Raw genomic sequence first — 1,136,233 nt, 5'->3', positions numbered from 1 at the left:
GAAGTATATTTATTCTCAAGTTTTTATCCATGTGAACTTCATAAAACAGCCATTTCTAACAAAAACAGACCAATTATTTGTGATTAAGTGTTCAGCTGAATACAAAATATGTATTCCAAAGTTGACTCTTCAAATAACTATTTAGAATTGCCACCTTTTATACATTCCCTCCCTCAACAAACAGTGTCAATTTTCTGCTATATGCCAGGCAGTATCCTAGCGACTGGGGAATCAGAATCAAAACAGATTTAAAAAAAAAAAAAAAAAAAAAAAAAAAAAACTAACAAAAATCTGTACCTCTTGGAATTTATATTGTAGATGGGTAATAATAAGAGATATTATCTTCTAGTCCAGTGCTCAACTAGGGGTGATTTTTATCTGTCCCCCCAGAAATTTGGCAATTTCTGAGGGCAGTTTTGGTTGTCACACCTGGGGAGAAGGGGTGCTACTGACATCTGCTGAGTAGAGGCCAGCAATGCTGCTAAACATCCTACATAAGCAGAATGGGATAGCCCTCCACCCCACCCCCAATAAAAAACTATCCAGCTGAGATTGAGAAAGCTGGGACTAATCTTTAATATTAGAAGTCAGAATGTTAGTTACCCTTAAGAGAGTAGTAGCTGGAAGAGGGCCTAAGGTGGGGGAGGCTTCTGGATGCTGATTACATGAGTGGATTTATTATGCAAAAATCCACTAAACTCTGTTCTTATGATTTGTGTGTTTTCTATAGGTATAATTTAACGTGTATAGCCACTACATTCTTTGAAACTCTTTCCAACAAGAGTGAGGGGTCTATGTCCCCTGCCCTGTAACCTTATATCTGTGACTGCTTAACCAATGTAATATAGCAGGGTCTGTGCCAGCTTCCAGATCCAGACCTTAGGAAATTGACAGTTTCTACTTCCTTTCACTTGGGATGCTTACTCTTGGGTACCAACCACCATGCTCCTCAGAAGCCCAAACAATCCATGGAGAGGCCCCTGTGGAGATACCCCCAGGCCCTCAAAACTGATTGACCTTCAACCTGACAGCCAGCATCAACTTGCCAGCAATATGAGTAAGCCATCCTGAACTTGGTCCTCCAGCCTCTACTCAAACTACCTCAGCTGACATCAAGTGGAGAAACCTAAGCCTCCCTCACTGAGCCCTGCCCAAATTGCAGATTCATGAACTAAATAAGTAATGGCTGTTAATTTAAGCCATTAAGTTTTAGGGAAGTTTGTTAAGCAACAGTCTGTAACTAGAACAATGTTAAGTAAATCAAAATTTTACTTTAGAAAGGAGAACTATAGCCACATAGCTTTGGGAAATTCTTGGTTAAATACAGTTTTAAAGTCTTTCTTACTGTAGGGGCACCCAGGTGGCTCAGTCGGTTGAGCATCTGACTCTTGATTTCCTTCAGGTTATGATCCCAGAGTCGTGGGATCAAGCCCCATGCTTGGGATTCTCTCTCCCTCTGCCCCACCCTTGCATGTGTGTATGCCTAAACTGTCTCTCTCAAATAAAGTCTGTCTTACTGTAGAACTTTTAATGGGCTAATGTGTTTTGTGTTTCTATACAAGAGTAGCCAGTTTTTCTCAAACATTTTTAACCCCAGAATCTATATTTTCAGGCATCATCTTGCAGGACTGGTGCTCAATGGATCAGACTTTAATAAAACTATGCTAACACTTCAGTAATTCAGAGTTAATATCAGCATAGATTTAACTGGAAAATTCATCTGTAATGCAGTTAATTCTGATAATAAGGTGAAATAATCTTAAATTTGCCTAATGAAAAATTATCTAATTATTTGAAAAGTTGTAATGGTAGTTTAAAAGATTAGATGACATACCAATAGTTATTTCAAAGTCCCTGAGGTCATAATCAATGGCTACATAAATTTAAAAAAGAAAAACCACTGAATTATGTTTTACTTAGAAAATAATAGTAGCAATGTATACCTTGATGCTGAATGTTATAAAATGCTTTCCATGTTTTTTAAAATTCTCACTTGATCTTAAGTTGAACTCTACAACATACTTCTAATATACCTTTGGAAATTTGGCTGTTTGTCTAGTCCTTAAAAAGCAACACTGGATGGAAATGGATAAATTGAGGCAATATATCCGGCTCATGGCTAGTGGAGCTCAAGTTTATTCTTCATTGTCATCATCCAAAATTAAATGGAGGTTGTGTTTTTTGTTTTCTTCTCAAAGACCAATCCCCATTTCCTCCATATCTCAGCTCGGGCATTTCATTTCAGCATGAGGGAACTTTGGAATAAAAACACAATGTTAGGGGCACCTGTGTGGCTCAGTCAGTTAATTGTCCAACTTCAGCTTAGATCATGACCTCATGGTTCATGAGTTCAAGACCTGTGCTGGCAGTGTGGAGCTTGCTTGGGATTCTCGCTCTCCCCTCTCTCTCTTGCCCTCCCTTGCTCATACTTTCTCTCTCTCTCTCAAAATAAATAAATAACTTAAAAAAAAAAAACAGTGTTAAAGTATAGCATTATGAAGGCTAGGATGCTGACCAGTTTTTCAGGAGCCCCTTGCCATCATTCTCCTTTAACCTTTCAAATGCTCTGCTGGAGCCTGACCTCTGGAGGTAGAGTTCTCCACTTAGTCTTTTATTCCATGCTTACCCTGGATCTACAGTGCCCTGCTTTCCATCCCAGAGCCTTACTACCAAGTCTTAACCACCCTGATCTATGCCTGATTGCTGGAAAAGTTATTTTCTGTATGAACCTTCACGTTCAAATTGTGCTGACAGTAATCACCTCACTTCCAACCAACTGAGTTAGGAATTCTGGTTTCTAGATTTCTCTTTGGCTTGTAGAAAGACCATTTGTTTGGCTTTTGTGCACCACACAGAAGCACACTACCAAAAGGGAAGGAGAAGGCTGAAATCCAGCCTACCTTTTATTAACTAGGCTGAGTGTCTGTGAGTCTGTCAGTCCAAACGGACATCTTTTTCTGGATTTAACAAAGATAATTTATAAAGTAGTGTTTGTGCTGGCTTCTACCATAGGTCTCCGTGTAGTCATTTGAACAGCCAGGATGTTCTCTTTTCCTATCTTTTCTGTTATAGGCTCTGTCCCATTCTATACTATATCAGACATGTCCACTAAATATTAGAGATTTGACTGAGTGATTTGTAAAACATTCTGTGCCCTCATGTTCTATGATTCTGTATTGTGTGCTTGCTATCTTGCCCCTTCTTATGGACCCAGTGCTCTGTCCCTCTGGCCGGCAGGCTGTCATCTAATCTAATGCCCTGCTATGGTAGAATTTTCAGCTCTTTCTGACCCCCCCAGACATCATCCCCTTTTACAACAACCTTATTTAAAGATGCCCAAATACCCAATTAAAAATTTAAAGGCAAATCCTTTAAAATTGACATCTATTACATCCATTGACATCTATTACAACTTTTTTAAATAGTTGAAAACTATGATCACTTTTTAATCAGGTCATTTTCTTTTCAGAGAAAAAATCTAAAATAATAGAAACAGGTTGTAAATACCTCACCGAGGACAGGAGAAGATGGATGTCCCAGCTCAGAGAGCTAATTCGTTCTTCCTCCGCCTTTTTGCTCTATACAGGCCCTCAGCAGGTGAATGATGTCCACCTGCCTTGGCGAGGGCAGACTTCCTTTGCTCACTCTGCCAATTTAGATGCTGGCCTTTCCACAACACCCTCACAGACACACCCAGGAATAAGGTTTTACCAGCTACCTCGGCGTCACTTAGCGCAGTTGACTTTATACGTAAAGTTAACACGGCGCCATGCCACATAACACTACTTGGAACTGTTAGATGCATACAACGAAATGGATGAATCTGAAAAAATTGTACTAGTGAAAGAAGCGGTGAAAAAAGGGTACATTCCATTTGTACTGTGAATGGAAACTAAAATACAAATTAAACTATAGTGATAGAAAGATAGACATCGATGGTTGTCTGGAGGCAGGTGAGAGAGAAATTACACAGAGTCATATGGAAACTTGGAGGGGAGCAGTAAATATGTGCCTTATTTTGATTATGGTGATAGATTCACAGGTGAATATATATGTCAAAACCTACCAAATTGTACAGTTTAAACATAAAATTTATTGTGCCAATTATACCTTGATGAAACTGAAAAACTTACTTTAATGGTGCTATCTAATCAAATAATAACCTAATCAAGGCATCATTACAATTATAATCAATTAATAATTATTGTGACTTTGTATCTTATTCAAAATCAACTCATATTGTCTTAATAATAATAAAAAACCCAGGTTTACATTACGGCTATGCACATAACTAAAGTTTACACTCAGAGTCCCCAGGTGAAACATTAAGAAATGGTCCTTCACTCTAATTGAAAATTGAAAATCTATTTTCATAGAAAAGACAAATGGAGGGATGACCTGAGTGGGCTTTGGTACCCCCAATATCCCCATTGACAACCATTCCTTCCATTCTTTGAAATGGACACATTTTATAGACACAGTTTTTCTGAATGGTATATAAAGTGCTTTGTAAATAAAGCTTGGAAGTAAGTCCTCGAGCCTCCAGTTCCAAATCAATAAATTATCCATAAGCCCCCTATCACCACATACAATTCTGGGTCACCACTGGGAGAGACTTCCCCCTTTTTGTGACCCTTCCTATAATACAGAAGCCACTTGGGTGGTTTTTATACCTGTGATTAGCACCAATAATTATGCTGAGATTTGTAGAACGTTTTGCTTCTAATCAGTATTCACTGAATTTCTCAAAATGTAGGCTTCAAGTGGAAACCTGCAAGTTCTTTGCTCCCATTGAAACTTTCTGCCTCACTCAGGAGACCATCCTAATTCCGTTCTACAGCTTTGCCTTTCAAATGTTTGCTGGTTCACATAACAACAAGGATTAGGGAATTATTAAAGGATAAAGACTGCTTTGAAGCTAAGTATTACTGCCATCCAACTCCAGCCCCACTGATCTAGCTAAACCCACAAACTGAGAAGCACTAGCTCTTTCAGAGTGCTTTCCTTGTCTTCCTCTCAAGTCTCATGATTTACTTTCCCAAAGGGAGGTTATGTTCCATTATGTTTTGATAGCATCCAGATTCTCCAGATAAACTCATTTACAACGTGGTATACTCCCGTCAACCAGGCCAACTGAATTATTTTCAAATTACTCACCCCTTTATTGAGCTGGCAAAACAAGCTAGCTGGATTATTAATATAAAAGCACTGTAAGGTGATATGCTTCTTCAGCTTCAATGAAACATCATTTTTATAAAATAATGAGCGCTTCTGCGTAGTCAATGCATAACTCTTTATGTGCTACACAGAAGTAAAAATTCACTATTCTCTCAACCAGAGCAGGTAGTAAGTTAACCAGAGGATTTAACACTGTTTCAGTAACAGTGTCAAGCAATGAGAGGATGGAATTAGGGTTTGGAAGAAAGGAAAGAAGGTAGGAAGGAAGGAAGGAACGAAGGAAGGAAAGAAAGGAAAGAAGGAAGGAAGGGAAGAAGAAAGGACAGTAATGTTTCTGATATAAAAGACATTTCATCATTTACAATTTGCTTAACATGAGTTAAGAGTGCAAGAGGACACACAGTTAAATGATGCTGGTCGATATTTTAATATGAGAAGCCAGAGTTGAGGACCAAAAGCCAAAAGACAGGTGCTATCCTTAGCTGTATCAGCTATCTTTGAAAGTGCTAACAGTGTGGGGTTTTACTGACAAATTTGAAGGGTCATTGGACCTGCAAAAAACAGGCTTTGCTACAGATGTGGTGCTGAATGTGTTACCCAGTTTCCTCTTTCAGGACTAAGGGTTTATTTCCTCAGGCAATGGGGGTCAGTTCTCTACAGAATTGACTCCTCCAAAAAGTTTCCTTTCCCCAGGCCACAAGGTCTTCCTGAGATAGTCTCAGCCATTGACTAGTTAATGCCAGATGCCACAAGTCCTGGCCCTCCCACCTCGCAGCAGGACAGCTCTGAAGGGCCATCCCAACCCTGGAGATCACAATGGGTTTAGCTGAGGCTTTTGTTGAGACTATTTCACAGTCTACCTTCTTCCCACCTGATCCTGCTTCCTTCCCTTCTACAGGTGTTGAACCCAAGAGTGTTTGCCAAGCAATAAACTTATAGCACACTTATCTCTGTCTCTGAGCTGGCTTCCCCAGAACCCTCTTTCTCCCCCAGCTTTTAGTGAGACATAACTGACATATAACATTGTGTGATTTTGAGGGGTACAACGTGTTGACTTATATACTGCAAAATGACTGCTATTATAGCCTTTAGCTAACACCTCCATCATATCACATAATTACCATTTCTTCTTTGTGGCGAGAACATTTTAGATCTACTCTCTTAGTAACTTTCAAGTGCATAATGCAGTACTATTAACTATAATCACAATGCTGCACATTAGATCCCCAGGACTTATTCATCTGGGAGCCTGTATTCTTTTTTTAAAATCATTGTTTTGTTTTGTTTTTAAGTTTATTTATTTATTTTGAGAGAGACAGAGACAGTGCAAGTGGGAGAGGGGATGAGAGAGGGAGAGAGAGAGAATCCCAAGCAGGCTCCAAAGCACCACCAGCACAGAGCCCAACACGGGGCTCGAACCCACGAAACTGGGAGATCACGACCTGAGCCAAAACCAAGAATTGGGCACTCAACTGACTGAGCCACCCAGGTGCCCCCGAGAGCTTGTATTCTTTGACCAACATCTCCCTTTTTCCCCTACCCTGCAGCCCCTGGTAGCCATCATTCTAGTCTGTTTCTATGGGTTTAGCTCTTTTAGACTCCACATATAAGTGATATCATACAGTAGTTGTCTCTCTCTGATTTATTTCACTTAGCCTTCAAGTTCCATCCATGTTCTTGCAAACACAGAATCCTTTTCTTTCTCACAGCTGAATAATATCCCATTGCATATACACACACACACACACACACACACATATATATATATATATATATATATATATATATATTGCCACATCTTTATCCATTTATTCATTGACAGACACTTAGGTAGTTTCCATATCTTGGCTCTTGTGAATAATGCTGCAATGAACAAGGGAGCCAAAACCCCTTTTATTTATTTTCATCTTATTTTAAAATTATAAACAACAAAACGGGATATAAAGTGGAAGATTAAAATCCCACAACCCCCCTACTCCCCTAATTTCCTACAAGGACCACTGTTAACTATTGCTTGTATGTCCTTCCAGAAATGTCCTCTAAGTCTACAACCATATATATGTCATATATATGTCACTTTTTTGTACGAATGAGAGTATAATATGTAAGGTTTATACAACCTGATTGGTTTCATTTAAATATATTCTGTTTATCTTACCGTATCAGTATACATTTCTTCAGAGTGGTTCCGTATTATATTATACAGAGAAACCATAATTTTTTAAACAAACTTTCCTGCATGAATAGGTAGGTAGTTTTTGTTTTTCCCCTTTCACAGGTAATATTTGCAAGGAACATCCTTGAATGTTATCTCTCCCCATTTATGTGGTATGTCTATAGTGTAAATGTGTAGAAGTAGAATTAATTCCTAGATCCAATGCTGTGAGAATTACAAAAAATTTTAAGATATGCCAAATCATTTCCCTAAAAAGCAACCCCTATTTAAATTTCAAATATTCCTCAAATCAGTGCAAAAGAATGCCTCTTTCCTCACATCCTCATCAGCCGTGGGCATAACAAGATGTTTTAATCTTTGCCAATAACAATAGATAGGAAATATTACTTCATAGTAATATAAGATGCCTTCGTGTGAACTTTAAAAAGGTGTCCACCGGTTGAATGAATTTTAAAAATACCTTTCCCCCCTCCCCACAACCTTCTAGGTAGACAGAAGCTATGCCAAAAGATGGAATTTGGCATTCAGAATTTCATTTTCACCCCACTCTCCTCCTTGTCCAGTCATCTTTGCACAGTGCTCAGACCAAACAAATGTGCATGCAGCCCTGAAAACTTATTGTTTCAAATTGCATTTCTTTAACTATGAGGCAAGCCCATACAACCCTCAGTGTTTTTATTGGTCATTTGTTTTTCATTTTTCCTTTGTGAAGAGCTGTTCTGAGTAGCTGAAAATCCAGTAAGGCGGTATTCTCATGAATCTGTGTAATACCCCAATAACACAGATGAATAGTCCATGATAATGTCATTTGGCATTTTACATACTGCATTGAAACAAGTTGTGTTTACATTTAGTCATTCCAGGCCATTAGCTCATCTGCCCCAACTACAGTTGTATACCCAAATGTACGAAGCAATTCCTAGATATTTGTCCTCTTTTAAAAGTACTAGAAGTAATGATAATGGTAATAGATACCAGTGCCTAGTATATGGGGAGCATTTCAGAAGACAGTATAGCCTAGAGACCCCCCCCCCCACTAGCTGTGCCTAAACTGTGGCACACATTCTGAGGTCTCATTGACTATATTCTGGCCTCTGCTCTGCCTCTTACAAACTGTGCAGCTTGGACAACTTGCTTCACCTGTCTGAAACTTAAGTCTCCTCACCTCTACAATGGGGCTAACAATAATAGTACCTTCCTGATGGGGTTGTGGTAAAGATTAAATGATACACTATATGAAAAGCACTCAATATGGCACCTGGTGATTAATCAGTGTTCAACAATTGTGAGCTATGTTGACTGAGTGTCATACGTACATTATATGACTCTCCTGATTTAACCTAACGAACTTTGGTGATTCCCTTTGGCCAGCACAATAATGTTATTTTGGAAGTGTTCCTTAGAAGTGTAGAGGCACCCAGGGGCTGCCAGAGGGAAAAGGAATGTGAGAGAGCTAAGGCCAGGAAGGCTTCTAGACCCTTCAATCAGAATAGTTCCACTTTTTTTTTTTAAGTTTATTTATTTATCTTGAGAGAGAGAGCGAGCAAGAGAGCAGGGGAGGGACAGAGAAAGAATCCTAAGTAGGCTCCACACTATAAACAAGGAGCCACACCCAATGCAGGGCTTGATCCCCCCAGACTGTGAGATCATGACCTGAGCTGAAATCAAGAGTCAGATGTTCAACCAGCTGAGCCACCCAGGCACCCCAGAATAGTTCCACTTTAATAGGTCTTTTATACTGTGATTCCAAATAAAACTTAATATGAAACAAGTGTCCTTTTTTTTTTTTTTTTTTTTTTTTTTTTAAGTGAAACTTATCCTGAGCCATGGGGTTGGGGGAAAATCCTGGCCTTCAAGGTCTTCCATAGTTTGGCTTTAACCTACTTTTCCAGATTTATCTTCCCTGATAGCTACAAACATCCTATTCATACAACGGTTTGTTTGCTGCCTGCACCCTATTATTCCTTAGAGATGGGCCAATTGTCATTTATCTTGGTATTTTCAGAGACTAGCAGAGTGCCCGACACCTAACAGACAGTATTTGTTAGATCAATAAATCAGTAAATGAACCCTCCTTTTCAGTTAAATTTGTCTCCTAGACACCTCTCAAGTGTGTCTCGTTTCTTTCGGGGCCTTTGCTCATGGAGATGCCCTTGTCCAGAATGCCTCTCACCATTTCACCTCCACTAAATTCTTAACTCAATCTTTTTCAAAAAAAATTTTTTTTTAACATTTACTTATTTTTGAGAAACAGTGAGACAAAGTGTGAGTGGGGGATGGGCAGAGAGAGAAGGAGACACAGAATCTGAAGCAGGCTCCAAGCAAGCAGTCAGCACAGAACCTGATGCGGGGCTCAAACCCACAAACTGTGACATCATGATCTGAGCCAAAGTGGGACGCTCAACCGACTGAGCCACCCAGGTGCCCCCTTAATTCAGTCTTTAAGACTAAAATAAAATGGCAGGTTTCCTAAAACCCGAGGTTTCCTATAATGGCCCTTCTAGTTAGAAAACCTCCTTCCTCTCAACTCCATGGTTTGTGAGTTGCCTGTAAATTCACTTAGTACTTGAGCATGGATTACTTTCCACTGACATTATCTGCGTATCTTATTTTCCTGTTGTGGAGAGCAGTGACTGTCTTAAAGTCTTTATTTCCCCTTCATTGCTTAGCCCAGTCTCATACATAGTATGTGCTCAATAAACATTTAAGGAATGGATTAACAAACAAATGAATAAATCAATATTTGATCCTTTGATATCCCAGCCAGCATACCCCCAGAAAATGGGGGTTATACAACAGGAAGTGAGAGTGAGACGTTGATTCTCAAAAGTTTCAAATACGGGACTCCTAGCAATGAACATTTGTGCTCCTGGGGTAGGCAGATGAGGAAATCCTCAATTCCATACCTATCAAGTGACAATCGTATAGTTTTACAATAGCGTGAGGTTAAGTGTAGGTCACAAAGCAAAAATAAAAGTATTTTTTTACTCTCTACTAACAGGATGATAACATGTTTGGAGACAAATCCCTTCTTTCTGCATCTTCTACGAAGTAAAAGCTGGGCAGCATAAGAAACCGCCTTCTATGAAGAACATCTATAAAGAACAGCGTTTCAGATATCTGTTCCTAGTAACAAACCATTCCCAAAAATGGTAACTTAAAATATCGATGTTATATTATGTCTCACAACCCTATGGGTTGACAATCGGGAGTCCTCTTTTTCAGACTCAGCTGGGGTCACTTATGTGGCTGCAGTCATCTGACCCCTTGTCTGGAGCAAGATGGTCTCACGTGTTTGGCAGTTGGAGCTAGCTGTCTGTTGGGGCCCAATGGCCATCCTTCACGTAGGCCAAACCAGGCTTCTGCACAGCGCAGAGCATCTCAGGATTTCCAGATGGCAAAGGCAGAAGCTGCAAGGTCTCTTAAGGTCTAGGTGGTGAAATTCACACAGCATCGCTTCTGTCACATTCTGTTAGTCAAAGCAAGTCACAAAGCCAGCCCAGTTTCAAGTGGTAGAAAATTAGACTCCATTTATTGATGGTAAGAGCAGCCAAGTCACATGGCAAAGGGGCATGGATGTCAGGAGGTGAGATTCCTCGAGGGGCCATTATAATGACCTCCAACAGGCAGATCTATACACTTCCTTAATGTTGCTCATCCCATTTATACAACCCCCCATTATTCTAGGGAGTGAGAACCACCTGAATATTTTTAGTCAAGGGAGACTAACTTCCGTGTTTTTTTTTAATTAAAAAAAAATAATACAGACTCATGGGAGAAAATTTAGAAATCTTGTCAAAGCAAAGGAAAGAAAATAGCAATCACCCATAATCCCACCACCACCAAAATAACCACTGTTAGGATTTAGGTATATATCCATCTAGACTTATTACAAAACACTAGGATTAATATATAGGCTACCTAAACTATTTACAATTGTACACTTTCTTCCCAGGCACTGTGCTGTGTAGTTTGCATAGGTAATCTCAGTTCACATTCACCATAATCCTATGAGATAGATACTATCATTATTTCCATTTTATAGAAGAGAAAATTGAGGCTTAGAGATGTTAGCTAACTTGCCTAATGTCATGTATACACATACATGGATATACACATATATCAACCATAGTGTTATAAACTCCCTTTTTCATATAATTTTACAACATGGAAATACCCTTACTTGATAGCTTTTGAATGGACTAAATCAAAATTGAAAAGCAACAATGACTTTACATTATTTGAGATTTGGCTTCCTGGCCATGATTGCTTCTTGAGTCTGTCAGGTGCTTGCAGATTAGAACAAAATAATGATGTGTGCCCCTCACAGCAAGGCACTAGCTTTGAAATTTTAATCTTTTATAAGAGCCTCAAGACTCCATTTTGGCAAAGTTGGTTTGTAGAGAAAATAGCATCTGAATTTTTTTTGATGTTATGACACATTTCCTAAAAGCCCGACAGCGGGAGTGCAAAGTTGGAGCATGTCCATTCCTCCAAAGAGTTGAAGAGTGGGAAGTGACAGGCATCAAGGACCACAGTGAAACTAAAAATCTTTCCAGGGATAAGATGTTTGTTTTTTGATACAAGATACTAAATTGATCATCTAGTGCTCAGTAAATGAATATGTCCAATGACATGTGCCTTACATTTCCATCTTTAATATCCAAAGTTTGTACATTCTCAGGCAAAAATTGGCAGGGATTTGTGGAGGTAGGAGGAAAGTGGCAGGTGGAAAGGTTTGGGAAGAAAAACAGTAAGATCCCTTTTACATGAAATTGTAGGTTAATAACATGAGAAGATGTGAACATAGCAAATGTAATACAAGAACCAATATAAGCATACAAAATACACTGAAGTACTTTGCAATTACTTTGTAAGTTTAGTGCTCATTTGTTCTTGTTTGTGAAAGACTGACTTGGTTACGATTCACCTCAATTTCTAGCCATCAGAAATAAAAGATTCAGCATGCTTTGCTGGACGGATTTTTTAAGATTAAGCCCTTTAATCCAATTACTAAAATTGTGCTCACAGTTCTCATTTCCAGCTAGCAATATAATAATAAAGATAAATTTATGAACAAGGCATTTACTAATAAAGAAGAGAAATTTGTATAGGCCTAATGCAGCTTTTTTACTTTGCAGATATCATAGCGTTTTCACCATTGGTGGAAGAAACCAATTAAACAGAATGACCTTTCCACGTGCTGTTGGTTATGCAGCCCTCCTGTTGAGTATTTACCTTTGGAAACAAGAAACCTTCGATTCCTAAATTCCTCTTTCATAGCATTATGATATGCCCAATCAAGTAAAGATTTAATGCTGGAGGTTTGGTTATATTTTAAGACACTATTGCTAAATAAGTTCTTTCTCAGATGCCAATTACAACAGATTGGAAATGGCTGCCTAAAATACTGAGTTGAAATGGATTCTGAGGTTGAGTGTCGGAGTTCAAAAGGAGAGTTCTGAGATCATTAGTGACTGCTGCCATTGGCGGGCTCCCCAGGGAACAGCAGTGGCCAGGCCTCATTGTTATCTCTGCTAAGATGTAAGAAAATATTACGTTACATGGAAACATGTTTAATATTAATATTCTTTCTTCAAGATCAACATGTATTTATTGAGCAACAACTTTGTTCCAGAAATATTCTAGGTACTGAGGACACAGCAGTGAACACACACACACACACACACACACACACACACATTTGAATATATCATTTTACTGTTTTCAAAAATTTTTTAAATTTTTTAATTTATTTTTTTAAATGTTTATTTTTGAGAGAGAGGGAGCATGAGTGGGGGAGGAGCAGAGAGAGAGGGAGACGCAGACTCTGAAGCAGGCTCCAGGCTCTGAGCTATCAGCACAGAGCCCGATGCAGGGCTCGAATTCACGAATTGTGAGATCATGACATGAGCCGAAGTCGAACATTCAACCCACTGAGCCACCCAGGCACCCCAATTTTCAAAGATTTTTTTAAGATGATATCTCATTTAGTCTTCACAATAGCTTGGAAAAATAGGTAAAACAGATGCTGGTATCAACATATTACAAAAGAGGAGACTAAAGCATAAAAAGATTGAATATAATTCTTTAGCTTAAATGTATCCATTAAAAAATAGAAAAAAAAAACACAGCAAAATACTAATGGTGAGTCTTTAAAGGCATTTTCACTAAAATTAAGAATAAGCTTAGCTATTTCCATTCAGTACCATATAAGAGCAATATAAGAATTGGAAAGGAAGAACCAAAGCCGTTCTTATTATATAGATTGTCTACAAATTCCAAGGATTCTACAGACACAATTAATATGAGGGCACAAGAACATTTCTGGGTACATAATCAACATGTGAAAATCAATAGTATTTCTCTGCATCATTGGTACTAACCAGAAAATGTAGTAGTAAAAAAACTCATTGTCAACCACAATAACAAAAACAACGATAAGCAAACGCAATTTCAACCAAAAATCCCAGTTTAGTTATTTGTAGAATTTGATAAGATGAACCTAAAGTTCATATTGAAATACAAATGGATAACAATAGATAAGATAATAATGAAGATCAAGATGGAGGGATTCTCACACTATCAGATATCAAGACTTATAACATTATAGTAGTTAAGACAAGTTGACCCAGGGACAGACAAATAAACCAATTAAAGAGACCCCTGCATAAATGGACACTTGCTACATGGCAAAATTGCATTACCATCAATGGAATGGAAAAGACGAACCACTCAATAAACAGTCTTGGGGAATCAGCTATTTTTACGGAAAAAAAAAAAAATGTTCTTACATCACACACACACACACACACACACACACACACACACACACACACATTATTACGGGTGGATTAAAAACTTAAAAAGTAAAAAGCAAGTCTTTAAAAAAAACAGTCTTTCAAAAGGAGGGGTGCCTGGGTGGCTCAGATGGTTAAGCATCTGACTTCAGTTCAAGTCATGATCTTGCAGTTCATGAGTTTGAGCCCCATATCCGGCTCTGTGCTGTCAGCTCAGAGCCTGGAGCCTGCTTCGGATTCTGTGTCTCCGTCTCTCTCTGCCCCCCCCGCCCCGCTTGCACTCTGTCTCTGCTTCTCTCAAAAATAACTAAACATTGAAATGTTTTTAATTTAAATATTTCAAAAGGAAATATAGAAAAATATCATTATGACCTTGAGATAGGAAAGAACTTTTACACCAAGCAGAAAAACGAAACTGACAAATTTAAACTTCCATATAACAAAGATAATTTAAACAAAGAAAAAAAGATAAGCTACAGGTTTGGAGAAAGTATTGCAGGAAATGTAACTGATAAAATATTCATTTCCAAAATGTATAAAGTAATCCTACAAAACACCAGGATAGTGAACGCTACGACCATGGTGGGCAGAGGGTAAGAACGGGCACTCACAAAAGAAGAACTCAATGACAAGCATTCGGAAAGATGCTCAACATCATTCATAATCAGCAAATTGCAAATTAAAACAATGATCCCACACCATCAAACTGGCAAAAAAACTTTGGAAGCAGACAGCACTCAGGGTTGACTAGGATATAGAGCAAGAGAGATTCTCAAACATTGATCTACAGAGTAACCGAGGGATATAGGTTGATGGAGACTCCTCCAGTCTTCAGATACTGATTTTAAAGCATGGCTTCCATGGCCCCTGCAGCAGGGGAAGACAGCACAAAGAATCGTCATCCTTCTTCTCTGCTTACCTTGGAAGTAACACACACCACGTCTGCTTAGAGCCCATTACTAGAATCTCATGGTACCAATCTGACTGTAAAGGAGGCTGGAAGTGCAAAATCCTTTTGTGTGCCTGAGAAGAAAACAATGGAATAGAATGTGATAAACATGGCATTCTCGCCACTGTATTTCACAAAAGTATTAAAATTTTATAAAACTTGCTGGTAGATAGATGTGAATTGTATTATTCATATTTATAAGTTTACATTTTTTAAATTTTTTAAAAGGAAGAACATGAAGAAAGATGAAACAATCTGTCTAGGGTTACAGAGCTAGTAAGTTGTGATTTGGTCAGAATTGTCTCTAACAAACTTTTTCAAGAATCAAATCCAGATACTGTATTCATATTTATTTAATAAATATTTATGGAACTCCCATCATATTCTTGACCTTGAGAAATGCACAGTCCAAAGTTAAAAGAGGCAGATAATAAACAAATTATTACAATACATTACAATTATCACAAGGGAACATGAAGAAATGCATGTATAAAGTGCTCCTGACCATTATAACCTGGTAACACAATCACTGAATCACTTCATGATGGTTTTGATTCCCAGAAAGTTTTTAATTGTGTGCTAGCAGTGCCTGAGGTCAATGTAATCTTTAGTTACGAGAGCCAATATTTTCTGGAGAGTTATTTCAGGAAATTCCTGAAGTAAAACTTCACCACAGACTCCACCCGATTCATACTCAGCCTGCAGAGACTTGTTAGAGAAAAGCTGCTAGAATAATATATACAGTCTTCTTTGACCTCGTGTCTTCAAGTGAGTTCTTTGGTCTTCCACACAAAAGCAGACCAGAGACAAGTTCCCAATGGAAAAGAGGATTGTTCAAGTTACTAATGTTGAAGTCCTGTGCCTCCTTGGAGCGTCTGGACTGACAGTTCTCAATGCCTGGCTCCTGTGGAAGTCAGAGAGCAAAAAGACCTAGCCTGTTTTCTAGAACACCCACCATGACCAAGTATGCAGCTGTTTCTGGAAACTTATTTCCTTATATTCTCCTCAGTGTAGTTTAATAATATTCCCATTAAACCGGCGCCTGGGTGGTTCAGTCAGTTGAGCGTCTGACTTCAGCTCAGGTCATGATCTCACAGTTTGTGAGTTCGAGTCCCTCATTATGTTCTGTGCTGACAGCTCAGCACATGGGAGCCTGCTTGGGATTCTGTGTCTCCTCTCTCTGCCCCTCCTCTGCTTGTGCTCCGTCTCTCTCTGTCTCTCAAAAATAAATAAATTTAAAAATAAAATTAAAAAATAATATTCCCATTAAATATACAGCTATGTTTGTCCAATGGGTTCCATAATCTAGTTCATTCACTCATTCAACAGAAATAGTTGAACTGGAGATATGGGGATTGGCAAAATAGACATGGTCTTTGACCTCCCGGAGTTTATATAGTCCAGCTAGGAAAGTGGACATTAATCAAACAAGCACACCAGTACAGCATAGGAAATAGAATCAATAATACTGTAATACTGTCATGCTATATGGTCACAAATGGTAACTATATTGTCCATGGTGAGCATAGGGTAATACATAGAATTGTAGAATCATTATGCTGTACATGTGAAACTAATATAACACTGTATGTCAACTATGACAATTAGGAAGAAAAAAACACCAGAAACTATTCTCATACATGGATAAGAATTATGAAAAGAAAAATAAGGACTGCTGAAGGAGACTAGAGAATAGAGACGACCAGGAATTCTAATTTAGCATGAATGGGTTAGGGAAGGCCAGTCTGGGACATTGATTGGTGGAGGCTTGGGAAAAGGTCCTGGGAGAGGGAAGTCTAGATATTTGTGATATCTTCTGGTGGCTAACTTGATAGGATTTTAGTGATTCATAGATATGTAGATGGAGGGAGTCAGAGGTCCAAGATGACTCCCCGGCCCAACCCTCAATATAAATATTTCCCTCAAACTCTTTGAATGCTTTCTCATCTAGTTTTACAAAAATACCCATATTTACCTATGTGTTGTGTTCCTTGTATAGGTGTCTGATCCTCAGTCGCAGATATTTCCCTGACAGGGAAGTCACCAAGATATCGGCCACCTTTCATGCTGCTGCGCTGTCACTTGTCTCCCCCCTACCCCCTCCACCCCCAGCAGCTAGGATGATGCTAAATCCAGAGAGATACAAGGATCTCACCCTGCCAATTAGTCTCTGCAGTTATTTTACATTCTTCAAGGATTTTAAATTTCTATTTATTTACTAATCTAAGATGGGAGTAATAGAGGAAACTGAGTGCAGTGTATGAGGCAACATTATGTACTCTCTTTGCAACTGTTCTATAAATCTAACACTATTTTAAAATAAAAAGTTTAGGGGGCACCTGGGTGGCTCAGTCGGTTAAGCATCTTACTTTGGCTCAGGGCATGATGTCACAGTTCGTGAGTTCCAGCCCCACATCGGACTCTGCTGACAGCCCAGAGCCTGGAGCCTGCTTCGGATTCTGCGTCTCCCTCTCTCTCTCCCCTCCTCCACTCACACTCTGTCTCTCTCTCTCTCAAAAATAAATAAACATTTAAAAAAAGTTTAAAACATTTAAAAAATAAAATAAAATAAAATAAAATAAAAAGTTTAGGAGCATCTGTGTGGCTTAGTCCATTAAACTTCCAACTCCTGATTTCAGCTCAGGTCATGATCTCCCGGTTAGTGAATTCAAGCCCCACTTGGGTTCCACGCTAGCAGTGTGGAGCCTGCTTGGAATTCCTCTCTCTCCCTCTGTCTCCTCCCCCCAGCCCCCTACACCAAAATTAGTAAACTTTTAACAAAATAAAATAAAATAAAATAAAATAAAATAAAATAAAATAAAGGGTTTAAATATTAAAAAATGAGATTAGTCGGTGGATAGAGGAACAGATAGATGAGTAATTATGTGACAAAGCAAATACAGTAAAACAGTATTGATGAAATCTTGGTGCTGGGGCTATAAGTATTCACTAACTTTGCTATATGTTTGAAAAAACTCACTATAAAATATTGGAGGGAAATGTTCATGTAATTAAAAACAAATATTATTAATTTTTTTCTTTTTGTACTATAATCTGTCCTTTTCCCCTTTTTTTATTTATTTACCAACATGATTATAAAAGTTCAGAAGAAGGAAATTTTCACTTCTGGCCATTGTCACTATTCATTCTGTTTCATGATTATTACTGAAAATAATTTGTCATACAGAAGGATACTTAAAAATGATCCCCTCTGGGTATGAAGTCACTAGATATGCTACTGCTGAGTACACGTGAGCGTGGGTACCCAGGATGTCCCCCAGCCCAGCTCTTGCCCTGGGGAAAGTCTGTGATGGACGGAGGTCAAGTCCATGAAGGCAGTTTGGCTGGGCTCTCTGTGGGGTGCTGAGAGCCCCATCGGGAACTTTTGGCCCAGGCATCGTCTGCTGCCTCAGACACAGACAGAATCCTGGGGAGCTGGAGCAGAGCCAGAGGAGGAGAATGGTAAAGCCACCTGGTATCTGGGGGAAGAGCCAGAGAAACGTGATTTCATATTGGGATCCCAGTTTGATCCCCTTTTTGGGCTAGCCAGGAAACATGGCTTAAAACTTTAGCAAGCACCTTTATATTTTCTAGGCAAATTATTCAAGAACAACTGTGAAAAGCACTAATATTTTGGTGCCTTTTAAAACTCATTTGGCTCATTTTTTAAAAAAATGTTTAATGTTTATTTATTTTTGAGAGAGAGAGAGAGAGAGAGAGAGAGAAACAGAGTGTGAGTGGGGGAGGGACAGAGAGAGAGAGGGAGACACAGAAGCAGAAGCAGGTTCCAGGCTCTGAGCTGTCAGCGCAGAGCCCAACACAGGGCTCAAATTCACTAGCCATGAGATCATGACCTGAGCCAAGGTCGAATGCTCAACCAACTGAGCCACCCAGGCTCCCCTTAAAAAATTATTTATTTATTTATTTTGAGAGAGACAGAGCGAGTGGGGGAGAGGCAGAGAGAGAGAGAGAGAGGGAGAGAGAGAATACCCAGCAGGCTCTCTGCTGTCAACGCACAGCCGGATGTGGGGCTCAAACTCATGAAACTGTGAGATCATGACCTGAGATGAAAGCAAGAGTCAGACGTTTAACTGACTGAGCCACCCAGGCACCCTTTATTTGGTTCATTTTAACCATCTCTCTCCACCTTCCTAATTTGTAGAATGATAAATTAGTTGTGCAACCCCCTTGTCTGCTGGGGCCTTCCTGCCCATTTCATCTCTGGCTCAATTTCCCTGTTTTTTTTTTTAAGATTTTCAGGGTATTTAGGTTCTCCATTGCCGGGGGCTTTATGCTTCCATTATTGGAACCTGTATTTTGTCACACAGGAACCTGGACATGAAACCTTGCCATCTCTTCACTCAAGGCTCCAGAGGAGTGATTGTGGGGTGTTGGGGGGGGCGGTTTCCATGCAATGTAAATGACTTCGGATGTACAGAGTTGCTGGTTAGCGAGACCCAAGTAGCAGGGCTGCTGTCACCACATCCTGGACTTGCATCAAAGACCCAGTCAAAGCTAGAAATCTTCTCAGTCACCAGCAAAAGGGCTGAAGCAGCACTTGTGAGTGTGGAAAATGGTGCCCGCAGAGCACAGAACGCTAATTGCCTACCAGGAGCTATGCTTGTTTCTTAGTAATGGAAGGGATGAAATGCAACAATCTGTCCTTTACGTTGGAAGGAACATCTCAGTATAGCCCAACCTCTATACCCCTACACATTTCACTGATGTGGCAGAGCCCTGGATCTTTACCGACTGCAGCACAAGTATCTTACCAAGGCCTTCAATTTAGGCACTCTGGATCACCTAGTGTGATTAATATGGTATCAGTGACATAGCAGACCAATTTGAGGTGATGTTTTCTCCAAGTTTCCAAGAGTCATCCTAGCAATGCGATGGCACAATTTCCTGGGGTCCTTGCCAGGGTGAACTCCTATATCTTAGGAGAATGCTCTCTTACCAATGAAATCTTCCTTATTCGACTTTCTGTTCCCTCCTCCTTAACTGTGCACACTCAGGATCTATACATACTCTTCCACTTCTGCTGATCCTTTGAGGCATCATCTCATTTCTCCTTTTGCAGGCCCATTATTAATGTTGTGACTGAACCCTTGTTATTGGTTTGGGGGTGTGGGACAGTGCTTGTGGAGTGGGTTAAGATCCTTTGAGGGGGAGAAAGGTGTTTTCCCATATAGCAAAAATCTCTGTACCAACTTCAAAAGTGAGGAGTGCTAATTTTTAACCTGGAGAGTGGACCCCTTCTGCAGCACAGAGGATTCAGAGGAAATCTGGGGAGTCAAGATACAAGAACACCAACCCATATGTCCTCATCCCATATCTCAGGATCCCATTCCTTCTCAATTAAGGTCATGACTTTGGCACAACTGACTTGCTAGGATTAAGAATTCGGTTTTCTCTGGAGCTCGGCTGCCTTATAAATTAAGTTCTGGATCATAGTCTCAGAAGGTCTGGTCTCTTAAATTCGTGATTAATCACTCTCAGCCTTTCTTGTCTCTCTTCGATGCACTGATAGTGGCCAGTAACAGCCATCGTATTCCATGTCCTTAAATCACTACTTTCCCTGAACCCCCTGATGCCTCAGATCCTGCACCCTCCGTTCCCTTTCACTGGCATTCCAGTCCAGTTCACCACTGCTAAAAGTTTTACAATGATACTGCTACCTTATCAGGGACTCCACCTACCACCAGTGAGAAGTTATTACACCTCCAGTCTGCAGGTGACCCAACTCCAAAGTCTTATTTTAGAATCTGCTTCTAAAGCAGACCACCCCACCTCTGTACCAACAATTGAAAGGCAGTATCTTCCCCACTCTCAGACTCTGAGATTTGCCTGTAGGGGTGTATTAGGGATGCTTTCAGAAGCTGCTTCTCTGAGGAAGAGAGGGAAGCAGAACTGGGTATAAAGAGAGGTTGAGTTGTGGGGCAGTTGGAGCAGAGGCCTCAGCTGACCCCACAGGCAGCTCTGGAGCTGGGCTGGCCAATCAGAGGTGTCCTAAATTGAGGACTGGGGCTGTATCGATGAGTTACTGCTCCTGAGGACAGGGCATAATTTTGAGTGAGGCAGTTTCCTGAGTAGGGTCTCAAGACTGAGCCAACACTACCAGCACCTGATGAATGAGTGTCTTGGTTCTGAAGTGGGAATCTGGGTGGTATACTGTGACATCTGCTTCCGATAGGATGACTGGGGACAACCAGGAGTAAGAGATAGCCCAGAACATGGGAATATCAGTGCTAAAACTGGACCAATCCTAAGTAAACCAGGACATTTGGCTGCCCTAGAAGCCCTGGCCTTAAAATACTAACAGAAGCTGCAAATTTGCCAGCTACAATTTTCTCTATAACAATAAATGTATATTTGTAGGATAGACATCAGTGGTTAAGATGCTGGGCCATTGAATGAGTAATCAAGGGTGGCTTAACTCAACAAAACTGTTAGAATATTTGTGACATTGTCTGACTTATAATCTTCAGCGGGCCAATTATGGAACAGGAATATTAGCATCTCTTATGTTAGGTCCCTGATAGAAAAACAGAGTAGAAGTCGCTCAAATAAGGCCACTACAAGGAAATAAAAGATCATATCGGGGGAGCCTGGGTGGCTCAGTCAGTTAAGCAGCTGACTTTGGCTCAGGGCATGATCTCATGGTTCACAGTTTCGAGACCCACGTCGGGCTTCGTGCTGACAGCTCAGAGCCTGGAGCCTGCTTCAGATTCTGTCTCCCTCTCTCTGCCCTTGCTCTGCTCACACTCTGTCTCTGTCTCTCTCTCAAAAAAATAAATAAACATTGAAAAACAAGTTTTTAAAAAGATCATATCAGAAAAACTACAAACATCATAGACATCTGGTCATCATGTCAGCTGCGATAGCATCAGAATCACCCAGGGTTCTTAATATTGCAGATGCAGAATCTTAGCAGCAGAAGTGCTGATTTGGCCATAAGGACCTCCCTTTTTAATGGGCTTCATAGGGGGTTTCTATGCAAGTGACACTAGATCACACTTAAGAGACACTATACTATTTCTACCATCCACTTTCTTTCAGCCCATTGATTAATCACCAACTACGTTTTCAAGTTTCTAGCAAGTCAGGTTGTCAGGTAAAATACAGGACTTCTGGTTAAATTTGCATTTCAGATAAGCAATAACTTTTTAGCATAAATAGGTGTCATGGGGACATATAAAATAATATAAAAATATAGCATAAATATAATGTTATAATAAATAGTATATATGAATAATATTGTTATAAGTTATATGATTAAATTAAATGGTATGGAATATTATAGGTGATATTATGATAAAATAGAAATTATGAATAATAAGAAATTATGCAGTGTTTATCTGAAATGCAAATTTAACTGGGCATCCTGCATTTTTATTTGCTAAATCTGCCAACAGTGCTATCAAGGGAATTCTCAAACCTACAGAAGTAAGATGAATAGTGAACAAACCCACCTATATCTATCACTCTGCTCGGACACTTACCAACATTTTGCCCCCATTATTTTTTATTTAATTTTTGTGCCTATCATTATGTTCCGTGCTGTGAAAGATACAGAAAAAAAATATGTCCTTAAGTAGCTTATCGTCAAATTTGGGGAACACAATAAACATTCCCAAAATAACTAGTAAAGAAATAAGTGCTAAAATGTATAGTGGTGACAGTAAGGAACTCAGGAGCCCAGTGAAGGGAGTGTCAATTTGACTGGAACGGTCTTGGATGAAGTGAGCCCAGAGCTGAGATTATGTCAAGCCTGGTAAAATCTGTATAAATAAAGATGAGATGAGCAGGCTTTCTGGGTAAGGTAACCAGCATGACCAGATTGCATTCACTTGGCTCTGTAAAAGTCTCTCTCCATTTGAAAGTACTCACCGCAAGCCCCCTTCCCCCACTGCCCCCAATGCTTCACTCTTTAATCATCAGGGCTCACAGCAGCTGTCACCCATTGGGCTAATATACATCAAGCACTATTGCAAATTACATCATCAGAACAGATTAGCCCTTGAACGTGTCAGCACAATGGCTATTCAATCTTCTCTGGGTGACTTGTTAATTAACCACTGCAATATGCTGTCTTTGACATCACTGAGGAGTTCAATTTTTTCTTGATTGAAAGTAGCCCTGGGGAGAATTATAAAATGATAAGAGAAACAAAATTCTATTCAGATGGCCAGCTTTATGCTAATGCTTATGAAATGTCATGGCTGCTAGAGCCTATAGGCACATATCCAATAATTAGGAAAAATTCAGGATGATGCTATAGCTCATCTCTTGAATTACATTAACATTTAAAATGGTCTGTTTTCTTCTGCACACGATAATAGCACAAAATGTGAGGTCTTATACATTTAATAAGTTTTTACTTTTTAATTCCTCTCGACTTAAAAAAATTGTTTTAATGTTTATTGATTTTTGAGAAAGAGAGAGACAGAGACAGAGTGCAAAAAGGGGAGGGGCAGGAAGAGGGAGACGCAGGATCTGAAGCAGGTTCCAGCTCCGAACTGTCTGCACAGAACCCAATGCGGGGCTCAAACTCACGAACTGCGAGGTCATGACCTGAGCCAAAGTCAGAAGCTCGACCGACTGAGCCACACAGGCACCCAATTCCTCTCAGCTTTAAATGCAACTAATTCAAAGACTAAGGATGAAAACTTCAAAAAAATTTTATTGAAATATGATATAGATACACATCAGGAAACATTAAATAACCAGTATCCCCAGAAGCCCCCTTCATGATCCCATCTGGAAAGTCACCACCTCCACTCAATGGGTAACCACTATCCATACATCTAACATCACAGAATAGTTTTGCCTGGTTTTGTACTTTATATGAAGGCAATCATACAGTATAGACTCCCTTTTGTATCTGGTTTTTCTTTCAACGTTACATTTGTGAAATTCAAGGGATGCTAATTTTAAAATGACTCTTGTTATGGGGGTGCCTGGGTGGCTCAGTCAAACATCTGACTCTTGGTTTCAGCTCAGGTCATGATCTCACGGTTCATGATTTCAAGCCCCACATCAGGCTCTACGCTGATGGCGTGGAGCCTGCTTGGGATTCTCTCTCTCTGCTCCTCCCCCTCTTGCACATACTCTCTCTCTCTCTCTCTCTCTCTCTCTTTAAGTTTAATAAATAAACTTAAAAAAATAAATGACTTTTGTCATTAAATAGACAAAATATGCCCAACATTAAAAAAATAGAAAACACATCATCACTTTTAATTAGTCTTAAAATTGTAGGTACAGCTGTACACAATTTATTTGATCAAGCTTTTATAAAGGTCCTGGGTAAAAAGAAAAGCTCTAATTCCTTCTTGATATTTTTATTAATCCTCTTATCCTGGCCTGTTATTATGACTATTAACCCCATTTCTCCAAAATTTAATCCATAGCTCCAAGTGCTTTACAGTCTTTGCAGCATCTTTATAATAAGAGGAGAAATATAAGAATAAGACACAGTTTATTTTCCAGCTGGTGTGCTGGCCGATAGCTGGTGACCATTAGGGAAGTAGTTGTATTGCCAGTGCTGCCCACGTAAGGACATCTGTCATCTGTCAGAGCAATACTCTGAGACTTTCTCAGAAGTGTGGGTGTGTACCCAAGTCTCGAGGTGAAGAATCAAGGCTTGATTGTTTCCATTCACCTTATTATGAGCATGGGTCCAATTGAATACAGTCCACCTATTTCATAAACCATCCAGTAAGTAAGGGACTCTCTCCACTTGGCAAAACATGATGTGGATCTGTGGCTTAAAAGATCAGGTGTAATACAGTGCACAGGTGACTGTCACATAGGTTTACATACCATTAAGCACACACTATGCTCAACATTGCCTTGCGATTCAGACCTTCTTTCAGTTTTTAAAATTACGCTATGGGCACCTGGGTGGCTCAGTCAGTTAAGCGTCCAACTTCAGCTCAGGTCATGATCTTGCGGTTTGTGGGTCCGAGCCCTGCATCACGCTCTATGCTGATCGCCCAGAGCCTGGAGCCTGCTTTGGATTCTGTGTCTTCCTCTCTCTCTCTACCCCTTCCCTGTTCATTCTCTCTCAAAAATAAATAAACATTAAAAAAAATTTTTTTTGTGGTAAAATACACATCACATAAAATTTACCATTGTTATCATTTTTAAGTATACAGTTCAGTGGCATTAGGTATGTTCATTCATATTTTTGTGCAACCATCACCACCAACCATCTCCAGAACTCTTTTCATCATGCAAAACTGAAACTCGGCAGCATTAAATAATAACTCCCCTGGGTGCCTGGGTGGTGCAACCGGTTGAGAGACTGACTCTTGATTTTAACTCAGGTCATGATCTTGCGGTCGTGGGATCAAGCCCCATTGTCAGGCTCCGCACTGAGCGTGGAGCCTGCTTAAGATGCTCTCTCCCCCCTGCTTGTGCGCTCTCTCTCTCTCTCAAAATAGTACTAATAACAACTCCCCATTACCCTCTCCCCAGACTCTGGCAATCACCATTCTACTTTCTTTGAGATACAGACTTTTAAAATTCAAAATAGAAAATTCTTTCTCATGCACTCAATCCTGGCTCCTGAGACAGGTTTTCCTCATAAGAAAGTCATTCTCTGTTCTCCAGGATAAACCCCAGCCAATTACTTTCTCCTCTTCATCTTTGCCGAGATCATCATCCTAGTTTCTGGACTTCCTTTGGTATATCAGACCATTGGGCGGGAAGGAGTTCGTTGTTTTAAATGTAAGTACCTAGAGGGTGTCTCACCACAGCCAAATGTCATTTCGTTCTCCTCATTCCAGAAAGTGGTTCAGTGAACTGAGCACTGGTTCACACCATGCCTCGTGCTGACTTAGGAGTCCTTTTCAAAGTCCGTGAGGCAGGATGGGCTGTGAGGAACTGTTTTCTCAGACTAGGTAATTTCTGGCCTTATTCTATGATTCAGTTTCTCCCCCCTTATTTCTTAAGCCACGTCATTTTGCCTGACCCAATGTCCCTTCTATTAACTAAAGCCCTACCCTCCAGGACTTCCAGCCACAGCTGGTTGAAAAGATCAGCAAATAATCTCCCCAAAATACAGATATAAAACTGGACAAAATTGACCAGAATAATTATTTCAGCATTCTAAGAATAGATCAAAATCATACAACGATCTGAAAAGCATTTATGCTTAGACTTCAGGTAAGAATGGTAGGCGTCTATGGCATTTTGGCCTGGGGATTCCCCCATTCCCCACCCTGTCCCCAGCCCCAGGTTGACCAATATAGATGCTCTGTTAAGGCAGAGCAGGCCATGAGTACCAGCAATAACTCTGCCATAGTCAAAGGGGCTCATGCAATTTGGAATGCCCTATGTACAGGAAGAAATGAAGAGTACCAGAGATAATAATTATATGGGCTAATATAAAAGACCATAGTTCTCTGTTTCTCATGTCTTGTCTTAACTTCTTTAAAAGACATACAATTATACAAAGCAATAATTATAACATTGTATGGTTGGATTTATAGCATATACAGATGTAATAAAAATGATAATAACAGCATGAAAGGGGGGAGGGAATAGAAATATGTTGAAGCAAAGCTTCTACATTTTTCTGGAATTAAATTAGTACTGATCTGAAATAGACTGTGATAAATGAAAATGCATATTGTAATCCTTGGATTATAATCTCTAAGAAATCCCTAAAAAACTAATTTTTTTATTCAAAACTAACAAAGTGACTTAAATGTTACATTGAAAACATTACATAATGTTACATTACATAAAAGAAGCCAGTCAAGGAGGAGTAGAAGAATAAAAAATAGAGCTTGCATATAGAAAACAAATAGAGAAAAATGGCAAATATAAGTCCAACCAAATCAGCAATTGCATTAAATGTGAAAGGTCTAAATAGCCCAATCAAAATGCAGAGATTGTCAGAGTGGATAAAAACACACTATCCAACCATATGCTATCTTTAAGAGACCTTAGATTCAAAGACACAAATAGGTTGAGGGGTGCCTGGCTGGTTCAGTCAGTAGAACGTGTGGCTCTTGATGTTGGGGTTTGTGGGTTTTAGCCCCACATTGGGTTACTTAAAAATAAAATCTTAAAAAAAAAAAAGCAAAAACACAAATAAGTTGAAAGTGAAAGGATGGAAAAGATATACCACTCAAACAGTAATTGTTAGAGATCTGGAGTGGTTTTATAAATATTAGACAAAGTAGACTTAAAGACAAATATTACTAGAGACAAACAGGGACATTTTGTAATGATAGAAGTGTCAATACCTCAGGATGATATAACAATTATAAATACATATACACTTAACAAGTAGATCTCAAAATTCGTGAAGTGAAAACTGATGCCTATCTCAGAGATAACCCAGGTGAAAGGGGAGGAGGTAAGGCTGCTGTCTCCCCATCTCCCCAACTCGGGCCCCCTGCCAAGTTACATAGCATTTATCTTGATGCATTGTAATCACACGTTTCCTTGTTTGGCCCATGTGGAGCCTCTTTGCCCTTTATATGCCCAGTATATAGCACTCCTTAGCAAATGCAGTGTATTTTAAAAATTAATTAGTAATTGAATGGCATTCCAGGCAGAGGGGGAGAAGGAAAGAGAACATGGCATATTTTAGGAATGCTAAGTTGTCTCAGATTCCTGCAGTAGCATTTCCCAAACTGAATTCCTTGAGATGTTAACAGAGCTGAGCACTCAAACTTGACACACTCTGTTCCTTTCTTGGACATTCTCAATGCCTATTACTGTGTTGAAATTTGTTTTCATCCTTTCTCTGATTTAACCAGACTTATTATTAATATCTTGAGGAAGTGCTCCTCAGAACAGCACTGGGGAGATACTAACCTAGAGAGTAGGATAGCTGTGAGGGGTTGGTAGGAGATGAGCCCAGAGGTAGGCAGTAGCCAAGCCATGAGGAACCTGGTATGAAATGCCACGAAATATTTTAAAACATTTTTTAAGTTTATTTATTTATTTTTTAGAGAGAAAGAGAGAGGCAGAGAGAGAGAGAGAGGGAGACAGAGAGGATCCCAAGCAGTCTCCATGCGGTCAGTGCAGAGTCCAACGTGGGGCTTGAACACATGAACCGTGAGATCATGAATTAAGCCAAAGTCGGATGCTTAACCGACTGAGTCACCCAGATGCCAGGTGCTAAGAAATCTGAACTTTATTTTGCAGACTACATAAAGTCATTGAGAGAATTTATTTAGACAAAGGAGTAGTGTTGTGCAATTTGCATTTCATAAGGATCATCCTGGCAGCAGCAGAGACCACGAACTGGAGACGGGCCAGGCTAGAGGTAGAAGAACGGGTTGGGAGAGTGGTGACAGCAATCCAGACAATCCATGATGAAAGCCTAGACTAAGGCTATGGCAACAGGGGCAGGGAGGAGGGACTAAATTAAGAAGACATATTTAGGAAGCAGAACTGGTAGGTCTTCGTGATTAATTTCATCTAAGGGTGAGAGAGAGGGAGGTGTCCATGAAACCTTCTAGTTTTCTGACTTAGATGATTGGTGGGTGGTGGTGACATCCATTTGACAGAGAAGAGAGGGGCAAAACTGTGGTGGCAGAGGTTTAGTTTGAGATACTTAGAGGGGTCCAGTTGGAAATTCAGATGTGAAGCTCCAGGGAAAGTGCTGGGATATGAAGAGGTGAGAATCATGGGAATAACGGTTCAGTTGAAGCCATGGGTTTGGAGGAGGCAACTCAGAGGGAGCACATGGGGTGAGAAGGAAGTAGGCAAGAGACTTAACCTTGGGAAGCATCAATGTAAGGGATTAACAGTGGAAGAGGACACTGAGAAGGAAGAAATGGAGTGGTAGAAGGGAAACCACAAAAGGATGTCAGGAAGCCTAGGTGGGATAGGGAGAAAATATGATCAGATCAACATCAAGTGCTAGAAAGTCAGAAAAAATGAAGAATCATGAGAAGGAAGGTATCCACTGTGTGTGAGAATTCGAATGTAATTGCCAACCTTAGGAGAGAAGGTTCAGTGGAATGGGGGACTCCACTGAAAGTTGAAAGTTAAGCTGAGCCAGACTGTGGCAGGTTAAATGAGAAACAAGTGTGAATAGGACACACGCATTACTCTTCCAAGAAATTTAGCTTTGAAAGGAGATCAAGAGAGCTAGAGGGGCTTGATGGGCTGGGGTCCTCAGAGAGGCTGTTTCCTTAAATTTGGGTGACATTGAAAGAGAGGAGAAGAGCATGCTTATATGCCAGAGAGAAGCCAGACAGAGGGGGGTGGGTGACATCACAAGGGATTGAGCAAGGCTGCTGAGAAGTGATACCAGTGAGGCCCAGGATAATTGGCCCAGCAATGTCTTTTTACTCTAGCTGCTTCACCGTTATTTGGTAAGTATCCTTAAAACAGAATTTGTAGGGGTGCCTGGGTGGCTCAGTCGGGTAAGCATCTGACTCTTAATTTAAGCTCAGGTCATGATCTCATGGTTTGTGAGATCAAGCCACATGTTGGGCTCTGTGCTGATAGTGTGGAGCCTGTTTGGGATTCTCTCTCCCTCTCTGCCCCTCCCCTCTACCCTGCACATGCATGTTCTCTAAATCAATCAATCAATAAATAAACATTTAAAAAACCCCACAAAAATTTCAGGATAGATTCAGTAAATTGGGCACAAAACTCTTCTTACTCATGTTTGTATTCCCTATCATAGTATGTTAGATAGGGCAGGTACACCTGCAATTTTATTTATTTTATTTATTTATTTACTTTTAATTCATTAATTTTTAAATTTATATCCAAGTTAGTTAGCATATAGTGCAACAATGATTTCAGGAGTAGATTCCTTAATGCCTCTTACCCATTTAGCCCATCACCCCTCCCACAACCCCCTGCCTGCAATTTTAAAAATTGTATTAAATGCTTCCTCTGATCTGTAATCAACAACTCTCTATTGTTCACAGGGTATAAAAGTAGCAACCAATTGAAGCTCTTCAGCTTCTAGCTGAAATCTTGGTCTGCAGCCTGTTGCTACTCCAGCTGCCCTCTAAGCCAGGCCCTTGTGTCAGCTTGCCCACAAATGTGCCCAGCTCACCCTGCGTTCTTTGCCCTGCTCCCACCCTATCACAATATTATCCCTCTCTGGGCATCTAGGGAGACTGAGAATATAATCCTGACCTGTCATGGTCTGCAAGACCCTTAGGAATCTGCCATCTGCCTCTCTCTCCAATTGCATTTGAAACCACTCTCCCCCATGTTTTCTTTGCTCCTCCAACCAGAAAGTACTTTCCTGCCTCCAGACATCCCCCATTACTCTGGTGCCTGGAATGCTCTTTCTGCAGCATTTTTCGGGGCCCAGCTCTTTCTCATCTTTCAGGTCTCAGTCTGAATATTGCTTTATCTCATCTGATGAAAGTAGATCTATACAGAGGACATCTCACACCCCATTATGAGCGATCGTAATACATTGTTTTATTTTATATTTTTAAAAAGTTTTAATGTTTATTTTTGAGAGAGCCCAAGCGGTGGAAGGGCAGAGAAAGGGGGACAGAGGATCTGAAGCAGGCTCCGTGCCCGATGTGGGGCTTCAACTCACGAACCACAAGATCGTGACTTGAGCTCAAGTCAGACACTCAACGGACTGAACCACCCAGGTGCCCCAATCATAATACATTTTTTTATTTCCTTCAAAACACCGAGGACTATCTCTACTTATTTTGTTTATTGTCCTTCCCTCCTTCCCCCAACGGAATGGAAGCTCCATGAGGGCTCTTCCCAGTCTGTCCTGTCTCCTTCTTACCCTCAGTGTCTGGTATAGTCCTTGACAAGTGCTTTACGAAAATGCTTCACAGATAAATGAACAGCCCCTCCACAGTCTCAAACCCTAGCTTAAATCCCAACTCCATAGTTAATAATAAAATCTTATATGTATCAAGTGTTTACTTTGTTTCAGCAGCTGCATGTTATCTTATTTAATGAGCCCCTCCCCCATTTACCTCCTCTAACCCATACAATAGTTACTATCCAGGCCACACATCCCGTATTTATGTGAAAGTCAGGCTCTTGCCTTGTTATTTAATATATTACATGCATAACTCTTCTAGCTCCAGTGAAATAAAAATTGTTAGTGCTCCCACATAGCACACAGAGTGTTCAAGGTATGCTGAATAACTAAAGATATCCCCCCAGGGTTATAAAGTTAACATAATAAAAATGTCAGTAAGTTATCTTTGTTATACACTTCAGCCAGAAAATCTAACCCAATATACAAGTGGACAAACTCCATTCTACCAGTAAAATGTCAAAATGGTTAAGGCAAGATAATCTGCAATTTGAAGTAGGAGCTGTGCAGTTCAATCCCCTCAATTTCCAGAAGAATTTGCTAAAATCTGAACTTTCTAGAAAAAATTGTCTAGCTTGTCAAAAGTGCTTGCAAAATGAAACATTATTTCACATTGAGAAGTGCAATGGCTAATTCCATAAGAAAGGTTCCCAGCATTAAGAGTTGACTATTGGGTTTTGAAATATCTGGTTGGCCGTGTTGTGGAGTCCCAAGCTGAAAGAGCCCTCTAGTGCTCATGATTTCAGGAGTCCTTTGCACATCTCCAGGTGGTGAACTTGGAGTCTATGGTGGTGAAGATGGTAGGAGGAAGGTCCTCCCAACCCCCTAGATGCTTCTGTAGTCTGGAAATTCTGTTCCACATCTCACCTTGGGTTTCAGTTGCAATCTGCTACTTCAAGTTTTAAGCTCAGATAAAAAGAAGCATCTTTGGTTTCCAAGGAATCTTCCCTTCATTGTAAAAGATGATGTTAGGGGCAGTCTGCTCTGTTCCCCCCACCAGGTGTGGCCCTCCCCAAGGCTGGTAGTAAGCTTGGGGTTCCCAAGGGCTCTAGCACTCTACCCCTGGGTGAACCAAAAGAGTCACTCCTAAAATCTCAGGTTCTGAGTACACACAGTACTGATTTTCTTCTTGGGTTCTACCCTGGATGTGTTCAACCAGGAAAATGTCACTCGACCTGTCTCTCTCCTCATCTGATAGGTCAGCCAGAAGCACCCATCCTTCTGGGTGTCCTACTGGATGTGCTTCCTTGAAGAGAAACTTCCTCCTATTAAAAAGGTATCTTCTCTTAATTGAATCTTAAAAAATTTTTTTTAATGTTTATTTTTGAGAAAGAGAGACAGTGTGGGTGCAGGAGGGGCAGACAGAGAGGGAGACAGAATCTGAAGCAGGCTCCAGGGTCTGAGCTGTGGAGCTTGAACCGACATACCATGAGATCATGACCTCAATAAAAGTTGGATGCTTGACCAACTGAGCCACCTAGGTGCCCCTCTTAATTGAATCTTAAACTCTACGGAAACAACTGTTCATTGCAGTAGAATATGGGCAATGCTATGCTTTGCCAAGGGTTCTGTTTTTCAGCTCCTTCAGTGGTCAGGGATGTAATTAAATGCCGTCATTCTAATGACATTTTCGTTCCAGCTGCTTAAAGTTCCTTCTCTGCTAAACAGTTTAGTAATTATCTCTTTGGCCACTACCTGCCTCCCCCAGGAGTGGCCTGCCAGAATGACCTCTACTCCCTCCTTCCATTGTACAGAGTCCCTATAAATTAGCAAGAACTCTTGCCATCTTGAGTAAGGTTATGATGTAGCTTTCCTATTTACTTTTGGGAGTGGAATGTGGCTATCTTTTCTTCTTTTTTTTTTTTTCCTCAAAAGGAATGACCTGTATTTCCCCACAAAATACATTGATCTTTCTTTTTTAAATTTTATTTAAATCCATATTGGTTAACATACACTGTAATAATGGTTTCAGGAATAGACTTTAGTGATTCATCACTTACAGATAACACCCAGGGCTCATCCCAACAAGTGTTGTCCTTAATGCCCATCACCCATTTAGCCCATCCCTCCACCCAACACCCCTCCAACAACCCTCAGTTTGTTCTCTGTATTTAAGAGTATCTTTTATCTTATTTTTCCTTCCCATCCCCAATGTTCATTTGTTTTGTTTCTTAAATTCCACATATGAGTGAAATCATACGGTATTTTATTCTCTCTCAATGATTTATTTCACTTAGCATAATACATTATAGTACCATCCACGTTATTGCAAATGCCAAGATTTCATTCTTTCGATTGCTGAGTAATATTCCATTGTGTGTGTGTGTATATATATATATATATATATATATATTATATATTCTTTACATCCATTCTTTATATGTATGTATCCATATACATACATCCATTATGTATGTGTGTGTGTATATATATATATATATATATATATATATATATATGTGTGTGTGTGTGTGTGTGTGTGTGTTCTTTATCCATTCAGCTGATGGACATTTGGGCTCTTTCCATTATTTGGCTATTGTTAATAATGCTGCTATAAACATTGGGGTGCATGTGCCCCTTGGAATCAGCTCTTTGTATCCTTTGGATAAATACCTAGTAGTGCTTTGCTGGGTCATAGGGTAGCTCTACTTTTAATTTTTTGAGGAACCTCCATACTGTTTTCCAGAGTGGCTGCACCAGTTTGCATTCCCACCAGCAGTACAAAACGGTTCCTCTTTTTCCACATCTTCGCCAACATCTGTTGTTTCCTGAGTTGTTAATGTTAGCCATTCTGAAAGGTTTGAGGTGGTATCTCATTGTGGTTTTGATTTGTTTTTCCCTGATGATGAGTGATGTTGAGCATTTTTTCATGTGTCTGTTAGCCATCTGGATGTCTTCTTTGGAAAAGTGTCTATTCATATCTTTTGCCCATTTCTTCACTGGATCATTTGTTCTTTGGATGTTGAATTTGATAAGTTCTTTATAGATTTTGGATACTGACCCTTATCCGATGTCATTTGCAAATATCTTCTCCTATTCCATCGGTTGCCTTTTAGTTTTGCTGATTGTCTCCTTCACTATGCAGAAGTCTTTTACCTTGATGAGGTCCCGGTAGTTCATTTTTGCTTTTGTTTCCCTTGCCCCTAGAGATATTTCTAGTAAGAAGTTGCTGCAGCCAAAGTCAAAGAGGTTGTTGCCTGTTTTCTCCTCTAGGATTTTGATGGTTTCTTGTCTTACATTTAGGTCTTTCATCCATTTTATTTTTGTGTAGTAAGAAAGTGGTCCAGGTTCATTCTTCTGCGTGTCACTGTCCAGTTTTCCCAACACCATTTGCTGAAGAGACTGTCTTTTTTCCATTGGATATTCTTTCCTGCTCTGCTAAGGATTAGTTGGCCATACATTTGTGGGTACATTCGTGGGTTCTCTACTCTGTTCCATTGATCTATGTGCCTGTTTTTTTGTGCCAGTACCATACCGTCTTGATGATTACAGCTTTGTAATATAGCTTGAAGTCTGGAATTGTGATGCCTCCTGCTTTGGTTTTCTTTCTTAACATTACTTTGGCTATTTGGGGTCTTTTATGGTTCCATACAAATTTTAAAATTGGTTGTTCCAGCTTTGTGAAGAATATTGGTGTCATTTTGATAGGGATTGCATTGACTGTGTAGATTGTTTTGGGTAGTGTCAACATTTTAACAATATTTGTTCTTCCAATCCAGAAGCATGGAATGTTTTTCCATTTCTTTGTATTTTCTTCCATTTCTTTCATAAGCTTTCTATAGTTTTCAGCATACAGATCCTTGACTTCTTTGGTTAGGTTTATTCCTATGTATTTTATGGTTTTCAGTGCAGTTGTAAATGGGATTGATTCTTTGATTTCTCTTTCTTCTGCTTCATTATTGGTGTAGAGAAATGCAACTGATTTCTGTATGTTGGTTTTATATCCTGTGACTTTGCTGAATTCATGTATCAGTTCTAGCAGTTTTTTGGTGGAGTCTTTTGGGTTTCCCATATAGAGTATCATGTCCTCTGCAAAGAGTGAAAGTTTGAATTCTTCCTTGCCAGTCTGGATGCCCTTTATCTCTTTTCTCACCTTAAATTAGGGCCAATGGGGACAAGCACCATCAAGGTAGCCATGATTTACCAAAATGCCAGTATTTCAAAATTCTTAAGTGTACAACATTCCAGAGAATACACTGAATAAGAGGAAAGAAGACAAAATTTATTGCCATGTTCTTGTAAGGCTAGCCTTGGTTAGAGCCAAGACTTCACATTCACTCAAGGTCTCACATTTAGATACTGACATTATCTCCAATGTGAGTAGAGTCCCAATATCGTGTGTGTGTGTTAGTAGATCACTCACCAAGTGTAAGTAAACATTTAAAATATACCACAATGTAGTCCCGCTCTCGGTATTGCGTTTTTTATTTGTTCATTTAATATATCAGGAAAAAACCCCGTGCCCCCCAAACCAGTCCCAACGTCTTGGTGGTCCTGACTCATCGTCCTACCACTAACGGGAGACGGCTTGAAAGGGAGACTTGGAGGATGGGGTTCGGGCAGCAGGAATTGCAGAGCCAGCTCCCAGGCCTCAGAGATTTGGGCTGCGCGCTCCAGCGGAAGCCCATGGAGAACGCGCGGATGGAGGGACCAGAGCACTGCCTGAGCCAAACACGCTAGGCAGGCTCGCCACCTGCAGAGAGATTGGGGCGGGGCCCCGTTGGAATGAGGCGGGGCCGCGGTCGGGGCGGGGCGGAGCCGTGGCGAAACTCCGGCAGTCGGGAGGGAAGGCTCAGGTGGGGAGAGGTGGGTGGGTGGAAAGTCGGGAGATGTGTCCTGCCCCCGCGCCTGCTAAGAAGACCTGGGCCTGGCGCTTCTGCGCTGGGCGGGGCCTTGGCGCCCGAGGCCTTTGAGCGCCCGGAAGGGCCGGGCCTGCGCGCTCCTCAGGGCAGGGGGCCGGGGGCCAGCGTCGCGACACGGCGGGAGGGGCTTGGAGCGGGTCTGCTTTTCGTTTCCGTTTTCCTCCCTTCCTCAGTGTATCCCCGAACCGGAAGGTGTAGGGGCAGGGCGACGCACAGATCCACCCCTTCTGACCCCCCTGGTGTTTGGCCACGTGGGCGCCCATTCCTCTTGGACCCCGCCCATTAAAGCGGTTTCAGGGTACGCCTGTATGGATAGCTCCCCGAAGTGAAAAGTTAGCGTTTAGCCGTTTTGAAGTTGGTACTTCGGGGGAAGGAGAAATACTCCCGTGGGGCAGAGGAGATTCCAGAGAGAGAACCATAATGAACGTACAGGCCCTCACCCAAGGAGCGCCTCTTTCCTCTAGGCCCCTGGCTTGGACAGGCCCCGGACCCCTGGGTTTATTTATCCCTACCGGAGTCCTGGATGCCCACCCGGGAGCAGCTTCGGGGCCATGCCAATTTCACCCACTTTAAACGCTTTGCATCCTGATTTTTTCTGTCTCCTATCTAGATCGATTCAGTGACGCAGAGCCTTTCAGGGTTGGCTGGAAGCCAAAGCCCAGCCTCCCGATGGAGTCTGAATCCAGCCGACCTGAAGAGGAGACCCCTTCCCTCTTGTGGGGTTTGGATCCTGTGTTTCTAGCCTTTGCAAAACTCTACATCAGGGATATCCTGGACTTGAAGGAGTCCTGCCAGGTACCAGGTATGTGGCTGGTGGGCCTGGAGGATGCCCTGTGCTGCACCTGCACCCCAGCCTTCTTCAAAGCTGCAGAATGCTAGGGGCTTAGCGGCTTTCAGGAGAGCCTTGCCTCCTGCAGGCTCGGAAAATGACCTAGCGTGGACTCTCAAATTAGTTCATTTCTATGCAAGTTAAAAAGTCTAAATCTCAATTTTATTTCTTAAAATAAATGCTTGGGGTAGTAACCTTTGTACTGAGGAATGTTTTTGTCTGCAGTTGAGATCTCTCATATTATAACAGGCTCAGTAGTTTTTCTTTGGGACAGCTCTTGGTGGAAAGCTCACTGGACCAGGCATCACTAGGCTTTGTTCTCTTTCTCAACTGTGCCTCTTAACTGGCCTGGGCATGTGACTCACCTGTAAAGGTTAGGTGTCTTCTTTGTAAAAATAGGGATTAACCAGGCCTGACTTTCTTGTGGGGTTTTGTTTTGTTTTCACTTAATCAGAACCAAGTTGTATAAACTCCTTGAGAGGAAAGATGTGATCTGCTTTATACACCTATGTAATTACAGTGCTTAAAACAGTGCCAGGCATGTAGTGGTCCCTTAAAGAAATAGTAATTGGGGCAAAAAAAGTATTAAAAATGTAAAGTTGAAGAAATTACTTTTTTTAAAGTGGTAGAATAAAGATAGGTTCTTCATACCTAAGACATAACAAATATAATTTGAGGTAGATTTAAATAATGCACTTAGCTGTGCATGGGTCTTCACATGTTTACTGTGTTATATGAGAAGTTTGGTTAAACTCTTTGCTGTTTTGAACAAATAGCAAGCTGTGAGTCAGAAGTAGTCAAGAATCTCAAGTATGTACAGTTCTAATGAGAGGATGTTTTGTGTGTTTCCAGTTCTATGTACAAATATATTTGGATGGCCTTATTTTAAAGCCTTTTGTGCATATTTTTCACCACACCTTGGTTTCCTATTATTGTTGGAGATTGTCTGTTTTTTGTTTTTTGTTTTTCCGTGGAAGGCAGCCGTCCTCCCCCACAGTTTTCCATTTTCCAGAACAGGCCGGTATTCTTCATAGCTCAACTCAGGAAGAAAGCAATTTCACACCAAATGCCAGCCTTGCATTTGAAAGAAAGGTCTTCTGTAGATGCTCAAGGAAATATCAGGGCATAACGCTTCTTGTGGCTGAAGGACTTTACGATGTATTAACAACAAACCAAGGAAAACTGATCCTGATGGTCTTTGCTGTGTCACTGGTAATACTGTTCCAGATGTGATTTTGTTGCCAGGTGGACTGGGGAAACCCCCCCTCACCACTCCCCTAGGCCCTGTGCCTCCACCCAGTCCTTCCCAGGGATGTTGCCAGAGGCTCTTTGTCTCCTAGCAAGGAAGAATTCAAGGAGAGACCAGACACATGGTTGAGCAGTGCAAGTGGGAAAGTTTATTAAAGTGAGATGTGAGAACAGGCTAACTCAGTGGAGAGCTGTGCCTGGGGTTTTGGGTTTGTGTCTTGTATTGACAGTTGTTAGGGGGTGGAAAATTTATTACTTCGGGAGGGATATTTTTGTGAGCAGGGTTTCATGCCTTTTCTCCCTTACTTGATCAGGGTTTCTGGCCTTCTTTGTCTGGGGTCTGTCTGTTTTGATCCAGCTTCTGGTGGCTTTGGTTTTGGAGTGTTGCCGCGGACCGGTATCTAAATTTCCTGATAGCTGGCCTCCAGGCATCCTGTTAAAAACCGAACTAACTGCCTACTCTTGTTTTTAAAATGAAACTTCATGGTTGAAGCAGACACCAACCATAATTTCACAAGAGTAGTACTCTCTAGATTATACTGTAGGGCCCTAAGGGTGGGAAATTCCCCTAGTCTAGTCTAGGTTTTTACTTCTGTGTTGTTTTTGGTTTGGTTTGAGGATGGGGGTTGTCCATGCCTGAAAGAACAACCCTGTGATTGGAGAGGGCTGGGATTTCCAGCTGGGTGACATCAGCCCAACCCCTTGGGAAGGGAGAGGGGCTGGAGATTGAGTTGTTGTGTGGCCAAGGATTGAGTCTTGCCTGAATACTGAAACTCGAGTAAAAACTCTGGACACTGAAGCTCAGGTGAATTTTCCTGGTTGGTAATCATACATTGATTTATCGGGAGGGTGATGTGTTCTGTGGATATGGAAGCTTTGTGCTTGGACCTTCCCAGACCTTGTCCTATGCCTCTCTTTATTTAGATAGTCCTGATTTGTACCCTTTACTAAGAAACTACAGTCATAGGTCTAGCACCTTCCTGAGTTGTGTGCCATTCTAGCAGATTATCAAAGCTGAGTGAGTTACAGGAACCCCTAATTTGTAGTGCTTTGGTCAGAAGTGTGGGTGGCCTGAGAACCCCCAAATTTAGGGTCAGTGACTGAAGAAAGAGCAGTCTTGTGTGAGACTGTGACCTTGACTTGAAATTTGACCTTATTCTGCTTATTTGCCATCAGAATTGCCTTGCAAAATGGTTGCAAAATGTCAACTCTGTGAATTTAGGGTTAAACTAATACAAAATGTTAAGAAAAAAATGTTACAAAGTTTGTGGTGGTGGTGGTGGTGTTTATAGGTTTTGGGGTCTTTTTTGCTGCATCTTTTTGTTTATAGCATAAAGAAATTGTCTTTATTATTCTAAATATCCATGTCAGACTTTAATAATGGGATATAGTGAATGTTGCTTAAATCAGAATACAGTACTTATATTATCTAATTCTTGAGGGTCCAATGAAGTGGAAATAGTGTATTCATAAGAATTATACTAAAAATAGCATCTTATCGGGCACCTGGATGGCTCAGTCAGTTGAACATCTGATCTTGATTTTAGCTCAGGTCAGGATCCCAGGGTCATGGGATTGAGCCCTGCTGAGCTTAAGATTGTCTCTCGCTCTCTCCTTGTGCCCCCACCCCCCCTTTCTAAAATAAAATTAAAAATTAATAACATAGTATCTTAGGTATTTGAATGCATTCATACATCAATTAAATAACAGCAGTTAGACTAAAAAGAGGTAAATCAAATATATTTTTAAAAGAGAGAAAACAGACAAATGTCTTGCTGGAGTGGTGGCTGTTTGGGGGTTGGCTACTGTGAAAGCTGAATCAAGCCTGCCTGTGTGATTCCAGATCCCTGAACCCTCCTGGCTTGACCCTCCTCCTTCCTGCAGCCCTGATGATCCAGATGATTCCCCCTGATATGTTTGTGCCTCCTTGGGCTGCATGTGGAACAAAGGCAGCAGGAGCAGAAACACTTGGGGTTGCAGCCTAAACTCCACATAAGCCAGTATCCGTCATCTTGGTTATTTTCTTTTCTTGGCTTACTGAGCTTTCTTTCGGTCAGCAGAGCTGCCATCCAACTTTTATTGAGCCCTTTTGTCCTAGAAGAGAATCTTGTTTTGATAGAAGGAAGTTCTCTCCCAATTCTTTTCCATGCCTTCCGCCATCTTCTTGTAGGTTGTGCTTCTGATATGTGGTGTTCATGATTCCATACACTCTGGGAAGTGTCTTCTCTGTTTCCAAGCAGCGTGTTTCCTCCTCAGTTGATTTTCTCTGAGTGTTTTGATTCAACCCATGTGTTATTTTCTTTTAAATTGGTTCTCTGTTGTTCTGTGATGCTTTTAAGATGTTTATTGCGTCAGTCACTTAAGATTGGAAGGATTGTTTGCACCTTGGAGTGACTAGGTCTGTCCTTGAAGGTGACCATTGTCAGTCTAGGAGATAAAAGTTTAGGGGTCTCTCTTTCCTGTGCTTTCTTGAGAAAGTCTGTTGTGTCCTCAAGTGAAGACCTGTTCAGATTTTTATTGAGTGGTGCAGCATAGTTTGCAACACTGGAGGATTAGCCTCCATCACAGGTGACTTGAAGACTTCCCTGGCTTGTGTCATTAGTCCAGTCTTGTTACCACCTTTTTTGTATGTTTCAGCGTAGGCAGAATACATTTTGGTTAGCTCTTTTCCCACTCTTAAAGTGTGTCAGCTCTTTACTATAAAAACCACCATAGCAGCACATACCAGGGTGTCCGGGGAAACCCACAGAGGCCTGGGACTGTCTCAGGCTTTCAGACATCACCAGTGAAGCACCCCATAGTGGCTCTAGGACCAGCTGGAAAGATATTTCAGGGACAGACAGTGGATCCTCCAGTGGGTCCAGAGGTCTCCACAGTTCTGCCTCCTCCTATTTTGTGGTCCTGGGGCCACAACTGACACATGGATTCCTGTGGAGTGTGCTGTCTCTAATGCAAACCAATCCCAGGACAGACCACCTTTGAGCTGGGATAGGGGAAGGCCAGTCACGTTCAGAGAACTGTTCTAACCTGGCTCTGCTCAGGACACAGATAGAAAGTGCTATTACCTGTACAATGCATTTGGGGAAGCAGAAAGTGCTGGATGCAGCCAGAGAGCAGCCTGGAGTTCAAGCCACTCTAAGCCCCACCTGGCTCTGCAGCAAACCAAAGGAGGGCCATGCGGTAGCTCTTCACTGCACACAAGCATGTCAGGGCACGGTGTTGGGGTGCACTCCAGGACAGCACTCCATGCCCATATCCATAGGTGAGGCTCATTCTCCTGATTTAAACTTTCTTCTGCCACAGGAAGTCTGAGCTTGCCTGCAGAGGTCCTGCAGGACTCTCCCTCCTCTGAACTTGCCCTTTGTGTTTGGTCAGTGCAGGCAGGCAGGGGCAGAGGCCCCAAAGGTCTCACCAAAGGTGGTAAGTAAGGGGCCTGGATATCAATCGTAAGAACTCAGGAGAAGTTGATTGTAAGTATCCTGCACTTGAAATGTCGTGGATTTTCTGTGGAACCAGTTTGTCCCCATTCAACCCAAGTGTCCCTGGAAGGGGGTGACTCTCCTTGGGAATGACACAGTGACTCAGGCTCCTTCCCTTGTGTAGCCTTGCCATTTCAGCTCATGGCCCCCATTTGTTGCCCTGGGCATGGTCTCTAATCCACTAAGTCATCTTGAGAAGGATGCTCTGCCAGGGAGAGGGCCTTCTTTTGGCTAAATTTGCCACCATGTTTTCCTTCCAACCACATCTCACCCTTCTAGGATCTCTAGCTGATTGAGGCTTAGAGCCTCCTTGTCCATCCTCTGGGACTCTCCATGAGTATCTCATCCCCAGCCCCTTTATCCACATGGGAAACGAGAGCTGTCAGTGGACGCCAGTCTGGAGGTTTTGAAGGGCTTTAGGGTTCGGGCCGTCCTGCTGCCCAGCCCTATAGGTGTGGAGAAGAGAGGCTCTGTCCAGGCTTGGTGGGGAGGGAGGAGGTGGTCAGATGCCTACATTGGTGAATGTTTCTTTGTTTACAATTAATATCTTTATTTATTCATTTATTTATTTATTTATTTATTTATTTTTTATTTTTAAAAATTTGTTTTTTAATCTTTATTTTTGAGAGAGAGAGGGAGACACATAATCTGGAGCAGGCTCCAGGCTCTGAGCTGTCAGCACAGAGCCCGATGTGGGGCTTGAACCCACGAACTGCGAGATCATGACCTGAGCCGAAGTCGGACATCTAACTGACTGAGCCACCCGGGCACCCCTCATATCTTTATTTTAAAAGGAAATGGCCATTTAAATGTTTATAGCCTCTTTCTAAAACTAAAGAATTCAGCCATCATGGTGGGAAAAAGGACAAGCTGGAGGTTTTAGTTTGGATTTCGTTAGCTGTAGGAGACACATGCACATGCCAGTAGCTTAAGCCAGAATAGGGAGTTAGGTTAGGATGTTGGGGGTGCGCAGACAGGAAGCTCTGCAGGAGCCAGGACAGCTCTGGGACCTTGGGTGGGAATCAGGGACTCACTGCAGCCAGGAGTCCCTCTACAACCCTTCCAGAGTCCACAAAAGGCCTCCAGGTGTTAGCGTATGATTTGTCTTCTCAGGTCTCTCCTCTGGCAGGAAGCTGCCCGTTGGCATCTGTTCTCTGGGTTTTGAAAACAGTTTTAAGAAGAGAAGTTTTTGAATTATAATCGGCCCCAAAGGCAGCATTTTGTAACCTGATTATCTTCTCTTTAAAAAAGAAAGTGGGGTGGACGCCTGGGTGGCTCAGTCAGTTAAATGTCAGACTTTGGCTCAGGTCATGATCTCACGGTTTGTGAGTTCGAGCTCCACTTGGGCTCTGTGCTGACAGCTCAGAGTCTGGAGCCTGCTTTGGATTCTGTGTCTCCCTCTTTCTCTGCCCCTCCCCCCGTCTCAAATATAAATAAACATTAAGAATATTTAAAAAAATAAAAAGCTGCTGCTAATTCATATAAATGATGACTGGCTGCCTAGAAAAGCTCAAGTAAAAAAGCCAAAGAAGCCTTTCTTGTGATTTCCTCTCTTTTCCTTTGTAGCCTCTCCAAATAGATTTGGTCTCATAACATACTGTTTTCAGGCCCCTTGTGAGAGGTCCACAAGGATGCACATTTCATTGTCACAAGTGGAAAGAAGATTAACCAGATCTAGTTGGGCAACATTGGTTTTCTCTTTTCTACATTTGTACAGGCTTCAGTAAAACCAAACTTTCTACTTAGAACCCTTAAGGAAAAGACATTTGAATTTCTTGGGGCTTGCCATTTGTCAAGGGCTGATTTTTTTTTTTTTTTAAATTTCAGGAGTATTTTTTTACAATGGGCATCCAATAAAACAGGTGGAGATCTTGGGAACTGTAATTGGAAGAAGAGAAAAGGATACTTTCTACAGCTATGGAGGTAAGAACAATTGTGCCCAACACTGAGTTTATGTGAAAGGACCCCACTTAGTGGAACACTGAATATCAAGCAACCCTAGCCTTGCAGAGCAGCTGGGGACTCTCACAGAGCCCACGCACTTGTCCTTTATTAGGAGCCCCTTGGGGCCACTGACATGGACCAAGTGTAAAGTGACGCAAAAAGTAAGAATGACACTGCTGCATACTTTCACGTGACAGCTGATGGGGAGTTTGGAGGTGGAAGAATTAAAATATGACAGTCTAGGATCTCTGGATGATCAAGGTTAGATACCTGATACCTGAGAGCATAGCTATAAATGGCAAAGGATGGTAACAAATGTTTTTATTGGTACCTTTAAAAATAAAAAAGGCCAGATTAATGTTAAAATAGACTCTTTAAGAAGATAAGTATAAAAATAATAAGATTTGTATCCAGAACAGTATTTTTTTTAATGTTTTATTTTTTGAAAGAGAGATCGTAAGCAGGGGAGGGGCAGAGGGAGAGTGGGGGGTCAAATGATCCGAAGCAGGCCCTGTGCTGACAGGCTGACAGCAGCAAGCCCGATGTGGGGCTCAAATTCATGAACCTTGAGATCATGACCTGGGCTGAAGTTGGATGCTCAACTGACTGAGCCACCCAGGTGCCCCCAGAACAGTATTTTTAAAAAGTTTCTTGGGGAGGTGCCTGGCTGGCTCAGTCGATGGAGCATGTGACTCTTGATTTCGGGGTTGTGGGTTCAAGCCCCATGTTGGGCATGGAAATTACTTGAAAATAAATCTTTTCTTAATAAAAGCCTTTTGGTACTCAGGGGTGAATATCTGTTATCATAAAATTTCCCTCCCCTCATGATGTTGGAAACCAAATGAAGGATTTCTATAGTTTGGACAGCAGCAATTAGTGTCGTGGGTCTTGATTTTTTTTCATTGAGTTTAATGTAAGCATTTTCATCTGTTGCCTTGTGCAACTCTCAGAGTCTCTGCAGCTAGGAGGCCAACCTAGATATTTAGTGGGAAGCTTAACTTCGGATTCCAAATCTTTGCTGTAATTGACGTTGTTGCTTTCTGGTGTGCTGCCTTGGATTTGTGTTCCTGCTCTCCTTGTGGAGAGACAGAAGGCAGTTGAACAAGTTGACTGCCACCATTTCACTGGCAGTCTGTGTATGATAGCTAATGTATAGATACAATATCATTGCCTTTCTTCAACAGGTATTCATTTCCCTGAATGTGACAGTCTCCTGCTTATAAAATAACATGTGAGAGATGAGTTTCCTCATGCCCTCTGCTTTTGCCCAGCATATATATATTTTTTAAACTTTAAAATAGATCGTCTTGTCAGGCATCCCCATATTGGATCTCTTCTCTCCTTTATTTTACCAAAGGTATTCGTTCTGTTTTTCTCCAGACAATTCAACAAATATCCACCAATTTCCTACAGCATACTCAGCTGTGGGCAAGTACATTTTCTGTAGTATAATGAAGTACTACCTCTCCAAATATCAGTGATGAAATGGTAGTTTCAGTTTACAAAGCACTTTCACGTACATGGTGTTATTCTCCCCCTAATCGTTTGAAATAGTAAGGACAGACGTTCTTTCCGTTTTGGAGATGAGAAAAATAAGGTCCAGTCATTTGCTCAGGGTTCCACTGATGGAGATTTATAGATCCAATCTATTTACTGACTCCAGTGAGCCATATATCTCCATATAACTCAATTTGATTTTTCTCTCCCCCATCAGCTCACCCTCCCCCCAAAAACCAACTTCATCTGCTTTTTTTGTTTTTGTTTTTGTTTTTGCTGGGTACAGCATGCTTTATTGTTAGGATAGGTTGGGCTTCCCAAGCTCCTCCCCTTCTCATGGGGTCTGGGATGGAAACTATGTAGAGGTCGGGAGTTTAAAACAAGATGAAGGTGATATGTTTGACTCTTCCCCAATAAACAGTTTCTTTAGAATGAATGTTACAAGAACAGGACCCATCTGTGGGCTATGGGAAAATGAAAAGCATCTGAGGGTTGAGGTAACTGAGAGTAGAAATGCTTTTGTGACTTTAACTCTTGTGAGGCCTGTTTGAGGGAGAGCTGCACCCTCCCTGCTGTCCTAGGGCCATCTTGGCTTTCGGGCCACCTGCCAGGCGGCCACTACCTGCTGTACTGGGTCCTGCTCCACCTGACTCACTACAGGCCTGTGCTGGGGGTGTTTCCTGCTGTCGCTGACTCATTCCACTGCTGAAACAAAAGGCCAGCGACCCAGGCAAATGGGGGAGCACGTTGTGCAGCACTGCAAGGGGGCTCCCCTACCAGGGCATTCCAGCAGCCAGACCTTACACTGCCGGGGAGCAGCACCCTCCAGGAGAGGTTACAAACCAGAAGGTCAGAGGGTTTGGTGGCAGTGCCCAGAGCACTTGGCAGTAGTTTAAGTTCAGACCAAGAGTCCTGGAGAGGCTGCAGTCAGTGTCCTCACACATCCTAGAACAAGTGTTCATGTGCTAATATTTTTTACACTACATGATAAACCAAGATTTGTCACTGGCCAGAGAAGTAGTGTGCCTAGAGGTGTCAAACAATTTTTTAATTCAGAATTTCCTTATTGATTTATTTTAAGATGATATTCATTATAAAATAAAATTTCAAATAGACTAAATTTTACTGAAGTACATTAAAGTCATGTAAAACGCTATAAATAAGATAAAAACAATGTCAATGTTTGGGTGAACATCCTTCCTAATAGTTTTACATGTTCCTAATATTGGAGAAATATATATATGTCTTATTTCCTTGAGCTGTTATGCATATTTCTCTCTCAGTATTTCTGAAATGAGGCTTACAGTGAGCATGTACGTTCAACGTGGAGTCCCTTTCCTATGCTCCAAAAGAAACTGCTATTATCATTTTAAAGTCTTAAAATAATTTCTGTCAAGGTACACTATTTAACATTTTATGTGAATTAGATTATATATGAGATTTCTTGGGGCTCTTGGGTGGCTCAGTTAGTTGTGCGTCTGCGACTGTTGATTTCAGCTTATGTCCTGATCTCAGGGTTTCATGAGTTTGAGCCCCACATCAGGCTCATGCTGGCTGCACAGAACCTGCTTGGGATTCTCTCTCCCTCTCTGCCCCTCCCCCTATTGTGTTCTGTCTCTCACAAAATAATAAATAAACTTAAAAAAATATTATATAAGATTTCTTTGCTAAAATGAGGCATGGATATCTTTTAACAGCAGTGAACATAAATCTTCATTATAACTTTTTACCTCCATATGCTATGCCATTGTAATTCATTAAAAAAAAATTTTTTTTTTAATGTTTATTCATTTTTGAGAGAGAGAGTGCAAGCCGGGGAGAGGCAGAGAGAGAGAAGGAGACACAGATTCCGAAGCAGGCTCCAGGCTCTGAGCTCCCAGCACAGAACCCGACCTGAGCTGCCAGTGCAGAACCCAATGAGGGGCCTGAACCCACAAACTGTGAGATCATGACCTGAGCGAAGTTGGTCGCTCAACTGACTGAGCCACCCAACTTCCAGTATTATAAACAATGTTGCAACAAACGGCCTTATACAAGGTGTATAAATCTGGGTACTTACTCTGTTTTTCTCCCCAGGATAAATTTCCAGAAGTAATCACTAAGTCAGAGGATATATACATTTAAAAATTCAACTGGTTTCCTAACTTGCTCTTTAGAAATTTGATATGAATTTACACTTCCACTAACAGAATGTGAGGGTATATCAGTATTTAAAAACAATTTTTTTAAATTTACATCCAAATTAGTTAGCATATAGTGCAACAATGATTTCAGGAGTAGATTCCTTAATGCCCCTTACCCATTTAGCCCATCCCCCCTTCTACAACCCCTCCAGTAACCCTCTGTTTGTTCTCCATATTTAAGAGTCTCTTATGTTTTGTTCCTCTCCCTGTTTTTATATTATTTTTGCTTCCCTTCCCTTATGTTCATCCATTCTGTGTCTTAAAGTCCTCATATGAGCGAAGTCATATGATGTTTGTCTTTCTCTGACTTACTAATTTCGCTTAGCAGCATAATACCTTCTAGTTCCATCCACGTAGTTGCAAATGGCAAGATTTCATTCTTTTTGATTGCCGAGTAATACTCCATAGTATATATATACCACATCTTCTTTATCCACTCATCCATCGATGGACATTTGGGCTCTTTCCATACTTTGGCTATTGTTGATAGTGCTGCTATAAACATTGGGGTGCATGTGTTTCTTTGAAACAGCAAGGGTATCAGTATTTTTTAATATTTGTTATTCTAGTAATTGAGACATTATGTTTGTTCTTTTTCTGGTAACTAATGAATTTAGTGTACTGACACGTTTATTGGCCATTTTTATATCTTCTGTGAATTGCATATTCTTTTGTTTTGCCATTTTTTCTCTGGTGGTCTTGTTCTTTATTCATTTGTATGAGCTCCTTATATATTAAGACACTAGCCCTATCATTTGGAAAATTGCTGTACAGTATTAATTATTAGTTGGTCATATATATCAGACCTTTAAAAATGAGTTCTGATTTTCAGGTTTGCTTAAAGAATGCCCCCACCAACTATAAGCACAAAGTTCAAAAGTATTTACCCATATTTTCTTCTCATCATTTTAAGTTCACCTGTTTTACATTTAATAAAATCCATCCAGAATTTATTTTCATATAAGAAGTATTCTTGGCTTCTGCTTTCAACACAGATTTAAACCAGCAATAAAAAAATTTGCATTATGTTCTATATTACATGGGCTTTTATAACAGCCTTGCTGGTGATTTTCTAGAAAATCATTAAGCCCACTGATCTCTTTTCTGAGTTTTTCAGAAATTAGATGAAGAGGAAACACCTGTCATCCCATAGCAAGCATTTCCAGTTTCTCTGCAGTTATAAATTCAAGTGCAGTGGGAATTCGTGTGTGTGTGTGTGTGTGTGTGTGTGTGTGTGTGTGTGTGTGTTTCATTAAGGATAAAATAAGCCAAAATTATTTATGTGAACAAGATAGAATTATTTGCCATTATGAAAATAAAACTTTGCCCTTCTGCAATATACTTGGCTTTCCTTACATCCCCTGCAGTGTTAAGGACTGGGCAGAAGTTTGTTCACAAAGAGAAGTCCATGTCAGAATATTTGGGGTGGTCTGTCTTGGTAAATCATAGAGCTCATGAGAGAGCAAGTGGTGAGAGAAGAAGGCTACCCTCTAAGTGCCTCTCACCACAGACCATGTCAGCGCTGCCTTGTTTCACCGTGGGAGAGCAAGGCCGCTTTTGCATGTTGCATTCATTGAGATTTTTGTACTTAACTTCCTGAGGACCCCATTTTTAGGAGAGGTGTGGTCAAGAATCAGCAGTACCCTTGGAGCACCTGAGTGGCTCAGTTGGTTAAGCATCCAACTACGGCTCAGCTCATGATCTCACTGTTCCTGGGTTCAAGCCCTACATCAGGCTATGCACTGTTGGCACAGAGCCTGCTTGGGATTCTGTGTCTCCTTCTCTCTGCCCCTCCCACCGCATGTGTGCACGTGTTCTCTTTCTCTCTCTCTCTCTCTCTCTCTTTCTCTCTCCCTCTCTCTCAAAATAAATAAACTTAAAATCATTAATCATCAGTACCCTTGAGGCAGGGGAAGTGAAATGTTGACTACATCCTGTTAGGATCGTGTTTTACATCAGCATGTGCAGACAAGCAGTTTTAACTCCTTGGCATACTGTGAGAGGTTACTTCTAAAAATAGAAGGAGGGGCACCTGGGTGGCTCAGTCGGTTAAGCGTCCGACTTCGGCTCAGATGATGATCTCACTGTTCGTGGGTTCGAGCCCCACACTGGGCTCTGTGCTGACAGCTCAGAGCCTGGAGCCTGTGTCAGAATCTGTGTCTCCCTCTCACTCTGCCCCTCCCCTGCTCATGCTCTGTCTCTCTCTGTCTCTGAAAAATAAATAAATATTTTAAAAAGTTTTTTTTTAAGTAGGAGAGTTTTATAAGGGTTTGACCAAGCAGGCTATTGAAAAATGTCATTTTTTGGTATGGCAAAATCCAGTGTTGGTGTACTGATTCACTAGCAGTGCCCAGATCTCTCTTCTACCCTTTTATGCTTCTCTTGCAGTGGATGACAGCACTGGAGTTATAAACTGCATCTGCTGGAAAAAGTCGAACAATACCGAGTCTTCCTCAGGTACTTTTATGTGACACACTGGTTTACTTTTCAGCTAACCAATGGTTTTTACTCAAGGTGGTTCATCACAACAGCTGTAGGGTTAAATTTTCACATTTATCCGCTGGTGAATTCTGTTGATCAGCTCGAAGCACTGTGCCCAGAGCTCTGGCTGCTGTGCAGACTAATATCCTAGAAGAGCTAGTTGTGTTTGTTTCTCCCTTCTCTTTAGTGCTCACTTCCTCCTGAGCCTGCAGGAGTGTGACGTGGCTGCTGGGAATTCCAGCGTTTCATTTTTACCATGGCAGCTATTACGTGAGTCGAGATGTTTTAGCTTATTTGCCAGTCAGGTCAGAACCCCCTTGCTCCAGGCATATCCCTTAACCAAAGAAGATTTTGAAGACTTTTCCTCGTACATGATTGCCACTAACTCTGTGCTGCCATGATCCAGATTTTCTGAAATCTCAAATATACCAGGAATTCTAACGTTGATGAGAAGGTAAGATAGAATTCCTTTGAAGTTAGCTCAATTATATAAACTGAAAAGAAACTTTAAAATCATATATTGAACACATTGACTGTAACTGAAATACCATTTGGAATTCCTTGAGTATATTTTAATAGTTCTTACTTGTTTTTTAAGTTAAGTTTATAATATCAAAAAATGGTAGGCAGAACTGATGATCATTTTTGGTTCTAGAGGAGCTACAGAAACTGGGACCTTGTTTTTCTGTTTTATAACATACACGGCATGGTGCCGTATACAGTGGGGTTATCACTAAATATTGCCTGCTATAACATCTAACTTCTGGCATCTGACTCCTTCAGTGATGCGTGGTGCCTTTCCTCTTTGCCGTCACCTGTCCGAATCTCAGCTTCCTAGTTTGACTGTCCCAACCAGTGGAATGCTCCTTTGCTTAACTTTCTGACATATTTACGTTTGGAATATGGCCATCAGTTTCATATAACTTCAGTATTCCATTTCCTAATTTGGGAACATCTTAACCATTGGCACTAATTTGCTTAGGAAGCTTTGTAGATATGGGGCGCCTGGGTGGCTCAGTTGGTTGAGTGTCCGGCTTTGGCTCAAGTCATGATCTCACGGTTTGTGGGTTCAAGCCCCACATCAGACTCCCTGCTGTCAATGCAGAGCCCATTTTGGATCCTCTGTCCACCCCCCTCTCTGCCCCTCCCCTGCTCGTGCTCTCTGTCTCTCAAAGATAAATAAAAACATTCCAAAAAAAAAAAAAAGAGGAAGCTTTGTAGATAAAAGTTAAAAGAGACAACAGGTTTTTATGCAGCTGCCTCACAGGCAAGAAGTAAACCTATAAGACAATCAGATATTTGAATTTGCATATATGTCTAGGGTATTAAAATCACTTGCGGATTTATGGTTTTTGTGTGTCAGAATCTCGTTTCAGACTATGGAGCGGCAGACTTTTTCTGTACAGAGTCAGCTAGTAAATGTTTTCTGCTTTGTGGGCCATGTGTTTTGAACTTCAACTATTCAATACTGCCATTGTAACTCAGAAGCAGCCATACACAGTACATAGGTGAATGGGCATGGTTGGGTTCCAATAAAAGTTTATTTACAGAAACAAGTTGTGGGTGGATTTTGCCCATGGCTTGTAGCTTGTAGACTCCTGTTTTGGACATTGTTTTAATTTTCAAAATCAACTCTTTTTTTAAAGAATGATACAGGAATATTATATAACTCCTATATAGTAATTTTTTAAGATAGAATGGCTACTGAGTGAGATTTTTAAAATATTTCTAAGTAGATGAATAGATGAACAGTCACAGCAGGTAGCCTTAATTGGAAATTTCTTTGAGGATAAAAACAAGAGGGTATGAGTACAAGGAAAAAAACCTGGAAATTATTCTCGTCGCGTTATATATGAAGAGATATTTTTCAGTTGTTCTGGACTAGCCCCTTCTCTCCTTTTCATTTAATTGCCCTCAGTTTAAAAGCTTTCCCCTGGAAAGTGGCCAATGAAGACTAATTTTTTTAAACAAAATTTAGCCTGAGTCAAAATCGTGTTCCAGCCCGTTAAGGTATATAAGAATATGATATTAACTCCTATAAATGTCCTGTTGAGTGCACCATTTGGACTTAACTTTGGAGATAAGTTAAGAAAGCTTGGCCTTGATACTAGAATTTTAGAGGGGGTTTATCTTCCAGGATGGAATAGGCTTTTTAAAATGAAATTCTGTCAGGCTCCAGCCGTCTCATTACATTCACTAAATTACAGAGCGTGAGCCCTTTCAGAAATTCGGCACACCATTGAAATGAACGCTGGGCCTCATTCTCAGACCAGCCGTTAGTCTGATTATTTCAGCAGTGCTGCATGAAGCATTTGTTATCAAGTGTTTTAAATTCAGTCGAAGCAGAAGAGGGCTTGAGAAATAGGAACACAGATGGAATAACCTTTTAAAAAGTAATACTTGGGGTATTTTCTGAAGAAACCCAGTAAGCTAAGTAACATTAATGCTGATTGCGTCTAGATTCCTAGGTATTGGTTACTGGATACACAAAGTGCTCTGTGCTCTAGAGGTTGCCATTTCCCTTGGTAGAGTCGATGTGCTACAAGAAAAGTAATGCCTTTGCTCTTTACAAAGCCACAGTTCTCTAAGTTGTATTAGATTAAAAAGCAGAAAATGTGATCACCAGGCTAAAAGAGAGATTTGTTCACTCATTATAGGACCGCTAATATATGACAGAGCTAAAATAAGACAACAGCAGGAAAGACATCAGCATTTAAGAAATGTTATTGGTTCAGATAGAGGAAAATATTTTCAAAAGAGGTAACTGCGACCCCTGTCTTTCAGCTTATATGGCATAAGGAGATGAAGTTATATATTTATTGCGTGAACATGGGGGTATATATGTTAAGCTCTCCTAAGTCCCTAGCTGTTAAAGCACCAAACACTATCATCAGTGACAATGGGATAGGCTAAAGATCTTTTCACACCTTTATGTAGGAAAATAAAGTCAAATAAGCATAGAAAAGCAGTGGAATGCGGAGGGGTGGATATAATCAGCACACTGATAAAGCTTCCCCCCCAGTTTTTCAGAAGTTAACATAAAGTATACAAAAGACATGAATAATATATTGAATGTATAAGATGATTTCTGTACATAAAGAAATACAGAGTAGATCATCTTATATATATACATATACATACATACATATACATATACATCTTATATATATACACATATATATAAATATATATATATATATAGTATATATATAAAATAGCCTGGCAGTTTATTTTTTTTTTTTAATTTTATTTATTTATTTATTTATTTTTAAATATATGAAATTTATTGCCAAATTGGTTTCCATACAACATCCAGTGCTCATCCCAAAAAGTCTGGCAGTTTAAAAGCAAAATGAAATATCATGGAACCACGTATTTTTTTAAGGTACTAAACATCCAAACAAGTGAAGCCAGAATAGGAGCTACAGATGTGCTTGCGTGCTGGTGACACCTTGTAAAAAGAGAATGGTTTGTTTTTTTCTGGCAAACATTCTGACAATATGTAATGAACTTAAACCTGTTTTTACTTTCCTATCCAGTAATTCCCAATAAGACGCCAAAGAAAACAGTATAATTTTGTCTAGAGGGCTTAATTGTTCATTTTTACAAATAGTTGACATTTATAGAATATTTCCTGTGGATCTGAAATTGTGCTAAGCTCATGACGGAAGGGTTAACTTAGATCATATATAACAACTCTGTATATGAGGTGGACTCCATTGTTATCCCCATTTCATAGTTGAGGAAACTGAGGCACAGTGAGGTTAAGCAGCCTGCCCAAGGTCCCACAGCTAGTTAAGAAATGAACTGAGATTTCAGCCAGGTCTGTCTGACTCCATTACCCAAGTGTTGACCTCTAGGTCCCATCCAGTGCTAGCGATAAAAAAAATATACAAGCTATACAATGCTAGCGAAATAAAAAATTATACAAGGGAAGGGAGAATGAAATATTCAATGAGACTAAACGAACTGTGGCATATTAACGTGACAGAATGCTTGATTATAATTTAAAATGCTAGAGTTGTGTGGATTCTGTGGATATGTGTGAATTTAAACTTATGCCAGGCAGAAAATGAGAACACAGAATTGTTCACACACACTAGCTGTAACTGGGAAATGTGAGTATACGTAGGAGAAGGCAGCAGAGAATAAAGAATAGCAGGAAGGCACTAGAGTCAGAGACTCCTGGAGTTAAAACTCCAGCTTGGTTGCTAACTACTTGTTTTACTTTGGGCAAGTTGCTTGACCTCTGTGGCTCTGTTTCCTCATCTATAAAATGGGGCTAATAATAAATAGGTAAAGTTGTGAGGATTAGATGTGCTAATCCATTGTAAAGTCCTTAGAATAGCACCTACAGTACCCAAATATTCATGGCTATGCTTATTATTTAACTCTTACAATTTGAAATTAAACTTAAGTGATAGAAAGTATTTAGAATTGAATGTGCATTGGGTTCTTTTCACCATGCAGTTGTATGAGAGAGAGAGACAGAGAGAGAGAGAGAGATTACCCCAGTTACCCAACAAAGATGAGAGGTAAGAGTGAGAGATTGGGGTATTGAGCACCTAGGTGGGAAATCAGCCTGAGGCACATTTGCCTTCCCCATAAACAGAACTGCAAATGAAGACTCGTGGGCCCTATTCCTTCTATGCCAGACTTGTCTTCCTGCACGCACACTTTAAATTTTTTTTTTGATGTTTATTTTTGAGGGGGGGGAGGGGCAGAGAGAAGAAGGAGAGACAGAATCCAAAGAAGACTCCAAGCTCCAAACTGTCAGCACAGAGCCCGACACATGGCTCAAATTCACAAATGGCAAGATCATGACCTGAGCCGAAGTCAGATGCTTCGGCTGAGGCACCCCAGTCTGCAAGCACGCTTTAAGGAGTTTAGAGCTGTTGCCACCAAGCCCGGCTGAACTCATACAGAATTCAGCTCAGGACCGTGTAGAGCCCTTTGACTGCACTGGCGATGCAGGGGTAGGAGTGAGAACGGAGCCACGCCAGTACTCACCCACTTGGATTTATCAGGCCTTCTAGACTCCCTTCCTTCCACCCTATTTCTGAATAATTACAGCTTACGCCTTCTATTCAGCAGAGGACTTCAGAAGGTTACATAGATTTTGTGTGGTAGAGCAACTAATCAGAAATAGAATGAACAGATATGTTGGTCTTTCCCCAAAACCACCTCACAAATGTGGTGGAGTGATTGTGTTATGCATTTGTCTCTTTTCTTCTAGCCCTATTAACGACAGGTGGTCCAACTATAGGGGAGCTGAACTTAACCTCACAGCTTAAGAAGCTGCAAGAGACCATTGAGCAGAGAACAAAGATAGAAATTGGGGACATTATCCAAATCAGAGGTTACATCCACACATACAGAGAAGAACGAGAAATTCGTGTCACTACTTATTGTAAGCTCAAGTAATTTCTGCCACATTGGTTGTTATTCTGGGTGTGTGTCCAGTAAACTGTGGGTTAGCTACTAAACTCTGGATTAGCTAAAAGTCAAACTCCTAAAAAGTTCAGATTAAAAAATGTAACTCTGGGAAATTATATTTCATAACATGCTTTCTTTACAAAAGCAGCATTTCCTAACTTTATTTTGAAGAGAGGTAACTACAAATTGGGGAAGAAAATAAATGATTTATTATATATGTCTGGCAAATTGATTTGGGTAACATAATAAAGTACTTTGAAGTTCTAAGTGTCAATCCATTTAGGGCAGAGTGTTCATATTCCTTAAAATGATGGAGATTTCTGAAACACCATTGAGTCCATTAACTTTGAAGGAAAACAGCTGATGAGAAATATGATCGTCCCACATCCTCTAAGTGATACCCTTTGCAGTGCTCTGGTTGATTTTGGTTTGGAAATCCCAAGGCTAGCCCCTGTTGTCTGCCATTGAAACAGATGAGTGAAAAAGCAAACATACTTTCCCTGGTTCTAGTCTGCTCCTGGCCAAGCCTGGGATGCTTAGTGCATTGCATGCCCTCTCGAAGGATAAGGGGGAATCGTTTAGTGCATCTAGAATGTATGCTCCCTGGGCACACATAGGGAAGGAGATCCCCTGGGCATCTAGCAACAATTTGGACATGGGAAAGACCTGATCTCATTATAATTTCTCTGGCATATTTTCCCCCATGGCTTGTTAGATAAAGTGGATGATCCAGTGTGCAACATACAAATTGCAAGGATGCTTGAGCTTCCCAGTATCTACAGGAAAGTTTATGACCAGCCTTTCCAGAGCCCAGCCCTAGAGCAAGAAAGGTAAGCTGTGGCCTTTTCACTGCTAGAGATGTGACAATGGCAATAAGGCCAAGCAGTGGGACCCCAGATGCTGGGGTGGGTCTGGGTTCAAATCCTGAACCATCTGCTTACTCACTGAGGGTCTCTGGGCAAGTCTGCTTACTCGCTATATGCCTTAATTTTCGTATCTGCAAAGTGAAGATAATAATAGTACACATTTTCGAAGGTGGTTGTGAGAAAATGTACGTGTAATCAGAGTCCCAGAAAGAGGACAGGGAGCAGAGAAAATGTATTTGAAGAAATAACTGATGAGGTTTTTCCAAGTATGCAGAAAACTGTAAAGCTCAATGAGCGCCAAGGTAGGAAACCTAAAGAAAGCTGCAATGAAACATCACAATCCGAACACTACACTGTGGGGGCGCCTGGGTGGCTCAGTCGGTTGAGCGTCCAACTTCAGCTCCGGTCATGATCTCACGGTTCGTGAGTTCGAGCCCCGTGTCAGGCTCTATGCTGACAGCTCGGAGCCTGGAGCATGCTTCAGATTCTCTGTCTCCCCCTCGCTCTGCCCCTCCCCCACTCACATTCTGTCTCTCTTTCTCTCAAAAATAAATAAACATTAAAAAAAATTTTTTTAAAAGAATACTGTGGCACATTATAACAAAAAACTATAAAAAATGAAACCCATCATTCCCAACCAGGAATGATTTTACTCTTTTGTGCAGGGGTGAAAAAGAGCCAGGAGGAGCAAGGATATAGTCATACCCATTAGTGTGTGCATCCAAGAACCTTGAGGGGAGCCAGAAAACTAGGAACAGTGGCCGCCTAAGGGTGGGAACTGAAACAGGATAAAAAGGAGACTTTCACTGTGTACCCTTCAATTTTTTTCATGCGTATATATTACATTTAAAAAACCCTTACGTAAAAAAAAAAAAAACAACTGGGCACCTTAGTGGCTCAGTTGGTTAAATGTCCGTCTGACTCTTGGTTTCAGCTCTGGTTGTGATCTAACGGTTCATGAATTCGAGTCTCGTGTCAGGCTCTGCATTGGCAGCATGGAGCCCTGCTTGGGATTCTCTCTCTCTCTCTCTCTCTCTCCCTCCCTCCCTCCCTACCCCTCCCCCTTCCTCTCTCTTGCCCCACCCTCACTTGTGATCTCTCTCTCTCAAAATAAATAAATAAAACTTAAAAAAAAAAAACAACCCAAACTGCAGACCCGTAAAAAGTAAAAAGTGAAAGTTTCCTCATTTTCCTGTCTGCCGCAGTACCATTGTCCGGAGGTTACCGCTGTGCATAGGTTGGTGTGTATCCTTTTAAACTTTTTTCTTATGTGCATATACAAGCATGAATATTCACTCATATATTTTATGGGTTCTCACTTGCTTTTTTATAAAAATGGGACTGTACCTATATTATATATGCTATTTGGCAGATTGACATTTTTTTTTCAAAATCTCATGAATATCATAGTTCCTGTAGTCCTGCCTGATCCTTTTAAACAACCACACATTGCTCACTGCATGAATTGCCCTTTATGTCAAAAACAAGCATGATTATTGAATAGACCAATTACCAGTAACAAATTTGAATCAGTAATCAAAAACTCCCAACAAACAGAAGTGTATGACCAGATGGATTCACAGGTGAATTCTACCAAACATTTAAGAAAGCGTTAATACCTGTTCTCCTCAAACTATGCCAGAGAACAGAAGAGGAAGGAAAGCTTCCAAATATATCCTATGAGGCCAGCATTACCAAAACCAGACACACTACAAAAAACTACTGGCCTATATCTGTGATGAACATACATACAACAATCCTCAACAAAATATTAGCAAACTCGGGGCACTTGAATGGTTCAGTCAATTAAGCAAGCATCGATTCTTGATTTTGGCTCAGGTCATGATCTCATGGTTTATGAGTTCAAGCCCCACATTGGGCTCCACACTGACAGTGCAGAGCCTGCTTGAGATTCTCTCTCTCCCTCTCTCTCTGCCCCTCACCTGCTTGCTTGCTCTCTCTCTCAAAAATAAATAAATGAACTTAAAAAAAACTAACAAACTGCACTTAACAGTACATTAAAAGGATCATTTGACCATGATCATGTGGGATTGATTCTGGGAATGCAAGGATAGTTTAATATTCACAGGTCAATCAACATGACACATCAACAAAGGATAAAAATCACATAATCATCTCAGTAGATGTAGAAAAAGCATTTGGCAAAATTCAACATCCATTCATGATAAAAACTCTCAACAACACTTTGAGACGGAACATAGCAAAGTAAACACAGGAAAAACCCACAGCTAACATCGGTGGAAAATAGAGTTTCTCCTCTAACATCAGGAACAGGAACAAAGAAGTCCACTGTTGCCACATTTATTCAACATAGTATTAAAAGTTCTAGCCACAGCAGTCAAACAAGAAAAAAAAAAAAGGCATCCAAATTGGTATGGTAAGGAAAAAGTTAAACTGTCACTATTTGCAGATGACATGATACTATACATAGAAAATTTTAAAGATTCCACCAAAACAAATTATTAGAACTGATAAATGAATTCAGTAAAGTTGCAGTATGCACAATTAATACACAGAAATTTGTTGTATTTTTATACACTAATAACAAAGTAGCAGAAAGAAAAATTAAGAAAACAGTTCCGTTTTCAATTGCACCAAAAAGAATAAAATACCTAGGAATAAACTTAACCAAGGAGGTGAAAGACCTGTACTCTGGAAACTATAAAACTTTGATAAAAGAAATTGAAGCTGAAACAAATGAAAAGATATTCCATGCTCATGGATTGGAAGAATTAATATTGTTAATGATGTCTCTACTACCCAAAGCAATCTACAGATTCAACACATTCCCTATAAAAATGCTAACAGCATTTTTCAAAGAACACATAATCTTAGAATTTGTACTGAACCACTAAAGACCCCAAGTAGCCAAAGCAACATTGAGAAAAAAAGAGCAAAGCTTAAGGTAACACAATCCCAGATTCCAAGATACACTACAAAGCTATAGTAATCAAAAGAGTATGATACTGACACAAAAATAGACACATAGATCAATGAAACAGAATAAAGAGCCCAGGAATAAATCCATGTTTCTATCCTCAATCTATAACAAAGGAGGCAAGAATATACAATGGGGAAGAGTTTAAAAATAAAAAAAATTAAAAATAGACATACCATATGAGCCAGTAATTCCACTATTGGATATTTACCCAAAGAAAAGAAAAACACTAATTAAAAAAGACATAAGCACTCCTATGTTTATGGCAGGATTATTTGTAGTAGCCAAGATACGAAAGCAACCTAAGTGTCCTTCACAGGGGGGATGGACAAAATGGGTGAAGAAAAGTAGGAGATACAGGCTTTGGGTTACAGAAGAAGTCACGAGAATAAAAGATACAGCATAGGGAATATAGTCAGTGGTATTGTAATAGCATTATATGGGGACAGATGGTAGCCACACTTGTGAATGTAGCATAGTATAGACTTGGTCATTGCTATGTTGTACACCTTAAAGTCATATAGCATCTTGGTCAGCTATACTTCAATCAACCACTAAAACAAACATCGTATAACGTTTCATTTCCTAGCTGGGTTTCTGTTTTATGCACACCAAAAAGAAACAAAGGTGATAGTTCTCTGCAAGGCTTTTAAAAACTTTCCCCTAGCAGCAATCCAGGTGCCCTGGACCTTGCCAATCTCACATGTTTGCTGAGTGAAAAAGCCAAAGAATTCCTCGTGGAGAACAAAGTACAAACCTTTTACCGGCAGGAATTGGAAACTGTGGAATCTCTGCTGTCCCTGGCCAGTCAGCCTGTGACTCACAGCTCCTGCTCTGAGCAGGTAAGTGCAGCATGCCCATGTGAGAATTCAAGTCCCCTGTCCCATGTCTGCAGCTGAAGGGTGTGGGGGAACATGACTGCGGCATTAAGACTCCGAGGGTAGGGGAGCACTTACCGTCGGGGTGGCTCATTCGGTTAAGCGTCCAACTCTTGATTTCAGGTCACGGCTTGATCTCAAGGTTCATGGGTTTGAGCCCCAGGTTGGCTCTGCACTGACAATGTGGGGCCTGCTTGGGATTCTCTCTCCCACTCTCTCTCTGCCCCTCCCCTACTCACATGTGCACATGTGCTCTCTCTCTCTCTCTCTCTCTCTCTTTCTTGCTCTTTCTCTCTCAAAATAAATAGTTAAAAAAAAAAAGATTCACAGGGTAAATGCAGAGAACAGAGGTTATGGTTCTATTCAATGTTTTTTTTTTTTAATTTTTAAAAAAATTTTATTTATTTTTGAGAGAGACAGAGACAGAATTTGAGTGGATTAGGGACAGAGAGAGAGGGAGACACAGAAACAGAAGCAGGTTCCAGGCTCTGAGCTGTCAGCACAGAGCCCGACGCGGGGCTTGAACTCATGAGCTGTGATATCGTGACCTGAGCCGAAGTCAGACGCTCAACTGACTGACCCACCCAGGTGCCCCTATTCAGTGTTTCTGTTCTGGAACAGAACAGAACTTGAAATGAGAATATGCACCTGCCCTTTTACCCTCCTCACTTAATCTCAGTCAACTTAATCTTTAGGTAGGAAAAAACAAAAAGTCTAAGGTTCATAGTACTTAGATCTTTGTATTCACTGAGATGGATTTAATCTAAGCAGGAGCCAAATGAGGGGGAAATAAATGAGAAGAGGTAATTATCTTTCCAAGATTATTTATTGATCAGGATGATTCTCGAACTGAACAAAGGTTTTTAATGACTTGTTCTCTCTTCATCAAAACAAGGTTAACCTGTCATGTTTTGAGAGTTTGAATAAAGACCCAAGTTGTATTCAGTCTAGTTTATAAGTAAAAATTTCTAGGAACACGCCAGAAATTTCCTACTCCTCCAGGAAAGAGCTGTCCCTTTTTTTCAGGTGAACTTAAGTTGTTTGGTGTTTACTTACTCACTTGGAATTGCTATTACTTGAAACTTTTGTTTTAGGCTCCCTTTCATTGCAATTCTTGGGTTTTTTATTGTTGTAACACAATTTATATTTACTTATTTTATTGATTCTACCAGGAAATGTCACCTTCTTATATTCCCTATTTGCTCTATAGCCACCTACTTCCTTACTATGCTATCACCCTGTTTTCATATCTCAGGATCTCACTGGTATTTATTTGTGCACCTGCCTATTCCTCGGCCAGAATTTAAATTCTGTAAGTGTGGAGGTCTTGCCTCTCTTGTTCTTTGCTCTCTAGAACCATAGCCTAGAATAGGGCTGCCATAAAGTAAGTTCTTTTTTTTTTATTTAATTTTTTTAAAGTTTATTTATTTTGAGAGAGAGAGCACGAGCAGGGTAGGGGCAGAGAGAGAGAGAGAGAGGAGAGAAAGAAACCCAAGCAGGCTCCACACTGTCAGCGCAGAGCCTGATGTGGGACTCAAACTCACAAACCATGAGACCTGAGCCAAAATTAAGAGTTGGATGCTTTACCTAGACTGAGCCACCCAGGTGTCCTATAAAGTAAGTTCTTAATAATCATGTGTTGGTTGAAGGAAAGAATAGTTTTTTAAAAATTTAAATGGTCCCTGGAGCGCCTGGTGTCTCAGTCAGTTGAGCGTCTGACTCGTGATTTGGGCTCAGGTCATGATCCCAGGGTCATAGGATCAAGCCCCGTGTTGGGCTCCGTGCTGAGTGTGGAACCTGCTTAAGATTCTTTCTCGCTCTCCTTCTGCCCCTCTCTCCCCTGCTCAGGCGCTCTCTCTCTCTCTCTCTCTCTCAAATAAAATTAAAAAAAAAATTTAAATAGTCCCTGAAAGTATCTAGTTAAAAGTAAGTTTCCTTCCCATCCTCCCTCCTACCCCCTTTCTCCAGGGATAAGTATCATTACTAGTCTCATGAATATTCTTCCAGTGACAGTCTGTGCATTTGTTAACTAGAAGTAGTTCTATCCCCTTTTTTTTACACAACTGGTGGCATGCTAAACACTAATCTGTACCTAGCTTTCCATGTCTAGCATGTCTTACAGATCCTTTCCTAGCTATATATATATAGATTTGCCACTATAATAATCTTTTGTTACATGTACCATAATTCATTTAACCATTCTCTCCATTTCTGGCATGGAAGTTTTCCGATCTTTTGCCATCCCAACAGGGCTGCCTTGAATAGCTCTGATAGGTAACATAAGTTATTCCTCGTGATTCTGGTGGAACAGGTAACAGGTCCTCATCTTGACCTCCGAGGCATGACCACTGCTTCTCAGTTTCGTTCGTGAACCTAATTATCTCTTCCTGGCACCTGGCTGTGTGCCCGGTGACCCACAATTTCATTCGCAGACATGAGGTATTGTGTTTCAGGAAACAGCCAGGTGGAGAGGGTCGGGACTGGCCACTTTGTTCTGTGCCACTGTCGCTTCTAAGCAGTTGGGGCTGTCCAGCTGTCTGCAGACAGCAAGATTAACCTTCTTCCCATTTGGTCATTTAGAGGAGGCTCCCTGCCAAGTCAGCCTCCTAGCACTTTTGACCACTCTGTCGGCATGTTCTGAAGGAAACTTTGAAGCCGAGCAAAGACCACATTCTTCCCATGAACCCACTCTTCTGTAGAGAGACTTGAGGATTCTCTGAGGGCTCCTCCATTCAAAACAACCGTGGGGAACTTTTGGCATGATATCTTTTTGAAAATGCTTAGAGCAGAAACTTGTGTCTGCCCAGTCATGTATGTTGAAAAAGAAATGAATGTGGCACTTTGTTTTGTCTTTGGAAACTATTTTTCCATCAATTATGAATTATTCCTTCACATGACTCTGGGGAGGTCAGTGTCATTAAATTGAATTCTGTTTAAGAGAGCCTGGGAGACTAAGGATGCTTTACAGTGATGGTGAAACCCTAGATCCTTCAGCACTTTTCTCTTGTCATACAGATGAAAGCTTCACAAAAAAATCATTGTGATAGTATTATAGTTTAGAGGCAAGGGAAGAGTGGGTTTCAGTGTTTTCCCCCTTTCTTTTTTTCCATAGTGGCCCTTCATAGCAAATCTAGAAACATGATAAGCAGACCTTGCAAAACCATTGTTTCTTTGACAGCTGGATAAATGTGGTTTGTTTGGGAATGAGGACTCTATATATATTTCAGAGATCCACCCAGTTCCTGACCTGGGGCTAGGAGAAGCCTGCTAAGTCTCAGCACGGTCAACCAGTCACTGTTTTGTCTCTGTGCAGTTTCGGTTTCCTGAATCAGATGAGCCCTGTCATTGCTCTTTGGAAAAAGACAAGAAAGACACAAATCCCAGGCCAGGCAAAGCTGCTGGCCAGAAGAGATGATTGGAGGCCTTACCCTTGAGACTGTGACTTTATAACCAGCAGGGAGATATGTCTTGAGGTCAGCCGAGGCAAATGTTTTTGGAAAGGAAGCTTCGCACATTGTTTATATTTACAGAGAGCCTTTTCTGTTGGGTCCTCCTCCTTCACAGCTGAAACTGTGCTTTTAATCTCACGGTGCTAGCACATGTCTTCCTGCTGCCTGAGCTTACTGAAATCTGGGAGGAGGAACCGAGCTTTCTGTGTGGGCTGGGGATAACCAGGAGTCCTTTTTAATGATAGCAGTAACCATGTAACAATCATTTTTAGTTTCCAGTTTATTTCTATTTTGATAAGAGACGTAATAAACTCGACCTTTAGGGTCCTTATATTAAATTGACTGAAGAAGATGAATTTCCTTAGAATTATGAAGATTGAGCAGTTGTAGAGGTTTTGTGGGAGAGTCTGTTTTCGGTTGACGGTGCTTCCCCTAAGTAAGGGCACTCAGCTTTGCCTGAAGCCCCCCCCCCCCCCCGCCCCTGAATTAAAAGATGTATGGCTGAGAATTGCTAGGTAAGATGTTTATTCTAACAGATTGATTTTCTGCCTGTGGGAGTCATCACATAGTTGTTGGCCTTATTCTGCCTTCAGAGAATGGGTGCTGTTGTAACCTGGAATGTTTGTTAACTTTTTAGGCCCTAATATTCTAATGATCAGGTGCTCTAGCTTGTTGAATATTAATTAAGAATGTTAGACTGTCCTCTTCAGCCCAGGGGAGCATATCTGTGTACCATCACTAGGATCCTTTAGATTAAAACAGTGTCTCTTTAGAAGGCCTCTTCTAGAAAGAGAGTGTTTCTTTAGGGATGCAGTTATGAATGCTCGAGGCCGTTGGGGGTTTCTTTCCTTTCCAGTCACTTGGAGGAAATGTCATCAGCAAATCACAAGCACGTTCTCTCTTTAGCATCTGTGGGAACTGCCCCAGATAGCCTTCACGAGCATTCTTCTTAAGAGGTAGGACTTTGCCTTTAAACACTTTTGTAGAAGCTTTGCCTTGTGTCTTTGGTGGTCTCATCTTTTAAATATCTTGACACATTTCTGTCACGTTAAAAATGGATCTGTACCTTGAAGAACAATTGTTCACCACTTAACTTTGTTTTAGGAATGGACTGAAGATCCCCAGTGGAATAATAAAAGGGATACAGCCTCCATAATGGGGTATTTATTTCCCATTCATTACACAGATATCTTATTAGTTATCTGTTGTGTGCCAGGGAGGAGGTGGCCAAGTTGAAATAAAGTCCCCGACTCGGTAAGCTTGCAGTCTAGTTAGGCATGGTGGGACACAGTTGAAGGCCTAGCTTCCTTGGAAATAAGACATAGGATGAACCTGGTAATTTGTCTGGGTAAACCCGTATCTTAGAGAAGAGGAGAAATGTTGAAATTGAGGAGATAGAAAACTGACAACAGCCGAGGTTCCTTCCATGTGGTCTAGAACCCCCTCTGCCTTCAGCCCCATGGACCCGCCTTTGACAGACAGGTCTCCACATAGCTATTTGCCTCTCTTTAAAATTAAGTTGGAGGGGCACCTGGGTGGCTTGGTTGAGCACCCAATTTTGGCTCAGGTCATGATCTCAGGATTCCTGAGTTCAGGCCTCACATCGAGCTCGCTGTTGTCAGCACAGAACCTGCTTTGGATCCTCTGTCTCCTCTCTCTGCCCCTGCCCTGCTTGCACTCTCTCAAAAATAAAATAAAAATTAAAAAAAATAAACATTAAATAGACTAATTAATACTTTTTATATCCTGGAATCCCCAACTTATTTCAATATGTGTAAAATTCCCTGAAGTCCTTAGGAAGAGATTACATATAGCCATAATTTTAATGAAAAAACTGACCTAATATGTATATAATGCTTTGGACCTGAATTAAAAAAAATAAAATCAAAGGTTATCTTTTTGTTTAGGAAACAGTTCTATCAAAACCCACATGGGAATAGAAGTAATTTTAAATGTTCAAGACATATAAACCACATACTTAAATTTAAGTATTATCTTTTTGATTTTCCATTTCATATTGTAGAATTAAATTAAAAAAAACAAACAAACCCACAACCAAAGTATGGAACAGTTATCAAGCATGATCCTGCCTGAACAAACTTCCCAGGCCTCCTTAAATGTCACCATCCTGCTAGGCCACATACCTGGATCTTTTTGACTCAGCAGATTAAAAGCCTGTTGGGTGAATTCATAAACCAGCTGGTCCAGGGAGTTACTCTTAGATGCTGTAAGATGGGACTTACCTCTTTTCTTCTTTTTCTTTTTCTTCTTCCTACAGGTGGATGTTAAGAATGAAACCACTTCCAAGGCAATTCATAGTATATTTAAGAATGCTATACAGCTTCTGCAGGAAAAAGGATTTGTTTTCCAGAAAGATGATGGTTTTGATAACCTATACTATGTAAGAGACCTGCAACTTTATTTTTTTCCTTCCTACCTTCAATCACAACTGTATTCATTCCTTAAGAATACCTAGAATTCCTATTTACTGTTTTTAAAAATCATTAAGGAGGTATGTAAAATGAGGAGCAAAGGTCAGCCTCATCTAAGGTGCCATTTGTCCTTGTAGACACTTGTCTGTGCATTTACACATGTACATCTATAGATGCTTCTGTGCCTTTTTTTGTGATTATCCTATGGATCAGACTTCTCAGCATTAACACTGTTTGGGCCAGATGGTTCTTTGCTGTAGGTGGCTTTCCTTTGCACTGTAGGATGTTTGACAGCATCCTGGCCTTCATTCCCTAGAGAGCAGTAGCAGCCCACTCCCCCCACCAGGTATGACAACTTAAAACATCACAGGACATTGCCAGGGGTGCCCTGGAACAGTTGAGAACCACTGCTCTAAATAATGCCTGGCAGGGAGCCTGGGTGGCTCACTCTTAAGCATCTGACTCTTGGTTTCAGCTCAGGTCATGATCTCACAGTTTCATGAGTTCAAGCCCCACATCAAGCTCTGCGCTGGCAGCATGGAGCCTGCTGGGGATTCTCTCTCGCTCTCTCTCTGCCCCTTCACCACTTGCACTGTCTCTCTCAAAATAAATAAATAAAAACTTTAAATAAATAAACAAGTATTGCCTGGCAAGTTTTGGGGGTACCAAAATAGCACGCCACGGGCATCTTTCCATGTTAGTACTTATAAATCTTCCACAATCTTTTTGACCTTGCATGGTGTTCCATATTCTGGGTACTTGCCATACACTTTTAGCCACTTCTTTCTGATGGACATTTATGTTGATTCTAACTTTTGCTCTCACAGATAGTGTTGCTGTTGCTATTTTTGCATAACTCTCTTTGTGAATTCATGTAAGCATTTTGGTAAGATTCGCTCTTAAAGAGGAATTGCTGGAGCAAAGGGCATGTACCTTAAGCATTTGGCCAACACAGTCTGATTGGCCTGCTAGAAGGCTCTACTAATTGACATTCCCACCAGGGGTACAAGCGCTTGCTTGCCTCATAACCTCCAGAGTTAAAGGTTCACCTCTCACTGCCTACCTTTAATAATTGAAGGAGCCAAGCTTTCAGTAAAAACAGGCTTTCTCATGACTGTTGCTCGTAGTGTAGATGTGGCTTCAGTCACGAGCAATTCTAGAGGCAGTTCAAAATTGTGAGGACTCCTAGAAGTCTCTGTATTTACAGACGTGATTCTTGAGGGGAAGCTTTCCTTAATAGGACATTTTCATGATGTTGATTTACTCTAGTTATTTCCCCACTTTAGAGAGCTTTTTTTTTTAAATTAAGATACGTTTTATTTAAAAAAAATTTTTTTTAAGTTTATTCATTTATTTCCAGAGGGAAAGAGAGAGAGAATGCAAGCAAGGGGGAAGGGCAGAGAGAGGGAGAGAGAGAATCCCAAGCAGGTTTGCACTGTCAACGCAGAGCCCCCTGAGGGGCTCGATCTCACAAACTGTGATATTATAACCTGAGCCGAAATCAAGAGTCGGACGCTTAACCAACTGAGCACCCAGGCGCCCCAATTAAGATATATTTAAATACTATTTGAGCAACTTAAAAAAAAATTTTTTTAAGTAATTTCTGCCATCCAGGGTAGGGCTTGAACTCACAACCCTGAGATCAAGAGTCGTATGCTCTATCAACTGAGCCAGACATGTGCCCCTGAGTAACCTTTGAAAAGGGTATTCTGATCTTTGTAAGGTGGGTGCAGACCACCTCCTCCTGGCATGGAAAGGCCTAGTAGGGTTGGAGAATCCCATGCTAGTCAGCTCACCTCAACATGCCTTCCCCCACATCCCATCCCCTCCTCCCCCTCCCCTGGTAGGCTCCAGAGTTGGCCTTCTGTGTCTGCAGAAAGCAGCTACATGACTACAGGCAGCAGGCCAGGACTGAGGTGTGGCAGGGCTAGGGCACTTCCTCCTGTGAATCAGTGTGAACTGGAATGGGGTGATCAAGCAATAATGGCTCTTTTCCTCAGCAGAACCATCCGCCTTCTCTGACTTCACTCCTCCCCTTCCACCTCCTCGCCTGTCCTAGAGGTTTCTGTTTTCCTGAGGGCCTTGCCTCAGGGAAAATAGTTATCACTGTGATGTAGATATTTCTGTTTGTTTGGTAGTTTCCTGCTTTCAACAGCTCTCACCCCCATTACCTTATTTGCTCTTCACAATAACCTTGTGAGTCAAGAGAAGGCAGGCGTTGTCAGTATCCCCATTCATTCTAAAATCTGGTCGTTCTAAAATCTGATCATTTTGTAAGTCTAGTTCGACAATTCCTCATACATGTATGTATTTGCATGATTTTTTTGTTTATTCCTTTCTTCCTCTTTTCCTTCCTTCCTCTTTCTCTTTTTTTTTCTTTTTGGTTTTTAGATTTACTATGGAAGGAAGATGAAACCCATTTGGTTACTGCTTCCTTCTTACTTGAGCTGGTTGAGAAAGGAGCTTCGTTATTTTTGCCTTTAAGACAAAGTGTTTCAAGGGATGGGCTAGATTTACTCTCTTGCTAGCCTTTCCTTACGGTTTTAATTTCATTTGTTTTCCTTTGTGGTTGGGAGTAAGAAGAGAATTAATGAGACAGGAGACTTGTGTCATTCCCAGAGGAAGTCCGGGTTGGAGATCAGACTTTGATCACTTGTGTCTCTCTTTCAATATAAAAACAAGTGAGAAACATCAAGAATGTGTTACAAGTATTTGGGAAGAAAACTGCTCCTTAAAAGTGTAGAATTTCAGGGGCGCCTGGGTGGCTCAGTCGGTTGAGTGTCTGACTCCGGCTCAGGTCATGATCTCACTGTTTGTGGGTTTGAGCCCTACGTTGGGCTCTGTGCTGACAGCTCAGGGCCTGGAGACAGCTTTGGATTCTGTGTCTGCCTTTCTCTCTGCCCCTCCCCCACTCATCCCCGCGCGCGCGCGCTCTCTCTCTCCGTGTCTCTCAAAAATAAACATTAAAAAAAAGTGTAGAATTTCAGGTTTTCTTGACATCATGGCCCCAGTAAACCACCTTCCAAGGGAGTATGCCTCTGCACCAACTACAGAGCCTTGAGCTGCTTAGGGACAGAGCTGGTTTCATAATAGGCCAAGTATCAAAAACCACATTGTTGGTTTTTGGTATAGGGATGGGATTATTTTGTGATTATTAGGAAATTTTTAGAAACTATCCTAAAAACTAATCTGGGAATCGAGATGACACAACCGCTTTATTGCTTAAGAATGCTTTCTCTCCTGGTTTTCCTGTTTAGGTAACCAGAGAGGACAAAGAACTGCACAGAAAAATACACCATATCATTCAAGAAGACTGTCAGAAACCAAATCGTAAGTGGGGTAATATACATGTATGTGGTGCCCTGATGCCCTGGAGGGGGTTGTTCCCTCCCAGAGAGCACCTGGGATGGAGAGTCAGGAAACCTGGGGCTTTCCCCAGTAGTGACTTCGAAGTATGACTGGTCAAGACACCTGCCTTCTCTGAGCCTCAGTCTCTTCTTTTATAAAGTGAGTGTTAGACTTGCACAGTTGTTCTGACCTTTGCTGCTCATAAGACTCAACCATAGAGTTTTTTATTGTCATTTTTATTTTTATTATTATATTTAAAAGATTCCATTTATACTTTTTTTTTTCAAGTTTCTTTCTTTATTTTGAGAGAGAGACAGGGAGCATGCACACAAGTGGGAGAGGGGCAGAGAGAGAGGGAGGGAGAGAATCCCAAGCAGGCCCTGCTCTGTCAGCACAGAGCCCGACTCGGGGCTCCATCCCACGAACCTCAAGGTGATGACCTGAGCCAGAATCAAGAGTTGGACGCTTAACTGGCTGAGCCACCCAGGCGCCCCAACCATGGAACTTTTTTAAACATACAGTGCTTGGGTCCCAGCTCTGGGATTCTGATTCATTAGGGGGTGGGACAGGAGCTGGACAGGTGAGCATCTCAGGTGACTCCAGTACAGTGAGGTAAGCCACTGAGCTAGGAGTTTCTGACCTTCTATGTCTTATTCTCTCTAATTTGTCTTATTTCTTATCCTACCTTGTCTTTGGAGTGAGACCGTTTCCTCTCTTCTAACACAAAGACTTTCAGTTTTAGGAGCATGGTTCTAGACGTTATAGTTTATGAACACTAATTCAGTCATCTTGGAACCTGATAATTTGCAGCTTAGAATAAAGCTGGTTTTAGTGGAGTTAGGTCAACCCCTAGTGGTTAGAAACTCAAACTGTAGATAGTCTGACAACAGATATTACCACATTCACACTAGTTAGAGAAGAAAGCACTGTAGATAGTCTGGCAACAGATATTACCACATTCACACTAGTTAGAGAAGAAAGCACTAGTCCTATCTTTAAATCCTGTGTAAACTGATCAGACTTCAAGATGACTTTGCAAAGTCGTCTTTTGCAAACATATACTAATAACGAATATTGGCATCTGTGAACAAATGAGGCTGGCAGAGAAAGGGGAAAGACTTGTTAATGACCCAGGTCTCCTCAGCCTGCTTTCTTTCTGTCCAGAGAAACCCACCCCCAGCCCTTACAGCCCCTAAATCCCCAGGGCCTGGCCCTACTCCAGGCTGAGTCAGTGGGTGGAGCTGGACCAGGTCTCCAGTCCTGGTGTTTGTGGTATGCAGCCCTGTTTAGCCTTTAAGAACCTATGATGTCAGATCCCAGAATGGTGTGACAACAGATCTTAAAATAAACTGAAAGCAGTCTATTATTTCAATACAAGGTTTCTGGCCCATGTTTACATCATTCAGAGCAACAAGGACGAGTATCCTTGAGTTGGGGGAAAACCTGTCTGTCCACACTTTAGGGAGCTTTGAAGAGCAGTGAAATGTGGAGTTCCTCAACCATGAAGAGATGAGAGGCCCCTCCCCAGATAACCTTCCTGCACTGATCCTCATCCTAGGCTACCTGGCCAGATTCCTGTTTGGGTCTGCACTAGGAACAGGATGGATTGAAATAATCCCCGTGCCTGGTGAAGCAAATGACAGGAATTCACACTTCATTTCTTAGGAGAACCAAACTGCCTAGTGACCTGAGACTCTGTAAAAGTGGCAGGTTTTACGTTCCCTTCTCACCCACAGACCAGCTACTGCCTTGGTGAGTGTGTGCGTCAAGGTGGAAATCCTGTGACACTCAGTCTGTGTATGGGAACCTCGAAGCTATAAGCCAGTCCCCAGAACTAGGAAACTCCCAGGAGCTGAACTCCTGGGAGTTACTCCCAGGAGTAACTGAGAATGCCAGCAAAAATACCTCGTGGGGACTACCTTGCAGCCTGCTATGATTACCCCTTTACATAGAAAATATATATAGATTCTGAATAATAATGTATGGACATGGTAAAAAGTCAAACAGTGCAAAGTACACACAGGAAAGTCAGACTCCCTCCAAACACTGAGCCCCAAGATTTACGTTCCCAAGTCCAAATGCAGTGGTTGTTACTAGTTTCAGGCATATTGTTCTAGAGATGTTGCAAACACTGACGGACATATTTGTACAGTTTCTTTAAAAAAAAAAAAACAAAAAAAAACACAAGTTAAAAGTTAGCATATGATGCTGCGTGTTCCGTTCCCTGTATCTTAAATCTAACCTTGGCTTCTAGAGTTCATTCAGCAACAGCACATTTAACAGTGCTTCAGTCTTTTAAATAGTTGCACGGTATCCCATTATACATATAGATAGATCTTCAAACACTTAATCATTCCTACTGGGCCTTTAGTGTTTCTTACCTTTTGTACAAACTACAGCATTTGTTCCTTATCACGATGGTTGGTAGGATATAAAATCTTTAGTCGTTTATGAATATTTCAGTAATGGATAAAATTACAATAAGAAAGGGGCTATAAACATGAAGCCTGTTTTTGGTCCCTAAAGCACTGATACTGGGCTTGTCTAAAGACAGGCAGCATGGCAAAGTTGTGAAAAGCTGGGCTCTGGAGCTTGCCCAGAGTTTGAATCCCAGCTCTACCACTTTGTAGCTGTGTAACCTTGGGTAAATCTGTGCCTCAGTTTCCTTTTTTTTTTTTAATTAAATACGGTTGAGCTACAACACTAATATTATATTAGTTTCAGGTATATGACCTAGTGATTTGACATTTATATACATTACGAAATGATCACCATGATGTCTGGTTACCATCTGACACCATATGAAGTTATTAAAATATTATTGACTGTAGTCCTAACTTACTCTATATTTTATAACTGTTAGTTTGTACCTCTTAACCCCCTTCACCTATTTCATCCATCCCCTCATTCGCCTCCGCTCTGGCAATCACCAGTTGTTCTCCATATTTACGAGTCTGTTTCTGTTTTGTTTTGTTTGTCCCTTTGTTTTGGTTTTTAGATTCCACATGTAAGTGAAACCATATGGTATTTGTCTTTCTCTATTTGACTTACTTCACTTAGCATAATACCCCCTAAGTCTATTCATGTTGTCGCAAATGGCAAGATCTCATACTTTTTTATAGCTGAGTCATGTTCCATTGTATATATACACCACGTCTTCCTTATCCATTCATCCATCAGTGGACACTTAGGTTGCTTCCATATCTTGGCTATCGTAAATAATGCTGCAGGGGTGCCTGGGTGGCTCAGGTGGTTGTGTCCGAATTCAGCTCAGGTCATGTTCTCATGGTTTGTGAGTTCAAGCCGTGCATCGGACTCTGTGCTGACAGCTCAGAGCCTGGAGCCTACTTCAGATTCTGTGTCTCCCTCTGCCTCTGCCTTCCCTGGCTCGTGCTGTGTCTCTCTCTCTCTCTCAAAAATAAATAAACATTTTAAAAAATTAATGAAATAAAAAAAATAATGCTGGAATGAATATGGTGCTGCATATATCGTATTTTCATTTTCCTTGGATAAATACCCAGAAATGGAATTGCTGGATCATATGGTATTTCTGTGTTTAATATTTTGACCCCCATACTGTTTTCCACAGTGGTTGCACCAATTTACATTCCCACAAACAGTACATGAGGGTTCCCTTTTCTCCACATCCTTGCCAGTACTTGTTATTTCTTGGCTTTTTGATTCTGGCCATTCTAACGATAGCTCATTGTGGGTTTGATTTGCCTTTCCTGATGATTAGTGACTTGAGCATATTTTCCTGGTCTTTTGGCCATCCATGTGTCTTCTTTGTAAAAATGTATATTCAGGTCTTCTTTTTAAATCATATTATTTACTTTCTGATGTTGAGTTGTATGAATTCTTTATGTATTTTTAATGTTAACCGCTTATAGATATATCATTTGGAAATGATATATATATCACTGATGATATATATGTATATCAGTGATATATTTCCCATTCAGCAGGTTGCCTTTTTGTTTTTTGATGGTCTCCTCTCTGTGCAAAGGCTTTTTAAAAGTTCAGTGTAGTCCCAACTGTTTATTTTTGCTTTTGTTTCCCTTGCTTGAGGAGACACATCCAAAAAAAATATTGCTAAGGCTGATATCCAAAAGTTTACACCCTGTGTTTTCTTTTAGAAGTTTTATGGTTTCAGGGCTTACATTTGGGTCTTTAATCCATTATGAGTTTATTTTTGTGTGTAGTGTAAGAAAGTAAGCCCAGTTTCATTCTTTTGCACGTAGCTGTCCAGTTTTCCCAGCACCATTTGTTGAAGAGCCGGTCTTTTCCCCACTGTATATTCTTGCCTTTTTTATCATAGATTAAAAGGTACTGTCTACAAATGGGCTTATCTCTGGGCAGTCTATTCTGTTCCATTAATATGTATCTGGTTTTGTACTACTACCATACTGTTTTGATTACTATAGCCTTGTAGTATAGTTTGAAATCTGAGGGCATGATCCCTCCAGCTTTATTCTTTCTCAAGATTGCTTTGGCTATTTTGGGGGTCTTTGTGGTTCTGTATAGATTTTAGTATTACTTGTTCTAGTTCTTTAAAAAACACTATTGATATTTTGATAAGGATTGCATTGAATCTGTATTTTGCTTTGGATAGTATAGACATTTTAGCAATATTAATTCTTCAAATTCATGAGCATAGAATATCTTTCCATCTATTTGTGTTATCTTCAGTTTGTTTCATCAGTGTCTTACAGTTTTTAGAGTACAGATCTTTCACACTCTTTGGTTAAGTTTATTCTTAGGTATTTAATTCTTTTTGATGCAGTTATAAATGGGATTGTTTTCTGGATTTCTCTTTCTGATAGTTCATTTTCAGTGTGTAGAAATGCATCCAATTTCTGTGTATTAATTTTGTGTCTTGCAACTTTACTGAATTCATTTATTAGTTCTAATGGTTTTGGGGTGAGTCTTTAGGGTTTTCTATGTATAGTGTCATGTCATCTGCAAATCATGACAGTTTTATTTCTTTCTTGCCATTTTCGATGTCTTTTATGTCATTTTCTTTTCTGATTACTGTGGCTTGGACTTCCAGTGCTATGTTGACAAAACTTTGCCTCACTTTCTTTCTTTGCAAAATAGGGATAATAATAAGTATCCTCATGATGGGTTGTTTTGAAGATTAAGTAAATTACCGTTTTATGAAACTGTTAGGAAGATGGTGGAATAGGAAGCACCAGCAATCTATCTCTTCACTTAGACAACAATTGCACCTGTCTAATGTAACTGTTTTGGAACTCTGGAGTCTATTGAAGGCTTACAACTTCCAGGAGAAGGCTTGGAGAATAAATTGGGGATAACATCAGTCAATTTTCAGCTCTTAGTCAGTACCATTTCCCCCAGCCATATGGCAGGCATCTGTGTACATGATCTTGGAATAGCTTGCACAGAGTTTGCAGGAGCCTAGGTGGGCAAAAAGGAACAGGTCCTCCAAATATCAGGGATCTGTGCTGTTTGCTGATTGTTGCTTCTGATCACAGAGTTGCAGACAAATGCAATTTGTTGCATTGTTGTACTTCCTCCTCCTCCCATTGTCGCAAGCCCTTCCCCCAAAAGCTGAAGTGACTTCCGAAGGACTTAAAGGGCTGGTGCCTTCCCCTCCCCCTCTTCACTTTTCTTTTTTCCCCTTTTGGGAGCCAGAAAAGAAAGACTAGGGCATTAAAAAGCAACTGCATATATAGGAAAAATCAGAAAGTGATTATACATGCCCAGGGAAAGATACAGGCTCAGAAAAAGACCTGAGATGACCTTAAGTTTATACCTGAGGCTGATCCTTGACATAGAGACAGCCTATAATTTTAAAAAATAACAAAAAACGGGGGTGCCTGGCTGGCTCAGTCAGAGGAGAGTGTGACTCTTGATCCCAGGGTTGGGTGTTTGCACCCCACATTGGGTGTAGAGATTATTTAAAAATAAAATCTTTTGGGGCGCCTGGGTGGCTCAGTTGGTTAAGCGGCCGACTTCGGCTCAGGTCATGATCTCACAGTCTGTGAGTTTGAGCCCCACATCGGGCTCTGTGCTGACAGCTCAGAGCCTGGATCCTGCTTCAGATTCTGTGTCTCCCTCTCTCTCTGACCCTCCCTCGTTCATGCTCTGTCTCTCTCTGTCTCAAAAATAAATAAAAATTAAAAAAAAATTTTTTTAATAAAATCTTTTAAAAACTTAAAAATAAATAAATAGCAAGACCCAGCAAATCCTAGGAGAAGGGGGAGAATCTGCCCTCCAGAGTTACCACATTATTGAATTCAGATGTCCAGTTTTCAACTAAAAATCACAAGGCATACACAAAAAAATAGGAAAATATAGCCCATTCAAAACAAAAAAATAATGAACAGAAACTGTCCCTGAAAAAGCCGTGATGGCAGATATGCTAGACAAAAATTTAAAACAACTGGCCTAAAGATGTTCAAGGAACTAAAGAGAGAGATGTTGAAGGTCAAGAAAATGGTTGATAAACAAGATGGAAATCTAAGTAAGGAAATAGAAAACCTAGGAAGAAACCAGAAAGAAATTCTGGAGCTGGAAGGTACAATAACTGAAATGAAGACTTCACTATAGAGATTCAAAAGCAGAAGAAAGAGTCAACAAACTTGGAGTTAAAGAAAAGAGAGCAGAGCTTGAGAGACTTTCGGGACACCATCGAGTAGGCCAACATGTATTATGGGAGTCCCAGAAGGAGAAGAGAGAGAATATTTGAAGAAATAGTGGCTGAAAACATCCTTAATTTGATGAAAGACATACATACAAACATCCAAGAAGCTCAGTGAACTCCCAAGTAAGATGAACTCAGAGAGACCCACACCAAAACATATCATAATCAAACTTTTGAAAGGCAAAGACAAATAGAGAATCTTGAAAGCAGCAAGAGAGAAGCAGCTTGTCACAGGGGCTCATCAGTAATATTTGCAGATTTCTAATCAGAAACTTTGGAGGCCAGAAGGTAGTGGGTTGATACATTCAAAGTTCTAAGTGGAAAGTAAAAAAAAAAAGGTCAGTCAAGCAAAACTGTCCTTCAAAAGTGAGGGAGAAATTAAGACATTCTAAGATAAACAAAAGTCTTTGTTACCACTAGACCTGCTCTGCAAGAAATGCTCAAGGGCATCTGACAGGGTGAAATGAAAGGACACTAGACAGTAACTCAAAGCCATATGGAGAAGTATCTCAATAAAGGTAAATACGTGGGCAGTTATAAAAGCTAGTATTATTGTAACAGTGGTTTATAACTTCACTTTTTGATTTCTGTATGATTTAAGAGGCTAATACATTGTTAAAAACAATGATTAGTCTACTTACCTTCTTGTAACTTTGGTTTTTAATTCCTCATTTTTGTTTTCTATACAATTTAAGAGACTAATGAATTTAGAAGAATACTTAGTTTATGTTTTTGGGCACATAGTACATAGAGATGTGATTTTGTGACAAAAACTGAAACAAAGGCAGGGATAGAGCTGTAAAGGAGCAGAATTTTTCTGTGTTGAAGTTAAATTGGAATAAATTCAAATTAGGATGCAAAATGTAATCTCCATGGTAACCATGAAGAAAATAGCTATAGAATATGGACAAAAGGAAATGAGAAAGGAATTTAAACTTTTTGTTCAAAAAAATCACCTCGGGACGCCTGGGTGGCTCAGTTGGTTAAGCATCCAACTCTTGGTTTAGGCTCAAGTCATGATCTCGCGGTTCATGAGTTCAAGCCCCACATTGAACTCTGAGCTGATGGTACAGAGCCTGCTTGGGATTCTGACTCTCCCTCTCTCTCTATCCCTATCCTGCTCATGCTCTCTCTCTCTCCACATAAATAAATAAACATTAAAAATTTTTAAAACTCAGCTAAATACAAAAGAATTCAGTAATGCAGGAAATGAAGGACAAAAAGCTATAAGGCATTTAGAAAACAAATAGCAAAATGACAAAAGTAAGTCCTGCCCCCACCCACCAGCAGGACAGTAGTTTAAACCTAAATGGATTTAACTTTCCACTCAAAAGACAGATTGGCAGAATGGATTTAAAAACAAAACCATGATCCAACTGTATGCTGTCTACAAGAGACTCACTTTAGATCCAAAAACACAAATGGATTGAAAAGGGTGCGGGGCACCTGGGTGGCTCAGTCGGTTAAGCATCGGACTTTGGCTCAGGTCATGATCTCACAGTTTGGGGGTTTGAGTCCTGTATCAGGCTCTGTGCTAACAACTCAGAGCCTGGAGCCTGCTTTGGATTCTGTGTCTCCCTCTCTTTCTCTCTCTCCCCCGCCCCTACTCATGCTTTGTCTGTCTCTGTCTTTCAAAAATAAATGTTGAAAAAAAAAATGAAAGGCTGGAAAAAGATATCCTATGCAAATAAAAGTAACCGACAGAGAGCAGGGATGGCTGTACTAACATCAAAACCAAAAAGTTTACAAGAGGCAAAGAAGGACATTATATATTATTAAAAGGTTCAGTACAGCAAGAAGATACAGCAATTATAAACATTTATGTATCTAATGACAGGCCATCAAAATATATTGAGCAAAGTTGATTAAATTGAAAGGAGAAATAAACAGTTCTACAATAATAGTTGGAGACTTCGGTACCCTCCTCTTAATAATGGATAGAACAAGCAGACAGGATAAGTAAGGAAAAAGAGGACCTAAACACCACAAGAAATCAAATGTATCTAATAGACATACACAAAGCACCCTATCCAACAATAGAGTAGACATTCTTCTCAAGTGTACATGGGACATTTTCCACAATAGACCATATGTTAGGTCACTAGTTAAGTCTCAGTAGATTTTAAAAAGATACCATACAAAGTATCTTCTCTGAGCACAGTGTGATGAACTTAGAAGCCAATGACAAAACTGGAAAATTTAACAACTTTGTGGAAACTAAACAGCACTCTTAACTAGTAGATCAAAGAAGAAATCACAAGGGAAATTAGAAAATTGCTAGCGATGAATGAAAATGAAAACACACCAAATTTAGGAGATGCATTGCTAAGGGGAACCTTATAGCTACAAACCCTTAAAAAACAAGAGGGATCTCAAATCAAAACCCAACTTCTAACTAAGGAACTAGAAAAAGAACAGACTAAACTGAAAGCTAGCAGAAGAAAGGAAATAATGATAATTAGAGCAAAGATAGAGAAATAGTGAAACCAAAAGTTGGTTGTTTAAAAAGAACAACAAAATTACCAAACCTTTAGCTGGAGGGACTAAGAAGAAAGAGAAAAGACTCAAATTGGTAAAATCAGAAAATGAATATGACATTAGTATTGGTTCTACAGAAATAAAAAGGATTGTAAGAGAGTACCGTGAATAGTTGCACGCTAACAAACTGGATAACAAGATGAAATGGACAGGTTCCTGGAAACAAAACCTACCAAGACTAAATCACACAGAAATAGGAAATTGGAGTGGACCTATGACTAGCAAGGAGATTGAATCAGTAACTAAAAGTCTACCAACAAAGTAAAGGTCTGGACCTGATGGCTTTACTGGTGAATTCTGCCAGACACTTAAAGAAAAACTAATACCAGTCCTTCTCCCCATGTGACTTGAAGGTCACTTTGTGAGCAGCCTTCCCAGACAACACCCAGACAGCAGCATGGCCCTTCTAAAGAAATAGTTTAAGGCCTTCAGGGCAGTCAACATCACTGCTTATGGCCCCACGTGTCTCTATAAGTCCTCTTGAGCCCTGAGCTTGGGCATCCAGGCCCTGCAAAGATAGATTAAAATCCAAGAAGTGGTGAAGTTCCTAGTGCTTCCTCTCTGCTGTGTACAGGCCCACTTTCCACCCTCCATCATCACCCTTCTCAGGAAGAGCTGAAGCATCAGGTTTAGAGCAGGGACTAGGTTATGTGCATCTTCATAGGTCATGGAGATGATGACTGAGTCCTAGTAATTCCTGTGTAGGAAGCACCTGCCACAGGTCTCCTTTCATTCCCACAACCACTGAGGAAGTAGGTGATTTTTCTTCCCATCTTACAGGTGAGGAGACAGACCCAGAATAATGAACCACTCTGCCCCAGACAGAGCCAGGACTTGAGTTCGGGTCTGCTGGACTCCGGAGTCAGCTCTCCATCTACCACTTGCTCTTCCTTGCTTAGCACTACACACATAGTAGATGTTCCAGAAATCTTTAGCAAATGAATGTTGAAGAAACAGCCTGGAAAGCAGTGAAAGGTAGCAAATTTTTCAACAGTAACCCCAACTGGGAGAAGTAATGAGTTGACAGAGCCACTAGAGGTCAGAATTTAGCAAGTCTTTGTTAGCTCAGGGGCACCGCTTGTGAAATTCTTGTAGAGCTACAAAGGACCTCAGAGGTTCCGTCACCCCCTTCTTAGTTCCTCTCCCTGTTGGTGAGAAAATGGGTTCAGATGCTATGAGTTGCCCAAGGCCATAGAGGTGTGCCAACTCCCAAACCATGCCTTTGCCCAACACTATGATACCTCTTTAATCACCTTCCTGGAGCCTAAAGCATTTTGTTCTCTGAAAACAACATTCAGTGACCATATGGAGCAGTTTGTGTGCCAGATGCTGGGGCACAACAGTGAGACGCCAAGCCTGGCCCCGCACGGGGCATTAAGTGAATCTGGGGAAAGTTTGTTTTCGATAATGGGGTTTGACTTTGACTCAGAATTACAAATGCATTTTACATCATGACCTAGTACATTATACACACATACACACACACACACAAACACACAGAGCTATATATAATATGTGTGTATATATACATATAATATACATACTATATATTTAGTATAAAGTTTCACAAAATAATACATATGCTATAATGCAGTACATTTTATAATTTCCTATACCTGTCTCTCTTAATCACAACCCATTAAGTTGATTTCGGGATCCTCTAATGGTCACAACTTCACCGTGCATTCCGCTACTCTAAATCATTGGTTTCAAATAGGAAAGAGACTCCTAACCCCGAACTTTTTTCCTGGTGTACAAAATGGTCTTGGATTTTTTGGGGGCGGAGGGTGAGGGATTACTAGAACACAACCATCATAGACAGGACTGCTTGGAAGCCTAGGCAAAGAAGAAAGAGAACAGACCATGGTGTTCTTCTCCATGGTGTAGCATCAGTCAGGATGAGTATTGCTTACCTGTGATCTCCAGCAGGCAGGGAAAGAATACAGAGGCTGCTGTAAGCCAGCTCTCTTGTCAGTCTCAAGAGGGCTCCCACCTGGGAAGCTGGGGGGGGGGGGGGGTCGGCAAAAAATTGCACTAGAGAAAAAAGATGAGCAAACACTAAAAATCCATTAGGTTCTGGATAACCAGTGATTGATTAGGAATCGTTGAAGGTTGAAGGCCTGAGCTGAGCAATGGGTCCACGTCACTGTCGTGAAGTTAGGGGCCCAAGAACAGGGTTTTTGTTTTGTTTTTGCTGATAATCTAAACCAGTACATCTCCAACCCTAATGTGCGTGCGGATCTTGTTAAAATGCAGGTTCTGACTCAGGATCCGTGGAAAAGGACTTCAACTCAGAGGGGGAGGACGGAGGAGCGGGAGGAGGGTCTGACAGGTGTGCCAAGCTTAGCCAACTGCCTTTTTCCTGCAGACATAGAGAAGGGCTGCCACTTCCAGCACATCTTGGCCTGTGCTCGCCTGAGCGTCAGCCCGCGCCTGAGCGAAGCTGTGCTGCAGCAAGTGCTGGAGCTCCTGGAGGACCAGAGTGACATCATCAGCACTATGGAGCACTACTACACAGCGTTCTGAGGAGCTGCCGGCAGATGGCGTGGGCGGAGCCAGGCCAAGGAAGAGGAAGACCGGGCGGCAATCACTCCCAGGCTCTGATTTTAAACATCACGCAGAGGCTGATAGGTCTGGTGGCAGTTACCTCCTAAGAAACTATGAAATATAGTCATTTAAGGGATGCAATTGGGCATAAATTCTGTAGGCTGCCCTCTTGCTGCTGTATCCTTGGGATAAAGTCACTTCTGTCTCCGCCATGACATAGAGGGAAACCTGTCCTGTCGACCTCCTGACTGGACCGGGCGTTGCTCTTGGAGCAGAAGGGGAGGAAACAGTGTTGGCGGCTGAATCGGGGTACATGTGGCTTGAGGCCCTATCAGGGTAAAGGAATGTCACGTGGTAAAGTGAACTGAAGAGCATATAGCCAGAGCACACAGATCTAAAACCTTCTCGAACTTCAGACCATCAGCTACATTCTTGTAGGCCTCTCCCAGTGGTTAAGAACCTAATGTAGGGGACTTATTCTTGAATGAGTACCACTCACCTATGATTGCCAAGGGTCAAGTACCAGTGGTGGGTCCTGAGCCCTCGGATGAATGGTGTTTACAGACCCACCCAGAGACGGGAATAAATGGATCTAAGGCATGGCTCTGTGTTGGTCATTTTCCTTACTTTCCTTCTGAATCAAAAGATGTCTCAGTACATTTCCTTAACACTTTGAGGACATATGTGACTAAATACATTGTCCTTTAACACCCTGAAGTCCTTAGAGGCTCTCAGCCAAATGCCTGGCTGGTAGATGTTACTCTCAAGGTTACTGTTGAACGCACAGGGCGTCCCGACACCATCCAGACGAACACTCTGTGCCCAGACAGGTGGTGGAATCTGAGGTATGTAGCAGGCTTGTTCTAACAGCTAAATGACAAATCGACAAACGCAGCCAGCAAAAAAAAAAAAAAAATGAAGTGTCAGGAATGATTTGGAGTTAATTACAGTCGTTTCAAAGAGGCACATCTGCCTCCGTCTGCTGCCTTTGCTCTTGACGTAACAAGCTCTTAGTGGCTCTGCTGCAGAGCCCGCAGGCCTCCAGAGTCGTTCTGCTCTATGTGGAAATGCAGTGGTTTTAATACTCACAAGTTGGCTGCAGTTTCACATGTCAGGCTGAGGGCTAGGACCAACAGATTGCTTCCTGTTGGGGACTTTCTGACTTGACCCAAACATCTGCCATATTTCTAACAGCCGTTTACCCAGATGGCTGCCCTGTGTCCTCTGTCCATTCAGAAGCTTCCCATAGAACGGGGTCTGCCTGGAATAACATCCCAGCGGTTCTTCCTGATAGCAGCGGATGTTCCGTATTGAATACATCTCAGATTATCAGGGCTGCCCAGGAAGGAGTCTGAACCAGCAGCGCATTTCCAGGATTTATCCCAAGGAGATGATCGCACAGGTGTGAGGTGTGAAAGGATGAACACACAAGATTCCCATTGCTGTGTAATTCAGAGTTCTACAACTGGGAAAAATATCCGTAGGAAAAAGTTAATTATGATACGTGTACACAGTGAAACACTATGCAGCCATTAAATGATGGAGTAGACAGATCCTTTTGCCGTGGAGCACTCTTCCCAAGAAAACTGAGGTACAGGTCTGTTTACAGAGTATACTACCATTGAGCCGTATGTGTATGTCTGTACATCTGCATAAATGTGGCACATGTATGCACGTACATATAGTTGATCACTCCCGGGGCCCCCCTCCCCTCCCCACCCCCCCCCCCCCTGCCGCCCAAAATACTTTCTGCACTTGGCTTTCAGGACACCACACTCTGGGTGCTCTTTCTCAGTCTCCTTTTCATGGTCTTCCATGTCCCCGGGGGCTCAGGGTTCAGTCCCAGAGCTCATTCCTGTGCAGCTTGCCCCCTTGGAGATGTGAAGCAGTCGTGTGGCTCAGAACATCCATATGCTGACAGGCTCTCCAATTTACATCCAGTTAAGACCTCTTCTGAACTCCAGACCCCTGCATTCAGCTTCCTGTTGACGTCCCCACTGAGGTGTCTAACAGCTGTCACAAACCCCTGCCCAAAGCCAGGCGCCTGATCACCCCTGACTGAAGACTTGTGCCTTCTGAAGTTTTGCCTGATTCACAAAAGCAGCCCCATCATTCCAGTTGCCTAGGCCAAACCCGTTGACTTTTTCTCTTTCTCTCACATTCCACCTCCAACCTGCCTACCAGTTACCTTGGCACTACCTTCAAGGTATTTCTAGAATCTAACTGCTCCTCACGGCTCCACTGCTACCACTTGGAGCATTGCAGGTGCCTCCTGACTCGACTCCCTGCTTCCGCCCTGGCCTCCCTTTAGTTCACTTAGCACACAGCAGCCAGTGCCATCTGTTAAAACTGAAGCCAGATTCTGTCCTCCTCTGCTCCAGCTCTCCATGACTCTGTTGGTCTCACTCCAGGTAGGACCTCAGGGCATCCCAGTATCAACAAGGAGCTGCTCTGCCTGGCCTCCTCTCCGAATTCCTCCCTCCCCCTCCCCTCTGCACCCACCCTGCTCAGCTTCATAGGCCTGCCTCACTGTTCCTCACACCCCAGGGACATTCCTGCCTTAGGGCCGATGTGCTTGTTTCTTCTGCCTGGAATGTTCCTCACCCAGATAACCATGTGATGGCCTTCCCCCCTCCCCTCCTTTAGGTCTTTGCTTGGGTGTCCCCTTCTCCCTTGGGCCTGTCCTTGATCCCTCTTTTGCTAATCACAACCAGCCCCTTCTCCCTCCTTCCCAGGACTCTTCAGTTCTTCTCCTTCTCCATGGTACTTGTCACCATGTAACACATGCCATGTTTCTCACTTGCTTTGTTTATGATCTGTCTCCCTAACAGCAGAAATGCTCCATGAAGGCAGGGGCGGGAAGAAAGGCAGGACTCTTTCTCTGTTTTGTTTCCTGCTCTGTCCTCTGCACCTGGAGCAGTGCCTGGCAATACCACTCCTGTGTACGTGTCTGGCTGCCCTCTACCTGCAAATATTTCCTTTCTTTCCTGGGGCGGGGCAGGGCGGGGCGGGGGAGGGGGGCTTTCTCCAATGTCTTGGAAGGCTGTTCAGGCTGGAAGTGTTCAGAATTAAACCCACTGGGAGCAGCCTCATCCAGCTCCCTTGCTCTTCAAATGAGATCTCAGAGGCACGTGTTCTACACCATTTTCTAGAGTTTCTCTGTGGGATTAATCTCCATCCACCCACAGAAGCAGCTAACTTGATAGCCACCCTTAATTGCCTGCCTTACCCTCCCTGTCTTCCCCACGCCCCCTTACTATTTGCTGCACCTCCCAAATGAACTGCTTCCTCTCCAGTCCTTGTCTCACAGTAAGCTTCTCGTGGAACACAAATTAACATCATGTTCTCAAGTCTATTTGAGAAATGCTGCATGAATAGTTATACATATCAAGCAGAGATCCCTGGAAAAACCAAAGTGACCCATTGTTAACCTCCAAAAGGGTGAGACAGATGCTTTTTAACCACATATCTACATTTGATATTTTTACAATTAGCAAGTGTCATTTCTACAAAAATAATAAAGCTCTTTCTCACTCCCCACCCCACACTCACCTGAATCACAAGTGAACCCGGAATCAGATAGACCTTATATCCCACAGCAACATAAGAACTCGGAGAAGATGAGGGAAGCCCTTGGAAAGTTCTCTGGGGCTAACTACAGTTGGGTCACTGCTCCTGCACTGAAGAGACACCAGAGGGTTCCCCGGAAGAAGAGGGAAACCCAGCAAACATCCTGGCTCTCACAGTGTGCACGATCCAGGAGGCACAAACGCTGCATATAGTTTATATAAGCAAGAAGACAAATAGTGCTACTGTCTGGTTAAGGGTTTGTTTGAAGCTCCATGATTCTCTCCATCTGGTAAGCTACCAGTGATTCTCATCCTTAAAAGACACTTCTTTCTAATTATTTTCCCCTCTGATAGTGTGCCAGGACACTGGCCGAGAGAAAGCCAAGTGGAAAGAAGTCTATTCAGTGATGGGGAACCCGAGACTGTGTGCCAAGGATTGAAACCAAGCAAACTTGTAATTTTCCACTGGAGAAAGCATCCACACTTCTTATTTGTGTGGTTTCTTCTCTACAAGTGGCCTTGACAGCAGTTCCCCAAAGAAGCACCTCATTGTTTCCTTACTAGATCAATGTGATGCATTCGGGCAGACTCAGAAAGACGGAGACGAAGCTGGCAGCAGGTGCTGGGAGGAGAGGGGGACCGTCCCAAAGGGAAATGGTGCCCACGGATGAAGAAACTTGTAGTCAGATTCTTATTTGCGTAACAGTCTAAAGGCAAGCCCAAACTCCCACAGAAGTGAGTTTTTATATGGTACAGATTTTTTTAAAATACAGCCTATTTTTATTGAAGTTTTATTAAGTAAACCCAAACAGGTAAGTCGCAGCACACAAGGCTGTGCCCACAAGAATTCTAAATCAGACCCCAAATTCCTGAAGAGACCAAAGTCTTTCCCTGTATGGCAAATTAAAGCGATAGGCTTTCATCTTGGAAAATGAAGAGAGGAATGTTGAGGACCACATCATAGTTTTTTTAAATAGTAAAGTGATGTGTCATTAATTCACACTGCTTTGGTGAACAGTTTATGTAAATTAGTGAAAAATCGGGAAATAGTGCTATTCTACTTAAATCTGTTTAAATCATTCAGTGTTCTGAATGACATCTGAATTACTGTGAGGGAATCGGTTGGCTGCTCTTAGAAAACCTGACTTAATGAATAAATCGCTTTAATTATGTATCATTTAAATTATCATGTGTCATGTATTGTTTAATACTACTAGGTGATTTTAAAGTACTTGAACTTAAGAGATTTGAATGCATGTCCACTCAAAAATGTCGATGTCAATGTTGACAAAACTATTATTATTCCTAATAACCAAGAAGTGAAAAGCAACCCAAATGTCCATCAAGTGATGAATGGATAAACAAATGTATATGCATACGATGGAGTGTTATTCAGCCACACCAAGGAATGAAGTTCTGACACATATACTACATGGATGAGCCTTGACAACAGTATGCTAAGTGAAAGACTCCAGATACAAGAGACCACATGTTGTATGATTCCACTTATATGGAGTGTCTAGAATAGGTAAATCCATAGAGAAAAAAATAGGTAGTGGTTGCTAGGGCATGGGGGAAGGAGAGGATTGGATAGTACAGGGTTTCCTTTTGGGGTGATAGAAGTGTTCTGGAATTAAGATAGTGGTGATATTTGCACAACCCTGTGAATATACTCCAAACCACTGAACTGTGGGTTAGGTTGGGATTCCTCACAGCATGGTGACTGAGTTCCAAAGGCAGGCCTCCCAAGAGAGCAAGCACAACCCTCACAGAAGCTGTATGGCCATTTGAGAAGCCACTCGGTGTCACTTCCATAGTGTTCTTTTTGTCAAAGCTGTCAGAGTCCTACCCAGGTTCCAGAGAAGGTGAATAAACCACCTCCTGGCGGGGAGTTACAAGGTTCTGGAAGGGCATGTAGAGCAAGGAATATTGCTCTGGCCATTTTTGGAAAGCGCAATCTCTCACAGACATGTTTCCAAGCTTTTATGTGCATACAGCCTCATTCTTTAGGAAAAAAAAATTTTTTTTTATAGCAGTAAGTACAAAGAATGGGGGGAAATGACCTACCACTACCCAGGTACTCTGTATTTTCTTTTTCTGATTATATGTATATTGTTAGAAAAATAACGATGTTAATATTTTGCCTTCCAGAAAAAATTTTATGGTAGCAATAAAAAAAATTTTTTTTAATGTTTATTTTTGAGACAGAGAGGGAGACAGGGCATGAGGAGGGGAGGGGCAGAGAGAAAGGGAGACAGAATCTGAAGCAGGCTCCAGGCTCCAAGCTGCCAGCACAGAGCCCAATGCGGGGCTCGAACTCACGAACTGTGAGATCATGGCCTGAGCTGAAGTCAGACGCTCAACTGACTGAGTCACCGAGGTGCCCCAGACCACACTCTTTTAAATGGTCACAAAATTCCATTGTGTAGCTGTCCCTTAATGTATTTAACCATACTTCTATTGAGGAACATTTAACCGGTTTCCAGTTTGTGTCTATTGCCACCATTTCTGCAGGAGACATCCTTTTACATTTTTCCTTTCTTGCCAAACATTTGTAAGTGTATTTGTTTGGTAAATTTTTAGTAATGCAAGTGCTAGGAAATAGGGCATGAGCATTTAAGAATTTGAATAGGCAATGACAAATTACCCACTGAAATCTATTAATACTCCTATCAATGATTTCAGAGTCTACTGTTTGCATGCCAGCTCACCCATAATTTGTACTATCCATGTTTTTTTTTTTCTTTTTAAGTTTATTTATTTAGTTTTGAGAGAAAGGAAGAAAGAATCCCAAACAGGCTCCGCACTGTCAGCACACGGAGCCCAATGTGGGGCTCGAACTCACAAACCATGAGATCATGATCTGAGCTGAAATCAAGAGTTGGACGCTTAGCTGACTGAGCCACCCAGGTGCCCCAGTACTATCCATGGATTTAACCACCAACCGATAGGTAAAAATAATTTCTGGGTTGTGTTTGAGTTTATATTTTCTTAGGCATGAATGGTGTTGAGCATTTGTCACTATGGGCAACCTGACGACAGATGCAGTTCTGCCCTGGACAGTAGCGATGGCTCAGAATGGCCCTGGTCCTATGTCCTGCAGTGGTATCAGCTACAGAACCAGCCTCGAGGTCTGCTGCCGAGGTCCTAGTTAATGCAAAGCTGGAATAAACATCCAGAACTCAAACCTCAACATTGCCATTTTGCTAGTTCAGGTGCTTGGTCAGATGCCTGCCCAAATAAAATATATACTAATACATAAAGGCAGCAATCTTTCTGAAACCAGTCCCATATTATTGATGCAGATCTCTCATAGACCAGATGCCATTCAGCTCTAGTTCACTGACACTGTCCTCAGATTAATTTGAAAACTAAGGTTTCTTTTAAGAAAGTGCTAATTAAGTGGAGAAGACAGCTTTAGGAATAGGAACGGTTTTAATGCCACTTCTGCTTTAATCAACATTGCATCATTATTGTGATAAGGTGATGCTTGCATTTGCATCTTGGGGTTTGCTACAATTAATTGGGGCACTGGGCAACAACCCTTTTGATAATCTTGTTGCCTAGAAAGTGCTTCCTCAGGGGGAAGGGTTTTTTTTTGTTTTGTTTTGTTTTCTGAGGACAGTCAGTGAATGGGGGAAATAAATCAGGGGTGAGGACAGACTATCCTTCCTTTTTTTCTCTCTCTCTACTTTAGAGCATAGCAATGGTGGCATCTCCTAAGCTGTGATGTGTGGCACAATTGACTTGTGATAAATACTGAATTTCGTGATGTACAGAAATTTGTGAGTGATTAGTTTATTCTAATATAAATTAGGTGGCAGGATAATATATTGAGCTGTTAGCACAGGAGTTTGGTTTTCCTGTATTTTAGTTCTTCTTTTGCTGCAGGAAGCCAGCCTTGCCTCAGGCAGGTTTGGTTTGAGGGCCAAATGCAGAAGTTGTTTGTGCAGACAACTGGCTTATGTTCTCTGGAAGCTTGGAGCCTGGGAGGGATTGGACATTAGTGGACTCCAGGCATTGCAGGCTGAAATGTGCCCCCTACAGTGCCTGAGGCAGGTGGGCAGGATGGCAGGACTTCTATGGAGAGGCTTTGCAGTGTCTCTCTGAGACTTAGAGCCTTGGCCTAGGGTTCCCAGCTTTAGCCAAGATTCCCAAGCTTGGAACGGAAGCTGTGCGAGCCTCCTTCTCTGCAGAGACAGCCCAGGGATACCAGCAGAAGACTTGGTCTCAGAAGAGTGGACTCATCTCCATTTTCCAGGCCTTCCTAACCTCCTGGACTTGGACGCATCCCCAGGGAAGGAGAGGGCCTGCCGCACCTGCTGCCACCAGTATTGTTTTCCTGCCAGCTGGGAGAATGTGGTCTCCAAGCCCAAGGTAACTTGAAATAAAGAAGGGAGTAGAATGAGTCTCACATGAGTTTTGGGAGTAAGATTCATATAGCCACTACAAGGATAATATATTCAAGGCGAATCTTAGAACAAGTTCATGTTCCCACCCACTTATAGTCCAGAATGGCCTCTTGAGTGGGAAAGAGAGGATGTCACAGTACAGTTGCAGGGAAATGGCTCAGGAGCCCTCCACAGAAGCATGCTGCCTATGAAAACCGCCTGTCCTGCGTCCTGCAGAAACCATTGGAAATCACCTTCTCCAAGGACGGGGGAGAGAACTTGTGGAAAGAGTTTGTTAACCTTTCCTCAGTGGGGTCAGCTTATCATGAATGGAAAATATCACCCTATCCCGCAGCCACCATACATGCCAACTGGCCAGACATGGCCCGGCCCACAGGCAAGTGAGCAAGCAGAATCTAACTTGGGAGAAGGGCCCCAACCACCAGAGCAGTGAACCTTCTCCCAACATGAAGAAGCTTGCAAAGGCCTTACTCATTCGAACAGCCAGCCCAGCCCAGCCCAGCGCCACAGGAGGAGTCAGCAGACTGCCTGTGCCTGTGGTTTCCGTCCCGTCCTGGCTTGCCTTGACCCAGCGGAGGGCAACACATGGAATCACACTCCTGGGAATGACAGCTGGCTTGGGAATGCTGGTGTCAGCACAAGCTGAAACCTTGTCAGGGCAAGCCCGAGGGCAGGATGGGATCTGCTTTTTCTGTCCATTTGCTGTAAACTCAGGCAACTGGGGAAAATGGGAGGTGGGCAGCTTATGAACCTACAGCCTGCTGAGTTCTGGTTATGTTTCCATAGGGCCAGAGACTTCCCTAGACTTAATTGTTATCATGTGTTTCCTCAGAGGGTGTCCATATCACAGATACATGGAGCAGACCCAGCAGTAGGCCCAGAGTGGTGCTTAATAAATGCATAAATGGGTGGGCACTTATTGGGTGCCAGCTGTATGCAAGGCATCGTGCCAGGTATAGATGGGGATGCCAAGACAAAACTCCACCCCTGTCTTTAGAGAACTTTTAATCAAGTGGGTCATAAGCACATGCCTACATTACTTATAACCATGAATGCAAATGTGTTTTGTTTGACCCTCAGAGTTTTAATATTTTTACCAACACACAAAAAAATTGGCTGCCATCTGTATTAAAAAAAAAGGTTGTGTGTGTGTGTGTGTGTGTGTGTGTGTGTGTGTGTGTATGTCTGAAAGGCTACAGAAGCAACTGGGTAACAGAGGTGGCTCTTCAGTTAGGGAATTGGGGCCAGGAGAGGGCAGGAGACTGACTGCAATGTTTTATAAATTTTTTAATATGAAAATGTAATAACTCTAAAAATAAACAAAATGGATGGGGGAATTCACATAAAAATCCAGATTTCTGGCTTTTCTTGACAACTCAATTTCTGCCAATACTGGGAACAGTCTGAAAACAGTGTGTGGGTAGGGGGAAGGGGCAGCACTAAAGGATTTTAAGCTGCAAGCTGGCATCAGATTTACATTTTGGAAAGAATATTTTGGTAGCAGAGTGGGGAGCATTGCAAGAGGGCAAGCTCAAGGACAGGTAGGCCAGAGAGCAAGTGTGCGGCAGGCCTCAGAGGAAGGATAGTGAGGACCCGACTGGGACAGTGGTAGGCGGACAGATGTCAGCGACATTAATGAAGTAGAACTGAGATGGGTAACCAGTTCAGGGGTGAAGGAAAGCGGAAATGAGCAGGGCAACTCCCAGGTTCTGCCAGACAGACCACGGTATGTGCCACAAGAGTCTGAGACCAAGGGAAGGGAAAGGCAGCTCAGCAGATCTGTGGGCCTTTTGAACTGGAGACGGCAGAAATGCTCAAAGAATGTATCTCCTAAGATGCAAGGCCCACACAGGAAAGAAATGCACTCTCAGGGGTAATTTCTCTGTTCCAGGCACCAAGAGTGTCTCAGTGATTTACTCAGTGATTTACGGCCTCTGGAGAACACAGCATGGGATAACTGGAATTTCAGACAAACTTAATGCCTGTGGCTTAAAAGGCAAAGAAGCACCACCTGAGAAGTCACTGAAATCATATTCCTTCAGGGAATGGATTTTCTTGGATCTGGGTGCATCCTTTACAGCTTTATTAGTCATTGCTAAAGCCCTTTTTGGGTCGCAAAGCTGCCAGCAGGGTGCTAGGAGGGATATAATTACCTTGAGCAACAGGCTCCAAACAGCAGCCCTGTGTGCGTGTCAACACGCCAGGCTGCCCGGGCAACACCACCACCCTAAGGGAGGGGCAGGTGCCCTAGCCCTGAGGCTCGAGGCAGCCAGGAAATGCACCAGCCTGGAGCTTCCATGATTCTCTTTTCCCTGGAGTTATGACTTAGCACTTTGGGGTCTTTCACAAAGGATGCACACAGGTCAGTTCCTTAAAGGCAGGAAGTGAGTGTCCCCCTCCCCTGCCTCTGCAGCGGCATCCATGACAATGTTTGATCACATTTACTACTTGAATCAGAGCTGAAAATACTTCCCCTCTGGGGCTTGGTGGTCACATATCAATTCTTTAATGCTGTGATCTCAGATTTAATCCATGATGTAACAAAGATATTTAAAACAAAATCACACTAATGTTAAGCACTTAATAATAGCTAATGACGATTGAAAGTTAGGCACCCATGACTCAGCAAACTTAAATCTTCACATTGAAGATGAATAGGTAGGTAACTATTGTCATTCCCATGTTACAGATGAGGACACTGAGGCCCAGACTAACTGGCCTAAGGGTGTGCAGCTAGTAAGTGGAAGAGCCAGGTTTGTACCCAGTGAGCTTAACCACTAGGCTGTATCGCTTTCAAGATCTGAGAAGCCTCTTCTCTGGTGGCTCTCACCTGTGAACACAACACACACAAATGCCTTTGCATTTGAGTTGATGTACAAACTGTGTTTTCATTACATCCAAGGCTCACCGAGAACACCACTTCTGGTGATAAAGTCATACAGGATGCTGGGCTGAGTGGGTTGGATGACATCGTGTCACACGTTATGAAATGGGCAGAGCAGGTATTTACTGACACACGTAGGAGAGCTGGGTCAGGCCAGCCAACATTCTTATCTAAATAGCAATACAGTCCCAGAGGGAGACCCAAAGAATGATTCAGTAACCTCCAAAGGGTTGGGTTTGGCCCATACAGTATTGGTATTCTCAGGCTTTTTTTTTTTTTTAATATTTAAAATGTTTAATTGTGAAGTATTTCATACAGAAAAGAATAAGGCAGAAAACCTAAACACTGAGATGAGACAGTTCTTCATAATTACCCATATGTGCTTCAGTTCTTTTTTTTTTTAAGTTTTTCTTTTAGTGTTTATTTATTTTTGAGACAGAGAGAGACAGAGCATGAGCAGGGGAAGGGCAGAAAGAGAAGGAGACACAGAACCTGAAGCAGGCTCCAGGCTCTGAGCTGTCAGCACAGAGCCTGATGCGGGGCTCGAACCTAAGAACCACAAGATAATGACCCAAACAAAGTTGGATGCTTAACTGACTGAGCCCCTCAGGTGCCCCACATCTCTTTAACGAAACATAACGTTAGAGACACAAGTAAAAACAACCCCATTCCTCCCCTGCCTCTACCCCCATAGGTGACCTTGAGGTTGATATGCATCATTCCCATGCGGATTTTTTATTGAGGCATAAATTACAAGTAGTAAATTGTACAAATCTTAATCATACAGCTTAATGAATTTTTACATATGTATGTTTCAAAACAGTATATAGATCAACAACATGTCCATGACCTCAGGGGGGTTCCTTTGCCTCACATTTCAAAAGGAGTTGCCAACATTTAAAAGTTTAAAAATTTAGAGACTTAATGTAAAGATCCAAATTTCTAGCTTCTCTCGAAACTGGAAACTATGACCACACTAAGCTCACATTCTGGCTCAGAGACAGAGTGGCAGCTGCTCACATCAGATGAGGCATGATTTCCCCAGTTTATCTACAGCCCATTTTATTTGTATATGTAATCTAACCTCATCCCCTGAAAGTTGCCTCACATTTATAATATTTCAAAAGTAATGCAAATATAAAAAGGCTGCAAACAATTGCCTTAGCCATCTTAGGAAGGCAGAGTTTGGGGAAAAGTGCTCTTCTCTCCCACCCACTCAGTGATTTGGGAAGCTGCTGACAATGCCATAAAAAAAGGGGGGACCCGATTTTCCAGGTCTTGGCTACTCAAGGTGTGTTCCTCGGACTGGCAGCATCAGCATCATCCAGGAGCTTGTTAGAAATGCAAACTCTCAGTTCCCTCCCCAGACCTACTATATTAGTCTGTAGGGCTGCTACAACAAAGTAGCACACACTGGGGGACTTAAACAACAGACATTCATTTTCTTACAGTTCTGGAGTCTTAAAGTTCAAGGTCAAGGTGTCTGTAGGGTTGGTTACCTCCGGAACCTCTCTACTTGGCTTGGGGATGGCCATTTTCCCCCCATGTCTTCACATGGTCTGTGTTTCCCTCTTACAAAGAGACCGGTCACATTAGATGGATTAGAGCCCATCTCCAGAACCTAATTTAGCCTTAATTACTTCTTTAAAGACCCTATCTCCAAATGCAGTCACATTCTAAGGTAGTGGGGGTTAGGACTTCAACATATGAATTTTGAAGGAACACTGTTCAGCCCATAACACCTACTAAATCAAGATTTACATTTTGTCAAGAGCCACAGGGGACTCATGTTACACATTAAAGTTGAAGAAGCACTGCCCACTGCCTGCTCCCTTGTTGATAAAACACCAGTGGGTCTGTCTGGGGATGGGGGCAGAGGAAAAGGTGGGGGTGATTTTTTAGATGAACCATCCCGTAGGACTGGTAGGGTGGGAATCCTGAGAATACTCCCCTTCTCGAAGGGGAGTCCCTGTTTTCATTGAGGAGCAACAACCCTCTGCACTTTGGGGAATATGAGCAGGTGAGGTTAACACGTGAGGCCTGGTGAACCAAAGCTGATATGAATATGACCCACAGGAGTGGGAAAGAGCCTCCTTCCAAAAATAGGCTGGAATGCTAGTTATATGGCTGCTCTTAGCAAAGACTTCATTTTCATTTGGTTACTACCTAGACACTTCCTCTATCAAGGTGCAAGGTATGTGTCTGAGATTTCCTGGAATCTCCTGGGACCAGGAATTCCTCCCCACTCTGTACACGTTCATATACCACCTTTGTCATAGGCTTGATGCTATGGTGACAGTTGCCATGGAGATACTCCTATGCACGGTTGAAGCTAATCATGACCCATACTGTCAATCATTTGGTTTAAACTAGAGATTTTCAGGCTGTGTTCCATAAAACTATAAGGTCCTTCTAGGGTTTTACAAACATTTTATTCAAATCTCAATTAAGGGTATTTTAAGGGCAGCTGCGTGGCTCAGTCGGTTGAGCATACCATTCTTGATTTTTGGCTCAGGTCATGATCTCACAGTTCATGAGAGGGAGCCCAAGTCAAACTCTGCACTGACAGCAGGGAGCCTGCGTGGGATTCCCTCTCTGCCCCTCCCCCACTCACACGTGTGTGTGTGTGTGTGTGTGTGTGTGTGTGTGTGCGCGCGCGCGCATGCATGCACGTGCTCTCTCTCTCTAAAAAATAAACATTAAAACAACTTTTTAAGTATTTTAGATTCATCTTTCAAATGACAAAGAATATATGTTCTTAGAAGAAAAAATAAAAGCAGTATATAGTATAGAATATATACTGAAAAGTGAATGTCAAAATTCCCATCTGACAGAGTAGGTTGTTTAAGGATAATCCCTTCTACAAATGATGATTATGAATTCTGGAACACCTCCCCTTCCCCCCCCATCCCCCAAAGAAAAGCGCACCGACGTATTTAATGGCACTGGAGAGCATCCAGACAGTAAAGGAAGGGAAACACTCTGAGTGAGATCCACATTTATATGGCCTTTCCCCTAAGGCAATCATTCTAAAACTTTAGTGTGTATTAGTATCTCGGGAGCGCTTGTTAGAATTTAGATTGCTGGACTCCAGCCCCAGAGTTTCTGATTCACCAGGCCTGGGGTGGAGCCCTAAATTTTGCATTTCTAACCAGTTCCCATGGGATGCTAATCCTACTAGTCTCAGGACTACCCTTGGAGAACCACAGTCAGCTGGCACAGGGTAGGGGTCCTTGAGGGACTAATGATTCTGAGAAGGAGTTTGCAATAAAAGTGGCTGAAAATTGAGAAAATTCTGGAAAGGAGAGAGTCGACAGAGTGCGAAGCCCCCAGATATGTGTAAAAATTATTCTCAATCCTTGGCTGACCCTCGAACTGTACATGTCCAGGTGAGACTCTAAGGATTCCACGGGGAAAACAACAGCTGATGACTGAGAGAGACTGAGCAGAGATTTAGGCAATTGTCCATCACAGGGAAGACAGAATTTGGAACTGAAAGTCTTACCAAGCTATAGCAGTTTGGTAAACAGCTCAAACTTTCAACTGCAACCATGGAAGGCCACACTTTGATTGAAGACCATCTCTCTGACTACGGCATTCACCCTAGCACTAAGGTGAAAACTAAAATAGACCCACCCTAACAAAACCTAAAAGCAAGTTTTAAGAGTCCTAATCCAACCAGTAATTTCCCTGCCCACTGCAAGAAAATGTTCATCAGAGGAAGATAACACAGTCCAGTCTCTAGAACATATTCACAATATTCACTATACAAAAATTACTAGATATGTGAAGAAAAAATGTGACTAACCTATAATCAAGACATAAGTCAGTCAATAGAAACAGGCTCAAACAACCCAGATGCTAGACTTAGCAGACAAGGACTTTAAAATAACTTTGATAAATATGTCAAAGAGTCTACAGTAGAAGACGCATATACTGGGTGAAGAGAGGAGAAATTCATCAGAGAGCTGGAAACAACAACAACAACAAATCACAGTATCTAAAAAGTGCTCCTCCTGGTCTACATTCTCACTCCCAACCCAACTTTCTGCCCCAGAAGTAAACATCTGTAGTCAGGTTCTTTGGTTGTAAATGATAAGTCTTTAATTAGCTTATGCCAACATAGTGATGTGCGGCGAAGTCCACATAACCAAACTGTGGGGAGGGATGGAGTGGAGCTGGTTTAGGATCAACTGTCCTAGGGACTCAAATGCCGTGAAGATACTCCTGAAGCCCATCTCTTGCCTCTCTCTGAGAACTCGCTGTATTCTCTCACATTGTGTGCAGGCTTCTCTGTGTGGTGAGAGAGCTCTGACCAGAGGTCAGCTCTGGGTTCATGACTTCATAGCTCTGATGGGAGCTATGCTCTTCCCGTAGCATCAGTTAGAAAAATCCCAGGAAGATTTCTGGTTCTTCCAATATGGGTTACATTCTCTCTATGGACGATCACACTTGAAATGGCGTGGGGTGTTCTTCATGGCTCAGTCCTCAATTTCAACTCATCAGTATGGCCAGGGAGGCAGTTCTTTTTGGGAGGAGAAGAGTTCTTCAGAAAGAAAGAGGTAGCATAGGTGCAGTAAGTGGGAGAACTACTGTGAGCTGGACAGCCACTTCATTTTGTGCCTACCACATCCTTATCAGTTAGGTGTGAATCCTTCTACATCATTTAATATGCATTATGCAGTGTCCAGCTATGGGCTCCCCTCAAAGCCGTCCCACGTCAATGATTTGGATGCAGGTAATTTTGAAGGAACGTAATCCAAAGAAGCATGGTGGGGGTATGGAGAAGTGAGACGGGAGAGGGAGAAACTCAATGAAGGTGTGTTAATGCACGGGTTAGCCCTTTTGGTGATCGGTGATCAGTCCCACTGTACCCCTCGAGAGACTGTGTGGACACACCTCAGAATTGTCCAAGGAACGAGTTGGGGGATTTATTCACCACCTCTGGCTCCTCAGTGGTTCTATGTTACTCATGGGGGCTATCGTTTCTATAGAGGACAGTCAAAGAAAGTTGTCAAATAGAGAAATACAGGTGCTTGAGAGGAGACGCTGCCATTGTTTAAGGAAAGTCCACTGAAACTGCAGATCTCTGGAATGGGCTGAGGGGAGAATGGGCAGGACACTGCCAGTGCCTGATACACATCTATAAGTCTCTATGTAAACAGAATTTGGCGACACATTACTCTGCAAAAATTAAAAATTCAAAACTATGTTTTAAGTATGTTTAAAACTCAGACAACAGGGGCACCTGGGTGGCTCAGTCGGTTGAGCGTCTGACTTTGGCTCAGGTCATGATCTCGCGGTCTGTGAGTTTGAGCCCCACATCGGGCTTTGTGCTGGCAGCTCAGAGCCTGGAGCCTGTTTCAGATTCTGTGTCTCCCTCTCTCTCTGCCCCTCCCCTGCTCATGCTCTGTCTCTCTCTCTGTCAAAAATAAATAAACATTAAAAAACTCAGACAACAATGTCCACATCCAAATGTGCTATAATTCCAAACAGAAACACCTTGGTGACAACAGGGCTACTGCCTTCATTATAGTTCACTAGTCAGTCCTGCAATAACTAGTTTCTATGTTATATTTCCCATCAAGGCACTGTCCTACTATAGTTGTTAGACATGAGTGCCTGAATAGCTAATGTATATTCACGTAATACTGTCTTCAAGTAGGCTTTAAAAATTACCCTTAAAACTAGGGGCGCCTGGGTGGCTCAGTCAGTCAAGCATCAGACTTCAGCTCAGGTCATGATCTCACAGTTTGTGAGTTTGAGTCCCTGCATTAGGCTCTGTGCTAACAGCTCGGAGCCTGGAGCCTGCTTCGGATTCTGTGCCTCCCTCTCTCTCTGTCCTTCCCCCACTTGTGCTCTGTCTATCTCTCTCTCTCTCAAAAATAAATAAACATTTAAAAAAGTTTTTAAATCACCCTTAAAATTAAAAATGGATTTCATTGGTTAAAAACAAAATATTTAAAAAGAAAATCGGAGTGGGATGAGTTTGATCAGGACCAAGATATCAAATATTCCATCTTAGACCAATTCTTCAAAGCATCAGCCTCACTGACTGACAAAAGCAATATATTACAAATGCTCATGCAAAGACACTCCAAGGCAAGAGAGGAGGATGAGGGGCTTCTGGGGGGCTCAGTCGCTTAAGTGTCCGACTTCAGCCTAGCTCATGATCTCGCTGTTCCCAAGTTCGAGCCTTGAATCGGGCTCTGTGCTGAGAGCTCAGACCTTGGAGCCTGTTTCAGATTGTGTCTCCCTGGGGCGCCTGGGTGGCTCAGTCGGTTAAGCCTCCGACTTCAGCTCAGGTCACTATCTCGTGGTCCGTGAGTTCGAGCCCCGCGTCAGGCTCTGGGCTGATGGCTCAGAGCCTGGAGCCTGCTTCTGATTCTGTGTCTCCCTCTCTCTCTGCCCCTCCCCCATTCATGCCCTGTCTCTCTCTGTCCCAAAAATAAAATAAACGTTAAAAAAAAAAAATTAAAAAAAAAAAAAAAGATTGTGTCTCCCTTTCTCTCTCTTTCCCTCCCAACTCATGCTTTGTCTCTATCATTCAAAAATAAACACTAAAAAAAAAAAATAGAAAAAAAAGAGAGGAGGAGGATATTTAGTTGTTTTGAGAAGCCACCTTTTATGGCAATAAAAATTACCTGAGTCCTAAATACGTTTTGCGTAGTAAATTTTGCAAATTAGTTTTATAGACCCTGCCAAGCTACAATGCCATTTTGAGACTAAACACAGTGGAGCATGAAAACAAGGCTTTCCGTTTCATTCCATGGAAAACGAACAGCTTAATGTTTTTGTAAAAACATATGCAAAGAAGTCTGGTGATGAAAATGCAATCCCAGTGCCGCCCACAAATAACACATCCCACACCAAGGAGAAGGACATACTATTAAGGAAAAGCTTAGAAAGCCTCAAGCCATTATTAGTACAACCTATCAGTAATGGAGCAGCAAGCAATGGGCACTTTGAAAGAGCAACAGACACCACTGCCTGATCACCCCACCCAGAGAGAAATTTGCAAATGCACAAATCACACTAAAAATGCAAGCTCCTTAAGGGCAGAGCCCTGGTCTAGCTTATCACAGAGTAAGTCCTCAATAGTTATTGAATGAATGAATGAATCCAAGTTGCTTACTGTTTTGAAGATTAAGGTTATGTAGGATCTTTACAAACCATCAGGACCAGAGAACAGACGTGCTCATTTTATAGTAAATAATGATGATGGTGGTGGAGGTGGCTAACACTTGCCGAAGATTTACCATGTGCCGACACTGGGCTGACCATTTCCTATGAATTGTTTCATGTTCATCTGACAGTGACCCCCCCCCCCCTCAAATAAGTTTTATTATCTCCATTTTATAGGCAAGAAACTGAAGCTTAGAGATGTTAAATGACTCACACAAAGCTTAAAAAGTTTAAAAGGTTGCACAAAGAATAATGACAGAGCAGGAATCCAAACCCATGGTACACTTTCTGTACCATGCTTCCTCTGACAATATATGCAGTCAGAATAGCTATTATAAGGAAGATTAAAACACACACACACACACACACACACACACACACCATGAAATATTGGCAAAAATATAGTAGTGACATTCAAATGGTAAGAAAATAATGATTGGGGTGGGGGCAGTGAGGAAGTAGTGGGTTCCATCAAGTTGTTTCTGTGCCAGGGTCCGGTGTCACATTGTCACCAGCTAGATTCCCAAGACCTGGCATTTACTGCTCACTTGCTTGTGCCCATCAAACTTTGTCCCACATTTTCCCTGAAGCTCTTCTTTACAGCTTATCTCTGAACCCAGGCAAAAGACCCACAGGTATAGCATCCCGTGATAGAAACCAAAACTACCCTCAAGCAATAACAACTGCCTGGATGAGGAGCTCCGGCAGGCTCAGGCCAATTTGAACTTAACCCCCAATTCACACCTGCACAGATGGACCATGGAGTGACCCATGGAGTCTGAGAGACCAACAGTTGCCTTTACCTCATTGTTGTACTAAAATCTCTGCACCCCCTCCCAGAAGAGTGTAAGACTCATTTACATAACATACAACATACAATGTATGTATAGGCACGTTTAAAGCACATGAGCAACTTAGGCCCGCCTCTACATATGATGACAAAATTCCCCTTTCTAAATATTTATCCTAACCCTAAATTAAAGGAAGCCGTTCACTCCTGCTCAGGGAGTCACAACTTTGGAAGTTACTCCCTGTGATCTCATTTGCTGCAAATAAAGTTTCCTTTGTGTGACAACTCCACCTGGTGTAGTTTCTAGTTGTGACTCACCAAGGAGCAAATTCAGTGTGGTTACAATATGATACACACATCAAGCATTAGCCATTATCAAGAAGACAGCATCTTAAAATGCACTGTATGTATATACCATCTCGATGCTGAGGTGCAGACCTCACATGGAACCCTCATTAGACTTTTTTGGATTATTGCAATAATACGGGCAGTGAGATCTAGAATTTACTTTTTCCTTTTCAGGACAGAGCAAGATGCTGATGTGACCATTTCAAGTGAGAAAATAAACTACTCTCTATCCGGTTAAAGAAAACCTATTATTATGTAAATACTTTTATTTAAATGAACTCAATTTAAATTTAATCCTTTAACTGGTACTTTTACAAACCTGAGCAGGCTGAAGCTGCATTGCAATATTGAGATTATGTTTCATATTGAGAATTTATTTATTTAAATGTTTATTTATTTATTTTGAGAGAGCGAGAGAGAGCACAAGCAGGGGAGGGGGAGAGAGAGAATCCCAAGCAGGCACCACACTGTCAACACAGAGTCCTACTCAGGGCTCCATCTCACGAACAGTAAGTTCATGACCTGAGTCAAAATCAAGAGTTGGAGGCCTACCCGACTGAGCCACCCAGGCGCCCCTATATTGAGAATTTAAAGTATTGAGTGCTTTATCTTAAGGTAAAGTGTTAACAATAACAAGATAAAATGTTAGCAAATGACATCCAACTTAAGTCACAGCTCTATGTTAAAACGTAATACTTCTTATTTGAAATTTTGCAAGATATGTGACACATTAAGATTCTAAGAGATCAGATTTTTTAAATAGTACCATTGAACACTTTATAGAGTTACAAAGTATATCTGAAAAGGGTTTTTTTTTGTTTTTTGTTTTGTTTTGTTTTGTTTTGCTGAGCATTGAAGGTAAAATCTAGCAGAGGAACTCCTCACTGACCCCCTTGAAATGGAATCAGTTGAAGAATGTGAGCAGTTGTTAGTTATTATTAGTCACATAACTGAAACAGAAAATTCTTGTTACTTTTCTTGCAAGCTTCTGGAATGGTTTCACTGAAGTGTCAGAAGACTGCCAGACAAGTTGCTTAAAGACTGTTACTATTTGCAAGGAATGTCTCTGTGTGAATGGAGGCCACCTGATGCTGTGCAACAACTACAAAATCCAGAAACAGGTTGCTGAAGCTAACAGAAACCTGGAACGGACATCCCTAACCACCAACCTCTGAATTCTGAATGCACCTGTCAAGGTGCATTCATTGCCCCTATGGATTGATTTTATATTTTCATTTTTAATAATTTAAAAATTATGAATATTTCAAGCACAGTTCACAGTACAGAGCGCAATATGAAAAATAAGTTCTCACCACGCAAGTTTAGCAAATATTAGCATTTCACCACATTCAATTCTTTTTTAAATTACATATATTACCACAATTACAGAATCTTCTGTGTCCCCTCTCTCACCAGAGGTAACCACTATCCTGAAGTTGGTATGTATCCCTCCTGTCCATTTGAATATTTTAACCACAGATGTATATATCCCTAAACATATATTATGTGTAATATTGATTTTTATTTTTAACATTTACATAAATGGTATACTATACACATCCTTCTACAACATGCATTGTTTTTACTCACCAGAATCTTTACTTATTTAGTTTTATTTCATTCTTTTTTTAAAAAAAAATTGAGGTCTGGGGTACCTCTGGGTGGCTCAGTTAGTTAAGTGTCTGACTCTTGATCTCAGCTCAGGTCTTGATCTCAGGGTCATGGGTTCGAGCCTGTGCATGGAGTCTACTTGAAAAAAAAAAAAAAACAAGTTTGAAAAATTGAGGTCTGTCTTCGTCAGTTCTGGCTACCATGACAAGAATTTCATAGACTGAGTGGCTTAAACAACAGACATTTATTTCTCATAGTTCTGGAGTCTGGTAAGTCTGAGATCAGAATGCCAGCATGGGTGGGTTTTGCTGAGGACCCTCCTCTTGGTTTCTTCACACAGGTGGGGGGTGGGGCAGGGGAGGAGAGAGAGAGAGAGAGAGAGAGAGAGGGAAAGAGAGAGAGAGAGAGAAGAAACAAGCCGTCTTGTGTCTCTATTTATAAGGGCACTAATCGCATCATGGGGGCTCCACCCTCGTGACCTCATTTCCTCCCAAAGTCCCTGGCTCCAAATACCATCACACTGGGATTAGGGTTTCATCATAAGGACTTTTTTTGTCTGGGGGGGGGGGGGGAGTGGGGAAGGGGTTACACAAACATTCAGTCCATAGCAAGATATTACATAACACTGCCATGCTCAACTCTAGCAGGTGGCTTAACACTTCCACCCAGATCAAGATGGAGCAGCCACTGTTCTTTGTGCCTCCTCCCAGTTTATACTTCTTGGAGGCAGCCACTAATATGATCTCTACCACCATAAATTAATTTTGACTGTTTTGAACTTTATATAAATGAAATCATATAGTAGGTGCCCTTGGAGTCTCTTTGCTCAACATTATGTCTTCAGTCATCCAGTTTGTTGTATATAACAGTTGTTTGTTCTTATCACTGGTATATAATATTCTATTGTATGAATATAACACCATTTATTGTATGAATATGCCCACTACTCAGCTTTAGTGGGCATCAGGGTGGCTTTCAGTTTTTAGTAATTATGAATAGTGCTGCTATAAATACTTTTGTACATTTCTTTTTTAGTTGGACATATTCACTAATTTCTCTTGGATGTGTACTAGGAGTGAAATTACAGGGTGATAGCATGGGCATACTATTCAGAGTTGAGTAGTTGTAGCAGAGATCATATGGCCCCCAAAAAGTAAAAAAATATTCAGTATCATTTAGTTAATGAAAACTTGTCATGTGTCAGACATTGTTCTCAGCAATGGGGGTGTGTTGTGGGTATGAAAACAGACCAACATCCTGTGCTTGTGGAGCTGGCATTCTTCTGTTTTAATAATATCATGAATTAATAATCAGACATTATCTATAGGGTCTCTTGGCTATCCATTGGTGAGAGTTTTCTATTTTCTTTCTGAAAATCTGAGCAGCGGTAACCTGTCATGTGGTAAGCAGGGTAGACAAATAACTAAGTTTTGGCCTGAAAGGGTGGGATTTTCCAAGGATCTCCTGGCACAAAAGGTCCAGTTCCTGCCATATTAAACAGCATCTTCAAGTGGAAATTACAAATCCCTTCTCACCACCGCTTCCCATCTCTGTGGAGTATTTCTTGCAGGGTGCCTGTACAGGATGCTTTGCACTTGTAGACTGGGCTGGACCAGATCTGACCCCATCCAGCTCAGCTTTGCAAGTCAGCAGTGGTCACTCCCAGCTGCAAGGTCAATGTGCAGTAATCCACAGCCTAGAGCTATTTCCTTGGAAGGAATGATTGGTTTTAAGTAAGTTCAAACTTTTAATATGCCTCCCAAGAAGTTAACTATTCAGAAAACATCCTCCTCCTCTCCCCTCCCCCAAAATCAAAAAAAAGAGAACTTCAAAAAATAGCAAACATCTGACCTCCATGAAAGTTAAAGGAAGAAAAAAAAGAAACTCTCAAAATATCTTTTAAAATATCTTTTAAGATTTTGAAGCTATATCCATGTAAGTTACTTTTACTCATAGGAAGTGTGTGAGTGACATTATCCAAGTATGGAAAACCAGGAAATAAAAGATGATTCAGAAAACATTGTTTTCAGGGCACTGGGTGGCTCAGTCTGTCAAATGTCCGACTTCCACTCAGGTCATGATCTCACAGTTCGAGAGTTTGAACCCCATGCATCGGGGTCTGTGCTGACAGCTCAGAGCCTGGAGCCTGCTTCGGATTCCGTGTCTCCCTCTCTCCCTGCCCCTCCCCCTCTTGTGCTCTGTCTGTCTCTCTCAAAAATAAACATTAAAAAAATAATTTAAAAAAAAAGAGAAAGAAAACATTGCTTTCAATCCTCGTAATAAACGCCTTACTCTGAATGTGGAGAAAGAAGTGCACATTTAGTAGAAAATTTCTTTCTCCCTGCCCTCATTAAATAAATGCTGAACAAACATTAAAAAAAAAAAAATAGGGGGGCGCCTGGGTGGCTCAGTCGGTTGAGCATCCGACTTCAGTTCAGGTCATGATCTTGCGGTCCGTGAGTTCGAGCCCTGCGTCAGGCTCTGGGCTGATGGCTCAGAGCCTGGAGCCTGCTTCCGATTCTGTGTCTCCCTCTCTCTCTGCCCCTCCCCCGTTCATGCTCTGTCTCTCTCTGTCTCAAAAATAAACAAATGTTAAAAAAAAAAATTAAAAAAAAAATAGAGATTTGAGGGGCACCTTGATGGCTCTGTCGGTTAAGCATCTGACTTTGGCTGGGGTCATGATCCCACAGTTCGTGAGTTCGAGCCCCATGTTGGGCTCTGTGCTGACAGCTCAGAGCCTGGGAAAGTGGTTTGAATTCTGTGTCTCCCTCTCTCTCTCTCTACCCCTCCCCAGCTTGTGCTCTCTCTCAAAAGTAAATAAGTGAACTGGGGCGCCTGGGTGGCTCAGTCGGTTAAGCATCCGACTTCGGCTCAGGTCATGATCTCATGGTCTGTGAGTTCGAGCCCCGTGTCGGGCTCTGTGCTGACAGCTCAGAGCCTGGAGCCTGTTTCAGATTCTGTGTCTCCCTCTCTCTCTCTGCTCCTCCCCCGTTCATGCTCTGTCTCTCTCTGTCTCAAAAAAAAAAAAAAAATAAATAAATAAATAAAATAAAAATAATAAAAAAAATAAATAAGTGAACATTTAAAAAAAAATAGAGATTGGAGGGGGCCCCAAAGTCTTGGTTTTCCCTTGCCTGATCCATTGTTTCCTCTACCTAGTTCAACTCCGCGAGGGAGGCTATTCTTTTTGACTAAATTCCCATTTGTGGAATAGATACGTGAGTATGGTGCTCACTCAGCAGAATTCCTGGCACAGCACACAGTAGGGCCTTACTAAACAATTGCTGATATTACTATGGTTATTGTGATGATAGCTAAACGGAACTATTGATATTGACTAGACCAGCCCCCATATATTATAGACTAGAAGAAAGTCAGAAAACTGAGTAGCACCACTGTCCATCCCCCCAGTTCCACAGGCCAAGAAACTACAACTGTCCTTACTACGTCTACTTCCCTCATCCCTGACCAACCAGAGGCCACTCTGTGTCCTCCAGTTCCCTTCACTTCACCCCAAGACCATCATCCCAGTCCAAGCTCTTGTCGCCTCCTGTATACCACTGCAGAATTTCTAGCTGTCCCCTTCACCTACTGGGCCCTTCACCAGGATAGTGATCCTTTTAAAAATTTAAAAAATTATTATTACAGAAGGATGTGTGTGCTATAAAATTTTTAAATTTTTAAATAAATTAATTTTGAAAATTTAAGACTTTAAATTTCCATCCCCAGAGATTACCGCCATTCATACTTTGGTGTATGTTTGTCTCACCTTGATAACATTTGTCAGAATTATAATTTTACATTTATTTGTATGCTTTTAAAAAGCGTTTATTCATTTTGAGAGAGACAGCAAGCAGAGGAGGGGCAGAGAGAGAGGGAGAGAGACAATCCCAGGTAGGCTCCTGCTGTCAGCGAGGAGCCCAATGTGGGCCTCAATCTCATAAACCGTGAGATCATGACCTGGGCCGAGATCAAGAGTCAGACGCTTAACCGACTAAGCTACCCAGGAACGCCTGTAAGATTTTTAAAACAATGTCTATCTTCCCTAAAGGTGGTAAGATTTTCTGAGGACAAGGACTTTGGTCTGGTTTGCCCCACGTGTACACATCCCCAGTTCCTAGTGGAGTGGGGGAACATGTTGGTAACTTAAATATTCATTGAGTGAATAAATAAACAAATGAAGTCCCTTTAAAAGTAAACAATAACTTAGTAGGCATATTCTGGGGTGTATGGGCCACTCGTATCAGCCTTGTTTCTTAGGGGGTTAGCTCTCCAGAGTCATGTTTGTAATAGATAACTCCACCCCATGATAATTGTGGACATGTGGTGGACATGTGACTCAAGCTAAGCCAATGAGATTGTTTTTCCTGGGAAGTGGGATCTGGACTCCAGAGGCAGCCAGTGAGTCTCAGGTGTGTCTGGAATTGAGGGAGTGGTAGATACTTGGGCACTGGGGGGCCCTTGCTACGTGGGTGAAGAAGCAGAGAAACATGGTCTGCAGACAGAGAAGAATAAAATAGAACACACAGTACTAAGCAGAGATAAGAGATGGAGAAAATGAGCATGTTCTCAAAGATTTGCTACTTCCTGGTTCTGAGAAGCCCTGATGTCTGTGGATAGGAGCAACCACTGTATATGGGAAATAAAGAACCCTTTTCTTTTTTTAGCTGAACTAGTTCAATTTCTAATATTTGTAAACCAGAGTCTTAACTAAGATATGTGCTATTCATATATTAGGCAGTAACATTAATCAAAGTGATCATAGTAATCTGCCTAGGGCAACACCTTGTTGACAGTCCAAATCCCAGCCAGATTCGCCTAGGTGCGAAAATCCAGTCTACTAAATAAAGTCTACTCTGCCTGCTCTAGCCTATTGGGTAAGCAATGAATCAACAATGGGGTTATCTTCTGCTTCAGACAGAGAAGGCAGGACATAAGCTGGAGCCAGACCTGAGTTTGAGTCTTGAATCTTTCACTTGAAATAGACATATGAGTTCAAAAAGGATGAAGAACAGTATTTTCTGACATTTCTGAATACAAAACTGAAAAAAAAATTGGGGGTCAAACCAAAACCAGACTCCTATTTTTTGTTTTTTTGTGGCTTCGGACTATTTAAAGAAACCACCTTTGAATTTCCCAAGTGACTTTTTTTTTTTCTGTTCTTTTGGTCATCCAGTGGCCAACTTAGGGTTTGTCAGCTTCTGGAAAATTCAGGGGATTTTGAAAAAGAAAATCTTTGGTGGTTTATGGTCAAATGGAACTATGCAGACTGATCTTTTATACAAGATGATGCTAGTGACCCCAACCAGGCAGGAATACACTTGAAGGCATGCTCACTAGTTGAGATAGATATATGAAACCATCCATACTCTCAAACTGAGGCTCTTAAAACAAAATGCCCTGGTCTGGGGACCAGATATCTGGGGTTATAGAATAATACTTTTTCCCCGCTCTGTGAATCAAATTATGTCCTTGTCCTCTTTGGCCATGCAAGTTATTGGATTTCCCTCTGGTATTCCAGGGGCATGATCATTTGCTAAGTTTGGAACTTGAAAGTGGTTCTATCAAAAAATTCTGCTGCGTAAGAACCCTCACCAGAGTCTAGGCTAAGACAGGATGCTGAGACTCTCAATGACACCATGTAAATAAGCCTGTTGAGATTTCACTGATATACTTACTGTGTTGGGTGACAGAGAGAGGTGGCTTCCCCTACCTGCTGGTTTGGCAAGCAGGAGGGGCCTGTTATTATTGAACAGTGGGGATGAACCGATAGGGCAATTCTGGCACCTCATCCCGGTCCCATTCCACAGCAACCAAGGAAAGGAGAAGTCTGGCCAGCAATTTACCTTTCTCTGGAGAATATAGAAGTTGGCCTCAGTGTCTACTTCAAATTCAGGAGAGACCATCCTTAAGATACTCCCCAAACATAAGACTATTAGGGCTGATCCAAAAGAGATAGAGAGAGAGAGAGAGAGAGAGAAAGGAAGGAAGAAAAGAAATAGAGAAGCAGGAATGCCCTGGATGTGTATAGTCCATATATTGGCAGGTCATTCATACCTGGCCAGAGGTCGGCTGAGGACTGACTGTAAGGGATCCCTTAGGGCCAGCTGCTGGAGTTAAAGGTGCTAAAACCACTTTGGCCAGGAGGGGGCCCCAAATTTCACTCAAATTTACACATCCCTGGGTAAGAGTCCACTTCTACCTCACTTTACTGTAGTAGTTTTACACCATCAGATGGCATGGAAGGGACCAGAAAGATCATCAGAGACCCAGAGGTGGGAAGTGATGTCAGTGTCACAAGGCTGGATGGGTTGTGGTTGAGCCGGACTAGAAACCAGGTTGTATAAGCCTTGCTCCAGAACTCTGTTCAGCTCTTCTTAGACATCACTTTTATCATCAGCACCTACAGTTATCTGTTAAGAGCTCAGAAATGTCAAAAGACAACTATTTCTTGAGTGCCTGGAATGTACATAGCCTTGCGTTGGATGGGGTGTGTATGGCAGGTGGCCAGGGTGCAATGGTGGGGGCAGGGAGGGAAAAGGTGGTGCCAGAGTCTGGAGAAGTCCTCCAGACCCTCACAGGCTTCTTACCGGTTTGGGAGGCACAACCTAAGCACAGCCTAAATTAACGAGCAATAAAAGGTGTTGATCGGTGCTCAGTACAGTAGCAGTGGAGCTGTCATAGGGCAATGTATGATTAGTAACCAAATGCATGGTTAGCAACTGCCATAAACTTTCTGAAAAGGAGAGGGAGCGGTACTGGGCCTTTGTTTAGCACTGAACTGTTTTCAGTGCCTTCCTGGGGTTGTCTCCCTTGGGGTGGTCATGAAGACTACATGGCAGAGGAAGCAGGGTGGGCTCTGGGGTGGGATTTCCAGGGAGACACACATGTTCCCTGCCCTTGAGCGGCATGCTGCCTCCATGGGGGTCGAGGCAGCCAGTGTGATGCTTGTGTGAATGGAGCATCGGAATAAGGGACTCGGGGTTTAAGGGAGAGCACCATTCTGGATCTGCATGGATTTGTCAGTGCACTGAGCGTGCTCCTTCAACAAACTGTTCTTGCCTGTCAACAGGCTCCTAAGCGCGGGGGAGGAGAAAGATTGCTGGCCTGGGACTACCTAGCTTTGTGGCAAGGGGCGACTTGCTTAGTTTTTTTCTGCCTTAGCTTGCTTTTCTGTAAAATTAGAGGGATAAGGAGCTCTTGGATTCCTCCCAAGTGGAAGATTCTTTGTTCTCAAATACTTACAATGATCTGTTTTTTTGAAAAATCAGATGTTTAGGTATCAGTTTGCATCTTTATTTTGGGTCCTCTTTTATCCTTACTTATCCTAAACTTTTATTTGGTATTTTTATAATTTTATGGTGAACTCACACAATGTCCTTGGATTGAAGTTATCCCCAGTTCATGGATGGAAGTGGCAAAATAGGGGTTTACTGAATCTTCTCCAGTGCTGCTAGCTCCTCAAGCAGATGCTGTCAACACAGACCAGCCAATGTACCTTCTATGTGCCAGGCATGCTGGGGTATTGAACAGGTGGGACACAGTCCCTTCTCCAAGCGGCCTTTGTCCAGTCTCAGTCATTTCTGGGGAGCTCCAGGCACTCAGTAAAAGCGTGAAGAAAAACGCCTAAAGCATTTTGGGGCTCCTTCTTTGTTGGGAAACAGATCTGTGTGAGTTTGAAATTATCCTGGCAAGAAGAGAGTTGTACCATTTTACACTCACAGCCTCTTGAACATACAGCCCCAGGAGGGAAAAAAGATTCCCCCCTGCCCCCTGCAGGTGTAACTTACTTCTGCCCAACTAATAATTCCCAGAGATCTTGGTACCATGGGGTTGGGGTGGGTACCGCCACTCAGTTGCTCCCTTTAATTGAGGTAATTCGGGAGCACAAGGGGAAGTTGGGAGTACTCACGTTGTGTGTAAAGACCTTGAATTTAAGGGGCGCCTGGGAGGCTCAGTCGGTTAAGTGGCCGACTTCAGCTCAGGTCATGATCTCACGGTCTGTGAGTTCGAGCCCCAAGTCGGGCTCTGTGCTGACAGCTCAGAACCTGGAGCCTGTTTCAGATTCTGTGTCTCCCTCTCTCTGACCCTCCCCCGTTCATGCTCTGTCTCTCTCTGTCTCAAAAATAAATAAACGTTAAAAAAAAAAAAAAAAAGACCTTGAATTTAAGAAATGTCAGGTTGTCCGGTTTCTTAGGCTGGCAAAAGGCCAATGTCTTGTAGGCGAACACAAAGTCATTAGGACAGTGGGGAAGCATGGAGCCTTCCCTCTGTCCTCCAGATCCCTTGTGTTTAGAGTTTTGTTCAGTGTGGATCTTAGTGCAGAAAAAAGATGGTGAGTGGGAAGCCATTAGTGCCTCTTTGGTGAGCTGACTGCTCTGATTCAAAAGGGGGCCCAGGACAAGCCAACTGCCTTTCTCTTCTTTCCCTCCAACAGTTGAACACCAGCTCTCCTCACCAGGGGCTTCTCAGGCTTAATTAGCACTTCCAGAATGCCTTGAGGTCCACAGAGGAAGCGTGGCTGGGTGCCATTATGAATCCTTTTACAGTGAACCCACAGGCTGTCTTGCTTCATCATCACAGGCCCTCCTGGGTTCCCAGATCCCAGTCCTTCCTTTGAGGGGAGCTCAGGGCTGAGGGCCTATCCAGGTGTACCTTCCATCCCCATGGGGAACGAGTCTTGCTCAGAACAGTGGCACCTTGCCTCCTGGCTTTCCTATCACTGAGCATCACTGCCAGATCACCTTCTCCTAGGACACCTGCTCTAGCATCCACAAGGTTTCCAACATCTCCGATACAGAAGCCCTGGGCCTAGTGTCAAGACTAGTCACAGTCTGGATGTCCCACACCCATCCTTCTCTCGATCTCCTTCTCCTGTGCCTCGCCCCCTTCCCTTACCCTTGCACCTGGTGGACACTGTCCTTCTGGTCTTCTGCCTGTCTCAGCTGGTTCAGGCTTCAGCTTACACATGTTACTTCTCCTCACTCCATCTTTTCTTCTTCCCCTGCTCATTCATTCCACAGATTCTTTTTTTTTTTAAGAGTTAAAAAAAAATGGTTTATTATTGAGAGACAGAGACAGAGCATGAGCATGGTGGGGTGGGGCAGGGAGAGAGGAGGAGACACAGAATCCAAAACAGGCTCCAGGCTCTGAGCTGTCAGCACAAAGCCCGACGCGGGGCTCGAACCCACAAACTGCAAGATCATGACCTGAGCCGAAGTCGGATGCTTAACCAACTGAGCCACCCAGGCGCCCCTTGCTCCACAGATTCTTGTGCAGTAACTAGTACTAGGTACATGGCACCATGCTTGGCTATCTGAGAAATGCACAGGAGTATAAGATGGCTTACAGCCAGTCCCTGTGCACAGGGTGCTTTCAGAGGGAAAAAAAAGCATATTGTGGACAAACACACATGTCAAGACAGCTCAGGGCAAGTGCTGATGGCCTAGAGGAGTTCAGAGGAGGTGTTCCAAACTCTGCTATGATGTTCCAATGGTGTTCTGTGGTGTTCCGAACTCTGCCCATCCTCCAGGGCTCAGCACAGAGACAGCCTCCTCCATGAAGCTCCCCTTGATTGCTCTACGCCTCCATTTTCTGATGTCCTAATGTACATTTTATTATATACAGGCTTAATGATATCCCTGTTTCTCAACTCTTTGAGGGAAAGGATAAGCATATTTCAATTAGATTCAGTTTTCAGTTCCACAGATATTAATTGAATTCTTTCACACTCTCTTCCATCTCTTAATGTCTTATAAATGAGCATAGAATAGGTGCATAGTCAATTTATTATTCATTTTTTAAATATCAAAAATCCATACCAGTTAATTATGAAAAACAAAGAACCCAAAACAGTTCACAGGAGTAACTACTGCTTAGAGTTTGGAGTATATGCAGGCAGGAATCTTAAAAGACCATTTAGTTTGGCACCCACGTTCAACCAATGAGAACATTAAGGTGATTCTAATACCTGCATGAAGTGATTTGCTCAAGGTTAAGTATTTAGATAGTGTCATCCCTTGGTGTTCTAGCATCCTTCAGCGAGAAGGATGGAGGAATGTGGGGTACTCTGTACCACGCACATGTGTGAATAATCTTAGATTGGTGCATGGGTTCTGACAGTGCAGGGAAGAAACTGTTAATACAATAAGGTCATAAAACTCTTGGCCCTCATTTCAGACGTTTCACATTGGTCTATGCTCACAGAGCTTTATTGTGTTTGTGAAACAATAGAATTAATTGTGAAAACACCACCTCTTTAAATATTTGAAACTAGAATGGAAAAGAATATTGAAATCGACGGGGGGAGGGGAGTAAACTGTCCACGGCTGGACAAGTGCGCAAGTCAGAGAAGTGGTGAGAAAGGGGCCAGTGATGAGCAGGGGTGAAGGGTGGGGGGCCAATCTGGTGCATTTTCCCTCCTGTGTGCTCCCTTCCCTCCTGGCCCGCCTGGGGAGGGTTCCAGGGGGAGCCCCGGGCTTAAGGCCGGGGTGTTATGCAGTCTTGTAAGCTCACTGGTAAATGATGTCACGGGTTAGTTACGCGGGCCCAGATCGATGGACAACTCAGGCATTGGATCGATCACATTTCCGGGGAGAATTCACCCTTTGTGACCCGCAAGGGTGGGGGGGGGGGGTCAGGTGATTTATCAAAAGAGGCTCTGGCTTGAAGGATTTAATGCCGGCCCTTTCCCTATTCCGGTCCCCTCCTCGGGGAGCCTGGGCAGTAACAGCGGGGTAATAAACTACTTTTCATTACAAGGTTCTGGGGATATGAGTGGGAGGGGGACGTAAAGGTGGGGACAAAAAGGCACAAATCCGCTCCAAGACGGAAAGCCAGGATGGGGGCGCGCTGGGTTCACTTCCCCCGCCCCTCCTCCCTCCAAAGACACCTCGAGTTTCTGCGCCCGGCGAAGCAGCCCGGTGGCGAGTCAGGCCGCTGGCTGCGCTCAGGCTCGGTGGGGGCGCGCCGGCGCTCCCAGGCCTCTGGGGCCGGGCTGCAGCCCCCTCCTAGTCGCCACGAGCCCCTCCCCCGGGCCCGGAGCCCCTCCCCGCGCTCTTCCCCTCTCTCCCCTCCCCTCCCTTCCCTTCCCTGCCGGCCCGGCCCTGCCTCCGCCTCCTGCGCCCACAGCCTCAGCCAGCGCCGAGCCCCCCGGAGCCCGAGCGCGGCGAAGGGGCGCCGCCAGCCCTTCCCCAGCGCGCTGACAGCAGGCTCCGGGGCCCCCGCCCCGTCCCCTCGCCGGCGGGACACACCCCCGCCCCTCCTCCGCTCCGCCAGTTCCCGCCGGACCCACCGGGCGGCGGACGGCGGAGAGAGCGGGCGGGCGAGGCGGAGAGCGGCGGCGGCGGCGGCGGCGGCGGCGGCGGCGGCGCGGGAGGGAAGGGGCGCGCGGCAGGCCCACGGGGAGCCGCCCGGGGCGCAAGGAGCCCGCGTGTGCTCCCGGACCGTCCCTGTCCCGGGGCCGTACCTGTGGGCGCCAGGAGCCCCGGCGGCGACGCGGGGGCCGGAGTGTTGGGTGGCCCCGGGACCCGAGAAGCGGGGCAAGAAGCGGGAGCCGGACCGGGATGAGAAGGTGACGCCGCTGGAGGGCGCCACTCTCTTTGTGGGGGGGAAGATGCTGGCCTACTGCGTGCAGGACGCCACGGTGGTGGATGTGGAGAAGCGGAGGAACCCCTCCAAGCACTACGTGAGTACTGCCCCTACCGACCCCTGCGGGGGGTTGGCCGGAGACACCCCCCCCCCTCCCGAGGACCCCCGGGGGGCCCCCTCGCCCTCACCCGCTCGGTCCCGGAGCTAAGTGCCCACAGGGCAGCCCTCGGCTGTGGAGTTTCTTCGCAGGGCTGTGATCTCCAGGGAAGCCTTCTCTGTCCTTTCTCCACTCCCCCCGCCCCCCGTTTTCTTTTTTTGGCATTGGAATTGGCAAGTGGCTGCCCTTGTCTGTTACAACGGTGAAGTCATCTGTCCGCCTGAGCTTTGATGGATTGTGGGGGGAGCTTTCGTCAAGCCCGAGCTGAGTAGCTCCGTTGGGAAAGAGCATCTCCTGGCCCTCCCTGGGGGCTTTTGGGTCGCTCGCGCCGCCCCGTGAGTCTTTCTGAGGCTTGTCCTGGGGAAGGAAGCCTCGTGCTGTCCTCCCACGTTTGCTCTGGTCTCTGCCTCCCTAGGCCTGGGTCTGGGGGCAGAGGGAAGCCGCCGCGCCCCCTGCCCCACCTCCACCCTCAGCCCTGAGCTTTGATTTCCTACTTAAAGTCATTGTGTCCGTCGGTGTGAGGAGAATTGTGGCTTTTCCTTTTATCCCTTCTCTGGACGTGACCCTTAACCGGGTTCATTTCCTCTTAAGTGATGCTCCGTCTCCAGACACGAGGAGGCAAATGTTTGCTGTGGTCTCCAAGGAACGGCCGGCTGCCCCTCCCCCTTCCTTCCCCACAATTAATGAGAAGGGGCTAAGGTTGATTGAGCCGAGCTGAGCCCCGGGTCTGTGTGACACGTCCCCCTTTCATCTCAGCCGGTCCTGTCTTGCCATCCTTCGCACCTTAGGAAGTAAACATGGTGTCCTTGATGGCTGAGGACGCCTGTCTGAACCGCTTTGCTTCTGTACTTGAGAAAGAAGAGACAGCCAGGCACGCAAAGCAGAAGGGCTGCATCTTATTTGCAAATTAGGCACTTAAAGGAGGATTTAGAATCCTCAAAGCATTAATTTTAACAATTAAAACAGGCTGTAGGTTGCTGCCCTAGACTGCACATTGCTCTCTGAGAAATGGCTTTTATTTCTCTCTTGGAAGAGGACTAAGGTTTGTGCCAACGTCAGCCTCGGGCTACTCTTTCTGTCTGTATCACCAATAGCTCTGAACTTTGGGGCTTTTTTTTTTTTTTTTTAAGAATCGAATAAATGGGCCTGGGCTCAGATTGGAGAGGAGGTAAACTAAGGAGTCTGGTTCCTGACCAGACAGAGAGGTGGGTGCCCATGGGGCGGAGGGGGAGGGAGTTGTTCCTTGCTTGACTCAGCAAGCATCTTCATTTCAAGAAAGCTCCTTTTAGAGTACTTGGGTTACTATGTGGTCACCCTGCTCCAGGTACAGATGTCCATTTGCACATCCCAGCACTTAGTATCAAGGTGGCCTTCCTAACCATTTTTTTCAGACGTTGCAGGCTAAGTTTTAGGGGTTCTCTTTTCTAGTCCTCAGTTAAGGTAGGCCCTGCATTCAACAGATGGCACTCTCTGCTCTGAGACCCACGCTGGTGCTTTTTCTCTGCTCTCGATTTTATGTGAAACATCTGATCTTAGCTCTGACCAGTGATGTCCAAGATTACAGATGTTGAATGTACTGGCAACAAGCCAAAAAGGTTGCTAAAACAACTGGGTGCCCACTGCAGACGGCAGTGAAAGGTGGTTAATGCTGGGGCTGGGGGAGGGTCCTGTTCAAAGCCTGGCTTAGCCACTAACTAGCTATGTGACTTTGGGCAAGTTATTTAACTTCTGTGGGACTCAGCGTTCCTCATTTTTAAAGTGAGGATAATAATAGTACTATTTCATAGAGTGGTCTGGAGAATTAAATGAGATCATCCATGAAAAGCACTTAGCACAGTTCCTGGCAGGTAACAAGCCCTCACTAAATGATAGCTTACTATTGGTGAGATTCTGACTAAGAAAGCACTTTTGAAAAGTAGCTATTAATGGTCTGGCAAAAAAGAGGGAAAGAGTTCGGGTTTTCAGATTGATAATAACTTGTTCTATGTGAAAAACACAAAAGAAGTCCTGTCTGATTCCCTTGAAATGATCATTTCCTCTCTTTTTGTAGACAGCGTTTCCCAGGACATCTCTGCTTCCCATGTAAGAATCGACATTATGTTTGGGACAGGGAGTGATGTCACTGAACAGCTGGGGCCATACAGGGCTCTAAAATAAGGTTGTAGAGAACAATTAAAGGAGAAAGTGTTATATGTTGTCGAATTGTGGAGCTGGCAGGACTCATCAAGCTCACCACCCCCCCACCCCCCGCATTTTATAGAAGAGGAAATGGAGGGAAATAGAGACGGGATAAAGTCACTTGCAACACAACCATTCACAACACCTGGGTTTAACTGGCATTTTGAACATGGCGTGGGTTTTGTTCATCTAAGTACCCTTAAGTCTGGTTGGAGTTGACTAGGAAATCAAGTATCTGGTGATAGTAAGAGGTTCCTACATATTTGGGGCATTAATGGGGCATAATATAAGGAGAGGGGACCCAATAATAGAAAGTGTCAGCTGGGCTCATAGCGGCAGGAGGAGCAGGTTGGGGGAGCTTGTGCCTCTGAAGCTTAGGATCTCCTCCCCTCATGGTGCTTGTACCATGTGGATACCACACACCAGAAGGTCAAGTGTCCTGGGTAAGGTACTCTGGTGTGGGTAGCTGGCAGGATGCACTAAGCCCAAGTCGCAGATGTTCTGGAAGCCCTCTGCACTGGAGAAGCATACCCCCTTCCCGCCTCTCCTCCACTGATGGTGAATTCTTATTCTGTGGCTTGGCACATTGCAGAGCAGAAAGTTTTTATGGGATGTGCACGTTAGCTGGAGCTGGCTGATGAGAAGCCTGGGGCCCAAGCAGGAGGGGCTCTGCTGGCTGCAGAACACTGGGAACACAGTGGAAAGTTTTTCTCAGGACATCCAGCAAAGGGTGTGCTTGTCTCCAGGACAAGGGGGAGCTGCCTAAACACCAAGGGTCTTGTGCTTTTAGTCTGTTTATGAAAAGACAGGCAAGTGGCTTCTATTGTTTGGATGGTGCTGTCAGCCCTTGCTTCCTTCCTCTCTGCCAAGCCCCTGCTTGGGTGGGGTTCAGGGAAAGTGGGCACCTGCCACTTAGACCAGGCTCCCTGCCGTGGAGTTGGGCTCCTCGCTTGACTTTTATGAGTTGCCCCTGGGGAGATCTTAGGTCAAGTGACTTTGGCCTCAGACCGCTTGTCTTTCAAATGGTCCTGATGATGCTGGATGCAGCCTGCAGATACCTTCATATAAACATTTTCCATAAGAATTCTAGTTCAGGTTCACCATAATTCTTTGCACTCACATGCACATGTAGGCGTGTGTCAAGTCATATGGCACTGGAGAGAAGCTCGTTTATCTAGAACAAAGTATTTGTTTGGATTTGGGAGGCATTGTGCTTTTACAGTGGTTTCCTTTCCTGATTGTTTATTTCAGACAAATATCAGTCATGAATGTTTTGATCCTCTACAGGACTCTTTAGGGAATGCGAATAATAGCCATTGTTAGCAGTTACCATCAGCGGTGCCAAACACTTAACATTCATGATTTCATGTGATTCCTACAGTTTATCACATGTACCCTAATGCACCCTAACCTGGGTATGTTCTTTGATTTCTTTCGAGAGGTGGGTTAACTTGGAAAGGTTAGAGATTGCCCAGAGTCTCCCAGTTAGTATAAGGCAGATCTGGGTAAACAGGTTAGCTTACCTGCTAAGGAGGATATGAACCTAAATTGGGGCCCTTTCATCAACTAAAGTCAGGGTGGGGAGACCAGGCTCGGGCTTGCATGTCACTGAGAGAGCAGTGCATGGTGGTCTTGAGGACTGCTTCACTGTATGTCCCGTGGGACATTCACTTCATGCCACAGAGTTCGTGAAAGCAGTGGAGGTGAGTTTGTGAAAGCAACGGAGGGCGAGCATGGTGAGGCAGGGAGAATGGAGTGGATCCAGGATGATATCTGGTCCCCGCTGATGCAGGAGGTGATGAATTAAGGATCAACACTGTGGAAATAGTACATCCTCTTGTGTGTTTAGATCATCACAGAATTTGGTCTTGGTCCTGGGAGTACATTTTTAGGAATTGGCTCTAGACCCATTCATTTCTCTGCCCTTCATTTTTTCTCTAAGCCCTTAGAGTGTGGATCCAGTGTTACAGGAGGAAGGATGTGCAGCTGTAGAAAGGGTCTTCTGAAGGCCAGTTCCATTACCAAATGAGTGTTGTTGGGTAGATTGGGGTTTGAATCCCACCTCTGGCCCTTCCTAGCTGTGCCACTCTGGGCTTCAGTTTCCTCGCTTGTAACCTCACAGGACTTTTGGAGAATTGATTTGAGATAATTCTGGGTAAAGCATTCTACTTAGTACCTGGTCCCTACCATGCTCATTCAACATATTCTAGCTTCCATCTGGTGTTCCTTCCGTTTCATGATCACCAAAACACTAGAGTACATGTAAGACCTGGTAGGTGAAGCTGAGAGAAAAGGAAAGGCTGAGGCAAAAATGGAAAGACCAGCTGCTCATAGTGTGATGGGAAATTGGGCTACATGCCCCATGGAAAACACCCAACACACAACAGAAACAGATAAACAAGGAGCAGCTGTTCAGACCTGGAGGGCTTCCTGGAGCAGATCTAGTAATGGCTGCTATAAGTTGGGAAGGGGAAGGGAAGGGACATGGGTTAAGGAAGAGGAGTAGAGAGGTCATCCAGTAAGGGCAAGGTCAAACAGGACCCTAGCCCCAAGGTCAGTACTACACATGGGTTACTCTTGCCTGCTTTCTTTTTCTCTTTTTGTCTCTGTCTTTCCCTCTTACACAAACACATACACATACACATACACACAAGAACAGTTTTTTCTCCTTTTCCAAGGAGGCGAGTGAGTGATCCAGGGGTGATTCACGGGTCTGACAAAGCTTCCTGCTCATGGAACAACCAACCACATCCTACTGGCCTTTGGAACATGGAGCACAACCAGCCATTTATCATGGCCCTTTTGGGACCTGAGTGCGGGTTTGGAGGGGGTGAGGACAGATCAGGATTGGAATCATCATGTGTGGTGGCAGGCAGAGGGGAAGTGAAGGGAAGGGAAAAATAAACCTATTTGATGTTAGAGGAGACTTACTCCAGCTCCAGAAACATAAGTGCCAGCTGCTGCATTTTCCAAAGAGATATTCCAGGGCCAGCATGAGTTAATGGCCAGTGGAGGCCATGAATTAGAGGAGTGTTAGGACCTAGGACTTTGGGATTGCATGGCAGTCCCCTGGAAATTGCCGTCTAATTTCCTCATCCTGAGTCACTGACCAGACTAGTTCTTGGCCAGAAAAAGTCTAACAGGCAACCCTGTTCCCTTTTGCCTCTTAATTAAACAAAATCAAACAAATAATAGAGTTATACATATGGTAGTTACACTTACTCCTCTTGAGTTCTGAGAATCCAGGAAAAATCATAATGAATTAGGACAGGGATCCAGGGAACAGGAAGGACAAGGGGTGTGTGTGGGAAATGAGGTGGAGCTCTGGCTTTGGAAACAGGTTCTGAGCCAGGGCCAGGGCTGTTCTCTGCCATGACAATTGCCAAAAATAATGGAAGCGTCCAGTAGGGCTATCAGCATTTCAAGAGGTGATTCCCAGAGCTGCATGTGACTTCTCGCCTGGGCCAGGCTGCCGCCGCCTGGAGTGGAGTCAGCCACAGGAAAGCAGGTGAACGGAGAGGTCAGGGGTCTGGACGTGTGCACAGGAGGGCCTGAGGGCAGACCACAGGAAGGCCCCTTTCATGCCCGCGAGTAACCTCTAGACAAGGCACCACTTTGGCAACAAGTGCTGAGCTGAGTCCAGTGAGGGTGTCAAGATGCACAGTGAGGAGAGAAGGGGAAGACTCAGTATGTGAGTACTGACTATGTGCCAGGCAGTGTAGAAGGTATTTTTTAGAGGGCCTTTTGTTTGAACTATGTGACAACCATATGAGTTAGGGAGGTGTTTCTTATCCCGACTTTGCAGATGTAGAAATTGAGGCTCGCGGTGTTTTTGTGACTCTCAGAGTAATTGAGTGGCAAGGCTGGGATTCTACCCTGGTCTCTGACACTGAAGTCTGTGAGATTGTCGCTGTCTTCCCCTTCTGAGCTGGGTCAGTGAGGGAGGGCTATGAAAATAACCAAGGGGTTCAGGTCATGTGCATCTGGAAGGCTGCGTTGTGGGAGAGCACCTGGGCTCTGCAGGCCCCAGGCTGGAAGCCTGTCTCCACCACTGGCTACCGTGGGACCCAGTACAAGCTACTTCTTTCTCTGAACCTGTTTCCTCATCTGTAAAAAAACATAAAATGTGGGGGAAATAGGACCTAGCTCGTTGGGTGGTGGTGAAGATTCAATGGGTTCATAAATGTGAAGAGCTTAGAACAGTCCCTGGCACGTGTTAAGCACAACATAGGTCATAGCTTTAATAACGAGGAAATCCTAAAGCTTTTCAGGAGGGGGAGTGCTCTCTGTGAACTGGAGTTTTCAGGGAAGCCGGGCTGGGACAGGCAGGCTCATCCTGGGCTTTGAGGAGTAATTAGGATTTGGATGGGAAGGAGTAGGGTTTAGGTGGGAGAAGCGGGGAAGGGCATTCCAAGGAAGGGAAAAGCAAAGGTCCTGGAGGTGGAATCTGCCAGGAAAACAAGGGCAAAACCCATGTGGGGGAGGAGGGTAAGGAGAAAGGTCGGGGGTAGCTTCTGAGAGCCTCAAATGCCAGTTGAGGGAACTCAGTTTGTTGTGTAGACACCTCCACACAGTATTCGTTGGGAGAATCATTCCTCTGCTTCTTAGGACTGGAGCCGACTGTCACTGTGGGGTCCTTCGGGTGGGCCCCAGAGCTGGGTTGTTCTGGCAGCCGCGGCTGGGACGGAGGTGAGAACCGGAGCCCTTTTTCTGGTTCTGCATTGGTTCTTTAGTTGACGGGCCAGAGCCCAGCCCTCTCTGTTTATAGCTCTTACTCGGAGGGGTCAGGCTGCCTCATAAAAGTTGATTGCACCCCAGAGGTCTTGGGTGGGGTAGGAGGTGGAGGAGAGAGGATGCAGCTGGGAGTGAGGCAGGGGCTGCTTCGGGCCTCATCGGTGGAGGGCCCTGGCGGGCTGGGCCTGGTGCCACAGCAGTGTGCTCGCTGGGGTGATTTCCATCCACACTCCCCAGTACCCCAGTAGCAAGAGAAAGGAAACTCCTATCCTTTTGGTTTTTAAAATAATATTGGGGCTCTTGGGTGGCTCAGTCGGTTGGGCGGCCGACTTTGGCTCAGGTCATGATCTCACAGCTCATGAATTCAAGCCCTGCGTCGGCCTCTGTGCTGACAGCTCAGAGCGTGGAGCCTGCTTCGGATTCTGTATCCCCCTCTCTCTCTGCCCCTCCCCTGCTCGCATTCTCGTTCTCTCTTTCTGTCTCTCTCTCTCTCTCAAAAATAAATAAACATTAAAAAAATCAAAAAATAATATTTAGCTTTTTTTCTTTTTTACTTATTTTTTTTGTAAAGATTTTTTTATGTTTGAGAGAGAGTGCGTGCACCCACGTGGAGGTGTGCATGTGGGGGAGGGGGGCAGAGAGAGAGAGGGAGACAGCGAATTGGAAGCTGGCTCCAGGCTCTGAGCTGTCAGCACAGAGCCCAACATAGGGCTCGAACCCACGAGCGGTGAGATCATGACCTGAGCCGAAGTGGGACGCTTAATCGACTGAGCCACCCAGGTGCCCCATATTTTTACTTATTCTTTTTTAAGTAAACTCTACCCCTAATGTGGGGCTCAAACGCAAAATCCCGAGATCAAGAGTCTCTTGCTGTATCAACTGAGCCAGCCAGCACCCCAGGAAACCCCTATCTCTATAGGGCCTGGGGGCTAGCTTTAAACAGCTTGCTGGGAGCCTAGGTTGTCACCCCAAACATTCACACTAATGTTGCCTTCTGCTTCAACATGTCTCTGAACTGGTTTTAGTTTTGAATACAATGCTTCAGATTACCTCTTCATTTATTTAAACCCCTGCCACACTGTCAGATATTCCAGTAAGCCTGATTCTTTAGGGAAAATGGAATAATAACAATAACAGCTAACATTTCTGAGTGCTTTCTACGTGCTACGAGTTTTACATGGAAACTCTCAAAACTCTCAAAACTCCCCAAAGCGTGTAGTTACCTCTGGCCTCCACATCGTGCAGGTGAGGACACTGAGGCCCAGAGAGCTTAAATAAATTGCCAAACACCATGCGGCTAATAGGCTACATATGGAGAGGAGCCTGCTGGCTCCAGATCTGCCCTGTCCCCACAGCCTCACAGCCCCTCAGTCACACGTTCCGCCTGGGGAGACCAGGCCCCGAGGAGATTCCACCTGAGGCCTGGCTGCTTGGCTTCTCCACATGTGAGACCTTCCACAGGTCACCGTCCCCTTCTAGATCTCCAATTGCCCTTCTAGTAAATGGGGTGGTTGCTTCCTTGCTGGCCTGCCTTGCAGAGGGGAGGGTGGGTGTGAAAGCTGCTTGGGGAAGTGCTGAGCCCAGAGACTGTGTGAAGGGTTCCCGAGTCCCTCAGTCGAGCTTCTCATGTGTGTGGGGCTAGGGATGTTTTACAAAGGGGAGCTGTTCCTGACCTCCAGGGAATTTTTCATACAAGGTTTCCTGGCCCTGCTCTGTCCCCTGAGAAGCCTCATAGCCAGGGTGGACTGAGGATCACCTTAGGCCCTCATTGAAGACATCTTCTAGAAAAGTGCCTCTGGGAACTACACTTTCCATGCCTGTCATTTTTGTGAATGGGAAGAGACAGAGCTATTTCCAGTCACATCTCTCTGCTATTACCTGAGGGGAGGAAGTGACGTCAGGCGCTGAGTTAGCAAAGGGGAAACAGCTGGCCGTCCTGCCCCTCCGCTTGGCTCTTTCTCTGGCCGTTTGCTGTCATTTCCCTTTGGCGGGTGAGGAAGCCACCCTCCCCAAGCCAGGGTGGAGGGACATGTGGGATGGGGACAGAGTCCCTTCCTCTGTGTGTGTCAGTGCAGCATAAATTATGCAGGGGCCCCCAGTCTGTCTCTGGGATCCCTGGAGCCTGGTGGAAATGGATCACTGCTAACTTTGGGGAGTGAGGAGTAGGGAATCACGAGCTAGCAGGGTCTACCGGGTGGGGTAAGGGATTGAGTGGGTGTGGGCCAGTCTGTACTTTGGCCTGTCGCTAGTGGTCCCGGGCAGAGAGCCCTTGCTGTTTCCCTTTATTCTGGGAATATTTTCTCTTGGTAATAAAGGAGACCTTGGCCTGTATTACGTAGACATCATCATCATCCAGCTACCATGCATTGAATTCCTGGTTTATGCCAGGCACTGCCAGGCCTTTTGTTTATAATCTCTGGTCCCCACCCAGCCCTGAAGGCATGCATTTTTAACCCCATACTACTCCTGTGGAAACTACCGTGCAGAAGGCGTAGGTTGCATCATTATTAGCCTTGCACAAAGCCAGGCGTGTTTGACCCCTTGCCCCCAGCCTGTGCCTGTTTCACACTGTCACCGTGCTTTACACACTTGGTTCCTCTCCAGGGCTGGCCCCAGGGGTAGCGGGGCCTTCTGCCCACCGAGCATGCTGTCCTCCTGTGGAAGGGTTCTTTGTTGAGAAAGCCTGCCTTGCCGCTTTTGCCCACCTAAGGGTTCTGAGTGTGAAGGGATTGTCCCTGCCTGAAGCGGCTGCTTTGCAAAGTCTTTCACGGTAGGCCCCGTTCTGACCCAGCTTTGTTCTGTTTCCTGATGGCCCAGACCCAAAGGGCTATTTTAAGGGACTCGCCTGTGTGGGAGAATTTCTCTTTGTAACAACATCGGAGGCAGCCTAGCTGGCCTGGCATGGTGCTGGCAGCAGGGCTCTGACAGAGTGAAACTCTCCCCTGAATTCGGCCCCTGGGCTGGAATTGATTCATCGAGCTCTCAGCTAGGTGCCTGGCACCTGGAAGGGACACACAGTCACTTGTCAGTGGGGGCAGGGCTTCCGGAGGTGACTACCCAGAGGTTTCTGCTGCTCTGAGCCCTGGTGGGTTGGCAAACTGGTCCTTCTCTCAGAGTTCAGGTCTATAATAGGACAATGTCCGAACTTTGGTTCAAGCCAGGATTAATTATTTACTTTAGTCATCGCTCATGGGCAGCTGGAGAAGGGCAGCCTCATTTCTCCATGATTTCTGGATGTAGCAGCTCCCAGGCAGGGGAAGTAGGGGAGTTGAGTAAGAGTGTGAGTGGAGCCCCTTCTAGGTACAGGCACTGGGCTGGGGCTTCCCCTCCATCCACTGTGTCCTTTAATCCCCACAAACCCTGAGCACTGACCCTGTTTTGTAGACGAGGAAACCAAGGCTCGGAGAGACGCCCCACCTTGCCCTCTATCGCATGGCAGTAAATGGCAAACGTGGGGTTTGAACCCAGGTCTCTCCAGCAACAAAGCCTATGATGGGTCCAGTGTGCTCCCTGGAGACTGGATGGATTGCCCCCAGTGGTTGGGTGTCTAATTAGGAGTTCTCATTTTATTCCAGCCCACAGCTGGAAGCATCCATACATGCCAAAACTAGGTGCATTTGGTCTTTCCCTGCCTCCTCTGTGTCTGTATTTCGCCCTCTGCCATGTGCATCCATAAAGGTCATGGCCATGATTTGAGCTCTGCTGGGGTATGGAACGCTGCAGCCTGGCCCTGAGCTTAAGAAGGGGAGCAGACCCAGAGGGAGTGTGCACAGTGTGGGTTCCCTTGGGAGGCTGAGGACCTGTGGCTTTGTACATGGCTTTGTCTCCTGAGGATTTTGAGGCTGGGGGTCTAGGGAGTGTATCACGTGGGATGAAACTTAAAGGGTCAGGATGAAACCCTTGGGTCCTCTGCCCACTCTGACCTCCCACTGAGCCCCTCCATCAACACATGATATGGTTGGGATAAGATAACAAACCTCTCACTACTGAGATTGAACCCCTGGCAGGGTCTGGCTTCTATTTCGGGATTTAAATTTTTATTCCCCTTGAGCTCTTGTCCAGAGCCACTTTTGAAGGCCTGGCCTTTCAGATGCTCCAGATGATGGGGGCTCTGCATCCTGTCCTTGCGGATGGTGGCTTTGTGGCCACAGCACTGTGTTTTGGAGTAGGGGGACATTTAATTCTGGACACTTGCCACCTGCTGCTTACTCAGGCTAGACGGGGCTCTGGCAGCCCTGAGAAGGCCTCAGAGGCCAGTAGTTGGAATTTGAGAACAAGAGGGTGGGGGCAAGGGCACCGATGGCCTTTGCCACATGAGCTCCAGCTCGGAAGCCTCTTACTAGCTTTTCTCACTTCGTCAAGTTTCTTCATGTCTGTAGACCTCAGTTTTCTAATCTGTAAAATGGGAATGACAATGCTACCTAGCCCATATGATTGTTACTCTCTACTGTGCCTGACATAAGGTAGCTGTTCAGTAAATGGCAGTTATTGTTACCATTATTATCATGGTCTTCCTTCATGGTTTTACTCCGTTTCTGTCACCTCCCAGAAGCTTCCCTGATGCCACCTGTTATAACATTTCCTGCCTATGAATTTTTATGATGTTTATCGTTTTTACCACTTGTATGGCACTTACCAAGAATGGCCTTGGTTGGTCAGCTTTTGGCAGGCCCATGTCTGGTGTGCCTGATTGATGGAAAAGCTCCTCCGGGGATGGACCTCGATGTGCTACCTACTCGGTCATTCAATTAGCCATTCGTCAACATTTCAGCGTTGATTGTGTCCCTACCGCTGGGAACACAGGAGGGCAGATAAAAATCGCTGCCCTTTTTGAGTTGACATTCTGACAGGGGAAGGAAGACAATGAACAAACCTATTTTAGGTAAAATACACAGTGTGTTAGATGGGGAATAAATGTGGTACAGAAACCTGGGGTGGGGGGAGGGGGACCAGAGATGGTGGTGGTAGTTGTGTTATTTCATAGAGGGTGGTTGGGGACGTGCCCACTGCACAGTGACTTTTGAGTAAGGTCTGTGGGAGGTGAGGCAGTAAGGTGTACAGATACTTGGGGGAGAGTTGTTGAGGGTGAGGCAATAGCCAGTGCTAAGGCCCTGAGGTGGGACTCTACTTGGCCTTTCCAGAGAAAAGGCTGGGCAGGCCACGCGGAAGAGGTGAGGGGGAGAGCAGTGGGCAGTGAGGTCAGACAGGTAAAGGGGCCAAGGAGGTCCTTGCATCCCTCTTGGAAATGAGCATGGTGCTTGCTCAGGACTTGTTGAAGACTGAAACTGGCCCCCAAACTGCAGAGAGGTTGCTCTGGGGACTGTGTTTGAGTTGGACCCTGACCTTCTAAGAAAGACTCTCCAGGGAAGCGCAGCAGTGTCATGGATGGGAGCTCCAACACCCCAAAGGCAGCGCACTTGTTAGGGCATTTCACTGACTGAACATTAGTTTTGTACCTACTGTGCACAAGGCACCGAGCTGAAAGCAGTTCCTTCAGCTGGAAGCCAGGGGGTGGGGGCTCCTGCTAAGGCAGCAAGCAGCACAGTCCTTTCCTCTTTAACACCTCCTCCCCATGCTAGCAGAAGGTCTGGGTCACAGCAGGTCTTTGATCAATGGGATAAATACATGGACAAACGCTTCATTCTGTTAAAGCCCCTTCCTCCTACCCCACTCCTTTTTTTTTTTTTTTTTAAAGAACCATAGCTTTTAACTTACAATTATAGAAATGGCTTTTTTGAAGTTCAAAGTATATATTCCTATTGATATAATTTTGTAAATGGTGTCAAAATTCTCAAGCTAGTCCACCAAAACCTTTCTCATCCATGAAGTCGATGGAAGATGTCTCCGGTTCACCTACATGTGGGCTAGCCTGGGAAGCTAAACTCTATGTGTCATGTCCAGGAAAACTGTCTTCCAGTGTTCACAGTTCACAGGCTAAATGGGGTTGATGACAATGACAGTGGTGACGATGATAATGGTGATGATGATTTTAATAATGGTGGCACTGATTGTGTGCCAGCCTATCTTCTAGGCACTTTACTCATTTAATCCTTATAGCAATCCGAGGAGAAGAGCACTATTATATTTCTATCACTATTGATAAGAAAATGGAGACCAAAGATCATAGGCTAGGGAGAAGCAGAGCAGGGCCCCAGAGTCCTTTGGGAAACCTTACTTCCTGGCCTTTCAGGGAATCCTGCCAGCCAGCCTTGCCACAGCCAGCCCTGGTTAGCCATTTGTAGAAGACCTTATATGGAGGACTTTGTCATTTGGTGTAAGAATGGAGTTAACAAGTGTCAGAGTCAGGGAACCAAAGTCGGGGGTGGCCAGCAGGAGTGGCCCCTCTTTGTTCCCAAGACAGGAAAAACCATTTGTCCCTGGAACCTGACACTGCAGGGAGTGGGTTTGCAGGGGGTGTGGTTATCTTCCTGGGCCATTTACAAGTCCAGCACATGGGGGTGGGGAACACTGTGTGTTGGTGGAGGCCAGATTAGAGTGTCTGGCAAGATGTTTCTGACACCTAGACCATTCTGCTCTCTGCAAAGCCCAGCAGGTGGCTGGGCTGGTGCTTTAGCTAGGAGGAGGGGCACCTCCCCACCCTGCCCCGTTGAGTTTATTGTTGGAAGGAGGTGGGTCCTAACCAGTCTGCTCCCTGCTTCTGGGCCTCAATATAAACAGCAGCTGTTGACTACATCACCTCTGTCAGCTACCAGTCTGTCAACAGTGGCTGGCTCTCTCTTGGCCCTGCCCCTTCTGGGTATAATGGCACGGAACATTGGGGGACCATTGGCTTTGCCCTACAGAGCCTGCCTTGCTAGCCAGCTGGTGTGGCCTCTTGCCCAGCACTGGCCTCTTGGCCACCCACTGACACTGTCCCCTCCTGCCCTGCAGTGAGGTAGGTCCTCATGGTGGCCATAGACTCAAGCTTGAGTCTGACATCAGTTCAGCTCCTGGCTTGGCCACTCAGCTGGTGACCTTGGATAACTCTGAGCCTCTATTTCCTTCTCTGTAAATCAGGTAATAGTATGTCTGTTACAGTAGAGGAATTATGACCAGTGCTACACAGGCAGCTAGAGTGAAGTCACTGAAGCCAGTCTGCCACGTTTGAATCCCACCTTTGCCAATCAAGAGCTCTGTGCCTTTGGGGGAGGTGCTGAAGCTCTCCACGCCTCAGTTTTCTCATCTGTACAACGTGGATAATAAAAGCATCTCTCAGGCTGGTAGTGAGGATTAAGTAGGTTAATACATATAAAGCCTTCAAAAGGGTGCCAGGTACAGAGGAAGAGCTTGATGAATGGAATAGCGTGTGCTCCCACTGGCAGATAAAGCAGGACATCTCCTAAAAGAATCATTCACGTGTACATATCCAAGAGCTGACAGAATGACTCTCCTCCTAACCTGACTTCTATGTGGCTGTGCTAATTTGCTTGGCTTTGTTTCTAGCCCGCATTCAGAACTTACACTTGAGGGGCTGGGAGTGGCGGTAGAACTGGTTATAAAGCAGGATGGAGGCATGAAAACAGAGAGCTGGGATTTCTATTCTATTTGGCAGTGGTTCTGCTGATGTAATGTAAGAAATGGAAAGATCATGTCTGTGGCCAAGGACTGCCTTCAGCTGTGGGCAGATCCCTCTCTGGGGTTGACTAGTTATCTCTGCTCATGTGCAAGCCCCAAGATGTTCTTCCATATGATCTCTGCAACCTCCCCATGGGCCAGCTTGCTTTGGCTTCCCCCTGGCTCCATACTCTGGGAAACTCTTGTTATCTTTGGCTTTCTCTTGAATTTGTCCTTCCTTTTGGAAAGATTATGCTGGGAACCCCCATTAGAGTATCTAGACCACAAAGTCATCATTCTGCAAAAGAAAAAACAAAAGCACTCGATCCCAGTTGTGTTGGGCTACAGTGCCAGGCGTCATAGTGGAGACACCAACCCCCCAGTAAAGAGACCACCACCCAGGATGGAGCATTTGCACTGTCTCCCCAGGAGCCTGATCCTTTAAGAGAGGTGCCCTGCCTGGGCATGGGGTCCCGTCTTCTCCATGCTGCCTTTGTCAAGTCTTGTCTAAGGAGAGAGGTCAGCTGCAGTTTCATTGCCAACATCTGGGGATGTCACCTTCTAATAGACAGTGAAGAGAATGGGTAGGAGGAAAGGAAAGTAGAAAGTCATTGAGAGCAAGAGCTTCAGAACCAGATTGCCTAAGTTCAAATTTTAGCTCTGCCATTTATTTTAGCTCTGCCAAGCTCTGCCTTGGGCAAGTCACTTAACTCCTCTGCTTCAGTTTCCTGTTCTGTGATATGGGGATAGTAACAGTGCCTTCCTCATTGCTGGGAGGATTCCATGAGATCATGATGATGAAAGCACTTAGAACCACGCCCTGGAGAGAGTTAGTGCTACCCCGAGTGTCACTGTTGTCATCTGAGAGGGCACAGCAGGTGGAGTCTGCGTCCCATCAGCCCAGAACCTCTGGGACCTGCTGGATATATATTTAGAACCTGTGAGAGGCCCATGGTGTTTGTGACAGAGGCATCTTGGCTGGAGCTTGTGGTGTGTTCTAGAGAAAGGGGAGTGTGAAGATTCACATCAGCAGGTGATTGAATGCTGACTCCCACATTTCCTAGCTGAGTGTCTGTGAATGAGTAGCTCCACCCCTCAGCTCAGTTTCCTCAGCCAACGGTGTCCATGCACTCCCTGTAGGGTCACTAATGAGAACCCGACATAGCATAAGGTATCCAGTGGTCACTCCCCATGGTAGCCGCTTGTACTGTCTCAAGGCTTAGCAAGGGGACCAGGAGGATGGTCAGTCCAGGCTGAGTTTTCTGGCTGGGAACCTTATATTGCACTCTTCACTGCATCTCCTCCGTGATGAGCAGCTCTGGGTGTTTATGGCCGCACGGCTGCCCTTGCAGAGTACTTTCTGCTGGTACCAGGTTGCTGAGCTCACAACCTTAATCTCTGCTGCTGAGGGACCCTCGAGGAAGCAGTATGGGTCTCCTGCCTGTTCCACAGATGAGGAAAGGCTCAGAAAGGCACTTGGCTTCTGTGGGTGCCCCACCTTGTACCCCCTGGGCTCACCTGAGTTCACCTGCCACTGATTCCTGTAGTTTCGAGGACCCTGACAGTTCCCCACCTCACCTCTTTGTATGAGGGCTTTCTCCAGCCTGCGGTACCATGGAAGCTTGCTCGACCCCAGCAGGTACACTTGAGGAAGGGCGGGGGAAGGGGTGGGGGCGAGTTATCATCCCAGGGGGTTGCCCTCAAGCTGTGGGGGCAGGAGTTGATGTCTCCACTGCCTGCCCTTCCCTGGGAGGATTCTGAGGTGAGTTCCAGCCAGAACATCAGGAGATCCCCAGCAGTACGAAGCCTCAGATGCCCACAGCAGTAACCTACTCATTAGCACAACCTTTATTGGCCTTTGTCCTTTCCTGGTCTCGCTTTCTGTTCCTCCTCACCTGGGGCTTCTAGAAACCTCTCCCTAACAGGCAGGCTGCACTCATGGCCTTGTCTTAGAGTCTGCTTTGAACCGAAACTAGGATAGCAAACTTCTGCTATAGCACGTGGTGGAGCTAGGACTGGACACCTCTGTCTGTGACACAGTCCCCCAGGCCATGCTGTGTTTCTGGAGATTTCTGGGCTTCTTTTATAGAGGAGTCAGAAAAGGTCCTTGTTTGATGCAGGTCTTTTTAGCTAATAAGAGGGCAGTTTTGGGGCACCTGGGTGGCTCAGTCAGTTAAGCCTTCGACTTCAGCTCAGGTCATGATCTTACGGTTTGTGGGTTTGAGCCCCGCGTCAGGCTCTGTGCTGCCAGCTCAGAGCCTGGAGCCTGCTTCGGTTTCTGTGTCTCCCTCTCTCTATGCCCCTCCCCCACTCGCACTCTGTTTCTCTCTCTCAAAAATAAATAAACATTAAAAAAAAATTTTTAAAAGGGCAGTTTCTGGAGTGAGTCAGAGTGGACAGGGCTGAAGAATACTTACCAGTACAACAGCTTCATCAGAGAGGGAGCTCAGTGCAAACACCGGGGAGAGAAGCTTGGCCTTGGAAACGTGGGAATCTGACCTTATATGGACTTGCCCCAGGAAAGAAAGAAACAAACAAGGGACTTAGGGATAAATAGAAATCAAATATCTTTATCCATAAAGGTGAGGCTGGGAGGGGCAGTGTAAGCGTCTGAGGAAACAAGGTTGGGGGCCTTTGTGCCAGGTGCCACGGTACACGTGTGAGCAGGACACTCTGGGGTTTGTTGTCAAATTCCTGTTTGTATCTGGCTGGTTGGATCTGTTGTAGTCTGGCTACTTGGCAGGGATTTGGACATTATGAACATTAAAACCTCTTGTGACAGTATTCAAAATTTTGGCAAGACTGGTTCAGAAGAATAAAGGGAGATAAGGAGTGTGTGTGTGCGCATGTGTGTGTGTTTGAGTGTGGAGTGCATATGTATTTGGAGATGTGTAGTGTGTGTGTGTGTGTGTGTGTTGGCAGATGTTTGTGTATATAGGTATATGTGTGTGTTTACGAGTGTGTTTGGGCGTGGTATGTTTTGTGCATTGTACAGGCTGTTGGATCATTGTTCATTGGGCATATTCCTGGGCCATCTTTTATCCTTGAGAGGTCCTTGTGGTCAGGTTAGGGGATCCAAGAATACTTAGATGGCATAAAATCGTCCCATAGATCATCACATATACCTTCCAGTAGCTACCTTTCATCCTTTTCTCCAGTGCCTCTTCTGTCAGACAGGTTCCCACAGACCTCCCCTCCTTCTCACAAAAGAAGGATTGGGTTACTCCCATTTTATAGGTAAGGAGACGGGGAATCAGGGTAAGTCACTTACTCAAAGGTGATACAGGTTAGTGGCAGAGCTGAGATCTGACCACCTTTTTAACTCCCACCTTCTCCTGCCTCCTTGACCTGAGAAGGGTGACCTGGGAGCTGGGATTCTGCTGTGGCTCTGGCTGTGCAGGAGAGGCCTTCCTATCTCTCTGGGAAACTTGCTCTGGAAACCTCCCTTCCAGCTTCCGTGGAGGCTGTGAGGAAGAAGCACGGGGGGCAGGAAGGCTGGCCACGGGGCTACATGGCTGGTGGAGGCGTGCCGGGGGACCCAGCTCTGGGAACAAGTTGTTGTGGCCGCAGCAGAGTGGAGATGGAGGAGGTCTGGCAAAAAACCAGGGAAGGATGGAGGAAGCGAGAGAAGTCCCTGAGGTCACTCCCCTGGGCCTCAGACAGGGTGCTGTGGAAAGTGTACTCAGATAAGGAAACTTACACCTACATTTAATCCCTCAAGAGCCAGTCTCCCTCCTGTTTGCAGTAAGGAGGTTACACATCCAGATGTGTGGACATATGGGGCATTGCAAACCTGTCAGTGTTATCTGTTACGTGATTTACCCTCTAGCAGGGATGGGCAGGGGCTGGATTCCTGGAAGGAATAGAAGATAGAGATTTCGTCAGTGCAAGTTCTTGGCAGACAGAGGCAGTGGGGCCACTGGGATTGCCTGGCTGTTCTCATCCACGAGAGCTCACGTCAGTACAGTGGGAAATCCCACGGAATCTGTAGTCCCAGATGTGAGTCTGTGTGGGGGACATTTGGGATTTACTCACAGGGCTCAATATTCTTTGGTCCCTGAGTGGGTGGGAGAGGGCCCCCTTGTACCCAGCCAGCTGCATGACTCCAATCAGCTCTTGGGAAGCAGATAGTTCCGGCCAGCAGAGAACCTTAAAGGGCCACCTCTGCCCCACCCGCATATCCCCAGCATCAGCCAGGGTGGACCCCGGGAGGCAGGTGGACTCATGCAAGGCAGCCTGAGCAGCACAAATTTTCAAAAGCCATTATCTGATAACTTCCCAGCCCCAACGCTGTTGGTATGAGGTGTTATCTAATACGGTGTTAACCCTTGTGGATGTGTTTGGCTCTCTGCTGACTTGGATTAGGATGTGGAATACTACAGTAGTTACAGGTGAGTCAGAGCCCCTACAAGCCATGTGACTTTGGGGGAATTATTTAATCTCCCAGGCCTCAGTTGCCTCATCTGTAAAATGAGGTTAATAAAAGTAGCACACATTCCTAGAGTTGGTGGCAGTTATAGAAGCGGTATTAATGGCAACATCACAGGCAACAGTGGGAGCTTGGTGTCCTGGCTGAGCTCCCTGGGTGATGGTGGCAGACAGCACCCCATTGGTGCTGTTAGCCCCCCTCCCTTTTGGGGACAGCTTTATTGAGATAAAATTCTCATACCATACAACTGACCCATTTAAAGTGTATAATTTAGTGGCTTTCAGCATATTCATAGGGTTGTGCAACCACCACCACAGTCAATTTCAGAACATTTTCGTGACCGCCAAAAGCAAGAATTCTTTAGCCATCAACTACAAACCCCCCTCCTCCAGTTGGTCCCCAGCCCTCAGAAACCACAAATTTATTTTCTCTCCTTGTGGATTTGCCTGTTCTGTGTGGTCTTTGGTGATGGGCATCTTTCACTAGCATAATGGTTTCAAGGTTCATCCACTGTCAGCCCTTTGGATGGCTTGTAGGGCGAGCTTGGTTCATTCCCAGTGGTGGCTGAGGAGCCCTGGGCATAAACCCTCACAGTGGCCTTGGCAGGGCTGGCCCATGGTCCTGAGTGCAGCTTCCACTGGAGCATTTCCTCTCCCCACCCTGTGTAGCATGTGGATTTTCTCCCCACCATAGCACCTTGAAACTGGCTGAGGCTGGGTCTTGTAGGAAAATGTTGAACTTGCTTGTGGTTTATTCCCGTTACTTCCTCTGGCCTGGTCAGTGACTTGGGGGAAGGGTGGAAACTGTGCAAAGCCTTTACTGATCCCAGAGTCCCCCAGAGACTCTCTTTCCGGGAGGGGATGGGGAGAGAGGATAAAAGAATCTTTATTTGTTTTTAATGTTGACTAACTCCCCAGCCCCCTTACCAAGTTCTGGTGAAAGTTGCCGGGTTCCTGGTCAGCTTCTTCCCTCGAGAAGCAGGGTCATGGGACTTCTCTCTTGGGGACAGCTGATGGGGAAGTTGCCAGAGTGCTCTGGAGGAGGGCTCTGCATGTGGAGCCAGATTGTGTTTGTCTCCTCTAGCTAGAGCTGGACCACTGCACAACTGGTGAGTCTGTGAGGGGGTGTTGAGCTGCAAGTAATAAAATCGCACCTGAAACTCTCCTAAACCATATGGAAATGTATCATTTTACCTTCAATGCAGTTCCCATGCAGATAGCAAGAAATTATAATTTCTAAAACCTATCCCCCATTAATGAACATTTGGGTTGTGTCGAACTTTTTTTTTCTTTTTTGCTATTGTAAACAATGCTGCCCTAAACATGCATATACATTTTTTTGGGAATTGCGGCTACTATTTTTGGAGGATAAATTATTGAAGAGACATTGATGGGTAAGAGAATCTGGGGTTTATGTCGGGTAGGTCAGTCCACATTTAATCCATTCTCCTATTCCATCTGTATCTAAATCCTTACAATGAGAAGTGATGTTTACAATGAAGGCCCTCGTGGATTCCTGATGTTTGTGGAATCAATTCAAGAATATTGTTATTATCTTGCATTTTTTTCCAACCTATGGTTGGGTATCAGGCTAAAATAATATTTAAAAACAAAAGATGCAACATAAAGGACTTTCTAAGCATAATATTTGGTATATTCTATACCCTTGAGTGTAGTTAGTGGTTTTGTTCAAGAGATCACGTGCTTCCCCGTTGGAAAGTACGGGATGAAAAGTCTTAACAATACCAAGTGTTGGTTAGACTATGGGGAAGTGGGAACGCGGTTATGCTGCTGGTGGAATTGTTACTTGGTTCAACCACTTGGGAAAAGAATTTAACAATATTTAAATTACTAAGTTTAGTAATTTAATAAAGTTGAAAGTGTGCATATCCTGTGACCTAGTAGTTCCACTGCTAGGTGGATACCCTAGACTCAGGGTCTAGAGAAACTCTCCCAAATGCACACAGAAAGACATGTGCGAGGATTTTTATTGCTGTGTATTTATAAGAGTGAAAATTGGCATAACGGTCAGGACGGGATGGGTTACGCTACCAGAACAAACAGCCCTGAAGTTTTATTTCTTGCTTATACTCCCTGTCCTTTGGAAGGAATAGGGATCTCTGCTCATTGTAGGCAATTTGGGTCTGAGGCTGACAAAGGCTTCAGAGTGTTTGCACAGTCTCTCGGGCAGGGAAAGGGAGTGCAGCAGTGTCTGGCAGTGGCTATTATCATTATTATTATTTAAGTATATTTTTATTTTGAGAGTGAGAGAGTGAATGCAGCGGAGGGGCAGAGAGAGAGGGAGAGAGAATCCCAAGTAGGCTCCGCATCATCAGTGCAGAGCCCAAGGCAGGGCTTGAACCCATGAGCCATGAGATCATGACCCAAGCCGAAATCAAGAGGTGGATGCTTAACCGACTGAGCCACCCAGACACCCCAGTGGCAATGGAATACTTCTCTCCGTGGAACATTATTAAGCCACAGAAAGGAATGGAGCACTAATTCGTACTTCAGCGTGGATGAACCTGGAAAACAGTATGCTAATTGAAAGAAGCCAGACACAAGAGACCACGTAGTGTGTGATTCTACTAATATGAAATGCCCAGAGTAGACAAATCCAGAGAAACAGAAAGTAGATCAGTAGTCTTCAGAGGTTGGGGGTAAAGGGGAATGAGATGTGACCGCTAATGGTTATGCGGTTTCTTTTTGGGATGATGAAGGTATTCAGCAAGTAGGTAGTGGCGATGGTCACATAACTCTGCGAATGTACTAAAAATACCGAATTATACACTTTCAAATGGTGAATTTAATGGTATATGGATTATATACTTCAGTTTAAAAAAAAAAATACATCTGCAAGCAACACATTTTACTGGCCAAAAAATCTGGTCACACCCAGCTTCAAGTTGTCGAGAGGAAACACGGTCCTACTATGTGCCTGGGATGAGATATTCCAGAGACCTGGAATATTCTATGAATTTCGACTGGAAATTTGGAATAACACAAATACAGGAGAAGAGGATAGATAAAGAAGTATGGTGTGCAGGAGTCTTTCCTTACCTGGAGTTTCTCTTGCTGTGGATTCAGTTACTTGAAGTTAACTGTAGGAGATAGAGATGATTCTTCTTCCGACATAAGATCAGAAGGTCAGTAAGTATTGTAACATCACGTCACAATGAGTACCTCATTCACCTCACTTCATCTCACCATGCAAGCATTTTCTCATCTCACATCGTCATGAGAAGAAGGGTGAGTACAGTACAATAAGATATTTTCAGAGAGAGACCACATTCACATAACTTTTACAGGCGAACCTTGGAGATATTGTAGGTTTGGTTCCAGACCATAGCAATAAGCAAAGATCTCAATAAAGTGAGTCAAATGAATGTTTGGGTTTTCCAGTGTGTGTAAAAGTTACATTGACATTATATTGTAGTCTGTTAAGTGTGCAATAGCTTTATGTCTAAAAAAAAACCAATGTATATACCTTAATTTAAAAATATTGCTAAAAAATGCTAAACATCATCCAAGCTTTTAGCGAGCATAATCACTGATCACAGATAATATCACATAACAAATTTAATAATAATAATAATAATAATAATAATAATAATGAAAAGTTTAAAATATTGTGAGAATTACCAAAATGTGACACAGAGACACGAAGTGAGCAAATGCTATTGGAAGGCTCCAGGCCCTGAGCTGTCAGCACAGAGCCCGACGGGGGTCTCACACTCATGAACCATGATATGACCTGAACTGAAGTCAGACGCTTAGCCGACTAAGCCACCCAGGCACCCCCTAAAAATTTTCCAAGTAAAAACACAATAATACAATTTCAAAATTTAAAAAGTAAGTTAATAAAAATTAAAAATATAAAAAGAAAGCTCAGGACCAGGTGTCTTGGTTCTTTGGTACAGAAGTCTGGCCTAATTCTGAATTTGGAAAGGTTTCAAAAAAGGCAGGAGCATCTGAGCGTAGGTTTGATTACAGCACAGAATTTGATTGAGTGACCCTTGAAATAGCAGAGGTGGTAATTAGATGCAAATTCACCCTTTGAGTGAGCCCCAACTGGGAATGGAGCTTACCTGTTCAATGCCTTGGTGGAGTTTATTGTACATTAGGAAGACTGTAGCGTCAAGAGGGTTCTGGTTGCTTCCTTTGGAGTGGACCTCACTGCTGCTGTGCCTGGCTTTCTTCACACTACTTCAGCCACCATTCCAGCCCAGGCCTTCAGCCCTGGACCCTAGGAGCTCCGAAATGGCTTATAGTCCCAACTCCTAATCATCCTGGCAGACCTGTGCCACAGTTAACATCTCTTGGTATTGCTTTGGTTGGGTCACTTTCTTGTTTAAAAACCCTCAGTGGCGGGGTGTCTGGGTGGCTCAGTCCGACTTAGGCTCAGATCATGATCTCACGGTTCATGGGTTTGAGCTCTGCATCAGGCTCTGAGGTGACAGCTCAGAGCCTGGAGCCTGCTTCAGATTCTGTGTCTCCCCCTCTCTCTGCCCCTGCCCTGCTCATGCTGCCTCTCTCTCTGTGTGTCAAAAATAAACATTAAAAAAAATTACTTAAAAAAAAAAAACCTCAGTGGCTCCATATTGCTTGACAAATTAGCCTCTGCTAGGAAATTAGGGCTTCAGTGGGATGGAAGGACTGGATGGGGTAGTGGGGATTAACACCAAGACTGAGTCCTTGTCCTTGTAGAACCACAGGGTAAGAGAGAGGCCCCCACATGGGTGGCTAAATAGTATGATGTGAATTCTCTATGGAGATACAAAAGCAGATGTGTGCATGAGTGAATGTGCATGTGTATGCACCCGTGAGCGTGTGTTTGTCTGTTTTAATGGATGGCTTACTATGTGCCTGGCACTGTTGAGTGCTTTTTGAAAATTGTCTCATTTAGTCCCTACAACCACTGTGTGAAGTAGATATTAACTCATCCCCATCAAACCAAAGAAGAAAGAGTCTTAGCCAGGGTGTTAGAGCCCGCGATTGGTGGGGCTGGGAGTCAGAGCCAGGCACCCTTGTCTTCCGGGCTTGTGCTCTTAATCCTTGGGTTACTAAAGGCGGAAGGAGGGAAAGACAAGGTCTCCCTGGGGAGGCAGCGATAGAGCAGGCGACAGCTGATGGGGAGCAGAGAGGAGCCCCAGTGTGGGAACTTGGGGCATGGGGAGAGACTGGGGTATGAGTAAAGCTGGGCTGAGGTACAGGGCTGGAATGTCCTGCTGCGAGTTCAGACTTCCCTGCAAGCACGTGGAGGCCCTGGAGGTGTTGCTTGACACGACCCAGGGTGCGTTTAAAGATGCAGCCCCACACGAGGTGCAACGGATCGATTAGACTCCAGAGACGGGAGAAACCTGGAAGACCAGTTGGGAGGCGATGGCAGTGCAGTGCAGCCTCGGCTGACGTGTGGCTCAGGTTCTCAACTCAGCAAGGAGGGTCAAAATTACCTTGGAACGTCTCTTAAATTGCCCATCCAGTTCAGTGTCGAGGGCGCTTTGTACGCGAATCTGTGCAGCATGAGAACCACCAAACTGGCATAAAAGAGAAATAAAAGACAAGTCAGTGTCGGTGTCCGGAGTCCAGACCAGTCCACCTGCAGTGTAACAGGGGAGGACGGGGTGCTAGCTGTGCGGCTGCTTTCAAGACCTACTCCGTTATGCTCCAAGATTAAGCCTCTGTAACCTGCAGCCTCACTAGGGGATTTGTAGTCAGGAGGATGGACCCAGAGAGTGAAGTTAGCACCAGAAGGATGTGATTCCACTGCAGCTACAAGGGGAAATTTGGCTCCCTGGCGCTTGTCTGTGCTGGTTTTCCACTACTTCTTATCATCTCTCTTACCTCCTTCGACAACCCTTTCCTACTTCCCAAAGTTGTTTTCCCAAGCTCTGTCCAATAACCCATCTTTGTGCTTCCATTTCTTCTCTCTGAGCTCTGGTTCTGGACCTTCTTTTCCACTTAATCTCTGACCACTGGGCAGACTTGTGTCTCTAGCAGGAACTTCTGTCCCCAGCCAGCCAGCATCTTCTCACTAAGGGCAGTTCCTCCCTCCCTCCCCACTTTCCTCTACTCCCTGACTCCCTGGTATTTAAATTAACAGCACTACCATTTTTTCGAGTCACTAGAGTCAAAACCCAGGAGTGACTTTTGACTTCTCCTCCCCCTGATGTTCATTTGTATTGTGTGTTCTGTTGATGGGTGGTTTCCACATCTGCTGGGAAGCTGGCGATGAAATCCCTCCTTAGGGCTCGCCTGCCCTAAGCCTGGAGGCTGATTCCATATTCAGTGAGCTTGGCATGGGAGTGGGACCCAAAGTTCATGTCTTTTTCAAAGCTTTCCAAGAGCTTCTGAAGATGAGCCCAGTGCTGGGGGGTGAGTGCCCAGCGCCTGCTTCCGCCCAGTCTCGTGGGTCCATTAGGTTGTCATCTCCACTTTGCACCCCTCTCCCCATCACAACAATCCCAGGCCATGTGGCAGCCTAGACGGGCTTCTGCAGGGCACCGCAGACAGCCTGGACCAGAGCAATCACCTTTGGGTCACTCAGCGTCTCTCTCTGCACCTTTTCCCTGGCAGTTTTTACTGCCTGGGACATGTTCCTCACGTGTTAAAACCCCTCACGGCTCATCTCAGATGTGTCTTATAAAGGGCCTTCCAGACCCATCCGAGGCAGACAGGCTTCCTCCACTCCTACCTTGTAATAATTATTGGTGTATGTGTTTGTTTCCTTGGCAAGGTTAATTGAGCAGGCATGTGTGAGGCACCGTCCCAGACATGCGGGATGAGGAGGGGATAGCCAGGGTCCTCTTCTTGAGTCCCAGGCAACTTACTAGATGACAAGCTCCTTAAGACCAGGGCTGTGGTGGACCTTGAGTGTAACACTCCATCAGTGTTTGCTGATCTTGCCCTGTCTGTGTCCTTTCCCTCCCCAAAGAGTACATCCCATGCTAGTTTTTCAGATTCCAGGTGTAGCAAGTTAATTTCATCATATTTTTCAATTTGTGACATATTATCGCTGTTGCAAAGCCCATCTCCTGTTTTATTTTTATTTTTCTCCTTCATCCCTAATCCCCACTCCTATCTTTTTTCCCCCTTATACATCCATCCAGCCTGTTTAATATAAACCCGTGTATCCTTAGAAAATAGGTTGTGTTGATTGTGTCTGTGGTTTGTAATCTACATGTGTATTGTGCCGTTGATTTTATTTGATAAATTCCCTTTTTACTCCATACTATGATTGTGAGATCTGTTTCCATTGTTGTATGCCTCTGCTGTATTGCTTCTGACTGCTGCCTAGTGTTCCGTGCTTGCCTCTACCACATGTTACTTATTTGCTTCCCCTCTTAATGGACACTGAGGTTGCCTCCAACACTCCCCAGTGCAGGCATTGCTGCAGCCCTTACAAATGACAGACACTTCCCCAGCGTGTGTACCCAGGAGTGGGATTGCTAGAGCACAGGGTAGGCACACACAGACTGAGTTTAAGCAAATACTACCATATTGCTTCCAGAACATCTATACCGTTCATACACCTACCAGCAATGAACCAGGGTTCTCATCCTTCTACCACCCTCATCAACACTTGGTATTATCCAGAAGTCTTAGTCATTTCCCTTTATCCCTTCTGGAGAAGACCTTCGAGGCTGTTGACGCTTCTCTCCAAGGACCCGTCCAACCTAAGTTGGAAGACAGTGAATATTAATGTCTTTGTATTATTCCTTCCTGGCCTGGCTTCCTTGACTGGAATGAAAGTTCTTTTTATAATTCCCTACCCAGTTCTCACTAATGGGACTGGAAACCTAAAACCTTCCTTCATTATCTTAAGAACTCAGCTAGCTTTTCAAAACTAAACCTCCTTTGTTTTTCAACTTAATCTGAAGTAAGCCCCTCTTATCTTGTTTTCCCCCCTTTGCTCAAGCCTCGAACCCTCACTGGCCATTCTTGTGTTTTACTCCAGGAATGGCCCTTGAAAGGCATTACTTCACCTGCATCTGCAGTTGGGGCTGGGGCTGCAGACCTTCCCCGGATGTTACGCCCATCACAGAAGCCAGGTTTGGGATTTAGCTCTGTTTAAATTGTGGCCTGTAGCCTTGTTGGCAAACGGAAATAAGTTGGGCTTGTTTGCTGGGGATAATTATAGGAAAAAGCATCCAATGTAATACTATCCAAATTTTGGCTTGAACTGTTCAACTGCTAATGAATCATAACTATTCCATGACACCTATGCTGTGGGATGGACTGTTACTGAAGTCCTACACCTTGCCTCGTTCCAGCACGGCATAAACGTGGCTTGAGGTCCTATGTTAGATTCATGTTACCTGTTTGCTTGACTTCTCCAATTCCACTGTGAGCTCTGGGAGGGCAGCAATGAGGGCCTTCCTTGTCTTTCTTCTTGGTGGGGTCTGTCCCCCCTCTCCACCCTCCCCTGCCTTCCTCCACGGAGCTTTGCACTTAGCAGGTGCTCAGTAAATACTTGTTGGGGGGCTGACACAGGATTACATGTTAATCCATCATCTTCAAAGGCTAGAACCAGACCTATTTAAAAAAACAAACAATCCTTCCTTTTAAAAGTGGCATTACCTTCTTACCCTCACATGTGTTCATTTTAGTCTCATTTATTGCTTTTCGGGATGGGGGTTCTTGGGAGAGTAACCCGGAGAGCCTCTTTAACTTAAAAGAGACATAATAAATTATGCCCTTTAGAGAAGACTGGTTGCCTGTGTGTGTCCCAGAAGTGGGTTGGGAGCACAACATTCTAGATGGTTCCTCTGCTCTCCCCCTACCCCCACCTACAGGGCTGGCTGCCCATAGCCATGTGTGGTATCCTACAGATCGCCATTAAATAAACAGTTCCTTGAAAACACAACATAAGAAAAAAAGTACTGTCTATGTATTGTATCAAGAGAGCTAAATATTATGGAAAAGGCCAAATATTTCCACTGTGTTAAGAAAATAAGAACCCGGCAGCATGGAACTTCCCACTCAGTGGGCAAAAGATGTGGTGGAGACTTCAAAAGGGGGAAGAACTATCTAGACAGCATGAGCTGTAACGGGTGACTGCACCACTGAGGAAAGAAAGTGCGTGTGTATTCCATATGCGGCGGCAGATGCTGTGACGGCACCCTTCACCTGGGAAGTAAATTAATGCACGGGTATATGCATGGCTCACCCAAGCAACAGTCCAACTGTGACTTGGGCTGGTGGGGAGCTGGGGACGGAGGAAGTGCAGGGCAGAAACACTCTTTGTTCTCACAAGACCCAACAGGCAGAGTCACAGGAAGAGACACTTCATCCTCTGCCTTAAATGAAGATAGACACTTGCATTGAATAGCCCAGTGGCTGCAGCAGTGGCCCTGCCCTTGGGCTCCGGGCAGCCTCTCAGCCCGGGAGGGGCCCCCTGCCCCTGAAGTGGAATATCTGAGTGATGAGATGCATTCTGGCTTCTCCAACCTACCTCTCTTGGCCAGGTTGAGCTCTCAAAGCTGGGAAAGCTGGAAGGCCAGGCAGCCTGACTTTAATTGGAGACCAGGAATCATCTTGCTTTTATTAAAATGTTAGGCTGGGTTATCTCAGGGCCTCCCCCCAGGGACGGCGATGCTTCAAAGCTGACCAAGTTCTGAGCTGCTGGCCTGCCGGCTTTAATGAGCTGGGGGAAGCTCGTTTGAAGAGTGGCAGTAAAATCGCTCACCGGACTTGCAACGTGAGAATGTTGTTCTTAGACCTGAGAATGTTGTCCATGAATCATCAGGAAGAACTCCCAGGTGTGGAGAATGGCCTCTTGTTCCTTCAGCGGACTTGGGACCTGGTGCTGTCCCTACCTCGCTAGCTGTCTGTCCTTAGCACTAACTTCCCCTCGCTACTGACTGTGACTACCTAGGTGAGGAGGTATCAGCCTGGCTGCTCCCGTCTTACTCCAAATGGAGAAACAGAGGTCTGTAGCATCTTGTTAGGAAGACTGCCTTCCCTCACTCCCCAAAGAATTGCCAGTGCCCTTGTGCACTCTGCGGGGCCCAGCCAGGGTGGTGACCACGGTATCTAGCATGTGTTGAATTCTTTGCCAGGGACTGTGCAAAAACTCTGTACGCATAAGCCTTCACTTAAGCCTCACACCAGACCCTCTACAACACAGGACTATTACCATCCACTCTTGTTATCTGCATTTTACAGACGAGAAAACAGAGGCTCCAGCGGGCACAGGAATATTTGCCCACGGTCACATGAGACAGTGTGTGACAGACCTAGACCTAGAATTCAGTCCTGGGCCCATGCTTTTCCACACTGCCCTCTCTCTCCAAGGACTATGCAGAGGTGACCCTCAAAAACCTCACAGTTTAGGGTTAAAGAGAACACTTCCTCGTGTGGAAAGATAATTCTCAGGTCCCGCAGAATTAGGTACCAGAAAATCTGTGTGCCAGGCTCTATGCTACAGGCTTTGTATCCATGACCCCTTTCAGTTTTCATAGCGACTCTGTGAGGTTCATTTTACAAATACAGGACTGAGGCTCAGATTGGTTATGTTGCTTGCCCAGCACCACGCAGCTTATGTATAGGTGGTGAAGCTGGGCTTGAACTCACGTGTCTAATTCCAAAGCACATTGTCTTTGCCCACTCCCACCATAGAGGCTCCATTTTAGTAGAGTGGTCAGGAGGGAAGGGCCTTGAAGGGGGGTAAGAGGTGAGAAGGGAGATAGGAAGCAGTGAGCATTCTGGGCTGGGGGAAGCAGAAGATGAGGGCCCAAGGAACTGCAGGCATTCTGTCCGCCCCTCCCCTGAGTAAGTGAGTGAGTGGCCCAGGCTTCATTTGCCACCGCCCCAAAGCCATCACTTTCATGATACAGCTGATGACATATAGTAGCTGCTGAGGGCCAAGTTTCCTTGGTTCTAGGGAGGTGATGCCCCCTTCCTGCCCCTCCTCCACCCGCAGCCCCCTGGGTAATTCATTAGATGTGGTCATCTGCAATGGGTGTGGACCTGTCAGGATGACAGATTAGCCACAGGACATCTTTGGAAGGAACAGGATTCATCCCTTGGTCACTTCTGCACTCTCCGCTTCTCCCTACCTCCTGCCCCCCAGCCTCCTCTGAGCAGCATCTCCTGGTTACCCAATGGTGACCATGCAAGCCCCTTGCACTGGATCAGCTGTGCTGGCTTCGTGAAAAGCCTGCCAATGTCCACTTTCTCAAGTGATCTTCTTTCATTCATGCAATGAAAAGGACCCGCTGGGTGCCAAGCTCCATGTCAGGTGCCGCAGGTTCCTGAGTGAATCAAAACAATTCTATTCCTGGAGAGGAGATACTTACAGACTGGCTGGGACAACCGGCATTAACGAGGGTGGCCTGTAGCTATCTGCCTGAAATCAGGAACCGCCTGGAAAGGAACAGGATGCTCTGAAGCATGAACAGGAGGCAGCTCAGCAGATTTGGAAGGAGAGAGAAGGGTATTCCAGGCAGAAGGAGCAGCATTTGGCAAAGGCTCAGTGGTGGGAGGGAGCCAGGTGTTTTGGGATCTTTGCCACAACCCCATGAAGGCAGCTCCCTATTCTTATTGTGATATCATTTGATAGGTAGTTAGGGTGGGATGTAGGTAGGCCCCTGTCTCCTGAACTTCGGGGCAGGGCCTGCTTTGTGGGTAGACTCTGGACAGAAGTGGGCCTGAGTTGCTGCTGGGTTCCAAAAAGTGGCTGGGGCCCCGGCAGGAATTGTGCTCACTAGAGGAAGAGATCCTGGGACTGGGGGCCGATTCCACCAAAATCCTGGGTCTTCTCTCTGTTTCCCAAGGTCAGAGAAGGTCAGCCTTGGTCACAGTCCCAAGGCTGTGTTTCTGGTCTAATTACAGGGAGGATCTTGGGAGCCCACCGGCAGCCTGGGATTGAGCTCTGGGCTCAGCCCCCAGAAAGTACATCACCAAGTAGAGCCTTCTTTAAAAACACCTGAGAGGCAGTATGGTTGGAGTTCAACATACCTGGCCTTGCATCTGGGTTTCTATCTGTGACCGTAGGCAAGTCATGTGACCTCTGGGACCCAAGGTGCCCTTACTTGCCAAATGGGAGTGACAATATCACTGATGTGCCTTTATGCCTGAAATGCCCAGCCAGGAGTCTAGCACGTGGTGAGCCCCGAGCAAATGTAGGCCTCTTTATTAGCTGGATTTCATGAGACTCTAGGTGTGCAAAACAGGTCAGTTTATGATTTGTTTAATCTACAAGAGGATTTCTTGTTTTGTGAAAAAACTTTATGATTCTCTTGTATCGAGAGCTCCTCTTATACTTTGAAAAATAGAAGTGTTATATGCAACTGTGATTTACCCAGGAGCACTGCTGTTCTCCATACAGAAATAAGCTAAGCATGTCAGTGTTGACCCGAAGAAAAGTCTCTAGGCGTGTGCCACAGGGCTCTGTTCTCTGACTCTGACCAAAAATGTTTGTCAATGACTTGGAATTTTTGATGTCATCCTGCTCACATTTATAGGTGACACAGGAGGAAGGAGAGAGGGTGCTTCAGACAACAAGCCAGCTTCCAAAACTACCTTGAAGACTGGACTTGAGTAGGCATCAGTATAATGGGTTTTTATCCAAGAAATCAGTGGTTCAATTTCAGGCAAGCAGGAGGTCGGTTTTCATGGAAGCAGGAGTGTGAGGTGTCTGGGTTTGGGTTGTGGGGCAGCTCAGTGGAAGTCAGCAGTATGAGGCACTCTCCACACACCGCGGGCATGCATCCACAGAGTTCACATTTCTTAGAACACGCTCACAGATGTTCAGGGTGTAGGAAGTTTAGAGGGAGGGGAGGTGGGCGGAGCCTACTTCCCTCTATGCTCTCTGGCCGGCCCCGTCTGCACCTGGAAGGGTAGGGCAGGCTCTGGTGCACACTGTGTCTGAGCAGGGTACCAGGAAGGCAGCCTGGATGGTGGGAGACCCAGGACTGGTCACGGGTAGCAGCAGGGGGAAGTAGGAAGGCTAGCCTGGAGCAGAGGAAGCACTGGGAGAGCGGGTGTGAAATGCCCTCCTTTAGGAGAGTTTGCTCTGTTCTCTGTGGCCCAGGGGCAGAGCTAGTGGGTATGGGCAGGGGTGCGCAGGAAGTAGATTCAGATCAACATAAGGAAGAATGTTCTGATGGTCAGATGCCCAGAGATTGAATGAATTGCCTTTCCTGTGACCTCCCCATCACCACTGGATATATGCAAGCATGGGGCAGGGCTCAGTGACCTTTTAGGTTCCTTTTTGGTTCTAAGAGTCTGGTTCTCTTGTTCTCTGGTTGGCCAATACTGGTCCTTTCCAATTGTGGTTGAAATTCAGAGAACATTGCTCTTGTTCCCTCAGTTCCTCTGTTGAGACTTCATTCACGTCGAGGGGATATTGTCAGGGCCTGGGGGTGGGGACAGAGTGGCGGTCCCCCTACTAGCAGCCTGTTCTCAGCCTTGCTGAATGTTTGCTTGATACCCCAGACCTCCTCCAGAACCTGAGCGCTTGTAGGCCCAAAGTCACAGAGCCCACGGTGACTGAGCTAGACACAAAGCCCAGCCTCTGAGTTTAAATCACCTCCCCCTCCCAGCTGACCAGCCTGTATGTATGTGGGAAGCTAGGGTTGCCGGCAGCCAGGGCTGAGCTCTGGCCTGCCACAGCTTTCCTCCATTAAACCTCCCCCAGCCATGGGAAAGCCCAGAAAACAGAGAATGTTAAAAGTGGAGGGCGATGCCTGTGGCTATATCCCCACCCTGCCCTTTAACTTGTCTTCACATTTTAAAGACGAGGAAACTGAGGCCCAAAGGGGTGAGAGAAGTTGGTCACAGCCACTGACAGAACCAAACTCCACGCCTGCCCTCTCTCCCCTCAGCACTCAGAGAAACTGGATGTTTCCTCTGTCCTCTGCAGGATTCTGCAGAAGGACGAGGGCGTGTGGTCCTGGAGGGTCAATGGGTGAGAGGTCGCCAAGGAGAGTGCCACATCGGGCATATTCCACAAGGTTTCAAGCTTTCAGAATAGCCTGACAAGCCTGTGAGTTTCTTCCGAGAGGCTGGGCAGTGGCCACCAGCTGGCAGAGGACAGCATGAGGGAGCACTCTTGGATGGGGGCATTGGGGTGTAGGTAGTGACATGTCTTTTCTCATCACTTCGGTAGTGAGTGAGGCCTTGGCACGCTGACTGGCCTTGCTTGGCTGTCCCAGCGGAGACCTGCCTCCACTACCTCCTTCCCTCAGCTCAGCCTCCCCTGCGGGCTCCTCCCTGCCTCCCTTTCCCCTGGGCTTCCCAGGCTCCCTCAGCTTTCCAGGAGTCAGGGAGGTATAATATAAGGCCCAAGGCTGTGCCACAAGCTGGAAAGAACACAGAGGTTGGAATCCAAGGCTACCACATCCTGGCTGTGTGACCTTAAGTGAGTCCCTTACCCTCTCAGAACCTTAGCATCGTCTTGTATAAAATGGAGGCACTCCTCGCGCCTGTGCACAGGGTTTGTGTCTGTGTTTTTCCCGGAGCTCGTGTATGTGTGGCCGCCTCCAGCAGAGAGCCTGCTTGGAGTTTGCTAGGATGGCTTCTGTCCCTTCCTCAGGTGCCATGAAACTTGTGGTGCTCTGTGAGTTGGGCAACCAGCACCAGGATCCCAGCCCTTTGAGGGAAGGGGTTAAAACCAGGTGGCTAAAAGCCAGGGTACAGGAATGGCACCTTCCTAGACAAAGCCAGCACTGCCTTAAGAGTATTTATGCAAAAAAGGATGGATTCTTCTGCACCTTGTTCTTCTCCCTTGATTCAACCAAGTTCCTATGGGCCAACCTAGATGCTCTTGCTCTTGGGGTAGTTGCAAAGAATTTAATTCCGAGGATATCCTGGAACAGTTTGATGGATACGGCCCTGAACATACAACTTAACACACTTTTGTGAGTTTATCCCCAGGATACATTTCTGGCAGGGGAGTTGGTGGGTCACAGAGGTTGCATTTCTCATTTCAATATACATTGGCAAATGGCCCTCCTAGAAGAATTCAGGCTCCTCCTACAGCATATGAGTCATATCTGCTCCTCATAGCTTCATCAGCACTGGGACTCCCCACACTTGAATGTTTTGCCATTCAGCTAAAAAAAAAAAATAATGTCTTAAAGCTCTAATTTCTTTTTTCATTTACAGATGGGGTTGGGTATATGTTCATGGATGGATTGGCCATTTGTCTTTCTTTTTTGGTAAATGCCCATCTAAAATTTTTCTGTTGGGTGGTTCAACTCATGACTCTGGGCTTAAAGGGTTGTTCCCTGCGGAGGTGGGACGGTCTCTAACAGGGCTTGGCATTTAGATCAGTTTCTACCAGGGTTGTGTGTTGGCAGTGAGTCTCTTTGCCCCCCACCAAGGGGCTGCCCTGGGTTTGCTCTGAGCTTCCTGGTGTGCTCACTGTTAACAGGTGTGGTAGTGAGGCTCTCCACTCCATCCCAGTGCTGGGCAGTACATCAGGGCAGAGAGCATGTGATCGAATGGCTGGGCAAGGGGCTTGGTGTTGGACCCGCTGCTTCTGTGTTCGGGGGAGTGGGGTGCATGGCAGGATGCCAGGGAATAATACGTGTGTGTATGCAGATGCATGAGAGCTCCAGAATTTCTGGGGCGGGGCTTGGGCCACTGGGGGTTACATCTGCATGGGAAGCACCCCATTAGAGAGTATATTCAAAATAAATTCACTGAAGTTGCTTTTGTGCATATAGGTATAGTCGACAGAAAAGTTCACTTGTCTCCTACCCAGAGTAAATAACTATAAAAATAAATAAGGAGGATGAAATCAGTAATAAAATAATAATAGATTTACCACTCGTACTCAGAGCCGGCCAAGGGCGGTTGTGGAGGCAGGACTGCACCCTTTGGCAATACCACAGAGGGAAGCCAGCAAATTAAAGGAACGAACTGCCGCACGTTGGGTGTTTGCTGCCGGCCAGGCCCGTGCTGAGCACTTTGCAGGCATCTTCCCATTTAATCCTCACTCAGACCGTCCAAAGCAGTTTGCTCAGTTTATAGCCGAGGAAATGGAGGCTCAGAGGAATTAGATAATTTGTGCAAAATCTTACACCAAATAAGAGGCAAAGCTAGCATCTGATACCGGCATCCGTTGGACACCACACATTGGGCTTCCCTGTCTTTTCTCCCCGGGCCCTGACCCCTTGGTTAAAGCTGGAGGGAGAGTCCACGCATAGGGTGGAAGATGGGGGCTGCGGAATCTGGCTGAACGCCCCAACCTCCCAGCCCCCCTCTGCAGCCCAGCTGGCATCTCAGAAGACAGGGCTAAGAGGGGCGGGCCCTGATTTGGGGCTCTGGTGTGTGGCCTGGGAGGGCTGGAATCTATAGCTCACGCCTCTCCCTGCATGGGCCTGGGTGTGAGTGAAGATGTGGGGAGGGGGCCTGCTCCCTGGAGGTGGGCTCTGGCCAAGTGAAACAGGCTGAGGTCAGAGGGAGGGGGCCACCCTCCCCCAGGGAATGCCTGGATGACGTGACTTTGGGGGGCGCTGGGGGAGGAGGCCGGCTGTATGTTTCTCGTCTCACCTCCAAGCCTGGGCCAGATGGGGAATCGGTGCGGGAAGCCGCGCCAGATGCAGCCTCTGGCAGGCTTCCCTGGGCGCTGTGCACGGCTCTTCTCCAGCCAGCTTGGCAGGTCCCTCCTCCTCCTCCCCGAGGGGACCTAGGAGCAAATGACATCCTGGAGTTGGCTGTGGCAGGGAAGAGGGTCTCCTCTGGCCTTGCAGCAGGAAGGGGCAGGGAGAAGCGGGTTAGGGGCCCAGAAGATGTGACCTGTACTCCCCTCCCTCGTTTCAAATGGCTCTGGATTCTGAGCCAAGTTTGGGGGAGGGAGGGGAAGTTTATAAGGTTTGCTCTCAGATCTGGACCGGGGGAGTGATTTGAGCATAAAACAAAGCCTCGGACTTCTAGTGCTTGGTCCCTCTCCTTTTCCAAAAGTTGCTTACACCTCGTCTGCAATGAATGTCTCTACGTGTCAGCCGTTCTTTGCTCTGCCCGGCAGCGAGCAGCACAGCACCCCATGCACTGCCAGGAACTGGGGTCCCCCCGCTCTCAGCCCTGAGATCTGTTTCAGTCATTCCACTGCATCATGACTGTGGCCCATCTGGCGTCCCCTGGAGATGTCTGGAGATTTCTCAGCCTCCAAATGTCCCCTCTCCCCTTACTGGACCCCATGCCTTTCCCTACCCTCGTTCTCTCATGACCAGCCTGACCTCACCTTCATGCCCCTCCTCTCCCAGGCCCCCTTCTGCTCCTTCTGGGCTTCTTCACCCTCATCTCTTCCTTCTTAGATCTTCTCCAGGCCCCTTCTTCCCTCCCTCTCCAGCCCCAAACCACTCCAGGTTGCCCACCTGAGAAACACTTTGGCTGTGACCTCTGCTTCTCTGCCCCCCTCCTTTCCTGCTCTCCTCAGCCTTCGTCATTCCCTCGAGCCTCAGAGCCACAGGCTTACCTCCTGGTGCTCACTGCCTCAGGCTTCAGGCACCGGCCACCCCAGTTACTCCTGGCTCTACACGGAGGTCAGGCTGTTGCCTGCCCCCCTCCCCCACTGGCCTTCGTCTATGCCTGTTCTTCTGCTTTACCACACCCTCCACCTCGGCCATCCTCACCTTGTCACCCAGCTTACCTTCCACATCTTTCACCCTTCGCCTCACCTCCAGCACCACCACCTTCAGGAAATCATCTCAGCTTGGCGCCCCTGCTCTGAGTGCCCCCATGATCGTCCACATCTCTCAATCTAGCTTCTACAGCAAATTACCCACTAGTACCGCTTTTTCTCACGAGTCTGGGAGCTCCCCTGAGGCCGGGACTGCATTGTATTTGATCCAGTGCAAAGCTCAGCACACGGTCAGCTCTCAACTTCTTTACTGGACGGAACTGAAGTTTATCAGATGAAAGTGACAAGTCTTTATTGAGGATCTACCATGTGCCCAGTATCCTGAGATATTTAGGGAAAACGAGGGAAGTCAGGATAAAATACTTACTTTCAAGGGGATTATGACCCAGTCGAGGACAGTTCTGGGAATGGCTTGGAGGAATGGATACATGTGCAATTGGCAACCTGGGTCTTTGGTACTGAAGTGGGTGCCGTAGCTATTATGTACTCCTAAGGGTTTGGGGAAAAGGGGAAAAGACCCTGCCTGGGCAGAGAGGCTAATAGGCCTGGATTGGGGGGCAAGGGGTGGGTGGGACCAGATGGAAGGAGGTTGGACCAAACTCCAAGGTCAGGACTGTGAATAGACAGAGAAACACGTTTCTAGAGAAGGGGAGCAGATCTCACCGAGTTCTGCAATTACTCTCCTGTGGACGCTTTCAACATCAGAGTGGGGTTAGCAGATTTTAAGAGCAGTTTCTCTATCCTGGAAGCCGAACAGGAGCTGATGGTATTCCCAGTTTTGCTGCTTGATTGGGAAAGTTTTACCACACGCCAGGCTCTGCCGGGGCCAGCGAACTCTCTAGGCAAAGAGAGCAAGATGTTTCTGGCGTCAGTTCTTTCCAGTCATCTGTGAAAGAGAACCTGTTTCTTCTTTCCGAGCCTGGGAAACGAGGTACGTTTTAAGCCAGGCACACCTACTATGTGCCAGTGTTGGTGATCTGTAATGTGGAGATCAGAGGCCCAGGATTAGTTTTCTTCAAGACTAAAGGACGTGACATGACCCCTACCTACACAAACTTGCTGGGTACCAGATGAAGAGGCAGAGGGAACATCAGGGCTGAGGCAGTCCAGGGAGGCTTCTAGGAGGCAGCGGGTCCCAACTAGTCCTTGAAGGAATTAGACACACTGAGAGAATGGAGAGATGGAGCCTGTCTGGCAAGAATTTCTTAACCAAGAGCGACATCTTTTCCTTTCTAATTTTTTTTTTTAAACAGCGTTGTGTTGTTTTTGTGTGTGTGTTTTATTATTTTGTTTTTAATTTTTTTTGAGAGGGAGGGTGTCACAGTGGGGGAAGGACACAGAGAGAGGGAGAGAGAGACTCTCAAGCAGGCTCCACACCCCTAGCGGAACCTGACACGGGGCTAGATCTCATGACTGTGAGATCGTGACCCGAGCTGAAATCAAGAGTCGGAGGCTTAACCGACTGAGCCACCCAGGTGCCCCTCTACCGTTTTTAAAAACAGCTTTATTGAGATATAATTCATATACCATGCAATTCACCAATTTAAAGCATACAGTTCAATGGTTTTTAGTAGATCCACAAATAATGTGCAGCCATCACCACTGTCAATTTTAGAACATTTTCATCCTCTTAAAAAGTAACCCTATTTCTTAGCAGTCACTTCCTATTTCCCCTAATGCCACCGCTCACAGCCTTGGGCAACCACTAATCTCTTACTGTCTCTATAGATTTGCCTCTTCTGGGCATTGCATAGGAATGGGATCATATAGAACGTGGCCTTTTGTGTCCGCTTCTTTCACTTAGCATAATGTTTTCAAGGTTCGGCCGTGTTGTAGCCTGTGTCAGTACCTTCCTTTTTATAACTGAGTAATGTTCCCTTGTATGACTGTACCACATCATTTTATTTACCTGTTCGTCAGTTCGCAGACATTTGGGTTGTTTTCACTTTCTGGTTATTATATAATATATATATTTTATGTTTATTTTTGAAGAGACAGAGCATGAGTGGGGGAGAGGCAGAGAAAGAGAGGGAGACACAGAATCTTTGAAGCAGGCTCCGGGCTCTGAGCTGTCAGCACAGAGCCCGACGCGGAGCTTGAACTCACAGACCGGGAGATCATGACCTGAGCCGAAGTCAGATGTTTGACTGAGCTACCCAGGAGCGCCCCTAATATATAATGTTTTATAATACAATGCCGCTGTGAACGTCTGCATACAAGTTTTTATGTGGATATGAGTTTCATTTCCCGTAAGCAGATACCCTGGAATAGAATTGCTGGGCCATATGGTGACTCTGTGTTTAACCGTTCGAGGAACTGCCAGACTGTTTTCCACAGTAATGACACTATTTGATATTCCCACCAGCGGTGTGTGGCAGTTACAATTTCTCTACATCCTCGTCAACACTTATTATTCTCTTGTCTGTGATTATAGCCATCATAGGTAGATATGAATTGGTCATTCACCGTGGTTTTGATTTACATTTTCCTGATGGCCGATGATGTTGACCATCTCTTCTTGTGCTTATTGGCCATTTGTATATCTTCTTTGGAGAAAACTCTACTCAGATCCTTTGCCCATTTTTAAGTTGGGTTATTGAGTTGTAAGAGTTCTTTGGGGCGCCTGGGTGGCTCAGTCGGTTGAGCGTCCGACTTCGGCTCAGGTCATGATCTCACAGTTCATGGGTTCGAGCCCTGCATTGGGCCCTGTGCTGGCAGCTCAGAGCCTGGAGCCTGCTTTGGATTCTGTGTCTCCTCCTCTCTCTCTGCCCCTCCCCCACTCGTACTCTGTCTCTGTCTCTCAAAAATGAATAAACATTAAAGAAAAATTAGGGGCGCCTGGGTGGCTCAGTCGGTTGGGTGTCCGACTTCGGCTCAGGTCATGATCTCGCGGTCCATGAATTCAAGCCCCGCGTCGGGCTCTGTGCTGACAGCTCAGAGGCTGGAGCCTGTTTCAGATTCTGTGTCTCCCTCTCTCTCTGACCTTCCCCTGTTCATGCTCTGTCTCTCTCTGTCTCAAAAATGAATAAACATTAAAAAATAAATAAATAAAAGAAAAAAGAAAAAAAAGAAAAAATAAAGAAAAAAAAAAAGAGTTCTTTATATGCTCCAGATACAAGGCCCTTAGCAAATATATGGTTTGCAAATATTTTATCCTGTTCTGTAGATTGTCTTTTCACTTTGTTGCTGCTGTCCTTTGAAGGACAAAACTTTTAAAACTTGATGAAGTCCAATTTACTTGATTGCTGTTTTGGTGTCATATATTAGAAACCGTTGGCTAGTCCGAGGTCATGAAGATTTGCACCTATATTTTAAGACTTTTACAGTTTTACTGCTCACATGGATGTATTTGATTCATTTTGAGTTAACTTTTGTATATGAGGGGAGGGTGGGTTCCCTTCCAATTTTGGATTGCGTCACACTGAGGTCCCACCCACCTCACCAGTTGGTGGGCAGTGCTTTGCTCTTTGCATTCTGGTCTCAACACAAACATCCACTCCTGAGAAAGGCCTTCCCTGACCATGTGTCTAAAGTAGCCACTTCCCCTCTTGTGACTATACTCCATTTTATTGGACCATCAGAAATGATTATATGTGTACCTGATGTTCCCCATGCAAGCTCCATGAAGACAGACTGGCTCACTGCTTGTACGCCCAGCACCTAGGGCAGAGCCTGGCACTCAGCTGGTGCTCAGGCCAAATTTGTTGAGAGCGGAAAACTTTTTATTAAAGGAGCTGCATTCCTAGTGTATTTTGCTAAAAATTTGAGTTTCTGGCCTCATACAGTGGGAGGTTGGAGGGCTGAGTGGGAAGGGATTTTCCAGCAATGTCACAGATAGGAGGTCAGTCATCTCCTGACACAGAAGGAATCATCCCATTCCTTCCTAAGACAGCCCCTTCCATCCTGGGGCCACTCTGGCTGGAAGGTTCTTCCTGACATTAGGAAGGACCTGCTTTCCTATAATTTGCACTCATCACCCACCACCTTCCTTTGGGTACAAATGGAGTTGAACCTCCCATATTCGTAGTTGTTTAAATATATGAAACCAGCTGTCGTATGTCCCTTAAATACTTTTTCTGGGTTCAGCACCTCTAATTCTGTCAGCTGTTTCTCCTAGAGCCGAGAAGGGCTGAGCTCTGACCCCTCAGGCACTGCTGTAGGTTCTGCGGAGGGGAGGATGGTCACTGGCTGCCAAAGAAAGCGAAACACAGCCATAGCTCAGAACAAATGAGCCCCTTGTTTTCTTTTCCCCATTTGAGCTGGTGAATTCCAAAATTGTCAGTGGAACTTTCAGAAAAATCACTGACTACAAACTCTCTCACTAGTGCTCTTGAAGGCAGAGCTGACTGTTCATAGTACAAATTATACCATCATGTTGCTTTCTGTTTAATGAGTATTTCTTTCAGCTAGCTCGTTGGTATTTTTGGTACTGGTTCCCCTTAGTGGTTGTCAACCTGTAACAACCAGTAGAGTCACCTGGGGAACTCCAAAAACTACCAGTGTCCATCCCACCTTCTAAGATTCTGATTTAAATGATGTGGGATAAGGCCTGGGAGGCAGTGTTTTTAAAGCACTTGGAGGGGATTGTATGTGTGCACAGGGTGCAGACCTTGGCTTCAAGGGCTCAACATTGAACTGAAGTCCCCTGCTGCCCCCCCAAGAAGGAGCAAATGCTGGATGTTAGCAGAATATTTAGGAGCCGACATTAGCTAAGACACAATTATTTTATAAGATGGAAATTTTGCTTTAAATTATGAAAGACATACATGTCCAGAAGAAATAAAACAAGATAGAAATGTATAAAGTGAAATTATTCCATTTCTCTTTTCTTAACCCAAATAACTACTAATCAGTTTGTTGTATTTTTTTTTCCAGACTTTTCAAATGTACCTGTATGTGCACTCACACAACCCCCCCCATACACCCATCTCCCCAAATAAATCTAATCATATTGCATATGTACTGTTTTGTAATCTCTTTTGTTTTCTTTTCTCAGTGTACTGTGGACATTTTTACCAAAATGACCCAGAAAGATCCACCTTCTCTTGAATTGGCGTGTGAATCGTAATTTATTTGACCACTTATAAAATCACTAGACATTCAGTATTCCTTATTTTTTCTTTATTTTTGCAACCAGTGCTGCCATAAGCATCTTTATATATATAAACACAACACACATACCACACACACACATGTGCACACCCATGCATACACACACTTGTGTGGATAAATTATTAGAGGTGAAATTACTCAGTCAAGGGCAATGTAAGTTTGGGATAGAGATTGCCAAAATGCTTTCGAAAACAATTGTTCCACTCTGTTCCCCTCTGTCCCTTTTAACAAAACTCCTAATAACAGCTATGTGCCCTGTGTCAAAAGTTGAGCTTTGCTGAGCACAGCAGAAAGGAAGGTGTGAGTGTGTCAGATGGTGGGGAGGAAACACTGGGGTCGTTTCCCCTGCGCACTGTGTGTGGAGGAGGCCACTGGCCTCTGGCCTTGCCCAGCTGCTCTGTTTCCCAGGAAGAGGAAACCAAGCTGTGTGTGTTAACCTTTGCCTTGTTCTCCAGGGTGTGACGAGGGAGTGGGGCACGCTCGCAGGATGTGTGTGTCCAGGTCAGCGGGCCCAGGTCAGTCATTGACTTGAGAGTGTGTGGAGTGAGAATCCTCATTTCTCATCCTTTTCTGGACCCACTGGGCTACATCCAAACCCCGTGAAAGCCCAGGAGGATGACCCTTTTTTTGGATCAGGAGAGGAAACATTTTTTTAAGGTTTCCAGGACTCTAGCTCCCGAATGACAACACGCATCTAGAGTTTTTCTCAGTTTTCATAGTAGGGTGAGCCTTCTCCCCCTGGTCTGGGCGTACTGCCACCGTTTCTGGGCTCCTGGGCATGAGCCAAGATGTTCACTGCCTATTGCTGCCTCTCCATTGGAGCACCTGCTGTTGCAAGGTGGTCAGACCTGTCTGCTCTGATCAGAGCTGGCTTGGGACCAGAGGGTGGTGGCACAGTTGGAGGGAGGGAGGAAGGTACAAAGGTTCGACCATGGGCCCTCAGGGACTCTGGAAAGCATGTAGTAGGGACCATGCCCAGGGCTCTAGAAACCCAAAGTGGGTTCCTTTCAAGACCCGGGCTAACTGGTGCCTCCAGAAACTTCTAGGGAAGAGGCTAAAATTCTAAGCGCAAAAGACCATGCCAGGCACTATGAAGGAGGAGATGGAAAAGGGAGATCACATTTACTGAGCAGCTATGGGATCCCAAGCACTGGTTGCTGGTTCTTCTGTTCTCATTAATCTTCACAGGGAAGCAGTTATTAGCACCCCTGTTTTATGGATGGAGAGTGAGGCTCAGAGAGAGTAAGAACTTTTCATCTGGGTTACTTAGAGTAACTCAGATCATGCAAGATAGAGTGCTGGTCCCCACGCAGGCCTCCTTACCAGCCTGGTGCATGGGTGACCTCAGTGCTGACTGATAGATCATCCACACATGAAGTAACCCCTTGACAGAGCATTGAACCATGAGGACGAACCCTTGCGACAGGGACTCTGGCTTGTTCCAGCAAGTCTTCTGTAGTTATTGAAGAGGATGACATCTGACTGTGTCATCAGTGGCACATTGGAAGCTGAGCTTCATGGCCTGCTGCCAGTATAAGCTAGGTAGACCAGTTACTTCTCTAGGTGTCTTCATTTGTGGGCTGAAGATGATAACAACACTCGCCTCCCTGATCGTAAGGATTCAGTGAGATAATCTGACTAAAGTGCTCAGCAAGGCCTAGAATGCTAGGCCTAGAATGCCTGTAGAGCAGCAAGTGCTCTATAAAGTGAGCGTGGCAATTAGCGTTCTTCCCAGTGAAACCAATCTAAGAAAAAGGGTCATAAAAACGGAATTATATAGACAGAGCTTGGACAGCTGAACCCTTTTTTTAAGGTCCGTGTAGGGTTTGTAAATCTTGGGAGCTCCTGCTTTAGACACTCATTTTCCCTGCAGGAAATATGAAATAAAGAAGAAAAAAAGCCTCCGACCCAGAGAGGCCTGCCACAGCTTGCCCGTCCTTTCAGCGGGTGCTCCTTAGGATGGCCATTGTTTTCCTGGCTCCAGGCAGCAGTTAATGTTGGCGCTTTCTGCTTTCCCAGGCCAGTGCTGGTTCCGCCACTGCCGTGTGTGTGTGTGTGTGTGTGTGTGTGTGTGTGTGTGCGCGCGCGCGCGCGCGCATTCGCCCTTGTCCATTTGCATCCCTGTTTCCCACTTCCTTTTCCAATTCCTGGTGTCCTGATCCATGTCTCATGGCAAAGGGAAAGAAGTTGGTTTGTGCTCTCTCTCTCTCTTCCTGGGTGTCTAAATAGCTAATGTTGGTTGGGTGATTGCCATGTGCCAGGCCCTGTGCTGAGCACCTCATGTCCATTGTCACATTTGATGAGAAGTTCCCATTATAAACCACACTTACCTGACTCAGAGAAGTTATGGCACTTGCCCAAGCCCACACAGCAGAGCAATGTTGGCGCTAACATTTAATTCCTTCAAATGCTTTCAAGGCTGTCTTCCTCCTCCGTGGTGCCAACCTTGGTCCTTTCTGAGCCTCACTTTTTGGTACCCCATGACTCCATTGCGCACTGTTTCCCTACTTGATTTGTCTGGCTGAGCTGTAAGAGCCTGGAGGTCAGGGACTTTGCCTCATTTTTAGCTTGGCACAAAACCACGTACTAGGTAAGCACTCAGTCAACATTTGCTGATTGTTTTGTCCCTTGACTTACTTAAGGGACACTAAGTGAGCACCTCTTTGGCATAAAATACCATGCTGAGCATTAGTATACCATAATCAGCCTTTGGGAGCTTCCATTCTTATGGGGAGATACAGGATTAGCTCACTGAATCCTCACAACTGCCCAAAGGTGAGGTAACTACTGCTATCCCCTTCTTGCAGAGTAGTAAGTGGAGGCACAAGCAATATGGAGGCTTTTTCCAGACCTTCTTGCCTACCCACTGCCCTCCAAGCTAAACACAGTCAAGGCCCATGATCCGTGCTGACAATAGCAGGCACCCACACTGAGTATGATGGATACCCACAAAACACTCTTGAAGTTGTTTTATATGGTACAGGAGCCTGCTGACTGTCTTCTCTCCAAACCCCTTTGAAAAGCCCTTTATCCAAGATGAGGGCCATTTAGTGCACGCCTGCAGTGGCAGTGTCTGTGTTTTGGTGGCTGGTGGATGGGTAGTTCTGGGAGGAGCACATGCCCCTCCTAGCACATGCCCCACCCCTCCCGGAGCCTTCCTGGGGTGGCTGCAGCTGCATTTACTGTGACCGGTCCATAAACATGAGGTCCAGAGGGAGCTTGGAGTAGGGTGGTCTGAGGACTGGAAAGGTTCTACCACCTGGTCATTAACCCAGTGGTCAATGTGTACATGTGCATGCTGGGGCGGGGGTCACCCTCCGAGTCCGGGCTTCCAGGTTGTGGTTGTTCCCCCAAATCTGCAGCATCACCATCCTCCCCACTCCAAGAACAAGCACCCACCCTAGAGGAGGGGTTGGAATTTTAATAGGGCCAGACCCTGAGAGTGCTCAGAAACTTTAGCCAAGTGGCCACAGGCTATTGAACTTGATTTTGCCGACTGGGTTTTAGGTTGGCAAAGATGCTTGCACTGAGCCAGATATGTTTGTGTTCTACCCTTGGCCACTGGGAATTTGCTTCTGGGGTTGGGGCAAAATTTGCTGCTAGTGACCTCTTTGGTGCTTCAAACCCCCCGGATTTTCACCCAGTAGATCTACCAGTCAATCTTTATTTCAGTGTGCCCTGAGGACTGAGAGAACTCCAGGGTTGCTGGGGAAGATGTTTGCTGCCCTTGCTGCTGGGAGGGACATACTGAGTGTGTTAAATAGACGGGGACACAGCGTGTGTCCATTGCTGGGTTGTTCTGAGCCAACAATTACCAAACAAAGGGAGATATAAGAACTGGTTAATTGTGAAAAAAAGACTGTGGGCACCACAAGAGATGGACACAGACTTTCTAGGCCAGTGGATCCAGGTCAGATGGTGGATTCTGGGTGCCATCAAGGTGACACCTTTGACACCACGGCCTCCACTGTTTACTATGGGTTTCTATGGGCCCCAGCAGGGAGGAAAGGGGTCATCGTCCCAGTGTTTGGTGTAGCCATTTGTATTGGGGGCAAAGCCCTGGGGTCTTCTGCCTTGCCAGGTGGTCTGGACCTCAGAGGTCAGTCTGGCCTAATTTGGAACTTACGTTCCACTCCTCCCCTCCCTGGGGTAGAATGTCGTACATGGGGCCCTTTGAATAGAAGGTTAGAGCTGATTGGTACCTTAGACAGGCTGGCGCCACCTTCTCGGAGAATTTGTCATGATGATACCGTTCCAGCCAGGAGCCAGAGCAACCATCATGTCCCCAGATGTAAACCCCCCTTTACTGGCTCTGTTCTTTCAGACTTTTGGGGCCAAATCGTTTAGCAGTCAGTTCCAAACGTTAAGCATCCCTCCATCTAGAAGATTTGGAGGGGGTTGAAGAACTGGGTCCTGAGGAGATATTGTGACCTCAGGGGCCCTAAAGAGCAGTGACAACCCACCCAGGGGAACAGAGTGCTGTGTCCTGACCGGAACCATTGTGTTGTTCATTAGAAAAAGCACCCCTTTCCCCACAGATTCCAGCCAACATACACAGTTTGAGGTGCAGGGTATGGGTTAGATTTCAGCCCCTACTTGTCCCCTTGGCTGGACATCTTTGGACGGTGAACACCGTGTATAGCAGTATTCACTGGCCCTAGTCTTAGCTAACTGATGGACTATAGTGTGAGCAGGTGAAGGAAGATTGTCACCGAGTTTCCATTTGGCCTTGGGGCAGGGGCAGCTGGCAAGGGTCCAGGGAAAATAAGGTCTTCCTTAGTAAACTGAGCCACAGTGCCACAAAGATATATGAGTTCTTCCATAGTTCCTAACTCCTTGCCTCTAACTGTACTTTTTGGGGGCACCTGGGTGGCTCAGTCGGTGAAGGGTCCAACTTCAGCTCAAGTCATGATCTCGTGGTTTGTGGGTTAGAGCCCCGCATCGGGCTCTGTGCTGACAGCTCAGAGCCTGGAGCCTGGAGCCTGCTTCAGATTTTGTCTCCTTCTTTCTCTGCCCCTTGCTCACTCGTGGTCTGTCTCTCTCTCTCTTTCTCTCTCAAAAATAAATAAATAGTAAGACAAATAAAAAAAAAACAACTGTACTTTTTGTCAGCACAGGGAACAATTGGTATTTACTGGCATTTAAAATTTTTTTGTTTAATGTTTGTTTATTTTTGAGAGAAAGAGAGAGAGAGAGAGAGAGAGAGAGAGAGAGAGAGAGAGAGATGGAGTGTGAGTGGGGAGGGGCAGAAGGAGAGGGAGACAGAATTTGAAGCAGGCTCCAGGCTCTGAGCTGTCAGCACAGAGCCTACCCGACATGGGGGTCAAACCCATGAACTGCGAGATCATGACCTGAGCAGAAGTCAGACGTTTAACCGATGGAGCCACCTAGGCACCCCTTACTGGCACTTTCTAATTAAACATGGGGCAGGTCCTAGGCCTTCTAAGAACAGTTGGGCCATATCTTTGGGTCATTCATTGGTCGCAGCCTATAGTCCTCCACAGGAACTGGGCTGGGTTTCATTCTCGGTGCTCTGGAGTTGAGCTGTGGGTCTAATTTGCATCATGACTGTTTTCTTGTTGAAACGAGCAAGACTTGGAAGCCGTGGCAGTCTCAGACATTTCTGGGCCTGATGAGCTGAGCAGACGGAAGGTGGTCCGGAGTGGGTGGGCACTCCGGTTGGACCAAGGCATCGTGCCAGGTGTCTGCTGAGAGTTTCCGTCATTGTGTCTGGGGTAGAGATCCTCCTTGTAGAGGGTAAGGGAGGCAGGTGAACATGAGACTCGGGAGCTTCCTCTCCGAGAAAAGCTGGATGCAGTTGCTGGTCGACAGCAAGGCTTCCAAGATGCCTACCATCTGCCTGAAACAGCCAGTAATGGGGGAAACAGAATCCATGTTTTTTTTTAAATCCAGAAGAAAGGGAAACTCCACCCGGGAAACACAACCCAAGCAAAGTGTGTGGAAGCAGGATGTTTAATTGCAAACCTTTCTTGAGAACCAGCTGCTAGGTAATGTTATCTCGTCTGCTCCTGCAGCAGAGGAGAGTTTATCTGGGCCCCTGACGCAGGCCCGGTAAACAGAGCTGGCTTTCCCTGATGACCTCTGCCCTGTCCCCCTTCCCCTCCACCTGCTCTTTCTCTGGGGTTTATCTCTAGGGTTTCTAGTGCCACTAGAGCCAGCTCAGGGAGGCTTAAGAAACTCTAATGTGGGCGTGGGGGTGGGGGTGGGGGTGGGAGGGTGTATGGGTTGGGCTGGAATTTTGCATATCCATTGCTCATCTGGAATGATAATCTAAGAGGTTCAAGGTTTGGAAGAAAGCAGACAAACCTTTGAAATAGGCTGCCCAGATAAAAGAAAGTGGTCTGGAGACTGTCCTTGGATCTCTGGGTTTCTATTTCCAGGGAAATCTCTGACCATTTCTCTTACTCAGGATTTAGAGCATTTGTCCAGGAAGGAGGCCGGGGGCGCCTGGTAAATCCTAAAAGTTTGGGAGGACCTGGGATGGGGGCTCATTTCTGTACCCCTGCACCCAAGTCACCTCATGCTCGCTCCGAGCATGGGAAGTGGGAGGCAAGACGTTAGCAGGAGCAATCCTTTGCCCAACAAGGAAAGAAATGTGTTTTGAGGGGAAGCACGGCTGGGTTGCAGCCTGGTGGCTGTGGCTGGCATGGGTCACGTGGACAACCTCTTTCACCCTGCCCTCTTGCTTTTTCTCCAGGGGGCTTGTCTTTGGTGTGGATTCAGGTCAAGGGTTAGAGAGAGATGGCTCCCTGTGAAGGGAAAGGACTTTTCCACAGGGTGGAAGAGATTGGGGAGAGTGTGCCCCCATGTGCTGGTTAGCCCTGGCCTGGGAACTGGGAGGTCTGGGCTCTAGTCCCAGCTCTGGCACTAACAGGTTGAGCACACCTGCCACGGTAACCAGCCTAGTGGGTCAGGCCCAGAGCCCCAAAGCCTGTGCCCATTGAGTAGAAGAGGAACCTGAGGCCCTGAGAGGCTGGGCTGAGGTCTCACAGCCAGTAAGGAAGGTCCTGAGAGTGAAACCCATGTGTGGCTGACTCCAGAACGTGTGCCTCTTCCTTGGCAAATCACCATCCCGGGTCTGAGTTTCTTCCTCTGCAGAAGGAGAGACCTCCCAGCCACCAGAGGCTGTGAGCCTATAATTAATTCTTCCTGGGAGGTGAAGGGAAGCCCCTAATTACTGGGGAGGATGGAGCATGGGTCATGTTAAGCCCCAGATAAGCCCTTCCTCCAGGCCCCGCTTGACTGGCCGGGGAGAAAGGCTGCTGTCTAATGGTCTGTAGGCTCTCTCCTGAGAGGGCACTGCCCCTTGGGGCCTCCTTACAGTGCCTCTGCCCAGGCAGAGGTCAGGAAGGCAGCACCTGGCCACATACAGCATCTGCTCCCTTCCTGGGACCTGTGGGAGGGAAGATGTAGCTGGTAGGACTTGGGGGGCAAGAAGCTGGGAGTCAGCCGGGGGGTTGGGGTGGGTTATAACCCCAGTGAAAACTTCAGAGCATCCGGCCACAGTCAATGAAGCCAGTTGTGTTATGAGGGTTTCCTCCGCATTCATCTGGTTTTGTAGCATTCCTAACCACTGACTTCTGTCTGGGCCCCAAGTTCTTCTTTCTCTCAGGCTCTCAGGACTGACATGACTCCCCCATGATCCTCTAGGCTCATCCACTGTGCAAGGGGTACACAGACTTTTCAGGCCACTCAGAAATTTATTAAGAAAGATACCATTCAGTCCTGATTAAGTAGTTTGATTTAAATATCCACACTCCTGGGGATCCTCGGTGGCTCAGTCGATTGAGTGTTTGACTTCAGCTTAGGTCATGGTCTCACAGTTCATGGGTTTGAGCCCCATGTTGGGCTTTGTGCTGACAGCGCGGAGCCTGCTTCGGATTCTCTGTTTCCCTCTCTCTTGCCCCTCTCTGCCCCTCTCCGCCCCTCTCTGCCCCTCTCCCCACTCCTTCTCTCTCAAAAATAAACATAAAAAAAAAAAACTCCTAAATTTACATATAGGAAGATAGTCCAGTGTGGTAAACAGCATGGTGATTGGACTCAACTGGACCTGAGTCAAGTCCTTTGCTCTGTATTGTACTAGCTGTGTGACCTTGGGCAAGTTCTGTAGCTTCTCTGAACCTCGGCTTCCTCCTGTACAAACTGGAGATAGCAATGGTAGCTACCTCATAGATTAAATGAGCTAATGCATATCAATGGTTTTACTATGCTGGCATGAAGTAACCATTCCCTAAAAATGGTTTCTACCATTTATTATATGAGATATGTGTTTATATATGATATAAAGCAAAGCATAACCCTATCTATTATAATAATAGATGATAGTTTATTTTGGTTTTGTGAAGATAGGAATGGTCTTTCACTTTATGTTCGTTCTTATCAGGATCACACAAAACATGTCATAAATATTCCATGTCACGGGAGCAACACTCACTATTTGCTTTGCTTTATGGCCCTCTCCTTAGTTGCATTTTGGAACGAACCCTGCTCTGAACAAGGCTACCTCTGTAACAGAGCTCAGTGCGGGGGAGAAGGGACTGAGGATTCAGGGCTCATTTGCTTGGATGTTAACTGAGTACCAGACATAAAGCCCCATATCCCTGTGTGCAAAACCCTTGCTGTGGACCAAACATTTGTGTTTTCCCAAATTTGTACATCGAAGCCCTAATCCCCAGTGTGATATTTGAGGTGGGGCCTTTGGGAGGGGATAAGGTTTAGATGAGGATGTGAAGATGGAGTCCCAGGGGTGGGATTAGGGCCTTTGTAAGAAGAGAAAGAGACTAGAGCCCCTTCTCTCCACCATGTAAGCATACGGCAACAAATTGACCATGTGCAAGTCAGGAAGTGGGTCTCACCAGCAACCTTGATCTTGGACTTCCAGCCTCCAGAACTGTGAGAAATAAGTGTTTGTTGTGTAAGCCATTCAGTCCATGGTATTTTCTTATAGTAGCCCAAACAAACTAAGACAGCTCTGCTCCAGGCCTCTGGTGAATTCATCTACCCTGATGCCAAGGGATCTAAATTCTACTTCTCTTTGCTAACATTCTTTCCTTCTCATAGTGGCTGAGACCCCTGGCTTCTCTGCCCATTTTGTTGTCACTGATGGAGTCTCCTCAGACCTACTGAATCAGAATCACTAGGCAGGTGCCCAGAATCTGAGTTTTTATGAAGCTTGCCAGGAGAATCTGATGGGCGCTCTGGCAAGGGACCCACAGCTGTGGACACAGCTGCTCAGTCTCCTCTGAGGGAGGAAGCAAGGTAGATGTCTCACTGTGTCTCCGTGCTGGCCCTTAACCCAAGAGAGGTCATAGCAGGCACTAGAGGGGGGAAGTTCAGCAGACTAGTCCTGAGGGGGTGAAGGGACTCTGCCTCTCACTGAGGCCTCCCTCAGGAGGATGTGTCTTTGGTGTGAGTTCAGTAAAAGGGACAGAAATGGTAGGGACAGTAGGCCAGATTATGTGGCAGAGGACTTTCTCTTTCTCCAGCCAGGAGGCCTGCCCACCTCTTGGGCCAGTAGGCCTTCTAGAGTGGCCTGGGGCAGCAGCCTTGGAGAGCCTAACTGAGCATTGGGAAGTGGGGAAGACATTACAAATAGGGTCCTGAAACGCCTTCATTTCCGACAAGTTTAAAAATCTTACATGCACTGACATCTCTCCTGCAAATCTGCCTCTCATCCAGAGGGCAGTTTGATTGTTCAGCGCAGCAAAATATTTTCTTCTTTTTTTTTTTAATGTTTATTTTTGAGAGAGACAGAGACAGAGTGTGAATGGGGGAGAGACAGAGAGAGAGGGAGACACAGAATCCGAAGCAGGTTCCAGGCTCTGAGCTGTCTGCACAAAGCCTGACGTGGGGCTCAAACTCACTAACTGTGAGAACATGACCTGAGCCGAAGTCGGACGCTCAACCGACTGAGCCATTCAGGTGCTCCAATGCAGCAAAACGTTTTCTGAGCACCCGCTCTGGTCTGTGCCTGGCCCTGAGTTAAGGCGTAGGAATACTGGGATGAATTGCACATCTCTGAATTGCTTATGGTCACCTGAAGTGCTTTTCAGGGTGGGTTTTGAGAATCAACTACAGCAGAAGTGGTTTGTTAAAAGTACAGGTGCCAGGAGACAAAAGCAAAAATGAACTATTGGGAGGGACCTCATCAAGATAAAAAAACTTCTGCACAGCAAAGGAAACAGTCAACAAACTAAAGGGCAACCTACAGAATGGGAGAAGGTATTTGCAAATGACATATTGGATTAGGGGCTAATGTCCAAAATCTATAAAGAACTTATCAAACTCAACACCCCAAAAATAAATAATCCAGTTAAGAAATGGGCAGAAGTCATGAACAGACATTTCTCCAAAGAAGACATACAAATGGCCAGCAGACACGTGAAAAAATGCTCAACCTCACTCATCATCAGGGAAATACAAATCAAAACCACAATGAGATATCACCTCACACGTGTCAGAATGGCTAAAATTAACAACTCGGGACACAATAGATGTTGGCGAGGATGTGGAGAAAGGGGGACCCTTTTGCACTGCTGGTAGGAATGCAAACTGGTGCAGCCACTCTGGAAAATGGTGTGGAGGTTCCTCAAAAAGTTAAAAAGAGAACTACCCTATGACCCGGCAATTGCACTACTAGGTATTTATCCGAAGGAGACAGGAATGCTGATTCAAAGGGGCACATGCACCCCAGTGTTTATAGCAACACTATCAATAATATCCAAATTATGAAAAGAGCCAAGTGTCCATTGACTGATGAACGGATAAAGAAGATTATACAATGGAATATTACTCAGTGATGAAAAAGAATGAAATCTTGCCATTTGCAGCATGGATGGAACTAGAGTGTATCATGCTAAGCCAAATAAGCCAGTCAGAGAAAATATCATATGATTTCATTCATATGTGGAATTTAAGAAACAGAAAAAATGTGTAGGGAAAGGGACAGAAAAACAAAATAAGATAAAAAAAAGAGAGGCAAACCATAAACACTCTTAATGATAGAGAACAAACTGAGGGTTGCTGGAGGGGAGTTGGTGGGGGGATGAGCTAAATGGGTGATGGGCATTAAGGATGGCATTTGTTGGGATGAGCACTGGGTGTTACATGTAAGTGATGAATCACTAAAGTCTACTCCTGAAATATTACCCTATATGTTAACTAACTTGAATTTAAATAAAATCTTGGGGAAAAAAAAGTATAGACGCCCAATTTTAACAAATGTACCACTCAAGTGGTGGGAGAGAGCAGGGAGTATATGGGAACTCTCTGTACTTTCTGCTCAATTTTGCTATGAACCTAAAACTGCTCTATAAAAATAAAGCCTTAAAAAAATTAAAATGTAGTTGCTTGAGTCCTGAAACTCCTGGTCTACTTGTGCAGAATTTCAGAGAGTGGGGCCCCAGCATCTGCAATTTAGAAAGGCCTCTTATAGAATCGGATTCACTGTAAAGTTTGAGAACCAGTGGACATTTTTGACAACTCCAATTTTGTGTTTGTTTTATAAAATACATACAAATGAAATGAAGGAAATTAAAACCACTTGTAATCCTGCTCTCCTAAGATAATCATCCTTAGCAGTTTATTGGATATCTTTCTAGGTGTGTGTGCGCGCGCGCGTGTGTGTGTGTGTGTGTGTATTTAAATAAACATGTGTAACATCTGTGTGGTACCTGACACTGTGCTAGGTCTTGGGGACAGAGATGAGAAGAATGGTCCTGGCCATGGTGCACCCACAGTCATGTTAAATGATGCCTGGTACAGCTTGAAGCTCAGCCTTAGTCACCCGCTCATTTGTGCTTACCTTTTCCCCACAGGTGTACATCATCAATGTGACCTGGTCCGACTCCACATCCCAGACCATCTACCGGAGGTACAGCAAGTTCTTTGACCTGCAGGTGAGTTGGTCTGAGTTTGGATGGTACCCAGTTCCAGCCACCGTGGCCTGAGTCTCTGCTGGGCTGGCCTCTGTCATGTCCTTACTCAGCCAGAGAACCCCTGTCAGAACTCTCAGGGTCAGCATCCAGGTCAGAACAGAGGGACAAATGAGGGAACCTCACCTGTCTAGCTGAGCTTGGCTCAGTCTTTAAAGTCGCAGGCAGACACAGGTATTTGTTGGCTTCATCTGATGGTCTTAACAGTCAAGCTTTGTCACCCTCCTTTGCCTGGGGGGTTAGGAAACCAGGGTGGAGAGGCAGGAGGATGGCCGTGGGTGCTGTGTGCATGAGCAGACATGTGTCTATAAACATCCAGGGTGAGACACAAGCCACCACATCTTTGCAGGCAAAGAAAAGCAAACACGCGGGAGAGACAGAAACAGAAAATAAGCAGTTTCTTGAACTACAGACACAAACTGGGCATACCACTGTGTCTGGCTAGCTGAATAAGGCTCTTGCTGCCATGTTTGTACATGTGTATGATGTGTGTGACTCTCTAATATACACAGGGATGTCTGCACAGGGGGATGGTACTAGGGATCCCACAGCTCCACTGCAGACACCTCCCTTGATGCTACCTAATTTGGTTAGGCCTTTTTGAATTACAAGTGGTAGTTTTACACTCCTACTGGCTCACACTAAAAGGAGATTTGGTTGGAAGGGTATACCACAGAACGTTGTGTAGTTGGCCAGGTGGTAAAGCGGGGAGTGAGGCAGTGGGCTCCAAGAACACCCAAAACTACAGCTGCTTTCTGTCTGTCTGCTCTCTGCTTCTCTCTGGGCACTGCCCTCAGATTTCTGAGGAACTTGGCTGTCAACAACTCCCGAATTTCATATCTTGTAGTTCCCAACACCTGAGAGACTGTCTCTGACTGACTGTTTCAAGTTGAAAAATCCCAGGGAAGACTCGGATTGGCCTGATTTTGGTCACGTGCCCTCTCTGGACCAATCAGAGTGGCCCGGAGTAGAAGGTCACGTAGCACAGATGTGACCACTAGGGGGCCTATGCCTCTGTAACAGAGTCAGGCACCAGACAAGGCAGAATTAGTGTGAGTTGAACAGCAACCCTTCCAATACCAGGAAGGGAAAACTGAGAGTTTCTAGATTCTTCCTTAGGGCTATAAGCCTGGTGTAGGCCAATAAAAACACAAAGAAGAGACACCTACTTCTGGTCCTCACAACCAGGCTCTACTCGTTCATTTGCAGGCTTTGGTGGTGAGTCACCTTGGAGAGGCCAGGCCTGCATGTTTGCCCTTAAGTACCTGACTATCCCATTGTCCTTATCACTCTACCAATGAGATGAGTCAAAGGTGAGCCAGCTTCCTGTATTACAGTAAATCCTGTCTTAATCCGATAATATGGGATGGAAAGCCACTCCTTACTTTCCTGCCTCTTCTCCTCACCTCCCCCATTACTGTCCAGTCTCCTTGGGTCCTTCTGGTATAAACTGGTGGGATTTGCTGATACCCCATCAATGGATGTAGTGTGCGGGACAGGAAATGATAAGTTAGTTGGGGAGAGGGAACCCTGAAAGGACTCATTGATGAGCCAGAGGGAGTCTCAGAGCCAACGGAAACTCTCAAATCAGAGCTTTTCTTCCCCCACCCTTCTGTTCTGTGCCCCCATCCCCTCCCTAGTTACAGAACCTCACAAGAAAGGAATGCTACTCCCCCTACTTCTTCCTTTCCTGGAGGGCTTATTTCCTGTGTGTTGGGAGGGGACGCACAGCATGGGTCAGCTTGTGTGATGCACTGGCTCTAGACGTGAGCATGGCCAGGCCTGTCCACATGGGTCATCACTGCCTTGGAGATACAGTTTGGAAAGGGTCCTTCGGAATTTAACCTTTGAGCCAAGCATAACATCTTTGTGAACCCATTTTATGGAACTCATGACATGACTTTTAGTGGCATTCATTTTGGAAAGCCTTTCTTATTTATCGGGGTCACTGATTTTAATATGGCGACTCCTGTAGAGGAAGAAACATGGTAATGCTAACTCCATCTCTAGTCACTGGTGCCCTCGCAATTGGGCTTTCTAGTGAGAGAGTGGCTTCAAGCTTAGGCACTGGGGACGCATTGCCTAGGACTGGTTACTGGCTCCACCACCTTGTAGCTCTGGAAACATTCCTCAACTTTTCTAGGTTCTCTTTCCCATCTGTGGAATGTAGATTTGAATAGTACCCACCCAGTAGGGTTGTTGTGAGGCTTAAATGAGCAAATCTATCCTTGGGAATGGACTATCTCAGGCACACACCAGTACAAGCAGCCCTGAGCAGGAGGGGCAGGGGGACACAGGAGCCAAACGACTTGTGCTTGGAGAGAGACAGTGTCTCTTTCATGTGACCCGTGGCATTAACGAGGAGTCCTCTGGTGGAGCATGGGGGAGCTGGCTCATTCGTGGCATTGTGGACGAGAGTCCACAGATAACCTGGTAACTGCCCATTCTACACTTACCTGAAGCCTTAGGACTATACTGGGCTGGTCATTTATCTCCATCCACATTCACCTCTGTCCCCCACACCACCCATATGTCTTACTTACAGGCTACCTGCTACTCTTGAGGCCCTGGAATAGGGTCACCAGATAAAATATGAGATGTCCAGTTAATTTTTTTAATGTTTTTTTTTAATGTTTTAATGTTTATTTATTTTTAACAGAGAGAGAGAGAGACAGAGCATGAGTGGGGGAGAGGCAGAGAGAGAGGGAGACACAGAATCCAAAGCAGGCTCCAGGCTCTGAGCTGTCGGCACAGAGTCTGACGTGGGTCTCGAACTCACAGACTACGAGATCATGACCTGAGCCAAAGTCGGACACTCAACCAACCGACTGAGCCACCCAGGCGCCTCTTTAATGTTTATTTACTTTTGACAGAAAGAGAGAGACAGAGCATGAGTGGGGTAGGGGGCAGAGAGAGAGGGAGACACAGAATCCGAAGCAGGCTCCAGGCTCTGAGCTGTCAGCACAGAGCCTGATGCGACACGGGGCTCAAACTTACAGACCGCGAGATCATGACCTGAGCTGAAGTCGGACGCTCAACCAACTGAGCCACCCAGGCGCTCCTCCAGTTAATTTTGAATTTCAGAGGAACAATATTTTTTTTCACTGTAAGTGTGTCCCAAATATTGCATGGGATATACTTATACTAAAAAAGCGATTCATTGTTTATCTGAAATTCACATGTTATTGTGTGTTCTGTGTTTTCACTTGCTTAATCTAGCAGCCTTACCCTGACTGTAAATGGTGAGGATGGAAGAATAAAGATGAATAAGCCAGGCTGGCTCAGGGTAAGAGTGGATGGGCCTGTGCTACGCCCTTCTACATATTTGCACTTCTTCAGGATGGAAGTGGCACAAGCTGAGGAATGCTAAGTTGAGAAGGACAAGGTCCCTTCCTTCCAGAAGTCTGGTGGGGAAAGTAGACTTTTAGGCAGTGAAGTCTACTGGAAATGAAATAAACACTTGATTGAGGGACAAGCAGCATTTATGGATGGAGAGAAAGGAAAGAGCACTCCTCTTGGGAGGAGGGAACAAAACATATGGTTTGATTGGGACGGCAGCCTCGAGTGATATAGCCCCATACCCCCACAACCGTTTGGGGGTATTTGGTTGTTTTTTGAAAATTATAGTTATTGGGGTAAAGTATGTCCCTAATTTCTTTGTAAATTTGTTTATTCATTAAACATGCCTGCCTCCTATCCATCCGTCCATCATCCATCCATCCATCATCCATCCATCTAATCTATCCATCCATCTAATCTATCCAATCTAAGTGCCTATCTTCTATGTCCCAGGAAGTATGCTGGGCTCTGGGGATTTATTGATGAGCAAAAGCAAAATAAATATATATTTTATAAATATATATATAAATGTGTGTGTGTGTGTGTGTATGTATATATATATATATATATATATATATATATATATATATATATATATATAATTTCATACTATTTCAAATGCTACAAAGAGAAGTACCATAGAGATACTACAGGGAAACATACTCTGGGATCAAAGCAGGCATCCCTGAAGAAGTAAGTGGAAACTGACAGATCAAGGAGTTATTTTATCTTATTTTGAAGATCAGAGATTTTTTCTGCTTCTAATGAAAGACAAAGACTGTCTCCCCAGACAAAGGCATGAATGTACATATATAATTCTAATGACCTTTTTTGGTCATTCATACCCCCCTGATATCCTTCCAAGAGTATCAGGATAAGACCCTCTACTCTGCCCCAAACCCTCTCCTCTCCTCATATCTTCTGCCTTCAGCCCCAGTGGTTCTGCCTCCACACACCAGGGGCTGTGCACTGAATGTGGCCCCTCTTCCTGCTCCCTGGGAAGCACCAGGTATGGAGCCCTTCACCTGTGCTGTTCACTGTGGTAGCCACTAGCCACATGTGGCTATTTACATTTACATTTAAATTAATTAAAAAGTTTGAAATTAAATTTAATTCATTTAAAAAATTTTTTAAACATTTATTTATTTTTGAGACAGAGAGAGAGAAAGGGCACAAGTAGGGGAGGGGCAGAGAGAGAGGGAGACACAGAATCCGAAGCAGGTTCTGTCAGCACAGAGCCCGACGTGGGGCTCCAGCTCATGAACCGTGAGATCGTGACCTGAGCCGAAGTCGGATAGTCAACCAACTGAGCCACCCAGACATCCCTTGTTTAATTCATTTTTAAGAATCAAATTAGATTTACTTTATTGGTCATACTTGCTGTATTCTTCTTTTATATAAAGTTTATTTAATTTTGAGAGAGAGAGAAAGCAAGCATGCATGCATGTGTGAGAGGGCAAGGGGCAGAGAGAAGGAGAAAGAGAGACAGAGAGAGGGAATGAAAATGAATCTCAAGCAGGCTCCCTGGTGAGCACAGAGCCCACCCTTTGAAATCATGACCTGAGCCAAAATCAAGAGTCACATGCTTAACCAACTGAGCCACCCAGGTGCCCCATACTTGCTTATATTCTAAGTGTTCAATAGTCACAGTGGCTAGTGGCTACATATTGAGCAGATACAGAGAATTTCTATCATGACAGAAGTGTCTTTTGGAATGTGCTGTTTTAGACCATCTGGGGCACACAACAGGCTTGACTGGGTTTTCTGCCTACCCCAGAGGGCTCTGCCACCCTCCCAGCCCCTCCTCAGCTGCCTTCTAAAATCTTTAGGGCCCCGGCAGGAAGAAGGAGACTATGTTCTACCATGATTTGCTCGATCAATAGAGCAATTCAATTCAACAGCTATTCCAAACACTTCTGGAAACCACGTCAGTTACTGGAGAGGGCTTCTAAGGGCATTTCAGATGTTAAGTTGGGAGTAGGGAGAAGAGAGGCTCTTGGTCTCCAAGTAGAAATTGATTTCTTCTAAAAATAATCCACCACTCAGCCTATCTGCCCAGGAAAAGGGACCTGTCCCAGAGGGAGCTGTCTGGGACAAGGCCTGATGTTGAGGCCTGTTTGGCTCTAAAGGGCTTGGATTACTTGGAGGTGCAGCTAAGGGGAGAAGGAGGACAGTAAAGGGCCGCAGATGCTCTTAAGTTGCCTTCTCATTGGCACTAGATCACACTTCCAGCCTCTGTAAAGTTCCTTGCACAACTCCTTCACTGTTAAGTATCCCCCCCACCGAGGAAGGACCGGAAGACTCTCTGAAGCCCCGGCTCCACCGAAGGTTGTTTCACAATCTGACCTACAAGGCGGTGGGCAACAGTAATTGCTCTGCAAACATTGGCTCCGTGCTGCTGCTGGTCCTTTAGTCTGAACACCGGCCAGTGAGTGCAGAGGGTCAATATTTGATGAGAGGCCGGAGAGGCCCTTAGGCTTCCCCCACACTGCTTGGAAGATGGAGGTAAGAAGGTTCTTTAGGTATGCTCATTTGCTCTGGTGGATTTAACGTGTTTTGAAGAGCTTTAATCTCTCTTCCTTATTCATCTCTCTAGACTTTCCACCCACTTACCCCACCCAGGGTCACACTCACTTTCTAGCTTTCAAATAGCCAGGCTAATGTTGAGCAAACAAAACTATAATCCCCAAATCATTCATTACTGGACTTGGAACGTGTGTTGGGGGCAGGGGGGCATGTTCTGAGGTCATTTGTGGTGCATTATTGGATCACTGCATTTTTAGAATGAGAATTCTGTTCCAGGTCCCTCACTTTGCAGGTAAACATCTGTGTTCATCTTTCTATTTATTAGATTTATAGTTTGGTTTAGGTTTTGTTTAGTTCAGTTTAGTTTAGTGTAGCTTATAGTTTTGCTTTAGTTTGGTTTGATGTTCAGAGCAGGCCTCTGCCGAGGTCAAAGTAAGGTGGTCCTGATGTGTGCCAGGAACCAAGCTGAGGATAGGAAAGGGGAGGGAGGAAGTGTCTCTCCTGCGGGCTCTGTCTTTTAATCATCAAGGCAAGCTCTGTGTTGTTTGAGATCATTGACCCTACACTAAAGGCAAGGCGGCCCAAGCCTGGGGAGATAACACGCCAAGTTCTAAGAACAGTTTCATTCCAAGGATTACAGACTTCCATTGCCTGGCATGGCAGTACAAGTCCCAGCTGTGCGGTGAGCTGTGGGTTATTGTGATTGCTCACACACCCTGGACAGAGGAGAACATTGGCCATGACTGATGTCAGTCCCCAGTCCCAGGAAGGCACAGAGAGCCTCACATTGTTTGCCGTGGTGACAGTGGGAAACATGGCACAGAGGGCTGCTAAGTAAACTGTGGTATTCTCATACCATGTTGTACAACAGTCAAAACAAATGAGATTGATCTCAGTTCTATGGATGAATAACTAAGAAATGTTAATGAATGACCACTGCAGATTTCAAACAGTACAGTATGATAGCAATTATGCAAAATCAACAGCAAGACATATCTTTTGCAAGTACATATACAGCCTAAGTATATAAATATTTTTTAAAGATCTGGAAGGATGCACTCCAAATTGATAATAAAGTTATCTCTGGAAGAGGGTTGGGGCATCAATGAGAAGAGGATCTTGGTCAAAGGGGAAACTTAGCCTTATTTGTAATGTTTTACTTTATATAAAAAAATAATGTATTCATGTATTATTTACGACGTTAATATTTAATAATTAAAAGGATACCTATGGGAGGATTGGGAAAAGTGAGAAGTCTAAAATAAAATATGTCTCTCGTGGTCATTATACTATAATGTGATAGAAAACACACAGGTTAAAAAAAATAGACACTAAGAGCTTATCTACCAAGAGAAGGAAAATGACAATAATTATTAAAATCACATTATGTCATATTTCCTGAACTATCCTTCTAAATCATCCCTATGGAATGGAACTGGTTAGAACCCATTACATCAAACCCCAGGGACCTGTCCAAATTATCTTATCAAACCGGAATCTTGTATTCAAACATTGCTCAAAACACATGAACTGTGTATTGGGGTAAGAAGTACTGGGTGGTTTTTGGTGGTACGACCAAAAACACTAAGGGCTGCATGGTTGTGGGTGCAAGGATTATGGGCAGGTACTCCAGGGCCAAGGTGACTGGGGTCCAAGACCAGCTCCAGCCCTCATTGTTAGCGATATACTGTTAGTATATAACCTTTGGTGAGTTCTTTAACCTCTCTGCACCCCGGTTTTCTCATCTGTATAATGGGGATAACAAAAATACCTGCCTCATGGGGTAATACTAAGAATGAAATGAGATAATCCATGTAAAGAACACCCATACACTAGCCCATACACCCATACACGAGAGCATTGAGACTCTCGATGGGGAAGCTGAAAGCTCACTAGTTAGACCCTCAGAAACATAACTCTGAGAGAAAATAGGTAGAGATGCCCATGCCATCTGCAGGCAGATGTCTCCTCCTGTGCCCCACCGATACAGGCTCCACTCTCACCACGTGGTGCAGCCTGCCTCCAGACAGGAGAGTCAGGTGGCAGTGTTAAGCATTTCCTAGATAAAGCTTTTCACCTCCAAAGAGTGATTACCAATGCTCTTTCTCTCCCAGCAACACTATTAGGAAAACAAGTAATTATTGGTCACTGTTTTTCCTTGCTCTTGGAAAGACGCATCTTTTGGATCCCTGATGGAGCACCGAGGGATTCCAGGGGAACCCTGTGGGGATTCCAGTAGCCTTTGGGAATTCTATGGCTGGCTTCCCTCCCCTCCGGGAGTTGGCTCCTGCTTTAACTACTGCCTTTCATCTTGCCCCTGTGGCCTGAGGGTGAACTCCAGCTTCCTCTCTCTCTTGATTTCTCTTCTGGCAGGCTGTGCTGTTTGCAGGGGTGGGGTTAGGGGAGTGCTGGGGTTATCTGTTCCCTGGGGAATGTTGGGAGAGGAGGGCCTGGGGAAATGTTACCTGGAGGCCAGCTCAGGATAGAAAGCTGTTTACCTACCACTGGGTTGGAGTCCTGGGGTTACTTGGTACCCTGCCAGTGCCCCCTTCTTGTGCAGTTTCCTTAACCCTGTGGTTTTAGGAATAATCATGTGCACAGAGGCCTCACAGGTCTAGAGCAGATGAAGAGAGGTGGAGGGGAGAGGTGGTGGCCTTGGGGCAGAGTCATGGTGGGTGGGGGATGGTGGGAGACAACCTCACACATCTTCTATGTGTAAAGGGAAATAAGAAGAGAGAGCTTGGGCTCTGCTTGAACCTGCCATCAGGAGAACTTTCCAGCTGGATACAAATAGAGGAGGGGAGTTTATCTGACTCTCTGCAACAGCCCAGAGTTGCAGGATACTCACCATGCTGTAGGTATGCTTGGAAAACTAATCTCTTCTTGTACTGATGAGTACTGCATCTGCGAGCACCATGTTTGGTATCTGCATACATTTGCAAAGGTGCTCCTAGCAAATGATGTATAAGTGATCCAGGCACATGCCTCCTAGGATGCTCAGTGGACATAGGCCCTCTCAGATGAGACCCTCTCTTGTGAGTGCACCACGAAGCCAGGACCCATCTCAGACTGCCCTTTGCTGATCATTCATACTCCCACTGTGCCCTGGTGGGATTTTCACCCAGTGGGGAAGCTCCTTTGTAGACATGGGGAAAATTGTAAGAAAAGCTGGAATGTCTTCTGGGTGTTAAATCTAGGCATTGTTTCCTTGTCTCTCACTTTCTGGGTGAAGTCTTGTGACTATGGGTGGATAGAGAGTTTAGGAGGCGGCCTGTTCCCCCAGTAACTGTCCTGCAGTACTGATGAGAATGTCTCTTTCAAGGAGAGAAATCAGCTGTGTGCAAATATCAGAATATGAGAGGTACACGCTCGGCAACCAGTGTTAACCATGTCTGCTGGGGAATTAGGGGTAGAATTGTGGTTTATAACTAGAAGGCCCTTGGAGATCACCTACCAGGATGATACATGTCTGGCAGTCACGCTGCCACTTTCTAGCTTCATGCCCACAGCAGACATCATTGATTGGTCATGGCATGTTCCCATCCTTTGCCCATGGCAGTCATTGCTCATCGACCATGAGCCCAGACATGGTCTCAGAGTCCTTCTAAAAATAAACCAAAACCAGATACCTTCAGGAAGAGACTACCTGTCCATTGGCAAAGGCACCTTGAGTGAAAATTATTGGCTACCCTCTGATGTAGTCCTTTTCCTAAACAGATGAGGAAAGAGACCCCAGCAGGAGAAGTGACTTACCCAAATTATAAGGGCATTAAGTGACAGCAGGACTAGAACTCAGGTACCCTAGCTTCTAAGTCATTCTAGCCTCTATCCAGCAGTCCTCTTTCAGTTTTTGGCTGAGGGGGGCAGGAACGCCCTGTTGCATCACCAAGAAATCGTCCGGAGTGAGAGGGGTCATTCACTCTCCCTGGGGACAAGATGCATGTGCAGAGAGCCGAAGACTTCTCTTGAACTCCCAGAACAGTCAGACGGCAGACCTGCCTTCACAGGGTTAGCTGCGTCCTGGTGGAGCTCAGCCCACACGTCCCGCCCACCTCCTCCTACCTCTGTCGGATAACACACCCCGGTTCTGCCAGAGGCAGCATCTGAGTCAGGCTACACCGTCTGCGTGAACGCTTGGAGCCGCGCACCCTGTTTTCCTAACAGAAGGTGTCACGTCAGGGTGTGTTCGGGTGGTACTTCAGGAAGGCCCTGAGTGTAGATGCTGCCTATGTCCCCTCCTTCTCCTCTGGCCTCAGGCCTGAAGGTCTGACCTAGAAAACTCGGCTCTGCCCCCACCGGGACCCCCTGTATCCCCTTCGGATAAGCAGCAGGAAAGCTGGCTGGAGAGTGGGTGGGGGACAGTGTCCCCCTCCAAACTGGAGAATGAAGGGAAGGAAGGTCTTTGGTGGTGGCCAGGTGAGTGTCCTGTGAGTGTGGTTGTGTGTGCCTGGAGCCTTCAGCTGTGACCAAATCTCTCCCTTCCCTCAGGAGGGAATTTCAAGTTAATCCTGGCACCTTTGGCAGAGTGCCAGCTACATTCCCGGCACTGGGCTTGGTACAGGGGACCCCCACGGGGAAAAGTCAGCGTCATCCTGGGCAGAAAACCCAGGCCCACAGCTTTGGCCTAACCCGGAGCCGCCAGCTGGTGGAATAATCGGGGTAGGGCAGAAGGCACGGAATGAGCGAGCAACCCAGAGTATAGAGCACTGCCATCAGGCCTGCACACACTTAGGCACCCTGGCAGGCTGGTCAAAGTGCCTCCCGGAGCTGGGCTGGAGGCCTTGGCATACTCACACCCCTTCGCCCCATGGTAACAGTTGGTTTTGCTCTTGACTGGTGTGGAACTAGGCATGTAGGACAGCCAGGGGGAGCTGTCGGAGCCTGAGTTATGGGCTTGTTTGAGGGAAGACTGTTTTTCTCCTTCAGCTGGGTGACCCAGGGGTGCCAGCTGCAGTGACCCCCCCCCATCAGCTCCCTGCCGCCCTGGCTGGACCTCAGCCCCCCAAGTGATTTTAGGGGCTGTGATTCCTGCATCTCAGGGATGTTCCCTCAGACCAGGCCATTGTAGGAGTTGCTGGAGAATCAACACTGTTTCCTTTGTATCCTCAATTTAGCTGGAGCTAAGGAAAAAAAGGTTTTAGATTCTTCAGAGACCTCCACAGTTGGGTGACATCAGGCTCTCCAAAAGAGCCTGTGGGATTCTTTTCTTTTTTTTTTTTAATGTTTATTTATTTTTGAGAGAGAATGCACAAGCAGGGGAGGAGCAGAGAGAGAGAGAGGACAGGCTGTGCTGACAGAAGCAAGCCGATGCAGGACTCAAACTCACAGAACCATGAGATTATGACCTGAGTCAAAGTCGGATGCTCAACCAACTGAACCACTCAGGTGCCCCGCACTTGTGGGATTCTTGATGCCAAATTCCTCGCTCTCCCAGTGGGGCAGTTTTTCATGGTGATGGAAAGCTCAAGCTTTGCTATCAGACAGATTTAACGTGGGTGTGCACACAGGCCCCACCTCTTACCAGCCCGGTGATCCCACACAATAACCTAGCCTCCGAGACTCCACCTTCTCATCTGCAGAATGGCTCTCAGTGCAGAAGCTACCTCAGAGAAATGAGATTTCCAGGAGATGAGGCCCAGGAAGCCTTCCCCACAGAGTCTGGAGCAACCACAGAGAATTGTCAGGATGGTGGTCATTCCTGATGTTGCCCCTGGCCCCTGTGGAGGAGGGCAGGAGCTCCATGGACCCATGTCTGTCCAACCTGGACTAGGGGCACATCCTCTCAGCCACAGAAGGGTCTTGGGCACCTCCAAGCTGCGGCAAATGAATGCTGTAGGGCTGGCCAGTTGACGGCCCTAAATGCCAGCCTGCGTTGGGCTCCATCTGCTAATTAGGGAGCATTTATTTATCTGGTGCCCAGCAGAACACGGTGGCCAGTTCAGCCACGCTGGAGTCTGAGCTCAGTGCCAGCGGTGGGCTGGGGCGGAGGCTAGGAATAGGGTGGGTGCAGTGGGGCGGGTGTCCCTAGGGCTAAATGGACCACATTCAGGTATACCTTAAGGGAAAAAAAAAAAAAAATAGAACAGGAAGCAGGAGGTTGCATATGGGCTGGAGTTAAGATGCGCGCAGACAGGGTGGTTCTGGCATGCGACAAGCGGCCATTCTTCCTACTGAGACAGTGCTGGCTGTCTCCTGAGGGCATCTCTGGTGAAGGCCAGCCTCTCTGGCTCCTCTCTGGCAAAGAATGGGATGGGCTCCATTCTTTGTCGTGGAACCTTGTGAGGAGGAGCCCCAGTAGGAGGGTGGGGGGAAACTCCTCTGTGTGTGCCCCTTGGGGTGCTGGGCCATGCATGCTCCTGCTTCCATCCTGCAGTGACTGGGGCCAAGACAGCGGGACAGACCACGAGATCTACCCAATGTAGAAGGACTCAAAACCGAGATTCTGTCCATCAATGTATATCTTTCTGGTGCAGCTGGGACACTTCAGGCCAGTTTGGAATACCTGGGTTTCTTGGATGTGTAGTTGAGAGCTAAGGTGGATGGAGGTAGAGCCGTAGAACCACCGTCTCTGCAGGTGAGGGAGCCAGGATGCAGACTGGGCAGTCTGGCCGGAATCCACCTGCTGAATCCCTTCTGTCCACTGCCACTTGTAACTTTGATGCGGCCCCTACATGGGCCAGAGCACCGCAGAGCCGGCCTAGGAGGCCCTGGCACCTTGGAGAGGAGAGGGGTCCTTTCCCACCTTGTCAGGAAGGCTTTGGCTACCAAGCAGGTGGGCTTAGGCTGGCCGCTGGAGGGAGTGCTGCCCTGACCCTCTGCCCTGCCTGGGGAGGGAGGGTTTAGGCTGAGCAGAGAGAGAGAGAGAGAGAAATTGTCAGTTTCTGTGCAGATGTTCATTTCCTTCTCTCTGTTCTTGAGTCCTGGATTCTTCCTGTGGTGTTCCCTTCATCTCTCTCTTTCCCCAGTTTCTCTATTTATCTCTATCCCTCCAAGGGTCTCTGAGTCTGTGCCTATGTCTTGGCATGGCTCCATTCATCCCTGTGGCCTTTCCCAAGAATCTTTTCTGGAGGCATTTTCTCTTACTCTGGTATGTCTTTGTCAGTCTCGGGGTCTCTCTGATCAGTATCTCCCCCTCCACGTTGTCATCACATCCTGAGCAGGAGTCTGGGAGAAGGGCAGGGCGGGACCTGACCCTGGTCTGTATGGGGGTCACTGACTGCAAGGAGCCAGGGGCTTGACAAGTCTGTACCCTCGAAGCAAAAGCCCATTGGGGGAGGGAGGCTCCTTCCCCTTTCCAAGGGAGTGTGGGGCCTCATAATTGACCTTTTCCCTGGCATTCCTTTTGGAATCAGGTGACAGTCTTGGTACCCTGGTGGGAGGCCGCTCTGCCTCCGGAGGACACCCTTCATGCCATCCATTGGCACTCCCCACTCCCGGAAGAGGCGTGACTGCAGTCTCCCTTGCCTGGGCCTGCTGTGCCCAGACCCCATGGCCGCAGGGGGCCAGAGGTGTCTCAGCCCTCACCCAAGCTTCCCTAGAGAGTGGGGCCCAGGGTTCTGTGGATAGGGCTGGGGATGTGGAGGAAGGAGCCTCAGGCTGGCTCTTCCCCTTCTTGTCCAGGGGGACGGAGGGTCCCCTGGGTCTCATCTGTCTGTTCCATCACCTAGTCCCTCCCCACCCCATGCTAGCTGTTCCTCTAAGGCCATACCTGCCCTGATGCTGTCCCCTCTAGAAATAGCTGGGCAGAACAGGGAGCAGCCCTTAAACAGTCAAGTTGGTCCCCAGATATCTCACCAGCTGTCAGTGATCTGGGTAAGGTAGAGCCTTGACATAGGCCTGGGCCAGGGCTTTGCTCTCCCTTGAGCATCCTCTGTCTGTGAGGGGCTGTCCTGTGGTCCAAGTCTCTGTCATCACCTAGGGGTGGGTGAGAGGTGAGCACCTGTTATGGACAAGTCACTGATAAAGGGTGGGGCTGTCTATGAGCCGGCCCATAGGCTGCCCTGCAAGGCGTCTCCAATTATAAGTCACACGTATGCTCGGCCCTCAGCATATAACGAGCCCGGCTCCTATCTAGACCCCTCCCCACATTCTACCCCTGCACCCCTCTCCTTCCTTCTTCCTCCTCTCTTTCTCTGCCTCACCTTCCCCCCATGCCATCTTCTTGGCCCTCAGCCAAGCCCTCTTGATTCCTCGCCTACATCCATGGTGTTCTTACCAGGACTCCCAGCGCTCCAGTCTGGTCCTTCCAGCTGCTTCTGGAAGCCAGTGCACTGAAGCCAGTTAGCTTTTCTGTTCTGTTGTTTATTTTTAGTTATGAAATTGTTTAATCCTACAGAAAATAAGATAACGTAGCAGAGGACCTACCTCCCAGATTTAACAAATGTTTGAGTTTTACATTTGCTTGATACTTTTCTTTTTTTAATTGCGGTATAAATGACATCAGATACTTTCAACAAGAAAGATAATGGTGTGGATGGAGGAGGTGCCTGATAAATGCTAGCTTCCCTTCATCCTGTCTTGGGTTCTGCTGAGGTAGGTCCAGGAGACAGGCTGGCTTTCGGCAGACTGAGAAGGTGGTCCAGGCAGGGAGATAGGCATGAGCAAAGGTGTGGAGAGGCAGGACTGCCTCGGGCTCGGGTGAAGGTCCGGGAGGTTCCGCGTCTGTGGAGGGAAGCCCAGCAGGGAGGCAGGGCCTGCGCACAGGGGCCTGGCCGTCCTCAAGCAGCCAGCCCCTTCTCTCCTTGCACTTCTCTCTGCACCTTGTGTGAGGTGGGCACCTGCCACGTTTATGAGGTCTCTGGGAGGAAGTCATCCCCGGGGGCAGCAGCTGGGGCTGCCGCCTGGACAAGGAACCTACAGCTGGGAGCCAGGGTGAGCTGGAGGACACCCCGCTCTGTGGGGACTTTTTCCTCCTGCGTTTCCTGGTTCCCTGACAGAATGGAGCTCTCCCCGCAGGAAAGCCTCATTAACCAGAGCTGGCTGCAGAGCCTGGGGAACCCGAGGCCGGCCCTGCGTGCTTGCTTCGCTGCATGGGCTGCTTTACCGGGCTCCCCCTAGCAACTGTGCCCCCGTTTTCATTTTTGCTCTGGGGATTTTTCTCTTTTCCCATCTGGGCTCCACCTCGTCCTCCCCTTCCGCAGTGTGAAGGGACGTCAGGAAGCCCTTGGCCTAAGGAGAAGTTACAAGAAAAGACCCCTATGGGCTGAATGGCCAACCTCAGTGACCGGGGAGGAAGCCGTCAGGGCAGGGGATGCCGCGTCAGCCCTTGAGGCCATCAGGCTGGGTGGGGAACTTGGACTGCCCAGGTCAGCTGTTAGGAATGCCTGAGCTACCAAAGGGATTCAAACCCAGTTGGGGTCACCCCAAACCTGGCCAGACATGTCCCATATCTAACCCAAGAGTACGTTGGTGCATCCTGTGTGACCTCTATCAAAGTGCAGCTGGGCTCTGCCCCCTTCCCCTCTGTCTGTTCTGTCCCCATCGGAGTCCAGCCCTGTCACCCCTGCCCAGGACACGTGGACAACTAAGCTGGCTTCCTCAGGGGTCTTCCCACTCTCATTCTTGTCTTCCTACCAATAGAGTGATCCTTTTAAAACATAAATTAGATCACATCACACCTCTGTTTATAACCTTCTGAAAGTCTCCCTTTCTTTTGGGAATTAACTCCCAACTCCTTACCCCTGCCCCCAGGCCCTGGGTCGTGGGCCCCCGTCTGTCCTTCCAGACTTGTCCCCTGCACCCTGCTTTGCTGGCTCTAGCTCACTACTCACCCACTTGCTCCTGGGACACCAAGCACAGTGTTGCCTTGGGGCCTTTGCCTTTGCCATTGCCGTTGCCATTGCCTCTGCCTGGAAACTCTTCCCCCAGATCTTCAGGCAGCTGACTCCTGGGCACTCTGGCCTCAACTCACATGACACCTCTAGAAAGGCCTTCCTTGACCACTTCCTCAGACAGCCTGCCAGTCCTGTCACATTGTCACATTCTCTTGTCTTCAGGACACGTATCACAAGGTGTCATTATCTTGTTTGACTCTCTGTCTACTCATTTACTATCTCTTCCCCACTAGAGTGTGAGCTTTGAGAGAGCAGGACCTTGCCAGCTCGTTAGCTTGTTTTCCTTGGGCCCAGGACAGTGCCTGACACATAGCAGGTATTCAGGAAATTGTTGTTGAATAAATACATGAATGCGTGGCAAGCTGGTGCTGAGTTTTGGGAATGGGGTGCCAGGCCTGCACCTCCCTTCTAAAGGCCAGCTCTATGGTTTAGCTCCCATTCCTTCTCCTGTGTGTCTATCTTTGCGTATAGGCTGGGCTTGCTGTGGGAACACTGCTCAAGTTTGGCTGGAATGCTTATAGCAAAGAACAGCGAGGGCTTTCCAATGTTAACGTGCACACAGACTACTTAGATGTTGTTGCAATGCAGATTCTGATTCAGTAGGCCTGCCTGGGGCTTGAGATTTTGTGTTTGCACCAAGCTCTCAGGCGACAGTAGGGTTGGTTTCTAGATCACACCTTGAGTAATGAGGGCACAGAGTGTTGGAAGGATACATTTGAAGTCCTTATCTTTCTTTTTCTTCCTTTCTGTCCAAATGTGGTCTTTCTCCCATTTGGTCTCAGCCTTTGTGACCATGTGGGAATTTGACCTGGGGCATTGGGGCTCTGTATGAGGAACACTGTTCCAGCACTTGCCAGAAGCTGCCAAGGGTGGTGTGGGCTGCCACAGAGGTGGTTTATTCGCATCCTTGGAAATGTTCCTGTGAGCTTAAAGGTCACGTGTCAGGGGTATAGATGCCTGTGTGGGGAGGAGAAGGCCCCTCCCTGCAATTCAACTTTGTGTCTCTGTGTGCCTTCTACAAACTTGTGGAACTAGGATCTCAAGTTGGGGCTCATTCACCTGTGGTGACTTTTGTAGGTCATCTAGCAAGCCCTCAATCCCCACCCTTGTTAGGCCACCCTTCCTTAGTGCTTGGCATTCTAAATACTGTGTGTGTGATTTGGTGGATAGGGTAGGGGGAAGCAGGGGTGACAACTTGGCTTTGGGAGTAGTTCATTCATATAGGGGATGTGATGCTTGACTTGATTGGGTGGCAGGGGGGCGGTTCTGTATTTCATATTAAGTCTTCCCTCTTTCAGTCTGGTTCACTGGACCGTGACTGAACTCCTTTGTATTAGTTAGGACAGGCTAATGCTGTGTAATAAGCTCTCAGTGACTCGTTAAAATAGAGGGTTTTTTCCTGCTCATGTCATAGACCCAAACAGGTTCCTGGATGGCTGTGTTCCAGGTAGTCATTCAGGGACCCAGACTCTTGCATCTGGGGATTCCACCCACCGTGGATCTCTGTATCCAGTCAGCAGGGGAGGGAAGAGAGAATGTGGAAAATTATAGGGATATTTTATGTGCTGTCTGGAGAGGACGCACATCATCCCTGCCCATATTCCATTGGTCAGAATTCAGTCACATGACTATACCTCTCAGCAAGGGAGGCTGGGAAATGTGTGCCCAGCTATTAGTCAGATACTATGATGGAAAGTGAGCATTTCAAGGGACAGTTTTTTATAAGAAGCATACAAGCTTTTGAAAGGAGGCAGGTATATCAACAAATAATCACAATATAGTGGTAAGTACAGTTCTAGAAGTATGACTAAACTACGGAGGCAATCTAGAGGAGGGGGTAAATGAAGGATAAGCCTGTGCAAAGGCCTCAGAGATGTTGACAGCAAGAGATCACATGGGGTGAGGCATTCTGTGCAAAGGCCCAGAACAGCATGGATGCGGAACGGCATCTTATGTCCGGGGAAGATTGCAAGCAGGCCATGCAGTGTATGCAGTGTGTGGGGATGTACAGTGGTAGCAGGGCATATAATTTGAGAGGTCAGTTCGAGCAGAGGTTATGAATAGGTGTGTGTTCCTGGGAGAGCAGGGAGGCAGAGAGCCAACAAATGGCCTGAAGCCAGAGATAAAACCATGGGAAGGGAGATGATAGCAGTGTTGGGAGATGGTGCAACTTAGCACTCTTTTTACTGGAACCTCAAAGAGGCTTCATGTGTTTTGGTCTCTCAAGCTGTGAAGTTTCTAATAGAGGAGGAAGTTGGGGGGTATGGGCAGGTGACCTACCCAAGTCACCAGGTATAGCGGTGCACCTGGCCAGAACTCCTTGGGCCTGCCTGGCTTTTGCTGGGTCCACCTGACAGCCCAGGGTCTTGCTGAGGCCTCCAGCATCTTTGAAGAAGCTTTCAGCACTCTCTCTGAGTTTTAGGATGGCCCAGCCAATATTGGTGCTGACCAAAAACACTCCCAAGCACAGGAGAGGTGAGCTCTTAGGAAGCCGGGGTTCCGTACTGACCAGGGAAAGGCCACAGGAAAGAGCTGGACTCTGCCCGGTGACTCCAGCATTCTCCTTCAGCCTATTATTTTGTTTTTTCTATTTGCACAAGACTTTGTGGGGGTGGAGAAAGATGAAGGTACACCTGGAAGTACCCTGACCCATTTGTATTCTAACAAAATGGGAAGGAGAAGCTCAGAGAAAGGGATGGAAGAAGGGAAGGACATTGGATTTTTTATTAGAAGCATCCCACTTGGCTTCTGTCCAAGAGAGCCATGTCAAGGGAGTGTGTTGGGGACTAGCTCTGGACTCTCACTGCCTTGAACAGCAGCCAGGGTCTGGGAGCACCAAAGATCTGCCTTGGTCTCATCTCTGCCAAGAACATGTTATCTTTGTTCCAAACTTTGGCCAGAATTTGATCCTATGGTGGCTAGGATGCTTTAGGGACCACAGTTCTGGGCCATTTAGAGGGATGATCAGGATGAAAAAAATTGAGCATGTGGTTCAGCCAGAAAAAGGTCAGTCAGAAGGGGGAAATCCACTCTTTTTCCTTCCCTCTTCACCTTCTTCAGGTCCTCTCACTCTTTGTTGATGGTCCTCGGAGGTAGGTGTGGGAGGGGGGAGTGTCAGGCAGCTTGAGGGTACATGAGGGGTTAGAAATCTTGAGAGGGTCTCTGGTGAGGCCAAGGGATAGATAGGGACCCGACCCCCAGAGGGAACAGGGTAATCTCAGTCAGTACCCTGCTGGAAAACACACACATCGCAGTGCGCGCGCACACACACACACACACACACACACACACACACACACACACACACACACACCGGTGTGGGCAGGCTCATCTTAGGCTGGCCTCATCTTCTGTGGGGAGGCGGATTTCTTTGGCAGTCTGTCCCACACACAGATGTGTCTTTCTCCACAGCTCCATCCCATGTACTGGCCAGATTTATCTTTCTAGATTCCCACTTCCACAGAGTTACTCCTGCTTAGCATCTTCCAGGGCTCCCTTTTGCCTGGAAGAGGAACTCCAGGTTCTTCCTCTCGGTCTCAGATGACCTCTCCAGCCCTGCCCCTCACACTGCCCAGTGCTCCCTGTCCCGGCCCTAGCACCCTGCCCCTCCAGCTGCACACTTTCCTGGGGACAAGAGGAAAGCAAGGTCACAAGTAGAGGGGGACTGACACACTGGGGTGTTGGGAGGGGCTGGGGTAAGCTCCAGTTCCACAGAGGAAACCACGCCTCAGGCTCTATCCCCAGGGCAGCTCTACCCCTCCCACCTGAAGCCAGGCTCAGAGCTGACTGCATCCCGCCCTCTGACCCTGCCCCGTCTGCCGCCACCAGCTTGCCAGGTGGTCAGCCGCCCTACCATCATGCTCTTCCCTCTTGGCCAAGGGGAACGTGAGCGATCTCACATTGGGACAAAGAACAAGAGCTTTAAGAAGTGAGGCCTATGAAGTTACAGGTGAAAGACTCTGAAGTCCTTTCAGCCATTGTCAGGGTGGAGTAGCCTGGTTGATGGCCCTGAGCAGCTTCCCAGAAGCAGAAAGGGCTGTAAGCATAGGGGCGCCTGGATGCCTCAGTCGGCTAAACGTCTGACTCTTGGTTTTGGCTCAGGTTATGATCTCATGCGTTCACAAGATCGAGTCCTGAATTGGGCTGTGCACTGATAGCACAGAGCTTGCTTGGGATTCGCTCTCTCCCTCTCCCTCTTTCTCCCCTGCTCCTGTGCTCACTCTCGCTCTCTCTCTCAGAAAAGAAATAAATAAACTTTTAAAAAGTGTATTTAAAAAATAAAGAGATAGGAAGGTAGCCCTTGAGTCTCTTCACCTGGAAAAAAAGTGACCCCATTTATCAGGCACCTACAGCAAGCCAAGTACCACACTCACCCGTGTTACCACAAGGAATCCACACACGACCATGGGCGCCTGTTTTTACTCACCCCTAGAGGGTGGGGTGGGTCCCAGAGGGGTTAAGCGGCTTGGCCAAGGTCACCTAGTTAGGAAGGAATAATTTGGAATTCTGAGCCTTCAGAGCTCAAGCATTCCATCAGTAGCTAGAGTATTAGTAATGGTAAAACAGTACTGAGAGAGGCGACTGCTTCTGGTTTCCTCTGTGCCTGGTAAAGCGCTTTGCAGATATATTTTCTTTGTTCAACTTTGCTTCGGCCAATGAGGAGGAGAAAAATAGGCTTGACCCCATTTCATAGATGAGTAGACTAAGACTCGGAAAAGTTAAGTAGGAATAATTGTGTTTGGCATTTGACAGCACTTTCTCATGTGTCTTCTGTTTGGATCTTCACAACGCCTATGGGGACAGGACAGGTATTTCTACTTCACTTCCATAGTCACCCACAAGCCTCAGCAGGCTGGAACTAGAACCCTCCTCTCTTGACTCCCATCCCCTGCTCTTTCTCCCAAGGCTGTGGGTCAGCGTTGTGGGGGGGTGGTGCATGGGATGAGCCCACAGGGTAGTTTCAGGGGGAGACAGATGTAGCCACCAGTTTGGACACCTTCTAGACTTGAGGAGGTTTCCCTGGGATAGTGCCGTCCCATATGTCTTTGCTTTCTTTGCTCTGTGTGCATCCTGCCATGGGTGTTGGGCTATCTGCCCAGACCCCACCACATTAATGTCAAACATGTCCTAGGCAGCGCCCACGCACCTGATGAGCTGCTGGAAAAGCTGGAGGCCTCCTCCCCAAGCCCGGCCCACGCACACCAGCTGGACAGCTCCCCTAGGGCCCCTAGATGCTCATAGCCAGGCCTGTCTGTCCCCATACTCTCCCTGCTGCCTCCTTGACCTCAGGGCTGGAGCGAGCTTTGCCAGGCACTAGGGACCCAGGCTGATGCCATGACAAGAGGGATGATGAAAACAGTAATGATAATGTGCTTGGAGCTCTTAGTCTGTGCCAGACTCTGTGCTCAGCCCTTTACACACGGTGTTTCTTCTTGCCCATCACATCAGGCAGGTTCTGTTACTGTCCTCATTTTACAGATGAGGAAATCGATTTGAATCCAGATCTGACTGGCTATGCACCACTGGTTACTCTTATTCACATTTTTCAAAATGGTGTGTAGGTCCCACTGTGAATTCAGGAAGAGACCTTTGGTGGTGTGTGGGCAAATGCTTTTATCTTTCAACGGTTATATATTGTTTCAGTGTGTGTAGGTGTTAGGGGTTGAAGTCTTTCGTGTCCCCCCCCAATTCGGATGTTGTAGTCCTAAACCCCATTGCCTCAAATGTGGCCTTATTTGAAAATAGGGTTATTGCAAATGTAATTAGTTAGGATGAGGTCATAGTATGGTAGGGTGGGCCCCTAATCCAATGACTGGTGTCCTTGTAAAAAAAAATTTGGATCTAGACATGCACACAAGGAGGCTACCATGTCAAGATGAAGACAGAGATTGAGCTGATACTTCTGCCAACCCAGGAACACCAAGCATTGCCAACAAATTGCCATCAGAAACTAGAAGAGAAGCATGGACACAGCCTTTAGAAGGAGCCAATCCTGCCGACATCTTGATCTCAGACTTCCAGCCTCCAGAACTGAGATAGGACATTTTTGTTGTTTAAGCCACTCGTCTCTGGTACTTTGTCACAGCAGCCCTAAGCTAATACATTAGAATACACACACACACACACACACACACACACACATGCACACATTATATGCTTATGATTTTATAGCTACTCTTGCTTTGGGTGGGGCTTATGATAGCTGAATAATGGCCCCCAAAGATAGCCATATCTGAATCCCCAGAATCTGTGGATGTTACCTTAAATGGTGAAAGGGACTTTGCAGATGTGAGTAAGGATCTTCAGAAACAGAGAATATTCTAGATCATCCAGGTGGGTCCAGTGTAATCACAGGAGTACTTGTAAGAGGGAGGCAGGAGAGTCTGAGAAGGAGCTGTGACTACAGAAGCAGAATTTGGAGTGATGTGCTTTGAAGACAAAGGAAGAGGCTGCCAGCCGAGGAATATAGGTGGCCTCTAGAAGCTGCAAAAGGCAAGGAAACAGATTATCCCCTGAGACTTTGGAAGGGAAACAGTGCTGCTGACACTTTGATTTTAGCCCCTGAAGACCCATTTCAGACCTTCTGACCTCCAGAACACTAAGAAAATAAATTTGTGCTGTTTGTTCTTGTTGTTGTTGTTTATTTATTTATTTTGAGAGGGACAGAGCATGAGCAGGGTAGGGACAGAGAAAGGGAGAGGGAGAGAAACCCAAGCAGGCTCTGTACTGTCAGCACTGAGTCCGATGTGGGGCTCAATCCCACAAACTGTGAGATCATGACCTGAGCTGAAATCAAGAGTCGGACACTTAACTGACTGAGCCACCCAGTTGCCCCAAATGTGTGTTGTTTTAAGCCACTAAATTGTGGTAATTTGTTCCGGCAGTGTTAGGAAACTAATATCCAATTTAAATAAGCATTCAAGTTTTTTCAGAAAGGATCCCAAAGAAAAACACTTAGGTATGGATCCTATGTGGACAAGGGGCTTGTACACACATTTGGGCAACCCTTTCTGTGCTGTCCAGCCTCCAAGGGGGAAATGCATGGCTTTGAGAAGCCCCATGACCTGGGCCTCACTTTTGCCTCAGTCGCTCCTTTGCTGTGTGTTGTTGAGCAAGTTACCTAACTTGTCTGTGCACCTGTCTCCTCATGTATAAAACACAGGGCTAATAATACCTACCCTGTGGGTGGCACATAATAATTGCTCAATATTTGAATTCTTTTTGACTCTCACAACAGCCTGGAGAGGAAGGCAAGAGAGGATCAATTCACTGGACTTTTCTGAGCAGACAGTTCCTGCTAGTCACTTGCCCTGTGTGGTTGGTCACAGTGGGTGTGGAGGCCAGGGCACTTGTGAAACCCCCGGGGCTCCTTAGTCTTGAGATCTCAGCTCTGGGAGGGCAGGAGTCCTCCTAGTGCAGGGTTTGCAGAGTCAGACTTGGAGTCAAGGAAACTTTTCTCAACAGTATGCTCCAATGGTCTTTGTACACAGGATGCTGGCGGCTTCTCGAGAGGCTACCTTGGATTAGGCAAGGCCACATTGACATTTGTGGGCTCCCTGGAGAGACTGATGATTTGCTGTTGCCTTCAGACTGGTGGGCTTTAAATATGTGTTCAGAAGGTCTTCAGCATCTGTGGGAAGCTGGCTGGAGAGAGTGAAGTCCCTCTCCCCCAGCCTCCTCCCCTGTCCTGGATTTTTCATCTCAAACTCATGCCAAACCAAGAAGTTACCAGACCCAGCTTCTATAGATAGCAGTTTAGTATTATTTCTTGAGCAGACATCTGGGGCATCTCACCTGCCATCCCCACCCCAGAGTCTCCCACTACATGTGGCACCATCCCTGAGTTCTAGAAATGACACCGTCTCTCCATCATGTCCCATTTCCATTGACACTTGAGGATGCCCTAATTGCCCTGTGGAGTAGCACTCCAGGCATCTGCCCTTATCCTGCTCCACTGCCAACTGTGTGGTCATCCCCAAATCACTGGAATAAATGATCAGGGGCCTCCACCCTGGATCCCACCACTTTCTCTGAGATTTCATGGCAGCATTCCCTGGGATTCATGAACAAGGCAGTTCACTCCAATCTGACTGCTTCATCTGGCAATCCTGACTCTCCCAATGCCAACCTTTTGTATTTGCCATTCCTGCCTTTTGAAGGCCTTTCTCTCCTTTCTGCAAGGCCTACCTATACCGTGTCCTCCTCTGAAAGGTCTGCTTTGCTCACCCAGCCATACCGATCTCATCCTGCCCTGAACTTCCATTTTGTGGCTTTATTCATCTCAGCAAGGTGACGCTCATCTATCTAGTGGTACTAAGTAGATCTCCTGTGTCCATGTGGCTCTCCCAGCATGCAAACAGATCAGAGACCATGAGTGTAAGTCACTCTTTCTGAAATACACTCATCAGCGCATAGGATGTTATAAGGTAAAGGCTTGACTGGGAAGGGAGGATTTGAGATAGCGAAGGTTTGCGTATTTTCCCAAAAATGGTCAAGGAAGATTTCTTTGACTTGTTAAGGACTTTGGACGCAGGGTTGGGCCCACTCTCAAAGTTGGGGTGTGCTCCAGTGTCCTGTGTTTTGGCTTCAGCATGGCCTGGGCCCATCCTCAGCAACCAAATGCTCCAATGCCAGGCAGCTCCTTACCAGGATGGATGTTTCTGCTCTGCATCCTGTCTCTCTCTCCCTGAATGCTGCTTCCGGGATATGTGAGGTCTGTTCCCTAAAGGCTGTAGTGGTTTTGATAAGAGTGGTTTTGATCCCTCCTGTCTACCCACCCTCAATCTGACCTCATCCTGGGAACATTCTGAACAACTGCCATGCAGCCTCATGCCTGCACAGCCCCTTTCTGTTTATAGAACACGCCTGCCCCAGCATCTTGTCTGGGCTCTCATATCTGCCTCCTGAGTTACATCATCTTCCCCATTGCATAGACGAGGATAAGTGCGTTGCAAAGGGTCACTCGGTCAGCTGGTTAAGTTTGGAGCCCAGACTCCAGATTCAAGTGCTGTGCTCAGTGCTCTTTGCGTGGCTGCTCCTGGGTTGATAACGAAAGAATTTCAGTGATTCCTCTCTAGTTCATGTCCATGCCCTGCTGGTTTTCCATGCCATAAAGCCAGGAGATCTTCTCTCTCTCTCTCTTTTTTTTTTTATTGTAAGAAATCCATAATATAAAACTTACCATTTTCTAAATTGTGGTAAAATATACATAACATGAAATTTACCATTTTAACTTCTTTTTTAAAGATTTTTTAAAAAGTTTATTTATTTTGAGCGAGAGAGTAGGGAATGGGCAGAGAGGGATTCAGAGACTTCCAAGCTGGCTTTGCACTGCCAGAGCAGAGCCCAACTCAGGGTCGAACCCATGAACTGTGTGAGATCATGACCTAAGCTGAAACCCAGAGTCAGATGCTTAACTGACGGAGCCACCCAGGTGCCCCCCCCCCCCATTTTAACCTTTTTAAGTGTACAGTTTATTGGCATTAAGTACAAACCACATTGGGGTGCAACCCTTGCCACCATCCTTCTCCAGAGCTTTTTCATCCTTTTTTCTCCTTTAAAGGGGCTTAGTTGGGGCGCCTGGGTGGCTCAGTCAGTTAAGCGTCCGACTTCAACTCAGGTTACGATCTCGTGGTCCGTGAGTTCGAGCCCCGCGTCGGGCTCTGGGCTGATGGCTCAGAGCCTGGAGGCTGCTTCGGATTCTGTGTCTCCCTCTCTCTCTGCCCCTCCCCCGTTCATGCTCTGTCTCTCTCTGTCTCAAAAATAAATAAACGTTAAAAAAATGTTTTTTAATAAAAAAAAAATAAAAATTGTATTAAAGGGGCTTAGTTTTTTATACCTTCTGGGGGTTAATTTCTTTTTAATGAGGGTGTTAGAACCTTTCAAAGTCCCAAGGTGTGGATCTCTTGAAGGTTCTCATTGATCTTGTATATATCATCATATTGCTTGTGGATACTAATGGTTTTACTTCTTCCTTCTGAGTCTCTCATTTATTTCTCTTGTGTTAATGCCTTGGCAAGGATCATTAGTACAATAATGGAGAGACGTAGAGATAGTGGCAATGTTCTTGTTTGTCCCAGAGTTTCTTCCCTAGGGATTATTTTGGTAGATAAACATTTTCAGATTAAGGAAGTTTACTCCTATTTCTTACTTGCTAAAAGAAAAATCATAAATGGATGTTCAGTTTTATCAAATACTTCATCTACCTATATGAGAATAATCGTTTAGTTTTTATTCTTTTCCTTCCTTCCTTCCTTCCTTCCTTCCTTCCTTCCTTCCTTCCTTCCTTCCTTCCTTCCACTGAATTTATTCATTCAGACCGTGGTAGTCAAGAGACTGGGTTTGAAGGCAGAATACCTGGCTTTGAATCCCAGTTCCATACCTTGCTAGTTTGGGCAAGTTATTTAATCTCTCTGCGTGTTGGTTTCTTTCTCTGGAAAATAATAACACTTACCTTAAAGAGTTGATAATGCGAATTAAATGAGATAAGCCATGTGAAAATTCTTAGCACAGCGACTAACACAGAGTTCTCAATAAATGTTATTTTTACTATCAAGCATTTATTGAGCATGTGCTTTCTACCAGGACCTATGCTAGATGCTGGGACCTCAGAGGTAGGGTAATCACATGACCCCATTAACCAGTACAGTCCTGGAAGTCCTGTTTTACACCTGTTATCCTGACATAATTATTCCTAGCATTCTCTTCCACTCTCAAAATTGCCAGGTTTGGATGATCAATTATTTGTTCACCAACTTACAGATGAAGAGATCTATGCATTGTGGATGTGGAGGACCTGCTGGGCCTCATTCACAACTGAGCTTCCCAAACGTGTAGCAGAATTATGGTTGTCGTCAAGGTAGAGGTTCTCAGAGCCCCGTAGATGTCACAAGTCTTTTCCGTGTCTTCCTGTTTGTGTTTTTGCCCACAAGAAATCTGCTGCCATCATTATTAGCTTTGTTCCTCTGAATGTAATGTATATTTTTCCTATGGCAGTTTTTTAAGATTTCTCTCTTTATTACTGATTTTGAGTCATGTGTTTATGATGTGAATTGGTGTAGTTTCTTTTGTTTCTTATGTTTGAAGTTGGTTGAGTTTCTTGGGTCTCTAAGTTCAAATGAGAAATCACAAAGGAGGGGCTGCCTGGGTGGCTCACTCTGTTAAGTGTCCCACTTCAGCTCAGGTCATGATCTCACAGTTAATGAATTTGAGCCCCGCCTTGGGCTCTGTGCTGACAGCTCAGAGCCTGGAACCTGCTTCGGATTCTGTGTCCCTTTCTCTCTGCCCCTAGCCCGTTCATCCTCTCTCCCTCTCAAAAGTAAATAAACATTTAAAAAAAATTTTTAAAAGGAAATCACAAAGGAAATTTTAAAACTTAGAAATGAATTCAATGAAAGATGTGCAAGACCTCTGCATTGAAAACTACAATACATTGCTGAATGAATGGTAAGATCTAAATAAATGGAAAGATTTACCATGTTCATAGATTAGAAATCTCAATATTGTTAAATAGCTATTCTCCCTAAGTTGCCCTACAGAGTCCATGCAATTCTAATTTTAAAAATTTCAGGGGGGATTTACGTATTTTATTTTGTAGAAATTAACCAATTTATTCTAAAATGTGTTTGAAAATGCAAAGAATCTAGAATTACCAAAACAATTTTGAAGAAGAAGAAAAAGTTTGATGTCAAGACTTAGCTAAAAACCTATAGTAATCAAGAAAGCATGGTGTTGGTGTCAGGATATATAAATCTGTCACTGGAACAGCAAAGAGAATCCAGCAGTAGTAGACCCACACATATATTGTTAATTGGTTTTTGACAAAGGAGTCAATATAATTTAATGGGTGGAAAGATAGTGTTTTCAACAAGTTTTTCTGGAATGATAGGCTCTCTTTACCCTAAGAATTATGTATTGAAGTTTGATATTAGATTTCATTTGAACAGAGGACCCTGCTGAACGTCCCCCCAAGAGGATTCGCTAGTAATTGTTTTAGAGGTGCTCTCCAGTCTCAAATCCATGGTTTTTATATCTTCATGTGTAAGTTCAGGGTTGTGCCACAATTTTGAGAGCCACGAGACACTAGTGTGATGACCCCTGCCCCAGATGGGTAGCCAGCACTGGGCCTGGTACTTTGGGGTGGAGGAACAGAAAGAAAACATGAAAGGAGATTACTTCTAGGATGGCTGTGTGATGAGCTCTCTCCCTAGCGAAACAACCAAAAATGGTGAAAATCTTTTCTTTTCTTTTCTTTTCTTTTCTTTTTTTTTTAATCTAAGTCTCTGGAGATTATCCTAAACAGACAATTGAAATGGCAAATAGAGAAACATTTATTTAAGAAACTCTAAATTTGCCATTGTAAGAATGGCAAGGGTCTGTGGCATTTGACCCCCAACCCCCACCCAATCTCAGCTGATATATGCAGCCATCAACACAGGGCTTCCTCTCCCCCCAGGTCCCAGTCTAGGGCTACTATAGTAATTGTAACTAGTAATTATAACAATTATTGGATTTATAACATATATAAATGTACTATGTATAATAATAATAGTACAAAACAAAGAAAAAGACTGTAGTTATATAGGATTAATGTTTCTTTATCTCACTGGAACTAAGTTATAAACCTAAAGTAGATCCTGATAAGGTAAGATGTATACCATAAGCCCTAGGGAACTATGAAGAAATAACTAAAAAATATAGTGAAAAAAATCATTAAAGGAATTAAAATGTTATACTAGAAAACAGAAGAGCTGTAATGGTTATACTGATATCAGACAAAATGGACTTTAAGACAAACATGTTACTGCATAAATGAGAGAGACATCCCATGTCCATGGACTAGAAGACAATATTGCTAAGATGGCAGCACTCCGCAAATCCATCTGCAGATTCTGCCCATGTATTCCTGTCACATCCCAGTTGGCTTCTTTGCAGAAATTGACAAGCTGATCCCAAAATTCACATGGAAATTCAAGGGACTACGCATAGCCAAAACACTTCTGAAAAAGAAAAAGAAAGTTGGAGGAGAGGACTCACATTTCCTGATTTCAAAACTTAATATAGCAAGAGAATAACAAGACAAGCCACAGACTGGGAAAAGATATTTGCAAAAATTTGACGTGACTGTTATGCAAAATATACAAAGAATTCTTAAAACTCAACAATAAGAATGAAGTGCCTGATTAATGGATAGGCAAAGTTCTGAACAGGCACCTCAGCAAAGAAGGTATTTGGGTGACAAATAAGCATATGAAAAGGTGCTCAACATTATATGTCATTAGGGAATTGCAAATTAAAACAATAATGAGATACTACTAGATACCTGTTAGGATGGTGAAAATCCAAAACATTGACAATACCAAATGCTGGTGAGGATGTGTAGCAATGGAAACCTTTGTTCATTGCTGGAGGAAATACAAAATGGTACAGCCACTTTGAAGACAGTTGGCAATTTTTTACAAAATTAAACATATTCTCACTATACAATTCAACAATCACCCTCTTTGGTATTTACCCAAATAAGTTGAAAACTTTGGTCCACACAAAAACGTGCACAGGGATTTTTATAGCAGCATTGTTCATAATCACGAAAACTTGGAAGGAATGAAGGTGTCCTTCTGTAGGTGAACAGATAAATAAATTGTAGTAATCAGACAGTAGAATATTATTCAGTACTAAAAACCAAAACAAACTATCAAGGCATGAAAAGACATGGAAGGACCTTATATGCATGTCAAAGAAGTAGAAGAAGCCAACCTGAAAAGACTACATACTATATGATCCCAACTATATGACATTCTGGAAAAAGTGGAACTATGGAGACAGTGCAAAGATGAGTGATTTCCAGAGGTTAGGAGGAAGGGGGTGAATAGGAAGAGCACAGACGATTTTTAGGGCAGTGGGACTATTCTATATGATAGATCATAATGGATACATGTCATTATACATGTGTCCAAACCCATTGGATGTACAACACCAAGAGCAACCCTACTTTACATTATGGACTTGGGGTGAGAGTAATGTATCAATATAGTTTCATTAGTTGTAACAAATAGACCACTCTGGACTGGGATTTTGATGGTGAGGGAGACCAGGAGTGTGTGGGGTCAAGGGATATAGGAGAACTGTATATACTTTCTGTTCGATTTTGCTAAAAACCTAAAACTGTTCTGAAGAATGAAGTCCTTTAAAAAGAAAACAACTTGGGGCACCTGGGTGGCTCAGTCAGTTAAGTGTCTGACTCTTGACTTCGGCTCAGGTCATGATCTCACAGTTCTTGAGTTTGAGCCCTGCATCAGGCTCTGCCTTGACAGTGCGGATCCTGCTTGGGATTCTGTCTCTTTCTCTCTCTCTGTTCCTCCCCCACTCATGTGTATGCTTTCTCTCTCTCAAAATAAATAAACTTAAAAAGAAAAAAGAGGGGGCGCCTGGGTGGCTCAGTCAGTTAAGCATCAACTTCGGCTCAGGTCATGATCTCGTGGTTTGTGAGTTTGAGCCCCGCATCGGGCTCTGTGCTGACAGCTCAGAGTCTGGAGTTCAGTTCAGATTCTGTGTCTCCCTCTCTCTGTGCCCCTCCCCCATTCATGATGTCTCTCTCTCAAAAAATAAACATTAAAAAAAATCAAAAAAGAAAACAACTTAATGCAAAGCTATAGTAATCGAGATGGTATGGGACGGCAAGAAGGATAGATGTATAGATCAAAGGAATTGAATTGAGAGTCCAGGAATAAACCTAAATGCTTATGATGAACTGATTTTCTACAGGGTACCAAAACCATTCAAGGGGAAGTATGCTTCCTCTTGGGCAATGTGGTGAACTTGTACCAAAAAAATCACAAAAGTCTGTGTGAAGTACTCTAATAGGGAATGCAAACCAGGAATAATATTAGAATTCAAAGAAAGGTGGTGGTGACCTGCGTCTGGGATGGTCAAGGAAGGGTTCCCAGAGCAGATGCCTCTTGATAAGGCCATCAGTGAAGGAAGGGAAGGGGAAAGTACATTTCAGGCCACAGAGGATGGGAAATTTAAGAAAAGCCACACGTATTGCTATTTATTGTCCCTCTCTGTCTCTGTGATCCTCCTGCTGTGTCCCCAGCATCTAACCCAGGGACTGGTAAGCCCTCAGTTAGTAGAATGGACAAACCAGTTCTAAGGTTTCCCTTGATCCTTCATGGTCCCCGGTGATACTGGGTAGCCTTGCCTCTTTTTGAGGGGAGGTTAAGAAACCTACCACCTCTTGTGGTAATGTCCCCTTTGTTCCTGAACTGGAAATGGTGACAGGATTAAGGCTTGAGGGTTGGAGCCCCAGAGCGGGAGTGGCCGGGAACCCCACCCTCGCGGAAGGGTGAGGAGTCGGCCTCTTGGGTTACCCGTGTGCCCCAGCTGGGCTCGGGCCCACCCTTCTCTCTCCTCAGTGTTTATTGCTGCTCAACCCTGCCCAAGAAGAGCTGCCGAGTCAGCTTCCCTGGCTGGGCCAGCTCTTGGATTTGAGCTGCTCTGTATCTCTCACACTATCCACCCCTTAGATAAACAGCCCAGCATCCTCCACACGCCGCGAAGTTCTGATGTGGCTGCAAAGAGCTGCATTAGCCAGACACCTCTCTCTCTAAGAAGGACCCTGGCAGTGGGCCCTGCTTTTCTTCCAGCTGAGTCAAGCCCTTGCTGGAGTGACAGGGGAATCCACTTCCTGCCTGAAAAGGTGGCTGCAGCAAACTCCAGGCTGGGCGGGGCCTTCCTGCCTCACTGCCCACACACTCAGTCCTGGGCAGGCCTCTTCACAGGAGGCAGCTCCCTCAGCCTTCCAAGTGAGTGTTTTAATCTGTCAAAGCCAGCCCTGAAACCTGGGTGCTGACCAGGCTACAGACCCACTTTGCCTGGCTTCCTGGGGGGGTGGGCATGGGGGGGGGTGACATTCAGACTGTATATCACACATGGCCCAGATGTTTATTCCATCGCCTGCCACTCTGCCATACTGCGCCTGCATGGAGATGACGAACCGCGCAGCTTTGCAAGCCCTCAATACCAAGTAAACTCAGCTGGGCCGCCTTTGCTTGGTTTGCTCTGGAGTCTGAACCAGGGGATCTGCTTTCTTTGAAAGGTGACCTGTGGTCAGAGAAAATGTCACCTTCAGCTGGTGTTTCCTTTTTGCCTGGCCGCTGGGCCTTGGGGATGACAGGGAGGGCAGATGCTGAGGCTCTGTGGCTGGGCTCTGCTGGTGGGGTTTGGTGCCAGGTGTGGCTGGACTCAGCTCCTGGGGGCTGGGGAGGAGCGGTGCAGGCCTGCCGGGCACTCATGGCTCTGGAGAGGACCCATTGACCCAGTACTCTGGGCAGATGGGTTTGTCTTGGCCTCTGGAGGGCCCAGACTAAGCCAGAGTGGGGAAAGAAGAAAATGTGTTAGAGAAGGAGGAGGTGGAGAGAGGCCAGCTGCAAAGCATCCTCCAACAGGCCTTTTGAGGGGAAATTCAAATCTGCGGGGCTGTTAGATGACCCCTGCCTTCCAGGAGACACGTGAACCCACTGAGGCAATTCACTGCTTTTTGGCAGGGAAGGTCCAGGGAATGTGACTCTGCCAGGACAAAGCTGGCTTCATCTCCTACAGGAAGCCTTCCCTGACCTCCCCCTTCAGAGCCTACAGGATCCTTTTCATACATCCTCACTGTTCTCTGTCACTCCAGAAATTGCTTGTCTATTTCTAGCACAACAGCAAAACCTCACAAACTTCCGAATGGGGCCCAGGAAACTGCATTTTTAACTAACACCATGCCCCCCCTCCCAAAGATGGTTCTGGCATCTGCAGACTTTAGACTACACTTTGAGAACCATCTTGCCCCAGTAGAGCCTCTCCAGTAAAAATATAATATGAACCACATGTGTGATTTTAAATTATCTAGTAGCCACTTAAAAACATAAAAGAAAACAGGTGAAATTATTTTAAAAGTATTTTTATTTAACATGATATATCCAAAATATTATCATTTCAATATACAATCAACACAGAAATTGTTAATAAGATGTTTCACATTTCTTTTGCACTAAGTCTTTGAAACCTGATGTATATTCTACATTTACTACACATCTCAGTTTGGATGGGCCGAATTTCAAGCGCTCAGCAGCCACACGTGGCTAGTGACTGTCACATAGGCAGAACAGCTCTAGAGCTGTGTAGTGAGTACGGTCCACGGGCCAGCAGGTCCAGCATTACCTAGGAGCTTGGTAGAAATGCAGGTTCTCAGGCCCCTGCGTGGACCTATTGGATCAGAAACTACCTTTCCACGGGTTGGTGAGTACATCATATGCATGTTGAAGGTGTGATGCCCTGCTCTACACCTAGATTGTGAGCTTCGTAGTGTAAAGACTATAATTTAACTTATCTCTAGCATCTAACAGAGGGCCTGGCATCTAGGAAGCGCACAGCAAATGTTTTTGGAGGAAAGGAATGAATGCATGAACCCTGCCTGCCCCCTACTCACTCCCGTTGGCCCCATATTCCCCGTGCACTGTGAGTGAAAGTCTCAGAATCTTAGCAATCAGAGAACAAGTGTATGTCAGAGCTGACAGGACATTAAAGTTTTTAGAGCCTAACTTCTTTGAGCCCCAACTTGGGTTAATCCCACAGTTTGTTGGGCACGGGCCACCTTCTTTCAGGACAAGAGCGGTTCAGTGAGGGCAGACCACTCCACACCAGGGCGCGTTGCTGGGCCTGCCTTCCTTCTCAGACATCTCTGTACTCTTCCTCAGAAATTCTATAGAGCCATTGCTCGGAGAGACCGTAGGCCTGGCCTCTACATATTAGTTATCCATCAATTTATTCTCAGTCTTCTTCCAGAAAAGATTTAAGGCACCTCTAAATATGCACAGATTCCAACAAAATGAAACAAAAAATAGAAATAGTAGTAAGGAAGTGTGCATAGGCTCATGGACAAGGAGGTTTCCTCTAGCACGATTACCTATGGTAAAGTCTGAAACAACCTACATATTCACAGTAGGAGGGTAGATAAATAAACTATGGCGCATCCAAAGACTGAAATTCTAGGTTGCAGTTAGTTATGGTGGTGCTGATATGGAAGTATTCATTGACGTGGAGAAATGTTCACTATAGAGTGTCAGAGTATTGAGGAGCTTATTTTATTTACATGCATGGAAGAATGTCTGGAAAGGATATATACCCTAAAACATTAATGTCACTTTTTCCAGGGGAGGAATTATGAGTGATTCTCATTCTCCTTTTGATCACCCACTGCTTCTGTAATTTCTGGTTTTTCCCTTCAGTGAACATGAATTTTTATGTGATACTGAAATAAAATGTACTGAACAGAATATGGGTGAGAAAAATGGGAAAAGGAGAAAATAGGAATTCTACTGGGTATTGAATTTGTTTGAAAATGTATCAATTAAGGAAAAAAATCCTAAGTACAGGTTTATAGTGTTGTGTCCCGGTGGGTATATTTCCATGAAGTAGGCACTTATTAGATGTTTGAGAGATAGACTTACAACATTAAGGTTTGAAAACTCATGAGCCAGCTTTTGTTAAATTTCAGTCTGTACTCAGGAAGTGAAAGTTAATAATGGTGCAGTCTCTGTCTTGTTTTGAATCGAATCCGACCATGACCCGCCCTTCACGTGTGGGCTCTAAATAGCCTGCGTGCCTGTGTGTGTTGGATGATGATTGTGCAAGAGAGCATCCTGAAATCATGTGTTAGCGCTGGGTGAGGGTGAGGGGTGGGGTGGATGGGAATGAGCGCAGGTGCATGCACACGTGTGAAATCTAGCACAGGACTACTTTCGCCACCTTCATACTGGCACTTTGGTCCAAGCCTCCATCATTAGGCTCCTGCCTGGTATCCTGCTTCCACCCTATGGCTCATTCACCACCGTGAAGTTAAGCTGTCCTCCCCGTGATACGGCCCACCTCTCACATCTCATTGCCTGTACCTCAGCCCCTGCTCGCTCTACTCCACAGCAGCCACACTGGCCTTTTCAGGCTCTTTTTGCACTTCCCGTTCCCCCTGCTGGAATATTCTCTCCCTTCCTTGTGGCTTGCTTCCCCACCTCCTGCGATCTCTACCAGATTGCCATCTGATTCCTAAGACCTTTCTCAGCACGCCATACCAAGGAACAACTTCTGTTGTGCTCCAACACCTTACCCTGCTTCATTGTTCTTCATAACATTTATCAATACATATTTGTTTGTTTACTGTTTGTCCCCCTCCACTAGAATGTAAACTTCCTGAAAGCAGGGACTTTGTTGCTTTTCTTTCTGGCCATGTTTTTGGTGTTCAGTGCTCTAAGTAGGTACTCAATAAATATCTGAAGGAAGGAATGGACTTCGGATATCATGTGACTGATCTTCCTCATTTGACCAAGGAGGGGCCTGAAGCCCTACTGAACAAGCTTCCATGCCTTGCCCAGGGTCACACAGCTGGGGCAGCAGGGCTAGATCCTGCTCTGGTCATTCTGCTTCAGCCTGTGCCTTGGAAGGAAGATTAACCACACACACAGGGGCTGTGGCCTCGTCCATCCTGTCTCCTGTGTGTTTTTCCAGTTTATGCAGAATTTCAGCCCAGAATAGCAGAAGAAAAAAATAGTTGTTCCTCCAGAACCCTGGAAACTCTTCCGGTGGGTCTGTCCCTGGAAAAACAGCAGCAATCTCAGGGTGGGAAGGTAGGAAATGGAGGAGGGGGTCTTACAGCGTGGGGGCAACGGGCTGGGTTTGGTTTTATAATTAAAATAACATCTGAGTCTGTTTCCGCAGAGCAGTTCTGGAAGGTGGGTGGTCTGTCTGAAGTATCAGGTGGGGCCTTCCCCTGTCCTGGCCCAGGATGGTTTGAGATGGCCAGTGGCTAAAGGGCTCACCTAGCAGATAACATATGAAAGAAGCTGAGCCCAAGGAAGGCTCTGGAAACCCCACCTGTAGCCTGGCCTGGAAAGCCTGCTGGTCTCTACCCTGGTCTCAAGAGGGGGCATCTTCAGATACTTCTCTCTATGCCCCCACGCCTCCTTGAGATTGTTCAGACACCCCTTTGATGCATAGAGAGCTCTGGCCTCCTCTCTCTCATGCCCCATGTGGTTTATTAATCGTCTGTGAAATAGGAGATTGAGGTGTCACTCATCCATGTGAAGGCAGTGGGGCCCTGGAGCAGTGGAGTGGAATGGGGAAGGGACTCTGAGGGCTCTTCCAGTCTTCTGAATCCTGTACCTCTGTCTGTCTGGCTTCTCAGATGCAGCTTTTGGATAAGTTTCCCATTGAAGGTGGCCAGAAGGACCCCAAGCAGAGAATCATCCCCTTCCTTCCAGGTAAGCTTTGGATGGCCCCACTGTTGGGATGGGAGGCAACCTGGGGAGAAGTATTTCTTAGGCTGAGAAAAGGCTGGCTACACGGCACTTGGGAGGCTCAGTCGGTGGCATCCAACTCTTGGGCTCAGGTCATGATCTCATGGTTTGTGAGATTGAGCCCCGAGTCAGGGCTTGGGATTCTCTCTCTCCTTCTCTCTCTACCCCTCCCCTGCTCTCTCTCTCTGTCTCTCTGTCTCTCTCTCAAAATAAATAAATAAACATTAAAAAAAGAAGAAGAAGAAAAGGCTGGCTACTAAGCCAGAAATTCTAGGCAGGGTGGGCCTAGGAATCCTCATACTAATAACTCCCCAGAAGATGGGAAGCCCCTGATTGTGAAGGCCACTGCCACCACAGGGACCTCTCCCACCGTTCCCAGGCCACCTCTATTGGGTCCGGGCCATGCAACTTCTAAGCAATTTCTTAGGCTCTGGGACTTTGGCTTCCTCTTTCCAGAAAGCACAGACAGATCAAGTCTTCTATGAGAGGATGAAGAACTCCAGGCTGAACTCTTTCTACTAATCCCATTGTAATCATAGAGACCCTTAATCTAAGTACGCTCCCCATGTCCGATCTTGGGTCCTCCTGGCACATTATCCAGCTGAGGCTCTGTTGTATTGTGTTGTTACATAATACAACCTGTGAGTTGGCAGAGCCAGGATTTGAACATGGGTCTTTCTGGCCATAAAGGCCATTAACCACTACACCATTTTGGAACATGTTCAAGGTAATTGATTATGTATAATTTAGAGGAAAACTTCCCAGATGTGTCATAATCTACTGTTGCTATGATGTCTTAAATTGGTGTACAATTTATAGCTTACAAAGTGCTTTTTTTGTTATTGTATACAAATGTCCATACTGAGGTATATATTCTGATTTCTGCTTGAGGGATAAAGATGTTAGGATTCAGAGATGTTAAGTGTTAAATGTGGCAGAGCTGAGTCTTCTCCAGTCTGGACTCTTTGCCCTAAACCTGACCCCAGATCCTCTGCCTTTCCCCAGGCCAGTGAGCAGGGCTGGGTTACAGTGGGCCTCGCCCCCGTTGCTGTTGGGCCCGGCAATGGCAAAGTCAGTGGGACTTTCGCAAGGAGCGGGCTCTCTGTCTCATTACTGTCTGACACCCCGTCAGCCTGTGGTCAGCACCTACTTGGTGACTTGAAAACACATGCAGGGGCACCGCCCTCAGTGAGTTGGTCCTCTCTGAAAGGTGGTCCTCGTACACCTACATCTGCTAAAGCAGCGGAAGGCAAGAACACGCATTGCTGGCAGTCCTGTGAGTCTCGTGCTAAAATTGCAGACAATCACTTTAGCTATGGGGAAGAACTGCCCTTCCACATCCCACGGTTTGGGCAAGATTGGAACCAGTCAGTGGGGGTATAGAGAATCTCACCCCTAGGCTTCTTCCATGGAGGCAGAGGACTGCTTCTCCGTCACTGGCCGAGGAGTGAACGGAGGGGACTTCCATGTTCTACCTGGCTTTGCACTGAGTCCTGAGGGAATTTGGAATGTTCAACACCTAGGTTTGTATGACCTTAGATGCTGCTCCAGTACACTCCTGATGCTCTGCCCCCCCAAGGACTTGGGAGCCCAGCTGGGATGCTGTGGACACAAGTGTCCCAGAGCCAACATGAGGCCAGGGCGGCACCCTCGTATCAGAGGTGGGCTTGGCCTTGGGGCATGAAAGCTGCTTATTCCCTCGAGAGGGATGGGCTTTTTCTCCCACTGGTGGCCAGTTCTCCAGGGAAATATCACCTCGTCATCATTTGTCTGCAGTGAGGGGCTCAGCCTATGACAGGCCCTGGGATAAGTTACCTGGGGCTAGGAGCTGGGATAGCCTGGTGAGTCAAGGGAAGATGTGGCTGTGTTGCCTTCATCCAAGGAGACTTCAAGCTACTAAGAGAGATGAGAGAGGCAGAGTCTACTCCCTAATCAGGGAACCAGTGCAGGCAGGAAGTGACCCTCTCTAGCACGGTGCTGTTCTGAGTGTCTGGAGTGTGTCATTGTGAGCTGAGGAAGGCGGCAAAGCACTCCTAAAGGAGGGGGCCCTGGAGTTGACCTCCAAGGACGGTGGCTTGGAGGGGTGGGGGAAGTGCAAGTCTTCTGTCCTGCCGCTACCAGAGTCCAACGTCTGGGGGGGGGGGGTCACACGGCCTGCCTGACCTTCCCCTCCAGAGTCTGGCTCTGTCAGTTGCCAAATGTGTTAACTTCTGTATATGCCTCAGCTTTGTCATTTGGAGAATAGGGAGGATACTAGCATCTACTTCATGGGGCTGTTGGCGGGATAGAATGAATTCATACGTTTCAGGGGCTCAGAACCGTGGCTAGCCTCTAGCAGGACCCAATTATTGCCAATTCCTGAAATGCACCTAGTGTTTCACACAGCACACTCACACGTGTAGTCTCATTTGCTCCTCCCAGTGAGGTTATTATCCCCATTTTACTGACTAGGGAACTGAGGCTAAGGGAGGCTAACAGACTCACACAGGCCACACAGCAGGAGGTGTAACCAGCACCAGAGCCTTATCTCTGACCTCAGGCCCCATCAGCCACCCCAGGAGGATAACCCACAACTGCTATGGCACTGGGGCTCTCTCTGAACTTCAATTTCCTCTCAAAAGGATTGTGGTGAGGGTAAAAGAATTCATGGGCAGCACTTTGCACAGAGCCTGTCCCATAGTAACTGCTCAATAAATGGCAGCTGTGAATAAAGAAAGTCTGCTGCCCCCATGGCCACCCCCATCTCCTGGGAAAGGCCAACAGAGGATCCCTTCTGGCCCCCACATGATGGGACCTGTGTGCAGTGGGGGACATTGTAGAGAGGAATGAGGTTGACTGGCCCCCATCCCATCCAAGGGAACTTGTCTTTCCCCTGTTTTGCTGCTTTTCTCCTCTGCCTACAGTGGGGTTTCCTCTCCGATGCTTCTCTCTTGTTCACTCACTTTCCAGGACTTTGGCGTGGGCATTGCTGGCCGTGCGGAATCCCATCCTGGGGCTCCCAGGCCCGTGCCTCGCTCCCCCCTGCCCATGAGAAACTACCTAACCCTTTCATGCTCCACTCCCTCACTTGGACAGCAAGGAAAAAGAAGCCAACGCAATCGGAACCAAACTAGGGAGAGCCGCGTGGGCACGAGGGTTCCCAACCTGCCCCAAACCCAAGAGGAGAGGGGAAGAGACAAGTGCAATGTGGAATGTTTCCTGTCTTAGGTCAGGTTCCTTAAAAGTAGAGACTGAGATGAGGATTCTTACCCGGGTGACTTGGAGGACTGCTCTCAGGTGCACATCCCAAGGCAGTGAGAGAAGCAGGGCAGGGCAGGGGAAGAAGCCCAAGGTGGATGGCACCAGAGTTATCCCAGTGTCGGAGACACCTTCTATACTCCCCATAGGTCATCCATTTTCTGGAGGCCTCCTCTCCCCCAGAGGTCGTGGAGTGTGGGCAAATAGCCCCTGAGGGCTGAGGGCAGGGGACATGCCTTTGGAGAAGGGGCAGCTGTGAGCCCCCAGCGGCGAACACCTACAGCAGTGAGGGATGAGAGCATGTGCTAGTAAGGGGGTTGTGGGCAGGGGCCAACATCTACTGTATTATCTAACACCAGTTAAGTCTCTGTTTCTACGTCCTGCCTTTGGGGAGGCAGCCAAGGTCACCTGCTGACTCCCACAGGCTCAGCCCTGACAGCGTGACTCAGCAGAACCTGAGTCACACACACACCAGCTGCCTTCACTCTTCCAACCCTCAGGAGGCTTAGCAGCCAGCCTCAGGAACAGCTCTGCCAGCCCTTTTTCAGAGCAAGGAACACCCAGGGGGAGAAAGCAGAGAACACCCATTATCTCCAGAACAGTCTCGATTTTAGCTTCCCAGGTGCCAAGATGTGATGGGCATTTCTGGGGCCTGGGGTCAGGGGGATGTGTCTGGAGCATTAGCTAGCTGCTTTGCTTTGTCATGCCTGGCCCAAGGGGCTCGTAGAAGTTTGACTGGCTGGTGGAAGTGACAGAGAAAGCAAAGGAATTGAGAGAAGAGAGGGAATCTGTGGCTTCCCATGGTTAACAAGCCCTCATCTGCCAGTCAAATCCTAGCAAAAAATAAAAATAAAAAAAATAAATAAATAATCCCACACATGAGCCATAAATCTCAGGATCTAGGACACAAGTTTGTGGTGTGTCTGAGTAGTATATGGCCTGCGTTCAGGGTCAGCCTGTGGGTTTGAAAAGTGGCGCGCGTCTGGGGTTTCCGTGGCCAGAGGCAGAGGCTCCATCCCAGGAGACTGTCCTGCACCATGCTAGAGTTGGGTTAGGGGAGGGTGGCTGGGAACAGGGCCAACAAGGTGATGACAGACAGCCAGTGCAATTGCCAGACCAGTGGTCTCACATTTGCATAGCGATCAAGGCTGGATAAGGCTTTGTAGGGGAACTGTCCACAACCCACTTGTTCCACTGGCTCTAGAACCTGCTTTCTGGACCTAGAAGTGAAGAGCCACTATGCCCTGGCCCATCTGTGTGTTTGTGAGGCCTGCAGAGCCCGCAGGAGGGGCATGGAGAAGTTATGACCTTCATGTGGGACAGGTGGTTCTCCAGCAAGGCATCTCTGGGAAAAAGCCAGGTGGTTTTTCAGGCAGGAAGAGGCAGAGAATTATGCCTGGGCCTGATGCCCTGGGAGTGAGTGAAGGGGTGAAGGGGAAGGAATCCCTCCAGTCATGCCTGGGCCTCCAAACCCCACATTAGGTGAGAAAGAGGGAGATACCCCTAGCTGTTTTCACTGACCTTTGTGGCCTCCCTTTGAGACAAGGCCCCTATCTAGTTCTCTCACATTTCTATCATGGGGCCAGACACATAGTGTGTGCTTTATTAAGACTTATTGGTTGGGGGCCCCTGGGTGGCTCAGTCGGTTGAGCATCCAACTCTTGATTTCCTCTCAGGTCATGATCTCACGTTTCGTGAGATTGAGCCCCACATTGGACTGTGTGCTGACAGTGGGGAACCTGCTTGGAATTCTCTCTCCCTCTCTCTGTCTGTCCCCTGCTTGTGCTCTGGCTCCCCAAATAAGTAAACTTAAAAAAATAAAACATTTAAGACTCATTGGTTGATCACATATTGGACATTCTCCCTTATGTATGGATACCTTTTATTGAGCCCCTTCTGTGTGTCTGGCCTTGTGCTGGGCCCTCTTACAACCCTTTTCTCCAGTCCTTATGGTGTGGTATGGGGACATTATCCCATTTTAGAAAGAAGTCAACTCAGTTTCCCCCACTACTTAGCCATTAAGTAGTAGTGCTGTCCTCCTTCCTGCCCTGCCCTGTACCTTTTTTGGGCAGGGAGGAATTGCCCAAGCCAGCCTCAGCTGGAAACTTTCCCCCACCCACTTTGTTGGTTCCATATCCTCCAGACTAGGGACCTGGGAGTTTCTGCCCAAGGACCCAGCACCGCAGCGGTCCCTCCAGCTTCCATCGCTATCTTATGCTTCAAGAGTGCACTACGTGGGGCAGAGAGTGACCTGAACCTCATGGGGACTCAGGTGACCTGTAAGTGCTCTCATTCTATTGAGTGTCCTGAGGTCACTGCAGCTGAGTAATTGATTTTTTTCCCACACGTAAACAGCTTAGTTTATTATTATCTTAATACAATTACAAACAGGATAGCCCCAGGCTTTCAGAGCACGGTCTTCATTTAATTATGAGTCTCCCAAGATTACCTATTTGGTTTTCCTAAGTCACAGCATTTTTAAAACTTTGTATTTTGAAACAGACTCACAAGATGTTGCAAAACTACTAGGCACTCCACATTCCTCCCCTCCAATTCCACCACCACACTGCAGGGTAGGTGACTCTATTCCCAGTTTAAGGAGAAGTCAAGTCACCTTCTACCATCACACAGCCACCAAGGGGTGTACCAAGTGCCCAGCTTCCTCCAGTGGTAATGTCTTATGTAAATACAGTGCATTATCAAAGCGAGGAAATTGATATTGGCAGGAGTCAGTTCCCAAAGCTAAAGACGTGAGCAAAGGATTTTTATTGTAAGGGGTTGGTGAGTGCTAGTGGGCAGGCATGCTGGCTGGTCTTTCAGAAGGAGGCAATGGTTGACAATAGTCCCTGAGAAGCTCCACTCCCAGGCCTGACTTCTTGGCATTCCTACCTCCAAGTGGAAAGCAGAGGTGAGTCTTGTTTTACATTAAGGCATATTCCTGAGAATCTCTGCAAATTTAGTTCTGTGGGACAAATCACATCATCTTTCAGTTGTCCTAAATACTATTCTATTTAAAAGAGTCATGGATCAATCCTTTTGCAAAGCAGAGCACCCCTTCTTTGGAAATAAATTCTTCTTTCCATGGTTTCCATATACTGGGATAACTTTGGGCTCCTTCTGAGGTTGTTGGACACAGAGCAGACCTGGAGCATGGGTATTGGGGCAGCAGCATTGACCCCCAGGAGGAGCAGAAGAACTCTGCTCAAGAATGGTGAAAGATCTGAGATTTGATCACATTTGCAAGCCAAACAGTTAGCTTTCCCTACTTTCGTGGAGGCCAGTAGAAAATATGAGGCTCCCAAGTCAGACAAAAGGCTTTATTATGGCACATTTGCGTCAGATCCCATTGCCTCCAGGCCCTGTGGGGGTGAATTGTGTGCCCAGACGAATGCCTGTGGGCTACATGATAGGAGAGGAAGCCAGGTCTCAGGGAGCCCACATCTCTTATAGCGGGCAGTAAGCAAACCTACCCTGTTTTCCTTGGAGACACGCCCTATCTCTGTGTCCCAAGGCTATATGCAAACCTGCTGTTTACTCCAGAGCAAGACACTACCTCTGTCCTCTAATCTGTTTCTTTACAAACACCTTTGAAAAGGTAATCCAGAACAAAAGGCAGTTAGTGCCCTGTTGTTAAGACACGCAGAAATGCAGGAGTGCCAGGGAGATGATCTCGCAAGTGTATTAGTTGCTTTCTGGGGTCTCCTGCTTTTTGGAGGGGTGGACAGAAATGATGATCTTTAGACATTGGGCCAAGCATGGTGGGCTCAGCAGCCTCTCAGGGCAGCCTACTGTTTACATGGAACTTTCTGCCTTGTTTTAAAAGACTGTTGTGGAAAATCCATCTCCTGTTGCCCATCCTGGGTTTGGAGTAGATTTCCTGTGTATCCTGAGTTTGTCAGTCCAAGGAGGCTCCCTGGGAGGAAATGGTCATTACAGAGTGAAGTAGACAGTGTAGCTGCTGATGTAAAAAGCAAACAACTGTGACCAGGGATCAAGGGGCTTCAGAAGCCATGCAGTGGAGCAGAAAGAGGTGAGCTCACTCTGCAGGTTTCCTCCCACTCACAAGCCATCTGTGTCTCTGTGCTGGCTGGGACTGGGCCTCTGAGCTTCTAGAAAGCCCCTTCCTCCTAATAGTTGAGTTAGTCCCACCTATAGCCATCAGTGCTCCTGAGTTGATGGATCCTGGAGAAGCTGGGTAGCTTAGGAATAAAAGTGAGCCATAATCAAAGTAGGCGCCACCAGTCTTATTATCTTCTGAGCTTAGAGGGGTGTATTTTTAGACAGCAGGCATGCTCCGCTCTTTTGTACTGGTTCACCAGTTTACATACCGGCCCCTTAATGAAGAGGCAGTTTGGAGCCACAGTGCAGGAGGGTGCTGGGTGAATTGCAGGCTCAGTCTCTGGGGCCTTCCTCTCCCTGCCCCCCAGGGCCCTGCGCTGCAGATCCGGTGTTTGTTCAAGCAGAGAAGGAAGCAGGGGGAAGGGATGTCTTTGGCTAGAGCTGGTCCGTGGCTGTGGCGTGGGGGAGAGCTGGCTCTCTCCCTGGGCTGTAGGCATTTCTGTGTGTCCGCACCAGGTGCCAGCCTGAGAAAGCCCTCCCCACAGGGCCTTGGAAGCCAGGAGGGAGGCAGCGTGTCACAGACACTGGCAGACACGGCAGCCCCTGGGGGAGAGTGCCCAAGAGGCTTCTGAGCCTCACTGATGACCTGAGTGGCAGGAAGAGACAAACCTTCTACGTGATAGAGTAGGAAAAATAGGGTCTGCTGGTAATGCCAGGGTTTTAAGAAGATGGACAAGATTACAGGCCTAAGAGGCGCTGTGTACTGTTTTCAACATGGCTTTCCTCTAACCTCCTCTGGGAGTGCTGGGTCCTCTCTTGCTGTAATTATTGCCCCCACCCCCAAAGTCATTCTCTCACTCTGTAATCTGGAGTGGGTGGTTCTCGGGGCCTGCTGTTGGCAGCTGGTTCCGAACGCTACGAGAAAGAGCTGCATTGTTTGTTCCTGCCATAGGTATTTCTTGAGCACCTACTGTGTTCCAAGGCCTAGCTGGAGGCACTGGTGATGCAGCTGAGAACAAGGTAGACCAGTCCCTGCTCTCAGGAAGTTCACCTTCCAGTGGGGGAGTCAGAAAGCAAACAAATAAATGAGCAATTCCCAGTAGTGATGAGTGCCAGGGAGAAAAATAATGAGGTCTTGTGATCTGGGACATCTGAGGTTAGTGGTCAAAAGGGCCTCTTTGCAGAGGTGACAGGGGCAATGAGGGCTTCGGGCGCCAGGCTAAGGGGACAGCAAGGTCAATGACCCGAGTGCAACTGAAGGCGTGTGTTTAAAGATTAGCAAGAAGCGAATGAGGCATGTGGGGATGTGGGGGAACGGAGTCACCACAGAGAGCTGGGCAGACAGGAGCTGTGGAAACCAGAAGCTCCAAAGCGTGTCTCTCATGGCAGAGCTACCCAGGAAAGAGACAACTCCATAAGTTTACATAAACTGTGCGACCCTGACCCACGGCCTCCAGAGTCAGTTTCCTCATCTGTCAAATGGGTTAACGATGCTGTGGCATGATGTTCCAAGCAGTTAGTGCAGAGCAAGTGCTGTGTGGCTCAAAGGGAGAAGTTCTGGTGCTGTGCACCTGCCATTCCTCCAGACGGCTTTGCAGCAGGACACAGCTGTGGGGTTGCCTCTGCTCTGCACCCCACCCCCACCGCCTACCCTCCCTCCCTGTGCTGATTCAGCCCTACGCATCGCATCTCAGCCCCGGTGGCACCTCTCGCTGCTTCTTGCCCATGGTAACTTGAGGTCATAAGGAGCTGGTTTCTGAGGAGCTGACAACCCAGCTGGCTGATCTGGGATGAAAGGCGGGGAGGGGCCTGAGCAGCCCTGGCCCCTTCACCGTGATGACACGGCAGGGCCACCAGCTTCACAGGCTCTCAGCTCTAGGGCTGCCAGCTCTCGCCGGGAATAAGGGGCTTTGCAGAGCAGGCCGCCACTGGAAGATGGCTTTCAAAAGTACACATGGATCAGGTCCCTCAGCTGTTCCCCTGTGTCATCCCCACACTTCGAGACCAGGAAAGGGTCAGGCCGCTTCATTATAACTTGTCTTCCTCGTCCAGAGAACTCCAGAAGGGAATCAACCTGCTGAATACCCACCCACACCCTCAGCCCTGAATGGACTGGCACCTCCCTCAGGAGGCCTCTGATCTAAGCAGAAATGTGTGTCTTTCCACGGGCCTGTCAGTCCGTTTAATTTTACGTGCAGTAAAATGTGCCCAGACCCGGGAGTCCACACGCTGGGTTCGGGTGCCTCTCTTGCCAGTCAGTGAGGCACAGGATTGAGGAAGTTAAACCAGAACAACTGGGGATCGCCTTGTGTGTTGGCAGAATCACCAGATGCCAGTGATTTCAGGTGGCTGCGACATTCCTGATCTTTCCCTGTGAAAATAAATCATCTCCTTAGTTGATGCCTAAGTGTTCTTTTATGAGGGTCAGATGCCCTCACTCTGTGCTTAGAGAGGACTGCTGTGCCCTGGGCTGGGGGGGAGGGGGGCACTGTCAGTAAACACATACTCACGTCTGGATGACTGAGGGGCCAGTTCCCTGAGCCCAGGTGTGACAGAGGTGAGAACAGGAGGGCAACTGAGGCGGGAGAAGGAAGAAGGTTCTGGGCCCCTGGTGGTGCCGTGAGAAGCCTGACCAATGAGGCCACGTGAACTTTTCAGTGTGGCTGCCACACAGGCCCAGGCTGTGCCGTTGTCACGGGCCACGCTAAGGGGTGAGGATTTGTCATGTGTGGTGGGAAGTGTCTGAAAGGTTTTAAGCTGAGGGGCCTAGGCTGGACGATGCTGTGGAGAGAAGTCAGCCTGAGACCTATTTTAGAGGAACATCTGAGAGGCCTTGCTGAGGGCCGGGGGTGAGGGGGGAAGTAGATAATGATGATGCGCATGGTTCTGCTGAGGGCAACCCTGGCCAAGATGGCCAACCGGTGCTTCCCAGCACCCTCCCCACATCCCTGCCTTGGACTTCGCCCCTGGGAGTGAAAGGGGATGATGTCCTCCCTCCATTCTGAGATAGCTGAAGCCTCGGCACATGTGAAGGATGTTTTGTGGTGGGGAGTGCCTGCCACCAGCCTCCCTCCCAGGAGCCTCTGGGCACTAGACGCTCTGTTTTCTGGGTCTTGGATTCAGTGGGGAGTGCAAGGGGGGTCAGTGGGTGGTGGTGGAGGAGGCAGAACACTGAGGCCCATTGACAGGGAGCTCAAGGCCCCTCCTTCAGAGGTGAGGGGCGCTGGTGGCAGATCTCCACAGTGTCCCTGGCCTGACCCTTCCACCGTTCGCCAAGGTCACCCCAACTGGACCCCGGCCCAGGGATGGAGCCTCAAGCCAGAGCTCTTCCCTGGCAGGAACTGAGCTGACCCTTGGAGCCTCCCCAGGCGCTTATGAACTGACACACCATTCATCCAGAGGCTGCCTGGCTTCGAGCAGTACAGTAGCTCTGGGCCCTGAAAACACCTCCTCTCCTTCACCTGCACTGTTCCAAGGACTGATGTCCACTGAGGGGCCCCCAGATCCCAGGCCACCTGGCCTCCAGACCACAGTGGGCCAGAGGGACTGGCATGGCCTGAAGGTGGAGTCTGTTCCCCTGAACGCACCTTCACAAGGCAGAGAAGGAAGTGCATGGGGTGGGTGGGGCTTGTCTGGCAGCTCTAGGTCTCCTCTACCCGTCAGGGGCAGGGTCTGAGGGAGAGGGGTGACACGTCTGCTTCTCCCTGGGCCAGAGCAGAAGGGCCAGATTTCACCTTAGCGAGAATGAATCGGGGCACATCTCAGGGAAAATTTCCAAAGCTGCATTGCCAAAAGAAGCCAAGCCGTGTGACTCCGCAGCTCAGCCAGCCCTAGAGCAGCATGGTGGTTCTGACAGACCTGAACCTGGCCTTGGGCTCAGACAGATCAAGATTCACAACTCACACCGGGGCTTTCTACGTGGCACTGGTTGTCTGAACTTGAAACTGCTTTTTTCACGGTGGAGGCAGGTAGGCGTCACCTTTCAGCACTGGAGGCCTCAGAGCTAGATGAACCTGAGTCAGATCCCTGCTCAGCCTCCCAGGAGCTGCCTGGCCCTGGGCCAGCTTTACTCAGCATCTCTGCACCTCCTCAGAATCCTCATCTATGAGATTCCCCCGGGGCTATTGAGAGCATTGAATGAAATGTTACCTGTTAAGCACACAGTAAGCACTTAATACGTGGTGATGATTTGGTGAATGGAGCTCGACAAAAAAGGCTGAGCTGTCTCTTGGAGCCTTTCCAGGAGTGAGGTTGTGCACGCAGTCTTGTGCGTTTCAACGTCTGCCGCTCAGAATTTGGTTCACAGGCGAATAGCACGAACATCATCTGAGAGCTTGTTAGAAATGCAGAGTCTTAGCCCCACCCCAGACACACCAAATCACAGTCTGCTGTGTGCTGGCATGCACAGGAAAGTTTGAGAAGCACTGTTTTAAGGTCCAGTGACGCCCTTCCATAGGCTGACTCTGTCCTCAGGACTTCCCTGGTGTATGGCTATGTTTAGTCCATCCGTGTAATATAAACCACTGAACCTCCTTCGGTGAATTAATTTCTGACCCAAGCTTCACACAGGTAACTTGGTAAGAGCTATGCAGACCTGAGTTGCCCACCCGTTTCTGGCACCCTGTGGGATGGGGGCGTAAGTTACTGCATAGCCTCTGTCCCCCACCACCAGTCTAACCTGGAGGACACTTGGCCCCAGCCACACTCCCTCATCAGCTCTAAGTCAGGACTCTGTAAGTCCCCACTCTTCCAAGACAGGGTGAAGTTTGGGGCCAAGAAGATGCTAAGGTTTTTATTTCAGAAGTCTGTCTGGATTGGGGGTGGGCGAGACTGTCCTGTGAATCCCTTGTGGTTTTGAAGATGGCATGGCACAAGTATGTCTAAAGTCTGTCTGTCCAGTTATACTGCAGGGTTAGGAGCAGGAAAAGTGCTTGGGTCTCTCTGAAGAAGTCTCTGGCAAAAGGGTTAAGACAAAAACAAACAGACAAACAGGCCCTGGTTTTTGAAAGGAGAATGTTTTGCTCTTCTCTATAAAACAATTATTGCAAACCTAAGCTCCACAATAAGGGAGCCAAAGGAGGAGGACTGAGATGAATGAGTGACTGTTAACTTGGTGCCTTCTCTGCTTGGCAAGGTTTGTACTCCCAGCTGCTTCTTTCTGATCTGAAAAATGAATTTGCAACTTTAATAGTTGGTAATTGGTGAAGATGGCTAGTAAGGCCTATGTGGCTAGCAAAGCTGTTCTCTCTTACTAGCAGGTGGCCCAGAGATCACTTTTTGTGGAATTGGCTATAGGGGAAAAGTTGCAAACAGCTTCCTGAGAAATGGTGTGCCGCTTGGAACGTTTAGCAAATTAAACAGTTGGTTATAAAGGAAAGATTCCTCCCTAAGCATTATAGCTACCATTTAAGTACATACTTGTGCCAGATATCGTGCAAAGTGTTTCTGTGCTTATATTGCCTAATTTAATGACAGCTACTCGCTTTACATATGAAGAGTCATGGGCTGGAAGGGGTTTATGACTTGCCCATGGCCACTCAACTAGTAAGATGCAGGGCTGGGATTCAAACCCAGGTCCTTCCACTTCCAAGCTCTTGACCACTCACTATTCTCAATGTCCTGGCTGTGCTTGCTGCAGAGTGAGCTTGACCAAAGATGTACTGCCTGGAGGTTTGCTATATGAAATGTGGGAATACTACCTATACTAGAGTGTTTGCATTTCTTTAAACTATATTTCAGGTTTTGTATGGTTTTATCAATTAGACATTGATCAGCTTTGTCCTTTTTTGGGCACTTAATAAAGTGTCACATTCCTACAGTAAAGGTCTTGCCTAGATTAGATTATTTTCGGCTACTTTTCACTTAACCTACCCAAGTTTAGCCAGCCACCTAGTGGCCAAATCTGGAATTGCAGGCATAGTTACCAGAAGGGAATAATTGCAGGCTTTGTAAACACATACCCATAAAGTAACCATGCAGCAACAGTCATCACAGTTTAGTAAACCACGGTTCAACAAGGAACTAAAATTGAGGAAGAAAGAAATCCTACTTTACCTTTGTTTCTCCCTGTGGCCCTAAACCAGAGAGTTTTCATTTGGGGCACCAAATAGAACCTTAGGAAACATCACATGGTTTTACTTGCTCATTCCTAAAACTTGGTGTGAGAGGAATTCTGAGCCTACTTTGCTGTTCCTGACAGCTCTTCCTCCAAAATTAGGATGGTCTCCTGTGCATTGTAGTAGACTGCAGTGTATTCATTTAGATATGTTCTCATGGGGGCATAAGAACAAGTCCTAGATCTTTCTGAGCCTGAGTTTCCGCATCTGGGAAATACTAGGATTGGACTTGATACTGTCTGGGTTTTCTCATAGTCCCAATATTTTACAATCTAATAGCTTTTAAGACCAAAGGGATAAATGTCCAATGATGAAACATCATACAAAAGAGAAAACATTTAGGGAAACAGAGGTCTCGTAGGCCCACCTCACATCCCACTGCATTGACAGAATATGGCTTCCTCTGTATAAGGCCAGCTTTGTGCCCTTCCCCCCACCCCCCGTTTCCTTTGGAAAGCGCAGAAAGCCCCCTTGTCTTGAATGCTTCCCTGCAAAGAGCTCCTGCTGAAAGACTGCACACACAGCCAAGACTTTGACCTTCACCTTTGAACCCCTGACTTACTTGGTGAGAATGAGTTTTTATCCTTCTCTCTCTAGGTTTTGGTGGGGGTGGGGAGAATCTAGCTAGGGTTAGCAGGAATTCAATGAAAATATAAATAGAAACATGGTCTATAAATAACACTGCCCCCAAAATATCTGGAGACATGAATACCGGCAGACAGCGGACAGTCACAAATCATGACGGCCTGGACAGTGAGTGAGCTTTGTTCATTTGCTTTGGGGTCTCTTGGGATACTCCAGACTTGCCAGTGGGTCCTAGAGAAACCCTGTCTCTTTCTGGGCTCTAGAAATGCCTTCCTTGTTCACTGCCCTCACACCCATCTTCTCCTAAACCTGCTTTGTGAGCAGATACATGTAGTGGATGGAGCAAAGTAAAGCTGCCTGGAATCGGACCCTAGCTTTTAGTCTCAGTACTGTGTGACCTGGGGAAATTCAGAACGTATCTCTGGGCTTTCTTCCTCTGTGGTCATGGGGATTTTCAAAACTGGAGTTTTGAAGAACAGGAACCGCGCCTGATTTTATCTTGGTTAAGAGGGTGGAGTCTAGTGCCAATCCCTGTATTGCCGCCTCTAGCTGTTTGGCCTTGGGCAAGTGACTTAACCTGTATACTTCAATCTCCTTGTTAAATCGCGGGATAATGGTATCTGCTTTGTTGAACTGTTGTAAGGAGTAAGTGAGTTAATATTTTCAAAGGGTTTAAACCAGTGCCTAACACATAGTAAACATATATAAATCTTTATTAAATAAAGAAGTAGGGGCGCCTGAATGGCTCAGTCGGTTAAACATCCGACTTCAGTTCAGGTCATGATCTCGTGGTTTGTGAGTCCAAGCCCTGCGTCGGGCTCTGTGCTGACAGCTCAGAGCCTGGAGCCTGCTTTGGATTCTGTGTCTCCCTCTCTCTCTGCCCCTCCCCCATTCACACTCTGTCTCTCTCAAAAAATGAATAAACATTAAAAAATAATGGTGATAATAAGGAGGGAAGGAAGGAAGGAAGGAAATAAAGAAAAGAAAAGAAAGAAAAAGAAAGAAAGAAAGAAAGAAAGAAAGAAGAAAAGAAAGAAAAGAGAGAGAGAGAGAGAGAGAGAGAGAAAGAAAGAAAGAAAGAAAGAGAGAGAGAGAGTTACCTGGTACATAGTAGTAGCTGCTTAACAAAGTTGTCAAGTGAATGACTGAATGGGACCAGAACTGCCTATCTTGAGTCAACAAGGGTAATGTAATAAGATTGTGTGTCAGTTCTTTCTAAGCCCAGGATGCTTTAAAATGTAAGTGGGGTTTTTATTCTTACCTGCTGGTGTGGCAGTCTGGCAGGAGTTAGGTACAGTCCCTCCTTGTCCTCATCCATTATTTCTGCCTTGGACACGCTGCATTTTGTTTGCCTGGGAGAAATGCCTGGAGCTCGTGCCTCTTGGCAGGTAGAGAACTGCTCGCTCTGATGCATTGCTCTACAGTAGCACCAGCCTCTCTGCGTAGCCTCATCCCCCATGCCCTTTTTAGCATGACACCCGCATTTTGCTTAGTGCCGGCAAAGTTCTTTGCTAGCAAAGCCAGCTCTTACATAGACCAACGATGGTGTAGGCTTTTGCTATGTGCGTGCCATAAACATAAGAGGAAAAGAAAACAAAGCTCCCTCCTCTCGGAAAGCAGCCTGAATGCTCCAAATATGTCTGATTCAGGTAACCCAGGGGCTCTCTCATGAGCAGTGCTGGGCCTGGGTCAGTGACCTCGTGCTGTGGAACAAATTACATCCTCCCGCCCCCAATTTAGCAGCTTAAAACAATAGCCAACATTTCTTATCTCAGAGTTTCCGTAGGTCAGGAATTCAGGAATGGCTTAACTGCACAGTTTTCATACCACATCTCTTGGGAAGTGACGGTCCAGATGTCAGCACAAAGCGTGACTGGGGACTCACTGGGCAAGACAGCTCACTCACATGACCGGCAGACTGGTGCTGGCTGCCGGCAGGAGACCTCAGGTCCTTGCCATATGGACCTCTCCATAAGATGCTTGAGTGTCCTTACAACATGGTGGCCAGCTTCCTGCAACATGAATGATCTCAGAGCAAGACAAGAAGGGGGCTGCGATGTCCTTTACAACCTAGTCATGGAAGTCACCCTGTCCACGGGGAGGACACCCAGGGTCCTGCTGCTTCACAGATCAGCCCCATACAGTGTGAGAGGGGACCGTGTGAAGTAAGTGACCCTGAGGTATGCGTCACCAGGGGCCACCTTGGAGGCTGACTACCACAGGCTCCTCTGAAATGGTGTCAATGGTGGCAGCTCTTGTTGTGGGGTTAGGATTGGGGTAGAAATTAGAAGTAGGAAAGACAGCTGAGTACGGGGCCCAGGGGAATATAACCTGTCGGTGCAAGAGCTACACAATCCACCCCAGAACCAGGCTGCTGGACCAGCTGCCCTGCCGAGTCCCAGCCTGGCTGCTAACTCACTGTGTGAAGTTGGGCAAGCCATGGCCCTCCCTGAGCTCAGCCTTGACCCCAGAGAGTAAGGGGTCTGGACATGGTGACCTGATCTCCTGGTTTTAACCCCAGGATCCATTTGGACTGTGGTGGCTGTCGACACTGGTGAGAACACGGGCTTGAGCTTGTGCTATGAGTGTCCCACCAGCGACTAGACCCAAGTGTGCCGCCCACCCCCTGCTGTGCCGTCCCCGACCCTCAGCGTTAAGGTTTGAGGGAGAAGTGCTTTAGAATGGGCTGATGGTGCCTGTGTTCCCCCCACTCCCCCAGGTAGACATGTGGTCCTTGGCCTTGACGGTGCAGGAGCTCCGGTGTTTCTCAAACAGTACAACTTGAACGGCTCTGCTTTTCTCTGTGTGGTCCATGTGATCAAACTCCAGTCACCCATTCAGTCTCTTCTAGTACCACTCGTAACCTGCACCCGTAACCTCCCAACGCATTCACTTTACTTTAGCTGGATCCTGTTGTCTCTGGACCTTTGCTCAGGCTCTTCCCTCCTTCTGGAACATTCTTTCCCCTTCCCTTGCCCTGGCTCATTCCCACCGCGTTTCAGGCCTGTCCTGCCTCCTGTGTATCCCCGTTGTAACAGATAACACTGCAACGCAATGCCCACACAGACTGCATCCCCTGAGAAGCAGGGACTGTGTCTGCGTGGTGCATCATCACACCCCGGCCCCCAGCACAGCACCTACATTCAGGAAGGCTGGATTGTCGGTGAGTGTGTAAGTGGTGCTGGGTGACCGTGCTCATGGGGTTGGGCTGGGGTTAAGATGTAGCTCTTGGGGGAGCACCTGGGTGGCTCAGTCAGTTAAGCGTCCGACTTAGCTCAGGTCATAATCTCACAGTTCGTGGGTTTGAGCCCCGCGTGGGGCTCTGTGCTGACAGCTCAGAATCTGGAGCCTGTTTCAGATTCTGTGTCTCCCTCTCTCTCTGCCCCTCCCCTGTTCATGCTCTGTCTCTGTCTCAAGAATAAATAAACATTAAAAAAATTTTTTTAATAAATAAAAAAAGACATAGCTCTTGGGGAAGGCAGACCAAGAGGATACACAGAGAAAAGGTACAGAGAAAAGAAGGAATAGAGCAAACTCTTTAAGATCCTAGGCGCTTCCAGACGGCCTAAAGAAAGAGGCCATGGCACATTAAATTTCAGCTCTGCCGCTTACTCATTTTGTGACCTTGGGCAGGTAACTCAGGTCACTTTTCCAAAAATCAGTTCACCCATCCATAAAATGGGAATGGCAACAGTACCCAGTACCTAGGTCATAGATTGTCATCAGATCAAATAAAAGAATAAATATAAAATACATAGCACAGTGCTTATCTCACACCAAATACTTGGTGAATGTTACCTATTACTTTTATGACGCTCACTACCCTCGCCGGAGGGCAGGGAACCACAGCAACTGTGTGGGTGGGAGGGTGCTGAAGAGAGTTGACTGGGCTCAGTTCTGCCAACAGAGCCAAAGCTCAAGAAAGGCAGTCTTTGGGGGACTGTGTCCACCCAGAGGGAGCCAGGCAAACTTCCCTCTGGCTGGCACGGCTAGGCCTGTGGTTGTGCGGCTGTTTTCCAATGGGCCTCTACATCCTGGGGATTTTCCTCTGCTACAGACCATCAGAAGTAAACTGTGTCTTTCAGCATCACTCTTGGGACCAGGGCTGCCCCTGCCTGTCCACAGCCTCCTGGGCTGGCTGGGCCTTTCTGTTGTGTCACTGTGCCTTGGAGGCCCAGTACCCCTGGCCTGCCCCCCACCACTGGCCCCTGCTGTGGGCCAGGCCACAGGGAGAGGCTGCCGGAAAGCTCTGCCCAGCGTCCCACCGTCCCCTTTCCTGAGGGCAGCCTCCCCTGGCAGGGAGGAGCTGGGGCTGCTGGGGCTGAATAGGGCCTTTTATTCTCTGGTTCTCACAGGGAGGGTGCTGAGCCACTGCCCACCACGCCCGCCACACCCACATCCACACGGTGGGGACAGCTTGGCCCTGATGCTGGGCTCTGAGTTAACCACACTCTCTGGCCCCACTCTGTCTGGGTCCTGGAGGGCGAGCCCATCCCGCCTGTGGCCCCCAGCATGGGCAGGGTGAGCTACACGTGCTAGTCCCCTCAGGGGTGTGTGTCTGTGTGTATGTGACTGTATAAATAAGAGAGACAGTCTAGAGCGAGAGGGCATCAACACACACACACACACACACACACACACACACACACACACACACATCCATACATCCATTCAGCAAATGTCAACTGGGGGCCACTGTGTGCCAGTCCTTGTGCTGGGCCCTGAGGATACAATAGTAAATGAGACATCATACAAAGAGGTGAGACCGTTACACATCGCAGTGAATTCTGGGGAGGAGACAGTGGAGGACTGGGAGAGAGGCAGAGAGACCCAGTACTGCCGAGGCCTCCCCATGCGTTCATCTGAAGTATGGAAGGCGATATCTGTGCAAAGGGCCGTGGGGACTGTGTCCTGGGAGAGGGGACGTATGCACACAGGCCCCGTGATGGGAGAAACCTGGGCATGTCTGTGGCATTAACTGATGCCCAGCATGGCTGGCATGATGAGACCTGATTGCAGAAGGAGGCACGGAAAGGAGTTTAGATTTTATTCTCCGTGCACTGGGAAGTCACTGAAAGGTTTAAGCAAGGTTTCATTTTAAGAATGTTATTTGGGCTACTGGGTGGAAAATGGACTGGGAGTCAGACAGACGAAAGGTCACAGTACGACTCACGGGCTGTTAGCCAGACATGGAGTGATCTGGCCTTTCCCTTCTCTGTAACAACAGGCATTTTGTGTCGGACCCTTCCTGCATGCCCCGCTCTGTGTGCTGTGCTTGTCCCGCGTGCTGCTTCCACTTGGTGTCTCAGCCCTGTAATCCCACATGGCAGATGAGAAGGCTGATGCTGGGGCCTGTTAATGTCCCCAGGACACGGGTTCAAAAGGCCCGGGCCTCTCAGCTCTGTGACCCACCCTCTGATCCTACTGCTGGCAGATGAATGGTCCTAGATTTTGATTTTTTTTTTAACCTTCTCACTGGACCAAGAATAGGAAAACACAGCTGGAAGGTGAAATCAGACCAGTATGACTGTGGCTGAGAAGGTCAGTGCCTTTTGCCTTTGCCACCTGGCCCACCATTAGTATACATATTACACCGGTTTACCAAGCACTTTCTAGGCTGTGCTCAGCCGTGTCCAAGCTGAGCTCTGAATGAGACCACAGTCTTTGCCTTAAGGAACCCCAGTGGCATCCAAGTGGCAATTGTCCTCAAGTGTGGCCACTTTAAGCACTGTTATAGTTAATCCCAAATCCTCTCCCTTCCCTGGAGCTATCTGGCACGTCTGAGGTCATCCACAATGCTCTATCTACCTCCCAGGGTTGGGCTGGGCCGGGCCAGCCTATATTTCCTGCCAACCCATGGTGCTCTCGTGGCCAACATCCTTCCCTAATTTGATATCTACTGGGAATCCCTAGATGCCGGCTTCCTTGTAGGTGATTCATAAGATCTGAGCTGCCCTTGTCTGGCAGCGTGTAGTGAGAACGTAGAGCTCACTATACGTTCTCTCCAAAGTGAGAACATATAGCTAATGAAGTATCTCCAGTCTATATCAGGGCCGAAGACCAACCCTGGGCATTCTCCAAACAAGGGACAACAAGCTGACAAATTCAGAGGGTTTGTTTCTGTGAACACGGCTCTTCCCAAAGCTAATGCTGTAGGTAAGCATTTACCCTTGTTGACAACAATTAATACAAGTATGTTCACATTTCACAGAAAAGGGACTTCATTCCAGGGATCGAGACTCACTGTGCCCTTCAATTTCCTGCAACTTGAATCAAATCATAAAGCATATATTTTTAAGTAAGTCTGGAGAAAATAAAAGTAAATGCCACTGAAACAATGAATGTGTCAGTGCCCCCTTCTCTGTGACACATACCACCCAGGCTAGAGTTTCAACATCCATACTAGTGTAGAAGTACCAACAAACCCCAGCTAAAATCTGCTCTGGTGTAGTGAAGGTCTTCCAGGGTGCAGGTGATTCTGTTTCTTGGCCTGGGCCCTGGTTACCTACGTGGGCTCCATTTGTGAAATTCATTGAGCTATGCACATGCATGTGCACTTTTCTGTGTGTGTATTATACTTCAAAAAGAAAGGAGTTTTAAAAAAAGGAAGGAAAGCTAAAACAAAATTTTTTTTAAAAGGGTAGGGGCACTCTTGGATGACTCAGTTCGTTAAGCATCCGACTCTTGATTTCGGCTCAGGTCATGATCCCACAGTTTGTGAATTCGAGCTCCATACCAGGCTTTGCGCTGACAGTGTGGAGCCTGCTTGGGATTCTCTCTTTTCCTCTCTCTCTGCCCCTCCCCTGTTCTCACTCTCTCTCTCTCAAAAAGTTAATTAATTAAAAAAAATGTTTTTAAAGGAAAGAAAAAATTGTTCTGGTCATAGCTCTGTAAGGCTGCTCGAAAAGACTTCAATTCTGTTTGATTCAGTAAAGATGTATTAAAACCTCTGATGTGCCAGGACTAGGTGTTTTCTTTGTAGCAGACACCCATAAATCCCATGGGGCCCCATTGAGGATGGGGGAATAAAAGATTTTGTTCCTTTAAGACTGGCTCTGCACTGGGGAATGGGAACCTCCAAATCAGAATTTGGAAAATCATTTTTCTCTCCTGGATGTGATGGTTCTTACTGTAAGCATGCTGTGGCTGCAAGAGGAGTTAAGGTTTCCATCTGTGGTGAAAGCCCCCTGGGTTTTTTCAAGAGTGTTTCCCTGAGCCTGTGGGAGAGGGGGCGGAGAGTGCCGTGCGGGAGGCTCGCCTGTGGGAGTCATCCTAGCGCCCCCAGGTGGCCGGGTCAAGTTAGTAATCGCTGCCTCTGTTGTGTGTTCTGTTCTCTGCTCTCTGCATTGGACTGATGGAAGAGCGTCCCAAAGGAGAGAAATGGGAGCTGCGTGGGAGACACAGTGTTTTTAGGGGGCGAGGGTTTGAATCAGGAAAGGTTGCTACAGGCTGAAGGGAGCTAGTGTCTGGCCTCGGGTGGGAAGATAAGTGACAGAGGGTGCCAGGGAAACACTATACTGCTCAGATCCCAAGCAGCCAGTGAGGAGGTAGGCGGGACCAGGCTGTACCCCCACCCCCATGCTACCCCACCTATGTGACCTTGGATTGTCAGCTCATAAGAGATCCCATTTGCTCAACGTTTGTGATGGGCTGGGCTCCGTGTTAAACGATTTTGTACATCAGTTCATAGACTCCTCCCAATAATCCTCTGAGTTAGGCATTACTGTGCCCATTTTGCATTTTGAGGAAACTGAGATTCAAATAGGTTGGGACTTGTCCCATATCACACAACAGTAAATGGCAGGGCCAGATGTACTAATCAGGAACCTCTCGGTGACAAGGACTAGATCCATCTCAATCTGGTGTAAGAAAAATGGGGAAATTTATTGGTTCATGTAATTGAAAACTTCAAGGGTAGTGGTTTCAGGCATGGCTGGATGTAGGTGACCAAATCGTGTATCTCTCTAGCTCTCAGCTTTGCTTTCTTTGGCAATTTCATTCCCAGACAAGCTGTCCCAAATGGTGGTGGCGATTTGCAAAGATACATCCTAGCAACTTGGGGTTCACAGTGTGTGAGTTAGCAGCTCCTGAGGAAAAAGTACTTCTCTTTCTGGTAGTTCCAGCAAAAGTCCCAGGCCGATTCTCCTTGGACCAGTTTGGGTCACACGCCCATGGCTGGACTATACAGATTGGTAACTCCAGGTGTTTGGGGTGAAGTGAGCCCCACTGAACTCACACAGCCTGAGAATGAAGGAGGGATTGTTCCTCAGAAGAAGCTCAGGACACTGCAGTACAGACGCTCGCAGGCAAACCCACAGATGCCTGCCATGCGAGACTCTAAGCCAGAGCTGTGGGGTGGAAGCTAATTATTCCTTTTCTTCCCTACAGGCATTGCCTGCCTCTTATCACTCTGTCTTAGTCTGGTCGGGCTGCTGTAACAAAAAACACACAGACTGGGTGGCTGATAAACCACAGAAACTTATTTCCGACACTTCTGGAAGCTGGAAGTCTGAGACCAGGGTGTTCGGGTGGGGGTCTGGTTGCAGATTTCTCACTGTGTCCTCACATGATGGAGACCACAGGGGGAGTCTGTGGGGGTGTCTTTTATGAAAGAACTAATCCCATTTGTGAGGGCTCTTCCTCCAATACCGTCTCACTCCCCAAAGGCCCCATGTCCAATATCATCACATTGGGCATTAAGATTTCAACATGAATTTTGAAGGGCTCAAACATTCAGACCATAGCACACCCCATGAGCGTACATACATGTCACTTTTTGCAGGGGTGGGGATTCCTCCAATAACCTTTTCATCTTCTCTCCCCAAATTGGTTTGGCAAAGAAGAGGCTCTCCTGGGTGCCGCATCAGCCAGCAGAGCCAGAGAGGACCCCCTTTCCACTCAGTCGGCTCTCTGACCCACAGAGCTTGCCTGCCCGCTGACAGCTCCAGAGACTCTCCACCCACTCTCTCCAGACAATCCTCTGACCTTCCTGAGGGTATCAGACAATACCCACATGCATGGCACTCGCTCAGTGCCAGGGATGGCCAGGGACAGAGGGAGTATAGAAAGTTATCCCTGCCCTCAGGGTGACTGTGGCCCGTTTAGGGATACAAGACTGTCATGAGTCAGGACAACTCTGTAGATGTTGCCATAACCCCCTGTAGTGGGTTGAAGAGCGTCCCCTATGTCCACATCCTAACCCCCAACCTGTGAGTATGACTTCATTTGGAGAAAGGGTCTTTGCAGATGTCAAGTTGAGGATCTGGAGATGAGATCATCCTGACTTTAGGGTGCGCCTGAACCCAAAGGCAGGTGTCCTTATTGAAGAAAGGCACAGGCAGGTTTGAGACACAGATGGACGAGGGGAGGCCAGGTGAAGACAGAGGCAGAGACCAGAGTGAGGTGGCCACAAGCCAAAGAATGCCTGGAGCCCCCAAAACCTGGAAGAGCTAAGCGTGGATTGTCCCCTAAAGCCTTAGGGGGAGCATAGCCTTGCTGGCACTTTCAGACCTCTGGCCTCAGACCTGGGGGAGAATATATTCTGTTGTTTTAAGCCACCAACTTTATGGTAATTTGTTACAGCCGCCCTGGGAGACTAATGCACCCCTTCCCTTTTTGTCCTTAGATCCAATTAGACTGGTGGGAGCGTTGTTCATGGAGAATGAGGCCTCTGCACCATGTGCTCTGGGGCCTCTGGGCCTGCTGTGGCCTCTCCTGTTTCTAAGGCCAGTCCCCTGTGATGGTCCAGGTTCTCTGGACAGCCGTGAAGGGAGAGGGTTGAGAGCATCTGCACCCTGGGAGGCCAGGGTGGCCTATGTATCTGGGAACCCCTAGGGAAGGTGAGACTGGGCCCTGGGATGGTGACTCCCTGACAAATTCTCCAGGACAGCAGAGATCAGGGGCAAGAGTGGGGTGACTGCGAGAGGGTCCTAGAGGCTGACCAAGGAGGGCAAGACAGACATTCAAGGAAGGCTTCATAGAGGAGGCCTTGGGATGGAGAAGGAGGCCCAAGGCACTTCAAAGAACACCAGACTGCTTTCTGTGGCTTACAACACAGCTACACGGCCTCTCTTCTGTCTTTCAACTTTGCTCTGTAGTTGCCTCTGGCTGAGCATTCTTGCTCCAGAACCTTACATGACTGGCTCCCTCTCCTCAAAGTCTCCACCAAACTTCCCTGACCACTAGCTGAATTCTCCTGCCCCCTAGGCAGGCCCCTTCCCATTCCCCTTTTTATTCTTTTTTAGAGATGGGAGGAGACACATATGTGTAACCAAACTACTTACTAGATATGAAAATTGTATACTGTGTCCCGTCCATACACATCCTGTCCCCAATCTAAATGTAAACACCTTGAGAGTAGGGCCCCGTCTGTCTTGTTCACTGCGGTCTTAGCACCTGGAGCATCAAGATGGTGATGGAGGGATGGGTGGCATTCCAGGTGGCAGAAAAAGCAAGGAAGAGGGGGTCCTTTGAGGAAGTATAGGTGCTCACATACACACTGTGAATCTTGACAAGGAGAGGCTGCCAAGATTACATCAGTTTGGACAGACCAAAAGAGGCCCTGAGACTAGTCCTTTCCTATTACTTCTGGAGCCTACGCTCTCAAATCGCCCCCCGTACAATGGGTGCTTGCCCATCTGTAGGAACACATACCCGGTTCATGGAAATTGCCAGACTCTTCATGGCTGAGCCATGTCCTCATCTCTCAACTTCTTGAAACAGTTCATTCTGCAGAAGCAAGTGCCAATTACTAAGACCCCTCAAGTACCACTGAGATGCCTCATTACATGCATAGTGTCCTGGGCGGGAGGAAGAAATCCCTCTGCCACTCAAGCATGGGGACCTTCCTGAGTCAAGGCCCCAGCTGTGTGTCCTGGCTCAGAGTGGACACTGCTGATGAGAAGGTCAGGCGACATGGGGGATTGGGGCAAAGATTGATCTCCCTCGGGTGATGCCCACTGACTTGTGGCGGATACCCGCCCACAGAGCAGGGGTGGGGGCATAGGAAGGACAGGGAGGTTTGCTGTTTCAGGGAGCTCTTTCTTTCCAAAGTCCATGAGACACTGGTTCCCGCTCCTTCCCACTTTGCTGGTTCATTCACTGGGTCATTTGTATTTGGTAGGCAGAGACCTTGGGAGGACCGCTTGTATGTGGGGTACCATGGCGTGTCCCACCGTCCGTGGTTATGGCTTATGTAGTTCTCAGTCATCCCCCAAGGCGGCTGATCCCTACATCATAGCAGAGCACCTAGTATGGAGGAAATGTTAGTAATGCTTCCATCACATGCAGAGTAAAATCCTAAGTCCTCACCATGGCTCTCAAGGCCTCACTTGATTGGACCCCAAAGACCTCTCTGAATTCATTGCCTTCTGTCTCCCTCTTACTATATGAGCTGTAAAATCCCAGGTTGAAATCTCAACTTAGCCACTTAGTGGCTGTGTGACTTTGGACAGTCCTCTCTGAGCCACCATCCCCTGTGCAAGGTAGGGATAATAAAATTACTTGCTTCAAAGTCATTGTGGGGATTAAGTGAGAGAACCCAATGAAAAGCTCTTAGCCTGTGCCCAGCACATAGTAAGCACTTGGCTACTATTACCGCTTGTCTCGCCCCTCCTCTGCCCCTCTCAATTCCACCATGCCCGCTGTGCAAATCTTAGGACTTCTAGAGGGAGCAGCCATGGAGCCACAGCCCTTTGGTCTCCAGATGAGAATCCAGAGGAACCTGCTTCAGGGTCATGCAGCCAGCCTGTGGCCCAGGCAGAACTTGAACCCAGGACTCCTGCTAAGGCCCCTGCTCCTTCTGCTGGTCGCACCTCCTCAGCCCAGCCCAGAGCAGCAGCAGCAACAGGGACCTACACTTACGTGCTTGGACCCTGTCAGGCTCGACAACTTTCTTCTCCACTTTCAGGAGTGAGTTATGTCCTGAGGTCTATTTTATGCCCTGTGTGTAATCTTCCTTACGATGCTTATCATATTTCTGGGGCAGCATCTGCATGGCTTTGAAGACTCTGGCAGGAGCTATAAATGGGCTGAATTACATTTACAAGAGGCCTTCAATGCCCTGTGGTCTCGGCTTCCTTAATGGGGATTTTCCTCCTGCTCCTTTTTTTCTCTCTCCCTTTTAATACAGTCACCGGTTTGGCTTTCCGAGTGCGGTTTGGATTCCTAACAGAGAAGTCAAGACCATAGAATCCCTTCCAGATCTTCCCTCCCTCTTTCCCCCTCCTACCCTCTGCCGCTTGTGCCAAAGCCCCAAGAAAAGAAAACGTTGCTCCTGTCAGGATTTCAGCGGGAAGGAGAGAAGCCCTGTTGGGATTCCAAAAAATCAGCTGGGAAATGGCTTGTACAGAAAGTCTCCTCTGACGCTGCACCTGAGCAACAGACCCACAATCTTTGTGAAGGGTCCCAGAGGCATGGTGGCCTCATTTGCAGGGAGTGGGTATGAGGGGCAAGGTGGGGGTCCTGTACTCATGTGAGTGGGAGCCCACCTATCTCCCCACCTCACCTACCCCCATCCCCCCCTCTGCCAGTCTTCTGCACCGTGCGGAGGCCTTAACTTTTCCTCAACTATTTGCTTTATGGCGGTTCTGTCTGCAGCTGGATCAGGTGATCTCTGCAGGTGATCTTATGTGATCTGCGTATCTTATGTATCTGTGTATCTCAGGGGTACCAGACTCAGGGGTTTGGCCAGCCTTGAGAGGGGCTTGTTTGGAGATGGAGGGATTTTGTCTGCCATCTTTTCCCTTTCCTTTCTGTCCCTTGCCAGGATGAGAAAGGGCAGGAATGCTATTTTTGGAGGATGGATAAGTCATGTTTCATCTCCTTTCAAAGGAGCGCATGGCAGAGCCAGGTCCGTGGGCCCGGGTCCCTACTGTGGTCTCTCCTTTGGTTTCCTGTGCTGCATAGACGAGTCCTCCAGGTTCCTGCAAGCTACCATTTGACCACTGGCGTCACTGGGACTGTGCGATCTCCAGCTCTTGATGTATGAGGCTCAGGTAGAAGGCTCAGAAACCCTGACCCAGGGAGTTCTGTCGTTTTGTCAGTCCCGAGAGCAGGCCTCCTCACGCTATGCGTTTATTTGCACATGTTGTCCCCATGGCTGTGCGCATATGCTCCCGCAGCACGCAGGCAATAAAGCGACAGGCAACCAAAAAAGGGTAGGAGGCACAGAGGCCAGGAATACCAGATCTGTGACATCTTCCTCCAAGGAAAAGAAGCTGTCTCCAGTGTCTTGATAAATCATGTTTTATCTCCTTTCTAAAGGAACACGTGGCAAAGCCGATTTATCTTGATGACATTGTCCAGTCTGCACAGCATCGTCCCTCTGACGGGGAGATGGCCTGTCTGCCTGGCTTCGGAGAGGAAGGGAGGAAAGAGAGCTTGAGGGACAGTCCAGGAGAGGGAAGTGAATGGGCCAGCAAGTACCTATGGGGCGTGGGGCGCCTGCTGTATGCAAAGCCTCGTGCTGAGTGGGGTGTGGGTGCCAAGGGGAGGAAGGAGGTGGTCACATCTGATGTGGGGGGATGAGGGGCCCAAATGGGAAGCAAGTCACACATGATGAGATGAGTTAGATGCTCCCTGGTCCGACTGGAGCAGGGCTGGTGACCAGTACTTCTGGTGGCCAGGAACTCAGGCTCTAGCCTTCCGAGGTCCACTGCCCTTGACCTCTGTCTCTGGAGGCTGCTCATGGGAAGGACTGGGAGCTTTGCTGTAGCCACAGGAGCGTACTCGGCGGGAAGTGCCAGAGATGTCCTGGCACTCTCAGATGTTCACAAGCAGGAAGTTGGTGACAAATACCCCTCACCCTCAGTTGGGATACCTCTGAGGTGTAGTCCATATTATCCCCAACAGACCTGAGCTGTGGCTACCCATAGGGGTGAACTGGCTGGGCAATTCTTCCTTCCCTTCCCTGTCTTCCCTTCCACTCCCCTCCTGCTATCTTCTGGGATCTGCTCCCAAATAAACCACTTACATGCCTCATCTCTGGGTGCCACCGGGGAAACAACTTAAACCAAGGCAATGCTTCGTACTTCCCTGGGGCCCGGATAGAAGAAACTCAAGTGGATTGACATGCAGTCTGTGTATCTGTTCACATGAAATGGCAATTATCTTAATTAGAACTCCTTTAACGCAAGTGTAAAACTCCATCTCCAATTAGTTTAAAAAATGATTTTATTGCTTCATACATGTGAAAAGTACCAGGTAGACCTTGGGTTCCAAACAGCTATATCCAGCTTTCAAATGATGTCAAAGGAATCTGCTGTTCTTCTCTTTGCTCTGCTTTTGAGCCATTTGGGAAGCATTTACTGAGCCCCTATTTCGTTCCAGGCACAGATCCTTTCTCTCAGTAGGTTTCCTACTGAGTAATTCCTACAGTAATAAATATGGCCACTAGAAGCTTCAGGCTTTCATCCTGCCAGCTTAGCAACTGTGGGAGAAAAAACCCTCCAGCAGAAGTCTCAGGGCTGACCCTCATTGGCCCAGGTGGCGTCCCCTGCCCATCTCTGAGCCAATCACTGTGATTCTGGTTGGCTGGGCTGGGTCACAGCCCAGTAGGCTGGGCCTACTCTTGTTGCCAGGGGGTGTGGTTAGAAAACCCCAGGGACCAGGAATGGAGGAGGGAGGCTCTCCAGAGGGAAACTGGGCAGACTTGAACAACAGATGTTTGTTACAGCTATGGGCTGGGTTGTGTGTGTCCTAGGATGTGTCAGGCCCCTGATGGAAGGGGGCTCACACATATCTGTAACACACAGCAGAATGAGATGAGTAACTTAGGAATGGACAAAGTATGTGGATGTTCTGGAAAGAGGAAGTTGCTCCTAGCTCAGCTAATCAAGGAAGGCCTTCTAAAAAGGGGACATTGGGGGTGCCTGGGTGGCTCAGTCAGTTAAACGTCAGACTCTTGGTTTCAGCTCAGGTCATGATCTCATGGTTCGTGAGTTCAAGCCCCACATCGGGCTTCGCGCTGACAGTGTAGCCTGCTTGGGATTCTCTCTGTCCCTCCCTCTCTGTCCCTCCCCAGCTCATGCTGTCTTCTCTCTCTCTCTCTCCCTCTCTCTCTCTCTCTCTCTCTCTCTCTCTCTCTGTGTGTGTGTGTGTGTGTGTGTGTGTGTGTGTGTGTCAAAATAAATAAACTTTAAAAACAATGAAAGGGGCATTGACTCAACATCGATGGCCATGGGGCATAGAAATGTTAACCATGTCAGGACTTGAAAGTCAGACCAAGGAGATCAAACTCTGAATTGAACTGGCTGAAAAGGACTATACATTGATCTGGTTGTTAAAATTGAATTCAGCAAGCTCAGAAGAGCCTGCTGGGAAAGTCTGAGGGGCTGGCCTTTCCTGTAAGCCTTGCCCATACCTGCAGAGGGGTGTACCAGCCCATCTGCACAGTGGCCTGCACTGTTGGAGGCTGTGTGTACAGAGAGGCTGGAGAAAAGTCAGGCTGGGGCAGCCGTGCTCCCTTGGCATTGGCCTGTGCCCGCCCTGGAAATAGCCACCCACCTAAACTAAGAATAGGAATTCCTGCCTGACTGGCAGGAAGGAATGCTGATTTCTCAAGGAGGGATGGGCCTGAAAACCAAACATGGCGTGTGGGTTGGGCCGTCCTTTGTATTTATTTGTGAGGTCACTTGGGAGCCACACCCATGTCAGGGCATCGATTCTGCCATTAGACCCAGACAAGGTGATTTGGCCAAGATGGCAGCCTCTGGGGCTCCTGGGCCCCAGAGGTCCTGGGCCCTCAGCCTCGGGCGCCTCCTACCCCCTGGGAGAGGTGATTGCTCCTCTCTTGTTTTCATGACAATGGGCAGAGGTGGTGGCACTTGGTAGCCAGCTAAAATGCTGAGAAGCTGAGGGAGAGGGGAATGAGTGTAGGTGGCCCAGGTCCCATGGCAGCCTTCCCCAGAATCAACCGAGCGTGTGTCTCTTCCAGGCAAAATCCTCTTCCGGAGAAGCCACATCCGGGACGTAGCTGTGAAGAGGCTGAAGCCCATCGACGAGTACTGCCGGGTAAGGGTGCGTCTGCAGGTGGGGAGGGGCCGGTCCGTCTGCCAGAGAGTCTGTCCATCTGTGAAGGAGAGCCATCTGTATAAAACTCTTGGCTGTGGTTTAGCAGATGCATCCTGACACCTGGCATTTCTTGGCCAGAGGGGTGGGTATGACTGTCCCTCAGGGAGGGGTCGCTCGTGACTGGGCCACCCCCTGGAGCACATGGGCCTTGGGATCACAGCTGAGACTTCTTTTGGGACATGTCCATGTTTACAAAACACTATTTTAAATCACTTCCACCCACTCGGGAGCTCAGTTAAGGGGTCTCCTGCTGAAGGGATTCTGTATGGGACTTTTTGCTTGACACAGAAGAACTGTTTCTGTGAATTCCTTTCTGGACGTTGTTGGAACCAATTCTGAGTTCAATAGTATCTGAAATATCGGAAATGCATATTTGTTTATTCACAGAAGTGTTGATGGTCACGGACGTTTGTGCACACGTTTTTATCGATGCAAGCGCTCACTCTCACAGACACACGGGTGCGTGTGCGCAGGTGCCTCAAAACAGCCACTGCCAGGGGCGCCTGGGTGTCATTCGGTTGAGCGTCTGACTCTTGGTTTCACCTCAGGTCATGATCTCACGGTTTTGTGAGTTCAAGCCCCCGCATTGGGCTCTGTGCTGGCAGTGTGGAGCCTCCTTGGGATTCTCTCTCTCTCTCTCTCTCTCTCTCTGTCCCTACTCTGCTCCTGCTGTCTCTGTCTCTCTCAAAATAAATAAATAAATAAACTTAAAAAAAAAAAAACCAGCCAATGCCAAAGAACAGATGGGAGAGTGACCACGGGGTCATGAAACAGAGTCCCTTCCTCTTTCCACTTTGATTAGAGCCTAGGATCCTGGCAGTGAAAATGGCCTGGGCACCAGACCTCTGGACAGCAAGGCTGCCTGGGTTCAAAACCCTCACTAGCTGCATGAACTTGGGCAAGTCACTTAACTTTCCAGAGCCTCAATTTTCACACCTGTGTAATAGGGAGGAGGACAGTGGCTCCACAGACGGTAGTCGTGGGGATGAAAGGAGCAGGCACAGGCCAGGCACCAGCACAGTGTCTGGGAGAGAGGAGGCATTCAGGAGATGCTGGCTTTTGATGATTATTATTAAAAGGCGTAAAAAATACACTGTTACCACTGGCTTTGATGGAAATGGGACTTCTTAGTTCAGTGAAACTTGTGGAGTCTGACTCAAGACCCTTGAGGAGAAGCAAGTATGGGATAGTTGCAATGCTGGCATTAGGACGGGAAGAGCTGGGATCAAATCCCACTACCCCCCACTAGCTCTGTGACTCTGGGCGAGTTACTTTACTTCTCTGAGTCCCGGTTGCCTCCTCTGGAAACCAGGGTAAAGGCAACTCTTGCAGAGTTCACGAAAGGCGCTGCACAAGAGAATACGTATCATAGTGTTTGTCACTTCTGAAATGCTCTGTCCCTGCACGGAATTGTTGCTGCACAGTCCCTTGATGCACTAGTGTTTTACGATTCAGAAACACTACGTTTGGCAATAAAAATGTTTAAATAAGAATCAAGTTGCTAAAGGTATTAACTGGTGTCCCCAAGCCCGTAGGAAGACGAACACTCCCATATAGTCTCCATCAACCCAGGTTTCCATTTTGTGACTGTGCCAATTATACTCGGTCACACTGTCTGCCTTAACCTAAAGAGAATTCCCGCTGATGAATTGTCTGACACGAGAAGCTCCTCTTCTTCGGATCAATATTCATTTTTCTCTTTAAAGAGCATTTGCCATTTCCAGTTCAGTTGATGGCTGCCGCCCGAGCTTTTATTTCTCTTTATTCCTCTCCCAAGAAGTTAAATAAATGGGCAAAGCTAATGGAGGAGGGGGCAGAGGGGGGGAGGCCTCTCCCAGCTGGGGATTTATGGCTCACATCAGCCTCAGCCTCCTGGAGCTGGTGGAGCCCGAGGCATCTGCAGTGGAAATGCCGTATCCTAGGCCATCCGGAGGAGGAAACTGATAACATCTTATCTCCTGGGATCAGGCTTTGAACAGGACTCCTGAATCAGGATGAGATTCAGGGGGGCTCTGGGACCCCAGTGGTGCCCAGTTAGTGGCCAGGGGAGCCATTTAAGTGGAGTCTGCAAGAGGAGGGGCCTCCTAACCTGATTAGCACAGAGCCAGGCAGCAAGGAGGAATGTCATGGGTTCACCAAGCAGCCAGCCATCTCACAGGCTGTAATTTACTTTGAGAATGGCAGGGGGGGGGGAGGGGGGGTGGCGGAGGAGGGAGGGGGAGGGCAGTGCAGAAGTGGCCTTTAATTCTTCGGAACTAGAAAGCTGGGGCCTGTCGTATGATTGTCTGAGACCTTGGAATGACCTTGGAATCATCATTAGGGATAGATAAGCCAGCAACGGTCCATGGCCACTGCCACCCAGCATCGTGCTTCACAGCTCTGCCTCCCGATTGTCCAATCTGTGGCCACTCAGGATCCGAGTGTCACTCCTCATCACTGGCCCCCACCATGAATTCCATGGTCAGTGCCATGTGCAGTCTGCTGCATGGCCAGCCGTTCCCTCGTTCATGTCTGTCCCTGGACACACTGCTGGGAACCTCTGGGATTTTTGTTTCCAGTTTCCATATGCAGCTTTGCTTGGCTGGGCAGCATCTTCCTTGGACTGCTGGCCAACGCGGGCTCCCAGTCTGGGATTTGCTGGGCATTCAGATGCACCCAAAACTGTGAAGCTGGCTCTGTGCACAGAGCAGCCAGCTCCTGTGCCAGGACTCAGACGCGGAAAGTCTGACCACGCAGTAGACCTCCCCAGACTTCAGGCTCCCTGCCCTCGCCGGCCAGCCAGTCCCTCTGCCCAATGGTGGTTTCACAGCCCAAATCTCAGTGTTAATTTTAAACATATATGGGGCAGATTGGATGAGCGTCACGGAAAATTGACCGAGCACCAGTCGGGTGATTGTTTTATGTGGCACTTGAGGGCTGGGTGTCTATCAAGAGGGGTTCCAAAGGCATTTCTTTAGCTCCATAAATTAATTTAATGGGCAACATGGTTATGCGGTTAATATTTAATGATTCTGTGGCCTCAAAACGTCGAAGACTTTCATCTCACTAACAAGCGAGAGCTATACTTTAGGGGCTCCGACTAACAGTTTTATAAGTGACTCCATTTACCCCATTCCTGCGTGTGAAATACATGTTTGCAGTGTTTGTCTAGGGGATAAAATAAATATCCCAGGGCAGGGGGTGGGGTGGGGGGCAGGGAGAGAGAGTGTTTGAGCACGATCAACTCACCCTTTGCCATGGTAATGACGTTTATACAAGTCTCCATTTCCTGGTGGGTGCAACTAGAATTTTTTTTTGCTGCCCAAAAAGCTGAGATTGCTTCTATTATTCCGCCGTCCAAGATAGACTTGTTTTCAGGATCAATGGTTTTCTTTGTGGGAGGGATGAAGCGTTGGTTGTAGTCAGACTGGGGGAGGGGGACAAGGCAGGATCTCCCCTGAAGAGGTAAAGATCTCTCCACGTGATCCTCCACATCTATCAGACTCATTCATTTTTATTCCCGCTTCCCAGATTTGAAAACTGAGGCTATTTCTGGGACGTGGTTCTTAGTCCCAGGCATCTCCCTCCCACCATGCCTGGCCCATCATTGGCTCTCACCTTAATAAAGAGGAAGGTTCATGTCCCAACCAAAACACATGCCTTTAAGAAGCACCGAGACTTCCTGGTATACTCAGTCCTAGATACAGGGAGACTTTTTTCTTATGGGCCCCATTCTAAGGGCTAGCCTGGGTCAGGAGTGTTGCTGATGGGGACACGGAGGCAGAGAGCGAAGATTGATCTGTTCCTGCCTCCCACGTGGGCTGGTACTCTGGGGGAACCCAACTGGTAGAATATCTCCATCTCCACAGGCCCAGATAGACCCAGGCAAAGCATTTCCAGCCTGGGATAAAGCTGATTATGTCCCTTTCTCCTTGAAGACCCTCAGGGGAGCCCCATTGCCCACAAGAACCTCTGGGCGCTTGGCTGGGCCCTCTGTTGGCTCGTTCTAAGTGCTGCTCAGGCCTCAGCACCTGCCTCTCCTCAAGGCTCTGCAGGCCAGTCCACCAGAGGTGCAGCCGTTCCCAACTAGCCAGAGTCCCTTAGGCTGCCACGCCCAGGCCTTGCTAGTCCTTTTCCTGCAGATGCATTCAGCTCCCATGATGCCCCTCCTAGAAGCCTCCTGACTCCCCAGGGAAAGCCAACCACCCTTGCTGTTCCACTCCCCAGAAAACTCTGTGCCTGCTTCCATGCAGCACGCCTATCCTCTGTAGGAGGGTGATTTCTGTGTGTCCACCTTCTCTGGACCGGGAGCAACTGGAGGGCCACATCTGTTATCTTTGTGTCTTCAGTAACAAGCAGGAAGCCTGGCTTCATGTGGGTGTCCAGCCAGTATCTGATGATAAAATGCAAGGATCACACACAAGCAGAGGAAACCTGTGAGGACGGTGACATGTCCCCGAAGCCCCAATGTACTAGGATCCCTTGTGAAATGGCTTAAATGCTACGAATTAGATGCTGTTTCCATTTCAGAAGGATTTGCGGCTACATCCTTCAAAAAGAGAACTCCTGCATTTGATTCAGAGAAGTTCTGTGAGCTCCCAGCTTCCTAGACAGGGATCCAGGAGGAACATTCCAGGCAGGCTAGAGGCAGCCCAGCGGTGGGGATGGGGGCAGAGAGTGGGCGTGTGGCCAGATAGGCAGGACTCCAGCCCCCTGTGTCACACCCCCACCCAACCCTAAGTCCCTGGGCTTTTACCCAGAAGATTTACATTGATTAGAAATCAAATGATGCCCCTGGGGCACCTGGGTGGCTCAGTCAGTTAAGTGTCCAACTCTTGATTTTGACTCAGGTCATGATCTCACGGTTATGAGATTGATCCCTGCATCAGGCTCCACTCTCAGGCGTCAGGCTCCACGCTGAGCTTAAGATGCTCTCCTTCTCTCCCTCTACCCCTCTGCCCTGCTCATACACTCTCTCTCTGAAATTAAAAAAAGAAATCAAAATGATGCTCCTAAAAAGAGGAAAATGTTTGATCCCATGGAAATAGCAGGGCATCCACAGTTGTTTTGCCAAATGCAGAAGTTTGTTTTTTGTCCTTGGGCAGACATTACTCAGAGTGGCAAGCTTCATGGAAGGGAGTCATTGGGTCATTTCAAAGCAGGTCTGAGCTCAGTCTGCCTGGGGCCCACTCCCATGCCACTGCACTTGAAAAACCAGGCTTGTGGCCGCAGCATCTGGGTGGAGGTCTCAGAGGCATGCAGTGCAGCCACCCTCTCCCTTATCTGAATCCGTGTCTTCTAGAATGATGACATGGTACCAAATGGTGGCCCAGGTCACTGGCTCCCAGAAAATGGTCGGGACAGGCCAGGAGCTGGAGACCTCAGGGCAGTTTAGGACTGGGGAAGGGAGGCACTGGAGGGACGGGCTGGTGGCACACCTGGGTGGCTCTTCAGCACGTCTTCACTGGTCCCCCCCATTCCTAGGCACCCCCTGCCCTTGACTCCTTCCGTTGCCTTGTTTCTCCATATCTGCTCTCAGCTAGTTCACGGACCCCCTGGACCACAGGATGGCAAGGTCAAAAAGGGACTGATTTCAGCTCAACCGACATTGGACAGGGGCCTGCATACTCTAAGCAGCCCCACAGGGCACTGCCCCCTCCCTGGGTGCCGAGGGCTGTGAGGTCATACTCATTCCAGCTCTTCCCACCTAACCTGAATCAGAGTCCTATTAGAAAGGCTCAGTCAGGGGGCACCTGGGTGGCTCAGTCAGTTAAGCGTCCAACTCCGGCTCAGGTCACAATCTCGCAGTTTGTGAGTTCGAGCTCCGTGTCAGGCTCTGTGCTGACAGCTCAGAGCCTGGAGCCTACCTCAAATTCTGTTTCCCTCTCTCTCTGTCCCTACTCCCGCTCATGCGTGCGCTCTTTCTCTTTCTCTGTCTCTGTCTCTGTCTCTCACACACACACACACACACACACACAAAATAAATAAATAAACATTAAAAAAAACTTTAGGGGCACCTGGGTGGCTCAGTCAGTTAAGCATCTGACCTCAGCTCAGGTCATGATCTCACAGTTCATGGGTTTGAGCCCCTCATCAGGCTATGTGCTGACAGCTTGGAGCCTAGAGCCTGCTTCAGATTCTGTCTCTCTCTCTCTCTCTCTCTCTCTCTCTCTCTCTGCCCCTCTTCCACTTGCTTGCCCTCTCTCTCTCTCTCAAAAATATACATTAAAACACTTTTTAAAAATTTACAAAAAATTAAAAAAAAAAAGAAAGGCTCAGTCACATAGGATGATAGCATAGAATGATAGGTCAGACACCGAATTCACTAATAATGGTGCTGTTTGTAGTGCTGGAGCCACAGACTGTTAGAGATGGAAGAAACTTCAGAACGTCTGTAGCCTGGATTTGTCCCAGCTGTGTTTGATGGGCTGTCAGTAGGAATCGTTGGAGGACCTGCTCCACGGTCAGAGACCTGTGGGTAGTGCTGGAGGCAGTACTAGATCCGGACGGAGCACAGGCTCTGGACTCAGACGGCCCAGTTGAAAATTCTGCTACTTACTGGCTGTGCAGCCTTGAGAAATCACTTAACCTCTGTGCTTTAGTTGCTTCTCCTTAAAATTGAAATCATAGTCATACCCATCTCTTAGAGTTAATGTGATGATTACATGAGCCAATCCTTCAGCATGCCATGATTATCAGTAAATGCTGATCTGAACAAAGATCTACAGGTTTCTTCCCTGCAGGACTTCTCAGAGCCTTTGCTATACTAATGAACATGGTGATCTCTAAGACCAAGGTGGGCCATCTACAAGGCATGATTTCACTTGTACCCACAGAATCACTCTACCTCACCCAACAGGTTTTCCTTGAGATAGTTTGAGATTCCAGAGTTAGTCTGCTTTATCCTAGAAGAAATGACAACCAGAGAGGTGAGGTGAGCTGCCCAAGGTCATGGGCAAGTATATAAGGGCAGGATTGGAATTAGAATTGAGGTCTCCGACTCCCATTCCAGTGTTGTTTCTAGTATGCATCACTCCATTCATCTAGAGAACATAGCAGCAAAGACAACAGTACAACAACTAAAATTTACGGAGTGTTTACTCAGTGCCAGGCACTGTGCTAGGCTCCTCCTAGTTACAATCTCACCTAGCCTCCTAACAAATAGGTGCCATGTCATACCCATTGTACTGAGCTCAGAGAGGCCAGTAACGCATTCAGCACCACACAGCCCATGAATGGTAGAGCCAGGACTCAAACCCATGTCTGGGTGACCCTGAGGCCCTGACTTAACCACCCATAGCATAAATCCTGAATGCCCAATGGCATTGGCATTTCAATGGCCTGGGTGGTGCCCTTGAAAATACCCATGTATGGCCCCCACCTGCTCCTCTCAGAATGGCTGGATTTGGGGGTTTCCCGGCTCTGGCAGTGATTGGCAGCCCAGGCCTCGGGGGCCAGACTGCTCAGCACCTAGCTCTCTTGCCAGATAATTTTGGCAGATCTGGGCTTGGCGGCAGGGCTGATGGAAGCTGGGCTGAGCTGGGAGCCTCTTGTCTGCCTGCAATCAGGATGAGCCCTCCATGCGGCTCCCTTCGGGGCTCTCTGTTCAGTCAAGATGCCACGGTGGTTCGACCAAAAGGCCTCTTTGTCTGAAGCCCTCACGGCCCACACGTCCTCTGGCCCCGGAATGCCGGTCTCTGTCGGCATGAAGAGCCCCTGTGTTCGCTGCTGGGGCGGCGCGAGCCGTGGCTGGCCAGGGGCTGCGCTGGGGGCGGGTGGCAGCGTGCTGAGCTGGGAGGGTGCTGGCGCTCTGGGCCCGCTGGAAGCCAGCCCTGGCTCCCTTCCCTCTTCCTTTCAGGGAGGTCACCCTGGCAGCGAGCGTGCACACAGCCTGGGTCCCTGGTAATGATTTCCCCCCTGCCCAGCCCAGCCCTTAAGTTCTCCTGCCAGGAGCCCTTGCTGTGCACAGGCCTGATCCCCCCCGCCCTGTCTCTTTCTGTCTCTGTCTCTCCGTATCAGTCTCCCTATGTCTCTGTATGTCTGTCTCTCCATCTGTCTCTGTCTCTTTGTCTCTCTCCCTGCATCTCTCTGTCTCTGTCTCTCTTTTTCTTTCTCTCGCCTTCCTCAGTTTATCTTTTCCCTTTCCCTCTACCCTTCCTGGGGGAGAAAACAGCACATGCCACGTATTTGAAATGAAAACCTGAACACTTTGGGGCAACTTACACTGATTCTACCTCCTGAGCACAGGGCTTCATTCTGCACTTTAGCAGAATAGTCTCAGTGTCCCCGTCATAAACAAAGGCAGTGATGTCCACCTCCGGAACAAAATGGAGTGACACCTCGTCAGACATGCTCTTGCAAGGGCAGAAGCTGTGTCTGGCTCATCCCTGTGACACCGGACACAGCCCCATGTCAGGCACGCACTGAAAGGCCCTCTCTGTTTGTTGGATAATTGGAGTCAAGGGACTTAGGACGGTGCCTGAAGCATCGCAGTTGCCCATTACATGTTAATTTCCCTTCTTTCCTATTTCCTGGCTGCTCATGGGCGTGTGATCTGTTAGAGACCCTTGGAAAGCCCTGGCCTCTAGAAAGAACAGCTGTGAGTTGCAGAGTGTTACAGTCAGGTCTTGTCTCATCTTGCCCAGGTGTGGATATGATATCAAAAAGGGCCGTCATGCTGGGATGCCTACTGCTCGATGCCACACTTGAATGCTTTGCAATAACACCATCCCAAGTTTTCTTCTCCCTTCTCCTGGCTCTATCCCAGAGTTCCCTTGGCCCTGTCCCTCAGCCCTGCCTTGGGAGCAACCTCTCCCATCTGTTTGTGCTAAAGAATCGTTCCAGTGTCTTCTCTACATACTGAATCGAGTAGCCAGGAGCAGGGCTTCACCTGTCTCATGCTCCCCCGCGGCCTCCACGTTGGACTGGGGCAGGTCAGGGGTCCCGGGTGCCCCAGGCTGCAAGGTACGCAGTATGTGCTGGTCTGGTGTGCAACAGGAACTCTGATCACCTCTGACTGTGACTCCACTTTCCAGCAGCAGACTCTCAGCCCTGTTGGGGTGACAGGCTCACAGCTGGTGCATGCCCCTACCTGGACACTTACCCCTGTATGGTGGCTGCCTTCTCCTCTCTGCCTGTCCAAATACTGCACATACCTCTCCGCTAGCTCATGGCCACTCTTCTAAGAAGCCTTTCCAACCCCTTCAGCTCATACCACTCTGCCAGGCATCCTAAAAAAAGCCCTGCTGGACCAGACTGGTGGTCCCTCTCCCCTCGTTTAGTGCTCTCAGGCCCCACAGAGCCACTATGCTTGGTCTCACCACCCTCATTTGACCAGTTAATTCTTACCCATCCTTCAGAACTCAGCTTCAGAGTCTTTCCTGAAACCGCCCCCCCTCCTCTCTGCTAATCTTCCTGGGTCCTATCAGATTCTGTCATAGCACCCTGTTGTGCTTGGTAGAATTATCCGCTTGTCATGAAATAATTAATTGTGCAGTCAGTATTTAGGGGCTGTGACTAGCAGCTGTGTCCAGAATGTGACTGGTGGGAGATGAGGCTGGTAGAATAAGCCCTTGGGTTGTCAGGCTAAGGATCTTGGACTGACTCTCTGGGCAGGAGGGAATCCTTCCAGGGTTCGTGCCGAATGACTGGCTTCCGAGGGCTCCGAGACCTAGGGCTCAATGCTCATTGTGATTTGCTTGGTTGGCTGGTTGTTTAGTTGGTGAACTGGCTAGTTGAATGGTTGGTTGGTCGAATTGTTGACCAGATGGTTGATAGATTAATTGGGGTTGGCTGATTATTTTTATTGACTAGTTGGTTAGTGGATTAACTGGCTGGTTGGCTAGTTGATGGGATGGATGAAGAGTTGTTTCATGTTAACTGATTAGTTCAGTCGCTGATGAGTCGTCTGGTTGGGTGGCTGGCTGCATGACGGTGTCTTCCACGGCACAGGCCTGGAGCCTGTGCCGTCACCGTCAGACTGAATTGACCCTGCTTTTGACTTTCATCAGGCCTAATGCCCTTTCTTCCTATCTTTCCACAGGCACTTGTCCGACTGCCTCCCCACATTTCACAGTGTGATGAAGTCTTTCGGTTCTTTGAGGCCCGACCAGAGGATGTCAACCCCCCAAAAGAGTAAGTGGTAGCTCAGTCATCTCCTGTGTGCTTTGAGGTGTGGGCTAAAGCTGAGGGCAGGCTGGAGAGGCTCAGGATGTGGGCACACAAGGAAAGGGGGAGCTGGCAAGGCCAACCAGGCCGGGGAAAGATGGGCCAAAGGTATGAAGACCATTGTTCCTTGTTGCCCAAGCTTGCTCCTCATTTCCGTTTACCCCAGAGCTGACAAGTGGGGCTGTCTCTGCATTTGGGGAGCAGGTTTTCCTGCAAACTCTAGCTCACAGGTTACTGTAAGGAGCAGATGAGATCAAAGAAAATATAATGGACCCTCTGTTCAGATGCCCAGGGTTAGCAGTCATTGCTCTTAATTATCGATGCTCCCAAGCTCCCAAATGAAATGTAGGCCTTCAGAGGGGGTGGGGGGAGGCATGTGCTGCCCAGGCTGAAAACTCACTCGCTGAATAACTCTTGGGCTAGTTTGTGATAGACATTAGTAGTCACGTTTACAGAGAAGGAAACTGAGGCCCAGTGAGGTTAGGTGATTTTCCCAAAGTCACACAGCTGGTTGCGGATGTGACAGGCAGGAGGCTTGAACCCAACTCTTGGATTCCTAGTGGCCCAGTGCTGGCTGGTATTTCCATATTTAGAGAGGAATGGGGAACCAAGCAGATTTCCCTCTCTTCTCTCTGGAATCAGGTTGCTCTGGGTCTGGTGTTTAAGATGACCCACCCAGTCATGCTAGCTTCTCACATACATGACCAGACTCCATTGTGACGGCCATGCTCTCTTGCTCAGAAGAGAGAGAGAAATCTTGCTCTCAGTAGAGAGAGAAATCTGGTTTCCACCCAGGAGCAGATGAGCAGAAGAGGGCAAGCAGGGAAAATATTGGCCAGGGGAGAGGGTGGGGAGAGGACCAAAGGGGGTGCTGAGAGATCCCTTCGTTCAATAGCTTTTTTCCCCTAAAATCTTAAAGTACCAGGATGAGTGGCAGAGAGGCAGATGGGGTGGGTACAACAGAGGGAAAGGAAAGAAAGGTATGGAGGAATGATCTGGGACAGGTGGGAAGAGGCAGGAGGCCATCTGGTGATGGGGAGGGGAAGCCTGAAGACAGGGGTGTGTGTCACATGGCTCCAGGGGCACTATTTACTGCATTTTCTGTGAGTGGCACCCATGGAGGTTGTAAAGCGCGCAGCCTGCACACCCACACATGGCAGTCTTGCCTAAAGGGGCCCTTCTCTTTTCAGTCATACTATAAGACCAAGAGCCTAAAATGGCCTAGGCCCTTTTGGAGGCGAAAAAGCCACCCAGCCCAGAGGCTTGGCCCAACAAAACCCACCTTCCTGATGGCTGCCGTGGGCTTAAGAAACAAGCAAATGGTACAATCCATCAGAAACTCATCGGTGACTTGTTCACAGGGTAGACTGGTTGAAAGCCACAGGGAATAGGATGTACAGTGTTGAGTTCACACCCCAACTCTGCTGCTTCCTAGCCACACAACTGCAAGGCAGCTCACTCATATGGCTTCCCTGAGCCCCATTTTTCTCATCAGTAAAATTCAGATGACATGAGGGCTGGGCAAGAGCTTTGTAAATGACAAAATGAGACAGAAATGTGTGTTCTCACCAGAGGGAGAAGCATCGCTCTCACCATACCTACTATATGTCAGGCTCATAAGGGTTTATATATTCTCATCCCCACATTACAGATAAGGAAACAGAGACTCACAGCAGGAACCTGAACTTGAACCCAGGTTTTTCTGGTTCAAACAGAGGCCTGTACTCTTTCCACCCTTCCCACCTGCCTCCTTGGTTTAGAAGGGGTCAGGGGGACCATGGTCCTGACGCCTCTCAGTGCTCCTCTCTGTCCTCCCCCCTCTGTGCTCCTGCCCCAGCCCTCCTCACTCTCCCAGGACAGGAAGTCTCCTGAGGCGCCAGCAGTGTCCCTGGTCTATCTGGCCCTGCTGCTCCCCTGCTGTGATGGTCTCACAGAGTCTCTCCTTCCTTTTCTGTTCTCTGTCCTTCCATGGGGAGAGAAGAGATGCCCCTCCCTAGGTGGTTGTCATTGGAGACACATGTGATTGTGTGCCCACAGGAGGGCAGAGGGATCGTTGCTGGTGGGTGAAGTAGCAGTTGCATCACCACAAAATCGCTGAGCCTGCCTTTCGTTCGTACTCCTAAGCCCATTCTCTGCCAGTCAGCTAAATAAACTGGTCCTGTTTCACCTCTCCATGGCAATAGTGCCCATCTCCAGAGAGCCCTCAAGGAAACTGGGCTTGGGGAGACAGTTGTGCATTGAGGGGGCAGTGGGCACGGCTTTGCAGAGCCAGGCTCTGGGGTCAGAGCCTGCTACTCAGGGTTCTATGATCTCCGGCCATTTGCTCGACCTCTCTGTATTTCTGTTTTCCCATCTCCAAAGCACGACGTAGAACTCATGGGACGGTGAAGAGGGCTTAGAGGGATACCAAGTGTAGGAAGATAACCTGGTCAGTGCTATTGGCTTGTAGGAAGTATTCAACAGTTTTATCCATGGAAGGTTGTAGAACAGAATGGAATGTGGTTCAGTGCACACTCCACCCTACAGATCACAGCCTGGCTTTTGCAGGAAGGGGTCATAAAGCATTTGCCTCCGAGTCACTATGGCAGTGGGGTTATCGGCCTCTTTCTCCAGGTGGTGCTAGTCACCTGGGCTGGTTCACAGCCGGTCTGGCAAGAGATGGCCTGGAAGCCGTCCCATGTGAGACAGACCTGAGGCTCAGGAAGTAGGGTCAGCTGTGGACAGACAGTTCTGAAGGGCTTCTCCTCCCCGGTCCCGCTCGGCCTCCAGGACCTGCCAAGAGACTCATGTTCCAGTCTACTCTGTGCTCGCCATAAGAGCCCAGACCTATAGGTGACCCTGGCCTGACAGACTGACGATTTATCAGCCAAGTGCCTGCACCCCCCTCTCTGAGAGCTGCCTGCACCTTCCCAGACCGCAGTCCACCTCCCCCTCCGTCCTGAAACATAAACACAGGATCAAGTAACAGTGTATTTTGACTCAGGGGCGACTGTAGAGTGGCTTATCAAATTATCAAAGCCTGTGGATTTAATTGGAATTTTGCAGATAACCCCCTGCCTCTTTCAAGTGTGCTGCCGCAGGGGCCCTCAAGCGTTCACAGGGCCTGGAGTGGGGCGACTGTGTCCCTTTTCCATCTTGCTGGAAAGACAAGGCTGCGGCAACCCAGCCTTGATGGGGGAGGTGGAGCAGAGGCCTGAGCCCCTGGGCTCTGATCCCCAGCCGCTCACTGGCTTCTCTGGGCGAGAGAAGGGTCCTTCCCCAAACTTCTAGACCACCAGCCCCGCACAGAAAGGATGTTCCCTCTAGACACTTTAGGTGAGCCCGACACAGAGTGGCCAAAGCGGTGTCATGTCTTCATGCGGCCACTCCAGGAGGGCAGCTCTTGTCCTTCCCCCTCCTGTGAACACTGACATGCACTACTGCCTTGTCGGCCCCAAACCCCAGCGTTATTCTAGAGTCATCTCTTCCCGTCACACCCCTCCATCCACGTAGCACATCAGGCGGGCACTGCCTTTGGAGTGTTTCCAGACTCTGACTACATCTCCCCATCTTCCTGCTGCCACCCGGAACTCACTGTCGCCGTTCCTCACACGGATTCTGCCTCCTGCCCAGCCTCCCTGCTTCTGTCCTTGCTCTCGATGGTCCCTATTCAACATCGCAGAAGGAGTAATGCATCAGACCATGCTGCTCCTCTGCTCCACATTCTGTTCCCTCACTGCAGTTACGGTCGCTCCCTCTCACAGGGATGTCAGTTCCGGGAGACTCGGAACTTGTACCTGTTCTCTTCATGCCGCATCCCCAGTGCCCAGAGCAGGTGCTCAGGAAATGCCTGCCAAAGGCAAGACCCATCATCCAGACTTCATTATGTAGTCTTACACGGGAGATCGACTGCGACGTGATTTTACAGAGATCAAGGCCCAGAGAGGTGAAGTAGCTTACCGAGGGTCACCCAGCTGGCAAGCAACAGGGCCAGGAATCAAACCCCAGGCAGGCTGGCTCCAGGCTGACACGTTTAACCGTGGCCTGAACCCGTCACTCGGCTCATGGCTCCTAAGGTTTGCCACCTCCTCAGCAGCGCCCCCTCCTGGTCCCTGCCCAGCCAGGGCAGGTGGAGATGGGCCTTGGCCCCTTGAACAAGTATTTTCTTTCCAAGGATGATGTGTGTGTGTGTGCATGTGTGTGTGTGTGTGTGCACATAGACATGTGTATGCATGTGTGTCTTGATGGTGGGGCCAAAAGGAAAAGGAAGACGTTAGCCTGATTGGTCACTTCGTCTGTACTCTGCATATTGTCTCATTTAAATCTCAGGCCACCCCTGAAGTCAGTACTATTATCCCTATTTAGCAGATACGGAAACAAAGGCTCTAGCTGTACATGGCATGCCCCAGGCCACATAGCTGAGAGGCAGGGGAGGCAGGCCTCGAACAGGTGTGCCTGGGAATGGGAGGCACCGTCCTGTCACCCCCGCCCCACCAGTGGAGGGAGCTGAGCATATCTCCCCCCAGCCCATGGCCCCAGGGTATGAGTGGGCAGGAGTGGGCAAGAGAAGCTAGTGATGATGTTTCTTAGGCTCTTCTCTGTGGATTCTAGAGCTGTGTGGCCGGCTTGGGGTAGCGACAGCCTTAGTCACCAAATACTAAAGGAGGCAGAGAAAGACACACCCCTGGAGCTCAAGGGCATTCAATGCAGGATGAATTCCAATTCCGGGTGGTCCTGAGCCTTAACTCTGACAACCAGTTGAGCCTGACCTCCTGGAAGCTGTGCCTGGCACCCCTGCAGTGCCTGAGGTGACCCCTGGCTGTGCACGTGGCCTTCCCCGGGCAGGCCTGGAGCCACACATGCTCTTCACAGACCTGCTGTGTGAGGACTGACGCCCTGCTGGGCTGGGGGGCCAGGTGTCGCCTGGCCTGGCTTCCACAGGCACAGGAGGCCCCCAAGCAGTGGGGTCCCCGTGCTCTGATTCCCCTGTGGTGTCAGCGATGGCAAAGGGCAGCTAAGCCAGGCCTAGATGGCTTGGCGGGACTCAGGCCGAGGCAACCACATGACCCAACAAATGTCTCTTTTTACGAGTTTAAATTTTTATCCAGTTGAAAGAGTGAACCCAAAGGTTCTCAAAGGGACCTCTGCAAGGCCTGTCTGCAGACCCCTGGGTTGAAGCGCATGCCTGTTGGAAAGGGTCTAGCCGGCAGGAAGAGGTCCAGCCCCGTGAGGCCCCTGCAGAGGCCTGTGACCTGCCTTTCCATCTCTCCAGCCACCTGGCCCACCAGCCCTGCCCTCATTCTTAGGTTCCCGTCACCAGAGAGCAGCCAGGTGTCACCAGCCTCTGAACCCACGCCCCCGCCACCGGGAACATTTCCTGCCCCACCCTACCCCCGCCATAGCACTGAGTCCTACTCAGCCTTCACGCTTTCCAGGAAGCCCTACCTGTAGCTCGCATGTGGCTGCCATGGGAGTGGCACTGACCATACCGCAGGAGTATGCTCATGGGTTTCTCCTACCACGGGGGCCTCCCGTCTGCATGGCCTGGCACCTGGTAAATGCTAAATGAGCCAAAACAAAGTTGAGGCCATTTAACAAAATTATAAATAGAACTGCCCACTGTCACAGAAGCGAGTGAAGAGCGCTCTTGACCCCTCTGGAATTACTGGTCTGGGTTCAGAGGCCAGCTCTGCCTGTTGCTTCTCTGTGCCTCAGTTTCTTTGTCTGTCAAGTGGGTATCACAATGGTGCCTAGCCCCAAGGGTTGCTGGGAGGGCAATGCCTTTGCTCACAAAGCGCCTGGACAGGCTGGCACACAGTCAGCCAGAGCTTGCTGTCACTATCACCCACGTAGGGAGGGCACAGCAGCGGGAAGCTGGTCTGTCACTCACGGCCACAGGACAGTGATGCAACCTCCTCATGCCGCCCAGCTGTGGTTGGCCCTGTGCTCTCCACCCGAGCCCACGGGCAGGGTGAGCATACCTCATGCCACAGAGTGGCTCCCCCGTGTCACAGCGGGGGAAACAGAGGCCAGACTGGGTTGCTGGGCTTCCTACTCGTCCATCTGCTGCCAGCCCGCAGCATGTGGTCAGCAGGGCTCCCCTCCTACATAGCAGCACCCGGGACACGGGGTGGGCCCGCAAAGCAGGCTGACGGTCTCCCGCTCCCCACTGCCCCCTCTCAGCTCTAGACCCAGACCTGTCCCTTTAGCTCATTTCTTCCCATGAAACCAGCCAGGATCCTGGTTAAATTCTTGAACTTGCATGGGAGGAGCAGAGCCTTGCTAAACAGGTTTTTGTTCTTCAGCCCCAGGGCCACAGAGCTACCCTCTGTTGTGGCCTGGAACAATGGCCCAATGTTCAGAGGGACCTGGGGTAAGAGGCCGATGGGCCCATGGCCAGATCAGGTCAGAACTGTCCCTGCCCCAGCCTGCCCAGAGCATCAACCTCCATCTGGCCTGGGAGTCCACCCCTGCATGGCTGCCACCTGTCATGGGACAGCCCGGCAGACCAGTGAGAAAGGGAGGCTGTCCCACGAGGAGGTCTGACCCAGGCAGAGTACAGAGATTGGGTCTGGAGTGGGGGCTGACCCAGAGGGCGCTGAGCAGGGGTTCCAGGAACGGAGGACAGGGCAGAGGCAGGCAGATGCTTTGGGGCTGGGGTGGGCAGGAGGGCAGACCCAAGAAAAGGTACTCCTCTGTAGAGTCTCCTGGCCTCCCTTCCCATTTCTATTTTGGAAGGGACAGAGGCCATGGTGGCTGCCCTCCCCTGGGGAAAACAGTCCAGGGGGACAGAAAGGACTTAGCCAGCCCTGCCTCAGGGAGCCAGGAAGAAGACAGAGAGTGTGGGGGTGGTGCAAGCAGGATGCCCCTGAGAATTTGGGGAGGCTCCTCCAGGGTTCCCCTCCCCCTGCCATTCTTGGTCCTCGTTGAACCCCAGGTCAGGCCTGCTCGGGAGGTAGTATCACTGCTTTGCTTGTGTCTGACTCCTGATGTCTTGAATTAGAATCCAGCCTCCCTTGCTGATGGCAGGGTGACCTCAGGTTGATGGCAGAGCCTTCTCTGTAAGTCACACCTACCTGGCCAGGAGCTGAGAATGAAATGAGATGTGTGTGGAGCACACAGAAGGTGCTCACCCTCTCTCTTCCTCTTCCCTGGGAGGCACAGGGAGGAGCACTGGAGAGAGAGTCCCTGCTGTGCTTTCCCTCTTCAGCATGTACCCACTGAGCACCTACTATGTGCCAGGAACTCATGGGCTGATGGCCTTAAGGCTCAAGGTTGCCACTAGGTCAAAATTTTGAATGGAGTTAAATGAAATCCAGAGACAACCCGTCAGAACACCCAGCTCTCCTTTGGCCTTGAATGAGTCACTTCACATCTTTAAGCCTGTGAAAGTGGCCAACAGTACCCACGTGGCGGTGGGGAGGTTCCAGGGCACTAATGCGTGCAAGTGCCCCGAGAGCGCCTGACCCAATACAGCTCATTCCTGGGGACGTCCTCTTCTTCCCTTTCTTCCACAAGCCCAGGCCTGGGTGCAGAGTGGCCACTCAGAAGAGGCTCCAGGACTGGAAATGGTCAGCTCTGGGAGTTCTCGCCAGGGTCGGTGCCGATTGTGGGGAGCAGCTGCCCCGGCCACTCGCTGGCTATCGGGAACTCCAAGGCATCCGTGTTGCTGGCCTTTCCCAGGGGAATGGTGGCCTGGGGATCAGAGTGGAAAGCCCACCCACCTGCCCTGTGCCTTGTGGTCCCAGTTAGGCCCTTGCCATCAGGCCCTGCCAGCACCTATCTGGCCAGGGACGTGGCCCACACTGTCCCTCCAGCTCCTCTGTCGCTGGCAGCTACACAAATAGCTTCTTTATACTGACCGGCAACAGGGCCAGCTGGACATAGGGACTGTGGGTCCACTGGCGACTGGGGGTGGGAACGCAGAGAACTTTCTGCAAACAGACTCTGTCCACCCCCTGCCGTGGCCCCCTTTAACCTAGGCAGGTGGCAGAAAGGTGCCCACAGGACGCTGGTTCCAACCCACTTGAAAGGGGCGTCAGCTCTGGGGAACGAGGATTGCTGAGGGCCTGGCTGTCGTGCTGGGTGGGAGGAGGAGGGAGGCCAACCCACACTGCCCAGCTCAGAGCAAAGGCCTGTGCGGGCCACGTCTAGGGAGAGAAGGTTACTCTGTGTTCAGGTCTGGCACAGGGTTTCAGCCCTCAAGCTCAAGCAGGAGCGGAAAAGAGGTGGTGGGATAGGGAAGATAGAGGGGTGCAAGGGTGTGTGTGTTTCCCTGAAACCTCAGCCCCAGAAGGATGGTCCCGGTATGCCTAAGGCCCCCGAGGGCCCCTTCCCTTGCTCCCAAGGCCACAGGATGAGCCCCCCCACAGAGCCCTGGAGTCCTGCTTTGCAGTTATGTCATGTTCAAGGGTGTCTCGGTTCCCCCTCCTTGTAATTATTACCCTTCCATTGTAACCAGTCTGCTGGTTAGCTACCCTTCCACAGGGAGTCCATGGCAGAGCTGACCCTCAAACCCAGGTCTTTGGCCTCCTAGAATAGGGCTTCTTCTGTTGGCAACAGGCAGGAGGCATTTATCTTTCAAGTGTTTTTGATCATCTTTGTAGTATGAGACGCGGGGCCATGGAAATGGACACAGCTCGGCCCTCACTGTGGAGAGGTCATGGTCTGAGGGGGAGACAGCATGGACGGGGCCTGGCTCGCTGCTGTGGGAGGCAGCAGAGTGTGATACAGAGGAGCCCAGGCTCTGGCTAGCACCCTGGCTCCTCCCCGACCTGCTCTGTGGCCTGGAAATTAAACACCAAGACCTCAGTTTCTTCACCTGTAAAACGGGGCTCATAACAGCTGCCAATCCAGTGGAGATGGCAGAAATGAAACAAGTGATTGTATGTGTGCTGGGCCATCCACACCCGTGGGCTATTCCTGTGAGGTAGTCAGGGAAGGAAGGCTCTCTGGAGAGGTGGCATTCAAGCAGAGAGTGAGGCAGGAGCCAGCCACTGAAAGGCAGTGAGAGACCAGGGCGGTCAGGTCAGAGAGATTCCCTGAGACTGGGGCAGTTATAAGGAATTGAGAGGAATCGTCTTCCTGGAGACTGACAGTGTTGACCAGAGCTGGGCCAGAGGAGTTGGGCCTGGTCCAGTGAGTGACCTTGAACAGTCATGAACCCGTTCTACACTTCAGCATCAGGTGAGGAGGAAAATTTGGTTCTCTGGGGTCCCTTCTGGCTCTGACATTCTGTGATCTTACCAGGACCAGCTGGCTATTACAATAGTCCAAGCTTGTAGCCACCTGGATCTGGAGGCTAGTGGCCGTGGCAATGAAAGTCACAGATACAGTCAGATGTGGAAGAGACAAGCATTCTGCAGGTCATGTGACCCTTCCCTTTCACAAGCCCTGTAGATTGGGGTTCAGGCACCACTTGACTTTGGGTGTCTTAGTTCATGATCTGTGTGTATCTGGCTCCACCTTGTGGCAACATTGGGCATTACAGTTGCCAGCACCATGGCAGAGGTCTGTAAATTCGGTGGATACTGCCCAAAACTGCCAGACCCTTCAGCATGACCTGTCTTATTTAACCATCAGTATAGTCCTGTGAGACTCATGCTTCCTTTTTGCAGATGAGGAAGCTTAGGCTCATATTGGTTAAGTTACCTCTCGGCTAGTAATTGTCGGAGGCTGGATTCAAACCCTTCCAAATTCAGATCTGCATCACAGGGGTGTATGATGGAAAAGCACAAGCACAGGGGCCATGGCCAGGATGACTAGCTCCAAATTGCAAGATGGGACACTTTATCTGACCATAGGGCTGAATAGTTGAATCAGGACCCCCTGGTTGCTGTGGTCACAGATGGGAGCAGTTGAAGGAACAGCTGAGGGGCACTTTCCATATCTGGGAACTCTTTAAGGGGAATCCAGGCTTCTTGTCAGCCCATATCTTTGAGAAGGTGCAAGGCTCAGGAGCCCCTGGGCCAGTTCAGGGTGCCTTCACTGAGACCCCTCCCCTAGCTCAAGGGTTCCCAGGAGGGCCTTCCTGCTGTGGGATCAGACCTCTGAGTTGCTTCCAGAACCAGACCCACTCACTATGTCTTCTGAAAGGGAAGCCAGGTACTGTCCAGACTGATACCTGACTTTGGTCTTGGGTCCAGCTGCGACCCTAGCACCAGACCAAGCCTTCAGCCTCTTACCCGCTCTGTAGCATGTGGCCCATTTGTTACAGGAGGAACCCTGAATTAATGTGAACCCCCTTCCCCTTGCCCCACCCCCAGGACACACAGCCTGAGGTGCTCACTACCTGAGGCTAGGCAGGAGATTTTATTTTCAAACAGCCCTACTGAAATATAATTTACATAAAGCAAAATTCATTTTAAGTGTACAATGAATCCAGCAATTATTAGTAAATTTAGAGAGTGGTGCAGCCATCACCACAGTCCAGTTTTAGAGCTTTTGCAGAGCCCTAGAAAGATCCCAGAGGGAGGTTTTTATTTCTTCCCAAACTCTAAGGCTTAGGAGACCCGTTAGCATCCTTTCTGTCTTCTCCAGTCTGGAGACTGACTTCTTTCCTCAATCATGTGCTGCTCTGATTTCTAGACCTTCTGGTACTTCCAACTGCTTTGGCCCTTGCACAAATTGTCCCATAGCCCAGGGGCAAGCGGGCAAGGCCTACTTCATCTTCTCGGCGCAGCAAGTGTGTGGGCTGGCCCTTGAGTAGGGGCCGAGGGTGGAGGGGTGAGGGTACCCACCTTGCACTTTATTCCCATCCCCAGGAAGTACACACACAGTCTGGCCCTGCAGGTCAGCTACACCGTGACTTCAGTGCTTACTTTCCCCAGGGCATGTCAGAAGGCCAGTGGGCACAGGCAACAGACCTAGGGGCTAACTACAAGATGCCCACCTTCCTGCCAGGGCGAGTGCTAGGCAGCCCAGGTGTTTGGCAGAAAGCAATTGACACGTTTTAGCTCATTTAATTTTTGTACCTATCCATGAGACGGGTACAGTTATTTTCTCCAATTTACAGTTAAACCCACTAAGGCAAAGCAAGGTCATGCGACTTGCAAAGCCGATAAGTGGCAGAGATGGCCAGAATCCGGGTAGTCCAGTGAGGGACCTGGCTCTCACCCTCAGTAAAGCTCACTAAGTGTTTAGCATGTTACATGGCGTATGCTCATAATAAATGGGACCTATTATTGCCATCGCCTTTGTTGAGGGGCTGATATGTGCTGAAGGAGAAGCCAGAGGCCTGGAGAACCAGTGCCCACAGAGCACTCACCGCTCAGCTTACAGCTACGTGAGTTGGCAGTTTCTGGAGCCATCAAAGCAGCCCCTACCTCCCTGGCTGCATCTCATTGAGAGGCAGGAGGGGAGGGCTGCCCCCTCTCACCCGGTCCCAGCCTTCAGAGCTCAACATTGCCCAGACATCCTCCAGCCCCGGCTCCGCCCTCGCATTGCACTGACGGGTTCTGCTGGGGGGTGGGGTGTTGATTTCCCTAAGGTCACCCAGAGAAACTGGATTCATACCACGTTTTTTGACGTGTTCCTTCTGGCTCTCAGAAACTTTCCCAGCTGATTTCCAGAGCATTCTGAATGCTGGTGCATAGAAGGGCACCTGGAGGCCTGAGCTGAACCTTTATGGAGACTCAGATCAAAGCCAGCCTGATGGACAGGGAGGAGGGGCTGGGCCGTGGTTGGACCTGATAAAATTATGCAGGAGCAGGCTCCTGACTACAGAAAGGTATGCCTGCCAAGCCAGAGAAGTCAAGGTTAATAGCAGGGAGTGCTCTGGCCCCCATCCCATGCAGGAGAGGGCACCTGTGAGCCTGTCTTACTGGTCAGAGCCTCACAGAGACCTGCAGTGCCACAGGCAGCCACCTTGAGAGCCAGAGGACAGAGGACACCAGTCATATCTCTGGGTAAAGACCCCACTATGTGTTGGTCATGTGCTAGTTCCAGCAGGCTGTGAGGATCTTGGGAGGCAAGTAGGGGAAAACTTTATACTAGAGACGGGGAAAGGCAGGTGTCTCAGTTTAGGATCCTACAGAAGCAGATCTGGGGATGATTTGAGCCCACGCAGTTTATTTGGGAGGTGACACCAGGAGACACCAGTGAAGGAGTGAAGTAAGGCAGGGGAGGGAAAGCAGCCAAAAGTAGTTCATGATCAACCAGATGCTCATGGGCCACTGGGGCTTCATCCCACAGGAGCTCTGGGAGCTGACCAAGAACTGGTGGTCCCACCCAATGGCAGGGGTGCTGGGCTTTTATGCACCCGCTGTGGTTTCTTCCTTCCAGCTCTCCTGCTTCCCCCTCACCCCCTCCAGTCCACCTCCAAAGAGCAGCCAGAGGGGGCTTTCCAGAGAGCCTGTGTAAGCTAGCGCTGACGTGGCTTTCCACTGTGCTTAGGATGACTTCCAAGAAGGTTCCCGGTGGCCTGGGCCTGGGCAGGCCTGGTTCCCTCCCCATCCCCATCCTTAAGGCCCTAGCCCCCGCCCCCCTCATCCCATCTGCTCCTCAGAGTCCCCTAGAATCCTCACCTCCTCAGACCTCCCTTTCTCTCCATCTCAGCAACCTTTCCTTTTCCTTCACAGCTTTTTTTTTTCAAGTTTATTTATTTCGAGATGGGGGAGGGGCAGAGAGAAAGGGAGAAAGAATCCCACGCAGGCCCTACACTGTTAAGTGCAGAGCCCGACATGGGGCTCAAACTCACAAACCACGAGATCATGACATGAACTGAAACCAAGAGTCGGATGCTTAACCTACTGATCACCCAGGTGCTCCTTCTTCAGAGCTTTTAACCCAGTTTACCAGTTCGTTTTATCTAATTGTCTACTGCCCTCCCCTGAGGCAGGGGATGAGTCTGTTTTATTCAATGCTGAGACCGCAGGGCCTGGCATGTAATGGGTGCTCAGCATAAGCCTGTTGACTGACAGACGAGCAGCCCTGGGGGGGTCCGGGGCTGAGGCCCTGAGTTTCTGCAATGAGAATGTGGAGACTGGACTGAGGTTGTGCTGGCCCGAGCTCTCAGGAAGGCCTGCATGGGGGGGGGGGGGGGGCCAGCGCCCTCTGGTCCAGGAGGGCAGGCTGTCAGGTGCACCCTGACTGTCAGTGAGTGCGAGGTGGTCAAGCAAGCCCAATGGAGATGCTCCGGCCGAGAATGCAGGGGGAGCTTGGAGAGGGAGCGAGACCCTTGCGGGGGGGTGGGGGGAGTTGTGCAGGGAAGGATGGGGAGCCTGACCTCCACCTGGGGGTGCCTCAGACAGATGGGGAGGGAGAAGGCCTGGGCTGATGGAGGCCTGTGAGTACAAGCTCGGAGGCTTTGGAGCAGAAGGGTGGGAAGGCCGATAGACAGAAAGGATGCAAAGATCAAGATCCTGACAGTTCCAGGCACTGGCTTAGGAGTCAGCCAGCACTGGGTTCAGATCTCAGCTCGCTACTGAGCTAGCGCCTTAAATAGCTAGCACTCCCTGAGCAATACATCTGCCCTTGTTCTCAGACTCGGGCCCGCAGAGAGACAGGCAAAGGAGGCAGTAAGGCACTGCGGTCCAGCTGGGCAAGGGAGAGACACATCTGAGGCAATAACGCGTCCTGCAGCATAATGCAGGATGTCAGGAAGAGCATGCATTCTCACTGTGAGGGCCCAGTAGTTTCCATGGCAACCCTGGGTGATGTCACAGCCATGGGATGGAGCACAAGACTCCGAGGCCATCCTCACAAACGGAGGAGAAACGCACTGAGTCATCAGGGTGAACTCCCCACATGGAGACTGTTCAAGACATTGGCATTTTATACAAACTAACATGCACACACGCTGACCCACCCGTAATCACGAAGGAAGACCCTCTAAAGGAAGCAGCACTTCCTCCGGGCTTCCTCCGGGGATTGAGGGCCCCAGGAAGACAGCTCAGGATAATGCTGCAGCTCTCGCCAGCCCCTCGGAAGCAGCCCTGAGCCTGGTTGTCAGCGGTCAGGACGTTCGTGCATTTGTTCGGCAAACACCTGCTGTGCCTCGCCCTGTGTGAGGCCTGGGGAGATGCGGGCCCCGTCCCGGGCTCAGAGTGGAGGGGAGGAAACAGGAAAGACATCATAGTAATGAGAGAGCTGCAGAGGAAAAGAGGGTGCCACACCAGGTTCTGGGGGTGTCAGAAGTGGCATTAGGCTGGGAGGTGGGGACGGGAAGGAGAGAAAGTCAGAGGGAGGCAGAGCCCAGGACAGCCACGAGGCCTCGTCACTGCTCCCAGAATTCATGGCCACTCTGCTGAGAGAAACAGCCCCTCTGGAGACTGTAAAACCTGCCCGTGCGTGAGGCCGGGCTGTCCTCGGGCCGCACACCTGGCCATGGGCCCGCTCACTTAGCGGCACAGCCTCCAGGAAGCAGCCCGGGGCTCTCTGCACAGGCCGCTACAGTCAGGAGCCACTGTGCCTCTCTGAGCGGGTGATCGGGGACACAGCACCACGTGTCGCAGCCAAGTTTCCTCTTCCTCAAGGCTGTGCTCACACCAGAGCTGAAGTTGTGACCTTCCCAAGGAAGTGTCCACAAGTCGATGGTGTCGTTTTGGTGTTTCTGGCCCTGAGGCTTTGCCTTCACCTTACCTTTCTCTTTCCCGCCTACTCCTAATTTAGCTCATCTGGATTTTACAGGTGTCCTTATCAGCCACAAGGTGGCAAATGATTTGAGCACTACCTAAGACAGCTTGGGCTCACTGGCTGTGTGACTTTGGGCAGGTTACATGCCCTCTCTGGTCCTCTAGTTCTCTTCTGTAACATGGAGAAAATAAGAGAACCTACGCATAGGAATGTTCTGAGGATAAAATGAGCTGTTATGCATCAAGGGCTTATTTTCGTACCTGGTATAGGGTAATGCTTGGAAAAGTACTATTCTCATCAATTATAGTATAATAATAATAATAATAATGGCAATAATAGCAGTATCCCATCCCCTCCCCCCCAAGCCCGCTACACACACACTCATCTTTGGGAAAGAAGGACTCACTCAGGGTGGGAGGGCTCTTCAGTGGTGACTCCTACCAAGGCCTGACCAGCCCCCTCCCTCATTCACCCCATTTACCGCCATGCTTTGGGGTAACCAAGGACTTACGCCTGCTCCAGGACCACAGAGGACTTCCGGCAGCAGAGGCTCAGGCTATTATCCAGCAAAGGATAAAGGTGGTGGCCCAGGGCTGGCCCACTGGGATCTGTAATGGGTGTTCTGGAGAGCAGTGAATTCACTGGTTGGAGCTGGGCTGACTCAAGGAGAGAGGAGGTTCAATGCTGAAAGGAAGCTGGCATCCAGGCCTCCGGGCTTGCCCCTCCCGCGGCCTGTCTGCGGCCTGGAGCTGGAGGCCTCTTTGCAGTTCAGGGGTGCCTGGGTGGCTGAGGCAGTTAAGCGTCCAACTTTGGCTCAGGTCATGATCTCACAGTGTGTGGATTCAAGTCCCATGTCAGGCTCTGTGCTGACAGCTCAGAGCCAGGAGTCTGCTTCGGATTCTGTGTGTGTGTGTGTGTGTGTGTGTGTGTGTGTGTGTGTGTGTGTATGTCTCTCTCTGTCCCTCCTCTGCTCACACTCTGTCTTTCAAAAATAAACATTAAAAAAAAAAAAAAAAAAAGAACAGTCCAGTCCAATACCTTGACTTTTTCAGTCAAGGAAACCATGGCACAGAGAGAGCTGCCATCCCCCAGCTCATGCTGCTGGTTCAGATACTGAGCCTGAAACCCAAGTCTTGTGACCACTCCCCACCCCCCCCCCACCCCCCCGCGGCCACTGGGCGGCCCGGTTTGATGTCTTTCGAGACTCCTGGGTAGACCCTCTCTCTCACATGCTGCCCAGGGAGGCAATAGTTTAGGAAGTGCCCTCGGGAAGCCCCCAGCCTGCCCTGGGCCCAGGCTGGCCTGGAGCATCCCAGGTCTCCTGGGCACAGAGCCCTTCTGTCCTGCGTCCCCAGTGCCTGCTGCTCAGTGTGTGGCGGCCGCCCGCCCCTTCGTGGAGCACCACCACTTGGTGCAGCAGTGAGGCCAAGGGGCCTGGGCAGCCTGGCAGCCTGGGATTCCCAGGGAAAAGGAAGTGTAACAGTCATGCACATGGTGAGGGGTCTCAGACCACTCAGCTCTGCCACCCAGCAGCCACGGGGTCTTGGCAAAGTGGCTTCACCCCTCTGAACCTGGGTTTCTTGTCTCTAAACAGGCACCTCCAGCCTTGGCCCACCCCACTAGGGCCAGCCAGGCCAGTCTCCCCATGTCCTTACCAAGCTCCTTCTCCAGCAGCCCCTCCCCTCCCCCACCCCCAACCACTGGGCCTGTGCAGGGCTCTGTGACTAGGGTGTGGGGACAGCAGGATGGGCTGAAGGCTCAGGCATTCTCTCACCTTTACCGAGCCTACTGTGCACGGAGTTCTTCATAGGCGTTAACTTGTTTTATCGTCCAGCCGTCCAATTAGGTGGGTCCTGTTGGCCTCTTCATTTTACAGAGTGGAAGTAAAGACAGAGACACTCAAGAGAATCTGGCAGAGCTAGGATTTGAATCCAGGCAGCTGCACACATATGCATCCCCCAACATGAGCCAAAACAAACCTTCCCACCAGAGCCACATTCAGTGCATTGAGCCAGGCCACACTGTCCAATGTATCAGGTTATACACTGTGGCCATTTAAATTAAATTTTTAATTAAATAAGATGAAAAGTTGAGTTTTTGGGTCATACTAGCCACATCCCAAGTGTTCGACAGACCTAATGGCTGTGGCCACCAGATTGCACAGTGTAGATAGAGGCCATTTCCATCATTGATCACAGAACTCTATTGGGCAGCTCAAGGTGGGGCACCTCTAAGTGTTCGGGACAAAATTGGGACATTCGGTGCCATTTGGAGTCAAAATCAGAATAGGCTTTCTGGGCTGGAAGGTTGTGAAACACCAGAGAGGGCGGGGGTTGGGCGGGTGGGGAGGGCTGTGCATGAAGAGGCTAGAAGCACAAATAATCCTGAGTTCTCAGCCTTGCTTCCCCACTGCTAGCTGTGTGGCTCCAGGAAGGTTACTTAACTTGTCTGAGCCTCATCTGTAAAATGGGTCCAAAGCACCTGCCTTGGAGACAACATCAAGTAGATGTCAAGGGGGGGCCTGGCCTGTCTGGGTGCTCAGTGCTTGTGCATTTGTGATGTGGATGGAGTTTGAGAAAGTCTGGGAGATGCAGGGTTCTCTCGCTGTAAGAGGCCACCAAATGGGTCCCAAGAGCCCAGGCCCTCCCCAGTGGTGCAGGTGAGCTGCGTGCCTAGGAGAAGCTTGGGGCCTTGCTTGGAGCATTCTTTCCCATGGAGGCTGAGGCAGGAATAGGCACAGCTGGGCCTTGGACAGGCTCCTGGGCATCTGTAAGAAGCAGAGTCCTTAACCCAGCTCAAAATTAGGCTAGGGCTGGAGAGCGTGCATCGTTACCGCCAAGGAGCAAACCAGAGTTCTGCTCAGCAGTGGGGCCCCAGTGTGTGGCACACCCACAGATCAGGTGCACTCCTGCAGAAGGGGCTACTGTAGCTTGGGGAGCAAAGCGGTCCTCTGTCTGCCCTGAAACAAGTAGCCATCCCAGCGCCTGAACCGGGAAGAGCAGAACCGCATGGAAACTGGATTCTCAGCCGCAGAGCTAGTGCTGCCACCTCGTGGGGAAAATCTTCCATTACAAGTGTCATCCCTGGGTTTCTCCCAACAAGTTTCTTCTAAAATCTAAGCTATTTGCCTTCATTTGAGTCCAGCCCCAGCTGGATGTCCTGCCCACCGCCCTCCCTGCCCCCCCCCCCACCGCAAAAAGCAGATAGCCTCCCAGGGGTCTTCTCACCCTCCACTCCCAGCACACAGACACATGCACCCATGCACAATCCCATATCCATTCCTACCCCTGCCCCTTTGCTCACATCGTCCCTTCCACCCCAAACTTCCTTCCTGCCTCTGTTCTTTTTAAATATTCATCTTTCCAGGATAGCTCCAGAGCCCCCTCTTCTAGACAGCCATTCCCAACTGCCCTGGACCACTCTGACCTCCCCTTTCTCGGGAATTCCTGTACAACAAATCCTTTGGACTAGGCTTTGGGACATTTCATCACAAAGTGACTGTATGTTCTCCTTTCCTGGGTGTTGGTCTTGTCACTCCAACCAGACGGTATACTCTGTGAGGGCAGACTGTGTTTCTCACCACCCTTCTGCTCAGACACAAGACTGGCTTTCAGCCACCCTTCAGTTCAGACACGGACGGGTGGGTGGACCGACAGAGCACTGCTCTCCGAGAGACCGGGAGGGCCTGCACACATGGAACACCCTCTCTGCCCTCCTGTCTAGGAACTTTGCAATTGAACCCCAGCACTGCGTTTTTCACTGCCCCTTCCGCGGTTCCCCAGGTCTGGCATGAAGTCCCCAGAAGTCCAGGGAGACCCGCAGCTAGGCAGCAGAGAGCACAGGAGCTCTGGTAGCCTGTGGGGGGCTCACACACCTTGTGGCCAGAGGGCGGAACAACCTGGCTTCCCCTCTAGGAAACCAGCTTTGTGCCTGCATCCCCACCCTGCCCCCTCCTCCACAGACTGCTTGTCCGTCAACACGTGGGTGGGACTTCTTGGGATGCACACAAATGGGAACCCAGGCCTGTTGTTCTCATGGTCCTGAGCCGGCCCCCCTCCTGGGGCAATGGAGCCAGATTCTTATGAATCCATACCCATGAATGAGCCAGTCAGCAATTCCTTTATCCTGGCCACCATCCACACTCAATCTAGCCCCTGCTGTGAAACCAGACTCTTGGCCAGGGGTCCTCTCCACTTGCCAGGTACTGCTGTAAGAGCTCTGCACATTATCTCGGGTCATCCCCACAACAAAGGTAGGATACTTGTATCCCCCCTTTGACAAGGGAAGGTGTAGGAAGGTTACGGAACTTGCCAGTGTCACAAAGCAGCAAATGGCTGAACCGGGCTCCACCCCACCCATACTTTTAACCCTGTACTCTGAGGCCTGGATACAGTGGAGCCATCCCCAGGCTGGCAGGACGCTAGGGCCTTTGCCCAGAATGGTGAGTCCATTCAGAGGAGACAGACAGACAGCGAGTGCTTTGTTTTTCTTCTGTGGACGGAGCAGGGGCAGAGAGGCTCTGGGGTGTTCGGGAGATTAGCACAAGGCCTGGGAGGTTTCTGGGGTGTGGGATAGCCCTGGCACGGGCCTCTCTGGGACTCAGCCTGGGGGGTGCCCGAGACCCCTTCCCTCCCCAGGAATTCAGCTTTTTCACCCAGGGCAGGAATTCCGGCCTCTCTCGACTGTCCACATGGCCACAATGGGGCCCATTCTCAGGACCCTGGAAAACACTGATCATGTGGAGAAAGGACGGATTCTTGTTGGACACAAGGGCCCTCAGTGCCACAGTTTAGATCAGGGCACAAATGGGGGCAAAGAACAGCATTCATGCCCCTTCTGTCTGTCTTCCCCAGCGGTCGCTGCCCCTCGGGACCATTCCGTGCAAAGGCTCTCAAAAGCCAGAACAGAAACCCAGCTAGGGGTTAAGTGGGGTGGGAAAATCCCCCAGCATTCTCCAGACCTCAGCTGACCTGAGGTCCCTTCACTCAGACTCTCCTCGATCGGCTCCTGAACCGACATATGCTCTGTCCCACTGCACTGGTTTCACAGACAATTAACAGGCTGTGAGGGCGCCTGGAGTACCTTTGGTTAGCAATGGGGAAACAGGTCCTGAGCATTTGTTAGTGTCTTTAGAACTTTTTCTGCCATGGTAACAAACTTCCCATCACAAGTACAGGTAGACGAGTAAGTAGGTAGACATCTGAGACAGAAGTTCCAATAATTACCTCACTGTAACTGACTCCATCGTCTTGTCTGTCTTTTTAAAATGCTTATTGGGACATACCAAGTTGGTTTCAGAACTCACTAATATAATAGGTCGCAACGTGTCATTTGAAAAGCATTACTTTGAAGTGGCTTTCCCGGGTCCACGGGGGCAGAGCCGGGCCCAGAACCTGGGGTCTGTTGATGTCAGTGCCAGACTGGTCACTAGCTCTCTCCCATCCTGCCCCCTCACCGTCTGCCTCATCTCTTAACAAAAATCTTCCTCCAGTCACACTCTGATCACATCCCTCCCTGGCTCTGAAATCTTCTGGATTTCACAGAGGGACATCAGCTTCCCACCCCTACACCCACCCACCCCCTGCCCCCCAGCCCAGCCTTTCCCTGCCCCTCTATCTGCTCACCCACCCAGTTTAACTCTTCCTGTTTGGAGATGCTTGTTCCTGGTTCTAGAGCTTTCTACTCTTTACCCTCTCCATGGATCCAAATACTCCCCAGGCCTTCAAGGCTCAGCTCAAAGTTCACTGCTCCTGGAAGCCTGTCTTAGATGTTCTGCCCAGATCTCCCTTTTCCCTGCATTTGAAGTAGAACCACACCTGTGCTTCTTGGAAGGTCTCACAATGTCAGGTTTCTCCTGCCTGTGGCAGGGGCTGAAAATGTGCTTACTGGTGGATAACGGCAGTCAAAAGATCGTTGTTACATATCTCGAGGGCTCCATGTCACTCCCCTGGTCACAGCTGCATACCCTCACTCCAGCCTCCGTGTTCTAGGTCCAACCCGTGTCCCCTGAGACCACTGGGCTCTCAAGGTCACCCACGGCCAGCCCTCTGGCAAGCCAGCAGGCCTCTCAAGCACTTCCCTGCGGCAGCAGGCCCTGCAGATGGGCATCCTGGGCCGAGCAGCCAATGTCAGCCAGCAGACGGGAGGGTGAGAACATCAGGCTGGAGGTTCGGGCGTGCGTGTCCTTCTCTGCCAGGGCACTCTCTAATGGAGAGTGGGAGGGAGAGGGGGTGGCAGGCGGCGGAGGGTACGGCCCCTGCAGCACGCAGAGTTCTGCCTGGCAGGGACTCAGCATCCTTCCACAGAGCTGGCCCGACCACACTGGCATTTTCTCCTATTCTCTCCCTTGCCTCAGCGGTGCTTCCTGGCTTTGCCTCTCACTCCGGGATCCCTGACTGGCAGGATTCCCCTGCGAGAGCCTGCCCCCGCCACTTGTGCATCCTCTTCTTGCAGCCGGTTCCCTGGTGGGCATCAGTGGGGGGTGGGGGGGGGGCACTGCATCAGAATGTCACTTGAGCTTCAGGGCACTGGGCAAACCACTTAAGCCCTCAGGACCTCAGTCTTTTCCTTCGTAAAATGGATTACCACCACCTCGGCCTATTTGAGAGCACTAAAGGTCAAATGCCTGCCGGGAATTTTCAAGGGAGGGTAGAGGGTGGAGAAGCTTGTGCAAACATAGGTGTCCAGCAGGCAGGCGTTGTTAACCGCCTTTCCTGCGTCCAGCCTCTTGGTCTTGACTGTCTCCAGCCCAGCGCTCTCACTAGCAGGTCTGCAGAAGGAGTGCAGCATCTCACCAAGAGAACTGAAAGTGGAAACAAAGGAAAAAAAAAAGTGACCTACCTGGGTGCCATTGGCGTGAAAATGCAGGACCTTTACATCTTATGGTTTGGGGCTTAGAGACTAGGCCACTCTGGGAGGTTAAAGGCATCAGTGAGTCTAGGCATGCCAATCCCTAGGGGTCAATGTCTCCCTGAAAATATGATTGTTGTTGCCAGATGAGCTCTGTTCAAATGTTCAGTGTGTAGAAATGGGCTTTTCGTGGGTGGACTGTGGTCGGCAGAGAGCATAGTGCTTGTTTTGTGTCTGTAAAGGCCCCAGCCTCTGAAAACGAGGCTGGAGTCGCCCCTACCTGGTACCGTGCTGCCATCATCATGGTGAGGTCCTTAACAAGAAGCCCCTTCCTTTTGTTTCTGAAGGGCTCTTGCAGATGTACGTTTAAGCAGACCTTGGCCATTTGGGTAGCAGCCTGGGTCGGTTGCAGGTATGAAAGACTAATAGCAAAGACAATTTATGTGGCATTTTCTGTGCCGGGCACTATGCTCGTCCTTTTATGCACACTGTACTTTTCATCTTCCCTAAATCTTAAGGATTTGGAACTATTATTACCCTCATTCTACAGATAGAGAAACAGAGGCTCAAGATGACCACCCAGCTAGCAAGTAGTGGAGGGCTGAACTGGGCTCTGTCTGCTTCCAGAACCCGTCCTCACTGGGCATCCCAGAGGCAGGGCCAGGAGCTGAACTGTTTATACCCTGGGATTGTGGTGGAGGGGAAGTGGGAGGCCTCAAGGAGTCCGGTTGAAAGGAAAGAAGGGCGTGGTGCTGGCTTGGAAGAACTCCACCCCTCTCCCTGAGCCAGGGCCAGACCCATGGACCAGAGGGTGGCCCACTGTCCCAGTTTGAGATTTTCCCAGTTTGACCCCTGAAATTCCCATGCCCCGGTTTGCCTGGGATGGCTGGTCGCCGTACCTGTGGTCTTTAATCATCCTCCAGACCAGCTGCAGTGGAGGCTGAGTGGCTCGGTGGAACCTTGTCAGGACACAGCCAGGGAGGCCTTTGCAATTACATTAGCTTCTGGCGATGCTTGAGGGAGACTGGCCTTCCCCTCCCCTTCTGCTTCCTGTGGCTCCCTGGGATATAGTGATTCAGCAGCAAGCAGGAAGGAGGCTAGACTGTGACCTGCCAGAGTGGAATCACCGGCAGGGTGGGGGCTGTCAGTACCAGCTCAGGGCAAGAATTGGAGCTAGGAGGGCCAGCGTAGGAGGGGATCTTGAGTTGTTAGGGGGCTGGACCCCAGCAGAAGGCCCTGAGGCCCTGCCCAGGGCAGCTGGAGGTGGGCGTGCCCTGCCTTCCCCCACCAGGCCCTGGTATGTGAGGGATGGGGGAGTCCCAGCCATTGGATACCTGCCCAACCAGACACCTGCAAGAAGTTCCATATTAGGGCCGTGCCTGCTCAGGCTGGAAGCCAGATGCTGTGTGAAGGATTCCAGTACCTGCCATTCCCACCATTCAGTCACAGCCCGGCCACTGCCAGGGGGAGCTCCACTCCGTTGACCCATGTGCTTCTCAGGCCCCCAGGACCTGGTGCTCCCCTTCCTTCCTTGCATGCACTGCTCCAGGGATGGCAGCGTTTAAGGATTTGAGCCCCAGAGCAAGGCCTGTGTTCTCAGTGCCCAATCCCAGCCTCAGCTACCCACCCTGTGACCTTGAACAAGTTGTCTAGCTTCTCTAAGCTTTACTCTCCTCACCTGCAAACCGGGAAGCCACACCTCCTATGGGGGGTCCACGTGGGAAGGGCTTATACTTTGGTTAAAGGACAGGCAGGCCGGGGATCTGTCTGGAATCTTCTTTGGCCCTGCAAGCCCATTGTCCTTACTAAGCAGAAGTGTTTCTTAGTGGTGGCCGGGGTTCTGAGACAAGGGTACAGGAACTACAGTGCCCCTGATGCCACTCCTGCCTGTCAGGTTGTGGTGAAGGAGTAGAGCTCTTGGCCAACGCTTGTCAGAGGTGCAGATTGTGTGGTTGATTGGGATGGGACTCCACGTCTGAATTTATAACCAGCTCCCCGATGATCCTGTTGAATGACCAAGCTAAGTATTGCTGACCTGGGCATATGGTGCAGAAGAGGCACTTAGCACCTGTGAGTTATGTCTCCCTCCCACTCCCAAGCCTCAGTATGTTCCCCTGTCCCTGATCATGACCTGCCTGTCTCCCCTCTTGGTGCTGTTGACAGGCTCTAAGAGAATCCTGGGCAGTGGGCAGCTGCACAGACGAGAGGAAGTAGGTGGCTATCACTGTGAGGAAGTCACCCCCTGTCCGGACTGCTGGCAGCCAGTGGATGGTCAGTGAGCCATTGTGGTCCCAGGGCCAGAGGTCTTCTCCTGCAGGACCAGCAGGAAAATAGTGGGGCAGGGAGGGACAGCTTCTGAGTGCCATCTGGTTGCTGCCCTTCTTCAGGCCTCCCGCACTCTGTAAAAAAGCCTGAGAAATGAATTCCTCCTTGGGAGTGGCAAGTCTACTAAGCAGAACATAGCCACCATATAATGCTCTCCTGACCCTCCCTGAGAATTCTCCCCACAGTTGAGCTTCAAGGGGCCCAGGCAGGCACTCTGGGACACGGTCTCTCCTGGTCTTCCCTTCTGCCCTAGGGAAATGAGCATGCCCGGACTGCCAGGTAGGGATTGGAGAGCAAATGGGAACTCCCCCACCTTCCTAACTCCTTTTAGAGGCAACAGATGCACACATCCTCCTCCGCCCCACCCACCCTGTAGTTTTCATTCTTGCAGATAGGTGTATATACCATTGCTCTTCCCTAAGTTGGGCAGTCTTTGGCAGTGTCAAAAGTGTCAGTGTCTGTTTCTTCATCTGTAAAATGGGTGTGATAGGACCTTCTCTTAGTGTGGATGTGAGGATTAAAAGCATGGAATGCTAAGGAAATTCTCAAGCAAGATGGGCGGGTAGGGGGAAGGTATCAGAAATGCAGGTTCCTGGGCCTCAGCCCCAGCCAGCATTCTGATTCACTGAGGTCTGAGCCCAAACTTTAGAAAACTTAGGAGCCTAGGAGAGGCAGAACCCCTTACTTGTCTTTGGCTGTGTGGGCAAATCACTTTGGTGCTTAACAAACTCCCCAGAAGTTCAAGCTCCCCTCCTAGACCTCCAGAATCAGAATCTCAGGGAGTCTCCTTGAGGCTGACTGTCTTTGTTGTGAACCTGCCGTCCCTTTCTCTACGAAATCACCTCCTTCCAGCTGGCAGACCTAGCTGGCCAGTTCACTTAGACCAAAGTCCAGCAATTGGCATTTTCTTTGATTCCCCCAGGGAAAATAAAGGCATTTCCTCTAGTCTCCACATAGATCCACAGCCAGCCTTGCCTGAACACTGAACAGAACCTCCAGCATCTCAGAGGCCTGAGAAGCTCCCCTGAGGATTGGTGAATGGAAGTGGTTGTGGGAGGGGCCAAAGGCAGGAGCAGGGGCAGGATTTGGGAGACAGCGCCATCCTGAGTCTGGGTTAATTCCTTGCTGGAGGGTGGGGCAGGCCCCAGCCTGAGGTTAGTCCAGAGCAGATTATCAAAGGTTGGGAGGTGTTGAGTTATTGCCATTGACAAGATTTGAACCCAGTACTCAGAAGCTCAACTTCCATACCTATTATTTCTGACCTGGCAGTTACCCCTGCATTGTGCTGTGCCCTCACCCCTGCTGAATCTCCAGTTTCCCAGCCTGAGCCCTTAAGGAGAAAGACCTATCTGTTCAATATTCAGCCTACAGCCAATATATATCCACACCTACACCAGGCCCAGGGGATGTAATGGGAGGAAGCAAGGCACAGTGTGACCTCAGGGAGCCTTGGGTCTAGGGCAGGGGCAGACTTTAATCAAAGGGCCATACAAATCTGTGGTTACGCAGAGGCCAATAGGAGATGAGATGGGGAGGATGTTGAGGAAGACACGCTGAGGATGTGACATTTCACTCGTGACTTGAAGTCTGAGTGGGGATGAGCAAGCTGTGCAAAGAATTGGGAGGGGAAGCGGTCCCCTCTCCAGGAGAGAGGAGCAGGCTCCCAGCGCCCGCAGGGCCTGGCTTCCAGTGACCACCGTCCAGGGCCTCAGTTTCCCTATTTACGAAGTGAGAACCTGGCCCGCCCTCCCCCACCCTCTGAGAAGCGGGAAGGTGCCCACCCAGCCCCTCCTGTCGAGCCGACCGGGGGCGGGGCGGGGCGGGGTCAATGGTGCCGGAGGCGGGGTGGGGCGGGGCGGGGCGGGGCAGGGCAGGCGGCTCGCGCCCGGGGCCGGACTGGCGCGGGACCTGCGGGCAGGCGCGGCGCGCAGTGCGTGCGGCTGCGGAGCGCGCGGCGGGCCGCCAGGATCACATGAGCAGTGGCGCCGGGGACCGACAGCAGCCGGCCCGTGGGTGCCCTGCAGCCGCAGCGGCGCAGTCCCGCGTCTCTGCCCGGCCCTAACCATGTCTATCTGTTGTTGCTTCTTTTTCAGGGACTATGGCAGTTCCAAGAGGAAATCAGGTAAGGGAGCCTCCGGGCGTTTTTCCCTCCAACCTCCCCTCCTGCTTTGCGCTCGCGCGTCTCCGATCCTGCAGCTGACTTTCTGGGGGCTTGTCCTTGCCGCCCGCCCTGGTCCTGCGGGGCATGGGCTCCCTTCACCTGTCCTCCTCCCCAGCCCGTGGCCCCTAAGCTCTCCGGTACTCGCACATTCTCCTCCCTCCGAATGCCTCAGGTTCTCCCGGGTTCTCCTTGTGGGAGTGGGGATAGGTGCATGGGGGATGTGGGGGTGTCTCGTGAAGGGCCCCCGCAATCCAGGCAGCCGGATCCTACCCGCTCTCCCCCCGGGCTGCAGTGCCTATTGCTGGGCACTGCTTTGACTTCTCCCTGGGTGCTTCCCGTGGTGCGGTGGTGATGAGAGGGTTAACGGAGACGCAGGGTTTTCCCCGTGGGAAGGTGGGGTCCTGGACTGCAAAGGGGGTCGTACTTGAGTGACTACGAGTTTTTAACGCCTGCAACGCAAACCCTCCCTTCTTCCCCCGGCTCTGAGCTTGTTCTCCTTGCTGCAGGGGTGGGGGCTCTGGGTGGTCGCAGCAGAGGCCGGGATGGGAGGGAGCGGACCGGCCCTGGCATTGGGCTGACGGGTGCCAGGGCCCACAGAGAGTTTGTGAAGGGGGTGGGAATAAGAAAATCGGGGCAGGTCCTCAGACACTGTGCTGGACGCTGACCACTGGGGTCAGAGAAGGATTCTCCCTGGATGGAGGAGGCGGATTCTGCACCTGCCTAGGTGGGGGTGGCGCGAAGTTAATTGGGGGAGGGTGGTCCCTAGGAGTTAGGGCTGTGTTTGGCAGCTGGGCGGTGAGGGGGTGGGGGCGGCAGACTTGAGCTATCTGTGTTGGCATATGTGTTACCCGTATGGGGGTGGTGAGTTATGGGGATGGGCAGCCATCTGGGGGTTCTGGCCCTCTGGGATGTGGGAGTATGTATAAACACGTGGCTGACGTTATTGGCTCCCATGGAGAGATACCTGTATTGAAATGCGTTGGCCAGTAGATGTCTTACACACAGTAGAGGTGTGTGTGCCCATGTGTGATGGATAGAATGTGAATAGGGGTAGGTGTAATTGTGTTGTGTGTGTGCCTCTGAGTATGGTTTAGCATGTTTTGTGTATGCAAGTGTTTGCTTCTATGTGTATTGGAACCAGAAAGGTTGTGTCCTGGTTTACGTATTGGGGGGGCACATGTGTATGTGGGGTTGTGTGTACGTGTGTGGGTCTTCATAGTTGTGTGCTATTAGGGTGTGTTGGCTGGTAGGGTGCTTAGGTGTGTGTGCCACTGTTTGGGGTGTATCTGGTTAGAGTCTGCGTTCATGTGTGTGTACCTGTTTGGGAGGTGTCTGGTGTGGGACGAGATGTGTGTGTGCATGTACCTGTCAGCTGGGCAGGGGGTGCCTCGGGTATGCCCACCCCCTAGTGCAGGAGGGTATTTCCTGCATGAATAGGAGGGTGAGGCCGCATTATGAACCGGAGGAATTGTATATGGCCTCCGCTGTCACTTGCAGTCAGAGCCCCGGAGGGAGAACTGGGAAGGAGGGGCACACCTGGGATTGTGTTCTGTCACAGCCCGCTACCCGAGAAACTTGCCCTGGGCCTTAGAGCTGTAGTGTACTGGTTGAGCCTGGGCTCCGATTTCGGCAGCCCTTGTGACCTTAGGCAAGTGCCTCAGTTTCCTCATTTTCTTTGAACGAAGATGACAATAGAATCTACCTCACACGTAAAAGATTAAACAAGTTCACGTGGAATAGTTTCTAGCACATAATAACTGCTATGCAAGTGTAAGTTTATCATCATCATCATCATTTTTGAAGCGCTGGGACTTTGGGCAAGTCCCTTCTCTGGGCCTCAGTTTCCTGCTATAAAGTCAAGGGCTGGACTAGATAACCTCTCAGGTGCCCCCAACCTCCATCGCCAAGGCTCAGGTTCTGTGCTGCTTCCTAAATAAGACAGGGCCCCACCCAAGCTGCCTCACCCAGGGAGAGCCTCCCCCGGTTTCTCTGCCATCCATTCTCAAGCCAGGAAAAGGATGAGAGAAATTTAATTTACGTTGGCTTGCTTATGATAATGGCCACTTAGTGTCATGGTTAAAAGTTCTGGAGCCAGGCAGGAGGAATGTCAAGTCTGACTTTTCTCCTCTGAGACTTTGGGCAGATTCCTTACCCTCTCTGTGCCTGTTTGCTCTTCTGTACATTGGGTACAATATTCATACCCACCTTATAGCAGTTAATTTTACGTGTCAACGGCAGGCCACGGTGTTTAGATATTTGGCGAAGCATTATTCTGGACGTTTCTGTCAAGGTGTTTGTTTTGGATGAGATGAAATCACTGGGGTTTGAGTAAAGCAGGTCACCATCCATAATAGGGGTTGGCCTCATCCAATTAGTTGAAGAAAGACCTTAATAGAACAAAAGCTGACTTCTCCCATAAAGAAGGAACTCTGCTACTAGACTGCCTTTGGACTTGAACTGTGATTCTTTCCTGAGTCTCCAGCCTACCAGCCCACCCCATCAGATTTTGGGCTCACCAAGCCTTCATGATCACTTGTGCCAATTCCTTAAAATAAATCTATTTTTCTCTCTATATATACACATCCTGTTCTGTTTCTCTGGAGAACACTAATATACACCTCATATGGTTATAATGAAGGTTGTACACACTAATATATGGAAGCATGCTTAGAACATGGCCTGCAACCTAGAAAGCTCTCCCAGCATGCTAGCTATGATTATTCCATGAGCATCTCCTATGGGCTGGCAACCTTGCATATGTTTTCTCATTTGCTGCCCAGAGGCTCATTGCATGTGGGTGGTGGGATTCACGTTTTACTGGTGAGAAACAGGCTCTGAGAGGGTGGCCGCCCACAGTCTGTGGCAAAGTAAGGATCTGAGTCCCTGTTCGGGGCTCCGCCCTGCTCTGCATTGAAGCTCACGAAGCTTCCCAGAGTCACTCCAGCCAGCAGCACTTGCATAGAGAACGTGGATGCTGTTCCCTGGCCATCACAGTTCACGTTTTAGTCACCAAAGCCCTAGCTCCTCCTTGGAGGGATCTCTTCTTGAGTGCAGAGCCAAGACTTGAAGCCAGGCCTGAGGAAGGCGGAGGCAACAGGACGAAAGTTTTCAGGCAGCTTATAGCCTCTTGGAGGAGGCAGGACCGATGACCTCCAAACTGGCAGTGTAGTCCAGACTTCTCTCTGCTTTTCTTCCCTCCACTGAACCTGCTCCTGCCCACATCTTCCCCATCCCACCATCCACACTGATGCTCGAGCCCAGCATCAAGAAGTGGTTCTTGCACCCCTGCCTTTGTCTCCCCTGCCAACCCATCCTCCACCATCACACCCTGTTCGAAGCTCACTTCTCTTCAGGAAGACCCCAGTTTCCTCTTCAGCCTGTCTGCTTGCACCCTTGCCCTCTGCGTCCTCTACACCACAGCTAGAGTGAGCTCTTCAAAGCAAGTATCAAATCATGTGCTTTTCTGCTTAAATTGCCCCAAGGACTTTCCATCCCACCCAGAGTAAACTCTTTATCCCAGCTGACAAAGCCCTGTGTGCTTAGCTCCTTGCCTGCTGTCCCACCCTAGGCTGGTACCCTCCTTTGCTCACCCACCCCCAACAGTCTCTGCTCAGCCATACCAGTCACTTTCCATTCCTTAAATACAACAAGCTCGTTCTCTCCACATAACCTACACGCTTGCTGTTCCCTCTGCCTGGAATGCTGTTCCCTGATCTTTCACATAGCTGCCCCTTCTCAAGATTTCTGCTTAATTCTCACCTCAGAGAAGCCCGTTTTCCGGTGTTTAGCTGCCCCCTCAAATCACCTGGCGCATCACTGACCACATTCTAATTCTTTGTGGGTTTTCTTGTTTATTATTTGTGTCTCACCCCCTTGAGAGGGAAGCCATCGCTGCAGGGCTTGCATTAGTAGCAGGTCCCCTGATGCTTGTTGAACGGGCCAAGGAGTTCATACGTGCATGGACGAACATTGTCGGTCAGGAAAGAGAGCTCATTGCAGCCTCATCAGGGGACATTATCTGGGAAGAGGAGTGTTTTTTCTGGTTGGGGGCAGAGAACAGGAAACTTTGGTAATCAAGAGACAGCACTTGTGCAAAGGAGGAACAGCAGGACCAAGCATGGCTTGTTTGGAGATCTCATTGAGCACCAGCTCTATGCCAAGTGCTGTGTAAGGTGTTGAGGTTACAGGGATGTGTCTTTCTGCCCTTGAGGAGTTGGCAAAGTGAAATAAGGCAGAAAAAGACAAATATATGACTTTACTCATATGTGGAATTTAAGATACAAAACAGATGAACATAAAGGAAGGGAAGCAAAAAAGATAAAAAACAGGGAGGGAGACAAACCATAAGAGACTCTTAAATACAGAAAACAAACTAAGGGTTGCTGGTGGGGTGTTGGGTGGGGGGATGGGCTAAATGGGCAAGGGGCATTAAGGAGGACATTTGGGACGAGCACTGGGTATTATTTGTAAGTGATGAATCACTAAATTCTATTACTGAAATCAGTGTTACGCTATATGTTAACTAACTTGGATGTAAATTTTAAAAAATAATAAATATAAATAAATAAGTATTAAGGAGGGAAAAAAAAAAAACGTCCTCTTAGAGGGAAACAAGGAAGTGACATGGTTTCCTGAGGAAGAGTCGTCCAGGCAAAGGGTACAGCCAGTACAAAGGCCCTGGGGTAGCAGTACGCTGGCCTGCTCCAGGCATGGTAGGGAGGTCTGTGGCTAGGGTGGAAGATAGTGGAGGACGAGGTGGTAGGACATGAGAGCAGAGAGGTGGCTGGGGCTGGGGGAAGCAGCCCAGTGCAGATAGGCCTTTGCAGTCCTTTTCAAGGGTTTTGACTTCTGCTGTAAGTGAGATGAAGAGCCATTAAGGGATTCTGAGGAGGGGGTGGAGGGGTGGGGCATGATCTGACTTAGATCTCAGAAGGATTCTTCTGCCTGGCGAGTGGAGGTGGACAAGGAGAGGAGATGGGTGAGAGGTCATGAGAATTCCAGCAGCAATGCAGGGGGAGATGCCCTCACCGTGGCTGGATTTTGGTGATTGGGTGTGGGGCACGAGGGGTTCCTGTGGGTGCTGGGGAGCACCAGTCAGTCCCACTTGCCAATCCTGTGGCCTTGGGCAGGTCCCTCCACCTGAGCTCGGCGGCCTCACCTTTCTGTTGTGTTGGTCGGGGTTCAACTAGAGAAACAAACCCAGGGGGAGCTATGTAGCAGGAGATTTCTTGCAAGGAATTGGTCACACAGTAGTTGGGGCTCGCTTTGCAAGTCTGAGACCCAAGGCCAGCCTGGCGCCACCGTGCACAGGTGAAATTTCCTCCTCAGTGAAGCCTCAGCTCTGCCTGCAAGGCCTGATTGACTGAGCACTACCCCCCCACCCCAAGTTTTAGGACAATGTCCCTCAAAAGAAACTGTGTTTAGAGTTCTTCCCGTGGCTACGAGGTCCTCCCTTGTACGCATTCAATCCAGGGATGTTGACAGAGCACGCGGGCCTGAACTACAGTACAGGATGGTTTCAGATAATTCTTGGACTTCAGGAGCCTCAGTCCGGCGGAGGCAAGACTTATAAATAAATACACAGAAGGGAAGTGGGGTGTATGCCCGAGGCTGGAGTGGTCAGGGAGCATTTCAGAGGAGGTGATGTTGCTATGCGTTTTGAAGGAGGTATAGGGATTGGCTAGCACGACAACACTTGCCGTGGTTTTGTTTTTGTTTTTTAATATTTATTTTTGAGAGAGAGAGAGAGAGAGACCAAGTGTGAGCGGGGAGGGGCAGAGAGAGGGGAAGACACAGAATCTGAAGCGGGCTCCAGGCTCTGAGCTGTCAGCACAGAGCCCAATGTGGGGCTCGAATTCATGAACCCTGAGATCATGACCTGAGAGCCAAAGTCGGACGCTCAACCGACTGAGCCACCCAGATGAACTTTGTCACATCTGCAAAACACCTTCCCCAGAAACACCTAGAGTCCTGTGTGGTGGGATAACTGGGAACTGTAGCCTAGCCAGGTTGACACATAAAACTGGCTGTCACACCTGTAAAGTGAAGGGGTTGTCAGAGCAGTCTCCTGTCCCAGAGTGCAGAGGAGGTGGTGCAGTGAAGGGCTTTGTGCAGAGGTCAAGGAGGTGGTGCAGTGAAGGGCTTTGTGCCTGGTGGGTAGGGAGGGCCTGTGGCTCGTGGTCGTGCTTGGCCTCCTGCAGGAGCTGAGAGGGGGCTGGAGCAGGCTCCCCAGAGCAGAGAGAGGGTCCTCTCAGACCTGAAAAAGATCCAATGCTCCCCTCCCATTTCTGGAAGCTGCATTTCTCCACAGCCCGGCTGCGGTGATCTGAGTTTCACCACCAGGGGGGGCAGGCGGCCGCGGATCCTGTGGTTTCCTCTTGGCCAGGCATCGGGAATGCTTGCTAGGCAGAGGGCCTGCAGCTACTTTAAACGCAAATGAGGTTACTCAAGAGTGTTTCAAGTTTGTTCTTTTGGGCACGTGTTGATATTCCTCCTGAAATCCTGTTTACTTTATACTTTTCCTTGGAAATGTGGCAAGTTCAGTCCGACTTCCATTTTACTGATATAAAATCTGCATTATTGGGCAAAGTTAATGATGTCAGTGTTATTCTGGGGTCATTGCATAGAAGCATGTTGCTTGAAGGTAAGAGTTTAGGTTTGGGGGTCAGACGTATAGGGTTTGAACCCCAGCCATGCCATGTGTTTGCTCTGTGGCTAGCAAGTTGCTTAACCTCAGATCCTCATGCCCTATAGTGAATATGGGGGATAAAATAGTGTCTTTCTCATTAAATGTAAGGATCATCGTAGCAGAGGTCCTGGCCCGAAGCAAACTCCCAAAGAGAGCGGTTGCCACTGTTACTGTTTTGAGTTTTGATAGATCCTGAAAGGAGGTGAGAAGTTGGTCTTACCTTTGATCCACGAGTTAAAAGACCCACTTGAAACATGTATTTTCCTTTTCTAAGCCCTAGGCCTGGCCTCAGAGGAGACAGAACCTAGACCCCACCATTGCTGAGTATTCTGTACAGTTAAGAACATGGATTCTGGAACCAGAATGTGTAGTTTCATGTCCCAGCTCTGTCAGCTGTGTGGTCTTAAGCAAGTCCTTAACTTCCCTGTGCCTCAGTTTCCTAGTCTGTGAAATGGGAATGATGATAGCACTTCATCCAATTGTCTGTGGCTTGAATACAACTACTACATATGAAATGTTAACTCCACAGACCGTGCCTCACACAGTCAACACTCACTGAGGGTTAAGCCATTTAAAGAAAAAAATTTTTAATGTTTATTTTTGAAGGAGAGAGAGACAGACAGACAGAGCATGAGCGGGGGAGGGCAGAGAAAGAAGGAGACACAGAATCCAAAGCAGACTCCAGGCTCCAGCTGTCAGCGCAGAGCCCAATGCTGGTCTCAAACTCACAAACTGTGAGACCATGACCTGAGCCAAAGTCGGCTTAATAGACTGAGCCACCCAGGCGCCCAAGCCATTTTTATTGTGAATAGGAAGCAGCACCACTGGTATCCAGCTGTCAAACAGGAGGGACCACTGGCCTTGCTGTTTTCCCTCCTCCAGAAGGAACCCCTCCCCGTCATATGGGAGAAGGTGGGGTGTGCACCATCTCATAATTGTTGGTAAATCTTGTAACAGCCTGGGCAGGTGGTCTTGTCCTCATTTTATAGACCAGCAGAGGGAGGTTAAGGACCTCGCCCACGGTCACCCAGCGAGGTAGACACAGGATTTGAATCGGGCCCTCCTGATCCAAACCTCTTCCACTGAAGTCTGTTCCATCGTGAACAAAGACCCAAGGGAGCCACGGGTGACCAGGACTTGGGCTCTGAAGGCCTCTAGCAGACTGGGATGGGAGCTGCCCCAAGAGAATACGCCTGATGTATCTAGAGGGAACTTACTGGCCACAAGGGGAAAGGGTTTTTTTTTTACAGGGTGTGACTAATATACTCTTCATTTGTTTTTGTATGAATTGGTTTTTAATGAAGTAGATTTGCTTAAAGCGTAAGTATTGGCTACTATGAAAAGTTTATCTACCCACCTCCTGTAGAGGAAGCATCTAAGAGGGGCTGCTGTCTGTCCAAGGTGGGAGTGGACAGAACTGGTCTGCTGGTCACACTGCCACCAAGCCCTGGAACTAGGCAGAGGTGTGAGCAGGGACATTATAAAGCAGAGAAAGTGGGTGTGTGAGGCCTCTGGGGCTGTCCTCCCCCCAGAGGAAGATCCCCGTAGGGCAAAGAGCAAGGCTGGGGCCTGATCTGCTCACCAGCCGCTCAGGAAGAGGGACAGAGTCACAGCAGACAGCAGCAGCTTTCCTTGAGGCTTTCATTTCTCTTAAGCGATTGCTGGTCCCTGGCCCCAGGCCCCATGGGAGCTCACGGTTCAGCTGAGGAAGGAGGATATTGTCAGGGACTCATCAGTGAATGCAAGACAGCATAGGTTGTGATCCACAAGCTGTGGGAGTCAACTAGAAGGGGGCAGGGCTAGACAAGATAGGAGAGGCCAGAGAGGAGCAGAGGGGTGGGCAGGTGCCTCTGGTGGGAGGGCTGGGCATGAGCAAGGCCTTAAGAGGCTGGAATCAGGGTGAAGAATTTGAGGGAAGGAGAGGTGTCTAGCCTGACAGGAGTGGAAAGAGGGCTGGGGAAGGAGAGAACAGGAGAGGAGTCTGGAAAGGAAGCCTTGGAGACTACATCAGCAAGACTTTTGAAAGCAATTTCCAAGGCTTTCTGGTCTGCCCAAGCCACCCATCCTCAGTGAGAAAGGCCCAGGCTGCTCGGAGAACACGGCCAAGATATTCCTGGCACCCTCCAGCGGACTGTTCCAAAAGTGAACGTGTCTCCTGAAGGCATCGCCTTCTGGCACATCTCACCCGGGCTGGTGTTTTTAAACAATTCTTATTTTCATGGCTCCGGGTCCTCCGCCTGATGTCAACCCTGGAGTTCAAAGCCAACTAATTGTAAATGAAAGGAGGCTGATTGATCTGGCAGCCCCACAGCCAGCCCATGTGGCAGTGATGGGATGGAGAAAGTGAACACACTGCTCACGTGTGTCTGTGCCACCACTCCCCCAGCCAGAGTCAGCGTGGCCCTGCTGCCCCACTGGCCTGGACATGAAGCGTAGTTAGGCGGGCACACGTGGAGGGCTCCTGGCGTCACCTGCCTCACCCCCCTGCTAGCTTTGATTCCCTCTGCCCTGCTGTTCTCTCTGCCCCTCGCTCTTGTCTCCCAGCTTCCTCTACCAGGAAAGCAGGAAGACGGTCTGCAAATGAACAGCATGTACAAAGGCCGGAGGTGTGCTTCAGAGTCCTTGGCCTGCTCATTGAAGTACCAGTCCCCAGGCCCTGTCCAGATCTGCTGAGTCAGCATCTCCAGGGGTGGTGCCTGGGAATGTGCAGGTTTGATGGGCTCTCCGGGGATTCTGAGATCTAGCCAGAGTTGAATTTGAGATGGGTCATCCTTGTGGGTTGATGGCGGTATTGGGGGTAGACAGGCATTGAGTCTGCACAAGCATTGGTGTCCTCATGGTGCACTGTGACTGGATGGGGCTGCGCCTGGAAGATGCACTCAGTTGTCTACCAAGTTGGGGCAGAGGGTGGGCCACCAAGGGAAAGGGGGACCCGTCCGAGGACAGAGAACCATGGCCCAGCAGTCAGGGCTGGGAGAATGGCTAAGGGGCCTGCCCAAGCCCTGAATTCCCTCCTGGCCTCATCAGGAGGCAGTGACGAGACTCCGTCTGCCTTTTATTTCCACAAGGTTGTCTTCTTGGGGGTAGGAAACACCCACGTTGTGGTCCAGCAGAGAAATGCTTCCCACCATAGCTGTCAGCCAGAAAATAATGTGCTCCTCGCTTCGGCTTTTGGTTTATAGACATGTGACAAAAGAGGCAGCATTTCCAGTAATGATGAAGCCAGTGGAAAAACAAAGATTTGGGGGAAATGTGCATTACTTATTGTTTTAGCACCTTTTTCTGATCTAAAGTTACTTTGTTTAGAAACAGAAATGTGGCGTGTGTAACTTTGTTGGCTCGTGGCATTTTTATAATTGGTCAGTTCTGAAATGTGAAGACAAAGGAAAATTTTCCAAAGTTTCAGTAAAAATTAGACGTTTGCAGGGGGGAAAAAAGTGTTTTTCCCTGACTCTGTCTGCTTTGCCCCTGGATCTAGTCATTGCCACAACATGCCCTGGTATGTTGATGTATGAACATCATATGAAGGTATGAAGTTGTATTTGTTAATGTTAGAACTGGAGTTGTGCACTGAGGGAGGAAACTAGGTGGTGTCAAAGTCTCTTCTCTTCCCTCCCCTTCCTTCCCCTCCCCTCCCCTCCCCTCCCCTCCCCTCCCCTCCCCTCCCCTCAACTTTCTTGTGCTCAGAAGGAAGAGTGGTCACCTCCTGGTGATCCTTCCCCCTGACACTGCTTCTCGCTAATGGGTGCAGCATTGTAGGAGACCCCATTGGTGTCTGGGGTCTGGAGTGTTGGATCCGGGTCAGGATTGGGTGCCTAGCTGTTTCCGGCAGGAGGATGAGGTCCTTACAAAGCTGTGATAACAGACCAATGACAAGAGACCAAACTAAGACTGTCTTTTGTGCATTGGTGGTGGCCCCCTGGGGAAAGCTTGCAAACATGCAGATTTTCACACCCCTTGTGGCAGATCTTTCAGAATGGGACAAGTTCTTCTGGTCTGTCAGCTCCCCTGCCGTGCACCATCCCTCCCGGGAGCCTTTTAATGCCAAGAGCCCCTCATCCGTTTGCACTTGCATTTGATCACAGGGTTGTGATGAAGGAGGGCTCTTTCCTCAGCTGCTTCCCTGACCTCGGTTGCTCTCTGCTCTGAGTGCACAGCTTAGTCACCAGTGGCAGCTCTCCCCTGGGTAGGGGGAGAGCCCTTAAAGGCTAAATTGATAGGAAGTGGGTTTCTGAGTGGATGCTGGTCCTAGACTTCCCAGCTAGGATGAGATGGTTCCTGCCATACCCATAGCAGACCTCACTGGCTCTGCCACGGCTGCCTTGTAGATTTCTCCCACGAACACCTGAGCACCTCTCTCCCAGGCCCTGCAGTAGAAGTCAGGGGATAGCAAGATGGATAGGATGAGGTCCTTGTCCTCAGGACTGTCAGTTGGGTGCAGGAGGTAGGAGAGTAAACAGCAGTTCTGATACAACATCCAAGCATTGTGATGGAGGTGGGGCAGAGTGAGAGGGAGCCTCCCCTTGGGAGGCACACAGCCCTGCCTGGGGGTGCCGAGCAAGGCTTTCCACACCGGGTTTTCTGAGGTTTGTAAATGAGTCAGCCTGGAAAAGAGGGAGAGAGGCCGCACAGAGGACATCTGGCCAGCCTCGGCATCAGCAGAGCCACGTCTTCTGTCATCCACGTGCCCGCAGTGCCTACTGGGTGGTGCTACTTCAGAGATGCTGTTGCAAATGGCCGCTCACTTGCTAAAGTTGTTGAAGCTTAAAAAGTTCCAGTTATAAAATTCGTCCTTTTCCCTGGGCTGGGGAGAATTTGCCCTAAGAGCCACCTCTGACCCTTTCCTTATCAGGAGGACTGTAGCTTCCAGCTGCCCCCTGGGGGACACATGTCCTTGCCTGTGAAAGGAGCATGAATCTGGATTCCATACAGTTCCAGGGCCATGCCTGCCCTAGCCGGGTGCCCGTCACCAAATATCCGACTGACATCTCCACTGGGGAAGGAATATCCAGCCAGCGAGTCCCCCCGGCGGTTTGGTGATTGCCCATGACTGACAGGACAGAGAAAGAGCAGCCCTTTCATACCACAAGTGAAGACCAGGGGGACCCAGAGGATGGTCCCGTTTTCCCACACTTCCATAATGAGCCAGGACAGGGCCCTCTGAGCACCAATCTCCTTCCTGACTTTCCCTGGGGGTAGAAGGTCAGCGTTCAGCACAGATCCTGAGCTCTGATGCCAAAGGGTTAACTCTGTGCTCCCCGGAGAGCTCACACACTCCTGACCGCTGTCCTCCCGGCCCTCCCAGTTGTGCCTTCTGGGAATAGCCTGGTCACGTGTGAGCCAGATGTGGGGATTTCCCAAGCAGTGATGTGTGCGCAGGCACACAGGCACACACATCCACGCACGCGCGTATGCACACACTGCTCTGTTGACGTGGCATCTGAGAGCTCGGGGGATTGGTCCAGACCCATGCAGAGCACGAGACAGATGGGGGTGAGGAGAGGCCCAGGGGTTCCTGGCACATACCGTGGGGGGCTGCTCCAAGCCCTGCTGAGCCTGCTCCCAGCAGACATTATAGATAAGCCAATTCTGGCTCAGACGCCTGTTTCCTGCAACATCCATCTTGCCATAGACCATATTGGTTATGGATACATTTTTAAAATAATCTCTTTGAAGGGCTTTACAGCAGATGCTGGACCAGAGCCTTTTAGGGATGTTCTGCCGGGCCTGGGGGAGGTGGAGTGAGGGGACGCCTTTCCGTGAGCCTCTCTGCCTAGCACGAGCTAGGCTCAGGGTCTTGAGAAGGCCTATTTGTGGCTCAGAAGGCAAAACCTGGACTAGAGATATGCAGGGCCCTGGATGCCAAGAGGACCCCAGGTCAGTGAGGTAAGCTGGGCCTCCGTTTCCCCACAAAGCCCTTGGGACTGAATGCAGTGAGTGTGCACCCTTCCATCAGCCACTCAAGACTTACTGGCACCACCTACAGTGTTCAGGGTGCTGCAAGGATGCTGACCGGGATAAGAGCCTGAAGGAACTTCAGATGTGATTGGAGAGACTCATAACAAATTGTGATTAAGCACCTACTGTGTGCCAGATACTTGCTAGGACCGTAGCACTGGGCAGATATTCTGGAGCCAGCTGACACGGTCAGTGAACATTACAGAGATCCTTCTCAGGGCAAGATGAGGGAGGCTGGCACCCCTTGGAAAGTGGGTTATCCTCAGTCTCAGTTCAGGCGTCAACTCTGCCTTGGCCCCCAGCCCCTCATCCCCACCCATGTCCCGCTGCAGTCGATGGCAGTGTCCAGCCACATGTCAGCTGCAGCCTTGTGAGTCCTACCCCAGAGGGGGTTCTCATTATAGATGTGAGGCCTTCAGGACTCTGTCCTGCTGCATCGCCCCCCACAGACCTCCACCTGGGGTGCACCGTGTTGTGTCTGGCCTCCGCCTGCCCTGCACTTGGCTCTCTGCAGCCTCAGGGAGTGAGGAGACACTTGAAGGGCAGCCAGTGCCAGGCAGCTACACTGCCTCCCTCCCAAACCCACATGACTCCTGATGCAGACAGGAACGCCTGGGTAAATATTCGCGCCTCTGTGCCCCCCCAAGCTTGGAGACAGATGGTGGAGAGTCGGTTTGTCATAGCCAAGGGCGCCCTACTGTGCGCCTGGCGGATCCTCATTAAATAGTCGGCAGTTGGGGCGCCTGGGTGGCTCAGTCGGTTAAGCGTCCAACTTCAGCTCAGGTCACGATCTTACAGTCTGTGAGTTTGAGTCCCGCGTTGGGGTCTGTGCCGACAGCTCGGAGCCTGGAGCCTGGAGCCTGCTTAGGATTCTGTGTCTCCTTCTCTCTCTCTGCCCCTCCCCTGCTCTCTCTCTCTCTCAAAAATGAATAAACGTTAAAAAAAAAAAAACTAATAACCTGATCATCTGAAAGCAAGAGTCCAGTCTGGAGGAAACAAGACATTGTACTTTTTGTAGCCCTGGGAATATTGGTCCTGAGTCCCTTGCTGCTGATCTCTATTACTCACTCATGGCTCTTATGGAGACTGAGCCAGGGAGACAGACAGGCTCCAGGGCTGGGGGGGGCTGGGAACCAGCAGCTGCTCACCTCATCCTGCACTGCTGGCCCTTGTCTCTGCTCCCGCCTCATCCTCACAGATCCTGGCTTTGGCTGGGGGAGCCGGTGGGTGGGGCAGCGGGAGGGGGATATCCCAGTAGGTGGGAGAGGACCACCAAGGCAGACCACCCCAGGGAGTGGGGAGGTGGCTGGGATCCTGGAACTCTGAACAGTGTTAAGTTTGTCTCTTTTCTGCACACCACCACCCCAGCATGGGGAGAGGTGAGAACCTGAGAACTGAGGGGGAGACTGCAACCCAAGGGGACACCGTGGGGTCGAGCAGCAGCTGCTGGGAGTGGGGCTCAGAACCCGCCAGCCTCCCCCCCACCCCAGCACCCCTCTGTCCACCCACGGCTCCTCTGACTAACCACGGCACCTGTCTTTCACCAGGACGCTTTGGGTCTTTTCAACAGGATGGAGGGGCAGCCCTCCCCACCGCCACCACCTCCCAGAGGCATCTGTGGCCCCTCTGCCCACACCCACTAGGGCTGGGCTGTCTCTGCTGGCCCCAGACGGGGCCTAGGCAGGCGCCCTTGGACTTAGTCCCTGAGGGACTGTGGAATGGCTCCAGGTCCAGCCCGGCCCCCACCCTACCCCATTCCCCACCTGAGGAGGGAAACTGACTGTTCTCTGACTGCATAGTTCAGCGGCCTGTGGGCCAGTAGTACATTCCTGCCCTGGGTTGGGCTGCCCCCACGCAGACTCTGGATTCTGGGAAAGACAACTCCTGGGGAAGGAGGCAGACCCCTTCTGATTGAGACCAAAATGAATAGGAATAATGGCTGCATGTGCAAAGGAAAGCCCAACAGAAATAATGAGCCATTGGCCAATGGCTGGGGAGAATCCAGAGAATGAAGTCCCCTGTTTTAGGCTGCTTTGTTCCCAGTTCCCAGCCAGCCTGCCTGGGCTCGAGTCTGGCTCAAGTCTTGCTGTGGGGCCTTGGGAAGAACCTCACATTTTGCATCTGTAAGTTACAGACTGCTGTGAGGATTAAATTGGTGCTCAGAAAATGTCTAGCCAGTGCCTAACGTGAGTGTTAGAGAGTGGGAACTGGTAAGATTTTTCTAGCCCCCAGCCCTGCCACTCACTTGCTGTGTGTTCTTAGACAAATTTCTTGCCCTCTCTGGTCCTAAGTCCCCACATGCTTCTTCTAGCCTTTGGAATACCACCAGGAAGCCAGAGATGTTGGTGGGGAAGGGACCTGGAGACAGACAATGGCCAGTCTTCCCATTTAGCATTTGCCTTCTGTCTTCAAGATGATACGCGTCAGAAATCCAGCCCTACTAAATTTATTCCTGAGTATTTTGTTTGTTCAGCTCAGAGTTCTTAGGGTCCCTTCTAAGCATGGGGCCCTGTGGGACACCCTGGATCACATGCACCTGAAGCTAGCCCCAGTTTGGAGGCTGGGAGAGTAGGAGGCAGGGCCAGGGGTCTGAGCTGTCTGTTGCATGAACCCCTCACTGCTCCCAGTCCAGGGGCATGATTTTTTTTTTTTATCATGCTGCCGCTCACCCAGGATCCAGTCCTGGAGCTGACCACGTGAGCAGGAGCTCACACACCTTACAACTGTATACTTCCGAACTCGCACCCACGTAGCTTTCGATCGCTATTCACGTTTGAACTGTTGCCGTTTTCTTTCTTAGCCGTCTTAATTCAATGCCGTGCTTGTTTCCAGACGGCATTCCTGTCGCTTTCACCGTCGTGCCTCGGTTTCTGCTGCTTGGAGCACAGCAACCTATTTCAGGCCCTCTAAAGTGGAGATATGACAGAGGCCAAAACGACTTCTTTTTGTAAAGGAAGGCTTCTTTGTGAAGGACTGTTAGCCCTGGAGGGCGGTTGTAAAGATCTGAGCTCTTCCATGCCTGTGAGCAGACAGCGCCTGGCCTCCAACAAGGGGTGTGTTCGCTCCTGGCAAGGTAGCATCTCCCGCTACTACTGTTCCGTGGCAGAGTGAGCAGCTCTTGGGCCCTGGTTACCTCATGTCCTGAAAGCAGTGGTTGAGCTTCCCTGTGGCTTAGTCAAAAAGGAAAAGAAACACGGAGCCTCTAGGAAACCCAAGAAATCCAGCCCTCTGCAAAGTTTGGTTGTGTAAAAGGGGAGGAAAGACTGGGCTGCAGCTGATGTTAGAACCCAGTTCCAGGCTGCAGTGAGGGAAGAACAGCAGCAGAACTCCGGAGGAGGGAGGGGTCTGGAGGGCTCAAGCGCACTGACTGCCGAAGAATAAAAGGACGGGGGCGCACCTGGGTGGCTCAGTCAGTTGAGCAGCCGGCTTCGGCTCAGGTCATGATTTCACGGTTTGTGGGTTCAAGCCCCGCGTCGGGCTCTATGCTGACAGCTTAGAGCCTGGAGCTTGCTTCGAATTCTGTGTCTCCCTCTTTCTCTGCCCCTCCCCTGCTCACACTCTGTCTCTCTCAAAAATAAATAAACATTTAAAAAAAAAAAAAAAGGGACAGGGGTGCTCCTTCCATTCGAGGCCCCTGGTGGGGTCCCTGCTTCTCCTCCCCTCTCAGAGGAGGGCTGTGGATGCTGATGCAGTGGGTGACCCTGCCCTTGGCTGGCTCTCCCTCCCTGAGGAGTTTGGGTTGCTGGCCGCTCTCCTGTCTCTCCCACCTGGGCTCACAGCCCACTCTGGATTTATTAGTTTGGATGGGTGGGACTCGCTTTACACCAGGGAAGGATTCCTGGAAACAATGGTTTGAGACTCAATTTGGGCAAATTGAACCCACTTCTCACTGCTCTGGAGTTACTCAAGGTTAACCGTGCGAGGAACCCGTCACTTTCCTAACTTCACTCTATCCAGGTGTGTGTTTATGTAGTACTTGGGCACGTGTGTGTTGGGGGGGGGGGGCGGGGAGCTTCCTTCAAGTCAGGGGCACCTGTGCTGTTGTTCTTTGGTTTCTCACAATCACCTGGACCTGACAAGAAGTAGGTTCAGTATCTAAGAAGTGTCCTCGGGTCACCGCATTTGGCCAGGACCTGCAGGCACCTGGTTTTCTCAGGGCCTGGATTCTTGCTGATCTGGGAGCACTATGGGATGGCCGAGGGAGCGACCCTGTCTCCCCACCTCCTGCCTCCCAGGCTCACACTGCTTTAGTCACCAGCTTGTCCCCATCACCCACTCCTGCTCTGCCCCAAGGGCCTTGTTCCTACCCCTCCAAAACCTTTCACAGGCATTAGGTCATTTCACTCTCAAAACAACCCTACAAAGAAGATGAGGAAAAGAGGCCCAGAGATAGGCCCAATGCCCCAGGATCAGTGAGCTGAGTGGCAGGGTAAGCACAAGAACCAAGATCTTAAAAGAATTCTTGTTTCTGTTCTCTGCCTTTTTGTTTCTTGAATTAGTTGCTTTTTGCCCTTGAGTTTCCATATATTGAGCATGTGTTTAAGTGGTTTTCCCTGGAAAGGTGGTCGGTTTCTCCAGAAAGATTCGTTTCAGCTGTGGAGCAGTTGCATCATGGAGACTAACAGGTTTCTGCTAGAAGAGTCTAGAACATCACACAAGTGCCTTGGATATCGCCAGGCCCAAATGCTTGATTTTACAGCTGTAAGCGTTGAGGCCCAGAGAAGTCAAGCCACTTGCTCAAGGTCACAGAGCTGATTCTCAGCAAAACCAGTTGTGCAGATTCCCAGTCTGGCTCCACTCACTTTCCACCGCCCCTGACCCTGCTGCCCTGTAAGGCCCTTGGTTCTGTCACCAGGGGAGAGGGAGGGAGAGACAGTGGGAGGGCAGGAAGCGGTTGGTTTGTGTCGGTCACAGCTGCTCACTTGGCTGTGCCTGCCCCTTGCTCCCTCATCCCATCCCTCTGTCTCTGCTTTCCCAGCCCTGAGCCAGCAGCCTTGTCTGCCTCCTGGCTGGAGTCTCCTCTGTTCATTGTAAGGAGGCGGGGGTGGGGTGGGGGGTGTCCTTCCCACCCTGGGAGAGGGCTTGCTCGGGTGGGCTGGAGACAAGGCACTCCAAAGTGGGGAGAGATTTGGGGTGGGAGCAGCGGAACTGGATTAATTTTGCAGATCCAGGGGACTGGGAAATAAATCATGTTTTTAAAAAGACAGGCTTGTTTCTGGTCCATTTCCCATTTTCCTTTGGAGAGCAAAGGGAAGGCCTGCTTCTGGGGGGTGCTGGGGGTGGGCATGAGCTTGGGTTGTTCCACACTTAGCAGTGGGGCTCAGTTTCCAGAGGCTGAGAGATCTTTTCCTGTCTGCTCCCCACTCCCTGCCCAAATGCCCAAACCCCAAGGGCCTGGAAGGGCATCAGACCCTTCAAGATGATTACTGAAAAAATTACCCAAGCAGCAGAGACCTTATGTGCATGTAGTTTAGGTGGGTCAAGAGCCCCCACTTCTCCCGCCCAGGGTTTGGGGGTGCCCCCCCCATTGATGAAGACAGCAGCAGCTCCCCTCATCTTCTAGCATGTGTGTTGGCACATCACTGCTCACAGGCCAAGCCCAGCCCGCCATGTCGTTTTTAAGTAAAGTTTTATTGGCACACAGCCCATTCAGTCTTCTACAGACTGTCAGGGGCTGCTTTTGTGCTGTAACAGCAAAGGTGAGTAATCTTGACAGAGACCACATGGCCCACAAAGCCTAAAATGTTGACTCTGGCCCTTTACAGGAAGAGTGTTAACCCCCGTTCTAGCAAAACGAGCCTTCCTGGGTTCTCAAGGCCTGAGCCAAATAATTGCCCTTGGCTCACTGAAAGAGGTTAACATTTCCCGAAAATTTTCCTTCTGACAGCCCAAAAGAAGCCAGAATGGAAGGTGTACAAGTAACAAGTGCAACAGAGATGGGTAGAGATGTGGACCCTCTTAGCTGGGTTGGCACAGGGCTGAGTGGGGCCAGATGGGGCTGGAGTGGGCCTGGTGCTGGGCCTGCGGAGTGGTGAGGATGGCCTTGCTGGGTGGCAGACCACTGGGCCGCATTTGGGGTACAGCAAAAGGGAGTTAGAGCCCCAGCAAGGCGTGGCACCAGGTAATGAGGCCCTCCCCATTTGGAGTTCAGGCCACACCAGCTTCAAGCCTCAGAGGTGTGCCTACCTTGTGTCAGCCCTACCAGGGCATGAAAGTCGGGCCCTCATAGCTCCTGCTGCCCAGGAAGCTTCTGGCTGCGAGTCCAGGTGAGAGACTCTGGCCGTGGAATGTTTGTCTTTGGGGTGCAGTCTTCCAGAGTCCCTCCACCCCCGATCCCAGCTGACCTCGTGTTTGGGGGTGTCAATGGGAAGGCATCTCTGACTGGGTGCTAGCGTCTTCTCGGCACATCCAGTATCGAACACCGTCTGGTTCTCATCCTTGTGACTCCAGTAGGGTTTTCCTGGTGCCCTAAGGTTGGTTTGAACGAAGCTTCTGGGAGATGTTGCCGATGGTAGCGAACCGTCGTTGAGCACTGACTGTGGTAGGCACTACGCTGAGCACTTTTTGCGTATTATGTCATTTAACCCTTGTAGCAACCTAGAAAGTAAATATGTCATCTGTGTCAGTTTTTACAAGGGAGGGAACAGGTTCAAGGAGGTTAAGTAAGTCTCTCCAAGGGGAGAATCTGCACAGTCAGACTCCGGAGTCACTAAACCCCTCTACCAGAGCCCCTTACTGCTGGTTTACAATGAGAGCAGGAAGTGACTTGCTGAGTAAGGGGGAATTAGGTGCTTTAATTTATGACTAGCATCAACTGATCACCTGGAGTCTGTAGCCCCACACCAGGTGGACACCGTACTAGCTGTGCGACCTTGGGCAAGTTACTTAACCTCTCTGGTTAATTTTCCTCATCTGCAAACTGGAGGGAGTACCTAACCATTGTAGGATTATTCTGGAAAACAAAGGAGTTACTATATTTCAGGGCTCAGCCTGACTCTTGGTGTACAATAAATGCTACATGAACTTTTGCTGCTGTTATGATTATCTTTACTGTCACTGGGTCAGGCAGCTCTCCGGGCCAGCACTGGGTGCCTCTCAGACTCGCATCTCAGTGTTTGCTTCTTACTGGCCCCACTGCAGCCAACGCTGTGCTCTTTCGGAGGCGATGAGAAGTTCAGCAGAGAAAGCAGCAGCCCGGGGTGATCCCAGACCTGGTTCCATTTCCGGCTCTGTTACTCTATGCTTGTGGGAACCTGGGCCAGTCTCCTCCCCTGTAAAATGGGGCGAAAAATGCATACCCACCTCAAGGGACTGTCGAGTGAATGAAGCACTATATACTCTGGGTGGACTGTCAGTGCTTTTAACATGTTGACTCTCTGATACTCTGGAGTTGTTCACACCGTTGATCAGGCTAAGAGCTATCTGCCTCATTATAATGTTATCGTATTACATATGTCCTTTTAGGCGCTTTGACTTTACTCCTCTGTCTTGGCAGAAGGATAACTTCTAACCTCATTTCACAAATAAGGAAACTGAGGTCCAGATCAGACATGACTGTCTGAGCCTGAGATAGAGACCCCATCTCTGATGGTCACTAAAGGTCCCGGTCCTTCTGGGTTGGAATTGGGGCGTGAGACTCTAAATGAGTCTTCGTCCTTCCATTCTGCCAGGGCCTGTCTTCCTCATTGGGTAGGGCTGGGTCAAGAGCTGGACAAGACATCAGAGCTCAGTGGTGTGGGGCCTCAAGACTGGAGACTGGCCTTGGACTCTCCAACCCTGATGTCTGAGGGTCCAGGTCCAAGCTGCTGAGCCTGCTGGCCTGGTGAGGATCCTTGGAGCCACCAGACCCTGTGCGGCCAGCCACCCACCCACATGGCCAGAGAGAAAGGTCCAGGCTGCTTTCTCCAGGGCAGTGATAACCCGTGGGCCCAGTTCCAGGCGGGGATTGTGTAGGATTCCCTGTGCTCCAGAGGATTCCTGCGTTTCGGCAGACACCTCCTTATCCCCGTCCGTCCCAGCCGGCTGTGTCCCAGCGCCTCTGTAATCACTCAGGCCCACGCCCAGCAGCCAGCCCAGGGCCAGGAAATCACTCCCCTCCCCTCCCCCGCCTTCCGCCGCCAGCCCAAAGCGGCGCCTGCAGCCACTTGCCCGGTGGACCTCCTGCCTGCCTAACGGTTCTCTCTCCTCCTCTGATTCTCCTCTCTCTCCTGCTGCTGCTTGCTCTCGGGGGACTCGGAAGTGTGGCTCTCCAGCTGGGCTGAGTCTCCCAAGAAGGACGTGACAGGTACTGCCCTGAGTGCATGTGTGTGAGCATGTGTGTCCGGGGGCACGCACGTGTGGGAGCCGGTGCCCGCCGGCCGCGGTCCGCATGCTTCCCTGTGATGCGTAGCAGCCCTTTGTCGGCATGCCGGCCGTCCCCTGGGCCCCCTCTTGCTCTTCCGCTAGCCGTACTCGCTGCCTTCCTTACAACCCTCTCTAGGCCCCAAGTCCAGCCTTGGAGGCTTAGATGGGTGATGACCACATAGCACAGTGTGTAAACAGATGCATTTCGGACCCAGAGGTACGGGTTTGTTCCCAGCTCTGCCATGTCCTGGCTGTGTAAACTTAACCTCCCTCAGCAATGCACTGCCCCCTCCCAGGGAGCCTGGCACACAGAAGGTGCTCAGGGGATGGTGAGGCTACCATCATCCTGTACATGAACTCAGCTGGTCATCCCTGTGAGGTGGGCCAGCCAAAGATGGTCAGTCCCACTTCAGGCAGTTACCTTGAGGCAGAGAGCTGAAGTCTCAGCAGCCCCTCCCTGCCCCCAACCCAGCCTGGTTTCCAGGGGCCCTCACTGGGGAGCTGCAGCAGGTTAGGGAATCCTGTGACTGCTGTCACAGCCTCTGAGCCCCAGAGCTTAGAGCTGCCTCTGCCTCAGTGGCCTTGCCAGGCTTTGGGCTTTGTGGCCCAGGATTGGGCCTCAGGGACTTGGGCCTGTGCCTTGTGCCTAGGCAGAGCTGGGCTGGGGATCAGGGGCTTCCCTGGTCTTACTGGCCAGTGGGAGAGAAACCTAGACAGCAGGGTTCTCAGCTGCTAGAGGGAGATGGTGGCAGGCAGAGGGATGGGAATTCCAGAAGGTCTTCTAGGAGCCCCTCCATTTCTGAGAGTGCTACCTCACACACACACACACACACACACACACACGTACGCGCGCACGTGCACGCACGCACGAGCACACACACACACACACACACACACACCCATTCTGCCCAAACATGTAGCAGAGATTGAAGCTTGGGAGCTGGGGAACAAGGCAGAAGGGTCAGAGGGGCTGGGCCAGCCCCCACTGTCAGTCAGCCAGAGGCTTGGCCCCACCCCACCACAGCTGTGGGTAGGAACATGGGGGGTTGACGTTTTGGGAGGGGGCCAGAGGAGAAAGGCAACAGGCAGGAGGACCCCTTCCCTGACCCACGCTCCTTGCAGCCATCCTTCTAGTGTTGTCTGTGACGAGGGCCTGGGCCTGACTAATCACTGGGCTTCTGTCCCTTTTTCCCCTCTCCACGAGCCAGTGAGCCAGAACCCACTTGGCCCACAACTATACATTTTATTCATGAAACGTATAGCCTGGCCGCCCAGGGGCCTATGGAGGAGCCGGCAGGCTGAGTCCAGCCTGAGAGGAACCTGTTGTGAGGGGCTAGAGAGACCTTTGGTCGGATGCCAGGGTTTCGTGGGTGGGGGGGGAGGGGAGGGGGTCAAGGACAACATGGGGAGCCTGGGGTGGGGGCTATCACAGGGCTTGGCTTCTCAGGATGAGCCCAGCTGTTTGGAGTGAGAAGCTGAGGGGAAGCAGTGTGGGCTGGGAAAAACCAGCCAGACTTGGAGTTCAGGGCTGGAGTCTTGGGCAAGCTGCCAGCTTTCTCTGGGCCTTGGTTTCCCCATCTGGAATGTCAGAGAGTACATGAGACAGTACGGGGCAGATGTGGGGGATCCTTGTAGGTAAGATTCCTCGGGCTGCATAGCCTGGCATCTCCCCCAGAGTGGGCCCAGGGGGCTCAGACCCGGTCTCTAGCTGGCAAGTAAACAGTGCTTGCCTGGAGGTGGGGTTGGACAGAGGCATGTTTCAGGGACACAACCACAGCCACCCTTTTCCTGGCACGTGTGGCCCTTGCCCTGAGCCGCCTGCTGATTCTGAGGCTGCAGGGGAATCTGAAACCGTCCCGCTTCCCCCCAAATATCCCATTTCCTGTTTGTTTTATAAACACTGTCTGTAGTTTACTTAGGACATTAATCTTGTCACCTCATTCCATGCGCAGAACAGCCCATTGAGGTAGGTACTTGTACTGTACCTGTTTACAAATGAGGAAGCTAAAGCTCAGAGAGGTTAAGTGTCTTCCCCAGGGTCACAGAGCTAGTAAGGGCAAAGCAGGACTGGATCTCAGACTCGAATTTTATGCTTTCACATCATGAATTTCAGGCAGTTGAGGCCAGTGCCAGTCCTGGGCATGTACTCTCATCAGGGAGACTCTGGTCTAAAGCACACAGTCTGATTGGGGCACAGTGCCCCACAAGAAATCCAGCAGAGGACAGGAGTGAACGCTGCAGCTGGAAAAATCAGGTGACTCCTGGAGGTAGGTTAGGTTAGGTAGATGGTTAGGTAGAATTGGAGTTGGTAGAAGAAGGGAAGGCATTCCAGGCAGGGAGAACAGCTAAGGCAAAGGCTTGGAAGTAAAAACCTACATAAAGCAGTGTGGTGGGCACACAGTGCCCTCAGTATATGTGTATTGAATCATGAATGTTGCCTGGGATGGCCCGGGGCGGGGGGGCAGCTATGTGTCAGGGACTCAAATTGTCAGAAAGACAGAGCTTGAATTTGGCCTTTATTCTGGAGGCAACAGGGACCCATTGAAGGTGTTGGAGCAGAGGACTGACTTGGCAAAAGCCTCATTTAGAAGTTTAAGTTGGCAGCGAGGATCAGGCAAGAGCCAGGGGTCCATCCAGGTGGTAGTAGAAGGAATGCAGGTGTGAGGCAGGGCTCCAGGGAACTTCCAGAGCCCTAGCAGATCCAGCTAGGGGCTCTGAATAACAAGGGGCCCATCCCTGGATGAGACTGTTGCAAAGTCCCCTTCCAACCTGGGAAAGGGTCTCTCTCTAGAAGAAGAAGTACACTCCTTCACCATGCTTCTGTCAAACCCTTCCCATCTAAAGACCAGAGGCTCCATCCACTGCCCCTGCCCTTCCTCCTCCTTTGGGCTGACTTCTCCAGCCCCCAATTTTCCAGGCCTTGGCTGGGAGGGGATCCAAAGCAGCCTTTGTGGGATGACATCACCCACCGGCCCGCCTGCCGAGTGGTTTCTCATCTGGATACCTGCTCCCAGCTCATGCCTGCCCAGGCAGCCCTGGGCAGGCAACACCCTAAGAGGCAGATGCCAGAGTGAGCTGGGAGCCTGCATGTGCTGGGGGAGGGGAGAGCAGCCAGGAGCGCAGAGTGTCTGTGTGTCCATCTGTCCATCCCACAGCCTTTGGACTAGCTTCCAGGAAGTGCCATCGCCTGTCTTCTTGTGCTCTGGAAACCCTGGAGAACATTCTCTTAACTTTTCTACCTGTGTCCCAAAATGTCAGTCTTCAGAAAGCTTAGGCCAATTTTCCAAGGGGTTGGGGGGAGGGGGGCGGAATTTTTCCCCTCTTTGAAATCTTGCCTCAGATTTCCTTGGCTTGGATTAAAATAAGCTGAAGTCTCTCCATTCCCCATCACCCCTGCTTGTCCTCTCTAGCAGCTTCTGGCCACAAGCTCGTCGCTCCTTGCTCCTCTGTCCTCTGTTTCCCCATCTCCCCTTTTTCCTTTACATAGTTGTCTAGCTTCCCTGAATTTCAGAGGTGAGGCCTTGCCTGGTTTATCTGTATTGGCTCAAAACCACTAAATCACTCTGTTCCTATCTCCGCCCATTTGTTCATTTCATTCATTCATTTTGCAAACACTTGCTGAATGCCTGCTACCTAATGGACCCTGTGGTCTGCCCAACAGATGTAGCAGCAGTCAACGAGGAACCCACACTGCAGTCTCTATTAAACACCAACCTTGTGCCAGGTGTGTGAAGATAGGGTGAGGCAGGGTCCCTTTGGAAACCGAGGATCAGTGGCTGTCTGTAGGTGGCAAATGGTAGAGAAGTTCAGAACACAAGAGACCTTGTCTGGTGAGCTTGGGTTCAAGTCCCAACTGTGTGACCTTAGGAAAATTGCTTACCTTCATGAGCCTCAGTCTGCCTATGTGTAAAATGGGTCTTTGACAGATCCTACCACATAGAGTTGTTGTGAGGATCCAGTGAGAGGGCAAAATGATGCAGTCAGGTGCTTGGCATAGTGCTGACCGTGAGTGAGCACTGAGGGCCTGCTGTTAATTGTCAGTATAATCTGGGCTCTTGGGATTTGGAAGCTCTCTAAGCCTCTGGGAACTCCTCTTTTCTGTTTGTATCGGGAGTTTTTCTTTCCCACAAACTGGAAGGGGAGCCCCTGTGTCTCACAGGGCAGGGGCTGGCCCTTTTTGTGTTGGGTGCACTGAAGAAGTGCTCTTGGCCACAGGGGCACTGGTGTCCCCCCAGGGGCACAGTGGGAGGGAGCCTCTGTCAGCACCATGCCTGGTGGGAAGGGACAGGCTCAAAGGCTGGCCCCATCTGAGTGCAGAATGGGTTGGCCCTGCTGCCCAGCTGTTGGTCGCATTTCTGCCTGAAATACAATCCTGGCTTTAGTAGAGCTGTGCATGTACACATCCACGTGGCAGGGCTCGGCAGGGACAGGGTCCCTTCCTGGTCTCCAAAGGGCCGAGCTGGGGCTGTAGGGCCCGCACCCTATGGGAGGAAACCACCAGGGGTAGTGGGTTTCTTTCCTTCCATTGCTCCCCGCCCTGGGTTGGATGGAGCCTTCTTCATAGAAAGACCCAAAGGTCTAAGCAGTGCTTCTCTCCCCTGGCCGTGCACGGGAACCATGGGAAAGGAGGGGGTTCTAAAAAATGCCCCAGACCAATTAAAGCTGGACCTCTGGAAGTGAGACCCAGGCATCAGTATTCTTTAAAAGCTCCCCGGGTGATTTTGTGGGGCCAAGTTGAGGATCATTGTGTTAGAAGAATGGGTGTCTAGAAATAGAAATCAGCGGCCATTCTGTAATGGAAAGAGAGATGGGCTTGAACCTGAAACACTGTTTGGTTCTCTCCATGGCAGCTGTGTGAGCTAAGGCAAGTGTCTTGTCCTCTCTGGGCCACTGGGTTGTCTTTTGTGAAATGGGAAGGTGAAAAGGATAAAATGGGACAGTGTCCATGCCTGACACAGAACATTTGCCAAGTTAGACTCAGGTGTGTAACGAATGTGGCTGTAGGCTAAAGCATCAGGGAACCATATGGGACCCAGGGACCCTCAGCCATTACTGTAGCCTTGCAGGTGGTGTGAATTCCCCAGACTTCCAGAAGATTGGCAGGTATATAGGATGGTAGACACATAGTTAAAGTGTGCTAGACATTCCCTTTGGGCTGGGGGTGGTCTGGGAAGGCTTCCTGTAGGAGGTAACCAATAGGTCTCTGGTTTGTGGATCCTTTCAGCTCCTGGCAGGGCAGGTCCTGTTTTAGGCGTTTCGTCTGCACCTCCACCCCTAGTGGTGGTGATGGAAATAGTGAGACATGGAGAGGTTTAAGCAGCATGTCCACTGCCACACAGCCAGGAAGCCAAGACAGGCACCCAGTCTGTCCACCTTTCAGCCTGGTGCTTGCTTAATGAATATTGCACTGGTCTGCTGACTGAGAGGGACAGAGAAGTTGCTTGCTCCTGGGAGCTCCAGCCCTCCCGCCCTCCTTTTGCAGAGCCCCACCTTTTGACCCCCTCAACTGCCAGAGAGGGTGGCTGGAGGCTTCCTGGAGCCTGACCACAAGGCCCAGCCCTAGAAGACAGAGGGAGACTGAATCAGTCTGCATGTGGCCGGAGTGAAGCAGGCCTAAGACTGGTCTGTCTGCACCAGGCCCTTGGGCTCTGTGGCAGCGCCTTGGTGAGCCGAGGGGCAGACGGAGCCGAACTTGAGGAAAAGCTGGCAGGGGGCGGGCTGGGCTCACCGGCTGCTGGCGCTGGGACTTTCTTCTTGGGTTTCAAGTAAACAGTCTCGGCCCTCCTCCCCCTCCCCTGCCTCCACCCCTGGCTCCTCATTCGATGGGTCTCATGTGTTTCTATTTAAGGGTTGCGAGTAAACCCCAGTGATTGGCGGCCTCAAACCCTCTTGACTTCTCGCCTGGGCTGTGGAGACTTCTCTCCTGCTCGCTCCCTCTCCCTCCCGAGGGGAGGACCGCTGCCTCTCTTTTTCTCTGGGTTCACAGGGGCTGGGGGAGAGGCACGAGCCCTCCTCCTTGCCTTGCCTTGCCTTGCCTTTCTCCCTGTGCTCGGCTCGGCCTCAGCCCTCATGGGCGGCCCTCCCGTCCCGCCCCTGCCGGCCGAGGGGTCTGGGGAGACCACGTCCGCACCAGGCCTCTCCTGCTGCTCGCTCCTGCCGGGCTGTGACTGACTCATCGCAGCGGCAGGCTCTTCCTCTGAGTTTCCAGGGCCTCCGCTCGTCCCCGGCTGTCCCCCCCCCTCCACTCCGGCCCGGCTCCCCATGTCCCCCGGTCCCCGCGGCGCAGCGGGCCGGTGTGGGGCCTTGCTATATGGCCTGTCCTTGGGGCCCGGAGAGCTGCGAGCCCTGGCTGCGGGCGGCCCCTTGGAGCGGCAGCGGCGCTGGCGACGGAACAGCCTCCCCCGAGGCCGATGGACAGGGGGCGCCCCGGCCGCGGGGCCATGGCCGGCCGCTGGCTCACCGCGTGCTTTCTGCCCTCGCCAGGTGCCGACACCAACGCCGAGCCCATGATCCTGGAACAGTACGTGGTGGTGTCCAACTATAAGAAGCAGGAGAACTCGGAGCTGAGCCTGCAGGCCGGGGAGGTGGTGGATGTCATCGAGAAGAACGAGAGCGGTGAGTGCCCAGACGGCCGCGCTGGCTCCCGGGACGGATGGACGGACAGACAGACAGACAGACGGACTGACGGTTGGCTGGTTTTGTTCCCTACCTCCTCCCCCACCTCTGCAGCTGTACGTTATTTCCATCTGGTGGGGAGAGGGCCGAGGAGGCTGAAGTTTCCCCTGTTGGTTTGGGCTGCAGGCCAGCACTTTGCCTGGTGGTGGAAGAATGTCTCTCCAGCTCGGGGAAATTAACCGGCTTGTGTGCATGCAAGGGCAGGGTGGCAGCCGCCAGTGCAAGGTTCCCAGCCTCTTTTCAGGGTCCCCGTGCCCACTGAGGCCACAGGGAAGGTAGCTCCCAGCTCGGGGGCACCTTAGGGCAGCGTCCCCTGTTGGCACCATCGTCCAAGCCAGGGTCCAGGCAAAAAGACTGGGCTCTGTGGCCGCTGACTCTCTGGTGGGGAAGGCAGGCCACGACGTCACTGTAAGGGCCAGGGTTCTTGGGCCCCTGGCGCCTTGTCTGAGGAAAGGCCAGGCCTGTGGGGGTTGGCTAGTGTCCGGGTGGAGAGCTGACTGCCCGTGCAGAGCTGAAGGCTGCCAGGACCTGGGAAGAGGGCCCAGGCAAGGGGATAAGGGAGCCAGGGAGGGCCCCACAGCAGTCGCCCTGTCCTTGCAAGCTGAGGCTTTGTCTCATCCGGGCCCTGCCGATGGCTATCTGGGGCCCCTGGTTGCACGGTTCTCACCAGGTGAACACAAGTGCCTTGGTGCCCTTGGCAGCAGACATCTCTGCAGGTGGAAAAAGGGAGGGCCTGGGTCTGTCTGAGGGGCAGGGCCGGGACATCCATTAGCGGTTTCCCCATATCCTGCTGGGGCTTCAGTGGGTTCCTAGGGTGTTTTGTTTTGGTTTCAGTTAGCTGCCAGGGAAGGTCCCTTGCACAGGATCCTCTTTGGGCTGTATTTGGACACTCCCAGAGGGGAGGGGCCTGTTTTCCTTTTCCTGTCCAACTCCCTTCCCTTCCAATGTTTTGAACCCTGAAAGGAAGGTCGACCAAACGGTGACTGTACTCCCTCTGTAGACAGAGTAACTGAGGCACAGATGGACTGTGGGGAAGTGAGTTAGTGAGTGACCTCAGGGCAAAAGCAGAACAGAATGGGGGCATTCCCAGGCCCCCGATTCCTATGCCTATGGGCAGCAAGTAGCTGTAGAGATGCTGAGGAAATCCCAGCAGGCCTCCTGGGGGAGGTGAGCTCAGCTTCCTGCTGCAGGAGGCTCAGGAAATGTGCTCCCTTGAGAACAGACCTGTGATACTAGCACAGGTCTGACTCCTGGCCCTCCTGGGTCTGGGGTCTTCACAGACCCTTCAGAGAGGTCAGGCTTTGTCATTGTACCTGGTGTCATTGGCAAGGTGGTTGGCAGTGGCATTCCCCACCCCGTGGAGCTACACCCCTAGCTTAAGGCGTGAGCCTTTCACCCCCAGGTGCCCACACTGGTCTCTTTCCTGCATAGGTTTTGTCTTCAGCCTTTGTCACAGTACCAGGCCTACCTCCCCAGCCCCACTTCCCATGCCTGCCCCAGGGAAGCAGGCATTGTCACAGGGGCCTGGCTCTGGAAACCCTGAGTACCTCGAGAGCCAAAGGAAGGGATCTCTGATGGTAGAATTGGAGGCAGCAGCTGAGACAGATGTTTCTGGAGCTTGCTCCAAGGGGAAAAATGGGCCCACTTCTCTACATAGGGTCAGGGCTGCTCAGAAATAGAGTTCTGGCTTAGGGAGCCTTGTGCCATTTCACCTGCCTGTGTCACCAGTACGGCTATATAGCCCAGCAGGAGGAGTGAGCCCCCATGTTTCTGCACACCAGCCACTGGCCAGGATGGGGAAGACCCGCACACAAAAGGAAGTCCACATGCTTGAGACTGATTCCCAGGGGCAGACATCCTCCCTCTACCTTCCCATCCCACACTCAGGACCCTAGGAATGCTTGGAAGCCCTGCCTAGCCGTGGGGGAGAGCGCACCTGGAAAAAGTGTAGAGGCACCTCCTCTTCTGAGGAGTCCCGATGGCTGTGTGAGGGGGGCTCCAGCAGCCTGACTCCCCAGAGCAGTCCAATCTGACACATACCCCCTCTGAGGGAGCTGCTGGCCCTAGAAGCAGGATTCTGCCCCACCACTGGCTGAGGCTGGGTAGCTTCAGATCCCTTAATTCCTCTGGGCCTCTGTTATCCCTTCTGTAAAATGGAGATAATTTGGTGGCTGTTTGGAAACAGGAACTGGAGTAATGACCTCCCTGAGCCCTCTCCCAGGTCTGAACTCTGTGGCTGGGAGACTGTGTAGGGCCCTAGGTGTCTGGTAGAGAGCCTCCCTTGAGGTGGCTTTTTGACTTCTCTAGGACTTTTGTGTCTTTATTCTTGGTGGAGATTACTGCTTAGCAGCAGATGTCTGCACAGGGACCTTGGAGTGCTATGTCCACCATGCAAACCCACACTGTCCATTGCTGTCAGAAACCGGGAGGCCTGGAGTATACAACCAGTTTAACTAGAGAATCTAAGTGGGTGGAGAGGAGAAAGCAGAAGGACCAAACTGCAGATCCTTGGGACAGTGGTGTCCCACTTCAAGGAAGCTGGGTGGCTGAGGTGGGGGAGGGGAGGCGTGTTGTGCATCCTGTAAGCTGGCTTTGGGAGGAGTGGTGAGTGAGGCTTTTGAACTCTGTAACAAAGACCCAATTGTTATGCCTCTGACCTTGGGACACAGTGGGCGTGTTGAGGCATTTCCACTCCAGTGGTTGGGGCAGCAGCCCCAGTTAGCACCATTCCCCCCTGTCCCCCTGCCCAGGGCCTTGCTTTGCCCACCAAGAGCCAGGACTCTGCCTGTGTCCCCTTCTCTCTTGGCTGGAAGTTTCTCAAGTAGAGTGTTCCTAGAGGGGTCCACCAGCCTTTGGCTCTGCCTGTTCATCCAAGCCCTCTGGCTGAGACCATAGCCAGCAAGTGATTTGGGGTATCGTTGTGCCAGCCCCCAGCTTTGGGGGATGTAATCTCCTTGGTCTAGAGAGAGATGTGTCTGGAAGGCAATTCAGAGTCAGTAAAAAGTAAACGCCAGGGGCCATTTCATGAGTATCATTTTAACAGAATCAGGGAATGACCCTATGTGGTAGAAGGCCTTTTAACAATTTTGTGGCTGAAGTAACAGGCTAAGAGGTTAAGTCATTTTCTTCGAGTTCAACAGCTGGGATCTCTGCCCTCTACAGAGGACATAGGAGGAGGGTGAGAACCGTCCCATCCCGGGTAGGATCACCAGGAGCTCGTGGCGTTGCATGTTGGGGGAGAGACGGGCTGGTTGAGATGACCACAGGTCTCCCTGTAACATCTTTGAAGGAGGAGGACTCTGTGTCCCACCTTCCAACATGGTGGTCATAGGTAGTGGGAACTCGTGTTGTTAATTGTTCCTTTGAACTTGGGGGCAAGCGCCAGCTGAGAGGATCTCAGGAGGGTGCCCACTGCACCGAGGACAAGCCTATTCCAGGGAATGTAGGTGGGCAGAAGTCAAGAACACCCAAAGTGGGTGGCTTCAGGGAAAGCCTTTTTGATCAAGCAGTGGGCCTGGGGCCCAGCCAGAAAGGACTCTTTTTCTCCTTTGATAAACGGGGACAAATCTCGCAGAAAGATTCAACAGCTTTGCTTGCTTTGACAACCAGCAAGGTTGTGCAACAGCCACTGTTGTCTTGTCCTTGGGAACCCCTCCACCCTCTACCCTTCACATACACAGCATCCCCTGAGATGCCTCCTTTGTAGGACATTCTTGTGCCCCAAAGACCACACTAGCTTCACCTTCATGCAGCTATAATCTGGTGGGATATCTTGTAGAGTGGTGATGGCAAGGTCTCCGTTTCTCTGGTTGCTGATCTCCAACTTGCCAGGATTGCTTCCTCCTTCTTAGGAATAAAGGTCGGGGGAGGATGTGAGGATATGAGTCAACAGATGGCTCATTGTTTTCCTGCCTCACCTTTCCTTCTCTGAGTCTTCATTTCTATCCTGGTATCAGCATGATAACCCTGGGAGTTCTCACACTTCCTCAGGGGCACATAGCTATAGGACTAGCATCAAATCATGCTGGCAAGGAATTTTGAGCTCTGCTGGTCCACCCAGGTGAGAAATTGTACAGGTGACAAAACTGAGCCTTGGGGAGTCTGCACATCTCAGTCTCCTCCAAAATCAATGCTTTGGTACCAACTGAGTAGTGAGCAGAGGACAGAAATCCACTCAGACTTGCTCAAGAGACTGCTGAAAGGATGCAGGGAAATCTCCCTGAACCCAAGGATGTGAGGGGCATCCCAGCCTCACAGGAGCTGGGAACCAGAAAGTCGGCACAAGCCAGATCATCTCCCTGTCTCTCTCTTGGGTGTACCATATAGATTTAAAGCCCCCCTGCAGTCTTCTCACTGCAGACCAACCTCCATTCCCTTCCTGTTCACTTATAACAGCAGCCCGTTCACCTGCTATTGCTCTGTCAGGACCAGACTACATGGCTTTTTAGTTGAGACAACTGCCACCAATGGACTGTGGCTCCTGGTTCTCGGAGTTCAAAATTTCAAGTTTGAATCTGAATCTGATTGGTTACTGGCCAGCCAATCAGCAGACCTTCCATGAGGTGGCCAGCCCCAGGCCAATCAGCTGTGTCCAGAAGTGTCATGGGGTATAAATCTGGCTACCTCACCAGCCTCCTCAGCAGTGGCTGGTGGAGAGCAGCTTTTAAAGAAAGGAGATGCGGAGGGGTAAAGTACCCTAAAACATGTTGGGCTGCAAACTATTTACTTGTTCAGCAGCTGTGTGTGTGGTGGAGAAACAAAGAATCAGGAATCTGCATAGTAGGTTGAAGATCGAATATTACCCTAACTTTGTGATGTAAATAGGAATCACTTTGTTTCCTCATGAGTAGAAGGGGGCAGTGATAAACACTGCGTGGGCTTTTGGGGGAAGGGGCTAATAAAGTAGAACCATTTATTATTTGCTAAATATATTTATTATAAAGACAAACTGATAAGCTTTCAGATTTTTGTGTCATATGATAGTTTTGTATCGACAAAGATACTGCATTCTTCAGCCATATATTTTGTGAGTTAGAATTTCTTTCTAACACTGAGGTTGTATCTCTTCTGTTATTTAGCTGTTTCTTCTTGAACATTGTTATAACTGGTTCCAAGTGAGCTTCTTATAAGGGAGAATCTACATAGTGTTCATTTATTCACTCATTCGTTTATTTCACAATTCTTGAATACCTCCTTTATCCCAGTCCCCATGCTAGTTTGGTGCGTACCCATAAGGTTCCTGCCTTTATGAAGCTTAGGCTCTAATCGATGTGAGCATTCTGGGTACTTAAGGGGTGGACTGTACTGTCAGGCTGGGGTGGCTTCACAGAGTTTACAGTGTCTTCAGTGGACTTCTCTTATGTATCTTCTATGTCTTCTGCTTAGATTATGTGCTTACTAAGAAACCACCTGACTGCTAATTCAGATTGCCACGCTACCCTACAAAAGAGATAACCCAATAAAGATAGGATAGGCTGTTTCTAGAAAGGCAGGTTAATCACAGTCTGCATTGCAGACTATCTCTGGCAGGCAGGTGTTGTCCGCTTTGCCTGCGAGGGAAAGGGCCACAGAGCATAGATCCAGGATCAAAAGCTAGCATCCTAATTCTGCCTTGGGCCCCCTCAGCACAGTTATATATTGCAGACTAGAGATTGTTTTGAGAATGGGATTGCAGGACAGCCTAGCAACATAAGATATGGCTTCAACTTAGACAAGCCTGGTTTTCATCTTCACTTGGTACTTGCTGGTGGTGAGTCTGGGAAAGTTACTTGGGTCTCCTGAGCATCAGTTTCCTTGCCTTTAAAATGGGCATAATTGTACCCACAGCTATAGGGTCAATGTATGCTGATTTGAAAGGAATTCCGTGCTTAGTACAGGGCCTGGCACACAGGAAGTGCTCAGGACGTGCTGGTCGCCAGGAAGACTGCTGGACTAGGGCAGCTATGCCACAGATTGATCTTGGCGCCCACAGTAGGCCAGTTTTCCTCTATGGCCTCCATTTCCCTGCCTGGCCAGAGAATGGATTGCACTCAGTAGTGTTAAGGATTCCCTCGGCCCTGATGGTTTGCAAGGTGGGTAGGGCAAGCAGGGAGCTTGCTGCAGGGTAGCGAAGGTCAGAAACCATGTTGGAGACCAGAGTCGCAACTTTGGAGCCCTGGCTTGGGTAGCTGTCCTTGCCCCAGTCTGTGACAGGAAAGGAGTTGGAGAAAAAAGTAAGTTCCCATTGGTGACCCAGAGACCATACCCTCATAGGGCCACAAGCTTCAAGCAAGGCTGAGGGAAGAGGAGTGGCTCACCCATGACATCCTCATGCTGGCTGTCCCGCAGTGACCCTGTTGCGTGGTGCAGAGCTGAAGCACTGGGGGTGGTAGGAGACTAGCAGAGTCAAGGAAGCCTGCCTGGAGGAATTGGAGGCATCGCGCTGGGCCTTAGAAGGAGGTTAGGTAGGCAGAGATGCAAAGGAACTCTAGGTCCACATGAAGGGGTGGAGGGGTGCGCCTGGTGGGGCCACCTCTGGCGGGTGCGTCCTGATGAAGAAAGTGGAAGCTGGGTGGCAGTGGAGGGGGAGGAAGGATGGGGCCATGGGAACAGGTGAGCAGGAGAGGGACGTGAGGATGTGGCACTTGAGGCAAGCAGTCCCAGCTGTGGGGAGGAAGGTGGCAGGGGAAGGTGTGTCTGGGAACCAGAAGTCGCTCTTCCCTCGAGTGAGCTGTTGTCCGGGAGGCGTCCCAGGGCTTGTCAGCACTGAGCACTGCCAGCCACCCGGCTGGAGCCAGCTGCCAGACGGCTGGGTGGAACAGTAGCCACCAGGGTACTCTCTTGTCTTGCCTCCGCCTGTTCAGGCAGGACAAGTAGGGTGGCTGGTCACTCCCACCTCACATTGGCTCTGTGGACCTGTCGTGTCCTAAACTCCTCTGAGGCCATCACCCTGGAATAGTCATTTCTGAGCAAAAAATGTGTTTTGGTGGTGACCTTGGAAATCCAGCTGACATGCCAGTGTGACACCAGCTGCTCCTCTCAGCCCCGGGGCAGCACAGCTTGGCTGCCTTCCCTTTTGGGGGGCACACAGGTTTGCACTGAGTTTGCACGGGCATCTCCAAAATGCTGCTTTTCTGGGTTTGAACACCAAGGGAATACTTAAACCACACACTGCCCAGACCCCAGCAAGGCCCATCTTCACGCGAGCCGTTGTCACTAAACCCCTATTATTTGACCAGGTGCCAGGCTGCAGCCCAGAGGTGAAGGAGGCCCACATGGTCCCACCCTCACAGGGCTCCCATGTAGTGGTGAGATGGTCACAAGTAAACCAGGAAAATAATTGGAGATTTTGAAAAGCGCAACACAGGAAATAGGGCACTGTGACCCTCACGTGAATAAACGGCGAGAGTGGGGGTAATCATGTGGCCAGGGAAGGCCCCCCTGAAGGCCTTCTGTGCTGAGAATGCGTGGAGCTCGGTGGGCAGAGAAAAAACCAGATTGGTTTGGGGAGCACGGTGGCGAGTGAGGGCAGAGAAGGGGGAGAGGCCAGGTGGTACCACAGCAGGGCACATTCTACATACAACAGCCACCGCGTACCTGGTAGGAGTCTTGCAGTGTAGCCACCAGGTGACCCCACTCCCCTCCCCGGATATACCCTGGCCGAGGTGCCCAGGGAGCGGGCACCACTGGACATCCCCTGACCGTTACCAACGCGCACACTCACGCAGGACCTTTCGCCAGTAGGAGTGACAGGTCTCACCGCATGGCTGAAGCACAGGGAGAGAGTTCCCCACACAGCATTCCCTCCGCTCTTACATAACAGATTTCCACCCTGCCATTGTGGCACTTTCTGGGGAGTATAATTTGTCAGGACCTCAGGGAATTTGGGCTGAGTAATTGCCCCTTGTTTCTTCCCCCCAGATGAACCCGTGGCTGTGTGATACTACATTCTCAGCAGTTGGGTTTTCACTAATCACTCGTGGTAGTGGGGTTTACCGCCCTCCTCTCTATCAGCATCTTTTCAGATTCCGTAACCTCACCCTCTGGGCTCCCAGTGCTGGCCTGCACTCCCTGGTCTCCTCACAGGAAAGCCAGGGTGACCCAGTTTAGCTGGTCGCCCTGTGATGCTTGGTGGGAGCTAGTGTCCCCTGGGACTAAGTGGAGAGCAGCTCGTGGCTCATGGAAGCCCCAGCTTTACTTCTACCTATGTTTAAAATGTGCTTTAGGGAATTTTGGGGGGATTTTTGTTTGTTTGTTTCATTTAATCGTCTCAGCCTCCACTTCACATTTCCCTTCTTAGGCATGCGCTTTTTAGGCTCATGCTGAAATATATTTGCCTCCCTTAAGCTTTTATTGGACTAAATTGTGGGGAAGTGGCCCAGGCTCCACGGGAGGTGAGTGAAAGCCAAACTAAGAGAAAGTGTCTGCCAAGGACTGGCCATAAAGTGAGCGAGCCACGAGTAGGTTTTTGAGATTGGTGTGCAGATCTCTCTCTTCTGTTACACCTGGCCCATCAGCATTGCCATGAGTGGCCCTTGAATCACCATGTCCCAGAACCTTGTGGGTTTATTTCATTTTATTTTTTTAATGTTTACTTATTTTTGAGAGAGAGAGCATGGGTGGGAAAGGGGCAGAGTGAGAGGGAGACACAGAATCCGAAGCAGGCTCCAGGCTCCCAGCTGTCAGCACAGGGCCCGACGCAGGGCTCGAACTCCTGAACCGCGAGATCGTGACCTGAGCCGAAGTCGGACACTTAACCAACTGAACCACCCAGGCGCCCCATAAACCATGCAGTTTATAAAACGTATTAGTAAGACAAAGGGCAAATGCTGGCATTGTGCTTCTCAGAGGTGGAAATTGAAGCCCAGAGAGGTTAAGTGACTTGCCCCAAGGTTGCACAGCTGGAAGGTGGGGTGTGGACTTCCAACACATGCCATTTATCCACTGTTTGGAAATCTGGATGTTTGCATTTCTCTTCCTTGTAGATTTAGAGAGCCATGCCCCTGAGTGCTCTGCTGTGTGAGTTCCCCAGGCCACAGAGAGCAGGGGAACAGAAATCAGTCCTGCTGAAGCCCTGTCTTGGATAGGAGAAAAGTAGTCCAAAGGGAAGTTTCTTGCAGAAGAGTCATGTGCATGCTCCAGTGTTTGGCTCAGCCAGGTCCATGGGCCAGGGCTGAACTGGATGGGTAGATGAGTTAGGGGCATTTGTGATTTCCCCAGAGATCTGCTCACCAGGGCCCTGGTGGGTGGGGCTGAGGGTGTGCAGGCAGTGCTGGGCAGGACCCCAGCCCTCTCTGCCTTCTTCTTTGTCCAAATAAACAATGTCCTGCCCCCTCCCCTTAACCTCACCAGACCCAAAGAAGAGCTGCCTCTGCCTCCTTCTCCCCCTCCCACGACATCTTTAATCTCAGCCCTATTTGAGTGACATCCTACATGCAGGAAATGCTTCCATACGCTGTGGTTTGCTTATTCAGTCGCCAAATAACGTACCTACTGTGTGCCCAGCACTGGGGTGTAGCATTTGACAAGAAGCAGCTGTCCCTATCTTCCTGTCACTGAGGGGATGGCATTCTAGGGATCCCTCTTGCCTGCAAGATAAAGGCCCAGATGCAGTGAGTCAATCATTTTCACAGTATACCTGCTAAATGCGAGGCAGAAAGCACAGTGTAGCTGGGGTTCTGTGGTGTCGTGGAGAGGACAGGGAGGGCAGGACCAGAAGGCTATGGGTCTTCATAAATACTGTTGGGTTCAGAGATGGGACAGTGCCTGGTCAGGGCAGTCTTCTGGAGAAGATGGGCCTTGAGCAAGTTGCTGAAGGAGGAGGGGGCTCCAAGCCGAGTTGAGTCAGAATGACACCTTCCAGGGTGCAGAGGGTGGACACAAACAAGCATAATCTGGCCGCCGTGTCTGAGGCTGCCTATGGGAAAGTTTTCACCCAGCAGGGAACAGGCTGGGGGTGTGTGTCAGGGGCCTCAAAGGGCCCCACATGTCAGGTGAAGGAGAGATTTCCCCCTTTCTTTCCCACCAAGCTGAGGGAGACCTTTCTGACGATCTGCCCAAACCTCTCCTTTGTCAGAGGAAGAACAGAGCCTGGAAAAGTGAAGCTCCTCGCCAGTGTCATGTGGCGAGTTCATGGCTGTGCTGTGGCACAGCTGTGGACCACTGGTGTAGAGGGGGCTGTCTCCGAGGCCCACTGGCATCTCCCAGCATCACTGAGGTCTTGCCACCCTCTCTAGGCTGGCAACACCCCATCTTGCCCCTGGCTGGCTTACTGAGGCTCCCTGACCCTGGGCCCTCAGCCTGGTGCTAAAGCTGGAGACTAGAGGCAGGCCCCAGACTCAGAGGTGCTTCCTACATGCTCTTAACACCGTATGTTCAAACACTAATTTTTCAAACATGGTGACTTCCTTCCTGCAAGATCATCTTCAGATGCCTCACCTTGAAAATATGGACTCCCCGCCGTTTAGCGACCCCACTTATCTGGGCAGTTCCACTGGCTGGCTGTGGTCTCCCCCCAGACCAGAGGCTGTGCCTCCTCGGCCCCTCTTGTACCTCCCTAGGAAGGTGTTGAGGTCGCTGTTGAGGTTGGCCAGGCATCCAGTCCCCGTGTTTCTGGACACTCTGTCTTCTCTTGTTTGTTTTCTGTACTTCTAACTGGCGCCCTTGCAAGGCCCCAGCCTTCTCTCTGCTCAGCGTGCTCACCGTCTTTTGATTACCACAGGAGTTTGAGCTGCTGTGGTCAGGATGCATGTGCAGCAAGGCCTGGGTCTCGGGTCCTACAGGCTTCTCCCAGTCCTGGCCTGGCCATGTGACCTCCCTGTGCTCTGGGGGACTTTCTGCCAGTTCCAGCCACCCACTTGAGCCACTGGCTCAAGGGATTGCCACTTGGCACAGTGCTTAGGGTGTCATCTCAACGGGCAGGGCGGTGCTATGCCCTCATGGAAGGAATGCCAGGCTTTATATAAAAGGATCTCAGGTCAATCTAGGTTCCAAGCTCAGTTAGCCACTAACCAGGTGGCCTCTCTGAGCATCACCTTCCCTCATAGAATGGAAATGTGATCGGGAGTGAAGACAGTGGCCACGGTTCTGTTCCGGATACCAAGCACCCCACTTCCGTGACCATCCTGCTTTTACCAAAACTGGGCAAGAAGCAGGCCTTTCATCTCTGTACTTCCAGAGTTCCTAAGGTCCCTTCTAACCCCTGGGGCTCCGAGAGAAAACCAGTTTCAGCTTAGAGGGAGCAGGTGAGGGGAATTTGACCATGTTGGTAAGCCTTCAGCCAGCTCCCTAAGCAGCCAAATGGGTCACTGGCTGCAAACATCCCTGGGTTTGTAATGATGATCACAGGGCTCGTGGGCTCCTGGACACCTTTGGAATGGGCTTTGTGAGGCCAAATGCTTTGCAGATTAAATTTCTGGACAAAGAACAGCTGAGAAATAGTCCTGAGCTTTGCTAAGCCATTTCTATGCTATGGCAGCAAAAGGGGCGTGTGTGTGTGTGTGTGTGTGTGTGTGTGTGTGTGTGTGTGTGTGTGTGTGTGTTCGTTCTTTCGTTCTCTTCCCTAATAAAAGGGAGAGGCGTAGGCAAGAGAGGAGGAAGGTCCAATCCCGAGCCTCCCTCTCTTCTTCAATTTGCATCAGCCAATGGGTACCGCTGGTGCTGCTGTGTTTTCCAGGATGGTGCTGGTAACAGAAGGAATATGATTAGTGTTATGGAATTTCATGGTTGGGGTTGGGGGTGGCTTTTCCCCCCTTTTTAAAATAAATGTTTTGAAGAGTTGCCCTGGAGAGCTGCTGAAAGCAGAGGCTGACGGACATTTTTGGTCATGTCAGACGAGGACAGGATTATCCAAGTGAGCAGGGGTGTCTCTCCCCTTCAGCGGGGCTGCAGGGTTCCAGGGCCATCCTGCCAGAAAGCGAGCAAGGGGCCGTAATCACAAACAGGCTGGGATCAGTTACAACCAGAAGTATTACTTTAGACTCTTGGCTTTGATGGGGAAGAATGCAGTTTTCCTCACCCCTCCTCCCCCGTCCTTCTCAAGTTAAACAAGATCTGTGAAAGCAATAGCTCTGGGATATAAAGAGAGGCCAAAATCCAAAGCAGCAAGGGGTCTCAAAAGCCCAGCATGGGAGGGTTCCCCCAGCCCCTGCCGATACTGGAACAGGGGTTTGCCTGGCCTGTTCACTGTCCCCCCATCCCTTCTTGGGTGAACCGGAGAAGCACATTTTCCCAGAGTCTTTTCTTGTCTACCTAGGGCATCCTCACCTCTATCTTGCCCACTTGGCTCTTCTGCATATGCAAGCTGGCATTTTCTTCGTGTTTGCAATGTACCTGAGCACCGTGGGGAGGAGGAGGGGGCAGGTGGGAATGTAATGAAAATAGCTTAGCACACTGGAGCAGGTGATTCGCCAGCTTCTTCCCTGATCAGCCTGTGCAGACAACAAACTAATGAGGCCCTCACCCCTTGTAGCCATGACCCGGCCCTGGGGGGATCTGCTTCTCAACCCCCTCTCCTGCCTTGGCCAGCATCTCCTATCTACTCCTTCACACTTGGGGATAAATAATACTGCCCCCTGGAGTGTTGGCACCGTCAGGGGCGTGCTTCCCCCATCACTGGTGCCTGGAGCAGAACCAGGGTTGGCCAACATGTAGACCTCCTTGCCAACAGAGCAGGATTTTAACTGACTGCTCCTTAGAGGAGAGGAAGGAAGTTGACCTCATCCTCAGGCTTTGCACAGAGAGAGTGAGCATCCAGGGCTCCTGCCTCAGTGCCTCCCTTATGAGTGTGTAACCCCACTCTTTTGCCTCACCGCACAGCCAGACACAAAGTCACCTCCTTGGACTTCAAGGGCCCCCACTTTGGGTGAGGCCAGAACATCTTGTCAGCACTGTTGTGGCAGCGGACAGGAGGATTCTGTACGCCAGGGGCCTAGCCTGCCTTCCGTACCCCCGTCTCTCAGTCTCCTTGGGGCCGTCCCACCATCTCAGGGCCCTTGGATGGGAAACTTCATTCTAGAAGTGGATTCAGGGTTGGGGAGCCTGACTGGAGTCACAGCCCAGTTTGGTGGGACACTCACATTCTAGTCTAAGGGCCAGGTCAGAGCTGGGGATCTGGACCCGGTGACAATATTGCTCACTTACTGGGGAGTGAAGTTATAGCCTGTCATGGCTGAGGGTTGAGACTCAGCTGAGGTGTCTTGGGCCTGTCACTGCCAACACCTATTTAAAGGAGGGAAATCTTCATAGTCCACCTCAACCCCCAAACTTAAACTTGGAGTAGGCCTCCCCACCTTAGGACCACCCAGACACCCTAAAGTTGGTCGGGTGACCCCATGGAGACTGGGAGAAGGTGGTATGGAAGGCAAGCTAGGTCAGTGACTTCCCAGCTTCCGACCCTCTCTGCCATCAAGGTGCCAGGATTTTCCTGCTGACCATGGTGGCATATTGATCAAAGACCGGCCCTCATGCAGATTGGAAAAATCAAACCAAGCAAACCAAGCTGAACAAGGAAGACTTGATCCCCATGTCCTGGAGCTGATGGTCTAATGGAGGAAGCAGACGGTTCCTGCTTCTAATGCAGCTGAGGGGACCATGGTCATTGGTGTGTCATGAGGCATGGTGGTGACTGTCTTTGGGTGTTGGAGCAGGAGGCACCAGAGATTGACAGGGAAAGGTAGGAAGGGGCCCATCACTGGTTGGTGACCAGAGTGTCAGTCACACCATCTGATCGATCACTAACCATTGTGAGTCTACAGTGAGACACTTGGACCTGGGTAGTCTCTGGGGCATCCAGACTAATGGTATATCTGTTTGGAGTGTAGCCTCTTCTCCTTGGATTTGAATAGGATCTCTACCAGACCAGCTCTTAAGAACTAGCAAGACAAGAGGGTACCCAGGGACAGGAGAGACAGAAAGGGAAATGGGGCGAGAAAAGCTCAGGGAAAGAAAGAGCCTGTTCCTAAATCACCATAAACCTGGTTGGGCCTTCGGGATGGTTATCCCAGGATCAGAGTGTTTGGGACTCAAGTTAACCTATTTGCTGCTTTCTAGAGACTATTAATATCAGAAGCTATAAGAAGGGTGAGAAAGGGATCACCGAAGCACCTCCTGTATATCAGACAGCGAGCCAAACACCTTTCTTCTTGTAATTCCCGCCACTGCCCTATAAAGCACAGGTATCATGACTTTCATTTATGAGAAGGCTGAGGCCTTGGGAGCTCAGGTGATTTGCCAGCTTCTTCCCGGCACACTCTGCTGAATTCTGGTTAATTCTCTGTGGTTCTTTGAGCCCTGAGTAGGGCACCATGGTGGGGAGAAGCTATTTTTGGTATAGCCTTCTCCCCACTCACCCTCTGGGTGTTGGGGACAGCAGGTCTCTGGGGCTGCCCATTCCCAAGCTCCAAATGTGCCCACCAAGGAGGAGGGCTTTGTTTGTGTTTCCTGTATGAGAAGCCATGACTCCAAGAGTCCCAGTGGAGTCCTGCACCAGCCGGTGGGGCTGCTTTGAATGGGTTTGAGGAGGGGCCGCTCAAGGCCTCTGCATTCCTCTTAGAGCCTCGCCCAGGGCGTCGGCTTGTCCCTGGTGCCAGGCCTGTAGGACCTCCCTGGGCTTTGCCTTTCCATTCCAGAGAAGGGAGAGGACCAAAGGAAAATGGCCCATTCAGGTGTACACGCTGATTACACGGGAGGCCTTCCAGTGGGAGGGTCAGCTTACCGGGTGATCTTGGGCAAGATATGCAACAAGCAACCAAAATCTCCTGGTCTCAGGTCCCTGTGGGCAAATCCTCCTAGGTGAGCAAGCCATGAGTCAGAAGCACCTCGTGAATTTGGGGGGACTGGAAGAGGGATGCCACCTAGGGGCTGCGTAACTGTCCTGGGCTCCAGCAGGGCAGAAGGCCCCGGGCCAGAGGGATGAGCGCTATAAAGAAGCCCACTGCTGACCCTACACTGACCCCAGGAGCTAGACTTTGAGAGATACTTGAGGATAAGGAAGCAGGAGAGACTTCGGTGTGTGGGTGGGGAAGCCAGGGAAAGAGGAGGAAGTCTTGAGCTCATTTGTCATGGCATTTCACTTTTAACAACTATTTACTGAGTCCCTTCTTTGTCTGAAACACTGAGCTAGACAGGGGCTTGAGAGGATGCCAGGATGAGCAAGCCTTGGCCTTTGTCCGTAGACAGCTCTTGGTCTCGCTGGGGGAGATGGCCAACCCAAACCTGAGGTCGGGGGTGCCGGGGGAGCACAGGGGCAGAAGAGCAGAATCACAACTGGCAGGGATTTGCAGGAACATGGCAAAAGTGGTGGCTTTGAAAGATGAGGCCTGGGCTTAGCGATTGATGGATCTGGGAGAGCAATTTTGGGGTCTGCTGGGTGTGCACAAAAACAACATAGAGGGCATTTCCTGCCAGGCTGCATGGAAGGCTCGTGTTCAGATCCCACTCTGCCACTGGGTAGCCAGCCTGGGGCCATTTTGATCCTCAGTTTCTGTATCTATAAAATGGGGGTGATATTTTGAAATCCATGTGGCCATTGAGAAGGTTGACTGAAAAAGTTGTGGAGTGCTGTATTCGTTTTCTCTTCTCTTCCCCGATAGACATGGGCGGGCTGCCGTCCAGTCTGGGCAGTGAGTTGTACTGGGGGAGCAGGGGTGGGAGTCCATCAGGCTCCTGAAATTGCTTGGAAGAATAACCCATCCACCCCCATCTACCTACAGCCCACAGACTTTTCAAAGCATTTTCCCATCTGTTATTTCAGAGTAGCTCTCTAGGGCTAAGTAGGCCAGATGGCTTTGTTTCCATTTTTTCGAAAGAAGAAACTGAGTTTCAGAAGGGTAAACGGTTTGCACAAGACCTCAAAGCCTACTAATGGCCAAACTTGGATTTGAATCAAGGGGGTGCATATTCTTAACCCAACGCTCCTTTTGCAACATCAGTGTTTCCCAAGGAGTGGGTTGTAAAAATGTGTGGTGGACACAGGATTAAGTGGCATGGAATCCTGTCACGAGACAGTTATTTGACTTCTCTTCCACAGCACGCTGGGTCAAGGGCACAGTCTCTGTTAGGCGCTTCGGTGTTAGCATGTGCTGATGTTGCTGGCCTGTTTGTTTGTTAGAAAAATCTGGCCCCAGCCTTCGTGTCTCGGTAGAACTTGCCTTAATATCTGACTAGCAGTCTATAGCATTGTTGTTTCAGTGTATGGGTTTCTCCAGTTATCTTCTGTTTGCACCAAGGAGTATTGGCTTTCCACTTAGTGTAGCATAGGAAAATGTCTTTTTTAAATACAAAAGTATTTATGTGCTTCTTGTAAAGCAAACACTAGTAGAGGTACCACCTAGAGGGCTTCACTGGATGTCTGGTGCTCTCTTAATGACTGAGGTTTGGGAAATGCAGTTATAGGACCCCAGTGGGACACTCCTGGGTACCTTCCTTCCCCTCGGTCTCCTAGAGTGACACCAGAGGCTCCCAAATTCCCGCCGGGAAAGGAGCCTGGAAAAGCATCAGTATTGGTGGTGTCTGCTCCCCACACAGCGTAGAAGAATCCACGTTGTCAGAGAGCTGTTGACGTCAGGCGGTACAGAATTTTGCAAGGCCTCTATTTAAAATTCCCCAAAAATTAAATAAGGAGGGTTTGGAGGGAGGAATGCCCTAGACAAATTGTGGAGTGGGTTTGTTTTGTTTATGGAGATGGTCTTTAAAGTTGAAATTGCCCCCGTTTTGTTTTTGCCCCAATTGACAAGGGGCTGAACTCAGCTGGAAGGGAGGGGATGGTTGTCAGCCTAAGGCTTTTAGCAAAAAGCAACTCCGCTCTGGGGCCAAGAAGCCTCTTTTTTTGGCAAAGAGAGAAAAGGGGGAAAAAGATACAACCTCCTGCATGTATACTTCTGAGGCACTGAAGTAAGCTAGTTCAAAAAACACAGATAACTCCTTATGTTTCAAGTGACTGGTAGCAGTTACAGAGGATCCCCTCCGCCCTTTTCTCCAGGCTGGAAACACACGTATAAGGCACAGACACATTGCTTAGGCTGCTTTCCGTTCTTCTCTCTTTGCTTTCTCACCAGAACCCTGGTTAGTAGATTGCTGTTTAATATTCTCTTCTCACTAATAAGGACACTTCAGCCTCCTTCTTCAGCCATTTTGAATGGTCAAATATCAACGTAGCCCTAAGTTGATGAGTGTCCATGCAACTGCGTGGTGCATGGCCTGACTTCAGGCGGTACAGAGAGGCAATGTTAAATACCGCGGCAACGCGCAGTGAACAATGTTTGTCCCGTTCCCATTCTCTTCCAAGCCTTCTGATTTGCCTCAGCTTGATGGTCCACTGTCTTTGACTCCTCTCCAGTAAATCTCTTTTTGTAACAAAGAGGGAGGGAACAGGCGTAGGCACAGCCTCTGCAGACCCAGCACAGCTCAAATTTACTATGTTGCTTTGTTCTCTGTAATTTTATGGTTGGGGCCGGTGGTCCTCTTTGTTCATGGTGGCGATCTGAAGTTTCCTAAACAAATTATTTTCTCGAAGTCAAAAGACAGTTGCTTTAAATACGTATTTACTCAGTGAACCACAGCATACATAAATACAAGGATATGGCAAAAGCCCTGCATAGTGTGGAAACATCTGAGGTTGAGAAATGCTGATCCAAAGTCACTCTCTCCTGGCAAAGCCCTTGGGTAAGATCTTGCGCCAGAAAACTCTATCAGCCTGAGTGTCCTGCCTCACCCTGCCATGTGGGCCCAGAGAGAGGGTGAGAGAGGGGCAACCCGGAGATGGGGCCTGAAACCACCTGTAGCCCCCTTCTGGGGTGGGAGTGGAGGGCGCAAGGCAAGAAGCAGGGAGAGGTGAGCCACGCCTGTGACTCCTAAGAATGGAGTCTGATTTGTAGACACTGATGGAATGAAGCAGAAGAAGTAGATAAGGGGACCGGTTTCCCTGGCTCATCTGTCACATGGAAATTTGGGGAACTAATACAGCAGGGGGTGTCGGTCTTCTTCTGCAAAGGAGCGGACAGCTGGAGTCATTTTTAAAGGGAGCTGTTTGGTTGCTGTCAGACCTGGGTGCTAAGCCTGGCACCTTGGGTAAGTCACCCAGCGCAGGGGTTTCCTAATGCAGCCTAAGATTTCACAGACCTGGAGGCAAATGACTTCTGAACGTACAGCCCCCAGACTCCAGGACGTTTCTCATCCTCACTGTCAAGTAGGGATATCCCGCCCAGCCCAATTGCCCAGAACACTCCCAGTTGGGACCTAATATTTTAGTATAGTTATGAATAGCACCCTACACTCACTCCAGAAAGTGTGCACAGTAAATTACAAGATCACTGTACTAAGCTGTGTCCTCTGGTCTATTTTCATATTTTCATATTTTTTCTTATTTCATATTTTCATCCCTTTTCTTCTTGTCACAGTGGACCTGTCATTACCATCTGTTCAGACCTTTGTGTGTGGGTGGGAGGGGTGAAGGGGATAGCTCCTGATCCTGGCACAGCTTTCAGTAAATGAAATGGTGCCACCTGCTCAGCCCCTCTGTCTTCGTCTCAGGACTGATTAAAACATTCGGTCGGACAGGCTCCCGGCAGAAACACCTCTGGGTTGTATCCAGCAAATCGTCACACTCTCTTTGAAAGTGGTCAGCTCTCAGCTTCAAATCACTCAGGGCAGAAACGCAGCCCCCAGGGGGGTCGTGAGAGCCCCAAGGCCTGGATGGCTCAGCTATGACACATCCCAGACCCGCCGGTCCAGTGGTTCACTCGTTATCAGAATCCAGTGTGGTCTGGCCCCCTTCCTTCCTGTTGTGTCTTCTCCGCACTGCCTTGGGAATGCTCGGAACCTCCTTGCAGGCTCTCCTCGAGGAGTCCAATCAGGACCAGCCTTGAGGTTGCCCATTTACTCTGGAATTCACTCTCTTCCTTGGAAGTTGGCACTTCTGCCCGTGCTGTGTCCTCTGGCCTTGCTCCCAGGTCGGCCTGTCTTCCTGCATCTTCCAGGACTACGGATGGGGGCCCGGCCGACTCTGTGTCAAGTGCTCTCCCGACCTTTTCCCACCGCCAGGTAATGAGAGCTTGTGGGGGGCAGCCTCTCAATGCTCTACCCCTGTCCCCACCTGGGTCCATTTGCCCACCACCCTCTCGGTGAACACTTTTCAGGGTGGGCGCCCTTCCTAAGAAAATGCTGAGCAGGGGACAAGAGTCCAGCAGACCCTTCCACCCGACTTGTGTTGGCCTCACGGTACCGCATCCTCTCAGTCTCTCTCCACTTACCTCTTTTGCTCTTCCTGGAGCATCGGGGGAATGCCCCTTATCCTTAGCATTATCTCAGGCATTCCCTTGTGAGGCTTTACCCTTCCTGGTGTGACTCTTAGAAGCCCACACCTCGCCTGTGACGTTGAAGGGGAGTACCCCTCTCAAGTTCACCTGGCAAGACCCCCATCCTGAAGCATCACGTGCATTACTGGCTTGGGCCACAAGTACTCCCATCACTGTGTCCTGTTCCCCCAACCAGTTTGTCGTCTTCCCTCCCCCGCCCGTCTAGATTCCATCCAAGATTCGCTTCTTCCCTGGCTACTCAGTTTCATCTCTGATGTTTGTGGTTCCTTCAGCAAACATTGTAGCAACCACAGGGCTGTCTGGGTCACCCTGCTCCGCTGTTCCTGGAAGGGCCTTGTGCCATCTTGTATTCTCTACTTCACCCTGCCCCCCCCCCCCCAACCCACACTCATGCCAGGCACGGAACCAGATTCAGCTTTCAATAGAGACCTGCCAACATGATCTCACAGTTGTGAGATCAAGCCCGGTGTCAGGTTCTGTGCTGACAGCCTGGAGCCTGCTTGGGATTCTCTCCCTCCTACTCTCTCTGGCCCTCCCCTGCTCTTGTGCACGTGCACACTCTCTCTAAATAAATACATGCATATATTCATAAACAAACTAACAAAAAAAAAAAACCTGCCGAGGTCAGGGCCAAGTGACAGTGACATCACGAGACTCTCTCCCTGAGACTCCAGACCCCGGAGACCCACCTGCCTCCCTGCGCACCCCTAGCACTAGCCATTGAGGGGCACTGAGGTTGTGATTCCTTCCTTAAAAATCCCTGTGTCTTACACCTCAGCTTTAACAATAGCTCTTTGGTAAGCCTTGCTAGGAACCAGGCACTATCCTGAACACTTCTTGTAGGTTAACTCCTCTACTCCCTATAACACGGGGAGATAGAAAGTACTACCTTAGGTCTATTTTACAGATGAGGAAATTGAGGCAGTTGCCCAAATCCGAACAGCTGGTTAGTAGCAGAGCTGGGATTGAAACCCAGGTAACCTGGCTCTAGAGCCCTTACTGAAAACTGTGATTCTCGTCTGCCTGTCATTTTTATCATGTGCCCCCTCTGTGCCAGAGAATGTTCGGTGGTCAGGGTTTCTCCTGGGTGCCTCAGCCTCCTGGGCCCATCCAGTGAGGTGAGCAGGCTGGAACCGGGCTGGGGGAGGGGCGGCAGCGCCCGGTTCTTGCTCTCTTCTTGCTGTGGACTCCACGGAGCCTTCCAAACTGACGTAGCAGCCTGTGCTAATGGTCCTGGAATCCAGGCCTCAGGCGCCCAGGGAAGGTTCTGGGGCCCTGGTGGCCTGAAAGCCCCATCTGGGGGAAGGTGAGGCCATGGACAACAGAGCAGGGATAGGTGCCAGAGGTGGAATAAGAAGAATGGGTCGGGCAGGAAGGCAGGGGGTGCACTGGGAAAGACTGGGGGAGCCCTTGCCTGCTCCTGTTTGCTTTGGACGGAGGAGGCCGCATGCTGTGAGCTGGAGTGTGTCTTGGCAAGAGGCCTCAGTGACAGAGCCTTCTGACCAGGGGAGGCCTGGCTGAGGGTGGGCCGCCTTTCGTTGTTCTTAAAGGCACAGCATAATTAGGGGCAGCCAGCCTTTCCAGTGTCTCTGGTCCCTCTCAGGTAGAAACCTCACATCTGCCCCAAGGTCACGGGAAAGGGATCCATGGCAGAAGTAGTCCCTTAGGGCCCAGCCCTATGCCAGGTGTGGTGCAGCCAGGTGGGCAGCGTGGTCACCAGTGCCTGGCCAGGCTCCCTTCAGCCCCCTTCCCCTTCTCAGCAGCTCCCTGCCCCCTTCAGGGCTCACAAATCCTCACCCCCTCCCCTTCTCCAAACCACTGCAGGGGAAGAATGCAGAAATGCCTGGACAAAGGGTCCAGAGTCTGAGGCAGGTGTCTGAGGCCTGGGACTGTGCCTCTGCTATTCCTAGCTCCATCCCCCATGCTTCTCTGTCTCGACACCCACACCCTTCGCTTAAGTCTAGGCGTACATTAGCACTCCACAGGTGCTCAGCTCTGCCTTAACTGGTCTCAGACCCCGCGAAGGACCTGGACGAGAGGGGAAGAAAAAGGCAAGCCCTGGAAGTAACCTAAAGGCTGCTGGGCTCTCCCAGACTCCAAACTCTGAATCTCTTCCTGCCTGTTACCCCCTGGGTACTGCCCAGGACTGCTGGGTAGGAGCCCGGCCCCTCCTATAGCACCAGGGCTGTACTTGAGCCCATCTTGTGTGCAGTGCAGGGGGAGGTGGGGAAGAGAGGCTGAAGCCTGACTGTGTCCTCTACAGCGTCCCCATGCCTGGAATGCCCCGCACATACCAGGTGCTCAGAAGGCATTTGGTTATGGAGGACACCGTATGTCCGTGATGTCAGGCAGCCCTATAGGCAGATCATATTATCCTGGTATGATGAGCCTCTATGGAGCCCAGCAACCTGTTCCAGGTCACCAGCAAGGATATGGTGAAGCCAGGATCCAAACCAAGGTCTTGGAAGAGGGACTAACAAGTGTCCGTGTGCAGAATCCTGGGATGGGCAGGGTCAGGAGGGTGGGGGGAGTCAGGGAAGGCCTCATGGAGGACTGTACCTTCAAGAACCGAGTGGGGGGGACTTCAGAGGGAGAGGAAGGAGCAGGGTCCTCCTCCCCCACCCCCACCAGCTATTTTGTCCTAGGCTGAGCTGTGACCTCAGAAGACTTTTTATTAACATCCTAATTGTGTGCAGCTGGCCTCCTCTGGCCCTAATGAGCTCATTATCCTCTCTCATTAAGGAGGCCATTGTGGCCTGGTCACCCCGGGGACAGCAGTGGCCTGGGAGTGCCCATCACTTCCTGCTGCCTTTGGCCAGGCTCAGCCCCCTCCTGGAGACGCTAAGTCCCCATCCCCACCTTCTGTCTGTCCCCACTCTATCTCCTTCACTCTGTCTCTCGGTTTCCTCTCTACCCTTTCCATCCTTCCCCCAATGCCAGCATTGCCAAGCCCCAGTTAGAGTGCCTTTTAGAGGGCTTTGAAACTGGCTCAACAGCCAAAGATTACACTTGGCCTGAAAAGAGGGAGGGTCTGACTTCTGGGCTTGAGCTTTTCCCTCTTGGGGCTGGGGAGCCCCTTCCCCACCTAGGATGGATGGTCTCCCTTCCTGCCCTGAGCTGGAGGTGCTAGCCAGGTTGCCCCCACTCAGCCTCTGGACCATTGTGAAGCGGGTTCTTAGTGAGGCCCACAAGCAGGGTTGGCTGCTGTGACAAGTGACATCGCTGTTTTTTCTGGGCCTTTGCCTCCTGGAGAGGGCTTTTCGTCAGCCTGGCCGAATTACATTCTTCTGGCGCTGTGGAGATGTGGTCCTCACAGAATGAGCAACCAGGCTCAGGCAGCATTCAATGGACTGGCCACCTAGGGACGCTCCCAGACATCTCCTCCATGGGGGGGCTTAGCTCCAAAGATCACACCCCGAGCCCCCAGAACGAAGGTTTCTCCTGCACGTCCAGTGTGCGGGGGCTCCTTTCTCAGGGCCCCTCTGCAACAGTTTGTGGCTTCCCACTCCAAACAGTGGGCATGGTGGCTACTGTCCTGCCCCTGCCAGGGGGCAATCTCAGCTTGAAGGCATGTCGAGTAGGAAGATGGGCTGGAGCGTGCCTGCTGGGCTGCACAGCAGGGGTATGCTCAGCACTCTCCTAGCCAGCCCAGGCCCCTCGGGTTTTCCCCACCATTTCCTGTTCCAAGTTCTCTGTTCCCCACCTGCCTCCGAAATAAGAACCTGCTCCCCTTCTGCCTAGAAACAGGGCTGACTTCTCAGGAAAAGGCCAGGTCTGGCAGCCGGTCGGGACAGCCGTCCCTGTCTGAGCACAGCTGTGGCCACTTGGTCAGTGCAGTGAGAAGTTCTTTAATAAAACCTCACTACATTTTCTCTCCCGAGAACTAAGGCTGAGAGGAAGGCTAACAGAGGCCAGCTTGGAGGTTGGACCCATCTTCCTGGGGACATGAAAAATGTAGAGGTGTCTCAGACTGGTCCCTGGGCATCCGTGAGTGCTAGCCACCTAACCTCCCACATCCTGTGGCTTTAGTCCCTCAGTAAAGCTCGTAGCTTCCGCTTAGTGGGCACCTACTGTGCTAGAGCCTATTTGTTGCTCCTTATCTTACCCATCCTCTCGCTAGCCTGCAAGGCAAATTTTGTAGGTTAAGTCCCTTTCCTGAGGCCACAGAGCACGGAAGTGGCCGAGGTGGGATTCAGACTCAGATCTTGGGCTCCGGCACTTAGGCTCTCTGCCTGAGTTTCCCCATCTGCCTGGCTGCTTGCTGCAATTTCGGTCCTGCCCTAGAGAACAGCTAAATGTGGTACCTACAGTCTCAACAAGACTAATTCTCCCAAGTGCACCAGCAGCTGTGAATTGTGGGGCCAATGCTCTGGATGCTACCAGGGTTTGGAGATCAGTTGGGGAGGGCTTGCCGAGGCATTAGGACAGCAGAGAGGAAGCTGTAGGACTCTGTCCTGGGAGACCGTGTGAGCTGAAGGATAGGAGCCAGGCTGAAGATAGCCCCAATACATGTGGGGCAAGGAGGGGAACTTTCCCCAGAGATGTCTCCCCTCTGACCCCATTTCCCATCATGCTTGCTATCATAAATTGCATCAGCTAAGGAAAGATAGCTCCTTGCCTTCTCCTGGAACCCCTGAAGGCAGTCCCCAAACTCCACAGATTGCATGGACACACACACACACACACACACACACACAAAACCGTACACATCCACGTCCATTTACCAAGCTGGACTGAGGATCCCCTGATATACTCTGTGGGCAAAGATACCACCTGGCCACCCATGGGTGCTGACTGTGTTAGCCGGGGGGAATGCCAAACAACCACCACCAGGTCAATAACAGCTCAAGGTTTTTGACCCTCCTTCTCTGTGCTGGGCCTTAAGCTAAGCTACATATACCTCATTTATGCACTTCAACAAGAACACTTCAGTTACAGAGGTAATCTCGATTAATTACTCCCTTATCAGGAAGGGGAGACTGAGGCTCAGAAAGGTTTACTAATTTGTCAAAGATCACACAGCTAGGAAGTAGCAAACCAGGACCTGAATTTGTGTCTTTCTGACCCTATATCCCTAATCATCACCCTCTACTTCCAGGGGACCCTCAGTGGTACACATAGACATTTAAGTGCATGCAGCCCTGCACCTCTGCTCATAGTGTCCGTACGAAGAGCACACACTCAGCAATACGTATGTACAATACATATGTACGTATGTACAAAACGTAGTGGCATTTGCAGGTACACATTCTCAAGGAGTCACCTCCCCCCTTGTGCATACAGCAGATAAATTCCTTTATCCACTTCTGTGGTAGTTAAGAATATGGTTTCTGGAGCCTGGGTTTGAGGTCAGCTCTGTGTCTAATTGTGATCTATATTTGCCTCCGTTTCCTCATCTGTAAAGTGGGGATGATGATGACATGAACACTTCCCAAGATTCTTGAAGATTAAATAACGTATGTAAAGTTAGGGCCTGACCATAATCATCATCACGTGTAACAAATGTACACACACCTTTGTTCTGTGCGCACATGCACCCACATAGATGTGTACATGAGCATACCCCACCTCCCATGCACTGAAAAATACAAAGCCTTGTCCACACCTACCCCCACATGCAGCCCACACACTCAGCCTCTGCAGAAAAGAGGATGCCCCGGGCATTGGAGGTGAGCCTGGGAGCCCCACAGGGCCGGCTGATGACTGAGCCCTCTTGGCAAGCCAGGCCACCCCCAGGGGTTCAGGCTCTAATTGCTCCTTGGTAGAGCAGCAGGGACTTTGGTCGGGAGCCCCGGTTACAGCAACTGACGTCTGAGATGCTGGCATTCAGGAGAGGCTTGTCAGCAGCTCTGGGTGGGCGCAGGTCCAGGCAGCCTCCCCCAGAGACCCAGCTGTGTGCCAGGGCTCCTGGGAGGTCTGCGTGGAGCTGAGCTGGGCATCCATGCCCACCTGGGCAGTGTTTGAGCCTGTCCTTTGCTCAGTGGAGGTGCCCACAGCCACACCAGTGACAAACTCTTCTCTGCAGGGCCTGAGGCAGGAGGGACATGAGAATCTGAGCCACTCAGCCTAGCTCTGCACATTTCTGGGCTGGAGTGGAACCCGGGCCAGTGTTCCCAGCGAAATTGGCAGGGACCCTGGCTCCTGGGGAAAAGGAGAGAGCAGGATGTACACAGGATTCCCAAAGGGTGAAATAAGGGTAGGGGAGATAATACCACCAGCAAAAAAGGGACCTGAGCCCTGGGATTATGAGGCCCTTGGATCCAAGGGGAAAGGCCCATTCAAGGGCTGGTCTCCAATATGGCCATAGGGGGAGAGGGAGAGAACAAGAGATCTGTAGGCTGCTGGACTCACTTTATACCAGATGATGACACAGACAAGCTTGGATGAGACTGATGGAGAAAATCTCCCCCAACCCTAACCCTCCCAGCATCCACAGAGGGGCTTGCCTCCTTTGCCTCTCCTGAGGATGACTTTGGAGCCCAAATTCCAGACATAGAAGGCTTAAAAGACAGTGACCCTGGCCATCCAGGAGACCATCAAGTTGCCTGCTTTTCTAGGAAGGCGTGGACTCACACAAAGGAAGGAGAGAATATTCTCCCAGTGGGGACAGAAATGATTGTTTCAGAGGCTGGAGTTGTCAGTGGCACACCTTGGTATAGAAAAAGAGGCTGGGAGGGGCTGAACATGGAGGGGTCTTAGCAAATCTTCACCAAGACACATGCTTCCAAACTCCACTGTTCCTCTAGACACATCCCCATGTGTTCCCAATGACAGTAAGATCCCTGGTCCCATCCCAGGCCCATCCTGAGAAACCCTTTCCTGGGAAGCAGAGCTCCCTTTTGAGGGCAAGCCTTCAGGGTACTTCCTTGGCCTGCTGGGATTTGGCATGGCTTTGGGGGGTGGTCAGGTTGATGAGGGTCTTGAGGTATGGGAGCCAAAACCTGTGTGTTTTTGGCATTGGGGCTTGGACCTGGGGATCATGTGAGAGCCTCAGCCTTCAAGACCCTCCCAGAAGTGACTCCAAATTGAGAAGTATGGTGACTGTTCTTTGGGGCTCCTGGAGTTTATCCTGGTGCGCGGAAATTTGGGGGTGGTACTTCTTACCCAGAGTGGCTCAGAGGGCTCTGTCCTCACCTGCTGAGGTCTGTGGTGGCAGGTGGCCAGTGGACTTGAGTTGCAACTCCAGACTTGACTCATGATGGTGGACCTTTAGTCATGAACTTTGGTGGTTTCTGGGTAGGTATGGCATTAGTGAGGACATTCAGTGACTGAAACCCACTCCAGCTCGGTTAAACAGCATAGACAGTCACTGGCTCACTGTAATTAGTCCAACAGGTGGCCTAGCTTTAGCATACCTGGAACCCAGAACTCCAATGGTATGAAGTCTGACTTTCTCCATCTCTAGACTTTGCTGCTGATTTAGTGATTTAACCCTCAGGCCACCTCTTCCCACGTACCCCTGTGATCCCTGGTCTATGTGGTACTTAGTGTTCAGATTGCCCAAGTACCCCTGTCAGTTCTTGAGAAAGCCCCAGAACCATTACAGTGTCCGGGGGGATAACAGATCAGTCCAAAGATGATTGACCAGGTGTGCCCACTCCTGTGGTCAAGGAGGCAGAACCATCTTCATGGTGGAAATCGCTATGAGATGGGGAGTCCTGTTCCGTGACCTCCGGCCAGCCTCTGTGGAAGAGCACCTGGGGATGGTGCTCTTGGCCGAGACTGCTGGGGATCCAGAGAGTGCTCCCCCCAAAGCCGAGAGAAGGGGAAAAGACCCCTGCATGATATGTCTTCTGGTTTCCTTGGGGCCTCCATTGGCCACAGCCTTGTAAGCAGCCACACCATTGTGGCCGGGGCTTCAGGGAGGATGGTAGTGCTGCTCCAGGGAGCCTGCTCAGTGGCCCAGATGTGCAAGTGGCTGTGGGTGTGATGGCTCACGCCATCCCACTCTGGGAGAGGGAGGGAAGGAGGGAGGAACACATCCACCCTGGGTTCCAGAGGGACGACAGTGACCCAACTGAGGAAGGCCCTTGAGCCAAATAGCTCTGGGCCTTGAGATTCCAGATTCCTCATCCAAGGCTTTTTCCTGTTTGTTACGACTGGTTTTGTTTTGTTTTGTTTTGTTTTTGTTTTTTTTTAAGAGCAGTTTTAGACCTACAGCAAAATTGAACTGAAGATACAGAGGTTTCCCACGTGCTTCCCTCACACATGCACAGCCTCCCCCATCCGAGTGTATACTTGTCATTACTGATGAACCTGCACAGACACATCCAAATCACTCTGATCCATAGTTGACAGTAGGGTTCACTCTTGGTGCCGTGTAGATGAGCGTGTAATGACACGTTGTGGAACTCCGGAGAGGGTGGGGTGCAGTGGACATTCGAGACTAGATCACAGGCTGTGTGCTATCCCAGGCCCGTCACACCTTGTGGAAGACCTAGGAGGTGGTTCTGGGTGCCGATGTCCTGTGCAGTGGTGGCACGGTTTTCCCCTGTCCCTCTCCGTGATCACAGCGGCTCTCAGGCAGCCCCCTCCACTTCCCAACAAGGAGTACCTCGGAGGCTCCCAGTGTCCCCCCTTCTCGGGCAGCTGTTCCCTGCTGTGGGCAGTGACGGGGCCTCCGTGCTGCCCAGGGAAAAGCCCTGGGTCTCTTGACAGGGAACAGTCCATATTTGGAAATGGTGAGCTCTGTCACAGACAGAAAAGAGAACCAGTGCCAGATTGTTTTGGAGGTAGAGAGGGATCGGAATGGGATGGGGGCAAAGACAAGGTCCTGTGAAGAATTCTTTCTAAGATTGGATTGATGGCAGTTAGTGGAGTCCCAAGACCCAGGTGCTCAGAGTATTTGGCTCAGTCAACATTTGTTTAAATGATAAATGAATGAACCAAGGAACGAGAAAGACTCTTCTCATTTGGCCGTGACCGCCAGGGGTCACTCAAGGGTGCGGTGCCCACTTAGTATGATTGACACGTCAACATACTTCAGGGTAGCCGTGAGTAGCACCGATGTGCAAATGCCATGGACTGTGATGGAGCCAGGGGCACAGTGACCATCAGAAGGTGTCTGTGAGGCATTTATCTCTGGATACCTTTGAAAGCAGAGAAGGCAGCTAAACTCCCAGGCACACCAGTAGTCCTAATGGGTTTCAGAGACCCTCAGTGGTCACTGTTTAGCCAGAGCTTCCTTGGCCTCTCCCACAGGGTGATTTCACACATTTGACACATCCTTGTTTCAGTTTTACTGTTAAATTTTTTCATCAAGCATTTGTGTAAGTGTGGATCACCGTCCATCGGGCCCTCCTCTCAGGGAGCGTGTTGGCTGCTTCTTAGTGAGGCACAGGCTTCTCAAGGCTGGACTCAAGCCAGGTGTTTGCCAGGTGCCCAGGCTGCCTGGCTCCATGCCCTGCCCCCACCCCCACCGCCCAATCCTGCTGGGCTCTCATGACTGCGTTCTCTCTTGTCCTCTCTGCAGGCTGGTGGTTTGTGAGCACCTCTGAGGAGCAGGGCTGGGTCCCTGCCACCTACCTGGAGGCCCAGAATGGTACTCGGGATGACTCAGACATCAACACCTCCAAGACTGGGGAAGGTAAGGGCCTGCAGGTTCAATGCGGAGGGGAAATAATGAGGCATTTGCAGGGTGTGGGCTGCTTCGAGATCCTCAGGGATGGGTACCCACCCCATTCCTGGCCCTTGGAGTGAACCCATTTCCCACTCTTCTCCCTAAAGCCATCAAAATCCCTAAGGTGAGTTGGGCCATGTGCCAGACCCTTCCCTTGGGACCCCATCTCACTGAAGCCAGCCCACAAGCTCACCTCCTTTCCCAGGCCTGGCCCTACCTGCCCTGCATGGGGCTCAAATTAGAGGGGAAATTTCCCTGGAGTGTGGATCTCAGGCTTTGGCAACTTTGGGGCAGAGACTGGAAAGAATAGTCTTAGGACTAAATGTCACAGCACCCTTTCCCCATAGAAGCCCTTGGTTCCCCTGGGGACCCCACAGAGACCAACCTTTGCCTCCCTGACCCCACAGTGTGCTCTCTGCTGCAGGGATGAACGCAATGGACTTTGTGCACACAACTTTTGCTGTGCATGTCTACTCAGAAGTCTCTGCTCTGGATATCTGTTATCCTGGCCAACAGTTCAGACACAGAGAACAAGCCTGCACGTCATTTCTCAGTGTAGCAAGAACCGCAAGGTGGCCCTTGCACCCCTAGCCCCTCTGATTAGCTCTGGCCTCGTGAAGTTTTCCTGGGATTTTCTCACTGCTCTTCCCCCCTCCCCACCCCCCCCCCAGGCCAGCACTGTCTGTGGACTCAGGTATTCTCCAGAGCAGGCCGCCTGAGCCCAGGGAGTTCGAGCCGCCCCCAGTTCCTGTCTGCCTGCTCCTAAGAACTTCTAAACCCTCTGTGTCCCAGCAACAGGAATGCTTGCCCTAATGGTCAGTGGGGATGGTCCAAATGGGCATGACTGAGAGCCAGGGGGACAGAGGCCTGCCACCCGGGGCTCAGGCCACCTCCAGGCCTGCCCCCCACATACACACCCTCCATTCCATGCTGCCCAGGCCAAAATAAGCAGTCCGCCAAGCGAGTGCCAGCTCCTTATTCATTCTTGCCCTAAATGTCAGTTACTTGGCAGGTGGTTGGAGCCCCACCCTTCCTCCCATGTAAATGCTTTATTTCAGTCCCTTGACTAGGGCTGCAGCCCCTGCAATGCACATCTACCTTGTGACAGGTTTCCAAGGATGAGGCTCCGTCGGGAAGAGTTTGCAGGTTCAGGCTGGGTGCCCGATCCTTCCTGGCTGCTCCCTGAGCCCTGGGGCTGAGCCTGCACCCAGCCTCATCTCTGGTTCCATTGCACCTCTGCAATGGTGGAGGATTTTAGCCCTTGAGCTGGCTCTGGTATAGTTTATCTGCAGTCATCAGGCCTTGCCTCCTACCCAGTTCCATGTTCTGGGGTCATCCCTGGGCCTTTCAGAAACAACAATCCCTAGAGTGTCTAGTGAGGTATTATTCCCTGCCAGGTGTGTGGCCCTGGGACTTTAAAAGCCTTTGCCACCACTCTGGGAGGCACTGTTAAAATCCCCCTTTTCCACATGCAGGAACTGAGGCTTCAAGACATTTAGCTACGTGATTGTCCTCGTAAGGCTTGAGCCTTGGTCGGCCTCCTTTGCCTGGTAGTCTTTACCACTGTGCCCTCTGCCCACCCATGAAGCATTTTGCTTGTAAGCACTTCTGAGAGGGTGTGTGTGTGTGGAATTTGAGTCCCGCCTTAAAAGGCTTTGCCAAGAATGTCAGAGCAGAGATGTCGGGAGATGCAGGACAGGACACTGAGTAGGCAGGGAAGTCCCGGGCAGGAAGGAGCCAGGGAGGTGTGTGCACACAGATGGCAGCCTGGTTTGAGGAGAGAGGAGGTGCTTTTGCAGTGCAAGAACAAGCAGTGGCAGGCTGTAGAGGATTTTGACCTTGACAGAGTAAGAATCAGTAAGGCAACCAGTGCAGGCTCTGCATTCAGAAGTGTTCGTGTGTGCGTGCATGTGCCTTCAGGGAGACCATCTTTAAAATAGATTCCTCAGCATCCTTTTGATAGGACCTGTGTGCCAGTACCCCTGGCAACATTTGGGCAGCTGTGAACTTCATCATCACATCTTGGGCGTCTGTGCCCAACTCAACAGGAGAGCTCAGGGCTCAGCACCCCAGCCCAGGGCCCTGGCATCTGTGGTATGTCCGAGAGACTATCCCACATTGGTCCCCTCTACTCCAGGCCTATTGCCATCCCATCATAGGTCTCTGATCCCTGATCCCAAAAAGACAATTGGCTGTTTGGGTTTATTTCTATTATCAGGCATTCTGGCATATGCTAGAGTTCTGAAATGTTACCAGTAGGAGGTAGGAGGGCTGGGGTGGAGGTTGAAGATCCTCTTACCCACTGATGACAATAAGGGCCAAGCCCAACTCTGGCAAAGTGCTTTCATGAACCATTGGGTCCGTTGCCTCTCAGAGGTGGTAGGAAAATGGAGGCCCATAGGGGTGTCACCTCCATGGAGCCCCCAGTTCAGTTTGTGGCAGAGCCAAAACCAGAATCTGGGTCTCTGCCTGTGCCCTTGTGCCCTATAGCCGCTGGCGATGATCTGCCTCTCTCTCTGCTGGGTCCGCATTGGCACCAGCCTCTTATCTGGGCTTTCCCTGTTGTAGGCAGGCCAAGGGTGCAGGGTCAAGGGGGAGGAACATCGTAGGGCCTAGAATCTGGGCTCCAGAGCCAGACCACCTAGATTCATGTGCTGCCCTGACACTTAGGTGTGTGACTCAGAGGGTTTCTTGACCCCCTCGTGCCTCTGTTTTCCCATTTCTAACATGGAGATTGTGCTGACTGCACAGGGCTTTTGTGAGGCTTCAGTGAGATGGTCCACGTGCATGGTTTCAGCTGGGGAAATAACACTTGCTGCTGCAGTGGCCCCTGGCCTGAGCATCATCTGAGGCTTCCTCTGCCCACAGGGAAGCCACCGAACAACCTGCCCGGGAGGTCAGCTGTCAGGGTCCTTCCCAGTCTGGCCTCACACAGGAGATCGTTTCTTTTCCACGTGGCCCGTTCAGTCCCTTGTCTCTGCTCGTGGCAGGGCAGATGTCAGCCCCAGTGACAGATGAGGAAACAGGCTTAGAGAAGAACAGAAGCCTGCCTGCCCCCAGGTGACACAGGCACCCGGCAGCAAGGCCTCAGCTGAATCCATATCTCCAACCTTTGGTCCAGGCCTCCTACTGCCAAGAAGCAGGTCAAATAGGTCACCACCACTCCCTCGAGAAAAGCAAGTACTTCCTAGGAGGCTTTGGTGGGGTTTGGCTCAGGTGTGTCTGGACAGTCTTCCTTTGACTCTGCTGACCTGTGTCCCCCATACTTGAGCAGTCTGACCCCCAGCTTCTGCAAGGGGCCGCTTGGTACCCTGCAGCCCTGACATGGTGTCTTTCCACCTGGGCATCCTATAGGAAGGCAGAGGGTTTCTGGGGCTGGGCCACGGCAACCAGAGGGCATGGGCTGGATGAGAGGGGCTGCAGCACAGAGAACTGGGCAGCAGGTCCCCTGCTGTCAGAAATCCAGTGGGCAGTGTGCAGCAAAGGAGCAGAACCAAGGCCTGCAGCATCCGTCCCCATGCAACATTTCCTAGTGCTCAGCCGCTGGCCAGGCCCTGTGCTAGGCCCCGGAGAGGGCTGAGAGAGCAAAGACAGGTACCCCCAGGGTGATAGGGACAGGGAGCCCCATGGCAGAGGACCCCCACGTCTCTCCTGACACAGTGCCTGGCTCATGGCGGTAGGCTCACAAGCAGGACGTAATGAGTGGGTGGCCGACAGATGGGTGGTGCCGTGGGCCCCATGGCCTCCTGGGAACCGTGACTGCCCAGCCATGGTGGAAGCAGCAGTCTTTCCCTGGGGCTGCCTGGGAGGGCCATCTTTGTGCCAGGTTGGGTCCCAGGACCCTCTTCACCTCTCAGGTGCTGGCATTGTGAGTTCTTAGCCCCTCTCGGTCTTAGGGGTACAACCCACATGGTTTGGCTTTGGTGGAGTTACCCCCGTGTCAGTGGGCAGATCTGCCCCCATCCAGCAGGTGCATGCTGCTGGCGCTTGGTCCTGGCAGTGATGCCCTGGGAGCCTGAACCTTCCCTCCCGCCATCCCCCTCCCTGCCCCATCCCATCTCATCCTCATCTCCATTCTCTCCGCCGGTTCCGTCGGCCGCGTGTTCCATTGCCATCTCCCACACCAGTGTCCAAGAGACGCAAGGCCCATCTGCGGCGTCTGGATCGCCGGTGGACCCTGGGCGGGATGGTCAACAGGCAGCACAGCCGAGGTGACTGTGGGAGCTGGCTTCTCCTGACCCGCAGCTGCCGCCCCTCGCTCTCTCGCTAACACCTCCCTTCCTCTCTGAGCTCTGCTCCTGTCTGCCACTCGGCCTCCTCACCCAGATTCAACAGCTAGACTTTCTCTCACCTTCTGCATCTGTGGGGTGTTGGGGAGGAGGGCACAGGGGGCTACCTGGGAATTGGGATGACTGGGAGTTGGGGGGCGGCTCTGGCTTCTGCCACCATCCTGGGGATGGGGGTCATGGGATTCAGGATGTGATGTGGGGGCGGCTGGACTAAGAAAGGCCACATTGGCCCTAGAAGCTGCAGATGAGGGGGGTGGGGTGTAAGTCTCTGCACAGGCTGTCCCACTTGCCCCCACTCTTCGGTGAGTGCCCACTTCCTCTGAGAAGGTGCTCCATCGGCCAAAGCTGTTCCAGCAACTACTTAGGGACAGAGTAGGAAGAAGGGCCAGCCCACAACCCTCCTTCTTCAGCTAGCTCCAGGGAAACTAGAAAGGGAACAAAAGCCAGTCCCAGCCTGGTCCCGGGATTCGGCCCCAGCCAGCTCTGAAGGCAGTGACAGTCCAGCATCTTCAGCACTGGCATCAGCACTTTGTGAGGGGCCTGGTCAAGATTCCAGGGAGGCCCCTGGCCAGCCATCCAGGCTGATTGGGAACTAAGACATTTGCGGGTTCAGGGCCTTTCCAGCATCCAGGAGCTTGGGAGTAGGGAGCTTAGGGGCGAGCCTCTGAACAAACCCCTCAACATCTCCAGGGCCCACAGGCCAGCAGAGGTCCGTTTCTCCTGTCTCACCGAGAACAAGGCTGGAAGGGCCTGTGATGAGCACTGGCCTCTCTCCGATAGCAGGGATGCCCCATGAATATTGGCCCACCCCCACAGCTTGTTCCTGAACAATCTGAGACCATGTTTTGGCACCAGCCCCAAGCCCCAGGCAGCAGCAAGCCTGGACGCTGAGGTGGCCGCCGCCCGTGGCTGGTGCAGCACCACACTCAGAGCACTGGCTGTGGGAGCCCAACTCATCCTGAGGGTGGAACAAGGGTTGGACTCCAAGGTGCAGGGCAGGAGGCCAAGTCATGGAAACGGCGAGAACGAGCTCGGGTGTAAAGCAGGAGCACCCTAGAACTAGGAGGGGTGGAGCAGCTTTGCCGGGGGGCCAGCCTGGGACACTGCCCTGAGCCTTGGCAGCAGAGGAGAGGGGGACGCTGGCCTGGAAAAACCGCAGAGACAAAAGCTTGGCCTTCCCCCATCCCCTCCAGCATCTGCTCCCAACGCCATCCTACACCGAACCCCAAACGCAACTGCGTCTCCATAAGCACACGGACACTTACAAGTGACGAAGCACTACTGCCCGTGCGCAGCAGTACGCTGTCCCCTCTGGCCCCCACGCAGCTGCGCATCCGTGGCCTCTGGCCCACAGCCACTACACACGTAATACCGCTCGTGCAGCCAACGTAGAACATTCCACATATGCATTTACAGTCGCAGATGCTTCAGCTGCTCTGGACACATCGTACGTCTGCTTCTGACCACCGAGGACACACATAGCTTCCTATACGGTCTCATACGTAGCCCCTCACACTGCATGGGCACAGGCAGCGGACTCGGAGTTACACGCATGCAGTGGTATATGTGGACATGAGTTCCCAGCCAGATGCACGACTCTGTGGACATCCATACGTATACAAATATGTAAATGAGGACAAGCCCACTTTTCTCTCCCTCCCCTTCTCTCTCTCTCTCTCTCTCTCTCTCTCTCTAAGAGACCTAAACAGCATTATTTCCCAGTCTCAGCCCTAAGTTAAGTCAGGACTAAGTTAAATCAGGCAGCCAAGAAAGACTTGCAGAAAGCTGGCTGGGAGAAAGCAGTGGAGCCAATGGGGGGAAACAGGCAGTGGGTCATATATAACTAGACAAGAGAGAAGCAGTGCTTCCCCGGGGCCTCCACTCCCCAGCCCCTCCGCCAACCAGGCCTTTGGAATCAGAAGGCCTCTTGTAGTGGGGTTGGGTAGGTTGTGGGGGCCGGGAGGGAAGCCAGGGAGACTGCTGACGGAGGGGAAAGCATTTGAAAGAGGAGGCGTCTGTGGTTTGGAAACTGCAGGGTTCTCCAGACCCCGCCTCCAAAACCAAAACAGGCCTGTCCACCTCCCCCAGCCAGCCACCCACCCACCCGGTGGGCGGCCTGGTCAGCCCTCCCTAGGGCAAAGTTGCCACCCACCTTTGACGGCACATCAGAGTGACCACAGCCTCAGTGCTTCCCAGAAGCCCTGAGGTGACCCCCCACCCCTGAGCTTACAGCTCCCTCTCCCTTTTGATTCCTAAACTTTGATTCCTAAAAGTCTCTTCTAGAGACCCAGGCAACCTGAATGACTTAGCTGCCCACCCCACCCCCCTTCCCCAAGCCCCTGAGACCATTTCAGTCTGTCTGGGCATCCTGACTTGGTTCCCCATCCCCACCCCCAGACGGGGCTCTGCCCTGGTCCAGTAGAGGGGCTGGCTCTGCCTCTCCCTCAGGGAAACGTGGAAGCTGGGAACCTAACAGCCAACCACATGTCTACACGGAGGTAAGCCATGCCTCCGCCGCCTAAGCTGGCCATGGCAGGAAAGTAAACCCCCACACAGACCAGTTGGAAGAGTTGTGCTCTGAATGCTCATCACCTGGGACCTACACAGTGACTGGGCAAGATAAGCCTCTAGGCCAGCCAGATCTCTTCCCGGGAGCATGAACTCCCAGACCTCTGTGTTCACGTCAGTCCGAGGGCCACCAAGAACAGGGCCTTGTGCAGGAGCAGCTCAGCTTCACTAGGGAAAACTGATGTGCTTGGTTCTGCCTTCTCCGAGAGGGTCAAGGGGAGGCCGGGCACTTACATGGCCCTCAGTGCTATGTCCTCCGCATACACACTGGGGGCTGCAGAGGCTGCTGCTTGGGCCTGACAGCTCCAGAGCCTGGGCCCACACGTCACGGTCCAGGCCCTGTTCTCTGCCATGCGGCAGGACAGCACTCCTCTGATCTTCCTAGGAGAAGGACTATAATTTTTCCCTGCAGAGACAACTTTGCCTAGGAAAACTTTAATGATGGCTTCCTGCTGGAACCACAGGCTTTTAAAAATAGCCCGGCTGAACACAGGCAAAATGTGGAGCCCAGGCCTGGCCTCACCCTAACCTCAGAACCCTACATCCCCGGGGCCTGGTGCTGCCCCTCTGGCCACGGCCCGGGCCAGGATTTACCGTGCCCCACTGGAAAATGGAGTGGGACCAGGAGCAGGCAGGAGAGTGGAGGGCTGGAGTGTAGCACACTGAACTTCTCAAAGGCCCGAGTCAGAATCTGGCTGGCCCAGGTTCTCAGGCGATCTTGGCAGCTCTCCTCAGCGTGGCTGGATGGGAATTTGAAAGCTTCCAGGAGTTAGTCGATGGTGAGAAAGGCCTCTGCATCTGGGAAAAGCTTGCCGTTGAGAAGCGCATGCCGAAGAATGGTGGAGGCTCCAGTGGGTCATCACCTACCTTTCGCCTTTGGCGGCCTCTGAGATTTGGCGAGGGCCCATCAGCTCTGTCCTTGCCACCTCCATCCTGGAGGGACTTGCTATCCAAGCCCGGCACAGGGCTGCAGACAGGACCCTGATCCTCCTAAGTAAACAGATGGCCCTCCTGTCGTGGGGCAGTGAGGGGGGGGGGATGAGGTGGCAGTTGTCCTCCGTCCCCCTCCCCTACTGCTGCCTAAGGCTCAGGCAGGCTGCCCATCAGGGCCCACCAAGGAATCTAGGAGTTACTGTCATAGTTGGGAGCAAGGAGGAGTGGGACAGGTATCTTAGAACACAGCCTCCTGCCCCTGCTCAGACAGCCTTGCCCTTCATTGATGCGCTGCCTAGTGCCTTTGGAGCCCCAATTGTGTGACAGGCACAGGCTGGAAGAGACAGCATGAGTTCAGGGTAACCTTCCCAGAGGGTGTGGCCAGTTCTGTCTAGGTCTGCTCCTCCTCCCAGAGGGTGAGTATGGGGATGTGTGATCCTTCCTGAGACCTGAACGTTTCTCTGGGGAGGCTCTCCACCCAGGAGACAGGGCGGCCAGCCAGCCAGCCATGAGTCCACCTGGCCCCAGCAGACGCAGGAGGAACACCTCCCTGGAAGCCTGAGCAAGGACCCGTGCAGAGGCAGCAGGGCCCCTGCCAGGAGAGAGGCTGAAGAGATCCAGGAGGACAAGCACTGCCCGGCCTCCCCACACCTGCCCTCCCAGGCTTTTCCTGTCTTCCCATAAGGCACCTCCTTCCCGGTACCTGGGGAGGCCCTGAACAAGGCTCGCAGGCGAATGTGACAGTAGAGCAGGCAACTCCCCAAAGGGGTGCTCCCAAGCTGTGTGGTCAGCTCAGCATGCTGGCCCACCCTGGGCTCCGGGAGGCCCTGCTGATGGCTGCAGTCAGCATCACCGCTGATCATTTGGCCGCCGGACCCTCATCTTGAAACCCATGTAATCACTCCCATCGAACGTGTGTCCCCCACAATCCTCTTGGGAAAATCACAATCAGGTGATCACATTAGTGGTCAGGGGAGGCTTCACCAAGGAGGTGCCCCTGGGGCTGCCGGAAGATCAGACAGAGGCAGGATTTAAGGGGTAGAGGTGGGAGAAGGGCTCAGAGAGCAAGTCTGGGGCATGGGTGGGGGCCTGGCACGTTCAGGGAAGGGGGGGCATGCCACGGCGCCTCCAGACATCCCAGGGGATTCCTGACTCAGGTGCCACACGGGGCAGGTTCCCCCTAACTGTGCCCTCAGTCCAGGGAGCTTTTGGACCCCTGAGGACACTAGGCGCCAGCACCCTCGCTGCTGTTACTGAGCTGGGAGAGCCAACTCTCTGCTGCCAGGGCTTAGCCAGGCCACCTAGGGCCCCGGCCAGCTTCTGCACACACTGGGAGCCACAGTGAGGCAACCAGCTAAGCCGGGCCAGGCCCGAGGAGGAAGAGACAGGAAGGAGGACCTGAGCTCCAACCTCAAATAACTGTGCCTTGTTGCTTCATCCACCCCCCACAGAGGAGAAGTACGTCACTGTACAGCCTTACACCAGCCAGAGCAAGGACGAGATTGGCTTTGAGAAGGGCGTCACTGTGGAAGTGATCCGGAAGAACTTGGAGGGCTGGTGGTACATCAGGTAGGAGCCTCAGCGGAAGCGAGAGATCCCTCTACCACTCCGGCCCTGGGCAGCAGACTGCACAGTGGCCGTGGGCACCAGCTGGCAGGTCGACACTGAGGCGGCTTTGCGCCCACAGCCCAGGCTTGGCTGCTTCAACCCTGCACGGTTGAACAGCTCGAACAGAGTGCTCATCTCGCAGCTTCTCTCCTGGGGCACGTCAAGCAGAGCCAGAGTTGTGGCCAGTGGGGCACAGGGGCCCCGGCTCAGCTTTCAGGCAGTGGTGCAATCCCTTCCCATGCATCTGCCAGGAGAGTCCAGCACATCTGAATTTGGTTTTCTGTGTCCGGCCTTGGCTGCCTGGTGCGCTCTGTAGCTCAGGCCGCCTGAAGGGCTGGCGTCCACAGGCCTTGCTGAGGTCCCAACAGGCAGTCCCTGCTGCCCGCAGCTCAACACTGGGGGCCTTTCCACTATGCAGGGCTGGCTTATATGGTTGCAAGAGCCAGGGTAGAAGTAAGGCCTGAGCCCAAGCCTAGCTTAAAGGCCTCTTCCTTCTGCCCCTCCCTCTTGCAGGGCCCAATCATGTTTCCCAACTGAGAAACCCATTTCGGAGCATGGGGAGGGGAGGGAGGGCTTCCCTGGCAATCCTAGAAGCCAACTAAACCCTGTGGGCTTCACTCACCTTTCCCCTACCAAGTCCTGCTCTCCAGTCCCCTCTGTCCTGGGGCTCTGAGGCCAGCCAGCACCTTCTGGGTGGGGGGTGGGGGGTGGGGTTAGGGCTCACAGGAAATGTTTTTGGGTCCTTTAGAATTGACTCTGCTGTGGTGATTTCACCCAGTTTCTCTCTTCCCTGCCTGTAGCCCAAATGACCAAGATAGTCTTGTATCTGTGAGCTCTGGGGACCACTTCCCCAGCCCATCACCTGGGAACCCCGTACCCACCCTGGGCAGGAAGGGTGCTCCGCTCTGTGTCCCACAGTGGGGACAGGATTGACCCAAGTGATATGGGCACTCAGGAGACAGTATCTTGGACCGTGGTGGTGTTAAGATTGGGCTATGCTGACGGGTAGGATGAAGGTCATTGGCTACACAGGATTCAGCCTTAATGTGACCTGACAAGACATAGCTGCCCCTGCCCTTGGCCCCATGCATACCAGTCAGTAGGGCTGAAGTGTTCCTTTCTGCTCTGTGAGGTGGGACAGGACTGTGTGCCTGGATGTGTGTTTCCCAAAGTCACTGCCCCTAGACTCTCACACTCTCTAAAAAACTAGACCCAACCCCAAAATCCAGCAACCACAATTCTACATGGGAGGGCCAGCAAACATTCTAAGGCAGGCTGGTCACCGAAACCACCCTCCCGGAGGTTATCTACAAGGCTGCGGGGGTTTTTTCCAGTTTCTTAAAATGATCAACAAGGTTACTCTGAGCCGTCACTTTTAGTCAACTCTTGTCCCCATGGCCTACCCCTTTAGCTAGTGGGAGCTTCAACTGAAAAAACCCTACAAAGATTCCACCTTAAGAAGGCTGCCAGACACCCCCTTAAATATGCCATTTCCCAGCATTCCAGGCTCTGTGTTGATCCTCATTTCCTGTCTTTCTTTTCCCCTCTCCCCTCACACACACATACCCTCCCTCTCTCTCTCTATCCCTTCTTTTCCAGTTTGCTTCCCTCTGGAGTCATTCTGCGCTCCAGAGCTGGAAAGCAGATGTGAGCCAAGTTGGACCCAGACACACACAGCCGCTCCTGATTCCCCTGCATCTCTCTGCCTGGAATCTAATTGTATCCATGTAACACCAGAGGAACACAACAGGGTTGGACATGGGAGCACTCAGGGCAGTGAGCAGGCCTGACCATCACTCCCATGAGACCCCACTCCCCATCTCCCCACTGTTCTCATAGAAGAACACCTCTGCCATAGCCAGCAAGTTCTTCATCTTGAGATGCAGGAGCACCAGGTTCCAGGCCAGATGCTGCCAACAGCTAGCTGTGTGGCCCTCTGCTACTTGCTTTGCTTTGCTGAGCCTTGGCTCGTGGCTCATACATAAGATTAGGCATCTTTACTCGTTGCTGCCATCCACCCCTGAAATTTCTGTGCTTCTCTCTGCACCCCTTACCTTGGGAAGGCAGGCCAGCCCCTTGACTTCTATCCATGTGTTAACTGATGTCTGCCTTCCAAGCCCCAAACAGGGGGCCAGACAGGTGACCTTGGGACAGCCTGTCTGTGCTTTCCAGTGGTGTGAACATAAGAAGCCACCTCCTGCCTAGGCTTTCCAGCAAAGCTCAGGCATGTTGATAGAAACTTTCACTTTCACGTTCCTGTTTCTCCCACCTCATGAGCACCCAAGAACAAGGTCAGATCAGGCAGGTGGGAAGGGCGAGTGTCCGACATCTGGCACAGAGGAGCCATTGCAAAGAGCCAGATGTGCCCTGGGGAGCAGATGGGGACAGTGCAACTGGTGGACTGGGAGGTGAGCTCTTAGTGGGCTTGGGTAGAAGTTCTGAGCACCATGGGGAGAAAAGGGAAAAGCTTGTTTTCAGAAGTCATCAAGTCACCTCAAATTGTCAACCCTGTCATTTGCCTTTTGTCCTTGTTTATGGGTTTTGATTTTGTTTTCATTTTGTTTTGTTTCATTTTGGTTTTGTTGTGCCATACCAAAGGTTTTCATTTTATCCAGTCATGTGCTTTCAGTCTTTCCATTCATGGTTTTGGGTTTTGGAGCCCTATTTAGAAAGATTTTCTCAATCCTCAAGATTAACCAAATGTTCACAATTTTTTTTCCCCCTGTGGTGTGAGGCCAAGGTCTCACGTACTTTTCCTAACTGGGTAATCAGTCATCTCCAAATTGGTAATTGAAAGCTCATCCTTACCCCCACTAATTTGATTTAATTTTTTTAAGTTTATTTATTTATTTATTTTGAGAGAGACAGAGACAGCATGAGCCGGGGAGGGGCAGAGAGAATGGGGGAGAGAGAGAATCCCAAGTAGGCTCTGTGCTGTTGGCACAGAGCCCAAGGCGCAGGGCTCAAACTCACAAAACCATGAGATCATGACCTGAGCTAAAACCAAGAGTCAGACGTTAACTGACTGAGCCACCCAGGCGCCCCTTACCCCCAGTAATTTGAAGTGTTACCCTTAACATCAGTCTGTTTGGGGACTTGTTCTGTGAACTTGATCTGTCTGCTACCCCCACAGTTAGCATCCATACCTCCCGCACTTGGCCACTCTTTATAGACATCTTCCTAGTTAGTCTCGAAAGGTCTATCTTTCTGGATAAATTTTTGCAGCTACTCTTTTCCTGAAGTTTGCAGAAGAGAGAAAAAATTGAGCTCCAGGGTAGGGACTTACCAAGGGACTCACCAAGGGACTCAAGAGCAGAACTCGGGGTTCCTAACTCCTCTTACCTGTGCTACCTGTTCACCTCTCTGATCTCCCTTCCCTTTGTCAGAGGGCCTCTGCCTAACACACCACGTTCACACTTGCTCTTATCTCTAGAATCGCCCTCTCTGTTGGGAGGTAGCAGGCCGTTGTCAAGTCTACTTGGTGGGCAACTCAATCTGAGGAATTTTCTCATCCTGATGTCCCACATTTGCCTGACTGTAGAGAACGAGAGCCCACACAAGGAGGGATCAGGCAGAGAGCAAGGAGAGAGGAAGAACTGGTGTCCTAGGTGTCTTTTCCACCTGCCCTCCATCCTGCTTCTCTCCAGAATGGTGGGATTGCCAGGTGCCTTGCAGAACACAGTGGAGAAGGCGCAGCTGGGCCAGGCCAGGTGGAGCCTGGGGTGTGAGGTCAGGTAGCAGCGCTCAAGTGACATCATGTCCACCCCTTCCCCCAGGTACCTGGGCAAAGAGGGCTGGGCGCCAGCATCCTACCTGAAGAAAGCCAAGGACGACCTGCCAGCACGCAAGAAGAATCTGGCAGGCCCAGTGGAGATCATCGGGAACATCATGGAGATCAGCAACCTGCTGAACAAGAAGGCGTCGGGGGATAAGGAGACTCCACCGGCCGAAGGAGAGGGCCCTGAGGTCCCCATCGCCAAGAAGGAGATCAGCCTGCCCATCCTGTGCAATGCCTCCAATGGCAGCGCTCTGGGCGTCCCTGAGAGGAGTGTCTCCAAGCTGGCCCAGGGCTCGCCAGCCGTGGCCAGGATTGCCCCTCAGAGGGCCCAGATCAGTAAGAGCCTTCCTGACCCCTGCATCCTTACGGCACAGCTCTTTAGAAAGCGGTCACAGGGTGCAAGGAAAGCCAGAGGGGTGTATAAGACCCCTATATCATTTTTACCCTGACATCTAGGCTGACCCCTAACCCTGAACTTGTTTCATGCTAATCATGAGTAGGCAAGGCACTTCCTCACAACTCTTGCGCTGAAGATAAAATACACGAGTGTTTAAGCTGGTGGCATTCCCTAGAAGAAAGCCAGGAATGGTTGCTTTGCAGATCAGTGTATCTCCCAGGCTGTGACACGTGGCTCCCTTGTGCAAGGCTGCTTTACAGAGTGACAGCCAGTAGAACATCTTTCCTGGCCTTACCCCTCCTTCTCTCTCGCCTCCCACCAGTTACTGGAAACCTAAAAGACTTGGAAGGAACGGCTTTGCCTCTCCACGAGCAGTTTTAAAGGCCTCTGTATAGGAGAAACCCAGCTAACTGGCCCCCTCCTAACCTATGCATCTCTGGCTCAACAGCGTCTTCAGATGGAGGTTAAACTGCCCTATATGATGAGAGAGCCGCTTCTGTTGATGTCCACCCAGCCTTAAAATCTTGAGGAAAGCTGTGGTTTTAGTTGAGTTCTGAACTTGGCCTCTGCTCCTACATTTGAAAATCTGATAGAGCTATTACCCTTTCTTCTGAAAAATGCCTCTATGTCTATACATTTTGAAATGTGCACATCATTTTAGGGGGCTCATGGATCCCCCGAAACACAGCCAAGAAAGCTTAAACGTCTCTGGTTCCATGAAGAAACTATAGTGCTGATAGTGACTGAGCACATGGGCCCCTCCTGAGTGTGGGACAGAGCCAGGAGCTTCCCAGGATCAGGAGGCAGCCACACATAGGGAAGACAGGGTCCAGCGCTGTTACCCATTGTCTGGCTGGGATTTCTGAAGCCATGTTTCTTCTTCTAGGCTCCCCAAACCTAAGGACAAGGCCTCCACCTCGCAGAGAATCCAGCCTGGTATGTATGCTGAATTTCTTCTCCTTTTTTTCTTCCTGTATCTGGGGACGCCCTGTAACATTCCCCAGTTAATTGGTTGTCTCATTTCAATGCCTGTCAGTCTAGGGGTTTTCCAGGGCCCTGCTGGGCTTCCAGCTTTGTGGGGCCAGGAGCAGAGAGGAAAGCCTGGGCATCGCAGCCATTCTGGGGGCCTAGCTGGACAGTTGATGTTCAAAAACACACTGCACTCCAAAGCTAAATAAATCTATCCCAGCCGCTACACTGGCAGACATAAACATTTAGACTGGCCAGCGGGAGTGTCCAGCCAGGGCATTGCCAGGGGCTGGGAATGGGGCTGCTGTCCATGTGTGCCTGGAAGCCTTTCAGCTTCGCCTTCCTGGCTCAGGAATGTCCGATGGCTTCGGTGGATGCCAGAGCCTGGGAGGGCAGAGGGCAGGCCGGCGAGCACCCCTGCAAGGAGGAGTGAATGGCCAGGACTGGCTTGTGCTGAAAGTCAGAGGCTCAACTTGCTGGCGTCCCTGGCTCTTGTAGGTGGGGGTCCTGGTGTCCAGACCATCAGGGAAGAGCATATACCCTCGGGACACTAGGCTTAGGGTGGCAGTGATGCTGGCAGTGGACCTAGAGCCCTAGTTCAGGGGACTGTCCTCAGGGGCAGCGGGTGCCGTGGAAAGAGAGGGCTTCAAGCCTGCCAGACGTGCGTCTATGTTGCACCTTTGACACTTGGGAACGGCGAGATCCAGGGCAAGTCTGTTACCCTCCCCAAGCCTTCATTTCCTGATCTGTAAGATGGGGACAGTGCCAGCCACCTCCTGGGGCTGCTGGAAGGATGAAATGGGATGGTGTGTGCAGGGCTGGCCGCCAGGTTTCCCTTTCCTATGTCAGCTGTGGCTGACGGACAGGCTGCCTGCCGCACCGTGTGGGGAAAGATTTCTGAAGTCTCACTGGGCCTAGTAGCAAGGGTCACTGGGATCCGTGACATCTGCCCTGGCCTGGAAGAGCGGGCCTTCAGTAAACGGGTCCTTGAGTCAGGCGTGTGGAGAGGAGACCATCCCTGCCTTGGCCATCGGCCCCAGGGGAGTTTCTATGTCATTTTACCCTCGAGTTTTCCACGACAAAACAATGAGTTCTCCCGTCCTTCCAGTTCTCTCAGCCCCAGCTGATTATTTTCAGGCAGACTCGGTTTTGGGAATAATGGGCGCATTCCTTCCACACTTAACAAGTGCGGGACTTACTGCGGCAGGGCTTGTCCCAGCCAGATGTGGCTGCATCCCACCTGGTGGCTGGGGGAGGGGGAGGGGGGGTGCTGGGGCCTGGACCCCGTCTACTCACACACATGCCTGCAGGGCCAGGGCCCCGGCCCCGGGCGGAGAAAGTGGGCTGAATCATACCTGGTCCCTCAAGACCAGCTTCCTCCTGCCCTTCGCTCCCTGTGACCCAAGACAGCTGGGCTGTGAGTGGCCAGATTAGGACATGCTGAGCTGTGGAGAATGCAGAAGGTTCCAGGGAATACGATGGCATTTCAGAAGGAGGGGTCAGCTTTGGCTGCTGTTGGTGGAGCTCCCCCTGTGTCCTTGGCTGGGCCAGAAGTTAGGTACCTATCAGTAATTCTCTTCATGACCCATTTTACAGATGAGGAAATTGAGCCTCAGAGAGGTCATAGGCTTTATCCAAGGCCATACAGCTGGTGCGTTGCTGAGCTGGGATTGGAGCCCACATGTGTCCAGCTGCAAGGCAGAGGTCTTTTGAGGTCTTCCTGTTACACCACAGCTGCTTCCCTCTCCCTTCCTGCCACCGCCGCCCCCCCCCCCCACCCAAACACACATACTTCTTTGTTTGTTTTGCTTTAACCCCTTTGTGTGATACTGGGACATACTGGAAGTAACAGGGTAGCACAAAATCCATTTTGACCAGAGTAGAGACCGAGTGAAACTAGAATGTCCGCCCCATGAGGGCAAGGGGGTTGTCCTTTTGGTTCACTGTTAAGTGCCCAGTGCCTCAGACCTGGGCCTGGCACCCAGAAGATGCACAGTTGATGTTTGGAAAGTGAATGAATAAGACTCAGAAGTCATGGCTGCAGCCAAATCCTAAATGTCCTTGACTGTCTTGCTTGGGTATTGGTATAACCAATCCAGCCTGTTTTGCCTGACCATTTGGCATCTCTGCAATGACCCACCAAGGGCTCTTCTCAGCCATCTCCGTGCCCCCTTTCACTCCTGCCCTCTGCCCCAAAGAGATGGCTGTGTCCCCTGGCCCTGCCTCTGCAACCAGATGTCACCGCTGTGACCTGTCAGCCAGACTTAAGGACGAGGCTCTCCTCCCATGGGGCAGTTTGCACAGGCTTTGTTAAAACCACTTCTCTGCTTTTTCATTTTCATTTTTGGGACCTAGCTGTTGAAGTATCTATAAACTGGACCTCCAGAGATGTAGGGGTGAAGTTACTGTTACTAAATGATCATTTTGACAGCTCAGAGGAGTTTCAAGTGGATCATAGGTAATAGTAGAAAGCCTGCTCAGGAGAACAGTCCCCTGGGGAGACATCCTGAGCCTCAGGTGATGGATACTTCTCAGGTCAGCTGCCCTCCAGCTGGTGTAAACGCCACACTCTGCCTCTGTTACAGTTCTGATCAGGTAGGTTTTGCTCACTGAGCCCTTCTCTGCCTTAGGGGTTCCAGCTGCCGAAGCCACCAGAGCCCCCTTCTGTTGAGGTGGAGTATTACACCATTGCTGAATTCCAGTCCTGCATCTCTGACGGCATCAGCTTTCGGGGTGGACAGAAGGCAGAGGTGAGCCTTGGGCCATGAAGCTGAGGGTTTGAACTCATGCTAGTCAAAGACCTGCCATGTTTCCCATTTATGCCTTGCTGGCAACATTCCAGGGGGGCGGGCAGAAGACCCACGGGGATAAAAATTTGCCTGAAGCCAGTAAGTGCCACGGTGAGGACCAGAATGCAGGACTCCTGTCTCCACGCAGTCCTTCCCTCACAGCAGCGTTTCCCAGAGCGTGTAGTGGGAACTTGTGACGGAAGTGCCCTGAAACAAGGGGCTTCTTTGGTCGAACAGGTTTGAAGGACATTGGGTTAAACAAGATCCATGCAGTTGTGTGCTTTTAATCGCAGAACTTCTCAGAGCCTGTGCTGTAGGGATGTCACCGTGCATCTCTAAGAGGGCACTAGAATAGCAGCATTGCCCAGACCCATTTGGCCCCAGGACAGTTTGTCTCCTAGGAGCACCCTGGGGGCCAAGATTCTGAAGAACCCATGTTAGCAAGCGCTGCTGTGGGGAGAATGTGGTCCACGTAGCCACGGTAATAGGGGCCTGGGTTCTGGCCACGTGCACACCGCCGGCACCTCTCACCCTCGATACAGTCACTCCTCTGCCCTGGCTTTGATCCTGTGTCTCTGCCACATGAGGTAACAGACCCTAGGAGGTTCCCTCCCGGCCTAGCATTTATGAAACTCTGCTTTGTGGCCACTGCAGGGCACGCGGGCATTGCTCTTGAGTAATGAGGTTACATCCAATTAACACCTGTAGAACTGTCGGAAGAGCCCTCAGGCGGTCTCTGCCTGTGGAAGAGATGGTGTCCCCCGCGTGAATGTTTTAAATCCTACATATTCAATTTGGAACCGAATTTCCAAGAAAAATCATTCCGTCGGTGGTGCTTAGGTTTCCAGAAGAGCCTCCAAAGCTCACCATGTAACTGAACTGTCATACTTAGGAGCTACCCAGGCTTAATCTTAAGTGTGGGGTGGAGTGTGGGGTGGGAAGGGTGAAGGAAGGAATAGAGGACCAAAGGAAGGACAGAAACTCTGCCTTTTGGTGTGGACTACAGAGGGCTGGTCTCTATCTCTATCTCTCTTCCTTCACTGCCCCTCTTCCCCTGGTATCAATTTTTTCATGTCCCCTCCACCCCCCCCCCCCGGTACCTTTCTCCAGGAGTGTCCCACAATCCAAAATTATCTTCCCTTTATGTGCTCCAGCCCAGATGAACTGCAGCAGAGGCAGCACCACACTCCTGGTCTTTAGCCAATCTCAAATAGTAGTTAAGAAAGAAGCTCCTTGAGCTAGTTTATACTAACATGGAAATGACTAAAAGCCCCTCATCCTTCCCACAGTTAACCATTTAAGCCAAAGTCCGTTCGACCGGCAGAATTTCACTGGGATCCCACATGCAGTGAAATGACCACAGGCGGTGGGAACACCAGGGAGGCGTCCGGCAGGGTGGCTCTGGTCTCGGGCTGTACCTCCCAGTTCACCTCACCTGCATCTTCCCATTCTCTTCTGACATGAGAGACCCTTTCCAGGGTGGCCGGCGGAGGACCTAGCAATCCCAGGGGCGGGACGAGGAGCAGTGGAATGAATGGCATGTTCTTAGACATACGGGTCCTTGGCGAGTTGGGTTCCATAGGGACTAGGAGGAGTAGGTCTTCTAAGTGCACAGCTTAGGGGGAGAAGCAGGAGTCTGTAGACAAGGCCAGCTGGACCTGGGGTGCTAATGGAGTCTTGGAGGACCAGGGGGGAGGGTCTTGGAGAGGAGGAGATGGTGGAGACCTGGCTTTCAATTCCAGCCCAGCATTTACTACCCGGGGTCCTGGGGCCACCTCCTCAGTAGCTCACTTTGCTCATCTGTAAAACAGACATGATGCGTCGTAGCCTGGTGCGTCGCGTGAAGTGCGAAGCTCCTAGCCTGGCACATCGTAGGGTCCGGCGATCCTCCCAGCTCACTGGCCTGCCCACCCTTTCCCCTAGGTCATCGATAAGAACTCGGGTGGCTGGTGGTACGTCCAGATCGGTGAGAAGGAGGGCTGGGCCCCCGCGTCGTACATCGATAAGCGCAAGAAGCCCAACCTCAGCCGCCGCACGAGCACACTGACCCGGCCCAAGGTACCACCCCCCGCCCCCCCCAGCAAGCCCAAGGAGGCCGAGGAGGGTCCAGTGGGCTCTGGGGAGAGCCAGGACTCCCCGCTGAAGCTCAAGTATGAGGAGCCTGAATATGACATCCCTGCCTTCGGCTTCGACTCAGAGCCAGAGCTGAGCGAGGAACCCACGGAGGACAGCGGCTCGGGGGAGCGGCGGCCCGCCCAGCCCCGTAGGCCCTCACCGGCCTCCTCACTGCAGCGGGCCCGCTTCAGGGTGGGCGGCTCTTCAGAGGACGTGGCCCTGGAGGAGGAGACCATCTATGAGAACGAGGGCTTCCAGCCGTGTGTCGAGGATGCCCTGTCAGCCAGACGCTCCTCCCGGGACAGTGACTCCCCGGGGGGCTCCCCTCTGTCCCTTGCTAGAAAAAACTCCCCCAAATCAGATTCCCCCAAATCGTCATCGCTCCTAAAGCTCAAGGCAGAGAAGAACGCCCAGGCAGAACTGGGGAAAAACCACTCCTCTGCCTCCTTTTCTTCATCCATCACCATCAACACCACATGCTCTTCCTCCTCTTCCTCCTCCTCCCTGTCCAAGAACAGTGGTGACCTGAAGCCCCGTTCTGCCTCGGACGCAGGCATCCGTGGCACGCCCACGGTTGGGGCGAAGAGGGACGCCGACCTAAAGGCTGGGCTGACCTCGTGCACCCGGGCTAAGCCGTCGGTCCGGCCCAAGCCGTTCCTGAGCCGAGCAGAGTCCCAGAGTCAAGAGAAGATGGACATCAGCACTTTACGGCGCCAGCTGAGACCCACAGGCCAGCTCCGGGGCGGTCTCAAGGGCTCAAAGAGCGAGGATTCAGAGCTTCCCCCTCAGACGGCCTTTGAAAGTCCCAGTGAGGGGTCCAGGAGAGGCTCCACTGACCTCATTACCCCCCCAGCCGCCACACCCCCGTGTCCCACCAAGAAGGGACGAGAAGGGCAGGCCGCCTCCTACACGACATGTAGTGCCTACCAGAAGGTCCAGGACTCAGAGATCAGCTTCCCCGCAGGCGTGGAGGTACAGGTGCTCGAGAAGCTGGAAAGCGGCTGGTGGTACGTGAGGTTTGGGGAGCTAGAGGGCTGGGCCCCTTCCCACTATCTGGTGCTCGGCGAGAACGAGCAATCCGACTCCTCTGGCAAAGAGCCAGACACAGTGAGCGCCCAAAGCAAGCAGAACGAGGGCAAGTCAGACAGCCTGGAGAAGATCGAGAAGCGGGTCCAAGCACTGAACACCGTCAACCAGAACAAGAGGGCCACGCCGCCCATCCCCTCCAAGCCTCCGGGGGGCTTCGGCAAGACCTCGGCCGCCGGGGCAGTGAAGATGAGGAACGGGGTGCGGCAGGTGGCAGTGAGGCCTCAGTCGGTGTTTGTGTCCCCGCCACCCAAGGACAACAACCTGTCCTGCGCCCTGCGTAGGAACGAGTCGCTTACTGCCACCGACGGCCTCCGGGGTGTCCGCCGGAACTCCTCCTTCAGCACCGCCCGCTCGGCTGCCGCAGACGCCAAGGGCCGCCTGGCCGAACGGGCCGCCAGCCAGGGCTCAGACGCGCCTCTGCTGCCCGCCCAGCGCAACGGCATTCCCGTGTCCCCCGTGCGCCCCAAGCCCATTGAGAAGTCCCAGTTCATCCACAACAACCTCAAAGACGTCTATGTCTCCATCGCGGACTATGAGGGGGATGAGGAGACAGCAGGCTTCCAGGAGGGTGTGTCCATGGAGGTCCTGGAGAGGAACCCCAACGGCTGGTGGTACTGCCAGATCCTGGATGGCGCAAAGCCCTTCAAAGGCTGGGTGCCCTCCAACTACCTGGAGAAAAAGAACTAACATGGGGCGTGGGTCCTTCCAGCCTGGTGCGGGTGAGCAGTGAGATGAAGACAAAGGGGAAAGGGAAAATGGGAGGGGTGGGGGGGGACAACGTTAAACCCTGCAGAATGCGTGACCTCAGAGATGCTCCCCGCCAGGCTGTCCCCCAGCTGGCAGGTAAGGTCCGGCGGGGGCCCACGTTGAGCAGGGAACAGGCAGGGGAGCGGCGGGCCTGGGACCAGAGGCAAGAAAGCTGAGCCCTACGTGGGCACCTTGGTGATTTGGCTGACGGACCTGGCACCATTTGGGACAGGCCACGAGGGAAATTCCAATTGTGCCTTGGCTGCAAATCCGGAAAAGATGTGGTCGCAGGGACCTCCTGTGCCCTGCCCCTGCCCAGCTTGGTTTCTGCCGCTGGCACCTTGCCATCGGAGGCGGTCCTTGTGTTTGCCAATTGTGCCGGTCTCCCGGGGATTGCCGCCACCTGCCACGGGCGCGTGTCCTAGAAGACCCCACTGGCTCTGGGGCTTGGAGGCATCTCTTGGGAGCCCAGCCTGTCCCTGGGCCAGGCCACCGTCAATGTCTGTTCATTGAAGAAAAAGCAGTTCCCCGGTTGCCAGCAAGGACCACCTTTCTTACCTGTCGCTGTTCCCTGGCCTTGAGAAGAGTCCGCCCTGCCCTGGGTGCCCCACGGAGGACCGCCAACCCCAGAGTTTACAGAGAGGGTGGGTGCAGCCGTCAGTCTCTTCACCATCTGCACAGACTTTATTTTGGGTATTGCTGGGTGGGCAGCTCTTTTGCATGTTTTGGGAGAGGTTTATTGATTTGGGGCTTCAATGTCAGGCCTTGGGTTTTGGTCTTATTTTAGGGGTTGTTTGGGGGCCCAAGAGCAGTCGGCCTCACAGGGGACAGAATGAGTAGCAGATGGGGCTTTTCTGTCGTAACTTTTGCGGGGAGGTTGGCGGTTTTGGGCTTTCACTTCCTTTCCCTTCACAAGCCAAAGTCCTTTCGTTTGGTTTCCACTGTTGTGGACGGCACCCTAGTGTGGCGCCTGCCGGAGGGCCCAGGGGCTGAAGCCCCAGTCCCAGACACGGCAAAGCAGAGACGTCTCAGTGGGGCAGGACCCTCCCCAGGAGGGAGGAGCAGGTTGTCCAGGAGAAAAGGCAGCTCTCAGGCTGCCGGGTGGCCACCATTCTGCACGTGTTCTCCCGTCTGGGCAGGACCAGAACCCTTACGTGTGAACTGTGGAGAAGCACCCATCGTCCCCGCTGAGGGCTGAGGGGACCCCGGATGGGCAGCCACCACCGGCCGAGCGATGCCACAGGTACCGGAGGACCCGGGCCGGGAGCCGACCTGGTCTTCCCAAGGGGCGGCGCCCCCCACGAAGAGAGGAGAGAATAAAGTCCCTGTCAACCTTGGGTTGTGTCTTTCAGTCGTTGACGTTTCCGAGGGGAGCCTCCGGAAGCCTTGGCTTCCCCAAGGACTCCCCCCACCTTTGCTGGGAGTGGAATCCCACACGTGCCTTTGATTGCGGACGGACTGGGCTCCACAGCCACCAGCTCAGCTGCCAGAGGCCTGGACCAAGGGTTGGTGGTTTCTACAGAGGAGGAAAGGCCTCCCTCTACCCCTGCTCCCCACCCAGGCAGTGTATGTTGCCCGAAGATCAGCACGGGACGCTGTGTCTCGTGCCTTCAGCACCCCAGCCGCCCCCTAGACCCTTGAGGCCTCGCCTGGGGATCTCCCCAGCCTCCTCGCTGGCCGTGCACTCATGCCTGGCAGCTACAGCAAACTGCTCGTGTTCTTTGTGGAAGGGCCGCGGTGAGATTTTGTTTCTTGTTTTGTTTGTGAGTTTAAAATTGAAATTCGTTCTTTTCTTCTGCTGGACAGTATTAAATAGAGTAGGATATTGAGTTAATCTGCTAGGTTGCAGTACTAATGGTAGTGGTTTAGTGTCTTCATATTAATATTATTTGGACTTATTTGAACAATAATGATAAAGAAGTGGTTCATTATTTTTTAATTAATGCACTTTAATAAGGTGGAATGGGAAGAAACCCAGAGAGCAAAGTGCATTACTTAAAGATGCAGTATATACTTTTCTCATTTTTAAGCAGCACATATTTATTAAAAGAAAAAAAAAGTAATTTATGATTATTTAAAATAAAATTTAAAAGTAGAGTGACTATTGGGTGAAAGGACCTTCCATGTAGCTGTCTTCCAAGGGGGGGGCCCCAGCGGCCTCGCTCCTCCAATGTCTGCACTGAGCCAGTTCAGTCAGTAACGTGCCAGCCAGGCCAGGAAGGAGTGCAGGACGCATCTGCCGAACACAGAACATCTCAGTTGGACTGGACCACAGTGTTCCCCAGAGCCTGCCTTTCCCTGCCCTTCCTCACGGTCTGCACTGCCCCGTGGGGCTCTCCAGCACCCGCGGGGCCCACATTCTCCACCCTCCCCCAGGACCCTCTCTCCTCGATCCCCAGTGCTCTAAGTGATAGTCATTAAAAGTGGCCTTGGAAGTCACTCCATCCCATCCCCTTCTGTTACTGCAGCCCAAGGGCAGGGAATTACTTTTCCTGAAATCATGTAGCTAGTTAATGGCAGACCACCCCACTGCATTAATCCTTGCGCTCCCTCCCACCCCCATTGGAGTTTATTGTGTGGTCATCATGTTTACATTGTGACATCCAGCCCCCTAAGGATGGCTGGGAGTTGCTCAGGCATCTAGGAAACGTGGGGAATGCTGCCACCTGGTGACAGCATGTAGATTTGGGCAGTGAACAGGGATTGCCATGCCCCATCTTCGCACCTCACCCCTCACCATCACCCCCTGACTCAACACAGCACAAACCCTGCAAACCCAAAGAGAATATTAATACTTGAAGCACGAAGGGTACATGCCAGTCCCTCTCAGACATGGCCGGGGGATGCCAGGGCTCGTACCCCTGGACTCCTGAGCCCCACCTAGGGCAAGGGGGCTTTTCCCTAGAGCTACTGAGCTGCTTTGTGATGTTGGAGGGTACCGCAGCAGGTGGAGGAGGGAGGGGCCTGTGGCTCTGACCCATCTGGAGGAAAACCAGATCGGACTAAAAAAGGAAAAAGGAAAATGAAATCTCAGCAGTGTCCAAACCCAGTTTTCCATTAATTGCGATTGAAAATGTGAAATAGCGTTGTATTGCTGTATACTGCACCTTTAATCCTAATGAGCCCTTCTGAGGTCATTATTGAGGTTTGTATAATGCCCGAAGATGCATCATTTGGTGCTTTTTCTTTCCGTTTAAAGACCTTTTTTCTTTCATTACAAGGGGAAAAAATGTCTTCATCTCTCTCCCACTTTGAAACAGCGGGCCTGGCTGGGCTCCCTAGCCCTGCCACGCTGTTGCCACTAGGCCAGGGGCCCCCTGGGGGCAGCAGGAGGGGGCCGGAAGGGGCGACTCTGAACGGCGAGTGAGCCATCTGCCCCTGGCTGAACCCAGGTTCTGCCTTGCCAGCCGTGGCCCTCCACCCCTCGCCTGGCCCCAGAGGCTTCTCTTTCTTACTCTCGAGTCTCCATCTTGACGAAGGCATTATATAGAATCGTTTTAATCACTTTCAGATGTTAGAGCAGCATATTTTACTGGCATTTATATCCATCGCTTTCCTCAGCAAGGCATGTTACTACTTTTATCGTCTAAGGAAGAAAGACAAGGGAATTTCGGTTGAACATTATTTTCATATTACTAGTATTTGCAGAGTAGGTGTAGAACTATTTAAGTCTAGCCCTCGGTTTGGTAGTTTGTTTTAAGGGAAAAAAAATGAAAGTAGCCCCTACTTTTCCTGTGTTTGTTTTGTTTTGTTGTTCTGGGTTTGTTTTTGGTTTTTTTTTTTGTATTTAACTAATATATTATTTCTTTAAGGTTACTCACTTCCCCTACCCCTCCAAATACTTTGCATTCTCAATCGAAAATGAAAACAATCTGAGAGACAGGAAAAGTGCAATATTATCAAGAGGGACGCCAGGGCTTGTTGGGACAGTGGCGGGAGACCCGGTGGCCCGTTCGTCCATAGGAGGCGGCAGGGCTGCTGGAAGGAGTTAGGCTGTGGAGCAGACAGGTGACCTTCTGGATATTGAGCTTTTATACCCGCCCCCTCCTTCCCGGCAGGATGGCAGGGGTCCCTACCGGAGGGCAGCCCCTTTTTCTGTTGGGTGTTATCCACCCAGAAGGGATTCAGGGACAGGCCGCTCAGGGCCCCAGCCGTCGGAGCAGAGCAAGGACATCCGGGAACGGTCCCTTGTTTTCATTTCCATTGTTTTTCAGCCAGCTGCCCAGAAAGACCTGTCCTAAAAATCACTCCCAGCAGCCCTCTCTCACCCCAGTCTCCTGATGTTTGGGCCGTGATCTTTCTGATGTATGTTTGAGTCTTTCTAAAACTATGTAACCTCAGTTCAGTTTATGGGCAGGAACCCTAGATGTACCAAATCCTTTTTTGGGGACGTGGGTGCCTTGAGCCCCATGTACCCCAGTGAGACACCAATTCCCACAAGCCTACAGCTAGGCCTGGTGCTGAGCTTGGGCCACCTATTCATCTCAATGACTTCAGCCCGAGGAGTGAGCCCGGCCTCTTGCTCAACACCCCGACAGTTCCCAGAGGGCCTCAGAGAAGTGTCTGAGGGGCCTACTCAGGTCTTTGTAGACAGCTCCCCACAACAGGTACCAAGCGGGCCTCCTCCTTACTTGGCACTGGTAGAGAAAGCAGCAGGATGGGAAGTCTCTGGGTCCAAGCCCTTGGAGCTCTGCCCTTCAGGGCTCCAGGGACATCCTCACTGGCTTGTCCCCTCCGTCTCCAGTACTGTATGCTTGCTGCTCCAACCCCTCTGTTGGGTGAATTCCTGTACAAACATGGATCTGTGTGCCCAGAGTGGGACCGTGCCCCTGTGTGTGGGTGTCTCTCCTTGGAGTATACACATTTATATGTCCAATCTTTGAGAATCTCGATGCAGAGCTCTCTGGAAAGAGAACCACCCACATTACTTAATCTTAAAGAATTAAGATTCCCTCACTTTTTTGAGGGCTGTGTGTTGAGAGCGAGTGTGTGTGCATGTGCGTATGTGTGTGTGTCCATGAGCACACACGTGTGAGTGTTGGTAATTTCCCACTTGAACTAAATAACAAGGGGTTAGAGAACAAATACCGGGCAAGCTGTCTCCATTTTACAAGTCCTTGGCATTGGGCAGGACCCACGGGACTCACAGCTTCTGGCAGCAAGTGTGCGTTACTCACACACGTAATTCTGGCTGGAGAGTGCAATGTGTCTTTTTTTTTTTTTTTTTTTTTTTGGTAATTATTTTATTATTTTGTTGGAAACTTCACACTGGCATTAACAGATCTAGCAGAAGCAGCCTAGGCCATCATCCCGGGCTCCAAAATGAAGATGTGGACGCGAGAAGTCACTGGGTGTGGAAGCACTGAGATGGTTGAACTGGGTCACCCGCCACCTGCGGATGGGTGGTCTAGCAGGCCGACCCCACCCACTGCCATGCATATCATCACCGTGGGAGGGAGTTCTCGATGGTAAGAGCTTCTGGCCCTCAGTTCTCATGTTTCTGAGGGTGGTCAGGCTGCTGGGACCAGAGCATGCTCGTGGTAGTCAGCAGACCTGCATATGCACTTGCACCAGACTGCAGGCCCCAACTGAACACATGACAGAACAGTGTGACGGCTCCTCCTCGACCTTACTGAGCTTTGTGCCTAAATCACGAACCACCCTCAGTGGTTCTCAGTTCTATGGCCAGAGACAGTGACAGGATGAGGTTACTGACCTACAGCCTTGGTTTCAGGAAATCAGCCCCAGTAATTTTAGCTTCCCTCCTGTTTTGTTCTGTGCACCTAGGTCTGCAGCCAGAAGTTGGGTTCATTGGTGCTTACAGACTGGGTGGAGGGCTCTACCTTCTAAGACCTTGATCCCAACCTGCCTATAAGGTTGGGGTTACCATGCAATCTCCCTTCCCCAATCCTGTCTTTTTAATCTTGGGTTTGCACTTGACCTTGACAATCAGTCCCCTCTCCCATCCCAGTCCTAGAACTCAGTGGCCTTAGAGAATGGTTTCTGAGCTGAAGGTCCCTCCTTTGTTCCCAGTTCCACACTGGCTAATGGGCTGGGACCTCAGGGGGTGAGGGGCAGGGAGAGAGCATGCGAGAAAATGGTTTTAAAGCAGAAGGATGGCTCGAGCATGTTGGAGGCAAGCGAGAGGCATGTTGGTGAGATGAATGTGTGCATGTTTGGAATGGCTGGGGCTTACCATCCCTTCCCGGGAAGGCGGCTTCCAGAAGAGGATGTCTTCTAGGCAGAAAGGGAAAAGTGTGAGAATGCTGAGAGAGTTTGGAGTCTGGAGTTTAGTCTTCATTCAAAAGAAGGAAGAAGTCAATTCTGAGTGTTTCAGGAGGAAGAGAGCAGGTACAGAGGGAATTTACTGATTCAATACCCAAGGGTCCAGTCAGAGTAGGTTAGAAAAGCCCTAAGATTTGGCCACAGAAGCAGCTAGCCCGAGGAAACCGCTACCTGCTGGGACACAAACTGGGTCCCCAGCACGTTCTTAATGAACAGTCACTGATTTACGTAGTGGAGACAGGAAGTCGCTAGCAACAAGCCAGTCTTTGAGTTTGGAGGCTCTGGCTCGAGAACATTCATCCATCTCCCAGGTTCCCAGCTGGTTTTGCCCACATCCCTTTGTCCAATCCAGAGGTGGCCTCTCAAACTGCTCAAATTGGTTAGAGACCAGTGACCGTAATGGGTTGTACAGTAAGGACCCACCACCCCACCAAACTGGAACCTCAGGGTCCAGACACTATCGAGCATGTCTGGAAGGAAGGCAGCCTCATTTCTTTGGTTAACACCAGTTATTCTGGCATGTCTCTGATGTTACCTGTGGCTACTCGGTCTGCTGAGCCTGCCTTGCAGGTGTGACTTAGAAGACAGGGCGCAGTGCGCACTCACACGTGGATATGCCCTTTCATTCTCAGTGGCCTGTGACCAAGGCACATTTCCATAAGCGCTTACTTCAGAGAGAGAAGAGTAAACAGCCACCATTCTTGGATCTGCAACTTGTTCTCGGCACCAGGTTTTCTTTAAATGCAGGACACAAGATGAGAACAGGGTTTCACGAACAGTAGTACTGAGAGGTCTGCGGGAAGGTGACTTCTGAGTGAAGATGTGAGTGGCAGGTCCTTGGAGGGTGGTTTGTGGACTGCATGGTTGCATGTGAACTGCTGGGTGTCTCTGGGGCTCCAGAACTTTGAGGGGTTCTTCATGGTCTCCACTTAGCCCCTCCCAGCTCCTAGTGGGCTCTGTGGGGTTAGGAGAAGGTTGTGCCCTCTTCTGCCCTCAGCAGAGAAACTGAAGAAAAGGACATTGAATTCAGTGCAGTCAATTTGAGTGCTAAAAAATTTCCAGGATCAATGGTGGTGCTAAACTATCTCCATGTTTCTAATATTTTTAATAGTCGGATTTTTTTTAATTGTTCTCATCACAAAAATGCAGTGTCCTTGGGGAAGGGATCCAGCCCCTTGGCCTGCCACTTTCCGGGTGTCCTTTATCATTGTTGACGGGACTCTTTGGTCTGCAGAAAATACTCTGTCTTGGCATGCTTCTAGACTGTAAGATTTGGGTTGTTTTGTTTTGTATTTTGTTTACGTTTACATGCATCTTGTATTTCCCTGAAAACTAAATAAAGTTTTTGGCCTTTTTAACTGAACAGAATCACCTCTTAATTCTCCCTGTCATCAGAAAAGCCATCCAGCTGAATGGCAAAAGCCACATTACCCAGAATACAGCATGAACTGCAGGATCCAGGGCCCTCTGAGGACACTGGAGGGGCGGGGTGAGGCAGGTAAGTTGCCACCTTTGTTGGTGAGAATCAGACTCAAGCTTTTCCTCCCTCCCCCACCATCAGGAGGCTTTCTGGGAAGCAGCCAAGGCTTTGAGAGCGAGAAATGCTCATCTTGGGGCAAAAGATCCACATCCAACAGGCCGAGCTGGCCTCTCAGCTTAGAGCCCCCCTGACCCTACCCTACTTTTGCTGGACCCCAGGAAACAGTGCTGGGCCGTGCTGGTGTAGGAAGCAGCAGAGGGCAGGAAGGCAGGCCTGCTATGTGCTCGAATCCCAGCCCCACCAGATGAGGACTGCCACGTTTTGCTAGACACACTCCACCACTCCCAGCTTCTGCAGCCAGGCAGATCTTCTCAGCCCATCCAGAAGCTTTCTCTAAAGGTCCCTGGCCCTCCCTTTCTATCTAGCTGTCACCCATTTAATATCATCAACCCCCTCCTGACCTACATGAAGGACCTGTCATCTTCCCATCGGCCCCTAGGTGGCAGTGCCACCCCACAAGGGTTTTGGGCCAGGTTTTGGCCCACCTCAGCCTTACCAGAAAGCTGAGCAGACCTCATGGACTCCCACTACTCCTGCCCCAATAAACACTGCTCCTCACAGGCCCAGGGACTTGAGGCCACCGAAGGGCAGTGGCTTCTCCCTTTCAACTTACAAGGTTCACCTGGCAGGCTGGGCCCCTGCTGTCCAACTCCAAGTCATGCTCCAGTCCCCCATTTCCAGGGAGTCTTCCCTGGTTCTTGACTCCCTTCCATATCCAGGACACCTGACCCTTCACCCCCACTCTCCCTCCCTCCCCAGCCCTCCACACAGCACAGCCCTCGGGCTGGTACGAAATCACCTTTATTCACAATCACAGCGACCCAAGTTCACAAAGGAGGCAGCAACTATCCCAACACTAACAGAGACAGTGGTACAGATGGCTTCCTCTCCCCAAACCTCGGGCCACACAGCCCCTGCACTTAAGACCTTTCCTTGCCTTGGAGATGAGACTCCAGACTGGATGGGGTCACCGTCTGGCCCACCCCACCCTCCTCCCACAGAAAGGGTCTCCGGGGTCAGTGACTGGGGAGTAGAGACCCAGTGGAACCATGACTTCCTAGAGGCCCACTGCAAGGGAGGTGCAAAGTCCCAGCCTGGGGTTCTGACCCCCCAGTGCTGTCCCACCCACCACCCTATAGCAGCCCCTCACCAGAGAACTCCCAAGAGTCACACACAAAGTCTTCTCCCCCCTCCCCTCAATCATTTTACAGAGGTGGCAGCTGAGGCTGAGGGGCTATAACCCGGACAGGGCCACACAGCTGCCCAGTGGTCAGGTCTAGAACCCCATACTCCACCATTCGCGGGAAACAGCAGTCTCTGATGGATGTAAAAAGCCATCGGAGGGGGACAGAGGGTTGGGAGGCTGGGGGGAGACTAGGCCCTCAGAGTGGGCCCCGGCCCATCGCCTCTCAGAGTAGGGCAGGCAAGGCTGAGAGAACTACAGCCTAAGAGCAGGGGTAGGGGACCCTTCTTCACTCCAGAATCAGAATAACCAGAGGTGCTAGGACCTGGCCCCTTCTCTCATCTTTCCTGGGGCTTAAGAGCCTAAGAACGGCCTCCCTGCCCTTGCTATGAGTAGGCCTCCTGTTCCCTGGCCCAAGCTGGGCTCCCCTCCTTCAGCCTCCCCAGAACTTTTGACGTCCTCATGGAAGGGGGAGCTCCTGGGCCTCCTGATGGATTCAAGCCAACTTTGATAACCCTGTTGCAGCCCAGAGAGGAAGGGCACTTTGTGGCTCTGGGTGATCCACCAGCCCTAGGACATTAAGCTCAGTCTGTGTCTCTGTAAAATGGACACAATTTGACACAATTTGAAAGGAGGCCTCCCAATTCAGCCCCTTTTTCTGGAGTTCTAATTCATGGTGAGCAGAGCTGTCTATGGACTTTGGGCTGGAGCCTGGGGAAAACTATGATAACTACCTCTGCAGCGCGCTCTCACCAGGCACTCCACACACCAGGGCATTTCTAGTTCGAAGGGCTCGGGGGACAGCAACTCACTCCCCCACCCCCCCATAAAAAAAAAAAAAAAAAACCTACAAACCAAATAAATAAATAAATAAGGAAAATGGCTGGTTTTACCCCAGGGGATCCCACCCCCACCCCTAATCCAGGGCCCTGGCCTCTCCTAGGGATGCTCCAGCCTCTTTATCAGCCAGGCTCAGGACAGTACTGAGATCTGGGAGGACAAGTCACAGCAGATGTAAACCTGTTCTTAGCCTGACAGAGGACAGCCTCTGCTCTCTCGCTCACACCGAGAGGCTGTTCCTGGGCAGCAGCATCTGGTGAGATGACTGGGGCAGAAAGGTTATGGCCAGGAAGGGGCCCTTTGCATCTCAGCCAGGGCACAGGGTCAGGGACCCAGAACCTGGAGCCTTCTGTGGCCTGTCCATCCACCCATCCTGGGTGAGTGGGAAAGGGACATAGCATGGAGGCTGCAGCCTGCCCAGGATGAGAGGTATCCACTGGCCTTCTTACCCCTGGTTGCCAGGCCTGAGGGCCAGGGAAGACAGGAAGGAAAAGGTGGGTACAGCTCCGAGAGGAAGGCAGCAGCTCAGGGGCTGCCTGCCTAGGGCTGCCGTTGAGCAGGTTATACACTGCCCAAGGGCAGTTGGCTGAGAGAACAAATGGACACTGAAGTCCAGGCCATACTCCGAATGCCCTAGCTCAGGGACACATCTGCCCGGAGGCAGGGATACGTTTTCTCACTCTTACATGGGCTAGAGGACTTCCTACCAATCTGCCCCAGATGGGAAAGGATTAGGACAGGCCAAGACCCCCACTTAGCCCCTCAGCATACAGGGAAGAGCTGGCTACAGAGAAGGGGAAGACAGAGAGTGGACTCCTCCCCTCCCCTCTGCTGGGGAATCTGCTCCTGCCCCTCACCTCCCTGCCTCATACCTTCTTTCTTCCCAAACCTTTAAGGGCCTCAGTTTCCCATGTTTAATGGAGAAGAGGAAAGAGTTTCCAAAACAAGTACGAAGAGAAGGGGCCCTGTTGGCTTGCCCCTCAGCTGGAGTGGGGTCGAAGTCTGAGAGGCAGGCGTGCAGGGTGGGGCGCCATGACGGGCTAGGAGCTGCGGTAGGTCTTGATAATGTCCTTGATGGGGCGACGGCAGATGGGGCAGCAGGCGTGCAAAGCCTTCTTGAGGCGCAGGCCACAGGCATAGCAGAGGCACATGTGGCCACATGTGTAGATGACCGTGTCCACTGCATGCTCATAGCAAATGGTGCACTCATCGCTCCACTGTCCTGTGCCCGGGGTCACTGGTGACTCAGGCAGGCTCACTGGAGAGTTGGGAGCTGTCCCTGGGGACAAGGGGACACCAAGTCAGTGGGAACATAGCCCAGTCTGGCCCCACGTTCATGGGGAGAGAGCCCCCTGGTCTCTTACCTCCCAACAGGCATCTGCCTGTTTACCCTGACAACCCACTTCCAGAGCACTAGGGGGCACTAGACAAGGGCCAGGGTGCCCATAAGGTGGTGAGAGAAGAAGGGATAGAGGAAGGTAGGGGGCCCAGAATCTTTTAAGGCGGGCCCCTCCTGAGCTAACCTTCGGTCTTCCCTGTGTGCTCAAAAGTGCTTTGGAGAAAGGTGTCCAGCTGGGGGACAGGAAGGGATACACCCCAGAAATCACCACCCCACGAGGGTTCACTGACCTATCTATCTCCAGCTCCTCCAGGGCCCAACTCTGTCACAGAGGCTGCATGCCCGCCTCGGCCAGGGGTCTCGGGGCAGGGAGTCTGGCACGGACACCACGGAACCGGAGTAGCCAGCCAGCCTACTTACCGCCAGCAGAGCTGCCCAGAGGTCCAGAGCTGCACGTGCTGAGCAAGGGGTCGGAGAGGCGGCTGCCCAGGGCGCTGGGCGAGGTTGGCGTGGAGGCAGGGGAGCAGGAGAGTGACGGGATGCTCCGCTCTGCCAGGATGGTGGAGCCTGCGGAAGGGGAGAGAGGGGCTCACTAGCCGCTGAGAGGCCTACCGGGAGAAAGCTCAAGTCTCCGCTCCTCCAGGGGGTTCCCAGGAGAGAAAGTGGTGACACGGCCTGACCACACAGTCCAGCCACTGGGCGGGGCCAGGGCAGGATTCCACAAGCCAGCCCAGCACCCTGCCCCAGCTCTCTGTTCCACCTACAAATCTGGGGGCCCTTTCTTGTTCTGAGCTTACTACATCAGCAGTCTCGAAACAAGAGCTCTGCTGAGAATCCCACCTCCACCCTTCCCATGCATCCTCACCTTCAAGGTTTCCCAGACAACGACGTCCCCCTCCTCCTACCTAGTGTGGCCCTTCCAGTCACAGCCTGACCCTCCCTTTCTAAGCCCTGTGTTCTCTCGGTCACTGACCCTAGATATCACCCACCTTCTCCTCTGCATAAGCACCTTTGAAATGCCCTTCAGCATCTCCCAAGCTTGTTCTGTGCTACACTCACTCTCCTTCCTTCCCTCCCTCCTTTCTCTCCCTCTTCAACACCTCTCCTCACCTTCCTCTTCTCTTCCTGCCCTCCCTTGCACGTCCCTTCAACAAGTCCTACCAGGCACCATCAACTGTGTAAACATAACACTGAGAACAAGATGGACAGGGCCACTGCCCCCAAAGAGCTGACTGTCCAGGGAGCCCCTCGGGGCTGTCCTCAAATCTCCTCCTCTGGGGAGCTTTGACCACCCCTCCCCCAACCACATTACTTTATTTACCACTGACCCGCCACACACACCACATACACGGGACCAAACCACACAGCCTGGGGTAATATTTGTTCTTTGCCCAGGAATGCAGCTTTGTTTTCCCAGTTGAACTATGAGCTTCCTGAGAGCAGGAAATCGTATTTACCTGTGACTCTCCCACAGGCTCTAACATATTGCCCTATACATAAATGTTCAGTGAGATCTTCTCTATTATTATGTGTTCTAATTTATTTAACAGTCACTGTATCTAAGAATATTCACTAGATATCTGCGACGGCAGATGGGGCAGCAGGCGTGCAAAGCCTTCTTGAGGCGCAGGCCACAGGCATAACAGAGGCACATGTGGCCACATGTGCAGATGACCGTGTCCACTGCATGCTCATAGCAAATGGTGCACTCATCGCTCCACTGTCCTGTGCCCGGGGTCACTGGTGACTCAGGCAGGCTCACTGGAGAGTTGGGGGCTGTGCCTGGGGACAAGGGGACACCAAGTCAGTGGGAACATGGCCCAGTCTGGCCCCACGTTCATGGGAAGAGAGCCCCCTGGTCTCTTATGTCCCAATCCATTTATTGGGTTTCTCTTAGTGTTAATAGTCTTTTAGTCAATTATCATCTTTTTTCATAAAGTCACACCTCCTATTTGCTTTTCTTGCCTTATTGCACTGGCTATCGTTTTCAGAACAATACTCTAAGGCATCCCTATCATATTCCTGACTTTAATGAGAATGTTTCTCACGTTCCATCATTAAGTATGAAACCGGCTGTAGTTCTGAAATAAAGGAAATATCCCTCCATTCTCAGTGCACTTAAGCCTTTCACAAAGCAGAGCACACCTCTGTAAGGTAGTTACCCTTCACATATTGTCACTGGGTTTTCCTTGCAGTTCCATCAGGAGCCCCAAACACCGATTTGCTGACTGAGATGCCCAGTTCTCCTACCACCCAGAAGCACTATCTTTAGCATATATTGTTTAGCAAACATCTGGAAGATTATTCTTAAACCCCCACCTTGGCCCACTTACCTCTCGAGATATTTAAGTCCTGATTTTTTTTTTTTTAAGCTTCTCCTGTGTCTAGTAAGCCTCTTTGGGGAACAGAAGTCTCATCGGAAAGCTACTTATCTATTATTAGATGGTGCTGAGGTAAGAGAGTACCCTGCCCTTATGGAATTTCCTTCATCTGAGGAGCAGTATCTCCCAGTGAGTGTAGCCAAGTACCTTTTACCTCAGCCTGATTTTTTTCTGTACCCCAGTCTGATGTCTTTTTATTCCATCCTGAGTTTTCACCCAACTTCCTTCCATCCTCATGTATTTTCATCCAGCCTGATGTCTTTTCATTCTTTCCCGATTTATCTTCCCTTAATCATAACTTCTTAGCACTTCAACCTCATTATTTTCATTCCTTTTCAAATTTATTTTTCACTCCATTTGGCCTCTTTCCAGAGTCGGAAATCCCCACTTATTTTATCTGATTTCACAAACTCTAACACATTCACAATCACCAACAGCATTATATATACAAATACACATGTACTCACTCATGTGTGCCTATACACAGACATATCAGTTTTAGAGCATAATACACCTTCACTCGTATACACATGTTACCTTGTCTACAAAGCCTCCTGGGGTGAGGTCTAGGCTGGGGCTATGAAGCCCAGAGGTCTCCAAATATATCTAAGCAAACTTGCTTAAAAAAAGAATTCAGATGCCTAGGATGTACACAATCAAATCTCTGCAGGTGGGATTGAAAAATCTGCACTTTACTAGGTCCTGCTAGTGAATCTAATGGAACCAGTCCAGTCAACCGCAACTGATTAGCAGGCCAGCTCTTGCAACGTATGAAATACCTGCCCACTTGGGGGAAACAGAGGTCCCTGGAGATGGTTTGGAGGTGGGGGGGGGGGGGGTAAGATTTCTGGTCAAATTAGATAAAGCTGTACCCTATAACTACCTCTTCCTCCTCCTTAAAGATTCATATTGCCTATTAAAGGTTCTGAGAGGAGTGCCTGGGTGGCTCAGTCAGGTGTCTGACTCTTGATTTTGGCTCAGGTCATGATGTCACAGTTTGTGGAATCGAGCCTCTTATCCAGCTCTGCACTGGCAGCTAAGAGTCTGCTTAGGATTCTCTCTCCCTCTCTCTGTGCCCCGCCCCCATTCTCTAAGTAAACTTAAAAAAATAAATAAATAAAGGCTCTGAGAAGTTCTGCAATAAAGAATCCTCCACTTTTTCTCAACTCAGTGTTTTCCTAATTTTTTCACCCAAGGACCCATTTTCAACAGACGCCTATCCCACAGAACACTCTGAGAAACAGGACTCTCACGAGTCTACATCCACCAGTCCATTTAGACTCTGTCCATTCAAAGCCAGGAATGAAACGCCCAGACCTCTGCAACCCCATTTCTTCCAAGGCCCTATTCTCAGATTCCCCATAGGCTCCCAATCCAGGCACCACCCTGCACAGACACCTGGCTACCAACACATCACTCTTTTTCTTACCTAGACACACAACCATCCTTATGAGGCAGAGACTTTTATTCCCATTTTGGAGAAATGGAAACAGCCTCAATAAGTTAATTGCTGGTGGAAAATTTTTTTGTCATCTTTAAGTGGCCACTGAGACGTGTGTTTCCGGGCCGTTTATGCATCTATGGGGACACAGGTTAATCAGATTCTGAGAAACTCAGTGATCCACACTTTTCTCCCCGCCCCCAGGATGCCTCTGGTGAGATTTGAGGACAAGGGCCTAGCAGATGGGAGTCCCACCCAGGACTCATTTCTGTGCCTGGGACGCGCGTAAAGCGGTGGGGCGGGGCGGACTGGCCCTCTGTTCTCTCCGCCTACCCGGATGGGCCCGTCCTCCAGGAAAGGCACGGTGCCGGGTGTGTTGGAGGGGCCGTCAGGGGAGGCACTCACCGAGGATGCGGATCTGCGTGACGGCCCCGTGCAGGCCGAAGAGCATCCAGAGCGGCTGCGAGGCATCCACGCACAGCTGCATGCCCGCCGCAGCGCCGTTGTGGCTGAGGTGCAGCTCCCCGTCGGCGTTGACCACCAGGCCCAGGATGTCGCCGCTGTGCAGGGGCCCGGGCACGCGGCACACGGCCCAGAATTCCTTGCGGTCCACGAGGGCCTCGGGGCTGAAGGGCAGGTCCGCGGGCCGCAGCGTGCCGGGGTCGCACGTGGTGACGCCGAAGGAGAGCGCGCCGGGCCGCGCGCCGCCCGAGCGCGTGACCTTGACGAAGATGGTCTCGGCCACGCGCACAGGCCGGCTGGTGAAGACGAGCGCGCGCTCGTCGCGCCCGTGCTCCAGGCGCGCCACCGTCTGCTCGTCTAGGATCCGGACGTGCGCGCCGGCGCGCAGCGCGTGGAAGCGAAGGTCGCCGTCAAGCTGCGCGGGCAGCGCGCGACTGTGCTGCGAGTTGAGCGAGTTCTGCGGGATGGGGCAGCCGGCGGCCGGCGCGGCCTCGTCGCCCTCGGCGCCCGGCACGTTGAGGTCGCACAGGCTCACGGAGAGGCGCGCCTCGTCGGCGTCGCGCCGCAGCGACGGCCGCCGCAGGGCAGTGAAGGAGCGGGGCCGCAGGCAGTCCGGGAGCACCAGCTCGCTGTCTGCAGCCGGGGAGGGGGAGAGACAGGGTGACCGTCAGGCGGGCCGCTCGGGGCCAGCCACCGTCGCCTGCGCGCCTCCTCCCGCCAGCCTTTCCAGCATGCACCGCGAAATACCGACCGCGTTGTTAGCGGCACGGGAACGGCTTCGGACCTAGGCTAAGGAATCGGGAAACAAAGTCCTGCAGGACATCTGTTTGTTTAAGCAAAGGATCAAGGCTAGAAGGAAGAAAAACATTCTAAATGGCGCGCTTATAAAAGTTTTTACTATTAACTCCCAGGCCCTCCCTTTGGATCCCCAGCATTTAGAACTGCGCTGAGCACTTCAGATGACAAGCAGTAAATGTCTGTTGAATGCACTGCTGACGTCCTACCCTTCTGGAAGGTCAGGGGGATCCCCCTTCCCCAGAACCCCTCTGCATAAATTGGCTCAGCTTATCCTAACAATTACCTTTTGAGCTTAGCATTGCCGCAGAAGGACACAGGCTGAGAGAACTTAAGTAAATGTATCCAGGTTTCCTTTTGAAAGGGACTTACTTTCAAAGGGGAAATCAACCCCTTTCTCTTTTTAATCATACAAGTAAGACACACTGTCTTTTGTAGAAAAGACAGTTCAGCAAAAAGAAAAAATTACCACCTCTCAGCCCACCATCCAGAGAAAAATACTCTTAACATTTGGATGAGGACCTCCCAGCTTTTCTCCCCCCAATATATTCTTCAGTTACTTCTTTAAAACAAAAATTGAATCACGCTATATCAACTCTAGTAGTTTTTAACCTTTTATGGGTAACAAATCCCTTTGAAAATGTGATAACTTTCACCTATCACCTCAGAAAAATGCACATTCTTCCTAAAGTCTGTGGATAATTCCAGGGCATCTGTGAATCCCATAAAGCCATCCATGGGCATGGACTCCAGGCTAAGAACCCTGCTATATACAGATTTCCTTTTCAAAACTAGCTTTTCCACTTACTGTGTCCTAAACACCTTTCCATGCCAATAACCATGTTTCCAACACCATATTTTTTTAATGGCTGTATTATGTCCTGCTTTATGGAGTCCCATCATTTATAATAAAAGTCATCATGCACGATGAATTACCCCTGCATTTCATCCTTAAAACATCCCGTGGAAGTGTTCCCACTATGGAGATAAAACTCAGAGATGTGATGTGACAGCCACCAGGTGGCAGATCTGAAATTGAAGCAAGGTCTGTCCAACTCCTGATACCACATTCTTTGCTTTCAGGACCCCTCCTTGTTTATTGAACCCCTTCTGTGGGAGTCAAAGTCCCCAAATTTGGCTAGTGCCACTGTAGACCACAGCATGGGCCAATCCCTCCCTGAGAGCCTTTCCTCTGAACCTCCCAAAGCGAGAATCTGTGCTTTCTCTCCAGGACCTGGGTAAGGATGGCTGGGGTGCTCGGTGTGGGAGCAAAGCTTGAGGGACTGGACTGGTGTGGGCAGCTGAGGTCAGAATTCAGCTCCAGCTGAATCTAGAAACAGTCTCCAAAGCCTCCTTGTTTTTGTTCTCCCCCAGCCCCCACCACCCTTTCCAGAAACAGCCTCGTTTGGGCCTGGGCAAGGAGAAGCTGCTGGGCCCTCCCCCCTCAAGTCCCCTGCCTCTCTGGAGTAGCCTCTTGGGGCCTGGCTGGTTGGGATTTCCCAGCATCGTGCCTGGCAAGAAGGAGGGAGCCGACCGGAAAATGTGATTATTCCAGGGAATTGACTCTGTGACAGCGATGGTGCAGAGAGGCTGGGGGCTGCAGAGAGGCAGAGGCAAGGAGGCTCAAACAGGAGGGGGAGGCCTGAGAGACAGTAGTGTGGACCTGGGACAGGCTGTGGGCTGACCTGGACCCCTGGGAACAGCCCCTGCTTCCGACCCCTCAGGGATTCCAGCACTGGCCCTAGAGGACTCCAGGGTTGGAGATGGAGAGGAAGGGACAGGGACAGCAGGGTGACTAAACAACAAAAGGATCAGATTCTCAGCCAGAGCCTACAGGAATAAGACTGTCACAGGAGCCCACACACATATGCACCCCGACACTCCTCTCCCTACCCCAACCCACACACACTCAGAACACTCAGCCCAGAGCCATGGAGCTGGGCAGACTCTCAGTACAGATTTCTGAATGGGGCTGGATGCGAGCTATCCTGAGCTCTGCCCCTTCAGGAGTCCTTCTGTACTTGAATATGCCCACTCCTGGGCCTCCCAGGCAACCTATGCCATTGTTGAGCTACTCTAAGAAAGTGTTTCCTTCTCTTAAACTGACATCTACCCTCCTGTATCCAAGGCTCCTGGATTAATTTACTTAACTTCTCTCAGCTTCTGTGCCAATGCTATCTCTGGGGCAGTCCCGTCGAGAAAAGGACTCTCCTCTGGGAATACTCAGACACACTGCACACCTTCCCACCTCTTAGACGATGAACAGAACCAGCCTCCAGATGTTCCCTGACCAGCTCAAGGCACAGTGTGGCCATCACCTCCCTTGATATTTACACTATATGTCTAATAGTGCAACCTGACAGTATCTCAGATGCTTTAGCAGCCAAAATCCATGAACTGGTAGGCAGGATAGGAGCATAGTTAAGTAAGGATTTTGAAGTCATCAGCCTGGGTTCAAATCCTGGCTCTGCCATTTTCTGGCCATCGACCAAAAGCTTAACCTCTCTGGGCCTCTCCATGTGTAAAATCAGCATGTACTGACGTGTATAAAATCTGTATTCTAATACTCCCCTCAGAAGGGATGCTGTGAAATTGAAATGCAGGAGGTTAAGTAGTACCCTACTCTACCTAGTAGAGTACCTGGCACATAATAATCGCTAGGTAAACACGAACCACTGTTATTATCATTTCCATGCCCCAAGGCTCAGAAGAAAGTGCATGGGCTTTGGGGTGACACAGGCCTGGGTTTAACGGTCCAATCCAGCACTTGAACGATGGCCAGTAAGGAAGCAACTTTCTTCCCAGCCTCAGATCACTCACCTAGAGAACAAGGGTAATAATACCTGCCTTGTGCTGTTGTTGCAGGGATCAGAGGTAGAGCGGGAAGCCCCCGTACTTGATAACCTCAGGTACTAGTACTTACTCAGGTTGAGTTTTGTCAACCAAAGTTAGGTCCACCTGCACTTAGGCAATTAACTTTCTGAACCTTAAGGTAGGACTTTAGATAGATAGATAGATAGATAGATAGATAGATAGATAGATAGATATAGGACTATATATAAGGTCATGAATGACATCACTGACTAAAGCCCAGAAAGGAGAAGGTACAAAGTGGACATTAGAGGAGAAAGAAGAGAAGGAAGGAGAAACAGTTGGGGGGGATGGGGAGGAGAAGGGACAGGAAATGACCCCTATGGCTTTGCCTGAGATCTTGGAGGAGCAGGGAGAAAAGGTATCAGAGATGCTGGGAAACAGCTAAAAATGGAATCCCCGGGGCCAGTGCCCAGCCCAAGTATGTCTCCTCTCCCGGCTCAGCTGCCCCTCGGGGTCAGGAGTGGCTGCAGGCCGCCAGCAAGCTCCAAAATAGCCATCCCCTCAGTGTGCCCAGCTGTGCCGGACCCTGAAATAGATGACACTGGAAATAGAGGAGCTGATCAGGCACCCTCTGCACAAGGGACGGCAAAGGTCAGAGCTGACTGGACTGACATCGAGTCAGAGGCCAGGGGAGGGTCCTGGCCGCAAAAGCCAGGGAGAGCACCCTGGGACCAGCCTCCGCCCAGGGTTACAGCTTGGAAAAACCAGATGGGCTACCTGTAACCCCAAGCAGCAGCGTGGCCCATTTGGAAGCAACAAGTTATGTAATCCATGCGCAGGACACATGGCTGCCCACTTTGGAGGTATTTATGACAGGAGGAGGGGAGTCTCCAGGCCACCGGAGAAGCTGTTAAGCTGGCTCCCCTCTCCGCATCCTGTCTTTCAGGAAGGAGCTTGTCTGTCTTCAGCTCCTGCCTAATCTGGTGCCTAGCAGTGGTCCTGCAAATACTTTGGGCCAGAGCAGAAATCACCGGCCCTGCAAGGGCAGTGAGGCCAGGACAGGGGGTTTCCTCCCCGTCAAGGTGGCACTCAGGTCACCCACTCACTGACACACTGTGTGCCCAGCCCCAGGCAGTGGTAGAGACAGAAGGAGAAGCCAGGACATGGGCCCCAGGGAGCCAGTAGGCTGTGGGAGGATCAAAGCTTGGAGGCATGAAAATATGTGAATATAATTTTGTTACAAAATTCTCAGTGTCTCCAGAGGAAATCCACCTCTCCCTGCCAAGTTCTCACCCAGCCTTGACTAGAATGGCCCCGGGGACAAGAAGCTCACCACATCCCAAGGCTATCTGTCCCCTGTCTTTGAACAACCATAACTGTTAGAAAAGCTCTCCTTGCACGGATCCCTATGTGTCCTATAGCCACTCCTTGCACCCTCTCTGAGCCTTCTCTTCTTTAGGATAAATATTCCTTTTAGGATAATGCTCTCTAGCCGAGGCTGAGGTCCCCTTCCTGTCTCACAGTGAGCCAGAGACAGCATCTCAGAAGAAACAAGATTTGACCTGGACCCTGAAGGACAAGAGAGTTTGGACTGACAGAAGTGAGAGGCACTCAGTGGGAAAACTGTTCTAGTAAATGCCTGGAGAACAGCCTGAGCAGGGCCAGCGGGGAGAAAGGAAGGGAGAGGAGGAGAGGAGGGGCCAGGCTGAGGATTCCGGGGCCAGCTCTGGCCAGAGACCCACCGGGCCCTCCCACATGTTGCCAGCCAGTGCAGGGCAACCAAAGCAGGGCCTGGGCACTGGTGCAGGGGCCCTCCAGGGCAGGCAAGGGGCTCCTTTGAAGCAGGGCCTGCCATCAGCCCCAGAGTCTTGTTTGTTTAGATTCTCACATCCGGAGCACTGGATAATCTTTAACCATGGGTCGGCCTGCCGCAGCCGGCCGGCTGGCGGGTATCTGCCGGCCCCTGTTTAGAAGGTGCTGCCAGCCCATTTACTGTCTCCATAAACATCCTCTTGCTGGTCAGCATCTGGCATGGGGCAGGGGAAGGAGCCCGGAGGGCGGGTACATGGGTTGGACGGGTAAGGGGTTTCTCCACCCCTCTGGACAGTGCCCCGAAACCCACACCCGCCTCCACCCTCTCCATATAAACCCAACCACACAAAAGCTAGACGAACAAATACTTTTCGAGGCCCATGGAGGGAAGGGTAGAATGTCCCAGAAACATTTGGAGTCACAGATTCTAAGCTTTATAGAATCTTCAGGCCAGAGGATCTTAGACATATAGATTCTCAGACTCATCTGGTCTAACGGTTCTCAAACTTTTTTTTTTTTTAAGCAGTGGAATCCTTTTGTCCAACAAAACCAAAATTTCTGGTTGAAGTCTAAGAAGAAGCCATAGAGCCTGCCAACTCAGCCGCCTCAAAGATGCCTCTGTGGAACCCCAGCGTTCCAAGGAACCCAGCTAGAGAACCAAAGGTCTTGTTCCAAGAAACAATTTAGATAGAATGGTTTGAATTTCACCCAGATACAGGGACTTGATTTTAAGGCCTCCTCTTCTAATGAGAGGACTTGGGGGGTTGTCTCTTTGGTGGTATTTTTAAATTAAGTATTCCTTTTCAACCTAAAAACAATAGCCCTTGCTATATATGTAAACACTTTTACATATTCATCAGCCTCAGACTCTCTGAGGTAAATGGCACATATATAATTATGTCCAGATGGGACAGTTGTGGCACAGAGAAGCTGGAAGGCTTGCTGAAAGCTAGTGAGTGGCCACGTCAAGTCTTGATTCAATCAGGTCTCCTGCTTCTGAAATGAGGGCTTTGTCCCCAGTACTGCAAGGCCCCAGCTCCTCTACTACACACACCCCACCCCGGACCCCTAGGTCTCTTCAAGCTCCCCAAAACTATATTTTGGACCAAAGAGATACTAGGCAGAAAATATGAAACTGCCATTTCTGGATATTACAATCTAATATTGCCCATCGTATAAGGTTGCACTTTATATATATTCATTCTGGTGAAAACAAAAAACAAAAAACAAAAACAAAAAAACCCAAAACCACCAGAGTGCTCTGTAAACAACAGAACCAGATGAAGCCGTCAGGAGCCTTCACGGAACTATGAGGCAGACACTGCTGAATCAGGATGCCAGGCACCCTCACTTCCCCAGCCAACCCTGCTGGGGCTCTCGTGAACTCTCTATACCCAACATGTACAGCTGATCCCTAACCCCCTGAGCTCTCCTAAACTATCCTGGAAGACATGGGAGGGCCAACACCCCACCCTTGGGAGGTATCCAGACTTCACAGGGGACCAGGTGAACTCATAGTTAGAGAAGCTAGGAAGTAATGCAGCCCATGCTCCTGGGCCCAAGTCCCACTTCTTCCAAGCTGTGTGACTGTAAGCAAGTTATCAGACCTCTCTGAGACTGTTTTCCTTATCTGCAAAACGAGTACAATAATAACTTTCTTTGGGGCGCCTGGGTGGCTCAGTTGGTTGAGCATCCGACTTCGGCTCAGGTCATGATCTCGCGGTTTGTGAGTTCGAGCCCCGTGTCGGGCTCTGTGCTGACAGCTCGGAGCCTGGAGCCTGCTTTGGATTCTGTGTCTCCTCCTCTCTCTGCCCCCACCCCCTGTCCCTGCTCATGCTCTGTCTCTCAATAATAAATAAATGTTAAAAAATTTTTTTTAAAAATAACTTTCTTTATAACATATATAAAAGACTTATGCTCTCTTCTTAAAGACCAGGACAATACATGATGCAGAACTGCTGATACCATTTAGACCTTCATGTGCCTTCAGGTGGTCAGGAAGAGGAAGGTTCATAGGAACAGGGGAGGTCAGGGAAGGTTTCCTGGTGGAGGGGAGGGTTTGGAGTTGGACTGTGATTATGATTAGCAGAATTTGGGATGAGCAGAAAGGAAGCGCCAGGAAGAGTCTCTGAAGCAGGAGAAACAACAAAATTTTGTTTAAATCAGAAAGAAAAGAAAACTGTCAGAGAAGAAGAAATCGCCATCAGCATCCTTAGCTCTTTCCCCCATCCCCAGAGCTTCGCTCAGGTTCCTTAGACTAATATTTGCCTCTCAGCCCCTGACAGCCATAGCTGAAGGTAAATATTGGTTTAGCCTAGGAAACAGAAGCCCCAGATGGCAGTGTGGTCCTCCGCTAGCCAGGATGGCTCACACCCTTTGTGCCGCCAAGCTGAGGCACACCCTGTATGGGAGACCTACCCCAGGGCCTTATCTCCAGAGAGGCCCAGGCTTCTCATTGCAGGGAAGCCAGGCTGACTCACCAGCCTAGCAAGTGGTCCAGGAGCAGCCTGGCCCTCAGAAAGCTACCCTCCCTGAGAGTCTCTATAGATCTCTGTCCTCAGAAGGCAGGTCTCTTACCAGGACTGGGGCACATGTGCACAGGTTGGGTGAAGCAGAATGCCATGAGCCCTTGGGACCCCACCCTGAGTGCCCCCTTAATGCCCTCCTGAGTTCAGCCACTACCATTTTGATGTGGCAATGTCTTCTCACACTGACCTTATGCCCAGCTCCGCCTGGGAGAGCTGAATTCCAGGGCTAGCCTGGCTTCTGACTAGCTGGGAGAATTTGGACAGGCCCTCTTCTATGTCTCGGCCACCTTTTCTCCTTTTGAAAGACATTGACAGCAAGGTAGCTGCCAGAAACTTTCTACTTTCACGGCTCTCTCCCCTGCGATGCATGCACATAGCCCCGCCTGTGCACACCCCTTCTCCACAGGTCACCTACACCTCTTCTCTTCACTCGCTCCCTAAAGGTTCTGTTCCCCGACTGATGATGCTAATCTAATTCCCCACCTCTGTGACCATGCATACCCCTCCTGTCCGACCTAAACTGTTCCTCCCCAACCAGTCTGTGCATTTCAGCTTCTCTGGTTCCTGACTTGAAACCTCTCCTATAGGAAATCCTGGATCGCTCCCCAGCTGTACCGCCCCCAACACATGGCTCTACTCTCCAGCCACACTTCATTGCAGAATTGGATCATCTCAGAGCAGTTATATGGTGTGTCCCCCAAAATAAACACTCTTCAAAGAGAGGCACTGGGTTTTCAAGTCATGTGTCTCCCCCCGCCCCCTCATTGTACCTGGGCTGCGGTGGGCACAGAGGGGTATCAGGAGCACCCTACAAGTGGGGTCTTGGCTCACCAGCTTTCTGCCAGGACCCACAGCTGCTCTTTGTGAGCCAACGTTTCTGAGAGGAGCAGGGAGACCCTGAAGAATTGGGATAGGAGCTTATCTCTCCAAGCATTAATCACCCCATAAAACTTGTGTTTATTTGCTTGCTCACAGGTCCTTCTTTCTGGAGGTAGGAAGCTGTTATTCTTGGAAATACCAGCCCAGGCTTGGCCGGGACACCCTGAGGAAAGAGGCAATCTCCTGAACTCCAGCATGTCGGGGGTGCCTCAAAGGCTTGAAGCAGGCCTGCAGGGGTCATGGTGGGGGCACCAGCGGGCCTCGTTATGTTAGGGCAGAGGGGGTTGGGATGGGGCACCCCCTTGGTGGTGTCACTTCAGGAAGAGACGCCACCCCCTACCTCCACTCTGTCCGGAGAGACAGCCAACGTGTCCGTGGCCTGACTTGCATATCTGCTAGGTGCCAAGTACTCCAGGATATCTGTGATCCGAAGAGCAGATATGGGCCAGGTGGGGTTTGGAGGGTTTTGGCCACAGGTCCCAGAGAGAGGCAGAAAGGGAGGGGGCAGACCTAGCAGGAAGTCCCTGCAGATGAGACACTGGTCTGGGAGGCAACCACCTCGAGAAAGACAAGCCCGTCCTCAGAGCTACCAAGGCAGAGAGTGACTTCTTCAGGGGAAGGAGAAAGTCAAAGCCAAGATGGCTTAGAAGGGAGAGCAGGGAAAGCCACAGGCAGTGAAGGGATCAGGGCGGCGGGGGGGGGGGGGGGGGGGTGCTGGGGTGGGAAGAGGGGAGGAAAGGGAAGGAGGCTGACCCTGGGACTATATGAGGCAATGGGCGATCCCAGAGGGGACGCCACAGAATGATGGTGTAGAGCAGTGTGCCTACTTCTGAAGACATCTTGGGTGGATTTCTTTTGTTTTTACACAAAAAAGAAATCGCTTTAGGAAGAACAAAACAAAGAGATATTTTCATCTGCTAATTGAATTCAGGGGCTATAATCAGTGTTTGAAAACACCCAGGGATTATGGTGATTTATAGCTAGGACAGGAATCTGCTGGGCCCTCGGCTTTGTCCAATGTACAGAGAGGAGCCTGCTGGGAAATCCGGATGCAAGTGAAAATACTGCGGGAAAACCCATTTATGGTCCAAGAGGGGTACCAGGGCCAGGCCAGGTGAGGCCATCTGGGCTGTGACCGAAGGTGGGGCCTTCCCTAGGCCCCTGAGGTTTGGAAACCCCATCTCACCTCGCATGTCCCCATCACCACCTCCTCCCCGGACCCTCCTAGAATTTGTAGGCCCAGCCTAAGCCCTCTTTTCCAAGAAGTACTCCTGGACTCCATCCTCCCTCACTGACCTCAGCCTCCTCTCAATTTCCTGCCTCCCTCCATACTTAAACCTGCTGGAGGTTTATTGGGGAAGGTACTGCTTTGGGCATCAGAACACCCTATTCAAATCCCAGCTCTGCCACAGCCCTATGCGGGCAAGCCAAGCCTTCCGTGGGTCTCAATTTTCTCCCTGACAAATGGGGATGAAAGAAAAACATTCTGTCCGAGGCCAGCTGCTGAGCGATTAAATGAGATAGCTGGATGGGAACCATCTCGGCAGATGGAAAGGATCCTCTGACTACAGCATTAAACAATTTACTGTCTTCTCTTGGAGATTGTGATTGTGTCTGGAGGGTCTGCTTTGTCTAATTTCTCAGTGAGGCTGGCGCTGTCTATGAGAGCAAAGTTGGGTCTATCCTTCATCTAACAAGTTAACCTTCCCACCACTCTCCCTTCCCAACCCCCCAAATAATGCCTGGTGTCCTCCCCACGCCAGACACAAGATTCCACTCTGGAGAGAAATCCAGGGAGGTGAGAACAGATTCACCCTCAAAGTCTTCCCTGTCTTGTGCAAGACATATGGATGGGCCAAGGCTCAGCCAATGCCTCAGGGCGGAGAGAAGCACAGACACCATGTGGTGGAACCCAAGAAACGGAGAAGAGAACTCAGCTCCAGAAGGCTTCACCTCCAGGAGGAGGTGGCTTGCAAGCTGGGCCTTAATGCCAGAATGCGATTTCGGGGGGACTGCAGGAAAAGGCATTCGTTGCTAGGAGAGGGGAAAGCAAGAATGCTGCCCCCACTGCCTTTACCCAGCCCCCTCCCAATAAGACTATAACCTTTTTCAAGAGTGGAGACACTTCTGTCTCCCACCATTGGCCCAGCCCTGGGCCAAGCCCTGGGCCAAGCCCTAGTAGTCCCACACTCTTTCAGACGAGAAGACTGAGGCCCAGACAGAAGTGTCCAGGCTGGAGTGCAACCTCAGGCTTTGGGACTCCAGGGCCTTGAAGTGTGAGGCCCTAAGGATATCAGAGCAGCAGGCAGGTATTCACTTGAACATGGGGTTAAGCTTTACCCTCTCCAGGATGGGTGTGGATGACTGACAGTCATTAGTCACGTAACTGCTTCACGTAACTCTGCTCTTTAAGCAGAGTTCTTCTAAAAGAACCCTGAGAACAGTTGTTTATTATTACCTACCCCTATTTTACAGATGAGGAAACTGAAGTCCCACTGCTAGTACAGGATGAGGCCAGGAATCCCACCTGGGTCACTCTGACTCTGTAGCCCAGGGGCATAACCACTGCCCTTCCTTTGCTGGGAGGTCAAGGCCCTTCCCTGCAAGTGCACCCATTTCACAAAGGGAATTATCCTTGGGCGGCCTCGGCTCCCTTCTCCACTCACAAAGACATAGAGGAGCCTGCTTTTGGGCTCTTAACTTGTCCATGTGAATGTAGAAACACTTTACGGAGTTGAAAAAACAGAAAGTTCCCAAACTATTAATTAATAAAAACAGCCTCCTGATGTTTGGAACTCCACAGAAAGGCTTCTGACAATTACTTGTTTTTACTTTCACTGTCTTTTTTACTGAAATAAAGGTGTTTTGAAAAGAGCTTCACTGTTTCTAGGCTCTGAAGCCAGAAAGGAAAAAAAGTGAAAAAAAAAAAAAAAAGGGTTTCCAACCACCTCCGTGGCATTTTTCTCTGCAGGGAGACGGGGGCAGGGATGGGAAGTGGAAAGAGCAAGCACGGGCTGAGCACTGACTGGATACCCAGGACTGTGCTGGGCACTCTGCTCACAGCCTCTTTAACTTAACTTCCTCTTCCCAACAGCCCATTTTATAGATGGGAAAGCTGAGGCTAATGCAGGCTCTGCCTGGCAACACAGCCACTTTGCCCGTGAACTGATTTGTACCCAGAGTCTACGTACGCACATGCACGTGCACTTGCCAGCACGTGCATGAGTGAGCAAGGTGAGAGCCATCCTGGACTGGGAGTCAGGTGACCTGGATTCTAGTCCCAACTCAGCCACCAACTCAGGAAGCCTGAGACTCTCCAAGGCCCCTTGCAGCGCTGGCATTTGAGGATCCATGTGTGCCCTCCTGAGAAAGCCTGGCTCCTCCTTGCCTCCCACGGGATGTGTGCCCGCTCACCCCCCTGAAGCAGCCTCACTCACCCCGGGCACCCAGGAGCAGCCAGAAAAGTCTTAGCCACCCTAGTGCCTTCTGCCCTCCCCCCCGCCTTATCCCTTTCACCCACATCCCTGCAAGAAGCACTAGGGTGGGGTTGGACTTCCTGGGGGGCTGCAGAGCCCAGGGGCCAGGGGCTCACTTGGGACTTAGTGCTGGCTCCACGCCTCAACTGCCGCGTCTCCTGGGGCCAATGACTCAACCTCCCTGAGCTCGAGTCTTGCCTCCCGGGGGCCCACTAACAGAATCTGCCTCCCAGGGATGCTGTGAGAACGGCAATAATGAAGTGCCCGGCTCAAGGTAAGTGCTCACTACACTATGGTTACGGAGGTTAATATTCATTACTTCCTGGGAGCGGGGGTCTTTGAGGCTGCCGTTTATGATGAAGGTTGTGTGCTGCTCAAAGGCACAACCTGAGGGGCCCTGGAGGGCAGAAATCCCACCCAGGTGCCCCTCACCCCAGCTGTGAGTCCAAAGGACGGGAGCACTCTGCAGGGCACACGAAGGCTCCCTGAGCTCTCCCAGTGCCCTCTAGGCCCCGGGGCCCTGCCAGCAGGAGAGGGGTCCCCGTGCATGATGGGATGGAGCAGCGTCACACCTCGGCACCCGGAGGCGTGTCCTGCACCGAAGGGGCATGGGGAGCGGGCACTCACCCAGCAGCTGGACGCCCCGCGTGAGGCCGTAGACGTCCACCAGGGCCCAGAGCGGGTCGGCCGTGCGGACCCCGTTGAAGAAGAGCATGGCAGCTGAGTCATTGATGCGGTAGAACACGCGGCCCTTCTTGTCCACCCAGAAAGCGATGATGTTGCCCTCGTTGGCAAACTCCTCGGGCAGCGCCTTGGCCCAGAAGCCGCTCTGGGACACCAGGTCGGGGCAGGCGTACTTGGGCAGCGAGTCAGGGTGGATGCGGGACGGGTCCTTGCTTGTGAAGCCCAGGCGCAATGCCCCGCTCCAGCAGCACTGCTTCTTGGTGATCTGGGCGGAGGAGATGGGCTCAGACAGCACCCCGGCCCGCTGGCCTCCCGGCCACTGCCAAGGGCCCCAGGGGAGGGAATGTGCCCCTGTTGGCAGACCCCTACGGGGAGCCACACCACCCAGCTGTCCTCCTTCCCCTCCTCTAGGAGCCTTCCCACTGTCCAGTGACAGCTTGTGGCCCCCATGGCCACTCCCATCCCCGGGTCTTTCTTTGTCACACGGGGAAGGTTGAGAAAGGAGGAGGAAGAGGGAAGAGCATGAGGAGGGATGAGGAAGAGCAGAAGGGATGGCCCGGAGGCAAGAGAAGGGCAGGGTGTCGTGGCCGGGACAGAAGACAGTGCTGAGAGGGAAGGGTCGAGGTCCAGGGAGGCACAGAGGGCAGGGAGTGGGAGGGCCCACCTTCAGTCTGACTTGCTCATAGATGAGGACCGGGCGGTTACTGAAGGTGATGGCATTGCAGAAACTGGCCTGCCTCTTGACGGCCTTGTGGCTGAGGTCCATGAGGATCTGGGAGCCCTTGGTGTGCGGGTGGAAGAGCAGTGGCGTGGCCGGGAGCCCCCCGCCGGGCGGCACCGGAGGGCAGTGCTTCTGCTTGTGGTGGCATCGGTGAGACGGGACAGGGAAGGGGCCCCCGATGGAGTCTGCAAAGGAACAGGCCGCAACGTCAGAGCGGGTGGCAGAGGCCCCCGGAGGGGCGGAGGGCTGGGCATAGCAGGAGCTGCCCGCCGCCCAGGATGTCCACCGTCACTGCAACTCATCCGCTGCCACCTTGGGCCACCTGCTGCCATCTCTTGCTATGTCCCACTTCGCCATCTACCACCATTGAGTATCTTTCACCACCTTCCCTGGTCCTTCACCCGTCACCTCCCACCCACCGTCTTCTGGATTCTAGTCCATCTCCTGCTACTCAATAGTATTTACCACCATCTGTCTTCCACAGGATGGTGGGCCTGTGCTACCCTTGTGATCAATCAGCATTTACTACCAACACCCACCCCCGCACACTGCCACTCACTACCACCGTCACTTATTTTATTCAGCAAATATTCATTATCTACCGACTGAGTGCCGAGCCCTGTCCTAGGCACTGGACATCCAGGCACGAAACAAACACGGATCCTGTTCTCAAGAAGACACCAGTCCAGGAGAGGAAATACGACACAGACAGGAATCACAATAAAAATGGCAGACAGTGATGAGTGATAAGGATTGGGGGGCAGGTCACTTCTCAGGAAAGCTTCCTGGAGGAGGGGAGGAGGAAGAGAGGGCATGGGGGCTGGGCTGACAAGGCTGAGCCGCAGTGAACACGTGACCGCGGAGCTGCCCTGGGAGACCAGCAAGGTGGGTGCGGCAGCTTCCGCAGCAGCAGCCCCAGGACCACGCCCGCCACTTCCCTCCTTCGGGGCGGCTTCCCTCCACCCTGAGCCGCCTTCCTGCTTTATACCACCCCCATGCCCACAACGTCTTGCACACAGGTAGGCCTCTGCACCCAGGCTTCCTAATGGAACCCGGATCTGCCTCAAGAGCCTCTGGCCAGGGAGGCACGCTGCTTTCTCCTACACACAGTTCTACCTCACCCCACAATGGGATAGAGTACAGGACAGGGCTTGGTCCAGGAGAAGGCACGTTACAAGCACGTAAGGGTGGTGTCCAGGAGACGGGGCAGAGAGAGGAAGCAACATGGACGAGGTATCGCGTGGCCTGGGTCTGTCACTGACTGGCTGTGTGACCTTAGGGAAGTCACTTCCCTGCTCCGGCATAGGCGGCCTCTACCCTGTGGCTCTAAGACGTGTGTCAGCAGCGCTGGGAGTGTTAATGCAGTCCTGGCAGTAGGGGGCAAGGAAGTGGGGGATGTTCATTTCTTCCCCAAGATCTGTGTCCCATCCATCAGGAAGGGCAGCCCCTGCCCATGCCATCAACTTGAGGAGAGAGACACAAGGAGGATGGGGAAGATGGGGTTGGGGAAGTAGGAAACCACAGAATGTGACAGAGGCCTTCTGGGATGTTTCAGAGTTGGGTTCCTCCATGGCAGTGATTTAATAATGCAGAAAGCTCAGTCCGCATCGGCCTGTCCCCGATGCCTTCTGCTCCCTAAAGGGGAGGAAGGGTTTCCAGGAAGGAGAGGAAGACTGGGAGGAAAAGGCGATGGAGAGAGGAATGTCCGGAGCTAGGAAGACGCAGCCTTCAGTCCAGGCCATGTTTGCATCACTTTGCATCACTTTGCATCTTTGCTTCCTTCTTCCCAGAGGGCCCAGACCCGAGTGTCCACAGTCCATGGCTGGTCAGACATCCTGTGTGTGGGAGGTAGGGCTGGAACAAAGAGGAGTTCCCCTTGTTTTCACTAAGGAGAAAAGACTAGAATCACAGAACAGTGCTCAAGGCCTTTGAAGACCACTATGCAATAAACGCGAGAATTGCCCAGAGGAGACCCAGTCAGTCTGAGAAGGCTACCTGGAAGAGGCTGAGTGGGCCCTGGATAGCGCAGAGCAGGGGAGGTCATTCCAGGGAAGGAGACCCTTGGGGTGAAGGGCACAGCGTGGCTACAGGTGACCTACAGGTACCCTGCCTGGGAGAGGTACACATTGGGATCAGGCCAGCTTCAGACACAGCTTGACTCTCAGTTTCAAAAACCATAATAAATGGATTAGAGATTGTGGTAGGTCTATACAGTGGAATACTACTCAGTGGTAAGCAAGGAATGAACTACTGATACGAGCAGGAACATGAATTTCAAAATAATTATGCTGAGTGAAATAAGCCGGTTCTTAAAGATAAGCAAACACAATCCACGGAGTAACCACAGGGCCTCTGTTCCTTTCAGCCACTGCCCCCTGCCCTGCCCACACCCTGTCCCATTTGTCCCAATTTAAGAAATGCACACTAAGCTCTAGTGATAACAAGCAGATTGGAGGTTACCTGGGAAGGGTGGGGGGGAGGGGGAGAGATTATCAAGGGGCATGAGGGAGTGTTTGGGATGACGGATATGTTCACCATCTGGCTTATAGTGATGGTTTCGTGGGTGTATACGTATGTAAAAACCCACCCAATTATACACTCTAAACACATGTGGTTAAACATATGTCAATATAACTCAATAAAGCAGTTTTTTAAACATGCTGAGCCCAGCAGCTTGGAGCCTCTCCCATGGGACTCTTTCCCAGCCTCTGCTCAGAATCCAGGGACCAACTGCAGGACCTCAGCTTCCTTTAAAACACTTCCTCTCCTTCCCACCATCCTGGGTGGGGTCCTACCGTCCTGCATAAAGAGCTAGAAAATACTAGCTCTGGGCAAATATGGTGGAGACACCCAGGGACCAGAGACCTAGGCCCTGGGAGGACCATTCCCCGGGGCCTCCCTTCCACAGGCAGAATTTTGGGTGGAGAAGGGTAGCACAGGCCCACCATCCTGGCTGACAGCAGAAAGATGGAGAAGTAAGGATAAGGAAACCCTGGAGCCCGGGGACACAATGTACACCCAGACATGTGGCCTCAGAAAGGCACATTCATGGGCACACACATACACCTGTGAGCACATGAAGGTAATCCAGACCCTACGAGACTTATCCCTTCCCTTATCCCTTATGCCAGGAATCCCACATTAACACATGTACCGTGCACACACACACATTCATGTACACAGAGATGTACAAAACAGTACACATAAATCATACACCCAGCGCCCATGGGCCATATGCATCTAATAATAACAGCAGCCAAGTGCTGATAGGTGCCAGGCTCTGAACGGGGAGTTTTACCTACACTTACTGGTTTCATCCTCACAGCAAATTTAACAGGGATGGAGGGACATTACTAGCCCATGTTACTGATGAAGAATCTAAAGCCTCAGAGACATTGAGCAGCTTACCCAAGGTCACACAGCTGGCAGAAAGAGGCTCTAGCCGTCAAATGCGGGCAATGCACCAGCAAGGCATGAGTCTTAGCCATGAAGCATTAAATCGGCCAAGAAAGCATGGGTTTGGTGTGCTGGACACATTTTTTTTTTAATGCACATTAAAATATGCTCACAACTGGGGCACCTGGGTGGCTCAGTCAGTTAAGCATACGACTCTTGATTTCGGCTCATGTCTTGATCTTGGGTTCGTGAGTTTGAACCCTGTATTAAGCTCTGTGCTGACAGTGCGGAACCTGCTTGGGATTCTCTCTCCCTTTCTCCCTGCCCCTTCCCCGCTCACTCGCTCTCTCTCTCTCTCTCAAAAATAAACTTAAAAAATAAAATAAAATAAAATAAAATAAAATAAAATAAGCTCACAATCTGGTAAAATATGGAAAAAACTGTTCATCCATGTATCATGTAAAATCATTTCAAGTAGTACACTGAGGGGATACCTGGCATTCTATTACGTTGTTTTCATGATACACATGTATATGCCACCAAAACAGAAATGCAAACCACGTTTCATACATTACCCTCACACATGGCTGGATGTAAAATGTGGTGCAGGAACACAGCGAATCCCACTCTGCAAGAACAGTGAATGATAACGGTATGACAAAGAGGAGCCTCAAAACCGTGCTGACAAAAGCCAGCCTCCAAGGCTGCACAGGTGCTCATTCCATTTGTAGAATGCTCTGGAACAGGCAAAACTATGAGGCTAGAGAGACCAGTGGGTACTGGAGTTTGGGCAAGAGGAAGACACAGGGGCACAAAGGGAGTTTTCGTGGTGATGGAAATGTTCTAGCTTAACTGTGGCAGTGCTCACACAACTTACACATTTGTCAAAACTCCCCAAAGTATGCACTTAAAGAGAATGACTGCTATTGTCTATAAAGAATACCTCAAAAGCAACACTAACTACAACAACTAACAAATCAGGTCTTCACTGAGATGGAGGAAAGGGAGGCTGCAATCTTTGACCGCCACAGCCCCCATCACCCCACCGCAGGCAGTGCCTAGGATTGGGACCATGAAACAGGAAACCCGAAAGCCTGCTCGGGCCGGCCGCTCTCAGCCTTAAACCTCTCAAGTGGGTATGAGGGGAGCATTTTGGCAGCTGCAAAGCACCTTCACTGATTCCTGGACATGCAAAATCCTGTGCCTGCCTCCTCCTGCCCACAGTGTAGCTTCCGGGGCTGTCCTCTGCCCCTTCTCTCTGCACTCAGCTCTGAGTAATCAAAGCCACCGTGCCACCTCTGTGGAGATGATGTGAAAACCCTCTCTGGCCTGCTGGGTATCTCCAAGTGACCACGGTCACCTGCCACCTGGCAGACCCCAGCTGAACTCCTGACCCTACCCCACCAGCCCTCCATGCTCCCAGGCCCCAGTGGAGTCTTTGAGCATCGCACATCCGACCTGCTGATCCCACCTGAGAAAGAAGCATCCCTGGGCTCCGCCCATTCCTGTCCTCCCTGCCACCAGGGCCTTAGTGGGGCCTCATCACTCTCTTTGAACAAGGGCCAGGGCCTCCACATACAGCCACCAAGGCTCTGTCCTGCATGCCTCCAGGGGGTGCTGTTTGCACAGATAATAAGACAAATTGTGCCCTCCAAGGTGTCCAACATGGTGGTCCAGACCAAGGTGTTCACCGTCTCCCCAACCCCTGCTATCTCCCTCCTCCACCTCAGCTGGCATCATGGTCCAGTGAGGAGGAAGGAGAGAAAGCAGAATGAGAATTAACCCTGAGCACAGCTCTGATATTAAGGGCCAGAGGGGTGGCTGGGGCAAGGCTTCTTCCCTACACCATCCAAAAGGGCTCCCTCTCTGCACTTCGACAGACACTATGACCCTTAAGGTCTCCATTCTACAGATGAGTTATGATTCAGACTGGTTAATCAGCTTGCTTGAGCTCACACAGCAATTAAGAAACAGACCTGGGTCTTGAACCTTGGTCTTCCGGTGCTATTTAGGGGTCCTTTACCCTACTCAGCATCTAATACTGCAGCCCATTTTCCCCATGAATCCAAGATGGCAGGAGTAGTGGGGAAAGGCTTTGTGGAGAAGGCACTGGGCCAGTCCCAGCTGGGGGAGCAGCCACAACAAAAGGACCTCAAGATGCTCGGACACTACTCCCCCAGCAGCCAATGGTCCTGGTGGAGCCCCAGTCTCACCATCTGGCTCCCAACAGAGCTCTCAGGGAGGCCCCCTTTAGTGACAGGTTTACAAGCTTCTCAGGAGCCACAGTGGGAGCACTCTTCCCCCTCAGGCGAGGCTGCTGCTGACACAATGGAAACTCCCCCGCCTCCACAGCCATTCCTCCTGGGCATTTATGAGGTGCCAGACACAAGCCTGGCCTGCCTTCCAGGTGACCCTCAGCTAGCTCTGGACCACATTCCTGCCTCTCGGTGGGGTCCCTGGGAGAGAGGCCCAGATACAATGCAGCCTCCAGAGTGACCTCCTCCCCACTGCCCCGGCCAAGCTCTGCTCCAGAGCTATCCTGGCAGAGCCCCAGAGGCCCAGGCCAGGCTGAGGTGGGCTGCCCAGGAGAGACAGGGAGAGAGCAATGCTAATGACAATGACCAACCTCTATATGACTTAACAGGCAGGGTCTTCATTACGCCCCCAGTGCCGCTATGACACAGGTCCTCAGAAGTGGAGTTACCCAGCCAGAGTAAAGAGCCCAGATCTGAACCCAGGTCTGCTGCCTCCAAACCCAGCAGCTCTGTCACTAACTGTAAGACCTCTGGAGCCTCGCTTTTCTCATCTGTAAAATGGGGATCATGGCAGATCTTCTTCATGGGATCTTAAAACTAACCCAGGAAGTGGTTGCTAAAATAATATTAATTTTCATTTATTATTATTTAGCAGCTATTAGCTGTATTAATAATGACGAAAATTAATACTTATTATATAACAATAATGATTATTATTGGTACTGACATCAATCTGTGCTCTCATACCTCCACACCTGTGCTCAAGCTATCCCCCCCCCCACACATACACACACCTTCTTTCCCTCTCCCACCTTCACCTCTCTACTTCCCAACCATCTTTCAAGACGGAATCTCACCGTGTTCAGGATCGCCTTGTTCTGAACCTGTGGGCCTGAATACCAGGGCTGGCACACTTGTTTGCACTTCCTGTGAAGGGGGGCTGTCTCACTTCCTGGATAATAAGGGTCAGAGGACATAGAACACAGACCCTAGAGTCAGGAGGCCCTGGGTTCAGATCCCTGGCCATGCCACAGACACGCTCTGTGACTTTGGGCAAGTCACTTCGCCTCTCTGGACCTTGATTTCTTTCTCTGTAAAACACAGGGTCATCATAGCTGCCCTGCCCATCTCTCCAAGTTGTTGTGAGGACCCAGTGAGTTCCTAGACGTGGGAAAATGTTGTGCACTTGAACACCCGGTCCCAGCATAAGGTCTTATTTTTTTCCTATAAAAGCAGCAAACACCCCTGTAGGAAATGACCCGTTCTTTTCATCCCAGACACTCCTGTTTTCTCTCCTCCCAAATGCCCTAACCCTGGACTGCATGCACTGTATAGGACTCTCTCTGGGGTAAAGACTGTGGAAGCCAGTTTGAAGGGTGGAAGCCTGTTTGAAGGTAGACAGGGAGCCTGGGTGGGAGAGATGATGGTAGAACGGGGCAGATGTGAACTTCTCTGGGGTCCTTAAAGGGGCCCACTTCCCTCACTTGCCTCTTGCTTCCAGGCTTGGTCCAACCCCATTTCTCTGCTGGGAACCTTTCCGTCCTCCTTCCCACCCATGTACCTGCCTTTCTCTCACTCATTCTTTAGACATTGATTTTTTTTTCATTTATTTATTTTTAAATATTTATTTATTTTTGAGAGAAGGAGAGAGAGAGAGAGAGAGAAAACACAAGTGGGGCAGGGGTAGAGAGAGAGAAAGACACAGAATCCGAAGCAGGCTCCAGGCTCTGGGCTGTCAGCACAGAGCCCAATGCAGGGCTCGAACAAATGAACTGCGAGATCATGACCTGAGCCAGACGCTTAACTGACTGAGCCACCCAGGTGCCCCTTTAGACCTTGATTTTAAAGCCCACTTTCCCCTAGACTAGCTTGAGGGCCCTGCTATGGACCCCCAGGGACTCCACCCACAAACCCCTAACAGCATCCAGCACCCAAGTAGCCTCTTTCAACTCTGGCTCCTCCATAGAATTAAGTGCAAATGCCCTGAGGCACCCACTGTAGGCAACGCACTGATCTGTCTTCTCCACATCCAGAATGGTTCTGGGTGCGTGCCATCCTTGGGAGTTGAGAAGAGTCACTCGGATCATTTTCCGTGCTCTGCAGTGCAGCTTTCCGGCAAGAAAAGGCTGCAGGGTTATTTGTGTCTGTCTCCCTGATGGACCCTGAGCCTCCCGAGGGCAGAAACCGCTGTTTCCCCAGTGCCTAGCTCAGAGCACGGTGTGGGGGCTCAATGCAAATTGTTGAATGAACTGCCACTGTTTGATTCTTCAATCCACTGACCAATTGGCAAGTGTCCAGGGAGTACCTACTCTGTGCCCTGCCCTTTCTGGTGTCCTGTGGAGAAATCAGAGAAAGGGGTGCTAAAAGGACAGCTTCCTTCACTGCCCAGCACCAAGACCCCACACTACGTGCCTAAGAACCTTCAACAGCTCCCCCACTTGCCTGCAGGAAAAAGAAGAAAGGGAAAGTCATGAAAGTTAGTTCTTTCTTTGGTTTCAGATGCCCTTCACATACAAGCTCACCTCACTGTCTCAGTTCCTGCAAGGCAGGTGTCTGGAAGAAGCAGCTTCTAAGGTGGCCCCTATGATCCACACATCTGCCTCCTGGAAGTCGTCCCCTTTTGCAATCCCTGCCCCCTTGGGTGTAGAGTGGAATGGAATACTGCTCCTAATGAATGAAATACTGCTGAAGTAATAGGAGGTCATGCCCAAGACTGGGTATAAAAAGTCTTCAGCTTTCATCCTGGTTACTCTCTTGCCTCTCTTGGGTTTCTCCCTTGGGGGAAAGCCAGATCCTATGTCTTGAGATAACCCTGTGCAGAAGCCTGTGTGGCAAGGGACCAAGAACTGCCCATCACCACGTAAGCATGGATATGGATCCCCTCCAGGCAAGCCTTCAGATGAGACCACAGCCCCAGCCAATAACTTGACTGTAATCTCCCAAAATACATTAAGCTGGAGGTATCTAGCTAAACTGTGTCAAGATTCCTGACCCACAGAAACTGAGATAATGAAATGTTTGCTGTTTTAAACCACTAACTTTTGGGGTAATTTGCTATACAACAATAGGTACGTTATGCAGCAATGCAGTGTCAATTAGTCCCACTTTATAGATAAGGAAACAGAGGCTCTGAGAGGTCATAACTGGCCTGAGATCACGTAGCTGGTAAGTGACAGAACTAAGTTCTGAATGCAGATAACACACTGCAAAGCCACCTTCGGCGAGCCCCAGCTAGCTGGCCAGCGTCCTCTCTCTACTACACGAACCCTCCAGTCCACTCTAGTTGGTTTCTCCATGACCTCTGCAGCCTCCATGTACACACGCCTTTGTGACTCAGGGTTAGGGGACATGTAGGCCTACCATCTCCCCTAGAGCCCCGGCTAAGCCTACAGCAGGCCCTGCTTCTCCCTGGAAGTATGAATGAATCCATGATGACAAGCTGGGTGAAGGAGGGTAGCAGGGAGTGGGCAAGATTGGCACCTTTGTCACCAAGTTAATCCCCACACTGAGCCTCCCATTCTCACTCTTTCTGTGAGACATCCCAGTCCGACATTTTCCAGCAGCCAGATGTGCATACAGCTGTGCCTCCCCATATCCTCACTGCTGGGAGGGGACCAGCCCTCTTTTTCCCCCACCCCCATCCTACCCCAAGATTCCAGAAGGGGATTCCAGATGGTAACTATTCTGGGTTCAGCTCCAGGTCCTTGTCTTCCCAGCATCTCCCCAAAGTCCCCAGGCCAAGCCTGAGAGAATGTGGGTTTCTGGGTGGAAGCATGGCTCAGTCACATAAATCCACACACTACCTAGACCATCACCCTCCCCTTACACAGATCCGTACTCACTCATGTGTGCATGCATGTACATGTGGGCATGCCTGATGGTGGACACAAGCATCTAGGAACATTCTGTCCCAGGGACTCATCAGGGTTGGAGGGCGCAGAGATATTCTTGGTCCTTAGAGGCACCAGGTGCATGTGTGTGTATACGCTCACGAACATACAGAGGCCTGGAGGAGCCTCCACGGAAACCTTCATAGGGACACATCCATTTATAGGGTGCTTACTATGCACAGGGTATACTTAATACTCATTAGCTTACTTAATCTTTCTACCAACCTTCAGGGTAAACCTTACCATCCCCAATGTACAGAAGAGGACAATGAGACTCAGATGAAGGGACTGACCCAAAGTCACATGGCCAGTGGACCAGGATTCAAACTCTCACCAAGAACACCTGCCCCACCGTCCTCTTCCTGTCTAGCCTTGCCTGGCCTCACTGCCCAGCTCAGGACTCACATCCCTGAAGCTGTCCCTGACAGCTCCATCCCACCTGCCTCCCAGCCACCCACAGTTCCAACTGCCATATGGTCCAGCCACCCACTCTTCCCTCTTACTCAATGACCAAGGATCTGCTTGGTGCTCACTGGGTGCCAGACACAGAGGAGCTGGATTAAGAGAATAAGTCAGATCAAGCTGAGCCACCACACCTGTGAGCTCACCTTGGCCTAAGCCTCCAGAGCCCCTTCCAGGAGTCAGGCAGCTCCCTCTGTGCTAATCCCAGGGTCTCATAAGGCCAGAGGATGCCCTTTCCCCTGCTGCCCATTTGAGAATTAAGGAACCCAAAGAGGACAAGCGGGAAGCCAACTGAGAAGGGACAAGGCCTGGCTTCCCCTGACGCCACCAGCTCCGTGACCTCAGCCAACCATTTCCCCTTCTGGGCCACAGCATCCCCCTCTGCGAAAGGACAGAGTGGGAACCATCTCTCAAGTCCCTGCACCCCAGCATCTAGGGCTTGTTGGTCCAGAGATCAACGTGGGGGTGATACATACATCTGGGTGAATATGTGTGTGTCATCCACCCATCAGCCCCTCAGCACTGGGCCTATCCTTGCTGGTGGGGGAGCACTGAAGGAGGTGAAGGAGGAAGGCAAAGAAAGAAGAGGGAAGGGCAGGGGAGGGAGGGAGGGGAGGAGAGGCCTCTCAGTATCACTGCTGCCTCCCTCGGTGCTCGCCCGCCCCCAATCCTGCCCTCAAGACTAGGAGCCGCTCTGGAAATCTGCCTGATGAAAGACATCAAGCATGTAACTGCCGAAACCATTTTCCAAATGGGAATTAATTTTTCCCATGGGTCTCCTGCCAGGCCGGTCCCAGAGGAACCCAACTCCTCACCACCAGCCCGCGCACGAGTACACACACACACACACACACGTATGCACACACCTCGTGCAGAAACCCGGACATCTATCTACAGAATAACAAGTACACGGCCCAGGCACAGGGCAACATAAATGTGGCTGCTCACATGTGGAAGCGAAGGCAAAGCATGAAATCCCTTAAATATTAGACAGATATGTACACATCACTCAGTACACACACAGAGGCCCAAAACACACATACACGATCTGCAGACACCAGAAACACAGACAACCAAACATGTCCACAAACATACCACTGTCACAGCCCCCTCACCTCTGTCGCCCAGCGATCCAAAACCTGGGTTCACACCACACCCAAATCCCAAGGCCCATGGTGAAAATACAACCGAGAAGTACGTAACTATTCTTAGGGAATCGGGTGTGGGCTGAGGGCGCCCCGAGCAAGGAGCGATACCCCTGAATCTCCCACTTCCCCCAACACGCCTCCCGGGAAGAGTTTTAAAGCCACAGCGGCCGGGATAGCCGGTGCATAGGTGTGGGCCTGAGCAGCTGTGGATGCGGGCGAGGACATGTGAGGACGTGCAAGCAGAGGTTCCGGCTAAGGGACAATGGGACACAGGCAAAGATGCCCTCTCCACAACCCCCAACTCCCCTCTCCTACTCGTGTTGATGGTAAGTTGAAGCAAGGGTCTGGGCCAGCTTGGTGGAAGGCCCAGCCTAAGGGGGGTGGTATTGGCTGAGGGTGGGGGAGGGAAGGAGGGTAAAGCAGATGAGACACTTGATTAGCACTCGCCAACGTCCACCCGGCCTGGATGCCCCCCACTCCTAGAATTCTCCGCATATCCCAGGTATCCTCCTGTCCCGGATATGACCCTGGCCTCAGAATGCTTTTCCAAGCCCTTTTGGTTTTCCCCATGTTCCGTCTTTATTCATACTCTCCCACGTAACCCTCACAACAATCCTATGAAGACGGTACTACTATGAGCCCCATTAACAGGTGAGAAAACCGAGGCTCCAGAAGACACCTGGCCTCACTATGACACGTGCCTATCTACTCCACAGCATGAGCTCTTGAAGGCCATATCCTGGCTCGGGCGGTCTTGCCTGTGCTCCAAGGCAGCTGGAGGACAGTGTGCTGCATCCTGGGCCTGTTTGGAGGGCCTCTCTGTCCTTCCCAGGCCACAGGCTTGCCCAAGTCTGATTCCAGTGGAAAATGCCAGTCCGCTCCAGACCCTCTGCCAACAGGCCATGCTGGGGCCAGTGAGCTCTGAGAGGAGCCCCCGTGCCACAGACACGCAGAGCCGGGCCCAGGTCAGCCTAGTCTGAGTCTCAGGCCAAGGCCCAGGCCACTGGCCGGCTCCGGATTATGTGTCTTCCAGGACCTTCCATCTGTCACTTAGCCCTCCAGGCCCAGGACAAAATTTATTTCCTTTTAAGAGAGCCAATGATTTGTTTTTCCCATGTCTCCTTTCCTGCCTTTTTCTTTTTTAATTAGAAATTACTCTCTCAAAGTGCAGAGCCTGGAAGGGAGAGAAGCCACCTGGTCACCGGTCCCCAGCCACAGCTTCCCGATCGCTCCTGCCACCACCCTCCCTCCTTCCTGGGCCCCACCCAGGTTCCTTAGTGCCCACTGGACTCAGCAGATGGAGGCTGCCCCATCTCCTAACACCCCATCCGAGGGGGGAGCAGGGGACACAGGGCAGTGTGGCAGGGACTGCCCAAGGTCAGCCCACACTGTTCTGGCACCAACCAGTTTGTACAGAAACCCCAGCTCCCGGGGCCCAGCAATGACAAAACAAGTCCCTGGGAAGTCTTTCCCTTCTGGGTCTGGTGCCACATCGGCCATGTTACTCCCAAGACCACAGCGCTTGAGCCAGGCAGATTGAGGGGACAGGAGCCGGGTCACAAAGCAGCTCTGCAAGTAGAGGGCCAACCAGTGCTCCTCCCTTCCACCCCTTCACCTGCCCGCCTGTCCGTCTGTCTGACCGTGGACATACACCCCAGGGGTCAGAAGTTCACTGGCCTCCCCAGAAGAGCATACGCTTTGAGAACTGAGGTCAGGCAATGTGGGGGGCTGTCACTTGCACATCCGTGTGTTAGGCACAAGCGGGCACAGGTACACACCCACGGACACCTCCAATGCACCCTTGTGAGCACAGGCACACACACACACACTTACGCACACACGTGTGTGCCCACACATCTCTCCACGTCTCCATCATGGAACACAGCACTGACCTCCATGGCTTGCATCCCAGGATTATAAACGCGTCCCCCCAGCTGTCTAACTACGGTTTGCCTCAGTTTTAGGAGAGGGGGATATGGAGACCCAGGGCCTCACATCCCATGTCGGGGCTGGTCAGCACCCCAAGAAGGTAAGAGGACAACAAGACTTTGTGGGGAGACTTAGCTGCCTGACCTCTGCCGGCTGCCAGAGAAAGCCCACCTCTTCCTGCTTTCTCCAGGCTCCCTTGCTTTCCCCAGTGCCAACCACCCAAAAGCGCCCCCTCCCACGGCCCCAGAGCCCACCAAGGAATAAAGAGGCAGGGGAATGATCATGCCCTCACCCGAGTGTCCCGGGCTCCAGCCTCCCCAGGTGGTCCCCAGGCTGGGACCGGGCAGACCCCCTAGCATCAGCTGGGGCCTTACCGTGGAGAGTGCTCCGGGTGATCTGTCCCCCCATCGCAGGCAGCGGGCAGCACGGCCACCTTCGTTTGGCCGGCTGGCCTCGTCACCGAGCCACCCTAGCCGCCAGCTCCCCTCCTCCTGCCCCTCCTCCTCCCCCCGCGGCCAGCAGCCGGCATGGCAGGGCAGAGCCCGCCCCTCCCGTGTCCCCACAAACTCCCTCCCGCACACGGCTCCTGCCCGCAAGGCCAGCTACACACACACACACACGCTCTCTCTCTCTCTTTCACACACACACACACACACACACACACACACACACACTCACGCACACACAAGCACACCCCTCTGGCCCAGCTTGCCGCCTCCAGGCTCCCACCCACTCCCGGAGCCTCCCCCACCTCCCCACACTGGTACAGGCAATGGGATCTGTCATGTTTATTTACATAAGGAGGAGGAGACTAGAGGCTTCCTGAAATAGCCAAGCTCCAGAAAGCACTGGAGATGCCCCAACCAGAGCAGACACACACACACACACACACACACACACACACACACACGAACGCGTGTGCACGCACATATGCTCATTCCCCACTTCATCACAGATACACACACATGCACACAACCTCCCCATTCACCCAGGCTTACAGCCATTCACGTGTCATTATGCACCTCCTACTTGCAGACAATGGGCAAGGCAATGAGGGTTCCATGGTGAGCAAAACACATTGTCCTATCCTCAAGGGGCTTACAGTCGGGCTAGTGGAGCTTAATAACAAACAGCTAACATGGCTTCTTCTTCCAGGCTTGACTGCAAATGCTTTAGGAGTATTAACTCCTTAAGTCCTCACTGGCTGAGTGAAGAGGTCACTATTGTCATCAATAGGTACCATTATTATTATTATTATTATTATTATTATTATCTTCCAGATGAGAAAAGTGAGGCAGAGGCAGGTTACCAACCCAGAAAGTGGCAGGGCTGGGATGGAAGCCCAGGGATCCACGCTTTCACCTCCACACCAACGGTCCCTTTAATGGTAATGTGTGTCAGCAACCTAACTACCTGTCTGCACCACGCCCCACGTATATGCACAAACCCAGGCTCGCATAAGCATTCACCACCATGCACACTTACCTACCTCCTGCCCACCAGACACACACTCGCACCGTTACACACACACCTTGCAATGTGCCTACTCAACACACGCACGCTCCCACAGACTCATGCAGTCTCTAGAGAAATCCTGAATGTGAAAAACCTGGCACCCCACTTAGGGGAGAGGTTGCAGGCAGAGTTGCAGGCGGAGAGGGCAGAGGGCGGGAGAAAGGCAGGCCCCTCGAGTCCTAGGCAGGCGTGAGTGCTGGGAGCACAAGGGAATCACCAGAACGACACCGTTCTGTGCAACGAGCACTCACAGTGTGTCAGGCACTGCATGCACTATCTCATTTGTATTCCAGGTGGGAAGCGCTACTGGTAGGTACGTCCATTTTACAGAAAAGTAAATTGAGGCTCTGAAAGGCTCAGGAAATTGCCTGAGGTGACCCACCAGGTCAGAAGCAGAGTCACGACTCAAGCCTGGGTCTGTTAGACAATCTCACAGTCCATCACCCATTGCAGCTCTCTGCAGGACAAGGGCCTCTCCCGGGCCCCGGCCCAGCCCCCAGCCCCTGTCCTCAGGGTCAGGCTTCTGGGTTCCCAGGGAAAGATCTGGGTGGGGAGGGAAGGCCAGTGGGCGGAGACATGGGAGTTGGGGAAAGAGCTATGGGAAAGGTAGGGGCTGCCCCATATCATAAGGGACTCAGAGGCCTGGACACTATGAGGGGCTGTGCTGGGCTCTGAGCCTTCACCTCAAGACCCTGCTGTTGCCGCCTATGAGTTGGTCTGGGGGAGGGGCACTCAGGCCTGACCTAGTGTCACCGGCCAGAGGGCTAGGCAGGCCCTGGGTGAAAGTGTCCACAAGCCCAGTATGCTGATCCTCCTCTCAGACCAGAGGCATGCCTGAGTCTCCTCTCTGGAATGAGCTGTGACACCCAATTCCACACAAGGCTGCCCCTCTGTACAGGCACATCTTGCTGTTGGCTGTGCACAGCCACGTACACATGCACATGTTCCGTGGCATACACACCCCGTTCTTCTGGGGGAAGGAGGCTAATTTAAAGTCTAACAGAGGGGGAAACAACCCAAACTCCTTTTGTGGGATAAATAATCATAATAATAGCAAACACAGGACTATGTGCCAAGCAGTTCTAAGCACACTACACACATTAATTTGTTCAATCCTCATGACAACCCTAAGGGATAAGTTGCATTTTTATGCCCATTTTACAGATGAGGAAACCAAGGCAAAAAGAGGCTGCTCTGGAAGCTGTTCTTAGAGCAGCAGAGTCAACTCCCCTCATCCTGCCTGCCTTTTAATGTGCCTTCCTGGGCCCTTCCCCACCAGCCCCTTTCACATGGCCAGCCTAGTCTTCCCACTCCCTGATCACTAGGAACACCTCTTCTGAGAAGCCTCCCTGGGACGCCAGGGGCAGAGTAAGTCCCCCTTCTTGGAGCTTGTCTCTCCTCAGACCTCAAGCTATACCTCTCCCAAGCCCTTGTGTTACTCTGCCCTACACAGAGATGGTCATGCCTAGCTGTGGCCTTGTCTGCTTACCCTGGGTGCATCAGAACAATTCAACTTGACCAACACTGATGAGCACTTACGACTATGGAGCAGACACTAAGTTGGGGGTGCAGAGGTGATCAGTAATAAGCCCTAGCTCTCGAGGACTTACAGTCCAGAGGGAAACGTATCTCTCAAGCAGTCTCACTAAAGTACACAGAATCACAATCCTAGAAAAGTGTTCCAAAGGAGTAGGGTTCTCAGGGGGCTTGGGGCTGGCTTTCCCGAAAAGCAAAGGTGAAGGATAAGTAGGTCTATGTGCTATGGAGGTAGATTTGAAGGGAGAGAGCTCCAGGGAGACCTTGATGGCTCATGGGTTACACAGCTAACCCTTAATTTTGGCTCAGGTCATGATCTCACAATTATGAGATCAATCCCCATGTCAGGCTCTGCACTGAGCACAAAGCCTGCTTCGGGGTTCTCTATCCCTCTGCCTCTGCCTGCCTCTCTCTCTCTCTCTCTCTCTCTCTCTCTCTCTCTCTCTCTCTCTCTCTCTCAAAATAAATAAACATTTTAAAAAAGAGAGAGAGAGAGCGCTCCAGAGAGTAACCATGACATGTACAAAGGCACTGTGGCTGGAGGAAGCCCCACACATTCTAGAAGCAAGATTGGTACAGCTGGGGCAAAGGCAGCAGCAGGAGCCGGGGGAAAGTTTCCACTGGCAGGCCAAGGTGGTCAAAGGACACACCAGGAGGGCCTTGAAGAGCAGGGTGAAGAATCTGGCCTTCCCTCTGAGAGCAGTAGGGAACCCCTGAGAGGGTTCAGCAGAGAAGCAACAAGACCAGACCTGCATTTCTAAAAGGTCATCCAGCCATCTGGTGTGGAGAATGCACGGAGGAAGAAAAGGCGCCAGGGAAAAAAGCAGGAGTGTGAGCAGGGATGGGCCTGGACCTGACTTGCCCTCTCTCCCCTCCAGCCTAGCATTATGCCTGCACAGAGCAAGTGCTCAGGAAAGATCTCAGGAATGGAAGAGAATCCACATAATTTTCTGCAAGCAGGACTGGGGGTCAGTAACCAAGCAGGAATGGTGACAGAGTGAAAGTTCAGCAAACCAGAAGTCCTTCAGGTAGGTGGTGGCCCTCACTGTGGCCACTGGAGAGTGGACTGGGGGCGCTTGGACCCTGGGCTTTCACAACACCACTGTCTAAAGGGGTTCCCCGGCAGGCCTGGGCCCTGTTTCCTACAATCCACTCCCCAATTTAAATAGGAAGTGGCGACATCCTGTGTCTGAGGGTCCCCCCTACCGCCTCCCAAGAGCAGTGTCCAGGCCTCTACAGATGAAGCAGCAGCCAGCACTGCATGCCCTCTCTGTTTCATTCATTGGGGCATCACAAAAAATTTCATTCAGCGAAAGGATTCTGTTTCTAAATGGGGCGAGAAAACCACTGACCTACATCATTCACTCACTCATCAAGTGTTCACAGAGTGTCAACTATGAACCCAGTGGTAAGCAAGGCCCAACTGCTTCCCTACAGAAGCCAAGCAGAAGCCATGCTGGGATCAAGGAATGGAGTTCCTTTCCTCCGGCTGAATTATTTTAGCAACCTGTTCTCTAGAAAGGATGTGAAAGGGAACGTGAAGGCATGGAAAGGATATGAACAGGGATGGAGAATCTATAAGTAAATCTACAGGAGAGGCTATAAACACTACCGTTTATTGAGCACTTACTATGTGCCACGCACCGTGATAAGTATTTCAAATACATAATCCCACCGAATCCCCACAACATCCCTGTAGGACAGAGACCTACCCATCTTGCAGGCAATTAAACTGAGGTTTGGAGAGGCTACACTGAAGGCAAGACAAGCTGGGACTCAAACCCAGATCTGTCTGCATCAAAACTCATGCTCTATCCAGAAAAGGCCAAAGGGCAGGGATTCTTCTTGCTTGGGAAAGAGCAGACTTCTTGCTTGGGAAAGAGCAGACAAGGGAACAGTGTGCCTTTTCCCTAAGGAATCAGAGGGATTCTATTTGGAGGCAGAGCCTAGGAGTTTTCCAATGGATGGAGGGTGATACCCCAGGATGGAGCTTTAATGAAGGTGGGGAGACTGAGGACTGGAGGAAGACTGGACTTCCAGTCTGTTAGCAGGAGAGCCCATCCTGGAAATCTTGCAGAAAGTAGACCTGTCCATGACCTGCATGGGGGCTGCGATGCCTCAGAGCCCACAAGGCAGAAGGCAGGGCTGCATGTGTCCTGGGGAAACAATTTGGTCTGGGAGAAACGTTGCCAATCTTAAGAACCCCTCCCTTTCTGGCTAGCCCCCTGCTGCATCTGATCTCTGGCTGCAGAGAACTTCCGCCCCCTTGGCTCTCTGAACCCACTCAGCTCTGGAGAGCCCTCTCCCCCTGCCTTCTGATTTCCTTCTGCCTGCTCCTCTTCCCTCTTGGGTGCCATCTTCGTCTCCATGGCAGGCTACTCAGCCCACATCACTCCTCACCAAGCCCTTCCTCATCCATGTCCCCCAAGGCCCATCACCCACATCCCCAGCTAAACCTGCCCTCTCAGAACTCAAAAGTCCAGGGCAGACCTAGCAGATGAAGAACATGGAACAAGTTCACTGAACAACAGCAACCATCAGAATCGCACATTCCAAGATCCCTGAAGGGAAGGAGCCGCAAGAAAGCTCTGGTCCAGTATCACTGCCTTCAAGAAGGCCATGAAGTAACGTGCTCATTTTACAGGTGTAGCACATGAGGCCTAGTAAGCTGTGGACTTTCCAGGGGTCACACAATGGATACAGAATAAGGACATAAACTTAGGTTTAATGTCTTCTGGTGCTTAACCTGCCATTGACATTCGGGTCAGGGCATCCAAAGCCATGAAAGATAAAACTGGACAAGGAGAGGGGGTAACTTCTCTTTATGGTGTGGGGGCAGACGGGATTCCTATCTGCAGAGGTCCATAAAGAGAGGTCAGAGAGGGGAAGCAGCCCTGCTGGGGAGGAGCTGGGAGGCAGTTCCTGGTTACTATAGTATCTTTTTCGTCAAGAACAAGTGATAATTCGATCGAACTGATGAGTCACCTGGCATTTGAGGCTTGAGGCCAACCTGCCAGGGCCATCGTTCCTGGGCCATCGTTAGACCGGGCCTGGTGCCGGAGAATGGGAAGCAGGGACCTCCATCCCAAAGCTTCTTCCCGTGCCCAGAACCAGGACAAGAGTGCACAAAGAGAGCAGTGTGCGTGGAGAGGAGGATAAAGACACACAGGGACACAGGCTGAGAGCATGAGCTATGTGCTGCAGAGGAACTGGAGCCAGGGAGTCTATGGGACGTCCTCTGGAGCTGGGACAGGTGCCCCAGCAGTGACAGCTGCCAGCCGCCCAGGATGATGGGAACACAACAGGTGCAGAGGCGGGGGCGGAAACTGAAAGAGAATCTGAGAAAACGGCCTGGACTTGGCCGCCCCTCCCAGCCCCTGGGCCCAGTGCCAGGCAGCCCTTTCTCAGCCCCTCCAAGACACAAACACACCTACGCCTGCTTCCCAGGGCCAGCCCGGCCAGCCTGGACCAGACGGAGGGTTCACCGTCCATGCTAGGCAAAAAGGACACAACAAGGAAGAAACCAGGTTTTAATTCCCAGGACAGAGTGTGCCAGACGGAGCCCACACCCACAGAGCCCCTACCGGGAAGCAAACATTTGCCTATGGTAAGATTTAGATCATTGGCCAGGGAGGGTGGAGAGATGTGCCCACCCCACCCTTGCACGGGTTGGGAGCGCTGATCTTATGGTCAGACAGGCAAGCTCTACCACCGCGTGACTGGCCAACCCCCTGAGCTTCTCTGAGGCCCTGTGCTTGGCTCAACAAGTGATAGTAACTATTGCTGTCGATGATGTTGTTCAGAGACCCAGAGAGCTCAGGAATCTATGTACTACATAGAGGGTCTAAGGTTGCTGCCCCGGTCTCAGCAAGGAGAGAGGTAGGAGGCAGGATATGAACACAGCACACCCAGCATGTTACACCGAGGAAAAGAAAGGGAGGAGGAGGGCCTTAATAGACAATGACCATCTACGCCATTCCGTGAGCACCATTTACTCAGCACCGCTCACCGTGCACCACTCACTGGTGCTTTACGTGTTACTGCACGCATGCCTGAAATGCAAATACCATTTCAGAGTGCTGAGTAACAGTAGGTCCTTCTAAGCAAGTGGATTAAACATCGTCCCTTGTCACCTGGTTAGTGCTCTGTTTTTGTTCAGGGGCAGAGTGAACTTTCAACTTGAAGTCAGTCCTTGTCCCAGCGATCAATCACAAGTGATAAATTACCAGGGCCTGAATTCGTAAGGTGCTCCCTAAATCATGACCTTGCCGAGGAGGGTGAGGAAGGGCAGACAATGAAACGTTTATGGGGGAGGTGAGGCAGAGAGATGAGACCCAAGGCAACGCGGGAGACAGGACACATGTGCTGGAGCAAGACATGAGCCTCATCCATCCGAGATGCGTAAACATACCCAACTGATCCCGCAGGCCTGTCCGGATTATGAGAAAAGCTGGCAGCTGATAGCAGGAGGTTAAATCCTTCCTCTGCAGGCAGAGACCACCCTCCCCCACCCCACCTTCATGCGCGCGCGCACGCACACACGTGTGCACACACACACACACACACACACACACACACACACCCCAGTCAGAAGAAACCATCCCGGGGCTGGGAGGGCCCCCTGGGCCTCCTTCAGCCCCTCCTCCTGCCTCTGAGGAGTCTGCTCTCAGGCTCTCTTCTGCTTCCTGCCCCTCCCAGGTCCAGCTTACTGAGGAACGGCAGAGCCCAGGACCAGCTGGCTCAGCCCCCACCTCTACTCCTGTGCCTTGGCCCTGCCCCCTGCTGGGGCCACCCACTCCAACAGTCAGACATTGGGCATCAGCGGGGATAGGAGTGTGATGGTGCAGGACCCCCAGAGGCCAAGCCCTGCCAGCAGGGCCACCGGCAGCCAGATCCCAATGATCTGACAACACTAAGTGCTACTCACTGCCACCATTTAAGAGTGTGTGTCTGTCTACATTAGATGGCTTCACAGATGGTGGCTAAGGGCAGGTTCTGGGGGCACCTGGGAGGCTCAGTCAGTTAAGCGTCCAGCTCTTGATTTCAGCTCAGGTCATGATCTCACAGTTCATGAGATCAAGCCCCACGTCGGGCTCTGCACTGGTAGCCTAGAGCCTGCTTGGGATTCTCTCTCTCCCCCTCCCTCACTCTAAATAAATAAATAAGTAAATAAACGAATAAACTTCGATAAATAAATAAACAAACATTAAAAAAATTGTTTTTAAAGAGCAGGCTCTAGAGTCAGACTGCCTGTGTTCAAATCCTGGTTCTAACACCTACTCTTCTGAAAATGAGGTTGATGATAATAATGCCTGCCTCACAGGGCTACAGGGGGAGTGGGTGGGGGATGAGTTCACACATGCCGTGTGCTCAGAACAGTGTGGGAGGCAGAGGAACACTCACCTGACAGATGAGAAACTGGGGCATAGAATGTGGAAATGGTAGAGTTAGCATTTGCCCTCAGGTCAGCTGGCCTCCAGGGCCTGCACTCATGAGCACTGGACGGTGTACCTCCTGGGAGGGTGGGCAGTGGATACTGGCCAGGCAAATGATAATGGGTATGGCCTTGGTGAGGCCTGGGCTCGTGACCAAACAGGGCCCAGGCCAAATCAGGGTACAGGATCTGGGAAGCCATTCAGCAGAGCGGAGAAGCTGGGCTGTCTCGGGAGCTGTCAGAGGGCTGCTGGGGCCCGAGGTCTCAGATTCCCAGCCCAGGAGAGAGGCCTCCACCAGACGCGCTTTACCAGCTGCCCAGGGGCCTCCACCCCTCAGAGCTCCTTAGTCCCACCAGGACTAGCTGCCTCACCCCGCCCACCGTGATCTCTGACCTGGCTCCCCTAAAGAACCTGTACCCCTTTAGCAAGGGTCCCAGCGCCTCTTCCACCTACAAAACTTAGGAAGGAATTAAGACAAACGAGTACTCAAATCAATTAAGAAAATTACATCTGCTGCGGGCATCTTGAAACACCTGCTGTAGGCCCACAGGAGGAAAAGGCAGCACTGGAACTCAGCACCCTCGGTGGGGAAATGGGGGCTCAGACACAGCTAATATGTAGTCCAGTGACACAGCTAATATGCAGCAAGTCTGGGATTTGCATGCGCATCCACCAGACACGGGCGTCCGAGCACTGGCCTGACACGTGGCCTCTTGGAACAATGACCCAGCTCATAAAAGTTACTCATAAAAAAAACTTTCACCAAATCTTACCGGATTTGCAAAAGCATTTGGTACAACAGGGCAGATGCTCATCCCTTTTTAACAGATGAGAAAAACGGGCTCGAGATGGAAAAGAATTGCCAAAGCCAGAAAGCACCAAAGCCACCCAGAACCCAGACCTCAGACTCAGGAGTCTGGGCTCCAGGACTCTGTCTACAACACAGTGCTGCCCTGAGAAAAGCCCCCTTCAATTAAGTAAACACAGCATCCATCAGAGGGTCCCAGGGTGGGTGCAGGCACGAATGTAAATATTGCTGATCCCAACGTCAGCCGCCTCTGGACTTTGGCTGTGGCGTTCCCACAGTCGTTGCCCTGCCCTGTGTGGGTCCCTGCTGTACATCTAAGCACCCACCCACAGACCTCACCCCAACCAGGGTCTGGGCCTACTCCCATATGGGGGGGGGGGGCGTGTCAGAGAGGGCTCTGAGTTCTGGGAGCCAGAGCTTTATAGCATACATGTGCCCAAAGGGGAAGTGCAGATTAATGCAAGAAGGTATCGGGCCTTTCAGGCCCTGAGACACAAATGCTCTGAAAAGAGAAAGGGAATGGCAGGTGCTCACCAGAAGCGGGGAGGGGGCTCAGCTTGGCTCTGAAACAGGAGTTTCTGTTCTCACAGAACAAAAGTGAGTGACAGACCTAAGGTCCATTCAGCCACTGACCTATGCCAGCCCTGTGCCCACTTCCCAGAGGCCATGACCCAGAGCACGGCAGACATTGGCCATGCCAGTTGCAGAGTGGAGGGCAGCACCCCCAGGCACACAGGAACCTGTGAGTGCTGACGTGGCCTCTCCTGAGAGGCTGACGGCTTTCGAGGCCACCGAGCCTCTGAAGGAATTCTACCGCCCCCAAGTGCACCAACAGCCCGAAGCCCAGACTGAGTCCCTGATCCCAACCCCTGACAGCCTCACATCACATCGGCGAGAAGCCCCACAAACAGGGGACCATGACAATGTGACTGGGGACCTAGAGGCCTGGGGACCATGACAATGTGGCTGGCTCAGTGCTGGCAACCCTTCCCTCTGGAGCCAGAGCTCAAGGTGTGGCTGGACCAAAGGCAGCTGTGGGGACTGTGGTCTTCCTGCCTCAAGAACAGTCCAAGAAGGGCAGAAATAACCACAGGGTGAAGGCGGTGACAGGAAACCCATTTTCCTCCCTGTAGCCGCCCCATCTCCCAATCTGCACGTTCATCCTTTGCCCCCACCTTCCTTTCCTCTCTCTCCAGTATCTCAGCCTCGTTCCCCAAGATTCCATACCCTTCAGGGCTACTTCCTCCCTCCTTCCCTCCAGCTGCTGGAGCCAAGGGTCAGGCGGGCCACGAGAGACGCCAGCAATGCACAAGGTGGCCTCTCCAACACCAACTTTTAGAGGAAAGAGCCTTCCCTGGGAGTCAGGTAAAACTTCACAAGGCTCAGGAAGGTCTGCAGAGGCCTGCTTGGGTGTGGGGAGACTCAGGGAGGGTGGCCCCTTTCAATGTCTATAGAGGTTCCTCCCTCCTGGCAGGGGTAAGGGCTCCAAGAGGTGGGTCAATGCAGCTCCTGTGTTGGGCCCCATTGCTAGGCAAATGGGAGCAGGGATCTCTCCGCCAGGGCATCCCTCTCTTCTCTAAAACAATGTCCCAGCCCTCACACCTTCCACCCTGCTTAGCCAAACCCACTGTTCCTACCCAGAGGGGAGCTCTTTGTTCTCAGGGCCAAAGAAGGGAGGTGACCACCTTAGTCTTTGTTGGGGGGTCTATTTTTACTAGTCATGCTGCCACCTCCATATTTTGCTCTATGACCTTGGGCTAGTCAATCTCCATTCTGAGCCACAGCTCTCACATCTGTAAAATGGAGGCACCGGACACATGCATTTTAGCTCTGAACCAGGATTTTCCTGAATCAGAGCTATGGGAGGGAATCATTTGGGGGAAGGCAATTAAGAATTCCTGCACTGTCTGCAATAGCCCCTCCCTCTCCGCCACTTTCCACCAAGGTCTGGTGGAGAGCCAAGGATGGGCCAAGATGCTCTTGGTTGGGTACTCCTCTGCTGCCCACTGCATCCCAGTCAGTCCTCTTCCTGACCCCACCAGACACGGGTACATCTCCAAGGTTCTGTGGCCTGGTTTACCCCTAGAGTTCTACTAGCCAGGCCAGAAGTCTGGTATCATCCTGGATTCCTCCATCTGAACAGTCACTGTGTCCTTCTATAATCCATCCTCTGGCTCCAAATTTCAGGCCACCAGCATCATCTGGACAATTCTTCCTACAGCCTTTGACCTCCCATCCCTCTTCCTCAGGGCTGCCAGGCTGACCTTTCTACCTGACTAATCCAACTGGTCACTGACCAGCAAAGAGCCGACAGTGGATAAACTTGACCACCTTCAAGGTTCTCTGTGAACTGGCCCCAGCCCACGGGTCTGGCCTCACGTCCTGTGACATCCCCCAGACCAAGTATCTACACTCCATGCACAAGAACCACATATATACTCGAACATGGCTGCACCTCACATGCCCATGGCTCCTTGAACACTGTTCCCCTACCTGGAGTGCCCCTTACCACACTAGGCATTCAGAAACTCCTGTCTCACCGTCATCTCTTAGCTCAGAGGGCCCTTTCCCCTGAGATCATCCCAATGCCCCAGAGCAGACAGGACCTTCCTTCTCCAAGACTTGCCCAGCCTTTTGTGCAGCCCCAGCCCTACAGTGATGGGGAGGGTCCCCATCTCATACTTGGAGAAACCCAATGGCAGACCTTTTAGCTCTAGATCCCCAGCACCTAGATGATGGGCACTGGGTAGCACTCAAAGTGTATTTTATGAAGAAAGGAAGAAAAGAAGGAGAGGAAGAGGAGGAGGGAGGAAGGGAGGCCAGGGCTGCTGGCGGGTGGCCTTTACTTGGCCCCATTGGTCCCTTATCCAAGCTCCAGAGGGCAGCTATAAGATCACCCTTCCAGCCACGGTGCCCCAGGTCCCTGTGGACACAGTGGTACCTGAGAGTAAGAGACTGCCTGGCCTAAGACCTCACAGCCCTGGGGGTGGCCCTCGCTGCTCCCTCGGTACTCCTGGCAGCACCAGGCAGTGCTCACTCAGAAACAGCCAAGAAGCCAGGCGGCCAGGTGTGTCCGGAACACCGAGGAACCAGAGCCTTATGTGACCATCTTCCCTGGAGGCAGCAGGGGAGCATCCACCAGCCCCCAGCCGCCCACTGCAGGTCTACAAGGAGGAGACTGCAAGGAGGAGATGCCGGAAGCCGTGTGCCTGGCTGTCTCCCAGCCAGTCCCGGATCCAGGCAGCAGGGGAATGAGCCCCTCCAACTCGTTTGCATAAACCGTTTATAGCAGCACATTCAAACCCACGCCTTCCAAGAAGAAAAGAGCCCACTGCCTTTGCCTCTGGCTTCCTGGTCTGTCGTTTTTTCCTTCTCTTTCGTTTTTTATTTTAATGGCAGGAAGCTGTGCTCGGGAGAAATCACTACCCTGTTCGTGGCAGCACAGAAGCTACCCTTTCCCTCCAAAATGAAGGAGGAGGATGAGCAACCATCCTTCAGGTGTCAGCGACTTAGAGTTCGCAAAGTTTAGGGGCATCTGTGAGTTCATTCAATCTTCCCAGGAACGGCAGGAGGTGGCTACTGCCAGCCCCCACCTCACAAATGAGGAAACAGGCTCAGAGGTTGTGCCTTGTGCCGGCCACACAAAACTGGTGAGTGACCATAAGGAACATGGTGGCTGCCTCCCCAGCATCCATTCTACTCCAAGGTGAGAGTTCTCCACCCTGGCTGCACGTTAGCATCACCTAAGGACGTTACCAAATTACCGATGCTTAGTTCCCATTCCAGACCAATTAGCACAGAAACTCTGAAGACAGGGCCCAGGCATGGATGTTTCTAAAAGCATGGTTTCTAAAACCAGGTGGTTTCTAATGTGCAGCCAGGATTGTAATCCACTGGTATAAACTGATCACAAGGGTTTCATTCCCTTTGCCAGTGATCGGATCAAGAACGGCCATGTGGCCCACTTTTGGCCGGTGAAGTTTAGTGGAAAACCAGCCAGACCCCTCTGAGAAAGAGGCACGAGAGAGTGTTCTTCTTCCTCTAGGTACTGTTGTGTCCGGTTGTGATTCCTGGCACTGTCATGGCCATGTCACTACTAGTCCAGAAGGAAGCCAACCCATGGATGGCAGAGCACAGAGATGGCAAGTACCTCCCCCTTGACTACATCCTTGCCCACCAACCCTGAAATCTACCCACCCCTGGACTGCCTGTGATCTGGGATAGTATGGCTCCTCACTGTTTAAGCCAACCCAGGTCAGCACTGTTACTTGCAATGACAGCCCTAAGAGAGAGCACTCGCCTTCCTCATCCTCCACCCCAGTCAACCCCCTTAGGTGTTCCAGCACAGGAAGCACACTTGACTGAGGGCCCCAGCTCTGGAACTCTGAAATCCATCCCAGTGTTTGCTCCAAGACCAGGCTTCCCACGGCTGCTCCCAGCCAATGACTGAGTGGGGCAGAGATATAAGCCCTCTGATCAGCGACCATGACTTGGCCTTGAGGACTCCCCAAGGGTCTTGCAAAACTTTCCTTAGAAATGCATTGCGGTCTACCAGCAATAGCACTGCTAGGAATTTACCCAAGGGATACAGGAGTGCTGATGCATAGGGGCACTTGTACCCCAATATTTATAGCAGCACTCTCAACAATAGCCAAATTATGGAAAGAGCCTAAATGTCCATCACCTGATGAATGGATAAAGAAATTGTGGTTTATATACACAATGGAGTACTACGTGGCAATGAGAAAGAATGAAATATGGCCCTTTGTAGCAACGTGGATGGAACTGGAGAGTGTGATGCTAAGTGAAATGAGCCATACAGAGAAAGACAGATACCATATGGTTTCACTCTTATGTGGATCCTGAGAAACTTAACAGAAACCCATGGGGGAGGGGAAGAAAAAAAAAAAAAGAGGTTAGAGTGAAAGAGAGCCAAAGCATAAGAGACTCTTAAAAACTGAGAACAAACTGAGGGTTGATGGGGGGTGGGAGGGAGGGGAGGGTGGGTGATGGGTATTGAGGAGGGCACCTTTTGGGATGAGCACTGGGTGTTGTATGGAAACCAATTTGACGATAAACTTCATATATTGAAAAAAAAAAAAAAAGAAATGCATTGCGGTCTAAAATATTTCCATCAAGCTTTCTTCCTTATCTTTCTTCTTACTCAGGGACACTTGCACTGAGGTCTGCTGACCCACCCAGATTCTCCCCACTTCTTCCCTATTTTTCCTCACACAGGTATTTCCTGAGATAATTTTTAAAATAAGTTTGCATGTTTAATCCTCTCCTGATGTCTGCTTAACTGTTTAATACATGACCCACCTAAAACTTGACCTTCACCACTTCCTGCCTGGATCACCATGAAGGCCTCCTAAATGGCCTGTCCACCTTTGAGTTCCCTCCACCCCATCCCAACCCTTCCTACACAAACCATGCTACTTCCCTACTCAAGAACCTTCACTTATTTCTTATGCCATCAAGTTTAATTTCCCCAGCCTTTCTTTACAGGCATTGCTGACTCTGACCTGCCCCACAAGCCAACCCTGGCTTAAGACTGAAATGCATCCCTGTTGCTTCATGTACATCCCTGTAGAGCTTCCCCATAAGGGACAATGCTAGCTATCTGCAGGGCAGAAATGACTGGCACGGTCCATGCCCAATGAACACTGAAACTACCCTAAATCTGATCGCTAACTCTACCCATTTCCACAGATGCTCCCCAGTGACAAAGCTTCCCTCAGTGGAATATTTACCAAGAGAAATACAGTTTCCATAGAAACAACCCTCCAGCAGCGAGAAGTGAATCCTCTCAAAGACTGTTACAATAACGAAAATTATTCACACAGTATGAAAAGGAGGGTAATAAAGGTGAAGATAGTTGTAATGGTGGAGGAAACAGTAGTGACAAAGGTAAGCACGAAAAGCAGAAACGCATAAACAAAAACTTTTCTAACAGTATGATCTCAATGACATAAATATGTATGCAGTAGAAATGACTTCCCCCTGACCCGCTGCCTTATTAACCAAATTCCTTTAAGAACTGCATTTGATAGCTAGTTACAAAAACCAGAAATTGACATGGATTTGTTAAACACTTAAGGTGTCTTCTCTCACATAGAACAAGTCTGTAAGTACATAGTCCAAGCCCAGTGTATCCGTTCTGTAGTCATCAGGGACCCAGGCTTCTTTTATCTTTCTACCTCCCATTCCACATGCCACTTCAAGTTTGCTTCATGATTCAGGATAGCTGCTGAAGCTCCAGCCACCTTGTCCACATTCCAAGCAGGAAGAAGGAGGTTCGTAGAAAACTAAAATCAAAGGACCTACACCAGCTATCTGCCCCTGCTTAAAGGAACCTTATTCAAAGTCTACCCAACAATTCAAATTTATACTTACTGACCAGAATGTAGTCACATGGCTACCCCATGCTTCAAGGGAAGCTGGGATATGTAGTCTTTTCATTGGACACATCGCCATCGCAAATAAAAACAGGGTCCTCAGCCCTAATGATGAGCTCCATTCCCTCTGGCAAACATTATGAGTGATGCCCACAGCACACAGAGTCTTCAAAACTGGTGGCAGTCTTTCCTGGTGTCCCTGGATGCCCTTCTGCTCCCTCCAATTGAACTGTATGCTCAATAAGAGAAGTTGTGTTGTCCCTGAGTTTGTTTACGACAGGTCGGTATGCCAGGAAACTATGTAATTTATTTAAATATTACAAAAAAGTATCAAAAGTCTCTTTTAAGAGAATGAAAAGACAAGTCACAGACCAGGCGAAAAGGACCGCAAAGTACATATCTAATAGAGAACCCAAAATACATAAAGAAGTCTCAAAACACTAAAATAAGAAAACAAACAACCCAATAAGAAATAATGGGCCAATGAGAAAGGAGGGAATCCTGCTGTGTTTATGCTAAGTTGGATGAACCTTGAACGCATTATGCTAACGGAAATAAGACAGAAAAAAAAAATATATATATATATATAGTACTGTATATTATATGTGGAATCTAAAATAGTTAACTCAAAGAAACAGAGAGTAGAGTAGTGATTACCAGGGGGTGGGGGAAATGGGGAGATATTGGTCAAAGAGTACAAACTTCCACGTATAAGATTAACAAGTTTGGGGATCTAGTGTATAACATGGTGCTTACAGCGAAAACTACTGTATTATATACCTGAATGTTGCCAAGAGAATAAATCTTAAGTGTTCTCACCACAAAAACAGAAATGGTAACTATGTGATGGGGTGGAGGTGCGAGCTTAAGCCAGGGTGGTGATCATTTTACAGATTATAAATGTATCAAATCAACACACTGTACACCTTAACCTTACACAATGTTACATGTCAATTATATTTCAATAAAGCTGGGAACAAATTTCAGCAGGCACTTCACCCAAGTAGATATACAGAGGGAGAATAAGCACATGAAAAAAGAAATGTTCAGAATCGTTCATCATATAGGGACATGCCAATTAAAACCTTGATGAGATACCACTACACATCTATTCGAATGGCCAAAATTAAAATGAATGACCATACCAAGTGCTGGTGAGAATGTGGAGAAATGGGAACCTTCATACTCTGCTGGTGAAAAATATAAATGGTACAACTATTTGTTTTGTCAGACTCTTTTATGTTAAACACATACCTACCATGTGACCCAGCCATTCCACTTCTAGATATTTAGAGAAAAGGAAATATTATATACAAATGTTCTTAACAACGGTATTTGTAATAATATAAAATTGAAAACAACCCAAATGTCCATCAGCAGGTGAACAGATAAACAAATTGTACATCCATACCATGGAATACCACTGAGGAAAAAAAAAAAAGTGTTAATACATACCACAATGCGAATGAATCTCAAAACAAGTGAGTAGAAGAAGCCAGAGGACAAGAGTGTACAGGCTGTAGGATTCCATTCATACAGAACTCTTTAAAAAGGCAAACTAAGCTACAGAAACAGAGAGCAGATGAGTGGTTACTTCAGTACAGGGAGGGGGCAGGAAGGAACAGGAGACAGGGTTTACAAAAGGCACAAGGGAGGTTTTGAGGGTGATGGAAACATTCATTAACAGGATGGTGCTGATGGTTTCAGATATATATGTCAGTCAAAAAAACATCAAAATTGTACGTTATAAACATGTACAGTATGCTGCATGTCAATTATACTTCAATAAAGCTATTTTTAAAAACCATTAAATATGAGTGTGAGAGGAGGGGATGAGGAAAGAAAATTATAGGTTTTTTTGTAAAAACCAAGTTGAGTCAATTCCTCAAAAAATTAAAAACAGAATTACCATTTCATCCAACAGTCCCATTTCTGGGTACATACCCAGAAGAATTGAAAGCAAAGTCTGAAAGAGATATTTGTGCACCTACGTTCACAGCTGCATTATTTACAAGAGCTGAAAGATACAATGTTAAGTGCCCATCCACAGATGAATGGATAAACAAAATGTGATATATAGATACACACAAAATGGAATATTATTCAGCCTTAAATAAGGAAATTCTGTTTCGTGCTACAACATGGATGAGCCTTGAGGACATTGTGCTAAGTGAAATAAGCCAGTCATGAAAGGACAAATACTGTGTGAATCCCCTTATACGAGGTACCTAGAGCAGTCAAATTCATAAGGACAGGAAACAGAATGGTGGTGCCAGTGGCTGGAGGCAGGGGGAATGAGGAGGTATTGTTTAATGAGTACAGAGTTTCAGTTTGGAAAAATGAAAAAAGTTCTGGAGATGGACCGTGGTGATGGTTGCAAAACAATGTGAATGTACTCAATGCCAATATACTCCACACCTAAAAATGGCTAACAAAACAAAAACAAAGTAAATTGAATGCTTTTGAAAGGGTGCATTAAAAGCTAGTCCCCCCAAAAATGCTGTCAAATCACACGCAGGCAAGACAACTGCATAATACTCTCTAATAAGGAAATTAAGAAAACAATCCCACTTACAATGACATCAAAAAGAACAAAACACTTCAGGATTTAAACAAGGAGGTGAAAGATCAGTACAGTGAAAACTATAAAACATTGATGAGAGGAACTGAAGACACAAATAAATGGAAAGATCTCTCATGTTCATGGATTGGAAGAATTAATACTGTTAAGATGTCCATACTACCCAAAGTAATCTACAGATTCAGTGCACTCTGGTGCTGGGATAAAAACAGACATAGAGACCAATGGAACAGAAAAGAAAGCCCACAAATAAATCTAAGCATTGATGGTCAACTGATCTTTGACAAGGATGCCAAGAACACACAATGGGAAAAAGAGAGCCTCTTCTTAAGTGGTATTGAGAAAACTGGATGTCTACATGCAGAATTAGGAAGTTGGACCACTGTATCACACCAGATACAAAAATCAACTCAAAATGGGTTAAAGACTTAAACAAAAAACTTGAAACTATAAACGTGCTGGAAGAAAACATAAGGGAAAAGATTGACATCGGTCTTGACAATGATTTCTTGGATACGATCCCAGAAGCATAGGCAACAAAAACAAAAATAGACAAGGGGGATTGCATCAAACTAAAAAGCTGCTGCCCAGCCAAGGAAGCAATCAACAGAGTGAAGAGACAACCTACAGAATGGGAGGAAATATTTGCAAACTATTCATCTGATAAGGGGTTTACATCCAAAATATGTAAGAAACTCAAACAGCTCAATAGCAAAAAAACCAACCAAACAAAACAACTGGATTAAAAAAAAAATGAGCCATGGACCTGAATCATCATCACTTTTCCAAAGAAGACATCTAAATGACCAACAGGAATATGAAAAAGTGTTCAACATCACTCATCATCAGGGAAATGCAAATCAAAACCAAAATGAGATATCACCTCACCCCCATCAGATGGATAGTGTCACAAAGACAAGAGATAACAAGTGCTAGCCAGAATGTGGGAAAAAAGGGAACACTTGAACAATGCTGGTGGGAATGTATATCCGTTATTTTTCAAGTATGGACGTTTCTCAAAAAATTAAAAATAGAACTACCACATGATCCAGCAATCCCACTTCTGAGTATATATCCAAAGGAAATAAAATCACTATCCCAAAGAGATATCTGCTCTCCCATATTCACTGTAGCACTATTCACAAAAGCCAAGATATGGAAACAACCTGAGCGTCCATCTACAGATGAATGGATCAAGAAAATGTGGTATATACCCAAATGAAATATTATTCAGCCTTAAAAAGGAAGAAAATTCTGCCATTTTGGACAACGTGGATGAACCTGGAGGACATTATGCTCACTATAACAGACCAGACAAAGACAAATCTTATATATGTGTGCATATATGTATGTATGTATATATATATATATAAAATCAAATTTACATATATATAACTAAATTTACATAAATTTATATATATATATATAAATTTGTCTTTCTCTGTGTGGAGATATATATATACATACACACACACACACACACATATGCTAAATAAGTCAAATTCATAAAAGCAGAAAGTAGAGTGGTAGTTGCCAGGGGCTAAGGGGTGGGGGAAATGGAGAGATGTTAGCCAAAGGGTATATTACTCATAATAATTTAAGTAACAAACTGGTTTTTTAAATTTAATGCTTATTTATTTTTGAGAGAGAGAGAGAGAGAGAGAGACAGAACAGGAGTGGGGAGACACAGAATATGAAGCAGGCTCCAGGCTCTGAGCTGTCAGCATGGAGCCTAATGCAGGGCTCAAACTCACAGATGTTAGATCATGACCTCACCGGTTAAGTCTGACTGGTTAAGTCAGACATTTAACTGACTGAGCCACCCAGGCACCCCAGTAACAAACTGTTTTTAAAGCATCTATTGCTGGTGGTAGTTGTAGATTTTAACATGGTGATCAAGGGGCATCTAGCTGGCTTAGTGGGTACAGTGTGTGACTCTTGACCTCAGAGTTGTGAGTTTGAGCCCCAGATTAGGTGTAGAGATTACTTAAAAATAAAATCTTTAAAAGTAAATGAATGAATGAATGACCAAAATGATGAGAAGAATGCAGTGTGATGTCTAGACAGGAGGTCCAAAACCACACACATGCTCAAGGAGAGGTGAAGGTCTCTAGATGAGGACCGGTAAAGATGGAGTTCTCTGATCTCAGTAGAGGGGATCAAGACCTACCCAGCCTCCAGAGGCATGAGAGTTGGAGCCCTGGCACTGACTCCCAGGGGCTCCCAGTAAGGGCAGTGCATTCAGGATTTATTTGAATTTCACCCACGGTCGTTTGTGCACTTTTGGATACCTAGCCCTATCCTGGACACTGAGGGGAAAAATTAAGAGCGGGAAAAGGAATTTAACTTTGATTCAGCACCAGACACAACCGCTGGTTATTATATACCAAGTATCTCATTCATTACTCAATACAGCTTGACAAACCCTCTTTTGGGAGGGGACAGGGAGATAAAAGTTCATTCCTAAAAAAAGTTTAAAGTATAAAAGCAATACATGCTTATTATTTAAAAATAAATAAAACCATACCAATTAGTATGGAGTAAAAATAAAAGCAGCTCAGGACCATGCTTGGCTGGCTCAGTCAGTTAAGCATCTGACTCTTGATCAGGGTCGTGAGTTCAAGCCCTGAGTGGGATTCCACACTGGGTGTGAAGCCTACTTAAAAAAATACAATAAAATATCCCATTCTCCCACATGACTCTATCCCCAGCTTATTTGCCAGAGATAGTCACTGGTAACAGCTGGGTGGGCATCCATTCAACGTTGGTCTGTGTTTGTACAAGGTAAATATGGATGAGTGACAAATAGGTGCCCAGATAGATAGATCCCAACATATCAAACCACAGATGTTCTTCCAAACATCTGCATTGCTCACTCCTTCATCTCCTTCTGGTCATTCTCAAAAGCCATCAGGCTTTTTCTGGACGATTTATTTTAAAAATGTAGACATCCCCGCAGCTCTTCCTGCCCAAGGGTCCTGTCCCCGTGCTTTAATCAAATCACCTTTTTTGCACCAAAAAAAAAAAAAAAAAAAAAAAAATGTAGACATCCCCAGACTCCCCACCCATAATCCTTGCCACACCCCATGATTTATTTCTCTCCATAGCACTTATCACCATCTGATATCCCATATGTCATCTTTTTTTTTTGAGCCTGTCTCTCCTCTTAAGAATGTAACTCCATGAGATAGAGAATTTGTTCACTGCTATACCCTATACGCCGACAACAGTGCTTAGCACATAGTAGGCACTGAATAAATAGTTGGAAGGAAGTAAAGAAGGATGCAAGGAAAGGAAGAGAAAGGAAAAATCTAATACTCTAAACACATATAGGATCATACTTGCACACTAGGCATACCACATAATTTGCTTTTTTCTCTAAACAATGTGATGGACATTTTTAGCAACAGTACCTCATAATATTAAAAGTTGCAAAGTCATCCTGTGTATAGAGGTGCCATCATGGACTTAACCCACTCCCTCCTTCTTGAAAGACTGCATGGACAGTAAGTGGGGAAAGGACCACAATGAGATGCCTCCCCAGTGCACTTGGCTTTCCTTGTCTGTCAGTCCAAGAAATCAACTGGTCATGAGTCAGAGCATGCAAAGTTACCCTCAAGAGGCAAAACAGCCCCAGTAAAAGAGACTTGACTGGAGGTATTAACAAACCTTAAGATGCATTAATTGGATGCCAAGGTATTACGGAAAAGGGGGTGTCCCTGAGGCAAACTGTGGTGGGACCCATAGGGAAATGATGCCCTAGGCTGGCCCACGTGTTGGGTCCACCTGTTGATGAAGTGGTCTGGACAGAGTTCAGAGCCCAAGCATATTAAATCCTCAGATTGTGGGGGCGCCTGGGTGGCTCAGTCAGTTAAGCGTCCGACTTCGGCTCAGGTCATGATCTCACGGTCCGTGAGTTCGAGCCCCACATCGGGCTCTGTGCTGACCACTCAGAGCCTGGAGCCCGCTTCAGATTCTGTGTCTCCCTCTCTCTCTGACCTTCCTCCGTTCATGCTCTGTCTCTCTCTGTCTCAAAAATAAATAAAACATTAAAAAAAATTTTTTTTTAAATCCTCAGACTGTCGCCTCAGCTCCCCTCCCCACTGCCCCCCAGCCAGATGCCAGGTTCACCCAGCACACAAGTAGCTTCCTGCAGGGGGAGAAAATGGCAAGCAGTTGACACATTGTCCAGTCCATCTGACAGTAAATTTCTCACTGAGAAGTAATAAATTGACTTCTGATTTGATTCTTGAGTTTTTGCAGACTTAATTAGATGAGCCAGTAGCTCCCGGTCCTATCAACTCAGACAAGACACCTTGGAGATGGAATTTGGGGCCAGCTCAGCCAAGGACCACACATTAAGCAGGGGAGTGCTCCTGTATGAGCAGCAGCCTGCTCTGTCCCATTGCTCACTATCTTCAAACTTCTGGTTATGAACAAGAAGTGCCTACTATTTACTGACGTTTTACTACGGACCAGGTCCTGAGCCACCCAAATTAATCCACACAATGACCCTGTGAAGTGGGAACTAGTATGCCTGCTTACCAATAAAGAAATCAAGGTTTGGAAGATGAAGGGGCTTGCTCAAGATCAAGACCCAAGTGCCAAGATTTGAGCCCAGACCTGACTCACTCTCAGGCAAGTGTTTCACAATGGATGGTCCACAGATCCCTCATATCGGTATCACCTGAGCTTCTTGTTTAAAAAAGCAGATCCCAGAAGCCCGCCCTCAGACTGACTAAGCCAGATTATCTGGAGGTAGGCCCCGGGAACCTGCATTTATACAATCTACAGGCAATCCATCGGGTCAGTAAGGTCTGAAAACCACTTTGCTATGCCATATTGAACCTCTAAACTCTACCCTCATGACCTCCATCAGCTTCTCTGGCCTGCTGCCTTTTCTTGGTTCTCCCTTACTCCTCATCCAACTCCTTCACAGTTTTGTTCTGTCCACCCTGGGATCCTTCATTCGCCTTCAAGGCTTAAGTGGCACCTACTGCTGACAACAGGTTGCAGCCATGACCTCCCCCATGCACTTTGAGCTCACACATGGAGCTGCTGACGCACCAGTCTCCCCGAGAATGCCTCAGTGCTCCTCTGGCATCCCAAAACTCAATCCAGCAGCTTCCCTGCCCCACCCAATCCTCCTCTCCTGCCTAGGGTCCTGATGGACTCACCATCCTCCCAGCCACCTGAAAACCCAGGCACCATCTTGGATTCCTCCCTCTCCTTTAGCAGCCCCATCATTTGTTTATCAGTGCCACCAAGCACACCTGCTAAATGTGTCTCCAAATGTGTCCCTTCCTCTCTTTCACCAAACCTACAGTGCAGGCCTACGCATCCTTCCCCCAGCCAGCTACACTCCTATTGTAACTAGTCTCCCTGCTCCCACCTTGTCCCTTTTAAATCCATCCTCCACAGGGCAGCTGGACTGATCTACCTAAAAAGCACATTTAAAACCTTCAGTGGCTCCCATTGCCCAGAGATTCACTGGGCCCATGGGGACATTGTTCCTTACATCATCTCCATTCACTTCAATGCTCAATTTAATGTTTTGCTAGGGTGTGGTTTGCTCTTGGCAAGGAGATGATCTTTTGTAAAACTGAGTGCCTTACCAACCGTCTAGACACGGACGTTTAAGGTACCTTTGTAAACAGCCTTAGATGCTAGTACGTTAGTGCTAAAAGAGCAGTGAATGGAATGTTCATAGTAAGCAATGCAGCGTCTCCTGCCCTGATTTCCCCAGCACCAGGGCCTTCTTGGATTGCTCAGGCCTGTGCTTTCTAACATCTTTCTTTCCTTTTTCAGTCCCAGGAATTCCTACACTGGTCAGTTACAGCTTCCTACGTCCCAGCTGTGTGATCTTTGTGAAAAGAGTAAGTGAATAAATGAGAAGTTCTTTTTAAAGGATGTTAAATGGGGAACTCCCTCTAGAAAGAATATCTAAACAAGTGCTTGAAGTTTTTCCACTAGGGGCCCGGGACAGAGCAAAGAAAGCAAAGCCACAGGGAACCCCAAGGCCGGTCTTCGTAAGCTGTGCAGCTCAAAGTCAGCGGCCACCAAGCCTGCAGGCTTCCTGCCCCACTCCCCACTCTACTTACTGGGCTTGGGGTATAGACGTTTTGGGTATATGAGTTCATATCATCCTTGCAAAGACCCTCACTGCTCCCTGTAGAGCCCCAGGTTTTGAAGCCTGTGTGCTTAATTGGCAGCCCAGCTAATAAAGCATCAGAGTCAAGATCGAAATCCAAGTTCTGCCCCTAAAACTCATGCTCTTGCAGAGTTCTCTTGCAGAGAACTCATGAAAGGTCCACACCCCTCTTTACAAGGAAGGGAAACCTGGGCCAGAGAGGACCTGCTAGGTGAGCTGGTTCACACAGCCCATCACAGGTATGAAAAACTCCCTGACCTTGGTTCATCCAAGGCACACCCTGGGGCATGCACAAAAAAGGCTGAGCCTCTCGGACAAGCGGGGAAGAAGAAGGTCAAAGAAGGCATCTGAGAGTCACAGCAATAGCAGCAGAGTCAGGACCAGAACCAGTTCTCCTGGACCCTCAACCACCTCTCCCTTCCCTCTCATCACCCTCTGCCTTCTGGCCCTTCCTCCTCTCTCATGCCCCACCCCCCAGCTTACTGCCCCAGGCCTCTGTGTTTAGCTGCTAAGCCAGAAGCCTTGGAAGATCCCCAGACTGAAAGGCCACTTCCAGCCAGATTCATCAGCCCTCCCACCCACCCCTCGGCCCCACCCGCACAGCTCCCAGGCCAGAGGCGTCCTGGCACAGCACAGAGATCTGAGAGCCAGAGAGCCAGAACCCCTGCCTTCTAGACCTCCATCTGCTCCAACATGCCATGGGACTCTGGGCAGGTCCCTTCTCCTCTCTGATCCTCAGTTTCTCCCCTGGAAAAGGGCAGTCCTGGACAACATGATCCCAAGCCCTCTCCCTCCCTGAGGTATTAGGGGTGACTGACGTCCTAGGGCCAGCCTCTATGTCACAGACACCTTGGTGACCTTCAGAGAGGTCTTGCAGGCCACACCCTGAGGAGGGGGGCCCAGCAGGGCTTCCCTGAAGCCCCCACTGCCTCCCAGTGGAAAACAATGAATTTCATTCCAAATAAGGGAACTTACAGCAAAGTCCCCGCCATGCCCCAGTTCCGGCTGGTTTATGTTAGCTGCACAAGACTAAACAGACCTTCACATTCTCAGTATTAAGCACTAAAAATGAAAAAAACGACTATTTGTCTCTGGAGCACGGGGCGAGGGAGAGGTCAATGCTCCCTTGAGGCCCCTCGAGCAGACCTGGGGGGTACTGCTGGACTCAAGGAGGTGAGGGTGTTTGGGAAGGGCCACTGGGGAGGGAGAAGGTTTCAGCAGGCAGCAGTGTGGGATGGGGACAGGGTAACGGTGCCAAGGGGCGTGGGGCCTGCGGGGAGAGGGGGCAAGCAGTGCTTCGGGTCTGCAGAGGTGAGACTGTGAAGGGGAACCAGGCAATGACAACATGGAGACAGGGAGAAAGAAAAATGCAGGAAGGACAGACAACGCAAGAAGACCCTAGAAGACTCCTTACCCCAACCGACCTGCCTGCCATGACCAGGAGGCTGGGAGGGAGGGAAAAGGGGAGGAAAGGGACCCCACTACTTCCTGAACAATACAGCACCTTGTTCCCCCAGCTATCACCTGCCTCCTGCAGTGTGGGCACCACAAACCCAAGATAAGAATTTAATTATTTACAAAACAGAGAAGCCTGAAGCAGGACAGCCTTCCTGTTTTCCCACATAGCACCCCACCCCAGCCTGCCTCCCAGCCTGCCCAAGGGCCCCACCTGCCCCCCCCCCCCCCATCACCTGGGCCTTCTCCTTTCACAAAGTGGCCCAACAACCCTGAGTGGCAGGCATCACCACTCCCATCCTGGAGGTGAATCAACTAGCACTCGGGGAGTGACATGACCTGCCCAGGGTCACTTGTCTGTGGATGGCAGAGCCAGGATCAGCGGCACCCACAGCTTGGGAACCCATCTGTAGCAAGAGAGTCAGGGCCCCCACCCCCTCAGGCCACAATGTCATTGGCCAGCTTTGCCTTATTGCCATTCACGGGCAGCTCTGTCTTCTCTATCTGCTCCCTGCCCACCCCCGAGAGAAGGCCCATCTATTATCTATCCAAACTTCCCCATCATTCTTCAAAACAAATCGCTCCTCCTGGAAGCCTTTCCTGACTCCCCTCGGCCTCGCTGACCACCCTCCTCTCCTCTGACCTTTCTCGGCCCCAGTGATCAGCACCACAAGTGTTTTAAGGATGGGGGCACGTCTGTCCCCAAAGGCTGGCACAAGGCCTGGCACCTGCAAGGCACCCAGAGAATATCTGTGCTATGGGGGAATGAATAAATGAGCCAACAGCTCCATATTACTCTTACCTTTTCCCGTCTTGGCCCCTGAGCCTGGTGTTCAAGAAAGGTCATTTCAACAAAGAAAAGAGAATGGACTGTTGCGGCCCGGAGGGCCCGGAAAGAAGTCTAACTTCCCCAGAATCAGCCCACTCTTGCATTCATTTCAAAATATTTGTTGAGGCCCAGTGGCAGCAACACAATGGTGAGCACACAGGGGGTGAGAGACACTGACAGGCAAACAGGTCCTGACACCTAGTGTGATCAGTGCTCACAGAGGAGCACAGGGCTGCAGTGAAAGAGAACAGCAGCCATCTAACCCAGCCGGGGTGGTCAGGGAAGGCTTCCTGGTGGAAGTGAGGTCGAAGCTGGGGCCTGAAGGTCGAGTCTAATGATGGTAACAATAACTAGTACTTATTATGCATTTATTACGAGTCAAGCATTATCTCCAATAAGGAATATGGAGAAGTTAAGCCTCTGGCTCCAGGTGGCACAGGCAGCAAAGACAAAATCTGACTCCAGAGACCGTTCCTCAACCACAGGGCCTCTACTCTGCCTGCCTTTCCTCCTCCCTCCTCACACCCTAGATTCCCTCAGATGCCCTTGGGGAACTCTAGAGGCCTGCTGGACCACACCAGAGTCCAATGTCTGGGTTGGGTTTCCTTTGCCCAGCGGGATCTCCAGGCCTCTCAGCCTGCCATGTACCTTGGCCAGGACCACACAGAAGGGACTGGGGTGGCGGGGGGTAGTCCCTGCAGACCTAGACAGAGCACTCCCTACATTCGTGGGACAGACCTGGTGGTGGAGAAAACTCCCCCATCTTCTGAGGTGCCATAGGGAAGGGGCTCTGTCCTAAAGGGGAAGTTCTTCTGGAACACTGGAGAAATTTCCCGAGCTGGAAACTCCCTACACAGCCTCACCTGACAGCACGGCATCACTCACTGCTGTCTCACATTTGGGTAGAACAGAGGAGGACCTCTGAGACAAGAAGGTCCACCTGCAACAGAGGTGTATGGGGGCTAGGAAGCCACGTGGCAGGGACCCCCCATTCAAGGCCCACAGGCCAGCTCTGCGACCCAGGACAAGTGGGTACAGGCATCAGTGAAGATACCCTGGTCCACCCAACTGGACCTCAAGCTGCTCCTCCAGGAAGTAGGGCCAAGACCACCTGCCTCAGCAATCTCTACATGTGGAACAAGATCCGGGAGGGAAGAGGCAGGAGGGTTTTACAAAGCTGAAAGCCCCAGACAAACATAGTGGGCTTTTCTCTTCCCAGCAACTTCGGCTGTGTGAGAGGGGGAGCCACACTGGAGTAATAAGAGAAAGAAATGATAGGGGAGTTAGGGCAGTGGCCCTATATAGAAGCAGATGTTTCTGAGCACACAACACTCTCCTTGCATCTCAGCTGCTCCCCAGAGCACAAGGGAGAGACTCAGTCCCCTTCACATCATGGTTTATGGTATGTCTGTACCTACCAACGGGGCTACGTGAGAACCGGCCCAGTAGGAAGGAAGCTGTTGGCCCAACTCAGCTGAGCTCCCTCCCTCCGGAGCCACACACCAAGCCCCAGGGACCCAGATTTAACATATCCCACTCAGTGTGTGCTCCCTCTCCCCAGGGGCCCCTCAGCACAAGTTAAGATCCGATTGTCACTAATTGGACCAAGCTGACAGTGCCCAGGGCAGCTTGAGTGCTGTCATCATGGATCTGACTCACCAGGCAATGGCCATCAGTACCTATGGAGCCCACCATTAGTGTCATTTTGGGAGGATCAAGCAAACTTGGATGGTACTTTGTGAGTCAACACCACTGCCTGGCCATGCTTCCAGCGGAGACCTAAAGCTTGCAAGTGATTTATCCTCGGCAGGGGCTGGGACCTGGACCTCCTGAACATCAGCTCACGAGTCTATTGGCCCATTCCTCTGCTGCTGGTCCCAGAAAGTCTTCTCCAGAAGTGAAAAGGAGTTCTAGCTCTTCCTTTCCTCCCAGGGCACAAGACCTCCAGCCTGATAATCAAACCCTAAAGCCCAAGAAGGGAACCTTAACCCAATCATAGAATATGGAGCACCACAGTGGATTCTGGGCCCCAAGACTCAAAGCTCAACTGCAGGCATGAATCTGGGACCCTGCAGTGAAAACTCCCCTCCAGGAATGGAACTCTCACCCCAGCATGGACATGAGACCTCACAACAGGCACCTCAATACCAAGCCAGAATCTTGCCTACAAAAATGGCACCTTCAACCCCCCAAAATAGAGCCTGTGCTCTAGGAACTGAAACTTTGCACTAGACAGTAAACTTCCTCTTTCAGAACAAGCCCTAAATCTTGGGAAACTCTCTTCTCAACAACTGATCCAGACTCTTCTGGTATTTTGTTTCTTTTAACACACCCTCAACTCAGGGACTGGCTGAGGAAACCCTAACTCCCTAAAACAGTTTCCTTCACATTTTGCAGTGAAGGAACTGCAGGAATCTCATGCAATCAGAGCCCCAGTTTGTAGGAGGGCTGCACCCTGCTGCAGAACCGTCCATGTGAGCGGCATTCTGGCCACTCATGGCCTCACCCCACCACTTCCTCCATCATCTTGGTTCCACACCAGGGTCGGGGTGTCTGGCTGGTTTCCTCAGACCCAGAGGATCTGCCAGCCTGACCCACGAGATGGAAAACCCCCTCTGCACCTCTCAGGCCTGGCTAGGCTCTCTCTGCTCTGAAGAAAGGAGATTTCCTTTCTCATTATTGGTCCGGTCAGATTTTCTATTTCTTCATGATTTAGTCTTGGTAGGTTGTATGTTTCTAGGAATTTATCTGTTTCTTCTAGGTTATCCAACTTGTTGGCATATTATTGCTCATAGTAGTCTCTTATGATCCTTTGTACTTCTCTGGTATATATTTGAGTCTTCTCTCTTTTTTTCCTAGTCTAGCTAACAGTTCGTTAATTTTGTTCATCTTTTCAAAAAACCAACTTTTACTTTTGTTGATCTTTTCTATAATCATTCTAGTCTTTATTGCATTTATATCTACTCTGATCTTCGTTATTTCCTTCCTCCTACTAACTTTGGGCTTAGTTTCTTCTTCTTTTTCTAGTTCCTTGGGGTGTAAAATTAGGCTGTTTATTTGATATCTGTCTTTTTTCTTAACGTAAGCATTGATCAGCATAAACTTCCCTCTTAGAACGGCTTTTGCTACATCCTGCAATTTTGGTATGTTGTGTTTCCATTTTTGTTGTCTCGAGATTTTTTTTTTTTTAATTTCCCTTTGGATTTCTTCTTTGACCCATTGGTTGTGCAGGACTATGTTGTTCAATCTACACATTTTGTAAACTTTCCAGTTTTCCTCCTGTCATTGACTTCTAGTTTCATAACACTGTGGTTGGAAAAGATACTTGAAATGATTCAAATCTTCAATATGTTAAGACTCATTTTGTGGCTAACATATGATCTACCCTGAAGAATGTTCTGTGTGTACTTGGGAAGAATGTGCATTTTGCTACTGTTTGATGGGATGTTCTGTATGTCTCTTAGGTCCATTTGGTCTAAAGTGTAGTTCAAGTCCAATATTTCCTTATTGATTTTCTGTATGGATGATCTATCTATTATTGAAAGGGAGAACTGAGGTCCCCTATTATTATGGGATTGCTGTCTATTTATCCTTTCAGATCTGTTAATATTTGCTTTATCTACTTATGTGCTCTGATGTTAGGTGCATATATATTTACTATAGTTATTTTCTCTTGATAAATCAATTCCTTTATCATTTTATAATCACCTTATCTCTTATTAGTCTTTTTTTTAAGTTTATTTATTTATCTTGAGAGAGAAAGAGCACTGGTGTGCGTGCAAGTGGGGGAGGGGCAGAGAGAGAGGGAGAGAGAAAATCCCTAGCAGGTTCTGTGCTGTCAGTGCAGAGCCCAATATGGGGCTGGATCCCATGAACTGTGAGACCATGACCTGAGCCAAAATCAAGAGTTGGACACTTAACTGACTGAGCCACCCAGGCACCCCACTTATTACAATTGTTTATTTAAAGTCTATTTTGTCTGATACTATCCCTGCTCTCCTTCATTTCCATTTGCCTGGAATATCTTTTTCCATCTCTTAACTTTCTGCTTAAGTGTATCCTTGAAGCTACAATGAGTCTCTTATACTTGGGTAGTTCATTGAGTCTTGTTTTTCTAACTATTCAGCCACTCTTTGTCTTCTGATTGGAGAATTTAGACTATTTATATTTAAAGTAATTATTGATAGACAAGGACTTACTACTGCCATTTTGTTCATTGTTTTCTGGGTATTTCATAGATCCTTTGCTCCTTTCTTCCTCTTTTACTGCCTTCCTTTCTGATTTGACAATTTTCTATAGTGGTATGTTTTCATCCCTTTCTCTTTATCTTTTGTGTATCTACTATTGGTTTTTGCTTTGTAGTTACCATGAGGTCTACATAAAACATCTTATCATAGTCTGTTTGAAGCTGATAGCTACTCAACTTTGTTCACATACAAAGGCTCCACACTTTTACTCCCCCCCCTTATGTTTTTGACATCACAGTTTACATATTTTCATATTATATATCCACTAGCAGACTACTGTAATTATAGCTTTTTGAAATTCCTTTTGTCTTTTAACCTTTGTATTAGAGTTGTAAGTGATTTATATACCATCATCAGAATATTCAAGTATCCTGAATCTGACCACATATTTACATTTACCAGGGAGTTTTATATTTTGATATGCTTTTACATTACTAGTGTCTTTTTTTTTCAGCTTGAAGAACTCCTTTAGCATTTCTTGTAAGGCAGGTTTAGTGGTTGTGAACTACGTCAGCTTTTTTTTTCTGGGAATGTCTGTATCTCTCATTCGATTTTGAAAGATAGCTTTGCTGGGTAAAGCATTCTTAAATCTCCAAAGAAGTCCAAGACCAGATGGCTTCACTGGTGAATTCTACCAAACATTTACAAAAGAATTAATACCAATCCTGCTCAAGCTCTCTCCAAAAAAATGAGGAGGAAGGAACTGTTCCAAACCCATATTATGAGGCCAGCATTACCCTAATACCAAGGCCAGACAAAAATGCTACAAGAAAAGAAAGCATAGACCAATATCCTGATGAACATGGATGTAAAAATCTTTAACAAAATATTAGCAAACCAAACTCAACAGCACAGTAAAAAGGATCTTACACCATGATCAAGTGGGTTTATACCTGGGATGTGAGAATAGTACAATATATGCAAATCAATAAACATGATATACCATATTAATAAAATAAATGATTTAAAAAATCATATGATCATCTCAATAGATGGATAAAAAGCATTTGACAACATCAGCATCTTTCCATGATAAACACTCAACAAATTAAGTATATATGGAATGTACCTCAACAAAATAAAGGCCACATATGACAGGTTCACAGCTAACATCATACTCAATGGTAAAAAGCTGAAAGCTTTTCCTCTAAGATCAGAAACAAGACAAGGGTGCCCACTCTTGCCACTTGTAGTCAAAAACAGTGCCAGAAGTCCCAGCCAGGGCACTTAAGCAAGAAAAAAGAAATAAAAGGGATCCAAATCAGAAAGGAAGAAGTAAAATTATCTCTATTTGCAGATGACAAGATCTTATACATTGAAAAATCTAAAGACTGCACCAAAAAACTGTCGGATTGATAAGTAAATTCAGTAAAGTTGCAGGACACGGAATCAACATACAAAAGTCAGTTGTGTTTCTATACACTAACAATAAAGTACCCAAAAAGTAAGGAAACAAACCTATTTACAAAATATCAACAAGAATAAAATACTTAGGGATAAAGTTAACCAAGGAGATGAAAGATCTCCATACTGCAAACTATAAAACATTGATGAAAGAAATTGAAGAAGATACAAATAAGTGCAAAGATATCCCATATTCATTAACTGAAACAATTAATATTGTTAAAATGTCCATGCTACTCAAAGCAATCTACAGATTCAATGTAATCCCTATCATAATTCCAATGGCATTTTTCATAAAAATGGAAAACATAATCTCGGAATTTGTATAGAACCACAAAAGACCCTGAATAGCTAAATCGTGAGGGAGAAGAACAAAGCTGGAGGCATCACACTTCCTGATTCCAAACTATATTACAAAGCTATAGTAATCAAAACAGTATGGTATTGGCATAAAGACATATGTCAACAGAGCTCAACAGAATAAAATATTGCAGAAATAAACCTATGCACATATGGTCAACTAATTTTCAACAAAAATGCCAAGAATACACAAGATTATGAAAAGATAAATGGTGTTGGGAAAACTGGCTATCCACAAACAAAAGAATTAAACTGGACCTTTATCTCACACCATATTAAAAAATCAACTCAAAATGGATTAAAGACTTAAATATAAGACCTGAAACTATAAAACCCCTGGAACAAAACAGGAAAAAAGCTTGACATTGGTATTGACAATTGACTGGTCTTGACTTGATTTTTTTGGATATGATCCCAAAAGCACAGGCAACAAAAGAAAAAATAAAAAAGTGGAACTACATTAATCAAAAAAAGTTTCTGCACAGCAAAGGAAACAACAAAATAAAAAGGCAACCTAAAGAATGGGAGGAAATATTTGCAAACCATCTATCTGATAAGGGGTTAACATCCAAAATATATAAGGAACTCTTACAACTCAATAGCAAGAAAATAATAATAGTAACTCAATTTAAAAATGAAGATTCGGGGCATCTGGGTGGCTCAGTTGGTTGAGCATCTGACTTCGGCTCAGGTCATGATCTCACAGCTCATGAGTTCGAGCCCCATGTCGGGCTCTGTGCTGACAGCTCAGAGCCTAGAGCCTGCTTCGGATTCTGTGTCTCCCTCTCTCTCTGCCCCTTCCCCACTCAAATTCTGTCTTTGTCTCTCTCAAAAATAAGTAAACATTAAAAATTTTTTTTTCTTTTAATGAAGAGTCATTTTTCCAAAGACACACAAATGGCCAACAGGTACATGAAAGGTGTTCGACATCATTAGTCATCAAGGAAATACAAATCAAAACCACAATGAGAGATCACCTCACACTTATCAGGATGTTTCTTATCAAAACGATAACAAATATTGATGAGGATGTAAAGAAAAGGGAACTTTTGTACACTGTTGGTGAGAATGTACATTGGTACAGCAGTTTTGGAAAACAATATGGAGGTTCCTCAAACAATTAAAAATAGAACTGCCTATGATTCTCACTTCTGGGAATGTATCCAAAGGAAATGAAATCTATATCTTGAAGAGATATCTGCACTACCTGCTATTTTATTTCTCGGCCCATATTCTTCCGCATTGTTTTACTGTATGGCCATCCATCCAGTCCCTCCTGCTTTCCCCTCCCTTGACAGTTTAATAATTTAATAAGTATTGAGCCCCAGGGTGAGGGTCTGGGGCTTTGATCTCAACTCTGGGAAAACCAGAGAAGCCTTGGCCTGTCCCAGCTGATTTATGGCCACCTTTCACGGTTTGTGTGTGTATGCTGGGAGCAAAGAGCCACCTGAGAAAGCCTGGCTAGATCAGGACTGAAGGGCCCCGGCCCGGGGCCAGCAGAAGCCAGATGCATATCACACCACAGGTGCCAGGGCCCTGCCTCTGCCCACCCGGGAGCCACCTGTGACAGGCAGAGGGCGTATTAATTATTGATGGTGTCCCAGGTGGTAGAGATGGAGTTAAGAGCCCAGGGCCAGCCATGCCCCCTCACCTGTTTCTTCTCCTGGCTCTAAGACCTCAGGGATTGAGTGGGACACAGCACTCAAGGGAACACCCACCCCTGAACTCCTAAGAGGCCAGCCTCCCTGTGTATTCAAGCTCTTCCAAGCCAGGCCCCCACACCCCCAGAAGTCAGAAACCCCAGAGAGATGTCCACACAAGCAGCTCCTCTGTATCTCCCTCTCCACCTCTAAATCTTCAAGCTGACGTCAATCTATTTGCCTCACTGCTCACTGCCCCACTCTGGCAGAAGCCACACCTGTCTCCTGCCCTGCCCCTCGCTTGCCCCTTGCTTAGAATTTTCTAAGATGTCCAAGTGACTCTGTCACTCTTCCATTTAAAGCCCTTCAACAATCTCCCTACGGACAGCACATAGCATAGCTGGGTCAAGCATCCATCCCCCTCAGCTGTCCCTCTGGAGTTTAATTCTGTCAACTCTGGAGACCATCAGCACCCTGCAAGGTCAGAGCCTTGAGACCACAGTACCACCTGGTCCAATCCTGCTGTAGGACCTTGGGCAAGTCACGTCCCCTCTCTGGGACTGAGAACCCCAGACCCGGGCTGACAAAGGAGGTAGGACAAAACAATCTCTACAGTATATTTGGGTTCTGATGTTCAAAGTCAGGGGGCACTGGTCCTTCCACCAGCCCCACATACACACCTGACCACCTGCCAGTCCTCTCTCCTCAGGGAAAATGTGTTCAAAGGAGCATTTGCTGGGAAGAGCAGGGAAAGAAAAGGAACAGAAAGCAGACAGGGAGGAGAAAAGGGCTCCTCCTGTCAATACGGACTGATGTCTGAATTAAATAAAGGTGGACCATGGGCACCTCAAGGACAGACACGATGCCAGTATTCACCTCTCAGTCTCCATACCCAGCACCATGTCCATTGCCAAGAGGGCACCAACACATGAAATCGAGGAGCTGGAGCACCCCTGAAGTTTTACTTACTCTGATCAAGGCAAAGCGCTTCCTCCCCTGTTCTCAGACGTGCATGGATGGATACCTCCACTGGTACGCACACACTCTCTAGACTGGCCCGTCCTCTGGAGAAGATCAGCCTTTCTGCAGATGTGGGGGAGAGGCCAGGGCAAGCCATGGGTGGTGGGGGCGGGGGGGGGGGAGATGAAGGTGAAAGCCAGGAGCATGTGGAAGGGCCACCACCCTTATCACAAGACAGTACCTCCTCCTGGCAATGTTCTCCCTTTTTGTTGTCCCCTCCCCGACCTTTGGAGCAGCAGGAATGGCGTACTGGGGCAACAGAGGCAAAGAAGGCCACACAAATAAGCCAGCAGTCATACTTTCCTCTCCCTCTTCCTTCATCCCAGGAAAAACCCTCCTCCTCCTGCCCCAGCCCTGCACAGACCGCCTTTGTGACCACGGAAGAGAGGCAAGGCAGTGATCTCTTAATGATTTTCTGCTGAGAAAGTTCCTTGGCCCAGAGGGTTGGGATGACATCGGCCTGGGATCATCCCCTCCTCCATACTTAGCAGGAACCAACTCTAAACTCTGTCCTCAAGCACAGGCCTAGGCCTCTGTCCTAGGCCCCCTGCCAGGAACACCCTTCACTGCTGCTCTCCACACCCAGCTCAATGCTCTCAATCAGGGGTAGTAATAGGCTTTGGGGTGCTTTTAAAAATACGGGAGATCTTAACTTTAGAGAGCAGATGGTTACCAGAGGGGAGGCGGGTGGAGGAGTGGGTAGAATAGGTGAAGGGGATTAAGAGTACGCTTATCTTGATGAGCGCTGAGTAATTATAGAATTGTTGCATCACTATACTGTACACCTGAAACTAATATAACACTGCATGCATATTAACTACACTGTAATTAAAAGAAAAGAAAAACATGGGAGTTTTTTTTTCCCCTTAGGTCACAATGACCTTGAAGGTGGCCAGTAGCATTGAACAGGCAGGGGTCAGGGATGTTAAATGAGTAGTTCCACACCCAACATTCCAGTAGTACCCTTCTAGGAACATAAAGCCAAGCCCTACTCATCTTCTGGCCACTTCCCTAGAGAAACCTTCCCAGACCTGCAGGACCAGGTCAAGTTCCCTGAGAAGAGCTCCCCAGTCTTCTCTCTTTTACAGCCCTTATCCAAAAGTATCAGATCTAACTGACCAGGTAACTAAAGAAATAGTTGACAAAGTAGTTAAAGTAATGCTCTGGCCTCAAGGAAGGGGAGCATAACTCCCACTCCTTAAGTGAGGGCTGCGCATGGAGAGTAGCTTCCAAAGAGTGCAATATGGAAAGGGGAGGAAAGTATAACTTTAACTTTACAATGAAGAAACCAGACAAGCACTATCTCAGCTGAGTAATCAAGGTCAACATCACCAGTGATAGGTCATGTGGCTTGCATGCACCCTTGATACGTGATGGAAACAGCACCTCACCTCTACAGTCTATCTCTCCAAAACCTATACAGCAATCTAATCGCGAGAACATCAGACAAATCCCAAGAGTGGGACAGTCTACAAGAAACTTAACCAGTAATCCTCAAAACTGTCAAGGTCATCAAAAACAAGAAAAGCATGGGAAACCGTCAAAACTGAGAGGAGCCGAAGAAAACATGACCACTAAATATATAACATGGTACCTAAAAATACAATGTGACATCCTGGATGGGATCCGGGTACAGAAATAGAACACTGGGAAAACTTAAGGAAATCTGAATAAAGTAAAGGCATTAGTTAATAACAATGTATCAATATTGGCTCATTACTGGTCATGAATTTTCCATACTAAGGTTAAGATGTTAACTGCGGGGTATACCAGCCAGGGGGTATCTGGAAACTCCATCACTTTGCAATAATTCTGTAGATCTAAAGCTGTTCTAAATAAAACGGTTACAGGCAAACCTCATTTTATGGTGCTTCACTTCACCCTACTTTGCAGACAATGAATTGTGTTTTTGTTTTTGTTTTTTTTGTTGTTTTTTTGTTGTTGTTGTTGTTGTTGTTTTAACAAATTGGAGATCAGTGGTAATCCTGCATCAGGAAAGGAGGGGTCTCGCATCTCTCATTTTAAATGAAAAACTAGAAGTGATTACGCTTAGTGAGGAAGGAGGGAGATTGGGGAAAGGTAGGCCTCTTGCTCCAAACAGTTAGCCAAGCTGTGAATGCAAAAGAAAAGGTCTTGAAGGACGTTAAAAGTGCTACTCCAGTGAACACATGAATGATAGGAAAGCAAAACAGCCTTATTGCTGAGATGGAGAAAGTTTTGGTAGTCTGAATAGAAAATCAAAACACCCCAGCGGTGTCTGGGTGGCTCAGTCAGTTAAGCGTCCGGCTTCCGCTCAGGTCACGATCTCGCAGTTCGTGGGTTCGAGCCCCGTGTCGGGCTCTGTGCTGACAGCTCAGAGCCTGGAGCCTGCTTCGGATTCTGTGTCTCCCTCTCTCTCTGCCCTTCCCCTGCTCACATTCTGTCTCTCTCTCTCAAGAATAAACATTTTTTAAAAAGACAGAAAATCAAAACAGCCACATTTTCTTAAGCCAAAGGCTCATCCCGAGCAAGGCCTGAACTCTCTGCAAGTCTGTGAAGGCTGAGAGAGGTGAGGAAGCTGCAGGAGAATGATTAAAGCTAGCAGAGGTTGGTTCATGAGGTTTAGAGAAAAGAAGCCGTCCCCACAATATAAAAATGCAAGGTGGGGCGCCTGGGTGGCGCAGTCGGTTAAGCGTCCGACTTCAGCCAGGTCACGATCTCGCGGTCTGTGAGTTCGAGCCCCGCGTCGGGCTCTGGGCTGATGGCTCAGAGCCTGGAGCCTGTTTCCGATTCTGTGTCTCCCTCTCTCTTTGCCTCTCGCCCGTTCATGCTCTGTCTCTCTCTGTCCCAAAAATAAATAAACGTTGAAAAAAATAAAAATTAAAAAAAAATGCAAGGTAAAGATGCAAGTGCTGATGTAGAAGCTGCAGCAAATTATCCAGAAGATCTAGCTAAGATAATTCATGAAGGTGGCTACACTTAACAGATTTTCAGTGTAGATGAAACAGGCTTCTATTGGAAGATACCATCTAGGGCTTCCATAGCTAGAGAGGAGAAGTCAGTGCCTGGTTTCAAAGCTTCGAAGGACAGGCTCATTCTGTTAGGGACTAATGCAACTGGTGACTTTAAGTGGAGGACATTGTCCACCTGCCATTCTGAAAATCTTAGGACCCTTAAGAATTATGCTGAATCTATTCTGCCAGTGCACTATAAATGGAACAACAAAGCCTAGATGACAGCACATCTGTTTACCACATGGTTTACCGAATACTTTAATTCCACTGTTGAGAACTACTCCTCAGAAAAAAATATTCCTTTCAAAATATTACTGCTCATTGACAATGCACCTGGTCACTGAAGAGCTCTGATGGAGATGTACAAGGAGATTAATGTTGTTTTCATGCCTGCTAACACAACACCCGTTCTGCAGCCCGTGGATCTAAGGAGTCCTTTCAACTTTCAAGTCTTATTATTTAAGAAATACATTCCATAAGGGTACAGCTGCCACAGATCGTGATTCCTCTGGCAAAGTCCACTGAAAACCATCTGGAAAGGATTCACCATGCTAGATGTCATTAAGAACATTTGTCAATCATGGAAAGAGGTCAAAATGTCAACATTAACAGGAGTCTGGAACAAGTAGATTCCAACCCTCGCGAATGGCTGTGAGGGCTTCAAGACTTCAGTGGAGGACGTCTCTGCAGATATGGTGGAAACAGCAAGAAAAGTAGACTGGAAGTGGACCGTCAACATGGGACTGAGTTGCCGCAATCTTGTGATAAAACCTTAACAGATGAGGGGCTGCTTCTTATGGATGAGCAAAGTGGTTTCTTGAGATGCTGTGAAGATTGTAGAGACGACAACAAAGGATTTGGAGTATTACATAAACTTAGTTGACACAGCAGCAGCAGGGTTCGAGAGGACTGACTCCAAGTTTGAAAAAATTTCTCCTGTGGGTAAAATGCTATCAAATAGCATCACGGGCTGCAGAGAATTCTTCGGCGAAAGGAAGAGTCAATTGATACAGCAAACTTCATCACTGTCTTATTTGAAGAAACTGCCACAGCCACCCCAGCCTTCAGCACCCGCCGACCTGATCAGTCCATAGTCATCAACATCCAGGCAAGAACATCCACCAGCAAGAACAACACAACTCACTGAAAGCTCAGATAATGGTTGGCACTTTTTAGCAATAAAGCATTTTTAGTTAAGGAATAGACTGGTTTTTTTAGACGTCATGCTACTGCACATTTAATAGACTACAGTGTAGTATAAACATAACTTTTATATGCACTAGGAAACAAAAAAACTCATTTGACTCGCTTTATTGCAATATTCACTTTATTGCAGAGATCTGGAACAGAACCCGTAATATTTCCTAAGTATGCCCGTATTAGAGAGAGAGAGAGAAAGTGACAGCACTAGCTCCAAATCAGAAAGACTCTGGCCAGAATCCAGGCTCCACCTCGTATCAGCCATTTGACCTTGGGCAAGTTACTTAACCTCTTTAAGTTTCAGTTTATCCATCCATAAATGGGGTTAATAATCATACTTACTTCACAAGGTTGTTTTAAAAATTAAATGAGATAATAGGTGTAAAGACTTTAGCATGGGCTCCAGCACATAGCATGTTAGTGGTTATTATCATCTTCCAATTCATTTTTGTTCATGTGTCATTTTTCTTCCCATCTGCCTCCCCACTGGAGGGAAAGCTTCATGGCAACGAGCCCTCATCTATTTTGTACACATCTATTTTGTATCCTCATGCCTAGGAGAGTGTCTGGCCTGTCGTCAATGCTTAGTATGCATTTGCTAAACAACAGAATGAGCCCCTCCCATCAGAGCATCCCTGGAACCCCAACTCTCACCCTAGAACTTCAGTTCCAGAGCCAGACCTAACTAGCCCCCTGCCCCCCGCCCCAGGGCAGCCAGAGCAGAGAGAAAGCCAAGGCCTCCCACCTGCCTGCCAGTGATTCCATCTATTTCCTTCTCCTCTCCTAGACCTTCTTTTCTCTCTGCCCGCCCCGCCCCCCCCCCCCCCCCACAGGCATCAGCACCTGCTCATTTCCCAAAACAGCAGGATCCGGGTAATGACCTCTGATAAGCATCTTTTAATAAACCCTGTAGCTGGCTCTGTCATCCAGAAGCTATATTCTCTCCCCTTCTCACCCTCACCCCCATCTCCTCCCACTTCCTGGGCTGGCCCATAGTGCCTTTGGTGTCTCCAGGCAGGCCCCCAGATCTCCTGGGCTTCTGGCCTCTGGCTCGCTGGGGAATGGCCAACAGGCAGCCCAGCCTATTCCATAAGCTTGACCCTCCCCAGAGGCCTCTGATCTCAGCAGCCTGGCCCAGCTCTGCCTGTGCCACCCTGCCTGACCGCTGGCCCGTCCACTTCCCTCCATCCCCATAGGCAGGTTTCTCAGGCGTTACCAAGGAGACCACTTGCATCCAGCCCAGGGTTGCCAAAGCAACCAGTTCAGTGAGAAGCAGCCCCTAAGCCTCTAGCCCTTGGGAGAGTCACAGACCAAAAGGAAATAGGCCTGGGCAGCTGGCACACCAGGACAGAGGCATCCCTGGCATTCCCCTGGGCAGTGCCCAGCTCCTGCCCTCCTTCCTCCCCCCTCCTCCTCCCTCTTGCTCTTGCCTATCCAGCCTCCATCTTGGCCTCTGTGATAGAGAACCAAAACCTGACCCTCAATGTGCACATCTTGGAAGTGAGCACATGCCATCCCAGAGGGTCAGGGAAAAGAAGGCCCCAACATACAAAACTTCCTCCAAGACTGACTTTCTCCCTCGTGAGCTCTGGTGTTCTGGGTAGAAATCCCAGCCCCACCACTTCCGAGGTCGATGTTTCTGGGCAGCATTCTTAGCCAAGGATTCAGGGGAGGAGGTAATGGGGAGTGACTGCTTACTGGGTACAGGCTTTGCTTTTGAGGTGATGAAAATGTTCTGGAACTAGACAGAGGTGGTGGTTGCACAACATCGTGAATGTACTAAATGTCACTGGACTGCACGGTCCAAAACTGTTAAAATGGTGAATTTTATGTAAATCCTACCACAATTTAAAAGAAGATGGGAAGTGGCCCATCCAATCCTCATCTATGGGTGACCACTGGGCTGGGTAGCCCTCCCCGAAGGTTTTCCTAGTCACCGTCCCATCAGCACTTAGCACTAAGCAGGCAGGCACTCAGAAGGAGCTGGCAAAGGAGGAAGATCTTTATTCTCTGTATTTGTCTCCAGGAAGCTGGAGTCCCCTGCCCCAGTGACCCTGTGCCTGTAACTGAGAATATACACACACACTTACCGACTCCCACCTCCAAGCCTTTGCTGTATGTCCCTTCCCCAACCCTCCTCCCCACACCCTAGCACTCCTGCTTCATTCCTTATCATCTATCCAATTTCTGCCGTTCCCTCCATGTCTGGCTCACAGTCCTCCCTGGTTCCCCATTTCTGACCTATGCCCACACACATCTGGGATTTCCGTGGTCCAGCCAAGCACTTGGCCCCATTCCCTCCCTCAGCCTTGACTCTTCAAGTAGATCTTCAGCTTGTGAATGTACCGGGATGTCAGGAACCCTCACCTCTCGGTCAGGCATCCTCGTAACTGTCTCTTGGCCCCAAGCCCAGAGCTATGCCTTGGATCTCTCCCCTGGACACTCCTAGACCAACACTGTTCAGACCCCAGTGGGAATCACTGGCAGTAAGGTGAAGTTAGCGTGTCTCCAGGGAGAACACCAAAGTCTACCACCTGACAGGTGAAGGACGAGCCTCATTTCATGTCAGCCTGACAGCCAGACTAATCTTAGATCTCCTATGTGTCCCAGGGTCCCTATTATGTCAGACCCCTTCCAGCTGTTTTAATTAAAATGGGGAGAAATCAATAGAGATTTCAATTATAGAAGGAGAGAGAGAAAAAAACAAAACAAAGGAGAGTTCCCCACCCCCAGCAAATTTCTGTATGGACACCGATAATCTAATTCACTGATAATGAATTAGAGCTGAACACAGGGTGGGTACCGAAGCAATCCGAGCACAAGTCCAGGTGGACAGGCTTAAAGTCAGAGCCAGTACTGAGGTCAACACCAATACAGTTGGAATGGAATTCTGGATGACCACTGATGTATCAGAGAAGACTACTAGGCCAATGCTGTTTTAGCTTGAAGAGAATTTTGAGTAGACACAAAAACAGAGTAAAGATGGCTTTATTAGGGTAGGAGAAGTCAGGATCAGTGGACCCCAGACAAAGGACACCCATAGGTGGCTATCATGGGCACACCCTAATCTTTCATCTCAGGCTTGGAAGGAGCAGAATCAAAACTCTCATGGCCACCTCCAGTAGGTGTGTGGGTAGGGACAGGGGAGTGGAATCTGGTAAATCAAGCCTGAAAGGGGATGGGCAGAGAGAGGGAGACAGCTAGAGAGAGAACTTCACCACCATTTAGTCCCATGGAAGAAGAACTGATCCCTACAAACCACGGAGGCAGCATAAGTGGAGTTTCCACTTAAGTGGAGGCCACATAAGTGGGGAGTCATGCAGAGGAGAAGGTTAGAGTGGGGGCAGGGAGGTGGGAGGATCCTAGACCCTCTCCTGCCCATTCCCTCCCTTGCCAAAGACTCCAGTCACAGAGACCTCACCTCCCCACAATTCCAAACTTTAGGTAAAAAGAGGTATAATTACTGAAGCCTTCTCTGAACTTCCCTAGGGTCAAGGATGGAGCAAGCCAGCCTTTTTGGGGCAGTTTGTGAGCCATTAAACCCCAAGTCAACTCACTAGCTCAGCTACTCTGCCCTTGAAGGGTTCAGCCTGACTTTGCCATGTTCTCTTGACTGATGCACTGAGTAACTAGGCAAACACCCTCCCTTCCCTCCATTCTTCTCACTTGTGAGGGAGGACACTGAATGAGAAGATGTCCACAGTTCCCTCCATCATTAAGAATCTGTTTTCAATGTTCATAAGTAGTTGTTATACATGTTAATACTTACAGCTTATCCCTGATGATAAAAAAAATAATATTGCTTATTGCAGAAATTTTTTAAATGAGCAAAATATAAAAAGAAAGAAAAAAGAAAAAATCTTACATGATCCCATTACCCAGAGAAAAACCAATGTTACCCTTTTGGAAACTTTCTTTCCAGGATTGTTTGATATTTTTTTTGTATTCCCAAAATTGGGATCTCACAGTCTACATATTTTTTTGTCCTGCCTTTTTCAACTGTCATTATAGTGCTGCACTGAGCATTTTCCCAAATCATCAAATATTCTTCAAAAATACAATTTTAAAGATTGCATAATACTCCACCGAGAGGACATACCATGATTACGGGGCATTTAGGTTATTTTCCTAGTATAAACACAACTGCTGTGAACATCCTAACCTAATGTATAAGTATTTGCCTGGATCTCCATTTTGCTAGGATCAGCTCCTCTAAGAGTAATCACAAGGCCAATGAATATGCTATTTTAAAAGGTCTTGACATGTACCACCACATTAATTTCCAGAAAGACACAACAAACCTACCGATTTTCCCAAACTGAGAGCGGAAGTTCTGAAATGGTCGGAGCTAGAACACAGGATGGTGGTCCCATCCCTCCTCCTCTCCCCTAGTCTGGAAGGTTAACTGTCCAGCAAAAGAGAGGACAGAATCTAGTCAGGAGATACAGATGTGCAGCCTAGCTCCGCTGCTTGCTGGCTTCGGAAACCAAAAACAAGCATTCGTTCTCCTCAGCTGTGAAATGGGTATGATTAGCTTTGCTGACTACCCAGAGCAGTTTCCTCCCTCACATGAAAAGGTGTTTGCAAAAGTTCTTTTCAACTCTAATGTTTTGTCAAGGGGTATTACCATATCCTTCTCATCACCCAAGGGGCTGAGGAAGTGGGTTGTTCTTTGGAGAAGACTAAGGGCTTCCCTTCCCGGCTCTTAGCCATCAGAATGCCCAGGACAAGTGCTGGCTGGTTCTGAAGGTGATAGAAAAGCAGCTTCCGGAAGGGAATCAGTGGGGTCTGAGGGCTTGGGAGGACACAGCTGTGTCTTGCAAGGGTCAGAGAAAGCAGTGGAAGCTGCAGGGCCGAGGACTGGGCCAGGGCTTCCTTGGCGGTGCTGGGTAGGTCTGGGGATTGAGATCGCAAAGACCTTCCTGGTAAATGTTCCTCCGTTTCAAGGCTCCCAAGCATCTCCTGTCTAGGGTTCCGAATGGACATCTGGCCTTTGGAGGAACCAGAAACCAAGCTGAGTCAGTGGATGCAAAAAGTCAACAGAGCTCTGGCCCCTTCTTCCAGGCTGCTATAAGTCAGTCCTGGATCTTTAAGATCCTGCAATGGAAGATGCAACTTAGTGCTTCCAGCGTGACCTCTCCAGTCCTGGGCAGATGAAGAAGGAGACTGTGATGCTTCCCTTGAGAAGCACAGCTGGCCGGTCTGAGCCTCCTGCCACACTCCCCTACCCACTGGGCAAATGCCCTTCCTCACTCCAGCACGCTAGCATCGTGGCCTGAGTTAACTCCAGTGACGTTCCCAGTGCTGGTGGGGGAAACTGCGCAGACCCCACAGAACGCCATCCTTCCGGGTTTGCAACATCACCACCCCCAGCCCCCCCACTCCCAGCCCCCCACCAGGGCCAGATGCGCACCTCGCGTCTCCAAACACACACAACAGGTGGCACCTGCCCTTCCACCCCAATCACACCTCTCCACCTCTCCCTGCCCTTCCACCTGCGCCCCAGTCCTCCGGGCTGCGCCGGGCCCGGCGGAACCTCCCTTACCTTTAAGGGTCTGGGGGTGGCCCCGCGGCGCCCGGCTCGGGTTTCCTCGGGGCAGAGAGGGGATACTGGAGAAGTTGTTACCCATGGCATCCGGACCCAGGGGGTTCAGCACTCGCGGGGGGCAGGCGAGGTTGGGCAGGAGCGGAGGCACGGTGTGCGAGTGTGTGCGCGCGCGGGCGCGCGCCGCCGGGGGAGGGCCCTGCTGGGGCTGCGGCCGGGGGCGGGCGGGCCGCCGCTCTCCTCCCTCTCTCGGGGCCGCGGCGTCCTCGGCTGGTCTTGCCCGCCGCGGGGGTCCTCGCGCCAGCCGGTTACCTGCCCGCCATTCCCCGCGGCGGGGACGGGGACCGCGGGCGGGCCCCTGGGCCGGGGCCGGCGGCGCCCGGGGCTCCCCTCTTCCTCCGGCTGGCGCTCGGGTTCCGGCTGGTGGTGGGCGGCGCGGAGGCTCCGGCGCGCTCCCCCGGGGCCATAGAGTCAGGGCTCCCGGCGAGGGAGGTCGGCGGCTCGGTGGCAGGCTCGGTCCCCGCCCGCGGGGACGGCCGCTGCGGCGACGTGCGTGGCGCCCTCCCGCCCGCGGGTCCGCATGGAGCGGGGCTCTGTGGAGCGCGGGGCGTGCTGGGCGCTCCCGCCCCCGCCGGCTCCCTCCCGCGACCGCCGCCCCCGCCCCTCGCCCGCAGCCGTCGCCAGGATTCCCTGGCTCCGGTTGTTATGGTGACAGCTGCGCCGGTGAATGAGCGTCTTAGTGACACGCGCGCGCCCGCGCAGCCAGATGTGGCCCCGGGGCGCGCCGCGTTCCCGCTGCCACAAGTTGTTCGCCGCGCCGGGGCCGGCCCGGGTCAGGGTGAGCTAGCAGGCGGATGGGCGGGGGTGGGGCGCCGGGAGAAGGACTCATTCCCCGCACGGGCGGTAGAACCAGGTCTTGAAAACAGAAACAGTGCAGCAAGAAGGTTGAGCTCCCTGGGTGCCAGGCGCGGGGCGAGTTAGCTCTACAGTCTCCCTGGAGCCAGGTACAGGGCCTGGCACACAGTAAAAGCTCAAGAAAACAAACCAAAAAAAATGGGTTTTTTTGATGAGTGAATGGATGATGGAATAAACGAGGTGAGATGAGAAAAACCCCTGCCCTTGACCCTCCGCCCTCAGTTACATCCGAGGTGCACGGGCAAGGGCTCAGAACAAAAAGCCCCTGCACACATCGCACTGGGGGCTATTGGACCAATACAGAGCCAACCTAGGAGGCGGGGTTGCTGGCCAAGCTGGGAAAACAGATCTCAGGGACAAACCATCAGACAAACCATCAACTCTGAACTGAGTGGTTCTGTCAGCTCTAAGAGGTGGGGGGAGCCAGCCTCTGTGGCCCTTAGCAAAGAAGGCTCCCTGGGGGAAGGGGCTTCAGCAAGTTGTCTGTTCACCTGACCCCAGTCGATTGGCATAGAAGATGAGCCAAGGTCCCTCAGACAGAGAATCTGCCTTCCTGCTCCTCTAGGTCACCTCTAGCTCTCTGCCTGGCTTCAGCAACTTTGATCCAGAATCCAGTGAGGGTGTAGGCTGGCAACAGGCATCTCATCCATCCTCTTACAGAAGGTTCTTCCCTCAGGTCTCATGTGACGGCTCCTTATTATTCAGGCACAGTTCATGTGTCACCTCCTGACCATACCATACCCCAGCCCCTAGGAGAGTGCCTGGCACATGACAGACTATCAAAAACTACTCGTGGAATGGGTGAATCGGCCTGCCTGCCAGCAGAACTCCACTAAGATCCCTGGAGTGAAGCTCTTTATGCCCCTCCCCTGCCCCCTGCCCCCCACCCCACTGCAGCCATCACATCCATAAATGTCTGGGACTCCAGGCGAGCTAGAAATATCCGTGACAGCTGCTCTCTGGGGTCTGGAGGGAAAGACAGCCCCCACCCCCGCCTCCAGCTTCTGAGATGCCCAGGATCACGTGCCCAAGCCAGCTGCAGAATAGACATGGAGGTCAGAGGTGCTGTCTTATTTATGGACATATCTTCCCAAGGCTCACTCCCAACCAATGACTCATGCATCAGAAATCCATGCGCTCTGAATGGCAGCACACTCACACATTTGCGTGCACACTCACACATTTGCGTACACACCTCTGCACTCTCCCGCACGCTCATTTCTACACAAGTGCACACATAGTCTCACACATATTCATATACGCCCTGAAGTCTGCTGCAATGAGGCCACTGTGAACCGCTGCTGGCCGCGGAATAAATCTGAAGGCTCCGTATAGACCAGACTAATTCTTCTGGAGTGTGTGTGAAGTGCAAGGCTCTTGGTAGGATTTGCAGAGGGTGGCTGCAGGGAGGCTAGGCCTGTCCTAGAGTCCCACCCCTCCCTTCCCCAGGGAGGAGGAGCTGATGCCTGGGCCAGGGGGTGGGGGTGGGGCATGGAGGCCCCAAAGGTAGAGGACAGCAGGGATGCCAAGACCCCACATGGTATGAACCTGGGGCTGTGGGCAAAGCAGGGGAGAGACAGAGAAGATCAAAGGGAAGAGGAAGTGAGGGCCAGAGACTGGTGCCCATCAGAGCCCAGGGGCAGCAACAGGCTCTGCAGGGATCCCAGGGAGCCCCACAGGAAGGTGAGAGGGATCAGGGACCAACGCAGGGGACTGAGAGCAGGATGGAAATCTCCCCTGACCCAAGAAGGCTGAGGAGATAATGGAATATCAGCAGAGCCAGGAGAGGATGAGGCAAGCGAGGCATCCCTGGCATAAAATGCAAGGAGGCGCTGGCTGTCAGGGTCGTGCAGTGCCAGCCCTGCACTTGCTCCAGCCTGAGAGTGAGTGCCTCTGAAATCTTGCACCCTAAGCCACCTCCCTAGCGTAGCCCTAGCCCTTCCGGGGAGCTCTGTACTGTGGGAAGGGACACCACGGTCAAGTGCCAACTGGGTGCAAGTGTCTGGCCAGGCAGGGACCTAGAGAAAGCAGGTGGGACCCCGTGGGACCCAGAGAAGCTGAGAGTGACCCCTCTGAGGGGTCCTGTGTCTCAGAAACCCTTTTCTGGTAAGGGCTGTGTTTAGACGCAGCTCAGAGGATCAAAAAAGTCCAGCAGCCTCCTGCCCACTGGACATTGGGCAGAATCCCTGAAGCCTCCAGGCCATTCTTCACCAAGGCAGCTGCCAGGAGGCAGGGAGGTAGCCTGTGTGGCCCCAAGGGTCCTTCCTAGCCCCGTCCTGGAAGAGAGGAGGAAGAAGGATCCCGCTAGGGAGACAAGGCTGGATGAAATCACTGTCTTGATGGTTTCAATGGAAGCTATTAATACCCATGAGGTGGGGATCCAGAACCAGTCACCCTGGCAACCCCGCCTCCCCGGTAGTGTAGACTCTGAAGGCGGTGCCCGGGGGGGATGGGTGTTAGACACACGTGTTTGCCTGTGTGTGCTTGTGTGTGCATATGTGGCTCTCCACACTGATAAATAATAAAATATTTGACTGAGAATAATAAATTCCTCCCCTGAGAACCTGTAAGCTAAGCGCACAACAAGCCACAGGGAGGGTCCCCACCCGGCAAGCAAGAGTGGGGTTCATCTAGGCCAAGCTGGGCTCCACGAAACTTGAGACCACCCAAGTCAATACATGATACCTCTCTCCCTGTCAAGAAACTAACCTTAAAATTAGAAAAGGTCAGGGCGCCTCGGTGGCTCAGTCGGTTAAGCGTCCGACTTCGGCTCAGGTCATGGTCTCACGGTTCGTGAGTTTGAGCCCCGCCTTGGGCTCTGTGCTGACAGCTCAGAGCCTGGAGCCTGCTTCGGATTCTGTGTCTCCCTCTTTTCTCTCTGCCCCTCCCCCCCGCTCACGCTCTGTCTCTCAAAAATAAATAAGTGTTAAAAAAAGAAAAAAAAAGCCACAACCATCCCTAGGCTGGGGGAGAGGGCCCCTCTGTCATCCCCCAAGGCCCAGTCCATTGTTATTGGGCGATCAGAAAACCTGTACAGGGTTGTCCTGCCTGGACTGCAGGAGGTGGCTAGACATGTTAGAGGGGGAGATCCCTGACTGCCTGACACATAATAGATACCTAATAAATGTTTATTCAGTGAATCCATGAATAAATAAATCAGTGAATTCACCTATCAGCAGAGCTACTTAGTCAACCAAAGACAATTGCTCCGACCAGCCCACCTGGCCTGTTCCCTTGTCAGCAGTACCTTTCGCACAAAGTTTTCCCTGAGGCCGCGCCTTCCCTCCGAGGGATGAGAGTCTGTTCTGCTCCACGGAATGAGTACCATAAGGTCCAGGGGCTTTGGAATTCAGCGCCTCTCATTGCTCCAGTGACCATTTATTGAGCACTACCTGTATACCTGGCACGGTGTGAGGTGCAGTTTCCCTGCCAACCCCACGGGGGAGCCTCTCCCGTGCTTTTGTGTATTCCGGTTTCCTACCTCCCAGGGCTAAGGCTAGGGCCGAACACACAGTAGGTCTCAACATTGTCAAGATACCAGTTTTTCCTGACTTGATCTGTAGAGTCAATGTATCCCAATCAAAATCCCAGCAAGTTATTTTGTGGATACCGACAAGCTGATTCTAAAGTGTGTGTCAAGAGGCAGAAGACCTGACATAACCAACACAATAGTGAAGAACAAGGTTGAAGGACTGATGCTACCCAATTTCAAGATTTATATAAAGCCACAGTCATCAAGACAGTGTGCGACTGGTGAAAGAATAAACAGATGGGTCAATTCAACAGAATAGAGAGCCCAGAAATAAACCCACGGAGAGATAGTCAACTGACCTTTGACAAGGAGCAAGGGCGATATAATGGAGCAAAGGTAGTCTTTTCAACAAATGACACATGAACAACTGGACATCCACATGCATAAAAAGAAATGAATCTAGACACAGACTTCGCACCCTTCACAAAAATTGACTCAAAATGGACCAGAGACCTACACAGAAAATGCAAAACTATAAAACTCCTAGAGGATGATATAGGAGAAGATCTAGATGGCCTTGGGTTGGGTCATGACTTGTTAGATACATGAGTCATGAAAGAAAGAATTCGTAAGCTAGAATTCATTAGAATTAGGTTTTTCTGTTCTGCAAAAGACACCATCAAAAGAATAAAAAGACAAACCACAAAGACTGGGAGAAAATATTTGCAAAAGTTTTTAAGTTTTATTTGTTTAAGTCATCTCTACACCCAGTGTGGGGTTTGAACTCATGACCCTGAGATTAAGAGTCACATGCTCTTTTGACTGGGCCAGTCAGGTGCCCGCTGCGAAAGACATATCTGATAAAAGAACGTTACCCAAAATATATGAAAAAACTCTTAAAACTCAACAATAAGACAACAAATAACCTGGTTTTCAAAATGAGCCCAAGATAGGGGCACCTGGTTGGCTCAGTCGGTTAAGTGGCCAACTTTGGCTCGTGTAATGATCTCGCAGATCAGGAGTTCAAGCCCTACGTCGGGCCCTGTGCTGATATCTCAGAGCCTGGAGTCTGCTTCAGATTCTGTGTGTGTGTGTCTCTCTCTGCCCCTCCCTGGCTCATGCTCTGTCTCTCTGTCTCTCTGTCTCTGTCTCTCTCTCTCAAACAAACAAATAAATAAATAAACATTAAAAATAAAACAAAATAGGAGCACCTGGGTGGCTCAGTCAGTTAAGTGGCCGACTTTGGCTCAGGTCATGATCTCACAGCACATGAGTTCGAGCCCCGCATCGAGCTTCGGATTCTGGAGCCTGCTTCGGATTCTGTGTCTCCCTCTCTCTCTGCCCCTCTCCTGCTCATGCTCTCTCTCTCTTTCTCTCCTTCAAAAATAAACATTGAAAAAATTTTTTAAATAAAAGAAAAAGTGCCAAAGATGTTAACAGATCCCTCACCAAAGAAGATATACAAATAGCAAATAAGCATATGAAAAGATACTCCATATGTATGTCATCACGTAAATGCAAATCGAAACAGCAAAGAGATACCCGCACACACTTATTATAATGGCCCAAATCCAGAACCCTGGCTGCACCAAATGTTGGTGAGGATATGGAGCCGTAGGAATGCTCATTCGTTGCTAGTGGGAATACAAAATGGTACAGACACTATGGAAGACAATTTAGTGATTTCTTAAAAAACTAAATGTTCTCTTACCGTCCAATCCAGCAATTACACTCCCTGACACTTACCCAAAGGAGTGGAAAACGTACGTCCACACCAAAACCTGCCCAAAGATGTTTATAGCAGCTTTATTCATAATGCCGAAACTTGGAAGCAACCAAGATGTCCTTGGGCGGGTGAGTGGATAACCAAAAACTGTGGTACATCCAGACAACAGAATATTACTTGGTGCTAAAAAGGAATGAGCTGTCAAGCCGTGAAAGACATGGGGGAAACTTAAATGTATATTACTAAGCGAAAAAAAATATGAAAAGGCTACTTACTGTCTGATTCTAACTATATGGAATTCTGGAAAAGGAAAAACACTGAAGACAGTAAAGAGATTAGTGGTTGCCAAAGGTTAGGGGGAGGGAAGGATGAACAGAGCACAAAAGAAACCATGAAACTACTCTGTATGATAATGTAGTGGTGGATACATGTCATTACACACTTGTCTAAACCCCGTAGAATGTACAACACCAACAGTGAACCCTCATATAAACCAGACTCTGGGTTACAATATGTCAGTGCAGGTTCATTGATTATAACAAATGTACCACCTTGGTGGGGGATATTGATGATGAGGGAGGCTACCCATGTGTGGGTGTATATGGGAAATCTTTGTATTTTCCATTCAAGTTTTCTGTGAACCTAAAACTGCTCTAAAAAATAAAGTCAATTTTTTATTTAAAAAAATTTTTTTAATGTTTATTTTTGAGAGAGAGACAGAGCATGAGCTGGGGAAGGGCAGAGAGAGAGGGAGACACAGAAACAGAAGCAGGTTCCAGGCTCTGAACTGTCAGCACAGAGTCTGACATAGGGCTTGAACTCGTGAACCGGGAGATCCTGACCTGAGCCGAAGTCTGCCGCTTAACCACCTGACCCACTCAGGCACTTCTAAAGTCCATTTTTTAAAAGGATCACCTTACCCTCCTCCTATGGCGCACACACATTAGACTAATGATTCTCAAACTTAGCATGCATCAGAATCATATACAGGCAGAGGGGCAGGGAGAGAAGAGAACATGGCTGACAAAATGCATATTCCCAGGCCTTGCCTCAAGAGATTATTGGAAAGCAGGGTAGGAGGTGGCTGGGCAGCAAGGGGGAGCCCCAGCCCCTTCCTCTGCTCCACAGACAGACTTGCCATCTGGGAGATAGCCCCTAGGTCCCTGGTCAATTGTAAGATCTTCATAAACCCCCAAACTTTTATCCTTGGAGCTCAAGCGTATCAGGTCAAACATACTAAAATATACTACATCCCACATTAAACATAATTTTCTTACCTTAAACATTTTGAGAGGATTTATGTAAATTTGGTTTTTGGAATCATTGGACTTCAAGGAACTCATTGAATTTACAATTGGTTTTATTTCTAAGCAATCATGCATGTGTTGGATTTCTTGCCAAGTGAGAAAAACCTACAATTGTCTTTAAACATAATGAAATCTTTATCAGTACTCATTTAATGATTAATGAAGTTGACACAACATTAAATTTTGTAGGCAGGTAAGTAAATATTTATTAATTTTGATTTTGAAATTTTTTGATCATAATTTGGAGCCAATAATGTTTTTCCCCCCAGTCTTAAGCAGACCCTTAGAAAGCTCATAGGCCCAAGTATTGAGACTATCATGCCCATGGATAAAATCTAGGACTGAGGTCAAGCACTCCTAAGGCTGCGTCTAAAAGGAGAGTGGAGGGAATCCTGGGTGGCTCAGTCGGTTGAGCACCCCACTCTTGATTTCGGCTCAGGTCATGATCTCACGGTTCGTGAGATTGAGCCCCACATTGGGCTGTGTGCTGACAGCGTGGAGCCTCCTTGGAATTCTCTCTTTCCCTCTCTCTCTCTGCCCCTCTCCTGCTCGCATGCACCTGCGTGCACATGTGTTCTCTCTCTCTCTCTCTCAAATAAATAAACATTAAAATAAAATAAAATAAAAGTTAAATAAAAGGACAGTGGAGGCCCCTGCTATGCACAGAAAGGAAAAATACCCAACACCAGAAAGAAGACAAGTATCCCTGTCTAGGAAACTTGTGTAGTGACTTCAAAGGAGTCCAGCACCCCTCTTGAACCATCCCAGGACTACTGGCTCATTAATAGTGACAGGTGATATTTATGGAGCACTCGGTCAATATGTACTAGGTCATGGTCTAAGCAATTCATCTGTATCAATTATTTAAGCCTGGTCCCACTCCTGTAAGGTAGGGACTATTATTATTATTATTATTATTATTATTATTATTTTATTTTCACCATTTCCATTTTATAAACGAAAACCCCCAGGCTTAAGGAAACTAAGACACTTGCCTAGGAGCTGATAAATGAAGCGCTGAGGTACAGCCCTCCAGTGGTCTGAATCCAAATCTCTGCGATATTGTGCCTGCCCCAGAACGGGATTCCCCCAAGTGCCCAGCCTCAGAAAAACACCTGTTGCAGAGAAGGTGTCCTCACTGAGTTCCTGAACCTCAAAACTCCTGAGGGACCCAGAAGTCTCCCAGGCGCTCTGACTCAGCTCTCTGGAAGTTAGCCAGGGAGCGCTCAGCCACTAATGAACATGAAATAGATTGAAAATAACTAAACAGAAAAAAATTTTTTTAATGTTCAAAGTAGTGATAATACCCCAGAGCATCCCTTTTCTCTCATAGATGTTTTAAATGGCGATTTCTTGCCAGGAAAGCCCTTCTAAGAATGTTACAAAGACCAGAGAATCATAAAGGAAAAGTATGATAAATATGACTATGTAAACCCTTAAAACTCCTTTATGGCAAAAACAAAACAAAAAAAATAGCCAGGAGGCACGTGTCCAATAAACCAATAGTCTTCACTTCAAATGCCCTTCACCCCTGGACCAGGAATAGGAAACACACGTCTCTCCACTATGGCTGGCAGTGTAACATCTCTGTCCTGTCCACCTGTCCCAAGGGAGGTGTCGAGGCACTAACTTGTTCCCACCCTCCCCCAAAGACGCATGGGTGGGGTGGGGGGCCTCTCTGCACAATGAGGAAAGTTTTCTCTCAGCAGAGTGAACAGTGGCCCTGTGTCCCCATCTCTCCTTGCCCCTTCCCTCCCTCTCAATCTCTCACCAGCCACCACTAGGTGGCGCTAGAACTCCATTGGAATCCCCTTTCTCACTGGCAAATATTTCCGGGCGGGGGGGGGGTGGGGGGTAACCCTCAAGTCAATCCAAAATGGTTTAAATATTTACAGGTTGCTCTTTTTCTCTCTCAAAACAAAAAGGGATTTTTTTTTTTTTGGGTGGGGAGGAATACCTGTCCTTATCGCTTCCATGACCTGCTTCATTGTGAAGAAAATGTATCAGTGAGGAAATTAGCCCTACTCTTTAGCCACTGACGTACTACCCTCTGGGTGTATTCGCTTCATGAAGGCCACTTGCTTATCTTCCGTCTTGCGACTGGACCTCCAGAGGAGACCTCCCCATCGCAGTTAGCTAGACCAAAGAAGGTCAAATCTACCAAAAAAGACTCTCTTCCGGGACCGAGGAACAATCTCCCCAAACTCAAGCCAAGTGGAGGTCCTCTTCAGAGTGCTCCAGTTCACACTGAGATGCCGCCCTGGCATCTGGTACCTGATGTGGGCACCTGTGTATGCCCAGCACCAGCACAGCACCATCATGCCCAGTGAACAGCTGCCGCCATGTGGCTGAAGCTTGAGGGTGTGTGGCCTATAATAACAGGGGCTTCCTAGCTTGGTTCTCTGAGCACCTGATGACCCTCACAGCTGGGATTTGCCACTCCCCCAGCCCAGCCATCTTCCCACAAACACCTCTACATCTACTCAACCACAATGGGCAATCTCAGAAATCCCAGGAGCTTGTGCAGGCAGGCAACAGGGGAAAGGGGCCCTGGAGCCACTCTGGCTTTGGTATTTATTGCATAGAAGTGGAATTCAGAAAATCCACCCGGATGTGTTCCCCTCCCCTCAGATCAAACGACCTGTGTTTGTCCCCAAGTCTCTGCCTTTGGCCCAACGTCTAGCGTCATCTAGTGTCGGATGCTCCCCCTGGCAGGATTTCCATGCCAGGAAACCAGCCCCCCTCAGCAGAAGCTAGAAACAACTTCATGTCAGTTTGGTTAGAAAAATCCATGTTCACAGCTTGTTAGTCATGCGAAAAAAGAGGTGAAAATAATACCACGGAACCAGGCTTCTCTCTTTCTTCTTCTGAAAAAAGGAATTAGAAATGTATTATGAGGGGCTCCTGAGTGGCTCAGTCGGTTGAGTGCCGACTCTTGATTTCGGCTCAGGTCATGATCGGGTCATAGGATTGAGCCTCGTGTTCGGCTCCATGTTGAGCATGGAGCCTGCTTACGTTTCTCTCTCTCTCTCTTTCTCTCTCTCGCTCTCTCTCTTCCTCTCCCTCTCTGCCCGTCTCCCCTGATTGTGCCCCTATGCATGCACGCGCACACACACACTCTCTCTCTCTTTCAGATAAATAAATAAGAACAAATGTAGATTTAAAAAAAAAGAAAGAAAGAAATGTTTTGTGAACCAAGGAAATTGTTCCACATTCTGCAACCAGCGGGATGAAGACCAAAAATTTAAGTGTAGAAGAATGCTAATGTTTGAACTAGAATATTTTATTCTGTGTAAGTCGTATATTTTAATCCTATTTTTTTAAATAACATTTCTCAATTTATATATGGAAACATATTTTTTAATTCCATAAATCCACCATCTGAATAGCCTCTTTTTTTTTTTTTTTTCTTTTTTTGTTAGATCAAAAGCAGGCTTATTTTATTTACACACAGAAAAACCCATTTACAACTCCAGGTGTGGATATGTACCTAGCAATACAGGAGACATTTGCTTCCACGTAGGCACTATATAAATTAAGATCATAAATATGAGAGGTAAGCCCCCCACTGAGGGCACAAAACAGCCTCTTATTGACCTTTAAAAAAAATTTTTTTAATGTTTATTTAGAGAGAGTGCACGTGCATGCCGTGAGCGTGCACATGACCCTACGCACGAGCGGGGACAGGGCAGAGAGAGGGAGACACAGAATCCAAAGCAGGCTCCAGGCTCTGGGCTGTCGGCACAGAGCCTGAATGCGGGGCTCAAACTCACAGACTGCAAGATCATGATCAGAGCTGAAGTTGGATGCTTACCGGACTGAGCCACCCAGGAGCCCCTGATCTTTTAAAAATAAAATGCATATGTATGCATTGAAAATCAACAGCACAGAGAGGTATAAAATGGAAAAAAAAAAAATCCCCTTTCCCCGACCACCCAATAACTGTCCATATCTCATGTATCCTTCCAGCAAAAAGGGCACACAATACCAGACACACCTAGGTGGCTCAGTTGGGTAAGTGCCCAACTTCAGCTCAGGTCATGATCTCACAGCTGGTGAGTTCAAGGCCCACATCAGGCTCTGTGCTAACAGCTCAGAGCCCAGAGCCTGTTTCACATTCTGTGTGTGTCTCTCTCTCTGACCCTCCCCCACTTGTACTCTGTCTCTCTCTCAAAAAAATAAACATTAAAAACTTTTTTAAAAAAGAAAAGTGTACACAATACGAAAACTTTTACATATTTATATTATTTTTACTTAGAAGAGGTTATACTATGGACAATATACTAAACTGTGGTTTTTTAACCTACCCTACGATCTATGAAAGATCTTTTCATATGAACACACATAGATTTGCTTCATTCTTCTAATAGCTGCATAAATACCATTTTACGGCTGTGACATAATTTACTAAAACAGTCCCCTGTTGATGCAATTTTGGTTTCCAGTTTTATTGCCATTCAAAACAAAGTTACAATGAATATCCTGTTCACTTATGTTGGCTATTTCTACTTTACCTTGGCAAATCTATGCATAGGGCAAATTCAGACCAGTGTAATTGTTAGGTCCAAGGGCATGTATATTTAAATTTTGCTTTAACTATATTGCCAAATTGTCATAGAAAACCCCTAAAAACTTGTACTCTAATCATCAGTGTATGAAAGCAGCTGTTTTCCGAAGTCCTTACTGACATCAGATAGTATCAACCTTTTGGTTTCCTACTACGTGGCAAGTTTAAAAAGGTACCTGGTTGTTTAGATTGCATTTACTTATATGTGAGAATGAGAATCTCTGCAGGATTGTGGCCACGTGTTTTTCTTTTTCTGTGAATAACCCATCGACATCGTTTGCTCATTTTCCCATAGGATTGTTCATCTCTTTTTCTGATTTATATGATCCCTCTGCAAATTGAGGAGCATAGGCCTTTGTGTGGCTTGTGTTTGGCAAATGCCTTTTTTCAGTTTGATATTTTTACTGTGTTTGTTGGTATTTTGCCCACAGGCGTTGAGGCCTCCATTAACCCTCTTTTCCTTCGTAGCTACTAAATTCTGTGCTCTGTTCACAAAGGGTGTGCCTGGCCTCTAATAATCAATACATTTGCCTACATTTTCTTGTAGAATTGTTACAATTTTAGTTTTTATGTTGACGTTTTTGAGCCATGTGGAACTGATTTTGGTATAAAGAATGAGATAGGAATTCGGTTTGAGATTTTCTCAAGTGGTCGGCCAGCTCTTCCAATGTCTTTTGTCAGATGCCCCCCCGCCCTTCCGACCCTTGAAGAGCCACGTGGCTCCATGTGGTCCCCAGAGTGGAGCCCACATAAGTGCCACGTGGCTTTCCCCCAGGCCTTCCAGAGACAGACCAGAAGGTCCCGTCAGCAGGATCCCGCAGAGGCCTCCGTCACCAAGGTGGAGGAGCAGCCGGGCTCCCGGAGATGGAAAGGACACCGCTGCTGTGCTAGACATGAGGGAACAATGGTCTCCCTGTCCCGAGAGATAAGTGGGACACGCATCCAGTGTCTTCCTCATGAAGGAGAAAGAGAAAGAGAAACCTCAGGGGAGAGTGTACTCACTATAGAAAGAAGAAACAGAGGGGCACCTGTATTTCTGAAGACACACATTTATCCACACATTCTGCCCATGCATGCCACGCACACGTGTGTATACACATGCACCCACAAGCACACGTGCACCCTGACACATTCGCACACACGTGCGCACACACTCACACTCCAGATATGCCCAGTGTCTCTGATAAGAGCACCCAGACTTCAAGAACCCTCTCAGTCACAGGAACTACAAGAGTGGTAAAGTCAATGTTTCTCAAATAATATCCAGATTCCTGTTAAAGGACAAAAAAATCTGGGAACCCCCCCAAGATGTATCTGCAAGATCCTAATACAAGAAAAAGCAGGCAAGAAAGAGACCAAGACTTGTTCTATAAAGATCTCCCAATTGCAAAGTAACACATGTTTAAAACTGCTAGGGGCGCCTGGGTGGCTCAGTCGGTTGAACTTCCGACTTCAGCTGAGGTCATGATCTCGCGGTCGGTGAGTTCGAGCCCCGCGTCGGTCTCTGTGCTGACTGCTCAGAGCCTGGAGCCTGTTTCAGATTCTGTGTCTCCCTCTCTCTCTGACCCTCCCCCATTCATGCTCTGTCTCTCTCTGTCTCAAAAATAAATAAACGTTAAAAAAATTAAAACTGCTAAAAAGACCTAAGCCATCATTAAAATGAAAATGCGAATTGAAAAAGTTTTCCCAGAATTAAAAGACCCAGAAGAACAGAGTCATAGACCCCTGGAGTGGTGTAGGGGTTTAAAAGAAAGGCTGGCGCTCTGGAAAACAGTGTGGAGTTTCCTCAAAAAATTAAAAATAGACCTACCCTATGACCCAGCAATAGCACTGCTAGGAATTTACCCAAGGGATACAGGAGTACTGATGCATAGGGGCACTTGTACCCCAATGTTTATAGCAGCACTCTCAATAATAGCCAAATTATGGAAAGAGCCTAAATGTCCATCACCTGATGAATGGATAAAGAAATTGTGGTTTATATACACAATGGAGTACTACGTGGCAATGAGAAAGAATGAAATATGGCCCTTTGTAGCAACATGGATGGAACTGGAGAGTGTGATGCTAAGTGAAATAAGCCATACAGAGAAAGACAGATACCATATGGTTTCACTCTCATGTGAATCCTGAGAAACTTAACAGAAACCCATGGGGGAGAGGAAGGAAGAAAAAAAAAAAGAGGTTAGAGTGGGAGAGAGCCAAAGCATAAGAGACTCTTAAAAACTGAGAACAAACTGAGGGTTGATGGGGGGTGGGAGGGAGGAGAGGATGGGTGATGGGTATTGAGGAGGGCACCTTTTGGGATGAGCACTGGGTGTTGTATGGAAACCAATTTGACAATAAACTTCATCATATATTGAAAAAAAAGAAAAAAGAAAAAAAATAAATTAAAATAAATTAAAAAATAAAAAAATAAAAGAAAGGCTGGGTTGGGGCACCTGGGTGGCTCAGTACATTGAGCATCCGACTCTTGGTTTTGGCTCAACTCATGATCCCAGAGCTGTGGGATCAAGCTGCACGTCAGGCTCTGTGCTGAACGTGGAGTCTGCTTGAGATTCTGTCTGTCTCCCTCTGCCCCTCTCCCCTGCTCGTGCTCTCCCTCTAAAGTAAAAATACCAAAAATATTTTTAAAAAGAAAAAAGGAGGAAAAGCTGAGTGAAGGCATTATCATGCAGGTCTACAGTTTTTTTCAAAATGTTTTGTTTATTTATTTATTTAGAGATGGAAAGAGAGAGCAAGGGCTGAGGAGGGGCAGAGAGAGGCAGAGAGAGAAGGAGGAGAGGGAATTCCAAGTAGGCTCTGCACTGTCAGCACGGAGCCTGATGCGGGCCTCGAAGTCACAAACTGTGAGATCGTTACCTGAGCTGAAATCAAGAGTCAGTCACTTAACCAACTAAGCCACCGAGGGGCCCCTATGGAGTAAAGTAAGTGTCTCTCCAATTCTTCCCTATATTTCTGCCTCTCCTGTTTCAGCAGACCCGGGCCCCCAGCCACAAAATGGGATTCTCCTACCCTTTTCCCTTGTTCTGAATACCCTTTGAGTATTTCCAACGAAAACAGTTCATGATTTTTATTGGGAAATTTCTAAAATCATTATTATGAAAGTAGATATTTAGAAAATGCAGAATTTTTAAAACGCAAAGTCACACTCATACCCGGGGAGATAATATCTCTTTAAGTTGTGGTGAGCTGACTCGGGAGCTCTGTCTCACCTCTCAGGTTGGAGCTGTGAACAGGTTGGCCTGGGGGAGACCTTGTCCCGGTTTCTTGCAGTGTTCTCCCAGAAGGATTGTTTGATCTTTTCCAGAGAGCCCCTAGGTTACAGGGGGCTGGGGGCCCTCAGGGTGAGCAGCCCAGCAGGTGATTAGAGTTGGAAGGTACAGAAGGAGATCCCTGCTTCCCTTCTGGCTCTGTCCCCACCAGGCTGTGTGACCTCTGACAGACAACCAGCCTCTCCAGGACCCGCACCCACCTGAAGAATGTGGCGGGGGTGGTTCTCAGCTACATTAGGAGCCCGGGAGAATGAACCAGGCTACACCAATGGAATAGGATGGAGACCCCAGAATTGGACTCACAAACGTATGGCCAACTCATCTTTGACAAAGCAGGAATGAGTATCCAATGGAAAAAAGACAGTCTCTTTAACAAATGGGGCTGGGAGAACTGGACAGCGACATGCAGAAGAATGAAACTAGACCACTTTCTTACACCATTCACAAAAATAAACTCAAAATGGATGAAGGACCTGAATGTGAGACAGGAAGCCATCAAAACCCTAGAGGAGAAAGCAGGAAAAAAACCTCTGACCTCAGCTGCAGCAATTTCTTACTTGACATATCTCCAAAGGCAAGGGAATTAAAAGCAAAAATGAACTATTGGGATCTCATGAAGATAAAAAGCTTCTGCGCTGCAAAGAAAACAGTCAACAAAACTAACAGGCAACCAACGGAATGGGAAAAGATATTTGCAAATGACATATCAGACAAAGGGCTAGTATCCAAAATCTATAAAGAACTCACCAAATTCCACATTCAAAAAACCCAAATAATCCAGTGAAGAAGTGGGCATAAGACACAAATAGACACTTCTCTAAAGAAGACATCCAGATGGCCAACAGACACATGAAAAGATGCTCAACGTCGCTCCTCATCAGGGAAATACAAATCAAAACCACACTGAGATACCACCTCACGCCGGTCAGAGTGGCAAAAATGAACAAATCAGGAGACTATAGATGCTGGCGAGGATGTGGAGAAACGGGAACCCTCCTGCACTGTTGGTGGGAATGCAAACTAGTACAGCCGCTCTGGAAAACAGTGTGGAGGTTCCTCAAAAAATTAAAAATAGACCTACCCTATGACCCAGCACTAACACTGCTAGGAATTTACCCAAGGGATACAGGAGTGCTGATGCATAGTGGCACTTGTTCCCCAATGTTTATAGCAGCGCTCTCAACAATAGCCAAATTACGGAAAGAGCCTAAATGTCCATCAGCTGACAAATGGTTAAAGAAGATGTGGTTTATATATACAATGGAATACTACGTGGCAATGAGAAAGAATGAAATCTGGCCATTTGCAGCTACATGGATGGAACTGGAGGGTATTACGCTAAGTGAAATGTCAGGCAGAGAAAGCAGATACCATATGTTTTCATTCATATGTGGATCTTGAGAAACTTAACAGAAGACCATGGGGGAGGGAGGGGGGAAAAAGTTACAGAGAGGGAGGGTGGCAAACCATAAGAGACTCTTAAATACTGAGAACAAACTGAGGGTTGATGGGAGGTGGAGGAGAGGGGAAAGCGGGTGATGGGCATTGAGGAGGGCACCTGCTGGGATGAGCACTGGGTGTCGTGTGGAAACCAATCTGACAAACCAATTAAATTATATTTAATATAAAAAAGGAGAAGTTTCGCACTCAGGGTCACACTTGCATGCCCGTGATGGCCCTCCCACCTCCTCCAGCTCCCTCCCCATTTTCCCTCCCACAGGTAATCCTGTCTCATAGGACCCAGACTAACACACTCATTATGTAAAATACAAATAATAAATGAGACCCAGCTTTCTGTCTGTTGCTACCTCATCAGAGATACAGACCGCACAGACGGTTATGAAACTTGCAGGACACATTTGGGACGGTCTGGCTTAAAATACAGGCTAAGTGACCCCCACAAAATTTATTTTGCAGGTCCGGGGTTTCCCTCAAACAGTCGGGCCCTTATCCTTCAGGGAACTGAAGGCAAGACACAGCGGCAGACCCGCGGGACGAGTGTTAAGAGAAGAGACAGAGATGTGCCTCCGAGCAAGCGAGTGAGCGAGCGGGTGGAGGCCTGAGCTGCCCGTACTGGCACTCCCAAGGGAGGAGCGGCCCCCCGTGGTGGATTCACAGTGGTCGCTGGTTGTCCCAAGGAATTCCAGGCAGCCCAGCTGGCACGTGTCCGTGTGGGCCCTGCAACAAGTCTGCAAGGACACGCGCCGACTCAGGGACAAGGAGTCTCTCTGGGGGTTGCCGTGATGGGGACACGTTCATGTTCCGTAATTTTAAATGCTTAAGAACGCTGTGATTAATCAGGAAAAAATGGAGTTTTTTCTCGAAGTTATTAGAGACTATGGAAATAAGGGTGGTGGGGTGCCTGGGTGGCTCAGTCAGTTAAATGGCTGACTTTAGCTCAGGTCACGATCTCATGGTGCATGAGTTCGAGCCCTGCATCGGGCTCTGCACTGAGTGTGCAGCTTGCTGGGAATTCTCTTTCTTCCTCCCTCTCTCTGTCCCTTCCCCACTTGCACTGTCCCTCTCTCTCAAAATACATAAATAAACTTAAAAAAAAGAAAAAGAAACAAGGGTGGTGAGTGCGGCTGCAGTACTTGGGGTGAGAGCCATGGAGACGGGAGGGTTAGGCTGGGTCTCTGAGGAAGGATACGGAAGGACACTAACCTCACGTGCCCTACGGGGTTGGCGTAAAGTTGCATTCATGACCATGAGGACCCTGGGTCTGAGGAAAGGACAACAAAGCTGATGTATGAACTTGACTAAGGCCATCACTTGGAGCCCAGGGGGAACCACTGGTCCAGGCTGGACAGAGCAGGGCACAGTGGGATCAGGACCAACCGGTCCCTAAGGTTTTTCTTTATCTCAGAAGTCATCCTGGGCTGAGTGAGGAAGCCAGAGAGACGAAGATTGAGGAGAAGCCTAAGTAGCTGGGGTCTGGCCACCTCACCCACCCTGGCCCAGGCTCCAGGCCCAAGGACCACTGATCTGGGACCCCAGGAACAGACCCATGGGCTCCTCTGACAGCCTCGCTCCTCCCCCCAAGCTGGGCTGCCAATGTCAGAAGTGGGGGTCAGTAGGACAGCTACAGGGTGGACAGCAGGCAAGGAGAAGGGAAAGATAGAAAGAAGAGGCAGCAACAGTGAGAGACAGAGACAGAAAGACCCCCAGAAAGACACAGAGGGACACAAAGAGTCTCTCTCACACACACACACACACACACACACTATGGTAGAATCAGAGAGAGACAGAGACAGAATGAGAGACAGAGAAAGAAAGGGAGAGAGACAGAGATTAGGGCAGGACCCACATTCTACTCATTGGCTTCCTAGGAGCAAACAGGGAGGCAGGTGCAGGCCAAGTGGCCGGCAGAGAGGACAGAGCCTGAGATGAAATGAGGGCTTCTGGGCATCACTATCCCAGGTAACAAACACTTGCTGTCACTGACTATGCACGCAGCACCGTGCTAGACACTGCAGAGAACCAGCTGTAGTCCAGATCCCTGCCCTGATTGGGAGATCCACACCCCACCCCTGAGGAAGATCAATAACAGGCCGAGGCAGCCGTTCAGGGGCCAGAGGGGAGGTAGAGGTTCCCACAGGGCTGAGGTCACCAGGGGTGGGGCTTGGTGACCGGGTTGCGTTTGAGCTGCCTCTTGAAGAGCAGGTGGGAGGAAGGGGCAAGGGTCTCAGGTGGGGAGGATGTGGAGGTAGGAAGGCACGTCTGGGTACAATTAGGAGGGCCTTGAATGCCAAGCTAAGGAAGCTGAGGGAGCCCTTGGTCACACTTGAGCAGGTGAGTGATGTAGGAGAGCTGTGCTTTAGAGATACCTGGGCCGGTCAGGTGCCAGACCTGGGGACAGTGGAATAAAATGGAAAAGAAGGTGGCAGGCATCCACTGAGTCCTCCAGTCCCCTCTCACGACACCTCCTGTCTGATGCTACAGTCCAGCAACCCCACACTACTGGCCCACACCAGGCTGCTTCTCACCTCCATGCCTTTGCCCATACGGGACCCTCTGCCAGGAAGGCCTTCCCCTTCCAGAAGCCCTAACCCAGCAAACGTTAAAACACGGTTTGGGCTCTTCTCAAGGGTCTTCTCTTCCAGGCAGTCTTCAGGCAGGGTGAGGTGCCCCCTGGCTCCTCCCAGCGTGAAAGCCAACATGAAATCTACCTGGACTCAGCGGAGCCCAATCGTGTTTTTGACTAAGTCCGGAAAATATAATTGGCCTCATTGGCACTGTTGCCTTACCACGCCCAGAATTTGCCTGTCCCCCACACAAAGCCCCACCAGCTGTCAGGCTTAGTATCCAAACCCTGAAGAGAGGAAGGAATGGGCTGGGGAGGGTGGAGTGACATTTGCCTAAGGGTGCTTTGAGCTGGCAGTGACTTCCCTCCAGAGAGGAGGGGAGTGGCACTGGGGCACAGCCGGGGCTGGAGCTGGGGCGGGGTGGGGGGGGGGCACTTTGCGGAGAGAGCCTGCGACTGCCTCACATCTTTGGCGTCTTTGGAGGGACACCAGAGGCTGGGCTGGGGGCTGAACGTCACCCCCTCCTTGTCCCCTCAGGCCTTTGGAAGAGAAGACCCTCCTCTGCACCCCAGGCTTGCCCCTAGAGTGGCCTGGGTTTGGTCAGGAAGGTGGCCGAAGCCTCGCTGCCACCCCCGACCCGCGGCTGCCCACCGCCCCCGGGCCAGAGCCATGGAAAAGTTCCGTGTGCTTTTCCAGCACTTCCAGTCCAGCTCGGAGTCAGTGATGAATGGCATCTGCCTGCTGCTGGCCGCGGTCACCATCAAGCTGTACTCCTCCTTCGACTTCAATTGCCCCTGCCTGGCGCGCTACAATGCCCTCTATGGCCTGGGCCTGCTGCTGACACCCCCACTTGCCCTTTTCCTCTGTGGCCTCCTTGCCAACCGGCAGTCCGTGCTGATGGTTGAGGAGTGGCGCCGGCCCGTGGGGCACCGGAGGAAGGACCCTGGCATCATCAGGTACGGTCCCACGCCACCCAGCTACCCCTGGGCACGGTCAGGGGTCTCCCCCCTCAGACGCTGCCGGTGACTCCCCAAGCCCGATGATCCTCCTGGCTCCCCCACCCACCCCCAAGCAGGGAAACAGGAACCTGCAGAGACTCACTAGCCAGTTGCCGGTGTGGAAACGGATGTTTCCGTTCCTGTCATTTGTCGCCCTTCTACGGCCAGTGCAGGATTCCTAAGAATTGCCCGGGTCACGTCTGTTCTCTGGCCACGAGTTACAACTCCGCACATACGTGAAGGGCCATCTCGTGACACGCACAGCCAGTGCTCACATGTGGTAGGAGGCGTGACCGGCTGCAAGGCTGCATTCCGTCTCCTGTAAGTCCTCCGGGGGCAAGGACCTCACCTGTTGTACCGCGGTGTCCTCAAAGCCTCGCACCTGCTTGGTGCCGTATATTGAAACCCGTCGATGGAAGTCCGTAACAAGTCTTCAGTTCCACCTTCTGACCACACCGCCCTTAGAAAACGCCAGAGCCACCTTATCTACGATGTATTTATAATTCCCTGCTGGGTAGGCCATGCCCACATATACACAGCCCAGCATATGTCATTTCGTGCTTTGTATACAGTCCAAGTCAGAGACAGCACCTGCCTGCTGTGCACAGGGGCCCCTGCTTCGGGGTGCCCGGGGATCCGTGATCCCAGTGATTCTGCCACACAGGGAGGGTCATACGCATAGCTGTGCCCTTTGCCTTTTCCTCCAGAACCCAGTGAATACAGCTCTACTGGGCTTTTGTCCTGTGACCCACACGCAACCTCCCGAAGGGCAGAAGGGCAGAAGAGACCCTTTGGGGACAGAGAGAGGGTGGGCTTCTGGACCTGGAGGGGGGTGTGCGAGGCGCTGCCTCTGGAAGCGTTATTGGGTAGGGCTGTCCTACTTTAGGCTCCCCCACAAAAGCAGCTCTGGGGAGAGTGTGGTACTGAGTGGGCAACTGGGGTCATTCCTTCTGGGGACCTTCTGAGAACGCGGATTGTCCCGCTGAGAATCTAGGGTCTTTACCCGCCAGGCCTGTCCCTGTGGCTTGAAGGTTGGTTGGGGTTGTTAACTCTCCTGGCTTTCAGCTTTCCGCTCTGGGAGCAGAGACTCCTCCGAAGCCCTTGGGCAGAGCCTGGCAGGTAGTCGAGATCAGACACGAGAGGAAAGGAACTACTCACTAAAGATGTTAGTGCCTCCAGCGAGGGCAGGGCACCAACAGAGCTTGCTACAAGGCCTAGAGTAGGAGGCACAAGAGCTTCCCAGTGTTTCAGTCCCAGGACTGCTGGTCGGGACTTTCCTGACCTCCCGGGGCCCCAGCCCTCCTTCCTCCCCGCCCTCTTCTGCTGGGACCTCTGCAGGGGGAGCTGCAGCCATTTCTTTGATGTAACCTCAGCAGGCATTTCCCAGCCCTCCTGGGAAGTCCATCCTGGCATCTCTCCTGTAGCCTTCCTGCTGCAGCTGAGTTCCAGCTGCCTCTGCGACCCCTCTCTTCCTCTGTCCCTAGGTATATGTGCTCCTCTGTCCCTAGGTATATGTGCTCCTCTGTGCTGCAGCGAGCACTGGCTGCCCCCCTTGTCTGGATCCTCCTGGCCCTCCTCGACGGGAAGTGCTTCGTGTGTGCCTTCAGCAGCTCCGTGGACCCCGAAAAGTTTCTGGACTTTGCCAACATGACCCCCAGCCAGGTGCAGCTTTTCCTGGCCAAGGTGCCCTGCAAGGAGGATGAGCTGGTCAGGGACAGCCCCGCGAGAAAGGCAGTGTCTCGCTACCTACGATGCCTGTCACAGGTAATTCGGGTGGTTCTCTCCCAGCCCCAGAAAATATCCCGCATTGGTTCGGAGGGCTGTGGGGTGAGGAGGTACAAATGGTTTCCTGTGGCCCCACCCCACTGCTAGAAACACAACTAAGGAGCAGGTGGTCCCCAGAAGGATTAGGAGCGTGATCCACATACAGGACACTTGTTGGGCCTTAAGAAGTGGGCACTTTGCCTTCAATGCCAACTCACCCCAGGGCAGACACCAGGTTCCCGTACCCTCCAGGAGTCAGCTAGTTTCATCCCCAGGAGTCTAGATGACAGGAAAGCACTGCAGATACACTGCTCCGCCCTGCCCCACTCCCACCCCATACACACGTTCTTCCCACCCCTCAGAAATAATACTAATCACCATTTATTGAGCACTTATGTGTCAGGCACCGTGTTAAGTATGTCATGTGCATTAGTTCACTTAATTCTCAGAACAACCCTATGAGGCGGGTGCAATCCTTATCAACCCGTTTCACAGATGAGGAAACTAAGCTTCTGGGAGTTTAGTTCACAGGTCCAAGCCGCACGGCTCCTAAGAGGCAGGGCAGGGATCTGAAGTGTTGTCACACCTCTGAACCACCTCCCTGCAATGCAGGCCCTCCCCCAGATGCCTGGTTCCCCACACGGGCACCCACTCCTTCACCCTGGAGGCAGACCCCAGTCCCACCCCTAGCCCAGACTCCAGATTCCACCACCACCTCTCCCAGAGCCCCAGTTGGGCTGTGTTCCCCCCAAAAGCATTTACATGAACCCACGACATACAACGCATCACTGGGGCTACAGGGAATAAAAACACAAACAAGCCCTTTGTGAGAACCAAGGCGGACTCATGGCAAATGCAGGTCAATGCATGATGGAGAGGGGACCAGTACTCAGGACACATTTGATCCAGGGTCACACTCTACCTTGGCCACATTACTCCCCCTCTGGGTCTCCGTCTCTCCTATAGTTGATTCAGTCCCCTCCACTTGGATGGGCCCTGCAGGCTTAAATTCTCTGGGCTCTCGCTAGTTCACAGGAAAGAGTGTAGAACTTGCAATTAGACCAGGGTTTGAGTCCTGACTCAGATGTAGGCTATCAGGCACATTAAATGTTCCTTGTGTGTAAAACACTCACACGACTATTTTACACTGGTAGGTGGAAGGGAGGATCCTGAGAGAGGCCAAATAAGAGAGCTGTGTAAACCACATCCACAAATGATAAGGATTCAAATATGTCTTTGTGGCTTAGAGGAGTGATTTCTCTGCCTGTCCCAGGAGCACACAGTTTCTCTGTGTGTCTTAAGTGAGGCCTTGGAGAGACTAAAGCTTTCGGCGGGCAGAGAGGAGGGAGAGGTGCCAGGCCAGGGTAGGATCCAGACTCAAGGAACTCTTCAAATTGTCCTCACACTTGTCCTAGAACACTACTCCCTGTTCATATCCTATATAAATTTACTCATCCTTCACATCTCAGCCTCAATCTCACTATTCCCTAAGCCCTCAAGTTCAGGTTGGGTTTCCCTCCTCTGTATTCCCATGACCCCCTATACATCCCAGAACATGGCATTCAGCCAATCTATCACCAATTTCATTGTTTCCTCCACAAGTGTGCATTCTATGAGAGCAAAGACTGGGTCCCCAGTGCCTCTCCCAAAATATAGGATGGGTGGCTGCATAGATGCGATGGATAAGCATGTGTAAGGACTGATGAAAGACTGGATCAAAAAACAAAAGGATGATGGATGGATGGATGGATGGATGGATGGATAGGTGGGTGGATGGATGGATGGATGGATGAATGGATGGATGGTGGGTAGATGGATGGATGGTGGGTGGGTGGGTAGATGGATGGGTGGTGGGTGGATGGATGGGTGGTGGGTGGATGGATGGATTGGTGGGAATGTAAGGGAGGCAAAATTTTGCCTCCACCCATCTTAGGTTTTCAACTGACACTCTATCAAAAGACAAATTAAAAGAAGGAAAACACAATTTATTAATCTGTGCAGTGCACATCACGTGGAAGAAACCTAAAACAAAGAAAGAGTAACTCAAAGTGGTGGCTTAGAACTTCAACTTATCTAGCATCTTCAACAAAGAGCAATACCTTTGTAGAGCAATGGCAGGACAAAGGAGAGCCACGTTAGTCTCCAAGGGCAGAAACTGTGGGAAAGTAAACACATGAGAGGAAACTAGTGGAGTAAGGTTTGTTGGCAGATTCCTCTGGTGCGGTCTCCAGGCTGATAAGAGTTGTCTCCCAGTAAAAGGAGAATGTATTTCCTGCCTTTAGGCAGAAAAGAGAAGGGTCGAGAGAGCTGTTCCTATGTTGCTGCTTCTTAATTGTCTTCGTTCAAGATACTTTTTGTGTCAAAGAGGTATATGTTGGGGTGACATATTCTGGTTTCCTTCCAGAGGAACGTTTGGAGGATGAACGGTGGGAGGGTGGATAGACAAACGGAGGAAAGGATGAGCGTACGGGAACATGAATGGATGGGCAGGAAAACGTATGATGCACAGATGGAAGGACAGTCGCAAGGATGGCTGGATGGGAAGCTGACAGGTACAAAGCCAAGTAAGAGATCGATGACTGGATGGATGGGTAGAGAAATAGTTGGACAGACGGATGGATGCAAGAATGAGATCGAATGGAAGCGAGGACGGGTGGAGGTGGTTGGAAGGACGGATGGGAAGGACTAAATGGGAACACGGACAGATTTGGGGAGAGATGGGGGGTAAGTAAAGGGAGAGACTTTGGAACACCCTTGCCACACTGTATAGCACCTGGCCTCTCTTCGCCCAACCTGGTGCCCCTCCCCTCGCCCCTCCCCTCCAGGCCATCGGCTGGAGTATCACCCTGCTACTGATCATCCTGGCTTTCCTGGGCCGCTGCCTGAGGCCCTGCTTCGACCAGACGGTCTTCCTGCAGCGCAGATACTGGAGCAACTACGTGGACCTGGAGCAGAAGCTCTTCGACGAGACGTGCTGTGAGCATGCGCGGGACTTCGCGCACCGCTGCGTGCTGCATTTCTTTGCCAACATGCAGAGCGAGATGCGGGCACGGGGGCTGCGCCGGGACACCGCGGACAGGGACCCCGAGCCCCCCGTGACGCCCGGGCCCCAAGATGGCCTGGACGGCGGCGGAAGCGGGAAGGCCCACCTGCGTGCCGTTTGCAGCCGGGAGCAGGTGGACCGCCTCCTGAGCACCTGGTACTCCAGCAAACCGCCACTCGACCTCCTGGCATCCCCTGGGATCTGGGGGGGGAGGGGAGGGCTCAACCACCGCGCCCTCACGGTGGCCCCAGGCAACAGGCTGTCCCAGCACACCGACGTGTAGGGACCCCAGCAGTGTCCCCTCGTGGAGTGCCCGCACTGAAAACGGTCTGGGGGATTTCCAGGCGGTGCTGACCCCAAGGCAGGGCAACCTAACCCTTGCTGGCCTCCTTCCCCCAAACAGCCCAATCTCTGGCCTAGTTTCAGGGTGTGGCCTCCTGTGTGCTCGAAAGCAGGGCTTCACAAACTTCAGTGAGCTCACTGTTCACCTGGGCTCTTGTTAAATGCAGATTCTGATTCAGTGCATCCAGAGCTGGGTCTGAAATTGCATTTCTATCTTGCTCCCAGGCCACACTGACACGTGTGAACTAGCGAGAGCCTAATAGAGCTAAGTAGCAAGAGTCTAAATAGATCCGCCATGAATCCTGGGTCCTAGATGTCCAGATTCTAAATTTAAAAATAATAATAACATTGGGGCGCCTGGGTGGCTCAGTCAGTTAAGCGTCCGACTTTAGCTCAGGTCATGATCTCATGGTTAGTGAGTTCGAGCCCTGCATCAGACCCTGCTTCAGATTCTGTGTCTCCCTCTCTCTCTGCCCCTCCCCTGCTTGTTCTCTCTCTCTCTCTCTCTCTCTCAAAAATGAATAAACATTAAAAGATAATAATAATAATATAATAACATCTAACATGCTTAAATGGTACTACATGGCAGGCGTTGTTCTTACATATACAGCTCATTTAATACTTATGATAACCTAATGAAGTAGGAAGATTATTAGCCCCATTTTAGAGGAGCAAACTGAGGCCTAAAGAGGTTGAGTTGCCTGGGGCCATCCATGTAGGGGCTGGAATTTTATCCCAGAAGTCTGGCTGCTACATAGAGTCTAAGCTGCTGTATTCCTCGACCCTCTAAATAGTTTGTGTGTTTGTTTTCAGCGCTCTGGCTGGGTTTCCTGCAGCTTCCACCAAGTTTGTCTGAGTAAGCACTAGCAAGCTCCAGATGTGTGGTATACGGACCAGATCTGAAAATCAGGGCGGGGGTGGACCCAGACACCCCCACGCTGAACATGCACCCCAGGTGATTCGATTAAGTTGCAATGTTTAAGAACTTCTGCCCTAAGTTTGAGTATGGAGTCTGGCTGGGAAGGAAAACCCTTGAAACACCAGGGTTAAATCTTGCTAGAAGAAGTGCCACTCAGTCTCTGGCGGCCCAAACAGGAAAGATTGGGGAAGATCTAGCCTGTGAGCTCCTCTGGGCTTCTGCCCCTCCCTGATGACTCATTCATTGCGCACACACACACACACACAAGCACACGCACACGCACGCACTCACACTCACTCATTCACACATACATACACATCCTGCTAATGCCTCCATCAGCACAGATGGTGACCACAGACATGCAAACCTGGGTTCACCCCATGCTTTTCTGGTCTCAGGGCCTGGGGGGTCATGCAGGGGCCCCTGGATGTGCCCTGGAGCCCAGCCCCCTCCGTATCAGGCAATCTCTGTTTTCCTGGGCTCTTGCCAAGAGACTCGTATGCCCAGACAATCCCTGCAGCTCAGCCTTCCCCCATCTACCATGCTGTGGTCAGGCCATGCAAATGTTTGAAATGGAGCATGATTCAGCAAAAGTGGTAGCAGGGATTGGGTGGGGAGGAAAGGTGGGAGATCTTAGAGATGGCCCAGTCAGTACAGTGAGCTCTCAGCTCAGGTAAGCGGGCTCAGGGACCCCACTTTGGGCTGCAAGGAAGCAGCATTTGGCACAGTGAAAAGCCACCGACTGTAATCAATACCCCTGCCTTCTTACACTATGCACTTACAGAACACCTACTGCCTAGATAGCATTGTGTCAGGGAATAGGGAAGAGAAAATACACAGATGATATGCCCTGCCCTCAAGGAGCTCACTGTCTAATAGGGGGACAGAAACGGGTACAGAAATAATTAGAATCCAAAGCAAAAGACATAAGTGATATGACAGAGGCAAGCCGTGTGCCACAGAGATTTAGCATGGAGAAGAATGGCTCCAAGCTGGGGGATCAGGGAAGGCTTCATTTGAATGGGTCTGGAAGGAGAGGGAGGGTTGTGACAAGTGGAGCCAGAGATGGGAGTGGGGCCGCAGAGCACCTACAGGGAGGAAACAGCAAGAACAAAGGCAAAGAACTGGGAAAGGGGCAGCATATGTTTCATTTATTCATTCAACAAACATTGATGGAATACCTAGAGTGCCAGAGAGCAGGACGCACGGAGAGGCAGGGTTCTATCTTAATGGCGCTTCCAGTCTGGAAAGGAGCTATGACACAAGCTAGGGAGCAAACAAGCAAATGGAGCAGTGTGCAGTCCAAGCTGGCAAAAATGAAGGACTGGGCAGGGGGGCTGAGGAGCCCGCTTCCAGTGAGCCCCACCAAGAGTTGCTCCCTGAGCACTGCATCCAGTGACAGAGTCTCTGGATCAGCGCTGGACAGTCCTCAAATGTGTCCCTGCCCTCTGAGGCCCCCAAATGCTGTGCTTTCCAGCCCAAACCTCTTTGCCATTGTCCGTCCACCATTTGCTCACATCCCCTGAGAGGGAGATGCCTGGAGCAGTGTGTGCCACCCCACCAGGGAGTGAAGGACACGGCTGGAAGCCTCCCGCCTGCTCCTAAAGACCCTCGCCTCCCACGACAGCAGCCGTCATGGGCGCCCAAGCTCGTTCCCCAAGCCCCAGCCAACTCTTGGTGATAGCCCTCCTGACCACACCCTATACATAGGGCCTCTCTTCTGGGAGACACAGTGGCCAGCGGGGCAAGGCAGAAATGTACTAGAAGTGTGAGCTGGGCCTGGACAGCTGCAGTTCTGCGCGAGAAGGGGAAGACAGCAGGAGGTTTAGGCCAGGACTTTGGCTTGACCCTGCAGGTAACTGGACATGAAAGGCAAGTGTGTACAAAAGCAAGGTCAGGAGGAAGGACATGGCAGTGATGTTTGAAGCTGCAGGAATGGGGAGGCCCAGCAAGAGAGAGGCTTAAGTGAGAAGAGGAAGGACCAAGACCTGTAGAGCTTTGGAGGAGAAAGAGGAACAATCACGGGCGAAGAGTCCAGAAGGATGCCAGGGAGGCATGAATTCCAAGACAGGGGGAGGAGAAGCAATAAATTCTGAGCTTCAGAGAGACCCAGGAGTGGGTCTTGGTAACTGTTCAGGACAGAAGGCTTCTCACCCAGGGAGGTGTCCTGGTGAAGAGATGGGTGGGTTTCTGTAAGATTCCTGTAAAACCCTGGGCATGTGCCCCCCATGCCCCTAGGGTTATAAAGAATAGGTGGGAGGTTTGGGGCCTGCCTGTTTCAGGTTACTGATACAGGAGGGACCTTCAGCACCCATGTATAGGGAAGGGCACCAGGACCCCAAAGTACAAGGAGAGCAAAGCATGTCCACACTAACATGCTGCCACTTTCCAGGGTCTCACAGAAGGTAAGGGAGTTTTCTGCTTAGAGGCCAGCTCTGCCCAGGCCTTTGAGGCCAAATGAAATGACCGCCCCTTGCCTCTGCTTGATCTGCTCTGCAGGAGAAGGGCAGAGAGGGCTGTAGGGTGGGGACAGTGTCCCTAAGGATCTAGAGAAAAGCAATGGGAGATGGTCCGAAACGGCAGAGGGTAGCAGAGCGGAAGTGACGCTGGTTGTTACCATGGTAGTGAGTTTTGAATGGGCCCAGCCCCTCCTGCCCACCGCTCCCACCCAGCCAGCCACCCTTCACATAAAGGAGGAACTTCTCGTTAGCCCTCCCCACTCTGCTCACAGAACCCAACCCTGGCAGCAAGCCCAGAGCCAGAGTGGCAGGACTGTCTCCTATTTGGGTGTGAATTCCTGCCTCCTCTCAAAGTTACCTGGGTCCAAGGCTCACTTCTTTCCCTTATTCATTTGTTCATGTATTTATTCATCCAGCACTTATTAACTGAGCATCTACTAAATCAGGCACACTGTGTCAAGCATTGGGAGCACAGACGTGAACAAAAGAGGTGTGGGCCTTGGACATTTATGGTCCAGTGGGAGCCCCAGATATTAAATAAACCCGCCCCTCCAAAAGAAGGAACTCAAGTTGTAATCAGTGCTGGGAAAGGGAAAGGGCAGTACATCCAGGAGGCCGGAAAGCCTATATCAGCAGATCTAAGCTAAAGGTTCAGGAACGTCTCTGAAGACGGACCATTAAGCTGAGGTCTTTTTTTTTTCTAAGTTTATTTATTTTGATAGAGGACAGCACACATGTGGGAGCTAGGGAGGGGCAGAGAGAGAGAGAGAAAATCCCAAGCAGGCTCCCCACTGTCAGCACGGAGCCCAATGCAGGGCTCGAACCCACAAACCATGAGATCGTGACCTGAGCCAAAGTCAAGAGTCGGATGCCACCCAGGCACCCCTAAGCTGAGGTCTTAAGGATAAACAGAAATTTCTCAGGTGAAGGGTAGGAGAAGCATTCGGGGAAGGCACACCGCACATGCAAAGGTTGTGAGATGAGGAGGGATTTATCCTGTCTGAGGAACTGAAAGCAGGCAAGTGAGCTGGAGAGTAGGTATTGGGAGCAGAGTGGCCCCGGGCCCAGCTCCCACATGGGCATGCAGAGCCTGTTAAGGATTTGTTTACTTCAGTCATTGAAGGGAGTTAAGAATGTGGTCATATAATCAGATGTCCACTCTTTAAAAATCACACTGCCTGCAGCCTGAGAATAGCTTGATAGGGGCCAGCGTGCACTTCAGAAGGAGGCAAGAGCTAGCGGAACCTGGATTAGGGTGGAGATGGGCAGAAATAGGTTGGAAGTATTTAGAACTCTGGGTGTTCTTGTTTGTCAGTGTCCTGCTTAAAATGCAATGCGTAAGGGCGCCCGGGTGGCTCAGTCGGTTAAGCGTCTGACTGCGGCTCAGATCATGATCTCGCGGTTCGGGAGTTCGACCCCCGTGTCAGGCTCTGTGCTGACAGCTTGGAGCCTGGACCTGCTTTGGATTCTGTGTCTCCCTCTCTCTCTGACCCTCCCCTACTCGCGCTCTGTCTCTGTCTCTCTCTCAAAAATAAATAAACATTACAGAAAGTTTTAGAAAAGGGAAGAAAGCCAGCAAAAGGTGGGGAGCCAGCCAGTCACTGCTGTGAACAACTCTGGGAGCCACATGCAGGAGTCATCCCAACCCAAGCGGGAAGGAGTGGAGTGCTTATTACCAATTTCCAACAGTCATTCACTGGGACACTAACTCAGGTACCTCCAGCTTGCCTTGGGCCAGTGTCCCGGGTGTGCTATGAGCAGCCTTCAGAATGTGGAAGCGAATGCTGACAAGGCCGGGTGGGGCCCAGAGGCGCGTGTTACACCTTGTCCAGAGTCCAAGAGACAGAAAGAAAAAGAGCAGGAAGACTGGTAAGAGGTGGGGGTTGGGGGGTTCTATGCCAGAACTCAACCATGTGGCTCCAAGCTGCCTGGAACATGGACCGGGGATTGTGAGGAAGCACATAGACTGTCTGATGAGCGCTACTGGTTTCTGCCACAATATACAACCTTCGATACAGTTTAGCTGATGCAGAAGAGAGTGGCATTATATCCTTCTTAGGTAAAGGCGTTACACCTCTGATAACACAGCTGACAGTCCTTGAGCTGCTTCGGCAGCCACATGTCGCTGATGGTCCCTGCCTCCTACACGGCCCTGTTCTCTGGGTACTCCCATGGCTGCTGGTTGAGGGCAATGCCCACTTGAACACCACACGCTCGTGCTCTCCTACGCAAATTGGGCATTTCCCTAGAGGGACAGCACCCGCTCCCCACAGGCCCCCTTTGCATGCTGCTTTTCATGACACGCTTAACTCTTCCAAGCTGGAGGGGACCCACCGGCACTGGTGAGTGCCAGGACCACTCCTGATGGCTGGAGGCGAAGGGGCCAGTGCACATCCCACAGTGGTGGCCGTGGGTGAGTTTGCCGCCCAAGGCATCAAAAAGTTTGAGCAGGGTCATGATATCCTGCTTTCCACTTACACCCAGTCACACTCTGGGGGGTTACAGGGAAGAGGTGCAGAAGACACAAAACACTGCTGAATGCACTACCAAAGACCCCAATCGCAGCAGATAAGAGTAATGGACCCCCAAAGTCTACCTCCTGATCTCTGGAACTTGTGAGTGGGTTACCTGCAAATGGGACTTTGCAGATGTGATTGTGCTAACAATTTTGAGATGGGGAGACTATCCTGGATTAGTCAGGATTACCCATGCGCTCAGTGTTCTTAGAAGAGGGAGGTGGGACAGTCAGAGGCAGAGAAGTGACGACAGAAGCAGAGGCTGGAGGGACATGGGGTTGTGAGCGGGGGAATGTGGTTATCTTCTCCAAGCTGGGAAAGGCCAGGAAATGGATTCTCCCCGGGAACACAACTGCCAACCCCTTAATTTTTAGCCTGTTGTGACCCATTTCAGACTCCTGACCTCCCAGAACTGTGAGAAAATAAAACTTGTGCTGTTTTAAGCCAATAAACTTGTGGTCATTTTCTACAGCGGTAATAGGAAACAAATAGAGATTTTCAAAATGCACTACTGAAGCTCAAGTACAGAGCTAATAATTATTACCATTCCAAGGTTATTGTAAGGGTCATTTGCCACTCCACTCCCACCTACAGTATCTCCCGGAATCCCCACAACAGCCTGAGCAGTAGGCTGTTTACTTGTCCCCATTCCACAGACAAGAACATTGTGGCACCCAGAGGTTAAATTACCTGCCCGAGGTTCCTGGCTGGTACATGGCACGGCTGAGACTTGAACCCAGGCCATTGGATAGGTTGCTTCTTAACCACCCTGTAACATGGTTTCTTGACTGTTCAGCAAAAGAAACAATGATTGAATGGGCAGGGCGTTGAAGTGGACGTGAGTGGGCAAGAGTGAGGGCAGATGGTATTCCAAGAGGGGGACAGCACAAGTCAAGGGGTGATGGCTAAGGAATTGCCCCCCCGCCCATGCAGCCTTGTGTCCCCGCTGTGGCCTCTGACACAGTTCTGGCCTCACCTGGTGCTCAAGAGGCCACCTCTACCTTCTCCCTAGAGAGCACCTGCTCTGCCCCACCCTCTTTTTGAGGCTGAGAGATTCCTAATCTTCTTCCCACCCCACTGGATCAACTCACTGATAACATTGGTACATGACACCGGGGCAAAGTGACCTCCTTCACCCATTTTATTCCACCCCCCCACCCCAAACTCATTAATGATGACCTTTTCAAATGTTTGACAAATACACTCATGAAAACCCTGACCCAAGGGGGAGTGATAAATTCAAAATTAATGTCTAATATTTAATATTTTCTTTCAATAACTGTAAACCAAATTCTGGTGATAACGAGAATAATAGGTTTCGAACCCAATCAAACTGTTTTATGTCAAGTATTTTAAACTAATGTGGAAGTTAGAACTTGCAAAGAATGGATACAACATGGCATGGAGTAAAAAAGAGGTTCGAGCTGGTAGCCAGCTTGGGTGCCACTAAAAGGGCACATCAGCTACAAACAGGGAGCCGTGCCCACAGTAGAAAACAGAGATTCAAGGCGACCCTTCCGGGCTCCTGGGCTCCTACACCGCACCCCCCCCCCCCCCAGCCTCACCCCTCTACACCTGGGGCTGTGTTTTAGGCTCTGCCGGCAGCTCAGAACCCTTGTCTACCATGCACATTGATGCTGCAGCAGATGTCTGGGGACAGACACCTCCTTGGCTGTATCTCCCTCATCCTGCTCTGCACCTGTGGGTGCACCTCTGGAGGGCCCCCTAAAAGGTCCTGCAGGTGCCACCAGCCTAGATGCTCCAGCTTGAGGACTGAGGGGAACAATATACTTCCCTACCTGTATCCTACTTGTGATACCTAGCATTTCCATCCAAACTAGTAGAACAGGAGAACCTGATACAGCCAAAGGAAAAAGGCAAAAATAATACTCCCCTGTCCTCTCCTTCACACCCAACTCCCACCTAGTCTGAATTCAACTCCTCCACCTACAAGCTGGGTAACATTTAGCGAGTAACTTCACCTAAGCCTTAGTCCCCAGTTCTGTAAAATAGGGACAGTGTTACCTTTCCCATAGGATTGTGGGAGCATTACACAAGGTGATGCATGTGACCAGACACGGAGGAAGCCCCAGGCAGTGCCAGTTCTTGTCAGTCATGCAGAGACACACAGACACAGAGACCTCTCCTATGGTCACTTGCACACATGCAGATGCACAGAGGCCCAGAGCCACAGGGAGCTCGCACATGGGCACACACAGGGACACACAGATCCGGGGGACCCATGGAGCCACTCCATCCAGGCCCTTGCTCTGCCTCAGCCCCATTTGGTTAGAGCTGGACCTGACCTGTTTTTCTGGGAGAACTGGCAGCATCAAAGGGAGCCCTTTCAGCTCTGCCCCACTTTGATATGCTGATGGAGGGGCCCTGGCCTGGCTCCCCACATACTCAGACTTTCATGCCACAGCGCTCCAGGCATAAAACCCCACAGCCCCACCCCTTTAATTTTTGATCTGGGGGAGTAGAGGCAGGAGGTGCAGCTGGGAAAGGATTTCTCATCCACAGTCCATAAACACACGGGCACACTCACAGTGACACAAGCAGACTGGACATAAAAGCACCTGTTTTATGCTCACAGGCATAGCGCCCTGCCTAGCAGGGAGGGGACCCAGCAACCTCGCAGATCCAAATCCTCTGACTCCAGATTCAAGGCTTTTTGCACTGTGAGAGGCTGCATTAGCCCTATCTCCACTGTCACCACCACCACTGTCACCATCATCACCATTACCATAGCCACCATCAGCACCAACAGCATAACCGCCACAACCATCATCCCCACAGCCATCCCTACCATCCCCACCACCACTGTCACCACCACCATCCCCATCGTCCCCACCATCCCCACCACCATCCCCATCATCGCCATCATCCCCACCACCATCCCCACCATCCCCACCACCAACCCCACCATCCCCACCGCCATCACCATCATCCCCACCACCAACCCCACCATCCCCACCGCCATCACCATCATCCCCACCATCCCCACCACCATCCCCATCATCCCCACCACCATCCCCATCATCCCCACCATCCCCACCACCATCCCCACCATCCCCACCACCATCTCCACCATCCCCACCGCCATCACCATCATCCCCACCATCCCCACCACCATCACCATCATCCCCACCACCATCCCCACCACCATCACCTTCATCCCCACCACCGTCCCCATCATCCCCACCATCCCCACCATCCCCACCACCATCTCCACCATCCCCACCACCAACCCCACCACCATCCCCACCATCCCCACCACCATCACCATCATCCCCATCACCATCCCCACCCCCATCACCTTCATCCCCACCACCATCCCCATCATCCCCACCACCATTCCCACCACCATCCCCACCATCCCCACCGCCATCACCATCATCCCCACCACCATCCCCACCATCCCCACCGCCATCCCCACCATCCCCACCACCGTCACCATCATCCCACCACCGTCCCCATCACCCCCACCATCCCCACCATCCCCACCACCATCTCCACCATCCCCACCACCAACCCCACCACCATCCCCACCATCCCCACCACCATCACCATCATCCCCATCACCATCCCCACCACCATCACCTTCATCCCCACCACCATCCCCATCATCCCCACCACCATTCCCACCACCATCCCCACCATCCCCACCGCCATCACCATCATCCCCACCACCATCCCCACCATCCCCACCGCCATCCCCACCATCCCCACCACCGTCACCATCATCCCACCACCATCCCCACCACCCCACCACCATCTCCACCATCCCCACCGCCATCACCATCATCCCCACCATCCCCACCACCATCACCATCATCCCCACCACCATCCCCACCACCATCACCTTCATCCCCACCACCGTCCCCATCATCCCCACCATCCCCACCATCCCCACCACCATCTCCACCATCCCCACCACCAACCCCACCACCATCCCCACCATCCCCACCACCATCACCATCATCCCCATCACCATCCCCACCACCATCACCTTCATCCCCACCACCATCCCCATCATCCCCACCACCATTCCCACCACCATCCCCACCATCCCCACCGCCATCACCATCATCCCCACCACCATCCCCACCATCCCCACCGCCATCCCCACCATCCCCACCACCGTCACCATCATCCCACCACCGTCCCCACCATCCCCACCACCATCCCCACCATCCCCACCATCCCCACCATCCCCACCGCCGTCACCATCATCCCACCGCCATCCCCACCATCCCCACCACCATCCACCATCACTGCCATCACTACCTTATCATACATACCATCACTGTCTGAACTGACCAAGGAGCCTTCTCGAACCCTGATACAGCACAGAGGAAAGACCCAACGGGAAGGGCAGAAGGAGGGCGACACGCTTCCCAGGAGCCCAGGAGAAAAGGTCAAGAAGCTGAGGCCCTGCCACAGCCCTGCATTCTCCCAAACTCCAACCTTATTGGAGACGGTATCTTCCCAGCCTGCGTCTGAGCCTCCTTCCCCTCGCTCCTCCCACACCCACAGAGAACTGGTCTCCGTCAGGTGTGGCCCTCTTGGTTTCCCAGTGCCGGAGGCAGCTGTGGAGAGAGAAGCCCAGGAGGGGCAGGAAGGGAGGGAGGGGCAGAGCCCTGGCTGCACGCACAGGATTGGATGGCTTGTGCCCTCTCAGCCAGCCCCTGACTAGAAGGTTTCTCAAAGAGACGGTGACCTCGGCCGCTGCCCTGAGCTCTGCCCGTCTCTGCCATGAGGCGGGCACCTCCTGGGCAGAGTGGGCCACGGGGGCCATCCTGAAGCGGCGGTGAGGCGGAAGGAGGCCGTCGGGCCCCGTGAGGGGGGGCGCCATGGACAAGTTCCGGATGATTTTCCAGTTCCTGCAGTCCAACCAGGAGTCCTTCATGAACGGCATCTGCGGCATCATGGCACTGGCCAGCGCCCAGATGTACTCTGCCTTCGATTTCAACTGCCCCTGCTTGCCTGGCTACAACGCAGCCTACAGCGCGGGCATCCTGCTGGCGCCCCCGCTGGTGCTCTTCCTGCTCGGCCTGGTCATGAACAACAACGTGTCCATGCTGGCCGAAGAGTGGAAGCGGCCCCCGGGCCGCCGGGCAAAAGACCCTGCCGTGCTGCGCTACATGTTCTGCTCCATGGCCCAGCGGGCCCTCATTGCTCCCGTCGTCTGGGTGGCCGTCACACTGTTGGATGGCAAGTGCTTCCTCTGTGCCTTCTGCACTGCCGTGCCCGTGAGTGTGCTGGGCAACGGCAGCCTGGCGCCCGGCCTGTCCCCACCCGAGCTCGCCCGCCTGCTAGCCCGGGTGCCCTGCCCCGACATCTATGACGGCGACTGGCTGCTGGCCCGCGAGGTGGCCGTGCGTTACCTGCGCTGCATCTCCCAGGTGAGGGGGTGCCACAGCCTTGGCATGGGTCTCCCCTCACAGCCTGGGGTCCCTCTGGCAAGGCCCAATCCCTCGCTTCTTGAAACGGGGCTTTCTCAGGGTACAGTCGTGTTTCTCAATGGATTGGGGCTCCCCAGACTGGGCTGGGTCTCCCCCTCAGACGGAGCTCTTTGGGACAGGGGCGTATTTTCCCAACTGAGGCCAGGACTTCTGAAGGCAGAGCCGTGTGTCTTCCCTGGATCAGCACCACCTGGGAAAAGTGATGTGGCTACCTCAGCCCAGAGGTCTGTCCTGTCTCGAGACCCCTAGAGTGGACCCAACAGCTCAGGCAGCCCCACCTTCTCCATCCTGAGTGCCGGCTTAGAAGCCTGGTGTATTTGCATCCTTTTCTTCTTCCAGGCCGGGGCGGTGGCGAGGCAGGTGGGTGGCTGGGCCATTTGGGTACATTTCCCTGGCAAATGCCCCCAGTAGGTGCCCCTCTGCTCAGGGAGTGGGATCCGAGGGTCCTGGGTCCCCTGGAAGGGAGGGTTTGGGGAGGGGATGTACTGTTGGGATGCACCTTAAAGGCAAGGGTAGAGGGCCCACTGATGGGCCAGAGCTTGGTCCTCCCCAGCCCCACTCCCTCATCCTCTGCCCCCTGGACGTCCCCCACCTAAGCCCCCAGGCCTCCCCTGCAGTCGCTGCAGCACGGGGAGGAACCTGGCAGCAGATGGACCAGGGGCTGTCAGGGGAGGGGCAGGGGGCCGGGCCTGCCCTGCCAGGGCTAGAGAAACACTCTGCTCTGGCAAGTCCAGACCCTTGGCTCCCCATCTCCGGCCCTCCCGTGGGGCCCGTGTCACCACCACCACATGGATGTCGCACTCTGAGTGTACGAGCTCTGCTTCCCTCCCAAACCACTCCCTCCCTTGTGGACACTTGTGCCATCATGCCAGGCCTCAGGGCCTGGGGCAACTGTCCCTCCACCCGACGTTTAAACCACTGCATCATAAACTAAAAGGTCCCCCAGGGGACACGCTGCCTGGCCTATAGACATGTTTCATCTGGCCTTCCAAGTGAATTCAAAATTCAATTTTGGAATTGGTCTGAAAACCTCCTCTGAAAACCAGAAATTTTCCCATAAAATTCAGATTTCTGGCTTTGCTTAAAACCTGAAGATATCTTGGGGCGCCTGGGTGGCTCAGTCGGTTGAGCGACCGACTTCGGCTCAGGTCACGATCTCACGGTTTGTGAGTTCAAGCCCCGCGCATTGGGCTCTGTGCTGACAGCTCGGAGCCTGGAGACTGCTGCGGATTCTGTGTCTCCCTCTCTCTCTCTCTCTCTCTCTGCCCCTCCGCCACTCATGCTCTGTCTCTCTCTCTCTCTCTCTCTGTCAAAAATAAATCAACATTAAAAAAAATTTTTTTTTAAAAACACATGAAGATCTCCAGCCCCACAGGGTGCGCATTTCCTCTTGGAGCAGCACAGGGGATGCCTGCTCCCCCCGACCAAGCACATGCTCTGCAGCTCCCCAGCCCATGTGTGCTCTGCCACAACACCAGCTCCAATTACAGGCACTTACCTCGCATCCTGATCCGGCCAGACACTTCTCTGTGCAGCTGGGGGCTGATCCAGAAGCCCAGGTTAGGAGAGCGTCCTGCCCGGGCCTGACTGAACTATCAGCAGAGCGGATCTGGCACCCAAGCATCTAGGGCTCTCCAGCACAGAGTCTGAGCAACTGTCTTATTTGTCTCCGTGACCTTTGAGGGCCCAACTCAGAGCCCACACAGAGAAGCCTCGTGTAGTGCTAGCTACTGAAAGGCAGACAATTCCAGGAGCCAGAGGACAGGTACCAGACTCAGAGGACGAAGGGTCACTTTGGCCCTGGGAGGTGAACGAGGACATAGTAATAGTGGCTAACAGTTCCTGAGCGCTAAGCACGTACCAGGCTGTGTGCCGTGTATTATTACATTTAGTCCTCGCAGAAACCCTATGAGATATGTACCGTCAACAACCCCATTTTATACGTGGGGAAACTGAGGCACAGAGAAGCCAGACACCTTGCTCCTGGTCAACTGGTAAGGACTGGAGACAGGGTCCAAAGCCAGGCAGCCTAATTCCAAGGTGTGCCCAGCTAACTCCTGTGCACTGAGTGCCAGACCCACACGTCGGGCGTTTTACTCACATGATCCCATTTCCATGCCCATTTGACGGAAAAGGAAATGGAGGCCAAGAGGTAAGATCATTTGTCCCGTCAGTCCTCTTTTCCCTAAAGGCCCTGACATACAGAGTGCTTTGGGGGTTTAGCCAGGCTTGGGATGCTGGAGAGCAATGCCAGCCGACTCCCTCCTCTCTCCCCTGCAGGCACTGGGCTGGTCCTTCGTGCTGCTGACCACACTGCTGGCATTCGTGGTGCGCTCTGTGCGGCCCTGCTTCACACAGGCCGCCTTCCTCAAAAGCAAGTACTGGTCCCACTATATCGACATCGAGCGCAAGCTCTTCGACGAGACGTGCACGGAACACGCCAAGGCCTTCGCCAAGGTCTGCATCCAGCAGTTCTTCGAGGCCATGAACCACGACCTGGAATTGGGTCACGCCCACGGGGCACTGGCCACGGCCCCCGCCGGCTTGGCTGCCCCAGCGCCCCCCGAGGGTGCTGAGGAGGAGAGGGAGAAGCTCCGTGGCATCACGGATCAAGGCGCCGTGAACAGGCTGCTCACGAGCTGGCACAAATGCAAGCCGCCCCTGAGGCTGGGCCAGGAGGAGCCGCCGGTGGGCAACGGCTGGGCGGGGGGCGGGCCCCGGCCTCCACGCAAGGAGGTGGCCACCTACTTCAGCAGAGTGTGAGCTGTGGCCAAGCGGAGAGGCGAGAGAGGGGGTCTGAGCCCATGGCCTCTCAGACCCCCAAACCAGATGGGAAGATGAAGTCTGCAGGTTCTGGGCGATAGGCCCCCGGAGCAGACCCACATGCATTTACCTGCCACTGAGGCAGGAAATTTGGAGCTGGACGGGGACCTTAGTCCTCCAGCTGTGACACAGCAATATGAGTCAGAAGGGCTCAGAACTGGCTCGTGGGGGGGGCAAACTCCCACCTGACCAGCCCCTCCCAAGCCACTTCACCCCTGCTTCGCTATCTCCTCTCAGGTTCTACAGCCATCCTTGCTCTGGATTGCTACCATCTCTGCTCGCTTATGCGCAAGTCTCAGGGAGTGGGGGGGAGGGGGACGTCCAGTCATCTCACAAAGCAGGAATCCTGATTTGGGTCAGTATCCTGAATGAGGCTGAGAGTGGGCCGTGAGGACATGGCCCACAGCCTCACCCGATGTCGCACACCTGCAGTGCTAGGTGATGACACAAGATGCCAGAAGTTCTGTCTACTTAGGGGGAAGCCAGAGTGCGTGGTCACCACAGAGGCCACCCAACAACTTGAGTATATTTATTTAGTGCTGAGCACAAGTCTTCCTGCCTTAGCCATTTGAGCTGCTGTAACAAAATACCACAGACTGAGTAGCTTATAAACAACAGAAATTTACTTCTCACACTTCTGGAGGCTGGAAGTCCAACATCACGGCACCGGCACGGTCACGTTCTGATGGAGGCCATCTTCTTTGTTCAAAGCCGGCACCTTCTCAAGGGAGCTCTCTGGAGCCTCTGGTCAAGGCACTAATCCCACTCATGAGGCTCTGCCTTCATGACTTAAGCATCTCCCAGAGGCCCCTCCCCCTAGTACCATCACCCTAGGGGGTTAAGATTGAGCACATGAATGGGGGGGGGGGGGAGACACATTCAGACCATACCACCCTCCCTTGGAGGGGTCCTTGGAGACCGCCTGAACACCTGCTTCACATCCAGGTCTTGTGGAAAATCAGACCTCCCCTGAGCTCAGGCATTTAGAAAAAAAGCTGAATTTTTCCCATTTTCTCAGAAACCCTACTCCCTGGGAAGGGGTCTCTAGAGTGCTAAGAGGCTCTGCCCTGAGACGGGGAGGAGGGGGGAGGAGTGGAAGGGGAGCTGTCTGCAGTGGAAACAGCTCAGGCTCCAGAGCCAGAGAAAACTGGGTCACATGCTGACTCTGCCAGTTACAAACTGTGTCCCTCGGGCCAACTGCTTCCTTTTCTGTGCCTCAGTTTCCTCATCTGTATAATGGGGCACCTACCTGATGGGGTTGTTAAAATCATGAAACAGGTGAAGGGTGTAAAGCACAGAATAGGTACTCAGTATGCAGTGGCTCATGTGTTTGTAGATTTCTGAACCTGACAGCTTATCCGACCCTGGACAGAACGGGAGGGCGACATAAGGAACTGGAGACACCTTGTCGAGGAGGGAATTGAGGGCCAGGAAGATGTGAGTCCCACTCATCTAGGAATTCATTTTGATCTTGATCCCTACAACATCGCTTTAATAATTTCCCTTCTTCCCAACTACTCTTCCCTCCATTCCCACTTCTAAGACTCAGCCTGAGCTCCTTTCATTATTTGGGAGGAGGACACGCCCAGGGTATCAGGAGGTACAAACGCCAAAGAAAGAGCAAGGTTTTGGGTCAGGCAGATTGGGGTTCAAGAACTAGAGCTGTAGGACCTCACTAGATCCCTCCAAACTTCAGTGTGTCTATGTGAAAAACAGATCTTAAAAAGACCTGCTTTTCAGAATTATGGTGAGGATAAAGGAGGATAACTTTTGAGGAAGAATCTGGAATGGTGTTTGGCACCTGGTAGGATCTGAATAATAACCACTGGTCCTTTCCGTTCATTTCTGCACAGGGACAAGCACAACTCAGGGAGGCCAGTGTGGCACTCGGCAGTCCCACCGTCACAGAACCACAAACGTTGCAGAGATGACACAGGGGGGAACTTGAGGGAGGTCTTTCCCTTAATCATAGGGCTCATCTAGCCTGTCCTTGGACAGGGCTCTCCCCTTTAGAATTCTTGACCCGTGACTTTCCAGCCTCAGCTTGCACACTCCCACAGATGGGGAGCTCATGACCGCTTTCTGGGACAGGCTGGGCAGCTCTGATGGTTACAAAGGGGTTCTTGCAGCAACTCGCCTTCTTGTAATTTCTACCCACCATCCGGTGGTCTGCGCACAGGGCCTCAGAGAATCACGGTGCCAGCCCTCCTGAGATGTGAAGCAGTGCCGGGGGAGTTAGCTGAAGTATGGACAGAAGACCCAGTGGTGGGGAGGAGGACCGACAGGTGCAGGGCGGCTCTGAGGGAGAGGAGCCAGAATAAGGTAGGGAGGCCGTGGCCTGTGCATCCTGCTAGTGGTCAGCATCAGTCTGGTGGCGCCTCTCCTCCAACCCTCCTGGGGCCTCCGTGGCAGCTCCTGTCCAGTGGGGGTCAAGCACGGACAGCACTCCTGACACTGGCAGGGAGGACAGGCCCAGGCAGGATCTCCCAGAGGGCCCCCTTGCCTGGCCCCTGAACTGGTCCCCCTGGTGTGCAGCTGGCTCAGGAGGGCAGGCGCAGGCCAGGCGCTGCTAAACAGGCAGCCCAACTTCCTCTCCTCTTGCACCGCCCTCACCACCCGCCCTCCCCTGCCTGGCGCCTGAAGGCGGCTGTTTTTCCACTCACTGCTACTGCCCGAGTTCCATCCTGCTGTTTCCTTCTCTTCCTGGAGTTAAAACTTCTTAGAAAACAGCGCCAGGCCGGCCTAGGCCCTGCTGGTCTCCAGCTCCCGGCTCCAGTGCAGAAGAAAGCGCAAGACAGCCCGAAAGCACTTCGGGTCAGGGCCGCCCTGCAGGCCCACGCCCCGCGGAGGCTGAAGCCACTGGTTGTCGCCCGCAACTGGCCCCAGGTAAGAGGAAGGGCCCTTCTCTGGGGTGTGCCAGGTGACGGGGAGGATGGGGAGGATGGGCGGGCTGCTCAAGGCCACCCGGAGGGATTGTCCTGGGAATAAAGGCCCCTCCGAGGCTCCTCACTCTGGACCCCGCCAGTTGTGCCCCTCCCAGCCTGTCCCACTTTCTGTCCCGACTGCTGTTGTCAGAGGTCCCACCCAGGCCTAGATGTGACCCCTTCCTGGCCTGCGAGACAGGGCCGGTAGTCTCAGCCGATGGCCTGGTTTCTTCTCTGTTCACTACCCCAAGGATTCAGGTATCTTGTACCCCATTTTGGGCAGCTTCTGAACCCATGAAGGCTCATTAGGAAACTTGAAGCCAAGAGGGGAAGAGCAAGAGGGAGAGGAGCCTGCCTTTAACCCATTCATCCCTGGCAACATTATAAACTTTTTCCCAAAGAGTGCAACCAGAGGCCCTGGGCTGAGTGGGAGGGAGTCAGGTCCCTCCTCCTGCTCCTGGCTCCCCACGTGGTCACTGCCGGGGCCCATCTGGCAACCTGGGCAGAGACCAGGAAGGGTGGCGGATACAGAGGAGGTAGAGAAGGAAATATGGGCAGGTCTCCCCCGCTTTGTTTGCTGCCCACTCCATCCCACCACTCCCAGGCTGCTTCTGGCTGTGGGCTTTTTTTCATCCCCTAGATGGGGAGGACATAGGACCACACCCTGGAATGTCTGCTTGTGTGGGTGGAGCCTAGGAAGGGAGTCGGGACAGAACATGGCTGGAGCCTCAGCCACTTCCTGGCAGGCTGCCAGGACCACATGGCAGAGCAGGCTGGGTATGGGCTGGTGGGGATGGTCAAGCCTTAGCCCATCAAGGCTGCCTGTCCCTGGCAGGCTGGGCAGCCCCCCGGGAGGCTGCTTAGAAAGGGAGGGGTAATGGGTGGGGAATGGAAGGTTCACCAGGGCTCTCTCATGGATGAGCAAAGAGCAAGGTCAGGAGGCCAAGAAAACAGAGGACTGACTTAGCTAGACCCACCCCTGTCCACTTCCCAAGCCTCCTTACATCAGGCTCGAAAGTCCTGCCCAGGCACCTCCATACTTTAATGGCCTCGAGCAAGGCAATTACTCCTCTTTAGACCTTAGTTTCCTGATATTTGCAGGAAGGAGAAACATGCCAGGGGCCTCACCTCTGGGAGCCACCCTAAAGACTTGACAGGGTGAGGTAGGGGGTTTCTGACGCAGAACAGTTATTAGGCATCACTTTTCCCCCTTTCTTTTCCCCCCAGCACCGCTAAGGAGAGAGCAAGGGCCAGAATGATTTGGCCTCTTTTCACAGATGAGGACACCGAGACCCAAAGAAAAGTCATGAAGTACGTTGAAAGCCAGGATCTCCTAAACCAGTCCAGATGCTGAGGTCTCCAAAATGAAAAGTTCTCATGAATTCTAGGAACGCCGCACCAGGCTTACCACTGACCGAGTCCCCTTCCTCCACCCCACCCCACCCCACCTGAGTCAGGCCCAAGTCCTTTACCAGGTCACCCACTCAGCTGTTATACCCATGGGCTACAGGCCTTGAGGACAAAACCCTCCAAGTAGTCCTAGGTCCCTTAACACATCAGAACTACTTGGAACCCCATATTCCCCAGGGCCACAAGGCCATTCTTAATCCCTCCTTCAAGGGAAGCTTGTGGGAGTAACAAGAACCTGAGTGCCTGAGGCAGACAGACCTGAGCATGAATCTCATCTCTGCCACTTACTTACATGTGACCTTGGCAAGCCCCTCCCCCTCAGGAAGCCTCCACCCTCTCTGCATACACTGGGGATATGACAACACAGTGAGATCCTGACCATGGGCAATGAGGGATGGAAAGCACCTGGCACCTAGCAGAGGCTCAGTGAGCAGTGGCTGCCACCACCCTGTCCACCAGGCCCTGGGGCTCCCCAAGTCTCCTTCCCATCTCACCAGCCTGGCCACACAAGATCCCCTCAAACCCTTTCAGTTTTCAGAGGCACACATTTATCGTCACTTACTGTCCCACAGGGAGCGCTCGGCCAGCCACTAGAGGGGCTAAGATGACAAGACCTCGCCCTGCCTTCAGATGCCTACCAGCCTGCACGCCTTCTTAGTCCCACCAGGAACCATCGACCCCAGGCTCCGCCTGCACCTCCCCTTGCAGTTGGTCCCCCAGCCGACTCATCACCATGGCAGCCCTGATTGCAGAGAACTTCCGCTTCCTATCGCTCTTCTTCAAGAGCAAGGACGTGATGATTTTCAATGGGCTGGTGGCACTGGGCACAGTGGGCAGCCAGGAGCTGTTCTCTGTGGTGGCTTTCCACTGCCCTTGCTCACCTGCCCGGAACTACCTATATGGGCTGACAGCCATCGGTGTGCCCGCCCTAGCACTCTTCCTCATCGGTGTCATCCTCAACAACCACACCTGGAACCTAGTTACCGAGTGCCAGTACCGGAGGACCAAGAACTGCTCGGCCGCCCCCAACTTCCTCCTCCTAAGCTCCATCCTGGGCCGTGCGGCCGTGGCCCCCGTGACCTGGTCTGTCATCTCCCTGCTGCGCGGTGAGGCCTACGTCTGTGCTCTCAGCGAGTTTGTGGACCCCTCCTCACTCACAGCCGGGGAAAAGGGATTCCCACCAGACCATGCCACGGAAATCCTGGCCAGGTTCCCTTGTGGGGAGGGCCCTGCCAACCTGTCAGGCTTCCGGGAGGAGGTCACCCGCAGGCTCAAGTACGAGTCCCAGGTAAGGCTGTGCAAAGGGAAGTTGTTCCTCTTTCTTCCCTAGGCGACGGCTGGTGGGGAGGTGCTGGGATGGTCCAGCCTTGAAGGCAGAGTTGTCCTCAGGGGCTGAGGTCTCCAGGAAAGCACTAGATTGTCAGCGTCAGGTGTCTGAGCCGGGTAACCTTTGAGTTAGGACTTGGTGAAGCAACTTTTAAACATTAAAGGAATGTTCTGGCTTAGACTAAGCCTCGATCCCAGTCACAGATTAAACCTCTACTTCGGGGCCCTGGGTGGCTCAGTTGGTTAAGCGGCCGACTTCGGCTCAGGTCATGATCTCGCAGTCAGTGAGTTCGAGCCCCGCGTCGGGCTCTGTGCTGACAGCTCAGAGCCTGGAGCCTGTTTCAGATTCTGGTGTCTCCCTCTCCTTGACCCTCCCCCGTTCATGCTCTGTCTCTGTCTCAAAAATAAATAAACGTTAAAAAAAAAAAATTAAAAAAAAAAAACAAAAAAAACCCCTCTACTTCACCCAGATTGAGCACAAACCCTTGCAAGCTTATGAAACGGTTGCCGTCAGCTAGGAGGTGACACGTTCCTATTCCGGGAAGGACCCCGGCCCAGCACGAAGTCAGCCTTCAAGTGCTGCTGTCATAGGGGAGTCCCCCAAGCCAGGAAGGGGTGTTGACTCAGGACGCAGTGGCTGCTGCCCTGATCCTAGCCTTAGCTGTGGCTCAATTCTGAAGGAGCAGAGGTCAGCCTGGGGAGAGAGGACAAGGGCAGAGACGGGGGCAGAAAACACCGCTAGGAGTATTAACTCAGAGCAGCAAGGGATGAGGGACACAAGGAGAGCACAGGATTTTCTAAACAAACAAATAAAACACAACAGAGAAAGTGAGTTCAAGGGAGTGAGGACAAAGAAGCGGAATCACAGCCATAAGGGCCGGTTTCCCTTCTAGTAGGATCTGCCCTCAGGGGGGTTGTGGCTGAGGTTCGGTTCGGCCCAGCCCAGCCCAGCCAGAGCCCTCTGACCAGCTCCTCCCACTTCCTCCTGGGGCGGGTGAGGGTCTAGGCAGCTCCTTGTCCCTCCTCAACCCTGCCCCTTCTCTGGCCAGCTCTTCGGGTGGCTGCTTATCGGCATGGTGGCCATCCTGGTGTTCCTGACCAAGTGCCTCAAGCATTACTGCTCACCACTCAGTTACCGCCAGGAGGCCTACTGGGCACAGTACCGCGCCAACGAGGACCAGCTCTTCCAGCGCACGGCCGAGGTGCACTCGCGGGTGCTGGCCGCCAACAACGTGCGCCGCTTCTTCGGCTTTGTGGCGCTCGACAAGGACGATGAGGAGCTGGTGGCCAGGTTCCCCGTGGAAGGCACCCAGCCTCGGCCACAGTGGAACGCCATCACGGGCGTCTATCTGTACCGCGAGAACCAGGGCCTCCCGCTCTACAGCCGCCTGCACAAGTGGGCCCAGGGTCTGGCGGGCAACGGCACGGCACCAGAAACTGTGGAGATGGCCCTGGTCGCCTCCTGAGGGACCAGTTCCCGCACTCTTTGCCAGTGACGGTGCCTGGACTCAAACGGAACTCCACCGCCTGCTCACAGCATCAGAAGGGGATGATTTTTTTTTTAACTTTTTGGGGAAACAGGTCAGAAGCAAGGAACACAAAGCACCCTGGGGTGTGGAAAGCTAGTAGACAACGTGGTCTGCTCCGACAGCAAGGCTCTCAGACCTGAAGAAACGCCCTGTCCTGCTGCCACCAAACACTTGGTCAACCGCTTTGGGGAAAAGGCCCTTTCCCAGAACCGAGCCTTAATTAACTATGATGTGGACAACTGCTTACCGGTGAGACTCCCAAGCTGGGAAGCCCCGGCCAGCAGAGCCAGGTGAGCATGATATCCTTGTGCAGGATATCGTGCACTTACCGTATGTGTGATTGCACGCGGATACCTGGCTCAGCAGTGCTCAGCCAGGAAGCTGCCCTCCAATGTAAGCCTCTGGCTTTATTTTATATACTTAAAATTTTTGATAAAGTTGTTCCTAGTATAAACGAGTAGCTTGGTGTCTGCATTATTGGATGGGCTATGCCACAGCAGGCTGGTGGTCACGGAGACAGGCCCAAATCCCATCCCCTTGGGATTGGCGGGGGGGATAGAGAGACTCTGAGCAAAATTAAAATGGATGGAAGGGAGGGCAGGGGTGCAGGGAAAGCCAAATGTTCCCACATGTGGGAAGGCCCTACGGCTGATGATGTCTTGATAGTTAGATTGTTATCTGATTTGATCTGGGGAACAGATGAAGCCTGGCCTGTCTCAGATGGAAGATCACCACAAATTCCATGAGTCAAAAGACCCAACACTCAGGAGGGTAGACTAGCTCCTATAACTTAGTGCTAATGACCAAAACCCAGGATAGCCCCACCTCTGCCTCTCCCCACCACCCACACATGCCCACCCTTGTCTGACCGCCTCCACCATCTCTAAAACCTTTGATGCTCTCCTTGTCCCTATCCTGCTTCCCAGCATTCAACCCAGTCACTTCCCATAGGAAAGCTCTCCAGTTCTCAGCACATTTAAAGTGCTGCCAAAGAAAACGTTTAATCCCCTTAAGACCAGCCAGAAAAGAACTGGCCTCTACAACTGAGTCTGTGCTGGCCTCCAAGAATTCTGGAACATACAGGATTATTACCAAAGGAGGTGGATGCCACCTTTCTGGGAAATTTACAAGGGCCCCAGGGAGGCGTGGGTGTGGTGGACCCAACATGTCCCCTTTCCCTCAGGTCTCAAGGAAAATCATCCAGCCAATCAATGCCCTCCATCCAAGGATCTCTCCCCATCGGGGCTATAGGGAGACACAGAAAAACTGTGGCCTCCCCAACTCACACAGCACAGCAATCTAGGTCCTCACCGAGCCTCCTAACTACCCGGCCCCACCACTATTCCAAGTAGGACTTTTTGACCCCATTTCACAAATGAGGCACCTAACTTAGGAGAATCTGGATAATCTGAGCCTGGTGGGCCTGGGAGGAAACCTCCCAGGTGGTTCATGTCAATCCCTGTGGCTTTCCTCTCAGGTACCCGGGTTCCCCAACTGTCCTTTCTGGGGTCTGCCTTCATCCTCCTGTCCCAGCCTCACTGAGTCCACAAAAGGGCACAAGTGCTAGCTGAGTGCAGGCTGCAGGACTCAGCCTAGGGGAGGAGGCCCACTCCCTGGATCTTGCTGACCCCCTCTAGTTGGACCAGGAGCCTACTGGGGCCAGAGTGAGATCCTGACCACCAGGTCATCAGAAGTTAGCCCCTCCATTCTTGTCCCCAGCAAACTCCCAGGAAGGAGAGCGCCTCAGCTTTTCTAGGGGTCCAAGAGTCTGCTGCCTACAACCACTGAGCAGCCTCAGAAAAGGGTACAAATGAAGTAAACTAGTACTTAAAACAAGCAAAAAGGCAGTCTAAGAAAGCTCAAGTTCTTTTCCATCCTGACAGGATTACCCTAAAAGGTGCTGCAGAAAAAGCAACACTTAAATAAGAGTCCTCAGACAACACAGCTTTTCAGCCGCCCACACGCCTGAGATTCGCCAGGGCTGGCCCCCTGCCGACAGTGGTCATCTGAGGCCCGCGGGCCACTAGTCCTCCAACACGGAGCTCTTGGCTTCCACGTATTCCAGGGCCTTCGCCTTCACGGCCTGCACGTCCTTCTCAGTGCCGTGTTGTTTCTCATAGTCCAGGTAGCGCTTGAAGAAGAATTTCATTCGCTTGGGAGCCAGGCTGAGATGAATGACCCGCTCAAAGATGTCCCTGGGAGGAAGAGCAAGGCAGCATTTGCCTGTTGGCCCCCGGCCACTCGACTGCTGGCTAGCTGTCACCCACTCGCCCTCTGGCCCTGGAGCCAGGCTGTCTGTTTTCCAGCACTCTCACATCTGTCTTTACATTCATTGCCATTTTAAAGTCCTAAGGTGTCCATGGGAAGATGGACTGCCACCCTCTTTCTAGATCAAACACCCACAGGCCTGGGCAAGGCACTAGTTCTTTCTGACCTCAATCCATCCATCCCTAATCATCTCTGCCTTGTGGAGACACAGGCGACAACAGCAAGCCCATGAACATTCTCTATCACCAGAAGCAGGTACAATGAATTATGCAGGAAGCCCAAATTTCCTGACTCCCACACCAGGACCAGCCTACCACCCACCCCAGGTTCCAGATACAGAAAAAGAGGTTGCAAAGTGAATGCCACAGGACCTGGTATGTCATGTCAAAGATGTTCTTCAGAGAGTGTAAGAGAACCGGGGATCCTGGAAGCTGACTGTGGGGCTAAAACTTATACACTTGGCCAACGTCCCCCAATCCCCACAGTTAAATCAGCCCCGATCTGTCTTCCCCTCTCACCGGACTTCCTTCTGGCTGCCATGCTTAATGGTCATGTCGATGTAAACCGACCAGACATCGGTGCGCTTTGGGTAGGTGCTCAGTGTGTTCTCAAAAATGGCTTTGGCCCGTTCCGCATCCCCTAGCTGGAACTCCAGCTGGGCAAACTTGGCAATCACATCCACATCTGCAGGGAGAGGACAGCTCAGATACACAAAGCAGACAGACCCCTCACCACAGCACAATGTGCTACATGTCAGACACCGTCTGACCCCTGACTCCCTGCTCCCAGGTTCCAAGATGACAGTTGGGACAGTGGGGCAGTTTAGGGCCAAATACACAGACGGGTACTGATCTATGACTTCCACTGGAGAGTCTCTCTGGGCCCAGTAGGGAGAGGGGGCAGGGGCAACAAAGTTAGCACTAACTGTTTTTTGTTCCTTCATCTTTGAAGTTTAGCATCTGAAATGCAACACATGGTTACGTCCATGAGCATGTAATCAATAGAAAAATAGTTATATGCCCTCCACTAGGCTTTCCCAACACCACACCCCGCTCAGAGAAAACCCCCAATCCCTACGTCCAGACATCAGAGAGCCTAATGTGATCTGGAATCAGGCTGGAAGGTGGGGATGAACACTCACGCTCTTTATTGGGCAGACACTCGAGGGCTCGCTGCATCACACGGTGACTGGCCCCAGCCTGGCCTCTCCGCAGAAGAAAGGCACCATATTTGATCCAGACAGATTTCTCCTGCCTGAATCGCTTCAGCATCCGGTTGTAGAGCTCACCAGCTTCCTGTGGGAAAGAAAAGGTAAGCTACAGAGTGTGATACAACAGAGACAGGCAGCAGCTATGCTCATGAGGGGCTAGACGTAGCCTCAAACTCCAGTCACTGTGCAGGCCCAATTCTAGGTGCCTGAGGGAAGCAGAGAGGCTCACAGAACACATGAAGGAGCCTTACAGGTGAGGAGTCTCCCTATCAATCCTGTGCTGCATGGAAGTCCAAACAGGAGAAGAGAGAAGGTGAGAACAACATGGGGGCACATGAGAGACAGAAAAGGGACACTCTGCCGAGCTGCTGCCTCATGGCTGTAAACCCAAGGGATATACACCAGGGGTCAGCTGTCCCTTCACTTCCTTCCGCTGCCGGCTGCAGTCCTAAAGTAGAGGGGGGAGGAAATGACTCCGCCCACTTAGAAGCCAAACAAGTTAGGGCCCAGAGGACACATAGCAAGCCTGTGGCAGGGCTGTATCCAGAATGGGGGAATTCATCCCTGTGACTTCCCTGCTGCCTCTGTGACTCCCAGGAGTTAGTTTCTGAGCAGCTAAGGACCCTCCGGCAGCGGGCCACCCAGATCAGACTCCTACCTGGAATTTCTCTGACTTGGTGTAGATGTCAGCCAGATGGAGAAAGACCTTGAGAGGCTCATTGTACTGCACAGCCCGCTCAAAGACCTTGGTCAGTGACTCCGGAGAGCCGTACATGTTCTCTAGATTCAGCAGAGCCACCCATACATTCAGCTTCTCCTGCTCCTCTCTGGAGAGAAAGTCAGCACATGAGCTCCATCACCTCAGCCCAAGAAAGCCCCCACTACTGCCCAGGGATGCAGACTGGAACTATTTCTTCGTTCCCTGGCTCTATCCACATCCTCAGTTTCCAGCCCCTAGTGAGAACCCTGAGAAGCCCAGTCCCCACTGCAGCTCACACAGAAGCAGAACACCAGCCCCTGACTGTGGGGGTTCCCCTGGCATCTGCCTCCATTCCTAGAAAGGAAGCCCACTAAATCTTAAACTGGCTAGATGTTTGGGCAGGAAGGAGCAGAATCTTCTGGTCTCTCTCTCCAAACTAAGAGAATGAAGCAAAGGATCACCATCCCTCCTCTTAGCGGTCAGAAAACTCACTCTACCCTGTGCCTGGAAATGGCCACCGAGAGCGTCTGCAACCCAGGTATGTGGAGTTATTTCCCCTGTTCTACTTCTGCTCCAAGTTAGGCCCTTTATTTCAGTGTAGGGACTCCTGTAAACCCTTAGCCACTTCAGTGAAGGAGACTATAAAATATTAACAAGCAGATCTGTTTCACAGATGGCGCAGCAATGAGACAAGCCTGGGAACCTATGGGTGCGGGTGGCGGCCACCCAAACTGCTGTCGGCCTGCCGAAGAGGAAATGACCCACAGGCGGCAAGCTCTGCAGCCGGCGGAGACACAGCCCTCCCTTTCAAGAGCCACCCTTCCACCAAAGCAGGAGGACAAGGCCAAGACCTGAAGGAAATGGTCTTGAGAGCCCTCTCAGCCACGGCCCGGGCCTTCTCGATCTCTGTGGCCTGCAGGTGGAAGGCCATGTACTGCAGCCACAGGATGGAGCTGTTGGGGGAGCTCAGCAAGAGTCGGTCAAAATCATCTGCGGACTCTGGCTGTCGCCCGGGATCCATCAGTGCCTCCTCAATGCGGGACAGCTCTTTCTCTGCCTTCTGCTTCTCCAACATCCTTTCCTTCTTGCTCCTCTTCTGCTACAGAAGGCACAAAAGTTAGTGAGTAATCTGCTCCTCAGACCCTTGCAGAGATCTGCAGTTGAAGCCAAGAGTTGGCAGGGCAGTCAGTGAGCTCTGTAAATACTCCCCGGCCTGAGATTGCCCCGCCCTGCCAGGAGGGACACCCAGGCCAGGAGAGAGCAAAGAGAGACTAGCACCAAGGGGTCCCCTGCAAAATACGACACCGTGGACTGCTGTGGCTTGTCGTCCTCCTCACTGTCTGAGCTCTCTCCTCGAGGTGGTAAGGCCGGGGTCAGAGAGTCTAGCCCCACGTCCCAAATGAAACCGGAGGACAGCTGTAGCCGGGGCACTTCTGCTGGCCTGGTTGGCTTCCCCTGAAGGAGCACAAGAGGTGTGTGAGGAAAGCACTCAGCTCGGGCTGCACCCTGTTCCGACCCCATCCCACCTGGAGGAGCAGGGGCTCCCACCAGGCCCAGAGACCCTTGCTCCCTCCCAGGGCCAGGTTAGGCCCGCTCCACTGGAGAAACCACAGTAGTGATGTGAAAGCTTTTCTTGTAAATACATTTATTTAGGCAATGAGCTTTTAAGACATATGTATGCAAAAAAACAAAAAACAAGAAAACAAACAATCCACCACCACCAGCAGCATACATATGCATACATATATACACATCTGTGTATAAAGTGCCATACACGTGTAAGGAGATAGTAGAGCCAAGACAGAGAGATGAGAAGCGTTCCGGGGTGTAGGGATGTTAGTACCTACAGTCTGGGCAGCCCTTCCTCAGTCCTAATGGTACTGTCCCCATCTTTCAGAAGGGGATGCAGGTTCAGGAAAGGTTAAGCCTCCCCTTTATCTGCCCATCCCACTAATTTAATTCAGCTCCACTCAATAAATACTGATGAGAATTTCTTTTATGCAGCCCCCTCCTTGGATAAAGCAGTGGCCCCACCTGGTCACATTTTACAAGAAGTGAGAGAAGAGGGTGGGCTGGAAACTGCCCAGCTCGGAGGCAGGAGACCAAGGGCTTCCCTCCCCAGGGCCGCCTCCTCTCTCCATCAATGCTGACCCTCACCTTGGGCAGCACACTCCTCTCTTCCACCTCCTCTTCCCCTTCCCGATAATACACTTCAACACCACTGTCGTCTTCCTCTGACGGAGCAGCTTTCTTCTGCTTCTTCGTCACTCCTTCCTGAGATGACAAGAGGGAAAGATGGCGAGTCACCCTTCCCGCCCAGGGGAACCCGCTGGCGGCAATGCCCCCTCCTCTGCCCCTGCTGGCACCATCCAGCGCCCGGCTCCAAACTCACACTGCTCTCGGTCTAAGAGAAGGCCACGTGGCATCTGGCTGGCTCTGAAATGCTCTCCTGTGCCCGTGAGGGAGGCCATCCTCCCTGAGGGACGTACCTGTTCACTTGCAGGCTCCCGGCGCGGCCACTTGCCCTGCTTCTTGGCCTGCGGTTTCTGGGACTCGCTCTTCTCCTTGCCAAGCGGCCGCACTGCCTCCTGCCCTTCCTCATTCTTCTTCCCTTTCCTTTTCTGATTCTTCTTCTTCTGCTCTTCTTCTCCTTTGTGCTCTTGCTCCTCTGCCTCCATTTTCCTCTCCTCTTGCTTTAGAAGTGGCAGTCCTAGGGAGGCGGGAAACACGTCCGGCTTCCCAGTGTCACCGGGGAGGAATGAAAGCTCTACCAGGTTCTTCTGGCGGTTCAGGCTACAACAAGGAGGGAGGACAATGAGGACAACAGAGGACAGCAGGCTCGGCAAACAGCCCAGGCCTTTGTCTCCTGATCGGTCCAGTTTTCCGGGCCCTGTCCTACCTACTTGCAATCCGTTCAGTATTCTTTGGAATGACCTGTGCATTTTACCATGCTGAATAGTAAAATACAGGGGGCAGCTCTGATGTCCCCTTACCCTGTCCCCAACAAGTGCCGACGCAGAGAAAAGTCTCCACGTCGACTTCTAGGAGCTGAGGCTGGGGCGGAAGTAGAAGGCTCCAAACAATGGGATTTTTTCAGCTGAACATTGCACCAACACTACCTAAGCCGTTAAGTCTAGTTTACCTCTTGAATCTCCTCCCAGGGCTCCTCGGAAAAGAGGGCGTATGGGGGTGGGGAAGACACCTACCTCAGGACCTTGGCTGTAAGCAGCTTCCCTTCCGGAAGGTATCTGTTATAAAGGGCTTTCTTGGACGGGCTGTACTGGGAGACATGTGGGTATTGCGCCAAACCCACAACAGAGGGGCCGAGGCTGACAGGAGAGAGACAAGAGTTGTGTGGTCACAGGGGTGCCTGGGTGGCTCAGTCAGTTAAGCATCCGGCTCTTGATTTCGGCTCAGGTCATGATCTCACAGTTTGTGAGATCATGGCCTGCACTGGGCTCTGTGCTGACAAGCATGGAGCCTGCTTGGGATTCTGTCTCCCTCTCTCTCTGCCCCTCCCTGCTCACACACTCTCTCTCAAATATAAATGAGCATTTTTAAAACATTAAAAATAGGGGCGCCTGGGTGGCGCAGTCGGTTGGGCGTCCGACTTCAGCCAGGTCACGATCTCGCGGTCCGTGAGTTCGAGCCCCGCGTCGGGCTCTGGGCTGATGGCTCAGAGCCTGGAGCCTGTTTCCGATTCTGTGTCTCCCTCTCTCTCTGCCCCTCCCCCGTTCATGCTCTGTCTCTCTCTGTCCCAGAAATAACTAAACGTTGAAAAAAAAAAAATTAAAAAAAAAAAAAACATTAAAAATAAATTTAAAAAGAAAAAAAAGAGTCCTGTGGTCATAAATACAAGAGAGTCCCAGCCTAGCCTAGTGCCTCCACTTTCCTAGGGACCCAAGTTGTGACAAGGATTTATGACACACACAAGTTCCTGGCATTCACAAGGATAAAAAGAGCTCTGTAAACTAGAAAAAACTATCAGGCATAATGAAGATAGGACCGAAGGGCATTTTCCATAGCACACCAGAGCACCACAATGCATCTATCACGAATGGCCAGAGGAGATGAAAATGAGGAAATCGTAGCAGAGAACGCTGTGCTATCTGCTGGTTGTGAACGTCATGTGATTTCACTGAACAGTTACAAATCACCATCAAATACCAAACCAAAGAAAAACCAAATGAACTGAAAACTGAAATTGGACATGCCATGCTCTTTGGTGTCCAAAACACCAGTAAGAATAATTCAAAACGCTTTTAAAAGTATAAAACATCTCAGAATTTACAAACTGGTGGGAACTCATTGACTCCCCTTCCTTCATATTGTCTCCAGAGGAGGTGACCAAGGACCACCACACACCATGGACCAGCACAGGCCGGGGAGGGCGTCGCATTTGGCCCACGCCCCCACGCTCCACCTCACTCACCCAAAGAGCACACCGTGCGGCTGGACAGACTTCACATAGCCCCTCAGGAGCTGCCCTTCCTGAATATCCCGGATGGAGTTAATCTCAGCATCAGTTATTTTGCTCTTCGTCTCCGGGTTTGTCCTAAGAATGAAAGGCTTATTATGTACATATACCTCAACCCTCCCTTCCCCATCCACTCCCAACTCACTTGTGATAATCAAACTCTACATCCAAGAATATAACTCTGGACCTGACTGTAGGATATGACAACCTCAGAGCCCAGCCCCACTCTCTCCTGAAGTCCTGTCAGCCTTGGCCTCTGAAACATCCATTTCTAACCATGGAACGAGCGGACTTCAGGCCAATCCACTTCATGACATGCCACTAACTACGGAACCCTGGGAACCAGATCATCTTCCCTTTCCAGGGCCACTGTGTGGCCACCTTGAACACCACATTCAGATGTCTGAACCTTGCCCTGGGCAGCAAGAGTCTGAGCAGACACGTTCTTCTGGCAATGTGAACGGCCACAGCTTTTCTGGATAAAGATGGGGCAAGGTAGAAAGTGCACAAGCAGAGAAGAAAGGGGGGAAGCCCAAAGTTCTGTGCAGCTTTTCCTCAGTGCCCTCCTTGTCTCCACCACAGACACTCACCTAGACGATCGCAGCGACAGAGTCAATACATGGTCTGTAGCAGACAGGACGTAACACCTGGAATGAGAGCAAAAAGAGATGTTGACTTTTCAGCATCCCAGGAAACAGCAGAGGGACTCAGCCTCCTCTCCACAAGGCTGATCAACAAGCAAGAGTAAGGGGACATGACACCTGGGCTCTGTTCTTCATTCTGTCAAGAACGTGCTGAGGGACTCTGCACAAGTCACCTCCCTGAGCCTCAGTTTACTAGTCAATCACTACCTACTCTTCTTACTCAACAAAGGTGCTGGGAGTAGAAAATGAGAGGGGGCATGGAGCCCTCGGGAAGAGACACTCAGGAGGTGTCAGCAGCCTGACACTGGGTCCTGGCAGTGTGCAATCTCAGCCACTAACCACTGGAAACCATGACCAGTGACGACCTAGGTGTTAGGGCAGGATCATGGCAGCAGATCAGAGGATAACAGATCAGTGAGTCCTAAGCAGGGGAGGCTTCTAGGAGGGAAAGCAGAGTTTACTCTTTGGTTAAGGTTTCCAAACTTCGTTCATTGAAAACAGCACTTAGCAACCCAAAGTTGCAATTTCAAAATATAGAATCTTAGCAGTAGAAAGGATCTCAGCAACAGTCCAAAGTTTTCCCATGACACACACCTGCCTCCTAGCCCACAGCATCCTCATTCCCAAAGCAGGGGGGACCTTGAGGGATCATCTACATTTAGGCAATTAATTTATTATCCACATAGGGCAGATAAATCACAACTGAACGTGACTCACAGGTTTGGCCACAATAAAATGTATTAAAATTAAATACTTTGCTAAAAGTCACATCTGCATTTTTTAAAAATGTTTCTTTATTTGAGGGGGTGCAGAGAAAGAGGGAGACACAGAATCCAAAGCAGGCTCCAGGCTCTGAGCTGTCAGCACAGAGCTGGACGTGGGACTCAAACCCATGAACGGTGAGATCGTGACCCGAGCTGAATTCGGACACTTAACCAACTGAACCACTCAGGCACTGCCACACCTGCATTTGTAAGCCCAAGAGGAAAAGCAGAGATGACCCTGGATTTCTCCTTCCTTTTCTTTTCCTAGGCCCTGGCTATCTCTGTGCTGTTCAGCTCAGATAAGTGGTTGTGAATTTATTATGCAGGTGCTAGTGGCTAGCACACCTGAGGTGGGAAAGGGCATTATGACTTTCCAGCTCGTCTCCTCAAGGCCTCTGCTCCACTGTTAGTCAACTTGGAGTCTCAGAAGTCTGTACGAGGTCAGGCCGAAGTCCGCCTCTTCAATGCTAATTTATTCGCCCTATCAAATGACTTTAAAGCTCTGAACCAGGCTCATTTTAGTGCACAAAAAATACCCCATAAAGCAGCTCCCAGCTGCAAAACGTTACTGTCTTTCTGCAGAGAACACCTATAGATCAATTTTTTTCTCATTAAAAAGATGAATGCCTCAATAGGAAAACAAGCAAGCCACTTGGACAAGCCAAGAAAGCCAACCAAGAGGGAAAATGACAGTAGGAGAACTGCACGCCAAAATGAGCGATCGATTTTTGCCTAGTCAATGGCTGAGACTAAATACCAAGAATAGCCAGTTTTGACAGGGATGTAAGAAAGAGTCATATTATTGTTAACAGGAATGTCAATGAGCACAGTCTTTTCAGAGAGCATTTTGGCAAAATGTATAACATTGTTTGGCCCATTAATTTTACTTTTGGGAATTTACTTCACAGATATACTTGTGTTCGTGTCCAAACATATGCACAAAGATACTCACTTCAACATTACATCCATCAACAGAGGTTTAGATAATGACAAAGAAAGAAAGAAAGAAAGAAAGAAAGAAAGAAAGGCCAGGAAATGTTAAAAATAAGGTAAAAGAACAAAGTAAATTTAGATATACTACCACAGGAAAAGAAAAAAGTCCATGATAAACTGCTATGAGAGAACAAGCAAGTTGCAGGCTATATATCAAATGAAATTCTATTATTACATACAAGAAAATTATACCTACAAAGTCCTGAAGAATAGAGACCAAGGTGTATAATGGTGCAAAGTGGTGGAAAAAGAGGGGAGCATCAGAACTTTTCTTCTTTGGGGCACCTCGGTTGAGCGTCTGAATTTGGCTCAGGTCATGATCTCACATTTCATGAGTTCGAGCCCCACATCAGGCTCTCCACTGTGAGCACAGGGCCTGCTTCGATCCTCTGTCCCTCTCACACTGTTCCTGCCCCACTTGCACTCTCTCAAAACAAAACTTGTCTTTTTTTTCATACTATTTTTTCTGGTACAAAATCACCTATCACATCTATACTTTCTTTCTTTCTTTTTTTTTAAAGAGAGAAAGCAAGTGAGTGGGCAAACTGGGGAGAGGGGCAGTGGGGGGGGGGGTGGCAGAGTGAGAGAGGGAGAGAGAGAGAGAGAGAGAGGAAGAATCTTAAGTAGCCTCTGCACTTGGCTCGGAGCCCGACACACCCCTGAGCCAAAATCAAGAGTTCAGACAGTTAACCAACTAAGCCACCTAGATACCCCTCACATCTATATTTTAAAAAAAGAGAAATTTAGGGGAGCCCAGATGGCTCAGTTGGGTAAGCGTCCACCTTCGGCTCACGTCATGATCTTGTGGTTTGTGAGTTCAAGCCCTACATTGGGCTCTGTGCTATAGCTCAGAGCCTGGAGCCTACTTCAGATTCTGTGTCTCCCTCTCCCTGTCCCCCTCCTCCAGTCACACTCTCTCTTCCTCTCTCAAAAATAAATAAACATTAAAAATAAGTAAATATATATGCAAAAATTAAAAAAAGAAATCTATAATCCCACATAGAGCTGAAAAGGGAAAAAACACAAAAAATTTGGCCTACCTGACAACCTTCTGGGGGATGAAGTCTTCCAGGGGCATCTCTGAGTAGGAGTCACTCACGTGAAATATACTAACAGTTCCCATCTTCCCAAAGGGGAAGGAGACAGTCAGCCCCTCCTTGGGAGTCACCTTTACCACTCGGCCCATGGCCACTTCCCCTTTCTCAAGCTTGTGAGGACCTGGTAGGAGAATGAACCAGATTCAGGGAAGAGAAAGTGAGCCAAGAAAGAAGGTAGAATGCTGGCCAACCACAGGCTGGGTGGACCAGAATGATCACGAAGACCCACATTACCATGCCATGTAGTCAGGAATCCCAGGGCCATGTGGTGGACAACCCCTCCTGAGACACTTGAGAAAACCAACTATGTTGGTAAAGGTGACTCAGACAATAGCAGAGTGACACAGGCCAAAGAACAAAGCCTCAAGAGAAAAAGTGTTCCCAGAAGGCACATACTACACTGGGCTTTCTGAGGACTCCAATACCTGAGACATCCTAAACCCAGACACTACCTGACGACTCTTTCCCACTCCTTTCTACCCCCTCCCTTCCCTGACCAGGCATTCATCACCACACCTATAAGTGAGAGACACAAGAAGGCCTTGGAAGAATCTGGGCCAACCACTGTAGCCTTCAGGGCCTGGCCAATCCGGAACTTCTTATCTGGATGTTTCAGAACCTGGAAGGACAAGAAAATTCCTTTCATGTTTAAAGAGAGGTCTGTCATTTATCCAAAACTACTGTCAGTTATCCAAAACTACAGCACTTAGGTCTCTATATCAAGTATCTCCCAAACCATTCCCTGAATAAGTACATGGTTTCCTGTACCCACTGCAAACATATACCAGACTCTGAGTCGAGCTTAGGGAGCCTGGGTTTCCTCTCCAGGGATCTCAAGCACACTGACCTTGAAGCTGAGAGAAGTGAGCAACAAGGGAATCCTCCCCCGGATGTCTGGAGCAATCTCCACCTCAAGCCATTTCTTAACCACGTTGTACTAGAGAAAAAAAACAGGAAGGGAAATGGAATGGGATGGGATGGATATAAACATCTCTTTTCCCTTCATTAAAACACAGACTCTCCTAAAATCACAGGGTTGAAGGGGCCCTGTTCCCAAGGGACAGGAATCCACCCTCTACACCCCACTGCCTCTGCCATTCTCTCACTTCTCAGGCTTCACTCAGAGTCTAGCTCTGAGCCTTTGCTAGGCTAGCCGACCATGCATCCCTCCTGGTGCCTCAGTTGATAAGAAGGCTAAAATGACCGCAGAGACGGCTTTAAGCAGCAGGAACAATTTCAATGACCACTGCAGCCTTCTCCAAGCTCAGCTGTGCCCAATAATGGTTAATCCTCTCCAGGGCTCAACATCTGATTTCTTTTTATTTTTTAATTTTTAACATTTATTTATTTTTGAGAGAGAGAGAGAGAGAGAGAGAGCGAGCACCAGCAGGAGAAGGGACAGAGAGAAGGAGACACAGAATCCCAAGCAGCCTCCATGCTGCCAGCACAGAGCCCAACATGGGCCCTGATCCCACAGACCACAAGATCATAACCTGAGCCAAAATCAAGAGCCAGAAAGTCAACCAACTAAGCCACCAAGTGCCCCTAAATCAATTTAAATTTTGATCCTTAGCTGTTTATAGGGTCCTGCCCTAAACACAGACCCCCAATTTTCTAAGTCAATTCAACAAGACATTTATCAAGCAACCACTATGTACATGGCATCACAGTGATAAATAAAAACCAAACCCCACCTTCAAGATTAGAGTCTACAAAGAGTAAGTCAAATAAATATGCAAATAACCAGAGCAACAGAAATATGCTATAGGAAAAAATAGAAGAACGAGTAATATGGGGAGATTATCTGTGCTGGGCCATAAAGGGTTGTAGGAAGAGAGGGTACTCTGGGTAAAGACAAGAAGGGAAAAAGAGAAGGTTTCCAGGGTGACTGGAACACAAGGTATATGAGGTCAGATTATGAAGAGCCTTAAGTACAGCTCTAAGGCATTGGGGGTTTATGAACCCCACCTACGGACAATAGGTAACTATAGGGATCAAGCATCAGTGACATGCCCAGCTAGAATGCTTATGAAAGAAGAATCTGGCAGCAATGAAGAGGAGCTATCCCTCAAGGTCAAGCCCCATCCAACTTTTTCTCTGATACATCCCAACCGGTACAGTTTTCACTATCTCTTCCTTTCTTAAACTCCTGTTCCACTTGGGATTAGAACACATAATCTGGCACCCAGGTATGCATTATTTTGCATTGCACTTGAACTTCATCAAAGGCAAGCATCTAGAATCCAAGAGAGCATTCACTTTAAATCTTGCTCTATATTGCTCTTTCCCTTTTGTACAATTAATCTATAAACATGCTGAATTGTGAGTTGCTTGCTAATTGTTTCATGTTTAGCTCCTCCATTAGGGCTTCTGGTCTTCCACAAACCGGCATGGTAGCAAACAGACTCAAATGTCTAGTGCTAATGGCCTTTGTCTCCAGCTCCTCCCCCACTTTCTTCTGAAAGAAGGAAGCATCACACTGCAAGGTGTGCACAACTCACCTTCTTCAAGAAGCAAATCACGGTCTGTCCAGCCTGGTACTGTTTAATCTTCTCCAAGGGGCTGACAGTGTGAGTGTTGAGAGCAGTGCAGCCATCCTTCTCCAGCTCACTGTTTGTAGAAAAGCAATGGAAACAGTGGGCCAACCTCTGGATAAGGCTTCTAGCTTGAAACCAGCTCCCCCAAATGGCCATGGATTGACTGTACCCCCTCATTCATGCCCACCTCCCACACTCCCACTTCCCTCCTCCAAGGAGAATGTTCATAATACCTGCACGAGAGATAATCTTTTCCATTTCGCTCACCTAGGTACGAACAAGCTATAAAGTAGTAGCCTACAATAACCTTTACAAATTTAGGAAACAAAATTGTTTTACTTCTTTCACAATACTTTAGCTATTGCTTTATAGTTTGCAGAACTGCTCTGTCAAATAATCTCTCACTGAATTGTGACAACAATCTTATGTGTGAATTAGGCAGGATAGATATTCTTGAACTCATTTTATGCTCTTGAACCAGGAGTTGAAGTCAGGGTTCTGACTCAAAAGTCCAGGGCTCCGTCCCCTATGCTACTTTGCCATTATCATTGTCTTGATTCTTTTTCTTCTCAGGAAAGCAATAAGGGGATGTGGTTATCAGCCCACAAATCACTTCAAAGGTATCACAGAACTCCCAACTCAAGTAATTTCTAAAACAAAACCAAACTTATCAATAAGACGGTACAAATAATACTGGTAAAACTGTAACATATAACAGGCACTGGTGACTACAGAAAAATGGAAACCTTCATATACCAATAAAAATTACAAATGCATATACTTTATGATCCATTAATTCTACCCTACAGAAATCCTGGTACAGATGCCCAGTAGAATGAGTTCAAAGATGTTCACTGTGACATTATTTATAAAAAAGAAAAACTGGGAACAACCTTAAATGTCCCCCATGAGATGGCGAACATACAGAGTTGAGCCCATTCATACGATGGACAGCTATTTTCACTACACGCACAAGAGCAGATCTCAAAGACAAAATTTGGAGAGGAAAAAACAAGTTGTAAAATATTAAGTACAGCATGACATTTATGTAAAATGTGAAAACCACACAAAACAATTTTATAAATATATGTATGTATATGTGTACATATAATTGAAATACAAAGAAGTTGGATACATATCAAATTAATAATGGGGAATCCATCTTCTGAGGGTGCAGAGAGAAGCCTCAGGAAGGGAACATCTGTAGAATGTTACTTTTTAAAACACACACACACACACACACACGCACACACACAGAAAATCTGTGTGCCTGGCACTGTAATAGACAATTTATATACATTATCATAATGCTTATATGGTAGGGGGCGCCTGGGTGGCTCAGTCGGTTAAGCCTCCGACTTCGGCTCAGGTCATGATCTCACAATCCGTGAGTTCGAGCTCCGCGTCGGGCTCTGTGCTGACAGCTCAGAGCCTGGAGCCTGTTTCAGATTCTGTGTCTCCCTCTCTCTCTCTGCTCCTCCCCTGTTCATGCTCTGTCTCTCTCTGTCTCAAAAATAAATAAACGTTTAAAAAAAATAATAATAATTAAAAATAAAAAATAAAAAAAATAATGCTTATATGGTAGAATGAAAAAGCTTATTCCCTGAACAGATGCCACTGGAATGTCTCTGTTATTGGCTAAATTGTGTCACTCCCACCTCCAAGTTCATATGTTGACATGCTAACCCTCAGTATCTCAGAACATGAATGCATTTGGAGATCAGGAACTTAAAGGGGTGATTAAGGTAAATATGAATGTCAGGATGGGCCATAATCCAGTCTGACTGGAGTCCTTATAGGAGGATTAGCCTACAATGCAATGACAATAAAACCTGATTAAAAACTGGACTTGAATAGACATTTCTCCAAAGAACATATTAAAAAAAAAAAAAAAAAAGACCAACAAGCATAGGCCAAGGCACTTCACATCACTAACCATCTGGGAAATAATCACCACAGTGAGATTATCACCTCGCACCTGTAAGGACGGCCATTATCAAATACACGGAACACAAGTGTTGGCAGGGATGTGGAAAAAAGGGAATCCTTCCCTGCACACAGCTGGCAGAACTACAGAATGATACAGCTGCTATGGAAAACAGCATGGAAGTTCCTCAAAAAATTAAAAACGACCATATGATCCAGCATTCCCACTTCTGGGTATATATCCAAAACAGGATCTCAAAACAGATACTTGTACACCCATGCTGACTGCAGTGTTAGCCAAGATGTGGAAGCAGCCTAAATGCCTTTCACAGATGTATGAAGAAAATGTGGCCTACACATACGTGCATTATTAATCAGCCTTAGAAAAGGACAATCTGCTATATGCAACAACACAGATGAACTTTTAGAACGTTATGCCAGTCAGAAGGACTGGCCATGACTCCACTTACATGAGTTATCTAAGTAATCAAACTCAAAGAAACAGAAAGTAGAATGTTGGCTGCCAAAGGTGGGGGGTGGGGAAGGGTAGGGATAAATGGAGAGTGGTTCAATGGGTATAGAGTTTCGGCCATGCAAGATGAAAAAGTTCTGGAGATCTGTTCTACAATAATGTGCACATAGTTAACAAAACTGTGATGCACACTTAAGAACTGTTAGGAGGATAAATTTATGTTTTGTGTTTTTAGCACAATAAAAAAAAAAAGAAAGAAAAAAGAAAAAGGGAAGAGATTAGAACACAGATATCTACAAAAAGAATACCACATAAAGACACTGGAAGAAGACAGCCATCTGCAAGCCAAGGAGGGAAGACTCAGAAGAACCAACCCTTGTTAATTAAACATACCTACCCTTAGCTTGAATACATTACTTGACCTCAACTTTTCATTAAACAAGGTATACACCACAGGTGAAGATCTGGCAGACTGAAACGACCAATATGGTGAAGTCTCTGTTCTCACAACAAAGACTAGAGAAGGACACAATCAAAATCTACAAAACTAAAGTAACCACAGAGTAAACAAATAGGAATGTGTGCATCCAACAACTCTCATTATTCTGGAACTAAGGGGCTTTACTTTGAAGTTCCAAGAATGTTGTTAGCACCTCGAACTCAACGTTCCAGGAATATCTGCCTATCTCAGGCAAGCCTTCCCAGGAATATTCCCAGAAATATTCCACTTCTATTCTGATACCTTCAGGACACTGACCAAACATTACTCCCTGACAACAGAATACTACTCAGCCATAAAAAAGAATGACATCTTGCCATTTGTGACAACATGGAAAGACCTAGAGAGTATTACACTAAATAATAGGCAAATAACTCATGGTTTAACTTCTATGTGGAATCTAAAAAACAAATGAATAAACAAAAAAAACAGAAATAGACCCATAAATGCAGAGAACTGATGGATGCCAGAGGGGAAGTGGGTGTCAAGATGGACAAAATGGGTGAAGGGGAGTGGGAGATATAAGCTTCCAACTATAGAACTGGTAAGTCACAGTGATGAAAGGTACAGCATAGGAAATGTAATCAATGGTATTGTAATAGCATTTTATGGTAGCTACACTGGTGAGCATAGCATTAAATATAGATTTATCCAATCACTATGTTGTACACCTGGAACTAATGTAACATTGTGTGTCAGCTATAATTAAAAACAAAAAAACAAAACCTTACCCCCTAAAAGTTACTAAAGAGGCTCTTCTATAATATCCCCAGGCACTTAAGATTTACAACCTGTGTGGATCCCAGGGCTGACTTTGAAGAGCCATTCTCTCAGTCATGTGTATCTAGCTTCATTCATTGATGACCCATTAATTTTAGGAGGCTGAGTTTTTAATGGAGGAAGCAGAAGCAGATAGATCCATGCGTCCAAATGCTTAAGATCCTCAGGAAAAAATGATCCCAAACTGGATCCAACACTAAATGGAACTAGTATTCCTCCACACAGAATCCCTCATTGAACACCCCTCTACAAAATCCACTAGAACATGACTTAAAATGGCAGTCACCAAGCAGTAGTCTCTACACTCAAAGAACAGGTATTCTTGATTACATGTTTTTTATTCTGGGAATTACTGAGTTTTAGAAAGTTGGGTTTAGAGTAAAAATGCTTCTTTTTGTTACATGCTGACAAAAAGAATTGCAACCAGTCTTTTAAACCCTAAATATAGCTTTTACATTAAGTTTCATATAATTCTTCTAGCCTTATGAGAGCCAAATATCCCTACTAGAGAAGTGAGACAACATGGACAGAGAGAAGCAAAAAAAGCCACAACACTGGCAGAATCTAGACTAGAACTCAGGTTCCTAACTCCAAAGCCCCACACTCTTTCCACGAGCCCATGCTGCTGGGGTTCCCTCACCTTGGCCGGACACTCAGCTCCGGAATGGTTCGAATAAATCTGGGATGACTTATTGGGAGAAACCTGGAGGAAGAAATAAGGTCAAATCATTTCTCTTATGCTTTGTACCACCATAATCTGCACATCAGAATTTCTCTACTCCCACGAAACTGAGCTTAAAAACCACCGGGTTCCACTGCCATATCACCTCCTGGGGATGTGTCAGGCCTGAGGGTTTCCATTCTTATCCTCTGCAGTAAATGTTAAGGAGCTGGCTCATCTGATCTTTTATTATTGTCTTATTAAACCCTTATTTCCTTACAGACTACATACTCCAACTCTTTCACTCTGAAGGTAAGGAAATTGAGGTCTAGAAAGAATAGTTACTGAAATTAATAGGCAAATTATAGACCAGACTTTGAATTATTCTTCTTTTCTTATTATAACAAGGATTTCTACTGCAGTAACAATATCACATGTAGATTTAAAGAAAATGAGTGTAATTAAGGCACGCAGTAGAGAATGAGTGATAATAACCTCTGATGTATACTGAGCAATAGCTGCGTCAGGCAACCTGCTTGGCATACTGCATCCTAGATATTCTTTTAGCTCTGCAAAAAAGGTACTAACCACTTATACTCTCATTTTACAAATTAGGAAAAGTTAAGTAACAACTTAAGTCATCGTCACACAATTTTAAGTGGCAGATGTGAAATGCAAACCCAGGTCTCACTTTAAACCAATGCTCTAACCATTACACCATATGCCTTTTTGAAAAAAAAAAGGGGGGGGAGACAAAGAGATTCTTTTGGTGAACATCTCTGTTAATTAGAAGAAAGTCTGATTCATGCATAACTTTTTGGAACCTGCTCAGTGCCCACAATTACAACAGTCTCCCCTCAAAGACAGCCCATCCCCCAAAGCCTCCATACTTGAATGTTTTCATGTCTCGCCCACCAATCACTCGGGCAGTGACCGTCTTCCCAACTTTCAGCTTGGCAGTAGGAGATGTGCCCACTGGAACATCATCTAGAATGTGGGAGGCATGAATACAGCCAATGATGCCGTCTTCCAGGGTCACAACCACATGAGTGGGTTTAATGGACTTGACAGTCCCTGTGACTATGTCCCCAATGGACAGGGTGTGCTTCTTCACAGCACCCACCACCAGAGCTGGATCTGCTTCCTCGTCTTCATCGACTGTCTCAGAGTCCTTCCGGGTCTGTCTCACAGTCCTCTTAGTAGCTGGCCCCTCAACAGCCAAAAGAAAACCAGTCACTCCTGGTTCTGTGGTCTTGAGGGTTAGGGAGACACCCTGTCCCACCTGCAACTTCTCTGAGTCAAAGCGGAAGGTGTCATTGAGGTGAGAGGTCAGGGAGAAGGCTGCCAGGTGGCCAGTCTCTACCAAGGAGGCGACAGCAAAGGACTCCTCCAAGTGCTGCACGATCGCCTGGTGCTCACTGCCTTTCTTCAGCTGGAAAACAGAAAAAACCCACCATCCCTGCTTCTTACGGGGCACAAGTGCTCAGTCATCACTCACTGGGCAGTGCGGGGCTGGGGAAGCCCTCTTGATCCCAGGGGAGCCAGGCCTAGTGCGAGTTGTAACAAACTAGCTTTCGCTTCCTTGACCTAGCCTCCCCTCCTGTTACTGAGGTGGCCTGACTAAACTCAAGGCACTAAATAAGAATCCTGGGGACTTAGCTTTTGTTTTGAATTCAGATTCCTATCCTAGAACTAGTGAATTCCTATTCCTAGAACTGAATTCCTATCCTACAACTAGTGAAATCAGAATTTTAGAAGTTACTGAGGTGATTCTAAGCATAGCCGGGTGCCCCCTAATGGTTCTCCAGCTTGAAGATGCTGTGTTCCTGACTTTCATTGTTCCACAGCATCCCATCCAATTTGTTCACCTTTTCAACCATTCACCAGAGACATTCCTGAGAGCTTATTGTGTTCAAGGCATTTAGCCTACCTTTCCCCAAAATCCAACCTGTGCTCACGCCCTTATATGCACCAGCTTCGCTTAGATAAATTAGGGACCTGCCAGAAAACTTAGTGAGGGATTAACTTTGTTTCTATTTCTGTTTTCCCAAGTCTTAATTATAGGCAACCAGACATTAAGAATCATTATGCATGTAATTCTCTCTACCATACCCTACACAATTAGATGCTTAAGAAGTACTTTAAATGATGACCAAATATATATACCATCCAGAGGCAAATACTACAAATGTTGAGATTTCCCTCAAACCCATTCTTCTCTCACACAAAAGTGTACAGGAGAGGGTGTAGATGAACAGCCTGGAGGTCAGAAGCACCCACAGACATGTTCTGTTTGGTTCATATGTTTTAAAAAACACAGTTTCCAATGTTTCCCACATTTATTTCAAATAAAAATCAAATTCTGCCTTCTCTTAAAAATCAGATGCAGCAACCCTAGATGCAGATGTTCTTGCTTAGCCACGAGTCTAAGTCACCTCTGCCCCTCTATGGGCTTCTCATGCCCACTTCAACTCATTTACGTGATCTACCTGGCCCTGAAGACTGGGTGACCACATAATTTATCGCTGGAACCAAAGGGCAAGTCAGTGCTATTAATAACCACACCAATTGGGGCGCCTGGGTGGCGCAGTCGGTTAAGCGTCCGACTTCAGCCAGGTCACGATCTCGCGGTCCATGAGTTCGAGCCCCGCGTCAGGCTCTGGGCTGATGGCTCAGAGCCTGGAGCCTGTTTCCGATTCTGTGTCTCCCTCTCTCTCTGCCCCTCCCCCGTTCATGCTCTGTCTCTCTCTGTCCCCAAAAAAATAAACGTTGAAAAAAAATAAATAAATAAATAAATAACCCCACCAAGAGGTATAACCATGACCCGGACAAAGCCAGACATAATGATCCTCTTATCTACAGCCATTTGCATTAGAACCCTTGAGCAAAGTGTGTGGGGCTAAAGAGGTCCGCAATGCCTTCGAAACCAGGGAACGGAAGTCATCCACAAGCTTACCTTTTTAGCTTTTCGATTCACCAAATCGTGGCAAAGGGAAACATGTACCTCCAACTTCAACATATCAACATTTAAGATTACAGCCTTCTTTTTCTGCCCAGGTTCCACCTCTTGCCCTGAAGTGCAGAAAGAATCAAACACAACGTGATCACCCTCTTGGAGCAGGGAAGGAAGCATCTGCCCAAGAGTCTTGCAAGCCCTTAGGCACAAAAAAGAAAAGACAGCATCTGTTCTGGGTCTATAGGGCCTAGGAAAACCAAAAGCCTGGCTCCCATAATTCAGGTTCAGGTGTGCCTTAATTTATGCACCCTGACAGACAAAAATCTAGACTTACCCAATTATAACAATAAAAGGATTCACACCTAAACATCCTTTAACATGCTGTCAACTGCATTGATTTTCATTCATAAACGACAGGGATGACAAAATTTTCTCCTGAATCAGCTCATCAACACTATGTATTTGGAAATTTCTGTATCCAGGAGAGGGAACAATGAGCAAAGGATTTCCCCCAAGAACCACGAGGGGCGAGACAGAAGTGCTCACCTGCCCGATGATATCTGCTCGCTCTCAGGACCAGGCCAGGCACTGGGCCCTCACTGAACACCACAGAGCCATCCTCCAACACCTCCTGCACCTCTAGGTCAAGGACCATCCCTGGAATCATCTCAGCCAGTGTCTGGATCAACACAGAGTCTGCCAGAGACCCAAAGGAAACAGGGATTAACAAGCAGAAATGCTCACCATTCTTTTCCTTTGGAAATGTGCCGCCATGCTGGGGACGGCAGAGCATTGCAAGCGCTGTGAAAGTAAAGTTACTTTGGGTAGAAATATGTGATACCCATGAACACTCCTATCGCAGGCAGAGAGAACTATGCCTCTTACCAATCCTACCTGGCCACAGTTCATGAAAGTAGCCAACAAATACCACACACACACCCTTTCCTTTGACTTCTGGATTTTCATTGCTTCTGTTTGGAATCTACCCTTTCAAGCTTCTTATTCCCAAATCCCATCAGGGTGCCAACAATCCTACCCATGGTTCAAAACAGGAAGATCAACATAATAATTCCTCATAAAGTCTTCTAGAAGGTCCCTGTTCTATTCTATCATTCACCAGATATTTGTTGAATAAAAGAACAAGGGAAAAGGTGAATGGATTCACAACAAACGCAAACCTGAGGCCATAAAACTAAGGGAAATTTTGGTTTTGGTCTGGCAGGGAGCACAAGGGGGACCTGGAATCTTTATCTGAATCTGGGTGGTAAATAGGAATGTTCATTTTATAAACATTCACTGAACTGTACGCTAAATGATTTATGCCCTTTATACAGGTTATACTCCCACTAAAAAAAAAAAAAAAAAAAATTTATCCAAATTGTATGTAGTATCTGGGAAGCCCAACAACTCATTGGAACAGATGGGCATGATGTGTGACACACGCCCTCACCCGCCCCTCATCCCCAGTCCCCGCGCCCCCACCTCGGCTGCTCATGAGGCTGCGCACACCCTGCCGCTCTTCCAGGCACTGGCTCAGGAGGAGGAGGCTGGTGGTAGCCAGGTCCCCTAGACCGCAGTCCGACAGCCGCAGAGACAGCAGCATGCGCTGCTTCTCCTCGTCCACATTGGTCACCTTTGCAACCACCGTCTGCCCCTCGACAAAGTGGTCACTTGTGGAGGTCACAAACTTGTCACTCATAATCTAAAGGGAAGAGTGGGCAGAAATTAAGAAACAAGTATCTATCAAGACAACCCATTTAATGCCCCCCCCGAAAAGAATGTGGGGTGGGGTGGGGTGGGAGGGAGAGATGGGAGCCAGGAAGCCCGCCCTCTCCAAGCCCTCTCTAAGCACAACTTTACCCCTCTTCCAGAAAACCATATGAGGCCCTGGCTGTCCAACCCAACCTCCTAGAGGGCACCCAGCCAAGGAGGCACATCACTGGCAAGCCAGAGGAACACGAGCTGCCCATGTCTCTAACACCCATGGTAACCCTCTGCCCCATGGCATACATGCGTCTGGGGGCTTCCCCTCTGCTCCCATTGTTAAAATTGCTCTGGCAAGGATTGCAAATAAGATTTGCCCAGGGAAAAAATCAGGGAGACAAACTTCTGGGAAGGAAGAAGTATTTATGAATTATCTGTGGCAGGAGTAACAACACACCATTTGCTTGCAGTGACCTCCCAACTCTGGGTCTCAGTTCATTCAGCAGGCATGAGGGGGTTCAACTATGGGATCACTAAGATTTTTCCCAGTCTGAAAAGTCTATGAATTTGATGACACTATGGTGGAGGGGATCATTTCAAGGGTGTTCTGGTAACATAACACCTCAAAAACCTCAGAAGGTTGTAAAACCTGTACTCAGCTGCTCAGGAAAATCAACTTCCATGTCTATACATACCCAGAGTATAGAAACGAAGGTGCCTTTTCTTCTAGGACACAGCCCTGCACCAGGACACACATGGCTGGGCAAGGTCTCAGCCCCATTCCCCGCAGGTGCCTTTTGCCTTGCCCCTGAAAATCTTTCAAGGCATTTGGGTATCCTGCTCCTTTCCACCCTCAGGCTCCATGACCCTAATGTCTCTCCTCCAACACTCTTGGGCATGGAACTGAACTCACAGCTTTGGGGGCCAGTCCACTAAGGCCTGATGGGAACTGGACGAACACACCGTAGTCCTTGATGCTCTTCACAAAACCAATGAGCAGCATCCCAGGATGGATTTCTGAGAAGCTCTTAGGATCCTGGCCGCCCTCCACGGTGGAAACCAAAGCTGGCTTCCTGCAAAGGAGCTGGTAGCACTTCATCAAGGAACATTCCAGAAGAGGCAGATGAACTTATCCATCCATTTCCTTTTTCCACCCTACATCCTCTGTTGCTACAATGGTCTAAGCATGCAGACCAGCAGCATTAGCATCACCCGGAACTTGTGAGAAATGCAAATTCCCAAGCACTGCCCCAGACCTACAAACTCTGGGGCGAGCCCAGCAAGCTGGCTGAACAAGCCCTCCAGGTGACTCTGATACACACTCACGTTTCAGAACCGGTTTTCTCCCTCTGCCTATGAATTCATCTCCAGATTACCGGAAGGGACAAAAAAAGGGACCGGCTCAGCCCTGTGCTTTGGCAGCTGGATCTGCCACAGTCTTCACACAACCCTACCTCACCTCCTCTGCCTATCTGCACTCTAAGGAGATTTTATTTTACATTCTGTGTAAATAACATCCTACTGCCTCTTTTCTGGCAGTGTCCTCCTTCGAGGTGCACACACCAAGACCAAGGGGAATATGCTGAGTCTCATATGGGGGGGGACAGGAGGAGGAAGATAGCAACTACCTTATGAATTGTTTCAGCTCAAGGGACAGGCGCTGAGTGTCTGAGAAGGCAAGGTGTGCTACTGGAAATATCCCACTGGGACTGGCAGGCCACACCGCCCCCTCTGGACTGGACTGACCGCATCTGCTGATAGGACTTCAATCCTCTTACTTTCCACCAGGTCTGGTCACTGGTCTGGTTTTTTGGAGGTACTCCTGAAGTCAAATGGCTGACATTTCCCCATGGGGTTTCCAATGAAGAGCAGAGCCTGACCCAGAATCTTCCCCAAGGGCCCATGGCTCACCAGATACCAGTAAAGGATACAACATGTCCCTCACTCTGGCTCAGACACAAGACTCTGTGAAGGATGTCGCCAGCCTGGAGCCAGTGATACAACAGAGGGCCGTTGGCGACATGGTCCGACAGATGAGGTATGGGGAGGAAAGCAGGGACGTTGTGGGGCAGAACAGCCACCTCCAGCCCATCCTTGGTCTTCTCTAAAACCTTTACATCCACCAACTACTCAGGAAAAGAAAGACAAAAAATAGTACTTATCTTGAGTAGACAGCAACCACACCTGGCTCAGGCAGACATAAGAGGTATCAAGTTCCAGCACCAGGAATATGGAGAGGTCAAGATCAGAGAAGCAGCTTTCTTCCACACCGCTGCCCCCAAAGACCCCACAGGTACGCACACGCACATACACCCATACACCCCGGGACCCACTTGCACACTCATGTCACTTTTCTCCCAAGGGGAAAGACAGTCTCACAGGCTGGTCCTAGGGACCAGAGAGGAAAAAGGAAAGAGGACAGCAGTACACTGCTGAAAAGTCAGACCACAATGGTGCTTTCCTGGACAGCTTCCATTTGCTCTGACACACAGAAAGAACCCTGTCTCGAGGTCTTCAGTTCTCTCTACCCCCAGAATCTTTTTTTTTTTAATGTTTGTTTATTTTTATTTTCAGGGAGAGAGAGAGTAAGAGAGGGAGGAGAATAGAGAGAGGGAGAGAAAGAATCCCAAGCAGGCTCCATGCTGTCAGCACAGAGCCCAATGTGGGGCTCGATCCCATGAACTGTGAGATCACGATCTGAGCCAAAATAAAGAGTCAGATGCTTGACTGAGCTACCCAGGCGCCCCTCTAGCCCCAGAATCTTATCTAGCTGCCTTTATCTTTCCTGCCATGGATCCCAGTGCCCCACGTGTCAGTGGCACCCTGCTTTCTGTCAGTGTAAACTAAAATAGCTTGTCTGGAGAAGTCCAGGTACCTGTCCAACACTAACAGCTCTTCTTTTCTTCTGACTGTGTCCCGTATGCTCTCTCTTTGGATCACCCAGCAGCTTGAAGGACAAGAGCATCCTCTCTTTAGATGACTCACAGTTCAGCACCGCAACCTTCACCACCTGGTGAGAAACCACACTTGCCTGGTGAACTCTTCCCAGCAAGCCTATGAGGCCCTAGAGAGCTGCCCTCAGTGAGCACTGCAGAGTGAGATACACCAAGACTTTGGATTAGATCAGAGGCAGTGGAAAGAAATGTACTGAAAGCTACACAGAATCTCAAATCAGCCTTTTGGGTGAAAGGAAGACATGAATAAATTTCTGGTACAACCCCAAGCTTTAAACAATTATTTTTCCTAGATAAACCCCGACTCACTAGTTTCTTGGCACTGCCACCTTGTGGTGACAGTGGCCTCAGAGCAACTTCTGATGGGAGGGACACTGGTATGTTGTAGGTAAAGACTATTTTCTATCAGGTTGTGGGCTTGAGGTCCATTAGTTTGCTAGCTTTTGCAGAACCCCCTTGAGGGGTTCTGTCAGTTCTGTTCTACAGCTCCTCCGCTCAGCTGGCTCAAGCCCACTGCCCCACATGCTCATTCCTTATCCCTTAAAAAGTAGTCCTCCTACAACTCCTTCAAATCTGTGTTCATGGGGTCACCAAGGATAAGGGCCTATCGAAGGAAAGGTTACCTGGCCGACGTAAAAGACCCTCTCTGGGTCAGGGACATACTCGGCACTGAGCTCATGCTTGGGCACTAGACCCTGCACATCATTGTAGAACTTCACAATGCAGCCATAGTCCTTGACTCTGAGGATGAAGCCGTGTGTCTGCAGACCAGGCTTGGCATCGGCATAGCAGGTAATGGCAGGCAGTTTGGACTCAATCAGGGTTTTCTTCAGGGTCATCATCAACTTCTTGGCTTCAGGATCACAAAGCAAAACCTAGGGGAAGGATACTAGTCGTCATTAAGTTACCCGTTATCAAGAGAGCCACTGGCCTAGTCTCTGCAACATCTGAACCCAAAGGCCATGGTCAGTGCCAGAGAACCTGCTATCTCTTTGCCTCTGAGTACTGTCAGAGGCAAATCCTCCCTCCTCCCTGCTGGGACGACAATCTAGGGAAGATTCACCTATTTCAAATGTACTTCCTCCCACATAACAGAATGAACCATCAAACCAATTTACCAGCTCAGGACTGTGTATTAGTTATAAATTAAGGCCGAGAGATCCAACCATCTCTCATCCCTCAGGTTATCTCCTAAAGGGCAGAGAAATTCCTCTACTTCTAACCTCCTGACTCCACTATTGAACAATCTTGCACCAATGGGTGATCAATACCTATTTTGACTCAATAATGAAACAAAATGAGAGGAAGAACATCTAACATTGTGACTGGCTACACAAACCAGGCCCTATGCTAGCCACTGCTAACCACATGTAACCTTCACAACTCTGCAAAGCTTCTCTTGGGATTCAAGACTTTGTTATAAACCACTCATATTTCAGCAACTTAGCTTGTCTATTTCTGGGCCTGACACACATTGCTTGCTCCTCCTCAAATCCTTTCCAGTTCAAGTACCACCTCTGCCAGAAATCTAGAAGACATTATTGTCATAGAGACCTGAATTTGAAAACTGGTTCTGCCATTTATTAACTCTGTGACTTCGGGCAAGAAATTTCACTTTCCTAAGCTTTCACTTCCACACCCACAAAATGAGGATAACAGTACTTACTTTATACGGTTGTTTTCAGGATTCAATGACATAAAGCATGTCATGAGCCTAGCATAGCAACTGATACAAAATACATGTTACACTGTAGTTGCTATTAACATCATCAATGATTCTTGCTGGCCCAGCCCACTGTCACCTCCCCTTTGTGATACGATCATAGGACACAGCCTGTACCAAACCATGTGATAAAAGGTTGCACAACAGCCTGCTCTTTTCATGTATGAATATTTTAACTCTCAATTATATTACACAATTCTCAAGGGCAGAGACACACTTTTCTCTTCCCAATGCCAGGCACAGCACCATAGATGTTAGATGGTCACTTTGTGGAAAAAGGCAGAAACTTCAGCTGAAAAGCAATGCTCTCTTCCCATCTGGCCAAAACCCCAAGGAGACCCTTCAAGAAGCTCACCCGGCACTTGACCTCATCCCCAATGTGGTATTTCTTCTCTGGATTCTTTATCAGGATGTCGGCCAGGTGTATGGGAGGTACCAGGCCCCTGATTTGTTCACCCACTTTCACCAGCATCCCATATGGCTTTATGGTCAGCACCGTGCCCTAGGGAGTCCAAAGAAAAGAAGCCATCATGCCTCAAGAATGGTTTTTCTTCCACCTCTTACAACAAAGCATGTCACATCTCTTTCAAAGCCCACCTTTCCAGACTAACTGTGCCTGTTTTTCCAGATGTCATGGGGTAAAGCACGTACCCCACACTGATCTGAAGGCAGTATGGTTGATTCATGGGAATCTTCACATCTTTTTGTGGGAGCGTGTTCTTTCGGCCTACCTCACAAGCACATTCTCTGAAGGAGAGATCTATGTCTCCTAAGGAATGAACTCTACATATAAAGGAGATGTGCTCAAATGGGGCTAAATGGTTAGACAGGAGAGGCAACTGCAAGTGACTTACTAACATCACAGGAGCTCAACTATCACAAAATTAACTTTTGACCTGGTCTAATAAACACCATCAAACCCCAGGATTTATGACCTACTGCCTCTGTGTAGCTGGGTGATGCTATTAAGACCTTACCTTGAAATTAATTACAAGTTACTCCAGGGAAGAAAAAGAAATGCCAGTTAACAGGTAGAGAGAAGGAAGGTGACTTTAAATGTGTTCACATGACAACTAATAAGCTAACAGTTAACCTGTTAACTAAAGAATGTCTGAAGGTGGAAGGGTATCTAATTATGTGCTTGAGTCTTACCTTTACCAATGCCCCAGGTTTGATGTCATGGTACCGAAGGTATTGAGCTTCAATAACAGATCTAGAACAAAAAGAAAATACAAGATCACATAAACCAGGGCAGAGGCTACCTAAAATTCAGGGCTACCAGAATCATGCTGGCAAGAAAGAGAACCCTCACCAAGCCAGGCCAAGAGAAAGTGTGAACGTGCACGCACAGAGGGGCCCATCTCCACAGCCCCACATGCGCTGATGACAGACTTACGTCCTCAGAGAGAGCAAAGCCAGTTCATCCATTTGGCTGTAATCGATGATTCTACACTTGTGGGTGTTCCCTGGCTTGAAGGCCTCGGCATTGAAGACGTTCTTAGAATCGGAGAGATGGCTGAGCTACAAAGTACCAAGTGATTAAGGACAAGCCAGAGACTGTAGATCTGAGGCAATCAGGTATGGAAGCACGTGACATAACTCAACACATTTATCACATACCATAAAAACAGTAGTCTGATTGCCTGTTAAAATAATTCTTCTAACTAAAACACTGTTCTTTACTATCATAGACTCTCTATAAGGTCAGAGAACAGTCTAGATCATGGATCAGTATACTATAGTTCACAAGTCAGTGCCTATTTTTATAAATGAAAGTTTTATTGACCACAGCCATGCTCTTTCATTTACATACTGTCTATGGCTGCTTTTGGCTTTAACAATAGAGTTGAGTAGTGAGGACAGAGATCATATAGCCCACAAACCTGAAATACTTACTATCTAGCCCTTTCAAAAACTTTGCCAAGCTCTGGTACAGATCTTAACACACTCTTGTGCCTACCATCAACCAGGTATCAAAATAAGTCAAATTAATCCTGAAGAATTCTAACAGAACATACATTGTTCTAATCCCTATATAGAGTCCTCCACACTTGGGAATATTCAAAAACCGGAAACTAATACAAAGGATGAAGGAAACAAACAAGGACCCACGTATCCCCAAAGTCCTTCTAGGGGTAAATCCTGGTGAAACAAAGAGCCTCCTCACCCGGGCATAGGCCAGAGCCCCATCCTTCAGCCTGAAAGTGGCCCCAGCCTTGCTGGAAAAGCTCTGGACAGGAACATCCTCCAGCACTGCTCCCAGGTGCTGGCAGGAGAGCCGGGTGAGTGAGCGCCCAGGCTGCAGGAAGATGGGGCGCAGGCTCAGCCTCACAGCCCTGGTCCGAGGATGGACACAGAGAACACAGGCCCTTACCTACACAAGGGAAAGAGCATAATGAGCAGGAGGCACACAGAATATAACGCACCTAAAGCAGACCTTCAAAGGCCAAGACTCAACATGTGCTGACCAGGTTATGGATATAAGTACTCCTATCAGCTTGTGCGATCAAGCAGCATGTGGAAACATCGAACAAAATGTCCCAGAAGGACTATATCCAACTAAATCAATGCTTACTCAAGGTCAGCAAAACATATTAGGGTCCCCTCAATACCATGAGGCTAATAATACATATGCAGCAGAAGCCATGTACTGGCATCACTGTATCAGAGGCTCATCTGAAATATACCAGAAACAGCCTGCTCTGAGCACAAGGCTACAGCACACAAAACGCCTGCACTTTGTTTACAAATATGATTATAAAGAGAAAAAATTATTAGAAAAACGTTTACGAATATGTGGTGGGAAAACCAGTTTAGTTAAAAAATACGTCTATATAGGGGCACCTGGGCGGCTCAGTCGGTTAAGCATCCAACTTTGGCTCAAGTCATGATCTCAGTTTGTGGGTTCAGGTCCCACGTTAGGCTCTCTGCTGTCAGCACAGAGCCCACTTCAGATCCTCTGTCCCCCTCTTTCCTTACTCCTCCCCAGCTAGCGCACACACTCTATCAAAAATTAAACATTAACAAAAAAAGGTTCAAAAAAAAATGTGTCTCTACAGAACCCACCAGCAATGTTATTGTTAAAAACAAAAAAGGAAAGAATCGTTTTAGAATTCTTTTTAAAACTCTGAATAACATATATTGGGATTTTCTTCCCAAATATCCATGTTCATTGTAAAAAATTTAGATATTTAGATAAGGGTAGAAAAAAACCACCCAGAGTTAATCATTAACACCTGACTGTAAATCTTCCAATATTTTAAGTAAGCATACTATTAAAAAATATTTTCAGGGTCACCTGAATGGCCCAGTCAGTTGAGCATCTGACTCTTGATTTCAGCTCAGGTCATGATTCCAGGGTCGTGGAATCAAGCCCCGCATCAGCTCTGCCCTGAGGGTGGAGCCTGCTCAAGAGTGCTCTCTCTCTTTTGGCCCCCTCCCTCTCACTCTCTGTATATCTGTCTGTCTGTCTGTCTGTCTCTCTCTGTGCTCCTCTCCCCCCGCTTGAGCACTCTCTCTCAAAAAAAAAAAAAAAAAAAAAATTGCTTTTCAAAGTTGGTTCTGCTCTATTCTCTTCACAGCACTTTTAAACACATTTTTCTATTTAAATATAGATTTTGTTCTTTTACATTAAATATTTTTCTTAAACACTTTAAATGGTAAGAGCAAAAGATCCACTACTCACCCCCTAAAATCAAACTACCTAAAAGAGTAATAAATGCAAACTACAAGTTGCCTTCTTTTTCACAGGCTCCATTTCTCATCTCAGTCCACAGAAATAACTACGGTGGCTTCCTGTGGTCCTTCCAAAACACCTTTCCTTCCCCTCGCCGCCTCTAATACCCGTACACACGTAGCCCTAGGACCAGCCCATAGCTAACTGCAACACTGGACAGCTGTTTGGGACACAAATGGAATCAAGAAAACATTTCTTACTGTTTGGTTTGAGAAGTATGTTCCAGCTTTCTTGGGATCCAAGTGCATAAAGTCAACCAGGCCAGTGAAGAATGAGAGGAAGTTCAATATAAGGCCATGTGGAGTCACCTGAAAACAAACAGAAGTCAAGAATGTAAGAGACGTTGTGCAGATGAAACACTCAATGCTACATTTTCCATAACCACTGTGTATTTCTCCTCCCCCAGCTAACCCTTGACAATCTTTCTTCTTATAAAATTAAGTGGCAGGGCAACTCCTGGCTCTAGCTGTTTCTTTATTCAGTAAGCTCACCTCCCCTCAAACCTGAGGGGACATCAATCCTCCAGTCCTCGGGATTTCCATATGGAATGGAGGACAATTTGCACAAAGACCCTCAGGGAACCGTCAGCCTGACAACGTGGACAAATTGTTGCTAACTTGGTGATTTGCCCAGACTCAGAAGGCAAAACCCAAATGCATGCAAAAGGGAGATACTGACCACGCTGATTCATCCTACAGAGCCCCCCAAAAGCTAAGTAATTAGAGGTGACAAGCACCTCAAAAGAAAGCAGTGAGGCAGATGACTGAAATCAGGGAAACTAAATTAGATCTCCAGGTCCTCTCCTCACACCATAGGGCCTGTGCCTCTCCCGCCTCCACAGGAAACCTGTATGAGACTGAAAAGACAGAGGAGTGCAAACTCTGAAAATGCAGATTAAGCAAAATTCTGAACATCATACAGATATAGACATGGAGACATCCAGCCCCTCTCCCACCTATCTCTCAGGCAGCCAAGATATTACCCCCCTGAGGAGAGATTAATAGATCCTTTCTAGAAAAATCTGACATGCCAGAGAAGACTTGTAACCATGACATCTGGAGCTTGCTCAAAGTCTGCTAGCTCCTGATCCTGACACTGAATTCAGCCAGTCAACAAGTCCCACCCAACCAGGCACACCACATTTTATACCACCTCAATGATAAGATGGCAGTCAAAACACAAATTCAGTACAGGAGATAAAATTAAAGTTGAGGGACTCTCCCAGAAGGTAGGATCTAGATAAATACATGCACATGCCAAAACAAAGGAGAGAAAAAACATAAGAAAATTAGAAAACTGATAATTAAGTCCAACACCATTCTATCAGGAGTTTAAGAGAAAGAAGAGGAAATTATACTTAAAAAAAAGTGAGGAAGTGGGGGATGCCTGGGTGGCTCAGCTGGTTAAGCATCCGAATCTTGATTTGGCTTGGGTCATGACCTCATGGTTCGTGGGACTAAGACCGAACCTGGACTCTGCACTGACTGCATGGAGCCTGCTTGGGATTCTCTCTCTCCTCTCTCTGCCCCTCCTCGGCTCACTCTCTCTCAAAAATAAACAAACATTAAAAAATTTAAAAAATTAAATCTTTTTAAAAAAGTCTGATAAGGGGCTAGTATCCAGAATATACAAAGAAATCTTACAACTTAATAAATAAGAAGACAACCTAATTTTAAAATAGGCTAAAGACTTTTGAACAGATATTTCTCCAAAGAAGATATACAAATGGCCAGAATACAACCAGTGCATGAAAAGATGCTCAACGTTACTAATCACTAGAGAAATGTAAACCCCAATCATAAGGAGATGCCACTTCCCACCCATGAGGACGGGTATAATAAAAATAAAAAACAAATGTTTGTGAAAATTTGGAGAAACTGAAACCTTTAATTGCAGGTAGGAGTGTAAACCGGTGCCGTCCCTTTGGCTGTTCCTCTAAAAAGTCAGTTACCATATGACCCAGCAATTCTATTCCCAACCATAGGCCTAAGAGAAATGAAAACTTACATCCACACAAAAACTTAAACATGAATTTCACAGCAGTATTACTCAAAACATCCCAAAGTGGAAACAACCCAAATGGCCACCAACTAATGAATGGAAAAACACAATCTGTCATATCCATAGTGTGGAATATTATTTAGCCACAGAAAGGGATGAATCACTGATACTTGCTACAACATACATGAACCCTGAAACCATGAAAACATCATGCCAAGTGAAAGAAACCAGACACAGAAGGCCACATATTATAGGATTCCATTTATATGAAACACCCCCAAGAGACAAATCTAGAGACAAAAAGCAGAGCCAGAGGCTTGAGAGAGACAGGGATGGAGATTGACCACCAATGGGTACAGGGTTTCTTTACAGCGGTGATGCAAATGTTCTGGAATTTAACAGTGGTGACAGGATGAGCATTGGGTATTGTATGGAAACCAACTTGACATTATATATAAAAAAAATTAAAAAATAAATAGTGGTGATAGCTGCGCATCTTTGTGAATACACTAAAAAAAAATCACTAAATTATACGTTTTTTAAAGGATGGCTCTTCCTATATGTGAATTACATGTCAATATGAATATAGAAAAAAAAAACAGTAAATACAAGAAATTTTCTCAGAATTTAAAGATCTGCATTTCTGAATTGTAGGACAAATAAATGGAGACAGATCCACACAAAAACAAATCACCATGACATTTTAAAATAAAAGGGATAAAGATAAAATCTTTAAATTCTTCCAAAAATAAAAAATACATACAAGGAAAAGAAATCAAAGTAACATCAGACTTTTTAAGAGCAACAGAGGCTAGATGACAATGGGAACAAGGTCTTCCAATTCCTCAAGTTATTTTTGACAAAAGGATGCTAATCCCAGCTTTACTACCAATCACATGTGAGTGTAGAATAAGGACATTTTTCTACTCTGTGACTCCACTGGGAGAGGAGCTTGGCTTCCAGTGCCTTTTCCCTTTGCTGATTTTGCTTTGCCTCCTTTCATCATAATAAATCATAGTGATGAGTATCACCATATGCTGAGTCCTGTAAGTGTTTCCAGTGCATCAGTGAACCTGGGGGTGGTCCTGGGGATCCAACACACTAGGTCAGGAAATCAACCTCCCATGTACCTTTCCAATGATGCTTCTGGAGAATGTGTCATGCTAAAATGAGCAAGTAAACCAAAAAAAAGAATATATTGAATCAAAGACTCCCATATAGGAGAAAGAGGGGAAGGAGCAGGATGACCAAGAAGGTAAGTCTTAGGATATCGGTTCTCCAGGGTTCCTACCAGAGCAACCAGTCTAGCCTGCAGGAGGATAACAGGAAAAAGGGCCCTAGGTTTAAAAACAACAACAACAACAACAACAACTAAGAGGTTATCTAAAGGAAAAATCTTTATGGAAAATTGTAATATAAGGAAAATGCAGGATATACAGTATTATGAAACAGTGATAGGTAGGAAGAGAATTTGGCAAATGACAAAAACAAAGCTGATAATCAGCTCCCAGGAAAAAGGCTGTTCAAGAAATAGTCATAGTATGTTACCTGGCTCAGCACTAAATAATATGTACATCAAACACTGATTAATGATTTAACCAAAATTTAAAATACTGTTAGGGGGTTGGAGGAAGGGAAGGGGAAAATTGAGAGAGCCAAATCATCATCTACCACAGTAAGAACTTAAAACTCAATGCCTAGGGGCACCTTGGTGGCTCAGTCGGTTAAGTGTTTGACTATTGATTTTGGCTCCAACTATGATCTCACAGTTCGTGAGATCAAGCCCTGCATTGGGCTCTGCACTGAGAGCGTGGAGCCTACTTAGGATTCTCTCTCCCCCCTCCTCTCTCTGCCTCTCCCCTGTTCATGCATACTCTCTCTCTTGCTCTCTCTCAAAAATAAGTAAACATGTAAAAAAAAAAAAGTATTTTATGGGGTGCCTGGGTAGCTCAGTCGGTTAAGCGTCTGACTTGAGCTCAGGTCATGATCTCACAATTCCTGAGTTTGAGCCCTGCGTCAGATTCTGTACTGACAGCTCAGAGCCTGGAACCTGCTTCAGATTCTGTGTCTCCCTCTCTCTCTGCCCCTCCCTGACTCGTGCTCTCTCAAAAACAAATAAAAACATTACAAAGATAAAATTAAAAGAGTGTAGCGCTTAAAAAAAAAATAGATAAATAAAAGTATTTTAATACTATTTGACCTTTCCAATCAGCACTGTTCAAAAGAAACATGGTCCATATGTAAGCCTATACCTTTAAGTTCTCTAACAATCACATTTTAAAAACTACAAAGAAATAAGTGAAATTTATCTTAATAACACTTTAACCCAATAGATGTAAAATACTGTCATTTCCACATATGGCACTGGCTACATTTCTACTGTGTAAAGCCACATATGACCAATGGCTACCCTACTGGACAGCACAATTTCAGGTTGTGTGCATAGCACTACTTCAGTAAAAATTACCTTTATTTTAGAAAATAGTAATGACAATGAATGGCTTACCTTCTGTACCTGGGCTTTGACAACCAGTCCTGGTAGCAAGTTATTAAGGGTCCAGTTTTGCTCCTCAGTAGCAATGGCGGTAGAAACTTCAGAATGACCAATAGATAGACTAACAACTCCTCCGTTACCTTTCACCTCTTCAATAACGCAGTTCAGATAATGACCCACCTTCATTTCAGCACCTGCAAGCCCCAGCCCCCCAAAAGGCAAAATACCTCCATGAGAAGGGCTCTTAATTTGGGTTCAAGTAATACCTGAAAAGATCCATGGTTTACCTGCCTAGTTACCATGTAATACCCATGTTCCCAATCTCTCAGTGACCAACTACAAGAGGGGAATAAAGTGACCCTGACTGATCTGGAATCAACACCACTTAAAAATATGAAAATCTCAACAAGGCAGGAAGAGTGCTGGCTCAGAGGCCCTGGGGGCTCAAATTTCAGGGGAATCTTCTAGGTGAGAAAAAGCAAAACTGGTCCATTGGATCTAAACCCTGTCACTCCCTGGCTCTTCACACATCTTCCCTTTTCTATCAGCTGGGATTAACACTGATTTTAGCAAAGCCAAACAGCTTTTGGGGTCACCATTCTGTCATTTTACTCACCAAACAGCAGTTAAACATAATCCCTACACGTACCACCTCACTACCATGTACCTGCCCCTCTTTTTCCCCTCACCTTTGTTCTTCTGTCGGATATATTCCTGGGCTTTCTGCAGTGGCAGGAAAGCTCTGGCCCCACCAACACCAATGTCCACTAGGTAGCCGTGGTCTTCCAGGCTGGACACAGTGCCTGTGAGCAGCTGGAAGAGAAAGCATTCCCCAGAGTTCAAAAGTCAAAGGTAATGGGATACACAACAAACATCTCCTACCAAACATGAATGTTCCCATCATCAATCTTGACATATCATCCGTAATCCTCTCCCACTCCCCCTCCCAATAACTTGTAACTGTAAATTTCAATCCCGCTAGAGGATAGAGAAGGGAAAGACATCAAGTTTAATTCTCCATTGGCTTGAGGGATCTTATGGTTTCCAGTCAGTGAAGAGTGTTATAAACAGGTGGGGAATGACAAAGAGGGGTTTCTCCCCTGAAGAATTTCCAAAAGATAAGAAAGACTATTATGTTACACAAAGAGGAATAAACCAGATGGCCTTGCAAGGTCACTCCCAGCGCCATGACTAATCCAGAACTACTCTTCTAGCAGTCATCATGTCTTCTAAGTGCCTCCAAGACTTCGAAAAAAGAGAAAAATCTTGCCAACCTCCTGCACATTTCATCAGGAGCAGTGTGAAGTTCCAATCTGGCTCTTACTAGCCATTTTGTCTTTGGCAAGTCACAAACCCGAGTCCATTTTCTCAAATGCACAAAGGTATACCTATCTGCCTCACAGGGCTATGAGAATTTAAGATAAAATGTCTAAAACAGCGCCTGCCAAACAGCAGGCTCTTGATGCTTGTCAATTTCCTGCACCTTGGGTTATTTTTATTCCCCTTTCTACCCACCTTTCAGGCCTGTCCCAAACTGACTGCTTCTACCTAAAGGTTAAAAGATCATATTGATCTCCTTCCTCTCAATTACAAGAGCACTTAGAGGAGTATAGTTTATTCGAGCATGTTTTACACCTATTGGACGTTGACACTTGGAGCTAATTTCTCCTGAATCTCCACAGGACTGGGAGACTCAATAGCGAGCTCCTCATTAGTACAGCTGACAGACTAATTGCCCTGACTACCTGTCTCCTGCTCTCGGAGAGCAGTCCTCAAGCATTCCCTACAGATGCCAGATAGCCTCTGAAAAAAAAATCTGTAAAGAACAAGTCTTGGTAAGCAAGGCACTTTGTGAACTCCTCACTCCTGCTAAGCCTCCTTGAAGACTTTTTTTTTTTTTAATTTGGCCACCAATGAACCTTCCCTTTCTCCCCTCCAAGGTAGTGTGATTACGTTCAAGCCTTCAATTTCCACTAGAGTACCCAAGCATCCTAGAGACTGTCCTTCTCAGGAAAAGACCCACCCCTGTGTGTAAGCTGAAAGTCAAAGGTCACCTAGATACTCCCCAGGAGGCAGGCCAGGAAAAAGGCACATGGTCTGCTCCTCTTCCTTGACCTGATACCTACCATGCCGGGCTTCAGGGCCTCAGCAGATAACACTTCGTTGACATTTTTGGGGTTCAGAGATAGCTTGACACTCTTTTTGCCCCCTTCTGTGAAGCCCACACTGCTCACCACACACCTCACCAGCATCCCAGGTGAGAAGAGTTCAGGCAAGCGGGCCAGGTCCTGCACAATACAAATGAGAAAATTCTGATACATACCCCTCCTCTGGACCAATATACCACTGCCCAACCTTGGCTCGGTGGTTTCTCATCCTCGGACCCCAAAGAGCCCAAAAGGCGGATGAAGAGGGTAACCACTCACCCATAAAGGAAAAGGGATCTATGGCCAAGTCAGTCTTCACTTTCAGTATGAAGCCTCCGTATCTCCCCAGAACAGGCAGATGTAAATGACTTGTCAAGAGCTGTCTGTATTCACCATCTCCGTTTCTTCACCTCCTGCTCCCTTCAGGTCACTGCCTCTATGTTCCACCTCTCACACACCACTTTATCTCCCAGTAAAATCACCAGTGACCTCCATGTCACTAAATCCAAATCTGTTCTCCAGTCCTCCTTATATGTGACCTTTAAAAGGCATTTAACACTGGCGCCTCTCCTTCCTTTTTTAAACATTTCCTCCCTGGCTTCCAAGCCCTTCATGTGCTGGTTTTCTTTACTATCCCTCTGGCCCCTCCTCCTTCTTCCAACAGCGACTCTCCTACTCAAGACGTTAAAATACTTGAGGGTCAGTCTTCCTCGACGATCAGTATTTACTCGAGGGTCAGTTTTTCGGTCTCTTCTCACTCTATTCACTCCTTCTAGGCACCCTCTTCCCTCTTCTTAGCTTCAGTCACCACCTACACAGAGCAGTCACACATGCACATTTCTGGCCCAGACCTGTCAGAGCTCTGGAATCACCTGTCTACTGGATGTCTCCACCATTCCTCAAACTCAACACAGCAAAAAAATAAAATCATCATCATCTCTCCCAATCCAGGTCCTCTCTCAGGGTTTCTATCTCAGGATGGCAAGGCTGACCATCAAGTCAGGTACAACAGAAACCCAGGACTCATCCCCCATATCAAACCCATCAGTGCCCATGGACTTTTCCTCCTCAGGCCGCAGGAAACCCTGAATGCAACCTGCCATCAGGTGGACTACTATAGTAACCTCCTACCTGGTCTCTGGGCAACTACACATGCCTCTTCAATCTAATCTCTGTGTTGTCTACGTACAAACATTTCAAGGGCTTCCCACTGGTTCTAGAATTAAAAACTAATCCTTAACATGACCCAGCCTCCAGCTAGCTCTCCTGCCCCATCCCACGCCACTTTCCCTTGCTTTCTATGCCATAGCCACACTAGCCTTCTCTCAGCTCCTTCTGCCTGAACTCCTTTCTTTATTTACCTGGTATACCCTCATCCTTCAGATCTCAGCTCAAGCATTCCTTCCCCAGGGAAGTCTCCCAGGCTCCCTAGGCTAAGTCAAAATCTCCTTATTAAAAAAAAAAAAAAAAATTAAAATCCCCTATTATAAACTCTCATGGCACCTTGCACCTGGGCTTCTCAGCATTTAACAAAGTTGTAATTTAACATCTACCTATGCACCATTTAGTTCCAGTTATTGAGTACATTCAGGTCTCCCTTACCTTCAGAGGTTCTTCTTGAGCCACCTGCTCACTCAGCTTTTTGGTGTAAGCATCACAGATTTCAGTCACTTGCACAAAGCCCTTGAGGCCATTGGGGAGACTCACCACCAGTTCCAGTTCATTTACCTCTTTCACACAACCCAAAATCCGCATCCCCTCACACAGGGACTAGAAGAGAAAAAGTGAAATGTGTACAATAGGGAAAAGACCAATGAATGGGATCAGGGGTTGTGGCTTCTAGTCTCAACTCTGACTTATAATTTTTTTTTTTAAGTTTATTCATTTTTGAGAGAGAGAGAGTGAAGAGGAGAGGGGCAGAGAGAGAGAGGGAGACACAGAATCCAAAGCAGGCTCCAGGCTCTGAGCTGTCAGCACAGAGCCCGACGTGGGGCTTGAACTCATGAACTACGAGATCATGACCTGAGCCAAAGTCGGATGCTTAACCAACTGAGCCACCCAAGCGCCCCACAACTCTGACTTCTAAAAGCTACAGGAAATACATGTTCATGTGTCATATGACATGTGTCAAATACACGTCAGAACACTTATCATTGCTGACTGAGCACCGTAAAACAGCACTAGGATACTCGAGGACACTTGCTTTACTCCAAACATCCCACACTCAAACACGTGGAGGGGGCAACAAAATGAAGGAAGCAGGTCAGTGGAGACAACGGCAGGGTGGGGTGAGGATGTCAGACCTAAAGGGTTAAACCACTACTCAGTTCCATGTGATTACAAATGAGGAAACACGAGCTTGTGCTGTCAGCACTCTCAAATTCTTACAAGAAGCTAGAAAGCACATTTTTTAAAAAGTTTATTTATTTTGAGAGAAAGAGAGCATAAGCAGAGAAGCAGCAGAGAGAGGGAATCCCAAGTGGGCTCCGTGCCGTCAGCGCAGAGCCTGATGCAGGGCTCAAACTCATGAGCCGCAAGATCAGGACATGAGCCAAAACCAAGAGTTGGACATTTAACCAACTAAGCCACCCTGGCACCCCCAGAAATCACATTTTTATGTGAAATTTTCTCTAATGTTAACAAAAAGTTAAGAAATTCTTCTTCTGGGGGACACCTGGGTGGCTCAATCAGTTAAGCATCCGATTCCAGCTCAGGTCATGATCTCACAGCTCGTGAGTTCAAGCCCCATGTCAGGCTCTGTGCCTGGAGCCTGCTTCAGATTCTGTCTCCTTCTTTCTCTGCCCTTCTTGCACTCTCTCTCTCTCAAAAATAAATAAACATTTAAAAAGTTTTTTAATAAAAATAAAAAATTGGGGCGCCTGGGTGGCGCAGTCGGTTAAGCGTCCGACTTCAGCCAGGTCACGATCTCGCGGTCCATGGGTTCGTGCCCCGCGTCGGGCTCTGGGCTGATGGCTCGGAGCCTGGAGCCTGTTTCCGATTCTGTGTCTCCCTCTCTCTCTGCCCCTCGCCCGTTCATGCTCTGTCTCTCTCTGTCCCAAAAATAAATAAACGTTGAAAAAAAAAATTTTTTTAATAAATAAATAAATAATTATTTTTCTGAGCGTCATAAAGAACAAACAAAATACCTCTGCAGGCTGAATTTGAATCTTTTCCTTAAGACTTATTTCACTTTTTTTTTTCTTTTTTACAACATATATCCCCAATTATAATCTAAAAATCTAAAGTAAATTAAAAGATGACTTTTCCAAGAGAATCTCCACAGCTACAAAATGAAATAGAAGTAGAATGGTTGTTAAAGTTATTGCCAGTTCTAACTTATGAATCTACTAATACACAAGTTCAATGAGGACATAAGCACAACAAGGGGCTCAGCAGCGGCTAAAAAAACAACACATGATCCCAGGCACTGGTTAACAGTCAAAGGCAATAATGCTCAATTCTGAGCACAAACTCCAAAAAGTCTCTACAGGGGGGCGTGCACACTCACATACATGCACACATGTGTATACAAAAGGAATGAAGGAAAAACAAAAGCAACCCAGGTAGTTTGTTTAGAACAAGATCAAATTGTAACAAACCTCAATACTAAGGATTTCAAACTTCTCTCTTATAGACTTGCTGTTTTCTCTCTTTTCGATTTTCAACTTTTTTGTTTTTGCTGGCCCTTTCTGGCTCTTTTTCCTTTTGGTAGATTCCTCTTCAGTAGAAATCTACAGAGGGGAAGAAAGATCTCAAGGAATGAAGAGAAACAATCCTGGACTTTCCTTCCAATTTCAGGTCACCTGTCACCTTGCTTCGTTACTCCTTCACTGCACCCCCTTCCAGTGTTCCTGTAATTCCCGCTCCAATGTCATCTCTTCCATTCTGCCACCTTTGTTCAAGCCAAAGGTGGGAACCTTCGCATTTTCAAAAGCCCCTTCTCTTCTGTGTTCTTCCTCCCTTGACTGGGATGGACACTGGCATCCCCAGGATGAGAAGCAATTTGGAACAGTGTGTGAAAATGGAAGGTGGAAACACGGAGACCAGAGTTAAACTCCCAACACCACCATAACAAGCTATGTGGTTTCTGCTCAACCACATAACCTCTCTCAGCCTCAGTTTCTCATCATGGAATGATGTTCTCTACTCCACTGTAGTTGGACAGATTACATAAAATCCATATAAGACCACACAATCAAATGTTAGTTCCCTTCCCTCTAGCATTTGGAGCAATGCCTACTCTTGGGGAAGATGGTGAATTTTAATGCAAATTCTGACCATTATACATGGCAAGAATCCCATTTAAAAGTGCAATCACCAGCTCCTTTCTCTCCATACTTTATTTTTAATCAATTGAAGTATAGTTAACACACAATGTTACATTAATTTCAGGTGTACCACATAGTGATTTGACAACTCTACACATTATGCTATGCTCACAAGTGTAGCTACTATCACTATAAAATGCTATTACAATATCACTGACAATATTCCCCATGTTGTACCTTTCATGACTTATTCCATAATCTTTCTCTCCATCCTTAACCAACATGGCAAAAGTTCCTAAGAATAAGGAACAACAGCACTGCAAACTCAAGTACTAAATGCCATGTTTCAAAAAATATAGTCTCATGGTGGTATGGACTCTCCAACAAGTTCACTTTACAAAAGCAGACTTCCAAAAGAAACAAATATGGAAAATACCACATTCTCAAACAAGGTTATTCTTCACAAGGACACTAGAAAGTGTTCAGTGAGTCTTACCAAACAAGCACACCACTTACATCAAATAAGTTGTCTTGTTCAACCGACTGCTGGAAAGCTTTCTCTGATTTGTGGGTCTTTCTTGTACCCCCTCGGGGGAAGCTTTCTTCCATGGTTGCTGTGTTTGAGTCTCCTAAAAACAATGCAAAGAGTATCAGTGAGATGTAGCGTTGGTGTCAGATTTCCTAAAGGCTGTGATCAGTGGTCAAGAGGCAGAACTTTCTAGCACCAATGTGCTAAACAACATTGAGGCCTAACAAATAGATGGTTTGATGCTAAGCCTCAAATAACCTATAATTCATCTTTTCAATGGTATCTGCTTCAAAACCACAAGTTCATACACTTCCTCCAGAAAAAGAAGTTCTAGATCCAGTGTAGTAAATATCATAGAATGGCTACAGAGAATAGCTATAGAAATAGACAAATGAATATATAAATCCTTATCTTCAAAGAACATGCACAATTTTAAGAAAATAAAGCAATTATGCAAACAATTTAAAGTACAAATTGGGGCCACTGGCTAGCTCAGTCAGAAAAGCATGCAACTCCTGATCTTGGGGTGTTAAATTTGAGCCCCATGTTGGGTGTGGAGATTACAAAAAAAAAACAAAAACAAAAAAACTACAAAAAATAAATAAAATACAAATCAGGAGCACCTGGGTGACTCAGTTAAGTGTACAACTCTTGATCTTGTGAGTTCAAGCCCCGCATTGGGCTCTGAGCTGGGTATGAAGCCTACTTAAAAAAAAAAAATGCAAATCAAATTATAAGCAAAGAAATAGGAAATTATGAGGCTTCAGTAAAGAAGGCAAGCTTCGTAAAGAAGATGCCTTTGAGCTGTTAAAAGATGAAAAAGATTTTGACAAATGGAAAAGGAAAAGCAGAAGGAATGTGAGAAAAGGCATTCACTTAGAGACAAATATTTTCAATAATCACCAGCAATTTGTCAAAAAATTGCTCAAAAAGTTGCTATTTCCTTTCTTTGAAGAACTGTTCCACTAAACCACAGGGAGAATAAATCATAATAATCACAGTTAAATTGTAGAACACAGGTGGGCTTTTTTTGTGAAAGATTTTGAATTAGACAGGAATAGTTTAATGTCTACTTCGATTAAGTCACAGTCTTAATTAAGGGAAGAAAGAGAACAGCAATCAAAAATATACTGCAGGCTATAAATTGGACAGGAAGAGAGACAGGACTGAAGGAAAGTAAACAGTGTACAAGTCAACTGCAGTACAGAGAGACACCATGCGAATGAGAACCAGGTATAAGAGAGAACGGAAGATAGGAGAGATTAGTTGTGAGAGACACTTGGTATAAGGATCTAAAAAGGCTTTAAACTGTAGAAGAGGTGAAGACCCACTGGGAGGCTTGGATTTGGAATCAGGAATAGGTGGGTCAATGTTTCCTAGAAATAGGAAAGAACCGAGGAGTCTAGTTTGCAGGCAATTTGACCTTAATCTCACTTCAGACAACGGGAAACTGAAGCTTCAAAGAGGCGATGCAGCGGCATAGAAGGAACTTAAGCAATTTGCCAGGGACAAAGCCTGATGTTAAAAGGGACCACTCGAGTAGAGCCAGCTTCTGAGCTGGGCTGGGGTGGCCGAACCACTCACCCAACCCTGTAGGTCCATGGGAGGGACCCAGAAGACCTAGCCCTGGGACAATCCTGGAAGCCACGAGGTTTCCTCCTTTCTCGCCCTTGTCCTCGCTTACCAGCCCCGCGACGCCAGCACCTCTGTACTTCCGAGCCGGTATCACCGGAGACACACGCGGAGACCAGCACACCCACATGCCACCACAGCTCCCGGAAGCTCCCACAGCTTCCCCCCGGAAGCGAGGGCGGGCTTAACGCCCTACTTCCGTTACCATGCTCGGTTCTTCAGAAGGGGGTTGTGCGGGGAGGGGGAGAGATTTAGAGACAGGAAGCGGAAAGGCGGGACTCCGAGCCGTAGCCAATCGTCACTGACGGTTGAGTTTCTGTGGCCCGTTGAACGCGGGCGGGGGGAGGTGGCTTCTTCCGGCCGGTGGTGGGGTAGCTGCGTAGGTCGAAGGACACAGCCAGCGGAATTGGTGTCTTTTGCAAGGTCGGTGTGTGGAGGGGAACCGGGGCTCAGGCCTTAAACCTCCGCTTTGCGGGGCCGGCATAAAAATCCCACCGTTCTTGATCCGGGAACACCGCTAGGTTTTCACTTTGGGGTGCGAGAAGGGTGGAGAATGGAAAAGAAACTAGACATAACGAGGGCCGGGGCGCGAGGAGTCGGACTCGCCTGGAAAGCCTCGGGGCGAGACGGATAGGAAATCCCAGAGGCTCCCAGGGTCCCCGAAGGCCCTTAAATTGTATCTTACAATGGAGGACAACGAGGCCCGCAGCGAAGGGAGTCCCCCAAGGTCACCAGCGAAGTAATATTGAATGGAACTCGGGCCTGTGGCCCAATTAACCTCTTCCTCTGTGTGCCCATAGCAGTTTGCTTCCACTGTGCGGTGCTTAGGGAGCTGACAGGCAAGGTCTCCTTTAGCTGCGCTGCAGCCTTTGTCAAAGCGAGAGTGAGTGTGGCCCGGCCCCTGCAGTTCGCCAGGCCCGCAGTAACCGGGTTAGATTTCAGTTTATGTCCGATCAGCCGGAAGGCCTTTCCTAGGAGGTAGCCAGAACAGAGAGAGCTGTAAACTCCTTGAAGTGCAAGAGGCTGCTTCTGGTCCCCGAGTGGCTCTCGACCTTGCCTCCTTTTACCTCGTGATCTCACCATTCCAGGTAGGTGTCCAGTCAGACAGGAAAATTGCAGTTTCAAGAAACAGAGAAAGTAGGGAGGGCAGTTGGTCACTTCGGGCCTTTTCTGAAATGCCCATTTTCACAGGTGAAAAAAGACGTGGAAGGCCTAATGTTTAACAAAGGTGGGCCGGTTAATTAGAAACAAGAGCAAGACCCCTTGCTTAGGTTTCTCCACGGGCTACCATTTAACAATTAGTACATTATTAGTCTTAAGTAATTTCCTCCATTATTATTATGGCTTCCTAAACTTTGTAGGATTTAAAAAGGAATAAGGTTTCAGTGTCAGTTATTCCGTAAAGGCTGCTCTAGCACAAGGGTTCCTGATATTTGTCCAAAAGTAACCTGCGGTTTGCTGAAGGGTGCAGACCCAAGTGCTGGTAGGCTTTTCTCCCATTGTTTATTTCACCAGCAACCTTTTAGTCTCCACTCCTGCTTCCATCTCATGTGAGCCTCACAAGAGTCTTAAGACCCAGACTAAATTTCAGTTCCTATGCCATGCCCTTCCTTGCCGTCAAAATTAGTCTTCTGTGGAACATCCCAGCCTTCCTCCTATAAAGTGTAAAGAGAAATTTAAACTACTTTAGTATTGTTTCATTTGGACACCACATCCTCTTAAAACTTTTTGTTAGGCACAAGGTCATGGGGTTATCAGTTAATAATTTGATAAAGTTAAGCTTCTGTTTTATGTAGGGTTTCTCCTAGAAACCTACTTAATACCGTAAGAATCCAAAAGTGTATCATGAAGATGAATGCGGGGGAAAAACATACCTTTAATAAGTCTAGTAAAAGGAAACAGTTAATGTAAGAGCTACATTATAAAGATTTACTTTAATGGAGATTTTCCTACTTGAGCTGGAAAGGCCAAGGCCCCAGAGGGGGCTCACGGAAGTTTGGATTTCCTTCATTGTTCCAAGAACCTTATTGAAACAGTGTTCAGAATTAAGGTCATTTATCCAAATTTTCATTGCCAATTCTATGCACGTGAAAGCCTCTGAAGGCCTTTGAATGGTAAACTGGTGAGTGCCAGTTTCCATAGCAACGACTTCCTCGCAGTTCTCTCCCTCTTCATTTCATCAAGAGCCAGCTGAGTCACTGCCACTGCCTACCAATCTCGACCGGACCTCGACCGGCTCGTCTATGTTGCCAATCGACTCGGCGTGGCGTCGGTCGTGGTAGATAGGCGGTCACACATACGAATTTTCAAGTGTTTTGGTGACCTTTGAATGTGCCTTTGTTATTTTTTATTATAACAAATATATGCCTGTGTAAAATATAGGTACTATAGATATGTCTTCCTAAAAGCTTGCATATTTTTCCAGAGTTTTTTTCCTACATAATTACTAACAAGTACTTGGCTTTCTATTCCTGCAGTGTCTTTCAAACTTTAGCTTACATCAGAAACGCCATTGCTGGGCCCCAGAATTTCTGATTGAATAGGCCTCTGATCCCTCCTCTTCCTTCCCATACGGACAAATTGTGACAGGGGTTGTGAATTGAGCTGTTTTGTTGATGGTTACCCTTCTGAGAAACTTTGAAATGTATCACAAGCTCCAACTTGACTCTTAAAACTGATTGATTCCATGCACGGTGTAACATGGTATAGCTAGAGCCAGGAATGAAAATATCGAGCAGCATTGGGTTAGAGGGTGGACTTAGAGAATACTGTATTTTCTTCCTGTGCTGGGTGATTTGATGTATCTTCTGGAATGTTGTATAGTAACAACCAAGGCAAAGTCTTTCTGAAATGTAGTCTTATCAGTAAGGCTTTTCCACCATCTTTACTGCTACTGTGTTGGGCAAGACATATGTAAAAATTTATAATACTTCTGTGCAATGACTTTTCAGGTTTTTAAACTAGAAAAAAAAAAGTGGGGAGTGGAGGCGCCTGACTGGCTCAGTCAGTAGAGCATGCAACTCTTGATCTCGGTTGTGAGCTAGAGTCCCATGTTGGGTGTAGAGATTACTTTAAAAAAATAAAATCTTTAAATTAAAAAAAATATTTTTTCTTTTAAATTGCATCCAACCCATTTATTGTTGCTTTTTTCTTTTTTTCTTTTTTTTTTTTAAAAGATTGAAATCATGGCAGGACCAGAAACTGATGCCCAATTCCAATTCACTGGTATCAAAAAATATTTCAACTCTTACACTCTCACAGGTAGAATGAATGTGAGTATTAATGATACCTTTCAGCAATTATGTTTTAGAATAATAGAGATGGCAATGGCTTTTTGTTTACTTTGTCCTTTCTTTTTTAGTGTGTACTGGCCACATATGGAGGCATCGCTTTGATGGTCTTGTACTTCAAGTTAAGGTCTAAAAAAACACCAGCTGTGAAAGCAACATAAACAGTAAGGAGTTTACATTTAAGTTTGTAAGTTAGACATTTTGTTGTTAGCATTTTTCCCTCACTATGAAAGTAAATTGTCATTGTGCAAAATTATATACAAGAATAAGAGGAAAGTATTGTTCATATCCCATTACCGTGACGATTTTTGTTAACATTTTGGTTTGGCTTTTTGTTTTTTTTTAATTTGGTTTCCAGTGGCTATGAATCATGTCTGTTATACTGTCTTATAGCAAATATGTTATCTATTATTTGAATGCATGAGTGTTTACGGATATATGATTTTTGAGAGAGAGAGAAAGAGGGCACAAGTGAGAGAGGATCAGAGAGAGAATCCCAGGAAGGGCAGAGAGAGAAGTGGGACTCACCTGAAGCAGGTGGGACTCGCCTGATGTGGGACTCAAACTCACAAACCATGAAATCATGACCGGAGCCAAAGTCAGATGCTTGACTGGGCCACCCAGGCGCCCTGTGATATATGATCTATATGTTTCCTGTTAGAATTTTTCAAATAGAAATAACATTACATTGAACACTTTTGAGCATGAAATGTTGTATGATTGTTTTAGGCTTAAGTGCTTTTCCAAAGGTTGTGGGGCACCCAGCTTAGTATGAGAGTATCTCTTTTGGACTAGCCAATGTTGAATAATAATCAGTTTCTGGTTTTTGCTCATTTGATGAGTGAAAATACTTTGTCTTTTTTAAGTTGATTTATTTTGCACTCCTAATCCAACGAGCAGGGGAGGGACAGAGAGAGAGAATCCCAAGCAGACCCCACGCTGCCAGCATGGACCCCATGTGGGGCTGGAACCCTAAAACTGTCAGATCATGACCTGAGCCAAAACCAGGGATCAGTCACTTAACCGACTGAGCCACCCAGGCACCTCTAATTTGTCTCTTTAATGAAACTACATTTTTTCCATTTGTTTGGCATTTGTATTTTTCTTAACATCCTTTTCATGTGTTTTTCTCATTTAACAATTGTCTTTGTGAAGACTTTATTTCTCTTATATAATCTCTGTAATAATTATTAGCCAACCTTTTAAATACATTACAAATCTATCTTTTGCTGGTTCTAATTTTTATATAAGCAATTTTATTTTTTCCTTAAATTCCCATAGATTTTATTTTCTTCTTATGGTGCCCTATAATCTCCATTTGCCCATGCTTAAGTGAATGAATATTTGTTTTGGTAGTAGATAATGTGCACAAAACCCAAAACCCAGATCTTTAATGTAACTCTCCACAGAAAATTTTTCCTCTGATCATAAGGGTTTTTCCAGTCTCAAAACTGTTGACTATTATTCCAGAATACAGTGGCCCATGGCTTATTCCTGACAAACAGGTAGTATTTGCCCAGTTTTCCATTAGGTACCTCCCAACTTTGGGAGGGTGGTAGTATTCTCATTATAAATATGGAGAAATTTTATCTCTGATACTAAGTAACAGATTACTTTCCACTATTTAAAATGTTACTTTGCACCTAGACTTTTCCAATAGCATACGTTCAGTATCATACTGAATTCGTAGCAGCTCTTTTTGTTAAAGGTGAAATGTTAGGTTAAATTGTATTAAGCTGAGAGACATCTTCATTTTGGGGTGGTTACTGACTCTGAGAATCTCATGAATTTGCATTCAATTTCAGGGGCTTCATGAATAGTCCTTATAATTACTGACTGTCTTAAAAGTAGGGTTGAACACAATTGTGTCTAAACTATTTTTGCTTTGTTTATAGGATTTTAAAGTGTACCTCATCTGTTAAGTTCCCATGCCTGGAGAAGCTAATGTCAACTCATCATGTGATACTCAATTTGTACAATAAATTATGAACCTGGAAAAGCTGGTTGTCTTTATTTACAAGATATCAAAAATATAAAAACTGTACAAAATGCAACGAAGGCAAAAAACTGGCAGTGACTTGGTCTAAATCTTTTAGTTTCCCAAAGCAAGGCTCAGTACTGGAGGTAAGCAACTGAAATGTCTGTCTGACTTCAAGTGTACTAGGTTGTATGTAGCTGTTTTAGCTGAAGTAGAACATGGAAGCTAAATTTCTTCACCTGGTTTATAGAGTGGGTGCACTCATAATCCAACAGTTACAAATTCAGATGGCATTGGATGGTTGTACTTCATCTAGTACTTAGAAAGGAACTGTAGTTCACCCTACCCAGTAACGTACATTCCACTAGTCATGGGCCAAGCAAAAAGGTTAGTGGATCATTTAACATAGTACTTGAGTGCCATACAGTAACTACATTTTTACAGCAGAAACATACATGCTCATAGAATTCTTCAGCTAAAATTCAAGATGGTATTATATTACTTGATTTGAATCTTGAAGCAGGATGAATTATTGTAATTGATTTTTTTCTAAACATAATAAATTAAAATAGCATTTGAACAGAAAATGCATAGTTTCCACACAATCCAAAGCACCATAAGTGTCCCCTCCACGAACATAATACCTCTTATTCAACTAACGGAAATTAGTTAAATGTGGTTGCTATAGAAACGTGGAACTGTCCTGTTCAGATTTTTCAAGCAGCATCCTTCCAGATCCATATAGACAAAACATTCTTTGTAGCTTAAATATTAATCACTGAGGTATTTGCTTTTAGTCTCCCTTTTTCAAACCGTAGCTTCCAAAAGGTCTTTAATACCGATGGTTTATTGCGGACTATAAGCTCCTGCAGCTAGAACCAAGTTTCTTCGAGTAAAATGGAGGTGTACAACTGGCGTTGATTTGGTCATATATGTTCCCAGCAATAACTCCTGTGAATTCTCAGGTAAATTTATATGCCCAGTGGCTGTAGTAAAGTCATCGGTCTCTAAATCTTCAAATGCTTTGACAGCATCCCATAACCGGACTGTATTATCCATCGAACCTACAGGGAAATCAAAGGAAACCATTTAGTAGCATCTACCATATTTAGATTCTGACATTTTGTCAAATATACTTCCTATATTTACTGTATATTTCCGGTGGAAAAAATCTACTTGATTAATAACTCTTCCTTCTAAAGGACCATTTCAAGCAGTTTAACCTGAGAAGTCAACACACATGTTGACTGGAATCATGGCTAAGAGAAGCAAAACCTAACATAGTCAACACTCCTGTTTCATTTCAACATACCATCCCTTTACCACAAAGTCATTTCTAGTCATTTACCTGATGCCAAAATTTCACCATCTCTACTAAACCTAAGTGAACAAACTGTATCAGTGTGGCCTTTTAATTCTCCAACCATCAAACCATGTCCAATATCCCAAAGGAGTACTCTGCCATCCGTTGCTCCTGTAGCCAGGAATCTCCCATTGGGAGAAAATGTCAAGGAATGAATTGGTCCCTAGAAAAGAAGTCCATAGAAATAATCAAAAGGTTAAAAATGAGAAAATAAGACAAAGCTAGAATTTTAAAGCTTAGTGGAATGAGTAGTTTCTTTAAAATGTGTCACTGGTTAATTTTTAAAATATTCTCTCAGAAGCAAACTTGTATGTGTAAAATACCTTGTGTCCAGTGAATATCCGTACGCAGTTCCCATTCAGGACATCCCAGAGTCGCACAGTTCTGTCTGCAGAGCCCGTAGCAACATAATTAGAATTTGGATGGAATCTAGTACAATTCACATCAGCAAGATGGCCAGCAAATATCCTTAAAGGCTGATAATGGTCAGTAGCCCAGAGCCTTTTAAAAAATACATTGAAAGCAACAAATGATAGTTAATAGTTAACTACCAAAATTTGAACATAAATAATAGAAACACCATGTGAAACGTTAGCTCCACATGGGGGACCCTTCACTAGCTACCTGATTGAGGTAAAGAAAATGGACTGATGGAGACGAAATAACATTCTTAAGGAAAACTAAGTTGATCTAGAGCAATATTTTTTTTAAATTCTGTAGTTCTCTGTACTCCCCTTTCTTTATCCCAATTCCTAGTCTAACCTATAGAAAAGTATTTTTCCCTAGTTTTGGCTTCCACAAAATTAGTTTCTAATCTGAGTTACCTCATCCTGAACAAGAGATCACAGGAAAACGGGTGCACATAATGGTTGTGAAAGACAAGGTTTAGCATCTAGCTAAGGGAGGGGCTGGAAGCATGTTAATAAGCTAGCTTGAGGAAAAAAAGCAGGACTCTTAATCTTGGTATAGACATAACTGCAGTCATAGTAATACTTCTCCCAAATTCATTTTCAAATAAGGAGCTATAAATATTGACACTCTTGAAAAGTTGATCCCAAATAATAGGAGTGAAAATGAGTTTGGCTGGAGTTTGTAATTCTCAAAAAGTAACCATTCTGCCAGTCATCACAATGTTCTTACCGAGCTACTCGATCATGGCCCCCTGACACAAAATAATAGCCATATGGGGAAAACTGTGTGTCCCATACTGGGTAGTTGTGTCCTTTATATCCCACCAAGCAAGTAAATGTTTGAAGACTCCACAATCTAACAGTCCCATCCTCTGAAGAAGAAAGCAAGTAGTTCCTGCAAGAAGAGAAGGTAATACATTTGACTCCCAGCACAACTTAGTTACCTGTCCAGTTTCTCTGTACATTTGAGTATGTTAAATAACAGCTGAGACATCTCACTTTTACTTCATACATGGAATTCACAGTAGATAACAAAAGTTGAAAGTACTAACCAAACTAACATTAGCTGTGACACTATACATCTAGGCACCTACTGAATGAGGTTACGTTATTTTTAAAAGTATATTGGAAAAGTCACAGTTCTTATAAAAAATTATACCAAAGAGTACCAACAAAAAACATGGTCAAAAAGTTCAGTTGAGAAAAACTAAGAAATGTGATACAAGATGTTACTTAAAATTCAACAATTTTTACTTTAAAATGAAGATGCTATTTTCCTATCCTGTATGACTTAATATAAGCATTTAAAAGAAGTGTCTTGGGGCGCCTGGGTGGCTCAGTAGGTTAAGCGTCCGACTTCGGCTCAGGTCATGATCTCGTGGTTCGTGAGTCCAAGCCCCACGTCAGGCTCTGTGCTGATGGCTCAGAGCCTGGAGCCTGTTTCAGATTCTGTGTCTCCCTCTCTCTCTGACCCTCCCCCGTTCATGCTCTCTCTCTCTCTGTCTCAAAAATAAATACACGTTAAAAAAAATTTTTAAGTAGGCTTCACACCCAGCACAGAACCCAATGCAGGGCTTGAACTCACAACCCTGAGAGCAAGACCTGAACTGAGCTCAAGAGTCAGGACGTTTAAACTGACTGAGCCACCCAGATGCCCCAAAAGGAAGTGTCTTTTCAACAAAAAAATACAAAAACGGAAACACTATAGACCTGTAAATAATAGTTTACCCTCTCAGAGATAAACACAAAAGCTGAACAACTCAGAAAGTTACGGTTTTCACTGAAATCAGAGGTTTCCCTCCAGTAAAAATGTTTCATCTGTCTAAACCCTATCAAAGTTTCATTCTCGAGGTTTCATAAAGATGAAAATCTTAGTGGACTGAAAGCTATTATCCAAGTAAGATACAAATGGTATTATAAATATAAAATTCCCTTCCATTTCTACAGAATGTCAGAGATCATGAAAAATAAGTAAATACCTATTTGTGGGTTTCAAATGCCCTTTTCAGTATCCTTAGTTCTTTTGATTATACAAATTCTTCAACTGACATCTAATAACCTTTAATATCAGGAATTTGTTCAGAATTTGGAGATGTTGGAATACGGCAGTAGCCACAAACCCAAAACAAGAACCCAAAGAAGCAATTCAGCTCCTATCGGGGTTATACAAAAACTAAAGCAAATTTTTAAGGCCAACAAACCTGGAAGCCGTGCATCTCGAGTCTATAAATTTAGGTATAAAGTTGCTACCTTGTATACCAATACCCCAAGATGAATTAGCAAATGGCAAGAGTCTAACAGATAATGCGTGAGAGGCAACCATGAGATTTTTCTAACAGAATTTTTCCCCACGTTTCCAGTAGTTAACTTTTATAATCTCAAATTTTATAATATAGCAGTATTTCATTTTTTGTTTGTATTTTACCTATCTGGACTGAAGCTGGCTCCATAGACAGGTCCGCTGTGACCATACAAAATCTTCAACTCACTTGCTGTTTTCTCATCCATTATTCTTTCTAAGACATCATCTGATTCCTTGTCTATGAGGCTAAGATCTAAAATGGTGCAGAAATACTGATTTTTAAAACCACATTCACTTAAAAAGTATATTCATTAGAACATTTTAAGGCAATCAAATCGTTGTTTAGGAGAAGAACTAACATTTGAACAGTTCCTCTTACATACCAACCACTGCTAATACCTCTAAATTAGGTGGTATCAGCCCAGTGTATAGAAGAGGAAACTGAGGTTCAGGATAGTTAAAAATTTGCCAGAGTGCACAGAGCTACTCCATGTGGGAACTATGATTGAAACTCAAAGTAACCACTCTATCATAATGTTCTACACAAATGAAAACTATGGAAATATTAAAAATTTTTTGAAAATGTATTCTCTTGTTTAAACAATACATTTAGCAAGAAACTTTCTTTAAAGTGAAATCCTAACCCTATTTCTTTTTTAGCCATTTTTATGTTTAAAACAGAAAGTACAATCCCAGTATTTACTTTAAAAGGCATGTTTTAAATTAACAGGCAGTCATGAAAGTAGATTTTTAACCTTAAGGAGTTTTCCAACCCAATCCTCTCATGCTACAGATGAGAAAACTGAGGCCTAGAGAAGTTAAACCGGTCTAAGTACCCCTGTCTCCTAATTGCCACTCCAATGCACTTTTCGCTGTTGGGAACATTAGCATTTTTTTTTTTTTTTTTTTTTTTTTTTTTTTTTTTTTTTTTTTTTTTTTTTTCAGTAAGCTCCATGCCCAACATGGAGCTTGAACTCACAACCCCGAGATCAAGTGTCACATGCTCCACCGACTGAGCCAGCCAGGCACCCTGGGAATGTTAACATTTTGAGTTAAAGTGAAATTCTGCTAAGATCACAATCTCTTGTGTATATTCCCTGGATTCCAGATTGGTGTAAACTAAGGACAAGTTCACATCCTAACAGGTCATCTCAGTTACCTGCTGCCTGTTTAACACTACGAAGCTTTTTGGGTGTCACAGACCACACTCTAACAGTTGAATCTGCAAAACCTCCAGCAATCAAACTAGAATCATCAGTGACATCCACTGCAGTGAGGCCCTGCCAATGAAAAAATAAAAACTTTGTACTAAACAATAATGTCTTAGGGGGAAAAAATTACAATTACATGTTAGAGAATACATAATGATAGCTCTTTTTCTCATATAAAATACCATTAGAGATTTCATTCTCCAAGGAAACCCACTGTTTGAAAGTATTTACTTTGAGAACACGTCATCATTCACCCCTTTACGCCCTCCAAATTAGGAGCACATGATACGAAGAAAACGGTAGTCATTTTTGTACTTTGCTAATTATATCCTCAAAAGATTATAAACAATCTATAAAGACAGAATCCTTAATAAAAAGTATTAAGTTTATTAAGTACGTAAGCCAAGTTAAATAGAGATTAACTACATAGTTTCCTCCTCAAAGACAAGCAGAATTCTAATCAGTGAAACAACACACATAACCAAGATTCTGGCATCTACAAGTTGCTAAAGGTCTTTTCAACATTGCCTTCTAGCTATTCCAAGCAGCGTCCAATTATCCTTGTCTAACTTCTGTCTTTAAGCTATATTTACATCAAGAGTTTAAAAAAGAAAACTCCGTTTAAGTTAACACATCTAGGTTTCTTTTAATGGTAAGTCACCATTTTACATGACTCTCCAGGCAGAAATTGCGCAACGATCTCACCAACCTGGTAAGCATTGAGGAATGTATAGAAACAAATGGAGGGTAAACAGTCTGGCCCAAGGCGTACTCGTTTGGTGGTTTCTTTCATATTCATTATCTTATCCAACTTATCTGAATCTTTCAACTCAGGAAGAGGGATTCTGTAAAAGAAAAACAGATTGAAAAGTACTCTGAATTACTGAATTCTCTACAATAATATATCACCTTATACCTCTACACATGTTCCTGAAGTTTTTTCCTCACCTGTTTTGAGGTGGAGCATTGGGATCTTGTTTTTTGCTTTTGGACCCAATACTATCTTTTTTAGGTTTCTTCTTTTTAGGTTTTCCTTCTTCATTTTCTCCTTCTTCATCTTCATCATCCAAAGGTACCTCAATTTCTGGTTCTTTTAATAAGCCAAAAAATACCTATAAGTCAAAAACGCCAACATTTTTGAAATGAGTATTTCACTCATTGATATATCCTTTTCATATCTTGATAGGATGAATCACAATTACAATACAGTAATTTATATCCTGAAGCAGATTCTGTAGTTTTCTACCCAGTAGCCAATCCCTCTTCCTTACTAACAGAACCCTGATTTTGCTGGAACAGCAATATGCTCAGTGAAATAATTTCTGTTCCCAGAATCCTTTGCAGCTAGGAATAGCCATATAATGTCATTCTGGCCAATAGATGTACCCACAAATATACTGGGTAAGATTTTAGGAAGAAAATATTGTTTTCCTGATAACAAAAGAGATTTAGCAGGGATATGCCTTCTGTCCTCCCCCTTCAGACTTCCTGGAATGCAGGTGCAATGCTGGAGCTGCAACAGCCATCTGTGAGCACAAAGAAGAAAGCCACATTCTAAAGATGGTGGAGCAGAAACTAGAAGGAGCCAGGCTCCTTGATGGCACTGTGGAGCCCTCATGCGAGTCCAAGAGGGCTTTTCTCTGCAATTCATTATATGTATGCAAAATCCCTCACTTGTTTCAGCCACCATAGTCAGGGTTCTGTTCAATGCAACCATTCCCAAATTCTCATCTATACAGCATCCTTAGATCATGAAACTTAGTATATAGTGTACAATTATTCCCAAACTAGCTATAAGAAAAATGTGTAAATTATGGAGATGGAAATGCTACAGTTTTTCATAATCTGCATTACATAGTTCTTAGGTTTATTCCCATACCTTTGACTTGTTTGCCTCTCGTTTAGCCTCTCCTGCCAAACTTCCCACCATCGCATCTATCTGTTGCTTACTACGCGGCATCCCATCAAAGATGTCAATGTAGAGGTGCTCCTGAACTATGTTCCATATCTGATTGTTCTGTTTCTCCTGAAGATGCCTCTTCAAGAGTTGGTACGAGTCACGGGAAATACGCAGAACAAATTTACTTGTTCGAAAATCCAACATGGTCTCATTCCCTTTCATGTGTTCCTTTTTGGTAAGACTAGATAATACTCGTAGGTCATCCTGGTAATAACATTCCTGATCTCCATGGAACCTGTTTTAGTGATTTTAAAAAGTCATTTTTCAATGTAATCATTAAGGGATCTTTTCTCCCCCATATATTTATAAACATCCCAGAATATTTTCAATGTAGCAGTCTGAATAATCCTGGACTAAGCTACAGGATCAGAAGTAACTCATTTCAAAATGATTACAATTCAGTTTCTGAATTCATCCTGAAATTTAAAAATTTTAATTCTCTAATGAAATGTATCATTAACATTTTAAGAGAATCTGAAATAAATACCTTAAGTGAATGAAACATATCTACCACTGGTAAACATATGAATTAGAATTCTTGCTTTACTAAATTTTATGTCCTCTCAAAACCCACTTTTAAAAACTTTTTATTATGGAAAGTTTTGAACACACACAATAGAAACTAGTATAATTAACTCAATGAACCTATCACTCAACTTCTTAACAATAATCAATACATGTCATCCTCATAAAACTCACCCATTTTCAATGATTTCTTATATTCTTAATACCAGACATATTTATTAAACATCAGTATAATAATATAACTAAAGGACAAACAAATGTGGATGCCAAAGAATGAACACTTCCATTTACTCACCATTACCAAAGGTAATTAAGTAAAGCTTTCAGCCTTGGTGACAATTAGTAAATTTAAATGTACTTTTGTTTCTACAAATCTCAATTTTCCTGATAAAGTAAAATTAAAGATTATATATTTGGCACTCACTAAGAGCAGCAAACAATGCAAAAACAATTAGAGAACAATGACTAAACATAATAATATAATCTAGCTCTGATACACAGTCAATACATTCCTAAACTGTTACCTGTGTTACCCTGCTATGACTCGTCAAGACATGAACTAAGGTTTCTGTCAAGATTTGAGTGAAATTAGGAATCTCAGCCTCTTGGTGTTCACATCAGTCACTGCCTGTAACCTCATCTGAGCATGGTGTCTCGGCAAGGGTTGAGACCGTCCATAACAAGGAGACAGAGTCCTCTGTGATATTCCAGCTTCCCACGTGAGGAGATGGCTACACCATTAGACTGCGAGAGGAAGACGTTTTTTGATGACAACACTGTAAGAAAAATTAGCTTACAGTAGAAGTTGTCATCATCAGCCTCTGTTCTTTTTTCAACAACACTGAGCTATAGAACGTTTACTTTATAACCTTCTATTAGGCATTTGTACAATAACAAATGGCATAGAAGCTAGGGGTCCCAAGTTCTATTACTCATCTATTCCTATTATTTGTGTTATCTGACAAGTCCTGGCTTTTGGATCTATTGCTTGTACTAAAGTGCTCTCATTCAAACTGTTAAGTACCGCCTCCTTTTTAAACACTTCTTTCTTTGGCTTCTTTTTTTTTTTTTTAATTTTTTAAATGTTTATTTTTTTGAGAGAGAGAGAGACAGCACAAGCAGGGGAGGGGAAGAGATCTCGAACCACGAGATCCTGACCTGAGCTGCTTCACCAACTAAGCCACCCAGGCACCCCTCCTTTCTTTTTCTAAAACTCAATACCCTCTGTGCTTGCTTAGGCAGCACATATACGAAAACTCAATACCCACCTGCTTTTCCTCCTACTTCTCTGACCTCTCCTTGCATACCTCTTCTACTTGGCCATCTCTTACACTCTTTTTCTATCTCTTCCACTCCAAATGCTGGAGATCCCTAAGGCTCAGTACAGCCCTTTTATTGATCTACTTCATACTCCTACCCCCACCCCAGATGATCTCATCCATATCCGTCAATATTATACACAACTGCAATTTATAGCTCCAGTCCCTACATCTCCTCTGAGCTCCAGAGCCTTATATATCATCCACCTATCAACTTGACATCTCTTAAATGAGTCAAAGGCATATTCAGATCTGAACTCAAGATTACTTCACAACCTGACAAACCAGGTCCTCTTCAAGGGTTTTCTATCTTAGCAAAGAGCACCCCTATCCAGGTGGGGGAGCCAGAAACCTAGGGGTTAGCAATAATGCCTTCATCTCCCTCACCTCCATATCCAATCCATCACCAACTGCCTTACCAATATGTCTACTTCCCTTCACAAACACTACTGCATCCTGGCCTAGTGTTTCTCAACAGAACAATTTGGGGCAAATAATTCTTTGCTTAGTGGGATTACACACACATATTAGAATATTTCGTATCCCTAAGCCACCTGCTCCTCCCCACCCTAGTCATTATGACAACCAAAACACCTCCAAACATTTTCAAATAGCCCAGAGAAAGAAGGAATAATATTACCCCAAGTTGAGAACCACTAAAATAACCTCCAAAACTGGTCACTCTAGAGTCACTCTGTTTCTCTCCCACTATCTATTTTTCCAACTGCATAAAGGTCCTTTCAAAATGCAAATTGGGGGGCGCTTGAGTGGCTCAATTGGTTAAGTGTCTGACTTCGGCTCAGGTCATGATCTCATGGTTGGTGAGTTTGAGCCCTGTGTCGGGCTCTGGGCTGACAGCTCAGAGCCTGGAACCTGCTTCAGATTCTGTGTCTCCCTCTGTCTGCCCCTCCACTGCTCGCACTCCGTCTCTCGTATTGTCTCAAAAATAAATAAACATTAAAAAAAAAATTTTATTAATGCAAATTGGGGTGTCTGGCTAGCTCAGTTCGTAGACCATGTAACTCTTTTTCTCAGGGTTGTGAGTTCGAGCCCCACTTTAGGTGAAGAGATTACTTTAAGAAAAAATAAAATTAAAAAAAAAAAGCAAGTCTAATAATGACATGGTCCTTCAATGACTTCTGGAGCACAGACACCTCACTGTCCCCAAATATCCTTTTTTTTTCTTTATTCCTCCACAACAGAATACCTGAATATTAGCTGAGCATATAAACACCTAGGCAAAGGCCACATTTCCTACCTCCCTTGTAGGTAAGTGTGGCCGTTGACTAATGACGTAAAAAAAAAGTGTGTGCAACTTCCAGGAAGGATGTGTGCCCTCCCTGCTGACTGTAACACTGATGTGATTGCTTAGAACCAAAGAGCCATCTTGTGCCACAGGTGGAAGCTGCATGACAAGAATGGTAGAATAACGAGATCGAGAGAGCCTAAGTCCCTGGTAATCAAGGACTCCATGCCAGTCTTGGACTGCCCTACCTCTATGAGAGAGAAATAAACTGTTATCATATTTAAGCTTCTGCTGTTTGGGTTTTCAGCCATTCTTGGTCTAATCTAACCCTAACACCACTTTCTATTGCTCTTAGGATAAAAGCAAAAAATAAACTTTTATTTTATTTATGCCATTATTGTTTTGAGTTTTCAGTGTATCTCCACCAAATCTAATCCTACCCAGTACAACCCACTACTGCTCTCAGGATAAATAAAGACCCTCAACGTGGCCCAAAAACCTGCCTGTTCCAGCCCAGCTTAATGTTATACTATACCCAACCCCATACTCTGCTCCAGCCACGCTGGCCTTCTTTTATCTCTATACCTACCACGATCCCTCCTGCCAGAGCTGTCACATATGCTTTTCCCTCTTCTCTTCATCTGGTAACTCCTATCCAATCTTCAGATTTACCTCAAGCATCACTTCCTCTGGGAGCCTTCCCTGACTTCTCCAAATAGATCAAACCCCTTTTTTAGGTTCTCTGAGCACCAGGTACCTCTCCTTTATGAAATACTTTTGGAGTTACAATCTTACATTAGTGTGGTTACAGATGTGTATATACATTATATATATATACTATATATATAATATATATAAAATTCACATACTTCTCAAAAAATGATTTTGCTTCATTCTCATGTTGATTGTAGACTAGTTCCAAGTACATGTGTACAAACAGAGGATAAAAGAGTTGGGATAATTCTGCCCGATGGCAGTCCAAAGAACATTCAATGAAGTGTTTCAGTCCACTATAATATTCTTCATACATTGTGGGGTCTCCTTGTTGGTTGTAAGCTGATAGCACAGCACTGACATCCGGCTGGTCTTCTACAGCTACACTTCCAACTGTTTAAAACACAAAAAACAACTTTCAAGAAAATGGCCTGATAAGCACCAAATGACTAAGACTGTTTTGCTAAGGTCCAGAGGTAAATTGTTTCTCAAATGTTTGTCTCTCACCAAACTCTTCTCCAACACAATCACATGATCTTTCAATGAAATTTTCACCTTGTTTCAGTCACCCATCCAAAACTCCTTCGGCTTGTCCATATCTTCTTGTTTTAATGTTAATTATTCTTTTTTAAATGTTTTTATTTATTTATTTTGAGAGAGAGAGCATGCGCACACACAGGAAAATACGTGCATGCACAAGCACAGGAGGGGCAGAGAGAGAGGAAGAGAGAAAATACCAAGCAGGTTTCACACTGTCAGTGCAGAGCCCAATGTGGGGCTCGATCTATGACCTGAGCCAAAATCAACAGTCAGATGCTCAACCGACTTAGCCACCCAGGTGCCCCTCAGCTTGTCCATATCTTAAAATAAAAATTCCAAATCAATAACAAAACAGGTCAATATTTTTCCTGCAGCTACCTTTTTCTAAAGACAAATTTCATAAAACATGACATGTGCAAATCAAACAAGTATATTAATCTTCTCCCAAGGCTTAGTGTAAATGGCACCCACCATCACGAAGCCATGCCCTGAAATAACATTCCCAGCTCTCTGAGCTATCTACATATTTTGTAACTTTCCTGTAACACGTCCTATCCTGTAGAATATGTGTACATCAATCACTCCTTACAAAATGCAAGCATTTTAAGGATGGGAAGGACTTGCCTTATTTATGTTTCCAACAGATAATTCAATTTTATATGCTTAAAATAATTCCCATAAACATTCCAGGGAAGAAAACATTAGTATTTGTTTGTAACGTAGCAACACCAAACAATGATACACCTGTCAATCTAATCAGCGTTTGATCGTTGGAAATTATACTACTGCTGTGTTCTTAAATGCACAAATGTTATAAGTTCTTTTGGTTACTGTGATGGCTTTTTTTCCTCCTTATTGGTTCCTGAATTTTGACAGATCGTTTCCAAAAAGATGAGATATTATAGAAAAATAATCAACATAATTTATCCGTCTTATAGTTAATCCACAAAATTTAGCACTCAGAAAAGATTACTATCACAGTTTTGCACATTTCTATTTACAGGATACAATGCTATATATTCATACTTCATGTCTGGCAATGCCACAAAGATTGGGTCTCATAAATGCAGATTAATTTGGCTAGAGGCTCTGCCCTGGATAACTTAATTAAACAAACATTTATTATCAGCTCAGGATCACCTTTGAGACCTTATATTGTGTATGAATTTTACTGCATGGACTTTGCAACAACAGCTAGGTAAAGGCTGGGAGGGAGGTCTCAGGTGATAGGTGCTAGACATAAACTTATCAGTACCAGGCATTTTATATACATATAATATCCGTATATATATAATATATACATATTATAGGTATGTATGTAGATACGTATGTATGCGTATATACGTATATACCCATGTGTATATATGTATAACCCATCTAATAGAGAAAAAAAATTCAAACTCAGGAAGAATCAGCATCACATCACGCAAGTAAAAACAACAGAGACAGAATCCGAACCCCGGTCTGAACCTATTCCTAAATGAATGGTTCTCAAACTTTGCCATACATTAATACCCCTTGAAAACATATTTTCAAAAATGGAGATTCTTAAACTCCACCTCTACACGATCTGATTCACTAAGTCTGAAGTGATGCCCAGAAATCTGCATTCCCCTATAGGTTTACCACTAGTAACAACCTATATTTTGAGAAATACTGGCTGTTTGGTCCAAAGCAAAGGTCCGCTGGCCTTTCCCAGTTCGTTTTCTGATCTCCAAAATAGAGGTAATGTCTAGCTCACAGTGGAATTGTGAGAATTAGGACAGATCAAATATTTTAAGTAATTACTTAAAGAAGCTAGTACAGAGCGGTACAAATATTATTACTGTTAATGCAGACCTCCCAAGGCTCAAGAGCCCAAAAAAGAGGAAAGGGGCCAAAAGCCTGAAGGTCCTCGCCTCTCGGCGCCCACCTTCCCCAGACATCCCTTTGCTCAACAGCTCTCCTCAGCCTCTCACTGGAACTGACAGCTCGGAAGAGGGTTTGACTGCGCAGCCGGCGCACTAGAGAAAGGGGCGGGCATGTGGTCCTAGAGGCGGGCCCAGGAAATTCAAAACAAGCCCGCAGAGGTGCAGGCCTGCCTGCCTCTGCCTTCCCGGCTTGCTCCCCTTCGTGCCCTACCTCCCCGGGACTCCGCGGCTCACCTTTCCCCGGAGCCGCAGGACCTGTCGCTAAGCCCGAGACTGCGGCGGCCCCCGAAGCACCGGTGCCCGGAGGGTCAGTGGCAGCGGGGCCGGGGGCCGAGGCTGTGACCCGGCTGAGAAGCGCGCTAGCCGCCTCAGCACCGGCGCCGTCCGCCTCTCCCGGGACTCCGGTGCCCGCCACTGCCTCCTCCAGCAGCCGGGCCTCACGGCGCAGCGCCTCTTCAGCCTCGCGGAGATTGCTCTGCCGCAGGAACTGCAGCACGGCCAGCAGAGTCTGTCGGTCGTGGGGAGCTCCGGCCTCCGGAGCAGCGGCGGGCACCGTGGCCGCCCCCGCCGGAGCAACGGCGGAGACAGCCACCGAGGGTTTGGGGGTCCCACCATCCCCGCCGGCCGACGACGACGCCGCCGCAACGTTCCCGCCGCCGCCGTTAGGGCCGTTGTTGGTAGTGCCGCCGCCACCCTCGCCAGCGCCGTCCCCCGCCTGCGGAGGTAGCAGCGTCGGCGGTCCCTCAGGCTCTAACTTGACCGCCACCTCCGTCTGCTCCTCCGCCAGCGCCGCCATCTTGCGGCTGAGCCACCTCGCGCCGTCAAGTGTGATTGCGTTTTCGCCACATGGAGGGCGGGGAGGAGCGTTTTACGACAGCTTGGGAAGGCAATATACGGCAGTAGGAGGGGCGAGAAAGAAGGCGAAAAAGAATGGGAGCAAGAGCACTTTCAAAAGTGAGTGACGGAAAGGCAGGAAGTGGGAGGTGGCGACCGCCTATAGCGTTTGCGTGTAATAATTACCGTTTATTTCAGACCAGCTATTTTTAGACACTGTGAGAGGTATTTTACATTTTATGACCTCCTTTAATTCAACAATCTTATAAGGGAGTGTTAGCCTCACTTTACAGGTGACTGAACCGAGACCCAAAGAGGTTAAAATAACTTGCCAAAGTCAAGAAGAAAGTGAGTGTCAAGATTCCAATCCAGGTCTCTTGTAAACGTAGCCAGAAGGAAGCTTCTGAGATACTGGTAATGTTTTGTATTTTGATCTGGGTGGTAGTGACTTTTTTTTTTCAACTTTTACTTTTGTAAAAATTAAGCTACACGCTTTAAGTTTTGTGAACTTTACAGCATGTATGTTATATATAGTTGTTATTTTAAATTTTGGTTTAGTTTATTTATTTATTTTGAGGGAAAGAGCGAGAGAGAGACAGCAAGCAGGAGAGGTGTAGAGAGTGAGGGAGAGAAAGAATCCCAAGCAAGCTGTCTGCACTGTCAGCGCAGAGCCTGACCCTGGGCTCAGATTCACGAACCATGAGATCATGACCTAAGCCGAAATCAAGAGTTGATGCTTAGTGGACTGAGCCACCGAGGTGCCCCTAAAAACAATTTTCTTAACGTTTATTTTTGAAAGACAGACACAGAATTCCAAGCCCGCTCCAGGCTCTGAGCTGTCAGCCCAGAGCCCAACAAAGGCTTGAGCCCATGAACCTGATATCATGACCTGAGCCAAAGTCAGAAGCTTAACCGACAGAGCCACCCAGGCGCCCCTATATATTTCAATCAAAAGTTGAGTACCTAAATTTTGTCATTGAGAAATGTGTACGTTCTGTATTCATGCTATGTTATCTTTTGTTACAAATAAACTGTATTTTAACCGTGTATTTAAAATATTATGTGCCGTTTTGTAATGCTTCACAGGTTATAAAACGCTGCTGCATATTTTATCTCATTTGAATCTCACAACTCTGGGGCTAGATGCAGACAAGTGAGCCAAGGGAGTTGGGAAAATCTAGCACAATTATTCAAGTTGTTGGTTTTTAGGTCTTACTGGCTTCCTTCAACGATATTTAGTAGCTGAATGACCTGGAGCAAGTTACTTAACTCAAGTTGCCCAATTTCTAAAATAGGGATAATAATTGTACCTACCTCACACAGTTGTGTAAAGATTAAATGAGATAATGTATATATAATACCTAACATGTAATAAATAGTTGTTGGTTACTTTTCCTTCACCTTAAAAGGTGTCCTGTAAATGTTTGATAAAGTCCAATTATGATGTTCAGGGTGATATTAAGACTGAAATATGAAGCTTAACTAATTGCGTATCTAAAGTAAGATTATGGAACATGGGGGAAGAGAGGGTGAAGGGGAAGATGAGCAGGAGTTGGTTAGCATTTACCCAGCACTTACCAACAGAGAGAGAACCTGAATCTCTTATGAGGTGGGGAGAATTTGTCCTTTTCCTTAGGATCATTCAACTAATTTTTCTGATTCAGTATTCACTAATTAACTTGATAATTGGTAAATTATTGAGCACTTAGGTGAGGGATGCCATGAATAACAAGCCCAGGCATGTTTATTGTTCCCTGGGAAGTTACTTTACCCCCTTACGAATAGTAAATTAGCATTCTGGTGCAGACATTAGTCTTGAGAATCAGATCCTGGAAACTGGATCCATCTGTACAGCTGAAACCCAGATAGTGGGACTCACACAAGTACAGCCACCCCTTTTCCCTCTGTAGGGTCTACCTTTCACCTAGCTTTGTCCCTTAAGTTCCAAAAAGTCTCGGTTGGAACTTTATACCACAGTAAAGTATATTGAATAACTGCAAGGCCCACTTTTAATTTTTGTTTCTCTTTTCCCTTTTTTTTTTTTTTTTACTTTATTTACCTAGAGGTGCCTGGGTGGCTCAGTTGGTTGAGCATCTGACTTTGGTTCAGGTCACGATCTCAGTTTGGAAGTTCAAGCCCCACATCAGGCTTGTTGCTGTCAGCACAGATCCTGCTTTAGAGCCTCTATCCTTCTCTCTCTCTCTCTCTGCCCCTCTCCTGCTCACACTTGCTCTCAAAAATAATTTAAAAATTAAATAATTAAATAACTAAATAATTATTAAAAATTATTAAAAATTAAATAATTAAATAATTAAAAAAGTTTTTTTTAATTTTTTAAAAGTTTATTCACCTATTTTTAGAGAGAGTGAGTGGGGGAGGGACAGAGAGAGAGGGGGAGAGAATCCAGAACAGGGAAAGCCCAATGCAGGGCTCGAACTCCTGAACCATGAGATCATGACAAGAGCCAAAATCAAGAGTTGGGTGCTTAACCAACTGGGCCACCCAGGTACCCCTCCCCTTCCTTTCTAATCCCTACTCTCATTCTCCTTCTGCTCTCTTCTTGGGGTGTATTAAGAAGTCAAGTGTCAATCTGTATCTTGTTCCTTTACAGAAGAGCTACTCTTTCTCTCTGGTTGTTTCTTTCTCTTCCATGTTCTTTTACTCTTCATGTGTCAAGGGTTGGACTTTCCATGTCTATTCTGATTGGACCTTTATGCACTCGTTCAATCTGAGATTTTTTTTTTTAATTCTGGGAATTTGGAAACATATCTACAAATATTTTCTCCTTTCTATTTTTCTCCTTCTTCTTGTATTCCTATAGTACAGATATTGATACTTTTCTTTTTTTTTTTATTTTCTTTAAAGTTTATTTATTTATTTTTGAGAGAAAGACCAAGAGAGTGAGCAGGTGAGGGGCAGAGAGAGAGGGAGAGAGAATGTCAAGCAGGCTCCAGGCTGTCAGCACAGAGTGCAATGTGGGGTTCAAACTCACAAACCATGAAATCATGACCTGAGCTGAAACCAAGAGTCGGACACTTAACTGACTGAGCCACCCAGGCACCCCAATGCTTTTATTTCTATCTTCTAGGTCTGCTTTCACATTTTCTTATTTACCCCTTCCTATACCTTCTAGAAAAGTTCCTCTACCTGATGTTTCAGTGTAATCATTCTCGGCTGAGATCCATATTACTACATAACCCATTTATTGAATTATTTACTTCAACCATTATATTTTTCATAGTATTTTGAATTGGTTATTTATGATTTATTATCCTGCTTTAACCCATTTGGGAGATTTTGTCCCTCCTGGGGACATTTGGCAATATATAGAGACGTTTTTGGTCGCCACAGCTCACGGTGGTGCTGCTGGCATCTAACCTGTAGAAGCCAGGGATGCTGCTAAACTTCCCACAATTCACAAGACAGCCCCATCCCACCACAGCAAAGAATTATCTGGCCCAAAATGTCAATAGTGCCCAAATAGACAACCCGTGATGTAACCAATATGAACTCCTTTCTTTTGGGGGATATTATTTATTTAAATTTTCATCTGATGCACTTAATCTGTTTTAACTAGTCTAAACTCTTCAGTTTCTCACTTCAATGTGAGTTGCACCTGCTATATCTCATTACTTTTCTCGATTAATTTGTATTTCAGTAGAGCTATAAGCTACCTTGGCTAATATGTATACCCAGAGGGAGAGGCAGAAGCCCAGCATTGGAAAAAGGTGAGAGATGCACCAAAAGGAGGAAAGTCTATAGTGTCACTGTCTGGGCTCCATCACCCCATTTGCCAATTCACACGCACACATGTGCACACACACACATCCTCAGGATTTTCACAGTTTTTACAGATGTGTCAATTTGGGTGCCATCTCACGTTGGGTATGATGGGGAGACCAGCCACCAGTGTGAATTTACCATCTTGTTTGGTTCCTAAGTTTAAACTCATACCAGGGGGATCAGGCTGAAAGTTCCAACCCTCTAATCACATGGTTTTTTTCAGACCTCATCCTGAGGCTATCCAGGTGTCTTCAACCTCCAGTCATCTCTTCAGCATACAAAAAGACACTTATTACTTAAGAGATTCCATAGATTTTGTGCCTTATATGCTGGGTGTGGGGGGGACCCACAGAGGCCAAATGGATATTTCTCATTAAGTCACAAATAGTTTTACTATGTCCTTTCCAATGTCCTTTATTGTGTGCCTTTTATTTATTTTTCTTGTCTTATTGCAGTAGCTGGGACTTGCAATATGGTGTTGAATACGAGTGGTTAGGGGAAAGTAGACATGCTTGCTTCATTCCTTATCTTAGGGAGAAAATACTTAGTTTTTTATTATTAAGTATGATGTTCACTGTGAGGTTTTTATAAATGCCCTTTATCAAGTTAAGAACGTTTCTGGGTAGTGGTATACTTTGTATCTCAGTTCTTAAAACCTGTGTAACATTGATTAGGCTCAGATCATGTATATGCAGCTTGAGGATAAGCCCAACTTTATAGGACCATTTTATTGATCTCCTTAATCTCCCCAACACTTCTCTTTCTGGTCCTCTAGCTGGAAAAGGGAGTGGGCTTTAATTTTCTGCTCTGCTGTGTACTCCCTGAAAATGCAACTACTGTGGAACCAAGAAGCAAGAGGATATACAGTGAAAACAGTGGTGGGGACGCCCCCTTGCTCTTGGGACCAGAGTTCTCCTCTCAGAGTTTTAGGTGCCTGCCTGGCCTCCACTGTCATCCCACATCCATTGCCACGATGGACCTGCCTATGGACTGGTGTGGGAGAGAATGGAAAAACAAAAACAAAGGAAAGTTTGGATTTCCCTCATTCTTTGTGACCTACAGTGGTCCCCTTTCCTGCCCCTGAAACCATGATAGAGGATTTCTCTCAGAGTTCTATCTTACACACCTGGTGCACAGTTCTGAATTTCAGCTTGTGTTTGAGTCCAGGCCAGGAGATACCAGAGGAAAAACAAAATGGGAAATGCAGTGATGGTTCAGTTGTAGTTAGAGTTCTGGTTGCCTTCCCCAATCTGCCTCTTACGAATTGCATTCTAGAGTCAATAGATAGCTGTTCCATGCATTCTGTCCAAAGCTTTTACCTGTATTCAGTGAGAAATACAGAGTGAAGCACTTAATTATCACAACCCAGTAATCTTAGCTACATTGGTTGATACGTATTTTAGTTTATATTTTGTCTTATCATTAGAGAGTTTGAACATCTTTTCATATTTTGGCACTGTTTTTATATTACTTTGGGGGATTAAGTTTTATCTTTGTCCCCTAATTTTTAAGTTTTTTTCATCTGTTTAGCATATTAGGTCCTTATCTGAGATATGTGTTGCAAATACTTTCTCCCAGTTTGGCCATTGTCTTTGATACTGTTTATATTTTGGGGACCATGCAGAAGTATTTTTTATGATGTCAAACATGTCAACTTATTTAATTGCATCTGGATTTTGAATCATAAATAGACTTTCACCTAAGTTAGAAAAAGATTCACCCATGTTTTCCCCTAGAGCTTATACATTTTCCAGTGAGCTCTCTCATTGGTTTGGGACTGAATCTTGAATATGATGTGAGGTATGAGTCTTTTTCAAAAGTGTTTGAGAAATCCCACAACTGGAGCACCTGGCTGCCTCAGTCAGTAGAGCATGTGACTCTTGATCTCGGGGTTGAGAGTTTGCGCCCATGTTGGGTGTAGAGATTACTTAAAAATAAGAAAACCTTTCTAAAAAATCCCACAATCTTCTCAAGTTTGGCAATTCACTAAAAGTATTCATAAGACTCAATTGCAGGTTATTCTCAAGGCTAAAGCATATTATAGCTAAGGATGCAGAGCAAAAGCAGCAGGAAGATGTTCATTGGCAGAGTCCAGAGAGGCCAAACACAGGATTTTGCATCTTTCCCATCTAGGCCCACACAGACATGCTTTCTCTCTACCATCAAATTACAGAGACAAATATGGGGCACCTGGATGGCTCAGTCCAACTTCGGCTCAGGTCATGATCTTGTGGTTTGTGACTTCGAGCCCCCGCGTTGGGCTCTGTGCTGACAGTTCAGAGCCTGGAGCCTGCTTCAGAATCTGTGACTCCCTCTCTCTCTGCCCTTCCCCCCTTCATGCTCTGCCTTTCTCTGTCTCTCAAAACATAAAGAAATGTAAAAAAAGACTTTTAAAATTTTCACATGCCTATAATCCCTCAGTGATTTCTCACCTCATTTATAATAATATGCAAATAGTTTCCCTTGGTTCAAATCTGCTGCTTACTTGAAGCCTCTGTCTCCAACTTATCTCCCATTCACTTGCCGCACACTTTGCTTAGGCAACTCTTCCCCTCCACCTCCATTTTCTTACGGTTGACTCCTATTATACCTTCTCCACAGGTCTATCGACTGGTGTGGTAGTTCACACTTAATGCTAGGATATTAATTGTTCTACGGTTGGGGTCAGCAAACTATAGCCCACTGTCTTTCTTTAGAAATAAACTTTTATTGGCACAAAATCAGAGTTATTTGTTTATATATTATCTATGGCTGTTTCTGTGCTACAGCAACAGAGTTGAGTAGCTACAACAGAGGCTACTCAACTGGCCCATAAAGCCAAACATATTTACTATATAGAACTTTACAGTTGGGGAGCCTGGGTGGCTCAGTTGTTTAAGTGTCTGACTCTTGATTTGTGCTTAGGTCATGATCCCAGGGTTGTGGGATCAAGCCCCACATCGGGCTCCATGCTGAGCATGGGGCCTGCCTGAGATTCTCTCTCTCCCTCTGTCCCTTTCCCCTACTTTTGCTCTCTCTCTAAAGCAAACAAACAAACAAACAAAGTTAAATAATTAAATAAATTAAAAATAAATTTAAAGAACTTAAAGGGTGCCTGGGTGGCTCCATTGGTTGAGTGCCGACTTCAGCTCAGGTCATGATCTCTCAGTTCTTGAGTTGGAGCCCTGGGTTGGGCTCTGTGCTGACAGTTCAGAGCCTGGAACCTGCTTCGGATCCTATGTCTCCCTCTCTCTCTGCTCCTCTCCCACTCAGTTGCTTGGATGACTTATACAAGATATGTAAAAGTGTTCATTTTCAACTGTTGGCTAAAGGACTCTCTACCTCTGTGGACCCAAACTGATCTTAAGGAGATTGTTGCTCTGTTTCAGTATCTTCCAGTGGTTTGCCATAGGCTGAGTCCTTTTCTTTCCTCAGTGGCCCTCCTGATAGTAGTCTCAGCCAAGAAGAATGGGTTGCCCTATTGTGCAGGTCTAAATTGGTCTATTGGTCTAAATTAAGCTAAACCAACATTTAGGACCTATCCATATATCCATACCCCTACCCCAAGTGACAAAATTTTGCCTTATATACTTTAAAAGATTTGGTTCTCAGAACTATCATTGGAGACATTTCGTTAGCGCGCACACACACACACACACACACACACACACACAAACTCTTTAATTATTATTTTATTTTTTAAGGGTAGAAAAGGGCTATCTAACATTCTTTAACACATGATAATGATGTGCACCAGACATGTATCTGTGGGTTCATGAAAGCATGTCAGAAAAAAACTGTGCTTAATCTTACTTTTTCTTTCTTGGGTTCAGTGTCATTTTACATGAAGGCTTATTATTATTATTATTATTCAGGAATTATTTCTATTGTACATTTTTTATGACCTCTTTTTTTTGTCTTCCAAGTCTTTAAACATAATTTTGAAAAGAAAAAAAGAATGTATCATTTTCATATTTGCTACTGTACCCTCACTGTTTTTAGCTTTTACACTTAAGTCCATGATCCATTTGTGTGTATGTGTTTTAAGTAGGCTTCACATCCAGCACAGAGCCCAACACAGGGCTTGAACTCACAATCCTGAAATCAGGACCTGAGCTGATGGAGCACCTGGGTGGCTCAGTTGGGTAAGTGTCCCGATCTGGAATTTGGCTCAGGTCATGATCTCACTTCTTGTGAGTTCAAGCCCCATGTCTGAGCACAGAGCTCATTCTCTCTCTCTCTCTCTCTCTCTCTCTCTCTCTCTCTCTCTCTCTCTCAAAATAAATAAATAGGGGCACCTGGGTGGCTCAGTCAGTTGGACATCCAACTTTGGCTTGGGTCATTATCTTGCAGTTCGTGAGTTCAAGCCCTCATCAGACTCTCTGCTCTCAGTGCAGAGCGCACTTTGGATCCTCTGTCTCCCTCTCTCTCTGCCTCTCCCCCGCTGGCTCTCTCTCTCAAAAGTAAACATTAAAAATTTTAAAATAAATAAATAAACTTTAAAAAGCTGAGATCAAGGGGCGCCTGGGTGGCTCAGTCAGTTAAGCATCCGACTTTGGCTCAGGTCATGATCTCGTGGTCCATGAGTTTGAGCCCCGTATGGAGGTCTGTGCTGACAGATCAAAGCCTGGAGCCTGCTTCAGATTCTGTGTCTTCCTCTCTCTCTGCTCCCTCCCTGCTCATGCTCTGCCTCTCTCTGTCTCTCAAAAATAAATAAACATTAAAAAAAATTTTTTAAGCTGAGATCAAAAGTTGGATGCTTAACCAACTGAGCCACCCAGGTGCTCCAAGTCGATTATCCATTTCAGCTAACTTTTGTATATGGTAAGAGGTAAGGGTCCAACCTCATTCTTTTGCATGTGGCTATCCAGTTATCCCAGCACCATTTGTTGAAATTCTTTCCCCTTTGGCTGTTTTGGGAACTTTCTCAAAAACCAATTGACTACAAATGTGAGGGTTTATTTCTGCCTTCTCAGTTCTATTCCATTTGATTTGCGCATCTATCATTACGCTAGTACCACAGTGTTTTTTATTATTGTAGCTTTGTAGTAGTTTCAAAATTGGGATGTGTGTGTCCTTCAACAATGTTCTTCTCTTTAAAGATTATTTTGCCTAGACCTAGTCAACATTTTGTAACAACAACAAATGAGTATATTCATCCACTGCCTTTAATTAGATTTAGTATAGTTCTTACAAACCTTTATAATGGAACTCTAAGGAGTCTGTTTTAGATGGGGTATTTGGAAAAACAAACAAAAAACACGTTTTAATTTGGTAAGGTACCATGATGCTAAATACCTTTGGAATCTGACTTTTCAGAGGAATTTAAAGTTTGATTTTCTTTCACAAATACAATTTGTTATATAACATCAGAAGACATGATCTGTAGGACTTGAGCAGCAATGCAGAATTTTAGATCATTAGCCATGTGATCCTTGAAATTAAGACAAAGCTATGAGTTTCAGGAACCCTCACCATGTTAGCAAATCAGCACAAGAAGTAGGGTAAATAATAATATTTACAAATCAAGTCTAGACCTAGATTAGAGTCTATATTTTGGGTCAGAGTTGTATCTAATTATTTATATAACATATTCATCTGATGATTTGAAACTGTTTTAATAATACTTTTTTTGAAATGAATATTGATACCATAAAATCCTTTGTATATTTTTTAAATTTAAGTAATCTCTACATACAACATGGGGCTCGACCCCAAGATCAAGCATCACATGCCCTTCCAACTGAGCCAGCGAGACGCCCCAGTCCTTTACTAAAACAAAATTTTTTAATGTTTATTTATTTGTTTTTGAGAGACACAGTGCAAGCAGGGGAAGGGCAGAGAGAGAGGGAGACACAGAATCTGAAGCAGGCTCCAGGATCTGAGCTGCCAGCCAGAGCCCGACACGGGCTCAACTCAAGAACTAAGCTTAACTAACTGAAGTCAGATGCTTAACTAACTGAACCACCCTGGTGCCCCTGATTTTTTTTAAATCTGCTTTTAAAAGTTAAAGACTTTGGTGAATTGTTTATTTACAAAGAGTATCAGGAAATCACTGCAAGTCCCAAGGAACATTTAGGGGTTTCTTGATTCCCCAACCAGTCCCACAATATTGCTCATGGATCTGCTTTAAAAAGTTTGTACCCAAGGGGACCTGGGTGGTTTAGTCAGTTAAGAGTCTGACTCTTGATCTCAGCTCAGGCCATGATCTGAGATCATGGTTTGTGAGATTGAGCTTTCAGTTAGCTCTGTGCCAACATCACAGGAACCTGCTTGGGATTCTCTCTCCCCCTCTCTCTGCCCCTCCCCTGGTTGCATGCTGTCTCTCTCTCTCAAAATAAATAAGCTTTTAAAATACATAAATAAATAAAAATAACAATTTTGTACCCAGAGACCCACTATCCTTCACAATCAACATTTATAATCAAGCAACAATTGCCATCTCCTAGTTAATTAATGTGTGAGCCCTTCATAACGGTTTTTAGATATGCTTTTCTTTTTTTTTTAATGTTTATTTATGTTTGAGAGGGAGAGCACGAGCAGAGGAGGGACAGAAAGAGAGAGGGAGACAGAATCCCAAGCAGGCTCCACGCTGTCAGCACAGAGCCCAACACGGGGTTCGACCTCACAAACTGCCAGATTACTACCTGCACCCAAATCAAGAGTCAGATGCTTAACCCACTGAGCCACCCAGGTGCCCCTCTTGTTTTTTTAAGTAGGCTCCACACCCAGTGTGGGGTTTGAATTCACAACCCCAAGATCCAGAGTCGTATGCTCCACTGACTGAGCCAGGCAGGCACCTCTAGATAGGCTCTTCTGTTTGAATATCAAAGCACCCCCCCCCCAAAAAAAAACCTCTAGTACTGATGTTTCATCTTTTCTACAGCATCTCTGTCAGTCTAATTAATTATCATGTAAGGAGTGCAATTACTCGTTGTGTAGGTCCACTTCTGCTGTTTTGTATTTACACCATTTTAACAAGTTAACATTCAGGGTGAGTTCTGGCTCAATCTGGGACATGATTCAATTCTGGTGACTTGTCAAAATGTAAAGGTCCCAGGTAAGTGCCCCAAATATAACTTTGATGTGGAAACACACTTAGATCATAATGGAGATACAAAAAAATCCTCATTTTATGAAATAGATACATTTTGGAAGGCCTCACATATTATAAATATCACATAGTTAAGCCGTTTACCATATGGATTAGTCGTTCTACCAGAGAAACATAAGTACTAGGACACATATATTTATTAAGAGATTTATTACAAGGAATTGCTTTAAACAATCCTGGAGGCTTGCTAGGCAGATCTGAAATCTGTAGGGCAGGCCAACATGCTGGAAACTCCTGGGAAGGATTAATGCTGCAGTCCTCAGGAAGAATTTCTCTTCCTCAGGTGAATCTCAGTTTTACCCCTAAGGGTTTCAACTGATTGGATAAGATCTGTTCAGATTATATGGGATAATTTCTTTTACTTAAAGTCAACTGATTGTAGATGTTAATTACATCTATAAATACCTTCACAGCAATACCTAGATAAGTATTTGAATCACTGGGTACTATAGCTTCGCCAAGATGACACATAAAACTACCTTTCACACCCTAGGACCCACAAGGCCTGCAGATATTTCTGTTTACTAACTAAACTGCTACCCCCCATGGCAGTAATGCAAGTTCATAATTCAGTTAGCTTGCCAGATTTGAAAACGTGCAGATTCTTGATTACATTTTTAAAATTTTGAGGATTCTCAATATTTCACACTCTACATAAAATATAATATTAATAAAGTAGGCTCCGCGCCTAGTGCAGACTCCATTGTGGTGCTTCAACTCACCACACTGAGAGCAAGACCTATATCTGATATCAAGAGTTGGAGGCTTAACTAACTGAGCCACCCAGGCACCCCACACTACAAAATTTTATGATTAAAACGCATGGTACAAGTAATTATCTTGTCTTACAATGTTGAAAGGTGAAAAGCTATGCCTTTATCTAATATAATCAGGTGGAAGCTCTTACGGTTTTAGGGTCATGTAAGGAGACTATCTCAGGTGTCTATGTCCCTTTCAATCTCTCTTCAACCGTCCTCTTTCAATATCCTAGTCCAGTTCCCATCCCCCTTCCTCGAGGCTTTATACTCTTCCATATAGGAGGAGACATTTCCTTTCTTCCACTTTTTGAATCTTGCATACTTCAGTATCTTAGGCTTGACCAGATTTTGGCGACTACAGAGGGAGAGGGAGAGTCTAGTCCAGGGGCAATGGGTGCTCATCAAGTCAGGTTCAGTTTTCCCCAAATAAGCATAATGACTTGATTTCCTCACCAGTTCCCTAAGAAGTATGTACACCACTCCCAAATTAGCATTGATTTTACTCAGTGACAACACATTCTCTCTCAAGTGTGATCCCCCCACCCCCAGCATTATTTCGTGAAGGAGCTTTTAACTCCTTTCTGAATCCAGCTTACAAGCATCATGACATTAGCTGGCACTGTGTTAGCAAGGATAAACTACGCCAACGCCATATCTCTTTCATAAAAAAATTGGGGGGTGGGGGGTAGGAGTGCATGAATAGGTCTCAGTTCCTGCTACAATAGACCTTTGGTAAATATTTGTTGAAGTAAATATAATGACTTTCTTCTATGTGATAGGGACTCGAGGATGGTCTTTAAATGGTGATTAAATGTCCATCCTATGGCAATAAAAGATTTAATTCCTCCAAATAAACTTACATATTTCAAAATAGAAATGTCATACTTCCTCATGGAAATAATCTTGGATGAAAGAAATGCGCAATCGCCACTCAAACTTAGGTCATTATGGTTCATAATACGACATCATGATGGCACCTATTTCAGTGCTCTGCGCATCAATCCATACAGACAGAATACTGCTGTCTGGAATGGTACCAATTTTGTCATTTTAATTTTTTTTAACATTTTTAAATTTACTTTTGAGATACAGAGCACAAGTGGGGGAGAGGCAGCAGAGAGGGAGACACAGAATCCCAAGCAGGCTCCAGGCTCTGAACTGTCAGCACTGAGCCTGACCTGGGGCTTGAACCCATGAACCATGTGATCATGATCTGAGCGGAAGTCATATGCTTAACAATTTAATCATTTTAAAAAAGGGAGTGAAGAGGGACAACCGAGTGACTCAGTCTGTAGAGCACGGGACTCTTGATCTCAGGGTTGTAAGTTCAAATCCCATTTGGTGTAGAGATCAGTTTAAAAAAGCAAACTGCTTAAAAATTAAATGAAATTAAAAAGGAGTGAAGAGAGCATCAGCCTTCCAAAGTGAAAACTTGATTCTTCTAAATGCGGCCATGGGCCCCACCCTATATGCAGAACGGCTCAGTGCACGCCCAGGTTTAGGTGAGGGCAGCGAACCACATTTCCCAGCGGCCCTGCAGGTCTCTCGCGCCTGCGCACTGGCAGCGTAGGCAAGTCGGCAGTACTCCCGCGCTAGCCAGCCACTGGGTCTCGTCTCGACCGGCCTCTAGCCCCGGCATGGAGAGGGTTTCGTTGGCGACGGGCAGCGCGGGAGCCGCCAGGGCCGAGGGAGCTGCGGCCATGCCGCCCCCGCCAGCCGTGTCCCCGCCTGCCCTCACCCCGGCACCCGCAGCGGGGGAGGAGGGCCCGCCGCCTTTGCCCGAGGCGGGGGCTCCCGGCTGCTCGGGCGCCCGGCCCCCAGAGTTGGAGCCGGAGCGCAGCCTGGGCCGCATGCGGGGCCGCTTCGAGGACGAGGACGACGAGTTGGAAGAGGATGAGGAGCTGGAGGAAGAAGAAGAGGAGGAGGAGGAAGAGATGAGCCACTTCTCGCTGAGGCTGGAGGGAGGCCGGCCGGACTCCGAGGACGAAGAGGAGGTATTTATAGCCCCTGCCTGACCACGCCGGGGCAGAGGGGCCTCCGGGACGAAGCCCGCCCTCCCCATCGAGGGCCGGGCCGCGCGTCCCCGGCTCGCCGTTGTAGCCCTTGGCACTCGCGTCGACCTCCACCCCTCCCTGCTCTACCTGCCCAGGCATGTGGCGCGGACTGGGCTTGTTTCCCCGCCCGACCCCCTGTCGACTCTTTGTGAGGTTCCTGCCGCTCACTTAGGCTCTCGGGGTCCGACTCGACCTTTCTGTAAATCATTATTAAATTATGCCAGGCGGGTGGGCGCGTAAGTGCAGTGCTTCTCTTCCCAGGAACTTGGAAGTCGGACGAGAAACAGTCCATTTCTTCTACAGGGTGTTGAGAGGATGGCACACTCTTCCCTATCCAGTCAATCTCTAATTGAAAAGGATGGTTGTTTTTGTTTTGTTTTTTGTTTTGTTTTGTTTGTTTAATGTGGTAGGGCATACTTCATCAAGTTGGGTAATACACCTAGCCAGTCAGAATTGACCTATTAAACGTAAACACCTGTATCTGGAAAGTTTGACCGTTTTGTAAGTATTTCATAAAGTAAGATGCTCCTCATCTGGCAGTATGCAGTATATCCAGGAAAATAAGGTCTTTTTGAAACATTGGTTTATATTGTGTTATTGTAACTTTCAGAAGTATTTTGAAGGGTTGGAGGTACTGTAATATTGTGGTGTTGCAAAGTAAGTTACATTGTTCATAATGATATGTGGGGATTATGGCTTAAGAATTTGAGAAGGCAAGGGCTTGTACTTTAAAACTACTTCCATTGCATTTGCAGCGCCTGATTAATCTCTCAGAACTGACCCCGTACATCTTGTGTTCCATTTGCAAAGGTTACTTAATAGATGCAACTACCATTACAGAATGTCTTCATACATGTAAGTATATAGTTCACATTTTGAAATGATACATTCAATTTTTGAAATGTCTCCAAAACATCCTAATTTAAACATTTTATTTTTCAACAGTTTGTAAAAGCTGCATTGTAAGACATTTTTACTATAGCAACAGATGTCCAAAATGCAACATAGTAGTACATCAGACACAACCTCTTTATAACATAAGGTAAGAAAAATATATAAGTAAAATTTATATTTTAAATATACTTTGTTTAATGAAAACTTCTAGTTGTGTAGTTGGGAATGAATTCTTGACCTGTTTCAAAAAGGCAACTACATATTCTCTGAAGAAATATATCTAACACACTTACTGTGTGCCAGGCACTGTGATACCTTCTGGGGACCAAAAATAAATAAAATAAATAAATACATAAATAAATAAGCACAGGCCTCTCTTTCTGAGGGTTTTAATTCCATCAGTCAAGTTCCTGTGGCTAGTTTAGGTTTGTCATTTGGGGATAGTTAGAATTCTGCTTTTTAAAAATGATGCCTGAAACAACTGGCCTCTTTAGAAAAACCGGTGTGTCCTAGGTCATTGTGGCTTTTTCAGATTTTCAGTTCATTCTATGTTTCCTAAGTGAAGAAAAATATTAAAAGTGGATTGGTTTTCATTTGTTCAGCAAATACTATTACGTTTTTACTATCTTTCTAGAAGAATGGTTTGCAGATGATGCACAGAAGTTCAAAATCCAGTTTCCGCACTCAAGCTCATATTCTTATCAGGAGAATAAGAGAGTCCACATGGAACAATTTAGCAAACCATTCAATAGTCTGTGATTACTTATGATTACATATAATTAATGACTTGAGGTTCTCTCAGTTGAGAACTGGTGCTACCTATAAAAATAACTCACCTCTGAAAAAGGAGATATCCACTCCCAAGAGAAAGCAGTTATTTACAAAGAGCATCAGTTATTCTCACTCTGTACCAAAATGCATTTTGCTGAATTCTGAGGTATTCTCCATCCTTTCCTTTTATTAGGTTGGACCGACAGTTACAAGACATAGTGTACAAATTAGTGATCAATCTAGAGGAAAGTAAGTTTATTTTATTACATGGTTGTGAACCCCAGAATCTCTGCTGACTCTACTAGTTACATTTTAAGTGTAATTTAGTCTGTGTTTTATCATTTTTTAGGAGAAAAAAAGCAAATGCATGATTTCTATAAAGAAAGAGGTCTAGAAGTACCTAAACCTGGTAAGTTTGGGTGTATACCATAATGTATTTATAGATTAAAGACCACTAACTTAACGAAATTTATTCCCTTTGAAATTATTTTTGGTGATAGCTTGTTTTCTTATGATCAAAGAGCGAGAAAGATGATGAAAGTAATGATGTGTAATTCAATTTAATTAATTATAAAAATTAAGGAGTACAGGCTCTGGAGCTAGATGGTCTGAGATTGATCCTAGCCCTGCCACTTTCTGTGTGACTCTGACAAATTACTTCAATGTCTCAGACTCCTCATCTATAAAGTAGGGATAATCATAGTACTTCCTAAAATTGTTGTGAGGATACATTGAGTAATACAAAGCACTTAAAACAGTGCCTGGAACATAGTAACTGTTCAGTTTTTGTGATGATGGTGATGTGATAGCTTAGAAATTAGATAAATTTGTGTTTAAGTCCTGGTTCTTCCACGTACTATATATTGCCTAATCTCACTTGAACAGTAATCTCCGTTTTTTTACAGTTTTAAGTAAAAAAAAAAAAAAAGCAGTATACCTATGTCATGGGATCATGATTAGGGTTAAATGAGAATCTGCACGTGCAGTGCTCAGCATGATCCCTGAGCCCTTGCACACAATAGTGCTTGTTAAGGATTATCTACAACCGTTGTGTTATGAGCCCTCTCTGTGGCCCTGATCAACCAACCCTGTATACCTGCCTTCCATTGTGGAGTGGTCCCCACGCGCAATTTCACTGGCTTTGACAGATTATTTAATGTTATTAAAGGGAGATTGAGTGCATTATCATCTTTTAAATAGTCAATATAGTTATAATATCTGTGTAATATTTTTCAAAGATCTCAATTCATGAAATTTTTATTCTAACCCAACTTTTTTGTTTGGCTTTTAAATAGCTGTTCCACAGCCAGTCCCTTCGAGCAAAGGAAGATCTAAGAAAGTCTTAGAATCAGTGTTTCGTATCCCACCTGAACTTGATATGTCTTTACTACTAGAGTTCATTGGGTGAGTACCCTTAATCTCTCTACCTCTTAACCTTAAAATAAAGAATTTGTTAAGTCCAACAGTTATGAAATCATCCTTAACGTAGGTAAAATCAAATTTTTGTGATATCCTTTTAAAAATTAATCATGAAATATTTAAGACTTAGAAAAAGGTCTAAAGAATAGCACTACACCACTTCTGTCACCATCATCAGGCTTAAGAAATACCACACGCTCGTATGGCACAAACCCTTCGGCCACCCCTTCCTGCTCATCCCTCTTTTCTTAGAGGTTAATAACCAGTCTCCTAAAAGTAATGATTGCGATTCCCATGGTTTCTTAAAATATGTTTATCACACGTATTTATCCTTAAGCAATGATGTAGAATTGCTTTTGCCCATTTAAAAACTTTAAATGGTATCACTGTGTTTTCCAATTTGTTTTATTCACTCAGCATTGTGTGATTCATCCATGAGGAAATGTGTAATTCTAGTTGATTCATTTTCACCATTGCCTGGTATTTCCTTAAAATAAATATACCGTAATTTATCTTTTCTTGTACAGTTGAACTTATAGCTTGTTTCCAGTTTTTTTTTTTTTTTGCTGTTATAAATAATGTTGCTTTAAACATTTTTGTATGTATTTCTTTGTGTATATGTGAGATAGTTTTCTAAGAGTATAGATTTGCTGAGTTTTAGGATATATTTGTTTTCAACTTTACTTGGTTTTGCCAAATTGTTTTCTGAAGTAGTTGGATATCTTTCCAATTGATATAAATTGCTTCTTTCAAACTTTATACGTAGCATATGGTATATTCTATTACATTGCAACATTGTTAAATACAGTATCATCATAGAGTTGGCATGTATCAAACTGCAGTTTTCAAAATTCTTACATAGTTTGCAGAATAAACTAACATGCTTTTTTTAGAAAATCTAGATTTTCCATTTTGTGTCGCTGATGACTATTTTACTTTTCAGTAACTTTCTCCTTATAATTCTAGATTGCCTGTATCATCTATTTAGTATCTAGCTTGTGCTATGTTGTGTTTACCTCTTTATGTGGTCAGTCACCCTATGTTCTCGGCTGATATTAAGGACACCTAAGGGGCGAGAACACAAAGCCCATGTAGTAGTGGTTGATAACAAAATAATCCCTTTGGAGGAATGAACAGAAACTATGTAATACCAAACTTTAAACAAGCAATTTCTGATAATAAAGAATGTGTTCCAATCTAAAGAGGGCCTGGTTAAATAATGGTATATATAGCACACGAGTATGTGCTAATGTAACAGCATATATGCTTAAATGGAACAATCAACAAAATAAGAGAATACATCTCAAGCGCCCATGTATGGTTTTTTTTTTAAAGAGCATGGTGGGAAATATGTGTATATACATTTCTCTTTTACATGCACAGATCATTCCTGAAAGGACATATAAAAAAAATGTTAATGTGTTAATGGCAGTTGCCTCTAGAAAAGGGCAACTGAAGTCTGTGAGTCTACAGTACGGAAAAAGTCTTTTCGTTGTGTTGGAATTTTTACTATGTAACCTGATTTTTTGGAAGTCTGTTTAATTAAAATTTGAAAACTGAAAGGAGTTTATATTTCTAAAAAATATTTTGGGGAAATGTAAAGTTTTCTACTGGTACACAGTAAGAACTGATGATCAATTTTTTATACATTTTTTGAAAAGTGGCAGGGAGGTAAAGATGGCAAATAAGTGATGGGTATGCCGCCATTACCTCTGTCTTTGCCCGCAGCAGAAATCAATAATAAGTCATGGCAGGCTTTCATGATGAGTGAGGATTGACCACAGTACTCAGGGCAGTCATTAGCACTTACCAAATTTGTTTCATTAGTAAATTTTCCCTGCTGTAGAATAAAGAGCCCTCATGCTCTTTCCCTGCCATGGGGAGTCCCAGGGAGGCAGAGGCTCTGTTGCACTCAAGCTTCGCTCCACCGGTAACCCACCACCATGGCTGAGGAAGGCATTGCTGCTGGAGGTGCAACGGATGTTAATACTGCTTTACGAGAGGTGCTGAAGACTGCCCTCTCCCGCGATGGGCTGGCGTGTGGAATTCGCCAAGCGACAAGCCCATCTTTGTGTGCTTGCATCCAAGTGTGATGAACCTATATACGTCAAGTTGATGGATGCCCCTTGTGCTGAATACCAAATCAACCTAATTAAGGTTGATGACAAGAAGAAACTAGGGGAATGGGTGGGCCTATGTAAAACTGACAGAGAGGGAAAACCCCATCAAGTGGTTGGTTGCAACTGTTTGGTGGTTAAGGACTGTGGCAAAGAGTCTCAGGCCAAGGATGTCATTGAGAAATACTTCAAACACAAGAAATGAACAAATAAAAGACTTGGTTCTTGTTCTAAAAGAAGAAGAAGAAGAAGAAGAAGAAGAAGAAGAAGAAGAAGAAGAAGAAGAAAAGAGCCCTTGCTTGGAATAAGGGAGGATCTAGGTTTAAATCCTAGCTTTTCTGTTATCTAGTTTTGTAAACATTAACAAATTGCTTTTTGTTTATTCACAAGATGTTAAGGTCCAGCTACATACCAGCACAGCACTCTGCTAGTGGTTGAGAATATGGGTTTGAAGAAGTCAGCCATGGCCTTTGCCCTCACAGAACTTCTAGTCTCGGAGCTTCAGCTTCTCTATCTGTGAAAAGAAAGAATTGAGCCTTTTGTGTTGATGATTATGATGAGTAGTCTGACTCATAATATAGCCCTTTATCCATTTTCAACTGGTTGAGGGGAAAAAAGCTTTCAGAGTGGCAAGGAGTCTTTTTGAAAGAAAGCTTCCAGAAGCAGAGAGTCCTTTTGAAGTCACCAGTCCCCAGAGTTCATTACATGGAAAAGCTTTTATGTTCTCACAGAAGTCAGGCTACTGAGGGTAACGCATAGGCAGCTCTCTCATGGCAGGACAAGCGGCAGATGAGTTTTAACCTGATGCAAGTACAAAAGCAAATTTGGTCCATCTGTTGACCCCACTTGAGTTGGAGAAGCAAAAAAAACCGAGGTAGGTTCGTCTCGTGGGCAGTGACTTTTCAACCACTGGAATATGAAGCTAGGTCCCCCCCTAAATTGGGTATGCGTGTTTTGTGATATTTAGATAGTCTTGTACTTCTTGTTTTTGTTCTTCAGTTTGTGTGTAAAGTAGAAGATTATAAAAAGAAATAACCTCAGGCAGGCAGTATAGTGTATATAGAAACCATAGACTTTGAAAAGTCTCAGTAACTAACGGTATATAACCTTTGGGATGTAGCTGAATTCTCATCAATTTCTGTTTTTCTAAACTGGGGATCATAATAGCATCTAACAGGAGTGTTTTAAGTATCAATTTATGGTATTCCTACCATGTCTAAACTATTAGCAATGTATGAATATTGAAATAATGCCGGGTCATTCGAAAATAAAGGTTAAAGTACTCTGTGGTCCTGTAATATGTACATCTGCCTAGTGAATAAAATGGACTCACATGAGATAAGTATGATATACAGCCAAAATTTAATGCAATCTTCAGCTCAGTAACCCTTAGTCGACCAGGGAGTTGCTATCCAACTGTACGCTGTATTAATCCAACTAGTGTATTATGTTGAGCTCTGGGCACTACATTTTAAGAGAGAGGTTGGTAAAATGAGGTGTAACCAGAATAGCAAAAAGTTAGAAAACCATGTCATATATGGTAAGGGAAGGAACAAAAATAGTCTGAAAAAGAACAATCCTAAGCCCCTTAAATTAATTTCAGATCTTTAGAGGGTTATCATATAAAAAGAAAAGTTGAATCTAGTTCACAAGAGTACCAAAAGACAAAATTAGGACTAGTAGGTGTAAGTTACAGGGAGAAACATGTTTGATTCAGTGCGAGCAAGCCATTTCTAACCAAGTTGCCCACAAATGGAATGAACTAACTTGTCAGTTGAGAAGTTCTCTCTTTAGGTGCTTAAGCAGAAGCCAGATGACTGTACATCATGGATTCTGTAGAAATAATTCTTGTAACAAGTAGGATATTTTATTTTACAACTCTAAGTTTATATTATATATTTTAGGTTTACATTACATTCATATATATATATAAAACATTTATATTAACATACTATGTGCTTATAATGTAGCTTTTATGTTATCTTTTAATATATTTCTTTATTATATTTGTATTATAAGAATATTTTGTAGATGATGCAATTGTGGTCTGGCCTACTCTTCACAACACTATAGGAAAGAATGTGGGTTCTGATGCTAGGTACACATGAGTTGGAAGCTTTATCACTTAGTAGCTCTGTGACCTTAAGTTATTAAACCTCTCTGAGGCTAATTTTCCTTATCTGTAGAAGGGAGATACTAATACCCGATATGCAGGGCTATTATGAGGACTAAATGAAAAGCATGCATCTTCTATGAAGACCTCATACAATGCCTGTGCATAGTAGATGATCAACAAAAGTTAGAGCCTATTGTCTCCTCATGACATAAATGTAATGGACTTAAGAAGTCCCTTTGCACTTCTAGGTGAAGAGCAAACAGCAAATCTTGCCCATTATGCTATAAGCAAACTAACAGGAAATCTAGTAGCCTTCTTGTAAGAAATCTATCTTGTAAAGGTTACTGTAAAGAGAAAACACATTTATTATGATAGGAAAAAAAGAAGTCTTACTTTAAATTGGAAAATGTTAAAAAAAATAAATTGGAAAATGTTAGAATGTAACATGTGGGGGAAACCTAAATATTAAAGATATAGTCTTCACTCCTGGAAGTATACAAAGTAGTGTAAAATAGCGGAGAAAACTGCCTTTACCTTCCAGTAGGTGGCAGACGTGACAACCACATTTCTTTATTTCATAAAAGGGTAGGTGGTGGCCTTTTAAGATTAAATTGATGTTCCTCGAGTATTTATATCCATGTTATTTTTCTGTGTTTTATGATTTAACGTATAGTTTAAAATGTTGATTAATTTTGCTTTCATTTTTCAGTGCTAATGAAGGCACGGGACATTTTAAGGTATTTTATTTTCATTTACTTCACAGGAAGACCCTGTAGTACACAATTTGGGAGTCAGATTAGCAATCATGGAGATTGCTTTCAATTCCAGTAGTGTTTTGTGAATAAAAGTGGTAGAAATACGAAGTACGTTCAGTAATGCTGTCATAATAAGTTTATGAGAAAAGAGTTGATACGTAGGGATTTGTTATTAATACAGGACAGTGGTCTAAGGAAATAGAAGTGAGATATTTCTAAAACTCTAAAACCAAATACTAGGATAATTTGGTGATTTAAAAAAATGTTTCAAAGCATTTTTTGCATAGTTGGCATTCGGTTAAATATGAGCTTAAATTTTTAGTTGCACATAACATTTTGGGCTCAAGGTAACCTGCCCTAACTTGTAACTTCATTTACTGAATTTTTAGAAGTAAGAATGAACTCCTTTGTAACATACGTAAGTTCAGAGTTGTCTTAAAGGCTCTATTATCACAGTTCCCATTGTACACAGCGTTGCTCCTATAGGATAAGTCATTCAGGAAAAGCTAACTTTTTTTTTTTTTTTTTGAAAGGGTAACTTTTTAAAAAGGGTTAAATCGGGCCTTATACTTACTTGGGATTGTAAATATATAAGGAAATGGCTTTGATCTGTTTGGATTTTTAGTGACTTTGTCAAAGTCTGTAGTAACGCTTAGGTGGATTATATCTGGTTCGGTATACTGTTTTGTGAATACAGTTGCTGAGAGACATGAACTACAGCATAGGAATAGGTGGATACTTCTGTGGATGAAGTATATTATAGATGTTTCCTAGAGATCAGAGTGATGGAGGGGATGCAGTGTTAAGTTTGGTAACTTTGAATTTATTCTAAGTTGTAAAAAATCAAATTTATGGCAATTAACTTTAGGAAGTTCTTTCATAGTAGTGTGGTAGGTGGGAAAGTGGCATATAAGTTTCTGTATGGGTCAAGTATAGTGTCCTATGCTCCTAGAGTTTGCTAAAGATATTTGTCCAATCATCTGTAGTAGCCAGACACCCAAGAGAGTGTAAAAACTTCATGAAGAAAGAACTAGAAATTAATTAGCCTGTTGCTTCCACAAAAGCATATGGACCTAGAATATTTAAGTAGTTCCAATCCTAACACATTAGAAAAACATGACAATACCACCTGTAAAGTATTCTTGCCAAAACAAACAAATGTTATGCTGATCACACTCCTAGATTTAATTACTAATTTACAAGAAATCCAGGGATGTTAAATTACATTGTAGGAATATAATAAGCCAAATCTAGACAATGGAAACAATTCTGTTTGTTCAGAATAAAAGGGAGAGGTGAAGAGGGAACATATAGATAGGATGATTAATTAAAAGAGACTCAAGGGATGTAACTAACTACAATGTATGGAGTTTATTTGGATTTGATTTGAAAAATGAACTGTAAAAAATTTATGAAAAAATAGCCCCAAATTGGAAACACCCCAAATATCCATCAATTGATGAATGAATAAACACAGTATGATATATCCATACAACAGAGTATTATTTGGCAATAAAAAGGAATCGAGTACTGATACATGCTACAACATGGATGAAGTTTTAAAATATGTTAAATGAAAGAAGCCAGGCACATATGCATGATTCCATTTGTGTGAAATGTCTAGAGCAGAGAAATTCATAGTAACAAAGTATTATAGATTGGTGGTCGCCGTAGTCTCAGGGCAAAGGGAGAAACTGGGAGTGATTTCTAATTGGTGTGGGGTTTCTTTTTGGATGATGAAGATGTTCTGAAATTAGATAGTGGTGATGAGTTGCACAATTCTACCAATAAACTAAAAACCATGGAATTGTATACTTTAAAATGGTGAATTTAATGATATATGAATTATATATCAATAAAGCTGTAAAACTTTTAAAAAGTAAGCCAAGATCTGATGGAAACTTTGAATAGAATTATTGTTCATAATATATTTAGGATATGTATTTTGAGAGTATAAAAAATGTATCGATAAAAATACATAAATTGGAATTTTAGTTTGAGTCCATATTTGGTTTAAATTTTTTTCATGAAATCTGTGTTTTATTATTTTCTCTTTAATGGTAGCCCTAAAAAGAGTAAAATCATTTCCTGCTGGGTGAGAAAATTGAGACAATGGGTGAAATTTGAACATATACTAGATATTTTTTTATATCAAGGGATTTTACAGTATGATAATGGTATTATGTGTTTTTAAAGAGCTCTTACCTTTTAGGGATACATACTGAAGTATTTACAAATGAAATAATACATCTGGGGTTTGCTTCAAAACTAATGGGGGCAGGAAGTAGTTGCAGTAGGAAATGAGTGGGGTATATTTAAAACAAAATTGGCCTTGAGTTGGTAAAGCTAAGTGATGGTATATAGGAGTTTGATGATACTATTCTCTTATAGTTTTGAGGCATTAAATTTTCAGTTTTAATTGATGATACAGATGTTAATTTATAGGTTTGATGCCTATGAGAGGTGATGATGAATCTGTTGGTTCATATCTTTGAGTTTAAATAAATATGTCTGAGCGGGTTGTTAAACTCTTTACTATGTAGACCTGTAGCATGAAAGTCATAAAGCCTATTTGCTATATTCAATTTCAAAGTGTTTCACAAGGCAGTAATATAGTCCCAATAATTTTTCCCAGGAGTCATTTTTTTTAACTTTTAATTATGAAAAATTTTAAACATAGTGAAAAGTAGAACCTCCCTGTCACCCAGCTTTACCAGTTAACTAATGGCCAATTTAATCTGTACCTCTGTCCACTTCCCTATTATACTGAAACAAATCCCCAGCATTTTGCCACTTCATCTGTAAATATTTTAGTATTTAAAAAAAAAATTTTTTTTATTATTTTTGAGAGAAAGAGAGACCGAGCCCAAGCAGGGAAAGGGGCAGAGAGAGAGAGAGGGAGACACAAAATCCAAAGCAGCCTCCAGGCTCTGAGCTGTCAGCACAGAGCCCAATGCGGGGCCTGAACCCATGAGCTGTGAGATCATGACCTGAATCGAAGTTGTACACTTAACATATTTCAGTATTCTTGAAAGAAGAGTCTCTTTTTTTTAATGACCATGTATCATACCAAAAAAAAAAAAAAAAAGTTACTAAAGCGTCATTGTCATGAAAGATAAAAATAAAGTGGCAGAGCTATTCTTTATTAAAGATTACAGAAACATAACAAAATGCAATGTGTGATCCTTCACTGATATAAGAACAATTTACAATGGGTATTAGACAATTATAAAAGAATTTGGACTATTTAGATAATTGTGTTGTATTAATGTTAAATTCCTGAATATTATATATGTTTCATGATAATTATATTGTAGTTATACAGGAGAGTCCCTTTATTCTGAGAAAATAATTGCTAATATGTTTAGGAGTAAAATATCTCAGTGTATGCACATAAATCATGTCCAATAAAAAATTAACATGCACATATACATACATGCATATAGATTAGAAGAGTTAAAGCAAATGCCACAATATATATCAACAGTTTGTAAATTAGGTGAAAGCTATCTGGGTCTTCATAGTACTATCTTAAAACTTTGTATGTTAGTCATTTTACAAAAGGTTGGGGGTGGTGAATGAGATAGATTAACAATATTTTTAAGCTTGTTTATTTTGAGACAGAGGAAAAGCAGCGGAGGGGCAGAGAGAGAAGAGAGAGAGAGAATCCCAAGCAGGCTCCACTCTGTCAGCACAGAGCCTGATGCATTGCTTGATTTCACGATCTGTGAGATCATGACTTGAACTGAAATCATGTCAGATGCTTAACTGACTGAGCTCCCCAGGTGCCTCCAAATAACAGTTTCTTACTGTGAAGTATCTATTCATTGTTCAAATTTTTCATTGTGTCAATTACAGTGGGTGTTTTTCTCTCTCGCTCTCTTTTTTTTTAAGTTGGTATATTTTAAAAAAAAAATTTTTTTTTTCAACGTTTATTTATTTTTGAGACAGAGAGAGACAGAGCATGAACAGGGGAGGGGCAGAGAGAGAGGGAGACACAGAATCGGAAACAGGCTCCAGGCTCTGAGCCATCAGCCCAGAGCCTGACGCGGGGCTCGAACTCACAGACCATGAGATCGTGACCTGGCTGAAGTCGGATGCTTAACCGACTGCGCCACCCAGGCGCCCCAAGTTGGTATATTTTAAGACAGAGTGTGTGTGAGTGGGGAAGAGGCAGAGAGAGATGGAGAGAGAATCCCAAGCAGGCTCTGCACTGTCAGCACAGAGCCCATTGTGGGGCTAGAACCCCACATGTGGGATCATGACCTGAGCTGAAACCAAGAGGTGGTCGCTTAACCAACTGAGCCACCTGGGCACCCCACTTTTTTTTTTTTTTTAAACACTTTAAGTCAGGATCCAGATGAAGTTCACACATTGTGATTGGATATGAATGTCTTCAAATCTTTAGGTTTTCCATTTCTTTTTTTTTTTTTTTTTTGCAGTTGTTGATGACAAGTAGTCATTTGTCCTGTAGTTTTCTATAGATTGGGTTTTGATGTTGTATCACTGTGGTATAATTTGGCATGTTCTTCTGTCTTCTATCTTTCCCATAAATTGATAGTTAAGTTCAGAGTGTTGATCATACAGGTTTGATTTGAAGGGATCAAGAATACGTCATAGGTGGTGTTTCTGTCTATCTAGAAGCACATAATATCTGGTTGTCTGGATCTCTTTATGTTAGCAACCATTGGTGCTCAGTGTCTAAGCCCATTAGCTTAATAAGGTTTGGAAAATGATGCTATCATTCCTCTTTTTTTAAGATTTTAATTTAAAATAATCTCTGCATCCAATGTGGGACTCAAACTCACAACCTCAAGATCCAGAGTCACATGCTCCACTGACTAAGCCAGTGAGGCCCCCCTGCCCCCACTTCTTTTACTAGTTAAAATACCTTTATAAAGAGAAACTTCCTTTCCTCTATTTGGTTAGCCAGTGGAATCGTTTTTATAGGAAAGGCAAGATAAATGCTTGATTCTTTCCCTTTACTTACCAAGCTGAGAGTAATGAGTTGGTTCATGAGCGTACTCCAGTCTTGACCAAATCAAATAGGTTTTCTTGTTTTTGTTTTTACTTTAGTGTGAACTCCTAAATTTAAACATATTTGTGATTTAAACCTATTTTATTTATTACCTTTATTGATGTTCCAGTTGTCCTATCATAGGTATCATAGTCTGTAATACTTTCTTGCTATCTGATATGACAAGATGTTCTATGTTCAACTTGTACATCTCTTGTCCCCCAGACATGGAATTAGTCCTTTCTCCAAGGTGTCCTAGTTCCTTTTGGTGGGTTTTTTTTTTTTTTTCCTTAATGTTTGTTTATTTTTGAGAGAAGGAGAGGGAGACTGAATATCCAAAGCAGGCTCTGTGCTGACAGCAGAGAGCCCAATGTGGGGCTCAAACCCACAAATTCCAAGATCATGACCTGAGCTGAAGTCAGACGCTTAACCACCTGAGCCACCCAGGTGTCACCCCTTTTGGTGGTTTTTAAAAATCAATCTGGCTACTGGGGGTTCACCTACCTATTGGGTACATAACAGTTTCTAGGCCTTTTCAGTTGACAGAAATAGGAATTTTTTTCAAGGTAAAGTGTAATTATGAGTTGGTATCATCTCTTTAAAAGATCTGCTTAGTGGTATGCATTATCTAAAGCAAGAAAATAACTGTTTCCTAAATCTCCCTACAGATCTAAACTAGCTTATTCAACTTTCTTATAAAATTGGCCTTTTGTGTTATAGATGGTAGGGAAGATTGCTGTCTATGCTTAATTTCAAAGAGGTATAAATCTGGATTTTTTTTTTCCTATTTACAGATGGTAGGAGACCATGAGGTGTAGCAGAAAAGATAAGAGTTGACTATGTAGGTGAGAACTGTTCTAGAGCTTTAGGCAAAACAACAAAAACAAAAAACCCAAATTGTCTTCTAAAAAACTGAATGTGAATTATATGGAGGAAAAGTCCAGTTAACTTGTGAACCTGGGGCATGAGGACTAAGTCAGCCACATGAGAACCCTGGCTTTGAAAGCCAAGACACGTTTTTTTCTCTTTCAGGTGTTGGCAGATCTCATAATTCTGTTCTAGGTGATCTAAAAAGTACAGTATTGGGGCATCTGGGTGGGTGGCTCAGGCGGTTAAGCCGTCTGACTTCAGCTTGGTCATGATCTCACAGTTGGTGAGCTCAAGCCCCACATCAGGCTCTCTGCTATTATCACAGAGCCTGCTTTCAATTCTCTGTCTCTGTCTCTGTCTCTCTCTCTCTCTCTCTCTCTCTGTCCCTCTGATGCTCGCTCCTCTCTCAAAAATAAACATTTTTTAAAAAGTTAAAAAGTAATAGTATATATAACTTTAGCTAAGTTGGATTAATTTTAACAAACGCCTGGGGTGAGGTGTTCACTAAGAATTTAGAAATGAGAGAAATTGGACTGTCCTCTGCTGGTATACCTGAGGTAAGCCCAGGGAATTAACCTTCAGAAATGCTCTCTAGTTCAGCTGAGCGTCTGACTTTTGATTTCCGCTCAGGTCATGATCCCAGGGTTGTGGGATCAAGCCCTGTGTCCAGCTCCATGCTGAGTTGTGGAGCATGCTTAAGATTCTCTCTCCCTCTGTCCATCTACGCCACTCATTTGCTCTTTCTCTAAAAAAAAAAAAAACAAAAAAACACTGGTTGCCAGATAGGCATAGCTAGATAATTCAGAATAGCAGCTTCTCAAGGTCCTTGATAGGATTCTTATGCTAACCAGTGCCACCTACAATGAGATATTTTCTTGGGGACTCCACCTGGGGCACGGCTGTACCTCCTTAGACTGCTTTAGCTTTGTGAGATGATTCCTGTACTTACAATAAAAGAGCGTGAAACTTTGCCATTTTTGTCTAGATTGTACCAGTATCCCATAACCATGGGATGAGGGTCTCTTATATAGACTTTCTTATGTAAGAGTCAAGTTCTTTTACATAAAGAGTGAAATGATCACAACACACCAGTAGTAAATACGTGCCAGGAATTATTAATAGTTATTTACATACATTAACTCACCTTCCTCTTGATAAAATCTGTGAGGTGTAGTAGGTGCTATTATTATCTCTTTTACAAATGGGGACAGAAAGGTTCATCATCTTGCCCAAAGACTTAGGGCTAGACAATGGCAGAACCAGGGTTTAAACCCAGGGGGTCTGTTTCTGGAGTATCTGTGCTTAACACCTATGCTGTCTGCTGCACTATGGTAATAAGGGGTAGTGTTACTATAAGGGAATATCTTAAGGAACCAAACTACAGATAAGAAAGCTGAGTGCTGTTATTTGAGACAAACGTGCACCTAACCTATTGTTCATGTATTCCTAAAAGGTACCCTTTTAGTTCTGATTACCTCAGCTTTTCCTTTGTGTTAGAGAGTAACATCCTTAAAACTGCCTTGGAGATGGAGTGCCTGGCTAAGTGTTAGCTTTTCCTTTAAGACCCTGTGGCGTCTCCCCTATCACCTTAGACCATCGGATCAGATTCCAGCCACATATGTCTAGATGTCAGTCTTTTTATTTTCCTCTCAAAAAAGAAAACCGTTTATTTTGGAAAATGTCACACTTACACAGAAATAGACAGAACGGTAAAATGAATGCCCATGTACACGCTCAGCTTCAGTAATTATAAACTCACGGCCAATCTCGTTTCATCTGTGTCTTCACCACTTCTCATTTTAAAGCAAATCTGAGACATTTTTATCAGTAAATAATCAGATTTGCTTCTTAGAGATAAGGACTTTTTACAAACAGAATAGGGATACTACAGTTTTGAAAACTAATAGTAATTCCTTAATCAAATATCCACATGCTACTTAAATTTCCAAAATTATCTCATGAAAATTATTGTATAGGTTTGTTTAAATCAGGACCAAAATGCGATCCATACATTGTAATTGGTTGACATATCTCTTACTTATATTGTTCACATCTTTTCAGTCTAGACGTTCCTTCTCCATCTTGTTCTTTTTTTCCCTTGCAGTTTTTTTGTTGAGGATGCTAGATTGTTTTAGACATAATTTAGTCTTAGATATTCTCTCTCTGTCAATACATTTTACTCTAAGTTTTATTTTTGATGAGGTATTAAACCAGTAAGCTTTTCTATTAAAAAAAATTATTGACATACTTTTCAGAGGGGAAGCTAAGCAAAAATTCCTTTTTTCTTCTTTGGTAGGTAAATGAGCTCAAATTTCATAGTAATTTTTTTCATAAGTCTGTTGGACATCTTTATTATAAAATTTGCTTTATGATTTATACATTATATGTATTCATTCTGAAAATATTTATTTATGTTTATTTTTGTAGCCCTTGGAAAAGAAGTTTGTCCGAGTTTCTGGAGAAGCAACTATTGGGCATGTAGAAAAATTCCTCAGAAGAAAAATGGGTCTTGATCCAGCTTGTCAGGTAGAGTATATGTGTGTAAAAGGACAGATGAAGCTGTGAGATTACCTTTAGTATACTGAAGAAATGCTAAAAGGGATTGCATGCTGTGGCTTTTATGACATATAGATAATGTAAATGCTAATTAAATATTGGGACACAGTGATTCCAGCCCCACTTGAATCACATTTGACCAACTGTCTGCTTCTCACTGGCATTGGTGACGACTACCTGTCAGTGTCAGAGAAGAGCTGAGGATACGAGCCTCGGTTCCCCAAGGCTGTCTCTTTGATAGTGCAGAAGGTTGTTTATCACCCATCCTCTTCTCTTCAGAGGACATCCTTGCGTTTGTGACAAGCTAGGTCCAAGACACCTAGAAAAGTGAGATAGCTGTCTAATAGAGACCCTATTGGTTTTTTGAGCATTAGGAAAGATCTCCCATTCTAGCCATGTAATATGTTCTTGTTATAAGGTAGAAACTCGAACCTCATGTATTGTTGAACATAAAGTCTAAATAGAATGTGGGTCACTGACAACGCACATCTATATAGTTTTGCTCTTTCATTACTTAAATGTTAAAGAGGATTTTGTTCTCCATCATGTGTAAAATTTGAAGAAATAATTTTTATTTAAAACACTATTTGCTATTAAGTTAACAGATATTTCTCATGGCAACTGAAAACTGGAAATAACTTACCTGGCCACCTTGTAGCCACAGCTTACCTGAGGTTATTGCTAGTCTTCTGGTAACTCACTAGATGGGGCGCCTGGGTGGCTCATTCGGTTAAGTGTCCACCTTTGGCTCAGGTCGTGATCTCGCAGTTCGTGAGTTCGAGCCTAGAGTTGAGCTGTGTGCTGGCAGCTCCGAGCCTGGAGCCTGTTTCAGATTCTGTGTCTCCCTCTTTCTCTGCCCCTCCCCCGCTCACATTCTGTCTCTGTCTCTCTCTTTGTCTCAAAAATAAATATTTAAAAAAAAAAAAAAGGTAACTTATTAGAGACCCCTGGACAAAGAATTGTAAGTGATCCAATAACAGTCTATTATTTCTAAAAGCAGAATTCAGAAGAGTGGCACCTGATTATATAAAGTAAGAAATGCCACCCAAGAGGGCTTTCTGTAGGGTATAGATTACTTCCTCTGTGGCTAGATACTGATCAGAACAGAATTACCATTTATAAGTTTCACATTTGGTGTTTTAAGAAATGTGGTTGCCAAATTGGTTTGGCTGTGTAAAAATGTAGGTTTTTTTCTTTCATATCATAGAATTCAAGGCTTTCAGCATTTTGAAATAAAATTTTATATATATACGTATATATACATATGTACACACACATATATACGTGTGTGTATATACGTGTTTATTTTTGAGAGAGAGAGGCTGCAAGTGGGGAGGGTCAGAGAGAGGGGGACAGAGGATCCAAAGCAGGCTTTGTGTTGACAGCAGTGAGCCTGATGTGGAGCTCGAACTCATGAACTGCAAGATCATGATCTGAGCTGAAGTCAGATGCTCAACCAACTGAGCCACCCCGGTGCCCCTGAAATAAAATTATTTAAAATTTGTCTTCAACATTTAACTTTCTGTCAGTTCTTGGCTTTCTCGGTAAATATTTCTTTCCTATTCAGGGACTATATAGGTGGTAACACTTATAAATTACTATTTCACCAAAATGTTGAAATGATGGAACAGAGAACTATCAAATATGCAGATTGTGACTAAAATTGTTTAGACCTTCTAAATCCAAGAGAGAGTAAACAAGAGTTACTTCTAATATGAACAGAACATTGAGCTAGTTAACCATTAATCAAAATAAAATGCTTGGTGAACCCAGTTACTTGAGCCTGCTATGCTGATCTTCTTTAAACCAGTTATTCCCAAATAGGAAATGTGTGCTCTGTTTATAGGTATGTGGCCTTCACTTAGGGTTATTTCTAGCAGGAATGAATGATTACTACAGGACTGTTAAGTAATAAACTACCTTTAAAGTTGTTTCTGGCATACCAAAGTAAAAAAGGAAGACAATTCTGAAAGATTAAAAAAATACAGATCATGTATTCTTACAAGAGATTTAAGTTAATTCAAAATCAGAAATCAGTAATTGGATAGATTCCATCACATAGAAATCCGAGTGCCTCTGGATTACTGTGGTTGAGTCAATGGTATATTGAACTCATGTCTTCTTTTATTTTGTCTTATAGCTACTCTTGTGTTCCTTCGTACACTGTTTGATCGTCAGATCTTATTTTTGTTTTATGAAACGAGACTTAGAAAATAAACATCACATTGATCACTAAAAATTCTTTATGTAGAATAAGTGATGTTAGATTTTATTGTTAATCCTACCATAATTAATTCCATCTTAAAAGATAGGTTATTATTTATTTAGGATATGAACTTAACCTTACTATTAAATTGTTTCCAAATCAATTTTTAAACAGACTCTAATGCATCATATGGTATGTCCCTACCATTTATTTATTACCTATTGATGCTAAATTGAGCATCTATGTACTTGGCCTTAAGAGTACAAAGATGAGAGAGAAAATGTATGCCACCAAGGGACTTGGTTGTAGGGAAGATATACAAGAAAACAACTGAATGACAATAGGATATGGTGAGTGTGACAAGAGTGCAAGAGTGAATGATTTAACTCTGGAGGAGTCAAAGAATGGACTTGAAGAATGTATAGGAATTTGCCAGACGAAGAAAAAAGACTTTCTGTCAAAGAAGAGCATGTGTGAACAAGTATGCTACTAGCTCATTCAGTGAAAAATCCTATCTTGGAATCTGTAGTGTGATCTTGCTTGTAAAAAAAAAGGGGGGGGTGGTTTGGGGCCCCTCGGTGGCTCAGTCGGTTAAGTGTCCAACTTCAGCTCAGGTCATGATCTTAGGGTTCATGAATTCAAGCCCCACGTTGGTCTCTGTGCTGACAGCTCAGAGCCTGGAGCCTGCTTTCGATTCTGTGTCTCTGTCTCTCTCCGCCCCTCCCCTGCTTGCACACTGTCTCTCTCTCTCTGTCTCAAAAATAAACGTTGAAAATTTTTTTTATATGGGTTTAAAAAAAAAAAGATACAGGTTTGTCCTGCCTTCTTAGACTACCCTCACAGTCTGATTTCTGCTCTGAGGTTAGAAACATTACAGTTAACCTTTCTGCCTGAGACTTAGCTACTCCAGAGGTAGAAAGATTGTACAGGAAAAGAGTTAATAAAGCAAACCTGAGGTTGCTCTCTTTAGAAGGGACTGCTTCTACAGTTGGCCCTTGCCTACCTAGCATTTTGGCTTGCAGAAAGTTCCCAGTAAGGGTGTTTCACCATGCCTACACCATACAATGGATCTGTGATGAATACCTGCTTTCCTTCTGGGAGTCTGGAGCTTAGTACTTGTTACAGGCAGAGAATGCCAACATGAACAGCCCTCAGTAAAAACCCTGTACTCTGAACTTCAAATGGGCTTCCCTGGGCAGAAACATTGCACAAGTGGGCTGCATTTCCAGTGCTAGGAAAAGGAGTACTCTGGGTGTATCTTCTCCTGAACTGAGAGGGGGACCATAGGAAGCCTGTGTGTGGATTTGTCCAGACTCCACCTACATCTTTTTCCCTTGCTGATCTGGCCACATATCCTTGCTGTGTTGCTGAGTCGTGAGTCCATCTACAAACTACCAAATATATGGGTCATGTTTGTGGGAACCCAGAGATGTGACTCTGTTTGAATGAAGTAATTTATGAAATATTTACAGTCAGGTAACTTTTAAAAATCAGTATTGTAAAATCAGAAGCAATTTAAATGTTTATCAGGGAAATGGATTTATAGATTATGACATATTCAGGGGCACCTGGATGGCTCAGTTGATTGTCCAACTCTTGATTCCAGTACAGGTCATGATCCTAGGGTCATGGGATCGAGGTCCGCCTTGGGCTCCATGCAGAGCATGGAGCCTGTTTAAGATTCTCTCTTTCCCCTACTTGTGCTCTTTCTAAAATAAAAAATAAATATAAAAAGTTATGACATATTTATACAGTGGAACACAATATTAGAGGTAACCTTGTACTTCAGAGATGTCTATGCTATATTAAGGTTTTTTGGGGTTTAAAGATTTTTTTTTAATATTATTTTTGACAGGGAGAGAGACAAAGCATGAGCGGGGGAGGGGCAGAGACAGAGGGAGACACAGAATAGGAAGCAGGCTCCAGGCTCTGAGCTGTCAGCACAGAGCCTGACACAGGGCTCGAACTCACGGACTGTGAGATCATGACCTGAGTCGAAGACAGACGCTCAACCGACTGAGCCACCCAGGCACCCCTAAGGTTTTTTGTTTTTTAAATAAGTTGTAGAACAGTTTACGTGGCTTGATCCCATTTTTTATTTTTTGTTAATTTTTTTAATGTTTGTTTTTGAGAGAGAGCGCAAGCAAGGGAGGAGCAGGGGGAGAGGGAGACAGAATCCAAAGTAGGCTCCAGGATCCAAGCTGTCTGCACAGAGCCTGATGCAGGGCTCGAACCCATGAGCTGTGAGATCATGACCTGAGCCAAAGTTGGACACTTAACCAACTGAGCTACGCAGGCTCTCTCATGATCCCATGTTTAAAAAACAAAACAAAAATCCCACATGTGCACATAGCATCTAGGGCCATCCACATCAAACTGTTAGTAACTGGCCAACTTCTGGGGGTTAAGATTAAGTTGAAAAGAAAAATACAGTAACCAGACCATAAATGTATACCATGGGGAGAAGCCCATGAAGAGTGATGGTCTCTGGATTGCTGAATACTTAATCAAAACATGATGATTGTTTCCAAATTCTTTAGTTTTTCATGGATCTGAGGTCTGTGCACAAAATATTCTGTCATAGCTTTCAAATCATCTTGCAAACAAGGCTTGCTCTGCCAATGTTGAAACTAGTAGGTGTGAGACACAAAAGCTGGTACTAATTGGGGGCACCTCGCTGGCTCAGTCAGTGGAGCATGTGACCCTTGATCTCGGGGTTGTGGGTTCGAGCCCCACATTGGGTGTAGAGATTACTTTTTAAAAATCTTTTTTTTTTTTTAAGTTGGTACTAATTGGAGTTTGTGCCTTAAGATCTAGCATGTGCGTTGACAAACTGGCCCATAGGCTAGATCTAGCCTGCCATCTGTTTTTATAAATAAAATTTCATTGGAATGCAGCCATACTAAGGCTGTTTTCATGCTATTGTGGCAGATTTGAGAAGCTATGACAGAGATCCTAGGGCGTACAAAGCCTAATATATTTAGCGTCTACCCCTTTATAGAACAAGTTTGCTAACCCCTGATGTACACTTAGGCTTTGGAGAAAGATAGACCTGGGGACAGACCTGGGTTTAGATCTGGACTTTACTAGTTACTAGCTTTGCGACTTTAGGAAAGTTAAATGTCTTTACCTCTTAGTATTTTTATCTGTAAATTGGGCATTATAATACCTAGCTCACAAGAATGTGAAGATTATATACATAGTATAACGTATGGTATACATAGTGGCTTCTCAGTGAAATTCAACTGCTTTTATGATTCTTCCCCACCTATGCTGAAGCTTTCAAGGAGATTAATAATGTTGGCATTGGACAGGAATTTTCGAGTAAACAGAATTTGAAAGTAGGAAGATCTGGTTAGAAGGGGATTTCAGCTTTAAGCCCAGGGGTAGCCGCTGAAAGGATGATAGGAACACTGAGAGGTATTATGAAGAAAGAAGCCGCAGGACTTTTTAACTGTTTGCGTTTGAGAAGAAAGGGAAAGGAGAACTAAGAGTCAGAGGTGATATTCTATTCTGGGTTAGAGGACAAGAAGAACTGTCACACCATAAACTAAACAGTGACGTTAGGAGATGTAGTCAATGAAGGGATCTATATGAATAAGACATCAAGAACCTGACCCCATTTTAAGGCAATGGGAAAAGGAGCACTCCTTGAAAGACAAAGAAAGATTGAAGATTTGCATTTCTGTCTTAGCAAGTAAGTATACTGGAATCTTACTACCTTGTAGTATGTCACTGAATGCCATTCTTTCTAGAGCATTCACCGTAAAAGATTTATCTTAGAGCTTTGACTTCCCAAAGAACTAAAAAATCTTAAGATGTTCCATTTATAAAACAGCTCCCTTAGTGTGCACTTGATGTCACTGTTAGACTCTTCATTGTTGGAAAGTGAGATAGTCCTTGTAAGAGAATTATTCAAGTAACTAAAAGCCTTTTTAAGTATTATATACCCTTTTAACAATTTTATCATGGAACTTAAAAAAATGTACCTTCCCGTGCTGCCTTATGCTGAATATATCAAATGTGATTTTATTTATTCTCAGAGATTCAAGGGAACATTTTGAGTGCCTGCTGTACTATACTATTATCCTGCTATGTCTTCTAATACCCCTTCCATTTTACTTTATTTTTATAGCAAGTTTTTAAAATATGTCTTGAGAGTGTTTAATCTGTCTAAAATAAAATAGCAAAGTCTAGTTTGGAAATAATTATGTAGGTTTTTCTTAATTTTTTTCATATGGTTTTTTGAAGCAGGAAAGCAATCTGATACTCTTATTTGCCCATAGGTAGATATCATCTGTGGCGATCACTTGTTGGAGCAGTATCAGACTCTAAGGGAGATCCGACGTGCGATTGGTGATGCAGCAATGCAGGTGGGTCCTAGACTTTATCGTACTTCTGCCTGACAGGCACGTTGTTTAATGAAAGAAATGTTATCAACGGTTTTAATAAAGATTCCATAATTTTCTTTTTTTTTTTTAAGTTTATTTATTTTGAGAGAGAGAGTACAAGAGGGGAAGGGGCAGAGAGAGAGAGAGCGAGAGACAGACCTGAGCCAAAATCAAGAGTCGGACGCTTGACCGACTGAGCCACTCAGACACCCCTTGGTTTATTTGATTATAGCCATCCTATTGGGTGTGTAGTGGCATCTCGTAGTGGTTTTGATTTTATTTCTCTGATGACTAATCATGTTGAGGATCTTTTCGTGTGTTTACTGGCCATTTGTATATCGTTGGAGAAATTTCTATTTAGATCCTTTGCCCATTTTTAAAAATTGGGGATTTTTATTATTGAGTTATAAGAGTTTTTCATATCTTCTGTATACTCATCCACTATCAGATATCTGATTTGTAAAAATTTTCTCCCATTCAGTGGGTTGTCTTTTCATTTTCTTTGTGATGACCTTTGAAACACAAAGTTTTTATAATGAAGTGCATTTTATCTGGTTTTCCTTTTGCTCCTTCTGGTTTTGTTTTGTTTTTTTTTTGTTTGTTTTTTGTTTTTTGTTTTTGTTTTTGAGTTTATATATGTATGTATGTATGTATTTATTTATTTATTTTGAGAGAGAGAGCACGCGCACGCACAAGTGTATGTGAACAAGGGAGGAGCAGAGAGAGAGAAGAGAGAGAATCCCAAGCATGCTCTGCCCTGTCAGCACAGAGCCCGACACAGGGCTTCAACTCAGGAACCACGAGATCATGACCTGAGCTCAGATCAAGAGTCGGTCGTTTAACCAACTGAGCCACCCAGGCACCCCTTTTTCCTTCTGTATTTGGTGTCATATCTGAGAAACCATTTCCTAATCCAGGATCATAAATATTTATACCTATGTTTACCATAGATTAATTTTGTTTATTCTGGAATGTCATGTAAGTGGAATCAAGTACTCTTTTGTGTCTGGCATCTTTCATCCCTCATGTTGAAATTTATCCATGTGGTTACATGTAGCAATAGTTTGTTTCTTTTCATTGCTGCATAGTATTTCATTGTATAACACGCCATATTTTATCCATTTTCCTATTCATGGACACTTGGGTTATTTCCCCTTTTTGGCTAATGCAAATAAAGTAGCAGGGCACCTGGTAGCTCAGTCGGTTGAGCGTCCAACTTCAGCTCAGGTTATGATCTTGCAGTTTGTGAGTTCGAGCTCCACATCTGGCTCACTGCTGTCAATGCAGAGCCTGCTTTGGATATTGTGTCCCCCTGTCTCTTCCCTTCCCCTGCTTGTACTCTCTCAAAAATAAATAAAACATTTTAATAAAAAAAATACAAATAAAGTAGCTATGAACACAAGTATACATTTTCTTCCTCCTCCTCATTTTTTTTTTAATTTTTTTTTTAACGTTTATTTATTTTTTGAGACAGAGAGAGACAGAGCATGAACGGGGGAGGGTTAGAGAGGGAGACACAGAATTAGAAGCAGGCTCCAGGCTCTGAGCCATCAGCGCAGAGCCGGACGCGGGGCTCGAACTCATGGATCGTGAGATCGTGACCTGGGCCAAAGTCGGACACTTAACCGACTGAGCCACCCAGGCGCCCCTTCTCCTCATCTTTTTAAATCAGTTTTGCTTTCACTTACTTTGGACAACTAACTAGCAGTGGAATTGTTGGATCATAGGGAAGGTGTATGTTTTCTTCGATAGGAAACAAAGAATTGGTATATTTTGATATGATTTTTGTGGCTGTACTTTACCACTAACCTGTAAAGAACTATGGCCGAAATTTCTGCAGCCTAATGACTGGTCTATTGTGGAGAATTTTATTTATTTTTTGCATGGTTTTCTTTTTACCAATTTGCTACAGATTTCCTTGCACCCACCACTCAGATTTAATGAGGGTTGGTAACACTTTATTCTTTCAGACAGGAAGATGTAAAATTCACATCACTTTAAAAAGAAATTTGAAACAAAAGTGTTAATACTCAGTAAAACTGAGTACTGGTTACAAAGGTGTTATATTAATCTTTGTACTCTGAAAAAAAAATTTTTTAATGTTTATTTATTTGAGAGAGAGAGACAGAGAACACAAGCAGGGGAGGGGTAGAGAGAGAGGGGGTCAGAAGATCCAAAGCAGGCTCCATGCCAACAGGAGTGAGCCCAATGTGGGGCTCATACTCATAAACTGAGATCATGATCTGAGCTGAAGTGGATGCTCAGCCAACTGAGCCACCCAGCCACCTCTATACTTTGAAAACTTTTTAAACCTTTAGGAAAGTCATAGAAATAGCACAGTGAACATTCATCTATGCTTTACCTGGATTCACCAGTTTTTTGTTTTATTTTTTTTAAGTTTATTTATTTTTATTTTTTATTTAAAAAAAATTTTTTTTTAACGTTTATTTATTTTTGAGACAGAGAGAGACAAAGCATGAACAGGGGAGGGGCAGAGAGAGAGGGAGACACAGAATCTGAAACAGGCTCCAGGCTCTGAGCTGTCAGCACAGAGCCCGACGCGGGGCTCGAATCCACGGACCGTGAGATCATGACCTGAGCCGAAGTCGGACGCTTAACCAACCAAGCCACCCAGGCGCCCCGATTCTTATTTTATTTTTTTAACGTTTATTATTTATTTTTGAGAGACAGAGAGATTGTGTGAGCAGGGGCGGGGCAGAGAGAGAGGGAGACACAGAATCTGAAGCAGGCTCCAGGCTCTGAGCTGTCAGCACAGAACCTAACATGGGGCTCAAATTCAGGAACTGTAAGATCATGACCTGAGCCGGGGTTGGATGCTTAACCACATGAGCCACAGGTGCCCCTTAAGTTTATTTATTTTGAGAGCAAGTGAGCAGGGGAGGGGCAGAGAGAGAGAGAATTCCACGCAGGCTCTGCACTGTCAGCGCAGAGCCCAAAAAGGGGCTCAATCTCCCAAACCCTGAGATCATGACCTGAGCTAAAATCAAGAGTCGGACACTTAACTGACCGAGCCACCCAGGCACCCCTGGATTCATCAGTTTTAACAGTTAGGATTCCATTGGAGAAATAGAACCCAAATGAATATTACAGAATTATACCTTAAAAAACTGCAGGGGCCAGTGAAGAAGTGTATTGAAAGATAGTGCCTATGGACCAGTAGTCATTGTAAATCAACAGGGCAGCAATTGGAAGAAAAGACCGTCATGAGTGGGGAATAGTGAGAATAAATTGGAACCTGTAAGGAGAAACTGGAATGTGTGTCTCATCAGTTCCATCTTCAGTGACATGGGTGATCTGTAGACAAAGCTGGTGGTCTTTGGCCCAGAACTCAGAGAAGCTGAAGGTGGAGCTCTTGTGGGAGCAAGAGGAATTAGTGGCAGGCCTGGCTGCCTTCCTGTCCCTACAATGTGAGCCAGCATACCAGCAACAATGTGTATAAGCTGAACGAGCATCGGGTGCTCTATGATGACCTGAGCATAATGGCTTCTGCCTCCTTCCACTTGGCACATCTTATCTTACACAAATCTCTATTGGCTAACCTAACAGGGGAGGGATTTGGGGAAATATAGTTCTAGTTTGGCCAAGTTGACCTAGCAAAGTGCAAAAGACTCACAATCTAAGTGTTGGTTTGGGTGTGGAGCAACTAGAATTTATGTGCGTGGTTAGTGGGGGTGTGAACTGGTTCAGCCACTTTGGCATTCTTTTGGTGGTACCTACTAAAGCCATGGATGTACACCCTATTCCCCAGCAATTCCATTCCCGAGTATAGACTCAATAGAAATGAATATTATGTCTACCACAAGACATGTACAAGGTAGTTGGTAATAGTTTGATCATGACAGCCACAAACTGGAAGCAACCCATATGCCCAACAAAAAAATGAGTAAAAAATTGTGACATATACATACAATTAAATACAACTACCATATCCATCAACATGGATGAATCTCACAGACATGATAGTGAGCGAACTAAGTAGGGCCCAAAAGAATATACAGCTGATCAATGCAGATTTGCTTACTCATTAATATTTTATTGTAACCTCCAAATTAATACTAATTGCCATTTCATGGTCATTCACAGTTTTTCATAACTTTTTAACTTTTTTTTTTTTGAGAGAGAGAGAGAGAGAGAGAAAGCATGCTTGAGCAGAGGGCAGGCAGAGAGAGAGAGGGATAAAGAGAATCCCAAGCAGGCCCCACACTCAGCGCAGAGCCTGATGTAGGGCTCGATCCCACAACCATGGATCACGACTCTAAGCTGAAATCAAGAGTCAGACACTCAACTGACTGAGCCACCCAGGTGCCCCGGTATTTGGATTTTTTTAAAAAATTACAAATTTTGTAATTTTGCTAATGAAACTTACATGTAATTGAGTATTAGAAAGATGCTCCAAGGTTAACTGTTCTTTACTGCAATATTATAGGTTGTAATTATCTTTTAGTTTTATAGGTATATTTAGTTGTGATAACAGTTTGTCAGAGTAACAAAAGTAATTAGCATACCATGATTGGGGACCATTACTTTTTTTTAATGGCTGTCATTATTAACTTGAATTTTATATGTGATTTACAAAGAAGAAAGAGGACTTTGTCACCTTTCTGTTTCTTTGAAAAACGTAGCTGGCTTTTCCTTGAGCAAGAAAAAGGACATGAAGTTGCATGAAATGTAATTATTTTTGCAACATAGCCAGCTTAGTGATAGAATGAAATGGTGTTAGGACTTAGTCTTGAAGTTATTTGGGTTGAAAAGTGAAAAGAAAAAGGGAAATCCATTGATAAGCCTGCCAGACTAATTAAGGAAAAATACATATATGATGTGAAATTGCTTAGAGTTCAGAAAAAGACAATACCACTAATAATTAACATTTCTTGAGCTAAGTAATCTCTATACCCATCGTGGGGCTCAAACCCACAACCCTGGGATCAAGAGTCACACTCCACTGACTGAGCCAACCAGGTGCCCCAGAACATGTGTTATCTTGTGTAAGCCTCACAACAACCTTAAAAGATAACAATTAATGGGGTGCTTGGGTGGCTCAGTTAGTTAGATGTCCAACTCTTGATTTTAGCTTAGGTCATGATCTCACAGTTCCATGGGATCAAGCCTGGCGTAGGCTTCTGTGCTGATAGCAGAGCCTGCTTGGGATTCTCTCCTCTCTGTGCCCCTCTCCTGCTTTATCTCTCTCTCTCTGTCTCTCTCTTTCTCTCTCTCTCTCTCTCTCTCTCAAAATAAATAAGTAAACTTTTAAAAAGATAACAATTACTATCTCCTTTTCTCTTTTTTAAAATGTTATTTTGAGATACTTTAAGACTTAGAGAAGAGTTACAAAATAGTACGAAAGTTCCTATGTAGATCTCACCCAGCATCCTTTAGTGTTAACGTCTTCCATGACCACAGCACAATCATCAAAACTAAGATATTGACATTGTTACAATACTGTTAACAAAACTGCAGACATTGGATTTTGCTACTTTTCCCATGGTTGTCCTTTCAATGTCCTAGGATCCACATTGTATTTAGTCATCATGTCTCCTTGTCTTCTCCCAGTTCTCCAGTTCTTTCTTGTTTTCATGACTTTGATACTTTTGAAGAGTATTGGTCAGTGATTTTATAAACTGTCTTTCATTTGAGTTTGTCAGATGTTTTCTCATGACTAGATTGAGGTTATGCGTTTTTGGCACATCACATACAAGTGATGTGCCATTCTCAGAGTATCATCAGGAGATATTTAATACTGGTAGGTTTTTCTCTTTGGAATTGATAATGTGGGGGGAGATACTTTGAAACTATGCAGTTATCCTGTTTCTCTTCAAATTTGGCCCTCTTTTCTAACATCCATTGGTGGATCTTATAATTTAGAAAATTGATGTACAGAGGTTGCATACCTTGTCCAGGATCACTTGTCTAGTTAGTCATAGAATCAACAGTCAACTGTTGAAAATTTGAACTTAAAGCTCAGGCTCTTAACAGAAGGGTAACCAAATACTTTTTCAGGTGATTATTCAATTTATTGTTAACACATTTTTAGAAATATAGTACCTTGCCAACTGTCTACATTTTAGTAACAGTTTAAAAGAATCTTCCTAAAATATAGAAACAAAATTATTTCTTCGATAACTAAAGCATACTTAGAGGTATAAACAAAGCCATTTCCTAAAAATTTTATAATGTTAAACTTCAAAAATCTTAGAAAATGATTATCTTTTAAAAAATTAAGCTTACTTGATTAGAAATGTAAGAAACTAGGAGTAAAATCCCAGTGGAGTAGGTAGAAAATATTACTTCAAAAAATATTTACTGGAGCACCTGGCTGCCTCAGTTGGTTAAGTGGCCAACTCTTGATCTCAGCTCAGGCCATGATCTCACAGGTCATGGGATCAAGCCCTGGTTAAGGCTCTGCACTGACAGCGTGGAGCCTGCTTGGGATTCTCTCTCCTTCTCTCTCTGCCCCTCCCCTATTTGTGGGTACTGTCTCTTAAAGAAATATTTTTTAAAACATACAGTAAAGCCTTAGTTTGCGAGCATAGTTCATTTCGGAAACATCCTTGTAATCCAAAGCACTTGTATAAAACGAATTTCCCCATAAGAAATAATGGAAACTCAGATGATTCATTCCACAACCCCAAAATATTCATACAGAATGATTACAATACTGTAATATAATATAAAATAATAAGGAAAGCATAAAATATAAAGAAAAATAAATTAACCTGTACTTACCTTTGAAAACCTTTGTGGCTCGTGTGAGGGAGAGGAGAGAGGAGGGTTATTATGTAGGAAGACTTTCACTATCACTAATGGAACCACTGCTATCTTTTGGCTCAATGGAATCTTTTTCTGCATGGGGGCCATTGTATATACTCACACAGATGTTGCCTATAGTACAGTATTAATGAACTCTTGTCATATACTGTATTTAATGTAACTGGCAATAAGGCAGCAGACGAAAGGGTCTATATCTGCAGTCAGCCTGACCTAGAATGAAGCAAAGCATTCCTAAGCTTACTCTTGTATGGACAAGCAAAGGACTGTCCATAGGTGCTTTGAAGTGACAAAAAATACACTAGTGCCAGTTGTGTGGGTACCTTCCAGTGTTCTGAAAAATCACTGATTTCTGCCAAACACCGTGGCCTAAGATCCGAGCATGGGAGATGATCACCCACAATCCCCCATAGAGAGAGAGAGAGAGAGAGAGTAGAACCATTGGCTCAGTTGTGATCTTGTGATGTTCAGCATCATGTACTACTCATATTGCAAGATACCACTCGTTTATCAAGTTAAAATTTATTAGAAATGTTTGCTCATCTTGCAGAACACTCACAAAACAAGTTACTCACAATCCAAGGTTTTATTATATTTACAGAGCACTATTCTAGACACGTAGGGAGATTCAGAGATGAGCAAGTCCCTGAACTTAACCTATAATACAATTAAAGTCCTCATTGACAACAATGTAAGATTCATGGACTCTCAGGACCTCTCAGCTAAATGAATAATATACCTTCTGTGGGAAAGGGGAGGAGAATGGTAGGAGCTGAGATCTGGGCAGTCAGAATAAAACCATGTGCAGGACTTTATAGGCCATAGTATGAACTTTGGATTTTAATTGGGAAATTAATATGGGAAATTATTTTTGGAGAGATTTAAGCCAAGGACAGAAGTGACCTACTCTGACTTAAATTTTAGAAGACTCATTCTGTTTGGATAGTTCAAGAAGACCATGGATAGAGACATCTCTAACTACAAAATACAAATAATATTTATATCTATGTATATAGAATATAAATATAATAGACATAGAGACTTGAATTATAATTATTTCATTTCATAAAATGTGATTTTATACATACATTGAAGTTGTCTTGAGGTTTTAAAACCACTTGTAAGCTATTTTCAGTTTGACATCTCAGCATGTCATATTTTGCAAATGATGCTTTCATTTCTGAAACATGAATAACTACATGCAAAAAATTAACATGTAAAATGTAATTTGTATTCTTGTAAGAACATTGATAGAATCTGTTTGTGTTATAATATAAATTCATTTACTTAGATTAGGCTAATTAGTCTAGAATAGATCTGATGGTCCATGGGCCAAGCATAGTATGAAATTGTGTTTTACATGGATTACTGTGTTGTAAATATTTTTGAGTTTAAATTCCTGTAGCTACACATCTGCTCTCTGGTTTACCAGTGGTCTCCACTTTCCCTATGGACTCACATGCCTAACTCACATATTCATCTGTTACTTTCCTGGCCCTTGTAGGTAGGCCTTTGAATTTGTGAACCCTTTCCTAGAATTCTGGTGAGCTTTCACTAGAGTTGCCAGGAACAGAATCCAGATTGCAGTGAATTGCGTAATAAATGAGAGATGAGGAAGTAGAGCCGTGGAAAAGCTTAACAAAGAAGAGAGAAATAGCTAGAATGTGATTGGAAATGCAAGGCGTGCATGTCACCATTCCCCCTCTGTGTTGCTCAGGGTCAGCCCATTGCTCATGGCATACTCCCCAACAAGTTACTTTTCCAGTTCATAAGTAGGTTAGAAATAGCACTTTAGGGGCACCTGGGTGGCTCAATTGGTTAAGTGTCCTGACTGCTAGCTCGGGTCACTGTCTCAGGTCATGATCTCTCTGCTGTCAGCGCAGAGCCCGCCTGGGATCCTCTGTCTTCCTCTCTGCCCCCTCCCCTGCTCGCGCACTCTCTCTCGCTCTCTCGCTCTCTCGCTGTCTCTCTCAAAAATAAATTAACATTAAAGAAAGAAAGAAATAGCACCTTTAAAAGGTGGATTGCTTCCTGGATGCAGACTTGGTGAGAACACAAAGGATTAAGACCTGATTATCAAAAGATGAGACAGAAACCCAAAAGAGCAGATGAAAAGATTCAGAAACACAGTACCTGGAGTCATTTAGTGTAGGGTTAAGTTTCCCAGAGACCGAAGACGTCACTGTGTTACAGAACAGTGTATTCAGTGTTCATAATGATGACTCTAGACATCAAAGAAAGGTTAAACTGTGTTGTGAGCAGTCTTTTAGGCACAGTTAAAATGTATAATGTATTAAACGGGTAAGAGTTCCACAGTTTTCTTAACAGTGAATGGTAGTGAGCTGCATTTATGTGGAAATAAATGTTTAATTTCTTCACAGATCCATGGTGTTTTATGATAATTGAGTCTTTTTTCAGGAAAGTAGTCCACGCAGAAGGAAAGGTGTATCTCTTTGAGTTCTTTTCAGAGAACTGTTTAGCCACAAACATCCCTGGCTAATTGTGGAGTTTCAGAATTACCTTTGAGAGTCATTTAAAAAGGCACAGTGGCAGGGAATATTTGGTGATAAGGTGAATGAATAAGTAAGTCTATTTACTTGGACCCTTTATTTTCTTTAAATCAAAGAATTTCACATTAGTGTTGGGCTATGAAAAATAAACCGTATCTGACTTGACTTGATTGTTTGCATAACCGGTTTTCAAATAACTGCAAAACACTTTTTTTTCTTTTCAGGATGGTCTGCTGGTCCTCCATTATGGTCTTGTGGTTTCTCCTCTGAAAATTACTTGAAGATTCTAGCAGCATTAGGAGGAGGGAAACGAAATAATGAGGCTTCTGCAGGATTGCATTTCACCAAAGATTTCCACACAACATGTAATAGCTACCATTTTGTGCTGCTGGAGACATAACTTATCTATTTTCAGCACGTAGATTCATAACATTTATAAGTACAACTTGGAATGACGGAATGCATCTGTTTTACTAGAAACTATATATAAAAAGCATCCATAGCTCAGGGGGAAATTTTCAGAGCATTAAATTTTTAAATTCCTTGTGATCTCAAATACTTTGACATTGATTTTGCTTCCTAATCTTTGAGGTAAATCGGTTACTATTTTCTTCTTTGTTGAGCCATATCCCTTTCCCGTTGGCGGTTAGGATTCTGCTCTCTGGAATGGTATCCGTTGGGCAGTCATACTTTTGGAAAAGAAGGATGCTTTTGAACTGAAGATTCAAAGCCAGGCTTTGTTAAACTACAGAGTGTACCTCTTGGAAAAAGACCAAAACTACTGGCCACTTTTGTATGTTGCCATCATATTTGGAACACGTGTCTTTCTTTTACCAGCAATACTACTACAGAGATGATATATACTTCTAAAAGGGATGAATTATCATTCTGTGTGAAGAGACTGTCTCCTGCAGGGTTTATGGCCTGTACTGTAAGCCTTCAGTGTAATAAAGACTCCTTTAACATATCTTAAAAACAAGGGATGCCTCTTTGAAACATTATCTTTATTGTTTGAATGTTAGTTTGATTAGCATTCACTTGGAGTATGTAGTTTGGTTGTCAGTACCGTATAACACCACTGCTTCTCAAAGTAATAAATAAACGAGTGAATTTGCAAGTTTACAGAATACTTACTGTTCCTCAGTAAGTCAGTTTATGTTCATTGTCCCATTACTTTGTCACTGGGATAAAGAATACGGGTGTTTAAGAGTTTGCTCACGTGCAAAGATTTCAGTTTTAAATGTTATTTTGCCTAAAATTAGCATTGTGATACTTTCTAAAACAATATTTTGTAAACCCTATTTCACTGCAAAATTTCCAAGTCTGCGTATAGAAACAAATGAATGCGGTTTGGCGATTGTTTTGTAAAGAATTTGTGAATTGTGTATAAATCTCTTCTAACATTTAATAAAAATTTTTAATAAAAATTTATTTTAACCTATTTTGAAGTGTTCATATTTATTGTGGATTGAAACAAAAATAACCAAAATTCCTTACGAGATAAGGTATCCAAATTAGTTAAAATACCATCAAATAGTTCTTTTATAAACATCTTCACTGATTTTACTAGATGCTGTTATTTGACAGTGGACAGAATAGCAACTATGGAATTCATTGCCTCTTAAATGTTTCTTACCCAAATTACGTGCTATTTTTATTCTTGTCCCATGTTAACATATCTTTGTCAGGGATTCCCAAGACTACCTTCAGGTTTTGTTTTAAGTAGGCTCTATGCCCAATTTGGGGCTTGAACTCACGACCCTGAGATTAAGAGTTGCATGCTCTCCTGACTGAGCCAGCCAGGCACCCCAAGACTGCCTTCAGGTTTAGCGGTTCACTAGAAGGACTCATACTTATGCTTGTAGTTTATTACAGTAAAAGGATACAGATTAAAATCTGCAAAGGGAAAGATGTATATTGCCGAGTCCAGGAGAAACCAGGCATAAGCTTTCGGTTGTCTTCCCACAGAATACGGGACAGTGTTTAATTCTTTCAGCAATGATACGTGACATACGAAAACTGTTGCCAGCCAGGGAAGCTCACCTGAACCTTAGTGTCCAGGGGATTTAATGGGAATGAGTCATGCAGGCAGCCAGTGCCCATATGATTGACTCAGCCATCAAGAGTTCAGCACCCACCCACTGCTCAAACTGATACAGCATGTCCCAGGGCCCCAAGTATACAAAAACAGGCATTCACCAGGAGTCACATTGTTAGGCTAAACTCTCCCCCTGTGGCCCAAGGTCTTAGGCATACAAGGACAGGATATTCCAAGGGCTCAGTAACATAGGAAAATACTTATTTTAAAGCAGAATATTAAATGTAATTACTTGATAAACACTTCTGCGATAAGCAAGTCAAAAGGTTATCGCTTTTTAGATACTGTGTGGACAAGATTAAAATGAAAGGAGTGATCTCCTTCAAAGAACTCACAGCCTAACATACATCTCTCAGAATCTTAATAAAAAGCAGACACTGGTAAATACTATAAGAGTCACAAGGAGATCTATCCTTTGTATTTTTGCTTCCTCCTGGACTTGACCTCGAAGACTCCCAAGGGGGCACCCGGGTGGCTCAGTAGGTTGAGCGTCCGACTTCAGCTCAGGTCATGATCTCACGGTTTGTGGGTTTGAGCCCCACATCAGGCTCTGTGCTGACGGCTCAGAGCCTGGAGCCTGCTTTGGATTCTGTGTCTCCCTCTCTCTCTTGTCTCTTCCCCACTCGCACTCCATCTCTCTCTCTGAAAAATAAAAAAAAATAATAAAAGAATTCCAAAGAACTAGGTTATATCTGGTTATATCTATTTGGCCTATTGTTCCCACCAGGCAGTAAACCAAGTAATGAAGAACACCGGGGGCGCCTGAGTGGCTCAGTCAGTTAAGCATCTGACTTCAGTCGTGAACTCAGTTTGTGAGTTCGAGCCCCGCATCGGGCCCTGTGCTGACAGCTCAGAGCCTGGAGCCTGCTTCGGATTCTGTGTCTCATTCTCTTTCTGCCCCTCCCCCACTTGTGCTCTATCTCTCTCTGTCTCTCAAAGATAAATAAATGTTAAAAAAAAAAAAAAAAGTTGATTGATTGGCTTTCAAATCTCTACCCCTAAAATCAGTGTGATCTTCGGCTTCGTCAACAGAAATACAGTTTCAGATCAAGGGAGTTAATACTTCCAATGTCTGATTCATGTTGTACCAGTTCTGGGTAACATACCTAACTACTGAGAGATGGGAGGGTAATGGGATAGGGTATAAGACCCAGAACAAAAACGAGCAAAGGTTGAGCAGTTGCTTACGGTTAATTTGGAGAGGCAAAAACTTACGGCAGGACAATACAAGGTAGCTGTCTTCAAATAACCAGAGGGTCAAGGACTCGGATGTGGGAGAAGCACAAGCAAGAACAGACAAATGCCGACTTGTCTTGGGTTAGTTAGCCTGGCCGCCCCCAGCAACAGCACGCCTTCAGTGATGATGAGATAAGACCAAAGAGTTTTCAAAAAGAATTTTTACTGTAAACAAAATTAAACAAATAAGAGTATATGAAGTACAGATTTCAGAACCCAGCTTCAGTGGCCTTATAAGAGTAAATTTGTTTGGCATAGCTGTTTGGCACACTTTGTTTTTACCTAAACCCTCTCGGAGGTGACACTAAGCAAAGATGCCCAGAGGGATAGTTTGTGGTAGTTGTAGTTTGGCAGAACGTGTGCTTGGAGATTTCTCAGTTCCTCCCTTAGATCCGTCCCAATCTTTTCTCTCTAGTATGGGCCAAAGTCATTTTCTCTGACCTTGGGCTTCACTGAGCTTCCCCTCTGCTTCTACTGCATTGCCCTTGCCTGTTGATTCAGTGACATTCTTGTCTCTGACAGTTCCTTCTCTGGTCCCCAAGCTAACACAGTTCTATACATGCACACAATGAGTCTCCTACAGTGACTTTGAATTCTTGAAAGTAATACCTCTACCGGGATGCCTGAGTAGCTCAGTCGGTTCAGCGTCTGACTTGGGCTCAGGTCATGATCTCATGGTTTGTAAGTTCAAGCCCCAGGTCAGCCTCTGTGCCGACAGCTCTAAGTGTATCCTCTGTGATTCGATCCTAGATGAGTATTCTTGTAGGATCACCGAGTTGTAATTGGTTTATCACATGTATGTGTGACTAAACTTGTAAGTTTTTTTTTTCTTTAAAATTCTAAGAGTTGCAACCTCTGTAGTGTGTTTTCTCATCTTGGAAACCCCTAGTAATAGAAAAGATTCGAGCAGATGCTGATTCTGAATGTTTGTCTCTGTTTTCTTCAGTAGATCCTGACCAAAGAGTAGGTCCTCGTTTTTATCCCTTTTCAGTATGTTGTTCTGCAAATGAGTTTGATTATTGGCATCTCTACAAAACTGCACTGATGAAATCTAAATTTTATCACCTATTGAGATTAATGGTCATTTCACAGATGAAATGCCATATCGATCTCCTGAAAGCATGCCAAATATTTACTTACATGGAACGGATATTATGGTTTGATCTTTACATTTTGATTCTGTTCTGATGATGTCTGTAGTTTTACAGAGGTTCTAATTGTGATAATATTTCCATATAAATGAGAACAGATTTTTTTTCTTTGAATGTTTTTAAGAAAATGTTTTCCCAAGAGAAAAGCTGGGTGAATAATATTTTAAATTAGAGATTGAAGATGGCAAAAGTTTCCAGGACAGATTTTTTTTATCTAAAAAAAGACATAGAGGCAGTATTGCATAATGGTTAAGGACATGAATTTTCAAGCCAGACTGCATAGCTTTGATTCCCAGATTTGCTTCCTGCAAGGCATATGGTCTTGGACATGTTATATGACTTCTCTGATCTGTAAATAGGGACAAAGGAACCTAACTCAAAGAGATGTTATGAGAATTAATGAATATGGGAAGTATTCAGAACCTTAGCTGGCATATAGTCTACTATCAAATTCAAATATGGTCCCTATGTAGTCACTTCTTAGATTACTTTGCTGCATTAGTTCCTTTCTAATGAGTGGTGGGGTCCGCTAATATTAAAAGACTGATATTGAAACGTTTGTTATTTTTCCTGTCTTCTTTCTGATGTATTTTCTCTACTCACCTCCTTCTATGGATAACCAGGCGAGGGACAGGGACACAGCCTCTAACGTCAGACCTGGATTCTGCTTTCACTCTAATTCTAGTCTTAGCTCTGCTGCTTATACTTTGCAGACTAGATTAGTCCTTAGACAATTTCAGTTGCCAGGAGTTCCTTTTACTGAGCTCAGTCTGGCTTGAGGTAAAGATAAAAGATTTGTCTAGCCCTGAAGGACATCAGGAACTCCATATGTCATTTATGAATCTTTATGGCAGGAAATCATGGGAAATGGAAGTTACACTTCTCATTTATTCATATTTATGGCATAATAAGTAAACCTAAGTGAGTTAATTTTTTTTTTAAGTAGGCTCCATGCCCAATGTGGAGCTTGAACTCACGATCCTGAGACTGGGAGTCACGTGCTCTCCTGACTGAGCCAGCCAAGAACCCCTTATTTGTTTTAGTAAGCACCTCTAGGGGCACCTGGCTTGCTAGGTTAGTAGAGTGTTCAACTCTTGATCTTGGAGTCTTGAGTTTGAGCACCACGTCGGGCATAGAAATTACTTACGAAAAATGTATAATAAATACTTCTAAGAAAAATACCTTTTTTGCCCTGCACAGTATGCAGCAACTAACTAGACCTGCTACTGATCATATTCTAAAACTCCAGCCCTTATATTTATGATTTTGGCTACCCGCTGCTAACATTCTATAGCCCCTATTAATAAGAGCATACAATAGAGCTAGAATGAAATGTCTCAGACTTACACACAGAGACCAATTGCCTCACCAGGGGAGGGAGTGGCCATGTGGTGATGTATGGTAATTAATCGATGAGGAAGGGAGCCTGGAGACCCCTCCAAGATCAATCTTCATTTTTCTTTGTAGCCTGAACTTTCTGTTTTATTTTATTCGGAATCACTAAAGAACTGTAGAAACAAATCTTTAAATATCTGCAGTGTGATTCACCGTATCTTATTATAATCCTGGGCTATGTGTCTGTATTTCTGTGTGTTTCAAGGGATTGTAAGCAAGAATTTATAAATTTTAGCTAGTCACCACCCCCACTGAGTAAGCTTGTCAAATATCAGCATAAAACATGAGTGCAATCAAATAATCTAAGAGATCAATAGGGGAAGAGAGAAGCCATTTGATCTACATAGTAACCGTTCTTCTCATCTTTTGAGGATTTGCAGCAGGGGATGGTAATTTAATGATAACAATCCTTTGGCTGGATTCAGGAGCATTTGCCCCTTTTGCAAATGGCATAGACCATATGAGATATTTGAAAATAGCGAAGTCATGATTGGCTTAAATCTAAAATGTACATGAAGTTTGAACATGCAGCAAAGCTAGTAGTGTATGTTCTATAAAGAAAAATAAAATTTCACATACGAGCTCTATTTTAAGATCCTATAAAGCCCTCCCCCCCCTCAGTTATTTCCATTTTAAGTACTGGGCTTTCAGGCACACCAGCTTATTTGGTTCTAAGGGGGAAAACGTACTCTTAGGATTTAGATGCTTTTCAGGACTTTGAAGATTTCTGATGATAGAATAATAAAAATAGTATCAGTTGGAAATCAGTGATGGGTGCTCATTAGCAACCAATATTTCTAGCTATTCTTTCTTTTGTTTACATCCAGGGGGTATTTCTGGCTTTTTCTCTAGGTTCTGCTTCAAAATCAATACTCTTATTAGATCTGGCTTATGTTGTCCTCACGGAATTCCTTCCAACTGAGATTGATTGACCCAGGTGGCTGTACGTAATGGTCTCAGCTGGAGCAGAAGGTATAGTAGACTTTGTAATTATATTTTTCTGATAGTTCCATAAATTCTCTATCAGTGGATTTTTTTAGATTGAGGTGAGATTTACATGATATAAAATTAATCATTTTAAAGTGAACAATAGTATGTTCACAATGTTGTGCAACTACCACCTCCATTTTAGTTCTAAAACATTTCCATAAGTCCAAAATAAAACCCCGTATCCACTGAAGAGTTACCCCTTATGCCCCCTCTCTTTAGCCCTGACAACTACCAATCTACTTTCTGTTCCAATGAATTTTTTTTTAATTTTTAAAGGTTTATTTTTAAAAATGTATTTTTAAAAAATTTTTAATGTTTATTTATTTTTTAGAGAGAGAGAGAGAGAGAGAGAGAGAGAGAGAGAGAGAGAGTGCTAGCAGAGAGAGAGGGCGACACAGAATCTGAAACAGGCTCCGGGCTCTGAGCTGTGAGCACAGAGCCCGAGGTGGGGCTCAGACTCACAAACTGTGAGATCATGACCTGAGGCAAAGTCGGATGCTTAATCGACTGAGCCACCCAGGCACCCCTTTAAAATGTTTTTAGAATATTTACTTAATTTTGAGAGAGACAGAGTGCAAGCAGGGGAGGGACAGAAGAGAAATGGAGACACAGAATCCAAGGTAGGCTCCAGGCTCTGAGCTGTCAGCACAGAGCCTGACGCAGGGCTTGAACTTGTGAATAGGGAGATAATGACCTGAGCTGAAGTTGAACACTTAACTGACTAAGCACCTAGATGCCTTAATGTTTATTTATTTTTGAGAGAGGGAGAGACAGAGCACCAACAGAGGAGGGGCAGAGAGAGAGGGAGACAGAGAATCTGAAGTAGGCTCCAGGCTATGAGATGTCAGCACAGAGCCTGATGAAGGGCTTGAACTCGTGAATTGGGAGACCATGACCTGAGCCAAAGTTGGACGCTCAACCAACTGAGCCACCCAGGCACCGCCCCTGCCCCGTCCCCGCCGCCGCCGCAATGAATTTCTTAATACATTTCAAAAACGATTTCATATTTGCCTTTAGAGTCATCAGTGGTGGTTCTGGACTCCCTGCTTTTGTTCACAAGTAAGTTTTAGAAGTTTATCTGCAGGACTATAGGTGATTTGTGTTGTGTCTGGAGCTAAAACTTGGACTCTAGTTTCCAGACAACAGCTCAAATCTTGCCGTCTTCTTTAGCTAGTGCAGTAAAATGAATTCTAAGTATCCTGGATTCATTACCTCTTGAGGAATTGTCCCTGCTGTAATATTCCTTCATTTCCAGGCCCTTTGATACTGAGCTACAGAGTTCCTTTGCAAAATTACATTTTAAAACTCCTTTTTAAGAATTAGGTAATCGCATCTAATTCTGTTTCATTTTTAGTAGGAGGTGACTCAGTTAGATGGGCTCAGAACCCAGTTTTGAGCTCCCACGACCTCACTGCAATGCAGGACGGTAACAGGTTCAGGAAGTCTGGAAAGCAGTTTGCCTATGGGACTTGGTGTTGCCCATGGTTTCTGGGGCAGAAAAACCTGAAGTAAAACCTGGTGAAGAAGGGGTGAAAAAGGTGATAGAAATAAAGATTCCCACTCCCTCAAGTGAGGGGACTTGCTTTTCTGTAGAGAAGCAATATTGGAAAGACAAGCACTGCGGTCAGAAGATCAAGGCTCAAATCCCAGCTCCCTAACTCTGTGACAATAGACATGGGTTTTAACCTTGCCATTCCAAGGCTCTATTTCTTCATTTGTAAAATGGGTATACAAATACTATCTAAAGAGTGGTTGTGAGGTTTAAGTGAGATAATTCTGTTTGCTGCCTAGAACAGTGTCAGACACATAGTAAGTAGGTACTGAATAAATTAAAGCTGTTATTAGTCTCAGGAGGCAGGGGATCTCATTGTCTAATGAATCTGAAAGTCATATTGGTTATCGCTAATGCGCTTTGTGGGCAGGCTTCCCCACAGTCTCACAGACTCTTTGTTGTCCTGTTCTAGTAGTTGGTTCCTCTTCTTCTCCCCCCTGCCTTATGATTCTGAACCCTGTTTCCTTGTTACTGTAATGGTCCTGATTTACTAATTTATCAACTCCAGGCTTTTAATGTCTTTATAACTGAGCTCACGGCAACCAGTGGCAACTCACTGAAAATAGATGTAAATTAGAGCTAGAGATTATATAACTGTAATCAAAAGATGCTGGTTTTCCAGAGACAGATCCATTAACCAAATACGTAGAATCCTTAGAAGTGGCAACCAATATCTATATTGAAAACCCATGTGTTGATGAGACTATTATTTTTATCCCTAATAGGCCCTGAAAGATGTTTGATTACTATAAAGCTCTCACTGTTAGTGCAGGATGAACATCTCTTTTCCCAAGCAGTTCCGTCGATGTATCCTTGCATGGCATGCAAGTACTCTCAGCCAGATGGACTGAGAAGGACAAGATTGTTCAAGATTCAGCAAGCTCCAGCTTCACCACCACTATCGGTGGGGGTGGCACCCACATCACCTCATTTCAGTCTCCATCCTGGAATGTGACATGGCATTAGGGAATCTCAACTCCATGGACTTCTGGATACCAGAAGTAAACTGTCCAACGAGGAACCCCAAACCCCTTGATATGGACAAAGTTTTGTGTATTTTTCTGGAAAAAGGGTCCATAGCTTCCTCCAAGGAGTCTGCAATCCATCAAAGGTTAGCAATCATTACAGTGGAGGAAACTTCTACTGCTGCCTATGTTCTACCTAAACATATCTGCAGAAGTATAACCTCATTTTCAAAAAAGGAAAAGATTCTTATTGTTTTGAACTACCTTTTATCATATGCGTTCTGCGCATATCCAGGCACAGAATCTATTGTCTTGCATCATTTGTTTGATTTGATTCCTCCACTCCCTGCCATAAACTGTCCATTTAGCGCATTACGTGTTTCAGCCAGTGTGAAACACATGCAGACTATATAGCCCCAAGGCTTGGGCAGGGAGAAAAACAACCTTAAATGTAGATGCAAGGAACAAAGCATAAATAATTTCCAAATTATTTGGGGGTACAGTTGTCTCATTGAACCAAAACAGTGCTTCTCTCAACTGAAATAGCAAAAACCACAGAACACAAGTTATGTTGGTGGGATGCGTGTGACTTTTAATTCTTATCTTACTAATGTTTTACAGGAAGTCTGAGGAGTAAAGACAGGGATGGAGTGAGGGAAAGGAAGAAGAGAAAGCATCTTTCCAGTTCCTTGAACCATTGCAGCAGGTCCTAGGATAAGAAAGTTTAGTAAAAGCATCACGCCCTATCTGTTTGTGAATGGAGATGCGTGACAGAGACCTGGCAACTCTTTAGGTCTGGTGGAAGTGAATGCAAACAGAGAATTAACCCGACATCAAACTTGGCACATGTACATGGAAGACTGGGCAATGCGGCTGCTACACAGTTGGGCAGATGAAAAGCTGACTCTCCAGAATGTACTTCCTAGCACGTGAGTAGGAGCATATGTACCCCTTCTCTAGTCTGGGCGTCGCTGCCTCTCCAGTAGGGAAGGGAGACCCCACCAACCATGCAGCAATGGGAAAACTGTTGGGCAGGACTCTTTTATTAAGACAAGAGAAAGATTTCTTTTTCATGTTTGCCGGTGGTGTTGATTGACCAGAGGTGACTTCTTTTACTTTGGGGCAGTAGCATGGTTTCTGGGGATAATATAATTACACTTAGCGTTCTTCAAAGGCATAGGAGAGTAAAAGCAAGGCCTTGTTAGGACCTAGACTGTGGAAAAGGGGATAAGTGGGTTCTAAGGGTCAGGGTACGAAAGAGCTAATTCTAGATCACCACAAATGAACTGACACAGAGCAATGAGACCTTGGCTTTTCCCATCCACACAAATACTCACCTCTTCTAGCTTATACTACTAAATCTAAGGTCAGCTTAATCACAGCTTGGGACACTATTAGTGTGTTTCTAAAGTTAAAGTGAACAGCTACATTCAGAATAAAGTACTTTTTTTCCCCCTAATTAAATGGATTTGAATAAGCTGAAAGCCTAAAATCTAGGGACTCCTTTCATTATTGTATTTGTTGGGGTGACCCTTAAAACTTATCACTGCTTTTTTTTTCTTTTTTCTTTTTTCCTTACAGAATTGGAAGGACATGAAATGGGTAGGGAGAAGTCATTCCACGAATCACAGAAATGGTCAACATGCATCTAATTTTACCCATTGAACAGAGAGAGCTAAAGGGGGTAAGTTCTTTTGAGAAGAACCTAAATGTGTTTAAGGGGGAAGAATACTACACTAGCCTCTTTTTTTGTTTTTTTTCCTGAATGGAAGAAAGGATACAAGGAATTGTGAGAGGTGGGAGGAAGTGTCCATTAAACAAACACCTATCACTTGTGAAGCAGTTTTGTCAGAATGGTGTTGGATGTGGACCATTGGTTTACCTTTGGCAGTGATCTTATGTTTTATGTACCTAGAGTGAGACTATATAGCGGGGTAATGTCTGGGTATAGCGAGCAAATACAGGTTTTAATTTCAATTCACAGCAAATGACGATGATCACAGATTTAGCACCTTGATTTGTACTTCCTCTGTACCTGAATCATCTAATGCTGTGAAGCCTGAGCTTTAGGTGAGAAAGCGGAATTCTTAGATAACTCCTCTGTGGTTGTGCTAGGACTGCAGCTTGCTCCAACCTAAGGGGTGCTTTTCTTATTAGAGAAAGTAAGGATTCAATGCTAAATAGGAGACTGAAGCCTTGAAGACATTTTATAGTGGTGACAGGTGTTTTGGTTCAGGAATAGGCTCTTTAACAAGTCGAATGCATATTATCCCCTCTTAAGCATTAACCTTATTAAAGCAACAGAATTAAATTTTTTGGCTTGAAGTGGTACTTTCTTCTATATTCAATTTCTCGGTTTTCTTAGTAGATATGACCGTCTCCTCCAGTATTTCTTCAAAACTTTCTCCTATCTGGGAGGTTTTCTTAGAGGCCACCTTAGAAGCCTCTTCCTCCTCCTCCTCCTCTTTCTTAAGAGACAGCCCAGTGGATAAGACTTTGGAGGTTGTAGAACTGAGGATTCTAGGTGGGAGCAGATAACCCGGATTGGGAGGTGGATTTAGCCCTGAAATGCTTAATCCACTGGTGCTAAAACGTGTCTCTTCGCCTTCCAGCAGTTTCCTGTAAATCCAACAGAGAAACATTCTTAGGAAGTCAACTTGCAACTTTTTTGAAAAGAACTTAACCCTCCAGCTCCTATTCATTTTAGAAAGATTCCATAAGACTCTTCAGTTTCTTCATGAGATTGAGACCAATAAATATTGAATGCCAAGGCTCAAAGACTTGGAGTTTATCCAGCACACGCACAGGTACACGCACACATGCACACTCTCACATCTTCAGCACCAGCTGTGTTTAAGGCACTGTCAAAGGGAAACCTATCCTATTCACAAATATGTTCAAAAAGGAATTTCTGTACAATTCTCCTTGGCCTCATCACACCCATTTTTGGCATTTAAGAGTCTACAAAGCTCTAAGAAGAAGTAATGTTACTATTTAAAACCTTAAATGCAATAGGGATAAGGAGGTGAGAAGTCCACAAAGGAGGAAAGAACCACCTAATTCAGCCTGAACTTGAGATTTGTACTTTTTCAACGTACAAAGGGAATGGAACCAACAACACAAAAACCAGTAAATGAAACTGTTTCAGATACCAGACTTTTTCTCAGCCTCACCTAACCAGCATCATAAGTGTGGCCCCAATACTTTGTTTCTCATAACTCTAATAATTTTTATGACCTTTTCTTTAAAATCAGAAACTCAAGAGCACCTGGGTGGCTCAGTCAGTTAAGCATGTGACTCTTGGTTTTGGCTCCGGTCATGATCTCACGGCTTCATGGGTTCAAGCCCCACATGGGGCTCCACGCTGACCATGCAGAGCCTGCTTGGGATTCTTTCTCTCTCTCTCCCTCTCTCTCTCTCTGCCCCTCCCACACTTGCACTCTGTTTCTCTCAAAATAAATAAATAAACTTAAAAAAAAAAAAAACCTCTCAGATCTGGGTTGAAGCTGAACTCTTTCATTTACCAGCACTATGACTTAGAATAAGTTACACCGTCAGTCTGTGGTTCAAGTTTCCTCATCTGCAAAATGGAAATAATATGACTAGATAATTTAAATATAGTATCTAATATAGTGCCTGGCACATAGTAGTCATCCCAAAAAGAGTAGCTGCTGTTACTACCTTTTTTTAAAGGTTCACTAAAACGTTGTTTGAGTAGAAATCCAGGGGGATACCTCACATATTAGGATGTTCTATATTGTATAAACCTTATTTTTAAAAGTTAGAGTCTGGTGGATTTTTTCTTTTAATCTTTTTTTAATGTTTATTTTATTTTTGAGAGAGAGAGAGAGATAGAGAGACAGAGATAGAGCACAAGCGGGGGAGGGGCAGAGAGAGAGGGAGACACAGAATCCTAAGTAGGCTCCAGACTCCGAGCTATCAGCAAGGATCCCAACGTGGGGCTTGAACTCATAAACCACAAGATCGTGACCTGAGCCGAAGTTGGACGCTTAACCAACTGAGCCACCCAGGTGTCCCACAGTCTGGTGGATTTTATGTCAACCTCTGGATACTCACATTATTTCCTTAAATCCTAGCAGAGGTAGGTAGACTACTCCAGGACTAGTAAGGTGGAGCTGAGATATAAACAAGTTGAAGGACAGAGGGGTCAGCTCACCTGCACAGGGCCAGTGATGTCTTTCTTTCCTCATCCCCCCTCACCCATCAGAAATCAGAGAGACTGAAACCACTTTATCCACTTATTGGGGTAGTGTTGCCCCAGATGACTGGACCTGGTTGGGTGAGCATCCCCTCTGAAATACCTGTAAGCGGCAATCTCAATATCAAGAGCCATTTTGACATTGAGCAAGTCCTGGTATTCCCGAAGGTGGCGAGCCATCTCACTCTTGGTGTTCCTCAGATCATTCTCCAGCTGCCCGATGCTATCCTGAAAAGTGATAGATCCAACATATTTGAGCCAGCTGAAATTCAGTAAGATTTACACAAAGAAAGGATTCTCAATCCTGACTCCACATTAAAAATCTAGGCCTGTCCCCCGGCCCGGATTCTGATTCATTTGTTCTGGGGTGGGGTTCCAGGAACTGCATTTTTTCATAAAGGTTGGATGATTTGGGTGCATGGTCAGGGTTGGGCACTTCTACTGCAGGGCATATGGTTCTTGATTGAACATCGGAGAGATATTTTCTCTTTTTTAAATGTTTATTTATTTTTGAGAGAGAGAAAGAATGCTAGTGGGGGACGGTCAAAGAGAAAGGGGGACAGAGGATCCGAAGCAGGCTCTGTGCTGACAGCGGAGAGGCTGATGCAGGGCTCAAACTCACAAGCCATGAGATCATGACCCTAGCTGAAGTCGGACACTTAACCAACTGAGCCACCCAGGCACCCCCCTCTCTCTAACTTACTTATCATCCCTCCTTTGTTTGTTGTATTGCTGCTGAATAACTCCATCGTTGCATGTCTTTTCCAAAACCAAAGCCTCAGGTTAGAAGCTTAGACTCAGAAAATTCCAACTGTGAAAAGCACAGAGGATGGCAAGTCTTCTCTGTCTCCATTCATTTTGATGGTTTCCTGGAAGTCTGCTACTCAATCATCTTACTGAAAGCATTTTACACAATACATAAGGAGGAAGCAGAAAGACTCCATGGAATTGTTTTAATACAAATGACAGATTTAAATTATATATTTAAAACGAAACTAACTAGGTTCATGTAATAGCTTTGCTCCAAATTCTTTCCGGTGCAAACCCAGGCACGGAAGAAAACTAGCTTTAAAGTTTTGATTCTTGAGCAGCCAGAAGATTTTTTTTTACTGATTTATTTATTCCAAAAAAATTTTTTTAACATTTATTCACTTTTGAGAGAGACAGAGCACAAGTGGGGGAGGGGATTGAGAGAGGGAGACCCAGAATCTGAAGCAATCTCCAGGCTCTGAGCTGTCAGCACAGAGCCCGACTCAGGGCTCAAACTCACGACGGGAGATCATGACCTGAGCCAAAGTCTTAACCGACTGAGCCACCCAGGTGCCCCAACAATTTATTTATTTTTATTTAAGTTTTTTCCTTTGTTTATTTTGAAGAATGAGCAAGAGTGAGTGGGGGAGGGGCAGAGAGAGAGGGGGACAGAGAGAATCCCAAGCAGGCTCCACACTGTCAGTGCAGAACCCGACGCGGGGCTTGAACTCACAAACCATGAGATCATGACATGAGCCAAAGTTGGATGCTTAACCGACTAAGCCACCCAGGTGCCCCCAGAGGATCTTTCAAAACACAGCAGATTTTGTTGCTTACTTTCTTGAAACCTTCTAAGAGCTTTAGAATAAAGTCCAAACTCCTCAGCATGGTCTATACTATTCCCCTTGCTCAAAGTGTTTCAGCTACCCTGGCCTTTTTTGCTCCTTAAACTTACCAATGAACTTACTAAGTTCATTGCTGTCCCAGGCCCTGTAGGCTAGCTATTTCCTCTATTTGGAATGCTCTGTAGTGGGTCTTCCGTGGCCAACTCTGTGTCATCGAAGATTCAGTTCAAACGCCCTCTGCTCAGATAGGTCTTCCTTTGTGTCTAATGGAGGTACCCTTTCCACACTGACCTAGCACGGTATTTTACCTCAAGCTAGGCCAGTAGCTAGCCTGGGCAGGGGCTTTGTGCAAATGTGAAAAAGGCAACTCCAGTGAGAGGACAAATTACAAGAAAGCACATACTTGAAAGTGGCCACTCTGCTCTTGGCTCTTATCATTATCTGAAATTTTCTTGTTCATTTATTTTCTGTCACCTTCCTTTATCTCATGGTTTTTCAACCTGGGAACTATTGACACTTTGGGCTGGATAATTCTTTGCTGTGGGAGGTTGTCCTGTGCATTGTAGGGTGTTTGGCAGCATCCCTGACCTCCACTAGTAGCACACCCCCTCCCTCCCAGTGGGGATAACCAACAATGTCTCTAGACATTGCTAAATGTCCCCTAGAAGGCAAATCACTCAAATCAAATGTAATTTACACGGAAACAGGGTCTGTTTCTGTTTAGTTCACCCCCGGCAGCCCAGATCCTAGCACAATGCACACTGAGACGCTCAATGAATAATTGTTAAATGAATGAACGGTGTTACACAAGCACTTTTCCTATGACCTGAAAAGATGTGAGCTAATAACCCATGTAATTCAGTTGCAGCTTTGTCAACGTAAAGAACACAGCAATTTAGAGTAACTTTTGTGAATGAGTGATGCAAATAAACATCAGAAGCCTCAAGAAGTAAGTGGTGAGGGGCCCTCATAACTTCCCGTGTGGGAAGGATAAAGTGGTGGTGAAGGCAGTGCTGATAACATCAGGGGGTGCAGACTTCCAAATCAGGAGACTGCAGAAAGAATGAAAATTCATACCACCTACCTGTTCTATAAATATTGACAGGAATACCGCGAAAGAGAGACTCAATTAACTGAGGGGTACAGAGCAGGGAATGACAAGCAGTAGGGAAAATACATATTACACGGACAGCGATGGGAATATTCCAAAGTGTGTTAAGGTATCATAAGGGCTTAAAATGGTTTTTACCAAAAATTTTCTTGATGGCTGTTACCAGAGTTTAAACTAATCTACAAACAAGTCTGCTAGTGAAGCACTGGGGGTAAGAGAGGCAACACTACCATGGTAAAGGGGAAAAGGGGAAAGGGGAGGAGGCTTTTCATCATGCGAAGTAGCAGGAGAAATGAAATTTGAGGAAAAGTGGAGGATTTCATCAGGATATTTGGGTTGTATTTCTTGCCCTGCCACAAATACCCAACATACCTCAGTCAGTTTTCTATATTTTAGTTTCTTCAAGACTTCCATTTCTACATATGGAATATTATAATGTTTATTCTTTCCTGAGATATACTGAGATCCTCAAGTTAGGATTCCAGCTTAAGGGACCTCACATTACTATATGAGTCTATTATCTGTTAAATTAGATAACAGGCATTAGAACAGCACTTGTCACATAGAAATTGCTCAGTAATTGCTAATGATTTTTATTACTGTTAATATCATACCATGTGACTCTATACCCTTTTTAATCAAATGGACAGATTAATCATGTGTCCTCCCTACAACCCCTTGGATCACTAAGGAAAGCAATATATAATAAAACTTTAATATTAGATAGTTGAAGGCATATTCCTTAAAGCACCAGATTAAAGAAAAAAAACAATTTTGAACAAAGACCTTTCTAAAGTGGCTTCTACAATTTTTTAAAAGTTTTTATTTTATTTATTTATTTAAAAAAATTTTTTTAACGTTTATTCATTTTTGAGAGACAGGGAGAGACAGAGCATGAGTGGGGGAGGGGAAGAAAGAAAGGGAGACACAGAATCTGAAGCAGGTGCAGGCTGTCAGCTGTCAGCACAGAGCCCAACTTGGGGCTGGAACCCATGAACCGCGAGATCATGACCTGAGCCGAAGTCAGATACTCAACCGACTGAGCCACCCGGGGAACCCCTAAAGATTTTATTTTTTAAAGTAATCTCTACCTCCAATGCAGGGCTCAAACTCACAACCCCAAGATCAAGAGCTGCACACTCTGGGGTACCTGGGTGGCTCAGTCAGTTGAGCTCAGGTGATGATCTTGCCAGTTTGCCTTTCAGCACGGACCCACTTGGGATCTTCTGTCCCCCTCTTGCACTCTCCCAAAAATAAATAAATGAATAAATGAATGAATGAATCAATGAATGAATAAATAAATAAATAAAAAGAGCTCCACTCTCTACCAACCAAGCCAGCCAAGCACCCCACTTGTACCATTCTTAATTAGGACATAAACATAATGCAACCTTTCTTAGCAACCATGGGTTGTGATAATGATCAATTATTTTTCTATAGTTCTATGATGTCTTTTATCTTCTAGGTCAGCTGAGGTATATCAGGTTATTTCTATCCTAAATGGCCCCAAAGACCAGTGTTTGCATTAGTGCTTGTTACTTATTGGTTTTCTTTGTTCTGAAAGTGAAACTAATGCTACTTGTCTTTGATGATGACTGACTCCATTGGTCCCTCTTCTCTATTTTGCAGCAGGCTTGAAATTCAAATGACAAAGTGCTTTAGAATCACGTAAAGTAAGAATGAGTAAGTGAGGGGCACCAGAGGGGATCAGCTTACCAATATGTGATTTGAGGTTAGATGTTTTGTCTCATCAGGGGGTTAGTAAGGTCCTTTTTCTTTTTCTAAGTTTATTTATTTATTTTGAGAGAGCGGGAAAGAGAGGGGGAGAGGGGCAGAGAGAGAGGGAAAGAGAGAGAATCCCAAGCAGGCTCCACACTGTCAGCGCGGAGCCCAATGCAGGCCTCAAACCCTCGAACTGTGAGATCATGACCCCATCTTGAGCCAAAACCCCAAGAGTCAGATGCTCAACTGACTGAGCCATGCAGGTGCCCCAATGTGGTCCTGTTTTTGTTTGTTTGCTTCAGAGCTGTGTTTGCTGAATAAGAGGTTGTTGGGAGCTGAGTTCTAGATAGAGGAGATTTCCTTGAATTTTTATGTTATACATTTCATACATTTATTTTATGGATCGGAGTAGACAAAAAGCACAACTTGGCTCCTTTCGGAAGGAACTGGGCTGACTGCTGACCATTGCTCTTCAATGTCTAGTCTCTTTGTTTGTGCTCTCTTCCCCCACACCACGCTGTCTTGCATTGCCCTTCAAAAGCCCTGCCAAAGATGGCCTCCAGCTGGAAATCTGAGCAGAGCGCTGCAGTCTGCCCCCTCCCCCAACCACGCAGCTGCTGCTGGCTTAGCCTGAGGGAATGGCAGAGAGGCACTCCCAGTTCCAGCTGGGGTCTCTCCTGGAGTAATAGCTAAGACAAGTGCTGAGCATCTTCCCAAGGCCTGGAAGGATGCAGATCAGGAGTAAGAGAAATGGCCACACAAGCATCTGCACGGGAGAAAAGGAACCACAAACAGTGCTATGGGTTTCATCACTTTTAGCAGCCCTCAGCAAGGTGAGCAGTAGTGAACATAGCACAGTTTGAATGAAAGAGCCCATTAAGAATTACTGGGTGGGGAAAGGGGATTTTTATATGTGGACAACCCATATGCCTTATTCTCCTTCCTGTCTTTGCTTTCTCCCCCCCCCCCCCCCCGCCATCCCACCATACTTTAAAATCTTGCATATTATGAGCTGGTGTATATTCTGAAATGCGGTTTAGGTCAGCACACCTCCAAATCAGTCTGAGGAACAATAGAATGCAGCGCTTTTACTGAAATTGCATATTTTCCTGGACCCCACCTGTGAACAACTGAATCCAGTTGGGAGTAGGGGTAGGCCTGAGAATCTTTTTGTTAAGCCCCCAAGTGACCTTGGTGGATCAATGGGTTTAGGAACTACTAGTTTAAATTTATTTCTGTGAAGGAGCAATCAAGGTGGCCCTGGTGACAACAATACAGTAAGGCAGAGAGGGGCAAAAACCAAACCAAATACACATGGAAGAACTAAAAAAAAAAAAAAAAGGACCAAATGCAGTTTCTTTTGAATTCTAATTTCAGAGATAAATCTATTGAGCCATAGACTTATCTATCAGCCACTGTTACCCCAATCTCTAAGGGGCCAGCCCCTTCTTGCTATTTCATTAGGTTATATTCCAATCTCATACTGGAGAGAAGAGGGCAGACTTGGCTCATCTCCCTGGGGAGCATTAACTAATGGTGAGCTTGATTGTTCAGCAAGGTCTTTCAAGGAAAGCTTTGGCTTTCCAAGACCATAATACAGGGCCAAGGCCACCGGTATCCTGAAAAAATATCCTTAGATGTCTTTGGCAGAACAGGGCCTCTAATGGTGATGAAGCAGCTGTGCAGGAACCAGCTTCGCCCTGGGTCAGAGATGGGAAAGGGTTCAGCTGGAGGGTGGCTACATTTGGATTTTGAAGACAACGGTCCTAGCTCTTCATAATTTCTCCTGTCACCTGATTTGGACGCTCATATGTCATTGTGTACTTACCATGTCACCTTGAATCATTCTTTACCCTTTCAAAAGTGTAATAAGCTTTCTCTCCTTGAATAGGCTGTCAGCATTCCAGGCATGGAAAATGTGACTTTAATGGGGCTTTCCTCTGCCTCTTAAGAGGGTGGCAATCTTGCAAGGGAAAATGGGTCTATCACTCATCTTTGAAGCAGAAGAAAGAGAACCGCCTCCCATTACTGCAGTGAAAGGGGAGTAGGGAGGGGTGAGAGGGCAAGAAAACAATGGCTGAATCTCATTGTGGAGAAGGAGGCTTTTCATCTTAGTCAGCACTGCCAGAATTGTTGAGAAAACAGCCAGAGGACACCCCTGTGACTTCAGGCCTTCAGGATCAGCAGGTGAGGATGTGAGCCCCTCACAGGACTTCAGCCTGAAGTCCCAAGGGGTAGGAAATAGCTTTCCGTTGTCTCATCTCCTCTTCCACTCCACCAGCAGGTCCACTGAGGCTTTGATGGCTCAAGCTGATGGGGGCAGCACTGCAGAGCTGCAGATGCCGCAGTTTCTGTTGTTTTGTTAGTTTGCTTGTTTCCTGTAGACTGTATCTGGATGACCCTACTATTGTCTAACACTGAAAGCCTTTTAAAGCAAACAAAACAAGTCAGACAGTACTGTCACTACCTCTTAGAATGTAGGGCTATACCAAACAGAGGGCATGGCAAAGCCCAATTTAGATGACAGTTGCAGTTGTAGATAAATTATTCTTTTTGTAGAAATACTGGGCTAGCCCTTCAGAAGACCACCTACCTCATCTTTTGACGCTTCTAGAAGAACACATGAAGTCTCAATTAACTAAATGTAATTAATTCAGGCCATGCAGGGGCTAGGCCATATACTGAAACATTCAAGTTACAGCTTTTGAAGCAGAACAGAAGTATTTACTTGATTTGTGCTATAATTCCAAATGAACCAAAACAAATGGTCCAAGCAAGTAACGGGGGTAGTTTATAATGGACAACATATACTTGCACACCGATAATAATTCTTTAGCTGTAGACTAACATAGTACTTTCAAGATTTCACTCCTTTCTTGGTTCTATTTTATTAATGTTCCCAAACCCTGTTAATTTCATCAAATGTAAGCTTCAATCTTTGCTAGAATGAATTATTGAAAATTTCTGAATTATTACCATTCTACCCAATGGAGCTTTTATTGTACCTTGAAATTGAATCACACTATTTAGATTCCTTTCTTTCCCTTGCCTCTGTACCCTCTGTGGTTATAAGCCCAGAATGTCCTATATAGTAGAACCGAAGATGCAGTCGCCTTTGTTTGGAGACAAAAAGGAAGAAAGATCCAGTCAATACCTTCACAGGAGCTTAGAGGACACGCAAAGATGGAAAAAATAAGTGGCCTATAACAAAGATAGGACCATCCATCTCTGTGATTTACCACATGCATTTAGGTTGGAAAATTATTAAGGAGATGTGAATTTTCAAGTGAGACCTCACTGCTGCTGAGCACATTAAGTGTTTTTTGTTAAGTGCTAAGCCATCCATGACAGTGAAAATTGATGCTGTCCACGAGGTGACCTTTGATTGCAGGTAGCTAGGACTGATGTGATGGTGTTGCAGATGGGAAAAAAAAAGCCCAAAGCACTTAATTGCCTAGAGAGTCATAACTGGGACAAGAGACGAGAGAGACATCATTTCTGAGATGGAAAGAACTCTAGATCAGCACCGAGGACAGCGCCCCTGACCATTCCCATTTGCTAAGCGGTTTAAAGCTTTCTTTAGCAGAAATATCCGTAGGTCCACAAGGAAACTGTGTGTGCGCGCGTGTGTGTGCGCGTGTGTGTGGTGGGGGGAAGGGGAACAGGGGGCAGAGCAGAGCAGTTGTGACTAGCCCAATCACCCAGCTCCTTGGCTCCCAATCTCTAGACTCTTTTGAAGGCAAAAGTAAAGAAAATGGGATAGAACCCTTCCCAGTTCAGTCCAGCATTCTCTCTAGGGCAGACCATAATCCATAAATATCAATCCCTTTCAAAGTCAACCAAACAAGTCAGACAGCTGAGACAGCACTGTCAACCATGAGAGGCTGTAACCCACCTGCATTGGTTTCACTCCTACTTTTGGTGGGGGACTGTTCTTCAGATAGCCAGGGTGTTTATGTCCACTTGCGGACAGGGAGGCATGAATTAGATTTTTGGACTCTGAAAAACTTAAACTTAAGGGATTTTTCTAAAAGGTCTCTGACAGGGACGTGACGGGCAGGGACAGAGGGTGGCCAGGACTCTAGAATTAATGGTATAGACTCCAGGGCTCTTTGTTTGCCTCCAGTTGGAGCTCTTCCTCTTCCCTTCCCTCCCCTCCTCTCGGTTCCTAGAGCTCCAGTTGTGTGGGAAAGCGCAGGTAGGTGGGGGAGAGGACAGGGCGCCCCCTCCCTTTGCAGCGTTCCAGCTCTTACCTGGTAGCTAGCCACCTCTGCACTGTGCCGCTCCTCCAGCTCCAGGATCTGCCTCTCCAGGGACTCATTGGCCCCACGCAGCCCCTCAATCTCGATGGTGCGGGCCTGCAGCTGGCGCCGGTACTCGTGAATCTCCTCACGGCTTGCCCGGATGGCCTCGGTGCTGCGCGCTGCCTGCTCGTTCAGGTTGGCAAACTTGGACTTGTACCACTCCTCAGCTGACTGGAGGTTCTTGGCAGCCAGGGACTCATACTGGGCACGGATCTCCCTCAACGCCGAACTCAGGTCTGGTTTGGCCACAGCCACGTCCACCTCGGCCGCGGCCTGCGACGACGCCTGCAGCGTGGCCAGCAGCTCGGCCACCTCCTCGTCGTGCACCTGGCGCACGAAGGCCAGCTCGTCCAGCAGCGACTCCACCTTCTTCTCCAGGTCCAGGCGGGCCAGCGTGGCGCCGTCCACGTCGCGCTGCTGCGCCTTCAGGGCGCGCTCGGCGCCTTCGCGCCCTCGGCTCTCTTCCTCGCAGCGCGCCCGAAGCCGCTGCACCTCCTCCGCCAGACCGTCGCGCTCCAGCAGGGCCTGCGCGCGCGCCGAGCTCGCCTCCTCCAGCTGCGCGCGCAGGTCGCGCAGCTCGCGCTGGAAGAGCTCGCCGACGCGCGACGGCTCGGCGTGGCGCTGTCGCAGCGCAGCCAGTTCGGCTTCGAGCGCGCGGTTCTGCGTCTCCAGCTGGTGCACCTTCTCGATGAACACAGCGAAGCGGTCGTTGAGGCCCTGCAGCTGCTCCTTCTCGTTGGTGCGGATAATCTTGTACTCATTGGTGCGCGCCGCCGCCTGACTCAGGTCCAGCCCGTCGGATGCCGGGGCCCGGCGGTAGGCTAGGCCCAGGCCGAGCGACGAGGCCGAGGAGCAGGCGGCCGAGGAGGCGACATTGCAGCGGGACAGCGACTGGGAGCGGAAGCTACCCGCGCCACCGGCGCTGGAGAGGCGCGAGGATAGGCGAGAGCCATCTCCAAACACCTTGCGGTAGGAGGAGGCGCACAGGTAGTGCTCCGAGCCGAAGCTCATGGTGCTGGGACCAGGGCCGGGAGAGCGGCTGCGGCTGAAGGTCCAGAGCAGAGAAGAGGTGCGCCAGACGGGGCGCGGCTGGGCGGTGTGCACCGGGTTTTAAGGCGCCGGGGCTGGGGCGGTGCGTTGTGGGCGGAGCTCCTGCTCCGGGTCTGGCGGAGAGAGGGAAGGGGGGCCTTCAGGAGCGGGGGCGGGGAAGCGCAGTGACAACTGCAGCTGCGCGCGCGGGGGACCCAGGGCGCGGAGACAAAGCGATTTGCGTAGGAGCCGCTCCCTGTCCGCAGCGCCCCTCCCCAAGAATTGTGTGGTTTGGAAGTGACTTGAGCGGAGGGGTGCCTAAACGACTGGGGTTTCCCATCCGGACACTACCCGGCTCTGTCGTTTCCCTTGACCCTGTTCTCCTTGCCCCCTTTAACCCACCCGGAGTTAGGGTTTTCTGGGAGGTGTCCCGTACGCCAGCCCATCCCTACCCAGAAGCTCCTGAGGGTGAGGCACTGTTTTTCCAGTTAAGAGTGGGGACTTTGTCCCTTCCCTCAGGCTTTGTCCCTTCCCTCAGCCAGCTTGGGGTTCCCAAGGGGTAGAGTGGGTCTACGTCAGAGAGCATCTCATCAGCCGTTCCTCTGCAGCTCTCGCGGAAGCGCCCAGGGCAGGTGGCTGGGCGGAATGCCTGTGACGCCCCCGGAGAAGGGCGGGGAGGGGGGGGCGGATAGATAAAGAACACGGGCCCGAGAAGCGGATGGTGGAAAGAAGTGGAGGTCAAAGAGCTGGGATGGCTGCAATGGGCAAAACTGAAATGCCCCTGACATTTGTATAAAGGAACGGGTTTTCCACCCGCAGACCACACAGCTCTGTCGCTTCCCTTGACCCTGTCCTCCTTGCCTGCACCCGGAATTGTTGGGGTTTTTTTTTGTGTTTTTTTTTTTGTTTGTTTGTTTTTTGTTTTTAGGAGGAATCCTGTATGCCCATCCCCACTCCGGATCTCTGGATGGAGATGGATTCAGCACAGTCCCCACCACTCTCCATTGAATAACACCCAACTTCTTAATTCATTTACTTTACTTATCCAGCCCTGTAGGTGCTAGAGATTTCAGGCTATGTAAATCCTCATCTGGTTTAGCCGCGACCTTTCCTGTGTGGATCTCTCCTTGGACAAAAGAGGTCTCTGCAAACATTAAACTCCAGGAGTGGGGAAGGGTGCTGGCCACATGGCTGGCCTCGTTTATCGCACAGGGTGTGGGATGGGAGGAGGGGTAGTCAAGGAATGGGATCTGGAGAGATGAAGGCTGGGAGGAGTCAGTGTAGGATCTGTAGTATGCACTCACCTTCTAGCTTATTGTATCTCTCAGGATGTGGTTATGGCTTAGGAGAGGAAGTAAGAAGAACTTTTTAGTAAACTCCAGAATTCCAGACTGAAGGCCTTTCTTGATTTGGAATCTCAAGAATGTATTCTAGGATAAGTTTTAACTTTGTGGGTGGAAATATTACCTGAGACAGACCACTAAAGGAAGGGAGAAGGGGAGTCCCATGGGACTTTGAAACATAGTTCTTGGCTTTATGCTTGATGTCATGGAAAATGGTCAGGCTCTGCCACAGCCTGTCTCCCTGGTTCCTCATCGCAGACTGAGACCTGCACTGAATTCTGTGTTTATTGGGCTCAGAAATGCCTGATGAGGGGAAGGATGGAAGAATGCTAGCTAACACAACTGAGTGATTACTCTCTGTTAACCATTGTGCCGGGACTTTTGCATAGGTTACTTCCTTTCTGGCCACTCTTCAGGGTAGCTTTTACCCCCATTTTTGGGCTCAGCTGCAGCACTCTGCACAAGGTCACTAGCAAGCAAACATACATTCTTTCCTCACTACCTAATTCTCCTTCTTAGAGCAATGAGGCTCTTGAAGTCTCATTAATTTCCCTGCTGCCAGCATAAGGCTAAGTGGGCTTCTGAAGAGTTTTGACCAGTAACAAAGTAGCAGACTGGGTTGTAATTCAAAGAATCAGAGGTGATGGATTTGAATTGTGGCTTCTGCCACTTACCAAGCCTGTAGGGATAACAACACCTACCTCCCCAAGGTTGTGAAAGATCGAGTTGATGTATGTGAAGGTGCTTTGTAAGCTGTATGCGAATAAGGGGTTCTTGTCATTATTGTCCTCTTTCAAATAGGGGACATTGCTTCGCATCTGCCATCAACAGGATATGAATTGGGGCTAGTGATGGGATTGCAGGAAACTGTCATTTCCTGTCACAGACCTTTAGGCTGCTCCTTGGCAAAGAGAAAATAGCCAATCTTGATTGTGGTACTGGGGGCCAGCATGAGTGTCACTGAGTAGAAATGCGACAGATAATTAGATCTTACTTCTTTCTGGGTTCTAGTTCCAATCTCATTTCAACCATGTTATTTGGGACTGAATAACTAAAAATCAGCAATGTCCTGGTTGGAGTTTTATTTTTCTTTCTCTTTCCATCCTCCAAAAGAAACAGTACTCCCAAGGTAAAACACACACAATGCAGAAGTAAGGCAAAAGGCCTTAATAATCCAACAAAACGGTAGTGGCCTGGAAAATATAGAGTGGACTGCGTTTTGTAATTTCTGAACAGCTTATCTTAAGATTCCAAACTGAGATTCTCCCATGGGACTAGTACCTCCCCTTTCTTGGCATACCACCCTACAGGCCCAGATGTTTGGCTTTAATATTTTTAGCACAAAGCTCTATTACCAAGAAGTGTTCTTGGCTGAGCCTCAAACCACAATTCCTTCCAGCTGGCCAGGTTTCTTGAGGGAGTGCCCTGCCCTAGGTAGAGGTTGTGTCTTCATCTTCCTATAATGTCAGACTCAGGCACTGTGGATACATTGGTTAGTCATCCCCAGGTTTTCCCTCATGCCACATCCTCTGTGGCCTCTCTGTGGCATTTGGCAGTGCTCACTACTCTCCTTGGTTTCAAAGACCCAGTTTTTGCTTTTCTGCTTTTCCCTCATAAACTCTTTTTTAGTAGAGGAAGGGAGGCTTGTGGTAGAATCTCTCCCTAAGGGATCTAGCTTTGCATCATGGCTCTTTCTAGCCATCGGACTTTGAATAAATCACTGTCATTTGCTGAACTTAGTTTCTTTATCTGTACAATTTGTTTAATGTTTATTTTTGAGAGAGAGAGAGAGAGAGAGAAAGAGAGAATGCACACAAGTGGGGGAGGGGTAGAGGGAGAGGAGAGGGAGACAGGATCCAAACCAGGCTACGTGCAGACAGCAGACAGTCCAATCTAGGGCTCAAACTCACGAACCGTGAGATCATGACCTGAGCCAAAGTCGGATGCTTAACCGACTGAGCCACCCAGGCACCCCTCTTTATCTGTCATATAGATAAAGACTACCTGAATATAGACTACCTGAGTAGTCTCCAAACCTGACTGCTCATTAGAAGTCCCTGGGAACTTAAATTCAGATTCTCAGGCCTTACCCCAGAGAAGAGGTTCTGAGAAGCCTTGACCTGCCTCTCATGAGACTTCTGCAAGGTTTAAATGAGATTATATACACAAAGTGGGTATACGATGACTGCCACGTGCATGCTCAATAAATGGTGGCTGTTAGAAGTATCAACTTCTTCATTCAGCAAATATTCCTGAGTGCAAGGCACTAGACTAGGTGCTAGGAATAGGGCAGATGTGGACTCTACTCCATGGGACTGGAAATCTAGCAAGAGAGATAGAGATTAAACAACCAATTACACAGTTAGTTATTAGTCATAATTGTGACAAGTGCTCTGAAGGAAGAGTACAAGTTGCTGTGGGGCATATAACAAAAGGCCTGACCTATGCTGATGGTTATCAAATTCTTATTTACAATTTCCAACTTTTTAAACATTTTATTTTTTTAATGTTTATTTATTTTTGAGGGAGAGAGACAGAGTGCAAGCAGGGGAAGGGCAGAGAGAGAGGGAGACACAGAATCTGAAGCAGGCTCCAGGCTCTGAGCTATCAACAGAGTTCGATGAGGGGCTTGAACCCATGAACCGTGAGATCATGACCTGAGTAGAAGTCAGAGGCTTAACCAACTGAGCCACCAAGGCACTCGTCCAATTTCCAAATTTAAACTCACATCTCCAACTGCCTGTTGGACAGCCCCTCATGAATGCTTGCTGGTTTTCAAGTACTGTATATCTAAAAGTGGCCTCTAGCCTCTCCACCCCAGCCCACTTGTTAATGTTGACTTTTCTTTCTTTCTTGTTTATTTATTTATTTGGAGAGAGAGCAGGTGAGGGGCAGAGAGAGAGAGGGAGAGAAAGAATCTCAAGCAGGCTCTACACTGTCAATGAAGAGCCTGATGCAGGGCTTGAACTCACGAACTGTGAGATCACAACCTGAGCTGAAATCAAGAGTCAGACACTTAACCAACTGAGCCACCCAGGCACCCCTAATGTTGACTTTTCTGTCTTACCTCTGTTCCTTCACTTGTGTACCTCTCTCTTCCTGGTATTTCCTCCTCTGGCCCTACTTCAGCTGTTGATATCCTTAAGGCTCAAATGCCACCTCCCCTGGTATTTCGAATGTAAAGTGATCCTCCCCTCCCATAAACTCTCCTCCTCCTCCCCATAGCCTTTACAATATTCACATGACTTATAATTACCTACCATCTTCTGCTGTTAATTATTTGTGTGCTTGTCTAAACTTAACTGGAAGCCCTTCTATATTTATGAATCTCTCTCAGCATCTATCACAGTACTAAACACATGTGAGGTGAAAAAAATGGTTGAAAATTCTTTCCTGTACAACCACTTGGGAAGAGTCTTTGGCATGACACCAAGGGTGCAACCCATAAAAAAAAATAAATAAATTTGACTTCATCAAAATTAAAAAAAATTGTCTGCAAAAGACCTGTTAAGAAGTTGAAAAGACAAGAAGAAGAAGGAGGAGGAGGGGGAGGGAAAGGAGAAGGAGAAGAAGAAAAGACAAACCATAGACTGGGAGAAAATGTGTGCAAATCATACATCCCACAAAGGATTTGTATCCATAATATATACAGAACTCTAAACACAACAGTAAGAAAACAAACATTCCAGTTAGAAAATAGGCAAAAGATTTGAACAGATATTTTACCAAAGGAATATACAGATGGCAAATAAGCATATGAAAATATGTTCAATGTCACTAGCCATTAGAAAAATGCAAATTAAAACCCTAATGATATATACTGTCTACCTACTAGAGTGGCTGAAACATAATACTGACAATACCAACTGCTTGCAAGGATTTAAAGTAGCTGGATCTCTTATCTGTTACTGGTAGAATTGTAAAATGGTACACCCATTCTGGAAAACACTTTGGCAATTTCTTCAAAGTTAAACATACATTTACCATATGAGCCAGCAATCTCACTCTTAAGTATTTAGCCTAGAAAAATGAAAATCTACAAAAAAATATCTGTACATGAATGGTCCTAGCAGCTTTCTTGGTAATAGACAAAAACAGAAAACAACCCAAATGTCCTTTAACGGGTGAGTAGATAAACAAACCGTCCAATATGATACTAGTCAGTATTGAAAAGAATCAACTATTGGGGCACCTAACTGGCTCAGTCGGTTAAGCATCTGACTTCAGCTCAGGTCATGATCTCATGGTTTATGGTTTGTGAGTTCGAGTCCTGCATCAGGCTCCCTGCTGTCAGCAGAGCCTGCTTCGCATCCTATGTCCTCTCTCTCCCCATCCCCTGCTCATGCTCTCTCTCTCTCTCAAAAATGAGTAAATATTAAAAAAAGTTTAAGAATCAATTTTAAAAATAAAAAGAATCAACTATTGATGAATAATCCTCAACAATTTGGATGAATCACAAGGGTATTATGCGGATCTAAAATGTTACATAATATGTGACTCCATTTGTGTAACATTCTCAAAGTGACAAAATTATAGTGATGGAGAACAAATTAGTGGTTGATGGGTTTGGGTTTGGGGAGGATGTGACTAAAAAATGTTAATATGAAGGGTTTTTGTGTGTGTGTGTTGATGGGACAGTTCTGTTACTCAAATCTATACATGTGAAAAAATCATAGAATGAGAGAAACTGAGAAACCTAGTAAAATCCAAATAGGATCTGTAGTTGAATTAATTTGCTGTGTCAATGTCATTTTCCTGGTTTTGATAATGTACTATGGTTATGTAAGATGTTATCATGGAGAGCAAGCTGGGTAAATGGTACCTGGGAACTTTCTGTACTATTTTTGCAACTTCTTGTGAGTCTTAAACTATTTCAAAGTAAGAAATAGTTCTTTGGAAAAAAAATATATAAATAGGCAAATGTTCTTTGGAGATACATGCTGAAGTATTTTGGGTTGCAGTGTCATGATTTATATAACTTACTCTCAAATGGTTTAGCAAACACACACACACACACACACACACACACACACACAAATGGGAGATAAAACAAATGTGGCAAAGAGTTAATAGTTGGTGAATACAGGTATTTATTGTATTAGTCTTGCAACTTTTCACTCAGTTTGAAAAATTTCAAAATAAAAAGTTAGGAAAATTGGTTAATATATACATGGATAGGTAGATAAAATAAGCAAAAAAGAAAGTGTCACCCAAATCTAGGATTGAAACAATGAACTTCTATCTAATGCTTTCCCAACTTCATCTAAAGTTTTATCCTCCTTCCTTTATGCCTAACAATAGGAAAATCCTGCTTGTTCTGGAGTAACAGAAAAAGGTCAGAATTCACACTCTGTTGGGAGTACTGTAAGTGCTACTCTGAATCCTTGGTGTTATCCTAATCATTTAACAAATATTTACTGAATCTTGACTGTATGCCGGCTGCTAGAATTACAACAATGAATATAGAAGTGATATGAAGTGTCACTATTCTCAGATTAAATTTTTTATAAATATACAATCATATACATTTTGTATACTGTTCTGCAGCTTTTTTTTTATGACATTCACTGTGGCTATTTTCCAATAGCAGCTATGTATATCTATTTACTTCTATTTACAATTCAGTGTAGTGCATGGATGTGCCATAATTTATTTAATCAGTTTCTTGTTGGACTTTTATATTGTTTTTAGTTTTTCCCTATTAAAAACACCCTAAGTTTTGGGGCACCTGGTGGCTCAGTCGGTTGGGTGTCCGACTTCGGCTCAGGTCATGATCTCATGGCTTGTGAGTTTGAGCCCCGCTTTGGGCTCTGTGCTGACAGCTCAGAGCCTGGAGCCTGCTTCGGATTCTCTGTCACTCTGTCACTCCACCCCTCCCTCACTCATGCTCTGTCTCTCTCTCTCTGTGTCTCAAGAATAAATTTAAAAAAAACATTAAAAACACCCTTTTTTAACACACTTTTTAAAACTTTTAAAAAATTTTTTATTTATTTTTGAGAGAGAAACAGTGTGAGCAGGGGAGGAGCAGAGAGAGAGACATACACAGAATCTGAAGCAGGCTCCAGGCTCTGAGCTGTCAGCACAGAGCCTGACGCAGGGCTCAAACTCATGAACCGTGAGACCATGACCTGAGCTGAAGTCGGACACTCAACTGACAGAGCCACCCAGGCGCCCCCTCCCCCTAATTTTGTAAAAAGAAAGAGAAATAAAATACATCACCTGAATGAAATCCAGCTTCCATCTCTGCTTTGCCTTAAGCCATCAACCAACATTTATTGAATGCCTACTGTGTGCCCAGCTGCATGTTTGGTGCTGTTTGTGTCTGTGCAGGAGAAGACATGAGACATGGTCACTACTCCTAAGGAGCTTGCACTTAGTTGGAGAGTTATGGCTAATGTGAGGTCCTAATCTAGGGACTACCATAAGGCAGTATGTATCTGACTGCAGACCATATGTGCTAAGAACTCAGAGGGAAGCCCGATCCCTCTCTGTGTCTGGTTTTAGACTAGTTATTTTTTCAGCTAAGTATCTTTAGCCTCCACAAAAAAATGCTTGCATGAACACATAATTAAAACAGATAAGGAGGATCATGCCCCAGACTTTCTGGAGAGGGGGAGATGTTTTTAGCAAAGACACATGAAATAACCTGACATCAGGCTAAGTCATACTCCCATTTGTCTTCTGTTCATAAAAATTAAACTATTTTTATCTACATAGAAGATAAAAATAAAGAACTATATGTCCATTGGTATGGCTCAATGGTGATGACACATCAATCTATGTGGTTATAGTTCTGCTTACAAATTTGTGTTTACATGGTTTTGCATTGCATTGTTTGACACACAGTTTTTTTTTCTTGCACTTGTTCCATATTTTTGCTTAAGGCGTTTGGAGTATCTGGGTAACCATTATTATTTAAAAATAAAATCAGGGGCCCCTGGGTGGTTCAGTCGGTTAAGCATCCAACTTTGGCTCATGATCTCGTGGTTTGTGAGTTTGAGCCCCACATTGGGCTTTCTGCTGTCAGCATGGAGCCTGCTTCATATAATCTGTCTACCTCTCTCTCTCTGTCCTTCTCCCACTTGTGCACTCTCTCTCTTTCAAAAATAAATAAATATTTAGAAAAATAAAAATAAAATCAAAACGAGTTTCTGGAAAAAAAATCTATGTTTTGGACTTAGCAATCTCTGTGTGCTTAAGCCTATCCAGAAGGTTCTGTGTACTTGGGTAATTCTCTCTCTCTCTCTCTCTCTCTCTCTGTCTCTCTCTCTCTGTCTTTCCCCTTTCCAAAATTATCTGTTCATCTACCTCTTCTAAATCTGATTGTAGGCTGGGAGTGCCTGAGTGACTCATTCAGTTGAGCGTTCAACTTTGGCTCAGGTCATGATCTCGCAGGTCATGGGTTTGAGCCCCTTGTTGGGTTGCATCGGGTTCTGCGCTGACAGCTCAGAGCCTGGAGCCTGCTTTGGATTCTGTGTCTCCCTCTCTCTCTGCCCCTCCCCTGCTGAACCAGAGTATAAGCCGAACCAGAGTTGACAGGGCTTTACAATTAAGAGAAACAGGGAGACTTGCCTGCTTAGTTATACTTCAGGACCTTGGACAGCTTCTAGCCTGTCTGGTGTGCGTGCCTACTTACTAGATTTTGTAGGATGTCAGAATGGAATCCAATTTGACAAAACCATTTCATCCACCCCCTACCTTTTGCTGATGCCCAGAGAAAGGATCCCAGTCAGCAAATATTTCAGGATTATTAACATCCTGGTTGTGAGAGATACAAAAGTCTTGGAGGGCTTTCTTTCCTCCAGCATTACCTGTACCTACATGTCTGCTGATGCCTAAAAAATCCTTCAGTTCAACTCAGCAAACTTAAGTGTATCAAGCTTTTCCCTCCCTGCAAAGAGATACAGCCTAAATACAGATATACTCTGGGAGGGGGAACAAAGGGACATCAGTCTGAATGAGAAAAATAATCCCTCCTAAGGGCTGGTCTCCACAGGGACTAGAGGAAGAGAGAACAGCAGAGCATTGGAGACCCAAAAGGGGCTAGGGAGGGAAGGGAAGAATGATGTGGAGAAGAGGGCAATTCGGTGAAGTCTGCACTCTGAAAGCAGATGTGGTGAGCTTCACATTGTTCACACCAGTGTGCCCTGAGCACATAAAGGAGAAGCCTCACACTTTCCTAAGATGAGAATACAGAGACCTGTTGTCCTCTCTTCCAAATACGCATAGCAAGAGTAACTAGGCCATTTTCAGAAGATATTTATGTAATTATTTAATATATTTTTCTTCATTGTTCCTCACAACAAACTTAGGGTTCTATTATCTCTGCTTTTCAAATGAATATACTGAGAAGTTGGGTAACTTGCCTCAAGTGATACAGGTAGAAAATGGCAGAGCTGAGTCTTGAACCCAGTTTCTTTGACTCCAAGCTGGTGGTTTTTCCATCATACTGCATCCCTAATGGAGTCTTTTTGTGTGTGTGGTAAAATATACATAACATGAATTTTACTATTTCTTTTTTAAATTTTTTTATTAAAAAATTTTTTTAGCATTCATTTTTTGAGAGGCAGAGAGAGACAGTATGAGTGGGAAAAGGACAGAGAGAGAGAGGGAGACACAGAATCCAAAGCAGGCTTCAGGCTCTGAGCTGTCAGCATAGAGCCTGATGCAGGGCTCAAACTCATGAACAGTGAGATCATGACCTGAGCCGAAGTCAGACACTTAACCAACTGAGCCACCCAGGCGCCCCATTTAAAAAAAAATTTTTTTTTATGTTTATCTGTTTTTGAGAGACAGAGCACGAGTGGGGGAGGGGCAGAGAGAGAGGGAAACAAAATCTGAAGCAGGCTCCAGGCTCTGAGCTGTCAGCACACAGCTGATGCAGGACTCGAAATCATGAGCCATGAGATCATGATCTGAGCTGAAGTTGGACACTTAACTGACTGAGCCATCCAGGCACCCTGAATTTTACTATTTTGGTGATTTTAAAATGTACATTTCAGTGGTGTTAAGTACATTCATAATGTTGTATAAGCATCACCACTAGATACTGGCCACTATTTCTAAAACTTTTTCATCATTCCAAATAGAAATTTTCTAACCATTAAGTAATAACTCTCCAATTTGCCCAGACCCCAGCCCTTGGTAACTCCTATACTACATTCTTTCTCTTTGATTTTGACTATTCTAGATACCTCATGTAAGTGGAATGATACAATATTTATTTTGTGTCTGAATTATTTTATTCAAGATAGTGTCTTCAAGATTCAACCATGTTGTAGCATGCATGTATTAGAACTTTATTTCTGGGGGTGCCTGGGTGGCTCAGTTGATTGAGTGTCCGATTCTTGACTTCAGTTCAGGTCATGATCTCAGTTTGTGAGTGTGAGCCCTGTTTTGGTCTCTGTGTTGGCAGTGTGGAGCCTGCTTGGGATTCTCTCTCTTTCCCTCTCTTTCTGCTCTCCCCTGCTCGGTCTCTCTCTCTCTCTCTCTCTCTCTCTCTCTCTCTCTCTCTCTCTCAAAATAAATAAATAAAATGTTTTTTAAAAAGAACCTCATTTCTGGGGCTGCTGGGTGGCTCAGTCAGTTAAGTATCTGACTCTTGATTTCAGCTTAGGTCATGATCTCATGGTCATTAGATCAAGCCCCAAGTCAGGTTCTATGCTGACAGGGCAGAACCTGCTTGATATCCTCTCTCCCTTCTCTCTCTGCTCCCCTGCTCATGTTCGTTCTCTCTCTCTCTCTCTCTCTCTCTCTCTCTCTCTCTCTCTCTCTCAAAATAAATAAATAAATAAACTTAAAAAAAATTTAATTTCTTTTTATGGCCTAATAGAGTTTATGGTTGCAAAGGACAGATTCACTCAGGCCATCAGAAGTAATGAGGGGTTATTGTAAGCAACCTTGGAGAATTAAGGAAGACAGAAATCTCAGCAAAAAGGCTAGAAGTTTAGGAATAGCCATATGGCTGGGCTTATTGTGGACTTAAATACAGTTTGGAATCTGATCAGCACAACTCTAGGGACCAAAATATCTCATTGCCCCCTTAGTGTCAGGAATTTGCTATTTTCTGACACTCAGCTACTTTGCCAACTCAGTGATATTCTGTTTCCACAGCTTCTGTATGGACTGGCACTACCAACCACCTACTTCTTACTCTTTGAGAAGCAACATTCAGGCTTTTGTTGACTCCAGATTTCTACTAGTTTAATGACATGCTGTCTTTTTTCTGTGCCCTTCCCTTCCTGTGCCTACTATCAACTGATAAACTGTTTTCAAAAATCTCTATTTTCTGATTTGGCCTGGTTAATCTCCAATCATCTCATACCACCTCATAAGCCACTTGCCCACCTACAAATTAGCTGCCCTTGAGTCAAGCATCTTTCCCTTCTCTGATAGTTATGGCCAGGGTGATAAGTCACAAGCTATTGAATGTTTTTTTTAATGTTTATTTTTGAGAGAGAGAGAGAGAGAGAGAGAGAAACAGAACAGAGCATGAGTTCAGGAGGGGCACAGAGAGAGAGAGAGAGAGAGAGAGAGAGAGAGAGAGAGATACAGAATGCAAAGCAGGCTCCAGGCTCTGAGCTATCAGCACAGAGCCTGATGTGGGGCTCAAACTCATAAGCTATGAGATCATGACCTGAGCTGAAGTCGGATGCTTAACTGACTGAGCCACCCAGGCGCCCCTTGAGTTTTTTTTAAGTTTACTTAATCTATTTTGAGAGAAGGAGAGAGCATGTGCACATGTCTGTGCAAGCAGGGGAGGGGCAGAGAGAGAGGAGAGAGAATCCCAAGCAGGCTCTGCACTGTCAATGCAGAGCCTGACATGGGGCTCAAACCCATGAACCATGAAATCATGATCTGAGCTCAAGCCGGACACTTACCTGACTGAGCCATCCAGGCATTCCTTGAATATGGGTTTTAATGGTAAAGGCCTGCTTCTCTCAGGAGGAGTTTGGGAGCATAGCAGGCAGGTGCCCAGGGAGTCATTGACTTCATCCTTCTATGTCAGCTCTGCTATGCTCTACTATGAGGCTGTCCATTGCACATTCTATGGCCTGCATCTACTTCTGTGACTTCACAAGTCATGGAGCAGAGGTGTATATTCTGAGTTGATGTGTACTATACAGATACTTCTGCACATAGTGTTAAAATTATACAAATAATTACCATATGGTGATATGTAGTTTGGAGTTGCTTGAAATATCCTCATCTTATTTCAAGCTGCCTACTTACGGTTTCTGAATGGGGTTGTTTCTCTCAAGACTGAAAATCTGTTTTCAGTTCTCTTGCCAAGTCCACAGTAACAGTAAGATAGAACACAGGGGTTAGCAAATCCATGAAGTGGGCTCCACTTCCCATAAACTGTAATAAAAAAGACTGGATTATGGGGATCAGTATATTCCTAGTTCTGGGACTATGACATAGAATGTAGTGCTCATAAACAGCACATAAATATCTCATGTCCACTTTCTTCCCACTACATTTCCCAACCTCTCTTGTAGTTAGGGTAGGGCATGTGTCTAATTCTGGCTGAAGGGTTATGAGAAGAAGTGATACATGTTCTCTATACTTTCTCTTCCTGGAAGGTATGAGTTGAGTTGGCAGAACCCACAACAGCAGACTGGATCCCTGAATCATTGTTTGGAATGGTGCTGCTCTGGGAAGTCTCTGGACTTAAAGAGGACATTTTGTGAGTAGGAAATAAACTTCTATGGGTTACACCCTAGATACTGGGGTTTGACTATTACTGTAGCATACCCTAGAGTCACCTTGACTAGTACAGTCGCTAACAGTGTGAGCTTGGGCAAGTTAGTGTCCTCAGTTTTCATCTTCCTCTTCTGAAATACAAGAGTTGCCCCAGATAATCTCAAAGGTCACCTTCTAAGATTCTCTGATTCTTTTTTCTTTTTTAATGTTTATTTATTTTTGAGAGAGAGAGAGACAGAATGCGAACAGGGGAGGTTTAGAGAGAGAGACACACACAGAATTTGAAGCAGACTTCAGGCTCTGAGCTGTCCGCACACAGCCCGACGTGGGGCTTGAACCCATGGACAGCACGATCATGACCTGAGTTGAAGTCGGACACTTGACCGACTGAGCCACCCAGGCGCCCCTAAGATTCCCAGATTCCTAATTGACCATGTCCTGTTGCAAGGTTTTCTGTCTACTTCTTCATATTCTTACTGCCATTGATGTATATTCTTTTTCACTTGGTCATTCTAAAAGTCTTCTAACTACACCCCCTGTGTCCAGGCTTATGCAGTTCATGCCTCCCACTTCCTCAGTATGGATTATGTCACCTTCTGCCTCAAAAGCCTTCACTAGTTACCCACCATCTGCTGAACAAAGACTATGTGATGTCTGATATTTGAAGTCCTTGATGATCTGTGGTTAGTTATTTGTGCAGACTGCTCTTCCCTCAACTGTACTGTAGATTCCTTGAGGTCCAGTGCCATGCATATCTGATTCACTTTATAGCCTCTTACACAGCTAATGCCTGTTGAAGTATAAAGTTAGATATCTCCAAGCTAGGAATGAGGCCCTAATAAAATGATAGAAACCATCAAATGAATTTCAATGGTGTTGTTTGCCAGGAGCATACCTATGTTCTGCATAGTGGTAACATGCAGAACATGTGTATTTTAAAATGCAGAATATGTGTGCTAAAATCCATATCCAAAGTTGATTGAAGACTATCTGAAAGGCATTGTGCAGTAAGGGAGGTAAAGGAGTTACAAGGCAAGGTCCCTGCCCTCCAGGGAATGAGAGGTGGGGGAATGTATGCTGGAAGCAGTCTGCTTAGAACAGCAAAGGAGTCCTTAAAGTGGCTTCCTAAAGATAGCATAACTGGTTCTTTGGGCTGGACCTGGAAACAGCCCTTCTTCAAAGTGCTGTGATTCAGACCCCACTGGTTTCATCCCTATAGTGCCATGAGGGACCTCTGGTAGGCCCAAGACACAGGCAGAGGAGAAAAAAGGTGGAATCAGAATAGAGAAAAGAAAGAAAGAGGAAGAGAAGGAAAGCTAAGGAGAAAATAAGATTAAAGAAAGTTCATTACCCAAGAATTTAACATCTACATCCTACTTCTTAGTTCAGATAGCATTTTCACAAGAATCCTGCCAGGCGGCTATTGATATTTTTATTCTGCTGATGAGAAAAAAGAGCGAAATGTCAAGAGACTGCTGGGGTCACAAATTGAGGCTTCTAACTTAAAACCTTGTGTTCTCAGTTGTCTCTCCAGCAAGAGAAAGTACCGCAACTCCTATACCATGAAGTAAATTATGATAGTGATAGGTTAAGACCCAAAGGAGAGAAGCAGAAAATCATTATTAGAACACCACAGTAATAATTGCTACAAGCAAGATCTACTGATGAAGCTAATGTCAGTGGGCAAAACTTTAAGGAGAAACAGGATATTGCCTTAGCTTCAAAGTATAGGCTCCAAAATATTTATTAATTATCTTTTTTTAAACATATGTCCAAAAATCCTTTGATCTTCCTTTCTCCACAATGTAAAGCTTAATTTCCCTCCCCTTACATGTGGGCTAGATTTAGTGGTATGTTTCTAATGAATATAGTTGGAATCAGGAAAGAGCCAAATAGGAACTAAATTAGTCTCTGTGAGCCATACAGTCTATTTTGCAACAGTTCACCTCTGCTATTGTAGCATGAAAGCTACAGCCACAGGAAATATATAAACAAATGAGTGTGGCTGTGTACCAATAAAACTTTATTTACCTAACAGACCAATAAAACTTTGTTTATAAAAACAGGCACTGAGCTGGATTTGGTCTTCCAGCCATTAGTTTGCTGACCTCTGGAATAGTATATGGAAAAGAAAAAAATCATAATTCTGCAGTAGAGAAACATTGCAGATACTACCTTAACCAAGCGATCAGGTTAACATTACTAGTATTAAGTCATATTGAAATGATGTCAACAAAACAGCAGAGTAAGAAACTCCAAAAGTTCAACCCTTCATAATAGCAACAAAAAAATGTGGCAAAAACTGTCAGAGTCGACTTTTTCAGAACACTGGACACTAATAACCTATAATAAGGAAGGAGATTAAGTCAATAATGAAAAAACTCTTAACAAAAACAACAAAGCCCCAGGACCAGATGCTTTCACTGGTAAATTCTATCAGATGTTTAAAGAAGAATCAGCACTAATTCTTCTCAAACTTTTTCAAAAAATTCAAGAACACTTCTTAACTCATTATATGAGGCCAGTATTGTCCTGATACCAAAGCCAAACAAAGATAACAAATTAAAAGAAAACTACAGACAATATCCTTTATGGATACAGCTGCAAAAAAATCCTCAGTAAAATACTAGCAAACTGATCCAAGCAAGTATGATGAGAGGATCACACCTCATGACCAAGTGAGATTTACCCCAGCAATGCAATGGTGGCTCAACATGTGAAAATCAATATAATATACCCTATTAATAGAATAAAGGACAAAAACTACACATGATCATTTCAGTAGATGCAGAAAAATTGTTTGACAAAATCCAACATGCCCTTTCATGGTAAAACACCCAACAAACTAGAAATACAAAGGAACTTTCTCAACCTGATAAAAAGCATGTACAAAAAAACCCATAGTTGGGGTGCCTGGGTGGCTCAGTTGGTTAAGCATCCGACTTCGGTTCAGGTCATGATCTCATGGTTGGTGAGTTTGAGCCCCACTTTGGGCTCTCTGCTGTCAGCACGGAGCCTGCTCTGGATCATCTTTCCCCCCAACCCTCCTCAAGCCCCCCACCATCCTGCGCTCTTTGTGCCTCCCCTGCTCATTCTCTCTCTCTCTCTCTCTCTCTCTCTCTCTCAGTAAATAAACAAAAACTTAAAAAAAATAGTTAGCATCATATGGTGAAAGGTGGAAAGCTTTCTTCCTAAGATCAGGAAAAGACAAAGATACCCACTCTTTCCACATGTATCTAACATTGTACTGGAAGTTCTAGCCAAGGAATTAGGCAAGAAACAAAAGTTAAAACTTCTTCAGATTAGAAAGGAGAAGTAAAACTATTCCTATTCACAGATGACATGATTTTATATAGAGAAAAACCTAAAGAATCCACAAAAACCTATTCAAGTTAAACAAATTCAGCAAGGTTGCAGGATACAAGATCAGTGTATACCCAAATCAATTGTATTTCTAAAAACTAGCAATTAAAAAGCTGAAAATTAAAATTTAAACATTCTACTCATGGGGTGCCTGGCTGGCTCAGTCAGTAGAGAGTGTGACCCTTGATCTGAGGGTTGTGAGTTCAAGCCCCATGTTAGGCATGGAGCCTACTTAAGATAAAGATTTAAAAAATAAGCAAAACAAAAATTCCACTTACAATGTATTAAAAATAAATACTTAGAAATAAATTTAACAAAAGAAATTTTAAAATCTCAGCTGCCTCTTTACGGCTGGACATGGACCAACTGATTCTAAAATCCATATGACATTGCAAGGGACCCTGAATAGCCAAACTGATCCTAAAAAAAAGAAGAACAAAGTTGGAGGACCCACAGTTCTTGATTTCAAAACTTAACTGCAAAGTTATACTAATTCAAATAGTGTTGGGCTGGCATAAGGATAGACTTATAAATCAGTGGGATTTAAGAGTACAGAAATAATCCTGTACATTTTAGCTCACTTGATTTTTGACAAGGATGCCAAGAGCATTCAGTGGGGGAAAGAATGGTCTTTTCAACAAATGATTTTGGGACATGTGGATAGATGCATGCAAAAGAATGAAGTTGACCCTGTATTAATCTGCTAGGGTTACCATAGTACTATGCACTGGATGGCTTACATGACAGAAATTAATTTTCTCACACTTCTGGAGGTTAAAAATCTAAGATCAAGGTGTTGGCAGAGTCAATTTCTTCAGAAGCCTCTCTCCTTTGGTTGTAGGTGGCAATGTTTTCATGTGATCTTTCCTCTGTGCATGCCTGTGTCCTTGTCTCCTCTTCTTACAAGGAGACCAGTCATACTGGATTAGGACCCCCAGCAAAGACCACATTTCACCTTCATTACCTCTTGAAGACCGTATCTCCAAATACAGTTACATTCTCAGGTACTGGACAGTAGGACTCCAACACATGAATTTTGGAGCACACACTTCAGCATGCGACAGTGACCTTGGGAGTCCAGCTCAGAGCATGACAGAGAATCAGAGGAGCAAGCTCTCCGCAGGGAGAGGCAGGATGTTTCAGGTTGTGCGTGGAGGGTTTTCATCAGCTGCACACATGGCAGTGAGAGAGGCAGCAGCTCGTGAAACAGGTTCTCTGGTGAATGGAAATGTGTTTCAGTTCTCTGTTCTTAAAATACTCAGAAACAATATTGGCTGCTTTGGTTTGCATAAAACTGGGCATGTTGGACAACTTAAGGGGAGAAATGGATATTGGGCTTTCTGCTAATCTAGCATATTAGGTGACCAAGCTGATTTTCTTTTGAAAAGTAGAAGACATGTGACTGTATTTGACCCCTAGACTGGCGGTTCTGGTTGTTTCAGGTCGTGCTGGTCAGATCAATTAAAACTGGGCTTCTGAGGAACAGTTGTTTCCTATCTTGTCATGACAGGCACCCCCTACTTTTCCAAAGTTCGCATCATACCACTTGCTTTTATGAAAGACCTGCATTAATACCTGTTTTCTCTAACCAAAAGGAATCCAAAGAGGATTTATGCGAAAAGTGAAAATACTGTTCTGGGTTTGTTTTGCAGTGAGCCCTTAGAGAGGCAATGTGCACTCTGAGCAGCAAGAGTGGCCCCACCACACTCCTTCCCCAGCAGCTACACTCAGCATCTCAGCATACAGCTATGTCTGCGAGCATCTGTGCTTTACTGCAGTTTGTTTTGTGCATCCGTTGGCAAGATGTGTCTTTTTTTTTTTTTTTAAGATGTGTCTTAAGGTATCAGAAAAGCCATGGGGCACCTGGGTGGCTCAGTCAGTTAAGCATCTGACTTTCTTTGGAGTGCAGGACTAGGATAGTGGAAAACAGGAATCCTAAAGTGACTAGAAGGACCCCTATCCTTCAGAGCAGGCTGTCTCTGCACACACCTACACCCACACCATGTATCTTAGTATTTTGTAAAACAGGACCACACTCTATTCCTGCTCATCACAGATAATGTGACTTTCTTCATCATTTGAGACAATTTGTTTCTCAGCCTTTCCAGTATTGTTACTGCTTCTCAGTCCCCACAGGTAGACATATGCTGAGTGTTCTGTAATGGATATTTAGTGATCTTTCATTTTTATTGCTCAAGTAAATTCATTTTTAAGAAATTCATTAGGATACAGGGCGCCTGGGTGGTTCAGTCAGTTAAGCATCCGACTTTGGCTCAGGTCATGATCTCCTGGTTTGTGAGTTTGAGCCCCGCATTGGGCTCTGTGCTGATAGCTCAGAGCCTGGAGCCTGCTTCAGATTCTGTGTCTCCCTCTTTCTCTGCCCCTCCCCTGCTCGCGTTCTGTCTGTCTGTCTGTCTGTCTGTCTCTCTTTCAAAAATAAATAAACATCGGGGTACCTGGGTGACTCAGTCAGTTAAGTGTCTGACTTCAGCTCAGGTCATGATCTCACAGTCTGTGAGCTTGAGCCCCATGTTGGGCTCTGTGCTGACAGCTCAGAGCCTAGAGTCTGCTTCACATTCTGTGTCTCCCTCTCTCTGCCCCTACCCTGCTCACACTCTGTCTCTCTCTTTCTCTCAAAAATAAATAAACATTTAAAAAATTAAAAAAGAAATTAATTAGGATAAATTATTCCTGCTCTAGGAGCTTGTGATTAATGACTTGGTGTTTTTAAAATGTTTCCTAGACATGCAGGCAGTGTCAGGACCTAATTTGAAGGCTTATTTTACCCCCTCTGTTTCTTCATGTAGGGGAATGTATTCTCTCTCTCTCTCATAAAAAATAGATTTAAAGTAATAGGTAGATTGTAGCAACTCCTTCAGAGATTCTCTCAAAATTAAGACCCTTGTGATAATTAGAGAAAGAAGTCTCAGAGCTTCCATTCAACCTTGTGAAAAGAACAACGGTTTGTTTTTTCTCCCAATTTTTTGTTATAATTCTGTATTCTTCTTTTTAAAAATTTAACTTTTATCTCATACTTTTCTTTTTTTATGTTTGTTTATTTATTTTTGAGAGAGAGAGAGAGGGAGAGAAAAAGATTGTGACAGGGGAGGGGCAGAGGGAGAAGGAGATGGAGAATCTCAAGCCGGCTTTGCACAGCCAGCACAGAGCCCAATGCTGGGCTCAGTCTCACAAACCATGAGATCATGACCTGAGCTGAAATCAATAGTCAGACACTTAACTGAACCACCCAGGAATCCCGTCTCGTATTTTTCATGTTGATAAACAGTCTTCAAATATTTTTAAAATTATTATTCACAATTTTTACTTTTTTTAGGAATCTCTATACCCAACATGGGGCTCGCATGAACCCGAGATCAAGAGTCACATGCTTTTCTGACTGAGCCTGCCAGGTGCACCATAAAAATGTTTTACTTTTAATAGCTGTATTATAGCCCACCAAATTGACATAATTTACTTAGTCATTACTCAATAGCTAGACATTTAAGTTTTTTGTTCCCCATTTTACCATTGTAAAAACATTGCAATGAGTATTTTTTTCAATTTTTTCTTCTTTACATTTATTAAGGCAGATTCCCAGAAGCAGGATCATTATGTTAAGATACACAAACATATTTTGCAAAATTATTTTTTAAAATGGTTGTGCCAATGTATTACTTGGAAATTTCTTAGTATATTTATTTTACTATACACTCACCAACATGGAGCATTACAATTTTAAAACTTTGGTAACTAAAAAGTATATATATATTAGTAAAAAAAGTATATATATATATGTATATATGTATATATATATATATATATTCATTCTAGTTTAATATATACATATATTTCCTGACTTTTTATTTTGAAGTATTTCAAACCTTTAGGCAACTTTGAGTAATACAATGAATACTAGATGCCCTTTCCTTAGATTGAATTGTTAACATTTTGCCATAATTGCTTTCACTCTCCATACAGATAATATGTGCGTACATAAAGCTTTTCCTAAACCATTTGAATTAGTTGTGGGCATCATGACACTTCACTCCTAAATACTTTAGCAAGTATCTCCTAAGAACATGCATGTTTTCATACGTAGCCACAACATAATTATCATTCTTGGAAAATTTAACATGGATACATGCTCTAATACATACATATATATGTATATATATAAATTATATATGTGTATATATATATACACATATGTGTTCATGTTCAAATTTCCCAATTGTCTTTTTAGCGGTTTTTGTTTTTTGTTTTTGGATCATACACTGCATTTGATCTATCTCTTTGATCTCTCTTAATCCATAACAGTTTTCCAGTCTTTGTGTGTGTGTGTGTGCGTGTGCGGGTTTTTGTTTTTAAGTAGGGCCATGCTGGGCATAAAGCTTGAACTCACGACCCTAAGATCAAGACCTGCGCTGGGATCAAGAGTTGGATAAATAACAAACTGAGCCACCCAGGTGTCCCTTTCTTTGGTATTTTTTACATTGATACTTTGAAGCATCCAGGCCAGTTGTGTTTTGTTTGTTTGTTTGTTTTTTCAGCCCAGTTGTTTTATTTTTGTCTAACTCTTTTTTCATGTTTAGATTCAAGTTAGACACCTTTGGCAGTAACATGATGTAGCCAATATTATGTCCTTCCTAGTGCATCACATTTGGAGACTAGTGATTATTAGATGGTCTTGTCATGTTAAAGTTTTATTTTTGTGACAGTTTTGACATACAATTATTATTTCCTAGGAAGGACAACACCTTCCAAAGTACTGCCTGACAGGAATCAGGCTCTTTCTAAAGGAAGGGAAGAAGGAAGAAACACCAGTTGAGCACTTACTCTATTCCAGGTAGTATGCCAAAGGTGTTTACCGAAGGTTTTTTTTCCCCTCTGTTTCCTCATTTAGGGGAACGTGTTCGCTCTTTCTCTCTCTTTCTCTCTCTCATAAACATAGATTTAAAATAATAGGTAGATTATAGCAACACCTTCAGAGATTCCCTCAAAATTAAGGCTCTTGTGATAATTAGAGAAATAAGTCTCAGAACTTCCATTCAACCTTGTGAAAAGAACAAAGGTTTATTTTTCCCCCCAATTGTTTGTTATAACCCAGGTGTTTTATCTACGTTTCACACTTAAAGACTCTAAGGCTTAAAGAGGCCAATTAACAACTTAAAGTTCCAGAAACTGGTGGAGCTGAAGTTTAATACAGGTTAGTCTTAATTTAAATCTCATGTTTATTCCACATACCATGCTTTCTTAAATCTATGTCCAGAATGAGATGGATTATCCTCCTATAGACCCATCCAGCATGGGGTAGAGAATGGATGGCAAATACAAAGCTTGTGTGTCACCATTCTCCATTCCTTACGCATGACAGACATTACTAATCAAATTCACCACTTAACCCTCTAAGCCCCGGTGTTCTGAATTCCTTCCCAAGTCACTATGCCAGGCAGGTGCTGATCATTGAGAAGAGTTGGCATGGGAGACAGAATTTATTCTGTGGATTTGTAATTAGGCACACATGGGCTCAAACCCATACTCTACCACTTAGTAGCCGTGTGACTTTAACCAAGTTACTTAACCTTTCTGAGGCTCAGTTTTTTCTCTACAAATTGAAATATGTAATTGGCAGTAGAGTTGCATTAGAATTATCATGAGGATTGAAGGCATGTTTGTACAAGTACCCAGTGCTGCACCTGGCCCATATATCTAAGCATGCTGTACCTAGGCACTCAGAAACGTATATAGCTTTTAAGGAACTGGGACCATCTCTTCAGTTCATGCTCTGAAGACTGAGGGAAACATTAAGAAAACCAGGAAATTTGATTCAAGGAGTCAAAGTTTGGAGAGAACTGCACACAACATATAATTAAGTACAGGCTGTGAGTTCTGTAGAGGTTTAAAAAAGGCTGAGGGAGAGCCTGGCTGGTGGGTTGCAGGGAGGCCTCCTGGAGGAGGTGAGATTTGCGCGGGTCTGAAGGAGATTTAGAGTTTGGATGAGCCACCGGTGGGGAAGTAGAACAGCATCAGCAGAAGCGGTAAGAGAAAGGCATATGGAAAGGAGAGCAGCCCTTTTGGAACGAAGAATTGAAGCTGAGGAATATCTGGGGATAATATGTGTGTTTAGGTGAGAAGGAAGAGCCCCTTGGGGAGGGAACCTTGGGTTTCCCTGAGTTCCTAGCCCACCCTGATCTTACCCAATCAGCTCCAAGAGTACCCAGGAGGCCAGAGACGCTGCACGTTTCTTGGCTACCACCAGGGGGCAGTATGACCCAGCGGCTTGAAACGTCTCTTTGTGATTCATTTAGAACTTTTTCTGAGTTCCAATTTTATGCCTGGAGCTGAGCTAGGAGCTTAAAAGTACTATCTATCCACCAATCTAGAGGTCATATATTTCTGGAGCGCGTTGCATGGAGGTTGCAACATACTTTCCCTTGGTGATCTCTTCTAATGCTAACCGTAACTCTGTGGGGTTTCCATGTATTAGTCTCGTCTCCAAGGAGGAACTGGTGTTCAGAGTTTTATGTGAATTATTCAAGTTCAAATACTGCGAGGGAATCTGAATTTGAACCCAGGGTTGTAATCTCCATCCCATGTTCTCCACTACAGCCCACAGCCTTTTGTTAAGAAGATAGGAGCATAAAAATATTTAATGTAAGAGTTAAGTGAGTAATTATTGAAAACCAACGGCAGAATTTAAGTTTGAGAAGGTGAAAAAGTTCTTGAGAGGGATGGTAGTGATGGTCGCACAACGGTGTGAACATGCTTAATGCCACTGAGCTGTACACTTAAAAATTATTATACTGGTAAACTTTATGTATATGTTACCACAATTTTCAAATGGCAACTACTAGGGGCGCCTGGGTGGCTCAGTCAGTTAAGCGTCTGACTTTGGCTCAGGTCACGATCTCACAGTTTGTGGGTTGGAGCCCCGCATCGGGCTCTGTGCTGACAGCTCAGAGCCTGGAGCGTGCTTGGAATTCTGTGTCTCCCTCTCTCTCTGTTCCTCCCCCACTCATGCTCTGTCTCTCTCTCTCCTTCAAAAATAAATAAAAACATTAAAATTTTTTTCTTAAATGACAACTGCTAACAAAAACAAACTAAAGAACCAAGGCAGGGGTGCCTGGGTGGCTCATTTGGTTAAGTGTCTGACTCTTGATTTCCTCTCAGGTCATGATTTCACAGTTCATGAGATCAAGCCATCCAGCTTGGAATTCTCTCTCTTTCTTTCTCTCTCTCTCCCTCCCTCTCTCTGTCAAAGTAAACATTAAAAAAAAAAAAAAGAACCAAAACAATGTTAAATTATGATCTAATCCAAGAGAAACCAGGGTTTTATTATAGGGACACAAAAAGAAAAAACAATAACAACTAAAAACGGCAATTACTATATAACATTCATTAATACGTATTCTATATTAGTAGCTATATTTTAAAGCATTTATGAATTTACTAATTATTTAGTTGAATTCTGCCAACCACCAGTTGAGGTAGGTACTATTATTATTCCCATTTAACAAGTCATTTCATCATTTGGTCTGTCCTGACACCCCACTCCCTAGCGCCAACAACTCCACTACTGTCTGTGATCTATACTTAACTGACCCTTGGTTGACCAGTACTATGAAGTGTGATGGCGTGGAAGGACCATGGTCTTTGGAGCTGATAGGGGCTCTGGTGCTTTACCAGCTGAATGTTCTTAGGCAAGTTACTTAATCTCTCTGAGCCTCAATTTTTCATTTGTGCGATAAAGATAATAACAATACCTACATCTTACGGATGTTGTGATGAGCAAATAATATAAATGCATAATGCTTAACATAGTGCTGGTACATAGTAAGCACTTGGAAATTATGGCTGTTCTTATTTTTTTTAATGTGTGTTTAAAAAAATAAATTAAATGCATGTTTATTTTTTATAAAGAAAATGGGGGAGGGGTAGAGAGAAAGAGGGAGAGAGAGAGAGAGAGAGAGAGAGAGAGAGAGAGAATCCCAAGCAGGCTCTGTGCTGTCAGCATAGGTCCCCGAAGCACGGATCCCCACAGCACAGAGCCCTGCAGCCTGGAGCTGGATGGGGGCTTGGACTCACAAACCAGGAGATCATGACCTGAGCTGAAATCAAGAGTTGCATAACTGACTGAGCCACCCAGGCACCCTTGATGGCTGTTCTTATTATCTGCACATAGTAGAACACTCAGAAAGTAATAAGTTAAATGGCTGGGTTCCTCCTGAGTGTACCTGAAATAGCTCCTGGCTCTCCTGGGGACATTGGAGGGAGGAGTCAAGAAGCAGAGGTATTCAGTTTGGTCATCTCAACTCAAGGAATGATATAGGACTGGATAAAGTTCTTTGAGTCCAGTTCCATCATTTTACAGAAGAATCTGAAGCTCAGGAAAGGGAGTCGTTTTGTGTAAGGTCACCCCTTCATGCCAATCAAGCAGGAAGTTACCCTAAGAAGCAGTGTGGCCCAGTGAGAGCCCTTCCCCGGGAGCCAGGCTTGGGTGGTGAAGTAAGCTTCAAGTCAGCCAGCCCCTCCCAGGAACACAGGTTATCTATCTTCAAGTCCCTTCTAGCCTCAGATCTGTACAGGTAGCTGTTCACTTTTGCCCTTTAGCTGCAGAGTGGCCAAGAAGATTACGAAACTGGGCAATCGGCAGCTTATCCTAGCTTCTAGAGCAAAGAATACGAGGAGAGAGGCAAGGGGAGGGGTCCTGGGCACCATGATTTGTGAGACCTGTGCCCTAGAAGTACCTTTGGTTAATATATATATATATATATATATATATATATATATTTTTTTTTTTTTTTTTTTTTTTTTTTTTCTCCTTGCTTGGCCTGGAAACCACAGGAAAGCCAACCAGCAGCTTGTGAAGCAAGATCCCAGGAGCTCTGAGAAACCCGTTCTTACGAGAGACGACTCAGCACAAGCCTGACAACCACAGGGAGTGTCCCCCAGCCTGGCTTCGGCATAGGCCCATGTGCAGTTATGTGGGCCACTGTGGTTACTACTGCTCTCTGCTTAGGGGAGATTCTGTCCCCTAGAAGTATGTGGATGTCCTGGCAGCCCCCAGCTGATAAGAGAGTGGTAGTTTCAGGGTCCTTGTTGTGGTTTGATTTCTGAATAATGCACTTTCTCTTGAAGAAACTCCTCATGTCTTGCCTAGATGTAGTGATCCTCCTCTCCAGGTTCTTGCCCAGCACTGTCTCCACATTGGGCTTTCTAAAACTAATGTCACCAGGATGCTCCCAGAGGGTGCCTCACTGCCTGTAAAATTGAGCTCCAAACTCCTTAGCACAATATGGTCCTGACCAAAGTTTCTGCCTCATCCCAAGCCCTTCTCCTTCCTCCTACCATGCACTCTATACTCTAGCCCAGGGTTTCTCAGTGTGGTCTATGGACCACCTTCTTCAGAATCATCGAGGATGCTGGTTTTAAAATTCAGATGCCTAGGGTTGCCTGGGTTGCTCAGTCGGTTAAACGTCTGACTTTAGCTCAGGTCATGATCTCACAGTCTGTGAGCTCGAGCCCCGCGTCGGCTTCTGTGCTGACAGCTCAGAGCCTGGATTCTGCTTCAGATTCTGTGTCTCCCTCTCTCTCTGCCCCTCCCCTGCTCATGCTATGTCTCTCTCTGTCTCAAAAATAAATAAAAACATAAAAAAAATTTAAAAATAAAATAAAAATAAAATCCAGATGCCTAAGCTCACAAAATCAGTTGTTCATGGGTCCTGAGAACCTACATTTAATTATACCAAGGCTGATTTTTGTGCACATTGCCCTTTAAGAACTACTGCTCTGCCAAACCAGATTAAGTTTCTTGACTCTTTGGGCCCTTACTGTCCTTTCTCATGCTGTTCCTCTTCTAGAATGCCCTTCTTATACTTCCTAGCCTGGGGCACTCTGCTCCTTCTTTAAGGCTCATCTCACATGTCAGCTCTTCTGTGTTGATTCTCCCACATCTAGCCTCCTTTCTTTATGTTTACATAATCCCACTGCACTTTCTGCCTACCTTTGCTCTAGAATTTTCATATTGGGTCAGGGTTGGCACTGTACATGTTTGTGAGCTCCATAAAAACAACAGATGACTCATTTTTGCATCCCTAAGGCTTAGTAAAAACCCTGGCAAAAATAGGGCATGTTTGTTGAATGAATGAATGAATGAAAGCCAGGCCGTAGTCTAACTCAGAAGGATAGATTTAACCCATTTTGTAGCTAATAGGGCCAGGATTTATCGTGCAGGTTCCTGCTTCACGGTTTCAGTCTGTTACTTGGTCTAAATGTTTGGTCTACCTTTGAGGAAGCTATAGATTTACATTTTGGCAAGAGGTAGTTAGATTAGTCACAATTTAGGTCTTGGAATTATTTTTTAAAAATCTAATGTGATTCTGTATTAAGCCAGGGAATTGCCTCCTCTTGATCTTTTTGAGAATAGAACCCACCAGGCTTTTTTTTTTTTTTTCATCTTAGATCTGTTCCTGTAAGGTAATCCATCTCATAATTCTTGACCTTTTAACTCTAGTGACATAACTGCCACCTCAGCCAGGCACACCCTGGATGTTGTCAAGACTGCTCCAGCTCAGAAGTGCCAACGTACAGGTCTCTGGACAGAACTCCTTGCCTTTCAGTTTGCTCACTTCCCTACTCCTGGTTCACCTGCTCTCATGATCGTGGTTTCCCAGATCTCTGTTCTAAGCCCCAGCCCACAAGTGGCTTCCTTTCTTTCCCTTTCACAGGGTGGTGCCCCTCCTTGTGTCAGAGGGAAGACAAGCTCAACACCATCTGCACCATCATCACCTCCCTTTCCTCCATCCTCAGTCTCTCCTCTGGCTCTTCCCACACACAAATACAGTCAAGCTTCTTTCACCTTTATGACTGCCTGTCTCGAGCTCTTAGTCTGTTCAGGTTCTGGGACAAATCTATGGGAGGGGGTTTCCTCACACAACCAAGCAATTCTCAGATACCAGCTGGGTGTCCTACATTTCAACTCAATTCTGGCACTGCCTACCCAGACAGAGCAGTAGATTCCACAGGTTAAGGACTCAGTCTCACAAGACCGACCCCCCCCCCCACCCCTAGCTTCAGATGCAACTCACAAGTACCAGTTACCTGTGCTTCTGACCAACTGGCTATAGATCAGAGGTTCCCACAATCCCCTCCTTCCTTGAGTTTGATTAATTTGCTAAAGTGGCTTGCAGAACTCAGACATTTTACTTACTAGATTACCAGTTTATGATAAAAGGATATAACTTGGGAACAGCCAGATGGAAGAGGGACATAGGGCAAGATACAGAGAAAGGGAGTGAGGCGCTTCCGTGCCCTCTTTGAGGGTGCCACTCTTCCCAAATCTCCACATGTTCTAACCTAGAAGCTCTTTGAACCCCATCCTTTTGGGTTTTTCATTACACAGCCACAGTTGATTAAATCATTGGCTGTTGGTGATTGATTCTACCTCTAGCCCCTTTCTCCACACTAGAGGTCAGTGGGATGGACTTTCAATCCCACCCCTTTTATCATAAGGTTGATTCCCTTGGCAACCAGCCCTCATTTAAGTGTAGCCAAAAGTCACTCATTAACATAACAAAAGATACCTTGATTGCTCTAGCATTTAGGAAATGCCAAGGGTTTTAAGACCTCTATGCCACTTGTACCCCAATGTTTATAGCAGCACTTTCATCAATAGCCAAATTATGGAAAGAGCCTAAATGTCCATCAACCATCAACTGATGAATGGATAAAGAAATTGTGGCTTATATACACAATGGACTACTATGTGGCAATGAGAAAGAATGAAATATGGTCTTTTGTAGCAACGTGGATGGAACTGGAGAGTTTATGCTAAGTGAAATAAGTCATACAGAGAAAGACAGATACCATATGTTTTCACTCTTATGTGGATCCTGGGAAACTTAACAGAAGACCATGGGGGAGGGGAAGAAAAAAAAAGTTAGAGAGGGAGGGAGCCAAACCATAAGGGACTCTTAAAAACTGAAAATAAACTGAGGGTTGATGGGGGGTGGAAGGGAGGGGAAAGTGGGTGATGGGCATTGAGGAGGGCACCTATTGGGATAAGCACTGGGTGTTGTTTGACAATAAATTTCATATTTAAAAAAAAAAGACCTCTGTTCCAGAAAGGGGACCAAGACCAAATACGTATTTCTTATTATAAATGATAATATCATGCTGGTGTTTCAAGTTGCCCTTACAGGGTAGCTTATCAAAAGAGTAGGCCTCCTAATTGCAAAATCCAATGAGCAGTTTCGTTTGCTGTACTGCTTGCACCTTTTGTGGCATTGGACGCTGTGAGCCACTATGTTCTTTTTGGTTCTCTGTTCTTCCTTGGTTTGCAAAGCACTCCACCTACTATTCCCTTTATGGTGTCCTCTTCCTCTTCTCAACTGCTGATAGTCCATACTTTTTCTTGTTTAGCCTCTAATTTATCTTGTGTGTTTATGTGTGTGTGTGTGTAGTTGAAGTATGGTTGACACACAGTGTTACATTAGTGTGAGGTGTAATTATTTTCTTTTATTTGCTCCTTCTGATATAGCTCATATAATCTAAAGCTTACCACTTGTTTTGCAAGACATCTGACATCTCTGAGCTTTAGCAAAATAGAAGTTGTCATGAAAAATACAACTTATGCACAAAAAGGGCCCAGCAAAGTGCCTGCCATGGAGTAGAGCCTCTCTCTAAATAGTAGTGCTTTGTATTATTATTGTTAATAGTAAAATAATGTCTTTATCTCCACCCACCCCTATAGGTTTATATCTGTCTCTATTATTGTTTTGTAAACTTTTTATTATGGTGATTTTGAACAGCCCCTAAAGTAGAATTGCATAATAAATCCTCATGTACCCATGACCTAGCCCCCACAAATATCAGCCCATGGCCAACCCTGTCCCATTTGCCCCCATCCTCTATAAAAGATACACATTTTAAAAAATAACCACAATACTATTACCATACTTTAGAAAACCCAATCTTTTGAGATCACTTTATATATGTGATTCCCACAAATTATTTTCTGGATATTCCTTGGACACTTCAAACTTAACTTGTCCAAAGCTGCATTCACTACCTTTTTAGAAACCAGTCTCCTCCCCACCAACCCCCAACCTCGTGGTTCCTGCCTTGGTGATGGATACCACTGTTCATCAGTCCCTCAGGTCAGGTCCTTGGGAGTAGCCTTTGGCTCCTCATTCTCCCTCACATCTCATCCAGCTACTCACCTAAAAATCTTTAGTGTTTGTCCCTTGTCCCCTATATCACCCCTGCCACAGTCTTATGTTATCAGGTTCTTCTTGGGTCTTTGCTCCTGGATATTAGCTATTCAATTGGTCTCCTCATTGAGTCTTTCACCCTCTAATCTAATCTATTGCCAATGATTTTTTTTTCCCAGTAATTTTTATTGTGGTAAAATGCACATAAAATTTACCATTTTAACCTGCATAGTTCAGTGGCATCAAGTATATTCACATTATTGTGCAACCATCACCACCATCCATCTCTAGAATTTTTTAATCTTCCTCATACTGAAACTCCATGCCCATTAAACAATAACTTTCCATTCCTCCTCTCCCAGTTCCTAGCAACTACCATTCTACTTTCTGTCTTTATGAATTTGAATACTCTAGGTACATCATTAAGTGGAAACATACAGTATTTGTTTTTTATGACTAGTTTATTTCACTTAGCATACATAATAAGGTTCAGGGTTCATCCATATTGTAGCATGTGGCAGAATTTCCTTCCTTTTAAAGGTTGAATAATACTCTGCTGTATGTATATACCACATTTTGTTTATTCACTCATCTGTCACTTGGATTTCTTTTACCTTTTGGATATTATGAATAATGTGGCTATGAATATGAATGTGCAGATAAGTCTTCGAGACTTTGCTTTCAATCTTTTTTTAAAAAAATTTTAATGTTTTATTTATTTTTGAGAGAAAGGGAGACAGAGCATGAGCAGTGCAGGGGTAGAGAGAGAGAGAGAGAGAGACACAGAACCCAAAGCAGGCTCCAGGCTCTGAGCTGTCAGCACAGAGCCTGATGTGGGGCTCAAACTCACAGACCACGAGATCATGACCTGAGCTGAAGTCGGATGCTTAACTGACTGAGCCACCCAGGTGCCCCTGCTTTCAGTTTTTTTGGGGGTACATACCCAGAAGTGGAACTGCTAGATCATACAGTAATTCTATTTTTAATTAAAAATTTTTTAATGCTTATTTATTTTTGAGAGAGAGAGAGAGCACGTGTGAACAAATGGGGGAGGGGAAGAGACAGAAGGAGACACAGAATCCAAAGCAGGCTTCAGGCTCCAAGCCGTCAGCACAGAGCTTGTCATGAAGCTCCCACGAACTATGACATCATGACCTGAGGCTTAACTAAGCTACCCAGGCGCCCCTCTATTTTTAATTTTTTGAGGAACTTCCATTTTCCATAGTATTCCTTTTTACATTCCTTCTAGCAATACACAAAGATTATAATTTTTCTAGTCCTTGCCAACACTTACTTTCTGTTTTTTTGTTTTGTTCTGTTGTTTTTATTTTAATTACAGCCATCCTACTGTTGTGTTTTTATTTTAATAATGGCCATCTTACTGTTGTGTTTTTATTTTAATTACAGCTGTGAGGTGATACTTTATTGTGTTTTTTTTCAATATATGAAGTTTATTGTCAAATTGGTTTCCATACAACACCCAGTGCTCATCCCAAAAGGTGCCCTCCTCAATACCCATCACCCATCCTCTCCTCCCTCCCACCCCCCATCAACCCTCAGTTTGTTCTCAGTTTTTAAGAGTCTCTCATGCTTTGGCTGTCTCCCACTCTAACCTCTTTTTTTTTCCTTTCCCTCCCCCATGGGTTTCTGTTAAGTTCCTCAGGATCCACATAAGGGTGAAAACATATGGTATCTGTCTTTCTCTGTATGGCTTATTTCACTTAGCATCACACTCTCCAGTTCCATCCACGTTGCTGCAAAGGGCCATATTTCATTCTTTCTCATTGCCACGTAGTACTCCATTGTGTATATAAACCACAATTTTTTTATTCATTCATCAGTTGATGGACATTTAGGCTCTTTCCATAATTTGGCTATTATTGAGAGTGCTGCTATAAACATTGGGGTACAAGTGCCCCTATGCATCAGTACTCCTGTATCCCTTGGGTAAATTCCTAGCAGTGCTATTGCTGGGTCATAGGGTAGGTCTATTTTTAATTTTTTGAGGAACCTCCACACTGTTTTCCAGAGCGGCTGCACCAATTTGCATTCCCACCAACAGTGCAAGAGGGTTCCCGTTTCTCCACATCCTCTCCAGCATCTATAGTCTCCTGATTTGTTCATTTTGGCCACCCTGACTGGTGTGAGGTGATATCTGAGTGTGGTTTTGATTTGTATTTCCCTGATGAGGAGCGACGTTGAGCATCTTTTCATGTGTCTGTTGGCCATCCGGATGTCTTCTTTAGAGAAGTGTCTATTCATGTTTTCTGCCCATTTCTTCACTGGGTTATTTGTTTTTCGGGTATGGAGTTTGGTGAGCTCTTTATAGATTTTGGATACTAGCCCTTTGTCCGATATGTCATTTGCAAATATCTTTTCCCATTCTGTTGGTTGCCTTTTAGTTTTGTTGGTTGTTTCCTTTGCTGTGCAGAAGCTTTTTATCTTCATAAGGTCCCAGTAGTTCATTTTTGCTTTTAATTCCCTTGCCTTTGGGGATGTGTCAAGTAAGAAATTGCTACGACTGAGGTCAGAGAGGTCTTTTCCTGCTTTCTCCTCTAGGGTTTTGATGGCTTCCTGTCTCACATTCAGGTCCTTTATCCATTTTGAGTTTATTTTTGTGAATGGTGTGAGAAAGTGGTCTGGTTTCAATCTTCTGCATGTTGCTGTCCAGTTCTCCCAGCACCATTTGTTAAAGACACTGTCTTTTTTCCATTGGATATTCTTTCCTGCTTTGTCAGAGATTAGTTGCCCATACGTTTCTTATTGTGTTTTTGATTTGCATTTCCCCAATGATTTGCTTCACATCTTTTCATGTACTTGTAAGTCATTTCTTCATCTTCTTTGGAAAGATGTCTGTTCAAGTCCTTTGCCCATTTTTGAATCAGGTTGTTTGTTTTTTGTTGTCGAGTGATAGCACTTCTTTATATATTCTGGATAGTAATGCTTTATCAGGTATATGATTTGCAAATATTTTCTCCTGTTCCATGGGTTGCCTTTTTACTCTGTTAATAGTGTACCTCAATGCACAAATATTTTTTATTGTTTTTTATTTTAATTCCGGTTGTTATATTAGTTTCAGTTGTACACTATAGGGATTCAACAATTCTAGACATTACTCGGTGCTTGTCATGATAAGTGTATTCTTTAACCCCCATCACCAATTTCACCCATTCCCCCACCCAGCTTCCTTCTGGTAACCATTCTGTCTATGGTTAAGAGTCTGTTTCTTGTTTTCTCTCTCTCTCTCTCTCTTTAGTTGCTTGTTTGTTTTGTTTCTTAAATTCCATATATGAGAGAAATCATGTGCTATTTACCTTTCTCTGACTGGCTTATTTTACTTAGCATTATGCTGTCTAGCTCCATCCATGTCATTGCAAATGGCAAACTTTCATTCTTTGTTATGGCTGAATGATATTCTATTGTGTACATATACCATATTTTCTTTATACATTCATTAGTCAATGGACACTTGGGCTGCTTCCATAATTTGACTATTGTAAATAATGCTGCTATAAACATAGAGGTGCATGTATCCCTTTGAATGAGTGTTTTTGTATTCTTTGGGTAAATATCTAGTAGTGCAATTTCTGGATCATAGTGTAGTTTTATTTTTAACTTTTTGAGGAAACACCATATTGTTTTTTCCACACTGACTGAACAGGTTTGCATTGCCACCAGCAGCACATGAGAGATCCTTTTTTTCCCACATCCTCACCAGCACTTGTTGCTTCTTGTGTTTTTGATTTTAGCCGTTCTGACAGGTGTGAGGTGATAGTTCATTGTAGTTTTGATTTGCATTTCCTTGATGATGAGTGATGTTGAGCATCTTTTCATGTGTCTGTTGGCTATCTGTATGTCTTCTTTGGAGAAATGTCTGCTCATGTCTTCTGCCCATTTTTTAAAAAATGTTTATTTTTGAAAGATAGAGAGCATGAGCAGGGGAGAAGCAGAAGGAGGAGGACAGAGGATCTGAAGCAGGCTCTGTGCTGACAGCAGAGAGCCCGATGCAGGGCTCACTCACAGACTGAACCATGGAATCATGACCTGAGTGCCCCCCATTGTTTACTTTCACTATCACACTTATCAAACTGGTTTAATTTTTGGCTCACCTGTTTCCTGTCTCTCCAGGTAGACTATAATGTGTGTGTGTGTGTGTGTGTGTGTGTGTGTGTGTGTGTGTATTTAAATTTTTATTTTTAGAGAAAGAGAGCAGGAGAGAGAGGCAGAGGCAGAGAGAGAAAGAGAATCTTAAGCAGGCTCCATACTTAGTGCAGAGCCCCATGCAGGGCTCTATCCCATGACCCTGTGATCATGACCTGAACCAAAACCAAGAGTCAGATGCTCAACTGACGCTCAACTGGAGGCAACCCTTCTCCAGATAGACTGTAAATTCCTTAATGGCATTGGCCCTATCCCTATCTTGTCAACTGCATGCTGCTCAAATTTGGTTAAACTGTTGAATGGGGATCTCTACCACTTTAGTTGCTTTGACCTTGAGTGAACTAAAACCTTTGGGCCTCAGTTTTCTGAGGTTTCTCAGGTTTCTAAGATTATTGTGATGATTAATTGAGATTATGTTTATAAAGTGCAGGTTGCTTACCAGTAAATGCTCAACAAAAATTAGCTGTTATTATCATCAACTTATTGAATTGATATTTCAAATTCTAACCAGTTGTATGACTTTGCACAAAACTCATAAACTCCCAGGACCTATTTTTACTTCATTAAAATGAGGTGTTTGACCTGGATTATCTATGACAGTGGTTCTCAAACTAGGCTGCACATTGCAATCATCTGGGGAGCTTTAAAAATACTGATGTCTAGGTCCCTCCCCCCAAGATTCTGATTTAATTGGTGTGAGATACAATCTGGCATGGATATTTTTTAAAAGCTCCCCTGGTGATTCTAATGTTCAGCCAGCATTGAGAACCACTGATCTAAAGTTTCTTCCAGATATAACACACTAGAAAGTTGAGCTGCCAAGATTCCTTGGAGGCAGGAGAATGGAATGTCTCCCAGCATTCTCCTGCTATCACCCTTTGTTAGTTTAGCAGGAAGTATTATTGGACAGGCTCACTTAGCTGGAACTCCAAGAGTGTTTGTGGGTTCCTGAGTGTTTAATACTTAGGAGCTCAACTCCCTCCATCTGGAGAGACTTTGGAGACCAAGGCTCTGAGAAGGAGAAAAAAAAAATCAGCTCTTCCTTACCACACTGCTCTAAACCAAGGCCTAGAAGTCTCCCCTGGAGTGTTGTGCTATGGAGTCCTAGTCAGGCTAAAGAAGAGGGTGGAGGAAAGGATCGTTGGTATTAAGTTAGTAGGGAAACTTGAGGCCCTGACTAGAAGGGGGTAGGGGCTGAGAGTTAACAAATACTCATTCCTTTACAGTGCTTTAACACCATATTCATATTCATACCCATTATTTGTTTGATTCCCATAGCAACCTTGAGGAATGCAGAGCAGGTATTATTGCCTCCATTTTGTAGAGGAGTTCTGAATGGTTAAGGGCCTCACCAAAATTACACAGTAGATTAGCAGCAGAATCAGCATGACAGTCCCTGAACCCTGACTCTCCTTCCTGGACTCTCTTACTGTGTCTAGGAAGAAAACCTGCATACTCACTGTGAGATAGAAGAAAATACATGTTGTTCCCTTTTCCTGATTCCTGGTACAGAGCTCCAGAAACCCTTGTAATCCCTGGGTGATAGGACTGTCTTTTGTTCTAATGAGGTGACTCTCATAGAGTCATAAATGGCTCCTGGATGAGGGCTGATCACTGGAAAGACCAATCCATGATTAGAAGCTTAGAATTTTCAGCCCTTCCCTTCATTCTCTTACAAAGGGCAAGGAGCTAAAAATAGAATTGGTCAATCATGCCTACATGATTAAGCCTCCATAAAAATCCCCACAGTGTGGGGTTCAGAGAATCTCCAGGTTGGTGAATACAACACATCAATATACTGGGAGACAACTCCATGGAAATAAAAGCTCCTGTGTGTGGGAACCTCCCCAAACCTCTTCATCCAGCTGTTCATCTGTACCCTTTATCATGTCATTTAATAAACTAATAAACACAAGTAGGTGTTTGTTCTGGGAGTGGCTCTTTTTCTTTAAGATTTTATTTATTTTATTTTATTTTATTTCATTTTATTTGTTTTTTAAAGATTTTATTTTTGCAGGGCACTTGGGTGTCTCAGTTGGTTAAGCATCTGACTCTTGGTTTTGGCTCAGGTCATGATCTCACAGTTTGTGGGTTCGAGCCCTGTGTCAGGCTCTGAGCTGACAATGTGGAGCCTGGTTGGGATCCTCTTTCTCCCTCTCTCTACCCCTTCCCTGCTCATGCTCTCTCTCTCTCTTTCTCAAAAGAAATAAATAAACTTAGAAAAATTTTTATTTTTGGGGGTGCCTGAGTGGCTCAGTGGGTTGAGCACTGACTATTGATTTCAGCTCTGGTCATGATCCTATGGTTTGTGAGTTTGAGCCCCACGTCTGTCTCTAGGCTGATAGTGAAGAACCTGCTTCGGATTCTCTCCCCCTCTCTCTGCACCTCCCCCCACCACACACACACCAAATGAATAAATAAACTTGAAAAAAAAAGATTTTATTTTTAAGTAATCTCTACACCCAACTTAGGGCTCAAACCCACAACCCTGAGATCAAGAGTTGCAGGCTCCAATGACTGAGGTAACCAGGCACCCCTGTGAGTGGCTCTTTTAACAAATAATTGAATCCAAGGGGGAAGAGGTCATGAGAACCTTTGATTTGTAGCTAAGTCAGACAGAAGTTATAGTAAGCTGGGCACCTATTACTTGTGACTGGCATTCAAAGTGGGGAGCCGTCTCATGAGACTGAGCCCTTACCCTGTGGGATCTGGACACTCTCAAGGCAAAGTGTCAGAATTGAGTTAAATTGTTGATACTCAGTTGTTACAGAGAATTGCTCACACATCTGGTTTCAGAAGCCTCGTGTGTGTGGTAGTGGTATGAGAGTAAAGGGGACGCAGAACTGGGAGGGACTTTCTAAAACACTTGGGTAGCTCAGAGGCCTTCCTGACTCCTTGGAATTAGAGCCAAGGTTCTAAATGGCCCAATTTGTGCTACAGGGAACAACTAAAATAACCCCTTCCAGTTGTGGCCCATCTACTCTGAGCATAGCAGTGTTCTCCAGGATTATTAGCAAACAACTTCAGTTTTATAAAGTTGGGGTGTTCAGGACTAGCTTTAAGGTATATTTAGTTACAGTGTCCAGTATGTTCAAGAACACTCAGAAGGGCTGTGTAGAGCAGTGTTAACCAAATGCTGGGTCTTAGACAAGAGTTGGCTTTTGGCTGCTGGTTCAAGATTAAACAACAAAGGAACAGAAAAGGGTATTGATTTTTTACTAAGCTCAGTTTACTTTAAATCCATGCCTTTTGGGGTGCCTGGGTGGCTCAGTCAGTTAAGCATACAACTCTTGATCTCAGTTCAGGTCATGATCTCATGGTTAATAAGATCAAGCCTCAAGTCAGGCTCTGTGCTGACAGCATGGAGCCTGCTTGGGATTCTCTTTCCTCCCTCTCTCTCTCTGCCCTTCCCCAGCTCATTTTCTCTTTCTCACTCTTTCAAAATAAGAAAATAAACTTAAAATAAAAAGAATACCTGCCTTTTTTAAAAAAAAATTTACATCCAAGTTAGTTAGCATATAGTGCAACAATGATTTCAGGAGTAGATTCCTTAATGCCCCTTACCCATTTAGCCCATCCGCCCTCCCACAACCCCTCCAGCAACCCTGTTTGTTCTCTATATTTAAGAGTCTCCTGCGTTTCGTCCCCTTCCCTGTTTTTATATTATTTTTCTTCCCTTCCCTTATGTTCATCTGTTTTATATCTTAAATTCCTCATATGAGTGAAGTCATATGGTATTTATCTTTGTGACTGACTAATTTCCCTTAGCATAATACCATCTGAGTTCTATCCACATAGTTGCAAATGGCAAGATTTCATCCTATTTGATTGCCGAGCAATACTCCATTGTATAGATATACCACATCTTCTTTATCCGTTCATCCATCAATGGACAGTTGAAGAAGGCCTGCCTTTTATTCTGAGATTACGTTTTTCCTATTTCCTACTTTTTTGGTGTTAAAATTGCCTTTCATGGTAGATGGCAGTTTATTTTAATGTCCCGAATGGCATAATCCAAAGATGACCACCCTATGGGAACCCCCAAAATTGCTTTTGAAATATTACTGAGGGAAGGAATCCAGGATCTGGTAACCACTTACCATTTCAGAGGGCCATGTGACCCCAATTCCTCAGAGGTGTGGGAGGCTGCAGAAAGAGCCTCACCTCGACAGTAGTGGTAAAACATCAAACAGTAGAAGACTTAAAATGTCAGGATTTGGGCTTTGCCATTCATAAATTCATACAGAAAGAAAAGTACCATTGCTACTTATTTATTTATATAGTGCTTACTGGATGCCTGGCCCTGTCTCAAATGCTGTACAAATATGATCTCATTTAATCCTCATCAAGCCTATGAGGTAGACACTATTATTATCTCCACCTCCATTTTGAAGAGGAGAAAACTAAGACATGAGAGTATGAAGAAACCTGTCCAGGGTCACAGCTAGTTAGCTGCAGAGCCAGAAGTTGAAGCCAGAGTGTTTGGCTCGGGAATCCATTTCCTTAATCCCTACACCATGCTGCCTAGTTAGAAGCAATTTAAGACTTTTGTGGCTTGTAATGATCTATTTTTAGCCTCTGATTCCATAGACAGAAGCTGCCTGTGGACTAAGCTGCCTGGTCTGTATTGAGCTGCTGTCAGTGATCTCTTTTGAGGCCTTTCCACAACACCACTGGAAGAATCAGAATGGGCAAATGTCCTTTTACGGAGCACAAGACAACAGCGGCAAAGTCAATGAACTTTGGATAAGATCAGTAAGACCTTGCAGCTTGGAACCTGAGTCCACACAAAGGCCTTCTGAGAGGTCCTCCAGAGCCTGGGCTGGTAGTTTTCAAACACATTAAAAAAAAATTTTTTTTTAACGTTTATTCATTTTTGAGAGACAGAGACAGAGCTCGAGTGGGGGAGGGGCAGAGAGAGAGGGAGATAGAGAATCCCAAGTAAGCTTCTTGCTGTCAGCACAGAGCCTGACTAGGGGCTCGAACTCACAAACTGTGAGATCATGACCTGAGCTGAAATCAAGAGTCAGACACTTAACTGACTGAGCCACTCAGGTGCCCCAGAGGTGTTCCATTTTAAGTCCAACAACTTATCACTTATTTAGGTGGACATTTAGACTCCAAGGTTGGAACAGTTGGCAACATATCAGATCTATCTGGAAACAGATTGTACTAGTGTCTGGCTCAGGTTCCTGCTCCAAGAGATGCTTAGGACTTCACAAGGTAGAGCACAAGGATGAAAGAATGAGAGCTCTGGTGTGCTCCCCCCGCTCCCCCGCCCCCCGTTTTTAAAAATAATTTAATCAAGACACAACCTCGTAGAAGGCATTAAAATAAAATCCACTCACAATCCTACCACACATTCATTTAGTTATTAATTAACTTATCTAAAAAAATATATGGAATCCCCAATCCCCACTGTACCACCACCTACCTGGGCTAGGTAGGCGTTGTATCCCTTCTCAGTGGACAAGATGGATACTGTCCATGCCCTCCTAGAGCTTACAGCCTAATGAGCAGGCAGATATTAAAGACATAGTCACACAAAAACTTCTGTAATTGTGATTGTGGGAAGGGAAGGGAACTGGAGAGATGGGGAAGTAAAGGACAGCATGAAAGAAAATACCAGGGTAAAGAGAGTGGTAAGACCTCTCCAAGTAACATTTGAGCTAACACCTAAAAGATGAATAGGGTTCAAAAGGTGAAAAGAGCTTTTCATGCAGAGGAAACAGTATAAGCAAGGACATGTGGACCAGGAACTGAAAAGTGGCCATATGGAAGGAGCCCAGTGGACACGGAGGAAATGGTCCTATATAAATATGTGTTCAATTCCTTTAAAATTCTTTTGGGGTCGCCTGGGTGGCTCGTTGGTTAGGCATCCAACTCTTGCTTTTGGCTCAAGATCTTGTGGTTGGGGGGTTCCAGCCTGCATGGGCCTCTGTGCTGATGGTGTGGAGCCTGCTTGGGATTCTGTCTCCCTCTTGCTCTGCCCCTCCCCTGCTTGCTCTCTATCTCTCTCTCAAAATAAATTAAAAAATAAATTAAAAAAATTTTTTTTAAATTTTCACTGTGGTAAAATATATATAACAGAATTTGCCATTTTAAACTTTTAAAACATTTAAAAATGACACCTGGGTGGCTCAGTTGGTTAAGCGTCCTGACTCTTGATTTTGGCTCAGGTCATGATTTCAAGGTTCCTGAGATGCAGCCCCACATCAGGCTCTGTGCTGACATAGTGGAGCCTTCTTGGGATTCTCTTTCTCCCTCTCTCTCTTTCCCTACTCTGCTTGTGCTCACTCTCTCTCAAAAGAAATAAATAAACATTTAAACATTTTAATGGCATTAGGTACATTTATAGTGTTGTGCAACCATCAGCACTGCCTTTTCTTCTTCCTTCCTTCCTTTCGACAGGGAAAATAACTTTATTTTCATCAGGAGGGTGGGCAGATGTCTAGTCTCAGAACTTCTGGAATTGCTTTTTGGTACCAGCGGCCTTCGTGACTTTGAACACATTGAATTGCACAGTCTTGCTCAAGGACCTGCACTTACCCACTGTGACTATGTCATCAATTTGGACATCTCTGAAGCAGGGGGACAGGTGCACAGACATGTTCTTGTGGGTTTCTCAAAGTGGTTGTACTTTGATATGTAGTGGAGGTAGTCTTGGAAGATGACAGTGGTCCTCTGCGTCTTCATCTTGGTCACCATGCCAAACAGAACCTGCCCTCTGATGGAGACATTACTGGTAAAGAGGCTTTTCTTAATGATCTAGGTGCCCTCACTGGTCTCCTTGGGCATCCTGAAGCCCAGACCAGTGTTTTTGTAGTATTGAGGGAGCATCTCCTTGCCAGTTTCTCCAAGCAGAACCCTTTTGTTATTTTGAAAGATGATTGGCTGCTTTTGGTAGGCACACTCTGTCTGAATGTCTGCCGTCTTCCTGACTGCCTGAAAAAGGTACCACTGTCTATTTGCAAAACTCTTTTTTTCCATGATCCAAATGGAAACTCTGTCCCCATTAAGTAATAACTCCGCTGCCAGCCCCCAGTAATCTCTAATCTACTTTCTGTCTGTATGAATTTGCCTGTTCTAGATATTTCGCATAAGTGAAATCACATAGTATTTGTCCTTTTGTGTTTGGCTTATTTTACTTGGCATAATGTTTTCAAGGTTCATCCAGGTTGTAGCAGGTACCAGAACTTCATTCATTCTTATGGCTGAATAACATTCCTTTGTATGTATGTACCACATTTTGTTTATCCATTCATGTATTAATGGACTCTTGGGTTTCTTCCACTTTTTAGCTACTGTAAATTATGCTACTATGAACATCAGTATAAAGGTGTCTGTTTGAGTCCCTATTTTCAATCTTTTTGGATATATACCCAGAAGTGGAATTGTTGGATTGTAAGGTAATTCTATGTTTAGCTTTCTGAGGAACCACCAACCTGTTTTCCATAGAGGCTGTACCATTTTACATTTCTACCAGAAATGCAAGAGTGTTCTAGTTTCTGTACATCCTTGTCAACACTTGTTATGTTGCTTTTTTTCCCTTTTAACTTTAGCTATCCTCATAGGTATGAAGTAGCACATCTATGTATTTGATTCTGACTCTTCTGTCTCTTCTGGAATCCATCTCTCCTGAAACTCTGAAGCTCTTAGGCATCTGGAATATAATGACCTGCCTTTATGTTTTACCCAAGTGTCTAATTACCTAAATAGATGTTCAGCAACTCTGGGGTAAAGTGTGGATAGGGGATCTCCAGTATTTACCACCTGGTAGATGTTCAGTAAATGAAATGATTGTCATAGAACTTGCAGATCTTGTCTTTCTCAATAATAAAAAGAAAATTATTTCTTTTTTTTAGAAATAGTTTTATTTATTTATTTATTTATTTGAGAGAGAGAAAGAGAGAGAGAGAGAGAACGAGCATAAGTCGGGGAGGGGCAGAGGGAGAGAGGAACAGAGGATCCGAAGCAGGCTGGGTGCTGACAGCAGCAAGCCCCATGCGGGGCTCAAACTCATGAACTGAGAGATCATGACTTGAGCCGAAGTCCAATGCTCAACCAACTGAACCACCCAGGTGCCCCTAAATGAAATAATTTTCATAAATGCCTGAGACGATTGGTTGATTACATTCCATTCATTTAAACTGCAGAGCTGATCCGTGCAACTCCTCCACTTTATGGCCTCAATTACTCTCCAACACACTTAGGGTAAGATAATCATTTATCTGTTCTACGGTGCCCTGCAAGGTCTGATCCTGCCTCTTTCCAGGTCCTTTTTTTTTTTTTTTTTTTTTTTTTTTGCCACTTTCTCCTTTTCTCTCTTCCTTTTCTCTCTAGGCTTCAGATCATTTTATACATACACAGGTTCATCCCTACTTTCAGGCCTTTGTATCTACTGGTCCCTCTTTCAGGAATCCTCACTCCTCCAAGCAAGCCCCTCTCTCTTTTTAGATGAAGTTCTACTCATCCTTCAGGTCTCAGGTGAGATGTTATTTCCTTAGGGAAAGTTTCCTTCCTGACCCTCTCCCTATCCCAAAACCTAGCCCCTATTTTGTTTTCCCTCATCGCATCTTTTACTTTTCCTGCATATCACTTCCCTAAAATTGTGATAAAATAATTATTCATTTAAAGCTCATCTTTCCAAGCAGTCAGAAACCTCCTGCAGAAACCCACGTCTCTATTGATCAGTATTAGGCACAGAGTAGAAGCTCACTGCATGTTTTTGAATAAATGTAGGTCCTTCTAAGTCTTACATGGATGTCCCATCTCTCAAATTGGACTAGAAATAGACATTTCTAGCTAGACTAAACATTTTATGGTTGTCTTCTTCCATAATGCCTGTACTGGCACTTATCATGGTAAGTGCTGATCCTATGCTATTAGATAAAGAAGGATGAAAAACAGAGGAGACAAATGAGGTGGCTGATTGGATCTAAGATTGAACACTTCCTGGGACAAAGAGTTTTGGGCAGCAGGAGGTTGTTTCTAGGCCCCAGGCCAGGGTGTTAAGCAATGTTTGCATTTCTCTGAGAGTTTTTACCAAGGAGCAGAAAACTGATGAGTAACCTGTGAATGCTGCTTACGTTCTGGTTGACTCAGACTTTTATGGTATTCTGGGGAAAATAGTATTAATCAGAGGGGTGGGACAGCCATGTGGGTGCTGGGCAGGAAGTTTGGTGAGAGGCCATCCAAGGCCACAGTAGAATGGCATCTCTTTTTAAGCACTCACTGCCCAGGCCCTTCAGCCCATGCCAAGTTAGAGATCACAAGCAAGCCATTTAAGGCTCCTTTGCTTCCTCAGGCTCCCCACTCTTCTGTTAGAAGGTTCAGTTCTTTCATACTTGGTATGGCTTGTCTTACTCCAGAAGGAGTCATAAGACCAAATGCCCTGTCCTTTTCCTTTCTTCTGCAATTAAAAAAAATAATAATTTCTGGTTACAAAAACAATACATGAATACACTTATCTTCAGAAACAGTAAAACTAAATTAAACTCCCCTTGAACTTTACCCCCAATCTTGGCGCCTTACCCCATCTTTAGAGATAGAGATAACTTTTTTTTTTTAAGAGAGAATTTTTTTTAAGTTTATTTATTTATTTTGAGACACACACACACACACACACACACGTGGGGGAGGAGCAGAATCCTAAGAGGGAGAGAATCCTAAGCAGGCTCTGTGCTGTCAGCACAGAACCCAACGTGGGGCTCTACCTCATGAACTGTGAGATCATGACCTGAACGGAACTCAAGAGTCTGATGCTTACCTGACAGCCACCCAGGCACCCCTAGAGATAACTTCTGATGAGTTTGGCATGTAGCCTTATAACCTGTTTTAAAAATCTTTTACAAATTTAATGTGTGATTGTCTTAGTTTGGGGTGCTATAATAGTATACCAGTCACTTAGTAGCCTATAAAATTCCTCACAGTTCTAGAGGCTGGGAAGTCCAAGAGCAAGGCACCAGCAGATTTGGTGAAGGCTTGTTTCCTGGTTCAGAGACAGCTGTCTTCTTACTTTGTCCTTACAGAGCAGAGAAGGTAGGAAGTTTTCTGGGGTCTCTTTTATAAGGGCACTCATTCCATTTATGAGGACTCTGCCCTCATGACCTAATTACCTTTCAATGGACCCACCTTTACACACCATCACATTAGGCATTAGGTTTCATCATCTGAATTTAGAAGGGGATACAAACATTGTCTATAGCAGTGTTGATAAGAGATAATGGTATTTATGTCTATTTTAACATTTTATTTTGAAAATAATTTTAGTTTACAGGAGAGTTGCAAAGTGTTTTAACATTTTATTTTGAAATAATTTTAGATATACAGAAGAGTTGCAAAGATCTTAACAGAAAGTTCCAGTATACCTTCACTCAGCCTCTCCTAATGTTAACAGGTTCCATAACTCTGGTTTAATGGTCAAAACTAAGAAATTAACACTGGTACAATATACTATTAAATTATAAACTTTGTTAAAACTTTACCAGTTTTTCCACTAATGTGTTTTTATGGTTCTAGGATCCAATATTGCATTTAGTTTTCTCTTTAGCTTCCTCCAACCTGTGACAGTTCTCAGTCTTTCCTTGACTTCCATGACCCTAACACTTTTTTTTTAAAGGCTTCCATTTTTTTTAAAGTTCATTTATTTATTTACTTTTAAGTAATCTCTGCACCCAACATGGGGCTCGAACTCTTGACCCCGAGATTAAGAGTTACATGCTCTCCCGACTGAGCCAGCCAGGCACCCCAACCTTAATCCTTTTGAATAGTCCAGGTCAGGTATTTTGTAGAATATCCCTTGATTTGGGTTTGTCTGATGATTTTTCATAATTAGACTGAAGTTATCCATTTTGAGGAAGATTTTTTAAAAATATCAATATAATATACATATTATATATCATGCTGCAACTTGCTGCTTACATTCAGCTATATGATTTTGAGATAAATCTATATTAACATATAGATCAAGGTCACTTCTTTTAAATCCGCTATAGAATTCCATTATGAGCATTCTACATTTTATTTAGCCACTCCCCTAATGATGGGCATTAAGGTTGATTCCACATTTTCTTTCTTTAAATTTAATTTTTAAAAAATTTTAAAAGTTTATTTAACTTTAAATATTTTTTATTGTTTTAAAGTTTATTTAACTTTATTTATTTAACTTTAAATATTTTTTATTTTTTAAGTTTATTTAACTTTTTTCTGTTAGCACAGAGCCTGATGTAGGGCTGGATCTCATGAACAGTAAAATCATGACCTGAGCTGAAATCAAAAGTTGGACGCTCAACTGACTGAGCCACCCCAGCACCCTCACATTTTCTTTTTTAACAATATCATAGTAATTATCCTTATACACACCTCCATATTACATACAGTTAGATAAGTAGAAGTGGTATTGCTGAGACATGGATTTAATAGATGTTGTTCAGTTGCCCTCTAAAGTGGAGGTGCCAATTTATATTCTTTTGATATTATGAAGATTGAAAATTGTTGCCAATCTCAGTTTTAATTTCCATTTCCTTGGTTACCAGTGAGATAGTATTTTTTTGTGTGTTTGTTAGCAATTTGTATTTTCTGTGAACTGCCTATTTATATTATTTGCCCATTTTTCTAGTAGATTTTTCTTCTTATTGATTTGTTAAGAATCCTTTGTATGTTCCAGATACAAATCCTTTGTTTTATATATTACAAATTTTTTCTTAGTCAGTTATGTCTTGTTTGTTTCCCAATTTTTAAAGTTATTACATGTCTCTGATTTTTAAAATTACTTGTTCTGATTTTTTTTGGAAACACAGTTCTCGATTATAAAAGTAGTATAAACAATGTAGAAAACCTGGGAAATTTATGGAAAAGTATAAAGAAGAAAAGAAACCACCCTGAATAACATACTTATATATTTCCTTTTAGTTTGTGTGTGTTTGTGTGTGTGCATTTTTTCTTGCTGTTGGATTTTATATACATATATGTGTGTGTGTGTGTGTGTGTGCATATATACGTATATATATACATATACACACATATATATGCATGCATTTTATTTGCTCAGTGGGATGGTCTTTAGACAGAAACCCTGACCTTTTTCCAAAAACACTTGGTTTAAAGATGGCATTAGATGAACTTCCAACTCCTATTCCTTTTTCTCACATAATCCTGAAAAATCTAGTAGGTGAGAGGTCCAAGGCCTGTCCTCAGCTGACCTGAATGAAGTTGGCTCAAAAACCACCAGAGAGGTAAAAAAAATGCTCCAGCAGAGCAGTTATTTAAAAGTCTTGAAGGTTTTAGTTGATGGCAAGCGCAATGAGTCAATAGTGCGGAAGCCAAGAACTTCACTGGGTGAATGGAAGGCAGTAAGTTCTATAAGGAGGAAGTTAGGGGACTGCTTTGCTCTGATGGTACTACAAACATTTGATTCCGTTTTGGGTGATATACTCTACAGGAGCCACATTCAAACCTACTAGGTTCATGAGGAGAATGAGGACAAAGACCTTCCCTCCCCCAGTAAAGGGAGATACTGGTCCAGAACAAAAGACGACCTTGGGCAGAAATCTTCAAGTATCTGAAAAGTAGAAGTCAAAGAGAGATTAGACCGGTTTGTTCTCTGAGGCTCCCAAGGGATAGGACTTGGGCCAGAAAGTAGAGGCTTCAGAAACACTTTATTACCGTTGTCAGCGCTGCTGAGGAATGCATTGCTCTGGAAATACTGGGCTTTCTGTCCACTATTGGGGTCTTCTTTAGAATTGGTGGTGGGTCAATACAAACATTTATTGAGAGCTGTGTGCCAGGACTGTGCTAAGCACCTTCCCTCTACTATTTAATCCTGTAACACCTGTACGTACTATTGTTATCTGTTCCTGTATTATAGATGAGGGAACTAGGTAGTGAGGTCAGGTAATTTGCCCAAGGTCACACAATTTGTAAGCGGTGGAACTGGAATTCCAGCCTGTTCTGACAAACTCCAAAGCTAGTGCTTTTAATTGTCAATGGGATTCAAGGGTGCTATGGGGGTCTGGACCAGAGTGGCTTTGAGGTCCATTCGACCAGAAGATTCTGTGACTGGGAAAAAGGGTACCCCATCCCTCTAAGGAAAAGCGTTGGAGGGTTGGCCAAGGATAGGTAGCCCCGGGCCTTACTGAGGGGCGGGGCACAAGGCCAAGGGATGCAGACCTAAAAGACATGTAAGGATTGTCAACACGCGTTACCCCACAGCTCGGCAACAACTGATGTTCTGTTGTTTGTGGATCTAGCAAACCTGAGCGCTAGAGCCCGAGGCGCGCGCGCCAGCATCGCGGCTCCTCTCTGCCAGAGCAGCTAGGGAGCGTCGTGGCGACCGGGTTATGCGGCGGAGCTGGGGAAAGAACAGCGCGCCGGTCCCTGGCAGGGCGCGAGCTGGGGGCGGTGCCAGGGCGGCGGGGGCGGGGAAGGCGCGCGCCAAGGCGGCTGCGGCAGTTGCGCGCTGGGATTGCTGCCGTGCGGCGGGGCCGGTGAGTGCGGCTGGACTCGCGGGAGGGCGGGGAGGGAGCGGGCGAGCGAGCCAGCAAGCACGCGAGGGAGGGTGCGTGTCCGAGCGCGCGACTTGGGACCGGGGACCGGGGACCGGGGGCCAGCGCCTGCCCCTGCCCCACCCGGGCCGCTGCGCCCCTCCCAGCGCTCGCCTGCGTGTCGGAGGGCTCGGCGCCCGCGTCCCCGCACGGCGTTCCCACCCTCCCGCAGCTCGCCCCTGCCTCAGATTGGCCCCTACCTCCGCGTCGCGGCGACGCCCCCAGCCTCACGTCACGCCCCCGCCATTGTTTCCATGCCTTCGGCTCGTCGGGACTCGCCTTACTCTCGGAGCGCGGCCCTTCGTCTCCGCAGAGCCAGCCTCGTCGTGTCACGTCCTGTTCCCCCCCTTTCCTCACGCTGGTGGCAGCCCCCACCCCGCCTCAGGCGGATACCTCTTTACTCAGTTCTGCTTCTTTTTCCGGCCGACGCCGGCTTTCGCCGTCCTCGCCAGAGGCCAGCGTTTCCGCCCTCTTGATGGGCCTCAACCCCTGCGCTTTCGGGGTGGACCCCAGGGAGCTAGCGGACAGCTGTGGAAGGAGGCGAGGTTGACAGCGTTTTAGCAAGACCTGCTGGAAATTGCCAGCTTGATAGCCCACATGCCAGTTCTGTCCTTGCAGTGCTTCTTGGAAAGCTCACCGCGAATCGCAAACCGCCTCAAAAACCATGCTCGTTCTTCCCAGAGGGCTCCCAAGTCCGGGGTCAGCTGTCCGGTGGCGGTCCGTACCTTTCCTTTTCTGGGGATCCCTGAAGCTGGTGATAGTCGAGAGGGGAGATGCACATCAGAGGCCTGAACCATTAGTCGTTAAGCATAACGTTTGGGGGGTTTGACGTCAGTAGGCCTCAGCTTTTAAAAGCAGTCGGTAGAGCTTGGTGTCAGATAAGGTTTTTTCCAGTGCGGTCAGCCCCGTTAGGTTTGAGGGATGTATTGCAAAGTACATTGCTCTGCAGTGACTAGTCACTTTATAGGGTTGTTTGTGTCCGGGTGCAGAGAGGTTCTTGGTTGAACTCTACTTGTTTCATAATGGCTGGACACTATTCATTTTGCCTCTTCAGAGAGCAGGTGCAATTTCTGCTAACTAACTTGAAGGGAGGAATGTTGAAACAGTACCATTTACCATGGAAACTTAATGTGATTTAGGTCTTCTTGAAATTTACTAGGACATTTTTCTTTCCTAATTTAAGTTTTTTAAAGTAGGCTCCACGCCCAAAGTGGGGTTTGTACTCAAAACCCTGAGATCAAGAGTCACTTGCTCTCCCACTGAGCCAGCTAGGCTCCCCTACTGAGACACTTTTCAGCAATGGTTAGAATTTATCTAGATGAAGACGTCCAGGCCTGTAGAGGTTAAGTTCCAAAGGACACAGCTAGTCAGTAATTAAAATGAGAACTCCATAGGCCAATGCTAGCACACACAGACTTTATTTCTGAAATTCATTTCTTTTGCAATATAAGCCACTACAATTTCGGCTCTTATAGGTTGCTGCATTTACTGTCATTAACCTAGAATTTAGTAATCAGTCTGTAAAATGAGAGGGCTGAAGGAGATGTTCTGCAAGGTTTTGGTCAGTTCCACGATTGGATTCCATGTATGAAAATTTGTAATTAGCTACAAGTTTCCAAAAGTTTGTAATTGTGGGGAGATTTATGTAGAGAGGTATTATGTATCTGCAAGCCTTACTACTGACATCAGGTGTATCTTCCTAAAGGAAACCAGTTGACAGTGGGATGTTAGGAGGAGGGATGTTCATTCATCTGTCTCTCTAGGCTGTTTCTGCTGTTTCATGGGGGAAAGAAAGCACTCATAACATGTTTGTTTTAATACATCTTTTCATTGCTCTTAACAAAAAGCTTAATTCAGTGAAATACTGAGGAACAAAAAACAAACCCCAACCTTTTCATACTAATTATGACTGTGTTCTTTTCCAGTTCCTCATCTAAGCATTGTTTTTATGTAGTTTATTATTTTTTTAGTTTTTTAACGTTTTATTTATTTTTGAGAGACAGAGACAGAGTGTGAGCAGGGTAGGGGAAGAGAGAAAGGGAGACACGGAATCCGAAGCAGGTTCCAGGCTCTGAGCTGTCAGCACAGAGCCTGACTTGGTGCTCAGACTCACCAGCCATGAGATGATGACCTGAGCTGAAGTCCGATGCTTAACTGGCTGAGCCACCCAGGCGCCCCCTGTTGTTATGTAGTTTAAATTACTATGTACGTATTTTTTTAAAGCTTATTTATTTTGAGAGAGACAGAGACCCCGAGAATGGGGGAGGGGTAGACAGAGAGAGGGAGAGAAAGAATTACAAGCAGGCTGTACACTGCCAGTGCAGAGCATGATACAGGGCTTGAACCCATGAAACTGTGAGATCATGATCTGAGCTGAAACCAAGAGTCAGTTGCTTAACTGAGTGAGCCACCCACACGTCCCTGTACATACTGCTTTTAATTTTGCATTTACCCATATTTCTGAGATGGCTGTGTATCTGAAGAATTCATCTACTTTTCATTTGTAGAGGCTCTATAACATGCTTTTATAGCAAGTAGTCAACACTGCCCGGCATATAGTCTCTCAGTAAATTTTTGTTGAAGGAATGTAGTATTTTGAACCACTTAACATCTATGAAAACAAAATGTTAAATATCACAGGGCATATGTGAAGTGACATTTGAGCAATAAAGGCAGTCAGTGCTTTGAGCCAGTAAACAGCATCACATATGTTTGAGGGCCTAGTTTTTGGAGTCTGGGTTTGAGACCTGGCTTGCAACGTACCATCTCTGCAACCTTGGAAAACAGCCTCACTCAGTTTCTCTCCTCAAAAAGGAGAAAATAGAACAAATTTCACAGGGTTGTGTGGGTTAAATGGGATAATTCCATTGAAGCAATACTAACATACGTTAAATTCTCTATAAATGTTAGCTGTTACTGTTTATTGTTGAAAGTGGGAAGATTACTGCATGTTTGTGGGATCAGGGAATAGATAAAGATGGTGACACAAGAGTAAGAAGATGCAAAAGTGGATGTAGTGAGGGTTTAATGAATAGGTTGCTCTCACTAAAACAAAGTGGTAGAGTAATAGTATGAGATAAGGCTGGAGAGAGAATTTCTGGTAAGCTGTTTTATAAGATATGCTACATGGGTTTCTTGCAATAGAGCAGAATTAATGAAATAAGCTAACCTTTTTTAATGAGTGGTTGGTGTTCGCTTTGTTTTTTAGGTTCAGACCAAAAAAAGTTCTTTGCTTTAAGGAAGTTGATTACAGATTGTTACAGATTGCCAAATTCCTTGTCATTTGAAACAGCATATCTTATATATGACTTTTGAAATTTGGTTGCGTTTTGTGATTGATTACCAGAGCTTATGGTGGCTGTCCTTCATTTGTTCCTCCTTTCTTCCTCTTTCCCTCTTTTTTCTTTTTTAAAGTTTATTTATTTATTTTGAGAGAGAGAGAGAGAGACACAGCATGTGAATGGGTGAGGGGCAGAGAGAGAGGGAGAGAGCGAATATCAAGCAGGCTCTATACTGCCAGTGCAGAGCCTGACATGGGGCTAGAACCCACGACTGATATCATGACCTGAGCTGAAGTCAAGAGTCGGATGCTTAACTCACTGAGCTACCCACGTGCCCCCTCCTTCTTTCTCTCTTAAATGGAAAACAACTTATTAGCAAGCCCCCCCCCCCCCCAAAAAAAACCCAGTAAAAATGGCAAAATTGCCAGCAGAGCAGAAAAACTGCCCTCTTTTTGGGTAGAGCACAGAACCAGAAGGTTTAAATTGACTTGGAGAGCGCTGAATTATTTGTTCCTACCTTTTGTGTGTATCTTGGTTGGGAAGCAATATCAAGAGTGTAAGATGGAAAAGCCTGCTATGTCAGGATCTGCTTGGAAAGAGAAAACTGAAGTCTGAGGCCTGAAACTTAATGGATAAAACAAACAAAAACAAAAATATATGGTTTGTTGGGAATTAGTATGTTTCCATTTCAGACGTCCAGTGGCATATATGTTTTAAAAGCTCCTTGGTTCAGTTTAATGGGGTTTCTTTAATGTTAAAATTTATTTTAAAATATGAAATACTTTTATATTTCAAATGTTTTTAAACATACAGAAAAGCATGTAATGATCACCTTGTAGGCCATCATATTTACTTTGTGTATTTTTCTCTCTTTTTTTAGTTTATTTATTTAGAGAGAGAGCAGGTGTGAGAGAGCACGGGAGGGACAGAGAGAGAGGGAGAGAGAATCCCAAGCAAGCTCTGAGCTGTCAGCACGGAGCCCGATGTGGGGCTTGAATTCCTGAGCCATGAGATCATGACCTGAGCCAAAACCAAGAATCTGACACCTAACTGATTGAGCCACCCAGACACCCCTGTATATTTTTTTTCTATTTTCTAATTGTGTGTTTTCTTTTTTCAATATCAATTTTTCAAAGGGATAAAACTACAGATACAGCTGAGGCCTGTATGTATCCTTGTTGATCCTGTTTCCTTCTCTTGCCTTCTTTTGCCCACTTCTAAAGGTAAAGATGGTCATGAATTCAGTAATTATCATTCCCGTTATGTTTTTTTTACTTTTACTAATATGTATATATCCATAAAAGTACATATATTCTTATGTTATACATATGATTCTGCAGCATGGTTTTTTTGTTCAGCATTGTTTTTGGTATGTGTGCATGTGGATACATAAGTCTTTACTAGTTCATTTTAGTTGCCCTATAGTATTGCATTATATGAATAAACCAGTTTATGCATTTTTAGGTATTTCTGATTTTTTTTTTGAAGTGAAGTTTAATTTTATTGAATAGTATATAATACAGCTTTTTAATTATAAAGTATAATGAGAATTCCACCATGAACCTGTCACCTTTGGTATTTCTTCAAGGGAATAAATCCGTAATTTCTACACAGTATCACTTTAAAACAATAAATCTCGATTCCTATTTAGAATAAAGCAAGAATCTAGCTATGGGACCTAAAGTTTATAGCAAAACAATAAAATATTATCTTTATTTTATTTATTTTATTAATTATTTTTTTAAATTTACATCCAAGTTAGTTAACACATAATGTAATAATGATTTCAGGAGTAGAATTTAGTGCTTCATCACTTACATGTTAACACCCAGTGTTCATTCATCCCAACAAATGTCCTCTTTAATGCCCCTTGCCCATTTAGCCATCTTCCCACCCAGAACGCCCCCCAGCAACCTCTAGTTTGTTCTCTGTATTTAAGATTTTTTTGCTATTATTAATGAAGCATAAACATTCTTGGATTGTCATCTTATTTACATATGTGAGAATTCTAAGCTTAGGGAAATCTTAGGTTGTAGAGTATGAAGATCTTCAACTTTGTTAGATAATGCCAAATTATTTTCCAGAATACTAAATCCAAAATCTTAGCAGATTGTGGGAGTTCCCAGTTTGCAATATCCTTACACTGATATTGTTTAGAGGTTTAAATTTTAAAACAAAATTTCATTTTAATTTGCCTTTCCCTGATTATAAGTGAGATTGAGCTTCTTTACATCCATTTATTATAAGGTTTTCTCTTCTGTGAATTGCTGTTTATAGATTTCTCTTGGCTTGTTTACTTTTCCATCATTAGTTCCTAGCTCTCTTTATTTACTAATCCTTTCTCATTTGTGGTGTTGCAGATACTTTCTCAGTGTTTAATCTCTTTTCCTGTGCAGAAATTTAAAATTTTTATTCCAACTTTTTATTTGCAATAAATTTCAATATAGAAGAGTGCAATAATGTTCAATGAATTTGTCTTTCATTTGGATTCACCAGTTAACATTATGCCACGTTTTTTCATTTATACATTTTTTCCTGAACGTTTTGTTTTTTAATGTTTATTTATTTTGAGAGAGAGAGAGCAGGGGAGGGGCAGAGAGGGAGAGAATCCAAGCAGACTCTGTCAGTGCAGAGCCCACTGTGGGGCCGGATGTGGGACCCAATGCGGGGCTTGATCTCGTGAACTGTGAGATCATGACACTTAACTAAGTGAGACAGTCAGGTGCTCCCTGAACCATTTAAAAGTAAGTCGCAGACATCATGACACTTCATCCCTCAAATGATCTACTTGAATACCCTAAAAACAAAGATGTCCCATAAAACTGCACATTTAACATGGAGGTAACATTATTATCTAATACATGGCGGATATTAAAAATTTCACAGGAAAAAATAGTTTCAGAGCGGTTCCAATAATGACCTTTATAGTATTCTTCAACCTAATTCATTGGTGCCCAGATCTAGTCTGAGATTACGAATTAATTGCATTTAGTTGCCATGTCCCTTTAATTATTTTTAATCCACTGCAGGTTCCCAGCTTTTTGTTTGTTTTCTAAACATTGATGTATTTGAAGAGTCCGGGCCAGTTGTTTTGTAGAACAAAGCTGTAATAAAAGGTGAATGTGTTCTCTCAGAGTATCTTCTTATACTGTACTCACCCTTCTTGTGATGACATGAGATGATAAAGTGCCCACAAGATGAGATGAAGTGAATGGCATAGGCATTGTGAAGTAACCTTAAGCTACTATTGATCTTCCGACTATAACAGAAGGAGGATCATCTGCTTCTGGAGGTTGCAGTTGACACCAGATAACTGAAACCACGGAAAGGAAAACCACTAATAAAGGGAGACCACTGTACTACATTGTGCAGAGGCTGCAAATATTAAACATCATGGGCTCTAGCATTATAAATAATTATTAAGCACTGTGTGTCAGCTGGTGTTCTTAGCACCTTGCACTTATTAATGTATTGAATCCTTGTTCCAAATCTGGCCATTTTGAAGTGGAGGAAAGAAACTGAAGTGATTGTGTAATTTGCTCAGTCATAGAGCCAGTTAAATTAGTGTTGGAGGCAGATTTTGAATCCAGACATTGTGGCTCTAGAATGTATGCTCTTCATCATAAGTAGAATTCTGTGATGTTGGTGAAATTATTTAACTTCCCAATGCTGTTTTCTTCTTTGTATAATGAAGATAATAGCACCTAACTCATATGGTGGTTGTGAGAAGTCAGATGAAATATGTATAGTGCTTAGAATAATACATGAAAAAATGTGAATGCTTAGTAAATGTTAGCTGTTATGTTAGCATTATTAAGGCATTGAACTTATGTATCTCTGGATTTTTACCAAATAAGCAGACTAATCCATAAATGAATTTATAAACCAAAAAGTGAAAATACTGTGATGATTATTTCTGCCTTTCTGATTTTTATCTTTTTTTTTTTTTTTTTTTTGGTGAGAGTTAAGATTACAGCTAGAACAAAGTTGAATGATGAGCCAGGAACTCATGGGTAAAATAATTCGTTCTTTTTGAAATCAAACAATTTTTTACCTCCTTTTTAAAAGAATGTTCAAGAATTATTATTAAAGGTGCAAAGAATTGTATATTGGCTCAATGTAAAAAATGTCAGGCTTAGTTACCTTTATGCTTTTGAAAGACCTTAGTTAATTATAGCAATATTTTATTTATTTATTTAATTTTTTTTTTCAACGTTTATTTATTTTTGGGACAGAGAGAGACAGAGCATGAACGGGGGAGGGGCAGAGAGAGAGGGAGACACAGAATTGGAAACAGGCTCCAGGCTCTGAGCCATCAGCCCAGAGCCCGACGCGGGGCTCGAACTCACAGACCGCGAGATCGTGACCTGGCTGAAGTCAGACGCTTAACCGACTGCGCCACCCAGGCGCCTCAATTATAGCAATATTTTAAAGAAATAGATGGCATACTACATATCCTCAAGCGCATTCATTTAAAATGTCTTCTTTACATGCTTTCTTTTTCTTTGTGTCAATAACCATGTTACTGTTGAAGGTCTGGTGTTACTCAAAACATTGTTAGAAGAAACTTTCATATGTTGATATAGAACAAAAATACTGTATTGTGTGTGATATGGCTCAAGTAACAGAATTCCAGGAGTAGCAGTGGTAGAATGTTTAGGAGAACATAACAAAATTCAGGTCTCCCTTGTATATTTAGGAACTTTAGGAACATGTGAAGTAAATTTGTATTTTCCAGTTTGTTTCAGACTAGAAATTGGAGCATATTATTGCTTGAAGAAGAACAGATTGTCAAGGCAACAGGTACTGCATTTCTCACTTGACAAGATCTCTTCTCAGTTTTGTTATTTTCCATCAGAGAACAAAGAAGCTTTTGTTCCAAGGCCTCATGTCGAAATGTTAGCAAAATATTACGTTAATCAAGCCAAGAATCTTATGCGTTTCTGAACCAAAAGTAAGATTTCACAAAGACTGTTTTAGAGCGTTAAAAGGAACTTGTGCAAGTCTTGCATTTTCAGGCTTACACAAGAATTAGCTTTTAAAGAGCAAAGAGCTGCCAAATGTATAGGCCTAGGAGCTCCATTTTTTTCTGCCTGTGTGTATCAAGTCGCCGTTAAAAGAACTGGGAAACAGCAGCAAAACAAAACAAATCTCACCTTATGGTCTTCTATTTTAGAGAAAGAGACTGACTCTTACTGTCAAAATATATCATGTCTGGAAGTGTTAATGTGCAAAAAAAGAAAAAGGGTATGAGAATAGCAAATAATATGTGCGCAAGTTTGTTAGTTGCAGTTTGTTAGCTTTCACTTGGTGTGCAAACTATGAATGCTGGCCTTTTACAGGAACGTATAGTACATTTGCAGGGTAAATGATAGAACTCTGAATGAAACTAATGAACTGAAAATGAACAAAAAGCTGTTACGAAGTGTTCAAAAGATAAGAGGTAATGAAACATTTAACACAGTTTTATTTTAATACAACAGTTTTAAGGAGTCTCCCTTTTGGGGAAAATATCTCAAAATATTTTATGTGATTATTTTCTTCACATATTTTATGATTAGAAGGAGTTACAAAAATAACTTTCAAAGCTGTGGTTTGTTTGAAAGTGCTGTTCTTTGAGTTAGAGGTGACACAATTGTCGGGAGAGAAGAATTTTCTCTGCCCTTCAAAGTCCTAGCTGGACTAAGAAGTAAATTAACATGGGACAGATTAACAGGAAAAAGTCAAATTTAATAGCATACATGGGGGACTCCACACAGACGTGGAAATTCCAGAGATGGACAACATGAGCTTATATGTGCTGAGGAGAGGGGTAGGGGCTTGAGGAGATACAAAGGGGAGAGAGAACTTGAGCAGGAAGGTGAGAGGAGATGGTTGGAAGACAAAGATTGCCTTGTTATGAAGATAAGTTTCTTAGAGGAGTTTCTGTTATTAGCTCTCTTCTTGATAGAAGCAGGCAATTGAGGGACAGGTATAGAGCTTCTGAATCTGCTAGGTTTTGTTTGCTTTTAACTGAAAATGGTGGCCCATCCTGGGGCAGCCTGCCATTGGCTCCTGTGCTATTAACTATAGATTTTATAATTTAGATTTTCATCAGTACTGTTAGATAAATTAATCTATACCTGTATCTGACTCCCCTTGTTTTCTAGGGAATACATTTGTAAGTTTGTTGGTTTGTTTGTGGTCATGTTATAGAGGGGACCCTAAGCCATACTTAATGTTAAAACTAACTGACTTACCACTATACTTTCTTGGTTTACTTGCTCATTGGTCAAGGAATAGCGTTATCAAGGGTCATGTGTAAAGTATGCCTACTTATCAAACAGATACTGAGTGGAGACTTATCAAGGGTTTGCAGTAGGCAAGAAGCCTGTTCCTTACTGTTAGACCAGCCAGTAAAAGTGATTCTACAGATGTGCATTTTCCTTTCAGTAGAAATGGCCCACAGCAGTATTGTCAGTATTCTGCTGGTTCAACATACCTTACAGTTCATATATAACTTGTATTAATTATATAGATTGTGTATTTAAAGCTGTTAGCAAGTTGTCAGAACATAAAACAAGGTCATATGAAATATTTTGTAAGTATTCTTAGTATCATAACAAAGGAAATGTTTTTAAAAAGTCAACTGTAATAAAGTAATTTTACTACTTTACACACACTCAGGCACACATTTACACAAATACAAAGTGCCTCCTTATTTAGTTCAATACCAGGCCTTACAGATGGAGGATTATCTTTAACTCTTCTTTTTCCATAAACTAGTTTAATATATGTAATATGCAGTTAAAGTTGTATTTATGAAAATTAAAATAAATTTCAAGCTGGTGAGAAAATTTGAAGAAACCATTCAAAATTATTCTTATTCTTTCCACCCAAGTTTCAGAGCGGTGTTCAGTGTTCTTAGAATGGTTGATTATAAAACTTAGAAATTTCAAGTTTTATATTTAAACACAAAATAAATTCCAGTGAAGTTTAGTAAAACCCTGAGTGTTCATACTTACTTGCTGTTATCATTACTCTGTTATCTAGATTGACCTACTTATTCTGGTGAACAATGAATGTTTGATTCAGTATATCATATATATTAAGCACTTTGCCAGATAGACTTGTGCTACATAATGTGTTTACTTGCTACTCACTTCTTTCCAAGTAAATTACTGATGTGAGCTGAAACATTTAAAATGGTTTTACTAACCAGGTTTACCCTAGTTTCAGTTACTCTTTGCTTCCTGTTTTCATTAGTTGCCTGGAGCCGTTGGGGCAGCTGTTTTTCCTTTTAGGGGGTGGGGCAGGGATAGGGGGGTGGTGACATCATTAGTGGTGAAAGGAGTGGGTATGTTGAAATATTTTTACGTGAAACAACAATATTTCAAATGCTTGAAAGTTCGTTTTAGTTGTTACTCTTCAGGGACAAGTATTTTGTAGGCTGTGTATTTTATGTTGAAACAAAGGATTTTCTAACTGTACCACTATTGTTTGAAAGGAATTATAATTTGAGCTTTTTATTCCGTATTAGTCACTACTGTACCTTACTGAATAAAACTCCTCTTAAGCTTGATACTGTAAACAAGTGACAAATGAAATATTTACCTACTTATTGGAACTGTTGTCTCTTTTGTTTTGGTTTTTTTGGCCAATTGATAAAGTATCATCATCTTTAATTTTAATATTACTAAAGAAAATAGTTAAGCATTAGATAGATTGACTCTGGATAGTGTTCAAAAGTCTGTCATATAGTGTTAAGATGTGTTAGATAAGATCATAGTAAAATTGTCATATGAGGAATTATTTGAAGATGATTATTTAAAAAATCTTACCCCTTATCTTCACATAACTGTAGACTTCATGGCAGATTTTATTCCATGTTAGTGATAATGTGATTACTTAATAATTTATGTTTACATTTTAGTTAAAGTTTTCTGTTCTCTTTGTGAGAGTCTGTAACTTGAATTTTTAAAAGAAAATACATTTTGGAGCACCTGGATGGCTCAGTCAGTTGAACGTCCCACTCTTAAATATATATTTTTTGTTTATTTTGAGAGAGAGTGCATGCAGGCAAGGGAAGAGCAGAGAGGGAGAGAGAATCCTAAGCAGGCTGTGTACTGTCAGTGTGGAGCCCAACACAGGGCTTGATCTCATGAACCATGAGATCATGATGTGAGCCAAAATCAAGAGTTGGATCCTTAAGAGACTGAGCCACCCAGGTGCCCTGCTCATCCCACTCTTGATTTTTGCTCAGGTCATGATCCCAGGGTTGTGGGATAGAACCCCACATTGGGCTCTGTGCTCAATGTGGAGCGTGCTTAAGATTCTCTTTCTCTCTCTCTCTCTGCCCCTCACCCTCAGCTCTCAAACAACAACAACAACAACAAAAGAAAAGGTATTTTTTAAATGGTTTTTTTCATTTTTTTCACATTTATTTATTTTTGAGAGACAGAGTGCAAGTGGAGGAGGGGCAGGGAGAGAAGGAGACACAGAATCTGAACCAGGCTCCAGGCTCTGAGCCATCTGCACAGAGCCCGATGCGAGGCTTGAACCCACAAATTGTGAGATCATGACTTGGGCCAAAGTTGGATGCTCAACCAACTGAGCCACCCAGGTGCCCCAAAGAAAAGGTATTTTGTTGACGTCCATGAATGACCCAGGAAAGTGCTTTGAATTTTCCCTATAATAATTTGAATAAAGGAATTAAAATCTGTGGGGAAAATCTTTTCTTAGTGTAGTTACTACCTCTCATTTTTTTGTGTGTTTATTTTGAGAGAGAGCAAGAGTGGGGGAAGGGCAGAGAGAGAATCCCAAGCAGGCTCAGCACTCAGCAAGGAGCCCATGGGCTAATCCCAGGAACTGGGAGATCATGACCTGAGCCAAAATTAAGAGTTGGACACTCAACTGTGCCACCACTCAGGCGCTCCTCTACCTCTAATTTTTGAGGAAAGAAAAAGCCTGACTTTAAAAAACCGTTTCATTGAGGTATAAATATATGCAATAAACTGCACATATTTAGAGTATACACTAAGTTTTGATGTATGTGTACACATGTGAAACAATCACCATAATTAAGATAATGAACATATCTCTCCCAAAAGTTTCTTTGCGTCCCTCTTTGCCTTACTCCTTCACCTCAGTCAACCACTAATCTTATTTCTGTTACTGCAGATTAGTTTGCATTTTCTGGAATTTTATGTAAACAGGATCATGTAGTATGCAGTCTTGTTTGTCTGCTTTCACTTAGCATAATTCTGAAATTTATTCATGTTGTATATCAGTAGTTCATTTTTTTTTTTAAGTTTATTTTGAGAGAGAAAGCACCAGGAAGGGAGGGGCAGAGAGAGGAGAGCATGAGAATCCCAAGCAGGCTTCAGACTAGTGTGGAGCCCCACGTGGGACAGAAACCCACAAACCCTCAGATTGTGACCTGAGCCGAAGTAGATGCTTAACCAGCTGAGCCACCCAGGAGCCCCAGTAGTTCATTTTTTTTTTTTTAATTGCATAGTATTATTCCATTGTATGGATGTACTACAGTTTATCCATTCAGCTGCTCATAGATGCTTGGGTTGTTTTACTTTATGGTTATTACAAACAAAGTTGCTGTGAATATTTGTGTATAAGTCTTTACATGAATATTTGCTTTCACTTCTTTTTTTAAATTTTTTTTTCACATTTATTTATTTTTGAGAGAGCATGAGTGGGGGAGGGTCAAAGAGAGAAGGAGACACAGAATCCAAAGCAGGCTCCAGGCTCTGAGCTGTCAGCACAGAGCCCGAAGCGGGGCTCGAACCCACAAACTGTGTGAGATCATGACCTGAGCCAAAGTTGGATGCTCAACTGATTGAGCCACCCAGGTACCCCATTTGCTTTCATTTCTCTTGGATAATTAGGAGTAGAAAGGTTGGGCCATATAGTAGATACGTGTTTAACTTTTAAGGAAATGAAAAACTTTTCCAAAATGCTTGTATCATTTTTATATTTTCAATCAGCAGTGTATTAGAGTTCTAGTTGCTCTAATTCATCACTAAATTTGGCATGGTCAGTCTTCTAAAAATTTTAAGCTTTCTTTTTTTTTTTTTTAATTTTTTTTTTAACATTTATTTATTCTTGAGACAGAGAGAGACACAGCATGAATGGGGGAGGGGCAGAGAGAGAGGGAGACACAGAATTGGAAGCAGGCTCCAGGCTCTGAGCCATCAGCCCAGAGCCCGACGCGGGGCTCGAACTCGCGGACCACGAGATCGTGACCTGAGCTGAAGTCGGACGCTTAACCGACAGCCACCCAGGCGCCCCTAAAAATTTTAAGCTTTCTAATAGTAATGTAGTGGAATATTACTGTAGTAATTTGCATTTCCCTGATGATAAATGACCTTGAGCATCATTTCATATACTTAATCGCCATCTATCTTGATTGATGAAACATCAGTTCAAATCTTTTGCCTGTATTTTTATAATTGTTTGTCTTATTGCTGTATTTTGAGAGCTCTGTGTATTCTGGATATAATCCTTTTTCAAATTTGTGTAAGTTGCAAATATTTTCTTACGTACTGTAACTTATCTCCCCTCTCCCTTACTGGAGAGATAGAAAATATATTTAAAAAAAATTTTTTTAAGTTTATTTATTTGAGAGAAACAGCATAAGTAGGGGAGGGGCAGAGAGAGGGAGAGAAATAGAATCTCAAGCAAGCTCTGTGCTGCTGGCACAGAGCCTGACATAGGGCTTGAACTCGTGAAACCATGAGATCTTGACCTGAGCCCAAACCAAGAGTTGGACATTTAATCGACTGAGCCACCCAGGTGCCCTGAAAAAAATATTTTTTAATGTTTATTTTATTTATTTTGAGAGAGAGAGAGAGAGAGAGTGGGCACATCTGTATGCCAGTTCTTGGGGGAAGGGCAGAGAAAGAAGGAGAGAGAGAGAATCCCAAACAGGCTCTGTTTGGGATTGATCCCATGAAGTGTGAGATCATGACCTGAGCTGATACCAAGAATTGGACCCTTAACTGACTGAGCCACCCAGGTGCCCAGAGATAGAAAATATATTAATGGAAATGCAATATGAAAATACAATTTTGTTTTGTTTTTAGCCCTCTGTTAGCAATAAAAAGGACCTGTATAATAAGTTGAATATACCAACCAGATTGAAGAGACAATATTTAAACTTTCTAAGGGGGGGTGCCTGGGTGGCTCAGTTGGTTAAGCATCTGACTTGGACTCAGGTCATGATCTCAGTTTGTGAGTTCGAGCCCCATGTCGGGCTCTGTGCTGACAGCATAGATCCTGGAGCCCACTTCGAGTTCTGTGGCTCCCTCTCTCTCTGCCCCTCCCCTGCTCACATTCTGTCTCTCTCTCAAAAAATAAATAAACATTAAAAAAATTAAAAAACTTTCTAAGGGAATAAAATATTTTAAATATTTTGCATCACTCATACACATGTAAACCCTAAGGTACAAAACATATTAACATAGCTTATGATGTGAACCTAACATAGCTTATATATGCGAATAAGTTGATTTATTGTTTTATTTTATATATTATTCCCTCACTTTACTCAGGTCTCTGAACAAATGTCACCTCTTCATAGAGGTCTTGGAAGGTTTTTCTATCTGTAGTGTAACCATTGTCACTGTTTATTTCTTCATTTTATTTATTTGACTTCTACCATATACCACTTACGATCATCTGGCACAATATTATATATTTGATTATTATCCGACTCCACTAAAATGTAAGCTCCATGAGCCTGGGAATTTGTTGTTGTAGCTTGTCTTTTCCTTAATAGTGTATTTTTTTTTCATTTGACAAAATACAGAATCCTTTTTAAAAAATTTTTTTAGTGTTTATTTTTACATACACTGATTTTTATTTTTTATGTTATTTTAATTAATTAACTAGTTTTTTCTTTAATTTTAATTTTTTTTATAATTTACATACAAATTAGTTAGCATATAGTGCAATAATGATTTCAGGAGTAGATTCCTTAATGCCCCTTACCCATTTAGCCCATCTGCCCTCCCACAACCCCTCCAGCAACCCTGTTTGTTCTCTATATTTAAGAGTCTCCTATGTTTCGTCCCCTTCCCTGTTTTTATATTATTTTTCTTCCCTTCCCTTATGTTCATCTGTTTTATATCTTAAATTCCTCATATGAGTGAAGTCATATGGTATTTGTCTTTGTGACTGACTAATTTCCCTTAGCATAATACCATCTGAGTTCTATTCACGTAGTTGCAAATGGCAAGATTTCATCCTATTTGATTGCCGAGCAATACTCCATTGTATAGATATACCACATCTTCTTTATCTGTTCATCCATCAATGGACAGTTGAAGAAGGCCTGCCTTTTATTCTGAGATTACGTTTTTCCTATTTCCTACTTTTTTGGTGTTAAAATTGCCTTTCATGAAATAGTAATGATAGTAGATGGCAGTTTATTTTAATGTCCCGAATGGCATAATCCAAAGATGACCACCCTATGGGAACCCCCAAAATTGCTTTTGAAATATTACTGAGTGAAGGAATCCAGGATCTGGTAACCACTTACCATTTCAGAGGGCCATGTGACCCCAATTCCTCAGAGGTGTGGGAGGCTGCAGAAAGAGCCTCACCTCGACAATAGTGGTAAAACATCAAACAGTAGAAGACTTAAAATGCCAGAATTTGGGCTTTGCCATTCATAAATTCATATAGAAAGAAAAGTACCATTGCTACTTGATGCCCCTTACCCATTTAGCCCACCCCTCCTCCCACAACCCCTCCAGTAATCCTGTTTATTCTCCATATTTAAGAGTGTCTTATGTTTTGTCCCCCCTTCCTGTTTTTATATTATTTTTGTTTCCCTCCCCTTATGTTCATCTGTTTTTTGTCTTTTAAAGTCCTCATATGAGTGAACTCATATATTTGTCTTTCTCTGACTAATTTCGCTTAGCATAATACCCTCCAGTTCCATCCACGTAGTTGCAAATGGTAAGATTTCATTCTTTTTGATTGCTGAGTAGTACTCCATTGTGTATATGTACATGTATATACATACATACTGCATCTTTATCCGTTCATTGGTCGATGGACATCTGGGCTTCTTCCATACTTTTGTTATTGTTGATAGTGGTGCTGTAAACCTTGGGGTGCATGTGCCCCTTCGAAACAGTACACCTGTATCCCTTGGATAGATAACTAGTAGTGCAATTGCTGGGTTTTAGGGTAGTTCTATTTTTCATTTTTTGAGGAGCCTCCATATGTTTTCCAGAGTTGCTGTACCAGTTTGCATTCTCACCAGCAGTGCAAAAGAGTTCCCCTTTCTCCGCATTCTTGCCTGAGTTTTTAATGTTAGTCATTCTGACAGGTGTGAGGTGGTATCTCATTGTGGTTTTGATTTGTATTTCCCTGATGATGAGTGAGGTTGAGCATTTTTTCATGTGTCGGTCGGCCATCTGGATGTCTTCTTTGGAGAAGTGTCCATTCATGTCTTTTGCCCATTTCTTCACTGGATTATTTGGGTTTTTTTGGGTGTTGAGTTTGATAAGTTCTTTATAGATTTTGGATACTAACCCTTTATCTGATATGTCATTTGCAAATATCTTCTCCCATTCTGTCAGTTGCCTTTAATTTTGCTGATTGTTTCCTTCGCTGTGCAGAAGCTTTTTATTTTTATTTTATTTTGATGAGGTCCCAGTAGCTCATTTTTGCTTTTGTTTCCCTTGCCTTTGGAGACGTGTTGAGTAAGAAGATGCTGTGGCCAAGGTCAAAGAGGTTGTTGCCTGCTTTCTCCTCGAGGATTTTGATGGCTTCCTGTCTTACATTTAGGTCTTTCATCCATTTTGAGTTTATTTTTTGTGTATGGTGTAAGAAAGTGGTCCAGGTTCATTTTTCTGCTTGTCGCTGTCCAGTTTTCTCAGCACCACTTGCTGTAGAGACTGTCTTTATTTCCATTGGATATTCTTTCCTGCTTTGTCAAAGATTAGTTGGCCATACATTTGTGGGTCCATTTCTGGGTTCTCTATTCTGTTTCATTGATCTGAGTGTCTGTTTTTGTGCCAGACAGTGTCTTTTGAAGAGCAGAAACCATAAACTTTGATGGGATCTAATTTATCAACCTGTTTAATCAATTGTGTTTTAGGTGTGGAAACCAGGAGATTTTTACTAACTCAAGAGCTCTCAAAGATTTTCCCTTAGGGGGCCTGGGTGGCTCAGTCGGTTAAGCATCTGACTTCAGCTCATGTCATGATCTCATAGTGTGTGAGGTTGAGCCTCGCATAGGGCTCTGTGCTGACAGCTCAGAGCCTGGACCTGCTTTGGATTCTGTGTCTCCCTCTCTCTCTGTTCCTCCCCTGCTTGCACTCTGTCTCTGTCTCTCTCAAAAATAAACAGTAACATTTTTTTAATGTAAAAAATCTCCTGCTTATGCTGTGTCTCTGTCTCAAAAATAAATAAAAACATTAAAAAAATGATTTTCCCTCATGTTTTCTTCTAAAAGTTTAGGAGTTTCAGGTTTTACATTTAGGTCTATCATTTATTATGAATTACTTTTTTTAAAAGCAAACTCTGTGCCAAAAATGGGGCTCGAAGTCATGACCCTAAGATCAAGAGTTCATGCTCTACTGACTGAGCCAGCCAAGCACCCCTTGCATTAATTTTTATATTAATTTTTATATATCCTGCCAGGCGCCTGATTACACTGGCTAGAATAGAACCTTCAGTACAATGTTGAGTGGTAACAGCATACATCTCTTTTGTCTGATCTTAGGGAGAAAACATTCAGTCTTTCGCCATTAATATTATGTTAGCCGTAGGTTTTTGGTAAATGCACTTTATCATACTAAAGAAGTTCCCTTTTATACCTAATTTGCTGAGATTTATTTTTTTTAAATCAGTAAAGCATGTTGGATTTCGTCTTGTACTTGTTTGCTCTGTATTGAGATGATATATTGTTTTTCTGTTACATTGATTTAAATTTTTCTTTAATTTTTTTTTTTTTGAGAGAGCACGCGCACGAGCAAGTGGGGGAGGGTCAGAGAGAGAGGGAGACACAGAATCTGAAACAGGCTCCAGGCTCTGAGCTGTCAGCCCAGAGCCTGACGTTGGGCTCAAAGTCACCAACCATGAGATGATGCGTGAGCCAAAGTCTGGTGCTTAACTGACTGAGCCACCCAGGCACCTCTCATTGACTGATTTTAGGTTGATAAATGATCCCAGGGTTACTGGGTAGCTCAGTCGGTTAAATGTCTGACTTAGACTGGGGTCATGATCTCTCCCACATTGGGTTCTGATCTGGCAGTACAGAGTCTGCTTGGGTTCTCTCTGTCTCCTCTCTCTCTGACCCTACCCCACTCATGCTTTCTCTCTCTCTCAAAATAAATAAATTAAGTAAAAAAAGAAAAGAAAGATAAGTCATCCTGTGTTCTTGGACCTAACACCACTTGGTCGTGATGTATTATTTTAATATGTTGATGGATTTGATTTTTATTTCTGTGTACATATGTCAGTAATAATGTCCCCACTTTCATCTGATTCTAGTTATTTGAATCTTATCTCTTTATTTCCTAGTCATTGTAGGTAAAGGTTTGTCAATTTTGTTGGTCATTTCAAAGAACCAACTTTTGTTCTCATTGATCTTTCTGTTGGGCTTGGGTTTAGTTAATTTACCTTTTTTTTTTTTTTTTTTGTCTCTCTCTTCTAATTCCTCAAGACATAGGTTATTGATTTGAGATTTTTTCCCCTCTTTTTTGTTTTATTTTTTTTAAGTTTATTTATTTTTATCATAAGTGGGGAAGACGCAGAGAAAGGGAGAGAGAGAATCCCAAGCAGGCTCTGAGTTGTCAGCACAGAGCCAGTTGCAGGGTTTGAAGTCACAAACCATGAGATCATGTCCTAAGCTGATATCTGGAGCCAGATGCTTAACTGACTGAGCCACCCAGGTGCCTCTTTATTTTTTATCTGAGAGAGAGAGCGAGTGTGCACGAGCGCACACACACACACATTTTCCTTGTGATTTCTTCTCTGATCCATTGGTTGTTTGAAAGAGTGTTTTTTAATTTCTGTGTATTTGTGAGTCTTAAGGTTTTTCATCCTGTTGCTGATTTCCAGCTTCATTCCATTGTGGTAGTAGAAGATATTTTGTATGATTGCATTTTTTGTCAGTTTTTAAACATGTATTGATACTAGCTTTGTGATTGAGCACTTGAGAAGAACGTGTACTCTGTTGTTAGGTGGAGTGGCCTATACACATGTTAGGTATAGTTAGTCTATAGTGTTGTTGTAGACCTGAATATCCTTATCAGTAGTTAAGTCTTCAACAGTTATTGTAGCACTATCTGTTTCCTCCTTCACTTTTATCAATGTTTGCTCCATGTATTTTGGAGCTCTATTGTTGGGTGCATATGTTTGTAATTGCTGTATCTTTTTGGCAAATTGACCTTTTTATCAATTATACATAGTGATTCTTTGATCTGAAGTATACTTTGTTTAATGTTAATATACCCACTCGAGCTTCTTTTTAATTGGAGTTTTTAGGCATTTTGAATGTAGTGCAATTTTTAAAAATATAGTTAAGTCTACCACCTTGCTATTTTGTCCTGTTTGTCCTGTTTTTTTTTTTGTTTGTTTGTTTCCTTTTGTTCTTTTTAACTCTTATTTTAGGTTGATTATTTTTTTGTTTCTATTTTGTCTTTTGTTGCCTTACTGGCCATAACTCTGTGTAATTTTGGTGATTGCTTTAGGGTGTATAGTATGCATGTTTACTTTGTCACAGTCTGCTTTCAAGTGCTACTGTACTACCTCTTGTACACTATAAGAATCTTACAATAGTATATTTTTATTTTCCCCCTACCCACCTTTGGGCTATTGATGTCCTACATTTTACTTCTAGTTATATAATAAACTTCACAATACTTTGTTACTACTGTTGCTTTAAACAGGTGTCTTTTAAACAGATTTAACATAGGAATGGGGTGCCTGGGTGGCACAGTTGGTTAAGCATCTGACTCTTGATTTTGGCTCAGGTCATGATCTCACAGTTTGTGAGTTTGAGCCCCACATTGGGCTCTGTGCTGATGGCGTAGAGCCTGCTTGAGATTCTGTCTCTCCTTCTCTCTGCCCCTCCCCTGCTTGTGCTTACCCTGTCTCTCTCTCTCTCTCTCTCTCTCTCTCAATAAATAAATAAATAAATAAATAAATAAACTTAAAAAAAAGATTTAACATAGAAAAAAAATCTTTTATAATTATTCTGTGTAGATTGATTTCCATCTGGTATTATTTTCCTCTTGCCTGGACTTCTTTAAATTATTTATTTATTTATTTTTTTAGTTGGCTGGTGATGAATTCTTTCAGCTTTCATGTGTCTGAAAAAGTTTATTTCAGAAAGATATTTTTGCCAGGTATAGAATTCTAGGTTGATACTTCTTTCAATGCTTTAAAGGTGTTTCTTCACTTTCCTCTGGCTTCACTGTTTCAGATGAGAAATCTTTTTTCTTCTTTATGAATGTGTTTTTGGGGTGCTTGGGTGGCTCTGTTAGTTGAGCATCCAACTTCGGCTCAGGTCCTGATCTCACGGTTCATGAGTTTGAACCCCATATTGGGATTGCTGCTGTCAGTACAGAGCCCTCTTTGGATCCTCTACCCCCCGCCCCTCCCTGCTCACGTTCTCTTTCTCAAAAACGAATAAACATTTATTAAAAAAAAAAAAATAATAATGTGTTTATTTTCTCCCTAGCTCCTTTTTAATATTTTCTCTTTATCACTTTTTAAGGAATTTGGTTTTGATGTGCTTTGATGTAATTTTAATGTTTCTTGTGCTTGGGGTTTGCTGAGTTTTCTTGAATGTATGGATTTATGGTTTATATCAAATTTGGAAATTCTTTATCTGTTTCTTTAATTTTTTTTTTTCCTCTTTTTGTCCTTTCTCTTTTCCTTTGTGGACTCCAATTACACATATGTCAAGGTGCTTGGAACTTGCACAGCTCACTGGTGCTCTTAATTTTTTTTTTTTTTTTTTTTTGGTCCTTTTCTCTCTTTTAGTTTGAATAGGTTCTATTGTTTTTTCTTCAACTTCACTAATGTTTTCTTTCATGTGTAACCTGTTCATCCTATGCAGCATGATTTTTATTTATTTATTTATTTATTTATTTATTTATTTATTTTTCAATACATGAAATTTATTGTCAAATTGGTTTCCATACAACACGCAGTGCTCATCCCAAAAGGTGCCCTCCTCAATACCCATTACCCACCCTCCCCTCCCTCCCACCCCCCATCAACCCTCAGTTTGTTCTCAGTTTTTAAGAGTCTCTTATGCTTTGGCTCTCTCCCACTCTAACCTCTTTTTTTTTTTTCCCCCTACTGCTCCCCCATGGGTTTCTGTTAAGTTCCTCAGGATCCACATAAGAGTGAAAACATATGGTATCTGTCTTTCTCTGTCTTATTTCACTTAGTATAACACTCTCCAGTTCCATCCACGTTGCTACAAAGGGCCAGATTTCATTCTTTCTCATTGCTACGTAGTACTCCATTGTGTATATACAGCACAATTTCTTAACCATTCATCAGTTGATGGACATTTAGGCTTTTTCCACAATTTGGCTATTGTTGAGAGTGCTGCTATAAACATTGGAGTACAAGTGCCCCTATGCATCAGTACTCCTGTATCCCTTGGGTAAATTTCTAACAGTGCTATTGCTGGGTCATAGGGTAGGTCTATTTTTAATTTTTTGAGGAACCTCCACACTGTTTTCCAGAGCGGCTGCACCAATTTGCATTCCCACCAACAGTGCAAGAGGGTTCCCGTTTCTCCACATCCTCTCCAGCATCTATAGTCTCCTGATTTGTTCATTTTGGCCACCCTGACTGGTGTGAGGTGATATCTGAGTGTGGTTTTGATTTGTATTTCCCTGATGAGGAGCGACGTTGAGCATCTTTTCATGTGCCTGTTGGCCATCCGGATGTCTTCTTTAGAGAAGTGTCTATTCATGTTTTCTGCCCATTTCTTCACTGGGTTATTTGTTTTTCGGGTGTGGAGTTTGGTGAGCTCTTTATAGATTTTGGATACTAGCCCTTTGTCCGATATGTCATTTGCAAATATCTTTTCCCATTCTGTTGGTTGCCTTTTAGTTTTGTTGGTTGTTTCCTTTGCTGTGCAGAAGCTTTTTATCTTCATAAGGTCCCAGTAGTTCATTTTTGCTTTTAATTCCCTTGCCTTTGGGGATGTGTCAAGTAAGAAATTGCTACGACTGAGGTCAGAGAGGTCTTTTCCTGCTTTCTCCTCTAGGGTTTTGATGGCTTCCTGTCTCACATTCAGGTCCTTTTTCCATTTTGAGTTTATTTTTGTGAATGGTGTTGAGAAAGTGGTCTGGTTTCAATCTTCTGCATGTTGCTGTCCAGTTCTCCCAGCACCATTTGTTAAAGAGACTTTTTTCCATTGGATGTTCTTTCCTGCTTTGTCAAAGATGAGTTGGCCATACGTTTGTGGGTCTAGTTCTGGGGTTTCTATTCTATTCCATTGGTCTATGTGTCTGTTTTTGTGCCAATACCATTGCAGCATGATTTAAAAAAAAAATTTTTTTTTTAAGATTTTATTTTTAAATAAACACAACCCCAAGATCAAGAGTCCCATGCTTCTCCAACTAAGCCAGCCAGCCACCCCTCCAGCATGTTTTTCATCTCAGATAATTGTAGTTGTCATTTTTAAATGTTTGTACTAATTTTATCATCTGTGTCATTTATGCAATTGATGGATTTCTCTCCTCATTATGGGTCATATTGTCCTATTTCTTTGAATGCTAATAATTTTTGATTGAATGTCAGTATAAATTTTACCTTGTTGGGTGCTGGATATTTTTGTATTCTTATGAATATGTTTAAACTTTGTTTTTTGGCATGGTTGAGGTACTTGGAAGCAGTTTGGTCCTTTCAGGTCTTTTAACTTTTGCTAGGCAGGATGAAAACAATGTTTAGTCTCGATGATTTTGCCCCACACAAACCCTTCCAACTGTACTCTACTCAGTACTGTGTTAGTGATGAGGTTTTTCATTCTGGCTACTTGGGATGGGAACTCTTCCCAACCTACATGAGCTTCAGAGATTGTTTCCTTTTAACTCTGGTTGGTTCTTTTTCAGGCTTCAAATGGGTTTCCTCACCCATGTGTACTAATCATTATACAAATGAAGATTAGAGAGCTCACCTTCTGCACATCTCCCTAATTTAAAAAGAAAAAATGTTAAGAAGTAGCCTTTTGTGAATATTGAGATTTTTAAAAATTGGAATTTCCTTAAGACCTCAACAATTTAAAAAAACCTCAACAATAAGCAAATTTTATTTCCCTTGCTTTATTGGATGGACCATAATTACAGTTGAAGTCTTGTTTTAATGCATGACTATTCTGATTTCTCTTAATTTACCATAGAATACAAATTTCATATCTGAGTGTTAAATACATGTAAGTTATATTTCTGATCCTCTTCCCAATCTCTAAATCATTGATGTTCCATCATAATTCTCACTTCTAAATTGCTCCCTTTTTGGTCCACAAAATGGTCCAGATTTGTTACATGAATCTTTTTTTATTAAAAGAAAAAATCCTTATAGTATGTCTAGATTTAATTATAATAGTCTAACAAATAACTTCCTCTCAAGTTAATTTTAAACTTTAATAAGGTTTTAACTAGAGGGGCACCTGGGTGGCTCAGTCGGTTAAATATCTGACTCTTGATTTCGTCTCAGGTCATGGTCTCATGGTTCGTTCATTCAAGGCCTACGTCAGGCTCTGCACTGACAGTACAGAGTCTGCTTGGGATTCTTTCTCCTCTCTCTGCACCTCCCCCCCTCTCTCTCATGCTCATGCCCTCTCTCTCTTGCTCTCTCATAATAAAGAAAAAAGATTTTAACTAGAATCTTTTGTATGTACCAGTACTGTTGTTCTGTAAACAGTGTTTGGAAATCATGGTTACTTTAAAAACTTACAGACCTAAATATATATTCAAAAGAATTGGAGACTGCTACATAAATATATTGTACATACCTGTTCATAGCAGCACTATTCACAGTAGCCAAAAGGTGGACATAGTCCAGACATCCATCAATTGTGATGAATTGTGATAAATACATACAATGGAAACTTGGTACAATATGGATGAAATGAGAAATATTATGTTAAATGACAGAAGTCAGACACAATAGGTTACATGTTACATGATTCCATTTATATGAAATATCCAGAATAGATAAATATGTCGAGACAGAACCCAGATTGGTGGTTGCCATGTTGAGGGCTAAGGGGGATGAGGGAGAAACTGCTTAAAGTGTAAGGGGTTTTACTTTGGAGTGATGGAAATATTTTGGAACTAGATAGAGGTAGAAATTGCACAATGTTATGAATATGCCGTTGACTTATTTTTTATTGTTTGACTTTATTTATTTAAAAGATCTTATTTTTAAGTAATCTCTACACCCAAAGTGGTGTTTGAATTTTTTTTTTTAATGTTTGTTTATTTTTGAGGCAGAGACAGAGCATGAACGGGGGAGTGTCAGAGAGAGAGGGAGACACAGAATCGGAAGCAGGCTCCAGGCTCTGAGCTGTCAGCACAGAGCCCAACACGGGGCTCGAACTCACGGACCGTGAGATCATGACCTGAGCCGAAGTCGGCCGCTTAACCGACTGAGCCACCCAGGCACCCCCCAAAGTGGTGTTTGAACTCACAATCCTGATATCAAGAGTCACATGCTCTTCCAATTGAGCCAGCCAGGTGCCCCTGACTTATTTACTTTAAAATGGTTTAACTTTTTTGAATTTCACCTCAATGAATTATTTAAAAAAAAAACAAAAACAAAATTTAAAAATTGACTTAATGTCGTAAGTGACATCAAGAGTTGGGCGCTGAACTGACTGAGCCACCCAGGCACTTCTGTGGCACTCCTTTTTTTTTTTTCTCTAAATATTTTATTTTGAGGGCACCTTGGTGACTCAGTCAGTTGACTGACTCTAGATTTCAGTTCAGGTCATGATCCCAGGGTTGTGGGATTGAGCCCTGTGTCGGGCTCCACATTTTGTGTGGTGCCCTCTTGAGATTCTCTCTTTCCCTCTCCCTCAGTCCCTCTTCCCCACACACTCTCTCTCTCTCTCAAAAAAAAAAAAAAAAAGATTTAATCTCTACACCCTACCTTAGGTTCAAATTTACAGCCCTGAGATCAAAAGTTGCATGTTCCAGGGTGCCTGGGTGGCTCCCAGTTAGAGAGAGTTCAAGATCCTGCATCAGGCTCTGTGTTGACAGCTCAGAGCCTGGAGCCTGCTTCTGATTTTGTGTCTCCCTCTCTGCCCGTCCCCTGCTTGTACTCACGCTCTCTCTCTTTCAAAAAAATAAACATTAAAAAAATTAAAATAAAACTTGTATGTTGCACTGAGCCAGCCAGGCTCCCCATGCTCACCTTATTTTAGATGTTTATTCTAATAGGTGAAATGCTTTAGTTTTTTTCTTTTTTTCTAGTCCATAGTCTTTAATTCCAGCTGAAAGATAATTGTAGAAAAATTTAAAAGCATGATATAATTAGGAATCAGACATTCATTACTTGCAATTCTACCCCCATTGATTGAGCTTAGTGTGTTGATTAGAATTAAAGAGTTGCTGGGGTGCATGAGTGGCTCAGTGGGCTGAGTGTCTGGCTCTTGATCTCAGCATAGGTCATGATCTCACAGTTTAGGTTTGAGCCCCATGTTGGGCTCCACCCTGACATCAAGGAGCCTACTTAGGATTCTCTTCCTCCCTCTCTGTCTCTGTCTCTGCCTTTCTGTCTCTGTCTCTCGGCCCCTCCCCTGCTCTTGCGCACACAAGAGTGCGACCACATGCACTCTCTCAAAAATAAACATTAAAAAAAAGAGAAAGAGTTGCTTACTTTACATATTTTGAAACCTATATTAACTGAAAATTAATATATTTTCACAAATCTGTTGTCTAGGTCTCTTCTAGAATCTAGGATTGAAGTTAGTTTTTATTGGCAGTCATGCTTAATTATTTGGAATATGATCTGTCTGGATAGAAATTACCATATGAAATTATTTTTGTAAATTGACAGTTTAGAAGGGTAAGTATAATTTTTCAGTATATTTACCATATTCGGTATATTTTTTTATTAAATTTTTTTTTTCAACGTTTATTTATTTTTGGGACAGAGAGAGACAGAGCATGAACGGGGGAGGGGCAGAGAGAGAGGGAGACACAGAATCGGAAACAGGCTCCAGGCTCTGAGCCATCCACCCAGAGCCCGACGCGGGGCTCAAACTCACAGACTGCGAGATCGTGACCTGGCTGAAGTCGGACGCTTAACCGACTGTGCCACCCAGGCGCCCCCATATTCGGTATATTTAAATAGATAATTATATCAGTAAATTTGCAATCTAGAGTTTTTCTGATTTTTAAAAAAAATCAGGTAACAGTAAATAGATACCAACATTAAGCTACTAAACTACTGATTTTCTTTTCTAGAATTCAGCATACAATTGAAATAAAATGTCAACCTCCTGGAGTGATCGGTTACAGAATGCAGCAGATATGCCTGCTAACATGGATAAGCATGCCCTGAAAAAGTATCGGCGAGAAGCCTATCATCGGTAAGTATTTTGTCTGTTTAATCCTCAAAACAGCTCTGTAAAGTGGGCACACATTGTCCTCATTTTACAGATGATGAAATTAGTGTGTAGAGAAGTTAGGCAATTTACATAGATTATAAGGCCAGTTTATGGTTCAAACCTAGTCTAGAATCTAGATTTTTAAGTGCTAGTACACCATACTGCTGCTGCTGTGTTTTAATATATCTACTAATAAAAGTCCTTAACTGAAGAAAGTCTTCAGCTGCTGGAGAATTGTACCTTAGTTAACATTTTTTAAATTTCTTTAAGAGAGAGAGAGAGGGAGAGAGAGGGAACACGCAGGAGGGAACATGCAGGAGAGGGCAAGAAAGGGAGACACAGAATCTGAAGCAGGCTCCAAGCTGTCAGCACAGAGCAGGACGTGGGGCTAAAACCCATGAACCGTGAGATCATGACCTGAGCTGAACTCTGATGCTTAACTGACTGCCTGAGCCACCCAGGCGCTCTGTACCTTAGTTAATAAGAGTGAAATTCTTGGGGTGCCTGGGTGACTTAGTAACCAACTAAGAGCCTCCGACTTTGGCTCAGATCATGATCTCACGGTGAGTTCGAGCCCTGCATTGGGCTCTCTGCTTTCAGTGTGGAGCCCACTTTGGATTCTCTGTCCCCCTCTCTGCCCCTTTTCTGCTTGTGTGCATGCACTCTCTGTCTCAAAAGTAAGTAAAAACATTTAAAAATAAGAATGAAATTCTTATTTGACATTTGCTGCAAGCTGATTATATTTTTTAAATAGATTTTTTGAAATTGTGTCTCCTGGCTACTGTGTATTAGATTGAATGTGGTAATGCTGAGTATTAGCAACATTTATTATCTTAAGACTAATATTTTCTCTAAATCCTTTTAAAAATCCTTTAAAAGTTTAAAATGTAAATATTTTTATATGCCACTCTTAATGGAGTCAATTAAATGGCTGTTTCTCCCTAAATCTTCAGTAGCCAAAATACGTAGAAGTTAAGTACTGCGTTTAGAAATCGTTTGTTTTTAGACAGAAATTAGAAGTTTACATTTTCCATAAATTAATAGGTTACAAAGTCCTGGTCCCTACTAGAACTATCTGGCTTCCCATCTTGGGTAAGCAAGGTATAAGTAGAAAGAAATGCTGGTGTACTGGTAGTGCTAAAAGGTTGTATGGGAACTCCAGGAACTGACAACAACTCATAATTACTCATTTGTTTCTAGGTTGGAGCAAAGAGGAAATATACAGGTGTTTTATACTTGTTCAGTTATTTGCTTAGTGTTTATGCTGCATACATTTGGTTATGATGTAACATGTTTGTCAGTAGAAACAGGGGCTAGAATTGTGCAATGAAGAGAGATCATCGAGTAAACATCACATGTCCTAATTGTATGTAGTATGTCATATATAGCCTGAGTGCTTCTGACTCATTTAGAATGATATTTCCTGTAAGATTGTAGATTGGCTCTGCACCCTATAGTCTTCATATAGTAGAGTACAATCTGAAATAATAGAAACAGGAGAAAAACATCTTCAAGGATTTGAATTTTTAGATCACTTAAAACATTTTTTTTCCTTTTTATCGTGGTAAAGTGTACACATCATATAGTTTACGTCTTCACTGTTTTAAGCATATGGTTCGGTAGTTTTAAGTACATTCATACTGTTGTGCAGCCATCACCAGTATCCATCCCTCTAACTTCATTTTGTAAAATTGATACTATACTTATTAAACAGTAACTCCCCTTTCCTCCTCCAGCCCCTGGCAATCACCATTATACTGTCTGTCTTTATAATTTTGATAACTCCAAGTATTCATATAAGTACAATCATACAGTATGTCTTTTCATGACAGACTTATTTCAGTTAGCGTAGTGTTATCAAGGTTTATCCAAATTGTCGTATATTGCAGATTTTCCTTTTAATGTAGAATTTGGGTTCTTGAATTTTTGCAAGTATTTGTTTTTGTTAATTAAACATTTTTAATGGAAATCATTTAAAAGGAATTTATTTTAGTTTTCTAGTTAAATAAGTTTGTAGAATATTCTGTTTCTAGGGCTTTTTATTAAAGACATTTATTGGAGTTGGTATTTATCACTGGTTGAATTAGGTAGACTCTGATGATTATTTATCATAAACTATACACTGTATGTGATGCTTTAGAATTCCCTTTTTAGAAGAAGCTAAATATTTTTAGGTAAGTAAATAGATATCTAACTTCGGGCTTTTTTCTTGCTAACATTAATCTTAAAAATGATGGTCATGAGTCATTTTTAAGAAACTGGCCTTCAGAATGTATGACTATTGTACGTCTTTCATTTCCTTATTATGGTTATTGAGTCTTCTAGGCTGAAGATAATTATCAAGCCAAACCCTTCATTGGAATAGTTTTGCTATATGGTCAGAAGATAGGCTGAGTTGCTCAGATGTTACAGTGGCTTGAAGGAGGCAAGTTAGACAACTACCTCTTAGGTAGTTCCTTGTTTAACACTGAGAATCTGATAGTGATCAGTATAGATCACAATTTGTATCTATCAAATCCAAGAATGGAACAATTAGATTTTGCATCTTCTCTCGACGTTGACTGTGCCCAGGGTGCTGAAATCAGGTATTTGTTTCTTTCCTTTTAAATTTTGATGATTATAGTACAGAAGAATTTCTGTAAGTTGGTTCTTTATGAATACAGCTTATGAATTCAGCAGTGGTTTTATCATGTTGAAGTGAGGTCTGATAAACAATTGGGCCTGTGAATTTTTGGTTAAGCAGTCTTTTGCCTTATTTTAAAAGACATTGTAATCACTTTGTCTTTAAGTTCTTTATATTTTTCCAAAATGATTTTTTAAGTTGAAATTTAGGCCTCCAAAGCCATTCCAGTGCTTATTTAAACCTCTCTAATTTCTTCTCTACTCAGAGTTAAATTATTATATATGTTTAAGGAGTAAAAAGGTATTTGTATACCTATATAAAATTATTTTGTAGTATTTGTAGCTTGGCACACTGGTAGAATTAGAAGTGTTTATGATTTTTTTTAACTGCAAGTTAAAAACAAGTATCAGGTTTTATACAGAGAGAGACTGCCATGTTGATAAATTTTAATTTCTTTCTCACTTAACCACTTAGTAGATATCACATGAATGTCATTCAGCTTTTTAGTTGTATCGTTGATTAAGCTGAATTAACCTGTCATTTTAGTATGGGTTTTAATAGTCAAATGGACAAGTTGATAAGATTTCAATAGCCATCTTATGAATTGAAAATCACATGGAAGAGATAGGTCCTCAGAAATGTCAAGCAGCTGTATTCCTTAAATAATATACAGATGGCATATATCTTGTCAGAATAAGAAGAGTGAGGTCGAGTTATCAGAACTGTGTTAAACTTTTTTTGTTAGTATATCATTCTAATGCTTTGAATAGTCTTTCATATTCCTAGGGAATGGCAGATAAGGATTCAGGGGCTGGGAAGGGTTTTTTTCACCCTATTTTTTTGCCTAAAATATTAGCTCTGAAGAATCCTATTCAACAAAAAAGAATTAACTATCAATACACACAACTTTGCTGTATCAAGAAAATTATGCTGAGTTAATAAAGCCAATCTCAAAAGTTGGCCTAGTACATGATTCCATCTCTATAACATTCGTGAAATGACAAAATTATGGAGATTAAGAACAGTAGTGTTGCAAGGGGTTAGGGATTGGGGTAAGTGAAGGCAGGTGAGCATAGCTGTAAAAAAAATAACACAGGGAATCCTTATGATTGGAACTGTTTTGTGTCTTGACTTCAGTGATGATTACATGAAGCTACATACACATGAATGCATGTAAAGCTGGGGAAATCTGGATAAAGTTGGTGAATTGTATCGATATCAGTTCCCTGGTTGTGCTATTGTACTGTATTTATGCAGGATCTTCTCCTTGGTGGAAACTAGGTGAACGATATAGAGGAATCTTTCCGTGTTATTTCTTGCTACTGCATATGAATCTAGAATTATCTCAGCGTGAAAAGTTTAAAAAATTTCAGTGACCTACCTTTTTTTTTTTACATCATAGGTATTCCTGGTCTCTACTAAGTTCTCTTCGTAATGTGTGGTGATCCTACTTTATGGAATACAGATTCTCTAAACTTTATTGTTCAAAAAAAGATACTGGATCCTAAAACATTCTCAGTTTGTTTCTCTGCTTCCGTTCCCTTTATGCTTCTTCCAAAAACCTACCTAAAAGTAAAATAGAAAAGTGGTGGTGGCAGTGGCAAGGAAGAGAGAGAATAAGAGATAGCAGATCTTTGATTTAATGAAATCCATAGAAAGAAACTCTGTTTGAAGACATGTTACTCATATTTAGATAGCATATTTCACCTTCAAGGACTCTTGTGTATGACTTCTTTTATTCAAAGTAATGTTTGAGAGATAGATTCATCTATATTTTTGTGTGTGTCAGTAATTTGTTCTTTTTTATTATTATGTTGCCTTCCATTGTTATCAGTATACCACAGTTTGTTCATCTATTTTCTGTTTATGGACCTTAGAGCTTTTTGGTTTTTAGCTATTAAGTATAAGGCTGCTACGGACTGAGAAAATATTTGTAAATCACACATCTGTTAAAGATTTCTTTCCAGAATATATAAAGAACTTAAAAATTCAACCCAATGAGGAAATGGGCAAAAGACTGATTCTTCACTACCGAGGATATATGGATGGCATAAAAACAAAATAGCCATTAGCTCTAACAGTTTGTTTTGTGGATTTTTTAGTGATTCTACATATAAGATCATGTCATGTGCAAATAAGGATAGATTTACTTCTTTTCCAATTTGGAGGCCTTTTTTCTTGCCTAATTTTGGCTATCATGTCCAGTACAGTGCTGTATAGGACTAGTAAGAGTAAACATCCCTTTTCTTTTGCCTCACCTTAGGAAGAAATCTTGCAATCTCTCATCATTTAGTATGATGTTAGCTGCAGGTTTATCATAGCTGTCCTTTAATCAGGTTATGAAAGTTCCTTTTTATTCCTAGTTTGAAATTCCTTTCTAGTTCTAGTTTGTTGAATGTATTTATCATGAAAGGGTGTTGGATTTTGTCACATGCTTTTTTGTGTCTATTGAAATGATCATGTGGTTTTTGTACTTTGTTGGATTTGGTTTGCTGGTATTTTGTTGAGGATTTTTTTTTTTTATCTACATAGGGATATTGTTCTATATTTTCTTTTTCCTGGCTTAGGTATTGAGATGTACTACTGGCTCAACTCTGATGGAAAAATTTGAGAAAGATTGGTGTTAATTTTTATTTGAACATTTGATAGAGTTTACCAGGGAAGCTATAAATTTTCAGCTTTGTTGGATGATTTTTTATTTTTACTTTAAACAGTATTTATTGATATTCACTTTATGAAATACATACAAGGTCATGGATATAACCGGTTTATACAACCAAAAAAGATTTTGCAAATTCTCTTTCTTAAATTGAAAAACGCAAGAACTATGTCAATATTTGGATATACCAGCATCCATATTCAGCATCAGGACAATGTGCATAAGTTAATGTTCACATCTCCTTCTTCTCTCATACTTTGTCTGTCACCCCTCCCCTCCAACTTGCTTAAGTACAAAAGGCTTCCATCTATCTGAAGTAGCCAGGGCTACTTGTGTCTGTACACTGTTTTAGCCCAGGACTGAGGTTGCCTGTGCTGTTGGAAGATTTTTTTTTATTACTGACTTAATTTCTTTACCTTATTATTGGTTTGTTCAGATTTTCTATTTCTTCTTGAGTCAGTGTTGGTAGTTTGTGTGTTTCTAGGTATTTGTCCATTTCATCTCTTTTACCTATTATGTTGGCATACAATTGTTTATAGTATTCTCTTCTATTTGTTTTTATTTCTTTAAGGTCAGTAGTAATGTGTCTGCTTTCATTTATGACTTTAGTAATTTGATTCTTTTTTTCTTCATTCTAGCTAAATGTTGTTATATTGTTGAAACCAACCTTTGGTTTCATTTACTTTTCTCCAGTGTTTTTCTGTTTTGTTTTATTTCTGCTCTGATCTTTATCGTTTCCTTCCTTCTGCTTGTTTTTTGAGTATAATTTGCTCTTCCTTTTTGAATTTCTTAAGGTAGAAGCTTGGGTCATTGCTTTGAAATGTTTTCTCTTTTAATAAATGCGTTGTAAAGCTATAAATTTACCTCTCAGTACAGCTTTCACTACATCCCCTAAATTTTGATATGTTGTGTATTTTTGAGTGATCTCTGAAGTATTTTCTATGTTCTCTTATGATTTCTTTTTGACACTTCAATTATTCAGGAATGTGTTGTTGAATTTCCACGTATTTGTGAATGTCCCACAAACTTTTTGCTATTGATTTTACCTCATTCTTACATAATCTTCTATATGTACTTGACAAGAAAGCATGTTCTGCTTGTTTTGGGTGGAGTATTCTAGAGATGTCTACCTTTATTTGTCAAAATTATTTTCACTGAGTACACACATTCTTACATATATTTTTGAAATCATGAGTTTGCACTATTCTAATTCCAGTTTTTCCCAATAAGGTTCTTTTTTTTTTTTAATTTTAGTTTTAAGTAATCTCTACACCCAGCAGAGGGCTTGGGCGGGCAACCGTGAGATCAGGAGTTAGACGCTCTACTGACTGAGCCACCCAGGTGCCCCCTTGTTTACTTTGATTTCATGAAAATATCTGTTGTTCTGTAAAGAGAACCCTGAATCTTCACAACATCAACATCTTTATTCATTTGCTCATTCTAATAATACATCTAGAATAGTTTCATAATTGATTTGCTTATACCATAACAAACAAACTTTTAAAAAGTTCAGAATTTGGGGTGCCTGGGTGGCTTAGTTAAGTGTCTGACTCTTGATTTCAGCTCACAGTTTGTGAGTTTGAGCCCCACATCAGGCTCTGCACTGTCAGTGTGGAGCCTGCTTGTGACTTGCTCTGTCTCCCTCTCTCTCTACCCCTCCTGCTTGCTCTCTCTCACACTGTCTCAAAATAAATAAATAAACTTAAAAAAAATGTTTTAAATAAATAAAAAAAAAATAAAAAGTTCAGAATTTGTTGCATTACTTTTGCTTTCTTACTCTACCCTGCCAGTGACTAATAGTATGTAATCAGATGCCTGTTTTTTTAAAGTTATTTGGATTAGTTCTTTTTTGCTCTTTTTCTATACACTATGGTTAGGGTAGTTGTATGCAGTGAAATTAGGTTCATTTGTTTACTTTTTACTTGTATTTTTTTCTTCTTTCCATTCTTACTGATTTAATTGTATTTATCATTTAATACAATATATAACGTTACATAATACATCCTGTTTCATAACATCATATGTTATTCAATATACTAGTACTGAGCTTTTAAAGTTACACAAAAGGCATATCAGAAGTGTCAGTCTCATATGTATTCCTCCTCAATAACTTTGGATATATTTTCTTTTTTTTTTTTTAATATTTATTTATTTTTGACAGAGAGAGAGAGAGACAGAGCATGAGCGGGGGAGGGGCAGAGAGAGAGGGAGACACAGAATCTGAAACAGGCTCCAGGCTCTGAGCTGTCAGCACAGAGCCCGATGCGGGGCTGGAACTCACTAACCGTGAGATCATGACCTGAGCTGAAGTCGGACACTTCAACTGACTGAGCCACCCAGACGCCCGTGGATGTATTTTCTTTATCTTGCTTGGGATTCGTTGGAATTCTTGATTCTATGCTTGTCTTTAATTGGTTTTCTAAATTCTCAGTCATTATCTTTTCATATATTGTCCCTACTCTACTCTCTATCCTCTTCTGAACTCTGATAAACATGTTAGACTTTAGCACTGTGTCGTCTCTTCTGTTTCTTTCTCCTGTATTTTCTATCCTTTTTTCTCTCTGTGTTACATTCTGGAAGGTTTTTCCTGACTTATCTGTCCGTTCACTAATTCTCTTTTTAGTTAGGTATGACCTGAATCTATCACATTTGAAATTCTGGTTTTTATAATTTTTGATAGTTTCATAGTTTCATTTTGGAATCTTGTATCAAGTATGCTATGTTACTTTTTATATTTTCTAGTTCTACAGTAAACATTTAAGCCTTAAAGAACCTTGGTTTAAGAATCAAAAGACCAGAAGTACATTTCTGGCTCTATTTCCAGCCACTTCCTTTCAAGGCTTTTTGTTTATTTTTATTAAAAAATTTTAATGTTTATTTATTTTTCAGAGAGGCAGAGAGAGAGAATCCGAAACAGGCTTCAAGCTGTCACCACAGAGCCTGATGCAGGGCTTGAACTCACCAACTGCAAGATCATGACCTGAGCCAAAGTCAGATGCTTAACTGACTGAGCCACCCAGGCACCCCTCAAGGCTTTTTAAAAGAGAATTTTAGGGGTGGCCCAGTTGGATGAGCATCCAGCTGTTGATATTGGCTCATGTCATGATCCTGGGTTGTGGGATAGAGCCCCATGTCTGGGTCTGTACTGAGTGTGGAGCCTATTTGGGATTCTCTGTCTCTTCCCCCCCATCCTTCTCCCCCAGCCCCCCCCCCCTTCCCTACTTGTGCTCTCACTCTCTCTCTAAAATAAAAAAAAAAGAAAATTTTAATTGTTAATACATCCATTCAGAAATTAAAGTATTTCAGAAGTTAAACACAATAATCCCAAATTTTAATCTCTTTATTTATTTATTTTTAAACTTTTATTTTTGAAAGAGAGAGAAAGAGAGAGTGCCAGAGAGGGAGGGGCAGAGAGAGAGGGAGACACAGAATCTGAAGCAGGCTCCAGGCTCTGAGCTGTCAACACAGAGCCCGACGTGGGCTTGAACCCACAAACCGTGAGATCATGACCTGAGCTGAAGTTGGATGCTTAACTGACTGAGCCACCCAAGTGCCCCCCAAATTTTAATCTCTTAATTATTTTTTTAACAGTGTTTAAAATTATTTAAGTGATAGACAAGTAAATTCTTTTTTGTTTTTAATGTTTGTTTATTTTTGAAGAGAGAGAGAGAGCACAGGGGAGGGGCAGAGAGAGAGAGGGAGACAGAGGATCCAAGTAGGCTCTGAGCTGTCAGCTCAGAGCCCAGTGGGGGGCTCAAACTCATGAACCGTGAGATCATGACTTGAACCAAAGTCAGACACTTAACCTACTTGGCAACCCAGATGCCCCTAAGTAAATTCCTTTTTTTTTTTTTTTTTTAATGTTTGTTTATTTTTGAGAGAGAGAAAGAGTGGAAGTGGGGGAGGGCAGAGAGAGAAACAGTATCCAAAGCAGGCTCCAGTCTCTGTGCTGTCAGCACAAATAAATTCTTATTGTACAATATTCAGGAGTACAGAAATGCAGAGTGGAATATGAAAGTTCCCCTTCACTTTCCCTTTCATCCTCATACCTCTTTCTCATAGGTGAACACCATTAGTAGTTTGGAGATCATCTTTGTAGTCCCTTTTCAATACATTTAGAATACATGCATATGTGTGCATTAAATTTTTTTTTTTAACATTTATTCATTATTGAGAGACAGAGAGAGAGAGACAGAGCACAAGCATGGGAGGGGCAGAGAGGGGGGGAGACACAGAATCTGAAGCAGGCTCCAGGCTCTGAGCTGTCAGTGTTATGCCCAGAATTCGTGATCCCCAAAGACCACTAGGGAGCCGAGTCCGATGCAAAAGCAAAGAGCCTTTATTCGAGCTAGCTCGAGCTCAATCCCCTACCTGCACCGACGCAGCGGTGAGATACCAGGGAAAGAGAAGAGAGCGAGTTTCTAAAGGACAAAGGTTTTATTGGGGCCTAGGGGCAGTTGGTGAGGTAATGGCTGTGGCCTCAGCCGATTGGCTGGGGAAGGGTCCGAGTCCTGTTAGGCAGGTGAGGGGGGGTTACTCAAGGGGAGGAGGTGTGGTCAAGGTGAAGGACACAGAACAAGATGGAGTCGGCTGGCGTAGGCCCGCCCTTTCATCAGGACAGAGCCTGACTCAGGGCTCAAACTCACAAACCGCGGGATCATGACCTGAGCCAAAGTCAGACGCTTAAACTGACTGAGCCACCCAGGTGCCCCTGCATATGTGTGCTTTAATATGAACCTAGTCATTTATAGATTCTGGCCTTTTCATTCCTGATAATACTAGTCCAGGCTCTGGTCCTCATTGTCCTGGATTACTACAGTAACCCCAGTAGATCTCTTTGCCTTGTTCTCTTCAAATCCATTTTTTTTTTTTTTGGTTGTTTTGTTTGTTTCCTAAATTCCACATATGAGTGAAGTCATACGGTATTTGTCTAAGACTTGCTTACTTTGCTTAGCATTATACTCTCTAGCTCTATACTCTCTATACACTATACTGTCTAGCTCCATGTCGTTGCATACAGCAAGATTTCAATCTTTTTTCATAGCTGAAAATCTATTTTTAAAATCAAATTATCACTCTGCTTAAAACCTTCAGTGGCATCACATCCTCTGTGCAATGGGATAAATTCTAAGCCCCTTAACATAACATTTGAGGTCCTGTAAGACTGACTCTTTTCTTTTCACTTTCATTTTGAGCAGTTCCCTGCCTCAAACTTTATTCCATTAATTCTGAGTTGAGTCTAGGGTTGTTGTTTTTTTTTTTTCTACAATCCTAATGTCTGTTAAGTTGCTTTTCATTCTTAGTTCCTCTTCTTTTGAAATGTTCTCCACTTACTCTTTTAGCCTGATTAACACCTGCTAATCTAATCCTTTTATCATGGTGATTAAGAGGCTGGATCTTAGGTTAGCATTTTGCATTATTCCGTTTAATTTCTTTAGAATCGCAGTATTTTAACTTCTTTTTTTTTTTTTTTAAACGTTTATTTATTTTTGAGACCGAGAGAGCATGAACAGGGAGGGGCAGAGAGAGAGGGAGACACAGAATCTGAAGCAGGGTTCAGGCTCTGAGCTGTCAGCACAGAGCCCGACCGACGCAGGGCTCGAACTCACGGACTGCGAGATCCTGACCTGAGCCGAAGTCAGACGCTCAACCGACTGAGCCCCCCAGGCGCCCCCACAGTATTTAACTTCTATAGTCTTGTTTTGTCATCTGTGAAATTGGAATAATATATACCTCAGAGTTATTTGAGATTAAATGAGATAATATAAAGTGCTTAGCACAATATCTGTTTAAAAAACAATAACTTGGGCATTTTGTCTTTTCAGAAAGACTCAGGCAAGACTATAGATGCATCTCTGTTGTGCATATCTCTAACACTATAGTTACACACTGCTTTTAAGCTTTGTGAGTGGGTCTCCTCCCAGTTAGACTTTGAACTCCTTAAAATCCAGGGCTGCCATGTTTATCTTTGTATTATGGGTACCAGGCACATAGAGATTCAATAATATTTCTTGACTATCCATATGAAGTTTGAAAGAGCTAATCATCTTCAAACAGTGCAGTATCATTTGCACAGGAAGCACATGTAAGTGTGTATACCCTTTGTCCAAGTAAGAATTTTTGTTTTCCCTTTCTCTGCAAGTAGTAAAGGCTTAAACTTAGTAATTACATTTATTTCCACCACACTGAGCTGTGATGCCACAAACTGAAAATCCAGGGAAGCCAGGGGAAATTGGCAGTCTTAAGGATTAGATCATTTTTCCATATTCAGTTTGTGTTCCTGTATTTATGGAATTTGGTTTGAGGATGGTCAGTGAAAGTTCTTTATATTCATGTACAATTTGAAAATTGGATTAAAAAAATATTTCTCAAGAGATATTTGGTGAGATAATGCTTGACAAGCTACCCAGTTGCTTTACTGTACCCCAACACTCGAAGTTTTTTGAGTGCTTACAAATGACGATAACCCTACCAGATGTTGTCTTTTATAGATAAAAAATCTGAGGCTGAGCATATATAACTTACTCAAGGTTCCGGAGCAGGAAAGTGGAGAAACTAGAATTTAAACCTAGTTGCTCCAGTGCTCATTCTTCTTCCGTTACACCATACTGCTTTTCTAAATAAACTGAAAACAATTTTAGTTTGAATTTATAGTATTTAATAGTGCTTTTATTAAAAAAATTTATTCAAGTATACTTAACATACAGTGTTAGTGCTTTTAGTTACTGGTGACTAAACATTTTAATGACTAATAGAAACCTTTATAGTAAGATATTTAGGTAATATTTAAAGAGATAATTTTTTTTTAAGTTTTAATTCATGTAGTATTTCTTGAAGGTATGTATATTTTATTTTTAATTTGAATCACCAGTAGAAGGATTTACTTGACATCTCAGTTTTCTTAGACTTTCACACACTTGTTTATTTCTCCCCTTGTTGCATAATCCCTATGCATTATATTTGGTCAGGAGGGAGGAAATTTGCAGATGTTTGTCTTTTAAACTTCGATTTGCTCTGAAATTTGTAATTAACCTCTAGAATGTTCTGAATTTATCCCCCATATGCCAAAGATCTGTAAATTTCTTTCCACATGAGCTGAAATTTTCAGGTGATTGAGTAAAACATTTGTGAACACAGATGTTTTCCTTAAAAGCGGTTAATGATCAGGAAAAAAAGACCTCAGTGGAAATACTTTATATTCCTTCTGTAATATGATTGGCATATAAATACTTCCTTCCTCTGTAGTTCACATTGTTCATTTTCTAAGGGAGGAAATAACTAAATTGAGAATTAAGACATAGTATTATTTATCCTATTGATTTTTTTTTTTTCTCCCAGAGAAAACTAAAAATGATTTGGACTGACTAAGGCCACTCCATTCTGTGAAACTCATTGTTTGCTTACTATTGGCAGGCCTCATTAGGGGGTAAATTTGCTTTTTCTGTGTGTTTGCCTCTAATGATTCCTGTCTCTTAGGGGAACTTGTCATTTTCCTAACCTGGCCAGTCTTAAACAATTCAGACTATTAGTTATTTTTTCTGCCCTCCAATTTTTTCCTATTATTCTTAGGTTTTCAAGTATTTAAAGCTGAGGCTATTGGTCACTGAGATATTGCCTGGTTAGGGTTCGGCATTGTGCCCGAATTTGTTGGGCCTCTCAGGGCCAGAGTTCTCTGTGCTTTAACAAATGAGCTACAGTTCTCAAAAGATCATTGAAGCTTGTTTGTTGATCCTGTATTCTCATCCAGAGGAAGTAGATCTTTGAGAATGTCTAAGGAAGGGTAAGTGAGTTTATTATTCTTTCTCCTTCATTTTCCTCAGTGCAAAAAATGTTCTAGTCATCTGTGAATTGGAAGATTAATAAGTAGTGTTACCAGCCGGACAGAGAAGGTAGAGGGAGAGATTGAAAGAAATTTAGCTGAAAGCTTACATTGTTAATGCTTCACATATTCTCTAGTATAAAGTTTTACTATTGCTATTTTGAAAGACAGCATTGAGGATGGATACTCTCCATAGGAATTTAGTGAGCTTTAAGCACACTGTTTACTCTGTGGTAAACTGATTTTGTTTTTCTGTAGCAAGTGTTTATGAAAACTGGAAATAAATAGGGGTGTCTTACCAAAGAATTTTATGTAGACATGAGTGAAGTTTAAAAGCTCAAAGGCATTTTCAAATAATTTGTGCCTGTGGAAGATGTTGTGAAAGATTCAGTGAAAGGCGGCTTGTGATTTTGTTTCTTTCTGGGAAGTGTAGACAAAAAGTAATTTTGAATAGAATCCCCTATGCCTTTTTACTTTGCAATAGAAAATAGTTCCATGTTAGGGTTTTCACTGTTTTTATATTATTGTTTCTTAAGCCTCAGAGTTTGAATTGCTACTGCTATTCTTTTTGTTACTATAATAGGTGACATGTAAGTTAATGATTGCATACTAATTATTTTACTCCTAACCTTCAAGTGTAACTAGACCTAGTTAATTTCAGAGACATTCTCTGGTTAAGTAGGACGCAGATCACAAAAAAAATTTTTTTAATACAGTAAATTTTAATTTTGATTTTCTGGAAGCTCTTAATTCTTTTTCTAGTTCTTTGTTCTATTAGAAATTTTGAATACTTTCAGGGCTCCATGTTTACAGTTTTTAAAAAATCTAATCATGTGTTGATTTTGAGCAAACTAAAATTGGCCCACTTTACTGCAATTTGAAATCTCATTAGAGAACAACCATGGGCATAATAATTCTGTATTATTTTTAGAACTCTCATGACATCACTAGATTTGAAGTTTCTTTAAATGTGAAAATTAGAAAGGACTGCCTCTTTAGGGTTAGTATGTTTTCTTTCTAGTATCAGCTATAAACCTGCAGTTGTTAAACAATTTTTATGATAAAGATGATCACAGATGCTGGTAATATTGGTCAGTCTTGTACACATGATTGTTTATAGAGCTGGTTTGTAGATTTAAAAACAATATTTTTAGGGGCACCTAGGTTGCTCAGTCAGTTAAGCATCCAGGTCTTGATTTCAGCTCGGGTCATGATCTTACAGTTCGTGAGTTCAAGCCGCACAGCGAGCTCTGCACTGACAGCATGGAGCTTGCTTGGGATTCTGTCTTTTCCCTACCTGTCTCTGCCCCTCCCCCACTCTCTTTCTCTAAACAGATAAACATTAAAAAATCAGTTAAAAAAAAAGAACTATATTTCTAGGTGCAGTCAAAATTCTTAGAAAGTAATTAGTATTAATTTTCTCCCTAAAGTGTGTGTTAGAGTTAGTTAGAAATCTATATAAACCAAAGGACACCATAAGGGTTGAGATATTCTTTTAGGTTTATTTCTAGGAGCCCCTGGGGCAATTTCCATGCTGTATGAATAGGTAATGAGCAAGTTCATTTTTTTAAATTATTTTTTTAACATTTATTTATTTTTTAAAGACAGAGTACTAGTGGGGGAGGGGCAGAGAGAGAGACAGAGACAGAGACAGAGACAGAGACAGAATCTGAAGCAGCCTCCAGGCTCTGAGCTGTCAGCACAGAGCCCGACACAGGGCTCGAACACATGAACTGTGAGATCATGACCTGAGCCGAAGCTGGGCGCTTAACTGACTGAGCCACCCAGGCACCCCTCACTTTTTTTTTTAAGATTAGCTTTTATAGTTGCTTGCTTATTTATTTATTATTTGTTAATTAATTAATTAAAAGTAAGCTCTACCCCCAATGTGGGGCTTGAACTCATGATGCTGAACCATACTCTACCGACTAAGCTAGCTAGGCTCCCCTGAGCAAGTTCATTTGAAATGTATGGATAATATAAATGAAATCAGAGTTTATTCCCTTTGCTGTTTTTAGAAATAAATGGATAAATTTTGTATTTTGGTATGAAAATAATTCTAATATTCACAGTTTGTATATGTGTAATATTTAGACATAGATATCATTTGATATCTGTGAAATATTTTCCTAATGGTAATAGGAAAAGATTGTTATTAAGTTAAATCACCAAAAATTATACTTGAGCCTTATGTAAACCTGTGATATTGGAGACACTGTGGTATTAGTGTAAGAATAGTCATATATAGATCATGAAACCTAATAGGGACTTCATAGACCCTCACATACATAGTCAATTGATTTTTAACAGTGAGGCAAAGATAATTCAGTGATTGGAATAACTGAACATTCATTCAGAAAAAAAGAGTCTTGACCTTTACCTCAAACCGTATATAAAAAATAACACAAAATGGATCCTAGACCTAAATATAGACGTAAAAAGTAAAGTGTAGGTGAAAATCTTCGTGACCTTGAATTAGCTAAAAATTTCTTGGAGAAAATACATAAAAACATGAAAATCAAAATTGTTCAATTGGGTTTCGTCAAAATTAAAAAAAAAAACAAAACTCTGCTATTTAAAAGACACCATTAAGAAAATGAAAAGGCAGGGCGCCTGGGTGGCTCACTTGGTTAAGCGTCCGACTTCAACTCAGGTCATGATCTTGTGGTTTGTGAATTTGAGCCCGCATTGGGCTCCGTGCTGACGGCTCGGAGCCTGGAGCCTGCTTTGTATTTTGTGTCTCCTCTTCTCTCTGCCTGCCCCTCCCATGCTCATGCTCTGTCTCTCTGTCTCTCAATAATAAATAAACATTAAAATTAAAAAAAAAAAAACAAACGTGAAAAGGCAAGCCACAGACTGGGAGAAGATATTCTCAATACATATATATCTAATAAAGGACTTATGACCAAAATATATGAAGAATTCTCACAACACAACAATTAAGACAAACCCAGTTTAAAAATGGTTAAAAGATTTGAATAGATGTTCCACACAGAAAAAGAAATGGCCGATAGGCACTTGAAAAGATGCTCTACAGCATTAGTCATTAGGGAAATACGAATTAAAAACACAATGGGATACCATTGCAGACCCACTAGAATGACTAAAATTAAAAACACTGTAGGGGCGTCTGGGTGACTCAGTCGGTTAAGTGTCCTCAGGTCATGATCTCACTGTTTGGGAGTTTGAGCCCCGCGTGGGGCTCTGTGCTGACAGCTCAGAGATTGGAGCCTGCTTCGTATAATGTGTCTCCTTTCTCTGCCCCTCCCCTGCTCATGCTCTGTCTCTCCCTCGGTCTTAAATAATCATTTAAAAAAAAAAAAAAACCCAAATACTGACAATATGGAGCACCTGGAACTCTTATGCCTTGCTGATAAGAATACAAAAGAGAAAAATGTTTGGGCAATGCCTTTTTAAGTTAAACATGACCGGGGTGCCTGGGTGGCTCAGTTGGTTGAGTGTCTGACTTCAGCTCAGGTCATGATCTCACAGTTTGTGAGTTTGAGCCCCACAAGGGGCTCACTGCTGTCAGTGCAGAGACCACTTTAAATCCTCTGCCTCCCTCTCTCTCTGCCTCCATTCATCCTTTCTCTCTCAAAAATGAATAAACATTAAATAAAAAAAAAAAACCCACAACTATTATGTTAAACATACCTAGTAATTCCACTTATAGGTATTTACCCAAGAGAAATGAAAGCATATCTCCCACACAGATTTGTATGTGAGTGTTTATAGCAACATTATTTATAATAGTAAAAAACTGGGAACTGCCCAAAGTATCTAGTAACTTAATGGATAGACAAATTGTGGTATATCCATAATATGGAATATTGCTCAGGAATAGAATAACTAATTTTGATACATGTAACAACATGAATGAGTATCAGAAATGTGCTAAGAAAAAAGAGGCCAGGCACAAACTATAGCTTATTTGATTCCATTTATATGAAACCTGTAGTGACAGAAAGTATAAATCAGTGGTAGCTTGGGGCAGAAGTCGGGGTGATATTGCCAAAAGACATGAGGGAGGAGTGTCTCGCTGGCTTGTTGGTCAAGCATGCAAGTCTTGATCTTGGGGTTTTGAGTTCAAGCCCCACGTTGGGTATAGAGATTACTTTAAAAATAAAATCTTTTAAAAAAGAGAGACTTGAAAGACCATTTGGGGTTGATTATGGTAGTTGTTACATAAGTGTGTACGATTGCCAGAATGCACCAAACTTTAAAATGGGTGAATTTTATGTTGAGTAAATGATACCTCAGTAAAGTTGGTGGGGGATGAGACTTGAGAAGCTCCTCAACTTGCTTATTTAAAATTTGTGAATAAAAAGGTTATTATTTATTCTTCTTTATGGGAATGTACTTGGGGGAATACAGATGATTTAGGATGTGTTATGCAGGAAAAATGCACTCTCCTAGTGTCATGATTGCTTCCTGATCCTTTAGAGTTGTTGGATCCTCTAGAGTAACTAGAGTTACTAGTGCTGCTTTCTATTAGGTAAGAGGTCAAAATGAGTTTTATCATTTGCTTTTATTTTAACTTCTAGATTTTGACCTCTCTTTTCCATTATAGCACAGTGAGTACAATTGTTAAGTTTGCCTAATAACATTGGATAATCATACTTTCTTCTTATTTTTATTCTGCAAAATTTAACCTTTGTATTTTGCTCCATTTTATAAATTATTCTCCATACATTGGTCTTTTCTTTAAAAATTTGTGGAGAAAAAAATGAAAAAGAATTTAGAGGAAAATATGAAAAAAGGGATTGGAAAAATTTGTATTTATTTAGACTGAGGTTCTAGAACAGTAAATTTATATTCAGAAGTACTGATATTGTCTCTGGTGTCTCTCTTAATTTGTATATTCTTCATTTGCTAGTCTTCTCTTTTATTCCCCACCATCTGCTCTCATTACTGCAGTTCCTTCATTTCGGAAAGAAGGTGAAAGGAATTTTAATGTCTCTTCCTTAAAGAGAATCTCCTTAAAGTTTGAAAGCTTTAGTGGATAGTATGACCAGTAAGTACTCTTAGTATTTTATACACATTTTTTTCACATCTAAACATCTCTGAAATCGGGCTGCATCTAGCAATATACCACCTAGAATTAAGTTGAGTTCTTCCAGATGATTTCATTTCTTTCAGTCACCTAAGGGCAATATTAACCATCCTAGCAATGTAAATGTGGACCACAAACTTACTACATGACTGTTCAAATTCTCAAAGGGAGGTTTTTCCCCCCCTGCCTTAGACTGTGTCAGGGCTGAGATGTACAAATTTTCTTGTGTGTTTCTTCAGTGCTGTAGATTTATTTCTTTTTTTTCTTCATATTATGGGTATAGCTCTGTGGTATTGTGGCTTTATGAGGCTCTGACTTTTCTTGGGCATCCCTTCCACCCACCCCCACACCCTGCTTTTAGTGGCATATAATATGGGTGAGTTTTACAACTGATGGCCTCTTAAATTTTAATCCTCTTTAATTTTGCTCTGTGCATGCCACCATAGTCACTTCTTTTCCCTGGAACATTTTTTTATTGAGTATTTGAATAAGAAAAGTGAATATTTAAAAAAACTTTTTAAAATGTTCTATTTATTTTTGAGAGAGAGAGAGAGAGAGAGAGACAGAGTACTAGCAAGGGAAGGGCAGAGGGATAGGGAGACACAGAATCCAGAGCAGGCTCCAGGTTATGAGCTGTCAGCACAGAGCCCTATGTGGGGCTTGCACTCTTGAATTGTGAGATCATGACCTGAGCCAGAGTCGGACGCTTAACCGACTGAGCCACCCAGGCGCCCCTTGTTGTTAATACTTTTTTTTTTTAATTTTTTTAAATGTTTATTTATTCTTGAGAGACCGAGTGTCAGCTGGGGAGGGCAGAGAGAGAGGGGGAGACAGATCTGAAGCAGGCTCCAGGCTCTGAGCTGTCAGCACACAGACCGATGCGGGGCTCAAACTCATGAACTGCAAGATCATGACCTGAGCTGAAGTCGGTTGCTTAACCTGCTGAGCCACCCAGGCGTCCTTGTTGTTCATACTTTTAAATCACAGGGTGCTGTTCTTCTGGCATAAAGTGATAAATAAAATGTATCCCTCCTTAGGGTGTTCCTTAGAGAAAATATTCAGATAAATTAGTAGATTAATGGCTGAAGTTTATGAAAACAAAAACTAATATTACTTAAATGATTTTTGCTTTTATAAAATCTAGTCCCCAATTTTTCTGTTGTGTCTGTATAGGAGTGGTATTTGAATATCAATTTTTAGGACTCCATTTCATAAATTAGAAAGTTCTTACCTATATATATATATTATATCACCAGGCATACTTTTTATTGAAGGATAGAGACAAAGACAGGTCTTGGCATTATGTTTTTTAAATAACAGCTTTATAGAAATATAGTTCACATACCATTCAATTCACCCTTTTAAAGTGTACAATTCAGTGGTTTTAGGATAGTCAGAGTTGTGCGACCAATACCACTGTCTAATTTTAGAACACTTTTATTACCCCCAAAAGAAACCCAGTTCTCAGTTAAATATTGTCTCTATTCTTTACAGGGCCCTGTGCTAGGTTTTGGGAAGTTAGTAAATCCTGGCCACAAAGGTTATAATCTAGTGAATAAGAGAACTACCCATATATTTTATATATGTGACAAAATATACTACATGCCAAAATAATATTTGAATATTCAAACCTCTTACATGGATTACAACTTTATAATCTCTTTCACTAAGTACAAAAGTAATCTGAGACCCAGAAACATCACTGTCAGATAGTTCTGTGGCATAGCCGGAATAGTTTCTTGAAGAAATCACTTGAGATTGTTGCATCTTGAAAAATTAGAGATAACTGAGGAGGACATTTCAGGTATAGGGAACAGCATAAACAAAGCCTCAGGGCACCTTTAGGAAATAGCAAGTAGTTCATTTTGATTATTAGAGCAAAAGCTGCATGATGTGGATCAACGTGAGATAAAAGTGATTTTGGAAAGATGGTAAAAAGCTTTGAACTCCTGGAATATACAGAAACGTGTTAGTTTGGGTAGGTAGGGAGGAATGTCTGAAGGTTATTAAGTAGGAAAGCAACATGGGCTTTAAGAGTTTGAGCTTTAGGACAGTGCTTCTTAAATTATCAGTGGTGAGGGACCAGTTTTTTTTTTTGTTTTAATTCTAATCTTGTCAAAGTATACGTTTATAAAATATAATAAAAATGAATTACTAGGAAAATGAGGAGATGTGTAAGTTTACTTTTTTTTTTAATGTATGTTTTTTGAGAGAGAGCGTGAGATTTCTAACCGACTGAGCCACCCAGGCACCCACCCCTACATTTTTTATTATTACATTCAACAAATGTAAAATTTTCACATTTGCTATAAAAGTTTCTAAATACTTGCAATTTCTGTATGTGTCATGTCATGGGTTAGTAACGACTATTCACAGGCCAGCATTCGTCTGTAGATTACATACCACTCTTTGGGTAACACTACTTGAAAGCAGTCAATCTGGCCATTACTGTACAGGCAGAGCAATTCGTAGGTGATTGCTAAGAGTTAATGAGTTAATAAGAACCTGGACAAATTGTTAGCAGTATGAAATGGATGATCTGGATTCCATAGACATTTGAAAATTTAAATTAAGGCACATGAGATAATATGGATTTGAGGGAGAGGAAAGAGTAAAAAGATATTAACTAGATTTTAGGCTTGAGTGGTAAAATGAGAATGCCAAAAGCAGAAATAGAAACTAATTTGGGAAGAAAGACACTAAATTAGATTTTCAGCAGAAATCCACACTGTAGCATATTTTTATTAAGTAAACATACACACATAGTCACTCACAGAGAGACATTGTTTGGTTCATAATCTAAATTTGCACTCTCAAAACACTTGTAACTTCTTTTCTTTGATTGCAACAGACTTTGAGTATATTATTACACAAACCCATAACCAAAATATACCCAAGATTTTGTACTTGTATCTTTAGTCTCATTTGTTGTTGCAGTAACTGTTGTTGGGCCCTTGGCCAGGAAATTGTGACTCGTAGGCAGGGGGAGGAGCTAGGGATAAAGTTCACCATCGCCAAAGAAACTCTATTCCAAATGGATTTGTGTGGGGCAACAGTGATATCCAATGACAAGTTAAATTAGACACAGAAGAGTTTTCTCCAACACTGTCTCAGAAGATACGTGTTGTTAGAGGGACTTGATTCAGACCAAAACAGTCTTTTTGAAGTTAGGTTCAAGTTACACAAAAATAAATTGTACTAGGGACTTGAAGAATTTTGTTATGTGACTTCAAGAACTAATTGACTCATAGTTTCACACATTGCAGAACGGCAACCAGTGACAGATGAGGTAATGCTGCTTTGAATTATGAGTTAAATCTCAAAACCACTAAGAGTTTGCTGTTTACAAAATTCCAAATTTAGTAAATTGCATGTTCACGTTCCTTAACCATGAGGATATTAGATCTCTGTTCTTAAAGCAATTAGTTTTATTTCTTATGGTTAATATCTATATTTACTTGGATAGAATTTCTTTAAGTTTTATGCCTTATTGTAGTGGAATATGATGATAAAAGCTGTTATTTGTGTTTCTGTTGAAATCTGTGCCTGGTTTTATAGTGCTCCTATGTGTTCTTTCCTAAAGATCATTTCTCTTGTTAATGCTCAAATCTGTATCTTGCAAATGCCTTACTCTGTAGGAATTTCTGCCTGATAATTGCATTGTAAGGTTGGATGCTTAGGTCAGTCACGCTTTCTAGAATGGAGAGTTTGTGTTTTATTTAAAGCAAGCTTTGGAAAGTTAATTTCACAACTGTATTCACATTCTTGAAGTGGAGCTCTACAGTGGAGTGTGTTCCACTGGTTAATAATTTAGAAAAGTGACACAAGTAAATTGGCATTGGCAAAGATAGAGTCAAGGTCCTGGGACCAATAGAAATTTTTGAGTTCTCTAAGCAGGTATTATCTTTTTGTTATAAATATATGGTGGGACAGTGACCCAGTCTTTTAACTGATACAACACCTAATACTTTGTTTTGTTATAATAATAAAGAATAGTGATTAGTTTCAGGCCAAGAGATTGTTTCTCTTGAAGACTGTATCCTGGAGACATGATATTTCTGGCTGCAGGCTGCCTCTCTTCTGAAGTCCGTGCATACTTTGAGCATTTGGTTGTTTATGATCTTTGTAAATCTTAGCATATATATTATTACAGTTTTCTTTGATCCACCTGTTCCCTTTTGTCATTATAACTTTACTTAATACACTTTAGATATTTGCACATGAATTAGATTTAATTCCCTATTGCCTTTTCCTCCCGTGTTTTTATAGCATAAGTTAGGGAAAGAAGAGATGAAAATCTATGTGAAGTTTTTCTTTTGTTTCATAATAGAAATGAGAAGGGGAGACAGAAGTGATGGTTTCTTTCTTAAATTCAGGAATTGTTTCTGTGAATGAGGTTACTTATTTTGAATGAAAAAGGAAAGATAAAAGGGGTATTTGGTGGAAGATCTTCATAGGACATCTTATTTCCTAAGATTAGGCATCTAAAAAGTCTTTTCTCACTCAGGCTACTCCCTGAAGAACAGCTTTGGGAATATGTCACATAGTGGTACCAGCCTTGTACCAGGCTTTCAACAAATGTGCTGATTGAATAAAGTGACAAGTTAATCAAAGAGGAAAGAGTGCAATTTGATGGATATTTAGCTGTGATTATTTTGGCAAAACAATAGATTTTCATATTCCCAATATATGTGATTCCAAGAGTTTGTATGGATAATCCTTAAGGGGCATTATGATCTTCGTATCCTTAAAAAAATGTGATGAGGAGTACAGGCTTAATTTTTCTTCTGACCAAGAAAGAAACTGTGGTAAGCTATTTTGCTGGGTCTGTTGGTAGTTTCTTTCTACGTTTAGCACTGATTGAACGATATTAGCAAAGTCTGGGTTTTTTCCCTGTGATTTTAGCTCTGTCTGAAACCGGCTCACATCATTCTTCTATCAGAAACAAAGCTGTTTCTTTTATTATGTGGCCCAACGTATATCCCTCCTGGGTTGTATCACCAGGAAGAATAATCTTCCCAGTCCGTTCCTGCCTGAATTCCCATAGAATATTTTAGGCATGTCAGCTGTTTGGGCTCTGATCAAGGATTTGATGCAGTTGGCCTCTGGCCTGAACGGAGAGTGTGTTTGAAAAGCTTAAGCTTCAGTGGCAACATTTGGTTTCCAGAGTTAGAATCATTACTTTGTGTCTTCTCCCTCTTGTGCTGCCTTCAGAAGGATTTATGTAACTGGGAAAAGGTGATGCTAAAGTAGATGCTTTTATTAGTAAAAGCAGGGTGACATTTGATGAAGTGGTAGAAGGGTCTTGGTGATATATTTGTGGTTATGGGGGTGTTTAAAAAATTTGGATGGGTGTCATTTATCTTGTAGTTCCTTGTATCTTTCAGCTACCCACTAGTCTTCTATCCCCCTCCTATCCATAAGAAAGGACCTATATTAAGGCAACTTAAAATAGGAAGCCAGAGCACCAAACAGGTCTAATTAAGGGAAAAGAAGCCCCAAGAAAAGGGAAAAGAAAAATACATATCTGCAGAGGAAGCCAAAAATGCAAAGGACTAGTTTTAGATATACATCATGTGCAAAGAACATTTTTACAATAATTTAGGGTAAGAGATGAATTATTAATAGGCCTGATAGGTACTTTTTATATAAAACATGGTTCACCATTGGTCAGTGGCAAAACTAATATACAGCACTCAGTATTACCTAGATTCTAAACAATGACTTTCATATACAACTCATCTGTACTTAGTAGATAAAGTAGTTAAAGCATAATTGATGTACATAATCCCATTAGAGAAATAGAGTGTTAATCTACAGTGTTACAGAGATAAGGAGCTAAATACCAATACTGGCATTAATTCTCAGGATTTAGTTCTCAGGAACTAAGGGTTTTATAGAGCTGCATTTAGAATTCATATATACGTTCTGAGATGAGAGGAAAAGTTCTCTGTTAAAATTTAAAATAGTAATATATGAGTTGCTGAAGAGTAAAAAAAAAAATCATGGGGTACATGGGTGGCTCAGTTTGTTAAGTGTATATGACTCTTGGTTTCGGCTCAGGTCATGATCTCACAGTTTTGTGGGTTTGAGCCCTGCATCGGGCTCTGTGCTGGCAGTATGGAGTCTGCTTGGGATTCTCTCTCTCTCCCTCTCTTTCTGTCCCTCTCCCACTCACACTGCCTCTGTCTCTCTCAAAATAAATAAACTTAAAAAAATTTTTTTAATTTAAAATATCACTGCCTAAATCATTGGTTCCCAAACTCTTCAGTATCCCATCAGTTAAAATGTAGAACATTCATCCCTTCCTGTACTCTTGTCCTTACTTATATATAGTAGAAAACATATGTAAATTCAACATTTTTAAGTGATGAAGTATCAGTAGAAGATCTAGTATCTTCTTTTTGTGCCCAGTGGAGTCTTTTGTATCCCCTGGTACAGTCTCTCCTCTTGGGAGATTATTGACCTATACGTCATTAATAGGGGAGCCCAGACGAGGCATCTTTATTTTTATCAATTTTTCTAGGTGATTTGTAGCATTCTTATTTCTCACAGTTACTTATAAAATGAAGGCAAAGAAAAGGTTTGATAATAAGAGGCTATCAAGCTGGGGATCAGATGGAAAGGATTTTTTTATTTTCAGAAATGATTAGAATTTACCCCAGAATATCATCATGGTGATTGATGATTTACCATGCTTTTATAGTTTTTTCCCTGTGTCTTCAAAAATGATTTCTGAAATTTGAAACTGATTATTTCATTTCTTAAAAATCTGTAATTTGTCCTTGTCTGCCCAATAAAGTCCATACTTTAACGTGGCATACAGAATCTTCGTGATTTTGACTCCTAACCTTTTAGCTTTTTTTTTTTTTTTAATATTTATTTAGTTATTTTGAGGTAGAGAGCAAGAGCGGGGGAAGGGCAAAGGGAGAGGGAGAATCCCAAGCTGGTTCCACAGGGTCAGCCTAGAGCCCAATGCGTGGCTCAATCTCATCAACCACGAGATCTTGACCTGAGCCTAAATCAAGAATCTGATGCTTAACCTGCTGAGCCACCCAGGTACCTCTAGTTTCATAGCTTTTATTGCCCTTTCCCTCCTACCCCTGACCTTCTGGAAAACCTCCTTTTGCAAAAACAAACGGAAAAGCAAAACCAAAGCAAACTCCCTCAACTCCAGCCACTGTAAATGTTTTTATAGTTCACTATAAACCTTGTCCTGGCCTGATTAATCTGCCTGGATTGCCTTTCTTGCTTTGTCCAAATGGAAAACTTCTACTGATTGCTTAAGATTCAGCTCAGGCATCTCTTCTGGTCCCCAAAGAACTGGTGCTGTCTCCTCTGTCTTATTGTATAGCAATTATTGAATTGCTAAAATTATTTGTGTATAAGTCTTTCTCCTGCTAGGCTGAATTTCCTCAAGGATAGAGATTGCAAATTAAAATAGAGGTTCCATGAGGGCAGGTACTCTTTTGTTCACTGTGTATCATGTACCTTGTTAGGGATAAAGTAGGCATTCAATATTGGAATGAATCTATATATGTTTATATCTTTAGTATCTGGCACATGGTAGGCTTTAAATGAGCCTCTGCTTATTAAATAAATTACAAATGAATGAGTGAATGTATTATAAAATCTCAGGCATAAACTTATCTTGGTGGGTCAGACTTAGAAAAGGAGAAATCTCTGAAATCTTCACGTGGCATTGTTAACACCAAGACACAATAAGAAAATACATGTTTTTCCATATACTACCTGATTTCACTTATCGTATAAGAAAAACTTGAATAATTTTTTTTATGAATCTAAGTATTGGTGTTTAAGTGAAGAAAAAATCTAGAAAGATAGCCAAATAATTTCATTAAATTAGGAATTTTTTTTGGTTTGTCTCAGTATTAATTGAGATATTATTTTTTGCTCCTTGTTTTAGGGTGTTTGTGAACCGAAGTTTAGCCATGGAAAAAATAAAGTGTTTTGGTTTTGATATGGATTACACACTTGCTGGTGAGTAGCACTTTTTGATTGCTTCAGAACTTCTGGTTTAGACATAACACAGTGGGTCTACAGCAGGCAATTAATAAACACTCCTTGATTTAATCATATATTTAGCTACCAGAAGCTCTTGTTATCAAAGCTCCTTCCATTGATATTTATGACTATTGAAATTACCAGTTATCCTGAGATTTAGATGGTAAAGATAAGTAGAGCTAAATTACTTTAGACACCCTGGTAAGAAATAATGCAGTGACATTATACATTAATGTGTATATTAGGGCACTTTTGACTTTTACTTTATTGAACTATTCTTCACGGATGGAATTTTGTATCTTTTGCTCTACCTAAGGAAAACTTTTATCAGCTAAAATTTTTAATGTTATTCTTAAGACAAATGGATTGCAAATATGCTATGTAAAGACTTTTTTAAAAATTAGAGCTCTTCGCTTTGTTCATTATCAGATAGACTTTAAACACAGCACTGTGCTGTTTCTCCCTTCCTGTCTCTGATATATATTTAAAATAATCAATGTATTAGTCATTAGTTGCACGGTATTTTCAGAACTTAGGATGTTTTTATTGAAATATTTGCATCTGGTGAAAATGTCATTTAATTTAAGAAGTAGTAGGGGTGGAGGACTGAGTTGAGTGCATATTCATGTATGTATGTGCATGCATGTGTGTACTGCCATGACACCTGGGAAAGAATCTTTCAGAAATTTTCTCTAAAAAATACTGTCTTTAGCAAAAATCTTAAAATATATAAATTCACTTATCTTCAGAAACCTTTCATATAACAGTATTAGAAAACTGAGTTCCATCTCATATCTCAATTTGATGTTCAGTTTAGGCTAGTAAATGAATAATAATAAATACATGTTATAATAATATAATAATGCAAAAATGAACACATGCAGTTTATAGGTAATTGACACATAGATGTGGCCATGACATCTACCAGACAACTTATATATTAAAAATATACACTGCCTTGATTTGAATTTTCCTTTCTTTCCTTTATACTCTTTGTTATTAATTTGATTTTCTATTGCCTTACGGTTGTTTTTACAGCATTTTTATTCTTTTATGTTTTTTAATTAGACATTTTTAGGAGCACTTGTCAGAAAGCAGGTGGAAATACTGTACTTTCTCAGGGTAGATCTTTCTGTCCAAATTGGGAGAAAATCCTACAATCTCTCCCCTTTCTAGAATTTTACCTTTCAAGGGAAAGGAATGGCGAGATATTACCTAAAACAGAGATAGAAGTTAACGGGATCAAAAGTGACAGATTTTTTTTCCCCCTTGGTTATTAAGACAGTCTCAATGTATTGAAATAGTTTTGATTTCAATTTGATTTATTGAAAACCTGTAGGTTCCAGACACGTTTTGTTACTGAGCTTTGAGATAATATAGTTATTCCCACAGGATATTGAAAAAACAAATTTTCTTGTTTAATGAAGAAGTTACTGAATCTTAGTCTCTAAACTTTAAAGATACCATATAATTTCTTTTTATTTGCTTTTTTGTTTTTTTTTGTAATCCGACTTCATATTTTAATGCTTACTCTTACTGTAGACACTAATATATTTATATATAAAGTTAATAGGAATTATTAACAATTATTAAGTGCTTATTATGTGCCGAGCCCTATTCTAAATGTTCTATATAGATTATCTCATTTAATACATGGATTATCTCATTCACATAATTTACTTAATATTACAAAAACCCTACGAGGCAGATACTGCTATTGTCTTCATTTTACAGATGATAAGACATTAAGGACTTTGTCCAAGGAAGTTTAGCTGTGATATACCTGAACTGAGATTCAAACCTAAGCATACATTTATATGTGAGTGCGTATACACACACACCTGTATATGTATATGATAAGTTTAAATTAATCATTTTGAATAATGACAGTTTATAGTGAGGTGTAATTTCAAAGTGCTAAGCTCCTCACCTTAAACAAACAAACCAGGAATTAAGCCCTCAAAAGGACTACTTTAAGTAGTCCCCCTTGAGAGACTGTACATCATTTCAATAGTTCAATGTTGGATGAAAAACATTGTTAGTCTTATGGTGCTGCCTTCATAAAGCACATAGGGAAACAAGTTTATTGGCTTTATACTGTCACCTGTTTTCCAGAATGGTATACATTAAATTTATCTGGGAATAACTTGTTATTTAAAAAACCTCACACCCTTGAAGTGCTAAGGACTTTTCACCAGAACAATGTGCCATGAAGTATGGAGACAAGATTAAAAGAAGTGTTTTTTGAAAGCTTTGAGTATTTTGGGATAAACATCATTGGAATAAGTGTAATAGCCTCACAGGATAAGTTCTTGGAAAGGATCTGTATTCTTTCTGAAACCTCATCTGAGACATTGTCTTCTCTGTAGTCCTGACACCTTAGTACATCATTTCCTAAGAGCAACTTATATATCATTTGCAGCTCTTGTTTGCTTGCCTGTCTCCCCATTGGCCTGTGAGTTCTTCAAGGGCAAGGGCTTTCTTTTCACGTTTATATCCGATGTATTGCCAAACTTGGCATGTAGTAGGTGCCCAGTAAAAATATATATTGAATGAACAATTTGGGTACATGAGTTTTAATATGTCAGTTTAAGAATCACTGTACTTTATTAAAATAAAAACTTAAATAAATTAAAAAACTTAAAAAAAAAAAAGACCTAAATTTGAGATCTGAAACCATAAAAATCCTAGAAGAGAGCACAGGCAGTAATTTCTCTGACATTGGCCTTAGCAACATTTTTCTAGATAGGTCCCCTGAGGCAAGGGAAACAAAAGGAAAAATACACTATGAGGATTACGTCAAAATAAAAAGCTGCACAGCGAAGAAAACAGTCAACAAAACTAAAAGGCACCTACTGGATGGGAGAAGATATTTCCAAATGACATCTGATAAAGGGTCAGTATCCAAAATATATAAAGAGCTTATAAAACTCAACATCTAAAACACAAATAATCTACACTTGATCTTAGCCAAAAGGCCGAGAAGCGATAAAAAACACAAATAATCTAATTTAAAATGGGCAGAAGACATGAGCAACCATTTCTCCAAAGGCATACAGAAAACCAACAGACCCATGAAAAGATGCTTAACATACTCATCACCAAGGACATGGAAATCAAAACTACAGTGACATATTACCTCACACCTGTCAAAATGGCTAAAACAAAAAACACAGAAACAACAGGTGTTGGCGAGGATGTGGAGAAAAAGGATCCCCCCTGTGCATTGGTGTAATGCAAACCTGTGCAGCCAATGTAGAAAATAGTATGAAGGTTCCTCAAACTTAAAATCCAGGAATTACACTACTAGATATTTACCCAAAGAATACAAAAACACTAATTCAAAGGATACATGCACCTCTATGTTTATAGCAGCATTAATTATAATAGCCAAATTATGAAAAGCAGCCCAAGTGTCCATCGATTGATGAATGGAAAAAGAAGATGTGGTATGTGTATATGTGTGTGTGTGTATACACACACACACACACACACACACACACACACACAATGGAATATTATTCAGTCATCATAAAGAATGAAATATTGCCATTTGCAATGACGTGGATGGAGCTAGAGCATATAATGCTAAGTGAAATAAGTCAGAGAAAGACAAATACCATAGGATTTCACTCATGTGGAATTTAAGAAACAAATGAGCAAAGGAAAAAAGACAAACAAACCAAGAAACAGACTTTTACCTTTAGAGAACAAACTGATGGTTGCCAGAGGAGAGGAGGATAAAGGAAGGGACGGGTAAAATAGGGGATGGAGATTAGGGACTGCACTTGTTATGATGAGCACTGGGTGATTAAAATAAAAACTTAAAATTAATTAATTAAAAACTAAAAAAAAAAAATCATAGTATTTGTTTACCCAGTATAAAAATATGCACTATTCAAGTGGAATACTTTTTTTTTCTTTTTCGAAGATTTTATTACAGGTCTTTACAGGGCAAAATCCAAACTCCAGGTTCAGCTGCCCAGGAGAGGAGACCCTGTTATGTTGTGGGTGCCGGCTGCAGCACAGCAGGCAGCTCTGGCTTCCCACCCTTCTGTTCCGAGATGGGGGTGGTGGGATGGATCTCATCTTTGGGTTCCACAGTGCTCACATGATCTGGCAGGGGCTTCTTAGGGCCAGTCTTACCACTTGGGTCCCAGGGAAGCATGATCTTCACTTTGATGTCCAGCACACCTTGTCTAAGCAGCACAGGGCACACACCAGTGTCAAAGTAGTAGTTGACAGGGTCCCCACTGTGAATCATCAGGCCATCCACAAACTTCATGGATTAGCCCACTGTCCTTGGAGCTTCCCAGACACCATGACCTCACAGCCTTTGGTTCCACTCACCATGATGAATCGCAGCACACCATAGCAGTCCCTCCACACAAGGAGGCCTCCTAGGAGTTTGTAATACAGAGACTGCCTGGGCAATAGCACATAGACCTCTTGCGGCCACTTTTTCAGCATAATGCTCTACATTGCCCTCAGGGAAACCAAATCTTTTCTGAACCACAGCAGCCGATTCTCGGATCCGCCAGCCCTTCTCACCCAGAACATTCTGTGTCCTGGTGGCCAGGATAATGATTTTTTGTCCTGGTTGATGTAACTTGGACCTCAACCCCAGAGTAGCCATCTTCAGCCAGCTCCCAAGTGAGAAACTCATTCAGTTCAGCTTTGAAGATGCCATCAGCAATAGACTTCCTCTTCTTGGAAATTTGCACCATCTTGCTGCTGCGCACTGCTGAAAGGAAAGACCAAGTGGAATACTTTTAAATATGAACTTATGTTTTTAATTTTAAAATAATAGTAAGTTACATATGGTAAAACACATGCATTTTAGGTATATATATTTAGTTCGACAAAATGTATACATGTGTAACTACCACCACAATTAGGATAAAGGATATTTCCATCACTCCAAAAAGTTCCCTCATTGCCTCTTTGAAGTCAGTTCTGCCTTCTACCCTGCCATTTGCCTCAGGGCTTTTCATCATTGTAGATTAATTTTGCCCTTTTCAGAATTTCATGTAAATGGAGTCATACAGTATATACTCTTGTGTCTGGCCTCTTTTGCTCAACATAATGTTTTTGTGATTCATTAATGATGTTTTTTGTCTGTCAGTAAGCAGTTCATTCTTCCTTTTTTCTTACCCTCAACATTTTAAAACTTTATTTTGAAATAATTTTAGACTTATGAAAGAGCTGCAAAAATAATAGTTGGCTTCTATTCTCTTCTTGTAAAAAAGATTTTTTAAAGTTTATTTATTTTTGAGAGAGAGACCGAGAGAGAGAGAGAGAGAGCGCAAGCGCAAGCAGGAGAGGGCCAGAGAGAGAGAAGGAGACCCAGAAACCTAACGAAGCTGGCTCCAGGCTCTGAGCGGTTAGCACAGAGCCTGATGTGAGTCTCGAAGCCATGAACTGTGAGATCATGACCTGAGCCAAAGTTAGATGCTCAACCGAGACACCCAGGCACCCCTTCTCTTTTTTTTTTTTGTTAATGTTTTGTTTGTTTTGTTTTGTTTTGTTTTGTTTGAGACAGCAAGCGAGCAGGGAGGGGCAGAGAGAGAGGGAGACAGAGAATCCAAAGCAGGCAGGCTCTTCACTGCCACCACAAAGCCCAACATCAGGCTCAAACCCATGAACTGTGAGATCATGATGTAGGCTGAAGTTGGATGTTCAACTGACTGAGCCACCCAGATGCCCCAGCCTCTATTCTCTTCTGATGGTGATCTCTTATTTAATATAGTTGACCACAGTACAATTATAAGAACTAAGAAATTAACGTTAGTACAATACTACTAATTGAAATATAGCCTTTATTCAGTTTTTGCAAAATTTCCCACTAATATTCTTTAACCCAGTCTAAGATCCCACATTGCATTTGGTTCTCATTTTTCCTTAGTGTCTTCTGTGACAGTCCCGTCTTTCATTACTTTGACACTTTTGGTTAGATACTTTTGTAGAATCTTCTACAATTTGGGTTTGTCTGATGTTTTTTCACATGATGAAGTATTACGCACATTTGTGAAGAATACTACAGAAATGGTGTATTCTTTTCAGACCATAATACCAGTAAGTCTTATTACTAGTGATTTTAACCCGTCAACATTATAAAATTATCCTGTTTCTCTTTAAACTTTACTTTTTTTGGAGGAGGAAGCCAAGTAGTAGTCCATTGCATGTGCATAGGTTTTCCCTGCTATCTGAAAGTAGAGTGTTCTCTGAAACTATTTGTAAGCTGAAATGTCATAAAGCGAAGAAACAGTTACCCTTAATTTATATGGAAGAAAATTGGGGGCATTTCCAGATCCTCAAAATAACTGTTCTTAGGCTTTTCTGATACTGTAAAACACATGTTGCTAATGAATACACAAAATAAATTGAGCTAAAGCACAGTAGCTTACAGACACAATTGAAAGTCATGGTGGCTTGATGCTAAGATATTAAGTCACAAGGAAGGAGTGTCACGGAGCCACTCTTGGTGCTTGTGGTATGAACTGCCTCTACAAGGGCTGGCTGCAAAACAAATGCTGAATGCCAGTTTTGCTTTTCGCTTTTTTCATAAAAGCAAAAATCCTCTTCAGATTTATTTCAGTTAGCAAAAACAGGTACAAATATAGGTCGTTTGTCAAGGTTAAGTGGCATAACTTGAACTTTCAAAAAGTAGGGGATACCTGTATACAATTTGTTTATTCATTTATCTGTTGATGGACCTTTGAGTCGTTTCATTTTGGGCTATTGTGAATAAAACTGCTACGAACAGTAGTATACTACAAGTCTTTTTGTGGGTGTATATTCTTATTTCCTCTGGGTAAATACCTAGGAGTACAATTGCCAGATTATATGTTTACCTTATAGGAAACAAACAAATGGTTTTTCAAAGTAGTCATGCCATTTTAAAGTCTCACCCAGGAAACATGAGAATTCTGCTTGCTCCAAGCTTTTTTTATGTTTGATATTGTCCGTCCTTTGAATTTTAGCCATTCAGGTGAACGTGTAGTGTTATCACTGTGATTTTACTTTGTATTTCCTGATAAATAGTGATGTTGAAAATCTTCACGTGGTTATTGGCTACTTAATTTCTTTTGTGAAGTGCCTATTCAGATGCCTATCTTTTAATTGGGTTGTTTGTCCTTTTATTTTTATTTTTAAATTTTTTTAAAAAGGCAATCTTTTTTTTTTTTTAAGTTTATTTTGAGAGAGAGAGCGTGCATGCCAGCGAGGGAGGGGCGGGTGGGGGAGGAGAATCCCAAGCAGGCTCCACACTGTCAGTGCAGAGCCTGTTGTGGGGCTTGAACCCATGAACCGTGAGATCATGACCTGACCCAAAGTCAGGAGTCGGACACTTAACCAACTGAGTCACCCAGGTGCCCCAGGTTGTTTTTTTGTTGAGTTGTAGAAGTTCTTTTTTTTTTTAAGTTTATGCATTTATTTTTGAGAGAGTGAAACCGTGCAGCAGGGGAAGGGCAGAGAGAAGAGAGAGGTAAAGAGAGAATCTTAAGCAGGCTCTACACTCAGTGCAGAGCCTGATGTCAGGCCCAAACTCACAAATCATGAGATCATGACCTGAGCCAGAATCAACTGAGCCACCCAGCACCCCAAGATGATTTCTTGACCAGTTTGTAGAGAATTGACATCTTAACTGCATTGAGTCTTCGAGTCCAGGAACATGATACATTGTGCCATTTACCTAATCTTTTTTAGTATCTCTTAGCAATGTTTTGTCTTTTTTGGTATAAAGGTCTTATACATTTTTATCTGTTAAGTATTTCCTATTTTTTATGTAGTTGTAAATGGTATTTGAAATTTCATTTTCTATTATTTTGTTGCTGGCATTTAGAAATAGCAGCTCATTTTTGTATATTGTCTTTGAATCCTGTGACTTTCTAAATTCACTTATTAGTTCTAGTAGTTCTTTTATACACTTCTTAGAGTTATCTACATATATAATCAGATTATCTGCAAATCACTTTTCTTTCTAATCTTTATATCTTACTAAAAATTTTTTTTTGCCTTCTTGCACTAAAACCTTAGTACTATGTTGAATAGAGGTGTTGAGAATGGACCTCTTTACTGTATTCTTGATCTTAGGGAGAGAGAATGTTCAGTTTTTCACCATTAAGTATAATATTAGTTGTAGGTTTTTTGTAAATGCTTTTTATTGGTTGGAAAGTTTCCTTTTATTCTTAGTTTTCTGGGAGTTTTAACATGAGTGATTGCTAAATTTCATCAAATGTTTTTCTGCCTCTGTTGAGAAGATCCAAGGATGAATTACACTGAATGATTTCTGAATGTTAAACCAACTTTGCATTCCTGGAGTAAATACCACTTGGTTAAGTACTATTCTATGTATTGGCAAATTTGATTTGCTGCTATTTTGTTGAGGATTTTTGCGTTTTGTCCATGAGGAGCATTGGTTTATAGTTGTCTTGTAATGTCTCTTGAATTTTGGTTTTGGCGTAATGCTGGCCTCATAAAATGAGTTTGGGAATTGTTCCCCTTTACTATTTCTCAAAGTTTGGGTAGAATTGACATTATTTTTTCCTTAAGTATTTGATAGAATTAATAGTAAAACTGTCTGGGCCAGGAGTTATTTTTGTGGGAATGTTTTAAATTATGCATTTAACTTTTAAACATAGGGCTAGTCAGAGTTTCTGTTTCTTCTTAAATCAGTTTTGATAGTTTGTGTCCATTTCACTGAGTTTTAAATTTATTGGCATAATATTCATTATATTTTTATTATTCTTTTGATGTCTGTAAGATCTGTAGTACTGTTGTATTTTTCATTCCTGATACTGGTAATTTGTGTCTTTTTTTTTTCTTCAGTCTAGCAAGAGGTTTATCAGTTTTACTGATTTCTTTTTTCTCCTGCTGAGAACTTACCAGCTTTCAGTTTTAGTGAATGCATGAGAATGAGGGAGATTTAAATTTAAAGGTGATTTTTATTTATTTGTTTGTTTGTTTGTTTGTTTGTTTATTTAAATTGTTGATTTTTATTTTTTTATTTTTTATTTATTTTTATTATTATTTTTAATGTTCATTTTTGAGACAGAGAGAGACAGAGCATGAAGCGGGGAGGGTCAGAGAGAGAGGGAGACACAGAATCCGAAGCAGGCTCCAGGCTCTGAACTGTCAGCACAGAGCCTGACGTGGGCTCGAACTCACGAACAGTGAGATCATGACCTGAGCCGAAGTCGGACACTTAACCGACTGAGCTACCCAGGCACCCCACGAGCTATACATTTTTAATGTTTTTATTAGTTTATTTATAGAATTTCTATGTAAGATTGACATTTTTATATAAAATTTTTAAAACTCCCAAAATGAAGAATTTAACCTGTTGACATAAGCTAATTTTTCCTGATTGTCTTGGACCTAAATTAATTTTAATCTTGAGATCTGCCTATAAAATTAATGTCAGTATTGGTATTTAGCCCCTTATCTAATACCGTAGATTAACATTTTCTCTTACTGGGAGTATGTACGTTAATTATGCTTTAACCAGTTTGTATACCAAGTACAGAAAAGTTACATAAATGAAAGCCATTGTTTAGATTCTAAATAATACTGAGTCTTTTATATTAGCTTTACCATTCACCAGCGGTGGACTATGTTTTTTATTAAAAATGCACATGAAAAAAAATACACATGATGTGTATCAGAAACTGGTCCTTTGCATATTTTTGTCTTCCTCTGCAGATATATGTTTTTCTTTTCCCTGCTCTTAAGGCTTTTTTTCCCTCAGACCTGTTGGGTGCTTTGGTTATCTATTTTATTAAGTTGCTCTAATGTAGGTGCTTTCTAGACAACAGATTTTGTGTTTGTGGTCTTTATCTGAGAGCAATCTTTTAGCCTTTTTCTGCTGAAATGTTTCAGACAGATGGATCAGAATGATGATTGCATTTCCCAGGACAAATCAAGCCAAAAAAGATTTAGGTCTTTGGACATATGAAAGAGCAAGAAAGTTGTTTTTAAACTAGCTGTTTCCCCTCCATAGAATGAAGGGAGTAAAGCTATACTATTTGTGAATTCTGTTTCCTTGTTTTTGTTTGTATAGAGGACTGCTAAAAATGTTATATTGCTGAATTTATTTTTGTTAATAGTGGACAGAATAGTAAAAATGGAAAGCAAAGGGAGAATTGACTTTTTTTTAGGTTGTTTATTGCTTGTTCATTTTTCAGGTTGCAAACAGACATAAATGGACCTGTGGTTTCTATTGCTTTTAGTATTCTAATTACTTAGTTTTATAATATTATATCCAGAAATTTATTGCTGAGGTTTCAAATGAGAAATTAATTTCTGATTCAGTGAGTAACTTAAAGTAACTGCTATTACGTCCTCATGATTGTAGTTCACTATCTGACAGACTGCTAATCTGCAAAATGTGGTTTCTTTTACAAGCAAATGTTAGCCAATAGCTATTAAATTAGAATAATTTGGATGTAAGAAGTGATCGAAGAGTAAACGAGTCAGAATAATCCTATTTCTGTTTTGAAGGCTAAGTCCCACACATTCAGAGTTTAGGCCTAGTCTTATTTTTATCTTAACCTTAGAGACTATGAGGTTGTAGAAAAAGCAGTGTGATTGACCTTAGTCATTTAAGAAAAAGAAGGTGTGTGTGTGTTTGCGGGGGGGGCAGGGTGGGGGGAAGGAGGGTAAACTGTTGGTATAAGGCTTAAAGGAAATAATGATGTATGTAAAATGATGAATGCAGTGATACCAAAGTATTGATATACCAGTCTCAAGCTATACAGGAAACTCTAAGGAATAAGGAGAAGAATATCAACCTTAAACTCATTTATATTCCTATATATTGTGGAAAAACCTGAAATGTTGGACAGATAGCAGTGGAATATTTAATCACTCCTTTGTTTTTGAATTTTCTTTGTAAGTATTACAGATGATCATGAACTTAATAGAAAGTTGGAAGTTCTTTTTCTGAATAGATTTAAAATGTCAAAGTATTTGGCATCAGATTATGTTTACAGAGAAAAGAAATTAAGCACTGTTTTTAGTGAAGGGTTATTTAGCAGGATCATGGTGAAGGAATGGATTCTGAGAAAGGGTTTTTATTTAAATTTAAATTTTTTCCTTTATGACAAAGGTATCACTGATACGCTTCTAATAAGCACCATGGAAATTATTTGCTTTTTAGAAACAATAAAAACTCTTTTAATGAAAGGAAGTAATTGACCTTTGCAGTTGCATGAAAGACTTAATATGCAACAAGTTTCATGGAATTAACATCAAAATTATATATGTATAATTTTCAGAAGTCTTTACCCCAAGGGAGAGTGTATGTGTCCACGGAGGATTTAATATTTACTTAATGACCTTCACAAATATAGAATGACTCTTGGTTTACAATTATGAAGACGTATTATTTCTAGATTGGTTCATGTTTTGTTTTGTTTTGTTTTGTTTTGTTTTGTTTTGTTTTGTTTTGTTTTGTTTTGTTTGGGCTTCACACCCAATGTGGGCTCAAATTCACAACCCGGAGACCAAGAGTAGCATGCTCTGCCAACTGAGCCAGCCAGGCACCCCTCTATGGTTCATTTAAATCATTTTGATTTTCCTTTTTCAGTCAAGAAGTCTGCTGTTTTTTTTCTTATTTTTCCTTTCTTTTTATTGCCCCTGTTGAGCCCAAATATCCAAAAAGAGGCACATTACAATTTTTTTCCAGCTCCGACACCTTTAGGGTTCTGAGCCATTTTGGTAAGTCCAACAATAAGTTCCTTATTTTTTGTTACCATTTCAGTACTAATGGATGTTGGTCACTGTCCAGTCCTTCCCATTTTTCTGAGAAATTGTCAGGAGGAAGAGAACATTTATTAAGCATGTACTATATGTGCTATAAAATATATTTTATGTACAGTGTACCTTTTTTTGTTAAATTTATTTATTTTGAGAGAGCACACATGCAGGGAGGGCAAGGAGGGCAGAGAGAGGAGAGAGAGGAGAGAGAGAGAGAGAGAGAGAGAGAGAGAGAGAGAAAGAGAGAATCCCAAGCAGGCTCCCCGCTGAACGCAGCGTCTGATGCGGGGCTCAAACTCCGAACCCTGAGACCATGACGTGAGCTGAATGGCGCCCCTGCACAGTGTAGGCCTCTTCACAACAGCCCACTGAAGTGGGGATTATTGCCTCTATTTTGCAAATAGTTCACCAAGTCAAGAGGTAAAAGAAATTGTACGTGGAAATTGGCTTAAGATTCATAGCTAGAATGTAAACCTAGGTCAGTTCTGTTTCTTAATGCTGCTCCGAGCTATCACAGGAACAGAAATTATTTACTAATCTCTCAATGAGAAGTCATTGTCTTGCATTTGAATATAATCCTCATCCTTAGAATACAGATAATTTTACACGGTTTTTCTTTTAATTTTTAGGAGCAAGCATAAGGAAATTTACACAGAGTACTGTGTAAATACTTTGTTCTAGATATTGTTAAAATTCTAAAATTGTGCATTTTTTAAATCTTGGGAGGAATTGAAAATATGTTAGACTCTCCTTTTGAATTTTTCTGCCCTCCTCTCCTTTCTAGGCTATGTTATTAGCCACCAGGGATGAAATCCAATTATCTCAAACCTAAGCATTTTGCAGTAACAAGCCCAAAGCAGAGAGAGAAGATCGAATAAAGCTATTAAAAGTACCAGAGAAGAAATTAAGACAAACTAGTTTTTGCTAAATTAGAGGATTATCCTCTTACTGGCAGAACTACTTCTGGACCTTTGATCTGTCATCTTATCCTGTCATGCATAGTAGATGCCCTCAATGATCTTGTTTTATTGTTTTTGGAATTGACTCAACTTACTTGACATTTAAATGAACATTTTTTTTGCGTGGTGTATTTACTTGGACTTAAGTCCAGGCCACTCAGGTCATGTTTCTGTCAGCTATTGTATATCCTCACAAAACTTACTGGCATTAGTGGCATTTAAAATTTTTTTTTAATGCTTATTTATTTTTGACAGAGGGACAAAACGTGAACAGGGAAGGGGCAGAGAGAGAGGGAGACACAGAATCTGAAGCAGGCTCCAGGCTCTGAACTGTCAGCACAGAGCCCGATGTGGGGCTCAAACTCATAAGCCATGAGATCATGACCTGAGCCGAAGTCGGACGCTTAACTGACTGAGCCACCTAGGTGCTCCTGTCATTAGTGACATTTAAAGGAGAAGAAACAATCTAAAGTAAGAAGTATTATATATTATATATTATTGGTATGCTGTCACCAAAGACATCTCAAACAAGGTAGAGCACCTTTTTCCCTCCCTTTTTTTTTTTATTGTGGTGAAATCCACATAAAACTTATTATTTTATCTATTTTAAATGTATAATTAGTGGCATTAAGTAAATCTACAATATCGTGCAACTCATTATCAATTTCCATAACTTTTTCATTATCCTAAACAGAAACTCATTAAGCAGTAACTTCCCATCATCTTTTCACTTCAGCCCCTGTAACTCCTAATCTACTTTTTGTGAAGTTACCTATTCTAGATGTTTCATATAAGTGGAATCATATGATTCCATATCATGGAATCATATGATTCCATCCATGGGTCTTGGTTATGTCTCTTAGCATGTTTTCACGTTTCTTTTATGTTGTGGCATATATCAGATTTCATTCCTTGTTAAGGCTGAATAATATTCCATTATATGTACAGACCACATTTTGTTTATCCATCGTCCATCAGTGGACACTTGGGTTGCTTCCACCTTTTTGACTTTTGTGAGTAGTGCTGCTAGGAGCATTGGTATACAAGTATGTATTTTAGTCTTTGCTCTCAGTTCTTCTGGGTAGATACCCTGGAATGGAACTGGTGAATCCTATAGTAATTACATGTTTAACTTTTTGAGAAAGTCCTGAATTGTTTTCCACAGTGGCTGCACCATTTTACATTCCACCAGCAATGCATGAGGGTTCTAGTTTGTCCACATCCTTGGCAACACTTGTTATTTTAAGATTTTTGTTGTTATTTTGATAATGATCATTTTAATGGGTGGGAGGTTGTATCTCATTATGGCTTAAAAATATATATTTTTAATATTTATTTTTGATAGAGTGCGAGGTGGGGAGGGGCAGAGAAAGAGAGCGTCAGAGGATCTGAAGTGGTATCTGTGCTGACAGCAGGGATCCCCATGCAGGGCTCAAACCCACAGACCCTGAGATCATAACCTGAGCCAGAGTCAGCCACTTAAGTCCAATGCTCAACCGAGCTGCTCAGACATTTCCTTTCATTGTGGTTTTGATTTACATTTCCGTAATGGCTGGTGATGTTGAGCACCTTTCATATGTTTATTAGCTATCTATATGGTATGTCTTATTTGGAGAAATGTCTTGTCTTAGTCCTTTGTCCATTTCTTAACTGGGTTGTTTGGTTTGTTGTTGAGTTGTAGATGAAATATCTTCAGATATTTTGGACATTAATCTCTTACCAGGTATATAATTTGCAAATATTGTTTCTCATTCTGTGGGTTGCCTTTTCACTGTCTTGAATAGTGTCTTTTGATGCAGAAAAGTTTTTAATTTTGATGAAGTCCAGTCCATCTATTTTTTCTCTTGTTGCCTGTGATTTTGCTGTCATGTCAAGAAATTGTTGCCAAAATCAGTATAACAAAGATTTTCTCCTCTGTTTTCTTTTAAGAGTTTTATAGTTTTAGCCCTATGTTTAGGTCTTTGATCCATTTTGAGTTAATTTTTATATGTGGAATAAAGTAAGGATCCAACTTCATTCTTTCTCATGTGGATATCCCGTTTTCTCAACACTATTGAAAAGACTGACCCTTCCCTTCCTGAATGGTCTGGGCATCCTTATAAACATCATTTGACCATATATGCACCAGGCAGCATTAAAAAAAATAAGATATATGACAATGTGAGCGTTTGTGTGGTGCTTCAGCATTTCTTAAAGAGAGATGAGGCTCCTTGTAATGGTACTGAATTAAATTAATAATGGAACATCAGCTGATTAGAACCTACTGTGGCTAGTGTGTAAACTGGATGCACCTTTTGAAGTTCTTAGTGTGACAGCACTGTCAAAGTTTCTTAAAAAGTTTTTGGTACAAACTAAGGAAGATAACCTATCTTAGAAAAGCCAGAGAAATTCTCATTGTCCAAAGTCATGAGAGAGGACTCAGGGCATCCTTCTTACAACTTGAAAATGTAGAACTTACATATTACCTTATTCCACATTCTCTCAAACAGATTGTCTCCATGCAAGAGAGTTTTGTGTGAATGAATGAACAGCTCTAAGTCATTGCAAGTTATTAACTTATTTATATCCTCTGACTTATTCTTGAGGGATTTATCACTTTGTGAATGGATCAGATGTATACAGTTGAAGGTTTAAGGAATATAAAAATAGGTGTGATTTTTTTTTTCTAAAAGAACTTTTAAATAGGGTTTTGTTTGTTTTTTCTGAAACAACAGAATAAGGGCTTGAGTGTTTGAACAGAGAAACTAGGGTAATAGATAAAAAGAAGAAAAACTTCCAAAAACAAATGATCCCTTTCCAAAAAAAAACTAGGATTGTGCTTCATAAAATTATTAATAAAAATAAATTGGAAAACACTCACAAACAAAACAAAAATCTAATCAGTATATATATATCATGCAGGATATCTTGCCTCCCTGTTGCCTGAGGGAGTGATAAGGCTCATTTGGATGAGTAAGTTCTATTATGTTTGTACTCAACTCAAAAAGAAGAATTGTGAAGATGAAAAGTGATACTTTAGTACTAGAGTCCAATCAGTGATTAGTATCAAGGATCCATTCAGAATAAGCTGAACTTGATGGTATCTATGGTTGAATGGGTTTGCATAACTGGAGGGTTCCTTATGTACAGTATTGACTGTAAAGCAATAAAATATACTTCTCTGTAAATCTCCAGAAGTGATTTGAGGTGACTTGCAAAATGAAACACATATAAAATGGGTCAAAAGACTACTTTTTTTTTTTTTTTTAAGTAGGCTTCACTCCCAGTGCAGAGCCTACCACATGGCTTGAACTCATGATGCTGAGATCAAAAGTCAGACACTCAACCCACTGAGCCACTCAGGCGCCCCAAAAGACTACTTTTTATAGGGGTGCCTGGGTGGCTTAAGTGTCCAACTTTGGTTCAGGTCATGATCTTGCAGTTTGTGGGTTTGAGCCCCGCATCGGGCTCTGTGCTAACAGCTCAGAGCCTGGATCCTGTTTCAGATTCTGTGTCTCCCTCTCTCTCTGCCCCTCCCCTCCTCACTCTGTCTTTCTCAAAACTAAATAATAAACATTTTTTTAAAAGACTACTTTTTATAAAAGACTGTAATAAAATATGCTTCCAAATATCCTTCATATAATCACCTTATTAGGAAAAACTTATTCCAATATTGCTATCATTTATTTTTTTTTAAGATTTAATTTTTGAGTAATCTCTTAAAAATTTGAGCGTGAGGCTCGAACTTACAACCCTGAGATCAAGAGTTGCATGCTCAACTGACTGAGCTAGGCAGGTACCCCTTCACTGTCATTTCTTAGACATTTTAGGAATTCTTTAGAAGTTTGTTTTCATAGCCAGTTTATAAACACAAGAAAACCTGCTTCATTAAGTAGTCCTCTGTTTTTTAACCCAGTTTGATCTACCGTTTTATTCACTGGTTGCTCTGAATAACTGCCACTCCCCCCCCCCCCCCCCCACCACTTTAAATTCACTTCGTCATCTGTTGATGAAAAATGTGCTACTAGGGAGGATATCTAGAACAACATGCTATAGACTCTGAAAGTAGTTTTGAAAGAATTTCAGACATGTTCTGAGTAATGATTGCATTATTGGAATAAGTATATATTGACTTGAGGAGTGATTATTTTGAATGGGAGAAGGCTAGTTTGGATGAAAAGGTTCTATTATGTTTGTTATTAAAAGGCATTATTTGGGGAGGGGTTGGGAAAAACAAAAGGCATTATTTTATGTCCCATCTCATACCATAGTTTGTTTTCATTTCATAGTTGGTTTTTGTTTGTTTCTGTTTTGGTATAGTTGTCTTCTAGAGAGAGAGAACTTAGAACTTATTTTGGAATAAGTCTACTGATCCTTAGGTAAAAATACTTGTTTTCTTTATTAGTTTGTTTCTTTAACTGAACTAAGTTATTTTTTAAAAGCTATTGTTGATGGCATCCCCACTTTCGAATTTTTTTCACATATTTACATTTCTGTTTTGTTTGGTCCAATGTCTCACCCTATGTGTTAACTCTGATTTGCTAAGAGTGTTAATATATGATAATACTAAGCCAGTACTTTCATACCAAAAGAGCAGTGCCTTTGTTACAGTAGGTTTTCTCATCAAGACTATAAGATTGGACAGCCTTAGTATAGTTAAAATATTTCTGAGCAATCCTTAATTTGGAAGGCTCTTACTATAACTTACTGCTGATAGAAGACTGTTCTAGTATCATACTGGCCTGTAAGTGGGAAGGATATTCAAGCAGTAGTTAAAAGATCACCCAAACTAGTTAATAATTCTGTATGTGCATGTGTATAACTTTTGTATAGTTGTGCAACTTCAGTATTCTTTGAAAAATTAGTTTAAAAACTTTTGATCTGATAGAAGTTATTAAATAGGAAGAGAAAACATTAGGGATGATGAAACAAGAATCCAAAATACTGATAATTGTTAAAGCTTGGATGATGATTTTAAAGCAGATCATTTAATATTCTCTGTATTTTTTTGTGTATGATTTAAAAATATTCTTTTTTTTAAATGTCACTTTATTATTTTTTTAAATGTTTATTTTTGAGAGAGAGAGACAGAACGTGAATAGGGGAGGGGCAGAGAGAAAGGGAGACACAGAATCCAAAGCAGGCTCCTCCAGGCTCTGAGCTGTCAGCACAGAGCCCTACTACGTAGGGCTCAAACTCAAGAACCTGAGATTATGACCTGAGCCAAAGTCGGATGCTTAACTGACTGAGCCACCTAGGTGCCCCTAAAAAATATTCTTAATAAAGTTAAATTAAAAGACTAAGTAGAGGAAACTGACAAAATGCCAATAAGGTGATTTTTTAAAGGTATTTGAATGTAAAGGTTTTTTATTTCCATTTGATATATACTTTTTATTTTAGGTATTACTGCTGTTTTCTTTTCCTTTCTTTTTTTCTCTTCCCTTCTCTCTCCTCTCCTCTCCTCTCCTCTCCTCTCCTCTCCTCTCCTCTCCTCTCGTCTCCTCTCCTCTCCTCCCCTCCCCTCCCCTCCCCTCCCCTCCCCTCTCCTCTCCGAGTGTGAGAGAGTGCGTGTGTGTGCAAGTGTGAGCCGGGAAGGAAGAGAGGGAGAGAGAATCCCAAGCAGGTCCCATACCCAGCATGGAGTCCGATGCTGGTCTCAATCTCACAATTGTGAGATCATGACCTGAGCAAAAATCAAGACTCAAATGTTTAACTGACTGAGCCAACCAGGTGTCCCATCTTACTGCTTTTTCTTTCTTACTTTTTCTTTTTTTTTTTTTAAGTTTATTTATTTTGAAAGAAGAGAGAGTGAGCATGAACAAGCAGGGGAGGGGCAGAGATAGAGGGAGACAGAGAATCCCAAGTAGGCTCCACGCACAGAGCCCGACGCGAGGCTTGAACTCATTGAATCTTGAGATCATGACCTGAGGTGAAACCAAGAGTCAGACACTTAACCAACTGAGCCACCCACGTGCCTCATTACTGCTTTTTCTTCAGCTTAAGGATTTCTTATACTAACTACCTCAGAAAACAAAGGACTATTTCTGCAACCAAGTATGCTTTTGAAGTGGTGTATGTTAGGAAAGAATTTTAAAAGAATAATACTCCAGGGACACCTGGGTGGCTCAGTCGGTGAAGCATCCCGCTCCTGGTTTCAGCTCAGGTCATGATCTTATGGTTTGTGATAGGCCCCACATCAATCTCTGCGCTGCCAGGAGCCTGCTTGGGATTCTCTCTCTCCCTCTCTGCCCCTCCACCATGCACATGCTTGCTGTCTCTCAAAATAAATAAACATTCTTTAAAAGAAAGAAGACAGAGACAGAGAAAGAAAGAAAAGAAAAAAGAAAACTCCAGTGCATAATCTTAGTTGTAGATAAAAGCTCTTTGTATTGAGATTAAATACCCTCAAGACTATTCTTTTTAGATACATACTTATATGTTACCTGTTTTAGATTTATATATTACTTTTAAGCATCTCTATTTTACATATATGAGTCTACACTTAATTTCCAAATTTTGATTCCCTTTATGTCATTTCACTATCCCAGTTGGTGTTTCCATTAATTTAATTTTTTAATTTTTATTTTTTTAACATTTATTTATTTTTGAGAGAGAGAGACAGAGTGCAAGCAGGGGAGGGGCAGAGAGAGAGGGAGACACAGAATCTGAAGCAGGCTCCAGGCTCTGAGCTGTCAGCACGGAGCCAGACATGGGGCTCGAACTCACAAAATGTGAGATCATGACCGGAGATGAAGTTGGATGTTTAACCAACTGAGCCACCCAGGCGCCCCGTGTTTTCACTAATTTTAAATTAATCTTTCTGAATTGCAATAATGTGTGGTTGGTTCCTAGGTCATTAGGAGATTTAAAAGATTGTTTAATAAAATCCAGTTCCATCTTCTCCATTACAAGGTGAGTGATAGAAATAATCACTTATCAGTGTTTATGATCTTTTCATTGTCAATCATAAAAGTATTCAAATGTAAATCAGGTTATTATTTGGAATAGTGTCTTATGTTAGTTGCATCAGTAAAATTACTAAAATCTTACTTAACAAATATTGCCTGCTGTTTTCAACAAGTATAAACTTGTTTCAAGAGTCTTAACATTAACTACATTGGAATTAGAATTTTAAAAACATTTAAAAGGAGGGGTGCCTGGTGGCTCAGTCGGTTAAGCTTCCAACTTTGGTTCAGGTCACGATCTGTAGGTTTGAGCCCCGTGTTGGGCTTTGTGCTGACAGCTCAGAGCCTGGAGCTTGCTTCGGATTCTGTGTCTCCCTCTCCCTCCCCCTTCCCCTCCCTCTCCCACAAAATAAAAAACACTAAAAGAAACTTTATTTTTTAATTTAAAAGGAGTCTTAACATAATAGTTAACTTTTGATTCATCTCTTTTCTGCTTATACAGTCTCTGAATGTTTGCTTTATCATTGGGTTAATGGTCACTGAGAAAAGAACCAGATGATAATGGAGGCATGCTATGTAATGAAAATTTAAGGTTAAGCCTTGTGGATAAAAACCTACTGGGTCAGAGAACTCTTAATAGTGGGGGTTACCTAGGCCAGGCAGATCATGAGGTGATTGTAATTCTTTCAGTCATTGGGAACATTTGTTTAGTTTGACAGCCATGGGACGGAATCAGATTCAGGTAATTACAGTTCTTCTGGCATAATTGTTACGGCACTGTGGTAGAGACCAAATTAAGTGCCTAAAGTTTCCTTTGTTTCCTAAGGTTTTTATCCACCCTCTCAATTTTTCTTTGAGATGAATAGAATAACAGGATTATTTAGGATACCCTGTGGTTATTGAAGAATGAATTTATTTCCGTCCGGATTTACAATTCAGTAAGTACCTAAATTCTCTTTACTTCAAGACTCTTAAGAGGATACTCAAAACATTTCAGTTAGGTGGGAGAACTTATTCGGAAGTATCTGACCTAAAGTGTATGCTAGACTTTGCGCACTTTTTGCCCATGGACCCAGTTGAGACCTCAGACCATAGTTGGCTCAACTAGTTTGTTGTTTTTTTAAATTGAGTCAGTAGTTAAAAATGGAGAAGTAAAAATTCAGGCTGGCTGTTATCACAGAATTGGCAACATTTGGCTGAGTATGAGTAGCTATTTTGCCCTTTAGGCAAGACATGCACCAACACTTAGCCCATTTTCACAACAGTTGAACACTGATATAAGTGATATATATCTGACAATGATACAGACTGATATAGATAAATTACCTGGATCTGAGTCTTGGAAAGTTTGTCTGGTGAACTTTATAGTACCTGGAGATACTGGTTATAAAAATGAAGTGTCTGTTTAAGCCTGAATAAGTCACACATAGATTTTAAGAAGACTTCCTGGGTTGGGTTAATTGGCCCCTTCTCTGTCCCTTTTTACCTCCCTAGCCACATTATGGTATTGATCTTCTGAAATTGATTATAAGTACCTAATTATATATCCCTGTAGTTCACTTTGAGCTCCTTTAGGCCAAGGACCATGAGTTGTTTTTTGTTCTTAGTATCTAGTACCTGGTACGCAGTGGGCATCCAAATGTTTGTTACATTACTGTAACTTTAGTACAGGCGTTTTTGTTTTGTTTTAGTAAAGGGGTTTGAGTGGGATGAACTGTTCTTATTTTGGGGAAAAATTATGTAAAAACTGTTTCAGTTTTAAAATTATAAGTAGCTCCTTTGGTTAAGGAGGGTTTTTCAGGTTATTATCTCAAAATTTCAGTTTTTCTGTTTTAAATTGAAAACCCTACTTTCCACATGGTAACTACATTTATCATGGTGAGCACTGCATAATGTGTAGATGTTGTGCACCGGCCACTGACATAACATTGTATGTCAATTATACTTCAATAATAAAAATTAGAGTAAAGAATACTCTAAATACACATGCCTGCTAAGTGAACAAGCTCTTAGAAGGAAAAAAAATGGAATTAGGGAATTTTTTCATTTTGTTTTAAAATAAACATTCTTCTAATACTCTTAATTTTTTAAACAAATCTTTTGCTTACCATTTAATTTTACTTTCCCAGTGACTTGAAATTGGCAGGCTTCCAAACTCCCCTTGTGTGTTTATCTACGTTTTTAGCTATTTGGGAGTTGGTTTCATTTTATATTACTAAAAGTGTTGGATGGTGCCTAGCTTTTGTATTTTAAGTAAATTAAAATTGAGGTCATTTTTAGAAATTTTCAATATCTTTTAAAGATCATTTGTGATCTCTTGGATTAGAGATAGAAATTTCTACTCTATGTTATTACCTTAGGGTTTTCAAATAGTTTTGAAAAGTGGAAAAAGTCCTCTGATGTTTATATGAGATTTGGGAAGGTTTTATCTAAAGTTTCCTGATGAAAACGTGAATTAATTTGCCTTTTCTAGTTTTGGTCTCAGAGAACCAACATTGCATAGCCTAAATAGAGAATGTTGATATTAATCACATTTACGGCATAAAAGCAAGTAACTATTCTTGGGTGGTTGGGTTGGATATTTGTTTTTCATAGTGATTGGTGGTGGTGGTTTCTGTTAGTTTTAATGTTTGTAAGACTTTTAGACATTCTATTTGGTCATTTTTGCTGTTTTATTTAGTACCATCTTCCTTTCCCGAAAAAGTTGGGAGGAGTCAAACCATATGTAAATGTCTCTAGGGAAAATGACTCCCTATAAAGTTAAACATAATGAATATCTTAAAAGTGTCAATATTTTGTATGTATCTTCAAGTCATTTCTTTGACTAAACTAGGTAGTTTCTCTAACTTTATGAAAGTAGAGCAATATGACTGTGCTTACTGAAGGCAAATATCCACTGAAAGAATCAAAATAAAGTTTTCCTTCTGTCCCACATTTAGACATCTAGTTAGATTTTTAGCAGCGTGACGTTGGTTCTTGTCTGTATCAAGATGGCAAATGTAGGTGTTGGAAGGGTAGAAAAGTAGGTAGTTAGGTACAAGTAGACTTACTTTAGGTACTTAACAGCAAGGTGAAACTGCTCTGGTTTATTCTTGTTTCCTCATTTAGCTTGTTTTACTTACTGTAGTTCAGTTTTAAACAGTTTACCAGCTGCATTTAGTTTCTATCATGTAAACCTGAAATGTGCTAGAGAAAATAAACTAAAACAAAATAGATTTATTTTTCTGTTTATCTTTTAACTTAACATTTCAGGATCAGACTTGGTACTCCAGGCTCAGGGTGTCAGAAAAGGTAAATAATGCACAGTATTTAGACTGATCTTCAGTACCCTTCTTTTGTTACGGCCATTTAGACAAATTCTAGTGATGGTCAGAGGCTTCTAAATAGGAGGACAGTAACTCCTGTAAATACCAATATCCAAATGGTGTCTCTCTGTTCCAGCCCATCGCAACAGTTTTAAAACCAGTTTTTGTTTTGTTTTTGTTTTTGTTTTTGTTTTGTTTTGTTTTGTTTTGTTGCTTTGTTTTGTTTTTTTAACAGGAGAGCCAGTGTAACTCCTTCAAGACTGGAGTGACACTCTACATCTGCATCTGCCTCGTGTGAGTTCTCATTTTGGCAGCAGCACTCTGCTAGGCTGGAACCTCTCTAGAGGTTTGCCCTTCCTTTTCCTAAAATCTGTAAACTATACACAGTGTGTCTTGGTGGCAAAGGTAAAAAGTGCATGAGAATTTTAGACTTCCTTGCAGAAAGATTTTGGCTCATTTCAAAGAAATGGTCTCCTCTAACATAGGTTCTATCTTGTATGAACAACATTTCCTCAAAACAGAGCCCATAACTTTGATCCCCACAACATACAGTTGATATTTTTTGGAGAACTGTTTTTTTCCTTACAGACTATGGAGTAAAGAATATCTTTAAATGCACTCAGTAGCTTCAGCTTTCAAAGCTTTGGTTGTTCTCTTTATAGTCTAGTTACGTAACCTGAGAACACCGTGTGCTGCCCTAGTGGCTCAGGCAGTCCTCTTTTTTGGACTCTGGCCCTTGAAAGAACTTCTTCTTTGTCTTTGAACATTGGGTAAATTAGGATAGGCCTGAGGACTTTCTCGAAGAAGAAATAAGCAGTGAATGTGTGAGGTTATGTTTACTCTGAATCTGTTGGCTGCGTTTTGAAAGTCGTAAGAATTGAGTTTGAAGCTATGCATCACTTACCAGTTTGGGGAGAGAAATTGAAGTTAGAGCGTTTGCAGCTGTGGAGAGGCATAGAGCTGCACAGTGTGAGGCCATATATATGGTTCCCCACATATATCAAGGCTGACTTTAAAGGGCATGGTCATTAAAAAAGGGAGTTTTGCTTCTATTTATTTATTTTTCAAGGAATGGTGATACTTTGCAGGCTTTAGGACTAGTCATTTTTGCTACCAGGTCAGAACAAATTGTGATTAATTCCCAAGGGACACTTAGAACAAAACATCTAACCTTCTGCTCTGTGCAGCTACAGTCTGCTTTTCCAACCCTGGTTGTACTGTATAGTGCTCTAGCAGATGATTTAATGACCTGGGAATTTGTGTTACTGAAATGATTATCCGGGAAGCTTATGAGAAAATGTCAATAGCTTGTAGGTCTTCCTGATTAATATAGAGCTCAGTGAAATAGATAAGTGTTGTCAAAGTGGAACTTGAACTCTCTTTGCTAAATCCATTCCCACCTGTGATTAGAGCAGTTTGTTTTGGACTAGGTGAAAGAAATTGGAGGGAGGACAGTGTATTTCAACACCTAGGCTTAAGTTTTGATGGCCTATGTAATCTAGAAATTCATGTTTAACAGTGGTATAATACCTTGCCACAAAGAGCTTTGGATGAGAGTGAGGGAGACTTAAGTTCTGCCTTAAGCTTTTATTTGTGCTTGCTATGTATGTAACTTCTGGTCAGCAAATGGGGAAAATACATTGTATTTTTGGAAAGTACCCTAAACTCATTGAGTAAAAGGGAATTTAAAGTATTTGTTTCTGTAGGTGGAATTACTAGAAAGTTACCTCAGTTGAACACTTGGGAGGTTCTGCCCTGGAATAAACATAAGTGTGGCAAGTGTGTAGTGTTTTATTATCTGCTGTTCTAGGGTTTGTGCTGACAAAATGGGGATTTGAGATATCTCCCTCCTCCCTCCACTCCTCACCCATCCCCGGGTCTTTTTTCCTTCACTAAAAGTTCTGAAAAAATGGATTTGGGTTTTGATCCAAAGTGTCTCCCTAAACACGGGTTTTAATCACCATTACTCCCTCCCTCTATAATTACCTGATGTCTAACTAGGGAAAATATCTCATTTAGGGCTGAGCATGCATGAGTGGAGGTGATTAAGGTTTCCCCCCCTCCCATTCTTATGGCATAGCTAGCAAATTATCCTTCTGAAAAAATTAATAATTGAAAATATTTTATATGGGCCAAATCCTATAAGAATGAATGTCAGTGGATTATCCACATTACTTAGCTATACTGGAATTTTGTTTCATTAAATATTGTTTGAAATAAGTAGGACTTTGTTAGGATTGAGAAACAGTTTTTGTTTTATGGAAATTTTGTTAAAATGAGATTTACTCTCAGTTGGGGTGGAAGCACGGTGTTGGGTGAGAGATATTATATTCTGAAAATAATTCAAACTGACATCAGTCAATACTTCTTTTCTGGTTTTATTATAGCACACCAGCTCTTACCCTTTTAGTGTGTATGAATATATAAGCACTTCTTTTACCACAGTGTACATCATCTAGATTTAAGAATTCCACCCTCAAGGATTCCAAAAGGGTTTGGTTTTTGTTTTTTGGGTTTTTGTTTTTGTTTTGTGGGGTTTTTTGTTTGTTTGTTTGTTTTGTTTGCTTTTTTGGTTTTTTTGGTGGGGGAAGGTGATGATGGGGCTGGAGTTGAACAGAGAAAAGTACATAGCCAGTCTTGAGAATATTAGTATTAGCATTGTTTTTACCCCTGAAACAACAGAAGAAATGACAGCTTCTTTTGGCATTGTTCTGATGAGACTCAAGGGCCTCCTTCTCCTAAGGGCCTTAAAACATTTAGGCTTTTTAAATATGACAAATGTTTATTAAAGGAGTTTGAAAGCTCACCTGCTTTTTCTTTATATTTCAACTTAATTTAAAAATAATAGGTATACACATTAATATTTACAAGTTTTTAAAAAGTACAGAAAGGTACATACATGAAAGTATACTTTCTTCCCCATCTCTTAGCCACTCAGTTCCCTTCTGTGGAAGTGACAAGTATTACTGATTTCTTTTATGTAGTTCCAGAAATATTCTAAAAGATTGATTTTGGCAAGGAAAAGTTGAATACTACTCATTAAGATATTAGCACTAATTTGGATCGGTAGACTAATTGCAGTGAAAAATCAGTTTGAGCCATAGGCTGTGTATTAATTGTGGGTAGAATAATAATAATAATAATAATAATAATAGCATTATTATGAGATAAAAATGGATTTTTTTGCCTCATTTGGCATTTAGCAAGATTGCAGGTCTATTAATTTTTGTCTTTAATATAGCTTACCCTCTCCTAGAGACTGGTGGGAGGATCCTTACCTAAATATTGCATTTGGAGGAAACCTATTTAAAGGGGCAATGTTTTCTTTATACTGAATTGCATTGATGATTCTAAAAAGTTTTTTCATTATAGAATAAGATTTCAGAGATAGGTAATAGTAGGGAGAAACTCCCATATTCTGAAATCTATCTTATTTCGCCTGTAACAAACTCAGTAGGCTTCTTTGGCAGATAAGGATATATATCCTATACATATACTTGCACATACCCATCCTTCCATAAATTTCATAAAATGAGTCCTAATTCTTTTTTTAATGTATATTTCCAGTCTTACTGAGAAATAGACATACATCACTGTACAAACTTAAGGCATACAGCACAGTGGTTTGATTTATATATATTGTGAAATGATTACCAAAATAGGTTCAGCTAATACTCATCTTCTCATATAGATAGAATAAAAAGAAAAGAAAGAATAAAGAAAAAAATTTGTTTCTCCTTGTGGTGAGAACTCTTAGGATTTGCTCTCTTAACAGATTTCTTATATATCATACAGTGGTATTAGCTGAAGTCCTCAATGTTGTCCATTATATCTCTACTACTTATTTATCATATAAATGGAAGTTTGTACCTTTTGACCACTTTCCTCCAATTCTCCCCCCTGATCCCTAGTCATAATTCTTTAATATCTGATTTCCAGTCCACATTCAGATTTCCGTAATTGTCTCAGACATGTCTTTTTATGGTTGATATTGCAGCAATAAGTTGTAAAATGCAATTAAAAATTTTTTTAATGTTTATTTTTGAGAGAGAGAGAGTGTATGAGCAGGGGAGGTGCAGAGAGAGAGGGAGACACAGAATCTGAAGCAGGCTCCAGGCTCTGAGCTGTCAGTACAGAGCCTGACGTGGGGCTCAAACTCATGAACTGCGAGATCATGACCTGGGCCGAAGTCGGACGCCCAACTGACTGAGCCACCCAGGCACCCCTGTAAAATGCAATTTTGATGGCTTTATAATATTTTTAGGGCTGTTAAGAAAGCAAGTTAATCCTGACAAATAGAATTATGCTGATCGGAGAAAGCATATAAAGCAACTACCAAGCCAAATAGTAATTGTAACAATAATTTTTTTTTAAAAAAAGCTCATTTTGAAGGATTCCTACACGAACTATACACATCAGCGAAACCTTCAACATATATAGACCTCTCTACCTGGTTTTCTATTTACGTACATTCTCATGGTTTATATCACAGCTGTTGTGCATATTAGTTTCTTTTAAAACTGTCTTTAGATTATGGGCATGAAAGAACAGATAAAGGAAAAAAAGTTTCCTAAGAATGAAAGAATTATTCTGAAATGTTTGATAATTCATCTTGTCGCTCTTGCTCCTACAAAAATATGACCTATTTCCACAGACTAACAATGGAGTTCTGTGATTACTTGGGACAGTACAGAACATGGAGTTTGAGGGAAAAGAAGAAAATGGCCTATTTAGGAGGAGGAGGGAGTTGGGAAAAAGTAGAAATTCACTCATTTGCCTTTTATTTTCATTGACTATTATTATAACGAGAACCTCCTCTCTGTGCAGTGTACAAGTCCCCGGAGTATGAGTCTCTTGGCTTTGAGCTTACTGTGGAGAGATTAGTTTCTATTGGCTATCCTCAGGAGCTGCTCAGCTTTGCTTATGATTCTACATTCCCTACCAGGTAATTTTTCAAGATTTCTTTGGATTAAGACCTTTCCCTCTATCCCCCAAATTAATAATTCCAAATGCATCTCTGACCCTGCCCACGGTCAAAGAAAAGAACCAGAAAAGATGGTTTGGTTTGTTTCTGGTTTTGTTATTTTGGTTGGTGTGGATTCTAAAATTATGGACTTTTCATGTACATTATATCTTTTGTGGGTTTTTTTAAATTTTTTGTTTTGTTTTTTTTTTTACATTTATTCTTGACAGAGAGAGCACAAATGGGGGAGGGGCAGAGAGAGAGGGAGACACAGAATCCGAAACAGGGTCCAGGTTCTGAGCTGTCAGCACAGAGCCTGACACAGGGTTTGGACTAACAAACCGTGAGATCATGACCCGAGCCAAAGTCAGATGCTTAACCAGCTGAGCCACCCAGGCGCCCCATATCTTTTGTGTTTTTGAATTGAGCTTAGTTTATTGTTACTGAAGAAGATCTATTTATGGGAAAGAAAAATTATTAAAACTGATGGGCAGTAATCACAGATACTCCTTGCTTTCACTGTTGGAGATCAGTTACATGTTTTACTGACACACTTCAGTTGGTCAGTGGGAGCCTCTTGGCAGTTTGCATTTTTGGATTTGATAGGGAAGATTTAAGATTAAGAAAGATGGTGTTTGAGATGCCATCATATATGTCCCATATATAGCATCTATTAGAAGGAAATATAAGCCAGCTCCTTTCTCCAAGGAAATTAAGACTCTTTTAGAATGGAACCAGTGTATTAAGAGGAATTATGGTTCATACCTTGTTTAAGCTCTTATTCCTTATAGAAAACAGTTGTGATTATCTGAACAGAGTAAATATTTTTTAGTTACTCTGGGTTTAGTTTTTTTTTTATTAAAAAAAGTTTTTTTTTAACGTTTATTTATTATTGAGAGACAGAGGCAGAGCATGAGCATGGGAGGGGCAGAGAGAGGGGGAGACACAGAATGTGAAGCAGGCTCCAGGCTCCAAGCTGTCAGCACAGAGCCTGACGCGGGGCTCGAACTCACGAACTGTGAGATCATGACCTGAGCCAAAGTCGGTCGCCCAACCAACTGAGCCACCCAGGAGCCCCTCTGGGTTTAGTTTTTAAGATTTTATTCACTTCATCCTCCAGGATTATATTGTTTGGGACATGCTTGAGTCTTCGTAAAGATTGAATAAGATGGCATTGGTTTATGATGATTGTTGCCTGTATTATTGATGATGTCCTTATTTGCATATAGGGGACTTGTCTTTGATACACTATATGGAAATCTTTTGAAAGTTGATGCCTATGGAAACCTCTTGGTCTGTGCACATGGATTTAACTTCATAAGAGGGTGAGTACATAGAACTTTTAGCCTCTGTCTAGTGTTTTTATAGTGAAAAAATAATGAAGATCACGGGTCTCCCCAGATGTAATATACTTTCCTGTTCCCTCATCATTAAAGAACAATTTCTTTACATAAGGATATTTAACAATTATTTATTAGGCAGTTAGGACTCAAATGGACTTATATAGTTAGCAGTTACATTTTGTGTAAATTAAGTGGTTTCTAATTATATAGCATCCAACAAAGCTAATCCTGAAACTTGCCCAAAAAGAATTGTAGTGGCTTTGACTTATTTGCAATTCTAAGATTTTTATTTTCTCCTTTTTAATACAGTTCTCAGGTAGCTGCTCAGAAGAGGTATGTATATAAAAGCGCTTTGAAAAATGTAAAAGTACAACAGTGTGAATGACTAAGATTTTTAACAGCTAATATATGATTTTTTTATATTCTAATGAATAGCTTCAGATACTTGATCATGTGGTTAAATTTTTTAAAAACAGGCTAAAAATGAAAATAGGGTAATATTTAAAACTAGAATAAGCTTTATTTTCATAATCAGAATATTTCCATTCTCCCTAACTCGGACTTTTTGCCTTAGTAAATAGTAGATAAAATTTACTGTCTACAATGTTTTGGTCTACTATTTTTTGGTGAAACATCCCAATTTTTTCTTTACAAATCACAATACCACAGTTTGACATTTTTTTGTCCTCATAACTTTGCAATTATATATTTTCTTCACTATTATACTACTTCATTTACTACTGATACTGCATTAGGCACAGAGCAACACTTAAAACCAAAATAGATTATCTGTCAGTCTCTTGTATAACTTTCCTATATATTATTTTCAAAGGCAAAATAGTAAAAACCACACAGTCTGCATTGAAATTTTTAAAGAGAGAGTGTGTTTTTGGTAATTACTTTTTGTGATAAGAGGCACAAGCTAACTGAAACTGTACCAGAATATCATTTAAATCTGAGATCACAGCAATGCCCTGTTTAGAATTGAAGCATCTGATACAAGATTTTTCAGTTGGAATTACATAGGCTCAAAGGTTTCCACATAGACATAGTGCAAACAGTGTGAAGTAAACACCCCACCTTGACACATCTGGGCAGGCCTGTGATTATATCTCCCTCTCTTTCACTGCTCCTCTCATGAGGGGTTTGTTCAAGATCCATGAATATCAGGAGGCAGGATTTAGAATGTGAAGTGATTGCAAATAGTGTTAGCAGCCTAAGCTATTTTATAAATGGATATTGTACCATAATTCAAAATCTCAATGAAGATGAACCAAGGTTCTATTTTTTAATGTCTGAAAAGGGATTTTTGTGTTATGGAGAGGGGTAGTCAGAGAGGAAAAGGAAAGGAAGTTGTTCTATAAATGAGTACTGCAATTAGTGTTACTAACTCAGGATCCACAGATCTTCTTTCTTTCCCCAAATAAACTAATAAAGTTTCCAAATGGCTCCTTTGGAAGTATTTTTAGTAGTGTTTCAAAAATAAGCCATTTATTTTTTTTATTTTTTTATTTATTTTTTTTTTTTGATGTTTTTATTTATTTCTGAGACAGAGAGAGACAGAGCATGAGCAGGGGAGGGGCAGAGAGAGAGGGAAACACAGAATCTGAAGCAGGTTCCAGGCTCTGAGTTGTTGGCACAGAGCCCGACGCGGGGCTCAAACTCACGAGCTGTGAGATCATGACCTGAGCTGAAGTCGGACGCCCAACCAACTGAGCCACCCAGGTGCCCCAAAAATAAGCCATTTATGAGTAATGCAGAATCATTCAAACAGCACTTAACACTCTATAGTCTTTAGAATCCAGAGGAAAAGCCTGTGGAGAAGGAGAGGCTGAGGATGGAGAGAGAGGGAAAGAACAAGCTATTGAAGCATACTGGTAGATGAGGCTGGCAGGGAGGTTAGGGCTCCATCAGGCATTGCTTTACACACCTTGCCAATGAGTTGGGGCCTCTTTTTTGGAGGGGGCAAAGGCCTTTAAAGTTCTAGGATGGGATAATGTTGAGATCACATATTTATTTCTATGAGTCACAGAAAGTTAGCAGTACAGTAGTCCGTAACAGTTTTCCTCCCAGCTCCCAAGTCTAGCATTCCTTCTTCTGGGATACATTATCTGCCCCCAGTTAATATTTATTTTAAATATATGCTAGCTTGATTTGACAATTAAGAGGGCACAAGTGAGCAAAGGGCAGAGAGCGGGGGGAAAGAGAGGGAGGGAGAGAGATAAATAAGTGGGCTCACTCAAAGCAAGGCTAATGTTTTACCTGAAGTGGGGCTCGTGTTCACCCAATGCAGGGTTCATGCTCACTCAGAGTGGGGTTTGAACTCACAAACCATGAGATCATGACCTAAGCTGAAGTCAGATGCTTAACTGACTGAGCCAACCTGGCGCCCAACACTTAACTTAAACAGAATGTAATTGCTAACTCTATTTATAAGTCATTTGGGTTCTTATTGCCTAATAAATAACTGTTAACTATCCTTATGTAAAGGAATTACTTTTTAATGATGGAGAGAATAGGAAAGTATATCTAAGGAGACAGTGGCATCTTACTAAACCCGACTGAGGAAAGCATATCATTACTATTCCCTTCCACCTTAATTTTTAATACAGAAAATCTTAGAAGGCTAGAAAATGAGATATTCTACAAAGTTATTCCTTACTGGGCACTCTTATTTCAGAAGAGTGACTAAGACAGGGAGCTAATATGATTTTCTTTTCCTAACTAGAATTTATGCCATTGGTAGTTAACACACCCAAGCAGGAATTTACCAGGTTACAAACTGAGTACAAACTTTAAATTTGATGTCCTTTATTTAGATTGGTTATCTTTATATATTCATTGTGAGAACTGTGCAGTTTTTAAATAAATATTTTATTTTTAAGCAATCTCTACACCCATCATGGGGCACGAACTGACAACCCCAAGATCTAGAGTTGCATGCTCTACCATCTGAGCCAGCTAGGTTCCCTGAGGATTGTGCATTTTTATGTTTTAGTTTTTCTCCCTTTTGGTTTCTCTCTACATTTTTTTTTTTTTAATTAATGCTGTCCCCTTCAACTTCTTGGAGTGTTTCATTTCACTCTCCAAGGTTCTTGGGCATCTCTAACAACTTCTGTCTGTTTTGCTGGCTTTTTTCCTTTTAACCCTAAATGTTCCCCTTGGGTCTATTTCAGTCTTCTGTTTTTCCTCTGCACCGTAAGTGACCTTATCCACTATAACAGTCTTCGTGGCTTCACCTTTTACCTATGTGTAGATGATCCCAGTTCTCTCTTAAGTCTGAATCTCTGTTTTAAGTTTTTGACCTTGTTTCTAATTAATCACCTATAAAAATCTGTTTACTTTCCAAAATAAAACTCCTCTTACACCTACTTGTTATTCAGCTTTCATATTTCTGTAAATGGTACCACCACCCTACCCTCTCAGAGACATCCTTATGTGAGCATCATCTTTGATTCTCATGTCCTCATCTGCCACAGCCAATCAGTCCCCTGGTCTTAATTCATTTTACCTTGGTAGTCTCTCATGATTAATGCTTCCCTTTAATTTCCTGTCCCATCACTCTAGGAGAGACCCTTCCTGCTCTCATCTAGGCTACTGCAATAACCACTTAACTGATTTCCCAGTCTTTTGTGTCAGTTAGTTTTTCTGCGTAATGAAGTACTTGAAAGCCTGTTGGCTTCAAACAACGACTGTTTTATTTAGCTTAAAATTCTGAGAGTCAGCTGGGCAATTCTGGGGTTGCTCAGCTGATCTGGAATGGCCTGACTCACATGTCTGGCAGTTGGCAGCCTGTGGTGGGCGTTCCTCATTTCTGTATGTAGCCTTTATGCTCCAGCAGGTTATCTCTTTCACTCACACAGCAGTCTGAGGTCCAAATGCAGCAAGAATAAGCACGCCCCAATATGCAGGTGTTTTCAGAGTTTCTGCCTGGATCCCTAGTTGCTGCTGTTCAAACGTTTATTTGAGGGTGGAGAGAGAGAGTGAGCCTCTTAGCTGGAGTAACTACAAAGTCACACATTACAAAGGCATGGAAAGAATTTGTAGCCATTTGTGCCACATATCACATTTCTTTCTCCTTTTTATCCTAAAACTGTTACTAATGGAGTATTATTACAGTTTAGCTCTGATGGTTTTATCCTTTTGTGTAAAGACTGTCAGTGGCACCAAAAACCTGTCGATGGCACTCTGAGTGCCTCTGAGTGAAAGATAGCAGCATGATCTGCCTCAATTCATCCTTCTAGCTTTATTTTCCTCTGCTCCCCTGTCTCTACCCAGTTTGGACTAGTTTCTGAATTGGATCTTCTGAGCCTTTAAGGACCAGCTTCTGTGCCACCTTTTTCATGAATCCCTCCTAGATTTCCCTCTTCTCACACCCACATACACTTTTTTCTACCCCTTAAGTTGAAATGGTCTCCTCTTCCTCCGTTTTCTCACAGCTCTCTGCACCTTTCTTGTGGCAGTTGTGATTTTTTACTTTGTGATAACTGTTTGTGTATGTGACTCTCCTCCCTTAGCTGACCGAGGGCTGTTTAAGGGCTGGAACCCGAGCTTGTTGATCTTCATAGCTACTCACATGTAATATTTAGACCCTGCCTTGCATGTAGCCACCAAAATATTTGAATGACTTTTTGAATGATGAATATTTCTCATGGTTGTAATGTTCATTTTTTGAATGTCAGTTAATTTAAATTTTTTCTTTCAGACCAGAAACTAGAGAGCAGTATCCAAATAAATTTATCCAGCGGGATGACACTGAAAGATTTTACATTCTGAACACACTGTTCAACCTACCAGGTAGACTCATTCTGTGCTTATATATACGGATGCTTTCCCTTCTTTTCATGATCATTTGTCTTTGCTCAAGGGAGATAATGAAATAAGTTTGAATTATTTCATTTATGTTTATGAATATCTGTTCTTCATTTTTCAGAGACCTACCTGTTGGCTTGCCTAGTAGATTTTTTTACTAATTGTCCTAGATATACCAGGTATGTATATAGTGTAATTTTCTTTTTCCAATTGATTTTTTTAAATTAATGTACAGGGTTTTAGAGAACTGGCCATTGTAGGTCTTTTCTGCTTTTCTGAAGTGAATTTAGTGCTAGTGAGAGATGCCACATTGCCAGCCTGAGAGATGGGACAGCACCAGCAGCTCCATGCAGGCTCTCACCTCCCACACGGCCCCCTCTCCTTGCCAGTGTGCTGCAGCCATGTTTGAAGGGACCACTTCTGATTGGCTTCTCCTGGGAATGAAGACGGCCAGCAGAGGTGCTAATTGTGACAACTGAGTGGGAGGTTTGTGTGATGATTATCTGTCCAAGCAGAATTACACTAAAACCCCCCAACTCATTTCACAGCAGCTACCCGGGAGCCATTCAGCGATGACAGTTTAGTTTCATTCCCAGGCCCAGCAAGATTTGATTGAGGAGTAAATATGGTTTATCCTCCTCAAAGTAAAATTTTGTTTAAGTCTTGAACAAGGTATCCTATCCTTTTTAGGGCAAATTGTATAACCACTGCTGAAAGCTCAGCCGTATGTGTCAGAGTTGGCTAACTTATCCTGTCTAGGCCTTATCCGCTTCAAGGCACTAAATCTGGTGGGGCACCAAGTCACTCAGCTAAATAGAAAAAAGGCAATACCTTTGTACCTAGAGAAAACATCAGAAGAGTCAGGATGAAGAGCACCTAAATGACCAATTTTAAGTTTTAAATGTTTCTTTGATGGGAACCTGTTTCTTAAAAGTGATGAGTAAAAGAACATGATATTTTTGGAACTGACCGTTTAGGTTTCGTTCAATATATTGTTCTATCACTTTGTATTTGTTCACAATTATTGTATTCCATTGAACACTGTAGTCCTTTCTGGTTGTCAAAATGGATTTTCGTTAGGGAGTAATTATTTTCCTAATTAGCCTAGTCTTTCCATGTGATCATGGAATCCTTGGGTCCCCTGGGCAATGTTTGATATTCATTTTACTTACCCTCTTTTGGATTCCCTGTCATGTTTTTTTCGTCTTTGTATAGCTGTGAAACAGGATTTAAAGATGGAGACCTCTTCATGTCTTACCGGAGTATGTTCCAGGATGTAAGAGATGCTGTTGACTGGGTTCATTACAAGGTACCTGGGAGCTGCTGCGTCACCTGTTCACTCTGTGGCTTGTGTCTTGTGGTCTGACATTAACTTTCCAAGTGCAAATAGAGCAGAATTTTTCTTCCATTTAAAAAAAAAGGATTTGCCCCCTAGTGACAGCTCTCTAGAATACTTTTCTTCTTGTCTTTGTCCTACTTTTGGAAGTTATGCTGATCTTTCCTCCCGTGATCCTGCTTGGCTTCCAGCTCTTACTTCAGTTTTCATTTCCCAAACTTAGGAGAGATTTTAGTATTAAGATTATACTTCCCCCTACCTTTGAGGATGATTATTGTTTGTTTTTTTCCAAATACCTCCTGTTTAACTAATCCATTAACTAATTAAAATTATACTTACTATAAATTATACTGAATAAAATATGAAATACCTTTTGATTTCTTGTTTAAAATAAACATAGTTTTATATTTTAAATACCTTTTGGAGGCAGAGTTGCAGCAAATCACATCTGCTTTATCATGGCCATTTCTAGTTTATGTACTTTTCCATTTTGGTAAATACTTAAAAAATGCATTTGGGTTGATAGTAGTATAAACTGTTAAAAACTGATTTTGTTCTTATTTTCCTTTTTTTCTTCCTGTAGGGCTCCCTTAAGGAAAAGACAGTTGAAAATCTTGAGAAGTACGTAGTCAAAGATGTAAGTAATAAAGGGGAAAATAGATCTGCAAATCAGGGAAATCAATAACAAACCTATTTATAATGAAATGGATAAAGGAAGATACTAATTTGTCTTGATATAATATATGTCAAGTACAATCACCAGGAATTTTCAGCCAGAACATAGGTCTTAGTATAGTTTTCCCTGTTTGTTCCTTGGCAAGAAGATCCAGTATATCATTTGTCTTTTTAGCTCTAATGATAATAGCAGCTAGAGTAGTTACTGTGTGTACATCACTGTACTAAGTGATTACATGCCCTTTAATCTTCCATATAACCCTGAGTGAGGTATTGTTACCTCTGTTTTGTAGATAAGCTGAAGGGGGCTCCTGGGTGGCTTAGTTGGTTAAGCGTCTGATTCTTGATTTCAGTTCAGGTCATTATCTCATGGTCGTGAGATCAAGCCCCGCGTTGGGCTTTGTGCTGAGTGTGGATCCTGCTTAAGAATTCTCTCCCTCTGGGGTGCCTCGGTGGCTCAGTTGGTTAAGCATCTGACTCCTGATTTTGGCTCAGGTCATGATCTTGCGGTTAGTGAGATTGAGCTCCACATTGGGCTCTGTGCTGATAGCATGGAGCCTGCTTGGGATTCTCTCTCCCCCTCTCTCTGCCTCTCCCCTGCTTACACTTGCACTCTTTCTCTCTCTCTAAAAGATAAAAATGCATTAAAAAAAAAAAAAGATTCTCTCTCTCTCTGCCCTTCCCCCACTTGCACTCTCTCAAAAACAAAAAAAAATAATTTTTAAAAACCTGAGGAACACAGGTTATATATAATTTGTGCAAGTTTATACAGTAAATTTTTAAAATCTGTAGTTTATGGAATTGTGCCAATGTTAATTTCTTAGTTTTGATCATTGTACTATGTGTAAGTAAGATCTTTAATATTAAGGGAAGCTAGATGAAGAATATGGGGAAAAAATCAGGCTAGTTTAATTAACATATAGTGTCGTATTGGTTTCAGGAGTAGAATTTAGTGATTCATCACTTAACATACAACATCCAGTGCTCATCGCAACAACTGCCCTCCTTAATGCCCCTTCCCTCCACCCCCAGCAACCCTCAGTTTTCTATATTTAAGAGTCTCTTATGGTTTGCCTCCCTCTCTGTTTTTATCCTATTTTTCCTTCCTTTCCCCATGTCTATCTGTTTTGTTTCTTAAATTCCACATGAGTGAAATCATATGATATTTGTCTTTCTCTGACTTACTTTGCTTAGCATGATACACTCTAGTTCCATCCATGTTATTGCAAATATTTGGCAAGATTTCATTCTTTTTGATTGCCAAGTAATATTCCATTGTGTGTGTGTGTGTGTGTGTGTGTGTGTGTGTGTGTGTGTGTGTATGTACACGTATGTACACACAAATCAATCACATTTTCTTTATCCATTCATCAGTGGACATTTGGGCCTTTTCCATAATTTGGCTATTGTCGATAGTGCTGCTATGAACATTGGGGTGCATGTGCCCCTTTGAATTAGCATTTTTGTATCCCTTGGATAGTAGTGCAATTGCTGGATCATAGGGTAGTTCTATTTTTAACTTTTTGAGAGACCTTTGTGCTGTTTCCCAGAGTGACTGTACCAGTTTGCATTCCAACCAGTGGTGCAAAAATTTGGAATTACTTTAATGTAAGAAGGAAACACAGCTCCGAGATGAGATACTTCCTTTTCTCACAGAGTATGAGTAGTAGAATGCAGTATTTTTTTCAAAGTACTTTGATACAGATTTCTTAGTGTTTTCAGTCTTTGTACTTCCTTTTTCCCCTCCACTCCTAATTCCACTCTTCTTTCAAGAGAGAACACTGAGGGGTTCACAAGAGGTCCAGGAGAATTTGAGTGAAGGAACCTATTTAGTGTGAGAGAAGGAAAAGCTGCTTTTCTTTCCAGTCTCATCAGGAGTTAGAATTTCCTCATGTGTCTGCAGATGGGTCTGAGCATTTCTAGGTTCCATCCTGCACATGGCATTTCATTCTACAAGGTATACAAGAGAAAAGCCTACACAGGGAAGCCATATCTTATGCTCTCCTTGTATTTTGCTGGTGATGTTTAAAATCAGCTTCTCTTCACCTTTAATATACCTCATTCATATACTTTAAGAGATTACAAGGTAATTTAAACTCCTTCCTGAGGCAAACATGAGGAAGGTAGAGATGGTTTTATTTTTCAATTTAATTTAATTTTATTATTATTTTTTGTAATCTCTACACCCAGTGTGGGGCTCAAACTCACAACCCTGAGATCAAGAGTTGCATGCTCTTCCGACTGAGCCAGCCAGGTGCCCCAAGGTGTTTTTAATAAGCGTATTTAATAATATATCTAATAAGCATATCATCTGTATGTGTCATTTTATATATACACCTATATGTTATATACACCATGTATACTGCTAGCTTAATACTTCACGCATAATGATAATATGGTCTTTTAAATGTAAAACTCTGAAATCAACCAACCCTCAAAGCGCATCCCCTATGCTTACTCAGGTAGACAAAAGTTGAAGTGACTGTGTATTTGTGGTTTAGTGTTTCACTTATCATCATATTACATTTCAGGGAAAACTGCCTTTGCTTCTGAGTCGAATGAAGGAAGTAGGGAAAGTGTTTCTTGCCACCAACAGTGACTATAAATACACAGATGTAAGTGCCTAATGTTCATACTTGTTTATTTACACAGAGGAGTTACTTTGGCCTAAGGAACTGGGAATGAAGATCATGAGGACACTCGTTAAGTGAGGGTATTTTTTTGCCATATCATTTTGAGAGCAGAGTGGAAAAAGAATATATAGCTTAAGGGCCACATTGGAGTGGTTCTCAAATTTTTCTAAATATTTCTTTTGACTTTTCCCTGATTACAGTTGGTTACTTGAAGGTTTTAATTTGGAGGTTGTTTAAAACCTTTGTGCTGATTTTAAAAAGGCTTCTGTGTCTCTTTGGTGCATCATTTATATCAACTTGAGAAGTCACACATTTATTTACTGCATATGTGTAAATGCCCTCCCTGCTGCTGGGAGCCAGATAGCAGAAGATGGTGCAAAGATGTTTGGACTCTTCGCCATCAAAATTTACTACCTTTTAACTTAGACATTTCTTTGCCAGGACTAAAGCATGTTGAAAAGTGAGCTTAACTCCTTAGCCTCATCTTATTTTTGCTAAGACAGTTACAGGTTTATAGTACTAGCAAGAAGCCCAATGCTCTGCAATTCTCTTCATGCAAAATCTTGATTTAGAAATCTGGTGATTTGTTGGAGTAAGCAGTCTTACAAAGCCAACAAATCTAATGGTTCATTGGCTTGGTTAGTCTAGAAACAATAAATAGTAAGGAGGCCAACGTATATTATTTCCATGTGAGTCATTAGTTTTGTCGATGCCCTGACCTCAGATACCAATTCCAAATATGTATTGCAGTCCGTTAAGAGGATTTGGTAGGGATATATGGATGAAGTGTACAAAATTACATCCTAGAAGCCTGTGTCCTACTGAGAATGTCAGCTGTAGTTTGTTATGATGAAGCATTAATTTCTGGCTTCAGCTGCCATGATTTCATAAACTTAGGGGAAAAAAGAATGTGATAAATCCTGTATTGAAAAAGACACGTCATATGAAAAGGTTGGGTTTGAAGTTTTTTTTAGGTGCTGCATATTGTTTGCAAAAGTAGTATATGGACCTGATGTTGGATTTTTTTTTTCCAGAAAATTATGACTTACCTGTTCGATTTCCCACATGGCCCCAAGGTACTATATGTAACTTAACAGACCATTGCTTTTAGTAATAATGAATGCATTTAGTGATCCTGGAATATTCAGAGTCAGGAATTGTCAGAACTCCTCTAGAAATCTTCATTAACCTTAGAAGCAATGCAGGAGCTAGTGTAGTTTAACATTGCTAGAGATTTGAAAACATAGTAGATAGAAATAAAGGGGAGATATTTGTGTTATTTAGTAGGATGGGATCAGAATAATTACGGCCTAGAAGTTCTGTGTGGAGTTACTAAGTTTGTATGGCAAAGTAAGGAATTTTCACATTGAGGAAGATAGATGATTAAAAGAAACAAAAGATATGTATATTCTTGGCAACTTCTAGATACTACTCTTAGTTATTGCTGAGTTTTGTTCAAGAACAGTTAATCTTGATATTTAGCAGAGAAGTCTTCATTGCCACAGTGTGGCTACACTTAAATTTAAGGAATACTCATTGCAGCCTAGTCACATCCTTGTGGGACTTAGTCCTTCTTTGGTTAAATATCAGTAAATCTCTGTTTTGAAATGGTCACCCAAAAGCACAGCTTGACCTTACAAGTTTAATACCCTGGTCCCACTTCAGGATAGAAAGCATGTTAATGGGCATAACTTCTCTATTAGTGCCGTGACGAGCCTCCAGTATGAGCCAAAGGCTAATGTGTACCTAGAGCCATTATTCTGAGAACATAACCAATAAAATTTGCTAGTAACAGTTCCATGTTAGTTTGTATACTTAAGTTCTGATGCTGATCTGCCTCTTTCTTAAACTGTCTTCTTGAATATCAGTTTGCATCTTTCCTTCACAACCCTTTGAGCCTTTTTTGCCTATTTCAGAGTGTGAGGACACTTTCCTTCATATGTTAAATTGCTGTGAAATGTTAGTAGAGGAAGTGATTTAAAATGTGTTAATTTATATTTTCACCTTGCCTGCTTCCAATAGAATATGGCCGCTAACACACTGTGTTTTTAATACAATAGTGGGATCTTCTGTGTATACTTAATATGTCTACATTCCTTACATTTGAGTGAGATTAAATATTAGTGCCTCAAGGGTTAGGAGTGATGTTTTGGCTTTTGCTGTTTCTCAACCTCATCAGCCTGGGAGCTCCCATCGACCATGGCAGTCCTACTTTGACCTGATCTTGGTGGATGCACGGAAGCCACTCTTTTTTGGAGAAGGCACAGTACTGCGTCAGGTGGACACAGTAAGTCAAGAGGATGATCTGTCTGCTGGCACATTGTCCTTCGTATTTCTCCTTTTCCCACTCTTATTCTTCCTAAGGAAACAGGTATTTTTAATTTATTATCCATATCTTTCTTTTGAATTTCAGAGTTTTAATCTTGAGATAGCCCAATAATTTCAAAAGAATATAATTCAAAAGTGCCAATCATTTAGATGCCTATCCAGATTGCATTTTGGGTGGAGATTGTGATAGAACAGTAAATTATTAGAAAGTCTTCTCTTCTCACAGAAAACTGGCAAGCTGAAAATTGGTACCTACACAGGCCCCTTACAACATGGCATCGTCTACTCAGGAGGTGAGTCACAGATTTCCCTTTATTTAGTTTAAGTCTTTGTTCAGATTTCATCGTGAAAGCTTTGGTGTCCTCCTGGCAGAGTGCTAGTTATACTTTAGTATTCTGAAGATACTGTCTCCCGAAGGTAACTGCTTTAGTCACCTGCTAATGCAGTAGGAGTCAGGGAGAACAGGTTTGAGAAGTTGTTAGTATGTTCTAACGAATCTTTGATTTTCACTAAAAGGATCAGTGTTTCCTCATCCTTTTACGTATTTGAGACTTTTTCTCAGTGTCCTGGAATGATTTGAGGTGGTTCTCAAAGGGGTCCTCTAGGAGCCCCTGTGGACACTGATGCATATTTTGTTGCAGTGAGAAATTGTTGAACAAAACAAAATTAATGTCAGATCTTCTGTGATGAGAAATGGCTGTGCTTTGGGAGAATTATACTTACTAAAGCTGAGACATGTAGTTTTGTTGCTCTTGGATTTGGTTATCAAGAGCTCTGGTTAGCACAGTGGAGCTGAAGGCCTTGCGTTAGAGGCAATAAAAGGAATGATGAAAGAAAAACAATGGTGGGTCTTTAAGGTGAGCCCTTTTTCTAGTCTGTTCCTTGCATAAGAATAAAATTAATCAGTACAGTATCTAATGGTTATGGTACTTAGGATTCTCGTTTTTAATATGGAGACATTTTTGTTTTCCCATTGTTCATTCCCTTGTTTCAGGTTCATCTGATACAGTCTGTGATCTCTTGGGAGCTAAGGGCAAGGACATTTTGTATATCGGAGATCACATTTTTGGGGACATTTTAAAATCAAAGAAACGACAAGGGTGGCGAACTTTCTTGGTGATTCCTGAACTTGCACAGGAGCTGCACGTCTGGACTGATAAGAGCTGTAAGGAGCCATTACTCCTATTTTATATCCAGCTGTATGAATCAGTCCTCTTGGATGAACTCATTACTTCGTATGTGGGGAGAAAGGGAGAGGAGGCAGAGGTAGTCAAAGATACTTCCCTCCAGCCAGATATTTTACAGAACTCCAGAATTTGAGGAAATAGGAGAGGTTTGGGTGTTCAGCCTTTCTCTTGCATTCTTTCAGGGTTAAGGACAGAATATTGCTATCCTGAGTTCTATTACTATAGCAACTAAACTGTGAATTCTACTTCCTTTTGTAGTCCCATATTTTCCAACCACACATACTAGTTCCCTGTCTCTCTGCCACCAGCCTCTGTGATGTTGGGGGCATTGATGACTTTGAGTGGTAATTACATCCCTTTTTTTTTCCTGCTCTTCTGAGAAGTAGAGAATGAGGCCAAATTGTATCCTCTGAACTGTACATGGAATTGAGCTGTAGGTCTAGTTATGTAAACCCGTTTGACCCGTAAATTCTCCAGCCAGTCCTAGCTAGCATCACCCACAGTGTGGGGAGAGGTACTGCGTCAGGTAGTTACCCCAGCTCTACTACCTAATACCTTCATGCCCTTAGTCAAGTTACTGTGGGTTAGTTTCCTCAAATATGAAAATGAGGATAATACCTACTTTATAAAGTTGAGACTTAACTGGAATAATGTGTATATAAAGATACAAGTAACAACCTTTCTCAACCTAGGCTCCTCATCTGATCCACAGAACAGAGAAATTGATTAGGTGACTCTCGGTAGGTAAAGAAAATTTGTTAAAACAGTATATACATTAGGGCTTCTCTCTGGGGAACCCAGGTTGAGAAAGGCCAGAACCCCAACAAAACAGGCAACAGCTGCTGGCTGTTGCTTGTCCTTGGTGGGATTTTCTGGCTGGTCCTTCATGCCCGTTTTCAACTTTCTACCTCTGAAATTCTGTTAGTCTAGTTGATTTGGCTCTGTTTCCTGGATTTGTGACTCTGGACACGTCCCCTAATCCTCATTCTTTGATCTGAAAATGGAACTGTTAACACTTGTTTTGCTGCAACACACCTCCGATGGGATACAAATTAGCACTTAGCATCCATTGGGAAAGAAGAGTTGTAGCTAGCTGTGTTGAAGTAGAAGAAGGAATCGTGGCTTTCACTTGCTGCCAGATCCCAAGCAGGAGAATAAAGTCATTTTGTACACTCACCATAGCTTTACCTTTCAGTCATAGCTGCAGCCTTTTAGTTTCAGGAAGAGTTAAAACCTGAATGCTTTTTGTTGAAAACATTTTTCTTTTCCTTCCAAACTTTAGCACTTTTCGAAGAGCTTCAGAGCTTGGATATTTTCTTGGCTGAACTCTACAAGTAAGTTTCCAGATTCTAAAGATAAACATTTCTTCCCTAAAACCATCTACCTCTTTGAGAATCAGCTAGGTCTAAGAGACCTCTTTCCCAGAGATTTTCAGTGGAGTTTTCTTTTTTCGCCTCCAGGCACCTTGATAGCAGCAGCAATGAGCGCCCTGACATTAGTTCCATCCAGAGACGTATTAAGGTATCCAAATGGGATTTGGGAGAGATCTTGGAAAATAAAGTTGTGATTTTTGTCTTTATCCTGTGATACAAGGATGGGCACATAGCCAGCACCCAACAACTACTAGAATTCAGTCTCTTGTCTGTTGCAGAAAGTAACACATGACATGGACATGTGCTATGGGATGATGGGGAGCCTGTTCCGCAGTGGCTCCCGACAGACCCTCTTCGCCAGCCAGGTGATGCGGTACGCTGACCTCTATGCAGCCTCCTTCATCAATCTGCTCTATTACCCCTTCAGCTACCTCTTCAGAGCTGCCCACGTCTTGGTGAGTTGACACAGTCTTAGGCTGCTCTTTACAATAAAGATAGACACTTACGGCTGAGAGCTGCAGCCAGCTTTGTGGGATGGCACAGGAGAGTTTGGGTCTTTTTTTTTTTTTTTTTAATGTTTATTTTGAGAGCTGGGGAGGGGCAGAGAGAGAGGGAGAGACAGAATCCCAAGCACTGTCCATGCTGTCAGCACAGAGCACAACACGGGGCTTGATCCTTTGGATGGTGAGATCATGTCCTGAGCCAAAATCAAGAGTTGGCCATTTAACCATCTGGGCCACCCAGGCATTTTTTCCTAATTTGCATTTTTTTCCTAATGCGCAAAAGCCCATAACCAAGTTCCATGCTTGCACCAAAAAGGATCTTTGAAAAGGTATAGGTAATGGCATAGGGTATAAGTGTACTCTGAAATTTGTCATATTAAAAGTTGAGTAGTGAAGACTTTCCTCTTTTGTGAGCACTGCAGTTTTTATAGTGCTGTGTTTAGATACTGATCTATATAGCAGGACTGTTTTTTGCTGTGAAATAGGAATCTTTCTCCCCCCATCTTTTCCAGTTTCGGGCTCTAATAATTGAGATCTGGGCTGTTTTAAGAGTTGAGGATGAGAGGAAGGTAGTTCCCGGAAGATGCTGAAGTATCTAATTTGGCTTGGCCTTTGATCCATTATAGACCTGTCTCTGCACAACCACCTAACCGAGGGAGATGGGGTTAGGATTTGGGAAACTGTTTCACTCCACCTGCTTTCTGACCTTCTGACTTTGTTCTAGATGCCTCATGAATCAACGGTGGAACATACACATGTAGATATTAATGAGATGGAGTCCCCTCTTGCTACCCGGAACCGCACATCAGTTGATTTCAAAGATACTGATTACAAGCGGCACCAGTTGACCCGGTCGATTAGTGAAATTAAACCCCCCAACCTCTTCCCACTGGCCCCCCAGGAAATTACACACTGCCATGATGAAGATGATGATGAAGAGGAGGAAGAAGAGGAAGAATAAGGAGGAAAACCAAAACTGAGCATCCATTAAACACGTTTTGGCAGGACTTCCAGGAGCAAAGGATATCCCTGTTTGCGTTCTAGTGGTGGGTGGGGGAGCTCCATCAAAGGTACATGTGCGAAGTTTCTGAAGACCTTAAAATATTCTAATCATAGAGAGATACTTTTTAGTAGTTTTGTTTGTCTGCACTCTGCAGATGGTTCACAATTGTAATGGAGTCTGTATTGGAAGAAAGCAAGGGTAAAGCCGGGCTGAACTGCATGCAGAAGGCTCCATTGTGGCTTGTGACACCATTTCCTTGTCTGGTTTCATCCTCAGTATATATTGGATATACCAGGGCTAGTGAAGAGTATCCGAGTGGAACGAAGAGGTGATCTGAAAATGATATGTTACAAATTGTGCTCTTACTCCAAAGTCCATCCTGAAATTTTCAGTGCATTACACAGTATTGTATGTCAGTGGAGAAATATATTGTTTCCATTACCAAATGCGGTCTTCTGTTAAGGTCAAGGTTCCGTTTACAAGCTTTGAAGTGTCCTCAGTGCCTGGGGGCAGACTGCAGGCTTCAGTGGTCTTGCACAAGTGTTTGGTTTGCTATAGGGCTTGCCTGGAATGCACTGCAGTGATTCTGTCTTGAAGTAAAAGTCTTCATCTAATCTTACATTTTTTTGATAGTAGAAATGCTTGTTATCCAGAAGCGGTCTTTTTCTCATCTGGAGTGAATCTAGAGAAAGAATTCAGCTGAAAGAGGACAAAGGAGCAAGCCCCGTGAAAGAGCATAACTGAGTAAAGTCATTAGCGTGGGCCAGTGTGGCTCGTGCCGCCCAGACTTCCGGCCTTCCCTGTTCCTCTAGAGTGGACTGTATTCCACAGTCAAGCATGAGAGGATGGGAAGAGGGTTCTATCAGTCAGAACCTTACTAAAGCAGAGGGCACAATCATGTGAATAAATGCACTTCAGAATCCCAAGAGAAATCACTTGTTATTTTGACCAAGAAGGGATTGTTACTGTGTCCTAGAGGGTACCGGGCTGCCTCGCTGTCGGCAGAGTGGCTATAGCAGTTTGAATAGTGCAGACTTTCCCTTTAACCTTTATATATTCCTTCCATTCTTCCTGGTGAACACAGAAGGTAGATTAGTTGCTGTAGAATTCAATAAAGTATATTTCTAATACTGACTTTGACCCCTTCCTGTAGCACAACTTTAATAACCGTTGGTCTTTAGGTGGGTGTAGGTTTGGCTAGTGCCATCAATTTGACATTCTTCTACAGGAAGGTACAGTATAGCATGATTGATGGCTAAATTTATAGCACTTAAATAGTCCTCAAAACTTTTTCATGTCAAGTTTTTTAGTACAGGACTATGAGGTGAGGCTTTCTAAAAATTATTTGATAGGCAGGGAACACAGTTCAGTAATAACATAGCCAAGACCATGTTATATCACCACTTTCAGGATACATGGTCTATATATGAAGTCATGCCAAGAAACTTTCTAACTGGTATCTACTAGGAATATACGCTACTTTAACAGTGATTGGGTTACAAATGCTGTTGCAAATAGCAGTTAAATGCTGTCCCCATTTAAAATTTTAGAGAGTGTGTTTGTGGTCACCCCAGCTATTAGTTACTCTCATTCAAGTGGAGCTAGTGCCCAGTTTGGCACAGTCTTATATTTGCTCAAAGCCAAATAATATTTAAGTGGCTACAGCTGCAGAGCTAACTTATAATGGTACATTTACATATTTTCCCTTTTAAAGCAAGGACCATTATGATCACTTTGCTTTAATTTACCACACTTTTGGTATTGTGTTATTCACATAAGATCTTACCTGTGTAAGAGTTTCTAAAAGTCAGATATCTGACAGTGGGTCCAAAGATCAAAAAGGAAGAAACACAATTGGAAGAAGAATTCCACTGCTGATCAGAGCTTTCTTCAAGGACCAGCAAAACCTATCTTGAAGAGCCAGGATTCCATAAGCATAGAAGACGCAGAACAGAGTGTTTAGGTGGTCCATGGGCAGACACTCAGAGTAGATAGAATTGAGCTTGCTAAAACATGAATGTGAGTTTCGCTGTTGCCAATAGTTAAGGAGGCTGAACTTAATGTTTTTGTTGTTTTTTAAACCTGAGGCATGTTACACGGTGAGAACACAGTTCTCCCAACTCTTCAAAATCTCTTCCCTGGGTATTTGAAAAGCACCAGACGCCCTTTATTGGGTGCTAGACTGAACGTTCAATCTTGGGGCATGTACAGGGTTGACAGGGCCCCTGGCACACCCAGCAGCTAGGTGCGGGTACAGCAGACCCCAGCCCTGCTGAGTTCCCTTTTAAGAGGACTTGCCCCCTACATTCATCTCTATGGTGTTTCAACCTTAGATTTTCTCCTCCCATAAGCATAGTTCTGCTGAGACCTAAAATAAGAAAGCAAGCCCTTCAAGCCACCCTTCCCAAGTTATGATTGGAGCTACAAATCCTTGGTCCCGTTACTGTTTTTAAGCAACTACTTTAAAAAGCCACTTGCAGTGACATGTCAGACTTAAAAGTACTTTGTTCATGTTTAGATACTTCTAAGTCAGATTTATTTATTTAAGAAATATTTTGTCAACAACTTTAAAGCCCTGCAATTTTTCCAAGGCTGACAGAGCATTTAAAAATACTCTTACTCACCACAAATAGCCTGAGACAAACAAGTGCATATCTAAGTCTGCATTAAGGGTGGGAGCTTTGTACACATTCCGTGTGATGGAAACTATTTAACCTTTCCTTGATGGTGGGAAAAACGGTAACTGTGGCCCAGCTATCGCCATATAGTCCATGGCCCAATTCCTTGCTTGGTTTTGAAGCTTATACCTCAATATTTAGGTTTCTCATGACTTTTTTTTTGGTGACTAGAGCATAGGGCACTTAAAATCTTCCCTCAAATGGAACATTTCAAATGATACGCAACTTGGAAAGGACCTTAGAATGAAATTTCTACCATGGAGGTACCTGAGCAGCCCTAAAAATAAAAGAAAAACGATACACTACCATCCAACAGCAGAGAGGCCATGTACAGCACCTGGGAAGCAGAGCCAGGTGACTTGTAACCCACATCGTCCATGCTGCACCTCCACTAACATGAACCGGCATTTCACACTGTTCCTACCGCTGAGTATGTGCAAATAGCAGAAAGCAAATCCTCTTAAAAAAACACAAAAAACAGCATTCACTTACAGAATGAACAAGGCAGCTTTTCCTAGCAATCTCACCCATTTTTCCCTATTGTCAGACACAGTATCTTCATCCCAAAGCCACAGCAGTCTTACTCCAACAAGGATAACACAATTTCAAAAATAAAATACATACAGTGTTTTAAAGTTCCACTGAAGAGGTTTAACGCAAAAAGTACTCCCAATTGAACACATATCTCAAGCTTGCTGTTACTCTAAGTAGTTTATATTTTCTCGTTTTTTTTTTAATGTTTATTTTTGAGAGTGTGCATGCCAGAGCGGGGCAGGGGAAGAGAGAGGGGGGCACAGAGGGGGAACAGAAACTGAAGTGGGCTCTGTGCTGACAGCAGAGATCCCAGCGTGGGGCTTGGACCCACCAACCATGCTGAGCCAAAGTCAGACGCTTAACCAACAGAGCCACCCAGGTGCCCCAGTAATTTGTATTTTCTAATTTAAACCAGTTTTTGGTCTAGTCTATTTCTTCCTACAGAGATACCTTTGCTTCATTTTATTACTAGAAAAAAGGTGGATTAGATTTCCTCATGAATCCTATCAGGTACAAATAGGTCCCCAAATGGTCTGCTCTCCCATTAAGCTCTTCCCAAAGCCATGTCTGGTTAGTGCCGTAGACAAGTCCTGAAGAGGCCAGGCCAAGATAAACCTCACCACGTGCACTGGAGCCCAAGCAACTGAGCGCACTTTCTCTCCAGGAAAGGTAGCACTAGTCCTGAGTCTCAGAAGTTCCTGAGATAGTTGGAAAGATTTGCCAAGCAAACCTTTCAACACTAAAAAAAGATGCTTATTGTCCAATTTTTTGAGAGGGTTCTCACCAGAGGTGATCTTTGACTTGTGGGTAGGGCTATTTTGAAGCAAGTAATTTCATTATTGGACCCACTGCCCTCAAGTCAATGATGTAGCAGAATTGTAGCAGGGAAGCTGGCTCAATCTAAATATTCCCATCCTGTGCTGGCCTACTGTGTGAGCACTCCACAGTCATGAGCACCCCAGCAGGAAAAGCAGTTCGATGAAGAACTCCAGCAGCTGATTCCCCCTTGCACCCTTAGGCCTCGCAGTCATCCACCAAGGGAGATGGCATGCTAACAGAATATCCCAGAGAAAAGGCCCTATGAACCATTCCTTTGCTCTGGGACATGTCAGTATGAGCAGAAATGGGAGGATGTTGGATGGAAAAGGATGGAACAGTCTTAGAAAGCAAGAGCTTATTAGGCATCTAGTAGGATTCAACCTTTGGCTTTAAAGAATCGCTATCGAATTACTTCTAAAAAGTACAAAAGAAGTTTTCAGAAATCAACTCCAGGTTATGAAAAGGTCATTCAGTTTGTACCACTTTCTCTGCAAGCCCCTCTGGTCACTATCTCTGCCTCAGAAGTACTAAGTTGAGAAAAAGGGCTGGGCAGCACAATTTGTTTTATGAACTAGAAACCCCAGAGCTTTCTTCATGGTAAAGCTTAGTAATGAACTGACAGGTACCCCATGGATGCCGAGGGAAAGCCTAGGAAAATCACCTCTACTTTTATTGGAGAATTTCCTGATTTGAGCTCAGGACTCATCTAGACAAAGTAAAGCAGGAAAAACTAAGCAAAACAGCCAAGTGGGAGTTGCTATTTTGGAGAGAGAATTCCTTCCCCAGCCTCCCTTAGTGCTTTCTTCTCTGCTTCTAAGGAAAGAAAACAGGCTCCCAAGAAGGTAACACTTTGCTAGAATATAGGTCTACTCTGTTCTACTTTCCCGAAGTTGGGGGTGATGACTCTGGAAGGGAACATGGTGATTAGGTCAGGCATGTTCCAAAGCCAGTCTTGCCAGCAGCCCTTCACTGAAAAGTCTCCGTCCACAGGGCAAGTGTAAATAAGGGGCCAGTCACCAAGAGGCTCAATTCTCAGAGCATGATCCTCTTTGGATTGTAAAATAAATGAAGGCTAGGAGTGGAGGAAAAATGGATTCCAGAAAGATGTGATCCAAGAATAAGCCACAGAGGGGCAGTGAGCCTCGACCAGAAGAGTTGCAGGGTCTGGTCACGTATGAGTGAGGAGGAGGATTAAGAAGAAACACAGAAGACTTGAAAAGCAGTGGTGGTGGAAGAGGAATGTGGGCCCCAACACTGGGTTATTAGGGAAGGTGGATGCCTACCGCATCCTGAAGAGCATCTGAACGCGACTCCTGCACTCAGGCCTGACCTTTTTAACTTGAGAGTGAACCATCTGTGCAGGCTACCACCTTTCTCCTAGCCTTTGCAGAGCAGAGGACCTACAGAGCCGTTTTCATCTTCAAGAGCCAGCGGAGAGGCTTGAAGGAAGCCTCTGGTCTTGCCTAGGAAAAAACAGCTTGGACACTTGCCCAGCTGAACTGTGTGTTGTTCGAGCCGCAAATGTCGGGCAATTTGAGTGAATCAACAGGGGACAGACTACAATCTTTGCAAAGGAGAACCTTCCCTCCCCGCCCTCCCCACCCCCACCCCGGAACCCGTGGGACCAGACTGTGGTAGAGGTGGAGGCCCACTTCTGGTATCTCTCTCTTTTAACATAAGACTTCGTGGTATGTGTCCAACGGAAATGCCCTGCTGTGTTGCCATGCCGACAACCAATCCCAGCTTTCCCACCAGGACAGCGATGCTATTGGGCAGGGGACCGAGGTTGGTGTTGCATAGATGAAAGGGGAAAGAGGGAACACACATCCGCTGGAAGGGTGAACAGAAAATCATCATTTATCTAAATAGAATAATAGAAATGAACAAAAACTTTTTAAAACAATCACAAAATTTACAAATAAATTGGTACAAAATAAATAGGAGAGATTGTAAATCTACAACATCATGTGAATTATAAAATGCATTCATTATGACAATCAACTCATGAAACCTATACATGTCATTTGTGCTTCTTTAGGTTTATGTACACAGCTCTCAATACTGTGCTTGGAAAACTTCACTGCTGAAAAGCATGAAATGTACACTATGACACAGTAAAGGCTGAGGAGGGTGAAAATCAGACACAAAGCAGGGTCTTATTTGAGGGCCAAGGCAATACTGGCATTGGGCCTCAAAACCAAGAAAAGGCATATTAGAAGCCCAGATGGGCAGGCAGCTTCCATGGTCCAGAGAGATGGATTCTGCAATCCAAGGTGGGAAATGGCCAGTTTGCCAACCTGGCTTGGGAGGGTGGGAGTGAGGAAGGACACTCTGGTCTCACAGCCATGCTACATACCATCAATTGCATACAGAATAGACCCAGTCACCAGAACCTCAAGTATTTCATGGAGGTACTTGGGAGCCCTGCCTCCATCATCATCCCAAACATTTGTCCATCAGGAGTAGTGGTGGGCCGGATGAAAGGGGCCAGGATGCTAGGGTCAACGTTAAGAGCAGCAACCTCTTTATGACAAAAACAAACAAAACCACTGCCTTCTCACCCACTTTAAGGGACAACAGAACCCTAGGCTCCATGGATGAGGGGCTCTAGGAAATGTCTTAGTCACAGACAATGTACTAACAGTAGAGGCATATGTACATAATAAATAATAATATAAAATAAAGCATATACATTTGTAGATTTAAAGGACTCCAGAAACAAGAGAAGTCAATGGACTGATACACTCCACCTTCACAGTAGACTCCAGATATGGAATCATGAATCAGAAGCTAGGATGGGGCTCTCTGGGGAATCCAAGTCCTGATGCCTTATTCTTTCCCACTCCCTTCTGCTCTGGGAGCCTGAGACCAGCTGTGTATACCAAGGGGCCTGGGCCTCCAACACAAAGGGAAGGCAGCCAAGCCCCACCAGGTCCATGTAATAATTCTCTCCAGGGTGAACCTGAAGAAGAATCTGGCCCCAAAAGAATCACTTCCCAAGTGACTCCATATTGGTCAGATGGGGATAAATGCCAGAAGATCCCCTGCCAAGTGAGGCAAGTCATTCTTCCAGTGTATGTTTAATACCCCAACAGGTATTCAAACTCAAAGACGTGTACTCATTCAAGTCTTTCTGATAGTATGTGTTGGAGCTGTGTACATAAAAACCTTGGTATACAGATTCCTAGAACTTTACTCTCTTGCTACTAGAACCTTTGTTCCTGTGTTGCTTCAAGTACAGCCTGGTATTTCCCATCAAAGGATATTTACAACGGTTCTAGTGAAATTACGTCGGTAGCTCTAGCATATGCAGACAGAAAGCTGAGCCAACCACAAAGGTCTAAGAAGCCAAGAAAGTCCCTGGCCCAAGATGGCACGAGAAAAGTTCCAAGCTCTGCAGTTGCTGCGAATTCCCATCGTCTCCTTCCGTCCCTAGGGCTGACCAGGGGCCCTGGAGCCTTCAGACACGGCAGAAGGAAAACCAGCAAGTAAGCATTCACTGCAGGGAGAATGTCTGCAGGTGGTAGAGGAAAAAGGTCCACTGCCGCAGCCTTGAGGGACAGTGACATCAGCAGGCTTGGCAAAGGTGCACCACTCACCCTCAAATGAGGCAAAGGAACCTCATTTTAGAGTTCTCTGAACTCATCTCTCTTATCAGCCCACTTGAATACAAAAGAAATACGAAAAGATAAAGATTTGTAAATGGCCCTGAGATAATAAAAATCCACTGAGTACGTTGCTCCTTGATAAATTTACATCGGAAAGTTTCTGAATCACCCTAAACCACGTACCTACTGAGTTCCCCAAATCTCTCCTACGTCTGGATTAACCTGTAACTCACCCAGATGTCCTTCCTTGCTGGACAGAAGCACCACCAGCCTGGAGCCTAGAGTAGAACCAAACCTGACCCAGGAACTGCATCCTGAGAAATGGAGCACTTGTACCCCAGAAGCCTCTGCACCTTGAACTGCCAGCTCAGTCAACCCCCACCCCACCCCCCCACCCCCCCCACCCCCGCCCGCCCGCAAGAAAACTCTGTCCTGGGGTCAAAAGTTGACAGGGAAGTTGTTCCCGCTGCCCATGCCACCAGAGAACTTGGGTCGTGTGATGTGTGCCAAGCCAATCCTCCCTGGAAGCTTCTTGTTTGGTAAGCACCCTTCCTTTGCCAGCCCAGGGGTCTTTTGTTGGGGAGCACCTCTGGGAAACACTGCAGGAATCTTGGGCTCCTGGGCCAGGAAAGATGAAAAGGGCCACAGATCCCTGGCTGGTTTTCAGGATTGGGGTTTGTTCTTATTTCTGACCAGCCAGGACAAAGGCTCAGTCAGCCAGGGCCTTACTTAGGTCTGCTCCACAACCCAAGAGAATTTGAGGGCAGAAGTTCACAGTCCCCGCATAGCCCCAATTCCTGTTAACTTCAATTCCTAGATAAAATGCAATCCTACTTGTATCTACCACTATTTTCCTCGACTTGGAAAAGCTGGTCCTTTAGTCACATGGTACTGGGGATAGCACAGGTAAATATATTCACAGTTAATGTTCCATACTAGTGTGAAGTTCTGCATTCAGCCTTTGCACAGATGTTCCTTAAAGTAACGTCAGATAATAGCAAGATGCCTTATTTCCTCCCACTTGGAGAAGCCAATCATGTCAGCATGGGCACTGAGCTCTCTCCTGTTAAGTGAGGTGAGGAAGGAGGGAAGGACAAAGTAGAATGCCCTTTGAAATGTATATTATGTAAGAACCAAGGCTTAAACTAGTTGACTAGCATCCCAGTATCCATGTGCGAATCTTAACATTATGTTTTCCTGAAAATTTAAATATATAATTTTAGACTCGCCTGATGAATGTGGAACAGAGAGAAATAAAGGGAAAGAACGTGTAAGGCAGTAGGAAATGCGTATACACACACACACACACACACACACACACACACACACACACACACCCCTCTTATGTATAAAGCCAAAGCAGACGGTCTTGGGAACATCTGGATACTAGGGATCCAGTTTCAGATGGAACATTTGAGATGCTACAGTGGCTCAGAGCAGGAGGAGGCCCTGTCTGGTCCCACAGAGCCAGGGCCCAAAGCAGGGGCCACGGAAGCCACTAGGGAGAGGCCCTGGGTCTGACAACGAGAGCTCCAGCAGCATTGAGGACACCAGGACCTGTGTCTGCTCCACAGCCCACTCTCTTCCACGCTTACAAAGCCAGCAGCCCCAGTAAAAGATGGTCTACTGGTGGTGCTAAGAACTGACTACTGCACGTGGGGATCTCAAGTATTTGATGGGCTTTCTCTGCCAGACTCGTTGACTTTATAGATGTAACTGCATAGAACTTCTAAGCTAAAATCATTCCAATGCCCAGAGAAGCAATGAGCCAGCATTTCTCCTTCAACAGCCTAAAGTTAGTTTCCAGAGGCAAAGTGGGGCCTGGAAGAGGAATCTGATCGCTCATGACACTGAGTGTTACTGGAAGGGTCTTGAGCTTTTCCCCAAAGCAGATGGAACTAGAGCCAGGAATTATTTTGGATTCCCTGTTGTTACAGAATAATGGGAATAATCAAAGGTAAAGAGTGGCTTACAGAAAATAAGTGCAAACTTGGGAGGCTAAAATTTCATCCTCTAGAAGCCCCCACTGCAAAGCCACCCCTGCCAGCACTTTACAGAGGACTTTTCAAACAGCCACCACACTGAGCAGGTATGACGGTGTTGAGAAGTTCTGTTTCTCTCTGAAGTCAAGGAGCTGGCAGCTGGAATCCCTTCTCTGTTCCCCAGACTCTCGCGGAGCTTTCGGGTTCACAGAGGAACAGTGGGGCTCTGAAAAAGATCCAACACATTAACTCAGATTCCAGGAGCTCCTTCCAGTAGCAAGGCACCCTGAGACGGGCCACGTGTGGCAAAGCAGATCAGTCGGCAGAGACTGAGGGGGCAGAGGTCCTGAAAGCCAGAGGAGCCATGGCGTGGCAGGCCAGGTTCCACCAAACTACCAGGAAGGCAAGCGCAGTCTGGGCCCAGAGGACGGATGGCGTGGTTGTTGGGGGGTCACCCCCACCCCCCCGTGCAAGACCCAGGTTTTACTTCCTTAGAGGGAACTCTCATTTCTGCGCACCCCATGGACAGTCCCAGTTCCCACACCACACTGGGGTTGTGTTTAGCCACATGCGTCTTAAGAAATGGAGATCTTTTAACTTGGATGGGTCTGTTTATAAAAGGGGATACTGACAGTGCAGGGCCCCACTCACATTAAGACAAAGTGGGGGCTCCATTCCGTGGTAGTAGGTTTGGTGCCAGCAGCGGGCCGCTTAGCCCCTTCGCAGGCCCCCCCGCCGCCGTGACCTCTGCCAGTTGAGGCCAGTACTTGCCTCACTGAGTGGCATGGCACCTGATGAGGAAGACACTGCAGGACCGACGTCCCACAGGAAATACTGGGGGAAATGCGCATATGACACCAGAGCCCCAAACCGCTCACCCCCCCCCCCCCCCCCCCCGAGGCAAGCCCAGCAGGTAGCCGGTTATTGCACAACCACAGCTCCCACCCTCCCCAGAGCCCAACCTGGGGGGCACGCTCCTACCTTGAGGAGGGAGGAGGAAACCGCCGCTTGGCCCGGGGCTTCCCTTCGTTCAGTGAGACCCCGCGGACAAAACGCTATCTTCTTGGCTAGTGACTAGAGGCAGCACGGAGTGGCAGCTCTACACGAGCACTGCCGTCAGTATGGATTCAACTCCGTGTACGAGCGTTGCCACCAAAATGCACACATCCCTCGGGTAACACTTCAAACAGATAAGATAGGTAAGAATTCAGTCACTCAAGAAATACCTCCTGACATTAATTTCACTACACGTGATGAATTTGGCATTAAAAGGCGGCGGACGCACACACGAAACGGCCGCAACACGCATTTGGTTTCTGAATCCCTGTTCGGGGCCACGCCGTTCAGGCAGCCCTGGCCATACAGGCAGCCTCTCTGTTGTGGGCCGCATCTGAGGCGGGAGGCACCGAGGTCCTCAGGCGAGGGACACGGCCACTGCCCGGCCCCCCAGGGGCCCAGGGACAGAGGGGGAAGAGGGGCAGCTGGCTCCCTGGGAGCAGGGGTGGGAGCTGGCAGACCCCGAAGTTCCCTCCTTTAAACCCACGGGTCTAGAAGTGCCCTCAAGGCATGGCTGGAAGCCGACTCCTTTTCTGACCATGACAGAGGTCCCGGTGGGAAGGGGAGGAGCTTGAACTCCACACCACATGATTACTCAAAAGCCCTGTGGAAGATTTCCATTTGGCATCTGTGTAGCAGCATCCTGGGTTAACAAGAGCGAGGACGGGGAGGTGGGTGACGGCGCTCGGTAAGCTGGGGAGAAGGCCTGGCTGGGCCGGAGGAGAATCCAGGCTGTAGGAATGTCGGGGTGAAGTCACCTTGCCTCTTGCCAATGATAAACCATGGGTTTAAAATTCATTAACATTCATTTTGGTGATAAAAATTCCTTAGAGTAGGAGCAAAATCACATTCCAAGCAAATGTTAAACCTTTCTGAGGGGAAGGGACACGGTTAAACATTAACTTAAAACAACACTGAGCTCACAGAGGCGGCTGCAGGCCCCCCCCGTGCAGGCTCCACCCCACAGTGGGACAGACGTGGCGGGTTGGCATCGACCGCTTTCTTCATTCATCCTTCAAGTTCCACAGCGACACCCGCTGGGTGCAGAGGAAGTGCACCCCTCCCTACGAGGACCCAGGAGCAAGTCCATTCTGTGCGGGTCACATCATGGAGTCACAGCAGAGTTCAGACACAACAACGTAAAACTCTGCAAAAGACACTTTTTAAAAACATGATCTCTTGGGGGACAAAAAAATAATAAACCGCAACAATTTTCAACTTCATGCAAATTGAGGAAGGAGGAGAGTGAATAAGGAATAAAAGGTACAACTGAAAAAATAAACATGATTCTATTTGGGTGGAAGAGGCTCGTCTCCACCATCTCGGATGCCATGCCCTAGCTGTCGATCTCACACCTCTGGTCTCCAGTCCACCCTCACCGTCCTCCTCTGCTGCTTCCAGGAAGGGAACAAAGTCTTTGGTCTCAGGATGTTGCAGGACGCAGCACGGCACACAAGCTCACGCTAATGGGATTCACGGTCAGCTGGCCTGAGGCCTCGGGAGTGGGGGCGAGGGTTGGTGGGGGGGCGCCCTAGATGGCACCTTCGCTGTGCAGGCTGTGATTGGCCTTGTTGTGTGTCACACAGTTCTGTTCATTGAGCAGGTTGGCTGTCTCGTCTGGCAACCCGTCGTGCAGCTCCGTAAGAGTCAATTCAATTTTAGTGTTTTCACTGTCTGAAGACTGAGGAGTTTTGTCCATCCGGGATGCCATCAAGGCATTTTGGTATTGCTGTCTTGAGATCTGGGGGCCAGAAGATGGCACAAAAACAAACCAAGATAATGCTTATTTTCAGGCGCTCTTGTCTCGACATGGTATGACACGTTAAAATCCCCCGAAAGGCCCCTCATAGTTTTTCTAGGGAAATACCATCCTTGAGTATAAACTGAGCCACTTTTAAAAGCTCAAGTTGACGCTGGAGAACAAATCAGTTTTTTACTGATAGAAGCTATTTCCAGATCTTTGTCTCAAAGCTTCACAGCGACTGGAAAATGGAGATAGGCTTCCAACAGCTAAAGCTGGCTTGTTCTTCACAAGACGTCTTTATTCCGGACTAAGAAAAGAACCCTGTCTCGGGGCAGAAGAGAAGCAGAGGATTCTTCCCGCCCCATCCCGTTAAGTCTTCAGAGTCTCTGATCTCAGCCCTTCCAGGGCCATCCAGAGTCACTGGGGTCAGGAGCTCATGAGGACGCACTGGAAAATGTGGATTCTGTTTCTCACCATCTCCAGCTCTCACTCCCTGAAAAAGGCACATCTGACTTGGCAGCTTTTGTGACAGAGCCAGGGAGGTACCTGTTTCCCCGGCCTAACCCCTGGGCACAGTAGCTGGAGGTGTAGGGAGTCCAAATGACAAAGGGAGAGCTCAGTGGCGGGGCCTGGGAAGCCAAACAACTCGCTGAGGAAGTTGGCCTCCAGTGGCCGGGCCCCGGCCCCAGCCCAGCCACTCTCCCTTCTCTTACCTTAACAAACTGAAGGTCAGAAAGGGCTCGCACGGAGTAGTCGGGGATGTAGACTTGAAGGAACGAAGAATTGAGCTGATTATTGCTGCTCCCCAGTGTCGGCGTTATCGCGTCAATCCGGTCACTTCGGCTGAGAGAGTCTGAGTGATTCAAGCCACATGGGCGAGGCGGCGACTTGTTTTCACCTGGAAAAGGAGGGGAAAGAAACCATAACCTTTTAAGCGAGGTGGATATAAGCAATAAAGTCAGCTCTTTATTTTCCAAATAAAAAAAAGTAGCAACTAACAGACCAGCTCAATGAACTTCTCCCAGACGCCTGAGCCATACCGCTCAGCATGTAGGGCCCTCCTACAACACGCTCCTGGCCTCCTGGCAACAAGGGGATCGCGCGGGTTAGCCTCTCAGCCCCGTGCGCGCGCGCGCGCGCACACACACACACACACACACACACACACACACACACACAGTCCTTCCCGAGGCTCTGACCGAGAAGACCCTGTGGCTACACACCTGTGTCAGGAGCGACCCTGAACCGTGCAGGCTGTGTGCCGATGAGGCCCAAGACACAGAAGCTCCCGGATGTAAAACACAGACCGTGCCAGAAGCAAAAGCAAAGGACTCTTGAGAACGTTTGTAAAATCAGTATGTGCTCGCAAGGGATCAGGACAGTTCCGTCTGCTCCTACCCCTCCACCAAACCGGTTATCCTGGTCTCTGACCTCAATAAAATTCCCACCAGGCAGTCCAAGGATGTCTCAGGGTTTCAGGAATACCAGAAGACACCAAACCCTTAAAAGATTTAAGGCAGCGTAGGTGCTGTGGGATTCTTCGATGACATGCACATTACTCATTCATTAAAACAAAGTGAAAGGAAATTCAGTGAGTCTAAGTGTTGCTGTTCGTAAAGGCAAGTTGACCGTAGCTTCTAACGTAAATTTCATTAAAAATAAAACCCACCTCCTGCCTCGTCAAAGCTTCCTCCGTGTTTGCTGTTCTAATCAAGTCATTCCACAAATGTTAAGTGGGTGTTCACAGCGGACAGGTCCTGACCTGCATGATGTCCACCTCCTCAGACTCAAGTGGCAGTCTCTCCCTCCATGCTGTAGAGATCTCCCATCATCCCTCCACTACTTGAATGAGCCTTAAAAGCCTGAACATAGTTATGTTCCCCTTAAGCCTCTTCCTGTCCAGGCTAAATACTTTGATGCGTTTTATGACCTCTCAACCCCATCCTGACCACCATCTGAGATTCCACTCAGTAAACATCCCTCTTAAAACAGAACAACCACAGGGGCGCCTGGGTGGCTCAGTTGGTTGAGCATCTGACTTCGGCTCAGATCATGATCTCACAGTCTGTGAGTTCAAGCCCCGTGTCGGGCTCTGTGCTGACAGCTCGGTGTCTGGTCTGCTTCAGATTCTGCGTCTCCCTCTCTCTCTGCCCCTCCTCTGCTCATGCTGTCTCTCAAAAATAAATAAGCATTAAAGAAATTTTTTTTAAATTGGACAACCACAACAAAACACGGTAAGTACTCGATGAACCTCAAATGGCAAGTTCACTTTCTCCCCAAATTTTCACAGCATGACTTTCCCTACAATTTTCTTGGCAGAACGATTTTCCATCGTCAGTCAAAACTAAACTCAGAGTGGCCACTCATCTGGTTGGTTCCACTTATCTTCTAAGAGAACAAGGCAAATTAATAATTTATCAGATGTTTTCTATTTAGCAGAAGGGATGACCCTTTGCTAAAGCCTCAGATTCCCTACCTATATGTAAAAGGCAGGTAATAATAGTCTCCACTTCCTAAAGTCTGATGGGGATTCAGAATGAAATAATAGGGGCGCCTGGATGGCTCAGTCAGTTAAGTGTCTGACTTCAGCTCCATGATCAGGAGTTCAAGCCCTGCATCGGGCTCTCTGCTGCCAGCACAGAGCCCGCTCTGGATCCTCTGTCTCCTTCCCTCTCTACGCCTCCTCCCTTCCCCACTCTCTCTATCTCAAAAATAAATAAAAAGCTTTTTAAAAAATGAGATAATATGTAACATGCTTAGCACAGCATCTGACACCTAACAACCGATGCATAAGCCTAGTTAACATTGTTATATTTTCTGTTTGCTTCCCAGACCTCTCCACTACGTACCTACCCTGATGGCCAAGCCTTCCTGTATTTGTGAGGGCATCACCCAGGCTGAAAGATCCAACCGTTCTTTGAAACAAAGGATCCCACTGAGTCCTTAAGCTTTAGCCCCACATCACCATTGCTACGGATAGTGCTTGCTTTTGTGTGTTACAGTCTAAAGGTCCAAAACCCAAAACATTTAAGGGGCACTTTGCTTATTGATCAGACTGTGTCAGGTAGATGTCAAGGGCCCCTGTGCAGTATTTCTGAGTCTCCTATTCTCCTGAGGAGGATTACAGGCAAACTCTGGTTTCTCCAAGGTATCTATATTTCTAGTCAGTTTCCTCTCAACCCACCACCCTCTGTTTTTGTGAGATGAACCCCCTCCTTTGCAGCAACCCACTGCCTGGCGTCCTGGCCACAGTCTGGAGAAGCAGTGGGACCCCTTCTGCAGTAGCTTGGCAAGGACAGAGTGTGATTGGCCTTTCATCAACATGCAGTGAGAGAAATTATGGAAAGAGCCTAAATGTCCATCAACTGATGAATGGATAAAGAAATTGTGGTTTATATACACAATGGAGTACTACGGGGCAATGAGAAAGAATGAAATCTGGCCCTTTGTAGCAACGTGGATGGAACTGGAGAGTGTGATGCTAAGTGAAATAAGCCATACAGAGAAAGACAGATACCATATGTTTTCACTCTTATGTGGATCCTGAGAAACTTAACAGGAACCCATGGGGGAGTGGAAGGGGGGGGGGGAAAGAGAGGTTAGAGTGGGAGAGAGCCAAAGCGTAAGAGACTCTTAAAAACTGAGAACAAACTGAGGGCTGATGGGGGGTGGGAGGGAGGGGAGGGTGGGTGATGGGTATTGAAGAGGGCATCTTTTGGGATGAGCACTGGGTGTTGTATGGAAACCCAATTTGACAATAAATTTCATATATTTAAAAAACAAACATGCAGTGAGAGAGATGAATATTCACACCAAGGAGAATAAAGACTTTAAGTGGACACTCCCCAGTTCAGGTCATGTTTTGTTGCCAAATTTATGTGCTAAATTATCACAATAATTATGATAAAAAAAACCTTTCAATCTTAATCCCTCTATGCCTTCTCGGATTTTTTTTTTTTCTTTTTCTTCATCTTGCCTAGGAATTCTTTTTAGAAGTCAGCTAGAAAGATACTATAAAGTTAACAGTCCCAGCCTCCTCCCTGGGAACCACAAAGCACCTTTTGGAATAGGCTAGAAATCACTGGTTTAGGTCTATTATTGTAATGCCAGCATCCTGAAGGCTTGGGCCCACAAATGGATTTTTTTATTACTGGATCAGATAGAGTGGACACAGCTAAGAAATCTCTAAGTTCTACAGGAAAAGTAAAGTACAAATGATATTTCATGAGCTTCATCCAAAAGTCACTCTAGTTCAGCATCTGTGACATTTTAAAGAGGTAGCACATGCCAGCGAATAAAATGGGGAGAAAAAACACAAACATATATACATATACACAAATACCTATTTATGTGCGTATATATGTATGTGTACATATGTATAATCTTCCAGCTCATTTGATTCAAACAGTCCTATAAATAAGATCTAACCCCAATTCTTTCAGAGTAAAGACTTAAAGGAACATTAGCTTCTTTCTAGGACAAGTATTGCCTCCTTTACTAAATATCAGCATTTGACAGTTTTGCTCAAACTGGATTATGGATCGCAAATTTCATCAGATTTTAAAATATAAGCTGTGTGGAACAAAATAAAGAGAAAAATTGTACTACCAAAAGCTCAGCAATTTTAATTAAAGAAAGATTAAACCTTTGCCTTTCTTTTTAGCTGCTGGACGTGTTAGCCAGGCATGACCAAACTCTCCTGCAGGGCAGGAACCAGCAGCTGGTGGGGAATGTGCACAGTACTAATTTCAAAAGAGAGAGAAGGAGACAGGACAAGCAGGGCCACCTGCCTGATGGGGGAAGGGGGGGGGGGGTAATGCATGTGCCCCGTTCACAGGGATGTCAGAGAAAGGATCAAAGGAACAGAACCAAGAACGCCAGGGCCTCTGCACACAGGGCGCTTGTCCACTGAGGAAAATTCATAGTCCTTGAGACTTTGGGCTCAATGTGCTTTTGGCAGAAGCATCCTCAGGTTCTGAGGCCCTCGGGGCCTCTGCAAGTGCCTTTGCTGAGGTCAAACCACCCCAAGCAGCCCCCCTGTACCGCCCTGAAAACCCAAGGTCGGCAGTGTGGGTGGGCCAGGCAGGGAGCAGTGAGGATCCAGGTCAGAATCACTCTCGCTTTCTGTGGGGTCAGCGCTGCTCACGCTCGCGGATTCCCCGCCAGTCTCCCGAAGCCTTTGCACAACGGCTGTGGGCTCATACTTCCCTGGAAAGCTCACTACTGCGTCTGTAAGCATGGAGTTGGCGACCTCAAAGAAAAACTGCAAACGGCCTGGACCAAATAAAGGGAGCAGATCTAGGCTTTTGTGGGGTCAAGGGAGGCAACCGGAAGAATTATGAAAAGGAAACATGCAGAGTTACCTGGAGAACCTGCTGCTAACAACTCTGTTCTGCTGACAACAAAGGTACGAGACAGGGACAAAGGAACTGAAAAATGGAGAAAAACAGGGTGAGACCATATCAAAAGGCAAGAAAGGTGATCTCTGCACTCAGGGGACACGAGCAGACACCCGCTCTACTAACATCAGCGTTCCATTCCAGAAGCGCAAAAGCCTGTAAGTTATTATGTAAATAAAAAATAAAATAAAAAAAAAGAGCACACGTTGCTTTCCAGGAAGAGGAATGGGGAGGCAGAAATCAGAAGAAATCCTATTCAAATGCTTCTTTACTAACCCAGAAATCTCTTAAGCCATTAATACCCTATTGGGGTTTATAGCTCAAAACGTGCTCTTAAGGGTTTAAATCACAACTAGCCACACAAAAGGGGGGCTCAATTAATCAACGGCCCCAAGAGCAGGACCCAAGCCACCTGCACCAGCACAGCCAAGAGCGTCCCTGTCTGCGGCAAGCAATTAGTTATTCAATTCATGGACATCCTTAATTAGCCTGGTTGTAATTTTGATATGATATTTTGCATTGGCTCGGCATACTCTGAAGTTTCAAAGTATTAGAGGAAAGTAAATAAAGGCTGTTATACACAGGTCTGCTGGGAATGGCGGACCAAGGGCATCCTTAGCACTGCTTACTCAGAGAGCTACAGGTCCATCTGATTGAAAAGTCCAATCAGCAATGCCCTACCTGGCAGGAGTCCTATTTTCTGGGCAGGATTTTTTGTTTCTGTTTTTGTTTTTAAATTAAAGTATAATTGACATGCAAAGGGACAGGCTGTGATAACTAATGATGGCAGGATTTTTCTAGGCAATCAACACTAATAAATAGAATTATTATCTTGAGATTACTGTACTAATTGTATCTCTCAATGAAATGCACGAAATCCCAAATCCTACTTGTCAAGTCAAATACTGGGCTTTGTAATAGGATGTTATTAATGAGATCCCCTTCCTTCCTGGCATTTCCAGAAAAGGCAAGCTTGCTACGGTCCCCCAGGCTTTCTTTCAGGGAGGTCTGCTCTTCAATTCCTTTTCTGAATGGGATCTGCCCTTACGTGAATCCACAGTTCAGTATAAATTGGGCTAATATTTAGGTTTCAAGAACCAGTCATCAGTAAGATTGTGCACTTAACTCCTCTAACTTTCTTTTCAAAACAACCTTCTAAACAACTCTGACTCTGCTCACCTGGGACTAATCTGAAGTTGGTGGCCAAACAGTCACAAGCTTGACACCTGTCATACCCGACATTCCCTCTGTGCTTTCAAGCTTACAAAGCACTCGTGTGGATAAGTATCATCACGTTCTATTCTTCTAACAATCACACGAGGTAACCTTAGTAAGTCCTTTTAAGGAGGAGGAAGCCAGGGCTGTCCTCAAGGGCAGGCAACCATAGAATATGAAACTGCAGCTGTGACCCAGGTCTTCCCAGCCCACTTTGGAATCTCCCTGCCTCCTCACTAGCAGTGAGAACAGAAGATCACCTTCAAGTTTACAGCAGACACAATTAAGTGGGATCAGACAGGCCTACATTCACACTGGTGTTAGCCAACAGTTGACAATGGGGAGACTGGCTGATGTGGCTGGAAACCCCATGGCAGGACAGTGAGGAGATGCATCTGGGGCAGGGGAGGCTGAGAGGTTTGAGAGAATTCCTAACATTTCACTGGCTTCCCCACTGTAAAGACATCTTTGCCGGGACACTGTGTGGCCCAACAGATGAAGACTAATGTCACCCAAATAGGTCTGTCTGGAGGTATACCCCCTACCTTTTGAGACTGGTTTTCAGAAGTGACCCAGGTTGTTTTAGGCTAGTTTTAAATTTGAGGTTTCTGTCTCCTAGCACAGCATGTCATTTGGTATTCTGGCCACAAGATGGCACCCCAGCACCTCCGTTTACCTGTCTGGTTGCAGCCGGGGTCAGGCAGCAAGCACGCGCACGCTTGCAAAAAAGCAAGGGGTGCACAGGGACCCATCAAGTCCTGACCCAGAGGGATCTGTGGTCCATGTTCTTACCAGGACGGACACGGCTTGCTGGCCTCTTGTGCTCAGAGCACTTAGTCGACACCCTATGGCACACCCATTAGCTGGCTGACTCAACTGACCAGCTGTCTAGATAAGAGCTGGCTGTAGGCAATACATACACATTAACCTCATTCCTCCTCGGGAAAATGCCAATTCAAAAACCTCCAGCATAGTTAATGTTTTAATATCTAGCGATGGATGCGGGGCAGCCGGGACCCTCGTCAGTCCAGGCGGGAGCTTGAACCGCTGCAGCCACCGTGGCAAACTGCAAGGCAGGAGCTACTCAAGCCGAGGCCATGGCCATGAGCCCGCAGTTCCGCCGCTCCACACACGCCCACCAGAAGACGTGCACAGCGATACCCACAGCCACACAGTCCACGGTGGCCTCAAATAGGACACCAATCCCGTGCCCAGCAGCCATGAAATAGATACACTGTTGTATATTCACGCGGTGCAGCACCGTGAGAATAAAGTAGGAGCACACACAGCAACGATGACAAACGTGACACGGACGACACCGGGTGAGAGAAGCCAGGCTCAACACGACACCTACTGCCTAAGTCCATTTACGCAAAGTCCAAAAGCGGCCAAAACTAGGCTATGCTTAGAAGTTAAGGCAGTGGCCTGGGCAAGGGTGACTCGGAGGGAGTGTGGGGGCGGGGGCGGGGCCTGCCCACCTCCTGTCGACACAGGAGTGGTCAGTGTGTGAAGATTCACGGGGGCATAGACTTAGGATTTACTCGGGGCGTTTTTGGGCTTACACGCTATACTTCAATAAAAAGGGCAAAAAAGTAGATAAACAGGGCTGGCGGGCAGGTATAGGAAGGTGACAGTAGAAGGGCATTCTGTCCCTAAAACACAGCCCTGCCCCAAGAGGCCGGGCAGGAAAACTCACCTGGAGAGGCTGTGAGGGCCATCACACCATAGTAGGAGAAAGCACTGGCTTCGAATTTCATACCTTCTTTCCCAGCTTCTACTTCCACCTTCCCCTGTGAGAAGAAAAGGGGAGTGTTTTCAGTCCAGTTCCCTGACTCTATCTGCAGACTCTCTGCAAGATTTGTCCTTCCATCTAAATTCCTTTCCCAACCAACCCCGGGGAAGTAGAGCCTCAGATGATCTTTCCCAACTCAGCAGAGAGGGTTAATTCATCTCAAATATGAAGACCGGATTTGGCTGGAGATGCAGACAAGACAGTAAAAGTGTGATGTTTAATTTCTGTGAGTCCCCTTGGTATTTCCCCAGCATCCTTATTTTTGTGCCTGGATGCTCCAGGAACCCGCCCAGTAATAAGAAGACGGTGCTCTCGCCCCATTTGTGGAACCAACGCTGGGAAGACAGTCTTGCAGGAGCGTGAGCTGGGGCAGCATCAGGGTCAAGGGTTAACGAACACGGTTCGTGGCCGTGGAAGAGAGAGGACTACCCCAGAAGAGTTCTAGGGGCAGAACTCACTCTGGTCTTGCCAGCCCAGCATCCCACGTGTGCAGGCCAACCCCTTGTCATTCAGACTCCCCACGGGCCCTGCGACACCTCGGAACTCCCTCCTCACAGTCTGGGAAAAGTTCCTGAGGCCAGTCTCCTTCCATCAGGACAAAACCTCTCCCTGAAGTTCTCCTTTGCCTTCTCTTCCTCTAGCTTCTTAGTCCACAACTTCCCTCATCAGTTCCTCTGGGACCGACTGAGGCTGCCCGATTCATCCTGGTAGCTTTAGGCTCCACCATGACCCCCCTCACTGTAGGGGTTTAATATGCATTTTCTGGGCGACTGCAATACCCCACTGAGTGAGTGGCACTTGTGGGTTTCCAAGACAAAGGTCACAGTGGTTCTTGTTCATGGTGCCTATAACCACCTCTCCAGTGAGAGGCTACCTTTACGGTACGTCCTCTATGACAGGTAAATAAAAATTATGGTACGATTTATTGAAGGGGCAGCTGGGCTAACAAGTCAGCGCTTTATTAACTCACTTAAGGCTTGTAACTCCATGGAGCAGACACAATTACCGCCCCCCCCCCCTTACAAATCAGGAGAGAGAGGCACAGAAGGATTCAATAACCAAAGAACAAGCTCTTGACCGATAGGCTACACTATGCTATCCACTAACACAAACTATGATTTTGATCACCCCTATTATCATGTACTACATTCCCAAATACGAAAGACTTTCCTCAAATCAGTTCTTCAGAAAACTATTTATTGTCTCTCCTTTAGATTTTGAGTCCACTCAAAATAGTTTTATCCACCCCCAACCAACTCTCTGCCATAAGAGAGGAACTCAAGACTCCACCCATAATATACAATCAACCTGCAAACAAACAGGTGCCCCGGGATCCTGCGAGAAGACAGGCCTTGCCACCCATGCATTTCCAGTGCAGGAGACAGAGGGGGAGCATGTGAAAATCGATGGGACAAGGCAGTCAACAAAAATTCCCCACGAGGAACAAGACAGTAAGAACATAAGGAATTCGGAGAGAAAAAATTACTCCCTGCTCTTATACAAGGCAAATTTTGTACAGGAAGGAAAATCTAAAGAGGATTTGAGCCAAGAGAAGAGAGGGCAGGTCAGAGGTGGGAGACAGAAGCCCGCCAGGCTCACTGAGTTTGCACAGGGAAGAGCGGGGAGATGGGGCAGAAGAGCAGCCTGGAGAGCAGGTTACACCGCAGAGCGCCTGGGACGACGAAGGACTAGACTAATGAGGCCAGGTTCTTGCACACAGGGGCTCTGGGGCTCGGCTTCAGGGAGACAAAGTCAAGGCTCACGCCGGGCTGGGAACCACAGGACCAGAGAAAGATTGCTAGGAGAGGAGCTACAGTTAAGGGATCGACACAGTTTGGAGAAAGCAAGAGGGAGAAAGAAGCGTAAAGGAGGGAGGGGGAGTCGCCAATCTTGACAGAAGTTTGCTCTGAGTGAGTGACCAGAAGAAGGGGCGCCATGAGCCCGTGAGCGCAGATAGGAAAGTGGGGAAGGGGTTGCATCCGTCCTGGGGGCAGGGAGGAGAGGACACCCTCCCTTCCAGAAGGAGGTCTTGGGGGAAGAGTCCATCAAAAAAGGCTGAAGAGGAAGAACAAAAGTTAGGAGAAAGGTCAGAACTGGAGATGGAGATTAGGGAGGGGGAGAGGGAGGGAGGTACAGAGGGAAAGAGAGAGAAGAGGTGATGACTGAGCTGGCATCTTGAAGGAACAGGTGCGGGGAGAGTGAGGGACTTCAGAGGCAGGGACCCAGTTTTACTGGGAGTGCCTGATAGTATGGATCTTCTTAATTACTTATTCCTTTCTTCCTGGGCTAATGCTCAAGCTTCTATCAGTTAATATGTATGTGTGTGCTATTTGAAAACATCTGTCTCTCTAGTTGGAAGCTTAACAGTGGTTTCACGACCATCTTGTAAGCCAAATTTCTTTTTTTTTTTTAGTTAAAAAAATCTTTTTTAACATTTAGTCATTTTTGAGAGAGCGTGAGCAGGGGAGGGGCAGAGAGCATGGGAGAAACAATCCGATCCGAAGCAGGCTCTGAGCTGTCAGCACAGAGCTGGATGCAGGGCTCGAACTCAGAAACGCCAGATCATGACCTGAGCCCGTCAGATGCCCAACTGACTGAGCCACCCAGGTGTCCCACATAAGCCAAATTTCTATGCAGAAAATCCAGAGGAAGAATGAAATCCAACAGAGCCTCCTCATGACTTCCATCTTTACGGGTCTCCAGCTGATCTGGATCATTTGTCTTATGAGTTACAAGGCCCTCTGTATTCTGGGTCCCTGCAAATGGGTGTCCACTTACAATTCCTTATAATTACTGTCAGAACCAGCAGGGTAACAGCCAATACCCCAAAGACCGAAAATAACAATACCAGGTCTGCCTCTAGGAAAGGAGCCACGCTGGTGGAACCTCTGCCAAGTCAACTCAAAGGCAGTGACTCCCAGCCCTTGCTGTGCCCTGGAAATACCTGGGGGTTTGAAAAAACAAACCTGAGGTCTGGCCCCCACTCCCAGGCATTCTGATTTAACTCGTATGGGTGCGACCTGGGCATCAGGATTTTAATAAAGCTCTCCAGGGAATTCAAGCATGCAGCAAGTTTGGGAATCATTGCTGCAAGGCTGTGTGAACAGCGGCCCCAGCTCCAGAGCCTCTATGTACCGTGGCCTCTCAGGAAACTCCCCCATAGCCGCGGTGGCTGTTGAGCCCACGAATTAAACAAGGGCAGCCGCGCCCAAGACTCAAAGCTCTGGATCACGTTCACCTCTCCTCTGTCCTTGAGGACCGGCCTACTGGTGAGGGAGGATGAGTCATCGTCTTCCACAGCCCACCCAGCCGACACCGACCAGGCTGCAGGCAGTGACACCTGGTCAGTGGTTCCTGGTGTCTCGATTCCCACAACCAGTAAAATATTCCTCCAGCCTCGGAGAGAGGGTTGACAAATTATTTCCTACAGAGATTTTACACAACACAGCCATCTACTCGAACCATCACTGCACTTAAGACCAGCCATTTTATCCCCCAAATATAGATAACATACCATCGTAGACTAACAGGTCTTTAAACTGAATACATGTAATTTTATGTGTAACTTGCTGCAGCGGTCTTTATTTTTCTCCTTTTTGTCTCAAACTGATGAAACCTTTGTCAAGCATCAGCCTTAAAGAACCACTGCGCAAAAAGCTAATCTTACATCATTTGTAAAATTGCAATAAAGGATCCCTGGGGTTTTTTGAGTCAAACTTCGAATGATTCAACAATTCCAAGTTTTAATAACTGCCCATCCCTGTATTCCTCACTACACAAGTGCAGCTTTTCTGGGAGGCAAGTTTTAGAAACATCCAGTAAACAGTTTTCACTCATGTATGCGTGTCAATGGCTCCCAGAAGTGACCACATCCAAATAAACCTGCCATATACAAACTGGGGCCACTCGCATGAAGAAATGGCTTGCCTGCCTCACAACCAGTCAGGTGTCCTTAGATAACAGCTTTTCCACGTAAGGAAGGGGCTACATATCAGTTTTACTTTTTTAAAGTTCTTTTTAATGTTTATTATTGAGAGATAGAGCGCAAGCAGGGGAGGGGAAGAGAGAGAGGGAGACACAAAATCTGAAGCAGGCTCTGGGCTCTGAGCCGTCAGCGTGGAGCATGACCCGGGGCTCGAACCTATGAACCTGGAGATCATGACCTGAGCTGAAGTCAGACGGTTAACCGACTGAGCCACCCTGGCACCCCTCAATTTTACTTTTGAAACATCCACAAATTTACTCTATCACACACACATAAAAAAAATCAGCACAGGACATGAAAAGGCTCCCAAAGGGAGCTAGGCTTCATATTTAAACTGACGAGAGGAGGGGGGCGCCTCCTCAGTCAGTTGAGCGTCCAACTTTGGCTCAGGTCATGATCTCACCATTCATGAGTTTGAACCCTGCATCAGGCTCGTCGTTGTCAGCGTGGAGCCTGCTTTAGACCTTCTGTCCCCCTCTGTCTCTCTCTGCCCCTCCCCCCATTCTCTCATTCTCTCTCCCTCCCCCCTCTCTCTCAAAAATGAATCAACATTTATCAACAGATAGGAAGGAAAGGCCTCACTGTCTCAAGCAAAGCTGGTTTCCCAAGTAAAGTTACCATCACAGAATCCCACCTTTCTTTGGAAGAAGGTCATTAGGTAACTCTCCTCAAAGCCTTTAGCGTCCAGAAGCCACACTGACAAAGCAGTCTGTGCCACACCTGGCCACAAGGTGGAAGCCTGCGCTAACCTAGTTGGCACAAGCAAGATCAACTGGTCAGCGGATGCCATGAACTCAGGGAGATCAGAGACTTCCTCAGACACCATATGCTGAGCATCTTCTCAATCTCCCGCTCACCTTTGCATTGAGTCTTGTTGTTTTTTTTTTTTTTTTTCTTAAATCACCATCACAAATTATTCAGCGGAGCTTGATATCTGAAAGGAGGTAACTGAATCCCAGGGGCGTGAACACCAGTTTGAATTCACCAGCACCGCCCAGTAAGAGGGGAAGCAAACCCAAAGAGAGAGGTCTGTTCTGGCACTCAAACGTGCCCTAGCAATTACTTTTCCATCTGGAATCCAGAGATGTAGTCTTAAGACAAAGTTCTCTTCATGAATGTTTAATCAACATTAAAAAAAAAAAAAAGTTACTTGATGGTCAAAAATTAATTTACACGTATTTTTGGACCATCTGGTTGACCATCTCCTAACCAAATGCCACCACCGGATGTCAGTGCCCGTATTATTCACAGTTGCGTTATGAAGAGGGTGTTCTCACAGCTTGAATCTTGACAGCTAAGCCTTGCTACTCAATCAACTGGGCGCTTGCTAGAAATACATAGCATTTCAGACTCCAGCCTAGCTACACCGAATCTCCAAAGTGAGCCCTCTGCACATGAAAGTGTAAGGAGCACTGAACTAGAGAGAAAGGGACAGAGGGGGACCAAACATAAATAATCCAGTCACACCCAGTGGAGGCCAATAACAGCACAGCATACTGCACAAACATTCAAAGGAATGGAACAAAGGGCTGAAGGGTCAGTCATCGCTGGCACACGGAGACCCAAGCGTGCTAAATGCCCAAGAGCCTGCACCAGAGCCCCTGCCTCAGTACTGGGGCCAGTGGCACTTTCCTATCAGCCAGACAATGTTACAGACACGTTTAGAATGTTAATTACAACTTTGTTTTTGGTTTATACATGTCCGAACTCAAAGAGCCCAAAAGGAGCTTATACCTAGTTTTGTACTTATGCATATGTAAGTATAATTTGTTAAAAACAGGGTCAACTCGGGGCACCCGGGTGCCTCAGTCGGTTAAGCAAGCATCTGACTCTTGATATTGGCTCAAGTCATGATCTCATGGTTCGTGAGTTGGAGCCCCCAAGTTGGGCTCTGTGCTGACAGCTCAGAGCCTGGAGACTACTTTGGATTCTGTCTCTCTATCTCTCTCTCTCTCAAACTTTTTTTCAAAAAACAGGGTCAACTCTGGGCATCCAAGTAATTTTTTTTTTCCTTTAAAATGGGTGCTATCTGTACTGGCCTCAAGATTGAGGATCTATCATTCACTGGGATACACACACCTTGCAACTCAAAAATCTTCGAGAAGGGTTTGGTATTAAAAATTTAAATTCCTCTTCTGATAACAGGTGAAACAGTATTAGGTACTGTCGAGGGCTATATAAGCTCTAAGATGCCACCTCCACAAAAGAATGGATTTCACTCTACAGAGAAAAATCCCTTCTGAATCCATGTCAGAGGCTCTAAAAAACCAGAGTTGATGGGGAGTTCAACAACAATAAAAAAAAGCTGAGACATGAAATCAACCAGAAAAATTAACACCAGAAAAAAAAAAAAACCAACCTGTTCCTTTTATTGATTTTATAATTGGCAAAGGAAAGAGCTATGTTTTCTTAGTATTCTTTGTATTTACTAAAATCATAATGTGGTTATGTGCTGTGGAAGAACGCTAATTTTTTTTTGATTGGATATTTTACTCCCCAAAGGACCAACAAATCCTTCACTGTAAAATACCAAGTCTATGAATTAGAAAAATGGCTTATAGTACAATTATTGTGTACACACTCTTGACATATTTTTGTATATGCTTTCCACTTCTTTCATGACTATACAGTAGTCTCATCATATCACAATATAATTGGCTGAGACATACGAACTACTGCTACTTTCTAATGAACAGATTTGCTGTAAATATGTTTGCACAGATAGCTTTATAAAACAATTTCTTTAGATGCATGTATATGACAGATTGTATGGGTGTATTCCCAAAAGCAGGATGCCAGTTTAAAGATATGATTGATTCTATAGTACTTTTTCTTTTTTGTTCACTGAATATTCATCACGGACTTTTACAAAGATTTTTTTTGTTTTTTGTCTTCTCAAATAAAAAAAAAAATACGGATGTTTAATTTAGTCAGTTGCCTTTCTGATACCTATTGATGTGAGCCTGAGGATTTGTTTCTTCACCACTTTCTGAATTAACAACAGCATATTTTGGTTTTGTTGCCCTTAAGCTAGTGCTGAATTCCTAAATGAACCTAATTTAGTCAGTCACACTGAGTAACTCTTTGGGTATGTTGTCAGTCTCTAACTGCTACCTTTATATTTAGGAAATGTGATGATCATACCATCTTGTCCCATCTTTATTGTATAGAAATTGAGCTCTCAGAGTTTCCTTTTTTTTCCCATGTGATTTCCTTGAATCTAGTTTTTTCAAGGAGAGGAGAGAACTTCTCATTTTGTTGTTTTTCTCTTGTATCACATTAATTACATCAGTAGGATAAGATTAAAGATTCTGTTCTTTTATTTTAATTTTTTAACATTTATTTTTAAGAAAGAGAGACAGAGACAGAGTGTGAGTGGAGGAGGGGCAGAGAGAGAGGGAGACACAGAATCTGAAGCAGGTTCCAGGCTCTGAGCTGTCAGCACAGAGCCTGACATGGGGCTTTAACTCACAAACCATGAGATCATGACCTGAGCCAAAGTCAGACACTTAACCAACTGAGCCACCCAGGTGTCCCTGTTCATCTTTTAAAAGAACCAAATCTTGATTTCATTTATGGGCTGTAAGTCTTTCTCATTAGAATTTGCTTTCCTTCTTAATTTGTTCTTTTCAGTTTGTTTCCTTTTTCTAGATAATGAGAGATTTTTTTCTTATTTAAATATTTAGAAGAATAGTATTTTGTAAAACTGACCTACTACATGTAAGAATAACGTTCAAGACGGGGTGCCCGGGTGGCTCAGTCAGTTAAGCAACTGACTTCGGCTCAGTTCATGATCTCGCGGTTCGTGAGTTCAAGCCCTGTGTCAGGCTCTGTCTGTGCTGATGGCTCAGAGCCTGGAGCCTGCTTCGGATTCTGTTTCTCTCTCTCTGCCCCTGCTCATGCCCTCTCTCTCTCACTCCCAAAAATAACATTAAAAAAAAAGATGTAATTAAAAAAAAAAGAACATTCAAGACACAAAATAACATGTATTTTATCATTTTCCATATATTTTCTAATTCAGTTGTTACTTAAGGTTTTCAGTTTGCTAATATTTTCAACAATTATTTTGTTTATTTAGAATATGTATTTATTTTGAGAGAGAGAGAGAGAGAGAGAGCGCGCTGAGGAGGGGCAGAGAGAGAGAGACAATCCCAAGTAGGCTCTGCACTGTCAGCACAGAACCTGATGCAGGGCTCAAACTCACAAACTGCGGGATCATGACCTGAGCGCTGAGTTAGCTAACTTAGTAACTTAGCTAACTAACTGAGCCACCCAGGTACCCCTTTTCAACAATTATTTAAGTAGGTAGTACATGCACATAGTAAGAAATTCAAATTCAGGGGTGCCCAACTTCAGCTTAGGCCATGATCTCACAGTTCATGAGTTTGAGCCCCGTGTCGGGTTCTGTGCTGACAGCTCAAAGCCTGGAGCCCGCTTCGGAATCTCTGTCTTCCTCTCTCTCTGCCCCTCCCCTACTCACGCTCTGTCTCTCTCAAAAATAAATAAACGTTAAAAAAATAAAAAAAATAAAAGATAAAGAAATTCAAATTCATTGGGAGAAGTAAGTCTCCCCTCCATCCTATTCCCAGTCCTCCAAGTCTCCTCCTTAGAGGCAACCACCTGTTGCCAGACTCTTGAGTAACCTTCCAGACAGAGTTCATGTATATACAGACACACAAGTGAAACACATAAGGACACATTCTACACTCTGTTCGAAGTCTTACATAATACATCTTTGTAAGAGAATTGATTGCTATTTTAAAAATGGCTTAGTACTACTCTTCAATTATGTATTTTTAAGTCTATTTCATTATGACCTATACAGGTGGTTCTAGAAATTTCTACCTTTCTGAGTTTAGAACTTACACATGACATAGCAAATGATCAATTTTATGGAAGTCACATGAAACTTTTTAAAAAGTCTATTTCCCTGGTTTTATAGTTAATTTTCTCCAAATTCCCGTTAATTTTATTAGTCAAGTTAAGACACTTTTTTCTTGGTAGGCTTACTCTATCATGGTAGAAAATAATTTCCACCAGAATTATGATCTTATCCATTTCTACTTTTATGTATGTATTGTGTTATTTAAGACCTGTAGAGTCAATAAGCTTTTATCTCACTGTTTATTGTGCTTTTATCACTGTCCTTACTGATCCCTCCAATACATTTGAGTTGAAAAATCTTTTTTTAGAGAAAACTTGACATTGTAGCCTTTTTATACTTAGGCAGTGGGAGGTATGTGCCTGGTAACTTACATTCTTTTCATTAAACCTACTTAAATGGCTTACTTTGAATAAATTAGACTTTACTTCATTAGAATTTAAACTCAAACTGATGTGTTTCTATTTCTTATTACATTCCAAACATCAATTACTTAATCAAAGAGTTTTTTTCCTAGTGTCTGCAGAAGAGGGAAGCTCATTGGCTCCGGGGCCAGGAATGGAAGGCAGATACTGAAGCTTTCTTCTGATTTAATGCTCTTGAACACAGCAGAGCATGGTCAACCACCTGGCACGAATTTGCAAGGTTGGGTTAGTGACATTTTAGAGTGGAATGGACTCTGTAAAAGGTGACAGCTGTACTAGGTTGACAGGGATTATGGTATTTCCTTTTGTTATACTCTGAGTACCTCAGGTAATTGGCCAGCCTGCAAGAACATGATTTTCACTAAACCCCATAGTTTAAACACCTCTGTAAATCCTCTTAATCCAGCACATACACTATTTCTAAACCCCCATGACATCATCAGTTCAACAATTCAAACAATTGTCACGTTAATATTTAGCATGCCATAAGTATTCGATACAGGTACATACACACAAATGCCTTATCAAAAATATCTTTAAAGATTTACTTATAAAGGAACAATGAGTATGAAGTCCCTCCTCCATAAAATCGATTTCTAGATCCTTCAGCCAGGAAATGGCTTTCTTTTTTTTTTTTTTAATTTTTTTTTAATGTTTTATTTATTTTTGAGACAGAGAGAGACAGAACGTGAGCAGGGGAGGGGCAGAGAGAGAGGGAGACACAGAATCTGAAACAGGCTCCAGGCTCTGAGCTGTCAGCACAGAGCCAGACGTGGGGCTCGAACTCACGGACCGTGAGATCATGACCTGAGCCGAAGTCGGACCCTTAACCAACTGAGCCACCCAGGCGCCCCGGAAATGGCTTTCTTATACACCTAAAGAACATTCCTGAATCACAACTTTATAAATGCTAACCACATAAAAATCAACAGCCGGAAGCCACATAATTTCTAACATTGCTCCTGAAATTCACCATGTCAGTCTTCAAACAACCATCTTTAGTGTAATTCAAAGTTTCTCTAGGTTTGAGGAATAATCACATCTAGCTTTTATGAGAAACACAAATGCTTTATTCCCTCGCTGCAGTAAATAAATTCCCTACAGCCCCCTCACTGTCAAGCATGTAGGTCTCCAGAGAAAAACACAAATCAGGGTTGAATGAGACTAAGGTTACTAGAAAAATCAAGGTACTGAATTAGAAAACCTGCAAAGTTTCTAAGAAAGAATGTATGAAAGTGGTATGAAACCAGTTTATCCATGGATTTTTCTCCAGTTCCTTATTGCTGCATCTAGACATCAGGATAGCAACCAAAAATGAGACATGGACACAACACTTTGCAGAGTTTGACATCCAGACATCTGATAAGAGTTGTTTTCGCATTAAAAAAAAAAAACAAACCTCTTTAATTGTCCTTCAGATAATTGGGACCTTGCTGGACTCATGTAAATTGTAGGAGCTACCAAGTACTCATGATACTCTTACAATGATACCTCCAATTCACATCTAGGAAATAACCAAAAACAGGAGACTGCCTCAGGGGCTAGGATTCTTGTGCTAAATCAACTCAGATTTCCCATAAAAGTAACTCTTCAATAAAGAGGTACAAGACGTCAATAAAACCAGCACTTTCTTCATTGTACTGTTTATCTTGGCTTCCATGCCAAGGTCAGAGTTGTATTAGGTGCAGCTGTGATATAATAAGGGCCTCCTATCAACCTACACGCTAAATCCCCTCAGGGAGGGTTCAGAATGGACGAACCTTCTCGCCTCATAGAGTGGGTTATGTTATTAGTGAGAAGGAATTAAGTTTCCATTGCCATGAGAGGCTGTGATTCTCACATCCGTTCCCCTGTAGAACAGTCTGGTTAGTAACCAGGAATAAAAACAATAATAAATGGATTATTTTGATATTGTTCAGGGGAGACAGTAAGTTACCTCTAGGAAGTGGTATAAGACCAAGTCCTAATGAGGGGTGGAAAAAAGAAAAGATGATTAAAAAAAAAAAAAAAAAAAAAGGACGCAAGGAACTCAGTACACTTAAATTTCAAATGTCCCACACCAAGACTTAGATGTATATGGCCCCACACTCTCCAAAAAACACAAACCACTGAATTCACCACTCTTTAAATGAACGCCTCATCGCCTCAGCAATCGGTAAGTGCCCTTCAGTATGGGAAACGGAAGTTAACTAAGGGCATTACTTTAGATTGAAATTACTTTACAGCTAGGAAAACGGCGGGGGGGGGGGGGGGGAATGAAAGCCTCCCATGGATAAGGCTACCCCGGAAGTTAAGTAGTTAAGCATGTAAACCTCGACACCCATTCATGTACAGAAAAGTCTCCTGGGGACTGCAAGGGTGGGTACTCAGTGAGATCAAACAACTAGTGAATAATTCTTCTGACCTGCAAAATGAGAACGAAGTAGTCTACAGGTTTGTTTCGCTGGTAGAGGTAGTATTCTGGGGCTTTCTTGTTCTTCTCATCATACTTCAGTTCCTGGATGACATTGGGGTGCTTTAGCAGCCTTAGAAGGATCTTCTCTGACATCTGGGATGGGCTAAATGCTTCTACTTCTATAGATATAAACACAACTTGATATTACACTTCAAATGGATGGAAAAAAATTATACTAGTGATTAAGGTGTTTAGAATATGTAAGAATACTTGGAGTCAAAGCGAAACAATACGGATTAATGACACTTCCATTTGGTGATCCACTGGGGGCAGATTACCTGGGAGGAATCAGAAAATACTGAATTTGCGTATTTGTGTCTTTTGAATTTTTCCTTTTCAACTTGTCATTGGTTTCAGTTCTTATAAAAATTATCCTAATTTTCTGATACAAATCAAAGTCAACCAGAAGCAGGCTCCTGACTGCCAGGCCACCCTTCGAACAGGCCACAATAGTCTGACTGTCCAACAACAGCCAAAGGAAGAAGCAAAGGTCAGGAAGCATCTAGCGTGGGTTAGTACCAGGTGCACAGACGAAGTGCTTCGTCTCTCATTCTCCCACTCCACTACCCTGAGAAGGTCTGGGAACAAAGGAAGGCAGAAATTCAGAAAAAAAAAAAAAGCAAGGCACGTGCACACATCAACATGCACTCCAACTTGCTAACTAAAAAAATAAAAGTAAAAAGTAGTGTGGATCTGTATTTACAGAGTTATCCATTTTATTTCAGATGACAAAACTCAAATTTACTAACTCAGGCTTGCTCTACTGGACCTGGACATCATGGTATCTCAGAGGCAGAGCAGGAGAACATTCAGTTTTGAATCACGGTCTTTAAACAATGAACAATATTACCAGGATTAGAGAAAGAGTAAGTGAAAGACACTGCTTCCATGTTTAAAATTTTTTTCATTACATGAAACATAAATTCTCTATTAGCTTCGGTGACTTTCTGGTCATAACAAAATAAGATAGAACATTGTAGAAATTTGGGAAAATACAGAAAAAGGCAAAGAGGAAAATAAAATGATCTAGGAACCAACCACTCAATCACTCTGAGCAATTGGTGAGCATTTTTTTTCCAGTACCTTCTCTAGGCCTGTGCCCCTGTGTGTGCGCGCGCGCACATAAAAACACAACGATAACCTTTACAGTTTTATATTGTTTTTTTCTCACTTCACATTAAATTAGGAGTATTTACCCAGGTCATAGATGTTATACGGTGAGCATTTCCACATATCTGAAAACATGATCTTAAAGGGCACGTGACAGTCCATCAAGTGGCTACTTGAGCCTTCTGTTCAAAATGTTTTAAGTACGCTGCATGCAGCTGAAAGGCACCGGGTGCCCATCCTGGACACGGACGTCTTCTACAGGCCACTGGGTACCTTCAGATTTTCTCATGTATCCCCTGGCCAACAGAGCTCACCCTTCACCTAGAGAGCCATGTGGGGATGTGAGAAGGGTTAGTCAGTCTCAAGTCCATTCAACCTTGACCTTTCTGGAGCAGTCAAGTGCCGGCCGGATTGGTGGTTTTAATAATCATTCCGCTTGCCTCCTGGAATGGGCCCAAGTTAATCTGACTTGCAGAGGCCATCAAGACATCCACGTCAAAGCCCTGAGAATTTCCGATTCCATTAAAATCATAGAACGTTAGGATTTAATTGTGAAAATCTGTTGTTCTTCTTTGCAAATCATAGCACCTGTGTTACCACTGAGGTCCAACTGTTCTTCCAAGGCAAGCTGAAGAGAGAATTACTCAACCGTCTCACACACACAACCGAGCTGGTGGCTCGCACTGTCAGCCTACTCCACCAGCGGGGCTCTCCCCCGGACTTAGCCGGAAGCAGATGACCTGGCCTACCGTTCACATGCAGTGTGGCACTAACATTCATCCTTACCTTTCAGACCAATTTTAAGTTACTGGTCCACCCCTGGTAAATGTCTCAGAGGGTTCATGCCGACACTGAACACAGGAGAGGAGAGAATTTAAAAAGAAAAAAACAAAACAAAACAAACAAAACAAAACAAAAAAAACAAAAAACAAAACACAAAAGTGGCATTACTTATCACCCCATTTCCCAGTCTCCACCCCCAGCCCACCCCAGTCAGTGGTGGGTGAGAAACACGCTCCAGGGTTTGTAGAGATTTCAAACTGTGATAAGCTGCACTTGCCTGTTGCTAGGAAACGGTGCATGGCCAAGAGAAGCTGTGGTGATATTTTAACCTTCATCTCGCTGTCTGTCTGCTTGAAGGCGGAAAAATCTTGCTTTCTTTCACGATGGGCCACTTTCTTTTTCGTTCTGTTATCAGCTGACAGAAGGACAAGAAAAGATAAAAGGAAATGCATTCTATTAGATCAGGGCTCTTTTTGAATGAAAACGACAGACTATTTTGCAAAGGCTCAACTATCTCTAGATTGCGGGCACTCTACGTACAAACACCACACGGCAAGAGGAGACCGAATCCTCATCAAATCTGTGCGGCACGGTCAGGACCCATCCCGAAGCAAGCAGTCAAGGCATGCTGACTAGGAGCGACCGTGAACATTCTTCGTGAAGATCGCTGGAGCCCTCGCAAGTACACTAACGGGCGGTCACGGACACAACCCTCCCAGAACCCACGTCACCACAGCAGCAGTTTGGAGCGCGCACTGTCTCCCGCTACTCGATGTCACCACGCTGCAGGAAAGAACAATCACCGTGTGACAGATGACACGGTGAAGCGTGCCCCTGACTTTCAGAGGCTCCTAGCCTCTGCCGAGACAGGGAAAACAAACATACGGACAAAACCTCTTAGGAAACAGATGAACAAGAACACTTAGGTGGAACAACAGTTTAACAATGGTATCTGTTAGCTTCGTTTCTACTCCAGACCAGGAGGTCCTCAAGGTCAAGCAAATACGAAGAGGGTCATCCAGAAGAGAGGTCAGCGCACTTCTCCCGTCAAGGGCCAGGTAGTCAGTATGTGAGGCTCTGTGGGTCATGCAGTACTGAGTAACTGCTCAGTCCTGCTGGTGAGCCAAAGCACCCATATGTAAATGACTTACTGTGGCCGTTGTGCCAAATAAAACTTTATCACAGACGTGAAATTTGAATTTCATATTATTTTCACAAGTCACAAAGTAATTATACTTTTGATGTTTTTCAACAATTACCAAATTAAAAAAAAAAATTTGTTCTCAGCTTGTGGCCTATACAAAAACTGGTGGCAAGTACTTGTCGGCTATAGTTTGCAAAGCCTGAATCCAGAAGGTGTCTAATACAAAGCCTTTCCGCAAGTATTTTTTTTTGACAAAGAAGCGATCAAGAAAAAACTAGGTTAAAGACAAGACCTCAATCACTTGCTCCTTTCCCAAGAATCCTGAGTCTGTGCATTACCATTTCATGCCGAGGGCCAAACAGACTAATTACCAGGCTCGTCCTGGGGAAAGGGCAATCCTAACCTCTCGTTTTCTTTCTCTTTCGGCTCTGATTCTTTTGCAAACCAGGTAGCATAAATCAACACCAAATTTCAAAATAACTTTCTAATGGCAAATGCAGTCATCCTCCCTGATGGCCTGTTTACCTCAAGAATATACCTAAAACCACAGGCTCACCAATCCATCTCACAAGGCACATTAGGCAACGCTTCTGCATGAAATCAGTCTAATTGAGGTTTAAAAGAAGTTAACTGAAGGGGCAACTTGGGTGGCTCAGTCAGTTAAGCATCCGACTTCGGCTCAGGTCATGATCTCACAGCTCGTGAGTTCGAGCCCCGCGTCGGGCTCTGTGCTGACAGCTCAGAGCCTGGAGCCTGCTTCAGATTCTGTGTCTCCCTCTCTTTCTGCCCCTCCCCTGCTCACATTCTCTCTCTCTCAAAAATAAATAAAAAGTTTTAAATAAAAAGTTAACTGAAATGCAAATGTAAGATCTCATACATGTCTTAATTATGTTTCTTATGACGAGTACTACCCCTGAGGAAACAAAATAAATAGGAAGAGACACACTGGGTATTAAATAGTCACTGTGAGGAAGGCTGAAGAGAATGTAAACACACAAATAACAATATTCTTTATTATGTGACCTCTGTGTACTCTCCAAGTGTCAAAAGGATAAAACACATAGGAACTGGTGTTTTTAAAGAACACAATTTGTGTGTATACACACACACACACACACACACACACACACACACGTACGTGATAAAAAAAATAAGATGTTTTCAGAAGCGAGTCACTACCTAAATATAAAGTTTATCCTTCTAAGGCCACATGGAAGGCTCTCATTTTTAAAGTGCAGGGCATGGCCCTTCCAGTATGACTGAATAAAAATCACTCTGTTTTAAGTAAGGCAGGCCTTGTCCCAGGTGCCCCAGGCCATTTGAAGATTCCATTTCCTCTCTAAGTCATGTTTTAAAAACCAAACAGAGCCCAGATATTCATCTCTGCCCCATCTCTGAGAGCCCCAAACATCTTCAGGCATTGGGCCATCTTTGGGATTATTAATCTCTTGAAAGAGCCCTGCTTTACTAAGAAGTGAGGCTGAAAAAGAAGGTTCAAATTCCACAATCCAATAATCCAGTTGTGGACTTTAATGAGACAGCATTCAGGTTCAATACTCAGCCCAGGTTCAAGTTTACTCCTGGACAAACACCAGTGAATCCTCCCCTCCCCCTGCCCCAAGCCAAGCCACTGCTACCCACTTCACCCATTTCCACCTGCCCCCAAAAGAAGACAGAAGAGCAGAGAAAGGGAAAAACATTCTTATTGTGTACCCTAACCTGCCCTGCTTCCTATACCCACACCTTACCACTGCTGTCACAGCAAACTTACATTTGCTCTACCCTGGCCCATGGGTTCTGGAACAAGGACATTTAAACAGCTGCTATCCATCAATGTAGCAAATCCCCCTCACAAGCAGCAAAAGAAATTTATCTGAAAACAATTGCCTAGTTTGGAAAATAAAAACTTAGTAAAGAACAATTCTTTTTCCACCTGTAGAGGAAGTATAAAAACATGAAAGGAGTTTTCTGTTCAGGGCAAGTAAGGCCCAGATCAATGGTTAGAAGCAGCTGGCTTTTCAAAAACAAAAAACACTGCCACTTGACATCACAGGACCTGCCCATTCTTTCCCCCCTCTGATGAAGGGCCTAGAATATATCGGTAAGTTGTCCCACACATACAGCAGGTAGTTAGAAACAGGCAGATTACAACAGGAGACAGGAGAGGATTCACGAAGTACATGACAGAAAAAAAAGGCAAAGTTTTGAAAAATTACACTCAGACTACTCACTGTATAAATCTGTTTCATCTAGAATCTCAGATTTGATGATTTCTTCAATCACATCTTCTAATGTGACAATTCCCAGAACTTCATAAAATGGGTCCCCTTCTCCCTCATTGTTTACTCGCTGCACAATAGCCAGGTGAGATTTACCTTTAAAGAAAAGAAAACAAACTTTAAGAAGGAATTTTCGGAATTTTCTGAACGAAGTCTTTTATGTGATTATGTTCAGGATAGCAGCAAACGCAGACACCAGATTATCAGAGTCTGCATTTGGGCATTTCAAGATGGTACCAACCATTTCTTGATGGTATTAAGAAATACCAACAAAGGGAAAAGCTTCCTGAGCCACGGAAAGCAAGACCATCCAATCAGAAGAGCCTCACCTTGTGTGCACACTGGCCCACACCACATTACCGTTTGCTTCCTAATGGATTTGGTCTTCAATCATGTCAGCTCTCCCTTTGTGACTTTTTAGCAACTGCTACGTTACTTTAGGAGGACAGCTGTCAAAGTGTGGTCTGTGGAACCTTAGGGATGCCCAAGACCCTCTCAGGAAGGTGGTGACGTCAAAGTACGTGCAGCAGAACACTGACATGTTCCTGGCCTTTTTTCACTGTGCTGGTATTCGAACCAATGATGCAAAGGCGCCTGAGCACGAGCCAAGGTAGTGGCAGCAGACGGTCTTCCGCCACCACACATGCACGGGAAAGGGCGAAAAAGTCCATTTCTCCTCAGAATGTCCCTGAGGAAGACGTAACAATTAATTGCGTTAAGTCTTGACCTTGAGTACTTGTCTTTTCATACTCTGTGTGGCAAAATGAGACGTACCATAGAAGACTTGTCGCTTCCTGAAGTACAGAAGTACAATAGTTGTCTTGAAGAAAGGCACTCAACTGTTTGAGTTTTAGGTTGTGCTAGCCACGTTTTTCACTGGACATCATTTTTACCTGAAGGATAACTACCAAACTGAGGGTATCCAGACTTGGATATTTGGAAAATATTTTCTTGAAAATGAACAAAATGAGCCTGCTATGTCAAGGGAAACAACAGCAGTGTTTGCTAATGATCAACTTTGGGCTTTTAAGGGAAAATCAGAATTTTAGGAAACCCATATCCACCAAAGGCTTGAGAACTTTTCAACAAAAGACCTTTCTGATAACAGGTATGATGTCTCTTTTTTTAATGTTTTTCTTTCTTTATTTTTAATGTTATATTTATTTTTGTGAGAGAGAGCATGCAAGCAGGGGAGGGGCAGAATGAGAGGGGGACAGAGGATCCAAAGTGGGGTCTGTGCTGACAGCAGCGAGCCCAATGCAGGGCTCGAACTCACGAACCAGGAGATCATGAATGAAGCTGAAATCGGATGCTTAACTGACTGAGCCACCCATGCACCCCTTTTTTATTTGACAGATAGAGCATGAGCAGGGGAGGGGCAGAGAGAGAGAATCTCAAACAGTCTCTGTACTGCCAGCACAGAGCCCCACACGAGACTCGATCCCGTGAACCCTGAGATCATGACTTGAGCCGAGATCAACAGTCAGACACTTAACCGACTGAGCCACCCAAGTGCCAAACAAGAGTGATTTTTAAAATACTGAATATTGATGGGGCACTGGATGGCTCAGTCGGTTGAGCATCTGACTGTTGATTTTGGCTCAGGTCATGATGCCAGGGTCATGGGATCCAGCCCCACATCCAGCTCCATGATGAGAATGGAGCCGCTTAGGATTCTCCCTTTTTCTCTCTGCCCCTCTCCCCTGCTCATGCACATGCTCTCTAAAATAAAATTTAAACGTAAATAAAAACAAAATACTTTATAATGAAATGGATCCACATTTCAAAGATCTGTAGAACTCAGTGAACCAATATTTTCCAAATGACTGTGGTAATGATGTTACCAAATCATGCACAGGTCATCTATTCAGAGCACAAGACATACAATTGGTTTCTCCCCCCTCTCATAACCTATTAAAAAAATGTTTTTTTAAAGTTTTCATTTAAAGGGCACTGGGGTGGCTCAGTCGGTTAAGCACCTGACTCTTGATTTCAGCTCAGGTCATAATCTCATGATTCATGAATTCAAACCCCACATCAGTCTCTGGGCTGACAGCATGGAGCCTGTTTGGGATTCTCTGTCTCCCTCTCTCCCGCTCTCCCTCTCTCTCAAAAATAAATAAATAAACTTTTTTTTTTTTTTAAGACACAAAATCTTTTAAAACAAATTTTCATCAGGGGCACCTGGGTGGCTCAATCACTTATGCATCTGACTCTTGATTTCAGCTCAGACCTTGAGCTCGAGGTTTGTAGGATGAAGCCTCGTGTGGGGCTCTGCACTGACAGGCGAGGAGCCTGCCCGAGATTCCCTCTTTCTCCTTCTGACACTCCCCTGCTCATGTTCTCCCATGGTCTCAAAATCAACTTTTTTTTAAAAGTTCCCATTTAAATTCCAGTTAGTTAACATACAGTGCTGTATTAGCTTCAGGTGTACAATACAGTGATTCAACAGTTCCATACATCACACAGTACTCATCACAAGTGCCCTCCTTAATCCCCATCACCCATTTAGCCCATTCCCCTGCCCACCTTCCTTCTGAGAACCATCAGTTTGTTATCTATAGTTAAGGCTCTGTTTCTTGGTTATAACACTGGTTGTTTATTCTTTTTTAAATAACCTTTTTATTTTGGGATAATTTTAAAGGAAGGTTGTAAAGACAGTACAGAATTCCTGTGTAGCCTTCACTCAGTTGCTCCCCTCGTTAACATCGCGCATTGCCACAAAATGTTTGTAAAACTAAGACACTGACATTGATACAGTACTAGTAAGTAAATTCTAGACTTATCTGGATTTCACCAGTATTTCTCTTAATGTTCTCTTTCCGTATCCAATCCAGAGTACCACACTGCATTTGCTTGTCATGTCTCCTCTGGTATCTGAGAGTTTCTTAGTCTTTTCTTGTTTTTCATGACCTTGACAATCAAGGATTACTAGTCAGGAATCCTGTAGAATGTCCTTTGATTTGGTTTGTCTGATGTTTCCTCATGATTAGACTGGGGTTTATGGGCTTTCTAGTTACATCATATCAGGGCTTACATGGCAGCCACATGACATTCTCGAGTTTCTCCACTTTAAATTTTTTTTTTCAATGTTTTTTTATTTATTTTTGGGACAGAGAGAGACAGAGCATGAACGGGGGAGGGGCAGAGAGAGAGGGAGACACAGAATCGGAAACAGGCTCCAGGCTCCGAGCCATCAGCCCAGAGCCTGACGCGGGGCTCGAACTCACGGACCGCGAGATTGTGACCTGGCTGAAGTCGGACGCTTAACCACTGCGCCACCCAGGCGCCCCTTCCCTTAAAGTTACTAATTTTTCTTCTTTCCCTAATTCTATTCTTTGGAAGCAAGTCACAAAGTCTAGCCCACCCTCAGGGAGGGGTGAGGAATAGAAATTAAGCTCTACTTCCTGGAGTGGGGGAGTCCCTACATATGTTATTCAGAATTTTTTCTATAAGGAAGATTTCTTTTTTTCTTAAGTAGGCTCCAAGCCCAGCATGGAGCCTAACATAGGGCTCAGACTCACAACCCGGAGATCAAGACCTGAGCTGAGATCCAGAGTTGGATGCTTAACCGACTGAGCCACGCACATACTCCTATATAAGGAAGATTTCAGATGAAAGGATTTTAATTGAACAGTCACCCAAAGCCCACTGGTATAGTTTCAGATTCAGATTGCAACTACTCTTTAAAAAACTACCACTTGTGGAGTTCTGGTATAGTATCAAAGAAGAATATTCACAATTTCCCACCAAGGCTGTCAAAATATCCTCCTTTTTCCAAATAAATGATCTTTGTGAAGTCAAATTTTCTTCATATATTTCACTAAAACATATACTGCACAGACTGAATGCAGAACAAAGTAGGAGAATCCAACTTAGGTAATAAAGATATGTAAAGAGGTAAAACAATGACCCTTATTTTTTGTTTTGGACAAGTTACTTTTTAAAAAAATGTTATTTGCATAGCAGATTTACTCTTATCTTTTAAAAATGAATTAGTAAGTCCAGATGTTTTACCTGACTCAGTTTTAATTTCAAATACGGTAAATATCAAAAGATATAACCTCCATAAACAAGAGTTCAGGGGTCCTCAATTTTTAAGAGCTTTAAGGGATCCTAAGACAAAAAAAGTTTAAGAACTATTACAGGAGATGCCCAGAATGGCAAGGGGAGAACATGTTCTCTGGAGTTGAACAGCCCTGGCTTCGAACCCCAGCACTGCCACTTCTTAGCCATTACCAGCTGTGTGGTCACCAGCAAATGACAGAACTTTCCTGAGCCTCAGTTTCCTCACCTCTTAGAACCAGGCTCATAGTAATTTCTGCCCCACACCATCGCTGTAAATATCAGCGGTAGTGTTGGGATCTGGCAAAGACAGTGGCTGGGAGTCACTGAGCCACCAATAAATGGCAACTCGTACTCTTTTTAATCTTCCTCAGTTCTAAGGCACCACCAACTTATTACCAGCTTATCTGGAGACCAGAAAACCCACGATATTCAAAGTATACCATGAAATGATACATTTCCATTTCGGAAAAATCTTTTAAAATAACGACGCATCTCTCAAATGCCATTATTGGTTTCCCTAAATCCAAAGCATGTGAGGCATCTGAAACATATCTTTGAGTTAAGCCAAGTAAACATGATCTGGAGATTTCATGATCAGTTAACATGTATATTAGTTGTTTTTAATGACAGGGTAAGGATTTTTTTTGGGGGGGGGTCCTTTAAATAAAGTTTACTTAAAACTTCAAATTGGGTGAGTTTACCCAGACACAACCAGCTAGACAAACTAAAAATATTCTCTGGAGGCCAGGTCTGATCAAGTTCCCAGCACTTACTCAGAAACTGGCTTTGGTTGTGTGGGTTTGTTGGCCCTTTCCTGCTCTGCCTCAGACCCCTTTACGGGCAACAACGTCTGGAAGCCTAGAAGTTTAGATTGTTAGACAATTAGGCATCCTAACAATTTTTATCCTTAGCGTGCTCATGCTCAAAGAATGAAAATATTTTCAGCAAATGAGACTAGGAGGGAAACTTATCAGCAATAGATATAAACACGCATCAGGTCACGTCAGTGCTACCCTAGTCCATTCCGTCCGGTCAGTTTCTCACATCTGCTTTCCCAAGGCCCCAAACATAAGCAGTTAAAAATTCTTGGTGAATGCTGTCTGTCGAAAGTTAAATTCTTTTGCTATTCCCAGCTTGTGATCATTTAAAAGGAATTTTCCAAAGCAAGGTCTAATATTAGACTCAAAATGAAGTTTCCATTCGGCTGAGGCGCTATTCTCACCAAAGTAACTACCGCATAATCAGATTGTCTTGGAGCAGTTCGTTTAAATGCAGATGGACATACTTGAAATACCAGCTCGATGGCACCGACAGATCTGACTGGAAAGGGCCACACTCTACGAAGAAACTATTCATGTGAGTTAGGTTTCTTAGACTGAAAATTAGTAAGTTTTCTTCCAAGCTCACTGTAGACTTTCATCCACGCCCCCCCGCCCCCGCCCCACCTCCTGCATCTGCCCCAGAGCCACATTCTTTTAATTTTGCCATTCCTGGTGAGAAGTCCTGCTTTCTGAACCTTCTTCCAGGTAAGCAACACACACCCACACACACAGACACCCCTCCTATCCAATCATGCTTCGGGACAACAACAATACAGTGCACGTAACCACCACCCCCCCCCCGCCCCCCACCGCCCCCTTGCTTTAATCATGCGCTGCAGGGATTTCAGTCTTCCGCCTCATCCACGGAACAATCCAAAGGAAAATGTAAACTTGTAAATAGGGAAATTTTAAAAACTGAGCTCAAGTAACATCTTTTTTAACCTGAGTGTGGGAGGAATTAAGTCAGGATTAAAAGCCGAAAAGCAACTTTGGGGAAACTAATGAAAAGACTAAATCAAAAACTAAAAAAGATTATCAACTAATGGATACTTAGCTTCCAAAGAGATGAAAATATAGCAGTCAGCAAAATATGGAATTACGGGCATTAAATAACCACTAGAACTTTTTAATACAGAGAGATTAAATAAACTTGATAAGCTGTATATAGAACAAATAAAGCATACGTGGCTGTCACGATTAGGGCTTGGAGAGAACCCTTTCTGGTGAGCTGTAAGAGGTCTTGTGGTATTCCAGTCACCTCAAAGTGTCCTGAAATTTAAACCCCTCGCCTCTCTTATTCCTGGTCTGGTCTTAGAAACGGAGGAAAAAGGGATCACTAAGTCAGGCTTAAGAGAACCTAAGCAGACCTGTTTTCAGAGGATAGGGTTCTATGAACCCATCTCTACTCAAGTCCAGAATCATAAGCAAGTTGTTATACAGTAATAACCTAGACGGTTCATCTTTCACTGCTGTGTGCTCAAGGCAGGGCACTTGCAAAGATGAACTTACAAGAACACGTCTCCATTAGGAGATGGACTGGGTAACTAACAATCCATAGACACGGTAAAACCGCGGTCAAATTTCTGCCTCTTCCTGCTTCCACCCCTCCCCAGTGCATTATTTGCATATTCTCCCTGAATCCGTAAAGCAGCCCAGCATGGTAGCAGGTTACCACCTGTGCATCTTTTAACCTTACCACTGTTCTAGGCTCACATTTTGAATGACCACTTGTATGTTGATGGAAATAATCAGCGGGACAGTGAGTAGGCAGATAAAGGGTACCTGATGGAAATAGAGACTCATCTGCTATCCTACAAGTTAGATGTCAACAAGGCGAAATGGAACGGTAGACAGACTGATTGAAGTAGCTAAGGAAGAAAGCCAAGAGAGTGGATGAAGGAGAATGGAATTAGGAACCACCTGACACAGCTGTGCTAATAGAAAGTGACAGAGAGTAGTCGAACAGATCCACTAAAGCAAGCACAAGGCCAACAGAGTCCGTGGGGTCTGAAAATGCCACTCAAACAGCAGGAGGAAAACAAACAGGAAGATTCAATAAGGAGGAACTCAAGCCAAACATTGTCTAATCATCATTACTGCGATGTTGGACAACTGCAGGGGCACAGCCAGCACAGAGTGTGAGGCCCAATGGGTCTCCGGGAGCTACACAGTGCTGTAGCCCATGCTAACCGAAGGGAGGGTCCAGGAAGCATTTGATATGCCTTTGTTTTTAAAGGTTTCTCGGTTTGGGGTGCCTGGGTGGCTCAGCCAGTTAAGCGTCCAACTCTTGATTTCGGCTCGGGTCATGGTCTCAAGGGTCCGTGAGTTCCAGCCCTGCATCGGGTGTGATAGTGAAGAGCCTGCTTGGGATTCTGTCTCTGTCTGTCCGTCTCTCTCTGCTCCCCCCCCTCAAAATAAATACATAAACTTAAAAAAATAAAAGCTTCTCAGTTTTCAAACATAAAAGTTGTAACAACTGCTGGTGAAGCAGGCATCAATAAAGTTCCTAAGAGTGAGTTCTCTGGAACTTGTGACAACAGAAATACATACTCTAGAAGCTGGAATTCAGGTCCATAAAACCAAAGCAAAATGGGACGGAGGATATTTGAATGGCCATATAGAAGTTCTCCCAAGGACACCAGTTTCCTATTAGCAGTCAAAAAGTCAATCAATACTTACTATGTAAGTATCAATGAACTACAGTCAACACACATTCATTCAAACATTTACTGATTGTCTATGATGTGCCAGACTCCTATGTCAGGGAGCAAAACAAAGCACTGGCTCCGAAGGAACACTCCAGGTGGGGGAGAGAGACACGAAGAGGAACAGACAATAAAAAAGCATCCCAGATTGTGTAAAATGAGCTGTGGAGCTCATAGAGGAGAGGCAGAATTAGACAGTACAGGATGGCCAGGGAAAGGCCTCACGAATAAGGTGACATCTGAGCAAAGCTAAGGGCATGAAGGAGCCAGATGAAGCAGAAGAGGGCTAGGCCGGGTGTGACAGGTAGAAGGAATGATGGAGGCCCTCAAGAGGGAGAGGCTTGAGGAAAAAGCCAGGAGGTGAGTGTAACTGGAACAGAGTGGGCAAGCGAGAAACGGGTCAAGAGGAGGTGCAGGTCATCTAACTATTACGAAGATGTCAGCTTTTACGCTGAGGCAGGTCACTGGAAGGTTCTGACCGTGAGTGATGTGATCCGTATGATTTTAAAAGCAACTCCCTGGCTGCTGCGGTGAGAAGAGGCTTGGCAGCCGGTAGGAGGAACATGGCAGTGGGGAAGAAGGGCTGAGGCAGGAAAAAGGGAGAGCCACTTGAGAAGTTATTTCAGGAATCCAAGTGAGAGGGGATAGTGGTTTGGAGCAGGTGGTAACAGCGGAGGTGATGACAAGTACTTAGATTCTGAATATACATGTTAGATACAGCCAACAGGTTTTGCTGATGGACTGAATGTAGGGCAGAAGAGAGAAGAGTCAAGGCCAGCTCTCAAGGTTTCTCAGCCTGAGCAACAGGAAGGAAGAGAGTTGCCATCGACTGAGGAGGGCTGGGGAAGGCCCACGGTTGAAAGGACGAAATCAGTTCCATTTTAGACAGGGTAGGTGAGAGATGCCAGTGGGTGGACAGACGATAAAAAGAATGGGGTTTTGGAAGCCAAATATAAAAAACCATTTCAAGAAGCAGAGAGGAGGGGTGCCTGGGTGGCTCAGTCAGTTGAACATCCGACTCTTGATTTGGGCTCAGGTCATGATCCCAAGCCCCACATCGGGCTCTGCGCCATGTGGAGCCTTGCTTAGGATTCTCTCTTCCTTTCCCTCTGTACCTCCCCCTAGCTTGTGCCCGTGCTCGTGCTCTCTAAAATAAAAAAAAATGTTTTTAAAGAAGCAGAGAGGAGTCAAAAGTATCAAATGCAACCAAAAAGGTCATGAAAGGCGATCACAGTGACCAAAGATGCTCAAGAAAGAAGAACCTAAGGACTGTCACATAAGTACCAGGCCCAAGTCCCTGTCCAGCGTGACTTCCACTCGGGCCCTTCTTGCTAACAGGGAGACACAAACTGGCCTGCCTCTGCCAGGTGGCCTTGCAGAAAGACCTACATCACTGAGACAGAACTGGGCTTGTCCTCTCCAAGTACCTGCTTCTGGAAAGGATTACCATCGGATCTCCGATCACCCAGGCTTCAAACTCTCAAACCGCTGTGCCGCTCCTCTCCCTCATTTCTCCCCAGCCTTTTCCTTTTCCTTTTCAGGGAAGAATCAACGTATCAAGTGCCCAAGACACACAGATCATTAAGTCTTTACAGGTAAGTACATGTGCAGAACTACTACCCAGGAGGACTAGCAGGATCAAGGCAGAACAATGGACCGAGGGGGTGAATGAGGCAGGAGGTGGGGGAGAGGAGCCCTGAGCAGGGAATCAGGAACAGAAGGGGACAGAAGTGCCCCCATAGGATAAGCAGACTTCCGGTTCCAAGGCAGATGCAGGCCTGCCTGTGGCCCCCCTGGTAGGACCTCCTTTCCCCAACCCCTTCTCTTTGTTGACAGCAGATCCCAAAATAGAAATCGCTGTGATCCAGCAACATGCCACCTCACGATCACCCCAGAACAAGTGAAGCGATGCTCCTGCTTTCGTCAGCCACATCTGGAACACGGTAAAATACACACAAGAGGTCAACTGAGAACAGAACTACCAAGGTCCCGTAAGATGTTAGAACTATGCCGCCCAAGGAGGAGATGAAGCGACCAGAGGCATTTAGCTAGAAGAGAAACCGTGAGCAGGGATGAGACTTGACAAAGCCTTCAAGTCCCTGAAATGGAAAGCCATCACCGGTGCCTGTGCCCCCCACCCAACAGCTTGTTACCTGCACTTCTACCTTGATCTACCCCAAAGTTAAATGTCTCCTGAGGATGTGGGGCTCAAACTCCCGGACTGTGAGATCACGACCTAAGCCAAGATCTAGAGTCAGATGTTTAATGGACTGAGTCACCCAGGTGCCCCAAGATCTTAACCTGCTTGACGGCAGGGACCTTGGCTTTACTCGTCTTTGGATTTCCCTCCTCCCACCTGCCAAGTCTAGCACACCCCCTGACACCTGCCTCTTCCTGCTCCTGCAAATCTAAGCCTCACTGGGCCTCAACGAACTCCTGTCATCCCGCTCCTGGGTATTCATTTCCCATCTCCTGCTGAGTGAAGGAGAAAAAGAGGTAGAGTAGGGTTCAAAGGCCCTCAGAACCTGGCCCCACAGCGCCCTCCTTCCGCCTGTCTCCATACTCCTCCTATGCTCTCACCAGCCAGCAGACGACTGGATTAAACCAAAGCCCCAAGGCTTCACTCCAGCTCTTCCTCTGCTCAGAGGCTCTCCTCACGGTCCTGGATCCTTGCTGTCCCTGTCAACGCAGCCCCAGCTTCAACTCCTCTCCAAACGTCACCCTTCCCAGGAAGCCCTCCCTGGTACCCAAAAGCAGAAACTGTCTTTTCCATTTCTCAACTCCTGCACCATCATCTACATTTCTCCTAAGGGGCAGTCACTTGATGCCTCATCGTAAGGGATGTGATCTTCTCTCCTGCCAGCTCCGAATGCTCACACCCCACTCCACCCAGCAGGTAGGAAGGAGCCTCTCCCAGAAGGGGTCGGCAATCACGGTACCCCAGCCCTTGCACTCACTGCCGTAACACAACTCTCTGGGGCTACCGTCCCCCCAGAGCCATGCCACAGTCCCCATCACCCCCGAGCTCATGTGCCTGCATCTCTAACCCACATTACTCTTAACAGTAGATAGGTCCTATCCCCCCATTCATTTCCCACTCAATTCAACAACTCCAAAAAAATAATAAGTAGCATGAATTATAAGCCACATTACACAAAGCCATTTTCTCATATTTTTTGTTATTAAAATGTGGGTGACTTCTTATACGCGCCTCCTAGGTCTTCCACTGACTAATGCAGGGACAGACAGCATAGAACAGGAGACCAATGGCCACACTTGCTTAAGGAGAGCCAATACAGTTTCATTTAGGGAGCTATCACCTAGCTATTTCTGTACTATTTAAAACTATCTCGGAAACAACAAATTCATGTGCACGTTTTTTTTTTTTAAGTACTTATTTTACCTTACCATCCCCACCAGAGCTAAATGCATTTTTTCCAATTGAATTTTCCCACCATAAAATACACCAGAAAAATGTGACACAGATCTTAAAATAGCCCTACATAAACAATACATGAGTATATATATAGCAGCACTTGCTGTATATAGAAATCACTGCTTTTAAGTGATGATAACTTTTGCTATTCTGGGAGACAAAAGCCCCCTTTTACCAAAAGTTTTACTACTTCCAAAAATTCCTGTGGCCGACCAGTAAGTGGCTGGCCGAAGTCTCTCTGGTGGGACAGCTCCTCCACTCCAGACATGTGGGGTCATCTCAGTCACCAACAACCTCACCCCCAGTTAGCTCATGTCTGTGGGGGGGCGGGGTGGGGGGTTGTCTACTGGGGCCGAACACAGAATCATGGTTTCCTAAAATATCTAATTTGGGGGGCTGGGGTAGGGTTGTATTGGACACAGATAACATTTCCTAATAGGACCATTTCCTGGAGAGAGCTCTGAATTTATCTACTGACTCAGTAGCTTACAGAGCTTTCAGGGAATGGCCCATTCGTCAGCCAACTCAGTAAAGAGGTTGCTACTCACTGAGGTCTTCAACCTCCCAAGAACTTTTTTTTTTTTTTAAAGCAGAAGCAAAGCAAGCGCCTTCCCAGATGAGGACTGCAGAGCCCTGGGTGCTGTGCAGAGAGCCCCCAGGAGTCAGAGAACATGGGCCCAATGTACCAGGGCACGGCTCTGATGCTGTGACTACAGCTAACCTCTCTATGTGCTGTCAATATCTGCTTCTTGACATTCAGAGTTTGGTTCCACCTTTCGTGTGTGTGTGTGTGTGTGTGTGTGTGTTTTAAGTAGGCTCTGCACCTAGCATAGAGCCCAAAGTGGGGCTTGAACTCACGGCCCTGAGACAGAGACCTGAGCTGAGAACAAGAGTCAGACGCTTAGCTGGCTGGGCCACCAGGCACCCCTTCACCTTCCCATTCTTAACTGTACAGTTTTGCTCTATGTCCCTAAAACATCAGTATCTGAAAAACTTAAGTTGAAAATAGCTTTTAAGACAATTTTGAAGGTATTGTGCTTGTAGCCCTTCCTACAGTATTATCACTAAATGTCACCTCTCCACAAAAATCTCTCATACAATAAGATCAGAAATAACAGAGAAAATCCAATCCACGTGGTTCTCAGATTTTGACAGCCGTATCGGTGGAGATGTGGGGAAGCTATGGTTGCTGTGAAGGACATGAACATTTATTTACACGTTATGAAAATCCTGAAATACACTGAAACCACAGACACCAGTCTGATGAAATGCAGGCATACAAATATTCACTGAATGAGTAAGTCCACAAATTTAGGTCCTTTGAACAGATTTTCTATGTTCAATCTATACATATGACTTTCTGGGTTAAAAAAATGGTGTTTCATTCATTCTCAAACTACTACCTGCACATTTTTAGAGGTATCTTCTGGACTCAGATTTTGTCTGGCATTTTTTTTAAGTTTATTTATTTTGAGAGAGAGAGAAATCCTGAGCAGGCTCTGCACCGGCATCACGAGTCCAACACAGGGCTCTAACTCACAGACTATGAGATATTGACCTGGCCAAGACCAAGAGTAGGATACCTAACTTGCTGAGCCACCCAGGCATTCGTTTTGAAGTTGTAAACATATCTTCTCGTCATCACTGGAGAGATTGCATCTTTTTACAATATGCCCAATGATACTTCATCTAAGAATTTAACCTTGATATTTGGCAAATTTTTTTAAAGTTTACTTATTTCTTTTGGGAGAAAGAACACACATGGGAGGGGCAGAGAGAGAAGGAGAGACAGAATCCCAAGCAGGTGCCACACTGTCAGTGCAGAGCCCGACGCGGGGCTTGAGCTCACAAACCATGAGATCATGACCTGAGCCAAAATCAAGAGTCAGATGCTTACCTGACTGAGCCACTGGGGTGCCCCCCAAAAAACGTTTTTACGTTCAACACTACACTCAGCTGTCACCTACCATTTTCCCATGAGGCGTATGTTGTACCACTCATCAAATCTATGTTGAGTATATGTTTTATTCCCAGACAGGATTAAGTATATTTAGGTGTCTACCTCCTTAAGGAAACTTTTTTTTAAAAAGATTAGAAAATGATCCTTCCTATTAGAAAAGGGTTAGTTGTTTTATAAGATGGGTCATTGTTACATTAGAATTTTATTGTGAGATCGTATATTCATGTGAAGTTATAAGAGCAGAAAGATCCCGTGTATTTTCACCCAGCTTTTGCCAATGGTAACATCTTGCAAAACTAGAACACATCACGACCAGGAGATCGACACTGACCGAGTCATAGTACAGAACATTTCCATCCTCACAAGGATGTCTCATGTTGCCCCTTTCCAACCACACAGACTTTCCCTCGCACTCCCCTAAACGGAGCATTTTAATAGTTTCTCTGGTGCAAGAAGAGCTTAGTTTTCTACTGGCTGTGATACTTAAGCTTTAGTTTTATAAGTTTACACAAATACCAACTCACAGAGTGACTAATTAATAAGAGAACATTTTTCAGCCGACAAAAGCTTGTTTTACACACAACTTTTGGAAGTTTGAGAGCTGGAGGGGGCCCTAATCCCGACAAGATTAGCTAAGCGAGGCTTTCCTGGTTGAGGCACGAAAGGAGGCAGTTATGAACTATGAAGGCTCAGATAGGACTGTTTTCCAAGAGCAGCAGACACACCGCCCTGGATTTAATAAGTGTCTGTAGAGCCACCTCTGCAGCAGTATCCTTTTCCAGGCAGCTCCTCGTTGGTTTCTCTCAATGTGATAGAGTTTTGATGTGTCAACTTGGAGTGTAACAGTCCCCAGTAATTCAATTAAACGCTAACCTAGGTGCTGCTGAGGAGGGATTTTGCAGCTATAATTAAAGGCCCCAGTGGGTTAACTTTCAGAGTGATTATCCTGGGTGGCCTTGACTTGATTAGCCAGAAGGCCTTAAAGGGGGAGGGGTGAAGACTTTCCGAGGGCGAGAAGAAGTGCTACCTGTTGAAAACAGCTGCAAACCATGCCTGGGTGTGATCTTCCCTACTGACTGTGGACTCTCTTAGCCTCCACAATTACAGAAGCCTGTTCCTTCTAACAAATCCCTTAACGGATATCTTGAGTGTGTATCTGTCCTCTACTTGTTCTGCTTGTTGGACAGACTCAGGATCCACACCACAAAGGGATTTAGAAAGCAGATACCAAAACAAAATTAGGATTAGATGAAGCTTTCTTTTCCCAAACCTGAGACAATGGATGATTGTCTACGAAGACAAACTAATATGTATGCTGTGCCAGTGAGCATGCTCAGTGAACTTCCTGACAGAAACAGCAAGTCAAGTAACCTTTTGGAACAACAACAAAAAATTAACCTAGACTAAACTGTAGTTGCATCTACAAGGAGCCAAATCATTTCTTTCAATCCATCCAAATGGACTCTCCTGTTAAAGACAGCCATCTGGTCCTCCCACCTAAGCTAGGATTCCAGGCGGAGAACAATGGATGGGCTTGTATTCCCATACCACCTCCCACTTGGTTCTCGCTCTTTTGCTGGTCTTCAGTTTTGCTGCCAGATGCTTTAGCCAGAAACCCAAAGTAAGGCAATTAATAGAAGATTCCAGCCATTCTGTGACTTGCTTAACGGCCCATCCAAATGATTTGTGAGAAACTCTCGTGAACCAACAGAATAGAAACTGAAGAGTTTTTTCCATTATTCCTTTCTCCCAGAGTATTTAAAGACTTGGATTTTCCCATCTTTTGAGGAAATATTTTCTTATAAATAGTGAGGCATGCCGGGCATCTCCATTTCATCTTTTTTGGTGGTAACACTCACTGTACTCTCACTGGAATGTTTTCCTAGTAAATGATCAGCAGTGGAAAACATGGCTAAGACAAAAGATGGCTTTCAGGCGGAGATGATGGGAACCTTCTCATCTTTCCCAAGAGACAGGTAGTTCTTCTATACAACTGTGGTGTTTATTTTAGAACTAATGAGCCTATTTCTAACTTGTGGCCTTTGGCTGATGAGGACTGACTATACTAGTGAGAGAACAGTCCAACAGATTCAGAATAGTCCATCAAAACCAACAGGCGATTTCAAAAGGACAAAGATATTCCTGCTGCTAAGGCCAAATATCAGGGTTTTAATTTTATGGTTTTCTCTTCTGCTCCTTCCTTGCGTCTTACCTTTTTGGACCAATAATCATTTAGAACTGTTTTGTAGTCCAAAACTCTTGATGCCAATTCAACTAGATTTCCTGGATGATTTCTACACACAACTAGACAAGATCAGTAACAATACCAAGCCATACATAAAAATATGATCCTCTTGTGATACTCGTAGTGAACAAAAATTATCTAAGTCTAGACAAGCGCCAAAAACACTGCAGATCAAACCGCACCATACATTTGCTTTAGGGGCAGGCACTTTATTGTATTATTTTTAAAAAAAATTTTTTTAACATTTACTTTTGAAACAGAGGGATAGAGTGTGAGTGGGTGAGGGACAGAGAGAGAGGGAGACACAGAATCTGAAGCAGGCCCCAGTATCTTTAGCTGTCAGCACAGAGCCCGATGTGGGGCTCGAAACCCCCAACCACGAGATCATGACCTGAGCCAAAGTCGGATGCTCAACGATTGAGCTACCCAGGAACCCCTAGGACCAGGCATTTTAAGGGAAGGGATGAGTAGGCATCCATTCTTTTTTTTTTTTTTTTTTTTTTAAGCATGCTTAACGGGCAAGCTAAGGGCTGATTTTGTTAGAGAGACCTATCCCCTTTCTTACTCAAGTCTCCTTCTCACAAAGTTCTTCCTGAGGACCTCAAGTTGGAGTGAGGAAGTAAAACTGCTATTGTACTGTACAATTAATATAAGCTAATAATTACATATTATGTAGTTAATCACCATGTGATAGGAGGGAAAAAGCTACAAGATCATCAAAAGTCACTGAGTTCTAAAGTTGAGGGAAAACGACATCATGTGGTTCAATTTCTTATCCAATGTATTAATCCTGCATGCAAATTTTATACAAATAACAAACTTGAAAAAAATTAGGCAGGCAAAAATATCCTGACGTTTTCCTTATTGTCCTGGCAGAAAACAAGTCCTAGCATTTTAGTCTTCATTTCCTATCCGTGGCAAACTCCAGCACGTCGTTGTCATTTGAGAGAAGAAAAAAAGATGTAATCAGATGACTTTAACAAGAAACATTTTCTATTATAAATTCTTTCACAATTGCTTCTTCACACCTTCTCCATTATCTGTCTCTCCCCCAGTGTCTCTGAAAACTATGCTGGAGATAGAGATTGTTTTCAACGAGGAAAAAAAAAAATCACCACCTAAATTTCACCAATAGAAGCCTGGTTAAAGAAATTCTAGTACATCCATACAATGGAACACGATGAAGCTATTAAAAAAAAAAAACAACAACAAAGTAGGTCTACATAAATTATTATGAAAAGTTATCCAAAATACATTAAGGGAAAAAAGCCTGGAATGTTGTCCACAGTATAATCCCATTTGCATAAACTGTATACATATAGAAAAATTCTGGCAAAAAAATAGGTAACCATGTTCACTGAAATATGTAGTAACATTACAAGTTTGTGTCTTACAGATAGTAATTCTGACAAAATCTATTTTTTTGTACAAAGTGAGGCAAAATCTTGTCCTATTCCTCAAAAAAGGAAAAAAGATTTATACCTGCATATAGTACATTATTGTATATAATCCTAATGAGAGGATGTTTGACTAGGAATGAATGAGCACAGAATCCTCTGTCAACAGAATCCTCTTAAACATCACCTGACAATCCTTTGGGCTCTACTGCTTACTCCTTCCTCGGCACCCAGCTCCACACAGATGTGGACTGGCTTTCTGCTCATGCCATCAGCGTAAGCAGATACCATGTTGTGACAGGACTCACGATGCGGCTCAAAGTGCTGCTGGCTTCTGCCAGGGGACTTCCGAAATCTCTGCAGTTAGGCACATGCAATCCGGAACAGTGAAGAACCCACGCCCCTGGGAGGAAACTTCCTCCTCTTGTCCTGGAGCACAGTTCTAGGAGCATTTCATATGGCTTCTCAAAATGTCCTAGGTAGGCAACACCTGTTGCCTGTAGCCACAGCCAAAACACTATCATATCCTTGAATTTCTTTCCCTCCTTCCCATTTCACTTCCTTTGTCCTGAACACCTGTTCCCTGGGATCCCATTCCAAATAAACTTCCCTATACTCAAGCCTTTGTATCAGGCCAAAGTTCTGGCTAAAACATCATCAGATGAGTGGGAAAGTTTCTCTACCAACCAGTTTCTGGCTTCATACATCTCATTGTCTTTTATTTCCACGAGTCTGGTGCCAGGTGTGTTGGGACACATTTGTGTCCTGACACGACGAATGCTGGGCCTGCACGTTTGGGTCACAATGGGCAGGAGTATTTCTCCCTGCCTTTTCTACACTGGGTTGGCTAGCAGTAACTTAACACATAGAAGGGACTGCCAGACCCTAACCAGATGTATGCCCAGCTCAACTTCCCCACAGCTGGACTCCAAAAAATGCCTGGGGCCACTCTGACATCACTAGACAGGAGCGTCAGAGAGAGGGTAAATCAAAGAGGCAAGAGAACAATCCTGACCAATTGTAGCTAAAACATCTGGACTTTGCAAATTTTACTAAAACATATGATCATATAAACACATTTGCTAGAGCCCTTTGCGGCACCTATGCATGTGAAAAGCACTTAACCCTAAACTTCACTAGCTTTATGGGAAGTCTGCTTTCTACTACGTGGTAATCAGGTAATGGTAACCAAAGTAGATAATGCACAGACTGAAAACTCTCAAATCTATATACCACTACCACCCTCCACTCCAGTCTTCTCAACTTCAGATATAAAAAATATCCCAACTGGGAGTGCCTGGGTGGCTCAGTTGGCTAAGGGTCTGACTCCTGGTTTCGGCTCAGGTCATGATCTTGTGGATTGTGAGTTTGAGCCCCGTGTGGCGCTCCAAGGCTGGCAGCACGGAGCCTGCTTGGGATTCTCTCTCTCCTTCTCTCTCTCTGCCCCTCCCCACTCGTGTTGTCTGCCTCTGTCTCAAAAAAAATAAATAAATGAAAACTTTAAAAGAGGTCCCAACAGCCTACTTCATTCTGTTCACTTGTCCTATGAGCATCTCAAGTTTAACACATCCAAAACATCTAATCTGTTCCTCCACTTCCATTCCTCTTGCCGACTAATGGCACCAGTATCTATCAAATGTGAAATCGAGGCAGTCATCTTAGATTCCTCCTTTTCCTCTAGGTCCACCCTGCTAGGACAGATTGGTTGCCAAACACTGTGCTAAATTCTAAATTTAAGACTGTCTCCCAAATACCTATTGAATCTCTCCAATAATCTCCAACCCCATTACCAGCTCGCTAATTACAGGTCCTCACTATTTCTCTTCTGAACTGCAACAACCTTCCAACATCTCATCATAAAAAGCAAATCTCAAGAGGTTATTTTCCTGCTTACGATTCTTAAGCGGCTGCCCATTACATTTAGGACAGTTTAAATGCTTCAGCATGGCCTGCAACACCCTTCATGACAGGATTCCCAGCCCTTTCTCCAGCCCCATCTCCTACATCTTTTCTCATTCCGCACCACAGCACAGCATCTGCCATGTTCCAAACCAGATGTGCAGTTTCAGTTTCCTCTGCCAAGAACACCTTCTTCTTCCCTTGGCTCCTTGCCTATTACTCTTCCTCTGAGACACAATTCAAGTATCTTCTCATCCTGGAAGTCTTCCTAGCCTTGCCTATGCCAGCTGGGTTTGGTTGTCCTGTATCTGTTTCCATAGAGCCTTCGCTAGCTCCATCAACACATCGATTATCCTGTCTCATAATTCTCCTCTGCGACACTGTGAGATTCTTGAAGGCAAGAGTTCTCTTTTATATCGAAAGCCTCAGAAACTAGCTAAGCACAGTGTCTGGTATATAATACTTTCAATAAATGCTAAAAAAAAAAAAAAAAGCTCAAATTAATCATAAGAAAGTGGGAAAGCAGATGAAGACCAGGAAAAAATGGTATTGCCTTTGCAAGCTCTTGTCATAGATTGTTTTTCTTCCTAGGGCACAATGAAGTAAATGAGGCCAGTGACTGCTGGTCGACTGTAATTTTAGCAACCATTTCCCAGAAGAGTGACCAATTGTTGTTCCCTAATCTAAGGCCTTGTACATAAAAGACTCTCATTTCCCATTTAATTTAATTGAACTGATTTTATTATTTTAACTCCTATGGCACCAAGTCCTAGAAAAGTTACAACACAGTTTATCCCCAGATGAAGCCAGCTTAAAAAGCAAGTAGTAATCAAACCCTATTCTCCTTCCTGTTGAGTCTGAGAATATCTTCAAAGAATTTTCATTGTCTTCTTAAACATACGACACGAATTCAGCCTGGAAACCAAGACTCATTCAAATAGGATAGCTCATCAGGTTAAAAAAAATATATATGCATTTAGCTTACTGAATGAATGAATGTTCAAAAGATCTCAACATTCAATTTTTCATGTAAAGATCTTTAAAAAGAGAACATCCTTCTAAGGGATCTGCCCCTCGATAAAAATGTTAACATACATGCCTTAAGCTTTCTGGGAGAAGATGCTACAACCACCTAGTAAGAACATCACCTTGGTTCCTAACATAACATTCAGAATATCTAGGTCACCCTTGGCCACCGATCCTCACAGTAAGAGTCACAGGTTTTATAGTTAAAGTATGTATGAGGGGACCCCAGAGAATATGGTCAGTGTTTAAGGGGCTTAAAATTACAACTAGATCTGGGTTTGGATCCTTTGGTTCTGGTGTAACTAATCTCCTGAAAGAGAGATAAATCTTAAGTTTACTATGAAAATTGAACGGTAAAAATTTAGAATTTAACACCATACCTGGCACATAGTAAGTACTCAAAAAATGATGATGACTATGTTACTAATGAATTTTCTCCTGGTTCTGAAAGTTAAAAATTATCTCAAATGTACATGTTTAATACCTTTTAATATATGTAGAAACAGGACCCGGGGATCATTGGGATTACTCAGCTACAAGTAGCTTTTAAAATACAGGTTATAGGCTTCTATCAAAGAAAGTAACTTATATTACCTGAGCATTCAATCCTACGCAGGTTTGTTTTGTCTTAAAGTTCTTCAATGTAGTAACTCTACCCATTGTTCACTCTGTTTCTCGAAACCGAGATTTTGCAGCTAGGTGGATCACATGGGTTACGGAGGTTGTCCTCCCTCCCCTCTCACCTCTAGAAGTAGTTGCTCCCGCTTACTGGATGAGGCAGTGGGGAGGGCGGCCCATGAAGGAAGCTTGTACAGCCACTGCCTTTGTCATATTTCCTCTGTGAAGAAACAGAAGACTTCAGTTCCTGGGATTGGTTAAACTCTAGGTTAGAGAACTAAGGAACTACTTTGTATTTTACTCGGAGTCTCCTCTCGCTCTGTGCATAGGACCACTGCAGCAAAACCGTCGCGCACTTTTTGCATCTTTGTCAGGAAACTGGAATGATAATAAACACAGGTGGCTTGCAATACACAATAAAGTCAAAGAAGCTGGCACAGAGCAGAGAAAGGCTCAGAGACTGAGGGAATGAGAAGCGGAAACACCAACGAAAGACCAAGTTATATGCAACGACCACACCAACCCTGACATTTGCAAAGATAATGCCAAGATTACGATGTTTAAGATCTGAATTCACTTGCGGTCCCCTCTGGTGCAGGTCATGGATTCGTTCATCAAATATTTTTACTGAGCACTCATTATATGCTAGGCACCATACTGAGCACTAGGGATTAAAACAAAAAAACACATATAAATAAGACATTACGGTCAAGGAACCGGAAGTCAGGTGGGGAAGATAAGGCAAGTAAAATTCCAATATGGTAGACTCTCCCTTAAGCTGACCTCTGTGTAACAACTTGCTGATGAATGGACACACTCCATTCTCCCTGTGAAACACACAGACCAAGGACTCCAGCACACTGAATGCTTTGGGCTCGTAGGTTACCATCTAGTACTCTACCTCCTCTGCTCCCATAGATTAAGAAGAAAGTCTAAGAATTGGGTATTTTTGTTCCCAAACCTATTTATGATATCTGTACTTGATGCCACACCTATGTAACTTAAAAATTATAGAAACTGACGACAATAGAGTTGTTGTTTCTATGGCAACTATGATCAACTGTGAACATGAGGAATACTCTATGAAGATTCTGCACTAGGATGGCTGCAAAAATGCTTTTTATCATTTGTCTACTGAAAAAAAGAAAACTGAAGTTTAGAGAAGATTTAAAGAAGTTAGGGAAGATAAATTATAGATGAGCTTCATACGTTATCACAGGAAACACCAATCAGTGAACCCACGCTCAAAAGAAAATGCCCTGGATCTGTATCAGAAAAACAGCAATACTATTTTCCAATGCCTGCTGCAATAAATTAACTCGGGCAAAGAACAGTAATGGCTGCTCAAACCATTAAGGGAAAGGTTGATGGAGAACAGAAGAGTCACGTGGTGCCAAAGCACTGCTCTGAGGATTACTGCTAATCCCAAAGGGGAGAACCTAGGTTTACAGTGGAGACCAAAGGCAGTGATCAATTTAACATCATTAATAGTGGAAAATCAGACTTCATGTGCTACCTGATGTGATATGCTCTGAAGTACATTTCATCCTCTATGAAGTATTCCTGCCAAAAGTACTTAATCAAAAATTCGAATCCCATTTCCGGTGTAGAGGAAATACAGGATAGAGAGATGAAATGCTTTTATGAGGAAACAATCATAGAAACCCAAAATGTAGGACACGACCAAAAAACTAGACTGCTTTCTTCAAAAAGTCAATGTCGTCATTCATTTTGTTTGGTGTTATTTGAACAAACAATTTGGTGATGTAGGAAAACATCTCTTTTAGAGTTACCAGGGAGTCAAACAACAGGATGTCTTGAATTTGTTTTTAAAATACTATAGCAAAGGAAAAAGATTAATGAAGCTTATGTGGCAAAATCTTGACAGTTACCAAATTGGTGTTGGCTATGCTGTGGTTCATGGCCTATTTTCTCTACTTTTGTGTATGTTTGTAACTTACACAAAATGGCAAACAGTCAGTATCATGAGAAAACTAGTCAGAGGGAGAGGGTTTTTCTAGCTTAGAAGAGAAAAAAGAACCACCAAATCCAATACACAAATCTTGATTGAATCCTTGTCAGAAAAAACTATAAGTTGTCAGGTTTTTGAAAACTGACCATTGGAAAACTACGAATATGGACTAGATAGAAAAATGACTTTGGACAACTACAAACTTCTTAGTGATGATGGAATTAGGATTATGCAGGACAAGTACGCTGAACGTTTCAGAGGGAAGTGCCGTGATGTCTGCAATTTACCTTGAAATGGTTCAGGAAAAAAAAAACAACATTAAGAACTATCAAATCTAGGAATTAGGTATATGAATATTCATTATACTAGCTTTTCGGCTTTTTTGCATTTTGAACATCTTCATAATCGAAAGTTTTAAACAGTTTGTCACATGACTGCAAGTGTTTTTGAAATCGTGTATTTAAGGTATGTCTATGTGGTTTTTAAAGATTCCATCCCTCAGTTACCTTTAGTTGGCTCATTAAACAACAGAGTTAAGAGGGGGAGGGGATCCGGTGGTGTGTTGATAAATGTTTGACAACTAGTTCTCTGGAAAAAACAGCTCTGATTTGTAGCATTTGCCAGTTACCATGGTGTAAATATTCCTACTACGACTGAGTCCAAGTTACTACCAGAATGTCACTGAACACAGAGTTGGAAAGAGAATACAATCAGTCTTTCAAGCTGATAGGAGCCAGTTCCAACATATCACTGGATCCAGATCATAACAGAGGGACGTTTCCGCTGTAACGGGAGAGAAAAAGATGGTCTGCAAAAAACAAAGAAGCAAAGTTTAAATCGGCTGACAAGAATGGGGCAGGAAGAGGTTTGAGCACAGAAGACAAAGTACGACAGCACCTTCCTCAAAGGATTGGTATGAAGATGAAACAAATGCTATATAAAATATTCAGCACAATGCTTGGCATACAATAGTGACTTACGAAGAACCTCCTGTCATTGTTTCCTAACCTGATCCATCATCTAAAAGGTCATTTCCTCTTTTAAGAAATCATACCATGGGGACGCCTGGGTGGCTCAGTCGGTTAAAGCGTCCAACTTTTGGTTTCAGCTCAGGTCATGATCTCCCAGTTTGTGAGTCCGAGCCCCACATCGGGCTCTGCATTGACAGTGTGGAGCCTGCTTGGGATTCTCTCTCGCTCGCTCTTTCTCTCGCTCCCTCCCTCCCTCTTTCCCCCCCTCCCTTTCTCCCTCTCTCTCTTTCTCCCTCTCTCTCTCCCCTCCCTTCTCTCTCCTTCCCTGGCCTCTCTTTCTCGCTCTCTCAAAATACATAATAAACTGTAAGAAGAAAAAAAAAAAGTCACACCATGATTGCCTCTAGAAAGGGGGAACTGAATGGCTAGGCAATTTGCAGACAGGGGTGGGAGGGGACCACTTCAGTTTTGAGCCTTTTAAGTTTTTAAGAATGTGAACATATTCCTTATTCAAAATATAAATGAAATTAAAAGGTCTCAATTTTAGGACACGAGTCTCAGAAAGTACTCTGCTTTTCTTACTTTAAGCCACTACCTGGACATGTGCACAGTCAGGCATTCTTACCTGTCACTCCTCACAGAAAAATTTCCCAGCCCCTCCCACAAACCCAGTAAGAAAGGTTCCAACTCAGCCCGCCCACCTGGCTGGCAACCAGCTCGGTCTCACAAGCCCGCATGTGCAGAAGTCACAAGCTTGGCGGCCTCAGTACCCACGACAAAACTCACAGGAAGGCTTCAATCACCCACAATGCCACATTTCACTTGAAATACATTCACTCAACAAATCTTTACAGAGTGCCCATATAATGTGGGCCAAGGAACACAGAGATGAGTGGATCATTCCAACCTCGAGGAGTTCTAATTGGGCCTCGGAAAGTCTCCTTTACTGGGAATTTACCTTAGGCAACGATCTTTAGGCTGAAATTACTACTAGAATATGGATGTGTTATATACACACACACACACACACACACACACTAACACATATGTACATATAAACAATGGAAGTGATTCTTAAAGGAACTGATGTCTTCTGTAAATCTGCTGGAAAACACATTTTGTTAAATGAATCCTGTTTTGAAGCCATCAATTAGGAGTGTATTCTTCTGGGGAAAAAAAGTGTCTAGGAAAAGGAGAACATTAACATGATTCTTGGAGGTTCAACGGTGTTAAGTCCAACCCCTCACAGGACTCCACGCATCCCTTAGCAGGAATTAAGGGAGAATGGTAACCCTCACAGTAGGACAATCCCCCTGCAGACCTCCTCCATCATCAAGGTCAAGTGGGAACTCCAGAACTCTGAGTATTTTGGCAAGATGCTCCCTCTTTCTGCCCCTTTTTGCCCCTGTGCTCTTTCTGCACACAATATTCACAGCTTCTCCACCACCATCCGCCTGGAAACTAGCAGGACTAATTCCATCATGTCCTTTATGCCAGTCACCACAGGAAGCCCAGGACTCCAAGGCCATCCCTCATTTTTCACCAGCCTTGAGCGGCTTCCTCACAGATACATCTCATACTCTACCGAAGACTCGGAAGAAACACTGGCAGATCTCTGGAGCTCTCTCTCTTCTCCAATATTCTATCAATTCCTATCTCTTTGATCTCCCTAAACTCTCAACTCTGTCTCCAACTCAAGGAGACTGCCAGGCTCTGTTTAGGTTGCCCCTCCTTGTACTAGGACCTCCAGGTAATAAGCCGGGGCAATCACAGGGCTCACCTTCTCTCAGGGATCATTTTCCTTCATTGCCCATTGTCCAATATCTGAAAATGGTTACTTCAATATACCTGCTACAGATTTCTGCTTGTTTAGGGATGGAGGGTATATCTCATCCCCACTACTCAATTTCACAGGCACAGATGGAAGTCTCTCTTCCAACATTCTTATTGTCCACTGTTCTTATAGTCACTTTCTTCCACGGCTACTCCCTTGAACTCAACATTCACAATTACTACAACCCTGCCATTATCTCAATTCCAAACATCTACTGTCCAACCACCACCTCCTATCTTTTTAGATCATTCCTGTTAGCATCCCCAATTCCAAAAATCCTTTGCCTCACTTCTAATCCCTTGTGCCTACCACCCTCATGCCCACTTTCCCCACCCGATCTAGCTTTAGTTCATTCTATTGTCAGTCATTTTAATTAGACCCTAAACTCCCAGGTCCCTCTCACTCCCCCTTATTTATTTGGCTAACCCACAACCCATGTTAAATTCAACTCACTAAGAAATAGTTTTTATTTTATATTTTTATCTTGTTTATTGTCTTCTATAAGTTCCATAAAAACAGGGACTCTCATCCACTTTGTTTATTGCTGTGTTCTCACAGCTGAAAAACAGTTCCCAAGACCTAGAAGATACATATTAAATATTTCTTGGTTTAAATAAAATCCAATGCTCAAAGTATTCAGGGGCACCTGGGTGGCTCAGTTGGTTAAGCGGCTGACTTCAGCTCAGGTTAGGATCGCACAGTTCGTGAGTTCGAGCTGTGCATCAGGCTCTCTGCTGTCAGCACAGAGCCCACTTTGGATCCTCTGGACCCCTCTCTGCTCCTCCCCTGCTCTCTCTCTCTCTCTCTCTCAAACATTAAAAAAAACTAACAAAAAATAAGTATTCAAATGAGAATACTAAAGTGAAATGTATCATCTTACCTAAAAAACCAAATTGCTTGTTGTTGTGGAAGAGGTGATCATTAAAACAGAGACCTGGAGGGGCGCCTGGGTGGCTCAGTCGGTTAAGCGTCTGACTTTGGCTCAGGTCATGATCTCACAGTTGGTGGGTCCAAGCCCTGCGTCAGGCTCTGTGCTGGGCGTGGAGCCTGCTTGAGATTCTCTCCCCCACCCCGTCTCACGTGCTTGCTTTCCCTGCTCTCACTCTCTCCCCAAGTAAACACACTAAAAAAAGAGCCCTGGAATATGTATATACTTCCATCCTTATCTTTTTAACCTCCCTTTAATGTTTTCGTTTTTAAGTGTTATACACAGTTTCCACAAGATGGCAAACTAGGATGAGCTTCCAACTCAATTGTAGAGATTCCAGAGACAGGTTATCGAAACATAAAAGCAGTGAGAAAAACATTAGGCAACAGAGGGCTGCCAGATTTCAGCTGGGAGGAGAGGCCCTTGCTTGCCCAGAGCAGGTGCCACGGAGAAGCCCAGGTAGGGGAGTAGTTTCTTTAGGGGTGTTGCTTTCTCTAGATTGCCCCCACTGCTCACTGCTCACCACTGCTCAGTACTACAGTGGTATGCTCGAGTGGGCCGGGCTGGAGAGCATTTAAATAATAGGTACAAACAACTGCAAAGCCCCAAGTGCACCTTCCACTCCCTACTCACCTTCACAGCCAAGGTGGGGTGACGGCTATTGTCAGAGAAACTTCTCAGAGGCAACAAGCCAGGGATGTCCAGGGATGTGTCAACAGAGCAGATGGCTAATGCCCCAGAAAAAAAAAAGAACTCCTAGGCAAATAGATGAATTTGCCCCGGGGGCACAACTGCTAGAGAGAAAAACAAAATCAAACCATCCATATCAGCCCAAACTCAAGTTGATGGATCAGTATGGAAAAGAGTAGATTAGTAAAGAGCTTCAAAGATGGACTCCGTACCTGGAAACATGTAGCAAGAACAAGTAGTATGACAGTAAGAGCCAAGGAGAGTTAACAGCACATGAATTCGAAGAGCTGAGATTCAAGAACCCAACAGCTAGGCTACACAGCACAAGACTCGGTTAAGAAACTCTCCTAGAAGACACCAGAAAGGGACAAAAAGAGGGAGCACTCAAGAAACATTAACCGGTAGAGGACTGCAGGGGAAGCATCACCATCTCTGTGTAGGAGGAGGCCCGGGTGTGGGGCACATGAAGAGAGATGTATCTAACGACCTAATAATTGAGAACTCCCAGATTTAGAAAGATATGCAGGGCTTTGGATTGAAAGGATTCAAAAAGGAAACAGAAAAGCAGGGGTGGGTGGAAGGTGGGTTTTACAACTAGTTACAGTGTAATGAAATGAAAAGTAACAAAAAAGAAAGAAAAACTCCAAGAGTTTATATAGAGAGAAAAAGTCAATCGTGTATAAAGGAGAACCAAGAATCAGACCGACTCCAGATTGCTCAAAAGCAACGCTGGTTCTAAGAAATTGAGGGGTATTTTCAAAGGTATGAGGGTGGGGGCTGGTGTGAGGGGGAAGAACGTCGAAACTGAAAATTTATACTTAAATTACCATTTAAATACAAGGGTAAAATAAATCTGTTTCAAGCATACAAGGCCTCAGAAGATTTATCACACAAAGGCTTTCTTAGAAGTATTCTAAAAAGAAGAAATACCTATTCTGGAATACCAGTTTACCACTGTCTAAGGTACAAAACAAGAAAAGTAAATCCATAGCAATTCCAGAACTAAAATTACTTAGAAATCAAAGCACTTTTATTGGGTGATGGGGCACAGTGGGGAGGGGGTTGTAGAAAGAAAGGGGAGAACATCTAAGATACCTGTCTTTTCTGAAGTATGTTGGGGGCAATACATACATTTAATGGTTTAAAATAGGAAAAAGGTTTTCAATAGGAAAAACAAACACAAGTATGTATATTAATTAAATTAGGAGTTAAGGACAGCTATCAAAAGAATAAAAGTAGAATGTACAACTTTCAAACCAAGGAAATACTGGATTTATCCAATAATGGGGGGAAAAAAGCAAAAATAAACCGAAAACTTGAAATAAAATGGATTAAAAAGCCAAAATATAGACCCATTTTAGGGGTACCTCGGTGGCTCACTCGATTAAGCATCTGACTCTTAACGTCAGCTCAGGTCGTGATCTCATACCCTGTGATTTCACTCACATGTGGACTTTAAGAAACAAGCAAAGGGGGGGGGGGGCGGGGGAAAGAGACAAACCAAGAAACAGTTGTTTTGTTTTGTTTTGAGACAGTGCACATGCATGAGCAGGGGAAGGTCAGAGAGAAAGGAGAGAGAATCCCAAGCAGGCTCAATGCTCAGCTCAATCTCACAACCCTAAGATCATGACCTGAGTCCAAAGCAAGAGTCAGACACTTAACTGAGTGAGCCTCCCAGGCGCCCCATAGACTCTTAACTAGAGAGAACAAACTGATGGTTACCAGAGGGGAGGTGTGTTGGGGGGGGGGGATGGGGAAACAGGTGATGGGAATTAAGGAGTGTACTTGCTGTGATGAGCAGTGGGTGATGTATGGAAGTGCTGAATCACTATACTGTATACCTGAAATTACACTGTCTGTTAACTATACTGGAATTAAACTTAAAAATGTCCACATATTGATACACGAACGATTTTTAGTGGCTAAATAGTAGTTCTATGTTGTATAGCCCTAATTTTTACGTATCTATGACACATAATTGTTATTTATCTGTTAGATATTTCATGTTCTTCCCAATGTTTCATCTTTCATGTAATGTTGGATAATTCCTTCTGGTAAAACTACCCTTCCCTGACTGCCAGCTCCACACAGTTTAGAGGGGGCCCACAAAGGTGAGGCTGTGGTAAGGCTGTCCCCTCCGCCACTGTGTTCTCCTCCTCTAGTGGACAACTCCCATTACCACATTAAAAGCCTGAAATACTTCCCACCTTTAAAACCAAAATACTTCTCCAGATCCCCTCTCTCTTTTCTGAGATAGCTCCATTTCTTTACTTCTCTTCGTAGCAAAACCCCTGAAAGAATGGTTTCCATCCACAGTCTCCATTTCTTCCTCAACATGCTCCATATCAGTCTTGTCCAATGAAACCACTTATGAAGACCTTCCATGACCTCTCATTTGGCTAAACCCAATGATCAATAACCCTCATCTTATTTTGATAACTTCCTTCTTGAAACAATCTCTTCACTTGGCTTCCGCCACAATTCTCTGGCTCTTCTCCTTAATGGCCACACCACCTCAATCTCCTTTGCAAATTGCTCTCATTTCAGTGACCTCTTGAAGTCAGACAGCTCTGGACCTTCATTCTTGGAACCCCTCCCCTCTCCCTGGTCACTAACTTGTTTTGAGTACTGATCCCATTTAGTCTCCAAGTTTTAAAAATCATCTATACACTGATGACCCCTATTTATGCCCATCCCAGTCACTCCTCTGCATTCCAGATTTACATATCCAACCGCCTACTTAACATCCCTCCCCAGGCTACATACCAAGTGTATCAAGCTTTATATTAAATTCTCAAATTATGTTCCTCCTTTATTGGGGGGTAAGAGATGTATCAACATTCATCCAATTGTTCAAACCAAAAGCCTAGGCCTCCTCCTCAACCTTTCACTTCCACTCCTCTGAAAAATATCCCAAATTTGACCTCTTCTCACCACGTCTACCTCCTTGGTGCCAGTCACCATTCTCGCTCACCTGAACTGCTACGATGGTTCACTAACTGGCCTTCCTGCCTTACACATGCTTTCTATGATCAATCCCTTGCAGAATGACCAAAGTAATCTTTCAGAAAGGTCACTAAGATTCTGTCACTTCTCTGCTTGAAACCCTCCAAGACACTCCCCTATCATACCTAGAGTTAAAAACAAACCCCTTACCACAATCTGCAAGGCCTTACAAACCCCGGCTGATCTTTGGGACTTTAACCCCCACCATCCCTCGCCTGGCTTCCTTTTCTCTAGAAAGGTTTGGCTGGTCCTTAAGTATGCAAATATATTCCTGTCTAAGGATCTCTGCTCTCCCTGTTTCTACTTGTGGACCATTCTACCCTAGATCTTCAGGTTACTTACTCCCCTATTTCTTTCAGGTCTCTGCTCAAATGTTACCTGTCCTGCCCCATCCTATCCAAAATAGTTCCTCTGTACCATGGTCCATATGCACATTTTCTGTGCTGGATGCAACACTTATCAGGATATGATATTTTATTTCACGTGCACTCGCTTAGTCTGTTCTCCACCTAGATACAGAACACACAAATGCAGGGACATTATCTTAAGGACACCATAGCCTCCATGCCTAGAACACTGTCTGGCACACAGTAGGGGCCTAATCCTTGAGTAATACTGACTGAACATCCATACATCATTATACATCTGTCTACTACAGACTAATGATCCATTTTTTCCTACCCCTCCAATAATCAAGATATTCAGACAAGAACGGTGTAAAAAAAAATATTTCAGGCCTAAGTGACAGTCTAAAAGAAAACAAAACATCCATCTGTGTACCTAACTAGGCATTTTAAGGAATCAAACATTATAAATATAGCTGAGCCACCTGAATACCCGACTCCACCAAGGCAACTTAGTATCAGGTTTAACAGAAAACCTCAAGGACAGAAAAGCGTTTTGAAGATTCACCCATTATTTTTCACCTGTCTTTCCGAACCGGAAAATACAATTATTTGACAAAGTATTCTACTAAACAAAAAATCCATGGTGCAGTGAGATTTGGGTTTTGGGATAGAGAAAACCAAAGAAAGGAAGAAGCAAATACTAGGGATGTGGGCACAAAGGAGACAGCTGGTTGGGTGGGCACTGCAGGAGGATTACAAACAAAGCCTGGCTGAGGCAGCAGGTTCTAAGAAGGGACACATCCAATGACATCAGACGAAGTTTCGACAGCCCTAACATAACCACCGACTTTGGCCTGCCTGCAAATATCGAAGTTGATAAGTTGTAGGTATAGGACAGAGGGGCAACAGCTGTTGGCTCAAGAGTAAGAGGGAGATTCAAAGAAAGATAAATAGGAGACAGATGGGAAATCTTTTCAATTAGAATCATACAAGATTTAATGAAGTCCTAGTTAAACTGGAAACACCATGGCCCAAGAAAAACAGATCTTTGAGAGCTTTGTCTCTGAAAGGCGGTATCAGTAATGCAACAGAACAATGTCACGTGCCATCGCATCTCTGCCATATCCATAGTATCCAATACTGCTCTGCCACAAAAGATACTGGCCCCAGAGAGAATATCTGACTCTAGTCTGGTGGGGGAGGGCAGAAATCAAGATGGGACTGCAATAGCTGGTTTCTGCCAGAAAGTCTAGAAAGGAGCCAGTTTAAAGGGCCAAATGGCAACCTGACCATTGTTTCCAGGAGAATTCAGAAGCCTTAATGATATTCAAAAGGGGGACAAATCTTCTGAACTGTATGACACCTGTGGTGAAGAGGGCACGTGGAGGTCCAACACCAGTCAGACTTACCTAGCTGACCTGGAGCCTTTCTGTCATTATGTCATCTGCCTACAGGGGCATCTTTCTCTTATTTCACACAAAAGATATTATTTGTGCTAGAGATGACCTGTGGTAAAAGATTACCATGCACCTGAATTTCCAACAGTATTAATTTAAAATGTTACATTAAAGGGCGACTGGGTAGCTCAGTTGGTTAAGCATCAGACTCTTGATTTCAGCTCAGGTCATGATCGCCCAGTCATGACATGGAGCCCCGCGACAAGCTCTGGGCTGAGTGTGGAACTTGCTTGGGATTCTCTCTCTCCTCCTCTCTCTGCCCCTCCCCTACTCCTGTGGGCACTCTCCCACGCTCTCCTAAGTATTTATTTAAATTTATATCAATCAATCCAAATTACAGCATATGACTAAAGGACAAACTTCCACCCGTGTAAATCCAACAGGAAAGGTGCCCAGGCAAGGTCTGGATGAGGACTGCAGAATCCTGTCACTTCTCAAGTAGGTAAGCCACAATGGTCAAAAATTGGGTAAGTACAACATACAGAAAGAAGTGCAAGCATGAACGATCCCGTTACTATTAAAGGGGTTTATGCCAATAAAACCAGTCTGGAATTACTGGGGCACCTGGGTGGCTCAGTCGGTTAAGCGTCCAACTTTGGCTTATATCATGATCTCGAGGTTCATGAGTTAGAGCCCCATGCCAGGCTCTGTGCTGACAGCAGAGCTTGGAGCCTGCTTCAGATTCTGTGTCTCCCTCTCTCTCTGCCCCTCGCCTGCTCACGCTCTCTCTCGACTTCAAGAATAGATAAACATTAAAAAATTTGTTAAAAAAAAAAAACAAAGCCTATAACAATTGATCCCCCAAGACCTATATTTACAACCTACAACCCTACAGTAACTATTTTGGTTGGGTAAATAAAGCTGTAACCCTTGAATGAAGTGAGAGAACTAACATTTTTGTTTAAGTTGTATTTATTGTAGTAATAACTTCTATAACCCTTATGCTCATTAGTGTATGCTCTTAAACTATTCAAAATTCTTGAGATTGTGACTTTATTAAAACCATACCCCAAAAATTTATTAGAAGTTTGAAATACTTGAAAAAATCAGATATATTAAATATCTAAGTATGGTTTGAAATGTTTAAGGAACTCTCATCAAATTCATAAATGGTATTAATAGGATTAATTTAAGTACTAGCAAATGTTTTTAATATTAACACAATATAAATCCATGAAATATTTGTAGGGTTGGTTTTTTTTTGTTTTGTTTTGTTTTAAGAGAGAGCCTGTGCGTACACACATACAGGATAGGGGCAGAGATGGAGAGAGAGCATCCCAAGCAGGCTCAGAACCCAATGGGCTCTATCTCACAACCACGAGATTAGGACTTGAACCGAAATCAAGAATTGGACACTTAACCTACTGAGCCACCCAGGCGCCCTGTAGGGTATGTCTTAAAGGCTTAAGGAATAATAGGCTTTTGAAGTCATAATTGTAATAAGCTAAACTCTGACCAAAACAGAAGTAACTCACAGGGCTGCCTGGCAGAACAGGACCAGAGAGCTTACAATGAAATTCCTGCCCTGCCAGCTTACTTTGGGCAACTTACTAGAAGCTTTAGGCCTCAAGGTCTTTATTGGTAAAACAAAGTAATAGTACTTACATCAAAGCCCTTGGGAGGATTGAGTTAACATATATAAAGCATTTCAATGGTTACGCAGATTTTAAGTTGCTCTATAAACATCAGCTATGCTGCCTATCATATTCATCACTGGCTGATATCACCTGACAAGACTATGAATGCCCTGAGGACAAGACCATGTCCTATTTGTCTCTCTATATTCTTGGCATTTAGCACATTGTCAGGTACTCAGTAGGTACCCAAATATTGCCTGAATTTAATGGACTCATCTAAAATTCTAGCTGTTGAGCTGTGGGTTGCACACTGTAATACATAAAGAGAACCAACATGATAAACGGCGGGAGAAAAGATCAAAGGGCCCATAAAAACAAAACCCCAAAATTTCTATCCCATCAAAAAATATTTTCTTGGAATTTTTAAAAACTTATTCTATGAATTTCTCAAGGTCAAAAATATATGATGAGAAGTCCAGTTGGAATTGGCTCATGGCAGCTGATCCAATGTGGACCCTAGATCTGTATTTAGAGACTGCATACAGAATTTGAGATTCCAGGGTGCCTGGGTGGTTCAGCTGTTTGAGCGTCCGACTTCGGCTCAGGTCACGATCTCACAGTTCTGTGAGTTTGAGCCCCGGGTCGGGCTGCCTCCTGTCAATGCAGAGCCCGCTTCAGATCCTCTGTTCCCTTCTCTGTCTGTACCTCCCTCGCTCACTCTCTCACAAACATTAAAAAAAAAAAGGGGGGGGGGATTTGAGATTTCTCCCCAATAAATTTAATCTAGCACAATTTACTGTAGAATTAATTACTTCAACTTTTTCCAACCACCAAAGTTTGTTTCTGAATTAAAGTACAATAGAGTCTTAACCCATTCAATACAGGTACCCTTTTATTTTCCATTGCTCTTACATTTTCCAGTTTAGTCTCACTTAGGGTAATTACTAGTAGTCTCGATGGAAAAATTTCCTGCCAGGTTGTTCCATTCACAGCCATTTAGAAAGCACTGCTTGCGTCAGACTCTGTTTTCTGCTTGGATAAGGGGCTGTTACTTCAGACCCCTATTTTTCTTGCTGTCCCATAGTCACACTTCATTGCATACACCCTGTGCTTGCTTCTAGTAATAGCCTTTCAAAGCAAAAGGCTTTATCTACCCACCAGATTAGCAGATTCATCTTTCCTTAGAGTACTGAGTAAGGCCAAAGAGGCTGTAATTCCATAAATAGACACCACATGACTGCAATAATAGTAACAATAATTCACAATTATTGAGTGCCTGTGCATACCAAGCACTATGTGTATCAGATTTCATTATCTGAGAACCCCATGAAGAAGAGATTAACTCCATTTTATAAGTCACAAAACAGACTTAAAAAGGCTAATGAACATTCCGCGGGCTTCTGTCCTCCCTTCCAAAGACTGTAGTTTACCCCAAATAGTTTCTCCTTATGAATAGGACCATCCTCATTTTCTAAGAAATTAAAGGCCAAAGATTATATAGCAGATTATACAGCACACATATAGTATGTGTATATGTGTGTGTAGGCAGTATATATATAAGTATATATGTAGGTTATATATATGTAAGTAGTAGAGAGACAGACCTGAACTCTAGTTCTGATTCCAAAATCCCTATTATTTTGCTATGCTATCTATATAATTTAGTGAAGTCTTTCATAGAACTCCCTTCCATTCCAAGCTAACAGTAGAAAAGTCTGCCTGAAAAGACTGTTTTGTATTGTACTTCTCATGTTTGAAGAAAGAATGGGAAGGAAAAACAAGAACAGAAAGGCTATGGAAATTCTTCCCTCCAAAGGGTCCTAAAACTCTTATTTACAACAGATAATACCACACTGGCAAGACCCACAGTGAAAGGTTGTTAAATACTGAGCCCTTTCTAGAACATTCTTCAGTGTTTCCAGAAGTTCAGTACACTGTTTGACTTGTAGGTAAGTTAATACAACCTTTTTTTGCAATTGAAGATTTTAAAAGAGAGGTTTCAAGCCATCTGTCTTTTTCTCCTAAAACCCAATTATAACAAATTATTCTATAACCTGTATCATGCAGTGGTCTACTCAGCTCAGTTTGGATTAATGAACTTGCACTCATTTTCAGAGGTTCTCATTCTATAATTCTTACTGGTAGAAAATACTTTCAAGATTCAACCTAGCATTCAAAGCTCAATTTAACTCACTTTGAATAAATTCATTTATACCAGATTATTTAATAACGGTATCTCTAGGAGCAAGATTTTATGGTTTTGTTTAGCTATTTTTTTTTTAATGAGACTAGAATTTAAAATGGGAACTTCAAGGAAGATTCATGTAGTATTTGGAAACTACGAAAATTTCTGAGTTCAAAAATGTAACATCTCCAACACAGAAAACTTATGAAAATACCCTTGGATCTGAAACCTACAACTATACATTTCAATCTAAACTTACACAAAAAAGTATCCTCACATTTACATCTTAAAAATGTGTATAAAATTGATCCCTAATAACGTCTTTTTTTAATTTTTAAGGATTTTTTTTAATGTTTATTTATTCTTGAGAGTAATAGAGAAAGAGACAGAGTACAAGCAGGGGAAGGGCAGAGAGACCGAGAAGGAGACACAGAATCCGAAGCAGGCTCCAGGCTCTGAGCGGTCAGTACAGAGCCCGATGTGGAGCTCGAACTCAACAACCACAAGATCGTGACCTGAGCTGAAGTCGGATGCTTAACCGACTGAGCCACCCAGGCGCCGCCCCACCCATAATGTCTTTATCATACAAATTAACATCTTACCTCAGGAAAGAATTTGGATGAAATTTACTTTACAAAGCAAATAATTCAGATACTATGTATTAATGTATAAATACATCTAAATTAGAGAACTTTTAAAATAGATGATTTTAGAGTTTAATATACATTGCACCAAACTGCTTTTAAGAATACAAGACGAGGACTCAATGTATTCCCTAGATATGGTACCATGACAATTCTTCAGACAGTTTATTCAAGGTAAATTATTTTGAGCTAAACTTTTACTTGAATGACTCTCAGTTGATTTATCATTTGAATTTCATATAAAATCAAATATCATTATGAAAGTTTCCTCTCCATCAATTTACCTTTCACTTAGGCTAGTCCAAATTTAGTTTTTATTTATAGAGTATAATTGCTTTAGGTGTTTTTTAAAAAAAATGTATTCCAGTTTTCCATTCCTAGGTAGTGTATTCTTACCTCTAAGAATAAGTCCCAGTAAAGAATTACAGCAAAAAAAAAAAAAAAAAAAAAAAAAAAGAGACACTTTGGGTATATGTATGCCCTAGGCAGCAAAAGAACCCAGTACTTTTTCTTCTGGGTAAGCCTAACATTGTGTCACAGCTGATATTTTAAACGATTTTGAGAATTGAGAATTGAGTTTAGTTCCCTCAGTGACACTAAGTCATACTCTCTCTTACAGCTATTTGTGTATCTGGCTTTTACATCTGACACTTTTCTTTTCCCCACTTTCCATTCGTGAAGAGAATAGTTAAGATGCATTCAAGTCCAGAAATTCAAAATTATGGTTCCCAGAGCAAGTATGACTCAGCCAGGTTGTGAATTAAAGCAATAAAGCAAATGCCTATGTTAAAAAAAAAAAAAAAAAAAGAATACAAGACAAGGTCTATTTTTCTATACCCAGAACATCGTATTTTGCCAATTTTTGCATTTCATTTAATGAAATGGATAAAATAGGTCTTGTTTTCATTACTAGGTTAGATTTAACAGTTTCGGGTTTATTGACTTTGGTCAGTAGGTTTATTTCTTTGGTTCATCTCCTCTAGTTTTCTACTGGTGTGCTTCTACATATTTGAGAGAGAGCATAAGCACACAGGAGACAGGGCAGGGGTTGGGCCTGGAAAGAATCTCTTATGGGGTTCAATCACACAATCCTGGGATCATGACCTAAGCCAAAGAGTCCGACTCTCAACTGACGGAGCGACCTAGGCACCCTGCGCTTATCTTTTGCAAAAAAAATTAAACTTAAAAAAAAGCTTTTAAATATTTATTTTTGTGAGACAAAGAGAGAGAGCATGCAAATGAGGGAGGGGCAGAAAGAGAAAAGAAAGAGAATGCCAAGCAGGCTCCTAGCCGTCAGCACAGAGCCCAACGCAGGGCTGGATCTCACGAAACCATAAGATCATGACCTGAGGCAATATCAAGGGTCTCGGACGCTTAACCTGCTGAGCCACCCAGGTGCCCCTAAGAGCTCTTTGTAAGTATTTTATGTATCATTTGCTTTGCGAACATTTATTCTAATCTGGTTGCCTTTTATGATTGTAGCCTAGTCTGTCCATCTTCATGAATTCTGGATTTTACAGAATCTCAGAAAGGCCCTCTCCAATCAAGAATATGCAGAGAGGGGCACCTGGCTGGCTCAGTCAGTGGCACATGCAAAAGTTGGTCTTGGAGTTGTGAGTTTGAGCCCCCTGTTGTGTGTAGAGATTACTTAAAAAATAAAAATCTGGAATTTGATTCAGCACAAGAAGTAGAATTGGCTTCTTTTAAATGAAGCCAATGTTTTATATGCCTCTAAATTCTAAATATCTGAGACAGAATGATCAAAAATTCCTATTTTTAGTTTATCAAATTTAGTTAACACATTCCACCCTCATTAGTTGTCATTTGTTTTTCCAAACAGGAATATTTTTTTTTAGCCCAAGTATCCTTGTAACTATTCTAGTTATCTTCTCCCAACTCAGTCATGGTTTTCCTAGATTATTGCATCCAAAATTGAAACTTCAGATTTAACAATATAAGATTTTAATATATGACTAGGATGCTTCCCCTGCTAGGTTTCACATTCCCTCCTCACAAGGCCAAGTACTTTATCCAAACTGCACTCAACTATTGTTTCCAGAATATGGTTTATAATAAATCTCACCTCTTATTCCTGATAAAAAGTACGTACTCTATCCTTGTCCACATGAAGGTCACTTGTCAAGGTTGATCACTCATGTAGACACACACAAAAATTCTTTAACATTGTCAATGTTATCTAAGAAATTACAACATAAAATCATTCATGCATTGCTAAAGGGTCAACTATTTTAACTTCATTGGAGGACAATTTGGCCAAATCTACCCAAACTGCCAACACAGATTCAAGAATTCTACTTACAGGAACTTATGCCTTGATTCAAGAATTCTACTTACAGGAACTTATCCTACATGTAAAATTATGCAAATGTAAGATGGTGTAAACAAGGGAATTCTTTGTATCATTATTAATATTCAAAAGTCTGTCTGAAAACTTGGGGCGCCTGGGTGGCTCAGTCGGTTGAGTGTCCAACTTCAGCTGAGGTCATGCTCTCGTGGTCCTGGAGTTCAAGCTGTGCGTCGGGCTCCGTGCTGACAGCTCAAAGTCTGGAGCCTGCTTCTGATTCTGTGTCTCCCACTCTCTCTCTGCCCCTCCCTTGCTCATGCTGTCTCTCTCTCTCACTCTCAAAAATGAACATTAAAAAATTTTTTTAAGAAGTCTGAAAACTTAAATATCCATTAATAGAAAGTTAAACCAACTAGGATACATCCATGCAATAAATACTGTGCTACCAGTTAAAAAAAAAAAAAAAAAAGGAATGAGGATGTTCTTTTAGGTACCAACAAAAAAACTAAGACACAGTGTGAAAGAAAAAAAAGCAAGACATAGCAATGTGCATACAATATGATATCATATGTGATAAAAAGGAGCAAAGCACACATTTGTATATTTATAGAAGAATTTAGGGACACCTGGGTGGCTCAGTCACATAAGCATCCGACTTCAGCTTAGGTCACAATCTCAGTTTGTGGGTTTGAGCCCCGTGTTGGGCTCTGTGCTGATAGCTCAGAGCCTGAAGCCTGCTTCAGATTCTGTGTCTCCTTCTCTCTCTCTGTCCCTCCCCTACTTGCACTCTCTATCAAAGATGAATAAACGTGAAAAAAAATTACAGAAACAAAGAACTTACAAGAATTCATAGCACTCGGTCACCTGGCTGGCTCAGTCGGTTAAGGATCCGACTCTTGATTTTGGCCCAGGTCATGATCTCAGTCTGGTTTGTGAAATCCAGCCCCACAATGGGCTCTACGCTGACAGCTCAGAGCCTGCTTGGGATTCTCGCTCTCCCTCTCTCTCTGCCCCTCCTCCACGCATGCTCTCATGATCACTCTCAAAACAAACTTTTAAAAAAGTGAAGATATATTATTTAGCAATACAGATTCCCCACTTGAATATATATGAACATTTTCTTATTTCAACAGTATTAAAGTGTTTCCTATTTCAATAGAGTATTAAAGTTTTAAATTTTGTTTTAAAATCTAAGGTTTATTCATTTTTCAGAGACAGAGACAGAGCGTGATGGAGGTTGGGGCAGAGAGAGAGGGAGACACAGAATCTGAAGCAGGTTCCAGGCTCTGAGCTGTCAGCACAGAGCCCGATGCGGGGCTTGAACTCACGGACGGCGAGATCATGACCTGAGCCAAATTCAGACACTTGACCAACTGAGCCACCTAGGCACCCCTAAATTTTGTTTTAAATCAAAGAAATACGTATGATTATACAACTTCTTCCTTGCCTCTTCCAAAATGTTCCAACACTTTTTAGTAGTTTCTTTTGTAGTTATTTCTATATCTAATGGTTCCACCAATTATTTCTTTCGGAAATTTGTAAGATTTTAAAATAACATTTATCAGTGAAGTTCAAAAAGATCCTTACATTTCATGTGTCTCTAGTTGTTAAAAATACAGACTCCAGGGGCACCTGGGTGGCTCAGTTGGTTAAGTGTCCAATGTCGGCTCAGGTCAGGATTTTGCAGTCCTGTGAGTTGGGAGCCCTGTGTCGGGCTCCGTGTTGACAGCTCAGAGTCTGGAGCCTGCTTCAGATTCTGTGTCTCCCTCTCTCTCTGCCCCTCCCCAGCTCACACTCTGTCTCTCTCTCAAAAATAAACATTAGAAAACATTAAAAAAAAAAACCTCCAATCTCTTCTGTTTGCATACAACAACAAAGCTTGCATACAACAAGAAAGCTTGTTGCTGTTTCCATACAAGAAAGCTTGACACAGGTGTGCTATATGGATAATACAACAAAATACCTTGAGATGAATGGCCATAAACAGCGTAAGCTTCCAAAAAGGTGAACAGCTCTGGTCACAATTTCTTGACCTAGCCCGTTTAGACAGTCTGTAGACTTCAACGGACTCTGGACCATTTTCATCACCTCCCACCTCCGGTCTTTTTTTTTTTTTGAGAGAGAGAGAGAGATAGAGAGAGAGAAAGAGCATGCGAGTTGGGAGAGGCAGGGAGAGAGGGAGACACAGAATCCAAAGCAAGCTCCAGGCTTCGAGCTGTCAGCACAGAGCCTGACACAGGTCCCGAACCCACGAACCGCGAGATAATGACCTGAGCCCAAGTCGGATGCTTAACTGACTGAACCACCCAGGTACCCCTCCAGTCCTTTCTCCCAATATACTATGTTTTTTATTTCTCCCAGTGAACTTTTTATCGGTACTTGTAAATTCTTTATGGGTTACCTTCAAAACCTTGAATAATGTAATTTTACTTTCATTTTCTACTAATTGCAGACAGTATCCTTTAGCTTACCACTTTCAAGTTTGGATCCTGCCAGTCCTTTTACCTTTAGCTCTCTTCCCCTCTTTTCCCCTCTCAATTTCTATAGTCTAAATCCACTCTTTGGTACAGGAGAGTCAACAACATTCTAATGGTGTACCCATTTCCATTTTATGGATACACTGTAATTGACTTGATTAAAACTCTATGGTATGGATCCCAATTTCACACTCTTAAAAGCAATGCTGCAATAAACATATTTATAATCTACCTTGTAAACTTGTCCCATTTCTTCTTTATGATAAATTCTTAGAAATAGAACTTTCTGGGTTAAAGTACCTTATTAAGGCAGAGTCCCAACAGAGCCCAATCTCCTGACCATGAGATCATGACCTGAGCCAAAAATCAAGTATCCAACACTTAACTGACTGAGCCACCCAGGCACCCCTCTAAAACTAAATTCTTACTGTAACTCAAAAACATTTTTATTCTCAAAGCTAATTTATGGCACCTACATAGCGGCAAATTGAAACAAAATTTCTTCTGTAAATTACCATAATGTTTTCCAGGTTTCAAAGAGTTCCTAAGCAGAGTATGAGCCCACCTAGCCCAGAGAAAATGCAAACAAGTTTGCAGTGCCTCAAGTTGAGCTCTGTAGTGTTTGGGAGAAAAATTTAACCAGAAATATATGTTACTGACATGAAAAGATATCTACAGCTTAACATGAAATTATTGACTACCTTACCTTCTTTTTTGCTTCTCAAATATAATTCACGTACTGTACATACATGTCCATTTTAAGTATAAAATTCAATGGCTTTTAGGATGTTCAGAGTTGTCCAACCATTACCATTACGTAATTCCAGAACTGTATCACCCCAAAAAGAAACCCATACCCATGAGCAGTCACTCCACGTCTCCCAGCCATTTACCCCCACTGTTAGCCAAGCACTAATCTACTTTGTCTCTCCAGATTTGCCTCTTCTGGACATTCAATAATTTTTTGTAGTTTACAAAACAAGTTGACAATTCTTTTAAGTTTATTCCTAAGTATTTTGGTGTACTGCAAGTTGAACAGTTTTCTAAATTTCATTGTCAGATTGTTCATTGCAAATGTATAGAAATACAAGTGGCTTTAATATATTGCTCCTGTTCCCTCCCTGCCATCCTGACTTGTTTGTGACTTGCAACAGTTTTATAGTGGAATCTTCAATATTTTCAACATACAAGATCATGACATCTTGCACATCAAGTTGTACTTCTTCCTTTCCAATCTCAGTGCCTACCTCATCCCTTAAGGGCCATAAATTATTCATTCTGTCATAATCACACTCATGTTTTAAGGACCATCCTGCCTAGAGACAAACTAGTGTTTTTCAAGTTCCTCGAATTTGTTCACTTTGAGTTAGCTAATAAACATGAGGGATACAGGTCATTTTCTGTGTAACAACATAACGTGCTTTTTTTTTTTTTTATGACCAAACAAGAGCCAGAGAACAATACATTATAGTACAGTACTTACACGGAGTTACATTTGATAGCCAAGAAAAGAGTGGAAAGTACTTATCTTTCAAAGTATTGAGTAGCTTGTCAATTATGCATATTGATGTGGTCAGCCAGGCCATTCTCATTTCCTTTGCCACAACACTAAATAAAACCGTGAGGGGCTTCCTTCCTCTAGATGCAGGTAAAACTACCCTCCAAATAGAAGTATGCATTCACTGAGCACCTACCCCATTACTTTAAGTCACATTTGCATTATGACGAAAGCCATTAAGTATGACAAAAGCCAGAAGTATGGCTTCCGGTATCAATAAGGGATTAACCCAGCCTTTACAAAGCAGGACCTAAGTGCCCATGAAAATGTTTGCGTAACAGCCACTTAAGTGGGTACAATTTAATACAGCATCAACCTACGTGATGTACAGCAAGGGGACTATAGTTAATACACTATTTGAAACTTGAGAGTTGCTGAGTAGATCCTAAGTAACATACTGTCAAAAAAACCAAAAGTGAGTTAACTATGAGGTGATGGATGATGTTAATTACCACTTGACAGTAAATAAGTCTATCATATCATGTCATATGCTTTCAATATATGCAAGTATATTTGTCAATTATTCCCTCAAAAAGTTATGAAAGTTTAAGACACAATAGATTTTATAAACTCTAAATTAGATAACCAGAAATGGAGTTGGGGCAGGGGACTTGAAAGGAGACATAGAACTATCAATAGGAGATGTAGCCTATCTAGCACAAGCCATGTTAAACATTTTTTATTCTCAAGAAGGTAATGGTTCTAAACCTTCATGATGTCTAGAGGTAATACTTTCATACTAGAGGTTATTCTTTCTGTGTCTTATCCTTTAGGTTACTCCACATTATGATACAGGATTCAGTCATTCTTAAAGGGGGAGCAAATAACTATAAAACCAGGTTTCGAAATCTAATGGGGCTGCCAAGGCGGGACGGGGGGGGGGGGGGGGGAGTGTCCTTACTGCTTAATACTGTAGTTTTATCTAAAGATGAAATACACTACATTGATTTAACCTTGTTTCTAAGTGCAGATAAACTTCATATAGGACCACACAATAGTACTTCTCATCATTACTACTTGGGTCGCTCTCCTGAATTGCTTTTTCATATAGATTACACCTTACAAATATTTAACAGACTTCAATATAGCTGGCCTATAGAATATAATATTTATGTTTTAGATAGATCCTGAACATTAAACCCAAAACCTTGATTTCACATCTGTGTTCCCATTATAAATTATTCATCAGCATTAGAAAAACTTTTACACACCCTCAATATCTAAGTAATAAGCAGGTTGTAGCACTAAAAAAAAGGTTTCTAAACCAGAAGAAATTTCCCACAGGAACAAAGTCATGATAAGAGTTCATAAAAAGCTATTTATTAGAGTTGCTAAAATAGGACATTTAAAATGTAGTATTGACTCAACAGGAATATAGCGAGTCAATATACTTCTGTGGGCTATCCTAGTAACCTAAGAATTATGTTAACAAAATATTTTTAGTATTTACTATGGGAAAAAGCAAAGCAAGTTGAAACTTGAGGAGCACAACTTTTCTTATCCCTTTGGCTATGGCTATGACCAGGGCAAGCAATTACTAGAACTAAAAAATGCCCTTAAGCACATTATGGTAATGTTCACACAAGATTTTCAGAAGCCATAGTCGTTTGTTTTGTTTTTGTTTTTCCTTCACTGTGCTTTTCAGGTTCCAGAGTGCCCATATGGTAGTTTTTCAAATGGTATTTTGAATTCAAATATAAAAGAATCTTTATCTTCTGAGGATATAGAAAAAAACAATGAATTAATTGTATAGTCCGATAAACTAAGTATGTTCACTATCATGAATACATTCATCCTCCCTACTTTGAAGACAATTATTTGCCTAATAATCTGCATTTCCAAATGTTCAGTGAGGTTTTCATTAAGGTGACAAGACTTTCACTCATCTTTGTTCTTGAAGAAACATTAGGCTTCAAAGAAAGGCAATCATAGTCAACAGAACATGAAATCCATAGCACAACCACCACTGGCATTAAGGAACTTAAATTTGCCTTGGTAATAATAGGCTACTGAGGGAACATGGTGCATGTACCTTAAATCAAAGAACCCATCTCCAGGCCAGAGGCAGATGGTTCCTTACACGGCTTGTTGGCATACTCTGTGCCCCTTGACCTATGAAGGGACCCATTGCTACCACAGCCCTCCAACTCTCTTCTCTGACAACCTCTTACTGAATGCTCAAACTCACTTTTACTTTCTCACTCCTCCCCATATGTAGCCCTCAAACTTTTACTGCTGGTTCTAAATGAACATTTCATCATTCTTAGTTTGTTTATACTTTACTACCAGTTGTTTTCATAAGTGGGCTCTAGAACTAGAAAATACTCTTCAGACACAAGGACTCCCTTAGAGGTATCATCAAAATTTCAATGTTTCAATACTACATCAAGTGTTACTTTTCATATGGTTACAAGGGAAATTCAGCACTGTGCTGTTCACCTCTTTTGTAAGGGAATGGACTTGGGTCTGGACTGACCCTACTAAGTGCACTAATAACCAACAGAATGGAGAAGTGCTATGATTTTTAAAATTTTTAACATTTATTTTTGAGAGAGATAAAGAAGGTGTGTGAGTGAGCAGGGAAGGGGCAGAGAGAGAGGGAGACACAGAATCCGAAGCAGGCTCCAGGCTCCGAGCTGTCAGCACGGAGCCCGACGCGGAGCTCGAACTCACAGACCATGAGATCATGACCTGAGCCAAAGTCAGACGCTCAACCAACTGAGCCACCCAGGTGCTGCTCACCTTGCTCTCTTGGGATGCTCTAGCTCTGGCCACTCCATCTCCAAAGGCTCCCTGTCCAGATTATCCCTCTCAGAATGCAGCCACTACTGTGACAATTTAAGTTATATAGAAAGGCCACGTGCAGGTGCTCTGGTCAAGCCTCAGCTGAGGCCAGCCTTCAAATCATCCCAGCCCAATCACCAGACATATCAACAAGTCTCCAGATGACTCTAGCCCCCAGTTGTTTGAGTCATCACCAGCCTTTCACGTGTTCTGAGCAGAGGCCTTAGATTTGAGGGTACAGAACAAGCCATCCATTCTATGTATGCCCTGTTTGAAGTCCACAGGATCTGTGGGCAGATGATGGAGGTTTTTAAACCACTAACTTTTGGGGTAGTTTATTACACAGCAATCAGAGTTCCCAAAGTTAATTTTGAGTTCCAGAAAAATGGAAAACAGAAAGGAGAATACTATCAAATCAATATTGGAAAGAAACCTGGGTCTTCAAACTAACATGGCTCACCAATGAGCAATACAATGAATTTCAAAAGCTCGTACTCAGATGTATCACTACAAGCAATCTTCCAAAATAGAAACAACAAAAATCAGTCCCCTACAATGGATGCAGAATTAAGGTAAGACTGGCCTCCTCATCAGTAGGGCTGGATGGTAGCAGACAGTAAAACAATCCATAAAAATTCTCAGGGAACAGGGCGCCTGGGTGGCTCAGTCACTTGAGCGTCCAACTTCTGCTCAGGTCATGATCTCACAGTTTGAGTTCAAGCCCCGTGTCGGGCTCTGTGCTGACAGCTCAGAGCCTGGAGCCTACCTCAGATTCTGTGTCTCCCTCTCTCTTTGCCCCTCTCCCACTCATATTCATTCTCTCTCTCTCTCTCTCTCTCTCTCTCTCTCTCTCTCTCTCTCAAAAATAAAGATTAAAAAAATTTTTTTTAATTCTTAGGGAAAGTTCTTTTCATCCTAGCATTCCATGCCCAACCCAACAAACCATCACATATGCAAACTTAACAAAATGACCAGGAAATATCTTTTCTTCACATCCTTCCATAGCATAGTCCTTCAGTATATGTTCCATCAGAATCTGGGAACATGCCAAGAATGGAGTGGACATGGGATTTAGGAATTCACGGGAATTCACAGGATGATAGCTATGAACAAGGCTTAGAGAGTAGTTAGTGCAGTTTGGAACAAAAATGGGTTCCAGAGAGATGTCAGGGAGGGGAGGGAAAATAGAACTCAATAGATTATATAATGGGCAATCTGAAAATAATTGAGAATATAATAAAAGGCAAAAACCTCAAAGAATAAATTTAGGGGGAAAAAAGCGTTATGTAAGAAACGAAATGTAAATCAAGGTATAGTACTAGGGCATGAAAAATATTTATATAGCTATAATGTGAATTAACTTTAAGGTTTTACTTTTTAAGTGTTCTCTACACCCAACATGGGGCTTGAACTTACAACCCCAAGATCAACTGGCTCTACCAACTGAGCCAGCTAGGCACCTCCTGTTCAACTTTTAGGCTCAACCTATATACAAAGTATTAATTACAGTTACATTACAGAATGAAATCTCACCAGTTTTGATCATCTACAAGTCCTTTACTTTTTATAATAAAACAAAAAAAAAAAGTCAGAACTTTGGGTCCAAGAAGGGAGAGGAAATAAAAGGTACTACTGTTCTAACTACTGAAAACAGAAACAACAACAACAACAACAACAACAACAACAACAACTACTACTACTCAGGGAAACCAAACTTTGGCTCTTTGGAAAGGTCAATAAAACTGATAAATCTCTAGCAAGACTCACAGAGAAAAAAAAAAAGACGTAACAAATTATAATAAAAGGAATGAAGAGGAATTTCATTACAGAACCTGACAAGGGTAAGACGTTAGAAGGTTAAGAGTATAGTACAAAAATTCCACAAATTCAACAACTTAGATGTCATTAAAAACTCTAAGCTAAGGGGGCATCCGGGTAGCTCTGTTGGCTGAGCATCCAACTTTGGCTCAGGTCATCTCACAGTTTTTGAGTTTGAGTCTCACATTGGGCTCTCTGCTGCAGCAGGAAGCCCACTTGGGATCCTCTGTCCCCCTCCGTCTCTGCTCCTACCCCATTCACGTGCACACATTCCCTCTCAAAAATAAACCTTAGAAAAAAAAGAAAAAAGAAAAATCTCCAAGCTATCAAAACTCATTCACGGTAAAATACATAACCTTAACAGTCCTAGAACTAATAACAAAATTTAATTGTAGTTAAAGACATTCTGGAGAGAAAAATCTCCAGGCCCAGGTGGTTTCACTAGTGCAGTCTACCAAATGTTTAAAAAAGTAACATCAATTATATACAATCTCTACAGAAAATAAAAGAGGAAGGGGTACTTCTCAATTCATATTATGAAACCAGTATTAACCTGACACCATAGCCAGAGAAAAATACTGTAAGAAAACTATAGACCAGTAAAACCTATATGTAAAATTGTTCAAAATATTAGCAAATCAAATCCAGCAATTGATAATAACACACTACGATCAAGTCGAATTTATTCCAAGAATTCAAGATTTGTTCACTATTTGTGAATATAATAGAGTACTTTCCCCCCAAAAGAAAAACCACATGCTCATAGTAGATGCAGAAAAAGCATTTGACAAAATCCAATAAATATTCTTGATTAAAAACACTCAAACTGAATGTAGTTGCGAACTTAACTCCATGAAGGGCGTCTACAATACACTCACAATTAACATACTTAATGGTGACTGAATGCTTTCCAAGATGAGCAACAGGGCAAGGATGATAATCCTATTGGACACCATATTACAAGCCCTATCTACTCAATGCTATAAGGCAAGAAAAAACCATACACATCGGGGGGAAAAAATGAAATTGTCCCTATTTATGACAACATGGTTATCTAGGTAGAAAACCCCCATTAAATAAACAAAAAACCAGAACAGATCACTGGTTGCCAGGGGTTAGGATAGATGTAGGGTAGGACTGTGAAGGGACAGCACAAGGGAGTTTTTCAGGGTGATGAAGCGGTTCTGTATCTTGATCATAGTGGTTAACCAAATCTATACATTCATAGCACACACAATGAAGTCAATTTTACATATGTTCTTGTAGAAAACAATTCTGTTCCTTCTTGCAAGTTATTATTCAACCACACTGTCCTAAAGAGTGAACTGTGTTCCAAAAACTTAAAAAAAAAAAACCAAAACAATGTAATGCCTATCATTTCCCCCAACCTTCATCTCTATCAGATGTAACCCATTTCTAACAAATTACTCAAGAAAATTAGGTAAGTTAGTCATTGAAATCTAGGTACATCTAATTCTGAAAACATATGGTATACACAACCTGCAAATTTGCTTAAAATTTTCTGCATACAACAATCATTACTTTAAAGGCATAAAACTGTGTTAGCAAAAAGGAGAAAAGGAGCCAGAAAAGCAGAGGGAACTAAATGCCAGGTGCATGTGAGCTGCTCCTCTCCTCAGCTGGGATGATGGGTATGGGATAGGGTTCTAAAAAACCAAGTGGGAACAAGAAAAGTATGCTGGACATGGTGGACTGGCATTCAATACCCATTCTACTTCCCCTGTAGGGGGTCACCTCTGCACTACAGAGATCGGAAGACTCAAAATTACATTTCCCACAACCCCTAACAGCTAGAGGTTCCTGATACTACTTAGTTTCCACTGACCACACTCACCGATACAGAATTGAAAAAGTAAAACCAAAGTGAAAGCCAGATTCTGCTGCTTCTGCTACTGTGGCCAATGGACACAGTCAAGGCATTTGATTTTTCTGCAGCATCATTAGCAGAGTTTATAGTGTCTAATAAATAGCTTCATGAGTATCAAGAGGCAAGATATGGGCCTTGGTGCAAATCAGAGCAAGAAGCATAATTCTGGAGCTGATTCTCATCAGATGAGGCTTCCTGTTCGTGGTGGTTTCTCTGCCATAGCAATGTGGTGGTGATCTCTGTGGTCTTTACAATCCCAACTGAGCAGCACTTTTGTTGGCCTAGTGTTGTGGTATGGCTTTGGGAATTGTTCAAGACTCAACCCTGCTGGAATGTGAGCTCCAGAAGCGTGGCGAACCTTTGTTTTGTTCATTAATGATCCCAGAACAGAGTTAGCACATAGCAGCTGCTCAATAAATATTTGCTTATTGACTGGATACAGCTAGAATCTATTTCTTCAACTCTTCCAACTATTGTGCAGGCATTTACTGCTTTACAGTAAATCCTCTCCTGCTTAAAGTGCTTAAATTCTGCATCTGCAACTTCGTAAGTCACATAAAGAGAGGAGTAGCAGCTGATATCCACATGAAGCCCAAACCTTCAAAGAGACACATACCTTTAGAAGAGTCAAATGTGAAAAATCTGCCCACCAAGCAGGCTAAGGACATGTGTCTGTCTCTAGGCTCTACGTAGGACAAAGAAGGTCCACCCTGAACATTTTTAAGTACTAGACCTGCACTTCATACAGGTTTGAAATATAAGTTTTTATTGCCTGAGTGGTCATAGAACCTCTAAGTCAAACAATTAACAAAAGATACATCCCCAAGCAAAGCTACCCAGGATTTCCATAAAGCTCTCCTGCAAATAACAATAAAATCTTAGAAAACCATGAAAACAATAGACAGAAACAATCTACTTACACTCAATAGACAATAAAGAAAACAAAGAATTCCAAATAAAGACAGTCTCTTCAACAAGTGGTGCTGGGGAAACTGGACAACGACATGAAGAATGAACCTGGACCACTTTCTTGCACCAGACACAAAAATAAACTCAAAATGGATGAAAGACCTAAATCTAAGACAGGAAGCCATCAAAATCCTCGAGGAGAAAGCAGGCAAAAACCTCTTTGATCTTGGCCACAGCAACTTCTTACTCAACACATCTCCAGAGGCAAGGGAAACAGAAGCAAAAATTAACTACTGGGACCTCATCAAAATAAGTACCTTCTGCACAGCAAAGGAAACAATCAGCAAACAATCAGCAACAAAGCCAACTGATGTAATGGGAGAACATATTTGCAAACGACATATCAGATAAAGGGTTAGTATCCAAAAATCTATGAAGAACCTCTCAAACTCAACACCCAAAAAACAATCCAGTGAAGAAATGGGCAAAAGACATGAATAGACACTTCTCCAAAGAAGACATCCAGATGGCCAAATGACACGATAGAAAAATGCTCAACATCACTCATCATCAGGGAAATACAAATCAAAACCACAGTGAGATACCACCTCACACCTGTCAGAATGGCTAACATTAACAACTCAGGCAACAACAGATGTTGGTGAGGATGCGGAGAAAGAGGAACCCTTTTGTACTGCTGGTGGGAATGCAAACTGGTGCAGCCACTCTGGAAAACAGTATGCAGGTTCCTCAAAAAGTTAAAAATAGAACTACCCTACGACCCAGCAAGTGCACTACTAGGTATTTATCCAAGGGACACAAGTGTTCTGTTTCAAAGGAACATATGCACCCCAATGTTTATAGCAGCACTATCAACAGTAGCCAAAGTATGGCAAGAGCCCAAATGTCCATCGATGGATGAATGGATAAAGAAGATGTGGTATACATGTACAATGGAGTATTACTCGGCAATCAAAAAGAATGAAATCTTGCCATTTGCAACTACGTGGATGGAACTGGAGGGTATTATACTAAGCGAAATTAGAGAAAGATAAATATAGGACTTCATTCATATGAGGACTTTAAGATACAGAACAGATGAATATAAGGGAAGGGAAGCAAAAATAATATAAAAACAGGGAGGGGGACAAAACATAAGAGACAAATACAGAGAAACTAGAGGTTGCTGGAGGGGCTGTGCGTGGGGAGACGGGCTAAGGGGCATTAAGGGATCTACTCCTGAAATTATTGCAGTATATGCTAACTAATTTGGATGTAAATTAAAATAAAATTAAAATAATAAAGAACAAAGAATTCCAAAATTCAAATAATAGAATTCCCTTCAAAAAAGAAACACAGGGATACCTGGGTGGCTTAGTCAGTTTAGCATCTGACTTCGACTCAGGTGATTATCTCACGGTCGGACTCAGTGCTGACAGCTCAGAGCCTGGAGCCTGCTTCAGATTCTGGGGCTTCCTCTCTGCCCCTATCCCACTCACTTGCGTGCCCCTATCCCACTCACTTGCACGCACACTCTCTCTTTCTCAAAAATAAACAAACGTTAAAATTTTTACAAAAGTAAAGAAACACAAAAGCTGCAGCAGTACAAACTTTTGACCAATGAAAGGGTAAAATCAGATAAACTAGCCGCTACTGGTGTATAAAAATCTGATCTCTGCCTAGGTAACAAAAGTCTTAACCTTCTCCCTAAAGAAAGATCAGCCTTAGGAAGTCAAACAGCAATCCTGAGGAAGTTAGGGAACACATGTCCAGCCAAACCAGATCAATAATCCGTTTTGGCCAATGCAAACATGTAAGACATGCCACCCTCCCGGCAAACCTTAGACCACATCAGTTTCTTAACACATGCAAGAAAGAAATGTAATGATGAGAAATTCCAATTATATGGTAGGTTCAAAGGGAGTATGCATCATCCGTTCAGTGATCATTTCCTGAGTATCAAGTTCTAGAAGCTAGTTACAAAAATGAGTAAGACAAGGACCACGTCCTAGAAGAACCTATCATCTATTGAGAAGATACAGTTATGTAGGATATACATTGTCAAAAAGGCCTTTTTCATAAAGGTTGATTATCATCTATCTTGTACAAACTGATCCACCCATCTGTAAGGCAGGAACCACCTGTTTTCCACTATCTCACATCCCTCATGGAATACATAAACCTGGTGAGACTTTAATTACAATCCCCATTTTCTAGATCAGGAAACTGAAGCTTGGTGAGGTTAAACTTTATTTGCTCAAGATAGATCCCGCAGCCAGATAATGATACCATGGACGTTCACATCCAGGACTGACACCAAACCCTCTGTTTTTAATTAGTAGTACCCACACAGCAGGCCTAAGAATCAGGGACCGGCAAGGAATCACACTCAGGCTCACCAGTACATCAACAGTACACCCCCCAGGCCCCGCCTCAACACATTCTCCCTCCCATTCATTAGTATTCTGAAAATAAAGGAAATGGAGCTTGGGTCCTCCTACCCACTTCGAGGTGGGTATTTGAGCAAAATCTTTTGACAAGTAGGTTTACTCTGGGATCAAGAATGCCAGGGTATGGGATTCTTGCCCTCAGAAAGCTTAAGTCTAGCTTATATCCAAAGAGGACTTACTCAAATTGTCCCCAGATATGTAGCATGTTTGGAGATTTTAACACATATGCACCCACATATCAATGTGTAATAGATACAATAGCCATGTAAGTGCACATACACCGAGAAGCTGTAGAATTTCTCAAAAAGTCCTAGTAGTTCCACTGTTTATTAATAACGTAATAGTTCATATAGCTGAGCTAGATGTACCTTTACCTGATCTATGAGGAAAAAAAATAAAAGGTTTACTAAACACAAATACAGTACCTGTAATAACCAAGACTTCAAGGGTCATTGCTTAACTATTAAGAACTTGTAGCCTCAAGCACTTACAAGTATCCATTTACACGTAAAACCAAGGCTCGGGTAATTGCAAATTGTGGTTCAAGTTTTTAACGTGTGTGTGTGTGTGTGTACACACATATGCACACACATACATGCAAATAATAAACCTTGAAAAAATACTCTATTTAAGATTCTAAGCTCATACTATTTATATTGGGATTCCCTGACTCCCTCAAATATTCCAGATTAAAATGGCTTTATTATACATAACAGAATTTAAGAAATAAAACAGTCAAAATTCTAAAAGTTCAAGCCAAACAAGAACAGATACTCAGATCAATGGAACAGAATAGAGAACCCAGAAACGGACCCACAAATGTATGGCCAACTCATCTTTGACAAAGAAGGAAAGAATATCCAATGGAATCAAGAGTTTCTTCAGCAAGTGGTGCTGGGGAAACTGGACAATGACATGCAGAAGAATGAGCCTGGACCACTTTCTTACACCAGACACAAAAATAAACTCAAAATGGATGAAAGACCTAAATGTAAGACAGGAAGCCATCAAAATTCTCGAGGAGAAAGCAGGCAAAAACCTCTTTGATCTTGCCCGCAGCAACTTCTTACTCAACACATCTCCGGAGGCAAGGGAAACAAAAGGAAAAAGGAACTATTGGGACCTCATTAAAATAAAAAGCTTCTGCACAGTGAAGGAAACAATCAGCAAAACTAAAAGGCAGCCGACAGAATGGGAGAAGGTATTTGCAAATGACATATCAGATAAAGGGTTAGTATCCTAAAATCTATAAAGAACTTCTCAAACTCAACACCCAAACAACAAATAATGCAGTGAAGAAATGGGCAAAAGGCATGAATAGACACTTCTCCAAAGAAGACATCCAGATAGCCAACCGACACATGAAAAAATGCTCCACATCACTCATCATTAGGCAAATACAAATCAAAACCACAATGAGATACCACCTCACACCAGTCAGAATGGCTAACATTAACAACTCACGCAACGACAGATGTTGGTGAGGATGCGGAGAAAGGATCTCTTTTGCACTGCTGGTGGGAATGCAAACTGGTGCAGCCACTCTGGAAAACAGTATGCAGGTTCCTCAAAAAGTTAAAAATAGAACTACCTTACGACCCAGCAATTGTACTACTAGGTATTTATCCAAGGGATCAGGTGTGCTGTTTCGAAGGGACACATGCACCCCCATGTTTATAACAGCACTATCAACAATAGCCAAATGTCCATCGATGGATGAATGGATAAAGATGTGTTGTGTGTGTGTACACACACACACACACACACACACACACACACACACACAAAATGGAGTATTACTCAGCAATCAAAAAGAATGAAATCTTGCCATGTGCACCTACGTGGATGGAACTGGAGGGCATTCTGTTAAGTGAAATTAGTCAGAGAAAGACAAATATCCTATGACTTCACTCATATGAGGACTTTAAGAGACATAATAGATGAACAAAAGGGAAGGGAAGCAAAAATATAAAAACAGGGAGGGGGACAAAACGTAAGAGACTCAAATATGGAGAACAAACTGAGGGTTGCTGGAGGGGTTGTGGAAAGGAAGATGGGCTAAATGGGTAAGGGCACTAAGGAATCTACTCCTGAAATCATTGTTGCACTATATGCTAACTAATTTGGATGTAAATTAAGAAAAAAATTAAAATAAAATAAAGTTCAAGCCAAATATAAAAAAGTGGGAGGGGCACCTGGGAGGCTCAGTCAATTAAGTGTCAGACTTGATTTTGGTTCAGGTCATGATCTCAGCTTCATGGGTTCGAACCCCACATTGGGCTCCTTGTGGACAGTGTAGAGCCTTCTTAGGATTCTTCCCTTCTCTCTGCCCCTCCCTTGCTTGCATAGTCTCTGTCTCTCTCAAAACATATAAACTTAAAAAGTGGGAAATCAATGTAATGGAGAAAATTTGACAGTGCAGTTCAAATCTTGACATCAGACACCATTTAAAAACTGAGGAAGTAATCCAAAAGAAATATTAATCAATACCATTTTAATCAGTCTTATTTTCTTCCATGAATTCTTTCTATCTTGTTTTAGTTAGCAAATATTTCAAGAGTGGGGTCAAAGGAAGAAAAGGGAACACTTTTATAAAGATTTCCTAGAATGACAATGGAAAATATAAAAATTGGGTGTCAATCCTGGACAGATCTCCTCTTACTCCTCAACTGTCAAGAAGGTTCTCCAGTTCACACAGATTGGAAGACAAGGTAGGATTTACACAAAGATCTTGAAGGTTCCACACCTTCAAGTAATAACGCGAGGCATCTGAACATCAAACAAGGACAAAAATGTCCCTTCACACCTCACCAATCAAAAAGAGGAAAGAGAATGAAAGAAGATCAAGATCACACTAAAGACAGCCTTACCCTGTTACAGGGTCAGTAAGGAGTGTTCTAGATGAGGAAGTAGGCTCTTTCCAGCCTCACTTCTTTCACTGGCCTCGTGTGCTGTCTACTTGAAAGCTTAGTGGACACGAGACACAAAGGGCAGTGACGATTGTGATTCTTACAGGACACTGTTCATACAGTCGCAATTACCTTTCATGAACCAGGGGCCCTGTAGTTTAATTAAATGAAAGAGGACCTTAACAAGCCCCAAAAGGATCTCTAAGTGTTAAGTGTTTCTTTTTCTTCGTGTAATGAGTCATGACAGACTTCAATTTTAACAACCCTTATAAGGTATTTTTTTCTTCCCTAACATACCAGGTAAGCCTAAATAAAAATGTTTTATTTGCTCAAGTCTCACTAAATAAATAAATAAATAAATAAATAAATAAATAAATAAATAAATAATTTTAAAAAGGAGTGGGTGGGGAGTGATGAAAAGAAGGAAGGTCACAGCTAAGTGTTTAGAAGAGACCAAAGTTACTCACTGAATGAGTACTTTTCTTCAGGAACTGTCCAGAATGGCTGAAAAGATAATGGAAGGTTCCCCTGCTCATCCTGACACCTTGCCACGGCTTTAGCATAAGTAGTTCACTGACCTATACAGACAGAAGTGAAGGGGGACTGTTAAAAGTACTCCTGTTTACCTAATAGAACTCAACTTTCAGAATTAAAATTGGACCTATCTAGTGTATAAAAAAAAAAAGCAAAAGAAAAAAGTTGCACTACACAAAATGAACAGTACCATTGTATAAAAACCAGTGTAATTTGACAACCAGGGTTACTATAGGGTATTTCTTATTCTAACTCCTATACCCAAGACCCCTAATCTGTTTAAGTTTTTAGGCATCAAAACCATCCCCTGTGAAAGGACTCCTTCTCAGGTGACTCCTGAAGCAATGGAGGAAAAAGAGCACATCAGTCATACAAGTCATAAAAGCCTTGCTTTCTAAAGTGTGGTCTCATGGATCAAAATTCCATGATGGTTTTGATGCTGGATTCAAGAATCAGGTCTCTAATTATGTGGAACAATTGCTTCCTTTAACGCTATTTTTAGGTATAGTTACAAATGGAAAAAAAAAAAAACAGGGAGACTTTTACACGGAAGAGAATTTCAACTCAGACCATCTTGGTGAAATTAGCAACTAATGCACTGAATTCACTGGTTGCTCTAGGGAGGCTGCAGAACCCAGACACTCCCTACAATCGTGGGCACGCATAGGAACATTCTTCTGGGGGAAAGGTCCATACGTTTTATAGAATCCTCAGAAGGATATATAAACTTGGAAACCCTACACCAAGTCAGAAGCCCAGGCTATACAGCTGGAAAGAAAGGGCCTGAGGCTGAGTGACCACGTGGCAAGAGAGGACACATGGAGAAGAACCACGGCACACCAGCTGCCGACCAGCACAAAGCCCTCCTATCTTCTAGCCCTGTCTAGCCACCAGGTGAACGCAGCCACACGAATGAGTCCAATTAAAGCTATGTGGAGCAGAGGGGCGTCTGGGTGGCTCAGTCGGTTGAGCAACCGACTCATGAGTTCACTTCAGCTCATGATTCTAGAGTCATGAGATCGAGCCCCGTATTGGTATCTATGTGGAGCATGGAGCCTGCTGTAGATTCTCTCTCTCCCTCTCTCTCTGCCCCAACATGCTCTTTCACACTCTTACTCTCAAAAAAGCAATTTTAATAAAACCATGTGGAGCAGAGCTAAGTCATCTCTGATAAATTCCTTAACTACCACATACATCATCACCAACCAAATAGTTGTTTTAAGCTTCTAAATTTTGAGGTGGTTTGTTAGGCGGCAATAATGAAGACCCTGCCTCAAGACTATGCTCTTAGCCACAGTCAACGCTAGCTCCTACATTTTTATGACCTTTCATTAGGTCTGTTGTGGTTAGACAAAAAGTAAACATCGAATGAATATGTGTGCAATTAACTAGAGAAGATTCTAGGAAGATGGCAGAGCAGGTTACAACAATAATCTAGGACACCTGGGTGGCTCAATCACGTAAGTGCCTAACTCTTGGTTTTGGCTCTGGTCACAATCTCACAGTTCATGAATTTGAGTCCCACATAGGGCTCGAGCTGATGGCAGAGCCTGCTTGGGATCCCCCGTATCTCTCTCTCCCCCTCCCCCCCTGTTTGCCCCTCCCCCCAAATGTTTTTAAAACTTAAAAAAAAAAAAAGATTCTCTCCCCCCTCTCTTCTGCTCCTCTCCAATTTGTACACATGCATGCACACACTCTCAAAAAAAAAAAAAAAAAGGTGGGGGACACCTGGGTGGATCAGTTGGTTAAGCAGTGGACTCTATATTTCAGCTCAGGTCACAATCCTAAGGTTGTAGGATCAAACCCTGCAACAGGCTCTATGCTGAGCACAGAGCCTGCTTAAGATTCTTCCACTCTGCCCCTCTGCTCCTTTCCCCCACTCACACTCTCAAAAAATAAAAATTTTAAAAATAAAAAGCATCCCAAACAACCTAGTTTTACAACTTAAGGAACTAAGAGTCTAAAGTCCAAAGCTAGCAGAAGGAAATAAAGATTAGAAGATAAATGAACTCAAGAGGAAAAACAGTTGGTTCCCTGAAAAAAAAGATAATAAAATTTAACAAACCTTTAGCTAGATGGATTAAGAAAACAGCAAAGAAGACTCAAATTACTGAAATCAGAAATCAAAGTGGGGACATTACTAAGGTTTCCACAGAAATAAAAAAAGATCAAAAGAGAACTATGGAGGCACTGGGGTGGCTCAGTTGGTTAAGCGTCTGACTCTGGATTTTGGCTGAGGTCATCATCTCACAGTAGGTGAGAGCATCCCATCAGGCTCTGCGCTGGCAGTGCAGGGCCTGCTTCAGAGTCTGTCTTCTCTCTCTCTCTCTCCAAATAAACGTTTAAAAAAAAGGTATTATAAACTATTATATGTCAACAAATGGGATAACCTAGATGAAATGGGTGAATTCCTAGAAACATAAAACCTGCTAAATCACGAAGAAGGAAGTTACCTGGATAGGCTTTAGTCAACAATTTTCCAAAACAAAAAAGCTCTGTACGTGATGGTTTCACTAGTAATTCTATCAAACATTTAATGTTTGCTTATTTTTGAGAGAGAGAGTGACAGAGCCTGAATGTGGGAGGGGCAGAGACAAAGAGGGAAACACAAAATCCAAAACAAGCTTCAGGCTCTGAGCTGTCAGCACAGAGCCTGATGCGGGTCTCAAACTCAGAACAGCGAGATCATGACCTGAGCCGAAGTCAGCCGCCTAGCCAACTGGGCCACCCAGCCATCCCAATTCTATCAAACATTTAAAGAAAGAACGAACACCAATCCTTCTCAAACTTTTCCAAAACTCTGAAGAGGAGGGAATACTTCCAAACTCCTTTCACAAGGCCAGCAGTATCTTGACACCAAAGCCAAAGACTTTCCTGGGTACACGCTCACTTGGCAATCTCCTCTTGCTCACTGACTACAATCAGCAGAAATCTTTTCAGCTTGTTCTTTGCGAATCTGTCTGCAACTACTGGACATGTATACATCAATCAAATCTCACCATTAGTCTATCAGCTAGCCCACAAAACCCATTCTTCAGTGCTTTCACAAAATCCCTGTAATCGCTTATTCAGCTTCTGCTGGATACACATCATAGTAACATAACTCCACACATGTGAGGGTATTACAGAACATTTTTCAACAGCTCTCCTTAATCTACTTTTATTAAGCTATAATGACTTCTCTTTAACTTCCATATGGGTTCTACTTTTGGCTCCTCAGGTCTCACCAAATGGCACACAACCACTCAAAAGGCATGATGAGGTTTTCTCCAACTACAATAAGCCTAGTAAAATAGTTCTTGTCTTATAAACCAAGGCAGGCATTGAACACTACAAGTAAATTAAGGCAAGCATACAACAATGTCCAGGATGCAAGGCACATGAGATAACGTGATACTACCACAGATATACATAATTGTGGGTCTCCAAATTGATGGAAAATATACTGAAGTCTGAGCATGTCAACCATCTCCACTTCAGAGGTTTTTCCTCCATTGGCAGGGCATGTTCACCCTCTGTTTAGAGAAGCAGGAAAGTACTCCATGCTCCCAGTCCCGCCTTTAGTAATGTCTCTTGAACTGTTGTTAAGTGATTACATTGAGGCTCGAAAGCTATTCCATCAGCCTGGTCTGGTAATTTGAAAAGCAAACACATACTCTATTGTAGATTCAGCCACAATTGCTTACCTAACCACTAGGGGCTTGTAGGGACTCACCAAATTCTCTGTCACCATGTTAGAGGAGTTGATGACTAGAAGGGATAGGACTAAGCAGCCAGTAAGAACCCAAGGGGTGGCGGGGGCGGGGGGGGGGGGGGTGTACATCTCAGCACAGGTTGACAGTGTCAGCCAAGAATATACCCAGAAAATCCCAAAGATAACACAAAAGAGACTGGTATTCTGGACTGTTGAGGGCCATTTGCTTTGGAAGCAAGGGACCGCAAAGACTCCTGGATCTACCACTGACAATGAGGATCTTGGTAAGAAGTTTTGAGAGTTCTCAATGATGTTTTAAGAAGAATTTTGGCTTCATCAGACAAAATTAAAAGATTTAAAGGAAGAGTAATAACTGAGTTAAATATGAGGGTGAGAAGGAGAAAAATACGTTTTAGAAAAACAAACAACTATTCAAATTCTTTTGGGAAAAAAAAGAACAATCTACAGCAATTTAGAATTCAAGGTCTACCAACTTTTCCTACACAAAGCAGGAATTCTATCCAATTGCTAAAGAAAGAAAATATTCCCTTGCATGATAGAAAATGTTAGCAAAATTCAGTCTTTTTGTGTTCTTCACAAGGACTGTAATTCAAGAGTAGTGTTAGGATTATCACACAATTATATTTAAGTTATACTCTGGGCTTGGACTGTCAAAAATCTCATTCTAGAGATTTCCTAAACCTGGTAATGCAGGCTAACCACTAATAACATTGAAAAAGAATTTTTTCCTGGGGCCCCTGGGTGACTCAGTTGGTCAAGCAGCTGACTTCAGCTCAGGTCATGATCTCACAGTTTGTGGGTTCGAGCCCTGCATCAGGCTCTGTGCTAACCTCTCAGAGGTTACAACAAACTTGCTTTGGAGTTTGTCTCCCTCTCTCTCTGCTCCTACCCAGCTTGTTCTCTCTTCTCTCTCCTTTCTCTTTCTCTCTCAAAAATGAGTCAACATTAAAAAAAAAATTTTTTTCCTGCAAAAACCTGTAGCCTTAGAGCCATTGCTATAGCTTAAAAGATTATAATTCCCCTACTTAATGGCTATTGGAAACTATAATAAAAATTACATCCGTGTTTCTCCGATTCTGATTCTATTAATTTATAAACACTTTCTAAAGTCATCTTACTCTTCAGCTTTCTTAAATTGGCCTATTTAGCTGTGGCTATTAACACATAAGGAGTGAAGGCAGAGAGGTTAAAAGTTATCTGTAAGGTTCATTCTTTTATTCATTCATTCAACAAGTATCTACTGAGCAACTAATGCCAGTCAACAGCAGACTCAAAATTTATAACCTAAGTGTTGTCTAAAATGACATGATTAAACAAAGGTGTTGTCCCTTTAAGGTCTACAATACCTTAACTGTGTAATATAGAATGTACATTTACTACTTAACTGGAACATCAAGGGAAACTAAAAACAAGTCTGCCATTAATGAGAAATATAAGGGGTACCTGGCTGGCTCTGTTGGTAGACCAGGAGACTTCATCTGGAGGTTGCGAGTTCAAGCCCCATGTTGGGCATAGAGCTTATGAAATATATTTATATAGAAATATAAATCTATCACACCTGAGCAAGATCTGTTTCAATGTGAAGACCAAATTCCTAGCTCTATCACAAGTTCCCAACCTAATGGTCAAAGTCAGTATCTGTTTTGGACAAAGGGACACAAAAACATTAATCTCTTTACAGATTATGACAAGGCTGAAATCAATCAATAGAACTAGACAACACAGATTGGACAGTTAAACTTAAGTAGGCTTGTAGTAACCATTTTTTTTATATTCTATTGAGTGTATTTGTAGAAGGCTTTCTATAACTGAAGTTTAATTAATGTTAATTTTCCATACATTCCGAAGTTTATACTGTAGTGTACGTTTACTGAATGCAATACCAACCACAAAACTGTACTGCAACTCAGTCACTGATCACCTTAAAAACATTCTCCAAACACTGGTCTGAAGCAACAATGAAAGTGGTGTCATCTAATTTAGAACTCAAAAACAAACATTCATATATACCAGTAGGAACACTCTTGTTTACAGCTGCTTACAAGTTCCAGAGTCATAATTAATACACTGATGAAAACAATTACTTATATCTGAAAGCCCTAAAGCCACAAAGAACTAACTCTAATCAAAGCTTTACAGTCCTGATTGCACAGGGGAATGCAGTTAGGCCTAGCAAATAACCCAAAGGGGAGCCAGTTAATCTCCCCTGCAAATTGGTAATGTTTTTCCTCTCTTCTCTGCCAAATCCTTGAAAGAACACACTTCTCAAAGATTCAGTAAAATAACCCCGAAAATACTTCGTATTCCTGAGATTTAACCATTTTCATTTATCCAACATTCATCTTGCAGGCCCTAGGCTAGCCCTAGTATAGGCTGGTCCCGGTCTTTGATGAAGATTAAGGCAGAATGGGCTAGACCAATACAAAATAACCAGTGTGAGCAATACTGTGAAAGAAAATAACAGAGTGATAAGACAGAGACTTAGAGGAAAATTTAATCTGAGAAGGCAAGGAAGACCTTCCTGACAAAGGGGCATCTCAACAGATGGTCAACAGACCTCTGAAGAATGTTAAACAGCTTAGATTTTCTTCTGCACATTTGCACAGATCAATTGTTTTGGGTACCAAATTAGTTTGGCCATAGTTTCGATATAGGATGTTGTGAACTACGCAGCTGCCATATTTAAAACATAAGAAAAGCATTTAACCATGTTTGTCCTCTGCCATCATCATGTCAACAATACTTACTGGCTAGATTGCTAGTCCCTGAATGAGAAATCACATGACACAGCTTAGGTAGCCTTGGTCATCCCAACCAAGACCATCCTAGACCAGCCAATAGCCAGCTCCCAACCAAGGTCGGCAAAGCCCCAGCCAACCACCCAACCACCACACGTGACCAAAAACACAGACTGTATGCAAATGATGCTTCTGGGTCATCTGTTATGCAACAGTATTATGGCAATAGAGAACTGATACCCAAGGGTTTTTTTGTTTTTGTTTTTTTAACCATTTCTCCATCTTTTCTCTGGAGACGATTGAAGGATCCGTTCTCCCAAGATAGATGAATAAACCAAAAAGGACTCTGATATGGGACCCAGAAGGGAAGGCTTTAGCACAGGAAAGAAAATGAAGAAAATTCTTTTGGTTCATTTGTAAAGATTCAGGGCAATAGGCCAGAACCATTCTAGGAGAAATGCTTCCAAAGTCACCTAAAGAATCGATATATAATCTGATGTGGGTTTTTTAAGTTTTTTTTTTTAAAGTTTATTTATTTTGAGAGAGAGAGAGAAAGGGAGAGAGACAGACCACAAGAGAAAGAGGGGCAGAGAGAGAAGGAGAGAGAGACAGAATCCCAAGCAGGCTTCATGCGGTCAGCACAGAGCCCGATGCAGCACTCAAACTCAGGACTGTGAGGTCATAACCTGGGCCAAGAACAGGAATCAGATTCTTAATCGACTGAGCCACCCAAGCGCCCCTAACCTAATGTGTTTTAGAATTCTAGTGAAGAATATAAATAAGCTCATGAAGACGAGTTAGTGAACCAACAAAATATCTATGGAAAATTCCAGGGGGGAAAACAAGTTTTATTATGATCACAGGTCTTTTCACACGTTATTTGGCACACAGTGAACAATCTTGATGTGTTCACAATAATGTAAACGCTCAGCACATTAATTTGATATGAGAAGTTAGGGAACACTTCTGACAAAGTGCCATCTAAAGACATTGGAAAGCAGGTCCTTCCTTAAATTTTTAGAATTACGCTGGAAGGACAACGGAAGTGTGTGTGTGCACACGTGTGTGTGCGTGTGGTAGAGGGAGGAATTACAGGAAAGTGCAAGAAGCCATTAAATAACATCTGAAACGGAAATAAATGACAGTTTAACACCAAATTTTAGAAATATCACTTTCATGGCATAAGAAACCACTAACAGAGTTAGAAGTAGTTAACTTTAGGAGCGCCTGGGTGGCACAGTGGGTTAAGCGTCCGACTTCAGCCAGGTCACGATCTCGCGGTCCGTGGGTTCGAGCCCCGCGTCAGGCTCTGGGCTGATGGCTTAGAGCCTGGAGCCTGTTTCCGATTCTGTGTCTCCCTCTCTCTCTGCCCCTCCCCCGTTCATGCTCTGTCTCTCTCTGTCCCAAAAATAAATAAACGTTGAAAAAAAAATTAAAAAAAAAAAAAAAGAAGTAGTTAACTTTGGGGAGTGGAAACTAGGACGGGAGAGGGGGGCACTATTTTTCATCATAAGCACTGTATCATTTTAAGCTGTATTAATTTGGATAAAAACTAAAGTTTTTATCAAATTTTAACCTCATTAGATCATTTCTATTCTCTCCAGATTTCTATTTTCAGCCCTTCTATTATAACTACTCATTTTACCCATTCATTTGTTCATTCAACTATTATTGGGCAACTACTAATGTCTACTGTTTTTGATGATCAACACAACAATTAAAAACAATCAAACAAAGTCCCTGGTGCAGTAGGGGAGACAAATTACTACATATTAGGTATAATTTGTATGATGTACTTTAGATGTACTGAACATACAGGTATGTCCAGTACTAAGTGCTAAGAGGAAAAAATGCTAAATAAAGGGACAGATAGGAAAGGCGATTTTACTTACATTGGTGACATTTAAGCAGACACTGCAATAAGGGAGCAGGCCATGCAGCTATGTAGCAGAGCCAATGAGGTGGAGGGAGCATTCACTACAATGGCCTAAGACGTAGGTGTGCTTAGTATTTTCAAAGCAAAGTAGGGAGACCAAGCTCTGTGAAACTTTCCATGCCACTATTAAGAACTTCAGCTATTATTCTGAGTGAATTGATGAACTACTGACAGGTTCTCAAACAAGGAATAAGGGGAGCTAACTTACATATTTAGAAAGTTCACTTGCTGGAGTAAAACCACTTTGGAAAACTGTTTGCTGACATAGAGGAGGCAGAAGTTCCATGAAATCACTTGTAGACAGAGAATATAAACACATATACACATTTGCCAAAAGACAAATACCAGTACCTTCACAGCAGGACTCCTAATAGCCAAAAGCCAGGAACTACCTGAACACCCATTAACATAATGAATAAATAAACTGTTGTGTATGAACACAATGGCACAGTATATAACAACGCAAAGAAACCATTCACAATTTCACGGAACATCAGGGATGATTCTCATGTGCATCAGGTGGCGTGAAAGCCCGACTTAAGTTACATATCGTGTGATTCCATTTACATACGGTGCAACCTCACACCAAACCTGTGCTCTTTAAGACAGTGGTTATCCCTCGGGGATAGTGACTGGAAGGGAGCAGGAGTTGCTGGTGATGTTCGTTTCTTGTTCTGGGTGCTGGTTAAACAGGTGTGATCAGTTTGTGAAAATTCACCACTAATTCCTAACATGTGCACTTTCCTGTGTGTTTATAAACCTAACTTTTTTTTTTGTTAAAAATGAATACAACTGCTGTGTGGACAATGGGTCCTAAGGGGGGTATGAACAGCAGGGAGACCGGTTAGAAAGCTAATGTAATCATCCTGTTTAAGATGCCAGTGACTTAGGGGCACCTGGGTGGCTCAATCGGTTAAGTTAAGGACTTCGGATCAGGTCATGATCTCACGGTTTGTGAGTTCGAGCCCCATGTTGGGCTCTCTGCTATCAGCACAGAGCCTGCTTGAGATCCTCTGTCTCTCTCTCTCTCTCTCTCTCTCTCTCTCTCTCTCTCTGCCCCTACCCACCCCCCCACCCCCAAAATAAACATTTTAAAAAAGAAAACATGAAAAGGATTTAGGTGGTAGAGGCAGAGGTAGTGTGGAGCAACCATCCTCTGGAAATATTTTGCAGCTGGAGTGAGTAAGATTTCTTGACAGATTATATATTAAGGGTAAGGGAAACAAAGGAATAAAAAACACAGATTTTTACCCTGACAACTGGAAAAGTCAAAGTACCCTAATGGAAATGGGGAAGACTGCATCAAGTTCAGATTTGGAGGACATGGGGAACCCCAGAGCCTAGTTCTCAACACCTTCCATTCAAGATGGCTCCAAGTAGAGCCACTGAACATAGAACTGGGTATATGAATCTGGAGTTCAAGAAAGTTAGGGCTACAAAAAAAAAAAAAAAAAAGTCAATGTGGGTGGCATCAGCAAAACTGCAGTTTGCTTGTTTGTGTGTGTGGATCTTATTTTTTTTAGTAATTCATTTTTATTGGATTTTATCTAAGTATCTGCAACTAGTTGGAAATTAAAAACAACAAAGAGGGTTCTCTTAGGACAAGTGGTTTGAGAAGCACTGGGTTATGGATGGAACTAGGTTTTGGATGGAACCAGACTAAAACACGTTTTCCCCTTCAACCCAGTGAATAGGGACTTGTAAAGGAAGATCCTATTAGTTTTGGGGGAAAAATACCAACAAAGAAGCAGTGTTGCAATGTTCCCTGCGCGTCTGAACTATAAGGAGAACGTACATTTTCCCATTTTTTACCCCCACAGTATCTCCCAGGCCTTTCGTTTGGCCCCATGACATCTGGCCCCTTAGGGAAGCACATGTGTAGTGTGGCTCAGAGGAGGGCCCAAGCACTCCTTGTACACAGATGGCTTTAAAACCCAGGACTGACTACCTCAGTCCAGTGATCAAAGTTAACAACAGTGATTAAGTCACAATGACAGGATGTGCCCTTGTTATACAGGGAGGAGAATGGCATTTTACTTTGTGGTCTTCCTCCCAAAACCCTGAACTCCTGACAAATCACTCTACAAATTATCTGACCAGCTCTCCTTAAGATTGTCAAGACCATCAAAAACAAGGGTGCTCCTTCAGTTAAGCATCCGGCTCTTGATTTCGGTTCAGCTCATGATCTCATGGTCATGGGATCAAGCCCAGCACCACACTCTGCACAGAGTCTGGAGCCTGCTTAGGATTCTCTGTCTCTTTCTCTCTCTGCCCCTTCGTCCCCCACCTCTCAAGCAAACTGTAAAAACGAAAACAAAGAGTCTGAGAATGTGTCACAGCCAATAAAAGCCTAAGAAGGCAAGTCTACCATATAGGATGCAGTACCCTGACTAGATCCTGGAACAGTTGATGACATTATGTAAAAGCTAATGAAATCTGAATACAATAGGGACTTCAGTTGATGATAAAGTAGCAGTATTCATTCATCAGTGTGGCAAGTGGACCATACGAACAGATGTTAACAGGGGAAACCACGTGCAGTCACGGGTGGTGCCAGCATAGGAGAACTCTGGATTACCTTGGCCTTTTTTTATAAACCTAAAACTCTAATATTTTATTGAAAAAGCAAAATGGTCCTGGAGGAGATCACCCAGAGAGTGAGTGTAGGCAAAGAAGAGATCAGGAGGAACCCAAGACCAAGGGGTATTCTGGAGACCGTTAGCATCGTTCCTCCAATTCACCCTATTTCTCCCACTTCTCTTATCGGACTGCCTCTCAACAGAGCCCGTATTTCTACTGTCACTCCTTCTAGATCAACGCTGTCCAAGAGGACTTTATGGGACAATGGAAGCAAATGGTCTGCATCTGGGCTGTCTAAACACAGTAGCCACTAGGCACAAGTGCCTACTAAGCACTTACAAAGCATCTATTGTGACTGAGGAACTAAATTTTTCATTTTATGGAACTTTAAATAGCCACCTACTGTTACTATTAGGACAAGAGAACTCGAGTTCGGTAGCTCTTATTTGGTCCTTCCCTCCGCACCCCTCTCCCCACCCTTTTACAAACCATCATATTTCTGACTCTGCACACTTGATTATCTTGGCTCCAGAACACCTTCAAACGTCCGAAGCCAGACTTCACTCAGTCCATTGTTCTACACCTGCACAGTAGGCCTGTAAAAGGATAGAAGCCGCCCAGTCCAAATGACCATCCTCAATAATCTGCCTGTAATGGAGGCCTTAAAGGTCACAGACTCCTGTGAACTTAAGGATAAGGTTTCTCAAATATGAATTTTTTTTTTAAGTATTTATTTTTGAGAGCATGCACCCATGCACATGAGCAAAGGAGAGGCAGAGAAAAGAGGGAGACGGAGGGGCTGTGCTGACAGCACAGAGCCTGATGCAGGACTCAAACTCACGAACCGTAAGATCATGACTGGAGCTGAAGCTGGACACTTAACCAACTGAGCCACCCAGGCGTCCCTCAAGTGAGAATTTAAAAAAAAAAAAAAAAATGGGCTGGGGGGAAAAGATCCCCAGTGTTTATTATTACATATTAAAAATTTACCGGGGCGCCTGGGTGGCGCAGTCGGTTAGGCGTCCGACTTCAGCCAGGTCACGATCTCGCGGTCTGCGAGTTCGAGCCCCGCGTCAGGCTCTGGGCTGATGGCTCAGAGCCTGGAGCCTGTTTCGGATTCTGTGTCTCCCTCTCTCTCTGCCCCTCCCCCGTTCATGCTCTGTCTCTCGCTGTCCCAAAAATAAATAAATGTTGGGAAAAAAAATTAAAAATTTACCAATACAAAACTATGAAAATATTCAAATTAAGGACTGAATTAGATCAGGTCATTCTTCTTAAACTAAACCACTGTTCACGATGTCAACGTAGTAGTAACTCAAAGCACACAGTCCTACCCCTTTCTTTGATTCAAGCACTTACAAAAATCTCCATTTGTACAGTGTGTCTTTACAGCCAGTAGGCATGAAGACAGCATTCAATTAAGTTTTCTCATTAGCACCCATCAATCGATCATGGTAGGATCGTCTGCTATTGCCGCCAAAATTAAGTGGCAGGGCTTTAATGTGATCATCTCAAAGATCCAGAGTACACTTATATTCATTATTCAAAGATGACTGGAACCATTTTTTTTAAAAATCCACAGGGAACTCAAGGACCCAGAGATTAAGTCCCCAAATCATCAGAGAACTCCACTTTGAGAAACAAGCTACTTTCAGTTGAACTACAAACATCCATCAGAGAGTCACTACTAAGAGCTTCTACTAAGTTAACTAGCAGAGGCTTTCCACCCAGCAGTCACAGGAGACCAGCTCTTCTCCACAAGATGACTTTTACAGAGGTTAAGGGCTTAAAAAAAAAAAAAAATCTTTTTATGAGAGAGCCCATTCTCTAACGAGCCTCCCTGCACCTAATACTGGCCTTAACCTTTGCATGCCAATAACTGGTCAAGCTTTAATAGGCAAGACAAGTTGCATAAGGAGATCAATAGCAACATCTCAGAGAAGTCCCAAGACAAGGCAATAGTGCAAAGAAAGAGAAGTTAAAGGGACTCTCTGTTATTCAGCAGACAGACATTTTTTCAATACTTATTTTTTGAGACAGAGACAGAGAGAGAAGGGGGAGGGGCAGAGAGAGGAGGAGAGAGAATCCCAAGCAGGCTCTGCACTGTCAGCGCAGAGCCCAACTTGGGGCTCAATTCCACGAACCGTGATCATGACCTGAGCCAAAACCAAGAGTCAGACACTCAACCAAATGAGCCATCCAGGCGTCCCTCAGCCAACAAACGTTTATTAAACTCTCACCATACAGCCAAGCCTGAGAGTCCAGGACATGGTCCTGTCTTCTTGAAGCTTAGTCTAGGGGGGCTGAAAACCATGAATTACAACACAGTGTAACTCACTATGCAACAAGTTCAAGTACCAAGGTAAGCACCTAATGCAGACTTGAAGGTGGGGGTAAGGCTGAAACACAAACGATGAGTAGCAAGTTGCCAAGGGTGACAATTCTGCATTACTCTTCCCTCAACTCCTGTCACTAATCCCAAAATTCATCCATCCACTATCCCTCCACCAAGACTTTGCAAACTTGGAAGAAAATTAATACAACCATGAATTTTTAGTTTATTTTGGGCTCAAAATGCTTCAAGATTTTTCTCGTCACTTCTTGTAATTTTTTTTTAACGTTTATGTATTTTTGAGACAGAGGGAGACAGAGCATGAATGGGGGGAAGGTCAGAGAGAGAGGGGGACACAGAATCTGAAGCAGGCTCCAGGCTGCCAGCACAGAGACCAATGCGGGGCTCGAACTCACGGACCATGAGATCATGACCTGAGCCAAAGTCGGATGCTTAACCGACTGAGCCACCCAGGTGCCCCTTTCTCTTCATTTTTTTTTAAATTTTTTTTTTTAACGTTTATTTATTTTTGAGACAGAGAGAGACAGAGCATGAATGGGGGAGGGTCAGAGAGAGAGTCACACACAAAATCCGAAACAGGCTCCAGGCTCCGAGTGGTCAGCACAGAGCCCGACGCGGGGCTCAAACTCACAGACTGCGAGATCATGACCTGAGCTGAAGTCAGCCGCTTAACCGACTGAGCCACCCAGGCGCCCCCTTTCTCTTCATTTCTAAACCTGTCAGTCTGCTCACTGACCTTATACCTACCACATATTTTCATTAATCATGCTTTTCCAAATCTCTCTCCTCTCAACAATGGTGAGGCTTCTCAACTGAGAGAATCTAGTGAGGTTCCTTCAAAAGAAGGAATTTCACTTCAAACAAAAAGTGGCCCATGGAGCCACCAGAGAGGTTTAGCACAGGAAGATGCTCCCCTCCCCTATGGTGAGAGCTGCTAACTGCTTCTTCTAACTTCTAACTCCTGACTTCATTGTAATTACAATCCCCAAAGCTGTCGCCAAATTCCAGAGGGACCAATTATAATCCACCTAAATTTTCTCATCATTTTAATTGGCTATACTTTCATTACTTTGCAACCCTAAACTGCCGCCTAACGTTTATTACAAGACCATATACTAGAGGCTCAGTCGGTTAGGCTTCTGACTTCAGCTCAGGTCATGATCTCACAGTCAGTGGGTTCGAGCCCCGCCTCGAGCTCTGTGCTGACAGCTCAGAGCCTGAAGCCTGCTTCGGATTCTGCGTCTCCTTCTCTCTCTGCCCCTCCCCTGCTCCTGCTCTGTCTCTGTCTCTCAAAAATAAAAAATTTTTTATAAAATTAAAAAAAGACCATACACCAAAAAATTTTACGTTTGGAAGGGAACCTGAGAGACCATTTAGTGCAGTGGTTTGCCAAGTGTTCCAGACAAGTGCTTCACAGGCCCTGCCAACATGGACACTCAAATTTTAACACAATAAAGATTTCAGTAACTAGGTTTTATGAAGACCCCTCCCTCCTGCCCTTTCAGTGCACGTATATTCACAGGTTGTTTAAATCGTGTCAATGAGAGGAGGCTGTAAGTGATGGAGGGTTTTTTAAATCCCAACCTCCACAATTCACTCAAGTAGGGCAACTCTCCAGTTCACTGTCCCCACTCTGCTCAGTTCAATACCAAGGGAGGCTGAAGGGCATCTGCTGGCTCGTGCTCTCAAAGCATTACCATCAGTTGCAAAATCATCAGTGAACTCAGTAACATGTGATGTCGTGATAATATGTTAAAATTGGAGTGCCAACTTGAACTTTGGAGATGTAGTGCCTTTTCAACATGTAAGGAGGAAAAGTGAGCAGTGGGAAGTGATTCAACTTAAATCCCCTAAAACACAGCCGCCAAACAACTGGTGGTCAACTAATCCCCATACTCCTTTAGCAACAGGACATTTGCTATCGCCAATCATTAGTCAGGTTTCACAGTCAGTTTTATTCCTTACGTTGAGCTAGTCCTTTCTTCCTGGGGCTTCCATCCATTGGCCTTAGTTCTAGTCCGAGAATCCTAAGTCACAATTCCTTTTCCTTCACGAATATTTGATTGTAGCCTCCCCCACACCCCAAGTTCCATCATCTCCAAACCAAATATTCTTTCAATTATTCTTCCACATGTGGATTCCAGCCCCTTCAACATCCTGTATACTACCACAGACCTTTTCTCAGAATTTGCATTCCAGAACTGATCTACATTATGTTTGTATCCACCCCAATACAGAATAGGATCCTCATCTTCCCCAATTCTAGATATGGCTTTAAAATAATGCACCTGACGGGACACCTGGATGGCTCAGTCGGTTAAGCATCCAACTCTTGATTTCGGCTCAGGTCATGAGCTCATGGTTTGTGAGTTCGAGCTCCATGTTGGGCTCTGCACTGACAGCATGGAGCCTGCTTAGGATTCCTTCTCTCTCTCTCTCTCTCTGCCCCTTCCCCACTAGTGCTGGCTCTTGAAAACAAACTTTAAGATAAAGTTTACACCTGAGATTTGACTTTTTACGACCATCTCTGACTCAAATTCAGCTATCAATGACCCACAGCACTACTCCACACCACACATCCCTCATCATCATCCAGTGCTTCCTTATGCAATTGGTTTTATGGACCGAGACCATTAAATTTCATCTTATTGTAACCACTCTAGGAGGTTAGTTTGATGAGAAGATGACAAGTCCAATGTGGACTTGTACACATCCTCTAGATCTTAGATCTTTTTTATTTGTGTGTGTGTTGTTTTTTCCTCTCCCTCTCCACTCAAAGTAAAAGCCTGATCAGGTTGCCCAGCTTCGGGCTCACACATGAGAACCCCCACACCCCTTCCAACCCCTCCATCCCAAGCCAAAAAGAATCATTTCAAACAAATCTTCACCTGTAATTTAGCTGGCCTCAAAAGCCACAGTCAGCAATAGGAAAAGGCGAGGAAACATTACCTGGCCTTTCTTAAAACCCCAGAGTTCCTGCAAAACTTCCCTGTTTCTTTTCAATACTTATCTGTCACATCCCATGCCATCAGCAGCAACTCCATCAAGGAAATGGATGGCAGAGAGGTTGAGCTATGAAAGACTGTAGGATTTAAACAGGCAGAGATGGGGGGGAGAGGTTTAGAAGCAATTCCAGGTGAAGATTCAAAAAGCGAATATACAGAGGATGACAAAACAGTATACATGAAAGACACTGTTAGCTTAGGGACTAAAAACTGCAATATGTGCCTAAAACAACGTTAGAGAGGTAAACAGTATTGCATTCAAAAGGTCTGAAATGCCATGCTCAAATGTCTGAACTTGGTTACAGCTGTTTGCCATCAAGTTATTGCATAAAGCAGTGATTTAATCAGAATCCTAGTTTGAAATGATTAATCTCACAACAGTGTAGGAGACTAATGAGAGAAGAAACACTAACTAGAGGAGAAGGGACCACTCAGGAAACGGAGACCAACCCAGACAACATTGTACTGATGTGCTGGAAGATACCAGTGACAATGGATTGTTACCTAGGTTCCACGGAATCTAAGAGAATTTTAAGATGCACCATTACTTTATGTATAAGAAACAAAAAAAATGCTGCCCAATAAACTAGGACATACTATCATCCCAATTCCATAGATGTTAAAATGTGACAAATGTGTGTTTTATAATCAATGAAATACAGCCTATAGTTTTACTTGTTTTAACACAATTGGCTCAAGAGCGAGCAATCTGGTTATTTTCAGGGTATTATATATACAGCTGTTTTTCTCCTTATCAAGTGCATGAAATCTCCTCTTACGGATTCTCCAGACCGGTCATAGGAATTCAATGAATGCAGGTGAAAGTAGCCAACTAGCACTGCTCCCTTCCTTCTCTTAAAAACAATTAAATTAAAAACAAGTCTGTTTAATCAACTCATATTTAACCAGGATTTCATCAGGAGCTGCTGCTTCTCCCGTGAAAACAAAACACAGAATTGGACCCCACACCTCATCTACCAACTAAGAATAGCTTAGTCGGAAACCATAGCATAGGGACTGAAAAAAATATTCCCTACATTATTCTGATGCACCCCTGAGTGGGAATCACTCAAAGATAGTTACACTTAAAGTATTAAGGCATTCAAACTTGTTCTAAGTATAACTCTGAACCAAAAAGCTAGAAATGCTTGGCAGATTTGACAAGATGAAAATATAAAACTTCTCTAAGGAAAAACTCCACCATAAATGTAAGGAAAGATAAATTGTGGGGCTCCTAGGTGGCTCAGTCGGTTAAGCGTCTGATGTGAGCTCGGGTCATGACCTTGCAGTTCATGAGTTCAAGCCCTGTATCAAGCTCTGTGCTGACAGCTCAGAGCTTGGAGCCTGCTTCGGATTCTGTATCTCCCTCTCTGCTCCTCCCCCACTCGTGCTGTGATTCGGTCTCTCAAACATCAATAAACGTTAAAAACAAATTTTAAAAAAATGATACATTGTGAGAGCTTCCAGGTTGGTCAGGCAGTAGAGGATGTGGCTCTTTATCACGGGGTCATGAGTTTGAGCCCCACAGTGGGTATAAAAAGTTCTTAAAATGAATACTTTTTTTTAAGGCAACAATTATGAGAAAATACTTACAGATGAGTTAACATCTGTAATACATAAACACCTCTATTGGAAGACACAAACAACCCAGAAGAAAAATCTAAGCAAAGCAGTAAGCAATTCATAAAAGTACAAGTTGTTAAAAAAAAAATTGTTTCACTGAAGTAAGAACTGTAACAATTTTCACTTATTAAATAGGTTAAAATACTAGAAGATGAATAACCAGTGTCAATAAGGCTAACTGAAGCATATGAACATGATTTATATAAGCAAGAACCTGAAAACTCACCAATGGTAAGTCACAGTAGAATCGTAAGTAACAAATGCTATGCAGCTGCTAAAATCAGACAAATCTAGATGTATCCAATGTGGAAGATGTCCTCCCTATACTGCACCCAAATTTTAAATTTTGATTTTTAGAATGTGTACTGTAGTATTATTTTTGTAAACACACATGCGCGCACGCACACACGCGCGCGCGCGCACACACACCCCAACTGGGTTTATTTAGATCTATACAGAAAAGGGTCTAAAAGTAAAAAGACCAGATTCTTACTAGTGATGGCCAGTAAGAGCATGGTGAGGGGTGAGTGATAGTAAAACTTAACTTTTACTTTATATACCTCTCTACTATTTTTACAATGAGCCAATTCTTTAAGATTTCTCAATAAATTTATGTGAAGTTATCACTTGCACACTGCCACTTTCCAAACTCGGGATCAACGATTAGCAGGACACCTTCATCTCCAGAAGATCCATTTCCTTCCCCCTTTGTTTCCTGGGAAAGCCTTTCCTGGAAGGTCCCAGAGACTAACTGAACCCAGTAGAGCCTCCAGCCAGGAGACAGTGGTTCTGCATTTCAGCCTCTGCCCTTCCCAGGAAACAGTCTAGAAATGGACTTGGCTTTTCCATAACAACAAACTGGAGAACCAATGCAGTAACTGTAGTAACATCTTTTCTGAGACTAGGCAACACCTGGAACAGGTGAGCGAGGAATTCGAGGAGTCCGCACTTTGCTATCAAGGACCAGAGAGTCCCTATTTCAGGCTTTGCTGAATATGTAAATATGTAAATACCTAACCGTGCCTATGTGCCAATCAAGATTTATTTAGGACACTGCAATTTGAATTTCAGGTAATTTTCACAAGTCATAAAATAGTGTTCTTTTGATTTTCAGCTACTTAAAAATGAAAAAAGTCTTCAGTCTACAGGCATACAGAAGCAGGGGGCAGGGCACAGGCAACCATTTGCATTAATAATTTTACAGGTCTCAGTAGAAAACACAGAAGCATTCATAAAATAATGCCTGGAGTTTTGTTTTGTTTTTTAATATTTATCTTGAGAAAGAAGGCGCACATGAGCGGGGGAGAGGCAGAGACAGAATCTCAAGCTGCCAGTATGGAGCTCTAGGAGGCCCTCGATCCCATGAACCGTGAGATCATGACCTGAGCTGAAATCAAAAGTCTGTCGCTTAACTGACAACTGAGCAACCCAGGCACCCCAACAATGTCTGGATTCTTAACCTACAAAAAATCCTTCAGGAGCTTTAACAATATGTATTTAGTGAACCACAGCACAAATGGTCACTATTAGAAGAACAGCTTTCTCTCAACTGATCAAATTTACAATATTAAAAGGGATTCCCAGTCATCAGAAAAATGCCAATTAAAATCACAATAAGATGTCCCTATACTCCCACTAGAATGGTTGGGATGCTAGCAGCTTCCACTTTTCCATGTGGGAAAAACCAGAACTGCCAAAAACCACTGGTGTATAAGCTGGTAGAGCCACTTTGAAGAGCTTGGCTGGGTCTTAAAAAGTTAATATATGCAAAAAACAGACTATTAAATACAGAGAACAAACTGGTGGCTGCCACAGGGAGGTGGACAAGGTGAGGGATGAGTGAAACAGATTTAAAGAAAAGTTTTTTTTAATACATCCTACTGTATGACCCAGCAATTTCACTGCCAGGTGTCTACCCAAGAGAAGTGAGAACAGAAGTCCAAATGACGACGTTTGTGCAAATGTTCATAAAAGTATTGTTCACAATAGCCCCAAAGCTGGAAGCAACACCAATGTCCAGTAACTAGCAAACAGATGAGCAATGTGGTGTATCCATACAATAGAATACAATTAAACAAAAAAAAGGAACACGGCACCTGGTTGGCTCAGTTGGTAGAACATACGACTCTTGATCTCAGGGCTGTACATTCGAGCTCCACGTTGGGTGTGGAGAAAACTTAATAAAATCTTTAAAACAAAACAAAAAAGAACTACTGATACATGCAACAACATGGCTGAGCCTCAAAAACATTGTGCTAAGGAAGTCAGACATCCAAGACTGTGTATTATGCAATATTCTACACTCACCTCTAATGTGTGGGTCCCCTGCCCCCCTAACCAATTCTCAGACACCAGCTGGGTGTCTTACAATTCAACTCAATTCTGCCATTATCTCTCCAGAGAGAGCATAAGATTTTTCAGGTTAAGAGCTCAGTGCCACAGGATTGCCCCCCCCCCCCATTTCAGATGTCAGTCACTAGTCCAGTTTGTTACCTGTGTTTATGACCAAGTGGCTATGAATTAGAGGATAACACCCCACCTCCTTGGGTTTGATTAATTTGCTAAAGCGGCTCACAGAACTCAGGAGAGCAGTGTACTCACTAGATTACCAGTTTACATCAAGGATATTAAAGGATACAAAATCCACAGCCAGATGAAGAGGCACATAGGGTGAAGTCCCACGCAAAGAAGTTTCTGTCCCCACGAAGTTTGGGGCCCAGCACAGCGGCACATAGACGCATTCAGGTTCACCAACCTGGAAGCTCTCCCACACCCGTCCTTTGGGGTTTTTATGGAGGCTTCATTACACAGGCATGATTGATTAAATCATTGGCAGCCAGTGAGTAAACTCAATCTCCAACCCCCCTCCCGTTCCCAGAGGAAGGTCGAGGGGTGGGGCTGAAATTTCAACTCTCCAATCACAAGGTTGGTCTCCCTAGCAACAAAACCCCATCCTTAAGCGATTTCCAGAAGTCACTCATTAATATAAACTCAAGTGTTGGCTGAAAGCTGTTTGTTATGACTATCAAGGCACCTTTGTTGCTCTCATCACTTAGGAGATTCCAAGGGTTTTAAGAGCTCCATGCCATAAACAGGAACAAAGACCAAATATGCATTTCTTATTATACAATACCATATCACATTATGTGATTCCACTTGCATGAAATTCAAATCACAGAGACAGAAAGCAGATCAGTGGTTGCCTGAGGGTGGAGGCAAAAGCAGGGACTGACTGTAAATCAGCAGGTGGGAACTTTGGTGAAGAAAGCAAATGTTCTAAAACTAGATTGGTGTGGTGGTTGCACAACTCTATGAATTCACTTTAAAAATCATTGACTTGTACACTTACAATGGGCAGATTTTATGGTATGTAAACTATACCATAAACTTTTTTAAATTTTTTTATTTATTTTGAGAGAGTGAGAGAATGAGCAGGGGAGGGTCAACGAGAGAGAGAGAGAGAGAGAGAGAGAGAGGAGAGAATCCCGATGCGGGGCTTGAACTCAAGAACCAAGAGATCATGACCTGAGTCGAAACCAAGAGTCAGGTGCCAAACTGGTTGAGCCACCCAGGTGCCCCCCATAAACTATTTTAAAGCCAGGGTAAGGAGACCCCAGACAGCTCACTGGACCTATCACTCTGCTCCTAACTCCATCTGCCCAAATGTCTCCCCGTTCTGTGCCTTTGTTACAGGTACTCCTGCTGGAAACTTCTCCATCCCGTCTCACTCCCAGGGAGCCTGATCCTTCCTCTGAATCTCTCCGGCACTTTATGCTCAGCACTTTTGATTCTGGTCTTCTTCAGTCCTAACCTCCTAATTGTGATAATTCCTTCAGGAAAGAAGTATTCTTTATTCCACCCTCCATATGGCAGGCACTATTTGTCATGCTGAGTGACAGAATCTGCAGGGTTAGTTAGGTACCGTCTAAACAAAACCCTCTTGCACACTGGCACGCATAGTAGCAAAATCCTAAATCTGTAAAACTGATACCATCCCACCTCCTACTCCCTGCTCCCACAAATCGGGATCTAAATCCCTTCCAATTTTTCAGAAAATATTCCTAGTTTATTCATTCCAGATTTCTCCAATTTAATCGAGCAAATACAGACGTCACAAACTACATTATCAGTGCTGGGCACAAGCAAACTTTTGACAACTGAGTATGAAATCTGCAAGTCAGAAAGACAGTGGAACTTAACGAGGCGGAAAACATGGCTCCGTCTCCCTCAACCAAAGCCAAATTTCAACGAGCATGAAGTTCCCAAACCAGAGGGAATACTATCTCTAAAAGCCCCTCTGGTAAAATCCTAGTTGAGATGAAGATCCTCAGCTGTGAGAAAGGCTACCTTTTAAGATGTGTTAGCACTGGTCACAGATAACACGGAGAACCTTGATGCTTACAAAGTTCTAGCAACTCCAAAACTTCTCAAATGCTGGACTTGGGGTTTGTTTGCTTTTTTTATTTCTTAAACAAGTGACGTCTGAAAATTATTCGCTCTTATTTTCAAAGAAGGTATAACAATGCAATTTCTTTTTGAAATCACAATTTGCGTCAGCTGGAATTTAACTCTCCCCAAAATGATTCACAGAGATAGAGTACATAAAGGCCAAACACTGATAAGGATAAAAAAAGCTGACTCAAGACTTTAGAAAAACAAGCTTTAAAACACGGAAGCAGACGCTATGGGGAATTAAAAGCCATCTACCTACTGGTGATCTTCAATGAAGAAATCACTGAGATTTTAATAAATTCAATTCTGAGTGAAACACCATGTATTAACTATGAAAACTGCCTGAACTGAGAACACACCCTTGGGACAGAGGCATCTGCAGCTAGGGAAAAACATATTTGCCGCTTGTCTTTTGATTCAGACCTGTAAATAATAAGACATCTATTCATATTAAACATCAATGATTTTATTAAGTATAAACCCTCTAGTATTCAACATCTAGGGTTTTAGTAAAGAAATATAAACCATCCCGATTTGAGAGTAAGAGGTTCACCTTCAAGTGGGAAAGAAAAAACTGAGAGCATTTGTAACTTTTCACCCTCTAATGGCTGATCATCCTCCACACAAGCCCAGACTGTAGGGGCGGGTAGGGAGAGGGGGCACCTCATTTGTCCAGGGCTGCCTATGCGTCAGGTGCTTTACATACAAGACCTCATTTACTCCTTGCCAGAACCCTCTGAGGTGTTTTAAATATGAGAAGATCGAAGAACAGAAAAGCAACGTACAACTTCAAGGCTCAGAGCTAGCAGGCAGCAGAGCCCAAGTTCACGTTTTCCTCCCCAGTCAGACCACCTCCCTGGGCTGAGTAGTCTGTCTAGTTAACTAGCTCTGACTGGCAGCTCATTTTAATTACAGGCTATCTGACACCAACACTACTCTCTCGATTTCTCCATTAAGAACATTTAAATAGCCCAATTAAGTGAGCATTTTTTGCAAGTAACTTCTAATATTACTTTATCTTATGCATAAATTGCATTTCATTACACTTGGCAAACTGCAGTCTCCTTGAGGACAGGCTCGATAAAAATTTGTAGAATCCTCTTTAAAAACCGTGAAGCCACTCACTCTGAAGTTCAGTACTTGCTATCCAAACATTTGCCTCTTTCCTCCATTTATCCTAAAGTAAAATAAAGCATATAAACGTGATTCCATGACCAGAAACAATTGCTTCCTTTGAGTGTCCACAAACTTTGTGTCCCTCTCTTTGAGCACTTATATGTGTGTTAAAATGATTTCTGTGCATGCTTGATCTTCTCCAAGAGACTAAACAACTTTAATATGCCCACAGCATCTAGCACAGCAGATGCTGAATAAATGTTTAAATGAAGAAAAATTTTATTTTTTTCTATATGTCTGTCACATAGATGCTCAGAATCAATCTGGTTAATAAAAGAAAAGATTTCTAGAATAATAATGAGATTCTCAGGGAACAATCAGCCTTGAATCAAAGTTGATTTCTGTCATCAGGTTCTAATTAAGAACGGCAGATAAAGCAGATGGAGAACAGCTTTAATCTTCATGCTAAGTTGATCCTACTCTGGTGAAAACACAGAAAAATTGTTTGGACAAGCCAACTGAACAAACATGATATTGGATGTCTAGAGGAAAGTCATTCTTAAAGAGTCTTCTTTCCACTAGATGGCTATCTGAATTTTTTACCAAGAGAGTTAGTCAAAGGGAAAGGATCACTTAACATCACTGTGCATTCCTGCTAAGCCAAGGAAAGGGGGTGGTGGTAATGGGGGTGGGAATCAGAGGATTTTTTTTTCCATTTTAAAAAGGTTTCCCCTGGGGCACCTGGGTGGCTCAGTCAGTTGGGGGTCCGACATCGGCTCAGGACATGATCTCACGGTTTGTGGGTTCGAGCCCCTCATGGGGCTCTGTGCTGTCAGTTCGGACCCTGGAGCCTGCTTTGGATTCTGTCTCCCTCTCTCTCTGCCCCTCCCCCCACTCACACTCCATCTCTCTCTGTCTCTCAAAAAATGAATAAATGTTAAAAAAAAATGTTTCCCTTTTGGAACTACTTACTTAGTCCTCTTCCTTATGTCTTTTTTACTTACTTATGTCATTTACCAAATAATGTAGAAGTATTTCCATAGAGATTATGAAATTGTGCCAAAGGTCTCATCAAAGAAGTTTAGAGTTCACTTAAGCTGATTTGCCATTTAATTTCTGGTGCAAACTCTTAGGACTTCCTTTTGCCCATCTAAATGTGGAAATTTACCTGCTTGAAATATTTTGAGTTTTTTATGAATGGCTTCAACGTTAACGATAAATATTAATTACTGAATGCTACCAAATAATTTCTCCTTTAAGTATAATGTCTTGTGATCCATACAGTAAAACTCTATCCGAAATGAACCACTTAGGCCATTTGTTCAAAATCATTATTTTATACTAAAGTTTATTCACTTCTTTCTGATTACAGAATAAAAAGTGCATTAAGAGATTCAGGGAACAAGGAAACGATGGCTTTGAATGACACACTGGACCAGATGGACTTAACAGATACATTCAGAACATTTCATCCTAAAGCAGCAGAATATACATTCTTTTCCAGGGCACATGGAACATTCTCCAGAAAAGAAATTCAGGGAAAATCTCAAAACACTTTTTTTGCTTTTCTCCAGTCTTAAAAAAAAAAGTGTTTCTAGGGGCGTTGGGGTGGCTCAGTCGGTTAAGCATCAGACTCTTTGATTTCAGCTCAGGTATGATCTCACAGTCATAGGATCAAGCCCCTCATCAGGCTCCTTGCTGAAAGCGTGGAGTCCACTTGGGATTCTTTCTCTCCCTCTCTCTCTGCCCCTCTCCCCTTCTCACAGTCTCTCTCTCTCTCTCAAAATAAATAAATAAACGTTAAAAAAATGTTTTTCTATGCAAATATATGATTTCAAAATTGGTATAGCACTATAAAATATACTGTACATCATGTTGTGGGAATTTCCCCCTGTTGCTAATTATGCTTTGGAAGATCATTTTAATAGCTATACAGTATTTCATCACTTGGATATATCTTATGGGACATTTGAACTTCCAATATTTTTCTGGTATGAATAAAACTTTGATAAATGTCTCTAGATACACTTCTATGTCTGAGTTAGACCATGTCCTCAGGAAAGATGACTAGAAGAATCACAAGAATCCCAAATAAAAATGTTCATCAGAAAAGGTGTATCACTTCCCCCTAGCAGTGAGCGGGCCCACCTCATACCCAGCTCAACACTGAATTTTACCATTATAAATTTTTTTCCTGTACCTGGGTGGCTCAGTTGGTTAAGTGCCCAACTCTTGGTTTTGGCTCAGGTCATGATCTCAAGGTCATGGGATCAAGCCCCAAGTCAGGCTGTGTGTTGGATGTGGAGCCTGCTTGAGATTCTCTCTCCCTCTTTCTCCACCACACATGCTCTCTGTCTCTCTCTCAAAATAAGTAAACATTAAAAAAGAAAAAGATTCTCTCTCTCTCTCTCCCTCTGCCTCCTCCCCCATTTACACGCTCTCTCTCTCTAAAATAAATAAAAAGAAAAATTTTTTTTCCTAATCAGTAGGCAAAGATTGGTATCTTGCTGTTTTAAGTTGCATTTCATTTATTACCAACATGGAATTTTTCTTCACTCTTTAAAACTGAAGTGGCTTGAGCACCTGTCTGACTCAGTCAGTAGAGCATGCAACTCTTGATCTGAAGGCTGTAAGTTCGAGCCCCATGTTGGGTGTAGAGATTACTTAAAAATAAAATCATTAAAACATAAGTGGCTTACTTCAATTCAGAAGTCTGTTTTTCATTGCTATAATTAGACAGCCCTCTTTTAAACCTTGTAAAATTTTCAACTGGCTCTCAAAGACTTTATTCTATTCAACAAGAGATTTGGCTATTCTTAGAGAGATTAACATTGCAAAGAAAGTTTCACAAGGGTGCCCAGGAGGCTCAATCGGTTAAGTGTCCAACTCTTGATTTCAGCTCAGGTCATGATCCCATGGTTCGTGGAATCAAGCTCCACACTGGGCTCCGCGCTGACAGCGTGGAACCTTCTTGGGATTCTCTCTCTTCCTCTCTCTCTCCGTCCCCCTCCCCACCTCGTGTACTCTCTGACTCTTTCTCTCTCAAAAATAAATAAATAAACATTTAAAACAATCAGCAGTTTCATATAATCAAAGTTAATTTAATTTCTAAATTTTACCACTCAATTTTACAATTAAAATACTAGTATGTTACACTGTATTAAATCCAGGAGCTAAAGATGATGTAAAATTCCCCATTTTACATGAAGAAAAACATTTCATTAATGTTTCCTTTGTGAAAACATAAATATGTTTTATAAGACATTCTCAAAGTGAGTTACTAGATAAATAGCTTCAGCATTACAAAAAAAACAGTTAATCCTTGAAGCTAATCCTTGAGTATCTTTTTTTCAGTTTTTATATTACCAGCTTCTCATATCACAAATGAGAGGGATTACCTGGCTCATCACGAACATGTAATTATTGGCTACAACAGCAGAATCAAATTATTCGATGTTGTATTACCAGAGCATGGTGTTGCCTTGTTTTGGGGTTACATTATTTGATGGAGAAAGGACAGTAAGAAGGTGAGATCTGGTCTGATTTATTTGCTGGGATGTTTCTGTAGAGCTATTTAAAATTATGTTGAGTCTAAGACATAACATTAAAAGGGGATGGGGTGCCTGGGTGGCTCAGTCGGTTAAGCGTCCCACTTCAGCTCAGGTCACGATCTCGCGGTCCGTTGGTTCGAGCCCCGCGTCGGGCTCTGGGCTGATGGCTCAGAGCCTGGAGCCTGCTTCCGATTCTGTGTCTCCCTCTCTCTCTGCCCCTCCCCCGTTCATGCTCTGTCTCTCTCTGTCTCAAAAATAAATAAACATTAAAAAAAAGGGGAGAAAAAGATACACTATCATCTCCTATGTTAAAAATAAGTAAGTAATAAATATACACCGCAGAAAAAGATATGTCAAAAGGCTAAGGCAATTTTACTGGGTGAAAACACAGATGAAGAAAAATGACATTGCTTTTAATAATTACATATGGGTGGTTTTATTGTGATAACGGTATGCATTAATGTGACAACAAAGAAAGATTTCAAAATAGTGTACTTACTTCCCCTCCCATACCTTTCAGTCATGGTTTGCACAGTGTGCACCAGTCCCAACAGTGTTCACATTAAGACTAGAAAGTGCTACTGGATCTCTCCATATGCAAGGCATCCACCAAGTTTTAAACAAAATGCAAATAAAATGAAATGCACAATTTGCTGGAATTCAGAACAAGTCCATTCAGACTTGATAGTCTATATAGGAAAAGGAAATAGTTTTAAGATGAGGCCATGCCAAAAACCATCCAACTTCACACTATATGCACTTGAATTCCTTTGCTTTCCTTTTAATATTGCTTTTTGAAACTAAGTGAATAGAAGAATCCCAAATTCAGTGTAGAAAGAAAAATCGAAAAGCAGACTTTCTACCTCCTATCTAGATACCTTTGGAACATACTTGCAACTTTCTCTCCCAGAGCAACTGGGAGTATTGTATTCTAGACCTCGGTAGGCTGAGGATTTATTACAGAAAAGCAAAAAGTGATGCCAAAGTGAGCAGTCAACCAGTCTAACATAGTTCAAAGTGCCAGATTAATCACAAATGACATCTTAAGTTGTATCAAAACTAAACAGAGGAATCAGTCAATGCCTTAAAAAGATGGTTTTCTTCCGTTAGTGCTTAATTCCAAGGACAAGTCAAGACCTTAGACCTGTAAGAAATCCTGACCCAAATAAAGGTTATCAAAAGAGCCATCTTTAGTGAGAAGAAAAGCCATAAGGCCCTAAAAATGACAGTTTTCTGATTTCCTAAAAACAGTGACTAAGCATAACTGATGATAAATGTTAATGAAAATCTAATCACCTAGTGCACAAAGTTCGTATCACTCATCCTAGCACTCAAAAACTTTCACTTCTAAACCACTTTACCTTTCCAGTCCCATCCCCCACACTCTCTCCCTGGCCTTTTTCACACTCCTCTCCCAAGAGGAAATGGCCTCTCCCACCCCTATCTCTACCAGCGGATATCCTACTCATCTTTCAAGGTCCTCCTCAAAAAGCCAAATTCTCCTTGAAGTCTCCCCATCCCCCAAGTGGTTTTAAACAACATTCTTTTATCTATCTCAAAACACCAGCTTACCCAATAACGACTGGTAATGTCTTTCTCTGTGGCTAAGAAATCGTGGCAAATCCCTGAACCGAACAGGGGGCCAAGATGCCCACATCTCTGCACTGTCCACATAAGCTAGCACCTGTGTGCCCTGCATACAGTCAGCTCCATAAATAATTTTCAGTGAGTACAATGGGAGACACTAAAGACTGAGTTCTACCAGGTCCCTCAATGCCTTATAAATATTCATTGATTTATAAACTCATAAAACCCAAAATGTTTTAAAAAAAATTACATACAAAATAGCAGAAGGGTTAATTAAGTGTCTTTGAGCAGTTGGAGATTCCATTCCCACTCCCACTTACAGAGTGATCTTTTTCTTTAATGTATTTGTTTTAAGAGAGAAAGAGAGAGAACATGAATGAGATCGTGTGCACGTGTGTGCACACGCTGTGGGAGGGGGGTGAGGGGCAGAGACAGAGAAAGAGAGAGACAATCCCAAGCAGGCTCCACGCTGTCAAGGCAGAGCCTGATGCAGGGCTCGATCTCATGAACTATGAGGTCATGACCTGAGCCAAAATCAAGAGCTGGATGCTTAACTGACTGAGCCACCCAGGCACCCCTTACAGAGTAATCTTGAGCAGTTACTTGACCTTTCTAAACTTCAGTTTTCTGGCTTGTAAATTAGGAATCATCAAACCTATTTCACTGGGCTGCTAACATTAAACAGTAATACTCAAGTATTTAGTCAATACTCAAGAAATGGAGCTATGGTTACTGTTACATGAGAACTCTTCCTTTGCTAGACAAGTTTTAGGTCACGACCTAAATAAAATCTGAAGCCATCATCCTTTAGTTTTGGAGCTTTTATTTCCCATATGTCTTCCCTGAGAACTCTCAAGTCACTGTCCATAAAGTTCTATAATATAACTGATGGGATATTGACATTTTAAAGCTCAGTAAACTGATTCAAGAGAATAGTTAATTCAATGCATACCAAAGTCATATTTTCTTCTTCTTTACAGTCCTCAATAGGAAATAATTCCAAGTTCCCATGTAATATACCTGTGGACTTTACAATGACGTCACAACATATGGATCTATTTCTGGCCCTGTCAGCATACCCTATATGTTTCCAACACAGAAACAGAAACATCAAGGCTTTTTGTTCAAGTATAGAAGCAGAAGTACTTTTCAGTGACAGCACTACTATATATATATATGTATATATATTTTTTTTCAAGTAAACTCCACCCCCAGCATAGGGCTCCAACTCATGACCCTGAGATCAAGAGTCACATGCTCTACTGACTGAGCCAGCACTGATGCACTTGAGAGAGTTATAAAACATGTCCCACAGGGCTTCTACCAGAGGGCATGGAATACAGCGCTGCCCTAACACTGAGGTGCCTCAGGAAATAAGCCCAGTGTTCCCCAGTGCCACACTAATAAGTCCCAACAAGCTTATCTGAAACAATATTTTTTAACATTTTCTAAAAGCATTATTAGTGGAGCGCTTGGGTGGCTCAGTCAGTTTAAGCGTCCGACTTTAGCTCAGGTCATGATCTCGCGGTTTGTGAGTTTGAGCCCTGAGTCGGGCTCTGTCCTGACAGCTCAAAGCCTGGAGCCTGCTTCGGATTCTGTGTCTCCCTCTCTCTCTCTGTCCCCCTCCTGCTCGCGTTCTGTCTCTCTCTCTCTCAAAAATAGATAAACATTTTTAAAAAAAATTTTTTAAGAGTGTCAGCATTAGCATCTAAAAACTTTAGACAATCACAAAACACACAGCAAAACAGAGGCAGATTCGGTGTGGCAAGTAATTAAAAGCATGTAGACATGCTCTACACCCACAGAATGATATGGGCTTAAAAGAAATAATTTCCTGGGGCGCCTGGGTGGCTCAGCTGGTTAAGCGTCCTATTCTTGATTTTGGCTCAGGTTATGATCTCACGATTCATGGGATCGAGCTCTGCATCCGGCTCTGCGCTGACAGTGCAGAGCCTGCTTGGGATTCTCTCTCTCCCTCTCTCTCTCTCTGCCCCTCCCCTGCTTGTGCTCTCTCAAAATAAATAAATAAACACTAAAAAAAAAAAGAAAGAAAGAAAGAATTTCCCATTGTTCCCAGGAGCAACTAATATCACAGATGGTAAAGAAAGGTGCCAGTGTATCTTGCTTAAAGAAAGAGATGTATTCTGGGGCACCTGGGTGGCTCAATCAGTTAAGCATCTGACTTTAGCTTAGGTCATGATCTCACAGTTTGTGGGTTCAAGCCCCGTGTTGGGCTCTGTGCCAATAGCTCAGAGCCTGGAGGAGCCTGCTTCAGATTCTGTTTCCCTCTCTCTCGGCCCCTCTCCTGCTCACACACTCTCTCTCTCTCTCTCAAAAATAAATAAACATTAAAAATTTTAGAAAAAAAAACAGCCATGTTCTAATAAAATTTCTATGAAACAAAATACTAAGTGACTTTTATAACTCTTGTGTTATAATCATTTTATTGAGAAAAAGAAAAGCGTCACCTTAAAATTAGTTTTCCCAAATCAGTTTCAAAAGGAAAATAGTAATTGCCTGATAAAATATTAATACCATACAAAATAATTATATGGTGTTAACTTTTAAAACTGCGTTAAGTATTAACTTAATTACTGTATGCACAGTAAAAAATATGGTAAAACCCTGGTTTTTATATTATTTCCAGAAGGTAATGCTTAAGGCAATCTAGCTAAGTTTTTTACCTAACTGAAACTTGAACCTTTATAACTTAAAAACTTTTCATTGTTACCTTAACTGTATTTTCCCCTACCAAATTAATCAACTGCCTACCTTCTGGGCACATTTGCCTGACCACACCTATAGTCTCTTCTGGTTCAGGAAATAGGACCATACAATGAATGAAATAACAGTACTGACCTCAGACTGACTCTTGGCCCAAAGTCCCTCCTCTGGGCTCCCACAGAAACTGCATACATGTCCACAACAGAAGTTATCACACCGGAATTGCATATTTGAGTCCTTTCTCTCCTGCTACGGAGTTCTACAGGGGCATACATCTTTCTACAACTGAAACTAAATTAGTATGGGCTCAGTAAATAAATATTATCCAGCACATGGGCAAACTAGATTGATAGTACCTACTACTAGATGGGCAAACCTAGATTGATAGTACCTACTATTGATCACCAAATAGAAGGGGGTGTGTTCCCTCATCAGAAAGTAGACATGATTAAAGTGATATCTAGCAAGAGTGGACAAAGCACCACTCACTATCAGATGGGACAAAGCTCACTATCAGATGGGAGTTTGTTGCCTACAGTTAGATTTTCATGCATAAGAGCTGAACATTTCAGTCTGTGTGGGGTCAGTCAGAGGAGAACCAAACAGAAGCTTCTGGTGGAGTATCAGAAAGTGAGAGCAGCGGGTTTCTGCTCAAACACCTACCCTTCAGGTCCCAGGTATGCTTCTGTTCATCGATCACACGGTCTCTGACTCTTTGGGCCTCAGTTTCAGAGATCGTACCCTTACTTTGCCTGTCTGTCAGTATCCGTTAAAAGGGGTTTGGTAAAGTCCTGTCTTCTTGAGCATCTCCAGAATCAGTCTACCTCTTTCCATCCCAGCCGCCACCTCCTTAGGCCCAGAGCACCAGCTCTCACCAGACTTCTGCAACAGCCCCCAAATGCCAGCCTCTCTGTATCCTTTCTCACTGCCCTCTAACAGACGTTCCACATGGAAGACGGTGATTTTTTTCAAAATGCGACTCTAATTATGTCCTATTCACGTATCCTCAATGCTTCAAAAGCAAATGACTGCTCTTAGGAAAAAAAAAAAAAAAGCTAGAACCCTTAGTATGGCATCCAATGGCTTGGCTGGTACAGTGCCCGCTTGCTTCTCTGGCTTCATTTTATGCGACACCCTGCTCACCAACACACACAAATTCTCTATGTCCCAGCCATGCTAATCTTCTTTTGTTTCCTGGAATATACAGTATTACCTCCCACATTATCACATCTCCCTGTAATATTCTCTTTTCCACACCCAAATTTCCCCTACGAACTCCCACTTACCCGTCAGGTCTCAAGTCACTTCCTTCCCTCACCTCCCACCTGTCGATGTTCTCTCATGGCACCAAGCACTTTTGCTCCAGAGCACATCCCGTGCTGGTGAGTTGATCTGTCTGACTATTTGAGTCATGTCTGTCTCCTTCATGAAACCGTAAGCTTCAGGACTGTGACAGTCTCCCTCACCAATAAGAAATACAGTATGTGTTTCAAAATAGAAGTGATCTTTCAAAACCTGATAATAGAAAATTATGAGACCAGTGTTTCTGTGTATTTTCAGTGTTTTCCAACATTTCTTCTTTATAAGTATTTCCAAACATCTCTAAAATCCTAGCCAGTATGTAAAATCATCAAGATGCGAAACGCTGGAAAACTGACACATTTTTCTAAAACACAGAAACAAAGGCATTCCACATCAAAAGCTTTTGCCTGCCTGAACTTAGTCACAGCTTCAGAACACTGTGAAGCATGGCTATTAAGTATAAAACTGAACCTTTTATAGGTTTATTTGAAAACCCAGGAAACTATAAAAGGATTATAGCACCTATGAAGCAGTAAGAAAACGATTAAAATGTATGCCAGAGAAGGGATTACAAAACATATGACTGGGGAATTTATGGCAATGAGGTTAGTAACTACAAACTTGTTCAGTGTAAGCCAGTATTTATAAGAAGAAAAAAATCAGTTCTTTAATGGTTCACATTTCCGGTCTTAACAACACTTACTGTGAGCAAACAGTTCTGGCATTTGATTAAGGGTTATTCAAAATGCAAGCAGGAGTAGATTTTAAAGAAAAAATGGACACCAATACATTAAAAATGCATGTGTTTAAAAACAGAAACAGACTCCCAGACACAGAGAACAATCTGGTGGTTGTCAGAGGGGAGCTGCGTGGGGGATGGGTGGAAGAGGGAAGGGAATTAAGAGGTACACAGTTCCAGTTATAAAACAAGATCTGGGAACACAATGCACAGCATAGGGAATGTAGTTAATAATAGGTAACAGCTTTGTAAGATGACAGATGGCAGCTAGATGTATGGGGGTGATCACTCTGTTGTTGTTGTTGTTGTTGTTGTTTTATTTTTGTAAACGTTTATTTATTTTTGAGAGAGAGACAGAGACAGAGTGCGAGCGGGGGAGGGGCAGAGAGCCAGGCAGACACAGAATCCGAAGCAGGCTCCAGGCTCTGAGCTGTCAGCACAGAACCGACACGGGCCTCAAGCTCACACACCAGCAGACATGACCTGAGCCGAAGTCGGACGCTTAACCGATGGACCGAGGGAGCCACCCAGGCGCCCTGATCACTCTGTAATGTATATAAATGCTAAATCACTATGTTGGACTCTCAAAGCTAATACAATATTCTAGGTCAAATACACTTCCATTTAAAAAAAAAAAAAGTAAAAGAAAAAATGCATGTGTTTAGTTCTTTCCCAGAACACAATATTATTGTCCCCTTATATTAGTATGTTGCACAGTTTTCTCCTTACCTGAAAAATAAATAGCTGGAAAATAAAACCCATGTTGAGATCCTTGGCCCTTTCTCTATGGCATTTAAAGTCCTATCCCAGATGTAAACCAGAGTAGTTAAATCACACTCTCCAGCTGCAGAAAACACTGAAAAGTCAAAACTGAAGCAGTAATGCCTCAAAGGTTTTCAATTATTAATGTACTTCCCCTGAGGCTTAACCTATCTAATCTAGGAGTAAAGAATTTGGGCTCACAGGAATTGCACAAGCAGCGGAGAACAGACCTTTAAAAACAGCACTTTGGTTGGAAACAGCTGGTTTAAAAGTCCTGGTAGAAACTGCTCCAACAAGAGACTTTTCTGGCAATAATATGTTCAATTAGTATCAATAAATGTACCCTAGGTATCCCTAAAAGCAAACTAGAAAACACTAAGGAAAGCAATCAATATGTTCAAAGAACAGTCTATATGTATACTACATATAGGGCAAAAAATCCTAAAAGCCAGGCCAATCAACAGGTCAAATTCTCCCCAACACAATTTTTCTGATTCTCTACCTTTCTCAATATTGTTCCTTCCAACTGAAATGCTCTGAACCCTACCTCAGCCTTTAGCCTCCTTCAACACTGCCCTAAGAACACTTCTATTCTCTTACTGCTAAAGCACTTGATAATACTCCCTATAGCCCCAATTAACTCATTCTGTCTTTTTTACAACTACAGTCAGGACTTTCCCCCCTACATTTCGTAAGGACTCATCTAACATATAAAGTAGCTTTCCACTTTCTATACTGCCCTGCACATGAAATATCAAATATTTATGGAAGCTGTTAGAACTGCAGGGACATGGAGTCTGAGTCTCAACCACATCTTTATGGTAAGTCAACCGATGACCACAGAGTTGAAACGGCTTCACTAAGCAAACATTGACTGACCACTCCTTTCCAGAAGGAAAAAGAGATCCACATGGTGATATAAGAGGTACAAACAGGGTCTTACAAAAACAAAAGGGTGGGTGCGCCTGAGTGGCTCAGTCGGTTAAGTGTCACTCATGGTTTCAACTTAGGTCATGATCTTGCAGTTTGTGAGTTCGAGCCCCACATCAGGCTCTGCACTGCCAGTGCAGCACCTGCTTGGGATTCTCTCTCTCCCTCTCTCTCTGCCTCTCCCCTAATTGCTCTGTCTCTCTCAAAATAAATAAACTTATTTTTTAAAAATTTTTAATATTTTAAAATATTTTTAAATACTTTAAATATTTTTAAATATTTTAAAAAAACAAAAGAGGGCATCTAACTCAGTCTAAAGGCAGGTAGTTAAAGGCCTCTTCTGCAGAACTCAATTCAGCTCACATAATAGTCAAAAAAAGAAGTTCAGTAGGGAAAACACTCTTTGACTTTGGTCTTTGCAATAATTTTTTGGATTTGACACCAAAAGCACAGGCAACAAAAACAAAAATAAACAAGTCAGACTATGTCAACCTAAGAGGCTTCTACATAGCAAACAATCAACAAAATACAAAGGGGGCCTATAAATGGAGAAAAAAAAAACATTTGCAAACCACGCATGTGATGAAGGGTTACTATGCAAAATATACAAGGAACACCTACAACTCAAGAGCAAAATACCAAATAATTCAATTTTTAAAATGGGCAAAGGAGGTGAATAGACATTTCTCCAAAGAAGACACAGAAATGGCCAACAGGCGTATGAAAAGATGCTCAGTATCACTAAACAGGGAAATGCAGATCAAAACCACAGTGAACTTTCACCTTACACCTGTTAGAATGGCTAGTATTAAAAAGTCAAAGGATAGTAAGTATTGGAGAGGATGTGGAGAAGAGAAACTCTTGTGCACTGTTGGTGGGAATGCAAATTGGTACATACAGCCTTTGGAAAACAGTATGGAGGTTCCTCAAAAAACTAAAAATAGAACTACCATATGATCTAGCCATCTCACTTCTGGGGTATATCCAAAGGAAATAAAATCACTACGACAAAGAGATATCTGCAATCCCAAATTCACTGCAGCTTTTTTCACAGTAGCTAAGATACAGAAACAACTTAAGTATCCATCAAAAGGTGAATAAAGGAAATGTTACACACACACACACACACACACACACACAAAGAATATTATTCAGCCTTAAAAAAAAAAAAAAGAAATCCTGTAATTTACAACAAGATGGATAAACCTAGAAGACATTATGCTAAGTAAAATAAGCCTGACAAATAAAGACAAATCTTGCATGATTTTACTTATATGTGGAATCTAACAACAACAACCAAGTGGAACGGGAAGTAAAATGGTACTTAGCAGAGGCTGGAGGTGGTGAGAGGGAAGGGGACATGTTAATCAAAGGGTACAGACTTTCAGTTATAAGATACATAAGTTCTGGAGACCTAATGGATAGCATAATGACTATATTATAGATTCTATTCTGAAATTTGCTAAGAGAGTAAATCTCAAGTGTTCTCACTACACACACACACAAATGTTAACTATGGGAGGTGATAGATAAGTTAATTAATCTGATTATGGTAATCATTTCACAATGCATACATATATCAAAACATCACACTATACACCTAAAACATACAATGTGGCGCGCCTGGGTAGCTCAGTGGGTTAAGCGTCCAAGTCTTGGTTTGAGCTCAGGTCATGATCCCATGGTTCATGAGATTGAGCTCTGTGCTGTGAGCGTGGAACCTGCTTGGGATTCTCTCTCCCTCTCTCTCTGCTCCTCTCCTTATTTACCCTCTAAATAAGTAAACTTTGGGGAAAAAAAAGAAGAATATTTTAAAATTAAAAAAATATCTGCAATGTTGATCTGTCAAAAATAAAATTTGTCAATAAATAAAAAGTAAAATATATAAAAAAGAGAAGGGAAGGAAGCCTGTTACCAGCCAAAGGCACAGCACACAGGAAGACAGAAGCAAGAGAGCACGGAGGTCTACTTTAATATGGCTGGAGTTTGAAGGATATGGGAGGGACAGGCTGGAAAAAAGAGGCTGATTTGCCTCTTTTGAATAAATGAATAAAAGAATGCATGCAAAAGAAAAATCAACATATGCTTTCTACTTGCAGAAAACTTCTACTTTATTTGAAGTAGTACATATTTGCTTTATGTTTTGTATTATTGGTAAGGGTCAATAAGAGGCAGGTAGAAATTGCATTGGATTAAGAGCCAGGAAACCCAGGTTCGAGTCCTAACTTTGTTCCTTCACAATTGCTCTTGGGAAAAACTCTTAATGTTCATCTAGAAAAATAAGATGTTTGAACTAGATTCACTACAATCTCTTCCTACCTCAAACATCTATTTTCATGCTATAATGGAAGAAGGAGAAAACTACTATAGACAAAGATGGACAAGGGAGACTGTGTAAAATGATACTCTTTAAAAGGAGAAGCCAAAACCAATGGCTGAAAGTTTGTAGGGGTCCAGGATATAGATACAATCTCAAAATATCACCCCACAGATGAGTCATTAATTATTAAAGGAGGAAGGCACTTTACACCATCGTATTCTTAGGGGGAAAAAAAAAGATTTAACCTTGATTCTTACTTTGAGGGGGAAAAAAAAACCCAGACAAATCCAGATTGTGGAACATTCTACGAAACAACTAGTCTGGACTCAAAAAATGTTGATGTCATGAAAGAAAAAGAAGGAAAGGCTGCTATTCTAGGTTAAAGAACACCAAAAAGATGTGACAATGAAATGACTATGGACTGAATACTGAACAACACGTCTATATTGATAGGAAGTTTCTTGAGTGTGATAACAGTGTCGTGATTTACGAGACTATCCTTATACTGAAGAGACACATGCTGGCATATTTAGGAGTGAAAGCAGTATGGTTACCCTCAACCTACCTTCAAATGACTAGTGGTTCAGGAAAAAAAGATATGTATATATGTATACACACATTTACGTATACGCACCTGTGTACATATGTATACATGGAAAAAGAAACACACGGGGCAAAATATTAACATCTGGTGAATCTAGGGGAGGGATAAATGTGAACTCGTTGCACCATTATTTAAACTTTTTCTGTGTTAGAACTCTTTTCAAAAGAAAACACTGCATCAAGGGCAAAAGAGGAGTGACAATGACACAGGCAGAGAAAAGCAAGGTGAATCTTCCATATAGGCAGATGAGAAATAGAGAGGTAGCAAGTTAGAGACTGAAAAGATTTAAGAAATAGGAGATGTTAATTATAGCACACAATCACAAATGGTGTAAGAGTTCAGAGATCAGCAGAGTTTTTGGGGGAAAAAATGAAATTTTAAATAGGTATTACAGGCAGAGCAGAGTGTTAGATGGGCAGAGAACTAAGTGTCCCTTAGGACAGGAACGTGAGCGGAAGTACTGGCCACGGCACGTATACACATAAACACAAGTATGGTGATATAGACACACACATGTACCTATATATTCATATGTTACATATATGCAGTTACAAGATTAGCCCTTTTTGACAGAAGGTACACATATGGGCTACAGCCAGACTCTGAAAGGCCTGGGTCCTACACTGTAGGCAGTGGGGACTCTTGCGGGCTTTCCATATTTTTCCTCTAAATAATAAAAGTGATGCCTGCATAATTTAGAAAATACAAAAACAGCAAAATATAAGAATTTTTTAAAAGGTAAATATAAAACTCATCTCATCTTTATCATTAACATTTTGGTGAATTTCCTACCATTTTTTCTGTAGCTTTTCTCATGTCATTGAGACCCTGTTGCTTTTTTCACTTAAAATGACCATTTCCCCAAATGAACTACTGGGACCTCATCAAAATAAAAAGCTTCTGCACAGTGGAGGAAACAATCAGCAAAACGAAAAGGCAACTGACAGAACGGGAGAAGATATTTACAAACGACATAACAGATAAAGGGTTAGTGTCCAAAATCTACAAAGAACTTAACAAACTCAACACTCAAAAAACAAATAATCCAGTGAAGAAATGGGCAAAAGACATGAATAGACACTTCTCCAAAGAAGACATCCAGATGGCCAAATGACACATGAAAAAATGCTCAACATCACTCATCATCAGGGAAATACAAATCAAAACCACAATGAGATGCCATCTCACACCTGTCAGAATGGCTAACATTAACAACTCAGGCAACAACAGATGTTGGCGAGGATGCGGAGAAAGAGGATCTCTTTTGCATTGTTGGTGGGAATGCAAGCTGGTGCAGCCACTCCTGAAAACAGTATGGAGTTCCTCAAAAAACTAAAAATAGAGCTACCCTACCACCCTGCAATTGCACTACTAGGTATTTATCCAAGGGATACAGGTGTGCTGTTTCAAAGGGACACATGCACCCCAATGTTTATAGCAGCACTATCAACAATAGTCAAAGTATGGAAAGAGCCCAAATGTCCATCAATGGATGAATGGATAAGGAAGATGTGGTAAAAATATATATACAATGGAGTATTACTCAGCAATCAAAAAGAATGAAATCTTGCCATTTGCAACTACGTAGATGGAACTGGAGGGTATTATGCTAAGTGAAATTAGTCAGAGAAAGACAAAAATCATATGACTTGACTCATATGAGGACTTTAAAAGACAAAACAGATGAACATAAGGGAAGGGAAACAAAAATAATATAAAAACAGGGAGGGGGACAAAACAGAAGAGACTCTTAAATATGGAGAACAAACAGAGGGTTACGGAAGGGGTTGTGGGAAAGGGGATGGGCTAAATGGGTAAGGGGCATTAAGGAATCTACTCCTGAAATCACTGTCGCACTATATGCTAACTAATCTGGATGTAAACTTTAAAAAAATAAAATTTAAAAAAATGACCATTTCCCCATGTTATTACAAAAACTTTATAGAAGTTACTCTAGGAGCGCCTGGCTGGCTCAGCTGGAAGAGGATGCAACTCTTGATCATGAGTTCGAGCCCTACGTTGGATGTAGAGATGCCTGAAAAAAACAAACAAACCACAAATCTAAAAAACACATGTTACTCCAAATGGTTACATCCTATGTGCATATCTAGATTTGCTTAACCATTCCTCAATACTGGATTACTAGATTGTTTATCATTTTTTGCTATTAAAAAAAATTCAGTTCCTCAAAAAATTAAAACTAGAAAAACCCTAAGATTCCTCCAGTGCGCATCTGGGTACATGCCCCAAGAACTGACAGCAGGGATCTGAACAGACATTTGCACGCCCACATGCTCAGCTGCATTATTCACAACCATCAAAAGGTGGAAGGAACCCAAGTGTCTGCTGATGGACGAATGGATTTTAAAAGATAGTAGGGGCTGCCTGGGTGGCTCCATCAGTTAAGCATCCGACTTTGGCTCAGGTGATGATTTCACGGTCATGAGTTCGAGCCCTGCGTCCAGCTCTGTGCTGACACCTTGGAGCCTGGAGCCTGCTTCGGATCCTGCGTCTCCCTCTCTCTCTGCCCCTCCCCTGCTCATGCCCTGTCCCTCTCTCTCTCAAAATAAATAAACATTTAAAAAATTTTTAAGTAAAAAGATAGTATATATATCAATGCACTATTGTTTAGTCTTAAAGGGGAAGAATAGTCTCACACACGCTACAACATGGCTGAACCTTGAGGACATTATGCTAAGTGAAATAAGCTCATCACAAAAGACAAATACTGTATGATTCCACTCATGTGATGTATCTAGTGTAGTCAAATTCTGAGACAAAATAGAATGAACGGTGGTTGCCAGGGCCAGGGAGGAGGGGGAGTGGGGAGACGTTGCTTGCTCAACGGGTACAGAGCTACAGTTCTGCAAGATGAAAAGACTTGTGGAGATTGGTTTATACAACAATGTGAATATACTGAACATTAATGAACTGTACACATAAAAATGGTTAAAATGGTAAATTTTATGTCATGTGTATTTACAATTTTTAAAAATTAATAAAAGTTTAAAAAATTAAATGCATTTACACCAGCACCTCTGTGTTTTAAGTTTTGCGTGATTAGTTCCCGCGAGATTACTGAAAGGGGAGCTAGGAGAGGAAAGGACACATGAGAAGCACCCGGTGCTTCAGCACTGCCTAGGAAGATTATATCAATTAACACCACCATCAATATTATAGAAGAGTACGTGCCTCACACCTCACCATCAATAATATTCCTTTCAATCATTCAACAATATTTATTGAGCACCTATATGCCAGGCCCTACTGTGGGCCATGGAATATAGCAGGGGACAAGACAGACACAAGTCCCTGCCTTCATGGAACATGTTCTGGTGGGAGAGGTAGGCCAAAAAAACACATTTTTTTAATGTAATAAGGAAGCAAAGGATACAGTACAGGGCAAAGGAAGAAAAAAATAAAGGGAAAGCAGGTAAGTATTGCAGGGGATGGACTGAAACTTCAGATAGAAAGACCGCAGACAGCCTCTCTGACATCCAAAGGAAGGAAGGTTCCTGATTTCTTTCTTCCATTTCTTCTTCTTCTTCTTTTTTTTAATGTTTATTCATTTTTGAGAGAGAGAGAGAGTGAGCAGGGGAAGGGCAGAGAGAGAGGTAGACACAGAATCTGAAGCAGGATCCAGGCTCTGAGCTATCAGCACAGAGCCCGACGCAGGGCTCAAACCCACGAACTGCAAGATCATGACCTGAGCCAAAGTTGGACACTTAACCGACTGAGCCCCCAGGCACCCCAATCTTCCTTCCGTTTCTAATTGAGCATTCCCCAAGATTTTGTCTTTATCTCTGCCTTCTGTGGTCTTTTTCCATCTTTAGAAAACATGACTCCTCTTTAATCCAGAAGCATTTTTTGAGCAACATCTAAAATGACTATGTGGAATGTGAAGATGAATTAGATGTATTTCCTGCTCTTGACTCGCAATACATATCACTTTATTCTCTTTACCCCCCGTATCTTGTTACCAAATTTAATCGACATAATTTGAAAATTCCTCTTATATTTTTTTCTATTTCTACTGCTACTACTCCTGCCCTTGGTTCCTTTTATTTATGCCTTGTTCAGTGCCTGTTATGTTTTAGATGCTCCATAAATGCATTTTTAAAATATTTCATTTATTTTTTTTAAGTAGGCTCCACACCCAATGTGGGGCTCAAACTCACGACCCTAAGATCAAGAGTCGTGTGTTCCACTGACTGAGCCAGCCATGTGCCCCTGCACTTTGAATGAATAAATCACATCAATCTGTCCGTCTTGATTATTGTGAAACTTCCAAGATGGGTTTCCTTACTTTGTCTATTTTATCAAGCATACCTCTGCCAAGTTGATCTTCCTTAAATGTAACTTTCATCTCACCAGTTTATCAAAAAGCCCTAAAATTAAAATAAGAAAATACTATCTGCCATAGATCTTCACGTTTGCTACTAATTGCTGGTTTGGTAAGTGGCGTTAAGAGGTCACAAAGAAACTAATACCCATAGTAATAACTGCCGGTTTGTTGGATTTTAGGTAATGTGAGCTAAACCAGCTTAAGTCAATTAAGGTTCTTTTTTCTGTTTGTTTAGTCTCTCTATGAAACGATTGGAGGCTCTTCGCAAACATCCAGAGATGTCTGGCTGTCCATTCATATTTGAGAGGCTTGTGCTTAAATGCTGGCTGGAAGTTTTCTGTCAAGTGATAAGCTTCTCTGCAGAGTAATTCTGCCAAAACTTTTATGTTTTTTTAAATATCAAGGAACTGAGTAAATAATAAACTTGTCTACTATGCATGGTACTATTTAAGAGCAATACTGTTTGCAAGTAAAGCAAACATCAATCTCCCTTCCTAAAATACTTCATTTTCTTGGGCAGTGTTCGGTAAAAGGAGTAGGGGCAAAATCCATCATTATTTTATGTCAGACTTTAGGGAGTGCCTGGCTGGCTCAGTCGGAACAGCATGTGACCCTTATCTCAGGGTTGGGAGTTCAAGCCCCATGCTGGGTATAGAGATTACTTAAAAATAAAGTCTTCAACAGGTACCTGAGTGACTCAGTGGGTTAAGTGGTTAAGCGGCTGACTCTTGATTTCAAGGTTTGTGGGTTTGAGCCCCACATCGGGCTCTGCACTGACAGCATGGAGCCTGCTTGGGATTCTCTCTCTCTTTCTCCCTCTCTCTCTGCACCCCCCTCAAATATAAAAATAAACATACAAAAAAAATAAAATCTTTAAAAATAAAAAATAAAATACAATAAAAACAGGTTTAGGAAAGACACCTAAATGACAGCTAACTTACTCTATAAGTTTCAGTATACATTCAGAAAAAGAAAGAAAATCACATCTTTTCATCTGTCTGAGATAAATGATGTATAATAGGTGTTCTATTCTATAGTATAATCGAACAAGCAAACAAACAAAAAAACCTGATCATGATCGAAGTTAAAATGTCTTTTTATTTTATTTTAGCAAAATGTGTCAGACTGGAAATGACTGAGCTTCAAGCACGAGTGATTCCAAAACATTCCTTTTATTCTTTTGTCTCCTTTCACCAAGCATTGCTGGATCCACAGTGATGATTTCTACATATAAAAGGAAGCATCAGTTTCCAGAATCAATCTCCAGATGAGAAGTGTTTTGAGATTCCAGATTTATGCTAAAAGCACAAATCTAGCTGAAACTCAACTCCTTCACCAATCTCTGATTTCATAAGGGCAACCAAGGAAGTATCATTCCAGGCAGTCCACATACCAATAGGCAAAATGTATTTCGTTACCTAATAACATGTTTTGAAAACAAATGTGACTCAAACACTTAAATTGTTTTTTCACACACAAAGTTAATTTTACTAAGCTGTTGTGCACGCACATGTGTGCGAGCACAACACACACACACACACACACACACACACACATCTTGTGAGCTTTAAAATGCTATTCATCTTTCACCCCAAATGCTAAGGATTTTGATGAAGGGGGAAAATGGCAAAACTGACAGCAGGACTGCATTATGACAAAACACTCTGCATTTCTGGGGCACCTGGGGGCTCAGTCCGTAGAGCATCTGACTCTTGATTTTGGCTCAGGTCATGATCTCACAGTTCATGAGTTCGAGCTCTGCATCCAGCTCTCTGATCCCCTGCCCCCTCTCTCTCTACCCCTCCTCCACTCGTGTGCACCCTCTCTCTCAAAAGTAAACAAACATTAGAAAAAAAAGTATGAATTTCACCCAAATATACTGAATATCACTTAATAACTACATCAGTTTTGGGCACCTGGGTGGCTCGGTCAGTTAAGTGTCCAACTCTTGGTTTCAGCTCAGATCATGATTTCACGGTTCATGGGTTTGAGCCCACATTGGGCTCTGCACTGACAGTGTAGGGCCTGCTTGAGATACTCTCTCCCTCTCTCTGCCCCTCCCCCCACTCATTCTCTTTCTCTCTCTCAAAATAAATGAACTTTAAAAATGTTTTAAAAAATAACTACATCAGTGGTTCAAGTTACAAAGCTTACTTTTAGTAACATTTTAATGGATTTTATTTCCCTCCAAGACATTACAAAATACATGCTTAAAAAAAAACAGGATGCAACACCGAAAAATATACTTCCTCCCCTAAAACTCACCATCAGGAGGCAGTCATTGCTAGTTAACATTTTGACAAATGTTCTTCTATTCTTGGCAGGTAAATGTATATATACAGGAGCAAGGAAATAAAAATTTTAAAGAAAAAAACCTAAGTGGCCCACACACTAGGATCATAAAAATATTTTACTGACTTGCTCGCAGCAGAAACTCACCCCCCACCCCCAACCAATCCCATGCCCCTGAAGTTTAATAATCCCTGGAGCAAGAAAAATCTCTCTGCTCAGAAATCAACTCTGCAGAGACCAAATTATTCCTGCCACGCCTTAAATCAAGGAGTTATACTCGTGGCAAAAGGAAGCAAATCCTGAAGGAGATGAGCAAGCATGCTATCTTGTTCTAGCTGTTTTCAATATTACCTCTCCGAACCTGCTCAAATATTTCCATCTCTTGCATGATTCTCAGGGCCGCCTAAGCCCCAAATGCCAGTCTGCAGAGGCTCCAAGTTGAGTCAGCACATTGTTTTTACGATTGCAGATGGGCAAATGGAAAAACTGAGGCTTTGCACACTCCCATAAAGATCAGATGATGCCCTCAGTCTGTCTTTGCTAGCATGGGAAAACATTCTCCCTCTCAGATTACCACCCCTCACCCCACCCCCAACACCAGAAAGAAAGAAAGAAAGAAAGAAAGAAAGAAAGAAAGAAAGAAAGAAAGAAAGAAAGAGAGAGAGAGAGAGAGTTTCATTTTCTTTTTTCTGGTTACCTGGTACCAAAAAACTTCAATGTTTATACTAATGATGGCAATATGAAATGCAGAGCAACCATATGCCAGGGTTTTCTCTAGTCTTTAAAAATGACCCAAAGGAAACCCTTAGTAAAATGGCCTGGAAAAGAAAGGCACTACAAAGCCCTTTAGATATTAAGCAAACACAGTCTTTTCTGTACTCACCTCCTAGCCCAAATCCCAAATCTGATACAAAGCTACTCTAAATATCAGGCAGATTAACTTTTAAACTCCAAAACTCCAGCCAGCTGTATTTTGGTCTCTTTGACACATCTCGTACAGCCTTTTTATTTCCTATATCTAATCTGAAATAGAAAAGTTCCTCTCTTACCAAATTTTCTAGAGAATGACATTGTCAATAACTGATAGTGGATTCTTCACTCTATATATATGAAAGTGGCAAATAAAAATGCCTAAAACTTTTGGGAATGCAAACTGGCACAGCCACTCTGAAAAACAGTATGGAGGTTCCTCAAAAAATTAAAAATAGAACTACCCTACAACCGAGGAATTGCACTACTAGGTATTTATCCAAGGGATATAGATGTGCTGTTTCGAAGGGACACATGCACCCCAATGTTTACAGCAGTACTATCGACAGTAGCCAAAGTATGGAAAGAGCCCAAATGTACACTGATGGATGAATGGATAAAGAAAATGTGGTGTATATATGCAATGGAGTATTACTCAGCAATCAAAAAGAATGAAATCTTGCCATTTGCAACTACGTGGATGGAACTAGAAGGTATTATGCTAGGTGAAATTAGTCAGTCAGAGAAAGACATACCATATGACTTCATTCATATGAGGACTTTAAGATACAAAAGGGAAGGGAACATAAGGGAAGGGAAGCAAAAATAATATAAAAACAGGGAGGGGGACAAAACATAAGAGACTCTTAAATATAGAGAACAAACAGAGGTTGCTGGAAGGGTTGTGGGAGGGGGGATGGGCTAAATGGGTAAGGAGCTTAAGGAATTTACTCCTGAAATCACTGTTGTACCCTGTGCTAACTAACTTGGATGTAAATTATAAAAAAATAAATAAATTATAGAAAGAATAAATTAATCAATATGCCTAAAATTTTAAAAGAAAATATAAAATTCACTACAATCAAATGAAACAAACATAAAATAACCCCAAAACACTCACATGTTTTTTAAAAAGCACTTTTATATATTTTAAGAGCAATCTGTCACCTCATAAATGAGTTCAGCAAAGTTGCAGGACACAAGATCAAAAATGAACCATATTTCTCTATTTCTATTTTTAGCAATGAATAATCTTCAAAATTAAATAAATAAAACAATTCTATTTACAATAGCATCAAAAAGTTAAATTTATTCCTAAGTGTTTTAAATTTTTTTAATGTTTATTTTTGAGAGAGAGAGAGAGAGAGAGCGAGAGCAGGAGAGGGGCAGAAAGAGAGGGAGACACAGAATCCGAAGCAGGCTCCAGGCTCTGAGCTGTCAGCACAGAGCCCGACATGAGACTCAAACTCATGAACGCTGAGATCATGACCTGAGCTGAAGTCAGATATTTAACCGACTAAGCCACCCAGGTGCCCCCTAAGTGTTTTAATAAAAAGACTGTAAATACACAAAACATTGTTGAAGGAAATTAAAGAAGACCTAAATAAATGGAAAGACATCACATATTCATGGGTGGAAGATTTAATACACAGCAATACTCCCAAAATTGATCTACTGATTCAATGCAATCTCTATCAAAATTCCAGCTGCCTTTATGCAGAAACGGACACGATCTATGAAAAATTCGTATGGAAATGTAAGGGATCTGGGGTGTATGGGTGGCTCAGTTGGTTAAGCATCTGACTCTTGATCTCAGATGATCTGCTGTGAGCAGAGAGCCTGCTTAAGATTCTCCCTCTCCCTCTCTCTCTCTCTGCCCCTCCCTCACTCTCGCTCTCTCTCAAAACCGACAACTAAACTTAAAAAAAAAAAGAAAGAAAGAAATGTAAGGTATCCAGACAACCAAAACTATCATGGAAAAGAACAAAGTTGAAGAAATTCATACTTCCCAATATCCAAACTTACTACAAAGCTACAAGAACCAAAACAGTGTGTCACTGACATACGTCTTCCTTATGATCTGTATAGATCAGTGGAACAGACATTAGAGTCCAGAAATAAATCTCATGTTTATGGTTAAATGACTTGTGACAAGGATGCTAAGACAATTCAATGAAGAAAAAACAGTCTTTTCAACAAATGGTACTGGAACTACTTGATATCAACATACAAAAAGAGGAAGTTAGACCCCCACCTCAGACCATATACAAAAATTAACTCAAAATGGATTAAAAGCCCAAATATGAGAGCTAAAACTATGAAAATCTTAGACAAAAATAGAGGCATAAATCCTCATGACCTTGGATTAGGCAATGGTTTCTTAGATATGACAATAAAAACAAAATAACAAGAGAAAAAAGGGATAAACTGGACATCAAAATTAGAAATTTTCTGCTTTAAAGGTTACTACCAAGAAAATGAAAAGACACCTCCCAGAATGAGAGAAAAAATATTTGCAAATCATATATCTGATAAGTATATATGACACAGTATTCAGAATAAAGAATTCTTACAAGTCAATAATAAAGACAAATAATCCAACTTAAAAATGGGCAAAGGACCTGAAGATATGCAAAGAGCCAATAAACATACGAAGAGATGCTCAACACCATTAGACATTAGGGAAATGCAAATCAAAACCACAATGAGATACTATTTCACACCTACTTGGGTGACTATAATAATTTAAAAAAATTATTCAATATAGTAACAAGGGTTGGCAAAGATATGGAGAAACTGGAACCCTAATACATTGTTGGTGGGAATGTAAAATGGTACATCCACTCTGGAAAACAATTTGGCAGTTTCTCAAACAGTTGAAAATAGAGTTACCATTTGACCCATCAATCCTGCTCCTATGTATCTACACAAGAGAAATGAAAACATACGTTGACACAAAAACATGTATACCAATATTCACAGCAAATTATTTATAATAGTCAAAAGGTAGAAATAGCCTAAATGTCCATCAAGTGATAAACGGATGAACAAAATACAGTGTACATCCATAAAATGGAATATTATTTGACTACAAAAGGAATTAAAGACTGATACATGCTACAACATGGATGAAACGTTGAAAACATTATGCTAAGTGAAAGAAGCTTAGACACAAAAGGCCACACTGTGTATGATTTCATTTAAGTGAAATGTATAGAACAGGCGAAGCCCTAGAGACAGAAAACAGAGTAATGGTTTCCAGGGAATGTAAGGAATGGGGAATGGAGGGTGACTGCTAATAGGTACAGGGTTTCTTTCTGGAGTAATGAAAATGTTCTGGAAGCAGACAGTGGTAATGGCTGCACAACCTTGTGAATATACTAAAAACCACCAAGTTATATGATACGTGAATTATATCACAATTAAAAAAAAAAAAAACTTTAAATAACCATTGCTTCAGCAGTAAAATGTCCCTCAGGAGAAATGGAATAATATGATTTCCCTAATATGAGCAAAGGTTAGTTTTCCCAGTATCAAGATTCATAATGTTCAGCAGAATTGAATTTTTCCAGCTACTGTTATTGTACAAAGCTAACAATGAGATTTTTTGCAAAGACTGGCTATTATCGCCCTATCCTAAAACATCAACTATTTTCCCTTTTTCCACGTTCTGTTTCAGTCCGTACACCTGAATATTTTTGTATGCCTATAATCCATGCAAAATAATCAATGTAAATTTTCCCATATTGCTGTGTGGCCTTCACCGTTATCATTAAATGGTTATAATTAGTTTACATCTAAAAATTTCTTAACTCCTTCCCTCCAAGCTCTGCCTTGAAGTGTTAGACATTTATTTCCAATATTTCACTCTTTGTAGATAACATTGCAATACACGAGCAACATGAAAAGCCAACATAGTTTTTTTCTTCTCTTGAATTATACTACTGAATTTAAGATTTCGGGGGGAGGGGGCTAATTACTGAACCATAAGGTAGGACATTGTAATGACTTCTGGTTGCCTTCCAAAAGTACTACAAATTTGCACTGCAATAAGCAACAAAAATTTGCTATGCTAGACATTACCATTTTTTAATGCTTTTGATACAATCAATATGAAAAGATTTTATCAAACTAATTTGAGATCTTCCTTTAAGTCCTCAAACTTCGGTCATTCAAGGGTTTCTAAAATCCACGAGCACTTGCTCTATCTCTTATAAACTTTGTTGTCTTTTTTGGTCACTTGGTCAAAGAGAATGAAGATTATTATTATTATTATTATTATTATTATTATAGTTGACACGCATTACGTTAGTTTCAGGTGTACAACACAGTGATTTGACAACTATACATAATGCTATGCTCCCCACAAGTGTAGCTACCATCTGTCACTATACAATGCCATCACAATACCACTGACTATGTTCCCTGAGCTGTACCTATTATCTCTGTGACTCATTCATTCCATAACTGGAAGCCTGTGCCTCCCACTCCCCTCCGCCCATTTTGCCTTCCCCCTTCAGCCCCCTCCCCTCTGGCAACCACCAGTTTCTTCTCTGTATTTATGGCTCTATTCCTGCTTTTTTGTTTGTTCATTTGTTTTCTTTTTTAGATTCAACATGTAAGTGAAACCATATGGTATTCGTCTTTCCCTGACTGACTTATTTCACTTAGCAAATCCATCCAGGTTGTTGCAAATGGCAAAATTTCATTCTTTTTTATGGCTGAGTAACAGTCCATTGTATGTGTGTCTCCTTTATCTATTCATCTATCAATGGACACACGGGCTACTTCCATATTAGCTACTGTAAATAATGTTGCAATAAACATAGGAGTGCTTATATCTTTCAAATTAGTGTTTTCATTTTCTTTGGGTAACTACTCCGTAGTGGAATTACTGGATTATATGGAAATTCCTTGTTAATTTTTTGAGGACCTTCCATACTGTTTTTCACAGAGGCCACATCAATTTGCATTCCCACCAAGAGTGCACACAGGTTCGTTTTTCTCCACATCCTCACCAACACTTGTTATTTCCTGTCTTTTTGATTCTAGCCAGGATGGAGACATTTTTTAATTCTGTGTGCTTACTCTACGGAGGGTAGAACATGTAATTGATTGTTCTGTTTTCCTTCAAAATATGTACACACGTGGCTATCTTGCCCAGTAACAGCAACTGTTAGAAAAGAGACAGAGCCTGGAATTCAATCACAATAAAAAAACTAACACACAAACAAACAAACCTACGATGATGAGCTCCTTTCAAGATTTGGTCATCCATAACAACTATGAGCACAGATGGCTCAAGGTGTCTCCTGACTGGCACTACCCAGTCGAGAGAAAGACCAAGAACGATGAAGAGTCTACAGAATCATCATGACAAAAATAATGGTTAACTGAGCACTAAGTGCCAGGTGCCACTAGAAGCATTTTTACATTCATTACCACATTAATTCTTACTAAGCACCTTATGAGTCAGAAAATATCCCATTTTACTGTGGAAAAAACAGAGGCTTAAAGAGAGTAAGTTACTTGTCCAAAGTAGATCCAGGAAGAGAACATTTTTCTTAACCTTTGCATTGGCAAGTGGTATCTTCCCCGCAGGATGTAAATTCAGAGACAGAAATATTCCCACCTAGGTCTGACAGCAAGGGGCGGGAGGTGGTTAAGTACGAAGAAATGAGGAGTTCCCCATCATTACAGCAGTGTTTACAATCAGTGGTAGCACTAACATAAAACAGGGGAAGACTCAGCACCCCCATTATCCCCATCAACCCCTAAGCCAACCTAATAAGCATATCATGTACAGTGGGTGCTTGTTACTAGTCCCCCAGCTCCCCCTTCCAAAGTGTGCTACCCCTAAATTCCCTCTGCGTAAGCATTCCAGAGTTGCCAGCGTATGTGCTGTTGAAAGAAAGAATACTTCTTAGTGTCTCTCTTTTTCTTGTTTTAAGATTTTATATATATATTTTTACATAATCTCTACACCCCAACGTGGGGCTCAAACTCACAATCCCGAGATCCAGCCAGCACCCCTGGTGTCTCTCTTTTTCAATGTTGGTAGGATCAGGATTTCTGGTTTGTGTTTGGAGAAAAAGCAGGTGAACAGATAATATTAAAATAAATCGTATTCAATCCTAGTCATCCATTTCCATGTATTGAGTTTAATAAACATTCTTTATATTCCAAGCAAAGCTTACTGGAATGGAAGTTTACTACCAGTTACATATATGCGTTTAGAAGATAGGGCCCCTTAGAAAGAAATATACTACTTTAAACAGAACTAAAGTAAATATCTAATTGGATTCCAGAGGTTTGTTTTTTAAAGTCTAAGTATTTAAAGAACAAATAAAACCATAAATATTAGGTTGGCTCAGTCTATTTTGTGGGTTTTCCTGGTTAATGATATTTTAAACTGTGTTTAGATTTGCTAATAATTAATATTAACTGGTCCCTCCCAGTAGTTTGGAATGTTTCAAAATGTAAATAATTCTGGGCCCTTTGTGAGGAGAGGCAGGTAGTGTGTAATCCCCACAAAAACCAAGAGAAAAAGCAGAATGAGGTCCTTCCATGTTTTGTCCAAACCATACTAAATGAGAGCTAGTATTCACTTACAGTGTCTCCTGGCCTAAAAAGTTCCATGGTCCTATTATCACAAATAACCTTCTCAAAACAGGCATGATTTTCTGTAAGAACTTAACTTATATTATTTTTTTAAAAAATTTAAAAAGGACACAGAGGACAGATAGATGCACGAACGGGACGCATACCTCAAGTGCCTTGATGAATATTTCAAGGGAAATTTACAGACCTATACTGTGAACAAAAATGAAAAGAGCCAAAAAAGTTTCACCCTAAAGTCCCAAATCCAATCTTCATTACTCTCATGGAAGAAACAACCAAAAAGAAAACACATCATTCATGGATATCCAAAATGAGTTAACTCAAAAGAAACACCTTATATTTAACTAGTGAGACTTGAAGCAATCTCAATACCCATTTCTTTTTTTTTATTTAAGTTTTTATTTATTTTGAGAGAAGGAGAGAGCACAGGTGCAAGTGGGGGAGGGGCTGAGAGAGAGAGAGCGCACTAATCCCAAGCAGGCTCCACGCCATCAGCACGAAGCCCAGTGTGGGTCATGATCCCACCAACTGTGAGATCGCAACCTGAGCAGAAATCAAGATTTGGACACTCAACTGAATGAGCCACCGAGGTGCTCCAATACCCATTTCTTAAAATACTCTCCTAGTCTGACCTCAGCAGAGTAAAAAACTCAATCAAAGTGGGGCGCCTGGGTGGCTCAGTTGGTTGAGCATCTGACTTTGGCTCAGGTCATGATCTCACGGTTCGTGGGTTCGAGCCTTGCATCTGACTCTGTGCTGGCAGCTCAGAGCCTGGAGCCTGCCTCGGATTCTGTGTCTCCCTCTCTCTCTGCCCCTCCCCCACTTGCACTTTGTCTCTCTCTCTCTTTCTCTCTCAAAAAATAAACATAAAAATCAAACAAAGCAATAAATTAACATAAAATGAGCTCACACGTTCAGATTTATTTTCTGTGTAACAAAATGCCTATCAAAGATGGCTTGAATCCAGGATGTCAAAAAATATTGACATCAATATCACAGGGCAAAAACCAATGGCAAACCTGAATATTTGTTTTTTCAAGGATGCAGCCACCTTTAACTCTGACCAGAATACCTTTAACTTGGGACCAGAAGGCCTGCCAGATGGAGTGGGAGGCACTCCAGTCTAGAAACAGGAACGTGGATTCTAGTCATGTTGATGCTACTGGCTAGGTGGGTAGCCCTAAGCAAGTCACTTAACTTTCTTTCCTTCTCAGGGTTTACTTTCCCTATTTACAAGGTTGACTAGACCAACGTTTTAGAAATTCACCTAATCATAGGGTAACTGTTAACAATATGCATTCCAAGGCTCCTTCCCTAGATTTTGGTTCAGGATATCTCTGAGTGAGGCCTAGGACCTTATTCTTAATAAGTGATCCAGGGGTGCCTGAGTGGCTCAGTCGGTTAAGTATCCAACTCGTGGTTGCGGCTCAGGTCATGATCTCATGGTTCAGTTCGAGCCCCACGTTGGGCTCCACGCTTCAGTGCGGAACCTGCTTGGGACTCTTTCTCCCTCTCTCTCTGACCCTCCCCCGCTCATGCGCGCTCTCTCTCTCTCTCTCTCTCAAAATAAATAAATAAACAAACAAAAAGTGACTCAAGTAGTTCTTATCATTTGGTAAATTTCACAAACACTGGAGGAGACGATCCTCAAGCTGCCTGCCTTCCACCTCCGATTCTATGCTATCTGGATATTTCAGACTGATGATCTAAAAACACACAAAACTATAATAGTTTAACATTGTTACTGTACAAAATTAATAAACATACAAGATCAAAGAAGCAAATATATCCACCCACCCATCCCTGACATCATTTATACCTTTAAACACGAATAAAAACATCCTCCTCCATTCTAGGCAAGCAGAACACTTTCTTGGGTGAACAAAACGTTTTCAACATTAAACTCTCAGCACACCGATATGGCAAGACTTGTGTTAGAGGAAGAGAGAATTGCTTAAGCTAAAGTTTTAAGTGAAAACTACACGTTACACCCTACTCTTGCCCTGCAAGAGCATTACCTGCTCCCAGGTAAGATGCTACCTGCTCCCAGCTAAGAAAAAGCTACACGGAAGCCTGGCTAAGTCCCTAGGAGCTATTAAACTGCATTCTCTGCAGTACTGGAATGCAATGGTGACAAAGCAAAAGGAAAAAAAACAAAACAAAACAACAATAACCGGTTACTAATTCTTCATATTCAACCCCAGTACAGTCAACTGAGTGGCCAAGAGTTCACGATGTCTTATAAGGAAGGTTTGGTCAGGTCAATGGAGAACCCCTTGTGTCCTTTCGGCATACAAAGGTAGCAACCTTCAATTTAGCTTTTCTTCCCTCTGAACTATTTTGCTTCAGTTTTTCTGGAATTCTCAGAATCTCCTCATAAGGTTCACTTTTATTCTCTTATTTAGGATCATAAGTAACTGTGAAAGTAACAAAAGAGAAAGAGAAAGACTGCAAGGAGCACAGAGGGGCAGAGTTGTAAACGACGCGCATTAGCAATTAATTATTATACAGGTGGCATTTACAAAACTGCAAATAAAATCAAGATTAAACCACAAAACTGAGTTTGAGTCATTCTTGCAACAGAAGCAGATAAGAAACAAGAATGAAACTTGACTATATAGTTCAGCTATTAGAGAAACAGCTGTAGAGTATTCCATTAAGTCCATTATAATGTATAACTAGCATATTATTGCAGTATAAAACATTTTCAAAATGAAACTCGATGCTTTGCATGGAAGTAGAATTCTTTAGATTTAGGGTCACATGGGCCAAAAAACTGATTTTGTTTTAATGGCAAGTGGGGAAGCCAACTGTTATGTACAACATCACAGAAGCACGAGGTTAAAAGCCACGTATATGTTTAAATACATTTCTGTGTCTGTTGCCCAACAAGCTCTGAAGCAAAATGTTTTGACAAAAAAGCAAACTTCACACTCAAAACAGAAATCTAAGATCAGAATCAAGGGGACCAGCGTAATGGTTAAGCATAGGGTGGCTAAGAGCCCGAGTCTGGCTGTCACACAGACCTGAGTTAAAACCCAAATCAACAAATTGCTGTGTGACCTTGAACAAATCTTGTAACCTAAGCCTCAATTTCTTCATTTGCAAAATGGAGAAAATGCTCTGCTCGGCCATTATGAGATTTAAACAAGGTAATTCAGGTAAACCATTCAGCCCTGTACCTGGCACAGTAAATAAATAATAAGCCAACTCTAAAATTAGTGTAATTACTGTCTTCCAACCTCAAGGAAAGCTAAGAGTTTCCAGGTAGCCAGGCAAAAAAAAGAAGACATTCACATACACTTCTATAAAGGTAGCTTTTCATTTCTTTTCACATTGAGAACCTTACTTCTCCTCAGTAAAGCATAACTCCCACCAATGATGTACAGCTCTATTAAGGAAAGACTTCAGTGCAGAGGTTCTTAGTTAGGAAGGCAATTTTCAATGAGATCTGGACTAATGACCTAACAGTTTGGGAGTTGCGGTTAGTATTATTAGGAGAAAGAGGGAAAAAGAGGAAGAAAAAGGCTTTAGACCATCCCACACACCATTATTCAATGGAGAAAAAAAACAATAAAGGTTAACTGTTCACGTTATTTCAAACTGAATTAGAAAATAAAGAAAACAGTATCTGGTGAAATATTTTAACTCAGAGGGAAGAAAGAACTAACACAGCTGTTAGTAAGGTGAAAGCGGCCAAACTCCTCAAAAAAAAGATCAAGAAAGGGAAGGTGAAAAGTAAGTTGTTCCTACCGTGTAAGTAACAAACACCCACTCTATCCTTTAAGACTATGGCCGAAATTTCCCATTGGCAACCAACTGTCTTAGCCTGCTCTTCCAAATATGCCACTGACTTAGGCATACCTTTAACCTGTACTCTCTTCTTACCCAAATACATCACTCTGGTTAAGGACAAAAATAAAGTCCTGGGCACTATTTTTCAAAAATGCATGGGAAAATACTAGGAATTCTGTTATCTAAAGGTACTGTGAGAGGTAACGTTGGGGAGAAAAGGTTCCTCCTGAAATAATAAACCACAGGGAATAAGTAGGAATATTGCTCAAGGACAACCAAAAACAGGTTTCAAAATAATACAAATTTTGAAATTTTGGGGTAGGAGCAAGATCAATGAGTTGTAAGGTGAAGCGCTAAAGCCTCCAAGGGAGAAGAAAAAAAAAAAAAAAAAGGATACAGAAGTGAAGAAAGGCTTCAGCAGGGAGGACACACTGGTGTTTCAATCCATCAGCAGATGTGCAAAAATTTCAAATAAAAAAAAACCCATAGAATAAACTATTAAGTCTCAATGTTGCAAAATTTAGCCATAGGAAGAAAATTAAGTATTTCAGAGGCATTTTCAAGCACTGCAAGGTATCTTTCTGTACTAGAGATGTTACTGCAAAATGAAAGAAGAGATTGGTCAGATGCTCTAATTAACAACTCAGCAGTGAAGGGATAATGACACCCCCGAAAAGAAGCTCTGTCACCTAGAGATAATGGACATTTTCTTTTTACTGTTTAAGAATCCAGAAGAATCTCCCTCTGCTTTTAAATGCAAATTACCCATCTCTGAGGCACATTCTGCTCTATTCCTTTATCTGAAAATTACTGCAATGTGATCCCGTTCCAGAGAGGACACCATTCAGCCAGGAAAATGGAATTAGGGCAACCACACGCGCTCTGGGGATGTTCAGATCACCACGTCCAGTGAGCTGTCACCACCTACACACGGCCTTTTTCAGTGGAGAGACCGCTATGAGGGCTCAAAATTCTACCTGAAGAAGGAAAACTTAGTTTTGAGGACTATCAGGTCATTAAAGGTTACATACACTTTTTCATACCTGCACTAGCACCATAGCAATGAAACAGTTCGGCAGCCCTTGGTCTTCAAAAAACCATGTTATTTACTGGAAACTCTCTTTAAAGACAGAATGTCGGTAGTAACAGTATAAGGTGCTATTTGCCGGTTCATTACAATGGTCAAACAAACAAAAAATACCATCACGCAAGAAAGGTGAGCACATCAGACTGTGTGCTTCTCTTCCATGTTAAAACTCCCTCTAGAATAGTAAACACTGACTTGGAAGAAACACTTCAACTTAAAATATCAAGAGATCAAGTTTAAAAAGAACACTTTTAAACCAGAAAAACTGGAGAAATAAATAAACCACAATAGAGGGAGTCATCCCATTGTTAAAGGTTCAAGATTTCCGCCCAAACCACATGCGGTTTTATTCGTCAGATGAATATAAACAAACAGTGAAGAAAGCCAGGCAAGATAGCCTCATAAAAGTTTAACTTACCTCTAGTCTTTCCAAGTTATATATTAGTAACTAACTTTACTTTTTAAAAAAAACCCTCTTTCCTAGCTAAGTAAGTTACATCCAAATGACTGAATCTTTTTGGTGATACCTGTCTGACCCCATTCCCTATCCTCAAAGGCAGACCTCAATCTGCCCCACAGCTGGCCCGACAACCGGGAACAAAAACTGAAAATGCACTTCCAACCTCTGAAACATCGGTGAATGTTCAAGGAGGAGGAAAAAGACTGTGTTGAGTTTAGAAAAGCTATTCAAATGTTTTCCAAATGCCTGAGATAAGTACATGTCAACCAGATGGCACAGCATGGCATTAGCTGGCCCTTACTTGCATCTACCCACTTAGAACCCCGGTGATGAATGCCGCAAACCCCTCAAGCCCAGAGGGCCGGCAGTATCATGCACAGAAAATCGAAAGCCTGCGTTTTGAAATGTGAACAAGAGAATGACGGTAGTCTTGGGCTTTTAAAAAACCTAGAAGCGCTTCCTAGTTCAATCCATCCCCAAATCCATGCCACCCTTTCAACTTTGCAATTAAGAGAGAGGAGAAATTCCGGTCAACTCGCCTTGGGGGGTTGGTCTGAGGGTAGAGGGCTCAAGTAGGGAGGAGGATGGAGAGAGAAAGAGCAAGCCAATGAAAGATACCAAAATTTCCCACCTTTCTTAAATTCTTCCAGCATAGCGTCCAACTTGGTGTCATTGAAAACAAAGTGCAAGGGGTGGTTATAAAATTTAGTGATGGTTTTCAGGGGAGTACAGTCATCTGGATCCACGAAGGCCAAGTCTTTGACAAAGAGGAGGTCCACGATGTTGGAGCGCTCCCCCTCAAACACTGGAATACGAGTGTAGCCGCTCTCCATGATCTCCGACATGGTGTTGAAGTCCAGAATGGCTTCGCCGGTGATCATGAAGCAGTCCCGGAGCGGAGTCATCACGTCCTCCACTGTCTTGGTGCGGAGCTCCAGCGCCCCTTGGATGATGTTCAGCTCCTCCTTAACGAGGTCGTTGTAGGGGTCGGTGACCCGGAGCATCTCCAGCAGTTTTTCCCGGTTATAGACAGTACCTATCTCCTGGCCCAGGACGCAGTCCAGCAGCTTGCTAACCGGGTAAGAAGCGGGGAAGGTCATCATCATGAAAAACTTGGTGAGGAAGATGGTGTTGGCCCCTACAGCCAGGCCGTGCCGGGAGCAGATGGCCTGGGGCACGATTTCCCCGAAGATGACGATGCCGATGGTGGAGACCACCACCGCCACGAGGCCAGAGCCGGCGATGTCGTCGAGCAGGATCGTGAGCGTGGTGTTGACCAGCACGTTGCCCAGCAGCAGTGAGCACAGCAGGTAGTTGCCCTGCCTGCGCACGGGCTCGATGCGCTTGGCGTAATTCTTCTCCTTCTCTGTGCCGCAGTTCTGCACGATGCGCAGCTCCATCGGGTCCAGGGCCATCAGCCCCAGGTTGAGGCCGCTGAACATGCCCGACAAGCACAGGAGCAGCGAAATGAAGATCACCTGCAGCCAGAAGGGCAGCAGAAACTTCTTCTCCTCGCCCACTATCATCTTGGTGTCCTCGCCGTCGTGATAAATCCAGGTGGTCTCGGCCCACGGGGGCGGCGGGAGCCCGGCCACCCCGGAGCCGCCCTTGGCCCCGACCGCGCCACTTGCGGACCCCGGGCCGCCGGCGCCCAGGGCTGGCGTGGAGAGCGATGTGCACAGGTAATAGGACTTGCTCTTCTCCATCTTGCGCAGCGGTTTGATCTCGATCTCAATGATGCCCGATGTACGGCGGTTGAGAATGATGTGGGGCAAGATGATGATATCTGAGGTGCGGATGCCGCAGCGCTGGGGGCCGCTGTCCGGCTCTGGCGGCGCGGGACCCCCCAGCCCGCGCTCGCCCGGGCTGTGGCGCCGCCGCTCGTGCTCGGTGAAGGCGATGCGGGACCACGTCTCGTTGTTGATGTTCTGCCCGTACACCCGCAGCTTCACCCGGGTCCGCTCGCTCACTCGCAGCGCCCCCCCTTCCATGAACGACACGTCGTTCGTGTCCTCCAGCCGCAAGCCGATGATCACCGTCTCCTCGTTCTCGCCCGCTGCTGCGCAGCCGCCCGCGCCGCAGCAGCAGCTCAGCAGTAGCAGCGGCAGCAGCCGCCCGGCCGCCGCCTGCAGGACCCCCCGGCCGCGGGCGCTGAGGCTGCGGCGCGCCGCCATCTTCCAAGTGGGCAGTGCGGCGGCTGCCTGCCCGCCCGCCATCTTTACTTCGGGTTCACAAGCGCCACAGCCAATCATAGGGTGGCTGCTCCAGCTGCGGCTTCATCCTTCCCACCCGGCGGCGCGAGCGCAGGCACCGGCCCCTGGGCTAGATTGCAGCGGAGCGTCCGCACACACCGTTCGGCAGTCCGGCTCCCTGACTGACACTGACTCGGCCTGGGCTAGCGGAGGAACCTGGACACTCGAGGGAGGGGGAGAAGGGAGGGGGAAGCGCCAGCGGCTCCCGCGAGAGGCAGGCAGGGCAGCCAATCACGAGCGGGTGCCTGCCCTCCCAGCCAGGGGGCAGGAATGGGGGCGTGGCCATAAGGGGAGCCGCGGACCAATGACAAGGTAAGTGGGTGGGGCAGTGAAGGCCACCGTCCCCCTCAGCACGCCAAGTTTCCAACTGAAAGGCGCGTGACTCTTGTGTATGTGCGAGGGGAGGAGGTGTGGCCAGCTAGAGCCCGAGAGCCAGTCACAGATGAGAACTGTACGAAAGGGGGCGGGGCCCTCAGACTGGCTGCCAATGAAAAGGGGCCGCCTGTGGGTCTGGTACTCCCTGAGGGGCCTCGGTAGTAGATGCCCGCACCTGGGTAGGCAGTGTTGGGCTAATATCCTGGGGTGCTAGGCGGTCCGTTTTCGCTGCCCTGCATTGCAAGCTCCCGCAGTGCCCAAAGCTCGTGCGGAGAGGGCTGCCCCCGGAGCGCGAAAAACCGACTAGGAAGGGCTTAAGCTGCCCATTTGCCTGAAAAGCCGGGACAGCGGCCGCGCCACTCTCCTCTACTTGTGCGCGTCGCTCGGCCCAGGATAAGCGGTGGCTCGGTGGCCCCAGTACCTATCGACCCGCTTTTTCTGGAGCCTCACTTCTCCCTAGGGGGAAATGCTCTCACTCTGCCGCTTGTGGTAAGGTGGCACCACCTGCCGGCCACATGGGTACCCTGCAAGGCTTCCAGGTCTGCAAACCCCAAAAGCTGTGCCAGAGGTGGGGAGGTTATAGGGAAGCAGTTTCCCCCACCTTTCTGAGTTGTAAGAATCTCCTCCCTGTGCCACAAAGCTATAATAATCAAAACAATAGGTAATCGCGTGAAAAAGGCACATCGATCAAAGGAATGGAATAGAGAACCCAGAAATCAACCCACACATATATGGTTAATTAATTTAGGACAAAGGAACCAAGACTATACAATGTGGAAAGGACAGTCTCTTCAATGAATGGTGTTGGGAAAACTGGGCAGCTACATACAAACGAATGAAACTAAGCCACCATCTTACACCAAACACAAAAATTAACTCAAAATGGATTAAAGACTTGGATGAAATTCCGAGAAGAAAAGGTGACAAGCTCTTTGACATTGGTCTTAGTGATTTGTTTTTAATTTTGGATCTGACCCCAAAGGCAAGGTAAACAAAAGCAAAAATAAACAAATGGGACTACAACAAACTAAAAAGCTTCAGCAGTGTGAAGGAAACCAACAAAACAAAAAGGCAACCTATTCAGTAAAAGAGGATATTTGCAAATCACTTACCTTTTTTTGTTTTTGTTTTTTTTTTTTTTTAAGTAGACTCCACTCCCAACATGGAGCCCAAGGCAGGGCTTGAACTCATGACCCTAAGATCAAGACCTGAGCTGAAATCAAGTCTGACACTTAACCACCTGAGCCACCTGGGGCCCCTGCAAAGCACTTATCTGATTAGGCTTTAATATCCACATATCCAAAATATACAAAGAACTCACACTATTCAGTAACAACAACAAAAAGCCAGACAACCCAATTAAAAAATGGGCAAGAGAATCTGAATAGACGTTTTTCCAAAGAAGGCATACAGAGGGCCAACAGGCACATGAAAAGATGTTCAACATCACTAATTATCAGAGCAATGCAAATCAAAATCACAATGAAATATCAGCTCACACCTGTTACAACGGCTATTCCCAAAAAGACAAGAAATAACAAGTATTGGAGAAGATGTGGGAGGAAAGAACCCTCCTACACTGTTGGTGGGAAGGCAACTTGGTGCAGACACCATGGAAAACAATATGGAGATTCCTCAAAAAATCAAAAATAGAACCACTGTATACCCAACTATTCCATTTCTGGGTATTTAGCCAAAGAACACAAAAAACACTAATTTGAAAAGATATATGCATTCCTATATTTGCAAAAGTGTTATTTACAATAGCCAAGATATGGAAACACAATAGAATAGTCTTCGGTCATTAAAAAAAAAAAAAAAAAAGAGGAAATCTTGCTATTTGTGACAACATACATTGAGGGTATTATACTAAATGAAATAAATCACAGGGAAAGACAAATACAGTATGATTTCACTTATATGTGAAATCTAAAAAACAAAATAAATAAAAACAAACTCATACAGAGAACAGACTGATGGTTATCAAAGGTGGGAGGGGTTAGGGGTTGGGTAAAATGAGGGAAAGATCTCAAGTATATGGTGCTGAATGGTAACTAGAGTTATGGTGGTGATCACTTTGATATACAAATATCAAATTATAAGACTGTACACCTGAAACGTATATGTTATTATACCAATTTTACCTCAATAATCAAAATAGATTTCTCTCAAGGGTGCCTGGGTGGCTCAGTCAGTTAAGTGTCTGACTTTGGCCCAGGTCATGATCTCACAGTTCATGAGTTCAAGCCCCGCGTTAGGCTCTGTGCTGACAGCTCAGAGCCTGAAGCCCATTTCGGATTCTGTGTCTCCCACTTTCTCTGCCCCTCCGCCGCTCACACCCTCTCTCTCCTTCAAAAATAAACATTAAAAAAATTTTTTTTTTTAAAGATTTCTCTCATATTCTTGCTGAAAGTATATATCTTCCTGGGCCCCATCCCATACTTGCTAAAGGGGTAGGACCTAGGAATCTGCATTTCTAACAGACACCCAGGAAAGTTTGGGAAATGGGAAAGACACACATAAAGGCTGCTTCTTAATCACACTGACCAAACCCTGCTAGGTCCATGGGTCCCTGGAGGAGAAAAAATCCCGAAGATCTAGTTCCCCAGGACTCCCAAACCACTTTGTCTGGAGGAGGCACTGTAGCAAAGTAACTGCCAAATTGGTCTTTTTCTTGCAACTTAAGCACCCAAAATATAATTACTATTTCCTTTTTTTTTTTTTTTGTATTCTGCAAGCACATTTTCTTCCCTTTTGTAAACCAGTCAAATGTTCCTGATTAATTTCTGGTCGGGCAATAGCAACGGCCTCCTAACTGCTCTTTCTTCTTCCATACCTGCCCCTTTCCCTTCTCAGCCCAGCAGCCAGAGTGGTCTTGTTACATCAGATCCTGTTGCTCCTTTGTTCGAAATCCCCATCTGGCTTCTCATGCCATCACAGTAAAAGCCACAATACCTACAATATCCTGCAAGGCTTGAAAGGGTGTACCGCCTCCCCTTATTTCTCTGACCCCATCACCTGCTGCTCCAGCAGGCTTCTCCTGGCTGTTTTTCATTCACTCCAGGGATGCTCCTCTGTGAGCCTGTGCACTCGCTGTTTGTTTCCCGTGCCTGGGACTCTCTTCCCCCAGGTCACAGCGTAGCCCATCAGTCCCCCTCCAAGACTGCTCAAAAGCCACTTTTAAGTTTATTTATTTCAAGAGAGGGAGAGAGAGAGAAAACGTGAGCCAGGGAGGGGCAGAGAGAGAATCCCAAGCAGGCTCCACACCATCAGCGAGAGCCTGATGCAGGGCTCAAACTCACCAACTACAAGATCATGACCTGAGCCAAAATCAAGAGTCAGACACTCAACCGACTGAACCACCCAGGTGCCCTTTAAAGGTCACCTTTTTGTAAACTCACAAGCAAACACTCCCTATACTCCATCTCTGTTTTATTTCCCTTAATTTTGTTTATGATCTGTCTCCTTCCACCAGAGCTTAAGCTTCCCCAGGGCAAAGATTTTGTGTGTTTTGTTCACTGCTGTATCACCAGGGCCTAGAATAACAGTAGATGTTGCAAACCACACTTGTAGAAGGTTAAAGAAATGGAAGAATTTTTATTCTGATCATTCCAAATAATGTCCCTGACTCTATTTTCCAGCACTTCAGTTTCTGGCGATGTTTCCTCCACCCCCAACCCTCTCATTGCTATATTTGAAAAATAAGTTCAGATGAAAAGAATCTGATTCACACACTTGGCATGCATTTATAAAAACAGCATTATCAAAGTTTTGGGGGAAAAAGTTGAGATTTTCAGGGCTATCTGACAAAGGTTAAAGATAGATATGGTCCTTCTAAATCAGCTGATTGAAAACAAAACTGTTTTCACTTCTTAAAAAACATGAGTTCAAGTGTGTTTAAGGGAGCTAAGAAGGAGACCATTAACAGCTCACAAATGCTGAATGTACGCTTTTGAAATAAATGTGGAGAAGGGGGCGGGGGAGAGTTTGCCAAACCTACAGATATTTCCGGTGCATTGCAGAGAAAACTACAACGGTCAGGAAAGTGTGGCATTCAGCAATTTAGAAACAAGTTAGACATTCAGGACTTCATCACAAATACGTAAGAAAGGACCCACCAGGACAACTTAAAATATAAAATAAGCCAAGCTCAGATTCACACGGGAATCACCGAGTGATGCTTATCCTGAGTGGTGCCAAGGTCAAGGAGGTCATCTTCTTCATGTACACCCAAGACACAGAGCAAAAAACCAAGTGAATTTGCCTCAGAAAGAAGGATCTTCCTTCAAGTTTGGAGGCTTTTTAGCTCAAGGGAGTCACTCTCTCTTTAGCGAGGGGCTGTTGGTGCAGATTTATCATGACTTCCAGGGGCTTCTGGATCTGTCCATCTGTATGAATGGAGGGCAAGGGCAACACTTGCTCCTAGGGACCTCTTTTTAAATCTAGAGGGAAAAAAAATACAATAAAACTTTGAATCCTGATAATATCTCACTTCCAAAAAGGGCTACACAAGGCCCAAGATTGCTGAGGGGTGCCGCAGCTGTCTAATCCCAAACAGGTTCTGACTTTGACCTTAAGCAAGCCATTCAGGTAAAGCCAGAACTTGGTAGCAAACACCTTCCCTAACTAACCCTCTCTTGCCAGAATCCTTCACCTGCTCCTAAAGGCGAAGAGCGACTATTCAATTCTTTCATCTGCAAAGGATAAACTCTCCTGTGCGGATTCCAGGATTTGAGAAATTTGAGAAATTACTCCGTCCAGACCTAAAAGTCTTTTTGAGTTTGACTTTCTTACAGATCACAAGTAGAACACCAAAAGGCTCTCTATACATTTTGTTTTTCAACATAAATCTCAAATTTTACAGAGAAGCCTTATCTTTGCCCCCAGAAAATTGCCAGTGGTTTTAGAAAAGTATTCAAAATTTGTCAAGCTCACACCAAAGCACCAGGTCGTCTGAGGAAAAATAGGAACTGTGCAAATACTGGAATTACGCAGACTTTCCCTAGAATGAAATCTGCTCCCCCGAAGCAACGTTGTTCACTTGTTTAAATACATAGTACTCTTGTAGCCCAAATGAGGACTCTTCACATCAGGGGCCAAAAAAAAAAAAAAAAAAAAAAAAACAAACAAAAAAACAGACAAACAAACAAAAAAGCCGGAATCAAGAATCAAATCAAATCAGCAATGCCATTTGCCTTTTCTAGAGGACCTTTCAAACTTTCTGTTTCAGGCTTTCCTATTTCCTCACCTTTTCTAGATATTTTCTTGGATGCAGTCAGTGGGGTAGGAAGAGGAAGAAAAAAAGCAGCTTTTTGATGGAGTTTTGAGAAAAGCTTCCTCCCTTGATATGGGCCCCAGCTCCTTGGGTGCAGCCTTCCTGGGAATCCTGAGTCTCTAGTCAGGCACTCTGGTAGGTGCAAGGGAGCCCCCTCCTGCCCTTCCCACCCCTCCCCCCAGCCACCTTAGGCACTGGACAGCACCCTACACCACCACTGCCCTTTTCCCAGGGAGCTGGCCCCTCCTGACCCTTCCACGAGGCAACCCCAGGAGGTCTCCTGTGTTCTGCCATGTCACCTGCTTCCTTCCTCCACTGTTCCCTTGAACTAGGCTACTCAGAGAAACATGTTTCTGGGCTAGAAGCCCACTGTTTGCCCTGCTCCAGGACCCCCATCCTCCTGACTGTCAGGCCCACAACTGCAGGATTTTCTAAAATCTTCTAGCATGTTCTTTCTCACTGCTGTTCCATCCTGGTTCCAGCCTCCAGCTCAGACTTGGACAAAAGTGTAAGATACGTTCTAAGCTCGGTTATCCTCATCATCGTGGCTAAAACACTCAACCCGGGTCATGGTTTGGGGGAAACTTTTCACTTCCATAATTTTTAAATGTTGAGCCATATGAGTATCACCTATTCAAAGAGCTAAATTTTAAAACCACATTGGGGCTGGCGGTGGGGGCTGAGGGGTGCAGGGAAGCACCTGGGTGGCTCAGTTGGTTGAGCCTCCGACTTCAGCTCAGGTCACAGCTGTCACGGTTCATGAGTTCACAAGAGCCTGCTTCAGATCCTCTGTCCCCCTCACTCTGCCTGCTCCCCCACTCACGCTCTCTCAAAAAATAAACATAAAAAAACACATTTGGGGAGTGAGAAGAGGCAGTTGATAAGAAAGACTGACAGGAGGCTGGTAAGTAGGAATGGAAGCCCAGGGGAAAGAATGGATCCTGAATATCCAGTTCTGAGCCCTCCCATGAGACTGAGACCAGCATGAGTCTGATTCTAGAGCTGGAATTTATGATTATGACTCCAGACATAAAATGCCAGTCTTCCCATACCAGCTGAGCTCATTCCCATGGTCTTTTTTTTCCCATATCCTCTGAAACTGGAGCAAGAAATCTATTCCAATAAGTCAGACCCCCTGTGTATAGACAAATAATATGTCAGACCTCAGTGGAAAAAAATTCTATTTTTAGTTCCTCTGAGATACCTATTTGTTTTATTTTAAATATCACCAAAGACTTAACTTATTTCTCCCCATTTATTAATACCACATCTCAATTCTGTGTCCTCTTTAAATTTTAAATAAAATATTGTATCTCCTTACCCCAATTCCTTTTTTCTCTTTTACTCATTCATTCATTCATCTAGTATATATTGTGTCTCTAATAAGTTCCAGACATTGTGTTAGGTGTTGTAGAGCTCTAATATTGAATCAGAGGTTACCTCAAAAATCTTATCAGTAAAGACGTTAGGAAATGTGTGCTAAATAAGGACATATGCAGAATACAATATCAAATATCTTAAAAAGAAGTACAAATAAAGTGGAGGAATTGAGACTTCACAGCCTTTGAGTTGGTCCTTAAAGAACAGATAGGTTTTAGATATGGCCAATATAACAGCTAGTCCAGGAAAGGTGTCTCGGTGGGCTCAGCCTGCTGTGACAAAATATCATAGACTGGGTAGCTTAGACAGAGGAAAAAAATGGGTATTTTCTCACAGTTCTGGGAGCTAGAAGCCCCCGATCAAGGTCCTGTAGGGTTGGTTTCTAGTGAGAGCTCTCTTCTTGGCTTCCAGATGGCCTCCCTGCCTTCACATGGATTTGTCTCTGAATTTGAATGGGGAGGGAGAGAATGAGCTCCCAGGTGTCTCTTGTTATAGGGACACTAATCCTATTGGATCAGAGCCCCATCTTTATGAACTCATTTAACCTTAATTACTTCTTTAGAGGCCCATTCTCCGAATAGAGCCACATATGAGGGTTAGGGCATCAACATATGAACTGGGGTTGTTGGGGGGGGGGGATGGGGAGACACAACTATTCAGTCCATGACAAAGGGACTGAGAGAGAAGAAAGAGGGAAAAGGCATTCGAAATGAGAGAAAAGTATGCAGTAGATTGCCAAGGGAGCAGCCTTTTTGGAACATCATGTGGTTGATTTGGGTTCTATGGCTCATAAGGAGGAACAGCAAGAACAATGTTGGAAGATTGATTGGGCCAGTTTGTGGTGAATTGAATGCCACAGTGTTTTGAAATTTGGATTTCATTCTGTAGCACTCAGGAGCTATAAAAAGTGACACGTAGAAGAGCTGTGTTATAGGGAGATTAACTGACCTCGCCACTGTCGTGATGCTGGGGCCCTGCCAACTTAGGAATTTAAGAAACTCCTGCCACTCAAAGTAGAAAAAAACCTTCATGATTTACAAAGCACTTTCCCGTCTGTTATCTTGACTGACCTTCACAATTAGAACTAAAGGGCACACCATTTCTCCAGCCACATGTAGGACAAAGAAACAGATATAGCTGTCGCGTGCCACAGGAGTCCCCAGAAAAATGGGACACCACACCCTGTGTCCACGCCTGAATCACAGCTACTGCCACCGTGGTTTGGGTGGTAACTGCGAGTCTTAGAGCAAACATTAAGTTTTCCCAGATTGGCCAACATTCTTGATCGCAGCTGAGACTTCCTGATACATTTTTCAAACTTCTAAAAAAGTTTCGACATACAATAAACATACATAAAAGCATCTAAGACACAAATGTAAAATAGTTGACCATATCCTTTATCATCCAAAACAGAACCCGTCTGAGAGTGAAAAAAAGGGTACTATTAATAATCAACCTAGTTTAACGCTTAAACTGGGACAGTCCCAGACAAAGATTGTGTTCACCTTGTAAGAATTTATAACGGTAAAGCAACCATCCCCTCGTTGAGAAAGACCCTATATGTCCCTCTAGATCACACCCCTCTCTTCCACCCTACCCTTACTTTTATAGCAATCATTTCCCTTTTTAATTGCTTTTTTTTTTTTTAATTTGGGAATTCCCAAAAGGCGAGCAAGGACAAACCCTATAACAAAACAGTATTACATTAGACCTAGTTCTAGTGGCAGTCACAATACTTTCTAGGCTGAACTCCCATCGTGCAAGTCATTTAAATACCCTCAGCCTCGGTTTTCCCTTGTGTAAAATTAGAAAAACCAGCGTTGTGAAGGAGGTAAAAGAGTGTTATCTTCAGTAAAGAAACAACTTGGGGTATTTGGCACCGTGTATATCCACAATGAATCTTCCTCACTATCTTGAAAAAAAATCACCACTTTTAAAAGGTTGCATCAGCTTTATGGGCTCCTGTTATATATATATATATATTTTTTTTTTTGCTGTTTTTTAAAAATTAATTAATTTATTGTTTCATTTACATCCAAGTTCGTTAGCATATAGTGCAACAATGATTTCAGGAGTAGATTCCTTAATGCCCCTTACCCATGTAGCCCATCACCCCTCCAGCAACCCTCTGTTATTCTCCATATTTAAGAGTCTCTTATGTTTTGTCTCCCTCCCTGTTTTTATATTATTTTTGCTTCCCTTCCCTTATGTTCATCCTGTTACATTATTTAGAAGCAAAAATAAAAAGACCTCCTTCACAACATTTCCCTGGTTAGATCCAATTGAAAGAAATAATAAGGTTAATAAGAAAAAGAGAATAAGGACAGTTAATAAAAGATTAACCACTAAGCCTAGAAGCCCCACAAGTCCTTCTGCACTTGCTGTGCAAACCTTTCCTCCCTAGCAACTTGACATTTTTGAGGCTTTGCTTTCTAGAGGATGTTCATTTAATATTCACAAAGAAAGTTATGTGATGGAAGCTTGTTAACTCTGGGAACAGAGAATAAACAGTCCAGGCCACCTCACCTGACACAATTAGGCCCTAAGTTATATGTCAAATTACCATAAGCGGCTCCAACGCCCTGGTCCCCTCCTGCGAGCATCTCTGCAAAGCTGCACATGCCCTTCTTGGCTTTGGCTTGTAATGAATTAAATATCTAAGTCAGATTCCTAGATTAGGCCATAAATCTGCCATCGCTTCAACTATCATAGGGGGAAAACCCCCTCACTTGTAACTTTGTTGTAACTGCTAATTCCAGTCCTAAAACAGCCCACAAAGTCAGAAGCCTACAGGGGTCAGTAAGGTTAACTGGACAGGGATGAAGGCCAACAGTGTAATGGGACACTGAAGGAGAAGCCATTACTCACTCTGGCCACGGCAACTGTGCACAAATGCATGAGTCATGATGCCAACACTTCCGATTTTTCAAGAGAAGCCAGAAATTCGTATTTTATGTAAAATCCTCTGGTTCATAAGTGGGGGCAACTAATTCAAACGATTTTAAAAGCACTGTGACCTCTCCGGAATCTAGATCCATACATCGGTTTCCAAGCCTGGAAGGGAACGTGGAGTGTACCAAGTTCAGCACCCCCTTAGTTTACAGACGGGGAACGTGACCCCCAGAGTGGACACGTGATTTTCCTATGGGCCAGTGCAGAGCCAGATGGAGAAAGAATGCCCACTCCCTGTCTCCTGCCTCACTTCTCATTCCACAAATGAGAAGAAAGTTAATGGCCGAAGCCTGGGTAAAAGTTAGCAGGCCCAAGTCTGGCTTACAGTGTGCCCGGCACGGTATCGATTTACCGTTCTACTATTTTACTCTCTCTGGCTTCTGGACAGCGTGTGTGGGGCAGTGTGCCATTATCTGAAGCATTAACGGAGTAGCATCAGGGCAGAACATTTGCGTCCCAAGTTGATTTTCCCCTCACCTGGGGCATGGCTGTGCTCCAGGAAAGGAGGGGCCAGCATGTTCCCATTGGGGGAGGGGATTGGCGCGGTCATCAGTCCAAGACAAGCAAGGCTCACTCGGCAGGAGAAGATTAAGTACAGAACTTACATTCACATAACACTCCCATTAACCTCAGGGAGCTGTGCTTGCAGGAATGACAGGGTCAGCAGTTGAAGAGAGACTGGAATGAGGCAGTAAAGCTCAAGCCATAGGTTATGAGTAGGGCTGTGTAATTCCAGCTCCATATTTGCAAAAGAGTTTGTTTTTGTTATCTAGTGAGATCTTCCTCCACTGACTCTTTGGGCAGGGTCTTCAAAAGAACCCTTGTTTAGACCCAAACCGTGCTGTGTGTGTGTGCAGTTGAAGAAACTTGGCAAATCACACAAGTTAGGACAGGTGGCAGCGAAGTTTAGAAAATATGCTTAGCTGGTTTTGTCCGGCTGGCTCATTGAGTTCATCACATTGGATTGTTAGCCATCTGTGCTTAGGACAGTGCTTGGTACACAGTAGGTACTTAATAATATTGAATAAATGAAAGACTGGATGGATAGGTTCACATTCCTCTCCAGACTCATTTAGCAGACCTCCCAACCTAATAAGGAAAAATTAGGCACTCCTTTGCTGCTTCCTAGGTGTCATCAAAGGAAAGGCTGGGAATCAGTAAGAGAAGCAGGCTCTGCTTGCTGTCTTGGCACAGAGACATGCCCTTTTCAGCAGTGTATGGTTGGAGGGGGTGGGTGGGGCAGGGATCCTGTTTAAACTGCTGGGTTTCCTCCAGTAGGTAAGCTGAAAAGCCTCTGGAGGCTTAAATATGAATCCTCTCCCTGTGATGATGAAGGACTGAAAATACTGTATTTGATACAATAATCAATTAAGGGAAAATCTTCTCCTTAAACCCTTGAAGTCCACTATTTTTTTTTTCAACGTTTATTTATTTTTGGGACAGAGAGAGACAGAGCATGAACAGGGGAGGGGCAGAGAGAGAGGGAGACACAGAACCGGAAACAGGCTCCAGGCTCTGAGCCATCAGCCCAGAGCCCCACGCGGGGCTCGAACTCACGGACCTCGAGATCATGACCTGGCTGAAGTTGGACGCTTAACCGACTGCGCCACCCAGGCGCCCCTATTTTTTTTTTTTTTAATGTAAGCTCTGTTCCCAACGTGGGGCTTGAACTCACAACCCCAAGATCAAGAGTTGCATGCTCTACCAACTAAGCCAGCCAGGTGTCCCATTAGTCCCATATCTTTTAAGTTTTTACTTATTTATATTGAGAGAGAGTGTGTGCGTGCACGCATACACAGCAGGGAGAGAGAATCCCAAGCAGGCCCCGCACTCTCAGTGAAAATCCCCATGTGGGGCTCAGACTCACGAACTGTGAGATCATGACCTAAGCTGAAACTAAGAGTTGGATGCTTAACTGACTGATCCACCCAGGTGCCCCAGTCCAATACCTTTTGACAAGTGTTTGTAGCTACAGAAGAATTAGGCACCTGTTTCGGTGGCCTTGCTGTCAGTAAGCATAATGTTAAAATGTATGAAATGATTGCCAAAGGTTAACAAGTAACCTAGGTGATTACTACCTAGGTGGTAGGTAGTCACTACAATTATTTAAACATTTTGTTATATTTGAAAACAGTCATAATACAATGTTGGGGGGAAAGTTGCCGGCTGTCAAAAGAGCTACAGACAGCTTCCTAAACCATCCTCTGGCAGTAAAAGAAGGGCTGGTCTTCTGCTGGTCCTGACTTCATATGCTGCTAGCTCTAAACCAGTAATAATTTAGGGGTGCCTGGCTGGCTCAGTCAGTAGAGCATGTGACTCTTTTCTTTTTTTAATTTAAGTAATGTCTACACCCAGCGTGGGGCTCGAACTCACCATCCTGAGATCAAGAGTTGAACACTCCTCCGACTAAGCCACCCAGGTGTCCCAGAGCATGCAACTCTTGATCTTGGGGTCATGAGTTCAAGCCCCACGTTGGGCATGGAGCCTACTTAAAAATAAATAAAATAAATAAACAAACTAATAATAATCTAAACTACGTGCCACCCGATCTTTAAAAAAACTTCAGGTAGATGAGGAAACAAAGGCACAGAGATGTTAAATAACTTTCTCAAGGCCAAAATGCCAAGTGGCAGAGTTGAAAGGAAAAAAACTATCAAGTTTGGCATCCAGCCTTTTTTTTTTTAGGGCTTCTTTATTTATTTATTTTTTATTTTTTAGAGAGAGAGAAAGAGTATGTATGAGCAGGGAAGGGGGTAAAGGGAAAAAGAGAGGAAAGAAAGAGAGAGAGAAACTTAAGCAGGCTTCATACTGGCATGGAGCCTGACATGGGGCTTGATCCCACAACCCTGGGATCATGACCTGAGCCGAGATCAAGAGTCAAATGCTCAACCAACGGAGCCACCCAGGCACCTCAGCGTCAGGCTTTTGCTCTTAATCATCATTCCACACTGCCTCTCACTCTTAAATGAGATGTATCCTCTATGACGAGGGCCATACATTCCTAGTTGTCTATTTCACCTATCTTGAATATTTAAACAACCGTGTCTGGCATTTTTCCGAACAAAACGTGTTTAATTTGATATTATCTAATAAATATTTTTTCTAGACTCTAGGACAAATACAATTCTTACGATGTATATTTTTGTTAGAGAGTAACGTATAAAATATGTTATTCTTAGGAAAACACAATGCGAATGTCCACATTCCAGTTCAAAGTCATTCCCTCAACATCTTTTGAGAGAACTGAGAATTCAGAATGACAAATGACAGACTAAAACCTCCTCCCTCTAAATTTGGAGAAGGCTAATAAACCAAATAACCAGAAAACCCTTTCTTTTCATCCTTTTCCCCTCTAGTAGGACCATCTCGTGCTCATGGATGGTGAAGTATGCTTAATCCTAGCTATACCATTCTCACTAATGCGGTCACTAAAGCAGGTGGTATGGTGACCGGGTAAATGCTGAACTCTAGAACCACGAAAGCACTGTTTAGAATCAAGGTCACAGAGAGGAATAGAGCTTAAAAGATACCATCCAGTCCTCTCCTTCGTCTGTAGTAGTATGTCAGGACCTACAGCCGAACCCATTCAGAAATCTGAGAATTTCTCCATTTTTAACAGCTCTATTGAAAGAGGGTTCTGGATGCTAGAATCCATTCTAATGTTTTACGAGGCCTAAATATTCTCATACCCTTAATAGAAAACCTCTTGGATCATGCCAGCTCCCCCCACCTCCTTGGGGTTTTTTTGCACTGAGGTCAGAGAAACTGGTTGAAATTTTCTCATTAAAATTCTTCATTGCTTGAAGGCTGTTATTAAAAAACTGATCAGTTTCTGATGACAAGGACCATGGCTTATATATGACTTGCACCTTTCTGTGTCCCCTGACAAAGTCTTCAAGTGCAACTGGACTTCAATTAAATAATGTTCTTCATTTCTAATGATAAAATCATCCTCAAATACTCCTCAATCTCATTCTTTAACTATGGAAACTAGATCTAAATCTTATACTTTCCTAAAAATTTAACCAGGGCACAGTTATAAAGGGGAAAAAAACAACCATTTTTACATCTCCTACCTCCCTTTTTGAAAATTATCACTCTTGGGGCGCCTGGGTGGCTCAGTCGGTTAAGCGTCCGACTTCAGCTCAGGTCATGATCTCGCGGTCTGAGAGTTCGAGCCCCGCGTCGGGCTCTGGGCTGATGGCTCAGAGCCTGGAGCCTGCTTCCGATTCTGTGTTTCCCTCTCTCTCTGCCCCTCCCCCGTTCATGCTGTGTCTCTCTCTGTCTCAAAAATAAATAAACGTTAACAAAAAATTTTTTTTAAATAAATAAATAAAAACTATCACTCTTGGGGCGACTGGGTGGCTCAGTCAGTTGAGTGTCTGATTTCAGCTCAGCTCACGAACTCATGGTTTGTGGGTTTGAGCCCCGAGTCGGGCTCCGTGCTGACAGCTCAGAGCCTGAAGCCTGCTTCAGATTCTGTGTCTCCCTCTCTCTCTTTGTCCCTCCCCTGCTTGTGCTCTCTCTCTCTCTCTCAAAAATAAACTTGTTTTTGTTTAATTATCACTCTTTCCCTGATCTGGTTAGGATTTATTACCAATAGTCACCACTATCTTGTATTCTTAAGGATGAACTGAGGTCAAAGAGATTTATTATTCATTTATTTTCTTCATTCCATTGCGCAAAAAAAAAAAAAAAAAAAAAAAAGTGTTTGATTTAAAACACCAATTATCTCAAGAGCACTCCTACCAAATTTGATTTGGCAAATTTTTTGGCGTGATTAGCATGAGGTCAGTAGGAGCTTTATTTTATGAGCAAACACGGTAAAAGTCCAAAAGGTACTATGCAGGTCAGAAGGAAGATGTTCTTCCTGAGACCCTCTGCCAACTGTTATTTCTGAAGCCTTTCTTGCTCATTGGCCAGGACTACAGGCTGCTTCTCAGTTCCATATCTGACCACTAAGTGGCACCAGAACTTTGAATTAGCTAAGATAGAGAAAAACTCTTTAACCAGCCTATAGGCCATTTGCTACCAAACTTCAATCAATACCTTCTAAAAATAATCCGTTATTTTTTACCAGTGATCTAGAATATAGTGGCTTTTTGCCATTTATTCTTTCTTGTGGTCTGTGCTATGGAAAAGAGGAGATTAAAAGACATATGTAACTCATTCCTTAGCCTCCTGCCCTCGTCTTCTGGTCAGCTGTAACTTGTGCCACAGCAACTTCCAGCAACATCAGGGGGACATCTGGACTTCGTACAGTCAGACTCTTCTGCAAGTTTGAATGGATCTGTGATTATATCCTGTCAAAAGGCAAACCAAAACGAAAGGACAAGTTAAAGGTGTTTTGAGGTACCCAAACACTAATATTTCAGTTTGACTTAGGTTGATTTAGCTAGTAGATAAAATTTTATGCTTCCGTGGGATCCTTGGAGTAGCAACAGTCATTCAGCTATAAAGGTGGCCGTCTCGGCCTGAAGCTTCTGATCAAGTTATTACTCCTTTCAGGGTAACCTTCATCTCAAGCTTCTTAAAGGTGGTCCCTATGGGACCAGGAAAGTCGCACTTGCTTAATTTTGTTTTATGGGAGTCCCATTTGTATGTGCCTTTCACCCTTCTGGAACTGAATCCTGAAATGCTGAAACTTCTTCCCTTCCCTCACTGTAATTTCCAGGAACGTGTGCAAGACAAGAAGGCAAGTCCTAGAGGCCAGGGTCACCGTTAGCAATTGTTGATGTTCAGATGTTGAGATTGCCCGACAACGGCCAGCAAGATCTCAGGGCAGAGTGAGTGGAATTTTCAGGAGACAAGATGGAAGTCTTTATTTCTTCTCTGTTTACCTCCAAATGAGATGCCTCCAACAGCAGCACCAGTGTGGCCAGAGAAAAAACAGGCACAAAGGTAGGAAATCCAGAGCATGAACAAGCCACCTCAAATAACAAGAATGCATTCATGAAACATAAATGTACACTCTTACTACTGTTCGGTGGTCACTGTGAATAGGAGACAGGACAAGAGAGGCACAGACCCTACATCCATGAAGGACAGACTTATGGGCCACTCCCTTTACTGAAGTAACTTGCTAAGGGCCTCGGCCTCCCTGGCCCTCAGTTTCCACCTTTCTAGAATGAAGAGGCCTGCCTGGATCTGGGCTCCCTACCAGGGAAGCCAGCATCCAGCAGGGGATCCCCAACCCTGGGAGAGGGCAAGCTATGTCCCTCACGTCCACTCGCTGCACTGGAATTCTTGGTCAGAAGAGTTACCTCTCCTCCTTTTCCCCCTAGGGAAATGAGTTTCCACTCTTCTTCTTCCCACCCCATAGCCTGTCTACTAATAAGAGACAGTGATATCCATATCACTTCCTAATGCATGCTCCTAGCCCTAAACGATCTCAAGACTCAAAGGAAATAAAAGGTGAGACACCTTGATAAGCAGTCCTTTCCAGAACCAGCACCCTGTGATTCTGTGAAAAGTCTAAATAGAGAGAGGTAGGACAGCATACTGGGTAAGAACGTCAGCTCTAGAATCGGGCGTGGGTTCAACTGCACCGCTTTCTAGCTATGAGACCTTGGATTAGTACATTAATCTGTCTGAGTCTGTTTCTTTGTCTGTGAAATGGGGATCCCAAGGGTTGTTGTGAGGACAAAATGACACGGTGCCCTGAACACGTTACCTGTTCAATAAAGACTAGCTCCTCTGTGTTATTCCTACATTGTCCGCACTGTTACCACCACTGCCATTAACTGCTGCGAGACAGTCCAGAGCACAGACCCTGCGTGCATCATTTGAGACACTGCGGTGTGTGTGCCGAATGTAATTCTGTTCATAGCAAAACACACTTTCCTTGCCGGGATTGAAAATGAAGAAGGAGAAGAAGAAGAAGAAAAAGAAGGAAGAGAAGGAGGAGGAGAAGAGAAGGAGGAGGAGAAGAGAAGGGGGAGGGGGAGGGGGAGGGGGAGGAAGGGCAGGAGGAAAGAGAAGAGGAGGAAGAGGATGAAGGAAAAAGAAGAATGGCTCTCAGAAACAGTCATCACTGAGAATCCTCGGTAGGGAGCTGTGCCTTCCATTACCCTACGGTGGCAGCTGGTGGGAAGAGGCATGTACCAGCAGCCCACGCATGGCCTGCCTGTGCTGTGCTCCCGGTTTTATCAGAAAGGTCTTCCATAAAAAAGATATGAACGTCCTCCTCCAAGAGCACAAGGTTATATTTCTAGGACGCATAGCTGTTTCATTCTTTAAGTCTTCCCTCACTGTCAATTATTACCATTTCAAAACCTTGGCAGTGATCTAAAGACTTTGGCGCATCAGCAGGCTGAAAGAAATAAGGCAGATGAGAGAGGAGACAGCTGGGATAAACCAGTTTAAGTACGTGGCACCTTCCGGTTGGTATCCGAGGTCAGGAGGCCTCCTGTCCGCCCTGTGTGCACACGAGGAGGAGGGTCAAGGAGAGCCAGGCTGGAAGAAAGGGGTCTCTGTGGAAACCATCCTGCTTCACTACATGTTTGCTTTTTGGTTTTTGTTTTTTTACAGCCCGAGTCCACTGGAAATGCTGTGTTTGGAGGAAACACTCCCTTTACTTGTAACTGTAATCTTCTGACAGCTTTTACAGCTAGAACTCAGGAAGCCAAGTTCCAGGAGAATTAGAATGATGAAAACATTTCAAAATACATATTGATTCTCACCAGCAAGGTTTTGTTATTGTTGAGTTCCCAAGCGTTTCAAGATACCAATAACACATTTGTGAAAGGTTACGTGGACTGAAAAGTCCAAAGTCAAATTTCTCTACTTTCCAAAAAGGCATCTTCTTAGAAAAACAGAAGAGTAACAATAGCAGAGTACTCAAGAATTCAATAAAGCAAACACTATAAATCACTCTCCAGCTCTAGAGGTGGCTTCTATACTTAGCTGGGGCTTGATTCATGCTGCTAATTGTGGCCAAACGAGAACAGATTAGGGTTTTTGGCTCACAGGTTCCTGCCTCTTGGGTTCAGTTAAACTTTCCCAACTACAAACTTACCATCTTGGAGAGTGATCTCTAAATAAGCTTTGCTCTTAAAGACTGCTTATAATGTGGGGCGCCTGGGTGGCTCCGTCGGTTGAGCGTCCGCCTTCAGCCCAGGTCACGATCTCATGTTCATGGGTTCGATCCCCACCTGGGCTCTGTGCTGATAGCTTAGGGCCTGGAACCTGCTTCGGATTCTGTGTCTCCCTCTCCTTCTGCCCCTCCCCCACTCGTTCTCTGTCTCTCATAAAATAAAATAAACCATTGAAAAAAATTTTTTTAATAAAAAATTTTTTAAAAGACTGCTTACAGTGCAACAAAAAGAGGAGAAAATGACATGAGTTACTTGTGCATCAATGTATGCTCAATGTATCCAAAATTAGTACAAAATACAAGCAAGAGAAAGTAAAATTTCATGGCAAAAGATTCAAAAATTTCTGGGCCAGGGGAGAAAGGGTCTGTGGGAGAATGATAAATCCTAGAACACAGTTCGAAGTGACCAAGAATCTTAACTAGCACAAATCTGTAACTATTTCTTGAGTCTGTATTATGTGCCAGGCATCAGGCTAACATTTTACATATATCATTCCAATTGAGCCTCACATCCTGAGGGAAAGAAGTGATTATTGCCTTCCTATTACACACAAAACTGAAGGTGTAGGAAGTTTGGTAACATGCCCAAGATCACACATGCATGGCAGAGCCAAGGTCTGAACCTAATCTATCTGACTCCAAGGCCTGTGTCCTTACACCCCACGCTCTGCCTCTATCCTTGCATAAATATCAGTATCTTATTTCTTTGGGATTCCAACATGCAGTGCCTTGAGATGCATCACTGATAATACTCTGGTGAATGTTAGAAGTTCTATCAGCCGAAAGAGACTTGAGGGGGCTTGGGGTGGTTCAGTTGGTTAAGCGTCCAACTTTGGCTCGCAGTCTGTGGGTTCGAGCCCCGCGTTGGGCTCTGTGCTGACAGCTCGGAGCCTGGAGCTGGCTTTGGATTCTGTGTCTCCCTCTCTCTCTGCCCCTCATCGGTTCACATTCTGGCTCTCTCTCTCTCAAAAATAAATAAACAATAAAAAAAAAAAAAAAAAAAAAGAGGGGCGCCTGGGTGGCTCAGTCGGTTGGGCGTCCGACTTCAGCTCAGGTCACGATCTCGCGGTCCGTGAGTTCGAGCCCCACGTCGGGCCCTGGGCTGATGGCTCAGAGCCTGGAGCCTGCTTCCGATTCTGTGTGTGTCTCTCTCTCTGCCCCTCACCCGTTCATGTTCTGTCTCTCTCTGTCTCAAAAATAAATTAAAAAACGTTAAAAAAAATTAAAAAAAAAAGAGAGACTTGGAATCCATCACAAAGCCTGTTCTAAACAATACAATATTATAAATTAATAATTGATATAAAAAAATAATTGTGATAGCATGAATGGGGGAAAGGATTAAATATATAAAAGAGAAAGGCAAAAAGGGATGCTATTGTCTGTCATAACTACCTATGTGTCTTCTTCATAGGGTAGTTGTAGAAATGACATGAGATAAATACTGATAAAATGCTTGAGAAAATGCTGTATCAGGGGTGCCTGGTTGGCTTAGTCGGTTGAGCGTCCGACTTTGGCTCAGGTCATGATCTCACCACTCTTGAGTTTGAGCTCTGTGCTGGCAACTCAGAGCCTGCTTCAGATCCTCTGTCCCCCTCTCTCTTTGTCCCACCCCCACTTGCTCTGTCACTCTCTCTCTCAAAAATAAATAAAAACATTAAAAAAAAAGAAAATACTATACCAATATTTCAGATACTAGAATAATTCCAAAAATGAATCTAAAGTATTTTAGAAAATGTCATTTTAGAAAATAGTGGTATATTGGCTCAAATATACATTCAAGAAATTGAGATATGATAAAAATTAGCTTTTCAAAACAGAGGAGAATTGATTTAATAAATGGATAGGAAATTTTGAACTAGTTAATATTTGGGAAAATAGCCACACTGTACCTCAATATTTAGGCTGAAATAATCTCCAGTGGTTTAAAATTTTTAATGTGAGAAGCAAAGCCATGAAAGTACTAGAAGAATCTTCATGACTTTGGATTAAGCAGTGGATTCTTCTTAGCACTGACACCCAAAGCACAAGCAATCAAAAAAGAAAAAAAGAAAAGTTGGACTTCACCAAAATTAAAAACTTTGTGCATCAAAGGACACTATCAAGAGAGTGAAAGGACACACACAGAATGTGAGAAAGTTTTGCAAAAATATATCTGATAAGAGTCTAGTATCCAGAAGAGATAAAGAACTCCTACAACTCTACAATAAAAAGACAACCCAATTTAAAAATGGGCAAAGGATTTGCAACAATGTGGATGGAACTAGAGTGTATTATGCTGAGTGAAATAAGTCAGTCAGAGAAGGACAAATATATCATTTCACTCATACGTGGAATTTAAGAAACAAAATAGATGAACATAAGGGAAGGGAGGTAAAAATAAGATTAAAACTGAGAGGGAGGCAAACTATGAGAGACTCTTAAATACAGAGAACAAACTGAGGGTTGCTGGCAGGGTGTTGGAGGGGGGATGGGCTAAATGGGTGATGGGCATTAAAGAGGGCACTTGTTGGCATAAGCACTGGGTGTTACAGGTAAGTGATGAATCACTAAATTCGACTCCTGAGATAATTATTACACTATATGTTAACTAACTTGGAGTTAAATTTAAAAAAATTTTTTTAATAATAAAAAATAAAAATGGGAAAAGGATTTGAATAAACATGTCCCCCGAGAAAATGCACAAATAGTCAACAAACACATGAGAGGATGCTTAGCCCCACTAGTCCTTAGGGAAATGAAAATCCAAACCACAATGAACTACCATTTCACATTGACTACGACAACTACAACCAAAACTAAACAAGGGTGCCTGGGTGGCTCTGTCATTTAGGCGTCTCTCTCTTTATCTCAGCTGGAGTCTTGATCGTAAGTAAGGTTGTAGAGTTCAAGCCCCACATTGGACTCCACACTAAGTGTGCAGCCTACTTAAAAAACAAAAAAACAAAAACAAACAAACAAACAAACAAAAAAACAACTAAACAGAAAATAACAAAGTGCTGGCAAAGATGTAGAGAAACTGGGATCCTGTAAGTTGCTGGTAGGAATTTAAAATGATGTAGCCACTGTGGAAAACAGTTTCATGGGGCTTGAAAATGTTAAATGCGGAACTACCATACAACCCAACAATCCCACTACTAGGTATAGACCCAAAAGAATTAAAAACAAATACTTCAACAAGTACACAAAGCACATGTCCATTCGTGTTCACAGCAACGCTACTCATAATAGCCAAAAGCAGAGACAACCTAGGCATCTATCAACTGAATAGATAAATAAAATATGTTATATCCATGCAACGAAACATGATCCAGACACAAAAAGGAATGAAGTACTGATACATGGACAAACCCTGCAAGAAGGAAACCTTAAAATTATGTTATGTTAAAGAATCTAGACACAAAAGGCCACGTACAGTATGATCCCATGAATAGAAGATGTCTACAATAGGCAAATCCAGAGAGAGAGAGCAGACTAGTTATTGCAGAAGGCTGGGAAGAGGGGAGACTGCAGAATGACTGCTGAATGGGTGTAGGATTTCTTTCTGGGGTGATGAAAGTTTCCCAGAACTAGATAGTTGTCATGGCTGCACACCCTTGTAAGTGTACTAAAAGTTACTAAATTGTACCCGTTAGAGTGGTCAAAATAGTGAATTTTATGTTATATGAATTTTGCCTCAAAATTTCTCCAGTACTAAAAGAAAATATAGGTGGGGTCCCCGGCTGTCTTAGTTGGTAGAGCACGAGACTCTTGATCTTGAGGTTGTAAGTTCGAGCCCCACATTAAGTGTGGAGATGACTGAAAAAGAAAATCTTGAAAACATAAAATTTTTAAAAATTAAACACTAAAATGAAAATGAAAAGAATGGGGTGTCTGGGTGGCTCAGTCGGTTGAGCGTCCAACTCGGTTTCGGCTCGGATCATGATTTTGCAGTTTGATGAGTTTAAGCCCCACATCAGGCTCTGCACTGGCAGTGGGGAGACTGTTTGGGATTCTGTCTCTGTCCCTCTCTCTTTGCCCCTTCTCCATTCACGCTGTCTCTGTCTCTCTCAAAATGAATAAACTTTAAAAAAAATAAAAGACAATATAGGTAAATTTATAATATTCACATGGAGGTCTTTGTAAGCATAACATAAGAGACAGAAATCATAAGGGAAATGAGTACATAAAAATTGAAAATACCAGGTGCCTGGGTGGCTCAGTTGGCTCAGCATCTGACTTAGGCTCAGGTCATGATCTCACCATTCATGAGTTTGAGCCTCACATCGGGCTCTGTACTGACAGCGTGAACCCTGCTTGGGATTGTCTCTCTCTCCGTCTCTCCCTGCTCTTGCTCTGCTCATGCTCTATTCTCAAAATAAATAAAACTTAAAAAAAATTGAAAATGTCTGTTCAAGAAAAATAAGCAAATAAAAAGATAAATGGCATGCTGAGAAAAAGTATTTCCAGTATATAATAGATGGTCTGTTACAGAACAGTAAGAAAAGGCAAATACCACTCTAATAGCAGATGGTTCAAGGAATTACAGAGGAAGTTCACAACGGATGAAACATAAATGGCCAGTAAATATACCAGAAGGTTCAATATATGCAAAATAAAACAACAAATTATTTTTTGCCCATCAGACAAGCAAAGATTAAAAAAAAATAATACCTAACATTAGTAAGAGGGCAGGGAAAAGGTATTCTCATGCATTGGAGGTAGGCATGTAGACGGGTACAGTCTTTCTGTAGGGCATTTTGACGATCTCATGAAGACTTACAAATATTTGAATATTTGAATAATATTTTCCAAGGTAGCTCTTAATCTTTTTTTGTATCTGGACTCCTTTGAGAATCTGATGAAAGTAATAGACGCTTTCTTGAGAAAAATACACATACATGCCTATAATTTTAAGGGGTTCATGGATGCCCTCAAGTCCATTCATGGAGCACCGGGTTAAGAGTCTCTGACTTACTGTCTGGATTGGAAAAATAAAGTTATGAAATTAATTCAAATCATTTTGTAGATACAAATATGCTAGAAATGATTTATAGTGACCAACTAAGGGGCACCTGCGTGGCTAGTCAGTTAAGCATCCGACTTTGGCTCAGGTCATGATCTCACCATTCGTGGGTTCAAGCCCCGCATCAGGCTCTGTGCTGACAGCTCAGAGCCTGAAGCCTGCTTGGGATTCTGTGTCTCCCTCTCTCTCTCTCTGACCCTCCCCCACTCGTGCTTTGTCTCTCTCTCTCTCTCTCTCTCTCTCTCTCTCTCTCTCAAAAATAAATAAACATTATAGTGGCCAACTAAAAGAATAATGATTTGTTTCTTGTTTCAGTAGCCTGTGGCAAGCATAATGTTTTTTTTAATTGTTCCGTTTGAGGGTAGGGATCGCAAGTCAAACAAACCTTTGATTCTAATGCAGAACACCCTCTACATGTTGACAGCTTCTCTCCAATTGGTTTGATCAGAAAATCTTGGGCAAATCGTGAATTCTTCAGGATAGCTGCTGTTTCTTCATCCACTTCAACAATTTCACCCTCCTGAAGGGTAGCAGAAAAAAAAACGTATTTTTTTTTAACGTTTATTTATTTTTGAGACAGAGAGAGACAGAGCATGAACGGGGGAGGGTCCAAGAGAGAGGGAGACAAAGAACCTGAAACAGGCTCCAGGCTCTGAGCGGTCAGCACAGAGCCCGACGCGGTACTCGGACTCACAGACTGTGAGATCGTGACCTGAGCCGAAGTCATACGCTCAACCGACTGAGCCACCCAGGCGCCCCAAAAAACGCATATTAAGATATGCCACTTTAATCTCAATAAAAGAAAAAATACGCAAACGTTTTACTAAGGAGTGGCCTTTTAGGATGAAATACTATACCTTATAATATGATTTTCTCTTATGTTCAGACCCTGCTGCGAGTTTCATGCTTATTTCAAAATGGAACTGACCAGTGTCATAATAAGTTTTTGTTTGGTGGCAAAGCAAAAAAAAAAAAAAAAAGACACTCATTGCTCCAGTTGCCAGTCTCTCCAGAGACAGATGTAGAAAACCACTCTTATCTGAGCTTCACCTTATTCATCATTAAAATAAAGTTTTAAATTAAAAAATAGTTCTCAACGTGTTTTTCTGTGTGTCCGAGGGCGCCCGGGAGGTGTATAAAGGGCTCATGCCTTGGGAACCAGGAGATTCTGGGTTACCTAACCCTTCCTTCAGATAAACTCTGCTTTTACCCCTTCATATACTGGGGTTATATAAAGTAATGTCTGACGCATGGTTAACTATTGGTGTTTTAAAGAAGATTTAGCTTTAAAAAATAATTCTGCTATTAAAACTCTTTTTTTTTTTTTTTTTTTTTTTGAGAGGCACTGTATCAGAGTGATGAGTTCAAAGGTCCTTCCCACTTTGATTCTGTGGCTCTAAAGAGCAGGCAGTACATTAAGGCACAGTGGATCGGTGAGAAAGCATTGGTGAGAAAGTACCAGGGGGTAATTAAGAAATCTTTTTGGACCAAAAAAAAAAAAAAACTAGAGGTGGAAAACAGTAAACCCTTCTACCTTTGGAACGAATAATAACTATCTTGTCTTTACTGAGTTTTAAGACTCTATTTTTTTTAAGTAATCTCTACACCTAACATGGGGATCAACTTACAACCCCAAGATCAAGAATCGCACACTCTACTGACTAAGCCAGCCAGGCACACCTATATTATTGTTACTCTCACAGAAATTCTACACAGTAGGTATTATTACCACCACTCTTGCAGTGGAGCCAACTATATCTCAAAGAAGGACTTATTCAAGTTTACCCAAGTAATAAATAATAGAGCCAGAATTTGAACCCAGGTATCTGATTCCAAAGCCTATACTTTTCCATTTTGAGGAAATAAAGCCTATTCTGCAAAGAGTAGTATTTTTTTTTTAAATTTTTTTAATGTTTTATTTATTTTTGAGACAGGAAGAGACAGAGCATGAACGGTGGAGGGTCAGAGAGAGGGAGACACAGAATCCGAAGCAGGCTCCAGGCTCCGAGCTGTTAGCACAGAGCCTGACGCAGGGCTCGAACCCACGGACCGAGAGATCATGACCTGAGCCGAAGTCAGACGCTCAACCAACTGAGCCACCCAGGCGCCCCCAAAGAGTAGTATTAATATCAACATGTCATTAAATACTAACAGTTCCTTGATTCAAGATACAAGTGAACAACTGAAATATTGTTGCACTATTGTGCAACTCCTATTCTTTTCCATCCTTCTCTCTATAATTGTCCATCCTTTTCCATTGTTTCTCTATAATTCCATTAATCTGATGTCTGAAGGATGCTTCCCATCCTTCCCATCCCTTTCCCATTTAAGAAAAGACTTTTCTTAGGTGTGATAGCAATACTGTGGTTATATAGGAGAATATTTTATTCTTAGGAGATGCATGCTGAAATATTTTAGGGTAAAATGTCACAATGTGTGCAGCTTACTTTGTTTTTTAAAGTTTATTTATTTGGAGAGAGAGAGAGAGAGAGAGAATGAATTCCAAGCAGGTTCTGGCTGTCAGCGTGGAGCCCGATGCAGGGCTTGATCCCACCACAGTGAGACCATGACCTGAGCTGAAATTATGAGTTAGATGCTTAACTGACAAACCATCCAGGCGCCTCTGCAACTTACTTTTAATGGTTCAGTGAAAGCATACACACACACACACATACACACACACACACACACACACACACACACACACACACACCCAATACCAGAAAACTGAGAAGCAATGCAAAGTTAAGAAAAGTACCTGGATTCCCAAGGCACCTGGGTTCAGCGTCCGATTCTTGACTTTGGCTGAGGTCATGATCTCACAGCTTCTTGGATTCGAGCCCCACATTGGGCTCTGTGCTGGCAGCGCAGAGCCTGCTTGGGATTCTCTCTCTCCCTCCCTGGCTGCCCTTCCCCCAATGTACTGTCTCTGTCTTTCTCAAAATAAATAAATAAACTAAAAAAATTTTTTTTAATAAAAAAAAGAAAGAAAAAGTACTTGGATCAAGGGTAAGAGTAGAAAGAATACCCAAAGTACAGAAAATTTTATTTACCTTAAATGTGAAATTTGCATCAAATATTAGTTCTTTTTCGTGTCCTGTGATTCCTCCATTGTAAATAACTTGGCATCTTTCAGCTGGTCCTGTCTTAGGGAGTTTGAAGAGGCGAAATGTTGCAGAAACAAAACGACAGTCATCTGAAACAGAATTTACCCATGATTCAGCTCCAGCACCCAAATGGCTATTGGTTTGCTTAGCAGATGAAGAGCATATATATTATCAAGGCAATTTTCTTCTTTGCATGCCATGAGTTATCTTTCTGGCGAGTTCACTTTATTTACTGAATAACTTCGAAGTGCTTTATACCAAACTTTGGAGGTTGCTGTTAAGCAGAAGACAAGATGGAGGTTTCCAGATGATCCAAAGTCTATCTCAATGGGGCTCACTCACTACACACTTCCTAATCACCACATCTGAACCATTTAGGGAGCAGTTTTAACGTCCCCTCCCCCCCCCCACCCCCGCTCTTTCTTACCGATCACTCTTTCTAGTTCCTCGTTTTGAACTGTAATGAGGTTGGCACTGACCAAACGTGGGCGGCAGAAACCAATTTTCTGGGCAAGGATGGCAAGGTCCTTCCAGTACAAAGCACCACCCAGGCACTCACCTAAAAACAAAGAAAAATCACATACCAACCCAAACAACTAGGTGTTCAGGAAATTACTCTTCTGTCAAACTGATGAGGATATGGTGCTTGTTAAAACATAAGGCCTAGAAATAGAAGAAGGTCCTGAGTGTCCCCCCAAGATCTTAAAGTCACAATCAAAATCGAATATACTAGCTAATGGCCTCTGGGAACCATTCTTCAAGACAGTCACTAATGGGCTAGTTCCACCCAGCTGCAATCCTATTTTGGGATTGAGTAGGTCACAATCTGAAAAGCACTATCTATGTGAGGAAAAAACATATAAGAGATAATTTACAAAATTGCCTTTTAGCTCCAGATTATCATAATGATCTGCTACTAGAACAATAACTACTACTAATATTCATACTAATTTTTAAATTTATTACATCAACAAATCAGAAACAATCCAAGTGATTACCCATAGAGAAATGGTCAAATAAAGTACGGTACAGCTATATACTACAGTTGTATAATACAAACATTTAAAATGCATTTTTAAAAATCTTAGGCTTAGGAAACATGCTAAATAAAATTATAATACTAAATTCTATATACAGCATGTTCCCAATTTTATTTTATTACACACACACACACACACACACACACACACAAACACACATCCTAAAAGGATGTATACTAAAATGTTAAAGAGGTTATTACTAAGTTACATGATAAGTAGTATTTTTTTCCTTTTTCTTTTTGTGTTTTCCAAAGTTTTAACAAGATTCACTTATTACTGTATGACAAGAAAAAAGTTAACGTAATTTATTTTTTTAAGTTTATCTGTTTCGAGAGAGAGAGAGAGTCGAGGGGAGGCGCAGAGAGAGAGAAGGGGACAGAGGATCCAAAGTGGGCTCTGTGCTGACAGCAGCGAGCCCGATGTGGGGCTTGAACTCACAACTCTGGAGCTCAAGAGTCTAAGGCTCTACCGACTGAGCCAGCCAGGCTCTCCTAAAAGCAAGAACTTTTGATTTCATAGTCAGATTGACCACACACATGCCTTCATCTCCTTCAACTTCCAGAGACTCTGTAAAAATGACAGTGAGGAAATAAACACAATAACGATGCGGACAGAAGGCGATTGAGGGGGCTTCGGTTCCAGAACGGTTGCCCTCATTTCCATGCTACAGTTTTGGAAGTCCTTTTCATATCCACTATCTCATTTAATCTTCATAACAGCCCAATAAGGCAGATTATATTATTATCTACATTTTACAATTTGGAAAACAATGACTCCAAGAGACTAATTAAATTGTCCAAAGTCATACCACTCTGGAATGGCAGAGTGGAAGAAAACATAAGCCTAATCCCACGTGTTCCCATGTCACCAAGTCTCATCCTGGATATTAGCAGACCGGAGCTCTATACCTGAACAAGTATCTGCCGTAAAACAAAACAAAGCAACACCTACCCCACAAAACTCGGCGTGTCCTGATTTCTTCTGGCAATTCAAGGCTAGCATAGACGTCACTGAAATACAGCTCCCCTCCATGCTGAAACAGCAGTATTAGTCCAAACAAGGTTAAAGATGACATTAGTCCCAGATAGCAAAGAAAGGAATGAGGAGATAAAATCAATTTTAAAAACCAACAGAACTAACAAATCACAGCTGCCTCCCTAGTCACAAGCAGTAACCGCATGCCAAGATTTTTTTCCAGCGCCCTACCCATCAGGTAATAAAATGACTTTCCAAGAGTGTTTCTCTCCTAAATAAAGAGACTCAAGTTACTTAGAATTTTTGCCAGTCTGAACCAAACGCAGTCCCAAGTAGGTGTATAACTAGTGGAAATAAATGGTATTCCTAAATTCTTCTAAAAATTATATAACTTTTGTGATGTAATAATACACTATATTTTTTTAAATTTCTTTCGTGTTTTTAAATGTTTGTTGATTTTTGAGAGAGAGAGAGAGAGCACGTGAGTGGGGGAGGAACAGAAAGAGAGGGAGACACAGAATCCGAAGCAGGCTTCAGGCTCTGAACTGTCAGCACAGAGCCCGACGCGGGGCTGGAACTCATGGACCGCGAGGTCATGACCGAGCTGAAGTCGGCCGCTGACTGAGCCACCCAGGTGCCCCAATAATACACTATATTTTTAAAATATTGTCCTTAAAATTTCAGACATATGAGTGATCAGGAATTTTAAGATTGTATTTAGCTAATCTCAAGGGCTTAGAGTCTAGATTGAACAGTAATGTCTCCACCTTTTAGAAGCACATCTTGGTGAAGATAGTAAGCTGGTCTATAAGGTGGTATGTCAATTAAGACATTATTAAATTATTTTTACATAGATATTCTTGTGTGATCTCTCCGACAGCCCTAGAACCCCCAAATCTCAGAATCTCGTATCTTCTATCATGAAGATACACGTCTCATGATATATATGGAAGGTATGGAGCTCCAGCAAGTTCTCCTTTTAGAAAACAGTTAATTTAAAAGTTCTACCTTCTTTCACTTCCTGAAGATCTAGAATCCTGACAGAGACAAAATAAGCAGCCGTGAGAAACACTATACAAGCTAGAAGAATATAATCATAGCAGCCTTTAGTAGTCAGTCCCAAAGTTCCTGCAGGTTCTACAGATGCCATTCCAGGAGCACGTACAGCAGAGAACAGGAGGAGAGACAGCAATAAGGCAAATATTTTAACATGTTCAATGACTACCACGACTCTCAGATTTATGACCATTTACAATGTGAGAGGAAAAAGAATCCATGTTTAGGGTATTCTTGCCACACCCCTTTGGCCATCCCTTTTTGCAAAATTTTTTAATATTTTATTTATTTTTGAGAAAGAGAAAGAGAGAGGCAGAGGCAGAGGGAGACCCAGAATATGAAGCAGGCTCCAGGCTCTGAGCTGTCAGCACAGAGCCCAATGCGGGGCTCGAACTCACGAACCGTGAGATCATGACCTGAGCCAAAGTCGGACGCTTAACCGACTGACCCACCCCAGGCGCCCCCCCCTTTTTGATTTAGGGAATAAATTACAAGAGTTTGAGCTCTCAGCTCAATGGAGCAAGAATAGGACAGGCCCCACTACTCTTACTGGCACGTAAAGCCCACTTGTCCCGGCCTTCCCTCACCTTCAGCACTCGGTGAACCTCCTGTAGCACTTGCTGCTTATCAGGCACAAGGTTAATGACACAATTTGATCTAAAAAAGAACAGATGGACTGTCAGGCAAATTTGCACACTACCCAGAGCTCTTCAAATCCTTCAGTCCCTGAAGATGTCTTTCATTGTTTTCTCAAAGCTACCTCATTCTTCCTGCCTCCCTCCTCTCTTCCCCACACTCAACTTTGCCCCCCAGGTTAAAGGAGATAGACAGTGTTTAAAAGCACAGTAAATTGTTAGCAAACTTGAGTGTGCAGGAAAAGAAGGCAGGCGCGCTGATTTGTTTCTGCCCTCGTGGTCACCTTGCAACAGCACGAAACCTGGGACCAGACGCCTGCTGCACAATGTGTTCCTTACTCCACGTGGAAATAGGCGAAATTCCTCAAAAGCAGCTTGGTCAGGCGTGTCACATGGGCATGATTTGACAAAACCTCAAAGGAAAAGGGGAAATGCAGATCCCTACACCTTGGTGTGACGATAATACTAAAGGTAACGGGTCAGTGTGTATTGTATGAGCAGACTCAGTGGTCCTGCTGGTCTTTTGGGCTCATTGGGTTCACGGTTAAGTTTAAAATCAGTTCTCTCCTGGGCTAGTGTGTTCTGAGGCCAGTGGACCACAAGCGCCTGAGGGCAGCTCCCTCCCTTTGTGAAGTCAGGCTACGTTTAGTTTAACCCCTTAAATGAGAGAAGTTCAGCAAAAGGTGGCGACATATGTGTTCAGTAGGAAATGAGCTATAGTCACAAAAGCTATAGTTATGTAGAGACCCACATAACAATATCATAACTCTCATTCTTGATTCCAGTCTCCTCCAACTTCTCTATGTAGCCACGATGAAAAATCACGTTGGGGGTCTGGAAGCCATATTTTTCCATGTGATATTCAATATACTTTTTAGCCACTTCTACCTAATAAAACAAAACCCAAAAAAGCATATGTGAATTTGATAATCATTTTTTTTAATATACTACTTTTTTATTATAAGTTTCCTGCTACTCATGGAATATACTTACCCAAGACTATTTTGGGGAAATGTTCAATACTTCTCTGGGCATGTAGTATATATTACAGCCTGGGATAACTCAAGAGAGCACAAACTCCCTGCTCAATACATGGATTTTTCTTTAATTCAGTAGGCTCCACACCCAACATGGGGCTTGAACTCATGACCCTGAGATCAAGAGTCACATGCTTCACCAACTGAGCCAGCCAGGCACTGAACGAACTCTTCACTCAATAACAAAATCTTTCAAGATAGATAGTAGAAGGGGAAAATCGGACTCTGTTGGGTCATCAGGAAATACATAGATCAGGTCAAACCCCTGACTCTGTTCTCCCAGAAGAGCCCCTAATTGTCAAAGTTCTCAGCTTTCGGGGCAGGAGGCATACTGGCACAAATGAGCATCGCATTTAGCAGCCTTCTTAGATTATCCTTGAAGAGCCACAACGGAAACAGCTTTATCTCTAAAAGAATGCCTATGAGAAGTTTTTCCTCCTTGTCCTCCAAACCACTGCCTCACCTGACCTTCTGTCATGTCTATTCCAGTGACATGTCCCATCTCACCAACCAGCTGACTAAGCGCATAGCAATCTCGGCCACTTCCACTGCCCAGGTCCAAAATCCAGCAGTTTTCCAGATGCTCGGGGATGACCAGACCACAGCCATAATACCTGGGAAACAGAAACTACATACAGATCCCCCCCACGTCCTTCTGACCTCCGTCCTTCCTTTCTGTCCCTCCTTCCTTTCATCATTCACCAGATTTCTATTTAGGTGTTTAGTTTCCCCCATTAAACCGGAAGCTCCATGGACACTGGGACTCTCTCTGCTTTGTTTACCATTATATTGTCGGGCGCCGTACCAGGTACAAGACAAGACAAGGCATGTACCAGATACATGGCAAGACAAATAAGCCATTTACAGTAACCGTGGAATAAAAACATTTAGTTAGGCATTCGCTGAACATTTACTACAGGTCCAGAACTGGGCTAGTTACGGAGAAGAAATGTAACACAAGATTTCTGTCCCCTAGGGGTATGTAACTGGGGAGGTAAAACATGAGCACAAAAAACATTTCCCATGATTTACTGACAAATGGAGTGGCACAGGCAGTAAGTGCTCTAGTGGTTTAGGGAAGACGGGGCTCAAGGATTGGAGAAGGCTTCACAAAGTAGGTAGGACATCAGTGAAGTGTTGGAAGGGCAGGATTCGGAAAGGAGAAAGGGGAAGGAAGGCATTCCAGATCAACAACGGCATGCGGGGCAGGAGGAAGGGAAAGGTCTGGCTACAGTAGTGTCGTGCCTCAGAGGGATGGGGTTGGTTAGGAAGGGAGGGCCAAACCTGCCAGCCTTGAATGTCAGGTCCAACGTGTATAAATGTATCCTGAGTAAAAGTGGGTGGGAGTGAAGGGGGCGTGTCATTGGAATTTCTTAGAGCTGGTAAGATGATCAGTGCTGTACTTTACCAGTTTTATGACAGACAAGGCAAACTGGATGGATTGGAGGAAACGGATCAATTCCCTAGGGACCGTATCAACTCTCTTTTGAAAAAGCTGCTGTCTAAAGTCTTTAGCGGGAGGGGGCAGCCCAGGGCATTCTACCTCAGGGCTACTTCTTCATGTACATTATTCAAGGCTTCCCGGATGTGCTTGGGGACCGGCCTGGCTGCCGTTGCACAGGCATTGGTCTGGAGGTCCGCTGATTTCTTCAGCACCTGCCCATAGTAGGTCTGACCAGGGGGCAAGGGCGGGTGGGGGTGGGGAGAGAGAAGAGCCGGAGCTGGTGAGCGCAGGGTAACGGCTCCCATGCCCACCACCCCATCTCCACACATTCAGGCCTGGCTAGGCTTGCTCCCTGCAAAGCTCTAAGCTCAGACTCTGCCCTGCACCCACCCCTTGCCCCTCCCTGATCCTGGGGTTGGAGGGGGGAGGGGAGGGCAAGGGCGCAGGCCGGGCTGGGCTTCCAAAGGCCTAGTGCTCCCACTCAGCCGAGGCTCCTTCTTGGCCATTACAGGTCCTTCTTGCTGGCACCTGCACGTCCTTCCGGATCTCAGCGTCTCGAGGGGCGGCCACTGACAGAAACGGGGCGGGGGGAGGGAAGGATGCTGAAAGGCGAAGGTGCTGAGCACCTGCAAGGGGAAAGGGGCACGCTAAGATAGAGGGGTGGTTAAGGGGCACGCTGGCGGGGGGTGATTGGCGGGGGGTAGTGATTCAGGGGCACGGGGAGGCGAAGGGCAGCACACTCACTGTCTCCTCGGCTTCTGGACTCCGGGACTTGCGTTCCCGGCAACTAGCTCCCGGGCCCAAGGCTCCTGAGGCCCCGCCCCCGCGACAGGCAGGCCTGACCTCCCGCGGGGCGGGCTTCCCGAGCTTGAGCAGGTAGGTGGTACCAGCCCGCCCACCCCGTGAGGCAGGAACCTGCCGCCGCTTCCAGCAGCTTCCAGCACAGGCTGACCGCCCGACCTCACCTCGCGTTCTGGCCCTTCTGGGCCCAGTTAGTCTTTCCAACCGGAAAGAGGAGATTGCTATTAACTAGTATCTTCCTTTATTGCTCCGCTGTGATTTTCGTGTTGTAAACCTCCTATGCGGACTTAAATGAACACCCATTTTTGCCCCTATGGGGAATGCAAATCACCTATTCGCAATCTTTTTTTTTTTTTAACTGAAGTCTAGTTGACGTACAATGTTATGTAAGTTTCAGGTGTACAATTTAGTGATCCCACAATTCCCCAAGTTACACACTACTCACCACAAGCATAGCCAACATCTGTCACCAGTTATTAAAATACTATTGACTGTTTGCCCTATCCTGTACTTTTCATCCCCATGGCTTACTCATTCTACAGCTGTAAAATGTTTGTACCTCTTAATCCCCTTCACCTATTTTGCCTTTTTTTTTTTTTAGATCCCACATATAAAAGGATTATATGGTATTTCTCTTACTCTGCCTGACTTATTTCACTTGGCATAACACCCCCTGGGTCCCCATCATGTTGTTGCAAATAGCAAGATCTCATTCCGTTTTATGGTTGCATACTTCATTATATATACATACACACGTATATACGTATATATACACATATACATGCGTGTCTATCTTTTCTTCATCCATTCATTCATGGACCTTAGATTGCTTCCATACTTTGGCTATTATACATAATGCTTCAGTAAACATAGGGGTACACGCGTCTTCTCAAAAATTAGTTTTCATTTCCTTTGGGTAAATACCCAGCAGTGACATTACTAGACTACATGGTATTTCTATTTTTAATTTGTTGAGGAACTCCCATACTATTTTCCACAGTGGCTGCACCAATTTACATTCCCACCAACATTGCATGAGGGTTTCCTTCTCTCCACATCCTTGCCAGCACTTGTCATTTCTTGTTCTTTTGATATTAGTCATTCTGACTGGTGTGAGATAGTGTCTCCTTGTGTTGGTTTTTTTATGTATATATTTTTTAATGTTTATTTGTTCTTGAGCGATAGAGATGGTGTGAGCAGGGGAGGGAGAGAGAGAGAGAGGGAGACACAGAATCCAAAGCAGGTTCCAGGCTCTGAGCTGTCAGCACAGAGCCTGATGCGGGGCTGGAACCCACAAGCCACGAGATCATGACCTGAGTCGAAGTCAGATGCTTAACTGACTGAGCCACCCAGGTGCCCCTCATTTTGGTTTTGATTTGCATTTCCCTAATGATGCGTCAGGATGAGCACCTTTTCATGTGTCTGTTGGCCATCTGTATGCTTTCTTTGGAGAAACGTCTGTTCAGGTACTCTACCCATTTTTTACACAGATAATTCTCAATCTATTTTGAAAGTCAGGTTTATTGAGATATAATTTACATTCAGTAAAATTCAACTTTCTCTAGCATACAGTTCTGTGAGTTCTGACATACACATGACAATCAAGACTCTCACACCCAAAAGACTTTTTTAAAATACTTATTTTGAGAGAGAGAGAGAGTGTGTGTGTGAACATGCAAGTGTGGGAGCGGCAGAGGGAGGATCCCAAGCAGGCTGCATGCTCTCAGCGCAGAGCCCGACGAGGGGCTTGATCTCATGAACTGTGAGATCATGACCTGAGCTGAAAACAAGAGTCAGATGCTTAACCGAGACAGACACCCAGGCACCCCTCACCCCAAAAATATCTTTGTGCCCCTTTGTAGTAAATCCCCTCCTCTCCCCACCAGCTCCTAAACAACCACAGTTGTTTTCTCCCTCCTTTTCCAGAACGCCATGGAATCATCATGTACGTAGCAGTTGTTTTGTATTATATTTAGGAAAACAACTTTTCTAAGTGCATTTTAACCTCTAGTCATTTTTAGTCAGTGCACTTGTGTTTCCCCAGTATTGTTATTCCATCCTGAAGAAAGTGTTTTCTTCCTCCCCTATATTGAACAACAATGAGTTTGAACTGCGTGGTCCACCTCTATGTAGATTTTCTTGGTAAGTACAGTATGTAAACGTATTTTCTGTCTTGCAATTTTTTTTTAATGTTTATTTTTGAGAGCAGGTGGAGGGACAGAGAGAGAGTGGGACAAAGGATCCGAAGCAGGCTCTGTGCCGACAGCAGAGAGCCCGATGCAGGGCTCAAAGTCAAGAACCATGAGATCATGACTTGAGCCGAAGTCAGACACTTAACTGATTAAGCCACCCAGGCACCACTCTCTTGTAACTTTCTTAATAACATCTTCTTTTTTCTCTAGCTTACTTCATTGTAAATACAGTATATAATACATATAACATATAAAATACATGGTAATTGTTTACATTATTGATAAAGCTTCTGGTCAATAGTAGGCTATTAGTAGTTAAGTTTTTGGGGAGTCAAAAGTTACATGCAGATTTTCTACTGTGCAGGTCTCGGCACCCCAACCATCATGTTGTGCAAGGTATTCGTCTATCTTACCTCCTTTTGTGGTTGTAACAAGCATTTCTATTCATTAGGATAGTAAGGAGATACGGAGATCTAAATTGAACATTTACCATGTTATACTCATTTTTCAATCTCATCTGCTAATAACAGTCTCCCTGATGTCAATTAGTTGTTGTTAAATATTAATAGGAAAGTGTTGTATTTTGACATTTTAACAAATTAAACCCGTGAAAACGATCCTCGTTGGAATATTTTTATAGCTTAGAATATTTCCAACTATTAAGTGTGTAAAAATGAGTGTTTCTATAGGTGTCAGTTTCTTGGCACTCATGTAATGGTAAAAACACTCAAATATTAGTTTTCAATATACGGTCTCCATAAAATGAGCCCCTTTAGGGAAAGCAGTCGCTTTCTCACTCATTGTTAAAATGCCCTCTTTATCTTGAAGGAACAGATTAATGGGAGTTGAGGAAAGGGCTTTACCATTTTCCACTTGTTCACTCACAGTACTTTAATGTATTATCTTCAACTTACGGTTATTTACAAGAATCATCTGATAAACCTTAAATCCACTTCACCACACACAGATAAATCACAAGAAAGCAAACCGCCATCAACTTAAATTGGGTTATTCCCAATTTTCCCTCAGGTATCCAGGGTGCAGCACTGATTTGGGACCAGAGTGCTTGCAGCCATAGTTCATTCTGATTGGTCAGGGCATCAGCCACAGTTCTTTTTTGTTTGTTTTTTAATATCACCCCTGCTAAATAACAGGCCTGCTGTGTAGATCAGTATGTTATGGAGATGAAATCAGACCTCTCATATCAAGCCGTATTTTAAATATTAGCAAAAGCTAAGTTTCTTAAGATAAAAAGTAAACATACATAGACATTTTTGTATTTTCTTCCCTTGCCTCCAAGGACGGCCTTGCACATACCTCCACATACCCCACCTTGGAAGTTACTGGTCTGACAATTACAGAATGGTCCAGAGAGGCAGATTTTCAAAATGGCCAGCATCCCTCAGTAAAGGGTTCCCCAAAATTGGATGTTTACTTGCCAGAAATGCAACTGCAGGGGTAAATGGTAAATTACTTCCAACATGCTTTCCTTTGTATTATGTTAAATACTAGAAATGAAAAGTAGCACCCTTGTTTCTATTTATAAGGAAAGTAGCAGATGATAGAGCTAGACTAGTACTCAAAAGGCCTATCACCAAACTCAGTGACTTTGGGTGAATCATTTCCTGTCCCCGGTCATGTTTTTCATTTGTAAAACCTGGGGCTGAATTCAATCACTTTTGAGGACCCGTACAGCTCTAAGATTCTGGGGTTCTATGATTCTTCTTCACCAAATATTACATGTTGGTTCATTAGAAAGAACTCTCTGGAGAGAAAAAAAATTTTATATAGTTTTAATTAGAAATAGAAGTTAATTTTTTCCAATGCCTTTTTGGTGTATATTACAGTGATATACAATTTAATGTTTCTTATTAATGTAATGTGTTTTGCAGCTGTTACATCAACTTCATAATTCTGGAATTAGCAATTCTTCAAAAATATTTCTCTGTTCAATTTTTCTGAGATATTATTAGGATTTTTGCATCGATGTTCATAAATAAGAATCTCCCAAATTTTCTTATTTTACTTTATTTTTTTTTTAATTTCTTAATATTTATTTTTGAGAGAGGCAGAGACAGAATGCAAGTGGGTTAGGGGCAGAGAGAGAGGGAGACACAGAATCCGAAGCAGGCTTCAGGATCTGAGCTGTCAGCACAGAGCCAGACGCAGGGCTCTAACTCACAGACTATGAGATCATGACCGGAGCCGAAGTCGGATGCTCAACCGACTGAGCCACCCAGGCGCCCCTATTTTACTTAAATTTTTAAAATTGAAAGTCATAGTGGCACCTGGCTGCCTCAGTTGATAGAGCATGTGACTCTTGATCTCAGGATTGTAGGCTGGAACCTTACGCTGGGTGTAGAGACTACTTAAAAATAAAACCTTTAAAAATAAATTAACATAAAAACGAAAGTCATATTTACTTCAGCAAATGAACTAAGTATCTTACTATCATTTTCTATACTTTGGCAGTATATGGAAGTTCTTTGATAGTTTGGAAAAGTCTCAGGAAAGCTATCACTAGCAAATGACTTTTTTTTCTTTTTAAAAATTTTTTAAGTAAGCTCTGGTCCCAGTGTGGGACTCAGACTCACAACCCCAAGATCAAGAGTCGCGTGCTCTGCCAACTGACCCAGCCAGGTGCCCCCGGACATATTCTCTTTTAAATGTCAGTTTTGTAATATTACAGCTTTATAAGGAACCAGACATTTTGATACTTGTAATCAAATTTTTAGCATCAAGCTGATAAATCATGCGTTTACAATCTAATTGATGTATTTTATGTACCTCCCATCCAATAATAAATTTACTAATTTGTACTTTTGTGATTGAGCTGATACTTTACCAATTTAATTTTTTTTAAGGTTTTATTTTTAAGTAGTCTCCACACCCAATGTAAGGCTCAGCCTTACAACCCCGAGATCAAGAGTCGCATGCTCCAGTCACTGAGCCAGCCAGGTGCCCTGATACTTTACCAATTTAATCTATAAGCATCAATTAATGACATACATTTTTCAAATTTTTTATAATGCATGCTTGGTTTTCTTATTCTATTTTGATTTCCTAAGTTCTAACCACAAACCTCTTAAAAAAAAAAACAAACAACATTTCCACCCTTATCCCTAAAATAAAGCTATAAAGCATGATTTTCTTACTTTACAGCACAGCTTAGGTATCATCACGTAAATTTTCTCGCATAGAATCTGAGTTTTCACTATTTAAAAAATATTATCCTCCAACATATTCTCTATACCCGAGATTTAAAAAAATTTTGGTGGGGGGTGGGGGGCGCCTGGGTGGCTCAGTCGGTCAAGCATCTGACTTCAGCTCAGGTCATGATCTCGCCGTCCGTGAGTTCGGGCGCCAGGTCGGACTCTGCTGACAGCTCAGCGCCTGGAGCCTGTTTCAGATTCTGTGTCTCTCTCTCTATCCCTCCCCCCACTCACGTTCTGTCTGTCTCTGAAAAATGAATAAACCTTAAAAAATAAAAAAAATATAGGAATTTACCCAAGGGATACAGGAGTACTGATGCATAGGGGCACTTGTACCCCAATGTTTATAGCAGCACTCTCAACAACAGCCAAATTATGGAAAGAGCCTAAATGTCCATCAACTGATGAATAGATAAAGAAATTGTGGTTTACATACACAATGGAGTACTACGTGGCAATGAGAAAGAATGAAATCTGGCCCTTTGTAGCAACGTGGATGGAACTGGAGAGTGTGATGCTAAGTGAAATGAGCCATACAGAGAAAGACAGATACCATATGGTTTCACTCTTATGTGGATCCTGAGAAACTTAACAGAAACCCATGGGGGAGAGGAAGGAAAAAAAAAAAAAAAAGAGGTTAGAGCGGGAGAGAGCCAAAGCATAAGAGACTCTTAAAAACTGAGAACAAACTGAGGGTTGATGGGAGGTGGGAGGGAGGGGAGGGTGGGTGATGGGTATTGAGGAGGGCACCTTTTGGGATGAGCACTGGGTGTTGTATGGAAACCAATTTGACAATAAATTTCATATATTGAAAAATAAATTAATTAATTAATAAAATAAAATAAATTTTTAATGTTTATTTTTGAGACAGAGAGAGACAGTGTGTGAGCGGGCGAGGGACAGAGAAAGGAAGACACAGAATCCGAAGCAGGCTCCAGGCTCTGAGCTGTCAGCACAGAGCCCGACACGGGGCTCAAACTCACCGCGAGATCATGGCCTGAGCCAAAGTCTGACGCTTAACCAACTGAGCCACCCAGGTGCCCCATATTTATTTTTATTTTCTGCACTAGATACGGCCTCCAGCAAAATGTTGAATAGAAACAGTGTTGGTAACATCCTCCAATAATGCTTCAAATGTCTTACTCTTTTTTTTAAATGTATTTATTTTTGAGGAAGAGAGAGGGAACAGGGCAGGGACACAGAGAGAGGGAGACAGATAATTCTAAGCAGGCTCGCAGTGTTGGCTCTATTCCATGAACCATGAGATTAAACCTGAGCCAAAATCAAGAGTCAGATGCTCAACCAACTGAGCCACCCAGGCACCCCTCAAATGTTTTACTCTTAACCTGACATTTGCTGGAAATTTGTGACCCTTCTTTTTGAAGGTGAACTGAGCCCATTTACATTTAATAATTGTAATGAGTGTTTACAGAATGAATAGCATAACTGAATTCCTTCATATCTAGTTTTTTTCTTTTACTTTAAATTAATGTGTACAGGTAAAATGAGGAATAAATACAATCTAATATGATTAGCTGGCTCAATATACAATATGAATTAAATTGGACTCTTATTTGCTTTTTTTTTCTTTCAGTGAAGACACCAGTTTCCTGTCAGCTTTCTCCCAATTCCTTAGTGAAGAACTAACTAGAACATGATAGAGTCCCATTTAAAATTCAAAGAAAGCAAAGACATTCAAAGGCAATGCCTTTTAGTAAGATGAGTTAAATAAACATGGGTAAGTATCTGAAAACATAAGGTTTTCACCATGGCAGGACCCTATGCTGCAATCATTCCCAGTAATTCAACTGCCTTTGCATTTGGCAGTAATGTTCTACAAGTGAATTTGCTGATGACTAGCAAAATTTTTAAATGAACCCCAGGCCAATTAATCAAAAGTAATAACAAAGAAACTCTAGGAATACAAGTCAAGGGAGGAGACTGCACCTGGCCAGATATGATACCATTTGCCTACCTTTCATTCAGGAATTTGCTACAATGAATAAAATAAGTATTTCCTCTGAGAGGGGAGGGGAGGGGAGGGGAGGGGAGGGAAGGAACAGGTATTACCTATTACCATTTCTGAATGTATGATTAAAAGAAAAAAAGTCTTTAAAAAAGAATATTAATTAGTCCTATGTTTTCACAATAGAATCCCTAATTCTGAATTTTATTTTTTTTTTTTTTAATTTTTTTTTCAACGTTTATTTATTTTTGGGACAGAGAGAGACAGAGCATGAACGGGGGAGGGGCAGAGAGAGAGGGAGACACAGAATCGGAAACAGGCTCCAGGCTCTGAGCCATCAGCCCAGAGCCTGACGCGGGGCTCGAACTCACGGACCGTGAGACCGTGACCTGGCTGAAGTCGGACGCTTAACCAACTGCGCCACCCAGGCGCCCCCTTAATTCTGAATTTAAAACATTATTCAGTATTTGCTTAAGGATCATATTTAGTTGATGTGGCTTTTGACATATAAAAGTTCTAGGGGAAAAACTAAGACCTCTTTTAATTTTACTTTAACACCAAACTAAACAGAGCAATTAAAAAATTCAGTAAGACCATGGGTTACTCTGCTTCAAGAAGTACTTCCAAAATTCAACCACCTAGCTTCTTTCAGGGGGAATTATACACCATCACAAATCTGTTCTAACTTAACTTTTGGAGAAGAAAATGGAAAGTCAAACCCATAGCACAGTGGTTAAGTAAAAGATTTCCTTCTCAGTGTCGGCACAGAAGTGCTTTTGCCCTCTTACAAGCTGCACTATTTCAGCAGATGATTCAGCTGGTCCTGTAGATCAGAAGACTGCTCAACACTAGAAATTAGAAAAGAGAAAAAGGTTTATCTGGAATGAGCAATAAAGACCTCTCTTTGTTCAGTTTGTACTTTAACACAGAAGTACTCCCGAAGCTAAATCAAAATTTATATTGGTCCTCTAGGGTCCCAGAAGTTTAAACTATGAAAAAAAGGTTTGTAAAAAAAAAAAAAGAAAAGAAAAGAAAAAAAAAGGGTTTGTAAAACCAGTTAGAGATAACCAATGTTATAAGGGACAGATTTAATCCACTCAAAAAAACAAGACTGTTTACTGACTTCAGCACATTTAATTTACTTAATGAATATTATCAATGTAGAAGGTTTTCTATTCATTAAGGGTGGCTTCTACACGTTGTAATTTTTAGAAAGCCTTTACTAGCACTGAATTGACCTACTGTATACCTTTGAAATATACAGTCGACCCTTGAACAACATAGGGGATATATAGGCGCTGATATCCTGCACAGTCAAAATCAGTATATAACCCGACTCCCCCAAAACTTAACTACTAATAGCCTATTGTGGACCAGAAGCCGTACTGGTAACAGAAACAGTCAATTAACACATATGTTGTATATGTATTATCTACTACACTGTTATAATAAAGTAAGCTAAAGAAAAAATGTTATTAAGACAATCATAAGGGGATGTGTAGGTGGCTCAGTTAGTTAAGCATCCGACTCTTGATTTCAGCTCAGGTCATGATCTCACATCTCGTGAGTTCTGAGCTGACAGTGCAGAGCCTGCTTGGGATTCTCTCTTTTCTCTCTCTCTGCCTCTCCGAAAGAAAGAAAGAAAGAAAGAAAGAAAGAAAGAAAGAAAGAAAGAAAGAAAGAAAGAAAGAGGGAGGGAGGGAGGGAGGGAGGAAGGAAGGAGAAGGAAGAATAAGAAAGAGAAAGAAAAGAGAGAAAGAAAGAAAGAAAGAAAGAAAGAAAGAAAGAAAGAAAGAAGGAAGGAAGGAAGGAAGGAAGGAAGGAAGGAAGGAAGGAAGGAAAGAAAGAAAGAAAGAAAGAAAGAAAGAAAGAAAGAAAGAAAGAAAGAAAGAAAGAAAGAAAGAAAGAAAAAGGAAGGAAGGAAGGAAGGAAGGAAGGAAGGAAGGAAGGAAGGAAGGAAGGAAGGAAGAATGGAAGGAAATCATAAGGAAGACAGGGCACCTGGGTGGCTCAGTCGGTTAAGCATCTGACTCTTGGTTTCAGCTCAGGTCATGATCTCATGACAGAGATCAAGCCCTGAGTCAGGCTCTGTGTTCATGGAGAGCCTGCTTAAGATTCTCTCCCTCCCTCTCCCTCTGCTCTTCCCCCCGCTGGCACACTTGTTCTCTCTCACACACACACACAAAATAAAAATAATATTTAAAAAAAAAAGAAAATCATAAGAGAAAATACATTTACAATACTATATTGTATTTATAAAAAAAAATCTGTGTGTAAGTGGAACTGTGTAATTCAAACCTATATTGTTCAAAGGTCAACTGTACTGTCTTCTTTATACCCCGAATAAGCTATCCCAGAGCATATGTCAATTTAAGGGCATATGTCAACCAGGGTTTCACACTGATCCTCAGCCCGCAAGCAGAACTCCCTGCAGCCTGCTTTAGTTGCTGCTCCCTGCTCCCAAGTCCCCTACCTTTGGGGTTACTTACTTCTTCTGAATAGCTTCTTGCCTAAATCAGAAAAGGAAAGAGGAAAATAAACATAAAAAATCTCAGAAGACTAGTGCAACTTCTGGCTAGATATACACAGGCAGAATAAATCTCCAGCTTCTGTCACATTCTGGATTTCTGTTCATTCTAGCCTAAGACTGTGTTCTTGAAGCTCTCTTCAACATCTGAGTGCAGGGTTGCTAAAAAGAAGGATTCTAAACCTAAACAGGTAACGATACCCTATCAGATCAAGGGAGGTGGTGCAAAAACCATGCACGTGCATGGCTCACGTTCAGTCCGCAATGTGCAACCTAGTGGTCACACACCTGATATGCGCACACCCCAAGAACGAACATTTAGCTGTCTAAATATCAAGGGTTGAACTCTTAACCGTACAGTAGGTACATAAGTATAATATCAACTATATAAAATATAAAGCAAAATTAAATATGACGAAAAGCTAACTATAATTTTATCCAAAATTACAACAGAGAAGGGGTTCTCTACATTTCAAAGTCTCCGGGATCATTTATATGTAGCCGGGGCTGGGTCATACGTGAGACTATGGGATACAGGTCAGAGTTACACTTGATCCCCTAGTGCAAGAGCAGACTCCCCAGGAGAGACCTTGGGCACAGGTAGTCAACAAATACCGACTCGGTGCCTATTGGGTGCCAGGCACCGTGGTGACGTGGTCCTGGTGTGGGCCCTGCCCTCAGGGGGCTTACAGTCTCTCCCTCTGAGGAGCCCTCAAAGAGGTACAGAGAGGCTCACCAGAGGTAGTTCCGGTTCTTGATCTCACCCCACACCCCAACCTCTTCTGCAGTCTCAGCCATCTTTTCCAGAAGGAGCTCAACCTTGACTAAGCCCACTTTTACTCCTGCCTTCACAGGAAAATGTGCTGAAGAACAAAGGCCACAGGGGGCCGCCTGAGGATAATGATTTTGTAGCAAGTAGTCACTGGAGAGGGCATACTCACTGGTATTGGAGATGTGTTGTTATTATTGCCATTTTCCTTAAACTCTGCATTAAAAAACAACAACACACACAAAAAGAGAAATATATACATTCCATTTCCTGTAGCCACACAAATTATGTATATAAAACCCAAATCATAAAAGGAAGTGTTTCTTACATCTTCTGAGTGCAAGATGGCATCTTCCTGTAGTACCATGTTTCGAGCTGCCTGACCTAGCAGCTGGAAGACAAAAATAAAGTGGTAATCAAAATCTCCGAACTTCCTGTCATCTTCTCTCTGCAGCTGTTACACCGCCGCCCTCTCTCCTCCCCTGCCCGCCCCCCACAATTACAAAAACTCGAAGTGTAACAGAGGATAATTTTCCATTTGTTCACGTTGAAAATCCAACTTCATGGTCACTCTGGCCATTGTGGCATGGGCTCCACCTCTTTTCCACCTCTGAGATCAAGAGCTCCAGAACTGCAGAGCTCCTCACGTACCTTCTTAGCCAAGTGCTGAAAGAAATCTGCAAAGAAAACTTTGGCTCCACGGGCCCAGTGAGAACTTAACCTTTTGGTTTCTTAAAGACAAATCTGAGATGTGGGGTGGAGTGAGGGGGTAGCAACTAGGGTAGAGCTAAAAAGGATAATAAGAATACAGCTGTTTAGAAATGGAATGAGAGACACTGAACAAAAAAGGCCTTACAAGAAGCTCAGGGCTGAAACGGGAAAGCATCACACGAAGGATGGCTGACAGGCCAGGCAGAGACAAGGAGAAAATGTAACTACACTTACAGTGGGCACAACTATAGGCATAGTTGCAAATCACTGTGTTGTAAACTTGAAACTAATGTAACATTGTATGTCAACTATATTTCAATTAAAAGGGAGAGAGAGAAAGCGGAAGGAAGGAAGGAAGGAAGGAAGGAAGGAAGGAAGGAAGGGAGGGAGGGAGGGAGGGAGGGAGAAGAAGGGTAGGGGAAGGAAGGAAGGGGAAGGGAAGGGAAGAAGGAAAAGGAAGGGAAGGGGAAGGGAGGGGAGGGGAGGGGAGGGGAGGGGAGGGGAGGGAAGGGAAGGGAAGGGAAGGGAAGGGAAGGGAAGGGAAGGAAGGAAGGAAGGAAGGAAGGAAGGAAGGAAGGAGGAAATAAATGTGGATGCAGATTTTGATGAGTTCCCATAGCTGATAGCTGGGCCCTGACAGCACAAAAGCTGAGCTCTGATTTGGGTGGGTGGCCTGTGGCCACAAAGATGTGACTCAGTGGGCACTGAGAGCCAAGAGGAGATCGACAGAAGTTTCTGGCCTATTGTCGCACCCTGTTCCTGGAAGACATTAAGTCCAACCACGTAAGAAGAGCTACTACTATGTGTCCTACCCACTGTCCCTGTTCCCTTGGGTCAGAGAGATTCTGATGAAAAGTGGACCAATGACCTCAAATTCACCAGAAGCACCAGCCCTGCTACAGCTCCCAGATAATTTCCCCCACAGCAACTGCTTTTTATCTCCATTTTTGTTTTAAAATTAATAAACCTTTATGTGCTTCTAAAGTCAAAGCAGTAAAATAAGACCTTCCATCCCTGTCCCTTCCCCTCTCCATTCTCTCTCCCTTACGCATCAATATTTTTTTTTTTAGGGACACCTGGCTGGCTCAGTTGGTGGAACATGTGACTCTTGATCTCAGGGTTGTGAGTTCAAGTTCCATGCTGGGCAAGGAGCCTGATCAATTTTTTAAAAGTGTGTGTGTGTGTGTGTGTGTGTGTGTGTGTGTGTGTGTGTGTTAGTTTTGGGTTTATCTTCCCATTGTTTCTTTTTAAAAGTGGACATATGTATATAATCTCCTCTCCTTATTTAGAATGTAACCTTCTACATGCACTCTTCTCTGCCCTGCTATTTTCACTTGAAAATGTATGTTGAGACAGATCTGCAGCAACATATACCGCATCTGTGCATTGTTCTTCTACGGCTGCAGAGTACTCCACTCCACAGATGTCCCTGTAAGCCGGGAGCCTGGGTGGCTCAGTCAGTTGAGCATCTAACTCTTGATCTCGGCTCAGGTCATGATCCCAGCATCATGGGACCAAGTCCAGTGTCAGTCTCTGCACTGGGCGTGGAGCCTGTTTGAGATTCTCTCCCTCTTCCCCCCTGCCCCTCTCCCCTGCTCATGTGCTCTCTCTCTAAAATGTCAGTGAGTGAGTGAGTGAGTGAGTAAATAAAGAAAGAAATACAGAAATGTCACTGTAAGATTATTCAACTAGTCGTCTGGGGTAGACTTTGGAGCTATTTCCAGTCTTTGCTATTATAAGCAGCATTACAAAAAATATCTTATATATCTTGGTGTCTTTTTGCTATAGTATCTTTGGGATAGACTCACAGAATCATGACTGTGATTGCTGGATCAGAGGGTTTTAGTTTTGCTACATACTGCCAAATTCCCCTCCATTAGGGTTATACCATTTTGCATCCCCATCCACAATGTATCAGAGTGCCTGTTCCCTCCCTATGACCACTTTTAAGTGGCAAATTCCAAAGTCCTACAGATGGGAGACAGTGACTGACAAACTGATGGCAGAAAGACAAGGTTCGAACAGAATCTTCCTCATTCATTCACTCAGTCAGTCACCGCATGTTTATTAAGTGCTCAGATCCACCAGGGAGAGACATAGCCCCTGTTCTCACAGGACTCACAATGTGGTGTTACAAAGAAGACACAGGCCCTACAATACCTTGTGGTAACTGCTTATGGGGAAACACCAGATGACCTGAGAGCATGGGGGGGTGGGGTGTCTGACCCATTACAGGGGCAGAAGTTCAGGGAGGACTTCCTAAAAGAAGTGACTTCTAAGCTGAGACTAAAGGTCCAGCCTGATCGGATTTACTGTGTTTGAAGTGTTGCTAGCAGGATGGAGTGGAGTGGGGACTGAAGGCAGAGAGAATGGTTGGAAGAACGCTGCCATAGTCTAGGCAAGCAAGGAAAGCAGCCTGAGCCACGGAAGTGGCAGTTAAAGGGGGTGGGAGGAGCGATCATTTAGAAGATAGACTCGAGGAGACTCACGATTCGTGGAAAGCAGGAGCTGTTGCAATGCAGGGCCAAGGCCCCTTCTCTGATGACAGATGCATCCATGGGCATTCTGCATCATTTTCTTGCATAAACCAACCACGCACATAACACATCATAACCCACCACCGAAGATGTCCGGGTTGGGCTTCTTTAAAGTGGAACAACGTCTTGAGTATTTCCCCCTTGGCTGTTACCATTGTTTTGTTCATAAGTAACTCAACAGCAATCTTAGCTATTCACCTTCAGCAAGTATTGTTACTGAGTTATTTGTCAGCTCCTCGTCTTCAACAAGATTTTTCAGCTTAGTTTTCATAGCAATACCATCCCTCTTTTTTTTTTCATTCTAGTTAATCATTTTCCATATTATTGCGTTAAATAATGTGGTTACAATAGTAGGCATACACGTTACACAGGTTTAGGATAAATACACCGGACCCTTTACTCAGCACACAACTGGACTGGAGGACACATGCAGGCACACACAGAAGGAGCTTAAGAGTCATATGCATTCATTGTGCTGAGGGCACAGGCTGGCACGTGCTTCCCCACTCGGTGCTCCGGCCACACTGGCCTCCTTGCACACCCTACACACATTCCCATCTCAAGGCCTTTGCATTTGCCACTTATTCTACTTGGAACGCTCTGCCTCCAGCCGTCCACGTGGCTTGCTCCCTGACTTCATTCAAGTGTCTGCTCAAGTGTCCCCTCCTCAGAGAGCCCTTCCCTGATCACCCTATTTAAGGAAAACCCTTTCATCACCCTCTACTCCCAGCTTAGTTTTTCTTCGTAATATTTACCACCACCTGAGTTTTTGGTTCATTTGTTTATCTGTCTCTTCACCAAAATGTAAGCTTCCTAAGCACAGGGTCTGCTCGTTTTGTGTACCACTCTCTCCCTTACGCCTAGAATAGTTCCTGGCACATAGCAGACAATAAATATTTATTACATGAATGCTGTGGAAGGAGAGCTTTACACGTGGAAATTGTCAGCGAATCAAACAAAACAGCCACATGGAGACTGTTGAAAAGAGAAGCAATGCCCTAAGGGCCAAGAAGGATTGAAACTGAAAATCAGGCTGCATGTCTACAATGAGATTAAGAGCCTCCTTTCCCTCAGGACTGACCCCAAGGAGGTGCCCTGTGGTTCTGAAACAATTTGGGCTACATCGATATCAAATCAAAGAGATGGAGAAGAAAGTCTAAGGAACAGAAAGGAATACCCTCCTGGAGAAGACAATTGCCACTAGACCCCAAAAAATCAGAAGCAGAGGTTGTTCTGTGAAAATAAACTGTAAACACTTAAGGCATTGTTTCTCTAGGAGATTCAGTTCACTGAGCTCAAAACACTATCAAGAAAATGAAAAGGAAACTCACAGAATGGGAGAAAACATATGCAAATAATATCTGATAAGGGATTAACATTCAGAATACATGAAGAACTCCTACAACTCAAATAAAAAATCCAATGTTGAAATGGACAATGGACCTTCACAGACATTTCTCCAAAGAAGATATACAAATGGCCAATAAGATCAAGAACCACGCTCAACATCACTCGTCTGGGGAAATGCAAATCAATACCACTTTATACCCATCAGGATGGCTATGATAAAAAATGAGGGGTGCCTGGGTGGCTCAGTCAGTTGAGCCTCTAACCCTCGATCCCAGGGTGATGGGATGGAGCCCCACATCAAGCTCCACATTGAGCATGGAGCCTGCTTAAGATTCTCTCTCTCTCTCTTTCTCTCTCTCTCTCTCTCTCTCCCCCTCTGCCCCTCTCCCCTGCTCGTGCTAGCTCTCTTTCTCTAAAAATAAACAGATAGATAAAAATGGTACACTGTGCTAAACAGCATGGTGGTTCCTCAAAAAGTTAAACATAAAATTACCATGTGAATATGATCCAGCAATTATAATTCTAGGTAAATACCCTGAATAATTGGAAGCAGGGTCTCAAATAGATATTTATATGCACATGTCTACTGAAGCATAGTCACAAAGTCAAAAGGTAGAAATAACACAAATCTCCATCACCAAATGAATGGATAAACAAAATGTGGTATATACATACAATGCAATATTATTCAGTCTTAAAAAGGAATAAAGTACAGTACTGATATATACTACAAAAAAAAAAAGACAAAAAAAGAAAATCAATAAGATACTCCAAATTATCTATAGTCTAGTAAAGGAAATGGCAAAAATACGTAAGTAACTATATGAAAAGTCAATATGGTATGTGATAAGTACCATGTAAGAGATCCAATAAAAGGCAAAAGTCAGAGAATTGACAGATGATGAGTCAATCCTCACAGAAAGAGGGACTGATTTCAGTTTAATTCAATCCACACCACTCACTAAGCACCCACTCTAAATCTACTATGGAAGAATCTCATGTGAAAAACACACAAGGAGGAACAGAAAGGAGCAAGTGACATTAGGGTAGTCAATGGTGATACCATGGCTTTTTGGCCACTTAACCACCTCCTACCACATGAGAAGTGGTGCCCAAGATTGCGGGCCTAGAACCAGTCTGCCTAGGTTTCAGCCTAGTTCTGCCCCTTCCTAGCTACTCTGTAACCTTGGTCAAATTAAATTCCTCTTTGTATCCTCCATGTAAGAAAAGTACCTCCTCTATGTAAATAAAGATTTAATGAATTAAGCTACATAAAACACAGCAATGTCCAGCACATGGTTAAGTTTATTATGATGAATATGGATGTTCAATACATACTGGTGGTTGGCAAGCCAAGAGAAAAGTAACATAAATTAAATCTCCTTTCGGCTTGCAGCCCACTGATAAGACACCTGAAACATGCAGAGGATGACCTTGCTCAAAGAACTCATGGCTACCTTACTTGCTTAATGTTTTTGTTTTATTAAAGACTAAAAGTAACCTTATCTTAACAGCAGCTGTCCCCTCAAGGTCCTGAAAGCCTTGCTTTCAAATTCCTTAGAGACTTATGCTATCCCCAACCCCCACTAACTTAAAAGTATATTATCAGTCATCTCCTCACAACCCCAGTGCAGCTCTTTCTGCCCACGCATCCTGTCCCTGTGCTTTAACCCCGTGCTTTAATAAAATCACTTTTTTTTTGCACCAAAGACATCTCAAGAATTCTTTCTTGGCCATTTGTTCAAGCCATCAAATACATACTGGTGGCTAGCTATGAACACTATTGGGACGCCTGGGTGGCTCAGTCAGTTAAGCGTCCAACTTCAGCTCAGGTCATGATGTCACAGTTGGTGGGTTCGAGTCCCGCGTCAGGCTCTGTGCTGACAGCTCAAGCCTGGAGCCTGCTTCAGATTCTTTGTCTCCCTCTCTCTGCCCCTCCCCCACTCATACTCTCTCTCTCAAAAATAAACATTAAAAAAAAAAACTATGAACACTATTTTTTAAACTTATGTATTTATACCTTGTTTCTCCTCCAAAAAGATTCAAGGCAATTTATACCTAATTGTGTGTGTGTGTGTGTGTATACACACCCACACACTTTAAAAAAAAAAAACACAGAATGTAAAAGTCATTAAAAGGAGAAGGAAGTAAATGTGTCTCCCACTAAAACTGATGTAAGAACCTCTGTGCATCCAAGGCAAAAAGTGAAACACCTCAAGTCCATAATTCTCATTTGATAAAAAACAACATAACAATTCTTCAAAAAGAGATAGACTTTCCTCTGATACTGAATCCTAAAATGAGTATATAATGTGTAACCTCACACAAAACATACTCGGGATCACCAAATCAGTGACTTCAATAATAGTATTCTAGTAAATGCTTCTTCATACAGCTGTTTCTTGTAGTCTCTATCAATCAAAGCTAAGGGCATAAAATGAAAGGTAATTCTGTAAAGACAATTCTACTGGACCCTAAACTAATACGAATAAAGCTGTTATGAATATTCACATGCAAGTCCAAAAGCTTCTGGCCATATTATGCTTGTTACTACAATTACATAACTTAATAAAACAATATAGAAACTGATGAAATAGGAGTTAAGGACAGAGTTACTGTTATTATGCAAACTAAGTTGAAAATAAGCAATACTTGAAGATAAGCAGTTGAGACACTGCTATTGAGTTAATTATGAGCAAGACAATGGTAAAGGTCTATAGAAGAAATTCACAAATATCTAAAGACTTTGTACTCAGATTGTTTCACAGGCGTATTTAAGATGTTGTTCCAGTTTAAAGAAACCAAAACAGGAACTTAGATAAGACGTTATATGCGTAACAAAAAGAGAAACATGTAATCATTTCTCTTGCATAAAAACCTAGGAGTGGAGGGGCGCCTGGGTGGCGCAGTCGGTTAAGCGTCCGGCTTCAGTCAGGTCACGATCTCGCGGACTGTGAGTTCGAGCCCCGCGTCAGGCTCTGGGCTGATGGCTCGGAGCCTGGAGCCTGTTTCCGGTTCTGTGTCTCCCTCTCTCTCTGCCCCTCCCCCGTTCATGCTCTGTCTCTCTCTGTCCCAAAAATAAATAAAAAACGTTGAAAAAAAATTAAAAAACAAAAACCTAGGAGTGGAATGGCTGAGCCATCAGAACCATTTTGTTTGTCCATTCACTTATCAATGGACATTTGGGTTGTTTCCAGTTTGGAGCTACCATGGATAATGGTACTATGCACATGTACAAGTCTTTGTGTGGACATATATTTTCATTTCTCATGGGTGAATATCTAAGAGTACAATAAATAGGTCTTTTTTTTTTTTTTTTTTTTTTTTTTTTTTTTGGATACAAAGTGAACATACATAAAACTTTCTGGTGTGAAAAGTCATCATATGACTCCATTCATGGAAACAGCTAGAGGATGAAGGGGAAATCGGGGCAAAGGAGAAAGCTAATCTAAGAGACAGAAAACCAAGAATGTGGCCAGAAAGACAAATCAGAAAAGAACAAATCCATAGACGATCCACAAACGTGTGGAAAGAATGTGAGATGTTGAGGGCAAAACCATGCTGAATTTGGGAGGCAGAAAGAGAAAGATCTTCCTTCCCTAGAAACACCAACCCCATGAAACAAATTAGGAACTGGCTGGGACCACTACCTTTTCCGCTGCTCTGTGGCAATCTCCACTTTACAGCGGATTCCCACCGGCTCATTTCTTTCCCTCCCTACAACGCTAATCCCACCGAGACTACACACCCCAGAATGCAACACGCGCCCTTCGCGAACGAGCTCTACTCCTCGGCAGAGCAGGTCACAGCCTACAATTCCCAGGAGGAAACGCGATCCCCCTTCCCACAGCTATGGAAGACTCGGGGCCCCCGGGGTATTGGGCCGGAAAGTCCACTCTCAGCTCACCTCGGAGCTCCGGGAGCCCTTCAGCACCTGCTTAGTGAGCGCGATGACGTCCGTACCACAGGTGTTCACCTTCTCTGTGAGGAGCCCCTTCACAGACTGACCGAATCGCGCTTGAGAATCTGGCGTCCCAGTCGCCATCACTTCCTCTAGTGAACGCCTCCTCCCGAGCGACGGCGCGTCGCTGGGGCCAAAAGAAACGCAAAGCGGAAGGAAGCGAGGTGGTGTCTCTTACCCCGTGGGAAAAGGAAGGAACGCATGCGCCTAGCGGAGGTTGACCTTAGCTAACTTTAAATCCATTTAAACTACTCAGTTGATAACCTGAGGAAGACAAGGCCCAGGTGCACCTCTCTGGAGGGGATGGAAGACAATCTTAGTAAATTCATAGGTTAGAATCAGGAACCCTGGATTACAGGCCTACTTCTGCCATTTAGTTGTGTGACTGCAGATTACTCAATCTTTGCGTCTTGTGTTTATCAATAAGAAAAAAGTAATAATGTTCAAGTCTCCAAAGGGTTATGAGAATGAATTAAGATCATTTAGTTCCACTTTAGTAAAATTTCATGAACTAAATATCAAATTGGGTGCTAGGCTGAGGGTAGAGAAAAAAGATCCAGTCCTTGTCTCTGAGGAGCTCCCAGGCTATGGGATGAGCCATGTAAACAGCTTAGAAATGAAGGAAGTGCTCAAAATCACTAGTAATTTTTGATGACAAATGATCTCTTTGTTCTATTAAAAGCACACTGATCATCACCTTGGAAATGAATAACTGAAATGTTTCATGTAGCTCTATTTCTTTATTAGCTAATGCAGGAAAGATGAAAATGGTGTTATACTGCAAATTTCGTTCAAAATAACCTGTACTCAGTATCAACATTACTTTCTCCTCCAAGTGTCTAGATTCATGTCTCTGTTGACTCTTTCATTTAATTCTTGTTCTTAATTTTACTGAGGTTTAATTTATGTGCAAGAACTATGTTTTTTAAAGTGTACAATTTGCAACCCCTATCAAAATAACACCAGCATTCTTCACAGAGTTAGAACAAACAATCCTAAAATTTGTGTGGAACCACAAAAGATGCCAAATAGCCAAAGCAATCCTGAAAACGAAAACCAAACCTAGAGGCATCACAATTCCAGACTTCAAGCTGTATTACAAAGTTGTAATCATCAAGACCAGCATGGTACTGGCACAAGAACAGACACATAGATCAATGGAACAGAACAGAGAACCCAGAAATGGACTCACAAACATATGGTAAACTAATCTTTGACAAAGCAGGAAAGAATATCCAATGGGGAAAAAAAGACAGTCTCTTCAGCAAATGGTGTTGGGAAAACTGGATAGCGACATGCAGAAGAATGAACCTGTACCACTTTCTTACCACAGACACAAAAATAAACTCAAAATGGATGACAGACCTAAACGTAAGACAGCAAGTCATCAAAATCCTAGAAGAGAAAACAGGCAACAACTTCTTTGACCTCGGCCACAGCAACTTCTTACTTGACATGTCTATGGAGGCAAGGGAAACAAAAGCAAAAATGAACTGTTGTGACCTCATCAAGATAAAAACAGCGAAGGAAACGGTCAGCAAAACTAAAAGGCAAACTATGCAATGGGAGAAGATCTTTATACATGACACATCAGATAAATATCTATAAAGAACTTATCAAACCCAACACCCCAAAAACAAATAATCCTGTGAAGAAATGGGCAAAAGACATGAATAGACAATTTTCAAAGAAGACATCCAGATGACTACCAGACACATGAAAAAATGCTCAATATCACTCATCATCAGGGAAATACAATTCAAAGACACAATGAGATACCACCTCATGCCTGTCAGAATGGCTAAAATTAATGGCTCAGACACCAACAGATGTTGGCGAGGATGTGGGAGAAAGGAACCCTTTTGTACTGTTGGTGGGAATGCAAACTGGTACAGCCACTCTGGAAAAGAGTATGGAGCTTCCTCAAAAAATTAAAAATAAAGCTACCCTATGACCCAGCAATTACACTACTAAGTATTTATCCAAAGGATACAGGAGTGCTTTTTCAAAGGGGCACATGCACCCCCATGCTTATAGCAGCACTATTGACAATAGCCAAAGTATGGAAAGAGCCCAAATGTCCACTTACCAATGAAAGAATAAAAAACATATGGCATATGTATACAATGGAATATTATTCACTGACCAAAAAGAATGAAACCTTACCATTTGCAACAACATGGATGGAACTAGAGTGTATTATGCTAAGCGAAATAAGTCAGAAAAAGACAAATATCATGTCATATGTAAAATCATATATCATTATTTCACTCATGTGAAATTTAAGAAACAAAACAGATGAACATTAGGGAACGGAATCAAAAATAATATAAAAACAGAGAGGGAGGCAAACCATAAGAGTCTCTTAAATACAGAAAACAAACTGAGGGTTGCTGGCAGGGTGTTGGGTGGAGAATAGGCTAAATGGGCGACAGGCATTGAGGAGGACACTTGTTGGGATGAGCACTGGGTGTTATATGTAAGTAATGAATCACTACATTCTAGTCCTGAAGTTATTACTACACTATATGTTAACTAACTTGGATTTGAATTTTTTTTAATTAAAAATTTAAAAAAAATAATGAAAATGGTAAAAAAGAAAGAGAGAGAGATTTCTGACTTGGTAATTAAAAGTTCTCAAGGCAAATATGGTAATAAAATCCATTCTGTGGCTGAAAAAAAATAAAGTGTACAATTTACAGGTGCCTGGGTGGCTCAGTCGACCCAGGTGTGCTGGCAGCACAGAGCCTACTTTAGATCCTCTGTCTCCCTCTCTCTCTGCCCTTCCCCTACTTACAAACACACACTCTCAGAAATAAACATTTAAAACAATACAAAAATAAACTACAATTTGATTAGTGTGACAGAGGTACACACCCATGAACCACCACCACTATCAAGATACAGAACATTTTTATCACTCCCAAAAGTTTACAAGTCTCTCTTTGCAGTCCATTTATCCCTCACTCTAGGCAACAACTGATCTGTCTTCCAGCGCTGTAAACTAATTTGCATTTCTAGAATGTTATATAATTGGAGTAATCCAGAAAGTATTCTTTTTGTCTGGCTTCTTTCAGCATAATGATTTTGAGAGTCATCCGCATTGGTGTGTATCACTAGTCTGTTCCTTTTTATTGCTGAGAAATATTCCATCATTTGAATATATCTCATTTTGTTTATCCATTCACCTGCCAATGGCCATGTGGGTTGTTTCCATTTGGGGGCTATTATAAATAAAGCTGCTATGGCGTTCACATACAAGTCCTTATGTAGGTTGTTTTCATTTATCTTGGAAAATGTCTAGGAGTAGAATGGCTGGGTCATATAAGTGTTTCACTTTTCAAGAAACTGCCAAACTACTTCCCAAAGCTTTGGGGTTTTTGTTTTTGTTTTTACCATTTTACATTCCCAATAGCAGCGTAGGGGATTCCAGTTGCTCCACACCCACAAATTTAGGAAAAGACTGTTAAGTAGCCATGGTAACAAGTAGTCACCTGTGATAGACAGACTGGCCACTGACACGTAGCTTCCATGCTCTCCACCTCCTGGCGATCCCCTTCTCTTACATGGGGGCAGGACCTGTGGCTTGCTTCTAACCAATAGAATATGCACAGGTGATGAGAGATACATGATTGTGCATATATGATTATGTGATTACAAAGGCCATAAGACCCATCTTGCTGAAATCTCTTTACCCCTTGCCAGCTGTGAGGAAGCAAATGGGATGTTGGGGAACTCCACATGGCAAGAAACTGCAAGCATCATCTAGTCACTGAGAAATGAGCCTCCAGCTGGCAACCAGAAAAAAAAGAAAGAAATAAAAAGAAGCACTCAGTCAAACAACCTAAAAGAACTGAATGGTACTAACAATCAGACAAATGGGGAATAGATCTTTACCCAGTTGAGCCTCCAGATAAGAACCTAGCCCTGTCTCACACCTTGATTGCAGCCTTGTGAGACCCTAAGTAGATGGCCCAGAAAAGTTGTACTTGGAATCCTGACCCACAGGAACTATAAGATAATAAATGTATATTGTTTTAAGCCACTGTTTTTGGTAATATTTTTATATGGAAATAGAAAACTATTATGCCACCAGAACTTGGTTGAAATCTGTTCAGTCAGTTATGACAACTCACCTGAGTGGATCCCTTTTGCAAATCAAGCAATCAGGGTCACTTCTGAAAGTCAGTCATCCAGGAACTGATCCATGCCAACAATTACCCCTCAGAGTGCCAGTCAATCGACAATAGTCTCACCCAAGTTACTTCTACAAAGGATAATATCAACCTTCTGATGTCCATCAGTTGCTGAAGTCTGTGCTTCCCCAAAACTCTCTTATGATCCGCAGTCTATCCTGCTTAGAGAGACTGCCTACTCTCCTTTAGTATAATAAACACCAAATTCAGTTTTGTCTATTTTTATTGAGCTCTAGTCTTACCATCTTTTGACAATTCTAGAGATTCCACCAAGACCATTTTGAAGACCCTCATTTTACAGCATTCCAGACCCTCAGAGCAACAGGTGCACTTATTGGACCTGCATAAGGTTACTAGGCCTGGATCTCTGTATTAAGTAATCAGACCTTTGGGTCTGGAGATGTACCATCTAGTTATGAAATCTACATCTTTATATAAGTTTATTAGACCTTTTGTTTGGTGGTATATTGTTTGATAAATATTTTTGCCAATAACATGATAATTCTGTTGCTTGCCTTGCTTTTGCTATTATTTATCTCTATATACAAAGCCATGTTACAAGGAAATTTGCTTTTTTTCCAGGATTATCTGGTTTCTTTTGAATGTATAAGGGAGTGTTCCATACAGAATCGATGGAATCATAGGCACAATAGTCTCCAACCCAATCCAAGCTGGCTTTGAGGTTTTTGTTTTGTTTTGTTTTAAAAAAATTTTTTTAACGTTTATTTATTTTTGAGACAGAGAAAGACAGAGCATGAACGGGGGAGGGGCAGAGAGAGAGGGAGACACAGAATCTGAAACAGGCTCCAGGCTCTGAGCGGTCAGCACAGAGCCCGACGCAGGGCTTGAACTCACGGACTGCGAGATCATGACCTGAGCTGAAGTCAGACGCTTAACCAACTGAGCCACCCAGATGCCCCAAAGCTGGCCTTTGAGGTTTAATCGTTGAGGTCCATTAAGACTGGAGACTGGCTGCTATTACATCCCTTTTGCTAACTGAAATCACCCAGTCTTTTTCCACTAACTAATTATGAATTTTTGTTACTTTCTCTTTCTCATATTATCATCTTCTGATGGGACTTTCTTAATCCAGAAACACTATAACCTTTACCCAATGAAGGAGAATCCTAGATTGTGTTTCTATAATTCAAGAAGCATCCATGACCAGAAGAGAACTTTTGGACATGCTAATACTAAATCTTGACCCAAGGTTGGTTGTTGATTGACTTCTTAGCAAATATAAAAAGTGACAGCACCAGGTTTGATCTAAGTAGTCTAGTTATTCTTGTAAAATCCAATTCCTTACTAGAAGTCAGATTGTCTAAACAGCTAAACTGTGGCTCTTTCTAGGGCATATTAACTTACCCGAATAAAAGGGTAGATAATGTAACCTAATAGCTGATATTCCTTTAAAATAATTAGCTTCTTGGGGTGCCTGGCTGGCTCAGTTGGTAGAGCGTGTGACTCTTGGTCTCAGAGTCATGAGTTCAAGCTCCAAGGAGCATACTTCAAATAAAAGTAAAAATAAAATAAGTTAGGGTGCCTGGATGGCTCAGTTGGTTAAGCGTCCGACTGCGGCTCAGGTCATGATCTCACAGTTTGTGAGTTCAAGCCCCACATTGGGCTCTGTGCTGCCAGGTCAGAGCCTGGAGCCTGCTGCCTGCTTTGGATTCTGTGTCTTCCCCTCTCTCTGCACCTCCCCTTCTCTCAAGAATAAATAAACATTTAAAAAAAATAATAAAAATAAAATAAGTTAAAATAATTAACTTCTTTAAATGTTATTTCTGAAGTTTTATTTTAGTTGTTTTTAACTTTCTCATAAATTTTTTTAAAGTAAACAACAACTGTGAATTACTTGATGACTGAATGCTACCTAAAATAATTGGTCTTTTTTTTTTAATTTTTTTTTAACGTTTATTTACTTTTGAGACAGAGAGAGACAGGGCATGAATGGGGGAGGGTCAGAGAGAGGGAGACAGAATCTGAAACAGGCTCCAGGCTCTGAGCTGTCAGCACAGAACCCGACGCGGGGCTCGAACTCACGGACCGCGAGATCATGACCTGAGCCAAAGTCGGCTGCTTAACCAACTGAGCCACCCAGGCGCCCCTAAAATAACTGGTCTTAAAGATAGTACTATAGAAGGGATAAACCTCCAAACACACTTTAAAGATAATCATGTTAAACAGGCTGATGTGATTGAAAGTTTGTACCCAAGAGCCTCATATAAGACAATACAAATAATGACAAATTCATGGAGAAGTTAAGGATTCAATCATAAATACACAAAATCTGACCTACCAAATTCTGAAAAACAAAACAAGGAACGATTGAGTTTAAGACCTACAAAGGTAAGATCTTTCCAAACCAGCATCGTCACCCGACGGCACCAGATAAAACCTCAAACAGACACTAGATTAAATTCTCCATGAAACACCTCATTTCAGTAGGTACAAATTGGCCACAATATGGAGCACTGATTGAAATTTTCTTGCTAGGGGTGCCTGGGTGGCTCAGTCGGTCAAGTGTCCAACCCTTGATTTTGGCTCAGGTCATGATCTCACAGTTCATGGGTTCAAGCCTCCAGTCGAGCTCTAAACTGATAGCTCAGAGCCTGGAGCCTGCTTTGGATTTTGTGTCTCCCTCTCTCTTTCTCTATCCCTCTCCACCTTGTGCAGTCTCTCTCTCTCTCTCTCTCTCTCTCTCTCTCTCTCTCTCTCTCCCTCAAAAATAAATAAATAAACTTAAAAAAAAAAAAGAAGAGAAAATTTTTTTCTAGGCTGGGGCACCTGGGTGGCTCAGTTGGTAGAGCATCCAACTCTGGCTCAGGTCATGATCTCATGGTTCCTGAGTTTGAGCCCCAAATCAGGCTGTCTGCTGTCAGCCCAAAGCCCACTTTGGATCCTCTGTCCCCCTCTCTCTTTGCCCCTCCCCTGCTCACACTCTTTCTCTAAAAAATAAATAAACATTAAAAAAAAGAAGTGGGGCACCTGAATGATTAATTTGGTTAAGTGTCCGACTTCACCTTCGGTTCAGGTCACCATCTCTTGGTTCATGGGTTTGAGCCCCGCAACGGGGCTCTGTGCTGACAGCTCAGAGCCTGGAGCCTGCTCTGGATTCTGTGTCTCGCTCTCTCTCTGCTCCTCACCCATTCATGCTCTGTCTCCCTCTGTCACTCAAAAATAAGTAAACGTTAAAAAAAATTGTTTTTTAAAGAAGAAAAAAATGTTTAGGCTAACACAGGATATGGTCTGTCCATGACTCGTATATAACTAAGTTAATCTGCAAAAGTTTGTAAGGGTATGATTCCAACCCTATGACATTCTGGAAAAGTCAAAACTACAGAGGCACTAAAAAGATTATACCAGAGGTTGCCAGAGGTCAGGGGGAGTGAGATTACTAGGTGGAGCACAGAGGGTTTGTAGGGCAGTGAAACTGTTCTAATGATATGATAATGATGGATAAATGTCATTATACATTTGTCCAAACCCATAGAGTACACAACACCAAGAGTGAACCCTGATGTTAACTGTGGACTTGCGGTGACAATGATGTGTCAATGTAGGTTCATCACTTGTAACAAAGGTACCACTTTGGTGGGGAAAGGCTATGCATGTGTGGGGCAGGGAGTACATGGGAACTCTCTGTACCTTCCCCTCAACTTTGAACTGCTCTAAAAAATAGCCTTAGGATTCTTGGGTGGCTCAGTCCGTTAAGTGTTCGACTCTGGATGTCGGCTCAGATCATGATCTCACACTTTGTGAGACCAAGCCCCAGGGTGTCAGAGCAGAGCCTGCTTGGGATTCTCTCTCTCCCTCTCTCTCTGTCTCTCCCTTGTTCAAGCGTGCTCGCTCTCTCTCTCCCTCTCTCTCTGTGTCTCTCACATACAGAATAAATAAGTAAACCTTAATAAAATAAAGTCTTAATTTTAAAAATTGTAAATGTAAAATTGTAAACCACTGAAAAATTGTAAAGGACTGAAACCATGACTAAAGGATATTCTTAACACCTCCTACTGGATTTTGTAAATTAACTTCCTCTATATGTACTGATAGGAGTCCATTTATTTTCTGAATGAATCACGGCATTTCCATGGTGAAAAGCCACAAGTACAAAGGCTAAAATACTATTATACTTTATATGTTGTACCAAATTTCTACCTATGTTTTCTACATTCCAACAGATTGATCCAGTAATAAGGTGGCACATTTAACTGAAACAATTATTTATAAAGTTAAATTGTGCAAGACTTGGCCTTTACTCAAAAGTCTTTCTGTCTTCATCACTCCCTGATCCTCTGGAAAAACACAAGATATTTTAGTAGAACTGTAAAGTTGACATCCAACAGAGATCATAAATTGAGTCGTCACATAACTTTTGAAGCAAGTAGTTCAAAGACCTCAGAAGATGCTGAAAACCGTATGAACTAGGTAGCTACCACCCCAAAACCTTGGAACACGGCCCCACCATCTGCCACTCTCTTCATATTCTTGTTTATTCATACTTTAAAGAAACTCAGGTAAGGTTCTATATTTATGACTTATCATGTTCCTCTTTCTAATAATAATAACTTGCCTGAGGGGTGCCTGGGTGGCTCAGTCAGTTGAGCGTCCAACTTTGGCTCAGGTCATGATGTCGCAGTTTGTGAGTTCAGCTCAGGTCATGATCTCGCAGTTCCGGAGTTCGAGCCCCATGCTGGGCTCTGTGCTGACAGCTCAGAGCCTGGAGCCTGCTTTAGATTCTGTGTCTCCCTCTCTCTCTCTGCCCCTCCCCCACTCACACACTGTCTCTCTCTCTCTCTCTCTCTCTCTCAAAAATGAACATTAAAAAAATAGTAACTTGCCTGAGTCTAGGCTTTACTAGAGATGACCATCACACTAACATTACAATTTAGTTTTCCCAAGCTGTTGCTAGTACAGTCAATTTGAAAACCAATATACCAATTAATGGTACCCTTCATAAAGTCCTTACACTTGAAAAAGTGCAAGATACAATAAATATTTGTCACAACACCTGGAGACACTGTACTTCAGTTCCATCAAGGTTGATACATCTCTTGTATAGCTTATGAGTTCTGTTTCATATGTTGCAATTAGATTCTTTAGTACCAACCCAGACACAAGGCTAAGTCTTCCACAGGGCTATTCCAAGGATATAACTTCCCAGCACCCTCCATAGACTGCATCTCTACAGAATCCAAAAGAATAAAGCCATTTCTGGGAAGAGGTTCTTCTTTCTCCTTGGCTCACAATTTGCTCTGTTAATAACGTTTTGCATTCCTGTGGAATATTTGTTACCATTGATATACCGATATTGATGCATTATTATTAAAGAAAGCTCATAGTTTGCATTAGGTTTCACTTACTGGGTTGTTTGGGTTTTATGGGTTTTGATAGATGCAAAATGTCATATATCCACCATTACAGTATCATACAGAATAGTTTTACTGCCCTAAAAATCCCCTATACTCCACCTTTTTATCCCTCATCCCCTTCCCTTGTGCCCCTAGCAACCACTGATATTTTACTGTCTCTCTAGTTTGTCTTTCTGAAAATGTCAGTTAATTGGAATCATACTATATGTAACTTTTTCAGACTGGCTTCTTTCAATAAACAATATGTATTTAAATTTCCCCATGTCTTTCTGTGGTTTGATAGTTCATTTCTTTTTATCACTGGATAATATTCCTTTTCTTAGTGTTTATTTATTTATATTTGAGAGAGAGGTGGGGGCGGGCAGAGAGGGAAGGAGACAGAGAATCCCAAGCAGGCTCTGTGCTGACAGAGCCCCTGACATGGGCCTCGAATTCATGAACCATGAGATCATGACCTAAGCCGAAATCGAGTTGGATGTGCAACCCACTGAGCCACCCAGGAGCCCCTGAATAATATTCCTTTGTATGCATGTAGTACAGATGCTTATCCATTCACCTAGTAGCGAATGGTTTCTTCCAGCTTTTTGCAGTTATGAATAAAGTGGCCATAAACATTTGTGGGCAGGTTTTGTGTGAACATAAATTTTCTACTGATTTTCTTAAATACCTAGGAGCACAATTGCTGGGTCATCATTTTTTATGGTGATAAAATAGAAATAACATAACATTTACCATCTTAACCATTTTAGTGTATAATTCAGTGGCATTAGGTACATTAACAGTGCACTGATACAAACACTGCCACTATCTATTTCACAAATTTTTCATTGTGCCATACAGAAAACTCTGTACCCATTAAATAATTACTTCCTATTACTCTTGGCCCTTGGTAACCTCTACTCTAATTTATGTCACTATGAATTTACATAGTCTAGATAATCGTGGCAAATGGAATCATACAATATTTGTCCTTTTGTGTCTAGCTTATCTCATTTAGCAAAAGGTTTTCAAAGTTAATTCAAGTCATAGCATGCATTAGAACTTTATTCTTTTTATGGCTGAGTAATATTTCATCGTATGTATATAACACCTTTTGTTCATCCATTCATCTGTTCATGGACACTTGGGTTGATTCCACTTTTGGGCTATTATGAATAATGCTGCTGTGGACATTGGTGTACAAGTATCTATTTGAGTCCCTCTTATCAATTCTTCTGGACACATACTTAGTTATAGAATTGCTAGGTCAGATGGCAATTCTATGTTTAACATTTTGAGGAACAACCATAAGTTTCCACAGAAGCTGCACCATTTTACATAACCACAATAATGCATGAGGTTTCCAATTTCTCCATACTTTCACCAACATTTGTTATTTTAGTTTAGTTTTTATATAATATCTATACTAATGGGTGTAAAATGGTAAGAATGTGTAGTTTTGTAAGAAACTGCCAAACTGTCTTCCAAAGTGGTTGCATTCTCAGGGTGCCTGGGTGGCTCCATTGGTTGAGTATGATTCTTGATTTCGGCTCAGGTCATGATCTCATGGTTTGTGAGTTTGAGCCCCACATCAGGCTCTGTGCTGTTGGTGTGGAGCCTGCTTGGGATGCTCTCTCTCCCTGTCTCTCTGCTCCTTCCTCTCTCTCTCAAAATAAATAAACATTAAAAAAAAAAAAGTGGTTGCATTCTCACCAGCAACAAATAAGAGTTCCTGTTGCTCCACATTGGTCAGCATCTGATTTTGTCAGGTTTTTGTATTTTAGCCATTCTAATAGATGTGTAGTGGGTATCTCATGGTTTTAATTTGCAATTCCCTAACAACATATGACATTGTCTTTTCATATGCTTATTTGTCATCTATATATCATCTATGGTGAGATGTCTGTTCAGATCTGTTGCCCATTTTTAAGTTGGATTATTTTCTTATTTTGGGTTTAAAAGTTCTTTGTATATTTTGGATACTAATATTTTACCAAATATGTGTTTTGCAAATATTGTCTTCCAGTCTGTGGCTTGTTTATTCATTTTCTTTCTCTTTTTATTTATTTTTTAATGTTTATTTTATTTTTGAGAGAGAGGGAGAGAGAGAGAGAAAGCAGGGGACAGGCAGAGAGAGAGGGAGACACAGAATCCAAAGCAGTCTCCAGGCTCTGAGCTGTCAGCACAAAGCCCTACACGGAGCTCAAACTCACGAACCACAAGATCATGACCTGAGCCAAAGTCAGATGCTTAACTGACTGAGCCACCCAGGCACCCCTGTTTCTTCATTTTCTTCACAGTGCACTTTTAAATTTTAATGGAGTCCAACTTATCAATGTATTTCTTTCATGGATTATACTTATGGTATGTACCTAAAAAGTCATCACCAAACTGAAGGTCCCTGAATTTTCTCTTATGTTATCTTCTAGGAGTTTTATAGTTTTATGTTTTTCATTTAGGTCTCTGATCCATTTTTTGATAATAGCTTTTGTGAAAGGTATAAGGTCTACTGTCTAATTCTTTTTTTCTCTTTCTTTATTTCCTTTTTTTTTTTTTTTTGATGTAAGAATGTCATTGTTCCAGCATCATATATTGAGAAAACTACCCTTTCTCCATTCAATTGCCTTTGCCTCTTTGTCAAAGATCAGTTAATTATTTTTATTTGTGTCTATTTCTGGGCTCTCTATTCTGTTCCATTCATCTATTTGTCTGTTCTTTCACCAGTAACACAATCTTGATTACTATAGCTTTACAGTAAGTCTTGAATTAGGTAGTGTCAGTCCTCCTTCTGTATTGTGTTGGCTATTCTGGGACTTTTGCCTTTCTGTATAAACTTGATGATTAGTTTTTCAGTATCCACAAAATAACTTGCTGGGATTTTTATTAGGATTGCATAGAATCTATAAATCAAATTAGAAAAAATTGACATCTTACAAACTGAGTGTTCCTATATACAAACATGGCATATCTTTCCATTTATTTTGATATTTTAAAATTTCTTTCATCAGTTTTGTAGTTTTTCTCAACAAAATATAATATTTTATTACATGTATATACCACATTTTATTACTACTTTATTTTTTGTTAATATAAATTGCATTGTGTTTTACATTTCAAATTCCAATTCTTCACTGCTGATATATAGAAAAGCAATTGACTTTTGTATATTAACCTTGTATCCTGCAGCCTTGTTATAATTCCTTGTTAATTGTTGGGGTTTTTTTGTTGTTACTGTTGATTCTTTGGGATTTTCTACATACTCATGTCATCTGCTAACAAAGACAGTTTTATTTCTTCCTTCCCAATCTGTATCCCTTTTATTTTCTTTGTTTTATTGCATAGCTAGGACTTTCAGTACTATGTTGAAAAGGAATGATGAGAAGGGACATTCTTGCCTTTTTCCCAACCTCAGGGGGAAATCAATCAATCAATCATTAAATATGATATTAACTACACGGCTTTTTTAGTTCTTTCTTTTAAAGATTTTTTTTAATTTTATTTTTTATTTTTTAAAATTTACATCCAAATTAGTTAGCATATAGTGCAACAATGATTTCAGGAGTAGATTCCTTAGTGCCTCTTACCCATTTAGCTCATCCCCCCTCCCACAACCCCTCCAGTAACCCTCAGCTTGTTCTCCATATTTATGAGTCTCTTCTGTTTTGTCCCCCTTCCTGTTTTTATATTATTTTTGTTTCCCTTCCCATATGTTCATCTGTTTTGTCTCTTGAAGCCTTCATATGAGTGAAGTCATATGACTTTTGTCTTTCTCTGACAGACTAATTTCACTTAGCATAATACCATCCAGTTCCATCCACATAGTTGCAAATGGCAAGATTTCATTCTTTTTGATCGCCGAGTAATACTCCATTGTATGTATATATAACACATCTTCTTTATCCATTCATCCCTTGATGGACATTTGGGCTCTTTCCATACTTTGGCTATTGTTGATAGTACTGCTATAAACATGGGGGTGTATGTGTCTCTTCGAAACAGCACACCTGTATCCCATGGATAAATGCCTAGTAGTACAATTGCTGGGTCGTAGGATAGTTCTATTTTTAGTTTTTTGAGGAGCCTCCATACTGCTTTCCAGAGTGGCTGCACCAGCTTGCATTCCCATGTAGTTGTTCTTTATCAATTTGGGTAACTTACCCTCTATTCCTAGTTTGCTGAGAGTTTTTATCATGAATAGATGTTGGCTTTTATGAAATACTTTTCTACATATGATATGAGTTTTCTTTTTTAGTCTGTTGATGTGATATATTACAGTAACAAATTTTCTAATGTTGAACTAGCCTGAATAACTGAGATAAATCCCACTTGGTCTTAATGCATAATTCTTTTTATATATCGTCAGATTCAAGTTGCTAATATTTTGTGGAGGATTTTTGCATGTATGTTCATGAAAGATATTGGTCTGTGACCTTACTTTCTTGTATTGTCTTTATCTGGTTTTGGTAATAGGGAAATGCTGGCCACATAGAATCAGTTAAGAAGTGTTCCCTCTGCTTTTCTATTTTTTAAGAGATTGTTGAGAATTGGTAAAATTTTTTTCCTTACATGTTTGGCAGGATTCAACAATGAAGCTGTCTGGACTGTTTTAAAGCATTTTTAATTATTAATTCAAGTACTTTAAAAGATATAGACTGATTCAGAGTATCTTGTGTGAGTTTTGGCAGATTATGTTTTCAAGGAATTGGTCCATTTCATCTAGGCTATCAAATTTGTGGACATAGAGCTGTCTATGGTATTCCTTACTCTTCTTTTAATGTCCATGGGATCAGTAGTGATGGCCCCTCTTTCATTTCTGATATTAGCTATTTGTATCTTCTCTCTTAAAAAAAAAAAAAAAAAAAAGCCAGGTTCCTGGCTTGAGGTTCATCAATTTATTGATCTTTTAAAGAACCAGCTTTGGGTTTTGTTATTTTCCTCTATTCTTTTCCTGTTTTAAATTTCATTGATTTCTGCTGTAATTTTTATTATTTATTTTCTTCTGTTTGCTTTAGGTTTATGCTGCTTTTCCTTCTCTAGTCCTAAGGTGGAAACTTATATTATTGATTTTACATTCTAGTGTATTCTTCCAGAGATACTTTATGCATATAAAGCAGAACAGTCATATAGTCTTCTTCCTTTTTTTACAAAAATGGAAGCATTCATTACATGCTATTATTTCTGCTCCTTTTACCTAACAATATATTTTTGAAGTCTTTCCATAATAAGCACATAAAGTGTTTCCTCCTTTCCCTGACTGCACTGTATTCTCATCTCCTCTTGATGGGGGGAGAGGGGGTGTATTACTGGCAATTATAAACACTGCTGAAATTATTCATTTTGTGCATTGAACTGTGTGACATTTCAACTGTGTGACAAGTTTAGACTGCTTAAATCCCAGCTTTGCCATTGACTACTTGGATGGCCTTAGGCAAGCCCTTGTGTCTGTTTCCTCGTCTGTAAAATAGGGATGATGATGATAATAGCACCTTATAGAGCTGTTATAAGGACTAAGTTAAATAGTACATGTAATGCATGGCAAATGTTCAATTAAGTTATTATTTTGCCAAATTGTTGGAAGGGTTGATTAGACACAGGAGTAGCGATTCTTTACCGCTAACCGTCTAACAATAAAGTAGAAATTAAGGGAGATTGAGCTTAATGGCCTCAGACTTATTTTTTTTAAGATGTTTTAAAACTAATCTCTATACCCCACATTGGGCTCAAATTTACAACCCCAAGATCAAGTGTCACGTGCTTTGCCAACGGAGCCAGCCAGGTGTCCCTATTTCTTAAGTAAAGTTAAGGTTATCTGCTAAGCATGAAAGGGGTGGGGTTGAGAATGGGGCTTGAAGTCTGGAGGAGTAACTGAAGTGGAAGTAAGTCTTTGGATTTGAGGAGATAAAGGGACTATGAAGTTGAGATGTTGGCTGATGATCCCCCACGGACTTTAAAGTCATGCAGGATGATGACAGGATTGGAGAGAAAGGATGTAAGCCTGGTGCTCATATCTTAAAATAAATCTTAAATGAAAAAATAGCAACATGAGGTCTGTAAGTAATGGCAATAACCAAGGTCTGAACCTGCAAAGGAGTAAGAATGTGTACCTAAAGGTGGAGAAATCGTGGTCTGGAGGCTGTGGGGAGTGAAGAAAACATCAGTTCCCCATTGCCTTACCTGAACATTAGTGTCTTCATTTGAAAGAATAGCAGGGGGAGGGCTGTCCTCAGAGAAGGGTCCAGCTTAAGAAAGGCAGGAGGTAGAGAAAATATTCTACAGCTAGATAAGGAAGACAAAAAAGTATGCTTATTTTATAAAGGGGCAATACCAGAGAGCTCAGGGAAAAGGTTTTGGAGAAGAGGAAGAATGTGATTGGAGGAGGGTAGAGTAGAAGAATCATCAAGCAAGATGGGGGTGAGCATGACGATAGAGGGAACCTTGAGCCAGTGATGAACCCACTATAATGAGAAGCTGGTGAAAGCTACGGATCCTTTCTCCACAAAAATATATATTTATACATACATGCAAAATTTGCGTGCAATCTCAGTAAGGTCCCAAGGTCCCAAACTCCATAGCCACCCAATTTTTAAAAGTAAACTTTTGATTGAAAATAATTGGTGTCCAGCTCAAAGTGAATATACCCGTGTTACCAATCATCAGATCAAGAAAGCAGAACATGACCTGCTCCCCAGAAGCCCCGCCCTGAGTCCTCTTTGAGTCACTAACCACCTGCCATCGTAATCATTACCTGACTTCTAGGACCATAGTTTTATCTGTTTCTGAAATCTATATAAATAAGATAATACACTGCATTCTTATGAGTCTGGTTTCTTCACTCAGTATTATGCTTGTGCATTTCATCCATCTTGGCTCACGGAGCTGCAGTTTGTTCATTCTCATCTCTGCATAGTATTCCACTGTGTGATGCATGACAATCTATTCAATAACCAATAAATACTTGGGTTTTTCCTAGTGCTGCTATGAATACTTTTGAGTGTACCTTTAGTGCGCATATGTACAAATGCTGTTGGTTAGATACCTAATAATGGAGTTCCCAGGTCATCAGCTCAGTTGTAGTAGATAATGGGGCTTATGTTTTATTTTATTTTAATTTTTTAATGTTTATTTATTATTAAGAGACAGAGAGAGCATGAGCATGGGAGGGGCAGAGAGAGGGGGAGACACAGAATCCAAAGCAGGCTCCAGGCTCTGAGCTGTCAGCACAGAGCTCGACATGGGGCTTGAGCTCACAAACCGCAAGATCATGACCTGAGTGAGCCACCCAGGTGCTCCGGGGCTTATGTTTTAGAAGAGGAACAAAGAAAACAGGGATTGTAAGGAAGTGGAAGCCACACGAACCTTCAGTCTGAATTCTGGAATAAAGTTACAAAGGGCGTTTTGCACTGATCATTTATCAACACTGAAACCGAATTAAAATGACAACCATCAAAGACTTGATGAATAAATCTAAAGGGAGATTTTTTGAAAAGATTAATAAAACTTCTGGCAAATTAAGGAAAAGTATAAAGTGCAAAATTCAAGAAATATCAATTGCCAAAATTGACGCAAGAAGACTTGGGAGATGCGGGGCCTGGGTGGCTCAGTCGGTTAAGCATCCGACTTCTGCTCAAGTCATGATCTCGCGGTTTGTGAGTTTGAGCCCCGCGTCGGGCTCTGTGCTGACAGCCCGGAGCCTGGAGCCTGTTTCAGATTCTGTGTCTCCTCCTCTCTCTGCCCTTTCCCTGCTCGTGCTCTGTCTGTCTCTCTCTCTCTCAATAATAAATAAACATAAAAAAATTAAAAAAAAAAAAAAAGAAGACTCAGAAGAGTTGAGGAGACCAACAACTATGGAAGAAATTGGAAAATTATGTTAAAGAGTTATCTCTCCAGGGGCGCCTGGGTAGCTCAGTTGGTTGAGCGTCCAACTTCAGCTCAGGACATGATCTTGAGGTTTATGAGTTCAAACCCCGCATCAGGCTCTGTGCTAACAGCTCAGAGCCTGGAGCCTCATTCGAATTCTGTGTCTCCTCCTCTCTCTGCCCCTCCCATGTTCATGCTCTGTCTCTATCTCTCAATAATAAATAAACGTTAAAGTTTTTTTAAAGAGTTATCTCTCCAAAAAAGGCACTAAGACCTGACACTCTCATATTACCTTCCTTTAGAAGTTCAAAGAATAGATCATTCCCATGCCATTTAATCTGCTTAAGGATATAGAAAAAGATTAAAACTTTCTCCAATAACTTTCTAAAACTAGTAAAATCATAATACCAAAACTTGACAGTGATAAGAAAACCACAACCCAATTTTTCACATGAGTGGAGATGCAAAAGAATAAAATCCTAAGTAATACAAAGAGAATTCAATTCTGTATTAAAAGAAGATGCTCTGAATAAGTTATTACTAATCTAGGAGTGGTTGGACACCAAGAAATCTATTTATAAAATGCATCTGATAAATAAGTTAGTATTTGTTACAAGTCTTGAAAATATGCATGCATGGCCCTTAAACAATAATTCCACTCTTAGTATTCTACTCTAAGAAAATATGAATTGTTATGCACAAAGGTTTCACTACAAGGCTATTACTTAGTGTTGTTTATATGAAAAACAAAGACAAAACAGAAACAACCTAAATGTCCAATACTATAATACGGGATCAGTTAAATAAGCTATGCTATATGTATGATATACACACAATGGAATGATATGCAGTCATGAAAAATAATGTTGTAGTGGGGGCACCTGGATGGCTCAGTCAGTTAAGCATCCAACTTTGGCTCAGGTCATGATCTCACAGTTCGTGTGTTCAAGGTCCATGTTGGTCTCTGTGCTGACAGTGTGGAGTCTGCTTAGGATTCTCTCTCTCCTCTCTCTCTCTCTCCCCACCTCCTCTCCCCTCCCTCCCTCAAAATAAATAAATAAACTTTTAAAAATAATGTCATAGAAAAGTCCTTAATAATAGAAAAATATCTATGCTAAAAAATGCAGTATGGTCTCATTTAGATAAAAACACATTTCATGTGCACCTGCATGTCTCAGTAGGTTAAGTGTCCGACTCTTGATCAGCTCAGATCATGATCTCATGGTTGGTGGGTTCGAGCTCTGCATTGGGCTCTGCACCAACAGCATGGAGCCTGCTTGGGACTCTCTCTCTCCCCACTCTCTGCCTCTACCCTGGTTGTGTTCTCTCTTTCTCAAAATAAATAAACTTTAAAAAACTTTTTTCAAAATTTATTTTTAGCTACCTGCATTATCCAGATTTTTTGCAATTATCACTTGTAACTCTAATAACATGGTAATGAGGATAGGAAGCAATACTTTATTTATTTACTTATTTATTTATTTATTGTTTTATTGTTTTATAGGGATCAGGGGAAAGGGGCAGAGGGAAGGGGAGAAAGAGAGAGACAGAGAGAGAGAGAGACAGAGAGAATCCCAAGCAGGTTCCACGTTTAGTGCCTGGAGCCATTGAAGCAGCGCTTTTAAAAAAATTGCCATTTCTTGTTTGTGATTGGGGTGAAACATCAGATAATCACCTTGGCATTCACTTTAGGAATAGAAAGCACCCATTCATATTTCTTTACCGACCAGATGATCCTACTTGGCCCCGGCCTGGATCACAGGACTCAGGCCTCTTCTTGCCTGACTGTCAAGCTTTACACAAGAGCTCCTCGGTCTAGCCTACCCTGGTGCAGATACCAGATTCATTCTCCAAAAATGCCAGTGTCTCCTGTCACTCCCCTGCTGCATAACTTTCAGTCTCTCCTCGTCCTCCCTAGCCTTTTGTTTCAGGGCTGATTTGATGTGCCCGACCAGCATCTCTCCTATGTGTCTGTAGGTAGGATCATCACCATCCCACCACACATTCTATCCCTTCCAGCCTCCGCTGCTCTCCCTTCCAGCAGTATCCTTCCTCCCCCACTCCCCATGCCTCTACCAGTAGTCCTAACTCTCCTTCAAGGCCTAGCTCAAATCCCCTTTCTTTCATGAAGCCTTCTCTGACCACCCTGGCTCATACCTCCAACCACAAATGGCCCTGAAAGTCTGAATAAAATATCTTTGACAGTCCCTGCAGGTTGTGAGCCTCCTGACATCATTTGAAAATTTGGGGTGATGAGCAACCAGGCAGTCTGGCCTTCAAGGCCTTGCAGGTTCACCTTCACCATGAGGTCCCCTACCTGCTGCCTTCCTGCTTCATTCTAGCATCCCACACACCAGTCTGTACTCCTCAAAGTACAGATGCTGGCAGACCACCCCCAGAGATGGGCAGAAATTCCATCCCCCACCGTTGTGAGTCTCACTCAGTGGATCCTGATTGCTTGTCTGAGGACCCACCTCTTCTATGATGATTGACACCAGGAATGTTCACCTCCCTGGGGCTGGAAATTCCCAGATTTGACATCTGGAAATGTCAAATCATTGATAAATACTGGTTGAGCCACTGAAGGTTTCCAGCAAAGGATGAGAAGTTGGTCTGTCAGGAAGATCTACTAATGAGAGCTCAGAAAAACTAGGAAGCCCATTTTGGTATCATGATGAAAAGAACAAATATTGAATGCGTACTTACTTCATACCAGGCAGCACTTTTGCATGCATAATCTCATTGAATCACAACTACCCTGATAAGCAGGTTCCATTATTATTTCAATTTTACAGGGGAGGGAATTGAAACTTGATAAATTAACATATACTTAACATAAAATTATCGTATGACCTAGTAATTCCACTCCAAGATATATGCCCCAAAGAGTTGAAAACAGGGACTCACACACATATTCATAGCAGCATTATTTACAATAACCAAAAGGTAAACACAACTTAAATATCCCTCACCTGCTGAATGGATAAACAAGATGAGGTATATCCATATAAAGGAATATTATTCAGTCCTAAAGAGCAATTGGGTTCTGATACGATGTGGATGAATCTCAGAAACATTATGCTAGGTAAAATAAGCCCAGATGCACAGGAAACAATGTTGCAAGGTGTCACTCATGTGAAATAGGCTTATTCATAGAGACACAGTAGATTCGAAATTGCAAGGAATAGGAGGGAGGGTATCCAATGGGGAGTTGTTTCTTAATAGGTAGTTTCTGTTTTGAGTGATGACAAAGTTTTGGGAGTAGAGAGTGATGATGGCCATAGAACACTGTGAGTATATTTAATGACACTGAATTGCACACGTGGTTTAAATGGTAACTTTTATGTTGTGTATATTTTGATATAATGAAAATAACTTTCTAAAACATGTCATATAGCTAGGAGGCGGCCCAGCTAGAATTTGAACCCAAACCTATCTGACTCTAAAGCCCATGCTCTCAACCTGAGAGTATGGCTGCCTCTGGAAAGAACAGCAAACCGGGAGTTAGGACATCTGGGTTCTTGCCGTCATTTTCGTGTGTGACGTTCTACAAACCTGACCTTCGAAGGCATCACATTCTTTGGCTGTTAACTAAGACTGAATAAAATATCTTTGACAGTCCCTGCAGGTTGTGAGCCTCCTGACATCTGTCCACTGATTTTGATCTTACAACATGGAAAGTCCCACACCTTGATTCCTGAACCAGATACCATTTGGTTCTGGTGCACTCTGTGGACATTGATGAATGGGGAGCTCTGGGGGGGGAGGGGGAGGCCAAATGGTCTTCCCCCTTCCCTAACTCCTCCCCTAGGGGTTTGCCCTGGAGTTGAGCCAGCCCTTGAGGAGGCTTCCACTCCTCCTTCCTCTGTCTTTTCTGGGAGAGGGCTCCGGCCTGGCTGTGCTCCAGGATAAATTTCCACAAGGCAAGAGATAACACAAAGCCAAGGTGAAGAACAGGGCAGCCCTTAAAAGGGCCTCCTCGCACCCAAGAACTGGCTGCGGCTCTTCCACTCCATAGCTGCTTGTCTTGCTTGCAGGCACCCGGCCACCATGTGGGAGCTCTTGGTTTTCTTGCTGTTCACCCTAGCCTATTTCTTGTGGCCCAAGGCAAAGTGCCCTGGTGCCAAGTATCCCAAGAGCCTCCCATCCCTGCCCTTGGTGGGCAGCCTGCTATTCCTCCCCAGAAGTGGTCATCCGCACATGAACTTCTTCAAGCTGCAGAAAAAATACGGCCCCATCTATTCCTTTCGTCTGGGGACCAAGACTACAGTGATGGTCGGCGACCACCAGCTGGCCAAGGAGGTGCTTGTCAAGAAGGGCAAGGAATTCTCTGGGCGGCCCCATGTGGTAAGCAGTTCCCACCAACCCTCCTCTCTCACCAGTCCCTGGGGTTCTGCAGTTCTTTGGCCAAGACCAAGCCTGGAATGACCCTCCCGACTTCTGTAATTCTTCCCAAAACAGACTAGCAGGACTGTGGGTGAGAATCAACCCCTCAGACTCCACCCAGCCTCTAAACCAGGCAGGGAGAATCAAAGGAATATCTCCTTTTCTGGACTTCTAAGAGGTGGGTTGGGGTGGAAGCCCCAGTCCTGGCATCTCACCTGGAACTGGATGATGTTCTCTCTGACTCTCGATTTCCCTAATCAACTGAGATCGTTTATGCAAAGCACTTAGCCCAGTGCCCAGAGCAGTAAGTGCTCAATAAATAGCCCTTTAGGAATGCTACTCTTCGCGTGGAAAATGGGGTTTAAATGATTACTGTCTTATATGGGAAGGTGTGAGGGAGAAGTAGCCTAGTTTTTGCAGGGCTGGGATTGCTGTGTCTTTGGGGCTGTCCCCAGCTGCTCTGGCTCACATAAGGCTGACACCTTGTAGCATTTCAAGGATGCTGATGATCTATCTTACTGAACCTTCTGAAATGCTCCTGGGGGAGGAGAGAAGCTGACCATCTGGGAATATTGCCAGTGCCCCATCCGCACACCCTGCTGCTGTGTACCCTCCTGAACAGCCCAGGCAGCCCCCACTGCCCCCTCCACCCTTGCCTCACAGCCACTTATCTCTGATCAGGCCAAGGGTTTACTCATTTTTCCTTGGATCAGTCAGCCAGGTCTGCTGGCCAACGGCCTCACTCCCAACTCTCCTGAGCAAAGAGGAAGGAGGAGGCTAGCCAGATGGGGCTTGTGGGGTCATAGGATTTAAGAGGAGGGGCTCTGAAGCCTGATGCTTTTTGAGGTCCCTCTGGGAAGAGGTGGCTTGGCCCAAGTCCAGACGGCATTCTCCAGCTGGGGCCTTATGGTGGGCACACACCCTTGCAATGGGAGGGCAGAAAAAGTAGATGAGCTGCTGCTGAGTCTTCAGCACCCCCCAGGGGACCCAGGGAAAGGCAGAGATCTGGGCAGTCCAAGCCACCTCTTCCCAGAGGGACCTCAAAAAGCATCAGGCTGGTCTGATTCCTACAGCCTTTCCTGCTCTCCAAAGGTGACTCTGGATATCCTGTCTGACAACCAAAAGGGCATTGCCTTTGCCGACCATGGTGCCAGCTGGCAGATGCACAGGAAGCTGGCACTGGCCACCTTTGCCCTGTTCAAGGATGGCGACCAAAGGCTAGAGAAGATCAGTGAGTGCCGGCTGGCCCCTGGGACTGCTGGGGGTTGGTGGAGGGGGGGAAAGGGGCTGGGAAGAGGGCAAGGTCTGGCTCAATCTAGTGCTTTCTTGGCTGCTGCTGCCATCTAGTGGCCTTCTGGTCTATGTCCCTGCCTAAGATGGACCTGGGAGGGATAAAGGCTGCTGCTTAATTCCCCACCATCATGCCCCTCTCTCCTCTCAGTTTGTCGGGAAATCAGTTTATTGTGTGATAACCTGGCCATGCAGGATGGACAGTCCATAGATTTGTACTTGCCTCTCTTCCTGGCGGTGACCAACATCATCTGCTTGATCTGCTTCAACTCCTCCTTCAAGAACGGAGATCCTGCTCTGAAGATCATACAGAATTACAATGAAGGCATCTTGAATACTTTGGGAAAGGACAATTTGGTAGACATATTCCCCGTGTTGAAGGTGAGGATGAGGCCAGGCCACACTTTCAGATCCCAGCAATCCCTGATTGCAGTCTGCATTTCTTACTGCCTAGCTCCAGACCCAATTCTCCTGACCACCTCAGCTACAGTGACCTCTACCTCTTGTGACTCCCTTTAAGACCTTGCCACTTCTCTACAGAAATAGGTTTAGCTTTTAACTATGCATTGTAATACTCATGATAATGGCTCTCATTTATTTACCAATTGCTATGTGCTCAGTGTTAAGCACCCCACTTGAGTTAATCATGTAATTCCTCTGGAAGGTCAGTTTCCATAGAGATGAGAACAGAGGTCTTAAAAAGTTAAAGAATTTGCCCCAGCCTTCAGACTCAAGTCTTTCTTACTCCGAAGGGCTGGGCACACAGTGGAGTCTACTTAGTAGACCCTCAATCAGTGCCTGATGTTTGATTGAATGGGGAGGGAGAAATGGAGATGCTCCCTTTTCCCTTGTTTGGAGTTGTTCTAGTTGTCATTAATAATCCCATTCTGGAAAAAAAAAAAAAAAAAAAAAAAAAAAAAAGGAGTGCCTGGGTGGCTTAGTTGGTTGAGCGTCCAACTCTTAATTTTGGCTCAGGTCATGATGCCAGGGCCATGGAATCAAGCCCTGCATCCACACTCAGCATGGAGTCTGCTTAAGATTCTTTCTCTCTTTCTCCCTTCTCCCCCACTCTCCAGAGACAGAAAGCTAGGATCTGCCTCAAGGAGGGATTCTGGTAGTTGGAGAAGCAAAACAGAAGAGGGATGGATCTGACATTTATTTCTACTTTCCAGATTTTCCCCAACAAAACCTTGGAAAAAATGAAGAATTATGTTAAAAACCGAGATGAGTTGCTGAGTGAAATCCTTGAAAAACATAAGGTAGGAGACGGAGCAGAAGAGACATGAGATAGGTTGAAGTGTCATGAAAACAGGGCTGAGGTCCATTTTGGACACTGTAGGATCTCTAGCACCTAGCAGAGAGTAGGGAACATAGTAGGTCCTCAATAAAAATGACTTAACTAATGAATAGCGGTGAGGAAGTAAGTAATTGCAGAGGATCTTAGAAGGGACCCACTCACTCCCAAAATTTAAAGAGAGCCCAGTGCTTCCTCCCACCCCACAACCTCATAGGTCCTGCCTGGCCTCACCCCCTTCCCTCACTTCCAAGTGGAAGGAGCCTTTGTATCTCCAGTCTGGTACGGAAGTATGGCAGGGTATTGTAGATGGGGCTCCTTCCTTATCACTGTCTCCCAACTCCACCCAACCAGGAGAACTTCAGCAATGACTCTATCACCAACATGCTGGATGTACTGATCCAAGCCAGGATGAACTCAGACAATAACAGTGCTGCCTCAGACCAGGATTCGAAGCTGCTTTCGGATAAACACATCCTTACCACCATAGGGGACATCTTTGGGGCTGGTGTGGAGACCACCACATCCGTGGTGAGGTGGACTGTGGCCTTCCTGTTACACCATCCTCAGGTGGGCTTCTCCCTACTCTGGCCTTCCCAGCCACTCTTCACCCCAGCCAGATCCACCTATGGCCCCAGAAGGAGGGAGAAGTAATACCCTCTGCCCTTCCATGCAAGAAGACTGGGCTGCCCCAATCCTTACACAAGCAGTTGTTGGCTTTGGCCCTAGGGTGGAGCTCCCCATCTTCTGGAAGCAAAGCCCAGGCTGCAAAGCCATCACTGGGAAGAGTCTGAGCCAGCTCTTCTGGATGTGACAATAGGATTCTTCTAAGCCCATGCTTCCCCTGGGCTTAGGCATGTCGGTCACATCTACCCTGCTCTGGCCCTCAGTTGTATAAGAAGCTCCAGGAGGAGATTGACCAGAATATAGGTTTCAGCCGCACGCCAACTATGAGTGACCGGAATCAACTCATCTTGCTAGAGGCCACCATCCGAGAGGTGCTTCGCATCCGGCCTGTGGCCCCTACGCTCATCCCCCACAAGGCTATCATGGATTCCAGGTATGCCTTCCCTCCTAATAACACAATACTGCTTGCCAGCCCACTTGGTCCCTCCTCCACCACCCCACCCCTCAGCTTGCTAGTCAACCTATACTCAACCATTGGCCATCAATCATCCTACCCATGACCCTACTGATCAATATAGGGTTGATTGGCCACCTGCTAACACCTGTGACTAATCCACTGATCTAACCAACCTCCCTCAGAAGCTGCCTGCTGCCCTGGAGACATGTGGTCTGGGATTAAAGACCAGGTGCTCCCTACTCCTACTCAATCCAGTAGCCACAACAGATGCACACACATGCACCAGCTCAAAATGCATACCCACATGCCCTGACAGACATAAATGTCCACATATACAAGTATTAACACGTAAGAGCCAGTCAGGAAGAGGGCTAAAGAAGGGCTAGATTCATACCGAATCTGGAAGAAGCTGGGGAAAAGATGAGGGAGTGGGCACAAGGACGTATAGGGCTTTTTCCCCAGGCTGGGGGACTGTGGAAGCTGGGGGCTGAGCAGTTTGGGAAGGACAATATTTTAGACTCCTCTTTCTTCTCCCTCTTTGTTTGGGACAGCATTGGCGAGTTTGCTGTCGACAAGGGCACAAATGTTATCATCAATTTGTGGGCACTGCATCACAATGAGAAGGAGTGGTACCGGCCCGACCAGTTCATGCCTGGTGAGTCCCCCTTCTGTCTTGCTCCCGGGCCACACAGCCAACCTAGCCTCCGAGCTCCATCATTCCAGCATGCCATTCCCTCTGCCCAGCTTGCTACTAGAAAACTCCTGGCTCCAGCTACATGAACCTGTTGACAGCCCCCATTCTACCCTGGACTTACCCAAACTCTTCACAGCTAGGTTTCTCATTTTCTCCTTCTACCAGCTGTAAATGTCCTCTAGGAAGCTCTCTAGGTATATGGCTCCCAACAGGTCAGCCCCTCTCCCCTTGGATGGTGGCATTTTCATTTGTTAATACTGCCTCCTTTCCACCCTTCCTGAATATTGCATTTCTTTTGTGCATTTCTCAGGGCTACCTGAGAGCTGGGCCGTGTCTCTCCTCAGGATGGGGTTCCCCCATGCCAGGCTATCCACCTCCTCAGACTGGGGCTCCCTGGGCAAGGCCGCGTCTCCCCCTCAGTCAGGCCAGAGCCATTACTGCGCTGACTCTGGCTGACACCTCCCCATTCCACAGAACGCTTCTTGGACCCCACGAGGAGTCAGCTCATCTCGCCATCATTAAGTTACTTGCCCTTTGGAGCAGGACCCCGCTCCTGCCTAGGTGAGAGCCTGGCCCGCCAGGAGGTCTTCCTCTTCATGGCCTGGTTGCTGCAGAGGTTCGACCTGGAGGTCCCGGATGATGGGCAGCTGCCCCACCTGGAAGGCAACCCCACGGTGGTCTTTTTGATTGAGCCTTTCAAAGTGAAGGTGAAGGTACGCCAGGCCTGGAGGGAAGCCCAGGATGAGGGTAGCACCTAGAGGCTGACCTAGCATCCCCTGATTCCACCCTGTGTGGCTCCACAGCACAGAATTAGAGGTGCAACTCCACCTTCCCCTGCCTTTCCTCCCTCCCCGGGGCCCACACTGCCTTCTGTTCCAGTCTGCAATCCCTGCTAGTTGTATGCATAAACAAAACAGTTTTTCTTCCCGGTCCCTGAGCAGTTCATTTATTTGTTCATTTGTTCACTCATTCTTTCGACAAATATTTATTGAGCACCTACTATGTGCCACTCACTGTCCCTGGACACTCAAGCTCCCTGGTTTCGTGAAGCTTAAACTCCAGTGAGGGCTGACAAGTAAGCACTGCAGAGACTCCTAAGTTCTTTGAAGTCAATTATACTGGATGCTGGCCATGTGAGAAGAGAATGGCAGAGTGGAGGGTGGCCACTGCAAGCCAGTAGCTGGGAAGGCATAAAGACCTGGGGGAAAGCATCCCATGCTGAGGAAGCAGCAGGTGGAAAGTTCTCGAGGTGGGAGAGGTCAGCATGGTGAGATAGAGCAAATGAAAGGGGAGAACGGTTCCTGATGATGGGGTCAGATTAGAGGCAGGAGCTAGGTCCCATGGAGCCTTTGTAAGTAGCAGGAAGGAATTTAGGTGTTTACCCCAAGTATGATAGGAAGTTGCTGTTGGGCAGGGGCAGGGGGGGTTATACTGTAAGTGGGAAGGTCTGGTTTGTTTTTTTAAAGTTTATTTATTTTGAGAGAGAGAAAGAGTGTGCACGAGTAAGGGAGGAGCAGACAGAGAGGATCCCAAGCAGGCTTTGCACAGAGCCCAACATGAGGCTCGAACCCACGAACCATGAGATCATGACCTGAGCTGAAACCAAGAGTTGGATGCTCAACCGAGCAACCCAGGTGCCCCTGGTTTGTATTTTTAAGACCACCCTAGTTGCTGAGTGGAGATTGGTCTGAGAGGGCGAGAGCAAGGGCAGGGAGGAGGAGATGGTTGTACTGGTCCAGGAGAACGAGGTAATGGTGGCTTAGTCCCTGGCCACAGCAGTGGAGGTGGTGAGAGATGGTGGGATTGCTTACATTTCGGAAGTAGAGCAGATCTTGTTTGATGCAGACAGGAATTACTGCGTGTACCTCAAAGTTTGGCTTTGGGGGAGTATGTGCAATCCACAAACTCAAGCCACCACTACCCATCCCTCTTGTCTCGGTCCCCAAAGACCAGCAGGTCTCCTTTCCCTCACCCTGTCCTGGGGCAAAAACTGCCAGGAAAGCGTTCTGCAGCAGACTTCTGCTCACCCAGGACATGCCCTGCTCCCCACGCCACAACCCCAGGAAGTCTGTAAAGGCCTCACTAGAAAATGACTCCTAGACTTCTTCAAACCTTGAAACCAGCATCCAAACCTTGGCCACTGGCCAGTTTGTAAGTGAGAGATGTCCTGAGACGCCCCGGGAGACACTGACCCTTGCCTTTTAGCCTAGAAGAGAGGCTCCAACGCCAGCTCCCTGGCGCCAGCCGGGCCAGGGTCAGATCATCAACCCATTCCTTCTTTTCTGACTGGAGGAGGGCTCTGGAAGGGCCAGTGGGGCAAGGCTGAGACCCTGTCTGGCTATGTTTTCAGAAGAAGAAATCAATGGAGCCCCTGCAAGGAGGGAGGGACAGTTTTCCATTACAGCAGCACCTTCTTCCTTCAAAGAGCTTTGTTAGTCTGGTGGTGAGAGACCATTCCTTACTGTCCCCCCAACTCAGTCCCGGGCTTTACTGGCCAGTAACCTCAGGGTCTTGCTAAAGAGTGCACAGAAGAATTTGTGGGCAGCTGTGGCTGACCAGCTCCCATCATAAGCAGCCTGGAAAAATGCTGACACCACAGTGGGCTGATGGGAAAGGGTTTAACTGGAGGTGGCCCTCTCCCTCTCCCAGGGTCCTCTGCCCCCATCAGCTTGTGGCTGGTCTAGAGCCCAAGCTACCCTTGGCTTAAAGCAAAGGGGAGTAGATGGGCTGGAGGTGAGTTAAGTATTCTACTCTCCAACTATTGAATCAGATCACTGAGCAGAAGGGAAATGAGAGACTAACCGTTCATTTTGAAGAGGACAAAACTGAGGGCCAGTGGGGGCAAGAGCAGGGGAGGTGCCTTGCCCTAAGTCACACGGCTGCTTAGCATGAGGGCTGGGACTAGAACCCAAGATTTCAATCATGCAGGAGGAGGAGCCAGACATGTTTTCCTTCTCACCTGTTGGGTGTCCGTGCAGAAGGGCTCAGGGTGTCTGGCCGGGGAGAGTACAAACCTGAAGGTCCTTTCAGAAAATGGCCTCATGAACTCTGACTCCTGCCCAAACTGCCCTTCCCCTGCCAAGAAGGCCTTTTCCTACTGACCTAACTTGTCCCATCCTGAGTCTCAGAGAGCAAGCCTTATTCCAGGACATATCTCTTGACTCCCAGCCCCAGTGCTTGTCCCCTTTTCAGCTTCTGTTCCTTGTACTGAATCCCACACCCGCCTAAGCATCCGCTTGGGTTCAAAACGGGTGTAGCGTCCCCCGGGGACCACTATCTGCCCCTGTATCTCCAGAGTTCAAGACTGAAGTCTGAATCTTCTCATGTTCCTTACCCTGCGCATCAACACCTGGCAAGTAGGTTAGACACACAACAGGAATGAATCCAGTGCTCCAAATCCCTTGGCTAATTGGTCCAGTGATAAACAGACTATCTCCTTATGCATAAGGAAGCCCAGATCTTTGGCAAAGCTAGAAAGGCTTTGCCAAGACCCCACAGTCACATTTTAAGCCTCAGAATGCCCTTATCCAGTGGTATGATGGTAAGTAAACACTAAACAGTTTCCTGATGCTAGTGGAAGAGAATAGCCCTGATTTGTAGTGTTTGCCAATTGCCATGATGTAAACACTCCCCACTATGAGTAATAATTTCGAGCCACCAATGTGATGTCACTGAACACCGAGCTGGGAAGAGATACATGGTAGTGCTATATGCTATGTATGTAGTAAATACCATTACATAGTATTCCCGCCACATGTAGATGTAAATAACCTCAAGGGCATAGATGAAAGTAACAGGTGGTAAAATAATCAGCAAATGGTTAGTTTTGAGTATTTACTACCTTGGTTTTTATTATAATGTACTCATTGGTAGGTTTAAATAGTTTAATTTTTAAATGGTTATTTAATAAACAGCTCATAAAATTCCTGAAAATTTACCAATCGGCTCTTGTGAGCCAAAACAGCTGGCTGTCCCAGGAGAAATGGGCTGTCCTTGTCTTTCAGAAGGGCAGCTCCCCAGAGTCTCCATTCTGAGGGGGACGAAACCCCTTCTTTGACACCCTTGGTGTGGAGTGGGGGTGGGTGAGTGTGTGAGTGTTCTGGTGCCTCTGGTGGCCATAAAACCTGAAACAAATGAGGAGCCCTTTCTCTGGTCACACGCCTAGGTGTAAACACCCACCTCTGGAGGAAAGGAATCCAATCATGGAGGTGAGAGGGTCAGGAAGGACTGGATGAGAAGGACACAGGTTCTCGTCCCCAGGCTCCCCAGGTGCCTCGCCCTGGATCTTAGGCCCATTGCTAGGTTCTTGAACCCATTTCCTCATTTAGAGAGTGGGGTAACTTACCACCTGTGTTGCCCATTATCTGAGGCTCTGGGGCGGGTGAAGAGCAGAAAGGACCAGGGAAGCAGGGAAGCTACAGAAGACTGAGAGGTCAGGCTGTGCAGGCAAGTTCTCCCAGTGTTGTCATTTACAGACTCAGTGACCACGGGCACCTTACTCGGCCTTTTAAATGGCAGTTTTCTCAACTGTAACATGGAGGTCTGAGGTGTGCATAGAAACAGTACCACCCACCTCAGAATGTTGCTGAAGGTCAAATATGGACCTACACAATGCGTTTAGTCCTTCGATAAATACTGGCTTTACTGCCACTGCCTACAGCCAGATCCATGAAATGAGTCCTTCTCTAACGATGAAGTAGGTGTTGTCCGGACAGGTCCATCTTTAGGACAGGACCTCAAGGAACCCTCCCTCGAAGGCCTTGATGATCCTGCCTGCCGCTCCTCCCTCCCTCTCCAGCCAGGGGTATGCTGGCAGCTGGGAAGTAGATGGAGAACCCAGAGACCAACTTCTCGTGGTCCCAACACAGAGGGTGCTCTGTAAGATTTTCTAGTGGGATTGGGTTTCTCGACACTTCTTGGTGAGAAGGCATGCAATGGAAGGTTAAACTGGTGGGGAGCAGGCTGAGCGCAAGGAGAAACTTTGGATCAAACAAATCCTCTTCTCCCCTCCAAGCCACCCAAAGGCTCTAACTCCTGAGATTTTTGCAATGTTTCACCCTCCCCGGGGAAGTTACTATTAATGTGTACCACCTATCCCAGGTGTGAGGCCATTTCAGCACAGAGGGCCTCTAGCAGGGATGCCTGGCGTGGTGTGGGGGCCTCTGGAGGCTTCTGACGAGGCCAGGGGGACAAGCAAGGGGGATAAAGTAGCTCCTGAGGAAACAGTGTCTGGCTCACCTTTCACTACGCTTCTTGCCTGCTCACCACCTTTCTCTGACTCCCTCTCGCCTTTGAAAAGAAATCAAAAGTTCTTCGTGTGCCTTGTGAGAACCAATTCTTCAGGGTTCAAATCCCGGCTCTACTGCTTACTAGCTGTGTGGTCTTGGACAAGTCAGTCAACTTCTCTGAATGCTTCACACTGTTAAGAAAGCAGTCCATACCTCAGATGGCTGTTTGGAGGCTAAAATGGAAAAAAAAAAAAAAAAAAGTACGTAAGATGCTTACACAAGACCCGATAATGCGCAGTCAATAAACAGAACAACGAAGACAAATTACTTTATTACCAGCTTACCTCTCCAGATTCATCTCCTGTCACTTCCCAGAATGCACTTATCTACAGAGATTAAATTGCTAGCAGCTTTAGACATTTCGGCCTCCCATGCTTTTGTGTGCTTTTCGGCACCTGGCACATAGTAGGCATTCAAAAATCTGCAAAACAAACATTTGCCTAGGATTCTCTTCACACCATTCTTTACCTGGCAAACTCAGTTTAGTGGTCCCTGCTCCAGGTAGGCCACCCTATACCCCCAGGTGGGTGACATTCTCTTCCAAAGCATGCTGTGCACACATGCTTCATGGTACTTACCATGTGCTACCAAACTGTTTACGTGCCTTTTCTCCCCCTTGGGATCCTTAGCTCTTCTGAAGATCAGGAGCCTGGTCTAAGGCATATTTGCATTCCCGATGCCCAGCACATGGTAAGTGCCAGGCTGGGAACCCCAACCCAAACACCTCCTAGGACCCACTGCCCTTACCACTAGGTTCAGGCAGAAGCAGGTTTCCAGGAGGTTCGGGCAACAGTCAAACCCACTCCCCACTTCTCCTGGGTCAAACCCCGCTTTTCCTCCCTGGCTGAAAACAGAGGAAACTGGAGAACAGGGAGTTTCTTGAAATTCCTGTTCATCAAATCTCCTCTGTTTCGTGCTTCAGAGAATTGGTATTGTCTCCACCTGAACTTGGTCACCTGGGGCAATAGACACAGACGACGCTATACCTCATTAGAGAAATGAGGAACTCAGTGACCCAGGAACCCCGGGGTGCAGTGAGGGGGCCTCCACGGACCTAGGTATCAAGGGTTCATGCACAGCCTCCAGCACGCAGCCCGCGAGAGTGGTACTCCTCTTTTGCCACTCAGACATTAGTTTAATGAAGGCAGGAATGATGTCCTTCCCCCATCCTTTCTAGAACAGAACTGTCTCTAGATGCTAATAAGGCTCCCCTGGGCTTACTTGGAGGAGCCCAACAGTTTAAAAGGAACTAGGCAGCAACCATCCCACTAGAGTCACTGAGGGGCCAGAATAGCGACCTCTGGCCCAGGGTCAAAGATGGGCACGGGGGCCTGTCTAGCTTATACTGGACTCTTAGACAATAGTGCTAACTGCAGGTAAACCCAGGGGCTGGGGAAGACAAATGCTGTCAGCATCCTCTGCGGGCCCGTTAGGGAGCGTTCCACTTGGGGAGGCAGGAACTCCCTCCAGGAGGGTTCCAAAATGCACATCATATTGCTTCGCCCACCTACGGGCCACGCAAGGAGAAGTTCTGCTGGGCGGTAGAGTTCCCCTCCCTGGGCAGAGACAGAAGCCTGGTCCTTCCCTTAAGGCAGGGACTTCCTTACATGTGACTCTAAGTTCTAGGTGGATAGTCCTAAGGAGGAGGTAAAATGACAAGTGAAAATGACAAGTGATTCTTTCCTTAGGAAAGAATCACTGGCCCAGGATGGCAGACGCTGGCACACCAGTGGCTCTCCCATGGCCTAGAAATCAGTTCTTAAGTCCCTGCCTGGTAGGCAAGACTTCAAACAAGCCCCCACGATTCCTCAAGATTTCCTCAATCTGTACTGTTGACTTCATCTCAGTCTACCTCCTGTTGTTAACTATTTTACACGGATGTTTTATCTTCCTGACTGCAACTTAACTTCTAGAGGGCAGAGGTTTTGTCTTAAGTATTTCTTTTGCATTCTCCTCCACATCCAGCACAGTGTTGGGCACAAAGTGGGAGACTCAGTAATACATGGTTTGTGTATCAAATTCCAGGGCCTGTCCACATTTCTATCGTATCCTCTTTTTCCTAAAGATTTAAAACAATTTTTTTAATGGTTTATTTATTTTTGAGAGAGACAGAGAGAGAGAGAGACAGAGCATGAGCGGGGGTGGGGCCGAGAGAGCAGGAGACACAGAATCTGAAGCAGGTTCCAGACTCTGAGCTGTCAGCACAGAGGTCAAACGTGGCTCACACCCACGAACAGCACAGCACGATCATAACCTGAGCTGAAGTCGGACGCTCAACCGACTGAGCCACCCAGGTGCCCCCAAGATTTTTATTATTTTTAAGTGATCTCTACATCCAATGCAGGGTTCGAACTCACAAACCTGAGATCAAGAGTCACGCTCCACCGGCTGAGCCCACCAGACACCCCCCTATCACATCATTAAAAGATCTCACGGAGTGCTTGCCTTGTTTCAAATGTCATTTCAGCTTCCGGGTATGTGAGAAAACTTGTTTCTGCTTTTTTTTGTGTCTGATTCTAACCTGCTTGTGGAACTTTACAAAGTATTCCAAACATCAGAAATATACCCTTGGCAGAGAGAGGGTTTAGGGAAAACTCCTTAGGACAAAGTGTGGCCTCAGCAGAAGCATTACCCAGCCTGCCCTTGGTCCCGTGGTCTCTGCTCGGGCCAGGGGCCTGTCCTCAACCGCTCCGTGACTTCTCTCGGTCCCTGTGTGGACCAGGGAAAAATGCAGCTAGGAATCTTGCAGGATGAGCCTTGAAGTATGAGGAAGGGGAACAACAACAACAACAAAAACCCAAAGTGCTGCAAGAAAAAAAGAACAGTCGCGTTTTTGGGATCGATTTTATTTGGGCTTCTCACAGTGGTTAGAGCCACTCTGTCTTCAGAACAATCACAGCACAGGAAATGCGTCACCGAGACTGCCCAGAAAAGTCTGACCAGCTGAATCTTATTGCTTAAAATACACATATTCACAAGAACTGACAAATGGTGATGTGCCTCACACAGGAATGTGTTAGCATTTGCAAATCTTCTGACTGTAGCACCAAACCCTCGACCAGACCAACCCCTTCCTTCTTGTTCACCTGGAAAACCAGATTCAGTCAAATCTCCCTGGCCCCCTGACTAGTCCTTCAGCTCCCTATTTCCACCTCTCTCCTGGCAGGGGAGCCCCCCCCCCCCTTGGCAGGGGCCGGACTGTGACCCCTGGAATCAAGCCCGGCTCCGGCAGCTCCATTTTCTTCTTCTCATGCCTTTAGGGCAGGACGCTGCAGTGACCCCAACAGTTAACACGCAGGCCAGTTCCCCACTCCCAACTGGGGAAGGAAACTTGAGAGGGCCAGGCTTCATCCATTTGATCAGTTAACTGAAGAAGGATTCATTCTGGTGAATCCTTCAGTGAGTTGTTTGGGATTTTATTTAAAAAACAACAACAACAACAACAACAACAACAACAACAACAACGGTGGAAGGAAAGGCATCTGAGGGCTGCAGACACACTCCCACCCACTCCTGCCACACACGGGCTTGCTTGCATGACACTGGACCTCGGCAGAGAGAGGTAAGCCCTTTGGCTCTGTGGTGTCTCCCAAACTCTCCTGGCAATTCCAGGCACAGGGCTGACGTCTGGGCCACAGCTAGTCCAAGCTTGTCATTGAAGATCCAATCAAGCTTCTGTCTGAAGTTCCGCCTTCGCCTTCTGTGCCGAGTGGTTTTGAACACCCCCTGGGGGCTGACACCTAGGGCCAGGAGGCGCCAAGGGGGGCAGACAGGTTCAGAGCACGTTTCCATTTACAGGGAACAGAACACAGGCCTCCGAGTGTCCACGGAGCGATGTGCAAATTGCAGTGATGGGTAGAGGAAAGCCTCTACTTCGAGCACAGTTGTCTCTGGCAGACGCGGGGCTGGGGGGGTGGGGGGAGGCCTGCCATTGACAATGCTGCTGGATACACCCGAGTACACAGTCAGACGTTTGTTCAGTAAACAGTAAATGTGTAAAATAAATTACCTTGAGAGCGCCATTTCTGCTCTGAACGTGTGGTCGACGTGAGCACAATGGCTGCCATTCAAAGTATATTCACAGGAAAACAGGGCTGGGGACTCACACACAATGGACAGACACACAAAGGTTATCCAAAAAGTCATTGTACACAGACTTCACTTTGTTCAACATGGATTTTGGTTTTGTGGACTCCAAACGCAGACACTCGTTCACCTCACAGCCTTGGATTTGTCTATTTTTGTACAAATATATATATATATATATATATATATATATATATATATATATATATATACACATACATATATATTTCCTTTCTTACTGCAATGTCAATGCCGAATGTGAATATCATCGTTCGAGAGAGGGGGAAAGAACCAAACTCTTCATATGAACAGCACTGGACAGGGAATGTTAGTTTTAGCTGTTTGCTTTCTCCATTCAGGTTATTCCTATCAAAGCTCAACTACAGTAATAAGGATCCTGCAGGCCCTCTGGACCACTGCCTTCACCCTCCTACTGGGGCCACTTAGGCTCTTTACATAGGCTACAAAAATAGTTACCCCACTCAAAAAGGGGGCTGGGGAAGGACTGGGAAAGGGCATGAAAACCACAGATAACCAAGGCATTTTTTTTTTCCCGAGTGGTCAGTTTAAAAAAAACAAAAACAAAAAAAACCCCAGAAGAACATATTCAGAATCAAGAGAAAATACTGTGTAAAAGCCAGGCTATGGGACCACTCTTTCTGAGGACCCACAGCCTCCTCATTTGTTCATAGAGAACAGCGAGACATGAAGGCCTGCAGACTGTGTGTTTGGGTGGGGGAGGACCCTGGTCACCCGTAGGCACAGAGCAAAGGACAGAGATGCAGAGAGTTGCACCCAGATCCACTGCCACGGCTTAGGGCCTCCTGCAGTTCCACAGAAGTTCAAGATAGCCCCAAGCCTGCCCAGGAAGCATCTCCTCCTGGCTCAAAGGCAGCCAGGCTCTTTAAAGGTCAACTTGGGATAGAGGCACAGACTTCCCTTTTCTGGCCTGCCCCCACTGATAAAGTTCTTGTTTTCAGCTCTGTTGTTGTTTAAAGAGAAACCAAAAAGAAGGTGATGTGATGTTCCACACTGAACCAGTCTTGTGGCCAGCCAAAACCTGCTGGGAAGGGCCCCTCAAGGATGCCCAGTGGTACACTGACCTGATCACCTGGAATCTGAGAGCAGCAAGCCCCCCACCAACCTACCACACAACTGCCTATCAGCTCTCCTCTTCCCCCAGGACGAGCCCAGTTCTGGCTCTGCAGACATTGGCAGCGAGGGGTGACAATCCCTGGGCCTCCGCGGCCTTCCTTATTCACCCAGGGCTGAGACCTGCCACCTCTCCCAGGCTGAGACACAGCAAAGTTCTCTTAAATGAACACCAGAGCATAAATCCACTCCACCACCAAAGTCACCTCAGGGCACAGTCTCAGCCCCCTCCTTGGGGCTTCTGAAACACACATCTCTCTGACCCAAGCAGGTACTGAGATATGACTTGAAAAGAGAAAAGGGGGGACAGGGTGGGATATGAGGAATGAGTCACAGAACGAACCAACCTCTCAGCCCTCCACAACGCTGTGCTCCTGTGGGCAAAGAGGCATCCACACCCCCAGCTGCAGCTGGAGACGTAGGAAAATGCAGGAGCGAGGGGCGGGGGGCAAAGAACGGAAGTGGCTGTACCACTTTTTCTGAAAGTCACTTAATGCTTCTGTCATGATGCTCCCCCCTACCCTGGTTGCTGTGCCAAGTTCTCAGGCCACAGATAGGGCCTGCTCTAGCTGGGGGAGCTGCTGCTCTGCGAGTTTGGGGAGTCCTGCTCATTGATGGTGTTCAGCAGCAGGCACGCGGGCGGCCGTGGCAGGTGGGGGTGCCCGGGCTCTCGGGCCTGCTCCTCGGAGGGCTGGCAGAGCCCTTCCTCCTCGTCGCCGGGGGGCCGCACGTGGCAGCTGTCACAGAAGTCCAGGGGCCCATCCAGAGCATCATCAATGAGCGTGTTGAACTCTTTGAGGTCGTCGTCATGGTGGCCCCGGTTGCACACACACACCTCGATGCCCGAGTCACCCGTGAAGCGGCGATGTCGGCCAGGAGTCTTGTCTTTGCTATCGGGGAGGGCGCTGCCTTGCTCGGAGCTGTGATCTCTCAGCAGCTCCTCCTTACAGTCGGAATCTTTGTCCAGGAAGGCCCCAGGGTCCAGCTCCCCCAGGCCGGCCACAGAGCCACTGGGCTCCATCCCAGGGGCTTTGGTGGCTGCTGTGCTGGCTGGCACGTCGGAGGGCTCAGGGTCAGCGATGCTCGGGGGTCTCGTGCTGCTTCTGCTGGGCCCCGACAAGGGGCTGCTCTGCGCCCCCTGGGGGCCCCTGGTGGGATCGGCGCCCGGGGGGCTGCCGCCTGTGGGGCCACACTGCGCAGGCAGCTGCTGCTGCTGCTGTAGCTGGAAGGCACTGTACGGTGGGGGAGGAGTCGGAGGTCGGTTCACCACTTCCTCATAAGGAGGTAGTAAATAGTTTGGCAAAAACCCTAAAATGGGGAGGCAGGGAGGAGAAATTACCGCACTGGCAATTGTTGTAGGACAGACTGCAAAGCTTGCACTAAACATATGCCTCTTCCCCATCCCCACCCCCCATACCCGTGAAGTGACAGCTACAGCTCCTGCTTGTGGGCAGGGCAGGGGGATGGGACAACTGTGCAGAGGAGGAGGGACAGACTGGGAATGACCTAATCTAGCTTCTTGAAATCTGAGAGCCCCTAAAGCTGCTTCATAGGCAAGACTTCTGCCTGTCTGCAGTTAAGGCAGAGGGTTAGGCAAGTGTGGTGGGTGGCCAAGAGATCGTTCCTGCCAGGAACAGATCTGTTTCCACATGCCCCCAAGTCTCATGTTTCTTGCTCAGACTGTGTCCTCCATCTATGTCCCATAAGGCCTCAGGGTCAGGGACCCTAATTTAAGACTTCCTGACAACGTTTTTTCCCCCCTCCCCACCCCACCACCCTTCCAGATGCATATGATGTAAAGGGCCCTTTTTTCTGGGAGGGTAGAAATCTGTGTTGTCCCTCAATCTAGAGTGGCTGGAGGTGGTCTAGAGAGACAAACCAAGCCTCATCCTGACTCAGATCAGGAGCGGGTGGGTTACCAGCGAAGGGGGAGGGTCCTGCCAACCAAGGCTTATTATCTTTCGAATGTGCTGAATGTCTCAAGGCACAGATGGTCTGGTTATAACAATAACTGCTAGCATTTTCTGAGCACTTACTATATGCCGGGCACTGTGCTAAGCACTTAATGCTTCCGGATGTGTAATTCCACACCTGTGGCCACTTTCTTTTATAGAACACACTGTAGAATGGCTGGGCCTCCAATGACCCTTTGAGAGGTCATGTGTGAAGAACCTCCCCCCGGGGAAGTCACGTGAGTGTCCTTCAGTGAGTCACCACGTTTCTTGGTTCTCAGGAAGTCCCAGTGTCACCACCACAACCCCCCGCCCCAGCCACCATCTGCCTCTTTTATGGCAGCCTTGGCTCAGGCATATCACAGGGCAGTTAGCAAAATGGAAGGATTTCAGGCCACGGGAATCTAAACCTTGATTTACTCACATCATACATCCTCTGACCATCTGCCTTAAAAAAATAATTTGCTAAAGGATCCAAAACCCGGTCAGAACCTGGCCGGTGTGGATTTGGACCGGACCAGCGGCTTCACATGCTCCTCTGTGCCGAAGGGGAGTGCCCCTCATTCCCACAGCTGCAAGACTCTGTGCTGTGCTGGGTAAGAGGACCCACTGGGGCCCACAGTCTGTGTGTCCTCCCTGGGGTGGGGGGGGTTGGCGGCTTTTCGTGTACGTACTGAAATAAAATGGCAGCGCTGAGTAATTGTGGGCCTCTCGGTAGGCGATCAGGTTGATTTCATGCTGCCGCTGCTGGGCCTGAAGGCGATGCTTGGCTCGGCGGTGGTGGCACACACAGCAGCAGCTCAGGATGATGATGATGGTCCACACCAGCCAGAACCCTGGGGGCGGGGAGGAAGGCAGAGAGGCACACGCAGCTCGTGAACAGCAGCCAGAGGGGCAGCTTTCTGAGTGGGGGGGGGGGGTCCCCAGACAGTGCCCACCTGGTCGAGGCTGGCACTGTCGGGCCTCACCGAGTGAATTCGTATTTGGAAGCTGTGTTCAATTTTCACACGTGCTTGTGCCAGAGTGAAAGATGGGGTGGGAGAGGGTGACAGGCACCTGTCTGGCACCGCTGGGCCTACGTGTTAGGTTTGGTGGGCATGAAATATGCTCACCTTTTAGGACAGCACACTCCTCCTCTTTTTGTCCCGGACACAAATGCTTCGGCCCTTCTTATTACGCATCTCCCACTCCCACCTCCAAGCCCTGCTCAGTACCGTATGGTCAGTCCACAGCCTCACTTCCTGCTGCTATATGAGACTACTCACCAAAAGCAAAGAGCCCCTCAAAATCCCAGTGGATTAGCAACTGCAAAGGGCCTTGGAAGGGCTGCCTGATAAGAGAATTCTTAGGATTCGCTTGATATCACCAAAAAGATCACGGGCTTTTTCTCTTCCACGCACACTGGTGTAATACAAGTCACTAAAGTTATACTTGGAAACATTCTAATCGCCTCAGGTCCATCTCTTCCCTAGAGAGTGTAAATGACTTCCTCTGCTCTTGATATAATCCAGTACAATTCCATCCCCTACAGTTGCAAATAACACCCCCACCTCCCTTTGGCCTGTGATTACATTAGACTCAGGGCCATTAGCAGCCTCCCCTTCTCCAGGCCGATTATTTCTTCTTGTTTCCCACTGTGTTCTCTTGGGTCAGACTCAGAGAATCTTTGCAAACCCCAATATAAGACCCCTCCCCAATCTTCAAATGTATGCAGAAAATCCTTGAGCAATTTTGTTAAAAAAAAAAAAAGAAACACACACACACACACACACACACACACACACACACACACGGAGGGGAAGAGACTGGAAGGAAAAACACAAAAATAGTGACTTATTTTTAAGTGGTAGGATTAGGAGAAATTTCAATTTTGCCCTTAAAATTATAAACCTGGAAACAAAGTAAATTAAACTTAAAAATGTCTGTGACCAATTTTATATTTTTGCTGTCCTTTCTTTAAAAAATTAAGAGGGGAAGATGCCTGGCTGGTTCAGTAAGTGGAGCATAGACCTCTTTTGGGTCGTGAATTCAAGCCTCACATTCGGAGGAGAAATTACTTAAAAAATAACAATAATAAATTTCTAGATAGGTTTTTAAGTTCTTCTGGTAATGTATTCACACAATGAAATGACATAAATCATTTAACAATATTCATAGAATCGTACTTTTGACATATAGAGATGTTTCTAACATTAAGTGAAAAAACCAGGGCACCTATGTGGCTCAGTCGGTTAAGTGCCTCTTGATTTCAGCTCTGGTCATGATCTCAGTTTGTGGGTTTGAGTCCCACAGCAGGATCTGTGCTGGCAGTGCAGAGCCTGCATGGGATTCTCTCCCTCATTCTCTCTCCTCCCCCACTTGTACGCGTGTGTGCTCTCTCTCAAAATAAATAAATAAACATTAAAAAAAAAAGAAAAGCAAAATACAAAACAGCATAAAATACGATCCTGGGGCACCTGGGTGGCTCAGTCAGTTAGGCACACAACCCTTGATCTTAGCTCAGGTCACGATCTCATGGTTTGTGAATTTGAGCCCCTCTGTGATGTTCAGCACAGAGCCTGCTTGGTATTCTCTCTCTCCCTCTCTCAAAAAATAAATAAGTAGGGGCGCCTGGGTGGCTCGGTCAGTTAAGCGTCCGACTTCGGCTCAGGTCATGATCTCGCGGTCCGTGGGTTCGAGCCCCGCGTCGGGCTCTGTGCTGACAGCTCAGAGCCTGGAGCCTGTTTCAGATTCTGTGTCTCCCTCTCTCCCTGACCCTCCCCTGTTCATGCTCTGTCTCTCTCTGTCTCAAAAATAAATAAACGTTAAAAAAAATTTTAAAAATAATAATAATAAATGAATAAACATTAAAAAAAAAAAAGCGAAGCCACCTTTGACCTGGATGACAGGACAGTAGATTTTCTGGTATTAGATCTCCTGTTTTTTGCTTATCTGCATTTCAAATTTCTCTAAGGTGAACATGTAGTTCTTAAAAATAAAAAGGATATATATAGTTCTCAATAAAAAATTTATCTGAGGAACAATTGTAAGGTGAGTTGTTACTAAGAACAGATTACTGTTCATTTGTTCTCTACACCTGATTAATTTCAATTTTTTCTATTACAAATGCTACCTGTATTTTTGATTACCTGCTTTGTGATGATAAATTTGTGTTTAGAACTTAAGCATTTTCACATGAATCTCTTACCAGAATGAGTTAAGATTATTAAGAAAAAAAAGGTGGGGCGGTGGGGGGGGGTGCGCCTGGGTGGTTCAGTCGGTTAAGTGTCTGACTTCAGCTCAGGTTATGATCTCACGGTTGTGAGTTCCAGACCCCACATCAGGCTCTGTGCTGACAGCTCAGAACCTGGACCCTGCTTCGGATTCTGTGTCTCCCTCTCTCTCTACCCCTCCACCACTCATGCTCTGTCTCTCTCTCAAAAATAAATAAACATCTAAGAAAAAAATTTTTTAAGAATAAAAATAACTTAAAATAAATTCTAAAAAAAAGCCCTGGGATTCCTGGCTGGCTCATTCGGTAGACTGTGTGATCTCAGGGTTGTGAGTTTGAGCCCCGTGCTGGATACAGAGCTTACTTAAAAAAAAAAAAAAAGCCCCCCTTTCCCCCAAACAAACTTGTATGTGAATAAACCTGCTTTTATTCCCCATTTGTACCAGAATACAATATCCCAAAAGATTGCACTGACATTTAGGGTGTGGCTTCTGGCAATGGCTCTTTCTGTCTCCCAGGGGTGTTCCTGCTGAATCTTCTCACAAAGCCACCACAGTGAAACGGGACAGTGGTACAGCAGCCTGGTCCTGGCAGGCGGGCAACACCATTGTATGTATGACACCTAATTGCTTTCAGCACATGTCAGTGTTCAATGGAACCTTCTCCTGAGGCCTCCCAACCAGAGAACAGGCGGAGGACAATGGGCTGAGGATTTTTTCCCTTTATCCCATCGGCAAACAGAAAAACCCCATTTCTTTTTTTTTTTTTTAAACATTTATTTATTTTTTAGAGACAGAGAGAGACAGAGAAAGACAGAGCATGAGCTGGGGAGGGGCAGAGAGAGGGAGACACAGAATCTGAGGCAGGCTCCAGGCTCTGAGCTGTCAGCACAGAGCCTGATGCAGGGCTGGAACCCACTAACCATGAGATCATGACCTGAGCCGAAGTTGGACGCTGAACCAACTGAGCCACCCAGGCACCCCTACCATTTTTTTTTTTTAATGTTTATTTATTTTTGAGAGAGACAGAGACAGAATGCGAGTGGGTTGGGGCAGAGAGAGAGGGAGACACAGAATCTGAAGCAGGTTCGAGGCTCTGAGCTATGAGCACAGAGCCCAATGTGGGGCTCAAACTCACAAACCGTACGATCATGACCTGAGCCGAAGTTGGACACTCAACAGAGCCACCCAGGTGCCCTGAAAAACCCCATTCCTAAGCAGAGAACATACACATAAGGTGAAGTCAAGAAGTCTCCTTTGTGGTCTTTCCCAGACTCGCTAATGACCTTTGCTTAATTTCACTTATATTTTTCTCTCCTGCTGCTGGTTGACTGAGGACTGAATAAACACCATCACAAGAGCCCTCAGAAATGGTGCTGAGGCCAGAGAAGAGCTCTGGGAGGGAAGTGGTTCCCTGATGCTGTCCCGTAACATCCTCAGCCCCTGCCATCTGGATCTGTGACCCTTTTCAGGGCTGGGGGTTGGTGGCACAAAAAAATACAGTGCATTCTGCTGAAGAGTCTGGTTTCCAAATGCATTTTAGAGTCCAGTCTAAGAGTTTCTGGGCTAACCACTCGTCCATATTACCTATATTTCTCTCATCTGCCCAGCATAGTCTCACAATCCTTTATATTTCTTGGTATACCTTTAACGTACATTCTCTCATTAGATAATTAGCATCCAACTCAACTAGTTTTTACCTCCCAAGGCATTTTTTTCAGTAGTTTCTTACCTAAAAGGTAAACCAACTTTTAACCTTTATGCTGCAATATAAATGATCCAGGGACAGTATTTCTCATTTTATAGACTATATAAGAAACATGATTTTATTTTTTAATGTTTTGTTTTTTGTTTTTCTTTTTTAAAAATACTTATGTATTTTTATTTTGAGAGAGAGAGGGCAAGAGGGAGAGGGAGAGAGAGAGAATCCCAAGCAGGCCCCACGCTGTCAGCACAGAGCCCCACTCCGGGCTTGATCTCACGAACCACCAAGATCACGACCTGAGCCAAAACCAAGAGCCAGATGCTTAACCAACTGAGTCACCCAGGCGCCCCAATGTTCATCAGATTCTTAAGGGAATCCTTCATCCAGAAAAAAGACTGAGATCCACCAAACTAGGAGTATAACAGAAAAACAGATTTTTTTTTTTAAAGGAAAAATTAGGCAGGGCAGGAGACTGGGGGAAGAAATGAGACAACTAGAACACACACCCTTAGCAAAACTGCCTTAGTCATATCTAAGAGAACACCAGACAACTCATGCGTCCATTGAAATTCCACCACGCCACTTCTTTTCATGTAGAATAACAGGTAGAAAAAGTCTCCCTACCAGGTACCAGTTGTGTGATGTTATATTTATGTTACAAGTCTCAAAATGAGTTCTAATTTGTTCATTTCTTTTTTTTAAGTTTTTATTTATTTAGGTAATCTCTACACCCAACATGGAGGTTGAACTCACCACCCCAAGATCAAGAGTTGCATACTCTTTCAACTGAGCCAGCCAGACACCCCTCTTCAGTTCTACTACAGTATGACAAAAGATTATGTGTGTGGGTCAAAACGGAGGGAAATCTAACTTGGAAGCAGAATGCGACTAGTGGCAAGATGGTGTGTTAGCACAGGTCCAGAAAAGACCCTTAATGAGCTGGTCCCAATGGTGGGGTTAATGTGGGAAGGCAAAAGGCATTCTCGTCTGGCCCTCACAAAATGGACTCTCTTGGGAGTCACTGGAGTCAAAGTAATGTCCCACCAAGTTTAAAAGGGAGATATCCAGACTGGTCCCTCCGGAGTTGTACAAACTTTTGATCTTTTTGCTAGATTTCACAAACAAGGAAGAAAGTTTACAAAAGGAAAACCTAATGAAAGAGACACACAGAGAAAGACAGAAGCATGCCCTCCTTTCCAAACACACATCTACCCAGAGACTACATTCCCCAATGACAACTTTGAAAGCTGTGATCTCATGGTGGGGAGCATTTGTCATGCTAAGCAAAACAGAAAACAAGTTTTGAAAAACAATCACAGTTCAATGTAGGAACTGAGTCATGTGGCCCAGAGTTCACTATAAACTTGGGAAAACACCACTCCCCAACGGGGCAGGAAATTCCTCATTAGGAAGCCAAAGCATACTGTAAATTAGCTCTCCTTCTACGTCATAGGATGGTGGGTGACCTCCCTGGCCCCTTAAAGCTCTCAGCAGGAGCTCCTGCCACTGCCTCTGTGGAAAAGGCCTGAATTAGGGAACAGAAGACCCCAGAAGACTTACAAGTTCATCTGAAAGACTGGACAAGCTTCCTATAAGCATGACTGCAGTTATAGAAGGGAAGAGGCAGTGACCTGGATTCAAATCACAGCTCACAAAACTACTTCCTAGCTTTGTGACCTTGGTAATTTTGTTTTCACTTCCTTCACCTGTAAAATGGGAGAATAACAGTTTCTACCTTACCGGTCACTGTGAGGAATAAACAAGTTGATATATGGAGAGTCCTCAGAACCATGCTTGGCATATAATAAGTTCTCTAGATTGTTACTACTATTCTTGTTACAGGTATGACCACCTATGGGAAGGGTTTTCTTTCCATTCCTCTTTTATTCCCCCCAAAAAATACTCCATAAAAAAGCAACAGTGGAACAAGTCCAAAGTCTGCTTCTCGGTTCTGTTCTTGGCTACATTCATTGGAAAGCTAGCCCAAGTACTACTGATGAACCTACTTTTGTCCAGAAGCCTGGACCTCTAGGAGCAGGGGTCCAATCGGGGCTTAGAAGAAGGCCCCAGCTTCCCACTCTCCACCCTGCTAAGGGTGGCAAATGCCATGGGCCTTCCTTACAAGCAGCCCAACAATGGACATCTTAAGATAACTAAAAAGGAAAATTTAACAGGTGGAAAACAAGCGGGGCAGTCTTAAACAGAATTTCATGTCACCTCAGAGGGATTCCACTGCCCAGAAACACTCCCCTCTCCCTAACTAAGGCCCAAACAAGGGAAAACTGATACCCGGGTGAAGGTCCCTCAAATTATCTCAGGAGCAGAAATTCCCAGCTCTGACCTCTCCTTGGACAATGTAGCTTGGTGAGTGGAAAGAGCCCTAGGATGAGAATCGGGAGATCCAGGTTCAGGATCTTTAGCCTTGAGCATGTTGGTGGCCTCTCTCACCTTTGGTTTTCCTCTTTGCTCTACTTGTGCCATGAAGGGCATCCTCAGGTGGAAATTAAACACGCACATTCCGGACCTTCCACGACCTGGGCCCATCACCTTCTAGTCTGGCTCATAGTTCTGGAAGGGGGTGGCTTTGGAGGGAGGCACACTGACCCTACCAGTCATCTGCATCCAAATGAACAGTTACTTAACGCCCCTGGGTCAGGACACATGGGGATGATATGCGTACCTAGCAGGGTTGCTCTTGGGGTGAAAGGAGATGATGTGATTGAAGACCTTACCGGTGCCTCATATGTAGCAGAGCTCTGTGCACATTAGCTCACTTCCTGCTCCTTCCCAGACAAGCCCCACAGGCCCAGGGGAAGGGTGAACAACATCACGCGTACAATGTTCTTTCCCATGGGGTCCTGGCCTATGCTGTTCCTCTGCCTGCAAAGCCACTGTACCCTTCTTCATGTTCATGTGTTTAATTTTTTTTTTTAACGTTTATTTTATTTTTGAGAGATAGAGAGAGAGCGTGAGGAGGGAGGGGCAGAGAGAGAGATGGAGACACAGAATCTGAAACAGCCTCTAGGCTTTGAGCTGTCAGCACAGAGCCCGATGCAGGGCTCAAACCCATGAACTGTGACATCATGACCTGAGCTGAAGTCAGATGCTTAACCGACTAAGCCCCCCAGGGGCCCCTATGTTCTTCATGAGTTTAAATCCTATCCAGCCTTTAGGGTGCACTTCAAATCCCACCTCTTCCACGAAGGCTGCCTGAATCTTGGCTAGCCAAAGCAAACTCTCCTGAACATTCACAGTGGTCCTGCCACATACATTCCACTCTCAGTGTTACTAGTGGGGAGCTGTGTCTTATCTCCTCTCTCTGCTAGGGGATTCCCTGTTGACAGCAAGGATTATGTATGACTTCCCACAGTTTCTAACACGGAAGAGGTCAGAGCATCAAGTAGGAGTTTGTTAGGACCACAAATTCTCAAGTCCACCTCAGACCTACTGAATAAAAAACTGGGAGCAGGGCCGAGAGCTCTGTGTTTTAATAAGCCCTCCAGGAAATTTGGATGCTTGCCAAATTTTGAGAACCACTGGAGTAAGGGTTTACTGAATGAATAAATGACTGAATAATGAATTAAAGTACAAGTGCCATAAAAATGCATGGGGTAACAATAATGATGATGACCAGCCCTTATAGCCTTAGTGCTAAAACAGGACCTTCGCTTCCCATTTGATGCAGGCCCAGTAATAACTACTGGCTTAGGTTACAACTAAAAGGGAGAAAGGGTGCTGATGAAGCCTAAGGTCTGTATGTGCTTGTGTGTGTGTGTGTGTGTGTGTGTGTGTGTGTGTGTGCGCGCACGACACTCTTCAGCACACAGGAAAATTCAGCTCAGTAGAGATGAAAGGGTTGGTGGAAATGGCATTTTTCCCTTTTTTCCCTGAGGCCTTCCCTGTAGGCAACTGTGGTTAAAGAGGTACTCGGTCGGACAGAAATTCTGCCAAGGATATCCTGGCTGAGACTTTTTTTCCTTCCAAAGGAAAGAGACAAAAAGAATAACCCAAAGCCCATTCTTTTTGCATTTCGGACAAAGTTTAGAGGCAATCAGAAGGAAAGGGGTTCAAAATGACCAAAAAGCAGGGGGGTTTTTTGTTGGTGGTGGTGTTTTTTTTTTTTTTTAGAGAGAGAGACAGCGCACGAGCAGGTGAGAGGGGCAGAGGGAGAATGGGAAGGGGGACAATCTTAAGCAGGCTCCACACTTAACACAGAGCCCAACTCGAGGCTCGATCCCACAACCCTGGGATCATGACCTGAGCCAAAACCAAGAGTCAGATGTTCAACCGAGCAACCCAGGCACCCCAAAAATGCAGCTTTGGTAAGAATTGAAGGGGCTCATTCCAACACTCAACTTCCCTCTATACACACATCAGGCAGAGGCCAGGACCCGAAAAGGAAGAAAACCAAAGAATTCTGAGGGAGGCAGAATACTCACTGGGCATCTCCTGACTAAGAAGTCACTTTTGGGCACTGAAGAGGACAGACAGTTTTGCTTTTATAACCTCCATCCCTCCAGAACTCAGAAAGCGTGGACCAACTCATATAGTGGCGAGTCTTTTCTCCCTGTCCGGACTCTGGTCTCTAGCCTCCTCCTTTCCCCCCCGCTGACCATAACTGGAGATAATCAGCCACTTAGCAGCTCCTCCTCTGGCTTTCTTTAAGCTCTTGGGATGAGATGCCTGGTTCCCAGGCTGCCTCCCTGCCATCTGGGTCTCCCTGTCCCCGCTGCCCGCCCCCCCCCCCCCCCGACCCTGACGACAGTGACCCAATTCTGGTGGCTACGGAGCCTGCTCCGCCAAGGTCCCAGGAGGCTCTGTCAGTCTGAGACGAGGCCATCAGCAAGCCCATGCCTCTCCACAACCGATGCTGCCTGGGCCAAGCCCCGGAAAAACAAACTGCAGTTCTGTGGCTTTTTGGCAGCCCAGCTTCGACTTTTGTTTTAACAAGGGGTGGGAGGGAGAATTTGAACCCTGTGGTTATCTACATTTTAAAACATTTAAACACAGTCTGTTCACCTGCTTGGCACTTTGTGTCCTCTACTAAGTCCCTCGGCCCCACCCCTTCTAAAATAGCAACAGTTCTGGGCCCTCCTTTGCTGTTGCTTATATTCACGGAGGAATGGTGGGGACATCCTGAGCCCTGTCATCTCCTTGGGAAGGAAGTATGCATTTGACCGCCCCTGGGATTCCTCAGAAAGGACAAGCCAGTCCTCAGTCCTTGAAAGGGAAGTATAAGGGTGAGGAGAGGTCCTGTTTGAAGGAACCACTCCCACTGGCTACAAAATACATTTACATTTAGAGGGAGAGACTGACCAGCCAAGAATCTAATTTCCTTTCCATACTAAACAATAGCACTTGTAGCTCTCCGACCACATCACTGATGTGGAGGGAGTGGGGAGATCAGACAGAGGAAGGGGAGAAAGGACAGGGTGACACTGGCAGCAAAGGCATAGTTTGACAAACCAGCCCAGTTTGTTTCCAAACAGAAGGAGTGACAGGAGCTTAGAACTATGTGGGGAAACAGTCTACTGTTTCTCCTCTCTACAGACAGTTGTGAGAACCAGTGCAGTGCTGGTCACCTGGGGACCCTGCCCTAAGGACTCTCCTGTCCTCCCAAGTCGTTGTCCAGCATCCTGTAGGGTCTCATCCAAGCTTTGAGAAGATTGGAATCCAAAGTGTGTTAGTGAACTCCTCGAACCTGGCTCGCTCCCTGAAGATCACGGTGATGTCACCACTCTTGGGCAAGCCTGAAAGGTGCAAGTTCATGGCCTCAAACAAACCAGTGGCAAGAAGAGGATTGTCTGCACACGGCAATTAGCTGAGAGTTAACAGGGGAGGTACGCTGGAGAAGCAAGCCTCCAGACACTTCAGCTTGAGAAATGGGAAAGAAACAAAGGGGCTAAACCTCTAGACTCCCTCACCCTGAGAGGGCTCCATGGGCAGGGACCCAGGAGAAGGTCCCTTTGACAGGGACCCTCAGACAGGCTCCATGGGCAGGGACCTAGGAGAAGGTCCCTTTGACAGGGACCCTCAGACAGGCTCCATGGGCAGGGACCTAGGAGAAGGTCCCTTTGACAGGGAACCTCAGAAACAGAGGCAGCTCCTTGATGCTCTATGAGGAATCCTGGAAGTCCTTAAGGCTGTTATGAGAAAACAACACTACAGCTCTCCACAAAGCCTCGCCTGGCATTCACAGGTCGGCTGCTGCAACCTCTCTTCGCAAAGATGGCAAAGCCTGGGTGTCTGGGCTGGCTCGTGGAAGGGTGTATTGTTACCACTGCTCAGGACACCCTGAAGGTGGCGTCAGAGAGAACCCCAGGCAGGAGTTCCTGCAGCAGACCTCATACCCATGGCCTCTTCAGAAGACTCTGACCATATTTTCTAGTCTTTAGCCCATGGTGCCCAAAGGGCACTGGACCAGTCCTCTACAGAGGAATCGCATCTGGAACCCAGCAACAGTTTCTACTTGCAACACCTCCTCCAAGAGAGTAAGAAACATGGCCCAGTCCACCATTTCCCAATGAGCAGAGACCGTGACCAGGAGCACCCTGGAGTGCCACAGATCCCCCAGGGGGCAAGGACTTACACCAGAGTTCATAGTAGTAGTTGCAGCACTGAGACTGTCCACAGCAGTGTCCTGTGTCACAGATGTAGCTTTGATTGTTGGTACCCACACAGGTTTCCTTATCCTAAAGAAAAAAAAAAATCGAAAAAACATTTTGGCATATTAAATTATAGTTTTTAAATGTCGCTTTTCTTCTCATCACCCTCTTCCTGGTTGTCTGCTCCCCTTCCATCAAGATGGTCTATACCAATGTTCATTCCACAAAGGAAAAAAAAAATTAGAAAGAACCACACAACAGCAGCAGATTGACGAAAAACAACCAAGGTTTATTAAAGGGGGAAGAGGATTCAGCACACAAAGCTGACTGGTAAACAGCGAAGTTTTCCTCAGACGGGAAATGGATGCCTCACTTTCTTTATGTCCGAACAGAAACACTTCACCTTCACATTCCAGGGCTGAACTCAGCCAGTAAAAGGATGATGGTTCTCGTGTAATGAGCAGGATGTTTTAAATAAAACCAGCTTTTCTGTGAAAGTTCCTGGAACAATTAACGCGGTACATATTCTAGGATTAGCATCTAGTCAGTCATTCTGTCCTTCAAAACAACACACTGTTCAAGGTCAAATACAGTGTGATTCCAAAGAGAGCTAAAATAACTTGCCGCTAAAATAACTTGCCACTAAAATTTTCGCTCTTAAGAAAAGAGGTAACCTGCTCAGGTGACCTTGTCCAATTTCAATTTGCTAGATAATTTTTTGCTTATCAAATGATCTCTTAATAATCTTGACTGGACCTAGGATTCACACTGTGCCTTGTCAGGGACAGCTCCAGAATGGGCACTGCTGAGTAACCACCTTGCGGGGTGCCAAGTTCTATTCACAGCTCTGGAAGAGGATGGAGGTGAAAATGTTTTTTTGACATTTCACATCTAAGATATGAGATACCTGACCAGCCAACCTGAACTTCAGCCCCAAATGTACTGTGGACCCCCAACACATATGGGGAGACACAGGAGCACATAAGTCATGTACTCTATCTGGCTTTCAACGTTTCTTTATTTTAAAGAAGTAACATGTCCACTTACTGGACACTGTCTTTGTGCCAAGCACCGTGTTGGGTACATGGGATACAAAGATAAATAAGACATTGTCCTCATCCTCAAGAAACTCGAGGTTGGAAAAAAACTCTGCTCAGCAAAGAAACTAAAACCACAGTATTGTATTTGCTGCTACTCAGGCTGACCCTGCCCACAGTGTACATCCGGGCGGACGCCTGCCAGTGGAAACTTAAGTCACACGGTCAGTTCCTCCTCTCTGGGCCTCACTTTACACTCCACTGTCTTCTTGGCCAGGGGTATAAACAAGGCACTCCAGCAACCGTCTACAGGACTAAGGCCGGGCGGAGACCATGCAAGTGCCTGGTGTCACAGGCGAGGATGCGGGAGAGGACACAGCTGAAGACCAGATCCCAGGCTCGGTGCAGGGCTCTACCACATACACTCAGGCGCTTCCTGGTCTCTAAGAGCCTCACAGCCTTGTGTAAAGGGGTGGAGGAAGAAGGAAACACGGGAAAGGCATTTGTAAGTTCTGACAGTGAGGGTTTCACAGCACTGTCAACAGGCCCGCCTCCCCACGTCCACCATAAGCAAAATGGAACACCTGGACGGGGGCTGTCTGGTCACGAGTCTCCTCTGAGGCCTGGTGCACATGGAGAAAGCAGATCTGGGCTCCCTCGCTGCTTTTGCTAGAACACACCCTCCTTGAATTCAGAGGAAAACATTGCTTTCAGAAGGACATCAAAAAGTTTCTCCCAAGTCTACCGGGCCCTGAAATGCCATTCTTCTGGCACGGGCGCACACAGTTCAAAGTGTCCGCGTAGTTTCTAAAACAGGCCGTGCTGCCTACACTCCAACACATGAAAGAATCCAGTGACACTTCTGCCTCAGGAAAATTCACCAGACGAGGTCCAGGCTCTGAACACTGGACAGTCAACTGCTCCTAAGTGAGGCATGGAGTGGAACGCGTCTGACATCTAAACAAGTGGTAATCTTCACGACCTACTGATGTCAGCTTTTCTCTCGGCTTCCCCACCCACCCACCCCACAGGAAGCCTGGTATAAACAGGACCTCGATCTTTTTTCCTGCTCTGCCTCCACTTTTCCAGGGAGAGCAGAACTGGAGCAGCAGCATCTAATCCAGGGTTCCTCAAACGCTTTTTACCCAGTAAATCTCAATCCTTGTTCTCCTTCCCCTGCCCCGCAATAGAGCTCCCAGGCTGCCTGAGGTGGCCCTGGTGATGGAAACTGCCACTTTCTGCTATAGGATGAAGGAAAGCAGGTGGACAGTTAAGGAAGACAAGAAGTGGGCTCATGAGCCTTTAGCAAGGAAGAAATGGAGGACCAGGCGGGTAAGTTGAGATGTCAGTCCCAAAGGTAAGCTCCTCCAGAACCCTGCTGGTGCAAAAGGAAAGCCCTGGGTTTCTAGGTTTCTTGGGTTTGGTCCTCACGACAGAGGACCAGGACCTGGACAAGTTACTCAGTAGCCCTAGGAGAAGTCAAAGATGCTCTCTCATGTCTCCTTCAACCCGAAGTCTTTATTAGCCTACCCACCTCCCATCCCCTCACACAGCAGCCTTGAGTCAACCCAAGAGCTGCTAAAATCTGTCTCCTCTCATTCAAAGAGACAGCAAAGAATAGAAGTGCACGGATGCTGCCTGGTACTCTTCCAGCCTTCCCTGTACGAGGAGACTAATCATGCATTACCTGGAGAGCTCTCAAACACCTCCAGGTGGCTCGAGATCCACTGCGAGGCAGAAGTGGTTAAGAGGTTGATCTGGGTCTGAAGCCCAGCTCTTATACTGCGCTTATTAATTAACTATGTGACCTTGGGTAAGTGACTTAACTTCTCTGACCTCTTAGTATCAATATTAGTCTGTGAACCATTATTGCTGGGCAGGAAAGCCCATCTAAATAGCACTTTGCATTCAATCAAAACGATTTCAGAAGAGTGAAGTTCACTGGCAATGTGGATTGCTCCAGACACAGGAAGAACGGAAAAAGAAACTAGAGAGAATGCAATGGATAAGGATCAAATATGAAAAGTTCTCAGCACCTTTTATGATTCCTCTTTGCCTTGCTTCTAAGCATCTCCAAGCACTTTATATACATATTATGTTGCTCAGGCCAAGTCTTGAAGGGTGGGCAGTAAATATCCCTCCCACCCCCTTTCTCCAGGAGTGAACCAAAGAATGAATTGTGCTCGCCCTATAGGCAGGAGCTCTGTCTCCTCATCCCCCCTCCTCCATTCCCAGTATGAACACAGCGCTTGGTGCATAATGGTTTGCTTAATGAAACAACGGCTACGCAACCTGGGGTGAATAATATAGCTAATGTCTACTGAGCACTTGCCATGTGCCAGGCACTGTTCTAAATGCCTTACACGTATTCCTCCATCTCAACTTGAAAGCAACCTATGAAGTAGGTAGTATCAGGCAATTGAGGTTACGAGAGGCTGCACAACTCACTTAAGGTCATACGACTAGAAAATCGTTCAAACCTCTTTCATCCGACCCCAGAGCCTGAGCTCTTACTATTGACCTTTAGTTTCCTTAGTTGAGGTGATACTTGTCCAGTTGCTTCTTTATACTTCAGTGGCTTAAAAAAATCCACTGAAAGACCCAAACCAAACAAAGTCAACATTTTGTCTCTGGAGGAAAAGGTAAGGACCCTGCCCTTGTAGAGCTCTTTGACTTTGGGTACAGATCTTTCATCTTCTACTTGGCAGTGAGGAGGGACAGCCTGCTCAGGGCTCCTCCCTTTCCTGCTTGAAAGGTTGTACTTTCACACACTGACTTTCTGAAAAGCAGTGTTTCATCCCAGCGTGCAGTAAGGATCTTCATTCCTTCCTTCGACATTGAGTACCTGCCCTGCACCAGCACTGAATTAGGGTGGGGAACACAATGGGCAAATGGCCAAAATGGTCATGATCTCTGTCTTCACGGAGCTTGCAGTCTAATGAAAGATGATAAAGTAATCACACAGATTAAACTGCAACCAGAAAGAGAAAAATACATGATATAGTGAGAGCTTACAAAAGATTAGAGCTAGGAGCTAGTAGGGAAGGTCCAGACAGCTTCTGTGAGGAAGGTAAGCTTGAACTGAGATCACCAAGATGGTTAGAAAGTTAGTAACCGAGGGAAGAGGGATGGGAAGAACATTCTAGGCAAAAGAGGCAGTACAAGCAAAGCCCTTTAACTAGAAGGAGATGGTTAAAGAAGTAGGCAGGGAAGTTAGGTAAGTGGGGACCAGACTGTGCACAGAAGTGACAAAATCAGATTTACAATTTAAAGACAGCTCCTTCCCAGCAATATTTTCATTTGCACAAAACTGCCCGACCAAAAAATGCTAGAAATGTAGAACTTGTCACAAAGAAACTGAATAACATGTGCCCTTATGTTGGAGGCCTCTCATCTCAGGAATGACTGTGGAGATGACCATTAGCATCTTCGTCTGTTACTGGTATGTGTCTTCAGCCCAGATATCACAGGGACTGGCTCTGATACAGGGCACAAAGGGTCACCGCAAACAAAAAGCACAGACACCGGGAAGAAGCAAGCAAGAACAGCACCGAACTGGAAAGAACATTTTTACAACGGAAAAGGATGAATAGTATATGTTTTGCACATATGCAAAAAATCATCTCCTCTTTTGTGGCAGCAGAAACTGTGGGACTAACAACACTTTCCTCAACAGTTTCCATCTCTTATAGTTGCTATTCTCAGCTAAGCCACTATAAAGGTCAATTTAATCAGCATAAGAACTTTCTAAGTGCCAGCATAAAGAGACACTGGGCAATAATGGTTCCCCAGGGATGGTTTTAATTCACCAATTTATGGGGTTGGAAAACTCTGCTGGTAACTGGCAACGGCATCTTCGTGTCCTTAGGAAAGCACCGAAGTTTTAACATTTAAAAGTAAAAAAACAGGAAAATTGAAATCGTTCACAGGTGTTAAAACACAGAACACCACCTTGGCTGCTGGATATGAATGGATTTGGAGCACCACTTCTGGCTTTCCCTAGAGGGAGAAGGAACAGTTTCTAATTGAAACGTCCAATTCCACAAGTCAAATAACAAGTCTGTATTGACAGCCCTTCCCCGTGTGCCAGGTGCTGTGCTGGATGCTGCAGCTACAGCCATGAGTGAGAGATTCTGGGGGAAGAGATCCTGCTTTCACGGCGACAGAGCCGGGTAGGTAACTTTAATGCCAAAACTCCTAGAAGTACTGGCTATATAACAATATCCTTTTAATTACACAGCTGAGCTTGCAAGAAAGCAAGGAAGATCCACCAGGGCCAAAAATATTGGGGGGAACTAGAAAGTCCAGTGGCAAATGAGGTCAGGCCTTTTCAGTTGCCCTGGAAAAGGGGGCTGTTTATTCCCCCTGGGCCCACCTGAAAACAGGAAATTGAAAGTGAGCCCCCATTTAAAGTGAGGACCCTCAAAAAGACAGCAGACTAGGAAAAAATTAGCCTGTTGGCACACAGTAACAATACGAAAGCTCTGAATTAAGAGGAAAAATGATCATCTGTAACCATAGGTCTTTCCATAAGCTAATTTTAGATTTAAATTGTACTACTACATGGTCTGAAAATCCCCATGGCAAAACTTTCACACAAAAAGTGGTCAGGCTTGCAATAACTGTGTAACATTTGGGAGAAAAAATACAAAACTCTGAAGAGACCTACCCTTAATCAGAGTATGATTCCCACAAATAAAGCTCTGTTGAAGATGAGCTCACAACAGAAAATACAAAAGTTTATGCACAAAGAAGCCATCACAAACAAGACTTGGAAAATCCACCAAATAGTAGAATAAGACTCTGAAAAAACTTAACGGAATGATCAGAGAAGCGATAATATGTAAGCATATATCCAATTATTAAAGTTAAAAGGAAACAATGAAAAACATGAGAAAAAAAGACAGTGACCAAGCCAATTTGGGTGGGGGATGGGGGAGGGGGAAACACAGAAAAATCATTACTGAAATTTACAACCTTAACAAATAGTTTGCACAGTCTTCGGCCATAGCAGCCTGAACGCGCCCGACCCGGTCTTCTCTCCACAAATAGTTTGCACAGAGATCAGACCAAGTTAAAGAGAGAATCAATTAACTGGAACACAAATCTGAGAAAATTACCCAGCAAAGGGTTTATACCAATTAAAAGATACCATGAAAAATGAAAATGAGAATAAGAAGTGTGAGAAGGAAATTAAGAAAATGGAGGAGGTGTGATATATTTTTTTTAACGTTTACTCATTTATTTTGAGACAGAGTATACACACACACATGCGCGTGTGAGAAGGGAAGGGGCAGAGAGTGAGAAGGAGAGAGAGAATCCCAAGCAGGTTTTGCACTGCCAGTGCAGAGCCCATCACAGGACTCAATCCCTCGAACCATGAGATCATGACCCAAGCCAAAATCAAGAGTCAGACGCTCAACCGAGCCACCCAGGTGCTCCGGAGATGTGATATTCAAAGACAGAACTGGGGGTGCCTGGGTGGCTCAGTTGGTTGAGGGTCCGACTTCAGCTCAGGTCATGATCTGGCGGTCTGTGAGTTTGAGGCCCATGTCAGGCTCTGTGCTGACAACTCCGAGCCTGGAGCCTGCTTTGGATTCTGTGTCTCCCTCTCTCTCTGCCCATTCCCCATTTGTGCTCTGTCTCTCTCTGTCTCGAAAATAAAATAAATGTGAAAAAAATTTTTTGAAAGAAAGAAAGAAAGAAAGAAAGAACTGAAAAATTCCCAAGCTAATTTTCAACAATCAGCAAAACTAAAAGGCAACCAATGAAATGGGAGAAGATATTTGCAAATGACATCAGATAAGGGGTTAGTATCCAAAATTTATAAGGAACTTATCAAAATCAACACCCAAAAAACAAATAATCTAGGGAAGAAATAGGCAAAAGGCATGAATAGACACTTTTCCAAAGAAGACATCCAGATGGCTAACAGACATATGAAAAAGTGCTCAACATCACTCATCATCAGGGAAATACAAACCAAAACCACAATGAGATAGCACCTCACACCTGTCAGAATGGCTAACATTAACAACTCAGGTAACAATAGATGTTGGCAAGGATGCAGAGAAAGAGGAACCTTTCTGCACGGCTGGTGGGAATGCAAACTGGTGCAGCCACTCTGGAAAACAGTATGGAGGTTCCTCAAAAAATTAAAAATAGAACTACCCTACGACCCAGCAATTACACTACTAAGTATTTATCCAAAGGATATAGGTGTGCTATTTCAAAGGGGCACATACACCCCAATGCTTATAGCAACACTACTGACAACAAAGTATGGAAAGTGCCCAAATGTCCATCGACTGATGAATGGATAAAGAAGATGTGATATATATACACAATGGAGTATTACTCAGCGATCAAAAAGAATGAAATCTTGCCATTTGTAACAACGTGGATAGAACCAGAATATATGATGCTAAGTGAAATAAATCAGAGAAAAACAAATATCATGATTTCACTCATATGTGGAATTTAAGACACAAAACAAATGAACATAAGGGAACGGAAGCAAAAATAATATAAAAACAGAGAGGAAGACAAACCATAAGAGACTCTTAAATACAGAGAACAAACTGAGGGTTGCTGGAGGGGTTTTGGGTGGGGGGTTGGGCTAAATGGGCAAAAGGCAATTAAAGAGGACACTTGCTGGGATGAGCACTGGGTGTTATATGTAAGTGATAAATGTATCAATAAATTCTATTCCTGAAATCACTATTATACTGTATGTTATCCAACTTGGATTTAAAGTTAAAAACAAAATTTAAAAAAAAGATAATGGAATTTTCAGACGATAATACACTCATACTTGGGCATACTGTTTGAAACTATAGAGCAACAAAGACAAAAAAATCCTAAATATGTTTAAGCAGAGAAGAATGAAAATTAACAAGTGAAATTACAATTTAAAAGAGTAATAATCTCCAGGAGAATATAAAACAGAATAGGACAAAAGGGTTTTTAATGTTGCTGATGTTTTTTCAAAGTTTTATTTATTTATTTTGAGAGAGACAGAGAAAGCATGAGTGGGAGGGGGCACAGAGAGAGGAAGAGAGAGAGAGAGAATCCCAAGCAGGCTCCTCTCTGTTAGCACAGAGACTGACATGGGGCTCGATCTCATGAAACCACGAGATCATGACCTGAGCTGAAATCAAGAGTTGGATGCTTAACCAACTGAGCCACCCAGGCACCCCTAGGACAAAAGGTTTTTGATGGGGCAGTCAGGTAACACAGGAGTTGAATGAGCTTTGAATGATGAGAAGGAGTCCAGAGTAAGGAGACCTGTGGGAACAGTGTTCCAGGCAAAGGCAATGCCAAGTACAGGCAAAGACACCAATGGAGGAATGAGTTTGGTGCACTCAAGGAAAAGGAAGAAGGCTAGTGTGGCTGAGTACAGTGAATCTCAGGCAGAATAGAGTGAAAAGAAGAGCTGAGAATGCAGGAAGAGGCCATGCCTCATATGACATGCACAACAGTTAAAATAACAGCCAAAATACCATAGCTGGTAAATTCGTTGTTGGCTATAATGTTGCGGGATATCTGAACAATATCAAAATATTTTTCAACTCTTTTAAGTTTATTTATTTTGAGAGAGAGCATGCACATGCACAAGCAGGGGAGAAGCAGAGAGAAGGAGAGACAGAATCCCAAGCAGGCTCAGAGCCATCAACGCAGAGCCCAATGCAGGGCTCGAACTGACAAACTGTGAGATCATGACCTAAGCAGAGACCAAGACTCAGATGCTTAACCAACTGCACCACACAGGCACCCCTATTTTTGCAACAGTTTTTTTAAAAAAAAAATTTTAAACATTTATTTATTTTTGAGAGGCAGAGAGAAAGGGAAACACAGAATCAGAAACAGGCTCCAGGTTCTGAGCTATAAGGACAGAGACAGACTCGGACTTGAACCCAAAAACCGTGAGATCGTGACCTGAGCTAAAGTCAGGCACTCCACCAACTGTGCCAGCCAGGCGCCCCTATTTTTGCAACTCTTACAATTACTTTTCAACTGGGGGCCCCCTTCCCCCTTTTTTGGTCTCCCTGCCTTGTGGCTGTTACTACATAGTTAGTAACAAAATCAACTTTCCTTCCAGTCCTGAACCAGAAATAGCTTTCCAGAGAACAGACCAAATTCTAGCACTATACATCTACTAGACTGAAGTTCTACCTGATTTTGGTAATGCTCTGTAACCTAAGGACAACAAAGTCTTCATAAATAAGACAGATTTGAAATGGCTAAATGAGAAAAGACAGCAAACAACTTTAACACAGAATCAGTTATTTTTATTCTACCTTAGATAGAACTTTCAAATTCTGAAAATGCAGCACTTTTAGGCCCAGGTCCTTAAAAAAAGATTTGTAGGTGATCGTAAAAAGCACTCTATCCACAAAGTTTTGTGGATTTACACCTTTATTTTTACAGTAAGAAAGTTAATATCAGTTTTTCTCTAATACCAGTGGTTTTAAGGCTGCTTGAAAAGCTGAGGGAAATAGAATTGTCCAAGAGCACACATTTTGAATTGGATGTAAGAAGGCTGTAGAAGAGTTGGGGATGAAGGAAAGGAAGCTCAGGCAGAGGAATGATCCAGTAGGAGTCCTGACCCACTGTTTCCCACATATTAGTCTAACCTCCTTTTGATGGCGGGGATTGTCACGGACTACTTTTTAATGTTTTGGGGTTTTTTTGAGAGAAAGAGAGAGAGAGAGAATGAGACATGGAGGGGCAGAGAGAGAAGGAGACACAGAATCTGAAGAAGGCCCCAGGCTCAGCTGTCACCACAGAGCCCAACGTGGGGCTCGAACTCATGAACCGTGAGAACATGACCTGAGCTGAAGTTGGACTCTTAACCGACTGAGCTACCCAGGCTCCCTTGTCACGTACTACTTTTGTATCCTTCACAATATAAACTATACATGACAATTACTCCTTTGAGCTTTACTACCTAAAAGAACTCAGTCTCATCCTTTCTGATAAAAGGGTAAGCCATTGCCAAGAACCAAGGCTCTGATTTGTATGCACTAAGGTATTAGGAATGAATTTTTAGGCTATTTGGTTGAGTTCAGTAATTTTCCAAAAGGACAAATAGCCCGGGCAGGTTCCCCTAAACAAGCCAATAAATCTAATCTGGTAAGATTCAGCCTCATTCCTCACATTTGATAGTATGCTTGACCCCTAAGGCCTCTAGCCTTCAGTTCCCTAGGCTTGAGAGCACCCAGTCTCCCCACCCTCTAGCTACAAAGTACCATAAAGGGTAAAGGCAAAGACTGGAGCTCGTAACACTTAAGAAAAGCCTAGAACCAATGTGGGCAGCTGCTGCTTCAAGATGTGGATGAAGTGTATACTGTTGAAGGGCAGTGCTGGGGAACCCCTTGCTGTCGCAGGGACAAGGATCCATTTACTTTAACCTGTGAGGGCTTCCTGGAACAATTCTGTCTGGGGACCACCAAGGATCTGAGGAAAGACAACACAGTGAATCAGCACAAATCATGGCATCTCACAAATAATGAATTTGTCTCAAAGTAGCAATGAAGACACTTAGATAAAAACACGCAACAAAACAGAGACGTATTTCCTAAAGTGTGGTCAGCAGGCCCAAAAATTGCCTGGGGTATTTCAGAACATAGATTAAGAACTTCTAAGGGCTCACCTCACATATATTCAAGTTTGAGAACCATTGCTCTAGATTTATAAAAAAAGTACAATATACGTAGTTCTTGCCCTCTAAAAGTGGAATGGTCTAATATTCTTTTCCTACAATCCCAAACACATCCCAAAAGTTACCCCCAAGGGTAGCCAAGACATATAAATGTATATGAATCAACATACAGAATCAAGACATATAAAATTATTCATATGCTTTTTGCCTCACTCCATTATATATATATATATATATATATATATATATATATATATATAATAGATCATAAATTTTTTTACAAGAGTAACAGGTACACTCGTATCCACACCAGTCCTGCTGCATTGCAAAGTGGATCCTCATTAAATAGCCCCCAAACAGAGCAGCCAACAAAGAAATTAAAATCCATTTCCTGTGTTGCTATTAGGAACCTGAATAACAAACTCAGAAAAAGCCACTTGACCCTGGTAGGAAAATCCCAGAGCACAGATCGGAAGTTGCAACATATTCCATGGTTTTATTAAAGGCTACTTGCCGATGTCCTAGCACACGCAAGCCCATGGGGGTCTGCTGGCTGCATCAGCTCAGGACATTGGGTTACTGTGCAATTCTTTCACCCCTGGATACCTAGAAGGAAAGGCAGTCTTGCCTTGAGGTATCCCCAGCAATCCCCCATCACTGGCCTCTTCTACCATGGAACAAATGCACTGAGAAGTGTGGCATCTTCAGCAAGGGCTGATGCAGAGCTAAGGGGCGAGGGGCAGGTAGCACTCAACGGAGCAGGTGGCACTCAGGCAGGAGGACAATGCAGCCACCTATCATGTATGTGTCCACAGTTGATCCCATGAGGGCAGATTCTTTCCTTCCCATACTGTGTGGCTGCCTCCTGCTTGAAAGCAAGGATTGCCAGTGGTGGCCCTCGTCTGAGGGCCCACAATGGGCCCACTAAGGAGTTCTAGGCCCACATGGTAACTTTGTTTTTCAACTTTTTAAAAAATGGAATTAACAGACTTTTTTTTTTTTTACCAGCAAAAACAGGGTTACTCAAGAATAGAAGAGAACTGCAATCTGAGACAAGCAAGCTATGGCAGGAACCATAGGCAAGTCCCTAATTGTCAACATTTTCAAATGAAAAGGAGTCATACAGAAATCAGATTTCCAGCTTCTCTTGCAAATTCCGGGCCCACAATCCCTTAGCAGCATATTAGGTTGGCTCACAGATGTACATGGGCTCTGGCTCCACCTCAGCCTCCCCCACAATCCCTGCTGTCCACGAAGCCCATCTGCTTAACTCAAGCTGTCACTGCCTGGCCCGTGTGGGCATCTGATTAGCTTCTCCTGCTCTCAAGTTCAGTAATAGATGTTCATCTCCTCACCTTGAGGTTAAGGCATGCCGCAGAGACTCAAACATAAACAGCAGACATATTAATTTTCCACACTGAGGCTCAAGCAACACCTTATGCACAACATGTAAAACAGGGACCTAGACAAAGGGGAGGACCCCTCTTCACTGTACGAGGGAAGTGTCTCTGGACAATCAGGAAAACTTCCTGACACTCAACAGGTTGGACACTCAACCAAATTCTTCCCAGTGACTGTGTTGTTTATCAAGTATTCAGCTGGGCACTGTTACCTATGCTATGTTTTACATATAGGAACCGAGAAAAGTCACACAGCTAGAACAAGTTTTCTGGATCTAAAGCCCAAATTTTAGTGGAAAGAATTTTAATGCTTAGGGGTTATCCCAAACTTTCATGCTAGATGCTGACAAGCACAAAAACGACAGATAAGATATGGACTTTGCCTTTGAGGAACTTTGTAATAACCAAACTGCTAGGTTTAAAAAAAAAAAAAAAAAGTTGAGGGGCACCTGGGTGGCTCAGTCAGTTAAGCCTCTGACTTTGGCTCAGGTTATGATCTCGCAGTTTGTGAGTTCAAGCCCTGCATCAGGCTCTGTGCTGACAGCTTGGAGCTTGGAGCCTGATTCAGATTCTGTGTCTCCCTCTCTCTTTGCCCCTCCCCTGCTCATGCACTGTCTCTCTCAAAAATAATCATTAAAAAAAATTTTTTTTGATTAAAAGTTGATATTTCAGTTCTTATTGCTGAAAATCTTACTGAAATATTCAGGTTTATTGTGTATCTTAATTAAGTACAACCTAATCAGCAGGATTCATTCTTTTTTTAATGATTTATAAGGTGGCAAAGCCTCCAGGTCCTAATTTGGAGCAAGGATGGTATATACACAGGACACACATATAAAATTAATATATACAAAATACACATTTATATAGGACTTTCAAGGTTTTCAAGCTTCTTTAACAGCCAGCCTCTCATTTGAAATTAACATCCAGCACCCTGCAAGAGGTCAGAAGTGGTACGACCCTATCTCAGAGATAAGGAATGGCCACTTAGCCTAATAAGACTACAGATGACAGAATCGGGGCTGTGGAAACCCTGGTCTTCTTACTTTTGGGTCAGTGTTCTTTCTATGACTAACTTCCAGCTCATCAAAGTCTTTGCTAAATCTTGAAAATGGCTCTTTTTTTTTTTTTAATTTTTTGATGTTTATTTATTTTTGAAAGAGAGAGTGAGAGAGAGAGAGAGTGGGGGGGTAGGAGTAGTAAGAGAGGGAGACACAGAATCCAAAGCAGGCTCTAGGCTCTGAGCTGTCAGCACAGAGCCTGACGTGGGGCTCGAACTAGCGAGCTGCGAGGTAATGACCTGAGCCGAAGTTGGATGCTTAACTGACTGAGCCACCCAGGCGCCCCAAAAATGGCTCTTGATCAAATAAAATACTCACTTCTTTGCCCAGAAAGAGGTATCATTTTCAAAGGTATCTGAAATATTGAAAGTACGAGTTGACTTATCACTGGTGTGCTTTAAAAGAGACTCATCACAGTTTCATTTGACAGAGAAGCACATGTGGTATCTCAGAGGTATTCCTTACTTTAAGCAAAATTCTAAATTTAATCCCATTTTTTCCTCAGCAGTTCCATCCCAAAAGTGGCTTTTGTTGGGAGCAAAAGAAATAATAACGCGACTGTCTTGTCTGCTGTCTCGAGACCGGTTCCAGAGATTTACTGGCAATAAAAAACATTTGACATTGTTCAAGGAAACTGTTGACTTCTACCTGGGACAAAGTGTCACATTAAAAATGGTCTCTCTGGAAGCAGATACAAGATTAAAAAAAAACAAAAAACAAAAAACAAAAAACAATCTTTAGGATCCAGAGGCTATGTCTCCAAAGGGCTCTGAATAACTTTAAAGAACTTGCTGAACTCTAAGACCTTACACTTAAAGATTAAAGGAGACGCCAGATGACTTAGAAAAGGGGGAATTTACTGCATTATCATAGATAGATTACAATAAGCCTAAGCCACAGCAACAGGCACCTGGTTTGACATATGGCCTGTTATTGAAATAACGGTAGCCTAATTATTCTTTAAACTGTATAAAGTTATTATTTGGGCACTACTGAGGTCGTCCCATCCTTCTGAAAGTGGTTATCCAGACTATTCAGAGTAAGAGATAAAATGCCAGTGCCAGAAGGGCTTGATCTTAGCTACTCACCATAAAAAATTAACTCTATTTCTGTCCTTCACAAGACATAGCACCTGCTGATTAGGGGCAACCAAGATGTCAAGATTCTTAATCTCTGGGCAGGTAGTTAACACAGATTGCTTGCAATGCAGTGAGAAGTACACATATTTTCCCTGTATTAAAACATTTCAGTCCATTTTCTCTAAGGCCTGTGACTTCTGTGACTGCTCCCTAAGCAAAGTGGATGCACTACGCATCAGTAATGTCTAGCCCAGAGTTTCTCTGCCTTGGCAGTACTGGCACTTGGGGCCAGATAATTCTTTGTGCAGAGACCATCCCACGCATTGTAGGATGTTTAACAGCAACCCTGGCCTCTATTCACTAGAAGCTGATAGCAACACCCTACCTCCCAGTTGTGACAACTAACAACACCCAGACACTGCCAAATGTCCCCTAGGTAGAGGTGGAAAATTGCCCCTAGTTTAGAACCACTGTTCCAGCCAAACTGCACCATACCATTTAGGGCAGAATCATGTTCTATCCGGTCTTCTTGCCTGATTGCCTCATGGGCTCCCCAACCACCCTGTAAATTCCCCAGGAGCAAGAGTGATGTCAATCTCACAAGTGCACCTGCCTTAGCAAAGGATCAGACATGCAAAAATCTTCAGAAAGTGCTGATCCTGCTAAGAGTCAAGGAACCCCAGGGGCTAGTCCTCCCCCGTGCTCCCTGTGCCTCTTAGCTACAACGGTACAAGCAGGGGCATGAAGGGATTCTCCAGGGGTAAGGCCAAGGCTGTGGTGATGTGCTTTTGCATGACTGCTGAGAGACCTACCCATTGGCTCTCTGGCTATGACAGGTTTACAGTAACCCAGCACAATCTGAGCTTGGCCCATAAATCCAGAACCTCACCTGGAGACAGGGAAATGATAACACTTTCTATTTTTGTTGGCAGCCTGCCCTGGCCTATCCTGGGCCTCCCCACCACACGCCAGAGCCACACCCGGAGGAGTGGGAGTTCACAGGTATTCACGCCACTGCCTGGTACACAACCAGGAATTTCCAAGCCCTTGATGAAAGCCACATGATCAGATGGGCAGTATCTGAAACCAAGAACGAAACCACGTGTCACGGTTCAGTGGAAGAACTTGAGAATATGTATGGTAAGCAAGAGAACCAAACAGTAAAAATTTTCTGGCCTCCTTGATCCAAGGGAACCAATGCCTTATGTACAACATAGTCTCAGCAAACCCGAAGCCACTTTTAGGAAAAGAAGTCACCACGTTATACTCCAGCCATTCTCAAAGCATGTCTCTTTCTCCTGAAATGCATACAGCTTTCCCCTACCCCTTCCTCTCTCAGTTAAAAGAGCAAGATAGGTCAAGCAAGTAGCCTCCTAGGACTGAATCACCATTTCCAGCAACCAGCATCCGATGCCCCTTACGAGGTCCAGGATTCAAGTCCAGTTGAGCCCCTGCCCAGAGAAGCGATGGCTACAAAGGAACACAGAAATGGCTAAAGCAAGTCAACGTGAAGAGCTGTTTCAAATCACTGCTGCTATAAATTAGCAACAAACAGAGTCAGGAAGGGCCAGGGAGGGAGAGTTAAGAAACTTGGTACCTGGCTGCTAGGGAACTGGGGCAGAAAAAGGAATTTTCTAGCAGTTTTTTTAAGTAGCCCCAAATTATTGTTCTCCTGGACTAAAATTTACCTCTTCAAGGAAAAGGGGCGGGAGGGGGTGGATCCAACTCGTGGGATATCACTGGAGGAAGTGTATGTTTTCTTTGGCTCCACCCCGGATAAAAGTTTCAAAATCAGCAGATCCATTCTTCTTTTCCACTAAGTTACTGTCCAGTCCGCTGGTTTCTCTTTGCTTTGATAACAGGAGTGTGATGAAAAACAAGCCACACTGCTCTCCAAATGCAACTTCTTGCAACAGAGATGGTTGGGGGTTTAAAAATCCATCTGAAAGGGCCAAGAGGAGAATCACCCTTTCTTACCTTTAGTGACAGTGGGGGAACTGAAGTGCTCTATGGAGCTGTCACAAGATTTTTACACATCAGTGCCAATAAGGATTTTGGCTTCAGTCTCTGGTAGTACAAACAAGTGTCACCTTGGTGTCTCCTGCATTATATACAGACAGTTCCTTTCCAAGCAGGGTCTTGCTTAATTTGCCCTGAACCTGGTAGAGAGAGGCTAAAGCACACACAAGAGGCTGATGGTGACCAGGACTCAATACTTAGTCTTTTGCAGAGCACAGGGCACACAGCGAGAAGGTCTGGCAGATTTTGGTACAGGTACCATACAGAGCAGTACGCAAGAGGGAAACAACACTGTTCTCTCAGACCTGGCCGCCGGTGCCACCATGCCACACATTAGCTACCTGTGTGATACTAAATAGATAAAAACCTCAAGTTTCAGTTGCCTCGCAACAGAAAGGAGCCTCCCACCTCATGGTGGCTGTCATGATGAAACAACAAAGGTGTGACGTAATGTTGGTTAATATTCAGCAGTTTGGGGGTTAAACTAGAAGTTGGCAAATTCCCTCCTCCCTCTCCCGAGTCATGGCTCCCAGCCTGCAGCTTTAGGCTGGTGTATACTGTTGGGTTTTCAGTGTTGTCCTTATGAGACCCTAAGATCTCGTATTATGCCCAGGGAGTAACTGGGCTTCGACATTTTGGTTGCCCTGTTACATTCAGCATCAGACCAATCGAGGGCCTCTGATACCAGCTCCCAGTTTCCAGAATACAAACAGCCCCTTGGGCCAGGAGCCTCTTGTCCGTGACATGTTCCAACACCGGCAAGAGCACTCCAGTCTGGTTGCAGACTACTCATTTCCAGTATCAGCGATCATCTCATTTCAGTGAGGACAATTTGGAGGACAGTGGGCCCCTCCCACAGAGAAAGCAACACTCTGTGGGGCAAGATACAAATCATCATCTTGAGGGGCTCCTGGGTGGCTCAGTTGGTGAGGCAGTTAAGCATCCAATTCTTGATCTCAGCTCAGGTCATGATCTCACGGATCCTGAGATGGAGCCCCGCGTCTGGCTCTGCGCTGACAGCACGGAGCCTGCTTGGGATTCTCTCCGTCCCTCTTCCCCCAAGGCCCAGCTGGCGCATGCGCCCTCTCTCTCAAAATAAATAAACTTTAAAAACAAAACCAAACAAAAAACCCAAATTATCGTCTTGATAGATCTAGCCTGGACTCCATCGGCCAGCAGTTGCCATCAACTGGTCCTCCCACACACCTACAGTACAACCACTGGGACTACTTACTGGACTGTAGACAGGGCCACTAACAGAAAGCCATCCCCCCACACACACACCTGTGAACTTGTGGCACGCTGTCCCTAATGGCGCTCACCACCACCTGCCAAGTGTTCCAATTACCTGCGCCTCGACTTCCCCTACCTGACCGTAGGCCCGTTGAGGGCAGGCAGGGATAGAGTGCATGTCTCTCTGAATCTACAACATGCTTTGAATGGAATACATGCACCGTCCTTTTCAGATAGAGCATGTCGGTCCTAAGAATCCTCCCACATTACGAAATCAATGCCTTCTGAATCAAACATGAACTAGAATTCATTCAAATTAGCAGACTAAGAATGTTCTGTTACAATCTTATTCTCTGAAATTCAGTAATCCATCTGTTAGGTTTACATGATGGCTTCTCTCTTAACCAGAAAACTCATTTTCTGATCTCACTGGTTAATAAAGGGATAACATGCTCAATTGTATGGTGTATCTACCCTCTGGTACGTCGTACCAAATCCAGAAAGTTCAACAGGTAACTCTTTTCTGAACTTGATCTCCTCTAAGCACAAAAAGACTGTTCTTTAGTCGATGCTAGCTTCCAATGAACTGTCCTAACTGTCCCTTGCATGGAAGAATACAGCCTACAGCTTATCTGCCCCTTACAGACACTGAATTCATGCCACTCTCATTATTAGACTGAAGGGCCCGAATGCTTTCCTCCTTCTCTGAGTCACAAAGGATGCCAATAGTTGGTGAGCCAAAGTCCTTGTCTTGCCTCAGGCATACTTAATACTAAGACTCATAGACAACAGTTTCCCTTCTCATCTGCAGGAGAAAACAAAAATGACACTCCTAACCTGATCTGTCTGGAATGCTCTTTCCCCAGATCACGTGTCTGGTAGACTCCTACTCACCCTTCAAGACTCAGATCAGATATCACCTTCTCAGGAAAGCCTTTCATGCACACCCCTCTCCTCCAGCCATTTGAATGAGATGCTTTCCCACCCTCTGCTGTCCTAGGTCCTGGGCATTCCTGTTATAGTCTCAGCACATTATCATGGGGTTATTTCCATGCTACTAAACCTACGGCGGGGGGGGGGGGGGGGGGGGCGGGCGGAGGCGGGCAGCGAAGTCGTTCTCAAATTGCCAGAAACTAGCAGAGTCAAAACCACCTGGGGAAGTTCATAGAAATGCATATTCCTGGCTGGCCCCAGACCTACAAAATCTACATTGTAATAAGCCCCACTCCCAGGTGATTTCTATGCATTCTGAGAACCACTGCATTAGAGTGTGAGCTCCTAGGAAGTAAGGGTTGTGCTTTATTTATCTTTGCATCCTTTGTGTCAGGTCCGCATTCATTAAGTGTGCAAATCTACTTGCAGTGGCATTATTCAGTAGATGTTGCAGTGGCATTATTCAGTAGATGTTGCGTGCAGGAGAGTATTCCATAGAGAAAGATGCAAATAGGCACAAGCAGTGTCTTATCTAGTACCTGGGCCTCCCAGAAACAACCTTCAGAAAATATGCCTCAACTAAAACAATACTATAATCCTACTCTACTCACACAGGCATTGGGCAAAGCAGTCTAGGTAGTGAGAAAAACTCCAGACTTTGGAATCAGAAGACCGGGGTTTAAAAAGAAGAAACAAAACTTAAATTACCATATCCCTAGCTAGCTGAGCAACTCTAGGCAAATGGCTTACCTTCTGTAAGCCCTAGTATGCACTTCTGAAAAAACAGAAGAACACTACCACATAAGACAGGGTTGTTATGTGGATTGAGAAAAAAAAAAAAAAAGTATGAAAGTACATACATACTATATATGATGAAGACCAGTAGCATATGTATTCTTCTGTTCATTTTAAAAAGATTTTTTTATACTTATTTTATTGGGGGGGGGGGGAAGGGCAGAGACAGAGGGAGACACAGAGTTTGAAGCAGGTTCCAGGCTGTCAGCACAGAGCTTGACATGGGGCTTGAACCCACAAACCATGAAATTGTGACCTGAGCCGAAGTCGGATGCTTAACCGAATGAGTTACCAAGGTACCCCCTGTGTCATTTCTCAAAAACAGAATTATCACCAAGTAATATTTAGAAAGCTAGCTTTTCCACAGCTCCAGTAAAGAATGTAGTTACACTAACAGACACAGAAATGCTAGAAATATACAAAATTATGTAATCAAAAACAGTCAAAGTTTTTACAGGCAAGGTTTGAGTCACAGAAGGGCAGAAAAGGTCTTTAAGAGGTCTTCTAGTTCAGCCTTCCGCCAGGGGTCTGTTCAGAAACAAGAGCTGAAGATTCACCTGCTGCTGATCCTCTGAGATGCTCCCCAGGGCCACCAAGCCAGCCCCTCACTTGACCTACCACTGTACCCTCTCACTCAGCTGAGTGGAGGTGATGGGACAGGGGCCCTCCTCTTCTTGTCTCCTCAATATCCATCCAAGATTAACCGCACACGGGTATAGGAAGTGACGGCCTCCCACCCCTCAGTCCGCTCATGCTGGGAGGCCTGTCCACTACACCCTTCACCTCTGGTCCTCCGGCTTCTAGTTTCCTGTACTCCTGCACTCTCGCTCTCACTCTCACATTCCTCAGGATGAGTAACATAAAAATAATGGTTACGTTTTTACTGCATGCCTACTCACTGCCAGCCCAGGTGCTCATGTTTTTAATATATTATTTTGTGAAATCCTCTCAATAACTCTTCCAGCAGGTTTTACGACTGCAATTTCCAAGATGAGGTTCAAAGCTATTAAGTGGCCTTCTCAAGACCCTGGGGGAGCCAGGATATGGACACAGGCCTTTCTGGCTCCCCAGTCCTGCTCCTTCTACCCTATCATGAGGGGTGGAAACACCCCTCTGCCCCTGACATCTGACATGCGTGCATGGGATGCTTCATCCATCCTATTTCCAATGCTGCTCAAAATCCCTACCAGGGCCCATAGGTTAAAAGGACAGCCTTTCTTGGGGGGCAGAGGGGGGTGCTCAAATGCCCCCTCTCCATCAGCTGCACCAAAGGGACACTGAACAGAGCACTGATGGTATATACGTAGTGAGCTTTTCGGAGACACTTAAAGAATTTTGGGCAACCCAAGGGAGACTTGCTCACCCAGCACTTTTCTAACAGTGAGACTAATGAGGCAGTCCCTAGCAGCGACTCTCTAAGGCTTCTGGTTTGATCTCATCTGTGGCTTTTCCTCACCCAGGAACAGGCAGTAGAGGGTGTGTGTCTGTCCCCACCCCCTCTTAGAGCCGCCAATGGTTACAGTTACACATTCCGATACAGACAAGCCTCTCAGACCAAAGGGGGATGGGGTGGCCAACTCTCAGAAGCCCTGGAACAAATAGTTGGCAACAGCTGTGTTCTCAGCAGACAGCAGTTGGTCGCTTGCTACTGTTTTCTCATTCCACACTAGGTTATGGGCTATAATTTAGTGCCCCTCCTTCAAACAGCAGTTCACAAAGCAATCAAGACTCTGCCACAGGGGTCTGTTGACTTTAAAAAGTCTGTCAAGAGGGCCAAAATGTGGCCAATCCCATCCCCAGCCCTCAGAGATATCCAGGATGTCCCTCAGCCACACAGCCCTGACCACATGCCTATAAGGAGAAAGCCTCTGGGAGCCCTTCCCTTCAGAAGATTCCCCTCCCCTCACTCAGAATCCCTTTAGAACGACAAAACTGTGAAGAAATCTCTGCTAACTAGCCAAATCAAAATGGAGAAGGAATAAAAGCAGTTTGGATCAAGAATCTACTCTGCCTCTCCTCCTCCCCAGCCTCTCCCCTCAGCTGTTTCCTCTAGAAGGCTTTGGAAACGGCTTTCCGGTATCTAACGGAAAATCAGAATGGCTGGCCCCAGAGAGACCTCAGGGATGCAGGGGGTTAAGAATACAGTGGCTCTGGAAGTAAGGAGCAACTAGCACACAAGCAGGGAGGACTAGAAATTTCTGCATGGGAGCTGGCCTGCTCTAGCTGCGAGACATTTTCTCAAAGGTTCCCTCCGCCCAAACAGCAGTACAACAAACCAGCTCCCACCCTTCTTCCCTACCCAAACCCGATCCACGGATAACCAGTTCAGTTACCTGTCTAAGACCCAAAAGGAAAGGCATCCTGCAAGAGCATCGTCCACACTAACGTTTGGAACAAAGGGCTTTTAAAAGTTAAGGTCTTGGACTGAGCATTTCCCCTGGTGGGCCTGCGTGCTCCGCGGTCCCAGTGAACCGGCCTTCCTTAGCAAAGAAGAGAAAGTAAACAGAGTCCTGGGACCAGGCAGGCGCTCTCCCTCCTGCTGTCCTCGCTACTCCCCCTGCCTGGCTCCGACCCACCCCCACCTTCTCGTGACATATCTCAGACGCAGCAAAACCCAAGCTGTCTGCCAAGGGGGAAATGACATCAGTTCAGGCACAGCAGAAAAAACTCCAGACAGCTGCTGTGGAATACTGAGAAGGATGTGCTGCAAACCCACGATGGCCAGCCCTGGACCCACCTAGCACTGGAGCCTGAGACCAGAGGAGGACGGGGCTGCTCCCATCAGCTCCCCTCGGCCAGGGTGCATATAAATCCAATCTGAATCCAATAAACTGAATAAGGACTGGACTCTAGAACTCTTGAGCTATTGTTTCTTCTCCTTGGGAAAGAAAATCAAGCCCAGTGATTTTCAGTTTCACAGAAACTTTCCTGCCGCCACGCCCGCCAGAGTCAGTGCTCAATAAATAACAGTGCATTAGGTCTGGCTGTCCCGACTTTCTCTAGAGATTGAGGCAATCGGCAGGGAGGGCTTGGTGAGGCACCTTCCCCCCCCACTAAGGTAGGACATGCTACCTCGGACGCTGACCTCTTGAGCCCTCACTTCTACAGGAGAGTTTATATTTCATAAACAAACTGCGCATGTACAGGTGCCAACATCTTTCCTCACTTGTCTTACAAAAGGTACAACAAGTCCCACGGCAGCCTCCAAGTTGCCAGTAAAGCAGATCATCTATATTTAAACCAACTCTTGCTTCTGAAAAGTTCACCACCCTAGGTTTGTCATGCTTTCTTCTCTAAGCTCAGTTTATGGCTGAAAATGGCTAACAGCAAGCTTTGCACAAGGAGCAAAGGCCCTGGGGCTGGTGTCCTGATCTGACTTTTCCTAGTCGGTGGTGTAGGCCAGCTCTCATCTGGCCAACCTTCCCTACACAGCAGGTCACAGCCGCTCTCTCTGGCCCTGAATCCTCTAGCAAAGACAACACTAACAAAGAACAAAAGGTTCATGTTTGGATCTGTACTTGCAGAAATGACTCTTTTTGGAGGACTTTATAAATCCAAAGTTACTCTCTAATAACTTCTTAGGCTGCAAATTAATTATATTTCCCATCACTCAAACCATGTGTATCTCACCTTTCTTTTTATTTTCTGCAACAGTTTTCTTCCAGTGCTATTCACCAAACGCCTCCACAGGAGTGGCACGTGCTGGGCACGACCCAGGTACATCAGAAATGACTCTTTACAAATTAGCATCTCTCACCCCCACCTCGGACAATAAATTAGCAGTACACAACACTTACAGCATGGTGTGTTGCCAAAAGTACTTTTCGATCGTTAGTGAGTCCAGCCGGACACACGATGTGCTTGCTGCAGGTCTCCCACTGATGGTCAAGGTTGCACTGACTTTCCTGACAAGGAAATGAATGAGCCAGGCAAGCTGAGCCATTTCCTGGAGGCTCAGGAAAAAGAATGAATCGCAGCCTCATTGCTACGGACAAGAGAAGAGGAGTGATGTGTGGAGAGAAGCGGCTTCTGCTGCTGCAGGTGTTTCGGGACTAGGAAGGCATTCTTCAGCAAACGTGTATTGTCAAGACACAGCCACAGAGGCTATCACATATGCCTGGCTCCCACCCTCACACACAGGCCAAATCAGCAGACAGGAGAACAAGAGGCAGGCAGGCCTGGGTATCAAGGCACAGCTTTCAACACCCTCCTTTCATTTCCTCAGTTCCCTGGCAACCACTGACCACCACAAAACGCATGCAGCATTATGACTTTTGTTAGCCAAACTGGAGGAAAGGGCATCCGTAGCCCTTCGTGGGTAATGCTGGTCTGAACTTAACCTAGTAAGATAGTGTGGCACCTCAATTCTCTGGAAAGAGTACCATGGCGTTAGTGTACTTATTCATTCATTCCATGCCTACTGAACACCCACAAATGTGCCAGGCACTGTTCTAGGTGCTGGGGACACCACCAGGAGCAAAATACTCAAGGGCCCTTGGTCTGATGGGCTATGGAAACATTCCACATTTCTAAATAATATTCAGCAGCAGTGATCTCTGGATAAGTGCAATTGCAGCAAAATTACTAGAAATCCAAAAATAATTTTGTAAAAGTTCAATCTAAATTATCAAAATTGCATCATAGGCTTCCCGATTTTCCCCTAATGAATCATCTTCCTTTTATGGATGTAACCCAAAGCAGTGTTTCTAATCAGGAGCTGTCTACTTTTATCTTCTTGTAAGATTATAAAATCCTGTGTATAAGGCAGTATTAAACTCAATGCATTACACCTAGCACAGTATCACATACTCCAACAAAGTGATTGCTGATCATGACTTCTTTCTCACTAATCTCCTAATCCTTGCCTCCTGCCCTTTGCTGACTAATCCTCATTGAGCACTGAGATTTGGGGGAGGTGAGAAGAAAAAGAGATTGAACTGACATATGTGGGCATCCCCAGGAAGGCAAGTTCACTTTTTGCCAAGTTACCACAACTCAGTGACAAAGTAGTCAGCCTTTGGATTTCAGAAGCCAGATGGCCATCAGCAATTTCTACTAGTCTGGGAAAAAAAGGGGTTCTTTTTTTTTTTTACATTTATTTATTTTTGAGAGAGAGAGAGCGCGCATGCATGCGTGCACAAGCGGGGAAGGGGCACAGAAAGGAGACACAGAATCCGAAGCAGGCTCCAGGCTCCGAGCTGTCAGCACAGAGCCGGACGCAGGGCTCGAACTCACAAACCGCGAGATCATGCCCTGAGCTGAAGTTGGACACTCAAACGGACGCTCAAACCACTCAAACAACTGAACCACCCCGGTGTCCCAAAAGGAGTTCTTTTGTTATGTAAGTGACCCAGGCTCATACATTATAGACTAAAGGTAAATCAAATCCTTCTACAATTTTAGTCATCTGCCTGACAATGAAGAATCTAATTCAATGCTGAATTCAACAGCTTAAAAAAAAAAAAAAAAAGGAAGTCACACTAACCAGAATTAAGCAGGATTATGTTGTCAAAATGTTGCAGTTTAACAACTGTTAATGGCTCCAAGCAATCAATGTCTGAGCCATCCGCCATCCTTCCACTGACCAACATTCTCCTCCTCAATTTAGAAAGCCCCCAAAGATAGTAATGCTGAAACCCTTTGGATTCTGATTAATTTATTATTTAAGAAGACATACTACAACAGTGGATATACGCACGGCTAATGGAATTCATCCTTTCACTGCAGTTGATTTAGGAATCTTTTGGCAATGTTTTTCTAGGCAGCCTATACATTTATAATCTTTAAATTCTGGGATGGAGGTGGGGAGAGCTATTTTTTCAGTACTGACAATGAGCCAGACTCTGTACTAAGAACTCCATTTAACCCACATCTCACTTAACAACCACAATAAACTTATGATGTAGGTATTACCCCTGTTCAGTTGTAGAAGCCGAGACATATGGACACCTTGCCCCAGGTCACACAGCTGGCCATGAGAGAGTAAGGATTTGAATTAAGTCTCTAGCTCCAAAGGCTCTTTCCTTGACAATAATAAAGGAGTCATGATACTAGACCAAAAGTTACCAATGGGGCAAACACCAGAACTGAGGGTCAGCTGAACACTGAGCAGACATGCAGATCCTGGTCAATGCCCCAGAACCTTGTTTTATTTTATTTTTAATTTTTTAATGTTTATTTGTTTTTTTGAGAGACAGAGAGAGAGTGAGAGAGAGAGAGAGAAGGCGAGGGTGAGAGAGGGAGGGGCAGAGAAAGAGGGAGACACAGAATGCGAAGCAGGCTCCAGGCACTCAGCTGTCAGGAAGGGGCTTGAACTCACAAACTGCCAGATCATGACCTGAGGCAAAGTCGGGACGCCAAAGTTGAGCCACCCAAGCGCCGCCCCCTCCCACCCCCAGAACCTTGTTTTAGAAGACTGACACACCAGTTCAGGCAGTGGTATTCTGGAACACGGACAATGCCCTTAGGCCCCAGTCACCCATTCTGGCCCTCTTTGGAGCCAGAGTTCTAGGAGGTGAATGACTGGGAAAGCCCTAAAGTTCTCATCCATTCCCAGGACATAAATGGGCTCCATGCAAGGAGCAAGGTGGAACAGAAGACCTTTCATGCCTTGGATCTCAGGTAGCCTGGGGAACTGTTCCCACACCGTGTCATGGCCCGATGAGGCTGAAGGAGACTAGGGCTGAGAGTGCGGGGTTTCTAATTTCACAATCAAGGAATGTGAAGAAAGGGTTTTGTCAGAACAGGACAACAACTGCCAGGTTTCTAGGATAGGAGATAATCTCCAGACCTAAGGCCATTTTTACTTCCAGGAGCTTTGGAGCAGAGGCTGCTAGGCAGACACAGAACATCTAAGATGAGAGATCATTCTTATCTTTCTCAGGCTGGGCATAGGCACGTTTAAATGCCTTCCAGTTTGGACTCAAAAACAACAACAACAAAAACCCAACAACAACAAAAAACAAAACAAAGCACAAAACCAACAAAACCCCAGAAGCAGATACAAGCTCCAAGCCTAAACCATGTGAGTGCCACAAGAAAAGTCCAACCAAGGCATGTCATGGATGTGAGGCTGGGCATCAGTAAAAGGATCCTGAAGTAATTACTTTGGGGAATGCCATGGGAAGCATTCCAAACTCAAAACAAAGATTTGCAGAACTTTGCCAAATAGAAATGCTAAGGACTGCTTAGCTGCCAGAAACCAAGAACATTAGCTTATCTATGTCCTGGGGCTGGACAAAGGCAGACGTGTAGCAGGCCTGCTGAGACAAGAAAACACACCTTTCCTGGTTTCTGACTAGGACAAGGAGTTCTACAAGTCACAGGGCTTGTAGGGGTGCCTTGTAGGGTGTCTATGGATGTGGGGGTGGCTGGCTGGTTCAGTCGGAAGAGCATGCGACTCTTGATCTCAGGGTCTTGAGTTTGAGCCCCACACTGGCCATAAACACTACTTAAAAAAAAATTAAAAAACAAAACAAAACAAAACAAAACAAACCTATGGCTGCTTTCCCACTATTGAGAGCCTTCCCAGGAAGACAGCTGGGCAAACAGCTCTTAACTATAGTATGCAATCACTTGCTAAACATCAAATGATACATTTCAGAGAGGGAGTACTCTAATGTATGTTGCTATCTCATTCCTTACAGGTGAAAACCGGGAACTTCAGTGAAGTTAGGTAACTCATTCAAGGACACACAGCTCGTAGGCAGAGCTAGCAATTCACCCAGGACTGTGTTACTCAAAAATGGCTTGAACATGCATGGTGACGGTATTTGGATATTGTAGTCATCACTTGCACCTCATTTGTGACCCAGAAAGTCACAGTCACATCCAGCCACCCTGGCTGTCGCAGCGGGATGAGGAGGATGCACTCTTGGCTGAACTCGTCTGGCCCTGGAGGGGCTCTCCGCCCCTCCCCAGCTCACGCTCTTCTCTCAAACATAAACATGAAAAAAGAAGAGAGAGACAGAGATTCGGGTACTAAAATAACATGTACGGTAGGGGTAGGAAGAAGAGCATGGTAAGCAGAGCCAAGTATAGCCCAAAACATGGAAACAAGGACACATGGGGCATCTGAGAAAGGCACAGGATGGGGCAGAGAGTGGCTGGAGGGAGAAGGTAGAGGCCCCACACACGCTGTGTCTTCGAAGAGTACCTCTGACCAGCACATTTGTTCTTTCTGAGGACTACGGTATCGCCATGAATAGCAAGGACAGGAATTTCTAGTTTACATAGTATCTTAGGCTCTCTTTTTGCTTGTTTACATCTTGGAGTTGCTCTTGTTCCCTCTGGGGGTGGAGGAGGTGGAGGGAATATACCTATTTCAAAGGTCTATTAAATAGAGAGAGAGAAATAAAAGAAGCAGAAGGGGATGATGGAATCTCAAGAAAATTCCTCTAGGTAGTTAAGTTCTGACCCAGCTATCTTGTCTGAGAAAAAAAAAGAAAGAGAGAAAGTAGCAGAAGCTGAAACCAGTTTAACAACAGCGTCCTAAGATTTCTGGCTTTCCTCCCCCCCAACAAGCAAATCCTACTGTGTTGACAATCAATCACTCCACAAATATTTATTGCCTTCCTAAATGGACATTTACTGCCTTCTCCGGAGAGCGCAGGGGTCTCTGAAACTCACCGCTGTCACTGAGTTAATGGGCTACCACTGGATCTGCAACTCCAGCTTTATCAAGTACAACAGCAGCCTTGTTTGTTTTTGTACCGAAATGCCAGATTCGTTTTTCCTGCCCTGAAAACAGTTCAACCCAAACTAAACCAGCAAGGAACCAAGAATTACATGCAAATCAGCACGCTCTGGCTCGCTGCTGTCTCCCCACACACCCCCCCCCCCCCAACACGTTTCATGTCTCTTCCCAAACCGCTCTCTAAACTGAAGATTGGAATAAGAACAAAATGAGGGACAAGGGTCACATCCAGTACCTGATCACATGCAGATGTAACTCCATTAGGAAAATTAGTCTTCAAGGTCTCCACTAAATCTGATTTCACCTTTCCCTTTTGTTGCAACTTTGAGCAAGACAAAGAGAGATGGGATCCACTTCAGGCAGGAACACGGCTGCAATGGTGGCAGGTCCACAGAAAGGGCTAACAGCAAAGTCCTTTTATTAAAGGCACCTCAACTCTGAGTCCCGGAAGTAGCTCATCGGGCCCTCTAGATGCAAGGTCGTAAGAGTGATCATTCACACTGTCCAAACAGAGACTATCTTGGTTGTGGAAAATCCACCCACTCTTTTATGTGCTCATAAGCTCAGCAAAATGATTTATTCTCAGGCCTAACTCCTCCTCTAAAGTAGAAGCAACTTAAAGGCAAGAGGTCTTTCACTTCTGTGTCCCTCAGAATACCAAGTGATCCCTTGCACTAAGTAGGCCCTCAAAAAAGACTAGTACATGGATAAATAGACATATGACTAAAGAGAAGATTGTAACAATGAAGCTAATACAGCTGAATCCCCAGACAGTAGCACGGGTGACATTTTCCTGGTCACGGAAACCCAATAAACAGCTAAGAGATGGGGAGAGCATGTGGATGTGACTGCAAACTCATGAGGTTGGACACAGGGATTGGGAAACCCTTTGTCTCATTATCTGTACATCTATAATTTCTCTGCTGAGGAATTCAAAGCATTTAAGCCATCTCAAAAGCAAAATTCCCTTACTCAAGATAGAACTGGGTCGTTATCTAACCCCATTAGTTTTTCGATTAGGGGGACTGGGCTGAAGCGGCTTCTGGTTCTGTCACTGGTTCTGCCACCGGTTCACCGGATAATTCCATTAAGCAACACCTAAAAGATGCCCCTTTTTTGCATGAAGGATTGTGAAACTTAAGATCTAGCTGAAAACACAGCTCCTGGCAACATGTCTTCCTTCATTTCCTGGATCTTACGTAAATTACATATCACCTCCTCTCTCCTTAGGCTATTTGATAACCAATCTACTCCAGGTCTAAGAGTTCATGGTCAAAAGCACCAGAAGAAAACATTGAGACAATTTATCCCTCCCATAAGTTGCAGGGGGGTGGAAAAGCTTCTGGAACATACATATCCACGCCCCAAGTAAAATGATGACTAAGGGTGGTGAAACTGGAGAGGGTATCACAGCAGATAAATCCTCTGGTCCTTTCGTCATATAATGCCTGACCACAGGCCACACCTGAACCCGGTACTCCCAGGCCACAGAGAGTAAGGCAACATGGATGACAATAGTAAGTGACTCTACTTCAAAACCACCTTGACCCAAGGGTCCAAACCATGGAGCACTAGAGCAAAGCGGAAGTAGGCAGAGATATGCTACAATATAGGCCTAAAGCTTAGGAAGAGAAAAGCTACAAGTGCCTTTGAGAAAGCATCCCCCATCATGGCAAGAAGGAAAGTCAGTGCAAGCCACAGGCCCTTCCTGAAAAAAATTAGCAGGCACCCGTATCTTTGTACTTATATCCATTGTTCCAAAGTCTTTCACTTTATTCAAGATGCACATTCCGGACAAGGTGTTCTCAATACTGAAGAAAAGGTGGCGCTAAGCGCTGAAAGACACAATAAATCATCATCCTTGTAGAATTCAAGGTTTATAAACTACTACTTTCACATCCATTTTAGTTGTTCCTTACATCAGTTGTTAATAGGGCTAGACAGGGGCGCCTGGGTGGCTCAGTCGGTTAAGTGGCCGACTTCAGCTCAGGTCATGATCTCACAGTCCGTGAGTTCGAGCCCCGCGTCGGGCTCTGTGCTGACAGCTCAGAGCCTGGATCCTGCTTCGGATTCTGTGTCTCCCTCTCTCTCTGACCCTCCCTCGTTCATGTTCTGTCTCTCTCTGTCTCAAAAATAAATAAACATTAAAAAAAAAATTTTTTTTTAAAATAGGGCTAGACAGTTTTTACTATCCCCACTTGCCAGACAATACAGGGAATGTCTGAAAATGTGCACTGACCTAAGACCAGCCTTCAAGTTTCCTTCCTTCCTTCTTTCTTTCTTTTTCTTTCTTTTTTTCTTTTTAACATTTACTTGTTTTTGAGAGACAGAGAGACAGAGTGCAATCAGGGGAGGGGCAGAGAGAGAGGGAGACATAGAATCGAAAGCAGGCTCCAGGCAATGAGCTGTCAGCGCAGAGCCCAAGCTGGGACTCGAACCCACAAACTGTGAGATCATGACCTGAAGTCCAGTACTTAACCGACTGAGCCACCCAGGCGCCCCTCTCTTTTTTTTTTAAAGCAAGCTCCACACCCAGTGCGGAGCCCAATGTGGACTTGAACTCACAACCCTGAGATCATGACCTGAGCTGAGATTGAGTCAGACACTTAACTGACTGAGCCACCCAGGCGCCCCCGGACTTAGGGTTTCTGACTGAAGGGACAGAGGTCTTCCCATGGAACCTCAGTGAGTAACACTACCCAAGGGGAGATTTTCCTTTAAACTAGACTCTGTTGGGGCTCTGGCATTCTCCTGTGCTACACCTATTCTCCTAAGCAATTGAGATCAATTGCTTAACTTCTGAGATGGCTGCTTACCTTGATCAGCACTGTCCAGAGACGGTTCCAAGGCAGCCATTTCTACGATAAGGGGCCCATGTGGTCAAAGAAGCCTGCCATCTCTCTTGGAGACTCACAATGCATGGGCTTTACAGTTAAGCCTGTGAGGAGTCTCACAGTTAAGAAGACTGTTCAACCTGAAATCTCCTACATTTCAAACAGCACAGCCTTTCTTTCTTGCTGAGCATCTGTTCATAGCGTCATTATCACTATGGTATCTGTCAGCCTCCAAATCCTATGTTCCATTTCTCCCTCAGCAGCTTTGCTCATCTGCTATGAACCCCTCAGTACTGTACCTTGAGGGCAGGCATAGTTAGCCAGGCCATGCGGGGACATGCGGCTTAGGCCCCTGGAGAGGTGAAAGAGGAGAAAATGAGCTGACAGGTCTCCTCATTTTCCCAAGTTTCTCTGAACATTTGTGCAACCTCAGATAAGAGTAGGATTTTCCCCCAATTCTCCCTACACTAGAAATTGAGGGCAAAAGTCCTAAGTTAATCTTTCACTTTATACACTGGGGAGAGGTTAGAAACGGATATCCACCGTGACCAGATGACAAAGAAGTTTTGAAGGGGGGGAAAAAGGGTTTGCCATGACCGTAACTCCACCACAAGACCTGGTCAAGTGAAAGCTGTAGCTGGAAGAACACCTATGACACCCACAGGACTGAAGGGTGTTCTTGGGGAACAACTTTTTTTAAAGCAGCGGAATGCTTTGTGAGGACTGGTTACTTACGAAAACTGAAGAACCGTCATATATTAGCTGAATTTTCTAAGTGGCATTTTTACCTCCAGATCTAATTTAAATTTTCACGTGCAAGAGTCCATCCTATAACACTAAGCAATTATTGTCAATTTTTTAGGGTGTAAAATGGTATGGTGGTTATGTTGAGCAACAAAATTCTTTTATCTTTTAGAGAATCAAATGGAACTCTTCACGGCCAAAATGATATGAAGTCGGCAGTCTTCTTCAAAATAACTTCACTGGGCATGAGTGGAAGTGAAAATAGATATAGACAAAACAAGACAGGCCACGACAAGAAATGGCTGAAGTTGGGTGATGGGAACACGGGGGTTCATTATACCATTCTCTTTATTTTCGTACATGCTCAAAACTTTCCATAAAAAAGGTATCTAATGGATTCTATTCTAAACAGTGTCTGCTCTTGACCCAAAGTGATATTAAGCTTTACAGAGCAATTGAAAGAACTAAGGAATACCAAAAGGTCAAGTGATGAAAGAAAAAAAATAGATAAACTGGACTTCCCCCAAATGAAAAACAATTGTGCTTCAAAGGGCACCATCAAGAAAGTGAAAAACAAAACAAAACAAAAACTACTGAATGGGAAAAAAATATTTGCTAATCATTTATCTGATAAGGGACTCATATAGATTCTTAACTGTGAGACTCCTCAGAGGCTTGACTGTAAAAGCACTCTCATTGTGACTCTCCAAGAGAGAAGGCAGACTTCTTTGGCCACATGGGCCCCTTATCACACAAATGGCTGCCTCAAAGCCTTCTCTGGGCAATGCTGATAGGAGGAAGCAGCCAACTCAGAGAAGTTAAGCAACTGGTCCAGGGTCATGAGAATAGGTGATAGCATGGTAGAATGCCAGAGCCCCAGGAAAGTCTAATTTAAAGGAAAATCCCCTCAACAGTCACTCACTGGGATTCCATAAGAAGACTTGTTTCCCTTTAGTCTGAAAAGGGACTCTAAAATGGGCAAAGAATGAAACAGACATTTCTCCAAAGAAAATGCACAAATGGTCAATAAGAACATGAAAAGATGTTCCACATCACTAGTCATTAGGGAAATGCAAATCAAAACCAAAATGAGATACTGCTTCACACCCATTAGGATGGTTATGATGAGAAAAGGCAGACAATAACAAGCGTTGGAGACAATGTAGAAAAATTGGAACCCTCATAATTGCTAGTGGGGAATGTAACATGGTACAGCCACTTTGGAAAACAGTCTGGCAGTTCTTGAAAAAAACTGACACAGAGTTCTCACATGATCAGCAATTCTACTCCTAGGTATATCCTAAGAAAAGTGAAAACATATGTCAACACAAAAATTTGTAGACCAATGTTCATAGCATTATTCATAAAAGCCCAAAAGTGGAAAAAGCCCAAATGTCTATGAGTTGACCAATGGTTGAATAAAATGTGTTGTACCCATACAATAGAATATTAATGGTAAGGAAGAAAGTACTAACCCATGCTACAACATGGATGAACCCTGAAAACATTATGCTAAGTGAAAGAAGCCATTCACAAAACACTACCTGGTGTTAAGATTCTATTTGCAAGAAATGTCCAAAGTGGGACAATCCACAGGGGTAGAAAGTAGATTAGTGGGTAGTAGACTGGGGTTCAGGGGGTCTTTGGAAGGGAACTAACTGATATAGGGTTTCTTTTTGGGATGATGAAAATGTTCTGTTGGGTTGTTTTGGGGTTTTTTTTGTTTTGTTTTGTTTTGTTTTGTTTTGTTTTGGGGGGGGGGGGGGGAGAGTGCACACATGCACACGAGCAGAGAAGGGGCAGAAGGAGAGAGAAAGATTCCTAAGCAGGCTCTATGTTTAGCATGGGCCCAACACAGGGCTCAATTCCATGACTCTGGGATCATGACCTGAGCCAAAATCAAGAGTCTGACACTCACCCGACTGAGCCACCCAGGCTCCCCGAAAACGTTCGGAAATAGATAGTGGTGACAGCGGCCCAATCTTGTGAACATGCTAAAAAACACTGCATTATACACTCTAAGAGGGTGAACTGTACAGTAGGTGAATTGTAGCTCAATAAAGCTGTTATTATTTTTTTTTTAAAGCCTCAGAAACCATCCTCACCTCAGAACAGGAAGTACAGTACACCTCAGGACAGGACGCTGTGTGCAGAGAGCATACAGACCTGCATGTGGTCTAGCACTGCGGTCAGAGCGGGTGTCCAACTGCAACTCCCACACCCAAGGCAAGGCACACTTCTTTGCTGGTGGTGACCCCACACTTCCTCATTCAGGAGGGCACAGTGATGTACAAAACAGGATAATAGTGTATATTCCAACTTACCTGCTCTAAGAATAAACAACTTCATACTTATCATTAGAAAACAATTGGTGGGGGCACCTGGGTGGCTCAGTCGGTTAAGCGGCCGACTTCGGCTCAGGTCACGATCTCACAGTTCGTGAGTTCGAGCCCCGCGTCGGGCTCTGTGCTGACAGCTCAGAGCCTGGAGCCTGTTTCAGATTCTGTGTCTCCCTCTCTCTGACCCTCCCCCGTTCATGCTCTGTCTCTCTCTGTCTCAAAAATAAATAAACGTTAAAAAAAAAAAAAAATTAAAAAAAAAAAGAAAACAATTGGTGGAAAAACACCTCTCATCAGACTGCCAAGGCTGGTGATATGGAAGTCACATGCCTTTTGGACTAGGGGCTACTAAAATATACTCTTAAATTCCTCCACTGGAAACAGATCTTGGGTCAGTCAAGGGATAAGAAGCCTTAATGCCTCCCAAAGCTTTAAAGATAAAAAAATAATAATAATAATAATAAAATTATTAAATAATTAATTTAATAATTAAGTTATTAAATAATAAAAATTAAATTATATATTATATGTAATACTAATAATTAAATATTAGTATTATTATATAGGCTAATATTTACCAATTACTATGTAGCAGGCACCGTTCTAAGTGCTCTATAAGTACTAACCCAATTTATAAGTACAATAACTCAATTAACCCGCACAGTAACCCTATAAGCTAGGTGTTATTATCCCATTTTACAGATGAGGAAACTGAGTCAATTAACTAGCCTAAGGGTATATGGAGGCAGTGTGGCTCCAGAGTCTGCACTCTCAGTGAAGATACTTCCAAGTATCCCTTCTCCTAGGATGACCACCACAAAAGGGTGGTTGGTTAGACTTGTGTGCCACACAGCAACTGGCCAACGGTTCCAAGCCACCTGCCTGACATCTTCCAGGGGACTATAAACCACTTCCTTCAGCACCTGAGCAGGCATAGCTATGCTTCTCCAGCTCCAGGTACACTGCTCTAGAGTGAATTCTGTTCCACAGCACACAGGGAGGAGACTGGAAGCTTAGCAAATCAGAGACCTATATAAGGCTTTCGAGAAAGAAAACTGAAATGTACCCCACGTGCCTGTGTTGTCAGAAGGCACATCTTCTAGAATATGCAGAGGGCACAGATGAAGAAATGCTGCTTACACACGTGTGGGGAAATGAGCCCTTGAATACCCTACTGATGGGGCTATAAACTCATACAACCACCCTGGAGAGTAATGTGGCACTATCGACCCAAAATTTCAAATGTACATACCCTACAACCCCACAATCCTCAATTCCACTTGTAGAAATCTAGCACAACTACAGGAAGAAATATATATATAACATAACGATGTTCACTATAACACTGTGTGAAATCATAAAAATGGATACAATGTATGTTCATCTATGAAGGAGTAATTAACTAAATCATGGTCTAAAGCAATTAACATATAGGCAATTTTTTAAAAGTCAGAGGTATATATGCAATATAGAAAGAAGTCCATGAAGGATGAAAAAAAATGCATGTTGTAAAGTACCACATATAAAGTATGCCATTTTTGTTTTAAAAACAAATGAAGGAGCGCCTGGGTGGCTTAGTCGGTTAAGCAGCCGACTTCGGCTCAGATCATGATCTCAAGAGTTCATGGGTTTGAGCCCCGCATTGGGCTCTTTGCTGTCAGCGCTGAGACAGCTTTGGATCCTCTATGCCCCCCGCCTCTGTCCCTCCCCCACTCTCACATGCACACACGCATGCGTGCGCTGTGCTCTCTCTCTCTCTCAAAAATAAACATTAGAATACATATATAAAAAACAAAAAAATAAAAACAAATGAAAAAATAAGGAACACCATCCATTAATAATTTTATGTTTATATATAGAAGTTATTTACATATATATATGAACTATTACTATATCTATAAACATTCAGCATAAGCATAAAACCCACCCAAAACACACACCAAACCATAAACTTTCACTTTTTACTCTAAGCATTTTTGTAAGTATACCATTGTTAGAGTATGTGTTATTTTTGTGTAATTAAAAACCGATGTGAAAACGTAAAAGGCACCTTAAAGCTCAAAGAAAAGCAGCAATCAGGTCTAAGGAAGGAAAATGGAAAGAAAGCCATAGTGGTCTTTATGCCAAATCAGACTGGTACAGGTTTTCTGCTTTCCCCCAAATCCCTGCAAACACAGCAAGGAGATTTGCATATTTAAAGACAAAGGACCCAAATAAAAAGAAAGAAGTACACAGGAAGAATTTCTCACACTGTTCAATTCTATAGTCAAATCCCAAAGAGCTACAATGCTCCACCATCTCAGTGTAGAAAGCCAAATATTAACCTTCTCTCCCAAATAAATCACTAAGAGGGAAAAATAATTTAGATCTGATCAATAAACTAAGTTGTGGCTTTTCTGTTGTTTCTGTGTTTGGTTGGATTTTAATATAACTGGAGTGAATGGCCAGGTAGAATTTTAGATGAGGAAGATAATTTTGGAAATGGTGAACAAAAAAGCAGCCTGTAGGATTTTGAAAAACATGAATACTTTCTCCATGAACACATGCCTCTGATCTACAAGAATGTGTAATAACACAGTCTTACAACATAAGATCTGTCTTGCTTGATATTTAAAAATCAAAACAGACATGTTTTTATAGCTTTACTCTAGGATCCACCCTTCCAAGCCACAAGTATCCTTGCAACGTCTTACATTCACTTCTACCTCTTCCAAAACAAGTTTAAATTAAATTCTTTAAAACACCTAAGATCATGAATCAAAAGTTAGCCAAGGCACTCTGAGGGCGATGATGGCACCAGGAACAGACGATACATAGCTCATCTATTTTCCCACAAAACAAAGTATGGAAAGAAAAAAACCAAAAGTAAATAAATCTAAGCTATGGGAATGTAGCTGAGTAAGCGAGAGTATCCCAAAAACCCAGTCCATGCAAGATTGGTGATCTACAAGTCTGAGACCATGACCTACTTTAATTCCCACACTGGGAAAGTCCAAATTTGTATCAACAAGCCACAGAATTCAATAGGATGAAATTTGTTTCCCCTTTCCTCCCTCCCAGGTTGCAATGTTCTGGATTTATTGATATTTCTTTGTTTGTGGTTTCCTCATTGCATGGTTTTTTGGCCAGACTTTGCTCCACCTGGTGGAAATACAAAGGATGGTCCAAAAGGGAGGTGCCCATAAGTCAGACCTCAACCTGTCTGTTGTATGCCACCAAGCAGACAGGTCACAAAGACCCACTGTCACTGCTCCCTGTCACTCAGTGGAATCTTAGTGTCTGTGCAGTTATAGTGGGATTGGTGCCCACAACTGGGGTTATAGGGCAAAGAATGAACCCATACCACTGCACCTGGATCCTGATGGTCTCTCAAGCTCCAACAACTTAAGGCAGGGAAGCTAGAGATGCTCTTAGGAGAATGGACGGCCAGGCATTCAAACGGCATTTGGAATTGTTAATCCAAAGCTATCTGAGATACCCACGGTACGCATACAGTGTTGCCAACTAGTGCCCCAAACCCACAAACGAACTGCATCCTGGGGGCTTGAAAGAGAAGGCTTCTCCTGAGGCCACACAGTCACCCTCAGGTCCAGGACTGTCAGCATTGTGGCAACCCTGAGAATACCTAATGGTTTCTGCAGGCTGAGTGTGTGACGACAAACCAGTATTCATGGGGCCAGAAATGAGAGTAAAACCAACACATGGAATGGGAAAAGGAAAAAGTTCTAAGAACATGACTCCATCCAGATTGGTTATGGAACCATGGAGGACGCTGAGAATAGAAAGGAACTGGCCATCAGGCTATCACTGGGGTGAAAACAAACACGTTCTTAAAATGAAACCACAAGGGTAAACCAAAGCAAGAGGAAAGAAAGTTTAAGACTGGGTGAATAAGGGAGGCTCACCCACTTACTGAACCACAAACTAAAAAAAAATCTTTTTTCTCCAAATGTTTGATCTTCTCTGACAAAGCAGGGCCGACTGGCAACATGCTAACAAATCTGAGAGTATCAAGATTCAGGATATTAAAGTTGTCAACTGTCCCACCTAAAATTTGTTGTCAAGGTTATTTCATACACTTTACAAAGCTGTGTTCTCTTTCATAGGAAGGCTGACCTCAAACCCTGTGATAATGAGCACGAGCTGATATGGGGATAGCAGGTACCACAAAACCGGTGCCTGGCCACCTTGGCACTACTGACATTTTGGACCAGACAATTCTGTTGCAGGGGCGGTGGGGGGGGGGGGGGTGCTATTCTTTGTTACAGGAGGTTAAGCAGTATCCCTGGCCTTCACCCACTAGCTGCCAGCAGCACTCCCAAGCTTTGACAACCAAACACGTTTCCAGACACTGACAAATGTCCTCAGGAAGGGGCAGAATTATCCCCAATTGAGAACTACTACCCTAAACATACAGGTTCACCATGAACATTTCCTATAGGGACAAAACCAAACTCAGATATGGAACAGAATCAAGGAAGTCGCTTTCAAACTCCCCAAATCTCAGCTTCTGAACTTAATTTGAGAGCTGATACTAACTTACCAACAACCAAATGCACCCTGGGGACCACAAATGATAATAGTAGTGATAATTATTCTTGATATTGATACATTATGTCCACCTCACAGCAAATCTATAAGGTATGTACTATTACTGGTCCCACTTTATAGGTGAAGACACTGAGGCACAGAGAAGTTAAAGAACTAGCTCAAGGATAGTAAGTGTAAGAGTCAGGTTTGGATCTCAGGTGGTCTGCCCCCAGAGCCTATGATCTCACCACTGTGTTGGACTATACCTCACTACTCCCACACTGGAAAGCTGTTCTATCTGGACTATTAAGCAGTCAGTAGCCACATGTAGCTATTTAGTTTAAATTACTTAAAATTAAATATCATACCAGTCTTGGAAAACAGGCTGGCAGTTCTTCAACAGGTTACACATATAGTTACTATATGACTCAGCAATTTCACTGTTAGGTATAAACCCAAGAGAAATGAAAACTTAGGTCTACACACACACAAAAACTTGCACATGCATGTTCACAGCAACATTATTCAAAGCAGTCCACAAGTGGAAACAGCCCAAATGTCCATCAGTTGACGAATGGATAAATTAAATGTGGCCCATTCATATAGCTAAATATTAATTGGCTATAAAAAGGAAAGAAATACTGATACATGCAATGATATACTGATATATTAACACGGGCAAATCTTGAAAACCTGATGCTAAGTGAAAGAAGCCAACAGTGTATGGACCACATAGTGTATGATTCCATTTATAAGGAATGTCCAGAATAGGCAAGTCCATAGAGACAGAAAATACATTAGTGGTTGCCAGGGACTGTGGGAGGTAGGGATGGAATGGGGAGGGACTGCTAATGGCTTATGGGGCTTCTTTTTGGAGTAATGAAAATGTTCTAAATTAGATAGTACATGGTCACACGATTCTATGAGTTACTAAAAAGCCTTTAAAAGGGCAAATCTAGTGGCATATTAATTATGTCTCAATACAGTTGTTATAAGAGACTAAATGTCATTAAAAATTCAGTTGCTCATTTATCCTAGCCACATTCCAAGTACCCAATAGTCACATGTGGCTAAGTGGCTACCAAAATGGACAGCGCAGATATAGATCATTTCTACCATCACAGAAAGTTCTCTAGACCACACTGCTTGGATGAATGGATAAAAGGCCTCCTTACCACATGACCACAGTACTACCTTTCAAGTGTCACCCTCCTCTACACCCACATAAAGGAAGCTTCTACCACAGACTATGTGCCACCTCCAGACGCATTCTCCATTGTCACTTTTCCATGCTAGAATAGACTTTTCCCCCTTCCTGGTCCATGCAGATCCTAAGTATCTTTATCAACCTTTATGGCCTGGTCCAAATGCCTCTTCTGTGAAGATTTTCCTAAATCCCACCTTCCCCTGTCAGGAGCAGAAGCAACTGTTCCCACTGTCCTTTGTGTGCACATCCTTTAGGGCACTGATGCCTCCGGGTTACAGATCATTGTGTGTGTTACCTGTCTTTCCCAAAAGATTACCAGCTCCTTGAGGACTGGTATTCAGTTACTCATCTGAGGGTTCCCAGCCCCAGAGCAGACATTTCAATAAATGGTTGCTGAATTCTACTGAAAGTAGAACTACAGAAACTCAAGGTGTTGATTTGAGACAAATGCTCACTTTGGTATATAAAACAGACTAAGAAAATGAGGGACAGGGAATTAGGGTCTGGACGTTCCATCTCCCACTATTCTCTAAGAAGAAATGATGGCAATCACACTGAAATGCTGTTTTTAAGAAAGAAAGTGAACTAAGACTTCTGAACTGAAAACTGGGGCCAAGTTAGTGAGGCAGGGGAGAGGTGAGGTAAGAAAAAAAATCAGGAATTAGGACCCCCAACTCAAAGTTTTAAAAATGGCAGAGAAAAGGTAAGGACTGTGTCTCTAGAGATTTGTGCCCAGACCCTTAGCTGGGGGGCTTTATGGAAAAAGACATTTCTACTAAAACTTTATTTAAAAAAATTTTTAATGTTTATTTTTGAAGGAGAGAGAGACAGAGTGGGGGGGGGGGGGCGGGCAGTGGCAGAGAGAGAGGGAGACACAGAATCCGAAGCAGGCTCCAGGATCTGAGCTGTCAGCACAGTGCCCGACGCGGGGCTCGAACCCACAAACCACAAGATCACGACCTGAGCCAAAATCGGACGCTCAACAGACTGAGCCACCCAGGCACCCCAAACTTTATTTTAAGTAATAGTCAGATTGTTCTAGTTGAATCTAACCAACAATAGAAATAAATAAACTCTATGTATCGCAACCATTATTTAACTAGAAGAGACAAATGCCAAGGTCTCAGTCTGGCAACTCCATGGCTTTTTTTTTTTTTAACTCTTTATGGATTTAAGGAGTGACATCTGAGTCACAGTAACCTATAGGAGAGTCAAGTCCAAGTTCCCAATCTCAGACGTAAGCTAGGCTGTTAACTTTCCTGGGCCAGGATGACAAGAAATGACAATTCCAGTGGAGAGCTGGTAACAGGGAAAGTAAGCTGCCTTAATGCCATATATTTCTGATATTAGATACATATGTAAAAAAAAAAAAAAAAAAAGATTGTATTGGATAGTGGCATTTCAAGGGAAAAATAATGTAATAAGATACCCACACCATGTTCAATACGGAATGAGTACAACTGAGTCCTCCTTGACTCAGAGTTCGCTGGAAGCCACTTGTTGAAATAAGGACAGCGAGTACCTGAAGTATGTCCTATGCCAAAATGGTCTCGGATTTTTTTTTTTTTTTTTTTTTTTTTTTTACTGATTTCTACAAGCCAAAAATCAACAAAAACCTCAAAACAAAAACCAAATTGACTAAACGGTGCTGGATTCAGAGTTAATAATTATATAGTAACTTCCATTCCAAAGGTTAAAATTGAAAACACAAATCTCACTATAGATATCTAGCACTCATGGACAGAAAGAGACAAGGGTATGAGGTGGGGATGGGAGTATTGGGTGGGGGGAGGGTCAGGAAGAGGGAGCCCACTCATTACAAAACACTTTCTCTTCTCTGCAGGAACTGTAACCACATAATAGCTGCTGGTCAGCACGAGATCCACCCAAATGGGACAAAGTACAAAAGCCACCCTGTCCCCAAAATAAGTATTGGAAGTGGCAGAGAAATGGCAAGAAAACGGCCTGTGATCGATAAACTGCCATGATACTGAAGTTCCCCTCCCACATCTTCTCGCCAGCTCCCAGGCTTCCATGACCTGGTGGGAACCTCCACTTTCCATCCTCTGCCAAGGAAGTGGATCCGGTTCCCACCATCAACTCAGGAGGCCCACCACTGCTCTTCCAGCCGGGTGAAGCATCCACAGGCCTAGAGCACCCATCTAAGGCTGCAATGTTCTTAAATCAACCCTCCACCAGCAATGTTATTTACTGGATATTGAGAATGACCTTTCTTTACTTACAGAAATAGACACAAAGGCAAAGCAACAGTTTCTTGTATATTTTGTTGTGTCAACTTCTATACTTCTCAACTTCACCAGTCCTGAGGGTTCTAACTTTTCCAGTAAACAAAGAAAATCTCTCTCCTGCCAGTTTATGATTTTAACTAGGACAAGGAAGAACTGCAACAAACCCTAAAATGGAAAGGTCCCAGCCCTAGAAAAGGGAATATACTGGGCAAGAAAAGGAGCTCTATTCTTTTCACATGTTATTTCAAATGTACATAAATAGATTGGGGGGGGGGGGGGCAGGGACAGAAGACACTTGAACAGATAAATGAATAACAAATTGTGGTATAGCCATACAATGGAGTATCATTCAGCCACAAAAAGGATTGAGGTACTGGTACATGTTACGATGTATAACACGTAACCCATGTGTAACATGTAATCATGTGACATGATGAACCTCACAAACATGATGTTAAAGGAAAGCAGACACAAAATATCACAAATTGTTTCTCTGCAATATCCCGAATGGGTAAATCCATGGAGACGGGAAACTGATTGGTGGTTGCCAGGAGCTGGGAGAAAGGGAAATCAGGGAGGAACTGCTTAATGGGTAGATGGTTTTCTTTTCAAGTGATGAAAATGTTTTGGAACTAGATGTAGTGGTTGCACAACATTGTGAATGTACTAAACACCACTGAATTGTTCACTTTAAAATGGTAAAATGGTTTTAAATGGTTTATGTTAGGTGAATTTCACCTCATTTTAAAAACTAATTAATTTTTTAAATAAAGGATACTGGGGTGCCTGGGTAGTTCAGTCGGTTAAGTCCGACTTTTGATTTCAGCTCAGGTCATGATCTAGTGGTTCCTGAGTTTGAGCTCCACGTCGGGCTCTGCGCAGTGTGATTGGAATTCTCTCTCCCCTTCTCTCTCTGCACCTACCCCCACTCATGCTCACTCGCTCTCTCTCTCTCTCTCTCTCTCTCAATAAACAAACTTAAAAAACTAATAAAAAAATAAAATAAGGGATACTAATGGGCAAAACAAAATGTATATGTAAAAAGGAAGCCCATAAACTCCTAGGGCAAAGATAGTATTTTTGCTGGCACTCGGCTTCTACTCTTGATCACAACGCAAAGTTCAAGTGCTAAGCTGGATAGACTCTGCCATCATGCCATGTGTGAAAGTGAGCGCGTGTCTATTCTCTTCTGAAAAGACAGGGAAGAGAACAGAAAGTGAAGAAAATAGAATGGTAAAGCCTTGCCAAATGCAAAGGAAGGAGGGGTGATTCCCCCTACTGCACCCCACCCAACTTGGCACCAGGAGTAACACTCCCATTAGGGTTTCGAAATGCCAGCCGGAGCTGGAATCGGCACAAGCAAGCTTCTCTGCCTGGATAAAAAGCAAGCCACCCAGCAAGAAAAGCTGGGGTGCTCCATTTGCTGCCCATGTTGGCATCAGCACCACCCTTTGCTCAAAAGCCCCGAACTGGCCTAGATCAGCATCAGTGGCTGGCTCTCCCAAGCCAGCCAGCCTAAGAGCAAGAGCTTGTTACAGCTCAAGTGTGCCCTCCTCCTGAAGGGTCCTGATCTACTCCATCCCACAGGCCTTCCAAGAGCCCGGCCTCCAACCCTTTGCCTCCAACACATTAAAAATGGAGCCAAGATACGCTCAGAACTTTTCCCTGTCCAGTATGAAATAAATATCCTCTCAGCCCCTCTTCCCTCACAGGCCAGCTCAATAACCCACTTACCCCTACCCGCACACACGTACACACTGCATTACTGCCTTGAAGACCGGCTCCACGCGGGGGCACGAATGCGCCCCCCACGCCTCAGCCGGGCCCCACTACCCAGTCACGGTCATCCCAGCCCATCTGACCTAACAGCTCTCGCAAAGGTCCCTCACTCACTGGGCACCATGCCTGTGCCACTTCCCTGACACCAAAACAGGTGTCCCTCAGCTAAACACCGACGCCCCCTTAGAGCCTGTCCACTCCAGGCACGGGAGCCACTCTCGGGACCCCTCAACTCTTGACGACGACACTCTTTCAGCCCCCTCCAGCCAGGCAGCGACGCCGTCTTCAGCCCCCTCCAGCCAGGCCTCGACGACCCCCAGGCCCCCAGGCTGGCCCGGACGCCCCCTCCCCCTTACCTGCGGGGGTTCAGCCCTGGCTGACAGGGGGCTGGGCAGCGCCTGGAGGAGCAGGAGCGCCATGCCACCCAGGAGCCTTCTCCTCTCCATCCCCCTCCTGCTCCTGCTCCTCCGCCACGGCGCCGCCACCTCCCTCCTCCTCCTCCCTCTCCTCTTCCCTCTTCTTCCTTCTTCCCTTCTTTTCCTGTTTCACTCTCCCCTCCCGCTTCCGGCTCTGCTCCACCCCGCCCCAGCCCAAACACCCTCCCACACACTGGGCAGGCTCTCCAGTTCCAGCGGTTCACGGGCTCTTGCCCTTCGTCCATTGACCAAAATAGCTGTCGATCAAGCAGAAGTTCCGCCCCTTCACCCTCCCAGTGGAGACGGAAGACCTGAGAGATCCAGCCAATGAAAAGTAGGAGGAAGCCGGGCCATCTTGAGTGCTGCATGGCGGTGTAAACGCGCCCCACACCACAGAGAGTGGCGGAAGGAGCTCCGATCCGGGGGCGGGGCCCTCTGGTACGAACATCGGAAAGTCTAATTCGGATGCAGCCATCTTAAGCGTGGCGGAAGTACTAGATTTCTACACTTCTGCACAGAGCGAAGAGGGGTATGGTGATTCTGAAGAGTATTGGAAAATAGGTTGTGGTACTCCTAACGAAGAAAACAATTGCAGCCTAAAAGTCTTTTGACGTCTTTTGTTTTGAAGCACAGCCCTGGTACCTTGGCTCAAATCGCCCAGTGGTAGGTTAGGTCCGTGTGAATTCTCTGTGAAATAATACCTTTACCTGAGGCACGGTGCTGTGTCACCCCAAGTTCCAGGGACAACATTCTATTGACTCTACCTCAGAAATCGCTCTGAAATCCACTCCCATTGTTTCCGTCCGTGTTCTCATCTTCTGGCTAAACACAAATGCTCTCCCTGCTGGCCCTAGTTGCCAAGTCTTCCCTCTCGAATGCCTGCCGCACGCCACAGCAAGTGCGCTCTTGACATACTGTCTTACGGCTTTCCCTCTTGAAATACTTCAACTACCTACGGAATATATAGTCCAAACTACTCAATAGGGTTCTCTCTTGTATCCTGATGCCTGCCTACTTCTTTTTATCTCATCTGCCGCTACATTTCCCCACACATTCCCCTTACACCAAACTCTTAAGAGATGCCCCAGTGTGCTGGGGAACTTCTAGTTCCCACCCCCTCCCTTGTTTCTTCTTCTGGATTCCCATAACACTAAAACACACTGTGTCTGATTGTAGTATCTGCCTGGCTGGCCCCTACCACTAAATTCACAGCTTTTTGTATGGCACACCGGGTGTTATTTTTATTTTTATTTTTTTTAAGATATCCCTGCAACATCTTGTACAAAGCCCAACCATGAGTCCAACAATGTTCGTAAAATAAATGAACAAGTGAAGAACCATGCCAGAGTGAAGAACCATGCCTGTAGCTGCCAATTTCCTCTCAAAATCCTGCCAAAGCATTTTGTAGCCTGGCCTAGTCTAGCCCATGGCTGAGCCCACAGGGAGTTTGTTCTTGGCTTAAATGGTGGCAAAGTGGGAAACAGATAAGAGTGAAGAGATTGGTTCTGCCTCTATCTTGATCCTACTTTCCCAAGTGTTACAAAAGGTAACAAGTGTTTTTGCCAATCTCAAATGTCTTAGAAATTCATCCATACTGCAATCAAGCTCCCTAGGGGAGAAATAAAGATTCAGTACTAGGCACAGGCCAAATTATTTTCACAGCACAGGGTCTCAGTCCTGGCTTCAAGGTTTTAGAAGCCTTCCTATATAAAAGCCAGGTATCATCATCAGGATGCTAATTTCAATTTAGCAAACACAGGTTTTTGTCCTAACTTCCCTTTCTTTACCTGAAAGCTTAAATTGAGCCGCTGCATGGGACAAACACTAAACCCTACCTGTCTGGATTAACACTTCTCACACGAAGGCGTTTGAGTCACCCTAATCACCTGGCTTCTGACATCCCACAGGTGCCAACTCAAAGAGAAGCAGAGAGGTCTTGCAAAATGGAGCTGAGGTGCAGTTTGAGGGAGCACTCTCTAAAGTCCTCTAAACTGTAGCCACTACAAACTTCAGACTTTTCCAAAAGAGCGATTGTCTATAAAAGGAGGAGGAATGCTAGGAAGTTTAAGGAGCTGGAAGGAAAGGAGAAGGTTGTCAATTCTTGAAAGAACATCAGTGTGGGACTGCTTCCAAGCTCTGGCTTGCTCTGGTAATGTTTTTCCTATTTGCCTTTGGAAATGGGCAAAGCGGAGGCCAGAGCTCCTATCCTAAGGAAGCTGGCTCAGAGACGCAGACTTTTCTGCTCAGAAATTAGCTAAAGTCAAATTGCACATGTTATGGAATGGATGAACTTTGAAAATATCATGCTAAATGAAAGAAGTCAGACACAGAAGGCCATAAACTGTATGGTTTCCTTTATATGAAAAGTCCAGAATAGGCCAATCCATAAAGGCAGAAAGCAGATAAGGAGTTTCAAGGGGGTGCGGGATGAAGGCAATCCAGAGACTGCCAAACGGTACAGAGTTTCTTTGGGGAGTAATAAAAATATTCTGAAATTAGTGATGATTACAACTCTGGATGTACTAAAACCCATAGAATTGTACACTTTAAAAGGATGAATTTATGAGTTCTGTTTTGTTTTAATTTTACTTATTTTGAGAGAGACAGAGAGTGCGAGCAGGGGAGGGGCAGAGAGAGAAGACAATCCCAAGCAGGCTCCCAACATAGGGCTTGAACCCACAAAACTGGGAACTCATGACCTAAGCTGAAAACGTCAGATGCTTAAGTGACTGAGCCACCCAGTCACCCCTAAAATTTTTTTAATGTTTACTTATTTTGAGAGAGAGAGAGAGAGAGCCACAGGGGATAAACAGAGAGAATCCCAAGCAGGCTCCACACTGCCAACACAGAACCCGACACAGGGCTCAAACCCAAGAACCATGAGATCATGACCTGAGACGAAATCAAGAGTCAAGACACTTTAAACGACAGAGCCACCCACACACCCCTGTATGTCTTCTTCAGAGAAATGTCTGTTCATGTCTTCTGCCTATTTTTTTTTTACAAACCTAATTTTATTTAAATACTCTCTACCCAACGTGGGATTTGAACCCACAATCCCAAGATCAAGAGTCCATGCTTTTCCAGCTGAGCCAGCCAGGGGCCTTTTCCTGCCCCTTTTTTTTTTTTTTTTTTTTACTGTATTATTTGTTTTTGTGTGTGTTGAGTCGTATAAGTTCTTTATGTATTTTGGATAAGAACCCTGTATCAGCTATGTCATTTGCAAATATCTTCTCCCATTCAGTAGCTTGTCTTTTAGTTTTGTTGACTGTTTCTTCGGCTGTGTAGCTTTTTATTTTGGTGTAGTAACAATAGTTTATTTTTGCTTTTGTTTTCCTTGCCTCAAGAGATATATCTGGACCCACAATTTCTATTTTAACAACCCATCCAGGTGACTCTGAAATATATTAAGAACCATTGCTCCAGAGTAGGGGTAACATTTTGTGTACAGGGCCAGAGAGCAAATATTTTAATGCTTTGCATGCCACATACATGGGGGTCTCTGTCATATATTCTTGGCTTTTTCTTTTTTTGCCTTTTAAAATATAATTCCCAGGCACACAAAAACAAGTAGCAGGTGGATTTAGGCCCTTGCGCCATGGTTTGCTGCTCTAGAACAAAGCTCCCATTCTGCAGCGTCCAGCAGATTTTTCCTCTGTAATAAGGGAAATAAACAATCACCTCCAGGCATCAGACAGGTTCCCTTATAGTTGTGATAACCTCTTGCATGCCAAGGTCAAAGTGAGACCAGATCCTGCTTTCCATCCAGGCTTTACTAATTCAGTCTGCATACAGCTCATTACACTCTTTCAAGAAATTTATTTGATTCACAGTGATATCCTTTGAACAGTCAGGAAATTCTACTAGATGAAACTCAGACAGACATTGATCCCTCATAAGCCACAATGGTCTCCTTCCACCCCCACCCCACCCCGAGCCTGAAAAGTCACCTACAGCAGCCAAGATGGGACGGGCAAATGGCTGCATGCACTTTGCTGTGTGTCCTTTAAGGCTCTTTGGTCCTGTTTGGTTACTTCTCAGAGGTATCCAAATAAAACTTCTCTTTCCTATTCAGAACACACTAGTCTTTGGTGCTTAACCCAATGGGCTGAGAAGGGAGGCAGCTAGGAAAATATACCCATTAAAATGTGCTGTTAATGCCTACATATATTCTTTTTACTCACAGTTAGTGGACTTATTTTTCAAACACAGAGAAGCAAAATCAGACATGATTTTAGCATAGGAGATCAAAGTCAGTGTCAATAGACAGGGCTTAAAGCACCATGAAACTTTGCTGCCTCATGAAACGGCCTATCTCAAGTTTAGCAGCACTCCCAAAGACGCTTTCTGACCAGGGGACACTGGGGACGAGAATGAGAAAGAACAGAGAAGAGCCCCACGTTGGCAAAGGCTTCTTCCCCTCCCTTCCTGAGTTAGCTAGGATTGCAAGGGTAAAAAGTTTCATAGCATGAGACAAGATGAGGAGGAAGAGGAGTAAGAGCATCTTTTTGTCCCAGGGGCTCTTCCCCAGTCCTGGCTGGAACTAGAATCCCCAAAGATTCCTAATTTTTCCAAACGGTCTGAGTATCTCCCTCAGGGCGGTCTCAGCTCCTGGTCTCCAGGGGATGGTGGTTAAGGGAGGAACAGATAGAAGACTTGGCTTTTGCTCCCCTTGTTCACTTTTATCCTCTGGAGTCCAATAAGCCTGGGTGAAAACACGAGGCTCTCCACCTCCCAAATCCACCCTGGCCTTCAGGGCCTGTGGGCAGAGGAGTGAGGGGACAGGTATACAGAGCAGCTGAGGAGCTGGTGAATATGGGCACAGACTGGTCCTTACTGGGGTGGGGCATTTAGAGGCCCTTATTGAAGTAGACATAAGGCACAAGTTCTCCATACTTGGCTCTGATGGCGTCTTGGAGCTCTGGTTCCAGATAAGAAACTGGCAATTCACTGAGAAGACAGAAGGGGATTATGAGCATGCCAACTGGACAAGCAACAAATTATTGTCAGATAAAGTCCAACTCAAATGCCATCTCTAAGAAGCCCTCCCTGATTTTTCCATCAGAATGAATGGCCTCTATACAACATAATATATTGCTTTTACTTCTACTCGGGACTGACTTCATTTTCCTTGGTGCCAAACTTCCATCTTCTCTGCAAAATTACAAGCACAAGCACTTCTCCTGTGTGCTTGGAACACAGAAGTCTAGCAGACGACACTGAAATATGAATACCACAGCACGGGAACCTGGGATCTTCTTGGTATATATCCAAGCTGCAGTTCGTCTCCTAGAGCTAATCCTCTCCCCTCCCACAATCTGATGCTTTGTTTCCCCTTTCCATCATCCCTTTTCACATCCCTTCCCTGCCAGGACATGCAAGAGAAATAGAGAGGCCCAATTCATCCACCCCCTAGCAAACACAAGCCAGAATAAGTACCTGTACCTTTGTTCAATTTCAAGGACCAGATCTAGCCAGGGAGGATGTATCTAATAACCTAACCAGCAGGGACAGAAAGTTTCTTGTTGTTCCCCCACTTCCCTCCAAGGCAGTCCTTGCTCCACTGGGAGGAAGCCACTCATGGCTCCACCCCTTGGAGCTCTGTTTTGGTTTACCATTCCCCCCGGGGCTAAGAGGCCCAGAGTTTAGGCTGATAGGCACTTGTCCTTAGACAAAAATGCTGCCCTTCCTGCCCCTCCTTGTCTCCTTCAGGACAGCAGGCAGGTCAGGGAGAGCAGGGACAGGGCATTCAGTAAAACAAAGCGAGGAACGAAGAGCTGTTACCATTTCTGTGGGAAGAGCCCACAGGCCACTGGCACCATGAAGATGAGGCTGGAAGAAAGGAGAAACAAAGTGTCAGGGGCCATCTCCCCACAGGCCTACTCACATCCTATCTCTGAGTCCCCCAAAGGAAGGAGGAGATGCCCACTCACCCAGCCTGCCCTCCCCGCCACCCCATGGTTCCTCTCCCTGCAACTCTTCTCTTGGTCTCTCAGTGCCAGGATATTCATTCTGGGATGGGATGGAATCAGCCTCCCTCCACCTCCCACATCCACCTGTTGTCCAAGCAGATGAAGATAACGAAGGCACTGGGAGTATAACTAGCAGCCCTAAAGACCACAAGCACTGAGCAGTGAGGGTTATGACACCTGAGGTCCTGCCCCCCATAGCCATGAACACCTGGGCTGGTGGAGACCAGAACAGGGCAGCTTCTCAAACTTCACTGTGCGTGCAAGTAACTCATGGGGCTTGTTAAAAAGCGATGCCGACTCAGGAGGTCTGGGGAAGGGCTTAAGAGCATTTCTAAGGTTCTCAGATGTTTCAGCTCCAGGGTCTTGTCTTACAGGACTTGGGAATCTAACAGACCAAGGTTCATATCCCAGCTTTGCTACTTCCTCGCTGTGTCATATTGGGCGAGTTACCCCTGAGCCAGCAGGGGGAAGACAAGGATACCTACTCTGCAGGGCCACCGTGGGGATTAAATGAAAAGTGCACATGTGGCACTCAGCTCGTGGTAACCACTCACTCAGTGGTGACTCAGTAAGCAGAGTCACCTCGGAGACTACCGAGGATCCGACCACAACTCCGGCAATTATGGGCTACAGAGCCTTGGGTGAGTGTCTCCATCTCTCTGAGCCCCGGTTTCTTCATTTGTAAAAGGAGATGATGGCCCTATCTATACTTCTAGGGCGGAGGAGATTCAGCGAAATTATAGATGTGAACCATGAGCACAGCAGGGACACACAGGAAACACTCAATACGTGTTGGTTATTCCTGTTATTGTCATTAGCCCCATGGCCTTGTAAAGTGTGACTGACACTAGGACACAGCCAGTCAAGGGCAGGCACCGAAGCACGCCGCCATGGCTTGTGTTTTATTTACTTACTTACTTACTTATTTATTTATTTATTTATTTATTTTTGAGAGAGAGAGAGCACGAGAGCGCGCGCATGTGCACAAGCAGGGGAGGGGCAGAGAAAGAGGGACACACACAGAATCCGAGCTGTCAGTGCAGAGCCCAGCGCTGGGCTTGAACTCAGGAACTGTGAGATCATAACGTGAGCCAAAGCCAACACACTTAACCCACTGAGCCACCCAGGCAGTCCATTTACTTATTTTTCAAATGTTTGTGTATTTGGGGGGCGGGAGGGAGAGAGTGTGAGCGGGCTAGGACCAGAGAGAGAGGGATTAAGAAAGAATCCCAAGCAGGCTGTGCCGTAATCACAGAGCACAACACAGGGCTCGATCTCACGAACCAGGAAATCATGACCTGAGTCAAAATCAAGAGACAGATGCTTAACCGACAGAGCCACCCAGGCGCCTATGGTGTTTTCCTTTTGTGCGAGGTTGGGACACGTGACGGCCATAGGCTGTCCCATCACTGTTATGTCTCAGCAGGTCTGTGTATTTACTTAATTGATTTATACTGAGATATAGTTGGCATAGAACACGGTGTCCATGTAAGGTGTAGAGCATGTTGACTTGATACAGTGAGACATTGCAATACGTTTACCACCTCGGCATTAGCGGACACCTCTATCACTGTCACAGAATTATCATTTCTTTTTTGTAGTGGGACTGGATTGTGGTTTTCCTCTCTTCTCCAGTCTGAAGGTCAGAGGAGGCCCTGGACAGGAGGGCACCCAAGCACTCCGCTCTCCATGCGGATGTGTGCATAGAGCCTAGCCAGCCTAATGCCTTCAAGAAAGATGGGGCCAGAGCTCTCTGTGTGGCCCACATACAAAGCTCAGGCACTATGGAAGTCAGGTAAAAGAGAGCATGGGCGACATGTCTCCAGCATGGGCGACACAAGAAGACAGTGCTTGGGTGACCCAGCTGCCACAGAACCCACAACGAGAAAACACATTACTCACAAGCATCCCGACAGCAGAACTTGCAACGGGGCATGCAGGACCTTGACTTTCTGGACAAAAAAACAAATAAAAAGAAAGATCCACGTAAGATTTACAGATCTTAATGTGAACCCCACGCCTGCCCTACCCCTGCTCAGTCAGCCAGAAACCCACAGGCATGAAACGCCTAGCCGTGAAGGAGGGAGAACGGGGTTCCTCTTGCTCTCTACGGACAAGGCCAAGCAACCAGCTATGGCATCTAAAGCGGGCAGCCAGCGGGGACTGGTATGGGCCCTCCCTGAAGGAGGTAAGGCCAGCAGCTAGAGGGAAGGACGAGGATCAGGTGCTCCTAAGTATGGCTGGGGGGCTCTGGGCAGAGAAGATGCAAAAGGGAACCCCACTCACCTTCATGAAACGCAGCTTCTCCAGCCTTTCCATGATGACTGGCAGCAAGACTGCAAGAGACCAGGGAGAATCTCGGGGGAAGGCCATAAGACTCTCTCCAAGACCCCTTCCCAAAGTCAGGTGATTCCCTCCACCTCCCCTGACGTTCCTGAAAATACTTCAAGACTGTGTAGGTGCAGCCACCCCCAAGCTGTCCCCTAAGTCCTAGGAGAAGGGTGCTTCCCAAACTTCTCCACTTGCACACCTGTGACAGGACATGTACCGCAGGCCCCAAGCGTCCTTCTCAAAACTTAAATCTTTGAAGGCTCACGCAAACAAATCTCCTATCCTACTCTGTAACATGCCTCTGCTAAAAGCAAAACCAGGGCAAGGGATTTATTTTCTTTACCACTGTCTTCCTGGCACCCCACACTGTGCCCAGCACATTGAAGGTACTTAAGGGGTATCTGTGGAATGAAAAGAACTTTCTTCCCCACATCTCTGACTGACTGATGTTCTGGAAACTACAGTGTGGTCTCCCGTGGGCTTCTGCACTCCAGCACTATGTAGGAGTAAGGTATACAGCATGTGGATCTGGTAGATTTATACAATGTAATATGGTCCCCAGCATAGCCTCAGTTGCAATTTCTACCACATCACAGAATTATCATTTGTTTTTTGAGAAGCATGGCTATAGAAGCTGGGGCCCCACCTCCCACCCAAAAGCTGAGTGTGGTTGAGGCCTCCATCACGTGTTCCAGGGTCCCCCAGGACAGGAGGACTTCTTTATCTTACTCATGCCAGGGGCTGCCATGGTGATCCGAGAAATGACCACTTGGGTGATGCCTATGGCCGCAGCTCTCTGAGGGCAGAAAAGAGCAAGTTGTCAGGCATGACCTCATCCAGTATCCGTGGGCTGCACCAGCAGGCTGGGTCAAGGGTCAGGATCAGGTCTGAGTTGGTAAAGGGGAAGGGATGGATCTGTCAGGGGCTGCATCCTCACCCAACCCTCTCTCACCTAGCTAGACTTTTATGGCTTCAGGACCAGAAATGATGGAGAAAGGACATGACAAGCTTGTTCTGAACAAGAAATGTACGAAAATCAAGGGGAAGGAGGACGGAGTCAGGGGGACCCTGCAACAGAACCCGGGCCAGCTCTGACCACTAACAACAAAACAGGGTATAAGAGAATTCCCTCCTCCCACTCCAAAGGGATGCCTCTGCTCACCCGGGAATGACCAATCTCATTGTGATTTCCGTCCTTCACGCAGATGCCCTGGATGAGTTCCCTAAACACAGACAGGAGCTGCTGAACGTGGGAAGGGTATGCTGGAAGCTTGCCAGCAATGTGACACAGCAGGTAACCAAGGCCAGCACACTCCAGCTCCAGGAAGCCACCTCCTACAGTCTGGCCCTTTGATCTTCCTTCTGTATTCCAGTGAGCGACATCTTGGAAGTGATCTAGGGCAGTGGCTAAGAGAGCTAGGCTGGGGCTCAGACTGCCTAGGTTGGATCCTGAAGTAAGTCTTTGATCTTGAGCAGGTTCCCAAATCCTTCTAAAGACTCTGTTATCCTCATCTGCAAAATGGGGATAATCATGGCACTCGCTTCATAGGAATGGTGAGGATTAAATGGGACCAATGCCTGCAAAGTACTTAATCCGGCGCCTGACAGAGTGACTGCTCCATAAATAGTGGCTGCACTGGCTATTATTCTCTGGCCAGTTCTCGACAGCACTCGACCCCAGACCAGATAGGTGGCTGGGGCTCATTCATTTGTTGGGAAGGAGCACCTGGATAGAGGAGGGAAAGAGAGGTACAATGTGTATGCATGACTCTTCCCGTCGTGGAGTCTTTCCACAAGCGCTATTGTGCTGAATTCCCGCTTGCTAGCAGTCCCAAGAAAACAGGGCTAGTAGAGACTGGTGATGGTGATGAAGGCCATGACGGTAACAGCAGCAATAATTGCTAACACTTAGGTAGCACTTGATCCCTTCCAAGAGCTACTGTGAGTGCTTTATGTATATTACATCATTAAGTTTTACAACAGAGGAACATCTATGCTTTCTCGAGTCAGAAAACAAGAACTACAAGACACACGGATTTCTCCTTTAACCTTTCCTGCTGCGAAGCTTAGAGCCTGGTGCCTGGAAAACATCTGTCTACTCCTCTGGCTTCTTTCAAAGCTTCTTGGCTCTGTTCTATCTTTGGACGCCTCGCTTTGCTACATTTCGTTCTGTAAGCCATGCCCAGGGCTTTGGAAGTAGGCAGAGATCACAACTTAAATTGCAGTTGCAGTTGAAAGGACACGATCTCGTACAAACCTCCAGAGTCCACCCTACCCCCACCCTCATCCCACACGATCCAAAAAATGACTCCCACAACATTCAACACAGACTAAACCTAAGTCACCTGCCACTCCTGTGGCCATCACTGTTGGAGCAGCCCGGCAGCCCTCCCCACACCCACCTCAGCCCCCAAAGCCACCCACTGCCTTGGTTTCCTGCCCTGGCCCCACTAACCTTAGGGTTTGTAGGGAGGCAAAGGGAGCCCCATACTCACTGCTGTCGCATCATTGGGATGTTGACACAGTTAGCAGCAGCCACAGCGGCAAAGGGCACCCAGCGGCCCACCAGGGGTGGAGCTCTCTGTTGGGGGAAAGGAACAATAAGGACTATAAACCAAGAAATGAGACCTTGCTTCTGCCACTCATCCAGACATTTGGTCTAGGACCCCAAATTCCCTCAAAGACCCAAGAAAGACCAACCTGGGGGTAGCTTGGCTACCTCTCCCACTAGTTGGCTTTGGTCTGGGCCATACCCCACTCACCCAGACAAGGGTAGTGCCAGGCCTGGGCAAAGTTTTCCCTATGACTTTGCTGCCCCCTAGTGGCCACCATGCCCACAGCCGCCCCAGACCGTACCTTTGTCAACATGTTCATGCCCACAGCAGTGGCCACGGCGGTGGTTGTGGCTGTGATGTAGGAGAGGGCCATCTGCCTAGTGGAGGAAAGACATGCTTGGGAGTGGGGAGCCCTGCTGGCTGAGGGCAAGACCGAGACTTCATTGAGAAAGTCTGGACACGAGGCTTCATGCCTGAGAAGCTCATGTGAACTATCCCCCATCCCGTCTTATGACACGCCCCCCTAAACACACACAACGCTCCAGCCCCCTGGGCCACCTTCAGAACTTTAAGTAAAGAGCAAACTCATTTCTGCTTCAGAACCCTTGCATGCTGTCGCTCCCTATATGGGGAATTCTTCTGTCGGCTCCACGTTGCTAAATCCTTATCCTTCAGAAATCCGCAGAAATACGGGCTCCACAGAAAAGATTTCCCCCAACCAGCCCATCTACACAGATGCCCCTCTGCTGTTTGTTATCTTGTCACCTGTTTATTTCCCTAATGGCAGCAGTTACAATCTAAGATTATCGTTCTTGCTTCCTTACAAGTCCTTAAATTCCATAAGAACAGGGACCTTAGAACCATGCCTGGCACTTAATACCTACCCAAGAAATATTTGAGAATGAATGAATGAATGAACTTTGAACTAGTCTAGGAAGATACTCTCCTAGTCAGCCTCAGAAAATACTTGCAAACCGTAAAAAGAGGGACTTGGTCACCTGCCCAGAATAAGCCCCGCCTGGAGAAGATAGCCCGAGAACCCTTTAGAAGGGCTGTTCCCCTCACGAGGACAGCTACCTGCTCCTGACCCACGTGGACAGCCTGGGGTTCAAGTCTCCTACCTGACCGATGTAGGGGAAGCTGCATTCCTGTTGGTATAGTTGACTAAGGCATTGAAGGACTGGTTCACCCACTGCCAGAAGATCACAGCCGGCATCGTCCTACCATAAGGAAGGCCCAGAGACGCAGAGGGGAGTCAATGCAAGGCTTGGTGTACAACCCAGATCACCTGCTGTTCCCCAAACTTCCCATGCTGTTTCATACACCTGGGCTTTTGCACAGGCTGGTCCCTCTGCCTGGAACACACACACACACACACACACACACACACACACACACCCCTTTCATACATGGCTAAATCTTGCTTTGTTGAGACATCACTTCTTCAAAACCTTCCTGACCCTTCCCCGGCCCTTCCTGGAACAATGAGTCATTCTATGCTCCCCGTTCTCACAACCCCATGCTCTCCCCACAACCTACCTATTAGCAAGCTGACCTATAACTGTTTACTTGTTGGTTTCCTCAACAAAACTGGAGAAGCTCTTTAAGGACAGGGGCTAAAGTTTTTATATGCCTAACACCTGGCCCAAGGCCTGGCTGGACAAATGGATGCATGGGGGAGAAGGGGCAGAAAGAAGAGGGGAAAGGAGAGGAGTAAAATATCCAGCAGCTACAGAGAAAGTTTATTCTCTCCTATAGGTCTTCCTAATTTTGAGGGTGGGGAGGAGGGGTGGGGGGGTCACCTTCCTATATTTTTTACTGGGACATTACGTCATAAAAATACGTTAATATTTCATTGTTGAATAAGTACTTTCTAAAGAGGGAAGTAGGATGGCTGATTCGTTGAGAATTCTAGAGAGGCACCCGTATTTCCTGGCTGTGTGTGGACTTGGACAAGTTACGTCACCTCTCTAGAACCTCCGTTCTTCATCTATACAGCACCTCTCTGTAGGGCTGATGAGAAGATTAAGTGAGGTAACATACGCAAAGAATTTCACACAGTGCCTGATATTTGGTAAGGGGTCAATAAAGATGGCTGTGATTGTCATCATAATATGGCTCCCTGCCTAGCAGATCCAAGTGGCCACACTGCCCACCACCTTGCTCCCAGGTTCCACCTGTAGAACTGGAGCATGAAGCCCGTGATGATCATGCCACCAGGGACCTGGAAGGACATCCGCCCGATGACATTCATCTTGTCCCCGGTGTCAGGATGGAAGGCTGAGTCGTACAGCTTCTTGGCATACAGCAGCTGCTCCACTTGGGTGCCTGGGGGCACAACACCCATCCTGCCACCCAAGGATAATGGAGACAGTTACCTCCCAGGCCCCTTGCCCCAGGTCATCCTGCTCCCCCCTTCCTGAGAGCTCTGCCTATTCCCATATCTTTAGTTTCCACCTTCTCCACAAGGATCCATCAGTGTTGCCCTAGTGCCTCCAGCCCCCTCCCCCCTAGCTGCTCACCTGCTCTTCTCCACCATCACCTTGGCCCAGTCCAGCTCCCGCTCTGGTACCAGGACAGTGCGAGGGTCTGTGATATTGAAGAAGTGCTTCACCCGCCCCAGGAAAGTGCACTGGTCCCAACGGGGAGCATCAATGTTAAAGCCAGACAGATCAGCCTCCATCTTGTTCACACACAAAACTGGGGACTTAAGGAACAGAGAGGGGAAATGAGGATTGTCCCCCAAATTACAGTCTGCCCCAGAGGCCCTGAACACCTCCCGCAGTTGTAGAATGCCTGCTTTCACCCACCACTAGCGTCGTTTGACTAAGTTTGGGCAGGCCCCAGTGAATGGTCCCAGACTGAGAAACCGACACTAATATGTGTTTCCTGAGTGCCTGCTGGTAGCCAGCCCTGTGCTTGACCATACTGTGGGAGACACTGGAAAAAAGGGCAACACCGTGCCTATCCTTGGGGAGCTGAGTGTTACTGGGGAACAAGAGCCCACCCATGGAACAGGATATAATATATATGCAACAGTACGTACAGGAGATGAGAGAAAGCAGAGATGGAGGAGCAAAGTAAGAAAAGGGGGCTTCCCAGAAGAGCTGGAATGTGCACCCCAGAAGACAGATTGATCTGGGGCGCCTGGGTGGCTCAGATGGTTAAGCATCCGACTTCGGCTCAGGTCATGATCTTGTGGTTCGTGAGTTTGAGCTCCGCATAGGGCTCTGTGCTGACGGCTCAGAGCCTGGAGCCTGCTTTGGATTCTGTGTCTCCCTCTCTCTCTGCCCTCACCTGCTGGCGCTCTGTCTCTTTCTCTCTCTCAAAAATAAATAAAAGCATTCAAATTTTAAAGAAGAAGAAGATAGATTGATCTGAAAGAGGCCGAAAGCATGGATCACATTCAAGGTAGAAACAATTACAGACAAAGGTGAAAATGAACATGTGGCATGATCACTCTCATCACTTCTGTGTACGTGTGTGGTGCATGCTGGTCCTGTGAGAGGTCTCAGGCCATGGCTCTGACTGAGGTAATGCACCTGCCCTCAAGGAGTTACAGAATGGGACGTAAAAGACAAGTAAAGCCACAAGGACAGCAGTGTGAACAATGCTGTGGACACTGAGGGCAATGGAAAACCAGAGAAGAGACATCTAAAATTGAGACGATCTTATCTCCCAGTTTTCCTGGGATTATTGTCCTGAGGCAATTGTTAATAGCATCCCCTTCCACTCTCAAAAGTGTCCTGTTTGGGGTAGTAAATTATATGATCACTTTATCTAAAATGGACGAGGGATAGGGCGCCTGTGTGGCTCAGTCGGTTAAGGTCCAACTCTTGGGTTTCCACTCAGGTCACGATCTCGTGGTTCTTGAGTTCAAGCTCCACATCAGGCTCTGCACTGACATTTCAGAGCCTGCTTGGGATTCTCTCCCTTTCCCTCTCTCTGCCTCTCCCCCACTTGCACTATCTCTCTCTCAAAATGAATAAATAAACTTTAAAACACAAATAAAACAGATGAGGGATTCTGAACATGCTTTGTGAAAACAAGAAATAATGTTTTGAAGGACGGGTAGAAGATAGATAGAGGAGAGGTGTACCAGGCAAAAAGAACAGCCAGCGTTGACCGCACACAGGGCATGTGGGGACCAGATGATATTTATCATAGCTAACACTTACTAAACTTTGACTCTATGCTAGACACTTTGCTTGGTGCTTACATGCATTTTCTGAATTTATCTTCACAATAACCCTATAAAATAAATACCCTTTAATCTAACCCCATGGTAAGGATGAGAAAACTAGGGCACAGATAAGCAACTTTACCAAGTCACACAAGTATTAGCCAGTGGCAGAGCCAGGATTTTAACTCAGCCTGATTTACTTTAGAACTCTGCTTCAGATTCTGTGTCTCCCTCTCTCCCTGCCCCTCCCTGACTTGCGCGCACGCATACGCCCTCTCTCTCTTTCTCAAAAATAAAAATTTAAAAAACACTAAAATTGTTTTTAAAAAAGGAATTTAAATAACTATGACTGATACGCTAAGGGCTCCAGTGGGAAAGTGGACAACATGCAAAGAACAGATGGACGATGTAAGCAAAGGAATGGAAACTCTAAGAAAGAATCAAAAGGAAATGTTACAAATCAGAATCCAAAGTGGGCTCCAGGCTCCAAACTGTCAGCACAGAGTCCAAAGCAGGGCTTGAACTCACGAATCACGAGATCATGATCTGAACCAAAGTCAGATGCTTAACTGATTGAGCCACCCAGGCACCCCACCTTTTTATTTTTAAAAGATTTTGTGATCTCCACACCCAACGTGGGCTCAAACTCACAACCCTGAGATCAAGAGTTGCATGGTCTACCAACGAAGCAAGCCAAGCACCCCATTTAATATGGTGAGTATCAAACTCCTTTTATTTTTAACATATACTTTTTAATTTATGTATTTATTTTGAGAAAGAGAGCATATGGGAGGGGCAGAGAGAAAAAGAACCCCAAGCATGCTCTGTGCTGTCAGTGCGGAACCTGACGCAGGGCTCAAACTCACGAACCATGAGATCATGACCTGAGTCAAAATCAAGAATTGGATGCTTAACCAACTGAGCGAAGGGGCCCCTGCCCCTCTTTTTTTTTTAAAAAGTAGGCTCCATGCCCAAAGTGGGGTTTGAACTCATGACTGGGAGATTGAGAGTCACATGCTCTACTGACTGTACTAGCCAGGCACCCCTGAGAATTCCTTTCATAAGCTCATTGGTACCTTGGACATGGCCAAGGAAAGAATCAGTGAGCTTAAATATGTGTCAGTAGAAAACTCCCCAACTGAAAAATAGAGAAAAAGTAAAATGAAAAAACCAGAATAGAAAATCCAAGAACCCTGGGGCAATTACATAAGGTGTAACATACATGGAATGCAGAAGATGAAGAGGGGAGGAAACAGAAGAAATATCTGCAGCAATAATGACTGAGAATTTTCCAAAATGAATGACAGACATCAAACCACAAGTCCAAGAGGCTCAGAACACCAAGAAGGATAACTACCAAAAAATCTACACCTAAGGGTGCTTGGCTGGCTCAGTCAATGGAGCATATGACTCTTGATTTCGGGGTGGTGGGTTCAAGCCCCACATTGGGTGTAGATTACTTAGAAATAAATCTTTTTAAAAAATCTAGGGGCACCTGGGTGGCTCAGTCAGTTAAGCATCTGACTCTTAGTTTCCGCTCTGGTCATGATCTTGAGGTTTCTGAGTTAAAGCCCTGTGTTGGGCTCTGTGCTGACAGTGCAGAGCCTGCTTGGGACACTCTCTCTCTCTCTCTCTCTCTCTCTCTCTCTTTCTCTCCTTTCTCTGCCCCTCCCCCACTTGCATGCTCTGTCTCTCTCAAAACAAATAAATAAACTTTAAAAAAAAAAAGAGGGGCAACTGGGTAGCTCAGTCAGTTGAGTGTCTGACTTCAGCTCAGATCATGTTCTCACAGTTCATGAGTTCAAGCCCCGCGTTGGGCTCTGTGCTGACAGCTCAGAGCCTGGAGCCTGCTTCAGATTCTGTGCGTCCCCGTCTCTCAGCCCCTCCCCTGCTCATGCTCACGCTCTGTCTGTCTGTCTCTCAATAATAAATAAACATTAAAAAAAATAAGATTAAAAAAAAATCTTAAAAAAAAAAAATCTAGGTGAGCCTGGGTGGCTCAGTCACTTAGGCGTCTGACTCTGGATTTCAGCTTAGGTCATGAACTCGAAGTTCGCGGAGTTTGAGTCCTACATCAGCCTCTGCACTGAAAGCACAGAGCATGCTTGGGACTCTCTCTCTCTCTCTCTCTCTCTGTCCTTCCCCCTTCTCTCTCTCTCCTTCCCTCTCAAAAATAAATAAACTTTGAAGAAAAAAAAAAAAAAAACTACACCTAGATAGGAATACAAACTGTTATAGCCACTATGGAAAACAGTATGGAAGTTCCTCAAAAAATTAAAAATAGAATTACCATATGACCCAGAAATTCCACTACTGGGTATTTACCCAGAGAATATTAAAACACTAATTTGAGAAGATATGTGCACCCCTATGTTTATTACAGCATTATTCACAATAGCCAAATTACGGAAGCAGCCCAAGTATCCATGGATAGATGAATGGATAAAAAAAAAGATGTGGTATATGTGTACAATGGAATATTACTCAGCCATAAAAAAAAATGAAATCTTGACATTTGCAACAACATGGATGGACCTACAGAGTATTATGCTAAGTGAAATAAGTCGGAGAAAAACAAATACCATAAGTCTCCACTTATATGTGGAATTTAAAAACAAAACAAATGAACAAAGAAAAAAGATAACAAAAAAACAGACTCTTAACTATAGAGAACAAACTGATGGTTACCAGAGCAGAGGTGGGTGGAAGAATGGATGGAACAGGTAAGTGGATTAAGAGTACACTTACCATGGGGCACCTGCGTGGCTCAGTTGGTTAAGTGGCCGACTCTTGATTTCGGCTTAGGTCACGATCTCACAGTCATGAGTTCAAGCCCCTAATTGGGCTTTGCACTCACAGTGTGGAGCCTGCTTCAGATCCTCTGTCTCCCTCTTTCTGCCTCTACCCTGCTCATGCTCACTCACTCTCTCTCTCCCAAAAATAAACATTAAAAAAAAGTACACTTATGATGAGTACTGAGTAATATACAGAACTAAATAAATTACTACATTGTACACCTGAAACTAATATAACACTACATGTTAACTATACTCGGATTAAAATTAAAAAAAAAAAAACTACACCTAGTCACATTATATTTCAAATTGCAGAAAATCAAGACAAAGAAAGTCAAGGAAGAAGTCTGAGGTAGGGAAAAGAAAACACCTTACCTACAGAAGAACAAAGAACTATATTGGATTTCTCCTCAGGTACCATGCAAGCAAGGAGAGTAGAGTGAAATATTCAAAGCACTGAAAGAAAAAAAACCCCACCAACCTGGAATTCTACACCAGCAAAATTATCCTTTAAAGTGAAGGAGAAATATGGGCTTTCCCAGAAAACAAAATTGAGGGAATTTATCACCAATAGACCTGCCTTGCGAGATACGAGAAGTTCTTCAGAGAGAAAAAAAAAATGATACAGGTCATAAATTCAGACCTACATAAAGGAGTGTCAGAAGGAATAAATGAAGGCAAAATAAATTCTTTTTCTTTTTTTTGTTTTGTTTAAGTAATATCTACACCCGATGTGGGGCTCAAACTTACAACCCTTCGATCCCGAGTCACATGGTCTACCAGCTAAGCCAGCCAGGCACCCCTTTATTTTTCTTATTCTACTTGTTAACAGTAAACAGATAACAGTTTGTTCAAAATAAGAGCAGCAACAATGTATTCGATGATTACAGCTTATGGATACTCCCCATGAATAACAGCAGTGCTGTAACAGAAGGAAGTAGCTAGGAATACTTGCATAAGTTACTGGCACTACGCTCGAGTAGCTAGGAATACTTGCATAAGTTACTGGCACTACGCTCGAGGCGGTTTAGTGTTATTTGAAAGTGGACTTGGATTAGCTGTAAATGTACGTGGCAAACTCTAGGGAACCACTAACATTTTTTTTTCAAAGGAAGTAAAATTGATACGCTAAGACAGGAAAGAAAATGACGTTATATAAAAAAGCTAAGGCTTGTAGGGCACCTGGCTGGCTCAGTTGGTAGAATGTGTGACTCTTGATTCTCAAGGTTGTGAGTTCAAGCCCCACATTGGGTGTAGAGATGACCTAAAAATAAAATATCTTTTTAAAGTTTATTTATTTATTTTAAGGGAGAGAGATAAAGAAAGGGAGAGAGAGCATGAGCGAGGGAGAGGCAGAGAGAGAGGGAGAGACAGAATCCCAAGCAGGCTCCACACCATCAGCACGGAGCTCAATGCGGGGCTCCAACCCATGAATTGTTGAGATCATGACCTGAGCCGAGATCAAGAGTAGGATGCTTAACCTGCTGAGCCATCCAGGCATCCCAAAAATAAAATCTTTTTTCTTTTTTTAAAAACAGCTTTTGAATTTTTGCCTGAGAAATTTCAGGAAGCCATTACAAGATTTTAAGCAGAGTGACAAGATCAGATGTGTCATTTAGAAAGATAACCCTGTTCCCCACCTGTGTTCTGTCTCTCTCTGTCTCTCAAAAATAAATAAATGTTAAAAACAAAATTAGGGGCGCCTGGGTGGCTCAGTCGGTTAAGCATCCGACTTTAGCTCAGGTCATGATCTCACGGTTCACGGGCTCAAGCCCCGCATCAGGTTCTGCGCTGACAGCTCAGAGCCTGGACCCTGCTTTGGATTCTGTGTCTCCTTCTCTCTCTGCCCCTCCCCCGCCTGTGCGCTCTCAAAAATAAATGTTAAAAGAAAAGAAAGAAAACTCTGGGCAATGACATGAAAATAAACTCAGTGTGGTAGGACTTCACAGGATACAAAGAGACCAGCTGGAAGGGAACTTCAATGATCCAGGCAAGAAGACGTGGAGTTCATATGAAACCAGATGCACAGGAACAGAGAGGAGGGACCAAAAGGACAGAAACTTTTAAAGCAGCAGAAGCTTGGGATTAGCTGAATGACTGGCTACAGGAGAAATAGTCTATTAGTCAGGGTTCGAGCACAGGTGCAGAATCAATAGGATACATATATCCTTTATATATACTCACCTAATATTGATAAATATATAAAAATGGGTTTAGTATGAGGAATTAGCAAACTGGCTTATGTAATTGTGGGAATTCTGCTAGGCAAGCCTGAAGCCAGCAGCTGCAAGCAGTTACCAAGGGATGATCCTGGGAGGGAAGGAGAGCAATGGAGGCCCAGCTATGGCTGCAGTTTGTGACCCCAGGGGATGCCTAGCCCTCTTTTAAAGGGATTCCATCTGATTAAATCAGGCCACCCAGGATAATCTCCCTTTAGATTAACTCAAAGCTAACCAATTAGGATTTTAATTACATTTGCAAAATCCCTTCACCACAGCACCCAAATTCATGTTTGATGGAATTACTGGGAGGTGTGTACGCTACAAAATAGCTGTTTCTCCCTCCCCGCTCACTCTAAACTGGAAGCATACCAGAGAGGGGGACTGGGGGGTGGGGGGTGGGGAGGGTGTTTGACCTAGATAAATTGACACATCACAAGTATCCAGAGTGATATACAGGATTTCTGACTTGGACCATAATGTGACAAGACAATATAGAAAAACAGTCTTTAAGAGAAAACAGGGAGAGGCGGCTGGGTGGCTCAGTCCGTTAAGCAACCGACGTCAGCTCAGGTCATGATCTCACAGCTTGTGGGTTCGAGCCCCACGTCAGGCTCTGTGCTGACAGCTTGGAGCCTGGAGCCTGCTTTGGATTCCATATCTCCCTCTCTCTCTGCCCCTCCCCTGCTCATGTCTGTCTCAAAAATAAATAAAAACATTAAAAAAAATTTTTTTTTTAAAAGACAAAACAGGTAGTTGGATTTTCCATGTGATGAGTTCCAAGTACCACGAGACTTTCTTAAATGCAGTAGGCTGCCACCTGTCTCAGGTCCTTTACAAATGCCATTCCCTGTCCAGAATACTCTTCCTTCCCCTCTTCACTAACATCTACCCATCCTTTTTTTTTTTTAAAGGAATAATTTTCAGATTTAACTCTCTATCTTCTACAACTAGGTCTTTTATTTTTCCTTGAAAAACACACCTTGGGGCACCTGGGTGGCTCAGTCGGTTAAGTGTCCGACTTCAGCTCATGATCTCACAGTTTGGGAGTTCGAGCCCCACATTGGGCTCCACACTGACAGTGCAGAGCCTGCTTGGGATTCTCTCTCTCCCTCTCTCTGCCTCTGCCCCTGTCCCTCCCTCCCTCTCTCTCAAAATAAATAAACTTAGAAAAAAAAGAAAAACATCACCTTAACTGAGGATTTTCTATATATGTCACATAACAAGTTCATAGGCACAGTTTGAGCAAGATTTAAAGTCATCTCGAGTTATACATTCACAAACTCCAAAAGCACTCACAAAATTAAGCAAACAAAGGCAGTATTGACAGTATTAGGGAAAGGAAACATATTGCTGATGGAAGCCATAGGACTAGTTAAAAATAAATGTTTTATATTAAGTAGAGGTAAAACAAAAGAAGAATTCTACCCAAGACTCCCACCCCAGTAAAGACCCATGCACCCCTATAGCTTCCAGGGAAGGCACAGCAGAGCCAGCTCAGAATAAATAGCAGCTTGAAAAGCAGATGTATTAGCACATAACTTCAAGGGTCCACCCTCTCCCTCAAAAAGTAGCCTTTTGCTACAGTCCACAGTTACTTGCAAGGAAGCACCTACTCATCCTTTAGATCTTGGCTTAAACCTTTCCTCAGGGAATCCTTTGAAGGACCCTTACCACTTCTATCCTGGCAACTAGATGAGGTGTTCTGTGTAAGCCCTCTTGGCTCTGTGCTCTTTCTTCAGAGCCATACCAGTTTGCCTTAACACTCTGTGGTTTCAGTTTTAAAAAATTTTTTAAGTTTATTTATTTGGGGGGGGGGGCAGAAAGAGAGGAGAGGGAGAGGGAGAAGGAGAGGGAGAGGGAGAAGGAGAGGGAGAGAGAGAGACAGAGAGAGAGAGACACACACAGAGAGAGAGAGAGAGAGAGAGACAGACAGACAGACAGACAGACAGAGACAGAATCCCAAGCAGGCTCTGGGCTATCAGTGCAGAGCCGGACTCGGGGCATGGGGCTCCAACTCCCTAACCGTGAGATCATGACCTGAGCCAAAATCAAGAGTCAGACACTTAACCAAATGAGCCACCCAGGCGTCCCTCAGTGTTATTAATTAGTGCCTACCTTCCCCTCTAGGCCATAAGCTCCTTGGAGCCAGGGATTATGTCCATTTTGCTCACTCTGCTACCCTAGCGCCTAGTTCAAGAATTCAAGTAAATGCTGAATAAAAGGTCAAGTTTCTCAGCAACTGGGTATTAAGGCTTAAAAGAAAGTACGGAGGTCTGAATTAGCAGTAAAACAATGAGAGGCGCCTGGATGGCTCAGTCAGTTAAGTGTCCAACTCCAGCTCAGGTCATGATCTCACAGCTCGTGAGTTCAAGCCCCGAGTTGGGCTCTGTGCTGACAGCTCAGGGCCTGGGGCCTGCTCCAGATTCTGCGTCTCCCTCTCTTTGCCCCTCCCCTGCTCATGCTCTGTCTCTCCGTCTGTTTGTCTCTCTCTCTCTCTCAAAAATAAATAAACATTAAAAAAAAAAAAGTAAAGTGATGAGTTAGCAGCATCGAGGCAGTTTAAGATGAAGTTTTCCAGTGAGAATGCACAGAACGGGAAGGATAAAGTGCTGAGGACATGCCCTGAAAACCACTACATTTAAGAGGCAAGACAAAAAAAGGAAGCCCAAATAGATGAGAAAGAACATCCAGAGAGGTAGGAGGCCCGAGGAGCCAACAAATGGAATAAAGGGAGAGATGGCCAATGTTTAGATTTTTTTTGTTGGGGTGGGAGAGACTTCACCAAGTTGACATGCTGGGGGTGAGTCGTTTCCTGGAAGAAAGGAGCCAGGAGAGAAGGGGAGACCTAACATGGAGTTTCCATGGTATCCTCACCTGGCCCTGAGGCCACCACTCACCTCTGGAGAAGTGAGAAGCCAGCCAGACAGTGTCCACTGCCAGACTCCTACCTCTCTCACTCTGCCACAAAGCCCAAGGGAAAGTTCTGGGCTTTGCCCTCTGTGGAAAGGCTGACTTGGCCTCCTGCAGGTTGGTTCAAAGACCAAAGGTATTTCATGCAGTCAGAACTGAACCCAGGAATGCTAGAGAGGCAAGAGTTTACTTTCCCTGACCCTACAGGGGGCTAAAAGGAGTGGCCAGCAGATCACACACTGCCTTGGCCTACAGAGCCCCGTGCTGCAGCCCCACTCCCCTGCTGGAGACAGCCCAAAAGAACAACATGCTACGCTTCCTTCTTCACACCACACACACACACACACACACACACACACACACAGCCTGTCCTCGGACATCTCTCTCCATCCTCAACCCAACACTGGAAAGTCCTCTGCCTTTCATAACGGAAGTACTTCTATCATGAAGGGGTAATCATTTGCTATTATTCAAGAAAATTTGCCCTCATTACTGAGGTCAGAATAGGAGTTGCTCAGCCCCTGTATTACACAAAACGTAAGGAAAAAAAAACACACACACACCTAAATTCTATGTCTAAAACACTTCCCCCAGGGCACGTGGGTGGCTCAGTCAGTTAAGCATCTGACTCTTGATTTCAGCTCGGGTCATGATCTCACAGTTCGTGGGATCAAGCCCTGCATCAGGCTCTGCAATGATAACGTGGAGCCTGCTTGGGATTCTCTCTCCCTCTCAAAAAAGAATAAACATTAAAAAATAATAATAAATAAAACATTTCCCAAATATCTGCTGCCTGCCCCCCAATGGGCACAGGTCCAGGACTCCTTCATGGCATACTCAAACCCTTCTGTCATATACTCTCACAGCATCCTATCTTCATTTGCAATATGCTTGGCTTTGTAATCATCACTTTCTTATCATGTACAGTAATTTTTGTAAAGTTAGCCTCCCCCTGGCAGATTGTAAGGTTCATATGTAGCTCTCGTGGGACCTCTAAAAATATTTACTGCCTGCCTGAAATGCATTTCAGCTTATTCCCGGGCTCTCTAGGCATCAAGGACATCACTCTTTCAAGTCAAACTCAGAACCTGTCTTGGTTACAGAATTAAGAGCAGGCTTTCTGTCACAAAGCTGCTGATGGCCTACCCCTCCTACATGGAGGGGGTACATGGTCCCTAGGTTTGCTCTAACGGTTATGCTCCCTCTTCCTACATGAGCTGCATCTAGTATTCCCTAAAGAAGTCGTAATCATGTCCAGGGTGGCCCCAATTCTGAAGGAATATGGTTCTACTACTGGGAACAAGGGGGGAACTGGAAATCAAACAGGTAACTAACCGATAATTCCCTTTCCTTTGAGGATTGGAGAATGTCACAGCTCAAATACGTAAGGGATCTAAGGTCTCAAATTACAGAAGAGGAAACTGATGCTTAGAAAGGTTCCCATCAATTGAACCAGCAGGGTGAACATCCATGGTACACACAGCCTACACTAACCACAGCAATAGTGGTCAACAGCTTCCATCCTGTTCATTCATCCAACTATCTGACAACAGCTAGGGCCTACTTTCCCAAGGTCACAAGGCTTAGGGTCAGTTAGATTGGTCCTCTCCATACTACAGGGAGAGGGAGAGAGAGAGAGAGAGAGAGGAAGGAAAGGAGGGAGAGAGAAGGAAGGAGAGAGAGAAAAAAAGAGAAAAGAGGAAAAATGAAACAACTTATTACCTCTCCTGAAGTAATGCTCATGCTTCTTATAGAGATTTGATTTTCAGGGTGCCTGTCTGGCTCAGTTGGTAGAGCATGCGACTCTTGATGTTGGGTTCCTGAGTTCAAGCCCCACGTTACAGATACAGCTTACGTTAAAAAAAAAAAAAAAAAGAGTTGATTTTCTCTGGCAAACAGTATCACAGCTCAGGGAACAGGCTTCCAAACCCCCTCTAGGTATCTTCTTGCAAGTGGAGAAAGGACTCAAGATTGCCTGTTTGTATCCCACATAGGAAGAAAAACAAACCATCATCACTGGTACTTGCATCAGTGGAAGATCAAGGCAGCCAAAGACTCAAGATCAAACACAAAGACCACTTGAGATGGGGGAGGGATGGTGCCAAGGCTGCCTAGAGAAAGTTGGAAGAGTGAGGCTAATAATTACACAAGCAAGCCCAGATACACTGCTGTGACCCCAAGGAGACCATGATGTTAGACACCAGACAATTCAGAAAGAGAAGTCTGCCCTGACTTTTTCACAAAAGAAACAACAGGCTACAGATGGGTAGATGGTAGGAGTGCAGGCTCTGAATTAGCCATTCATCTTGCACCTATTTAATCAAGGTTCTGAACTGAGTTTTCTCTCCAAGGATCTGAAGCAAGTATGCAGCCAGCAGACGTTTAAAAACACACTTTAGTTGAATGCATAAACAGCTAAGGACCATTCAGGGGAAATCTGCCTTCATTCCAGTGATCTTAACTAGAATGGAAAGCCTGCTTATAGGAAGAGGGGCAAAGCCCAAAAACCTAGATGGAACAATAATAGCTAAGACCTATGTAGCACTTCCTATGCGCCAGGCAGTATTTTATGTACTTGACACATAACAATTCACATCATCCTCACAAGAAACCAGTGAGGGAGGCAAGAGGTACACACACGACTGCAAACGTCCAGGTTTGTCATTAGTCGCAACACTTTATCAACTCAAAAAAAGTTCTGGGTTCACATCACAAATATAAGTCGTTCTTTTCCACCTGCCTGTACAATACAATAGTGTTAAAGTCATTTCCTCAAGAGTCAGAACTGAGTTCAAGTCCCGACTCTATATAGCTTAAAACAACCAATTTCTAGGGCCGTGAAAATGAAATGAAATCTTATGTGAAAAGCATTCCACTAGGAAGGATGTAATTTCCATGAAGGCAGATTTCGTCCCCAGCTGTGTCGCGAGAGTCCAGAACAGGACCTGGTACATATGAGATTAATTCCTCTTTCTGACGTCAGCATGGGGAAGGGGTGGGAGGTAGCACCTCTCAACCCACCCAGAATCCCTTTCGCTCTTGCTTGCCTGTAAGTGCAGGCCCGTTTTTTGCCTCCTCCAGGACTGCAAACGGTGCACCGCCTGGTCCAACGCTGCTTAGCAAAACCTGGCCATTCCAAAACGCCTTTCTTTCACCCCGGCTGCCATCGGCTCACCTCAGCGTTCAGGGCCAATCCCCAGGCTGTCTCTTGCCCTCCGACAAGCAGCCTCCCACCACCGGGACTCCTCCATCCAGGACCCTAACACAGGTGTGGAGAAAGATGCATATCCCATAATGCCCCCACCCCTCAGCTATGGAGCTGGGGTCCACAGGGAGAGGCCCCTGAGCAGCCCCAGGCTACTATTCGCGCCACGTGGCTTCGGCAGGTGGAATCCCAGCTCCGGCAGCAGCCCCTCCCGAGCAGTCAGGACAGAAATCCAAGCTCCCTCCCGGGATGTTGGGTCTAAAGGAAGGTGTGGTAGGCGGCCTCCTCCCAAGACCCCTTACCTGGCCCCGAAAAGAATGCACTGAGACAACTGCCAACAGAAGAACCCTGCGTTAGAAGCCTGGCCAGTACTAACCTGCTGCCCAGGCCCGGAACCGCCCCTCATCCCGCCCCCGCCCCTTTCCTTCCCGACCAATCACAGGCCGGGCAGCGCCCACTAGCCACGTGGGCAAGCTTTAACCATTCCCCGGGTCTCCATCAGCGGGCCGCTACCTCCGGTGGACCCAGCAGCCCGCCTGCGCAGTGGGCGGGCACTTTGGCACGCTTGCGCACTTTAGGGAAAGCGGAGCTGGAACACGCCCGGTACGACTGCTTTGCTCCTCCGCTGTGCGTGCGAGGGACGTCGGGGGCGGTGCCGCAGCAGTTGCCCCTGGTAACGGGGGAGGCCGGAGGAGGAGGAGGAGGAGGAGGAGGAGGAGGAGGAGGAGGAGGAGGAGGAGGAGGGATTCGGCGGGAGGATGGTGAGTGTGGGGGCCCGGGCCCCTCCAGAGCTGACCGGTCACCCCTCTCCTGTCATCAGGCCCAGGTCGGGGCACTACGTTTAAAGCCAAGGAGGGAACGGGACGGCGCTCAGCCTGCTTTCTGGGTCCTGGATTGGTTTCGGGGGGCAGCGGGGAGCCCCGACGGTGGGCCCTTGGAAGGAGACCTGGGCCTGGGGAGGAAGGCGAGGTTTGCAGCGGGTCTGAAGCTACGGGACGGGGCTGGAAGGGTGTGTGGCTATCCCGGTACAGAGCCGGGTTTCCATCCTTACTAACGAGATGAGGGCGGATCCGAGTAACTGCGGATAGCAGCCTCCGCAAGCAGGCTTCGATCTTCCTAGGGATTCGACTTGCCCGCGCCTCTGGGTCCGCCGGGGCCCAGCCAGAAGCCGGGAGAAGGGCCAGAGCTACTGCCTTTGAGGTCGCCCTGGCGGTACCAGGAGAGATGGTAGCCTAGCTCTCCTCTTCCTCGAGATGTGCGGGCCTCTGGGGGGAGGGGTGTAAATCCCAGGACACAAAGAGGTACCGCTTGGTAGGGATGCCTGGTGGATTTTACGTGGTCCTGGTGGCTGCGTGGCGGGCGCACTTCTGCAGGAACGAGTCATTTACTTGCTGAGGGTTCCGTAAAGGCTATTTGTTGGTGATGATCGATTTTCCTGTGAATTCTTAATCCATATTGATGGAGGCAAATTTGCTGCCCGGTCCTTAGTATTTCATTTCAAACCTGTTGCAACGTTTTTCATATGACCACACCAGAACCAAAGATCTTAGTCTCATCTTGGGATCCCCAAACTAAAAAGAATGGGAAATTAAAACTGGAATGGGTGTCAATTGGCTTTTCCCTGTCAGACCTAATTAAAGTTTTCTCTAATTGTGAATTATGATGTGTGACAGATTGGACCGTTGACACGCTCGCTGTTCCTTTTTTATTTCTGTGTGGTTAGATGGAGAGTATTAAAATGGAACTGAGTAGTTTTAGAGCAAGTCAAAGCAAAATTGACTTTGAAGCACTTAGAATAGGTTCGTTGGCTTACCAACTGAACAGAGCCGGGCACTCAAACTTATAGTTACTTGTCTTTTTGACTTTTAAAAATATTGATCCACGTTCATTAATTTATGAAAAAAAAACTAGATGTCTGCAAGGAAAAAAATGCATGCACCTTTGGTCAGATTATCCAATAAGTAAATACTTATAGGAAAAAAATTGATTTTACATTGTCAGATTGTTTAAAAAAAGAAAATTATTTGATCTGAAGTTGCCAATCACATTTCACACTTGCTACACTGCAGTTTTATTAACCCCAGGCTAAACAGATTTTTACATGTTTTCTTATTATTAATCGTTTATACATGAGCTGTCCCTTTAAAGGCTAAGTTTTTCTCAACAAATGAATACAAATATAAATATTTACACAGAAAACAACTAGAATTGGAATGAAAAAGTCAGGCCAAACCAACAGAGAATGAGATGTCATCATGAGAAATGCATGAGAGTTGGCTAACTTTTCCCAGTTTGTTTATCAATTAAGTGGACTGTGTAATTTCATGATTGTTTAATTTATAATTACAGGACACAATAAATTAACCACTGCTCATGTTTCCAGGTGCAAATTGACAGTGTGACAACACTATTGTGTACAACTGTTGCATTCATTGATCAAGACAGACTTTGTTTTTCTTTTTCTTTTTTCCTAAATTGAACAATATGAAATTAGGGCAAATCATTCTGGATTCTAATCTCCAAAAGTGTGAGCTATTCTTAGAACTGAAAGCGGAACATAGAACTTAAACCATCAGTGGTGTGATTAAATGTGTCACATCTGGTATCCCATGAATCCCTGTGATAACTGTACAACGGAAGACTGAGCCCCAGGTTTTTGTTTTTGTTTTCTAAACCTTCAGCTATGACTAATAAATTTTATTTTTTATTTAAAAGCCCAAATGTTTTCTCTGAACATTTAGTCAGCTATTTTATCCCCACATTATGATATCGAGTCTTTGGTGAAATGCTAAGATGGCAGCGATTTTAGTGCATGAGTGATCGTTATTATTTAATAGATGACATCTTCACGCAGAAATTATTTATGGGGTCCATTCTACATACAGGAACCTAGTGGTAGTTATCAAGCATTTTCAACATTTGAAGTTCGTTCCCAAGATTGTATTTTCTGGTCAGAAAATGGTCAGTGAAACGTAGAAAAAAAATTGAAAGAAAAACACCCACAACTACTGCTTTGAATACCTACTATGTGCCATACTTTACACACATTACCACATTTCATCTTAATAGCATTTTTCTTAAGAGTATTGTTCCAGTTTTCTAAATGCCCAGGATTATATATATAAGGAAGTTGAATTCAAGTCTATGAAATCCCAAAGCCCATAATAATGTTGTTGTTGTTGTTGAAGTTTATATATTTTTAGTAATCTCTACCCACATGTGGGGCTTGAACTCACGACCCCAAGATCAAGAACCACATGCTCTACTGACTGAGCCAGCCAGGTGCCCCCCTCACCCATAAAGTTTTTATTGGGACTATGGTGAGGTGGGAACCCACTGCTCCTGGGGAAATGCCCCTACTTTGTTCCTCAGGAAACATTGTATTTATTTAGTAGAGCAATGAGAAAGTAGACAAGTTTGGGTGAGTTTCTCCCTATGAAAGCTATAGGAGTTCCTGGAAGTTAATAAGGTCTCAGTGAACAGGGTATTTTGTTGTTGTTGTTAAAGAGGTAAAAATAAATTGAAGTCAGTTTCATTCAGGCTAGTTATGAGGGGGGTGGGGCACCTGGGTGCTGGGATGAGCAACCGACTTAGACTCAGGTCACGATCTTCTGGTTCGTGGGTTTGAGACCCACATCGGGCTCTTTGGCTGTCAGCACAGAACCAGCTTCAAATCCTGTCCCCGCCCCTCCCCTCCTTATACTGACTCTCTCAAAAATAAACATTAAAAAAAAGAAAAAACTAGTTATGGGGAGTGCAGGTACCTGACAGTTGGGTTACTAATTTTAATATTTAAATTTTAACTGCTCCTCACAGCCACATACACTTTCCATCACACTACCATCACACACCTCTCTCCCCCTCCGCCACTCCAGTTTCTCTGAATGACCTAGTTTGCATCATTTTAGGTCAGCGCACCATGCCTCTGCCAGTAGTGGAGTTGAAGCTGATTTTGAGGCAGATAAAATATCTGTAGTCAATAGCACATCTATTCATAATTTGCCTGTAGAAAGTTTAAATGTTTTGTGGCTGAGTCAGACCACTTCTGTCCACCAGGGTGCAGATAACTTATATGCACACATGCTGGTAGCAGACCTTATACAATTAACTAAAGTTCTGATTTCTTAAATTGCCTTTATTCAGTGTCAGAGGAGGACATATCCTACACGGAGATCATGTCTGCTTTGCTCCCGTTGCACTTGGGGCACATTGTGGGTGTTTAATGTGAATGAAGGAATGAAGGAATATTTTAACCAAAAAATCACTTTAAAAATTCATTTCCTTATGTTTATATGCAAAACTCAGGCCCACAATAAAATTAACTTCCAATAGCTGTCTCCCTTCATTCGACATTTAAAATAAAGTATGGTCCTTGTGTTTAGAAACCTAGGGTAGACTTATTCTTCTGTCTTTCCTCCAGCCTCTTAAATCAGCTTACTTTGTACCTTTCAGGCAGAACTCTGATATCTATAAATATCCTCTTCCCTATTTAGCAAACCCTGATAATCCTGTGATCCCCTGTCCTCAGTAGTTGGGTTAATATGATGTGGTACCGTATTTGCATTTGTCTTCCCTAGACCATGCTTCAGATGCCATTTATCACTTTGATAGAAGAAAATAGTAGCAGAATTTTCCATTTCTCTGTCATGTCACTTAAAGGTAAAGCATATGAAGTTATTGTTTCTCAAGGAAAATTACTCATTAGAAATATAGAAGTATCATTTTTTTTATACATTAAGTTAACAACGTTTAGGTATAGTTAGAATGGTTTTCTCTTCTGTGCTTTGCTTCTCCCTTTTCAAAAAGAAATTATTTTCTCTTCATTTTTCAATTTCAAATATAATCAATGTGTAACAAGTCTCAGCCTGCAGAAAGCCATGTTTTTTGTTTTTTGTTTTTTGTTTTTTAGAAAGCAGGGTTTTTATTTACTGATTTGTTTTAAAAGACACATGAGAAAAAACCTAAAACGTTCATTTTGAACCTTGCAAATAGTCTATGGAAACATCTTTCATAATTTCTACACTCGTAGATAATGCATGAGAAGACTTTTACCTGTACTGTCATTTCATGTACTGACGTGATAAATTCTGGTTATTTTAGAATTTTATTGGAAGAAGTAATGAGGACATCTAATCAAGAACTCAGGATGAGTAGTACAATGTGTTTTCCCTGTTCTAGCCTTTTTATATTACCAGTCCCCTGAGGATCTCAGAATTCTAATTTTAACTGTTCTGAAAGGTGGTATTATAAATGAGTGATTGCAATGTAGCTAATAGAAGCCGAGGAGACTTCTCATAAATATAGTTTAAAAAAGGAATGGTGTCAAAGTATTCAAGGCCAGATAAGATAAAAACAAAAGAAAAACGTCATGCCCTTAAGAAAAAAAAAAAAAAGTCCTGCCTATCTGTTTGTTTGAAATCTGTTCAATCACTCTTTCCCAAATCTTTTGGTATAGATTTTGTCTTTCTGTTTTAAACTAAATCTTCCATTTTATTGCTGGAAAAAAATTGAGGCACAGAGAGGTTAATGTAATCCTTAGCAAGTCAGTGCAGATACAGAATACTGGAAGTGGTAAACAACGAGTCTCTGAGGCAGAAAGGAATTCTTAATAATTATGCATATTTGCATATCATTGTCCAAAGACTCAATTGTTGAGAATTATTTCACAGAATTATTATTTGATCTTAGTGAACAGACTGGTTTGAATTATTGCCTGGTGCAATAGGGATAAAAGTATATAACCATTTTTATATAATTCTAAGACTCAGCTTGAAGGAATTTCTGTTTGGGCTGGGAGATTAGATTATATGCCCTTTAAACTCTGGAATTCTTTGATTCTTGTTGTAACTCATGCCTTACTGGAACGAGATTGTCAGCCGCAGGACAGAACAAATAACCATCTTACATGATTTTTCTTATGTTCGTAGCTAAAAACCAATATGATTTATTTCCAGCCATTAAAAAAAATAACAAAAACAAGGAACAGATATCAGATTACTAGTCAAAAATACTCTGGTTAAATTTTGACTTTTTTTATTCGTGACTGACTTTGACAATTTTCTAACTTCTCTGTTGTATCAGATTTTTCATCTGAAAAACATAATTTCTACCATGCACCTATAAGGATCTTGTGAAAATTAGATAATAGAGGTTGTGTGGTTATTTTTTTTTTTAGATGAGGATATATATATTTTTTGATGGTAGAGCATTTTGAATGATGAAGTCTTAAATGTAAACTGAAATAAAGTTTTAAACAGCTCAGATACAATTTTATATAACTTTGTTTTTGTTTTTGTATAGCATCTTAAAATCTTTCACTTACTGGGTGGATAATTTTATTTAATTCAACAACTATTATCTAGTGTCTGTCTATAAGTGCCAAGCATTTGGGGAGACTGAAGCTATAGCCCTTACCTACAAGAAACTTCACTCTGATAAAGGAGAAAAATGCAGCAATCAATGCCCTGTAGTCTGATATGATGTGTGCTCTACTAAGTGCACAGGAAGGGCTTTAGGAGTATGAGATTAGTAGTTCACAATCCCAGAAGATTTGGGGTGATTGCTAAGCTGGATTAATAGGAGGAGCAGGAATAAGCCATGGTACTTACTAAATTGCAAAATTTACTGAAAGATTTCTGCCAAAACTTAGAAGGAGGCGGCAAATGGAATAAATCACTTTCAACTGGAAAATAATACGATGAGCTCTCCACAACCAAGAACGTTTTTCAAGGAGGAGAAGACATTCTGATATCCAGTAATATCAAAGTCAGTGCCCCAAAAGTAATCTGTCTTCTTCATGGTTGTTTAAGGGCTTGCTCTCAATTTTGCGCAAATTGAAAAGTGCACCAGACCAGGAGGTGAGAATCCTTCTCCTGGGCTTGGATAATGCTGGCAAGACCACTCTTCTGAAGCAGCTTGCATCTGAAGACATCAGCCACATTACACCTACACAGGTGAGCACTGCCCTGGCCCCAAGGTGCTTGTGTGACACAAGGAAGGTGATCATAGCAATATGGAAGACAAAATGGGATATAGAATTTTGTCCACTCCCAAGTTTTGTTACTGAAGAAAGTCTGTTCAATTTAAAAATAATCTAATATTTCAAAAATCTATCAAGAGGTTCCATAGATATAAGGTACTTAGAGTAGTCAAAATCCTAAAGACAGAAAGTAGGATAGTGGTTACCAGAGGCTAGAGACAGGGAAGAATGATGGGAGTCATTGTTTAATGGGCACAGAGAGTCAGTGTTGCAGGATGAAAAGGTTCTATGGATGGTTGGTGGTGATGGTGTAAAGATACTTGGTGCCACTGAACTGTGCATTTAAAAATGGTTAAAATGAGGGGCACCTGAGTGGCTCAGTCGGTTAAGCATCCGACTTCAGCTCAGGTCATGATCTCGTGGTTTGTGGGTTTGAGCTTCGTGTAGGGCTCTATGCTAACAGCTCAGAGCCTGGACCCTGCTTTGGATTCTGTGTTTCCCTCTCTCTCTCTGCCCCTCCCCCCCAAAAAAATAAATAAACGTTAAAAAATTTTTTCAAAAAAAAGAAAAAAAAAGAAAAAAGGGGCGCCTGGGTGGCGCAGTCGGTTAAGCGTCCGACTTCAGCCAGGTCACGATCTCGCGGTCCGGGAGTTCGAGCCCCGCCTCGGGCTCTGGGCTGATGGCTCGGAGCCTGGAGCCTGTTTCCGATTCTGTGTCTCCCTCTCTCTCTGCCCCTCGCCCGTTCATGCTCTGTCTCTCTCTGTCCCAAAAATAAATAAACGTTGAAAAAAAATTTTTTTCAATTGTTAAAATGATAAATTTTATACTTTACCAAGTTTTATATAAATCATTCAAATATGCATAAATATATCAAGACACAATTCCCTCAGCTCTAAATGATTACTTTTATTTATTTAATTTTTTTTAATGTTTATTTTATTTTTTGAAAGAGAGACAGGGTGCAAGTAGGGGAGGAGCAGAGAGAGAGGGAGATGGGAGACACCGAATCTGAAACAGGCTTCAGGCTCTGAGCTGTCAGCATAGAGCCTGATGCAGGGCTTGAACTCAGGAGCCATGAGATCAAGACCTGAGTCAAAGTTGGATGCTTAACTGACTCAGCCATCCAGGAGCCCTCTAAGTGATTACTTTAAAAAAAAGTAGCTTAATCTTCTGATTATGAAATTAATACATGTAGAAAATACAGAGAGAGTATAAAAGAAAATAAATTTAAAAATTACCTGGGATTGCCTGGGTGGCTCAGTTGGTTAAGTGTTCGACTTTGGCCTAGGTCATGATCTAGGTCCTGAGTTCAAGCCCCATGTCGGTCTTTGTGCTGACAGCTCAGAGCCTGGAGCCTATTTCAGATTCTGTGTCTCCCTCTCTCCCTATGGTCCTCCCCCATTCACATTCTGTCTCTCTTTCTCTCTCAAAAATAAACATTAAAAACATTTTTTTAATTACCTGTATTTTTTAATCCAGCCTGTTTCCTAAGGCTAAGCAAGCAAAATACAACGGTGGTGCTTCCAGTGTGGAAGTTGAAAGACAAATGCTAAGTGTGACAGCCCTCCTTCTTTAGAGCTGTTTCTTTAGACCTCCTTCCCTGTAGGAAATCATGAGAAAGCTTGACCTTTGGCCAACTTGTTGGGCTTCCTAACTAGAGCACAGCCCCGTTGGTCTTAGTCACTTTAAAGTGCATGAGCCTTAGAGGTTTTAGGAAAACCAGAGGTTTTTTTAGCATTTTCCATCACTGTACTGTGATACGAGTTTGGTGTCAGCTTTGAATGGCTGTGCCAAAGTGTGTGCTTCACAGCTTGTGAGGTTTACTGATCTGCAACTTTTTGCAGAAAAGTCACTTCAATTGCTACCAAATGAGCAATTTTACAGCTTCCGAGCAAATTTAATGTATAGCCTAAGGAGGAGCAAATTACAGTAGTCTAGCCTAGAAGGGCTGAAAACACATATTAGTGTGTCAGGATTTCTGCCAGAAAAAGAAAAGTCTAGGGTTTTTTCTTTTTAATTGAGTATTAGAAGTAGGCTGTATCTCCTAAGAGTACCACTAAAATGAGAACGTCCACACTGTGAACATGGAAATGAACTCTTAAGTTAGAACTGGCCTCAAAAGTTCCAATTCTAACTTTCAGGCTTTATTTGATGCGTTATAGGTGATTTTGTTATTATATGATGTCGAGGTTTCATATTTATTCTTTAAAAACAAGCTTTTGTTGTGTTTTTGTTTAATATCAGAAAAAGCAATAGCTGCTCATTATAGTAAATTTACAAACGATAAGTAAATAAAATTGCGAAACTAGAAATCATCTACAATGCCCAGACATAACCACTGTTAACATTTAGGAATGTATCCATTCAGGTTTTTATTCTATGCATGTATGTGATGGGTGTATTTAAAGATTTTATTTTGGGGGCACCTGGGTGGCTCAGTTTGTTAAGTATCAGACTGTGGCTCAGGTCATGATCTCATGGTTCGTGAGTCAAGCCCCACACTGGGCTCCCTGCTGTTAGCTTTGGATCCTCTGTCTCCCTCTCTCTCTCTCTGTCCCTCCTGTGCTCACACACACATACACGCTCTCTCTCAAAAATAAACATTAAAAAATATATAAAAAATAAAGATTTTATTTCTAAGTAATCTCTACACCCAACATGGGGCTTGAACTTACAACTCTGAGATCAAGAGTTACACTGTGTACCGACTGAGCTAGCCAGGCCCCCTATGATGGGTATATTTAAAATAAAAAATAGGGTGCCTGGCTGGCTCAGTCGGTAGAGTGTACGACTCTTGAGTTCAAGGTTGCAGGTTTGAGCCCCGTGTTGGGTGTAAAGATTACTTAAGAATAAACTCTTGGGGCGCCTGGGTGGCTTAGTCAGTTAAGCATCCAGCTTTGGCTCAGGTCATGATCTTGCAGTTGGTGAGTTCGAGCCCCACATCAGGCTCTGGGCTGATAGTGTGGAGCCTGCTTGGGATTCTCTCTCTCCCTCTCAAAATAAATAAACTTTAAAAAATAAAATAAATTCTCAGAATAAAAAATAAAAATGACTCATAGAGAATATACCATATCATTTTCACTGAATAATGCATCTTGAACATCTTTCTACATTGATATATATGTAAATACTTAGTAATACCCATCTCTAAAGGTTTGTACCCATTCATTATTATTTCCTTAGAATAATTTCTTGGTAGACTTGTTGGGTCTGACAACTTACAGAATTTTTTTTCTTTTGATAACTTATAGAATGTTAAGGTAGTTGATATATATGGTCAGATTCCAGGAGTTTCTCTTATTTATCACCTGCTTCATTCCAGAAAGATTTCACGTTACTGGCTTTGACAGTTACTATTGTAGTTAAGTGTCCAATTTTTAAGTACACAAAAGTGGCTTTATCAATGAGTTGAGAATGAAGCTGCCTTTTACAATAAGCTTAAGCCATTTCCCTTTGGAGTTCTTAAACTTCTAATTTATTTGGTCCTTGGCTTCTTACAGGAGCTGTAGTCCGCCTCCTCCCAGGTATCCTCTAGTGACTGTTTATCCTCGGTGGAAACTGGGTGGCAGTGTTCCTGTGCTGTCACACTGTGCCTTGTCCTTCTGTGCTAGGCAGTAGTGTTGGCAAGCTGCCAGATGAGGCAAATGTTTATGGAGGCATCCCCAGGCCCACTCGACTCCAGTTATTCTGGATGAAATGGCATTTCTGTGGTAGCAAGCTGTTGATTGGATTTTTTAAGTCCTGATTTCACTATATCATTCTCAGAGAAAGATTTATTTTTTAATTATTGCTCATGAAATGCCTTCTCTCTGAACCCCAAAGGTCTTGTTAATTTGTTTCTCCGCACACTAACTCCCAGCTCACAGTTCCACCTGCCTCTGATTTGCTCACCTTCCTCAAAGTTCCACCTTGAGTCACTGTCCTGAAAATGAATACTTTCTTTTTGAGTTCATCAGAGATGCTTATTAAAGAATAGTTTCAAATGCCTGCTTGTTTATTTTCATCACTGCCTGTAACTAAGGGCTCCACTTCAGAGTCTGAACATGCTGTTCCAGCAAGCCATCCCTGCCTCGCTGGGTTAATACTCCAGTCACAAACCAGCTTCTCCCATAGTGTTCTGACTTCAGTTCCTTCCTTTTTCTGATTAATCCATATGAGGAAATTTTTGAAAGAATCCTAAATTCCAGATTGTAGCTCTTGCTTTTTTTTTTTCTTTAACATTCATTTTTGAGAGACCGAGTGTGAGTGGGGGAAGGGCAGAGAGCGAGGGAGACACAGAATCCGAAGCAGGCTCCAGACTCTGAGCTGTCAATACAGAGCCCAACGTGGGACTCGAACTCACGGACCGCGAGATGATGGCCTGAGCTGAAGTCAGACGTTCAGCCGACTGAGCCACCCAGGCGCCCCAACTCTTGCCTTTTTTGAAACTTTAAGAATCTGTTCTGTTCTGTGTTCAGATTCAGCTTCTGTTTTTTGGTAGTTAAATGTAATGTTCTATTAAATGTTACCATCTTGAGGATCCATCAGGAAGTGTGGCTGTGTTGATTATCAAAGCTATTCTCATTCCCAGGTGTCCTCACAGGTATGTGTGTTGTGCACGTGTGCACATTTATGGGCACTTACTAGAGAAAGCGCCACGTTAGCCGTGACATTAATACTGACTCCAAAACCTGAATGAAGTAAGCATGTAAAAACACATTTCTTTTTTCCTTATCATAACAGACTATTTTCAATATTACCAGTATCATATCTGGCAGAGTACATAATAATTAATAAATAACATAGCTGTTAAATGTAACTTTGTTGGAATTATGACCTCAAAGCTTAATAAAGCTTGGTGTTTTGCCTGTTTCAGGGTTTTAACATCAAAAGTGTACAATCACAAGGTTTTAAACTGAATGTATGGGACATTGGTGGACAGCGAAAAATCAGACCATACTGGAGGAATTATTTTGAAAATACTGATATTCTTGTAAGTACTCCTTCTGAGGCATTAATTCATAGTCTTTTCTGCAGTGTGTTAGGAATATTAACATTGCTAATATTAACATAATATTAATGTTCTTTCTTGTTAGTACTTCCATTGCCATAACATTAGTCACTATGAATTTAGGACTAGCAGGAGGCTGCAAATTGTGAGAGAGAAACATCTTTTTTGTTGCTGTTGTTTTAATGTTTATTTATTTTTGAGAGAGAGAGAGACAGAGCACAAATAGGGGAGGGGCAGAGAGAGAGGGAGACACAGAATCCAAAGCAGGCTCCAGGCTCTGAGCCGTCAGCACATAGCCTGACATGGGGTTCAAACTCACCATCTGCAAGATCATGACCTGAGCTGAAGTCAGACGTTCAACTGACTGAGTCACCCAGGCATCCCAAAAGAAACATCTTTGTATAACTTGTATAAGAGTTTTGTTTTTGCTCAGTGACAACGTTGTACCCACATTCACCTTGGCAAAATATTTATTAATTACCATAGTGATTTGAAAAGCGAAGGGAAATCAGAAGATCGTGCCACTGACTCCATCATCCCAAAGAAATCAACAAGTAAGAGTATCCCAAAGAGGCAACCAAGATGGTGGAAGTCCTGGAAATAATGATGCATAAGGAATGGTTGAAAGACAGATGTTCTTTCTAGAAAAGAAACTTGGAACTGTTTTTTCAGTTGCTTTAAGAGCTATCAAGTCAGAGAGATTAGCTTCATCATGAATAGTTCTAGAGGACTGGGTAAGGAGCAGTTTGGGAAGTATTAGGTGGTAGAGTTTAACTCAGAATAAGGAAAAAGTCTATCATTTTAACCATCCGGAAGTAGAAGCAGTTGACTCATGCATTGGAGATTCCTGGCTCAGGCAGCATTCAGGAAGGGGCTGAGATTTTAGCTCCCAGCTCACTGTCACGTTCCACAGGACTACCATTTCAGAATCCTGGAGATTTCACTATCCACATACTTGATTTCTCCAACACCTCAGCTTCTCCGTTCCTTCACCTCCCCTTCAGGGATTTTCTCACCCACCCGACCTCAGCTACTCGCTGTCACGATCATAACCTAAAACAATGGGGTCTCATGAACTTGCATAGGAAAATAAATTGCACATTCTTTTCATTAAACTCTAGTGAAAAGTTTGAATTTACTACAATTCTGCCTATAGACAAGGAACAGCCATGCTGGTGTGTTCATTCATTACCAATAGACGTCATCCCACATCTCAAATAACTTTACTCTCTGCTTCTGCTTCCTAAGTGCCTTTCTACTGGATCATTCTTTCGGCATGCACACAGCCTGTGGTTTCTCTTGTTTAGAAACAAAAAACTCTTGTCCTGACCGTGTATCCCATCTAGTCCTAGTCCTAGTCCTAGTCCTCAGCCTCTATTTTTATTTACTTTTTCAAGTAGGCTTCACACCCAGGGTGGAGCCCAGTGTGAGGCTTGAACTCATGAGCCTGAGATCAAGACCTGAGTTGGGGCACCTGGGTGGCTCAGTCACTTAAGCGTCCAACTATGGCTCAGGACATGATCTCTTGGCTCATGAGCTCGAGCCCCACATCAGGCTCCATGCTGACAGTGCAGAGCCAGCTTGGAATTCTCTCTCTCCCTCTCTCTTCCCCTCCCCCACTTGCACACACACACTCTCCAAATAAACAAACAAAAATAAATACATAAAATACATTAAAAAAAAAAAAAAAAGACCTGAACTGAGATCAAGAGTTGGACACTTAACTGGCTGAGTCACCCAGGTGTGCCCCTCAGCCTCTTTTTAAAACAAAACTCTGTTAAAGAGTTTTTTGAGTTCTCTGTCCTCACTTCCTCCTCCCATTCTCTCTTGAACCCTCCATTCAAGCTCACCAAGAATCCACGTTGCTAAGGTTTTCCATCCTCCTCTTACTTGATGTATCTGCACAGTTAATGAAGTCGGTCATGCTGTCCTTGAAACTTTATCTTCCCCTGTTTTCCAGAAAACCATTCTATCTTGGATTTTCCTCCTGTCTCACTGGCTACTCTTCCTCAGTCTCCACTGCTGTTTTTCCCCTTGTTTCCCAACCTGCAAATGTTGGAGGGCTCTAGAATTCAGCCTTTGCTTTTCTTCTCTAAGTTGTGGCTTAAGTGATCTCATCCAATTTAAGGTATTAGTTACCACCTACAAGCTGGTGAATCCCAATGTATTATCTCCAGCTGGAAACTCTCGCTTGAACCTCAGTTTCATATGTAGCCAGCTGCCTGTTTGGTATCTCCACTTCAGTGGCCAGTAAGCCTCTTCAACCTGAATAGGTCCGAAACCAAATTCCAATCTCCATCCACCCCTCCCCAAACCTGCTTCTTCTACAGTCTTCTCAGTAAATGACAATTCCGTTCATCCAAAATCATTGGAGTCATCCTTGGCTCCTTTTCTTCTCACCCCCCACCTCTGACCTATCAGCCAGTCCTGTCAGTTCTACTTCAGAATATTTCTAGAATTCAACCACTCCTTTCCATCCCCCTGCTACCATGCATTGATTACTGCAGTGTCATCCTCACTAGTCTCCTTGCTTCTGCCTTTCCTCCCTCAAGTCGGTTCTCAATGCTGTATCTATAGTGATCCCATTCAAACATAAGCTTCCCAATGTCACAATAAAGCCAGTGGCCTTACAATGGCCTACAAGGTCCCCTACCTTCTGGTTTGTCTTACCTGTCTCATCTTTCCCCTCTCTAGCTTGGTGCCAGCCACACGGTCCTGCTTGCTGTTCCTGGAACACTGGCATACTCCCACCTCAGGGCCTTGATCATTGCTATTTGCAGTGCTAGGATTCTTTCCCCTTAGATATCCTCATGGCTTCTTCCCTTACCTCCTTCAAGTCTCTGCTCACATGTCACTTTTACCACTGAGACTTTCTCTGATTACTATATTTAAAATTATGACTCCTATCCCTACCCTTCTGGCACTATAATTTTTCTCTTTTTTTTTTTCTCTTCGATTAGACCTATCAGTATCAGACATGTTTTTATTTATTACCCTTCTCCCTCCTGGAACGTAATGTCCACAAAGACAGGGACCTTGCTTTTCCTCCCAAACTGTTGTATCCCAAGTGCTTAGAAAAGTGCCAAATGAAATGGACAACTGTTACAGATGGATTCTGACATTAGGTATAATATAGAATTATATGACTTCTAAATTCACTTCCAACTCTGAGGTTCTCTGATTCTGCATCATTGTGGTTAAGTCCAAGGGCTTGTTAATTCCTTCTATAAAATAGGTAGAACATTTACTTCAGGAGGGGTTTATGAGAAGTAGTGAATTCATTTACTCCCCACGATTCTTAAATGGAGAATAATACCAAAATGTAAAACTGTGCTATCATCAAATCAATAAACACATGAGGTACTGACATAGGCATCCCACAGCCTTCTCTTATTTCTTGCCCTCAGTGAAGGTAAGTTCAAGTATATACCTAGTGCCAGGTTAGAGGTTTAAATGGATGAGGAGAGGGGTGCGTGGGTGGCTCAGTCGGTTAAGTGTCTCTCGATTTCAGCTCAGATCACGATCTCACGGGTCATGAGATTGAGCTTCTTATCGGGCTCTGTACTGACAGTTTGAAGCCTGCTTGGGATTCTATCTCTCCCTCTCTCTCTGCCCCTCTCGCGCCCATGCATTCTCTCTCAAAATAAATAAACATTTAAAAATTAAATAAATAAGGGGTGCCTGAGTGGCTTAGTCAGTTGACTGTCTGACTCTTAATTTCGGCTCAGGTTGTTGTGATCCGAGGGTCATGGGATCCAACCTGCATCGGCTCTGCACTGAGCATAGAGCTTGCTTAAGATTCTTTCTGTTTCCCTTTGCCCCTCTCCCCCTCTCTCACTCACTCTCTCTAAAATTAAAAAAAAAAAAAAATGGGGGGGTTGCCTGGGTGGCTCTGTCAGTTAAGCACCCGACTCTTGATTTCAGCTCAGGTCATGATCTCATAGTTTTGTGAGTTCAAGCCCCACATCAGGCTCTGCACTGACAACAGGGAGCCTGCTTGGGATTCTCTCTCTTTCTCTCCCTGCCCCTCCCCCCACTCATGTTGTCTCTGTCTCTCTCAAAATATATAAAGTTAAAATTTTTTAATAGGGGCGCTTTGGTGGCTCAGTTGGTTAAGCGTCCAACTTCAGCTCAGGTCATGATCTCACGGTTTGTGCTGTGCTGACAGCTCAGAGCCTGGAGTCTGCTCCAGATTCTGTGTCTCCTGCTCTCTCTTCCCCTCCCCCACTTGTGCTGTGTCTCTCAGTGTCTCTCAAAAATAAATATTTTAAAAATTTTTAAATATTTTTAATAAATAAAAAATAATTTTTAATTAAAAAAACAACTGTTCATTCCTTTAAAAAATAAAATAATAATAAATGGATGAGAAGAAAAAGATGAGATATATGCATCTATCTGTTTATCCATCTATCCAGTTATTCCTCCAAAATATGTTATATACCTTCTAGGAGAATAGAAGAGAATTGTGAGAAAAGGAAAAATTTCCATTTATTATAGAAAGAAACCTGTAATCTCAAATAATGTGCCCATTCTTTTTTTTTTTTTTAAGTTTATTTATTTGTTTTGAGAGAGAGAAAGAGAACACGCAGGGGAGGGGCAGAGAGAATCCCAAGCAAGCTCCGCACTATCAGCTCAGAGCCCAACTCGGGGCTCAGTCCCCTGAACTGTGAGATCCTGTCCTGAAGTGAGCTGAAATTAAGAGTCAGAAGTTTGGGTCACTTGGGTGGCTCAGTCATTTAAGCATCCAGCTTTGGCTCAGGTCATGATCTCACGAGTTCTAGCCCCACATAGGGCTTGCTGCTGTCAGCACAGGGCCTGCTTCAGATCCTCTGTTCCCCTCTCTTTCTGTGCCCACCTCCCACCCCCCACTCTTGCATGCTCTCTTTCTCAAAAATGAACATTTAGGAAGAAAAAAAGAGTCAGACGCCTAACTGACTGAGCCACCCAGGTGCCCCTGTGTCCATTCTTAACATATAATTTTTTAATTTTAGAAATTTCCAAATTTATGCAAATGTCAAGAAAATAGTATAACAAACCATCGTATGCCTACCCATTACCTAGCTTCCTTACTTTCATTTTTGGCAATCTTGTTTCATCTCCCCCTCCACCAATTCCCCCTACTTTTTTAAGTGTTTTAAAACAAATCCAAGCCATCATATATTACTCACAAATACTTGAAATAGAAATTTAAAAGATCAGTCTCTAAATTGTGATATGCAGCTACATGTTAGAAAAACTGATCATTGAAAGTATTTCAAATCCCAAAATCAACAAGGAAACTCCTGAAATAAGTTGCATTTTGCAGGATATAAGGTTAATACACAAAAGTCCATTGCTTTCCTTTATACCAGCATTGAACAATTGGCATTTGAAATGAAAAGAAAAATGCCATTTATATTAGCACCCCCAAAAAAGAAATGCTTAGGCTTATATATAACAAAATATGTACAGAATCTGTATGAAGAAGACTACAAAACTAACAAATCAAAGAAGATCTAGGGGCACCTGGGTGGCTCAGTCAGTTAAGTGTCCGACTCTTGATTTTGGCTCAGGTCAAGATCCCAGGGTTCGGGGGTGCCGAGGTGGCTCAGTTGGTTAAGCATCCAACTTCGGCTCAGGTCATGATCTCACGGTTTGGGGGTTCAAGGCCCACATCAGGCTCCGTGCTGACAGCTTATAGCCTGGAGTCTGCTTTGGATTATGTGTTTTTCTCTCTCTCTGCCCCTCCCCCACTCGTGCTCTGTCCCTCTGTCTCTCAAAAATAAATAAATGTTAAAAAAAAAAAAAATTAAAGGAGTGCCTGGGTGGCTCAGTGGGTTGGGCGTCCAGCTTCGGCTTAGGTCATGATCTCTCAGTTAGTGAGTTTGAGTCCCACATTGGACTCTGTGCTGACAGCTTAGAACCTGGAGCCTGCTTCCAATTCTGTGTCTCCCTCTCTCTGCCCCTCCTGTCATGCTCGCTGACTCTCTCTAAAATAAATAAACATTAAAGTTTTTTTTTTTTAATCTTAGGGTTCATGAGATTGAGTCCTGCAGCAGGCTCTGCACTGATAGATAGTGTGAAAGTGTGAAGTCTACTTGGGATTTTCTCTCTCTGTCTCTCTCTCCCTCCGTCTCTCTCTCTCTCCCCTGGTTGCACTCATGTGTGCACACACATGCCAGTCTCTTTCTCTCTCTCAAAGTAAATATTTAAAAAAAAAAAAAAGGAAGATCTAAACAAATAAGGAGATATTTCATGCTCACGGACTGGAAGACTCAATATTGCTAAAATGTCAAATCCACCCAATTTGTTATATAGATTAGATAGATCAGCTATAGATTCAGCACAATCTCAGGCAAAATCCACGTGAGCTATTTTGTGGATTTGGCAAATTGATTACGTGTATATGCAAAGGCAAAAGAATACAATACTAAAGAAGAACAAAGTTGGAGGACTGACTACCTGGCTTCAAGACTTACTATAAAGCTACAGTAGGGGCGTCTGGGTGGCTCAGTTGGTTAAGCGGCCGACTTCGGCTCAGGTCATGATCTCGCGGTCCATGAGTTCGAGCCCCGCGTCGGGCTCTGTGCTGACAGCTCAGAGCCTGGAGCCTGTTTCGGATTCTGTGTCTCCCTCTCTCTGACCCTTCCCTGTTCATGCTCTGTCTCTCTCTGTCTCAAAAATAAATAAACGCTAAAAAAAATTTTTAAAAAATTAAAAATAAAAAAAAATAAAGCTACAGTAATCAAGACAGCATGTATTAGAGAAAGAATAAATTGATCAACAGAACAGGATAGAGAGCTCAGAAATAAACCCACGGGAATACTGTCAACTGATCTTTGGCAAAGGAGCAAGACAATTCAAGGAAGGACAGTCTTTTTAGCAAATGATACTAGAACAGTGGGACATCCATTAACTCAAGGGGCGCTTGGGTGGCTCTATCATTTAGGCATCTAATTTTGGCTCAGGTCATGATCTCACAGTTCACGGGTTCAAGGATTTTTAGAATGACAAACTATCTCTGCTGTCAACATGGAGCCCAATTCAGATCCTTGGTCTCCTTCTCTCTCTGTCCCTCCCTCACTTGCGTGTGTGTGTGTGTGTGTGTGCACTCTCTCTCAAAAAATAAACTTAAAAAAAATTGGGGCGCCTGGGTGGCTCAGTCGGTTAAACGTCTGGCTTTGGCTCAGGGCATGATCTCATGGTTCGTGAGTTCGAGCCCCATGTCGGGCTCTGTGCTGACAGCTCAGAGCCTGGAGCCTGCTTCAGATTATGTGTCCCTCTTTCTCTGCCCCTCCCCTGCTCACACTGTCTCTCTCTGTCTCTCAAAAATAAATAAACGTTAAAAAAAATTTTTTTAAATTAACTCAAAATGGATCTTAGACTTAAATATAAAACCTAAATCTAAAATATTTCTAGAAGATAATACAGGAGAAAAATCTAGATAGCCTGGGTTTGGTAATAAGGTTTTAGGTATAGTACCAAAAGCACAATCCATGAAGCAAAAATTTGTAAAATATACTTTATTAGAATTTAAAACTTCTGCTCTGAGAAAGACACTGTGGGTGCCTGGGTGGTTCTTTCATTAAGTATCTGACTTCAGCTCAGGTCATGATCTCACAGTTCATGAGTTTGAGTCCCACGTGGGATGAGCTCGAGCCCTGCTTCGGGTGAATATGAGCCCCACTTTGGGTGAGCCCCACTTCTTTCTCTCTCACCCCCTCCTGAGATTCTCTCTCTACCCCTTGCTCACTTGTGCCCTCTTTCTCTCTCTAAGAAAAGAAAAGAAAGAGAAGAAAAGAAAAGAAAAAGACACTGTTAAGAAAATGAAGAGAAAAGCCACAGGCTAAGGGAAAATATTTGTAAAGCACATATCTGATAAAGTACTTATATCTAAAATACAAAAAGAACTCTTAAAACTCAACAATAAGAAAACAAACAACCAAATTAAAAATGGGCAAAAGATTTGAACAGACACCTCACCATGGAAGATACACAGATAAGCATATGAAAAGATGTTCAACATCTTAGGGACCTGAAAATTAAAACACTGAAATGCCACTACATATCTACTAGAATGGCTAAAATCCAAAAAACTGACAATACCAAATGCTAACAAGGATGAAGGAAGTCCTATTCATTGCTGGTAGGAATGTAAAATGGTATAACCACTTTGGAAGACAGTTTGCAGTTTCTTACAAAGCTAAATATAGTCTTACCAAACTCTGTGATCCAGCAGTCACTCTTCAAGGAATCTAACTAATTAGATGAAAACTTATATCCACACAAAATCTGGCACATGAATACTTATTTATTACTTTATTCATAATTACCAAAAATTGGAAGCAACTGAGATGTCCAGCGGTAGGTGAATGAATAAACAAACTGTGGTACATCTATATAATAGGATGCTATTTCTTGATAAAAAGAAATGAAAAAAATATTTATTTAAAAAAAAAATTTTGATAACCTATCAAGCCACAAAAAGACATGGAGGAAACTTAAATGCATACTGCTAAGTGAAAGTCAATCTGAAAAAGATACATACTGTTTTCAACGATATGACATTTTTTAAAAGGCAAACTATAGAAATTAGTAAAAATCTCTACAAGTAAAAGATTAGTGGTTGCCAACTCCCTGGGTGGAGGAAGGGGGGAGTGGAGGGATGGATGAGTAGGCAACATACAGAGGGTTTTTAGAATAACTATTCTCTATGAAAATGTAAGGTGTTTACATGTTATTATGGGTCAGTTGAAACCCATAGAACTTTAAAACAGAGAATGAACCTGATATATCAATATTGGTTCATGAACTGTGACAAATGTGCCGCCACACTAATGCAAGATGTTACTAGGGGAGGCTGGGGGAGGGAGTTGAGGTGAGGTGAGGTACATGGAACTGTATGTGCCATCTATCCAATACTATAAATAAAAACTGCTTAAAAATTAAAGTGAATCAGTGAAACTGTAGATTCAAGTTGAATCATTTTTTTTATGTGTGTTTATTTTTGAGAGAGACAGAGCATGAGCAGGGGAGGGGCAGAGAGGGAGGGAGACACAGAATCCGAAACAGGCTCCAGGCTGTGAGCTATCAGCACAGAGCCAGATGTGGGGCTTGAATCCATGGACTGTGATATCATGACCTGAGCTGAAGTTGGACGCTTAACCAACTGAGCCACCCAGGCGCCCCTCAAGTCAAATCACTATGCTGTACACCTTCAACTTGTACAGTGCTCTATGCCAGTTATACCTCAATAAAATTGGTGGTGGGGGGAGCTATTAGGAAAAAGCAGATGGTTGAGAAAAATAGCAGTTCAATTTGTTCATCTGCTAGATTAGGTACTTTGAAAGAAATACCCAAATAAGAGCAATATATAAGGACATTAATGACCGTGAGGCTCCATAAGGAGGCCCCTAAAGCTTTCTGCTCCACAGATCAGGGTAATTTTAAATCACAAGCTCTAACACCTTGAGGGTAGACTGCAAGGTATTTGTAACATGACCCAGGATTCCACACTTCTTATTAGCCGAGAGTGCCCAGGAATTATCGTACAATCCAGTAAAAGTCAGTTCAGAGCTGCCCCAGAGGAGCTTTCTCCAGCCACCTTAGACTGCCAATTCCAGACAGTGTTTTGGATTCCGAGTTAACCTTTCATTATTTTCCAGTGCTGTTTGAGATTAAACAAGTCTGGGGGAGCAGCTGAGTCCCCAGGGTTAGAGTCTAAGGCCGGTGACTCAGCCCTGTCTGCCAGTTTCATAAGCAGTTTGGAGTGGCAGTGGTTGATGGGTTATATTAGTTTGTCTGTATTTAATAGTTATTCATTGTTAGTTGAAAAGACCTATTACCCTAGCCTCCATACTGCCTAGAAGAGCAGGGTTGAAGCTTGACACATTTAGTTGCCTGGTTAATTCTTTTATCTCTAGAGTGCAATAAGAAATTCTTACTTTGGAGCAGGTGTCTGACAAACTGATCCAGACTACCTCCTATTGTTATGTAGCCTGTGAGCAAAGAATGGTTTTTACATTTTTATTTTTTATTTTTATTTTATTTTTTATTTTTTTTCTAACGTTTATTCATTTTTTGAGAGACAGAGAGAGACAGAGCATGAGCGGGGAAGGGGCAGAGAGAGAGGGAGACACAGAATCTGAAGCAGGCTCCAGGCTTCTGAGCCATCAGCACAGAGCCCGACGCAGGGCTCAAACTCACAAACCATGAGACCATGACCTGAGCCGAAGTCGGATGCTCAACCGACTGAGCCACCCAGGCGCCCCGGTTTTTACATTTTTAAATGGTTGGGGGAAAAAATTGAAAAAAGATTTCACAACATGTGAAAATAATATGAAATTTCAAGTTCAGTGTCCATAAATAAAGTACTATTGGGACACAACCACGTCCACTTGTTTAGATTTTTTTATGGTTGCTTCTACACTACAATAACAAAGTTCAGTACTTATGAAAGAGATTGTATAGGCCACAAAGCCTAAAATATTTACCACCTGACTCCTTGTAGGAAAAGATTGACAAACCCCACTTTTAAACATTCATTGGTTCTCTAGAGGTTTGAAAGAGTCAGGGAAACTCCTAAAAATGCCGGTTATTCTCAGGGAAAATGATATTGACAACAGCTGACTTCAGCTTTAATAATTTAGGGAGAGTGACTAGGAAACAAAACTTGAGGGATCATAAAAGGGAGGGGATAGAAAGTCTTCCATTTCTCTTGGGCCAGAAAATAACAGCTTTTTGACAGATTAGAAAATATACAAATTTTTTCAGATATGGTACTATTACTACTAAACTCCATTTACTTTATTACCGGTTTTTTGTTCAAATGTAATAATATAAACAAAGCAAGTGTCATCATTTCCATGTCCAGAGTAGAGGCATCAAGTGAGATGGATCTCAAACGGTCTCTTGCATTATTTCCATGATATCACTCACACCTGAGCATCAATCATACTACTAGAGCACAAATAATCAAAAACCACATTACCCAAAAACCTTACTTGTCAATTTCAGCTTCCTCTTAGACTTTTGCTGGAGCTAACATAAAAATCCCACTCGTTAATGTCATCTCTCTTCATCTCTGCTTACCCCTCTTGAGAAATACTTAGGACCAGTAAAATGGCCAAGAGGTGGCAGCAGGAGGGAGGAGGACCAGAAGCAAGAGGAGAAACAAAGAGCTTCTCCCTTCCCATGCTAGATAACTAACTAGACTGTGGATAGAGTTGGTTGACCTTCCATCAAGAAAAAATCTTTTTCTCTAGCTCTTCCTCCCACAACCAAATAAAAAATTCAAAACAATTGCCAAAGAAGATATGAATTGGCCTTGCTTTACCTAAAGCATCATTCTGAGTACCATGATACCAGTAAGTTGATTTTATTTTATTTATTTTATTTTTTTTTCAACGTTTATTTTATTTTTGGGACAGAGAGAGACAGAGGATGAACGGGGAAGGGGCAGAGAGAGAGGGAGACACAGAATCGGAAACAGGCTCCAGGCTCCAAGCCATCAGCCCAGAGCCTGGCGCGGGGCTCGAACTCCCGGACCGCGAGATCGTGACCTGGCTGAAGTCGGACGCTTAACCGACTGCGCCACCCAGGCGCCCCACCAGTAACTTGATTTTAGAATAGCTTTATGAAACTTGACTTTTGAAGGTTTTAAGATCAGTCAGGAGCACTATAAACATTTAACTTTCCCTGATACTTTCAAGAGTATTTTTTTTTTTAGTAGTAGTTTGTTTTGGGATTAAAAACTTTCTTTTTTTTAAGGTTTATTTATTTATTAATGTTTATTTTTGAGAGAGAGAGAGAGAGAGAGAGCGTGAGTTGGGGAGGGACAGAGAAAGAGGGAGACAGAATCCAAAGCAGGCTCCAGGCTGTGAGCTGTCAGCACAGAGCCGGACACCGGGCTCCAATCCACAAACTATGAGATCATGACCGGAGCTAAAGTTTGACGCTTAACCAACTGAGCCACCCAGGCGCCCCTATTTATTTATTTTGAGAGAGAGAGAGAGAGAGAGAGAGCAGGGGAGGAGCAGAGAGAGAGAGAAAGAGTCCCAGACTCTGAGCTGTCAGCACAGAGCCCCATGCGGGGCTCAATCTCCCAAACCCTGAGATCATGACCTGAAGTGAAACCAAGAGTCATACACTTAACCGACTGAGCCACCCAGGCACCCTTTGGATTAAAAAGTTTCTAAAAACTTTTTTTTTTACATGACTAGATTAACAGCTACTTAAAAAAAAAAAAGATAGAAGGCTACCCTTATCCTTAGCTATTGACCAGAAGAAAACAAAGATACTCACATGAAGACACTGGACAGCACTGGGGAAGGGAGGTGACAGCGAGAGCTGCAGAAAAACAGATTTGTGGGATCACCAAAAACTGGCTTGTGCTAATGACTTTTTACTTGGCCCTTTTAATGAATTCGGCAGTTATTTTATAGACTCCAGGAATTACTGTGTAGCAATTTTCAAATTTTATACGTTATGTGGGCAACATACTAAATGATAGAATTTATGTGTAGTTGAGTAAAATTTTCCTTTTGAATTTTTCTTAAGTAATCTCTACCCCTAACGTAGGCCTCAAACTCATGACCCAGAGAGAGATCAGGAGTCACAGACTCCACCAACTGAGCCCACCAGGTGCCTCCTCCTTTTGTATCTTTTAATGAAAATGTTTCCTGTGAAATTTCATGTCAAAGCAATAAATAGCAAGTAATTTAGCAATTTTAAGTTAAAAATGCCTTCTCATTCACCTTCAGACTCTGGTATTTGGTAATCTTTCTTGTGTGTGATTTAAACCACCTTTCCCGTCCTCACTTCTCTCCAACTGCCTGTTTTTCATCATGTCAGACATCAATTTCCTAACTGTGTCTTTGTCTTCTCAGCCTTGTCTCAGCCTCCTCTTTCCACTCTTACCTTCTTACACCCTTTGCTCCCAAGCAGAGTTTTTCCTACTTTATAATTTCTTTCTTGCCCAATGACCTGCTTCCTGCCTTTGGGCAGCCCTCTGAGCCCAAAACCCCCTCCCAGCGATCACCTGACCCCTCTTCCCTCCCTGGCACTGTTGCCTGAGTGAAGACCATCCTAGTCGCCTGTAGTAGACCCCCAACTAACTCCAATCAACTCTATATTGAGGTTTACTCTCCCACTGCATTCCTTCTTTCCGCATCTATGTTTATACAATGCCTCCTTTTCAAAAACATTTTTTAAATGTTTATTTTTGAGAGAGGGAGAGACAGAGTGTGACTTGGGGGGTGGGGGGGGAAGGGGCAGAGAGATGGGGAGACACAGAATCCAAAGCAGGCTCGAACTCAATGAGCCATAAGATCATGACCTGAGCCAAAGTAGGACGCTTAACTGACTGAGCCACCCAGGCGCCCCTTCAACGCCTGCTACTTTAAAAATGCCCACCCCTCCAGGAGAAAAACAAAGCTACCACCATGTTCTACATGCTTACTTATCAGTCAGTATCAAATCTGGGGTATCTGTGGTGTGCGGAACCCATTAATGCATGTATTGACATTGAGTCAGAGTAATATTAACAACAACAATAAGGCTGCAAAAAAAAAAAAAAAAAAAAAAAAACCAAGGCCAAACACATCCATCTTTCATTCTCCTGTGATTCTCCATGAAAGACACATAGGTAGACACATAGGGTATTCTTCAGAGGAAAGGCTGAAACTTGGTTCCCACTATAATATTTGGCACTAGTTACTCTAAATGAGAGAGCATTAAGCAAAGGAATTTTAATTTTTCTTTCAAAAGAGTGAATTTTCAGAATAGCACAGAATTGGACATGCATACAGAAACGCCTGTGTGCATCACGGTGTACCAGTTTATGTAACTGAAGGGAGGTAAAGGTGAGACTTGCAGATTGGTTTTTTTATTGTTGCTTTTTGGTGAATATTCTCTTTTAAAAGAGTGTTTCCATTAATACCATTAGTTTAATAACAATTCTGTTTTAATGTTTTTAAATGTCTATTTTTTTTTTTTTTTTTTTGAGAGAGAGAGAGAGGGGGAGAGAGAGAGCAAGCCAGGGAGCGGCAGAGAGAGAAGAAGAGAGAGAACCCCAAGCAGACTCCATGCTGTCAGCACAGAGCCAGACACGGGGCTCAAACTCACAAACCATGAGATCATGACCTGAGCTGAAACCAAGAGTTGGGCGTTTAACTGACTGAGACACCCAGGCGCTCCCAATAACAATTCTTTTGCAGGGGCACCTGGGTGGCCTAGTCAGTTAAGCACCTGACTCTTGATTCTGGCTCAGGTCATAATCTCCCGGTTCATGAGTTCAAGCCCCACATCAGACTCTGTGCTGACAGTGTGGAGCCTGCTTGGGGTTCTCTCTCTGCCCCTCCCTGTCTCCCTCCCTCAAAAATAAATAAACATCTTTTTAAATAAAAAGATTTGCAAATTTGATAATTTTTAAGATTAGCAACTGGGAAAACATTTGTCATTTAATGAAAAAAAGGCCTACAAAATTATATCTCTAATTTTCTTTTTTAATTATAAAGAAGAATTAGAAGGGAACTTTCATAAGAAATTAAAATAATTAACGTGTTTGGGTTCTAAAACTATAGATGATTTTTCTTTTTTGGTCTTCATTTCCCTTGTGATTATAGGATGTTATTTATGCAATTAATAAAATTCAGTGATGGGAGAAAAAGCTTGGGATTTATCATTTTAACAGAGAGTCTTGAGACTTCTCTTACTTCTGGCAAAGCCCTTGCTATTTCCAGTACTTGATCTTAACCTCCCGGCAAGCCTAAGAAGGTGGGGATGGAATGGAGATCAGAGGGTCTCCTACCTCAGCACCTGAAGTCAGTGTATAGTTCATACTACAGGATGTCCTTTCAGAGCCATGATGTTCCAGGACTATAGCACTTGTAAATGCCTCAAAACACCATCCCTTTCTGACATTTTGGGAAGCAGAACAGCAGAGTGCTTAAGAGCACCTGTGGACTTTACTGTCGGGTAGGTCCGGGTTTGAATCCCACTCTTGTTGAGTACCAGATAGAACTTGAACAACGAACTTAACTTCTTTGGGCTCATGTTTGTCTTTGTATAAAATGGGAGAATAATGAAACTGATCTCATAGGGTCATAACAAGAATTAACCGGGTAAATCTAAGCAAGAATGTTTAGTGAGTGCACAACACACGTAGCTGTTTTTGTCCTGCTTGGTTCTCCTGACATCTCTTAGCTGGACATATTTTTTGGATACCCCCATTTAATCAATCAATTAATTTGTTAGTTTACTTTGCATGCATAGATGAGGTAAGAGTTTTCAGTTCAGTTGTTGTATGCTGTGCTAGTGAGAAATCTACTGACTGGGGATTCTTTGCTCCTTCCGCAGAAAGTGCCCCGTCTTTTTCCAGATCTGCTTATTAAAGTAACCTTCTCCTTTTACTTTACAGATATATGTAATTGACAGCGCAGACAGAAAAAGATTTGAAGAGACGGGTCAGGTAAATAATTCTTCTGTTGAGATATTTTTAAAATAACTGGGTATTCATTAATCTACCTTGTAAATATATGAGAGTGAGGAAGGTATTGTTGTTTAACCTTTGAGGTTTAAACAAGGCAGTCTTTCTGGCAAGCAGGCAAAAATACCAGTTGCAAAAAAAAAAAAAAAAAAAAAAAACAGGAAAAAAACGTTTCCTATAAGGAAATTACTTGAGAATCCTTTAAACTATTTTTTGGTTACAGCCTTTGAGTTTTAGTCAAATTAAATAAACCAAGATATAAGCAAATGGACCTTACCACCATGCCCAAAAGCTCTTCCAGTGTCTTCCCAGGCTACTGAGAAATGAACCCCGAGGAACAGTTCATTTGTCATTTCTGGGTACAGTTTTCAATACCAACCTAATTGATCCAAGGATACCTTTGACAAATTTGAGGGGATCTTAGGAAATATGCAAGCCAAGACTAAGCTGCCCTTGCTTCCAAGCCAAGAGTAGATATGCTTTGAACCCAAATATGGCTTCAAATGCAGAGTACATGTCAACATGATTACACGGTGCAATTTGTGTACACAATTTTAAATAGAGAAGCAGCAGGCATAGACCATTTTACCGAGACTGAATATACTGATAAGGAGCAAGAAGAAGAATGACCTCTTTAGAGAATTGTGCAGAGTCCTTGGCCTGTGTCCTAAACTACCACAGGTGGCCTTCCAAAGGTAGTACTCCCCATGTTTATGTTCCTTTTTCCTGAAAATTCGTTTGAGAACTTTCCAGACTCCTGGAGACAACCCCTCTCCTTTCCATACCTTGATGGTTTCTCTGTCATCACTCATGTGAAGCAATGCTAAACATGAGCTTAGGGGTAAAGGGTGTTATAGAATGATCTGCCTCTTGAACCCTCCAGTTCCCTTTGACAGCCTAAGTATCTTAAGTAGCTAAAATGTGAGTTTCATAGGGAAGAGGGGAGTCCTCTTAGGTAAATACATACCCTCTCCTATGCATATTGCAGACAGAATCAGCATACGTGTAGACCCCAACCAGTAACCAAAACATCAGAGATGTTGCCAAATGGATTTTAGGATGTGGGTTTGATGAAGTGCAGTGCACATGCATGCATGTTTTGAAGGTAGAGATTGAGGAAACAGAATTAGTCTATAAAGTCATTGTCATTTTCAGTTTAAAATGTGTGTGTGTGTGTGTGCGCGCGCGCGCGTGCGCACGTTGAAAGTCATTTGCAGAAAATAGCCTTGAGTAAATTTTAAATCTCCGTCCACAACCTGTGTTTTCTTTTTAACAGCATTTCTTAAAGTATGATCTCTGAATCCCCTATAGCAGAGCCACCTGGGGAGTGTATTGAAATGCAGATTCCTAGGCCCTACCTCAAACATCCCACAGTCACCTACTCTGGGGTGGGCTCAGGAATCTGCCAGGGAATTTTTCCACAGCCTCGAGTTTGAGAACCACTGCCCTTGGAAGTTGCTAGTTGATCAGCTTAATACTTTTTTTTTTTTCTAATTAGAAGTACATGGTTAAATATCATCGTTTTCATCCTTCCCTTCCCATCCATTCCCAAAATGATCCAGGAACTAGCTGAATTACTGGAGGAAGAAAAACTAAGTTGTGTGCCAGTGCTCATCTTTGCTAACAAGCAGGATTTGCTCACGGCAGCCCCCGCCTCTGAAATTGCAGAAGGACTGAATCTGCACACCATCCGAGACCGAGTCTGGCAGATCCAGTCCTGCTCAGCTCTCACAGGCGAGGGCGTTCAGGTGAGATTACCAGAAGGCTTGGTTACCTGGCAACGTGGCACCCAACCAGCGTGGTCTGTCTCACTGGTTGGGCTGATCTAGATAGAAAAAGATCTGAAACAAATAGCTTTCGATTAGTAGATGAACCGCTCCAGGATGTGAAGGGCACAGAGGAGTTTGGTTCTTTTTACTTAGCAACCAATCTGATAATCATTAACTGTTCCAGGAAAGCCACAGATAAACCACCCACACACAGGACAGACTACCCCACTGGGTAGGAGGTCAGAACTGAAGACCTTCGGAGATGCTTTCTAACTCTAGGATTCTTTGATGATTGGGTTGGGGGTTTGTGTTGTGTCTAATATTATGGATGCTAAATAGTTGTGTTCCCGCGGTAACAGCCATCAACAATACGCACACCAGTTATCCTAGAAGTGTTTTGATTTTTCTGTTGGCTATCTCCACTGCCCGCGGGGGTGGTGTCTCTTTCCTGTTACTTCAGGTTGGTTTCCCGCCGGGAGGCTTCTGCTGACAGAAAGCCCCATCATGCTTTATACTGAGGAACCGTATACCAGAAGAGCAGTCTCCCCCTCATTTGTTATTAATTTAGGGCAGAAAATGGTTGTATCCCAGATACCTGAGAGCCTATATCCTCAAAGAATGATAAACCATTTCAGCTCTGATGCTTCCCACCAGGCAGCCTCAGACCAGTTGACACTCAGGGCTACTTCTTTACGCTGGAGCCCCAGCATGTTCCCCATGCCTCATTTTAAACATCTGGTGTACCTGCCAGGGAAGTGACACAGTGCTGTGAGAACCAGGCAGTACTGCTCTAGAATGCTGTGGGGTTTAACAACATCTGAAGAAATGGTATCTTCCCTCATTGCCATATGGCGTGTGTCATAATAGCATGGCCGGTTTGCTTTTCTCTCAGCTTGGTTTGTTGGGATTTGATTCTCAATTTTTGTCCTGCAGCCTCTCTCCATTTCCCTTCTAATACCCTTTTTCCCTCTCTCCTAAGACATTTGACATTGATTTGTCTTAAAACTGCCTGACTGCTTTTATCTCAAGCAAATAATCACTTCCAAGAATTATCTCAGTTGTTCCATCTGTTTGCTGCCTTGGATTTTTTCTTTTTGTTACACAAACAGCCAGAGCCTGCTCCCGTGCTTGGCCTCCGGATCTGAGGGCAGACCAGCCAGCACAGGGCAGGCGCCTCCTCCTCCACACTCCTCAATACCTGCACCCTCGGAAACACTCCGTGCGCGTGCGCGTTACGGGGCTCTCAAGTAGCCAGACATTACCTTCACTGCGTCCCCAGAATGGATGGCAGAGCTCTGTGGGTCTCTGTGAGTTTTAGGTTTGGGGAGGGGGCAGGTGTGGACTCTTATTTCTGTCCTTCCTTTCTAGACTCTGATTATAAAAGTAATATATTAAAAGTAATTGTTAATCATATACAAGTATATAAAACCAAAAACTGAAAAGTTCTTTACTCTCCCCTAATCCTGCTCAACAAAGGAACTAATCCCACTAATAGTTTTTTCTTCTCGAGTCTCCTTCATAAAATGGCAGTCACATATGTGATTATAGGTCTATCAGGTTTCAAATTAACTGCATTTTTCAGCTTAATTTACAAGCTGGTCCAACAAGTATGCTGCAACCCAGGATGGTTTTGATAGGTAAACTTTAATCATTTTATTTAGCTTCTCACTTAAAAAAAGAAACCCAAGTTTTGCCTAAGGCAGTTACCTGGATTGTGCATAAAATGCTATTCAGGAAGCCTGAGGTTATTTTGGGGAGGAGGAGGCCCGGGAAAAGACAGTAGCTTTCTTGTGTTTGCACAAAGTACTTCAGGAAGAGGATTCTGCCTCTAAATGGTTTAGAATGCAAATATAGAAAGTAGAGAACAAGGATGCCTGGCTGGCTCAGTTGGTAGAGCATGGGACTCTTGATCTTGGGACTGTGAGTTTGAGCCCCACTTTGGGTACAGATTTGAAAAAAAAAGAACATCTTGAGATGGGGACTCTAAAGGTGGGACTGGAGGAAATAAATACATTTTGTGTGCATACGCCTGAGAAAGTGGGAACTGACTGCTCTGTAATCCTCACTGGGCCAGAGTGCCAAAAGGAAGAAAAAGCAAAGCTGGAATTAACAGTGAGTCTCTTGTTTCTTCAACCAGCCTTAGGGATGTCAGAAGGAGGCCTAGAGTTATCTAGAATCAGTATTTAGAGTAGTGGCATTCAAGTCAAGGGTGCTTCTTCAGAGGGGCCTGGAGGTTGGGAGGGAGCCCTCGTCATTGTCTGCCTGGCCTCTGCTCCCCCTCTCCAGTCAGGTGGAGATTACAAGGGTAGAGAGCTCTGTGTTCCTGGCTGTGTCATCACCACTCTAGAAATGGAGTTCCCTTTAAGTCACAGGATCTTTATGCCAAAAAAGATGCAGTGAGCTATTAGACAGAGGGTAGGGGTGGAAGGGGAGGGCTTTTAAAATCAACCAGTTTGAATCGAGTGAAATAGTCATGTGTGGTTTGATTTTGTTCAGAAAGTTCTTCTCAGATCAGGACCTTCAGCAACCAGGTTCAAAAGAAATGATATCAAGAGAGATACAACAAAGAACTGTGAACCAAAAAAATAATGATTTTATATGGAGGAGAAATAGTTTGAAGGTCACTTAATTAGTTTAGTAGATAGTACCATGGTGTATAGAATTGGGTAGTTAAGACTGGGATTTCAAGGTTAATGAGATTAGATTATGGTTAATAGAATGATATAAATTTAGAGAATTTAACCATTATTTGAAATGGGTTATTTAATAAAAATGTTAATTAAGAAGGGAATCTGCTGTCTATTGTCCTTTAATGGTAACCTTTGGGGACTGGAGAAAGGTCGGGGAGTTTTCTGTGGAGTTGCTTTTCATTGTGAGGCACTGATTGACCATGTCCCTCCCTCAGGTAATACTTCTGACTCCCTCTCTTGCCCACTCAGCCAGTTTCTTGGTTTTCACTTTAAAAAGAGTCACTTACATGGAATTCTTTTCCTGCATGGCTTAGTTCAGGTGTAAGATTTTAATGATTCTTAATTCATTAAGGCTTTAAGTATTCCTCAAAATGAAAGGCGTCACTAGAAAAATGTCCATAAGATCACTTTCAGGCATGGATACTGTGTAATAATTACTAAAATTCCCTAAACTCCTGTTTCCTCCTCCTACTCTACCCTCCCACTTTTCCACTCACTACCCCCTGAAAACTGGTCAGTAATGGGCAAAGCTTGATCAGGCGTTAAATGGGTCAAGTAACATCTGGCACCCCAGCTCTAATGACCCTGAAAGAAATTGTACAAAGGTTTTTAAAAAGACCTGGAATTTCTGTGACAGTTTCAGGTGTTCAAAGATAATGTCCCTATTTACATTGTGCTTGAGTGTATATGTTTAATCTAAATTCATTTGTGAGACCTGCCTCTTCCCAGAAAAGTGACACCCTCAGGTGGGTGAACGGAGGAGCAGCCACAGATCTGAGCTAAACCCTCCGGACTGATGGGGCAGGTGTATCATTTCTCCTTAGCTGAGTAGTTTAGACACGTAATTTGAGATTATGAAAGTTAGTGATTCCTGGGATGGATTTCAGGTTCTTCTTCTACCTGATATTCTGGAGGCAAACGTGTGGTCTTTACAAGGACAGGTGGTCCACGTGTTGTTCAATAGCTCCTGCTCTGGGTGTGGAAATTGACTTTTGAGGGCTTTGGGAGAGTTCAGAACAAGTCTTTCTTTGCCTGATTGATGGTGATGAGGAGGCCAGGCCATCATGTGATTAAAGCAGGTTTTCATGGGAAACTGTCAAAAGCAGAGCATAGGTAAAGGGCACTAGAAACTGAAGGAGAACATCAATCTTAGAAACTCTGTCCTGCTGAGAGGCACATAATCCCGAGGAGTGAACAGAAAAGACCCAGTTATGTCAAGTAGTTGAATGCAGAGAGAGGAGAAACTGAAAAATGTCTGGGATGGGAGACCTGCAGCCCCCTCAGCCAGACTGCCTTGCAGACATGGGGCAGCCTCCCTCTGTGCCCTTGGGGCTCGGCCCTGTCCCAGTGCATGACATCTGGCTCCAGGACTCTCTTCTGTTCCTGGGTGCCTAGAAAATAGTGAACAAAGGATCTGGCTTAGAGCCAGAGGAAGGTAGTGAAGTCAGTCCCTCTTCCACCTGCAAACCTGAATTGGAACCCCAAACCACAGCTCTCCTCTGCTCTTGTACAGTTCCAGGTGTTTGAAGATACTCCCTCTCTAAAACACCAATGTGTATTTAACTAAAATTACACCAGATTATCATTTCATTTCAGCACAGAGATCAGCAGTTTCAACCTGGCCTCTAGCATCAGTCATAACCGAGGCCTGTCTACACCAGTAGTTTGGAGCTAGCAGAAGGTTTCCCTGGGGATTGCTCTCCGGGCCCTCCACCTTGTGCTCACCTTCCTTCCCACATCTCTCCCACATTCCCTGTCTTCCTTCTCCAAACAGGAGTAACGATCTGGCTCACAACCATCTAACCTACGTAGAAAAGACCACTAGCAGTCTGAGCCCCGATGTGTGAGCTGCACTTCAGAGTGCTTTGCAGATGGCCGTTAAACATTCACTGGCCAAGTTTCTTGTTTTTGTTGCTTTTTTCCTTGATCTAGGGGATTTTTCCCTTAATAAGCCAACAGAATTTCAGTATTAAAAAAAAAAAAAAACCACGACATTTACCACTTCTTTCTAAGGCCTGACATCAGTTATTTTTGACTCCAAGTGTATGTGGAACTGCTTATCTACAAGTCAGACCTCAGGTTTATTTTTAAATTTTCAAACCTCTCCGTAGACCAAGAAAATAAACTTGGGACATGTGATTTTGCTACCTCTCTGGTACAGTACCCTTTGTCTCCAGAAAAAATATTAATAGCAAGCAATATTTTATGTACACTGCACCCAGCTGCTCCTTGACCCTGGGGGCCCAGTGGCACAACAGGACAGACAGCAGTGCTCTGAGCTCCTTGTCATCTTAAAGCAATTACTGATGTGACTGCCTAGTCCTCATGGTGTTACAAGCCAGGCCCACCCAACCACGGCTACTACTGCTCTCTTCCAACCATCAGGCAGTGATGGATGCACTGTAGAGAGAGCAAGCTCAAAGGAGCAGCGCAGTCAGAGGCCACTCTTCCCTAGAAAGGGGCATCGCACCTCCAATCTTGGAACGCAGGGATCTGTGTGTGACTCCTTGGCCTCCACCCATGTGGTTAGGGGGAGCCTTGTATGTTTCCCAGCATTTATCATAGGGAGTAACATCATGACATAGTAAATGCCTTTCCTTTCCATGATGCTAAACAAAGCCCAGTATTTGAGGGTCGAGGTCTCTCTTTAGTCTCTATTATTGCACTGAAGCTAATCAATTCAGATCCAGTTTCAGCAAAGCTGGTCAGAGGGAGGTTGTGGTGGAGGAAGAGAGGGGAGGGCTACCCGTGCCATAAGATTGCCGTCCTGTGACGAAGATCAAATGTGCAAAAATTTGGTCAAACCAGTTTTTAAACAATAAAAGTTCAACCATTAAACAAACCTATGAGTTCATTTCCTTCTTTAGAGGCAAAGCAGTAACCTGCTTCAAGTAGATGATCACCTTTACCCAGTCATCGGTTTTTAAAAAACAAAGCCTTGCCGAGTTGAGGCGCGAGCAGTGTGGTAACACGAGGAGCAGAGAGGGTCCTTCCTCTTAGTTTCCTCTAAACGTGGACTTGCCACCGGAGGCAGTGGTCTGGCACATAGTTAATATGCTAACGATCGCAGGGTAAATATGCAGGCTTCCACACGCAGCAGCAGCCCTGAGAGTTAAGTGGCCAAAAACAGCCTCTGGCACCTGAACTGCAGCAAAACCGAGCAGGGTGCCTGGCTGGGGGCTCTTCCGGTCTCATGACCCTGTATCAGCTGGAATTCATAACAAAGAAGACCCTGGATCGCCCTCTTTCCCAACTTCAGGGTGATTCCCACCTTCTCTCTAAGCTTGAGGCATTCACTGGGAAATGGTAACTGGCTAAAGAGCGAGGGTGCTGGAGCTCTTGCCTGGGTTCACAGCCCGCCTCTGCCTCACGTGATTCTGTGCCCCCATTTCCTCACCGTCCTGTGGAAATTATAATAGTGCTTATTTTGGGCGTTGTTACAAGGATTAATTTAAAAGGTATAAATTAAGCGTCTACTGGGGCACCTGGGTAGCTCAGTCGGTTAGGCCTCCGACTCTTGGTTTCAGCTCAGGTCATGGTCTCATGGTTCGAGCCCCACATCCGGCTCCCTGCTGACCGGATGCAGAGCCTGCTTGGCATTCTCTCTCTCCCTCCCTGCCCCTCCCCCCCAAAAGTAAATAAATAAACTTTTAAAAAACTAATTAATTGTCTACTGTAGATCAGATACCATGATACCATGCTAGGTTCTGCGAACACCGCCTCGGGCCAGTCTGACATGGACCCTTGTCTCAGGGATCCTGGGCAACACCACTGTCTTTCCTTTTCCGTGGGCAGCTTGGCACAGCCTGCCCTGATTTGATTGAAGAGGCATTAACCCGTTAACCGTGGCCTCCCCAATACCTCTTACCTCCAGCTCAGGTTCTCCACTGGATACTAACAGGAAAGGTACAGTTCCCCAACCTCCAGCCGCTTCAGACCGGGACAACCTCCTCCGAGAGCCAGAGCAGCCACAGGGCTTTGCCCTTATTCGTTCTCCCCGTGCTTCCCACACTCCTTCAGGTTGCAGGCGGCAGCTGTGCGGGCCTAGGGGCCAGCAGGTCAGCCGGTGGGTGCTGACCTCTGAGCGCCCTCTGTTGGCAGGACTGTGGTTGGAAGGGCTTTGCCACCCCTGGCCCACATAGACATCTGGAAGACACTGCCCCCCCACCCTCCAGGGCTCCCTGGTTTAAATCCCCTCTGCCTCCATAACAGATAACTGGGGAAAAGCTGCCCCTCACCCTCCACATTCTGCTTTGCGTTCCTGCAGCTGAGCAAATATTTTTCCTATCTCTTTGACTGCATTCATGTACTGTTACGTATAATAAAAAGAACCCTCCCCTCCCCATAATCAGCCATAAAACGAGGTGGGGGGAAGTGCCATTCATGTAGTGTGGGAACACGGTTCTTGATTTCTCTGAGAAGATTTGATAAAATCTGCAAGTCTCTCTAGAGGAGAAAATATTGAGGTACACACCTTTTGATAGTGTTCGTACGGGTTCCTGAAGGTGGAAAGTGCTACGTAAGTGCTGAGCTATTCAGCTTCGAAGGCAAAGAGAAGATGGTTATCTTATTCATTGCTCTTTTATTTGTAAAATCTTTTTTGTCTCCTGGCAGGTGATCTTTTTTTTTTTTCCTGGAAACCAATTAGCTACTAAAATTAAACATGCTTCTCTTTAAATTAATCCTTTTCATAAAATGGTCTTAAAATTGGCCTCAGCTTTTCAGAGTAAGTAGCTGACCCAGTTGTAACTGGAGATGCATCTGGAGCCACCTTCCTCCCACCCCGCATCCCCCCACCCCTGCCCCCACCGTTGCCAGGTGCTGTCCACCTTTGGGCTTTGGGCCATGGCCAGCCACATCTTGGCAAACACCCTAAGGTCTGCCCTGGGACAGCAAACGGATTATCTGGTTCTCCTGCCCAAGTGCTCTGATGGCAACTGGCAGAGTTTTAATCACTGTAAATTCAGGTTATGGTCAGATTAGCCAGGAGATAGGATGCCTGCTGGTTGTTTTGCAGTGATGTATTGTTTATGGGATTAATGCTCCGAATGGCCAAGGGTGTCAGCTGATATTTATTACTTTAAGCTGCCTCAGCTGTTCAGGTTCAAGTACTAGCTCCATGGTCACAGGAAATGCGGGGCTCTGCATGTCATGTGTGCCCTGAGATGTGCAAATGTGACTGGGAGCGTAGTGAGTATGTGTTACAGATGCAGAGGAAAGGGACTCATTGCAGGAGCTTCCTTTGATTTTGTGCGAGGCTTCTGAGGGAACTCCATACACCCCTGAAGGTCGGAGGGACTCTGGGGAAAGGGAGAGCATTCAGGGATGGCTCCAGAGGGGGCTGAAAAGGAGGTCATCTCTGGCAGACCTGGCATCCATGAGAAATCATGCTGCCTGCCAGGTGGCTGTAGGCATTGTGTGGTTTTTACCCCTGTCCCTCTCCAGCCTTCTAAGAGAGGACACGTTCAAGGTCACTGTGCCTTTAAGGGAACCTTCTCCCCAGTCCCTCAGCTTGGTAGTGCTTAAAGCTGCAAGAATCAGGCCTGCCCTTTTAAACCTCTGTGTAGCGCTGCCCTAAGAGAGAGAAATGCACATTGCCCCAGTGTGTGTCTCGTCACACACACACTGCAGTTGGCTTGTTTTTCCAAAAAAATTTAATTTAAGCCAAGTGTACACTGTCACACTGTAAACACACCGGGGCACCAGAAGGGTGACTTATTGAATTAAATGCCCTAGCAAAGGTCAGCTTTTAGAAAAAGCCAAAAATGGCTGGAATCTCTGATAGCTCTTCAATCAGGCCTTGGATCCAGGCAGATGTGTTTATTTTTTCAGAGGGAGTTCCTGAGGATCCATCTCAAGTTCAGACACTGGGCACTCCCCCTCCCATCTTCCCCCTGGGCTCTCAGAGGCGCCCCCCCCCTTTCTCCTCCCCAGGAGGCCACTGTGCCTGGTCGGTCACCCAGGTGGGCCCCTGGGGCCACCAAACTCCCTGGAGCTCAGGGGGAGGGGAGGGAGGACCCAGGACACCCGCCCCCGCCCCCCACTCCCTTCCGGAGTTTGAGCGCGTTGTGCCTTTCTTACAACTAACACTGCCTTTCTCTGCCCATTTCCCTCAAAGGACGGCATGAACTGGGTCTGCAAAAATGTCAATGCAAAGAAGAAATAAAATCTAGACGAATGGAGACGCGGGAGCTGCGGGAGCTGAATTCTGTCCTGAAAAACACTAATTTGCTGCTTTCTGACCAAATGTTTTTCCATCTGTGTACAGCTACAGCTGTTTGAAGAGAGGGAACAACACAGTTTAAAAAGAATCCCCATTCCAGCAGTAGATTTAACTGATCTCTGAGGTTCAGTATCATTTTTCAAATAAAGGAATTATATTATTTCCTCGGCATAATTGAAATAGTATTAAATGTCTCAAAGCACATGATTAGAAAATGAGATCTTTTAAATGAGCAAGAGATTACATTGCAGTTTAGACAATTCCAGTGGGCTTTTTTTTTTCTTTCAAAAAAGAAAGAAAGGAAAAGAGGAAGAAGCAGCTTATGCTGCATTCATTTGTTTCCTGACCTGTCCCTTACATTCCCCCCTCCCCCCATGGTTCTGAAGCCACAGACGGTGTTTGCTGGTGCTGGGCAGTGAGTTTTACCATCACAGACTGAGCTGGGGTGGGAAGGAGCTGGGGGGAAGGGGAGGGATAGCAGATGATTAAACCATCTCGTCCTGCAGGTAGGAGACTGCGTGCGTAATCCTCACCCTTTGGAGAGAGAGGGGAAAAAAAACCTTTCTTGCAAACAAGTCACCACAGAAACATACCTCCTCCCCTCCCCGCCAGCCAGCCACACAGGGAAGCAAATTCTTATGACTTTTGACTGTAATGACATCTGGAATGTAAGGAGAGGTGGGAGGTTTAATTCCAGAAAAATTACAAGGTCCTTAAAAAGCCCTCACATCGAGGGCTCAGGCTAGCGTAAACAGGCTTTCTCCAGCTCAGTGAAGCAGTGAGCCTCCGACTCTGAGATTAGCCGGCTTCTCCGTGGCCGTCCTATAGAAGGGATTTCTAAAGCTCAAAGAATTCCGTTTAAATGATCACAATAGGCCGCTGCTATCAGATTTCAAAAATAAATGCAGCTTTACCATGAACCTGCTTCACTGAGAAGAGGCTGGCAGATCGATTTTTAGAAAAGATCAATTTTTACAGTGCTGGCAACTTGGTGTGGGATGCTCATGGGTGGAGAGGGTTTGCTGCTGGGAAGAACACGGGTGTGTGTGATTGCCAAGGCCATGCCCAGGGGAGCCAGAGTCACCCCAGCCGCTGGTGTCCTCTGCCTCTCTTCAGCAAAATGTGCCTCAGGGGGTCGAGTGGAGAAGGAGGGCAGGAGACTTCTCCCGCCCTGTGTTGCAGAAAGAGCTTGTTTCCCTGAGCCCTAAGAAATCCCCAGCTTCAGACACGGGAAAGCAGGCCAGGGCGACGCTCGGCTCCTGAATTGAACTCTGTTCTGGTGCCTGAGCTCAGGGGTTTTCAGAGAGTGAATAAGAGACTGTTACTGTTCAGTGGCTGGTGGGTCCCGGGAGGCCAGCTGCCTTCTCATCCTGGGAGGTGGCCCTTCCCAAACCCGCGGAGGCATGGGAGCAGACGGAAGGGGCCACTCCAGCCCCGGGGCCTCAGTACCCAGCTTTTTTTTTTTTTTTTTTTTTGGACCAAGTTGTACAGGTGAGGCTGCAGCAGGATCAGCTTCCAAGATGGTCTGGGGTGAAAGTCATTAACAACACCAGAGATGAAAAGGTGCCCTGGGGTGGCTGTGGACAGACCAGTAAGGACTTGCAAAACAAAAGCGGGTGAAGTTTTTTTAAACCCCTGAGCTCCTTGCTCTCTGCAGCCTCCTCCTCTGGCTTCGCCGTCTCACCCAGGTGCCTCTCTCGGCTTTGAACAGAGGCAAAACAGAATGAGAAGGAACCAGCAATCCCTCTTCTGTCAGGCTGGCAACGTGGGTCTAGCACTTGAAAATGGCTTTTCCCTCCAAACAGGGCACCAGGGATGTTACCTGAGGGGCAAAATGCCTGCTTTGAGCTCTGCCATTTGGAATACTGTGACGTGAAACTTTTGACTCTGGCAGTGGACCGCCTGTGAAGTATTTTTGTTCTTTTACCATCAACTTAGGGAACTGTTTGAAAGAGCCCTCCCAAGGCCTTGGCCAGCCCGCAGAAGCCACCGGCCGTCCTCTGATAACAGCCTCTGTGAATACTCAGATTTGCTTTGCAGCTAAAGACAGAGCCATTGCGGATGTCACAAGCTTTCATCTTCCCTTTGAGCCCTACTGAACCCTCCCGGGGCTCCTGGGCTGGAGGAGCGGAGCCTGAAAAATGCAGCTTGAAAGCTCCCATTTGTAAAAACAAAACGCTCCTGAAGTCCTCTCTCCTCTCCCGGCCCCACCCCACCCCTGCGGCCAGGACCAGAAGGCGGAATTTGAAGCTGAAAAGGGGACACCGGGTCTCGCGCCCTCCCGCCCGCCGTGGGGGGTGTTCCGCACGCCTCGAGCCCGGCGGGCGGCCTCGGGACGTGCGGGAACCGGCGGGCGGGCCGCGTGCTCGCGCAGCTGCGGGACAGGCTCCCCTCCCCTCCTGCGGCCGCCCCGGTGCGCCTCCCGCCGGCCGGCGCCCGCGCCCGGCGCAGCACACCCTTTCCCCTTCACTCTCCCTCGGTTACTATGGAAACAAGGGTGTCATTGATGTGGGCTGAGCTGGGGAACATGTCGGCGCACAGCTGAAAGTCAGCGATTATGCCGGCGGGTAGAAATGTGCCGGGGCGGAAGAAGTCCGCAGCTCCCGAAACTGCTGGAAGGACGCGGTCCTGCCCCCTCCCTCCCTCCAACTCCACTTCTCTCTCTCCGAGCTTTTGACAAATTTCTTTATTCCCCTCTGGGCTAAAGCGGGCGGCTATTTTTGTGCCACTCGGTGCCCCACCCTCACTGTCGGCCGCTCCTTATCCGGCCTGGCCTGGAGGGTGACACCGTGTCACCCTCGCCAGGACTCGTCCCTTGATTCCCGTCAGAGTTTGCTTTGATTTCTCTTTCCTTCTCAGGGGCCAGTTCTTGCTTCCTTTTATTTTTAGCTCTGCACTCCATGTGGTTTCAGGGTTCAGTCTGATCCATCGAAAGGTTCTTTTTTTATAGTCCCTTTTGAAAATGATAATCAAAGGAAGGGACGTGGTATTTGGTCATGTGGAAAATTCAATGTATAATTTAGACGTCTGTCAAAAATCTGACAAATGAAATTTAGCTGAAAGGAAGGCAGCCTGGAATGTGTTGTGTTCTTTGCCAAAGCTCGGAAAGGGCCTCGAATGTGTTTGTCCTTTCAGAGGTTAGCATTCCTCAAGGTGCTTCTTTCAGAAGGGTGAAATACTAACAGCACCACCACCACCAATAAAAGCAACGCTTTCCGGAGCCCCTCCTACACAGCGTGAGCCTTACATACCGTAGGGGCAACAGTAGTCCCACTTTTCAGTTGAGAAGACTGAGGTACTGGCCTGGGTTGAGGAGTGGGCTCCACTTCACGGAACCTTCAGTGCAGAAAAGGGCTGGAGCCTGGTTCCCAAAGCTGTGGCCTTCCAAGTCCACACCAGCAGTGCTCCCTGGGTGCTCTCTGTCCTCACCCCAGGGCAACCATAGATTTTGTACCATCTTTGGCACGGGCGGGGAGAAAGAGAAGACACCAAGTATCAGGAAAGGTGTCAGGAACGGCCTGGCGAGAACACTTGCAATTACCTAGTGCCTAAAACTGTGTCTTCCTGTAAGAGAGGGTTCAGAGAGGGAAATAGACTTGCCCAAAGTCACACAGTAGGTGACAGAGCAGGCACCCATCCAGGGCTCTGCCCCTAGAGCAGAAGAGCGTCTATTTATTCCGCTTGGGCAGCCTCACTTCGGCAGCCTAGCGACTCACCAGAATGGCTAGTCCCGAGGGCCCGCCTTTAAAGGCAAGCTGTTGGCAGCAAAGAGGGGTGCTTGAGGCAGAAGGAGAGAGGTCTAGGGTTGTCAGATACATGACAGGACATTCAGTTTAACATGAATTTCACATAAACAAAGAAATTGTTTTTAATACAAGTATATCCCGTGCAATATCGGGGACATACTTCTAATACTCAAAAATATTCATTGTTTATCTGAAATTCAAATTTAACTGGCCTTCTCGGTTTTTTGTTTGTGTTGTTTTGCTAAATCTGGCAACTCCATCCAGAACACCCTGCTCAATAAAGAGACAGTGAGGTACAATTAAAAAGTCTGTTCTCTGGAGTCAGAGAGGCCCGGAGTTTAATCCTTGCCCATCATAAATCAGCTCTGTGATCTTGGGCAAGTTACTCTCTTGGAGTCTTGCCTCTTCATCTATGAAATGGGACTAAAATGGTAGGGATGTTTAAAAAAGATATAATGTAAATAAAGTACCTAGACCTGGGGCAACAGCTAGCACAAAGCAGGGACGCTCTGTGCCTCTGTTTCTTATCTGTAAAATGAGGTAACATCATCTAGTTCTCCAGACGACTGGACGAAGCTATGCATGTCCAGTGTATAGCAGGTGCTAAATCATTGGCAGCTATTATAATAACTGGCAGAAATTCTGGAGTCCAGACCTTCCCAGGCCCCCAAGACCTCTGCCGCCCCACCTCCCCTCCCATGTCGTTCCGGAACTCTCAAGGCGACAAGCAAGCGGCCAACAGTCTCCTGAAGGTGCCGGCAGCCCCCTCCTCTCCAGGGCTCCCAGGGCCACCCCAGCCACACGTCTTGCGATTAGATTTGTAAGTGGGAACAGGCCCTTGTCAGAGGCTCCTGATTGGCTCCAGGCAAAAACACAGTTTAGCGCTCAGTCAAGCTGCATTTTAGGGCCTCTGTCTCTCTCTCCCCCCTCTCCCCTCTTAATCGCAATCTGTTCAGTAATTTCCTTTTCCAACACTGCAGAACACAGGGAAGCTGCAGCACCAGGAGTTGGGCAGGGAGGAGGGAAAGAGAGTTCCTGCTCCCTGCAGTGAAATCTGCTGGTCCAGCACTGTGACAGCGTGTGCGCGCGCGCCCGTGCATGTGCGTGCACGTGTGTGTGTGTGTCCAGAACCAGCCACACACACGCACGTGTGGAGATGTGACCAACAACCAGGCCCCTACTGCCAGACCAGGGCAAACTGTCAGGGGGACACCCCCTTACACTGGGGACTTCACAGTTACGATCTTATTTAATCCTTTAATCCTTGCAACATTATTAACTGTAGGTATTGTCACAGTTTGGGGATGGGGCTCACATAATTTGAATCGCTTGCTCAAGATCATACCAGCGGGGCAGAATCCGGATTTGCACCTGGGCCTGTTTGCTGGGCCCCAAGTGCGGACCATGACACAGGTATTCGTCGCTTTCCGAAAGTCCGTGTTTCGCCACTTCACTTTTGCGAAAGACCTGCATTGGTACCTGTTTTCACTAACCAAAAGAAATCTGCAGAGGATTTTCGCTTTAACGAAAAAAGCCACTACCATACTAATGTAGGTCTTGCATAAAAGCAAAGTGGCGCAACATGCGCTTTTGGAAAGCAGGGCGTACTCTACACCATTTCGGCTTGTGAAAAGTTTCGTGTGAAAGCTCTACTTTCAGATGGCAGGGGAGCGGTGGGGGGGGGGGTGGCGCGGAGCCTGCCCCTTCTCATCTTTTGGCTTCTAAGCTCCTAAAGGGAGCTAAGGAAGCCTCCTGCACAAAGGAACACGGGGAGATTTTTTTTCCCTACGGTGAATAACAGTGTCCAAGGGACAAAAAGCCTTTGCTTAACACATAAAACATTCATGACAGAATTGAAGAGATCACGCTAAGTCAAGGAGGGGCAAGGGTTATGGGAGAACTTTCGCGAATACCTGAAGCTGAAAGCTGCAAGGGCTGGGGGCAGCTTTGCTAAGCAAACTGCTAGCCCTGTCAGTCAGTCGCTGACTGGATCCGTGGAGTGGCCCTGCAAGATAAGTATCCCCATTCCTGTTCCCTCACTGGGGAAACCAAGGCTCTCAAAGGTAAGTCACTTGCCTGCAATCACACGGCTAGGAAATGGCTTGTCTGGGCTTCCGGCTGACTGCAAAGCCCGTTTTTCTCCAGGATGCCTTCTCCACTAGACACAGGGCCGTGACCTGCTGACACAGGGTCGTGGTGGGGGTGAGGCTCCGGGAAACAGGGAGGTGGGTGAGAGGCCTACCTCCCTCTTGGTCACACCCCGCTTCGGGACGCACGAGACCCTTCCTGGAGTCCCAGAGGTGGCTGCTGCTCTGGAGACCGCCGGCAGGGGGGGCAGGGGGGCCTGGCCCCACCCCGACAACAAAGGAAGAGGCTGGGAGAGCTGTAGCCCTTTGGGCCCCACCCAGGCATCAGCCACCTCCATTCTTACCTGGGGCTTAGTCCAAACCTATGTCCTGGCCCAAAATGGAAGAGAGGGAGCGCTCCCTCCCTCCTCAGACCACCAGAGGGAAGGAGGAAGGGCGGGCTGCAAACAGATGCACAGGGACATTGTCTGCCTACGGTCTTTCTTTGCCTTGTTAGCAGAATGCATATTCCTGAGACTGGACAGGCCCATCACCTGGGCCACTGCTGACTCATATGGGAGCGGATGCCCCACATCAGGGTGTGAGGCTTGGCGCTAGCTGACAGTCCCTCAGGCACAGGCTGCTCAGCCATACTCAGTGGCCCTGCCCATGACACCAGCCAGACCCCTCCCTGGGTCTGGCTTTTAGCTCTCACCCCCTAACCCGGTCCCTGGTCCCACCTGCCTGACCTGCTCTGGGGAGTTGGAGCCCAGCAGCCCCCCTTCTTCAGCCTTCCTCGCTGCCAACAGTGAGGAATCTTGCAAAATCCTGCTGGCACGCCACCCCCACGCCCCTTGGATTCTGTCTGGGGGCACACGCAGCAGCCTGATCTAGGGCTTTCGGTATGAATAAGGCTCCTCTGAGGCCTCCAGATGAGAGGGCCAAAGCACATTTCCTGCCTGGATGCCACAGATGGCTTTGGGAGAGAAAGGGATAAGGAGCTTTGGTTTGTGAGCGACGGCCCATCCTGCGGCCAGGGGGTGGGGACACAGCCCAGCCCAGCTCTCCCCCTCCATTCCCCCAGCTCCTGGGGGTTCACCCTGACTCCCTGGGCCCCTTTCCCACCCTGAGACCTCCAGGTCTCCCAGAGCAGTGGGTTGGGAGGAAGAAAGAGGGAGGAAGGGTAATGCAGGGGCTGGGCTGCTGCTCCAGGCTGGGGGAGGCGTCCGCACAGCTGCAGGCAGGGCCCCCCCTGCCCCCAGTCTGTGAATGGGCACATCGCCCCCTCCTGCCCGCCTGCCACCACTCCTGGAACAGTTGGTCCTAATGAACGCAAAGCAGGCAGGGCAGCTGTGAGCATTATCCATATGCATGGGGAGGTGTTTATTTATCCTCACATCCCACCCCACCCTGCAGCTGCTGCCGCCCCCTGTGCCAGGAGGGTGAGTGGGCATGAGCACCCAGGCTGCTCCGGGGCCCAGGGCCTCCTCTCCTTCCAGCCCTCCCTCCCCAGCCCACGCCCACAGCCTTCACTTGACCCATTTTGGAGGCAGAAGTTTGTGTGTGTGTTTGAGAAAGAGAGAGAGGGGGAGAGAGAGTGCACACATCATTTCCCCAGTTGGTGCTTTTGATTTCCTCTGAAGTATCTTGATTGCAGACGTACAATGGCATCTTGCTGCCAGTGCTCCCTCAGCAGCTTCTGGCTCTGCACCGCCTCCTCCCCAGGGCCCGGGGTTTTCTGCTGACTCCAGGGCCCATGGCTGGCTGGCGGGGAAGGAGAAGGCCTGATCCGGCCTTCCATTCCTTGGCTGAGCAGTGGGACCTGGAGGCCCTTCCCGTCCTTGGGCTGGGGCCAACCTGCACCCTGCAACCCAACCTCCTCTCTCACTTGGGCCTCCCTCTGCCTCCTTGCTCGCCATCTTGTTCCCTGCTATCTGGCCCTCACCCCCTTAGGGCTCAGAGCCAATGCCCTAAAACACAGTTCCCCTGCTCAGATGTCTTCAGGAGCCCTGCGGCACTGGGACTTGAGGCCAAACTGTTCATCCTGTCATTCAAGACCCCTTTGATCTGACCCCAAACCTTTTTTATAGGCCCGTCAATCATGGACTCTCACACGTATCCTGACCTTCACATGAGGATCCTCATTGTCCCCCAACCTATCCCCCCAGTTTTATTTCCCCACCTGTGCTCATAGTCACCTTCTCCCTGGAATGTCTGCCCCCTCTTTTGTGCTTTTCTTCCTCCTCTTTTAGGGCATGATTAAATTCCCATATGCCCAGGAAGATGGCCCAGTACCCTCTAGTCCACAAGGCTCCCCTATGAGCTCTGAAAGCCTAGGCATTTGGCATTTGGTATGCATTCATCCAACCATCCATCCATCCATCCATCCGTTTCTCCATCCATTCATTGGTTCATTCATTCAACAAATTATCACTTGAGCGGAGGCAAAGCACTTATAACGTCTCATGTCCTGGCTCTGTTCCCTCATGCCTTTCTGACTTCACTGCTCACTGCTCTGCCCCTCACTCTTTCCAGCCACTCACACTCCCCCTTGCTGTTGTTGAAACGAGCATCATCTGCCTCTGGTCTTTGTGCTTGTTCCCTCTGCCTGGAATACTGTTGCTTCAGATACCCTGAGACTTTGCCTCCTCACATTCCAAAATATGTGCTCAGTGTCACCTTCTCAGTAAAGCCATCCTCAACCATCTCCCTATATAAAAACTCCCATGCCCCCTTGCCCCTACTGACATGTCCTCTCCCCTCACCTTGCTTTACTCACCTTCACAGTACTTATCACCAACTCACTGTATTGATTTATGGTTTGTCATCTGTCCCTTCCCCACTAAATTCTCAGCTCCAAGAGGGCAGAGAATTTGTCTATTTTGTTAACTGATATATCCTCAACGCTGGACCAGTGCCCAGAGCTGAAGGCACCTCGATAATTATTTGTTGAATAAATAAATGAGTGAATGAATGAAATAGGCACTGTCCTAGGCTCTGAAAAATCACAGAAGACCAATATTTCATGTCCTCCAGGGACACACAGGCTAGATGGACATGTAAGCTATGCAGCTGGTAAGCTGACATGTAAACCACAATAGTTAGAATACCATGTGAGAGCCCTAAGTGCATGGGTGTGTGTTTGGCCCACAGCAACGTAACCATTGTGATAGCTATCGATGCCCCAAAAGTGGATGGTGCCAGCAGCAGACCGGGCACTTAGCATGCGTCAGTTCACTTTTTCCTCACACCCTCCTGGAGAGGGGAGGGAGGCGTACACAGAGGAAGCAAAACTCTGAGTCTAGGTATACAATCCAGGCAGAAGCCTCGGCAGAACCACCGGGGCACGGAACCACCCGGGCGGCTGGAGGACCGACTCTAAGCCTGGGATGTGACAGGTGGAGTCTGGGGAGCTGCAGCTCCTGGAGATGGCATTTAGTGTGGCTGGAGAGTCCCTATCTGTTAGGCCTTGCTGCCCATTTGCATCCGAACCCCCTCCCTACTCAGTGCCCCGCAGCAGACACAGACATGGAGAGCGTCTGATGACGACATCCAATTCACAACCAGGCAGCCAGGACATCCATAGGTCAAATGACGCACGGCCATTTTTTTCCAGGTCGACCAGGAGTCCACACCATCCTTCATGCTTAGGTCTTGGACACCTGCTCCTGCATTTCACTTTTTACCTGCAATTCTGCAATGTTGCCAATGCCGCTACTAACACCCTATTCTACAAGCTGTTGAAAACTATGCCACACACCACCCCGTGCATCACCCTCTTCTTGCCTCCATGTAAATAATGAAAAATAATCTATGGCACTGAGCAGATGGGTTCTTTCTTAAGAAAGACCCAATTATTGAAGATCTAATGCAAGGGGAAGTCATAAATATCCCGGTTTGCTGCAGTGGAGAGGAATTAACGACACAGCAATTAAAGAAAACTGGTTGCCCATGGAGGAAACATGCAGACTTCCAGTGCAGAACTCAGGGGGAAGCCCATTGTCAAGGCCCTGCGTCATAAATGCCAAGGACAGAGGATTTTAGAGAAGAAGCCCTGGGCTCTTGAAGGCTTCCCTCACTCAGTGGGTGTAATTCCCATATACCATGGAGAATATGGTAGAGACCAAAGCTCTATCCACCAGATTTCTATTTCTATCTGTGAGAGCTTTCCCTGCAGGAGTTTCTTGAGGAATTTAAGCACAGAGTGACTACAGCTTGCTCGGGAAGGGAAGAAAGTTTTTTGGAAAGGGTAGAGTGTTGGGAGGAAGAAGGAGAGAGGCTGAAGGAAGATCATGATATTCTTGAGGCCAGCCCACCTTCTGGTCCCAGTCTAGAACCTCTCCCCTGATGACCCGCCTGTCCTGGCTGCCTCTGCCCCACACCCGGTCTGTCTCTCATTTCCTTCAGCCTCTATGGACGTTTATGAGATCTTAGCCCTGAATCCCAGGGCCTTGCCAGGCACTTCTGCACAGAATATAGGGAAGGGGCAAACCAATAGTGTCCTTAATTTCCTTCCCTGCCCCTTAATTCAAAGAAACAGAACTCACAGGGTTCTAGAACCAGTATAAGGATCCCAGGTTCTAGAGGCTTCTTCTAAGGCCCCTCCAAAGGAGAGTTTTCCAAAATCACACAGGGAGACACTCACCATAGAAGAGGGGCTAAAATGTGATGGGTTCTGTCCAGGGATACCCAGGAATCTTTTTTTTTTTTTCTACCTCCCTTTACTTTGCAGCCCCAGGAGGATCCATATCCCACCTCCCCTTTCATTTTAGGCCTAGATCACTAGGCTGGGTAAGGACATATCCTAGACTCTCCATCCACCCACCCGGAATTTACAGGACACAGAGGTAGGGTAGGGAATCCCCCAGGGGCCAGGTTTGGTCCTGAAAGTGTTCATCGGTTCTCCCCCACCCTCAGATGGGAGAAACTGACGGTGGCTGAGGAAGTGGCATGGTGACAGCGACAGGGCCTGAGTGGGTGGGTGTGAACAGGGCTGGAAGAACCCGCAAGTGAGCTTAGAAGGTGGGGTCTAGCTCAGGAGAGGGGCCTGAGGCGCTGACTCAGCGGCGACGCCTGCAGGGTGTTCCCGGCTGCCGCCCCGCCCGCCCCGCCCGCAGGGTGCCCTTTGAAGCCCGGAGGGGGCTTTGATCTGGGGTCTGCCCCTCTCTCAGCTGGCCCGGCCAGATGCGCTGGGGGGAGGGGCGGAGGAGCCGACCACCCCCTGCCACGCCTTCCCCGCCCCCCTGCATCCCCCCTTCACCGCTCCCCGCCCCCCCCCCCCCCCCGGGCCCAGGACCGTTTCCGGCTGTTGCGGGGGCACCCGACCCTCCCCCACCACGCTTTGCAGCTGTTCCCCAGCTGCGCGGCCCCACCCCAAAGACAGCTGGGAGAGAGGCTGGGGGCGGGGAGCGGGGCACAGCTGCTGGCCCGGGCTCGGACTGGGAGGGCAGAGACTTGAAAGGGCTCGGGCGGCGCGGGTGGCGGGCGGAGGAAAGCCCCCGGCGGTCGCCTCCCCGCTGGCTGCGCACATCTGGGCCACAGCAGCCGCCGCCCCCCACCGGTGGGGTGGAGGAGAGGCGCTCCCGACACCCAGCCCTTCCCGGAAAGGGGAGTGACCGCCTCTAGGGGAAGGCGGGAGGGCAGCGCCTGGGGTGTGAGAGCCAGTATCTCCGAGTCTTTCGCGGTGTGAGGCGCAGGGTGTGCCTGTGGGTGCCCAGAGGTGTGGGAGTATGCACACCAGGGCAGGGTGGGGAAGGCCCCCTTCACACCTTCCCCTGAAGGCCTTGTGTCTTGGGGCAGCTCCAGCCTTTTCTGGGCCTCCTCTGCCCCTGACCCTTTTGGGAGGAGGGTGACAGCTGCTCCTACAAAGCCGGGGACAGCTGGGTGGCTGGGGACAGCTGGATGGGGTTAGTGTCTCCCTGCTTCCCTGGCTGCCCAGGCACCCCCAGGCTGGACTACTGGCAGCTGGCTGCTTTGCCTGCAGCCTGTGTGCTTAAGTGTGTAATTGTTGGGGGGTGGGACCTGGTGGGGCTCAAACCGTCCCACCCCCACCAGAGTCTCCCTCCATATCCCAGTCTGACCCAAGTATCTGGAGAGAGGAAGGACCCCTCCCAACAGCTAAAATGAAACT

The 1,136,233-nt window shown here is 45.0% G+C and overlaps 19 protein-coding genes, 1 long non-coding RNA gene, 1 other non-coding gene and 4 pseudogenes across 71 annotated transcripts; 12 read left to right on the top strand and 13 right to left on the bottom strand.

Annotated features, from left to right (window-relative positions):
• Positions 1-35,642: 35,642 nt before the first annotated feature.
• STN1 (STN1 subunit of CST complex) lies at positions 35,643-83,277 on the top strand. 10 transcript variants are annotated; one of them, XM_015063087.3, is made up of 10 exons: positions 35,643-35,689; positions 36,366-36,557; positions 43,139-43,234; positions 49,324-49,392; positions 54,653-54,826; positions 55,568-55,682; positions 59,345-59,519; positions 65,283-65,405; positions 68,694-68,766; positions 80,358-83,277. In XM_015063087.3, the coding sequence occupies exons 2-10, from the start codon at positions 36,425-36,427 to the stop codon at positions 80,513-80,515; spliced, it is 1,116 nt and encodes a 371-aa protein (XP_014918573.1). In that variant the 5' UTR covers positions 35,643-35,689; positions 36,366-36,424; the 3' UTR covers positions 80,516-83,277. The 10 variants fall into 10 exon arrangements, with proteins under 10 accessions (XP_014918573.1, XP_053063020.1, XP_053063021.1 ...); XM_053207045.1 differs by having other exon boundaries at positions 35,681-35,699; XM_053207046.1 differs by lacking the exon at positions 35,643-35,689 and adding an exon at positions 35,723-35,892.
• Positions 83,278-112,618: 29,341 nt separating this feature from the next.
• SH3PXD2A (SH3 and PX domains 2A) lies at positions 112,619-347,846 on the top strand. Of its 7 annotated transcripts, XM_027062985.2 has the most exons (15): positions 112,619-113,021; positions 166,518-166,598; positions 202,551-202,626; positions 232,594-232,670; positions 242,752-242,843; positions 268,697-268,725; positions 289,650-289,694; positions 296,237-296,368; positions 325,193-325,306; positions 329,467-329,550; positions 334,581-334,698; positions 338,514-338,851; positions 339,799-339,848; positions 342,512-342,631; positions 344,594-347,846. In XM_027062985.2, exons 1-15 carry the CDS (start codon positions 112,950-112,952, stop codon positions 346,559-346,561), a joined length of 3,396 nt encoding a protein of 1,131 aa, XP_026918786.1. In that variant the 5' UTR covers positions 112,619-112,949; the 3' UTR covers positions 346,562-347,846. The 7 variants fall into 7 exon arrangements, with proteins under 7 accessions (XP_026918786.1, XP_026918787.1, XP_026918788.1 ...); XM_027062986.2 differs by lacking the exon at positions 289,650-289,694; XM_027062987.2 differs by lacking the exon at positions 329,467-329,550.
• A 7,385-nt stretch (positions 347,847-355,231) lies between these two features.
• Positions 355,232-434,624, bottom strand: NEURL1 (neuralized E3 ubiquitin protein ligase 1). Of its 2 annotated transcripts, none has more exons than XM_027062995.2 (6): positions 433,999-434,624; positions 375,745-375,986; positions 375,024-375,345; positions 362,036-362,725; positions 358,229-358,375; positions 355,232-357,748 (listed from the first exon to the last, which is right to left on the bottom strand). In XM_027062995.2, exons 1-6 carry the CDS (start codon positions 434,081-434,083, stop codon positions 357,510-357,512), a joined length of 1,725 nt encoding a protein of 574 aa, XP_026918796.1. In that variant the 5' UTR covers positions 434,084-434,624; the 3' UTR covers positions 355,232-357,509. The 2 variants fall into 2 exon arrangements, with proteins under 2 accessions (XP_026918796.1, XP_026918798.1); XM_027062997.2 differs by lacking the exon at positions 433,999-434,624 and adding an exon at positions 389,256-389,520.
• An 18,176-nt stretch (positions 434,625-452,800) lies between these two features.
• Positions 452,801-462,465, top strand: CALHM3 (calcium homeostasis modulator 3). Its single transcript, XM_027062020.2, has 4 exons — positions 452,801-452,923; positions 453,823-454,241; positions 455,792-456,047; positions 458,873-462,465. The coding sequence occupies exons 2-4, from the start codon at positions 453,955-453,957 to the stop codon at positions 459,371-459,373; spliced, it is 1,044 nt and encodes a 347-aa protein (XP_026917821.1). The 5' UTR covers positions 452,801-452,923; positions 453,823-453,954; the 3' UTR covers positions 459,374-462,465.
• Positions 462,466-470,050: 7,585 nt separating this feature from the next.
• Positions 470,051-473,809, top strand: CALHM1 (calcium homeostasis modulator 1). Its single transcript, XM_015063144.3, has 2 exons — positions 470,051-470,734; positions 473,075-473,809. Exons 1-2 carry the CDS (start codon positions 470,183-470,185, stop codon positions 473,555-473,557), a joined length of 1,035 nt encoding a protein of 344 aa, XP_014918630.2. The 5' UTR covers positions 470,051-470,182; the 3' UTR covers positions 473,558-473,809.
• A 2,265-nt stretch (positions 473,810-476,074) lies between these two features.
• On the top strand, positions 476,075-481,263 carry CALHM2 (calcium homeostasis modulator family member 2). Of its 2 annotated transcripts, XM_015063082.3 has the most exons (4): positions 476,075-476,503; positions 477,769-477,852; positions 478,524-479,239; positions 480,327-481,263. In XM_015063082.3, exons 3-4 carry the CDS (start codon positions 478,685-478,687, stop codon positions 480,741-480,743), a joined length of 972 nt encoding a protein of 323 aa, XP_014918568.1. In that variant the 5' UTR covers positions 476,075-476,503; positions 477,769-477,852; positions 478,524-478,684; the 3' UTR covers positions 480,744-481,263. The 2 variants fall into 2 exon arrangements, with proteins under 2 accessions (XP_014918568.1, XP_014918569.1); XM_015063083.3 differs by lacking the exon at positions 477,769-477,852.
• A 518-nt stretch (positions 481,264-481,781) lies between these two features.
• PDCD11 (programmed cell death 11) lies at positions 481,782-526,185 on the bottom strand. 2 transcript variants are annotated; one of them, XM_027062981.2, is made up of 36 exons: positions 526,031-526,185; positions 524,334-524,446; positions 523,149-523,280; positions 521,152-521,319; positions 519,529-519,690; positions 518,092-518,215; positions 517,415-517,596; positions 513,108-513,215; positions 511,339-511,545; positions 510,568-510,692; positions 510,324-510,384; positions 509,527-509,673; positions 508,072-508,323; positions 507,370-507,504; positions 506,426-506,620; positions 505,408-505,578; positions 504,273-504,492; positions 503,337-503,486; positions 502,791-502,906; positions 500,725-501,266; positions 499,814-499,876; positions 495,461-495,569; positions 493,807-493,896; positions 493,476-493,578; positions 492,903-493,080; positions 490,052-490,108; positions 489,417-489,539; positions 488,191-488,313; positions 487,474-487,777; positions 487,142-487,258; positions 486,290-486,439; positions 485,836-486,080; positions 484,943-485,111; positions 484,216-484,369; positions 483,593-483,758; positions 481,782-483,001 (listed from the first exon to the last, which is right to left on the bottom strand). In XM_027062981.2, the coding sequence occupies exons 2-36, from the start codon at positions 524,424-524,426 to the stop codon at positions 482,830-482,832; spliced, it is 5,613 nt and encodes a 1,870-aa protein (XP_026918782.2). In that variant the 5' UTR covers positions 524,427-524,446; positions 526,031-526,185; the 3' UTR covers positions 481,782-482,829. The 2 variants fall into 2 exon arrangements, with proteins under 2 accessions (XP_026918782.2, XP_026918780.2); XM_027062979.2 differs by having other exon boundaries at positions 485,836-486,083; positions 526,031-526,118.
• Positions 526,186-526,248: 63 nt separating this feature from the next.
• Positions 526,249-531,267, top strand: ATP5MK (ATP synthase membrane subunit k). Of its 4 annotated transcripts, XM_015063081.3 has the most exons (5): positions 526,269-526,401; positions 526,936-527,066; positions 529,155-529,250; positions 529,340-529,432; positions 531,164-531,267. In XM_015063081.3, exons 3-4 carry the CDS (start codon positions 529,164-529,166, stop codon positions 529,427-529,429), a joined length of 177 nt encoding a protein of 58 aa, XP_014918567.1. In that variant the 5' UTR covers positions 526,269-526,401; positions 526,936-527,066; positions 529,155-529,163; the 3' UTR covers positions 529,430-529,432; positions 531,164-531,267. The 4 variants fall into 4 exon arrangements, with proteins under 4 accessions (XP_014918565.1, XP_014918566.1, XP_014918567.1 ...); XM_015063079.3 differs by lacking the exon at positions 526,936-527,066 and having other exon boundaries at positions 526,249-526,401; XM_015063080.3 differs by lacking the exon at positions 526,936-527,066 and having other exon boundaries at positions 526,249-526,401; positions 529,340-529,455.
• On the bottom strand, positions 531,264-545,582 carry TAF5 (TATA-box binding protein associated factor 5). The gene is made up of 11 exons (XM_027062982.2): positions 544,981-545,582; positions 542,452-542,689; positions 538,412-538,727; positions 537,481-537,644; positions 537,242-537,377; positions 536,481-536,601; positions 535,445-535,574; positions 533,750-533,914; positions 532,933-533,110; positions 532,595-532,772; positions 531,264-532,310 (listed from the first exon to the last, which is right to left on the bottom strand). The coding sequence occupies exons 1-11, from the start codon at positions 545,540-545,542 to the stop codon at positions 532,093-532,095; spliced, it is 2,406 nt and encodes an 801-aa protein (XP_026918783.1). The 5' UTR covers positions 545,543-545,582; the 3' UTR covers positions 531,264-532,092.
• A 6,481-nt stretch (positions 545,583-552,063) lies between these two features.
• On the top strand, positions 552,064-593,117 carry PCGF6 (polycomb group ring finger 6). Of its 2 annotated transcripts, none has more exons than XM_053207782.1 (10): positions 552,064-559,208; positions 560,024-560,123; positions 560,214-560,310; positions 561,127-561,182; positions 561,283-561,342; positions 562,229-562,337; positions 567,295-567,322; positions 575,655-575,753; positions 582,280-582,362; positions 591,901-593,117. In XM_053207782.1, exons 1-9 carry the CDS (start codon positions 558,852-558,854, stop codon positions 582,322-582,324), a joined length of 951 nt encoding a protein of 316 aa, XP_053063757.1. In that variant the 5' UTR covers positions 552,064-558,851; the 3' UTR covers positions 582,325-582,362; positions 591,901-593,117. The 2 variants fall into 2 exon arrangements, with proteins under 2 accessions (XP_053063757.1, XP_014918564.2); XM_015063078.3 differs by having other exon boundaries at positions 582,276-582,362.
• Positions 562,346-567,288, top strand: LOC113600280 (40S ribosomal protein S12-like; annotated as a pseudogene).
• Positions 593,118-601,629: 8,512 nt separating the features above from the next.
• On the bottom strand, positions 601,630-615,025 carry INA (internexin neuronal intermediate filament protein alpha). The gene is made up of 3 exons (XM_027062978.2): positions 613,964-615,025; positions 605,386-605,510; positions 601,630-603,682 (listed from the first exon to the last, which is right to left on the bottom strand). Exons 1-3 carry the CDS (start codon positions 615,023-615,025, stop codon positions 603,370-603,372), a joined length of 1,500 nt encoding a protein of 499 aa, XP_026918779.1. The 3' UTR covers positions 601,630-603,369.
• NT5C2 (5'-nucleotidase, cytosolic II) lies at positions 614,942-761,625 on the top strand. Of its 10 annotated transcripts, none has more exons than XM_053207778.1 (19): positions 614,942-615,083; positions 689,109-689,233; positions 715,333-715,406; positions 743,163-743,280; positions 744,528-744,623; positions 744,951-744,974; positions 749,347-749,438; positions 749,575-749,632; positions 750,669-750,762; positions 751,373-751,426; positions 753,996-754,079; positions 755,132-755,173; positions 756,277-756,384; positions 756,652-756,718; positions 757,420-757,590; positions 758,895-758,946; positions 759,073-759,133; positions 759,264-759,440; positions 760,213-761,625. In XM_053207778.1, the coding sequence occupies exons 2-19, from the start codon at positions 689,133-689,135 to the stop codon at positions 760,447-760,449; spliced, it is 1,710 nt and encodes a 569-aa protein (XP_053063753.1). In that variant the 5' UTR covers positions 614,942-615,083; positions 689,109-689,132; the 3' UTR covers positions 760,450-761,625. The 10 variants fall into 10 exon arrangements, with proteins under 10 accessions (XP_053063753.1, XP_026918776.1, XP_026918775.1 ...); XM_027062974.2 differs by lacking the exon at positions 614,942-615,083 and adding an exon at positions 662,245-662,314; XM_027062975.2 differs by lacking the exons at positions 614,942-615,083; positions 744,951-744,974 and adding an exon at positions 662,242-662,314.
• On the bottom strand, positions 654,148-662,560 carry LOC128312710 (40S ribosomal protein S11-like; annotated as a pseudogene).
• On the bottom strand, positions 718,322-718,420 carry LOC113600411 (uncharacterized; annotated as a pseudogene).
• Positions 719,363-720,540, bottom strand: LOC106966924 (40S ribosomal protein S3-like; annotated as a pseudogene).
• On the bottom strand, positions 756,719-759,299 carry LOC128312712 (uncharacterized). The gene is made up of 2 exons (XR_008292381.1): positions 758,288-759,299; positions 756,719-758,254 (listed from the first exon to the last, which is right to left on the bottom strand). It is a non-coding gene; the product is annotated as an uncharacterized LOC128312712 (long non-coding RNA).
• A 4,730-nt stretch (positions 761,626-766,355) lies between the features above and the next one.
• On the bottom strand, positions 766,356-913,640 carry CNNM2 (cyclin and CBS domain divalent metal cation transport mediator 2). Of its 4 annotated transcripts, XM_015063134.3 has the most exons (9): positions 911,818-913,634; positions 798,334-798,477; positions 795,236-795,373; positions 793,015-793,184; positions 781,223-781,316; positions 778,276-778,341; positions 773,626-773,810; positions 771,094-772,909; positions 766,356-770,338 (listed from the first exon to the last, which is right to left on the bottom strand). In XM_015063134.3, the coding sequence occupies exons 1-8, from the start codon at positions 913,436-913,438 to the stop codon at positions 772,700-772,702; spliced, it is 2,628 nt and encodes an 875-aa protein (XP_014918620.2). In that variant the 5' UTR covers positions 913,439-913,634; the 3' UTR covers positions 766,356-770,338; positions 771,094-772,699. The 4 variants fall into 4 exon arrangements, with proteins under 4 accessions (XP_014918620.2, XP_026918771.1, XP_053063750.1 ...); XM_027062970.2 differs by lacking the exons at positions 766,356-770,338; positions 778,276-778,341 and having other exon boundaries at positions 772,312-772,909; positions 911,818-913,633; XM_053207775.1 differs by lacking the exons at positions 766,356-770,338; positions 771,094-772,909; positions 773,626-773,810; positions 778,276-778,341; positions 781,223-781,316 and adding an exon at positions 794,962-795,026 and having other exon boundaries at positions 793,114-793,184; positions 911,818-913,637.
• Positions 913,641-928,064: 14,424 nt separating this feature from the next.
• On the bottom strand, positions 928,065-946,789 carry AS3MT (arsenite methyltransferase). 3 transcript variants are annotated; one of them, XM_027062969.2, is made up of 11 exons: positions 946,556-946,775; positions 946,340-946,380; positions 945,911-946,038; positions 944,831-944,981; positions 944,082-944,218; positions 943,283-943,352; positions 941,616-941,697; positions 940,052-940,183; positions 939,571-939,713; positions 936,903-937,037; positions 928,065-928,723 (listed from the first exon to the last, which is right to left on the bottom strand). In XM_027062969.2, coding segments are annotated over exons 1-11 (1,125 nt in total). In that variant the 5' UTR covers positions 946,557-946,775; the 3' UTR covers positions 928,065-928,618. The 3 variants fall into 3 exon arrangements, with proteins under 3 accessions (XP_026918770.1, XP_026918769.1, XP_053062876.1); XM_027062968.2 differs by having other exon boundaries at positions 945,911-946,380; positions 946,556-946,776; XM_053206901.1 differs by lacking the exon at positions 936,903-937,037 and having other exon boundaries at positions 945,911-946,380; positions 946,556-946,789.
• A 7,633-nt stretch (positions 946,790-954,422) lies between these two features.
• Positions 954,423-965,981, bottom strand: BORCS7 (BLOC-1 related complex subunit 7). The gene is made up of 5 exons (XM_015063073.3): positions 965,784-965,981; positions 957,607-957,669; positions 957,451-957,494; positions 956,472-956,492; positions 954,423-954,830 (listed from the first exon to the last, which is right to left on the bottom strand). Exons 1-5 carry the CDS (start codon positions 965,919-965,921, stop codon positions 954,779-954,781), a joined length of 318 nt encoding a protein of 105 aa, XP_014918559.1. The 5' UTR covers positions 965,922-965,981; the 3' UTR covers positions 954,423-954,778.
• Positions 965,982-987,223: 21,242 nt separating this feature from the next.
• LOC106966901 (steroid 17-alpha-hydroxylase/17,20 lyase) lies at positions 987,224-992,921 on the top strand. The gene is made up of 8 exons (XM_015063072.3): positions 987,224-987,588; positions 988,720-988,858; positions 989,069-989,298; positions 990,090-990,176; positions 990,566-990,781; positions 991,102-991,271; positions 991,847-991,950; positions 992,464-992,921. The coding sequence occupies exons 1-8, from the start codon at positions 987,292-987,294 to the stop codon at positions 992,745-992,747; spliced, it is 1,527 nt and encodes a 508-aa protein (XP_014918558.1). The 5' UTR covers positions 987,224-987,291; the 3' UTR covers positions 992,748-992,921.
• A 6,463-nt stretch (positions 992,922-999,384) lies between these two features.
• WBP1L (WW domain binding protein 1 like) lies at positions 999,385-1,060,125 on the bottom strand. 4 transcript variants are annotated; one of them, XM_027062965.2, is made up of 4 exons: positions 1,059,942-1,060,125; positions 1,015,972-1,016,074; positions 1,005,142-1,005,303; positions 999,385-1,003,823 (listed from the first exon to the last, which is right to left on the bottom strand). In XM_027062965.2, exons 1-4 carry the CDS (start codon positions 1,060,029-1,060,031, stop codon positions 1,003,081-1,003,083), a joined length of 1,098 nt encoding a protein of 365 aa, XP_026918766.1. In that variant the 5' UTR covers positions 1,060,032-1,060,125; the 3' UTR covers positions 999,385-1,003,080. The 4 variants fall into 4 exon arrangements, with proteins under 4 accessions (XP_026918766.1, XP_053063668.1, XP_053063667.1 ...); XM_053207693.1 differs by lacking the exon at positions 1,059,942-1,060,125 and adding an exon at positions 1,047,037-1,047,432; XM_053207692.1 differs by lacking the exon at positions 1,059,942-1,060,125 and adding an exon at positions 1,039,006-1,044,031.
• Positions 1,043,548-1,043,628, top strand: LOC113600397 (small nucleolar RNA SNORD20). Its single transcript, XR_003421398.1, has one exon. It is a non-coding gene; the product is annotated as a small nucleolar RNA SNORD20 (small nucleolar RNA).
• Positions 1,060,126-1,063,800: 3,675 nt separating the features above from the next.
• On the bottom strand, positions 1,063,801-1,122,122 carry SFXN2 (sideroflexin 2). 11 transcript variants are annotated; one of them, XM_053207878.1, is made up of 14 exons: positions 1,086,551-1,086,569; positions 1,086,145-1,086,228; positions 1,084,692-1,084,819; positions 1,073,382-1,073,566; positions 1,073,019-1,073,207; positions 1,071,981-1,072,079; positions 1,071,161-1,071,236; positions 1,070,800-1,070,885; positions 1,069,467-1,069,527; positions 1,069,034-1,069,100; positions 1,068,260-1,068,309; positions 1,067,876-1,067,925; positions 1,065,786-1,065,833; positions 1,063,801-1,064,951 (listed from the first exon to the last, which is right to left on the bottom strand). In XM_053207878.1, exons 3-14 carry the CDS (start codon positions 1,084,710-1,084,712, stop codon positions 1,064,852-1,064,854), a joined length of 1,032 nt encoding a protein of 343 aa, XP_053063853.1. In that variant the 5' UTR covers positions 1,084,713-1,084,819; positions 1,086,145-1,086,228; positions 1,086,551-1,086,569; the 3' UTR covers positions 1,063,801-1,064,851. The 11 variants fall into 11 exon arrangements, with proteins under 11 accessions (XP_053063853.1, XP_053063852.1, XP_026918759.1 ...); XM_053207877.1 differs by having other exon boundaries at positions 1,086,017-1,086,228; positions 1,086,477-1,086,560; XM_027062958.2 differs by having other exon boundaries at positions 1,086,477-1,086,555.
• On the top strand, positions 1,086,779-1,124,465 carry ARL3 (ADP ribosylation factor like GTPase 3). 2 transcript variants are annotated; one of them, XM_015063071.3, is made up of 6 exons: positions 1,086,779-1,086,935; positions 1,092,984-1,093,127; positions 1,098,009-1,098,125; positions 1,113,541-1,113,591; positions 1,115,172-1,115,357; positions 1,124,187-1,124,465. In XM_015063071.3, the coding sequence occupies exons 1-6, from the start codon at positions 1,086,933-1,086,935 to the stop codon at positions 1,124,232-1,124,234; spliced, it is 549 nt and encodes a 182-aa protein (XP_014918557.1). In that variant the 5' UTR covers positions 1,086,779-1,086,932; the 3' UTR covers positions 1,124,235-1,124,465. The 2 variants fall into 2 exon arrangements, with proteins under 2 accessions (XP_014918557.1, XP_014918556.1); XM_015063070.2 differs by lacking the exon at positions 1,086,779-1,086,935 and adding an exon at positions 1,090,335-1,090,385.
• The last annotated feature ends 11,768 nt before the right edge of the window (positions 1,124,466-1,136,233 follow it).

This window comes from Acinonyx jubatus, chromosome D2 (assembly GCF_027475565.1).
Source record: "Acinonyx jubatus isolate Ajub_Pintada_27869175 chromosome D2, VMU_Ajub_asm_v1.0, whole genome shotgun sequence".
NCBI classification, from domain to species: domain Eukaryota; kingdom Metazoa; phylum Chordata; class Mammalia; order Carnivora; family Felidae; genus Acinonyx; species Acinonyx jubatus.
This window is presented reverse-complemented; position numbering and strand designations above follow the sequence as displayed.

Coding starts and splice junctions, on each gene's coding strand:
- STN1 (XM_015063087.3), top strand. CDS start 36,425: ATGGAGTCTGAATCCAGCCGACCTGAAGAGGAGACCCCTTCCCTCTTG. Junction 43,235..49,323: donor TACTTTCTACAGCTATGGAG/GTAAGAACAATT, acceptor CTTCTCTTGCAG/TGGATGACAGCACTGGAGTT. Junction 49,393..54,652: donor CAATACCGAGTCTTCCTCAG/GTACTTTTATGT, acceptor CTTTTCTTCTAG/CCCTATTAACGACAGGTGGT.
- SH3PXD2A (XM_027062985.2), top strand. CDS start 112,950: ATGCTGGCCTACTGCGTGCAGGACGCCACGGTGGTGGATGTGGAGAAG. Junction 334,699..338,513: donor GAGGGCTGGTGGTACATCAG/GTAGGAGCCTCA, acceptor CCCTTCCCCCAG/GTACCTGGGCAAAGAGGGCT. Junction 342,632..344,593: donor GGGGTGGACAGAAGGCAGAG/GTGAGCCTTGGG, acceptor CCTTTCCCCTAG/GTCATCGATAAGAACTCGGG.
- NEURL1 (XM_027062995.2), bottom strand. CDS start 434,083: ATGGGTAACAACTTCTCCAGTATCCCCTCTCTGCCCCGAGGAAACCCG. Junction 375,987..433,998: donor CCACCCCCAGACCCTTAAAG/GTAAGGGAGGTT, acceptor GTTCCTTTGCAG/ACTCCATCGGGGGCCCCTTC. Junction 362,726..375,023: donor GCGGGGCGTCCAGCTGCTGG/GTGAGTGCCCGC, acceptor CCCCGGCTGCAG/ACAGCGAGCTGGTGCTCCCG.
- CALHM3 (XM_027062020.2), top strand. CDS start 453,955: ATGGAAAAGTTCCGTGTGCTTTTCCAGCACTTCCAGTCCAGCTCGGAG. Junction 454,242..455,791: donor AAGGACCCTGGCATCATCAG/GTACGGTCCCAC, acceptor CTCTGTCCCTAG/GTATATGTGCTCCTCTGTGC. Junction 456,048..458,872: donor ACCTACGATGCCTGTCACAG/GTAATTCGGGTG, acceptor CCTCCCCTCCAG/GCCATCGGCTGGAGTATCAC.
- CALHM1 (XM_015063144.3), top strand. CDS start 470,183: ATGGACAAGTTCCGGATGATTTTCCAGTTCCTGCAGTCCAACCAGGAG. Junction 470,735..473,074: donor ACCTGCGCTGCATCTCCCAG/GTGAGGGGGTGC, acceptor TCTCCCCTGCAG/GCACTGGGCTGGTCCTTCGT.
- CALHM2 (XM_015063083.3), top strand. CDS start 478,685: ATGGCAGCCCTGATTGCAGAGAACTTCCGCTTCCTATCGCTCTTCTTC. Junction 479,240..480,326: donor GGCTCAAGTACGAGTCCCAG/GTAAGGCTGTGC, acceptor TTCTCTGGCCAG/CTCTTCGGGTGGCTGCTTAT.
- PDCD11 (XM_027062979.2), bottom strand. CDS start 524,426: ATGGAAGAAAGCTTCCCCCGAGGGGGTACAAGAAAGACCCACAAATCA. Junction 511,546..513,107: donor CATACTTCTCAAACCAAACA/GTAAGAAATGTT, acceptor TCCCTTGTGTAG/GTAAGGGCCTGTGTTCTCTG. Junction 485,112..485,835: donor CTCAAGACCATTTCCTTCAG/GTCTTGGCCTTG, acceptor CTTTCTCTCCAG/AGAGGAGCAGGAGAAGCTGA.
- ATP5MK (XM_015063079.3), top strand. CDS start 529,164: ATGGCAGGACCAGAAACTGATGCCCAATTCCAATTCACTGGTATCAAA. Junction 529,251..529,339: donor CTCTCACAGGTAGAATGAAT/GTGAGTATTAAT, acceptor TTTCTTTTTTAG/TGTGTACTGGCCACATATGG.
- TAF5 (XM_027062982.2), bottom strand. CDS start 545,542: ATGGCGGCGCTGGCGGAGGAGCAGACGGAGGTGGCGGTCAAGTTAGAG. Junction 542,690..544,980: donor TCCTGCGGCTCCGGGGAAAG/GTGAGCCGCGGA, acceptor TGTTTTAAACAG/TTGGAAGTGTAGCTGTAGAA. Junction 537,378..537,480: donor AATGCTCCACCTCAAAACAG/GTGAGGAAAAAA, acceptor TTTCTTTTACAG/AATCCCTCTTCCTGAGTTGA.
- PCGF6 (XM_015063078.3), top strand. CDS start 558,852: ATGGAGAGGGTTTCGTTGGCGACGGGCAGCGCGGGAGCCGCCAGGGCC. Junction 567,323..575,654: donor AAGGCACGGGACATTTTAAG/GTATTTTATTTT, acceptor TTATTTTTGTAG/CCCTTGGAAAAGAAGTTTGT. Junction 582,363..591,900: donor TTGGTGATGCAGCAATGCAG/GTGGGTCCTAGA, acceptor TTTTCTTTTCAG/GATGGTCTGCTGGTCCTCCA.
- INA (XM_027062978.2), bottom strand. CDS start 615,025: ATGAGCTTCGGCTCGGAGCACTACCTGTGCGCCTCCTCCTACCGCAAG. Junction 605,511..613,963: donor CAGAGGTGGCTAGCTACCAG/GTAAGAGCTGGA, acceptor ATCACTTTTCAG/GATAGCATCGGGCAGCTGGA. Junction 603,683..605,385: donor ATTGAGATTGCCGCTTACAG/GTATTTCAGAGG, acceptor TTGGATTTACAG/GAAACTGCTGGAAGGCGAAG.
- NT5C2 (XM_053207777.1), top strand. CDS start 691,655: ATGTTACAGTGGCTTGAAGGAGGCAAGTTAGACAACTACCTCTTAGGT. Junction 691,837..715,332: donor GCCCAGGGTGCTGAAATCAG/GTATTTGTTTCT, acceptor TCCTTGTTTTAG/GGTGTTTGTGAACCGAAGTT. Junction 749,439..749,574: donor CACACTGTTCAACCTACCAG/GTAGACTCATTC, acceptor TTCATTTTTCAG/AGACCTACCTGTTGGCTTGC.
- CNNM2 (XM_015063134.3), bottom strand. CDS start 913,438: ATGATTGGCTGTGGCGCTTGTGAACCCGAAGTAAAGATGGCGGGCGGG. Junction 773,811..778,275: donor GTTAGCAGCAGGTTCTCCAG/GTAACTCTGCAT, acceptor CTCCTTTTCCAG/GTGAAAACAAGTCGCCGCCT. Junction 772,910..773,625: donor CTGACCTTCAGTTTGTTAAG/GTAAGAGAAGGG, acceptor TCTGGCCCCCAG/ATCTCAAGACAGCAATACCA.
- AS3MT (XM_027062968.2), bottom strand. CDS start 946,140: ATGTGTGGAGATGGGGTGGTGGGCATGGGAGCCGTTACCCTGCGCTCA. Junction 944,219..944,830: donor TAGACATGACAGAAGGTCAG/GTGAGGCAGTGG, acceptor TTGTTTTATTAG/GTAGAAGTGGCTAAAAAGTA. Junction 937,038..939,570: donor ATGCAAATTTCACATTTAAG/GTAAATAAAATT, acceptor GCTACCCTTCAG/GAGGGTGAAATTGTTGAAGT.
- BORCS7 (XM_015063073.3), bottom strand. CDS start 965,921: ATGGCGACTGGGACGCCAGATTCTCAAGCGCGATTCGGTCAGTCTGTG. Junction 957,670..965,783: donor AGGGCTCCCGGAGCTCCGAG/GTGAGCTGAGAG, acceptor TTTGTCTTCCAG/CTGCTAGGTCAGGCAGCTCG. Junction 956,493..957,450: donor ACAACACATCTCCAATACCA/GTGAGTATGCCC, acceptor TTTCTGATTTAG/GCAAGAAGCTATTCAGAAGA.
- LOC106966901 (XM_015063072.3), top strand. CDS start 987,292: ATGTGGGAGCTCTTGGTTTTCTTGCTGTTCACCCTAGCCTATTTCTTG. Junction 988,859..989,068: donor CCAAAGGCTAGAGAAGATCA/GTGAGTGCCGGC, acceptor CTCTCCTCTCAG/TTTGTCGGGAAATCAGTTTA. Junction 991,951..992,463: donor GCCCGACCAGTTCATGCCTG/GTGAGTCCCCCT, acceptor CCCATTCCACAG/AACGCTTCTTGGACCCCACG.
- WBP1L (XM_053207692.1), bottom strand. CDS start 1,039,191: ATGAGGCTGCGATTCATTCTTTTTCCTGAGCCTCCAGGAAATGGCTCA. Junction 1,016,075..1,039,005: donor TTTTGGCAACACACCATGCT/GTAAGTGTTGTG, acceptor TTTTTTCTTTAG/GATAAGGAAACCTGTGTGGG. Junction 1,005,304..1,015,971: donor CTACTACTATGAACTCTGGT/GTAAGTCCTTGC, acceptor CCCCGCCCCCAG/GGTTCTGGCTGGTGTGGACC.
- SFXN2 (XM_053207879.1), bottom strand. CDS start 1,084,712: ATGAGCATTACTTCAGGAGAG. Junction 1,072,080..1,073,018: donor AGGTGGAACCTGGGAGCAAG/GTGGTGGGCAGT, acceptor TCCTTATGGTAG/GACGATGCCGGCTGTGATCT. Junction 1,069,101..1,069,466: donor ATGAGATTGGTCATTCCCGG/GTGAGCAGAGGC, acceptor TTCTGCCCTCAG/AGAGCTGCGGCCATAGGCAT.
- ARL3 (XM_015063070.2), top strand. CDS start 1,090,350: ATGTCTGCTTTGCTCCCGTTGCACTTGGGGCACATT. Junction 1,090,386..1,092,983: donor CGTTGCACTTGGGGCACATT/GTGGGTGTTTAA, acceptor TGGTTGTTTAAG/GGCTTGCTCTCAATTTTGCG. Junction 1,093,128..1,098,008: donor GCCACATTACACCTACACAG/GTGAGCACTGCC, acceptor TGCCTGTTTCAG/GGTTTTAACATCAAAAGTGT.